The sequence below is a fragment of the Mustela erminea genome, chromosome 14, assembly GCF_009829155.1.
Source record: "Mustela erminea isolate mMusErm1 chromosome 14, mMusErm1.Pri, whole genome shotgun sequence".
NCBI classification, from domain to species: Eukaryota; Metazoa; Chordata; class Mammalia; order Carnivora; family Mustelidae; genus Mustela; species Mustela erminea.
The window spans coordinates 12253849-13380547 of NC_045627.1; the positions used below are offsets into that span (position 1 = coordinate 12253849).

General features: G+C 40.8%; 3 protein-coding genes, 2 long non-coding RNA genes and 1 other non-coding gene across 27 annotated transcripts; 3 read left to right on the forward strand and 3 right to left on the reverse strand.

Moving 5' to 3' along the window:
• The first annotated feature begins 3463 nt into the window (after positions 1-3463).
• ZP4 (zona pellucida glycoprotein 4) lies at positions 3464-62061 on the forward strand. 9 transcript variants are annotated; one of them, XM_032312744.1, is made up of 16 exons: positions 3477-3522; positions 4373-4519; positions 15358-15510; positions 25444-25523; positions 27124-27190; positions 55243-55361; positions 55604-55894; positions 56819-56968; positions 57890-58077; positions 58623-58720; positions 59516-59646; positions 59833-60022; positions 60100-60247; positions 60549-60627; positions 61666-61782; positions 61919-62061. In XM_032312744.1, the coding sequence occupies exons 7-16, from the start codon at positions 55681-55683 to the stop codon at positions 62020-62022; spliced, it is 1419 nt and encodes a 472-aa protein (XP_032168635.1). In that variant the 5' UTR covers positions 3477-3522; positions 4373-4519; positions 15358-15510; positions 25444-25523; positions 27124-27190; positions 55243-55361; positions 55604-55680; the 3' UTR covers positions 62023-62061. The 9 variants fall into 9 exon arrangements, with proteins under 9 accessions (XP_032168631.1, XP_032168630.1, XP_032168634.1 ...); XM_032312738.1 differs by having other exon boundaries at positions 55253-55361; XM_032312740.1 differs by lacking the exon at positions 4373-4519 and having other exon boundaries at positions 3464-3522; positions 55253-55361.
• A 21017-nt stretch (positions 62062-83078) lies between these two features.
• Positions 83079-158101, forward strand: LOC116572784. 8 transcript variants are annotated; one of them, XR_004278516.1, is made up of 13 exons: positions 83079-83171; positions 83308-83372; positions 122367-122568; positions 123224-123562; positions 126530-126577; positions 130002-130474; positions 131435-131612; positions 133695-133846; positions 148313-148571; positions 148879-149024; positions 149766-149917; positions 153757-153928; positions 157630-158101. It is a non-coding gene; the product is annotated as an uncharacterized LOC116572784 (long non-coding RNA). The 8 variants fall into 8 exon arrangements; XR_004278513.1 differs by lacking the exon at positions 157630-158101 and adding an exon at positions 155189-156094 and having other exon boundaries at positions 153757-154109; XR_004278517.1 differs by lacking the exon at positions 157630-158101 and adding an exon at positions 155189-156094.
• Positions 117324-874050, reverse strand: RYR2 (ryanodine receptor 2). Of its 7 annotated transcripts, XM_032312090.1 has the most exons (106): positions 873658-874050; positions 652458-652577; positions 581212-581316; positions 557641-557661; positions 549348-549362; positions 536178-536252; positions 532429-532507; positions 529291-529403; positions 521683-521782; positions 520871-520967; positions 500353-500427; positions 493041-493197; positions 479897-480061; positions 477070-477191; positions 472707-472890; positions 470191-470326; positions 456481-456576; positions 438647-438765; positions 438173-438306; positions 436422-436663; positions 431529-431721; positions 429605-429821; positions 427720-427824; positions 424675-424778; positions 417908-417991; positions 396532-396691; positions 393391-393538; positions 379263-379471; positions 376920-377094; positions 358465-358673; positions 357677-358029; positions 355943-356057; positions 353763-353923; positions 351793-351952; positions 350894-350980; positions 346968-347194; positions 343361-344165; positions 340503-340703; positions 333036-333141; positions 327765-327908; positions 325798-326071; positions 319791-319905; positions 318247-318379; positions 317939-318042; positions 313495-313630; positions 312662-312848; positions 310920-311025; positions 308709-308829; positions 304047-304216; positions 302658-302878; positions 301212-301302; positions 299015-299155; positions 296744-296907; positions 294462-294540; positions 292326-292415; positions 291376-291513; positions 289568-289645; positions 287851-287926; positions 283588-283711; positions 282989-283104; positions 278737-278801; positions 277809-277930; positions 271605-271654; positions 261206-261266; positions 259759-259997; positions 258186-258267; positions 252608-252738; positions 248494-248814; positions 246587-246827; positions 246106-246193; positions 243529-243621; positions 235273-235443; positions 233869-233928; positions 230890-231024; positions 227897-227932; positions 227039-227151; positions 224128-224224; positions 222217-222320; positions 220626-220677; positions 214283-214336; positions 213024-213047; positions 201663-201762; positions 199936-200015; positions 197248-197324; positions 196380-196453; positions 186447-186527; positions 185613-185701; positions 183950-184078; positions 171966-172070; positions 169333-169414; positions 165775-167072; positions 164940-165007; positions 163400-163547; positions 160365-160451; positions 159699-159917; positions 158097-158227; positions 156543-156585; positions 153452-153585; positions 149828-149888; positions 137240-137386; positions 135324-135458; positions 123320-123476; positions 121765-121829; positions 119970-120070; positions 118963-119014; positions 117324-118232 (listed from the first exon to the last, which is right to left on the reverse strand). In XM_032312090.1, exons 1-106 carry the CDS (start codon positions 873703-873705, stop codon positions 118137-118139), a joined length of 14928 nt encoding a protein of 4975 aa, XP_032167981.1. In that variant the 5' UTR covers positions 873706-874050; the 3' UTR covers positions 117324-118136. The 7 variants fall into 7 exon arrangements, with proteins under 7 accessions (XP_032167981.1, XP_032167982.1, XP_032167984.1 ...); XM_032312091.1 differs by lacking the exon at positions 557641-557661; XM_032312093.1 differs by lacking the exon at positions 227897-227932.
• On the forward strand, positions 420620-436428 carry LOC116572785. Its single transcript, XR_004278518.1, has 4 exons — positions 420620-420958; positions 425414-425496; positions 429093-429211; positions 436318-436428. It is a non-coding gene; the product is annotated as an uncharacterized LOC116572785 (long non-coding RNA).
• Positions 684320-684454, reverse strand: LOC116573811. Its single transcript, XR_004279017.1, has one exon. It is a non-coding gene; the product is annotated as a small nucleolar RNA SNORA2/SNORA34 family (small nucleolar RNA).
• Positions 874051-1003473: 129423 nt separating the features above from the next.
• Positions 1003474-1113816, reverse strand: MTR (5-methyltetrahydrofolate-homocysteine methyltransferase). Its single transcript, XM_032313764.1, has 34 exons — positions 1113281-1113816; positions 1109604-1109818; positions 1104833-1104922; positions 1102259-1102328; positions 1100428-1100520; positions 1098941-1099047; positions 1097438-1097497; positions 1096616-1096710; positions 1086302-1086402; positions 1085135-1085196; positions 1083004-1083071; positions 1080661-1080740; positions 1077305-1077417; positions 1067557-1067697; positions 1064949-1065134; positions 1049896-1050075; positions 1047816-1047932; positions 1047388-1047528; positions 1041797-1041886; positions 1040374-1040526; positions 1038269-1038376; positions 1037053-1037153; positions 1030226-1030293; positions 1029518-1029638; positions 1027117-1027177; positions 1022470-1022553; positions 1019436-1019534; positions 1018286-1018361; positions 1015067-1015222; positions 1013627-1013823; positions 1010957-1011157; positions 1009764-1009956; positions 1008586-1008698; positions 1003474-1008130 (listed from the first exon to the last, which is right to left on the reverse strand). The coding sequence occupies exons 1-34, from the start codon at positions 1113312-1113314 to the stop codon at positions 1008044-1008046; spliced, it is 3861 nt and encodes a 1286-aa protein (XP_032169655.1). The 5' UTR covers positions 1113315-1113816; the 3' UTR covers positions 1003474-1008043.
• Positions 1113817-1126699: the final 12883 nt, after the last annotated feature.

The following is a 1126699-nucleotide window of genomic DNA, read 5'->3' on the forward strand; positions in this document are numbered from 1 at the left end:
AATTTCACTAACTCAACATAAGCTACATCTCCAAACTGTGATCACTGATTGGCAGGGTTTGAATTGAAAGGCTTAAGAATTCACTTTGGGAATTAATTGGACAGTTCTCAGTCTGTGTCCTTTAAAATAGTCTATTTCTAGGGGTGCCTGGGTGGCTCAGTTGGTTAAGCGACTGCCTTCGGCTCAGGTCATGATCCTGGAGTCATAGGATCGAGTCCCACATCAGGCTCCCTGCTCGGCAGGGAGTCTGCTTCTCCCGCTGACCTCTCTCCTCTCATGCTCTCTCTCTCTCAAATAAATAAAATCTTTAAAAAAAAATAGTCTATTTCTTGCAAATGTCGTGAATGATTATGCATCTGTTCAATGCAAGATCTGCAACCTTCACAAAGATTTCCCTGACTCTACTTTTCTTTCCTTTTAACAGTAATAACACACAGTCTGAACCATAATGACGCATTTAAGTATATACTACAGTGGACTATTCACTATTTAATATGTAATAATTTCTTTAACCTGGATCCTTTTGGTAAGGACAGAGTTTGGCATATCATAATCCCCAGATTAACAGAACAATACCAAGTACAAATAGGTCCCTCAACCAGTATAGATTAAATAACAAATATGTGCCAGCTGCCTGGCAGATAAGCACAGTGCTCTTCCCTGCTGAGAAAAGACATAACCTCAGAATCCTCCTCAACACAGGGCTCTGGGTAGCTTCAACCAATTGATCACAGTTCATTCAGGAGTTGGAAACAAATTTCAATCCTTGAAATTCAGCATCTTGTCTCCAAGAAAATTTCCATCTCAGTCTATAATCCCTACCCATACCTATTAAAGTTTTCTAATAATACATTTTAGAATAAAAATTTTAAATAAACATAAGTAAAATTATAATTTTTACATAATAAATTAGAAAACTCAAAGTCCTAGTTAAAGAATGATTTTCAAGATGTCACCTTATCAAGAGTCCAGCTGCCAGTAGGGGCTTCTCTGGGCCTCTAAGCACCTAGACTCCCTCCTTCATTTACCCTCCTCAACCATCTCTGCTTCACTGTCTCTTCCTGTCTGATATGATAGCACTATCCACATGAACTAAGAGCTAGTTCTAACTGAAATGTGCTGTAACTATAAAATACTCTCTAGATTTTGAAGACATGGTATGAGAAAGAGAGAAAGGAAGAATGTATCTCATTAATAATGTTTTATGTTGATCACATAGTAATATCATAATATTTTGGATATAACTGAGTTAAATAAAACATATTGTTGGGACACCTGACTGGTTAAGTTGGAGGGAGCATACAATTCTTGATCTCAGGATTGTGACTTTGAGTCCCACATTGGGCACAGATCACTTTTTAAAAAAAGATTAAAAAAATACACACACACACACACACACACACACACACACACACATAGTTTGCATCCCGACCATGAGTATAAGAGGGTTCCCCTTTCTCTGCATCATCACCAACTTCTGTTGTTTCCTGACTTGTTCATTTTAGCCATTCTGACCGGTGTGAGGTGGTATCTTGTTGTGGTTTTGATTTGGATTTCCCCGATGCTGAGTGCTGTTGAGCATTTTTTCATGTGTCTGTTGGCCTCTGTATGTCTTCTTTGGAGAAATGTCTATTCATGTCATCTTCCCATTTCTTGATTGGATTATTTGTTTTTTGGATGTTGAGTTTGATAAGCTCTTTATACATTTTTGGATACTATGGCTTTGTCTGGTGGGAATGCAAATGGTACAGCTACTATGGAAAACAGTATGGAGGTTCCTCAAAAAGTTAAAAATAGAGCTACCCTATGACCCAGAAATTATACTAGTAGGTTTTTATCCAAAGGATACAGAGTGATTCCAAGAGGCACATGCACCTTTATAGCAGCAATGACCACAATAGCCAAACTATGGAAAAAGCTCAGATCTCCAAAGACAGCTGAATGGATGAAGAAGATGTGATAGATAGATAGATAGATAGATATAGAATGGAATATTACTCAGCCATCAAAAAAGAATGAAATCTTACCATTTGTAACTATGCAGAGCAAACTATTTTGCTCAAACTATGTTGAGCAAAATAAGTCAAAGAAAAATACCATATGATTTCACTCATATGTGCAATTTAATAAACAAAAAAACATAGGGGAAGGGAGGGAAAAATAAACTAAGACAAAATCAGAGGGAGATAAACTATAAGAGACTCTTTATTTTTTTAAAGATTTTATTTATTTATTTGACAGACAGAGATCACAAGCAGGTGGAGAGGCAGGCAGAGAGAGAGGAAGGGAAGCAGGCTCCCTGCCGAGCAGAGAGCCCGACGCGGGACCTGATCCCAGGATCCAATCCCAGGACCCTGAGACCACAACCTGCGCTGAAGGCAGAGGCTTTAACCCACTGAGTCACCCAGCAGCCTCCCTATAAGAGACAATTAACCACAGGAAACAAACCGAGGGTTGCTAGAGGGGAGGTAGGTGGGGGGATGGGGTAACTGAGTGATGGGCATTAAGGAGGGTATGCAATATAATGAACTCTCTTATATGCAACTGGTCAATCACTAAACTCTACCTCTGAAACTAATAATACACTCTATGTTAACTGATTGATTTTATTTTTTTTTTTTTTTTTTTTTTTTTTAAGATTTTATTTATTTATTTGACAGAGAGTAATCACAAGTAGTCGGAGAGGCAGGCAGAGAGAGAGAGAGAGGGAAGCAGGCTCCCCGCTGAGCAGAGAGCCCGATGCGGGACTCGATCCCAGGACCCTGAGATCATGACCTGAGCCGAAGGCAGCGGCTTAACCCACTGAGCCACCCAGGCGCCCCATTAACTGATTGATTTTAAATTAAAAAAATATAAAGAAACCTAATTTGTACCTATACTAAAAAAATTAATAAATCAAATAAAAATTATATACATTGTTAAAATTAGTTTCATGTGTTTCTTTTTACTTTTTTGGGACATGACTACTGGAAATTTTAAACACAAGTGCGGCTCTTATTCGTGGCTTGCTCTGTATTTCTATTAGATGGCATTTCCATAAAAGCTTCCATCTTCCCTTTTTGATTCTTCTGTTATCCTCCCTTCTGCCCAGCTTCTTATTCCATTTTCAAGTCTGGATAGTCCATCTTCTTTAGTTGCTGGCTCCTGGCTACAGTCTGGGTCTGGCTTTCCTGTAGTGGAGCTGCTGTTCCTTCTCTCAGTCGGCCATAGTCTCCCCTCACCAACAACTCTCTACTGCCAATTGTTGTTGCTGAGAAACCTTTGAACCCTCAGCTGGATTTCAGTTCTTCTAGTCAAACCCCGTTACTTGTAGCAACCTTAGTTTCCTAAGAGTTCTTCAGAGATACACATCAAGAGATCAAATTTGGAATGGGAAAGGGGAAGACCACAAAACTTCTCCCTCCGTTGCCTAGAAATATACCTTCTGTTGGAATACACCAACTCACAGAATTCCACCAGTGGCCGACTGATAAAGCATCAGAAGGAGGTGATCCTTGCCGATGATGGTTTACCAACTGTCAGGTACAAAAAATGGAAGTGGAAGTGGAACAGTTGAGACCACAACCAGAAACAGCCAGAGCAAGGCAGATGGCTGTTAGGGGTCCAAATAAGAGATTCAGGGCAGGAACTGGCTCTTTTGGAGGCAGAGGGGAACCGCAGGAAGATTCAAAGACAAGAAATTTACCTACAGACTATCGTAAAAGAGCAAGGCCATCAGATACAAACCTCATTAGTCAAAAATCCAACCGCCAGGGGGCAGCAGAAAAAACTGTTAAATGAGCAGTGTTCACATTTCCGCTCTACCACCTTATGCTGTCAGTTGTGTCATTTACTTTTGCATCTGAGAATGGCAGACAATGATGCTTATCTTACCTGGGATTGTGTCAGTTATATTAAACACACAGGGAAGAGGGGAAAGTTGCAGAAAGAGAAGGTAATAGAACAGGCAGTGATCTCTCCCCCAATTTCCCACATTGGGAAAAATGTGTAGCTATAAGGGGATGTGATACTTAAAATAAAAGCACGAAATCAGGTGTATACATTATAAAACAATGTGCAGTTTAGTTGCTTCAAAGCAACATAAAAATGCATTTTTAAAAATCGTGAATGAACATTAAAACAAACAAAAACCGGTGATTCCCAATGGAACTTGGAGAACGCTGCCTTTGGAAGGCTCTCTCTTGACCACACCTACTTCTCCAAAAGTTTAGTCACAGGAATGAAATCATGAGTGTGGAAATTTTCTGGAATCTTTGCTCAGGTTACACTAGTCTTCTTGCTTTTCTTCAATCATGGTAAACTTGTCTTGCTGTTCCCTGGCTAAAATGCTTTTCCCCCTGCTCACTTTCCCATTTCCTCTTCTGCTCATCAGAACCGCCCCTTCTGCTATGCCCACCAGGAGACCTTTGGAGGTTAAATGAAACATGCAGTCTTAGAAGAGAGCTGAAGCCACTGTGACACCAGTTTGAGAAGGCTGTGTGACAGAAACCAATTTGAGTGGGCCAAGCCATAGTCTTAGGTATTTCTCTACATCAGTGGGCAATGTTACAGGAAGTCCCTTGTCACAGGCCACACCAGGGTAGGGAGAAGAGAACCACTAGGGTGGTGTGGGCGCTGACCAGGCATAAAAGCTTCCTGTCCCACAGGAGCCAATAACTCTGATAATAAATTAATGTGCATATCTTACTGTGTCCCCGAAAACAATATGCTTGGCTGTAAGACTCATGGAGTCAGAAAAGCCCAAAGCATGTCACCCCCATCAGATACTGATGCAATCTACCAATACAGCATCATTTGTATCGTAAGTTTGCTTAATAACATAGTTGGTATTTTTTACCCTTACCCGATCACCAGAGAAACAGATCTAGAGCGCAGAACTAGATCTTTAGAAGAGATTCTCAGGAAGAAGATTTGGTTAGCCATCTAAAACAGCAATGCATTCTGTCACTGTAGGTTTTCAACCCTCTTCCTCTGCTTTTACATCTATTCATAACACATCATTATTTACTTACTTATGTGTTTGTTGTCTGCTGCCCTCAATATCAGCTCCATTAGAACAAAGTTCTATCTGATATGTTCTCTGCTGTACCCAGAGTCAAGAAAAATGTCTGGGATAAAGTAGGCATTTGTTAAATGAATGAATTTGTTAAGTGCATCATTTGTTAAATGAATGACACCCAATAGCCAGGATTTTGTGCAAAGAGAAGGAATCCAGGCTATTACTGGAGTCTAACCAGCAAGCAATGAGCAGACATGCAAGTGGCAGGCATACCCAGTGTCCCCCGCCCCCACCCCAGAGTCCTGGTCCCAAGAGCACACGGGCTCAAAGAAAATGATCATATTTCTAAAATTATTGGGGTATTAGGGATTTTGTTACAGAGCAATAATAGTGACCTAGTCCCTAGGTCCTAAAGAGCTGAAAACAGTAACAACAAACGGAAAGAACTTAATGGAGCAAGCTAATTACTGGGGCATGAGAATCTTGCCATTGGAATGGGCTCCTCACCACGATGGCTCGCTCCATCAACAGTTGGGTAAACTCTACAAGTAGCCCCGGCACAAGAGATCAAATTACAGTATCTTCCACCAGGATTTCCAAAAAAGTTCTGTAAGCCATCTAAATACTATTTAGAAAAGCATTCTTCCATGGTAATTCCCAGGTTAAACACTTTTGTTTATTAAAAGACTTCTGTGAGAATTTATATTGTAAATCCCAAAGGGAGAACACAAACCAAGCATTTCACCTAAGTTCTTAAACTGTAGAATCCTTCTTTCACAGAGCAGCTCACTATCCTTGGTAACAACTTTCATAAATTTATTTTATAACTATTTGGTGGAAAATCATATATTGCATATGCCATGACCAGAACTCCCTCAAACGAGGAAGCAGGAACTCAGCTGAGAGCAAAATTAACATACTCAAAACTTTTAAAAAGGTTTTTTTTTTTTTTTTTCCAGGTAGTATGTACACAGTTAGCAATTTAAAAGTCTGTCCCTGAATACCTACCAGTTCCCCTTGTCCCAGATCTATTCCAGTCTCCACAGAATGGGCCCTTTTATGTCTTCTAATTTTAAAAACAGTGAATGGCCACAAAACCACAGTGCTTATACAACCTGAATAATTTCAGACACTTAAACAGCTAGCTTAATACCTACCTTTGATAATAGGCAATCTAAGAAAATAGCAATTTTATGTTTAATCAGGTACCAAATGGAACATTCTTTTCCTGAAATGTACTAAAAACAAGGAGAAAAGAAAAACAAATCTGAAAATAAATTGGCCAGCCCAATTTGTGACCCAGACCCTGCATCATTTATTTGAAGTGAGCATCTGGGTATCTAGAGGCCACTCTCTTGCACATGTGGATGGTGTGTAAGGCAGCTGCCCCTTCCCTTTTTCTTTCTCCTGGCCTCTGCCAAACACACCCAGGGAGAAAAGTAGGAATTTTGTTTGTCCCCTTCTGACACATGGGAAATCTGCAAAAATTTTCTTAGGCAGAATAAAGTGCTACCATGCAGAAAGTGAGCTGCATGCAAAGAAGTCTAAATCAACCCAAAATTATATACTCTTTTATCATTGTGGCCCTCAGATGCTTCCAACAGCCAAATGAAGAGAAATAAAGAGCTTTTTTTTTTTAAATAAGAGAAATTACCATTAACTGCTTTCCGCATAAGCTAAGCTAATAGCAAATCAAGAATCTCCCATTTTGTCTAAACATGTGAACAAAGGTTGTGTCCAGCATTAATATTCATCTCTGAAATACTGACATGTTTACACTTCCTATAGTTCTTCACACTTCATGACAAGCAATTTATTATACATAGAAGATTTTTAAATGTGCACTTCTGGCAGAATAATCATCAATTTTTTACAAAGAATGACCAAGGAAACATCTTAATTCCAATTCCCATTGAAATATATTTCACTGCCTCGCTCCTGGCTACAGAACCTCAAAACATTCGAGCAATCTCCACTCCCATGTCTTACCCCTAGCAGCATAAAGGAAGTTGGCGGGCGGGGTTGGGGGGGGGGCTACTTAAAATCTTGATGTATCCTGCAGCTTTCTGGCAGTCTGCTAACATTTTAAGCACACCATGAATCATAAAACGTTTTCAATCCTATCTGTCTCCAAGTTAAAAAAAAAAAAAAAAAAAAAAGATTCGTTGATTGTAAAAAGCAGAGACAAAGTTAGTCATTCTTAAAAAGAAATGGCCTGCTTCCCTGTTCATATATTATCTCATTCCCAAATTTGCAAAAAGGAAAGCCTTCTCTATCCATGTGTCTTCAGTGCATGTGGGAACACAGCTATACATGCATAGTAATAACAGGAGAAACACAAAATGCCTATTATCGTATTTGATTGCTATTAAATCAGTGAGCGTAAGAAGGTGTCTCTGCAGATGCAGAAGCAGGGTGAGAAGGCTGCCTTATAGATGAGTGGCGAAGAGGAGATTCACCTCCCTTCCCCCCTCCAAAAAGACAGTTAGTAACTCATGAACAAGCCAGACACCCAAAAGTCACATACTCCAATGGGCGATTATGAAATGCAGGGTTTGGCTTACTGCTTCAGGGACATTCTGCCTTAAATGAAATGTTTCTTTAAACTTTATTAATTTGAAAAATATTTAGTTATTTTGAGAAGTGTGTCTACTGTAAAATATCAACATTTAATTTACACTGATTCTATCAGATGAAGCTGACATGACAACTGCTTATGATTTGTAATACTTTTTTTAAAAGAGAGAACTCAGAAGCAAAACTTTGATGTGAAAAATTGATCGTATTTTATAACTATATTGCACACACATGTATACAAGCATACCGTATTTCCCACTTGGCTATGACATCACATGGATATTTTGAGCCCCTCAAATTCATTGCTGTGATGGAAAGTTATGGACTGTGAGTTCCTGCAGGCCATGATCTGGACCCCACCTCAGTCAATAGCTTTGTAAACAGTGTCTGCACTAAGTGTCAGTTTCTCTTTTGGAAAACAGAGTTCATAACTCCCTCCATAGGCTTTTATGAGAATTTTAAAAGACAAAATATGGGGGGGGAGGAGTCAAGATGGCGGAGAAGTAGCAGGCTGAGACTGCTTCAGCTAGCCGGAGATCAGCTAGATAGCTTATCTAAAAATTGCAAACACCTGAAAATCCATCGGCAGATCGAAGAGAAGAACAGCAATTCTGGAAACAGAAAAACAACCACTTTCTGAAAGGTAGGACCGGCGGAGAAGTGAATCCAAAGCGACGGGAAGATAGACCCCGGGGGGAGGGGCCGGCTCCCGGCAAGCGGCGGAGCAACGGCGCACAAAATCAGGACTTTTAAAAGTCTGTTCCGCTGAGGGACATCGCTCCAGAGGCTAAACCGGGGCGAAGCCCACGCGGGTTCAGCGTGGCCTCAGGTCCCGCAGGGTCACAGAAGGATCAGGGGTGTCTGAGTGTCGCAGAGCTTGCGGGTATTGGAACGGGAAAGCCGGCTACAGAGACAGAGCCGACAGTAAGCTCACAGCTCGGTGTTACCTTGAACTGGTCGCAGGCTCGGTGAGCTCGGAGCGCGGCCGGAGGTCAGGCAGACGGGAGTAACTGGGCGCTGTTCTCTGAGGGCGCACTGAGGAGTGCGGCCCTGGGCTCTCGGCTCCTCCGGGCCGGAGACCAGGAGGCCGCCATTTGTATTCCCGTCCTCCGGAACTCTACGGAAAGCGCTCAGGGAACAAAAGCTCCTGAAAGCAAACCCTAGCGGATTACTCACCCCGGCCCGGGTAAGGGCGGTGTAATTCCGCCTGGGGCAAAGACACTTGAGAATCACTACAACAGGCCCCTCCCCCAGAAGATCAACAAGAAATCCAGCCGAGACCAAGTTCACCTACCAAGGAGTGGGGTTTCAATACCAAGGAGAGCAGCAGAATTCCAGAGGAGGAGAAAGCCAAGCACGGAACTCATGGCTTTTTCCCTGTGATGTTTTTTTAGTCTTGCAGTTAATTTAATTTTTTTCTTTTTCATTTTTTTTTTTTTTTTTCTCGCCTTCGGGTAAAATTTTTTTTTTTTTTAACTGTTACCTTTTTCTTTTTTAACGATTTTTTATTGGTTTATCTAATATATATATTTTTTCTTTTTTACATTTTTCTTAGGTGTTTTCCTTTTTTTTAAATATTTTTCTTTTCTTTTTTCTTTTTTTTTCTTTCTTCCTTTTTGAACCTCTTTTTATCCCCTTTCTCCCCCCTCATGATTTTGGATCTCTTCTAATTTGGCTAAAGCATTTTTTCCTGGGGTTGTTGCCACCCTTTTAGTATTTTACTTGCCCCTTCATATACTCTTATCTGGACAAAATGACAAGACGGAAAAATTCAACACAAAAAAAAGAACAAGAGGCAGTACCGAAGGCTAGGGACCTAATCAATACAGACATTGGTAATATGTCAGATCTAGAGTTCAGAATGACAATTCTCAAGGTTCTAGCCGGGCTCGAAAAAGGCATGGAAGATATTAGAGAAACCCTCTCGAGAGATATAAAAGCCCTTTCTGGAGAAATAAAAGAACTAAAATCTAACCAAGTTGAAATCAAAAAAGCTATTAATGAAGTGCAATTAAAAATGGAGGCTCTCACTGCTAGGATAAATGAGGCAGAAGAAAGAATTAGTGATATAGAAGACCAAATGACAGAGAATAAAGAAGCTGAGCAAAAGAGGGCCAAACAGCTACTGGACCACGAGGGGAGAATTCGAGAGATAAGTGACACCATAAGACGAAACAACATTAGAATAATTGGGATTCCAGAAGAAGAAGAAAGAGAGAGGGGAGCAGAAGGTATACTGGAGAGAATTATTGGGGAGAATTTCCCCAATATGGCAAAGGGAACGAGCATCAAAATTCAGGAGGTTCAGAGAACGCCCCTCAAAATCAATAGGAATAGGCCCACACCCCGTCACCTAATAGTAAAATTTACAAGTCTCAGTGACAAAGAGAAAATCCTGAAAGCAGCCCGGGAAAAGAAGTCTGTAACATACAATGGTAAAAATATTAGATTGGCAGCTGACTTATCCACAGAGACCTGGCAGGCCAGAAAGAGCTGGCATGATATTTTCAGAGCACTAAACGAGAAAAACATGCAGCCAAGAATACTATATCCAGCTAGGCTATCATTGAAAATAGAAGGAGAGATTAAAAGCTTCCAGGACAAACAAAAACTGAAAGAATTTGCAAATACCAAACCAGCTCTACAGGAAATATTGAAAGGGGTCCTCTAAGCAAAGAGAGAGCCTACAAGTGGTAGATCAGAAAGGAACAGAGACCATATACAGTAACAGTCAACTTACAGGCAATACAATGGCACTAAATTCATATCTCTCAATAGTTACCCTGAATGTTAATGGGCTAAATGCCCCTGTCAAAAGACACAGGGTATCAGAATGGATAAAAAAACAAAACCCATCTATATGTTGCCTCCAAGAAACTCATTTTAAGCCCGAAGACACCTCCAGATTTAAAGTGAGGGGGTGGAAAAGAATTTACCATGCTAATGGACATCAGAAGAAAGCAGGAGTGGCAATCCTTATATCAGATCAATTAGATTTTAAGCCAAAGACTATAATAAGAGATGAGGAAGGACACTATATCATACTCAAAGGGTCTGTCCAACAAGAAGATCTAACAATTTTAAATATCTATGCTCCCAACGTGGGAGCAGCCAACTATATAAACCAATTAACAAAATCAAAGAAACACATCAACAATAATACAATAATAGTAGGGGACTTTAACACTCCCCTCACTGAAATGGACAGATCATCCAAGCAAAAGATCAGCAAGGAAATAAAGGCCTTAAACGACACACTGGACCAGATGGACATCACAGATATATTCAGAACATTTCATCCCAAAGCAACAGAATACACATTCTTCTCTAGTGCACATGGAACATTCTCCAGAATAGATCACATCCTCGGTCCTAAATCAGGACTCAACCGGTATCAAAAGATTGGGATCATTCCCTGCATATTTTCAGACCACAATGCTCTAAAGCTAGAACTCAACCACAAAAGGAAGTTTGGAAAGAACCCAAATACATGGAGACTAAACAGCATCCTTCTAAAGAATGAATGGGTCAACCGGGAAATTAAAGAAGAATTGAAAAAAATCATGGAAACAAATGATAATGAAAATACAACGGTTCAAAATCTGTGGGACACAACAAAGGCAGTCCTGAGAGGAAAATATATAGCGGTACAAGCCTTTCTCAAGAAACAAGAAAGGTCTCAGGTACACAACCTAACCCTACACCTAAAGGAGCTGGAGAAAGAACAAGAAAGAAACCCTAAGCCCAGCAGGAGAAGAGAAATCATAAAGATCAGAGCAGAAATCAATGAAATAGAAACCAAAAAAACAATAGAACAAATCAACGAAACTAGGAGCTGGTTCTTTGAAAGAATTAATAAAATTGATAAACCCCTGGCCCGACTTATCAAAAAGAAAAGAGAAAGGACCCAAATAAATAAAATCATGAATGAAAGAGGAGAGATCACAACTAACACCAAAGAAATACAAACTATTATAAGAACATACTATGAGCAACTCTACGCCAATAAATTTGACAATCTGGAAAAAATGGATGCATTCCTAGAAACATATAAACTACCACAACTGAACCAGGAAGAAATAGAAAGCCTGAACAGACCCATAACCAGTAAGGAGATTGAAACAGTCATTAAAAATCTCCAAACAAACAAAAGCCCAGGGCCAGACGGCTTCCCGGGGGAATTCTACCAAACATTTAAAGAAGAACTAATTCCTATTCTCCTGAAACTGTTCCAAAAAAATAGAAATGGAAGGAAAACTTCCAAACTCATTTTATGAGGCCAGCATCACCTTGATCCTAAAACCAGACAAGGATCCCACCAAAAAAGAGAGCTATAGACCGATATCCTTGATGAACACAGATGCGAAAATACTCAACAAAATACTAGCCAATAGGATTCAACAGTACATTAAAAAGATTATTCACCACGACCAAGTGGGATTTATTCCAGGGCTGCAAGGTTGGTTCAACATCCGCAAATCAGTCAATGTGATACAACACATCAATAAAAGAAAGAACAAGAACCATATGATACTCTCAATAGATGCTGAAAAAGCATTTGACAAAGTACAGCATCGCTTCCTGATCAAAACTCTTCAAAGGGTAGGGATAGAGGGCACATACCTCAATATCATCAAAGCCATCTATGAAAAACCCACCGCAAATATCATTCTCAATGGAGAAAAACTGAAAGCTTTTCCGCTAAGGTCAGGAACACGGCAGGGATGTCCATTATCACCACTGCTATTCAACATAGTACTAGAGGTCCTAGCCTCAGCAATCAGACAACAAAAGGAAATTAAAGGCATCCAAATCGGCAAAGAAGAAGTCAAATTATCACTCTTCGCAGATGATATGATACTATATGTGGAAAACCCAAAAGACTCCACTCCAAAACTGCTAGAACTTATACAGGAATTCAGTAAAGTGTCAGGATATAAAATCAATGCACAGAAATCAGTTGCATTTCTCTACACCAACAGCAAGACAGAAGAAAGAGAAATTAAGGAGTCAATCCCATTTACAATTGCACCCAAAACCATAAGATACCTAGGAATAAACCTAACCAAAGAGACACAGAATCTATACTCAGAAAACTATAAAGTACTCATGAAAGAAATTGAGGAAGACACAAAGAAATGGAAAAATGTTCCATGCTCCTGGATTGGAAGAATAAATATTGTGAAAATGTCTATGCTACCTAAAGCAATCTACACATTTAATGCAATTCCTATCAAAGTACCATCCATCTTTTTCAAAGAAATGGAACAAATAATTCTAAAATTTATATGGAACCAGAAAAGACCTCGAATAGCCAAAGGGATATTGAAAAAGAAAGCCAACGTTGGTGGCATCACAATTCCGGACTTCAAGCTCTATTACAAAGCTGTCGTCATCAAGACAGCATAGTACTGGCACAAAAACAGACACATAGATCAATGGAACAGAATAGAGAGCCCAGAAATAGACCCTCAACTCTATGGTCAACTAATCTTCGACAAAGCAGGAAAGAATGTCCAATGGCAAAAAGACAGCCTCTTCAATAAATGGTGCTGGGAAAATTGGACAGCCACATGCAGAAAAATGAAATTGGACCATTTCCTTACACCACACACAAAAATAGACTCAAAATGGATGAAAGACCTCAATGTGCGAAAGGAATCCATCAAAATCCTTGAGGAGAACACAGGCAGCAACCTCTTTGACCTCAACCGCAGCAACATCTTCCTAGGAACAACGCAAAAGGCAAGGGAAGCAAGGGCAAAAATGAACTATTGGGATTTCATCAAGATCAAAAGCTTTTGCACAGCAAAGGAAACAGTTAACAAAATCAAAAGACAACTGACAGAATGGGAGAAGATATTTGCAAATGACATATCAGATAAAGGACTAGTGTCCAGAATCTATAAAGAACTTAGCAAACTCAACACCCAAAGAACAAATAATCCAATCAAGAAATGGGCAGAGGACATGAACAGACATTTCTGCAAAGAAGACATCCAGATGGCCAACAGACACATGAAAAAGTGCTCCATATCACTCGGCATCAGGGAAATACAAATCAAAACCACAATGAGATATCACCTCACACCAGTCAGAATGGCTAAAATCAACAAGTCAGGAAATGACAGATGCTGGCAAGGATGCGGAGAAAGGGGAACCCTCCTACACTGTTGGTGGGAATGCAAGCTGGTGCAGCCACTCTGGAAAACAGCATGGAGGTTCCTCAAAATGTTGAAAATAGAACTACCCTATGACCCAGCAATTGCACTATTGGGTATTTACCCTAAGGATACATACGTAGTGATCCAAAGGGGCACATGCACCCGAATGTTTATAGCAGCAATGTCCACAATAGCCAAACTATGGAAAGAACCTAGATGTCCATCAACAGATGAATGGATCAAGAAGATGTGGTATATATACACAATGGAATACTATGCAGCCATCAAAAGAAATGAAATCTTGCCATTTGCGACAACATGGATGGAACTAGAGCGTATCATGCTTAGCGAAATAAGTCAAGCAGAGAAAGACAACTATCATATGATCTCCCTGATATGAGGAAGTGGTGATGCAACATGGGGGCTTAAGTGGGTAGGAGAAGAATAAATGAAACAAGATGGGATTGGGAGGGAGACAAACCATAAGTGACTTTTAATCTCACAAAACAAACTGAGGGTTGCTGGGGGGAGGGGGTTTGGGAGAAGGAGGTGGGATTATGGACATTGGGGAGGGTATGTACTTTGGTGAGTGCTGTGAAGTGTGTAAACCTGGTGATTCACAGACCTGTACCCCTGGGGATAGAGTATTATGCCTCCATCAGAAAGGATGAATACCCAACTTTTGTAGCAACATGGACGGGACTGGAAGAGATTATGCTGAGTGAAATAAGTCAAGCAGAGAGAGTCAATTATCATATGGTTTCACTTATTTGTGGAGCATAACAAATAGCATGGAGGACATGGGGACTTAGAGTGGAGAAGGGAGTTGGGGGAAATTGGAAGGGGAGGTGAACCATGAGAGACTATGGACTCTGAAAAACAATCTGAGGGTTTTGAAGGGACGGGGGGTGGGAGGTTGGGGTTCCAGGTGGTGGGTATTATAGAGGGCACGGATTGCATGGAGCACGGGGTGTGGTGCAAAAATAATGAATACTGTTATGGTGGAAATAAAAAAAAAATAAAATAAATATTAAATAAAAAAAAAAAAAGACAAAATATGTAAAATATATCATGCCATTTGGCACATAGTAAATGCTCCGCTGATATCAATTCTCTTCCTCTAGAATAAAAGGAATATTAGATAAATACAATTTTTAGAGGGGGAAAGGCTCCACACACTTAAATCAAGAATAGTCATTGTCTTATAAATAAACAGATTGAGTCCAAAAATTGCCTCAGATGGAGTACCAAGGAACGGGCTGGGCAACTCAGGCAGCTGGAGGAGACCACCAGTTTGCCAATCTGCCACTCCTCCAACTAACAGTAATGAATAATTTTTTTTTTTTTTTGCATATACCACTTCTTTTCCTTCTGTTACAAACCACTTTCTTAGGATCAAGTTTGGTTTCCTAAAACAGAAAAACTCCAACTAAAGATGGCCTAAATAAGATAATAGTTTATTCCCCATTTCCACTTAAAAAAAAAAAAAAAAAAAAAAAAGTCCTGCATTAGGCATGCGGGCTGGTGGGGCAGCTCCAGGAGGTGACCAGAGACTGCATACCAACCCGCCTTCCTGCTCCACTATCCCCGCACCTGTCTGCTGTCTACCGTCTGCAGGAGCCAGAGCACTCTGCGGTCCAGGACAGTGGGTGATGCTCCTGCTGTCACATGGCTCTTCTAAGCCAATGGGAGGAAGTAATAAACAGTGAGCCTGCTCCTTCCTAGACATCCGCACATACTTCTGCTTACATTTCACCAGACAGAACTCAGGTATGTGCCACAGCGAACTGCGAGAAGGCTGACAACTTTATCGTAGCTCTCCTCAGGGGAAAAACAGCCTTCTGTTCCTAGGTCCTAGGCAGCAAGGGGATAATGGATGTTGGGGTGCGCAAGTTAGCAACCGCCACCATACCAAACTTGTCCAGACTCCTCCTGGCATTCCCCTCTGCCACTCTCTCTAATCTATCATGCACACAAGTTAATCATCCTAAAAAGCTCTTCCACTTACAGAGTTCAAGATGAGACCAGACATTTCAAATCCACATCCCCTAACTTCCCAAATTTACTTCATTCCTGAGAATATTTAAGAACCACCCCTGCCAAACCATCCAAAAGCTCAGTGCCTTAAGGACTTCAATCGCCCTCTCCCAAGATGCCCTCTCCAGAATTTTTCCTTCACCTTTATTAAAACAGGGCTCCAGCCAAATCCGTCACTCAACATCCACTGAATGCAGCTAGGGTTCTTCTACCTCTGAAATCTTTCATTGTTTACACCACGGACCTAGAATTTATTCTCGTTCTTGCTCTCATCTCAGGCCACACCCCCTCTGCTCCTCTAGTCAAAATATTTACATCCTTTAAAAGCAAAATAAAGTCCCATCTTCTCGTTGAGGCACAGCCTAGAATTCAACTAGATATAATTTATCTGAATTGTAAAGCCTTCATGTCTCTTCTATTTATTTAATGCTTATGATTAATCTACTCCATTCTCACCTCTCCAAGGCACAGAGCCTTTCTATTCCTTAGGGTTATCATGAAATTAAAATGGTATATTTACCTGTTCCCATATGCTACAGCTTCTAGTCTACACATAGTAAATATGCAACAAACACCTCTTGCCTGAGTTATCTCTACCAGAGTTTCACTTTGTATGACCTTAAACTTTATTTAAGATGCTATTCTGTTTTCCCCCAAATACTATAAGGCACGAAAAGCTGCTGTTACCCTTTCCTGGATGATACAGGGTAGCCAAGCCTGTAATATTTTAACTTCTGTCCCCATACTATTTCAGGATTTCTCCTGCCAAAGCAGAAAATAAGGTCTCACATGAAGCATATAATTTTCATAGCTGGAAATCATCAAGGTGCTTTCCTGAAACTTCTATAGCCTAAATATCACTTTTGCAGTACTTTATCCAGAAGTGACTCTTGGGGCAAGAAGAACAGAGATTATATTTGATGCCAGAAGCTATATAAACTACTATGGAAGAGTGATTTTAACCTGATGCTTTTGGAAACACCAACTAGATAAATCAAAGCAAAGGGAACTAGAGAGAAGTTTACTTTGGATGGATCTATGGTTAAACATTCACTCGGAATGAGGAATTTGTGCTTCTGCAGTCACTTAGAGGGTTCAAGATTAGAACAGTCAAGTCTGAGCCCTGCTTCCTAATTTCCTAAACCCACTTCACTCAGCTCCCGAGAAACAACATCTAAAGTGGATCCACCAGCACTTATTGTACGAGCACAGATTATTTGTTTCGATCCCAATTCCTTGGGAACGATCACATTCCCTTAGCTTAAATTACCTGCCTAGAAACAATGGAGTTTGGTACATTTTTTCCCGAGCAAGTGAAGAAAAAGTTACCATGTCTTTCAGAGGTAGTCTTGGATTTTCAAGAAGTCCAATACTATATTTTTCAACTTACATTTAATAACTCTGAAAATATTTTACTCTCCTGATTCAAGAATTATATGAAACTAATTTTCTAAAATATTGGATCCTTCATGACCTCCTATAAAGTAAATGCTGCAGCGGGGAGCTTGCTTCCCCCTCTCTCTCTGCCTGCCTTCTGCCTACTTGTGATCTCTCTCTGTCTATCAAATAAATAAATAAAAATCTTTAAAGTAAATGCTGAAGCATTTTAGTGAACTGGCTTTAAAAATCTCAATAGAATAAGGCACAATTATAATCCCACCCTACTCTGTGATCCCAGAGAAACAGAATTTTCTGTCAGCTGAAGCAGGGACATGGACTAAATTCTAATGATGTGTTGAGAATAAATACTAATGTTTGTGATAAATTCTAGTATCTATCAACTATTTTGTAGAGGTCTGATGTGGATAATACTGTCATCCCCATTCTGGGTGAAGAAACCAAGGAACACAGGGTTAAGTGATTTGCTTGCAATTATGTAAGTAGTAGGTGGTACAGCTGGGATTGTGTGTGGCTACCTGGCCTCAGACTTTGTGATCCTCATCATGCTGCTCTTCTATAATGAGTTAAGAAAGTGATTCTCCAGATGTCAACAAAAAACATAGTTCACCATCAGAGATCAGGTACAACTTAAGATACTCATCCTGTTTCACCTACAGGAAGATAAAAGAAAGAAAAAGTGTAGGGAAAATGCAGTAGGCATTTGAAGATCAGTAATAATACTTTTCCAGCTTTCACAAACACATGCCAACAGTGTAATGGGTTTATTACAGAACACTTTATAAATTGGAAATCCCTAGAAACCAATACTTCTGGTCCCACCAGTGTAACAGTAGGTCTAGAAACTTGTATCAACATACATATAAGTTAATCAGGCTGCAGTCTATTTGGTGGGATTCTGAGGATTTTCAGAAAGTTGTCACCTATGTTTTACTTATATTCCTTAACAATGCTGATGACTTGCCAATTAAAAAAAAAAACACTCTTATTCCTGTATTTAGTGTACAAAATAGATGTCATGAAAATAGATGTCATAATGTGGTGGTATTCTAGGGTGTCTGGGTGGCTCAGACGGTTAAGCATATTACCTTCAGCCCAGGTCATGATCCCAGATTCCTGGGATCAAGGCCCACATGTGGCTCCCTGCTTTGCAGAGAGCCTGCTTCTCCCTCTCCCTCTGCCTGCCACTCCCTCTCCTTGTGCTCTCTCCCTGTCAAATAAATAAATAAAACCTTAAAAAAAACAGCGGTCCACTTATTTGTGGAGCATAACAAATAGCATGGAGGACATGGGGACTTAGAGTGGAGAAGGGAGTTGGGGGAAATTGGAAGGGGAGGTGAACCATGAGAGACTATGGACTCTGAAAAACAATCTGAGGGTTTTGAAGGGACGGGGGGTGGGAGGTTGGGGTACCAGGTGGTGGGTATTATAGAGGGCACGGATTGCATGGAGCACGGGGTGTGGTGCAAAAATAATGAATACTGTTATGCTGGAAATAAAAAAAAAAAAAAGAGACCAAGGGAAAAAAAAAAAAAAAAACAAAAAAAAACAGCGGTCTTCTGAGCAATATTATTTCATTGCAAGCCAACACAAAATTTTAAAATAAAACCCATAATATTTTTTAAAACTATTGAATGCTTGTAAAGATACTTAAGTCAATGTGAAATCACATAGAATTATAAATATATAATGAGAAGGTACAAATTTGGATAATAGGATACAAAGAATAAATATAATTTTTTAAAGATTTTATTTATTTGAGAGAGAGAGGAGAGTTAGAGAGCACAAGCAGGGGGAGGGGCGGAGGGAGAAGAAGTGGGCTGCTCATCGAGAAGGGAGCCTTATTTGGGGCTTGAATCTAGGACTCCAGATCCTGACTGGAGCCAATGCAGACACTTAACTGACTGAGCCACCCAAGTGCCCCAAATAAACTTAATTTTTCAAGTGGGTTTATCATTGAATTTTCATATTAAAGAATACCAGTTGATAACTCCCTACCTGTGGTTACTCTAGTTGTAAGAAAACCCTCTTTACTCTTTCAAAGAACAAAGATTTAGCATTAAGCTAGCTTCTTTTATTAATATAAAAATATCACCCAGTAAGTGTTGATCTTAACAAGAGACTAGACGTCAACACTATTATCTTCCAAACAGTCCATCTTTGGTAAGGTCCACATGGATTCCAAAAACATTATACAAGTCTCAGTTGGTTGAGCCACTGGAGATGGCTGATAAAAGAAGCTGTTATAACAGCTTGCATTCTCTAGGTAATCTGAGAAATGTCACAGAAAATAACAGGGAACTTTGAAATGATGTAGCAAACTGATGACTGCTATCAGATAACAGCACATTTTTTTAATCAATTTCAAAGGATTTGCAGAGTGCTCCCACAGCTCCAATCATTCTAAATAATAGATCTAATCAATTATTACACAAAATTAAAGCTTCTTGAAAAGTTCTAAGTATTTTCTACTTGAAAAATCTTAGAATTTCATTTATAAGGAAAAGCTGAAGAGGTCTTTCTCAGAAAAAAACCATAATTTTGTTACTTAAAATATCTAATGTTAACATCTGAATAACTGATATGAACTTCAGAACTTTCAGGGTCAGGTCAGACCTCTGAAATCAGATTTGGTTAAAATTCTGACTTTTTCAATCTGTGACTGAGACCTACGGCATTACTTACTTCATCTATGTTTAATTTTTGTCAGAAGTGCTACATATTTCACAAGGTTATCCCAAGTTTGAAATAAAATGTGCAGCGGGGTTTAGCATAGTGAGTGATACATGGTCAAGATCTCAATTTTGATGGACTTTTAAAAAATTCAATATAAAGGTATCCCTTACTGTCCCTCTTTCCCAATGGAAAGAAGGTGGCCACAGTGAATACAGGAACAACAATTCATTCAGTGCAATGTTAAAGCCATTTCTGGTAATATTATAAGAGCTCAGTAAATATTTGTTGATTAGAGAATTGATACTTCATTATTATTTAAAATGGAATATCCTACTATAAAGTTCATGATTTTCATATTCTAAAATGTCTTTCCTTCTATTATAAAATGTAAGAGGGGCTCTCACTATTGATCCCATGAACATTAAAAGGATAATAGGGGAATATTACAAATAACCTCTGCCCCCCAAGTTTGATAACTTGGATGAAATGGATCAATTCCTTGAAAGATTCAATCTGTCAAAACTCATACAAGAATAAAGAGGTAATGTGAAATTGACCTATATCTATTAAAGAAATTGGAACACTAATTAATCATCTTCTAAAATAGAAAGGATCAGGGCCAGACGGTTTCCTTGGTGAATTCTACCAAATATTTTAGGAAGAAACAATAACAATTCTCTACAATCTCTTCCAGAAAATAAAAGCAGAATGAATATTTTATTCATTCTATGAGGCCAACATTATCTAATACTAAAAGTAGATAAAGACATTACAAGAAAGGAAAATGACAGACCAATATGTCTTCTGAACATAGATCCAAAACTCCTCAACAAAATACTAGCAAATCAAATCCAACAATGTATACAGAGAATTATATACTATGATCAAATGGTAACAATTAATCTATCACATCAACAAGCTAAAGAAGAAAATTTACATTATCATATTAATAGAAGCAGGAAAAGCATTTGACAAAATCTAACACCAATATATGATAGGAAAAAAAAAACTCTCACAGAAAACTTGGAATAGAGGTGAACTTCCTCAACTTGATAAAGCATATCTACAGAAAAACTTATAGCTAATATCATATTTAATAGAGAGAAACTGTTTTGTTTTTCCACTAAGATCAGGAAAAAGGCAATGATTTCCCTTCTCATCCCTTGTATTCAACATTGCACCACAAGTCTTAGTTAATGTAGTAAGAGTAGAAATAAAAGGTATACAGATTGGGAAGGAAGAAATAGAACTATCTCTGTTCTCAGATGATATGATTGTCTACATAGAAGATCCCAAAGAATCAACAACAAAACAAAGAATTGGAGTAAGTGATCATATCAAGGTGGCAGGATACAACACTAATATACAAAAAGTCAATCACTTTTTGTATACCAGCAATGAACAATTGGAATTTGAAATTAAAAATAAATATGCTATTTATATTAGCACCAAAATTGAAATATTTTAAGCATAAATCTAGCAAAATAGGCACAAGATATATATGAAGATCAGATAACTCAAATAGGGTAGAGACAATAAAGTTCTTCAAGACATTTGAAGAGCTTTATTGAACTTATAGGCAATGTCACACTTTTTATTTTCCTCACAATCCACTTTTTAGTACTCAATTCATGCAGAAATCCCTGTTTTTAAGGACAACACTATCCCACAATAATGACATGATGCATGTATTTTTAAAAATAGATGTATGTACATCGATAGCTACAGATTTCAAATAGAAGATTCCTCTTAGGTGATATCATTGTTTTCCCTAGAGAACAGCCTCGTCCATCAATTTTCCACTTACGCAGCCACAATTTCCAAGCTACATCTTTGAAACAAACTAATTGACAATTCTAAACTTAGTTTTCCTTATTAAATGGAGATAGTTATAACATCTTCATTGACTTATTGACACTGAAATAAGATCATCAATCTATATCTCTGTTTAGTGCCTTGCACGTAGTACATACTAGCTGTTCTTGACTTGCTTTTCTATCTAATCTTCAAAATAGAAAGGGAAAGGGAAAAGGAAACAAATTGGCATTCCATTTGTCCCAGATGCATGGAAATCTCTGGCAGGGTTACCTTTCCGCAGCTTGACTAACATATATTCATGTAATCTGAAGGACATCAGCTAAAAAAAAAAAGGCTAGAAAAATGAAATACTGAAGATGAAAGTAAATAGATGTTAGCAGATATAAAGATGGATCTTGTCAAAACTACACCTAATTGATTTTTGCCAGGGCAATTGGATAAGGAAAAGGAAATAAAAGGCATCCAAATTGGAAAGGAAGAAGCAAAACTATATTTACAGATGGCATAATCTTAAATATTGATAATTCTAAGAAATGTGTTTTGAAAACTACCAGAGAAAATAAGCAAGTTCAACAAGATTATAGACTATAAGATCAATTTACAAAAATAAGTTGAATTTATATAGAATAGCATTGAAAGATCCAAAATACTAAATCAAGAAAAATAATTCCATTTACAAAAATATTCAAAAGAATATAATATTTAAGAATAAATTTCATGGTTTGGGAGATTCAACATTGTAAAGATAGTAGTATTCTCCAAATTGATCTATAGATTCAATACAATCTCTGTCAAAGTTTCAGCTTGTTTTTTCACATAAATTGACAAGCTAGTCCTAAAATTCATGCAGAAATGCAAGGGACTCAAGTAGCCAAAACAAACTTGAAAAAGAACCAAGTATGAGAACTCACATTTATTAGTCTGAAACCGTACTACAAAGATCATAATCAAGACCATATGGTACTGGCATAGGGTAGAGATATAGATCTATGGAAAAGAATAGAGAGACCAAAATAAAAGTTCACATATGATCAACTAACTTTTGACAAAAGTACCAAGATAATTCTTTTCAACAAAAGGTACTGGGACAACTGGATATTCACATACAAAAGAATGAAGTTGGACTCCTACCTCATTATATACAAAAATTAACTCAACGTTATGTAGACCTAAATATAAGAGCTAGAACTATAAACTACTTAGAAAAAAACAGAGGCATAACTCTGTGACTGTGGATTAGGCAATGATTTTCTAGATAGGACATCAAAAGCACAAGTGACAAAAGAAAGAAAGAGAGAGAGAGGATAAGGGAAGGAGGCATGAGGGAGAGAGAGAGGAAAGGGGACAAGGAAGGAGGAAAAGAGGGAGGAAGGAAGGCCAGAAGGAAGGCGGGGGAGAGGGAAGGGAGGGGGAAGGGAAGGGAAAGAAAAAAAGATAAATCTGACATCATCAATACTGAAAACCTGTTTTGCTTCAAATGACAGCACCAACAAAACTGAAAAGAACTCACGAAGTGGGACAAAACATTTTCAAATCACATGTCACTTCAGAGACTTATATCCACAATACATTTTAAAAATATCTTACTACCTCACCATAAAAAGACAAATGACACAATTTTAAAATGGGCAAAAGGCTTGTACAGACATTTCTCCAAGACATGGAAATGATCAATAAGTCCATGAAAAGACATTCAACATCTTTAGCCATAAGGGAAATGTAAATCAGCACCATAATGAGATACCCCTGCATACCCACGAGGATGGATATAATAAAAAAAAAAAAATAGACAATTACCAATGCTGGTGAGATGTGAAGATATTGGAACCATCATGCATTGCTGCTGGGGGTGAAAAATGGGATGGCCACCTTAGGAAGTAATGAGTCGCTTACTCAAAATGGAATTTTCATATGATCCATCGATTCCAGTCTGTAGTGGCTACTTTTAAGCAAGTGATTGGAGATCTCATCTTTGAGGACAGACCTCAAATCAAAGGAATGTTATGAATTCTGACATTAAAATGTCAAAGGTCACTTTTTACACATGCGCAAATCATACTCAACAAAGTCCTTGTAAATACACAGACCAAACTCTCATGAAGCTTTATCAATATCAGCACTAGTGTTAGTTCTAGTTGTTGCTGGTGTTCATTTGCCTCTTCAGTTCATCCAAATATTTGATGTCCTCTTATATAATCAATGTCTATTCTGACCCATGTTATAAGACTTGGACTTGCATTTTGTCATTTTAAACAATCATGGGTTTTTAGTTGTGCTATCTTTCTCTTGCCCAGCACAAAGCTCTCCTTTATTGAAATTGAGTCCCTGGACAGGAAAACAATTTTAGTGTAGACACTGAGGGAGGTCTTTGCGGGTTTTTTGTTTGTTTGTTTGTTTGAGGGAGGTCTTTGTATTCTGACCTAAACTACAGAGCGGCTCAGCCCTTCCAGTCCAGCTTCTAACATACTTGCTGTTCCCTGGATAGTCAGGGCACTCTCCATTCTGGAAAGTTCCTCTGCCTGTTATTCCTTCTCATTCCCTTTTTTTCTCTTTCTTTGTCTTTCTGTCTCATTCCCTCTCCCTCTCTTTTTCTTTCTCCCTCCTTTCCTCCCTGTCTTTTGTTCCATCTTCCTCCACTAATCAAAGTCCTACTATAGCTAACTTAAAAAACAACAGCAACACCACTAACAGAACTTTCTTCATTCCCTCCATCGTAATGTATGGGTATTTTCTCTGTGTTCCAATTGCATAAAATGCGTAAAAATGGTAAATCTAACATACTGAGGATTTACCATGTGGCAGGCTCTGATGCTAAACACGACAGAGCATTGGGGAAAGTCACATGTCTAATGACCCATGAAGTGGACCCAGGCACTCAGAGATGCCTCTTCTCCTCCCCTGTCCTTGAAATGTGGGTATCTCCTGCCTTTCCCACTCACAGAGGTTGATCCAAGGACACAGCCTTGAGAAAGTGATGTGGTGTTGATAAAACCGACACGTTATTCATGACTAAACCTAGTCAAGGCCTCTTTACAAACTTTTAAGATTTGGCAGATGGGTATAGGAATCCATTTGTCTTGCTGCCATCCAAGACAAGCCTTATATGTAAGTTCACTTGCTTATTAAAACTGCCACCTGGACCACCTGCCTCTTTCTTTGGTCTCTGCCTGCCCTTCTTGTATAGACGGTAGATTCAGATTTCACTCTGGCAGTTCCAGAGAGGGCCACAAACCAACACAGAGATCACCTCATTTACTCTTACCAATATCCCACATAATGATGGTTTTATTAATCCCAATTTTACAAGTGAAAAAAACAGGTGTGGAAATTTTAGGAAGATACCTGGTCATAAGAGGTAGAGCTGGGATTCAAACCGAGGGAGACTGACTCAAACTAGCCCCAGGCTGTTGATCCCACTGGCCAGAATCTTACCTGTATTCAGGTTACTAGTTTCTGGATGGCCTGTTCTCATTCGACTGTGAATCTGGGGATGAGGGGTGGGAACAGGGGTAGAAACCATCCTCTTATTTCTACTTCTACCGTGCCAAGCCATGCACAATGCCTGGGACATAATGGTGCTCAATTCACATTTATAGAATTAAATTATAATAGTGCTCCCCTGGGAAATTACAATCAACTCAAGATAATGCTTCATAATATTTGTCCAGAAATGCCTTGTGGCAAAAAGACCGGATTTCAATGATGCGTTATTCACCCACTCCTTATTACCTAGAATCATCTGCCTTATCAATACCACCCACTCTTGTTCCTTAGTACTCAGAAAGAAGCAATAACTCTGTCCAAGATGAAGAGAGATGATGATTACAATAACTAGAATCATCATCATTATACAGGTCTGTATTCTAAGTGTTTTATACATGCATCATTTCATATATACAACAAACCTATAAAGTATGTACTATTATCTCAATTTGAAAGATAAGAAAACTGAGACTCAGGTTAAATAACCTGTCAGAGGTCCCAGATGATCAGTGCCAGTTGTCTCTCTGCAGAACACAGACACATGAACACCCTCCCCGCTACCATCGGGCACTGGAACAGGGTTTGGTGCATGCATCGGGCCAGAGAGTGAGTGGCTCTGAACCAATGTCTCCTCTGCTCCCCAAAATGTCCTCTGGGTCTGAAAAGTCCCACAACATTCTTCAGCCCCAGGCAACACCATTTTATACAAACAACCATCATGTATTTGTAAACACGAGCTAATATTTTGTTTCCTTAGTGGTTTCTCTCTTCCTTTTCTGTTGCTAGCCTCGACATCCCCACGAAACTGCTAGCAGGATAATTCCATTTTGAAGAACCAACTTACAATCCTTTTTTTTTGGGTGTCCTAACCCAGAATACAGTCTTTCTGCTCTTCTCACATAAGCTAATGGGATTCCAGCAGTCTGCATTTTAGGCTAAAATATGCACTCTACAACCGAAGTAGTAGTTCATTGTGTAGTGCCGTGCTACGTTGTCTTGTCTCAGCTTATCTTGTGTTACTGCCACAGTAAAAATAGATTTAATGGTGGTGAAAAACATCTTCTGGGTCATTTCAAAGTAATCATTGGAAATTCCCTTTCCAACAACAGAGTGCTGCAAGGTGCTTATGTCAGAGAAAACACAATCCCTTAGTGTCACTTCCGGGCATATGAAGTGCTTCATTTCTTTTTTTTTTCTTTATTGTTTTAATCCCAATTTTCTTCCTTGTTGGCATAGTCAGAATGGCATGGACTCATCCTATGTTAACAGTATCAGTTGCAATGTTCCCCAAAAACCTGGAAAAATAAGAAGTCTCTCTGTAACTCTTGCTTTCTGGAGCCTTCCCTCAGACTTTGAAAGAACAGATTCCACTGATACAAACAGAAAGCCCTTTTGCAAAGAAAAACATCTTATGGATGTTTGTACAAAATAATCCCAAGAATGAGTTCTTAGAGGGGAGATATCTGAAAGTATTAAATTTGTGACATAAATCCTTTGACCCTTCCATTAGGTTGTTTAATAATTAGTTTGACATTTTTGCTGCTTAATTAAATGGGGGGGAAATCTGCCCATTCTAAAGGCTTGTCTAATCAATTTTAACTAATGTTTATGTAAATTTGCAAATCTTACTTGAGCAATTAATATTATAATAAGGATGAGTCTTAAATTAAAGCCTGTTTATCAGGGAAAAATGAGCCCACGAGAGTGGCATGTTCATTGTTGCCCGTTTCTGTTTCCATTAGGATTCTGCAAATGGGTATCATTTATATATTTGGCCTAGTTTTCATTTCCCTGGTAACAAAGCTCCTAAGGACCACAAGGAGGGCTCTCTCAGGCCTCTGAAAATATGCCTTTGATAAAGAAACAAAGCAACAAGAAATAACTGACCACAGAAATCATATTCATTATTTATATTCTGTCCCTTTGAACTCTCAGTGCTCTACTTCATTTTCTCTTCCAAATATTTTACAGACGCGTTTCTGACTAAAAGCCAATGAAACTAAATAAGCAGACAAGTAAGGAATGAGACAGAAGCATGGTAAGCAGAAAGAGTTGTTACTCCATTTATTTTTGAACTGTAGATTTGGGTAAGGGATGTTGGCATCAAGGGCTAAGCAAAGGCGAGGTGGTGAAGCAGGTGCTTGGGCCCACCTCTCTTAATGTCCACAGCCAGGTCTTTACACCCCCGTCTTCCTACCTTCAAGGTCCAGGACAACTTTCCTGCATGCCTGCCTGAATGAGTGCCCACTGGGCCTTATGCCAACTGATAGAACCCTGTAGAGGCTAACTGAGCAAAGGTATTTGGGCTGAGGCTTTAACAAGTTGACATTGACATCAACATCTGGAAGTTAACCTTTAACCCTTAAACCCAAAGGAATCAATCATGTGATGTCAAAGATGGAATTTTCCCCAATGAATTAATAAGAATTCTATTTTTTCAGAGCCATCTTTACCTGCCATCACATTTGCTTTTGCAGAATGAAAAAACCCTGTGAGGTACTGAAAAGCAAATAATAATGGCAGTGGTTGCATTATCTTTTTAAGGGAGGAGGATACTGAGGATTTCTTGGGGGACAGGCAATGGCTTTCTCATGGTCATGGGAAAAATGTATTGGCTATTAAGGCGCAAGACAGGTACATCAACTCAGAGCAGTTCCCTTTCCACCTCCAACAAGCGAGGCTACCCTATGTACTCAGTGCTCTCACTGTATCTCTGGTGGCCTATGCTATAGACACTGCCCATAACTATCATGGTCTGAACAGCGGAGTACAGCCAGCTCATGAACAGGTCTGCTCCCCTGATCTGGGATAGAGGCATCCCCTCCTCCTCAGCCTCCCCTCCCCTACACCACATTCACACACCTTACAAAGGCCCAGCTCAGAAGGAAGAACAATTTCTCTGATTTTTTTTTAAAGATTTTATTTATTTAATTGACAGAGAGAGATCACAAGTAGGCAGAGAGGCAGGCAGAGAGAGAGAGAAGAGGAAGCAGACTCCCCGCTGAGCAGAGAGCCCGATGCGGGACTCGATCCCAGGACCCTGAGATCATGACCTGAGCCGAAGGCAGCGGCTTAACCCACTGAGCCACCCAGGCGCCCCCAATTTCTCTGATCTTTAATTGAAATTCATCACATCCCTTACTCTGTTTTTCATTGAATTTCTTGAGATGGATTCTTAAGGTTTTAAAATATTGTAAACTTCTGTGTTTAATTCATATTATTCTTTAATGTCATAGTAGGAAGAGCAGTATAGAAAATAAAGCTGTTACTTATACTCTCTCCCAACCAGGGGTGCAAATGGTAGGGCAAGGAGCAAAGGTCTGGTGGGCTCTCAACTTAAGCCCTCATGATCCCCACAGATAAGGGTTAATGAAACAAAAACTTGTAACCAAAGAGCCCCAAATCTTCACAGAAACAGATCTGATGGTGACAAACAACTGATAATACATTTAGAGCCCCCCTAGAACCCATAGTCAACAAAATTATTAAATAGAGGACAGAGAGTGACCATATATGAAACATTAAATAATAAAATAATTAAAATAAAATAAAAAGTGGAGGAAAGACCGAGAATGACGAAGCTATAAAAAAATGAATAGGCAGATATAAAAAAAGAACTAAATATAACTATTAGAAGCAAAATATATTTTTTGAAATTAAATCACAGGTGGAGGAATTAAAAAGTACATTATGCCACAGTCAAGGAAAAAATTGGGAATTAGTGGGAAGACATGGGAAATAATTATTTAAAAATTGAAGCTCAGAGAGACTGAAGATAAAAATATGAAAGAGGGATTTAAAAAATATAGAAAAGGAGCATGAGAGAACTGTTATAAAGAATTTGGCTGCTGTTTGTCCCCCAGATCCTGGGAGGAAGTCTCTGAATCTTTAGAAGAAACCCAGTGAAGGGGATGTCTTTGTTTTTAGGGTATGCCCCGATAACTCACACTATCATGGAGGCTGGTGGTGGGCTGGATAGTTCGTGTTAATGTAAGAGTCAGAAGGGGGGTGGCCCCAGGAGAAAGACCCACCATGTTAGGGCAGTGAGGGTTCTGAGCCATGTGATATCAGCCGGATATCCAGAGGGGAGGGAGGCTGGAGACTGTGTTCTATTACATTGTCACTGATTCAATCCATCAGGCTTCAATGATGAAACTGGAGTAACAGTTCCGCAAGCTAAGCTCCAGTGAGCTTCCCTGGTTAATGATACTCTGTGCATATTCTTACCTAACAATGTGCCGGGAAGGTGATACATCCTGACTTCACAAAAAAAGGACACAGAAGTTCCACATTTGGGATCCCCTCAGACCTCATCCTGGCTGGTGTTGATTTGTATCCTTTCTTCCATAATAAAACTGTAGTCATTAAACATAGCTTTTTCCTGAGTTCTAGAAGTCATTCTAGTGAATTATGGAATCTGAGAAGGTAGTGGGAACTCCTGAACTTGTAGCCAGTTGGTTAGAAGTACAGGAGTCCTGGGGACCCCTGAGCTTGTGGCTGGTGTCTGAAGCAAGGACTGACTGTGACCTTCACTTGTGATGTTTGGCCTATCTCTGGCTTATTGGTCCCAGAAGTCATTGCAATAACATACTTTTAAGCATAGTCCCAGAAAGGGGGTGGGGGGACCACATGGAAATTGCAACAGTCCTTTTGTTTAGAAGGAGCCCATCTGGGTGTTAGGAACCACAGATCACAACGCACAGACTCAAGATCAAGGTCTGTCACCCCGGGTGGAAAGACTGGCAGTACCGATACTCAATAAATTAATGAGCCACAGAAATCCAACTCCAAGTTCAGTCAGGCCTCTGGAAGGCCTGCAATGTCAGACAGAGATCCACAAAACAAATTTTTTTCTGAAACTATCCCTGGAGTGATCTGATCCATGGTTTCAGCCTGTGTGGGCTTCACCTCCCTCCACCACGGCTCTGCCTGCCCATGGTATTTCTGTTTCCTCCTCCTTCTAGCTCATGGATTCTGCTTCAACATGGGCTCCCCTGACTCCTAGTGGATGTTTGCATTCTCCCTTGTCTGTCTGAGTGTCTCTCTCTGAAGTGTTTACACTCAGATTCTGAGTAAGAGGAGATGTGAGGGGCTGTCACTCCACATAGAAGCTATCTCTGACAGACACGACACTCATAGTAGGTAGGAGTTCTCACAGGCTGCTGGTCTTCCTGAAGCCCAGTCTGTAAAGTACTGACTTCCTTTGGGTCCAGAACTTACCCTCAACCCAGTCAGTTATGCCCATAACTGCTGTTTCATGTGGCATTCAACATGTGTACCAGAAATCTCTTCTGGCTTCTCTGTACAGAATTAAGCTGCAGAGTAGGACAAATAGCACAAGTATTTTGGATTCCTCTCTACGGCTTCTACATGTGTGACTCTTGAAGGACTCCTGGGTTCTGATTCCTTCTTTACTTTGATAAAATATCACTGTGCCAAAGACTTCCATCATAGCCTATACAAGACAGGGACACAGCTCTTTCATTACACTCAATCTGCTCATCCCTTCAACACTTTCATCAAACCTGCATTAATAGCCTATTGTTCTGCGGCACCTGGGAGTCTCCCTCAGTTAAGCATCTGATTCTTGGTTCTGGCTCAGGTTGTGATCTCAGGGTCATGAGATCAAGTCCCACATTCAGCATGGAGTCTGCTTCAGAAGATTCTCTCCCTCTGCCCCTCCCACTTGTGCTCTCTCTCTCTTTAAAATAAATAAACGAATCTTTAAAAAAAAAATGAATATCACTGTCCCACTACTATATGCACCACGTAATTTCAGAACACGCTGGTAAGAACATTATAGATTTGCTTCTGACTTCTGTTTTTACCACTTTAGCATCAGAAAAGCTAAACAACAAGATTGATAGTAATGATATGCTGACTAGCACTTACTATGTGACAGGCACTACTTAAGGAATTCTATTATAGCTACAAACTCATTTATCTCTTGTAAAAGTCTCCATATAACAAGTTATATTATTATCCCCTTTTTGCAGATAGGGAAACTGAGTTTAAGGGACTGGAGTCATACAGTTAGTTGCTAGAGAGACAGAGCCAGATGGCCTGACCCCTGAGTCTCTGCCCTTGCCCATCATGCTAATAACTACATATTTAGTGGCTATACATTCAAGATCAGTCAGGAAAACTTGGACTCAAACCTAAGGTTTTTCAATTTTAGTTGTATAGCCTCAGTTTTGTTATCATCTGCAGAGTGGAGCTAATTCTCTCACAGGATTGTCAGAATAATTAAATGAGTTCATACATAAAGAACGCTTAGCATAGTGCCTAAAAAGTAGTAAGTGGCTACAAATTGTGACTCATTAGTACTGTTCTGAGCCCTATTCAGAATGTTAGCCTCAAATCAATATTAAATATCAACTATTGCCTATCTCATGATCACACACTGAAGGCCATACAAACAAAAACAGAAGAGCGTGACGCTCACACTCAGACACAGCTCTCAAGTTCAAAAAAGAAAGCACAGATAACTAACAATTGATGAAATGTATGACCTGAACAAAGGATTACACAAGCCCATCAATCTGAAGGGGAAATGTGGTGATGGAGGAGGGAAGGTGAAGGTTGTGTCTGGACTGGTGTGGGACACACAAATGAAGTTAGTACCTCATCCCACCATCCAGGGAAGACTTCAAAAAGAAGTAAGAACTAAGGGAGATTCTGGAGGTGAGGAAGAGGACTGTGCAACTTTTTAGAGAAGGAAAACAGAAGGAAATTTCTATATTTCCTTGTGAAGGAACAGGGGACTGAATTTCCCGAGTTTCTGCCACTCGATGATTTGCTTAACAAATTGAGCTAACATCATTTCCCACTTTGTGTCTTCTCAAATTATCAGGATTTCATGAGCCAGCTGTTCTTCCGAGCTATCTACTGGTTATCCTAGACGTTTAAAAGCAAAATACATGTTCATCTTCCCTGGCCTATAGCACAGGTCCCAGAATTCAGTATGTGCTCAATAAATGATTATTCGAAGAACCTTGGTGATCACATGTGGTGAAAGCTCTCTCATTCTAACAAGGTTCTACATGCTTAACTCTATATCACACTGTTACTAATTTCAGCACACTTCTACCACACTCATCTTATTTGATGTGTTCCCAATTGCCAAGATTCATACTTGTTTCTCAGCAGCTAAAAAAAAAAAAAAAAAGCCTCTGGTAGCATGATTAAAACAAATTCACACACACATATGACTGAAAGCCCCTCATAAAAGCCTCAAAAAAAAAAAAAAACCAAAACCAAAACAAAGCAAAAAACAAACAAACATTAAAAGTATAGATTGCTCTAGGCAGTATAGACATTTTAAAAATGTTTATTCTTCTGATCCAAGAGCATGGAATGGTCTTCCATCTTTTTGTGTCTTCTTTAATTTCTTTCATGAGTGTTCTGTAGTTCCTCGAGTACAGATCCTTTACCTCTTTGCTTAGGTTTATTCCCAGGTATCTTATGGTTCTTGGTGCTATAGTAAATGGAATCGATTCTCTAATTTCCCTTTGTGTATTTTCATTGTTAGTGTATAAGAAAGCCACTGATTTCTGTACATTGACTTTGTATCCTGCCACGTTGCTGAATTGCTGTATGAGTTCTAGTAGTTTGGGGGTGGAGTCTTTTGGGTTTTCCATATAAAGAATCATGTCATCTGCGAAGAGAGAGAGTTTGACTTCTTCATTGCCAATTTGGATACCTTTTATTTCTCTTTGTTGTCTGACTGCTGTTGCTAGGACTTCTAATACTATGTTGAACAAGAGTGGTGAGAGTGGGCATCCTTGTTGTGTTCCTGATCTCAACGGGAAGGATGCAAGCTTTTTCCCATTGAGGATGATATTTGTCATGGGTCTTTCATAGATAGATTTTATGAAGTTCAGGAATGTTCCCTCTATCCCTATACTTTGAAGCGTTTTAATGAGGAACGGATGCTGGATTTTGTCAAATGTTTTTTCTGCATCAATTGAGAGGACCATGTGGTTCTTCTCTCTTCTCTTATTAATTTGTTCTATCACATTGATTGATTTGCGAATGTTGAACCATCCTTGTAGCCCAGGGATGAATCTCACCTGGTCATGGTGGATAATCTTTTTAATGTGCTGTTGGATCCTGTTTGCTAGGATCTTGTTGAGAATCTTAGCATCCATATTCATCAGTGATCTTGGTCTGAAATTCTCCTTTTTGGTAGGGTCTTTGCCTGGTTTTGGGATCAGGGTAATGCAGGCTTCATAGAAAGAGTCTATTCTGATCAAAATTCCACTGGTATTCTTCAAAGAGCTGGAGCAAATAATCCTAAAATTTGTATGGAATCAGAAGAGACCCCGAATCGCTAAGGAAATGTTGAAAAACAAAAATAAAACGGGGGGCATCACGTTACTTGATTTCAAGCTTTACTACAAAGCTGTGATCACCAAGACAGCATGGTACTGGCATAAAAACAGACACATAGACCAGTGGAACAGAGTAGAGAGCCCAGATATGGGCCCTCAACTCTATGGTCAAATAATCTTCGACAAAACAGGAAAAAATATACAGTGGAAAAAAGACAGTCTCTTCAATAAATGGTGCTGGGAAAACTGGGCAGCTATATATAGAAGAATGAAACTCGACCATTCATTCTCTTACGCCATACACAAAGATAACCTCAAAATGGATAAAAGACCTCAGTGTGAGAGAGGAATCCATCAGAATCCTAGAGGAGAACATAGGCAGCAATCTCTTCGATATCAGCCACAGCAACTTCTTTCAAGATATGTCTCCAAAGGCAAAGGAAACAAAAGCGAAAATGAACTTTTGGGACTTCATCAAAATCAAAAGCTTCTGCACAGCAAAGGAAACAGTCAAGAAAACAAAGAGGCAACCCACGGAATGGGAGAAGATATTTGCAAATGACAGTACAGACAAAAGGTTGATATCCAGGATCTATAATGAACTCCTCAAACTCAACACATACAAAACAGACAATCTTATCAAAAAATGGGCAGAAGATATGAACAGACACTTCTCCAATGAAGACATAAAAATGGCTATCAGACACATGAAAAAATGTTCATCATCACTAGCCATCAGGGAGATTCAAATTAAAACTACATTGACTGGTGTACTACCTTACACCAGTTAGAATGGCCAAAATTAGCAAGACAGGAAACAACATGTGTTGGAGGGGATGTGGAGAAAGGGGAACCCTCTCACACTGTTGGTGGGAATGCAAGTTGGTACAGCCTCTTTGCAGAACAGTGTGGAGATTCCTCAAGAAATTAAAAATAGAACTTCCCTATGACCCTGCCATTGCACTACTGGGTATTTACCCCAAAGATACAGATGTAGTGAAAAGAAGGGCCATCTATACCCCAATGTTTATAGCAGCAATGGCCACGGTCGCCAAACTGTGGAAAGAACCAAGATGCCCTTCAACGGACGAATAGATAAGGAAGATGTGGTCCATATACACTATGGAGTATTATGCCTCCATCAGAAGGGATGAATACTCAATTTTGTAGCAACATGGACGGGACTGGAAGAGATTATGCTGAGTGAAATAAGTCAAGCAGAGAGAGTCAATTATCACATGGTTTCACTTATTTGTGGAGCATAACAAATAGCATGGAGGACATGGGGAGATAGAGAGAAGGGAGTTGGGGGAAATTGGAAGGGGAGGTGAACCATGAGAGACTATGGACTTTGAAAACCAATCTGAGGGTTTTGAAGGAGCGGGGGGTGGGAGGTCGGGGTACCAGGTGGTGGGTATTGTAGAGGGCACGGATTGCATGGAGCACTGGGTGTGGTGCAAAAATAATGAATACTGTTATGCTGAAAATAAAAAATAAATTTAAAAATATATATATGTTTATTAAAAATTATAAAAAAAAGAAAATAAAAAACCAAAATCTTACAAGTTGCTATGATGTGGATAGAAAGAGAGGGTATTACACTAAGTGAAATAAGTCAATCAGAGAAAGACAATTGTTATATGATTTCACTGATATGTGGAGTTTAAGAAAAAAGCAGAGGATGATTGGGGAAGGGAGGTAAAAACAAAATAAGATGAAATCAGAGAGGGAGGCAAACCATAAGAAACTCTAAACTCTAAGAAACAGAATTGCTGGAGGGAAGTGGGTGGGGGATGGGATGGGGTAGCCGGGTGATGGGCATTAAGGAGGGCATATGATTTAATGTGCACTGGGTGTTCTATGCAACTGATGAAAAACTGAACTCTACCTCTGAAACTAATGATACACTATATGCTAACTGATTACATTTAAATAAAATAAAATTAAAACAAACAAACCAACCAACAAACAAAAACCACCAGAATGTTGGAGAAAAGAACTGGCTCATGGATCTTAGCAAACTAGTTGAAAAGTCTTTATGGAATTGTTCTATTGGCCAAGAAGTAATTCTGTAATAATGTGAGTTTGCACAAGGTTAACAAAAGATTTTTTAGCTCCCAATTTAACTTCAGAGAATTCACATTAATGCAAATGGCCATAGTAGCTTTAAATTTTTAATATACATATTCTGCATGAATGGAAAATTGTTAAATGAGGAGGAAAAAACCATTCTGATATAATTCCTGCTTCATTTAATTCAGAGTACAAGAAAAACTAACCTTTCTGGATACTTTATTCTTATTCAATGAACAGTTCAACTTTTATTTTTCCCTCAAACATTGGTATGTATAATTACCTTTCTTTATACTTTTAAAAGAAAGACATAGTTTTAAGAAAAGCTCAAAATGAGTTATATTTTGTTCATTAACATTGGTCACTCACATTCTTAACATCTCTTATGCCATTGTCAAGTTAATTCCAATTCAGTGGTTTCAGAAAAGAGTTTTGGTTGATAACAACTACTAATCAGCTTTAAGCATATAAAAGTGAAGCAAGTGAAGGCACTTTTTACACACTCATCACCTTATATAATGCAAGTAACTTTTCCAATCTAATTTTTTTACCTTTGTGACAAAATTAATTATACTTGAGGGAAATTCTTATTTTTTGTACTAGATACATTACTTATAGAAACAGATTATTTGCGTTTTTTAAATATTTTTAAAAAGCTGTTACCTATTTATTTGTCAGAGAGAGAGCAGGAAAGAGAGAGCACAAGCAGGAGGAGTGGCAGGCAGAGGAAGAATCGGGCTCCCTGCTGAGCAAGGAGCCTAATGCAGGACTCGATCCCAGAACCCGGAGATCATGACCTGAGTGAAGGCAGACGCTTAACTGGCTGAGCCATCCAGGCATCCCATAGACATAGATTATTATATGTTACAATAACTGGGAGTAAGAAAACACTAATGGTGTGCATGTCCGAGAAAGTTTTACAAAAGGTGCATTTACACTGTTTCTGTTCTAATCATCCAACAAATGGACTCAACTTTGGTGTGGGTTCCAATTTATCCTTCTGATTGGATGCTCATGGTAAACACTGTTGGCATTCTACTGGGAACGATACTACCCAATTGGTTCATTTAGGAACCAGTACTGCCCAGTTTTGTTTCCTCTCAGTAGATGAAGAACTTCACCTCCTACTTCAGGAGAATAGAGATCTCAGCTTTCTGATAACAGAGCTATACAGGTTTTGAAAGTGAAACATGTCTGCTTCTCCCTCTTGCTATGCCCCTTCAGCAATGTAAGGTCAGTTCCTCAGCTTATGCTCTGGGCCTATTTCCTTTTCCCTTAGCTGGATTCTTCCTTCCACTATCAATGACTTCTTCTTATCCTACATTTATTCTTTTCTTTCTAGTTAATGATTACATTCTATCAGGTTTTTTTTTAAATTTTTTATTTTTTATAAACATATATTTTTATCCCCAGGGGTACAGGTCTGTGAATCGCCAGGTTTACACACTTCACAGCACTCACCAAAGCACATACCCTCCCTAATGTCCATAACCCCACCCCCCTTCTCCCAACCCCCCTCCCCCCAGCAACCCTCAGTTTGTTTTGTGAGATTAAGAGTCACTTATGGTTTGTCTCCCTCCCAATCCCATTTTGTTTCATTGATTCTTCTCCTACCCACTTAAGCCCCCATGTTGCATCACCACTTCCTCATATCAGGGAGATCATATGATAGTTGTCTTTCTCTGCTTGACTTATTTCGCTAAGCATGATACGCTCTAGTTCCATCCATGTTGTCGCAAATGGTAAGATTTCATTTCTTTTGATGGCTGCATAGTATTCCATTGTGTATATATACCACATCTTCTTTATCCATTCATCTTTTGATGGACATTTAGGTTCTTTCCATAGTTTGGCTATTGTGGACATTGCTGCTATAAACATTTGGGTGCACGTGCCCCTTTGGATCACTACGTTTGTATCTTTAGGGTAAATACCCAGTAGTGCAATTGCTGGGTCATAGGGCAGTTCTATTTTCAACATTTTTAAACAGTCTTAAGTCTCTTCCATCTTAAAATAAAATTTCTTCTACCTTTACCACTTACTCTTCAAGTCACTGCCCTATCTCTTCTCCTTGACACTGAAATGTCAAGATAATTCTGTGTTAACTCACTATCTCTATTTCTCACCTCCCCAAACTCAATTCTTTTCCATATATCTTTCATGTCTTTCTGTATCAAAACAACTCTCCAGAGGCTGTCAGTGACTGCAATGACAATAAACCCATTAAATTGTTCAGTCTTCATCTCACTTAACCTTTCAAGAAACACCATCAGCCGTCCTTCTTAAAAGGAACTGATGGAACTATACACTTTTAGCTTCCTCTGGCTACTCTCCAATCTCCTTGGTTAATTCATCCTTCTCTGAATACCTTTTAAATAAGAGGGGGCTCCTCAGGAATTAGACATAGGTATGCACTCTGTTTTCACTTTATACCCTTTGTTTAGGTGATCTCATGGCTTCAAACGTCAACCAGATGTCAACAAGTTCCAATTTAAGTATGTAACCCAGACCTTTCCTTGGAGTTCCAATGCCAATACACCCAACTGCCTACTCAACATTACCATACAAAGCCCTAAAGGCACATTAAATTCAGCATGTCCCAAACCAAACTTAGGACCTTCCCAAAAACCCAGTCTCCTTCTAGTCTTCCATATCTTAGTGAATGGCAACTAACACCATCAGGCTATGCACATCAGAAACCTAAGAGCCAGTCTTGACACCGCACCCCCTTCTTCCAACTCTGCCAGTTACTACTTACCTAGTTTCCGTTCTTTACTCTGTCTCTACCACTACCACCCTAAACCAAACTACCATCTTATCTTACCTGGACTACAGTTCAAGCTTTCTAACTGGCCCTGCCCATATCCAAAATGGACCTTCAATCTTTTCTTCACACCACAGCCAGAGTGATGAACAGCCAGTCTCTGTTCTAGCTGCTAAGGCTCAGCTTTTCAAACTGCAATCTGCTTATTCCATTCTCTAGCTCAGAACTTCATAATGGAACTCCCATTGTTCTCATGCCAAAGAACAAAATATGTGATGTGTTCTCCAAGGCTCCATGTGATCTAACCCAGACATGTCTTCATAGCACCCTCCTCCTCTTTCTCCACACCAGCCACCCAAACCTTCTTTAGTATTCTTGGCCAGTCTAATAGCACTCTCCATTTTTTTCTTCATTTGCCTTTATCATAAGTTTTACATATTTATTTTTGGAATACTTGATTATCTGTCTTCTCTAAAAAACAGTTTTTAAAGTTATCCCTCAGCATTTTGCTCATACATAGCTGGCATTCCCCACATATCTACTGGATGAATGTCTGAATTAGGGATGTCAGATTTATGATTAATCAATTAAAACTGTGGGATCAGATGAGCTCAGCTAAAATGAAAAGATAAGTAGATCCAAGAAAGCACCCTGAGAGAGCTGTCATTCATGGGTACCCAAGGAAGAATGTGTAGGGTAGTTAAGGTTGTAGGAAATTAAGCCAATCTGGCATATTTTAAGTAGCTCTGGAAAGGTATTTTCTTAGCATAGGCTATCCACCCCTAAATTTTACTTGTTTCTCCTGAATTATTAACAGAACAGAGCATGAAATTTCTCATGGGCATACTTTCATCTTTTCCCTGTAAAGTAGACTCGCCTCATAACCTAGGGTGAAAGAAGTACCAACTTCACTTGTTTTGACTGATGTGCAATAGAAAATAATCAAATTTACTCCATTGGTTCCCAAGGCAGGGTTCCCTCAGGAATTGGCAGCAAAGGTGTGTCACAAAGTTTTCAGTTGCAAAGTTTTCACTGTCTGAGAGGCTGGTAGGCGTATGAGTAAAGGACCCACTTGGGTGAAGAGACTATGACAAACCTCCTCTGCTTTCTGAAAGTCACATGCCAGTCATCCATCTCCCCTCTCCTAGGAAAGATAACTTAAATCTCTCAATAACAAAGCAGCAAGAAATCCAACAGGAATACCGAACCTCATAAAAAAAGATGCTAGAGCAAATATAGGGCATTCACTTAAGTTTGGATTTCAGATAAACAACAAATAATTTGTAATGTAAGTATGTCCATGCAACATTTAGTTATACTTTTAAAAGTATTCATTTATTAGAAATTCACATTTACTGGGTATGCTGTATATTTATTTGTTGAATCTGATAACCCTAGCCAAAGTCCACTCATTGATTCATTCATTCACTCATTCATTCTTCAAACATATTTGAGCACCAACTGTGAGCCAGTCTCTGTTCTAACTGCTAAGGCTCAGCAGTGAACAAAATAAATTCCCTCACCAAACTTTTAGTCCATGATGAAAACCAAACCTAGGTGCTTGAAAAACCTGGCAGGCTTCCCTGTCTGAGGAGTGATCCCAAGCCACCACTTGGCCCAAGATGTTCCTACATCAAAAGATGTAGAATTGGTCTCCCCTAAAGACTTGCAGTTTCCTTGTTAAAATATTCTTTTCTTAGGAGGACAGCCACACCAAAATTTTGAAAGGGATTGTCATTGGGATTGGGAGCTTGAATGATTTTCTTTCTTTTCCTACTTTGCATTTTCCACATCTTCTAAATGTGTACATATTGCTTATAAAAAATATTATGAATTTTTCTATCAACTCCAGCTGCCATGGGTCATTTCTGAAAGTAATGATTCAAGCCCTGATCTGTTCCATTAGCAGCATATCTATTGTCTACCACTGAGATGCCCCTCACCTCCAGAATTGTCCGGGTACTTCAGCAGTCCCAATACTGGTAGGGGTGAGGGTTGGAGGGAGGGCAGAGATCTCATCACTGAAGCAGGACTAGCGCCAGAGCCTACTCACCACCCCCTGAAGGTTCTACCCCTGTGGCAGGCATGTCCTGTGCCCATAGCAACAGCAGGAGCTGAGCCTCTAGGGAATGGCCACCTGCCTAGAGGCTCTCTACAGTAGAGTCACCCTCTCCTTCAATAACCCAGTGTGCACCTGAGGCTGCAGAATTTCAGGTTTGGATCTTCCCGTTGCCACATGTAGCCACCTCCTTGAGGACCAACTGGTTTTCTCTTGTGGACTCAGGGCTGGTTCTGATGTGCTCACTCACCTCTCCTCTCACTGGTCCAAAACCACAGCAAACTCCTCTCCTTCTTTGGCCACAGCCCTCCCCCCACTTCCTAGGAACCCACACTTTGGGGGCTCCCAGCCTCTCTTTCTAAATACAAAAATACAAGGAATCAACATACACTTACTTTTCTACAGAGGCAGGGTTACTCCTCAGCAATACCCATCTAAAAGAAGCTTCTTCAATACCCCAAGAACTCCTACCCTTTCCAGGGGAGCTCTGGCAGGGATTCCAGGAGGGCCAACACCCAGGCTGGAGAAATTAACATTTTCCCTACTGGGGTTCTAAAGCACTTTCCTGGATTTTCTTTCAGAAGAGGAAAAAAAAAAAGGTACAAATGTAATTTCTAGTAGGGCATCCCCATGCATCCATAGTGAATACATAAAAATAACATAAAGCATACTGAGCCCACATCCCACCATTCACCAATGGACTTGATATGGATTTCTTAAGCTCTTATGTCAGACAAAGCTTTTCTTTTATTACCTTTATCTTACTAGGTAACTCAATGGTGGTAAAATCCCTCATTTGGACTAATTTTTAGAATTAGAAATAAAGCTGAATGGATCCAGGTAATGTGCCCTGACAAATTTAATGGAAAACTGTTCATTTTTCAAATAATATTTTATTTCACTGGTCTTGGTATGATCTCCTATGCCTAACAATTCATAACTATTTACATATAATCTAAAAATATAGAGGTTGCCTTAAACAGAATTTTCATCATGAACAAAATTGTTAGGAAGACTTTTCAATTCATACATCACAGGCCACAGCTAGCATTTTTATCAGATGAGTCAAAATGATAATTAAATAAAATAAGCTCCAGTCTCACAAGGTCCAAGTCATAGGATTTTAGTGAAGGAAAGATGATCAACAAGGATGCTTTTATTTCCCAGCAGAGGAAACTGACACCCAGACAAGCAAATGTACAAGATCCCACAACTAGCTTGTCATGCATTCAGCAATTTGTGAGCTCACAACTCTGACATGAGAACCCTCGGAAGCAAGTCCAAGGATGAAGACACTGTACATGGAATAATCTGCTGGAACTAGGACCCAGGCCTTCTTAATCCCAGGCCAAATTTATTTTTCCTTCCCTAGAAGACAGACTGTTGCAATAGCTTCTGCTCCTTTTGCGATGTTTAATTAGAATGTCATTCAAGGGGCACCTGGGTGGTTCAGTGGGTTGAGCCGTCTGCCTTCGGCTCAGGTCATGATCTCAGGGTCCTAGGATCGAGCCCCACATCAGGCTCTCTGCTCAGTGGGGAGCCTGCATCCCCCTCCCATCTCCCTGTCTCTCTGCCTACTTGTGATCTCTGTCAAATAAATAAATAAAATATTATTAAAAAAAAAAAACAAAAAGAATGGCATTCAATGCCTGGTTGCATTAGTGAATACCCAGCCAATATCCCCCACTCTAAGGTTTTTACTTACTGTCAAGGGGTGACTTGCACACCCATAGATTAATAACCTCTGTTTGGAAATAAAGAAGGTTTGGAGAATTTTTTTCCAAAGTCATACAAGTAACTCTGAATCCAATGGTATTATCAAATCCCTGCATGACTTTGAATGCTTTCTCCCTCATTTCAAGCCTCTGCTAAATTATCTATGCCCCAGAGCATGAAAATGCAGTGCATAAATCAAAAACAGGTTGTTGGTTGTTGTGGGGTTTTTTTTCCCCTGTGCTGTTACAGAAATGTCAATTTGCCACATCATTTAGCAGCAGAGAAGAAGGCCACAGATGGGATAGGGGAAGCATGAGCAATCACCCTGATCACTTGGGAAAAAAACTTGGAATTTCTAACCAAAGTGAATTCCTTACAGGGAAAGGTATTATTATTATGTAGATAAAATAGGAGGCTTGAAGAATTACCTCCCCTACCCAGACTGTCTCTCAGTTTTTATTTTGATAGTATTTATTCCTAATTCTCTCCTGCACTGACCTCTTCTGGCTATCCACAACACCATCATCATCACTATCATCTTAGTGTTTCCCTTTTAAATTTCTTTTTTTTTTTCTTCCTAATTAACTGATGGCTTCCCAAGCTGAGATATAATCCAGATTCTTTATCTAACTTGGCAAGCAAGAATCCATGTTTTTTTAAAAACACAGAGGAAAATGAATACATGTGCACCACCAGAGGACACAACTGGAAAAAGGTATTTATTTCCACAGAAAAGTCCTTAGACTTAGGTTTAAGAGAGCTGGATTCTGATTCCAGGTCTGACATTCAAATATAAACATCTCCAGATCTAAATTACTCACCCTGTACATTTGCTATCAATGCAAGGCACATGAGAGGAGCTAAAGAGGCATCTCCTGTCAAATTTCTCTCCTGGCATGAACCTTCACTGTCTCCCACTTCTACATCCTGTTGATTCCTTGTTCTAGTAAGTGTTCCTTCATGGCTTTCTTTAGTCACTGAATTTTCACTGGGCACTACTCATCACATCTAGACTAACCTCTTTCTTTGCCATCTACCCCTTCCTATAAGACCATCCTCAACAAGAACTCAAATTCTACCTCTGGACAGCTTCCATTCCAATGTCATTGGCCTTGCTCTGCTATGAAGTCCTCACTCCTTCGGCTAGTACTACACATTTTTCCCTTGGTTATATAATGTCTTGTGTTATTGTTTTAGAATTTTTCTGCATTATTTATTTATTGCTTCACTGGGTTTGCCTTGGTTCCCATCTGAGTTCTGAACTCTTACTCGATTTAATCAAAAGTCTTAGTTTCTTGTTCCAATTCTCAACTACTCCTAATGGCTCTGAGCAAAACCAAAGATATTCCATTTTCTTAGATAAAAAATAAGATCTTTAAAATTGCTTCCAGCTCTAATAGTACATAAGTCTGAGATTTTCTTTACTGTTTAAAAATTCAGATTTGTTCCTTTGAGTTTTTTAAATTACTATCATTCCTTTCAATTCCTACCACAATTATAGCATATCATATAGTTGTCCCTTGAACAACACAGGTTTGGGTCCACTTATATGCAGGTAGACTGGTTTTTTTTATAAATACAGCATAGTACCGTATATGTATTTTCTCCTAAGATTTTCCTAACATTTTATTCTCTCTAGCTTACTTTATTTAAGAATACAGTAAGAAACATACAAGATATGTATTAATTGTTTATGTTATCGGTAAGGTTTCTGGTCAAAAATAGCCAATAGTTTTGAGGGAATCAAAATTTACACATGGATTTTCAACTCTGGAGGGGGTCAGCACTCCTAATCCCTACATTGCTGAAGGGTCAACAGCAGATCCTAAATCAAGGAGAAAGTTTAAATGAGGCCAGTGAGATCATTTCCTGACTACTCTGTAGAAGTGCTAGGATTCCAAGGGTGGAAATAAAGTCCCCCAATTCCTAAGGCTTTTCCTATTAAGCTATGAGTTTCATCAAAATGTCTTCTTTTTCCCCCTCTAAAGTCCCGAACAGGATACTATATACACACAGCTCAGTACTTATTGCAAGAGAAAAGCTCCCTAAAAATTCATCTTCAAAACACGATTTTCAACTGATGAGAAGCAATTTCTTTACCTCCAAAGGCCACAAGTCTTCTGTATTTTTAAATACAGGCATGACCTATCACACAACAAACCAACAACACGACCCAGTTTAAGAAGAAAGAAACGAAATGATCAACAGTCTGAGTTTGCAATTTGGAAAGAGAGGGTGAGATCTGATAATCCTGGCATGTTCCTCATTTTCTGCTTGAGGAAAAAATAAAGGGTATTTATGGGAACTGTCCTGTGTTATTAAAGTGAGATGATTGCTTCAACCCTTCTAAAATGTTTTATAATATTAATTTTTCACTAATGACATTTTTAATATACTCCACGATAAATCCCTGCCAGAGTCTAGCTCTCACTAGTGTGGGTGCTTGGGGCCATAATAAGCATGACCCCAGCCTCTTACACAGATTGGAATCATTTATTACCCAATGCCGTAGCCAATTTGCATCTCTGATCCACAAGCAATCTCTCTCCAGCTGTTACCTCAATTTGTCCTTGCAACGATTTTCATCAGTTCTGGAGAAATTTTGTGATAAAGCTGTGCAAAGTATCACTAAGAACGGGGTGAGGATGGATTGTGTGTCCTTCATCAGAGGACACCAGGTGAGTCTCAGTTTCTAGGGGAGACTCAAAGGGGTAGCCTTCAGAACCTACAGGTCCCCCAGTCAGTGACATCAGCCCAAAAGCTAGTTGTTCATAGGCCCCTGATGAATTTGGAGGAATCTTACTTAAAATTTTATTGGCATCAAGGAAATCAGATGGCTTTGTAAAATGAGGGGTTTGAAGTTTGAGGGGAAAATAAAAAAGCAATCTTGACTAGGTTTTCTAGCTCAAATTCTGCCTCATGAAGGAAGAAAGGAAAAGGAGGAGAGTGAGAAATACACAGAGAAGATGAATATTGGAGGCATTCTCTGCAATACTTGGCACCTTGTCAGGAAAGACAGCTCCCAGACCACATGGCCTGATAAAACCAGAGGCTGCTTGTTCTTAACTGTAATGTATAAAAACATTTGAAATTGGCTTATCCATTATTTTATAGTTTTATTCATTTATTCATTCTTCAAGTATCCATCGCCAGATACCGGGCTAGGCATAAGAATCCACGTGTGGGGAAAAAAAAAAAAAAAAGAATCCATGTGTGATTAACTGTTGTTCAGAAAGCATCTCATCTGTAAATTCCATGAGACTGAGTACCTCCTATTTACCACTAGACCCCCTGAGTCTAGCATAGTACGTGGCAGGGACTATGCCCAATGCAAGAGAGAACCAGAAAATGAGGGCAGAAGAAAAATGAGTTCCATCCCCAGGATCTAGGAAAATATATGATCCAAAATGTTAGTTATTCACATTCAGTGAATGTTAGTTGTTGTTTTTACATAGAGTGGAATTAACTTTTTTTTTTTTTTTTTTGAGAGAGAGAGAGTGCATGTACAAGAGAGCAGGGGGGACAGAGGCAGAGAGGGAGAGAGAGAGTCTTAAGCAGGTTCCATACCCAGCCGAGCATGGAGCCTGACTCGGGGCTTGATCTCACAACCCAGAGATCATGTCCTGAACCGAAACCCAGAGTTGGATGCCACCCAGGCGCCCCATGAATTAACGTCATTGATTCCCAGAACATTCACTAACTGTATGATTTGAGTTATTTGTGTTCAGGTTGGATAAAAAGATCTTAACAAAAAAATTTCATGCTTTCATTATTTGTTCACAGTGAAATGAACCCAGTTAGCAGCCACTCTTCTCCAAGATATATTTTTGAATATGCTCAAATATGTTTTGGCAAAATCATTTTAACTAGTCCCACTTCCAGGGAAGGTTGTAAAGAAAGTAAAACAAAAACAAAAACCAACTCTGTTTAACTGAATGCAAATAGGACTGCTACTCAGCAGTGTGGAATGCAGGCCAGATGCAAGAGGGTAGGAGGGCATTCAATGGGTTAGTTAAATTTCTTTTAAGACTCATTCCCAGAACATTATCTGTCCATTCTGGAATTATTTATTGAGGCCTTGCTGTGTTGAAGACACTAAAGTAGAAAGAACACAGCCTACACTCAAAGACCCTGTGGCTGAGAAGACCTCAGACAGAGGAAGTAATAATTAAGATGCACTGAGAAGGGCTGTAAGAGCACAAGGCACAGAGGTGTCCCAGGATACAGTCCCCAACCTGGCCCAGGGGGCCAGTGGCCAGACAAGAATTTCCAGAGGGGGTGATACCACAGCCAGACATTTGAAAGAATAAGATACAATGATGAGGCGTCTGGTGGATCAGTTGCTTGAGCATCCTACTCTCGACTTCAGCTCAGGTCATGATCTCATGGTCCTGGGATTGAGCCCTGTGTTGGGGTCCACACTCAGAGGAGAGGCTCCTTAAGATTTTCTCTCCCTCTGCCTCTGCCCCTCCCCCCATTTGTGTTCTCTTTCTCTCTTTCAAGTAAATAAATATATATTTTTTAAATGCAATGACATAAGTTAAAATAAGCCAAGCAGGAGCAAACAAGCAGATAAGGCCAGAGAGGTGTTCCAGAAGAAAAAAAAAACAGCACAGGCCACAGCTCAGGGTTGGAGAGGTCAGAGTGGTTTTGGGAAAACTCACAGCAATTCTATTTGTCCAGCCACGGACAGGAAAGAGGCTACCCTGGACCTGTGGGCAGGGGCACAGTTGGGGAGGGCTTGGGGGCCATGCCAAGGAGCCTGAATCCTAGCCTGAAGATAACAGGAAGTTTCTACTCACATGCTGAGATAAGCCCCAAAATACAGGTTGATGGCAATTATGAAGTAGGTCCTGCAAAACCAGCTTCCCTCAGAAACATTATGCAAACAATTTAAATATTCAGAGTTGAAATAAATACATACAGATATAAATAAATAGAGTTCATTTGTCTCAAAAATACTGTCCGAGCACATGGGAAAATTATGTGGGGAATTCAAAGGTGAGTATGATACAGCCTTCAAGGACCTTATCCTCCAGGAGGGGAAATAAAATACTGGATCATAATGGTTCCAAGAGGAACAGAGAGAGCACTGAAAACCAAATCAAGAGGTAATGACCTCCAGTCTGGGGACTAGGAAACACCTCATGGAGAAGAGGAGCTGGACTCTGGTCCCGCCACAAGGTACACTACCCCAAGGCCTGCTTCCCAAACTTGAATATGCATCACAACCACCTAGGAGACTTATCCATACAATACTGGTGCCCACACCAGAGCTTCTGATTCACCAGGTCTGGAATTAGACACCCAGATTTACACTTCTGATACGTCCTCAGCTGAGGCATACACTGTTGGTCCAGGGATGAGTCTTTGGAGAATGTTTGCTTAAAGTGAAAGTGGGGAACTGGTCCAACAGAGACCAGATCATAATCAGCACATGAAGAGGAAACTATGTATGTAAAGGCACCTGGCTAGAAAAGCAAGGTTATATCCTGGTTACAAGCTGGGGTAGAATGTAAGAAACCTAAGTATATAAGATAGCATCAGACACAACATTTGTAAACTCCAATCAACTCCAATCAGCTAAGAACAACTGCAATGACCAAAGTGGGCATGGCTTCCAAATGGGCTGCACCTTTCCTCCTAAATTTTCTAACCTTCAGCTGCCCTGGCTCACCAGGTCTGCCCTGCTTTCTAAACCAAAGCAGCCAATTGGTACCAACCAACTCAGCCATGGTACGCATTACAGATCCCTTTCTTCTAAAAAAAAAAAAAAAAGAACTTCAAGATCCTTTAGTTTAAAAAAAAAAATCCTTTCGTTTAGAAGGAAAACTTGCAAATTCATTCTATGAGGGCAGCATTACCCTGATACTAAAACCAAATAAAGACACCACAAAAAAAGAGAATTATGGGCCAATATCCCTGATGAACATAGATGCAAAAATCCTCAAAAAAATACTACCAATCAGAATGTAGCAATACATTAAAAAAAATCATTCACCATGATCAAATGGGATTTATTCCTGGGCTTCAAAGGATCCACAAATCATTCAACGTGACATATCAGATTAGTAAGAGAAAGGATAAGAACCATATGATCATCTCAGTAGATGCAGAAAAGGCATTTAACAAAGTACAAAGCTATTCATGATAAAAAACCTCAACAAAATAGATTTGGAGGGAATATATGTCAATATAATAAAGGCTATTTATGAAAAATTCACAGATAACATCATCTTTAACAGGGAAAACCTGAAAATTTTCCCCCAAGATTAGGAACAAGATGAGGATGTCCACTCCCACCACTTTTACTCAACATAGAATTAGCAGTCCTAGCCACAATAATCAGATAACAAAAAGAAATAAAAGGCATCCAAATGGTAAGAAGTATAACTTTCACTATTTGCAAATGCAAAGTACTATATATGGAAAACCCAAAAAGTCCACCCCAAAACTGCTAGAACTGATAAACAAATTCAGTAAAATTCTAGGATACAAAATCAATGTACAGAAATCTGCTGCATTTCTATACACCAGTAATGAAGCAGCAGAAAGAGAAATTAAGACAACAATCCCATTTACAATAGCTCAAAAAATAATAAAATACCTAGGAATAAACCAAGCCAAAGAGGTAAAAGACCTGTACTCTGAAAACTATAAAACACTGATGGAAGAAATTGAAGTTGATACAAAGAAACAGAAAGGCATTCCATGCTCATGGATGTGAAAAACAAGTATTGTTAAAATGTCCATATCGCCCAAAGAAAGCTACACATTTAATGCAATCCCTATCGAAATACCAACAGATTTTTCAAAGAACTAGAAAACCCACCCTAAAATTCATATGGAACCACAAAAAAAGCCCCAAATAGACAAAGCAGTCTTCGGGAAAAAAAAAAAGAAAAGAAAAGAAAAAGAAAGAAAAGGAAAAGAAACAAAGCTGGAGGCTTCATAAGTCTGGACTTCAAGTAATATTATGAAGCTGCAGTAGTCAATACAGTATGGTACCAGCACTAAAAAAGAAAGACCAATAGAACAGAATAGAAAACCCATAAATGAACCTACAACTGTATGGTCAATAAATCTTTGACAAAACAGGAAAGAATGTCCAATGGGAAAAAATTATCTTCAATAAATGGTGTTAGGAAAACTGGACAGAAACGTGCAAAAGAATAGAACTGGACCACATTCTTTCACCATACACAAAAATAAATTCAAAATAGATTAAACACCTAGTTGTGTGACCTAAAATCATAGCAGCCACAGCACCTTCTTACTAGCCATGCCTCCTCAGGCAAGGAAAACAAAAGCAAAAATAAACTACCGGGACTACATCAATTAAAAAGCTTTTGCAAAGGAAACAACAAAACTAAAAGGTAACCTACAGAATGGGAAAAGATATTTGCAAGTGACATATCCAGCAAAGGGTTAGAATCTGAAATATAAAGAACATATAAAAGTCAACACACAAGAAGTGAATAACCCAACTAAAAAATGGGCAGAAGATATGAATAGACATTTTTCTAAAAAAGACATCCAGATGGCCAACAGACACATGAAAAGATGCTCAACATCACCAGTCATCAGGGAAATGCAAATCAAAACCACAATGAGATAGTACCTTACAGCTACAACAATGACTAAAATCAACAACATAAGAAACAGCTGGTGTTGTCAAGGATGTGGAGAAAGGGGAACCCTCTTGCACTGCTGGTGGGAATGTAAGCTGGTGCTATCACGCTGGAAAATAGTATGGAGGTTTCCCAAAAAGCTAAAAATGGAACTACCCTATGAACACAAAAGAATACAAAAATAGTATTTCAAAGGGATACCTGCACCCTAATGCTTTCAGCAGTATTATCTATAATAATGAAATTATGGAAACAGCGCAAGTGTTCATCAACTGATAAATGAGGTGATAAATAGATGATGGAATATTACTCAGCCATAAAAAGAATGAAATCTTGCCATTTGCAACAATGTGGGTGGAGCTAGAGAGTATCATGCTAAGTGAAATAAGTCAGTCAAAGAAAGACAAATACAATATGATTTCATTCGTATGTGGAAGTGAGGAAACAAGGGAGCAAAGGGAAAAAAAGAAAGACAAACCAAGAAGCAGATTCTTAATTATACAGAACTGATGGTTACCAGAGGGGAAGCGGGGGAGTGGGTGAATTAAGTGATAGGGAATAAAGCGTCCACTCATGGTGAGCTCCAGGTGATATATGGAATTGTTGAATCACTGTATTATACACCTCATACCGATATTACACTGTATGTTAACCAACTGAAATTAAAATTTAAAACTTTATGGGACACCTGGGTGGTTCAGTCAGTTAAGCAACCAACTCTTGATTTTGGCTCAGGTCATGATCTCAGGGTCATGAGATTTAGCCCCACAATGGGCTCCATGCTCAGCATGAAGTCTACTTCAGTGTTTCTCTCCCTCTCCCTCTGCCCCTTCCCTCCCTTCCACTCTAAAATAAATAAATAAATAAAAATAGAAACTTTAAATAATAAACATAAAAAATATCCCTTCCGTTTTGCCAAAGCAAGCTTGGGAATTTTTTTTTTAAGATTTTATTTATTTATTTGACAGAGACACAGCAAGAGAGGGAACACAAGCATAGCAGGAGAGGGAGAAGCAGGCTTCCTGATCCGGGACTTGATTCCAAGACCCTGGGATCATGACCTGAGCTGAAAGCAGTTGCTTAATGACTGAGTCACCCAGGCAGCCAAGTTTGGGAATGTTTTAAAAGGAATTTTAACAAGGAAATAAAAATTATGAAAGTGGAGAAACAAAGGCATTCACATGCACATAATTCTCATGTCTTCCAAATATAAAGAAAAAAAAAAGGTCCAAACAAAGATTGGTTTGGCTGATGCAGCTTTACAATGTTTTGCAAGATGTTTTAAGTAGAAATATGCCTAACAAAGACATGTTAAAGATAGGGTCTTACAGAGGTAATGAAGTTAAAATCAGATCATTAGTGAAGGCCTTAATCCAATATGAATGGTGCCTTTCCCTTAAGTAGATGAGCATAATTAAGGAGGGAGGGCATCATTTCAATTGACTCCCTATATGAATCAGAAAGAGCAACTGCATCTGTAAATCCCTACCCCAGAGTCCTTAATTTCAGCTTTTTTTTTTTTGCAACTTACTCTCCTACCTCTTTATTAAACACCCCTTCCACTTCAAAGAGAGGAACACCAATATATATATTCTTCCCAAAGTCCAAAAAGCTACGCAGCTAGGTCTACCTGTGGGCGAAAGGGGAAGGATATTTCTCCCTACAGGTAGCCATTGGTCTCGGTGGCAAAGAAAGGGATAGAGTGGAGGGGTCAGACAACCTCAGAGCAGAGTGGGCACTAGGGAGGGGTGTTGTGTGGCCCAGGATGGAGACAGGAAGTCAAAAGGAGAGACCCAGCAAGGGGACTCAAAATCTCAAAACTGAGTCAGGCTTACATTTCATTCTTGCTTATTGAAAAGAAAAACCATGTAAGTACTTATAGTAAATTAAGTTTGACATCTTCCTTCAGAAGAGAAGTGTCCTAATTTCCACCACATGCCGAGAACAGCTGGGTACTACTCCCTCACTGCTCCGTAATTACTGATTAGCACACAAAATGGTCTCATCGCTCCTCTATATTTGGGGGGTAATTTTGATTATTGCTTTATCAGACTTGAAGAGGCTTTCCTGGGGCTTTGTTTACCCCATACCTCAACCTCCAGTGAGGAGGACACACTCCAGTCACGGCAAGGGAACCACTGTAAATGCCTATCCCGAGGAACGGCCAGAAAGCTTTATAATAACCCTTGTACTATCAAAATGCAACCATCTCTACAGAAATCACTGCGTGCGCCCGCATTCCAAAAAAGGGAACATTAGTAAACTAGTGATACCCTTGTTTTCTAGTTTAAATTGAAATAGTCAAATGTGACTCAGGAAAAATATACCCTAATTGAGTAAGGATTCTGGAAATCAGTTTGTCTTGTCCCAGGGGTGGAAACTACCCTGTCCTCCCCTCTTAGCGGGATCTGCAGTGGCAGACCAGTGAAAGAGGAACTGGCAGGATCTTAGTCAAGGTTCTCCATAGAAACAGAAAGCTATATATATGTGTGTGTGTATATATATACAGACACACATATATATATACACACACACACACATGCTTATATATCTCTCTATAGAGATTTATTATGAGGAACTGGGTCACATATTTATGAAGGGCAATCTTCCCAGCCCACAGATTCAAATGCTAATGCCATCCAAAAACACCTTCTCAGACACACTCAGAAATAATATTTAATCTGGGCACTCCATGCCACAGCCAAGGTGACACATAAAATTAACCATTACAAGCAGTTTAGCCTCCTGTATGAGACTCTCCAGTACTCCGGTACTTGACACAAGGTAGATCCCTAAATATGCCTGTAAAATATGGATCAAAGGAATATTACCTTGATTACAGGGTTTTCAGTAAATCTCTACAAGTTATGCTGATTTGTATTCTGTATGTAATTCCACAAAAATTATTTTTAAGTGATCGAGTGATTTTAACATAAAACAGCATCTACCCTTCCAAATTTCAACAGGGGGATAGGATATCTTATCAGTTAAACTTGGGGCTCCTCAAGGTGGATCACACGCTATCAGTGCACCTTCTCTCCTGAAACTGAGTGGTGCAGTTGAATGAATATGTCTTCAGAGGATTTAGCACAGGATTGAGGGAGCATGAGTCACCTAATCCCAGACCCCTGCTGGCATAGTCTCCTGGGAACTCATCCTTCATCCTCTGTGGCATCAGAGGGACTGGTATACACCTGGGTAGACCCAGGTAGCCTGGTATAGGCCAGGTAGACCTCCAGATATCTCCACCCAATTTTGTTTTTTAACTCTGTAAACACACAACCTCCCTAGAGAATGCAATCCCACCAGGATAGGCTGTTCCTCAGACTCCCCACCGATCCAAGGAGGCCACTGCTTGGCACGTGCTTCACCTTTCTGTCTCCAGTAGGTGGACTGGTCTTGTTGACAATCCTGACACTGACAAGTAACAGTTATGCAGCAAGTTTTGTAACAGACATTGTACACACGTCATCTTATTTCATCGAACAATACCTGTTGGTTATACTAATACCTCACATATGAGGCAGGTGTTACTATCCCCACTTCACAGATGGAAAAGTTGTACCTCACTGGCAGAGGTCACAGGGCTAGGAAGTAATGACTTAGAATTTGTACCCAGCTTCATTCATTGCCAAAATCCAAATAACCGTGATGCTACGCTGCCCCCAAGCATTAGCGAAAAGGGCAACTCTCCTTGATCTTTCACTGCTTTAGAGAACAGCGTCCGTAAGTCTAGTGGGGAAACTGGCCTGTAAGCTACAGAGACACAGCACGCTTCACCTTCTTTCTTACACCTGCAATCACATATAGAGTGACCTGAAGGAAAAACAGCTAAAGGTTATGAGTTAAAGCCACATTTTCAAGGGGGACAGACTTAGGACATGGCCACTAACGAATGCAAATTCATGGATGCATTCTTTACTCAGTGAGCAAGGAGTACACACAGTCTAAGGCATTGAGGATGCAATGAAAAGTAAGTAAAAGGCCCTTAGAATCCAACATGGTAAGTCCCCTGAGAAAATATATGGGCTGTGTCAGGCCAGTGGCCAAATCCAGTGCAGACAAAAGATATCAGGAAGCCACATTCCACCCAGGAAGGCTGAGTCCAGCGTTCCTTCAGTGTCTTCTGTTACCATGTGGTTAAATGGGTCATCCAATTTCCCGGGAAGATATATACTTATTTGCTCACATCTAGTAGTTGACAAGAATTAGAGATACCTGTACATACATTCTCAGTGCTTCGGCTAAAACTTCTGCTGACTTGGGATATGTTATTGTATGATAAATATTGGGCTAAATATAATCAGAAGACCATTTTGGGGAAAGACCGTGGAAGCCAGTTTTCGTGTTCCTGCCTCTCCAGTAAGGAGCATATCCATCCATTCCTCAGACTCTTAGAATAGCTCTAGAACCTGCCTGGTCTGACGCTATGACCCATATAGTGGCCAGAACATGTGAACCATAAGCCTTGTAAGAAGGAAAACAACACTGTGGAAACCAAGCAAATAAGTAACTCCCACATTAAAAAGAAGAAGAAGAAGAAGAAGAAGAAGAAGAAGAAAGAAAAAGAAACTTGCACATATTTATGAAAATATGTCTAAAACAGAGATAAGTGATGAGAGATTTTGAAATTTCCTTAAGAGGCCAAATTCCTTTAGGGAATCCATGTTATGATCCACATTTCTACGTATGTTCTAGATAGGAGACCAATAGGATAACTATGGCAAATAAAAGCTTTGGAATTTGTCAAGACTCTAGTGGTGAACTCTTAGGACAAGGGAAAGGTTCTAAATCCACTTTTTTTTTTTTTAATCAAGGTTAAATTTCTGTGGAATTTCAAGCCAGGCTCCAATTTTCCAATTTTGCAAAGCTTAGAACCATGAAGGTAACAGGGGATCCCAAAAGGCCCCAACAGTGTTTACTGAGCACTCTTTGCCTAAGTATTTGGCACACAGTTGTTGACCTAGAACACCTTACTTAACCCTCAAGAACACTATTAAAGGGAGATATTATTCCCATTTTACAGAAGAGAAAACTGAGTTTCCAAAAGGTTGTAACTTAGCCAGATTGCAGGGTTCATAGATGACAGAGTTCACATTCCTACACAAATGTGCAAAATTCGAGAGTATGGTCTTCTAAAGTCAATAAGCTACTAGAATAAGTGCTACCTTGAGCAACTCTGGGGAAGCCTCTTTTAGCTGAAAGGTACCACATTTTACCTAAGCTCAGAATTGCCTGGATTGCAATGGCAATGTTTAAAGTAATGCAGCTGTAGACCATGGCCCAAAGTGAATGAAGCTGGAAGAATCACCCTTCCCAAAGGAGGTCCACCTGCATATCACACACGCGTGCACCTGAAGCCAGTTCCTTTTGTATATAAAGAACCTCACGGAGCATGGGGAGCTCTGGTTCTTGGGAGTTTAGGAGGGTCTTACGGCCAGTGGGGGCTCCTAGCGGCGCTATGTGGATGCTGCAGTCCATCTTGCTCTGTTTACTCTTGTCTCTTGCTTTAAGTGGCCACCAGAAGCCCGAGGCACCAGATTATCCTGGTGAACTCCATTGTGGGCTGCAAAGTCTTCAGTTCACCATAAACCTGAGCCAGGGGACAGCAGCTCCTACTCTGATAGCCTGGGGTAAGTTTGATGACTCACTCATCTTAGCCCTTTAGTTTGCCTTCCTAACACTTTCCCCTTTTAGTAAACTCTGCAGCCTCTCCTATAGACTGAATCCTCTAAAATATAACTTCCCTTCCCAGAGTCTGTCTCTCTTCTTGCTGTTGCCCCTTGAGGTCTGACAGCAAAGCGGGCTATCCTTTCCCAGCACTGAGGACTGTGGCCACTAACCCCTGTGCTTTTCGCTCCTGCCTGCCCTCCAGACAACCACGGGCTGCCACACAGGCTGCAGAATGACTCTGGCTGTGGAACCTGGCTAAGGGAAGGCCCAGGCAGCTCCATGGTGCTAGAAGCCTCTTACAGCAGCTGCTATGTCACCGAGTGGGTAAGGACAACCCAATCGCCACGAATGCTGCGAACCCCTGCACCACCATCAGGGGTGACTCCCCAGGATCCCCACTATATCATGCTACTTGGAGTTGAAGGAGCAGATGTGACTGAACGCAGCACGGTTACAAAGACAAAGCTGCTTAAGTGTCCTGTGGATCCCCCAGGTAAGGGTTGGAAACTCTCAGGGTCTGGGTGGCGCTGAGCTGCCTGGAAGGTGCTCTTGGGCTCTTCTACCTGTGCTGTGCCATGACAGTGACATGAAGGACTGTCCTCCAGCTCCCCTGCACATGAGGTCCTTAAGAGAATTACTACTTGAGTGACTAGATTACTTGGTGCCAGGCACCACAGAGGGCAGAGCACTGTCCCCTCCCCAGTCCTAACCAGTACTGTATGTGCTATTGTTGCCCCTCACTGGGGAGCTCTTGGGGAGCTCCAGAGCTGGGATTCAAACAAGAATTAGCCTAAGATCAGGAACTCCTCAGTCTTGAGAAGCGCAGGGAAGGATCTAAAGCTATTAAATATACTTGGCAAATGTCTCCGAGAATCAACTGTGCCCTGAAAATAGGGCTAAGCCCTTTCAGCTGGAGGCTACTTGATCACTTAACTGGGGAATTAGCAGGAAGTGTGACTCAGCTTCAGCAAATCTTGTCTTGTGCTCTGCAAGCCCTACCTTTAAGTCCTAAGGGATTCAAACTTGCAGTTCCCTCTTTTCCCCTGCCTTGTACCCAAAATATAATCCAAAGAGGTAGAATGCAGAATCACAATCCCCGTATCAAACCTGCTGTACCAGACCTCACATTTCAAAAAGATCGCCTGTTAACTCACAGTACAGGAAGATGGAGAAGCACCTCTACAGAAGGAAGAATTCTTTGCTTGAAGGAAAAAGGAGCTCCTTCAATTTCAGGGGACTTAATATTTACTTAACTTTCTGAAACTTATTGCTAGCATGTAATACAGAGCTACCCTGATCATCTAGACATCTGTGGGAATGCTAATACTTAGTAATGAAATGATTTTTTTTTCCTTAAGACCCAACTTTGTTATCTAGCTTTGTTATCTAGCTTGTTACTCTCCTCTTCAAAATGTAGCCCTAGATGCTCCAAACGCTGACCTGTGTGATTCTGTCCCAGTGTGGGACAGGCTGCCATGTGCTCCTTCACCTATCAGTCAAAGAGATTGTGAGAAGGTTGGTTGCTGCTACAATTTGGAGGCTAATTCCTGTTACTATGGAAACACAGGTGAGTTAGTGCATCTCTGAAACCAGCTAAAGAAAAGTACCAGTAACTTGCAATTAAATCCAGAGAAGAGTGATCTTCCCTCTTCCCTCAACCCCCAGAAGACAAATGTTAAAGATGACCAGAAGTTAGTGTATAAGCAGAGGGTATCCTAGAATATTGACTCTAACTGATCACTTTCTGCAGCCTTGCCTTGTCAATTCTCCTAGAAACCAAATATATTTTTTTTCTTTAAAATATTTTATCTGTTTATTTGACAGAGACAGCAAGAGGGGGAACACAAGCAGAGGGAGTGGGAGAGGGAGAAGCAGGCTTCCTGCCAAGCAGGGAGCCCAATGCAGGTCTGGATCATAGGACCTCAGGATCGTGACCTAACCGGAAGGCAGACGCTTAACCACTGAGCCACCCAGGGGCCCAGAAACCAAATATTCAATGAACTCAAGAAGCTAAGTCTACTTGCAAAAATAACTAGTTGACAGAAATTTAAGACAATCAGCCAGCTTGGGAACAGGTTAAGTGTCTTGAGAACCCCCTTTCAGACTGCTTCCTGTGAGTCCCAAATCAGAGTCTAAGTTTTTCTAATGCAAAACATGTAAAATCCACACTCTATTCTAAGCTCTGAATACTGACCAGTAGAACAAAGCAAGTACTATTAAGCCCATTTTATAAGTGAAGCTAGAGCCAGGAGTGTAGATGCTTGGCTGAAGTTTTATCAGAAATCAGTGGAGGCAACACTCAAATCCAGGGGCTCCATCCAGGTGCTCGTTCAGGGCTCCAGTTAAGCTCTGGACAGCTGACCTTGCACAGAGTCCATTAGTTGGGACTGCCAGCCTCTTAGGGGAGGAATCAAAACTCTCTAAATATCTATCTGGCTCAAAACGGGAGGTATGGCCTGTTTTCAGCACAGCCACTCTGGTTTTTCAGTGACGTCCCACTGTACCCAAGATGGCCACTTCTCCATTGTCGTGTCTCGGAAGGTGACCTCACCCCCACTGCTCTTAAATTCTGTGCGCTTGGCCTTCAGGAATGACCATGAATGCACCCCTGTGATGACAACACACACCTTTGTCACCTTTTGGTTTCCATTAAATTCCTGTGGTACCACAAGACGGGTAAGAGCAGTTGACCTTTGGCTCTGTTCCTAGTTCTAGAAGTCAGATAGAGATGCCCTAGTGACTGGAGGGAGAGATGGAATATCTTAGCCATGAAGGAGACAGCTGACTGCGGCATGGTGCGTATGATGGTCTTTAGGACAGAAGAATATTCACCACTGAGAAAGCCAAAACCACCCCTGGGCGTTCAGCTAAGATCCCAGCTGTGCTCAAGGGCCCAGGACTTCTACCAAGCCCTGGATGGGAGGTACCAGTAATAGGTTCTTCTTGCCACATCGCCCCAGAGAAGTAAGCAGGGAGGTTGGCTGACATTATCTGGTCCTGTTCCTGGCTGCCTCATTTGAGTACTACAAGCCCTATTGCCTTATCCTGAGGAAAGGTGAAGTGATCATGTCCCAAGTTGTCACCTGCTTCTGCTCTGTTCAAGGAGCAGAAAATGCAGCCTAAAATAGCCTAGCACTGCTAAGTGCTAGGTGAGATCAAGTTCTGAATAAAGTGGCACCTAGTTAACAGGAATGATAAGACTTCTTTCCCCATACATCTAGATCATTGGAGACTGGGTAGTATATGAAAATGAGCTGGTCGCAACTAGAGATGTGAGAGCTTGGAGCCATGGTTCTATCACCCGTGACAGTATTTTCAGGTAAAGGTGTTAGTTAACCTGATCTTGCTTAACCAGAATGCCTTCTCTTCCATAAAATAGGAATCCACAAAACCTCTTTTCATAACAGGAGAACCTGTCTCCTGCCTTGGTTGTCCAATCTCCAGGACCATTATTTGACCAAGTCATCCTGAATCACTGCCATCAAACTCCCCCAGACTCCTATTTCAGTTATCTGGACCCTCAATTTGGCCTTCTCCCTCCATAGTCTTTCTGGAACAGAAAGAATCCCCTCAATGCCTCAGAGAAAATGGCACACTTAAAGCTGCCTCATTGTCTTGTCACAGCTTAAACTTGACATGAACGGAACCTGAAGCACCTGCATAAAATACCTCCTACTTCCCTCTCCAGTGCAAACCCCCCGAATACCCTCCATCCCTCACTCACTATTCCCCAACCTCAGACTGAAGTCCCTTGAAGATTCCCTAAAAGGACAAACTCTGGTCTCCATTCTGTTCTGTCTGCTGTTTCTCTCCTTCCTCTTACCTCCATTACTTTTTATCTTCCTTCAAGACCACCCCCTGCAAGCTCTTCCCGGACTACCCTTTCTACAGAAAGCACCTCTTTCTCGCAGTACCACACGGACCATGATCCTGTCTACATATTGGTCTCCCCAACTAAGATCTAGCTCCTATAAGCTCAGGAACCACACCCCTTAGGTTTACAAACTTGTCCAGTACCTCGCATGTAATGGTTCCTAAAACCTTTAAAAACTGAAGGGTGGCCTGGCCCATCCTACTACCCACACTAGCTAACAAAGCTCTTGTGTTTTTTTAGGCTTCAAGTTAGCTGCAGCTACTTGATCAGCAGCAATGCCTCCCAGGTTAATGTCCAGATTTTTACGCTCCCACCACCCCTTCCTGAAACCCAGGCTGGACCCCTTACTCTGGAACTCAAGATTGCCAAAGGTAAGACCCACTTGGCTGGAGCATCCGGCCTACGGTCTCGAGCCCTCGCTCTTCTCTGAGCATTAAGAGATATAACCCAGTAATAAGAACCTGCTGGAGGTATTCATGTGTATATGCTCGGTCTCAGGCAATATAGAAATTCCTAATTCTGGTTTTATTGCTTCAACTCCTTTTGGCCTCTTACAGATAAGCACTATGAATCCTATTACACTGCCAGTGACTACCCAGTGGTGAAGCTGCTTCGGGATCCCATTTACGTGGAGGTGTCTATCCGCCACAGAACAGACCCCCACCTGGGGCTGTTCCTCCAGCACTGTTGGGCCACACCCAGCACAAACCCCCAACATCAGCGCCAGTGGCCCATGCTGGTGAAAGGGTAAGGAGGTCTTCTGTGCACTTGTGCTGGAGTCCCTTAGGAGAAGCCTCTCCTGACTGTCGGTTATCTTTGCTTAGGTGCCCCTACGCTGGAGACAACTATCAGACGCAGCTGATCCCTGTCCAGAAAGCCCTGGATCCTCCATTTCCATCTCACTACCAGCGTTTCAGCATTTTCACCTTCAGCTTTGTGGACTCAGTGACAAAGAAGGCACTCGGAGGATCGGTATGATGCTTCCCTCTGTGCTTCTCAGCAGGGCTCAGAACCCTCCAATTCAGAACTATTTCCACATCCTACCACTCTTTGGCCAGGGCTGCTCCTTAATTGTGGCTGGGTACTCCCTCAGCACCATCGCTGGTCCAATGGCATGAATGACATTTGCCTACTGGACTCCAGTTCTTTAGTGTTATTGTAGTATCTGCTTGGGATGTCAGGAAATAGCAACTTTCAACTTCTTTCCGGGGAGTTAAGTTGGAAGACTTGTGATGTGGTTCTGTACAATGATCTCTATTCTGTTGGCTCCCAGGTATACCTACACTGTAGTGCGTCCATCTGCCAGCCTGCTGGGACACCATCCTGTATGATAACCTGTCCTGCTGCCAGGAGTGAGTAGTCAAGCTGTCCACAATGGAGGACAGACCTGAAATCCTCTTGAGTCCCACAGCTAACCTTCTTTAGCCTACAGGCAAATGATTCCAAGTAAAGAATCCTCTTATTAATGAGTCCACTTTAGGAATTTTTAGGATGCAGCAGAACAGATAACAAGCTTCCTAGAATTCCAGGCCTCTTAAATATAAGCTATAAATCCTCAAGTCTCAGCCTTAGTCAAAATGTATATGGAAAAAGCTAAGTGAGGAATCAGACTGGCCCAAGACCTACACATGGCTCAGTCGAACAAAACTTTTATCTGGCCAGCTCACAAACCAAGCCATTGACAACTGCTTATAGGCCTGTCTAGCAACACGGCCTAAAGATCTATAGTTGGCATATGACTGCAGACAGAGTAGGTGTCCTAGTTGGTCAGACCCAGTCCTCCAATAATGTGTGTGTACTCCTACCTGGTCCACTGACTTTTACCTGTCTAGCTCCTGAATTCATTGGGAATCATGACCCTTAAAGCTTTAAGTCCCTTGTTGGTGTGGGTAGGCCTTGTATAGTTACACCTCAATAATAGTTATGAAATACTGCATTAAATATTTAGAACCTAACTCTGATGACCTATATTCTACACCTTTCTAAAATTTCTATGCTTCTGAAAGAAACGGATACCCTTCTAAAACTTAGACTGACTTTTCCAAGGTCCTATAACTGGCAATAGAAATGAGATTCAAACAGCTTTGCTCTGTTACTGTCTTAGCTACCTTTGTAGCTTAGGAAAAGGTCTTGGTATTAAACTATTACTGACTAAATACCTCTTTTACAGAAGAATAGCCGTTTGGGGAAAGTCAAATATCATAATTCTATTATCAAATTCTGGTGAAAACGAGGTAGCAGTGTTAGATACAAACTCTTGGACTTCTTTGAGTTTCTATTAACACACTTAAGACATGGAACAGAGCTGTGCCCATTGAAGGACCTAACTCTCTCCTTCCCATCCATGTACAAAGAATTCTAACTAATCCCTAGCTCTCCTTTCTCGACAGGAAGAAGAAACTCCAACATCCATTTTCATAACCATACTGCTAGCATTTCTAGCAAGGGTCCCATGATCTTACTCCAAGCCACTAAGGACTCCTCAGAAAAGCTCCATAAAAAACCAAGTGAGTGGGCAGAGACTTAAGCAGCTATTGGAAGCCCCTTACGTGAACCAATAGTCAAGCCAAAACTACTTATATATATAAAGGGTATAGAATCACTTGGTCTTGGCATACATTAACCTACCTTTTTACCCCACAGGTTCTCCTGTAGATTCCCAAGCTCTGTGGATGGCAGGCCTTTCTGGGACCTTAATCATTGGAGCCTTGTTAGTGTCCTACTTGGCTATCAGAAAATGGAGATGAATTATTCCAGTTGTGTTAATAAAACCAGACTGAACTATCAGACTGTGCCCAGCTTCTCATTTGAAAGAAAGTAAATAACCTGCTGTTGGCATCTCCTCTTTCCAGCTTGGGGCAGTATTTTGCATGACAACAGAATAACAACAATGATACCCTGGGCCTCTCCTTCAGTCCTTCTAATTTCTGAATGGAACACTTCAGTAGTTCATAGTTGGTTGACAAGTTAGGTCATAAACTAAATACAGAGAAGGCTACAAGTTTAAGAGGAGTATAAAACAAAACTCTTCCACAAAATCCATCAAACTAAGGTAGAACTAGCCTAGAGCTAGTCTGGTATCTTATAGACACTGGTTCTCCAACTTCAGTGTACATCAGGATCAAAGGGGGCTGATGAAATTGATTACTGGTCCCACCCCCAGATTTTAAGCAGGTCTGAGCTAAGGCTTAAAAACTTATATTTCGGGCACCTGGGTGGCTCAGTGGGTTAAGCCGCTGCCTTCAGCTCAGGTCATGATCTCAGGGTCCTGGGATCGAGTCCCGCATCCGGCTCTCTGCTCAGCAGGGAGCCTGCTTCCTCCTCTCTCTCTGCCTGCCTCTCTGCCTACTTGTGATCTCCCTCTGTCAAATAAATAAATAAAATCTTTAAAAAAAAAAAAAAAAAAAAAAAAAAACTTATATTTCTAACCATTTCTCAGGTGAGGATGATATTCTAAGCATCACATTGAAAACCAATGTCAAAAACAATGACTAAAAGAAGTATCTGATCATGGATTGGTCAGCTTGAAGTGGTTTGATCAGAAGAGGCTTAGTTTTGAGCCATACCAGCAATTCCCTAGTTTAAGAGTCCTTAAGATTAAAAGAAACACATGGTGACTTAAAGTAAATATTTTTATGAAAACCTAAAAAGGTAAATCCCGAATTTCCAGGATTTGGAACATCTATAAAGCCAAACTTCCCCAGTATCACTTAGTCAACTAATGGCAAGACTGGACCATGAATTCAAGTCTGATTTCAGATATTGTGTTCTTAACTCCATATTCTACTGAAAAATACTCAGTTTTTCCATAGGACCAATTTCCAGTGGGACAGAGATTCAGCTTGACCAAAGTTTTTCTGCAGCTTGCCTGTTTGCCTGACACTTGCTTGAGGGAGGCTCCTAAAACAGATGCCTAGAACAAAGGTCTGGGACTAATGACAGACTCCCCTTTTTGCTAAAGAGGAAGAACAGTGGTCTTGGATTGCAGTGGTGATAGTGGTTAACTTGTTCAGTAACCAAGTATAACAGTAGATTACCTGGGCAATCATGAATCGATGTATTAGGTTAAGTACAATTAAAATAAATTAGGGGTGCCTGGGTGGCTCAGTGGGTTAAAGCCTCTGCCTTCAGCTCAGGTCATGATCCCAGGGTCCTGGGATCGAGCGCCACATTGGGCTCTCTGCTCAGCGGGGAGCCCTGCTCCCCCACCCCCGCCTGCCTCTCTGCCTACTTGTGACCTCTCTCTCTCTCTTTAATTAATCTTTAAAAAATTAAAAACTTACATTAATTTATTTATCACTTCAGTAAAGCAGAATTTGATATTTTTATATTCATGTATATTTGCAGCACATCTCAATTTACAGGTTAAAAATTGGAAGTACCATATTTTTAGGTCTCCTAATATCTACAGGTGAAAAAACAGATTCATGTACCCAAATTGTTCCAAACATTAAGTTTTCTTATAGCTGAACAAAGTAGGTATTCCCAAATTTAATTAAAATTCTTTTTTTTCTTAATTAAAATTCTTTTTTTTTAAAAGATCTTTATTTATTTAACAGAGCAAGAGAGCACAAGCAGGCACAGCAGCAGAGAGAGAGGGAGAAGCAGGCTTCCCACTGAGCAGGGAGTCCGAGGTGGGGCTCGATCCCAGGACCCTGGGATCATGACCTGAGCCAAAGGCAGTTGCCTAACCAACTCAGCCACCCAGGCATCCCTCTTAATTAAAAATTCTTATACTAGCCATACTTCATGAGTCTATAGCCACATCTGGCTAGGAGCTACTTCAGCAAGGAGCTACAGCATGAGTGAAGTCACTAAATTCAAATATGTACTAGACATCCTATGTGACAGGCATTATACTAGCATGGGAAGAATAGCAACATAAACCATGAAAGATGATGTCCCAGCAACAAGGGCAGACAAATTATGACGGTAAATAAGGGGGGGAAAAAATCAAGAGAATGAGGAGAAGGAATTGCCAAGTCCAGTCCTGCTCTGCCTGTGAGAAAACTAAGTGAATAAGGTCATGAGTTCTTGGCTTATCCCAGTAAAACAAAGCCAGTGTGTGGAGTTCTATAGACTCAGTGTTGACTGAGCTCAAGCCCAACTTGGGCTTGACACTGAGATCATGACATGAGCCAAAACCAAGAGTTGGATACTTAACTGACTGAGCCACCCAGGTGTCCCCCACTTTTTTTTCTTTTGGAAAGGTGGTAACCTCTATATTTAAACTAGATCCAATCAAGGAAATAAATCAAGGAGCTTAAGCCTTGACCTAGAACTTACCAGGTTATCTCCAGCCAGGTTTCTCAGATTGATTATATTAATGCGTTGTTAGCCTCCAAAGGGAGCTAAAAACTATTTCCCAAACATATGTGACTGTGGAAACTTTCTTTCAGAAAATCTTACAGGAATAGAGCTCTACAGAACATATTTCTGTATATCTAGGGTGTTTCTGCTTTCCTAACCATGGAATCCTTATTGGAACTTAGACTGCTCAACAGGGAAAAAGGAATATTGCAAGGAGAAATTATTATAGTGTACCTTTGAATAGAAAAGCCGCTGGCTAAATCTACTTACCTTAAAGTTAAATCATAGCTCTAAAGTGAAGTATCAGTTGGAACCATTACTTGAATAGCTTATTAATACAGTCTCTTAGCTAAATTGGAAACTTTATTATTCCCAGAGGAGATAATTCTTAAACATTCTCAAATTTATACTACTTTTTGGCATTTGTCAATTTTAATAGGCTTTTTCTGGTAACTTCTTAGAAGCTTATATTGTCACCCAGACTCTTCCCTACCTTCACAATATACTCCAAACTTAATGAAACTGATTTCTAGCTCTTGTATATTATGGGTTTTTCCTGGATAAAATAATTGCTCATTTTGTTTATTCCTTTGTGTGCCTATCACTAATTTATCTTGCAGAGTCTTCTCTAAGTAGCTCCCTAGGCCTGTTACACAGCTATCAGCCTAAGATTTCCCTTTGATGGCTTCCCTTTCTCTCAGATGAATCTTAGCTCATGTTTCAGTTTGTTACTTAGCTCTGGCACCATATACTTTTTTTTTTTTTTTTTTTGGATATCCATTTGAGAAAGAATGGCATAGAAGGCAAACTTTAAGAACCTGGATGCCTGAGAGCATCTTTCTTCTTGCCCCTCCCCCAAGCTAGCTCTTGACAGTTTAGCTAGGTACCAAATTACAGATGAGTGGCCTATTCTCTATTTTGAAGATATTGCTCTGTTGACCTCCAGGTTATTCTGGAAGGTTATTCCAGCCCATTACTCTGACTTCTGAACTCCTGTATTTGGCTATTCCATATGCTTTAGAACTTAGAATATTCTCTATCACCATTCTCTGGTCTTCTATCTGTGATTTGTTGATAGAAAATTTTAATACAGAGTACATGACTAATAACTCAAGGAAAAATCCTTGTTTCTGCTTTATCCCCCTTCTGTCTTGTCTCTATCCCCCTAGTTCATTTCCAGATGAAATGTTCTTAAATTGTCTATTTCCTTGATCTGTCTTTTGTTTAGGCACATATTTTGAGATTTAAAAACATAGTATATTCTGACTTTTCAAATACAAATCTGATTTATCCTGAATTGTCTTCTCAGACCTTTTTTTCTTGATAATGTCTTCAAGTATCAATCTTGTCCATTCACATGGTATAAAAGCCAATTGGAAGCTCTGTGTAACTGAAGACCAAGAAGCACCAACTTTGACCACAAACTACGAGTGATCACATTTCTTCCACATTTATATGGATCTACTTATTCAAAGTAGACTGGAAGAGTCTTATACTCCTAAATTCCAGGAATCCCTTGTCCCAGGTCCATCTGTTCACTGCCAGGGTGGAAGAAAGTAAATGGCCTAGTCATATACAGAAAGATCAGGTGTTTAACAGTTCCTGGATTTTTTTTTCCCTTAACTTCTCTAGTCCTAATATACATACAATGAAGCATATAAGGCGTACCAATGTTGTAGAGAGCCTACTGAATACATATTTGTCTAACCACCACCCTAATCAAAAGATAAAATAAAAGAAGCAATCCCAGGAAGTTTCTTCATTTTTATTCCTGGTGAACATTTTCTAGAGGTGCTGTCTTATCACCAAAGGTTGGTTTTACTTGTTCTTGAACTTTATGTAAATGGAACCATACATACACTTCGGTTCAGACTCCTTAGTGTCTGAGATCTACATTACATGTGTCAACTGTTCTTTCATGTACTACATTACATTAAAAATATCAGTTTAGGGGTGCGTGGGTGGTTCAGTCAGTTGAGTATTGACTCTTGAATTTTGGTTCAGGTCATGATCTAAGGGTCATGAGACTGAGGCCCCCATCAGGCTCTATACTCCTCACAGTCTGCTTGTCCCTTTCCCCATGCTCCTGCACCTGTTTGTGTTCGCTTTCTCTCCCCTCTCCCTCAAACAAGATCATTCAAAAATAGCTTAGGGTACCTGAGTGCTCAGTCGGTTAAGTGTCTGCCTTTGGCTCAGGTCATGATCCTGGGGTCCTGGGATTGAGTCCTGCATCACACTCCCTGCTCAGTGAGGAGTCTGCTTCTCCCTCTACCCTTCCCCGCCGATCATGATCTCTTTCAAATAAAATGTTTAATATAAAATATATAAAAAAGAAAACTCCTCTTTTTTTTCTTATTGATGGGTATCTGAGTGGTTTCCAGTTTGGAGTTATTAAATACTGGTAACCAGCCTCCTTCCTAGTGTACAACAAACTTATGCAATCTTTTCCTCTGAACCAAAATGGCCCTGTGACAATAGAACATAGTAAAAGTGATGATGGGCCGGGGCATAGGTTATAAAAGACTGTGAAGCTTCTGCCTTGTCTATGGAGAAGTCAGTTGTCCTGCCACAATAAGGATGCTGAAGCAGCCCTGTGGCCTCTCACCAGAAAACAGCCATGTGAGTGCCTCCTTGGAAGAGAATCCTCTGGCCCACAGCCTTATAAAAAATACCTTGCACTGGAACCACCCAGCTGAGCTGGTTCTACACAACCATGAAAAAGAACTGATTATTACTTTTACAAGACATTACGTTTCTGGGGTGACTTTTTTTTAACGCACAAGAGGTAACTAATATCCCTTACTTTTGTGGAGCTATGTGATCTTGGATGTGAAAGAGTTGAACTGCTCAGTCCTGGGGAAATGTATACTTCATAAGCAACTGCCAAACTGTTTTCCAAAGTATTTCACTTTTTACGCTCAGGCTCGCTATTAACTATGTAAAAGAGTTCTAATTGCTCTATATCCCTTAAGGCGAGGCACCTATTTTCAGAGGTAAGATCTGCTATAGTCCAGTGTCTGCTACTCCTCCTTAGGCTGTACCTAGTCCTGGCTACAAGGGTCCCTTCCATCATCACTCTGTTTTCTGACACTATGCACCTTGGTATTGGCAGATCCAATTAGACTGCTATGTCCTCAGTGTTAGCAAGCTGGGAGGTTGTTGCTCCCTGTGTCTAATCAGCCCATAAGCAAGGGAGATTTAAAATAAGCCTATGTCAAGAAGGATGGAAATCTGCTGATCATTGACCACTTAAGGACCTAAGTGTTAAGATTCCATCATTCTGTCACTTTCCAGAGAAATAGAATTTCTTCCTAGGTTAAATCTAAGAAAACCCAAAACAGTTGGCAGATGATGGGAAATAATATCTTGATTTGAGCACTACATATTGAAACTTTTTTTTTTTTTTGATCTTCATGTTCAACAAAATTCCCTTTTGTATTGGGAATTGAAATTAGAGTGATCTATTACAATTACAGAGAACTTAGATGGTCTGAGAACAGGAGAAATAACAGAGAACCAGAAATTGAACCTGCTATCACAGTGACCATTCTAAGAGATTGTCAGCCCCTGCTGCCCCCAACTTCACCCAAAATATTCAGACCAGGATACTAGCTACATGACTGTTGATAAAACATTTAACCTCTACAGACTTGACTTTCTCATATCTGAAATAAGGACTAAATTATTTCTTTCCTTCTAGATTTAAATTCTTAGCTCTTGGACTTTTCTGAATCTCCTTTGGTCATTTTTGTTGGTCTTGATTCCTGGCTATCCCTTGGAAATTTGACTTCCCTAATTCCTCACTCAGGATTTTCATGCTGTGAGCTGGCAATGTGCTTTTGTCCTACACCACAGCACACTTCTGCCTTTTAAGAGGCAAAGCCTTGTTTTTCAATAGAAGTCTGAGCAAGTCTTATTGCAATAGCCATAGGCCAAGGGGAGCAGAAATTAGAAGCCACTCACCAACCTCTTCTCTTCCCACTTTTTCCAACAAGTACTCTTTTATCTTTGCTGTTATGGAAAGGACTGAATACCGTGACAAAGAGAAATATATCACCTTCCCCAGCACTCCCAATAGCTGAGTTAGGTGACAAGAAATGGCCAAATCCAGTGAAGTCTCTCAAACAGATTGGGAGCGGAGGAAGCAGAGGGCAGAGTGCTGACTGTAAAAAGATTGATGGTGATCAGCTAAAGATTTAGGCTTCAATGATATAGACAAAATGAAATAGACCAATCAGGTTTTAACTTTTAATCTCAATATTAGAGTAAGAGCTGGATTGTAATAGCTACTGCTGCATGTTTACCGGCTGTTCCTCCCCTGTGCCTATCTGGTAATTCATCCCCTCGTCCGTCCAGAAACAGGGCTCTCTCAGGATGCTGACTTTATTTTCCGTGGGTCAAAAATACCTAGGAGTTTAGTTTTCAAAGAAGAATCTGTTCTCTTACCCTCATGATTATTTGGCCTTATTGTGTTCTTCAGGATAACCCTAGGGGTGCTGGCAAGGAGTGGGTGAGGAGACAAGCACAAGCTAAGGAGAGAAACCCATTGTCTACTGGTCACTATTTCCTCACAATGGAAAAGGGCGCACCCAGAAAGTGCCCTGAGACCGACAACACAGCTATTGGGAGGTCTGATTCCTGTTGCTAGTTGCCTTCACAGCTGGTTGTGCTACCCAGACCTCCTCAAAGTCAGACTCTCATCCTAAAAATTCCCTTGTCCTTGTCTGGGACAAAGGGACTGGCACAGCCTGGGAGCTCAGGGAACATTTGCTGAGTGAATCACACCAACTATGACATAATTCAACCAGATTTAAAGGTGCCTAGAAAATCCACAGAGAATGGCTGAATTTATCCAGAACATAGTCACTCCCTAAGACAGGAATTCCTGACCAGGCTGGCCTTTTAGGACATGGGCACCGTCTAGTTCTGTTAGCAAATACCTAACTCCCTGAGTCTTCATGGTTCACAGGAATGGAAAATGCTTCAGGATAACAAAGGATTGTCCCTTAGAACAAACTCCAGTGTCTTAATCTTTTGATGATTAGATAACCCACAGACTTTGATATCCTATTAAAACACCCACAACTCATTTTTTCCCTTTAAGAAAAAGTACTTGGCCAAAGCATAAAAATGCCACAAAGAAAAATTACAAATCCAATGGCAACTATAGCTTTTTCTCTTCAGAAACCTAGTCTTTGGTTTTCATATAATTTAATAGATTTATTGAAACACAGTTCACATTCTATACAATTTAAAATGTATACTTCCATGGTTTTTAGTATATTCAAAGTTGTGCAACCACCATTATACTCCATTTTAGAACATCTTCATCAGCCCAAAAGAAATACCATTAGCAGGGACACCTGGGTGGCTCAGTTGGTTGGACGACTGCCTTCGGCTCAGGTCATGATCCCAGAGTCCTGGGATCGAGTCCCGCATCGGGCTCCCAGCTCCATGGGGAGTCTGCTTCTCCCTCTGACCTTCTCCTCGATCATGCTCTCTCTCACTGTCTCTCTCTCAAATAAATAAATAAAATCTTTAAAAAAAAAAAAAAAGAAAGAAAAGAAATACCATTAGCAGTCACTCCCCTGTCTCTCCTTTCCTCAGCCCCTGACATCCACTAATCTACTGTTTGTCTTTAGAGATTTGTCAATTTGGGAATATCTCGCATAAATGAAATCATATAATATATGGCCCTATGGCCCTTTGTGACTGGCTTCTTTCATTAGTGTAACATTTTCAAGGTTGATTTATGTTATAGCATGTGTCAATACTTCAGTTCTTTTTACGGCTAGATAGTATTCTTTATTTCATTTCCTAGTTGATGGGCATTTGGATTTTCATCTTTGACCATTAGGAATAATGCTGCTATGAACATTCATGTACAAGTTCTTGTGCATACAGACGTTTTTATTTCTCTTCGATCTAGACCTAGGAGTAGATTCTGGGGATCATATGGTAGCTCTACGTTTAATATTTTAAGAGCTTTGCAAGTATTTTCCAAAGTGGCTACACCATTTTATAGTCCTACCAGGAGCGTACGAGGCCCCCATTTCTCCATATCCTCACTAACACCTATTACCCGTCTTTTTGTCTCTTAACTATAAGGCAACATTTGTAAACTATTTTTAAATATAACAAAGCATAAAGACAATGACAGCACCCATAATCCTACCAAAAAAAAATATTAAAGTGTATGATTCTAAATAATTCAAATTGTATACAAAAGCCAAATGAAAAGAACAGAACTCCCACCATCCTCTACCTCCAGTTGCTCTTCCTGAAAACAATGGTCTTCAAACGTATCCTGCATGTCAGTCCTGAAACAAGTCTCACGTGCATGTGTGTTTCAGTTTTCACAATGGTGAAAACCCTCCTATACATAGTTGTTACTGTTTTTTCCTATGGTATATGTTAGCTGACTCTTGTCCAAAAGGCCTATAGTCTCCAAAAAATAAGGACATGCTGGCACAGGAAGGCATGCATGCCCGCCCCTCAGGAGTCCTGAAGGACATCGCAGTATCTGTTCCCTCTGTTTCCTTTCACAGGCCTAATCAAGCACTCTGCATAGAGGAAAACAATTTTCACGAGATCATTTTTCCTTGACCACAGTGGGAAGAAGGTGGTTGTGTTGGCTTTTTTGCTGAGCACTCTAAAGTAAATCCTGGGTGTGCAGAAGGCAGAGGCCAGGGTCAGTGGTGCTTTTGTGTGCTTGCATTGTATTCTGCATTAGGCTGTTAGATCAGGCTCCATGCTCCTGCTAGTACTTTGCACATTATCTTCCTTGTCTCCTTCAAATGGTTTCTACCTACAAGCATGCTGTTTCTGGCATTTGCTGTTACCCAGGAAGCTGCAGAGACAAGTGATGGGGAAGTGTTCATAAATAAGCCTGTCCGTAATGAAGGCCAGGGAAGAAGCCCTCTGTCAAAGTCACATTTAAATTCGATGAGTCAACCCTTTTTGCAATTACCATACAGACAAGCTTAATATAATCTATTGGAGTGGCCTCCGTAAGATGACACCAAAGCCCTGAGACACCTCTGGGATGACTCGGTGCCCTTGGTTTGGGGCCAACTGACTTAATGTTCTGTGTTTCCTATGAATGAGTCCTTCCCCTCATCTCACCCCACTGGCAACATTATAACTTCCTAAATTCTCACTTTAACCTGTTCCTTTGTTTGTCCTCTCTCTCTTTCTTTCTTTCAATATCTGTTGCCTCAGAAACCATCTCTGGCCACAGAAGAAAAATAAAATCTGGAATGTGGTAGCACAGTGGAAGTACTCACCCGCTGAGGTCTGATAAACAATATAGTACAATATACTAATGGAGAAGTGGACAGAGCATAAAAACTGTGTGATTTAAATATGACAACTGCAATAAATGTTTATTTCGTGTTAACGATGCACTGGGTAAGATTAAAAACAAAATGAGATGCAGAATTAATCATGAGTCCACCCTGATGAACTTATCCAAGTGAAAGGTTATTCTATGAAACAGATGGAGTTGAAATGAAAATATTAATTTGTGCATTTTAACCCCTGAAGCAAATGTTTAGAAAGCATAAAATAACAATTATCATTTTTTAGCATATACAACATGCCAAATACTGTGTAAGCAATTTCCACGGATGATTTTATTTAATGCTCACAATAATCTATGAAATAGGCAATACCTTAAAACAAAAAGAGAGATTTCTGAGTTTTGTAAGCTGGGGCTACATAGAAGAGCATGGTTTATAGTAGATCTGCAATGAATATTTCAAGAATGAATAGTGAATTAATGTTGTCCATGGCCTACACCACAGCACCAAGCAGGCTGACCCAGGGATCAACACTCTTCTGGTTCTAAGAGGTTAGGAACTAAAGAAGGAACCAATCAAATCCCTAATTTCACAGGGTATGCCTGTATATCCCCCCTCAAAAAGCTTTTCGAATTTCTGCTTTATTACTTTCCAGCTTCAATGCAGCTTCAGAAACTGAAACCCAGAGCACTCATTAATATACTTGGTAATAGAAATTTGGATTTGAATTTTCCCAGTTCCAAAGAGCATGTCCTTTCTACTGTAACACTTCCCTATATTCTTCCTCATTCTGATAGTTCTCTTTATTTTCTCCAATTTAATTTGGAAGTATCAAATTGCAGTAATCCATGTAAGCCTTGGCTCCATACCTCTGTTTAGGTGCTTGCACAGGATTTACAAATGGAAGCCGGTGGCCTAGGTGTCTGCACTCCCCACCTTGAGGCTCAGTAAAAGAGCTTCTCCCATCAGCCCTTCTGTGAGTAAGTGTATTTTGTTCGTTAGTGTATTTGGATAGCTACTTCCGCATTCTTATCTCCATCAACAGGCCGTTCAAACAACCTGTGGCTTAAGTCACTAATATGAGATACCTTGACTTTTAATTTATCACAGTTCAACTCCTACCAAGACTTTGAGGATCTCAGTAATTGGTTTCAAAAGTACCTCTTCTTAGGGGTGCCTGGGTGGCTCAGTTCATTGAGTGTCCGAATCTTGGTTTTAGCTCTGGTCATGATCTCAGGACCCTGATATCAAGCCCCATGTCAGACACAGTGCTTAGCGGGGAGTCTGCTTGTCCCTCTCCCTCTACTCCTCCTTCCACTCTCCCACTCTCTCTCAGAAATAAATAAAATCTTAAAAAAAAAAAAAAAAAAGTGCCTCTTCTATCAGTCCCCAGCAGGACCTTCAAGACCCTCCAAATACACATAACCACCTTCACCTAAATGTGTTCCTTGTCCTTCCTGGCCCCTGAGGATTCAGCTCCCTCTGTCCGATCACTTGCTGGAAACTTCACCCATGAACCCGCTCTGACTGAGCATACTCTTCCTTTCTGCCTTCAAATCCCTGTTCAAAATGGCTACTTGCAGGAAGCTCCAAAGTTCGCTTTGGGAAGATCAGAAAGTCAGATGACATTCATATACAGAAAATGAGGATTAAATCGAATATGTTTAATCAGCTTAGCACAGTGCACATCACCCACAAAAATGGTAGAGGTTCATAGTATTGACATCATCACTACATCACCATGGGATGCTTATTAAATATTATACTTTCAGTACAGAAATACAGCTGTACCTAAGTAATGCGCTCTCCAGGACCCCACTTCCATCCCTCCTTCCTGACAGAACAGTCATTTGAATCTACCTCACCCCACATCTTCATATTCTTAGGTGAAGCTGACCCCACCTGTGCTTGAGGAAGTGGCCTCCTTGGTCTAAGAGTCATCCGCCTCCTTTATTAATAGGAGCTGGTTCTGGAGAGAATGCATGAACATACCACGGCTCTGAAACTGGAGAATTCCTGCTGAGGGAATTTGGAAAAGAGTCCTCCCTCCTAGGGGAGAGCTATCAGGGATACTCTCCTCTTCCTCCAGGTAACTTGTCTGTGCAGCTCTGATAGCTGGCACTGCTGAGGTCTGTGTGCTTTTTCTCTACTTTCACAGGCTTAGCTTAAGGGGACAGAGTGAGGTTAGGGAAAACTACCGGCATTCCTGAGGACATTACTGAGCCATGCAATCAACCTCTCTGTGGACTTGTAGTTATATGTGGTAACAAATGTCCTTTTGGTTTAAGATAAATACCCCTCAAATATACCATAGCTGTTAAATATTTAGACAAGGCAAAAATAGCAAAACCTGCTGAATATTTATAGTATGCTGCCATCCTACAGATCAGATAATCATAGGAGAGCAAACTCTTAACTTATGTACCCAAAGGTCTCTTTTGACTTTATTGTGGGAGGATGCCAAAGATTGTTTTGGTTTCCCACCCACCTGGTACTTTCCTTGGTGAGAATGAGGGATACACTCCTTCATGGAAGCCAAAGTAAAATTCATTGTTCGAAGACATTCTCTTAAACGTTCTTTCAGTGGGTCTGGGTGGCTCTATTGGTTAAGCATCTGCCTTTGGCTCAGGTAATGATCCCAGGGTTCTGAGGTTGAGCCCCTGCATCAGGCTCCCTGCTCAGTGGGGAGTCTGCTTCTCCTTTTCCCTCTGCTATTCCCCCTATGCTCACTTGTGTGCTCTTTCTCATAAATAATAAATAAAATCTTAAAAAAAAAAAAACCACTCTCTTGTCAGGCACTGTGTGAGAGAGGTACTAAGGATCAGAACTCACAGTCTAGGGAATAACTTACTGAAGTAAATGTAACACAGAGATAGAAACAAGGAAGGGTACTTGCAGGGACCACATGCAGGGACCCAAAATGTAATGGCTTAAAAAGCTGAGGGTTAAACTGGTGAATAACTGGAGTGGGAGGGACAGTGAGGGCTAGGGACTTAGAAGGAGACAAAGGAGGACATTCCAAACAGAAGAAAAGGCATGATCAATGTCAGGGGGAGGCAACAAACAGCCCGATGTACCAATAGTTGCCGAAGCATATGATAAAGCTATCAATCTTCAAACACCGTGAAAATGGTTCTAGAATGGTCAACGGACCAGAGAGCTGAAAGAAAACCATTTATACCAGTGAATTTTGTATATAAAAAAAGGCAGCATTTCTAATCATTGCAGAAATGCTGAGGAATTTCACTTTTCACTCTATCACTATATATTGTTTGAATTCTTTACAAAATATTTATATATTACATAAGTTTAATAAAAATAGAAATCCTTTACTCCTTTTCATGACTAAAAGTAGAGGTGTGCATTAAACATTTAGAAACATATAAAGTAAAAAGATAGCAAACATCACCCTTGAGTGCATTCTCTTGCAAAATTCTTATATATTATTTTTCTTTTTACCAAAATAGAATTATAATTCATGTTCTGTGTTTCCCTTCTATGGTCCCCATCCCCGTAGTTGGTTTAAAATATTTCTTTGACATTTCTCCCATTAAGAGTAGAGCCTTACTCCTTCCCTTGAATGGGGGTCAGGCTTTGTGACTGACTTCTAACCAACAGAGTATGTTGGAAAGACAGGGTATGAATTCTAAGGTGAGGTCATGAAGAAGATATTGCTTCTGTCTTCTGTGCTGCTATTGTACAGCAAAATAAGAATAAGAATAAATACACCAATACATCATGGACATCTCAATGTTAATGTATGTAAATCTGATTATATTAAATGGTGTGGCAAACCGACCTTAGCCAATCTGTCCATGTATAAATCTTAGGTTCTTTTGGTAGATAATAGTAGCCACAGAACATTTAGGTAATTGAGAGTTAGTTACTTCCCACCACAAATGAAAGCAAGGCTCAGCCCAAGTTTATCCCCACACACATACACAGTGGGCAATGTCATCTGTACCACAAGCTAGGTGAAAACCCAACTCTGTGAGTTTCTTTCTTTTTTTTCTTTTACCATCTTTGTCATGAGCTAGACCCCAAGACCTGACATTTACTGCTCACCTACTTATAGCCACTAACCTTTGTGCCACTTTCCCCCGTAACCTCTTCTTTCCACATTAGCTTCTAACTCAGGCAAAGGACCCAATGGGCATAGCACCCCATATAGTGACTGCCCAGAGGAAGACCAGCCAGACCAGTGTGAGCAAAACCCTTGCCTCATGCCTACACAGATAGACCAGGGAGTGATCCAGGGTGACCCAGTTACCCCTACCTCATTATACTACTAAAATATCCACCCAAGGAAGAGCCTCAGCCTCATTTACATTACATGCAATGTCTGTACAAAGCATGTTACCTTAAGGCCCATGTGCAGCCTTATGTGGTTCTACCTATGATGACAAGGCTCCCTTTCCGAATATTCATTCTAACACTAAATAAAAGAACCCATCCACCTTTGCTGGGAACTCCCAGCTTTGGAATTTATTCCCAGTGATCTACTTATTTGGGCAAATAAAGTTTCCTTCATATTGTTTCTGTGACTCACCAAGCAGCAGACTCGTGTTGATTCAGTTAATCTTGAATGAAAGCTTCAGTCCAGCAATACAGAATGTCCTAGAATCCAGTCAGCCTGGGCAACAGAAACCAGAATCCAGACTGAAATGGAGCACTGTTGAAAGGCCAGCTTGAATCAGCTACTGGATTTTTTAGAATCAAGCTTCAATGTTTCACCCCTTTAGGTGTGGGCCGCAGGCCTTGCTAAATTCTTACACCCTCTTAAGGTGAAGTTAGGGGGTATTTCAAATAATGAATTCAACCCATGATCATAAATACCACTGATTTCACCAATGAGGCCCATCTCTAACAATCATTAGGGCAATTAGCTAAGTCTGTGGGGCTGAGGAAGCAATGGGAGCAAGGATCCCTGGCTGTGGTCACACTAAGTGGGGCTTCCTGATTGGAAGGTTAGCTGACTATCCCTCTAGGGTTCAAATTTCCGAGGGAATATATTCCGAGGGAATATATCCAGGGTGTAGCTTGTTTTTGTTGTTTTTTTTTTTTTTTTAAGTTTTTGTTTGTTTGTTTTTTAAGTGATTGCTACGCTCAACAGAGGGCTGAAACCCACAAACCACAATCAAGAGTTGCATGCTCCTTGGGGCGCCTGGGTGGTTCAGTGGGTTAAAGCCTCTGCCTTCAGCCTCAGGTCATGATCCCAGGGTCCTGGGATAGAGCCCTGCATCAGGCTCTCTGCTCAGCTGGAAGCCTGCTTTTCATCCTCTCTCTCTCTGCCTGCCTCTCTGCCTACTTGTGATCTCTGTCTGTCAAATAAATAAATAAAATCTTTAAAAAAAAAAAAAAAAGAGTTGCATGCTCCACTGACTTAGCCAGCAGGGCACCCCTCCAGGGTGTAACCTTTAAAACACTGCCTATGGCAAAATACTTTAAAGGAAGTAATAGACATAGCTGTAAACAATGCAGTTGTATTCCAATGTATGTCTACACCAGACTTTTTTGAATCATCATTTAATACATATTTATGCCATGGCCCATTTTTTTATATTATAAACAATTCAGAGATGCATGCCCTCTACATATATTTTTCGTGCCCTATTCTAATTATTCTGTAACTGGGGTACGAGGGGGCAGGAGCACCTGGCTCCAGGGGTCCCAAAAAGACCAGGTTCAGCCACCCACCACTGATAAAATCCAAAGGCCGAGATGAGTGGTAGTGACGCAAAATAGGAACTTATTGGGACATCTGGGTGGCTCAGTCATTAAGCATCTGCCTTCAGGTCCAGGTCATGATCCCAGATTCTGGGATCAAGTCCCACATCAGGCTTCCTGCTCAGCGACAGGCCTGCTTCTCCCTCTCTCACTCCCCCTGCTTCTGCCTCTCTCTGTGAAATAAATAAATAAAATCCTTTTCAAAAGGGGGGGGGGACTTCTTTCCATGAGGCCAACACTGGGAATAATGGGAGAAAAAGAAACAAAGTCGAGACCATATTGCAGCTCATAGGCTCCAGGCAGGATTCCTGAGGCACACAGATTGTAACTCCTACTGCTCCCTCAAGGGCTTGATGTTCTACCTAACCTAATGTTAAGTGGTAGAACCTAATGTTCTACCACTATAGCTTTGCTCTAGAGTCACTTCACTCTGATAAACATAACCTTCCTCCCCCAAAATACGTTAGCAAGTCATCTGACAAACATATAGCCCACTGACACCCATCTGAAGGATCTCATAACTAAGGTTTTACTCGACAACAATAAAAGCAACCTATCCTAAAACAACTAGCCCTCCGAGGTCCCAGAGACCTTGCTTCTAATAAGCACCAACTACTTAGAGACCTTCCCTACTCCTAATCCCCACTAATTAAGAAGTACATAATCAGTAACCCCTCACAATCCCAGCGCAGCTCTTTCTGCCCACGGGGCCTGTCCTCATGCTTTAATAAAATCACCCCTGACAATGTCTCAAAATTATTTCTTGACCTTTAGCTTGCACCCCACATCAGGAAGACATGGGACTCAGGGCTCAAAGACTGTCTCCAAAGTGCTGAAAATACTTCTAGGTTTATATAAGGAGGAGGTGGGACAGGGGGCGCCTGGGTGGCTCAGTGGGTTAAAGCCTCTGCCTTCGGCTCAGGTCATGATCCCAGGGTCCAGGGATCCAGCCCCACATCGGGCTCTCTGCTCCGTGGGGAGTGGGGAGCCTGCTTCCTCCTCTCTCTCTGCCTGCCTCTCTGCCTACTTGTGATCTCTGTCTGTCAAATAAATAAAATCTTAAAAAATAAATAAATAAATAAAAATAAAGGAGGTGGTACAAAAGTCAAAAAGTCAATGGGTATGAGACAGAGCCGGCTGGCCGGGGGTGTCCCCTCGATCCTGACTGGAACCCCAGGACTCCCTGACAGAGGAAAGCATGCCGCGGAGTAACACATCTTGCGGGAACGTGGAAGGCAAGAAGCTTACCATAGGGGGCCTCCACCACGAAGCCGGGCAAAGACAGAACCAAACCAGTCTGCTCCGAGGTGGACCCCAGCGCTAACCCTTTGACAAGCTGTGTCCCACGTTGTAAAGTTAAAATCGCCCCCCACCGTGGAGATTTAACGAACTGAGGGGACCCACAAGGTAGGGTCTATCTACTGCGCCTGCGCACGGAACTTCCGGTTCTGCCGCTCCGTACTTAGTCGTCACTCCATTCCCTCCTCAGTCTCTTCAGAACTTCTCCTGGCGTTTGTTGAGGCAGCCAGCATGGAGGACTCGCGTCTTTCGCTTCCATTAAAACGTAAGCTGGAAAGAAAAAATGACTCACCTAGAAAATACCGTCTGAGGTCAAAATGGAGGCAACTGAAGTTCTTGTTTAGGCCCTTGGATGAATTTCTCCCAAGTGGAATTGCTGGGTATGTGGGCTGCCTGTTTTATAAAAACAAAAACAAACAAACAAAAAACTAAACAAACAAACAAAAAAAACCAATATGTAAGAAAGTTGGGTTAAAAAGAGTACTTTTTAAAATATTTATTTAAATATGTGAGACAGCACGTGGCAGTGGGGGGAGGGGTAGAGGGAGAGAGAATCTCAGGCCGACTTCCTGCCGAACAGGAGCGTAAATACGAGGATGGCGGGGGTGGGGGGCGCAGCGGCTGGTCTCAGAACCCTGAGATCATGACCTGAGCTGATACCAAGAGCGGGTGGCTCAACCCACAGAGTCACCCAGGTGCTCCCAAAGAAGCAGTACTTTAAAATTAAAGGCGGGTAATAAAATACAAAGCTCCAAACAGAAGTAAAAGGAATCAGTTTTCAGACTGTCAATTCCCAAACTTAAGATATGCGCCCAGATTGCTTCCTTCCCAGTCTGGCTAGAGCCCAGGCTCCTCACAGACCTCCCCCTCCCAGCCTCCCAGTCCTGGAGGGACCAAGTACATAGTCCTAGGCGAATGAATGGAATTGTTTAGAATTAGGGTTTTCCTTTCAGCGTGCAATCCTATTATTTCCTTCTCTTTTGCCCTCAAGGGGAGGAATGGGAAGTGAAATTTTAGTCCTTTCTCCCATCTGCAAGTAAAGGGGACGACACAGTTCCCTGAGGGTGGATGAGCGCAGTAGGAAAAGACGGAACTCCTGGCTCCGGGGTGTCTTACCAAAAAAGGGATTAGCACTCACTTCAGTCAGTGCTCCTCAGAGCAGGCAGTTTAGGTCCAGACAGGAATAATCCAGTTCCAATTTCTGAATTGAAAAAGATTAGACTCTTTAAGTGACCAATTAAATCTTCTTTACATGACTGAAACCAATTTACATAAATATTTCTCACTTTCAAACAAAAGGACAACAAACAAACTTCCACTGAGTGAAGAACAGACAGAGGGGGAAAGCAGGCAGTCTCAAGGTTACCTGGGGCAGGATCTGGTACGGAGAGATAGGAGTCAAATCCTGGAACCCAGGCTGAGTTCCCATGGGGCAAATGCTTGTTTTATTCATTGTCCTGTTTGAAAGTGCGAGCCAATTACTGCACTGGCTGAATCCATTTCCACTGAGGCAAAGTGAGAGAAGGAAGAAGCTGGCAGTACCAAATGACTCCTAAGCAGGGTGGACGGAATGACAAGGACAGGGACCATAGCATTGTCTTACTGTCTCAGCAGCGCAGGTCTGACCAGCACTGGTAATCGATGGACAGCTGATGACTGGAAGCATGAATGTTTGATAAGCTTGCATCACAGCGCTGATCCCGCAGCAGTTAGTCCTCAGGGGGCAGTGCCCCCGCTGCCCTGTAAATGACCTGATGGAAATTGGAAAACAGGTGCTGTCAGTCTGTTTTAAGTGTCCAAGCACAGCTGCTGGTAAAGCAGCTTCACACAGGTGCTCGCTGACGAATGAGTGGATGCCACCAGGAGAATGCTCGTCATTAGTGATCCAGTTCCCATTGGCGTCTAGGCAGCCTTTAATCAAAATCCGATGTGTTTCAGCATTCATACACTGTAAGCACACCCTCCCCTCAGCAAACAGGAAGGTAAGCAGCCTCCTTCAGCCCAGTCATGTTCAAAACCCAGGAGTGGCCTCAAAAGCCTCCTGACTTATTTGACAAATAATAAGTGAAAGATAAATGTTTATGAGAAAACAAAATACTAGCACATGTTATTTTATTAAAAGCAATCTTTAATGGGGAAAAGAAGTCACAGTATGAAATCACAACTCCAGTCAAGCAAATGTCCATTAATACAAACACACAAAAAAACGCCACAAGCAATTAGACCAAAATTGCCCTGTTCTGACCCTCTTCTTTGGATGTTTCCACTCTTGGTGGCACCAACATGCCTCCATTTCCTAGGACAGAAACCCAGGGCTCGGCTATCTGACCCTCTTTATCTGGTTAGTCTCAGTATCCCATTAGTCCTGCCCTGGTTCACAGTCTATCCCTCCTGCCTGCATAACTATCCTTATAGCTGAAGTGGCATTCCCAAAACGCAAATTTGATTTCTTCCTCTCCTTTTTAAGTGTTCGCTATTCATTGCTTACAAAATACGCAACACACCCCTTCCACTCCCCTCACTTTGGTCTTAGACTCAGCTCTCTCCTGCCCAGCCGAGCCTTGTCCCTGGGATGCCCTGATGACCTCTGTTTCTCCAATATGGCTTTAGTTAATCAGGAACCACCAAAGGCCAGCAGTGCTTTGGGACCAGTCCTGAAACAGTGGCCTTGGCACAGAGGTCAAAACTCCCTCAGTGTGCAGACAAGGCAGTTGCAAAGCAGCTCCCCAGGTGGGTGGGAAGCAGAAGACAGGAGAGAGCATGGATCAGAAATACTTGGGTAGGAGTATGATATTTTAGAAAATAGAGGCCCCACATTACTCATGCAGGTGTAAATGACAACAGATTTGGACTATAACTTACTGTAGGCCCCTTAAGCTGGCCAGGTCTGGAAAAAGTTAAATTAGACTTAAAAGTAATTTAATCATTCTGTTTAGTTTTGCTTTTACTAAAAGTAAACAATGATAAGGTTTTTCTTTGATTTTGTTGTTGGCTTTTGTTTTTAATAAACCTTCAGAAAAAAACATGAAATTTTGTCAGAAACAAGCCATGTGGCCTCACACAGTAGCCTTTCATGGCTTTGTTTTTCTGATGGTAACAACTGACAAGGGGCACCTGGGTGGCTTAGTTGGTTGACTGCAGGATGCTTGGTTTCTGCTCAGGGCCTGATCTCCCCACTGAGTCTGCTCCACCCTCAGCAGCAAAGTCAGCTTGAGAGCCTCTCCCTCTGCACCTCCTCCCACTCCCACGTGTGCATGTGCACACACGTTCTCTGTCTGTCTCAAATAACATAAATCTTAAAAAAAAAAATGACAAGATTCAACTTCAGGATTCCTCAGTTTCCTTCCAGCTCAGGAATATTGTGTGTATTTCTGGCATGCATAAGATGTTTTTTTTTTTTTTTTTTTTTTAAGATTTTATTTATTTATTTGACAGAGATTACAAGTAGACAGAGAGGCAGGCAGAGAGCGAGGAGGGAGCAGGCTCCCTGCTGAGCAGAGAGCCTGATGTGGGGCTCGATCCCAGGACCCCGGGATCACGAGCTGAGCCAAAGGCAGAGGCTTTAACCCACTGAGCCACCCAGACGACCCTCAGCCATCACTTTCTTAACTAGGCAGACTCTATTTCCTAAGCTGTGGCCTGGTCCATGATTTTGGGGATCAGCAAGAAAATCTACAGATGCATAAGGGAAAAAATGAAAACACGGGTACTTTTTTGTTTTTTGTTTTTGATTCATTTATCTCTGTCATGGAAGCCCCAGATTTAAAACTGTCAGATTTGATACCCATGCCAACAGGGGTTCCATTGTTTGCTCTGTCAAGATGACCCTCAAAAAATGGTCTTAAAGCATTAGAAGCACAGTGTTTGGTCCTAGCACAATAAAAAAAAATGGATTAATGAGGGTCCTACTGCCTCTCCTCCCTTTATTCTTGTAACCGGAGGGGTACCTGGATGGGCAGGAATAATCCTCACAGGGCAGAAAGGGAAAGAAACTGAGAAATAAACTGGAAGGAAACTGAGGAATCCTGAAGTTGAATCTTGTCTTTTTTTTTTTTTTTAAAGATTTTATGTTATTTGAGACAGAACGTGTGCGCACATGCACACATGTGAGTGGGAGGAGGGGCAGAGGGAGAGGCTCTCAAGCTGACTTTGCTGCTGAGGGTGGAGCAGACTCACAGCTGGGAGATCAGGCCCTGAGCAGAAACCAAGCATCCTGCACTCAACCAACTAAAATAAATGGGGGAAGGGAGAGAGAGAAAGTAAGTAAGAAGAGAGAAGCATTAAAGTGACTTTTTTGTACCTCTGATTCACCGGCCCCAGAAGTGACACCCTTGTAAGCAGTTAATACTTTTCCTTTCCTTGAAGGACTCTAATTTAGGTTTATTTTACTTGCAGCCAAAGGAATCTTCATTTTCTTCACACCTTGAAGCCAACAATGACAAGAAAGATTAGCTCTTAAAGTAAGTTGTAACTTACTCATGGCTTTAATGTTGCATCTGTTCTCACAAGTTTAATTTAGGTTTTTGAAAGTACACTGAAGATTTGATGCCCTCTTTCTGTAGCACTGTATTACTTGCTTTTTGTCCTCCCCCCCCTCTATTAACAGAGTTCATTTTTTAAAAGATTTTATTTATGGGACGCCTGGGTGGCTCAGTTGTTTCGGCAGCTGCCTTCGGCTCAGGTCATGATCCCAGCATCCTGGGATCGAGTCCCACATCGGGCTCCTTGCTCGGCAGGGAGCCTACTTCTCCCTCTGACTCTGCGTTCCACTCTGTCTGCCTGTGCTCGCTCTCGCTCGCTCTCTGACAAATAAATAAATAAAATCTTTAAAAAAAAAAAAAAAAAGATTTTATTTATTTATTTGTCCAAGAGAAGCAGAGCAGCAGGCAGAGGGAGAAGCAGGCTTCCTACTGAACGAGGAACCCAATACAGGACTTGATCCCAGAACACTGGGATCATGACCTGAGCGGAAGGCAGACGCTTAACTGACTGAGCCACACAGGTGTTTCCAGGGTTCATTTTTTAAGAGAAGTTTTAGGTTTATAGAAAATTGACAGGAAATATGGAGGGTTATCCTATATTCTCTTTTCCCACCCCAACAATTTCCCATTATTAACATCTTGTATTAATATGGTACATTTATCACAATTGATGAACCAACAGTAGTACTACATTATTATTAACCACAGTCCATAGCTTATATTACAGTTCACTCTTTAGGATATTGTACATTATCTACAAATGCCTGATGTTGTATATCCACCATTACAGTACCCCACAGAATAGTTCCACTGCCCTAAAAATTCTCTGTGCTCCACCTGTTTATTCCCCTCTCTCCCCAAACTCCTAGTAATATGCATTAAAGTTTCCTCTGTAATTTCTCATGGTTTAGTAGCTCATTTCTTTTTATTGCTGAATAATATTCCATGTCTGGATGGACCACCATTTATATTTACCCATTCACCTACTGGAGGACATCTCAGTTGTTTCCAGTAATGAATGAAGCTGCTGTAGATTGTATGACCTCTTTCTCTTATGGCCTATCTGTCCTTTTCTGAAAGCTGGTTTTCATTTTTCAAGAGCTACACCGATGTCACTGGCCTGACAACCTTCCCAGCTCCCCCAGATGGTGCAAATCATACCATAGTCTCTTCCTACCACACTTCCTGTATGTTTCTATAAGCATTATCCCATTATTGGGTGGTTTCTTGGTCCGTGTGTTCTTTGCCCAGTGAACTCTTTCAGGATGTCTTACTCTCTGTTGAGCTACTCACCTCTCTTTGTCTTGGTTTCCTTGTCTGTAATATGATAGGGTTATTGTGAGAAGTAAATAAATAAATTTAGAATATATTTATATTTAGAATATGTATAGATTGTGCATATATTTAGAATATATATTTAAAGCATATATAGATTATATATGATATATATTTAGAATATATATGTTTAAAATATATAGAGATATATAGATTATATATACTAATACATATAACATATATATAGATTATGTTATAGCATACATATTTGGAGCTTATATAGATTATATAGGTTTAGATTATATATTAAATAGAATATGTGTATTTAGAATACAGATATTTAAAATACATATTTTGAATATGTGTATATAATATAGATTGCATATATGTAGATCACATGTATTTAGATTATATATTTTTTGTGTGTATAGATTAGAATATATTTAGAAATATATATATAGAATAGTACTTGGCACACAGTATACACTATATAGATTTTACCTGTTATTTTTTTCATTATTAATACCAATCTGTGTATATATAGCAACCAGTATATAGATACCATTTCCTAAATAGTTTTTGAATAAATAGTTTCCTCATGGGTTTATTGATATGTGACTGATGTGGACTTATAATTTAAAGTGGTGATAACTCTGTCAGACTCCTTCCTGCTGGTTAGGGCTTCCCTCACACCACTGCTCAGCTACTTTCACAGCCTTGGCTAAGCTCTGCCTGGAACTCAGGGCCTGACTGGCTATGGCCAGCCGACCAGGCCTGGAATTACTGAAAGAACTGGGGCATCCCCCACTTTCAGGTCCACAAACTCAGTAGGTCCAGAAACTTTATATCTAGTGCTTCTGACTTGATTCATCTCACAGGAATTGACACAAACTCAAAGTAAACTCAGCAGGCTCTGTGAAGAAAACTAGAACATTAATTCTTTAGTTTTCCATAAAATCTGTGATTGCCAGGGGAAGGTGAATGGTTGGCCAACCTTGAGCAGTGCATTTATTTTCTCCCTGTAGGAAATTCAGTGCCACAATCCCACCTCAGTCTGTGGATTTAAAGACATTTCACCCAATTTATATACAACCTATATGCCATTTACAAAAGGAATATAAAAAACATCAATGTTACCTTCATATCCTCCTCCCCTTTCAGCAAGAAATAAAGTCAAGCTATAGTCAGTGTGTGCTGGGCACACCCTGGGACCCAAGTCCCGAAGTCTCAAATTTGGAGCATTCCAGTTGCCCCTCAGCTTGTTTGTGCAATAGGGTTAGGGATACTTACTTCCAAGGGTTGCTGTAGAAGGAGTTGAATAGGGAATGCACTTCAGGCATTTAGCAGAGAGCCTGCCTCAAATTCCCTTCCTCTCTCTCCATTTTTTTGGAAATCAAGAGCACATGATATGGAGGGGGGGGCGGGATGGTGCGCAGTACAGTGCAGAAGGAGAGAGAATCCCAAGCAGCCTCCATGCCCATCACAGAGCCTGATGCAGGGCCAGATCCCACAACCTTGAGGTATGACCTGAGCCCAAATCAAGAGTCTGATGTTCAGAGGGTCTCGCTTCTGCTGCTGAATGCCCACCTCCCAGTGCAACAGGTTGTCTACATGCCTCTCTGTTTTGTTCATGGCTGACTCACTTTAAGGCTTAGATATAACCAGCTTTTCAAAAGTTGAGTCAAAGATTAAAATTCCTAAAAAGTTAAATCTCTTTGGGCCACAGTAGCACTTGAGACTTAATTACATTATAAATGAGCTTTGATTTCTCAATTGTGACAGCCTTTCCATCCCCCCTCCCTCCATCCCCCCTCCTGCCTACAGTTCAGTCAACTATGCCTAATTATCTTATCTTGCTAAGTCATTAAATATGCATTTGCTAAAGTCATTTCCCTTCTCCCCGCACCCTCTCTGGAGATTTTATCCTAATTACTGATTTGCTTTCCTTCGGGAGAGCATGATTAGATTGTGAATCTTTTGTTCCCTAACTTGTCTCTGTAACTGGGTGGTCTTATGAATCCTCTGTTGATAACTAGTTGTGTCCTTCCCCTTGCTCTCCAAAGGAGAGACTTGGTAGGAAGAGAAGGCCAAACTCCACAGTTGATCTAAATGAGCCGTTTTTGAACTGGGTCAACCATTGGTGTTTTAGCCAGGGTTCCTCTGAGGTGAAAACAGAGACAAAGTCTTCAGGGCAAGTAGTTTCCATGTTGGCAGGACAAAAGTGAGAGACGGAGAGGGGTTACACTTTCAGTAAGGGAAGGAGTGAAAACCAATGCTAGGGCATGTTGCCAAGTTAACCACTGTTCCAATGCACAGGGACTCCATCCTTCTGAACTCAGATATATTTCTTACATTCCCTTAAACCTTTACTAGGCCCTCCCTCCAGTAACTTCATTTGCTGCACCTGGGCGCATTTCTCTACCTTCTTGCAAGAAGTATTAACCTTGTCCTTTTGTTCTTTTTCTTGAAGTTAAGTACAGGGACCAGGGTTAGGATGCTGGTTGATAATGTCTGTCTTGCAAAACAGATATCAGGCATGAGGTTAACATGTGACAAACCAGAAGTCCCAGATGGTGCTAGGATGCCAACAACAACTTATAACCTGGACAAGTTTTGAGGTCTGTGTAGGTCCTGCCCTGACCTCCACATGCTTTGCTGATCATATATAAACTGTTCCTAGGCTCAACAGGGCAAAGCACATTTGGGATCGATCCCTTGCCTTCTCATTAGGCTGTCCTGGTAATAAAGCTTTCTCTGCTTCCAACCCAGTAATTCAGCGATTGGTTTACTGTGCATCAGACTCACGAATCTGATTTCAGCCTTTGGCAACACTTGCATTTCCTGAGGATCATTCCGATCTGTGGCTCTGAATGTCTTTTCCAGGGAAGTAGGAGGCAGCATTTACCCATTGACCTTGGTTCCCTATCCCTGGTTATAGTGATGTGTTTTTGGAATATAGGTGGGGTGAGGCTGGAGCCGACGACCAAGAAAAAATTCTTAAGGTGTCTTTGGTGCAAAATGGTAGTTTATTAAAGCAGGGGAAAAGACCCGTGGGCAAAAGGAACTGCTGTGCCAGTGTCTTGAGCAGTGATGATATATTTAGAAGTTGGGAGAAGTAAGGAAAGGGGGGTTTCAAAAGAACTTCCATATGTTAAAGAGGACCAACCTGTAAGATACCAAAGGTCTTGCCATTGCCAAGTTAAGGTTGTTTTCCCCTCTAGCAAGGTATTAACGTTAAGATGGTTGGGAGATTTCTGGATGAATGTCACACATGTCCCACCCAGGAGTGGAGCAATGTGGGGAGGTTACTGGTGTCAGCTTGTGCTTTGCCTTCAAGCAGAAGGCTCGCTCATCAATAGGACTTAACTCTTCGGGTTGTACTTCGGGGTAGCAGGTGTATCACCTATAACCTCACAGGTGATAGAAACCTCAGGCTTGTTATGCTGCCAAGGGAGAAAAGCCCAGAGCAGGAAGCAACAGGTCTGTGGCATGATCCAGGCAAGGTGTTGTAGGAAGTAGCAGCCCAGTGCCAGCAGATGCCTGGTGTGGATGCACAAGGAAGGGAGGTGTGCACTAGAGATCAGACTGGAATTTGTACCTTCAGCCCTTTTAATGTTCTACTTCCAATGTGATTTCAAATGATACAGCCCTTTTTCAAATCCTTTATCTGGTGCCCCTCATTTTGATCTGAAGTTTAGAAGGAAAATTAGTTGATTCTCAGCACTATTTAATGACAGTCTGGGTGCTGTCAATTATTTCAAAGAAATATTGTAAAATCCTCCAAAATGATTTGAACTTGTGTTTTAAAATACCATAGCACACATTTAAGAGGAGTATTGATTTGGGGAAGCAGGCATGTCATGGAGTCAAGCAGCAATGAAATGCCCTCCCCCCATAAAGCATCAGGAGTTTGCTTAAAGCATGACACTGCTTTAACACTGTCCTGTGGAAGCTAGTGGCTGCCTGGAAAGCTTCTGCCACCGACTTCGATACCGTTTAGAGTAGAGAATGAGGGGACTTCAAACCCAAGATGATGGAGGTTCAGAGAAAATGAATGCTTCCTTACCAAACAGAATGTATTTGGGAAAATATTTTCCTCTGGCAATGCAGAAAACCACTGTCTGCTTCAGAAGTGGCTCACATGTGATTCAGATAGAGCATTTTTATATTTCTTCAGCATAACAAAAGTAATTTAGAGTCTAAATTTAAATGCACAAGACTCTAGAGGGCAGGGAGTTGATTTATATACTTATCACATTGTGGCTAATCATGTATTTGAAAAACATGATGAATTACACTCAGTAAGACAGGCAAATATGTAAAGGCCAGAGTGTCTTCAGAAATCAATTACTCCACTCTGGTTAAAAGTCACACCCGTGGTAACTGGAAGGAGGTGGTTTACATTCAGATCTATAGAGAAAACATGACCTTCACCATCTAAGTTAATGAAAGAACACGATGCATTGCCCTGAGGAAAAACAACAATCCTCCAGCCCACAGAAAAGTGAGCTACTTAACTATATAAACTACAAGCATGTGGTTGCAGTTTTCACCAGCTGTGATTTCTCATTCTGAGGATGTTTTCAGGAAGAGAGCCTGACATTAGCGCAAGGTAGTAGGGTATTTACCTGAAAAGAGTCAGTCTAAAGCCTGAAGAAAACTTTCAAGTCTGTTACAATTTCTGGGAAAACAGACCTTATGGTATTTGTCTATGCTCTTTCTAACCTGAGACAATGGATAGCTGAAGAAAGTCAATGACGCAGATGACACTGTGGAGAAAGAGAGTCAGAAGGGTGATTCATCCCGAGAAGGACTGAGTGAAGCAGGTATGTAAGTGTTGGAGGCAGAATGTTGGAGGTAGGGCAGAAACTAGGAAAGAATATTTGTGAGATTAATCATCCTTAGACAGTACAGGCAGTGAAGAGAGAAGATAAAATGTTGAGAAAGGGATAGGCAAGGTCAAGACCTTAAGAAACAAAGGCAATTTAGGAAGTTTATTTTAGAAGCTGCAAGCGATATGGACAAGAAGGTTATGCTAAGGGCATAGTTATATGAATGAGGGATTTAGCTGCAAGCTATGGATACATCTAGCTGTTACTCAATAAAAATGATTAAGGATAAAAGAAGCCATGATTTTATTCTCCTGCTTCAATAATAATTGAGAAATTTAACCTTTGCTCTTCTGGAATTGGAGACATGGCAAAAAGCTCAGGCTAAGCTTGATAATAATAGGGTAAGATTGATCTGTGTATGTGTGTGAGAGAGAGAGAGAGAAAGGCTCTGGGAGGATTCTACATAAAACCAGACTGCCAACATGTTTATAAATGTAGTTAATAAATTCTTATCAAGAGGATTTTAAAAATTTTAAAAATACAAAATGCTTTGTAATTGACCTGGGAATATCAAATGCAAATCATGGAAGGTGGATTCCAGTTAAGGAACACAAGAGAAACTTTTAGAGGTTTTCAGCTTCCAGTAAGCAAATATAAAGTAAATGAAAAAAAAGACCATAAACTCTCTCTTAACTATTGAAGAATAGTTGATGCACACACAGTTTATTACAATGCCATTGTGAAGATTATTATAATGTAACCAGAAACCCTAATCATGTAAGATTTTTCAGTATTCTAAACCACTCAGTCAACAAAAACAGCATGGAGAATTCAGAGCATTTGATTTACCATCTGTTTGAAGCATGGATACAGATTATTAACAGATATGATAAAGACTAATATTTACTGAGCATTGTTCAGGCACATAGTAGCATTAGCATCTTAATCTCATTTAAGTCTCATGACAGTGAAGTGAGGTTAGACATTGTTCAGTCTTCATTCTATGGTAGAGAAAAGTGAGATTAAAAGGGTGAGGAAATGTGCCATATTCAGTTTCATTCACACCTATGTTCATAGTACAATAGCAGTTGTATTTAGTAACTATCTGCTGAATGAATGAATGAATGGATTATGAAGTTGAGGGGAGGGATAAAGGGGAGGGCAATGCCTAGATTCACATCCTGGGCTACCTAATGCCAAATCTTTAAGGTTTCTGCTCTATTGCTTATAACTAATAGGACTGTGAAATACAGTTTGAAAGGAGAGTTTAGTAGTATTAATAACTTTAAGTAGCCACAAAGACAAGTTAGCTACATCCTTTCTTTGGGATTTCTGTGGCTAATCCAATGGGATGTACACCACAATAATCCAAATACCTACAGAGAAAGTAAATAGAACTTGCAGTTTAGCCTCTTCCTCTTCTCATTTTCCAAGCCAAAAATTAGTACCTACATTCAAGATAGGCTTGAAAACTCATTAGAGGGGGGATGCCTGGGTGACTCAGTCATCAAGCATCTGCTTTCAGTGGACGAATGGATAGGGAAGATGTGGTCCATATACACTATGGAGTATTATGCCTCCATCAGAAAGGATGAATACCCAACTTTTGTATCAACATGGACAGGACTGGAAGAAATTATGCTGAGTGAAGTAAGTCAAGCCGAGAGAGTCTATTATCATATGGTTTCACTTATTAGTGGAGCATAAGGAATAACACGGAGGACATGGGGAGATGGAGAGGAGAAGGGAGTTGAGGGAAATTGGAGGGGGAGATGAACCATAAGAGAATGTGGACTCTGAAAAACAATCTGAGGGTTTTGAAGGGGCAGGGGGTAGGAGATCGGGGGAACCAGGTGGTGGGTATTATGGAGGGCACGTATTGCATGGAGCACTGGGTGTGCATGGAGCACTGGGTGTGGTGCATAAACAATGAATTCTGTTACACTGAAAAGAAATTAAAAAAAAAAAAAGCATCTGCCTTCGGCTCAGGTCGTGATCTCAGGGTCCTGGGATGGAGCCCCACATCAGGCTCCCTGCTCAGCAGGAAGCCTGCTCCTCCCTCTCCCTTAGTTGTGTTCCCTCTCTCACTATCTCTCTGTCAAATAAATAAAATCTTTAAAAAAAAAAAAAAAACCTCATTAGAGGAGATGTGTATTAAAGTACCTACAAAAACCCATCCTTACACATAAATTAAACCCCAAAGTATTCAACAATCAGACAGACATCACAGTCTTTTTTTTTTTTAAGGGGTTGAGAGTCAGGGATGAAAAAGAAACCATGCTCATAGGAGACAGAAATGAAGACCTTCAGACAAGTTTCAAAACATCAACTGAGAAAGAATAAAATCAGAGTCATGCAAAAGAGGTGATATCTACCATGTCCACCCCAGCAAGAAGTCGTCCTGCCCCACGTTCATTTGTGCATTTTCAGGGAGGTGGTCAGATTGTCTCTACTTGCTGCACCATAATTGGATGGCAGTTATATTAGGAGCCGAACATGGGGTCTGGAGGCCAGCAAACATGCTTTGAAGGACTGCTTTCCTGTTGCTCCTTGCTAAGCAACTCTGGTAGTGATTCCCTGGGAGACAAGCATCCAGCCTAGAACTCAGTGCTAGGAGAAGCTGCATGTTTTTAGCTCTGTTCAGTAGCTTTTTCCTGGCTCTGATTACACCTTGCCTTGTCTTTGTAGAAATGTTTCAGTGAAGTGCTAAGTGCTCATACAAAGTACAGATGGGGGTGGATTTCCTATCTGGTGGTATAAGTAGGGTAGCTATCCTGATCATCTGTCCTAGGAAAAATAAAAACACTGAATAAAACACAAAAAACAACTTTGGTTTAAAGTAACATTTTAAAAATATTTATGTATTTGAGAGAGAGCACGAGAGGGAAAACACAAGCAGGAGGGAGAGGGAGCAGCAGACTCCTGGCTGAGAAAGGAGCCGGACACAGGACTCGTTCCCAGGACCCTGGGATCATGACCTAACCTGAAGGAAGATGCTTAACTGACTGAGCCACCCAGGTGCCCTAACTAAACATTTTTATTAAATCATGTCATGCATAGAGAAAAATACTCCAGTGATTGCATAGTTAATTAGCACAAAGTGAACACATCTGTATAATAACCACCCAGATCAAGAAATGTAACCCTACTTGCATTTTAAAAGCTAGCCTGTGTCCGCTCTGTCACAAAGCTTCTCCTCTTCCCAAGTTGATTTTAAAATCTTAGGTTATTTTTGCCTGTTGGGAATCATACAGTATTTATTGTTTCTAGATCTAGCTTCTTTCAACTGAGATGCATGCATATTGTTCCATGTGTAGTAGTTCATTCATTTTCATTGAGGTATAGTATTCCATTATGCGAATATAGAACATAAATGTAGAATTGATTTGTTTATTGAATTGTTGAAGGACATTTTTCTGCAGTGTTTAGCTATTACAAAAAATGCTTCTGTGAAAACTATTGTATACGTTTTTTAAGTGCACATATGTACAGTTGGGTATTCTCTAGTGGAATTTCTGGTTCATGGTGTGTATGCGATTATCTTTATAGATATCATTATGTAGGAAATTCATCTTATTACACAGCTTTGATGAATTGGCAGGAAAGTGAGGAATAGTTGGAAGACAAAGAACCCCTCCACCCTCCCTTCCTTCCTCCTATCTATCCTTCCTTAATAATTCAGCCTCAAAACCATTAGGTGGGGCATCTGGGGGAAGAGGGGGCAGTGGTAGCATCTCTGTGTGGGGTGTAGGCATTCCAAAGAAGTGAAGATGACAACTTCAAGGGAGAGTGAGAGTGAAGTCGAGGGAGGATGGGAGCAGCGAGAGAGGGCTATTGAGGGATGAGGAAGGTGTCCAGGTTGGAGGAAAGTGACCAAGCTGGTAGCAGCAGTGACTGGACATGGAGTGGCTACATAGGCACAAGCAGTGTGGTGGAAATATCAGAATCTGAGTGAGGCAAGGAGAGGGACCAAACGGAGGATGATGTGGCAATGGGAAATTGGTTACATAAAGTATCCATCTAATAAATCTATTCAGAATGAAGGGACCCAGGTTTTTAACTGCTGGAGAAAAAACTTACAAATGTGGAAGGTGAGATTCTAGAATGAACTCTGGCTTTGGACTGAAGTTGGAGATATTGTGTAAATTCATAGTTTTCAATATGTAGAAATACAGAAATAAATGTGGGTGAAGATGTAAGTGTGCGTGGGTGGAAATACATCTCTATCCCCTAGGTTTGTCTACTGTGAATATGGATAGTTTTACTTCTTCCTTTTCAGTCTGGTTGCCCTTTTATTTTTTTTTTAAGGATATTATTTATTTATTTGACAGGGAGAGAGAGAGAGCACAAATAGGCAGAGGGGCAGGCAGAGAGGGAGGGGGAAGCAGGCTCCCTGCTAAGCAGAGAGCCTGATGTGGGGCTCCATCCCAGGAACCTGGGATCATGACCTGAGCCGAAGGCAGAGGCTTAACCCACTGAGCCACCCAGGTGCCCCTAAGATTTATTTATTTTAGAGGAAAAATGAGAGACTTGGTGGGGAGCAGAGGGAGAAGACAGAGGATCCCAAGAAGACTCCTTGCTGAACATGGAGCCTGACTCCAGACTTGATCCCATGACCCTGAGATCACAACCTGAGTTGAAACCAGGAGTTGGACACTTAACCAACTGAGCTACCCAGGCACACCCTGAATGCTTTTTATTACTTTTTCTTGCATACCTTCCCTGGCTAGGACCTCTAATAAAATTTGAATAGAAATGGTGAGAATAGACATTTCAATTTTGTTCCTGATGTTAGGTGGGAAACATTCTGTCTTTCATCATTAATTATGATGTTAGTTGAGGGGTTTTTGCAGATGTTATCAAGTTGAGGAAATTCTCTATTTCTTGTTTGTTTTCATCATGAAAGGCTGTTGGATTTTGTTAAATCATTTTTCTGCATCTGTTGAGATGATCATAGACTTTTTCATGCTTTATTAGGTTTTTTTAAGATGTTATTAGAGCGCACAGTGGAGGAGGATGGGTGGTGAGGGGCAGAGGGAGGGGCAGAGTCCCCACTGAGCAGGGAACCCGAGGGGCTCCATTCCAGGGCCCTAAGATTGTGACCTAAGCCAGAGGGAGAGGCTTAAATGACTGAGCCGTCCAGGCGCCCTGTGCTTTATTCATTTTTTAAGTAAAGTTTCTATTTTCAGTCTTTTTTCTCTCCATTATTTACTTTCAGTAGTGTTCATTGTGATTTCTTCAAGTTCCTCATCTTTTCTTTTGCACTCCAAATTTTGTTAATCCCATCCCACATATCTGTCATCTCAGATGCTGTATCATTGCATTACAGTGTCTGTCCTGGTATTTGTTTTCCACTGTTATTAGAATGAATTACTACAAATTTGACACCTTAAAACAACATTTACTTATTATCTCATAGTTCTATAGGTCAGAAGCCCGGACACTGTGTGACTCAGCCGATTCTAAGCTTTGTGTTTTAAAGGGTTGAACTCCAGGTGTTGGCAGGGCTATGTTCCTCTCTTGAGACTCTGGGGATGAATACACTTCCAAGCTCATTCAGGGCGTTGACAGAATTTACTTCCATGCTGCTGTAGGTCAGAGCTCCTGTTTCCCTGCTGGCTGTTGGCCAAGGTCATTCTCAGCTTCTAGAGGTCACCTGCATTTCTGGTCCCAGCTATTCTATCTTTAACACAGACACCTCTGGTTTCTGTTCTTGTCACACTTTCAGTCTTACTCTAACAACCTCTTCTGACTTGTCTCTCTTCTGCCCTCAGCCTGAGGAAATTCTTTCAGGTGTTTTGTTGTTGTTGTTGTTTTGTTTCTTTTTCCTGGCTTTAGGTATTTTCCTTACAGGCTTCTGTTGATCATTACCCAGCTAAAGACTGGAGGGGACCCTACACACATCACAGAGATTTCTCTCTCTTTCTGCAGTTTTCCTCTCTCTCTGGTTCTCTTCCCACAGAACCCTAACTACTGTTGGCTTCCCCAGACTCCTAGCAACATCTCCTTAACTTAGACAAGGTGGTAGTGTTGTTTCAAGTAAGGGAAATTAACCAGCACTGCCTTAAGTAATTGATTTATATGGAATTGGAAATATCAAAAAGTTAAACTCATATTCATGGAGACCAAAGATTATATCCTTGAACATCAGTTTGAGAAATACTAATCTGTATAAAGAAATCCAAAATCATTTCAGGACTGTTAGGGATTGAATTGTGTCTTTCTAACAAAAGACATATTGGTACCCTAACCCCCAATACCTCATAATGTTGACTTATTTAGAGATGGGGTTGTTACAGAGGTAATCAAGTTAAAATGAGATCATTATGCGGCAGGCAAGAGGGAGCAGTGCTAATCCAGTATGACAGGTATCCTTATCAAGAAGGGAAATACAACCCAGATGCGGATCCAGGGTGAATGGCATGTAAAGTTGCATTGACATAGTAAAGTTGCTTCAAAGATCATTAGCGAACACTGCAAGTATGGTGTTTGCTGGGGCAGAGGCATGGGGCAGGTATGGGGCAGACTGAAGGGGAAGTGTGATTTCAGAATGAACTGAGACAATACATTTCTGTTTAAGCCACTCAGATTGAAGAGATACAAACAAACAGAGCATTGAACATGTTTCTAGTTTGACAACTAGAAGAATGTCAGTTTTCTACAAATGAGTCAATAATTGTAGCAATTAAAGCCCTGATAAAATTTTTTAGAACTTGTGAAAATTATTTAGGTATTACCTGAAAAGAACTGAAGCATTAGAAAAATCAAGAGCTTGGGGAGGAATAATAAATGAGGATGGAGGGAGGGTTTGCTTTATTATATATTAAAATATTTTGAAGTTTTAGTGATTAAAATAGGTCCTAATGTAGGTTTTGTTCGACACTTCCTGTTGCAAGTAACAAAATTACTTCAAACCAGCTTAAGCAGTAATGAAAATGTTAGTATTTTATATAAATGAAAGGCTGTATGGCAGGCTTCTGGGGATGCTGTGCGCTAGATGTTCATAATGACACTAGGATCATAGCTGTTTCTCTGTGCTTTCTTTTCTGCCTTCCCTTTCTGCCAGCATCATTCTTGGACTGCATTCTCTCACAGTAGCAAAACATCTGTCTGAACTGTCAGAGCTCAATGTTTGTCATTTAGATCCAGCGTGATAGATTCGTAGTCAAGGGGATATGTCAAGTTCCCTATCAAATAAAAGTCCCAAGCTTATTTCCGTTGGGCCATCTTAAGTCACCTACCTGCTGTTATAACACTCACAAGGTCAAGGACATGGTTACTTCATTGCTGACCATCTTTTGAACAATATAAAAAGGATCTTCTTATGCAAGAATGATTGTAACTAGAAGGAAAAGACACTTGAAATAGTAGGGAAGACACACTTGGATGGAATTTACCACTAAAACCACCTTTTAAGGAACTTTTTTTTTAAGGTTTTATTTGTTTATTTGACAGAGATCACAAGTTGGCAGAGAGGCAGAGAGAGAGAGAGAGAGAGGAAACAGACTCCCTGCTAAGCAGAGAGCCCGATGTGAGGCTTAATCCCAGACCCCTGGGATCATGACCTGAGCCGAAGACAGAGGCTTTAACCCACTGAGCCACCCAGGTGCTCCTTAAGGAACTTTCTTTTTTTTTTCTATAAAGATATTGTAGAATTTTTTTTTCAATTTTTTTAATTTCTTTTCAGCGTAACAGAATTCATTGTTTATGCACCACACCCAGTGTTCTATGCAATACGTGCCCTCCATAATACCCACCACCTGGCTCCCCCAACCTCCCATCCCCCACCCCTTCAAAACCCTCAGATTGTTTTTCAGAGTTCATAGTCTCTCATGGTTCATATCCCCTTCCAATTTCCCTCAACTCCCTTCTCTCCATCTCCCTGTGTCCTCCATGTTATTTGTTATGCTCCACAAATAACTGAAACCATATGATAACTGACTCTCTCTGCTTGACTTCTTTCACTCAGCATAATCTCTTCCAGTCCTGTCCATGTTGCTACAAAAGTTGGGTATTCATCCTTTCTGATGGAGGCATAATACTCCATAGTGTATATGGACCACATCTTCCTTATCCATTCGTCCACTGAAGGGCATCTTGGTTCTTTCCACAGTTTGGCGACCATGGCCAATGCTGCTATGAACATTGGGGTACAGGTGACCCTTCTTTTCACTACATCTGTATCTTTGGGGGTAAATACCCAGTAGTGCAATTGCAGGGTCATAGAGAAGGTCTATTTTTAATTTCTTGAGGAATCTCCACATTGTTCTCCAAAGTGGCTGCACCAACTTGCATTCCCACCAACAGTGTGAGAGGGTTCCCCTTTCTCCACATCCTCTCCAACACACGTTGTTTCCTGTCTTGCTAATTTTGGCCATTCTGACTGGTGTAAGGTGGTATCTCAATGTGGTTTTAATTTGAATCTCCCTGAGGGCTAGTGATGATGAACATTTTTTCATGTGTCTGATAGCCATTTGTATGTCTTCATTGGAGAAGTGTCTGTTCATATCTTCTGCCCATTTTTTGACATGATTATCTGTTTTGTGTGTGTTAAGTTTGAGAAGTTCTTTATAGATCCTGGATATCAGCCTTTTGTCTATACTGTCATTTGCAAATATCTTCTCCCATTCCGGGGGTTACCTCTTTGTTTTGTTGTTGACTGTTTCCTTTGCTGTGCAGAAGCTTTTGATCTTAATGAAGTACCAAAAGTTCATTTTCACTTTTGTTTCCTTTGCCTTTGGAGACATATCTTGAAAGAAGTTGCTGTGGCCGATGTCGCGAAGAGGTTACTGCCGATGTTCTCCTCTAGGATTCTGATGGATTCCTGTCTCACGTTGAGGTCTTTTATCCATTTCGAGGTTATCTTTGTGTATGGTGTAAGAGAATGGTCGAGTTTCATTCTACATATAGCTGTACAATTTTCCCAGCACCTTTTATTGAAGAGACAGTCTTTTTTCCACTGTTTATTTTTTCCTGCTTTGTCAAAGATTATTTGCCCATAGAGTTGAGGGTCCATATCTGGGCTCTCTACTCTGTTCCACTTGTCTATGTGTCTGTCTTTATGCCATTGCCATGCTGTCTTGGTGATCACAGCTTTGTAGTAAAGCTTGAAATCAGGTAATGTGATGTCCCCCGTTTTATTTTTGTTTTTCAACATTTCCTTAGCGATTCGGGGTCTCTTCTGATTCCAGACAAATTTTAGGATTATTTGCTCCAGCTCTTTGAAAAATACTGGTGGAATTTTGATCGGAATGGCATTGAAAGTATAGATTGCTCTAGGCAGTATAGACATTTTAACAATGTTTATTCTTCCGATCCAAGAGCATGGAATGGTCTTCCATCTTTTTGTGTCTTCTTCAATTTCTTTAATGAGTGTTCTGTAGTTCCTCGTGTACAGATCCTTTACCTCTTTGCTTAGGTTTATTCCCAGGTATTTATGGCTCTGGTGCTATAGTAAATGGAATCGATTCTCTAATTTCCCTTTCTATATTTTCATTGTCAGTGTATAAGAAAGCAACTGATTCCTGTACATTGATTTTGTATCCTGCTACATTCCTGAATTGCTGTATGAGTTCTAGTAGTTTTGGGGTGGAGTCCTTTGGGTTTTCCATATAAAGTATCATGTCATCTCTGAAGAGAAAGAGTTTGACTTCTTCTTTGCCAATTTGAATACCTTTTATTTCTTTTTGTTGTCTGACTGCTATTGCAAGGACTTATAGTACTTTGTTGAACAATAGTGGTGAGAGTGAACATCCTTGTCACGTTCCTGATCTCAAAGGGAAGGCTGTGAGCTTTTTCCCATTGAGGATGATATTCGCTGTGGGCTTTTCACAGATAGGTTTTATGAAGCTGAGGAATGTTCCCTCTATCCCTATATTTGAGTTGTTTTAATCAGGAATGGATGCTATACCTTGTCAAATGCTTTTTCTGCATCAATTGAGAGGACCATGTGTTTCTTCTTTCTTCTCTTATTGATTTATTCTATCACATTGATTGATTTGTGAATCAATCCTTGCATCCCAGGGATAAATTTGTTCTATATTTGTTCAAATATTGATTTGTTCTATCCCATTGATTGATTTGCAAAGCCCTTGCATCCCAGGGATAAATCCCATTTCGTCATGGTGGATAATCTTTTTAATGTACTTTTAGATCCTATTAGCCAGGATCTTGAGAATCTTGACATCCATATTCATCAGGTATATTGGTCTGAAAGTCTCCTTTTTGGTGGGGTCTTTGCCTGGTTTGGGGATCAGGGTAATGCTGGCTTCATAAAAAGAGCTTGGATATTTTCCTTCTGTTTCTGTTCCTATTTTTTGAAACAGCTTCAGGGTAATAGGTATTATTTCTTCTTTGAATGTTTGGTGGAGTTCCCCAAGGAACCATCAGGTCCTGGGCTCTTGTTTTTTTTGCGAGGTTTTTGATCACTGCTTCAATCTCATTACTAGGTATTGGTCCATTCAGGTTGTCAATTTCTTGCTGATTCAGTCTTGGAAGTTTATAGGTTTCCAGGAATACATCCATTTCTTCTAGGTTGCTTAACTTATTGGCATATAACTGTTGATAATAATTTTTTTTTTTTGCTTATAACAAAAAAATCTTTATTTTTTTTCAGATAAGCTAAACTAGCAGATTATCTGATCATGTGCTTACTTCTATAAGTTCCTGATTCTTGTTGGGTATCTATAAGTTCCTGATTCTTTTTTTTTTTAATTTATTTATTTTCAGCATAACAGTATCATTATTTTTTCACCACACTCAGTGCTCCATGCAATCCGTGCCCTCTATAATACCCAACACCTGGTACCCCGACCTCCCACCCCCCCGCCACTTCAAACCCCTCAGATTGTTTTTCAGAGTCCACAGTCTCTCATGATTCACCTCCCCTTCCAATTTACCCCAACCCCCTTCTCTCTAACTCCCCATGTCCTCAATGCTTTCTGTTATGCTCCACAAGTAAGTGAAACCATATGATAATTGACTCTCTCTGCTTGACTTATTTCACTCAGCATAATCTCTTCCAGTCCCGTCCATGTTGCTACAAAAGTTGGGTATTCATCCTTTCTGATGGAGGCATAATACTCCATAGTATATATGGACCATATCTTCCTTATCCATTCATCCGTTGAAGGGCATCTTGGTTCTTTCCACAGTTTGGCGACCGTGGCCATTGCTGCTATAAACATTGGCCCTTCTTTTCACTACATCTGTATCTTTGGGGTAAATACCCAGGAGTGCAATGGCAGGGTCATAGGGATTGTTTCTATTTACTTGGTGTTAGTCATGATCTCTCCCCCTTTCATTCATAATTTTATTAATTGGGGTCCTCTCTTTTCTTTTGGATTAGTTTGGTTTATTGATCTTCCTGATTCTTTCACAGAACCAGCTTCTAGTTTCGTTATTGTGTTCCACTGTATCTCTAGTTTCTATCTCATTGATCTCTACTTTAATCTTGATTACTTCTCTTCTTGTGCATGGGGTTGGCTTAATTTGTTGTTGGTTCTCCAAATCTTTAAGGTTTAAAGAAATCCAGTGTATTCTGGATTTTTCATTTTTTTTTTTTGAGGGAGGCTTGGGTGCCTATGTATTTCTCCTTTAGGACCGCCTTTGCTGTACCCCATAGGTTTTGGACCAATGTGTCTTCATTCTCATTGGTTTCCATGAATTGTTTAAGTTCTTCTTTCATTTCCTGGTTGATCCAAATATTCTTAAGCAGGGTGGTCTTTAGCTTCCAAGTGTTTGAATTCTTTCTAAACTTTTTCTTGTGGTTAAGTGCAGTTTCACAGCATTGTGGTCTAAGAATATGCAGGGAATAATCTCAATCTTTTGGTATCAGTTGAGTCCTGATTTGTGACACATTATATGATCTATTCTGGGAAAGATTTCATGTGCACTTGAGAAGAATGCATTTTCTATTGTTTTAGGGTGGAATGTTCTGTATATATCTATGAGGTCCATTTGGTCCAATGTGTCATTCAAAGGTCTTATTTCTGTATTGATTTTCTGCTTGGATGATCTGTCTGTTACTGAGAGTGGCATGTTAAGATCCCTACTTTTAATGTATTCATATCAATATGACTCTTTAGTTTGATTAACAGTTGGCTTATGTCATTGGCTTCTCCCATATTGGAGGCATAAATATTTACAGTTTTTAGATCTTCTTGGTGGATAGACCCTTTAAGAATGATGTAATGCCTTTATCTCTAACTACAGCCTTTAGTTTAAAATCTCTTTTTATCTGATATGAGAATTGCTACCCCAGTTTTCTTTTGAGACTCATTGGCATGAAAGCTGCTTCTCCATCCCTTCACTTTCAGTCTGGATGTATCTTTAGGTTCCAAGTGTTTCTCTTGTAGACAGCATATGGATGAGTCCTATGATTATATCCAGTCTGCAACCCTGTGCCATTTTATGGGAGCATTTGGGCCATTCACCTTGAGAGTGATAATTGAAAGATACGTTTTTATTGATATCGTATTGCCTGTAAAGCCCTTGTTTCTATAGATTGTCTCTGTAAATTTGTGTTCTATGTCACTCTTGGGTTCTTTCTTTTCTAGAACCCCCCTTAATATTTCCTGTAGTGCCAGCTTGGTGGTCACGTGCTCTTTTAAACCTTGCAGGTGTTGTAAGCTCTTTATCTCTCCATCTATTTTAAATGTCATCGTTGCTGAATAAAGTATTCTTGGCTGCATGTTTTTATCATTTAGTGCCCTGAATATGTCTTGTTAGCCCTTTTCTGGCTTGCCGGATTTCTGTGGAGATGTCTGACATTATTCTGATGGACCTTCCTCTGTATGTAAGGAACCTCTTCCCTCTAGCTCTCCTCAGGAGCTCTTGTCTAAAATTATGATTTGTCAGTCTCATGATCAGGTGCCTTGAGGTCTTTCTAGATTTGTTGAAGCTAGAAGTGTTCTTTCTGCCTCTAGGACAGGAATGCTGGTTCCATTCCTCAAATTCAGAAAATATTCATCCAGAATTTGTTCAGCTATATCTTCTAGGCTTCTCTCTTTCTCCACCCCCTCAGGGATCCAAATAATTCTGATGATGGAACATTTCATAGCATCATTTATTTCCCTAATTCTATTTTCATGGCTTCTAAGCTGTTTGTTCCATGCCTCCTCCTGATGCTTTTTCTCTCTCAGTTTGTCCTCTAGATCACTAATTCTATCTTTTGTCTCAGCCACCCTAGGTGTTAGAATATTTATATTAGATTGGATCTCATTGATAGCATTTTTTAACTTCTTCCCAGGAGGCATTCACTTCTGCCCTTAGAGATTCTATGTTGTCACTAATAGTTTTCTGCAACCTAGCCATTGCCTGGATAATTGTTACCCTAAATTCCCTTTCCAACACACTGTTTATGTCCATATCCAATAATTCTGTTGGAGAGGGCACAGTCTCTGAATTTTTCCTCTGTTGGGTGTTCCTCCTTTTGGTCATTTTGGTGAGAGGTGGTTGAGGGGATATGTAACTGAACATAAACCATGAACCAGGCAAGGTGCACCCTGGAATGCTATGCTTCTCTTCACTGGAGTCTTCTGCCTCTGTAGGGATCCAGAAGTGTATAATCCTACATCTCAGGCTGATTTCATGGGTGTTCAGAGTGTTCTGGTAGATAATTAGCTCACTTTAGGAGATTGGTTGAAACAGGGTCTCTTACTTCTGCCCATCTACACTGTGAAAGTAAATGTCAAGTCCCTCGCTTTAATTGTTTTTCAGTTCTTAACATTTGCATAAACTTTGATCCTCAGAATTCTGCCATTAAGCATCAGATAAAGCAGTCCAGTCCTTGCCAGGTTAAATGAATTCATCAATGCAGGTTAAATAAATTTACCAAATGTATATAGCTGCTAAGAGCAAGAGCTGGGGCTGAAAACCAGGTCACCTGCTCCTAGGTCAGTGCTCTAACACGACACACTGGAGGCCAGTGCCTCCTGTCCTCAGCAGTTAATCAATCATAGGATCTTAGGGACTTCAAGATCATTAATGCAACTTTCCCTTTAGCTGTAGTCAGTGAACCACTTGAACCAAATACTGTACAGTCGGGTGACTGGGAACTGATTTGAGATGCAGATTCCCTGGCCTTATCAGGATTTCCAAATCAGAATATTTTGGAGTATGGCTTTGGTATATGAATTGCTTATGAATTCCCAGGGGATTTATGCTCCTTGACTGAGAATCTCTCTTAGGAATGCTGAAAAATTGCCCTATACTCTCTACTTAAGTACTTCTCAAGGGAGTATCATCTCCCAAATTCACTTACCTCCCTGTTCAGCAGAAGTATTAAAAGGCCATTGGAAAGTTGAGGTAAAAAATCTATCTATATATTACTTCTGACAAGTAGTTACACCGTTTTGGAAAAAAATTATTTTCATTTTTCCTATGACATCTTCAGAAACTTGAATTTTTCAGATTTGATCAGCAGACGATCTATGCTCTCATTCAAGTGATTAATTGAACCATTCTCCTTGTTGGAGAAAATGAACGTAAAGTAAGTGTTAAAACTTTGTTCTCTTTATGTGACCTATTAGCATGAGTCCATGTTCCCCTAAGCTTTGAAGCTACTTTTTTCTTGTCTTCATTTTTGATTATTAAATATTTCAAGTATGTAAAAAGAAAATGAAAACTCATATGATGGACATTTGTAGCAGACCCAAATCTCATGTGCTTCTTCAGATTATCTCTGTGCCTCCTGCTTCTGGGGCCTCCAGCCTTTCATCCTGCCTCAGCCTCCTGTACTAGGCATCTTTTTTTAAGCCCTCATGGTTCTACTCCCTGGGGCCAACCAATCTCTTGCCCTTGACACACTGGCCTCCTCTAGGCTCTGTGTGTGCATTCAGGCTGAGTGGCTCCTCTTCCTACTTTCTGACTTGGATTCACCTGCCCAGTAGAGCATATGGGTCTGACATTCAGAGTGGGCCCCTAGAGTCCAGATAATTCAGTCCAGTAGTGGATGGGGAGGAGGATTTGATAAGCCTCAGGGTGAACGTTGACCAATGGGAAACAGGAGATGGAGGAGAAATGATAGACGTACTCCCTGCCCTATCTCCTTCCCCTGGACCATTCCAAGGTAGAATTTCTTTTTACAGAATGTCGTCTGAGTTACTAGCATGCCAGTTGGACAGACCTGCCAAGCAGCCTTTTCTGGACTCAGGGTATGGTGCAGCCATTGCATGGATGCATGAGCTTGCATTGCTACACATCCTTCCTTGACTCACCCTTGCTGCTTGCTTGGCTGTCTTAATAAACATAATCACTTCCCTCCTTGCCTCAGGCTATATTCTGGAGAACCCAGGCTAATATAAAACCATGTAGGCACTAGCTGTTTAGCTCCTTTCATGCTGTTAAGCATAGTGTGGGGTGTAAATTATTTTTACAATTTATAAAATGTGTAGCATTTTGCCTCAGCTCATTCTAAACTTGGCCTTCATGACATTTTCATATGCAGGCAGTCACCTCATGATTTATACTCTTTAAAACAAAATGGTAAGAGTTTCTGGAAGTTTACCTCACTGGTGAAAAAAATGCTTAAATGTTTTTCTTCTGTATGTATAGAAATAAAGAATGACAGTCATCTGACTATGAATTTTTATTAATTCATAATATATCTTGCTAAAACTTCTGCTCTATTCATCCTTATTTTATGTAGGATGGAAGTCCTTAGTTTGGTTATAATATTCAAAGATTAAATAGCTATCTCCAATTTCTCTTTCTGCTGATAAAGAATGTAATATCTCCAGATCATCAATTATTTTTCTTCTTGACATTGTATCTTCCTATATTTCTGAATTTACACATGAAATATTAAGTCTACCTAAATGTTAACACAATTTTGAAAATTAGGATGAAAACTGCAGGTAATTCAAATGACAATAAGCAATAACTTCCAGGTTTCGTGGTCCTTTAAAAAACTCATTAACGCTAGGGTTTCTGCTTATATGTTAATATAGTATTGTTCATGTTAGGAACATCACATTTTATAATACTTATTAGTGTTAACCAGGTCTATAGAAAGTAAATTTTTTTCTTTACAAACAAAAATTCAAAGGCCTACTTAGCTTAGCCATGCTTAATGCAAAGGGAGGCTACGTATATCAGGTTTACAAATTTCTTGGAGGAGAATAAGGTTTATGAAGTGTGGAAGGAATCAGAACATACTGTGGGTGTGTGGGAGTTGGTGGACAAGAAAGGCAAATCAGATGCTCCTTTGCCATTAAAACACCTTTGATTGGATCCCTGGGTGGCTCTGTCAATTAAGCATCTGCCTTCAGCTCAGGTCATGATCCTAGAGTCCTGGGATGGAGCCCTACATTGTACTCCCTGCTCAGTGGGGAATCTGCTTCTCCCTCTGCCCCTCACCCTGCTTTCATGCTCTCTTCCACCCTCAAATAAATAAAATCTTAAAAAAAAATAAAAACCACCTTTGACATGCTAACATGTAGGATTCTTTGATCCCCTCAAACTTTTTGTCAATTGGTGATACCCAAAATGTTCAAGAAGGAAGTAAGAACCCAAATTACTATTTTCTTTTGGGAGGAGGGGGTGCACATGCATGTCCCTGCAAGCAGGGTAGAGGAAGGAGCAGAGTTAGAGAAAGAGTATATCTTAGGCAGACTTCATGGCCAAGTGTGGAGCTTGCTGCAGGGCTCAATCTCATGACCCTGAGATCATGACCTAAGCTGAAATCAACAGTCAGATTCTTAACCTTCTGATCCACTCAGGTACCCGAAATCTGAATTACTTTAATCATGGTGAATATTACAATGGGAATTAAATCTGTTAGCCACAATGAAGTACTTATGACCATTAGGAAAACCGGTGAAATATCCAACAGAACTCTATCAAGAAGTAAGGTAGATACGATACTGAGACAATCCTGAGGTGAGACTTTCCTACTGTCTTGGAATAAAAATTTTGTTTTTATTATGTTCAGTTAGCCATCATATAGTATATCATTAGTTTTTGATGCAGTCTTTAGTGATTGAGTAGTTGTGTGTAACACTTAGTGCTCATCACAACACATGACTTCCTTAATACCCATCAGCTGGCTACCCCATCCCCCACCTCCCTTCCCTCTGAAACTTTCTGTTTGTTTCCTGGAGTCCACAGTCTCTCATGGTTTGTTTCCCTCTCTGATTTCACCCCCTTCAGGTGAAATGGTCTTCCATGTTATCCTTTATATTCCACATATGAGTAAAATCATATGATAATTGTCTTCCTCTGCCTCACTTATTTCACTTAGCATAACCCCCTCCAGTTCCATCTGTGTCAATGCAAATGGTGGGTATTCATCCTTTCTGATGGCTGAGTTATATTCCATTGTATGTATGGATCACATCTTCTTCATCCATTCATCTGTTGAAAGGCATCTCTGCTCCTTCCATAGTTTGGCTGTTGTGGACATTACTACTGTGAACATTGGGGTGCATGTGCCCCTTATTTCCACAACATTTGTATCTTTGGGGTAAATACCTGGTAATGGAATTGCTGGGTGGTAGGATAGCTTTGTTTTTAACTTTTTGAGGAACCTCTGTACTGTTTTCCATAGTGGCTGTACCAGCTGCATTCCCACCAACAGCATAAGAGGCTTCCCCTTTCTCCACATCCTGGCCAACATTTGTTGTTTCCTGCCTTGTTAATTTTTGCCATTCTAACCTGTGTAAAGTGATATCTCATTGTGGTTTTGATTTGAATTTCCCTGATGGCTAGCGATGTTGAACGATTTTTCATGTGTTTGTTAGCCATTTGTATGTCTTCTTTGTAGAAGTGTCTGTTCATGTCTTCTGCCCATTTTTGACTAGATTACTTGTTTTGTGTGTGTTGAGTTTGAGAAGTTCTTTATAGATCTTGGTACCAGCGCTTTATCTGTACGGTCATTTGCAAATACCTTCTCCCTTCCCTGGGTTATCTCTTAGTTTTGTTGACTGTTTCCTTTGCTGTGAATAAGATTTTTATCTTAAGTCCCAAAAGTTCATTTTTGCTTTTGCTTCTTTTGCCTTTGGATGCATGTCTTGAAAGAAATTCCTGTGGGCTGATTTCAAAGAGGTTGCTGCTGGGATTTTGATGGATTCCTGTCTCACGTTGAGATCTACCACCCATTTTGAGTTTATCTTTGTGTTTGGTGTAAGAGAATGATCCAGTTTCACTCTCCTATATGTAGCTGTCCAATATTCCCAGCACCATTTATTGAAGAGGCTGTCTTTTCTCCATTGGATATTTTTTTCCTGATTTGTCAAAGATTAGTTGACCATAGAGTTGAGGGTCCATTTCTAGAGTCTCTGATCTGTTCCATTGGTCTATGTGTCTGCAAATGTGGCAAACAATGCTGTCTTGGTAATCACAGCTTTGTAATATAGCATGAAGTCAGGCAACATGATGCCCCAGCTTTGTTTTTCTTTTTCAACATTCCATTGGCAATTTGCAGTCTTTTCTAGTTCCATACAAATTTTAGGATTGTTTGTTCTAGCTCTTTGGAAAAGGCCAATGGTATTTTAATAGGGATGGCTTTGATAGTGTAGATTGCTCTAAGCAGCATAGATATTTTAACAATGTTTATTCTTCCAATCCATGAGCATGGAATATTTTTCCATCTTTTTGTGTCTTCCTTTATTTCTTTCATAAGTGTTCTGTAGTTTCTAGAATATAGACCTTTACCTTTTGGGTTAGGTTTATTCCTAGGTATCTTATGATTTTTGGTGCTGTTAGGTTTATTCCTAGGTATCTTATGATTTTTGGTGCTGTTATAATTTCTCTTTCTACAGTTACATTATTAGTGTGTAGAAAAGCAACTGATTTCTGTGCATTGATTTTGTATCCTGCCACATTAATGAATTGCTGTATGAGTTCTAGTAATTTAGCAGTGGAGTCTTTTGGGTTTTCCACATAAAGTGTCATGTCGTCTGTGAAGAGAGACAGTTTGACTTCTTTGCCAATTTGAATACCTTTTATTTCTTTTTGTTGTCTGGTTGCTAATGCTAGGACTTCTAGTACTACGTTGAACAATAGTAGCAAGAGTGGGCATCCCTATCATGTTCTGCTCTTAAGGGAAAAGCTCTCAGCTTTTTCCCATTGAGGATGATATTAGCGGTGGGCTTTTCATAGATGGTTTTTATGAAATTGAGGAGTGTTCCATCTATCCCTACACTCTGAAGAGTTTTAATCGGGAAAGGATGCTGTATTTTATCAAATGCTATTTCTGCATCAATTGAGAGGCTGATACATCCTTGTCTTTTCTTTTATTAATGTGTTCTATCGCATTGATTGATTGATTGGTGAATGTTGAACCACCCAGGAATAAATCCCACCTGGTCATGATGTATAATCCTTTTAATGTACTGTCAGATCCTATTGGCTAGGATCCTGTTGAGTATTTTGGCATCCATGTTCATTAGGGATATTGGTCTGTAATTCTCCTTTTTGATGGAGTCTTTGCCTGATTTTGGGATTGGGGTAATGCTGGCCTCATAGAACAAATTTGGAGGTTTTCCTTTTGTTTCTATTTTTTGATACAGCTTCAGTAGAATAGGTATTATTTCTTCTTAAATATTTGGTAGAATTCCCCTGGAATCCATCTGTTCCTGGACTCTTGTTTCTTGGGAGGTTTTTGATTACTGCTTTAGTTTCTTTACTGGTTATTGGCCTATTCAGATTGTATATTTTTTCCTGTTCCAATCTTGGTAATTTTTAAGTTCCCAGAAGGCCATCCATTTCTTCCAGGTTGCTTATTTGTTGGCATATAGTTACTGGTAATAATTTCTAATGATTGTTTCTAATTACTTGGTGTTAGTCATAATCTCTTCTCTTTCATTCATGATTCATTTGGGTCCTTTCTCTTTTCTTTTGGATAAGTTTGGCCAGAGGTTTATCAATCTTATTTACAAAGAACCAGCTTCTGGTTTTGTTGATCTGTTCTGTTTTTCTGGTTTCTATTTCATCTCTGCTCTAATCTTTATTATTTCTCTTCTTGTGGTTGTTGTAGGTTTTATTTGCTGTTAGTTATCCAGCTCCTTTAGATTTAAGTTTAGCTTGTGCATTTGGGATTTTCCTAGTTTTTTGAGAGAGGCTTCGATGACTACATATTTCCCCCTTAGAATCACCTTTGCAGTATCCCATAGGTTTTGGACTGATATGTTTTCTTTCTCATTGGTTCCATGAATTGCTTAAGTTCCAATTTGATTTCCTGGTTGACCCAATCATTCTTTAGCAAGAGGCTTTTTAACTTCCAAGTGTTTGAATTGCTTTCAAATTTTTTCTTGTGATTGAGTTCCAATTTCAAAGCACTGTGGTCTGATAACATTCTGGGAATAATCTCAGTCTTTTGGTATCAGTTGAGACCTGACTTGTGACCCAGTATGTGGTATGTTTTGGAGAAAGTTTCATGTGCACTCGGGAAGAGTGAGTTTTCTGTTGTTTTAGTGTGGAATGTTCTGCAAATATGTACAAAGTCCATCTGGTCTGATGTGTCATTCAAAGTGCTAATTCTTTTTGTTTTTATTTTTATTTATTTTTGTTTAATTTCTTTTCAGTGTTCCAGAATTCATTGTTTATATACCACACCTAGTGCTCCATGCAATTCGTGCCCTCCACAATACCCACCACCAGGCTCACCCAACCCGCTAGCCATCCTCCAAAAACCCTCAGTTAGCTTCTCAGAGTCCACAGTCTCTCATGGTTCATCTCCTCCTCCAATTTCCCCCAACTCCCTTCTCCTCTCCATTTCCCCATGTCCTCCATGTTATTCCTTATGCTCCACAAATAAGTGAAACCATATGATAATTGACTCTCTCTGCTTGACTTATTTCACTCAGCATAATCTCTTCCAGTCCCGTCCATGTTGATAGAAAAGTTGGGTATTCATTCTGATGGAGGCATAATACTCCACAGTATATATGGACCACATCTTCTTTAGCCATTCATCCATTGAAGGGCATCTTTGTTCTTTCCATAGTCTGGTGACTGTGACGATTGCTGCTATGAACATTGAGGTACAGGTGGCCCTTCTTTTCACTACATCTGTATTTTTGGGGTAAATACCCAGGAGTGCAATTGCAGGGTCAGCTCTGTTTTTAATTTCTTAAGGAATCTCCACACTGTTCTCCAAAGTGGCTGCACCAACTTGCATTCCCCTTTCTCCACATCCTCTCCAACATTTGTTGTTTATTGTCTTGTTAATTTTGGCCATTCTAACTGGTGTAAGGTGGTATCTCAGTGTGGTTTTGATTTGAATCTCCATGATGGCTAGTGATGATGAACATTTTTTCATGTGTCTGATAGCCATTTGTATGTCTTCATTGGAGAAGTGTCTGTTCATGTCTTCTGCCCATTTTTTGACATGATTATCTGTTTTGTGTGTGTTGCGTTGGAGGAGTTCTTTATAGATCTTGGATCTCAGCCCTTTTTACTGTCATTTGTGAATATCTTCTCCCATTGCCTCTTTGTTTTGTTGACTGTTTCCTTTGCTGTGCAGACTCAAAGCTCTTATTTTTTTATTGGTCTTCTGCTTAGACTGTCCATTGCTGGGAGTGGTGTGTTGAGGTCTCCTGCTATTAATGTATTATTATCAGTATGATTCTTTTTTTTAAAGATTTTATTTATTTATTTGACAGACAGAGACCCCAAGTAGGCAGAGAGGCAGGCAGAAAGAGAGAGAGGAGGAAGCCGGCTCCCTGCCGAGCAGAGAGCCTGATGCGGGGCTCGATCCCAGGACCCTGGGATCATGACCTGAGCCGAAGGTAGAGGCTTTAACCCACTGAGCCACCCAGGTTCCTCTATCAGTATGATTCTTAATTTTGGTTAGCAGTTGGCTTATATAGTTGGCTGCTCCCATGTTAAGGGAATAGATATTTACAGTTGTTAGGGAAGACCCTTTAAGTATGACATAGAGTGTCCCTCTGCATCTCTTACTACAGTATTTGGTTTAAAATCTAATTTGTGTGATATAAGAATTGCTACCCCTGCTTTCTTTTGTGGTCCATTGGCATGATAAATGGGTCTCCATCCTCTCACTTTCAATCTGGAGGTGTCTTTAGTTTCAAAATGAGTCTCTTGTAGACTGCATATGGTTGGGTCCTGTCTTTTTATCCAATCTGCAACCCTGTGCTGTTTCATGGGACCATTTAGGCCATTCACACTGAGGCTAGCTATTGAAAGAGATTAATTTGGTACCATGATGTTGCCTGTAAAGTCCCTGTTTCTATAGATTGTCTTTGTAAATTTCTGGTTTATGTTACTCTTGGGCTCTTCTTTTATAGAGTCCCCCTTAAAATTTCTTGCAGAGCTGGTTTGCTAATCACATCGTCTTTCAGTTTTTGCCAGTCCTGGAAGTTCTTTATCTCTCTGTCTATTCTGCATGGCAGACAGCCTTGCTCGACAAATATTCTTGGCTGAATATGTCTTGCCAGCCTTTTTTGGCTTTCTAGGTCTCTGTGGATAGGTCTGACATTATTCTGATATTGCCCCGTCAAGATTTAAGAAATCTCTTCCCCCTAGCTGCTCTCAGGATAACTTCTTTGGTTCTGAGGTTTGTAAGTTTTACTATTATGTGCTGGGATGCTGGTCTATTTTTTACTGATCTTGGTAGGGGTCCTCTCTGCCTCTTGGACACAACTGCTTATTTCCATACTCAGATTAGGGAAGTTCATGACTATAATTTGCTCAAATATACCTTCTAAGACTTTCTCTCACTCTCTAGCTTACCTCCTCAGAGATCCCAATAATTCTGACACTGGAAAGTTTCATGGCATCATTGATCTCTCTAAGTCTGATCTCATGGGCTTCTGGCTATTTATCCCTGTCCTCCTTGGCTTTCTTCCTTTCTGCCAATTTATCTTCGAGATCACGAATTACTTCTTCTATCTCATTTACCCTGGCTATTACAAATTTCAATTTAAACTGCATCTCATTCATGCTTTTTTAAGTTTGGTCTGATTAGGTCTCATTTCTATGCTCAGAGATTCTATATTGCCACCAGTAGCAATTGACTTTATAATTGCTGTCCTGAAGTCTCTCTCTGACATCTTGCTTATAACCATATCCATTAGGTCTGTGGCAGAAGCCATCATCTGTAGTTCTTTTCTTTGTTGGGAGGTCCTCCTCCTCGTCATCCTGTTGAGGGATGGTTGAAGGAATGTACAGAGTCCAAAATATCAACCATGACTCAAGCAAGATGCACCCTAGGAAATTCCAGAGCGGTTGGAAGCCACCGCTGAAAAGACAAAGTAGAAGAAACACACAGCTTGAGAATAAAATTTATAAAATTAAAAAAAAAATTTTTAAGAAATTAAAAATTTAAAGAAGGGGGCCTAGGGGACAGGGGGCTATAATCTCTCTGTGTGGACAAAGTAGGGTTTTCAGTTGCTCCTGGGTGTAATTTGTTCTGTTTGTTAGAGGTCACTACTTGCCAAATTACAGGTAAAGTAAAACTTGTGTATCTATATATAAAAGAGAAATAAATAGGGAATAGGGGAAAAAAGGAGTATAATGAAGTATATATCCCCCAAATAGGTGGGAAAAGTACAAGTTAAATGCTACTATGAAGGATGATATAGTAAACATCTAGTTGAAATGACAAAAAGGTAAAAAGAAAAAACATAGAAGAAGCGTAAGAGAAAGAAGAAAAAGAAAACAGTTGTATCTGAAAAATAAGCCGTGAGGCAATGACTAGACCTCAGTATACTATTTTCCCCTGGTGTTGGTAGTTTGCAACTTTATGGGAACCATAGGGTTGTCGTTCTCTTGTTCTTCCAGACTGTCTTCTAGGGAAAGGGCCTGCCGCACCATTTCTCAGTGACCCTGCTTGGGCAGAGTTGCCCTGCCCCATGTGTGTTTGGTGGGGGCAGGCTGGGCTCCATGGAAACCAGTTTTTTGAGCTTTTGTTCCCTTGCAGTTTTCCACACCTCCTCCCAGGGTCTGAGCAAAAATGGCTGCACCCAAACCTCTGTCCAGAGCAGAGAAATCACATTCTGTTCTTGTCACTAAACCCTCCAAAACAGTCTCTGTTTCTGTATGTGTCCCTGTAAACCACCGCCTCCCACAGTGCATACCCACAGTGACTCTGTCAGAGGTCGTCCCAGGGACCCAGGCATGTTCTGGCTCTGTGCGTTTCTTAGACTGCAAGCAGCCCAGCCCCAGGTTCACACGCACACCTGCAGCACCTAGAATCCTGCCTGAGCTGTTCTAAAGCCCTGCCCAGCTGCTACCATGCTGCGAGTTTGCACCCAGTCCCTGTGTAGGCCGTTTTTGTGCTCCTGTGTTGTATTGCTTTACCAGTACCAGCTTATGGCAGCTCCCTTCCTATTCTGTTTATCTTCAGATACGTCCACAGAATCAGGACTACACCCTTCCTACCCTGGGACAGGTGGTGTTTTTCTGCTTATAGAGATCCAGATATATATTCTTACATCTCAGGCTGATTTTATGGCTGTTCAGAATGGTTGGTAGATATCCAGCTAAAGTTAGGGGATCATTGATACTCCTCTGCCATCTTGCCTCCCTGTCTTGGATTAAAATTGATGCTAAGTTTCTTTTTCTCAGAAATAGCTGCATTTAGTGGTGCATTCTGAAACCAGCTATTCGTTTCATAATCACTTCCAGAATTCTCCTTATCGCAGACACAGAATGTCAGTGAGCACTGGTGACATTTCATCAAAGCTTTTGTAACTAACTGCTTTCCAGTTTCATTTTTGCTGGGTCATAAGGAACCTGTTATTTTTCGAACCATTCTGGCCACAATAGGAGAAAGATTAAACGGAAACCTGGCCCAGCTCTGCCACTAACCAGAGCTGTGACATTTAACCTACCTAGATTGCTCAGCTGAAACATAATTGCTCAAATCCTTTCCAGCTCTAACATTCTAGAAAGCCTCAAATATTATACATACAAGGAAAGTGGTGCTTCCACTGCTCAGTTTCTGTACTGAGTTGTGACATTATAAATTCTCTGTAATTTGGGGAACATGGAACTTGAAGGACCTACTTAGCTATGTTTAATACTTGCATTAGCACACAATTGAATATTATGGGTCTAGATGATGTGGTAAGCTCAGACCTTGTCCTATTAAGGAATGTGTTATTATTATTTATGGCCATTAACAAACCTGGGTGCCATGCATGCACTTGGCCCAACATGGACACACTCCTTTTCCAGCTTCTGTCTTAGGTATTGCAGACTGCTGGTCAGAAATGTCACCAGTAGAAGGACAGGGAGGTCTTCCTTTTCACCACACAATAGATGCCGTAAAATAATTTGGAGAATGTCTGTCCAGAGCTTTCCATGTCAAGTTACACCAGGCTCAGGTAAATATATTAAACACATTTTTTTAAAGTTCCTCTTTACTGTGTCCAGAGTAAATGAGGCACTCGCCACACTGCCAGCCACCCAAAGCCCTTCCAGCAGTGGGCGGGGAGCAAATTGGTATATTCACCCAGAAAATTGTAGTTTAAGAAATATGAGCATTATCCCAGTTAAGCAAACTGAAATGAAAAGCAATATGAAAAAAAGTATCATTTTCACAGATACACTTTTACAGTCAGGAAGAAAGAATTTTCATTACAATATGTCTTTTACATGAGGTTTTGAGGGGCTAAGAAATGCTGCTTGCATGTGAGAAATTATGAGCATCCGTCCAACAACTAAGTACCATTTAGTGCATTTAGAAAACTTAAACTGTGATTCCAGATTTGTTTGATGGAGACATGTTTCTGCAGGATCAAGACATGTTTCTGCAGGTGGTAGGGGGGAGGAGAAAAATAAGAATAGCAGAAAAAGGTCTGTGAGTGTTCAAATGGAAATATGCAGACATTGCAATATCTGTTGGGAAGGTCTGAATATTTGTGTAATACAGAATCTAAAGGGATTCTGGAGGTTGAGTTAGGCAGCCTGAGTTTAATCAGAGAAGTGGAGAGCCTCATTAATTTCTATGACATTTCCTGGGAAAATTAATAATGCTGATACAAAAAAGCCTCCTCTTCCCTTGAGGCCTTGAGAAGGGAATGGAGAGGTGACCACCTTTCAGTGTTAGCCATGATGATGCTGGGCAGTGGGTGACTTTCTAAAGTGGCTGGCTCTGCTCCTTTACTCTTTAACACTGATGCCCAGAGTCCTCGGGTGGAGGGAAGTTTCCTTTCCAGAGTTTGGCTTTTTTCTTGCTTCTCTGTGAGCACCATCACCTTCCCAGGCACTAAAGCCAGGAGCAATTAATTAAAGGAGTGAACAGTTCTGCAAAATCCAGACCAGGTGATGACTAGGGATTTGTTCACTCACCTCTCACCTGTGCTGTTGTTTTATATCAAATCTGCCTTTGCCTTATAAATAGAAGACCTGAATCTGTCAGCAGATTTTATGTCCTGGAGAAATACTTACTTCTCCTTGCTGTATGCTGCTTATGCTGTGTTTCGTGTCAAAGGGGAACATGCTTCCTGATGTTTTATGGAACTGATCTATTTTATTCAGACTCCTCAGAATCTAAGAGCACCTCCTTAGGCAAGCTCAGGAGTTCCCATGGTGTGGCCAAATTGGTTCCATTCTTTCTCCCAAATAAAAGTGATACCAAAAGACAAATGCAAAATCTAGGTACCACAGCCCTCATGTTGTGTCAGTAAGTTGACAAATGATAACCCACCAGTGTTTGGCACACTGCCTGTTCATTTAGTGTTTGGGTGTTTTATACACCACTTCCTAGTATACCAGTCCTCTTTCATATGAAGGCAGGAAGTGAACCCCTACTATTACAGGGAAGCACATTTGCCCTGAGCAAGGAGGAGCCTTCTAGAATGAGAGCTGTGTAAAATTTAAAATGATTTGGGAGAGATGGGACGCCTGGGTGGCTCAGTTGGTTAAGCAGCTACCTTCGGCTCAGGTCATGATCCCAGCGTCCTGGGATCGAGTCCCACATCGGGCTCCTTGCTCTGCAGGGAGCCTGCTTCTCCCTCTGACTCTGCCTGCCTCTCTGTCTGCCTGTGCTCGCTCTTGCTCGCTGTCTCTCTGACAAATAAATAAATAAAATCTTTAAAAAAAAAAAATGATTTGGGAAAGAGTGATTTTTCTGTCAGTGGTGTTTAAGGAACTCAGGATGGCCCCAAGTCAGGGAAATGACGGGGGTAGAGCGAGGTGATTCAAACTGCCTGCTGACTCTGAGGTTCTGTAATCCTAAAGCAGGGGACTTGTCAGCCATCCGGAAATCTGCAGTTGTTAAAGGCTGTACGGCAGGGTTTGCATTGCCCTTAAATTAAACCCCCCTCAGGTTATTATAAAGCCTCCCCACTGCAAGTGAAATGGGAAAAGAAGAGAATGAGAATGTTAGTTAAATAGTTTAATCAGAGCAGTTTTACAATTCTAAAATTAACAAGCAGACTTGTAATAAAAGAGCTCCAATGTTTGCAAAATGATCTTGCTTCCATTCTGAATCTCTTTTTTATTTGTAAAGATAAGCATTACATTTAAAAGGACTCAAAATGGAGTAATTGATAATTATCATCCGTGTTTTTTGATGCAACTGATGAAATCCCTGAATGGATATTGCTTCAGCTTTGATATTAAAAAAATGGCCTGACAATAAGTCCTTAATCAGCAACTGATCACAGGTGGCCAAAAGAAAGAGAAAAACCCAAAACTACTGTCAAGTTCATAATGTATCACATTGTTGGTGGATGACACTGGCTCCAAATATACAAGTAAGCCCACGACACTTTATTACTATGAATATAATTATCATGAAAGTTCTCTCACGTTGATCAACTTGCTTCTGGAGGTTTTCTTTGTTCTTTTAAACTTGCATAATAAACATGCAATGAATTATTTCTTTTGAAAGTGTTTTTTTTTTTTTTTGGCAGTCTTTTTGTTTTCATACAAAGATTTCATAAAGTTGCAGTGTTGCATCAGAGCATTACCAAAATAAGAGCAGGAGCACATGGGGAGGGTAAATGTGAATTTAGCGAATGAGAAGAGCTTCCTCTAGTCCTGAGACAGGCCACCCGTCTTTTTTTTTTTAAAAGGTGCGCACAAACTGCTTTTCTTACCCTCCCCCACCAGAGAAAAGAAAAAAGAAAAAAAACCCACAAAATCAATCTAACTAAGTAAAGAAAAAAAATCGACATAAAGAAAATAAAGATGTTTTTTCATGCACATATCTTCTGCATAGCTCAACCCACATATAGTAAGGCACTATTTCCCTTCGTAACTGGTGTCCACGGCAATCTCTTAAGTGCTACAGTGCTCTGTGACCATCAGAGAGTTCCTTTCAGGATGGTGAAATAAAGAGGCCGGATGAGTGTGGCTGTTATGCTTCTCTGTGACTGTCCCAAAGCTCAAGGGGACTTCCAGGAGTCTTGGAAGGAAATTGGTCTGTTGGCATTATGATCGAGAGTGTCCGAAATGGTGTTCTTTCCACAGTTCCTAGTTTGTCTGTGTAGGAATTTAGGTTATTCTTCAGTCTTTATTCTCAAAGAAAATACAGAAGGTGGGGGGAAAAGCATGGTCAGTTCTTCAGAAACAGAGTTCACTGCTCCCAGAAAGAAGAGAATGCTGGCAATTCACAAAATCAGCAGGATGTTTCCAAGAGAGCAGAGACAGAGGGAGAGAGACCGAGACAGAAAGAATGAATGTGTATGTTTTGGTTTTCAGAGGTGATCTGAGTCTGAGTTTAATTTAGCTGGTCCTCATACTGTTTCCGGAAACAGTCCCCTGCTGGGAAAAATTCCCAGCACCTTTCTTGATACATCTTCCAGACATAAGATTCCTGGAAAAGTAAAGGAAATGTATTAACATCAGGTTTCTCCCAAATCTGGGCATCACCACAAAACAGAAGACAGAAAGAAATGCAAATTTGTTGCATGTATATATCTAGGTAACTGTGTAGTTATGCATAATTTACATGATTGGAAAAGCCCATATTCATTTAGAGAGTTCTTAACCATACCAGACCTCACTTCTATTAATAACCAGTCTTCATCTGGACCATAATCTAATTATGATTAAAAGAACTCTTAAAATCATATACCACAAATAAGTTTTTTTAAAGACATTACTATTATTAATTGTATCCTTCAAATTCAAACTATTAACAACTGGAGGCAAATATCTGCAGAGGGAGAATTTCAAATACTTAAGGAGAACCTTAGACATTTCATACAAAATTCTTTTTAACTGACCCTAATAATGTGGGTTGAAGTTCATCTGAAATCATCTGCTGATTAAGCAATCAAAGACATTATACTTAGCAAACCCCAAACTCAGCATGTTGAGCTAATAAAAGCTTAAAATTTTTATGTGAACTTACAATTTTACCCTTTCTACAAAGATGATTTTTGCACACTCGTCCAGGATAACAGGAATTTCTTTAGTAAAATACTACGACTAATATCTGAAAGTAATTCCAACTCTTTGTATTTCATGCACACACATGCCCACCGTGTATGGATTCTCTGTCACTTCTTTCAGAAGATGGTGTGTGGTCACTGTTTACCTACCTGTCCTGTGTGCTCTGTTTCATCTTTGTTTATGAGATACATCAGAAAAAACCTACAGATACAGAGAGACTAATCAGAAATGGATGGAATGGAAATGTCAGCATACACAGATACTTCTGATTGGGCTACAAGCTAACTCTTCACACTGTCGGGAGGCCAAAGAAATGGAACAAATGGCACGGCAAACAACAACAACAACAAAAACATGCCATGGGAACCAAAAACTTAACCTTTTTTAAAAGTATTTTTTCAGAGGAGCTAAAATGTGTGCATAGATCATGTTATTCCTCTTGAGAGCTGCTGACTGCCACGCTTGGTGCCATATCCCACCTTCAAGAGTATCCATATTTATTCACTCAGGGGCCAGGAATCCCAGTCCCCACTTAGAAAACCAGGGATCAAAAAGTTCACATAACTTGCCAAATGCCTCATGGCTGTGAATTCCAAAGCCTGCTTCCCTCCCCCGCTTTTGCTACAATGCTACTCTGCATCTCTTCTGTTTGATACTAAAACTGGGTTAGAAAGTAAGAATTCTGTTTTACCAAACTGCAGTTTGGGCTAGTTGTAAGCGACAGATTTCTGTGTGTTTTTTTAAAAAATGCAGCTTTTGACTCTGTTAAAATATAGTGCCTAAAGAGATAATAGTGCCTCAAGAGATCTGTAGGTTCTCAGAAAAGAAAAATGGAGATTTACAGATCTCTAGGAAGCAGCTGGAGTCTTCCTACTTGAAATGGGAAACATGGCCAATGCTCTCTGAGAGGCTAAGCTTGTATTCCACTTATTCGAATTTTTCCATCTTTCCATTTCATGTTCTAGAAGGTATTGTTCATATGAATGGCTACAAGTTCTTTTCTTAGGTGAACCTCCTCTTGGGGACAAGAGAACCACTAGCTGTGGGTCTTTCTCTCAAAGCCTGAGCCCAATTGTATAAAGAAAAGGAAGCCATAGCTCTCTTCCATTTCTGAGAGACAGGGAGAGGGTGAAGAGTCCAAGACAGGCACACTCACAGGTAATTGGCCAGATTGTGTTCCTGTAAAGTGTGAGTTTCAAAGCCATGTGGTACTGTGTCGAAGTAATCGTTGCCTATCCCACAGATAAAGCATTTGGTCTAGAAGACAAAGGGAAATATTAACATGTCAGATATCAAAAAGCAAAACAAAGGAACACACAACTCACCAATGGGGCAGCTGTTTGGTTCACTCAGTATTGTATAAGGTCATGAGGGAAGACTGTGCCAAGCACATGAGAATTAATTTAACTGTGGCCTCAACTGTATCTTGCTGGAGGCTTAAAGGACATAGGTACCAGCGACAAGTAACAGATGGAGAAAGAAGGGTCCATAATGATGGCGGTAAAGCTCTGTCTTTTCCTTATTTTCTCTCCCCTAAGTGAGAATGCCCAAGACTTAGCAATCACTCTTGTTCATGACATTGACTGAAATCAGGTAGGCAGGATTCAGTATGTCCTCGACTGAGACCACAAACTTGGTACCTACCTGAACAAAGTCTGATGACCCAGGGGAGAAAGGTACAGATGACTCACGTTTGGGGAGGGCCAAATCAAATACCAGGCTGTGGGGTGTTCAGTCCACGCCTGAGAGGGTCTGCCGTGTGCCAGGCACCGTGCTAGATACAGAATTAACCAGTGAACAGGTACTGGGGGGTAACTTTCTACTCTAGAGATGGGATGCTGCTCCTTCTGCTCCCTGCTCATTCGCACTGCATCTCTTAGAGCGGCACCTGCTTAGGTCTGCCGTCCACGGGACTGGCATGCAAGACCCCCCAAGAAGCAGGCTTTCTGTTTAACTATTAGAATTTTTTATGTATCAGTTGGAGTGAATTTAATCATTGTGTCCTTCGTGTGGCTCCAGATGCTCATCTTCCTGGCAAATTAGAAACTATTTAATACCACTGAAGGCATGTTTATGATGCCTTAGATTTTAGGGCCTCAACTAGAGATGATTTAAGAATTTATTGAATTCTCTCTGCCTTATTGATCAATGACCGTGGACAGCGATAGGCCACATTCAGCAGTAGGTCTTTACCACACTCGATGGGCTCACAAGTAACAGCTCACCCATGGACCTGCCCTTCCTCTTTGCTACCTCTCGTAGTTACTCTGGGTGTAACTGAGCCACCATCTGTCTGGTAGCTCACGCTGGAAATCTGGGAATCGTTCCTGCTTGCTCCAAACCTTTCGTCCTGTGCATCTTGCCAATCACCCACTTGTCACACCAACTCCAAAGTACTGCTTGAATCCGTCTGGCCCCTATATCTTTGATTTCTTCAGCAGGAGCCTCATAATCTCCTGCCGAAAAAATGCTCACAGCCTGCTTCTCTGCCCCTGATCTTCCCAGTTGCTAATGTACTCCCTATGTTTTAAACCATAGTAATCTTCACAAAATGTAAACCCCCGTAACCTGCTTAAAACCCATTTCTGGTTTTCCACAGTCTCTAAATTCTATAAAGTTCTCCTCTGAGTTATTTATTAGAAAGGGCTCAACATAGGGCTCTGCAGTTGCCTGTTTACTTGTCAGTGAATCCATCATTTTGAATGGGTGGTTCTCCCTCTCTTTGAGGGGCTGACAATGTCTTATTACTTTGCCCACCCTAGAGCCCCACAGTTCCTGCCTAGCAAACTGGTCGGTGGTATGCACTGCCTGGATCGGAAGCAGGCTAAGGCAGTCCCCTGTTGCTTATGTCCTCCACCTACTTTCTCCCACATTTATGAATCTTGGATAAAGACAGTAGGAGAGACAAGTGCCCGCAGCAACAAAGCCAAGCCAGCCACAGAAAGACTCACCTCCATGTCTTCTTTGACTTGCTCCTGTTGGTCTCTTAGTTCTCCAAAAGCATCAATAATTAAACCTAGTGTTCAATAAAAACACACTCTAATCTTTATCAACCACAGAAGAATAATTAAATTCAAAGCCCCTTGGCTAATCCTTCCAAGGACAGGGAAAATGTACAGCCATGCCAGGAGAGGCTCAGAGTGTGGCACAAGTTGTGAGCACACACCCGATACTCCTCCCAGGGCAGCAGCCTTCTCTCTGGGGGCAGGAAAGGGGTTTCAAAATGAAGGGACAGAGCAGGAAAAACCCTTTGTTACCTTGGCACATACAGAGGATAGGTTTTCTGCTACTTCACTGTGAGAAAGAGCACTTGTGATTTCCGGTTGGAAAGTGCCAAAAATTCCACTAATGAGATTTTGGAGTACCAATTTGGAAATCAAACATTACCTTATTAACTGAGGAACGTGCCTCAAATCATTCTTTTCATAAATTCCTGACAGATAAACTCACCAGCACGTTATTAACCGTGTCAGCCAGAAATTAACTGCCCTGCACTGTTTTCCCTTAGACCCTTATCCTTCTCGGACTCACGAGCTGCATGCACCTCTTCCAGGGGCTTTATGAGTTTGCTCTCTCATAAAACACATCATTGTTACACTCAATGAAGACAGAAAGGAGGGATTTTGAATCCTTTAAACTTGTTCATGTATTTTACTGGAAAAAAAATTACTGTTTTGTGCCTGTACGACCTGGAGGATAATATCATGTTCACAGACATTTAATTCAAGCCAGGATCAATGGATGAACAGAAAGAGGTAAGTAAGAGTGATTTTTCTGAGGGAGGAAATACCACATTGCAAGCGTCCCTGGAGTGAAGGGAAGAACTGGGGGTCAGTATGGCATTCAGCTTTTTAAGTGAGGGCTCTGGGTCCGGACACCCTCCCTGAGTTTGGATTCCAGCCCTGACACTTCTTAACTGTGTCCTCTGGCCAAGTTACTTACACTTGTTATGGCTCAGTTTCTGGAAATGTAAAAACCACCATTCTCACTGGGTGCATGAGGGTAGAGTTTCATACTTGTGGCAGGCAGGTAACAGATACCCAACAATGGTAGCCTTAAGATTATTTAGGAAGCACAATCTTGCATTAGGTACTATCTGGATACTTATGTATCAATATCATTTCTTTTAAAAGAAAAAAAACTTTTCAATAATCTACTGTAGCTTAGAGATTTATATAATTTGCATTTGAAAGATCCAAAGGAGTTACACTGCTCACCCACCCAACACTGTGTCAGTAAGTGGCAGGGCAGAGAGTCAAACTGAGGGAAGTGCTTCTTTTATCAGGTTATGGGAAAAGAGCCCCATATCCATCTTCCCCTACACCCAGGGTCCCATGCTGCTTTGATTTTCCTTCTAAAGACTTTGAAAGAAGAAATCCTGAAAGGAAACATTCTATTTGGCTTTTGCAGAGAGCACTTGACGTTCCTACCCCACCTTAATGTTACTTAAACAACAGGTGCCTCAAATTCTGGATCCTCTGGTGCTTCAGTGAAGACAATGCTTACCTTGTATTATGGCCAAGAGAATGACAATCACGAAGAAGAAGAAGGTGATGTCAAAGATGATTCGATAGATCTCATATTCATCGCCTGCTGGGTCTTCGATTTCATCACCGATCCCTCCTCCAGCACGTACCCCGACATACATGTGGAACATATAGCACTAGAAAGGAGAGAAACGGTCACTGCTTGAGGAACACTGCTAAGCTAAGATTCTCCCTCTAGTTCCTAATCCTCACTCTGGAAATGGTGAGAATCTTTGCATTCTACATTGCCTCTTTTTGTTTCAGTATCTGTGATTATGACGCAAATAGTTGGCTCCTACACTTTGCTGCCTTTTAAACAAAACTCCGCACTGCACACTCTGCTTAACACCTTCTGTCACACTTTGCGGAGAATGAAAAATACCTCACTAGCATCTGGCATAAGGTGATCCTATTAAGATCATATTAAAGTCCACAAATCTATGTTTAATCAATCTGTTTGCGTTTTTAGCATAATAGACATAGGAAGGAGGAAGTAAAAGTAAATGTATAATCGAATGGAATCTCAGAAATTTAAACTAGAAAAAACCAAACTCCATAACCCTCACCATCTCCTCATCTGTTATGTATGGAATGTGATGCTGAAATTTTTCTACTCGAATGTGAATAATAAATGAAGAGAGGAGAGGCAGGGAGGAAATCAGGTCATTGTTTAAGTATGAAACATTAAAGCAACCAGTAATAAGTACAGCTTCAAGTGCCTGCTGCAGAACAGAGAGGGGTTTCTCAGCATCAGCCCCGTTGACATTCTGGGCCAGATCACTCTTTGTGTGGGGCCTGTCCTATACATCATAGGATATTTTTTTTCATCATGAGATATTTTGAAAGGATCTCTAGCCTTCACCCACGCAATGCCAGTTGCACCCCATCCCGCAGATAACCAAAAGTTTCTGCAGACATTGCCAGCTGTCCCCTGGGGGGCAAAATCAGAACAGTTGAGAATCAGTGGCTGTAAGCATCCATGTTGATCTTTATTCGGGATAAGTTCATATTCTCCATGTTGGGACCTCAGATACAATGACACTTAACCCCTCTCTGGTGATCAGTCATGGCTCCCAAACACCACCCTCCACCCTAACCATGCCCCTCAGATAAACTATCCCAGATTCTAGATCTCAGTTTGCACATGTTCCTTACCTTGAAAAATCATTCCACATTCTTTTTTTTTTTCCAAAGATTTTATTTATTTATTTGACAGATCACAAGTAGGCAGAGAGTTAGGCAGAGAGGGAGAGGAAGAGAAGCAGGCTCCCTGCTGAGCAGTGAGCCTGATGTGGGGCTTAATCCCAGGACCCTAAGATCATGACCTTAACCCACTGAGAGACCCAGGTGCCCCTCATTCTACATTCTTATGCATTCCTTTCATCCCTTCGACCCTCAGTGAATAACCCTTCCTCCATGAGACCTTCTTAAACTGTTCCAGACACTCTGATTTACCCAATTGATGTCACCCACCAGTGCAAGACACATTTACCCACTGTCTGCCATAATGAAGGGAGCAAAGGCCTTGAAAGTGTTCTCTTGGGGAGACATCACAATCCCCTGATTTTCTTCTACATTTCTGGCTATTCCTTCTCAGCCTCCTTGGCCACTTCTTCATCTCCCTGTCTTTTCATGAACCCGTGCCTTAGCACTGGGTTCTCTGACCTCTGTTCTTTTAGGACACTTCCTAGGGGAATGTGCCCAGGTTCATACTTAAGTTCTCATCTCTGTGCTAATCACTTAAATACATTTCTGTTTACATCATGGGTCTCCTTCCTGAATTCCATCCAGACTTGTATCTCCAATTCACCTAGTTTTGGTGCTTTATGATCTCTCTCATTCAACTAGGGTTGGCTTCATTACAAGAACTATTTTGGTTACTGCTCTATTATCAGTTCCTAGAAGAAGGTCCAGCACATGATAGGAACTTAAAAATCACTTGTGGGATGAACCAGGAGTGAAAAATCATGACTGATCAGTGTTCTCATGGAGACTTCACTGCCTCAAACTATAAACCTCAGATTCTCAGATCACCTTAAAAAGCACGAAGTGCAGTCATAGAACTGGCAGCAAGGGGACACCACAATATTCAACTCAATAATTCAACAGCTAATAGTGATAGATAAAGCTAAAAAGTTTCCTGGGTCAGATGCCTAGAATTTAATGAACAAAATTTTTAAAAAACTGGGTCACTCAGAAAGGAAGTTTGTCAGTCTGACACACAATGAACAGAGTGTATCATAAGGCAGCTCTACACCCACTCCTACCCCCCGCCAACCCAGAACTGTTCTGGAGCTCAGGTATGGGGCCGCTCTTACAGAGAGGCCTGGAAAGTCCATCTTTAGAGCCCAATGAGACCAGTGGTGTCTAAACTAAACTACGCATCTGGGTCACCTACAGGCATAAACACTGGGAATTCCTGGTACCCCCTACTGAACTAAACTCTGGAAGTAAAATTTTGAAGACCATCTCTTAAAAAAATATCCCTTGGGACATTGCATTAATTTCTAGTAACTGTCTAATAAAACAGTGCTTGAAACTCAGAACAGTGGATCTATAGGAAGAAGAAATTTTATTTTCACTATATACTCTTGCATACTGTTAGGATTATTTTTACCATAAGCATTTTTATTAAGAAAAAAGATCAGGCTGTGTATTTTTCTCTAAATCTGTCTTCATATGCGCTTAGTTGTGGGCATGGGAAGTAATTATTGTAGCTGCCTACTCTTTACTTAATGAACTAACATAGGCCATCCTTTCCTGGCTTCACCATACTTAGCCAGGTATGTAACTCCTCTGTGGGCTGGAGACTCAGTTCTGATACTCTGCCTGGCTCTGGTCTAGCACTTCTCCACATCCAGTTCTGGCCCTTTGGCTCCCACACTCCTGCTATACCCATATTGGGCCAACAGTGTAACACTGCAATGCCCCATCCAAGTTCTGGAATGTCCTAGCTCTCCAAGTGCTTCTTCTTTGACAAGTATGAAGATCATCTAGCGCCTTCCTTTTGCTAAATCTTGCTAACCAAGACTCTGGATTATAATTTGGCTTCCAGCATAGAGTTTGTATTGACTTGTGGCACAAACTCTTAACAAGTAGGATGTTGGTATTCTGACTCATACTTCTGACTCTTAGGAGCCTGGTTAATTTGAGTCTGTCCTCAAATGAACGATTCATTTTTATTTTCTAGACATGCACAGCTGGAGACAAGACCATGGAATGACGCTAAATTACCAAAGTAAGTGTCTACTATTTACTATTCTCAGATTTTCAGATCTCATTCATCTAGCCTCTCCCAGCAATAGCCCTGTCTCTCTGCTTGCCTTCATTCTGTGACAACTTTGATGCCAGAAAAAGCATTCACCAGCAATAAAGACTTATGGCCATTCTGAAAAGATAAGTAGTCAGGGATTTAATTATTTAGACTTAATAAGATAGTACATTTTAAAGGAATAAAATGCATGGTTCACTTGTGGAATTTTTGATACTGATTTTACCAACCTTAACCATCACTACCTGCTGAAATAGCAGGTAGATGGCTGCTAGGGTGGACTGTGAGATAGTGTGGTAAACACCCGGAAACATGGGACGATCAGGCTTTTAGTTGTCAGGTTCTCATTCTGCTTCTGAATACAGGAAACCTCTTGTTCAGCTTCCTTTTCATAAAATCAGCTCAAACCTGATCATCAGAGCTGGAGAATGGGAAGTTATTCCAGGAGACAAATAGATATACTTTGTTCAGAGAATCTGAGTCACAAGGAAGGAGAGTGCCTGGCACTACAAACACTGGACACAGTTGTTAATTCTCAAGATTCTATGGCTTCTGTCACCAGTCACTCATCTCAGTGGCTTCATTCCGGGGTTAAGCACTGTTTGCAACAGCTGTAGGAAACACAGGAGAAACAGTTTCTGGTGGATTGGTGAAGATCTTTATAAGATCTTTATGCTGATCCAAAAAATGGGGATCAGGGGGAGGCCACGGGGAGAAATAGAGATAGAGACCAAGATTACTTGTTGGGGGAGTAAAATAAGTGATTCAGAATAGTGGCACCCAGGTGGCTCAGTCGGTTAAGCACCTAACTCCGGATTTTGGCTCAGGTCATGATCTTAGGGTCCTGGGATTAAGCCCCATGTAGGACTCCCCATTCAAGCTGGGAGGTCTTTGTCTCCCTCTGTCCCTCCCCTGACTCCCTCTGCTTGCTAGCGTGCTCTCATTCTCTAAAATGAATAAATAAATTTTAAAAAACAAAAAAAACCTAAGCTGGTTACTTACCTAGGAGTGACTCCTTATCTCAACCACCTGGAAAGTTTTTTGGTTTTTTGTTTGTTTGGCTGGTTGGTTTTTTCCCCCCAAATACACAGGTCTTGACAACTCCCTTACAGTATCTGATTCAGGGGATCTGGGGTCTTCCCACAGACCTATGGATTCATAAAGAGCTGCCCTGGTGAATCCTGTGTGCCTTGGAAGTTGAGAACCACCCCTTTGGAGATGAATGTCTTTATATATATCAAGCCTGTCTCCCTGGCTATCTAGCTAAAATCATCTCTCTGCCCAGGACTCTGGAACTTTGGATCATTTTTCACTTTTTCCTCTTATATTCTTGGAGAGGAGGTTCAAATTCTCTCAGGATACTGCTGGCTTAATTAGATTTTCAGGCTCAAAACACCAGGCATGGCCGTGCCTTTTTCCCCTGGTGAGTTGTGGGTACTTACTGCAGGGTATGGGTAATATAGAGAGCTCAAACGAATATCGCCCTGACATATGTTTGTTGAGGCGGTTCCTAAAGGTGGGAGGAGCAACAGTCAGCAAGGGTAAACTTTTGTAGCTTTTTAAAGTAATTAAAGAACATTACTCCTGGTTCTGTATATTAGGGACGTTAGGCCTGTAGACATGGGAGAAAGTAGGTCATGAATTAAAACTTTTGCATGCTAAAGGAAAACCAATTCCCATTACTATATGGTCTACTTGAACTCTTACTCGCTTCGTTCTGGACCTTTTGCAAACCCCAGTGTCTCAGGTAAAAATTGAAAATGGGGTGGGCCCAGGTGGAACATAAATCAGTATTTAAACTAAGTTATCTGCACTAAATGTAAAACTTACTCTGTGGAGGTTTGCTGAAAGTCAAATAAGCTCATATTATCTCTGTTGGAATTTGTTACCAAAAGGTAACTAAACTGATAGTTAATTGTCTTTCTCAAAGTTTTCATGGGTAATTGTTAAGATAGCTTTTGAAGTCTTCAGTAACCTGAAACTTTAGTTTTGCTTGGATGACAAATGAAATTAAATTTGTTGGACATCTAGGTCTTTTTGAAATGGGATAAAATGCTAAAGCATTGATTATTGGACATAGTTTTGTGCTTTTGGCTTACTGCAAAGAACTAAGGATATTTAAATCTGTTGGTAAACGTGTTTTGTGCTTAACTGACTCATAAATTTGACATCTAAAGAATTATGGTGTAACAGTTTACAATTGGTTACTGCTTAGTCTTCACTGGAGATTAAGGTTTCTAAAGAGTGCAAAATTCTGCTAACTGTAACTAAGACTGATGGAAATAAGGGAATCAACTCTGTATGCGGAAAAGTTGGAGATATGTCAGAAAGATAAGGGGGCTGCCTGGGTGGCTCAGTGGGTTAAAGCCTCTGCCTTTGGCTCAGGTCATGATCCCAGGGTCCTGGGATTGAGCCCCACGTTGGGCTCTCTGCTCTGCAGGGAGCCTGCTTCCTCCCCTCTCTTTCTCTCTGCCTGCCTCTCTGCCTACTTATGATCTCTCTCTCTCTCTTAAAAAAAAAAAAAGAAAAGAAAAGAAAGATAAGGAAAGGGAATGCATTTTTGTTGAACATAAAAGAAGGTAATTTTGTCCTAAATGAGATGGTTGTTTGGAAAGAAATGGCTTGGGACAAAATCTGAATGCAAAGGAAAGTTGTAGAAGGTTTGCAAAGGGAAATCTTTGGAAATGAATTTTAGGTGTGTTCAGGATGGACTAAGATTGAAATGAATGAGTTTTAAAGACACTGGTATAGGATTGAAAGTTGGCTTTTGCTCTGTCTAAAAAGACAAAGCATTCTCAATTGTTGTTCTGCTCTTGATAAGAAAATTCTGCAAATAGTTTTTTCTCTCCTTCCTGCCTAGAAAAACCAGTTTCTGTGTCTTACCTTTATCAGGTTTTAAGGTCCTTGAACTATTTAGGCATGTGCTTTAAAACCTCCTAAGGTTTTTTAACAAACTTCCCCAAGATTTAAATCATGAACAAAGTCTTAATAACTAATTAGGCTTGCTTGTTTGGTATGTAATGTTCTAGTTCTGGCTATTAAAGTGTTATGTGTCACAGAATTAGACTTTCCTTGTCTAATTATATCATAGTGTACTCTCCTATCAGATCATTAACAATGTCCATTTCTGAGGGGTTTTTTTGTTGTTGTTGTTTATAATAGTTCTTACTCTCTGATAAAATGAGTTTCATTTCAAGGAGAGTTCCATGAAGGACTTTTAGGACAATACAGGTATTCAGTATCTCTAAGATCAGAACTGAAATATTTCCAGAGCTAACTAAAGCTGCATTTAAGCTAAACCAGAATTACTAACATGGGACTAAATAAAAAGTTTATAGTGTTGTGACTCTTGTTTGAAATGTTGCTGTTTCTCTAAGGTTTGCTCTTCCAGACTAAGGAAACTTTTTCTTAAGATACCTGTGACTTGTAGAAGTGTAAAAATACTCACTTGTAAACAAATCAAAGCATTCAACCTTTCTCTCTACCCATACCCTCAAATTCAAAGGTCTCAGTAAGTATTCTTTCTTCCATGATAATCCTGGTCATTTGCATAAATTCAGTAAGAATCTGTTCCTGTAACAGGACACCATTGGAAACATGGGTCATTTTACCAAGGCTTTGACTGGAATGTCATATTTGAGAAAGATATGCACAGACTCAGATATGACCCGACAGCTTTAAGGAATTGAGGTTGGCTTTATGAAACCTGGAGCCACAAAGCCCCTAGGAACTGTTGGCCTGATATCTTGCTTACATGGTCCCAGCAGCCTCACCAAGTGAGTAAAGAATGTCCTTCCTTGCAGGTGCAGGAACCTCAGGATACTCTGGGGACCTCAGGAAGAGGAATTCCACCCAACTCCACAGGTACTGCAGGCATGTCTGATGGCAAATATTTGACTTGGCTTTGGGCCTAGAGCTACTAAAAGTTCAACCTGGAGATTCCTTATAAAGTTCTAGCAAAGCAGATTCTAAAAGATCTGTATGATCACTCACTATTCTTGCTGAGTTTATGTAAATAACTAGGCCTAGGTTGTTATTAAAACTGGACTTGTTTTTTTGTGTGTGTTTTTTTTTTTTCAAATAAACTAGTCCTAACTTGGCTATCTTTGAAAATGAGGGCTATTTAAGAGAAAAAAGTTATTTAAAAAGCACCTTTGTGGATGTTAAATTCTAGATTTGATTGTCTTTAAATTTTGTAGTTTACCTAAGCTAGACAACTGGAGGTAAGCTTCACAGAAATTACCACAGTAACTCCTGTATAGACGATCTTCTACTTATTATTCTCTGGGGATAATAACAGGACCCCATGGACACATAATTATTTAAACAGCTGGAAAATGGGATTAATTCCCCAACAATTGTGTAACTCAACTAGCACCCTGACCAATTCTGTGTGGTGTAGATAATGAAATTATTCCCTAAAAGCCAGAGCATATCCCACTCCACAGGATTAACTATGGACTTGTGAGATAATGGATGGCCCAACTTCCTTTATGATTGGATTGGATGATGCACTTGGGGATAGCCTTATCTCCTGAGACAAGCTTTCTCCCACTTGCCACTGATCCTTTGTAATTAGAATATTAACGTTTTATCTCAAACAAAGAGGTCTTGATGGTATTATTCCTTAGTCATATTTATCCTAGAAGCCACCTCTTTTGAGGTACAGTTGCAAACAAAGGCTTTAGCTAAGCATAAAACAGCCCTCCTGATAAAAGGAGCCTCAAAGCTCACTATGGGACAGTCCCTGACTATAATGACTTCATGTGGGCAGATGATCCTGACCACACACAGAGACACTTTTTTTTTTTTTTTTCTCCACAGAGACACTTCTTTACTGTCAGTGTTGGATTCAGCTGCCTCCATCTTTTGTAACTCCCCTAAATAGTCCCCAACTGACCAATGTTGACCGGAGTAGGTAGGGACAACTCTATGCCCTATTCAGCAGGAAGATGTTACAGAAGATGAGACCTTCCACCTTCAAGAACCTTAAAGATTTAAGGTAAAAAAAAATTGTTCAGGGGGAACAAAAGGCAAAAGTCTGTTATTATGGTTCTACGTCAAAAATCATCTACTACCGGTCTCTCAGCACAGAAATCAGAACTAAGGACAATGATTACACCTTAATAAATAAGTAAGTAGAGAAAGAAAAAAAGAAAGGAAAGGAGGGAGGAAGGAACAGGGGGGTGGGGGGGAGCCAGCCAAATCTGAAGCATCAACTAGTCTGAAAAACTGCAGCTATAGCGCCACCTGCTGTTAGGTTTGAAACACTGGCAGGTGATCAAGGACCCTGAGAAAACCTAAAATGTTCCTACAATACCTTATGAAACAACCAGAAATAACAAAGGCAGTGGAAGCTTAGCATGATGCCCAGAAAGTAGGGCATGAGTGAAGAAAACCTATCTCAAGCCAACAATACTAGTTCTCCCCTGTGAAGACTAAATGCTAGACGTGGATGTAAAGGAAGGATTCTCCTTTGAGAAGCACATGAAAGAAATCAAACCTGACCACCTCCTACACCATCCTTCAGTCTTGCTGCCTGCTTGATTGTGCTAAGCCATGACTTGTGATGAGCACTACCATCAGTGATCAGTTACATCTTATATGTTGTTGGCTTGTTCACACCTCGCAGCAGGAGTATCAGTAAGAGACAGATTAAAAGGTGTTTTGAGACCTAACACTACAAGGGAAATCTAGGTCATGTGGCCTCTGGTGCGACAGTTCTTAAGCACCATGAGCTAGATAGGAGCATGTAAAGCTACACAGCCTCTTGGTCTGGATGGTCCACTCAACAGCCACACAGTTATGACTGAGCTGTTTGTATCATGGCATTGAGTCGTCTTTTGCAAGAACAAACATCTAAGAGGTATTCTTGTGGTGCCTCCAACCTCACCCCAGCCAAAGGCAAGACAGAAAGCTTTAGAGATACAAACACGCACAACAGAGCTGGTTGTAGGTAGTCTCACTTGTACAGGCAGAAACCCCTTCAACTGAGCAAAATCCAGGCTCAGTCCTGAGCCCTGAGTTGAAAACATCAAGAAGCCTTATTTCTCTACCTTCTCTATACTTGTCCCATGCAATTGGTAAAGGTCATTCATTCTGAGTTCTTAGTTGTCTTCCTAACCCACCTCTTTTTCAAAGCACGTCTGGATTCTTCTCATAATAAGTACATTGGCAAAATTCACAAAAGCAGTAGAAACACATACTGAGAGTGATATTCAAAATGTAGTCATCCAAGGATACCGTTAGGATAACTGAACAGGTCAAATCTGACTCATGACATGAGGAGAGACCAGGATATTACAGGGGACCCACTGTGGTAGGAGGTAGGGGGATGAAGGCTACACTGTTTCTAATCCCTAAGACAGGTCACTCAATACTACTTCCTGAAGTCATCCCACCTTTCCAGCATTCTTCAGCAATGCATAAGGACCATACCCTCTGAGAATGAATGACCTTAGTAAACCTTCTGACCTAAGGAGCATGGACTTTGAGATTTAACCACTGGGGACAGGGTGTGAGAGGGTTCTCCTGGCAGAGAAATGAATCTCCCTGGAGTCCATGGAGACACAGTGGCGTGCTGTTAGTACTTACTCAGTTTCTCCTGTGCCTTGTTGCCTCCTCCAGACTTCACGTCCCCTCCCTGCCTCTAGCCAGCTTCTATCCCTAGTCTTCAGGGTCATCAGGTAGAGAATTAAAGTGGATATTAAAAGCAGCTTCCAGAAGAGGAGGCAAAGTATCTCTAAAGTACTTCCTTACTGATTGTAAAGTGTTGAACGTTAGTGACTCTGGTGGGTGTTAGGCTACCAGTGACCAGTCTCTTACTATTTAAGTTTATTTGCTCCCTAATCTAGTCCTGCTCCCTGTAGGAACCCTTGTTAACAGTTTCCTATGTATCCTTCCTGTGTCCATATTGTAGCATATCTAATATGTACATTCTAGCGTGCGTGTGTGTGTGTAGGGTGTACACACAATTAGGATTTTATGATACTACTGAAGATCTGCTCCCCCTCCACTTAAAAGCAATTTGTATGCCTTTGTATATCAACATGTTTTTATTTTTTTCCATCTTATTTTTAAATAGCTACCTACTTTCCTGTTGTATGGATTTGCCATAAATGACTTAATCGGGACTCTTGATAATTGTGGTAGCAGCAAGTATCCTTGGACATAAAGGAGCATATTCGTAAATAAACATTTACATCACTACTAGTAGTAGAACTGACAAGGAAAAGGGTAAGTACAATTAAAAATGTGAGAATGACATTGAAAAATTTCTCTAAAATCATTGTATTGATTTAAATTCCCAACAAGAGTTAATGAAAGTGCCAGTTTTCCCATCAAGATCACAACTGTGGGTATTAACAGACTTTAATATTTTGCAAACCTGATAGGTAAAAACGGGCAGCCAGTTGTTCTGATTCACATTTCTTTAATTACAATAGAGGGTAAGCATTTTCCCAATTTATAAGCTGATTGAATTTTACCATGAGTTGTCTAGACATAGTCTGTTCATTTTTCTATTGGCTTATTTCCTAGTGATGTAATAAGGACTCAGTAAATTAAGGACACTGGCCCTTTGTTATAGTGTTGAGTATATTTTTGTCAGTGTCTCATTTGTCTTTACTATTTTGCTTATAGTTGGTCCTTTTTAAAGTAAGTTTTTAGGCTTCCATGCATCTCAGGTTTTATGTCATACTCAGAAATACCATTTTCCACTTAAAAATTGTTGTTATTACTTCAAAAGTCAAATTCTAACTTTTTTTGCATTAAAATATTTGTTCCGTTCAGAATTTTTTTTAAAGAACTAGGCTGATACCAATTTCTATCAAAATTTCCTCAAAAGCACATCCATAGTACCAACACCATTTATTGAATTCTTCAGTCATGATTTCAAAAGTCACTTTTACCATATTTTTAATCTCCCAAGTGTATCTGAATATATTTCTAGACTCTATCCTGCCCCATGGATTTATCATAGTTTTTGTAGTATTCTCTCTCACTATTCTTTTGGGATGTTTATTTTTTCTAGAGTAATTTTACCACCAGTTTGTTAGTCTCTTACCTCACTAACCCTGTTTATGTATCTATTTTGATTTGATGTCATTGAAGATTTGCCTCCTTTCAGCTAGAGGTACGTATTTCCAATCTAAGATCTCATGTTGGATAGTTTCTGATTTGCCATTTTCAGAGGGGTGGGTTACGGAACAGTGACAGACCAATATGAAAACTTTATCCACTGATTTTAAAATCAAGACTAGAAAGATAATTTAAGCCAGGATACTGAATATAAAAGCAAAACCCAACAGTTCTATTAAGAGATGTATTTTGGGACTTCAGTGATGTCAGTTAATACCATTAAAGTGAACAAGTCACTAAGGCTTCAAAATAGTCTCCAAGGAAAAAATATTACCTGCTGTCCTGGACTCTGTGAACCAGTAAGCTAAAGTGCTGATAGTGAGCCTCCCAGTTCTAAGTTCTTTATGTAGGAAATCTCCTCATTATCAGGTTGCTGCAGCTGATGTGCAAAAATGGTAGAAATGGTCCTTTATGTTCCATAAAAAACTGAAAACAGTTGTTTGTTTGCCACACAACTTTTTACTGTACATGCTGTTTTCTCTTCCACATGGCTGAAGAATAACTACACTGACCACTCAGACTGAAGAAGGAGGAGAATGTTTTCATTCATATCAGATCAAGTGTATGAACTTACCGTTAGCATATCATCGCATTTCATATCGGGGGTATCACCGTCTTCACTTTTATTGTAGAATTTTCGGAAAAAATTGAATGCCACAACAGTATATAGGTATACAACAACAGCTAATAAGCCAACAGTTAATACAAGCTGGAATGCAAGGTGACAGTGAACATGCATTAGAAAATAAGACATATATGCCTGGCATATTTGACATCAGTGTGGGAGGAAAGCATTCTATGAGCACATAGTTGGATCTATGGACTGGAAAGTAATGGCATCCATACCTTACTCCATACCTTTCTTATCCCCCCCCAGGAGGATTTATTTTCATATTCTCTTTATTTTATCAAGTTTTCAGACTATTTCATGCAAAAATTGCCTACTTAACTGGCTAGTAAATGCATACTACAGCTGGAATAGGAATAAACTCTGATTTACTTTCATGTCCAAGTTGATCAGAGTATGTATATGTTGAAAACATGACTTTCACCAGGTTGGTGAAAATATGTTTCTGGTTTTATCTCAGATCGCTTCTCGGCCTTTTGGCTAAGATCAAGTGTGGTTTTATCTCAGAAATTCTAAACACAACAAAATGCATTCTTTTTCTGTCTACTTCCTCTGACTACAGTGAATCCCTATGTTGTGCCCTGTGGCAGCACATCTTAAGTCATTCAAAAATCACTTTAAAATTATCTGGAGAGAACATGTTATGGGAATAGAGGGCTAATTCACTTCTACAAATTAAGTACAATGCCACTGTAAATTTCTGCATGTTTTACCTGTAAGGACTACGAAGCTTTCTAGATTGCTGCAAATGAAAAACTGATAGCTCAAAAGGAAAAAGGAATAATCACAGCAGAATTTTAGAAGTTAATTGAAACTAGTGCCAGAACTTTTGTGTGAAAATATACAATAGATTCAGCATCTTCAGTTTTTTAAATATATGAGGAACTCAATACTCTAAGTGAATAAGCATAATATACTTTTTTGCTAAAGTCATACATTCAGAAACTAAAGTGACATGTAAGAACAATGTGTTGAAATTTGGGAAACTAAAGATCATGAAAATTTAACTGTGAATCATGTGAAATTAACAGTGTACATGGTTCAAGTTTTCTGCAGGGGCACGGATTTAAAAATATGCTGGATTATAAAATTTGGGGAGAGGACTCTGTTAAGTCAAATAACTGACATAGAATGTGTTACCTCCCAGTGGATACTTGATAGAGAATGAATCAGTTAATACATGCTTCTACAGTAAAATGACATTACAGTTGGACTCCATTAAAACATAAATTGATTATCTGGAACTAAACCATTGTTAGGTAAGTACTCTAGGTATGACCCTGTCAAGTATGAAACATTATTATTTTTTCTACCCAATTTAAAAGTGGAGAAAAGAATACCTAGATAGCCACTTTTGAAATAGTACGTTAAAATAAGAACGTGGCATCTCGTGTTTTATTACTGTTAGAACTAGTGGCTCTGGATGCTAGGACATATTTTGGTTCCCTCTGGTATCAAACGGAGTAAATACTGTATTGGGGAAAAATGAACTATTTCCTGGGGTGTTTTGTATGTGTTGGGGCCTGTGCTAACACCCCATAAAAACACATTTATGTTTTTATTTAATTTTCCCCCAAACTCTAAAAGGCAGGTACTTTTATTGTATTCATTTTACAAAATGAGTAGTTTTAAAAAATGTTAAGTAAGTCAGTTATCCAAGGTTACTCAGTGACTCAGTCAAGCCCAGACTTGAATGTGGGTTTAGGGGGACTCTTAATAACTCTCATGGTTTATAAAAGAAAAGTACAGATCCTCCATTCACAAAAATCTGTACATTGCCATTGGAGGCTGGGTTTATTTAGGTTAGTATATTTGTTGGGTTTTTTTGGTTTTTGCAGGAGGGAAAAAAGATCAACTTTTACCTGCTTGCCATTGTGAGTTACCGATGACAAAATGGTTCTTAGCGTCTTAAATCCCATAGCAATGTCGAGAAGATGAGCAGCAAAAAAGAAGTTATTATAGTGTCCAAGAACGGACATAGTCATATACCAGGCCAAGTAGAGGAAGGACTGAGAAGACAAAACAGGAGGGAAGCATATTAGAAGATAGAATGAGTGACTATTGTCAAAAGCTACTCTGATTTCATTCTACTATAATCACTTCGTTTACTCCTTCTTAGTCCATACATTTATATCATTCTAATTAGTTATATCAGTTTGTGTATTTTATTATCCTTCAGTTTGTTCTGAGAGATTCAATGTCCCTTCTCTCCTTTATAGCAGAGATCATGTTCTTGAGAATTTTCCCACAGAGAAAGTTTTATTGACTTAATATTTGATAGCAAGGGATCTCCACCTATGCACTACTGATAGTTTACACTGGTAATTCTTTATTGTGGGGACTGTCCAGGGTATTGTAGGATGGTTAGTAACAACCCTGGTCTCTACCCATCAGATGCCAGTAGCAGCTCCTCCATAGCTATGGCCACTAAAGATGTCCCCAGACATTGCCAAATGTCACTTTGGAGGACAAAACTGCCCCTGCTGGGACCCCCGACTCTAAAGTTAACCAAAAAACCAACCAACTTCCCTTCTCTATTTTTCATTTACTTAACTAAATCAGTGTTTGTTGAAACCTACTAGTTAGATTATATATGATGTCTTTTTTTTATTAACATATAATGTTGTTATTTGCCCCAGGGGTACAGGTCTGTGAATTATCAGGCTTACACACTTCACAGCACCCACCATATCACATACTCTCCCCAGTGTCCATCACTAAGCCACCCGATCCCTACTCCCTCACCCACCCAGCAACCCTCAATTTGTTTTGTGAGATTAAGAGTCTCTTATGGTTTGTCTCCCTCCTGATCCCATCTCATTTCATTTTTTTCCCTCCCTACCCCCTAGGGTACCCCACCCTCTCTCTCAAATTCCTCAGATCATATGATAATTGTCTTTCTCTGATTGACTTATTTCAGCTTAGCATAATACCCTCTAGTTTCGTCTACATCATTGCAAATGGCAAGATTTTGTTTCTTTTGATGGCTGCATAGTATTCCATTGTATATATATACCACATCTTCTTTATCCATTCATCCGTTGATGGACATCTAGGTTCTTTCCATAGTTTGGCTATTGTGGACATTCCTGCTGTAAACACTCGGGTGCACGTGCCCCTTCGAATCACTACATTTGTATCTTTAGGGTAAATACCCAGTAGAGCGATTGCTGGGTTGTAGAATAGCTCTATTTTCAACTTTTTGAGGAACCTCCATACTGTTTTCTAGAGTGACTGCACCAGCTTACATTCCCACCAACAGTGTAGGAGGTTCCCCTTTCTTGGCAGCCTCACCAACATCTGTCATTTCTTCACTTGTTAATTTTAGCCGTTCTGACTGTTGTGAGGTGATATGTCACTGTGGTTTTGATTTGTATTTCCTTGATGCCAAGTGATGTTGAGCACTTTTTCATGTGTCTGTTGACAATTTGGATGTCATCTTTGGAGAAATGTTCATGTATTCTGCCCTTTTCTTAGTTGGATGATATGTTCTTTGGGTGTTGAGTTTGATATGTTCTTTATTGATTTTGAATACTAGCCCTTTATCTGATGGGTCATTTGCAAACATCCTCTCCCATTCTGTCAGTTTTCTTTTGGTTTTGTTGACTGTTTCCTTTGCTGTGTAAAAGCTTTTGATCTTGATGAAGTCCCAATAGTCCATTTTTGCCCTCGCTTCCCTTGCCTTTGGCTGTGTTTCTAGGAAGAAGCTGCTGCAGCTGAGGTTGAAGATAGGTTGCTGCCTATGTTCTGCAGCTGAGGTTGAACATAGGTTGCTGCCTATGTTCTCAAGGATTTTGATGGTTTCCTGCCTCACACTGAGGTCTTTCAACCATTTTGAGTCTGTTTTCGTATGTGCTGTAAGGAAATGGTCCATTCATTTTTCTGCATGTGGCTGTCCAATTTTCCCAACACCATTTGTTGAAGAGACTGTGTTTTTTCCATTGTACATTCATGCCTCCTTTGTCAAAGATTAGTTGGCCATAGAGCTAAGGGTCCATTTCTGGGAGCTGAGGGTCCATTTCTGGGTTCTCTATTATGTTCCAGTGATCTATGTGTCTGTTTTTGTGCTAGTACCATACTTTTGAGATGATGACAGCTTTGTAATAGAGCTTGAAGTCTGGAATTGCAATGCCACCAACTCTGGCCTTTTCAACATTCCTCTGGCTATTCAGGGTCTTTTCTGGTTCCATATAAATTTTAGGATTATTTGTTCCATTTCTTTGGAAAAAATTGATGGTATTTTGATAGGGACTGTGTTAAATGTATAGATTGCTGTAGTAGCATAGACATTTTCACAATATTTGTTCTTCTAGTCCATGAGCATGGAACATCTTTCTGTTTCTTTGTGTTTTCCTTAATTTCTTTCATGAATACTTTATAGTTTTCTGAGTACAGATTCTTTGCCTCTTTGGTTAGATTTATTTCTAGGTACCTTATGGTTTTGGGTGCAATTGTAAATGGGATTGACTCATTAATTTCTCTTTCTTCTGTCTTGTTGTTGGGTATAGAAATGCAACTGATTTCTGTGCTTTGATTTTATATCCTAACACTTTACTGAATTCCTGTATGAAGTCTAGTGGTTTTGGAGTGGAGTCTTGGGTTTTCCACATAAAGTATCATAACACCTGCAAAGAGCAAGAGTTTGACTACTTCTTTGCTTGGTTGCCTTTTATTTTTGTTGTCTGATTACCAAGGCTAGGATTTCTAGTACTATGTTGAATAGCAGTGGTGATAGTGGACATCCTTGCTGTGTTCCTGACCTTGTGGGAAAAGCTCTCAGTTATTCCCCTTGAGAATGATATTCACTGTAGGTTTTTTATAGAAGGCTTTGATGAAATTGAGGTATATACCCTCTATCCCTATACTGTAAAGAGTTTTGATCAAGAAAGGATGCTGTACTTTGTCAAATGTTTTCTCATCATCTATTGAGAGTATCATATCATGGCATATTCTTAATCAAGCATCTCACTTTATGTGACCTAAAACATGTTGAGCAGAAAACACAGATCTCATGATACAATTGGTTCTCTCTGTAGAGATTCTGATTACAATCAATGTAAGGGATTAACTTTTCAGAGGCTAGAAAATGTATATGCTTTTTGAGGGGAGGGGAATGAATAAAGTAGAGGAAAAGATACTGTGATCATGGAGGAGGAGTCAAGATGGCGGAGAAGTAGCAGGCTGAGACTACTTCAGCTAGCAGGAGATCAGCTAGATAGCTTATCTAAAGATTGCAAACACCTGAAAATCCACTGGCAGATCGAAGAGAAGAAGAACAGCAATTCTGGAAACAAAAAAACAACCACTTTCTGAAAGGTAGGACCCGTGGAGAAGTGAATCCAAAGCAATGGGAAGATAGACCCCGGGGGGAGGGGCCGGCTCCCGGCAAGCGGCGGAGCAACGGCGCACAAAATCAGGACATTTAAAAGTCTGTTCTGCTGAGGGACATCGCTCCAGAGGCTAAACCGGGGCGAAGCCCACGCGGGGTCAGCGTGGCCTCAGGTCCCGCAGGGTCACAGAAGGATCGGGGGTGTCTGAGTGTCGCAGAGCTTGCGGGTATTGGAACGGGAAAGCTGGCTACAGAGACAGAGCCGACAGTAAGCTCACAGCTCGGTGTAACCTTGAACCGGTCGCAGGCTCGGTGAGCTCGGAGCACGGCCGGAGGTCAGGCAGACGGGAGTAACTGGGCGCTGTTCTCTGAGGGCGCACTGAGGAGTGGGGCCCTGGGCTCTCGGCTCCTCCGGGCCGGAGACCAGGAGGCCGCTATTTGTATTCCTGTCCTCCGGAACTCTACAGAAAGCGCTCAGGAACAAAAGCTCCTGAAAGCACATCCGAGCGGATTACTCAGCCCGGCCCCTGCTAAGGACGGTGCAATCCGCCTGGGGCAAAGACACTTGAGAATCACTACAACAGGCCCCTCCCCCAGAAGATCAACAAGAAATCCAGCCAAGACCAAGTTCACCTACCAAGGAGTGCATTTTCAATACCAAGGAGAGCAGCAGAATTCAAGCAAAGCACGGAACTCATGGCTTTTTCCCTGTGATTTTTTTTAGTCTTGCAGTTAATTTAATTTTTTTTTTTCATTTTTTTTTTCTCGCATTCTGGTAAATTTTTTTTTAACTTTTACCTTTCTCTTTTTTAACGTTTTTTAACTAGTTTATCCAATATATATATTTTTTCTTTTTTATATTTTTCTTATTTGTTTTCTTTTTTTTAAATTCTTTTCTTTTCTTTTTTTTTCTATTTACTTTTTTTTTCTTTCTTCCTTTTTGAACCTCTTTTTATCCCCTTTCTCCCCCCTCACGATTTAGGATCTCTTCTAATTTGGTTAAATCATATTTTCCTGGGGTTGTTGGCACCCTTTTAGTATTTTACTTGCTCCTTCATATACTCTTATCTGGACAAAATGACAAGACGGAAAAATTCAACACAAAAAAAAGAACAAGAGGCAGTACCGAAGGCCAGGGACCTAATCAATACAGACATTGGTAATATGTCAGATCTAGAGTTCAGAATGACAATTCTCAAGGTTCTAGCCGGGCTCGAAAAAGGCATGGAAGATATTAGAGAAACCCTCTCGAGAGATATAAAAGCTCTTTCTGGAGAAATAAAAGAACTAAAATCTAACCAAGTTGAAATCAAAAAAGCTATTAATGAGGTGCAATCAAAAATGGAGGCTCTCACTGCTAGGATAAATGAGGCAGAAGAAAGAATTAGTGATATAGAAGACCAAATGACAGAGAATAAAGAAGCTGAGCAAAAGAGGGACAAACAGCTACTGGACCACGAGGGGAGAATTTGAGAGATAAGTGACACCATAAGATGAAACAACATTAGAATAATTGGGATTCCAGAAGAAGAAGAAAGAGAGAGGGGAGCAGAAGGTATACTGGAGAGAATTATTGGGGAGAATTTCCCCAATATGGCAAAGGGAACGAGCATCAAAATTCAGGAGGTTCAGAGAACACCCCTCAAAATCAATAGGAATAGGCCCACACCCCGTCACCTAATAGTAAAATTTACAAGTCTCAGTGACAAAGAGAAAATCCTGAAAGCAGCCCGGGAAAAGAAGTCTGTAACATACAATGGCAAAAATATTAGATTGGCAGCTGACTTATCCACAGAGACCTGGCAGGCCAGAAAGAGCTGGCATGATATTTTCAGAGCACTAAACGAGAAAAACATGCAGCCAAGAATACTATATCCAGCTAGGCTATCATGAAAATAGAAGGAGAGATTAAAAGCTTCTAGGACAAACAAAAACTGAAAGAATTTGCAAACACCAAACCAGCTCTACAGGAAATATTGAAAGGGGTCCTCTAAGCAAAGAGAGAGCCTACAAGTGGTAGATCAGAAAGGAACAGAGACCATATACAGTAACAGTCACCTTACAGGCAATACAATGGCACTAAATTCATATCTCTCAATAGTTACCCTGAATGTTAAATGGGCTAAATGCCCCTGTCAAAAGACACAGGGTATCAGAATGGATAAAGAAACAAAACCCATCTATATGTTGCCTCCAAGAAACTCATTTTAAGCCCGAAGACACCTCCAGATTTAAAGTGAGGGGGTGGAAAAGAATTTACCATGCTAATGGACATCAGAAGAAAGCAGGAGTGGTAATCCTTATATCAGATCAATTAGATTTTAAGCCAAAGACTATAATAAGAGATGAGGAAGGACACTATATCATACTCAGAGGGTCTGTCCAACAAGAAGATTTAACAATTTTAAATATCTATGCTCCCAACGTGGGAGCAGCCAACTATATAAACCAATTAATAACAAAATCAAAGAAACACATCAACAATAATACAATAATAGCAGGGGACTTTGACACTCCCCTCACTGAAATGGACAGATCATCCAAGCAAAAGATAAGCAAGGAAATAAAGGCCTTAAACAACACACTGGACCAGATGGACATCACAGATATATTCAGAACATTTCATCCCAAAGCAACAGAATACACATTCTTCTCTAGTGCACATGGAACATTCTCCAGAATAGATCACATCCTCGGTCCTAAATCAGGACTCAACCAGTATCAAAAGATTGGGATCATTCCCTGCATATTTTCAGACCACAATGCTCTAAAGCTAGAACTCAACCACAAAAGGAAGTTTGAAAAGAACCCAAATACATGGAGACTAAACAGCATCCTTCTAAAGAATGAATGGGTCAACCGGGAAATTAAAGAAGAATTGAAAAAAATCATGGAAACAAATGATAATGAAAATACAACGGTTCAAAATCTGTGGGACACAACAAAGGCAGTCCTGAGAGGAAAATATATAGCGGTTCAAGCCTTTCTCAAGAAACAAGAAAGGTCTCAGGTACACAACCTAACCCTACACCTAAAGGAGCTGGAGAAAGAACAAGAAAGAAACCCTAAGCCCAGCAGGAGAAGAGAAATCATAAAGATCAGAGCAGAAATCAATGAAATAGAAACCAAAAAGACAATAGAGCAAATCAACGAAACTAGGAGCTGGTTCTTTGAAAGAATTAATAAAATTGATAAACCCCTGGCCAGACTTATCAAAAAGAAAAGAGAAAGGACCCAAATAAATAAAATCATGAATGAAAGAGGAGAGATCACAACTAACACCAAAGAAATACAAACTATGATAAGAACATACTATGAGCAACTCTACGCCAACAAATTTGACAATCTGGAAGAAATGGATGCATTCCTAGAAACATATAAACTACCACAACTGAACCAGGAAGAAATAGAAAGCCTGAACAGACCCATAACCAGTAAGGAGATTGAAACAGTCATTAAAAATCTCCAAACAAACAAAAGCCCAGGGCCAGACGGCTTCCCCGGGGGAATTCTACCAAACATTTAAAGAAGAACTAATTCCTATTCTCCTGAAACTGTTCCAAAAAATAGAAATGGAAGGAAAACTTCCAAACTCATTTTATGAGGCCAGCATCACCTTGATCCCAAAACCAGACAAGGATCCCATAAAAAGAGCTATAGACCAATATCCTTGATAAACACGGATGCCAAAATACTCAACAAAATACTAGCCAATAGGATTCAACAGTACATTAAAAGAATTATTCACCACGACCAAGTGGGATTTATTCCAGGGCTGCAAGGTTGGTTCAACATCCGCAAATCAGTCAATGTGATATAACACATCAATAAAAGAAAGAACAAGAACCATATGATACTCTCAATAGATGCTGAAAAAGCATTTGACAAAGTACAGCATCCCTTCCTGATCAAAACTCTTCAAAGTGTAGGGATAGAGGGCACATACCTCAATATCATCAAAGCCATCTATGAAAAACCCACCGCAAATATCATTCTCAATGGAGAAAAACTGAAAGCTTTTCTGCTAAGGTCAGGAACACGGCAGGGATGTCCATTATCACCACTGCTATTCAACGTAGTACTAGAAACCAGAGGTTTCTAGTTTTCTGAAACCTCTAGTTTCAGAAACTAGAGGTCCTAGCCTCACAATCAGACAACAAAAGGAAATTAAAGGCATCCAAATCGGCAAAGAAGTCAAATTATCACTCTTCGCAGATGATATGATACTATATGTGGAAAACCCAAAAGACTCCACTCCAAAACTGCTAGAACTTGTACAGGAATTCAGTAAAGTGTCAAGATATAAAATCAATACACAGAAATCAGTTGCATTTCTCTACACCAACAGCAAGACAGAAGAAAGTGAAATTAAGGAGTCAATCCCATTTACAATTGCACCCAAAACCATAAGATACCTAGGAATAAACCTAACCAAAGAGGCACAGAATCTATACTCAGAAAACTATAAAGTACTCATGAAAGAAATTGAGGAAGACACAAAGAAATGGAAAAATGTTCCATGCTCCTGGATTGGAAGAATAAATATTGTGAAAATGTCTATGCTACCTAAAGCAATCTACACATTTAATGCAATTCCTATCAAAGTACCATCCATCTTTTTCAAAGAAATGGAACAAATAATCCTAAAATTTATATGGAACCATAGCCAAAGGGATATTGAAAAAGAAAGCCAACGTTGGTGGCATCACAATTCCGGACTTCAAGCTCTATTACAAAGCTGTCATCATCAAGACAGCATGGTACTGGCACAAAAACAGACACATAGATCAATGGAACAGAATAGAGAGCCCAGAAATAGACCCTCAACTCTACAGTCAACTAATCTTCGACAAAGCAGGAAAGAATGTCCAATGGAAAAAAGACAGCCTCTTCAATAAATGGAGCTGGGAAAATTGGACAGCCACATGCAGAAAAATGAAATTGGACCATTTCCTTACACCACACACAAAAATAGACTCAAAATGGATGAAGGACCTCAATGTGCGAAAGGAATCCATCAAAATCCTTGAGGAGAACACAGGCAGCAACCTCTTCGACCTCAGCCGCAGCAACATCTTCCTAGGAACAACGCCAAAGGCAAGGGAAGCAAGGGCAAAAATGAACTATTGGGATTTCATCAAAATCAAAATCTTTTGCACGGCAAAGGAAACAGTTAACAAAATCAAAAGACAACTGACAGAATGGGAGACGATATTTGCAAACGACATATCAGAAAAAGGACTAGTGTCCAGAATCTATAAAGAACTTAGCAAACTCAACACCCAAAGAACAAATAATCCAATCAAGAAATGGGCAGAGGACATGAACAGACATTTCTGCAAAGAAGACATCCAGATGGCCAACAGACACATGAAAAAGTGCTCCATATCACTCGGCATCAGGGAAATACAAATCAAAACCACAATGAGATATCACCTCACACCAGTCAGAATGGCTAAAATCAACAAGTCAGGAAATGACAGATGCTGGCGAGGATGCGGAGAAAGGGGAACCCTCCTACACTGTTGGTGGGAATGCAAGCTGGTGCAGCCACTCTGGAAAACAGCATGGAGTTTCCTCAAAATGTTGAAAATAGAACTGCCCTATGACCCAGCAATTGCACTATTGGGTATTTACCCTAAAGATACAAACGTAGTGATCCAAAGGGGCACGTGCACCCGAATGTTTATAGCAGCAATGTCCACAATAGCCAAACTATGGAAAGAACCTAGATGTCCATCAACAGATGAATGGATCAAGAAGATGTGGTATATATACACAATGGAAGCAGCCATATACATATACACAATGGCTATGCAGCCATCAAAAGAAATGAAATCTTGCCATTTGCGACAACATGGATGGAACTAGAGCGTATCATGCTTAGTGAAATAAGTCAAGCAGAGAAAGACAACTATCATATGATCTCCCTGATATGAGGAAGTGGTGATGCAACATGGGGGCTTAAGTGGGTAGGAGAAGAATCAATGAAACAAGATGGGATTGGGAAGGAGACAAACCATAAGTGACTCTTAATCTCACAAAACAAACTGAGGGTTGCTGGGGGGAGGGGGTTTGGGAGAAGGGGGTGGGATTATGGACATTGGGGAGGGTATGTGCTTTGGTGAGTGCTGTGAAGTGTGTAAACCTGGTGATTCACAGACCTGTACCCTTGGGGATAAAAATATATGTTTATAAAAAATAAAAAATTAAAAAAAAATAAATAAAACTCATGAATAAATAGGTAATTTCAAAAAAAAAAAAAAGATACTGTGATCATGCTTACTTTTTGGATTAGAGTCTCTTGGGCAAAAGTTATGTTTTTGCCAGTAGGGTTGGGAGCTACCTATTTTGGGAAGGGGTGGAAACCTCCATTTTGACCAGAGTATATCTTAAACCTTAGAACAAACAGGGGGCTGAGGTGGTACATAGTTTTTCTGGGCAGCTTGGGGCTTATGTTAGAAATCAGGCTGAAAAAAAAGAAAATAGTATTTGAAAACAGACGCTGAGATAAGACTATGCAGAATGTGCTCAGTTTGGTTTGGCAGCGTTTCAGAAGATGAGTCTGGAAATATACCCCAGGGTTGGAAGGCCTTAAGCCCAGGTGAGGGGTGCGGGCACATCTTTTGGCCTATAGGAGCCCCTGGAGCATTGTACAGAATAATGGTATATGAAAAGCAGCATCTTATGAACATGTCTTGAGCACCTACCAAGTGCTGGTCACTGCCCCATATATTTGCATACAGTCTCCATTTTATTCTAGCAAGATCCCTGGTAAGGAGGCAGTTTTAGCTCCAAACTTACAAATGAGGAAAAGTGAGCTCACTCAGGTCAAGCTCCCTCCTAAAAGAAGGTGTAAGTGGCAAAGCCATCATGTTGGGACACCACTGGCTGACCCCACAGGTGGGTGAGGTTTTGAGAGCCATGACTAGCAGCAGAACTGGCCAGGGCAAAAGGGAGAATCACTGAGGACAAAAAATACGATTATTAACATAATTAAATGTATAAATTGGAAGGAAAAAGAGGAGCCTAAGCTGGTCATTTGAGTGTAGAAGAATAAGATACTGAGAGAAAGAGGAAATGGCAGATAGGGGACTGCATTTAGTGGAAGGGGAAGGGGAGATACATTCGTCATGGGACATCTGGATGGACACATCTAGCAGGCTATTAAGAAATGCAAAGAGTGAGGAGCAAGGAGGTGCCTAATACATGTGATAAACTGAGCCAAGGATACGTGTGTAGACTACACTTGGGCTCTGCTTAGACAGCCAGATTTAGCAAATAAAAACACAGGCTGCCAAGTTACAGCAGAACGTCAGGTAAAGAATTAACTTTTATTATTACTGTTCTTTAAGATTTTAGTCACTTATTTAAGAGAGAAGGTTTTATTTTTAAGTACTCTCCACACCCTAGTGTGGGGCTCAAACAACCCCAAGATCAGGAGTCATGTGTTCTACTGACTGGGCCAGCCAGATGCCCCAAGAATAAATAATTTTTAGTTTATGTCCCTTGCAGTATTTGGGATGTCTACATTTAGTTATCTGAAATTTAAATTTAACTAGGAATCTTGTACTGCATCCAGTAACCTCAGCTGTGTTTCAGATAGAAACTGCACTGTGAAGAATAAAGACATGTTGAAAGGTGACTGGCCAAAGAGAAGCCATGAATCTTCAGGAAGATGAATGATGTATCATAGTAATATATCAGGAAGAAATCTGCCCATGCGCCGATTCTCTGGACGAGAACTGCAGGGCAAGGGAGTATTACACAATGCAAGTACTGTGGCATATGAGGGGGTGAAGAAGGACAGACCTCCAGAGGCCAAGATGGCAGGGCTACTTGAATGGAAAACACCAGTGCTGGAGGTGAGCTGGTCTTTTTACTCATGGGAGATGCTTCCATACTTAAAAGACTTGTTTTGGGGCTCTTTGGAGAGTTCTCCAAGAGACCCAGAGTTCTAGGCCCATCGCTGGGTGGTGATAGAGGCAGGAGAATTTGGGGGGTGTCATGGGCCTTCAGGAGAATAGAACTAATGTTCACTGTAAAAGTCAATGACAATTAGAGTGACATTTTGAGACTAAATGAGATGTCCAAGGGAGAAGGCACAGAAGCAAAAACAGTGGAAGGTCTAGGACTAAGCTTTTGGATATGTTCGTATGTTCCCCTTCATAGGTGTGTGAGGATGGTAAGAGGATTATGAGCCAGCAGGAGGGGATGAGCTGAGACCCCAGGGCAAAAGTGTAGTTGATCCATCCAGCAGAGTTTCAGGACCATCTCCAGCAACTTCCCATAGAAAGCAAATGGAAGCATAAAAGCAGGTGATGGTAACAATTTTTAAACTGAAAATTCTAGGGGTGCCTGGGTGGCTCAGTCAGTTGAGTGGCTGCCTTCAGATCAGGTCATGATCCCAGGGTCCTGGGATCGAGCCCCGCATCAGGCTCCCTGCTCGGTGGGGAGCCTGCTTCTCCCTCTCCTTCTCCCTGCCACTGTGTCTACTTGTACTCTCTATCTCTCTGTTAAATAAATAAATAAAATCTTAAACTGAAAATTCTAAAAGTCAAAAATGTCAGACTGTGGAGCAAGCCATGGTAATAAAATGTGACTGAGCTGACAGCTAGTGGCTCTTAGTACTAGGGGATTTTTGTTCCCTATATTTGGACATACACTTGGGCCCTAAGTTTTAGTTCATAGGCTCCTAGGCTCTTTGAGAAAAGGATCGATCAAGAATAAAAAATATAATAATTTAACATACTTAATTGGAGAAAAAAATTTATCAGTGTTTTTAAATTTTATTTACTTAGAACTTTCGTTTTAACATCTAGAAAGCTTTGAAGTATGTCCAACTAAAACCTAAATGAAAATACACATGAATTTGCCATCTCAGTTTCTTTTTCTTATGTAAATATATTTTCATGTTAATCTTTTGGCTATTGAAAGAAATGGGATGACAGATCAGCTAATTAACCATGTATTTCCCTGGGTCATTGTCAAGTAATGATCTGTATTAAATGAATTGATATTTGATTAGCTTTCTTAAGTAACTGTTGATCCCTCTGCAGGAGCCCAGCAGACTCCTCTAATGTGAGTGTGGTGTACTTTATGGAAATGAAGGAGGGCTTACGTTGTCAGTGAAGACGACTCCGAGTTTCCACATCTGATACTTCACGTCGATAGAGTTCAATCTGGAAAGACAAAAAAGAAGAATTTGTAGGTATGTACATGAAGTGCTTTCTTGTCCTACATTAAATATAAGATAAACTCATTTATGTGAGAATGATCTCTGGAAACTGCTAAATTAACCAGTGTATACATCAAGTATCCTCACTAGCTTTCATTATACATTAGTAAATACATTCCAACAAAATAATTTTTACTTACACTGATAAACACTTGCATGAAGAGGCATATTCATTTTACAACTATACTTAGTTTAGCAATGAAAGGGCTTTTTCATCTTGTTTGTTTCCTTTTGTTTTCAAAAGCCTCTCTACTCGAGAAGGGATTCACCTCTTCCCCTTGGTTCCCAAAGCACCTTGTAGGCTTGGACTTAGTATGATTTCCCACATTGTTTTGTGATTGTGGGTACATAGGTATCTATGTATGTACATTTATGCCTCTCTCCCTAGTCTGCGAGCTCCCTAGCCAACCAAGCACATTATATCATACATGGAATATGTCTCATTAAACACATGTTGAGAAAATAAATCTTAGCATAAGTATTCATGGTCTTTGCAGATTAAATACACATGTTTTAATTAAAACACACTTTCTAATTTTCATTTTTTTCAAAACTTCCCACTGATTTATGGGTTAAAAAGTGTAACTTTGTTCACCTTTCCAATATGCCAGGTATTTGATATAATGCAATATTAGCATTATTACATAAAGGCTTCTCTAGACTTATTGTCTTAATCTTTGATTACTTTACTCATTGAAAAATGCCAATCTTTTATTACAAGTGGTAGGATCGATCACGGCTAATCAAAGCTGACTTCTTAGGAGACTTCACCCTCAAAAGTTAAGGAATCAATTTTATTACTAAATAACATTTTTTAATAAAGATTTTTAAAATGTATTTTAGAGAGAGACAGAGTGGAGGGAGGGGCAGAGGGAGATAGAATTTCCAGCAGACTCCCTGCTGTGCGTGGAGCCCTACAACGTGCTCCAACCCACAACCCTGAGATCATGACCTGAGCCAAAACCAAGAGTCTGATGCTCAACTGACTGAGCCACCCAGGTGCCCCTGCTAAAGAATATTTTTTAAAGTTCTGTGAATATTTACAATGGGTTTCAATATAAGACTATATTTTCTTAATGTGGTAAAATGCTCAGTGGCATGATTATTTTCCATGAAAGCAACCTAAAAAAATAAAATAATAAGTATTTCTATCAGGATGCCTGAATGTATCAGTTTCTTACTTATTTAAAACACCATTCTCATTTTTCATCCCTATCAAACATTAGGATGACAAGATTGTTATCAATATCATGAAGCTGCATATCCTTTTCATAGTGCAGGACACTCTTTTCTAACCAATCGGGGGTAGTCCTACTGTTTGTGTGGGCTGACCCACCCCCAGGGATGGGCCATACCTGATCTAGGCCAGCTAGGACATGTATTCACCTCACCACAGCACGTGGTTCAGGGGAAACTTTCAGCCAGAAGCTGAGGAGTTTTGCTAGAGAATTTTGAGATACAGGTCCCCATGAAGACACAAATGAAAGAGATGCAGGCTGCTAACTGTCATTCTGTCCCCAGGAGGTAATCTGGCCACTTATTTGATTGACAAGCCCTATATTTTTGATTGGCAGATAAATGCATGCACAGATAAATTAATCAATTTAAAAGTATTAATCCATAAGGAAAAAAATGTATTATGCCACATTAATTTCTTGGTCCTTTGCAAGGAGTCAAACTTGGAAACATTTCCTAGGTGAAACAATGGAAAATTCCCCTCATTTGAAACTATTTGTTCATCCTGGAAAAAAAAAACCCAACAATAAAAACAGTCTGAACTTTCATTTTTCAGACTTGTGTTCTAGGGTCATAAAGATGGCCAGGAAAAGTGTATAACCCAGTGAAATTTGTTGATTCTACACTGTTTGTCAGAGATCTGAGAATATTAGTAGAAAGCTCAGCACCACTCTGACTCTTGTTTTATCTGAAATTCTAGCATAAGGGTCTTAGTTCTAAGCACCATCAGTGTTCTTCATTTTCTATACAGCAACAGTCTTTAAGTCCCACATGTGTTTTCTTAAAGCACCGAGGTGATATTTTGGATCTAAATTTACAGTTTTTGTCATATGTTTGCTTGTCTGATTTTCAAATGAGTTCAAATTATTTTTAAAGACCACTAGCCCTGGGGCACCTGGGTGGCTCAGTGGGTTAAGCCTCTGCCTTCGGCTTGGGTTATGATTTTGGGGTTCTGGGATCGAGCTCCACATTGGGCTCTCTGTTCAGCAGGTAGCCTCCTTCCCCCCCTCCCCCCCCCGCTACTTGTGGTCTTTCTCTCTCTGTCAAATAAATAAATAAAACCTTTAAAAAAAAAAAAACCACTAGCCCTAACAACTTTTCAGGTAGATAAAAAATATATGACTGAATAAGATAGGTCAGCCAAAGTGGTTTTCTTCTTCTTTTTTTTTTTTAGGATTTTTTATTTAGTTATTTGACAGGCGGAGATCACAAGTAGGCAGAGAGGCAGGCAGAGAGAGAGGAAGTGGGCTCCCTGCGGAGCAAAGAGCCCGATGTGGGGCTCGATCCCGGAACACTGGGATCACACCTGAGCCGAAGGCAGAGGCCTAACCCACAGAGCCACCCAGGCGCCCCGGTTTTCTTTTTTAAATGCTAAAATATTTATCTGAGACAAAGTAATAGTTTCAAAGTCATCATCACATCCCTAGTTGGCTGAGACCGTAAGTATACAAATGGGAAAGGCTGATTTATATTAAAGGAAAGGTAACTGTTACATTTCTTCTAAAATCATTTAAGTGGCTACAATAAGAAATTACATTTTTATAAGCATGTATGCTTAACATTTATTCCAGAATTACAGGTGATCCAATTTGCAAAATATATTTATATGTACACTCACACTACGTGTGTGTGTGTGTGTGTGTGTGAGAGAGAGAGAGAGAGAGAGAAAAATTCAGTCTCAGGCAAATTCAACTCAACTGGTTCACATCCTTCTAGTTATATAATAAATTAGTCCATTAAAAGCATGGTATTAGGAGCACCTCATTTTAAAATTAAATTTTCAAGTTATAGCATGACAGCATAGTATTTCTAGCATAGGAGTTTTTGCTATTTAAATGAAACACATTATAATAAAAGAATATGAACTTTGAACATTTCTAATGAAAGAGATACACAGATCCCTTTTCCAGACATAAGAAAGATTAACCTCTTTTCAGGCACTAAGCATCAGAAAAGAAAGTCAAAGTTTGACTTTGACTTAAGTGGCATTTAGGGAGTAGAAAAAGCAAATTAAGAACACAAATATTTATTTTTGCTTTATGTAAATAACAAAAAGCCACCTTCTAAAATTAGTAGGAAAAAAATCCAGTCATTCCATAACTGAAAACCCCTCCAAGTTTAAAGCAGACCTTAGGTATATCTTCTGTTTCCCTCCTCTCTATGCCTCAGACATTGAGGGAAAGGAAATCAGTGCACTAGCAATTTCAGAAATGTCTGAATTTCTTCTCCTTTCAGTCTATAGCTATAGGAAAGGGCATAAGCTGCACTCACACAGCCGACAGGGAGCTGTCTTTCTTCGGCTTCTTCTTCTCCCGGGCATCGCTGAAGTCCAGAGCGGCTTTGTCCATGCCTAGGAGCTCGCTGATTCTGTCCCGGCCGTAGAACTCTCCGTACTTATCCATAACCTGGGGGACAGGAATAAAAGCACTTGACCCAACTCATGCATTAACTAACCCCTTGTATGCCTGTGTACACAAATATCTAATTATTTTTACACTTATTATATTTTTGCCTTATGTTCAAGTTCACTTGAAATTCTTGTTTATGGCTCCTTGTCTGTGATCACACTGCTTAAGGTCACAGCAAGCTTACAGCGTTTTAGATAATACCCTCAGCAGAACAAGATTTCTTACTCAAGAGGGAGGCATGCAAAAGGAAGAGAGTAGGCCAAATATGTAAGAGAAGAAGTAGAAGAAGATGGAATGAAAGGAACTTCACCCAAATTCCTACTTTGTGCCAGGAATCATGGTAAGAACTTTGACTTGCTCTCCCTCACAGGATTGTCACAGTATATAACTTTCCTGTTATTAGGATCCTACTCTGCAGATAAAGAAGTTGTGTCTCAGAAAACAGAACATGCTCAAGGTTGCTAAGCTTGGCAAGACATGGAGTGAGAAAGCTATCAGGCAGGAGCTGACTCGCGGCCAAGGTCTGTATAGACCACTGCTGACCAAGGGCGGGCCACTAGTGATGGCATCGGGATGCCATCATCCCCACCATTCAACACTCCCATCGTTTCCTGAGTGGAGCAGCCCTTCAGTAATCCCCAGAGCCTTGTCTCCCCCGCCCTCCTGTCTTCAGTGCAGTCCGAGCATAGGTTCCGGGGCACCATTTGAATCCCCTCTGAGCAACCCCCGTCATCGCTCTGGCCCCTCTCTCCCTTGGTCACATGCACCTGGCCTGTTTTCAGACCTGTGCATAGACATGGGCCCACAGCTCACCCCTGAGCTCAGGGGATGCAACTCCACGACACAGCCACTCTTGGCCCAATGCTGACGGACCACGAGAGTCCCCCACACAGTGGAAGTGGGGGCAACAAAAACAGTAAGGAGAGAAGAGCAGGAGAGAGGACCAGCTCTGAGAGGTAAAGGGGGTAGGACAGGAGGGCAGAAGGAGAGGAGGAAATAACATGGGGAAAGGAGGCAAGGAATGCCAGAGTGGGTGAAGCAGCACACTAATGGGAAGGAAGAAGGGACTAGCAGAAATAAAATTCAGGGGGGTGCCTGGGTGGCTCAGTTGGTTGAGCGACTGCCTTCGGCTCAGGTCATGATCCCAGACTTTCGGGATCGAGTCCCGCATCGGGCTCCCAGCTCCACGGGGAGTCTGCTTCTCCCTCTGACCTTCTCCTCTCTCATGCTCTCTCTCACTCATTCTCTCTCAAATAAATAAATAAAATCTTTAAAAAAAAAAAAGAAATAAAATTCAGGGGTGCCTGGGTGGCTCAGTCAGTTAAGGGTCTGTCTTGATTTCAGCTCAGGTTGTGGTCTCAGGGTGGTGGGATCAAGCCCTGCCCTCATCGGGGAGTCTGCTTGAGATGCTTTCTCTCCCTCTGCCCCTCCTCCACCTCATTCTCTTACTCTCTAAAATAAATAAATCTTTTAAAGAAATCAGTTTTCTCTAAATGTATATAATGAAAGTAAATGAAAGCATGAAAGAGTAGAGTCTGTGAACACTGATTACAAAGGTTCATGAAAACACTTGTTCTGTGTTATTCTCCTGGCACTACAGACTGGCTGGGATAAGCTGAGTGGTGGTTCCCTCTGGACTGTGTTCTCACCTCATTCCCAGAAGAACAAACTGGGCAGCACATGTGTGTGCGCACACACACACACACACACAGCAGGAGTGTCACGAATAGTCCTGCTGCAATTACTGTTCATCTGATCCTGAATATGCAGTTTCCTTCTGAGAAACTTGTGCTTTAACAATTTAAAGCTGCTTCTTCATTAAATAATTAAGGAGACTAAAATGATCAAATTATCTATTTTAAATTATTTAAAAATAAGTCTTTCAATGTTTGGCCTAGTTTGGATGTGCTCTTAGGCAGTAGCTCAGTGCTACTCACAATGCCAGGTCACACAAAAAACTTGCACCAAAATAAAAAACACACTACTCTCAACTAGAAGGGGGGAAAAAAGGTCAATGGTTTCATCATGTACCTGATTTAAACTTGTGGTGCAAGCCCTCCATCTGCCCTGAGACTGGTAATAGAGGATTCGCAGCTGCTCCTGGAGAACCGTCCTGAGTAACACTGAATTGGTGAAATCTAAGGGAACAAGACCACTTCATGTGGCCGGTACTTCTGCCTGTTCACTCCACAGAGCATCCTCTGGGGCTAGAACCCATGAAGGAGCAGAGGGTGAGCTGGGTCAGTTTGGCAATTAGAAAGGTTCAAAGAATAAGTAGGAGCTAGAATGTAATCACTAGAGTATTTTACAACATACAAGTAATGGTGCATATATTTCATTCAAAAATTTGATCTAACATTAAAATTCTGTGTGGGAAAAGCAGAGATGATCCTTGACTCAAAATCAGAGACATAGCAGGTGCCACAGTGGACTACTGACTCTGTATCAGTGTTCTTTCCACTACACTCTGAGGCAGTGGGCATTAGAAGGATAAAACGTGATGAAAATAAAAAGATCTTTGAAGTTTATATAAAGTAAATAAAACTCGATCCTTTCTTGTCATGCAAGGACTTGACTTCTGTAAAGCAGGATTCCAGCCCTAGTGATTTATAGCTGTCTTATCAGAAAATGGCCATCAGCTAATTTATGTTACCCAAACAATCTCAGAAAATTCTCACCAAGTCCTGATACGGTGCAGACCGAGCACTGTTTATTCGCCGGAGTCAGAGGACAGGCAGATAAAACAGTGCTTATTTATCTTATAGCTACAGCGCATGCGTATTTTTTACATGCAGTTTTTGAAATTCATATTCAATTTCACTGCCACTTTGAAATGACATTGACAGATGAAGCACACCTCAATATTTCATTCTACATATGAGCTGCATCAAATTCAAATCTGAAGTGTGCTCTAGGAAAGAAACAGAGAATGCATTCTTTTTGAGAAGTATTACCTTTCTTTTAACAAATTTGTCCCAGTAGTTGTTGGGAAATGACCTAAAAAATACAAAAGCATAAAAGTAAAATAATATCATTTAAGAAAACAATAAGCAACAGTATACTGTTTGAACTATACAACATACTTCAAATAATATGTAAGATCTTTCCATTCACAAAAATCATAATTTATGTCCCATCTTATCCCATAATTTTTCTATATTTTAGGTAGATCAAATATTATTTAAGTGTTACTCTAGGGGCGCCTGGGTGGCTCAGTGGGTTAGAGCTTCTGCCTTCGGCTCAGGTCATGATCCCAGGGTCCTGGGATGGAGCCCCACATCGGGCTGTCTGCTCCGCGGAGAGCCTGCTTCCTCCTCTCTCTCTCTCTGCCTGCCTCTCTGCCTACTTGTGATCTCTGTCAAATAAATAAATAAAATCTTAAAAATAAATAAATAAATAAATGTTACTCTAGCAATATATACATGCAAAATCACAAAAGACTATGGGCTGCTATTTTAGTAGAGAAGAATATGAATGTATTTATTAATAAGCAGGCTTGTTATATTTATTTACATGTCAGTATATGTCATTTGTAATGTCAAATACAGTTTTTTGTCAATTGTGTTTAAAAATTAAAGTACCTAAAATTCTGTCATTGTTTTTCCCACGAAGTAAAAAAAACATCTCATTCCCCCTAGTTATCCTCAAGAAAACTAAGCAAGGTACCAAAACACCATTCTGGCACCTTGATTAACGCTGAGTTCACTTAAAGGGAAAGACTTAATTGACTTAGTATAAACAGCTAGAGTTGATAAATTAAACATTTATAATGCACAAAGAAACCATCCCTATTTGAGAACTTGGGAGTTTATAGAAATGTTAATTTTTTAAGAATAAGCAAAACTGGTGAAAATAAAAAGTATTTCAGTCTTGAGTAGTACAAACTACTCAAAAAGTATTGCATCACTAATACTTTTAGTGTTGGACAATTACACTTTTGTGATGAATTTATACCTGGAACAGCAGCTAGTAGTTTGGGTCTTGAGCTCACAAGGCTAAATATTTAGGGTACAGAAAAAGTACTTGTTTCTTTGCCTTAAGTTTTACAGGTCATACTCCTCAACTCATTTGATACCCTGCTGCTTGGTGGTACCGACAACGAGCTTACGTCAAAAGTATGAAATTCAGTATTTTTGCTTTTAAGGCTACAACTCTTTCCCTAATTTCTGCCACCTCTGTGCTTTTGGAGGAGAGAACCCTGCACTGTAGTTATGTACCTCTAACTGTGCTCTTCCCTGAACACTGAGTAATGGATGTCACGTTCCATCACTCCTGTGAAAATGGACTCAAAGCCATTTTTGATTAAGGAATTCAGAACACAGATGGGAAAAAATGGATGGCATCCATTAAGAAGCTGACAGCACTTAGTCTTTTGATTTTCTTGGCTGAAAATATCACTATTATTCACCTGTGCTAAACTTTTGACAAATCTGCAAGAACTCCAGCATTTTTTTTCTTTGTCTTAAAATTTTTGAGCATAGAAATGTCTCAAAAAATTCTTTACTCACTGTGTGTTGATTACAAGTCTATCCCACTGGCCTTTAATATCATCTTCTGAAGGTTGTTCTGTAATATAAAGCCCATCAAATTCCAGTTTTCGAGCTACTTCCTTTTCTCGCTTAAAAATAACCAATGGGACCTACGTTTGAAAAAATAAGCATGTTAAAATTAGTTTAGATTTACTGGTATCTCTTGTGGTCACTACCTGTACAAAACAGCTTTTTGGAAAAAGAAATATTTCCCATGTTACTTCCAGGGACCAAAACCGAGTGAAAATGAATTGGTTATATTTAGGCAGAAAGGAACATCTAGAGGTTTAGGAAAAATAGAAATGGAACTGATGCCATGTACAACCCTATGTTTCCAAACACACATTATTTTACACATATTTTCACTAAAAAAATCATTTTTAAATATTAAAGAGAAGATACATCTCTTATTACAATATATTTGTTATATATCTTTATATATATGAGAGACACAAACAGCTACAATAAAATATAGCAATGTTACCAAGGTTCCAAAATGTATGCTCCTAACAAGTGCAGTTTTATTTGCGAAATCTGATTCTATGCTCAGAGTGTCCAAAATGCATTTTGAAATAAACTTTAATTTCTGCAAAAATCTTTGTCAGTTTGCCCAAATATTTCCAGAACATATTCTTATCGCCTCATCTGGACAGATTTTATGCAGGGCACAGATATGAAGAGGATGCAGACATTCTGGAAGTATTCAAGAATACCTCCTCCTGCCCCAATTCATAAAACAGGAAAGAAAAGGAGAGGAATTTCTGAAGAAAATTTTACATCATAGTCTTTTACTCCAGGCTCTGGTTTTTCAAAGTCTTCTAGAAGTTTCACAATCAGAGGCAGGGGACAGTGAAATAAAGTGTTACCATGAAAAGGGGTCTTGCTAGGAAAAAATAAAGAGGTTTGCAAAAGTAATGGGCAGCCCTGAGCACTCACAGACTCTTGAGTTCTATTCACCAAATTATATTATTCTCTTGGCAGGGATCTAGGAATAGAGCTCTATTATTTTCTGGGTGAAATGCAACAAACTATAAAAAGCATTTCTGCCATGAAGGCGTTAGACACGTTCCTAACAAAGGACAATTCAAATGATTCAGGTTCCACATGACGTATTCCGTGACTCTAATACACCGGAGCATCGCTGGGACACAGGGTGGGTTACTTCTGTGGGGTCAAGTTTGGGTGAAACTGGCCATTATGGGAATGATTACCAAATGAAACAGAAAGCTACAGCAAGAAGGCCCAAAGCCACCTGCCCTTGGGACAGTCTGTAGCCAATGTGGAGCCCTGAAGACAAGCCTCAAATGCCCCAACCCAAGACAACCATGTAGGGGTATCCCACCCTCGTGGACTGAGGCCCACGCATGTGCCCTATCATGTCTGAAAGGTAGCCCCACTTGTCCCTCCATTGCACTCTGCTTCCTTCCCTTGCCCCACAGGTGTTGACTCCTAGAACATTCCCTAATAATCCCCATGCAGGTAATTTCCCCATCTCAGAGTCTGCTTCCCCGGAAGTCCAGCCTGCAACAGACACGTGCACACACAGACACACACAGGTACCTTGGTGCCTTACTATCTTACTTTCAAGCAGTAGTATCCGATGATGCAGAAGAAAGAAATGACTGTGTGGAGAACAGCTAGGATCCTCAGCGTGGGCTCCATATAGCCACTGCTCTCCTCCAGGACATAGTGAACCGCGATGATTCGGGGCGAGCCGGTGTCTAGGGTGCTGACTTTGGCGTTTTCACTCAAACTGCGTGTGGGGAGCTCCTTTCCTTCAACCACAGAAGAAGTGGAGACCTGATTCAAACCATTTAAAGTAGAGTCAGTTCGCTTCCTCTAAGATACCGGCACAAACCAGAAACCCAATGGAAACCCAGCAAAAAGCCAGAGATGAAGCCCGTGTCCCGTGAAAAGACTAAAAGCAAGGGCTAAAAATAAGATAGCTTTTCAAAAACTGATGATAAATAATGAGCACACTCTGTAAAATGCTTTCTAATCCAAGCAAGACTTGAGGATTCTAAGGCATGCCGGGGTAGAGGGGGGCATTTCCCACTTAGTTCAGAGGAAAAAAATCTACTGCCTTACTAGACCGTCAGTGACGTGTTTGACCTTTAGGTTCCTCTTTCATCAAAACATTTTAGAATGGGTTTAGACATGCTTATTAGTGGATTTGTGAACTCTATACATGCAATTCCATCCATCTGTAGTTTCATACTGGTTACTGAATGACAAAGACATACGTACCTTATAAAAAAGCAAGATGAAATTGATTGCAAATGCGACAAATAAGGCTAACATTCTCATGTTGTAAAAGTTGCGAGCAAAATAGTTCTGAAGGTGAAAAAAATGATTAAAAGGTCACTGAATTGATATTGACATGGGCAGACAATTTAAGCATTCCTTCCTTTACCTAAAACTATTTCTCAAGAGTCTACTTTGTTATCAAGTAGCATTCTTGGTGCTGTAGATGTAACAGCAAATAAGAAAATCTGGGCTACCAGTGGAGGATAGAGATGATAAGCACAACCACAGATTAAAGATAAAATGAAACAAAACATAATCTCAAGGGATGCTAATGCTTTGAAGGAAAAGCCGTCAGGTTAAGGGCTTTTGGAATGGGGGTGCTATTTTAGATAGATGGGTCAGGGAAGGCTTATTTTAGGAAATGACATTTGAGCATAATCCTGAATACCATGGGAAAGCAAGGCAAGTAAGCGACTGGGGAGAGAGTGTATGAGAGAGAGAGAGAGCACATGGGCTGGGAGGAGAAAGGTTCTGAGTTCAGAGTGAATGTGTTGTTGGGGACAGTGAAAGAGAAGAGGAGGGACTAGGATCAAATGAGGTCAGAGAGGTGAGGTGGACATAGGCTTATAGGCTTCTGGTAAAGTTTGTAATGTTCCTTCCCATGCAGTGGGTTGGTTTATGACCTCTGGAGCCACACTGCACACTCGCTCGCTGCAAATGCAGATAAGCGCTTAAGCACTCTGACAGCATCCCTTCTATCATCTGCGAAGTGGCCATAACAACAGAAGCTTCCTCAGAAAGTCTGCTCTGAGGATAAGTTCATGGAGGGAAAGTTAGTTATTAATCTTGTTATTATAACTGGAATGATTACTTTATTCTGGGTGGGATGGCAGGCAAGCTATCAGGGGATCTGAAGAGGGCTTGATATGACCAGATTATAATTTGGAAAGATTATTCCAGTTGCTGTGTGGGAGACAGGATGCGAGTGGAAGCAAGGGGACTAATCAGAGCTACCAAGGGAGTGCAGGAGGGGATGATGCTGGTGGTGGTGGTCTGGTCTAGGGGGAGCTGTGCAAATGGAAGAACGGAGCAGACTCTGGCTATACCTGGAAGACAGAACTGGGAAGAGTTCCCGCTGGATTGGATTTGAGGGAGGCAAGAAAGAGAGGACTCAGATATAGTAACTTCTGGATTTGGGGTCAGAGCAACTCATTACATGGTTGGTGCCATTTAGCGAATGGAAAAAACACCCAGAGGAGAAGTAGGTTTAAGGAAAAAGGCGATGGGGAGATATCAAGTCTCTGGTTTACTATCAAGTGGGAGATGTCAACGAGGCATCCAAGAGGATATGCCAGGGGCTTTCGCATGACAGGTCCTATCAAGATGACAATGTACCCCATTATCAGTCTCCATGTACACACCCCATTTGGCTGGTGTCATCTCCCACCCAGGACCCTACCTTTACTGCCATGGCTTACAGACTAAGGCAGCCCACCACAGACTAGTCACATTGGTTCTCCTTGCAGAAGGCTGGAACTGGGTCACAGAGGCTGTAGCCTTGGTTATCTGAGCTGGCAGGTCCCAAAGACCTGAAGGACGGGGCCTTGGGTGGCCTGACGTGGCTGTGATTAGTCTTGTGTAGGCAAAATGGTGGGGAGAGAAAGTCATATTGGAAAGAGAAGCAGGAAAACAGAGAACACGTGACCCGGAGGCAGATGACATAAGAAGACCTCACTGACTGGCTCTGTGTGCCTGTGGTTAAATGCAGTCTTCAGGAACCCACTGGGGCTGTGGAGGGTTGTCAGTAAGCCCTTTCAACCTACTGCCCTACCATCTATGCTGCCCCTGTTACCATGGCAACTATCACAACACTGAAAATCTACGATTATCCAGAGGTATCTACAAAATGTTTACATTTGGGATACTTTGTACTAATTGATATAGGGAAAATAAAAAATAATTTAAGAAGACATAGTTGAAACTATTCATTAAAATATGTTTGCATAAATGATGTAAGAATGTATAATATTTTATTTACATAAAAGGAGGTAGAATATATAATTACTGAGGACAATCCACTTCCTTATATGTGAAGAGCTAGAATATACTGTGTTCCTGTCCCTTTTTGATTTTGCAAAGGCTGTAAAACATTAAATATGATTTTGACTTTCAAATGGTGTTATTGCGAAGAATGTTGGCCTTGGTTTCTAGGTCTGACATTGTTGGTTAGCCCCTCCTCAAGGTTTATTCTGCACATTCATCTCCCAACATTTTCCTGCCTTAAAAAACTGAATATATAATTATATTAAAAAACTGTATATATTATTATATTAAAAGGCCTTTCAGTGAAAATTTTTATGAATTCCATCTTGTATGAATATGAACAGAGAACTATACCTCCTTTCTTGGGTTTTCAAATATGAATATGCATTTTATTTGGGGAGCATTTCTGCAAAATATATAGGACACTACATAAATGTCCTCTCTTTTTTCATTCCCTTCTTTCCTCATTTCTATTTAAAGAGTAAATTTGAATAGGCCTTCTTATTATCAGGAGGAAGCTGGCTCACTACTATAATGTTTTTGTAACTGGGATTTTAATAAAAAGGTGATGTTCTAGGAAAACCTGATGAACCCAGTTCTGGAATAGCAATATGAATCTACTTGTACCCTTACAGTCGCGTTTTGCTTTCATGCACCGCAGACCCTCACATAATGGCCCACAGAGTATATTTATTAATCTGCCCTAAAGTCTTTGTGGGAAGACGTTGGTTGCCCTCTGCTGGCCGTCACTATATCAGACGGTCTCAGGTAATGTGGACATGTGTGCAGCTTATGGTTTGGTGATGGAGCAGCAGACCGTAGGCATTTATTATAAAATATGAACACACTCAGGTGAGCAAATAAAACATACTTGTAGGACTGACTGGGTCCCCTGATTGCCACCCAAGGAAAGATCAACGAATATTTGCTGTGCCTGAATTATTATGGTCTCACAACCTACCAATAAAAATATTCACTCTAAAACATCTTACTAGAAGTTTCTGTTGATATGCTATGATTTTCTTCCAGAACGCTGACTCAGGAACTTCTGGCTCTCCATATCTGTGTGTGTGGAGCTGCCTCAACTTCTGTTTACCCTTCTCTTCTTTGGTTTTTTCTTCTTTTTCTCCATCTTCTCCCCTATAAACACAAATGAATGAAATATAAGCCAACCAGAAACTAAAGAGGTAACAAGTTTGTGCCAAATTATACAAATGAATAAGTATTTAAATCAAAGTATCACTGTTGAAAACAGGTTCCTCTTCTAGTCCACTATGATATTCAGAATTTTAGAATGAGGGCTAGGATTTCCTGCCTTTGCCCATCCCCCGTAGATGGACAATCCTGTGAAGTTCAAATCTAAAGGACATTTTATAGGCTTGAAGTGTCTTTATAGCCATATGTAGTGCATAACCTTCCAGCTGTGCAATAAAAACATTTAGGTAAAAAGAGTATCAATGACATTTTTTTTTGCTATGACTTTCAAATAACCTTCTTTTTAAATTACGATTTTAATGTTTTAACACTGACCAGCCGTTAGGACTTAAAATCAGAGGCATATGCATTTGGCTGTTCACATGTATAAAGCATGTCAAGATATTCATTTTGCAGACAATCATAGAGTTAGAAGCACTGAAATTTGACACCTACACCCCTTCCAGGTGCAAAATACCACAGTCCTTCATGAAGGTATTTTTATGGGTAGTCGCATATACATAACTCATACTTAACCTGTATTAGGTCTATCTAACATCCTTTTTAACATGGAAGATTTATCCCTGAAATGACGGTCATGCTGTTTCATTTCACTAAAACAGTCATTAACGTGGCCATTTTTACAACCAAGAAGGATCTATAAATAGAGCCGACTATAAAGAATAGCCAAAGAAAATAACACTGAAGGGAAAAATACAAGTGCTATGAGAGCACAGTAGCTCTTATGGGCGCTTCAAATTTAGCTTCGCTGATTTGTAAAAGTATGCACATGAAACAGTCTGAACTGAGGGAAAGATGTAGGTAAGTTTCAATGGTTAACAGAAAGCCGGGGTTATGAGGAAGTGATCCGTTTTTATTGCTCTGTAGCACCAGGAATGTGGGAGGGGAGACTGAAGATTTCTGGGTCCTCCTGCACCAGACCTGCCGTATTAGGAATCTCTGCAGTGGGGTCCAGGGATGGATCTTTGTTTTAACAAATTCACCAGGCCATTTTTATGCTTGTGGCTCTGGGGCCACGCTCTGAGGGACGTCACTGCAAGAACTGCATGCAACGGCGTTCAGAACATTTGTCTCCTCCCCGGCTTATAAAGGACAATCCCCGGAGTCATCCACAAACAGAATCCTCACGGAACAAGGAGGAAGAGATGGTGTGGCAGCCGAGGGGACCTCCCCCACCCCCTGGCCACAGAGCCTCTCCTCTGGGATGGCGGATTTTGTCGTGGAGCACGAGACTGACCAGCATGGCCTCAGAGGGGAGGGAGAGCGAGCAACAGAGACTGACTGAAACAAAGGGAAGTATACAGAAACGACACATACTCGGCCTTTTCGGGTTCAGATTTGTTTTCTTCTTTTTCCTCCTTTTCTTCCTCTTTCACCTTCTGTTCCTTGAATGAGCCAAGGGGGAGAAGAAAGAAAAGCAGGATCACACGTCACCTCTGCAGGAGTTGAGAGAACCCTGTGCCCCGACCCAGATCATAACCCGCAGAAGAGACCCGCTTCCCACACAAGCCCTTCACTCTGCTGGTCTGAATCCTCAGCTTCCTCCGCACTCGGCCCTCCCCGCCAGTAGTGAGGACAGACCTGCTGGGCTCCCCTCCCTTTCTTTCCGTCCGTCAGAAGTACCTTCCTCACCTCATCCCCTACTCAAATGTTCCTCACCCGTTAAGTTTTACCGAACTACTCCCAACCAGAGTGATGTCTCTACTTTCTCAACGTTTGTGACCCTACAGTCTGTAAATGCTGTTGCACACTTACTGGTTTCCCAGTTTTTTCATGAGTGTCAGCGATATCTTTCTAACAAACTCTCTAAGGCGGTCTGAAAGCCATGGTCACATCTTCTGTTTCCTTGGATGCACTGTGACACCCAGGGGCATTAGGCACATGGTAAGGACTCATAAGATACGTGTGGATGGGATGATCCCTCTGCTGACGGCTGTCGTCAGGGTGGGAACTTGAGCTTACACCTCAACAGTTTAAGATACTTCAGTAATTTGTAAAGACTCTTAACAAGGCCAGCGTTGCCAAGCGCTTCCCTTTGGAAGGTCAAGGCACACATGTAAGAGGCTCTGGCGCCAGCAGGAGAACGGGTGTAGGGTTCATTTTTCACACCCAACTGACAGCCAGAGGGCTACGGTGACTTGGAGCCCATTACCTGGAATTTTTCTTGCACGTCGGGGATGGGGACCGGGTTGCTAATGAGGTCACTGAGGCCAGCGTTCGGGTTATGAGGAATGAGTTTGTACTGTCCTCCTTCTCTCTTCAGATCCAACCCGAATATGTCCGAAAGGAGGTCGCTTTCCTCCGTCAGTTCCTTCAGGTCTGTGAGGTCTTCCGAGGGCAGGGCGGCCTCCATGGGCTTCCTGTCCCCCTCCTCGCCGTCCCCCCTCACCTCGTCCTGGGTGGGGTCCGGCATGTTAGCTAAGAGCTCCGCCACCCTGATCTTCTTCGCTCCTTCTACCAGGCTGCCCCCCAGCAGCAGGCTGCAGACGATGCGGAAGAAGCCTCTGGAAACGCTGGCCACGAAGTGCAGGAGGCTCACGAAGACGCTCCAGTAGGACGAAAAGGCGGCTGTGACCATGTCCTTCACGGTCATCTTCTTCACCTTCTTCATCTGTTTCTTCAGGCTCTTCAGGCTGAGCATTCGCATGAGAGTCAAGACATTGTGCCTAAGAGCCAGCAGGGCCGACGTGACCGTCAGGATGGAAAAGAAGCCCATCCTGGGCCCCTGTTCTTCCGGCTTCTCCTTCTCACTCTCGTCCTTGTTCGCCGACCTCTCATTCAGATCCGACTCTGAGATCTGCGCCGCCAGCTGCATCTCGAAGATGGTGTCCTCGCAGAAGTTGACGAAGAGCTCCATCTTCTCCTTCTCTCCCCCTTCGTTGACCACATCGAATATGAACTGCCGTTTGGACTCCTTGACCTGGGGCTTCTCCCACTGCGTGCGGCTGGACTCGCTGATTTCGAAATAGACCCGCTCGATGCGCTTGGCGCTTCCCATGATCTCGATGCGGCCCAGGAAGGGCTGGAAGTAGTTCAGCACGCTCTCGGCCAGCTCCAGGAAGGTCTGCAGCCGGGTGTCGTTGGGCATGTGTTCAGACAGGTTGGTCAGGAGAACGGCGACGTTGAAGCCGATGTCCTTCGCAGGCTCGTGGAACCGTTTGACGAACTCTTCATAGTCGAGGGTCTCGTTTTCATCGGTCTCCGCGCAGGACAAAAGAAACTCGGTTTCGGACTGTGTGTAGTGCTTATGGCTCTCCATCGCTTTATGGAAGTCCCTCTTGGAAATGACTCCCTTGCCGTCGGGATCATATTCCTTAAATGTGTCAGAAGATGTCAAATCCTTTAGTTTTAAGAACATGTCAAAAAACTTGAGAATCATCTCCACGTTGTTGGAAGATTCCACGAGCATGTCGACCATCTGCTTGCCGATGGTTCCATTGACAACATTTCCTGGTGGGCAAGAATTGCATGTGTTCAAAGGCAACATTTTTGATAAAATCATTGTCTACAGAAAAAAAGGACAATATAAGTCTTACATGACATCTGAATCAAGGATGGCTCCTTGTTTATCTTCCACTGCATGAAGTCTCAGGAAAAAAGGGATAGTGATTTGCAAACTCTAGTTTAAAGGAGGGATTACATAAACATATGCAAAACCGTATTTGCAAAGTGGTTAGACTAACAGGAATACAGCAATATTTGAACAAAAGCTGTTTTTTTTCCCCCCTTCAAATTGATCAAGAAAGCAACATGTTCTTGAATAGAAAAAATGGGGAAAACATTTATATCCTAAAGCTAGAAACTGAAGTCCAGTTTCATGTTAATAATAAAGATGAGCATCTGGACAGCTTTTGAAGATTGAAAAATCACTGAGGGAGTGCATGGGTGGCGCACTGCCTTTGGCTCAGGTCATGATCCCAGGGTCCTGGGATCAAAGCCCACACTGGGCTCTCTGCTCAGCGGGAAGCCTGCTTCTCCCTCTCCCACTCCCCCTGCTTGTGTTCCCTCTCTCACTGTCTCTCTCTGTCAAATAAATAAATAAAATCTTAAGAAAAAAAAAAAAAGATTGAAAAATCTCTACTTGAAGACAATACCCTATTTAATGTTCATAGGTCCGTAAGGCAGGTACTTTTTCATTAATTCTGGTTTTATTATTGAGGAAAGTGAAGTTTAGCAAGGCTAATCAATGTGCCTGTTGCGACAGGATTAGTGGGGGCGAGTGCCAGGACTTCAAACAGATCCTCTGAAAGCAAATTATATGCTCTTTCTGGTTTAAAATGTAAAGCCCTCTCCCTACGTTTCTTCATGGTCCAGAATATTTATTGTCAGAAAATGGGAGATCACTGATAAGCTTGAGAAAATTAGATAGTATCCTAAATTATAGAGTCACAGAACGCTCTTATTCCTCGAACAGAATGTGCAGTGTAACATCAAGACAGAAACAGAACAAAGACATGTGGTGAGGTCTGCTGGTGTCCCCTCGTGCCGCAGTAAACACCGTGGTTATGAGCGTGGGTTTGGGAGCCGCACTGTTGGGTTTGAATCCAGGCTCCACCATCTACTGGCTGAGCAACTGGGCAGACGTCGGTGCCTCAGTTTCCTCATGTTCTAAATAACGATAATGATACTATCAAACTCGTCATCCTGGCATGAGGATTAGATGAGCTGATATGTGATAGTGGGTGAATTTATGTTGTCACGGGAGCAATCACTGCTGCTTCTACTGTTATTCTGCTTGTCATTACTGCCGTCCAGACTAAAATTTGATGTGACGTCATGGTAAAGCGTCCTGCACTCAGAGGCTATATAATGACTGCCACCTAAGGTTCTGCGCCTTTGAAGTTCTAGCACACCGCATGCCTCCTGCAGTTATGCAAAGCACAACAGACTAAGAACCAGAGGAAAAATTAGCAGGGATTCAAGAAAGAAGGATAGGCAACAAAAACAAATGGTTTTTTAATGGCTTTGGTCCTGTTCACATGGTATCACAGACTTCTCACATTCCCTCTGTCATCACCTCCATTTCACAGGGGAGGGAGTGGAGAAGGAACTAGTGCAAGGGTTGCACTAGTCGCTAGGAAGTAGGGAACTGGGGATTTGAACCCCAGCTCTTGGCCACCGTGCTTATTACCGCGTGATATAGAAGAGAAATGCAGTAGCAGAGAAAGACAAGTTGGAAAGAGAAAAGACAGAGATGAGTGCTGAGGGAGGCACCTGGCGGGAGCACGAGACTGCCACCAGCGGCTGCTGTGCAGGCCGATGGCCTCTGTCCTCCTCCTTCTGCAGGATGTGAATAACCCCCGAGAGTCACAGTGCAGCCAGCTCAATGCAGTGGTTTACACAGCTGGAGTTATTCAAATGCCCGTAGTCCTGATCACAGTCACTGATCAGTTAGTCACTGATCATAGACTAACAAATGAATAAAATCGTTATGTACTATGTCTGGAGAGTGTATTCTTTAGAAGAAGTGTCCCTAAACATTACTACTGGTTTCATCCCACTGCTACATAAACTGAGATAAGCAAGATATCTCTTTTTAAAAAGATAACTTGGAGAAAACAGTAATAAAGCTGGCGATAAATCCACGGTTATCTGTCATATCTCAGTGTTGATATTTTATTCTCTGTGGCAGGCAGACTTCACAAGCAAGCACCTATTGATCCTTGAAATAAAAGAATAATGGGTACTTGAAAATATAAATCAAGATTACCTTCTAACATGGACAGCAACATGACCACCATATCCTTCTGAAGATCCATTAATTCTTTTAAGAGCTCAATTTGACTGGAATCCTGAAAACATTAACACAGGTTATATTAACATAGAACATATAATGCATCATATATATAAAATCATAGCATATTTCTGCATTTGAGATAATATGAGAAAATTATGTAGCAGGAAGAGCATACTTATTCTCACAAAGAGTACTGCTTCACCCATCGTAAACACTTTTTGGGATCATAAAATGAAAGAAAGGCCAAGTGTAAGTATGTAGCTTATTGCAAAGAGGTATACTTCAGAATTAGTATTTACTACTGATTGTATCTCATTTAAGTATGTGTGAGGACAATGAATAAGTCTAACAGAAGGATGAAAGCAGCAGCAGATTCTCCAACAGCGTGCAAGACTCAGGTGCCTCCACACGTCGGACGTCTTTCTTTTACTTGAAGACTGAATTTGTTTTTCCCTCTTCCTAACTTATTACACAAAAATGCTATGTGTTTTGTAAGAATTAACTTATTCAGGAAAAATGGGCGAAACAGTGATATGATGTAAATTTACATCAATCTAACAAAAATATAACCAAGTAACACCTATACAAATAATGTATAATGTATCTTATTTACCAATTTTATTCAACACCCTGATATTTCTCTGGTTAAGATTTTCTGGGTTTTTTGTTTGTTTGTGTTTGCTTTTGATTTTTTGGCCACGAAAAAAATTCTTTTACAAGGATACGTTGTGTCCGAACCTCAACTGCTTAGATTCCGCATCTTGAAACACAGAATGTACTTACATCAACATTATGACATTATGACTCACCAAATTTTCTTTTAATTTGAAACTATGCTTTCTTTCTTTTTAAATAATTATACGAGGCAGTCATTTTATTTATTTAGGTTTTGCTAAATATGAGGCTGGAAAAATGAGACTTTCTAAATAGTATTCCCTTGGCTAGGTCTACAAACTAAACAACTACTAGGTAGCATCACGTGTTAATAAAATGATGGAACTACACTAGAATGAGAACTCCCTTGAAAGTGTATCAATTTGGTTCATGTTGGTTTTCTTTATTCACTAAAATGCCACTTGTGATTAGATGAAAGAATCATGTTATTTCCTTATTTGGTAGAAGTCACCAATAATTAGATGTTGACAAAACTCAAGCCAGGCTCTTCGGAGTCCTCTTTTCAACCAGGGTGTAATCTGGGGCTCAAAGACTTGAACAAAATACTGACAGCATTTCTACCAGCTTAAGGCTGCATCCACTAGGGTGGCCTTAGCCCACCTTAGAGGGACTGCCTGGGGAAACTCAAGGCTGCTAAAGAGAACAAACAAAAAATTGTCCTGTGTGCCTGCTGACACTGGGGGACCGGTCTCCTCTCCCGTCTCTGTACGAGGGTAGGAGCAGAACTTCAGTAATTGCCAACCTGTGGACACAGCTGGCCTAATCATATCTACACTGACCAACCCTTTGTGATCTCTCCCTTCCTACCTCTACTGCCCCCACCCCCCATGCCTGGTGCCTCCTTCTCCCTTTAAAACACCCACTCACCTCTGTACATTTCCCTACTGTGATAGTTATTACTGATGAAAACCTGTCCTCACCACTTTCACCAAGGCCTGCTTTAACAATAGGCTCCTGCTTGTAGCCACGGGTTGGGGGTGGGGGGGTGGTGTGTGCAATTGTCCCTACTTCACAGGAGGAAAGGGAGCTGGTGCAGGCATACTGCAGGGACATGTGAATGAAAACACTGGGCAGGACTGCCAATGCTCTGGCCTTAAATCCTGCTGTCTTTCCTCTACCTGACATGGGGCAAACACCCAGACCCTAACGGGCAGTCAGATCTCAGGACCCGTCATCAAAGTTCACCGCATCCAAGAGACTTATTTACTCTTTTCTGTAAATCTGTTCTTTATGTGCTTATCCTTACGAAGTTTTTCTCTGACTTCCGCAAAATTAAATGTCCTGTTGATAAGTGTCTGTCTACTGAGAACAGCTGCTCATTCATGACTCAGTAAGAAGACTGTTTCTCTTTAACAAGGGATTTGCAGGTTACAAATCCTTTTTCAGTCACCTGGATGGAGGAGGAAAATTCTAGTCAATAATCACTAAGAGGTGTCTGGGTCTATGAAGGACTGTAAAATGTACAATGTTTGGGAACTACACTGTGTTATTTCTCTATTAAATTCAACTCCTTAGTATCTTTTGTTCTCCAATTTGAATAATGGCTCCCACCTATTCTTAGTTTGCATAAAATACTTGAATTAAAAACTTTTTAAAATATAGAGTAACAGAGGGGTGCTGGGGTGGCTCAGTTGGTTAAGCATCTGAATCTTGATTACGGCTGAGGTCGTGATCTCAAGGGTCATGAGATCGAGCCCCATGTTGGGCTCATGCACTCAGCATGGAGTCTGCTTGCGAATCTCTCTCTCCCTCTCCCTCTGCTCCCACTCCTGCCACACCATTCTCTCTAAAATAAATAAAATCTTTAAGAAATATGTAGAGAGTAAAAGATGTATAAAGAAATTATTCAAGAAAGATCATATTCAAACAAAAGTAAGCATGTTGAATTTGCCAGTGATTACAGTCTTTGTCATTTAGGATGGAGGATTTACCTGAGACAGCTTCATCTGCATGTGGGCAAATACGTGAAGAAAGCCCACAACCGCATCCCACAGCCTGCTGTGGGCCAAGCTCTGCTGATTCCCGGTGCAGGGACCCTGGACCGGAAACAGATGGATAGCAATCATTCTCAATGACTTAATGGCCAAAATAAGCTGTCCACTAATGAGCAAGGACAAAATCAACTTAGCATTCACATGTAACAAATTCTAAAGACAGTTTCTCAAGGATTTTCATGTTCTTTCTGTATGCTTAATAACAAAAAAAGGAGGGGAAGAGGGTTGGATACAGGTTGGATCCTACTGCTGTAGGATCTGAGATGAAGCTTATGATAAGAGGCAATTACTTCTTATTGCTAAATAGTAACTTGGACAAAGCATTCATATCAAGGGAAAAGTCCTCTTCAACGATTTCTTAAGTGTACAGCTGTTTTACCAATCTTACAACCACTGAATTTTAAAAGATTATTACTTGGTGATTAACTTCACGAACCCAGAATCCAGGGCAATTGGAACCTAACTTCGCTCTCTTGGCTCACACTTCAGAAGTGATCTTTAGGTTACACTGGAGAGGACACATTGTAGCAGGCAGAGTGCTTGAAGGCAGACCATTTCTATTTTTATTTTCCAAGGAAAAATACTATAGTCACTAAATTTTGCATACATACCTACATCGACGAGGGAAATAAATGACAGGGATTTTATTAAAAAAGAAAAAATAAAAACATACAACACAGTTCTTAACTTCCAATTCACTCATTCCTTTTGACAAATGACTCTTAAGGAGTATAAATTTGAGAGAACATTAAAACATGTTTACTCTAGGAACAAGTGACCGGAAGAGATAAGCACATTGAAGACACTGAGAAGATGTTGAATTGGAACTCTGTCCTGTGCTTGGCTTCTCTTTTGTCCTAAAGCTGATGGTAAAAGACAGTAAGTACCTCCCTGCTTCAAAAGCAAGGTGCCAGACTCAGTATGTGCAAAGGGGGAGACCAAATAGCTCTTGCCACTTCAAGGATATAAAGAAGATGAAAGTGAAAAGTGAGACTTTGGAGAGTTCCCCATGTGCTCGGCATCTCCACCTTCCACTCCTGCTGTGACGGAAGAGGGGAGACACTGAATCCTTTATACCAAGTGAGCAAGGAGCCTTCGAGAGAGCCATCCGGAGTGCTTGGCATCTGTCTCCTGAAGCTGGGTATTAGAAAGTATGAACGGCACCGAATAACCAAAAAAGATACGTGTTTCTCAGACAGACTCCTGCAAGACTATGGAATCTTGCCCAACGACACTGTCTGAAAGGGTGATGTGATCCCAAGGTGGACGGACAGAGGCCACAGGATGCACAGGGTCTGGGTGGGAGAAGAGGCATGGGCGGGCCAAGGCCACTCATCAGAGAAAGAACGCAATATGCCACAGACCCAGCTCCGCTGTGCAGTCCTGAATTACACGTGCCCTGGGAGGAAGGAGACCTTCTCCACCATCAACCCCCACTCCCATCCCCAACGCTTCTTCCGGGCACTGGTGCAGTCCACCCCTAAGGATACCAGGGGCTGAGGGGAAGGGGGGTAAGGAGGAGGAAGTAAAGGATCCTGTGGGTGGACAGAAGAGAAGCGCGGATCATACACCAGGCCGCCCACCCTCATGTCAGAGGCATGTCCGGCCCCAAGGGGGAGGGGAGATTCCACGTAAGAGTTTAGTGTACCCCTGTGCTGGGACCGAGTGGGGCTCTTCCCATGATGAAGTGTCTGAGAGTGGCCAGTGCACAAGACCCGTTCAAAGAGTGGTCAAGACATGGCCCACAAGGGGTACCTGGGTTGCTCAGTGGGTGAAGCCTCTGCCTTCAGCTCAGGTCATGATCTCAGGGCCCTGAGATTGAGCCCCACATCAGGCTCTCTACTCAGCAGGGAACCTGTTTCCCCCTCTCTCTGTGCATACCTCTCTGCCTACTTAAGATCTCTCTCTCTGTCAAATAAATAAATAAAATCTTAAAGGAAGGAAAGAAAAAAGAAAAGGCCCACAGAGGGCCTCTGGGTGGCTCAGTTGTTAAGCATCTGCCTTTGGCTCAGGTCTTGATTCCAGGGTCCTGGGATCCAGCCCCACATCAAGTTCCCTGCTCAGCGGGAAGCCTGCTTCTCCCTCTCCCACTCCCCCTGCTTGTGTTCCCTCTCTCACTGTCTCTCTCTCTGTCAAATAAATAAATAAAAACTTAAAAAAAAAAAAAAGTATTATAGACCTCAATGCAAAATCTAAAACCATAAAGCTTAAAAAAACCACCACCACCACCACAACAGCTGCCCACAGAACAAGTGTGAGAGAAAGTGGTGAGGAGAGGTCAGGTTATTTTAACTTGCAGCTTGATACATTTGGGCCATTCAAGGCACCAGGCTAGGGGGACTTGACTGTACTTCTGGCCTGGCCATCTCCTACAACTCCGGTTTCGAAGCAGTGGAGCTTTAGGATTTCCCCGGGGCTCAAGTCAAGCATCTTCTCGGTGCTTCACGTTGTAAAAACCTGCGAGGGTGCCAAGTGCCAGAGGCCACTATGGGAACACTAAAAGGCCCATTTCTGGGGCGCTGGGCTGGCTCAGTCAGAGGAGCACACAACTCTCGATCTCCGCAACGTGAGTTTGAGCCCCACCTTGCATGTAGAGATTACTTCAATAAACAAATATGTAAAAATAAAATAAAACTAAATGCCATTTCAAAGAAAATAATCTTGACTTTTCCTCAAGTCAGGAAAAAATTTCTTCATGGGGTATTCAGTATTTTAAACAAAAGTTAAAATATTATATGGCAAGGGACTAAGGTCTTCCGCAAACTCTAGGTGACCAAGAGTTATTTTTACAACCTGATGTGACAGAGTGGCAGACGTGAGACCAACGGACCCGTTTTTCCTTCTAAAGTGGAAACATCCAGAATTTACACTACTTTCTAGGACCTGCTCAACCATAGGCCATGTTACTTCTAGGAAGTGATAACAAATCCAAATCGGGCACGCACCTCACCCACTGTGGAACATTCTTATTTCTCGCATCTCCTCAGTGCCTGCCTCGTGTAAAAACTTCACTGACTGTCAGAGAGTGGGTTGGTCTTACTTTCAGACTGAACTTCTGACAATAACACCTAAAACTTTCTCTTTTCTCACCAATTATTTTGCCGTCTTACTCGAGGTATTCAGACAATATGATGTCCTCTCATCCAAGCAATTCTTGTGCTTCCCGCCTTATTAAAACTTCAGTGGAATCCTAGAGATGATTACCTTGATTTCACTGGTTTTGAATCTTCCTCTTAAGTAAGTCTCTATCATTAGCAAAAATTTGAACCAAAAGCAATATGCAATATGGTAATCTAAAAGGCAGTCCAAAATAATGAAGCTAATGATGACTTTTTAGTCACAGAATTAACAACTGTCAGTAAATACGGTGCTAACACAAGCTTCTTCGAAATATATTTCATTAAATTCAATGTGGTGGCTTGGACTGGTTCCTGGAACAGAAAAAGGACATTCGTGGAAAAACTGGTAAAGTCTGTAATTTAGATCAGAAGATTCTATTTCTTGCTTTTGGTAAATGTGTCATAATCACATAAAATGTTAGGGGGATCTGGGTGAATCTTACACAGAGACTTTCTCTACATTTTCTTTGCAACTTTTCTATATATCTAAAATTGTAAATGAAATAATTTTTATTCACATCTATATTTCAGAAATTATTTTAAAAATGCCATATAAACTACGAGTAACAAGTTAAAAAATGTGTAAACCATGGGGTGCCTGGGTGGCTCAGTCAGTTTAGTGTCTGCCTTTGGCTCAGGTCATGATTCCAGGGTCTGAGGGATTCCCCTACATTGGGCTCCCTGCTCAGTGGGGGGTCTGCTTCTCCCACCCTGCTCCTGCTCTCTTTCTCAAATAAATAAATTTTTTAAAAAATCTTTTTTTTTTAAGATTTATTTATTTAGTTTTTATTTGACAGAGAGAGAAAGCAAGAAAGGGAACACAAGCAGGGGGAGTGGGAGAGGGAGAACCAGGCTCCCAACCGAGCAGGAAGCCCAATGTGGGGCTTGATCCCAGGACCCTGGGATCATGACCTGAGCCAAAGGCAGACGCTTAATGGCTGAGTCACCCAGACACCCCGATTTTTAAAATCTTAAAAAAAAAAAAATGAACAAGCCATAATAAGCCAAGCTACTTTATCCCTTGGATGCTCATATAGAATGTTCTCTGTTACGTGGACAAGTGAGAATAAAGTTTGGGGTCCCAGTTCAAGATGATGACACAGGAGGGTCCTGAACTCACCTCCTCCCATGGAGACAACAAATCTATAGCGATGTATAGAATAATTTCCTTGGGACAAAAAAATCTACAATTGGTGGACTAACCCCTCCCTACTTGTCTCCAACTGAGACAGAAAGCATATGCAAGCAAGCAGGAAAGGCTGAGCAGTCTTGCCATAAACTCCACTCCAGGTATGATACCCCACAACTGCAAGAAAACTCAATACCCAGAGTTTCTCCCTGAGGAGCAAAGAGCTTTGCACCATACACTGGGCACCCCTCCTATAAATACCAGTACCTGAGAAATGAGCCCTCAAAACATTTGGCTTTTAAGACCAGTGGGAGTCCCACCCACAAGACCTATGGGGCTGTGGTAAACTAAGGAAAGAAAAGCTGGTAAAGTACGTCTGAGTAGACTCACCCTTCCCAGGGCCCAGCACAGAAGCAGCCCTCATAAAGCACCCTGACTTCATGTAAAAGAGACTCATTTCCTCATTCCAAAACATGGGGCCGAGGGGCAAGGGCCGACTGGGATCTCTCCAGGGAAGGAGGCTGCCATATTCCCATTTCTCCTCGGCCTCACTAACACTAGCGGCACCATCTCTAATCTCCAGTCTGTGGGCTCGCTCATCCCTGCTCTCCCAGGGCTTGATGAAAGCCAGTTTGGTGGTGGTGGTGGTGGGGGGGGACCATCTTTTTTCTTCTTGTCCGTTTAATTTTTTCTTCTTCTTCTTTCCCCCCCTGGTGTGTACCATGTTTCCACTCCAGCCACGGACTGCCGTCTTCGCACTGTCCCTCTGCTGTGGTCAGGAGCACCCGTATCTCCGGAGGGGACCCTCCACCCACATCTGGAGGACTTGCGACCCCGGCTGCCATGCGGCTGTAAGGAGCAGACAGGAGCTCTTGGCCGACCACTGCTCGCAGCATACCGCACCGAGAGCAGCTAGAAACACACCCCGGTGTCTCCAAGAAGAGGCCTGTGTGTTTGTGTAGGCGCTTCAGGCTGGGCGCAGGCTTCCTGGGTGACACACTTCCAGGGGCCTGTGGAGCTGCGCTCAGGGAAGGAAGGCGGCGGAGCACAGTCGTTGTGCTCTCCTTCCCCTCGCTCCTCTCCTGCAAACTGGTATCTTGCCGAGAGATGCTTATACTCTTCCCTGATTTTTGTGGCTGCCAACAAGGAACACCTCTACAGGGCCTGGCTCAGGTGGCCAGGGAGGCTTAAATTGAGAGGCCCGCAGGGTTATAAAGGATGAGGTCAGAGTTCTTAAAAATGAACACCCCCCAGGGCACAGCAAGCGGCATAGACCCAGGAGCTCCCTCTTTTTGTGAAAGAGGCCTATTAGCATATCAACAGAGTTGTAGCCCGAGGGGCAGGCTTTTCATTAATGAGCTAAAGGCGGACTGTACCTTCCTCCTGAGACCTTGGAGGGAGCTTTATCTTTCCACCCTCCTTCTGCCAAATTGCAGATTGCCAGCATCTGTCTGAGGGGAGATCTCATAGGCGCCTCATTTCTCTGTCCGGTACCCTGGTTTGCGTGAATGCTTCCAGGGGGCACCCTTGGATCACCTGGCTCTGGGGAGCAGGGTGGCTTGGGTTCCTGGTGTCGGGTCCCTAATGTTGGGTCCCCCAATAATGGGTCCATGGTCAAAGGAGCGAGACTGATACAAAGCGAAGGTCAAGCAAAGCTTTATTTCGTGCCAAGCATCAAGAATCAGACCCACGGTCCAACAGACCGGTCGGGGCCGCCCCTTACAGAGAGGACGACGACCCCTCCCTGCCTCACAGACTAACTTTTATAGATCAAAGGCCATGTGGTTGATCCTGGCCACACACAGGTGGCCAACTGAACTACAATTCACCCCATAGTAGACATTTGCACTAGTCTATCACCTTGGTGAGAATTGGTGCCCAAAAGGCAGGGACCACACTCCTTGGTAGCTAGGAGACTGTATGCGCCCCCACTGATTGGATGTCTCCTCCTGGCCTGACCCACCCTTGTATCTGGGCTGTTACCTGGGACTGGTTTCCTGGACTTGCTTTTAAGTAAGTTCCCCTGGAGGGGGGACAGGGTCAATTTAAGTTTTACTGCATAAACAACAAAATGGCTATTCAACCGAGGTGGGGCCGCTCCGGCTAAATAGGCCCTTACACTGGGTCCCAGTGGAGTGCAACCAAGCAGAGAAACAGCTCTCGGCAGGCTACCAACTCCAGGGCACTGCATGGGGGGCAGACAGGAACATACCCCTTGTCTTTCCATGAAAGAGGCCTCCTTGCTACTCCCGGAGCTTGTGTCACGGGGACAAGCTTCAGGTGGGGCACACCACCAGGAGCCATGAAGGTATTCTCAGGGAACATGGGCTGAGGGATGCCATTATTATCCCCTCCGCCCCTTGCCTTGCTACAGCTCCCCGCTGTCTCCCAGAAAGGAACACGCACACTCATCTGGAGCCCTGATCTTTATAACTGCTGCCCATGGGACACCCCCAGATCATCTTGTTCTGGGGCCAACAGGGTTAATGCTTGCCAACCCACATGACTGTATACATTTGCATTTTTGAAAAAGCTGCTGCCTGAGGATCTAGCTTTCCCAGTCAGCCTGAATCTAGGTGCTAAGCTCTTCTTCCCTTTTGGGTCACTGACTGGCCCGGCCTCCTTCAGCTACTGTCAGTCATTAAAAATAAAATACACTGCCTGGGCAATCAGCCAAGGCCTGACCAGTAAAGTTCATCTACAGGAGGCCACTCCTTCCAGACTGAGAGGGGTAGCTGTTTCATTTAATGCATAGAAACCCATACAGAAAGTCAAGAAGAATGAAGAAACAGAGGAGTATGTTCTAAATGAAAGAACAAGATGAAACCTCAGCCAAAAATTATTAACCAAACAATATGGAGTACAAAGGAAATCACAAAAATGCTGCCCCAACTCAGGGTAAAAATGGATAAGAAAAGTGAGAAATGCAATAAAGAAAGGAAATATAAGAAAATTCCAAAGAGCTGAAAAATACAACTGAACTGAAAAAAATAGGCGAGGAGGTTCAGTAGCAGACAAGATGGAGCTGAAGAGAAGATCCGTGAATTTAAAGACAGAGCAGTAGACCTCACCCAGTCACAGCAGCAAAAAATGAAAAAAAGTGAAGGTAGCTTAAGGGACTTAAGGGATAAATACCAAGCCAACTAACATTCACATTACAAAGGCCCCAGAAGGAGAAAAGAAAGTGACAGAAAACTTCCTTCCAGAGAAGATGGCTGAAAACTTCCTTAGCCTGGGGAAAGTAACCTATTAAGAAGAACCAAAAGAGACCAAAGCACACAATAGTTACAATATCAAAAGTTAAAGCCAAGAAGAGACTTTTAAGAGCATCAAGAGAAAAAACAACTTGTTACATCCAAGGAAATTCCCATAAAACTACTGGCAAATTTTTTCAGCAGAAACTTCTCCTCTAAGATCAGGAATAAGTCAAGGATGCCCACTCCTTCCAAAAGTGAATTTTGCAAAAGCAAAGACAAACAAGTGGGACCACATTTTTATTCAATGTAGTACTGGAAGTCTTAGCCAGAGCCATTAGGCAAGGGAAATAAAAAACATACAAATTGGAAAGAAAGAAGTAAAACTATTTTTATTTACATGAGGACAGGATACTGTATATAGAAAATCCTAAAACACACTCCACTGACAAATGGTGAGAACTAATAATTCAATTAAGATGTAGGATACAGGGGTGCCTGGGTGGCTCAGTGGGTTAGGCCTCTGCCTTCGGCTCAGGTCATGATCCCAGGGTCCTGGGATTGAGCCCCGCATCGGGCTCCCTGCTCATCGAGGAGCCTGCTTCCTCCTCTCTCTCTGCCGCCTGCCTTCCTTGCCTACTTGTGATCTCTGTCTGTCAAATAAATAAATAAAATCTTAAAAAAAAAAAAAAGATGTAGGATACAAAATCAATATAGAGAAATCTGTTGTATTGTTATCAACTAATAATAACCTATCCAAAAGAGAAATTAGGGCAGCAATCCCACATACAATTGCATCAAAAGATTAAAATACCAGGGACAGATTTAATCAAGGAGGTAAAAGTCTTGTACAGTGATAACTATAAGGCCCTGTTGAAACTGGAGAAGATACAAACAAATGCAACGATATCCCACACTCCTGCACTGAAAGAATATATATTATTGAAATGGCCAAACGACCCAAAGCAATCTATTGATTCAATGCAATGCCTCTCAAAACTCCAATGGCATCTTTCACGGAATAGAACAAATAATCCTAAAATTTGCATGAAACCACAAAAGATCCTGAATAGCCAAAGCAATCCTGTGAAATCCGGAGGTACCATGTTCCCTGATTTCAAACTATACTATGAAGCTACAGTAATGAAAGCAGGATTGAACTGGCATAAGAACAGACCTCCAGATCAACAGAACAGAAGAGAATCAGGAAATACACACATCTGTAGTCAATCAACTTATGACCAAAAAACCAAGAACATGCAATGGGAAATAATGGTCTCTTCCATAAACTGTGTTGGTAAAACAACATAAACCACATACGCAAGAATGAAACTGGACCCCTATGTTACACCATCCACAAAAATTAACTTAAAATGTATTAAAGACTTGAGGGGTGCCTAGGTGGCTCAGTGGGTTAAGCCTCTTCCTTCAGCTCAGGTAATGATCTCAGGGTCCTGGGATCGAGCCCCGCATCGGGCTCTCTGCTCAGCAGGGAGCCTGCTTCCCCCTCTCTCTCAGCCTGTCTCTCTGCCTACTTGTGATCTCTGTCTGTCAAAGAAAGAAATAAAATCTTAAAACAAAACAAAACAGTGTATTAAGGACTTGAATGTAAGATCTGAAAGCCATAAAGCTTTTTAAAAAAAAAAACAGTGGTAAGTTCCTTGACGTAAGTCTTAGTGATAATTTTTTTTTTAATTTGACACCAAAAATAAAGGCCACAAAAGCAGAAACAAACAAGTAGGACTGTATCAAACTAAAAGCTTGCTGCACAGCAAAGGAAACCATCAACAAAATGAAAAGGCAACCTACTGAATGAGACAAAATACAGGTAAATCATGTATCTAATAAAGAGTTAATATCCAAAGTATATAAGAACGCATACAACTAAACAGCAAAAAAAAAAAAAAAAAAAAAACCTGATTAAAAAGTGAGCAGAGGACCTGAATAAACATTTTCCTAAAAAAGATATCCAGATGGCCAAGAGGCACATGAAAAGATATTCAAAATCACTCAACATCAGGGAAATGCAAATCAAAATCCTAACGGGATATCACCTCACACCTTTTAGGATGGCTATTATAAATATACATGCTTTTATACATACATATATAAATATTTACATATATTTCATATACATACACATGTATATATAAAATAACGAGCACTGGCAATCATGTGGAGAAAAGGGACTCCTTGTGCATTGTTATTGGGAATGTAAATTGTAATAGTCACTGCAGAAAACAGTATGGAAGTTCTTAAAAAAAAAAAAAATGAAACTACCAAATGATCCAGCCATTCCATTTACAGGTATCTGAAGAAAATAAAAACATTAACTCAAAAAAATACACGCAATCCTACGTTCATTGCAGCTTTACTTATAGTAGCTAAGATACGATAATAACCTAAGGGTCTACTAATGGATGAATGGAAGAAGAAAATGTGATACACATACACACACACACACACACACACACACACACACACCTATAGGAGTATTACTGAGCCATAAAAAAAGAAACTTGACACTTGTAACATGGATGGACCTTGAGGGTATTATGCTCAGTGAAATAAGTCAGACAAAGAAAGACAATTACTGTATGATCTCACTTAAATGTAGACTCTAAACAAACAAACAAATGAAAAAGTTCATAAACATACAGAATAGACTGCCAGTTTTCTGAGCTGGGGGGGCATGAAATGGGCAAAGGGGTCAGGAGGTATAAACTTTCAGTTATAAAATAAATAAGTCTAGGGAATGTAACATACAACATGGTGACAACAGTTAATAACACTGTATTACTTATTTGAAAGTTGCTATGAGAGCAAATCCTAAATTTCCTAATCATAAGAAACTGTAGCTCTATGTATAGTGTCAGATGTTAACTAGACTTAGTTTGGTGATCATTTTGCTATATATACAGATATCAAATCATTATGTTTATATCTAAAACTGATACAATATTTTGTCAAGTATATCCCAATAAAAAAATTGTTTTGCACATAGTGAGAGGTTAATGGATTCTCCTAGTTTTATATAAATTTAGGAATCTCACCTATTTTAAGAACCAGGAAATGCTCGCTGTGCACTGAGAAAGGCATTTAAGTTCCATATGTGATACAGAAACCATTTTATCAGCTTTCTATAGAATTCACTGGCTTCCTAATGTCATTGGACAATTCTATTACTTAAACAAGAGAAGCCACACAGAATGCAATGGCTATACCTTACAAGACACTTGAGAAGACGAAAGCAGCAATGGAAGCCAGTCAAGACAAGGAAAGAGGAATGTGACCGGACCAAAACAGATTTAAATTTTCACTTTTATTTGACTTAAAGAAAAATTCTCAGAATGATCGAGTGTGGCTTTTCCATTGTGAAATGTTGTGATAAGGGTCCTCTTTCCCTCCCAGGGAGAGAATACAGAAAGTGAGATCCTTCCCAGCTATGACTAGAGAGGAGAGAAGGAGCCGGAGGAGAGGAGCGGTCATTCCCTCTCACCCCCCACTTCTGCAGACCCTCCCCTGCATCACCCTCCCCTGGCCATGCATGTTCATCCTGTAACACCTGCACCTATGCTAGGCCCTGGGGGACCACCTGCTATTTTTACTTCCTGCTTTAGGTCCTCTTCCTGCTGCACGATTCGTTTAAGTCTAATGAAACAAACTAAACGTATCTCTCCTGTCTTCTCCCTGGCACATGGCACTTCAAACACACTGACTGACTGATTCAGAGAGGTACTGGCCAAGGAGACAGAAAACAAAGATGGCTGACAGTCCCCTAGCAAATACCAAAGCTTCACATGTTGAAAAAAACAGAATTTAATAAAATCTTTTAAAAATCTTTAAAAAATCTACAGGTTAAGTCTAGCGGTTTAGCCTAAAGAAAATATAACACAAATTGATGTTAAAAAAAAAGATAATTTCTTCATGGTTATTGCAATTATACCTGAAATATACATTACTATACGATTTTATATGTATGTGAGTGTATGTGTACCCACACACGTATGTGTTCTAACATGAAGTTTCACTATTCTCTTTTATATAAAGTTTCTATGAAAATCCTTACTTTTACTGGAACACAATACAGAGTAATTTAGTGTTCTGTCCTTTCACTTTCCCTTCTTCTTTTTTTCTCCCTCCTTTCTTTAATATTTACTGAGTGCTTAATACACATTCCAGGCTCTAGAGATATACGAGAGTCAACATTCTTGTTCATGTCTCAAAGGAATCAGTAATATCTCCATCTGCCAAACAGTAAAGCAAATTCAGTCCATATAAAATCACATCTCAACCTGGTATTTAATTGTCATTGACTAAAAATCTATACGAAATGTTCACAGGAAATGTGGGCCATTGTAGGAAAGTAGGCATCTTGCATTTTCAAAGAATTCCAAAGAATTCCAAAGAAATTCCAAGGTAACCAGTTGACTCTTTTTTATTTTTATTCATTAAAGGCAGAAATATTTAAATGTTTACCTGAATATACTCTGTGAGAGTGTTAAAGACTTGCTTTGCTACTTGAATTGCTTTGGAGAAATTCCGTTGTCCTTGTTCATCAATAACGTCTTTCCCAGAGTAATACCAGTAGAAATCGCTAATGGATTCCTGGAAAAGAGGGGTGATAGGATTAAGATACAACCTCAAGCTACCACTGACCTGTCCTCCCTAGACAGAAATAGCAGTTGGAGAGAAGAAGCAGAAAACTTAGCTTTAAAAATGACTGTCTCTGATGATCTTGAATCTCATAGACATAAGGATTCATAAGATCAACATATATTCATCCACTGAGCAAAGCTAAATGTTGACTACGTAAACACAAAAATTAGACAAGTCATGGATGTTTTTTGGGTTACAGACATCAGGGCTTTTTCTCCAACAAAGCCCATAATGTTTCCTCATGAGAACTCCCAAATGTTCCTTGTTCCTGTAAATGCCCCTCAAGAAACTGATTAGTCTATTAAAAACACTGACACTACCAGGGCGCCTGGGTAGCTCAGTCAGTGGGTTAAAGCCTCTGCCTTCGGCTCAGGTCATGATCGCAGGGTCCTGGGATCCAGCCCCATATCGGGCTCTCTGCTCAGCAGGGAGCCGGCTTCTTCCTCTCTCTCTTCCTGCCTCTCTGCCTACTTCTGATCTCTGTCTGCCAAATAAATAAAGAAAATCTTAAAAAAAAATTAAAAAAAACAAACACTGACACAACCATAAACAAGATCAACCTTTCTAAACAGGATGTTTTCAACAATAACTTACATTGGAAGGAATTTTAGTTGGCTAAAGGAGTAACACACTGTCGTCTAGCACGCAGACTACATTTGGGTTTTGAGATATGATTTTAAACATCACCAATATGTTTTCAGCAATATATTTCTTTTGTAATTTGCTTCCAAAATGGAAGCTTTAGGTAAATATATATATGTATATATGCACACACACACACACACACACACACACACAGTGCTTTTCCACACTCAAAAGATTCAGGGAGATACTGAAAGTTTGAATGTGCAGGTTTTACACGACTCTATCAGGCCAGCCTTATAAATAAGATGAGGGAAATAAAATTTGTACAGTGCTCCCATTACTTAGGAGCCTATGCCTTCAGATTCAGTCTATTAACGTGTGAAAGATTATTACAATATCAGGGAGATTTTTAAGTGGTGGAGTGTTAAGCTGAATTTTAAAATTAATTCACATTATCAGGATTGCTGAAAATAACACCTGTTAAATTTAAGTGTATTGTAGATATTTTGAAAGACTTTCCTTCTCACTTTTGAAAATGTTTCAAATACTCTTCCTCCATTTATCTATGAACTGTAGCAGAAGGAGCAGAGCATGTAAGAACTTTGCAAAATGAAAATGAATTTGAAATGACATCAAGCTGAAAACTATGGGGGGGGGGGAAGATTCCCACTTATAGAAAGGAAATAATGAGGCAAAGAGGAGCCAGGATCAGAGGCAAAGACAAAAGGAGCAGTTTCACCCTAGGACTTGGTGAAAGGCTGTGATCAAGGACAAAATATCTCCAAAAATTCTGTCTAGTCATCCATCAGAGCACATTACAACACGACAGTTTAGGAGCTCTGCCCCGTCATTTCAACTACCCCGCCCTTCCATTTCTTCCCAACAGAAGGCAACGCACCTGGACTCTCAGGAGGTAGTCTACGGTCGAGATGATTATGTTCACAGTCGTATTATTGCCAGTCTGAGTTCTCAGATAATTTTGAAAATCTACATAAGATCAAAAGATGTTACTAAAGCTTCCCCAACAGTTTAAAATGAGTTATTTGAAGAACTCCAAAACCAAATGATGTCTCCAGCAAAATCATCGTGGCTAAGAATGGTGCTTGCAAGAAGAGTGTTTTACGTGGGCATCCCAACACATCGAGGTATTTCACAGACTATCAATATTCAATTTTTGGTCTACAAGGTGGCTAACTCTGTTTCCTGATCCCTAAGTCTAGAGCTCTGGGCATGTGAATCACCGGAAGGAGTTCCATCCTTTGGGATGGAGTAATTAAATTATGTATTCAGTTATCCTTTGTCCCTCAGTACTGTTCTCAGTGCTGGGAAACAAAGATAAAATTAAGATACAGTTCCTGCTTCCTACAGAGTCTGGGAGAGAGCTAGTTATATCAACTTGCGAGAAAGCAAATTATATCAACCACAAAGGAAAATACAAATACAATGAAGTAGATTCCCCAGTTAAAGAGAAGATGTATAAAAGAAATAAAGCCCTGTATTTCTCTTTAGCTATCTATCTCATGTATCTCTTTTTTCCACCTGTCTTCTTCAACAGAACAACTGATGGAAATTAAGCAAAGTGGCTAGCAAAGGACTTTGCAAGTAGGAATGCAATACACAAAAGGTCACCGTGCATGTACTAAGCATACTGAAGAAGGCTCAGGGCTGCCTGCTGACTGATTTCAAAATTCCGATTCCTTGGTACCATCCCATAGCCTGAGGTCTCACACACCTGAGTTGTGTCCCTCACAGAGCAGTTGTAGGAAGCGAAAGAGGTCGCAAGTGAATTCGTCGTCCTGGAGAACCTTTTCTCCTGCAGAAAATCCAGAGAAATCAGACATGATCAACTACCCTGGCCTGTCCCTCCCCTTCTCCCCACCTCCATAAAACTTGCAGGTTGATCTAGCATTGTTCTGAACCAAAAACAGTCACAAATCATAGCCAATGTTCTATCTGAAGCTCATTCGATCATGCGCTTGGCAGATAGATGTACTTTTTCTTTGTCAGAAAAGAACATTTGAATCTTAAAACTCAAGTTTCTCTCTGTTAAAAGTAGCAGCATGGGTTTGGCAACATTTTAGAAACAACCTGAAGGTTTAAACGTTTCTTCTTTTCTTTTCTTTTTTGGGGGGATAAGGTGCTTCTAGGAATGATCTCTACATCTCTTAAAAACACCTAAGTTAAGTCTCCTTTGTTCCCAGAGTAAGACCAAGTGATTCAATGCAAAGGCATTCAATGCATATGGAAGACAGGACCAAGAGTTTCTTTTATTTAAAGAATAATTAACAGAAATTGTAAATAACAATAGAATTTTAAATGACTAGAAACTGTTTCTTAATTCATTTCAACTAATGGTCTCATTAGCTTGCCTATGGATTTAAAAAAAGTAAAAGCTTCAAAAATCTGATACAGGGACGCCATTGGTTGGAGCATTACTTGCAGAGGAGAGAACCTGTGAACAGACCTATTTTAAGTATCAAACCAAAAGAAAGACTTCGGCTCATGCTCTGTGAGTGAAACTAAGCAGGAAAGGTGAAAAGAGGCTCAGAGCTACAGAAGCATCATTTAAAAACAAAACAAAAGTAATCTGGTTTCTCTTCAGATCGTATAAATCGTTCACCTTTCAAAAAACAAAACAGAACAAAACAAAACAAAAAAAAACAACTCTATCTATGGGGCAAGCCTGACACCTCAGAAAAGGGTTCAGATATTTTACCTACATTTCAATCAAAATGTATCTTGATCACAAGTCACTCTGAAAGCGAAAACACAAAAAAGAAACAAACGGAAAAACGGCACCACACAAATGAAAGTTGATTTCAAAAGCATAGAGTGTCAGTGGAAAAACTGTCAACGTTATGAGTGTACGTTCTGGCATCTAAATGTGTTGTTCAGAAATTAAAATGACACAAAAATGTTGTTTGGCAAGTGGATGGATGTACTTATGTCTTTGAAAAAAAATGATAATAACTTTTCAGACTGGAAATACTTTGGGCCAAGAAAGAAAACTATGCAATGACCATGTGTTTACTTTAACTAAAATTATGAATGATTATAAGGACAGAGAGCTGATGGACTTACCAGTCTGTAGTCTGTGACTTTCAAAGTGAGAGGCTTCGTATAATGGGAGGGTTAGGAAGCAAAACCATTTTGAAAACTAATATAAACATTAAAAAAAGTACATAAAATCACTGTCCTGGTTTCCCTGCAAGATATGATATTTGGTGACCAAACTAAAATCACCATGCATACAGATAGTTGTGTGGCAAGTTCAAGGTCAAGTGCGCATTGCTGTGATTCTCAGTCCGTAGCTGATAAGCCCATTCCTCAGTGTCTACATTCATGGCGGGATAGCAAAGAAAGGGAGAACAGTCTAGGCTAATAAAGGGAACTCTTCCCGGATGCTACTCAGTATCTTTCTGTGAACTATTTGAATCAGAAGAGTCTTTAACATAACATTTAAACCAAAATATGATGAGCTATTTACACAGACTTAGTGACTCTCTCCTTGCAAGCCCATCTAAAATGGTCTTTGTTCTAGAAAACTGCATATACTCAATGTGGAATAAGTAACCCTTGAAAGAAAGTCCTCAGAAAGGTTAACAACGAAAAAAAATATATAGACTACTTGTGTTCCTAGAAATGCTCTGCACCATGCACACTGATTTATGACGTAAGGCTGTATTCACTGTCCGCATGCACAGTAGTTTCATGACATACCAAAACACATACAAGTAACTTCACTTACAGAGGAACACGCTGAACACAGCAGAACAATGGGAAGAGGAGAATGGGAGGGGGCGGCCAAGCCTTTATTTACCATCAGGGGATACGAGGTATAAACTGGGGTGCTCTTGCCTAACGGACACATTACGATCTGATTAAAATGCTGCCATTCCCCATGCTGCATGTAAATGGTACAGTAACAGAGATGGATGATGGCTTTATGTCTGCAGAAGGTACAGGACCAACCGTCTATTTTGTGATGTGTGCAAAAGAAATTCCATTGTAAGATGGAAACCGAGATTAGTAACAAAACGAAATGGAGTAAAATGCAGTTGAAAGTGCTCTGACATTCTTAAAATATTTTGTAATTGGTACATGACGGTCAAATGCGAATATGGTAAAGGGCATTCCTTTGGCTTCATTTTTCATTATAAGGGGCTTATGATTTCTAATACCATAATAAAGGGGAGTAATTTCAATACTGTTGCTGGTGATGAGATGGTTGTGTGTTCCCTACTGTCCTCATCTGTGAAATGAGAACATGTGCACTAACCTCATTGGCTCTTTCTAATTTGTGGAAGCATTTTTAGAAATTGTGGAAAGGTTACAATTATTAGTAGCAGTGGCAAGAACACTAAATAAAGATGGGAACAACATGCCTAGGTGATGAATATGGTGATTTTAATTATTAAATGTGTTCAATATTTCTGAAAAGCCAATTTTAGTGGGCCAAAATATTTGCAAAAACATAATTTTCACTTAGAAATAATATTCATAGACTTTCTTTATTCAAGCTACCAGTAAAATAAGTTCCTATTTAAAAAATCTAATCACTTTCATTTTTTTTTTTAAAGATTTTTTTTATTTGAGAGAGAGAACAACTGAGTGGAGGGCCACAGGGAGAGAATCTTTAAGCAGACTCCCCACCGAGTGCGAAGTCCAATGTGGGACTTGATATTACAACCCATGAGACCATGACCTGAGATGAAACCAAGCATTGGATGCTCAACCAACTGAGCCACCCAACAGCCCCTCAAAAATCTATTATTTTTAAAGGTCACTGTTCTACTCACTAATTGGTTTATCTAATTAATTGAAAAGTACATAAGGAGTTGCTTAAGTGTTTGTTTTATTGGTTACCTAAAACATCCATGGACACAGCTCAATGCTGTGACCTAGAGAGGCTGGGTTTAATTGTTATTAATTGCTAAAAGTTATCAATAATTATTTAAAAAATGAATGTGATGAATGAAAAGACTACCTATATAAAAACAACTTAATTAGGATAAATAGACTAGAAGACAAGATCCTCTTTGTTATAAGGTCTTTTCATGGCAGCATCTCCAATAATGGAAAGCTGAAACGGTGAATAACATGAAATAGAAGATTGGCTGCATCAAAGAACTCCCTACAAAAGCTTGTTAACTGGAACTCGAGAGTGCTTCCCCACCGCCCTCCACCCTGCCAAAACCATGGAAGAAATAGTTTTGATCACTGATCTTCAGAGGACTCAAATATCTATTTTGTACAATGGCAAAACTGAAAGATTAAGATAAAAATATTTTTAAATACTGAAAAGTCAGGTATTTGACTCCATGTGGGTATTTTACTGTCACTGCTTAAATGGTTTAACTGGCTGCTTAAATTATACTACCACTCAACTGACAAAGGATACAATTTTTTAAATGGATTCACAAGTAACGTTTAGTTAGTGACCACAGTGTGCTAGGCATTGTGCTAGATATACTCTCTCATCATTTCATCTCAGGTTTGCAATAATTCTATGAAACGGGTTACACAAATCCCATCTTGCAGTTCAGTAAACAAATGAGCAGTTAAGTAACTTGACGAAGGTCCTGGCTAGGACTAGCTACTGGCTAGTAAAGGGTTTGAGTCCAGTAAATTTCAAAAAACATTTATTAAGTGTCATCTACACACTAGGCACCTTGTGAGGTCCTGGGCACATAAGGAGTGATAGACACAAGCCTCAACCTGAAGTTTATGGTCTAATGGAAAAGGCAGTCAATGAACAGGTCATTTCAATATCATATGGTCTGAGTCCAGTATGCTCTAGTTTCTATACTTCCTAAAGCTCACATCAGTAATCAATAAGATCTTTAGCTAACAATCACTGACTACATGGACCCTATGTTAGTTAAAATTGTGAACTCCTACTTGTTTTTATCAATTTTAGAACCCAAGGAAAACCATCTTCAGGCTATATGGCCTTGGGAAAATCTGTTCACCTTTCTGAGCCTTAGTTTCATCATTCAGATATGGCAATTAACAATCTCCAGAGCTAACTACTTTATAGGGTTGTTGGGACAATAAAATTGGTTTGAGCAAGTACAATTGCGTTGAGATATGCAACACACAATAGGAATCAAAGTGACATTTCAATGACATGAAGTCATAGGTTCAAAAAACCTAGGTTTCTAAAACACAGACTTCCAGTGGGTTGTGGATGTAGTAACTAATCAATCCACATACGCCGTGCACTCGACTTGACACCAGTGCATAAAATGTACTCTTCATTCTTTCAGATCCAAGACAGCAAAAACGACCACTATGTGAGATAAATTAGGTATGTCCCATGGATAACAGAATAAAAGGACCTGTCAGCTACGGAGGAAGACATTCTTTTGCTTTCAAATGGGATTTGCAGATTATTTCTCTTATAACCTCTTACTGCCTTTCAGTTCCCATTCCTCCAACCAGAATCCTTACTTCACCCATTCCATCCACCGACACCCTGATAGATCTCCCTGCCTTCGGCCTGCGGGATTCCATCGTACACGGCACTGCCCACAGTACTGGTAGGCAATCTAATTGCAACACTCTCCCACGAAACAGATGGGTTCCTCTAACAGTAATTATGAAAAACAGACTCTCAAAAATTTCCTCACTCTATCATTAAACATAATAATCTCAGAGCTCCCAACTTCCATGAAGGAAATCATGCTGCTCCCCCCTATCTTTTCAAGACTCGGGGTCTACTTAGCATGCGAGCTGAGGAATGAGTCAATCACACACTTGAATGTCACTGGTCGGAACAGTGGATGCTAGGAACATGGAATACTACGGACATGTTACTTACATAATGACTGTCCGTGGCCTCAGAAAGAAAGCACGGAATTCCTCCGCATGGCACAAAAGACTTTCACAGTGTCCCACGAACTATCTTTCTCTTCTAGTCTGTTTATTTCTCTCCAGCCATATTAGGCCAGTGACGTTCCTTGTCATACCTTGTACCTTAAGCCCTGCATGTGCGGCTCCCTTCCACTGAAATGTCTTCCTTTGCCTTCCTTATTTACCAGGTAAACACCTACTTCAGGCCATCTGTTACCTCTACCGAGATCCTTACCGTGTGAGCCTGGCAGCTAAGTACTTCAACTCAGTCCACTCATACACACAGATCATGGGTCTCAAAATTATTTGTTTCCAAGTCTGTCTACACAACGCTGAGCCCATAAAGAACTCAGATGCCTAGGACAGTGTCTAGCACATAACAGCACTCAAATTTCGATCAGTGCTTTACTGTTTAAAAACTGGGCAGGGATGTTAGGAAAATCTCTTTAGTGCCACGAACTAACATCACAGGCTTTTCTTGAAAAGAAACTTGACCTAGAGGAAGGGTAGAGCAGTGTAGTCAGAACTCAGAGGGTAAGCTGAACTAGTGTCAGACTCTGCAAATCCGGGGTGAGAGATAGCCAATAAATAATTAAAGTACTAAGTAACTACTAACTAAAAATTATGATAGCCAATATTGAGAGATTGTGTTGATTATTGTTTTGATTAATAATGAATAAATGAATAATTAATTCTTTTGCTGCAACTTCATACAGACTTGATGAGGTCACAATAAACATGCCTAGTAAGAACCTCGATTCAGCACATTATCAGATACAGATGGAAATTTAGAAAGGTTAATTGGTAGTTAATGCTTTGTACACAATTTTTAAAAATCAAACAATTTCTGCGGAATGAGATCCGCTTCAAGAGTTCATCTTGCTGATGAAGTCTAGGACCACCACAAAAAGATCAAAAAATAAAATACGATCTCTCCTACTACATTCCAAGAAGTTTGAAAGAAGAAAAATTGCACTTTCAAGCTCATAATGACTTTGTAATGAGGATTAATGGTTCTGAGAAAAAAAAAATCCAAGGATGGAATGAAATATTAAATATTCATATAGGTTTTTGGTTTTGAACTTCCTTATATGTTAAAGGAAAACACACAGGGCTAAAAAGTATACAGAGAGGACAACACTGAGCACATCACAAGTCTACTAAACACACCTGCCATGGAAAACTGGTTTTCGGTTTTTTGTTTTTGTTTTTGTTTTTTTAAACAAGTGGGAGGTCCAGGCTTTGTAGAAATGGGAGAAATTTAGGAAGAAGGGATATTAATACTCGCAAACATACATGATGGTAACAGCCGTGGAAAAAGGAGTGTTCAATCATTAGACTGAAATCCTCACGTACAAACCTTAGAAAGGCACGTATTCCCCAAGGGTATCTCAATACAAAATTAGGAGTATCACGTTTAACCATACAAAGTTCCAAAGTGACTTTACAACTTCAACATTAAGTGCAAAAATTGGCAGTAGATTAGTGTCTTTGAAGGGATGAATGAGCAATAAGTAAAAAAGCAAAAAATACCACCTAACCAATATGGTAAGTACAAAATAAGCCCCCGGGAGGTAAAAGGTGGAGGAAGGGACTGTCTCATGAAACTGGTAACAGTGGGAGGCTGAAGGTCTGCATTTCAGTCTTTGCCCTGCCGTTTCACTGTGTGATACTGGACAAGCCTTGTACACTTTCCACCATTCAGCGTCCTTATCTATAAAATGGGGACAAGATCTCACTGGTGGTTGTAGGTATCAAAAAGGTACATGTAAATTAAATATTTTCCAAGGCTATGTAATTTATGGTTATCTTCTCATCATCAGGAAGAGATCTGGCCTAATAGAGACAGCTGGTTAGGTTGGAGAAAAGTTAGAGTGTCAGATTATTTTTCTCCATGCTGAGTTTATAGTGTTTGGGCTTCAAACAGATTGAGACTTTTTTCAACCTTCTCTATGGATTCTGGGAGGAATGATCGATTTTCCTTCCCCTATGAGGGTATAAACTTTTCTTAACTCCTGTAGACCTTAAACAGAAGAATGGACATGTCACAGAAATTTTTTAAAAATGTGCCAAAAGGCAGAGTTGCTCTAAGTGTTTTCAATTTGGAAAGTAGTATATTATTCGTAGAACGACTGAATTACCATTGTTTTCTCAATCGGCCTCTTGATAAAAGCAAGGCTGAGTATTCAGAGAGCACAATTTGATCTCTAAAGCCTTGCTGATGTACTAGGTACTTTTCAGAAATCTCACCCCTTGTTTATTACCATAGGATATCACGTCTTTTAGAAACTACTATCTGTGTTACTACATTAGTTTGCAACTGTTTCTACTGCTCTTCAAATTCAGTCCCAAGGATGAAAAAGTTTTTATGTTAAGAAGGTCTTTAACGTGTGATGTTTTCAAGGGAATAGAGTAAAAACTGCAGATCTCTCAATATTTGGAAAGCAACTGGCAGAGCCTCCTGGCCAAGAGGAGACTCAGCCAGTCACAGCCCCCCACCGCCCCGATAACCACTGATTTTCCCATGCACCCACTGGTGCAGCCATAAAGCCACAGTATGTCCAAGACAGAAACGCCACAGGGAGACTACACATCTATGATTCATTCCTTTAGACAACGATTGCAAACATTGGGTCCACCAGAATTTTCTTCAAAATGAAAGACATGGAACAAAACAAATCCAAAAAATGTAACTGAAATGCTTCTTGCCCCTCCATGTCTAATATGTTAATAACTGCACATCCTCATGGAAAGAAAAAAATAAGGAAAGCTTGATGTATGGGTTTTAAAATAAAAGGATGCATAATGATGGAAATGAAATAATCTATTCGTTAAACAATCTATAAAAGGAAAAAATGCACAAAAAACTGTCACTGTCAAGACTATACACAAAGCTAAAGACAAATGAAGGAGCAAATAAAGAAAAGGCAGATCATTTGTAATAATTACCACGCTCATGTGTGATGACTGAGGAAGGGAAGAAAGTACATTTATAGTTGAAAGAAAAGGAAATGGGAAAAAAAAAAGAAGTTGAAATGTTGGTTTTTGTCTTGCTGTTTGTAAGGAAGTAAAATAGAAAAAGTGTTAATCGGTTTGGGCAATTTTGTGTGTTGAAAAAGAATAAACCAATCAAATCAATTTCATATTGAGAGATGTGACTAATTCTCACATCAGAATGGTCATTCTCACCAAGTGATTTCTGATTTAGGACTCAGGAATGTTATTCCAATCCATATCTGGCTGACAAAGGACAGGAGACCCGGTAAGCTAAGCCTGCGGGGGGCCACTGTTTCCGCGTGGGAGCCGATATGAACAATGATGAAGAATGATTAGTGGGACTGCCTCTGGAACATTAAGTAATAACTGTAGGGAAAAATGAAATTGATTTCTAATTCCAAGACAGGGAAGTCAGACTTTGGAGAGAGAATTCATTCATTTTCAGGCACTTTACAGCTAAAGGAAAATGCCCAGGGCTTCCTGGAGACCCCAGAGGCAGGCAGGTAATGGGCTCTGAGATTTGTAAGGACTCTGAGTTCTCAAGATGGTGCCCTCAGGCTGGGTGCTATATAACTGTTGACACAACCCTTAATAATGAAGAGATTTGGCTGGATAGTCATTTCGGAAAATTTAAGTAAGTTTAGAGGGCTGCTGGCAATTTTTCTTAAAGTTAACTAACACAATTAGGTAGCGGTAGGACTGATAGTTGATGATTGAATCTATACATTCATATGTCAAGCAGAAAACAAAGTGGCATTAGTAGTAGCAGCATTACAATACACATAAATGAAAATTTTTAAAGAATAGTAAGAAACATGCAGCTAATTCTTTTACCTATTATAAGAATACAAATATACAGAAATAATTAGAGAGATTAGTTAATTTGAAAATATTTCAGGAAGGTAAGCAGATGGCAAAAGGCGGGTGGGAGAAAATTTATTTTTTGAAACAAGATTAGTTTTATTGAAGATCCAATGTTCCAAAACTAATACATTGATAAGATGACCACTCCAAACAAGACCAAGCAAATGAAAACAGATAAACACACAGGGCCTCACTGAAACTAAATCAACTGAAAAAAGTCAAACACAAAAGAATAAAAGCAAATCAAGACAAAAAAATACTGAAGATTATTTTTCTTAATAAATACTGAAGCGCAAGTGTAGCAATAGTTATTTCTGCTTTAAGTGTGTTAAATTTTCTAGTTTATACACACATCTGTTAGAGAAAAACTCTAAAATTATGTGAGCCATTCTACTGGTGCACATGTAAATTAAGTGATCGATTATTTAAACATTAAAAACGACTCTTAATTTTTTTCATCAAATTTGGACTTGCAAAGACATATGGATGTATGAGATATCTGTGCTAAAAAGGAGGAGACCGTCAGAATAATGGTTAATGGAAGGGTCTCTCAAACCATCCCTATTTTAAGAAGACAGAAGAATGAATCTGAGAGTTTCAATTTGCCAGATTAGCCACAAGAAGTCAAACATTCTCTAATGTGGTTCACCCATCTGCTTTATAATTTTACAGAAAATTCTCTAATAAGGGATCTTGATCTACTACCCAACTAGGGGAAAGGTGACTTACAGTAGGTCTGGAACAAAAAGGAGTTAATGGCTAACAGGGAAGGTTGAGTTTTGGGTGTGACCTGAGTGAGTGTGTAATTATGAACTTTTAAATGAATCACAGAAGCATTTGGGCCATTTAAAAATAACCTTGTATCTCTCTGTACTCAAAAGGTAATTGGTAATTGACTCATTTCAGGAAAGGGGGGGTAGGTGATCCTTTTAATTTAAGTGATCAATACCTGATCCTTCTTCGGTCACCATTCCAAGTCCTTCAGCTTTGTTTTGTCTCTCAAATGCATTTAGGTCGAGGACACTACAATAACAGGGAGAAAGACACTGAGAGGACTAATAGAAAACCTTGTATCTTCAGGAGAGCAAGTGTCTACAAATCATCTATCATAAAACGCAAACCAAATATTAACATACAGTGAAGACATGCCCCAATTCAATGTCTACCAACCATACTTTCCTAGTGGCAGCCCAGTTTCTCCCCAGGGTCTGCCCTGAAATGATCCGTGTGAAAGGCAAACATAAGGCATTAATGGGGTTTGAACTTCGGGTGTACATTACAAAGTTAACAGGCACACTGAAATATAATTATAATCATCATGTTTTTCCAGCTAGAATAGCTTATTACATTAAGTATCTGTCAGATTCCTTTGTCAAATGCTGTCTGAATGATTTTAAATACTGTAAAAAATAGAAAATGATTATCATAAATTATTCGGTTAGGGATCATTTATTTAGGGAAAATGAGAAATGGTCTACAAGCTCCCAAATAAAACTCATCAGAATCTTCCTTTTCCTCTTTTAACATTCATAGCCTGCTCATTTTCAAGTATGCAGAATACACATTAATTCCCTAAGGTCCCTATTTAATCACAGGATAGACTATTATAAGACATCATTAACACTGAGTAAGTTAATAATTAAGACATTACTAACAGCTAACAATAAGAAAATATGACATCCTCTATTGTCCCACTTTAGTGTGTACTTAATCATTAAAAAATATTCTCTGTATCATTAGTGTCAGCAAAGTAAAACAAAAACTTTGAAAGATACAACCCACCGAGTAGAACCAAAACAAGGGAGGTGTGTGCTTACCTACAGGACTGCATCAGGCCAGCCAGACTCTGAAAGAAGCCCACATCCTTTTTCTCCTTGAGGTAGTCAAGCATTTTCTACAGTAAATATAGAAACCACAGGGCCACTGAACACAAATCTTATTCTATGTTAAATAAGAAACAACAAAAACATGCTCTTTTTGCTGGAATAAAGATGTAAAACACTCAGTGCATACAAATATGACCACAACTTTAACAAGAAATAGAGACGAGTGTGTCAAGGCACAATGGCTGTAGATTTCAATGTCAATAAAAGGGTTGGCTTGGAATAAGGAGCATAAACATCATGAGCACCATGATTGTCCAGGGAAAAATAACACTCGTAACTCTCTTCTAGTCACTCTTTAAGTATGTGAAGATTCAGATTTTTAGTTCAAGCTTACTAGGAAGAAGGCCCATCCAGATGCTAGTCCTAGATTTCCACACAAAAGTGAGGTCCTTAAACCCGGGTAATGTTGGCAACCGTATGCTAATGTCATAGACAGAAATGTAGTTTCCATCATCATGGTCTCTAAACCTAAGGAATGGTAGTAATCGTTTTGACAATTACATTTTTCTTCTCTGTTGTCAGAATGATGTCCAGATTCTGTGGTTAAAATTTTGATTAAACACAAAAGTAAAAAATGCAAAAGCAGAGCATAGCTCTACCTTCTTAGCTTGTTATTACATATTACAGTGAAACAGCTGCCTTGAATGTGGATGACAATGTGTCGGAAGTTTCAAATGAGAAGCACATACAAGATGATAAAATGACAGAAGGCACACCAAAGGTTTGAAGAAAAGAAAGATACTGCTTTTCTCCAAATCTTGAATCGAGGTGAATAATTCCTGTTATCAGTGCTGTCTAAAGTAGGGCTGAGCTAAAATGGTCAGCATTTTGGTAGTAATTTGGTTTCTAGAAATTTGAGTGAAAGGTAATATAAGGTACTAAATATGCAGAAGTTGTATATGTATGCACACACAAATAGTACACACACACATACACACGTAATGTACATACACACACATGCAACACATATAAACACATATATACATACACATATATACACATCTCACATGTATACACACATACACACAAATATGTACACACCACAATATACACAAACACCTGGCCATTTTGAGGGGAGTGTGGTAAGTTCCTGGTCTAATAAAACATGAATCACTTACTAATCACGGGAAGTTTAAAATAAGGAATATGGCTCAGAGTTAAAGGGAGTTAGTAGGATATGTATCTGAAGGTTTACAGAAAAAGGAAAAGCCTGTATAGACAAGTTCCTGTATTACATGATCTCTCATGGCTCCATTTAGCTCCAAGAATTTCTGAATCTATCTGCTACCTAATTTAGGACTTTTGAAGTAAAACATAAAGGGAAATTATTTTGTGCTAAATATTATAGAGAGTAGGTGGGCTTTCTTCAGTATTCCTTTAATTTGAGTCATGTAGTCATTTGCTATGGAAAGCAAAAAAGGACATCTGTAAATTGGGTAGGAAAAAAAGACATCATTATCTCCGCTTAGTTCTAACGGAAACTTAGCATTCCTTTTGACTACTAATAGAAGCAACAAACACAGACTCTGATATTGTCACCAGCAGAAATTTCAGATATCTTCATATCACATCACAGTCATTGTTGAAGTGACTTAAAAATACTTAGGCTAATCATTTCTTCTCAATAATTAGACCAAGCACTAGATCTTTCATTTAACAAGTTCATAAAGGAACACAAATTACTTTTTCAAAAAACCTGTTTATAATATATGAATAACAACATTTGACTAGGTGTGGTTTCTTTTGTAAACCTGTGCGATTTTCCTTTGCAATTTAAAAACATGACACCAAGAGGAGGCCAGATGCTTCACTAAACCATCAGAGGCATTAAAAAGCAAAAGTCAGGCACCCTGGCTTAGATTAGACGTATGTACCCCTCCAGTCTACAAATGTCACAATTTTATTTACAGAAAAAGAGGCACGCAATTTAAGAAAAATGTAAAGATGAGTTTTTCAGCTATTCTCGGTTGCTAACTTAACCTAGTCCAAATCTTCACCAACCCAAAGGAAAGCTTCAAAAAGTCTGTATTTCTTAGAATCAAAGATCTTCTAGGAACATACTCAGGGCTTTGTCCACTGTCGTGTTTCTGGGACTCACAGCAACCTGAAGTCAAATATCCCAAAGTTTTCATTAGCCTTCCTTTCCTTCCCTCAGGGTAGCCCTTTCCCTGCCTCGCCCAAACTTACCAAGACGCAACAGTTATTAGCTGCATGTTCATAAACTGTTATTTCTCATACAGAAGGCAATACAGAAAAATATGAGAGAGATGTTGCCAAACTAGGCTCCTGAGCTAAGAACATTCACTTTTCTCCACTATTAAAGCAAACCATTTTACGCTGAGTCACATGAAATGCAAATTTCACAGGAGGACACATCTGATAGGACTTCAGATTCCTCAAGAGTGTTAGTGCCCCATATGGCAGCATGCAACGTAGATGTTTGAGTCCTGGGGCGAGATGGCCACCACATAAAGGCTTTTTTTTTTTTTTACACAGAAAATGAAAAATTTTCCAACTGATAGTTCTTCCAGGAGGGTTGAAACAGGGACTAAACAAAGGGATGGCAATATGGTCCATCTGTACAAAGACTACATTACGGGGGCGGCTTAAAGACATTACCTGCTGCACTGTGGAGTTGCCCCCATTTAAGATAGCAATTCCAAGTTTCAAAGTCGCAGCTACCATTGGTCCCGTATCCCCTGAAAAATATAAAAAATAGCATTCCTTTTATCATTGCACCTGTACATTAACTACCTCTGTTTCAAAAGGCACACTTTTAGAATGATCACTCCCCTGCAAATCTGCATAATAATGGAAGACAGACTGACTTACCAAAAAACATTTCAAGAGTAATAATGCATATTTTGCCATCAATATTCTTACTAAATTCTGTGTAATGTATCTAGGAATTGAAACTATATGAGAACATTAAGGGAAAAAAAAAAAGAAGAAGAAGAAGAAGAGGGGTGCCTGGGTGGCTCAGTTGGTTAAAAATCCAACTTTTGATTTCAGCTCAGATCATGATCTCAGGGTTGTGAGATGGGACTCGATGCCTGGTACAAGGGTCTGCTTCAGATTCTTTCTCTCCTTTCCCCTCTGCCCCTCCCTCTCACTTGTGAGCGTACTATCTAATAAAATCTTCTAAAAAAAAAAAAAAGCAACAATTGATTCTGCAGTCAAATGCTCTGCCCCTGAGCTATACCCCCTCAAACACTGATTCTGAAATACTGACATCTAAAGCTATAAAGATTCAAAACTAATCATGTATATTAAAATAATACTTGAATAAGAGCTACCGAAGATTTCAAGGAAATTTCTCTCCCTCTCCACTCAATATTACATTTAAATAACTTTTATCATTTTTCTTTCAGCACCTTTATCTTACAATGTTTATAGTATTGCTTTATTAGGATGACTGGTCACAATTTTAAGTCATTCAAATAATAATGACAAAATTTTAAGTCTATTTATTTGTGTATTTATTTATTTTAGTAATTTCTACACCCAACATGGGGCTCGAACTCATGATCCTGAGATCAAGAGTTGCATGCTCTTCTGACTGAGCTAGAAAGGTATCCCAATAATGACAAAATTTTAAATCTAACAAGTTACATTATATATCATTGAATATATTTTATTTTTACATTATTCACCTCTACTTACCTCAGAATATAGAAAAAATAGAAATAGAAACAATAATAGAGTTAAAAATATCTTAGAATGTGTAACTGTCATTTCTCTGCCCCACTGCAAATTATAGGAAAAATATTTCACAAAGAAGATACTGCCAATGTAAGAAAAATGATCTTGGCTGGCACTGAAAAATATAATAGTATTTTAGTTGTTTAAAAGGGATCACTTAAAAAGTCTAAACTTTTACATCAAGGGTCTGAAAATTACGGACTACAGGGTCAAGTCCAGCCTGTCATACATTTTTGTAAATAAAGTTTTATTGGAACTCAGCCACACAGTTTGTTTACATACTGTCTGTAGCGGCTCCCCTGCTACCATGGCAGCGTTGAAGGGTTGTGACAGAGACCCATGGCCAGCAAAGCCAAACACATTTACTATCTGGCCTCTCACAGAAAACATTCGTCCATCCCTGACTTACATAATTTGTCAGGCTTGGGTCAAGCTCTAATTCCAAACCTAAAAGAACAGAAATAAATCTTTGACTCTGAAGGGGGGAAAAAAAAAATGTTGGACTGGGCTAACGAGAGCCTGCATTTCCGAAGTCACCTGACCTCATGATGAACAAGAAATTCAGGGGACTAACTAAATCAGCAGAATTTAAATCAGGGTGTTCCCAGGGAAGAAAGAAGTCTGAGGAGAGCATCAAGCCTCACCTTTGCTGGCGCTGATGGTCTGTAGCACCATCTCAGCTGCCCCGCGGTCGTGGAGCCTGGCTTGTTGGTAGAGTAGCTTTTGCTTTTCCATTTCTTTTTCCTGAACACAAATCCCAACCGTTTATGTTGTGGCTGTCATTAAGCACGGCAGCTTTCTATAAACCGTATTTTTAGTCATCTCTTCATGTATGGGCTCTATGACAACATTATGGACCATTTCAACACCAACAATGTTATTCAACAGATGTTAACAATATTCAACTCTTGGTTTTTGCCCTTTATATTTTTCTTGATATGCTTTTGGTACTGGCTTATCAGGATGGATTTTCTCAATTGTAATTGTTTGATTAGTCCAAAGCCTGTATCACAGTTTCGAAGTACTGTATTTCGTCATTGAAACTTGCACTTTCTGAATTATACGTTTGTGCATGAGTTTGTTACGTTTCAATCATCTCCCATGCCATGGCCATAACTTGATACTGCTCAGCAAATGGCTCGAGTTGCAAGGTATCACTAAATGACAGGAAAACATTCACAGAGACGTGTTGGAGTTTAAGCAAAATTGAAAGCTGATATGAATCAAAAGGTAGGCTTCAACGAAGTAGTGGACTCATGACACAGATCTGCCCAGTCACCCCCCAAGAATAAAAGAAGCAATGTGCCTTTATATTTTGTATTCTCGGGTGGTAACAAACGATACTGCATGGGGCTGCCCGTGCAAATGGCTGGGGTTTGTTCTTTTCCACTTAAACTACCACTGAAAACATAAAGAAGAAAATAAAAATAAAATATAAAGGCACAGCAAATTCAAGACTGGTAGGATCATTCACTTGAGCTATCCAGTTCACTGGAGAATTGAGACGGAACTAAGCAGTACAAGTTGCAAAATGAAAGTTGCATAGAGCCCTAGGACAGCGAGTCCATCAAATGGCGTGGTAGAGAAGCTTAGTCAATGGGACATGAAACAGTCAATTAGTATCATGTCCATAAACACAACGGCCAAAACATATATGACCTAAGAGCAGGAAGAGCGGCAGCAGAAGGAGCCAGAGGGACAGCTTTGCTGCCATAAACTTTCCATCCAAAGTACGGAAAATAGACACAGGAAGATGGAAGAGGTTTAAAAAATGAAGGCTTGCTAGTTACAGAATATGAAAAAGAAAGTAAACTAAAAGGGGGAGGGGGAAGAAATGGGCTCAAACAAATGAAAAAAGAAACCTTCAAATCAAAAGCAACCAACACAGACATTTATGCTGTTACCAGAGAGTTCTCGCCGAGGCTGGCAAATTTGTTTCTTAAATCTTTGATAATATCGTGCTGCGAAAACAAAATTGATCAGGGTTTTTTTTCACACTATAGTTAGAGCTCCTGTGGTTAAAGTTTTATTTTTTTTTCTTAAATTATGTGATAGGTCTAAATGGAAGCAGAGAAAAGAAAAAAAAAAGGCAGCTTTGCTTTGTTGTAGCCATGCTAACATCTAAAAGGTTTGCCTTCATGTTTAAACCTCTTCCTGCAGCGTCAAGAACAAAACGAAAACAAAACCACACGGACACACAAAACCATACTGTCATTACAACACAGTTTCAGAAAAACTGAAAGAAGACCCTTTCGCCTGCTCTTCAGGTGTGCTTTCGAACTGGTCAGCAACATTTGATCCCTCCTTTTAGACCCAACAATCTTTCACTTTCCTCCCGTGGCCAGAGCTACAAACGAACTCGGCACTCCCGCTTCGTAACCAAATTCCTCTCGTGGAAAACGTTTTCAGGAAGACAGAGATTAAAAAAAAAAAAAACAAAAAACTATTGGCTAAGGAAACACCCTCTCATTTTCATCAACTGAAGAGGCAAGGGAGTTGGAAAGATTGATTCTTCTTTTGACCCAATAGAACATATGAAGATAGTCCTCGGGAAACCCAGAGAAGAAGACAGATAGCAGCATGCCATATACTTGTGAGGCAAAAAACAAACAGACCACAAACCCTTTGCCATTTGTGCTTCAAAAGTAGGTGGGCCAGCTCAGAAATCTGCTAGAACAACTTGCACAGGACATTCTAGACCCCACTATCCTCTTCAGTAACTGAAATCATGCCTGATGGGTAAATGTCAGGAAGATGGAAAGACAGGGTGTCAAATTGTCTCCTTTAAAAAATAAACTCCCTGGGCAAAGATCACCCTCATTTTTCTCACTAATAATAAATACTTCAGGGGAGATGATGGGATTCGTCTGAAAAAAAAAATTGAGCTAAAAAAGATAACTGATCTAGAAGCAGGAACCCCATACTTCATAAAGAGGGATCAGGTCGACCTCTTGGTTGAATTTCTTCTTTGTCATACTGAGTTGGAAGCTTTCTCCTCAGAAGATATTTAATATTATTTCTTTCTGGTATTTTGTCCTTCGAGAAGTGCTTCTGGGCATGCAATTCAATCTCGCTATTGGAGATTTTATCACATTGTAATAAAATAAAACCTTGAAAGCTAAACCAGAAAATTTACAGACAATAAAATGATGAATTATGTGGAAAGAAAGAAAATTCTTTAATTTCCAATTTACTGCAGATTAGCTTTTCTAAGAAAACTGAAGAGAGATATTTTTAAAGTATTTTACCTGGGGAAATAGCACTTTGGAAGGACCTTTTTAAAGCATTTTAAAGCAGGGTTTCTGCCCCATCCCAGATTCTACCTAAAGTGCCAAAGGGTCTTAAATATACCTCTACTTGAAGTTCAGTCTTTCAATGACTCTAAGGTTACAAAAAAGGTTGGGGTGGGGGAAGGAGCTCCATAATTTCAATTTTCTCTTAGGCAAAAAGTTCTGATCACCAAGAACAACCAGGGAAGATCAGCTGTTTTCCTTATAACACTGTTACAAGTCTTTTCCAGGTCAGTGGTGGTAATAAATCAGACCTAGGATCAAATTCCAGACACCGAATAGGAGGTATACACATCATGACTGCTTTTAGTATGAGTGAAGTTAGTAGTCAAATTGCTAATATTCTTTCATTTTTTTTCCCCAGGGTGCCTCATGTTTAGCGTTGGATGGGGGGAGGGGCGGCAAGGCAGTAGAAGACCTGAAGAAAAAAAAATCAGTTCTTCAACAATTTGTTTTGTATGAGGAAAAATACTGAAATTAAAAAATATATATATATACAATTGCCCATCCTTGATGGAGAAAATAGTTTATCCCTACAATGGAGATGAACGATATTTTAAACAAGAGCAGCTTTTTTGACAGCAAAACTTGTACCCTGTTTCTGTTGGACCCTCCTCAGTGACGTGGGCGTTTGGGGCAGCTGGTGCCTCACAGCTCACTCTGTGCCCAACACCGCATGAGCCCAGTGGGCTTGCTGCTTTCCCTTGAGTTTCCAAGCCTTCAGCAACTGCTGAAAAGGTTGTCATAATGTTTTTCTCTTCTGCTGCGTGTGGAAGCTACCTGTAAGTGAACAGAAATCTCCAGCAACCGGACTCTTTTTAAAATACTTTCCAGGGCGCCTGGGTGGCTCAGTGGGTTAAGCCGCTGCCTTCGGCTCAGGTCATGATCTCAGGGTCCTGGGATCGAGTCCCGCATCGGGCTCTCTGCTCAGCAGGGAGCCTGCTTCCCTTCCTCTCTCTCTGCCTGCCTCTCCATCTACTTGTGATTTCTCTCTGTCAAATAAATAAATAAAATCTTAAAAAAAAAAAAAAAAAAAAAAAAAAAAAAAAAAAAATAAAATACTTTCCATAATTTCTTAGTAAGTTGATCTTAAATATCCTTCTGATTTGGCATCTTAGATGTAGTTATTACCTACAAGGTAATGTTGAGTCTTGACATTGTAAGAAAGAAAATGGAAATGTAGGAGATTTGATTGGATAGCTAGGAGGACAAAAGCGAATGGCAGTGAAATGGTACTAATAATTTGGTCAGACTAAGGGAAAACAAAAATACAGACAAGAGACATATTGTCCATTTCAATTAATTTTGTTTGGTATTCTAGTTTCTGATACTGTAGATTGGTCACATTCATAAAGAATGGACCAGGAGTGCTAGGAAAACTTTTAAGATTATAACTTTGTTTAAAAATAGATGGTCCCTCAAATTCATAAATTTTTTTGAAGATTAAATGAATGTATACAGAGTTTTCTACAAGTAAGTCACCATGAGGACAGTGTCTTCAGAGGTTTTGTTTGCTTGTTTTAACCACAAGTATATATCCAGTAAAGTTCCTTGCACAAAACTGGTGTCCAAGAAAACTTGATGAATGAATAACAGAACTAAATAATGTGATATCATGTAGTATGTACAATGAATCTGAAATTACAAATGTTATCTTTTCATTTGAAGAGCTACAAAGCTACTAAAGTGAGAAACATCTAGTTTGTTTTTGGTACATGGTCAGAGTCAAGAATTATACACATGTGAACAATAGTTCTCAAACTGTTCACTTTTAAAGCTCAATTAGTTTACTCTCTGTATCTTGATTACCCATTGTCTTTGTTGCTGAATACTGAATAGTATAATCTCCCAGACTTCTATTTTTCAATAGGATAGGCATAGTTTCTAGCTCTTGTTCTTTAACAACAACAACAACAACAACAACAACAACAAAAACCCACAAAAAAACAAGAAAGAAAGAAAGAGAGAGAGAGAAAAGAAGGGAGGGAGGGAAGAAAGGAAATACATTTTTACCCAAAGCAAACTTTGGTTCAGTCCCGAAGTTTAACTAATAGACAACAATCAGAGAGGACGAAAATTCTAATGCAGAAAAGTACAGTCCAGTTAATGTGTTGGAGGCTCTGAAGTTTGGATGTCCTGTGTAGTGTGACTTTGGCTTACTTATTCATCATTTATACTTCCACGCTTGTTAACATATTGTTTCCCTTGGATTCACCATATTTAGACTAATTAGCACTATGCTGAAACAATAAAACCTAGCTGCGTTCAAATGATTTTCTATTTCAGGGTTCTGTTGACAAAATTTATACTCTATCACGAAAAGCTTCGCAAACAAGCTATAAAGTAGGAGAGGGAAAATGAGCAACTATCAAATCAGAAGGTATCAAATTAGCAAAGTTACACCAAGTTATCATCGGAGGGAATGGGGTTTATTCTGAGCACAAAGGTGATTTAGAACAGCTTTCATTTACCTATTTGTTTGTTTAAGTCTTAAAAACACTGAACACTGCCTTGAATACAGAAAGAAAATGCTACTAGCACAGCCCGACAGAAGAATAAGAACAATAAGGTTGATGACTCTACTAATATGAAGGTATAGTTGGATCAGGAAGGTGCCAAAATGTTGGAATAATTTATGGAAAAAAAAGAAGTTAGAATAAATTTTACCATAGAGCGGATCATGACAAGTCATTATGTGGATTTTGAGTCCTCTCAATACTAGCTGTTTCAGTGCTTAAAATTTTAAGTTTTCACACACGATTACTGGTCCTACCGCAGAGCGACCCTCAAGAAACAGCTGCGTGAGCTCTTTAAGTACTCAATACAGTCTCCAATTCCCGCCAATTTCCGGCTCGGCTCAGAGAGGGAGTTTTCTGGAGACTGTCTTATGGGAACATAGTGTTTTCATTCTTCCAGATTCCTGGTACTTATCCTCTGCTCAGCCATCCTCAGATGTCACCTGGATATCTGGACTTTATCAAGAAATTCTCAATTATTACCTCTACTGAACTACAACAGGCTATAGGACATGTTGTCCTCCTCACAGAGATCCTCAGGAATTTCTGTATCTTCCAAACAAGAAGACTGTGTTTATTTCACTGACAGAGCAAACTGAAATTTGTGTGACTTGATGCTCACTCCTAGAAAGCTTGGGATCGGTCGTGCTGACAAATCCCCACTAATTAGCAAGAGTCTAAGGCACTGGTTTCATTCTTGGAAGGCTCCAGTTGGTGTCCCCAAACCCCCCTCATCCCTCAACATTTTTCCTTCTATATCTTACTGTATCATGTATAATTGTGTAATACTTTAAACACCAAACTACGAAAAGGTAGAGATACATATGTATGTACAGAAGCTAGGCTAGTGTCTACAAAGCATTTTTATTGTGACTCTACTAGTGTAAATAAAATGAAGTTTATTTCCCTTTTCACTCTTCCACAAAAGATTGGAAGAAAAAAATACCCAAAATGTCCATGCTTCTATTAATATTTATGCATTTAGGAGCATTAAGAAATTGCCCTGAAAAATAAAAAGAACTTACTCGTGAACAGCGAATTAGACACTTTTAAAGGCGAGCATGACCCCTAAGAACATCCAGGTCAAAGCTTTTAGTTCAAAGAAGAAAAAAACCAAGGCACAGAATAATTTAAATGTGACCCACTCAAGGCCACCTAGTCAGCACCCGAATGAGAGCCCAGGTCTCTTGCCCTGTGTAGTTCTGTGTTCACTGTCTCGTGAAAGTTTTCCTAAGGGATTTGCTGGCTTGATTTTAGTAGGAAGGTAAAATTGATTAAAAGTAATAATAATAGTAAATACCTAGAGAGCTTGTTATAGACAGCCAATGCTCTGAGTGTATTATACATATTAACTAATCTAATCTTCACCATATGAAATATATACTATAATTATTAGCTCCATTTTATAAATAGGAAAATTGAGGCTTGAGGTCACACAGGTAGGTGGTGGAGCTGGGATTCAAACATAGGTGGTTCGTTCAAATATCTATGCTCTGAATGATTCTGCTGTATCCCATCTGTTATACATATAATGCAGTCAAGCATTATGGGATGAATTATTGTCAACTGAGATTATTTTATTTTTTTTTAAGATTTTATTTATTTATTTGACAGAGATCACAAGTAGGCAGAGAGGCAGGCAAAAAGGGGTGGGGGATGCAGGATCCCCACTGAGCAGAGAGCCTGATGTGGGGCTTGATCCAAGGACCCTGAGATCATGACCTGAGCCGAAGGCAGAGGCTTAACCCACTGAGTCACCCAGGTGCCCGAGATTATTTTTTAAATAATAGTATACAATGTTCTACTATCATGTGCCTGAGAAATGCATAACTAGATGTTCAGGTGTACGTTCTATACAGTTTGCTATTTATGTGCATGCAGCCAATATGCATGAATTACCATACATGATCTAGGGGACTGTGCTTTCTGGGAATTTTCCTCATGCCAAGACCAGGACTCCATCACACCCGACATGCCCTTTCTCTCCAACACTTGGCAACTTGCCTTTCTCAGAGTAGGGTTATAAAAGTTGGCTCCTATCATCTCTACCACCCACTTAGGAGGCTCCACATGCAGAGACTGCAGTACCTGAACTCTGGGTAGGCTGGACCCAAGCTGCCTTTGGTTTCCCCAGGAGGTGCACGGAAAATCTGCTTAACAACAGGAAGTATGAAGAAACTAAGTCCCTCTGACCAGAGAAAGAAAGGAGGTGGGACAGAACCAGTGCTCATCCTTCTTCCCTAGGAGGCACTGTTCCCGGATGCATACATGTGGTTTTTCTAGGGCCGTCTGACACGATGTTGAACAGGCATGGTCAGCTCAAGAACGCACCACCTTGTATTTGCTCTCCCTCCTTCCTTAGATAATCTGCTCTCTTTTTCCCCGTCACTCTTACTCTTCCGGGATTGTATCAGCGCCTAAACCCCAATAAAGGGTTAGCACAGAATCTCTTTGCTCTATTTTCTAAGGAACCTGGGCTAAGACATGAGGGTATTACTTGAGGCTGATAATTTCAGTATCTAAGAATGCAGTTAGCAGCTTTCGGCAAGAGGTATGAGAACAGTGGCCATCAAAATTCCTTCTCCCTCCCCCTCTATCATTCAACAGTAGCATAACAACTCAGCACTTTCGACCCAATTTTGGATACCACAGTGTTTCTGTAAGAGAAACTAAGCAACTATTAAGTGTACCTGATAAAAGGAATCATTGCTTCAATGTTCTACATTCAAAGCTGTATCTTTTATTTATTTTTATATAAACTGGTTGTCTTTGGTAAGATTCAGGGAGCCCTTCTCGTTTAAACTGCTTTGCTCCCATGAACAGAACTAAATAAACCCATTCAAAGATCAAATTACACAGCTGGTGGAGACAGTACATCTTACAGCAAATTCGTTGCCGCAGCATTGCCGAGGAATGGAGTTCTGTTCAAAACTGGACCACTGGAGGGGCCAGACAAAGGTGGTTTTGTCATTGGGTAGAGCTATATAACCTCAGACCTTAACGCACTGGGGCCTAAATCGATTCTTCCATATTTGGTGATGCATATTTTGGAATACGAGCTGGTATTGGTCTGAATACTTTAGCAGGTATGATGTCATTTCAGTTATGCCTGAGGCCCATCTGGGAGAGAATATAAGTTGGTTTCCTAAGTCTTTTATTACAGAATGTCAACACTGCCATAGGCATATTTAGTATTTAAGACACAAGTTATTCTCTTTAATCATCAGTACAGAATAACAAGAACTCAGGGACGCAGCAGAGAACTCCTCTGTGAATTAGAAATTGGGCATTTGCCAAAGGATGATGCAACTTGCCTAATATTTAAGAAAGATGGTCTAGAAGGCAAGTCAGTATCCCATTCCTCTGGTTTATTTAAGCTCCACTGTTATTAATTTTGGTTTTTATTAAGAAATAAATCTATATTATAGTACCATCATAGTCCACAGAAATGCTTCCATAGAATTAGCATTTAATGCCACACACTCACTGGGGAATGTTTGTGCGTATTTTGCAAAAATCATAGTTTAAAAATGTGGTTTGTTCTGGTACCAAATCTCTTTGTGAATTTAAGTGAGAAAAACCCACGCTGCTCAGAAAAGTGAAGTTTTTTGACTTGCAACATTATCAATTTGTTGTTCTTATTCTTTGCTTTGGCTTATAAAAATTCAAAGCTGAACAATGCACTCAACTGTAGTAATGAACATTTTGAGTCACTGCTAAGATATTTCTTCCCTTTCAGTTACTCCTAGCCTCTTTATAAGATTTAACAGTCCTTTTTGTAGTTTTAGTATTGATGTAGTCCCAAATCTAAAAAAGTTATATATACGTAACTAAATAAGCAATAAGGTTTTTAAATAAATAGCTGTAGAGAGCATTTACATATATTATTGATGAAGCAGGGAATTAAATTATCACATTAAATCTCTTTGCAAGTTTTAGCAGAATCCCATCAGTAAAACATAGATGTGAGGGAAATAAGAAAAGAGCTAGCAAATACTCAGCATTTTAGTCCCCACATCCTGTGTTTCATGTTCCTTAAGCTTTGTTTCTTCCCTCAAGGATCTTATAATGCCCCTTTTTAAAAAATGCCCCTTTTTAAAAATGCCCCTTTAATTGTCACTGAATACTTACAGATAAAGAATTTAAGCAGAAAGTACAGCAACTATTAATAATCAGTAGTTATGGGAATAAAATTCAATTATCACATGCTTTATGTTATCCTGAAATTTCTTTAACATAATTTAAGAATTCTTGAAACTGTCAGATAGCCTCTCAGATCTATTTTACCTTAGATGAAAAATTCCACTATGAGACTATCTCTAAATGATACTAAACAACCAGACACTTCAACTAAAATGTCTGGTATGTTACTCAATTTATAGAGAAAGTAATAATCCAGTTGTCTGGTCAAATTTTCGGCGGCTTTGTTGGTATCACAGAGTCAACCTCAGACAAGAGTATCTTCACAGGCGAGCACCTGCACATCTCAGTTTCTCAACTTGGTTTCAATTTCCATTGCTTACTCACTGATCAAATAGTTTGTGGAAAGTAGCATGCTACACAAATTAGGCATACATAGTAAGTCATAGTCCCAAATCACATGGCAATTCAGTAAAATATCTGGTTAAGAAGTACAAATTCCCCTCTCTCGTCTACGGTGTTATGCCCACAAGTAGCGATCATAAGAAACTTCAAAATCCTGTTTCATGGGGGATGGTTATACTTGCTGGTTTCTAGTCTCATTGCCAGGCTTCACACTACTGTGTGAATGTCTTGCCCACCATTCTGAACCTGGGACATGCAGCCTGTTTTCTCAGGTCAGGCTCCATATCCTCACCTGATTTCTTGACTTCACTCTGACATGAATCCTAGATGCTAAAAGCTGATTCCATTAGCCATTCCTAGACTTCTTTCTGAATTGGGAACTTCTCTAATGTCACCAAATTTGACCCTATTTACCAAACTGGATTTGCTTTTTAGATTCCCCTGAAACTACATTCCTCTTTCTGAGGAAGATGGCTTTCTTAACCAGCAATGCCTTCTGATTCTGACCTTCCTTATCTACCCTTACCCCACAGATATCAATATATGCTTGGGGAACAAATTTTGGTGCCAGGACATCAAATCATTGGCTACTGTCAGGAGGTCCCTTCATATTTTTAACCCTCCATAATCCAAATTCTATTTGAGATAATTAGTGATAAAGGCATAAATATCAACTTAGTATCACATTCATTATTACCTATGATTTAAGCCCAGAAAATATTATTGTCATGTCTATTATATGCCATTAACTATTATACCCATCTACTAGAGCTATAAGCTGATAGCTGTATGAATTCAAATTTTTAAATTTGTAAGAATAATATATTCCTCCAAAATATAAGACTAAGTTAAAATATTATCATTTGTTTCTTCTAAATAGATTCTTCATGACATTCTAAATTCAGTTTAACAGCACTTTTTTTTTTTTTTTTTTTTTTAAACTAAAGCCATGATGGATATTTTTCTCCCCTGGGATGTTCCGGTCAATTTTCCTATGAATTAGTCTCATGAAAATAAAATGTAAGCTTAACAGGGTTCCTATCAAAGAAAAAAAAATTTTTGATGCTCAAAAAAATGTTTTTTTCTTTTAGCAAATATTCCAAGCACTTCACTATTCAAAATATATTAAGAGATAGAAATAATCATCAAGTTCTTCTGTAATGAAATGCTGACATCAACAACATCGTGGAATATCATCTCTAATTACTAAATGGAGATATTACTAACACAAAGGGAAAACAGACTTCTTCCCAATCTCACTAGTGATGCCATTTATAGGTCTTTTTTCGAGTAACAAGACTTGTATTTTATAAGCATCAAGAGGGGATGAGGCCAGAATGCGGTCCTGAAAGGTCCCAAGCTAAGAGTTAGTCAGCTAAAGGTCTGGCCCCTTTTTACCTGAACACAGCATGCGGCCCAGAGTTCACACGTAGGATGAAATTTCAAATTATGAGTTATTTAAACTCCAAGAAGAATAAACCTGTGTCAAGGAAGGGGTACTGAAGAGACCAATTGCATGGGAGCTACAAACTCGTAGAAAGATTGCAAGACCTTTTATTACAAAAGAATCCAAGATGTTGGGTCTAACAAAGGTAAATGTCACAAGAAACCAAAACTCAGACCCGGACAAATACACACATATATATAGTTTTACCTTGCTGCGTTGGGATCCTGTGGCCTTAAGGAAGGATGAGGACAAGAAGCAAAATAGCAATAAACAATTGCTCGGAAGACAACTGGTAGACCATAAATGGTGTGCACTTCAGAAAACACAGTATTACTTGCTGCTCAGAGCTCATTCTAATTTACCTCAGTTTCTTATCAATAAAGACGGACTTGAGAATAGGACACACATACATTAGAAAAGATTATAGTGTCACATAGGAAATTAATCTTACGGCTTTTTTTTTCCTCAGCAATAAGCATGGGTTGTTCTCAGACTAGCTTTTACACTTTCTACGCATTGATTTCAATGCTGCAGAGATGCCACATCAAATTGGTCCTGGAAGGGGCCCTACTCTATGTCCCCCCTCAACCTGTACCTTTCAGTGGGACCACTGTCATTAAGGACTGACTGCTAGTTACTAATAGATTTCCAGACCTCTAGCTCAAAATCCAGATATACATAATAGAAAAAAAAAAGTATCTATTTCTTTCCACTTCTTTTTGAAAATTCTTAAAAAAAAAAAAAAAAGAAAAGAAAAGAAATGGAGAAAGGTGGCAGTTAGCAACAACTCTTTTCTTCATAGAAAGCAAAAGTAAAATCTAAACAAATGGGGTCAAATAATAGTTCCTTTCCTTCTGGCTAATTAGCATAGAGCAGTCTTTCTAATTTTCTGGATATTTAGGAGCTGAGAACATCTGTAACAATCGTACAATAGAACACAGTCCTAGAAATATATGCACTCCTACCTCATGCAAGCAAATTGGCATAGTGTGTCGCCGTCTGTACATATGTACAGGGAATGAGTGACATATTTGGGTTGAATTCAAAAGAGGCCAGATCTCTAAGACTTTTTCAATTCAGAAGAAAAACAGCCAACCAAGGGTTTAATTAAAACCTCGATGTCATGTTGCTGTTCAGTAAGTATTTTCCTTATATGTCCACTAGAAATTTCAGATCACGACGTTCACTGAGATGATTACAGTCTGAAGCACTCATCTCTGAGAGTTCTCAGGGACACTCATTCTGCACATATGGGTTTTATTTGATTATTTCATTAGTCTACGTTCCTTGGTCTTAACTTTAGCAAATGTGAGGACTCAGATTTGTCCATCCAGCTTCTGACATGCAGTTCCTTGACACAATAAGCTGCGATAAGCCATGAAGCAAGAAACATAAATGTCAGTTATAAGCTATGAAACAATGTTCCAAAGTAGAAAAGAAGACAAATCTAGAAAGACCCATCTTACTTCAAAACTCTTCACTTCTTCTTCCCCATCATCATCTTCCTCATCATGACAACTCTGAAACATGGAAAACATTAAGAAAAGGTTAGCAGGATTCAAATACATTGAGGCAGAAAGTACAAAACAATGCAGCATGAAAACCAAATCATCTGTACTAAGTTGTCATTGACATCCTTTAAACAGATGTATTAGACACAGTAAATGCAGATGGCATGATCAATGAATTCAGGACCCCCCAAAAAATTATACTGCGCTTTTACAAAATCAAAATAATTAAACTGCCAATTTTAGGCACAGCACAGAGATATTGGTGAGATCTCTACCACAGTACATGTACCTCTTATTCACGCATGTATTGCCTTGTTCAAACCAAACTACAAGCCTTAAAGGCAAGGATTGTTGGGGCACCTGGGTGTCTCAGTGGGTTAAAGCCTCTGCCTTCTGCTCAGGTCATGATCCCAGGGTCCTGGGATCGAGCCCCGCATCAGGCTCTCTGCTCAGTGGCGAGCCTGCTTCCTCCTCTCTCTCTGCCTGCCTCTCTGCCTACTTGTGATCTCTGTCTGTCATATAAATAAATAAATAAAAATCTTAAAAAAAAGAAAGAGAGAGAAGGATTCTTGTTTTCTCTTATTTTCTGTTGCCATCACAACGCACAAATACAGATGCATGCAATAACTATGAATTAAAATTAACAGAAAGCAAGTCCATTGTTTAAAGTGACTCTTGTGGGGCACCTGCGTGACTCAGTGTGTTAAAGCCTCTGCCTTCGGCTCAGGTCATGATCCCAGGGTCCCGGGATCAAGCTCCGCATCGGGCTCTCTGCTCAGCAGGGAGCCTGCTTCCTCCTCGCTCTCTGCCTGCCTCTCTGCCTACTTGTGATCTCTGTCTGTCATATAAATAAATAAAATCTTTAAGAAAAAAAAATAAAGTGACTCTTGTAATCCTTTATCTTCCTTTTTCATTGTAATTGGTACGAAGGAGGAAAATGAAATTCTGGCTGCTACTAATACTATTATTTTACAGAAAAATAACTGACTAATCCATTGAGTTATTTTCCCAGAAATGATAAAGGAGTTATGTTAACTCATGCATCTATTCTTATCTAATTGCCACAGCTAAAGGTTTTGCTTCCTAAATTTAAGGAAGAGTGGTGTGGTGATTAAGATCATAGCCTGGGGACGCCTGGGTGGCTCAGTTGGTTAAGCAGCTGCCTTCGGCTCAGGTCATGATTCCAGCATCCTGGGATCGAGTCCCACATCGGGCTCCTTGCCCCACAGGGAGCCTGCTTCTCCCTCTGACTCTGCGTTCCACTCTGTCTGCCTGTGCTCGCTCTCGCTCGCTCTCTGACAAATAAATAAATAAAATCTTAAAAAAAAAAAAAAGATCATAGCCTAAAGACACAGGGGGCCTGCTTCAAATCCTGATGCCGATAATTATTAGCTGTTCAGGTTAGGGCAAGTTTCTTTACCTCTCTGGGTATCCCTTTTCTCATATTTAAGGTAGAAATAAGACAAAGAGGACCAGGTCTCCTGGGAGGATTATGTGAATTAACATATGTAAGATGGTGGCATAATTGTTTAAGTGTCTGAAAAATAATAAGCATTAGATAAATCTCAACTGCTATTATAATTATTCTGGGTGGGAATAAAAAGAATCATGTTGACCAAAGGAATCTGGCATTAACCAAAAGCCACAGCAGGAAAAAAAACCTATAGCTTTTTTTTTTTTAAAAGCTATTTATTCATTTATTTATTTATTTATTTGACAGACAGAGATCACAAGTAAGCAGAGAGGCAGGCAGAGAGAGAGAGAGGAGGAAGCAGGCTCCTCACCGGGGAGAGAACCTGATGTGGGGCTCGATCCCAGGACCCTGAGATCATGACCCAAGCCAAAGGCAGAGGCTTTCACCCACTAAGCCACCCAGGTGCCCCAAAACCTATAGCTTTTAAGGTGAGATTGTTCCAACCCTTCTAAGGATTTCTTCTGGTCTGCAAGCCCTCAGCATATCATTGAAGTGAATGTGGCAAGTAATTAAACATAATTGACAAGTCAGAAGAATAGTTTCAGTTCAATGATTCCCAGTATTTTGAGTATGGAGCTCAAGTGGAGATGGGAGGCAGGGCAGAAAATATGATCCTTCTACCCGCACCATGATAGATTCTAAAGGTCTGTCATATTCTTTTGTTCCCTCAGTAAATACTATCACCCTTTCCACTCTGCAGTAAGAAGACTGACAACATAGTTTGCAAAGGAAAATAAACATTTCTGCTGTTTGGAAAAGGAGTCCCATAGCACGTTTCCCTACAGAAACAATGTTGTTAATTATTTAATCAAGACTGCGGGGAATGTTCTGCTATGAGCTAAGGTCACCTTGGCTCTCATGCCATCAGTAGACCAGAAATCTAAGAAAAAGAACCATGAAAACTTGAGCAAAACACATCTGATAGGCAAACCTGTAGTCCTCTGTAAATACTGTGCATCTCATGTTAAACACAGAGGAATTTTGGTTTATCTGTCCTTCCTTTGCTTTAAGGAAATAGAAGTAAAGCACAGGCATTATATTTATATTTATAGTAAACAAGCATGTTTACTATTTAAACAAATTAGAACACTAATCTGTCTCTTGAGAATGTGAAGTTTAGGGGCACCTGGGTGGCTCCATCACTTAAGCATCTGCCTTGGGCTCAGGTCAAGATCCCAGGGTCCAGGGATTGAATCCCATGTCAGGCTCCCTACTCTGGGAGGACTTTGCTTCTCCCTCTCTCTCTGCCTACCACTCCCCCTGGTGCTCTATCAGATAAATAAATAAACTTTTTTTAAAAAATGTGAAGTTTAGGGGCGCCTCGGTGGCTCAATAGGTTGAAGCCTCTGCCTTTGGCTCGGTCATGATCCCAGGGTCCTGGGATCGAGGCCCACATCGGGCTCTCTGCTCATCAGGGAGCCTGCTTTCCTTCCTCTCTCTCTGCCTGCCTCTTTGCCTGCCTCTGATCTCTGTCTGTCAAATAAATAAATAAAATCTTTGCCTGCTTCTGATTTCTGTCTGTCAAATAAATAAATAAAATCTTAAAATATATACGTATATATATATTATATATATGTATATATATTTTATATATGTGTATATGTATACATTTACCCATATAAATATATGGGTATAAATGTATACATATAAATGTGTACATATACACGTATGTATACATATATGTATATATATAAAATAAAACAAAGTATGGCTTGAAAAATACAAAGATTTAAGATGATTTTTTTCAAGACACAGCCAAAGCAAGAAGAATGAGGTATAGTAAGTACAGGGTTTAGAGCAGATACCATAATAATAATAATAATAATAGTAATAATAATAAGAAGAAGAAGTGCACAGCTACTCATCAGCTTTTTGCTTCAAATTTTACCACCAAAGAGAGGGATTTTTATTTTTATTTTTATTTATTTTTTAATATTTATTTATTTATTTGACAGAGAGAGACACAACAAGTGAGGGAACACAAGCAGGGGGAGTGGGAGAGGGAGAAGCAGGCTTCCCGCTGAGCAGAGAGCCCAATGTGGGGCTCAATCCCAGAACCCTGGGATCATGACCTGAGCCGAAGGCAGATGCCTAACGACCGAGCCACCCAGGAGTCCCTGTTTGTTTATTTTTTGAGAAAGACTGTGGAGCATGGGGAGGGGCACAGGTAGAAGGAGAAAGAGAATCCCACACTGAGCGTGGAGCCTGATCTTACCCTCAAACCACGAGGTTTCCACCTATGTAGCCCACCTGCTCTGTGGTTCTTCAAATGCAGAGGACAACAGTGTATGACTCCTTTACAACCTCATTTGTGAGCTCCTTACTTCTTCATGCCCTTATTTATCCTAGTTAAAAGTCCAAGACCAAGGAGGAAATATTCTTCTGTCTTTTTTTTTTTTTTTAAGATTTTATTTATTTATTTGACAGACAGAGATCAGAAGTAGGCAGAGGGGCGCCTGTGTGGCTCAGTGGTTTAAAGCCTCTGCCTTCGGCTCAGGTCATGATCTCAGGGTCCTGGGATCGAGCCCCGCATCAGGCTCTCTGCTCAGCAGGGGGCCTGCTACCCACCTCCCTTCTCTGCCTGCCTCTCTCTGCCTCGTTGTGATCTCGGTCTGTCTAATAAATAAAATCTTTGAAAGAAGAAGGAAAAAAAAGAAGTAGGCAGAGGCAAGCAGGGGGGTGGGGAAGCAGGGTCCCCGCTGAGCAGGGAGCCCCATGTGGGGTTGGATCCCAGGACCCTGAGACCATGACCTGAGCTGAAGACAGAGGCTTAACCCACTGAGCCACCCAGGCACTCCTATCCCTCCCTCTTTTATCCTTTAATTCAGTGTTTTGTTTTGTTTTTTATAAAGATTTTATTTACTTATTTGACAGAGAGACACAGCAAGTGAGGGAACACAAGCAGGGGGAGTGGGAGAGGGAGCAGCAGGCTTCCCACCGAGCAGGGAGCCCGAAGCAGGGCTCAAACCCAGGACCCTGGGATCATAACCTGAGCCGAAGGCAGACACTTAACAACTGAGCCACCCAGGCATTCTAACTCAGCATTTTTCAAACTATGGGCTTCGGCTCTTTTATTGGATGCAGAATCTATTTAATGAGTCAGGATCTAAAATAATTTTTTTTATTTAAATAGAATAGAAAATTCAGGCTCTACTGCTCACAGGAAGGGTATAATTTCATGAAAATGTTCTTTCAACAAACCAATTTTACGTGTCCATAAATACACTGAGTAAATATGTTTCTTACTGGGGGTTATGGTGTAAAAGAAAGCTGGAAAGCCACAGCTTTTCCTGATGCTCTGTAACCTGCCCTCTCCCCCTGCTCCCATTCACTCAAGACCTCCCACCACAAATGACCCCCTTTCCCTCTCTCTCTTGGTTCCTTCCCACTAGGAGAGAAGCATGTTCAAATCTCTCTCACATATAAAAGTAAACAAACAGCAAACAAACAAAAAAAGATCATCCCCCTCAATGTCACAATTCCATCTAGATATTGGTCACTTCATATTGTCTCTCCCCTCTCTCAATCTTCTAGTAAAGAAATGTCTAGGCCACATCCCCTCACATGTGAATCTCTACTTGCTTCCCTACCGTATGGCACTGGCACCTCTGACGGCCTCTCTCCATAATGTCCTGAAACGGACCTTACCGTGGTCATATGACACACATGCACTAAGTCTAAAGTCTAAAGTCTAAAGACTAAAGTCTCTGTCCTCGCCTTGATCACCCACACCCCTAGCAGCATATGGTTCTGCTGAGTACCCACTAAGACCCACAGCTCCTATATATGCTCACACTTAACGATTCTCTCCCTAACCCTTTTTTTATGGGTTCCTTTTCTTCTTATCATCTCTTATATACCCATGTCCTTAGAGAAGTGGTCATGGGCCTTTCCCTCTCGTGATACCTTCTCCGCCTGGGGCAAGACCATCTACTCCTACGGCTTTGATTCCCTTCGAATGCAGATAAATCCCAAATCTGTATTTGTAAGGCATCCCTGAGAGGCTGAATGTCAGACTTGAATGTGTTATCACATATCTTATCTCTCCGCTTGGCTGTCTCACAGGCATTTTTAACTCACATGTCCAAAACGCAATTTGCCATCTCTCCCCTTCATTCCAGGCCTACATACTGAGTGCTCCCCATCTCAGTATCTGGTACCACTGTGTTCCCAGTCGCCTACATCAGAGGTCTCAGAGACACCCCAACTCCTCTTTTAAATGCACCCCTCATTCACCCTCTACTGTGGGATATAAATGAAATAAAGACTCAGTGCACACAAGCTGGTCCTATTGTTGCACGGTCCACCCGTCATTAAGCAGTCAAGGACTTCCTTAAACTTTAGCCTAAGCAACCCTCACTACTCTCCTGTGCAACCTCTTCCCTATACCCCTGATAGCACCTGTACCATTAATCTTAGTAGACCTTGCTGCAATCACCTGCTAAAATTTTGCCTTCTCCGTGAGACTATATACTCCAGGAAGAGTGTGTGCATTTCATTCTTCTTCACTATCTTACCTCCAACACCTTGATGCCCCATGAGTATTTGTTAAATGAATGAATGAATGAATGTTTGGAAACTTAACGAGCTACCCATAAATAAATGTCAAGAGAGCAAACAATGATTACCTGTCAAGGAAGTCAGAACAGAGACTCATGCAACAAGTGGAAAATTAAGATTAATACCCCTTAGGTTTCTAGGACTTAACATTATTTTATTTGGACACAAAAAAATTTCCAAAGAATAGATTCTTTATCCCTTGTCTGATGAAAATGATTTTTCTTTATGAAAATTAAACACTAAAATCAAGATATTTTTATTTACCTTTGCCATAATATCTGCATACGCCATATATAAAAAATCTTCCTCCAGTTTGCTATGAGAAACAAGAAGAAAACAGGAATTTTTAAGTAGGACGCTAGTCAGATGCAAAACTACCATCACTGTATAAAACAACCTTTATTTTTCAACAAGTACACCTTTTTAAAATGAAATAAATGCAAAACCTAGTCAAAGTCATCATTCAAAAATATGGCAGACTCAGACGGCAAAGATCTCCGACCTAAACAGCTGACCCATCTTACCTTTCTGAAGAGGCCTTCAAGTCTCACAGAATAAATGGTCTATTGATTTACACACAAATGTTAGCAGCTTTAATTTTCTTGAAACTACACAAGCTGAAACAACCAAGTTCAAAGAGGTAGGGGCTTCTGACAGCAGAAGTGTTATTTGACATTTGATGAAAAGACTCCCCCAATTATTATGCTACTATACTGTTCAGAAATACAACAGTCACAGGGATCCCTATCCATTAAGAAATGTGTTTAATATCTTCTTCTTGAGAAGTACAGAAACCATTAATTCATGAAGAAAGGTTTCCAAAAAAATGCCTAATATTTGCAAACTTATTGTAGCAGTTTTAAGGTTCAGCCATCAGAAAAATGCACTTAGGAAAATACCTCATTACCTGACAATGCCAGACAGAGGGTTGCTCTATGCTTAGGGATGAGATGATTTGGTTAGTTAGGAAATAATAAGAGAGAGAGAGAGACATCGTGAGAGGAGGATGGATCACATTGGCTAAGAGGGAGAAATGTGCATTGTTATGGCATGCAGAGAGGTCAAATGAACTCATCTAGACTCTCAAAAGACTCATGGGGGTGGGGCCATCATTAAATTATCTTCCAGCTTCTGCAGGAATGAGTGAAGCCTAGGGCAAAGTAGGCTCCCTTTTGCACCACAGGGAGGCAGATAAATGTTTTATAGCCTCTGAAAGGTTTCATCACAGAATCTCTGCAGTGCTCCCCATTATGAGCAGACGCTGAGCCCATGTGGATTACCCGGCATCTGAGGACACAGAGATTTAACCACACAGAGGTTCGGCCTTTGTGGCTTCAGTGAATTCACATCAATAAGACTACAGAAGCCATGGAAAATGGAGAATGCCCCAAAACAGACGTCAAAGAAACTTCCTGTTGAGATGATGGTTCACCCGCCTCTAAAGGTTTCCTAAGACCCACTGCACAATGGAGACACAGGAAGTTTGGGTCACCAGTGGCCTCCACACATTTTTTTTTTTTCCTACTGGAATTTGCTTTGGGCTCTTTTGTTTTCTTTATAAAGGCCATTTGGGACAAAGGAAAAAAAAATCATTTCATAAGATTTGGGATCGACTGCAACAGCTAATGACAAAATTGTTAGGAATAACTGGGACTCATGGACAGACATGAAAGCCTGAACTTGAACGAACGTTGGCCCCTGGGTGTATGGCCAACTGGGTCCTATCTCGGAACAATTCTCTCTTCTAACAAGAACAAGATGAAATTGCAACACGAATGGGTCAAACACAAAATACTCAGACATGGGGTTTCTTTATCTGTTCTTCCTATGCTCCCACGAACCCTCCCAACCATACCATTTCTCTGTTAAAGCTGTTCGACTAAACAGAAGTATGAGCTGATGGAGGGGATCAACTCGCTTCGTGCCTTCTTCTTCTTCTGGAGGGTTGGCTCCAGGTTTCTACAAAAAAGCCAAATTGATAAAATTTCACATTAAATGAAATGCGCACACAAACCCAGGTGTAATATGAAGGTCAGAAACAATAACTAAAAAGAAAGCCATCTTCTTTGGCTCTGGCGTGTGTGTGTGTGTGTGTGTGTTTATTTTTTTTAAAGATTTAATTATTTATTTATTTCACAGGCATCACAAGTAGGCAGAGAGGCAGGCAGAGAGAGAGAAGGAAGCAGGCTCCCCACTGAGCAGAGAGCCCGACTCGGGGGCCTGATCCTAGGACTCCAAGATCATGACCTGAGCTGAAGGCAGGGGCCCTAACCCACTGAACCACCCAGGCGCCCCAGTGTGTGTTTTTTATATGCACTGTGCACATACGTGTGTTTTATATACATTGTGCATGCATGTGTGTGCTACATTAATCAGTACAAAACTATGCAACTTAAAAAAATGATATTTAATAATTGGACCAAAAACCACTGTGAGCAGGGATGACTCACAACATTTAAAAATTCTGAATGCTATTCTTAGAAGCAGAATCACAACTGGGGGTATATTTGGTACAGAGATTTCAGCTCTAGGGAAAGCTGAATTTACAAGGAATTATAATAAAATCCTAAGTCACTCCAAGTATAAACATTTAGTTCACAGAGCAGTGAAAACTGATTATTATCAAACGAAACCTTTTCCTTGCCTATACAAACAATGTCAGGTAAAGAATGCTAAATGAGTTAGTGCTTAAACTACTTACATTTTTTAAAAAATTTTCAGTTACTTTAAACTTATAATAATTTTGTGCTATTAGAACTTTTAACACAAGGAAAATTATTAAGCATTTTTACTCAATGTAGAATTAATGAATCTTGACTCTTCATTGAATGGTTTAATGAGTTTTATATATCTATTGCCTTACCCATTCAGACTGATTATCTCTCTACATAAATGATCTTCTCCTGGATTTATGGCTTAACAGTGTAGATAAGGGATACATTTCTATAAGATATCTAATAGTCTATGGGTTATTTTGGTTCTAAAGACAAACTGAACTCACTTAAAATACATGGGGATAATCAAGGTCAAGCTTTCATGGTTTACATCAGTTTATCCAATATTCCCCACTGTCTCATGAGTTAAAAAAAAAAAAAAACTTTTAGAGAAGAGGTCTTTAACTTAAGAATCATGAAGCTTCTAACTAATCTTCAAAATTCTACCAAACCACACGCTTATCAGATATTTTAACAAGTCCACCACTTCGAAAAGATTAAGACAATGGCCTCCCAGACTGCTCTGCTCTCAATACAACAGCATCCTTACCAGCACAGCATGGAAGGACCAAAAACCTACTATGCCATCTACTACATTTACCAGGGCTTCCTGTTCTTCTTGTAGCCAGTCCATCATTCTCTGCCTGTGTGATTTTAAAAAACAGCTACTTTTCATTGGCTTTTGTTAACCTTCACTTATGTTTGGTGAATAACTTCATGATGGTTCAGCTTTTAAAGCTCTATACTGGTTCTGAGGTGGTTAAGGGGGCTTTGTGGAAGAATTTAAGAGAATAATGGAATCAATGTTTGGTTAATAATAAACTATCATTCAGCTTAACTTCTGAACTGTATGATGTTGGAGAGAGCTGTCCGAAATAAGGATAAAATTTTCCCTAAACACTGAATGCAATGAGCAGCAACAAGAATAAGTTTCCCAGGAAGAATACGCTACAATGATATTTTCTCTTTAATATGATATGATAAATGCTCACACCAACGTTATCCCACCAAACCCAAACCCTCTTTCATCTTAAAACCTCATTAAAACATACTGCTAAATCTTCTATCAGTTTATCTTCAAAATAGTGTTCTTCCGTTTCAATCCAAGACTTCTCATATCCCTGAAGAAAGAGATTGACAGCCCGGTGCCTAAAAGAAAAGCACAATTATGAACAAAGAATTTTTTTAAATAAATTGGAAAATGAATCATTAGTGATTTATCACCGGATTGCCTGTGCACTAAAAAAAAGATAAAACAATAAACTTCCTACTCATGATTCCAGAAGCAACACATCGTCGTGAACAAGGCAAGGCTTCTCAGATCGCAGGCTGACTTACATTCAAATTCTGGCCCTGTCATTTCCAAGCTTCACAACACTGGCCAAGTTATTCACTTGACCAACTTCCACTTTTTCCATTGATAAAACTAGGAGAACCCCAATCTGCACTTCAGTTTTGCAAGATATAAAAGGAGATAAACAATGTGAAGCACATTGGGTAGATAGATGGTCATTAGGGGGCAGTTATTATGACATAAGGTGGCTCTGAGAAACAATGTACTAAGTGTTCATAAAGGAATTATTCAGTATTTGAGTTAACATTAGATAGAGGCCCCAAAGATTACTAAACAAAATGTCTTACGTGAACTTAATAGGGGTAGATATCCAAAGACTAAATCCTAGGATACTGAAAATAAATGGGTTGCCTATGAAACAAAAGAGCCCCACAGACTAAAAGAATCAATAAACTCATCATGAAGTTGATGAGAGGTACAGATAAGATTCCACCATAAGAAAGGTAAAAAGAGGGGTGCCTGGGTGGCTCAGTGGGTTAAAGCCTCTACTTTTGGCTCAGGTCATGATCCCAGGGTCCTGGGAGCAAGCCCCGCATCGGGCTCTCTGCTCAGCGGGGAGCCTGCTTCCTCCTCTCTCTCTGCCTGCCTCTCTGCCTACTTGTGATCTCTGTCTGTCAAATAAATAAATAAAATCTTAAAAAAAAAAAAAAAAGAAAGAAAGGTAAAAAGAAAGTCATGACCATAAGGAAACATCCTAAGAGAGTATCAGAAGTGTTAAAAGGAGAGGTGCCATCATCACAGGATGGAAAGCTGAGCCCCCTGTACTGATGGCAGGCTATGGACTCATGAGGCACATGGTCAGATAGGTTTACGAAGAGTCTGGAAGACCAATGGGAGGAACTGACTTGATGCAGCCGGAACTGCTAGAAATTGCCATAAAGTCCCATGCATTAAACAGGCATGACAAAGGACGGCCTCAACCTTTCTGGGACATCCAAACCAGCTGAGTGGCGTTTGTACAATATACTTGCAAAGCACTCACAGAAATGCTGATTCAATAGGTTGAGGTTTGAGTGTTTCTGCGATGAATCTGGGTATATTTCCCAAAAGTACCAGGTTTGAGAGGCGCCACAAAAAGGGATACAATTTTAGAAAGGTTTTATCAGAGGGAGTGGATCTGAAGACTCTGTGACATCCTCAGGAAAATGAGCTCGGAACCTGCTGCCATCAACTTGGTAAGGGGCGATAAAAAAGTAAGATGAACAGGTGGCCATAAAGGAAAGAGGATCCAAGTGAAACAGATCAAGGAAAAATCTGATGGAACTTGGAGAATGACTAGATAGGAGAGACCAAAAAAGGAATAAGACAATGAATTCAAGGTTAATATTCTATTGACTAACGGATAACACCATAACGGAGTCAGAGAATTTAAAAGGCACACAAGGTCTCAGGGGGAAATTCATGTATTTTTATACCCAGCAAAGGTGCCAGAGCAAGAAATCCAGTTGTCTTAGTGAAAGGGAATTGTGTGAAGTTCGTTTGCTTTGTTGGGGGTGTTGTTTTGTTTTACTCCCCGACTCATTTATTTATTCAAACATGTACTGAAAGTCAGTGTTCTAGGTATTGAGGGTATAAAATTGAACACAACTCTAAAAGATCTCAAAGCCTGGATTAGAGAGACAAATAGGCCCAACGCCATGTGAATGTGCCCACAGCCAGGGACCTGATAAAACCATCCTAGAAACAAAGAGGAGGAAGTGTTTCATCTGCAAGGAGTGGAAGGGCATGGTCTGGTCAGAGATGCTCCAAAAAAGAGAGGGAGCTGAGCTGAACCCTGTTTACCCGACTTGGGGATGGTATCATTGACACAAGGCTCCAAGGGGAAAGGGCACAGTTTCTTGGGAAAACTACAAGGAGGCTGAACTGGTACCTGGGCCACAGAGCCAGACTCAAATGTACCAGGTGATTTTCTCTATTTTTCTCTATAATTTTTCTATTTCTATAATCATAATATATAAATATATAATAAAATATATAAATACAATTATAATAATATAAATATTTCTCTATAATTTCTCTATTAACAAGTATACTGCTGTTATCAGAAGATGGGGAGTCTATTAAACGCATTGACATTATTTCCATAAACTAGGTCCGTATCACTGCTTCTCCCCAAGATGGACAATGCCCAAAAAATAGTAAACAACAGTTAACAGGTATAGTGTTAAGCTTGGCTCTAAGCACTCTGTATACCTCAACCCATTACGTCATCTGAACAAGTCCATGAGGCAAATCTCATCATGGTACACATGAGGAAATCTGAACCATCAGGTAAGAAACTTGACCAATGTCAGGCAGCCGTCCATTGAGATGCCATGATTCAAATCAAAGCTGTCTGAGTTCCTAATGACCCCACCTGCCTTATATATGCGAGCAGATCTTCCTCAGTATTTAAGAGCATTTAACAATCACACTGTAGACCACAGTCCTCTGGGAATACCCAATGAAGAAAAAAACAAACTCAAGTATTATACAGAAGAACCAAGGGATCTCTTCCATCTGTCTCTCAGACTACTGCATTCAGGTTAAAATTGACTCTATATTCCTACTGCTTCGTAGGGGAAAAGAAAAGAAAAATTAATCTATTACAGAGATTTAAAAAGTCTGACCTTGGCAGATTGTATAAAGGAGCCATCCGGAAGCAGGCTACCACTGCCCTTTTCCTCTGCTTGGATAACAGTTTGTGCCATACAGCCTTCTTCGATCTCTGTGGATGCTCCACCTGAGGTAAAAGGATACAAAAAAAAAAAAAAATTTAAATATTTAAACTCCCAACTACCCTCAAAAATACAGTATTAAACAGCTGTGCCTTTTCGATTAAAAACTTTTGGAATTTCAGTTCCAAAAGCACCTTACAATTATTATGGAAAAACCCATGTCCTAGAAGTAACCCAATGCTAAATTGGAAATAGTTTTGAATACTACATATTTTCTTTAGTCAGAATATAGTATTTTCCCAGTAGTGTGTACTTGAAAAGCTATGTCATCTCTAAAACCAAAGAAATATAAAACCATTCTACATAGAATCATGTTTTCAGAATTTGGAATGGTTCTAAAACATATACAAAAAGTTATACAAAAAAGTTAACACAAAAAATTATTTATGTATCCATTTAAGCCAATTTTATCCTAAGAGTCAACGTGAATAGAGACAAAGAAAATTCAACCCTTCCTTAATATAGTAGGATGGAGAGAAGATGACAAAGCTTCAAGAACACATCACTAGGAATGAGGTAAAGAATTTAATTTTGCAATGTTAAAATACATAATTATTTTGTTAGAGAGGGACAAATGAGAATTCAAAGTTGCAGTAAATGAGGCAAGCAAGCTATTTATTTAGCTAATGGTGTTTGGACCTCCAAGACGAAAAAGAGATTAATTATAAGTATTAGAGAGAGAAAAAAAAAACCCCAACATGTAATTCTAAATTAATTAGTAGTCTCTAGGTAACTGAACACTGTACTTCCCAGACTGTAATATCTCCAGCGCATACATGTAGATTTCTGGAAGAAATAAAAATGTTGCGTTAGCTAAAAAAAAAATAAAACTGAAGTCTATTACCCTTTGCAGTAAAAGGTCAAAATATGAATGTCACAATGCCCAAAGAAAACATTAACAAAGTCTGGACTACAGTGGTTTAGAAATTTTAATGAAGCAACTTGTATAATTGGAAAACACTTTTTTCTGTGATGGTCATCCCTCCACAGGATCAATAAATAACTTTCTGACAATTGTCCTCTTCTGTTTTCTTCTGGATGACTGTGTTAAGTGAATGGAAGGTAGTATTTTTCAACTAGATCTAATGCATTCAAGTTTCATTTGGAGATTCAGGCTGCACGGACTCGCTTTCTGTGGGAATCTGCGTCCTGACTGGTGTGGGTGACAGTCAACAATCATAATAAAGTACCAAAGCACTGAAGATCCAGAGGTGAACATGGTAGAAAAGTTATCTGCCATCATGAAGCTTACCACTTGGCGGTACAATTTACTATACATGAAAAGTCTCTGAATAGTGAGGCTTTGTCTAACTGTCCAAATGCGCAGAGGTGCTGATATGTTCACGTGCCTCAAGTTTGAGTATTAGGAAATGGCAAGGGGATAGGTTACTCTCAGGGACCAATGACCAGATATGCAGTATAAAATACACAGGCGCAAAGATTTCTGATACGGGAGATAAGTGAAATCAAGGCTCTACTATGCACCCACTGAGTTTAGCAAGTGAAGATATTCTTTGCAAGCTGCTCTATGACTTAGCAACAAGTTAACATTGGAATAGAGGTAATGCAGGCATGAATTCCTCTTGTGGCCCATTTTTCCCTCTTTTCTAGTCTTTGGTCATTGATGATTTCTTTTTACTCATATTCTTAAGAATGTGAAGAATGGTTGACCTTAACTAAAATATGACCGCCTAGAAAATGCCTTCAAGATTATGGGGATCACCTACTTGACAACTAGACTAGGTCTGGACTACCTTTTATAGTCTAGACTGCACATTTTGTATCCGGGCATATCTGCATCATTACAAGGTGTCCACATGCTCTGCACAGTCCTGACCTACTTGAGTAGAGATACAGCCTTCAGCCCCCGGAACGTGAAGTACCTAATGCGGCCATATGGTACTGTATGCAATAAATGTTCATGAAGGGAATGGCTACAGCATAAAATGAACCTCACTACTTTACAGATGACTTCGTTCATTATGATTGAATACAGTTACCAATATATGTCAATAGAGTAAAATCAGATTTCAATAAGCTTCATTTAATGTATCTAAAAGTCATTCAAACAAATCCAGACACATGTATGGAAACTAGAAAGGATTAGAACCTTACAGTACAGGACACGCAGGTGGCTCAGTTGGTTGAGCCTCTGACTCTGGATTTCAGCTCAGGTCATGGTGTCAGGATCGTGAGATCGAGCCCTGCATCAGGCACTGTGCTGGGTGTGGAGCCTACCTGGGATTCTCTGTTTCCCTCTCCCTTTGCCCTTCCCCCTCCCATCTTTAAAAAACAAAACAAAACAAAAGATCTTATGGTAGGCTGCCAAAAATAATCCTCAGGTACACATTAAATAAACATTTAATCATCTTCTTAAATATGTGTGTAATTCTGGAAAACAACTCTATGACTTTATAGGTCATTAAGATTTCATTACCTTAAATCTCATCATCTTCTGAGTGATCATTTGTACTTATTTAATATTTCATGAAAATATTATGGAAATATTTAGGGGAATATTGAGTTTGCCAAATTTGATTACATTATGTATTAATAGCGTGGTGTTCCACAATGTAAATACATGTCAATAGCCATGTGATTTAAGGGTAGCCTAGTTAAATTGCATCTGGTGCAGTGATAACTTGCATGGCATAGGGGACGTTTTTAATGTTTGAAAGGCACCTGAGTAAGCAGGAAAGAAAGTAAGAGGATACTACATTAGGTGATACCTTTATGTTATTTAACTGGTCAAGGAGGGGATGGGAGATCACCAGGTAATATAAAATAGGAATCCAAGAAAAAAGTTTGTTATTGCTATGTCAATATGGTCTATAAAACATTTAGGTGACAAAATTCCTGAGATGCCAGGTGCCCTTTTATTATTTTATGTTTGTTGTAAAATGAGAGACCTGCCACATCCAGATGAGGGACCGTCATGAAGGCCCAAGGACAGATCACACTGTTGGGGTCACACTGAGCCCCCTCACTTGGTGTCATTTTGCTGAGTGGACCTCATGAGAAATAGGAATGATGTCTCAGTATTGCGGATATTTTACCTAAACCAGAAGATTCCTCACACAACAATATAACCCACAGATGGGTAATATTTCAAATATTTCCGGTTTGAGAACTGCTGAATAATGAATAAGGAAATCAAACACACAGTGAACTTTGTAGTTTAAAGTAGGATACAACTGAATAATTATATAAAAATACTATTCTCACATAGTTTTAATATCAATGCACTGCTCTTCTCCAAACGTAATTTATTGCTGATCTTGGAGCAAATTAACTCAAAAATATCTCTAATGAAAGGTGAAACTAATGACCCCAAAAGAATCAAACATTAAACGAGTGAAAGCATCTCGAACATGTTGTTATGAGCAATAATAACAACTGATACGTAGAACATGTGGTCAGGCAACTCCTGAAATTTTTGTTAGAATGATTTAAAATTAAGCATATAATCTTACTCATCTGTATAATCACAGAAATATTTTGAGAAAAGACAATAAAACAAAGACTGTGATATCCCACAATACATTAGCTATATATTGCTACAAAAACTATGGGCTGGGAAATCTTGCTTATTAGATACAAGCGCTCCTCAATCATATCTTCTTCATCATGAATCTGCTGAACATCTATGTTTTTTGGCCCATACCTAACGACGAACACCCACCGTCTTTAAAGTGTGCTTACATGGTTAAGGCAAACACGATGGAATCAACACAGACTCTGACCTGCTCAAGATGGAAAAGCACATTCGCTATATCTAATACTCTTTCCACAGTCTTCTCCGGATCCGACGTATCTTCGGTCCTGTTTGGTAAGTCTTTGTAAAGAGCCATTTGCCATCGAATAGCAGGATCCTCCAACTGCAGGAAAAAAGGAAGATGTCTCAAAAATAGAAGGTTATGACCTAAAGAGGAGAAGACCTACTTACTGGAGTGTTGCCTCATGTCAAAACACGGTGCAGAGACGAGAGCACAGAATGATCTCGTACTCACAAAACTGATCATCTGGTGGGGAAGACAGAAATTAAATATGTACAAGTCTGATGACGGCTACCAAGAGATATATTAGGTATCGTGAGCTTCAGCCTAACCTGCTGGTGGTTGGTTAAGAGTCCCCTGAACAAGGGAAGTCTTGCCCAAGATGTAAAGATGAGATGGACATGGTCAAGGCAAGGAAGTAGACAAAGCAACCTTCTATCTTTCTCTTTCCCTTTCACAAACACTGAAAGATCTATGAACTTACTTTCATAGCAATGATATGGGATCACACTTACAGGTAAATACAGGGACTCTACAACTGAGCTCAGTCTCCCTGAAACAAAGATATCGATATCAACTGATGGAGGGCTAATAAAATCATACTCTATAATGAAGGGGTATTTTTAATACCATCAAATTTCCTGAGTGGGAGATATAACTGAACTCTGTATGTTTTTGAGAAGGATTATTATAAAATCATAGAAACCAAAAAATACAAGCATCCTTACAAGGAACAGATCACATGACTTCAGAGAAATAATATAGAAATAACTATGTCATTAAAAACAGGCAAAGCAATCCCCTTACATTTCTCTTCCCCTTTCAAATTTCTATTAAAAATGGAAGACTGAGGGGTGCCTGGATGGCTCAGTGGGTTAAGCCTCTGCCTTTGGCTCAGGTCATGATTCCAGGGTCCTGGGATTGAGCCTCGCATCGGGCTCTCTGCTCAGCAGGGAGCCTGCTTCCCCCCTCTCTCTGTCTGCCTCTCTGCCTCCTTGTGATCTCTGTCAAATAAATTTTTTTAAAAAATCTTAAAAAAAAAAGAAAATAAATGGGAGACTGAGGGTCATGAAGCTAAAGTAAATAGACAACATCTGAAACTTTACAACTCCTAGTCAGAGAAAGGAGCATTGGAAATGTGGAAAAATAACTTTCATCAAGAGGCAAACACTCAATGACTTGTAAACACCATTTATCCTTGGACAAAAGGAAATATTTTTCTTCCACATACTTTTTTCATCTGAGGACTGTGTTTGGTACGTCTAGATTTTAATACACATGTTTACTTGTACTTGGCAAGATAAGTAGAAATGTTATTCCTTCTAATATAAAATTACTCCTTCTGGCTCCCAGGATTACCAGTCCTACAATTTCAGGACAATATATCTGAGAAGGTGTTAGGAACAAAAAAAATCATCTTTTCTAAGTCTGTATGGCTCTATAACATGTGTGCCTAACTCACAGACAAGTATAGACTGAAATGTCAAAAAGAAAATCTATGTAGTCATTACCACTTTATTTTCTGGTCTCGTTCATTGGGAGGGGAAATGTTCATTGTAAACATGTTTCCTTCTCTGCTGTCCTCTTTCTTCCGGACTCCCCAGTACACAATTTAAGTCGTCCTTAGTACTCCTACAAGTAACCTCTAGAAGATAATTTCCTCTAGAAGAAGAATTTCCTTCTGCTTCTTCAAGACAACCTTTTTCATTCGATTATTTCCCGAGAGAAGCACAAAACCTTCCTTAAGAGGTACTGAACATCCCCTGACTCTGCTCAGTGGTGGTTGTCTTAGACTGTGGTTCTCAAAGTGTGGCCTTGAGTCCCCTGAGGGACCCTTTCAAGGACTACATGATCTCCCCAAACACCTATATATGTAGCATAAACCCTTCACTAGAGGTGTAGTTGGAAGATTTATGAGTACATTTTAAAATGTTCAAAATCTTTTTGCTACCTGGAAAGCAATCAAGCTGTAACAGGAATTCATCTCCTGTTCTGGACCAGTTTATAACTAAATGAATGACTGAGTACATAAACATCAAAGTGCATATGAAATTTGTTCTAAATCAGTATTTGTTTCCTGGAAATATTGGAAAGGCACACCTCACCTATATCATAATGTCATCCTAAGTGTTAAAAGAAAAAGTATAGGGTTTTGATCTTGGAATGAAGCATTTTAATACTCAGGAAAGCAAACATTATACTGTAGTCACTACTTTTTGACATTTGGACATTCTCATAATTTGAGAAAATTCTCCAGAAGGGACACCAGAATGGAAGCAAATTCCCTGAATCAAAATAATAAACTGAAAAAAAACCAAACAAACAACAAAAAAACAAACAAAACCTGCTAGACTTCTTACACTGCATAGCAGTTTCCATAAACAAATGAGCAATATATCTCCCAGCAGGAAACAATTTCCAAATAATAGTAAATGATTACTGGACTACAAAACATACTTCTGCAATTTTTTTTTTTCTTACCCAATGTTAATAAGTAACCATTCTCATTATTTCTGCTCAGGTTTTCCTTTGCCTCCCTAGGTAAATTAATTTATTCCTATTACAGCAATTCTCAGTATCTCCTATATACTAATGACTCTTAAATTCACATATTTAGTTTCTGGTCACTAAATGTAAAAGTTCAAATTCTTATGGACACCTGTCTCCATGTCCCAAAAGTCCTCAAACACAGCTAAGGAAGGTAATTTCCAAACTTTATTTCAAATTGTGGCATATTTTCTTCAAAGTGTGAGAATCTTTGATGATCTACTTTAAAAATTCATTATCTTGATGGTCTTTAATATCAAAAGGTTTGCAAGTAGGATAAAAACTGATTAAAGCAATATGTTTCTACTTTCTTAAATGCTAAAGTAGCATTATTTGTAGTATATTCTAAAGAGAGATTAAGTAATCCATAAATACTAAATGTACTTAAATTTGGCTTACCTTGCCTTGTAAATGAATATTACTGCGGATTATATCTCGTACTTCATCTTCAGTGTCTTTCTGTCAAGAAATAAATGTTACCTAAAGGAAGTCTTACAATGCATCAATGATCACAAGTTAATGGAAATAGATCTAACCAATTTTGAAATAGTACAGGTCTGAAGAAAAATATCTACAGGATTTAAATACATGTCACAAATTTAGGGGGGTTCTTTTTAAGATAATTTCTTGATACTGCTGTGACTAGAAACAAGATAACAACCTACTTCAATTCTACAGTAAGTGCCGTAAGACTCGATGGAACAGAATGTCCAGTTCATGAGAAGTAGGGCAGAATGATGTTCCCTTGGGTTCGAACAAATATATCTCCATCCTTCTCTGAAATCCTTACCAACTAGTTATGGCACTTTAGGATATCCCCCACGATCCAGTGATAAGAAGGAGCATATCTTGGAATCAAATACTAGAGCAACCCCAGTAGAACAGCACCCGTGCTGTCCACTCTGCTACAAATCCCCTCAACCTCCTTATCTCACGGTATCAAATCCTGATATACAGAGAGGCGCTCCATTCAGCATGGGAACAGGCAGAAGAAATATAGTAAGGCAGAACATAATATAGTAATTCCACTGTGTATTTTTGTAAAATTGCATCTGCATAGCCATGAAGAGAAAACACATGGGCCATAAAGAGATTTGGAGAACTTAAATTTTGAAGCTTGCAAAGGAGAAGAGCTGCTGATTTAAAAGTCAACACCTTATCCAACCACCATCAGCACAGTGCAGGACTCTTCTGAAAACACTGAAAAATAACCCCTCAAAAATCTGAATATACTTCTCATAACAAATGTTATAGGGAAGTTCACAGGAAATCCTTCTTTTTTTTTTTTTTAAACTACCAGGAACTTGTTTGCATTTTTTTCTCTTTGGTTCCTAAAGATTCCTGGAAGGTTATTAATGTACTTTAGAAACAAAAAAAACAGCCACCAAAAAAAAAAAAAAAAGGGGGGGCAGTCTTTGCATCTGAATGATAGAGCCTATGCAGTAAAACTGCTTAACAGAACATTTAATGCAAATATAATACTGACATTGGGAGATGGAGAGAAGGGAGTTGGGGGGAATTCCAAGGCAGAGACTGTGGACTCTGAGAAACAAACTGAGGGTTTTGGAGGGGAGGAGGGTAGGGGTTGGGTGCGGCAGGTGGTGGGTATTAAGGAGGGCACATGCTGCATGGAGCACTGGGTGTGGTGCTTAAACAAGGAATCTTGGAACACTGAAATAATAAAATAGAGTTAAAAAAATAATAAAGAAAGAAATACTGACAGAGAGCCGTGAGCAAGAGGAGTCTACACATCTCAGTGTCTGGAGGTCAAGTGATCGTCCCTGGTGTGTACAGGAAACTTACCATACTAAATCGGTTTTTGGCCAGAGCAATGAGCTCCTGGTCCCCAGGCGCACAGATGTTCAACCCAATGGGCAGCAGTCGCTTCAGAGCTGCCACAATAAGGGACGTCTGCATCGAGTATCGATCTCCTTTGCGCTTCATTTTCTTCCTCTCCTGATCAGAGACAGCTGCCTGGAGAACAGAGTTGAGTGTTGGAATCTGTGACTGCTTTTCCCACGTTCAGAACTACGAACCTCTTCTAACTTGACTGTGGTTCCGTCTTCCTTATTTCCTGTTGCTCCCTATTTTTGTAAATCCTTCTCCTCTTTCCTTCTTAACCTCTCTTGCTAACGTCCAAGTCCTACTTTCAGATTCCCAAGTCATTACAATTTACTGGTGTGCTTTCTAAACACTTGCAGAAGGAGACCGCCCGAAGCAACTTGACAGAGCTGATGGGTATGAGAAAAACCCGTGGTAATTTCAGATATTGTATGTTTTAAAGTTTCCAATGCTTAGGAGGAAAAATGTAAGAATTTATTATTTATTTTTGTTTTGACAGATGCTTGCTTTGAAATATAAACTCTCTCACACATGCACACGGTATATATAAAACTATTATAAAATGTATTAGCCTTTTATATACTCTGCAGACTTGTCTCCTTAGGGCATTAACCCTTCTCTATTGGAAACAGACGTAATATGCTAATTGGTATAACATAAATATTCAGGGTTATCTCTGGATGACCTATTTACACCTGAATACTGCCATGCTACTTCAGGGTTCTTTGTGATTTTTGTTAAGTTTTATGTTCCTGCATCAGGGTCACTTTAAATGCAGCGACCAATTTTCACTGGGTAATGAGTATTATTCTATGAAGAGGGCATACTCAAACATCAGAATTAAAATAATTGTCCCATATTCACTTCTTTGTGCATGTTAAATTTCTTTGTAGCATTAATTCAAACATTGAAGATATTTTCAGGATAATAACATACTTTAATAATTTTGGCCTACTGAGAAAAAAACAGAAGAGAATATAACATACAAATGATTTGCTTTCCCCACAGAGAGACAAAATCTATTCACAACACATAGAGTTTTTTCACATTAAGTAGTAAAATAATTGTCATCATAAAGTAATGGTAGTTTACATATTATGTTAATAATATATAATAATATATATATTATTATATTATATATAATATATATCATTATATTATATATAATATTAATATTATTGTATTATAGATTATATATAGATTATATAATTATATAATATAATAAATAATATTATAGAATATATTTACTATGATAGATATGGATTTATTAAACCTATATCTGAACTATAGCAATAAAAACTGTATTCAGTTTCCTAAGAGATATACTTAGTGCATGGATCCTGTTCTTATCTTCAGCAATTTGTGAGAGATTATTTTCAGTAAGTTTAATAGAAAAAAAAACAATGAATAATTATTTGTACTATTAAATTGATTAACCCATAATAAAATGAATTAGTGATTTTAAATGAGCTCTTGTTAAAAGGAAATGCAACCATGGTGATAAAAATAATTACCCAAATAAGGAACCGACATCCTAAAAATTAAACAAATTAATATAAATTATGCAAACATATTTCTATCCAATTCTGATAATTTCACTTCAGCAAAACAATATTATATAACATGTTAATTGGTGTTGTGGTTTTCTTTGATTTTTAATTTCTTAAGTTCTTTTGGTTTTATGGTTGCATAGGTGATGAGGGAGCAGGAGGCTGGCTGAGGACAAAGCAAAAGCTGGCGCATTGTACCCCCCCTTCATCCGCTCCCCTCCATATGTGTAGCATTCCTCAGGCACCCCTGACTGCCATAAAATGATAAATAGTTAACTTGCTGAGATCACAATCCTGCAAGACAGGAGTCTCCCTTGGTTTGCAAATGTCCTTGAGATTACAACAAAGAAGTTACCTTATCAATAGCCCAATTTCCAAAGACACAGAACTCAGTTCCTCAAGCCCTAATGTCACCCTCCCCTCCATAAAAAACCAAAGGAGGCGGAGGTAGAAGGAAAAGTAAATAAAGTTAAATTTCTTCTAAACCTAAATCTCATTAACAAGGATGCTTGATAGCAGGAATGTAACATTCCACCAGGAGACTCTCAATTGTCTTTACTTGATAGTAACCAAGCCTTCAATATCCTGATAGTATTCTTTGCCCCAATACCTCTTCTGGACACCCCTTTGTCCTCACCTACCCAACTCCTGTGTATATAACCAGCCGCTCCTCACAACCCGGGGCAGCAGCTCTTCCTGCCCACGGGTCCTGTCCCCGTGTTTTAATAAACCACCATTTTGCACCAAAGATGTCTTAAGAATTCTTTCTTTAGTCGTCAGCTCCGAACCTCACCCCACCGAACCTGACTTAGGTTCTGGAACTTCATCATAGGCACACGGAGCTTTTACCTGGTTTGATATTTATAAATATTTAAGTGACCATATAATAAAAATAATTAAAATCTACACTAAGGGCAACTATAAATTGCTCACTTTTGAGGTACAGCAGATAAATAAATTCCTACTTATGTTCAAACAATAATTTTGCATCGTATGTCACAGGAAACCTATAAACTGAAAAGAAAAGTTGCTTTATCTTTGAACACTTATGGGTGATAGAGTCTGCTTCTAGTACAAAGAAATTAAATCTACAAACAATCAAATATCCTCATGTACATCTGTATCAGTTGGGTTTTTCTTTGTGTGGGGCCTGTTTCCTCCCCAGACTGTGGAGCAGGGCAGCAGCCAAATTTATTCTCTTCCTTTCCACCTACTCAGAACCAAGCACTTTGCCTTGCCTGGGATACTGCTCAGTAATTTGAGCAGAACTGCTGAAACCACTGAATTTGCATGCTATTTCATTTTGACCAATTCCTAACATCTGAATCAGAGATGACTATGCCATAGCATGGTCCATATATGGGCATACTTAAGAGGAAAGTAGGATAAACTGACCTCTGTCATCAATCAGCCTTTCTCTGTTATCTTTGTCTCTCTCACACACACATAGCTCTAACAATCTCACCTAAAATAATCTAAAATTTAAGAGAGTCAGGGAAAAAGGGAAGCATTTTCTAATATCCCTACACTGAGGCAGCCTACCAAAGCAAAACAAAACTCATAGATGTTTATTTTTTTCCACAGGTGTTTATTAATGGTTTTAAAAAAGAATTTAGATATATGAATGATAAAAGTGAGCCTAATGATCAAAAAGACAAGAGATAATAAATGCTGGTGAGGATGTGAGGGAAAGGGAGCCCTTGGGCACTGTTGGTGGGAATGCAAACTGGTGCAGCCACTGTGGGAAACAGGATGGAGGTTCCTCAAAAGATGAAAAATAGAACCATATGATCCAGCAATTCCACTGCCAGGTACTAGCCCAAAGGAAATGCAAACAGGGTCTCAAAGAGATAGCTGCACTCTCCTGTTTACTGCAGCATTGAATAATAGCCAAGACATGGAAACCATCTACGAGTTTGTGCCTGAGACACACACACAGTAGAGTGTTACTCAACTGTGAGAAAGAGAATCTGCCACTGCAACAATGTGGATGAATCTTCAGGGCATTATGCTACGTGAATAAATCAGAGAAAGACAAATACCATGTCACATATATGTGAAATCTAAAAAAGCCAAACTAAGAAAAACAGAGAGCAGAGTGGTGGTTCCCGGGGGCTGGGGAGTGCAGGGGTGGAGGGTGGCGGTTGGGGCGGGCAGTGAATGGAGAGATGCTGATCAAAGGGTACACACCTCCAGTTATAAGGTGAATAAGTTCTGGGGATCTAAGGTACAGTAGAGTGATTAATAATGATACTATATGTATATATATAATATAATATAATATAATATTATATTATATTATATTATATTAATATAGTAATGATACTACATTATCTACTTGCAGGTTGTCAGAGTAGATCTGAAATGTCCTCACCGCAAGAAACAAATGGTAATTATGTGGCACGATGTGGGTATTAACTAATGCTGTACTGATAAGTTTAATATAGAAGCCCATCAGATCACTGTGTTCCCCTTACATTACATTACACAATGTTATATGCCAACTGCATTTTCATAAAGCTGGGGAAAATAGTTGCTAACACCAATTGCTACACTTCAAAAGGAACTGAAATCTTAATACAAAATAGGATATAATTCTATAATGCAATAGGCAAAACCCACTGTTTTTTTCTCACATTGACAAACTAACAGAATATGTAACAGATGCTATCTGTATATGTTTTAAAAACAAGTTATGAAATTAAACACTGCAGCACGGCTAGCCATATAGGGACCCAGTGTCATATACTTTGTACCAATGAAACAGTGAGTCTGGAAAAACAACAGTAAAGGAAGACACATGCAAATGGCCAGGTTCAGCCCCAAATTTCATACTGTTTAAATTCAAATATTAATTTTATTTACCCATATTAATTAAGTAGCAATTAGGCACCAAGTGCTGCACTAAGCTTTGACGTTACTGAGTCAATAAAACACGTTCCCTGCCTTTGTAGAATGTTTGGTCGGGAAGAAGTCCCAGAGAGGACAGGAAGCAAGGGCTCAGAGCAAAAGCAGGGGGCCGGAGGGGACAGGCTTCCCTGGAGGGAGGCCACTCACCGCCCTGCATATTAACACCTGGGGGGAAGTACGCTGAGAGTCCCTTGCTGTAGTCAGTAGCGCCACTGCCCACGCTTTGGACAAAGGCATGGGCTGCCACACCACAGTGTGGTCACCCTCTCTGAAGAGCATTATGGCCAATTTCATATGCACTGGCCTTCCTCTGCCTTGTGGGCTACCTATATATAGCCGAAAAGAGGTTCCCAATTGCAGATTACCATATTCCAAGTTGGTCTGCTGGCTTCAGCTGCCTATGTCCATATTTTACCTATTGTCATCAATTTTCTGTTTCATCAAGTGTGGAAATGGTGCACCATACAAATAGCAATCATACCTGTCTGGATGCTGGCCTGAGGACTGATACATGACAATTTGTTCTGTGGTTTACATTTGGGTCTGAATCTACATTCAAAAGAGTTCTTTTTTCCTTCTGGATTCTGGGGAATGGACTGATCAGTTGCTGTAATGCCTCGGACAGACAACTGGAGGCTTTGTCAGAGGAATCCCTGAAACCTTCCACATCATTCTAGTCTCACCCTAGCATGTGGGGAACACCTCCCTGTCCATTTCAACTTCAGAACCAGACCTACAGCCGTCCTCCTGTTACCTATTCTTGGCACTAGATCTGAACAGTACAGCCTTTTGGGAAAGATGTTACTCATCTCCTGATCACATCCTACTTTTGGGTCCTTCATGCCATCTGGGCTTGGCAGAGAACCTCAACGGCACTGATAAAAGCAGTTACGATGTTACTTCGACCAAGACGGTGCCGCTCAAATTTGTCCAAGCGCTGAAACACAAGGACACCGTGCTTCCTTTTGGTGAAATGATATAACATATTAGTGTATTAGACTCCATTATTTAACGTAGAAACATTCCTTCTAGGAAAAAAGATCATGATACTTATGCGATATAAAATTTCAAGGACACATGCAGACAAAATCAACAACAACAAAAAAAAACTTTAAAATAAGGAAAGAAAGCATGATCACTGATTTCTAAAAACTTCGTCAAAGGCACCTGAGTGGCTCAGTTGGTTAGGCGACTGCCTTTGGCTCAGGTCAGGATCTCAGGGTCCTGGGATCAAACCCCAAGGTGGGTTCCCTGCTCAGTGAGGAGCCTAGTTTTCCCTCTCCTTCTGTCCCTCCACCTGCTCACCTTCTCTCTGTGTCTCAAATAAATAAATAAAATCTTAAAAAACAACAAACAAACCAAAAAAACCCATAGGGCACCTGCATGACTCAGTGGGTTAAGCCATAGCCTTTGGCTCAGTTCATGATCTCAGGGTCCTGGGATCGAGCCCGGCATCAGGCTCTCTGCTCAGCGGGGAGCCTGCTTCCCCCTGATCCACCTGCCTCTCTGACTACTTGTGATCCCTCTCTGTCAAATAAATAAATAAAATCTTTTTAGAAAAACCCCATAAATGAATGAATGAATGAATGACTACTTCATCAACACTGCTGTTATTTACTCAGTATCCTGTCTGAGAGTGTCAGCAGTCATGTGGTAAAGAGATGGAAAGGCTGAAATTTCGTGCGTGCGGAGGCAGGGTTGGGGGGAGGATATTAAAATGCTTCTTCCCATTACTTTGTATTTTCTCCCTGCAACTAGGAGTAAATGTTACCCTGCGTCCATCTGCACAGACGCCACCGTCTGGCTTCCAGGAGGCACAGCACGATGACCGTATGTTTTGAGCATCACTGGACTACCATGAGGAAAAAGAGGGAAGAGGGTGCCTGGGTAAGAAGACGCAGACCTCCGCTCTACAGAATTTTCACTCATCGTGAGTGTCATGATAGACCAGAATCACCATCATCCTCTCAAAGAAAACGCTGACCCCCTCTGCCCTCTCTCTGTGCCTTTGTTAACACGGTCCTAAGTTGACACCATGCTGTCAAAGCAGAGACATTTGCTAACAGTTTTCAGTTCAAAACATCCACGAGACACGTGTTCCTAGCACAGTGTCTCAAGACAGCGTCAGCTCACTCTTCAGGCTTGCTGGCAGCCCAGAGGAGAGAAATGTTCTTATCCTTCATGTGCGCTTCCAGAGCTCAGCACGGAAATGGGCTCTAGGCTGGACGCTGTTCGAGGTAGGCGAACCTCTGGCAAGGGTTAGAATTTAGCTCCTGTGCAGTAGCATCAAAGACGGGGCATTTAACACTGAAAAACACGAGGAGCCCTGAGGGATGCTAGTTAACTGTCCTCGTGGCCACCAATGAAGCAGGTGACAGGTACTGGTCATGCCTATGTCCTTCCTACTGAGACTCTCCCCTCAGTGGCAGAGTTGGTAGAGATGGAGTTCCTCGGCCAGACCCACACTAACTCTGCATCTTTGGCCATTTGGCCGCACACTTTCTATGTTACCCCCATGAAACAGATTCATTTTCTTATTCAGTGGTAATTCGAACAAGAAAGGTGTGATTTTTTTTTTTTTTTAAGATTTTTTAAATTTCTTTGCAGAGACAGAGGGAGAGAGAGCGAGTGAGCACAGGCAGACAGAGAGGCAGGCAGAGGCAGATAGAGAAGCAGTCTCTCTGCCGAGCAAGGAGCCCGATGCGGGACTCGATCCCAGGACCCCGGGATCATGACCCGAGCCGAAGGCAGCTGCTCAACCAACTGAGCCACCCAGGCGTCCCGAAAGGTGTGATTTTTAAACTGTTTCGCAAGTTCCTCCCTTCCCCAACATAAGTGACAGAGATAACAAAAATCTAGAGCCACACACCCCCATCTCATATGCGAGAACCTGGAAATCATGCACGTGGTTCTTAAACAGTGCAGCTAATTATCTGGATGTTTACATACTTGGCACACATAAATGCATATACGTAAACTTGATGAATAGACAGTATTGACTAATTACATGTGTATTACACTGACTGACTGTGTGTGTGTGTGTGTGTGTGTGTGTGTGTGTGTGTGTTAGGTATGTCTTTTTACTCTAATGCTTTGGCATCTTGGGGTCTTGCTGATCTTTGTCCCTCCCAATGCTGGTCATTTCCTACAGATAATAAATTACTTTTCCGCAAGCACGCTTTTCATACACAAACCAAGCAACAGAGAGTCTCACAGTCCCCAGTTATTTCTTCCCCTGGGTCTTGACCCACCTGTCCTAATCACCCTAGGGCGAGGTACCAGACAACTAGGGATGCCCCCTACACCCTAAGCCCAGTGAAATTGTTCAAACTAGCTAATCCTAAACATGCTTACCCTGCTTTGCCTGTCCCTTCCCATAGAAACCTCAACAAAGACTCCGTCTGTCTTCCCCCTCCCCCCACCCGTGTTCCCTCTGCCACAAGACTGACTAATAATAATAAAGTTTTCCCACAGGCCCCCACCATATGCCATGCCTTCGGTTTCCAGGGAACTGTGAGTAACACCTTCTTGCTTCATGAGAGTCATTTCTGTGTCCATGTGTCTTACCATATACTTCCTTAAAACAAGTCCCAGGTACCCTTCAAACTGTGTGTATGTGTGTGTGTGTGTTTAATTAGTAAACATCACAAAATCCCTAAAATCTCAGTTGTACACCTTCTAAAAAATGTAGAAAAAAATCAACAATGAAAGCTACATTCAAAACTTTCTAGAACAGTGCAACAGATTATGAAAATACCTTTGACATCTTTGATTTGGTGTCAGTAATGAGGAAAGACATATTGTTGATTTCATTCTGTACCACGAAGTTCTGCTCTTCTCTTTTGAAATTCTGAGAAGTTGCAAAGAAAAGTTCAGTTAAAACCACATAGACAAGAAGTCCATGTAATTAGAGGTTATACAAGTCCCAAAAGTTCCTACAAAGATAAGTGGTAATCTGATATATGACTTCCCAAGAAAAGGGAACAATTTTTTTTTAATTATCCAAAGAGGATACTTGGCTTGAGACAACAATTCTGGGAACTAGATATAAATACGTATGCTTCAAAGGTGGGAAAATTAAGATCCAGAATATTTAAGTACCAATGTCACACACCTACGGAGGAGTAGAACAAGTACTCAAATGCAAATTTAGCTGGTGAAAGGCACAGACTGCTTGTGGGAGTGGGGGCGTTGGGAACCCAGGGAACAAACATCTATGATATAATTTTTTAGTCTGTCAGATATTTTATCTACTTTCTCATTGTTGCCTATTATATTACTACATCTCACATCATCTACTATAACATTATTTTATTCATCTTTTATTTTGGGAACATACGAACACAGGCAAAGTCAAGTATTTGAGCAGTGATAGCAAAGGGGGCAAACATAAAATGAAAGCAGAGAGAATCAGAGTTTTAAAAGAGAAGTTAATGATCTCAGCATATGCTTTCCTCTTTGGGATGAGCAAAACCCAAATAAAATGACTTCCTAGTAAGTATCCAAATATGTTAACAACTGATGAGTAATAATAGACTTTGTGCGAAGGACAGTGAAAGGACTAAGCTTTGACTTTCATTCCACTCACATTAACATTCTGATCTTACCATCCACAATAATATGGGTGGCCATAGAGTCTCACCTTTAAATATTTGGGGAGGAATACATAGGACACACACCAAGAGATCTGGGTTTCAAATATACCCATGAGATCCAAAAGTACATATTCCGATTTTTTTCTTACTCTTGAAATTATCATTAGACATTCATCTAAAAATCTACTGATTGTGATAAATACCCCTCCAAGAACTTGTTCCAAAATTCTGTCTTGCATATACATTTAAAGAAGTTTTTCTGGTATTTTGGTGATTGATGAAGTTGAAAATTTTTAGTTCTTCAAGGAAAAATGCACAGATTTTAGTTTTCTTAAGTGATTTGCTCCTGGGCTCTGGATTTCAAACATTCCTTCCAAGGCTCCCTGAACAATCTAGTGTACCTTCTCAACATAAGTTACACAGACTCAGAAATCATTTGCTTTCATCCAGAGGAACCTAACGGAGCTAAAAGAATTTTGGGCATCACAGAAAATGAAAGTCATTGTGAAAATTTAAGTGCATACATTTTGAAAAGCCATTATTCCACATATTATTTCAGTGTAATTATATTTTATATACATTTGGTACCAAGTTTGACAGACTCCTCAGGGGTAGGCATTAAATAATACTTTTTATCCTAAACATTAAGTAGGAAAATTTAATTTAAAAAAATATATGACATTTTTAAAATAAAAGAATCTGTATAACAATCTGATAAAATAAATTGGGAAGTCACCTCAAATAATGAAGCTGAGGTTGAGGTTTTATTTTTATTTTCTTGGAGTCTCCCATTTGCAAAGTGCCATCAAGAATTATAATTGACACAAAAATTCTAAGCTTTTTAAATAATTTGGGACAACAATAAGTGGTCACTTCGCCATATTCTGCTAGTTGTTTAATATTTATAGAATACTATATCAAGTTTCTATTACTAAAATCTTTTTCAGAATAAAAACATAGATTTCTACTTGCAACATATAAAATAGTGAAAATTCACTAAAGATGTACTTTATAAATTCTATCAACAGAATTCCTAGAAGGAGCTATATTTTACTCTAACGTGTGAGCAAAAGCAAACTCCTGTAGAAACATAAGTATGTGCTGAGGGAACACATTTAAAGAAGTAGTACTGTACAAGTAAACAAGAATTATTCTTGTGACTGGAAAACAGAAGTTCACCTCAGCATTTCTCAAACTAGGCATGAGGGCTCCTGGGGGCTTAACAAAACATCTACACAGAGGGAAGCCTGGATGATAAAAGGCCACATCTCTATGTTCACATTACCCTAAAGATTTAGGGGTAAAGGAAAAAGAAAAAAAAAAAAACGCCATTCATGGAGTGCAACTAAAAACCCCTGTGATACCTTCCCAAACCCAAAAGAGGGTTTATATTCCCTCAAACTACCTAGGGGAATCTGTTCTCTCTCCACACCAGCTAAGTGATACTAGGAAGCATCCTTGAGAAACATTATCATAGGTATTTACTAAGGGGACAGGAACATTGGTTAAAAACATATAACTCCTTGGAGCGCCTGGGTGGCTCAGTCACTTGAGGGGCTGCCTTTGGCTTGGGTCATGGGATTGAGGCCCACATTAGTGGAGAGCCTGCTTCTCCCTCTCCCCCTATTTGTTCTCTGTCAAATAAATACAATCTTAAAAAAACACACAAAAACGCACGCAAAAATGTGTAAGCCCTTGACCTAACCAAACAGGAAGTGCTGCCATATTTTCCTACTTACATGGGATTTAGACCAGTAGATAAACACTTCGGCCACCATGCGGAAAAGGTCCTCTGCTTCAGGGTTAGGCTCTTTTAACCACTTTGCCCTAGATCACATAATAAATGAAGTGGTTTCTCAGTTATTCCTTCAAGTGAATTTTTTTTTATAAAAATCACCCACTCAATGTTAAAATTGAAACCAAGTCAGCTAAAGGTGAAGCCAGGATATCAGAACTCACAAGTGGCTTCAGAGGCCGTTTGTTTAACATTGAAAAAATTTAAACATCATAATTGTCAGACTGCTAACTTGGACCCACAAACGTGATTTCTGACTGTAATTTGGAGAGGCTTGGTGAAAACCACCCTTTCTCTAAGCATTTGGTTATGTCACGGTCATGGACAAGCTCATTACGTAGTCAGTGAAACAAGTCCACTGGCACGTGGGAACCCAGCAAGGTCATGACCGAATCAGAGAAGTTCATCACTTTTGAACACTGTACCTGTTGTAGTCTACAAATCTAATCAGTAGCGGGTAGAAGGCATAGAGATCTCTGGCCAGCGTGGTGAACTCATCGAGAATGAGAAGTTCTGCCTCTGACATATCCCCCCTGGCCTCCGCCTTCAGATGGTCCTCCTCAGACACCACCATCGCCGCTTTCTTCTTGAGTTTCTCCATTAATGGCAAGAAATGAGTTTTTAGGAGCTGAGGTTTCACTTTATTTATAATGGGCTGCGAAAAAACTGTTTGAAGACAGACATTAATATTCTGCCCTGCATCAACATTTGTTAAAGTGAAGACAGATTATAATTACCATTGTAATTGCACGATCTATGCACCCCCTCCTCCCCCAGCACGTGGCTTCTTTCAGGATTCAGCCTGTGCCTCAGCCATTTTTCCAGTCCCAAACCTAATTGCACAGTTGCTGTTCAAAAATGATTACTGAATTGAATTTGATGTGCTTTCTTGTTTTTTGTTTTTAATTGGCAGCTAATTTGGAATAGAAAAAAAAAACAAAAAACAAAACCAGAAACACGTTCATTCACTTTAGAAATCAATTATTCTCACAAAAAGAAGAAAAAAAATCCCCAAATGGAAAAGGTTCCTCTGGTCCTTTCTTTACAAGGAATATGTAGCACTGAATAATTATGAGAGGACATCTAGTTGTATCACTTCTGCTTTCCCATCCTGGTACCAGTGGGAGACTTACATTGCATGGGAACTGTGATTTTATTTACTAATAATAGATGTATAGAAGAGAAAACACCCTCCCCAAATTAGTAAGACATTGGTGTATTACTGTGTTTTTTAAGTAAATAACTAATTTCCCTCTTTTCCTTCCCTTCCTTCCCTCTTCTTCTCTCTCTGAATTTAATTCCTTAAAATCCTTCTTTTTATCCTTGAAACTGATTCCTGAGGCACCTATATGCCTCAGTCAGTTAAGCATCTGCCTTCAGCTCAGGTCATGATCTCGGGGTCCTGGAATGGAGCCCTATGTTGGGCTCCCTGCTCAGAAGGGGAATCTGCTTCTCCCTCTCCCTCTCCCTGTGTGTGTTCTCTCTCTATCAAATAATAAAATCTTTATTTTTTTAATTTAATTTTATTTTTTTAAGATTTTATTTATTTATTTGACAGAGAGAAATCACAAGTAGATGGAGAGGCAGGCAGAGGGAGAGAGAGGGAAGCAGGCTCCCTGCTGAGCAGAGAGCCCGATGCGGGCCTTGATCCCAGGACCCTGAGATCATGACCTGAGCCGAAGGCAGCGGCTTAACCCACTGAGCCACCCAGGCGCCCTCAAATAATAAAATCTTTAAAAAAAAAAAAAAACATTGCTTCCCATTATCCAACTTAAATAGTGCAATGATAAACAAATGTAAATTTTTGACTGCATGTTTTGATTTTCCTCCCCCACTCCTAAAAAGATGAATTGCTAAAACGGGGATGTTTCAAAATCCAGTTTTATTTTTCTGTCTACTGAATCATTAGTTTTCACCCTGCATTTACTCACTAATCTTACAGAGACTGTTCAACCAGGAAAATGTTTACTTGCTTAAAAGTTGTAACACCAAAAATGTTGTAACAATATGACAAGTTACCTGATGCTTAATTCAATCTACATTTTTTTTTAAAGAACAGTATTACAGAAATAATATTTTTAATATTTTTTGACAACAGACGAAAATATTGATAAAGACTAAGACGGGAAACTTCTAGCCTTCTGCATTTCATTTTTTTAAAGTTTGTTTATTTAGGTAATCTCTACACCCAATGTGGGGCTCCAACTCATGACTCTGAGATCAAGAGCCACATACTCTACTGACTGAGCCAACCAGGTGTCCCTAGTGTTCTGATTTCAAATCCTTTCGGAGACAAAACAAATGAAGCAGTGCATTCCTTTCCAATCCTCACCTGCTAACCTCTTCATCCAGGCGCCCTCATCAATTCCCAAGTTATTATATATAATTTTCAATATATTCCCCAGGAGCGTGTTCATGTGCTCGGAGTTCAGCGCTGTGCAGCACATTTCAGCCCTTTCCGGGTTGTTTTCGGGTCCGTGCTCCCACCACCGGGACATGTAGCTGCAAAGCATGGGCAGTATGACTTCCATCACATGGGGCATTTGTGTGTAGCGAATGCCAGACTCGGCTAATTCCACAATTTCTTCCATGAGTTTCTCCAAAGACGGTATATTTGGGCAAACATCTTCCACATTAGTTGGCAAATTGAGAGCTAGAGAAACACACATAAAAATGAACTGTGTTCAGTGAAAGAACAGACTGATGATGACAGCCAGATTTCTAGAAGATGCAAGCAACCATTCCATGCTGGATTCAAAACTCAGCAAGACCGGCCATGCCTTCAGTTGGCTCCCTCCCACTCTAGTCACGGCAGCCACCAAACTTTCATTCTTTTTCCCAAATTCCTATCCCACCACCAGTCCCTTAAGATCAGCAAACAACCATTTCTTCTACTTCAGAGAAAACATATCAAATGCCTCTGCCCACAAGTTTTCCGGAGGGTCCATCCTCTCCTGTCTGCTCCCCATTTTCAGTGCAAAGAGCTGTGCAGTCCCTGTTCACGGTCTGGCCTGTGTTCTCAATGCAGAGTCCGCCACCTTGCTGGGCTTCTCCAGCCCCTTGCTCTGTAGGATTTCCTATCTTCTCCCCAGCAGCCTGTACCTATACTTCCAGTCTCCCCTGGGTTAATTAGCTTTCTAGCAATGAAGTCCTCTGCTTCCCACCACTTACCCATTTCCCTCTTTCACAAATCTGTACCCCACTAACTGATAGTGATGAGGGAGCAGGAGGCTGGCTGAGGACAAAGCAAAAGCTGGCACCTTGCACCCCTCTCCACCTGCTCCCCTCAGTAATATGTGTCACATTCCTCAGGCACCCTGACTACCCTAGAAGGAAAACAAATAGTTAACTTGCAGAGATCACAGTCCTGTAAGGCAGGAGTCTCCCTTGGTTTGCAAATGTCCTTGAGATTTACAGCAAAGAAGTTACCTTATCAATAGCCCAATTTCCAAGGACACATAACTCAGTTCCTCAAGCCCTAACTAATCACCCTCCCTTCCTTAAAAAAAACCAAAGGAGGCGGAGGTAAAAAGAAAAGTAAATCAAGTTAAATTTCTTCTAAACCTAAATCTCACTCAGGAGGACGCTTGATAGCAGGAATGTAACATTCCACCAGGAGACTCCCAATTGTCTTGATGTTAATGCCTCATTAGAGGGAAAGTGGCCTTGGCTTGATAGTAACCAGGCCTTCAGTATCCTGATAGTCTTCTTTACCCCAATAGCCCTTCTGAACCTCCCTTCCCCTCACCTTCCCCCAACCGCAGGGTACATCACCTGCCATCCCTCACAACCCCGGGGCAGCAGCTCTTCCTGCCCACGGGTCCTGTCCCCGTGCTTTAATAAACCACCATTTTGCACCAAAGATGTCTTAAGAATTCTTTCTTTAGTCGTCAGCTCCGAACCTCACCCCACTGAACCTGACTTAGGTTCTGGGACTTCATCAATAGGGGGTCTTTCCCATCACTCACAGAATTTCCTCTTCCTTAACTTCAATGCATTCATTCAGTCTTCCTGACTCCCTCCTGAACGCTGTAAGGCTCCTTTCCAGGCTGTTTGCTCCTTGATGAACTTTTAAATGTTGTGAATTCCCTTTTCTTTTTACCTTGAATTCTCTTTTCTTTTTTGCCTTCTGCATTTGCCTGGGTCATTGTGGCCATTCCTATGGGCTTCTGCTATAAGCTAATAGCTCTCAAAGCCAGATTTCTGAAAACCTCTGCGTGTAATACTGTTTTTAAAGCAGCTTAAAACACAGTGGATCCAAATTTAAACTGGACCCTTCCTCTTCCACCTACCTCCTGAGCATGTCTTGGTGAAGACAACATTATGCAGTCCGTCTCCCAGACCACAAACTGAGAAGAAATTTCCAGGCTGTAATGCTCTCGTGTTTCCCACACAACAGGACGAGAGCTGCAGGACCTCTCACAACCATGATATCCTCCATCCAAGAAGCCTTCCTCATGTCCCGTGTCCCCTGAATTACCACAACCATTCTCTGAATCGGCGACTCACACCCGTTTACCTTCTCAACTTCTGTCAAGCTGGATTTCTACAACGCTGACCTACACCTGTACTCCTCTTCCTAAAGCCAACAGAAGCATCCTGTTTGTGTGGTGCAGTGCCCACTCCTTCCCTAACAAAGAAAGCCTACTTCACCTGGTTTTCCATTCTTTCCTTCCCTCTGAATTCTGCACCCCCCTCCCCTGAGGGCTTGAAGTGTCTCCGAATGTACCAGAGTGTCAGGGTTCCTAATTTCAAGATTCCTCTTGAACCAACTCCGTGAGATCTTTCCCAGGGTCCCAGGCTAACCCTGCATTTGGTGTCCTTCTTGTTCTTTATTCTGAATTCTATCGCATATGCCTATCAGTCCCTCTCCTTCTGCAACTCAAAACTTCCTGCGAGAAAGAATCCAGTCTTGCCCATCCTTGTATCAAAGCTCCTCCTCCCACCCCAACGTAGCCACAATTACTTGTCCAACAACTAAAACAGGAATGAAAGGGAATCATTCACCCCAATTCCTTTGCTTTGTTATGCAAAGGAGCTGTTACAGAAACAAAAGCAGGTAGGTTATCTGCTCTGCGCATTTTATTATCTGTAATGAATAACAAATCTGCTTCATTCTGGGCTCACAGCGGAAGTATTTATCAGTCAAAAATCCTAAATAAGACGTAAGGCAGGTTTACACAGATGATTCATAGTTCAAACTCAACCATATTTGACTATTTACAAATATACTGTGGAATTTATACAGAGAAATATTGCTAAGTCACACTGTTGAATGCTGAATTTTTCTTTAACTTCCTGTTATATGAAATTAGAATTATAAAATAGGCAAATTAAATAATGATTACTTGAGTTTGTAAAAGATTTCTTACTTGATAAAAGGCATTATAAAATCAGTATAACCAGCAGCTCCCCTAAAAACATGAGCTCCTTACACAGAGAAATAATCTCATGAACAGAGAGATTTGCATTTGTTAACAGCAAACAGCTCTTGTCCAAGTTTTGAGAACTCTTTGGAGAGCTCTCTTGGGAGAGAGAGGCTATTGGAGAGCAAATAAAATACAGTATACTGTATCAGACTTAGGAATTCAAACAGAAATGTTATATGAGAGGACATCTCTGTATCATTCAGGTCTTGAGAACTGTTTGGTTTGCTTTAAAAGCCTCATTAGAAAAAATAACTACTTTTTAAAGTATTTCTTATCCAAGTCCATTTAAATCCTAGTAAGTAAATCCTATAATAGATTATTGACCAATCCTTGAAAGCATCAGGAATGGTTCTATGAGCTTTTCAACTGGGATGGTGGAAATGAGCCTACCTAAATAGAACAATAGATTTTTCCCAAGTGAAAAGCAACAGGAGGCATATTATATTTATAGATGCCTAGTATACATATAGGCATAAAAATCTTAAATATATGCATGCTAAGGTTGAGTTCAAATTTAAGTCACTAATTGTGTCTCAAATTTATAATTTTTTTAATGATAGCAATTGGACTAAACTATTAGGAAAAAAACACAAAGACTAAAGCTGTCCCAATAAGATGGACGTATCTGGTGAACAAAAAAACCCAGAAAGGTATAAATCCATAAATGTAACAAATAAGAACACCAAGTACTTGCTGATTATTAGAGATAACTGAATCAGAGATCAGATTGACTTACTTTTTCAATTTCTGCCGATTATTTTGTCTTATTTTTAAGAGTGTTCATTTGTCTGTGATTCATTAACTTAGAAGAAATTAAATGAATTTTCTTTTATTGATGCTATGAGAATAGTATATAACATTCCCAAAAAAATCCAAATAATATTTAAGAACAAATAGCACTGGAGATAATAAACTGAAGTGACCCATTTAAGAAAAAAAAAATCATAGTAGGAAAATAAAACAAAGGTCATTAAGTTTCAACTTCATATCTCAAGTACGAACATGCTTCTGTGTTACCTGCTCTTTCTCGTGAGGACTTAGTATTGTAGATGGAATAAATGTTATGTTTGTCGAGATGAGTTTCCAAAAATGCTACAGGAAAGGCACCAGCAAAAGCAGCAAGACATTCTCCTAATGCAGAACGTTGCCTGCAAGTGGAAAACATTTATGGTTTTTATGTCTTCCAAGTGAATGACTGAAGAAGTTAGAGTAAAATTAACCAGTTTAACCTACAAGAGGGATACTACTAGTGCTACCAATAAAATTAACTCCAAAATCCAATTTTTATATTGCAAAACAACATATGCTTTCAAGAGCACAGTCCCGCCATTAAAAAAAAAAAAAAAAAAAGGCTAAATTTTCTGTTAAAAAAAAAAGACCAAAGTCCCTGTCAAATCCCTTCACAAGTTGGGACGTGTCTTTTGCTTTGCTTTCTTTCTTTACATCTTTTTTTTTAAACATAATGACCTGGTGGAGAATTCTTGGTACGTGAATAAATGCATTAAAAAACATTAAAAAAATAAAGGATTTACACCAATACACTAAAACAGTATTTTGAAAATTTACTATGTATAAGTAATTTCAGGGTAGCTAAAAAATAGTAAGACATAATAAATGTCAAAAACTATTAATAACACTCAAAATTGACTTATCATTTTTTTTTTTAAGATTTTATTTATTTATTTGACAGAGATCACAAGCAGGCAGAGAGGCAGGCAGAGAGAGAGAGAGGAGGAAGCAGGCTCCCCGCTGAGCAGAGAGCCCAATGCGGGGCTCGATCCCAGAACCCCGGGACCACGACCCAAGCCGAAGGCAGAGGCTCTAACCCACCGAGCCACCCAGGCGCCCCGACTTATCATTTTTAAGGGATGGAAGAGGTTTAAAGATTGATATTGTGATCAGTTGATTTAGGGGAGGCTATGACCCAAAGCTGCCCCTGCCACTGACAAAAATTCCCTCTTTTCCTTGGTTACCTATGGCGTCCAAGGATTCACTGGCACATTGTTTATTAAATGCAGACCAATTTGAGAGTTATTTTGGTATATTATGACCTTCTTAAATTATTGTGTATAAATGTTTTATTTTCAAAGTCAATAAAATGTAATTAAGAAAATATTACATAATTCACTTGGTAGTTCTAAATTTCTAACTGAAAAATATATGATTACTTAAGATTAACAAGGTCTGATTGTCTAATATTTTAAATTAAAATGATTAGAAATTTAGTCAGTTACGAGAGAATGTCCCTTCATAGAATGACACTGAATAATACAGAATTTAATTCAAACATCGAGTACCGTTTCATTGTTAAAAATAATTTAGGATATCAAGAAATTACAAGGGCTACAGGGCTTTGATTCAGACAGAACAGAGTTCCAAACTTATTCCTAATACTTGTATTACTATTGAAAAATTACTCATTCTTTCTATGTTTTGCTTTCCTCACCTAAAATTAAGAATGCAGAACTGCAAAATTTCTGGCACATATTATGAGTTCAACAAATGTTTGAAAATAACGAGGAGATATTTATTCAAGAATTTAATAGTCTAAAATGTTTCCAGTATGACTCCAAAATAATTTTTGCCTTTACATCTGACTGGATGAGTGCTTTTATTTCATTAACAATTCATGTGACCCATTTAATAATTTACTTTAAATTTTTGATTCAACTAGTAATTCTCAGACCAACTCTGACCATTTGTGTTGGTCTTCTGAAAAGAGCAATTTTTTTAGATGACTCTTATTTAAAATATCTAAATTTTTCTTTTTTTTAAAGATTTTATTTATTTATTTATTGAGAAAGAGAGAGAGAGAGAACAAGCATGAATGGGGGAAGGGCAAAGGGAGAGGGAGAGAGAAAATCTCAAGCAGATTCTGTGCTGAGCACAGAGCCAGACTCGGGGCTCAGTATCCCGACCCCGAGATCATGGCCTGAGCTGAAATCAAGAGCCAGATACTTAAGTGACTGAACCACCCAGACACCCCAATATCTACATTTTTCTCAAGTTATAGTGTTACTTCTTCATTTTCTCAAAGTATCTTTCACTCATCTTTTGATTTTCATTTTTATATTCTCCCCAAATGACTTTATAATTGCAAACAAAGAAAAAACATGTATCTTTTTTTAGAACCTAACAAAAGGATCCCAAATTTTATCCAACCCTCCCTTTCCCCCCAAAAAACAACTAGAAAACAAAAACAAAACAGAGGTAACAAGAGCAACAACAGCAGCCCTGCTAAGGTAATGAGAGAGTCTGGACTACTGGATATTACAATGTATCACTAACTACTAACAATTCAGGCTACAAGGTAATGATCTAATCACTTAAAAAATCAAATAATAGAATGGAACAGAGGTTCGAAAAATACAATCTAGTATATGTATTACCTCAGAATATGATGGTTTCATTTAAAATCAGCAAATAAAAGAAATATTTAATAAATCACTACTTGGGGAGGGAGTTGGGGGGATAAGTGAAATAGGTTAATGAGGATTAAGAGGCACAAACTTCTAGATATAAAATAAGTCACAGAGGGGCACCTGGGTGGCTCGGTCGGTTAAGCATCTGACTCTTAATTTTGGCTCAGGTCATGATCTCAGTGTAGTGGGACTAAGCCCCAGGTCTGGATTCCCACTCAATGGAGAGTCTGCTTGAGGATTCTCCCCCACTGCCCCTCCCTCCCTCTCCCTCATTGTGCTCACTCTCTCTCTAAAATAAATAAATCTTTAAAAACAATAAAATAAGTCACAGAGATGAAAAGTGCAGCATAGGGAATACAGTCAATAATACTGTAACAGTGTTGCCTGATGATACATGTAACTACATTTACAGTGGTGAACACAGAGTAACGTACACAGCTGTCCAATCACTACCCTGTATACCTGAAACTAATGTGACATTGTATGCCAGCTACATTTCAATTAAAAATCAATCCTTCCCAGGTGGTGGATGATTTTAGACATTTAATTTAAATTCCATGTAACACTAAAGAGAAATATGAAATTCAGATTCATTTCTAGTAAATTCCATCTTACTCCAGAAAGGATCATTTCAGACATTCTCTACTTGCCTACTTCTTACATTTCCTTTTTCAACCATCTCTTGGCTGAGGCATACTTCATAGAGAAAACGGAAGCTATCCGACACAGACCCATTATACCTGATTTATCTACTAATCTACTACCTGCTTTCCACTGAATGGAGGAAAGTTCTAAAAAATCATGTTCTCAAAAAAAAATAATTTTCTCAAACATACATTCTCAAGTACCCCATGTCATTCTCTTTATTGTCTGCTTATTCACACACGATAACATGCCACTATGACATTTTCCACTTTATTTGTTTTGTTTTCTGTTTCCCCATTAGGTATAAGCTCTTTAAGAATAGGCCTCTATCTTGCTTACTGCTGTATCAGAGAACCTGGCATTTAATCTTTATTTATTGAATGAGCAAAGGATTAAAAAGCTAAATTTAAACAACTAAAAGAATGAAAAACCTAAGAGAATAAATACTTGAATTTCTAACTGTTATCAGTATGGTATAACCTGTCTAAAAATATTACATTAAGGGGAATAAAAACCCATGAGATAATTAATAGATTATATAAAAATCAAATTTTCCATGTCATAAAACATTATCTGTACATGATTTTATATATAACCACTATGAAGTTATGAAAATGCTAAAAGTCACAAAGATGATAGAAATAACAGGCAAGAGGTTAAAAGTTTTTAACCTCTTAATAAAATTCATTCATCAACAACACATTAATAAAAAAAATGTATAACAGATATGAAAGGTAATTCACAAAATAAAGAAAAATGACAAACCACACAAAGAATGGGTAGGAACCAGGAATTAGGGAAATGCATTTGAAAAGACAAACTGAACCCCATTTTTAACTGTTATATTTTTAAATAGTAAAAAGAGTAACAGAAATGAGGAAAATATGAGGAAATAAGAATTCTTTTATATAACTTGACAGTGTCAACTGAATCAATTTTCTGAAGAGACAGTGAGACGTGTATCATAATTATTATATGTCACTACTCTTTAACCCACATTTTTAAATTCTGAGATTGTAGCTAAAATAAATAAAAAGAAATATACGCAGAAAACTATGAATGTATATTTAGCATTATCTATGGAAATGAGAAAAACAGCCTGCAAATCAAAAATAAAGTAACATTTCAATAAATTATAAAACGTCCTTAGTATAAAATCTTTTGAAGCCATAAAAACCATATGAAAATAGAGATTAATTAAAAAGGCAGGGAAGGGGTGCCTGGTGGCACAACTGGTTAAGCTTGGACTCTTGATTTTGGCTCAGGTCATGATCTCAGGGTCATGAGATTAAGCCCAGCATCCGGCTCTGCACTCAGCATGGGTCGGCTGGAGAGTCTCCTGCTCCCACTGCCCCTTTCCCCACCTCTCATGCTCACTCATGTAGCCACACTCCCCAGAACAAAAACATAAATCTTTTTTTTTTTTTTTAAAGATTTTATTTATTTATTTGACAGAGAGAAATCACAAGTACTCGGAGAGGCAGGCAGAGAGAGAGAGAGAGGGAAGCAGGCTCCCCACTGAGCAGAGAGCCCGATGCGGGACTCGATCCCAGGACCCCGAGATCATGACCTGAGCCGAAGGCAGTGGCTTTACCCACTGAGCCACCCAGGCGCCCACAAATACATAAATCTTAAAAAAAAAAAAAAAACTGGTAAAAAATATGTAGCATGAACGGAATTATCCTTTTACATTGATTTACTGTCCTATCTCTATGCACTTGCAACCATATTTTAATTATTGATACTTTTAAGTTGTAATATCTGGTAGGCCAAATGAGTACCATTCCATCACTTTGTCCTCTCTCAAAATTTTATTGGCTAGTCTTATGAGTTATTCTTTCAAATGAGCCTTTAAATTATTTTGTCAAATTCAATAAAAAGCAAATTTCCACTTGAAATTGTATTATAATTCACTATAGATTACTTTGGGGAGCATTTACATCTTTTCAATATTATTCCATCAGAATATCCATTCATATATTAATTTTATTTATCAGTCTTCTCTCTGAATGTCATTTTCTTTAGTCTAACATTTAAAAAAATTTTTCTCTTCTCTTGTTCACAGAAATCTTTTAGTGGAATCACCAGTGACCTTTTATCTTAAATGTAATGGGGAGTCCTTATCTTGACCTGTCCACATCATCTGATAATCTCTTCCTCTTGAATGTGAGAACATGGAAAAACAAAGCTCACTCTAATAACTGCCGATATTCACACCCATTTTGCTTTTCAAACATACAATGAGAAACTGTTCTAGCAGACTCCTTCATAAAACTCATAAACACCCTCTTTAATCTTTACATTAGCTTTACCATTACTGCTTTACCCCCCCCCCCAAAATTTGGTTGAATCTTATTATATCAATTCAAATTCAGCTTAAAGATTGTTCTATTACTCCCAAGGAATTCAATATATTAATCTGGTTGTTAATTTATAACTAAGGAAAAACTGAGAAAGCAAAGATTTGAAACAAATAGTTAGAACACTTGAAACAGCTTTAATACAAAGCTAAAGCTTTAAAATCTTACCTTTCCACATAAATACTTTTGCTGGTTCCTAGAGCATACAAGCTAGTCAGAATTCTGTAACATGATACCTGTACATCTTCCACTAAGGAAAAACAGAAACAAGAACAAAAAATACTTGTTATTTATATGCTGTTCTAAGAAAGTTTAGGCTGAAACCAAAATTCCATACTAAGGGTATGCTAATATTTTAACATTTATAAAAAGCAAAATTAGAACAAACAGATAAGTGAAATGAAATATAAAAACTATTTCCCAAACTGAATTCTTTGCTTTGAGGAGCTGAAAGCATTCCAAAGAATATAGTATAATTATTGAGAACATCCTCAAGAATTTTTTTTTATAATTTTTCTCTAGATAGAAGAAAAAAGGATTTCCTCGAGAATAAAATTAAGCACGAGACTGTCTGGGAGGAGGGGTAGATTCTGTGTCCTCTTCTGAAGGGATACAAAGACGATGTCTTTTATTTTAACCCCTAAGCAAACAATAAACAATGTTGGAGAAGGTAGTGAGTTAGTGATTATTTCTGACCCAACATTAAAGGCATAGGTAAGTCAAGCCTAAAGTGATGCCAGAAAATAAAATAAAATGTTACACATGATCTATGATGCAAGAAGACATGTTTAAGAGGCAAAACCCCTAAGAACCCTGGTTTTTTAATTCCAGTGCTTCTACCATTTCTTAAAGAATCTACCATGATAGGAATGGAGAAATCATTCCTGTGTTCCAGAGCTGTTCCCACATCCACTCTGCACTGTAAGCAATGTTCCTACAATGGTTTAAGGAAATGTTTAGTGAGTAGCAGTGGTGTTCCCCACTGAGTAATGCAGTGGTTTTCACCCAGAGCTCTGCTTCACCTGGGAGACCTACAAGGTTGGGGGTCTGAGTAGGTGTGTCTGTCCTGAAGACCCACGTGCCTGTTTAACAAGGGCTTACATCTTCTTTCATGTTCATATCAGCAGGAGAGCAGGAAACTGGGACAGGTCTGATATTATTTGTATTTTCACATTGTTTTGAGCAATCTGTGGAAATTTTTAAGAATTATGGTTCCAGGCAGAAACAGCTGATTAAATCCCCCATGAAAACAGACTGAAACCTATAAACAAAAAATATGTGAGCCACCCTAGTAGACCAATGATTTACACAGATTCTGTCGCCGTCACCTCCCTATTCGTTGGTCACACATCTTGTGGAAACAATCAGCACTGACTCAGAGATAATTCAAAAACATTTAATGTTGCATGTCCCATGCTTCAACTGCACTGGGAAAATTCCACGGAAGGAGAGAACACAGAAATAGTGAAAGTTGGAACCTGGGCTTCAGTGAGGTGGAAGTGAGAGCCCACAGCCATTACCTTACCGTTCCTTTCTGGGAATCCACGTGACTTGGGGACCTAACTCTATAAAAATGGTTTCTGTAACTCAAATGCCAACCTAATAATGTTGTGCAGAAGAAAAAACAAAAAGACAAACGTGCATTTTAATGAGTCAGCAGGGTTTCAGTAACTAGATGGAGCTTTTATGATTTCGCGTTGTACTATTAGATAATGAGACTCTAAGTAACAGATTTACATACATATTAGATCTTCTCCAAACTGATGCTGGCCAATATGCTCAAATAATGACGACAGCATCGGCAACAGAGCCACCGTGGTGTAATTGATGATCTGAGTGACACCTCTGGGTTGGTTTCGGGTGTGGGTGAACTGGCCCTGCTTGAGGTTCTCCATGGTCTTCTCCAGGTCCTCTGCGGCGTTGTCCAGAAAAGCTCGGAGTGCACTTTTAACACTCTCTAGGCCAGTCTTCATCACAGTCCTAGGAAGGAAAGAAGGGAGCAAGTAGGATACAAATCAAACATGCTTCTACCTCTATTTACCCATTACAGTCACTCAGTCAACTAAATCTTTTTAATTCACTCCCAATTTTTCCAGTGTACTTGAACTCAGAGCAGTATGGCTCTGTAAGCCCATCACCTTTCCTGAATGCCCTTGCAGTCCATGTAATTAGGACACTGATCCAAAATCAGTGATAATGCTCTGTTTTTTCTACCACTCTTTTCAAATATGGAGAGTGTTTGTTTTATACTCTGACAAAAAAAACCACAGTTTTTGAGCTCTTTGACTTAATCCTAAATCCAAGACAACCAAAATGTTTCCTGAGGCAACGAGTGTGAGAAAAACTTTGAATCCCAGCTCAACCAAGTCATGAAATGAGAGAGATGTTTTTGTGCCTTAAGTGTAGCAAGCTGTCAGCGAAACGAGCCTCCAGAGGAGGACTTCGTACAGAAGTCACCCTCTAATGCCACTATGTTTAGGAGGCAATGAAGGTATATAATAGCATCTACTTTTCTTCATCTATCACACAAAATGCCTCACATAAAATTTTAAATGTGACAGTAAATAGCATCATGGCATCTCCTCTATTAGGAGACATTTAGGAATTCTTATTTAGATTTATCCTGGATAATAAATGAAATACATGTAGGGCTTAAAGGCTGAATCAACCCCATGAGATATACTGGTTTTGCTTTTAGGCAACCTGTCAGGTTTCCAGTCATGCTGCCAGGAGGGCAGAGTAGAAAGTACACACACTTGGGAACTGGTCTACTTCCACACTTAACTATGCAATCTTAAGCTTCATACTCATCTATAACATACGACTAAAACCCTGTTCCTGTAAAGCTAAATGTTATCACAAATGCGGAGCACAATGGTACCAGACCCAGAAGCTACAAAGACCTCTGAAGTTGGAGCTCACCCTTTCTCTTGCATGTGATACATTCCCAATTCAACCCTCCATGACATATCTAGATGCCACTGCAATTACTTGAAATTTGAATAACAATTTAGAGAAGATGCTAGAAATAATAAAGTGCCATTATATCTGTCATTTATGAAATATTCTTTTCACCCCCACTTAAGTCTTTATTACAATTCCAAAGAATTAAATCAAGAGACAAGGTGAGTCTTATTATTCTCGCGTGGCACTCCTACAGCCATGTAGACAAAAATGTGTCCACTTACCTGGCATCCAAGGTCTGACCCAAAATATGAAGGCAGTTGACAATTGATGTGGCATCATTTCCTATAGAGGAAACAAAAGGTTGTATAAATTACACTGAGGATTTCTCACTGTTATTTTCCAGAAAGATTTGTGTATCAAAAATTACTCAATGGTACAATTCCATAACAACTCGATTAAAATGATTTTCTGATACTCGGGTTTGAAATCATGCAGGATTTCTGCTCAAAAGTGGTTATGCAAATGTAAGGAGAAAAGCAAGAAAGCATGTCTCATCAAAGAGCTGACATACTCAAGAAGCATTCAAAGCATTGTGCCAGGCTGACGTGTTTTAACTGAATTCTTAAATATATTCGCCTCCCCATACTGGCTTGTCTTCTTTCTCAGTCAAGTTGTGAGTCAACTTTTCAAGGGAACTCATATGTTTATAAAAGGAGGTGGGCTAAAAGTCTAATAAGTTTCACTCCCTTTTAATTACCCACGTGTCTCTGCTTTCTGATTCCATCCAACTGCATTAAGATGAATTAATGTGCCTGAATGTTTTTCGTCTTTGGTGGGAAGAACCAGTAAACTGTCTGGTAAATAAAAGCATCAGTGGCTGAAAAAGTTAAATCCTCTTATGAGAGATTTGAAATGGGGATGACTTTTCTTGAAAGTCAGATGAAATTCACCCACTCTCATCGGCATGTTTTATCAGAAAGTACAAAGATATGAATTATACAATTATTATGTCCATCCTACTTTGTGATAAAGATACATGAGAGCAAATACACAAAATGATGAATCCAAAGTTACAAACTGGACCACTCACAAGACGTTCTGGTAAGTTACTTCCTCATTTTATACTTTCCTATTTATAATATATAGTCATTTCCTGGGTCCAGAGATTAACAATTTCCATTGGGATATAAGTTTTTGTAACATTTCTTAATGTTATACTCCTTGTGCAAAAAAAAAAAAAAATTCTAAAATGAATTAAATATACATGAAAATTAACAACTACTCTAGAATCTGGACAAGCCAGTTTAGTGATCTGATACAGATAAGGAGGAAAAACAAGGTATTCATTGCTAGACTCTGAGTTCTTAAGTAAAATGTTCCATTCATCTTGTGCCTTGAGTCTCAGAATTTCTGGTAATAATAAAGGCAAAATCAGCAGAAAGGCAGAATTTGGTATGTCCTTGTTGTTGATCATAGTGGCAGTCCTAGAGCTTCCATTGAGGTCCATAGAAATATTATGCATTTAATGATTCATTCACTCAACTTGTCACTCAACTGGTACTTGTCAAATACTAGGCATTCTCAAAGTCCCAGTAATACGTAAAAGAGAGTTCTCATGGTACTTGCATTTTAATGGGGGGGACAGGTAATAAAAAGAAAAAAAATCAATTGGAAACATAATATCAGGCTACACTAAAAGTATTTCATATTTGTAGATTATGTTAATTCTGTATAATTAAATAATTTATACTATATGTTATATAATTACTATTTATCTATATCAGGGAATAGGGATTAGAGCAACTGGACAGACTAATATGGTGAGTGGTCACAAAGCTCTTTCTAAGAAGGTGGTACCTGAGCAGAGATTTGAACGAAGGAAGGAACTATGCATAGATCTGGGAGAAGGATGTGCAAAGGGTCTGAGGCAGAAAATGAAGCTGGTATTCCAGGGAAGAAAGTGGAGATGGCTGATGCATGATCAAGATCTGGGGGAAAGAAGGGAGCTTATGAGGTGGAGAGGAAGGGAGTGGCCAGGTTCTAGACTCCTGAAACCAGTGCAAGAACTTTTTTTACCCCTAAGTGCAATAGGGAAACATTCTTAAGGTTTTGAACAGGAAGGGAATCTGATTTATATTTTAAAAGGATTAATTCACCATGTGCAAAACTCTGGAAGGGCAAAAGTGAAGCCAGTTAGGAAGCTACTCGAGTCATCTAGAATCAGAGGTCTGATGGGATTCAGAATTTATTTTAAAGATCTGCTTATGTCCTGAACGTGAGATGACAGGGAAGGAGTCCAGGATACCGAATGACAAGACTGTTTGGGTGACCACTTGTATGAGCAACTGGGTGAATGGTGATAGATTTCCCGATGTGGAAAGAGCACCAGAAAGGAGCAAAGGAGAGAGAAGAGGAGGGGCGGGGGGTGGCAGGCTTTGCCTTGGACAGGTTGAACGTGATGGGCCTGCTGATCTCAGGTAGAGAGGCAGGACACAGGGAACAGATCTGAGCTGGAGCACCATAAGCACACCGATATGCATACAGAGACTTTCAAAAATTGTGGGCCTGAATGAAATAAGCTACCATGTAAGTAAATACAGAAGACAAAAGGTCTCAGGGCCTCTGCTGTTTCCAAGTAGAAAAGCAGAAAGATAAGGGCCCAGGAGGAAGACGGGACACAGGGCAACGTGCAACCATTACTGAGCGCCAAGTCAGAGAAGCTGGCCCCTTAATCTGGTCCTAAAACTCATGGTTCTTGGGGTGCATGGGTGGCTCAGTGGGTTAAGCCTCTGCCTTCAGATCGGGTCATGATCTCAGGGTCCTGGGATCCAGCCCCGCGTCAGGATCTCTGCTTAGCAGGGATCCTGCTTCCCCCTCTCTCTCTGACTACTTGTGATCTCTCTCTTTCAAATAAATAAATAAAATCTTTAAAAAAAAAAAAAAAAAAAACCCAAACTCAGTTCTTTTTCCCTTTCCCTTCTAGTCTGCTGGTTCCTCGTATAGATGACCAGTGTTTGTACTTTGTCCTGAGCCTGGCTGTGCCCCTTTCCAAAAGAGTGGTTGGGGTATTTTAAACCTCCATTCGTTAAGAAGGAGAAGTTTCGTAAGGGCCCCACTCATGAGGTGGAACTTTTGTTCCCTGTTGTAGGCCAGCCCCTAGGATAGCGTCTGGCCCACAGCAGGCATTCAGTGGAATCTTATGGGTTTTGAAGACAAGGAAACCATACCAGTGGCCAGGAAGTTCTACGGGTCAGATGGAAACACATGTGGTGAATGTGAAATTTCTGTGATTGCAGACTCTCAAGCCGCAAGCTCCGCAAACCAACACATTTCCCTGTGCTCCATGGAAAGTGCTATATAACTCTGAATGGCAACAGCTCAGTAAGAAAAATGGTGGAGAAAGGACCCTAACAAACACAGGAAAGGTATTAACAGAATCTTCAACATTTCATGGCGTAGACCAAACAAAAGCATCTGTTCTATCAGCGGAGGAAAAAGCCCAACTAATGGTTAGTCTTGAAGAGATAAATCTTGTAGTAAGAGTTTTTTTTTTTTTTTTTTTTAAGATTTTATTTATGTATTTTACAGACAGAGATCACAAGCAGGCAGAGAGGCAGGCAGAGAGAGAAGGGGAAGCAGGCTCCCCACTGAGCAGAGATCCTGATGCGGGGCTTGATCCCAGGACCCTGAGATCACGACCTGAGCTGACGGGAGAGGCTTAACCTACTGAGCCACCCAGATGCCCAGGAGTTTTAAATAAAATAAGAATTGTCTGCATCCTGCCTTCCTTAAGGCTTCCAGATCAACCTCACCAGAAATGTCAATCATGTTATCAGAGAGAACAGGAAAGACAAGTGAAAGTGTAGCAGGATGGTGAAATTTTAAAGTGATGATTGCATTTTCAAGTATTTAACTACATGTAATTACTTCACAGCTCAGACTGGACTAAAAACCGTTTGATACTTTTCAGTTCACGTACTTTCAAGGTCAAAACTACTTCCCTTGTCTTCAAGCATACCTGCATCACTCCTACACACCTAAGTAAACACCTGTGGATGGCCTGTTTATCTTTAAGACAGGGTTTGCATCAGTGTGTAAACATTAAAGGTACATCATTAAAATTGTAACTTATACCTGAGTCTAAGAGCGACAGATGGCAAGCATCCAGTTTTTAAAAATCATTGTACCAACTTTCACACAATACTATAACTCAGAAATAAAAATAGCAAAGTTTGGGGTGCGTGGGTGGCTCAGTCATTAACTGTCTGCCTTCGGCTCAGGTCTTGATCCCAGAGTCCTGGGACTGAGCCCCACATTGGTCTCCCCACTTGACAGGAAGCCTGTTTCTTCCTCTCCTACTCCCCCACTTGTGTTCCCTCTCTCACTGTCAAAGAAATTAAAAAAAAAAAAATAACCCTAAAAAAAAAAGAAATAACGAGGGGCATTGCTGAATTAGTAGTAGATATTACTGTATTACTGAAACTTTAACTTGGCGAGAAGTTTCAGCTAAATGGAAAATGTAATTTACATAATTACATATTCTATTTATTTACTCCAAAATCAGGACATTCTCTCATAGAGATATGTCCAGGGAAAAGAAACATCTGTATTGCTCCAATACTGTTTTCTGATATGATCTTTATTACAGGGTTTTAATTGTGGTATTGCTGACCGAATGTATCTCTCTGTAAGAAATAGGGTTTTTTTTTAGTTTTATTAAAAATAGCTTCTTTTTTTTAAAGATTTTACTTATTTATTTGACAGAGATAACAAGTAAGAGAGGGAGGAAGCAGGCTCCCTGCCAAGCAGAGAGCCTGATGCAGAGCTCAATCCCAGAATCCTGAGATCATGACCTGAGCTGAAGGCAGAGGCTTAACCCACTGAGCCACCCAGCAACCCCAAAATAGGTTATTTTTTATATAACATATAAAACAAGTTAAATCCAGGAAATTCTTGTCTTTGCCATGTATAGTGTCATCAAGCCACAGAAATGTTACGTTAGGGGAAGACCTTAATGGTCCTCTAGTGATGACAGCAATAATCAGAAAGCAGTAGATTGTGCATAACTGAACTACTAGATACCCAGAGTAACGACAGGTTCAGTTCTCAGATATGCACTATCCTCAGAGACTCTGAGGACTTTAGGTAAATCTCCTTTCATTCTGTGTCCTAGGAAACAAAAGTAAGCACCATCTGAGCCTTCTTAGGGATAACACGTACATGAGCTAATTTTCTACTGTCTCTTCACAGGAAAGAGTAGTCCTCATTGTAAACACCTCAGTGGGTTCTGGGGGTGAGCAGAGAACAGATGAATGAACATCAACCTAACCCACTAATGTCTTAATTAGGGGGAGACACCAACTGAGAGAATCGAATCTATTAGTAACTTTACTCTTGAAACGCTTCCACACATAACATTAAGATTTAGGCGGCAGTTTAAATCAGGCATTCCCCACCTGGTGGGAGAAAACCCAACATCTTAACAAGAACTACTACTTCATTTAAATATAGGACAGTATTTAAATGAAGTCCTGCTGTTAATACTGGAATGGAATTTATGACAGGCCATGTATGGGTCTAGGGCCCCTGAGGTCCAACCTGAAGAAATTCTGGGGTCCTATGCTCGCTATGTCACTGAGCGCTTGCTGGAGTCCAGGCCTTCCTAGAAGTCTCAACACCATCACATCTGGAAACTCTCCAGTAACTCTGGACAATTCGCTATCTCATTAATAACGTTAAAAATTCCCCAGAAAATGGGAAAGTAGAATAGGCCTCCAAAGGACAACTGCTTTGTACCAGGCTTCTCAAATTCTTCCTGAAGCTCAAATGATCACTACAGGTCAGGTTCAATGATCATGTTTGAAAAATCATAACTTAAGTGTTACTTTTTCAGCATAAGTGCCCTATGGATTTTCTCAGACAGCTTAAGGAATAATTATTTTTAAATGTGATTCTTATAAATTGTGGGATAATTGGATACTACATTTTTCTTAATAACCTCATAAGCAAAAAAAAAAAAAAAAAAAAGTAAAATTTCACTTACTCATGAATGTAAGAAAGTTCCAAATCAAGAGTTCTTACTGCCTTATTCTTAGTGTCTGCTCTTCTCTATTAGACTATCGGCTTCCTGAGGGTAGGACCTAGTTGGTTCACTCATTCAGTCATCAGATATTGATAAAATACCTACTCTGTGTCAGACCCCAGATACAAGAATAGGCCCTCAGTGAGCTGAGAGGTTTGTGTGAGAGAGAAAGAGAGAGAGAGAGAGATGTCAAATCTGGTGACATCATTACTGAGATGAAGGAAAGGTCCTGGGAGCTGTGAGAATGTTGTAAAAGAAGGGGAGGGAGTGAAATTAGGGAGATTGGGGACGGTTTTCCTGACAGATTAATATTTGTGTTGAGGTCAAGAATGAGCGGCTTACTCCATGGTAGTTGTGGAGGACAGGAGAGGTGACTGCTAGACCCCATTCCAATCAAGAATTACAGCAGGTGCAAAGACCCGGTGCAGAAAGGAATATACCACTTTCAATAAGCAGAGAGAGGCCCACTCAGGTGGAACCATCGAGAGCAAGCAAGAACGTGCCAAGAAATGAGGATGGACTGGTACACAGGGAATACTTTGTGAAACAATATTGCGGCCAGATTGAGAACTTTTATCTTCAAGCAAAGGGAAGCCACTGAATTTTCAGGAGTGAGACAGGAGACACCAGGTTCAGGGAAGATTGGACTGTTGTGGAGCACGGTTTGGAAGAGCAAGAGGGGATGCAGACAGAATGGTCAGTTTGTTCTCGGAGGAGGACGGGTGACCGACACCTGGATTGGCCTGGCTGTAGTGGACAGGTGTAGGAATCTTCATTTTCCTATCCCCACAGCTGAAAGAGTACCTCCCACACAGCAGAACACAATGAGTGTTTACTGAATGAAGGTGCCAAATGAATGTCATTAAGGCAGTAGATTTATTTTTGCATATAAAAATAGAGCCCTTAGGAAGCCCTGATATGTGGACACCTGTGGCAAGATTGCTGTCCCTGTTGGAGGCTTAGGTATGGATTCTGCTTCCTCTAAACCTGACTGAAGGGCTTCAGTGGGCTGGAACAGGAAGGCTTCTGTATTTTCTAACTGCCTTAACATTCGTAATCAGAACTGCCACTTAGCAAAAACAGGAGAAAATGACGGGATTAAAAGCAATATTCTATTAGTCAACAATGGGTCCTTGAAAATGGCCAATGGAATCCTTCCCACTTTTCAACTTGCCTGGGCGTATCCATGCCCTAACCAATTTTCTGAAACACTAGAGTGCACCAACTTACTATCACTGGCAAGCATCTCAGAATCCAAACAGAAAGCCTGTATGTATAATGAAGATACTAATTTCTTATTTTTTTTTCTGTAAAGTAGTGGAAGGGACATTCCAGAACTACTGTTCTATGGGGAAAGGGGCTTGTGCCCTTTTTAAAAAACTTACCTTTTTCAAATATAAAATGAAATAGTTTAAGCACCTCAAAAAGAATATATGAAGCATTAAAAACATGACTGATCACTTTAATTCTCAGTGTGCCTCAGTGTATAGAACATATTTTAAGCCCTATTTTAAGGTAAAAGATATACACAAATAGAAGTCCATATTGGGCAAATCTTCAATCAGGTAAGTTTCAACTACGGATGAAGTCTGGAGGTATAATGACAACGTGGAAGCCAGCTTGGAATAAGTAGTCCATTACTCATCAAACCCTGAACTCACCACAAGTATTTTGTTTCTCTGTTTATGTTAAGGTTCTGCCTCACGTCTCCAAACCCACCTCCCTGATACGTTGAAGGTTACTGTGTATCTTTCTACATCTCCATCTTTGCTCATTGTTCATGAGACACAAAGCCCAGGTATTTCTTTGCTAGCTTCCACTTTAAACTGTCTTAATTTACCCTTAGCTGAAGTCATAAACAATTGAACTAAGTCAGTACGGGAAAAACATTCTGATCATCATTGTGTTATCCACAGAATACAGAAAAATGATATCATGTAAAAGAAGGGAGAAAATTTAAAAAATAATAAGAGACTAATAGGACTATAAAAGACCACCACACCTATATCATTAGGTCTCTCTCTTTACAGAAATCCACAAGGGCAGAACTATACATTAAAAAAAAAAAAAAAAAAAGCCAAAAAAACACTTGGCATACCACTTCCATTTCACACTGGAAATGGGTAAATTATAAAGTCTTCATGGTGCAGGTACTTTAAATAGCCAAGTCCCCTAGTCTGGTTCGTCTGTAGTCTGATTTATCTAAATAAAAACTGGGCAAATAAGACCAGGGATCCCTTAGCTTTGAAAGCTGTAAAGTTACAAATTTCCACAGCATTTGAGCATTCATTACCCTACATTAGATCAGCTATGTGCAACAGAGCTTTAAGATTAGGAGTCATTTTAACCTACTTTAAAAATGAAAAAACAAAAAACAAGGGTTCAGGAGGTCAAGTCCCTCATCAAATCATTCAGCTGGGCTAGTTCCAAAATACAGCACTTACGTCTAGGTTTTCCGATTCGAAGCCCCTTATTTTTCCAGGACATCCTATTAGTGTCTAAAGTCAGGTTATCACTGTCAAGTGTGAAGATAACATGGGTGAGCCTCAAAGATTCCAATGATTTAATGCGTCTGTATTAGAAAATGTTTGATTAAGGAAGGCCTCTTGAAATTTGTATTACTTTGCAGGCAAATGTCAATGCAAATTTGAAACAACAAAAACAGGAGAGACTAGAATAATATAAAGAAGACAGACAAATACACTTCTAAGGTGAAGACACATATTAGCTCTCCAGTAAATTCCTGTTAAAAATAAAAGTAATAGTATTTAAAGGCTAAGGGATTTAAAATTCAATGCTTAAATGGGAATTCAACATCACATAGGGATGGAATGAATGTTAAAGTCTCAGTCTATACTGAGAGGTATGACAAGTTTTACTACGCCTTTATCTTCAATTATAGGACCCTTAAAAAAAAAATAGGATATTAAAGAATAGGCAAAATTAACCCATGGTAATGGAGGTCTATATAGTTTCTTTGCAGATATATAGTTTCTTTGCAGAAGTTTATAAATTGGGAAATGGCATAAGGGAGGCTTCTGGGATGCTGGTAATATTCTGTCTTGATATCTATATCTATATCTAAATATATATGGAAAATTTCAACAAACTACATCATTAAGTTACTTGAAGATTCATGTACTTTGTTCTATATATGGAGTACCTCAAAAATTTTTTAAAGAAAATTATAGTGAAATATAGAAAAGCAAGAATTTGCAATAGGTACGAAGTCAGAAACAGCACAACAGACTATTACTATGCTCATCAGTGAGGAGACAAATACTGCACTTGAGGAAAGGGGTCCCCATCAGAATGACACAGAATAAGACAAATGGAGGACCCATGAATCCACTGTTATTACGACAACGTTGAAGAGCACATAACGATTCTGTCTGCACGATGTTCACAGAAATTTTTCTATGTTGAAGTGAAGTCAAACAAAGGTCAACTAGAAATTATCTTAAAGATAATCTGCCCAGTAATTTGGGATAACTGAAACATTAATGCAAAAACTCGGGCAATTTAAATGAAATAGAACTTTTAATTACTAAATTTAAGAGCACCATATATTGGATCTAATAAAATTAGAAATCAAACAGGGCTTTAAGGGCTTATATCCAGAAACTACCATTTCTCAAAAAATAGACTGCTTGAAAGAATTTAAAAGCAATGCGTGTGTGTGTGTGTGTGTGTGTGTGTGTAAAGATATACACACACACATATTATTCCTCGGTTCATTCCCTGTGGCTTTTTAAAGAAATGACATAATCCTTAGCTCTTCCTATAAATGGAATTGAACCTGCAACATCTGTATGAGCACACTCAACATTTTATGACCAAAATGACCCCAACACTGTCTCACAACCTAGAGTGCACAGCACTGAAGTGGGCTTTTGTGGTTTATCAAAGCAGATGCAGGAAATGAATAGAGTCTGCCAGCTTCTCTCGAGTCCTACAGCCCCACAGAGAGGAGAAGCTGTGGAAAGGGAGGGACCCCCCCCCACCCCCACCCTGCACAGCTGTCCAAAAGTAGGCGCTTGAGCCGGTGGACTTCAGTTATGTGAATTCCCAGACACCAACAAAAATGGACTCGAAAAGTCCCTTTTGCCAAGTGGAGCCCTTGCCTTACTGTCTCTTCTCTGAAGCTTCCATGTCTGGAAGGCAGTCAACACGCACAATTGGAGTGAAGAGCTTTACAAAAATAAATAAGTGCAGTCAAAATGTTTTGATTTATGACAGCTCACTCTGTCGTCTATTGGCAAGAGGCAAATTCGAGGGCCTGGTTCTGCTTCACCCCTTTGAAATAAAATAGGGCAGAAGCTGCCACTTGCATTCATTTTATTTTTCCTAACAAAAACTTTTGATTTTCAAAGGGGCTTTGGACCAGCACGAAGAAGTTACCGTCTTCAATTTCACCGCAGATAATGCTACCGATGAAGAACCTCGAGGACCTTATCTTACCTTAGGACCTATGAGGACCACGCATGCAGCCGTGCAAACATGCATTCATGCAACAGAGCCGCACCCGACACAGTGCAAAACTGGCAAAGGAAACCAAGTGATGGCCATGCTCATATTCATTTCAAGGGTCTCCTTACCAAATAGTGAAATCCTATGCCTGACAAGAACTCCAAGTTTGCAGAATAGGCTGAAGACAAAAGAAAAAAAAAAAAACAACAAAAGAGAAAGAGGGGAAGAAGGGGGAGGGAAGGGAGAAAAGACAGGGAGAAATTAAAATAAAATTTAAAACAAAAGAAGAAAAAGAAAGAAAAATAAACAGCTGATATATGAGCAGGAAAAAGCAACATGATGTCACGCAGAAAGAATCAATTCTTGGAGCAGAATGTGGAGTAAAGGTATTAAAGAAAGAATCTTTGAGTGCATATCTTTAACAAACATGGTTAAAAAAGCACATATTATAAGTAAAGAAACAAAAAAAAATTTGGAAGCAAAGCTAATTAATATAAAAGCCATCTATATGAACTCCACAAGAATATAACTACTCAAACACCGCAAGGGGAACAAATGTTATCTGCCCGAATATACCACTGGAATTCTAGAATTTTTGTCATCGTTGTTATGGACATTACTTAAAACCAGAAGCTCGGAGCTTTGGGCGTAAAATGTTACTTGTAAGTTTCAGGATGTTTATCATTTGAACTTTTCTTCTTTTCCTGCCTTGACCACATACCCCTTGCGCACATACCAAAGCATCCAGTGAATTTGAACACAGTGAAGGGGAGACAGGATTGGAACAACTGACGAGCACTACAGATGGGATAACTTCAAGGGATCTCAGTGCTCAGGCTTGCGTTGAGCTTGTTTCTGATCTCCTCTAGACCCAGTTCAGTAGTGGGAAATTCTCAGGAAAGGTGGCTTGTATTCAGCATTCAGCATGATAGCACGGGTATGAACTCTCACATTAAACCCCAGAACCGGGGCAAGACCCGCGAGGGACCCGGCTTGCCACCAGGCCACAATGTGGTAGGCTCCTTACAAGTCTTCTCGGGAATACCCTTCACTCACTTCCCTGCTACATGCCCTTCTATGCATCCCTCATGATCCAATACCAGACAAGTCCACTCCAGCAGGCCTTTGCTTAACCAACTGAGCCACCCAGGCGTCCCCCAACAGGCCTTTGCGAACACCTAGCTCCTTCTCTACTCCCAGCCCAAGCTGAAAGAGTTCCCCTTCTAGGCTCCCCCAGGGGCCATTTGCAAATCTCTACCATGACACCTCTCCTCCCATACTCCAACTGATGATAGTTTCCCATGTCCCCACACACTCCTGAGCTCAGAGAGCACAGGCTCTGTAGACACCTTTAGCCTTGATGACCCATTTGTACAAAGCTACCCACACCTAGCCTGACTGTCCCAATAATGGTAACAGCTCTATCCTGACTGTCCCATTCCGTCTTGCCAAGCCCTCCCATGAACAGCAGTGTGCAGACATACACTTGCCAGGACTGGGGAGACAAGCTATGCCATGGGGAAAAAAATGGAGTCACGTGCTTGGGGCAGGACGGGAGCAAGGAGACCAGAGAATCACATCGGTGATACTGACTTTCTCAACAGGAAGTTTTGGCTACCATTTCTCATTTCAGTAACTATGCCAAAAAGGTAAGAATGAAAATTAATTATAAAGAGTACTGTATAGCTTTTCCAAGAGAACATTCATCGACAAATGTCTAAGTGAATCTGAGGTCTCGAGAAATCTCCTAGCTATTCTAAAAGTTTTTGAAATCAATGATCTGCTCAAGGAGATACTGGAATTTAAAATGGGCTATCAGCCTCCTGAGCTGCTTTATGGGCTATATAGTGACAGAGGGAAAAAAGACAATAAACCAAAAACATCTTTCTCCAGGGGCCCTCAACCACCGAGCCTTATGCATGCTAACCCAACAAAGGTCTGTCTCTGTCTGAAGAGAGTGGTGACTTCTCAGAGCTGTACCCATTTTGGAGCCCTATATGTATACCAACCTATTTTAAGGGACCTCTTCTACACCTCGTACTGAGACTCTCTGGGATCTGCATGAAACATTTGGAGATAATGTTGAATTTTTGACACTAGGATTATGTTTTAACCCAATTCGTCCAGACCTAGGACATTTTGCTGTGATGGAAAACAGAACAGCTCTGTATCCCATTCTTTCGGGATACTGAATGTCTGACAGTCTGTCCGAGAAAAATGACTTCTTATAGTAAAAACTGCTTCTTAACTTTGATTGTTTCTTATCAGTATATGTAGAAAGCCAAATCCACCCAGAAGACAAATTATATCTTTTGTCCCTCCTGTGCCATCACTTTCAGAGTGTAGTTTCTATATGGACTATAAGGTTTCATTATTATAAGTTTTGGCCTATGTTTCCTCCAAAAATATTTTCCCTAATGCTGTTATTCCCTTTCTGTATATGCCACCATTGCTAACATTCTTAAGAATTCATAATGTATCTACACCTCCTTGGCTTTGATGCCTTGCTTTGTCATTTTGCTTTTCACTTCACTGCTCTACTGAAAAGCTCCCTAGATAGTCACAGTACCTGCCAATCAGCAAATCTCATAACAGCTTTTCAACCTCCGTCCTGAAGAGCTCTCTGTGGTACATGGCATCATCAACAATTTCAATCTGGGAAACTCTAAATCCCATTTTACAGCAATGCATTCCCCCCTCTTCTCTAAGTAATCACTCTCCATGTTCTTCAAGAACCCGTTTCTGAAAACCCTTCACATGGAATAATTCTCCAAGTTTTGCTATTCAGACCTTTTTGCTTCTCTTTCCACTCCCCCTTCATCTGTTTTCAGGACCTGGAGCATCACTTGGGTACAAACTCCCAATATGTCATTTCTTGCTCTGGTCTCTCCACCAACACCAAACACTCATTTCCAACTTTCTGCTGGGCACCTCCAGCTGAATGACTTGCTACGACTCTCATACCTCAATGACTGCCAAACCAAATTTAACATCTTCTTCTCAAAACCAGTTCTCCGGTCATTTCTTTTTGCTACCACCACCAATATTGTTCCAACCACTCAGCATCGAAACTCCAGCACCATGTTGACCTCCTTCTTCCTACCTTCCATAGGACTCATTGCCTTGTACTGTGATTTTCTCTTGTCCATGCTTCCCACATTCAGCCCCACTCTGCATGTGTATCTCCTATATTCCCGGACCTTTGCTCTCCATGGAAGCAGGTACTCAGCTGTGCTCTGGAGTTAGGAAGCACATTGTTGTACGTGCCTGTTTATCCTCAACCCAGGACAGCACCTTGCACATGGCAGGCTTTCAGAAATATGTGCTGAATGAATCAGTGGTGGAAACACCTATCTGAGGAAGCAGTTCTATCTTAACAGCCTGCACCACTATCAATGGCCTCCTACCTAGCTGACACTTCTCCATCCTGCTTTTGCTGTCAGACTGCCCTGTATCCCAATGGCTTCCTAGGGCTGAAGAATCAAGTAAAAAAGACTAAGTATAAACATTGAAAAGGAAAAAGGAAGAAGATGCCTTGTCCTGGCAGTCAATATCAATTACAGTATTCCGTAAGGAATCTACATAACTCATACTGACCCTAAATTACTACATTCTACACTCTCTATGTTGTTATCTGCATGAAGAAAATAGGCCCCCTTCTGAATCTACGACCTGCATGTTCTTTAAGACCAATTATAAATTATCATGGCTTTTTCATATCTCTAGTCTGTCCATACCCATCCAATGTGGCCTCACTTAACTACGAATCCCACAGCACTGCATGGCTCTCTTCTAGAATTGGATTTCCACTCACATACCCAGCTATTACCAGGTACATTCCCAAAGTGCAGAGGCCACACTTTACCCTTTTTCACGGACTTGATCATATAGTAAATGCTCAATACACAATGTCTAGAGCCAAGAAGCATCTAACATCGGATGGAAACAACCCATTCTTAAACGTGCAAGTTAACTTAGACCCACGCAGCTATACCACTACACACAACTGTTAAAATAAAAATTAAAACGATCACTTCAGGTTCAACCTGTGTATGAAGGCATGACTGCTTATCCACCATGGTAGGGCCAGTATTTTTTGTTCTATTTTGTCCTCTTTTTTTTTTTTTAACCTATTATATTCACTGAGGTAATATTTAACTGAAGCGGTAAGAAATCATACATTTGTAATTCTCAGTGATTTCATTTTAACACGTCAAACAAAATTTTTAGTTGGTTTTTGTTAGTTTCATGGTGATTTGGGTTGTTTTAAGACACATTTTTATGATTATAAAAGGCTTTTCATTTTAAAACCTTTAAAAATATACAAAACTAGTAAGAAAAAAAAATCTGCTATACTAGCCCCAAAGAAAACATTATTAAAATCAAGTTTCTTCCCTACCAGTATTTTTCTACACATACAAATTTAGATTTTTAAAAACTCTGGATCTTTACTATTTAAACATATATTTTACTTTTTAAATACTCATTATCATATGTTATTACATATTTCTATACTTAGTTTTAGCAACTGGGCAGCATTTTGCATGTGCCATAATTTATCATTACCTTAATTCATTTTTTCATTTCAGAATTTCTGAGCTTAAATTCTATCTATGTTTGGTGCATAGGTGCTGTGATGAAATTAAGCTACTCCTATTAGTGTATGTCTCAGTCCTGTATGCTGGAATTTTAGACAGATTTCTCTTTTGGAAACGGTAATGGGAAAAGAAGAATTTGCTAACCCTTTTTCAGGAGGTGAAGAGAAACTGGATGATATTATAGAAAACATTCTGGTGCTGTGTTAATAATGAAAAGGGGGTATCTCAGGCCCCAAACCACATTAACTGAGCTGGCACGGAGTAGCAATGCTCTTCCGGTTTATTCTGAGGGAGAGCTGGCAAAGGAAAATTAGTTACTTCTGAGGTCAGGGAACAGTTTAAAGAAAAAAACTTAATGGAGATAAAACATGACACAGGAGAGAGGAAGACTAGAGTTGGCGTAATTGTATTTTTTCCTCCATTCTCTGACTGCACTGTATCTTGGTGTATGTAATTGAGTGGCATCTTCATCAACAACAACTCTGGGAACAAAGCTGCTGTTAAAAAAGTCTTGGGTGGTGGGGGGCTGGTAGTGAGGAGACTTTGCAGTACGGGCTGCAGGGCATTTAAAGGTAACTTGATGCCCTGGTACTTCTAGATCTCTAGATGCTCCCAGTCCCCTGGGGATGGTAAGCCTGTGAAATGCAGAGGGATGGGCCTCTCTCTCCTGGGGTAAGAGGAAAGAAGACCCTGCCAAAGGGAGGCAGGGGAGGGGATTCACATTGGAAAGTAGCCCTTCACCTCTCTGGGTAACAAGGTAGGTGGAAACAAAGTGCGCCAAAGGATGGATTCTCTGTTTCCTTAACTATAATCACTTTCACCAACTTCAGAGGAAGATCATTATTTGAAGATGTTTGGGGTTAATTTTCACCTAGTTGCAATCGTACATCACATGACATCACCGACTATTAAAGTCAAGTTCAAATCTAAGGAAAGCTTGTATTCTTTGTCTAGGTTACTCACTTTCATAGAAATTTGTTTTCAAACATAATCTAAAACCTGGGTGTGGACTCCTGTGCAATTTGATAATCCAGAAATAGATCTGCTGAGTAATTGACTCTCACAAGTACTAAATTTTGGCAGAAGTTTGAAAAATCAGACTCGAAAGACCCAGCAGAACTACAAATCAATCTGCAAGGAGCACTTGGGGTTCAAAGAGAAAAGAGAAAGCCTTGCTAAGATGCCAGCCTGAGTCGTATGAGGGGAAATCTTTGGCAAGTATGTATTTTCATGTCATTTTCTTCCACAAATGGTCGTTATTTTCAAACAAACATCGGAAAAGATAATTTCGGTAAATGGGGTTTTGGTGTCCAGAAAAATCCCTGTATTTTTCAAAATTGGGGCAAAAATAATAGATTCGGAGAAATTTTAAAGGAGGTAACGTGAAAAGCACCACTGATGTCAAATACTAATCCAGTGATGTCTGTACTTGTGGATTCTGTACTGGGTGCCGTATTCCTTCTATTCTGCGTTCTATTTAGTAGCAAAATAGAGGAAAACTCAACATTTAGAACACACACATTAACTTGCAGAGAGCATCCTCCTCAGAGTGTTTGATTCCAAAGGGCAGCAGAGGTCAGGAAGCTGGGGGCAGGAGTGGGGGGCCGTTGGGGGGAGGGGGGGAGGGGAAGGCACCCCACCCCGCGTGCTCCCATTTCAAGGTCCCCTGCGGCTCTCTCCCCAACGCAAATACATTTCACTGAACAAGAGTCTTTATTTTATGGAGCTGTTTACCTAGTCACCATTTCTTTCTCCTTGTTTGATGCTTGTCCTCCAGAACAAAGAGGTCGACTTGCTGCAGACAAGAAGTATAAACGATGGTTTTTGAAATACTGATCGATTAAAGGAAGAACAACCTGAAAGAAAGGAAAAGAGAACAGATCTACACAGTGGGCTGAGGCTCTGGAGCAACCTGAGTTCCATCCACCCTCTGCAGGATCCCACTGTCTGTAGCCACGCGCGCCATGAGTATGATCCCTGGGATGTAGTCTGACCCGTGTAAGTGAATGAACCCAAGATGGAGAACCTGCAACGCCTTGTCTCCTTCCCTTCCTGGCTGAGAGAAAGTCGATGAATGAGCCAGGCCAAGGGCAGATAATTGATACATTCTTATTAGATGGAGTGAATACTAAAAATGGGTATAGTTGAGAGAGAAACAGTTTATCCTCTCTCATCTTCGGCTTCCCCATCTGCAAAATGAGGAAGACGAAGGTCCCAGAATAAAGATTATATAGTAAAGCTTCTTATAATGTAAAGCTTGTCAATTTTATAATTTATAAATGGACAAATGCCTTTCCTCTTTAGAAAAGAAATGCTCATACATTTTTAAATCATTACAACCATCGCATCTTAAGAAGTAGGTATTTTTCTTCTCTGTCATTGGATAAAAGGCCCCAAAAGGGGAGCTTTGAATTAGACTCCACAGAGATGAAAGGGATCTGAGAATTATGGCAGGAAGAAGAGTGAGTTAAAGTATGACCAAGTATCCTCGCAACAAATTTATCCGACATGATTCAGAAGCACTTATTTCTGTGCCAGAGAATATTTACATGTAGAATTTGTATTTGTAGACCAGTACACTCTGGAAAGAGGCAAAGATCTAGAGAGTATATTTTGTAAACAAACATACTGAAGCAAAACCAAAATGGATTGTATACTGTACTTTAGCGAAGAACTTGATTTCTTGTTCATAAGGGAAATGTTCTCCTTTGCTTCTGCTGCCACCATCTGTAGACAGTAAGAGTTGTTAGGAACATGTCTGACTTCAAACATTACAAGATATTCACCTAAAATGCAACATTTAGAACATGCTGCTTGATGTGTTATCCCGGTAAACCAAACACAGAAAGGCATCCAAAATATCAAGGCTAACTTCACCAAGCAGGATAGTAATTTTTCAAAAGGATTTAAAAAAAAAATCCAAACCCAAATAAAAAATTCATCGAGGCTAGCCCATACATGGGGTTAAAAGAGCACACACGCTGGTTTAGCGTTACAATCTTCGTGACACACGTGTAGGGGACAAGTGGAAAAAAGTAGAAATCCCACGTCTTCTCTCAGTAGGAAAGAAGCTCACGGCAGTGCGCAGGGAGTAGAAACTAAGGAAACAAAATTGGTGACATTTTAACCCTGGCCCCTAGTAAAGGCAGTTACTTCTTGCTGTGACCCAGAGTTACAATATTACTATACCAATTAAAAAGCTACAGGAAGCCAGCCTGGGGTGGGAGGGAGCATCACAACCATAATATTAGATGGGAAAATTAACATGCTGCTCAGAAAGAAGGAAGTTCACTTATGTCACTAGATAATTTCCATAAGCAAAGCAAAGACATCCCAGTTTTCCCCAGGGTTTAGAAAATGATTTTGAGGTTAAGAACTGATTGACCTCATGCATTTAGCTTGGAAGTGGCCTTTGGCAACTTCTTCATGCATACAGAAGACAGTTCCCGCATACAGAGGAGGTAACAAAAGGCATAATAACCAAGATGATACGCAGATCACACCGGAGAGCAAAAGATTTCAAAAATTGAATATAAAGTTTTAGTAAAATTTATAAGCAGAGCTTCCTTATTTTATAAGAATCAAACTGACTTCTGCCAGAAAAAGTTATTTGGTAAATAGAAATAAAAGCAATTTGAGATATGTTTCATTAAATCTGAGACAGGAGTTGGGGAAAAGTCTTAGGAAATTTAAGTAATATTTTCTAATATCAGAATAATGCTCTTCACATGAATGAGTAAAAGAAAATTGTGCCTTTTTTATATTCACAGATTTCATTTTTGTATGCTTTTAAATTCAATCTCTCTCAAAAATATTAGTAAAATGGCCGGATCCATTTAAGGGGCTTTCTCATATAAACTATGTCAAGACAGTTTTGCACATAGCTAAAGATGCTAGCATTTCAAGGAACTAAATAGGAAACATCTTTCCTTTTTACATTATACATTTTAACAAAAATGATAATGCGCAAACTCCTGATGGAGAGAATATAATCTAGATAAAATACAAAAATCAGAAAAAGGGATATGTGCTTTCTTACTATGGCCATTAGCCTCAAATATGTTGCAAAGGCAGTAAATTTAAAGATAAAAGAAGGCATGATAGAAGTTTCATTGGCAGTGACAATGAAAAACTAAAATTAAAATAAATGTAAACAGTCCCAACTCTGCTCCTCTAACAGAGTTCTTGGTCATATCCAACTGTAAAAGGAACATGTTGGGGCGGGGGGAATAAAAAGCCCTGAATTTCTTGGGATCTACATTGAGCTAGCCTCACTTTTCCTCCAGCACTAGGTTTAGAAGACTCTCTATCCTGTGGAAAGAAAGAAATGCACTAAGTGGGTGAATTTGCAGCCAGGGTCTCACCACTCCCTCTGCACAAACAGGGGCTTATTCAGAAACTTGAGTACAACGTGGATAAAGCCCAAACACATTTACCCACCACATTTTTGTTTCTGTTATCCAAGCAGGGTTAAAAAAAGAAAAAAAAAAGTTTTTCTTAGTACACTGATTTTGCTTTCCTTCTTCCCTCTTGACAAAAAGAAGACTGCATTTGAGCTGCTACTCATATCAGATCCTTTTCAATATGTTTGAGAAATTTCAGTATTTAGCTATATGCACAAATGATGAAGTTCTAGAACCTAGGTAAGGTTCGGTGGGCTGAGGTCCGGAGCCAATGACCAAGAAAGAATTCTTGATGACAGCACCCGGGGGCAGGAAGAGCTGCAGCTGCCCTGGGTTGTGAGGGATGGCAGGTTAGGTACCCTGCGGTTGGGGGAAGGTGAGGGGAAGGGAGGTTTCAGTGGAGTTTTCATATGCTAAAGAGGCCTAGAAGGTGCCAGGAAGTCCCATGCCTGCCGGAGGCCTTGCCCCTGTGGCTTGATCAATGTTGTCTTTAAACCAGTCATTAACATTAAGATAGTTGGGAGACTTTTTGGTGGGGTGTCACAATCCTGCTATCAATCGTCTTTGTTAGTGAGATTTAGGACATTTGTAAGCCAAGGGAGACTCCTGTCTAGCAGGATTGTGAGCTCTGCAAGTTAACTATTTGCTTATTGTTCATGGCAGTCAGGGCTGCCTGAGGGATGCTACAGATAGGACAGAGGGGAAGCGGATGGAGGGGGGTGTACAAGGCGCCAGCTTTTGCTTTGTCTTCATCCAGCCTCGTGCTCCCTCATCACAGACTTCCAAAATTCATCATGTCCTAATTTTTTAAAAAATCAGAAAATTTCATTAATTGAGACAAATTTTCTACTTTTCAGGGTGACTCATAAATTGTATTTTTTAAAAATTATTGCATGAGCTACAGAGAGATTACATATTATAAATTAGTTTGCACAGTTGGCTTTTGTGAAAAAGACAGTTAAGAAATCCAAAGTACAGGGGCGCCTGGGTGGCTCAGTGGGTTAAAGCCTCTGCCTTCAGCTTGGGTCATGATCCCGGGGTCCTGGGATCGAGCCCGCATCAGGTTCTCTGCTCAGGAGGGGGCCTGCTTCCACCTCTCTTTCTCTGCCTGCCTCTCTGCCTACTTGTGATCTCTGTCTGTCAAATAAATAAACAAAATCTTAAAAAAAAAAGAGAGAGAGAAAGAAATCCAAAGTACAGCACTTGGCTACAGATAAGGAGCAGGCTGAGAAATTAGGAGGCTCTTTAAGAGAATAGTATTCAACTGGAAAATCTTTCATCCCATTAGGGATGATCAGGAGACGAGGAACAAGAAAATACCAAAGCCCGAATTTCGATGAACTTTAATCTGACGTGCCAAAAACGAAGACCTAAATTCTAAGAAAACAGTAACAAAAAGATTCCTTGGTCAGGATGTGTTTGTGGAGGATATATTTATTGCTAAAGGCTCTAGGACTATGGGCCCTGAGGAGAAGTATTGAAAAGAAGAAAGAATGAGGATTAAAAAAACAAAAATAAAAATAGAAAAAAAAACCATGAAAAACAAAATAAAAAGATAATGACCAGAATACGCTGGTTTTTCCAAAGGGGCCATCTTAATCCTTAATCCTTCTACCTTAATACTAACCAGGGGCTAGAAAGTGATTGATATGAAGCTCAGTAATTAACAACTCAAATTTTAAGTCAGTGGTGCGGAGGACAATCCTGAAATAAGATGTGAGAGGAGGCTGCATTGAAAATCCGTTCTGAATCTAAGATAAAAACAAGGAGCTCCCGAGGTGTCTGGGTGGCTTAGTCAGTTAAGCATCTGCGTTTGGCTCAGGCCATGGTCTCAGGGTCCTGGGATCAAGTCCTGTGTCAAGCTCCCTGCTCAGTGGGGAGTCTACTTCTCCCCTCCTCCCGCTCATGTTCCAACCCCCTCTCTCTAATAAATAAATAAACACTTCAAAAAGATAAAAAAATGAAACAAGGAATTCTCTTCATACTCTGGGAGCATGGGGCCACATGGGGAGGAGCTGTTCCATTGTACTTTGACAGGATGGCAAAGTGCTCTGCATTGCAGACACTCTACCATAAATGTGTGTCCCTACGAAGGCTAAACTCAAGGCCTTCACATTGCCTAGAAAGTCTGGGGATCCACAGTTTCAGTTTTTTCAAGAGCATGGCCATTAATTTCATAAGGAAAGATTTAGCTCTATCTTCAATTCTGATGTCCATCCACAGTGTCTTTCAAAAATTTAAAAAAAAAAAATCAATGCCAATAAACAGTATAAGGAGAAAAGGATGGTATGTTCTTTTTTTTTTTTTAAGGTTTCTAAATTTACCGATCCCTAAGAACGCGTTTGCCTACTGACTGTTAGACTCTGTTTAGTAATAGGATGGGTAGACAGCGTTTATACTGCCCAGGAACAGACCAAAAACAGTCTGGCAGCCTGCCGTCTGAACCCGTGATGCTGTCAACCTGAAGAGTAACAGACACTGGACCCTTAGTAACGGGACGACGGTACCTACCAAACTCCAGGATATACTGATGGGCTTCATCGACGTAGCGAATGAGTTGCTGAAGGAAGCTATAAGCAAATCGTTTCTCAATGGACGGTGTGTCCAATTCCAGGTCTTTGAATCCCCTAGGGTAGCAAAAATAAAATATGGAAATTAGTTCCTACAAAGACTATTGGGAGGTAGTCTTTTTTGCTAAAATGTACATATGGAATATATAAAAAATGGAGAATGATCTAATATCCTTGCAGCTATAGGCAGAAGTGAGATTCAATTTATAAGGAATACTTTGCATCTGATTAAAAAAAAAACCTCTAGAGAATAACTCTATTATTATGCCAAAAAAGTCACCTTTAGAGAAACAGAGGGTCATTTTTGTTGAAAATTTGTGCCTAAAAGATGGATGGGATTTCACCTAAGCCGTGAAAGGAACCAATCATGTGGCCAAGAGCCAAGGGCATTAATGTTTCTGATGTGTTTATTTTGGAGATACTAAATAGTAGCTGTAAGGTTCAAATGGATCACAGAATCATTTTCAGCATTAAATCTGATGGGGACAGTTAAAAACTCAGTCTTTGTAACAAGAACACGTAATGGTAGTATGCTTTTACCTGGATACGGCGTAGCCATTGATCTGCAAGAACTTGAGGATGTCCTGTGCTTTTTCCCTATCCTTGGCCTTCTCTTTGGCTGTCAGTGTATCATAGGGTACCAGCAGGGGATGGTTTCCACCTCCTGAGAGCATGCCCAGACAAAAACATAGCATTGCAATTAGAAAATACTCCAAAACGTGATAGGACCAGGGTACAGGACTTCTGGTATCTTCCTATTAGACACGGAGTATATACAGGTGAAGGAGCAGGAGGCTGGCTGAGGACAAAGCAAAAGCTGGCGCCTTGCACCCCCCTTCACCCGCTCCCCTCCATATGTGTAGCATTCCTCAGGCACCCCTGACGGCCATAAAACGATAAATAGTTAACTTGCAGAGATCACAGTCCTGCAAGGTAGGAGTCTCCCTTGGTTTGCAAATGTCCTTGAGATTTACAACAAAGAAGTTAAACCTTATCAATAGCCCTAATGTCACCCTCCCCTCCATGAAAAACTGAAGGAGGCAGAGGTAGAAGGAAAAGTAAAGTTAAATTTCTTCTAAACCTAAATCTCATTAACAAGGATGCTTGATAGCAGGAATGTAACATTCCACCAGGAGACTCCCAATTGTCTTTACTTGATAGTAACCAGGCCTTCAATATCCTGGTAGTGCTTTTTTCGCATGCGTGGGCTAACCGACCAGTTCTGCTTCTATAAGATTGCTTTGTCTGCTTTCACGCGGGGCCCCCTGACCCAATTCACTGACGCCAAGTATGCCTGTTCAAACTGTCAATCAGCTCAGCCCCACCCGAAACTTGTTTGTACCTGTCTATAAAAACCCTGCACCAACCCAGCTCTGGACCTCTCGGCGTTATCGGCAACGAGCGGCACAGAGGTCCAGGTTTGAACCTGCAATAAACAACCCTTGCTGATTGGCTTTGACTCACGTCTCTGGTGGTCTTTTAAGGTGGGGGTAATACTCTGTTGGCATTTCACAGGTTGTATAAGGCTCTTGCCTTTCCAGTGCCTTTAATGCTCTGATTAATTTAGGAAATCCACTCAAAAAAGGGCTGCACATATGCCTTCTAAGAGGCAATTAAAATATGGACACGAGACATTTGTGATATCACGTGTCGATGACATGTGCAATCACAGGGGAAGGGAGAAGCAGCCACATTCCCCTCTCCATCCAAATGAACTCTGGATGTGGAGTGTGTAAACCCACCAAAGCACACACAGCGCGAGCTAGTGAAATTACAAGGCATGTTTCAAGGGATAGGCTTCACTTCCCACCCCTGAGAGACAGAACAGAAAAAAAAAAATGTATTAAATATGGAATTTTTAGTACACCTCCCCGAACAAGCAGTACTTTAAAGTCGCACATTCCACACAAAACCTATACTTATCTGCTAATTTTAAAGCTAATCTCTCTTAAATACCTCCCAAGAGCAGCATACATACTTGACTAATTAAAAGTTCTGACAAGCATCTATGTTTCTAGTTTACCTATTTTAGTGAAAAATACAAAAGAGAAAATATTGAAAATTTTTAAGAATTAATAATGAAAAATGTCTCTATAAAATTACAGATTTTGTAAAAGTCTTTGTAAGGTTTATGAACGTTTCAGAAATCGCAGGGTAATTCCAGATACAAAGATCTGATGAGTGGTGTGCCCCAGATATAACATTTATAAAACACATAAGGGAATGTATTTTCAATGGGATGCTGAAATTTCCCGAAACCAAGCTGCTAATGGGAATTCCAGAAAAAAATACTTAAATATTTGACTTGAATTGTGAGGACAACGTGAAGCCTATTAGATCAGCGTCCAATATGATGTGGCCAGAAGCCACTTAAACAATCATAAACAATGAATCTGCCCGACACATGAAAGAAGCCATCAAAAACGCAGAGAACCTGCCAGGGAATCACGCGCTGAGCCTTCTCACCACTAGATGGCAGTATACAATCATAAATGCAAAGGGACAGGCCTCAGCTAAATAAGGAACACTACATACATTAAGGATCTGTCATTCATTTTATAGTTTGGTAGGAACAGTATTAACTATAATGCAATTGTCAGAAAACAACAGAAACCAGCATTCGGTGAACAGTAAGAAGGATACAGAATATGTTATTAAGCACACTGAGAACAGATTTGACTTCTACTGTAATCAAAAATATAATGGGATGTTTTACGGAAAAAATGTATAAATCAAGCATCTAATTTGATCATCCTGCAATCATCTCCTATTTTGAACTCCACTAATTCACTTAGTCCTTTATTCCCAGAAAATTATATTAATTTGGCAACCACAATGATTTGGGGGTCAGATACCTACACCAGATACTCAAGGAGGGAGATGGAGAGGGTAGGAGAGAAAATAAAAAGCCCAGGATGGCTTGGAAACTAGAGTGCGCAGCTTCTGAGTGGATTTTTTTTAGGTGTCTAGGTGTATGACAGATCGTAAATGACCTTCAGTTTCTAGCTGCCTCCTTGTTCCTGACTTCCTGTGCTCGCCAGTTCTTTCCTCCGTCCTCCCCCTCCTCCCTTTCCTCCCGCCCCCCACCCCCCACACACCCCCCACAGGCACTAAGACATAGGGACCTAGACAGGCACCTCCTCTGTGCCAACCCAGATCTCAGAAGAGAAGCAGCACGGTCAGGATACAGGTTGGGGTCAATGTCCCCAGAGGAGGGAACAAATTTGAGAAAAGACTCACGTCATTTCTTTCCTAAAGCTGTTCACAGCATCAGCTTATCTTCCTCCTCAAGACTCATCTCTCACCTTTGTTATTCTTAACAACTTAAAGCCAAGACCCAGCGCCTTATATTCTAACACCTTTTCTCCTGGTCTGCTGTTTTGGTCCTCAACCACTCACTTTCTCCTTCAAAGGGGGAGGATTACGAGGAGTAAGAAGAATGATTAAAGGTTCTGCGGACTCGTATCACCACCCTGCCCCGTAGCCTGGCGCACCCAGGCCTGTCTCCCAGCCATGCAGTCTGAATCTGGACCAGTGCCAGCTGCCCGCTGCGATCTGGGTGTCTCGCTTCCAGGTGGACGCTTTCAAAACTCCACTGACTGTGGGATCCCTAAGAGCTGCCTCAGAAACTGATGAAGCCGTAGTGATTGAAAGCTACTTGGGAAAAAAAGAGAACATATTTTTTTCATGTCATCTGCCCGCATGAAAAATAGGAATTTTGTTGACTAGTCACTTGGATGATGTCTCTTCAAGAATCCCACTAAGCAAAACTCTATGCCGCTGTGAATCAGCTGTCCATCCATCCATCTGTCAGCCAACCAAACGTCTGGCCATTCATTTAACAAAAATTCATGGAAGGCTTCTAGAAAAACAGGCCCAGCCTTGAGTCGAATTTTGCAACAGGCAATTGTGGTGTAAGGAATCCTCTCTGTTCATTTCCATGACTGATTCTAATTTGTGCTACTCTGTTCTCTACTGTTTGATGCCTGGTCCCAACCTGCAACATCACCTAGTTTTAGCCCTGAAATACCCTGCCCTTTAAAACTCTCTCCCATATATTTTTATTTATGCCAATAAGTAAGAGACAGAATTTCTTGATGCCTAGAACTGTACAGTAAATATGACAAAGGTAACAGAATTTGTGGTCCTGGCCTGGAGACAGTTACATTCTCTGTGAGGGAAAGAAATCCATGTAGGAAGTAGTGAGAGGTGTGCACGTGCACACACACACACACGTTCACAGACCAATACAGAATAAATAACGATGAGAGAGATCATCAGTGTAGGATACACTAAATTGAAGAAATTATTTCTGCAAATAAATTAAGAAAAGACGTGAGAAAATGATTAAGACTATTTAGTCACTTTAGTATTTAAGAAAAACAGCAGAAAAGGAAAGCAAAAGCATGTAAGGGACAAGAGCGTGACTGTGCTGGGCCCACCAGAGCGGTGACTGGAAGCGGGAAGGCACCACGTGAGAAAAACATCTGAGTCGGGGATAGAAGTCAGGAAGCGAGGTCTAAGAAATGCACAGAATACCTCGAATGTTAGAATGAGAACCGGTATCTGCAAGCTAACACGGGCCTGAAAGAGCCATCGGAATTCTGAGACATGAAGAAAGGTGCACTCGCAGTTAGGTAATTACGGAATTTCCACCCAAAACTGTTACAGGCGTGTTTGAACTATTCTAAGAAAACAAATGGATAATAAGTTCTCATTCTAAAAAGACTGTTCCATCCAATTCAGAGACGCACATAGTCGCCCTCTGATTCGTTTTTAATCAGGATTTTTAGAAAATATTACCTTTGGATTCCAGCTCCATTTTCTTTTTCTTGGCCCATATATTGTGGTAGTTTTCAGCCATCATTTCTGCCATAGCCTTAAGTGAACAAAATATTTAGCAAATAAGTTACAGTTTAAGGAGTAGAAATAGAGAAATTTGCTTGCCAATAGGTAATATTATAACATACTTTAATAAATCATAGTGTGTCAGTGCTAAAATACCTTTAAAAGATCATTGAGCACAACTCTTTTTTTTAAAGATTTTTTTAAAAAGATTTTATTTATTTATTTGACAGAGAGACAGAAAGAGAAGGAATACAAGCAGGGGGAGTGGGAAAGGGAGAAGCAGGGAGCCCCATGCGGGGCTCGATCCCAGAACCCTGGGATCATGACCTGAGCCAAAAGCAGACCCTTAAGGACTGAGCCACCCAGGCACCCTGAATACAACTCCTACTTGGAATCTGAATCCCAAATAATTCCAGCCTTTGAAATCATGCAGCAGTAAACATCAGAGGTGATCTGATGGGACTGATTCTTGTTATTTGTAATATTCAAGGACACAGGTTTTATTAATCAAATAATGAAATTTCAAATTAGCTGCGAACTCTAACAAAAAAAATCTATATATTTGCATGTTCTTACTGTAATCTCCAAAGCTTTAAAAGACCATCTAAACTTTATTAAACAGGGAATGCAAAGAACCTAGAGGGACATTCTAGATTCCACATCTGTCCCAAACTTGGGGAGAGATCAGAGACCTTAGACAAACCACATTAACCTTTCTGTGGACTTTTTTTTTTTTTTTAATTTATTTGAGAGAGTGAGAGAGAGAGAATGTGTGTGCACAGGGGGAGGGGCATAGGAAAGGAATCTCAAGCAGACTCCCACTTGAGTGGGGAGACCAACACAGGGCTCGATCTCACAACTATGAGACCGTGACCTGAGCTAAATTCAAAAGTCAGACACGTTAACTGACTACGGAGCCACAGAGGCTCCCTCGGCTGTGGCCTTTTGCTTATCAAAATCTTACCTTATCTAAAATCTTATCTCAATCTTATCAAAAGATAAGATTGCCTCCAACATTCTCTCATCTCCTTTTGATTTTCAAGTTCACTATCTCATTTTAAGATCTCCATCCATACCGGAGCAAAAACAGAGGGCAAGCCAAACCATTTAACATAATTAATATGACCTACTACATAGGGGTTCTCTTTATGTATTTATTTCTCTTGGATCAATACTAATGACGCCAATACTGTTGTTTGATCATCATATGGACCTGTTGACTTCTAATACAAGACAACACATTTTCTTTTACTCAAATCAACCATTTCAAAGTATGCTCCTTAGCGACCAAGGAGAACAGATACAACTATGGACCGAGCAGGCAGAACGCCCCCAGTTTCCTTGGATAAACGACTTAGAATACATATTCTTTAACTGAGGTTACCCTTAAGCAGAGCATAACTAATTCCTGATTTATTCTCTTCTCACACACTACTTCATTATAGTGGGATTTTTTTAAATAGCCATTATCTTTAAGGAAAATATGTTATCTAGAAGAAACATCCTAGAAAAAGTTATATCAACTTTAAAAGCAATTAAGGTCCATAATTTTCAATTTCACAGACCCTTTATATGATCACCACATTCAAATAATTCATGTGGAAAATACAGGCAGGAAAGCGTCACAGTCTGCTTTTTAAAAATGATTCTTTTAAAAGTCCGTAACACTTACGTGCAGGTCTCGGGATAGTGTGACGTTGCTCATATCAATGGCTCGGGGACTATACCCGTGTGCAGCATCCACAGAAACCTAGATGATTGACCAAAAATGGAGCCTAATTAAAAAGCCCAGTGGAGACTTAAGACAAATGTCAGAAATACAGGACAAATAAACTTCTACACGTCACGTTGCATCAGATGAAACCGGCAAGTATCTGAGCAAACTTAGCTCACAAACGTATCTAGCAAATTAAATGATGTTTGGGTGTCTGATCGTTTCAATTGATGACTGAATAATATATCCCAACATCTCAGGGACTGCCAGTCCCAAAAGCTAATGATCAGAATTCCACAAATTGTGCAAAGAATCCAATATTCTGAAGCATTACCTTCGTCAAAGGATCCCCTGTATTCTTCGGTTTCTTACAGATTCAAATTAGTTGCATAAAATTTATTTTTCCTCATGCAAACAGTAATTAATCAAAGAAGGCAATACTTACAAATGTTTCAGTGGGCCAAAGGTTAAGACAAAATACAGCCAACTCTTTAATTTTAAAAGTACTTCATACATGGTCAATGATTAACCAAGGTATCCCCAATAACAAGGAAACTTAATTTCTGAATTTTGGTAATTTCTGAATTTTGGCATTTTTAAAACGAAAAATACCTTGTCGTCAACTGTAAGACTTCTCATACTGCCCTATGCTTTTTTTTTTTTTTTTTTTAAAGATTTATTTATTTGAGATGTGGGTGGCAGTGAGGGCAGAGGGAGAGGGAAAAGCAGCCTTCCTACTGAGCAGGGGGCCCAACACAGGGCTCAATCCCAGGATCCTGGGACAATGACCTGAGCTGAAGGCAGGCGTTTGACAAAAGAGCCCCCCAGGTGCCGTATCCCCCACCCCTCACCCATCTCAAGGTCTTTAACTTTGATCATACTGGCAAAGCCCAAGTAAAGCAGTATTTTCAGATTCCAGCAACTGGGGATCATCTTTGGAAACCATATTCCGCCTAACACAACATCTATAATCAAATTATTGTTCTGTCCTTGTCATCTCCAAGTGCTGCTGTGTTCCCTACCTTACTCAAATTAACTACCCTCCTGACAGGCCAGTCTGGATCCACGGCGATCACCTCGAGTACTCCTCCTCATCCACAATCCTCTATCAGACAGTCACAGAATTCTGTCTCTTCTACTTCAAAAATATCGCCAGGATATATCCATTTCCCTTCATTCCCACTATCTTTGCTCTCATTCAGACATTTGACACTTCTGTTCTGTTTCGTGGCATGTCTACAATACCCTTCCCAAGGAATCGGCCTTTCTGTCTTCAGTCTCCCCCTTCTCTGATTCATTCCCCATTCTGCTGTCAGAACTGTATTTCCAAAATGTTTGTCACTCTCTAAATTTGCTATACAGGAAACATCTGTGGGCATGGACAGTCTTCCTTGTCTTAGTATATTCCCTGCAGCACCAAGCCCTACTTCATCGGCTCCACGATGATAAAATGATTCCTAATCTCACAGATACTGTAGCACAGGTCTACCTTTTTTTTTTTTTTTTTAACAAGATTTTATTTATTTGACAGACAAATCACAAGTAGACCGAGAGGCAGGCAGAAGCAGGGGTTGGGGTGTGCAGGCTCCCTGCTGAGCAGAGAGCCCCATGTGGGGCTCAATTCCAGGACCCTGAGATCATGACCTGAGCCAAAGGCAGAGGCTTTAACCCACCGAGCCACCCAAGTGCCCCAGCAAATGTCTATCTTAAAACTGATAAAAAACAGAATTAGACATGAGCAGTGGATTCGCCAGTGCGGTTCTTACCTGACTTGTCTGAGAAATGCGACGCGTCCGATTGTAGAGGGCCATGCTGTCTCCCTCCCTCGTTCTCTCAATCCTCCAACCCCACGCCAGCATGGTTTTTAAAGACTCTTTGATCGGCCAGCGATAAATTTCTTTTTCCTAGCGACAAAAACAAAGAGGGGAATAAAGGGTGTGGGCATGATGAATCTGAATGAAAATAAAAAAAAATCTGAAATAGCCTGCCTCTCCTTAAAAAGAAAAAAATTAAAAAAAGATGGACATTGTTTATTTAAAAAAGAAAAGGTAAAATAAAATTTCAGAAAAGCAGAGTGTGAGTAGAAATTTACTTTGACCAAGACCCCTAAGAGGGATATCAGCTTAAAACTGCATGGAGGTTAATTTCCTTTAGTTTCCCTGCTTCTGATACTTTGTATAGAAACTAAAAAGGAGAAGCAGTGCCAGATTATATGCTATATATGTCAAGGCTTTTCTGAATAAACACCTGAATAAACAGATAAGACTAACTCTCCCTCCATAAGCACCAAGCTACAAAGTTCTGCATTTGTCAAGATACTGACTGTGTCCCCACAGTAGAAAAATACATGAAAACGTATAAATAATAATCATCGTAGATTACTTCATTATCCCTCATCAAGATACTCCTAAGCATGATAAGAGTATTTTCCAGAGTCCTTAAAAATATGGGGTAAGGATAAAAATTTAAAAAGGACTGAAAAATGCTAAGGAGATTAATATACTGATAGAATTAAATACTGATAGAAAATACAGTTAAATACTGACAGAAAATGAGAATAGAGAAGACAAGAGACAAAAGATAAAAAATGGGACCTTTAAATAAAGGGTTTTTTTTTAAAGTGTATACAATAAGACATTTAATAAGAAATTACATAATAAAAATTTCAAAATAAATTGTAACTATATAACCACAAAAAAAAAAAAAAAGCCCTCACCTTTTCGGATAATAGTTTATATGGCTTCATTAATGGTTGAACTTTAGACGAGTCTGAATATATTTCTCCATAAATCCATCCATTTGCCAACTTAAAAAATCATCAAAATTATTTTACATGGATTAGTTGGGGAGAGTGTAGGTGTGCATGTGTTTAAATACATTTGGTAAAATAAATCTAAATAAACCAAGACATTAGGCTCTGAATCCCACCCAGCATAAGTTAATATAAAGAGTTCCACCCTGACCAGTATTATTTTTGAGTAATCACTGAGAGTAATTCTGGTCACCCAGAGATCCAACATACCCAGTCTTCCTTAAACAGACCCAGGTCTGACTGGGTCATAAGCATTCCCCCCACAGGCAGTCTAGGGGGTGCCTGGCCCCCACGATAGTGATTCTGCCACATTGTGGGAACCTCCATTTAAAATGTTCTTTTCATTATTTTTTAAATGCTTTTTCGAAATGCTCATTTTTAGAGGAAAACTGGATGATTCTGCTTTATGGAGAAGTCGTTCTGAATAATGCTACCTGTTTGTCCGCCTCAGTACTCAGCAATCTCTTAACACATTTGTTCCACATTATTTTGCTCACATATGTATTCTGTATCCATCTCCGCTTCCCTAGCTCCTCTCCTGCCCACCTACGGACTCCGAGGAACCGAACTGGAATCCCTCAGGACAGCCTCCCGGACACTTCCTCTCCATCACCACCCCCTCAGGACCCAACAAGGTCTTTATGGAAAACAGAACTTAACTCCTACTGACTCACCTCAGAAGTAAACCTACTGAACAAAGATTCACAAATTTATCAAACCAGAAAGAGGGTTTCTCAGGAGAAGACCGACTGGCTGAGGCAAGACATGAAATTGATAGACATCTAGCTGGTAATACGGAGCTGCCCTAAACACACAAATGCTGCAGAACCCGTCCTGTTTGACCTTCACTCCGCCAGCAGCACATGCTTATCTCAGATTCCTGGGTCCTCAGCTAAATTTCTCCGACAAAAATTCACAGCCATCATCTCTCAAATGTAACCAGGCTCACCACAGTGTGAACACTCGGCCACAAGCTTTGAGAGAATTTCATGGTGGTGCGACATGTGGTACTTAGCTCATTTGCTTGCACCAATTTTTTTTTTTTTGGACAAAACAGAGATGTCTTCTGGCTATGTAATTTATTCTTAGTGACCTGCAGATCTCCTCAGTAGTAAGACACACAACAGAGGAGTAGAAGGTGTAAAAAATCTCTTGATTTCAATTAATAATTTTCAAGGTTTTAGCTAACATAAAATTATATATAAAGTTTCTTCAAAAAGATTTCTGAGCCAGAGTCACCTTTTCTGATAATAGTTTAAATGGTTTCATTAAGGGGTGCCTGGGTGGCTCAGTGGGTTAAGCCTCTGCCTTCAGCTCAGGTCATGATCCCAGGGTCCTGGGATTGAGCCCCACATCGGGCTCTCTGCTCAGCTGGGAGCCTGCTTCCTCCTCTCTTTCTGCCTGCTTCTCTACCTACTTGTGATCTCTCTCTGTCAAATAAATAAATAAAATCTTATAAAAAAATGGTTTCATTAATGTTTGAACTTCAGACGAGTCTGAATATATTTCTCCATAAATCCATCTGTCGTGATTATTATTTGTACTTAGGATTACTTTGTACTCCCACAAACAATATGTGTTTAGAAACTAGATTTATGACTTCACAAAACTTTAATTCCTAAAACTGTGTCTTATGAAAAAATTCTTTTTGTTTTTTAAAGATTTTATTTAATTATTGGAGAGTGGGGGGAGGGACAGAATCCTCAAGCAGACTCCTATCAGAGCACAGAGCCAGACTCAGGGCTTGAACCCACGACCCTGAGATCCTAATGGGAGCTGAAACCAAGAGTCTGTTGCTCAACTAACTGAGCCACCCAGGCACCCCCTTATGAACAAATATCCTTATTCATAGGTGTATTACACACAGGTTAATGGCAGAACTAAATACTGCATCAGCAAATCATAATTAAATGTTCTTTCCCAATCTAGACACAGCTTTCACTTTAAAGTGGGAAGCGATCCCCGTCAGAAATATCTGAACGGTGACCCATCATTGGGTATACTCAGTCCTGAGTTCGAATGTGATACTCTGACTTTTACCTTGTCCATTGACCATCTGTCATGAGAATGTTCTGCATACTTGTTAATGAAGTATTCCAGCTTCTCGGGGATTGTAATACTATGAGAAAAACAAAGAAAAGAGAACTTGATTTTTTTTATAGGATTTACAGGAAACCATACCAATAATTTACTCACAACTTATGACTGCATAATCCCACTGGATGCACAACTCTTAAAAAATCATCTTAACAAGGTATTACTTTTCCATAGTGTAGGAACAAAGTTAAACTCAAGCTGTAATGTTCTCTCTGCTCATCTTAAATGAATTCATACATTATGGCTCAACATAAGTTATATATGATAAAAATTATATATAATATAAATGAAAATAATTAAAATATATTCAAAGATAAGGACAATAGATTATACCAAAAAAAATTTTAAACCTGAATCAAGATATGGTTAGCCTTAATGAGCTTAAAGACATACTTCTCTTCCACATTCATTCTCTGATGCTATTCTCCCTTTTTGACTTAAGCCTCATCTACAACAACTGTAAGTGGGTAAAAGATGGCTGAAATCTGGTTACATTTTTTTAAATGTACTAAAAGTCTAAATGAAGTCATACATCTAGTGATATGTTAATGATTTTCCATTTCATGGTCTACATATAACATTCAAACTGTTGTTAAAACGGACTATCGCGAAAAGCTATTCATGCTTTGTGATAGCACTTATTTTTGATTCCTTTCATATCTAATTCATATTTGATCTCTTGAACAGATGTTGAGTGCATGTAGGTGATAACCAAGTCTGATGGTAAATATGGGACTTTGGAATATTAAATATATTGACAAATGGAAAATTATATACATATAATTCCATTCATTCACACAATTAACTTACTAACACAATTACCACTGAGAACTGAATTCTAAAAAAAAAAAGCCTAGCATAATGATACGGTTTATTATTCTTTCTTAACAACGTTATCAGTCAGTAATTGAACTACAGGACACAGACATATTTAAGAAATAATATATAAAAATCACAAAGATGTAGAAATGATTGATATCAGTAAGTAAACCTAATCTGGTAAGAATTCCCCAAAGGGACAAGCCTAGGCAAATGAATACACATGCCCGATGGTTGTTAATTAATTAGAGTTAATTAATCAACACCAAGACCATGACATGCTCTGATGTTATTTTAAAATCCTGGATTATACTGTATGTTAGCAAACCACAAACTTACCCATGTAGGAACTGAACATGTGATAGTCTGATTTACTTACATCGAAGAGATACAAAGGATCAATCACATAAGCCAAATACTGGGGGGGCAGAGTCTTTTCTCACAGGACTGTCATCAAATACCAAACATGCAAATGTAAGGCATTATCCAACTAATGGCATACCACTCGGGTTGAAATTTTGATCTGTAATGGAAGCTAAACCAGCTGGGGGCTGCCCAGAAGCCTAAAAGTTGAACTCCCAAGCAAATTCAGATGCTGTGGACGTAGCTACCAAGTGACTACCTTGCTAACCACTGATGGTTCAGGGTCACCATGCTATCGATAAGATAATGTAGCATGAAGAGTCAGCTTTCCTCCCCAATGGGAAACCATGGTCCTACTCAAAGACAGTAACAACAGAAATGCTGAGACTCCCAGACACCTGAGAATCCCACTTGCGAAATGATTTACGCAACTAAGTACAAGTAAGAATGTCGATAATGTTAAGTAACATTTTATCTGTGGCTAAGGGTATTGCACTACAGTCTAACTGCATGCTCAATTTTCCACCAATATTCTCATTTGATATTCCCTGGAATCCCATACTTTGCTTTATGATGTTGAACATCAGCTTCTGCCCCTGGGCTCTGCTGAGATGTAGTGATGGTGGAGTGACGTCCCACAGCTCACAGGAACAGCTTGGTCCTGCATGCTGGTATCACCCCCAGTCAGAGATGATAGATAGAGGTTGACTGCAATTATTAATAAACATTTAGGGTCAATTTTCAACTCAAGATAGAGCCAATGGGCTTTCTTGATTCTCATCACTGTAGGTATTACCATGTGGTTATATACAGAGAACCTGGGTTCTGATGAGTCTCCTACAAGATACATCTTGTCTACTTCTGATATTTGGGTAATCATTATTATTACAACTATCATTTCGCCAAGTAAAGGGACCCCTATCAAAAGGATACCAATTCAAAGGGGGCATGGATTAGAGAAAGTTCACTTTAGTACCTTATTCAATTTCAGACTTCACACATCATTTACAATAAAAATCTGCTGCAATAGAAAGAGTCCATACTTTGAGGTATCAACAGGTTGTGGGTTAAAGTTCCCTTCAGAATCCATTGATGACTGTTTTTCCATCATACTGACATAATTTGACTCCATGTAGTCTGGGGGCAAAGCTCCCGCAACTGCACTCAGGCAAGGTAGTGCCAGTTTGAAAAGTTCTTGTTCATATTTCTGGGAAGAAACAGAGGATCAAAACAAACCGACAAACAAAAACAAAACACACACACACACACAAAAGACAAGACAAAACAGAACAAACAAAGAACACAAAAAATTCTGTATTACTATTGAGCACAAGTTGTCAAAATAGTTGCTGTGGCTGGCAAGATATTTTATTTTATTTTTTTAAAAGATTTTATTTATTTATTTGATAGAGATGACAAGTAGGCAGAGAGGCAGGCAGAGAGAGGGGGGAAGCAGGCTCCCTGCTGAGCAGAGAGCCCAATGGGGGGCCCGATCCTAGGACCTTGAGGTCATGACCTGAGCTGAAGGCAGAGGCTTAACCCACTAAGCAACCCAGGCGTCCCTGGCAAGATATTTTAAGCGAAAATCAGAATGACCCTAGGCTAACTTAACTCCCTTATAGAATTCTTCCTCTAGCAAATGGGAAATACAGCCTGAAATCCCAACAAACAGGAGAGAGGCTGATGTCAGACAGACTGCCATTATCATTTAAGAAGAAAATCTTGGCTTCTCCAAGAGTGGTTCTCCAATACTTTATGAAATCAATCTGAATGTTCTAAATGTATAACATGTCTTGATGACATAAACATAATTTCAGTCAATTGCGTAATTATAAAGACTACATAAAGGGACATTCCGGAGAGTAAAAAATTTTAACCAATCTGTATCATATTACGAAGGTCTAAAAAATAAAATGCTAAACTGAGAAAGAGATTCTATTGGGAGTATGCACAAACAAAATTTCTGGGGAGTATTATTTGCACATTAATTACATAACTGATTAAATTTATATTTCCGATTTTTTAAATAAAAAATTATTTAAAAATTACCTCACTTTGAATGTTCAGTTTTAAATTAATGATCTGAGTCCTTCTAAAACTGCCTTCTAGGTATTATTTTAAAAAGGACTCTCAGTTCCCAAAGGCAATTCAGTGACATAAAATACCAAGACAGGGGCGCCTGGGTGGCTCAGTGGGTTAAGCCGCTGCCTTCGGCTCAGGTTATGATCTCAGGGTCCTGGGATCGAGTCCCGCGTCGGGCTCTCTGCTCAGCAGGGAGCCTGCTTCCCTCTCTCTCTCTGCCTGCCTCTCCATCTACTTGTGATTTCTCTCTGTCAAATAAATACATAAAATCTTAAAAAAAAAAAAATCAAGACGTAGCTTCCAACGGTAATCACGGGTGAACTTCACTCTAGGACTTAGCAAACTTCTGGGTATCTTGCTTCACTTGTCTAATATTGTGTATCCAGGAATTCAAACTGATTGGGATTAACAATTTAAGCAGAAGCATACAAAGCAGACTCTTCTGATTTTCCCTGAAGAACAATCCCCACCCCAGCCTTGTGAAAATACATCAACTATTCCTTATAAATCTGCCAACTATTATAGGATATCACATTTATTTTATTTTATTTTTTTTTTTAAAGATTTTATTTATTTATCAGAGAGAGAGGGGGAGAGAGCGAGCACAGGCAGAATGGCAGGCAGAGGCAGAGGGAGAAGCAGGCTCCCTGCTGAGCAAGGAGCCCGATGTGGGACTCGATCCCAGGACGCTGGGATCATGACCTGAGCCGAAGGCAGCTGCTTAACCAACTGAGCCACTCAGGAGTCCCAGGATATCACATTTAGAAAGCAACACAGAGTGACTTAAATCTCCATAGCAGCAAAGCAGAAAAAGCCACTAAGGCCACTGGAATATTACAATTCCATGAGATTGCGTTTGTTTATATATGATCAGATTTCTTCATGGTTTTAAGATCCGGTGACCAGGGAGGGGTTGAGTCCAGGTAAGTGGAAACGCACGAGAAACTTAACCAAATTATGTGCGTAATTTCCCGAAATGCTTAGCCATTTTAAGTTCGGAAAGTGTTATGATCACAAGGAACAGGTTACCGTAACGATTACTAAAATCAAATGTAAATGGCACAGGTTACCATAATGATTACTAAAATCAAATATAAATGGCATTCTCAACATTTGTTAGACATTGAAAAAAAAAGAAAAGACTAAGTTTTAATAAGATAATATTTCACTAGGAATATTTATAGCTTTTATAAATGACTGCATCACACAAAATCCATAAAATCTTAAATCACCTTTTGAGACAGGGCGTCAAAGATGCCCCAAAACAGCTTTCTTGATAAATGAAGCTCTTCTTCAGAGGCAGCTCCAAAGTTCCCCCACCCTCCAGGCAAACAGTAATACTTCCAGCATCTTTCATAATGATTTGTCAGCAGCTAGGTGAGAAAACAATTATAAATGCAATGAGTGAAAGATACCTTTTACATTTTTCCCATTTCCATTTGACATTCAGATGCCACGTAATAAGGTCAACTGAAACAAAACTGCTCAATCTCCTGTGAAAATTCTTCTGGAGAACACTATTTATTACCTTATATATGATGCCTGTTTAAAATTTAACACTGAGCACCGTATGAAGACCCAATGCCTGATGTAACTCCTACGTGCATCTTGGACAGCATTCTTTATGAGGCTGGTAGGGTTGTATCCCTGGGTCCTATACTTGTGGCTATCATTTGCTTGGTTTTGTGAATCACGATCCTTTGGATAAGCACGTGTGCTTAATGAAAGGACTGATGTCAGGATGACCCAGAGTCTCAAGAGAGTATCTCTATGACGCAGCAGCTGAAATGTACATTAAAAGGGAAATCTACCTCTGGGCATTTCTGCTTCCTTTTTGCCAATCCTTAATCACCACACTTTAAGCTTTGCTCCAGAAATTCCACCTCTAAGTAAACTTGCCAAACTTCTCCATTTCAGTAATGTCTTTCCCTATCTACCTATATTTTATTTTACCTATATTTCTTTGGTGGTTATGCAATTTATTATCTTGCCAAGTGTCTGTGTTCATCTTCCATTTTCGTCTGTGCGCGTTTGGTTTGTTTCGGACTACACTGTAAGTTTAAAGGCAAGGATAGAATCTTCTAATTTTGTAGTTCTTCAGCAATTCATTTTTGATCTTTAAACTAACAAACATGCATGACCACTTGAATTAATAAAATGATCTCTACGCATCAACTCTACATTTTTGGACTCTCTTTTCTGTCACGAAGGAGGAAAACAGATCGAAAAGGACGGATGTTATTAAAACAAACTACATCTCTTACTAGAGAAATACTTCCAGATTGGTCTTCCTCTCCATTACAAACCACACACATACACACACGTGCACACATACACATGATTTAGAAATCTCAAATGATGAAACAGTGAGATTGAGTGTGTTTGGATTAGCTTGGAAATACCTACAACCTGAAAGAATTTATCACATAAAGTAATACTATCTCTTTTTTCAAGTACCTTCCAGCTCATCTGTATGAAGAAAATTTTGTATGAGAAAGCTCTTCCAGAGGATGAAAACTGTAAAAATGGGATTTTCAGTAAGAATATCATTTATTCTGCCTCATTCATTAATCTGAATTTGTTAAACCAAAATGAATTTTTCAGGGAGAAAGACCATATCTGCCAGATGTCTAGGGGTGCTGAGAGTTAATAGCTCAAAAAATTGACTCATTTTTTATCTCAAACTTCTTTTTGCCAGCACTGTTACTGGGTGGCCATCAGGAAAATGAGGTTTACCAGATGCCTGTGCAGAAAGGCTCCCCATAGAACAGTCATTACATGTTCTATGACCTCCATCCCCAGACCATGCTATTAGATGTATTAGGACACACCAAATATTTTAATCCTCAATCTGCATTGTGATATTAGATGAGGGAAAAATATTCTCAGGTCAGTAAGACAGTATGAGACTCGATCATTCATGAACAGAATAATGAAGGACAGAGAAAATGTCTAATTCTTCTATACTCAGTGACAAACTGTGAACAGCATAGACAGAGAGGTTATCTTTGAACACTATGACATAATATTTGGAAACTGCCATGTGATTACCAACTTAGAAAATGGGTGTTTAGACAGCCTGCTCTTTATCCCCAGAGGCTGCTAATATTGAATTCAGGCCATACCTACTACATGTTTCCCACCCTTAAGAATACTTTGGCTCATGTTTTCTTTGTGGCTCATTTTCCCCATTGATTTCCATTTCCATTCACCTACAGGAAATCAGTCTCAGAACGTCTATAATCTTTCAGGACTTCTTTTATTGTGATATGCACAGCTCTCAAATTTACATGCCCGCTTTCAAGAACCGGAAGAAATTTTCCAGCATCGAAAATCAAGCATGGTGTTTCTAAGAGGGGTGTGTGTTGAAGGGGAGAACAGTCAAGAGGACCCAGTAATCCTGTAACTACAGACGTTTCCCCTACTCACCTTAAGAGGCATCTTTGCATGTTCATTTAATAACGGGACGTCAAATACTAATCTTCGGAGCAAGTGCTGCATCATAGAAGGTCTCAGTTGGCTGGTGGAACAAAGTTTATTTTAATAATGAAGGGAAGTAAAAAAAAAAAACACACACAAAAAACCCAAAACAAAACCAATAAACAAAAAATAATGAAGGGAAATGTCTCTAAACTAAGGAAATAATTCATGAGACTATGTAAGCCAAGAACCTGTACCTACACTTCTCTTCACAAGGGGTTACTTAGGTGCCCCCAAACCAAAGATTAGCCCACCGCTACACAACTGTATAAAGTTACATTTCCAATTTGTCTCAATCCTGAAGATCTGAGGTCCACTCCCTATTTGCTACAGATTTTCCTCTTCTCCCTTCACTTCCCAACAACCCACCACCACAGACCCTACTGTTTCCTGAGACCCTTGCCCCAGTAATTATAGTAACTGCTTCTTCCCTCACTCCACTGGCCAGGAAGGGTCTTCCATGACTGAATTAGAAGCAAATACAAGAAGGAGTGTTGAAAACAGGAGGGAGGGAAAAAAAGCTGAGGCAGAAATTTGGCCGGAGGAGGAAGGGAAAGAAAACTCACACAGCCCTATTGTGTCAGGTCAGCCAGAATAGTTCACCTCATTTAATAAGGAGATAAACTCTGTGAGATAGTTATTTGGGGCCCATTTTACAGAAGTTTAGGGCCAGGGGAGTTAGAGACATAACCCCTAATTTTTCATCTCCGTCAGTCCCATCTGGTTTCTGAACCCACATACATCGCTGTGAGTGAAAACATTTCTTCACCAGAGCACCGCTAGGCCACACACCTTCACCTGCTCTTGAAATTAGAGGGAAACCATCACCGAGCCAGTGGCTTAAGAAATTTTCACTTTAGCTGTCAGAACTCCAACAGGAGAAGGTTATGTTCTGGCTTTCAGAGTCAGATATTTGAACACTTCTACCTATGGGAAGTGGTTTTCCAGGATGAAGGAAATAGCCTTCATGATCGCCACAATAAGTAATGCTTTAATGTGTCATCTGTTATATTTCATAAGTCTCTCTTTTCCTTTCCCTTCTGGAAAAGGAGTTAAAATCCTCACACATCGTCAAAAGGGGAGAATCTTCCACTCTTACACGAAAGTGGCCAGGGACTCCTCACATAGTTCCTCTACCTACCAACATCCAGAACATGGATCCAGCACTCCGTCCAACTGCCATACACCCTAGAGAGGGCTGGAGCAAGACTCCTGCACTTGACCCAAAGCAAGGATGCTCTGATTCCAACCCTGGGTACAGGGCACTCCCTAAAATGAATTCGCTTTTCGGTACAGAAATTTCTTCCAAAATCCCTAACCATTTGTCAAGGGCCATATCATACATTCTCTCTCTCTTCAAGCAGCAGCTTGACACGGAGTGTGTCTCCCACTTACCCACAAATAGAGAGTAAACAAACTTCTATGGAATCCCGCTGAGCTTTGGTGAGAGAGCAGCCCTTAGAGAGTCTGTACACAGTGTGAAGTAAGGAGTCAATGAGAGAAGCATGGTGCTCTGTGCCCGCAAAAAGGGGGGCACATCTTGTTAACAGAGGCAGCACGGCTGTGCAAAGGTATCGATTGAGGGCCAAGGCCATGTCTGTAGCACTCAGAGCAGCCTGGAAAGGAATCGTGAGAGCAAAAAGTCATTTGCATTTGGCAGGGGACAACTCTTAAAGGGATGCATGTGTGGACGTGGGCTTTTGTTCTCTAGAAAACGAGAAGTACATGAACAATGGAGATTTTCTCCAAGGTTCTGTCTTTCAGTGCGGCTAGTAGGATTTTCTACCCCTAGAAACAATCAACTTTCAGTCGCTCATCAATAGATAAAGATGAAGGGTATCTGTAGTGCTAGCTCCTTCCTCGAGTCTTTAGTGCTAGCTCCTTTCTTGAGAAGCCCAAGAGGCTCACCTCCTTGTCATAAGATACCAAGGGGAGGATGGATGGGAGATGAAGACACTAATCAACGATATTTAGGGATGGGAGTTATTTACATTTATATTTTAGCTCACGTGCAGCAGAATCAATAGCCAAAAGCAGATTGTCTTATTATGGCATCAGCTCTCCTGGTTAGGCTCAGAATTTCAAGTGAACACACCCAACAAAGGAAAAAAAAAGTTTTTGCTTATTTTTAGGATTCTCCTTGCCTGACTTTCCTGAAAGAGCTATTATCAACTCAAGATCTGATTTCTTCCAGAATCAAAAAGATCCATGAGCGAGACTAAAAAGGTATTATTATACCTACTGAAGTAACATTTAGAGTGTCAGCTTATTCTACAATGCTTCGGACAGTAGAATATTAATACTAGTAATGACAGGTTCTCCATGTGGCCATTGGATGGACAGGAGAAATTTCAGCCTTATCTGTGCTTTAAAAATAAAGACACCAGAATAATACTGTAATTGGCACAACTCAACAATGTCCATTAAACATTCTTAATACTGTAACTGCTTTCCTTGAGCAGCATAATTCTTTAGGCCAGTTTGGAAGTTAAAAGGAGCCTCTGTGACTTCCCAAATTAGAGTTATTCACATTTATTGTCCTCTGTAGTACCCAATCAGAATTCTTATCATATTCCTGAGGTTGTAAGTTTTCTCCACTATTCAGTGAATTCCTTAGGACATAGTCTATTTTATTTTCTCTTTACCTACCACCTCCCTAAAAATGTAATAGGTAATCAATAATATTTAGTGACCATGAATAAAATGAATGACCATATCTATGGAGACTATCACAAGCCAGAGGATGAAGAGTCAAAAGCTGATGTCAACTGTTCAGAACATTACCGTATCTAAAGAAGCAGCAGCCCGGAGATCTGGCAGAAAGCCAACCTCGAGAAGATGGAGGAGGAAATCTTGAACCTCAATCCCATAGACCCTGTCAAGGAACAAAACCATGGCTGCCTTGTGATCTGGGCAAAACCCTGCAGACATGTCAGGCTCCACCACATTCCCATCTAAAAGAGAGAAGGCGACATGTCGTTGTTAATGGATAGATTACAAACAGCTTCTCTCCAGCCTTCTCAAGTTTTAAGTCAAGTTATCAGTCAAATTTTTTTTTTTTGTCCTTCTACTACCCACAAACAAGTGCTGGGAATTAACTGAAGGATTATGTCAGTGCAATTTAAATTCAAGGTCATTCAAAATATGACTTGGGCATCTGTTTATTAATCGCATGTATCATCAAAGACATAGCATTAGGTTAGATAATGAGAAGGAAACATGAAGGAATCCAAAATCTACACTGTAAAACTATCAGTATATACCATAAAAAGTTCAACTGTAAAGTTTTCACTGTTTTCAAGAATGAGAGCCTCTTTTAAACACTAATAAAACTCATGTATCCCTATGTGATAGTCATGGTTGATTTACATATTTATGACTTAGGCAATTGCAAAATGATGAAACAACCCTATGAATCAGTTTGACTTTCAAATGAAATATGTCTCATTAATCATAATAGCATTTAATGACATTTGAAACATATTTGAGAGTCATAGTATTTTTCTCTATTAGTAGTCAATATTTGATACCTTTATAATGAGTAAATCTCTTACTAGAATTCCATAGATGCACAGGTTGGGAACCACCGATATGAGGAACTGGGGGATTATGTACCAATTTAAGGTACTGGAGGGCAGAGTTGTTTCCTGTTTGACCATGTGATAATGATGCCAAATCACATTCTGCTATTGAGAACACACTGTAAGATTCTACAAACGACATCATGGAATCTTTAATACTGAGGCAGTGTGGAGTAAAGAAGGACCCGGGTAAGAGGATACACCAACATAACCATCCTGGAAAAATAAAATTACAACATTTTTGTTTTCCTTCGTTATTAAGGAATGGATTTCGTATCTGAACCATGAAACGATACAAGAAATAATATTTTAAGGGAAATTACATTAAAAGCTAATATGAAGTAGTTTCCATTCCCTAGTAAATTATATTAACATCCAATATACCTACTACTTCTCTCCCTATAATTAAAATAATGGAAATAATAGTGCTTGTTTTGTTGTTATCAGGCACTCTGCTAGGAATGTTACAGACATGCTCTCACACAGTTTTCAAAACCACACTGTGAGGCTGGTGTTCTTAGTTACATTTAAAAGATGAAAACCAACCTTCAGGGACGTGAAATAATGTTCCCAAGGTTGTACACCTAGTAACTGGCAAAGTCGGATTTAAACCAAGGAAAATCAGATTTAAAACCCAACCAAAGCTGATTTAATCCTTACTGTGAAATCAGTGTGCTATACTTTTTCATCAAAAATCTGTATGAATTTCTAGTTTAATTCTCCTAAAAATCACATTATTAGGGAATTTACATTTAAAAGGTCCCCGGATTTTCACATCCAGTTGTGCCTACAGAAATGGTAAGCCACCCACTGATCCTGAAATGAGATTCCTTTGCACATACATTTGTTTCCAGGCACGTTACAGTCCATAGACCTGGGACTCAGGACACATCCATCTGCTACCACCTACTGTTTTATCTTCATTGTCTCCTGAACACATTGGAGACTAAAAAGCTGGGGAATGACCTCTCATCAGACTTTGAGCTTCTGAACTGGAAGGAGGAGGGCCAGGTGCACTGGGCTTAGCCTGTGGTACCTGCAGTATTCCTCTGCCTGTAATCACGGCCTCGGACAGTCTGTCCAAACCCGCCGGGGCCGCGCACCGCAGGAACAGAACATCGACTTTGAGACCGTGTGCTTGCCCTCAGGTTTCTGAACCCCTCCTGCCTGCATTATTACTCTGGGCCACACTGCAGCTCTAACACATAATAAAAGATTTTGAGAAAGTCTTCAGCTCTCACTAAGGGAGGAAGAGGCAAATTTCACCTGCTTAATACAGAACATACAACACTAATTATCACTGAGGAGTGGTGATGCTTAAAGAACCAGTGGACGTGTCCCTGGAACATACAAAAAGCTACCGATTTCACTTTTAAAGTGGATTTAAATGAATGCCGTGGCAAAATTTAAACATACAGTTTCCAAAAAAGGAAAGGAGTAAGAAGAAAAACGTAGAAATTTAATAATAACCAATGGATTGGGTTTTAAGAGTCAACCTTCATCATGGGCTTGATAGTTCACACGCACACAAAAATCCTTTAAATCCCAAGGTAGACAATACAGTTCCTATTTATGAAGAAGAACATCACAAAATAATACAATTACAGGACAACTAAGTGGAAGAGGAAAGCAACCAACTTGGAAAATCTTAAAGGCTGGTAAAAGCAGGTAAGTGGAGCAAAATTAGGAGACATATAGAGACTTTGGGGGAATCTGAACAGAACACCTGGCTTCACTTATTGCCCATCTCTTGGTTCTTCGTGATTACTAATTTTACCTTAAAATGTAGCACTTCTCTATTCCCTAATCTGGGCACCACTGGTATTACTCTTATCTTTGTCCTGACAGTGTCAGGTCTGTGGCTCAGAATGTAGGGAAAAGAAAACACATCTTATTTAAGTAAATGAACAGTACACAAGATCACTTGCATGTACAAGAAAAGGAGAAACTGCCTCAAGGGGAGAAGGCAACAAGCCATGGGACAATTTTTTTTTTTTTTTTAGGATTTTATTTATTTTCTTGATAGAGACACAGTGAGAGAGAGAACAGAAGTAGGGGGAGTGGGAGAGTGACCAGCAGGCTTCCCACTGAGCAGAGAGACTGATGTAGGGCTCGATCCCAGGACCCTGGGATCCTGACCTGAGCTGATGGCAGATGCTTAACTGACTGAGCCACCCTGGTGCCCCCTTGAGACAATTTTTCATTGCAGCTTTCCCTCACATCATAACGCATGAGTAACTATAGTGGCTGCCCATGTCACCTGGAAGGAAGGTTTGGGTTTGTGAGCTGGGCGCTTATGAAACGTTACTTTCTCATAACGGGAAGACTGGCAAGGAGGGTAAGTCACCTTCAGTGACACAGTTGTCCCTTCTTCTAGACTTCAGGTCGTAAGAGACAATCCTCTCTGGGATTCATAACTGATGCAAGAAGAGGAGCATAACATGCGCATTCTACCTAATCACACTTTCTTCTAAAATTAGAAGTTTAGGTAAAAATGCTATGTGCAACAATGTCCAATGAAGAATTGAAAAGTGAACACAACTGATGCTGGAAAAAGAGCAACTCAAGTGTAATTTGGCATCTAACTATCCACTGGGTGTCAGCAGAAACTCTCGGATCTTTGTTTCTATGGAAGGCAGTGTGAACCATCACCAGGAGACTGGGCCTCAGGCCTGTGCCCTCTGCCATTTCTCCTGTAGCTTGGGGAGCCGCAGGGGAGTGGCATGGGTGCCAACCGAGGCCCTCTGTCACCCCCCACTGTGGAGCATCTGCACTCTGCTCCGTGCTGCCTGAGCCCTCCTCCTTCCCCAACCCAATCTGGGCTGTAGGGGGATGGGCCACTGTTGCTGGGACTGACATGGAGAACGGCTTGCTACTTTATTCTCCACTTTATTTTGAGTTACTATGTTCTCAAGTAACTCAAGTTACTTAGTAACTCTTTATTTTGAGTTACTAAGTTACTTTATTCTTCTACTTTATTTTGAGTTACTGTTAAAACCTAATCAGGGCACCTGGGTAGTTCAGTCAGTTAAGCATCCAACCATCTGACTCTGGGTCTGGTGATCTCCGGGTCGTGAGATTGAGCCCCGCATTGGGCTCCAGGGTCAGTGTGGAGTCGACTTGAGATTCTCTCTCTGCCCCTCTCCACCTCCCCCACTCTCAAAAATAAATAAATAAAATAAAATCTTTAAAAACAAACAAAACAAATCACAAGCAGTTGCTAAGCCAAAATGACATAATGTTAAAAAGATAACAAATATTGGATGAAAACAGTAAAAATTCTTATTTTTTTAAAATCGTCTCCTTAGTCTTGAGAAAAGCCCTTCTTTCAACACACTGGGAACTTTTAAAACCTAAGTCAATAGCTATGATCTTTGTTTTGCAGAAAAAAGCATCATAAGAAAATGATAATTAAAACTATAAAAGGGCGATTAAAAGAACTGCAGTCAAGAAAGAGAAGAATGAGAACCAAACACAGCAGGAAAGCAATTGGGTAAGACAGGGTGAGGTATGTATTTCCTCTTCTCGGGAAACTGTCAGAAATGTCACGTAACAAGAATTAAAATCTCACTGAAAACAGCGGTTTAAAAACAATGAGAACAGAAAACACTTTATAAAAAAGCAGTATCTTTTTTTTTCACTTAGATGTATTTGTAACCATATGTGTAGAAGTATATGGGAATAGAGCTTTTCTTAATTCAATCAAAATAATGTACTTTCTAGTGCACTTCGTAAAGAAACCTAAGTCCTGTAACTAGGCTGTCAGGTGGGGTCGGGGGAGGGGAATGTGGATGCTGAGGATATTATTTGAAACATCATGTCCTCCATGCTCCACTGAACTACAAAGAGTAGAAGTTGGCCTTACCTTTGGCTACTGTTGGCATCTGAAAAGCAATGCTGATTACTCCCACCAAATCTCCCAGCGGAATTAGGGATCTCAAAATGGACCGAATTCGGATGGCTTCCCCCTTACCAGCATGAATCAACTATGGGAAGAAAAATCAAGGAATGTTAGAAAAACTTTGTGAAATCAATGTTAAAATTCCATCTGGAAAATCTCAAGTATAGGAATCCAAGTCTAAAATAATTTTCTGTTAAAGATACCTTTATAGTTAGACCTCTGGCAGAAATGGTTGTCTGAGGCTTACATTACAGACAGATAATTTACTTGCCCACAGCTTTACTGACATCAGCATATGCCAAATTATGCATTCCAAAGAAAAAATTATCTTTAGACCCAGAATATATAATGATATTTATGACTGATTTAGCCTCTTTCTTGCATGGGGATGAAAATGTAATTGTGGGCGCCTGGGTGGTTCAGTCTTTAAGTGTCTGCCTTTGGCTCAGGTCATGATCCCGGGGTTCCGGAAGTCCCACACGAGCTTCCTGCTAAGCAGGGAGTCTGCTCCTCCCTCTCCCTCTGCCTGCCGCTCCCCCTGCTTGTACTCTCTCTCTCTGTGAAATAAACAAATAAAATCTTAAAAAAAAAAAAAAGGAAAATATCATTGTATATCCATTTATATTCCACACACATTTCTCCTAAGGAAAGGGGTATAATATTTGTGTGTGTGTGGTGGGGGAAGGTTGGTGAAAAGGGATCATGACAGGTTTTCAGACCATCACCAGCTAACCAAACACCTGTGAGGACCATGAATCTGACCCATCGAGAATCTCTGCCAAGTTCTGGAGCAGACAGCAGGCACCCATTGCCAGGGAGGGCGTCTGTTTCCTTCCCCATGAGGGGAGAAACACAAGGATAATTTCTCACACACAGGAGGTCCTCAACCAATAGTTACAGAAGATGAGTAAACACAGAAGTGAATGGTTGGTCCCTTACTGAATCACTTGCTTTTTTTTTCCTCCCACTTTAATAGAATAAAAAACTATTTATTAGCTAATTTCCAATCTTTCACTTTAATGGAAACAGAACCAGCGCTGTCAGAATAAAGTTTTTTGTCTGCAATCACCTCCTGCGTGCGGGTTCTGATAATCTACTCCTCCCACTTCCTAGGATGAAAATCTCATTAGTGGCAGGTTAAGCTTTTACAAAAATCAGGCTCTAGGTTTGCCAACATTAGGACATCTCTCCACGCTGTGATTCCTCTCTGTTCTCAATGAAAGGTTACACCAAGAAAACATGGAGGTTTTACCCTACAGCTGGGAGCGAAAGGGACGCCCCCCTCCCACCTCCCCACCCTCCCCACCCCTGGCCCAACAACAACAGTAACAACAACAAGGAAGGGAAAGGAAAGACAACACAACTATAAACACAACCCCCCCCCACCACCACCACCACAGATGCTAAGGGCAGGGAGAAAGATAAGCTCTGGAAGCAGAGGTCCTTCTGGCTTCATGCTCAGACCGGCTCAGAAGCATATTTCCCTTCTATTCCAGCACCTCTCACTGTGTTTCAATCTCTACATTGTTTCCCATTACCAGCTCACAAAGCTGGTTTTAGGAACCCTAACTAGCATTTTAAAATGAATATAATAGAATGAAACAGAATAGATCAAGATAAAGTAAAAAAATATCTGAGTGTGTTACACAGTAAAAGGAAGGACTAGTCCATGAAACTTAATTTCTTCTTGATCAAAACACTGTAGAAAAGGCCGGCCCCTCGAGTCTGAAGAGCTGTTTCCTTCCCAGTGGGTAACTCCCCCCACCCCCACTGTCTCCTTAACCAATGGTGGGCACAGAGATGAAATCGTGTACACCAAGAAAATGACTTTTGACAGGAGTGGTTGCTCTCTGCATGCAATAAATGAGGAGAGGAAATTTATAGGAAAAAATGGGTTCTTTTCTTTGTCAAGTGTGGGGAGGCTGTCTGAGTTTTAGACATACATGAGGTAACTGGCTATTCTATTAGTGATTTGTACTGAAATCTCATTACTAATTTTTACAGCCAAGATGTTTCCAACTAAGTAAACACTTGCTCAGCAATTAGGCTGTGGCTATAATTTTTAATGGAGCGAGATTACTGGCTTTGGATGCTGTTATCATCTTTGCCAGCTATGGATTTCTTGACACCGATGGGTAAGCCAGGACTGCCGCTCTTGGGCCACAGAGCACTTACATGCATTTCAGGAGCACAGCGTCCTAAGAGGTCAATCAAGGCTGCATAAAAGGTCATGATGGCATTTCCCATGTGGATAGTGTCATCCTCCTCCTCTTCTGTATCACTTTCATAGATTTAAAAAAACAAAAACAAAAACAAAAAACCAGAAAGCAAAGCAAACAGGATAAATTCCATTTCAGATCTACTACAGACTTCTCAGAATAAAGGGACCCCTAAGATAGCTTATTCTGCCTCTTCTGCTACTTTTCATAGAGGTGATTAATTTATCCCTCGACATTTTTAAAGGAAAATGAGTTTAAAGACGACACCAAAAACACATTTGTGGAAAATATGATATGAAGAGTCCTTCAAAAGGGAAAAAGAGAAATTGCTAATTGGATGGATTCTACCTATTTCTAGAGGCAGACAGGCTTTGTTTTAACGAAGAAAATAACTAATGAAAAGACTTGGTAAGTTTAGACTACTTTTGTAAATAGCATACATTCTGAGAAAGGGTGACAAAGATCTGTCCTGGAAGGTGACATAGATAAGGCACCCAAAACAGCGTTTTTGCCCAGAGAAAGCACTTCAGAAATGGGAGAGCATTTACTCACCTATCTCTCTCTGCCATCTACTCTACCTCACCCACCCACTCCCAAATAATCCATCAGTGTCTCCTTCCCACCTCTGTGACAAAACATAAAGATTCCATCATCTGCAGATAAGAGACAGATCTAGATGCCCTTGGAAGATCCCATCATTTTTCCTCCTTTGGTAGCTCAGCTGGGCTCAGCGGCTGCAGGGTAACAGCGAGGCCTCGTTGCAAACACCATCCGGGCATGCAACCCTGCTCCGGGGGCCTCTGTGGGCACACCGGCTGCTGTGGTCCCAGCCAGAGATCCCTTGATATATTTTCCACTACTTAGAGAACCTGAGGGCCCCCTAAGCCCTCTATGGCTCATTGACAACATGTAACAGGCTCTTGGAGGACCTCCCGGTCTGAAACCATGCTGGCCTTGGCATGGACAGAACATCTATGCAGTCTACGTATGGAAGAATGATGGTTTGCAGAACGGTTCTGCTTGGAAATTTGTCTCCAATCAGCCCTACATTCCATCTTCACCAGTGGTATTAGTAGGACATTGGCCTCCACAGATAACAGCTGTGAAGTGACCTCGTGAACAGACTTACATCTACTGCTGGAATCAAGTGTGAATAATGTATACCACAGAGAAACGAAAGGTAGTTGCCATCTGCCCTATCTGCTATAATATCTTAACCAAGCGTTTTCCTCCTCAGAAAGACAATATCCCCTTTTCTGGACTTTACCACCATTCCAGTTTAGTTAAGCTCCCCATTCTCTTGCTAAAGGTCTTACTTTCTTACTATTGTCTTGAACTCATTCCAGCCAGCTTCCTGCTAAACCCTACTACAATTTCAGAGGCTCACCCACCATCCTTTGTAACCACTCACTGAGCCAGAGCCTCCTGGAAAATTTCACAGAATACATCTCATCCTACAACCTGAACTTCTCCCTGCTATATCTACCCCATCTTCCTTAGTTTTCTCTTTTTCATTCAACCTATTCCAACAGCAAATTCCATCCATCTTCCAGGCCTAATTCATTTTATTTTCAAGAGCAGAAATCAGGAGGACCAGAAAATTATACTACAGCTAACAGAATGCAAATCATGTTTTGTAAAATTTCAAGTCAGGGAATATAATTTACTCTTCAGTAAGAGTGTGGATATTAGACCTACAGTGTTTTACTGGATCCACTAGTTGGGGACGGACCATCTCGTGAGGGATCCTCAGATATTTTTATGGCTTCTTCCATGGCTGCGAGCAGACCATTCCCACCTTCCCCTCTCAGAGCAGGACCGAAACACTCAGGCCTCCGGATGAGCAACCTCACCACAACGTTTGCGTTCTCTTCCACGCTCTCCCCTAAAATCGAACAAGGAACAAGAGTAAACAAACGTTGGTTTTGTGGATGGATGTTCTGAGCAAATAAACGTTACACTACTTCATTTATATTTAAAGAAAAATAACTAAAACCAAAGAACAAGTTACTAATAACGTTAAAATTCAGTTCAAATCACTAGTTGTATGTACTCAAGACACAGTAAGTTTCTTCTTTCATACTCAAAATGTGTAACTGCCTAAAAAGCTTAATTTAATAATAAAGGCAAAGTATCCCTATTGAACAAATATTAGAAATTCAATTATTACTACGGAAAAAAGTACTGATTATAAAACATTCAATGTCTTTATTAATATTTACTTTCTTCATAAAAATAGTGGGATATACCATTTTTGATGTATCTGATTTTTTAAAAATATTTTATTTATTTATTTGACAGAGAGAGAGAGAGAGAGGGAGAGAGAGATCACAAGTAGGCAGAAAGAGAGGGGAAAGCAAGCTCCCTGCTGAGCAGAGAGCCCTATGCGGGGCTCAATCCCAGGACCCTGAGATCATGACCTTAGCCCAAGGCAGAGGAATAACCCACTAAGCCACTCAGGTGCCCCTGATGTATCTAATTTTTAAGCAGTTTTAATCATGACCAAAAAAGACCCAAGAAATCAGACCTACCATTACAGAAGACAGCAAATCTGAGAAAGTCAAGATATCTCTCTCCTTCAACTGGATTCCAACCAATGTCTGGATAACCCTTAGACACCAACATCTGGCAGCTCTGCAGTCCACAACCAGCCAAATATCGAACTACCTACAAACAAGAGGATAAGCAAAAGTGTTATCCGTGGGTAAGGAGTCATTAGATGCTAACACTACACATGATAAATGATATCCTCAAGGGTTGGTTTAAAATGCATATGGTTCTGCAAGTTCTTTTTAATTCCATGACAATCCTCATGAACTCCCTGCAGTAAAACCTAAGAGGTAAGAAATATTTACAAGCGGTAACAAACTGCTCTCGTAATAAAAATATTTGTGAATCAACTCTGTGAAAGAAGAATAGCCTTATATTTCATATAATTTAATTAGAAACTTTTATCTATAAATGCATGATATTTGGGGTGCTTGGCTGGTTCCGTTGGGAAAGTATTGACTCTTGATCTCAGGGTCATGAGATTGAACCCCATGTTGGGTGTAGAGCTTGTTAAAAAAAAAAAAACCCACACAAATATAAATGTCACTGGTATGTGATATACTTCAAAAAAGTCTAAAGACCTCTGACCCAGGATAAACCCTGAATCTATCTGAGATATTAAAAGACCCATCTGAGATAGTGATATTTCAGAGAAGTGATTTACTTCTAAAACAATATTATGAATCTAATATGGAGGGGGCATATATTTGAGAAAACATGTAGAGAATTTTTAAAAAACCCAAGCTTAGGTTCAAACATCCTTGGGTCCACCTGTACTACTTACAGGATCATTTTGTGCCATGATTTCATGGTCTCTAAAACTTAGGAGAGTATTAACTATGTTTAAGTATCACTGAATTTAACACACTAAGTTTTCTGCCTGTTTTGGCCTTTCAAATTATTGTCTTATATGACTGTTGGTCCTTGACAATATTTCATAACTAGGCCAGTTTTAAAAGAAATCCCTGTTACTATCAATGGTAGTAGATTGTCAGATAAGCAACTCTTCAGTCAAGGTAAACCAGCTTTAAAAAGAAATAAGTAATATAGCTAAAAATATTTTGTACCAACTTCATCTAAGTATAATTTACATACAATAAACTCATCTACTTAAAGTATAAATTCAGAGCACCTGGGTTGCACCGGGGTCTTAGGTTAAACATCTGACTCTCCATTTCGGCTCAGGTCATGATCCCAGGGTCATGAGATTGAGCCACACAAAGGGCTCTGCACTGAGCATAGAGCCTGCTTAAGATTTTCTATCTCTCCCTCTGCCCCTCTTCCCCACCCCACTTGGGCGTGCACGTGCATGCGCTCTCTAAAAAATAAATAAAAAATTAAAATACAGATTCAGTGAACTTTGAAAGATTTATGCTTCTGTAAAAACACACCACAGTCAAGATGCAGAACATTCCCATCACCCCTCAGGCCCCAACCATCCCTCCCTGCAAACCAAGGCCTTAACAATCTGCTTTGTAACACTACAAATTAGCTTGTGTATTCTAGAACATTTATATATGCAATCATCCAGTATGTATCTTTTTATGCCTGGCTTCTTTCACTCAGAATAACAATTTTGAGATTCATTTACATTGTAGCACATGTCAGTACTTCCTTCCTTCTCACTGCATAATAAAAGAATTCCACAGCACATGGAAATAGCCCACATTTCCTTATCTATTCATCCGCTGATGGACATCTGATCTGTCCCCAGTTTTGTGCTAAGATGAACATTACTAACATTCATACAAACAAATTCCTATTTCAGTTAAGTATCTACAAGTAGGAGGGCTTGGTATATGTTTATGACAGGTTTATGTTTTGTTAAGAAACTTATTAAGCATTTGTTAAGTTAGGGGCGCCTGGGTGGCTCAGCCGGCCAAGCGTCAGACTCTTGATCTCGGCTCAGGTCCTGATCTCGGGGTTGTGAGACTGAACCCCGCCTGCACTTAGCATAGAGTCTGCTTAAGATTCTCTCTCCTCTCCCTCTGCCTGTCCCCCACCACACTCTCTCTCTGTGGGGAGGAAGGATTTAAGTTAAAACTGCCAACCTGCTTTGCAAACTGACTCTACCATTTTTTATCTCAACAGGAGTAGATGAGGGTTTTCATTGCTCCACACCCTCCAAAATTTTTGGTATGGTCAACTTTTTAAATATCAGCCATATTTCAGTGTGCAGATAAAAAGATTATAAAATATGAGAGAAAATGCTCCTGAGGTTAGTCCAAGATGCAAAGCTTTGTGACCCATGACCAGCAGGTCAGAAGGGTTTGGGAAAGAGTTCACTTTTTCATGCCTCAATTACCTCTCCAATGCCAATGTTTTTCTCAAAGCTGGGACAAAGTGGTGAACAATAGAGAAAAAAAACATGCCCTGAATTCACTGGCCTTATGATAAGGAGTTGATTTTTTTAAATACTCAAATGTATGTTTTATATAAATAACATGAAAATGTGTCTTTCTGTCTCTAATATACAAATAAAATTTTCAACTGTTGGAAAATGAAGCAGCAAAGAAGACAAAACAGGAAACAGAGAGGAGGTTTCATTTTTTTTTTTTTTTAAATATTTTATTTATTTACTTGACAGAGAGAGATCACAGGTAGGCAGAGAGGCAGGCAGAGAGAGAGAGAGAGAGAGAGAGAGAGAGGAAAGCAGGCTCTCTGCTCAGCAGAGAGCCCAATGCGGGACTCGATCCCAGGACCCTGGGATCATGACCTGAGCCGAAGGCAGCGGCTTAACCCACTGAGCCACCCAGGTGCCCCAGGAGGTTTCATTTTTAAATGGCATGGACATGAAGAGCTAACAAAAATATGACTTAGTCAATGCCTGGAAGGACCTCAGGAAAAGAGCCAGGAAGACATCTGGCAAAAGAATATTGCAGAGGGAGGGAACAGCAAGCACGAAGTCCCCGAGGCAGGAGCACACATGGCAAGTTCCTGTGAAAGCAAGGGCACCGGTGTGGCTGGTGGAGCAGATGGAAGAGACAAGGAGAATGGCTGGCAGTAAGAGGGATACGTGAAATCAGCTGGGTTAGAAGCCGTTACAATGCCTTTAGCTTTTCCTTGAAGTGAGATGGAAAGTCTCTGGAAGTGCTGTGGATGCAGGACTAATACGAACTTTCTAAGAGGCTCGTTCTGGTTGCTAAGTAGGGGAGCAGGGAAGGACGAGGAAGACCACTTGGAATGCAGTCACGATGACGGTGTCAGGGACATTTATCTATGTTCCGGCAAACATGTATGCAGCCTTAAGCTCTCAGAGCTCAGGGTCTTAGTATATCAGGGATATATGTCTACAAGATAGAAAATGTACTTTGAGGGGCACCTGGGTGGCTCAGTGGGTTAAAGCCTCTGCCTTTGGCCCAGGTCATGATCCCATCACCCTGGGATCAAGCCCCGCATGGGGCGCTCTGCTCAGTGGGGAGCCTGCTTCCTCCTCTCTCACTCTCTCTGCCTACTTGTGATCTCTCCCTCTCTTTCTGTCAAATAAATAAATAAAATCTTAAGAAAAAAAAAAAAGAAAATGTACTTGGACATGTTAAAACAACTTCTGGAAAAATCAAAACTGTATGAGTAAAGCAAAAATAACAACAGATACCATGAAAGGACAGAAACCTACAAAACAGAAAAGTTGATTCCCTTTCCAGGGAGAAATAGATGTGATCAGAGGGAACGCCTGATCTCAACTTTCTTGTTCTTTGTAATTTACAACTATAGGTTCTACATAATATAGGTAAAATGTTTTTTTTTTTAAAGAATTTTTGTTAAAAGATTTTATTTATTTATTTGACAGACAAAGATCACAAGTAGGCAGAGAGGCAGGCAGAGAGGTGGGGTGGGGGAAGCAGGCTCCCTGCTGAGCAGAGAGCCCGATGTGGGGCTCGATGCCAGGACCCTGGGATCATGACCTGAGCCAAAGGCAGAGGCTTTAACTCACTGAGCCACCCAGGTGTCCCTGGTAATACATTTCTTGAGATTAGTGTAACTTTGATAACAAACTAGATAAAAGATAGAAGAGTAAATTTGCAGGTTAATTTTATTTATATACGGGCAAAACTCTTAAATCAAACCAAGGTTAACCAACTTAAAGTGTATTTTTTAAAATATTTTATTTATTTATTTGACAGACAGAGATCACAAGTAGGCAAAGAGGCAGGCAGAGAGAGAGGAGAAAGCAGGCTCCCTGCCGGGCAGAGAGCCTAATGTGGGGCTTGATCCCAGGACCCTGGGATCATGACCTGAGCTAAAGGCAGAGGCTTTAACCCACTGGGCCACCCAGGCATCCCAGTAACATGTTTATAATATACAATGTATGCTATAATTGTGTCTATAAATACAACTCTATTATGGTTATACTTCAATAACCTCGAGAGACAACCATAAACAAGCCTAACTCCCACAAACACAAGAGGGGAGGATGTTGTTTACCTTTTCCAGATCTGGTTCACGCAGAGCTAAGGCCAGTTCATTATTATCCATCACCGACGCGGCTGCCACATCCAACGGCGTTGAACCTCTCATAGCTGGTGAGGCTGTTAATTCAAACAAGGATGAGACAAAACCTGGTTTGTGCTACAACTACAAATTACATATAAAAACACACTGTCCCTTAAAATTTCATTTCTAAATACAACACACACTGCGTTAATCTAAAATTACTTTGCATTAAAGTTTAAAATTTAATACAATATGTATATTCTTCTTATAAGATTAAATAAAAGTCATAATTCACTTACCAAGACCGACACTGCTATTCTCCAGTAAATAGCTGAGATGATCAAACATAGCTTTTTGATTCTGCCTACTTATACGACAGAAGTAACAAAGGAAACGGCAACAGTTGGCCACCATCTTGGGAAAAGTGATTTCCTACATAAAGAACATTTAGTTAGCTGTGGGAGTAAGTGGTCTTCAGAAAACTGAGTTCAGAAGCTGAGGTCCAACTACACTGTTAAACCATGCGAGCCCACGTCTGCATGGGCTACTAAAGACTAAAGACCTACTAAACACTAAAGACCTTCAGTTGTCTACACGTCAACTCATCTAGTCCATGAGCCACTGAAAATCAAGCCCAATATTAATGGAGAAACCTCATTACCATCAAGGGGTTGCTCTGGAACTAAGCTACAGCCCTAAATCTATAGGTGGCATAAGCCTGATTTAGCAATCAGACAGACTTGGCTGTGATTCTGGACTAAAACTATCAGCTTTGTTTCCCTGGGAGACTATTAAGTCTTACTGATTCAGTTGTGTAAAACTGAAATAAAATGGATAATAATTCTTAATTTTGGTTAAGAGAGAAAAAGTTCAATGAAACCTTTTATTAAAAATACCCTATTTCCTACTTGAAACCACACTAGGGCATTCCTATCGTAAGTGTTGTTGTTTTTAAGATTCTAGGAGTCACATCTTCCCTGATTTGCAAATGACTCGTCTGCTACAATGAGCACCCTGACCCAGAAGGCCCGCATGCCAGACACCTGCAAATATATCTCCCTTAAGCATCTAATCTTATTCTAGGATACCTTAGATGATCCCTGGAATCCCTCCTTATCAGAATTTTTATAAATATTTTATAAATATCTTTATAAGTCTGTGTAACTGGTAATTTAAACATGAAAAATACGAACTCTCCCGTATTTGGAAAAGCACATCTTAAAATTTCAAAAACAGTGTAATATATTTGCAAATCATAGATCATAAAATTATACTGATTCATATGAAATTGTTGTATTACTCTATTCACTCGGTTTTGAAGGTTTGAAAGTTTGGAAGGTTTCACTTTATTTTAACTTTAAATCACTTAAGAAGTTCACTTTATGTCTTAAAACTCCAGAACATCATCTTCAGATTTGGGCCTGGATCAGGAATTTAGTGAAACCAACTGCCATCTAAATCAAGCGGCATGTCTGGGTCTGAAGAACATGCTTGTGTTCTGGACTTTTAATGTGATGGACATTCACTTATAATTAAGAATTTAAAAAATAGTATAGTATTTATGTTCAAAGTTTCTAACTAACCACTAAACAGGAAAAGTTTAGGAGACAACAAATTACACAGCATAAGACAGAAATTGTTATCAATATCAAAGGAAGAAAGAACTAGTAGCATATCCAATTCTCACTCTATAAGGCTTGCTTTGTTTTTACAGAAGGTGTTCTTTAAAAAACAGTCCTCCTAAGATGATTTAAGAAATCCTCATTAAGTATATGCTCCAGGAGTGTATGTACTCCATGAGTCATGTTCATTGGCAATTTAATAATCAAAGGTTTTCCTTTACCTTGGACTCTCCACCTCCAAGGACATTCACCATGACCTCCATCACTGTCTCGTGCATCCCAAGTGCCCTCATGAGATTAGGGTGTTGGTAAAATACTTTATTATTCATGATATCCCTAGAAGGGACAATATAGGTTTGGGGGGTTGGGGGAGAAGCACAGAGGGCAAAGAAAAACTTAAATGAAAATTTATCCGAGATCCTGATGAATATTTTGGAATTAATTACTGGCATGAACAGAAAATTATGTGCAGTCATGATTAAAGTTAATAAAAACAAAAGTTAAGAAGCACAATTAACTGAATTTCCTCCAAAAATATTGATAGCCTCTCAAAAACAGTATACAAGTTATCTGTTCTTTTCAGTTACAAGAAATGTACTACATATATAAACATTCATCTATATGAAATATATTTTTGGACACATCATTCCTAATTTTATGTATATCCAAATATCTGTTCAATCTTCTTTATTTTTTTCTTTTAAATTAATTTATTTATTTTCAGAAAAAACAGTATTATTTTTTTGTTCAATCTTCTTTAGCATAGAGATATGAATCACTATTATACCACATTCTATGAACATTCCTATTTAAATAATTGACATACAAATATCTGCTTTTCATGTAGGATATTTTTAGTACTACATTCAGTATTTCCATGTTTAATAACAATAGTGTTATTTCTTACTATATTTGTGTTACCTTTCCAGAGAATTACATGTAAAGGACTCACACTCTCAAAGTGAAATGGAATACACCTCAAATCCAGGTAAAAGTAGTGTAATAAACTAAAATGGAATTTGGGGCACCTGCGTGGCTCAGTTGTTGAGCATCTGCCTTTGGCTCAGGTCATGATCCCAAGGTCCTGGGATCAAGCCCCACATCAGGCTCCCTACTGGGTGAGAAGCCTGCTTCTCCCTCTCCCACTCCCCCTGATTGCATTCTCTCTCGCACTCTCTCCCTGTCAAAATAAATAAATAAATAAATAAATAAATAAATAAATAAAATCCTTAAAATTAAAACAAAGTAAAATAATAAAATGAACATTTGAGGGGCGCCTGGGTGGCTCACTGGGTTAAAGCCTCTGCCTTCGGCTCAGGTCATGATCCCAGGGTCCTGGGATGGAGCCCTGCATCGGGCTCTCTGCTCGGCAGGGAGCCTGCTTCTCCCACCCCTTTTTGCCTGCCTCTCTGCCTACTTGTGATTTCTGTCTGTCAAATAAATAAAGCCTTTAAAAAAAAATGAATATTTGATTTGAAAAACCAGCAGATGACACCCAACATGTTTCATATTATCATTATTTCATTACGTGTTATTATATTATGTATGTAGAGGTATTCCTAAGGATGTTACTGCTCGGTAGTCATTAAAATACTTGGTAGTCATTAAAATTACTGCTGATTTTTCTGTGAATGTAAATCAAATCAATACAGAAGTTTGTTTTTATTTTTCTACAAAAACACTTCCTGTCACAGCTTTAACAAGAAAATTTTAACACACAGCCTACAGGAAAACAAACTTTCCCTGCGGATCTCATCTCCTTAATGGACTCACCCCTTCACTTGGTCATATGCTAACTTTTAGTTATATCAAGTATATCAAGTATATCAAGACAGTGACATAATATGATTCCTGCATAATGATTCTCTTTTTTCAGTTTTAGTTTTTTGTTTTAATTGAGTTTAGTTTTGCTTTAATGACAAGAGTTTTCAGATAGCACAACTCAAAAAAAAAAAAAAAAAAAAAAAAAGACATGGGTGCCGAGGACTAAAATAGGTCTGGTCTATTTTGTGAAGAACAAATGGAGTGAAGAAAGGCCTCTTTTCCTTCACATAAGAAAGTAACATATTTAGTAGGAGAACCTTCAATTTTTCAAACCACAGTTGTAATCATAGGATTGTTCTTTTGTTACTTCAAATCTTTTTGTAGGACCCAACTTTGGACAATTTTGTTTTGAAAAAAATCTTGTTTGCCTTTCGTTCTAGATAAATTATGTGGCTTTGTAAGTCTACCACTCAGTAGGCAGGTTGTCATTTATTAAATGTGTCCTTTGAGAAATATTCCAATACTACAAAAACATAACTTTATATTGTGTTTTATAATCATCTTAAGTTTTTTTTTTTTTAAAGATTTTATTTATTTATTTATTTGACAGAAAGAGATCACAAATACACATAAAGGCAGGCAGAGAGAGAGAGATGCGGAAGCAGGCTCCCCGCCGAGCAGAGAACCCGATTTGGGGGTTTGATCCCAGGACCCTGAGATGATGACCTGAGCCGAAGGCAGAGGCTTAACCCACTGAGCCACCAAGGTGCCTCTAAGGTTTTTGCCTTTTTTTTTTTTTTTTAAGATTTTATTTATTATTTGACAGAGACAGAGAGAGAAGGAATTCAAGCAGGGGGAGTTGGAGAGGGAGAAGCAGGCCTTCTCACCCAGCAGGGAGCCTGATGTGGGGCTTGATCCCAGGACCCTGGAACCATGACTCGAGCTGAAGGCAGATGCCCAATGACTGAGCCACCCAGGCACCCCCATTTTAAGGTTTACCACTACTGAGTGGGATTTATGTGTTAACAGCACATATTACTGTTACATGTTCATTTAAGAAGAAAGTGCCCTGCATTTCCTGGAAGGCTTCCTTGCTCATTTGGTTAATGAAGATGACTTAGGTGAAACCTTTTTCGGTTAGATCAATGTATTAGTATCCAAGAAAAAGATTCACGCTCACACAATTTTAAAGACTATCAAATTTGCTTTTGTTGTTTAAACTTTTCTGTTCTCCTTCTTTTGTTCTGTTAGTATATTTATTTTTACTGTGCAATAATGATAACGATTTTGGAATATAACCTTTAGGCTTATTTTAATGATTTCAAACACCTAATAGATCCAAGGGCAATATACAGTATGTGTTCTGAATTTAGATAAATAATAAATAAATAATAAGACACAAACTGAATCTTTCTTTTTTTTTTAAATCTTCTTTTTTTTTTTTAATATTTTATTTATTTATTTGACAGAGAGAAATCACAAGTAGATGGAGAGGCAGGCAGAGAGAGAGAGAGGGAAGCAGGCTCCCCGCTGAGCAGAGAGCCCAATGCGGGACTCGATCCCAGGACTCTGAGATCATGACCTGAGCCGAAGGCAGCGGCTTAACCCACTGAGCCACCCAGGCGCCCCGAAACTGAATCTTTCTATACTTTGTTTTTTACCCACAGGATTATTTTTTTAGATCAAAGAAAACTGTTGTTGTTCTATTCCATTAGTTTTTTGAAGAACCATCTGTAGGATTCTTAAACTTTTTTACTGTTTCTTTACATCCTTTTTTATACATGTCAACAGTTACTTTCATTCTCTTTCTTTCATTTTCTCTTTAACTTTTTTTGGTAGAATATGTACATTCTAACTCACTTGTCAACATTCTACATTCGATTTCTACATCCTTATGTTTCAGTATTTTTTTCTCATAGACTTCATAAGGCTTAATTTAAGCTTCCATTGTTCTTCTACTTTCACACTCCCAAACTATGCAAGCTGGTGAATGATTCCCAGATTTATGCATATATGCGCCAATAATACACTAAAACTTCTGCTTCCCATTCTTTCTGAGTTCTATTATCTTTTCTCTAATGTACAGCCCTTTAGAAGGTTGATGAACTGGAAGTAAACATTCTGAAATATCTTTGTTTTGCCCCCACTCTTAAATATGGGATATAAATCCTCATCCCCGAATTTCCATGAAGCACAAGGTCATGGTATGACATTCTCAATTGAGTAACACCTTCTAAACTGATGGTTATTTTCCATCAGGATTTGTGAGTGTGGTATTCCACTGAGTAATGATCTCTAGTTTTGCTGTTGAGAATTCCATATACTGTTGGCTTTTTGTTGTTGTTGTTGTTGTTGTTAAGTATTCTGGCTTTTCTTTCAACTTGCCTTTAAAATAATCGAAGTATCACTGGTTTTACTGCAGTTTGACTGCCTATGCAGGGAAGATGTGGAACTACATGTCCTTTGGGATAATCTGTGAGTTCATGTTCTTCATTGATTCTGAAAGTCTCAAGTCAGTAGCTCTTGAAATATTCCCATTCCATAAATCATCTATTCTATCTTTTCCAGAAATCCTGTTTACTATATCCTGGACCACCTTATACTATCCATTCAGTCTCATAACTGCTTTTTCGAATTTCCTTATCTTTATCTCTCAGTGCTGCAGTACTAAGTAATTTTCTCAGATCTATGATCCAACTTATTAAATTTTCTCTTCAACTGTATCTTATCAAATTTAATTAACTCACTGTTTTTAATGTCGTTTATTATATTTTTCATTTCTAGAAACTCTACTTGGATCTTTTTCAAGTCTTCATGGACTTTTCTCCACATCTTATTTTTAGAGAATTGGTTTATTCCCTTTGTATTTTTTAACCATTTTAAATATAGTAACTTGTGTCTCTTTCTGGCATTGTCTTATCTGAAATTTTTGAAACAGGTGTTCTGACCCCACTATCATTGTGTCTGCAAGACCCCTGCTTATGAAGGATTATTTCCTTATGTACTTTGCAATTTTGGTTGTAAGCTAACCGTTCATAGTATTTAGTTTTTTCCTGCAAGATTTCACAGTGACTTGAGGTGAGAAAAGTATACCTCCAGGTCCAATTGTTACATTCTCAGTTTAGGAATCCATAAACTACACATGAGATATAAACATTAATCCCTAAATTCACATGAAGCACACTTATGATTCTGAACTAGCAAAAGAATTGTGTTGTTTTCCCCATTCTTTTTCAAGGCCCCGTTGGATACAGACAAAATACTATTTCCGGCTGGTGAGTGTTTGTCTCTGTATGGATTTTCATGTGTTTTTATTAACCTTCATGTGTTTTATATATGATTGTACATTACTGAAAAAATAATTTATTTTTTTTAAAGATTTTATTTATTTATTTGACAGAGAGAGACACAGCGAGAGAGGAAACACAAGCAGGGGGAGTGTGAGAGGGAGAAGCAGGCTTTCTGTTGAGCAGAGAGCCTGAGGCAGGGCTGGATCCCTGAAATCATGACCTGAGCAGAGGCAGAGGCTTAAGAACTAAGCTCCCCAAGCAGCCCTGAAAAATTAATTCTAAGCACCTCTAAAGTACGTGCTGCATATCATAGCCACCGCAGCCTCGCAGTCACGTTTTGCTGGTGAGCAACTTTTCTATTTAACTTTAAAACATAATGTCTAGAAAAGCAATAATCTCACTTAATAATCATATACAGATATACCTCACAAATACAGCTCCAATTGGGCTCCAACTCATGGCAATAAAGCAAATCAAATGAAATTTTTTTGTTTTCCAGTACACACAAAAGTTATGTTTACAACACACTGTAGTCTATTAAGAGTGTAACAGTGTTATGTTTTAAAAATCCATGTGGGGGTGCCTGGGTGGCTCAGTGGGTTAAGCTTCTGCCTTCGGCTCAGGTCACGATCCCAGGGTCCTAGGATCCAGCCCTGTCTCAGGCTCTCTGCTCAGTGGGGAGTCTGCTTCTCCCTCTATCTCTGCCTGCCTCTCTGTTTACTTGTGATCTCTGTCAAATAAATAAAATCTTTTTAAAAAATCCATGAACATCCCCTAATTAAAAAATACTTAATAACTAAAAATGCTAACCATCTCCTGAACTTTCAGTGAGTCGTAACCACTGATCACAGGTCACCATAACAATTATGATATAATAAAACGTTAGAAATACTGTGAGAATTGCCAACCTGTGACACATAGAGACATAAAGTGAGCAAATGCCATTAAAAAAAAATGGTGTCAATAGACTTGCTCAATGCAAGGTAGTCACGGAACTTCAATTTGTAAAAACACACTGTCTGTGAAGTGCAGTAAAGCAAGGCACAATAAAACGAGGCATGCCTATAATCCAAATAGTGGATTTATATTAATATACCTACTGTGCAACTACTGGGATTAACAAGTAAAAAGAAGACATTTGTAAGACAAAAGTTGTAATAGTTAAATATATTACCCTAATCCACGAATCATAAGCTTCTCTTCTTCTTTGCCCATTCTTACGCTCAGCAGAGAACGGATCTGACCAAGAGACGCCAGCAGGTTGATGGTATCCTCCACGGAGACACCATTTATAGTGTAGGTCTTTGGCAGAGCCCGGACCAGACCCCCAATGCCATCATACTGTCGATGGAGCAACACAAACATGGCCCTCACCAACTCAGGGTCTTCAATGACAGACTCTTGTGCCCATCGGACCATGGTTTCAGAAATCAACTGTTGAAGAGTGGCTATAAAGTCATTATGGATGTTTTTTAAAAAGGAAAATAATAAGAGAAGACAAATTAGCTGGGCATTTCAACTCTACCTCTCACAGTCCCAAACTAATATCTGTATTTGAACCAGAGTTGAAAAAGCTAGGAATATACTTGGAGGAAAATAAATTTCACTTAAACAATCTATACATATGTCAATAAAAATGAGTTATGAACACGGAGGAATAAAAATACACAGGCTTTTCCTTAAAAACTATGCTTATTAAGGAATTTTAGCTGTTCAGAATTATAATTTTCAAAATTGCTGTTGGCAATCCATAGGACTATCAATATGATTTGTCCTATTACTTTTACTTTTATTTTCTTTGTTCCATTATTTTCCTCCCAGAAGATGTGACATCATATACCCTTATAAAATCAGTCATGGGCATCCAAGGGAATGATCTATTTTTTTCTCTCTTCATTTGAGCCATTTGCAAAAGTGACCTCATATATTTTTACTATAATTTGGATCCTTAATTGTCACTTAAAATGTTTTGATTGTGAAGCTGTATTAAAGTGAAAAATTATTCTATACGTAGAAGATTTCTTGCAATGTGTCATGTAGTATAGTATACATAAAAGCAACAGAACTTTTAAACCTCCTAAAATAAAGAGCAAAGTTATCAAAGCTAAGTGGGTTGATGTGATCAACACATACATAATAAGGTACTAATTCCTACCATTGATACACTGGCAGATTTTCAAAAGAAGCTGTTTACCTGCTTTAATCTATACATTAAACTAAACAAAAACTACCAATTTTAACCAAATCCAAAATGCAGACAAAATGCCAGTATACTTCCACATGCCTCAAAACCATGCTGACACTTGCAATAGATCAAAATCATAAACCTGATAATAATAAAAAGTGGTTCATAAGAAACCTTGAACTCTCATTTTGAAGAAGACCTGATCCAAATAAATCTGGTTGTGATACTGAAGAATAAATTTAGAGTACACTGTAAGGATGAAAGGTTTCCATTGTGAGTAAGCACCAAAAACAAAACAAAGCAAAACAAAAAAACTAAAATTTTTCATGAGTTGACTTTTCTTCTTTGAGTAAAAACTGTTCCTCAACCAGTGGGCTGCATCACAGAATGAAGAGGGACTGAGATGTAGGTAATTAGTAAGATAGATCTCACCAATCTACTACCTGAACCCCTTCTGATGAGTGTTGCGTCTGAGAAGCATTGCCCCAATGCGTTACTCTTCAATTAAACAGTATAAAAACGAACCAGAAATGCCTAATGGTTTAGCAAATATCTCAGAAGCAAAATACTGTTAACAGATAACTACCTATTTAAACTTTAAGAAAAGATTTAACTTGGTATAAGAATATTCGAATGCCTTTAGCATCATATTTAGATAGGAAAGCTAAATTACTCCCTTTGTACTTTGTCTTGACAGTCTCTGATCAAACATCTACATTTGTAGTCCTCTGGAGAGCCCACCCACCCTTATAAATACTGCTACCTCTCAATCTTTTCCTACAAACATATTTTGTTGCTGCTGTCTACCTCTGGCAGCCACAGGCATCTACTTAAGAATCTGATTCTTGGAAGCTTCCAGCTCAGTTTTCTCACTGGCTCATCTAGTATGATGTTAGTTCAAAGGATGAATAAATGTCAGCAGAGTCGCTTTGCCAGTGCCCTTCCATACTGCTTACAGGACTTCTTGGAGTCACTCTCAACTGGTTTTTCAGCTTGTTTCTTCTTCAGGTATGTCACCTTTTCTACCAGGGACAGCAGGCGTCCTCTAATTGTTAAGTCACTGTTTCCATCCAAAGACCCATCTTCATCCAGCTCAATTCCTAGCATGAGAAAAGCAAAGAGAAAGAAAGAATTTTTTAAAAAATACATTTAAGACAAATAATGCTCCAGTTTTGCAACTTCTTCCATTTATAGCTTAAAGCAATGCTGCATGTCCAAAATATTTGACAACATTGAGTTAAGCACTCCTGCTCACTAGCACTTGGGTAAAATCCATTCACTAGCATCTTGTCCTTTCTCTTTTTCCCCTGTTCTGATGGGCCTAGGTCTATTAGTAGCCAATACAAAATATAAAGCTGAGCAGATAGCAAAAAGATGCTCTTAGGAGTAAAGATCAATTCTGCTGTTTGGTCTGACCCTCAGGCTGACCCTGAGGCATCTCTGACTTTAGGTGCTATCTGCCTAGACCTACAGTTTTACCCTGCAGAAAACCTCCTAGAAGTTCAGCCTCCTCATCTGCCTCTGACAATTACAGTGGTATGTTAATAAACTGAAGAAACAGAGAGCAGGCATAATTAGGTATCCTAGTTCAGGAAACACTTTATGTCTGAAGCAATAATCCTACCATTTTAGAGTAGCTCTTTATTTACTGTAGATAATATAACTTTCTGGCACTCATCTAGTGTCTCTCTATTCAAAAGCTGAATTAATATGCAAGGTGATGTTTATATTCTCATCATTAAAATAAGATAGAAATAATGCATTTGGTGCTATACAACACTTAAGGAATGGCTAATTCATTTTCTTTCACTGGAACACTTTGTCCATATCACTGCTTAAAGGGAAAAGAACCACAGATTAAGAACATCAAATAAATTCCATTTTTAAAGTTCTTAGGGTAAAAGGAGGGGAAACCTACCTTAATAGATTTGGGCTACTGACATAAACTTCATAAAGGATTTCCTTAGACATTTATCATTATTCAAAAGATACATGCTGCATCTCCTGGCCAATTCTAAAAAGTGCCCCACAACTGGTTTAAATACAACTATTTGTGATCAATTGTCTTTACACTAAATCAATCTAACAGTCATCTCTCTGCCAAAGCATCTGGTTACATGTCCTCTGCCACAGAGGAGAAATTAAATAAAATTTTGGCTATCTCCTGCTTGTTCTTAAAGCCTTTCTGGTATCTCTACCTGTCATGATTTTCCACAAAGGGTCAGTTAACTATTTTGCAATAATAAATATTCTTACATGAACTCCTAACAGGCATCATGTATATTTATGAACCTATTTACATATATATTAACTTTTGTATCAACTAAACAATATTATGAAAACAGTTCAAAACAAAACAAGAAGTTTGACAAGGAAACAGCAACCATTAAAATGAACAAACAAATTCTAGAGTTGAAAAATACAGTAACTGAACTATTCAGTTGAGAGTTTCAAAAGTAGACTTCAACATGAAGAAGAAAAAAATCAACAACCTGAAAAATAGGTCAATGAAAATCATGCACTCTGAAGAAAGTCTATAAGATTTATGGGATACAATGGAAAGAGTCCCACAATATTCAGATTATGGGAATTCCCAAAAGTGACAAGAAAGAAAAAGGGACAGAAAGTATATTTAAAGTAATAATAGCAGAAAACTTCCCAAACCTGGGGAGAGAAACATACAAGCAGATAGATGAGGCTCAAAAGACCCAAAATGTGTTTAACTTGAATAGGGCTACACTGAGACACATTAACAAGTAAACTGTCAGAAGGAAAAGGCAAAGAAAGAATTTTAAAAAGGCACAAGAGAAAAGAGAAAAGAGAGAAGTTACACAAAAGGGAAATCCCATAAGACCACTGGAAGATTCCTCAACAGAAACTCTTTAAGCCAGAGAGAACTTTACCACAAATTTTTTAAAAAATGGAAGAAAGTAACTGTCAACCAAGAATTCTATACCCAGGGGCGCCGGGGTTGGCTCAGTGGGTTAAGGCCTCTGCCTTCGGCTACGGTCATGGTCCCAGGGTCCTGAGATCGAGCCCCACATCGGGTTCTCTGCTCAGCGGGGAGCCTGCTTTCTCCTCTCTCTCTCTCTGCCTACTTGTGATTTCTGTCTGTCAAATAAATAAATAAAATCTTAAAAAAAAAAAAAAAAAAGAATTCTATACCCAGGAAAGCTGGGTCCTTCAGAAAGTCCGTAAGAAAAGGGAAGAGGGAGAGAGACTTTCCCAAACAAACAAAAGCTGAGGAAGCTCATTACTACCAGATCTGCCTTACAACAAATGCTAGAGGAAGTTCTTTGAATGGAAGTTAAACAACACTAATTACCAGTGCAAAAACACAAAAAAGGTAGTGTAAGTCTTACTGGTAATGGTAAACATATAATCAAAGTTAGATTCTGCAATATGGTAACCATGGTGCATAACTCACAGCTCTAGTTTAACACATATTCTATCCTGGAAAATGTTCCATGTGCACTTGAGAAGAATATTCTGCTGTTGCTTGATAGAATGTTTTTGTATGTTAGGTCCATTTCGTCTACAGTGTTGTTAAAATCCACTCTTTCCTTATTAATTCTCTCCTGTATGAACTATTCATTGTTAAGAGTGGGATACTAAAGACCCCAATTATTATTGTATTATTCCTTATTTCCTCTTCTAATTTTTTTATTTGTTCCAGGATAGAATATGTGTTAGGCCATAAAACATAAAAACCCCAATTCTTCTCAAACTTCTCCAAAAATATCCAAGAGGAGGAAACATGCCCCAAATCATTTTATTAAGACAGCATTTACCTGCTACCAAAAATGCAACAATATGTAGTGTTTTTATAAACTAAAAATTTCTGAAAAAGAAATTAAGACATTGATCTCATTTACAATAGCATTAAGAACAATAAAATACTTAGGAATAAGTTTAACAAGGTAAAAGATCTCTATCCTAAAAATTACATGAGATTGATGAAAAGAAAAGAAGAGGATATAAATAAATGGAAAGGCATCCTCTAGTAATGGCTTTGGAAGAATTAATATTGTAAAATGGTAATACTATCAAAAGCTATCTATAGATTCATTGCAATCCCTATCAAAATTTGAATGGCATTTTCTACAGAAGTAGGAAAAAATCTTCCTAAAATTTATATGAAGTCACAAAATCTCCCTAATGGCTGAAGAAATCCTGAGAAAGAAGAATAAAGCAGGAAGTGTCACACTCCCTGATTACAAGCTAATCTAGTAAAGCTATAGTCATCAAAACATACTGGTACTGACATAAAAATGGGTAGATAAATGGAAAAGAACAGAGAGCCCAGAAATAAACCCAAGCATAGATGGCCTACTAATAGTTGACATGGGGGCCAAGAATACCCAATGGAGAAAAGATAGTCTTCAATAGGGGCACCTGGGTGGCTCTGTGGGTTAAGCCTCTGCCTTCAGCTCAGGTCATAATCTCAGGGTCCTGGGATGGAGCCCCACATCAGGCTCTCTGCTTGTCAGGGAGCCTGCTTCCCCCTCTCTGCCTGCCTCTCTGCCTACTTGTGATCTCCCTCTCTCTCTGTCAAATAAATAAATAAAATATTCAAAAAAAAAAAAAAAAAGATAGGGGCGCCTGGGTGGCTCAGTGGGTTAAAGCCTCTGTCTTCAGCTTGAATGGTGATCCCAGGGTCCTGGGATCGAACCCGAGTCAGGCCCTCTGCTTGGCAGGGAGCATGCTTCCCTTTCTCTATCTCTCTGCCTGCCTCTCTGCCTACTTGTGATCTCTCTCTGTCAAATAAATAAATAAAATCTTAAAAAAAAGTAGTCTTCAATAAACAGTGTGTGATAATGGGATATTTACATTTAAAAGAATGAGACGGGACCCTTATCTTAACCACTCATTAAAAATTACTTAGAAATAGATGGAAAGACTTAGATGTATGACCTGATATCATGAAACTCCTAGAAAAAATGTAAAAACAAAGCTCCTTGATATGGGTTTTGGCAATGATTTTTTGAATATGACACCTAAACCACAAGCAACAATAGCAAAAATAAACAAATGGGACTACATCAAACTAAACAGCTTCCATAAAAACCAAAGAAACCATTAACAAAGTGAAAAGACAACCTACAAAATGAGAAAAAAATGTATGTAGAGTAGTATCTGATAAGGAGTTAATACTCAAAATACATAAAAGACTACTGTAACTCAATAGCAAAAAACAAAGCAGTATAGAGGATCCTCAAAACTTTTTTAAAAAACCGAATTACCATACGATCCAGTAACTCACTTCTGGGAATATATCCGAAGGAAATTAAAACACTAATTTGAAAAAGGTATCTGCATTGCCATGTTCATAGCAGCATTATTTATGATAGCCAAGATATGGAAATAACTTGTGTCCATCAATAAACGAATGGATAAAGATGTTGTGGATATGGAATATTATTTAGCCAAAAAAAAAACCAAGGAAATCTTACCATCTGTGATAATGGAGCAGAACTTGAAGGAACTATGCTAAGACAAATAAGGCAAAGTAAAGAGAAATACTGTGTGATTGCACTCATATTTGGAAAACTAAAAACAAACAAAAGACTCAGAGAAAAACTGACCGTAATTGTTATCAGAGGTGTTATCAGTAGGGAGAAGGGCATTGAAGGAAAGTGGTCAAAAGTTACAAACTTGGGACGCCTGGGTGGCTCAGTTGGTTAAGCAGCTGCCTTCGGCTCAGGTCATGATCCCAGCGTCCTGGGATCGAGTCCCACATCGGGCTCCTTGCTCGGCAGGGAGCCTGCTTCTCCCTCTGCCTCTGCCTGCCATTCTGTCTGCCTGTGCTCGCTCTCTCTCCCTCTCTCTGACAAATAAATAAAATCTTAAAAAAAAAAAAAAGTTACAAACTTTAAATAAGTTCTAGGGAAGCAACATATCGCATAATGACTGTAGCTAACACTGCTGTATGATATACAGGAAAGTTCTTTGAAGAGAGTAAGTCCCAAGGGTATTCACCACAAGGGGGGGGGGGAATGCCTTTATTTCTTCTTTTCCTTTTCTTGCATCTACATGAGAAGATGGATCTTAGTGAAACCTATTATGGTAGTCATTTCACAATATAAATAAATCAAACAATCACAATATACATCCTAAACTTACATGGTGGTGTATAAGTATATGTCAGTTAATTTTCAATGAATACATAAGTAAATAAATAAATATATAACACATCTAATAAGAGTTGTAAGTCAAGAAGACTTTACCACAATGTGTCATCAAATCTTCATGAAAATCTAAAAGCTGGTCACGGATTTCTTCAGGACATGGACATTCACTTTTGTCATCCTTAAAATTGAGAAGCATATTGATCTGAAAGTTTGGAAAAATGAGAAAGAGGTGAGCAAAAGAACGGTGAATTCAGGAATGACACAGAAAAAAAATCATAAAAACCAAAGATGTTCAAATCTTTGAGTATTCACAAATTGCTGCCCAACAGATGAAAAACCATTATTACTCAATACAATGAATACCAAAAAAATAAATAATACTATTCAAAGCCTAGCTTACTGCAAACAAGTCCCATAATTTGCTTCCTTTTTCTCAATTCCAGAGAATGTTAGACCCTTATGTACTTAGGGCCCTTAAATCAACTAAAATCTAAATATTATTTAAAAAAATATTTTTTATGCTTCTCTTAGATTTCCATTTTTGTCTTGCTAATTTCTAAACTTCCTGAAGTACTTTAAAGAATACTTTTTGAGAAGGATATAGAGTAAAGGTGAAGAAAAATCCAAGTAGAAAATAAAATGGATAGCTATGCTTTTACTAACATTAATGATTCAATTAAATAAACTTCAACAAACTATCCTCCATTTGTTTTAGTTTTACACATAAAAAATCTACATTTACGAATGAAGAAAAGAATGTTGCTGTTTTATAATTTCCCCTGACGAAACAATTATGTTTGCTTTTTAGAGTTTTTAATGTGAACTTTTTGTTTAACTTTTATTTCAAGATAATACGCATATGCTATGGTGAGACATAGTCAAAGAGATACCATATATCCTTTACTCATTTTCCCCTGGGAATGGGTAACATCTTTACAAAACAGCCAGTACAATATCACAACCACAACACTGACACTGATAATCAAAATAGAGAACAATTTCATCACCTGAACAATCATTTCTCCTATCCCTTTATAATTACATCCACTACCCTCCCACATGCTCCTCATCCCTTATTCCTGTCAATCACTAATCTACTGTCCATTTCTGTACTATTGTCATTTCAAAAATGTTACATAAATAGAATCATACAGTAAATGCACACATACATTCCCACCTGATCCTTTTGGTGTCTGCAGGGTCTGTAGTGATAACTCATTTCATTCCTGATATTGGTAATTTGGGTCTTCTTTCTTTTTGTTAGCCTTTTCAGTGGTTCGTAGATTTGATATTTCTAAATAGCCAGTTTTTAGATTCATTATTTCTTTCAATGGTCCTGTTTTCAGTTTTATTGATTTCTGCTTTTATCTATAGAAGTGCCTTCCTTCTACTTGTTTTGGGTTTATTTTGCTCTTCTTTTTCTAAATGTTTGTGACAGAAGCTTAGATTATTGGTTTATTTTTCTCTCTGTAAGTATTTAGTGTCATAAATTATCCTCTCAGCACTGCTTTGGCTGTTCCCACAAATTTTCATATGTAAAATTTAATATAAAATTAAATTATATTTAACATTAAATATAATTTAATATAAATATTTAATATATTTTCATTTTCTTTCAGTTCAATATGTTTTTAAATTTCCCCTGAGACTTCTACCAAGAGTTATTTAAGATTGTGTTCTTTAGTTCTCTAGTAATGGGAGACTGCCTGTTACCTTTCTTTTATTGATTTCTAAGTTGAACTCCACTGTGGTCAGCAAAAAGATTCTGTATGAAAAAAATCCAATGCTTTTAAATGTGTTCAGGTTGTTTTATGGCCCAGGATAGAGTCCATCATTGAGAATGTTTCAAGGGAACTTGAAAAAAAATATATTATATCCTTGGGTGGAGTGTTCTACAAATATCCAAAGATCCTGTTTGGTAGTGCGAGGGTTGTGTTTTCCTATATTCTTGCTGACTTCTGTCTAGCTTTTCTATCAATTATTGACAAGGGGGTGCTGAAGTCTCCCCGTATAATTGTATATTTATCTATTTCTTCTTTCAGTCCTATCTGTGCAGACCTCATGTATTTTTCAGCTCTATTATTTAGTACATGTACATTTGTCTTCTTAGCAAGTTGCTCTTTTATCATTGTATAATGTCCCTGTCTGTCTCTGATAATTTCTTTGTTCTGATATACACCTATTTTTTCATAATATATCTTCTTCACATATTTTTTAAAAGATTTTATTTATTTGACAGACAGAGATCATAAGTAGGCAGAAAGGTAAGCGGGGGTGGGGGGGGAAGCAGGCTCCCTGCTGAGCAGAGAGCCTGATGCGGGGCTCGATCCCAGGACCCCGGAATCATGAACTGAGCTGAAGACAGAGGATTTAACCCACTCAGCCACCCAGATATCCCTTTTTTCACAGATTTGAAGGAATACATACACCCAGATGTTTATAGCAGCATTATCAACATTAGCCAACTATGGACAGAGCCCAAATGTCCACTGACTGATGAACGGATAAAGAAGATGCGAGATATATACACACACACACACACACACACACACACACAATGGACTGTCACTCAGCCATCAAAGAGAATAAAATATTGCCCTTTGCAATGACACGGATGGAGCTAGGATATATTATGCTAAGTGAAATAAGTCAGTACCATATGATCTCACTTATATGTGGAATTTAAGAAAGACAAATGAACATATGTGTAACTGTCCCTCAAAACAATGTACTGCTTAAACTATAACCCATGAGAAATTGCACTAGTCTAGGAAGCATGCTTAAAGGTTGTCTTAAGAAAAACATGCATTAGCAACAGGTCTCTGGGGGAGAGGATGATTTACGGCTTGGAAGCCGAGCAGCCAGGAACGCCTGGCCCGCTCTGGGTGGAACGCCACCTGCTCCATTTTTTTCATCATCTGCCCTGCCTCAGAGACAGCCTGCCATTAATCAAGATAATCCCTTTAAATGTGCTTGCTCCCCTATAAATTCTATACTGCATGACCAAACATATCCTACTTTCCTTGCTTATCTGTAAGATTTATAATCAATGTATAAGTGATATTCCTTCTTGTTTACAAGGCATCTGGTTAATGCAGAGCCCTCTTCTACTCCTTTGTTGATTGTTATCCTGTATCTAATAATATGGGACTGAGCAGTTGTTCGGGGCAACAGTCTTCTCTACTGCTCCCTGTCTCTCGCACCTGACTTGTTTGCGCCTCATTCTTCTTTCGTGCACCATGGGGAAGTGGCACATATGGGATGGGAGAAAAGAAAAAAAGGAGAGAGCGAAATAAGCCATAAGAGATTCTTAATGACAAAGAACAAACTTAGGGTTGGTGGAGGGAGGGAGGTGGGGATAGACTAGAGGGCACTTGTGATGAGCGCTAGGTATTACATGTAAGTGATGAATCACTGAATTCTACTCCAGAAACCAATTTTCCACTGTACGTTAACTACCTAAAATTTAAATTAAATTTATCTATCTATATCTGTGTAACCTTTTTCATCCTTTCACTTTTAACCTATCTACATCATTCTATTTGATATGAGTTTCTCCTAGAAACCTAAGACCATATGGTCAGGCCAAGTTTCAAAAGCCACTCTGCCAATCTCTGCCTTTTAATTAATATATTTAGATTATCTATATTCATGACTTTATGGATGTGTTATAACTTAAATCTGTAATTTTATGTGTTTTTTGTTTGTTCTGCTTTATTTTTCCCAACTTGCTATGGGTTCCTTAAACTATTTTTAGGATCTCATGTTGAGTTAACCCTGGCATTTTAAAATTAATTAATTTATTTATTTTTAGTATAGCTCTATCTATAGCTTTTTACGTGGTTGCTCTGGATATTACATTATACATACATAATTCATTATAGACTACTGGCATCAATATATTATTGGTTTGAGTGAAGCACAGAAAATTTACCTCTCTTTAGACTGCTTATCCTCCTTTATTTAAAATATAAAATGTCTTGCAGTACCTGGGAGGCTCAGTCAGTTAAGCATGCAACTCTTGGTTTCAGCTTTGGTCACGGTCATGGGATCCAGTCCCACATCAGGCTCTAGGCTCAGCACGGAGTCAACTCGTCTCTCCCCCTTTGCCCTTCCCCCCAAGCTTGCTCTAGCTCATCCACACATGGTCTCTTCCCAAAATAAACAGATGAATAAAATCTTCTTTAAAAATTAAAAAATAAAAACTACATATGTCTTAAGTATTCCCTATAAATACATCTAGAACACATTAGACAGCTTTAGCATTTTTGCTTCAACCAACAAATATAACCTAGAAAACTCAAAACAAAAAGGAAAATGCATTGTGGTTCTCCATGCTTTAACACCTTCCATAGTTCTTTCTCCATTCCAGATTTTTACAATTTTCTTCTACAGTCATTTTTCTCTTTATTTCAAGGACTTTGTTTACAGTTCTTTCAGGGTCCGTCTGCTGTAGTCCAGTTCTCAGTGTGTTCCTTCATTGGAGACTGTCTTGCTCTCCCCTGCATTCCTGAAGGATGTTTTTACTTCCTATAGAATTCTGGGTTTTCAGTCTTTTTCCAGTTGAAAACTGGTGTGCCTCTTCTGTCTCTGTCTGGCCTCCATTGGCCAGTCTGAAATCGCAGTCACTCACATTGCTTTTCCTCCTCTGCATGTCATTTCTTTCTCACTGCTTTCAAGATTTTCTTCTGTGTCCTTAGTTTTCAGAGGTTTGACAGTGATAGTCTTGGTTTAGATTTCTTTGGGTACCTAGTTTATTCGACTTCTTGAGTCTCTTTCTTTGTATCTTTTGCCAAACTTGAAACGTTTCAACCATTATTTATTTTTTTTTTTTTCCAGTTCCCCTTCTTTTTCCCATCTCTGGGACTCTAATGTCACAAATGTTGGATCTTTTGTTATATTTGCAGGGTCCTGAGGCTTTTATTTTTTCTTCTGTTTTTCCGACTGGGTAATTCTTTTTTTTTTTTAATTTTTAAAGATTATTTATTTAAAGTTATTTATTTTATTTTTAAAAGTTATTTAAATCTGATTATTTTTTAAATAATAAGATTTATTATTTAAAGATTATTTTATTTATTTAAGAGAGAGAGCATGTGCACGTGCACAGGAGCAGGGACAAGGGAGAGGGAAAGAATCTCCAGCAGATTCCCAGCTGATCACGGAGCCTGATGTGGCACTCGATCTCATGACCCTGAAATCATGACCTGAGCTGAAATCAAAAGTCTGACACTTAACTGACTGAACCACCCAGACATCCCTGGACTGGGTAATTTTTTTTTTAATTAGCATATAATGTATTATTTGCCCAGGGGTACAGGTCTGTAAATCATCAGGCTTACACATTTCACAGCACTCACCATAGCACATGCTCTCCCCAGTGTCCATAACCCAACCACCCTCTCCCTCCCCCCCCTCCAGAAACCCTCAGTTTGTTTCGTGAGATTAAGAGTCTCTAATGGTTTGTCTCCCTCAAAATCCCATCCTGTTTCACTTTTTCCTTCCCTTCCCCCCACAATCCCCCACCCTGTCTCTCAGACTCCTCACACCAGAGAGACTGTATGGTAATTTGGCCTGGGTAATTCTTGCTGTTCTCTCTTCAGTTCAGTGATTCTTTTCTCTTTCTCCTTCCTTCTACTACGAAGTCCATCCACTTAAGGTTTCTTTATTCTGGTGATTTTTCAGTTCTGAAACTTCCATTTGGTTCTTATTTCTATATTTCTTTGTGATGAGTTCCCCTCCTGCCCCATTTTGAAGCAGTTTTATGACGAATGCTTTAAAAGCCTGGTCAGACAAATTTAACATCTTCTTCACCTCAGAGTTGGTACCTCTTAAATATCTTTTCTTTAAGTTTTGCCTGCTTCTTAGTGTGATGAGTGATTTTTTTTTAATTGAAACCTTGACATTTTGGTCTTATGAGACTTCTGGATCTTATTTAAATATCTGGTTTCTTTTGACACTACCTAGCAGGAGATGAGTTTGAGCTGCCTTGTTACTTGCTACTGCCTGGTAGGAATGGAAGCCCATTTCTTCACTCAGCTTCCATGAACAATGAAAGAGGAGAAGACACTGTTCTCACTGGGCAAGGGGAAATCCAATTCCCCACTAGACCTATACTCAACTCATTCAACCCTGGCTGGAAAGGGCAAAAGTGCCATGCACTTACTCCTCCCTCTCTGGCCTCTACTGACACTCCGGAAGAAGCAGGCCACATTACTAGTCATCAGGGATGAAGTCCCAGCTCCCCACAATTTTGCCTGGAGCACCTCATTGCAGCCTGGTGAGGGTGGAGGTCTGGGCTCCCCACTTAGTGTCTGTTGGTTGGGGTGAGGGTAAGGCACGGTTCCGTCTTGTGTTCGACTGGAGTAGTACTGTTAGTCCCTACAAATTTTTGGTTTTGCTAGAAAGACAGTTTTCATGGTCCTCTGGCTAGACATAGATGCCCTTGGTTGGGCTTTTCTTGATGCCCATTGGATTTCTGCACTGTGGGCTCCTTTAGCCCCAAGTCTGAGATAGATGAGGCAAAAAGAAAACCCAGGGGACTTATCACAGGTCCTCAGGTCCCATTTCCATAGCCAGTCTCCTTGTTTCTACCTTTTAGAGTCTTCCTATCTAATCTTTTATGTAATTTCCAGGATTACAGTTGTACTTAGAAGGAAGAATTGAGAAGGTCCATGTACTTCATTATTCCAGAAGCAGGAGCCTCTTGACTTCAGCTTACCAAATGGATTTAATTTGGGAAGGCTTGGACTTGTTTTCTACTCCATACATGCTCTTCCTGGCAATGAACAAAATTCCATGACCCCTCCCTCAAAGAAACTACATTCTGGTGAGAAGACAGCTTCTGCTATTAGTCCCTAAACATTTTCACTTTGAAGTATCTTGAGAGGGAAATGCTAAGGGCAAGAGACTGAAGATGAGATCTGGTGGTTATACCTTTTCACCACCATCTTGGAAATCTCCCGCACCAGGCATCCCATTTTGAAGTAGATTCCAGACTAGCTCATTGTCTGGATCAGGCATGTGCCCTTGGTTCAACTGCACTGCTATACCACTGTACTCCCTCTCACCAAGGGAGAGAGGTGGGTTTGGAGCGAGCAACCAGAAGAACCATGAACAGGTGATCCATCTTCCGGCAAGCCTTGGGGCATCGACATTTGGTCTTACAGGAGGGACCAAACAGAAGGTATCTGACATCAATTCTTAGAATGGAGGGGCTCCTTTTCACTGGGGTGGTGCCTTGTCAGCCAACAAAGATCTTGGACAAGACTGATGTGCCAGATTCTGAAGTTCTGCAAAGAGAACTTCAGAATCTGGCACATCAGTTTTGTCCAAGAATCTAGAATACACATGATACCTTTCAGTAAGTCTCTTGTTTGTTTAAACTAACTGGGTAATTTTTTTGGTGAAACTAAGAATTACTGACTAAATCAATGTGGCTTAAAGTGAACAGGAAGGGAAAAAAAACAACACACTTATAACTTATGATATAATTTTGCAATTACTATATCCTGGATGATGTAAAACCCAAAGAAAAAAGGAAGGATTTCCATTGCACTCTCGTACCTGCTCTTGAGGGGGCGATCTAAATTCCTTCGTTTTCCGGGCGGTGAGGGCAGCTGACATGTTTAAGGCTTGCATTACTTCGTTGTATCGAAAACGCTGGTTGTCTTGGAGCTTTGCTACGAAGTCATCGGAAAAGGCCACAATGGCTTCTATCCGGTGCCGGACTTGGCAGTCACAGAGGTACTGAAGCAGCAGGCACATCTAAAAAGATGACGACAAAGGAGATGAGATTTAATTTCTGGATCTTTACATGGTGAATGTGTATCAGATCAAAATCTGTGGCAGACAGGCTTAGTGGCCAACTCTTCTCTATGAACAGAATTCTGATTTTGTGCAGGCTGTGGTTGGTCTCAGAGGATAAGAAGTAATTTTTCTAGCCAAAAGGGTAAATACACATTCTTCTGGTGGACATTTACCATCCTGGCCTCCTCTCAGCCACAGGTACTATGGCGAATAAGATATATAAGGAGAAGTTAGCCAGGGGGTCCTATGGGAAAGAGTTCTCATCAAAAATAAAAGACTAGAACACACCCCCCCCCCCCAAAATGGGTACAACTGGGTAATGAGTGACATGATCACTTCACTTTAGGATGAAAACCACACACCAAGGAACACAGGAAAATATTAACGGCCAGGTTCCTGAGGACATTATTGGGCCACTATATGAATTTTAGAACTGTGTACCTCCAGACTTCTCATGTAAATTAATTAAGTGGTTCCATCGCTTACTCATGAAACAGTTAGTTGGGTATTCTTCTACCTGAATCCAAAAGGATTTTTAACCAACAGTATATGTTGATAGAAACATGCCTATGAGAGAATGTTCTGCCCATACTTAGGAAAACATTTAAATCATATAATACCAACAACCAATATTATATAATACCGTACAAGGAAGGCGGTAAAGAAAACTTCACAACCACAACAGGTACATTCCTGTCAATGCCAGCTCTGAGGTAGCCCTATCATCTACCCTCCTTCTCCATGCCCTTCATCCCACCCTAGCATGGGGTGAAGGGCATGGACCTTCATGGACATGGGCATGGACCTTGTGTCTGGACCAACATGACAGCTTCTTAACTAAGTGGACTTTAGAAGACCCTCCCTTTCTCTCCTTATCGATTTTCATCACAGATTTTTTTAAATTTCTTTTCAGTGTAACAGTATTCATTGTTTTTGCACCACACCCAGTGCTCCATGCAATCCGTGCCCTCTCTAATACTCACCACCTGGTTCCCTCAGCCTCCCACCCCCCCCCTTCAAAACCCTCAGATTGTTTTTCAGAGTCCATAGTCTCTCATGGTTCACCTCCCCTTCCAATTTCCCTCAAGTCCCTTCTCCTCTCCATCTCCCCTTGTCCTCCACGCTATTTGTTAACCCTCTTACACTGTTGGTGGGAATGCAAGTTGGTGCAGCCACCTTGGAAAACAGTGTGGAGATTCCTCAAGAAATTAAAAATAGAGCTTCCCTATGACCCTACAATTGCACTACTGTGTATTTATCCCAAAGATACATATGTAGTGAAAGATGGGTCATCTGTACCCCAATGTTTATAGCAGCAATGGCCACAGTCGCCAAACTATGGAAAGAACCAAGATGCCCTTCAATGGACGAATGGATAAGGAAGATGTGGTCCATATACTCTATGGAGTATTATGCCTCCATCAGAAAGGATGAATACCCAACTTTTGTAGCATCACAGATTTTTCTAGAATAAAAACTTCCTGTTAAAATTCTTCAGTGATTTAAAAAAAAAAATTCTTCAGTGATTTTATCTGAACTTAGGATAAAATTTAAAGTCTATTATATGGCTGGTTTTATCAAATGCCTAGATTCTACATGAACTGCTCTCTGCCTACTTGACCCATTCCCCTTAGCTCATTAAGCTAACTGGTCTTTTTCTGTCTCAGAATCTTTGTTGAGCTACATGCTCTGGCTGAAAATCTCCTAGAACAATCTTCCTGCTCCTACTTCATGACTACTGGACTCGGGCTCATCCACCTGACCTCAGCTTAAAAGCCACCATCTCAGAGAGGACTCCCCCATCTTTCTTGCAGTAATCCAGTGGACATTTCCTTTTTTTTTTCCTAGTCATCCATTCTTTTCCTTCAGATCACTTAATGCAATTAGCAATAAAACTATTTTAGCATGGAGAGATAAACAAGTGCTTATTTCCCTTAGGGACTGTGAACGTCTGGAAGGTAGAGTCCACATCTGCTTCCTCCAACCAGAACCAAGTGTCTGGCTCAGAGGAAGACCTCAATCAATGTCAACTAAGGAGGGAAGAGCAAGGGAGCTTGTCAATGATGCAAACCATCAAATGGACTCTGGTGAACTAAAGAGATGTTAAGAAACGATCCTTAGACATCTTCTTGATGAGCACAAGAAATAGGTGATGTCTTTAATTTCTTAAAGCAAACCCTTGCTGTGTGAGAATGGGCACACCTACTGGCAAACAAGTATTCGAGGGTTGGTGTGAGTGGAGGCGAGGTTAGAAAGGGGGTGAGGTGCCTTCAATTTCAGGCATTCCAGCAATGAGTGAAGAGGGAGGAGAAAAAGGGCTAGCAGGTGGACACCTAGGCCTACACACACAGATGCAAATTACTAAAGGTATCGCTGTTGAATTACTGTCGGTTGACTCCCTTGGAAAAATCACAAATTCCATTCTAAATGCAACACAATTATATGGACACTTCCCTAAGCACAAGAGGAAGTTGGTTAATTTTATGAAAAACTATCATTATATAGGAACACCAAAGTACACACAGAAGCCCTGAGAGAAAAGGAGACAAAGGTAGATATCAATACCTTCACAGTTAGTCACTCTGAAATTGACTGAAATCATTTTTTCTGATTACCTGCAATTTAACTGGCTCAGGCAGTTTCATTTGGAGCAGGCCTTCCTTGGGCCTCTTACCCCCTTTGGCTTCATCTTCACCAGCTCCGTCTGGCTTGGAGTCTTCTAGGCTGGGCTCTTTCTCCAGCGTGTCCGTCTCCTCTTCCGGAGTGGTGGCTTCCTTGAACACACTGGGCTCTATCAACCGCAAGATGTGTTTCAAGTCCTCATTGTGGAAGATCCCCATGATTAGCAGAGTGTAGAAAAGCTTGATGAGAGGTACAAAGAGGAACTCAGTTGTCCCCCCAACGGGGTCCCGGGCATGAAGGCTGCCCTCCTTAACAGCTTCTGTCAACATCTGAATGGTTTTGGCCTTGAGGATGTCCAGCGGGAACTCTGGACTGTACTGGTAACATTCATTATTAATGCTTACAAAACTGGGGGAGGAAAACTGTATCCGTGGCCTGAGGGAGGTGCTAAGGCCAATCCCCGGGAGGCCATGTTTTTTGTTCTCGTCAGGGAAAAGGGTGATGCTCTTGGTCTCCTCCGTCATGGGCACGATGAACTCACTGTTCATCATGAGCCTGGCCGTGGCGTAGGAGCTCAGGTGGATGTCAATCAGCAGGTCGTAGTAGCCAGCGCGCAGCAAGCCGGGCATGTACTTGTTCTCGATGGCGTAGAGAAGCTGCGGCTCATCGACATGGCTGCACAAGGCGTGCGCCACCCGGTGGTTCCCAAGAGCGCAGACAGCGGAGTAAAGCCGGAGAGTGTGATAGTGGAATTTCAGCAGCTCCTCCTGCTCCGTCAGCTCCAGTATGTCCACAGACCTGTGGAAGAGGGGGCGCAGTAGCGAGGTGAAGCATGGGACACTTTTCAAAATTCTGAATCGCAGGAGAAATCTGCGTACATCGTAAATTTCAAAAAAAGTTATGGAAACACTTTAAAAAAAAATACTTTTCTATGACAGGTTTCATGATAGCGTAGTGGTTTGTTTTTGGTTTTATTTTTCCTTAATCAGTACTATGTATGTTACAAGTTTTCCCATGTGTACAATTTTACGTTGGAGATTTCCAACTGCGGCACTTGGAGCTTTTCCATCTTCCATCACCCCAAGGTTTGGGGCACCGCTTTTCGATACGGTCTCCACCTGGATGGGGTGGGCTCCCTTTCTTTCAAAATGTAAGTACTCCTTGGAAAATCTGGAACGTCCCTCTCCAGCTTGGCTAAACTGGCTCAAGAAATGAGGAAACTCTGCCTTGGGCTACTTTGACCTTGTCTCTGATCCATGATCAGCTACTACCCTGACAGTCAGAAGAAAGGGAATGGAGGGCTAATTCCTCTGACATGAGTTACCATCTCATACATCCCACACAGCCCCTACATGTCCACCAACGCAGCCCTGGTTTCCACCAGATTTGTGCAGCTCGGGAAAACAAACACTATCTGTGACCTTGCACTTGGGAAAGTTTCTACTGGGAATCTGGTTACACTGAGCTCTTAATTCAGGTCATTTTGCTTTTTATCATGCCCTTCTAACACATAAAACCTTAAAAGTGTGGCCAGAATATGCCTAAAATAAAGCCATTCCTTTAAAAATAGAGTCAATTTTTTAAAGCACATAATTCTTTTAGATGTGCAAAATTTTCTAAACTATTTATTAGTATATTATTAAGATGGCTTATAGGTGACACTGGAGAATTAAAAGGAGAAACCTGATAAATTCACAATAAGGGGAGTGACTCATTCATCTAGGAAAACATCCTGGTGAGACTCTAATATTAACTCATCAGAACATGGGTTATTATATGACTTGTGTATTAATACTTATCATGCACTAGCCCAGTACACAATAGGTGCTGGGTAATTCTTTGTGATTATTTGTTGTTAAGCTCTGTCACTGTCCTTAGGACTCTATCATTCTGCCCATGCCCAACTGTATCTAGGCTGCCTGGCTCAAAGGTATTCCACTGAAAGCCTGATGGTGCCGAATTGTTCAAGATTGCACCTCTGAAATCTCAGAACCAGAAGCTTTATGCATTGGAAACCCAAAGCAAATGATTCCCCACGCTGTGTACCACCTGGGCCTCTAGGAAAACACAAAACCATGGGGCTCAGCTGCTAGCAGCCAATTCTTGGGAAGGTATAACTGAGTAGGCATTCTCCCTCACAGTATAAGTGGACAATGATTCCCAGGTCTTAGCTAAGCCTCCCAGTCTCTCAAGAAGACTGAAGTCTGGCCAATGGTCAGATATATATAAACCCGTTCATTGTAGCAACACAGAACATCCTCATTCTAGGTTCTTACTGAGGAATACAACTTTCTCTACTGTCTAATCACTCTCAAAGTGTCAGTATCTAGAAACATCTAAGGACTCTACAATTTTACATTTTCACCACCTTCCCATACACCTGCCATTATTCACTTTACGGTACCCTGTCTCTTCCTTTAAAGAACCTCTCCCCCCTACCAGACCATGATATCTTTTAAGGTAAGAATCATGACTATTTTGTACACTATTTACTATCCAGTGCCAGGGATAAAGTGGGAACTAAGACATATTCATGGAATGAATGAATTAGGGAAGTCTGAAGGATGTAGCGTCTACATCTTCCAACTCTACACGTAGGTGAAGGCAAACCAAAGCACAGATGTCAATCATTTTAATCTGTCTTCCCCCACCAACTGCTCATAGCAATATTCATACGTTAATGAGCTATGGCTTTAACTGCACGAGAAGAAAAGAAATAACTCATTGTTTTATCTGTTATAAGGACAATACTAAATATAAAATAAAACACTCGCTTAGGGGCGCCTGGGTGGCTCAGTGGGTTAAGCCTCTACCTTCAGCTCAGGTCATGATCTCAGGGTCCTGGGATCGAGCCCCGCATCGGGCTTTCGACTCAGCGGGGAGTCTGCTTCCCACTCTCTCTCTCTGCCTGCCTCTCTGCCTACTTGTGTTCTCTGTCAAATAAATAAATAAAATCTTTAAAAAAAAAAAAAAACATAAAAAAAAAAAACCCACTCCCTCAGCCCCTGATACAGACTATACTGTCCTTTCTATACACTCTCCTCTTCCTTCTTCCCTGTATGTGGAGTAATCTTCTCCACCCTCTTAACTTTGGGCTTGACTATGACTGGCTTGGATCAATAAAACAGGAGTGAACAAGCAAAAAGAAGTTCTCAGAGACCTCAAGTGTCCTTTAACCCTCCTGTATACCTTAGCCACGGAAACCCTGTGTCTCGGGCTGGAGCTGCTCCAACAGCTTGGGCCTGGGATAAGAAGGCCAGTGGACCACACACATCCCCCATCCCAGCCCGGAGCAGACCTCATGCAACCACCGAGTCTTCAGTTCAGTTGCAGTTGCACTTGTCGGAATACTTACCTGCTCTGGGTGCAGAGAAAACAAGAGGAGAGGAGCAATATCCCCGAGCTCCTCCAAGGGCAGTACAATAGTTTTGTTTCAGTAACGAACTGGTTGAGAAAGAGATTTCAGCGTGGAATATGTGAAATAATATCTCCATCGCCCCCAAGAAACTGGGTATTTCTAAGCTTCCTTTTGCTCCCCCAGCAACACCCCCCCAATTTCGAAGGGTCCCAATCAGACGGTAAAGGGCACGTGGGGCTGACCTGTTCTCCTCCGGGATATGAAGAGACATGAACTGCAGAGGATCCAAACACTGCACCAGCCAGCCTTGGCGCTCACTGATTCGAGAGACATCTACCTTCAAGAACTGGTTGGGCATCCTGCTCCACAGGACGTGGGACAGAAACTGCACGTGGAGACGTGGCGGACACTGCGGCACGGGGTTTTTGTGCTCGCTCTTGAATAATCCCGCCGACAGAGGCATCACATTCTAGGGAACGGGGTTGGGGACGGGGAGTAGAAAAAGAATTAATTTGTAACAGTCTATGGGGTTAACGATAATGACCACGGTCCTGTGCAGGAAAGAGGTAGTGGAAGTAAGATACTCTGCGTCCAGCAAAGTCAATACAAGAAATAAGAGATCTTGGATTGAATCGCTCCTGCTAAGACAAGAGGAGAGAATATTATGAAAGAATGTATCTCCAGCTGGTCTGGGGGGGATGGCTGGGTGGCTCAGCCAAGCCTTCCGCTCAGGTCATGATCTCAGGGTCCTGGGATCAAGTCCCACTTTAGGCTCCCTGCTCGGTGGGGAGCCTGCTTCTCTCTCTGCCTGCTGCTCCCCCTGCTTGTGCTTTCTCTCTGTCTCTCTTTCTCTAATAAAATCTTTAAAAAAACAAAAAACAAAACTGGTTTGGGGATATTGCTTTCATTATACTCTCTGGCTCACTGCAAACACAATGGCAACCAAGTATAACCACAGAACCTTCATATTTCTCTGCTGAGCAGGGCCCTGGGTGAAATCCCACATGTCTTCAGGCTGCTTTTGGCGCCCAACTCTGTAATGAGTTGCACCCACTTGGCTCTCTCTCCTCACCTGTCCCCTGTCACCTACCTCCTCCTTCAACCTCTCACCCACCCCCTGTGGGGGTTATCAGGCTTTAGTAGCTGGTGGTACTCCAGAGACAGCTCAACAGATAAATGGGACCATCACACAAGGAAACAGAATTCATCAGACATTAATACAATTTATTTGTCATTCACCTTCCTCTACCTTCAATATGTATCATCTTCAGCCTTCCAAATTCCTTCCGTCTGGTCTCAGGGAAAGAGGTCTCTACTGGACCACAACTTATTGCCATACTGATGACCTTGATACTACCCCCACCTATCTCTTAAGGGCCATATAAAAACAATGACCTCACCTTTCCCATTACCTTCAGTGTCTCCCTTACCCGTAAAGCCTTGTCTACTGCATACTTATAGACAGTCTCATCCTCAAGCTGCTTTCCTATTCTCCTCTTTTAATGGGGAGGTGGGGGAAAGACCCAGAACAGCTTTAGGCACCAAATGAACAGAACACACAAAATCTCTCCTCTCATCCAGCTTCTGTTTTTTAAATTGAAGATAAAAAATAAAGTCAAAAGAAAAAAAAAATAAACAAAGTCAGAAAGCAGACACAACAGTAGACTCAGGATGAAGGAAGCAGAAGGCAGGGTGGGAAGAATAAACAGGTAGTCAGAAAAGGGGTCGCTGAGAAGGTGATCAAGAAAGATCCGAAGAAGAAGAAGCAGGTAGACGTGCAGGGGAGGAAATTTCCATGCAGAAGGGATGGTCAATGCAAAGGACCCAAGGAGGAAGTCTGCCTGGCGAGTCTCAGGAAGACTGGAGGCCAGGGTGGCTGGAGTAGAATGAAGGGGATGAGAGCAGGTCAGGGAGAGGAGGTCAGGGAGGTAACAAGAGAGCAGACTGTGTAGACCTGAGAACCATCATGAGACCTAGGATTTTTGTGCTCAGGGAAAGAGGGTTTGTGAGCAGTGGAATGGCACAATCTGATTTCTCTTTGAGTACAGTGACAGTCACTCAGATTGTTGAGTGATGAACAGAGGGGCAAGGCGGAATTCAGGAGTCCCCATCAAGAGGCCACCGGAGGGACCTGATGGGGAATTACGGTGATGGAGATGGATGTGGTCATCAGAAGGGGCGACGGTGACAGGTTGCAGGCCGGGGATTCACTGGTGGATGGAACTGGGATGCGGAATGTCAAGGAGAGAAGTCAAGGATGACCCCGGGTTTGTGGACCTGAGCAAGTGACTCTGCTATTCACTGACATGAAGAAGACTGTAGATCAGACAGGTTAGGAGGAGGAGGTACCATGGTCCGCATTTCCATTTTGGACATAATTGGACATATTTAATCTGAGATGTCTGTAAACACCCAGATGGAAATGTCAAACAGACCAACACTGAGTCAGAGTTCTAGGAAAGGACCACTTTTCTGGTTAAATTATATATATATATGTTTTATATATACAGAGAGAAAAATATATAAAATTTATATATACATATATACATAAGTAGGTATAAATACATATATACACATATACAATATACATTGTGTGTGTGTGTATATATGTGCGTATGTGTGTGAAAAATATACATGTATATATGTATATACATTTAGATATTTGCTGGCTTTCTCTCATTTTCAATCCTGAATTTGCTATAATATAGCTTGATCCATCATTTTGCTGAAATTCTTCTGGCAAGGTCAGAGAAGCCTTCCTAATGAGTAACAGTCATGGATTCCTTTAGTCCATATTATATTTGCCTTCCTGTGGCTGCTAAGAATCTCATTTCACAAAGGCAGAAACGGAGCTCACACAGCTGAAGGAACATGTCCAAGTTCACCGAGGCAGCTCTGAAAAACCATCTACTGTATCCATCCTGATGTGTGCCTGGCATCTCAAATGTACAATTGCAAAATTCAATTCAGTTCCTTCTCCTGCATTTCAACAAGCTCTTCTGCTTGATGTATTAACATTCCTTAGTTATCCAAACTAAAAAAATTAAAAAATTAATTTAATCCCTGATTCTTCACTTTCTTGAGTACCTGAATCCCATTCAGCAACAAATCCTATCGATCCAATTGTCACATTTTATCCATTTCTCCTCTACAGCATCTTCTCATTTATCATTCTCTCTCCATTACAACTTCCACGACTCTCATCACCTTGTCATGTGCAGACAGTATGAGATCGGCAGCACCTCCTTATTCCTGCCCGTTCTCAACTCGAGACAGCAGACCCCTCTCCAAATTTCCACCTCCGTGTGACTGTCAATGTATTTTTCCAAAACAGGCTTAATTATACTCAGGCTCCTGCTTCACATTTCCAATGGATCAACACTGTCTACATAACAGGTGCCAATTTCTTAGCAAGGCATTCAAGGCCTTTCCAGCTTGCTGGGACTCAGTCTCCCTTCTATCCACATTGATCTCCAGCCACATCCTGGAAGGCACCCTTGGTGAGAGAGAGTCCCAATGAATTCTTTAACCTCCAGCTCTCTGACTCACATAATTTTGCTTTCTTGGGCTCTCTGTCCAGAACGGCCTCTCCTATTAGATGTATTCTGAGAGCTCTTATCCCACAGTTAAGAATCGACCTGCATGTCCTCTCTTCTTTTAGTTTTACTTGATCTACCCCCTCCAACCTCCAACTTCTCTGCTCTTCCATGTGTTCCCACAGTTCTCTATACCTGCCCTGTTCTAGCACTTACCACTAAGTAGGAGTTTCAGGTCTTTAAGCCCACTTAAAGTGAACTACTAGTTCACTTCTGAATTCAATGATTATCAAATGGTATGTTATTGGGCATTTTTATTCCATATAAGCTTAGTTTTATTGTATCTAATACTTTCGATGATCACAGAGAAACCCTTTTTTGTTTTTAACCATTTCAATGAATTAATAAATACTTTAAATTGCTGCTAAAACCCTTTCTAAATAATTTCATTGCCCCAGTGACCTGAAGGATATTACAAAACTTTCAAACATGGCTTACCTTTCTTTTAAAGGATCATTTACGCAACTAATATGAGTACTAAAAAAAAAAAAAAATTGAATTCATTTAAGAAATAACTGCTATTCCCTAATAGAAAGACCCCAAATATAATATCAGCAATGAGTCTTTCTTACCTTTATTCTTCCCAACTCAAACTGGAAAACATTGGGACTTGTTGCTTGTGCAAACACTGCAGGAAATAATTTTGTACTTGGCTCCACCTTAAATAAACAAATGAATTTGGTAAGATTAGTTAATGAAGGAATGCTAAGAGAAAATATTTTCTTTATAATGACTAGAAGGGGACTGGACATCTGCATTCTCTCAGACAAATACCCTCTTTCAATAATGATTTTGGACTATTTAATGGTGTTATCATATGAACATTTTTGGAGGAATATACTGTTTCCTCTGAAAGGCACTGTTATTATTCAAACAGAGGACGAAGGGTAGAATTAAACTCATTTCTATTTTCATTTTCTTCTAATTTCTTTTCTTTCCTAAGATTTAATTTATTTACTTGAGAGACAGAAAAAGAGGGATCCCATGTAAGGGGGAGGGGCAGAGGGAGAGGGAGAAAGAAAGAAACCTAGGCAGACTCCCTGCTGAGCCCAGAGCCTGAGCCAGTGCTCGACCCCACAAACCTGAGCTCATGACCTAAGCTGAAATCAAGAGTTGAGATTAATCAACTGAGCCGCCCAGGGACACCACTGTTTCCTTCTAATTTCTAATGTACTTTTTGATCTAAAATGTGTTTTTCGGGGCACCTGGGTGGCTCAGTGGGTTGAGCCACTGCCTTCAGCTCAGGTCATGATCTCGGGGTCCTGGGATCGAGTCCCGCGTTGGGCTCTCTGCTCGGCGGGGAGCCTGCTTCCCTCTCTCTCTCTCTGCCTGCCTCTCTGTCTACTTGTGATTTCTCTCTGTCAAATAAATAAATAAAATCTTAAAAAAAAATAAACAATAAAATGTGCTTTCTTCTCATGGGAAGAAAGGCTTTCTTTCTGGAAGCACACCACCATCTCTGCCCACAGACCTGGTAGTACGTGCCCAGCTCCTTGCCGTTGGCAGTGAACGTGAGCAGCCCGCTGGCAGCGTCCACGACGCACCCAATCTCCAGGCCATTGTTGTTGCGCCCTTGCCCGGGGCTCATGCTCTCGCCCGCACACACCATATAGCAGTTACTGCGTTTGATGCTGAATTTCAAAAAGAAACCACATTTTCATCTTTGTACAACCACAGACATAACAGAAAGCGTGTATATCTTGCAAACTAAACCTAAATTATGCTGCGCAAGCAACAAGCTCATGCTGTAATGGGAGAGGTGCACAATGGGCCCGATTCTGTGATTCTGAGCAAAATCCCATTGACTTTGTGGACATTCTGAATCAGGTCTTACACGTCTCTGAATTTCACACCTAATGGAGACAGGTCAACAAGTTGGAACCAAGTAAAAACTGACCTGCACCTTCCCTCCAAAAACTCAAACCAAACTGGACCTTTTCCTGAGGTTCAAAAAAGTTTAACTATTTAATAATCATCCAAATTTGCAATTTTCATTCTCAAAGGGTTCTTTTTTTTTTTCTTTTTCCTTTTTTTTTTTAACCACTTGTTTGGGGTTGAGAAGCATTCATTTCCAAACACTATCAAAGTCCTTAGGCAAACTCTACGTGAGCCATCAATGATTCAGTATATTTAAAATTTGACTAAAATGATGCCCCTTTGTGGACAATTCCCGGTGATCTGTTATGAGAGAAAAAATTAGCTAGAATATGCATAAAATCAGCAATATTAACAACAAACCCTTGTTTCACCTTCACGAAACCTTTACAAGAGATGGTAATAAACCTAAGTGATTTCAGCTTTGCCTCCTTCCTTTTCTCTGCCACAGCAGAGTGGTGAGCTCATGAAACTAGTAAAAAAAAGTCAAAGGCAGGCAAGTAGGAGGAAAAGAAAAAGAAGGCTCAGATAAAGTCAGTTTTGGAATAATCAAGTTGGCTCTGTTTCTTTGCACTATTTACGTAAGATCCGACAACCCTTCTAAGGCTAAAACCATCTCTAAGGTATCCCATTCCTCTGTTGGGTTATTTCCTTATACTGTTGCCATCTCTGAAAATCCAATGTGTCCTGCAAGAATATTCCTGGAGACAGGTGGTTTGGGACCCCCATACTGATGTAAAGCACTCTTGACTGGAGATTTTGGCTCGGCCCACTGTCTCAAGGGCTCCAGTGTAACGACCTGAAGGCAGGAGAGTGAGCTTCCAGTCACCACAAACGATGGTATAGAAGAGAAGCAAGGTATGGAGGCCTTTCTCTATGAGACCTGTCACAGCAGATCAGAGAGGATGCATGGGCACAAAAGGTAGAAGCAAATGGTCAGATCTTCTCTTGTCTTATTCCACAAGGAAGATAGCCTTCTTCACTTTTTTGAAGGTTTGGTTTGAGTTTGGTTTTGTCTTACAAATGAAAAAGGATGGCACAGAAAGTGTAAGTGACTTACCCAAAGCCACACAGCGAGTCAATGGCAAAGCTGAGGAAAGAACCCACTAGTCCTCAGTCTGAGTTCAAACGTGTCCACCTGGTCTCAACTACTAGCCCATATTCTCTTCACGTTTATCTCCCCACCACATCAACAGTTCCCCAGACACATTGCAGACCACAGAGGTCTCACATTCACCCGTCCCTAATCGCCAAAACAAAGGCTAAGTACAGGTAACCCAAACTGTTAGTCACATCCAGTGTCACCTGAAGGAATATATGAGTACTACCTGAAAAGGATGCACTGCTCTTACTTTATAATGTTTTTCACTTTTAATATATTCAGATTCCTTACTGGTTTGTAGGAGTAACAAAAAGGACACTGACATTAATGGTTTGATGATATTGCTTCTATAAATACAGTATTATTCTGGACATGAAATCCAAGGGGGAAAAAACAAAGACCTAGGTTGATCAACATTTTCATCAGATATCATTCATGTAAAAAGAAAATTGAGAAAAACCGACCTCTCATGCACTTTTCCCTTCTCGTCTCCTAGAGTAACGGTTACTGTACGAACTCTGTCCAAGTCAAAGCCTGTATCATATTGATGAAAATCTGATGTAATCCAGCCTACCCAGACGTTAGCAGGTTCTTGGCCAGGAAAGATTCTCACTGAGTAATAGTACTGTCAAGACAGTAAAAACAAATGTTGGCAAAGTAAGAAGAAACAAAACCTTGATATGCAGTGTCTTTAAACTGCCCTAAGGCTGTTATTTCTTTGTTTAAAATCATTTGGCCTAATTCAAATGTTACAGGTACAAAGAACTAACATTGTGAAATAGGTCTTAAATTAGAGCAAAGGGAAATTAAATAAGAAATAATGGGAAAAAGAGAAAAGGATTTGTCAGAGCAAACATTCCAAGTGATTTCAGGCTCTTTATACTACTTATGAGTATAAAAGTTCTATACTTTCATAAAGTATAAAAGTAAGTTTTATAAAATCAGTCCATGTACATTCATAGCACACCTACAAATGCATGTATACATATATAGTACACTTATGCAGAAAAATAATCCATTTAGGCATGTAAGCTTACAGAAGCACACCAATCAGTGCTGGAGTCTTTATACCTGTTATCCACTATTTGAATATGCTTCACCTTTTCTACCGATAACATAGTATTTGCCACCTTAAAATCACTTTGAAATAGCTCAGAATATGTGAAAATCTAGCCCAAATGTGGGGTTTTTCTATGAGGGCTAGAAGTCTATATTCTTTTTCTTACTTGGATTTTTTAGGAAAAGATGTTTTGAAAACTGTAAATAGCATCTGGCAAAATGTGACCTCCGACAACGTATATGAAATCACCTTCCTTTAGACATATTGCTAAGATTAAGGAAATCATATGCACTTGGAAAAATTAAGTGGAAATCAAAATTTTTTCAAGAAATAGGATAGCAACCTATGGAATGGGAGAAGATACTCGCAATGACACTACAGACAAACAGCTGATATCCAAGATCTATAAAGAACTCCTCAAACTCAACACACACAAAACAGATAATCATATCAAAAAATGAGCAGAAGACATGAACAGACACTTCTCCAAAGAAGACATACAAAGGGCTAACAGACACATGAAAAAAGGTTCATCATCACTAGCCATCAGGGAGATTCAAATCAAAACCACATTGAGATACCACCTTACACCAGTTAGAATGGCCAAAATCAACAAGATAGTAAACCACAAGTGTTGGAGAGGATGTGGAGAAAGGGGAACCCTCTTACACTGTTGCTGGGAATGCAAGTTGGTACAGCCACTTTGGAAAACAGTGTATTCCTTAAGAAATTAAAAATAGAGCTACCCTATAACCCTGCAATTGAACTACTGGGTATTTACCCCCAAAGATATAGATGTAGTGAAAAGAAGGGCCATCTGTACCCCAATGATCATAGCAGCAGTGGCCACAGTCGCCAAACTGTGGAAAGAACCAAGATGCCCTTCAACTGACGAATGGATAAAGAAGATATGGTCCATATATACTATGGAGTATTATGCTTCCATCAGAAAGGATGAATACTCAACTTTTGTATCAACATGGATGGGACTGGAAGAGATCATGCTGTGTGAAGTAAGTCAAGCAGAGAGAGTCAATTATCTTATGGTTTCACTTACTTGTGGAGCATAAGGAATAATACAGAGGACACTGGGAGATGGAGAGGAGAAGTAAGTTGGGGGAAACCAGAGAGGGAGACAAACCATGAGAGACTGTGGACTCTGAGAAACAAACTGAGGATCTTGGAGGGTATGGGCATGGGGGGTTGTTGGTGGGTATTAAGGAGGGCATGTATTTCATAGAGCACTAGGTGTGATACATAAACAATGAATTTTGGAACACTGAAAAAAATAAAATAAAATATTTTTAAAAAGTAAAAAAAAAAAACAAGAAAGAAAAGAAAAAGAAGATGGACAGCAAATCAAGATTAAGCACACCATCAGGATGTTCTGTCTAAAATAGGTCTCTTGGTAGGTAACATATATCAGAATACACCTATACTTTTCAAATTTTCGATCCCCAAAATATAAGCAAATAATAATTTTAAATAAGTTGGCTAGACAGGATGAATGAAAATGAACTCTACAAAGTGCAACACATAATAAGGGACAAAGAGGAGTATGTGACAAAAGCTGCAACCTCATACCGTGGATGTTTGCATCAAGTAATCGTAATCATCTCGATCATCTGCAAGGACATCTTCCGTGAGTCTTGCAGAATGGCTCATGCTGTAATCTGGCTTTGTTCTTCTAAGCAAAAATCTGAAATACAGTATAGGATTAAGAATAAGCAACACTCAAATGTTCTGCCTCATTGGAACATGAGCATATAATCATTTTAGTAGAGTGGTTCGAAACCAGGGTGATTTTGCTCTGGTACTATCTGGAGTACCAGATAGTATAGTACTATCTGGTAATACCAGATACTACAGTACCAGATAGTACATCTGGTACTATCTGGAGACATTTTTGTTTGACACAGCTGGGGGTGTGTGCCAATGACATCTAGTGGTTAGAGGCCACGGATGTTATTAAATATCCTTCAATTAACAGGACAAACTCTCACAACAAGTAACTGCCTAACCCAGAGCATTGATCACGCCGATGTTGAGAAACTAGGATTTAGTACAAAAAAGGATGCTAAAATAACTTGCCTCCTTGTCTAAAAAAATACTACTTAGAATACTCTTTAACTTTCAACCAAGAACATAAATATAAACATCTCATAAAACTAATTCTTAGGAGAAAATACTTGTAAATTATGTATCTGATAAGGGTTTAATATCCAGAATATATAAAGAACTCCTACAATTCAACAACCAAGAAGCAAATAACCCATTTAAAAAAAAAAAAGGGCAAAGAACCTGAAAAGACATTTCTCCAAAGATGATCCACAAATGGCCTATAAGCACATGAAAAGATACTCAACATCATTAATCATCAGGGAAATGCAAATCAAACCCACAGCCGAGAAGTCATTTCACAGCCATTAGGATAGCCAACATCAAAAAATCAGAAAATAACAAGGGTTGCTAAGAATGTGGAGGAACTGGAACACTTGTGCCCTGTTGGTGGGAATATAAAATGGTGCAACTACTGCGGAGAAGACTATGAAGGTTCCTTGAAACCTTAAAAAGAGAACCAGCAGCGATTCCATTTCTGGGTGTATGTCCAGAATAATTTGAAGTAGGATCTTGAAAATATATTTGCACATGCATGTTCATATCAGCCCTATATACAATAGCCAAGAGGCAGAATCAACCCAAATGTCCACCAGTGGATGGATGGCTAAACACAAGGTGTCTATACTCAACGTGATAATATTCAGCCTTAGAAAGGAAGGAAGTTCTGCCATGTGCAATAACATGGATGAACCTTGAGGGCATTAGGTTAAGTGAGTTAAGTCAATGACACAGAAAAAAATACGTTATGATTCCAGTTCAGAAAGGGGTCAAATTCATAGAAATAAAAAGTAGAACTGTGCTTACCACAGGCTGGTGGGGAGGTGGAAAAGGAGAGTTGTTTAATGGGGACAGAGTTTCAGTTTTGCAAGATGAGAAAGTTCTGGAGACCTGTCTCACAACGATGCAAATCTACTTCACACTACTCAACCATACGCTTAAAAAATGGCTAAAATGGCAAATTTTGTTATGTGTTTCTTACCACAATAAAGAAGTGCTTTAAATAAGTAACTCTTGGCATAGATTATGTCTGTGGTAACAAACAAGATAGCAAACAGGTTGCTCTCTTGTCCCCTGTCGAATCCTTTATACATAGAAGGGGGTAAGAAGAAATAGACACTGGGCAATCCCTTGCTCTCTCCTGTACCCCACCCCACATAATAAAGACACATTTTAAATCATGTTGCATGTATCAATGACCTTTGTTTCAGACGAGAGGGCTTTTCCTGAGCATAATCTTTGTGGTTATTAAACTCTGGTTTTGTGGCTTCCTTGTCTTTGTCCACTCGATCTGGCACCAGATGGCCGTGAGCGGTCTTCATTAGAACCTCAAAGTCAGAATCTGCATCATAATCCTCCAGATCATTCTTGGGCCCAAAGAGCCCGGCGCCTGGGAGTCCTCCTGCCACCGTCTTGGAGAAAACCTCTGCACATTCGATGGGCATGCTCAGCCGATAGAACATGATATCGGTGCTGCTGTTCTGAGAACCGAAGGACTTCTGAGTGACCTTTAAACACGGAGAACTGTCTATGGTGCCGTCTATTCTGGTCACCTAGAAATGGAAGCAGGAGTTCAGATATGAATCCACACTGTCGACCTCCTGATTCTAAAGATGTTAACAGACATCACTTTTTTCAAACCCCAAACACGGCCCACACGCGGCAGAGTTTTGGGAATGACGAGATGAAACACAGTCAGTACTACGTTACGGACTCAGAGCTTTGAGTCATTTCCAAAGGCAGTTTGGGAAATTCACGTTACAATTACATTTATTCAGATTGAGCCTGGTGTTGCTCAGTAAAGGCCCCATGAAGTGCCTAAAATCAGAACCTCATGCTGAGTTCGGATTCCACCATCACGTAACACTTCAGGGCCACTTTTTTAAGTAAGTGGCAATAACTGTCCAAGGGGGGAATTCCCACGTGTAAGGACATTCATTCCATCCCTGGATTTTGGCAATGGTCTGAATTTTAAAGAAAAAGCAAACCTCGATATGCTCGTGATTGGATGGGACCTGGAGAAACTGAGGAAGCCTCTTGCTCAGCCACATCGTAATATCCCTGTTCGTGTTAACAGCAAATGGTTCATAGCCCTCTTGTAAGCCACAGATGGTGAAATATTTCAAGGTGCTGACATCCTTTCCAAAGTTCATGCGGCCCACTTGAGCCACTCCAAGGCTACAGACAGGAATGAATCCTGGGAGGAAAGAAAAAAAAAAAATCAAATGTTCAGTATCATTCGTGTGACAGCCTGTTTGATTGGAATTCCCAAAAGCATTGTTCCAGAACTCTTGTCTTTGGGAAAGACGTTGGCGTGAGGTAATACATTATTTGGAGAAGAGACCACTGACGCTAAGTATTAAACGTAAGGGTCAGAAGATCAGGGTTTGATCATAATTTACTAAACATGGCCCCTAGATAAGACCTTAGTTTCACCCTGGACTTCTGTGAAATGAGAGAAGTGCTCAGCAGCCCCCAGTCCTCCTGGGGTCTTAGGGTGGCCAGTAACAGAAGGATGTCCCCAACCCACAGCCTCTTAGCTCAGGAATGCATGGGACTCCCTCACAGAGGGAAGGTAAGAAAGAAGGTGGGTTCAATCTAGAACAAGCATTTGAAACACGGAAGTACTGAGCACAGGCTGAGCTACAGACTTCTTCATATAGAACTCAAGGAAAAGGGCGCCTGGGTGGCTCAGTGGGTTGAGCCGCTGCCTTCGGCTCAGGTCATGGTCCCAGGGTCCTGGGATCGAGTCCCGCATCGGGCTCTCTGCTCAGCAGGGAGCCTGCTTCTTCCTCTCTCTCTCTGCCTGCCTCTCTGCCTACTTGTAATCTCTCTCTGTCAAATAAATAAATAAATAATTAGAAAAAAAAAAAGAACTCAAGGGAAAAAGATGAAAGACAACATTTTCAAAAGTTCTCATTCACTTATAGCTGCTTTTTATTTTGGGGGAAAAATTGTGCCTTTTTCTGGGGGACACTAGATCTAAGTATAGAAAACATATGTAAATAAATAAATATTCAGAAGTAGTTGCTAAAAATCCCACTGAAACGCCTCCATCTGTCCCCTTCCCTTTGATGTCACAGCCATTATAGATTAAGTAGGGCAATTCACGTCTAACCTAAATAATTAAGGTATGAAATTAAAGTATAAGTTAAAAGGAAACAAGAATCTAAATCAAAAGCAACAGAAATAAGCAACAGGGGCAAAAACGAAACCATTTCATCAGCTAATCTAATGTGTGGCAGGATTAGTAAATCTTTTCACTACTGAATAAAAAGGGGGAATCTATGTTAATTCTGTTCATCGTTTCTTTGAATTCTTTGTAATCGGTTGTCTTTAGCCAGGGCTGGGATGAAATTTTTCAGTGTGTGTGTGTGGGGGGGGGGGGGGTATGCGGAGGGATGTTTATGTACTCTTCATTTCCTTCTAGAATATTTCACACAGAAATTCCAGTAGTCAGCACAATAAATACAGTCTACAGAGTAGAGGATCTAATTTACGGATCAAAAAAGCAGTGGATCCTAAGAAAAAGCTAGCAATTGTCTAACTACCATTATGATTTATATTTCTTCCCTTGTTGAAATTAGTGACAATAAACGCGATATATAACCCTCAAAATAGCATGAGACAGCAAAAATTACATCCCATAATCCATAATGATTTCACTCAGTTTGTATTCATTGGGATATATACGCAAATAAATGGTTGTAGAACAGAGCTACCGACCAGGAAGCAAGAACACACCCAGCTGTGTTCAAGGAAGTGTGAATGATGAGTTTCTAGTTAAAACTAAAACCCACAGCTGTGTCTGCAGCTGTGACAACTCTTGAAGCAGCAGTCAAGGGAAATTGTTTGAAAGAAGTGTCCCCAAAGGAATCAAAGGAAGGGATTGGATAAATACAATGGACCTGAGACAGCCTGAGCCACATTTGCACAAATTGGCAAATCTAACACCCATTTGACATAAACTAGGGGATACCAAGATAGAAACATCTCGGATTGTAAAGACTTACTTCTTGCTAGTCACTTTACATGGAGAAGGAATTCCTACCCTATAAGGGAAGATATATACACTTGCATAGTAGATTTTGGAGTGTTTGTTATACTAATATCCAAACTTTTCTGTATGTTTGAAATATTTTCATTTAAAAAAAAAAAACAAGTAACTTGGGTTGCCCACAAAGATTCATATCCCAAACTGTTCTCTGTGGCTGTGTTTATGACCAGAGGACATTGTTAGCACAGTAAGTATATGTTTTTCCCTTGAGATGTAATACTATTTAGTTTTTGAAACTGTTTTTCAAGGATTCATTAATATATAGAAAAAATATTCATAGTAAATATTATCTTATGAAAGAAAGCCTTAGCATATGATTTATTTTGAAAGCCGGGAAAACAGAAGTTTTTTTATTAGAAACGGACAGAATGGTAGGATTTTTTAACACGCTTTGTTCTTTCTTTTTCTGCTTCTCAGTTTAACACATTTTCTTCGCTGAATATGTATTTTGCTATGAAAACAAGTGATAGCCTTTGTAAAAATACACTAGTCACTTAATAAACTGGAGAGCCAGAATATGCCTACACCCTTCTCCTACAGAAATGTTATAAGAGTAATGCGGATATAAAATAGTCAAACAAGTTCAGCCTTTGGAAGATCAAGCTCTCAATGCTGCTGGGTGTATGGTGAGTTCAGCATCAGAAATCTCACCAATAAAATTAAATGAGTACAAATTCATGAAGTACAATTTCATAATATGCATCAAGACACTTTCAACCATTCATTTCCTTATCCAATAAATACTTATGAGCAGCTCCCAAATGTGAGAAACTGGGAATAAAAGTTGACTGACATCAAGGCATCAGCCCGAAAGTTCTCACAGTCTAATGAGGGGGGAAGACAGGCAAAGAAGTTATACCTCTTGAACCATCTACAGAGATGGGGTGCTAAGAGCAGAGGAAGAGGAGAGAGATGAAAATTAGGTGGGTTTCTCAGAGGAGTTATCATCAAAGATGGCGGACAGGTGCAGGTCCTTTGAAATGACTAAGATTATGGAGCTTGAAGTGTGAGACCTGCATTAAAATCTCTGTTCCACCAACTCCCAGCTTTTTGACCTTTGACAAGGTACTTAAATTCTCTAAGCGTTGATCCTTTTTTTCTGTAACATCTACCCCACAGGATTACGGTTTTAAAAATGAGATCTTTTGTGGATAGTGCTTAAAACATAGATGCTCAGTGAACAAAATTTAAAACTGGAGGGGAGGTAAAAGTAACTAAACAGCCACAATAGAAGAATGGACAAGTATGATATATGCACAAAACAGAGTATGTGCAGGCATCAAAAATCATGTTCAGGACTCATCAGATTATAATTGCAGAGAGAGAGAAAACCAACATAACAAAACTAACACAAGTGGTGATTCCCAGTGAAAGGTAAAGAGGTATCCACTGCACTATTCTCATACTTTCCTGAAAGGCTATTTCTCAAAATAGAAAGTTGGTTAAAAAAATCAAAGGTTAAGTTTAAAATATTTTTATATCATAAACAGCATTTATAATATTACATTAAAAAGGTGGATGGAGAACATTATTTTAACATCTCAATGCTTCCAATGGAGGAAAAATACATTAAAATCAAATTTCTCTCGGGGTAGTAGGAATCTATATAGCCTTTAGCCATTTTCATTATACTCCCTTGTATTTCCCAAATATTCAACCAGAACTTATTACTTCTTGATCAACAAGTAAATAGATGTAATGTTTCATTAGTTTACAGCAGATATACACTTGTACATGGTATTTTTACTGCTTTCCTGTTTTAAGGCCCTTTCAAGGCATGTATTCATGAAAGAACATCCATAAGGAGAAATGGGTCTATTTTTTCCCCTTTTTAACTTAGATGGAATCAACTTAATAAAATTTAAATCATACTGTGACTTCTGAAGATGTGGTTTTGTTTGTTTTGTTTGTAGAGAGTGGGAGAGACTGCTAGCTGTGGAGGTGGGGAGGGGTAGCGGGGGTAGAGGGACAGAGAGAATCTTAAGCATTAAGACTAAGATTAAGCATGAGGAACCCAGCACAGAACTGGACGAAGGTCTCGATCTCACAACCCTGAGATCACAACCTGAGCTGAAATCAAGAGTCAGGTACTTAACCTACTGAGCCATCCAGGCGCCCCTGAACATGTAGCTTTTATAAAACTTCTGTGATCAGAAGATGACCAATATTTCTAAAAATTCCATGTTTTTAAATTAGCGTATGCACAGCAGGAGCAACTGGATGGCCATGACGTCAAGGAAGAGAGCGGAGGGAAACTACTGTACTTTGCAGTCTCGTGACAGATAGGCCAGGCGTCAGGCCCCTGCATTTGGCCAGTACGTGGCAAAGTGCCTAGCAAATAAAGGTACAGACAATAGATAACATGTCAATCACACGAGGCTGTGATGGTCCCTGAGTGGTTTTTTTTTTTTTTAAAGAGATTATTTATTTATTTGACAGAGAGCAAGAGATCACAGTAGGCAGAGAGGCAGGCAGAGAGAGAGAGAGGGAAGCAGGCTCCGCGCTGAGCAGAGAGCCCAATGTGGGACTCAATCCCAGGACCCTGGGATCATGACCTGAGCCAAAGGCAGAAGCTTTAACCTCCTGAGCCACCCAGGCTCTCCCCCTGAGTGTTTTTATCTGATGCTCCTCTCAAAGAACAATAACAACCGTTGGTTGAGACAGGAATCGTTGTTATCACTTTCCTGACAAGGCAACCAACATTTTAGCTTAAATTGTTTGCTCACAGCCAAGTAGCCAGAGAAGAAACCCAGACCTGCTTGATCATAAGGGCCATGCTCTAAGTCAGGGCCATACATAACCAGAGGACAGAGTTTAGGTTTTGTGGTGAAACTACTCAAACCTGAGTGAAAGTCCAAAAGGGGCCGAAAAAATAAATGAATGTGTGTGACTGTATTCCAATAAAACTTTATTTACAAAAACAGGTGGCAAGCTGGGTCTGCTTCAGGCCTTAGTACGCCAAACCCTGCTCTAAGTTACTATTCAACACTGTCTTCCTTTAGTGTCAGGTCCTGCCATTCAGTAAGTATTCAGTGAACACCTACCATGTGCCAAGCACCGTTCTTGGCTGGGGATACATCTGTGAACAAAATTTTCCCTTTCTGGAGCTCACCTTTGGGCAGGCATACTAAGTAAATAAATATAGTTATATATACAGATATAAAATATGATGTCAGGAAAGGATAAATGCTATCAGGACTTACTGAATGTTTGCCATAAATTAAGCAAGATGGGTTGATAAATGACATCATTCTCAACCACTGCCCAGAGCAAAACATGGTAACAGAGGTTCAATTCTTTATCAGTTCGAAATAAGTTGAACACACAAATACTCCGACACGAGAAAACAGATTTCCCCGGATTCAGGCATATACCTCGGCATAAGTAAAATGTTGGTCCTACCTTCCTGTGCTTTGCCTTCTCCATCTTCTGTTGCAGTTACCTTAACTGACACCCTGCAAATAACAAAACCTGGGGATGTCTAAGGGAAGTTTTCTTCCTGGCGGTGGATCTTAAATTTAGTCCACACGAGTCCCGTTGGCTTCTTGGGGCTGAGCCAGACCCACCCTAGCCATTTGTAAATCTGTTAAAACAGTAGCTACAACGTATGGTTAAACTGCTTCCTCCAACAAAAGACAGATGGCTTCAGCCAATTTTAACTTTCTCTGTGGATAAAAGCCTCCCTGCTCCAGAGCAGAGGGGTGTGTGACAAGCGTGCAAGTCCAGCGAAGGAATTGGCAGTCACAGGATGTGGGGGTGTGATGCGGGCGTGAAATCTGTGGCGGGGGCTAAAAGGAAAGAAGATAAAGCAGATCCCAAGCATACCAGCTTATTGTAGGAACACATAGTTTCAGACTTCGAAACTTCTGAACTACAGATACGGATCCACATTTATAACCCAAGCCAAATGGCCAGAAGCAGTAAAATGGCCAATATTAGACTAAAGGGTACATCTGAATTATTTGATCCAAAGGAAGAACAACACGTAGTATGTGCCAGATAATATATAAGCACTTTCCCATTTGTTATAAATTATTAACCTCATTTTTCAAGATAAGGAGACAAATAAGTTAAATCATTTGTTTCAGGTGCTACAGTTGGTTAAATGGGAAGCGAGGCTTTGGGGGGGTGGGAGGTTGGGGGAACCAGGTGGTGGGTATTAGAGAGGGCACAGATTGCATGGAGCACTGGGTATGGTACAAAAACAATGAATACTGTTGTGCTGAAAATAAATTTAAAAAATGATTAAAAAAAAAAAGGAAGACTGAAAAAAAAAAAAAAAGAATGCAAGAGGGAGGGGCGCCTAGGTGGCTCAGTGGGTTAAAGCCTCTGCCTTCAGCTCAGATCCTAGGATCCAGCCCTGCATCAGGCTCTCTGCTCAGCAGGGAGCCTGCTTCCTCCTCTCTCTCTGCCTGCCTCTCTGCCTACTTGTGATCTCTGTCTGTCAAATAAATAAATAAAATCTTAAAAAAAAATGCAAGAAGGAGGGTAAAACAGAAATAAGACCAACTTGCCTTAGATTTCTGGGATCTTTAGAACTGGAAGGGGCATAAACGGGCATCGTTTCCAGTTAGAGCTTTTTATTTTCAGGAAATGAAAACAGAGAGGCTATTTGCCCAAATCCATGCAGGAAGAATTGTTTTCAGAATTGGGAAATAGCCAGACAGGAAGAATTATTTTCACAACTGGGTCTAGAACCAGGACTTCAGACATGAAATCTGCTGCTTCTATTCCACTTTGGCTTAGAAAACAACTTTGCAAATACACTGGGTAAGGCCTTCGGGGATTTACTGTGTTGCAAGCACATCTTTAGTGCAAAGACTTTGTAATACCAACTTTGGCCCAAAGAGGGACATCTCCATATACTTTCTTCCTCTAGGTTCACTTCAGATAATCAAGATCAGTAGACAATTTTATTTTTGATCCTGAATACTACTAAATGTCCTCTTTTCATAAATATACACAATGTAAATGTCAATTAACTGGTCAGGTTAAGCTAAGCAGAGTTCAGTTTTCACTGAACTCGTCAATCATTTCACAGTGAATTTCCCCAGAAAAACATGTGTAGAAAATATACAGGTAAACTCAAAAGACAGAAACTAGATAATCTGAAATTCAACTCTAAACAACAAAAATAAAAGTTTCCCTCATTCGTTAAATTCCTGTGCATTTAAGAGCTGTATACTTGGAAAAGCCCAAAGAATTTCTAGAACATATCTTTTTTGATTCTAGACAAAACCATGAAATGGATTCTGCCAGTTCCCAACATTTTCAGACTCTAGAGTTAGTCTACCATTTTGTAAATAACTGTCTGTATCGTTACTCAAAATACCCAGTGTCCCAACACAATTTGGGGCTGCTTGGATGGCTCCACTGGAGTGACTCATGCTCTTGACTTCTTCTCCCAGCAAGTGCTCATTTTTAATTAGGAACATCCTTAGTAAGTTACTGTCCCAGGTGGAATACAGACCTGCCCCTGAGGTCTGTAACAATGGTGGGTTTTGCAGAGTGACAGGACAGATGTTATGGGGGAGCTGGAGGGCAGCGATCTGGGACGGTGCCCTCCTTCTACTACTCTTAAATTCACATCGTGTCGAAAACCATCTCAATCTTCACCCAGAAGTGGTTAAACTGTTGCAATATTTCAACTGAGCATAAAAAGAATATGTTGGTCTGAGGGTTCCATGCTCTGGTTTCCTTCTTTCTTTTTTTAAGATTTTATTTTTATTTATTTGACAGACAGATCACAAGTAGGCAGAGAGGCAGGCGCAGAGAGAGGAGGAAGCAGGCCCCCCGCTGAGCAGAGAGCCCGATGCGGGGCTCCATCCCAGGACCCTGGGACCATGACCTGAACCAAAGGCAGAGGCTTAACCCACTGAGCCACCCAGGCGCCCCTCCTTCTTTCTTTTTTTAAAGGTAGCAGGACAAAACCAGTAATGGAAAGTTATGCTTCCCTCTCTTTTTCCTTAGAGGGCTTTTCAGCCTGAAGCTATGCACTTATTTTCATTACAACAGTATTCTTCTGTTTCGCTCCGTGGAAAGGAATGCCGTGCCGTCTGAGCCCTGGGGTACTCAGTTTCGCTAGCTGTTCTTCCAGGTGGCAGACAGAGCGTCACAAGCATCAGTTCTGGATTTGATTATAATCTTTACAGATGCAGAACCTGAGGGCCCTGAGCTGATCTTTACTTACAGAAGAGCCAATGAGGTTGAAAAAGCTCCAGTGTGATGAGGCATTAACACCGCCCAAGATAAGTACCTACAGCCGACTTCGTCAAAGGCAGGTGATCTCCAGAGGAAATAACTATTCTCTCACCATATGGTGAGATTTTAAATGAGTCTCTTCCTTGCTTTAAATCAAGGGTATGATTAGCTCTACAAACCGCTGGTAACAGAAGGCACCACACATATAGATCAAGAGCACTACTAGGCTAGCAGGGAACACGTGCGGAGGAGGAGGTGTTTCAGTTTCCTAGGGCCGCCATGTAAAAAACACCCCAGACTGGGTGGGTGAGGAAACAGAAATTTGTTCTCATGTTTCCAGAGACAGAAAGTCCAAGATCAGGGTGTCCACAGGTTTGGTGTCTCCGGCAGCCTCTTTCTGTGGCTGGGGGATGGCTGCCTTCCCGTGGCCTTTCCTCTGTGCACGGGAACCTTTGGTGTCTCTTCGTCTTCTTGCGAGGACCAGTCATCCCCAATGAGGGCCTGTTCCTTATGAACTCATCTAACCTGAATGATTTCTTTAAAGGCCCAAATACAGTCACTTTAGGGGGTCAGGGCTCCAACATACGGATCTGGGTGGGGTGCACAATTCAGGCCATAACAGGTGGGTTTGAATGTGGTTGAATACAGAATGTCATATTCCCCAGCAAACACATCTTCTCGGAAGCCATGCTTGCTTGCTGAGCCCCGAGAGACCCCTGGATTTAAAGAATCTGAACTCTAAGAAGAATTTCATTCAATATTCCCACAAGGCATTTCTTCTTCTTTTTTTTTTTAAAGTAAGCCTGGCTGATTTCTCATATGCTTCAGGAGGTGGCAAGCCCCAGCAGAAATAAGACATGCATTCGTCTTTACTGTAGCAAAAACTGGCTCATAGTACATAGGTTCTTTTTCAAGTAAGTGTGGGACATGAGCTATGTATTCGAGAAAATTCTGTGCACCATCAGCATGTTAGGAAATGTCATACCATTTGCACATTTCACCACTGATTCTTTGTTTCCTTTTTTGCTTTATTGTTGCTCTTTTGTTTTGCTTTTCTGACATTTATACTTTATATTTTGTGAGGGAATCTGAAATGTATAGTAGGTGACAGTTAAGGAAGTGACTCAGTAGAGCTGGTCAACAAGCAAACAAAAGAACAAAGAAAGGAGGGAATGCGTTTTAAATTAGGGTATAACTACCATGTTTACTACTCATGTAATTTTAGGGGGGCTTGGTATTCCTTTAGTATAATGAGGTTTAATTGGGAGGCTTGGGGATGCATCCATTTATTCCAGTTGAAATTAGTGATAATTAGTTTTTGACCTATGGAAATGTGTCCTTTGAGTGTGCTTTTAAGTAATAAGTTATCCTCATAAGGAAGCAAAGAAGGCACAGGGTTAATAAAAAGTACAGTTTGCCATGAGCTGGTACTTGGGACCAAGATTCTGTTGTTAAATTGGGGAACTGGGTTACATCATGCTTGAACCACAAGATTTCCTTCAGTTTCTCCAGAGACAGAGAGAAAAAGCCACTGGCTAGTCTTCCTGGCTTCTTTTTTCTAAGCTAATAAACCAAATCTCGGGCTTTGAGATTCTGCCATTCTGATGGTACCAAAAACAAGAGCCAACCCAAAAGCTCACCAAGGAAAAGGTTATTTCTCCCTGAGACCTGGAGCAGTTTTGGACATTTGATGAAGGGCTCTTCTCACCCGGAGGTGGCCTCAGTCTGACCCTAAGAATGGAGGGCAGGGGGGAACATCTCATTCCCACTCCCTCACCAAAATTGTAGAATGGGGGAAGAGATTTCCAATGAGACAAACCTCCCCCACAGAGGAGACGCATCCTTAGAATTCCTGTTCAGAAACTCTTTTGAAAAGTATCCTCTTTTGGAGACCCATGGTGGGACATGGATGGGAGACCTCTCCCCAGGGACAGGGTTCCAGAGGAGGAAGCAACATGAGGCACTGAGGTGACAGGTGGGACACATGGCGACCAAATATTAGGGAGACGACGAAGAGGGAGAAAAGCAAAGAAAAGGAACTTGGGACTGTGGGAAATGTGAGTCGTTCACGTCGGAGGGCTTGCCTGCAAACATGAGGCACTGTGCTCGTAAAACACAGGCCATTACCCTTCCTTATACCCAGACCCTTATTCTCTCTGCTGTAAAAGGAAAAATTCTTCATTATCTGTGCTGGAGATCACACCCTCTTCACCTTCTCAGGAATTTCAGTGAACATCGTCTCTCAGACTTTTACCATCAATTTCTCCCTCTCTACTAGATTATTCCCCAAAGCTCTATAGACATGCTCATGCATCCTATTTCTTCTTTAAGAATCTCAAGTGCACAGAAGTGGAAAGTGGATTAATTATAAACTGTTGTTCCCGACACGCTTGTCATGACCTGATTTTACTTCATTCTTTAGTTGGAACTTTTTAGATCCTGTAATAAGCATCTGCTAACCCACCACCCGAAGGAAAACGAAGAGCCTTAACGATAGCCTACATCTAACCACATTATGTTGATTTTCCCATCTCCCTGCCTCCTCCCCCGAAGAAACCATAACCCCAAATCCTAAGATCAGCACTCTCTTATTTTCTTTATCTGTACTTTTAAAAACATACTTTTAAGGTTTTGATTGTGTGTAACTTTTACAAAAATGGTAGCATCCTCTATGATTCTTGCACTCATTTCCTATTGCTTTTGTAATAAAATACACCACAAATTTAGTGGCTTAAGACAAAACCAATTTATTGTATTTTGTATTTCTTGTATTTCTGAAGGCTAGAGGTCCAAAATGGATTTTACTGGGCTACAAAGTGTCCCTGGGGCTTGTGTTCCTTCTAGGGACTCTGGACTCTGGGAAGAATCTGCTCCCTGCCCTTTCAAGAGGCTTCCTATCCTCCCTGACTCCTTGACTCCTTCAGAACCAGTATCTTCGTATCACTCCCCTCTCCTGTGTCCTTGCTCACTCCTGCCACCCTCTTGAAAGGACCTCTGTGATTACAGTGGAACCAACCAGAAAATCCAGGAGAGCCTTACAAATCCAAGAGAGTTATCTTAATCACATCTGCTAAATCCCTTTGCCACACAGAAGGTAATCTACTGGCAGGGTTTAGGAAGTGGACAGGGACCTCTCTTTGGGGCACTGTCTTCGCCTGCCCTAGTTACCTCTCAGGACTTACTTCTTTCCTTGACATATTCCTACTCTACCTGTCACTGCAGCTTCCCACCTTACTCATCCATCCTCCAGCAACTGTTACTGATTCGATGACTTCCTGGCTTTGGCTACTGTGAGTAGTGTTCCTATCAACGTTCTTGCTCATGTCTCCTGCTGTAGAGATATATAAAGGTCACTGGGGAACTGGAACAGACTTTTTGGGCCATGTGTATGTAAATATTCAAATTTCAGAGATACTGCCGAACCCTGTTTTTGTTTTTTTAAGTGAGAGCACCATATGTACCCCTAAGAACCATGGAAAGTGGTCCTAAGGAAAGCCAATACTCAATATTGCCCAATATCTAAAAAAATTTTGCCAACAGAATGTATCTAAAATAGCATCTAATTATGGTTTACACTTCCCTGATCATTAATAATAACAAGTATTTCCTCAAATGCTTATTGCCAGGGTGCCTGGGTGGCTCAGTCAGTAAGCGTCTGCCTTCGGCTCGGGTCATGATCCCAGGATTCTGGGACTGAGCCCCACATCAGGCTCTCTGCTCAGCAGGAAGCCTGCTTTACTGCTTTACCCTCTCCTACTCCCTCTGCTTAGGTTTCCTCTCTCATTCTCTATCCCTCTGTGTCAAATGAATGAATAAAATCTTTAAAAAATATATTTATTGCCCATCTGGATTTTTCGATGAGATATCTACTGATGACTTTTCATCCTTTTTCTTAGTGATTTCAGTTCTTTATGCTTTTCTTGACACTAACATTTTTTTTTCAGTTGTTTACATTGTATTTGAGTTCTCTGACCCCACTAATAAATTGTTTTTCCATTCCCTTTAAGGTTTCTTTGGTTCCTTAAACAGAAGTTCTTAAGTTTGTATAGATGGATTTACCAGTCTATTATAGTCACCAGGCTTTTGTTTTATATTTGCTTGTTCTACTCTAAGATAAAGGTTTCCTACCCCATTGTCTAAATTTAAAGATTTACCTATATTTCCTACCAAGAATTGCAACGTTTTATTTTTGACATTGAAGCTCTCAGTCCATTTGGAGCTGGCTGTTACATATACAGTGTAAGGAAATGATCCGATTCGTTCAGATCCCAGTCTCCCTTTCTCCAGCACCCTGGCAATGCCACCCACCATATTACAAGGGTCCACACGTGGGCTGATGGGTTCTTCTACCCTCTCTAATTCATCTTACAGATTCCTTTGCCTATCCCTGCACGAATACTACATGTCTTAATGCTGACAGCTTCAAAATAAATCCTCACTGGGGTGCCTGGGTGGCTCCGTCAGTGAACCATCCGACTCTTGGTTTAGCTCAGGTCAGCATCTCAGGGTAGTGAGATCGAGCCCGGCATCCGGTGCCATGTTCAGCATGGAGTCTGCTCAAGATTCTCTCTCTCTCTCTTTTCCTCTGCCCCTCCATCCCCATGCATGTACACACATGTGCTCTCTCTACAATAAACCTATCCTTAAAAAAACCCTTATCTATTTTATCTTTCAAAATCAATACAGTACAACATATACCCTATCCCTGCTCTGCTCTATCATAAGTAATCTTGAGATTTTTAGTCTTTTACTCTTCTATAAACATTTTGGAAACATTATACCAAGCCCCATGAGAAACTTCTTGGGACTTTAAAGACAAAGTATGATGTTTGGATGGGATCTATACATCAATTTTGGAAGAACTAATACCTTAAGGCTATTGTCTTCCTCCTGAACATAATATAGCTCTCATTTATTGAGTAATAAATCTCTTTTTTGAACCATTTTATTAAGGTGTGATTGACATAGAAAAGGTTGTACATACTTAATGTACACAACTTGATGACTTTGGAGATAAGTATATACCACAAAATCATCTACACCATAAACATATCAGTTATCTCCAAAAGCTTACCCCTGCCCTCTTATTTTTATCATCATCATCATCATCCATAATGTGTGTGGGGGGGTGTGTAAGACAAGAACACTTAACATTTATCTTCTTTGCAAAATTTGAGGCATGTAATTCAGGCCTATAGTTAACTAAAGACAGGAACTCTCTAGGACTTACTCATCTTGTATCAATGAAGGTTTGTACCATTTGATTAACACTTCTCTATCCCTTGGCCCCTGGCCGCTACCATTCTCTCTCTACTTCCGAGTCTGACTGTTTTAGATTCATCATTTCTAAGTGTATCATGTAGTACTTAGTACTCGTCCTTCTGTATCTGGGTTATTTCACTTAGTCTAACGTCCTCCAGCTATCCATGTTGTCACAGTTGCAGAATTTACTTCTTTTCTAAGGTAATAGTATTCTGTTGCACATAAATTTCATATTCTCTTTATTCATTTATCTGTCCGCAGACACTTCAGCTGTTTCCTTACCTTGGCTGTTGTGAATAATCCTGCAGATACCAGTTGACTTCCCATGAACAGTGCATGAAGGTTTCCTTGTCTCCACACCCTCACCAACATTTCCTATCTTTAGGTTTTTGGAGGTTTTTGATCACAGCCATTCTGACAGCTGTGAAGGGATATCTCATTATGGTACTGAATTGCATCTTCCTGGTAATTAGTGATGTTGAGCACCTTTCTGTACAACTGTTGGCCACTTGTATGTCTTCTCTGAAGAAAAACCTACTTGGTTCCTTTGTCCATTTTTTAAATAGGCAGTTTCTGGTTGTTTTTGCCAATGAGTTACAAGAGCTCCTTATATATTTTGAAAATTATCCTTTATCAGATATATGGTTTGTAAATATTTTTTCCTACTCCACAGGATGCCTCTTCATTGTGTTGATGGCATCCTTTCTTGTGTAAAAGGTTTTTAATTTGATATAATTCTACGTATCCATTTTTCCTTTTCTTTCTTTTTTTAATTTAATTTAATTTTTTTTTTTAAGATTATTTATTTATTTATTTGACAGAGAGAGATCACAAGTAGGCAGAGAGGCAGGCAGGGAGAGAGAGGAGGAAGCAGGCTCCCTGTTGAGCAGAGAGCCCGATGCGGGACTCGATCCCAGGACCCTGAGATCATGACCTGAGCCGAAGGCAGCGGCTTAACCCACTGAGCCACCCAGGCGCCCCATTTTTCCTTTTCTTGACTGCTTTTGGTGTCATATCCAAAAAAAAAAAACATGGCTAAGGGCACTGCCAAATAGCTATTCCCCTATGTTTGCTCTTGTAATTTCACTTTCGGTTCTTATGGTTAAGTCTTTAGTCTATTTTGAGTTGATTTTTGTATATAGTCAAAAAATATCGTATATGGTCCAAAATTGGGTAAAAGGTCCAATTGCTTTTTTTTTTTTAAATGTGTCAATATCCAATTTTTCCAACACTAGTTATTGAACAGACAATCCATTTCCCATTACATTGTCTTGGTATCTTTGTCAAAGATTGGCTGACCATGTATGATAAATTTCTTAACAAAGTTATCTATCAATAAAGTTTAATGATTTTCTCTGTAAATACTTTGTTCACCTTCTGTTAGAGTGATAACTAGTTACTGAAAATTCGAAAATTCCTGATGTTACTGTGAATGCTATCTTCTCTTTAATCTAGTTTCAGATTTGCATCTAGCATAGAAATGCTAACTTGCTAAATGCTTCAATTATTCCTGGTAAAAGCTATAGATTCTTCAGTTTTCTCTGCAAATAATTACATTATCTGCAAATAATGATAGATTTGTTGTTCCCTTTATTCCAGTTCTCATCATCACTTCCAATTTCATTTCTTATCGTATCACAAGTTTGAAAAAGAATTTACGACAGAATTTTTTTTTCTTTTTCTTCCTTTCTTTCTTTCTTTTTTTTCCTACAACACCACACTTCCTAACACAGGAATGTACTGTAATTGCTAAAGTACTAAAAGATTTTGTAAGTGTTCTATATTTAAATTCTTCTTACATGTCTTTATATCTGTGCCATGCTTGATTTGGCTTGTGTTAATTCCTCCTTATCTCTACAGAGACAGTGAACTCAGACATATTAACACTGGTTATTAAAGCAATCAAAAGAACTATGTGGTAAGATCAATGGAAATACATATATATATATCTCAGCATGGTATAAATTAAGGGTAAATTAAGGAGCCCATCTCAGGGCCTCCTGTTACATATATATATATATATATATATATCTCCAATCTCTACTAGCCCTGTTCTTGTCCCCCACCTAACATGGTAAGAATCACCTCCATGGAGCTCTTGAGGAAGTATATCAAGAAATGTTTCATATGAAAATGATTACTTAAAAAAGAAAAAAAGCTTTAGTCCCAAATTGGATTAGAGATAACCATCTCTGGCTTTACTAAGATAGACTAGATTCAATCAGAACTCCTTTCAGGCTCTTGCTAAGGGACAGGTGTCCTAGCTTGGCTGGCTACTAGAACTCTGTGGGTAACAATATGAATGTCAGCCACTATAGGCAACATGGTTTGTGACAGAAATGACTCCTGATTAGTTAACTGCATATGGACTGGGAGAACCACACACACATCTCAGTGACTCCTGAGGAAGTGGCATGTTTGAGGCTGACCATACTCAAGTTCCTCTTCGTGATCCCTCTGAGCAGACTGGCTCCAAGGATGGCCCTTGTGGTACTCTGGCAAGAGCAGCATATCCCTGTGGCCTTTCATACTTGCTCTTTTGAGCCCCATTTGTCTCGAGGACTGTCGCTGAAGGGTGATGGGTAAATTAAGGAGCCCATCTCAGGGCCTCCTGTTACACAGAGCAGGCCCATCGAATTTCTTATTTTTCAGTAAGCTCTGTGAAGTTAATTGACAGGTAAATGGAAAATTCCACTCCAAAAAGCATTTTCAAATCATAGGTGTGGATAAATTCCATTTTATGGAAGAAAATTTAGAATTACGAGGGGCCTCTATGAAGTTAATTGCGAAGGATCACGGCTACGTGAAAATAATAACCTGCCTTGGAGACCAATATACCCCTCCAACACCTCAAACCAAAGTCCAACAATATTCACCATAAAATTTTCAAACAACGCATGAGAATGCTATATGAACTCTCTCATAGTGATACCAACTATGAGAGTCATTTTTTAAATTTTAAAAAAATTCTGTGAAGTGTAAAGTTATAAACGTTTATAAGACTATACCAGCCAGACGAGCTCAGTCTATTTCACCTCCACAATGGTGACTGACTGGTCTTTGCAACAGCGCCAAGAGCATGAACATTTGTTATGTGCTTAAATAGTATGGTCGGGCATTCCACGTTGTTTAGAATTCTAACACCATTCTCTGAATCTATGTGGCACAAGTTAAGCAAACAGAGCTCACACAGGCACTTCCTTCCAACAAAGGAAGGCAAAGCATACAATAATTTCTAAACAACTGATTAAAAAAATTAAAAGCTCAGGTCATATCTAACAATAAAGACAGAAAACACAGAAAAAAGCCCCTCTCCCACCTTCCCCCTGATATATTAACACTCATAAAGACAATCACACAGAAAGGGAGATGGGTAATGGGTTGGTAGAGTGACAGTTCCACCAGAGATACACTGGTGTGCAAAATAGAAATTAAGTTACACAACTACAGAATTCTGAGGCACCTGGGTGGCTCAGTTGGTTAAGTGGATACCTTCGGCTCAGGTCATGATCTTGGGGTGCTGGGACTGAACCCCACATAGAGTTCCCTGCTTAGTGGGGAGTCTGCTGCTGCTTCTCCCACTGCCTCTCCACCCTCTCAAATAAATACAATCTTTTAAAGAAAATGTAGAACTCCTACCATTTTTGCAAATCTATATTTGAGAAACGATGGTCATACCTGCTTACAAGCTTACTAATGAATGAATATAGAACTTAACGCAAATAATGAGGGAACTAACGTTTTGAGGATCAGTGACTTTTGATATTTTATTCATCCATTTGAGAGATAGTGAGCATGAGCAGTGAGAAGGGGCAGAGGGAGGAGCAGACTCCCTGCTAAGCAAGAGATCAACATGGAGGACACAGATTCAGGGCTCCTGGGACTCAATGGACCGGGAGACCATGACCTGAGCCGACCGAAATCAACAGTCGGTTGTTTAACCAACTGAGCCACCCAAAAACCATCCACCAAAGCGATTTTGAAAAAAAAAAAAAAGTGTTCATTTTAAAATGAGACACTTATATGTTTTGTTCATTTTTTGGTATTGTATTTTTGTACTGTCTTAATTACATGCTCTAGAGTAACACCATCGAATACAACTTTCTGTGATGCTCTAAGTGTTCACCATTGGTGCTACATGCTAGGGGAGGGGGTACCACTAGCCACAGGTGGGCACTGAGTACTTGAAAAGGAATGAGTGTCTCTAGGAAACTCAATTTTAGCATTCTTTCATTTCAACTAATGTGAATTCAAATAATCCCAAGAGGCCAGTGGCCACCTTCCTGGAAGTGTAACTCCAATGAATCAAACCTCTTCCATTCTTCATTTGTTTCACAAAGGGCTTCACCTTCCCTTTACAGCCCTGCTCAAGGTCATCTCAGAGCCCTGCACTGTGTTTCCACAGAACGTTCATCAATTTAGAGCTTCTCTACTCAACAGAAAGCACTCCAGTGATGACTTCCCCTGGTATACTGTAATCTACACAAAAATAGGACAATGTCTTATTAATCTCTGTCATCTCAGCATCCGGCAGAGGGCCTGACCCGTGATAGGTTCTCATTACGTTTCTGTGAAATGAATGAACAGAAACGAGCCATCAGCCACTGATTATACACAGAAGTTCTAAGGGAAAATTTCACGTTTGTGGAAAACTGTCCTTGTGCCTGGCATTTATTTTCTTATTCACATGCATAAAAGCCATTTCTACCTTATTGAAATCCTAGCTAAGTAGTGGAGGTAGCGTTTCTGCTAAAGCAATTTCAAGGGTGTCTGATCAAATAAGCCATATGGCAACCTTGCAATTTACAGCGGCAACTCGTCTGCCACTCACCCTCAAAGATGGCTGGTTATGAAGCAGGAGAGCAAATGCTCGCTCCCTTCACGCTGCGAACCTAAAAGCAACGCCAAATGCAGGTCACTTACCATCGCCAACATCAAAGTCCTTGAACGCCAGTTCTGAGCCCGAATCATCCAGAAGGATTTCGCCATTCAGTGTGAACATCATGGTGTGCTCTGTCATGTCCACCATACATCCCACAACATCGCCGGCTTGCCAAGAGCGCCCATAGTGCTCATTACCCTGGTGCCACCGCTGGGCCTAGGGACAGAAGAGTCACCTGTCACGGGAAAAGCCAGGAGAACAGGACCCAGCCACCAAACCCCCACTGCGGGCATGATTCACTGCAGCGCCTTCTACGAATGCAGCAGGAGGAAGGACGGAGTTCTACTGCACCCACCAGTGTGGCCTGATGCCCTAGCTGGAGTGGAGGTGCCCAGCAATTCTGAATCCCCCACACTAATATCAGATATTACTGAATTTTGAGGGAAGACCAAAACGCTATTTCATTATTTCGAGAAACAATTACTTTAAAAATCTAACCCAAGGGGCGCCTGGGTGGCTCAGTGGGTTAAAGCCTCTGCCTTCAGCTCAGATCATGATCCCAGCGTCCGGGATCGAGCCCAGCATCAGCATCGGGCTCTCTCCTCAGCAGGGAGCCTTCTTCCTCCTCTCTCTCTGCCTGTTTCTCTGCCTACTTGTGATCTCCGTCTGTCAAATAAATAAATAAAATCTTTAAAAAAAAAAAAAACCTAACCCAACATACTTTCTATTAAAAAATGAACTTATTTTAGTTTATTAAAAATTATTTACTTTATGAAAGTAAAATAAAGTAAAATTTTACTTTCATAAAGTAAAAAATTATTTTTTTTACTTTATTAAAAAAAAACTCTTAAGTTTTTAGAAATTAATTTGTCACACTAAAATAAATGCATCCCAGGATATGGGTTGTTTTTCTCTATTTCCCAAAATACAAAGAACTGTGAATAGAGAAGGAAGCTGAGAACTTATTAATGAAAATGACATTCTAATTTTCATCTATTTTGAAACAAAATTCCATTCCTTGGAATGAATGGCACTGATAGATTAACAGAATAGAAATCTTGAGGCATTTCAGTATATATCAAAACCAAAAAAGCTTCAAATCAAACCTAAAAGATATTTACCTAAATAATGAGTCAAAAATTAAATATACACGCCAACGTCTTATACACATAAGTGAAATCTCGTATTAGAAATCTCGAACATAGTTTTGATAATGTGACTTTTGAATCTCTAAATGTAATCCACTGATTTATGGGTACACAATTAGTTGTATTATTTTGTCAAATATATCTGCTCATTTTTCCTCTTAAGAATCGCCTCCACCATGACTTGATATGTAAGGGGGTAGAGTCATCAATGCAAAGCAATGATATAATTATTCCCAAGCACAATACACTATACTTTTAAAAAATCTATTCCAGTGAATTACGTATCAAAAGATGTTAAATTTTCCATATGAAGTGAAAAACAGGCTCAGGAAATGTGGTATTTCAAAAACAAAGTAGGTCAGTTATTCTAGAAGACACAATATTAACTTCTAGCCTAGAAATGCTTCCCCACACATGCATACCTCAGTACATGAGATATGTATAAATGTCAAATCTCTTATGATTGCTTATTTATGCTAATTTCCTTTTTCAATTAAAAGTAACTTTTCCCATAATGAGAAGGAATGCAAATTCACAAAGAAAATAAGAGAATAAAAATAAGATAGAGGAATAAAATATAATTTTATCAATCAAAAATGGCTATCATTATCCTACTGTAGCTAGATTCATATATAGGTATTTTAAAATATTTTATACATATAAAATAATTTTTAAACATTTATATAATGTCTAAGTACATAATAAAACAAGCACCTGACCAGCTTCCTTAAGAAAACCCTAAGACCTTAAGAAAAATTACTAATACTGAAAATGAAAACTTTTTGTGATTTTAAACAACACTGTCTCAAGTGTTCTTACGGCTATTAAATGTGTGTACCTACCGTTTAACATTGCTTGAAGATAAATTCCTTCTACGGAATTGCTTGTGTCAAAGTGTATGCAATTTGTTAGCATATGCATTTTTAACACTTAGGACAGGCAAAGAGGATTCATTTTTTTTTTTTTTTTTTTTGGTAACAATGGAGAAGCAACGTTTTACTTCTTGAATTTCACTACAAGGGTGGGGGGGCTGTTTTGAGATCCCAAGGACAAGAGTTTCCCTAGGACTTTTTTTTTTTCCAGGTTGGTGCTCCAGAAAGTCCTAATTCTGCTGTCCTCCCCAAAGGAGCAAGGGTAAGGAAGGCGCCCACAGGCGGACCCGCCCCAGGAGACCGCAGCCTACAGAATCAGGAACCTACGAACTTCGGCGTCTGGGGCTCAGCACAGTCTGCTCACCTTGAAGCCATCAAAAGCAAAGGCACGTTCGTCGGAGCCAAGCTCTTGGTCGGGTTGACAACCTGGCCTGCTCCAGCCAACCCTCATGTCGCCGGCAGTGACTGCCTCGAACTCAAAATACCACCTTCCTGCCTTGACAGCGTAGGTCTTCTCGGCGCGGAAGATTCGGAACCGCTCCCCGGTGCCGCTACACACCTCCGCTCTGGCAGCTGTGAAGGGAAAGAGATCCTGGGGGTCACTGGGCGGGAAACTGAAGGAGGAGGGAGGACATCACATGGCATCTTTAACTGAACCTCCAGGGATGATGGCAACCGGTCTTTCTTACCCTGGCTCACATTTTGTGATGTGTTTTCATACACCTGATCAGACACCAAATCATGGAACCAGCCTGGAGAAAGGGAAAGCACAGGGCTTCCAGGGGAGAGAAGGGTTGCCGAACCTCAGGAACAGTGCAAGGGAGGAGAGGGAACTAACTGCAGGAGAAACCTCCCAGTCTCTTGGTGGTTTGGCAGGGGGATGTGAGATGAACTTGAGGGCAGGGATGGGAAGAAGCCCATGAAAGAGGTCTGAACTGTTCTGCCCAAGAAATGAAGAGACATTCGGGGGTGAGGGAGAAGGAAGAAGCAGCTAGAAGGTGAGGAGGAGAGAGAAAGCAACCAGGTAAAGAGATAAATAGCAGAGAAGGGTAACCACTGACGAATTCTCCAGACAGGATGACTAAGGGCAAAGCTCTGGTAATGTCTCACATCTTCACCATAATGTGCTACACACACAAATGTTGTGTTTAAGTTTTGAGGGAAAAAGAAAAGGGTCAAGTCAACATCAAGGACTAGTGTGGTGCTAAGTTGGGAGCATGGGGGAGAATATACATATTCATAAAAATAAGATGCACATGGGTTGGAAATGCCAGAAACACAAAACCTCGGACCAAGGGGCCTGGTGCCAGGACAGCCATGAGAACATAAGCCCCTAGGAAACCACAGGGCATGAGGACAAGGGCCCACTGAGCTGATAGGTCAAAGGATATACCGTCAGCTCAGCTCAGATCTGGGTTAGACAGAAGAGAACATTTAAGTGATATTGACCAAAGTCACAGGAGGAACAAAGGAAGAATTCTAAAGCTCCGTAATGCAACAGCCTGTGTCCTTTCCACTCTGCCTCCAATAGCAGGCACAGAGTCAACAGGTCCTGGTTAAATATTAGTTCTCATGCGCTCTCCTTTTAAGAGCTGGGAACGATCTTATAAATAATAGAAGTTTAATATCTGCTTAACCACTGATTTGATATGAACAAACAAGAACTATAAAAATAATTCCAATAAGCTTTCAAGGGCACCAATAAACACATAGCCAGATCATCTACTGAAGATCAGGCTGGCATTAAGAAACAAAGGACAAAAAAAAAAAAAAAAAAAGAGAGAGACAGAGAGAAGAAACAAAGGACTAAGATGTTTCTCTTGATTGCAGGACATACAGGTGAACTGTAACTTTTGATAAATCTTTCACAAGCTGGGTTAAGGTTCTGAATAAGCAATACTTTGTTGTCCCATCTTCCTCTCCCAGTAGCACACCCATACACACCCCAACCAAGTCTGCTCCAAGCAACTGTGTCTCCAGCAGCAACAGCCTCAAATCCCAATGCCACCTTGCATGCGCGCGCGCACACACACACACACACACGCACACATCATGCTGTACACTCAAACATCTTGCTGAAAAATAAATGCGTTAATAGTTTAAAAACAGACATTCATAATAGTATATGGAGCACGCTGCATGTACGAAATCCTCTGAAGAGAAAATAGTTTGCTTCTAATACATTGCAGTTGGGGGTGGACAGGAGCCTGAATGAGAAACATCTCTATGGTGAAGGACAGAAAAACTCTCATGTCTGTTACTTAGTAACAATGATTTTTGAGAGATAGGAGAGCAAACTGCTTTTTGAGGAAAAAAAAATTATCAGACTTTATGATACTTAGAGGCAGTTATGGTTATTAAGAAAATAGTCTAGGGGCTCCTGGATGGCTCAGTGGGTTAATCCTCTGCCTTCCGCTCAGGTCATAATCTCAAGGTCCTGGGATCAAGCCTGGCATTGGGCTCTCTGCTCAGTGGGGAGCCTGCTTCCCCCTCTCTCTCTGCCTGCCTCTCTGCCTCTGTGTCAAATAAATAAATAAATAAATAAATAAATCTTTTTAAAAAGTTCTAAAATAAAAAGAAAAGAAAATAGTCTAGCGGCACCTGGCTGGCTGTCAGTAGAGCACACGATGCTTGATCTCAAAGTTATGAGTTCGAGCCCCACATTGGGTGTGAAGCCTACTTATTAAAAAAAAGACAATTCTAAATATTACAGTAGTAAAAAAATTGAAGTCAAATTTTCCATTGTAATATTTCCTGAAGTAACGGCATGCTGATCCATTATTTCCTTAAGTCATGGTTGCAACCTTCCCTGAATTGAATATTAAACCATGATCCACATGGACTTTTGGAAGTTACTTTTAATGAAAGATAAAAGCTCTCGTGTAGTTATCCATAATTTTAATTATGTCAACATTTACAGATGAAAATCATACATTATATTCTAGAATGCACTAATAAATCAAACTCCCAATTTTCTAAGGATAAAATATTTTGTTCTTTAGAAAACTAAAATAGGTTCTTTTTTCCCTCTTTCTGTTCCACTCACATGCATAGTGTTTTCAAGGACAGCAAACAAATTTTAATATGAGCTTAAATCAAATATGTTGGAAGGCAAATTTGGTATAAAAACGTAACAGATGACTTCCTTCAAAGCCACTACAAATTTCTCTTGGTCATAAGATTTACCATGAATTATCTCTACATACAGATAATGAAAATAAGGGCCAGCATATGGAAAAATGTGTGTCAATCCCAGGTAACAATGTGGAATTTCTTAGACTTCGTATTTTTTTTCCTGACCTTAGCTGCCGCATTATTCTTACTCTCATTGATAAGACTCGACCTGAACTGGAAATACACATATTATTCATAGACACCATTATGCAAGGGACTTGTAACCTCCATGGACTTCCTCCAAATGTCTGTAGGATTCATGGTTCCCAAGTCTTTATTTTTTACATTACTTTAGAGAAGCTTACAATCATGGTTGCAAGAAGCAACAGTTTAGCATTCCATTTTCTGATAAAATACTAATTATTATTAAATGGAAATCTGAATCTACAGAAGTCACATATACACACAAAGATCCCAGGTGATCTGTAACAATTTCTTTTGCATACCCTGTAACATCAATCTGCTGGACACAAAGTAGGGCTCTTTAAGTACTGTGAACTGAAACTAGGAACAAAGGCTTTCCTGAGCCTGGATGTAGGAGCACAGGCATATACCTAATGGGCAGTGTTAGTCTCAAAGGCATTGAGCTCTCCCCCAAACACGCTTATGCTTTCCTTAATTTTAAACATATTCATATAAATTTGGTAGGTGATTATAACTCCTGTAAGTATGTTTAGATTATTTTCTTATATTGTTATAAAGAACATAATAATAATTGACATTTTAAAAAAATGAACCATTAGCAGATGTATTCCTGGTGAATTTTATCAGGAATACTGATACTCAAAGAAGAAATTCAGGAAGTGTGCCTTTAACAAACCATCTTAGATAAACAGTAAAGCCTGATAAAATCCTGTGTTCCCAGGACCCCAGGGATCCTGGCACTAAGAGGGCACACACCAATGACGGACCAAATGGGACCTAAAGTGTCCATACACGCTGTACTCCAAACCCTACTTTTAAAAGATACTTACCACTAGGGGGCGGTCAAGATCAAAAAATGAAAGTTACTTACACTAAGCTATGAAGGAAAGCAGGCTAATCTTTTTCAAAAATTTTAGATATGTTTAAAATTTATAAAATTTCATAAAATAAAATAATAAAATAAAAAAGTTTATACATATCTAAAAATATTTTAAAATATCCAAAATCCTTCAGGTGTGCTTACATAATAATTTTTAAAACTATTGATACTAACCAGTCATCTTTTCAATTTCCTGGTATTATTTCTAATCAAACAAGTCAAACCTTGATAAAGCTGTATAGTAAGAATAACTTAGTTTTTCAAATGTTTGAAAATGTTATTTAGAACACTACTCCAAAGATAGTACATTTCACATATTAAGTTCATATTCAAGGTATAATATGTAAGCATTCAAGTGATAAATAGAAAATAAATTATTACCCTGATTTAAGTACACAGAGCTAAATGCAATGTTATCAAAATTGTAAGCCCTTAACATCTTTTTTAATGTCAGCAAGGACAGCACAGCCGGTTATGTTTTTAATCTTATCTCAGGGATCACCAGAAATATTTTGCTTTATTCCATAATCTCTCACATCTATCTTTTAATTTCCACATTCACCGTCCTTGTTCTGAAAAATCACAAATTTTCTAAAGCTCCCAACTGGTCTCTCTACCTCCAAGCATTCTCCCCCTCCAATCTGTTCCTTCCCACTGTTGCCATAGTTATATCGCTATTGGAAACTGTGATCACACAACAAGCTTTTGCTTTAAAACTTCCTGGGGCTAGAATTCCTTGCACAAATTTATCCACATTTCTTAGCTGGGCTTTCAAGATATTCCATATTTTGTCCTAATCCGTCACCTTCAACCAGCAGTGTTTTCTCCCAACTTGTACCTCATAATTTATCCCAACTAGACTACCAATCATCCCTCAACGCCTTCTACACTTAATTACATCATATATATTTTCCCTCTGGTGGAAATACTCTGCCTCATCTATTATCTACTTGTTGACATTTTGATCCCTTCAATGCCTAACTCAAATGTCATTTTATCCCCTTATTGATTCCTTCAATTAGAAAATAATTTTTTATGTATTTTCCATAAAGAAAGTCAAATCGCTGCTACGAGGAAGGCATTCTACTATATATGGGAAAACATGGTGGACAAGAAACAGGACCTCAGCCTTCACTGTGGAGTACACTACACTAGCCTGTTGCTCATAAAACTCTGGGAGACAACCTTGCCAATCAACAACCAATGGTTTTCTCTAAATTCCTAACTTTCAGAAACCATGCCATCCTCTGATCACTACTTTTCCCTCCTAGTTTCCTCATTTCCTGCACAAACACATTCACTCCTGGAACACATTAACTTCTTCCTAGGTTTCCCTTCCTTATCTAGATAGCTTTTGATGTCTTCTGCCCTATTTCTCTTCTCCTTATTTGCTGTCAACCCCAACCTTTGTCTGATTTCAGGTTCTTCATTCTCTTCAACATCTATACTTGCTCTACTGAGCTTGCTGGAAAGCGTAGGCACATGACAGATTGGCACCACTACTAGACAAGCTCACAGTCTCCAACAGAAATGAGACCATTAACGTTTCTCTGCAATCTTTTTATCTGTTCGCAACTAGTTCTCTGTTACAGCACACAAAACAGCTATTTCTAGTTTTTATTGTTGAGTGTCATCAGCAGGGTAAAGACCTCCAAAAAGCTTTCTCTATAAAACCAACGAGAACACTGGAAAAAAAAAAAAAAACATCAAAATCAACTTTCAGAGTTCTGGAAATTAGCCAAAGTCTGGCAACAAGCTGGGACATTATTTGATTAAAGTGGATGAACATTTGTAAGGACAGTAGGCTTACTGGGGTTTTAACTTCCTTTGGTGCTATCGTCTTCTCTCTAGCTACATGGCACATTGAAAACCAACAGCCTCTCCATTACAGTGAAAATCAGCAACCTAGCTGCTGAGATGAGAAGAAGAATTCCTCCAAAGCTCATTCACAGATAACTATCAATATCTTCCTTTAATGGTAGTTATTGGAAAATCCCATTTGCAAGGCTTCTCTTTATTTGACCTTTGTTTGCCCAGAGCAAACAATCATTTCCCCAAGGGCATTTGCTGACAATCATCAGAGGCAATTTTTCAACACTGCAGCTACTTAAGCAGTGAGGCAAACATTAAGATGACCAAAAACTCAAAAAGAATAACGGACGAATGACATGTCCATGTGGGTTGTGAAAAGTTCCAGTGTAATCCTGGAATCCAGAATGCCACATTCATGTCCAGGAGTGTGTGTGTGTGTGTGTGTGTGTGTGTGTGTGTTTAGGAAAGACCTGAGAAGTCCGTAAGTTCTCACCACTGGGATACCTTAAGGATCTGCAGTAAGTGAAGGTGCCTGGTGATATGCTGGAGGCCTCTCCCAACAGGCACACAAAGCCCCTCCCTTAACAAAGACTGGGAGACTTCAAGTGCCAGACATTTAAGGAAGTCTCTGCCCAATCCCTAGTTGACTATGAGGCTAAAGAAACACAGACTCTCAGGGCCACACATAAAAAAGAAAAAAAGAAAAAGGTGTGCAAAACTAGTTAAGAAACTCCTGCAAAGAGACAAAGTATGAATCCCACAGGGGAAAAAACGAAATCAGAAATTGTCCCTGATACTAAACAAAGGTTTTTCATTAGCTACTTTACATGTGTTCAAAGAATTAAACAAATCATGTCTAAAGAACAAAAGGAAAGTATGAGAATGATGTCTCGCCCAAATAGAGAATATCAATAAAGAAACTGAGATTATAGAAAAGAACTAAATAGGAGTTCTGGAAAGGTACAATAACTGAAACTAAGAGTCTACTAGAGGGGCTCACCTGTAGGTTTAAGCTAGCAAAAGACAGAATCAATGAAACTGAATAGATCCACTGAGATTACCAAGTATGAAAAACTGGGAAAAAAAAGAATGAAAAAATAAACAGCCTCAGAAGCCCATGGGACACAATCAAGAGTGCCAACACACATATAATGGACATCTCAGCAGGAGAAGAAAAGGGCAGAAAGAATATTTAGAGAAACAAATTTGATGACTAACATACATTTACAGTTCCACGAAGCTCAACAAAATCCAAATAGGGCAAACTCTAGACACATTGTAATCAAATTACTGAAAGACAGTCTTGAAAGGACCAAGGCAGAAGCTACACATCCCATACAAGGATCTTCTATAAGAGTAACAGCCAGTGTTTCATCAGAAAACACGGGGGGCCAGAAGGCAGAGGGAGGACATGTATAGTGAAGGGAAAAGAAGAAAAGCCAACCTAGAATTCTACATTCGGCAAATCTTCATTGTTCTCTTCAAGGCTTCCAACACAGTCCAGCCCTCTCCCGCTGCTGCCCCCTTAGCAAATAAGCTCATTTTATCTTTCAACAGAAAATAGGACCCGTGTAGCAAGAATTCCCTGGGCTTCATCCTGACTTTCCATGAACACGGGTTTCTACATTCCCTTCAATCCTTACCTCTTTTACCAAACTTAGGGGAGCAAGTGTTCTCCCTATTATATTAGGCCAGTCCCTTCCTCCATGCTCTGAATTCACCCCCCACCCTCCCAGACGCTCCATTTTGTCCAGCTCCTTTTCTTTATCTTCAACCTCCTACTTTCTGCTGGTTCTTTCCCTTAGCATATAAAAATGTCCAAATGTCTCCCATTTAAAAAATAAATAAACAAACTCTTTAACCCTTTCTTCCTCTCTAGCAGACAGTCTCAGCTTTATACTTACCTATGGGTAGTAGGTAGCTCTGTCTAGTGTCTCGCATGCATTTCAAACTCAACATGTTTATTTTACTTTTATTTTTTTAAGAGAGGAAGAGAGAGAGATAGAGAGAGAGAGAGAGAGAGAGAGAGAAGAGGGGGAAGGATAGAGGGAGAGGGAGAATCTCAAGCAGGCTCCATGTACAGCACAACTCTGAGATCATGATCTGAACCGAAATCAAGACTCGGATATCTAAACGACAGAGTCACTCCGGCGCCCCAACTCAACGTGTGTAAAGTCAAACTTGGCATCTCCCCAACATCCATCTCTACCTGCTCTGACTCCTGTGTTCCCTGTGAATGTGGAAGCACTTGACATCTACCAGCCCAGATACCATCCCTGACACCCCTCTGTCCTTCTGCAAATTCTACCTCTACAGGTCAAATGGTTCTGGCCTGTTCTCTCTGTGCACAACATTGCCTAAGCTCAGAACTTCAACACTCCTCATCTACACTTCTTTTATCACTGCCAAACTGTTGTCCTCACTTCCACTTACGTTCACCTTCAACCCATTCTCCCAAGAGTCACTAGATTAATTTTTTTAATAGAAAAAAACCTTAATACTTTTTTTCAATCTCTGCCTCCTCTACTTCACTTTCTGCCACTTCTCAAACTCTACATTTAGCCACACCAAGCTGAAACCCCACATGCAATGCCCCCTTGTGGCTCCAAGCGTTTAGACATGTCATTCTCTTGGAATACATGGAACCTGGTTGATTTCTATTCATCCTTCTATATTTTCCCCTAGCTTTACCTACTTTTAAGTAGGTAAAGTAGGTGGTTTTAAAACATGTCTTCAAATATTTTGTCACATTGCCTTTCAAAATGTGTGGGCTTGAGTGTGAGCTGCTTTACTGATTCACATGTAACAAACAGAATATGGCAGAAGTAATTGTAATGGGCACTGATGCCTCCCCCTCACACTATCTCTTATTCACACTGGGGGAAGTCAGCTGTGTGGAGGCACTCAAGCATTTCTCTGAGGTGGTCTACTGGCAAGGCGCTTGGGCCTCTTACTAAGAGCCAGACAGAAACGGAATCCTTTGGCCAACAATTATGCAAATGAGCTGTCCTAGAAGCAAATCCTCTAGCCCCACTGACGTCTTTAGATAACTGATTCCCTGAGCAACTTGACAGCAACCTCAAGAGAGACCACAAGCCAGAACTACCTAATCCACTCTCAAGTTCCAAACCATGGCAACTTTGAGATAACAATGTTCATTAAGTCATTAAGTTTTAGGGGGGGAATTTGTTACACAGCAATAGACAACCAACATACTTCTACGAAGACCACTCCAACATCAGCAAGCTGAGTTAAGCCCTCTGTGCTGTGACACTTGACGATTAATGCTTACACCATAGAGTGGTGTTGACAATTTAGAGTCTCTCTTCCTTGCCTCCCCTGAAAGCTACCTGTGGGCAAAACCAGTTTTACTCATTTTTAATCTCCAGAACTAGGCATAACTATGTATTAAAGGCAAATGGAAAGGAGGATGACATGAAATATGGAAGTAACGTGAAACCCAAACAAGGATTTTATAAATATGAACTCCTTCCCTTCTTGAAATTCACATAAGCAACAAGAAAGTAGGATGTGGAGAAAGGGGAACCCTCTTCCACTGTTGGTGGGAATGCAAGTTGGTGCAGCCACTTTGGAAAACAGTGTGGAGATTCCTCAAGAAATTAAAAATAGAGCTTCCCTATAACCCTGCAATTGCACTACTGGGTGTTTACCCCAAAGATACAGATGTCGTGAAAAGACAGGCCATCTGTACCCCAATGTTTATAGCAGCAATGGCCACGGTCACCAAACTGTGGAAAGAACCAAGATGCCCTTCAACAGACGAATGGATAAGGAAGATGTGGTCCATATACACTATGGAGTATTATGCCTCAGTCAGAAAGGATGAATACCCACCTTTTGTAGCAACATAGACGGGACTGGAAGAGATGATGCTGAGTGAAATAAATCAAGCAGAGACAGTCAATTATCATATGGTTTCACTTATTTGTGGAACATAACAAATAACATGGAGGACATGGGGAGATGGAGAGGAGAAAGGAGTTGAGGGAAATTGGAAGGGGAGGTGAACCATGAGAGACTATGGACTCTGAAAAACAACCTGAGGGTTTTGAAGGGGCGGGGGGTGGGAGGTTGGGGGGAACCAGGTGGTGGGCATTATGGAAGGCATGTATTGCATGGAGCACTGGGTATGTTGCAAAAACAATGAATACTGTTATGCTGAAAAGAAAGTTAAAAATTAAAATTAAAATTAAAATTAAAAAATAAAAAGAAGAGCATGTTGCTTTTGATGTTGGGTCATGAGTTCATCCCTCATCTGCTTATAGAGATTATAAGTAATTAAACTTTAAAAAAATAAATTTTTCCTTGAGAAAAAAAAAGTAGGTAACTGCAAGGTAGCAATACATTGCCGCACAAGGGTATGAAGAAGACAAAATTATGGTTGTAAATACTGTAAAATTATACATCATAAAGGCAACATCTTATGCGGTATCCAGGGAAAATACGGTCATCCCAAAAAGTGAAGACATCAGATGTAACTGACACAACCTATGCCTTTGACTGATAATGTCTTTAAAATATAATCATCACTATTTATTTCTGGCATATACTGCACATGTCCTTGTACAGGGTAAAATGCACTTCCTTTCTTGGATATCAACCATAATTTTTTTAAAAAGTGCATTTCTTTTGTTTGAATGGGTAATGCAAATAGAGTATAAAATTTAAAAGAAATGATATGTGGCAAAATGTAAATCTTCCCTCCCACAGCTGTCTGCCGGCTATCTAGCTATGCTTCCTGGAAGCAATCACTGTTACCATTGTTTTCTGTGTCTATTCGCAGTCCGTCTGCGCGTGTGCAAGTGTTTACATATATTCTTTGTTATAACGAGAATAGTACCACGCTCTTTGCAGACTTCACGACTTTGCTCTTTACCCTTAATATGAAACACCTGAGAGCGTTTCCGGTCAGCATTTCATTGTACTTAACACCTTCATAATATCGCATCGTGATTTTAACCAGCTCCGATGCCAGAATGTTTTCTCATCTGACTTTTCATTTTACTTTTTGGGGTGTTCGTGTATGTGTGTGTGTGTCCATATAAGTCTGTGTGGGAGAGGGTGTGTATGTGTATGAACATGTGTTGGGAGCTCCAACAGAGACTCTGCTACTCAGTTCATTCATATTATTCTGTTGGTCTGTATAAGTCTCCTTTATTGCTCTTTTTGTTTTGTTTTTGTTTTTGTTTGTTTTTCCTTTTTCTTAATCCTTGATCACCACTGGCATTACTCCAATATGTGTGATATTTTCCTTGTTCCCAGTCTTAAGGGGAAAAGTCTTGATGTTTTACTATGAAGTGAAGGCAGGATAACCTCTCTCACCACTACTAATAAACACTCTAAGTCTTAACCAGTTCACTAAGTCAAAAGACAAAAAATGCATGATAATTATAAAGGAAAAAGTAAAATACTGGGGGGGGAGGGGAAAACATCATGGTTATGTGGGTAGAAAACTGTAAACACTTTGTACACAGAAAAAGAGTAAAAGAAAGAAAAAAAAGTAAGATGAATTCTGCCAGACCACATGATATAATTATAATAATATGTATATACTAATAATGTTTCTCATATTCAGCGAACAACTAGAAGATGAAAGGAAGTGAAAACTAATTTAATTTATGATATTTCCAAAATACCAGATGCCTCTATAAAATAATGGGCAAGACCTCTACTCTGAAAGTTGGAGACAAACTAAAGACAAAAAAAAAAAAAAAAAAGGAAAGATATGCCACGTTTGTGAACTGGTAGACTAAATATTGTTAAGATGTCAATTCTCCCCTAGACTGACCTACAAAGCCAGCTGTAAGCCCATCCAAACGAAATTTACAAGTGGGGATCTAAAATGTAAGAAAATGCAAAGAAAAAAAGAAGCTGACAAAACTCTTAAAGAAGTTAGAGGACTACCCTACCTGATTTTAAGATTTGTTAAAAAGTTACAATAATAAAGACAGTAGTGTGGTATTGAGTTAAGGACAGACATACAGATCGATAGGACCCAACTGTCAATAGATAGATGACAAAGGTACCAAAGCAATTTAATGAGGAAAGGATAATCTGTTCCAATAAATGGTGCTGAGACAGTTGGATATCGACCAGGACGAAAGTGAACCTTGACCTTAGTGTCTCATCACAAACAAAACTCAACTCAAATTAGACTACAGACCTAAACAAAAAAGTAAAATAATAAAACTTCTGAAAGAAAGCACAAAAGAGAATCTTTGTTTTTGCACAGGCAAAGATTTTTCAGGACATAAAATATACAACCATAAAGGGAAAAAATCATAAAGGACTTCATCAAAATTAAGAATGGTGGGCTTTCTGAAAGATCTCACTGAGAAAATGAAAGCACAACCCAGAAACAATGAGGAGTTATTTCCAATATCTGACATAGCCCTTATACCCAGAAAATTTATATATATGCTTACAATTACATATACTTATAATTCAATAAAAAGATAAAAAAACACCCAATTTTTTAATTGAATATAAATTCAGGGGGAAAAAAAAGACTTATACCAATGGCCAGTAAGTACAAGAAATAAAATTCAACATTATTACTCATGAGAAGAATGAGAATTGAAACTGCAAGATTCCATTTTGCATCTACCAGAACGGTTAAAATCAGAAAGATTAGCTACCAATCCTTGGCCAGGATGTGGGAACAACTGGCACCCTCATACACTGGTCATGGGAGTAACTTTGCAGAACCATCTGGAATCTTCCTATAAAGAATATATCTGTCCCATGGTCCAGTAATTTTACTCCCTAGATATTTACCTGAAGAGAAATGAAAAGTCTGAGTCTTCACAAAGACTTGTCTACAAGTCTTCATAGCAGTTTTATTCGTAATTGCCAAAAACTGAACACAATTCAAACCTTCATCAACAGAAGAATGGATTAAAAAAAAAAAAAACTTATGGTTTATTCTGTTACATCTTAGATTAGAAGCTTTGTATTGTCTATTTCTATTCCAGTGGTCATATGGACTATAGACTCTTTAAGACACGGATCCCTCTCATACCTCCCACACCTGATAGCACCCAGTTAATAAGGGTCTACCAAATATTTGTTGCTATAAAACTGACCTCAAGAGAAAATAAGGAGGTATAATTATGAACACCACTGTTACCAAGGGAATACCTAATTTTATTGGCAGCAAATGTTAGGATTCAGTATCTACTAGAGCTCTTGAGATGTTAACGACCTACTGAATCAACTCCACAGACTGAAGTCTGGAGTCAAAATGCCTGGGGATGGGATTCTTGTCATGCTGCACATGACAAGCACTATATAAACATTAGCTATTATTACTACTTACAGTCTGGATTTCTATGCACAGATACAACACTGAAGATGTTAGTCATTAGAGAATAGTTAGGATACATTTTTAAAAATTTTCTATCAAAAAAATACAGGCACTATCAGGAAACACACATTGTTTATTTCACTCTGCTGATTTTAAAATATGGAGAGTCATACCAAGTCAAACTTCAGGCAAAGGATAAAGGAATTGGTACTGATATTTTAAACCATATTCTTAACAGGTATTATTTAAGGGGGAATGTGTTCTTTATAAGACCTCTGAAAACCCAGTTTTTTCAACACAAATTTATTGAATGCCTATTCTAATGCGCTTATCTTAAAGCAAAATGTTGCACTAATTAGTTAATATTACCTCTAGGTATGAGTATAAATAATGAAAGTTCAGAAGACACAAGTTAAACAACTAAATCAACTCTTTTGAAGGAGAACCGGTGGGGTTGGGTGGGAGCTGAACCACAGTTGAGAGAGTACACTGTTCATATCAAACTCTTTGGGAAGGTTTCCCTCGTTTCTCCCCCCAGCAGAATCACTGTGGTCCTGAGACACTCAAATGAGAGATGAATCTAATCCCTCAAGCGTCCTTCAGGAAAAAAAAAAAATGCCCTAAACCACTGTCCTAAATTACAAACTAGATGACATCCCAAAGGACCCATTGTATGCTGCCCTTTTAGTTAATTATTTGGCTCTGAAGAACTACCACACAACTTCGATACCTGAGAGGAAGAAAGGAAAACCAGAATACCATGATCTTGGGGATGCCTGGGTGGCTCAGTGGATTAAGTGCCTGACTTTGGCTTAGGTCAGGACCTCAGGGTCCTGAGATCGAGTCCTGCATTGGGTTCCCTGCTCAGTAAGGGGCCTACTTCTCCTTCTCCCTCTGCCCCTCCCCCCTCATGCTCTCTCTCTCAAATAAATAAATAAAATCTTTTAAAAAAAAATAGCATGGGGGCGCCTGTGTGGCTCAGTGGGTTGAGCCTCTGCCTTCGGCTCAGGTCATGATCTCAGGGTCCTGGGATAGAGCCCCGCATCAGGCTCTTGGCTCAGCAGGGAGCCTGCTTCCTCCTCTCTCTTTCTCTGCCTGCCTCTCTGCCTGCTTGTCTGTCAAATAAATAAAAATCTTATAAAAAAAAAAAAATACCATGATCTTGATCTGGCGCTTCCAGGTTGTAGCCATACCCCAGCAGCGTGCGCACGGCCTCACGGAGGCTGTCCTTATTGGATTTCTTGGTGCGGTCATCTAGAAGGGCATAGGGAACCAGACGAGGGTTTCTTCTGTTCTTTACATCCTACAGGAAGAGAAAAGGTGTCCATCATCAAAGTAGGACTAAAGCAATCCTTCTGGAAGGGTGACAGCTTCCAAATATAATAGAATGTGAGGCCCCTGAGGTAAAAGCTGCCCCTCCCCCACCACCTTAGTCTTTTCAGGTAATGGAAGTTACTGAACCCCTAGCAATAGAAAAGATGGATCAGATGAGTGACTGCAGGCCCTCCCCAGGAGAAGAAGAAGTAAACAACAACAACGACAAAGCCAGCTGGAAGGATCTCTTCAACCACCTTCCATCTGCAGGGGTCACAGGGCAACGTGTGAATTTAGAAAACATGGAATTTCCTTGCAAAGTTGACAGACAAGTCTTTGTTACAAGAACAGCCAAATGATCACTGGTCACTTTTCAGTGATTTTAGTCCACAAACAACATATGGCTGCTGTCTCTTTCTCGGAAAAACTCAGCATGTTATAGACAGCCATTCTATGAACTCAAATGGCCTGAAGAGTAATGCATTAAGGTGACTCTATCAACATGTGAAACCTGTTAATAGCAGAAATACTGAAATACCTACAAAACTCATGAACTGTTTATGACAAAAGAGGCTCCAGGTTTAAAATGCAATGGCACTGATGTTGGCAAAGCCAGAAAGCTAGCTATCCTACTATCCTGGCAAAAGAAAGCGCTTCCTTTCATCCACTGCCTGAGACTCTGCTGCAGATTTTGTCGGACTTTGCAGATCTCAAGAAGCATTCTCAATTCTCAGGTGAACCTGAGCTTGACTAAGAATGACAAGGCTGTAGATCCTTCCCAAATGTCTCAAAACAAATATGCCACGTGGTGGATGGGGTTTGTCTCGGTTGGGTAAGAGCAAGGAAAGCTTTTCTTACCGTCTTCTCCCCTCTCTCTAGCAAATTTGTACTGAACACCTGCTCCTGAATACATGAACACGGATGGACACGTTGGGGTTAAGGTCGCCTAGGTCATTTGGTGGGGAGCACCACTCCAAAGCCACACCAAATAAACTAACACTATAAACATCACCCTGCTCTCCTCTCTTTCAACGTGGTTTTAGCCCCCAAACTTTTCCTCTATAGAAGGTCTGAAGCATTAAATGAATCATCCTCCTCTCTTGAGATGGTGTCCTGGGACTCAGTTAAAAGGAGCTCCCCAGGGGATCCGACGCACACTCATGTTTGAAAGCAGCTGTGCTCGAGAGACAGAGAAGAGGGCAATTGAGGAAACCACTCTCAAGGACTTTCAGTAGGTTATGTTAACAAGAAGGTGATGGAAAATTCAAGACACTTATTCAAATAACCTGGCAAACATGGGCTATGTCAGTGGGGAATGCGGTGGAGGGATGGGGTGCGACCTGGGGGAAGGAATGGAAATGATTTAAATGAGAGCTCCAGCAGGTTCAAACAGAGCCTTGTGCTTTTATGAGGAAACACATGCACAGGAAGGAGCACCCCTACCCTGAAGACAGGGACCTTCGGGAACTGCTCATTTGTCTGACAGAGCTCCATGGTCTTCAAGATAAGTTAAGCCCTCCTTTTGCAGAGCCAGTGTGAACCCCTCATCCATCTGGGAATATAAGGTTCAGGTTCTCTCTCTCTCTCTCTTTCTCTCTCACACACACACACACACACCCCTACACATAGAAACAATGCTGGAGCAGATGTAGTGTTGACATTCTCATCAGCTACAACCAGCTTAATTCAATATAAAAATATATTTTATGAGGTATATCAAGGCTCTTCTATTTTTATTTGGCCTTCCCAATAGCAAGAAGTCATTGGCTTACATGGGTTTTCAAAACTCATTTCTTCAAACCAATATTTAGGCTGTTTCCTGGACCATAGTCTAAGCCTGTAAGTAAGAATCCATTTTATTCCTGAAAAATTCTAAGTACAGGAAGCCTAAACTGAGCTGCCAAGAGGCACTGCAACAAGGCAGTGAAGCATCTTGGCTCTGGAGTCCGAAGGCTTGATCCCAAGCAGGGTCTGCCACCTGCTAGCCGCAGAGCGCTGGGCAAACTGCGCCCAAGGAGGATCCCCGTGCACCATATGTCAGCTGGGAATAAAAGGATTCCTCCCTCACGGAACTGTTGTCAGAGTTTAAGAGAATATGTGTAAAGCTCCTGTCGGGGACAGCCACCTAATTTAAGAGCAAACCGCCCTACGTATTTGGTCTGCCAGGCACTGCTGTGAGCCTCTCTCACAAGTAAGTTATAGAATGACGTTAAGTTCCTTACTGCCGAGGGAAACAGTGGCTCAGAGAATTTAGGAAGCCTGCCAGGGTCACACGAGGACTCAGAGGTGAGAGGCTCGGCGATGACACCTCCTGGTGTACTCACGGACTGTTAGTCACTCCCACCAGCGCCACCATTAATAGAGAGAGATCCACGACTCTGACATCCAGAAACCTCAGAAAACCCATCCTTGACTAACTTTAACACAAACTCAGTTGGTGGTAGAACGTGATCTGAATTGAAGCAAGCCTGTTTATAGGCTTTATTTATCCCCTCTTGGTATGATCAGGCCTACACGGTGCTGAACAAATAGTAATTTACATTCTGCTGCCCTGCGGAGGGTGCTAAGAAGCATGTAATCGATCACCGTATCGCCATTCCAGAAACCGAAAGATATCTGGATTCTGACATTCATCTGGCCCCAGGGGTTTCAAACGAGGAACTGTGGATCTCTTTTATTATTATTGTGTATCAATCTTCTCATATTTCAGAAGTTTCTCCTTAAAGACAATCTCAGAGAGAGAGAGAAATGCCATGAAACCACATTATAAATCACTGTGGTGGTTCAAACTCCCTGTTTTTACTCAGGGTTATGGTCATCTGACTTCCAGAGTCCAGCACTGGACAGGTGTGTCACTGCATACGTATATTAAGACATGTATGTGAGTTCCAAAACAATAATTATTTAATCTCCCCTGTTACGAACGATGCTGATTGGCACTTAAACAAACCTCAGCCTCCATGCTCTAAAGCCCCCTCATACCTGTTGGATGCCATAAGTCCAGCCCTGCCGGATTCGATCCCGGGCCCACACATTATGGGCATTTTCTGCCAACTTGTCCACCATCGCTTCCTGAGATGGGGTGAGTTTGATAAAGCTCAGGTCCATTGGGGCAGGCTTGTACCCACTTGTCAGCTGGTAACTATAAGGCAAAACAAAAGAAATATGTAATTGGCCTTTTTGAAAAAGTCAAAGCTGAAAAATCCCTATACCAGTCTCTTTATGGCCATACCTACTTCTAATGGTTCATTTAACCACAGTGGTTACCTGGTCAGCAAGCCTGGAACCCTTCACTTAAGCTAATAACTCATTAAGTAGAAAGGCCACACAATCTTGGTTTTAATTTTTATGCCAGTGAAAGCGAAATGAGACAAGTTACCTATCTCTCAAAGTTGAGAAGGATTTACTGAGTTCCTAACTCTTGAGACTCTTCTATAGTACAAACCACCAAAATACTGGTTATCAATGAAAACATCTGATGGATTTCTCTTCCTATTCTCATTTTCTTCAACTATTAAGTGTTGCATTAATTTGTATATTTACGTATTTAATGAATCTGTGGATCTTTACAGATACTAGCTATTTATTATTCTATAGGTAAATTTTAATGCATTTATAAGTTATTTTCCTATTTTCTTTCTTAGTTATATAATTTAGGAAGCATCTGGATAAGACAGAGGGTAGAAAATCCCAGGTATTTAACCATCTAAAAAATAATGAAGGCCTGGGTTTTAAGGAACTCTTACCTGAAACTACTTCTATATGCTGAAATGGAGAGAAAGCACTAAAACAAGTGTAGGTTTTCATCTTTCATAAGAGCTATAAAATTGAAAAATACCAAGTTTCCAGCATGTACATATTAGGGCAATAATACTGCTCGACCCCCCACAGATACACACAGAGTCACCTCATTCTCTTTAACTACTGAGATTCCAACAAAACCTGTTTTATAGCTGCTTCTCTTCTGTTCTTCTGTCATTGTTGTATTACCTATAGTCAACCAAGCCTTGAGGTCATATTTGTTTCTAATCCATTTTTCAAAATGCCATCGTACTTGAAATAGGACATGGCAGATAATCAGCCTTCTGATTTATAGTTTTTGAAAGATTTGGTGGAAGGAAGAAAGATGGCAGAAAAGTAGGGAGCCTTGTTTAATCAGGTGCCTTGAATGTAGTCAGATAACTATCAAATCATTCTGAAAACCTACGAATTCAACCTGAGATGAAAGAAAAGAATTGCTGGAATTCTACAAATAGAAAAGCAACCACTTTGGGGACAGTAGGAGGTGTGGAGAACTGAATCAGATGGAATACATTGGAAGATGAACAGCAGGGGAGGGAACCTCTGTAAGCAGCTCCCAGAGAGTGTTACAGCCCCAGAGCACAAAATCAGTACTTTTAAAAATCTGCTCCAGTGAGAGACAACCCTACTGGAAAGGTGCTCAGATGGCAAAGCGGTACAAAATTCTAGGTGGGATCCTGTGGTCTCAGGATCCCCGGGGTCACAGAAAGAATGGGGATGCCTGAGCTGGCAGAGCTCCCAAGCACTGGAGCAGGAAACTGGCTATGGTCAGCAAGCCCAGGAGTGGGATCTCAGCTCAGTTCGCCATAAACCGTGAACAGCAATTCAATCAGAAGACTGGTCTCCGTGCGGGGAGGCCTACAAGTGGCAGGCCTGGGAGAACCCTCTTCTCTCCCCTGGGAAGAAAAGTAGGGTGTGCTTCGAAGGAGTCTGCAGAGTTCGGTGCACATAAAAGTGAAGACTGCTTTTCCCTGAATTTTTACTGAATTTAGGGGCCCAAGATCTTTCAGCTCCAGGGCTAGAAACAGGGATACAGCCATTTTTATTTTCATTTAATTTTTGTCCTCTAATGGGCCACAGAAATCCTTCGGGGAACAAAACCCACATAGAGCAACCCAAAGCAGTTTACACTGAGACTGGTCCCCTGGCAAGGGACAGTGCAACTCTACCCAGGCAAAGGCATCTGAGAATCAGAGCAGCAGGCCCCTCCCCCAGAAAACTAGCTATAACATCAGTGTAACACCAAGTGTACCAAACACACAGAATTGCAAAACTCCAGTGTGAGGGGAAAATAGTATATAGAATTCGAGGGTTTTTTCTCATGATTCTTTTATCTTTCAGTTTATAATCTTTTCCCCCCTTTTCAACTACTTTCTTATTTTAGCAACTCTATTTCTTAGCCTTTTTTTTTAAACTTTCGTTTTCACATTTACATTTTATAGATATAGTCTTCATTTTTCGCTTCCTTTCACTGTATTCAATTTCATTTTTGTATATATATGTTTTGCTTTCTTTGAAATTTTGGGATTTAGGGTCTTCTAACAGAGCAAAATATACCCATGACCAAGTGGACCACCCTGTCTTATCCACTTGGGAAATTATATTTTCTTTTTTCCTTTTTCTTTTCATTTTTGGTTTCAGACCTCTTCAGATTTGTCTAGTTGGTATTTTGCTTGAGTCATCCTTGATATTTTTTATTTTATTCCCTTGTTCATCCATTCTTCTCTAGGCAAAATAACTACAAGGAAGAATTCACAACAAAAGAAAAAAACAGAAGTAATACTCTCTGCCACAGACCTAATCAATATGGATATAAGTAAAATGTCAGACCTAGAATTCAGGATAACAATTATAAAGTTACTAGCTGGGCTCAAGAAAAGCATAAAAGACACCAGAGAATCTCTTAATGCAGAAATAAAATCTAATCAGGCTGAAATTTAAAAATGTTTCAACTAAGATGCATTCTAAATTGGATGCTCCAACAGCTAGGGTAAATGAGGCAGAAGAGAGAGTCAGTGACAGAGAAGACAAGATGATGTAAAAGAAGGAAGCTGAGGAAAAGAGAGAAAAACAACGAATGGTTCACGAAGGGAAGCTTCAAGAAATTAGCGATACCATCAACAATATTAGAATTATTGTGGTCCCAGAGAAAGAAGAGAGACAGGGACATAAGGCATATATGAGCAAGTCACAGCTGAGGACTTCCATAATTAAGGAAGGAAACAGACATTCAAGTCCAAGAGGTAGAGAGAACGCTCCTCAAAAATCATTAAAAATAGATCAAAACCCTGACATATAATAGTGAAGCATGCAAATCTCAGAGATAAAGAGAAAATCCCAAAAGAAGCTTGAGGCAAGAACTCCTTAATCTACAATGATAGAAATATTAGACTGGCATCAGACCTATCCACAGAGACCTGGTGGCCATAAAAGGCCAGAATGACACATTCTTGATGCTAAATGAAAAAAAACATGCAGCCAAAGATGCTTTTTCCATCTAAAGTATCATTTAAAATGTATGGAGAGATAAAGAGCTTCCAGGACAAACAGAAACTAAAAGAATCTGTGATCACCAAACTAGCCCTGTAAGAAATATTAAATAAATTTTAAATTTATTTTAAAATTTATATTTTAAAATATAAATTTTATTTTATATTATTAATATTAAATAAATTATCTCTCTCTCTGAAGAGAGAGCCTAAAAGTAACATAGATCAGAAATAAACAGAGACAATCAACAGGAACAGGGACTTTACAGGCAATACAATGGCACTACATTCATATCCTTCAATAGTTACTCTGAATGTAAATGGACTAAATGCTCCAATCAAAAGACACAGGGTATAAGACTGGATAAAAGCAAGACCAATCCATATGCTGCCTATAAGAGATGGACTTTAGACCTAAAAATACCTTCAGATTCAAAGTAAGGGGGTAGAGAACCATTTATCATGGCAATGGATGTCAAAAGAAAGCTGGGATAACAATCCACATATCAGACAAATTAGATTTTATTTATTTATTTTTTAAGATTTTATTTATTTGACAGAAAGAAAGAGAGACAGTGAGAGAGGGAACACAAGCAGAGGGAGTAGGAGAGGGAGAAGCAGGCTTTCCACTGAGCAGGGATCCCATGCAGGGCTTGATCCCTGGACCCTGGGATCATGATCTGAGCCAAAAGCAGATGCTTAATGACTGAGCCACCCTGGCACCCCAGACAAATTAGACTTTAAAGCAAAGACTGTAGTAAGGGATGAAGAGGGACACTATATATACTTAAGGAGCTTATCCAACAAGAACATCTAACAATTATAAGTATTAATTATATAATTATATATAATTATAACAATTATAAGTATTAAATTAATAAAGAAAACACATTGATAGTAATACAATAATAGTAGGGGACTTTACCCCACTCACAGCAATGGGCAGCTCATCTAAGCATAAGATCAACAAGGAAATAAGGGCTTTGAATGACACACTTGACCAAATGGACATCACAGATATATACAGAGCATTCATTCCTAATGCAGCAAAATACACATTCTTTTCAAGTGCTCATGGAACACTCTCCAGAATAGATCACATACTGGGTCACAAATCAGGCCCCAACTAGGACCAGAGGATTGGGAATATTTCTGCATATTTTTAAATCACAAGGCATTGAAACTTGAACTAAGTCACAATAGGAAATCTGGAAGGAACTCAAACACTTGGAATTAAAGAGCATCCTACTAAAGAATGAATGGGTCAACCAGGAAATTAAAGAAGAATTTTTAAAATTCATGGAAATAAAGAAAATGAAAACACAACTGTTCAAAACCTTTGGGATATAGCAAGGCAGGCCCTAGGAGGGAAATACATAGCAGCACAAACCTTTCTCAAAAAAATTAGAGAAGTTTCAAATATACAAGCTAGTCTTACACCAATAGGAACTGGAGAAAGAACAGCAAATAAAGCCTAAACCAAGCAGGAGAAAAGCAATAACAAAGATTAAAGCAGAAATCAATGAAATAGAAACCAAAAGAACAGTAGATCAATGAAACTAGAAGCTGGTTCTCTGAAAGAATTAATAAGATCAATAAACCACTACCCAGACTTATCAAAAAGAAAAGAGAAAGGACCCAAATTAATAAAATCATGAATGAAAGAGGGGAGATCACAACCAACACTGAGGAAATACTAAGAATTATAAGAACATATTATGAGTAGCTATATGCCAACAAATTAGGCACTCTGGAAGAAATAGATGCATTTCCTAGAGACATACAGACTACCAAAACTGAAACAGGAAAAAATAGAAAACCTGAACAGACCCATAATCATCAAGGAAATTGAAGCAGTAATTAAAAATCTCCTAACAAATCAGAGTCCAGGGCCAGATGGCTTCCCAGGGGGAAGAACGAATACCTATTCTTCTGAAGTTGTTTCAAAAAAAATAGAAAGGGAAGGAAAACTTCCAAACTCATTCAACGAGTTATCAAAAGAAAGGACAAGCACCATATAATCCTCTCAGTTGATGGGAAAAAGCATCTGACAAAATATAGTATCGTTTCTTAATTAACACTCTCCACAGTGTAGGGATAGAAGGAACATACCTCAGTATCGTAAAATCCATCTACGAAAAGCCCACAGAGAATATTATTCTGAATGGGGTAAAGCTGAGAGCTTCTTCCCTAAAGTCAGGAACACAACAGCAATGCCTACTCTCACCACTGTTGTTCAACATAGTACTAGAAGTCCTAGCCTCAGCAATCTAATAACAAAAAGTAATAAAAGGCATGCAAAATGGCAATGAAGTCAAACTCACTCTTCACAGGAAACATGATACTTTATGTGGAAAACCTGAAAGACTCCACCTCGAAATTTTAAGAACTCAACAGGAATTCAGCAACATGACAGGATATAAAATCAATGTGCAGAAATCAGTTGCATTATGTGCATTATGCACTAAAAATGAGACAGAAGAAAGAGAAATTAAGGAGTTGATCCCATTTGCAAGTGCACCAAAAAAATGTTAGATATCTAGGAATAAACCTAACCCAACAGGTAAAAGATGTGTATTCTAAAAACCATAGAATGCTGCTGAAAGAAATTGAGAAAGACACAAAGAAACGGAAAAACATTTCATGCCCATGGACTGGAAGAACAAATATTGTTAAAATCTCTACACTACCTAGGGCAATCTATACATTCAGTGCAATCCCTATCAAAATACCATCAACTTTTTTTCACAGAGCTAACACAAATAATCCCAAAATTTGTATGGAACCAAAAAAGACCCTGAATAGTCAGAGTAAAGTTGAAAAAGAGAATCAAAGCTGGTGGCATCACACAGCCAGACTTAAAGCTCTATTACAAAGCTGAATCAAAACAGTATGGTATTGGTACAAAACCAGACACATAGACCAATGGAACAGAAGAGAGAATCCAGAAACAGACTCTCAACTCTATGGTCAACCAACCACTACAACCCTACAACCCTGACAAGGCAGGAAAGAAGATCTAATGGAAAAAGGACAGTCTTTTCAATAAATGGTGCTGGGAAAATTAAAGAGCCACATGTAGAAGAATGAAACTGGACCACTTTCTTAAACTACACAAAGATAAACTCAAAACGGTTAGAAGACCTAAATGTGAGACAGGAATCCATCAAAATTATAGGAGAGAACACAAGCAGAAACTGCTTGTGACCTTGGCCACAGCAACTACTTGCTAGACGAGTCTCCAAAGGAAAGGGAAACAAAAGCAAAAATGAACTATTGGAACTTCATCAAGATAAAAAGCTTCTGCACAGCAAAGAAAACATTCAACAAAGCTAAAAGGCAACCTATGCAATAGAAGATATTTGCAAGTGACATATCAAATAAAGAGCTAGTATCCATTATCTATAAAGAACTTATCAAACTCAACACCCAAGAAAACCACAAATAATCTAGTCAAGAAATGGCAGAAGACATGAAAAGACATTTCTCCAAAGAAATACAAATGGCCAACAGACACATGAAAAATCGTTCCACATCCCTTGGCATCAGGGAAATGCAAATCAAAACCACAAGGAGATACTATCTCACACCAGCCAGAATGGCAAAAATTAATAACTCAGGAAACAATAAATGTTGGCGAGGATGAAGAGAAAGGGGAATCATCTTACACTGTTGCTGGGAATGTAAGCTGGTGCAGCCACTCTGGAAAACAGTATGGAGGTTCCTCACAAAGTTAAACATAGAGCTACCCTACAACCCAGCAATTGCATTACTGGGTATTTATCCCAAAGATACAAATGTAATGATCTGAAGGGGCACCTGCACCCGAATGTTTATAGCAGCAATGTCCACAACAGCCAAATTGTGGAAAGAGCTATGTCCATCAACAGATGAATGGATAAAGAAGATATGGGGTGTGTGTGTGTGTGTGTGTGTGTGTGTGTGTGTGTGTGTGTGTGTATACCTAAATATATATATATACCTAAAAATACCTTCAGATTCAAAGTAAGGGGGTAGAGAACCATTTATCATGGCAATGGATGTCAAAAGAAAGCTGGGATAGCAATCCACATATCAGACAAATTAGATTTTATTTATTTATTTTTTAAGATTTTATTTATTTGACAGAAAGAAAGAGAGACAGTGAGAGAGGGAACACAAGCAGAGGGAGTAGGAGAGGGAGAAGCAGGCTTTCCACTGAGCAGGGATCCCATGCAGGGCTTGATCCCTGGACCCTGGGATCATGACCTGAGCCAAAAGCAGATGCTTAATGACTGAGCCACCCTGGCACCCTGTGTGTATATATATATACATACACATGTATATATACACACACACACATACACACACACACATACACATATATATATAAAATTATTCAGCCATCAGAAATGATGACTACTTAACCATTTACACTGATGCGGACAGAACTGGAGGGTATTACGCTGAGCAAAATAACTCAATCAGAGAAAGACAATTATCATATGGTTTTTACTTATAAGTGGAATATAAGAAACAGCATAGAGGATCAGAGGGGAAGAGAGGGTAAACTGAATGGGAAATCATCAGACAGGGAGAAAAACCATGAGAGACTTAACTATGGGAAACTGAGGGTTTCTGAAGAGGAGGTGGGTACACACAGAATGGGGTAACTGGGTGATGGACATTAAGGAGGGCTTGTGATGTGATTAGCAATGGGTATTATAAACAACTGATGAATTACTGAACACTACCTCTGAAACTAATGATATACTATAAGTTGGCTAATTGAATTTAAATTTTAAAAAAAGAATTAACTTATATGCCGAATTAATATAAAGGTACATGTATCTTCATCTCAAAGATTCTCCTTTATACAAAGGAAATTCACCAGCTAATTATGCCAAGTTAAAAAAAAAATAGCCAGAACATGAGAAAATGCTGAGATAAAACTATGTAATCTTTTTTCTTTTAAGTATTCTGGGCTGTGGGTAGCAGAATTACCAGGTAAGCCTGGTACCATAAAGAGGCAGGGTGTTCCACTGCTTTGTTTCCTGCTATCCACAAAATGGAGAATAATGTTTGGTAGACATTCAATAAAAATATGTTGAATGAATCAATGTGTTCCAGCAATAAATAATTTTTAAGAAGAATAAAGTTGAAACTGCCTTAGTTACTATTTTATCATAAGACATCTCGTATTTTATAAATCATTTATCTATAGACAAAAGTATCAGAAATATTTTGTTTTGTTTAAGTGGATTAGATTAGTGCAGCAATTGTAACAATTATGGCTAATTACAGCCTTATGTCATTCAATTTACATCACAAGCTACATTTATAGATGAGAAATTTTGTTCTGTTTTAAATCAAAACTCTGAACATCTGGGTATTTAACAATATTTTTAAATTAAAAAATGTTTTATAATTATGCCACATGGGAGTTTTTTACTTATTTTTCTTTTTAAAGATTTTATTTATTTGTCAGAGAGAGAGCATAAGCAGGGGGAGCAGCAGGCAGAGGAAGAGGGAGAAGCAGGCTCCCCACTGAGCAAGAAGCCTAATGTAGGACTCGATCACAGTACCCCAAGATCATGACCTCGACAGAAGGCAAATGCTTAACCAACTGAGCTACCCAAGGTGTCCCACATGTAATTTTTTAATAGCTCATATAAATCATTATATGTTATAGAATTCTGATTATAAATAGATAAATCTATAAACTGTAAGCGCAGCCCATATACAAGTTCTCATTCACAAAATATTTTTTTCAATAAAGAGCTTCCAATATATTTCCAAGGCACTGACAAATGATCAAGCTGGTAGAGTCTAATTTCTAAGTTTAATGTGACTTGTCGGAAGCAACCTTAGGAGCAATGACAAAGAACTCAGTCTTCTCTGCTGTCCCATCTTCCTATCTCTGCTTGACACCCTCCCCTTCTGATTTCCTCACATTCACCCAGCACGGGGTAGCCCAAGAGCACACATTCTTTCTTCTCTCATTTTTCAAGAGCAACTTGATGAGAGCTGAAACCATCTTAATGAGCAATGTGTGCATTTGAAAAGAGGAAAATACTCTCTTACAACCAGTTCTAATGGTAGACATCCCAGCAATATCTCATATGCAATAGGGGGGTATGTTTGAAAGGCAGAGGGTGGGAAGGAGGTCCTTCCAAGTCAAACATTATAGATAAGTTCTACCAATGTGTAAAGTTGGATAATATAGAACCCTAAGCATTTCTCTTGATTTTCTAAAATTTCCCCTTCTTACATGGGGTATCTATAGAGCTGCTTTAATCTGTGATCACAAGGAAAACCCATGGAGGTGCATTTCCCTCTGTTGATTTAACCAGCACAATAATTAATTAGTTCATGCTCTCTGTTAGACGCAGACTACAATTCATTTTACTTTCCTAAATAACCCTGTGCAAGAAAGGATTTAAAGCTTCAAACGATTCTTTTAAATGGCTAATAATCCCATCCAAATCAAAGTTACTAAGTCCTATTTCACCCGAACCTTACTTCCATACTGTTGTCCTTCAAATCAACCACAGTAAAATACAAGTATCTTTGAAATTCATAGACTTCAACTTACTGTATTTGATAAATGTGCTGACATCATGAATACCTAACCAATATTAATCAGTATCAACAATGATTTATAAAACTCTTTTTCTGTTTGTAGTATATGTTGACAAAGAATCAAACCGTTGTAACCAAATGGGATTTCTTTTTTTTAAAGATTTTATTTATTTGACAGACAGAGATCACAAGTAGGCAGAGAGGCAGGCAGAGAGAGAGGGGGAAGGCAGGCTCCCTGCCAAGCAGAGAGCCCGATGTGGGGCTCCATTCCAGGACCCTGGGACCATGACCTGAGCCGAAAACAGAAGCCTTAACCCACTGAGTCACCCAGGGGCCCCATAAAATGGGATTTTTTTAAAGAGCATAAATAAACTTTGGCCAATAATGTCCACTTCACCTTAATAATATAATCTATTTAGGTACAAAAAGATGAACCAACCAACTGCTAGTAGGAAATATTATCTTCTTATGGTTGAAAAAGAACAAAAAGCCAAGCTTTTGGAGTAAATTGTGATTGACATAATCCTTGGAAGCTATGTGGTTTCAAGTAATGTTTCAGATTAATTCCCAGAAATGTAAAAGAAATGAAAGAAATACTGCTGTACCAGTTTTTTGGGGGTAGAATTTCATAGTCCAAATAATAGGGACAAGTCCTATCAGTAGTAATTAAATTAATACAAAATACATAAAGTTCATGTTAAAGACATCCATGTGTTACATTCTACTTTCTTGAGCTTCCTGGGAAAATTCTACCAGAATCAGTCAACAGCTATCTTTCTCCTGCTATCTAGCTGTTTAGCAGGCATCATTTTAAACTTCTTTTACCTTAATATTCAAAGTCCCCATTCCATCAAACATTCTGAAATTTAGATTATGAGGAATATATAGGGATGAAATAAATATATTCAATATACTCCCTTTCCAAGGTATCCAAATTCTTTTGCAGTTATTAGCTCTGAATTTATTCTGATGTAGCATACAATTGAATAATTAAAATAAAACAGCAAGATTAATAAATTATATATACTGGGCTTCAGTTTCTTTTTTAAAGGACCTTTTTCCCCAGAAAAATAAAACAAAACACAACTGGTAAACTGCCAGTTTCATCTGCATCAAATTACCAAAGATGTGAACAAAAAATTGATGGCGCTTGGCCCCACTGATGAATTGTCACGTTAACTAGCAATTTAGTTTTGTACTTCATTGCCACCTGACCCACATTCTTCCTAAGCAGGTATTCTAAATGAGCCCTTGAAAAAAGTGTGCAGTATAATATCACTGAAGGGGCAATTAAAGTGGTGTACAAAAAACACAGCAGAATGAGAAACACTAAGCAGAAGAACCTTTTCCTTTTTGTTCTAGCTTCTCCCACCTCTCAAGTTTACTTGTTTAGTAGGAATCAGGCTAAATGAAGCTTGGAAGTCATCCTGCTGTAAAAGACGTGCAATAAACATGAAAAGATTATGTCCAAGTTCAGTGGATGTTAGGTGTAAATTTCCAAACCAAATCAGCCCTTCAAGTACCTTGGAACCAACGGGAAAATCTCAGATGACTGCACACCAGAGATATTAAGGAAGTTTTGCTGGAAGCCCATCTACTAAAAATGCATACGGGGCTGACATTTGCTCAGAAAGAATAGAGAGATAATTCAAAAGCCCTTCTCCGGAAACAAATATTGGAGAATTAATTTCAGTATAGAGATTAGAAAGGAAACAGACAAGGGATATATTTTTTCCACTAGTTCACTTCTTTGTTTTTAAGTAAATGTAATATGAGGATGTGCCTGGGAGGCCTCCCTACCCCACCCCATCCAACTCCTCTTTTATCAATTTCTTTTTACTCCAAGGCTTTCCACTACCCCACAGGCCCTTTGAAACAAAACCAGAAGGTATCCAATGCCCCAAGAACGGGTCAACTCAACAGAGAGACCAAAGAAAGCCAAACTTGGTTTTTGGATTTTTAACACGGGCTTTGAAAATTCACTGCAGAGACATTAGTCTTTCAGATAAAAGGCCTTCTGATATTAAAAGCTATGCTTTTGAATATCAAAAAAGCAAGCGCAGATGCCCTGAGACTTGAAGAAAACAAGATAAAGACTCCTTCTCCTACCCAGACAGGTTCCAGAGCCTAGAGGACAGGGGAGCTGGAGGGAAGCCAAAACTCCCTGACACTTAACCAGGTAGAGACCAGGTAGATCCCAGCACCGAGGTGAACTTCTGTCTTGCTTCCCAGAGAACACTGAGCAAAATGGCCAGATCCTAAAATCTCCCACACCAAACCCTTTCCTTGCATGGCACAACTTCAGAGAAACAAGACATTGCAACCAACCCAATCTAGGCTGACAGGCGACGTTCCCTACCCCCTCCAACCACACACTGCAATACCCAAATTGCCAGAAAGAGTATTCTTAGGTTTCTGGCACTCCCTAAAAGGCTTCCTTTAAGCCTATAAAGGAAGCTAAAAGAAGAGCAATGACCTAGAGTACTCACAGAAATGAGAGTAGACCCAAAGACCAGTGGGGAAAACAGGCATCCCATATGATGCCAGCAGCGATGAATGAAGGTAATTGACAAAGACACTCCCTCTGGTCAAACCTGAGTCAGGCTCCTCCGAGTCCTCTTTGAGACTGGGACTCTGACCTTAGGCTCTGCCCTTGTTCTAATTAGTTCCATTTTAGCAAGAACCCTACTGGATCAGTTTAACGAAAATCCACCCTTGATACTGGATCACATTCTTTGCGCTTTCTTGATATCTTATCACCGAGTCTACCTTCAGCAGGAATCCTATCAAATTGGTTCTGCAGAATCTCCCTTCTCCTTGATGTTTCCTAGTAGTAATCTTCTATCCACTGCCCACCCGCACTCCCTGCCAATAAATCCCCACTCATCCTCGTTGGATTCCAAATGGGGTTCAGTTTGATACAGAGGTCTCTCTTCCCCAATTGCAATAGTTCCTGAATAAAATTTGCCTCTACACTTTTAACTTCTGTCCAGCTCTGGTTTGCTTTGACATTAATTCAGTCATGAGAGCAAAATCAAAGGAGATGGACCATGAATCCAATGTCCAATGTCTCCTCCCCAACGTGTAAGTGTACCAAACACAGGTAGCCCCAGTGGTTAAGAGGAAGGCAGACACTGAATTCAAATTCAACAACAAATACTCATTCAATGCTAGAATGTTTTAGGCCCTAGTCTATGAACTACTGATATTATCATTAAATAACATGAACAAAGAAATCTATCTTTACAAGAATTACGTTCTGATGCAGAATCAGGCAATAAACAAAGTAGTGTAGAACAACAGTATGTTAGAAGATATAAGTGCTGCGGGGAAAAATAAAGGAGAAAAGGGGGGCATGGGGAAATGTACAATTTTAAATAGGAACGAATTTTTTTTTTATTAAATAGGGAATAATCTTAAATGGAGGTGAAGAAAGAATGCTTTGAGAAGATGACATCTGAATCAAAACTTAGAAGTGAAAATAAACACAGAAAGCTTTGGTTTTAATGGAGTTTGTACTCAACAGACTAGGACTAAGTTTCTAATACTAAGCTTCATTGTGGTGCAAGTCCATGGGGCTTAAATACGAAATTAAACCTGATCAGAGAAAATAAAGAACATTACATATTAGCACATTTTTAAATTTGCGGTTTGTGAAATTTACTCATTACATATTAAAGGAGTGTATAAAGCTGTTTTTTTTTTCCCTTCATGATCACAGTGCTTCATCATTAAAGAAAAAATTTAACTGCATTTGTACCACCATCTTTCACTTAGGTAAATATTTACGTTATCTGAATTTAGTACATGTGCTATGTCTATATAAACAGTATATCTCTCTCTATATCATGGGCTGACATATTCAGCATCCAAGCCTTTAACTTAAGAAAGCCATTTATATAGACCTATATGCGTTGAGAATATCATTCTTGCCTTTTATGTGTCCCCATATGCCTGAGATACCACTCACACCTCCCCTTCCCCATCCTTAGCAGGGACTTCAAAGGATTAGTGGTAAGAAGGTGATGGTGGACAGAAGGAATTTACCACTAAATTTAAAGACCTCTCAGACAATTCTAAATACTACCAGTTCATAATTCAATACTATCTATTATTTCCCAGTGATAAACACAGGCAACCAGTTCCTGATCTACTATGCTCTGTGTTGTTTTAATAACACAGATACGTGCTAAAGAAAGGTTTTACTAAATGGCATTGGTATTCAGACAAGGATTTTTTTCATTTATTTTTTAAAAGATTTTATTTGTTTACTTGAGACAGAGAGAGCACAAGCCAGGAGGAGAGAGAGAGGGAGAAGCAGCCTTCCCACTGAGCTGGATCATGACCTGAGCCAAAGGCAGACGCTTAACCCACTGAGCCACCAAGGTGCCCCAGATTTTTTTTTTTTCATTATACCTATAATTCTGTTCTGTTCTTAAATCTCAATTACTCAGGCATATTAGAAATTGGCAATCACCAGCTCTCAGAAGTGGACTTTTTCTACTGCATTCTTCTTTGTCTGTACAATAAATGGACTCTATGTTCATCAAACTATGCAGTGGGTCAAGAGCTTCATTTTACAATAAATGCAGGAAGATTTATGAATTTAGTAATTGATGATAATATGTTACACTCTTCAAATGCCTGCTTGTTTGTTTTGAGGAGGAATAAGAAGAAAGGGAGAAAAGAACTACAATGAATCACACATTCCAGAAACGTCCCTAAGGATTTTTAATGAAATGTGTATTATACATAAAAAAAACCCTAATACACAAATAGTCTATTCTCAAATAGGAAATGCAGCATATAATTCAAATGACATTTTGAGTCCATGTTAATCGTTAAATCTGAAATGGGTCTCTTATAGGCAGCACGTAGTTGAACATTTTTTCCATCGAGCCACTCTGAGCCTTTTGATTTTGAATTCAAACCACGTACATTTAGAGTAATTGTTGATATGTAAGAACTTTAGTAACTCTGCACTGAGCAGGGAGCCCAACGTGGAGCTCGATCTCATGAACCTGAGATCATAACCTGAGCTGAAATCAAGAGTTGGACACTGAACTGAGCCACCCAGGCACCCAAGTGGCTTTAGTTCTCTTTACTCTTCTACTTTAAATTCCATACTATAGTTGCATGGTTGACACACCATCTGAGTGTAGTGTTAGAGATTTCTAAGTCTGACCAATGCACGATTAGCTTTCACACGCTGCTATATTCCTGGGTTAGTGTCTTTGCATTTCAGCATGAAGAATTCCTTTTAGCATTTCTTGCATGGCAGGTCTGGAGGCATTGAACCCCCCTCAGCTTTTGCCTGGGGAAGCCTTTATTTACCTTTCATATCTGATGAATAAGTTTGCCAGATAGAATATTCTTGGCTGGCAATTTTTAATCTTTCAACACACTGAATACATCATTCCACTCTCTCCTGGCCTGTCAGAGTTTCTGTTGAGAAATTTGCTCAAGCCTAATGGGGGTTTCTTTGTCAGGGACTTTCTTCTCTCCCTGGCTTTGAGATTCTTTATGGTTGATTTTTGACAGTTTCATTAAAATGTGTCTTGGAGAAGGTCTTTTTACACTGACATAACAGGCTATGCCATTAGCTTCATGGACTTGTACATCCAAGTCTTTCCCAGGGTTTGGGAAGTTCTTGGCTATTATTTCATAAAACAGACTCTGCCCCTTCTCCTTTTAGAGCCTGATCATCAGATATTTGCTTTTCTCACAGAATCTGAGGGCTTTTTAAGGCTTTTTTCACTCTTTTTAAACTTAGCTCCTGCTCCTCTTCTAACCGTATTAATTCTATATTCATTAACCTCCAAGCCATTTTTCTTCCTCTCCCTGATCTGTTGAGACGGATCTTCTTCTCTACATTCTTCACCTCATTCACTGAATTCTTCAGGTCCAGTATTTCCATTTGGTTCTTTTTTAGAATCTCAATTGCTTTGGTAAAGAGCTCCTTGTGTTCATTAACTTTACTCCTGATTTCACTGGATTGTCTTCCTGAGTTTTCTTGGAGCTTGTTGAATTTCTTCACAACAGCTATTTTGAATTCATCATATTGTAATATTCTATGCCTTTGAGCTTGGTTGCTGGAAAATTATTTTCTTTTAGTGATGCCCTATTTCCTTGATTTTTCATACTTCTTGTAGCTATGCATCTTTGCTTTTGCATTTGAAGTAGCCAAGACCCTCTTAATTAGCTCTGTGTCTTCTCAGGTTCTTAGAGTTTGCTAGGCAGGTTATTAGAAACTTTTTCTTTTTTTTTTTTTTTTTTAAATTTCCAGAGGGGTGAGCTATATCTCAAGTTTGTAGATTCTCTCTGGCCCACCAAATGTGGCCTACGTTCTGAGCATGCTCCCCATCTCCTGAAGCTTGCCTTTCTGGACATATTCTGGAGCACACACACAGCTGGCAGAGTTGGGAAAAGTATGCATTTAACACTTGGTGAGTTGGGGGTGCCCATGGACCTGGTAGGGAGACGAGGTAGTTCATGTCACTCCCAAAGGCTTGTGGGTGGACTTTCTGCTAAGCAGATTCAAGACCGTTTGAAATTCTTATCTACCTCTTTCCCAAAATCCTCCCGAAGCTCTCATGATTAAGCTTCCACTGCAGTACTCTGGGTGCTGATGGACCAAAATGCATTTCTCTGGCTGCATCCTGCCAACTCACTTGTTTTTTTTCTTAAATTCCACATGAGTGAAATCATATAGTATTTGTCTTCCTTTGGCTGACTTATTTCACTTAGGATAATACTCTCCAGTTCTATCTATGCTGTGGCAAATGGCAAGATTGCATTCTTTTTTTTTTTTTTTTTTTTTTGGCTGAGTAATATTCCATTGCATATACACACTGCATTTTCTTTACCCATTCATCATTTGATGGACACTTGGGTTGTTTCTATAATTTGACTATTGTAGATAATGCTACTATAAACATCAGGGTGCATGTATATTTTGAATTAGCACTTCTGTATTCTTTGGGTAAATACCTAGTAGTGCAATTGCTGGATCATAAAATAGTTCCATTTTTCTAAATTTACTGATTCTAAAATACCTATAGCTTTGTATTATTTTTGTGGGGTATGTAAAACATGAGTTATCTTTTTTAATCCAATCTGACAATCTCTGTATCTTACCTGGAAAAATGAATCCATTTGCATTTATTGTGATTACTCATGTACTTGGATTTGTCTGTCATATTTTTATTTTTAAAATAACTATTCTTTACAAAAACAAAAGAATATGCTTTCAAGCATTATAATAAAGTGAATTCCATTAATCCACCACCTTGTTAAGAATATTATTAAACCACTGTGTCTATCTGTGTACTCCTCACATACACACACACACACACACACACACACACACATATTATATAAATATGTTTTGCTCGTTTTTTAGTCTTAAAGACAGTTATTATAGTTTATATAGGCATGTGGGGTATATTTTTATCCATCCACAACATTATTTTTTAAGGTTCATCTATGTTGTCATTTATGACTATAATTCATTAATTTTATTATGTGACTATATCCAACTTAAGCCATCTTCCTACTAAATAGTATTTCTCCTACTCTTCTCTCTTATTTTTATGCTATTACAGATAATATTTCTAAAACAACAGCTTTCACGTTTGTTGGTTTGGACTTTCTCTACGGCATATCTCTAGGAGTGACTGCTGGGCACCAAGATGTGCAAATGTTTAACTTTATACAATGTTTAACTTTATGCCAAACTGCTTTTAAAATGATTGTAAACACAACTCCAACCTTTAAGACTTGTGTGGATCTACATCCACATCAATCTTTGCTATTACCAAATTTCTTAATTTTTGCCAACAAATGAGATGGTATCTCATGAAAAATTGAGACGTAGGATAGATTTCCAGCAGGTGCGAATAGCTTTCATTTAACGACACCATTGTGTCCATTTCCCCATCTATGTTCAAGTAATGCAGAGCTACTAAAAGCAACACAAATAAAAGGCATCAGTAAAAAATTACAAAGGCAGAAGACTTTAATCCATCCCTCAATAAGACTAACTTATTGCAAACTCTATACTCTGTGTATCCATTGATCAATCCTTTGGTTTCTATTTATATCAGATTTAGATATCAGAATGGAGGTGGCTATCATAGGAATAAACATTAACACATTTACCTCAAAAGAATAAAGAAGACTGACATTTTCCAACCAATTTAAACTGATGGCTTTCACAGAGAAACCTGGTTTTACCAATTAGATTTTATGGCAAATGAATTCCATAAACTGAATAAGCTAAATTCTGACCTGGGAGGGGCTTAGTTATTTTTTGGACTATTTTTGGGAACAGTTTTATGTTCACAGCAGAATTGAGATGAAGATACAGTACTATTCTCTGCCTCCACACACACAGCTTTCCCCATTATCAACATTCTCCAAACAAAGTGGTACAATTGTTACAATTCATGAACCTACACTGTGACATCATTACCATCCAAAGACCCTGGCTTACATCAGGCGTTGTACATTTAATGGGTTTAGATAAATGTATAATGATACTATCTAGTCATTATAGTGTCATACACAATGTTTTCTTTGTCCTAAAAATCCTCTGTGCTCTGACCATCCGTCTCTTCCACCTTCTCAACCCCTGGCAACCACTGATACTTTCAACGACTCTATAGTGTTGCCTCTTTCAGAATGTCATATAGATGGAATCCTACAGTATGTTTTCATACATTACAGACTGACTACTTTGCCCCCAAATTTTGACAAGATACACACATGCAGCACATGATATAATAGTTTCTTAAATATATCATGCTATCAAAGGTAATCTGAAATTAATAGTTCTATCTTCTTATCCTTACATACATCAGGTTAAGTAAGGTATCTTCTAAGGAAATGAGTAACAGATATAACTACCTGCTTTTGTTGTTATTTTTCATTTTATATTTTAATATATTTTTTTAAGATTTTATTTATTTATTTGACAGAGAGAGATGACAAGTAGGCAGAAAGGCAGGCAGAGAGAGAGGAGGAAGCAGGCTCCCTGCTGAGCAGAGAGCCTGATGCGGGGCTCGATCCCAGGACTCTGAGATCATGACCTGAGCCAAAGGCAGCAGCTTAACCCACTGAGCCACCCAGGTGCCCCAATTATTTTTTATTTTAATAATGCCTTTATGATATAATTACCAAAAAACTGAGATAGTAAGTGATTTTATTTTTTTTAAGATTTATTTATTTGACAGAGACAGAGAGAGAGAGAAAGAGAAAGTGAGCACAAACAGGGAGAGCGGCAGGCAGAGGGAGAAGCAGTCTTTCCACTGAGCAGGGAGCCTGATGCGGGGCTCGATCCCAGGACCTCAGTATCGTGACCTGAGCAGAAGGCAGGCGCTTCACTGACTTGAGCCACCAGGCATCACAGTAAGTGACTTTAATAAAAAGCTAAAAAATTCTTTCCTAAGTAAGGAAGTTTCTAATTTTTTGCTTTAAAAAAACTGAACAAGGGGGCGCCTGGGTGGCTCAGTGGGTTAAAGCCTCTACCTTCCGCTCGGGTCATGATCCCAGAGTCCTGGGATGGAGCCCCGCGTCGGGCTCTCTGCTCAGCGGGGAGTCTGCTTCCCCCTCCCCACGCCTGCCTCTCTGCCTGCTTGTGAGCTCTGTCAAGTAAATAAATAAAAAATCTTAAAAAAAAAAAAAAACTGAACAAGGAAGGATATGACTGAGTCATCAAGTGATAGTCATCAAACATGATTTCTGAGGATGGGCCACTATTAAGTTTCAGTTCACTGAACTGAACAACTTTTTTTCTGTCTTTCATTCTTTCAACAGATTTTTTTTTCCTTTAAACTGAATGATTTTTTAAGAAAAACTTATTTATTTATGTAAACAAAAAATGCAAATGACCCAGAACTTGTCTCTTTTTATCACTAAATGTTTATACATGGGTATACGACATAAATGGGAAAAAGAATAGCTGAATCCATTTCATTATGCGCTATTTTCCATAAATCTTATTTTTACATTTTTTTTATCAAAAAACCAAATTAATTGTAATACCTCAGAAGAAAAATGTCAATGTTTACTGACTCTGATCACAGAAAACAAAGCAAAACAAAAAACCAATTTAGATTTAGTTATAAAGAAGTATGACAGAGTAATCAATCAAAACATACTTTAATAGGGTAACATTGTGTGAAGGAAATGGATTGGAAATACAAATCAAAGAGAAAAACAAAATGATGGAGAAAACATATTATCAACGGTTATATGTAGTTTTAAATAGATGATAGTACATATCTCATCACTGTGGATCTGCTTTTATTTGTGACACTGGAGATTGACATTGAAGTGTCATTTCAAAATGTAAATATGTGAAAATGCCATAAAACAGCATCCAATGGATGTGCTTAAACTTCTGAGGAAAACTTTTAGAACCTAAAAATGTGCTAGGTAATAACATACATTTAATAACATAATAATAATAATAATAATAATAAACATAATAATAATAATAATAACAGACTTTTTTTAACGGAATTCATGAGTAACAGTGTTTGCTGAACTAGAGAACTTGCCTGAATTAGCATCTGCAGGGCAAGCTCATGATTTCTATTTTGATTTTATGTTTACCAGGGGTAACTTGAGGCCAGGGTGACCGACGGAGAGTATGGGGTGGCTCTTTTGCTTTATGCTGATGATACAACTTAACACATGGCCAGACCTGCTATCTATAAGGCATAGGCCTCGGAAATTAAAACAAAACAAAAATAATAACATGAAACAGCCATCATTCATTGAGCACTTACTCATTTAATACCCAAATGACATATCACCTGTTAGCCGCTAAGAAACCTGAAGTTTTGAGAAGTTCAACAGGATCACAGACAGAGGCTATAGCCCAGCAGGCAAAATCACCCCTATAGCATTCATGACCTTAGTTTACGCAACTTAAAATGGGGATGATAATACCAACTTTATAACTCCTCCTAAAATTTGCTTTTTGGCAAAAAACAGATGAAATTAGGGGCGCCTGGGTGGTGCAGTGGGTTAAGTATCTGACTCAGTTTCAGCTCAGGTCGTGATCTCAGGGCTGTGAGATCAAGCTCCACGTCAGGCTCTGTGATGGGCATGGCGCCTACTTAAAGTTCTCTCTTTCCCTCTCCTTTGTCCCTCACCCCCAACTGCATTCTCTCTCTCTCTCTCAAATAAATAGATCTTTAAAAAATCAAATTAAATTATAAAAACATCTTTTGGTGTAAAGTGGAAAACCAGACATAAGCAGTTCGGGATATGGGCACCGAAGTGTTCATGCATACTTATATGCAAGAAAAGTAACAACTTTTTATAACATACTCCCAAGATTTTCTGAGTTTCGTTTCCTCTCTGGGCAAGTCATATACGTATCCATCAAGAGTTCTTTGGGTGCAAATAGACTGGAAAATCCATTTGCACCCAAGTAATTGAATATATGATTGAATCAATGCCGAGACTAGTTAATATTGCTTAGACATTCAACTTACTTCTTAGGCAGCTTCATTTTTTTCACCTTTTCTTCAGCATGTTCGTCTGATATACCCACATGACATCCTAACGCCAGCAAAGTCCTGGAAAACAAAACCAGAAATAAGCTGCAAGAACTTGTTCTCCATCTCCAGAATAACCCAACATAATGGCGGATGGGCATCAACGGCAACATTCCACCTTGGAAGGAGAGCAGAAAATGCCTTTAAAGCAAAGGAAAAACATTTATTTCTAAATCATTTACTTGTGAGTAATGTGTAAATCGTGTGATATTTCAATTACTACCAAAAGCAATATGTTGAATAGTAAGTCTTTCTCCAATCCCCTCCATGCAGTCCCATTTCTTTTCCTAAAGACACTGACTGTTAATGATTCTTGAATGTCCTGCTACAGCCTGTGCAAATACTAACACAGACTGGTTTGTGTGTGTGTGCATGTGTGTGTGTGCACACAGGAAAGCGTATTGTTTCTTTTCCCCCCTTTTACGTGACGGGTACATACAAAAGACAGCTCTCTGCAATCTTTTATCTTGACCTTACCCTGTAACTCTGATATACTGTTCTTTCACATAAAGCCGGTTTATTTTTCAACAGCCCTTAAGTACTCCATTAGTTGGGTGTGTCATGTTTTCACCCAGCTATTTGTTCAGAGTCTTTTGTTATTACAAACAAGGCTACAATAAATAACCTCATACATTTAATACATCTACTGTGCCCTTCATCTATAGGTTAAAAATTCCTAGACATGGAATTACTGGCTTACATTTTAAAGATTCCCAAGTATTCCCAAATGTCTATAGAGTTGGTAGTAATTTACATTCCTACCAGACGTGTATGACATTGCCTCCTTCCCAGACAGTTCTCTGCTTAGACTTTGTCAACTGGTATGTTAAAAATGTATCTCCTTAAGGGTTGTCTGAGTGGCTCAGTCAGTTAGGTGTCTGCCTTCAGGTCAGGTCCTGATCCCAGAGTTCTGGGATCCAGTCCTGCACAGGGCTCCTTGCTCACCTAGAAGCCTGCTTCTCCCTCTGCCTGCCATTCCCCCTGCTTGTGCTCACTTTCACTCTCTCTTTCTCTAACAAATAAAACCTTAAAAAAAAAAAAGGGAGAGAAAAAGGCATCTCATTATCATTTTAATTTGTATTTTTTTAAGATTTTGTTTTTAAGTAATCTCTACATGCAACATGGAGCTTGAATTTATAATCCCAAGATTAAGAGTTGCACACTCCGCTGACTGAGACAGCCAGGAACCCCGGTATTTTTCTTAAAATAAGAGTATTTGAGCACCTTTATCATATGCTTGATATCTGTACTTATTTTTTGTCTATGAAAATATTCTTGGCTCAACTTCCCTTTACTTATAGGGTTTTAATTGCATTTTAGAAGCTCTTCCTGTGTCTGGGATATGAGTTACAAATGTTTTTCTCTAGTTTGTCTTTTTATTTTCTTTGTATTCTTATTTCTAAGCAGAATTTCAAATCTGTTTTTATATAACTGAAAATTTTCCATCTTTCCTTATGGCTTCTGGGTTTTATATGGCATTCAGAAATTCCCCATTTGTAAAACCATTTAAAGGAAAATATCCATGCTTTCCTGTGTGGGGGTGATGGTGAGGGGATTCTATTAGCTTAAGGTATAGCTTAACTTTATTTTTTTTTCCCAGATGGGTATCTACTTCTCCTTAAAATATTTACTAAATAATTCATCTTTTACCTCTGGTTTGAAACGCAACCTTTATTAGATACAAATTCCCCAGATATTGCTAATCCTATAGGGGACTTTGTAGTCTAGAAAAAAATTTCATTTTCAAATGACACATCAGGGTCCCTGTTTGCCAGGAACTGTTCACCCTTTTTTTTAAGATACTCTGTATTTTTTTTTCTTCCCCTGAATGAATTCCATTGATTTTCCCAAGAAAGATCCTTACAATTCACTTGTAGAACTCATCCTTTAGAGTCCTCTAGGTTTATATGGTACAACATGTCTTCACTATCCACAACAATAATGGTTTCTCCTAACCCAGCAAAATAAGATACAATGGCTTATCCTTCTGGATTACAGAATTTCTAGGGCCTAGTCACAGGAGGCATGTGGCAAGTATCTACAATTCACTCACACTTTCCTCCACAACATCTGAAAAATGAAAATCTAGAGACAGAAAGACAGCTGGTATAGGTAAATGGAGCTGTGTGTATTACACACACACACACACACACACACACACACACACTGTTATCACAATTAATTTTAGGTAAAATCTTTTTTTGAAAAAGGCAGGTATAGGATGGGGAGTTTAAAAAAATAAAATCATGGGGACGCCTGGGTGGCTCAGTTGGTTAAGCAGCTGCCTTCGGCTCAGGTCATGATCCCAACGTCCTGGGATCGATCGAGTCCCACATCGGGCTCCTTGCTCGGCGGGGAGCCTGCTTCTCCCTCTGCCTCTGCTGCCATTCTGTCTGCCTGTGCTCGCTTTCTCCCTCTCTCTCTCTGATAAATAAATAAAATCTTTAAAAAAAAAAATAAAAATAAAAAATAAAATCATGTAGAAAAATCATGTAAGAAAATCATTACCTTCGTGTAGCTTAGTCTAGTAAGAAAGGCAAAGAGTAAATAACCCCAGAGAATAATATTAAAAATGGTAGCGAGAGCGATTAAAAAAAAAATGTTACAAGGTGTTAGAAGAGAAGAGGAGAGGGGGTGGGGAAGGTCGCATCCAGGAAGTACACTTAAGCAGAAACAGGAAGTAAAAGTAGGAAGGGGCCCATCTAAGCATCAGATAAAGAATTTTCAGGCTAAAGGAACAGCACAGATGAGGCGGTAAAAAATCTGAGTCCCTGGAGGGAAGAGACCACGGGGGCTGGACCATAGTGACCAAGAACAGGAGTTGGGCAGATGCGCTGAGAAGTGGCCGGCGTAGACCCCCAGGACTGGCGCAGACTCCTGCAAGGAGTGCAAGGGGAAGGCCGTGAACGGGCCCAAGCACCGTGTGTGTGAGTGTGCCCAGGTACTGGCGCATGAACTCTGGCTGTGCACAGAATGAACTGGAAGAAAGTAAGTGGGGGGAGCAGTGAGGAGATTCTCAGGGCAGTCAAGGGGACTTGCGGTGGTGGCTCGGACCAAGAGGAGCGCTGTGGAAAGGGGGGGAGGGGACAGACTGGAGATGCGCTGGGGAGGATCTGGTGATGGGCTGTGCCCACTGACTGGCTGGATGCAGGGATCAAACATAAGGAAGAGTACAGGATAAGCCCCAGGTGTCTGGCCTGTGCAGCAGATGAACAGAGATGCCATTCACAGGGGACGTAACGCTGTGGGTCAAGCTGCCTCCGATCTAGGGAAAATACCGCTGAGGAATGGGATACACACAGAACAGGTGTCTGGGGGTAACGATGCACATTTAGGAAGCTGTCAGCAACTGTGTGGGTTTGGGTGGGTGATGGGTGTGATAAGAAGTTATGGGTGTGGATAAGAATGCCTAGAGACCGTGCAACAGAGAGAGGAGTGAGCCCAGGGCTCAATGTCAAGAATCACAACAGAGATCGGGAAAACTGCTGCTAGCATGAGACTGAAAAAATAAAAAACAAACAACAAACAAAAAGAAAGTACAAAGTTAGGAGGAAAACCTGCTCTTTTAGAAAAAATCATGTCTCTTCCTTAACTACTTTTCTCTCTTTCCTATGCTCTCCTCGGTGTCCCTGTGTCCCTATGCTTCTCATACCTCCCTACATATGTATACAAACACATCGCATTTCCTACAAACAATTTTAGGGAAAAAACTGCTTGATCAAGGATGCCTGGGTGGCTCAGTCAATTAAGCATCCGCCATTCACTTAGGTCATGATCCCAGAGTTCTGGGATCAAGAGTCCTTCATCAGGGTCCTTGCTCAGTGGGGACCCTACTTCTCCTTCTGACTGCAGCTCCCCCTGCTCATTCTCTCTGACAAATAAATAAATAAAATCTAAAAAAACAAAAACAAAAAAAAACAACCTACTGACCAGAAGAAAAATATTGTTCTAGTCTTGCTCTATTTTCGCTAACTTACAAAGAAAGATTCTATGAAAATATAAGATGTTGATTAAAAAATCACTGTATCATTCATTCCCTAAACATGAGTCAATTATTCCAAAATTAAGATTTGAAATTCAGGAACTACTGTTAAGTAGAACAGAACTTAAACCTTTAGTGGCACAGCCTAAATTGGGCACAGGGCTAACAGGTCTGCTGGAAGCACTAGGTTGTCCCGAGAGAGGGAGCCGGAAGTCTGCAGGACTCTGTAGCACACAGATAACTGGCCAGTCTAAATCACAGACAGAGCATCTAACATTCATATCCACGTGAAACCACCCTTCAGCCCAAAATAAGGGATATTCTGTAGTAATCTTCTGCTTATTTGTTACTTCGGCACTCTTCAGAATTCAAAGGAATAAAGTTTTGATCCTTCCCATGATACCTTTGTGAAGTGTATCAGACATACGGTGCTCCAAGCTTGATCACTATTATAGGATTTAGTCCCTACCACAATTCCATTCCATTCCATTCCATTCCACTATGACCCCATTTCACTAATGGAAGAAAAATCTAAGGTTTGGAAAATCTAAGATTCCCTTTGGAGCAGCAATCCTTGACCCGGTACCATCTAACACCAGAGCCTGCGTTCTCACCTACTCTGCTCTGGGAGCTATCAACTAAACGAGGCTCTAATGGGAACACAGAAAGAAACCACCAACTACCGAGATTGGGCTAAGTGTGAATTTTGGAGAAGTAGGGGTTCTTCTTGTTCTAATTTTAAAGAAATACTTTAAATCAGCTCATTGTAAAGTATTGAGGATTAGCTCAGGGACAAGGTCATTAGCATTCATGATCGGCAACAGCACCTCAGTACATGCACTGTGATGATTAATCAAATCAGCCAACAGACCCTCTTTAGGAATGAGGTCAGATTACAGGCAGTCAGACTCCACACACTATGCAAATAAGGAAGTTTCTCCACTTTCCTGCTTCTTGGGATTTGTCCTTTGCAATAGCTGGCTTAGTTGTCAGTCACTAAAATTACAGGGAATGTACTACAAATTTAACTGAATTATCTTAGACCTTGACCTTTCAATAAAACATTTTGTTGTAAAAGATAAGCAAATGGTGAGCTGCTGTGAATCACTTACTGAAATGTACAAGCCACTAACCAAGAATACAAAGGAAGTCAGGGGACCCTAAACACGGGGTTCACAGGTCAGAGTCACGCATCGTGCATTCTTCATCGCAGGCAAGCTCTGTCCATTTTTATCTCTGGGAGATTCTCAACTTACTTGATTAATATATATTTCCCTGCCCTTTCAAATTACTAGTAGAAACTAAACTCACTCAATGCCCAGTATGTTAACATCCATAAAGATTATTAGAACCACATCTTTGAAGAAAGACACCTGAACCTAAAACCCAAAGTTTGAAACAGTGGTGAAGTTTTATGTTCTGAATCCTTGGTAAAATCACTTTGAGGGGAACAACTCCTTACTCTTAACAAAACTGAAACAAACAAAAATAGACACAAGGATATAAGCCTAATATAAATATGCATTAGAGTAAGTGACCTATTTGAATAAATCTAGTTCTAGAGGCCACCAAGGACAGAAAAGGAATTAAGAAAAGGTATGGTCTTCTCAAAAATATTTTCTGGACTTTTTTCTTTTCTTTTAAGAGAGAGAGAGAGAGAGAAAGAGAGGAGGGGCATAGGGAAAGGGAGAGAATCTTACGCAGGCTCCATGCCCAGCACGGAGCCAGACACAAGCTTCAATCTCATGACACTGAGATCACAACCTGAGCCAAAAATCAAGATCAGATGATTAACTGACTAAGCCACCCAGATGCCCCTTTTCTAAACTGTTTGTATCAAAATTCTTTTCCTTCATTTTACTCTACCTCATTCTTTCATTTGCAATGATAAGCGGCAAATTCCCTGAATGCAACTGGCAGGGTCACTGCAAAGTGAATCTGCCTTTTAAGACAACAGATGAATTGTCTAAGGTTGCTTTTCTCAAAGTGTGTTTCTCAGGGAAATGGTCCCGAGGCACTCTCTGACAAAAACAGATGGTATGGTTAAATATGGGAAATAACAAACACATCCCATATCATATGAAAGATTCACAGCACTGAAAAATCCATCAGCAAAATAAACAATTATCTTAACTCAGCAGCTTTAAAATATATTAGAGCAGTGTTTCTCAAACTATCTGTGATAAAAGGCCAATTTCTTTTTAATTTCTAGCCTATTGTAGCCGGATTCTCTGATAAAACACAAATAAAACTTGTTAGAGAAAATTAAAATTTTTAAATGAAGACATATAAAATATAAGCCTGCATTTTATAAATTATGAGATTCAATAAGACATATAATTGTTCCTTTAAATTGGCATAAAAGATTCTCAACACTTCCTATTAGTATCTTTACTTATGTTGTCACAAATCAAAAATAGTTTGTGACAGACCTGGTCCTTGGCCCACACTGTAAGCAGCAATGTATCTGATCAGAAAATCCTCGTGTTCTGTAATGCCCAAAATATCCATAGAAGGCTCTTCACTAAATACTTTATAAAGCATAAAGACACAAAATAGCAGGGTCAAAAGTCTAATTCCAAACAAATGCTGATCCAATCCCCCTGGGCATTATGAAAAGTTCTGAGTTAATTAATTTAATTCGAACTGAATTAACCTGTATTGATACCTTGTTTGTCTCAGGACAGGCAGATCAGAAAAGAGGGAAAGGTAAGAAACTCACTTCAGGGTCTCCAGAGACATCTGCAAGTTGTAATTGCGTTCCTGCTCAGGCAGCTTGGAGAACTCCACCAGACACGGGTGCTGTCTCTTATTGTCATCTCTAACCTGAAATGGGACAGAAAATCCTCATGATAATCATCTCCAATCCAGACACCAGCCGTGGCAATCCAACTGCATGGCAGAAAAATGAAGGGGAAAAGCAAGAAGGAAGGCTCAGCTCAGCTCATCATCTCAGCAAAGCTGTCCCCATAAGCCCCCAGGCACGCTAATGTTTATGATCAGTGGTAAAACCTGGCCTAACCTCGGGCCCCTGTTCTGTTCGGTATAGTTCCTGGCCCCCAGGGCCCAAGCCGGCTCTACCCTGACACCCACATGCTCCCCACCTCAGCCTCCTCCAACATTTGCTTGAATCTTACTTTCCCAGTCAGGGTCATCCTGTTCTCCTTCCCAGTATGACCATCTGCCCACTCACTCTACACTTTCATTTTCTTCCGTAACAAACTCCACCTGCTGGCAGAACCAGACACGCACTTGCCGGTTTGCGGTCTACCTCCTAGCACTAGAATGTAAGACCAAAGAAAGAGAAATTCTGTTCTTTTTTCTTCTTTGATGTACTCCCATCACCCAGAACATGCCTGGCACATGGTAGGCACCCAACAAATGTTTCATACATTGAAATGAAGTCTGTGTAAGAAAGGTGTAGTTCTTAGTTTTAATGTGTAGTAATTTTATGTGTTTAGAGCCAGACTAAAGACATCAATTGACAAGATGAATGACTGATCTAAAGTCTTCACAGTGATTCCAGCGGATCATCTCACCCACTGTGAGTAACCTACAGATACCGCAAATCATACCTTCACCTTAACGATATCAGTTAGCCTATGGGCACTTTTCATATTTATTCTTGCAAGTGTCTATCAGCCAAAATTCAAGATTTTAGGAATGAATTAATGAGAAAGATGTCTTAGATCCTTGCACTTGTAAATAGATTATCTTCTCAGAAACCTAGATGCCACAGGCATCACTATGCTGTAGCCCCAAGATGACAGCTGGGAACAAAAATTACTCCATGTGGGGCGCCTAGGTGGTTCAGTGGGGTAAAGCATCTGCCTTCGGCTCAGGTCATGATCCCAGGGTCCTGGGATCGAGCCCCACATCGGGCTCTCTGCTCCACAGGGAGCCTGCTTCCTCCCCTCTCTCTCTCTGCCTGCCTCTCTGCCTACTTGTGATCTCTGTCAAATAAATAAAAACTTAAAAAAAAATTACTCTATGCGAATAACTATCAGGTTCTAGAAATCCCACCTAGACAGGACACAACCTAAGCAAGAACTTTTTCTAACTCTTCAGGCATCACTAAGTTAAAAATAACATATTTTTTCTTCCTGGTGATCTTTACAAATGAACAGGACTTACACAAAAGCATATTACTTGATTAAACGCGTAGGTCCAGAAATGAAATCTATGTTTAGAAAATTTCACTCTGAATTCTAAACATCAAAGTAGAAATGAAGGTGTCCAAGTCCTGAAATAATCTGCTCCCCATTTATGTCATGTTCATTTCGCCTCTATTCTGTATATGGGAGAATCACAGACACCAATGTCCTCTCAGGTGTCCAAGCTAAAACCAGAAATTTGCCCAGACTTCCCTCCCTCTCTTGCCCATACCCTGAACGTGAACTCTAAAACATGTCTCACAACCAGATCTCTCCTCCCCCTGCACACAACAGTGAAACTCGCCACCTCCCACCTCGGCCACCCATAAGAGCATTGGCAAGTCTTACAGTGAAAACAGTCCTAGAGAGAAAGCGAGAAAATCTGGACCCCAGTCTGAGCTCCTCAAGAGCACTGCGACCACTCTCAAGGCCCAACACTCAGGGAAGCCATCGCCAGCAAAACTGAAAGAACAGCCCTGTGTGCTGTTAAGAAAATTTAACCCAATGACCTGTGAGAGTTTATGTGAAAATGGGAAGTTCTAAACAGATATATAAAAGTGAGGGAGTGGTGTGGGGTATCATATGGTAGTCACCACCAGCACTAATAAAAAAATATTCTTTATTCAAAGCTCAATGCAATGAGCTATGACAAGGTGAAACACTCCTTTCTATAGTCAGTCAAATGTATAAGGCAGTGTTATAATCTTGGGATACTTAGACTAAGAATATTATAAAAATATAAGTGTTGCCACAGCCCTGCCAAAAATAAGGTATATGATACACTGGTAACACAGAAAATTGTTAAAAATTGTTAAAACAATTGTTAAAAATTGTTAAACAATTGTAGAAAATTGTTAGAAATAAATTTAATTTGTAAACCATAAAGATCTTCATTTTCTTAAAATATTTAATTTACTTGAGAGAGAGAACAAGAACAAGCATGGGGGGAGGGGCAGAGAGCGAGGGAAAGACAGAATCGCAAGCAGACTCCCTGCTGAACATGGAGCCCCACATGGGGTTTGTTCCCACAACCCTGAGATCATGACCTGAGCCAAAATCAAGAGTCAGATGCTTACCCAACTGAGCCACCCAGGCGCCCACTATGATCTTTAAATAATAATTTGGAAATACATTCAATCATTATATCTCATCCTGTCTTCCACCTGTGAAACCAACTGTGGCCCTCTGCCCACAGGCCCGGTACTGACTGCTATACACAGTTAAGACTAAAAGAAGCAAAGCACTGGATAAAGGAAAAGGAAAATGACTAATTACTTTCCATTTTCAACTTTCACTGAGATTTTTTTTTCCCCCCTCAGTGGCTTAGAAATCAATCCCTATTGTCTGTATATGTTAACCTTGATTTAAAAATATAACTTTCGGCCTCAAGAATGATGACTTTTCAATTGTCTAGGCAACGAGGCCATTCTTCAGTGAACACACCAATAATGTCATTCTTTCTTGTAAAGAAAAACTGAACAAAAACTAATGTGTAGGGGGGAAAAAATCAATCTAATCGATTCATGTGACCACGTAGCAGGATGAGTGAGAAAAAGTTATGTTTTTAGAAAGATGTATTAACAAATCGGAAAATAAATTTCAAAATTACATACCGGACCATACTGCCAGCCAAGTTCAATTTTATTCATAACCCAGAGTTCATGGATATTCTCTGCCAGTTTTTCTCTTATTCTCTCTAGGTGAGGAGGCAACACGATCTAAAATAATAAAGAAAACACACATCAGAAGCAAATGCAATAAAACCATGCTAATTGTCCTCACTGTGAACTGAAACAAGTAAAACCACTGTAAACCAAGAAGATATTAATAATATAACTAGATTCTAACCCTTCTAACATAGTTATAAAAATATAACAAGGTATATCTGAAAATTGTTTAGGTAATTTGAGGATGTTTTGGTGGGACAGCTTAGGTTTCCAAGTGAATTTATGAACAAAAGTGGGGAAGAAAGAAGACAGGGGTATTGGTGGGGACAAGTCACCATTAAGAACAATGGCTTCATGGATGTGGGATGTAAGCATCCGTGCGGGCATCACTTAAAAAGAGACATCACCCCCAGGTTCTTCAGCTAAACTGGCCATTAAACATAGGCCAGAATGAAGGCAATTCAGTGACCAAAGGATAATCCACTGGCTCTCCGAGCCTATAAATATTTGCAGTGATTTATGTTTTTCCCTGAATCTGCTCTGTTCCTTCTAGTGGTTTCCAAGAATAAGCTTCTAAGGAAAACAATCTTTACGTGTTCTCATTCAAAAACGTTTAATGACCTCTTCGTAAAGAACACGATTGGTTCTCGGGGTCAGGGGTTGGTTGTTGCTGTTTGGCAATGCACTTAGGTATCACCCCACAGCCAGTCCCTCCACAGACAGCAGGCGACCGCCTACAACATTCACTGATGAGACAGTTTCCTGAGGGAGCATGCTATCACTGCTCCTTTCCCCACAATGCTGGAGACAATCTGTGTCGTGAGAAATCCTCCATGTGCTCCCACTGCATAATCCAATTGGCCCTTCCAGTCCATTTCTAGCCTCCTGATCGTGTTTACTACTGAAATTTGGTAGTATTCCACATATCCTGCCATCTTGCGGCAAGGAACAACAAGCTGAATTTTAGCCATGGAAAAAGCTTGCTTCTTTCACTCAATAACATAAAAGGCCAGCATGATGAGGCAGAAAACAGGATTCAGGAGCTAAATAAGTATTTGCTCAACAATCAAACCTTCTGAGTTAGCCTGGTGTTAACTCTACGTTAGACTTTGGAGGCAATCTCTTGGATTTTCAAAAACTTTGCATAACTGACCTTACTAAAGTTACGTCAGCATCAAGACAAAGCAATTATTTATTTAATTCACTGTCACTGTCAGATGCATTCACATCTATGAGACAGAAAAGAATACGGACTCACACTTCTCAGTTGCCTGTTTGCGAAGTATTGTGCTAATCTGTTATGTATGAACTCTGTCCAGCATACTCTTGGCAACCCAACTGACAAGGAGAGGGACTTCCTCAAGGTCCCCAAGTAAGCAACTGACCCCAGGAGCTCCAACTCCAGAGCCCAGGATCTCAATCTCTACTTAAGATAAAGGTCAGTTAACAGGCTTCAAAGTTACAATGTATCTGGATGGCTGAAAAAATAAACTTCATGCTCACCATATACAAAAAGTGTACCCTCGAAAAAGCATGCATTACCCCCAGTTGTGACCCACATTAGTGCATCGTGAAATCCATGTAATGGCTTGAGATCACTCTTTAAAACTACAGAATAGAATCTGAATACCAAATAGGTGAGTGGATCTGATAAAGGTAAGCATTACTTTAGAAGACTTTCTTTGATTCTGCATATAAACTGTGGGATGTGTTGGCAGATGTGTTCCTGTGGGCTGTGGTTAAGAGTGTCCACCGAAAGCCACTGCACATCAGAACAACAGCACAAGAGGACAACAGTACAAACGGCCGCCATTACAGGTGCTCTGGGTACCTGGCTGGTATCCACAGGGATGGGCGTGAAGGCAGCCTGCGTCAGGGAGACCGTGGGCCCCAGGAGGTCCCGTGTGTAAGTCCTTTCTTGCTTGTACTCTCGACTGTGCTCCACTTTCAACTTTTCTTTCGGCAGAACGGCTTCATAACAAGGAGCGTACCCAGGTGGCGGGAGGAATTTAAATTCTCCGTGTCTCCCCCCAAGCAGAAAGCGTACCCTACAAAGGATGCATGTCAGGGTCAGGTATAGCTCTGGTGTATGGAAAGCTCCCTAACCAACAAAACACATGGAATAAATGATTAGCACAAAATTAACCTTATCATAAGCCACACTTTCCCCCAAGTGCCGTCATAGTGTGGGCACCTTGGAGTCTAAGGGCCTCTAAGCACAAAAGGTAAAGCACGACGAGAGGAAAAGCTGATTACATTACATTGATGGATCTGAGAAAACTTATTAGTCATTGGAGAATTTGCAAAAGCACATGCATCAAACTCCTATAGGAGAAAAATCTGTGCACGGTAATTGGTCATTTAATGTCTCCAGAGGCCCAAAGAATCATCAGAGAAAGAGGAGACATTATCTAAACATCTAGATACTTAAAATTATAGGACTGCATGAGGTTTGATTTAAAAAAATAAAAAAAAAAAGTAACAGTCACTTTCCACTGTCCCACTTCCCAGGGAAATTCCTTAAAGGGAACTCAAATGATATTTCCTTTGTGGAAGAAAGTCACCTTATTCCTTCTTTGATGACAAAAAACAAAAAATGAAAAACAAACAAAAAAACCCCAAAACCATACTAAAATCTTTCATACATCAAAGTCCTTTAATTAAAAATAATTTAAAACAAGTTCCACTGAACAACACTTTTTAAAACACATCTAAACAATACTGATTCCACAGGCCCTCAGCTTACAAAAATAAAACCAAATTTTCATTTTCCTTGTAATTCTTTTTCTAATATGTGGTTCACTTCCAGGCCAAAAGTAATCGCAATAATTATAAGCAAATAAAATAAAAAAGCAAAGGGCTAAAAATGAAGAAAACAAAGGTTTTGAAACACTCCAGAAGGTTATAGAAAGAAATGTAATTTGTATAAACACACCAGAAAAGGTCATTGGTGCATGGGTACATAGTATTTCATGCTTTTTCTATCCCCTCTTCAATATGGTGCTTCTATAACCATGACTTATTCATATGAATAGAATTCTAATAGGAAGAATACCCAGAGTGACTTGATGGTCAGTCATAATAAGGAGCCACTCTCATGAGGGAGCCACACACACATTAACAGGTGACAGGGTAGCCCCTTATCACAACAGACCATCGCTTGTTCTCTTTGTAGAACTCCAAAGAATTATCATTTATCTCTTTCCATGTGGTAACAGCAAGACAGCAACAAGTTAGAGGAAACCATCTTGACCCAACTGATCACAGCAGACAATTTACCAGTACAACACGTAGCGGGTAACACAGAGAGAATGAACAACAGCAGCAACAAAATCCATTTAGTTTCTGTAGAAATGGGGGTTTGGAGCGGGATGGGGAAATATGAGATGAGAAAAAGAAAATTAATGAAACATAAGGAAATAAGTGATATTTTCTTATGCAATGTTGTTTATTTTCCCTTATTAAAAAAACAAGTAAACTTAAATGGGCTTGAATTATTTCAGGACATGGATCCTGGGTAGGGTTAGCAAACTTCCCCGTCTAAATGGTAGCACAGGTGGATAAAGCATTCGGCCTCCCAAGACGCCTCTCTTGGGTGAATCTTACCTCTTCCTCCAAGGAACAAGAAAAATGCCCTGGGGACAGACAGGAGCGGGCAGAAGGTTAGCGGAGTGTGGGGCATGGCAGTGCAGTGTCTTCTGTGAAAGCAGGAGAAGTCAGATGGGACACAAACCAAAACACATAGAAATACTAACTTTATTCCTGCAGAGAAACTAACAACCGGAAAGAAGAGGCCATCAATGTTGAAATTCTCAAACATTCCTTGAACAGGTTGTCCGTTGATTCGGAATGAGATGCTCGGGGCACTCAGATCTAGACAGCAACTGATGACGTCATCCGTTCTCAGCAGATGCTGGTTTGGTGAGCTTACAGTACGAGCAATGCAGCCTATGGAGGAGAAACAGTCAGGACAGTGATTTCTTTTCCTCACAGAATCGTCTTCCGAGGCAAAGATTTGAGTAGGTACTGACAAATCAATGTACAATACTGGAAGAGAATAAATTTTGAATGCAAATTAATACTACATGTTAAATCCTTTGTCCAAAAACTGTTGCTTCCCCCCTCCCCTGGGGCCATGCTGCTCTCTTTATTGTAAATTGGACCTTCTGATATGCAGAGAAACTTCTGCTTGGAGCAGGACGGCATCTGATGCACAAATCAGCTTAAGCTGAGAACAGAAGGATGTCAAAGAGAAATCTCCAGGGAGAGATTTGAGTTCCAACAGATGCTTTACCACCTCCTACTTGTATGACCATCAGCAAATTACATAATCTCTCTAAACCTTGACTTGGAAGCCAAATGCCATCACCTTGCAGAGCTGTTATGATGATTAAACTAATGGTTTAAAAGAACACAGCATCTCAGACATAGCAGGGCTTGCATGTCAGGACCCTTTCCAAATATTCAATCCCTTTTGTTTTATAAAATAAAAATAACAGGGATAAGGAAAGCAGAAAATGTGTTCATCCGTGCATTGTTTGCTGAGACACAAATGCATGCCGACTGATTTGTTTTACAGTTTATTTCACACAAGATCTTGGTTGGCTTCCTGAGAACAGCAGGATACGAGTTGAGGCGTGACAGTGATTATTTGATAAATGTCATTTCTTGCCCTGGCCAACCTGTGGCCTACGCTCATTCCTGATAATGTCAAAACTCCTTTGCTAATTAGTCTCTGTGGACACACTGAAAGACATGAAGGTAAGGCTCTCTCAAACAATGCTCACAAATGCATACAAAATTTCTCAATTTGAGCAAAGGCAAAGATGGATTTCATGATACAAGATTTGCATTTTTATAAGATCTTTTTAAAATTTCCAGCATGCCAAACTTTTTATCAACAGCATATCTGAAATGCCAGTGGTAGAGCATACCTACTTTTTAAAAGGTGTCAATGTTTTATTTTACCAATATTCAAATCTATAAGCAATAAATTCATTATCAAGTAGTACTCCTGAAATTCCGAGTATAATAAAGATGGCTCTTGAAAAAATCATATAAAAGCAATGCAACTCACATAAAGAGGTTTACACCCTTGTTTAGCTCAAGATCAATAGCTAATGAAAGTGTTATTATACATATATTTATATACACCAAATATATTGGTCTGTCTGAGGGATATTATTATGCCAATGCTAAGGACCAAAAACCACCATGGCAAACTCTCTTGTATGCCTGAAACAAGCAAGTAAGACAGAAGGATCATACTGAACAACCTCAGGTCTATAATTTCAATGGCACTCACACCACTGAATCCACTTAGAAGCATTTTCAGGCCATATTTATGCAAATCTATCACACCCGATGACAACTACGTTGCCGTTCTCTGCATTAGCCACAAAGACAGTAGCAGTCTGATTTATCACCCTTGGACTAGAAATTTCTACCCATCTTTCTCTTCAACTGTTCTAGGACATTCCTCCACACTTCCATATTTAAATGCTCCCAAAGCACCAAGATTGTTCATACTTTTGGCCCTCCCTTACAAACATTTGGAACTTGGGTGCCCAAAAATCCAGTTCTGCCTTCCCAGAGGGGAGAATGTAACAACATCGTGTGTAGTTGAAATTGGAAAGAGTAAGTAAAGACAAAGCTCAAAACTTTTGCTCATGAGCCTAATTCTCATTCCAAAAAATGCCAGCACCCTTAAATTACAGCAAGTTAAGTGGTAAAGAATGTGCTCTACAGCAGAAGTAACAGATCTGAATTCCATTTTAACTATTAAAAAGAAAAAGAACAGGAGAATGACCCCAAGAAAATTAATCCGAATTACTAGGACTCTGTCCTTGGTAAACGAGTCAGAAGCCACCAAATGATTCAGCTTTGTCTTTGTTGACTATGAATCTAAAACTAGGAAGCATTTAATGTGGCCAGTGTCAAAGAAATTACTGCCTGTCCTCTCTTCCAATATTTTTATGGTTTTGGGTCTCACATTTAGGTATTTAATCCATTTTGAATTTACTTTGTGTATGGTAAAAGAAAGTGGTCCAGTTTCATTCTTTTCCATGTTGCTGTCCAATTTTCCCAACACTATCTGTTGAAAAGACTGTCTTTTTCCCATTAAGTATTCTTTCCTGCTTTGTCAAAGATTAATTGACCATATAATTGTGTGTTTATTTCTGTTTTTTTTTTTATTCCATGCTATTGATCTGATCTCTGTGTCTATTTTTGTGTCAGCGCCATACTGTCTTGATGACTATAGCTTTGTAATGTAACTTGAAGTTTAGAACTGTGATACCTGCAGCTTTACTTTTCTTTTTTCAAAATTGTTTTGACAATATGGAGACTTTTCTGGTTCCACATAAATTTTCAGGATTTTTTTGTTCTAGTGCTGTTGGCATTTCCTAAGAATTGTATTAAATAGGTAGCTTGTTTTGGATAGTACAGACATTTTAACAAGATTTGCTCCTCCAATCCATGAACATGGAATGTCTTTCCATTTCTTCATGTCATCTTCAGTTTCTTTCATCAGTGTTTTATAGTTTTCAGAGTACAGGTCTTTCACCTCTTTGGTTAGGTTTATTGCCAAGTATGTTATAGTTCTGGTGCTGCTGTAAATGGGAGTGTTTTATTATTCTTTCTGATGCTTCATTATTGGTGCAGAGAAATGCAACAGATTTCTGCACATCAGTTTTGTATCCTGCTACTTTATTGAATTCCTGCATCAGTTCTGGCAGCTTTTTGGGGGAGTCTTTCAAGTTTTCTATATATAGTATCATGTCAACTGCAAACAGTGAAAATTTTACTTCTTTCTTACCAAAAAATTTTGATGTCACTTATTTCTTTTTGTTGTCTGACTGAATAACCCCTGTAGCTTGAGAGGCCACACATTTCAACTATAGTCAAGGCATGGTACATACTTTCTTGCCATTAAAAAAAAAAAAGGGCGGGGGGGAGAAAAAGTTGAATTTTTCCTGATAGAAAGTGTCAAGTGATTTTCTCCTGAATTCCCCAACCTATCCTCCTCTCTGAGATATATTCACAGATCCACTGAAAACTTCTCTTGTTATTCTTACTGTTTTCTTCAACAGATTCCCTATAATAAAAAGTGTAATGCATACAGGTTAACTCTGTGAGTGCTGGGTTCTCTTTGTGAGTTGAAAGAAAAAGCTTCAAAGCTTGCAAAAATGAAAATGAAGTGGCATTGTGTGGTTAAAACATTTAGAAGCAATTCCACATTATTTTATCAGAGTACTCTTCCCCCACCCACACCCCATCTCTGTGTAATGGGAAATGGGAAAACAAGTTAACATGCTTCCTTCATTTACCTGAGTAGCCATGGCACTTGGAGCCATTGTAGGAGTAAAGAGAGAAGAGAGTAAAATCTGAAGCGTGAGAATTCACATGTATTATAAACAAGACATTACCTCTACTTTCTGTTTGTTGGACCTTCTGATGTTAGTGCTCTTTGCATTCTTTCTGTCAGTAGGAAAAGTATACTGTGGGAACAGGCTCTCTGACTTGCCTGGCCAGAACAGCATGGTGTGTAAGACACGCCACCCCTCCTACATGTGGGGCCCCAACCACATGCCCCCGGGGCTAGATGAAACATCCAAAACAAAGCCCCATCTCTTCCTGACTACTGAATACAGGCACTGAATAAAGAAAAAATTCCGTAAATACTCAGGATAAAATACATCGACACGAAATGTTTCTATCTCTAAACCCATTACTGTAAACTCTCAGATTTAATTCAATTTAACTTTTTAAAATGCTCATAAGCTACCATTCCTCTAAAACATTGATAAATATCACTTGTGCCCCCTAGAAGACAGATTTCAGCTTTTTATATGCAAAAATACACATATCTTCCATATTTTGTCTATCATTACTATGTTACAAAATATGAGAACAATATTCTAAATGCAGCTTTATGAACACAAGCACATGTCTGCAGAATTAATGTGAATTCCAGTTTCTTAGAAACATCTACATCATTAAGAACTGAACTTTTGAATGGAGCCGACTAAAATGTACCTTCTAATAGAAAAAATGATACAATATTTTTACCTATCATTCATTCTTAATATGTACTCACTATCAAAGTTCAGGCTGATGGCTGGTGAAATGAAATATATGCCTTTCTATAAATAGTTCCACACAAAGTGTCATCTGATTATTACTGACACCTCACAATATGCATCACAAATGACCAATTCCCAATATTATGTCATCTATGAGGAGATGAGACTCTCTATTTCTTCCAATTATTTTGCAGGATCTAATTTTGGTGGAAGCTAGACCTTCACACACACCTGTTAAAGTAAATAGGAAACACACAAATGTGTTGTGTTGTTTTGTTTGTTTCTTTCTTTTTTTTTGGAGTGGATTATGAATCAAGACGCCGTTTTTCACACATACTGTTCATCAACAATACAGTCTTTGGAAATGTACCATAATTGTAAGAGTTTTGTTTCTCCCCTAGTGAAATTCTGCTTTGTACTTAACATTCTCTCTCATTGTTTCCATGGTAAATTTCTGAAGAAAATACATTTGAATACATGCAGCATGGATGGCTCTCGGAAACCCAAGAGCAAGGGCAACAGATCTCCTTCCCACACACAGAGGAAGATGTGGATGGTGCTGACCTGACCAGAGATGAAGGCCATCGAATCCGTAGGAGAAGAGGTCATCTCCGACGCCGTTTCCACCCCACTCCTCACCGCCTCCTGGGTAGGGCGAGTACCCTTCGGTGGACGCCCAGCCCACCCGCAGGTGCGTGGCTTCGGCGGTCACGAACGGCTCCGTGTGGTCCACCATCAGCTCATAGTACCACTTCTTATACTGAGCGGACCCTTCACTGACGCCCAGAAAAATGTTGGGTCTCATGCTTCAAAGAAATAGGGAGAGCACATGAGCAACTCTGGATAACCACCTGTTGTGTTCATTTAGGTTTATTTCGAACATTCATCCCATTTCTCCAAAACGCAATATATTAAATCTATGTTTTCCTTCAGTACTGCAAAATTACTAAGTCACTGAGGCAGGAGGCGGGGATAGCCAGCCTACAGTTAACATTCCGTGAAGGGTATCTGCTTTTTGGATTACCTGACAAAGTCCCTCAGGGATCTAAGATTATTTTTTCTGAATTGCTTTTCAGCACATTTTATACCATTGATCATGTTTAAGGTGAGATACTCAGTGTAACAGGACCGTAGAATTCATGCAGTTATTATTAATTCGGGAGATGCAGACATTTTCCTACCTAAGCCATGGGTCAGGTAAGGTACAAACTGAAAAGCCATGTTATTGGCAAAGGAACAGGGGGATAAGCAGCTTTGTTGTTCTCAATGCCTCTCTGAGGGCAGAAGAATTTCTAGGTAGTTGTATTTAATTCTATTTCTAAGAGACTTAGACCCTATGTTAATGCTCAGGATTAGTGAAGGTCTCAGGAAATAGCAGGGAACAACAGCACATATGTTATACAAAGAGCCACTCAAGAAGTCTTAAATCAACCCTGTTTAAAAAAAGAAAAAAAAAAGGCAAACCAAAGAAAAAACACAATATAGAAATACACACCAAACCCTACATTTTTGTTTAAAACAGGGTAAGGCAGTGATTACGTTCTGAACAGCTCTTAGATATAGTATAACAAAATTATTACTATCAAGCAAAATATTTTCTTACTTGAAAGCTGTATCATTATTCTTATTATACTGTTTGATATAAGGAAGGCAGCATGGCTTGGTATTTAAGGGCTCAGCCTCTGGCATTAGACTTGAGTTCCACTTACAGTCCAACATTTTAATCTATAAAGTGTGTATCTTAGTACCTAGTTGGACTAGTTGAACCCAGTGCAAACACAGTGGAGGAAACATGGAAAGCATAGAAAATAGTGACTGACACACAGTGCTGAAGGAACTTCTGATACCTTGGAAGGGACATCTAACCAAATGTAGTTTTATTATATTTATTAATGGAATTATATCTTAGACATTCCAAATCAGCTTTTTTTTTTTTTTATTATATATAGTAGCCACTTTGAAGTTGGCATTAAAGGGTAGCATTTTTACTCATCTTCTAAGAAAGCACAAAACATAATTACATCTAACTGTAAGCCTGTAGAATTGTCAGCCTGCTCCTGAAGATGTCAGAGATAAGCCAGCCTCACAGGATATGACTAGGGAAGCTTACAGTCTTGTGATAATTGCATATTCTGCTCAGTTCACCTATTGTTACTATTACCCCATCCAACTGACAGGACAACTACACTATTCCTTGGGCTAGTACGTAAACATCTGAATAAAACAAGCAGACCATTCGATGCTTTAACGACAGAGCTAGAACATGAATTCCTTGTTAGGCCACCTGTTTGGTGACCGTGTCTGTCTGAGCCTACCTGCTGACATGGTTCACAAGACGTGTCTGCAACAGTAGATCTCTTCCTGGCAGCAGATTGTCACAGATGAGATGCTGGTTGGAACGGACCGCTACTCCATGGCAGACACAGAGAGAACACAAGACGTCCAGAACCTGAAGAGAAAAAGCACTTCCAGCCGACTAATTCCCTTATTCAGATTTGAGTATCCCAGCATGTCTTGTGAATGTGAACACGCTCCCTCTGACCCAACCATGTGAACACGACAGCCACGAGGACACGTATCTTCTAAGTTTCTCTTAAATGCGAGCTGAGAACTGCTCAGTGTCTCAATGGTGCTACAAATAAGCACTAAACAGCAATATAATTCCTTGACTATAATTAAGGAACAAGAAATACACCACAGCTGACACACCTTTTAAAAGTTACCTTATTTTAAAAATACATTTAACATTATTCCAGAAATCATCCGTGGCAATAAATTCATTCCCTTACCTTGTGGTTTCTCCCATGCTTGTCTAAAAGGGAGATTATGGATTTAATGTGTCCTTCCTTAATAATATTTAGAGCTTCTGGACTTTCTACTAACACACAGTGTAAAACTTCAAGAATACCTAAAGATAAAGAAAAAAAATATGATTAAAGGGTCTGTGATGATCAGTGCCTTTCCTTCTCTCTAGGTGTTCCTTCAGGTCAACATGGAATTATTATGGGCTCAATATGTTTGTCACAGGGCACTGGGTGAGAGGGGACAAGTGATGCTTGTGACGGGACTGATAACTAGAGATGACGAAGTAGTTGAGTGAGGAACAGGCGGTGTTAGCAGAGTAAGCAGGTATCTCTGCCTGGGAAGGTATGAAAGAAAGAACCTCAGAGAACACATTCATGACCATTTTCCTGACAGGAAAGTTAGGGTGATATGAGGTTGAGTGAAGTCTTGAATGGAATGCATACCTGTGGTGCTTGGCGTATAGGGCAAGTAGGGGACAAGACAGGTAGGTAATAGGTTAGGACCAGCTTATGAAGCTTCTCAGCTTGAGAGTATAACCTTATAACAATGCTTCCTAACCCACAAAGATCATTACATTGTTGTGGAGGTAAATGGTAGAAAATGTTTTAGTTTACAAAACAACAGAAATATAGAGAATAATGCAAAATTACATAAAAATACACAACATACAAAACCTGATTAAGAAAGGGGGTATTTTTTTTCCCAAAGATTTTATTTATTTATTTGAGAGGGAGAGAGAGCACACACACAAGCAGGGGAAGAAGCAGGCAGAGGGAGAAGGAAAAGACTTCCCACTGACGAGGGAGCCCAGTGCAGGGCTCCATCCCAGGACTCTGAGATCCTGACCTGAGCTGAAGGCAGACACTTAACTGACTGAGCTACCCAGGTCCCCCACAAACGGGGGTATTTTAAAGTATTAACCATCCGAGAAGGTAAAAGGGAATATACCCTTTCTTTTATTAGAGCTTAAGAGAGATAAAATAGTTCTCATTATCAAAATTTTTAGTGTGAACTTGGAAAGCTGAATATATATACATATGTATTCATTGTTTCTGAGAAAGTTTGCTCTGTCACTAATGAAAGCACAGACCACTTGTAGCAATTAAATATAACATTCAGAAAATGTGATCTCTGAGAGCTACGAAGTATCATGAAGGGTCACAGAGAAATCCACAGAAAGGTCTGTACATCTCCAATGGAGTTCACTCTCTTGGAAAAGTGCTTAGGTGTACAAATGGCAGAATACAGAAGTAACGGTAGACTATGGCTGCCACAATCTATGCTTGATCCAAATCCCAATCCATTATGGGACAGGGGCTACTTATGTTAATTTCTTTACTGATGAATTATTTTGGTGAAGTATAATATGAATGTACACTCAATTAAAAAAAAATACCCAACAAGATGAGTCAATTTTTGGTATAGCTCAAAATCAACTGCTGTGCTAAAAATCCAAGACAGCAGGGCGCCTGGGTGGCTCAGCTGGTTAAAGCCTCTGCCTTTGGCTCAGGTCATGATCTCAGGGTCCTGGGATTGAGCCCCACATCGGGCTCTCTGCTCCATGGGGAGCCTGCTTCCTCCTCTCTCTCTGCCTCCCTCTCTGCCTACTTGCGATCTCTGTCAAATGAATAAATAAAATCTTAAAATAAAAAAAAATCCCAGACAGCAGAAAATAATACAACAGGCTGATGGATAAAGATGTTTATATAAGGGTACTTAAACGGAATCCTTCTGCTATTAAAAATGGAGTAATAAACACATTCATTCTTAGCTAAAATAAACTAAACTAATAGAAAAGGAAAAGAATTTTTAATAGATTACTCATATTTTATCCTGATGTCTTTGTTTTCTTCCTGTTACCTATGACTGCAGCGCACAAATACAGCTGCCTGTGTTTGGAAATGAAAAGTATCATCCATACTCCTTTGCTCACATTTCATCTGTGGTTGCCTTTGCACCAAAGAGGCAGAGTTGAGTGGTTGCAACAATAGAGCCCTATGGTCTACAGAACATAAGACCTGTACTATCTGGTCTTTTACAGAAAAAGTTCGCCAATCTCTACTTGCAGGGTTAATATAACCATTAAGACAAAAGACCAAGAAGTAGAAGACCACAAGAAAAATAAATTCTCTTTGTAAATAAATATACACAAAAATCAATAGCATTCAAAAGCTAGAATATACCAGAAAAGATTTAAGACAGGACTGTGAAAATGAGCAGCAGAGATCACAAAACGCAAGAATGGCAATATGAACTATGAAAATAAATCTGATTTTTTTCCTGGATTCAGCTTACTTTAATAGAAGGCTTCCAGAGTTTGGGACTTAACATTAAAACATTTTTTTTTTAATGCTGCTACATCAGATGCAACGAATAAACATTTAGTTGAAAAGCACTGACTGACTCTGACAGTAAAAAGTCAGAGAAAGCTACTTTTATTGTCAAGTGTTGGGATAAACAGCAAATAAACTTTTATTTCTTGTGTGTGGTTAGAAATTCCTAAAAGAAAACAAAATGGAAATACCAAAAGACTAATTAAAAAAAAAAATAAAGACTAGCTAGACTGACTAATTAAATAACATGTAAATTATACCAATATATGCCTCAAACTCTGGTGAAAAAAGAAAGAAGTACAGGGCTTAAAAAATATTACAAGGGCTACATTTAACTAAAGATGATTTGACAATTAAATTCTAAATGCACTGAATAAGACCCAGAAATGGGAATAGTGCCTAACACTATTGCCAGATTCTCAAGAGATACATTTAAACCTTGGCAGATCGTAACAGTATTACCAGAATGATTTAAGAACATAAAGTAAATATTCTAAAACACATACACACACACAAACTAATAAGACAGAACAAGATCTTATAATTTCTATACATAACCTGATTTTTAAGTTTTAATAAATTTACAGAAATTTTGGTGGAAATCTTAATAACATGAAGAACACATAATGTAGAAGATAAACTTTCATGAGTAGATGCACGACTGGATATATATTATGTTTGCAACTATGTAAAATATATTTATATGTATAAAACATGTACTTCAAAAAACACCAGGAGTTGGTATGCCAGAATGTTGGTGCTCGTTATTGCTGGATTAGTATACCTTCCTCCCAATACTTCCAATACTTGATGAATTCCAGAAAATGTGTACGCATTACTTTTACAGTAAGAAATATTTTTAGAAAGGAAAACAAAATAGGAAGTGAGGTCTATTTCCTTTTTTTCTTTTTTTTTAAATTTCTTTGCTTTAGGGAGAGAAAGTGTACAGGTGAGGTGGGGGAGGGGCAGAGGGAGACAGTGAGAGTCTCCTGAAGCAGACATTGCACTGAGTGTGGAGCCCAACGCGGGGCTGGGTCCCAGGATCCTGAGATCATGACAAAGAAGCAGCCGCTCAACTGACTGGGCCACCCGGGCATCCCAACTAAAGCACACATTGAATTGACGTCACTCTGTGCTTAAAAGCTCCCATGGCTTTCAGGGACATCCAAGGTCAAAGTCCATTCCCCAGAGCATGGGACATCAGCTCTTTGATAGATGACGCAACCCAACCCACCTTAGCTCCTACCAGCTCCTTTGACAAAGAATGGGTAGTATATACTTTTACTTCAAAGTACATGGTATAAATATGCTTATGAGCTAATGCATTTACAACACACTGATACATTTATTAAATGCCTACCAGGCAGTGTTCTAGGCAGCGGGACCATCAGCAATCAAGGCCTGCCACAGCCCAGTGGGACTTGTCAGCTCTGTGCCACCTTCCATGTTTTTGCACGTTATCTTAGACTGAAATATACTTCCCTCTTTGGAAACTTCAGAATCTGAATCAGTCTGCAGAAAGTCATCTCATTTGGTGGCTTTTTACCAACACTCTAGAATGAATTATTCTTTCTTGGTAGTACTGATCATTTTGTGTTAAAATCCTTTATGCTCATTTCAATCTCCTATTAGAGAAGGAGTCCTTCAAAGTAGAGATGTGTCGAATTCAGCACACCTGGGCCCAGGGAGGCCCATCTCATGTTTGCCAACTGAGTAAGTGAATGAATATAAATGGACACTTTCAGTTTAAAACAACATAAACGAGAGTCATGACTATGAAGAGTATATATATTAGCTACATTGGCATATTTTCTATCTGGAGATTTTAACATTAAGATACTTATTTTTTCTAAAGGTAGAGAAGAGGGGCGCCTGGGTGGCTCAGTGGGTCATGGCTGAGGTCATGATCTCAGGGTCCTGGGCTCGAGCCCCGCATTGGGCTCTCTGCTCAGCGGGGAGCCTGCTTCCCACCACCCCTCCCTCCCGCCTGCCTCTCTGCCTCCTTGTGATCTCTGTCAAATAAATAAATAAAATCTTCAGAAAAAAATAAAGGTAGAGAAGACATGATAGAACATGGATGGAGAATTTATATTTCGTAGTTCCAGTATTTCCTCACTGAATGACAGGAATTTCTGTAGGCTTTAGATGTGGGGGTCATGCACAAAATTCAAAACTGATGGAATAAACTGTTTATATGTAAGATACATGAACTATTTATTTAGCTCTTTGCCTTAAAACTTTTATGGATGTAACTTTCTGAATTATTTCTAGGGCTCATGACAAGAAAAATCTCTGAGGGTGTAACAACATGTCTGGAAATAACCTACTGGTATTGGAAACATCCAAGTGCTGTGGTGGGATGTGCCCTGGGCTGTCCAAGGTTGAGGGTTTACATGGAAAAACTGAAATCAAGCCATAGAACAGAAGTCCTGGAAAGAATCTAGCCTAGGGATTCTGCCCCACACAGAGCAGGCACAAGGTCACGGTGAGTCTTGCACGTTCGAGTGAAGTGAACAGAACCAGGCAGGGAACCACTCAGGCATAGGTGGAGACAGCTGTAATTATTGTCTCAGGAAAACAAGGAAAACCAATGGACTTGGAAGACAATGCCAACATCCTCTCTCCAGAAATTGTTTTCTCACCTGCAATTACAAGTGTGTAGCAAAAATCAAACAAAAATTAAAATCATCTCAGAATACTTAAGTGTATGTGGGCTTAGACGGACCGTGGTTCTCACCGCAAGAGGGTCACACAGGTGTTATTCAGCTTTGGAAAGGGACTCCATTCCTACATCTCTGCTCTGAGAGTGGGCAATGATCCTAGAAAATTCCTGATGGAGCACATGGCCTTAGCTGACAACTTCAACATGGAAGCCTCTCAGTCTAACTGGCAAGCAAACAGAAGGCTTCAACCCAGGGGCTAACTGGTATGAATCAGACTGTCCCCCAGTGACAGGAACACTGGAGATGCAGTACAGAAAACACACAGAACTGCCCTACCCACTTGCTGGGTCAGCAACAATCACAAGTAGAGAAACTGTGAACTCCAAATCACTCAAATCACAGGTTACGTGTCTACTTCTTCCCCTACCTAGGAGTTAAAATCCTTCTTAACCTTTCGGTCAGACCTTATTAGTCAAATTCCCAGGGCTCACAGGAGGCAAATAGAAATGAGGAAAGTTATATTTTTTGCCATGTGTAATTAATGTAAACAAAGGAACTTAAGTAAAAAGACTGGGAGAAAGGGACTGAGAAATAACATGACAACAAAGAACACAAAACACCCAGGCCAAGCTGTCTATATCATGGACTGTCATCCTTTCAGAAGGGGGAATAACATCCTGGATATTTACTAGGCTTAAATGAGGAACTAGAATAGCAAGAGGTATTATCATTATCCTGTTGTCTTATGTAGTGGTTATAACCAGGGACACAAGTCAACAGGCCCCACTTGAGTCCTGGCAGAGTTTAGGCAAGTTACTTAACTTCTCTGTGCTCCAGTGTCCCCATTTCTAAAATCAAATTCTAATAATGGTTCCCACCCCAAGGGGAGATGTTGTGAGGAATTAACACACATAAAGTTTTTAGGAAAAGGCCTGAATCCAAGCAGTGCGATGTAAGCATCTGTCCTTATTTGATGGTTGTAACAAAATAATATAAATGACAAATGAAATGAAATAAAAAAGGATCAACTGGGAAATCTGACAACTAGGCTTATTTTTATACAGAGATTAAAACTGTTAACATCAGAGAACGGTAGAGAAATGCTGAAGGACAATACTGATTGGAAGGAAAATCCAGGGAAAATATTTATTGGTCACTATGGAGAAAGGAAATTGAAGTTAGATATCAAAATAGTTAAATTAGTAAATCCAGGAGAAATTACACCAGAGTGTTAGAAATTGAGGGAAAGACAAAGAGACACAAGTAGGGCAACAGACAGAACTGTAGGAAGCTCTACATTCTGGAGAGAACAGGATTGTTGAGCCAAAAATACCATGGAATGTTACACCAAGCAGACTTACTGGCTCATAAATGCTTAAAAAGACATAATGTGCTCCTTTGACAAGAACCCTTTCTCTCCCCATTAAAACAAACAAACATGTAAATGAAGTGGGCAGCAGTTAGAAAAAGCAGAAGAGGGCGCCTGGGTGGCTCAGTGGGTTAAGCCGCTGCCTTCGGCTCAGGTCATGATCTCGGGGTCCTGGGATCGAGTCCCGCATCGGGCTCTCTGCTCGGCAGGGAGCCTGCTTCCCTCTCTCTCTCTCTGCCTGCCTCTCCATCTACTTGTGATTTCTCTCTGTCAAATAAATAAATAAAATCTTAAAAAAAAAAAAAGAAAAAGCAGAAGAAAAGTCCAGCTAGCTCCATGTTGACAAAAAGGTCTGAGGTGTGTGGGAGGGATTTTGGGCTACACACCAAAGGGGAGGCCAAGAGAGAAAGAATCTGAATTACATACAAATGCGTTAATTTGTTCCTGGGCCTGTGCGTCTGAGAAGGCTCTGTAGAGACACATCTCTGCTTTTTGTTCCACTAATCTGAATGGAACCAACATGGAGTGATAAACGATGGGTCGCATCCAATCTGTCCTTCTTTGGTGGTGGGGCATGAATGTGGAACTTCTAGAAGTAGCAGAAACTTCTAGTTTGAGCTAGTGGAGGGCTGGTGGAGAGCCTGACCAAACAGCACTGGGCCCATCCAGAACAAACAGGAGGTGAAAACCCGTCGCATAATTGCGACACATCTTACCATTTAGAGGAGAACTCTGCATGCCACAGACTGAAGCACTGAGGGAACTAGGAATGAATATCTGTGGTTTGTTCAAAATGGGTATAAGTTTGAAGTCAAGGAAGTATTTGGGTTTCAGTGTGAGATAAACTGATGAATTTATTTTTTAACTTTTTTAGGCAGAAAGGGACAAAAGGTAACAGAAGCAATGTACGTTTTGTTTCCTTTCTATAACACAGGGCTTACTTGTAAAATAAACACTAAGTAGGTTTCCTTTTCACACCCAAATAGAGAGGAAAAGGGGACTAAATTGAAATCAATATTAAAATATAGAGAGGCTTTAGAGAAACAACCTCAAGAGGTAGGGGTTCGAGTCAAATAGGGGACACATCATCATGCATCCTTCCATTTTTTTACAATGGTTTTGAGGCATGAGAAGAAAATAAGCTCATGAAATCTTGAGCTAACATAAAGTTGAGAAGAGAGAGAAAAAGTGACAAAGGTAAGATTAAAATATAACAAAATGTGACAGAATTAGGAACATTAATAAAATCAGAAGTTAGTGAAGATAAAGGTCTGTATTACATTTTTATTCATATATAGAAAGGTAAGGCATCATGAATGCATTAGCAAAATGAATAAAAAAGATGGACTTAGGGTATTTTATTGGAAGATGAGATGAACAGGAGTCAAAAATTTCCTGGGGTACATTATCCAAAATAAATAAAATAAATAGCACATGAAATAATGTAATTAGAGTGTACTGAATAATACACTCTAAGGCTGAACAGTATTCAGGCTTAACTAGGCTTCTGATGGTTTGCTGCTTTCAATTTCGGGAGTAGTATTTTATAAAAGAAAAATTACAGGAGTAAAAGACAATTAAGAAAAGAAAATGTCAATCAAAGGCAGTCCATGATGCAACAGTTAAATAATAATGTTAGAAATGTTATGCCAAATATTTATTTGTATAAATTGCCATATCTCAAAATCCACAAAGGACTAAGTGCCAGACAAGAAATTATAAACACTTTGAGATATTCTTATCTGGCTATTTACTCTTCAGTGTTTTCTCCCCCATTCACATGTTCATTTATCTTTTTTTTTTTTTAAAGATTTTATATATATATTTGTCAGAGAGAGAGAGAGAGAGTGAGCACAGGCAGACAGAGGCAGAGGGAGAAGTAGGCTCCCTGCTGAACAAGGAGCCAGATGTGGGACTCAATCCCAGGACACTGGGACCATGACCTGAACTGAAGGCAGCCGCTTAACCAACTGAGCCACCCAGGCATCCCTCAATTATCTTTTAATCCATAAAATGGGCCATTCGATGTGTTAGGTTCTGGGTATAAGTAAAATGAGGAGTGGAAATTGATATCATTCCTGCTTTTGTGACTTTATAGGCCATATAAATTCAGTCCTAGCTCCACTACTTTCATTTGACTTGAAAAGGTTGCCCCTCTTGGCTTCTCAGCTTCCAAGTCTTCATTTGTAAAATGGAAATGATAATGGAACCTACCTTACAGAGTCCTGTAGGATCCAGTGAATACATATAACATCTTAGCACAGTGCCCTAAATTCACTTAAGATTTCCCTGGCCCCACAATGTGCTCATTAATGTGCTCAAAAAAACAACAATGTGTGCCTCTCTGTGAAATATAAGAACTTATAAAAATGTTGGCAGGTGCAATTAATTGCTGAAAAGGCCTTTAAATAAAATTTTCGAAGACCAATGCGTGTGAGTACTTTTAAGATGCATCTTTCAGGGCAAGAGAAACACAGATTAAGCAGCTCTCCAAAAAGATACTTAGCTCAAAGCAGCACATATTTATTGAGAACTATTCTTCTGGGCAAGAATGTAAAATGATCACAGCATCTGACTGAGCTTTGAGTCGATTTTAAATGTTATCTTGAAAAAGGCAGTCTCTTCAATAAATGGCACTGGGAAGACTGGATAGTCACATGTAAAAGAATGAGACCACACCCCTATCCTATACCACTCACTAAATGAACTCAAAATGTATTATAGGATATAAATATGTAGACCTGAAACCATGAAATTCCTGGAAGAAAGAGGAAAAACCTCCTTGAAACAGGAATGGGCAATGATCTTTCAGTTAGGACCCTAAAGCACAATCAACAAAATAAAAAAGTAAGTGGGACTGCATCAGGGGCACCCCCGGGTGGTTCAGTGGGTTAAGCGTCTGCCTTTGGCTCCAGTCATGACCCCCGTGTCCTCAGATCGAGCCCCGCATCAGGCTCCCTGCTCAGCTGGGAGTCTGCTTCTCCCACTCCCTTTGCCTTCCCCCCTGCTCATGTACTCTCTCTCTCTCTCTCTCTTTCTCCTTCTCATGAATAATTAAAATCTTTAAAAAAAAAATTCAGTGGGACCACACAAAACTAAAAAGCTTCTGCACAACAAGAGAAATCATCAATGAAGTAAAAAAGACAACCCACTGAATGGGGCGGGGGAGGGGGAGTGCAGATCACATTATCTGATGAAGGGTTAATGTCCATAATATATAAGAACTCATCAGAAAAAATAATCCAATTAAAATGGGCAAAAGTCCCAAGTAGACATTTTCCTGAGGAAGATATATGGATGGCCAAAAGACATGTGAAAAGACCGTCAACATCACTAGTCATCAGGGAGAAGTAAATCCAAACCACAATGAGACATCGCCGCACAGCCACCAGAATGGCCACGCTCAGAAAAAAAAAAACAAAAACATGAGGTAACAGATGCTGTTGTGGATGTAAAGAAAAGGGAACCCTCGTGCCCTGTTGGTGAGAATGCAAACTGGTGTAGCCATGATGGAAAACAATACAGCGGACCCCCCCAAATTAAAAATGGAACTACCATTTGATCCAACAATTCCACTTCTGGGAATACATCCAAAGAAAACAAAAACATGGGGGTGCCTGGGGGGTTCAATTGGTTAAGGGTCTGACATTGATTTCACCTCAGGTCATGATCTCAGGGTCATGGGATCAGGCCTGCATCAGGCTTCACACTCAGCATGGAGTCTGCCTGAGATTCTCTCTTACCCTCTGCCCTCCACCCACCCTCCTGCTCTCTCTCTCTCTCAAATAAATAAATCTTTAGAAAACAGAAACACTACCTCGAGAAGATAGCTGCACCTCCAGGTTCATACCAGCATTATTTACTACTAACAACAGCCAGAAAGACAAGATATAAGTCAAAAATGCTAAAAACAAACAAGCAAACAAAAAAAAAATCCAAAAACAGAACTCTCAGAGAAAAAGAGATCAGATATGTATTCCAGAGGCAGGGAGTCATGACAAAGGAAAAAAGATCACTAAGTGCTAGGGCTATAAGATACAACATGATGAGGAGAGCTAACGCTGATACATGGGAAAGTTGGTAAGAGGGTGACTCCTAAGAGTTTTCATCACAAGGGAAGTTCTTTTTTGTTTTATCTTCTTTTTTTTTTAAGATTTTACTTTTTTTTTTTTTTTTTTTAAGATTTTACTTATTTGAGAGAGAAAGAGAGCACCAGCAGAAGATGAAGCAGGGGGAGAAGGAGAATCTGAAGCAGGCTTCATGCTGAGTGCAGACCCCGACACAGGGCTCGATCCCCCAACCCTGAGATAACAACCTGAGCTGGAACAGGTAGTCAGATGCTTAACTGACTGAGCCATCCAGGTGCCCCTGTTTTTTTTCACTTTCTTAAAAAATTTATATATATGAGATGATGGATGCAAACTAAATCTGTTAGAGTAATAGTTTCATAATATATGTAAGCTCAACCATTATGATGTACACTTGAAGTGTATACAGTGATGTATGTCAACCGGGTCCCAGTAAAATCGAGCAGAGAGAGTTCTGCAGTATGAAGACAGCCCAGAGGCCTCATTTCCAAGAGCACAAAAGAAAAAAAAAAAAAAAAAAGAAAGTGCATAAAATAATTCACTTCAGATAGTGTGGAATAAGGGAAAGAGAAAAGTTATACAGCACACTGTTTAACAAAACCCAAAATTTTTAAAAGATTTTTTTAAAGTTATCTTTACACCCAACGTGGTATAAAGATCAAGATCTTTAAAAAATAATCACCACAACTCCACGATCAAGAGTCACAATTTAAAAATTGACATAATTTTACTATATATATATTTATTATATATATTTGTTATATAATATTTTTGAAATATCCTATTTATTTATTCGAGAGAGAGCAAGCATGAACTGACCTGGGGTGGGGTGGTCAGAGGGAGCAGAAAGACTCCCCACTGATCAGGAAGCCCAATGTGGGGCTCGATCCCTAGACGCTAAAATCACGACCTGAGCTGGTCAAATGCTTAACAGACTGAGCCACCCAGGCACCCCCAAGTTTGTTTGTTTTTAAGTTTTTGACTAAAAGTCTTTGTACTGTGCCCAGAGTACAAGTCTACACCTCCACATTCACGCACAGATCTGGCAGCCAGTATCTAACTGTCCCCACCCCACCCCGACCCAGAGCTGAAGGCTCACTGTTCATCTGAGCTCTCAGTGGTCTTTATTATCTTTATAGTCGAAGACAGAACCCCTGTCTAGTCCATTTCTACAGTGCTCTTTGAAGAAAATAAAAATGACCTTGTAGTTAAAACAACTCCTAATTACAAATGAAAAAGATGAGATACTTACTGTGACACTTGTATTCCTTTAACATTATAAAGACATCCATAGTGTTGACTAATAATCCTTGTGGGGCAGGAATTATTACAATCCCTGTTTTACAAACGTATGTAAAATAGGAGGTACAAAAGGGTTAAGATCATGCAGCTATCAAGGATGATCCTGGAATTAGAACTTTGCCAGTCCAACTCAGAATCCATACTTGTAATCAATCCTAAATTCTGCTTCTCCTTAACACAGTATAAAAGTAGGTAGAACAGAGAAACAAACAGGGTTTTGGAGGGGAGGGGGGTGAGGGGTTGGGTGAGCCTGGTGGTGGGTATGAAGGAGGGCACAGATTACTTGGAGCACTGGGTGTGCTGGGTAAACAATAAATCTTGGAACACTGAAAAAATAAAATAAAAATGGTAAGAAAAAATGATAAGAAAATGATAATAAAAAAATGATAAAAAAAAAAACTAAACCCAAGAGATTATTAAATACGGAGCTTTCTGATGAGGTCGTCTTGGCAGAGCTCCACCCTAGTTTTGATGATGAAATGGTAGGAAACCCAATGGTAGGAAACCTAATGGTAGGAAACCCAATGGTAGGTCAACCCTCAGGGAAGGCACCTGAAGAGTGTGCGTCCTGCCTTGGGTAGTGATCGACTTCCTTCTTTTGACTACTGGGTCCCAGTAAATAGAATCCATATTAAAAGCCTAGGTACTTAAAAGACGATGCGATCAAGAGGTAAGTCAGCTTGACAAAATTGGGATAAGGGATACACACTGCAAAGAGACTTTAATGAACTCAGTTCAAGACAAAGTCCTCAAGCCAGTATAATGTACCCAAGGGAGGTCACAGTCACTTAACTTTAAGCATGACTGAAAGCAAGTGATACAGCACAATTATTTCACTGAAGATGATGATGAAAGTATTTAATATCCAGTGTGGAATGAGAAAACCAAGTCAGACCAGACACTGGCATTTGTCCAAAGCAGCACATAAAAGAGCTCAGGTCTCCGTTCTGTCCATAATCCTCAAAGAGGAAAAGACACAGTCTAGGTCAAAGGTAGCAATCACTGTCTGTGATTTTGTTTTTAGTAAGTTTTCCTCAAGCGAGCCCCGCCACAGTTTCTCTGAGACCAGACTTCCTCCTCTCTTCCTTCAGCTAGCCACACAATTATAGGATGCCTCCCTAACTCACTGTGTGTGGGGAGAAATAAAATCAGCACAACGGGCCAATGTTCCAACTTCCAACCTATCCCTGGGAAATCTAAAGAAACGGGATGGGAACATGGATTCCAGGAAGCGCCCAAGATGACCTCAAGGAAACAAAGGCTCTCCTGAATTGGCAGGAGGTCAGAGGTGGGTGGCTGCAGGCTGGATGGGGAGCACGTCCACAGGACAGGTGGGGGCAGGTGTCACTTCAGGGGTAAACTCCTTTCATCTCTGCCCTAGGACGATCGCCTGCCCTTTGCTGGCCACTGTGGCCAGTATGGAATAACGTCAGGAGGGCATGAGACCCCACCTGGGACTGGAAGGTGACTAAAAAGGGGCCCAATAACCTTGGGCTTTCAATCTTTTACACCTTCCTCACCTGAATCCTTAAGAGCCTGGCGAATTAGAGCCTCGGGAGACTGTCTCTGTCAAGGAATGCATCTCTCTGAGGTAGAGAGCCCTGACGAGCATCCCCGCCATATTGGCAGAAACGGAGTGAGCAGCACTATGGCACCTGTGACTCTCAGCCTAGGGCTCCCTTTCTCCTTGACCCTTAAAAAGACTGGATGACAAGACTGAGCCTGGCTTTGGCCCTGCTGCCATCGAACCTATCTGAGAAACTGGGGCCCCCCAGGCCAGCACAAGTTCACTGACCACTGAGGCAGAAGTGTCAAGCAGACCACGAATATAAAACAAAGATGAGAAACAGATACGAGAATTAAACACTGGCTATGAATATCAACTTCCTATTGAGTATCAAAAACACAGGAAAAGAACCAAAAAACCACTGCATCATTCAGAGAGCCACCATCACGGGAACAAGACCAGCGGACCCCCCCAGTCTCTGAAACCCAGGGACGCCCTTTGCCCCATCACTCCCGGTCTCCTTCAAACTTTAATACCCAGGGCCAGGCATGGATGTTACATAAATTACTGTGGGAAATGCTTATAAAACCAATCAACTACGTCACAAAGCAGGATAGTTCTCTTCTCCAATGTGAGACAGTTGAAGTTGTTTTTTTTTTTTTTCATCTCAAAAGAACCATTTCTAAAAACACAATGTGCCATCTATCCCACACACAGGCTTTCAGAAGAGAATTCTGAAAAGCATAGCGACTCCAGACAACCAGGCAACCCTGATCACTTTTTTCATTCAGAAAAGAACGTTCTGTTTCATTTGGATTTTACTTGGAGGGACTTTTTTTTTTTTTTTTCATATTTGACATTGCTGGTAAGGAATATTTTTTCTAAAAAGCCCTCCAAACATAGACTCTCCATTCCCTGTTCTCTTTTGCTTTCCAGTTATTTAATGCTTCGCTGGGAAAGGAAGGAGTACGGCTGTACTCGGGACTTTCCCGGCATCATTCAAAAATGAGTAATTTTTGACAAGGGACGTCACTAAATATTCAATTAGTAACCTTTAATCGTTAATGTATTATTTCAAACACTGAGTGATTGCCTTTGAAAAATGTACATGAGGTTTCCCTGTCGTAAGTGATCCATCAGCTCGAACATAACTTGTCATCGTGATGACCCAGATCATTATTAAAAACCCCAGTCACTGTAATGTTCTCCGAATGAAGCAACAGAGGCAGATGATGATTACGTTACAGTGCCATGGGGTCAAACAGGTACAGACCCGACAACGATCACGAAAGGTTTTCTTTACAAAGTCTGCAACATCACCATGATTCTGATTTTATGTTTCTCCTAAGGGTCAGATGCACAGTCTCCTGGCTATAACCAGAACTGGCACAACCAAAAGATATGAATCAGAGTGCCTGGGTGGCTCAGTCGGTTAAGTGTCTTCTTAGGTCACGATCTCAGGGTCTCATGGGATCTAGAGCCCTGCATCAGGCTCCCCACTCAGCAGGGAATCTGCTGCTCCTTCTCCCTCTGCTCCTCCTCCTGCTCGTGCTCTCTCTCTCAAATAAATAAATAAAATCTTAAAAAAAAAAAAGATTTAAATCAACCAACAACTGAAGTTTCCCTTTTTCAATGTTACTTCCTAGAAAACTGTCCTTTCTATGTCATCATTATGTGTTGCCTAAACTGCTGATATGACTCCAAAAGATTAGCTAGGATTTCTGCATCGCCAACAGCAGGTCTCATACAATATCCCGTGGGCTCCTGCTTTTTCTAATGCAGATGTTCATACCTAACTACGTATCAAGGAAGAAGATCCTGGCAAACAACATTCTGGGGCAGAGTATTCACACCTAACGAATTTTTCCCTTTAAAAATGATGAGCTTATGCTCTCTAAGAAGCAGTCATGACATCTTTGGAAGCTTAAAACTGTGAGCATTAAAATGTGAGCACATGCTCAGGTAGTTCAAGACCCCTGAAAGCTTCCTTCTGCTTGAACCCAGAGGGAACATCCTTCACGGCACGTTAACTAGGAGCGGAAAAGAACTGGCAGGAATCCCCAAGTAAGCCACTTACACCACTGCAAAACTACCTGCAGAAAAGACTGTACAAAAGTTAGACTCAGAGAAGAGATGCAGCAGCAGACTGTGCTCAGTCAGCTGTTTCTTAAAGGCCCAAACAGCATTTCAAGTGTGGCGAACATCTTAAAGAAAACTCAGCCTTCAGAAATCCATCAGTTTGATTCACTGGACTTGCTCATACAAATCTTCTCTTTTCCATTAAATTTGGCCTAGAGACACAGTCACACAGGAAACCTGGGAATAGGTCTAATTTTTCCTCCCAAGAAATTCACAGTGGCTCTTCTCATAGACTGATCAGCTACCCTACTAAACCTTTATGCACTAGTAATACCAGTCAGCCTTCAATGAAGCAGAAGAACATGCATAAGAAAATAAATCTGCTCACTCCTCTTTCTGAGCCCCAGAATAGGCGATAGAGAAGGCGATAAAAAGGAGCTGGCTGGGTACCAGATACTGCCAGGACCCTGCTCAAATTCTCATCCTCTGTGTTCAGAGCTGGGGTTTCATCTCTCCTATAACAATTAATTCTAGCATCTCCAATCAGTCATTCAAATGTCCTAGGCCTTGATTTCCTCTCCTCTAAAGTGAGATGTCAGGTTCAGGGTTCTCCAAGGGTCCTTCCTACTCCTGATGTTCCCTGTGCTTTCTGAGTGCACAGGACATCTACTTGACACAGAAGTACCTGTGACCAACAGCTGCCCTGGACAAAGATCATAGAAAATGGCAATTTGGGGCGCCTGGGTGGCTCAGTGGGTTAAAGCCTCTGCCTTCGGCTCAGGTCATGATCCTAGGGTCCTGGGATCGAGCCCCGCATCGGGCTCTCTGCTCAGCGGGGAGCTTGCTTCCTCCTCTCTCTCTCTGCTTGCCTCTCTGCCTACTTGTGATCTCTGTCTGTCAAATAAATAAATAAAATATTAAAAAAAAGAAAATGGCAATTTGTATCCAGTGGAACTGTGCCTACAACCAGCCAAACTGAAGACTGTAGAGATGGGACTCTTCTTGGCTGAGTTTAAAGGATGCTCCACTCAGTTCTTTCCTCTGAGCATTGTGTGTGTGTGTGTGTGTGTGTGTGTGTGTGTGTCTGTCTGTCTTCAGAGAAGCAGCTTATTCATCTGACATTTACACTGTCCTGAAGGTAGCTCTGCCCGTCTCTCTCGAGATTCCCTGTGGCCAGAAAAGGGGATCAGCACAATTCTTTGTATCTACTGGAGATTGCCAACAATTCTGGATACTCTGACCCAAGAGTTTATCCATTCTTGCAATCTTGCCATCATTTTGCTACCACTAACTTGACCACCTCCTCCCAGCATTTACTCAGTTTTCTCCTTCTTCAGCAAGTTCTGTGATGGTTCACAGCCCCCTCCCCCCATTTGTGGTGCGATACCCTGAAAACCCTCATCTTACGATCCTTGTGTCTTTTTTAGCTCAACAATCTCCTTCTTTATTTCTGCCACCCAACAGTCCAACAATGTCTTAAAACTCAGTGTATGACTCAAATTTCTCCACCTCCTCCTCCTAAATCTTAAACACTAAAATTTTACTCTGTGACTTAAAATTTCCCTCTTGGACCACAACTGTCTGTTCTTCTACTCATTCAATTCCAACAAACCTAACCTTGAGTGAGTCTTTCTCATGCAAAAATCATGAAATTTTATCTGTATGGACTGGCATTTTCTTAAGGGAATTCAGCCATTCATTCATCCATTCATTTATTCATCCTACTAGATGCCAGACGACACGGTAGACCCAGAGATGAACGAGATCATGCCCCTGGCTTCAAGGAGTTCATTGCTAGTTAGGAGATTGAGAGGAAAAATAAGTAACATAAAGGGGCATTAGTGGCACAGAATGGCAACTAATGAGATACTGTGCAAAAGGAAGGAGGAGCAATCCACTTTCATTTGGGGGTCGCTGATACAATCTATGTTGCTAGACAAGCTCAGGTTATCAGTTTTATGTTTTCACAACACCAAAATAAGAATAACACACATATTAGAGAGCGAGAGAAATCAGGTTCATTGCTTGTAACTATTTGACTATCATACAGACTCATAATATTAACATGTATTCAATCACTTTAAAATAGTGTGCTGTACGATTTGGAAACAAATCCGATTTTTGGCTATTATTGCCCAAATAATCTTCTGAACACAAGTTAAAAGTTCACATGCCAAACCAGTTTTTTTGTTTACATAATACATTTGGAATAACTGATCTGAAAAACAATGGGGATTCTGGCTCCATGGTATACTAAGGGACTTCATTTTTTTTTTTAATGTAAATGAACTGTAAAATTGCTTTTCAGAAATACTAAAATACCAATGAGTTTAACAATAAGTAAAAATTTCAACTTATTCAAAGGAAAACATTTAAAGGGCACTGATGCTCAAAATTTGTTTTTATACCTTAAGGAATGTAAAGTAGAAGAAAACAGGAGTTAATGTATAAGACAAGGAAATAACCAGAAAACATACCAGAAGAAGCTTCTAGTCTTTCCAATCGGCTGATCAACCAGTCAAGGGAGCCAGAAAATTGAGCACAGTTTTTACGATTTCCTCTAATTAGAGCCGCTGCAGAAGAAAAAAGCAGACATCACAGTTATAGGATTCTCCAGTTTAAAATGCAAGGTAAGCTGGTAGTAAGCCCTAAAATGCTGGAACAAGAACAAAATACTCTGACTTTACCTCTCAGATCTATACAAATACACAGACACATCTTCATATATAAAATTGAGATATATAATATTTAAAATATTTTTAAAATATTTTTTAAATATTTAAAATATATAATATTTAAAGTCTATTAACATATAATATATTATTAGTTTCAAAGGTAGAGCTCATTGATTTAGGGGTTTTATATAACACCCAGTGCTCATTATATCATGTGCCCTCCTTAATGTCTGTCACCCAGTTACCCCATCCCCCAGCCACCTCCCCTCCAGCAACCCTCAGTTTGTTTCCCATGATTAAGAGTCTCTTCCGGTTTGTCTTCCTCTATGGTTTTATCTTATTTTATTTCTTCCTCTCCTCCCCTATGATCCTCTGCTCGGTTTCTTAAGTTCCACATATGAATGAAATCACCTGATATTTGTCTTTCTCTGACTGACTTATTTCACTTAGCAGAACACCCTTTAGTTCCATCTTCATCATTGCAAATGGCAAGGTTTCCTTCTTTTTGATGGCTGAGTAATATTCCTCTGTGTGTGTGTGTGTGTGTGTGTGTGTGTGTGTGTATCATATCATCTTAATCCATTCACCTCTCAATGCACATCTGGACTCTTTCCATATTTTGGCTACTGTGGACATTGCTGCTATAAACATTCAGGTGCACATGCCCCTTCGGATCACTACGTTTGTATTTTTAGGGTAAATACCCAGAAGTGCAATTGCTGGGTCATAGGGTAGTTCTATTTTCAACTTTTTACGGAACCTCCATGCTGTTTTCCAGAGTGGCTGCACCAGCTTGCATTCCCACCAACAGTGTAGGAGGGTTCCCCTTTCTCCACATCCTTGCAAACATCTGTCATTTTCTGAGTTTTTAATCTTAACCATTCTGACTGGAGTGAGGTAGTGCTCATATTTTTCTTCTTAAAGAATTGATATTTGTTAACAGGGGCCAGAAAACCATACTGCTCATTAGAAGGAATATAATTTGAGAAAGTAGTATTTCATATTGGAAAGAAATGATGAAGGATAATGGAAAAACCAGTGTCCTGGGAGTCTCCTCACTTGGGTTCTGATACTCATTGCTTTTAATTAGCCATGAGAGGATTTAATTTCCCTAGAGCTCAACTTTCTCATGTCTATAATGAAAAAGTTAAGAGCACATCAGTTTTCCTGAAAATATAGCACAAAATACTAGGAGATATAGTTAGTAACTGTAACAGGCACACAGAGAGATATAATTAATTGTTACTTGGAAAAAAGGGTGGGAAGGCAGATGGCTAATAAGTTTGAAAATGTTTCACTTTCCTCCTGTATCTCTACTTCTCTTTAAAGTTCACAATGCACTTGAAGGACTCAGAACTCCTATAGTCAAGTCACCTGTCTAACTTTGTTTCACCTAGTGTTTTTGATTGGTCTTTGATGAAAGAAACCATCTTATATGAAATTCCTACACAACCTTTATGATCTCCTTCAACCCAATTTACAGAATCCATTTAAAAGTTCTGATGTCTCACAATCACGCGACTCTTCCAAAGTAAATCTTGCCAATATTTTATGAAAATTCTACTCTTGATGCCCATGAGATTGTTCCAAAACAGTACGACTATTTACAAAGGGTTGGTGCGATGTAGGATGTTTAATGGGAAAAAGATGTTGCCATAAGAAAACAATCACTATTTAAAATCTGGTAGTGCTAGGAAGCAGTTTGAAGGAACTGAAGTTCGAGGGCACTGCCTATTTATCCCCTTGGTAAGAATAAGTCGGAGGAGTCCCTATAGTAGCAGAGTGCAATTAGTCTTAGACTTTATTTAGTCTGCCTGATGATTAAACAACGATCCACTTGATTACTTAGACTCCCTGGGACCAGAGCCCCAGCAAGAATCAGCAACCAGCTAACACACACACACAAAGTGACAAGGGTCAAGGATGAAGTACAGTGGAATGATAAGGAGTCCTATGTGCTCCATGGGATTTCTAATTTTAATCCATAAGAATATCTGTTCATGACTTACAATAGCAGTCATTGAGGAAGAGTATAAAACCTTTGAATCTTTAGAGTTTCATTTGCTTAAAGTTTAACTCACTCTTATATTTTAAGATTTTGTTTATTTGAAAGAGAGAGAGTGAGCAAAAGCATGAGCAGGGTGGTAGGGAGAGGGACAAGCAGACTCCTGGCGGAGCAGGGAGCCAGATGTGGAGCTTGATCCCAGGACCCTGGAATCATGACCTGAGCTGATGTTTAACCCACTGAGCCACCCAGGTTCCCTTAACTCACTCTTCTAATTTTACCTCTGGTTTTTAAAATGAAAGCGATTAAATGATTTCTAGAGGTCAGATGTTAGAGATAAGGAACAAACAATGTAAGAATGGACCCTTTCAATAAACCATGAAACATTTAAGAAAGTCACATAATAAGCCACAAAAAAGAAGACTTCATTAAATTTACTGCAAACAGAAATGGTATACCCCATGTTGGCCTAGCCCACTGACAACAATGTAATGAAACTAGAAATTAGTAAGAAAAGTAGAAACTAAAAGTCCAAGCACTTAATAATTTAAACTCACTCACTAATAATTTTTGATTCAGTAGGGAATCAATACCACAATTGTAGACTGACTATTAAATAGCAAATATAGAAATGTTACCCAATACAATCAGTGGTAGATAGTCAAAACTGTACTCAGAGGAAAATTAAACACTTTATTTCACCAGGTGAAAAGTGTTATCCTAACATCCTTTCAAGATTTAAGAAATAACATCAAACACATATAAGTAAAATAGGAGAAAGAAATAAATAACAAAAAAGGAAAACATTAGAGATAAGAAAATGATCTATGTAATAAATTTAAATGGTAGGATTGATCAATAAAGTCAAGAATTTTTTTAAACATGTTAAATAACAACTCTCTAATCATGAAGGAAAAAGACAAAATTAAGAATAAACAGGAATTATAAATACAGACACTTTTGAGGTCTCAGCACTAGAATTTTTAAACATATAGGAAAAAGAATGGTTTCCATTTATGCATACACACACACACACACACACACGCATTTTTTTTTCACTAAAACTAACCCAAAGGAAAAAAATTTAAAGGGAAAAATCTAAAAAGTAAAATCAACCATGATTAATATCGAGTAAAGACCAAAAACTTTTTTTCTATACTCAAGGAGTAAGGTATTTCTAAACTATTTCAAAGTAAAGAAACTAAGGAAATCTCCCTAATTATTTTACATAAGATAGTATAACACTGACATCAATACCTAACAAAGTATGTATATGAGAAAACTAGAGGGAACTCTTACTTATGAATATCAATCCAAAAATCTTATACAAGGATGGTATTTAGAAATTATATTCAACGATACATTAGCAACATTAACTCAAGTAGGGGTCCATTCCTCCAATGAGACAGAAAGGTAGTAGGAAATCTGTTAATAAGTCACAGACAAAATGTGGTCATCTCAATAGACTGTGACAAAATATATACTTCTAATGAAAGAAAAATTAAGCTCCATAAAGAATGCCTTCTGAACCTTATCCATGTATGTGTATATGTATGTGTGTGCAGGTACATACCCTCCTTTACAGATAAATGGAGTGTGTAAAACATTACAATTCAGCAAGTTAGTTAAGACATCAGTCAAGTGAGTTTCTAAAGTAATTGAAACCTACACAGAGAATTATAGGGAAGTTCAGCACAATACAGTTGATAATAGCAAAATCCCGGACACAGCCTATGAGCTAAGTCAATGGCACATCCCTTCAGTAGGCTAGTGTACATCCACTAAAACCATCATTTACTGCCAAGAAGATATGCCTGCAGTACAGAAGACCATTCAAACAAATGCTATAAAGGAACGTTGATCATACAATCCCATTTTTGTGAAGTAAATACACACACACCCACACATACACACAATGTAAATATATGCATACCATGGAGAAACCAAGTTTTTCTAGAATACTCCTTGGAGAATGCAAACAGCCTCTGTGAACTATATCCTGGTAAGTCCCTGGGACAGAAGCACAGACCCTAAAGAACATTGGTAAGGGTGGGACTGCCTTCCCAGTTCAATACAGGACATGGTTTTATTTTAAAATAGGAAGAAAGATGAATAAAGCCGGTGGAGGGGGGATCGTGCTCTGTGGTGTGCTCCTTCACAAAGACCCCTGAAGCCATAATAACTTCCATCATAAACACACACACACACACACACACACACACACACACACACACACAAATGCTGAATAAGAACGGCAAGTTGTATTCACCTGTAAGGAAGTGAACTTCTGTGGCCAAGATATTATGTAACCTTAGACAGACAGAGGATATTGAAAAAGCATGCAATGGGAAACACTGTCTCCAAATAATCCCCCAGAATGTACAGACATCAAAGAGGCCATGAGCCTGTCTCAATCCCTGGCATTGGCATTTGGACCGAGCTAACTAAGCCTTCAAGAGAGGAGGCCCTAACTGATAGCATAGTGGTGCAGGGTTTGCACAGGTGTGAACCCACAATGCTTCAGTAGGTGTGTGCACATGGGTGTGTGAAGTGTTTCATATGTGTATAATGTTACCTGGATTCAAAGAAATATTTTTAAAAGGTCCTACATTACTATGGGTGGTTACATTTTTAACATGGTTTTCACCTTTTTGTAGTAACTATCGAATTTTTATAATGAAACATTAATTTTAAAATCAAATAATACAATACAAAGTTACCTTCTTTTCAAGAAGAAAAGGTGAAACTACATCATTGGTATGGACAGCTGCTGCTAGATGTCTCAAGAATGCCAAACCACAATGGCAACTTTAATTTAATCTCATGATGCTTCAAGACGAAGGTGCAAAAATTTGGGGCTGCCTGGGTGGCTCAGTGGGTTAAGCCTCTGCCTTTGGCTCAGGTCATGATCTCAGGGTCCTGGGATCAAGTCCCACATCAGGCTCAATGCTCAGCACAGAGCCTGCTTCCTTTCCTCTGTCTCTACCTGCCTCTCTGCCTGCTTGTGATCTCTGTCTCTGTCAAATAAATAAATAAAATCTTAAAAAAAAAAGAAAGAAAGAAAGACGAAGGTGCAAATACTCAAGACAAATGTCTTTCCTCATGCAGGACAAGCAAACTAAACCCCTTCCAGTCCTCTTCTGTTGCTGGCTAATGGGTCTTAAAGATGGTAAAGACCTTTGCTCTTCCATACATCTATATTTATTTAAGAAATAAATAAATTTACTTTACCTACAAAATAATATAAATATCTGACTCAGTGGGTAGAACGTGTAACTCGATCTCAGGTTTGTGGGTTCAAGCCCCATGCTGGGTGTACAGAGTGCTTAAAATAAAAATCTTTTAAAAAATGAATGTAAATGCATCAGGCACCAGAGCCGGCCCTTGTGAGTATGAACTTGAATAACATGTGAATATAATACAATGGTTTGAGGGTCTTCATCTAGCATATTTTAAGTTCTTTTCTATTTGACACTGTCTTATTACACCTCTGTACATTGCCTGAAATTTGGAAGGTATGTTATTTCTTACTAGTGAATGAATAAACAGCATCCAGTCTCTTACAGAATAAGAATATTCATGGTTAAGTACAGTACGATTTAAATATGATGAAAACAATTCAGACTGGGCTCTAAAAAGGGAAGTGGTAGTTCACAGAACCATATTTTTAATGTTGAATAACTAAATTTCTGAACTTTTATCCCATCAGAAGATGAAATGCAAGTAATATTGGTGGCCAATTGAAAAATGATGATTGTAGGGGTGCCTGGGTGGCTCAGTCATTAACTGAGGTCTTGGGTCATGATCACAGGGTCCAGGGATTGAGCCCCGCATCGGGCTCCCTGCTTGGCGGGAAGCCTGCTTCTCCCTCTCCCACTCCCCCTGCTTATGTTCCCTCTCTCACTGTATCTCTCTCTGTCAAATAAATAAATAAAATCTTTAAAAAAAATGGTGATTGTAAAAAATACTCTATTCTACATTTTCTTATTTGTATTGTAACATCCCTATGTCCTCATGCTTTGGTGTCTTTAAGCTCCAAGACTCATAACTTCTCAATATACTCAAAGAATCAGGAAACTACAAATAGATTAAGATATAAGATCTTCCAAGAAAACTCTCACTTTTGAAATTTATTTATCAAATACGAATTACCTGCTTTGCATCTGGCACTACTCCAGGTCTAAGAGATACAGCAGAAAATCAAAAGAGCTTCTCTCCTTTGGAGCTTACATGTGAAGTCTGGGAATACTAATCATTCCAGCATAGACAAATGAGGGACCAAAGAACTAGAATCCACAAAGATTTCTTTGTTTTAATTTTCAGATTAACAAGTTGTTGTTCCTAAGTCCTGAAAACCCAAAACACCAAAAATAAACAAGCAAAAACTCCAGAATGTTGTTGAAAAATTTAAGAGTGCTGTGCCATGGAAACTTCTTGGGAAGTGTAAGGAAGGGTCCCTGTTGTTCTGGAATTTTGTGAACTTAGGTTTGATGACCCTGCCCAGGAAGTGGACAGAGTAAGAGAAGCAATGAAAAACTGCTTTGCATGCACTGGCCTACATGACTGCGTTAGGCCAAGAATGCATGAGCATTTCTCATGGATGCTGGGGGAGAGCATGTCTGTGGACTCATGCTGAACAGAGTCATCAGGAGAGCCATCAGGAGCAGCAGGTTGACTTCAGGAAAAAGAGGCTGGAGATCGACTACTAGCTGTACATGGCCAATTAAGGAGCTACCAACAGCCATCCAGAACCAAGCTGCAGGTATCCTGTCCCATCAGCAGGAACTCAGCTAAAGACCTCTAACATGTGAGCCGGAAAAAGTCAACTCCTTGCCAGTCCCTCCAATCCCCCACCACCAGAGATGAGAAATTTAACCTTCTGGCTAGAGCCAGAGAAGAGGCAGCCACACAACCAAGTAAAAACTGTGCTATCTTCTCCCCTCCCTCTCTACCGTCATCAGGAGGCAATCAGCTGGCTTGTGCAGGGGAAGGTAAGTAGAGACAGCAGTATATTCCTGCTTGTGGGGCTCACAGGGGAGCCAAGGCTTTAAAGCCAGGCAATTCTAATTCCAGAGTTCATACTCAGGTCCAGTCTGTGCTGCTCCAGCCCCTCCCCCCCACCGCCATCAGTCTCTTCCTGCTGGAACCCCTGACTTACAAGAGATTACCAGGGGTGGGATCCTGGCCGTGTCTATAAACAGATTAAGAAGACATCTCACAAAATAGGTTACAAAGTGCATTTCCATTAAAAAAGGATTACTGACTGTCATGGTCATTTCGTAGAAAAGTGATTATTACCAGGTTAAAAATCAAAAATAAAATGTCTTGCAGGATTTCCTGGAGGATAATACAGAAACATCTGTATGTGCAGAAGCCAAAGTAATCCCTGGTATGAGCAAGTTTGAAGCAATGCCCTCCTCTAACATCTCCTGGCTACCTCCCCCAGTGTTTTACAGCATTTCGGAAGATCTGCCTCCTTAGGACCCCAGGAGAATGTCCTGGATGTGCCCAAATCCTTCATCATGGCTCCCTATCCAAGTGTTAACATATTCAATAAAAGGTAACTTCCACCTTTCTGAGAGGGCCAGGGTTTTTGCTGTTTGTTCTATCCTTTGAATCTTCATGAGTATTCATAGACAGAGTTTGCCAAAGGGCCATTTCTCAGACATCTTTAAAAAACCATCCTGCCTTGCAAGCCTCCTACAGATTAATTATGTGGATTTCACAAAAGACAGAGAAGGAAAACACAGCAAAGCTTTTAAACTGCGAATGCTGGCGTCTCTGAGATTCCTCCACATGGCAGGCTCATAAATCTACTTTTATCATTCTCCACCTAAAACACATATTAAATATATCCATGTCAAATTTTAAAATTGTTATAGATTATCATTCCCACCTGCTTTCTCCATGCTAAATACACCTACTGAAGAAAAAAGAAGGCGGCTTATTTCCACACAAGAAGCCAAGACAGGGTCAACTGTCTACCTGGTTGGAAGCTTGGGAAGGAGGCTTAATTAATTTGGAGTGAATGAAACTTGAACCCAACTTCCGATAGCTGGGTAAGGAAGGACTGTGGGGTATAAATGTATTACGAACTCCAAATATTACTGCAGATTTGATACTTTTGTAGACAGACTGAAATATATCCTTGTGTAGAGATGGTTACTTATAATCACACCAACTTTAATAAAAATCACTGGCAGCAAATGATTCTTAAGTCAACCTAAAAATGTATTCATTTTTTTCTAATCATGAAATCAGTGTTCACTACAATAAATAGAAAAAATCAAGAGTAGCCAAAGAAATATTTAAGCCACGAAATCTCTCATCGTTCTATTTACCACTAGTGAACCTGCCATGTATATATTGAAAGAGATCCTCTTTACATGCATGCACTGAATTATGAACATTCTACTTCTTCAGTGAACTGGAATTCATGTACTAACTTCCCCTTCCATCCTCAGTTGTGTAACATTACACATTTATGTTAATGACTTTTTCAATTATAGAAGTAATGTGTGTAAACACAGTAAGAATGCATAATAGAACACACAAAAAAAGTAAAAGATGGGTCCCCCCAAAAAGTAGCCACCTAGCAGTTTTCTTTGCATCCTTCCAGAAACATCCAGGGTGTATAAGAATGTAGCTTTTTCTGCATAATTCTAATACAATGCAACTGGAATCTCCATGGGCACACAATGTTCCTCTTGCTTTTTTTTTTTTCTTTTTTTCTTTTTTCCACTTAATACCATATCCTAGACGGCCATGCTAGAAAAGGACAGCAATCTGGCCTGTCTTATACAATTTCCCCAATGATGGGTTTATCTCAATTTTCAAGGATAACACATTACTATCCTATTACTTTTGTAACCAATCCCCTGTTGATAGAAAAATAGTTTTCAATTTTATGTAATCTATAAAAAATTTTGCAGTGGACAACCTTCCCACACTTGTGCAAATATATCTCTAGAATACATATCTTAAAGTAGGATTTCTAGAGTAAAAGGAAACACATTTCAAGTGCGATGTGTACTGCCAACCAAAGTTTGCTTTAAATTCCACCAATTTACACTCCCACCAAAAACACATTACCAAGTTCTTCCCCAATAACAGGTGTTATCAAATTTTTTATCTCTGCTAAGCTAATAAATGAAAAATGATCCTTACTCATCATCTTAATTTACAGTTATTGGTCATGTTGAGAATCTTTTATTATTTGTTTTTCTGGAAACTACTGTCTCCATCTTTTGTGCATTTTTCCATCAGGTAATAGTTCCTTTTCTTATGGATTTATGAAAACTCCATATATTAGAGAAACTGAGCCTTTGTCTTTGATATAGGTGGCATATTTTACAAAATTCTCACCTGTTTTTTATTTTTAATATCATTTATCATAAATATTTTAATTTTTATGTAGTCAAATTTATCAATCTCATATTAATCACTAACATCATTTAACAATAACTTGCATCAAGATGGTCAAGGCAGTAAAGTCAGTAACTGCACAACATCACGGCTAGCTTTGTTATATGCATTATGTGTCTCTTACTGAACCATTAATTCCATGGCAGCAGGGACCATATCCTGGTCACAGCTGACCCTCACTGCCCAGATTAGGGCATCTTGGACAGCAAGCCCCCAATCTTTTGAACAGATGGGACTCCTATTTAAATCCAGATTGACTGGACTCCAAGTCCATGTTCTCCCAACATGGCGTGGTTTCTGTTACAGAGGATACCCTTCGAGAGGACAGTAAGAGGAACAGAGATTCAAGACACTTGGGAAATAATGAACAAAATGGAAAAAGAAGCTTCCTGAAGAAAGATATTAAGAAAGAGAGAAAGACAGAGACAGAGACAAAGAGGTATGTGTGGGGGATTAACAAAAACTCTTACTAGATTTAAGCCATCAACACCATCATTAAGGGAGAATTATAGCCATGTACAGGTAACATGTAAAACAACAGGTATCACTCACGACGCGCCTGGTGTTCTCAGTACGTCACATCACCTTGGGGGATTGCATGATAAACCTCCGGAGCAGGCACTCTACATTCAGTGTTGCAGATGAAGAAACGAGCTGTAAGTTTAGTCATCTGTTCAAGGTCATACAAGTAGGAGAGCTTTAATTTTGAGACCTTGTGGCTTAAAGAAGGGTCATTTTCTCAGAGACTGTGCCTATGGATTAAAGATTAAGCCTTTTTTTTTTTTCCCCAAGAATAAGACACAATGATGGGGGAGTAGCAGGTGCACTGGTGTGTAAAACAGTGACGCAATGACCACAACTAAGCTATTATAGGAACATCTAACCTCCCTGGGAATCTCTAATACACTTATTGAATAATTCAAACAAATATTTATTGAGTGCCAACTGTTTACACGTGGTGCTACGTGGCAGACAAAAGCACTCAGATTAGAATTTAGTCCATAAAAACTTTTGGATGAGTCAAGTATCTATGTTAACACCTTCCCCAGAATTTTCTGCAATGTTCACCTCTGTATGACAGCCACGCAATCCAAGGGCTTGGTCCCAGTTCCAGGAGTGAGTCCTTGATCAGTCAGAGCCAGTGTTAGTGAAATTCGTGTCCTCCCTTGCAAGAGTGATGAGCTCAGGAAAGACAACAGATACAGTCTGGGCTAATGAGATGAAGAGGTGATTTGCCAGGGGTTTTAGGAAACAGCATACTCTTCCCTAGGAGGTAATTTCCAGGAGCAGCCTCTTTCATGTTTTGCCTGTCAGAGAGGAAATCTGCAGCAGTGGGAGCTGAGGGCAGCCCACTGAGGCCACACAAGGGAAGTGGGTATTGGACGAAACTGACCTTTGTGGAAGGCAGAACAAATATAAAGAAGCGGCTTCTGGATGCCATGATGAAGCCGTTGAGTACACCCACTGGCCGACGTCCAGCTCTACTACCCAATAAATGCCCTCCACCACGTGAGCCACTTTGAGCTGAGGCTGTAATCTGCAAGTGGACATATCCTAAGAGATCCATCATCATTCCATCATTCTACCTACAACAACTGCTTCTTCCCCCTCCACACTCTGAATAAACCATTTAAAAACCCTATCTTTATCCATGGTCTCATTAAGAATAAAGCCATGAAACCAATTCTGATGAGGAGGGTGCTCCCACTCTCCACGTCTCAGCATTTTGGAGAATTCATTACTACTACTCCATTAGGTTCTAAAACAATGAAATTTAATCCCCAAAGAAGTCTGTGAAGGTAAAAGGAGTATAAGCTTGAGGAAACATAGCCCAAAATGATAAAACTGAGATGCTGACTTTGTTGGATTAAACTTTTTCTGTGATTTTAGAAAAATCATTAGAGTTGTCTCTGTACATTTTTATTCTTATGGATACATGAACACATGGACCTGTTGAAATGAAAAAAGTACCAGACTATGGAAAGAGCTGATACGAAGTTGTCAGTAAGATGTGCATTGTCTAGATATTTCCAAAATAACACTGTCTGCACATAATCCTTCCTACCCTCAAACACACACAGATGAAGCACCTCTTGACCTTGAGATCTAGAATGTCACAGAAAGTGAAGATGTCAAATTGTGGTGTTAAAACACAACCATACACCAGTCTCTACCAAATACAGAAACTCACCACTGTAATTTCTTCACTGGAAAAGGCATGCAGCCTCCAGAATGTGGCATCATAAAATCCTTGTCCTAATGATTTCATGGGTAAAATAAATCCAGATTCCTAGAAAGCCTCTGTGGCCTAGTCATGCTCAAAGAAACGCTAGTCACCCCTTATTCTAAAAGTATCAAAATGCCTGTGTTTAATTTCATTGGCAGATCAAATAGCCCACCTAAAGGGAGCATATTAGAAATGCTAGCAGGCATAGGAGTTCTATTTGCTAAATAATATTATTAAGTTTTAATGAGTTTCAATTAGATATAGAGAATTTACAAATATTTTGATGCCTTTCATTCTTCACACACACACACACACACACACACACACCCCTCAAGACCTCTTTTCTCTACTTAGGGATATACTTTCCTACTCTATCAGAACTCAATTTATTTAATTAGTCAACCTTTACTGAGTATCTGCCATGTGCCAGACATGGAGTTAAAGGACAGAGATGCAAAAATCAGAGAAGGTGCCATTCTTGCCCTGGAGATCACAGGCACCTATGTAACTAAGAAATGGGTAAGTGTTATAACACAAGTAAATACTAAGTGCCAAGAAAGCAGAGTGAGTGAGAGAAGAGAGAGAGAGAGAGAGAGAGGAGGAGGAGAAGGAGGAGGAACTGCTCAATCATGCTACAGAGTTAGAAAAAATGTCAACATTAACTTCAAAAAAGTCATGCATGAATGGAGCCTCGAAGCATATACAGGAATTCTGGAAAAGAGGGGAGTAGGAAAATGTTACCAAAGCATGGACAGGGCACTCAGAAATGGGTACAGCTAGAGAAAAGCGAAAGAGAGTGGCAAAGATCAGGCTGGAAGCGTTCACCAGGACCTCACATACCAGGCAAAGCATGTTAAACTTCATCTTCTGGAATGATGGGAAAATGTAAGAAATTTCTAAATGGAAGAGATGTGCAGTCACAGTGTATCAGATGAGTCTGGGATTTTGTAACTGAGGGTGAGTGAAGACAGAGGTCATTCTTTATTGATCTCTTGTTTTTGCATGTCTTGAAAGCCTTTCTTATAGGCTTTATTTTCAAGGATATTTGTAGCAAGCAGCCTTAGCTGATCATGATGTCTCCATCCAAAGCAAAAGGGCGGGCAGGTGTATTTCCAGTGTAACTGAATTGGACTCCCTAAGCTCACAATTCTTTTCCTGTGACTCAATCCACTGCATGTCAACTGTCCCCGTCATACTGTCCTACGAGAAGTGTGATTTGAAGAATTGGCCTCCAAATGCTGATATTTTGGTTTCTTCCATTGCTTTGAGAAATAAACTATTTTTCTTTATCCTCATTGGAGGTCAGCTCACTAGCTTGCAAGCTCATAGTTCCTAACAAGAGACAAGTGAAAGCTAGTTGAATAGCCCAGGCCAAAAATACTAAGGACGTAGGTTCGCATACAGACAATAGGAATGCAGCACCAAACACCACAAGCATTTCTTCATTTACCTCAAGCATACCTAGAAGGTGTAAGTGCAAATCTCAAAAAGACTACAGAAGGTGAAAGGGAAGGCTCCTGACAAGATTCTTGTGAGGGAGAAAGAGGGGTCTTGTGGGACTAACCTGAGAATTGGAGAGGAAATATTTGATGCATATTCACACAGAGGTCCCTCACCCACAAACTCAAACTCTCAAAGACGCCCCTCCATAAATCAGAGATCAATTTACTGCTCTGGCCACATTCCACACTCCAAGATGGATGTAAGTACAACAAACATCACTTGGCTTTAAGCGCAACAACAGGAAACACCGAAAGCCTCGATGAAGAAGCTTATCGTGAAACTACATTACCTGCTATGTGATCATTTGAAATAGATGTGAGTCAGCTACCTTGAAAACCATCATACTTCTTACCTAGCAACTCATAGAGAGAATTCAGAATCGACTTCCAGGACTCGCCGGCTTCTCTCCCGGCGACATCAGCAAAGTGGGCCGCGCTGCTGTACACGTGCAGCCTGTCTATACACTCGAGCACGAGGTTGATCATTCCCTGGAAGGTTAATACAAATTACCATAAGAAACTGTGATTCTGTTCACAGACCAAAAAAATCCTAGGTTGATTCATTAAAAAAAAGTCTGGCTTAAAGTAAGACTGTTAATCATGAAGAAAATTGAGGTCCTATTATTTAAATGTCAGGAAGAAAAACACTTGTATGTGAAATAAAATGTTCTTGACATAATTCAAGTGGTTTTTAAATCCTGAGGGCTATGCTCGAATAGAAGCAGAAGAACAATACAAAGGTACGTGCTTTCTACTTCCATTTGCAAGGTTTACTAGTAGATTAATGGATCAGTCACAACTGTATTGTACCATGAGTAAATGAAGAGGTTCAGAGAATGCCACCACAAGATATGCCACTTTGGCACAAGGATTATTTGGAGCCAAAGGCAGTTGAGAAAAGGCAGACACAAGAAAAATTCTCTGCCCCTTTTCCTCCTCCAAGAAGGACAGAAGATGTTAATCATAAGAAACAAGGCCCAACATCTATCAGCCCAGAATCTTCACAGATGAAGCTATATAACTTAACTAACTCACCCTTAACTTCCACTAAGTTCCCCCAGGTATTCACCTTCCCACAATTTACTGCCCCTAGAAGCTCAAAACTCCTTTCCTTTATCTCTTTCCTTTTCTACAAATTTACTGTCCTTCTGTTAGGACGCTATATAAGCCCGAGTTCTAACCACTCCTTTGAGTTGCTCATCACTGAGTGCTCCCATGGATATGTGTGATTCACATGTTAATACATATTGTTTTCTCTTAAATATCTGTCTTTTGTCACTCTAATCTGCAGGACCCCAACCAATGAACCTAAGAGAAGTAGAGGAAAATGACTTTTTTTCCTCTATTAGAAAAGCATAAGACCTAAGAAACTTTGTTCTTAGGACAGGCATCATAATGGTCATAATCATTATCATTATTTTTAATATTAAATGAAAGATCTAATAAATGAAGAAAAGCTCATGACAAGAGATCTTTAAAGAAGGTAAAAAATGCATTATAGAGCTTTGTAAGACGCTGTCTACATTTGAACTTGTGTTTTTATTATTATTGCTAGATCAAGGTTGCCAAAATGCGGCAAAGCATATACAAGGAGGAGCTGGTTCAAGTTGACTGATCAAGGGAACCTCTTTCTCACAGAGTTGTAAGAGGCACCAGGAACCTGGGCCCATTTCTAGGTCCCTATCTATGCCGTATTCCATGAGAAATTGAAAAAAAAAAAAAAATCCAAATCAATACTTCAAAATTTCATACCCTAGTATTTCATTTCAGTTTTTCAGGATACTAAATGAACATAGCACAGTCTAACATTCTGGCACACACCAAATGTAAAGGGCCCACCAAACTACTCCATGTTGTTACTGGCTCTTGCTGACCTGCCCTGTGCTTTCATACCACTTTGGTCTCTAAGCACATCGGTTTTGTATACACAGTAAGAGTCCCCAAAACTTAATGTGAATTTCAAAGACCTTTGATGGAAAATGAGGAAACGGTTTTAAAGCTAGAAGAATGTAGAGTTAGGGTTTATGGATCTTCAGCAATATTCACTAACCTGTTTTCTTAGATGCTTTTGCAGAGACAGCTTTCCTCAGACACATTTATTATTCCACATACGGGGAGCACTGAGAAGAATTCGAGCACCTGCTAAGCTGGCCTGATGTGCCGGCTCACCTCTGACATCCTCCCACTGAAGCTCATGAATATACGGTACTAATTCCAACACTCATTTCAGGATCAGTAGACCTATTCCTCAGTCCTTCTGTTATTCTGTCTATGAAATATGGCACTTGAGCTCTTTTTAACTGGAATGTGCATGAAATAAAATCACACACAAAAACTGAACACACATAGAAGTAGTAAGTGGAGTTGCTCTAAGCAGAGAGCCCTGAGCTCTGCCTCCCCAGGTGGCCTGCCCTCTCCTGGACAGACTCCCTCCCCGTACAAAGCTTCCCGTGGATCCTCAGGCACGTCCAAGTAGCCTCAAGAGCTTCTGGAATAGTCTAAAAACCCTCCTGTTTTACAAAGCCCGTATTCATTTAGATACTTCCAAATACTGTGTTTATATAATGAACACGAAGTAAACTGCAGTGCAATGAATGATCGGCATGATGGCTGAGCAGACGGCAAACTAAAATGTCTTTTGCCAGGGGAGGGAAGTGTTCCTTTTTTTTTTTTTTTTTTTTTTTTAAGGGAGCACTCTCTGACAGAGAAACAAAACTAATTGCAGGATTCCTCCAAGGCCTGGTTCCCTTATGCCACAGTTTACCTGCTCACCCAACTCAAAATGCAAACCTGTCAGAGAAATTCCCCACAGAGAAGTTGTTTTCCTGAGACAGCAGCATAGAAGAGACGAATGTCCGTAGAAACTCACCTCTTCCTGGAAGAGATTCTGCCGGTTCTTCAGAGCTCGCAATCTGTTCTGCTTGTCTTCATGCTCTAAATGCTCGTCTGGGGGGTGAAAGTAACCAATCAGGTCCTGCAGACTTAGACTCACAGATTCTATAGGGAGGTCCACCGTGGAAGACTTCACTTTCTTGCTGAGTGCATCAAGGCCCCTAAAATAAATAGCAAACATTTCTCTGTATCAGCGATCTGCAATCTTGATTTTTTAGACCACAGAGGATGTCAAGCTTTATTCTCTGTCCCTACACCTCTGTAAAAGGAACCCATAAGCAAGGTCCTAGTTTTCCTCAAACAGCAGTAACGAATATATTCAAATAAAAAATTCTAAACTTGGTCAAGTGTATATGATGCCGTATTAGAACCACCAGCATCAAGAAAAACTCATCTAGACAAAAACCTAAAGGGCCTCAAGAACCAATTCCTACAAAGCCCATGGTCTCAATATTTAGAAACCAGTTGAATTGCATTTTAAAATCACTACGTACACTTCAAGGTTTAAGATGCAGCTTCCCAGCTTCAGAATTCTGACTGTACTTGTTCTGTTTTTTGTTTGTGGAGACGGAACGGTTAACTGCTAACGATGAGGGACCCCAACTGCCATTCAGAAAGTTCCTGCCAGTTTAAAAATACATTCCAGTGATGTTGATTTTTAAAATTTTCTCAATCAGAAAATAATATATTAAAATGCTTTTCTCTTATCTAACAAAAAAGTATTTAAAATTGGATTAAGAAATATCATGTTGCATTTTCTTCAAAGAAAAACATATTACTGGCATGTCAATGTGTTAAGTTGGTAAGCTTTCTGAGATTCTGAGTTTTGAAATTCACAGCTTTGAAGGTATCTGGAAAGAACTTTAAAATATGGTATCTGTAAATAAAAATCCTTTCAATATAAGGGATGCCTGCGTGGCTCAGTTGGTGCAGCATCTGCCTTTGGCTTAGGTCATGATCCCAGGATCCTGGGATCGAGCCCCGCATCGGGCTCTCTGCTCAGCAGGTAGCCTGCTTCTCCCTCTCTGTCTGCCTGCCACCCCACCTGTTTAAACTCTTTCTCTCTGCCAAATATATAAATAAAATCTTTAAAATCATTTCAAATAAGAAGTTTATTTAAAAAAAAAACATACAACAAGACACCATAAAATAATGGGAGAAAGCATCTACAATAGTTGATAAAGTGATACTCACATTAGGTATGACAAAATTTAATGCATAAAATATTATACTTCCTTTCCTGTTCTCTGCAACAGCAAAATTATGTGGCAATATTTTATTCCAAGGAAATGTTTCTGCCTAATTATCTGTTTTAGAATTTACATTTTAAAAACAATAAGGGCCTCATAAATGAAAATTAGCTTATCTTTGAATTTACAATGCTCACAAATATTTAGGCTGCATCATCAGTTACATAAAGATTACAAAGAATTTTGAAATAGTTGATTTCAGCTTTTTAAAGAGTAGAAATAGGAAAACTGTACAACTTTTCTAAAGTTTTTATCTGCAATTTCATTACAATCCATTACATGGAACTTATCTATTGCCTAGTTTTATCATCTCTTTAAGTCTTTCTATGTCCAAAAAAGTAAAATAAATGACTTTTCAGAAGAAAACTATTTCTCCCCTTCTACAATGAAAATTTATATACGATGATATACTTCTGTTTTAAACATTTTATCCTATTACACTTTAGTTGAATCATAAATATATTTGTAAAGAAGTCAAAGTCAACTCTCACATCAAAGTGAATGAAATTCAAAAGTTATTCATATATAGTATTTACATTTTTAAAAATTCTTTTTCGGGACGCCTGGGTGGCTCAGTTGGTTGGACGACTGCCTTCGGCTCAGGTCATGATCCCGGAGTCCCAGGATCGAGTCCCGCATCAGGCTCCCAGCTCCATGGGGAGTCTGCTTCGCTCTCTGACTTTCTCCTCACTCATGCTCTCTCTCACTGTCTCTCTCTCAAATAAATAAATAAAATCTTTAAAAAAAAAAAAATACTTTTTCATTTGAGAGAGAGAGCGAGCAAGTGCATGGGCCAGGAACCCATGTATGTGGTACGCGGGTGGTGGGGGAGGGGAGATGGACAAGCAGTCTCCCTACTCAGTGTGATCTGGACGGGAACCTCAATCCCACAACCTGAGATCATGACCCCAAGCCAAAACAAACAGCTGGAAACTCAGTTGACTGGGCCACCCAGGTGCACCACCAAATTTAATATCTAAATTTTTAAATGTAAAAAGAAACAATAAATGTCAGTTTTTAGGTTATTAAGTTGAATATATCTGTTATCTGTAATGTAACCATTAAATTACTTTCTAGAAGCCTCTGTCAGACAAATACTATCCAAGACTCCTAAAATTGTTATTTAAGTTTTACAACATCTGCTTCCTATGAAGACATTCATCATTTTAATTTATCAAGAACAAAAAAATGAAGAGAAAAAAACAATCGAGGTAACCAAAGGTAGTAAAATCCTACTATATCAGAGTGAAAGTTAAATTCATGAATTTCATCTCTACATTTTGTATTTTGAGAATCAAAAAATACTACTACTGAATACAGATTCCTCCCTAATATAATTACTTTAAGAATACATTCATTAATATACCTAAAGGAAAAGAAGGTTTTATATGTTTTTCTTACAGTTGAGAAAAATAGAATCACGTCTCACAACACAAGTGCAAACACACACACAGACACACACACACACAGACACACACACACACAGACACAGTTCTGCCACCATCACTACCCTGACCTGGAACACAGAGACCAGAAGAGTCACAAAAAATAAACTGAGGGGCGCCTGTGTGGGTCAGTCAGTTAAGCATCTGACTCTTGGTTTTAGCTCAGATCATGATCGCAGGGTCGTGAGACCAAGCCCCATGTCAGGGTCCATGCTCAGTGTGGAGTCTGCACAGAATTCTCATCCTCTCCCTCTACCCTTTCCCCCATTTGAGCATGCACTCCTGCACTCTCTCTCTCTAAAATAAATGAAATCTTAAAAAGAAAAGAAACTACATAAGAAAACACAAATGAAGAAAAACTAAATGTCCTTCACTCTCACTCTAAGAAATAAAAACAGAAGTCTGCCTATGCATTTTTAAAAATTAGGCTCTTAATAGTAAATAAACCTACATTAATAAAATGGATACTTAAAAAAATTACTTTGAAAAATATATAGGTGCCAATATTGTAAAGACATGGAGATTTTAAAGAATCCTGGTACTTTCATGAATATTATGGAAGGATCAAATTATTTTACTTAAAATAACATTCCCTTTAAAATATTCTGTAATTATGTAAAATGTTTTAATATTATTAAGATACATTAAAGAGCAGTATAAATTCAGGAAGTCCAATAGCTCAGTAAATACTAATGAGCATATAAGTAAAACTCAAATGTATAAAAAACATATGAACATAATGATTTACATGAACATAGTTGTTCACTATGAATATAGTGAACATGTGATTTACACAGGTAAATCACAAAGAAAAATAAAGAAAACTGAACAACAAATATGAAATACCTATTTTCACAATTCTTAAGCAAATTCAACTTAAAAATTATTATAAATAAATATATATATATCTGTATATACATACACACACGTAAATTTTTTTCTCATCAAATTGGCAAGTTTAAAGAGACATATGATATATCCATCACAAGTCAGAATGTATGTTGGTATAATGATACCAGGAAACACCTTGACCATGAGCTTGATTTAGTTTGAAGATATGCAACTGTTTCTATTAGGAAACAGGAAAAGTTATTTACTACATGAATCATTTTTAAATACCATTCAGGGAGTGCCTGGGTGATTTAGTTGGTTAAGAGTCTGACTTTTGATTTCAGCTGAGGTCATGATCTCAGGGTCATGAGATGGAGCCTTGCATTTGACTCCACACTGGACATGAAGCCTGCTTAAGATTCTCTCTCTCCCTCTCTTCCTCTTCCCCTCTCCACACCCTTTAAAATCAATATATACATATACACATTCATACAGTTCAAAACTCACAAGTATCTAGGCTTCATTATGTGTGAAAGTAAATTTAAATAGTTCCAGCAAAAGGGTATATTATAGAATAATCCTGAACTACAGCTACAAATTATAAGTTACACACACAATTTGTAAAAATCACATTCCCTTTTTAAAAAGTTTATTTATAAGAAAGACATAAAATCATCTGTCATTTTCTGGTATGTACTGCTATCCTACCGAATTATAGGTTTACCACCATTGTATATCTTAGACTTATATATTTGTAAACCCGATAAGGAAATTGAAATAGAATGTCAAACTACTACAACAAAAGAAAATGTACCTTATAAATCTATTGAAAAGGAAAACTGTACTCCGGATGACTCGTGCAGTCCGCGATTCTTCATGCTGAGATCTAGATAAATTCAAGCCATCGTCCATGTGACCTTCGTGATGCATAATAGCCTGTAGAAATGCAGAAATAACACCATTACTCCCATCTCCTTTCTAAATGGGTGTTAAGAAGATGACTCAATCCTTAGAGTCTTCCCTTAAGGATTTAATATGGTAGATGGTTCTCCAAGTGGTAATAAGTCTACCATAGAGACTTTACTGGATTATCTCATCTATGGCCTATAAAGTCTGTCTTCTCTAACTTAAGACTGGTTAGCTTCTCAACACCTTTAGCCTTCTAAAAGGAAAGTTCTATTCTAGCTGATGATGGTGAGTCTAAGTCCCACTTTTACTTTAACCCATGGTTAAGGAATAAGACAGCAGAGTAATTATTAAGAACCCCAGCATAACTGCAATGGACGCAAGACAGAGAAAGGACTGATTAAGCAATGATCTTGTGGAATTACCACAAAAAGTAAAGCTCATCCATGATGGGTTCTGAACATGGCAGACATAAAGCCAGAATAGATTGGAGAGAAGTAACACTGAAGGCAAGCAGACATACTGGTTAAGAGGCTCTAGAAATACTTTGGTGAGTGCTGTGAAGTGTGTAAACCTGGCGATTCACATACCTGTACCCCTGGGGATAAAAATATATGTTTATAAAAAATAAAAAATTAAAAAAAAAGAGGTCTAGAAATAGTGCACATAAGGAATGAGAAAGGCTGAACTAGATCTACAGGGATGTGGTGGAGGGAATTACTTTGAGGTCCACTTAGAAGAAAAAATTTCCAGGGCTTGGCATTTTCATTGAATTTAGCAGAATGGGGAAAGGTAATTGTGGGAACTCTTGATATTTAATTCCCAGACAACATATTTAAAAGACATATGTAGAGTTTGGTTTAAAATGTTCCTATTTACAATAAGCCAGAAATCATTTTATTTGCAACTATTTTAATTTATAATAAAAACTATGCCATGAGGTGTGTGGTTTTAAAAAATTCATTCAGGTGATACTTGGGCAAAAAAGGGAAAAAGGACTGAAGACAATTGTTTAAGCCATATATATAAAGATAGATATATCTATCTTTGTATATATTTAAGTATTGTGAATACATATATGTAGGGGTGTGTGTGTGTGTGTGTGTGTGTGTGTGTGTATTTTTTTTTTGCATTTACCACTTAAGTATAGAGAATGGGGAAATGGAACCTGAAATTTCTAGTGATGTTCTGATTAAAACTTATTTCTATCTTTGCAAAAATATGACAGAGCCCCTGGGTGGCTCAGCAGGTTAAGTGTCCCACTCTTGGTTTCAGCTCAGGTCATGGTAGTTGAGGTCCTGGGATGGAGCCCTGCATCAGGTTCTACACTCAGTGGTGAGTCTGCTTGAGATTCTTCCTCCCTGCAGCACCCCCTACTCTCTGTCTCTGTCTCTCTCTCAATAAATACATCTCTAAAAAATGTGCCTATATGTTACCATTTCTACCTACATTTTTCCCATAACCATTTATCATATTCAATTCTTTTTTAAAAAATATTTTATTTATTTGTTTGACAAAGAGAGAGATCACAAGTAGGCAGAGAGGCAGCCAGACAGAGAGGGGGAAGTAGGATCCCTGCGGAGCAGAGAGCCCGACACGGGGCTCAATCCCAGGACCCTGAGATCATGACCTGAGCTGAAGGCAGAGGCTTAACCCACCGAGCCACCCAGGCTCCCCTATCATATTCAACTCTTAAAAAGAAAAAATAAGCTATAATGAAAATGTGGTACTAGGAAAGAGCTCAAAGAAAGTCATATCTGAGTTAAAAATTTTGCTTTGTTTCCTCTTTCTGTTCCTTGTGATTTATGCCATCATACTCTGAATGTTTACCTTTTTGGTAAATATCAGTGTATAATATTGATACTGCATACAGTATGCAGTAGGACAAATCCAATAAAATCTCCATCCATAAAATGAAATAAAAAGCCTTGTACAGAACTCATCCCCATTATGACGAGCAATGACAGTATTTATCCTTCGATGTGGTAGTAAGTAGAAGGAAGCATGGGGTGGGTGAGAAGGGGTGGCAGAAAGTGTTTCTAAAATATGTAAATTTTTCTAGAGCACACATCAAAGGAAGTTTTTTTTAAAGGTAAAATTTTAATTATATATTTGATTTTCCTTAATATATCCAAAGTATTATTATTTCAACAAATAAACAGAACAAAGCTATTAATGAAGAATTTAGCATTCCCTTTTTGTTGTTCTTTGCCTTCAAAATCCAGTGTATTTATTTTTTACACTTATTTATTTTTCACACTTATAGAATATCTTGATTTAGATACCAAATTATTGGTGAAAATACTTGATTGTTTTAGAATTGATATATATAGTTGGAAAAGGACATTCACATACCGAAGTTGTCCCAAAATGCACAAAAATCTAATAACTTAATCAAGTGTACACCTTTAAATTAAAATTAATTAATTAGTTAGCGTGCATGAGCTCTCCTGCATTTTAGAGACATAAACTTGGCAGGAGCACGGAGAACAAACTGAAGGAGGCGGTAGACTGCTAGAATCCAGAAAAGATTACTAATTTCTTAGCTTAATATTTCAAGCCATAATGTGACATCCGGCATTGCTACCTCACAAAAACCAAAGAGATGATTATAGTGGGATTTGACGGTTTTACGTGTTTAGCAGGTGGCTCTAAGTGTTAGCTACCCCTTGCTCTTTTTGCGTGTTTTGTCATACAAAATGGTGGCTATAAACTGCGTGTTTACATAATCTTACCTTACGTTGTATGGATCCCATCCTCACTGATTTCACATCCACAGACTGGTAAGTCAGCCACAGGCCCGTATTTATATGTTGTATGTAGCATACTGAGTCTCCATATTTTATTTCAGATGTCCCCATGCCATCAACTTCTTTTCTCACGCCTACATCCAATTTTTCCTAAGAAAAGAAAAAAAGAAGAAGAAGAAGATAAGCAAAAGTCCTGAAAATACCAGTATGTATTGTGTGTGAGTGTGTGTATACATATATATACATACATTTAATACATATATATTTTTTAAAGATTTTATTTTTTCCTGAGAGCAGACAGACAGAGGCAGAAGCAGAAGCAGGCTCGCTGCTGAGCACGGAGCCCCACGTGGAACTCGATCCTAGGACCCTGGTGTCATGTTCTGAGCCAAAGACAGACACTTAACTGACTGGCTTACCCAGGTACCCAAAGTACTAGTTCATATTGAAAGAACTTTGCCTTTTTGTAGCTATGTTCCTTGAAAAATTCAGCGGTCTGACATCCTTTAAAATAATAATGTCAAATACTCTATTCCAGCAGTTCAACTGATACTGAAAATCAAAGTAAGAAATTATTAAGATCAATAAACATACCTTGAATTATTCACACTGGTAGGATATTATTTTGGCCCTAATATAAAATTTTACATTGCTTAAAGGCAAACTCCAAACCAGAGATCTTAATATTAGTAGCTTATGCTTCATATTGTTTCCAGATTTTTTTTCAAAGATTTTATTTATCTATTTGACAGACTGAGATCACAAGTAGGCAGAGAGGCAGGCAGAGAGAGAGAGAGAAAGAAGCAGGCTCCCCACTGAGCAGAGAGCCCGATGCGGGGCTCGATTCCAGGACCCTGGGATCATGACCTGAGCCGAAAGCAGAGGCTTTAAGCCACTGAGCCATCCAGGCACCCCCAGATTTTTTTTTCATTATTGGCAATTAAGGGCATAGGTTTAAGGGAACAGAAAATCCAGTTCTGAGTTCAATCTCTGCCACTGATTACTTCTGTGACCTTAAGACAATTTAAGTAAACCTTCTCAGCCTCAAGTTTCTCATCTATACATAAAGCTAAGGAAAGTACCTCGCCCACAGTATCAGAAAAAAATGAGATAAGGCACATAAAGGGTACAGCCTGGTGCCTGGGGCAAAATAAACACTTACCTAAATTTTAATGATTCTGACTATGAAAATGGTGTCAATAATGTTGATGGTGAGTTACTAAGGATGTTAATGACACTGAGGATTTCTTTTGAACTGATCAAAGCTATAATTCAGTTTCTGCAATTGCAACTTCCAAGGGGGACTACAGAACGATTCGCCCCTACAGGGCTACTAGGGCAAGCTCCCTGCGTTATGAAGAAACAACCAATCCTCTGATTCCAAATAAATATGGAAATCCCTCCTTATTTTAATGTTTCCTCCTTCAACACACTCTTTCAGTTTTCCCTCCCACACTTACTTCTGGTTTTCAGGCACACATGTCTTCAAGTTCTATACAGTCCTTAAAATCAGCCCCCCCCCAAAATCTAATGTTCTTTTGGTTACTGTACCTCCTTTTGTGTTTTTTTAAAATTCTTCTCCTTGTTCTAACTTGTATAGTTAAATTAACTTTAAATTTCATTTGAGTCTTTCCTTGTTTGGCCTTCGTAAAAATTACACAAATGTTTTGAAGATTAGTTTGGAGTAAACTTTACGGCTGTTATACAAAAAGGAGTAATTCAAGGAAAACATAATTTTGATAGATTTTGTTTTGCACATTATACTAATAACTCTAAAATGGTTACAAACACTCCAACATTTGAAAATTAAAATGAATTGAAATTCTTAATACAATCAGTCAAGGTCATAGAAGAAAATGAATACAATTATAAGTTGGTTTAACCATCATGCAAATAACTTAAAACACTATTCTAAGAATCTGCAGTAAAACAGATTATTAAGCCATTCCAACTTCATTCTGTCAAAGATAAACTACTAATCCACTTACACCAAACCCATCGATGTGAAAATTAAATTCTAGGGAAAAATATAACAATGTAATTATCTCCTCAGATAAAAACAATGAGCCTCTAACATTCTAACTTTTTGTTTTCCTTTTATCCGAGGGAATTAGTTGGTGATCTATTTATGGACTGTGGATTGTGTTTTGAGAAGTCACCATTACTAACTGTAAAGCTATGTTTTGTTTGGTTTTTATTAAGCAGTTCACTTTACTCTCTGGGTTCAAAGTTTTAATCATGACATTTCAGGAAAACTGGGTAGTAACTATCTCTGGTCCTCAGGTGAGGGAAGAACTGCTGAAGTAACATTAGCAAAAAGTAACATGTGATTATTTGCTGTAACAAAAGAACAAAGGCCATTCATGCTCTTTCTTTCTTTTATTTCCTGTCATTTTCTATAAATCAGGCTTAAGAGAAGGAGAAATCCAGGTGAGAATAACCTAGATGCCTTGAACAACTATAAGCATGAGTCAAGAATGTGACAGCTACTGAAAGCTTCTAACATAAAATTGGGCTGTATTACTAGAAGTACAGACTCCAGATAAGGCAAGTAATCATTTTACTAATACTCTGTATTAATGATACTGTATCAAAATTAGCAGCTTTTGGTCTTGGCATCGCTTTTTTATTCTCCCCCCCTTTTTAAATACTTTTGTTTCACTCTGGCTTTAGGAAATGACAGAGTACTTAAGTGGACTAATCACCCCCATAGATGACAATTATAAAATTTAGGGAAAAAAATACTTCCCAGAACCTATCCGAAGATCTTTAAGAGGGACCAAAAGCAGGGAGAAATTGGAGAATATTTTTCTCCTTAGAGGAAAACAGGACCCAGGTGATTTTTTTAAAAGCTGCTTTTTGCCCAGGGGTATGCCTTGCCCATCCGCCTGCAGCTCAGGTGGAAGAAATCTGCTGCTTTCCTGGCTTGAGATATCAGAGAACACACTTTAGGGTTCACAAGTCGCCAGAAAATTAGATGAGCTAAATCCTTGACCAAAAAAGTATCTGCCAAGTTTGCTTATAAAATGCATCTGAATTCTTGCTGACCACTGAACTATGCCCTACAAAAATGACAGTGGATGAGACCTGAACAAGCCACTGACCCCTGCAAAAGAGAGAACAAAACTGGAGATTCAGTCCAACAGGGTTAAATGCTGCTAAAACTTAAATCACTCTTAAACAAAACAAAAACAAAAAACCTACAGCAAAAAATATAACCTTAACAAAACTAAAAGTCTCTATAAACTATCATTTCTAATATCCAGTATATACTATCAAAAATAAGTAAATGTGAAAAACAAGAAAGGATGGTCTATACTAAATTAAGAAAACAAAACCAAATGTGGCTCATACAAGAAAAAATAATGACAAGTAACAGAAATGATGCAAAGATGGCCCTTAAAATGAGCAAACAGGGACTTTAAAGCAACTATTATAAATATAAAATACATTCAAGGACATAAAGGAAAACATTCACATAATGAATAAACTGATGGGATTCTCAGTTGAGAAACAGAAACTATATAAAATGAAATGTATTAGCAAAATGGAAACAATAATTGAAATATAAAATTAATTGGATCAGTTTAACATCAGATTGGAATTACAGACTAAGGAGTCAACGAAGTTGAAAGTGGATCAATAGAAATTTTCCAGTCTCAAGATGGGACTGCTTTTTGGGTTTCTTTAAAGATTTATTTAGATAGGGAGAGAATGCACACATGTGCATGGTGGGAGGGGGGAGTGCGCAGAGGGAGAGGGAGAGAGATAGTCCCAGACAGACTCCAGCCTGAATGTAGAACCCGATGTGGGGCTTGATCCCAAGACTCCGAGATCATGACCTGAGCCAAAAACCAAGAGTCGGGCACTTAACCAATGGCACCAACCAGGAACCCCCAAGATCAGATTGCCTTTAAAAGCACTCTGACATAATAGGCATTTTGTCATTAAGTGGAAACTTTTCTCCAAAGACTACCTAATATTTAATTCCCATACCTCCTGCATTTAACTTAGGAAATGTTTAGATCCTCACTGTTATCTTAGCATTCACTAACATTCATAAATTTTTAAATAGTCTAATTGTCCCTCCTATAAGAATAGTCTTGAGATTTAAGAACCATAAAGATGTTCAGAAAGTAAACTCTTTTTGAGACAGTCTCGAGTTACTGAAAAAACTTACATTTTTACTATTAGATGATTTTTTGGACAGACATTTCCCCATTTGCTTCACAGACAACCACAGCACACTATACTTCAACTATGAAAGAAATGTTGTCATTCTACTGAAATTGCTTCTTGACTGCCTTCTTTCCCACTTGACTATTAATTAGTTTTTCAAAGGCAGGAATCATATGTCTGGTTCCTTCATCTCAATGGCCCATATCCCCAGGAGTGGAACGGTGCCTGCAAATACTAGATTCTTGATAAAGATTTATTAGATGAATAAATTTTTGGAGGAAAATCATATACCCCATTAGATTTCCCACAGAAAATACACTTGTAAACTACTTCTAATCCTAACATTCAAGTAATTCCACTTATGAATGCTTAGAAAATATAATTTCCTAATGAATAGCAAAATGGTTCGAGCATTAGAAAAGATCAGTGTGAAAAATACTAAGTGATATTTTCGCTTTGGGCATACCAAGCTGGCTCATTAAGCCAAAACTATTTCTGACAACTGTCCATATTAAGTGATATATAGGCATTGGATAAACCAAATGAAGCTAGCTCATTAAGATATTTTTTTAGAGGGGCAGAGGGAGAAGGAGAATCATAAGCAGTCTCCACACCCAGTATGGAGCCCTATGTGGGGCTTGTGGGGTTCATGACTTGAACCTAAGTCAAGAGTTGGACACTTAACCAATTGAGCTACCCAGGCACCCCGAGGCTCATTAAGATTTTTAAATTAGTCATGTAGGATTATATTCCTATTATAATGGACAAGGTAGTTCAGAGAAATTCTTCTAGCCTTAATTTAAATCATCCTTAAATCCTTCCAAATTATTCTGTCAGGTGGCTGACAGACAGGAAGTCGGGGGGAAAAAAAAGGCCTTTATCCTTAAAGGATGGGAGTGTTTGTTTTTGTCCTAGCCAGTTCTCCTTAAGACAAACAATAATTAAAATTAGGAAAATTACAAGGTCAAAAATTTTTGGCTTCTTTATGGTGCTACACTTAAACACAAAATAGTCACTGAGAACTCAGTCTAAAAATGTAGAAGGTTTAGAGAAATTATTGGAACGGACAGACCAGGCCAACCTTTGCCTATCCAAGCAGGGTTATAAAAATACATAGCTTTTTTTTTTTTTTTTTTTTCCCCTGGTGTTCAGAAATCTCACGAGGAGACACTCTGGTGGGTGGGTTTGTGGAGAGAAGGGCTTTAAAAAATTTCTTGTTCTGGAAGCGTCTTTGAGCAGCAGTAAAACAAGATCACAATGACTTAGGAAAAGCTCTCTGATACCTTGTGTAATCCCTACTCCCTGAGCGTGGTTTGGGCCAATAAAAATGATGGGATAGCACTCATGATCAGATTACATTACATGGCAAAAGTGAAAAGACAGTGAGCAGATACCCTGGGTGACTGACAGTTAATCAGGTGGGTCCTTGATGGAGGGCTTAGGCTTTCCCTGCCGCGCAGAGACTGCAAGCAGCTAGCCCCGTGGGGTTCCCTCCTAATCATGATCTTCCTTTCCAGCCACTTGCAGGATAGACTCCAGACTTGCTTAACCAGTCCTCACAATCTCATAAATTGTGATAATTTACATAATAAAAATCCCTTAGTATGCATATATCTCATGCTTCTCTGGTTGAACTTTCATATACCTCATCTTAACCACAGAAGGTTTCCCTGAGCTCATTCTTGAGCTGACTGCCACTAAAAAGGATCAGCATAAAAATTCTAACTGAATTTCTATGTCTTCTATAATTGGCATTATTTTTATTATGCCATCAATACCCCTTGTAAAGGGTGACTGAAAAAATTCATTTTGAATTTAATCCTGATTAAATGCAAAATCCATCTCCACTGATGATTTTGTGTAACTATTTTGATAAGAAAAAAACAAATTCACTTTGCTTTTATTTTTTCAGCTATTTAATCAATCAACAGCCCTAACAGTCAGATGATCACAGGTGAGCAATGTACTGTTTCTAGCTGACATTATTATTATTATTATCATTATTATTATTAAATCTTTAATTGACTGTGGACTCTGAGAGACAAACTGAGGGTTTGTGGGGTGTGGGGGTGAGCCTGGTGGTGGGTATTACGGAGGGCACGTATTGCATGGAGCACTGGGTGTGGTACATAAACAATGAATTCTGGAACACTGAAAAAGAATAAAATAAAATTTAAAAAAGAAAAAAAGTGAAACAGGAATAAATACTAAAAATAAAATAAAATAAAATAAAATAAAATAAAATAAAATAAAAGGGGTTTTAGTTTTAGTATTTATGTCTGGAGTCTGAAATTGCCACATAACCCATCCAAGCCTCAGTTTCTCAACTGCATAATGAAGATTAAAAATATTATCTAAGCTTCATATCTATGATTAAATAAGATAATGGAGGCAAGGTGCTTAGCACATTACTTGGCATATGACAAACTGTTACCCGTTACACTTATTTTCACTGTGTGTGTATATTTTAAAACATCTTAAACATTTTTCGAACCAAAAATTTTAAAAATCCCCAAATAAAAATGAAATACTAAAAACTATGTCTTGAAAAGTTTTGTTCTTTCTATTTCTGCCATGCGATCCATAAGTCCTGTCATCTCAATGGCAGCCTTTTCAAGGTAGGCATTCCATCATTTCAGCAGCAAAAAGTTTTTGTTCAGGGTGTGTGGAAAAGAGAAAACTGGAGAAAGTCACCCACTGGGGAATATTTTAGTGACATATTAAGCTACAGAAAAATTACTTCTGGGGGGGAGCATAATAATTTGTAATTGGCAAGTCCTACCAATGATTAAAACTGACATTTCAACACACTTGAAAGTGATCGTTCAAGTTCTAGTAATAGAGAAACTGAGGAATACTTAGTCTAAAAAATCTACTTAAATCAAACTGAATCCTTCATTAAGTAAACTGTTATCTTTTTTTTTTCTTTTAAAGATTTTTTATTTATTTATTTGAGAGAGAGAGAGAGCATGAGAGGGGAGAAGGTCAGAGGGAGAAGCAGACTCCCCATGGAGCTGAGAGCCCGATGTGGGACTCGATCCCAGGACTCCGGGATCATGACCTGAGCCGAAGGCAGTCGCTTAACCAACTGAGCCACCCAGGCGTCCCTAAACTGTTATCTTTAAAGGAAAACCAACATAATCACTTTTTAATTTATACATGTATCAAATCATCACATTGTGTAACTTAAACTTATACACTGTTCCATGTCAATTGTATCTCAAGCTGGAAAAAAGAGAACATAGGTTATAAAATAGTGGAAAATAGTTTTATTCTGAGTATTCTGAAAATATGTACTTATTAATTGTTGAGTCTTCCATCAAATCTTGAATTTGAGGCTGGGCACTGACTGCTCATATTAGTGTCAAAGACATCCCAATGACAATAAAAAAACAAACAAACAAACAAAAAAACCCCAACTGCTCCTTATATTAACTAGAAGAAAATAGTTTTTTAAAGCCACTTTCACTTAAACTTTTAAGAATAATCTTAATGATTTGCTAAACTTTAAGAATATACTTTCAAAGGGGTCTCAATAGTTACAGAGAAGGGACTGCTTAATTAAGTACAAAGAATCATGAGAGATGATTTTTACTTCTAGAATTTCCGAAACCATATTCTAAATCCAAAAGTTGACATTTTCAACTGATCTAGAAAAGTTCAATTTTTCATCAATAATGAAGACTTGAGTTACAACACAGTAGTTACAACAATCAACAGTCATTATTAATTGTGTACTCAAAACATACTAAAAATAGAAGAAATGCTATATAAAAAAAGTCTCCACCTTCCAGAAATTGAAGTACTCATCATTTTTATTGGAAATAGTATAATAAAAACATATAAAGGTATAACAAGCATTGTTAACCTGTCAATAGGATTGAAGAGGGGTGCCTCAGTGGCTCAGTGGGTTAAGCCTCTGCCTTTGGCTCAGGTCATGACCTCAGGGTCCTGGGATTGAGCCCCGCATTGGGCTCTCTGCTCAGCAGGGAGCCTGCTTCCCTCTCTCTCTCTCTGCCTGCTTCTCTGCCTGCTTGTGATCTCTCTGTCAAATAAATAAATAAAATCTAAAAAAAAAAAAAGACTGAAGAAAAAAAAGCAACAAATATACCTTTAAGTGAAAAAAAAAATATATATATATATATACACCTTTAAGTAAACCCTATATTTATTTCAAAGACCAGGGGCCATGAGCAAATGTGATAATTAACATAGTAATGAGAGAATTTATTTATAATATTTTCTCTAAAATCTTGATAATATAAAAAATGTTTTGTTTTAAAAATAGATAATTTCATGTACAATTAAAGACTATTTTTATTCTATTTCAGTTGGTTCTAAGTTCAATGCTTCTTTATTGTGTAATTGCAGAAAACAACTTTCCTCAAATAGTTTTCAATTTTAATTATTAGCTTAAATATCCAAATATGTATCTATTTGCTAATAAGTAAAATACATATATGATACAGTTGTTTCTGAGTAAGGGAATGTAATTTTCCCTACTATATTTCTTTATTCCCTTTAAAAATTTTCTGTGATTATTATACATAATGAAAAAGTAATTTTAGAAAGAAATGATGGACTTTCTATTTCTATGTCATGGGAAAGAACTATTACCTAATTTGCCAGTGATTTTAGATGAAAATTCTGTGATTGTAGAAATAAAATGTCTTCCTGGCTTTCACCTCTACCTCACTACTCTCAACCATGTTATCATATATAATTATCATGGTGAATTTAAAAAGTGGGAGTTTAGGACAGTGAATTATCAACTACCTTCATATTAGAGTAATTTAATAGGAGATTCGTTTTAGAGAAATCTAATAGTTCATTACGAAGTACCATTGGGATCCTTGTTCTCTATGTCCAGTGTAAGCTATGACATTACACAGTTGCCAAAATCCAGAAACAGAACCCCCAAGCAGAGAGGATGAAAAAGATCTAGCCAGTAATAATTCTTCAGATGCCAGCTACACTCTAATAATGACAGACTATTAGCAGAGATATTTGAGGAAAAAGTTTCAAAATCTACTATTTTGGCCTAGAACTTCTAACCAGAGCTTCTGAAAATATTCATAGTTTTTGAGTAGTTCCATTTCTAGGCATCCAGCAACAAAAAATGTACATAAAACTTAATGTCCAAGAATGTCAGTGCAATGGTTGTTTTCTACTTTAACTGATGTTTTGTTGTTGCAAAAGAAATATGGCTATTATTAACAAGCAAAATAATCCAGAGATTTGTTTTTTAAAAAGTTAAAAAATTTCCCCATACTTACTCTTGTATACCTTCCATTCTGATGTTTCTAAAGTACTCAAAATTAAAAGATTAGTATAGAGCCTTCTGCATCTATCATATAATCATATACCTACACACATACAAGAATTTCTTTTTTAAGTAAAAATAAAATAAGTTTTTAAAATTACATTACAATTTTCTTTTTAGGATGTACTAGGTACTAGGATGGATATTTTTCCAGATCGTTATATTCTGAAAGCTAATACCACTTAGCTATCAACTATGTTTGTTGAATATTGGAGTCTTCTAATTTTTTTGCCATGACCAAGAATGATAAAGTTAACCTGCACAGGTTTTATAGCAGTAAGACAATCTCCCCACATTAGGAAAAATTACATTGCTATATGTATGTTCATATATGTTCATGTGTTCATGTATGAACATGTAGGTATTCATATATGTATAATAGGTGTATGTGTGTTCGGTGGCTATATGTATACAACAAAGTTTAAAAATATGTCAATACACATTTCTCTTTTGTATTTCCAATATCCATGTGAATAACTTATCCCCATTTTGCACAGCCATCCAATTACCTCCTGGGGAATCAGAATTACTATAGAAAGAACAAAAGGAGAACGGCAGTTTCAGTATTCAGATTTCTACAGAAACAGGAATTTTAGAGACCCCTGGAATATGATTGTTACAGAAATAACAAAAACAGAAAAGAGGAACTCAGTATTCAGATTTCTACACCACAATTCTGACTTTTTGCCTGGGAGCCTGTGGAGGGCTGGGGTGGTACGTCAACTGTGTGGGGCCCTGCAGGGTGAAAGGCACACCTCCAGACTCTGGGGGTAGCCAGGCAAGGGGATAGGTGGGGATGAGTGAACTAGACAGGGTTCCAAGCCTGGAGCTCAGGTGTGGTTATTTAAACCCACACTGGACAGGTGGTTTAGGGCAGAGTTAACCTCCTGTCCATGGCTCTTCCACACTCCCAGCCCAGTGACTTGGACAAGTGATTCATCCCTCCTGCCCTTGGTTCTCCCACCTGTAAAATGGGTGTCTTGATACTCAGTGAGATCAGTTACAGTTGGCAGACCTCTAAGAGGTCACAGAAATGTAGCAATTATTGTCTTTAAAAAGCCAAGGAGTGTGGAAAGAAAGGGTCCCAGTGAGTTCCCAAGCCAGGTCGAGGCAGTCCTTAAACGTTCTGAAGTGAATGAATGTCTGTGGAGGGGCAGGGTTCCTGGGTGGGCTCCCCAGGCTTGGACACCCTAAAATTCCTCAGTGGTGTGGAATATGTATATATTCCTTATTACATGGCATTTACATCTTCTGTATGTCATGATCATGAACTGAGAAATAGTGACTTCATGTCTCCTGCAACTAGTTTTTCTGTTTATTTCCTCTTGGATCTCCTATAGGTTTGGTTTAATGAATATGAATACTAAGCCATTTTATGTGGTACACAGATTTGGTTAACTGTTACATCCTCAGGGAACTGCACTGATACTATGATACGAATATCCTTTGTCTCACTCAATACTTTCTTTTACGTGAATTTCTCCTCATCTGATATTAAATCAGACACTTCTTTGTTCTTACTTGTATTTTCCTGGTATTCCATGAGCGATCTTTTAATTACAAACTTTCCAAATAAAACTGCTTTGGAGGTTTCTCTTAAAGTCAGCATCATTTATATGTCATGATCCAATATGAAATTTTTATTTTAAATTGTGATTTTAGCCCATTTTTATGTGTTGATAAGGAAAATACATGAGATGTCCACTCTGTCACATTTAGGTTTTCTGTTGTTACATTTTTCTCTTTTCTAGTCGTTTGCTATGTGGCCTCCTGTCTCTGTTGACTTGTGGGTTTCCATGGCTGTTCTTTTGGCCTTGTCCTCTTCCTACTGGATTGGATTACAGACAACGACAGCGGTAATATTTTCCTCTTTTTCACCAAATCCCCTCTCCCCCTTCACCACCTTTTTTCATTATATTTTAGTGTTTGCCTTTTTACTGTTAAATCTTATACTTCATTACCTGACTTTTCAGTTTTAAAAAATATTACTGGCCTGCTGGCAAGGCAATAAGAGCACTTACTGCCCCTTTGACTTTTTACCTTTCACCTCCAATTTTGGCTAGACTTTGCCCCTGTAAATGCTACAGCTTGAAAAACTTTTCCAACATTTTTCATTATCATATGCCTGTTCAGGTTCTTCTTCTCTGGGATTTTGTTTTGCTGAATTATATTTTGCCCTTAGGAGGCCATGCATTTCCTTTAGTTTTTCTAATTTTCTGCCTTAAAGCTCTGTGTCACTTTAATCGGTACCATCTTTTTGTTTTGTTTTGTTTTTTGTTTTTTACTTAAAAAGGGCTTCTACCATCAGATAACTAATTCCTCTTTGCTGAGCTGAATGTTTGTTTCCCTTTTTGGACTGAGGTAATGGATAATGGATAATGGATAAACTTACAAACTCCCACCCTTGTGCTTAGTTAGGCTTGAGGAAAAAACCCTCAGCACTAAGCTCATTCACAGTAAGACCAATTGTGCTTTCCATCCACAGAGACGAAGAGCAACAGGCCACCAGACGTCCATGAAATACAGCATTCAGAGCTCTCTATGGGTCCACACAAGAAACAGAACCATGTGAGCCCTGTCTGAGCTCCAGCTCTCTACTCCCACCATACAGAATAGGGATCTATACTGCCATCTCTCCCAGAGATCTCTGGGGAACTCAAGAGTGTGGACCATCTACCATCACTCTGCATACTGCAAAGCAGGAGAACTAACAGAAAGGCACTAGGGATGTGTAGTCAGGCTACTGTCTTCTCACAGTTACTTCTGGACTCATCCAAGCTTCCTTTAGCTACAACAGGGACATCAGCTTTTGCAGCTCTGTGACAAATCTAATCAGTAATCCAGCTTCATTCCTACCATTCTGCTCAAGTTCACATTCCTCATGAGATTAAGGACACAAGTATATAATTATGACCAAAATTAATACAATAGATGCTTGGCATTTGTCAACTCAACATGTGATTTTCGACTACTCCAGAGACACCTCACTGTTCGAGACGTTTGTTAGTTTGCTGAAGTCTGAGTGGGGTTGGTATTGCATCGTGGGGTTGGAAGGCTGGGCACCACGCAAGAGGTCCTGAGGGGACGAGCTGGGCTGGAGCACCAGCATTCCAACTTGACTTTCATGCCTGTGTTTTTTCCTATTCTATTCATCATCTGGTTCAGAGGAATTCTTACTAGAGATCTAAAGAGTTTTTCTTAGAGGCTTCTTCCCCTACAAATGATTCAAAAGACCCAGGAAGAAAGGTCTGCAAGTAAGAGGACATATGTAAATGGGCCTCTGAGGTTCCGACATGCTTTACCAACATATCCTGAAAGGACAACCGCATGAAGTTTGTGCTAAGTGCACTTGTCAAAGCCTAAGTAAACAGAAACGAGCTAGATGAATGTCTTATACGTAAGCAACCAAAGAACTATAAAGCAGGTGAGATACCTGGGCAGGTTTTAGTGGTTTAGGAAATGAGTTTTAAAGGAATGGATGGAAGAGAAACCGGAAATTTAGAAATACATGTCAAAAAATGCCAAGAGAAATGATAGTCACATCCTTTGTCTTTCCATTTCTAACATCAAAAGAAATGTGGTGGGGACATAATTACAGGTAATCCAAAATTATATTTTCTGTCTTACCTTGGAAGATCGGAAGGTAAATGCCGTTGATTTTACATCAGCCTTTTCTTTGTCCATGAGCAGAAGGCTTTTGTCTTCCATGAGACTCAAGTATTTTCCTGTTGTGACATGGCGTAGTCGGAAAGGCTGTCCCCATCTTATGTGGCTTCCACTCCACCTAACAAACACAGTTAAGACCTGATCCAATAGCATCCACAATCATAGGAGAAAAAGCAATTAAGAAGTATGTGTTGAGACAAGGAACTTTGCTTATCATAGACTGTCTGATTTAAAGTTCTCAAATACCTTGTGATGTTGGTGGTATGAATTTCACTCCACAAACAACAAACTGGTTATCCAGAATGACTAAGTAATAGTCTTACACAGATAATAGTAAATTGAAGCAAAATTTAACTCAAAGTCCTGGATTTTAAATATAATGTCACCCATACTATTTACTGCCCCATGCAAAGATGACTAAGGACTTGTGGTCCAAGTTAACGTCTAATCACTAGTCACAGATATGGAAAGTATAAGTTTAAAGAAAACTTTAGAATTTACTAGTTAAAAACTTCTGTCGAATTTGCAGCCTTGAAAAACAGTGGTAATTCCGTCAATGCCTAATTATGATTGATTGGAACTCATATATATAAATTAAAGTATACATTTACTTGAAACCTATTCCTGTGAATTGAAATTTAATAATGTGGAACAATTATATCATTCAAAACTCATCAACAAAAAGGACAAACCAAGAAAATGAGAATTCTAAAACGGTCAAGAAAGAAAAAAAGGAAAAAAATAAAATGCAAAAAACAACATACAAATTATGGTTGCAGGAAAAAGATAAAAAGCTAAGTCATGATCATTAAAATCTGTTTAAAAAGTTTTTTTTAATTTATTTTAAGCATAACAGTATTCATTGTTTTTGTACCACACTCAGTGCTCTATGCAATCCGTGCCTTCTATAATACCCACCACTTGGTACCCCGACTTCCCACCCCCCGCCCCTTCAAACTCCTCAGATTGTTTTTCAGAGTCCATAGTCTCTCATGGTTCACCTCCCCTTCCAATTTCCCCCAACTCCCTTCTCCTCTCTATCTCCCCATGTCCTCCATGCTATTTGCTATGCTCCACAAATAAGTGAAACCATATGATAATTGACTCTCTCTGCTTGACTCATTTCACTCAGCATGATCTCTTCCAGTCCCATCCATGTTGCTACAAAAGTTGGGTATTCGTCTTTTCTGATGGAGGCATAATACTCCATAGTGTATATGAACCACATCTTCCTTATCCATTCGTCTGTTGAAGAGCATCTTGGCTCTTTCCACAGTTTGGCAACCGTGGCTATTGCTGCTATAAACATTGGGGTACACCTGGCCCTTTTTTTCCACTACATCTGTATCTTTGGGGTAAATACCCAGTAGTGCAATTGCAGGGTCATAGGGAAGTTCTATTTTTAATTTCTTGAGGAATCTCCACACTGTTCTCCAAAGAGGATGCACCAACTTGCATTCCCACCAACAGTGGAAGAGGGTTCCCCTTTCTCCACATCCTCTCCAACACATGTTGTTTCCTGTCTTGCTAATTTTGGCCATTCTAACTGGTGTAAGGTGGTATCTCAATGTGGTTTTAATTTGAATCTCCCTAATGGCTAGTGATGATGAACATTTTTTCATGTCTGATAGCCATTTGTATGTCTTCATTGGAGAAGTGTCTGTTCATATCTTCTGCCCATTTTTTCATATGATTGTCTGTTTTGTGTGTGTTGAGTTTGAGGAGTTCTTGATAGATCCTGGATATCAACCTTTTGTCTGTACTGTCATTTGCAAATATCTTCTCCCATTCCGTGGGCTGCCTCTTTGTTTTCTTGACTGTTTCCTTTGCTGTGCAGAAGCTTTTGATTTTGATGAAGTCCCAAAAGTTCATTTTCGCTTTTGTTTCCTTTGTCTTTGGAGACATATCTTGAAAGAAGTTGCTGTGGCTGATATCGAAGAGATTACTGACTATGTTCACCTCTAGGATTCTGATGGATTCCTGTCTCACGTTGAGGTCTTTTATCCATTTTGAGCTTATCTTTGTGTACGGTGTAAGAGAATGGTCCAGTTTCATTCTTCTACATATAGCTGCCCAGTTTTCCCAGCACCATTTATTGAAGAGACTGTCTTTTTTCCACTGTATATTTTTTCCTGTTTTGTCGAAGATTATTTGCCCATAGAGTTAAGGGTCCATATCTGGGCTCTCTACTCTGTTCCACTGGTCTATGTGTCTGTTTTTATGCCAGTACCATGCTGTCTTGGTGATCACAGCTTTGTAGTAAAGCTTGAAATCAGGTAACGTGATGCCCCCCATTTTATTTTTGTTTTTCAACATTTCCTTAGCGATTCGGGGTCTCTTCTGATTCCATACAAATTTTTGGATTATTTGCTCCAGCTCTTTGAAGAATACCGGTGGAATTTTGATCGGAATAGCATAAAAGTATAGATGGCTCTAGGCAGTATTGACATTAAAATCTGCTTTTTAAAATGACTTCCAGATAGGGGAGAACAGAAAAATCAAGATACAGATCATCCTTGTTTTGTGCAGTGCTGTGTAAGCTGAAAGTCACATGTGTATGAACCTTGTATGCACTATGGTACTGAAACATGGCTCTGATATCCACACCTTTCAGTTAGATCAGTTATGCGCAAAACAAGGATGGCCTCTTAACACTGATAAGAATTATGCTGAAAATCAAGTAAGTTTTTCAAGAGCTAAAAATGAATGAATAAAAAAAATTTATCAGGCATATAAATTCAAAAGGAAATAGTGATGGTAAAGCTGATATTAAACAAATTAGAATTTAAGGTAAAAAGCATAAAAAGGATACATGCAGGTGTTTTATAAAGAGAAAAAACATACTCTAAAAAGAAGGCATGTCATGAAGCTTCACAGGGCAATGGAAAAGAGAAAATGAGACAAAAGAAAAAGATAATTAAATATAAAAACAATTACAGTGGAAGCATTTATCACTATGTAAAGAATCAAATAGACAAAAAAATGAAAGTATGGAGAATTTTAACATGATTTTATTAATTTGTAAGCTTGTTTTAATATAAGATGATTAAAAAGGTCATCAAAAAATATAGGGCCTTTTGTAGTCTACAAATTGAGAACACTATTTTCAAATTCACCAATTTTAGTAAACTGTAAGTCATTTTATGCTGATTTCCTAACTTGGATTTTTCACTTTGAATATTAGCAGGGAAAACAAAGTGATACTGTAATAAGATCTTTATTACATGGATATGTTTATAGAGGCAATTAATTTGGACAAGTCCCCCAACTAAAGTAATAACTGTGTGCCAATAAACCCTACTAATAACACAGTATTGTTAAAAATAAAATTAAAATTTGCTTACCAGCAAGAGAATATTAAATCATTTCTAGTCTGGTAAAGGAAAAAGCTTTGTTTATTCCCCTCTTATAAAATAAGTGTATTCTTTGCAGATGCTATGAAAAACACAATTATTTTTAATATTCACATTCATTATTTGAAGAACCATCTAAATGTTTTTTTTCTAAGTAATGACTCATCTTAATCATCATAAAAAACAACTTCATTTTCAAAATAGTTCCAAATGTGGACCAAGCAATACTTTGTACCAGATTTTCTAGAGGGTATTCAGCATATGATGTACAAATCTACTTAATAGGGTGCATATTTACAAGCACACCAATCAAATCACCAAGAGAATCTGGCCAATTATTAGCAAAACACTGAAAAGTCTAAGTACATTTTCTTTAGTGTATAGCCATTCACATTAGCTGACATCCAATGCTCATGGCCCAGAAGAAAAGAGGACAAGCCTAGGAGCATCAGAAGGCCGCACATATTTAGTCAAAGCTGAAAACAGTAACAGTAACACAGAAATAGAATATGGTAACACAACAGAAAACTATTCCCTATGTATTATCTATATTCACTTGAAATGACCTCAAGGGATCAGGAAGTAATTTGGTCAGTTGTCATGATACATCCACCTTTGATTTTGTGGGTTCTTTGTAACATATAAGAAAGCAGAACTTGAAGCATACATAATGCATATTTTTAATAGCAATTATCATTCCTACTACAGAAACCAACATGTATTTTACTTACAATGTTCTAATAGCTTTACAATACTGGAATGTGTTTTCTATTATATTTAACTCCCAAAGTTAAAAAAAATACCTTATTAAAATGTTCATGATACTGCAAAATTTTTGACAGTATTAATTTTATTTATAGAAGTATTTGATATAAAATACATAATTACTAGGCTGCATAAACTATATCAAATATATAATTTGAGACCTGGTTGGAGGAAAAAAAAATGAATATCCCAAATATTATAGTATAAATATTGACCTTCGGGTATAAAATTCTGTTATAAACATAAGCAGAATGTTTGACTATCATCTTCTAAGTAAAAAGAAAAACATGAGTATTTACATGGCCAATGCATGTAAGAAGCTGTGTAAAGTCAATGTAGTCTAATGTGTACATTTACAATGAAGTCAAGGTAGTTCAAAAATTCAACAGAACCTGAACCTGAAAAAACACTTAACATAATTACATTCATTACAAGTGAACCTTCTGCTTTTCTAGCACAGACAGGAAGATCAAATGGTGCAAATCAAGGGCCACGGAGTCCAACAGAAGCATCTCTCTTTCCTCTGTTGAAAAACTACCTGCTTTGCAAGCTGCTCTAAGTCCCCTGCTGTCATTTGGATTCTGAGGCAATCAGGAGACGTGCCCCCTTTCACCTCTGACTGACCTGGAGATCAGCTTCTTTCTATATTCTCAGTACCGCCCCCCCGACCATTCAAGTGAAAACAGACCCCACCGTGGCCATTTCAAACTTCAAACAATAGGCAACAGTAGAGAAAAAGTATCCAGATCGCATCTTGGAAGGATACGCAGAAGACCTCGATTTATGTAATTACAGTTCATCAAAAACAACGTTGACAACAAAAAGGAAGCCCTGCCTGGTTTTCAGGAGTTTGCATCCTTCTGGTTTTGTTTTGTTTTGTTTGAGATTTTATTTATTTATTTGACAGACAGAGATCACAGAGGCAGGCAGAGAGAGAGGAGAAAGCAGTCTCTCCGCTGAACAGAGAGCCTGATGCGGGACTCGATCCCAGGACCCTGAGATCATGACCTGAGCTGAAGGTAGAGGCTCAACCCACTGAGCCACCCAGGTGCCCCAGGTTTTTTAATCTACAAAGTGAGACGTATTTAGGGCCTCCTTTGCTCAAAACAAACAAACAAACAAATAAAAAACCAAACCCATTTCTTTTAAGCACATAATCACGAAGGGGAGGGATATTTATAAATTTGAAAACACATTGGGAGTCTGTTTTCCAATGGTGGCAACATCTATCTCAGCTTCGCTTTAACTATTTCTCTATTTAAGCTGTCATTTTTATAACACACAAGGTAAAGGAAATACCTGTATGTCTTTAAAATCCCTTTCCCTCAATTCTCTGAATCATTTATGAAGCACACAAAAGCTCTGAGTTCCCCTTAGTTCTTTTTATGAGGCCACCACTTCTTTTTCCACCTTCAGAGATGCATTTCCAGTAAAATTTTTCTTTCAAGTTCAATGTTTACCAAAAATTTTAATACTTAGGTAATTTCATCAGCTATGTATTTAGATGGAAGAATTTATTATCAGCTAATTAACAATTAATGGGGTTAAAATAGAAGAACTTTTTAAAGTTACAGACTTACTATCACCAGAAATGTAAAAATATTTACATACATATTTTTGTTGCTTAGGTGTATTCTAGAGTGAGCAAAAACAGTCTTTCAATCATAAAAAAAATGATTTGAAATAAAGAACTGTCATGGGAGAATAACAAATACCATGAAAATTAAAGAGTATATAATTTCTACTGTTAAGGTAGACTATGTTCAAGTATTTTTAAATAAATAAAGATGGGTATTAAATCATAGCAGTATTTAGAGTTAATGAGATATTTTAAAAGAGTGGTATGCTATTTCATTTTAAAATATCACTTCCGGGGCACCTGGGTGGCTCAGTTGGTTAAGCGACTGCCTTCCACTCAGGTCATGATCCTGGATTCCTGGGATTGGGAATCGAGTCCCCATCGGGCTCCCAGCTCCATGGGGAGTCTAATTCTCCCTCTGACCTTCTCCCCTCTCATGCTCTCCTCTCTCTCAAATAAATAAATAAAATCTTTAAAAAAAATAACTTCCAATAATACCCCATGAATTATATTCTATGCATCTATTTAAACTGATAATAAAAAAAAAACTATAATGAAAAGTGTAAATGTCAAACCTTACAATGTTCAAGGATGCACCTTTCAAATTGTTTCAAAACTAATGTATGGGATATATAAGCAAAAATAACTAAACTACTTTAATCATCATTAGATAAGCATTAATCTCAAAATAATAGGCCTTACAAAGGTAACTATGCTATACTAAGATAGTTCCCTATAGCCATTCCTGGAAACTATAACTTTAAATCATTAATTTCCTAAAAGTGTAATGTAATTGGGAACAAATACACTAAAAACTTGCTCTGTAGGCAAAGGAATGAACCTTCCAATCAACAACAAAAAAATCTAATATTTTAATTCTAATGAAAATAATTCACAATGACACCAGTATGATCAACATTGCATTCATCTACAGAAACTAAAACTCAACCTCTGAACAAAATTTTGAAGCCACCAAAAAGGAAAAAAAAAAGAATATGAATATATATGTGTTTGTTTGTATAATGAACGAATACACCGTGACTTTGTATTGCAATCCAGATTTCTTACTCAGCGATCAAGGGATTTGTAAATAAGGATAGTGACTGCCAGTAACAACCCTTGTAGTCTTGTTCATGTTCAACTTTCCTGTTTACATGGCCCTTTAGACTGTTAAACCCAGACAATGTCAGACCTGAAATGTAAAACAGGCTTGCAAGCCATTTGTCCTGTTTCCAAACCTTATATCACTCTGTCCTAGAAGCACTTTCTGCTAGGAGATGCACAGACGGTGAGGAGAGGGCATTACCCAAACAAATCAGGCTAAAGACAAGAGCAGATCATATAGAATTATAGAATTACTGCATACCACCTGGTGAATTAAGGCTAAAGAAAGCAAAATAAATGTAGGAAGAAGGGCAAGAGGAGAGAAACTCTCCAGCAGTTTCTCATTTGCTTGTTCCATTTGCCTGTTTGCTATAGTTGTTTGCATGAGCTTTCGCATAAAAGCTCAAGTCCACAGCACTGCAAGTATTTTGTACACTCGAAGCACTCAGCTCTATTCACAAATTCTACTTACGCAACTCTTAGTGTCTCTAGTCTCCACAGGGAACGTGCATGAACGGATACAGCACCACCTTCATAGTGAACAGTTCTGGTTTAAAAAAAAAAGAAAAAAAATAAGCCCGATTTTAACACGTGTCATTCTTGGACTCTATTTTCTCAAGCCGATTACAAGAGAAAAGCAAATGGAAAGCCTTTAGATAAAGTTATACTTTCTGGCATGTGACAGTATAACTGGAAATCAAAATAACAGAAATAACAGTAACAGTGATCAATGTAAGTTTGTCCTGAATAAACTCTTAATTTAAATGTATTCTCTCATCATTTTCTCCCTCCACTTCCATTCATTCCCTCTGCCTCCCCGCTGCCCACCTCTTTCCCTGTCTGCCTCTCCCTCCCTCCCTCTCTCCCACTAAATACATTCACTGGACTTATTTAGATGAGGTCCATTGAAGTACTCAGCTATGAGTTTACATATAGTTTAATACCTTATTACTTCAACGTACACATATAATTATTTGTGGTTCTAAATTCTGTTCTAGATATATGAACACTGAAGAAATATAAGAACATATTAATTTTAGTGCCTTATTATAACAATCTGCAAAATGATGGCAGGAAAGTATAAGGACCACCAAAAATATAAACATGAACCAAGAAAAGGTACACAAGAAGAGAAATAACTTTGAATGAGCATCACACCAACACAAATTCCAAAGCTCTCATTATGATAATTTGTTAATATGGTAGAAGTAATGCTAAGTAATTTATACAGATTATCCAACTTCAACGCTATGCCAACCCACTGAGATGGTTTTAGGAAAACCAATGCTTGTGCATACTCCGTGTTTCCTCCCTGAGACTCACTGTCTCTGCCTCTACTGGATCTCCTTCATCATTCAGACACGCATAACCTTATCCTAACTCAAACATAATTACACACTTGACCATATGCTCCTTTCCTGCTCACCCTCTTTATGTGCCTCATGATCACCCTCTCACTTCTCCGTGCAGTCCAGTCTTGCTTTCAGACCCACTTCTCCAATGAACCATATTTGCTAATGCCATCAAATGACATTCATGTTCCAAATTCAATGGACTGTTGTTGGCTTTTGTTTTTGTTTTACACTGTGGAAACACCTATTGTCCGGACAGTTTTTCGAGCACCATGCTCGCTCACCTGCTTTTCCTCTCACATGCTTAGAGATTCCTTCTCATTGTTTTTCTTATGGAATTTTTCAAAGATAAACAAAATATCATGTGAGATAGCATGTTTTACATTCAAATTTTCCATTTTTTCAAAAATGTTTTGTTTTCCTGTTTCTTTTTCAAATCAAGATCCAAACAAGATACACAAATTTGCTAAGTAGCTTAAATTTCTCTTAAGTTCTCTGGTTCTTTTTCCTTGTTGGCATTATTTCTTGATAAAAATCTGTATCATTGGTCTTGGAGTTTCCACATTCTGGATTTTGCTATGACATCCTCACAGTCATTTTTAGAATGTACCTCTAACATCTTAGTTAGACTTCTAGAACTAGTCTTTTACACTCCTTGCTATGTCACATCCAAAGGTAATAATGACACTTCTCCATTTTTTTATATTAAAATTGATCAGTAGGTTCAGAATCTCTGTGATCCATCCATTGTAAGAGATATATGTGTACCAACGAACAATGCCATAGTGGTGGTTTTCAGTCACGTCCGCAGATGTAATTACGTGGATAGATTTTTAGAATGTGATGTCATGCCCTCACGATGCATGCACTCACAAGATGGCCAATTAAGCTACATCTGAGGTCGGAATTTTTTTTAAAAGCTCTCCAAATGGTGGTCATGAGAAAGTCATGTTGAGAAATCACAGTTCAGATCAATTTCTAAAGCAGCACTATGGATATTTTGGGTCAGATTATTCTTGGCTCTGGGTGACTGTCCAGTGCCCTGATCCCTGGGCCCTACCAACCAAATGCCAGCAGTAGCTGTCTCCTCCACCACCACCCCCTAGTTGTGATAATAAGAACTGTTCCCAGATATTACCAAATGTCTTCCTGGGGAGAAAACCAACCCTACTGTTGAGCCACTGATATAGATTAGTGGCTTTCAGTCTTTAGTGAGTATCAGAATTATCTTACAGGTTTTTAAAAATATGTATTGCTTCGTAATCCAGTAGCTATTTGTGGGAATGCAAGCTGGTACAGCCACTCTGGAAAACAGCATGGAGGTTCCTCAAAATGTTGAAAATAGAACTACCCTATGACCCAGCAATTGCACTACTGGGTATTTACCCTAAAGATACAAACGCAGTGATCTGAAGGGGCACGTGCACCCAAATGTATATAGTAGCAATGTCTATAATAGCCAAACTATGGAAGGAACCTAGATGTTCATCAACAGATGAATGGATAAAGAAGATGTGGTATGTATATATATATATATATATATATATATATATATATATATATATATATATATATAATGGAATACTATGCAGCCATCAAAAGAAATGAAATCTTGCCATTTGCGATGATGTGGATGGAACTAGAGAGTATCATGCTTAGTGAAATAAGTCAATCGGAGAAAGACAACTATCACACGATCTCTCTGATATGAAGAAGTAGAGATGCAACATGGGGGGTTAGGGGGGTAGGAGAAGAATAAATGAAACAAGATAGGATTGGGAGGGAGACAAACCATAAGTGACTCTTAATCTCACAAAACAAACTGAGGGTTGGGTGGGGAGGGGGTTCGGGAGAGGGGGGTGGGGTTACGGACACTGGGGAGGGTATGTGCTATGGTGAATGCTGTAAAGTGTGTAAACCTGGTGATTCACAGACCTGTACCCCTGGGGATAAAAACACATTATATGTTTATAAGAAAAAATAATAATAAATAAAAAATTTAAAAAAAAGACACAGAAAAAAATATATATATATTGCTGGATACCCCTGCCCCCAAGTTCTTAATTCAATAGATCTAGAGTAAGTCTAAGAATCTATATTCCTAATAAGTTCCCAAGTGGCCTTGGTGCAACCAGTCCAAATTCTAAGAACCACTGGACTAGAATGTTATTTTATTAGGACATTGATTCTTAAGATATCGTTGTATATTAGAATCGCCTGGAAAGCTTTGAAAACTCCAATGAACAGACAATTCCTAGACAAAGTAAATTAGAATCTCTGGGTATATACTTAAAAACAAATAACAAAATATAGAGGTATATGTGTATGTATACGAACATAGATAGATACATAGATTTTTTAAACAATCAGACCTTTCATAAAGATCTTGTATGGGGCCACAAAGAAAATTTCATCAGATACTTTTAAACCTAAAGCTATTTACTCATATTTTCTAATTATAACCAATAACACCTGGAAATAAATACTAAAAAGGGTTTTATAATTTAAGAATTTGGAAAACTCAGAAACTCTTGTAAATAATTCATGGGTCAAAGAGGAAACAGAAACCATACCATATCTAAAAGTAATGAGGACAAGAACATTTCATAACAAATCTAGGATTCACAGGTAAACTTTGAAAAATTTAGGCCTGAAATCCCTTAATTATTAAAGAAGTAATGAAAACAAAACTTGAGTTGTCTGAAGAGAATAGACAGGGAACGAAATAAACCACAGAAAAGAAAAAGAAGGGATTCTATGACATATTAAGGTAAGTAAAGTCCAAGACTGTAAACGATACACATTTTATGTACAATATAAATAAACCTACGGCATATATGTATGTGGACACGCAGACATATTCTCTATATGAACATGGAGAAAACTGCTGAATAATGAACACCAAACTGGTAATACTAATTACATAATAAAAGTTCTGTAGGAGCTAAGCTTGAGAATTAAATGGACTCAAAGAAACAAATAGCGTGAAAAATGTTTACATATTATTTATGTAATATTTCTTTTATTTTCAATTACCCTTCAAATGTTTTATTCTTCCACTACTTTTCCTTTATTAGCTGAATTTAACAATGCTCTTGAATTTTTTTGTTTATGTAGACATCTAATGATATTTTAACTTAGGAGGAAACTAGTATTTAAAACCCAAATATAAAGTCAAAGGAAAATTGGATCCTCCTTCCTACCTGACATATTTTTAGCTTTATCTGGTTGGCTTCCTCAATATTTGCCTCCTCAATGCACTTCCTGCCTTGAATTATTAGATTATTTCTTTTTATTCTCTTAAATGTTTCACTGGTGGTGTAGAAAATCTGACAACTTACTCATCTTTGTTGTCAACTGGGAAAAGCTTTCCTATTATACAGAGTCTCCCCCCATAAATACATGGCATGTCACTGGTTGTCCAATCAACTATGTATAGGCGATTTCAGACTGAAAACTGGCCTCCTGATATCCAGATCCTAAATTCAATAAAAATCAGTCCATCATAAACGACACTAAGGGCATTTAAACTTATTTAGAAATCGGTCCCCCTGGACAGACACACCTGCTCTCTGAAGGGATCATCCCTTTTCCCTGCAATGTGCCCAAAGTACCCAAAAGGAATCTAGGAAAACAATGGTTATAAAGAACCCCAAATTTACCAAATGGCTTTAGAGGCCCTATTTAAACCCATACAACTAAATGATCAACATCATAGCAAGTGCTTTTGTCAAAAGAAAACGAAAAGAGAAAGATTCTCTAAGGAATCGAACAGACCCAGAGCAACAACTCTTTTGGAGCTCAGCATCCCAGAGATTTCAGTGCAAACCATAGTAATGTTGTCAAAATTTAAGGGAATGTCAAGGTTATGAAACACAACAGTACTATGCAGCTCTCTGTTCACTCCAAGACTACTTTTGCAATGAACCACAATGACATTACCACTACTAAGAAAATGATGTGTTAAGATAACTGGCCATTGATATCATTGATAGAATTTTTTTTCAAAGAATTTCCCACCTCATGAATCAGAAAAACTCAAAGTCACTGTAATTTCACTGACTATGAATTTTTTAAGTACACACCTAATAACCAACAGTGTGTGTCTTATTCAACAATATTTAGAAAAATTCCAGGCTTCAGGCTCTACGTTATGCCTACATAACACGTTATCTCCCCATATAATACGCTTCATTAAGGAGCTCCTATTTCAGGCTGGTCACATTAAATGGCCTGAAGAGGCCCTTTCAGGTTATTCTTTTTAATAAGTACAAATTCTTCCTATTATATCATCAATTCCACTTCTCCTAAGTATTATAATGTTGTCCACTGAAATAAAAGTAGTGAGCTACTTCTGTATTTTTGGTTTATAAGATACAATCTTGATCTAATCTCAATTGTTGAACCACTTATTTTTCAGTAGAAAGCAGGCATTCTGACAGCCGGAATAGGTCATCTTCAGAATCCGAGTCCGGAAGAAACAAGATTAGCATCGTAATAAAAGCACAGTCATGAGGAGCTCTTCAGAGCATGACAGTTGGCATCTATTGGTATGTATTTATTATAAGAATTTTATAAGATACACAACTCCCATTAGTGGACTTTCACACAGAATCATAAAACATGATTAATGAAAGATTCACCCTGGAGAAAACTACTTCTTTTCACTTTATGAATGTTGCCACAGGGCGCCGTCATTAGATGGCCTCACAATGCTTAGCTCACATCCAGGACAAGGCACTGGGAAGTGGACAAATCACTCTCACGCTTGACTGTGACTAGCTTTCAGAACATGTCACTTTGTCATATGAACTTGGGCGAATTAACTGAATTCCTCCAGGCCTCATTTTTTTTTTTTTCACACACATAAAATGAAGCTGATGGTCACAGGGTTACTGTGAGGAAGAAAGGGAAGCTATAACCCATGGAGACCTCTCGAAAGAGTCCTCACACAGCAAATGGGGCTCTGAGGGTGTGGAGGAGGAGAAGGAACAGGAAGGGGAGGAAGAGGGGCAGGAGGATGGTGACGCGCTCAATCTTCCCAAATACAGAGTTAAAGACCCAAAACTTTGTGTTGAATTGAACAGATGGTAGGTAGTACTGTATACTTGTTTACAAACAAAGACAAAGGAAGTCCTAAATTATAAAATTGCTTACGATAATCTAAGAAGGAAATAAAGCCATAGTTTTTTTTGAAAAATTTTAAAAGATTTTATTTATTTATTTATTTTGATAGAGATCACAAGTAGGCACAGAGGCAGGCAGAGAGAGGGGCGGAAGCAGGCTCCCTGCTGAGCAGAGAGCTTGATGCAGGGCTCGATTCCAGGACCCTGAGATCATGACCTGGGCCAAAGGCCGAGGCTTAAACCACTGAGCCACCCAGGTGCCCCGCAATAAAGCCATAATTTACATGACCTCCTTGCTAGGTTCTTCTACTGCACAATCGTGTGGTTCTAGCATTCCTTTACAGCCATGATCTACATAACTCCTTTTGCTTCTGCTAGTTCTATGCATCAAATAAAGTGATTCTTCATTTTGTACCTTTGGGGTCTGAAAATTCACATAAAAATCAATTTGACTTTTCTTGGCATCTACTGCAGGACACTAGAGGAAACTCAAATTCTGAAAAGAATATACACATAGATTAAAAGGATATGTGTTTTTTTTTTTCCTAGCCACTTTCTCCCTCTCGCAAAGACCTACTTCTGAAGGCACCCTGGGTGCTTTCGGCTCCCAGCAGAGAACTGCCCCATGTCTCCAGGACTGTTGGGGCTGACAGGCCCCCCAAGACTTTCACTGCCACTAGGAAAAGGAGTTCTAGAACATGACCTGGCAAACTCTTCTCTAAAGGTCTAGTAAATACTTTAGATTAAATGGGCCATATATATTTTTTCATACTACTTAACTCTGAAAACATATTAATGGACAGTATGTGAAGAAATATGCATGTCTATGTTCCAATAAAACTTTATTTAGAAAAACAGGCAGTGGGCTGGATTTGACCTACACACCACAGTTTGCAATCCTGGTCTAAAAGATCCTGCCCACATTACTGGTAATTTAAATCTCAGAATCAGCTAGATGAAATCTGAGGTCTGGGGTCTTTCATAACTGTATTAGTCAGGGTTCTTCAGAGAAAGAGAACTAACAGGATACAGACAACTTTTTTTTTTCTTTTTTAAGATTTTATTTATTTGGAAAAGAGAGAGCACAAGTTGGTGGGGGGCAGAGGGAAAGAGAAAAGCAGACTCCCTGCTGAGCAGGAAGCCCAACACGGGGTTCAATCCCAGGACCCCAGGATCATGACCTGAGTTGAAGGCAGACGTCCACCCACTGAGCCACCCAGGTGCCCTGAGCATTTTCAATATCTACTTGTTTCTTCCTTTTTGCCATCCTCATTCCTTAAGTGGTATCACCCAGGAATTATTCGTTTTCTATTACGTAACAACTGACCATTGACTTATTAGTTGGAAACAATACCCATTTATCATTCTATAACCTGTAGGTTAGAAGTCTGGTCGTGGCATAGTTGGGTTTCCTGCTCAGGATCTCAAAATGTTGCTTGGGGCTGTGTTCTTCCTGGAGCCCAGAGTATTCTCTTAAATTCAGTGGTGGCTGGCAGAAGTCAGTTGTTTGCAGCCATATGGTCCCTGTTTTCTTGTCAGCTCTCAGACAGGGACCTCTTTCAACAACCAAAGGTTGCCCTCAGATCCTGGCCACGTGGGCCCCTCCATAGACTCTCTCACAACATGGCAGCTTACTACTTCAAGGTTCACAGGAGAATTTTTTTTCACACTTTGAATCTCTAAATTCATCAGGCTCAGTCTCTTCCATTAATGGCTCACCTGATTATGTCAGGCCTACAAAGGAAAATCTTCCTTTTGATTAACTCAAGGTCAGCAGACTGGAAAACTTAATTACATATGCAAAAACTTTCCAACTTTGTTATATAATGTTACCTAATTGTGGGAGTAAAATCCACCATAGTCATAGTCCCATCACACACAAAAAAGAAGGAATTATACAGACCTTGTAGACTAGGAAGCAAGAATCTTGGGGGCTCAAGTCAATCTTCTACTCTCTATTTGTCCTACTCCTTCTAAACTTCCCTTTCTTTTGAATTAAGTATTTTTTCATATTATTTTTCTGCTTTCCTCTTTAATATTTTATATCCTTTTACTATATTTTAACTGATTGATATAAAGATTATGTGTGCTTGGTTATTAAAATATGATGTAATTTCTAATTTTACCACTTCTCAGGCAACACAGAACTGTCATTCAGTTCAACTTATTCTCCTCCTGACTCATGTGCTGCTCTTAAGATGAATTTTGTTCTGCATAGTTTTTATTTTTCTATAGTGTTTAAAAACCAAGATTTACAACTGCCATTATCATTTTATTTAATCAAGTATTTACAAGTTCACCTCATATTTTTGCCTTCCTCCTGCTCTTTTCTCCCCTTTATCTCCAAAATTATATCTGAGAACATTTTCTTCTACTTGAAGAACACTCTCTAATATTTCCACAATTTGCTACAAGGCTGCTGGTAATAAAATTCCTCAGCTTTGTCTTTGGAAAACTGCCATTTTAAAGAGAACCCGGGTGGCTCAGTCAGTTAGGTGTCTGCCTTTGACTCAGGTCATGATCCCAGGTCCCGGGATTGAGCCCCATGTTGGGCTCCCCATTCAACAAGGAGTCTGCTTCTCCCTCCATCCCTCCCATTCCTGCTCATGATCTCTCAATCTCTAGATCTCTCTCTCTCAAATAAATAAAATCATTTTTTAAAAAAATGATTTCAGTACACAAAATGGTCATCAGGCTGGCAGTTATTTTCTTTAAGCACTTTGAAGTTTATATCTCATGTCTCCAATTGTTTCTTAGACAAAGTGAGATGTAAATATTACTATTGTTACTTTTAAGGTACTAAACGTTTGGTTTTTTTGCTATGTTTTACTATATATTTTTTTGCTATGTTATTAAGTGTTCCGTTTTGTGTTTTGTGTTTGTAGTTTTACTCTCATGGTCTTACGTATCCTTTCTGTCCATCTTAGGATTCAGTCCTTAAATCTGTATCTTAATACACCTAGTCAGTTGTGCAGAATCCTTAAGCAGTTGTATTAAACATTGCCTGTGTTCTGGTGTATTTGCAAGCTTTCTTGTTTTTGCTCTCTCTCCTTCTCTCACTGCTCCCCTCCCTTCTTCATCTTTTTATTTGGGAGCTCCAATTACATGTGTGATAAAACATTCATCATTCCCCATATATTTTCTTATTCTCTCTTCTATATTATATTTTCCAATCTCTTAAGCAGCAGTGTTTCAGTCTGAATTCTTCTGACCTAATCTCCAGTTCACTAATTCTCTTTTCAGCTACTTCTAAGCTGATGTTGAATTTTTTTTTTTTTTTAAGCTGATGTTGAATTTACTGAGTTTCTAATATCAGTTATTTTAATCTTCAGTTTCATTTTAGGAATGCCTACAAGATCCCTTTTTATAGCTTTCAATTCTTTACTAAATTTCTTCATCTTTTAACTCTTAGGTCATAATAAGCATAAGTATTTTAAATTATATTTGTGGTAATTCTATTATCTGTGTACCCATGACCTTGTTTCTATCATGTGTTTGCTGTTGCTCCTTGGTCAACTCCTATCTTACATGCCTGTGTTGTATAACAAACAAATTGGCTGACCAATGTCCCTGCTTCTTGGGAGCGAGACTCTAAAACCTCGCAAGTTTCCACATGAAAGCAGGGGCTTTGGTTTTCAGGAAACCCCTGAATCACAACTCAATTTCGGCTAATGAGTTCATTCATGTCAGCCCAAGACACCTTCAACATGGGGGTTGGCCATGCTAGAAAGAGCAGTGATGACTAAAAGGTTGGAAGTTTGATGCAGCCTGACCTCCGGGGAGGGGCAAGTGCTGAGACTAAGTTCAGTCATGCAGTAGAATATGTAATCAATCATTCCTACATAATAAAACCCCAATAAAAACACTGTAGAATCAAAGCCCAGCTGAGTTCCGTGAATGGTGGACACAGCGATTTAATGTATCCTGGTCCACAGGGAGAGGGTAAAGAAGCTCCGTATTCATTCCTTCCCGGAATTCACCCAATACAACTCTTCATCTGACTGGTCTGATTTGTAAGCTTTATAATAAAACTGAAATCATAATTATAGTACTGTCCTGATCTCCTGAATCTAAAGAGATTGGGGAACACCCAAATTTGTAGACAGTTGGTAAGAAGCACAGATGGTCTGAGAATCCCACACCCAACTTGAAGCTAGAGTCTGAGATAAGGGCAGTTTTGTAGAGACTTAAGTCCTTAACTTGTATAATCTGGTAACTCTGGGTAGTTAGTGCCAGAATTTCACTCTCCTATACCAATTGGGGTTGAAACAGAAGAGCTCATTTAATCTTGACTATCACACATCATATATAGAAAATTATAGAGATCATTTGAGTTCTAGGTCCTATTTTCTCCCAAAAGATACACTTTTTTGCTTCTGGCAGGTACAGTGGTCAAAGGTCACAAGCAATCTCACATCATCTTAATCCAAACAGCTACTAGTATTATTTAAGGCCAAGTCTGAATACTTGTGAGGACTGGTCTATTTCTGGTTCACCATTGCTTCAAGGGGAAAGCTCTTAGAAAGTGCCTTTCCTCTGGAGGGTCCTGTACCAGCTTTGATCCACTTCCACTCTGATTCTTACCACAGCCCTGCCCACTTCCCTGCTCCTCGATCCACTGCAACCCGTTAGAGAGAAGAGGCTGCTCCAAATGTTAAACTCAATTCTCTGGTCTCCTTGTATTTTGGGAAATCGGCCCCATGTATTTTCACTGTTTGTTTGTTTTTGTTATTGTTTTTTGTTTTTGGGGGGTTTTTTGCTCCCCATTATCTTCAAACAGATTTTAGGGGATGGTTTACCTATTTTAGTTTTTCTCAGGGGTACAATGTTTTGAAATAACCTATCTACTATTATTATCAAAATCACTTTTTAGAATTATCCTTAGAATTATCTTTAAGGTGATCAACATCAGCTTAGAAGTAGCTGGAAAGAGAATTAGTGAACTGGAGATTAGGTCAGAAGAATTCAGACTAAAACACTGATGGTTAAGAGATTGGGAAATATAATATAGAAGAGAGAATAAGAAAATATATGGGGAATGATGAATATTCTATCACACATGATAGATATGTGATCTATCACACAAGATAGATAACTGGGTGGCTCAGCTGGTTGGGCATCCAACTCTTGGCTCCGACTCAGGTCATGATCTCAGGGTTGTGAGATCACACCCTGCTTTGGGCTCCAAGCTCAGCTCAGTTTTTTGGTTTTTGATTTTTTTTTTTTTTTACTTTTGTTTTGTTTTGTTTATTTGTGTTTGCCTATGGGCATCCATTTGTTCCACCCAAAATTCTTTTAAGTTGAAAAGTCCCTTCTTTTCTTCTTTTTCTTTCGGAGACAATCCCTTCTAAGACACTAGATAGAAAAACCTCCTCAAATATAGTCTTTAGGGAGTAATAGTCAGGAAGATAAGTACCTTGCACAAAACTTAAACTTTCTGTAAAGTCAGAAACCTCCCCTTTGGGGGTGAAAAACACAGGTACCACTAACCGCTTAAATGAGGAGAAATAATGGAAAATTCAGTGAGAAGTCCTACATTAACACCACAGAAACAATTTTCCATGTTGGCAAGTATGTGAATTTTCTAGGAATGTGTAATGTACATCAGGTTGTCAAAGATACCCACAACCACCCTCTTCTTTTTTTGAAAACCACTGTTTTTCAAGGCTCAGCTTCCTGCTACAAGAATAGAGATTCTTCCTGTGGAGTTTTGTCAAGGTGCTTCTAATAGAGAAGGCTCTGAGCCCAGGATGTGGGACTCATGGGCCCCAAAGCAGTTTTCTATCACTCAGGTTGGTGAGCAGATTTAGTAAGACATCTTTTCTTCCCCTCCCTGAAGTACAAGCAGATGACAATCTTTCAGAAATCACCAAAATAATACAAGTGGGAGACCTCTGATCTTGCTGAGTGAGCCAGACTGGCCACCAATGCAAGTATCGCTCTCCTTAACGCTGTTCTCCTTAAACAACCTACAGTAAAGTGCATGACTTGTTTTCTCTACTTATTTCTTTTGCAAATACGAAAGAATGAGCATTTGTGTGCAGATTCCCATATATGTGTCCCTGTGTTAAAGATTAACAAGAATGAATAATGTGGTCCTGGCTGAAAAGTGAATAGATGTTCAACAGAAGAGACTGACCACCAATAAAGATAATAAATGTTACTTGGTGACAAGTGCCATTATTTGTGACAAGTGCCATTATTTGTATGGGACAGTTAAAAACAGTCCTACCACCAACATGGTCCCAACCAAATTAAGTTCAGCTGTGCTGATATGTTACCAGACCCTAGATATTGAAGCTTCATCTATGAATATAATAAGGAAAATAATTAGGTTCACAGAAAAATAACCCACAGACAATTTCTATTTACAGTTGATAGTGAATAGCAGATTCAAACCAATTAGTGGAAAGAAAAGCTTATTTTACTAACTCATATAGGCTAATAAACTTATTGCTTCAAAATCAAAGATCAACAAAGATCCCCACCTTGCTAATCTTCCTCAAAGGGTAGAATGGTAAAAGATGTTGTCTCAGATTTAATTTGTAAAAAGACTGAGATTGGCCACTCTCAGATTAACATTTGCTTCTTCTTGAACATAATATCAAGATCTTACTAGAATATAAGCTCCTTAAACACAGGGGCTGTTGAAGTTGAGTGTCAGATGCTCAAGCAGTTGTGCTACCCAGGTGTCCCATAAACCAACACGTTTTTTAAAAAAGTATATTTACTTTTTCAGAAGTATTTAAAGAAATGGCCTCTGTCGCATTGATTCTGGCCAGGAGCTGGAAGGGAAGCATTTGCAGGTGAAATACATGCAGAAAATAAATAATTTTGTGGATAGATTAGCAAATTTCAGGCATTTCTCTGTACTTCTTTTGTTATTTTAGGGCTTTTGGTAATATATTGCTTGCACGCTCCAGGCTTGCATCAGTCATGCTGCAAGATTCAACTAATAATACCAAAAATGCCGAAGTGTGGTCCTGCCTTCAAAGAGTTCCCAGGTTCCTGAGGCCAAAAAATACACGTAACACCTTGCAATTTAAAAAAATTCAGTTTATGGGGGTGTGTCAGTGGCTCCGGTTGGGTGTCTGCCTCTAGCTCGGGTCATGATCCAGGGGTCCTGGGCCCCATCTGCTCAGCGGGGAGTCTGCTTCTCCCTCTGCCCCTCCCCCTGCTCATGCTCTATCACTCTTTCTCTCCAATAAATAAAACCTTTTTTAAAAATTTCAAGTTATCTCTTGCTATGCAATAGACTACCACCAAACTTAAAAAAAGAAAAAAAAAAAAAAAGACAGGGGCTGGCTCCACTCACTACACGGAGCACACACCAAGATGCCTACAGCATACTAGTTCCTCACTAAGCATTAAAGGAACGGAGTTGAAGTGATGGCAAAGTACCCAGGATTCAAAGGTTATTTCGGAGTGAAATTGTAAGTGTTTGAGTTGACACATTTGTCACAGTAGAATTTGTGCTTCTGTAACACTCCTCCCTGTGCCTACGAGGGTGTTTGGCTGAGCAGCTGAGCCACGGGCAGGTGCGAAAGCAAACTGTCAGAGGAGTGTCTTCATAGCAACAGCGAAACCAAGAAGTAGAGGCCTACCCAGCCCTGAACGAAACATATATTCACTCAGGGGCTGAGCCTGTGAGGATATTTCTATTCAAACTGCTGCACAAGAGAAAACAGGTAGGTTGGGGGACGACACGTCCAAATAAATGTAAATGAATCATCACAGATTAAAAACAGGATCCTTCTACTCCAAATCATTATTATAAAGAACGATGTAAATAGCACTAGAGCAGAAAAACAGCAAAAGAGATGTTGCTGCTTTTGCTTTTCATGCCAACCAGAATATAACCACAACGGCATTCGGAAATTAAAAAGAAGAGGAAGCTCTTCTCCCCCCCCTCCCCGAAAGATATTGCTTATATACCTAGATTAAGCAAATAAACGAGACATGGACAAGTAAAAAATGGTACTGAATTTTGTTGAGGGGGCACCTAGGGTGCTCAGTTGGTTAGGCTTCTACCTCTTGGTTTGGCTCAGGTCAGGATCTCAAGGTCCTGGGACTGAGCCCTGCATCGGGGCTGCAGTGGGGAGTCTCCCTCTGTTCCCGGTCGTCTCCCCATGTGTGTGGGTGCTTGGCTCTCATTCCCTCTCATTCTCTCTCGAATAAAAAAATCAATCTTAAAAAAACTTTTTTAATTGCATTGAGAAAATAACTGGAGGATTCCTCCTTTTTTAATGTTGATGTTTTCATTCTTTTGACTCTTTCTCAATGTCCTCAACTTTAAGAGCATCCAACATTTCAGGTCAGGTCCTTTTGTTTCCCCCCATTTTTACTGAAATCCAATGGCTCCAATTCCTATGAATATTTTTAATCTTTGGACTTTGAGGCCCGTGCTTTTTAAAACAGTGCATTCCAGGCCAGTGCTTCTTTGAGAGGGTGGCTGAAGACCAAGCCAGTTTGCTTAACGAGAACATGCTGAAATAAAGAGCTGAGTTCTCTGCAATCAGCAGGGAGTTTAAGTTTGGGGAGAAGAGTGCACCTGTCTCAAGGGACAAGAGGCAGAGAATAGAAAATAGTTCTCTCCTATGAACTTACTCTTCATCCAAACTGCCTAGTAAAGCCATGCTGCTCCCAGACCCAGGCTGCACAGGTACACACAGGCCATGAAGAGGAGGAGGAAAGAGAAGCCCTCACTGGATAACCCTATCTCCTTGATCACTCAGGAGCCCAGAACATGGCTTTATGAGCTTCCTCCTAGGTGGTGACTGAGGGCATACAAATTCTGTAATGGTATTAGTCATCTGATTGTGTACACGGATAGAAACCATGCGTCTCTTCCAAAGCCAGACTGAGAGACATTTCATCCCTGGTACCAAACCCATCTCATGCCTTATCAATTATTTACAACTAAAGCTCATTAAATCGTCAGAATATCACAAAAGGGGCAAGGAGGCAAAAAAAAAAAAAAAAAATACTGTCATGCATGCATATGACCCAGCTTCTGCCCGCTGACTCATGTTCTGGAAAGCAAATGGAGCATTTATTTCCAGATATTGTCGGAAACAATAACTCAATTGTCTTGCATTTCAAAGTAGCAAAACAGAGCAAGTATGTGCCAACAGTAATGCCTGATAAGACAGAGTTACAACCTCTCTCCGCTGATCACTGCCTCACTCGAACTCTCTCTTCTTCCCTCTTCCCTCTCTCCCTCCCTCTAACACACACAGAAACATGGACCCTCTCCATTCCGTTGTCACCCTTTTTTATTTCTTTCCAAAAGCCTTTATCATCACCTTGTAGATTACCAGGGGTGTATCCATATGTGTGGGCATTTACAAATTAAGAGCACTTAGGTTTTTGCTGTCCCATATCCCTATTAGAATGAAAACTCCTTGAGAAAAGAGACATTGTATCTTTTTTATATCCTACTATAACCCCAGCACCCAGAACATGATGGTCATTTCACAAATTGTTACTGACTGAATAAAACTACCCGTGCACTACATAGCATTACCTGTTTTAACTTACAAATGATGCTTTTGCGGGGGTGGGGGGGATGCCTGGGTGGCTCAGTCAGTTAGGCTTCCAACTCAGTGTTGGCTCATGTCATGATCTCAGAGTCATGGGACTGAGACCACACAGGGCTCCATGCTCAGCAGGGCTCAGCAGGGAGCCTGCTTGAGATTCTCTCTGCCCCTACCCCTGCTTTCTCTCTCTAAAATAAATAAAATCTTAAAAAAAAAAAAACCATACAAATAATGCTATTCAAAAAATATTCCCCTAATACTGTAATTCCCAGTAATATTCCCCTAATCTATCCATTTTAAAACACACTAACTTAGAAGTATGGCATGCTTCATTTAGAGAGTGCATATTCAATGCAAAAGTAAGTGTGTGTGAATGCCTTTGCTGATATTTTAATACGCTTCACATAAAAACAGACAAAAGTAATAAGATGCAATCCAGAGACAAAACCTAGGGCAGAAAATACTCCCTACATAAAATATGTCATGCTCGAAATGAAAATTGGTAATCAAATTTCCAGCCTCCAGAATGAAAGCTTATTTTTACGTCAATAATTAAAACACTATGTTGCATCTGACAAATCCCAGTTTCTCCTTAATGTATTCTCACTGTCTGAAGAGCCTGAGTAAGAACTAAGAAATTACAATTTAAAGCTACCACTTAAAGTATCTCTCCCTTTTACCCAAATGCTCACAACCCATATAGATGATATGTTTACTGTTATTTAGACAAGTTGTAAACTAAGTAGTTTTAGAGCCATAGCTCTTGCTGGAAAAAAAATCTCAAGAAACTTAAAATAAATCTATAGTGCTGCTAGATGTCACAAGAAAGGTCAGAATTCAAACTGTACACGTAAGATGAGCAAGAAGAGTAGAGAAGACCATGAATTTAGTTTAACTTGGGGAGGGCCTCATTTGCCCACTCGATTCCACTTAATTGAATGGGACACCATATGCTCTTCATTCCAAGAGCTTTTATTAATTTTATTTAATGTTATTTAATTAATTTCATTAATTTTTTTGATTTTAATTAATTTAATTTTAAATTTAATTAATGAATTAATTTTATTAATTCATTAATTAATCCTCTCATGAGAATGCCTACATGATCACATCCACGTACAAATCTAAATGCAAGGGGAAATTAAAGGTAACTCCATTGGTCTCTAGAATAATAGAACCCATCCCTGAACTGCATTTTCCATTGCTACAATTACAGTTGTGTCAGTGGAAAGAGGCATGAGCGGACTGACTGAGCCAGTCAGGAAGAGAGCATTTAGGACCAAAATGTTCCTAACTTACTCGGAGGTAACGGTTACTTCTGGCCATCTGCCCATTTCCAATGCTTCCTATGACAAATCTGGTTTGACCTCAGCTCTTTGACGTTAATAATATGACACAATTAAGGAGCCTAAGCAGATCACAAAGATGGCAAAGGGCTGTGAGGCAAAAGAAATTTTTACATATTTCCCTGGAACTTCTCCAGCTTTCAAGTTGCTGTCCAAAGGTCAAATTATTTTCACTTCTCTGTTTTTAATGAATCAAGAGATATATACATATTCCTAGCTTATCATGCTATTTTTCTCCCCCAGTATGGATTCATATCAATTAAAGAATTTCTGCCTTCAGGCTGAGCTGCCCTTTGCCTCCCCAAGTCACCTGAGGCACCAAAATGACTCCAGATAAGAGCAGAAAGATAAAGAAATTTCTACACCAAGACTTGAAATAATAGCGTGCTTAGTGAATGTAAAATTGAAGAAATTATTGATATCATTCTATGCAAATCAATGCCCAATATCGCCATTTAATCAAGGCAAATGTAACTCTCCTTTCGGAAGCAACAGCCTTTGGGCTCCCGCTGCCTATTTCTGATTCATTTTCTCCTTCGAGTCACGATCTGACATCTATTGAAATCTAATTTAGTCCGTGTAAACGTGCTATACAAAGGGCACAAATGGATGTGTTCTTACTGACATCACTTCCTAGAAAGAGCTGTGATGTGCTGAACTGAATACACAATGCGATTAATTTGATACACAAATTAACATTAAATCAAGAATGATACGCAAAAGGACAGACTTTCACATGTGTGCGAAGAGAAAGTGGGTCCAGAACAATAGGAAAAATATCTCTGAAACAGCCCCTTGTTTTTTCTGCAGTAATAACCAGCTACGTACAGAATCAGGAGAAAAATCCATTCAATAAGAAAACACCTACTGAACACAGTCGCTCTAATGTCCAGGAGATATGGAAAACGGTACTTATTGCCACGGAGCTCAGCTGAGGAAATCCAAGGTCTTTCAGACACTGAATAGTCTTATTTGAGAATGAAAACCTTCAACTGTTACAACAAAAACTTTGCTCATTCATTCCTGGCGTCAGAACTTCAGCACCAATCAGGAGCCCTTCCTCACCCCACACCTACGCCATTCAACACAAAGAAGAGAGGATTTTCTTTGCTAGAGTTTAGCTTCTCCTCCTCCAAAGTAGATGCTCTACTAAGCTTTCATCCACATGCCTGGGGGTCCCTCAAATTTTTCCCTATCTGACTAAATGCTGCTTTTCTGTTAAATAATAATGCCAGCGACAACAGAATCTGTTGACCTCTTCATCTGCATTGAGTACTCTACCTGCTTTTCTTCTGAATCTTCACAACAATCCCACAGAGCAGCAGCTAATATTTAAGCTGCATTTTACAGAGGAGCAAAGCAATGGTTCAAGAAATTCAGGGCCTGCAGTACGAAGTGGCAGAGCTGAGGCCCAAACCCAGGGCTGTCTATCTCCAGAGACCATTCGTTTAACTACAACTCTCTCTAGTGTCTGTAGAAAGAATAAAGTCTCTAAGAATAAAGTCTCTTTTCTCTTAAAGAATAAAGTCTCTAAGAATCATTTAAGTGTTTGATTTTACAAATCAGGGAATAAAGACCCCCAAAACCAAAACACAACCTCTTTTTGCTCCTACGTCTATACACACATAACACAGCATTTAACACATCTGCCCCTCAAACCTCCTTTGGCTTCCGTGACTAACCTCCCTGGTTCTCCACTCAACCATCATGCCAACACTTTCTGGCCCATGTACATCTTAAATGGCAGCATTCTGAGACTCCACCCTTGGGCTCCTCTCTCCTTCATCTATTCCAAGGTTTTATAGACTTTTTTTTTTAAGCAATGCCCAGACGGACAAGCACATCCCCTTAATCCCAGCTCTGCTCTCCCTACCTAGGACTCCCGTTCCTTCAACTATCCCCTGTGTGCTTGGGATTTACATCCAAGCCAAGCTTTGTCTAGGTGAAAGACTCAAAAATTCTAATTTCCTGCCTGATGTCCCACAGACCCTCTGTACTCACCGCTGTCCAAACTTTAACTCAACACTTGTACAAAATATGTCTCCTACATCCTTAGTACTGTGTCTCTTCACTCAAATCAGAAACATCAGGACACCTGTGGATCAGATACATTCCCTCAAAGTCCACAGAAGTTCATCCCTAAACCAGTCAATACGACCTAACATGTCGCTGGTCCGGGTAGATGTCTCCATTCTGATGGCCACTCTCCAAGGCAACTTTCTCCCCTCCCCCCACACAAATACCTAAAAACAGCCCTGTCCTAATTGGCTTCCCTGATCTGGACTCTCCTCATCTTTGACTGATGCTCCTTCTGCGCGTCAGATCTATCTATTTCTTTTACAAGAAACCTGACCAATTCACCCTCGTGCCACACTCCTTCCTAACTCCCTCAGAATAAAAAGCCCATCCAGGGGAATGGCACCAAGGATCCTTCAAAAGCTGACCACACTGGTCCCTCTTGTCTAGTTTCACCTCTGATTCTATCCTTCCTGCAGTCACTCTGGGGAAGGATGCTACTCCCAGAACACGCTGTCATCCCCTTGAGTCTTATGTTTATTCTTCTGTTTGAAATTAAGTCCTCAAACCAATTGCCTTTTGAATTCCCTCTTGTCTTTTATTCAAACCCTATCAACACCATCGACATCCTCTTCCTAACCTAGCATAAGGAGCATTGTTTTGTTGACAGAGTTTTCCAGGCTCTGCATTTCACTGGTCACTATAAGCCAGGTCTGTCTGGTCAGAGAGGCATGACTAAACCGCAGGTCCCCAAGGGACTTTCCCCAAGGTGCAACAGCTAGTTAAATGAGTATTAACTTTCCAAATGTTCTCTAAGTTACCAAAAATAAATATGTGTAACAGTTACCGCTCTATGATGTTAGTATTATGAGCAATGTCCATTCTCATGGACATTAAAAGAATTGAAAGCCTGTAATGTCCATTAAAAGAATTGAAAGCCTGTAATAAAACATCTAGACAATGCCTTCTCCTGCAGTAATCCCTTGTGTGTTCAACTCACAATTCACCCACCAATTCCTCAAGCAAAGCAGAACATTCAAATCACCCTAAACATCTTATGGCTTTGCACTATTTGTGCACTTTTCCCAGTAATTCCATTAACTTCAGTCTCCACCCAATGCCACCAAATATTAATGTGAGAGAGGTATTATAATCATGTAATGTATTAGGAAGAGTGGCCCATTTCATTATGTATGTATATAAGTGGTAGGTAATAGAAAAAGGTCCTGAACTTCTGTGCTGTTTGAGAACTCTGACTTTGAAACTGAATTTGAGATGAAATATGCCACAAAGAAAAATTAATCAAAACTAATGAACATTTAAGGAAGTTGTAAGTAGTTTAATGTGTTCACTCCTTCTGCTCTGTATATTTTAGCCAATACTTCTGATCATGTTTTATTTTGACAAAAATTTTCAGCAATTCTATCAAGTAATAAAAATAGAACATAAGAGAAAACTTCTAAAGAGGCCAACACATGGATCCCTTCAGTGGACAGAGGAAGTGTTAGTGGCCCACTTTCTATTATGTGGATGACCTGAACAGACATATCCTTCAATGACCATACCAAGGCAAGGAAGTGCAAGGCTCAAGGTGCAGGGCTTGGTACCAACCTCCGCTGCTCTTCCCCGTGTTCTCCTGAAGGGACAGTGAGGCATTCATCCATGTGTCCGTGCAGCAACCTGAGGACGTCACCACCAATTAGATACCCTGTAAAGATTCAATTAGTCACATTTGAGCGGTCACGGTCAGATGCTGAAAGCCGGACAGATCATCTGGTCCCATCTTCTATTTTCACAGACAGAGAAACAAAAGCTTAGTGAGGTTTCAATGCCTGGCCCAAATCACAGAGAAGAATGGTGCCACCTGCTTGCCACCTCTGAACTCACGGTTCCCGAGTCCCACAGGTAGTCACGTCCCCACTAGAAAACACAACCTCAACCCCATAAAATCCTCCCTTTCATATACAAGAATGTGTAGGATCAGACTGAACCTGCATAAATGAGAACAATCAGAACATAAATGCAGACGTTTCCTGAGAAATCCTGATGCATAAACACTACTGTGATCTGGCTCTAAGTCACCCAACCGTGGACGATGAGAAACCTCAATGTTAGCCTAACTCAGCAACACCCTGAGGCCAAAACACTGGAGTGAATAACATCTAGAAGCTCACACATAAAGCCCACACAAATAAGCAAAAGCTGCAGCAGTAGCAGAAGAATAGAAAAAAAAAGATCAATGTTCACACAAACTTCACTTCTAAATAGCTATTTAACTGAGATTCTTAAATGTCACGTATCTGCATTCTGGAAGGGCCTAACACAAAATTCTCTAATTAACAATCAGCTCATTATTACAATTCCAGAGATGACTGTCAACTGTGCAGCTGGGATGAGCCCTCTCACAGAAGTGGAGTTTTTACCTTGGGCGGCTTCGCTTCCTGAGCTGATGGGGGCCACGCTCCAGAGAGTCTGCTGGAAAGCAGCGTCCACGTGTAAGCTTCCATTGCCGTAAGACAAATGCTGCAGAAGAGGCAAAAGGAGACATCTCTTCAGGTGCTCGGAAGGCTCACTACGTGAGTGCTCCTATCAGCTGGAACCTAACACTGCAGACTGGGAAATGTCCACAGACGGCATCTATTTCAGTCCTGTCACTGAGTCATTGAGAGACTAGCAGAAGGAACATCAGAGCTCCTATTTGACTGCAAGCATTTTTAAACCTCATTCTAAGCAACTCATTGGGAAATGCAAACAAGACTAAGAAAATAAACGTGTTAAAACAGACTAATTTGTTTTAAGGTTCGTTGATGGACAAAAATGTTCAGGTAGTGGGCACTTATCATTGAAACTGTAATTAAGTGTCCTACATATCACACTGACAGTTTTTTGATGGTGAGGTAGGTAAAATCTACTTAGTTTTATCGGGTCCTCTGGGAACTTTTATCTGCAATTTGATATAATAGCCATTAGGTGGCAATGTTTCCTAATACACATCTCAAACCAGGGCGCTGAATTTCCTCCAAAATTCAGATATCACAAATTTCAGATTTTCCTTCTTAAAAATAGAAATGTGCTAAAGTAATAACATATTTCCTATCTCCGAGCACTATCATATATGAGTTATCAAATGATTAGTAAAGAAAAACAAAATTACGAGTACAGCCAAATATGTGTTGCTCATTTTACTAATCAGTGCTTCGTTGCCTCTAGAGTTTCAAAGAGACACAGAACAATCACATTTTCCTTAGAGTCATCTCAGTAAACACCACCAATATTCCTGTAATGTTTCTGCAACACCTCTCCAAAGCTGATGACAGCCCAAGCTTTTAAAGTCTTTAACTGTACTAGATTTTCCCCTGAAATCTGACCCTCTGGGTTAGATGAAGAGCGATTACAGTCACACTTCCATGCTCCACAGGTTGTTCAAGACCCAACATTCTCTTGCTGAAGCATACCATTCTCAAGTCACTAGTAAAAATAGGTATTTCACCATCTTTCTATTAGGAACAAAAACCAAAGGAAGTTTTGACCTTTCACACATATACATCCATCTTATCAATAATCTTTCTAATCAATAAAATTAAAAGTTTACCAGTTGATGCATCAGATTTAGCAATCACTTGCTCTGACCCCCCTGCTCCTCTCAAGGAGATGGGCCTGTTTACAACTCCTTAAGCTGATTCTGTCCCACTGCCACAAAATCCCAGCTGAGATTTGGTCATTCAATTCTTCCCCAGTATTAATATTATTTTACTATTTACAAATAAGTCGTATGCGCTCTGCTTCCGCAACCAAGAAAAATACAAGTTCCTTCAAAGCAATCATCACACGATGTCATTGTTCTGTGTATATTTCTTCCCCATTTCATAAGCGATTAGAAAGAGGTTCACGACTGTATACCCACATTGAACAGCACTATTCACTAAGCAAGTACATGGAGAAGCCAACCAAACCTTTAGAATCTAAGTTGTACAAACCAAAAAACATTTCTGAAGTTATTATATAAATATTCCTATTTCAATGATCTGAGTTAAAATAACAGCAAACACACACACACACACACACACATCCATATGGTTTTTCCCAAACCATTACAAGACTATTCAAAACAATGATTCTATTTTTACATTTAAATTCGAGTGAAAGTTCATACCCCATGACGATAAATGCCATCATTTGTTAGTTCACCATGTTTCACGAACATGTTGTGTAGGAAGCCTGTGTTAAATAGTAAGGGAACACCTTCTCTGGACCCTGAGGGTGCTTGTCATAGGGAAGGGAAGGGAAAATATATAGGCAAAATGCTACAAGGCAGCATTTTTTTAAACTGTTAGGTGAAATGTAATCAAAATGCTACAGGAATGGAGAAAAGAGAACACTTTAGCCAACCTAATGTGAACATGGTTCGTCACACAGAACCTTGAGGACAGGCAACATCTGCACCAGAGATGTATTTCGGGTGGGATGAGGGCTTTGAGGGGTCAGTAGAACTGTGTGGTCTGGTATTCAGAGATATCGTCCTCAAGTAAGTTTGTACATACACTGGATTTGGGAATGTGTATTAATAATGAATGATAAGGCACTAAGTAGAAATGTTTAAAACGTGCCAAAATTTTTCTGAGACAATTTACATTTTGTCAACAAGCTTGGAGATTTTCACTTTTAATATACTAGAAACATCATAATGGAAAGTGGCCTGGACCTCTCTAGCCCTTCAAGATGCTCTGATGGAGAGAGATGGGAACATCAAATAGAGAGCTTCACCTGTGGTGCTTAGAGCACATGCTCAGAACACAGTGAGACATGGATCTGCAGAGAAGTCAGGTACAAGGACCTGTACTTCACAAAATATGGAGCCACTGCTATGGGTAAGAAAATAATGGGGGTGTGGAGGTTGGTTAAGATGCAATTTTCAAATCCTACCTAAGCCGAGATATAAATACTACATATGAGAGGATCATAAAAGTATGAAAATTTCAGTCAGAGAAAGTCCAAAAAAATTTCAAGTTCATATTACACTGTATAAACTTATCTACATAATGCTCATTCTTCTCAAGAAAATATTCTCCAGGCCTTATTATTTTGGAAGCTTCTCATTAATTTTGCTGCTTAAACAGCAAAGGGAAGCAAAGGGAAGTCTGAGGAAGAACAACATCGGGTCAGGCCTGTCACATTAAATATTCAGGATGCAGTAACAGTTTCAGTTACTAAAAGGAAGTCCTCCTTAAAGCAAAAGAGATGTTGGCCGAGGTTGAAAGCAAAGTGGACCTTAGGCTGAAACATGTAACTACTCTAGAATTTACATACCATGGGAGCATCAACCCATCAGCAAAGGTCACCTTGACCTTTCTGTTAGTGACTCTCAAGATCTAATGACCACAGGAATCAGTAGAGGATCTGTCAACAAACGCAGATTTGAACTCAGAAGTGGAGGCAACCAAGGCTGCTGTGGTCCCAGAACGGTGTTTTGATCGAAGCACAAAATCTCAGAAACAGGATATTCTAAATAATCAGAACTCCACTTTGGTAAATTTTAGTTTTCTTTGTAACCCTGAGCATCTATTTTGTGCATTTTAAAACCTTACAATCTTGGAACACTGCATCAAAAACTAATGATGTAAAAAACAAAAACAAAAACTAATGATGTATTATTGTATGGTGACTGACATAACACAATAAAAAATTTTAAAAAATAAAATAAAATGAAACCTTACGAAGACAAGCAGTCAATAGGCTTTCTCAGGTTGCCCATGGAGTCTTCAACACAAAAATTTCTTTAGACTATCTGAATTCAACCCTTATCAGATGCATTTGTTCAACACATCTATTTCTCTGAGCATCAGGCACTTGGGCCCTGGTGAGCAACATTCTGGATAAATTACCATCCAGTGACAGGGAACACAACTAAGCAAGACATATCACCACACGAGCTTCATTTGTTTTCTTCTGAGAAAAAAATGAGGAGCACAGAACAGACACTCTTTCCATGTGTAATATCCTACGCTTCCATCACCTGAGCCCCAGAGAGAAAAAAAGGAAAAGGCTCACAGTAAATAAATAAATAATGCACTGGTTGACGCCATCTTTAGCTTGGAAATATTTATGGTCACGGTCCTTCTTAGCTATCGATATTTTTATGCAACTTGAGGCAATTCAGCAACTTATTCTACCATCAAAACACCTAGCATCTCTTATCAGAAATTCAGAGATGGGGCGGGGAAGAGGTAGGGAAATTCTTAGGAAGCCCGAAAGAGTCTTCTTCAAGCATCTGTCATCTCTCTTTAGATCGTGGGGCTCTGTTCTTCCTTTCAGACGTTTGTTTGGCAATGTTCTCATGGATCTTAAAAACAAACAAAAAAAACCCTATTTCTATAGGTGACCTAATTAAGAAAAAATTAGTCAAAAATCAACATTTCCAAGCAGGCAATCTAATCCATGGACTGAAGACTTCTGTGCATACCAGGCTGATTTTACATCTTTCTAAATCAGTAAAGCTTGTTTTGTATGCTTTACCTTGTCTTGTTTAGTTTGAAATAGATTCACAGTCAGCAATACCTACTTGACCATGTTTTCTCTATTTTAAATTGTCTATTTCTCTTATATTTAAGCTGCTTTGCCCAAGTCTTCTTGAAAAAACAAGTAGTCCAATAGGAGCAAAGGAATTTCTTTGTCCTTTCGGATAGCCCTACAAAGAAGATTAAGATATCATTCTATATTAGAATACGAAATAGCCAGATGAGAAAGGACAGTATTTGGATGAGTGATTTACAACCATCTCTAGGAAAAAGACCCTTTATTCCTGGGAAATCATGCAGGGAGGTCCAACTTGTAAAGCAGAGGAGGACGGAGCCTGGGGGCTCCCAGTACCCAACACAGCACCCTCGCCCGTCCATGAGGCACCTCTGCAGAGCACAGGCTGCAAATCAGTCACTTACAGTCCATCCATTTTAACCCAGTTAGCACCCCAACAGTTATGAGCTATAGTAGAGTACCAAATGCACATTTTGATGGTTTAACCTCAGCTCATCACTGCTCCTGGATGAAAAACAGATCAAGGTCAATGGACACCAATGACAAAAAGTCATAAAATCAATGACTAGAAATATTTATTTAAAATAGTTGGTTATAAGGACTGTGTTTTTCAGCCAAAGTTCTTAACTTGTTTCCTTTGAAAGACACCAGCGACTTCTCAGAATGTGAACCTGGCTTTCCAGGACAAGCCTTTATTTAAAATCAGCTACCTACTCCCTTCATGCTGCCTTTCTGATTTTCTCTTCTGATGAAGTATCTGCCTTTTCCTTAACCTTTCTCAATAAGTACAAACCTTCCAGGTAAATAGTGGCGGTAACTCATAAGCAATTCTTACATGTACCATTCAAGGAGCTACAAGTCTTGCTTGGATCAAAGCATTTAATCCTCTTAACACCTCTGTGAGCTAGATTTATCATCACCTTACTGCAGATGAAGAAACTGAGGGTTTTGCAAAGTTATGTGATTGGCCCAGGATCATATTTACACCAACAAACAAAATATATAGACACACAGCCCATTTTTAGTTATCCAGTTGTATATAGATTATTCCAACTGCCATATTCCAAAGACCTTTAACTCCGGCACTTCTTGCCTGTATGTACTTTCTCTAGATCCTTCTAATCAACCACAGTGGCAACATGAGATTATAATTAATTAACCATCTCTGTATCTTATACCCTAAGCAGTAACACATCCTTACTGCCTTTGTAATATTCTCAAACATTGCCCTAGGTGTTTGGTTCATTTCTTCCACTAGTTCTTTGACGGTAGTAACCACACACAATGTGCCCTTGGTCCTTCCTGTGCTTTCTACGACATGCTAGGTGCTCAGAGATGAGCACTATAAGCACTGAGTCTGTTACCCAATGAAAGAGAAATCTTAACAGTCTGGTTGGCCACTGTGTGTAGCTCTCAAAGAGGTTACCAGAAGAGGAGCTTGCATAAAAGGGCTAAAAGGGGAGGCGCCTGAGTGGCTCAGTGGGTTAAAGCCTCTGCCTTCAGCTCAGGTCATGATCTCAGGGTCCTGGGATTAAGACCCGCATCAGGCTCTCTGCTCAGCCTCTCTGCCTGCTTGTGATCTCTGGCTATCAAATAAATAAATAAATAATCTTTAAAAAGAAAAAAAGGGGGCTAAAAGGTATCTCGAACATAACTTGTGGATTTCATTAATTATGAGGTTTATTGATTTCTAAAAGCAAGAGAAGGTGAGCCTCATGCATGAGGATTATTGGTCTTATTTGTATAGTGCTTTTTCAATCAAACCATATTCAAATTCATTATCTCATTGCTTCATCCCAGGAACCTTGTGTTAAGTATAATCATCATCATGTTGCAAGTGAGAAAGCTAGAATTCAGGCAATTACACGCCTCTCTCTGAAAAGTGGTAGCAGAATTGATTCGAGAAGCCGCAGCCCTGGCGAGATTGCCCATTTTCTACTCCTTCAGTGGAAAGTACAAGTCATATGGCAAAAAACATGCATGGTTATATGCCAAAATCAAAATAAGATCTGTACATCTTTAAAAGTATTCATGGACTATTTTTAGCTGTTATTGGTTTCCATGTAAAATACAACTCAAAATGTCTATCTCCTGATCAAGACATACAGCACCTTAATGCACAGCATATGCACACAGCAAGGGCTTAATAAATGCTTATTTGACAAGCTGACACACTTGTCCTGGAAATGTGGAGGGTGCCTGTTTCCACCTCCATTGGTTAAGAGACAAAAGGAGAGAAATGCTCCAGGCCTCCCTTTAGCAAGGCAATGTTAGCTGTTCCATTTAATTTAATACTCCCTGTCAGTTACAAGAACACTGTTTCATCATTTCCCTGTCTTATTACCTCTTTCCACAATGCAAGTAAAACAAAACTGTTCTTCTCTCAAAACTGGAACTAAATGGGTTGGTAAGCGAAAGTGACTTCCAATACCCCCAAACCCAATTGATCTCCCATATTCATGGAGCAGGGGGTACCAACTACCTACTTAATCCTAAATTCATTATACATAAATAATATTCTGATTTATGCCAGTCGGAATACACTTTCTATAAATCAGTCTGTGCTTAACTGAAGCAATGTTTCACTTCTGATTTTTATTTCAATTATCATCCACTATGGTGTTTAGAATTTTTTTATAGAAATAGACATGTAAAGTTTATAATACCCCATTTATACCTGTTCACTCTCTTTTCTTTTTTTTTTTTAAAGATTTAAGTAATCCCTTACACCCAAAGTGGGGTTTGAACTCATGACCCCAAGATCAAGAGTCATATGCTCTACTGACTGAGCCAGTCAAGCGCTCCTATTTGTCTAATTACTTTTTCAACCTTAAAATAAAAAGAATATTTTGCACTGGCTTCCTTCATACTCCGATTGACTTCACCCTTCTGCAAACTTTGGTCCAGGATTATTTTTTGGCAAAAATACAGTTCACTAAATAACTTAAGTCAAATATATCATGGCCTCGCCACAGAAATAAAATACACTTACGAAGTTGAAATAAGACCTTCTTCTTCCCTTCTCCCATTGCTAACCCCTGCCCTCTGAAAAAATGTCGTGTAGATTAGAGAGAGAAACTCATTGTGTCCATTTCTCTTTTCTCAACAGGTACGAGCTTCTCGTATAACCACCTGCTTTCATAGATGTCAGAATTGGTACTCAGAACCTCCTTAATATAGCCTTCTTCACTGGTCCACGGAATTTTGAACTCCTGATTCGACCGCATTTCCATGCCGTTGGTACGATAATCTAAGAACAGGTGCTCTCAGGCTCACAAAGACACGAGCGAACGGTACCAGGAAAGCCTAAACCTGGGAAACCGCACTTCCACAAAGGTTACATTATTCCCCTACTTTAGGGAGTTATTTGTCATTCGTCAAGAAGAGATACGGACTTATCTCTAAGTAAATTCCCTAGATCCTTCGCAGTCTACAGAGAAAGCAGGATTGGCCTGCACTTGATCCCACCGCCAAACACATGACCGCGTGGGCCCACTTACCAGGTACCGCTCAGAGGACACACTGACCAAGATGAGGTCATCTCCAACTCGAACCTTCTCTCCTTCCGACCGCTGCTTGGAGGCGGGATGAATGGTCCACCAGCAAGCCTCCCCTGCAGGATGAACACAAAGAGGCACCTCTCACTATGAAATCTGTCTTTCTTGCCAGCAGCTCCAAAATGAAAGAGGAAAATAAAACAAGGCTTCCAAATCAGTCTCCTGACAAATGAATAAAACCAGCCTTCCCACAGCTTCCCGAAGTTTGAAACTAACAGTAAATTCATCTGGCAGACCACGAAAATCAAAAGACTGAGGCCAAATTAACTCAGGATAAAGACATACTGAAATGCAAAGATTCTCCCCATGCAACCCCGCTGTGGCATTTTGCAAAGTGAGGTTTGGTGTCTTCCCCCCTCTAAAAAGCTATTTATGCTACCATTAGGCCAAATTTACCAGTCATGCTGACCTTCCTGCATTCTTTACATAATCCCATGTTCACTGCTCTCTGTACAAATATCTAGTATTCTGGCACATGATTTTCAAAAGGACTTGGGGTGTTGTAATGCAACAGTTGTGTTGTATCAATTTTAAAACTCTGTACTTGTGGGAGATACAGATTAAAAATAGATACAGTGTTGTCACTGAAATTTTACTATTCTGTGCCTTGTTTTTATTCTTTATTTTAATGGGTGGTAGTTTCCACTAAACTAAGGGTAAAATTATATAAAAGAATCCTACTATAGAAGGATACATTATAAAAATAACTGGGTACACATTAAATCAAATCATTTTTTCTAGAACTAGTCGAGCATAAGCCTCCTGAGCCACATAACAATTCATTCTCCAGGCCCATTAGCTACAGTATAAATTTATATAAACAATTCTTCAACCTGTTTATAGTTCCTTTTAGAATGCAAATGCAAGCTCTATCCAAAAATGAGAATAGTTTTTCGGTGGTATCTGTTATCTAATACTTACTCCATCCCTTTTACCAGCTTTATTGTTTTTCCCTAATACTTGGTTTTTTTCTTCTTTGCTAATTCCCCAATGCCAGAATATAAGTTTCGTAACAGCAGGAATTTTATGTGTTTTGTTCATTGGGGTTTCCCCAGCTCCTACTAGCATACTACAGGCACTAAATAAAAATTCAATTTGCATAAATGGGTAAATTAATCATCCAGTAACATTTCTCAAGCATTCTTACAGCCAGTCTGCAATGAACCCTGGGATGCTTTTCTTAGACAAACCATAGTCCTAGCTGAACGTCACCTTACAGGACTCATTTTTCATTCAATTCACATTTTTAGAGTTGCAGGGAGTTTTCATTCATTTACTCAAACAATTATAAAGCACCCACTATTTGTCAATCATTGCTGTAGTAGCTGGGGATGCATCGATAAACAAGGAAGAAAAAATCATCTGCCTTAGGAGTTTAATTCCAATCAAAGCACATAAGAAATAAGAAATAATAATAATGCAGCAATTCAGATGAAGTAAAAAGCTATGGGGAAAATAGTAGTATAAATGGATCAGATGTAGGCAGAGGGACCTCATTTTGTTGTTTTGACTTATATAATCATCTCAGTGTATGAAAACAAATTCTAGATCATGCATGTTCTTTACTCCTTTTGAGAAAGAGAACTGAAGACTTTTTCATCTAACTGTTGCTGAAGGATATCAAAAGAGAAAAATTTTTTTAACAACTAGCAAAGACACAGAGGAATGACTGAGCTTCTATAAAATGAAATAAAAATCAAAAATAGTATTTATCTTGGGGAGCCTAGGTGGCTCAGTTGGTTAAGTGGCTGACTCTTGGGTTCAGCTCAGGTCGTGATCTCAGGGTCCTAGGATGAGTCCCATGAGGGGCTCTGCACTCAGGGGGAAGTCTGCTTCTCCTTTGCCCTCTGCCCCTCCGCCACTCTCCCTCCCTCTAAAATAAATCAATAAAATCTTTAAAAAGAGAGAAAAAGAAAAAAATACTTATCTTTTTGGTGTCTAGAATTCTGGAATTTTCATGCATAATGATGTACTGGTCTCTTAAGAGTTAATTAGGTTGGTGACTATTACTTTATTTTTATCCATTTGTTGTCTCAAAACTTTAGAGTACAAGAAAGTATTTTTTAAAGATTTTATTTACTTGAGAGAGAGAGAGAGAGCAAGAGAAAGCACGAGTTGGGGTGGGGGTGGCAGAGGGAGAGGGAAAAGCAGGCTCCCAGCTGAGCAGGGAGCCCAATGTAGGACTCGATCGCAGGACTGCTGTATCACAACCTGAACCAAAGGCAGAGCTGAGCCAAAGGTAGATCCTTAACTGACTGACTCACCCAGGCTCTCCTGGGAAAGTATTTTTTAAAATACGAATAGGAAAAAAATAAAATAAAATACAAATGGGGGTAGATGTGGGGGCAAAGCTTGATCCCACCTCTGAAACGAACTACTTAATAGGAGTTGGTCTATTGCCCTCCTTTTATTTCTACTTGGTCTTTTACTTATTTTTAATTCTAAAAGCCATGCATGCTCATTGTAAAAGATTAAATAATCACATTGAACATAGCTGTATAAAATGTAACAGAATAAAAAATAGGGCCCCTGTCCTCCTATTTCGATTTTCTGAAAGGATAAATGTGTTTATGTATACATTTTGGTTCGAAATATAAAAATACATGTATATTCAGACAGATCTGTAGCCCTCTGGACACAGAAATGAAGCATTTTCATTTTCTATCTTTTTTGTCTCAATAGTGATATTAAGTATGTTTCATTTTTTAGAGAAACTATTTTTAAGATAAAAGAAAAAAGAGGTTTGCAGGCTATTTCACAAGCAGATCAGTGCACACTAATACAGTTAACAGCCAGTAAATCCGGTAATAAGTATGGTTTTTCTAGCCAAATCCCGAAAAAGAATGAGGTCTGAGATACAATTTAAACATCCAGCTAATTACATGGCAATGACAAACTAACAGGAACAACATACACTTCCTTCTTCTACTAAAAACTTTCCTTAGAAAGGCATTCATTTTTGTCTTCCTGACCCCGACCATGAGAACATTTATCTACTGTATCTCTATATCTTACATCTTCCAGTTCCATCCCTGCCACATTCTCTTGGAACGCAGCCTCTTCCGGGAACAAGGTGCTCACCTGTTGTGTCCTCTTGCAAGCCAACATCAAAGGCCAGTTTATCAGTTGAAGACCGGGAGGTGGACAGGCAGCAGAGATACTAGAAGATACAGAATCAGTCGTTGTCACTGAGCATTTTTAGTCCCATGGGGGTCTAACTCTGAGTTTGCTACCAGTAAATCTCTGCTCTATCAGTCTTCTCCTTCACATCTGGATGCTTCTGTGCAAAACCCAGGTTCTTCATCAGGAGGTGGAACAACACTTTCACAACATTCAGTAGGAGATGAGCTCCCCCCTCCCCACTCATGAACAACTGAGGAAATGTGTTCTGTTGGTAGAAGACGACACCTAACTGGGGATATGTCTGTACATCTCTCGCTGTATGAGGTATTCATGATCCTAAGCAGAAATACAACCTGATCTGACAGTTGGAAATCTTCCTTCCCACCAGAAATTTGAAAACAATTCACTCTCATCTTATAGTTTCATTTTCATTTTTAAAATCTTAACTCTCTGAAATCCATCTGGAATTTATTTTGTTGTGCAGCATGTGACCTCACTCCAGTGAGGTTCTCTCCCGTGTGCCTGTGTGTAGGTTTCCCCAAGAACAATCCAGTTCTTGCAACACCATCATCTCCTTACATCTCCCCCTCCTCCTTCAGTTTCCTTAACTGTACTGTTGGACATGAAGTTTAGGATAAGTCAGTTGAACTCCCTTAACCCCATTCCAACTTCAAAAACCTTGTTAATTGGTGTAAGAATGAGGACACAAGCTGGTGAGGAAATGGAGAAAGGGGAACCCTCTTAAACTGTTGGTGGGAATGCAGGCTGGTGCAGTCACTCTGGAAAACAGTATGGAGGTTCCTCAAGATTTTAAACATAGAGCTACCCTATGACCCAGCAATTGCACTACTGGGTATTTACCCCAAAGATACAGATGCAGTGAAAAGAAGCAGCAATGTCCACAACAACCAAACTGAGGAGCCGAGATGCCCTTCAATGGAAAAATGGATAAAACAGATAAAAAAAGATGTGATCACACACACACACACACACACACACACACACACACGATGGAATACTATGCAGCCACCAAAAAAGAACTCTTGCCATTTGCAATGACGTGGATGGAACTAGAGGGTATTAGGCTAAGTGAAGTAAGTCAATAAGAAAAAGACAATTTTTGGAGACAAACCATGAGAGACTCTTAATCTCAGGAAACAAACTGAGGTTTGCTGAAGGGGAGGGCAGTAGGGACGGGGTGGCTGGGTGATGGACACTGGGGAGCGTATGTGTTGTGGTGAGTGCTGTGTGTTGTGTAAAACTGATGAGTCACAGACATGTACCCCTCAAATAAATAATACATGTTAATAAAAAATTTTAACTAAAAAAATAAGACTAGGTAATGAAGGAAGAAAAAAAAAGAACGAGGACACAAGGATGAACATAGCATGAGCTCAAGATACACTACCATCCACAGCAACGAGTGCACTGTCAGCAAGAACAGGAGCCCTGCAAAGAGCAGTCAGAGCCAATTCCAGGCACCGAGCAAGCCCAGATCTCCCAGAGTCACTGGACAAATAATGCAAAGTCTAGAAAAGTCTTACTGGGAAACTGGTCCATCCACCTCAGTGGGTGTCTGAGTGTGAGAAGGGAGGAGATGAACCAATCAGGGGACAGATGTGCTGATATATTAAATGGAAGTCAGTGTCACTGGGATATAAATCAAATTCACCTGGAAAGTCCAATTTCTGTTGCTTGACGACAAAACACTGGCTCCTAAGGTTATAAAAAAGATATTGAGGGTCCCAGTGTAGGAATGTGAGCCTGACCTTGAGAAAGGCTGCCTGAGATTTACAGACTTTAGATGTAAACATATTAAATGTCTGCTTTTATCCTATTAAAGTCTTCTACGATATTTTGCAATAATATTACAGTACTAGGTACTGTGACTATTAACACATTTTCTCGTCCAATAATGTTCACAACAACTATGAGGTAAGTACCATAATTATTCCACTAAACGTTCATTAAGTTCCATAAGGACAAGGACACGATCTTCTTCACAACAATATACAGCCTCTTGAACAGTGCATAGCACACAGTAGGTGCTAAATAACATTTAAATGAATAAAATATTAAAATGCAATTAGAGACTTAAAGAAGTTCAGCATGGTCTCCAAGGCTGAACAGCATGTAGGAAAGTGAGCCTAAACCTAGATCTACTGACCAAGTCCAGGCTCCTAACGCAATACGTATAGAGGGTACTTTTCTTAAAACAGTCCCTTATGTTTATTATTTCATGTTTTTTTGTGTGTTTTGACTGGTATTAGAAACAAAATTCTTTCCATGAACTTTTAATGCACTATTGCTCTATGCAACTGTATTTACATATTTATCTAGTATCCAGCCACTTTACTAGAGTATATGCCTTAATTTTATTTCGTATCTTGCTGTGTCAGCCAAGATTTCTGGAACAATGTTGAAGAGATGTTTTTGGTTTTGTTTATTTTTTGAGTTAGTTTTGTCAAGAATCACTTTAGTGTTTGACAATTAAAATTGATGTTGGTTACTGATTTGATGTTTATATTTTCTTTATCACTGAGAAATTAATTAATGCTTAGTTTTATTAGAAATGGATGTTGTTTTAATAAATGCCTTTTCAGTGCCTATTAAGATGATCGTTATTTTTCCTATTTGATTCTATTTATATTATGAAGCACATTAATAGAAAGGATATTATTAAGGTATCATTAAAATCATATCTATACTTTTCCTATACTTCTCTTCCTATACTTCTGAATTAACTAGAACTTTAAGTCAGATGTTCACACTGGTATTTGTGATTAATACTGATAATTTTTTATGTTTTCAATATTGATAGTGAGGTTATGCTTAGTCACCTGTTCTGATTTAAATAATATCAGAATTATCTCCTTCCTAAAAGGAATAATCAATTATATTTTACTTCCAAAGGTTGGACCTTCATGTATTCACAAAAGTTATACTGATGAAAAGTTTAAATGATGTAGAAAATGCTTATGCTAAAACAATATGTTTTAAAAATCAGGACATAAGTTGCTTATGCAGTAAGATCTCAATTACATAAAATTCTTGTAACAGAGAAGATTACAGTTTGTTAGAAGTCCCCACACTTTCTCTCATTAAGATGATCGTGAAGAACTGTGTCTTCAGTAATTTCCAAATTTCATAAAATGAGTATGAGCTGTTTATATAACTTAATAAAACTTTTAAAAGAATAGAATAAAACTTTTATATATAAAATAAATGAAATGTATCATTTTACATAACATAAAAATATACAGAAGTGCACAAACATATACCTACACAGACAGATGGAAATGTGTATGGGTATCTATCTGTATAAGGATAACCCATGTGGATATGGCTTTTTTAATCTTATCTGTTTCTTTAATTATATGAGTTAATTTTCTAATAAATGAACCATTTAAAAATAATCAGAACTGAGAAATACTTCTTGACTCTTATGCCTCCCTCCTCCTAAAACCAGTCTATTAAAAGAGACTAAAAAACAGGAGTCACAAATGATAGAAATGAAGGACTTTACAGGTCATCAAAGCTAATTCTTATTTTATAAATGAGAAAATTAAACCAGGGACAAAGATATTAAAGAACACATACAAATACAGAACTCATTAATACATCCCTTGAAAAGCCATTACCAATGTCTCCTGATGATTTATGTCTAAATGGACCATCTGAGAGAGGATACCAACATGCCTACTCACCATGCCACTGTAGGAATGGCGGAGCAATATGGCATGTCCATAGAGGAGTGTCCGATGACCACCACCTTGAGCAGTCTGTGGGGAAAAAAAGAGGGGTCGACAAGGAAAAAAAAAATAAAAGAGTAATCGTAACTAAGTCATTAAGATACTCTCTTGTTATCAAGGAAAAGTTTAATAGGAAAGAACTAAGTAAAACTAAGCAAAGTTTTATCAAAGAATATTTAAATGGGAATAGGCTACCAAGAAAATCTCTACTGTGGGTCAGCAGTTGATCCAGTCCTCGAAGAATGAACTTGACTTTGGCATAATTTATAATTATTTATTCATAGTTATTTATTATCTCTATTTCCCATCATATTGTGATCTGCATCAGGTAGGGACTATGGTACTTTATTCACCATCCCCCGCCCCAGGTTCCTAGCAAAATGCCTGGCATACAGTAAGGATAAATACCTGTTCAATGAGTGACTCTTCCTAAAACACAGTTTTGATCAAAGCATCTATTGATTTAAAATTTTCATGCCCTTCAACTGTTTTTTAAAAAGAGTTCACATTTTTTATATGAAATTGAGGAAGGCTTCTCAAATTTTAGCATGCTTATAAATCACCAGGAGAGCTTAGCATAAAGAGTGAGGATACTAAGCTGTGTATAGTTTAAGAAGTGAAGAAAACACATTAATATCTACTACTACTATACTTTTCACTCAGGATATCTTCCTCCCTATTGTTCCATACAATTTCTAAAAATGACTTTATTTTCATGTTATATTTAAAAGACCTCAAAACCATTCTTACAACAGGTATGGAAAGGTATTCCAATAAGAAAAACTGTTTAAAAAAAAAAAACAGGGAAAAAAGAGTAAAAGAGAAAAATCTATTTTGCAAAATCACATTCCTCCTCAGAACAAGGCCCTCTTTAAAAAGTACTTTCATTTTTTTAAATAATATGTTCTATTTAGTGTGGCTAAGGATAATTTTATCCACTTAGTCTGATTTGGATCACTTTGATAGAGGAGTTTACCTTTTCATGCCAGATGTGGGCTCCAAAGCCTTAAAATACTGATGAATTTGAACAATACTAGACAGTCAGAACAATCAAAGCAAAATTTTTCAGAAATGTAGGACAAGGCCTTAGATTTAACCCAAAAGTGGCAAGTGCTCCTTTCACTCTAAAGATTGCCCAGAGTTCACATACATACACTGTGTATGTATGTGTGTACATACACACACGTGCACGCATACACATGCACACACAAAGGTAAATGTTCAAACTGGTTAAGCTAAAACAGATATGCAGTGTCATAGTGTCTGAATTTTCTTTCAACTACAGACGTTACACAATTAGACAATTACAGATATCTACGCTATCGATTTCCTCACTACTTAAATACAAATCAACGCCACAGATTTAGTTTTAACAGAACTCCTGTAAAAGTATGCAGATAATCCACACTAAATCAACTTCGTTACTTAAGAGAGCACTATTAACACAAAGTGAATGCAATTTCTGTCACAGGGTCTGCATCACTCTTCCTCCAACTTGTCATTTTAAAAGATACTGTTCTAACTCGTTCTGAATCAGAAAAAATGTGTAATTTCCACTCGAGCAGATTGGATAACCTGTTCATTCAACAAACATTTCTCAAAAAAAAAAAAAAAAAAAGTGTATGTGAGAATCATCCAAAGAGTCACCTTGGTTCTTTTCTGTGATTTTTATTTCGTCATGTTAATTTTTTTGTTAAATTTGGCCTGCTCCTTGCTTTATTTTAAGTGAGCAAATATTTAGGGACTTCTCCTGCTGTAGGGAACTTCTGGAAGCCACTTTTAGGGTTATTCCTTCAAGGCTCTACAATATTGTGCCTTATGTGGGCTGTTGGACTCCCCTAGACCAATTTCAATAAGAAAAAGATCATCACTGCTGGGTGGTGTATCACAAGCAGTTGTAATTCAGGATCCTGGAAAAAAGGTCCATTTTCCCTTTAGTCCTCCAAAACTGCACCTGTAAGCGCTCAGCTATATGACCATATTACGCTATGAGAACCCTCTAGGACCAGCTAGATAGGAGTCAATCAAGCTCATGGAGAAGGAAGCTCAGGGCTGGCCTGCCTTTCCAGATCACACACAGGAAAACACAATCTTGGCTTTTTTTTTCTCTCTTTTTGAAATTAACGTGGGTAAAGTAAGGAGGGCTTTCAAATGTATCAACTGAAAAAAAGAATTAAATTTTACATAAGGTGAACACACTTTCATTTCACACTAAAGCCATCTAAACTTTAACTAGTCCTGCTTTTTCCAGTAAGTATTATAGGAAAGAAACACTCTGTCCTAATCATTCAGAAGTATTGACTGCAAGGCTACTGTCTGAGTAGTAGGATACACCTGATGCCAAGGGTATCATGAAGAACAAGCTCACATTGTATTTTCTTCTGCACTGAGGATCAACGTTTTCTCCAAAAAACTTAACTTATTCACTCAACAATTATATACTGGATCTCATGTAGTTTCCTTCCAATATCTGCACACTAACAGCAAAGAGAATTTTTAACGTTAATGTATGAATAATGGTATGTTTCTTCATGCCTCCAACTATGTGATGGATTATCAGATCCTTTCCATCAAAGTAGTACCTGAAATTGACATGTCCCTCAGGTACATTTCCAAGTGTGACTTAGACCCTACCTGTCCCTGAAAATGCAGCTGTCAATCCACCGCCCCCAGCCCTGCTCATAGGATTCCTAGAGCCTGTATTATGGTTGTGAGTTGGTCCCAGGCAGAACCATGACCCAGAAGTCAGCCTCTCTGAGAAGACCGGGGTCTCCTGTAGATGATGGGGTCCATGTAAAGGAGCTGCAGCCCTCTTAGGGAAAATAACAACAACAACAACAAAATTAGCAACTGTCATCTCCAAACTCTCCGTACTTCTGATGTTGGGGAGCTAAGCAACAGTTATCACAAGGCAGAGTTTGACTTTTTGAAAATGACAGTGAAAAACGTGTTTTCAATTCTGTGTGTCGGTTTAGTCCTCTTACCCCCTGAAATGACCAGCAGGGTTAGGGATGCACAACGGTGTAAAAACCAACAGCTCAGCAGCTATAAATGGATAAGAGTCCAGAGCACACTCAAACAACACCGCTCTGTGTATTCTAAACCAGCCTCAAGCTTTACAACAATTATCTTAACAGCAATTTAGTATTGATAGGCATTCCTATGCCTCTAGCTTGCCAAAGATGTCCAATTAGGGGACCCATATTATAGGTAAAAGCTTTCATGTAAATGCATCTACATTTACGTTTATTTAGAACAATATGCAGTCGATGGGCGTAATGTATTCATCTGTTATCCTCTGTGGGAAGGGAAACAAATTGGATCCCTCTAACCCCATTTGAAGTATTACTATTAGAAGGTTAAAATTTAAGAGCAGAAAAGCAGAAAACATAAACCTGTAACAGCAATGACTAAGATAAACTTAAGGGGTTTATACGCACATAAAAATCATTGATACTGTGCTTCTGATGTTTGGGTTTTGTTTTCTTTTTCTGTTCTGTATTCTTTAAACATGTGTTTGTGTTATATATTGGCTTATTAACATGTCACTTGTATGGCTGCTGTTTAAAACTGTCTAATTTACTAACCACATACTATCTAAACATTTTAAGTTTTCTGTTTTTCTCATTTTTTCCTGTACAGAAATGCTATGTTAACAAATGGAGGACATTTCTCATAATTCCAGACCCTTACTATGTAAACATTATTTTTGGTTTGTTTGTTTTTTTTTAATAAGCCCAACTATAGTACTTCATAGCCCTTGACGGATAAGACATAACATGCTGTCTTAGAAGCAAAACAATGAACTCTTAACAGGAATTTATTACTACAGGTAATACTTAGTTAAGTCACCGAAATTTAAAACAACAAACAGCAAGGATAAGAAATTTGCATTACAGAACTTTGTTCACTGTGTTCAGCTATTTAAGTAGAGAAGTTTTACTGCTTACCTTGAAATACTAAAAGTAAAACTTGAGAAATGAGTTGTTCCAAGGAGAAAAATAGAAAAATATTTCCACGCTTAAGCTTTCAAATCATCTGAGAAACACACACGGGAATGGCTCAAGATCAACCAGAGCCACACAGAACTATGGAGCCGCAGGTTCTGGTCAACCGAGGGGTCCCCCAGCAGCTGGAGATACTCACAGGGCTGCCATCTTTAATAGTGAATCACATAACAGATTCATAGAATGACTGTAATAATGAGAAATCTGGCATCAGTGCAAAATAAATGTATCTGACAAAGCCAGCTGAACATTGTCAAGACAATCATTGGCACTGGATGGCTAAGTTCTGATTTGGGCTTAACCAAAAGCCTCTGAAGAGGGGGGCAGATTTAAGGTCGATGGCAGTAGTGACCAACCATTGGGCCAAGAGCACAAATGGGCTCCTGCCATCAGAAAGCATCTACTTCTAGGAGGTCAGATGATGCCTGTCCAGGTACAAAACCCAAAGCAAACCATGCCTGAAAAATGACAGCTGAAGAAAATTCAGCATTTTTCCCTTTTAAGTGGCTTAAAATACTCTAATTTCACACATAGGCCCTCTGCTCAAGATTCTAACCTTCCCAGATCATTCAGTGCAGGTAAGAAAAATAAGCCACTGGGCTTCTGGCTTTGCAATTAAAAGGAATTAGAACCTAATTAAGTTATTTTAGATATGCTGCCTGGTTTAAATTGATTCTGCACATCATCTTGCTGTTTGCATTGATTTTTATATGAACCTGCTCTCATGAAAGAGCTTGGAACAGAAGTTTCAGGTAACTATTTCACTCACCTTCTTCCAAGGGATGAAACACTGGATGAGGGACTGATAGGGTAAAATGGCAAGATGATAAAAGGAGTATACTAACGGCAGATGTGGCAAGAAAAATGGAGTTTTTCAAACAAAATTTCACTGGCTGTGTATTACTAGGTGCAAAGATAGATTGGACATATTCAGGTTTTGCTACTATTTATACCATTTTCCCAGCTAAAATGCTTGTTTCATGATGTTTAACTAAGTGGTTAATGTCAGCTACCCAGTGTTAGAATTAGTCTCTTCTACTGAAAACTAATAGCCGCAGTTATGTGAAATTTTGGAAAGTCTCATGTCCTTTTTGACAGATATCTTTGAAGCAGTGTTCTGCTCTGTCATCCTATACAAACCGTCAAATTCCTAATGTTGACTAAAGGCGCAGTGGTTGGGACCCCACAAAGCTCCTGGATCAGAGTTTCTGAAAATGGTAATTACAGACTTAGCTAAGTAATGGACTAACATGAACACTTGGCATCCGTTATTACATGGTGCCTTTTAATTTATCTTCATGACGAAATTTATTTATTTCAGTCCCCCTTTTTAATCTACATCCAGAATTTTGATTTAGCAGATCTCATAGTTTATATTTTTTAAATGATATGCCTTTGAAATTTTTAATTATATTAAGCCTTTACTAAGTGAATATATAAGTTTCTCTATTCTTTCCTCACTTTTAGGATAAAAAAATTAAATTTCATAAGTGGTATATGAGAAACAGGACAGGTACGAAAAAATGAAACAAAAAAAAATTCTAGTTTATGTCTCAAAACAATGACATTCTGCTCTTCCCCTTCTGCATATTTTCTTCAATAACATGACCATGTACTTTACTCTCCTCTTTGAGTTTGTCTCCTTTGAAAACCTATCCATTTTTCTAATTTGGTTAAGAAATGAAAAGAAGTTAAATTATTTTCACTTCTCCTGGGCTAGGTAATTCAACAGAATCTTCTTGGTGCCTCTTCTAATTTCCCACAGTATAAATTCCTACTGTATTCATGCAACACAGCTTAAAACAAAATAGTCAATATAATCCAGATTGAAAATTCTTTTTTTTTTCTTTTTTTTAAAGTAGGCTCCACACCCAGCACAGAGCCAAAGGTGGGGCTTGATCTCACTACACTAAGAACAAGACCCAAGCTGAGATCAAGAGTTGGATCCCTAAGCAATTAGCCACCAGGCATCCCCCTATCCAGAGTGAAAACGCTAAAGAAAGCTGTTGAAAAATATTTTTTTTAATTAACATAAATTATTTGTTTCATGGGTTTAGATCTTCTATTCCTCAGTTTTACACAATTCACAGTGCTCACCATAGCACATACCCTCCCCAAAGTCCATCACCCACCCACCCTATCCCTCCAACTCCCCTCCCCTCCCCTCCAGAAACCCTCAGTTTGTTTCCTGATATTAAGAGTCTCTTAGGGTTTATCTTCCTCTATGGTTTCATCTTCCTTCCTTTTTTCCTCCCTTCCCCTATCATCTTCTATCTTGTTTCTTAAATTCCTCATATCAGAGATATCACATGATAATTGTCTTTCTCTGATTGACTTATTCCACTTAGCATAATACCCTCTAGTGCCATCCATGTTGCTGCAAATGACAAGATTTCATTTTTTGGTGGCTGCATAATATTCCACTGTGTGTGTGTGTGTGTGTGTGTGTGTGTGTGTGTGTGTGTACACATATCTTATATTCTTTATCCATTTATATGTTGATGCACATCTAGGTTCTTTCCATTGTTTGGCTATTGTGGACATTGCTGCTATAAACATCGGGGTGCATGTGCCCCATCAGGTAACTACATTTGTACCACTGAGGTAAATACCCAGTAATGTGATTGCTGGGTCATAGGGTAGCTCTATTTTCAACTTTTTGAGGAACCTCCATACTGTTTTCCAGAGTGGCTGCACCAGCTTGCATTCCCACCAACAGTGTAGGAGGGTTCTCCTTTCTCCTCATCGTTGCCAACATTTGTCGTTGCTGACTTGTTAGTTTCAACCATTCTGACTGGTGTGAGGTGGTATCTCATTGAGGTTTTGATTTGTATTTCCCTGATGCCGAGGGATGCTGAGCACTTTTTCATGTATCTGTTGGCAATTTGGGTATCTTCTTTGCAGAAAAGTCTGCTCATGTCTTCTGCCTATTTCTTGATTGGATTCTCTGTTCTTTGGGCGTTGAGTTTGAAAAGTTCTTTATAGATTTTGGATATTAACCTTTTATCTGATAGGTCATTTGCAAATATCTTCTCCCATTCTGTCAGTTGTCTTTTGCTTTTGTTGACTGTGTCCTTTGCTGTGCAAAAGCTTTTGACCTTGACGGAGTCCCAATAGTTCATTTTTGCTGTTGCTTCCCTTACCCTTGGCAATGTTCCTGGGAGGAAGTTGCTGTGGCTGAGGTCAAAGACATTGCTGTCTGTGTTCTTTTTCTCCTCAAAGATTTTGATGGATTCCTGTCTCACAATGAGGTCTTTCATCCATTTGGGGTCTATTTTTGTGTGTGTGTGTGGTATGAGGAAATGGTCCCGTTTCATTCTTCTGCATGTGGATGTCCAATTTTCCCAGAACCATTTGTTGAAGAGACTAGTTTTTTCCCACTGGACATTCCTTCCTGCTTTGTCAAAGATTAGTTGACCATAGACTTAAGGGTCCATTTCTGGGCTCTCTACTCTGTTCCTTTGGTCTATGTGTCTGTTTTTGTCCCAGTACCATGCTGTCTTGACAGCCTTGTAATAGAACTTGAAGTCTGGAATTGTGATGCTGCCAACTTTGGTTTTCTTTTTTAACATTTCTCTGGCTATTTGGAGTCTTTTCTGGTTCCATATAAATTTTAGGATTATTTGTTCCATTTCTTTGAAAAAAAGTTGATAGTATATTGATAGGGATTACATTCAATGTGTAGATTGCTTTAGGTAGCACAGACATTTTCACAGTATTTGTTCTTCTAATCCATGAGCATGAAAAATATTTCCATTTCTTTGTGTCTTCCTCAATTTCTTTCATGAGTAGTCTATAACTTTCTGAGTACAGATTCTTTGCACTGTTGGTTAGATTTATTCCTGCTTATAGTTTTGGGTGCAATTATAAATGCACCCAAGTCTATAAATTATAGACTCCTTAATCTCTTTCTTCTGATATGCTGTCGATGTACAGAAATGCAACTGATTTCTGTGCATTGATTTTATATCCTGACACTTTAATGAATTCCTGTAAGAGTTATAGCAGTTTTGGAGTGAAGTCCTTTGGGTTTTTCACAAAAAGTATCATATCATCTACAAAGAGTGAGAGTTTGACTTCTTTGCCAATTCATATGCCTTTTATTTCTTTTTGCTGTCTGACTGCTGAGTCTAGGACTTCTAGTACTATGTTGAATAGTAGTGGTGATAGTGAGCATCCCTGCTGTGTTCCTGACCTTAGGGGAAAAGCTCTCAGTTTTTCCCCATTGTGAATGATATTCGCTGTGGGTTTTTCATAGATGGCTTTGATGACATTGTGGGATGTACCCTCTATCCCAACACTATGAAGAGTTTGGATCAAGAACGGAAGCTGTACTTTGTCAAATGCTTTTTCAGCATCTACTGAGAGTATCCTATGGTTCTTGTTCTTTCTTTTATTAATGTATTGTATCACACTAATTGATTTGCGGATGTTGAACCAACCTTGCAGCCCAGGAATAAATCCTGGTTGGTCATTTGAATAATCCTTTTAATGGACTGTTAGATCATATTGGCTAGTATTTGGGGGAGAATTTTGGCATCCATGTTCATCAAGGATATTGGTCTGCAATTCTCCTTTCTGATGAGGTCTTTGGTTTGGGGATCAAGGCCTCATAAAATGAGTTTGTAAGTTTTCTTTCCATTTCTATTTTCTGAAACAGTTTCAGAAGAATATGTATTAATTCTTTAAATGTTTGGTAGAATTCCCCTGGGAAGCCATCTGGCCCTAGACTATTGTTTGTTGGGAGATTTTTGATTACTGCTTCAATTTCATTACTCATTATGGGTCTATTCAGATCATCTATTTCTTGAGGGTTCAGTTTTGGTAGTTTATATGTCTCTAAGAATTTATCCATTTCTTCCATATTGTATAATTTGCTGGCATACAGTTGCTCGTAATATGTTCTTATAATTGTATTTCTTTGGTGTTGGTTGTGTTCTTTCCTCTTTCATTCATGATTTTATTAATCTGGGTCCTTTCTCTTTTCTTTTTTTAAGTCTGGCCAGGAATTTATCAAACTTATTAATTCTTTTGAAGAACGAGTTTTTAGTTTCACTGATATGTTCTACTGTTCTTTTGGTTTCTACTTCACTGATTTCTGTTCTGATCTTTATTATGTCTCTTCTCCTGCTGGATTTAAGCTTTATTTGCTGTTCTTTCTCCAGCTCCGTATGTATAGGGTTAGGTTGTGTATTTGAGACCTTTCTCGTTTCTTGAGGAAGGCTTGTATTCCTAAATACTTTCCTTTTAGGAACATCTTTGCTGTATCTCGAACATCTTTGCTGTATCCCAAACATTTTGAACAGTTGTGTTTTCATTTTCATTTGTTTCCATGAATTTTCTCAATTCTTCTTTAATTTCCTGGTTGACCATTCATTCTTTAGTAGGATGCTCTTTAGCTTCCATGTATTTGAGTTCATTCCAAATTTCCTCTTATAATAGAATTCTAGTTTTAGAGAATTATGGTCCAAAAACATGCAGGGAATGATCCCAATCTTTTGGTACCAGCTGAGACCTGATTTGTGACCCAAGATGTGAACTTTTCTGGAGAATTGTCCAAGTGCACTAAAGAAGAATGTATGTCCTGTTGCTCTGTTGCTTTGGGATGAAATGTTCTGAATATATCTGTGATGTCCATCTGGTTCAAGGTATCATTAAAAGTCCTTAATCTTTTGCTTAGATGATGATCTGTTCATTTCAGTGAGAGGGGTGTTAAAGTCCCCTAATAATACTGTATTATTGTCAATGTGTTTCTTTGATTTTATTATTCATTGGCTTATATAATTGGCTGCTCCCATGTGAGGGGCATAGATATTTAAAATTGTTAGATCTTCTTTAGGATAGACCCTTTAAGTGTGATACAGTGCTCTTCCTCATCTCTTATTATACTCTAGTTTAAAACCTAATTTGTCTGATAGAAGGATTGCCATCCCAGCTCTCTTTTAAGTTTATTAGCATGGTAAATGGTTTTCCACCACCTCACTTTAAATCTGGAGGTATCTTTGGGTCTAAAATTAGTCTCTTGCAGACAGCAAATCAATGGGTCTTATTGTTTTGTTTTTTTTTTAATCCCATCTGATACTCTGTATCTTTGATTGGAGGCATTTAGCCCATTCACATTCAGGGTAACTATTGAAAGATAGAATTTAGTGCCATTGTATTGTCTGTAAGATGACAGTTACTGTATTTTGTCTCTGTTCCTTTCTGGTCTGTTACTTTTAGGCTCTCTCTTTGCTTAGAGGATCCCTTTCAATATTTCCTGTAGGGCTGGTCTGGTATTTGCAAATTCTTTTAGTTCTTGTTTGTATTGGAAGCTTTTTATTTCTCCTTCTATTTTGAATGACAGCTTTGATGGGTATAATATTCTTGGCTGCATATTTTTCTTATTTAGTGCTCTGAATATATCATGCCCATCCTTTCTGGCCTGCCAGGACTCTATGGATAGGTCTCCTGTCAACCTAATGTTTCTACCATTGTAGGTTACAAACCTCTTGCCCCTAGTTGCTTTCAGGACTTTTTCTTTGTCCGTGAGACTTTTAAGTTTTACAATTAGAAGACATGATGTTGACCTATTTTTATTGATTTTGAGGGGAGTTCTCTGTGCCTTCTGCATTTTGATGCCTGTCTTCTTCCCCAAATTAGGGAAGTTCGCAGCTGTAATTTGCTCCAATATACTTTCTGCCCCCTCTCCCTTTCTTCTTCTTCTGGGGTCCCAATTACTAAATATTGTTCCATCTTACGGTATCATTTATCTCTCAAAATTCTCCCCAACTGATAAAGTTGTTTATCTCTCCTTTTTTCAGCTTTGTTCTCCATCATTTGGTCTTCACTAATTTTCTCTTCTGCCTCATTTATCCTAGCAGTAAGAGCTTCCATTTTTTTATTTCATCTCATTAATAGTCTTTTTCATTTTGATTTGGTTAGATTTTAATTCTTTTATTTCTCCAGAAAGGGATTCTCTAGTACCTTCTATGATTTTTTTCAAGCCCAGCTAGTATCTTTATAATCGTCATTCTGAACTCTACTTCCAACATCTTACTAATATCCATATTGATTAGGTTCCTGGCAGTTGGTACTGCCTCTTATTCTTTTTTTGTTTGTTTTTTGATGAAAGTTTTTCCATTTTGCCATTTTTTCCAGAGAAAAATTGATGAATGAAAGAACAAAATTCTAAAAGGGTAACATGGACTCCCCCCCAAAAAAATATACACTAAACAAATGAGAAACTGGGGGGAAAAGAAAGGAAAAAAATAAGAATATGGTCAAGCTGGTGACTATAACAGAGCCATACACTAGATTTTGGGTATATTTTGGTCTGTTAGAAGACACTGCCTTCCAAATTTTAGAGGAAGAAAAACATATATATATAAAAATAAGGGTAAATACAATGAAGGGATGGAATATGACTGTAAGGATGAAAATGGAAAAATATTTTTTTAAATGAGTTGATAAGAAGTTGGTTTGAAAAAGAAAAACAATAAAAAGGAGATGAGAATGTGATCATGCGGGAGACTAGAACAAAGCCATACACTAGAGTTAGGGTATATTTTGGTCTATTAGACGATACTGTGTCCCAAAATTTTAAGAAAGAAAATCTTCTCTGTGTGTGTCTCTGTGTGTGTGTACACACACAAAAAAAGGTTAAATACAATGAAGGGATAGAATATGACTTTAAAAATGAAAATTAATAAAGATTTTTTAAAAAGGAATTGATAAGAAGTTGGTTGAAAAAGGAAAAAAGAAAGCTTCAACAAAAAAAAAAAGAAAAAGAAAAGAAATTTTTAAATTAACTTTTAAAGAGTAAAGAATTGTGGGGGGAATGCCATGAATTTTATATGCTCTATTCCCCTAGTGCTGGAGTCTTGCAATTCTCACTGATCGGTAAACTTGGTCTTGGCTGGATGTTCTTGCTAATCTTGTCGGGGAGGGGCCTGTTGCTGTGATTCTTAAATGTGTTTGCCATAGACAGAATTGTACTGCTCTTGCTAAGGGCCAGGCTAAGTAATCTGCTCAGGTTTGTTCTTGGAAGCTTTTGTTCCCTGAATGCTTTCCATACAGCTTTCGAGGACAAGAATGGAGAAGGCCTTCAGCCCTGGAGGAGCCAAGAGCTCGGGAACCACTCCTCAGTGCACCCTCAGAAAAAAGCAATCACGCGCATCTCCCTGGTCTCTAGCTGCGCTCAGTGCTCACCCAGCATATGACCAAGCATTTCTATCTCTGCACACAACCCTATCTGGAATCTCCAGACCCAGCAGAGTCCTCCAGCACACTCTTGCTCCACTCCTCCTGGGGGAAGAAGGGGGAGTCTCCCTGGATCTGCCACTGTGGGGACCATGCTCAAAAAGCAGTGGCCCAACGGTATGCCTTAGATCACAGTTTATGGCAACCCCGAGCTGACAGCCCACTCCATGGGTCTGCTTTGCAGCTGGCTTCCCTGGGACTTGGGAACTCTGCCTCACTCAGACATCCTTGGTCTTTCTGTGACCCGAGGGTCCTCAAACCACACTGCCCCAGTGAGGGCTCTATGCCCTGCTTAGCCTCTGGAGCAATGTCCCTCAGTAAAGCAGACTTCTAAAAGTTCCAATTTTGTGCTCTACTGCTCTACCACTTGCCAGGAGCCAGCCTTTTCCCCCACAGTCTATCTTCCCATAAGTAGCCTCAGATTCACTTCTCTGCATGTCCCATCTTCCAGAAAGTGGTCGCTTTTCTGTTTCTAGAATTGCTGCCCTTCTATCTCCTGTTGATTTAGTAGATGTTCAGAATAGTTTGATAACTATCTAGCTGAATTCCTGGGACCAGATGAAATTTAGGTAGGCTATTCATCAGCCATCTTGCTCCTCCCCTTCCAAAAATATATGTTTGAACAGGAGAAATTCCTAGCATTGGATAAATAAAACAACAACAACAATTACAATACAACCCAAGATGTCGAATATTGTTCATTAAGCTATCAAATCTAAATGCATGATTTATTTATTTAATTTACAAGTTCCAAAGTTTGATTTACATTTAAAAAACTTGAAAATGTGACATGCCATGAATTTGAAAATAAGTAAAGGTAAACCAAACTTAAAATGCACAAAGTATTACATACATAACAGATGATCCAATGTCTTACCTTCATCATGAATTTCTGTAAGGGCATAAAGAAAACAGAGAAAATATTAAATATATGTTATTTCAAGGACTTGTTTTCAAATATCTCTTATTTACAAAGATTCTACCATTCAAAATGAAGTTATGTGAACAGTAAGCATAAAAAACCACACTCGCTGTGGTGTCAAAGAGAAGTTTAATATCAACTACATGCTAGAGAAAAGGTGTAGCACGCAAAACCTTTGAGGTTCTCTTCAAAAATGTCTTTACATTAGCTTTTTCTATTCTTGTGAAAACATGCTCCTCTACTTTAATGCGTGATTCAATTTACAAAACAAAACAAAACAAAAAACAAAGTTTAAAATCTCAAAAACTATACTCTGAAAATGCTTTAAATTTTCTTTAATTCATCTTTTGCATAAAAATGCCATGATATAAACAGCAACGCAACAGAGTTTTGTTAAAATTGTGGATTAGAAACTGGTAAGGTGGATTATAAAATAAAATGCTGCGATATACTGCTCCCATTTCATGCAAAAATAACAATAAGCAAGTCCTACACACTACATATTGTGATTTTCAAAGAAAAATCACAAAAACTTCTTTTTCCTTTAAAATGACACAGCCTCTTCTCATGATTTACATTTATTATAATAGCTCTTTTTTTGCTTCTAAAAACATTGTAAGTACATGGCATATCCTCATTTTCTTTTAGACCCATCGACTTTGACCCCCTCTTCTTAGGAGAAGTACACAGATGAAAAAGAGCTAAGAAAGAAAAATGATATTATATTTCCAAATTTAGGATTAAATTTCATTGTCACATCATGTAAGCTCTACAGAAAAAAGACACACATATTTATATTCATTTTGGAGAAAACAGCAAGGGGAATTTTTCTAACATAGATATTTGTAAATACCACAGTAGTGTTCCTGAAACATACGTGCATAGTAATTTATATACAACTAAATGGCAACTCTATTGTGACTTGATTTTTTTTCTGTGTTTAATATTATAATTTGGTTACAGTTTTATTTGTTTAAATAATCTCTACACTCAAGGGGTGGGCTCAAACTCACAACCCCAAGATTTAAAGTTGCATGCTCTTCTGACTGAGCCAGCCAGGCAGCCCCGTACTACTACAATTTTAAGGAAAAAGTGTAAAGAACCATTTCATTCTTAGCTTCAAAGATATAGGCTGTTTGGTTACATCTTTGTAAGTGATAATGGTAAATGACAAGAGAAAACTTATTTTCCATGATGAAACGGACCAATCACCTCCTAAATGTGACCTCTGGTGATACACGTAGCTATCACTACATGAGGAATTAGGAAAAATCATTTTTTAAGGCTTAATTCAGAGAAAAACAAAAATCCAATCTTTTGTTACAGATCATGGTTTATGACAGATACTTTATTCATGAGGGGTTGTTTTCTTTTTTTTTTTTTTTAATTGATCTAGGTTTGGAGATTTTTCCTTGGGAAATGTTCTCAACAATACTGTCAGTTATCTAAGGTTAAACTAGTTCAGGTCTGCAGTAAATAGGAAAAAAAGAATGGTCAGGGGAGTCTGAGGTCTGCTATTCACAGAGACTAAATTGTGTCTAACTATAAGAAGGGCAAGTCACAGGGGAGAATTATCTGGATATAGAGCAAATGAGAATGAAAACCGAAAATTAGCAAAGGCTAAATAAAATATCCATCTATAAAATGAGAAACAACAGCAGATGTTAGTAGACTCACATTATCGAAAGATAATCAAAAACTTAAAAGATTATTATGGCATTACTGACATTAGCTATTTGTACAAATCATCTGTTGGTCCACTTGGCTTAAGGGCTACTGATAACAAAGTGGGAACATTGCAAGAAATGGATCATTCAAGGTAAAAAATGCAAGATACATTAAAATAAAAAGGATAAATATGTTCTTTTAATCTCAGTGTAAATGCTGTATAGGTATGATAAAAAGCAACAAAAAAGTAACAAAAATCCTTTAAGCATTGCTGACTTGATTAAAAACAAACAAACAAACAAAGAAACCCACGCATAAAGATAAATACTAGAGAACAGGCTTGATGTAGGTCGGATAATATCACCTTATGCTTCCAAGTTTACACTTATTTCCCTCACGGAAAGATGATTAGGTAAAAGCTAAAATTCTATTAGATGAGATACAGAAATGCAAGATTCTAAACACAGTTAGAGTCCAGACACCACCATGGATTGACACTGCTTTCTGTCTTGCAAGAGACTGGTGAAGGATGAAACCCAAAGGCGAGATTTTAGCTCTTTAGGGTGAAATTACAAATAGCTGTACCTCAGTATCCTGGGTTTAGTGTAATTACTTCAGAATTGGTAGTGAGATGAAGCTTCGGACATGAGCAAGGGTTGGAGGCACACCGTGCATTCTGCAAAATGAACACGAACCAGCAAGAGAAAAAGCACTTCTTACGCTTTAACTCCAACAAAGATGGCCCCGGGGTCTAATGGATGGCAAACTTGAGCAGAACAGTCTTTGGTCTAGAAGACTAGGTCATTTGATCTAGCACATCAGAAAGACCTTAGGGATTTTCTCAGCATATGCAAATGATCATGAGTAGAAAAACAAACCGAATAGCAATACTCCACTCTGAAAACTGTAATCAAACACCGGACATCATGAGAATGCATAATTACATTTAATCTGTTGCTGGTATAAAGAAACAGTGATTTGGGTGCGGTAAAAAGCTCCCCTACCATAATTATGCTTTTCAGTTCAACCTTGAGTTTTCTAAACTGTTATTTCAGCTTTGTGAAATGACAGTCGATTAAAAAAAAATTAATATTTCTGCCTTTGGACCTGTTTTAGAAGTTTTAAAAGAATCTTTCTGAAACGCCTTTTTTAAAAATCATATAGATACAGAATTAGCACAGAATAAAAATTTGGTGGCTTGTCACTAAGAAAAATTATCCAATACAACAGTCTAAGGGACTAAGGCAAAAGTTTGATTCAGGAGTCCTTTTAAAATGAAGTTCCCATTAGGGGTATGAAATATCCTACCCTGTAAACGACTTATCCATCGAATTTCATCTCATGGGTCACCTTTTCTTTCCATGTCTCAAGATGCTAGGATCTCTCCATGATCTTCCAACTAGTCACCTCTCCTTTTGAGTGAGGATCCATCTGGTAAACTTCATTAGGTCAAGGAAAGAAAAAGGTATTTCACCACCAAAGACGTGGGGTTATTGGTGGCTTTTCTTTTTTTTTTAACTAAAGTCTAACTGACATGCAATGTTATATTAGTTTCAGGCGTACAACCTATTCATTGCCAATCTATACATTACTGGATGCCCCACAGTAAGTGTGATCACCATACCTTACTACGGTATCACCGACTATATTCCCTATGCTATGCTTTTCATCCCTGTGACTTATTTTATAACTGGAAGACTGAACCTCTTAATCCTCTTCACCCATTTTGCCCATATCTCGCCCTCCACCCCCCGCATCTCCCTTCTGGCCACTACTAGTATGTTCTCTGCATTATGAGTCTATTTCTGCTTTTTGTTATTGTTGTTTTTCATTATTTTTGTTTGTTTGTTTGTTTTAGATTCCACATATAAATGAAATGATACAGTACGTATCTTTCTCTGTCTGAATTACTTCACATATCATAATACCCTCTAGACCCATCCATGCTGGTGGCTGTTTTAAGTTAATAATGTTCCCAACATATTTCAGGGAAAGAAAGAAGTTTAACTGCAAGTTCCAAGTGTGTATCAATACAGACTATCGACTAGGATAGATGGATATACACTTGTAAAAACAAAACCCTCAACTATTTCTCCTATGATGACATCATATGTGAATGCTTAAATTTCAAGGGACACCCCACTGAAAATATCTAAGACTGAATTGGTGGACAGATGTACTGACTAGAGGCCCGGAAGGCATTTAAAAGAGGCACAGCTTCCAGCCAATGAAAGAATAATGGTACCTTAATGATAAAGCTCAGGGCTACGCTCTCGCATTGTTCATATTAATGACGATCCCTGGCATCTAGTTATATGTGCATGCTCGTACCTTTTAAAAAATTCATTATATTCTGGGGGGCAGATTGGTAGTAATGTTGTCATTTTCAAACTATCAATAACTCGGTCCAGGCATGGTTTAAATGGACTGCCTTTTCTTTTGAGTGTAATGGATTTGACATATATGCGGAATTATCTATCTTTAGAAGGGTAAAAAAAAATTAATAAAAAAATAAATTATTCTTATAATTTATTTCTTTTTTATGTATCTACAAACATAGATATATAATTTATATCTAGTTCTTCTTTAGAAGGGTAAAAAAAATAAATTATTCTTATAAGTTACTATAAACCTCCTATTTTATCTCTCAGACAGATGTTTGTAAATCACTGAGCTATATGAACATCTAAAACATGAAGCAGAAGAACTATTTAGGGCTTTCCTCTTTGGGTAGCTTGTCTGGTGAAAAAGATCTCTTAAATCAAAAACAATGAATTGATCTCCACACAGACTATACATATCATATTGACCTGAAGAAACATAAAGTATCACCTATGCTCAGACTACTCTACATAGAGAAAATTGTGTAGATCAAGATGCAGAAGATTCCATTTTTTAAAACCATTTCAAACATGAATGAACCTTGATAACATGAAAGCATTTCACAGACCCTCACATAATAGTACTTGCATAAGAAAACACATCATCTTCTTAAAAACTGCTCTGAGATAGGAACATTTGAAAGAACTTTCTATCATCTTAACAATTACAATGGCATCAATGTATTCTTAAAAAGAGCAAGTAAATATACAAGACCTCATTTTGTCTATAAACAATGCACCACGTATAAAAATATCACAACCCTCCCCATTCCTTCTCCCCAACTCCACCTGTGACCTGCAATCCCAGGCCCCACGTTAGAGACCAGTGCTTTGGATTAGGGGTGCCAAAAGGCTGGGGTGGAGCAGAGGAAAATAACAGGCAATCAATCACTTATTACCCAGGACTCACCAATGTTATTCTCCTTTGGTGCATGAAGAGCAGCATTTGATTACTCAATGGGCTCATGATTACATGCAAAATACTCAAAGATGCTCAAAGAGACACTGGGAAACAAGTGGAGAGAGGGAAGGAGGGAGGGAGGAAAACATTGATTAAGACTGATTGATCGACCTTGGATACAGCTATCCAGAATCGTGTTATCAGAAAATGGATAAAGAAGCCATCATAATTTCCACATGTATCTAAGTTTTAGAATGCTCCTAAAGGTCTTCGTCTGGGGTTGTTAACTGTACTACACAGATAAATATAAGAGCGTTAAAGTAGAACACCTGTCTCAGAACAAAGTGATGGCAAATACTACCACATTCTAAACCACCTAAGCAGGGACACCAACGCGGGTGGCTGAAGATCCACTTGCTGCCTTTGGCTGATCCCCAGTTCTGGTCTTCCAGAAACAGATGGAGAGCAAAGAGATGGTTTCCTGGAGGTAGGTTTTGCTCTCCCCCCAACCCAAGCTTGCCTTTACCGCAGGCCTAGCAAGTGTGGCTTCAGGGACACCTGTGTCCTCAGGAAGCAGGACACTAGAGACCAGCATCTGACTGTGCCTGAAGATCAAGGGGGAAGAGACACTCTCGCTAAGCAGGATGTGTCTGCAGAGTGCAGGGCTGCCACTGGGAAGTGGCTTGCTGCCAACAAGCAAACTGGCCGACCTAGGAAGAGCCAGCCTAAAGAGGTCTGTAATGCCCCCAGGAGAACTTAGGACAAGGCAGTCATCACCACCAACTAGGTGGGGGAACCACTGGTGGCAGCACGAAAGCCACAGGTGATGAGCATGCCCCCAGAAAACCTTCCCAGGTGCCCCCAAAGTCAGCTTTAACACCGGGCAAAGCTGATGAATGGCACTGCCATCAATAAAGACCCCCTGCCAACTTTCCTCTTCTCCCATGTTTCCGTTGCACCTGGAGAGGGGCAGGAGCTCTGGACAAGGGGCAGAAGTATGAGGAACCCAGCAGCGAAGTGAGACGCAGCTCCCCACAGCCCTTTCCCCTGCAGGCCTCCCACCGGGAGCAGCCTGAGCCCCAACGCAAGTAACTTGCATTACCTTCAGACTTCACCTATTACACAGGATTGGGAGATTTAATTACGAAAATGAGACTTGTAACTTAAAATGACTAAGGGATGTCACGGTCTGAATATAAGAAAGGCCATAGGACCCATACTAATTTAACTAATGGGACAGAGGAGAACAAGCCCCACCAGAGCAGGTAGGTAGGTAGGCAGTTAATGTGTTTTTGGTTACCCTTCAAGGTACCTGTTAACAGTAGAATTTCAAACTTCTAATGACAAATGCATAAGATTTGAATTACACAAGTCTTCAAAGAAAGAAAGAGCTCAAATCTAAAATTTACTGAGTCCTATGTGCACAGTGATTATCAGTTTTCTCAAATGAATCCAGCAAGGTATTTTAATTATATGATATCTAAATGGCAGTATATTCCACCACCCATGTTTTATTATTAATATAATGGTAATATTTTAGAACAAGAAAGGACTAGTCCAGATACTAACCCTATAGATAAGATAATAATCCACAGAGAACCTACATAAGGTGAGGAACTGCCTGATTTTCAGCTCAATATTACTTCCATTACTTTCTCAGGATCAAAAAAGAAATCTCCATTGCAAAGATTTAGAAATAAACTTAATTTTGAGATGTGAAATTGTTACAAAAGTAAGAGAGAGAAAAGCCACATAGTGAGGCAGATCAAAAGTAACCAGCTACACAGAGGAAGAAAGGGAAATACTTACAGACAACGGCAAAGGGGGTTTCTATCTCTGTGAGCATCCTACTCCCGGGAGATTTGAAAGAGGCTTGAATAGTTGGTTCAAGAAAAAGTGATCTAGGTACGGCACAGAAATAGTGTAATGGAAGTGATGGGGTACAAAGATAAGAAAACACAAAAAGACTTGTTTCAGGATGGCTGATACTGCCAGAAGACCCCAAAAGGTGACAAACATGTTCTTAGAAACAGACTTTCGTTCCCAAAACCAGAACAATGTAAAGCTTGGGTCAGAACTTTAGCTACAGGCATAGAAGATACGAAAACAAAAACAAAGATACAAGATACAAAAAAACCAAAGATACAAAACAAAAACAAATTGAACAAAATTAGGAATAGTTTAGCTATGAATAGATAGATAATGAATTTACATTGTTGCCAGATATATAATATAAAAGTAGTTCTCAAAATCAATATATACATGTCATCATCATGGAAATGGCCACTCATTTAAAAAAAAAAAAAAAAGGTTTCCATGAATATAAAAGGATACAGTAAGTGCAAAAGAACCAAGATTCACAAAAAAAGAGGTGAACGTGCACTCATCTGGGAAACCACTGAAAGGCTCCCGAAAAAGCAGCAAAATATTCACAATATGGAGAATATTGAGATCTGATCCCATGATCAGGAAAAACAATAAAGATAAAAATGAACCCACCAGTTAAGCCAATCTTTAAAAGGTCATCCTATTAAGTCACAGAGCAAATCAACACAAAATAACACAACTATGAAAATAATACAATATGCCTCACTGTTCTGCATGCTCTGAAAAAAAGTAGATGGGGAACTTCAGTGTTGGTAAAACTCTAATCTCCATTCAGAATTATCTGGGATAATCAGGGTTTTCAGGACTGGAAGGATCCTTCTCTCTCCCTCTCTTGTTAGCAGAAGAGGAAAGTGACACCAATGTAGTCATTTGGCTACTTCACACAGTGTGTCACAATTTCGGTCCAGTTAATCTCCAGAATCCTGCCATGGCACCTTACTTCATGCTACTGCCATTCACCTTAGCTTTTAAAGATTACATTCACACAGATAACAAACCGTTTCCATAATTACCTGGAAAAATAAAGGAGCCAGGAAATAGGACTTGAAAGAGTCTAGATTTTTCTGATAAGAGATACACAATATTCATTCCTTTGAATTGATTAACATTAATTCAAAGCCTTCCTTTGATCAAAAGCATATCCTAATTACAAAGCCACTGACAGAGAAAGCCTATGCTTCTAAGGTGTGGGGAGGATTTCAGTCTACCTCATTTCAGATGAAGAAAAAATGAACATTTGTAAGGTTCTAACTAGAGATCAGTACAAGATGGGTTCGTTACAAGACAGCAGTTATTTTGAAGACTCAAGAGTCCAAGCCACACTGGGAAGCAAAGCAGAACGATTAGAGGCAACAGCAAACATGCACTCACTTAGATCACGATTTGTTTGTAAATACATGGAAACACATACCCATTTTTCCACATCAACTTGCTGTGGAAAGAAAAAGCCAAAATAAATAACAAGCAAACAAATACAGACCTGGCAACGTTTCAGTTAATCTCACATAAATAAACAGTTATGAGATCCCTGCACCAAAATCTACTACTAACTCTAACGGATAATAAAAATATTCAAAATTTTCATTAATAACATTTTAATCTCTTGAAACAAAAAGAAAACTCAATTAATTTAGTGACTGGAACTTCTAAAGTTATTAGGCTAGAAAAGCACCAGGTACATGAAATAATACTAATCCAACATATTCAGAATCAAACATGAACCTTTCTTTACCTTATTCTCAAACCTAATAGGCCTCCTGAATTAGGGAGGACTGTTCTCCACTAAGTATCTATTTAATGAAAAAGGTCACTTTAGAAATACAGCATCTAACTCTAAAAACCTTTCATGTAATACAGTTTTACTAAACTTCTCTTACTCCAATCTTAATATTGTATAAAATGTCACAATATAATAAAAGGCATGCCTTGCCGAATAATTCTGAAATTATATCAGCATCAAATTATCTTTAAAATTGCATGTATTAATGAATGTATGTTAGCCTTATAATCATTATGTGATTCTTTAAAAAACTCAGGGACTATAATTATATTCCAAAGTGTAAAATAGAATTAAAAACCATACATCAACAAGGACCATCTTCTACAATGCCTTAGGACTCCAAGCCAATCAATCAGAACAAAAGGAACAGAAAAATTTGACACTGAAGAGAATACTCTGTGTCAGAGTTAAATTTCCATGACCTACCTCCCTTCTATAATACGTATGATCAGTGTCCTGTGACACTGGAGGTTTTCTTCAGATCCCTCATCCATTTAAGTTTATTTGTAACCTTTTTTCTTAGAAAATCCATTAATCAGGGAAGACGCTAACGTTATTTGGGCAGAAATCTTGGGTCCTAGATAAGAATCTGCTTCCCTTGGTAAACAAGCTTCTAGAAGGAAATGTGCATAAAATATAATATATGGAGTGGTTATCTTTAAGATATTATAAAGTGATATAAAAATATCAACCTAAATATACAGATAGAATTGTTCTGAAGCCCCAGTGAATTTCTATTCACTTAGATTTCTTGTAATGGAGCACTTTGATTTACTTAACAATTTGGCTAGTCCCCTGGAAAATCTGTACTAAACCTCTTCCCAAACTATGCATTTTAAAAACACAAAACTGCTAATAAGAAAGAAAAATTTACTGAATGCAAAGGCCCAGTTTTCACTATACATTTTTAAGGTATTTGGCTATGATACAAAGCACAAGTCCTCATTTTAAACATTAACCTATTAGAGTGATGAATTTATTTCTCTGGATTCTGGGGCAAAGGGAAGTTAGTTAAATTTAGTCAGTTATAAAATAGTTACCATTTATTTTTCTACCTCCAAAAGGACAAATTCTAGTATTTATTGTCTTTCAAGAACAACAATTCAAGGAAATGTGCGATTATTTCCTTTAAATATTTGTCAGGAAAACAAAATACACCATTTCAGTGACTATAATGATTAGCAAAGACATTATATTAGCCCATTACTATTTTCATTTCTAAATGTTCAATATTCCCTCTCATGCACACACATTTGCATCAGTGCAAAGACAGAGGATTGCAGGATTTTTCTAGAGGAAAGAGAACTTATAATTAAGAATCAAAACTGTTAAAAAAAAGAATCAAAACTGTTATTAATAATAGAAGTTCTTTAATGATGTATATTAACAAAGAGAAACAGTTCTTAAGTAGCAAGAATTAGTAGCAATATACCAAATTCTGTATCCCAATACCCAAAGAAAGGCTTGGCAACAGAATGTGCTGGGGATGAATTATCAGATCAACACAAAAGACAAGACAAATAGCCCACAGATCTACAAGACGAAAGTGCAATAAAGTTGTAATTATGCATAAGCGATGCAGAAAGATTTCATGACACGTCTCTTATTAATGTTAACAAGAATCATTTCATTAAATGCCTGCAAATGGTGAAGAGGAGAATGATTTCTTGGAGCTAATGAAGAAGGGGAATATAAGGTCCACAATAACCTTGATTAATTTTAGAGTTTAAATAATTATCAAATCCATAAAGCATGAAAGACAAATGAACATTCATTCCAATCATTTATTATCCAAACATGTGGCATTTAAAAAAAATACAGAGATTTCATTAATCTAGAGAAAATAAATATTTTAATATCACTAGGAAATTACATCAAATATTCTGTCATAATATGACTAAATAAAGGGCAACCTCATTTTTCAAATAAAACAAAACTTCCATTAAGAAAAACAAAATTTAAATACCAACCTCATTTAACAGAGAGAACAGGAGTTAAAAATAAAATACAAAAGTAATTATTCTGAATTATATCATTATATGAAAGATGGAATGTTCATAGGACATCTCTTTTTATATTCATATTTTAATTAATACATTTTGGACACATAAACATGAACTATTCCACAATCTTAAAAAAAAAAAAATGGTTGCTTCTTCCAAATTGCTTAACTCATTTTACTGTGTAAGCTGAAAAATTTTATTGTTATTAAACCTATAAGCCACCCACTAAGCAGTTACTATGTGCTCTGCTTTGAACTAAATACTTTACATGTAATCTTACTGTCTGCATTTTACAATATGAAGAAACAAAGGAAATATAAAGGTGTTAGGAACACAATGAAAAAAAAAAGTTACTTAGTTAAAAAACAATGGAACTTGACCTGAAATTGGGTCTCTGACTTCAAAGCCCATAATCCCATACCACTACTACATACACAATACTCAAGTTATATCATTTTTTTCTTTTTTTTTGCAATATTTTTATTTATTTATTTGAGTAAGAGGGAGACAGAGAGAGAGAGAGCATGCATGAGCAGAGGGGAGGGGCAAAGGGAAAGGGAGAAGCAGACCCCCCACTGAGCAGGGAGCATGATGACAGGCACCATCCCAGGTCCCTGGGATCATGACCTGAACCGAAGGCAAACGCCCAACGGACTGAACCACCCAGCTCTTTTGTTTCAAAATTTTATTTTGCATTTAATTTGAAATTGCTCTATAGCCTATTTCTTCTGGTAAGTGCTACCCAATACAATGTGTTAACATCTAAGTAAGAAAAAGTAAAAGGCACCTCAAGATTTTTTTAAAGTAGGCTCCATGCCCAATGTGAGCCTTGAACTCACAACCCTGCAATCAAGACTCAGACGCTCTACAGACTGAGCCAGCCAGGTGTCCCAAATTCTTGTAACATCAAAGATGTTAAATTTCAGTTGTTCGAGGCATGTTTGGTTTTCTGCATAGATACATTTCTAAATAATTACACTGCAACAATAAAACATTCATCATGAATATACAGTTTTTAATATCAAGGCAAAACACAAAAAAAGTAATTAAAATATTCAGTGCAAGCCTACAATCTACTACCGTGTTGTTAATTTTTTTTAAGTAATAAATTACAGAAAAATGAAAAGAAAAAAACTGTCCTACCCTATAAATAATTCTTCACCACACAGGCTGTTTATTATTAAGACTGCAAGAGAAGGGGTGGGGACATGAAAATTTGCACACTGTGTTCCAGGATTCAAAATATGATGAAGTCATCTAGATTTTTTTTTAAATAAATTATGATCTGGAGAGGCCATGTTTTAATGAACATAATCAGTTCAGAAAAATATGTAAGTCATGAGTATACAGTTTGCTGAAATTTTACTGAGTAAACAAACCCATGTAATCAGCACCCAGATCTAAATATAGGACACTACTATGACCTCGAGGCTAACTTCACATCCACCCTGAAGGTAACCATTATTCTATCACTATTAATTAGTTGCCTTTTCTTATTTTGAAAATACAGACTATGTCCTCTTTTCATCTAGCTCCTTTAGCGGACATTTAGTTTATAAAAGTCATCATGTTGTTGTATGTGGTAGTAATTAATTCACTTTCCCAGCTTTGTAAGATTCCATTGCATGAATACATCACAATTTACTTATCCATTCAACAGCTGGAGTAGTGAGTGATCTAGTGCAACTTAGAAATGGAACTATGAAAATTTTTCCCCAGTTTTTCAAACAAGTCTGGCCCAAACAGTAAAACCCAAAAAATAAATTAAAACCACTTTGTTTTTCATCACTCAGCATCAGGGAAATACAAATCAAAACCACAACGAGACAGCACCTCACTCACACCAGTCACAATGGCTAAAATCATCAAGTCAGGAAACAACAAATGTTGGCAAGGATTCCGTGAAAGGGGATCCCTCTCATGCTGTTGGTGGGAATGAAAGCTGGTGTAGCCACTCTGCAGAAGAGCAGGGAGGTTCCCCAAGAAAGTAGAAATAGAGCTACCCTACAACCCAGCAATTGTGCTACTGGGTATTTAACCCAATGATACATATGCAGCGATCTGAAGGGACACGTGCACCCCAACGTTTACAACAGCAATGTCCACAACAGCCGAACTATAGAAAGAGCCCAGATGTCCACTGACAGATGAATGGATAAAAATGTAGTGTGTGTGACACACACACACACACACACACTGAAATACTACTCAGCCATCAAAAAAAAAAAAACCCAAAAACAGAAATCTTGTCATTTGCAATGTATTATGCTAAGTGAAATAAGTCCATCAGAGAAAGACAATTATCATGCTGTTTCACTCATATGTGGAATATAAGAGATAGCACAGAGGATCATGGGGTACGAGAGGGAGAACTGAATGGGGAAAAATCAGGAGAGGGAGACAAACCATGAGAGCATCTTCACACTGGGAAACAAACAGGTTGCTGGAAGGGAGGGGGGAGGGGGGAGGGGGGACGGGGTAACTGGGTGATGGGCATTAAGGAGGTTACATCACGTAATGAGCACTGAGTGTTTATACAACGGATGAATTACTGAAGTCTACATCTAAAACTAATGATGTATTGTATGTTGGCTAATTAGATTTAAATTAAAAAAAAAAAACAACCCTACTTTGTTTTGGCTTACATGTTTCCTTTCTCCCACCTCCACAAAACAAAACAGATTCCTTGGTGCCTGGTTATTTGTTGAATGAGTTACCCAACTGCCATTGAATAAGGAATTAAAATCACATTATATACTTTTATTAAAATACTGGCATGTAGATAGGTTAATTACATCTCAACAAGCACCGAGTTTATCCCTTGGCAACAGAAAGAAACTAATACTTATTACGAATCTACTACTACAGATACTGTGGTGGGTATTTTTATACTCACTTTCTCCCTTGTAACTATTAGTTTTCACAGTTACAAGGATATATTTTTTCTTTATTTCTGCTTTCTTTTTGATTTTCATATGTATTTACAAATAACAGATTTAAAGATTCACCAGATCTCAAACTGAGGTATTTACCTAATGCTCTCTGGAGTGAGCCACATAATACTAAAATGGAAAATATGAAGTATTAAATTAGAATGGAGAGATGTAGTGTTAATGCTGAGGAAATTATAACTTTAAAAAAGGGATATCTCCATAATTCAATATTGAACGTGGTTTGTACTTTAAACCACATGAGACCTCAAAGTCCTCTCTGTCATCAGCTGAAGAAAATAAAAAAAAGCTCATCACAAACTTAATTAAGCAAATGAAGTCACAAAAGGGAAGTCCAGAAAAATTCATTGAATTATACTTTGGTCCAATTTCTTGGCTTTATTCAGACTTTATTAATCAGGCAGAAACCTTCATATTTTGGGGAGTATATGAAACAACGAAACAGCTTTAACACACTACAGTAAACTCAACAATCTCCCACACCAGCACATTTAACTCAATTGTAGAAAAGAGTTTAGAAAATCTACATGAAAGTATTTTTTTCTGTCTAAAAGTTAAACTAAGTGATAGAAGACTAAGATCTACCATTCCTAAATTATTCCCATTTTAGAAAAGGAACAGTTCCTGTAATACTGCTTAAATTGCTTCCTGAATTTTTCAAAGCCTCAGGAACACCCACTTTCTCTTTAAGCACAGAATATGTCAAAATGGCTCTTGCATAAACTTTAATGTTAACAAATTCAAATAGATAGGTGCTAAGGAATAATATAGTAGCTCTCTTCCAGATAGATTCTCATGAGAATTACTATGTTCAATTAAATACCACAAGTAAATTCATTTGGGAAAACTAATCATGAAGAAAAGTATTAACAATCCGTGAGGGGGAAAAAGTAATGAGGTGGAACTTGCCCTACTAAATATTAAAACATTTCCAAAATACAATGATCAAATCAGTGCTGTATGGGTATAATAATCGACAAACATGTATGACAGAATGTTTCATTTAGAGTAACATATTTGGGAATGTATGAATTTAATGTATGACTAAAAAGTATCACAATAAGAAATGGAATAATCATTCATGAACAAGGACGGAACTTTGCTTAGCTACTGAGGAAAATAACTAACTGAAATACGAACCTTACATGAACTCTAAATGAATCTACTATGAGAAATAATAGACACCATGTAATAATAAATTATAAATTTCAGATTCATTTACTATAAAAAAGTGAGGGATGCAGGATACCTGCGTGACTCAGTTGGTAAAGCATCTGCCTTTGGCTCAGGTCAGGATTTCAGGGCTCTGGAACAGAGCCCCAAGTGAGGCTCAGTGCAGAGCCTGCTTCTCCCCCTGTCTCTCCCCCCACTCATGCTCTCTGATAAATAAATAAATTCTTTAAAAGAAAAAAAAAGGTGAGGGATTCAAAGACGGATACACTAACAGATTAGTTAGTCTATAGTTCTAACAGAACAAATCAATACAATTCCAGTGAAAATCCCAGCAAGTTATTTTGTAGATACTGACAAACTGATTCTAAAGCTTATATGGGAATGCAAAAAAAACTCAGAATAGCCAACACAACACTGAAGGAGAAAAATTAAGAAGATGGACACTCTGCCAACATTGAGACTTAATCTAAAGCTACAGTCATCAAGACAGTGTGGCACCGTCAAAAGAACAAAGAGATCCCTAGAACAGAAGAAAAAGCCCAGAAAACAGATCCACATAAATACAGTCAACTGATCTTAGGCCAACGGTCAAAGGTAATGCAATGAAAAAAGGATGGTCTTTTTACCAAATAAGGCTGGAATAACTGGGCATCCTCATGAAAAGGAAAAAAATGATAATAATCTAGATATAGTCCTTAAACCCTTTCTAAAAATTAATTAGAAATGGATCACATACTTAAATGTAACACATCAAACAGTAAAACTCCTGGAAGGTAACACAGGCAAAAATCTGCATGACCCTGGGTTTTGCAAGGACATTTTAGATACCACCACCAAATTGCATGATCCATGAGAAAAAATTTTGACAAGCTAGGCTTCATTAAAATTAAATCCTCTGTTCTGTTAAAGATCGTGTTAGCCAAATGGAAAGACAAGCCATAAATGGGAGAAAATCTTTGCAAAATACATATATGATAAAGGACTGTCATCCAGAATATACTAAGTACTCTTAAAATACAGCAACTGAAACAGAAACAGCCCAGTTAAAAAAAGATCTCATGGGCACCTCACCAAAGAAGACATCAGATAGCAAATAAGCATATGAAAAATGCTCAACATAGTATGTCATCAGGGAATTGCAAACTAAAGTCACAATAAGATACCACTACACATCTGTAAGAATGGCTAAAATCCAAAGACTGACAACAGCAAATGCTGAGGGTGATGTGGAGGAACAGGAACTCTAGTTCATTGTTAACAGGAATGCAACATGACATATCGACTTTGGAAGAGAGTGTCTTAAAAAATAAGCATATTGTTAATGCTGTCATCCTGCAGTCACATTCCTTAGTGTTCACACAAAGGAATTTAAAGTTTATGTCTACATGAAACCTGCATGTGAGTTCAAAGCAATTTTATTCACAATTGCCAAAATTTGTAAGCATCCGAGATGTCCTTCAGCAGGTAAATGGATAAACTGTTGGGGCCCCATACAATGGAACACTCTTCAGCAATAAAAAGAAATGAGCTATCAAGCTAGGCAAAGACACAGAGGAGTCTCAAATACACACTGCTGTGTGAAAGAAACTAGTGTGAAAAGAGTATGTACTGTATGATTCCAACTACATGAAAGTATGGAAAAAGCAAAACTATGGAAACAATAATAGATCAGTAGTTTCCAGTGGTTGAGGGAGGGAGGAATAATAGGGGGAGCACAGGGGATTTTTAGGGTGGTGAAACCATTCTGTATGACACAATCATCATAGATACATGACATCAAACCTTTGTTAAAACTCACAGAACAGGGGCACCTGGGTGGCTCAGTAGGTTAAGCCGCTGCCTTCGGCTCGGGTCATGATCTCAGGGTCCTGGGATCGAGCCCCACATCGGGCTCTTTGCTCAGCAGGGAGCTTGCTCCCCCCCCACCCCGCCTGCTTCTCTGCCTACCTGTGATCTTTCTCTGTCAAATAAATAAAAAACAACAACAACAAAAAAAAAACCCTCACAGAACATACAGCATGAAGAGTGAACCCCAATGTAAACTGTGTGCCTTTCTGCGATCAGGATGCCATCAACATGGGCTCACCAACTGTAACAAGTATGCCACGAAGGCAAGACCATTATTACAGGGAAACTGACAGCAGGAGGTATGGGAATGTTCTCAATAATGTTCCGTAAACCTAAAACTGCTCTACAAAAAAACAAGTGAAATAAAAAGCTTTTCAGACATAAAAGTCATTTTCACATAAAAAAGTGGGTATAATACATACCAAATAGTTGTTACGTAATATAAAACAAGAGAAGCATAAGCAACCGTCAAAACCCGGTGACGGGGGGCTCTGTGAGTGGAAATACTACTGCGGGCCGGGAGACTTACGAAACTGGTCAAGGAAGAGCACACTTGGAACACGTGCACAGAACAAGGGAGTGAACTTCTGAAAGACCCAGGAATCTAAGCTGAGGCATGAGTGTGGCAAGCTTACAAGAAATGCTATCTGCCGAAAACAGAGCATATTCAGGGAGTAAATGAGTCCAGACCGGATGGCGGGTGGACAGAAGAAGGGAGAAAGAAAGAGAAACCAGAGCCTACATTCCCTCACAAACACTGAAGTCACATAGCAACAATTAAATCAGAAACAGTCTGCGCAGGGAACAGACACAGAGGGTGATCTGATGATTGGCTCGACCCGTCAAGGTGCACAGATTCTTTCCTAATCCATACTTGAGTGGCTCTCAGAAGCAGCAGCAACTCCTTGTGGGGAAAAACTACAAACCAATCAACCAAATTTATGTATCCAGGCAGGATCCTCCTCAAATCCAACCTGCTGGTTTAGCAACTAGAGCTCATGACTACGTCAATGAGAGAATTCATTTCTCTCCTCCTATAATTGTTATACACACTAACACTTGTATTCTGTAAACCACTAGAAACAAATCAAAATTTCCAGGCCACAGATGTGTACAGACAAATCCCTTTTTTATCTCTGACCCCGAAACCTTATTTTTATTCCTTCACCCCCCAGAAAAGCATTTTCCTAGTGTTTTCAAGGAATACATTCCTCTTACATCCTGTGGGCCTGTCTGGGAAGCAACCATCCTGGCTTTCAGACTCTCTCTCACCATCTCCTCTGCAGAGACCACACACTGAGGTTACTCATCTGTAGGTTACTAACTCCAGCCTACGAAGTGCTAAATCTTCCCGGGTCACTGTTGCTTCTCTCCTGTCATGTAATGCAACGCTTTTGGTATGCCCATCCCCATCTCCCATTCGCCAGAATTATGAGAATTGGTACGCTACAGTATGAAGCCCATTCCGTGCACCCTTGGGTGCTGCTTTCTGCACTCTGTGAAAGGTCTAGGGGCAGTCCTGAGGTTTCCCAGTCCAGCAGAGAATGGGCCCATGGCACCACGCACTCTTAGAGCTACTGCCCTCACCATGACCTCAGAAGCCACAGGAACATAATCTGGTTGTAATTACCAGTCCTGCCTTAAATGTCCCATCTGGTCTCCTGCATCTCCCGGTTATGCAGATCACCCCTGTCTTGGTCTTTCTCTTACAGCTCTGAGATTCATTGTATAAAACAGGACAGCTTCTATGCATGCGTGTCTGCAACTCCAAGGAACTGCGTGGCCTCCTTTTAAATGGTCACATCTGAAATCATGTGACAGATTTTGTACGTGTGCGTATTATCTATGTTTTCTTCTGGGGAAAGGTACTAGAACTTTTATCTGGTTCAAAAAGGCACCATGCCTGGGGATGGCCAAAAAAATTCTCGCCCGGATGAGACCCTCTGGACAGTAAAAAAGGGAACTTGCAAGAATTAAGCTGTGACAACAGCTTGTTGTTGGATTGTCCAACAAGGATGGGTGTCCAACCTGGATTTCCCAGGCCAACAAGGATGGTGGGTACCTGACCCCAAAGTTTAACTTCCCAAGTCCCCTTCTGAAAATACCCCTTTTCTTTCACAACAGCAAGAGGCAATGTGAAAAAGAGCTGCACTTCACAGGAAAAAGTTCTACCTTCCATTGAAAGCTGTTATAAGAGTAGCAGAAACCCAATTTTTGGCACTTTTCAGCCCTCTGATTTTGGGTTCGTAGGGTCTACCTTGCGGTTCTGCCAGTGGCAATATTTACTGAAATCTCGTTCATAACCTGCATCCCATGTGGTAGTGGTTAGAGCGAGTGGTCATCACACACTGAAAACCCGGCCCTCATGGGGTTTACACCCTAGTGGGGACAGGTGGTCTTGAAAAACAATAGAAAGAAAAACAAAAACAGACATGCATACTTTGTTGAAAGGTAATAGTGCTCTGGGGAAAACTCAAGCAGGCTAAGAAGAAAGACGAGTTAGGAGAGGAGGGGCGTATGGATGGTATCATCTGCTGAACAGATGTGAAAGAAAGAAGAAAGACTAGGATAAGACTAGAATGTTCGGGGTACCTGGGTGGCTTAGTGGGTTAAAGCCTCTGCCTTCGGCTCAGGGTCCTGGGATCGAGCCCCATATCAGGCTCTCTGCTTGGCGGGGAGCCTGCTTCCCTTCCTCTTTCTCTGCCTACTTGTGATCTCTGTCTGTCAAATAAATAAAATCTTTAAAAAAAAAAAAAAAAGACTAGGATGTTTTACGAGAATAAGGTAGAACTTCAAGAGAATAAAAATTAGGGGACAGTTGGCTAGACGGGTTATGAATCTCTTTAAATCACTAGTAAATTCAGGAATAGTTTATCAGATGAATTTACCATCTGATTCATTCACTATCAAAGATTTCCATATGTAAGATTTTTTTTTAATCTTAAACACACACACACACACACAAAATTCTGAGGAAGATGCCCAAATCGAATGAGAGTAATCAAATAAAATAATCTATACATTCAAGATTCATCATCTAAAACAGCACATAACTGCACCACAGTGATTAAATTACGTGTGATTAAATTGGCCTCCTTATTGAGTTTGATGCTGGCATCTTGGAAAATCACTTCATTCAAATACACAGAAACATGGAGTATCCTTAGCTTCAGAGTGGAAAGTAGTCTCTCTGGCTTCGGAAAGACCATAAAAGAGGCAACGTCTACTAAAAGAAGATGTGCATTTTAACCACAGACAAATATCCACATTCACATAAGCGGTGGATAAATAACGGTGGCTCAGCGAACACTTTGAGCTATATGCCCTTCAGGAGATTACAATCATGTTCATCTTCTAAATCACCTCTCCAAGTTCACAGATGGAAGACAGGCACAAGGCTATGTACAGAGGCTTTACACAAGATGCTGGTAGATGATCCCATCAAGCTAGTAATTCGTTAATTTATTTGCATTATAACTCCACTCCCAAAGCAGTATTTGTGCTTTACGAAGAATGTTCCTGAATAGTAAGATAAATAGAAATCAGCCTCTGGAAAGAAAATGTTAAGTTATAGTAGGTATTTGGGAATTGCTCTTTCGATATAAATGATAACATTAAATTGTCTGCAATATAAACAGACTAATCCATTAAGCCTTACATAGCTCTTCCCTATTGAGGACATCAGCCACTTATGATGTGATGTAGGATGAGATGCAGGGGGAATAATGCTGGGTGAGTTATCAGAAGCTCCTTCCTCTCTGTACTCTCATTGAGGAAAGTTACTCTTCACGATTCCATCACTAAATTTCTCAGGAGGAAAGATTCATTCTTATTGACCTCTGGCAGCTCCAGCCCAGAATTCACAACAGCAACTCCATAGACTTTTGTGGAATGAATGCTACTTGAGCCAGTAAGGCAGAAAAAGGATGTGGCTTTTCCATTTCTCAGCTATGGAGACAACTGAAGCATAGACTTGCGATCTCTTTTTCTAGATAAGGATTTAACTTGTTAGACCTAGTTTAGCTCAAGAACCTGGAGAATCTCAAATGGAAATAAGTAGTTCCAATTAAGGCATAAGAATGCCAACTCTAGGTCTGCCAGGTACTACAGCAAACAATGACAGAAATGATCAAACGCTCACTTACAACTGTCTTCCTTCTTCCAAAAGAAAGAACCTAATTTTATAGATGTGCCATTCTTCTCTCCCGCCCCATGCTCTCAGCCAATTGTCCTGACCACATTTCCCTCCATAAGTAACAGTCATAATCATGCAACAGTGTGCATGAGGGAAATTCTACCAGGTTTCTTTATTCCCTTAAACAAATAAACAACAACAATAACAACAACAACAAACACAGAAATCAGCTCCTTTTCGCGCCATGGAAGATGCTGAATTTAGAGATCGTTCTTGAACCTAGCCTAAGAACTAGGCAAACAGAACAGAATGAAGAGAACTATACAAAATGTGAGCCAGAGCCCTGATCCATTAAAACAGGACTATCTGTCTTTGGACACTTTGTGTCATTTTTTTAAAAACCACATATAATTCAGTTGTAAAAGAGGACCCAACAGTCAGTAATATGATGCCGTTGATGTAAAAGTATTTCTGTACATGACTTTCTAGATGGATACAGACCAATCTTTTAGCGATGGTTGTCTTCAGGGAAAAGGAGGATTATGAAGCAAATATTTGCATTCAGTACTCTGCAATATTACTATTATGAGGATAAAAGATTGTGAAATGGTTCTGGAATTTAAATTTTAATGGAAATTTAAGTGTATGTTTATATCACACGCATGGCAGGCACTAATTATGTGTTTTCCCCCAGCTTTATTGAGATATAATTGATACACATGACTGTAATATAAGCTTAAATGTTCAGCATAATGGTTTGATTTACACACATTATGAAATGATTATTGCAATAAGTTTAGTTAGCATCCATCATCTCAACAGAGATACAATGAAAAAATTTTAAAAAAAGAAAAAAAATTTTGTTGTGATGAGCACCCTTGGGATTTACTCTCTTGGCAACTCTCCTACACACCCCACAGCAAAGGTAAATATGGGCATCGTGCTAGACACGACAACACCAGAACTCATTCATCCTTTAACCGGAAACTGTTCTCTTTTGACATGCCCCCACCCCTCCTTCTTCCAATTCTCCCTCATCCCACCTCTGGTAGCCACAAATCTGATCTCTTTCTCTACGAGTTTGTTTTTATTTTGTTTTTGTAGATTCCACATATGGGTTAAGTCATACAGTATTTGTCTTTCTCTATCTGACTTATTTCCCTCAGTATAATGTCCTTAAGGTCCAGGCATACCTAAATGGCAAGATTTCATTCTTTTTTATGCCTGAATAATATTCAATCACACATAGACACATAAACACGCTTTTTCACCTATTCATCCATCAGTGGATGCTTAATGTTGTTTCTGTGTCTTAGCTGTTGCAAACAAAGATGCAGGGAACATGGGGTGCAGATATCTTTTCGAGTTACTGGTTTTGATTCCTTTGGATATAGTCCCAGAAATAGAATGGCCAAATCATACAGTAGTTCTATTTTTATTTTATTGAGGACTTCCCATATTTTTTCCACAACGGCTGCACCAAGTTATAATCCCATCAATGGTACACAAGAGTTTCCTTTTCTCCACATCTTCTCCAGTGTTTGTTATCTCTTGTCTTTTTTTATGGTGGACAACCTAATGGGTGTGCAATGGTATCTCATTGGGATTTTGATTTGTATTTCCTTAATGACTAGCGATATTGAGCATTTTTCCATGTATGTGTTGGCCATCTGTGTGTCTTCTTAGTTTGCTCTACCACTCTCCCTGCTATTGTAAATGGCAAGATTTCATTCTTTTTTATAGCTGAGTAATATTCCACTGCATACATACACTACATCTTCTTTATCAATTAGTCTATCAGTGGACACTTGGGCTGTTTCCAAATCTTGGCTTTTGTAAATAATGCTGCTATAAACATAGGGGTGCATGTATCCCTTTAGAATTAGTGTTTTTGTATTCTTTAATACCCAGTAGTGTGACTGCTGGATCATCAGGTAGCTCTAATTTTAGCTTTTTGAGAAATATCCGTGCTGTCTCCCACAGTGGCTGCACCAGTGTGCATTCCCACCAACAGTGCAAGAGGTTCCTTTTTCTCCACATTTTTGCCAACACCTGTTTCCTCCTGTGTTGTTGATTTTAGCTATTTGACAGGTGTGAGGTGATATCTCATTCTAGTTTTGATTTGTATTTCCCTGATAAGTCATGGTGAGCATCTTTTCATGTGTCTGTTGCCCATTGGTATGTTTTCTTTGTAGAAATGCTGTGTTTTCTGCCCATTTTTAATTGGATTATTTGCTTTTGAGTGTTGTGTAAATTCTTTATGTATTTTGGATACCAGCCCTTTATCAGAAATGTCATTTACAAACATCTTTTCCCATTCTGTCAGTTGCCTTTTAGTTTCATTGACTGTTGTTTGTTAATTTGCAGAAGCTTTTTATTTTGATGTGAAGCTTTTTTTATTTGAAGCTTTTTATTTTATTTTTGTTTCTGTTCCCCTTGCCTCAGGAGACCTATCTAGAAAGAAGTTGCTACAGCTAATGGCAAAGAAGTTACTTTTAACATACCATTAATCAAGCAAGTAAATAAGCAAATGAGGACATTCATATGTATCTATATTTATATTTATAAAGTTTATTCCCAACCATATTCCAGCCAGGCATCTTCCTGAAGCAAAAATAAAAACTGAGAATGGTATTATTTTTATTAAAAAGTATCCCTACTTCAGTCTTTGGCTCTGGTCTCTTCAGAGTCGGGTATCTACTACCATGATATTTAAAAGTATAATACTAATCATTTGATTCTGTATTTTAATGGAGACTTAGGACATGCAGATCAGTAACATATTTTAAAATGAATGAACAACATCAAGCATTTAAGTTAACTTCACTTTTTTCGAGTAAGTCATTAGCTCAGTTTTAAAAACTAAAGTTTTAATAATATTTAAAGTTTTAATAATACTAAACTAAGTTTTAATAATATACAGAACACAATATATATTACATGAATCACAAGCAAAGTCTGTAAACCCTTCCCTCCCGCACTATCCCAATTCACTTTAATGAGAAGGAAAGCAAATGGAAAAGAAAAAAAATCAACGTGGAAATAAAACTCAACCGGGTTGGACAGAAAATTAATTCTTTTAATTTCTGATCTCCCCAAGAGCTTGAACAAATAGGTCTTTAACATGCAGTACCACCGGGCATATAGCAAAGTACCAGAAGAATAAGGATATAAAAGAAACATCAAGATCCACTTTTGGAATGCCCAATCAATACTGAAAACTCCAAAAACTCTTAAGAGAACAAAGTCTTTTAAATATGTGTGTATCTGCGAATTGATACATATACATAAGACAGACTGGTCTTAACCTTGACTGGCTTACCAGAAAGTACACTTTTCAGGTCTTATTCAACTAGATTACTCTGCTTTTCATCGGATATTGTCAACATCTTCCACCTACATCCAAAGTAGTCAGCTAGATAATGGTACCCCACAGACATCCACATTCCAATCCCCAGAATCTATGAATATGTTACAGGGTAGTATGTAGTTCATTTTGAAGATAGAGGATGGACCACAAACCAGGAGTGCAAACTAGAAAAGACAAGGAAACAGAATCTTCCCCCAGAGCCTCTCTAAGGAATATCATTTTGCTAATAACTTCATTGCAGCTCACTGAGATTAATTTTAGACTTCTGAACTCAAGAACTGTAAGATAATAAATTTATGGTGTCTTATACCATCTGGTTTGTGGTAATTTTTTTTACAGAAGCCATAGAAACTAAGGCATGTGGCTTCTGTGACCCTTTTCTCCTGGTTCTCCTCATCTCTCAGATGGTATCTTCCCAGAGCCTTCCAAAGGATCCTTCTCCTCTTTCTCCCAAGGCTTTAATAGTGATATCCCCACAGGTTCTTCCATTGCTTTTACTGTATGGACACTCCGAGTAAAGATAAAAGCAAAGACTTTAGAGTCCAGAGGACATGGATTTGTACCCCACTTAAACCATATGCTAGCTATGTGATCTTTGAGATACTGCAGTTTTAAGGTCTAGAAATTCCATTTTGTTTCCTTGATTAATTCTTGTATGTTAAGTATTTGAATCTTTTATTTCACTGAACATAGTTACAATAAGTTGCTTTATGCTTTTGTCTGGTAAGATCATCTCAGGGTTCTTGCTGGTTGTTTCTTCTCTTGAGATTGGATCACATTTGCATGTTTCTTTCCATGTCAACCACCTGCGGATTGTATCCTGTCTTTTTATGCTGTTAAGATTCTGAATTCCGGGCACCTGGGTGGCTCAGTTGGTTAAGCGTCTGTCTTCAGCTCAGGTCAGGATCCCAAGGTCCTGGGATCGAGTCCCACATCAGACTCCCTGCTCAGCGGGGAGTCTGCTTCTCCCTCTACCCTTCCCCCCTGCTCATGATCTCTCTCTAATTCTCTCTCTCAAATAAATACATAAAATTTTTTTTAAAAAAGGTTCTGGATTCTAATTCCAATATATACCTCTGGAGAATGTTGAGTGATTTGTTGCAACAGTTAATTAAGTCAGTGAAACTCATACTGCAAGATGGTGGGCAATCCAGTATGGTCCCTAGCAATGGCAACTGCATAGACATCTGCCCTCCACACATGGTTTAAGCACCAGCGAGAGGGTAGGCAGTTTATACACAGAATTTGGGGCTCCCCACCTCTGGATTTGTCTTTTTCAGGATTATTCCTGGACTTTCTCAAGGCCCCGAATTCTGTCTCCAGAGAGACTACGGTTATTCTCTTGGAGTCTGAGCTGCCACACAACACTGACTTGAGTCCACCTGCAGGCTGAAAGCCTTAAAAATGAGGAAACTCATGGGGCGCCTGGGTGGCTCAGTGGGTTAAGCCGCTGCCTTCGGCTCAGGTCATGATCTCAGGGTGCTGGGATCGAGTCCCACATCAGGCACTCTGCTCAGCGGGGAGCCTGCTTCTTCCTCTCTCTCTGCCTGCCTCTCTGCCTACTTGTGATCTCTCTTTGTCAAATAAATAAATAAAATCTTTAAAAAAAAAATGAGGAAACTCATCCACATTGATCCCATTTTCCAAGCCCAGCTCTTCTCTAGAACCTGTGTGCTTTGGCCCAACTCTCCAGAGCCTTCCGGTGCTTGGGAGGTTTGCTATTATTTGTACTGATTTTTAAGATTTGGTCCTCTATAGCTCTTCCTCCAGAGGAGTGAGGTCTGCAGGAGCTCTGGTAGGCAGGCAGAGCCAGACAAAAGTCCTGAGAATAAGGACCATGGCTGTGGCGTCTCCTATGTGCAGGGACATGTATGGCTGGCACATGTTCGTTGCATTAACTTATTAGAGTCTCCCATCAACACTCTCAGGGAGATATAAAGATTTCTCTTTATAAATGAAAAAAACTGAGGGAAAGAAAGATTAAGCAGCTTTCCTAAGGTTACTAAGAATTGAACTCTGAGTCTGTGTCAGATCCACGAGCTTCACACCACTGTGAAGTCTGTAGGAGTCTTCTTGACCTTCATCTGCTGCTCTCGCATTTACTTAAACTGATCTTACACAATCACGTGCCTGAAATTGGTGCTTCACTGTCTGATAAAGGTACTTTTTAGAAACTCACTTATGGTGCTTCAGTGTTTAAAAAAATGTATTTTTCAAAGACTCGCTTACCAGTAAATTTAGCTAGCTGCGTTCTTGATGTGTTTTTGATATTCTGCATACATGCCTCAAAAAGGCAGAAGTTTTATTAGAAGAACGACTCAGCTGTATTAATAATACTCTGCATTCTAGAACTTCATTTCTCAAAAAAAGTAGACATGTCAGAGTCTGATGTATATTTGTACTGATAATCACTGCAGTATCTTGTATCTTTAATTACAAATAATGTATAATTTAAAAATATGAAAAAGTCATATAAAATAACAAACCATTTTAGTAAACTGAGACATAAAAATAGTTTTAAGAGTATCTCTGGATATGTTAAGGCATTGTCCTCCTGGCAAGTATGGTTTTCTAATAGAATTCTAAAAAATAGCCTAATGAGATCAATTTATTCTTTGGAGAAAAATTTAAAATGATTTTTATATTAATACTTTGAGAATTATCCCAACTTGTCTTAGAAATGGAAAAAGTCCAAAGAAAATTCAAGGGATTGACAAGTTCCACATGCCTAATCCCTTCACTGTGCTTACACTAAGAGTGTATATTCTAAAACGGTAACACACAATTGTAATTGTTTTTCTATACCTGCGTTAGACTGTGGACCCACTGATGACAAAAATCACTTATTATTCATCTTTCTATCCAAAGAGTCTTCTAATGTATATCTTACAAATGTTCAAAAAGCTTACATTAAATGATGAGAACCGAATGATTTTTATTCCTATTAATTAATGATACCAATCATAATCACCTAAATTATAAATTTCAACCTACTTCCCCAAAGAGCAGGCTATAAGGGGCAAACACTGGTTTCATTTTAGGTAATTTTTCTTGGTTCAAGCTATAAAATTCAAAGAAGGAACCAACAGAGTCAAGTGGACATGAGGCAAATTCAAGAGGTAATTTCTTATAATTCTTTCAGAAACAACTAAACCAAAAGACAGAAAAGCCAGTCAATGTTACAAATTTAAAACATAGTCTCCTAAACACAATATACAAGTAAGCCACTAGATAAACTCATGGCATTATTAAAAAAAAAAAAAAAAAAAAAGCCTTTCCAACAAATGATAATTAGTAAAATTATCTGAAAAAGTAAGACTTTTCAATAAAGTGCACAGACTTCAAAAGCTCTTTCCACCACACTATGTGCCCTCTCACTTCCTATCTGTGCTCCTATGAAACAGAATCCTTAAACTAGACCTTAAAAAAATACAACCATGTAGAGAAATTGTTTATCCAAAAGGTCTGTGAATTAACAAAAGTATAGTAAAATAGCCCAAAGCCTAAGATCACCTAAATCATTAAACTTTATTCACTACAATACTGAGTCTATAGTAACCAGCCAAGATGGCAGAGGAGCAATAAGCAAAGGCCTGAGAAAAGGCCATCAGAAATTCGGAACAGTCCTACCAATGCAGCATACAAGGGATGAGAAAAAGAATAAGGAAAGGAACAATAATGGCCCCTGTTAAAATATGCTACCAGAACAATCGTCTCCAAGCACCATCACCAAACCTGACGATAAAGGCTTACCTTCCCTCAAAGCCACAGAGTGAATACATGGCGGAGCTGATATTCTAAAATATTTCTCCAATTCTACAAAGCCCATCTATTGGCCCGTGCTATATATAAAACAAGCATACAAAATCAATCAGAAGAGTGAGAAGAGACAGATGGGTGTGGGTTCACAGACAGACAAGTTACACAGAACCACATAAACCCAGGGGGAGGACAGGAGTAACAGAAGCAAGGACGCCGATGTACCGAAGCCCAGGCAAAGTTCGCCCAAGGGGATGGGCACTGCTCCAGGGGTCATTTTCTCCTTGTTTTATGTGCATTATCTCCACCCACAAAATTTTAAAGGGTCTAAGAGCAGCTACTTGGATAAGTGAATCTTAGTATCTTTAATACTGATTTGATTTGAGTAAGAATAAAATCTAAATGATATTCAGTGGATATATACATATGATTTAGATCTGTCTGACTACACATTTTTTTTTATTAAACAGATGAAAATCTCGTTAGATAAAATCCTTCAGAATGCGTTTCTGCCACAAACGTATTAGTTATTTTACTAATAGTCACAATAAGCAACTCTACAGAATCAAAACTTCATAAATTAGGTAATATTTTTCCCTGATTCATCTTACATATACCCTTTTATTGTCAGTAATTTTCTTGATTTGTTTCAGCACAAGTGATGCCGGGAATTTCTCACTAGTTTCCTGAATCTTTATGAAAACCATGCATTTATTCAAAAAGAACCAAGAATATGAGCAAAATGGGTTAACCACAAAAAGAAAAGGCACGTTCTAGATGGGATTTTTTCCTTTATCATCATCAAATGTGTTCATATTACTATGCGTATATGACAACATTTTGGACATTAAAATAGTATTATGCAATTTACTGAATTACATAAATAATTTAGGAAGAATTGTGTTTTTTAAGAAAGGACAAGACTTGAGGCGCCTGGGTGGCTCAGTGGGTTAAGCCTCTGCCTTTGGCTCAGGTCATGATCTCAGGGTCCTGGGATCAAGCCCCGCATTGGGCTCTCTGCTCAGTGGGGAGCTTGCTTCCTCCTCTCTCTGCCTGCCTCTCTGCCTACATGTGAACTCTGTCTGTCAAATAAAATCTTCCAAAAAAAAAAAAAAAAGGACAAGGCTTTTTAAGTAAAGTTGATTATGAATGAGTTAGGGAATCGGGTAATACATGAGGTTGTGTTTGATACATTGGCAATTTGTAAGGGAGAAAAATGATTTCATGAAAATAAGCATTACTTGGCTGATATATGCCTTCCTCGTAAAAGTGGATCTTTCTTTTTTTTTTAAGATTTTATTTATTTATTTGACAGAGCACAAGTAGGCAGAGAGGCAGGCAGAGGGAGAAGCAGGCTCCTGCTGAGCAGGAGCTCCATCCCAGGCTCCACCCCAGGACTCTGGGATGATGACCTGAGCCAAAGGCAGAGGCTTTAACCCACTGAGCCACCCTAGTGCCCCAAGCGGATCTTTCTTTAAGCAAATCTACTGTCCACAGTTTAAGCTGGAGATGACAATTTGCTTGACATAGGTCAAGGTTGCCATAGATTCCTGTCATGAATTCAAAGCACAGCTAAGTAGGCTACGGATACGTATAAACTCCAAAAGACTTGACTCCTACAAATGCCAAAAACATCCAGGATAGCATATAATTAGACACGCTATTAAGCCAGCTTGCACTAGTACAAGTAAGATGGCTGCTAGCAGGGAGACCTTCTCTCCTTCTTGGTAAATACTCATGGCACCAAATCTGGTGTTCCCTAGCTAAGAGCACCCAGGGCTACCGCAGGATACCCTCAAATCACTGGGACCACCCTCACATCTCTTCAGGACTTCGCCTCTAGCATTATAGCTGAGGTCCACACTCATTAATTGACGCCTGTTCCAAAGTTGTTAAGTATTTTGGGTATCATTTCAGGGTATAATTCAAACTACTTTGATTTAGGAGTGCTTCTTTCTCTAAGATGTAGAATCCCCTTGAGCTAATGGACAGTGGTTTCCTCCTAAAAGTTAGTCATCTAAAAGTGACATTCAGATCAATGAAAGATGTCTTTTCCTTGCAGGAGATTCTTCTCAACTTATATTTTCTAATGAAATGTATGTCTTATGGTAGCTACGCTGGGCTTTGAAACATGCTGTTCCACACATCACATAAATTTCCACCTTAGAAACTGACAGAAACCTGCAGATGGGGAATAATTCAAAATAAAATACAGCTAGATTAGAATATTAGGGAGAGGATGCAGAAATCCTAATAAATATCTGAAAAACATAACTCCCAGTATTTCCATCATCCCAACACACAGAAAATTTAGAGCTTGCTTAATCCAACCTCATGATTTTAGGGGGACAAAACATCTTTTCAAAGATGTTAAATTTAGAAAATTTAGCTTAGCAATATAAAAATAAAATTTATGACCATTTCATGCATAAGCTGGTATCTACAGTGTAAGTAAAATGATAATACATACTTTCCTAGATGCTTAGGCAAAAGAAAAATGATTTTTCTTTTTAAAAATAGATTTGGGGTGCCTGGGTGGCTCAGTGGGTTAAAGCCTCTGCCTTCAGCTCAGGTCATGATCTCAGGATCATGGGATCGAGCCCCACACCAGGCTTTCTGCTTAGCAGGGAGCCTGCTTTCCCCTCTCTCTCTGGCTACCTGTCTGCCTACTTGTGATCTCTGTCTGCCAAATAAATAAATAAAATCTTTTTAAAAAAAAATAGATTTGAATTTCAAAGCTGACATGCCTCAGTGATGTTTAAAAATCCAAAGAGGTTATTCCAGGTACAGACAAAACTAGCTGAATTGAGAAATATTTTACTCCTATGTAAGCCTATTCTAAAAGCTTCATGTTGAAGAACAGAAATTTTAAAAACATTTTATATAGTTTAACACAGTAATTTCAAACTTCTTTGTAACCAAAAATGAACTTGAAAAGTTAAAACACATATATTTGGATCTTTTGTAAACTAAGTTGTTATTCTAATATAGAATAAAAATCCTAAAGTTTCTCCTTGATACTTACTAGTGTACTATCAACATTTAAAATGAATTAGAACTAAATCTTTCAAAATTATGAGGCTAATGAAAATATGTTACATCCTAATTGATCACTCATTTTCTGTTGAACTATGTGTTATTATTCTATGCTCTCACTTATCAAAACTGCAATAATGATTAAAAACCATAACAGTAACATAGACGCAATAATGGCAAGAGAAAATTTAAATTTCATTTAAACCATACATTGCAGTAATTTTAGTGCAAAAAAATAAACAAAAAACAAGAAACCAAAATTTGGCCATCTATCCTCTGCTTAATTCTAAACTTTAATGAACTGGTTAAAAATGAAAGTAGCCCAGAAATCAGTCATATCAAGTTACAGCATAGAAAAAATTTAAATTAACAAATCAGATTTCACAGAAAAATGTCTTCATAGGCGACAGAGTAAGAATTTCAATTTTCACAAGAAAATTCTTAGGTGTTTACAAAACTATAATTGATTAAAGACATATTGTTGTAATTTTATTACTTGAAATATACAAGTGCCATGAAATTTTACTTGCCATAAAGCAGCTTAGAACATAGGCACATGGTTAGAGGCATTTGAAAATGAAATAAAGGTTAACAACAAATAGCCAGGCATAAAGCAATTAATTAAGACAGTAACATTAACAGGCTCTGAAAATGTAAGAAAACACACAAATTGCTCAAAGAAAAATTCTGTTTAAGCCACAGACATAAGCATGAGGTTCAATGACACACATCACCTGGAGGCTGGATTTTTTTTTTTAAGTTCTTTAAGATATCACAGGTCTGCTGAATAAAGTAGAAAGTCAAACTTAAAGAAATTACAAGTAAAATTCGTTGACTTATTTCAGCACAAAGAAAATCTCCAATACCTATGAACAAAATCATTCATACCATCAAAATACTAGAAGTATACATAAATTAAGTACTTGCCCCTTCTGACTTCTCCACGGTGTTAGCCAGCATCTCCTGCAGGGCCCGGACAGAGAGAGACTGTTCCAGCACAAAGGTGCAGATGGAGAGGTCTGGGGGAACATTCTGTGTGGAAAGAGGAAAAGATACCATCATTGCTGCTGTCGCCACCACCATCATCAACATCATCATCATCAAGCAATCAGACCCAATTTACCTTATTGTGTATCAGTTTCCTTCATTAAAAAAAAAAAAGAGTACTTGTCAATTCTCTAGTATCAGTTCCAATATCATCAAAATATATTACCTTTGCTCACACTTAAACCATTTTTGAATTTATAGATAACGACAGCCAACATTTTATTGAGTGCCTGCCTACTCTCCTAGGCATTGCACTCAAAGCTTTATCAGTAACTCCTCTATGATTGTCCGTAAGGATTATTACTATCATTGTGTGTACAAGAAAACAGAGAAGTTAGGTGAATTTTCCAAAGTCACAATAACTAAATTCTTCAAGGCATTATTGAAAGGCCAGATTTTTTTGGACTCTCGAGCATTCTATTCTTTTTTTTTTTTTTTTAAGATTTTATTTATTTATTTGACACAGAGAGAGAGAGATCACAAGTAGGCAGAGAGGCAGGCAGACAAAGAGGGGAGGAAGCAGGCTCACTGCAGAGCAGAGAGCTCTATGCGGGGCTCGATCCCAGGACCCTGAGACCATGACCTGAACCAAAAGCAGAGGCTTTAACCCACTGAGCCACCCAGGCGCCCCTCAAGCATTCTATTCTAATCTACCACATAGTCAGCTGATTAAAAAATATAAAGAACAGAAAAATTCTTGCATTGAACTAATATTGAAGTTAAAAAAAATAGAAAACTGAATTAGTACAACAGAGCCTTTTACACAGGCTTCTCTTCATCCAGAAAGAAAACAATTACTTTGTTTTACTCAAGTTGGATACATGTTTGAGATGTAGCAATGTGATTTTCTGCTCTGTCCTGGGATGGATAGATGGATGGGTGGGTGGGTGAATGTATGTAAGTGTTGTTTTTCTCATTCATACTTTTCCCCTTCTCTTTCCTTCCTTTGAAACTCCCACTTCAAACAAAAATCCCATCAATTCTGAAAAACCCAAAAGATAACTATCAAGGTGGTGAAGGAAACAGGTAAGTGAGTTAGAACCATCCCAATCAGGAACAAGTATATTATCGTTCATGACTCTTTTTGCTTTAGATAACCAGGCCCCAGGAGGCAGTCCAACTGGGTCTGGGAAGATCCTCAAAGGAGGAATCTCTTAACAGAGTAACATTATAAACACATTAAACACTAAACGCAAGAGGGACAATGTCTCCTTCATAAAAAGAACATTAAGAGGACGAATTTGATAACCTGCTACAATGTATCAAAATTACAATTTTCAATTTCTAAGTGTTTATTAAACTGAACCACTACCATTAGAATGATTCCTATCAGCAGAGAATGATACATTATCATTTTAAGGCAAGATAAAGAGCTAGGGCTCCAGAATTAAAATTCTTCTGTGGATGAAAGGAACACGTCATCGTGGCCACTGGGGTTTCTCATATCCCACAAACCTCTCTGGCACCCATGTTTTGTTCTGCTCGGTTTTCTTTTCTTTTTTTTTTTTTTTAATTTATTTTTTATTTATTTTCAGCATAATAGTATTCATTGTTTTTGTACCACACCCAGTGCTCCATGCAATCCCTGCCCTCTCTAATACCCACCATCTGGTTCCCACCCCCCACCACCACTTAAAACCCCTCAGATTGTTTTTCTGAGTCCATAGTCACTCATGGTTCACCTCCCCTTCCAATTTCCCCCAATTCCCTTCTCCTAATTCCCCATGTCCATCATGCTATTTGTTATGCTCCACAAATAAGTGAAACCATATGATAATTGACTCTCTCTGCTTGACCTATTTCACTCAGCATAATCTCCTCCATTCCCGCCCATGTTGCTACAAAAGTTGGGTATTCATCCTTTCTGATGGAGGCATCATACTCCATAGTGTATATGGACCACATCTTCCTTATCCATTCGTCTGTTGAAGGGCATCTTGGTTCTTTCCACAGTTTGGCAATCGTGGCCATTGCTGCTATAAACATTGGGGTACAGATGGCCCTTCTTTTCACTACATCTGTATCTTTGGGTTTTATTTCTTTAATGAACTTTCCTTCTCTGGAATCCTCCATCTTCCTGTCATGGGCACAGCGAAATGTCTCTCCATTCCTCCTCAGACCACCTCAGCTAGTGGTCAAAACCAATTTCCAGATCTGGGCATAGCTACTGCCTTCCTAATCTGCAGTCAGCCAAACAAGGGCTTTCTCTCCAAAATCTCAGATAAGGGTGCCTGGGTGGCTCAGTGGTTAAAGCCTCTGCCTTCAGCTCGGGTCATGATCCCAGGGTCCCGGGATCAATCCCCGCATCGGGCTCTCTGCTCAGCGGGGAGCCTGCTTCCCCCACTCTCTCCACCTGCCTCTCTGCCTACTTGTGATCTCTCTCTGTCAAATAAAGATGTAAATCTTTAAAAAAAATTCAAAATCCTCAGATAAAAGACTGGATAAAAGATAAAAGCTAGGGACGAACCTCTCTCTTCCTTTCACATTTAGGAATAAATTCTTTTAAATTTAATTATCTCAGTTCTAGCTATATTATAATTTATCAGATGAAGACAAATGCTATTGGGCAAAAAATCTGATACTCAAAGAGTTTATTCCATTCTTATCCATTTTAAATGTTCAGGTTTGCAAGCTATACTCTGACCAACACTGCTGATAGAATCCTATGTTATTAAATGGTGTGCTAGTGAACCAATTTCTAAAAAAAAAAAAAAAAAAAAAATGCCTTGATTTGTAGCATTTGCCCATTTCTATGACATAAATAATAACTGCTGATTTCAAAGTCAAAGTTGATACATCAGCTTACAAAATTCCTAAATATGTAACACATAGCTCTCAGAAATCTATGAGAACTGTTCTCAGGGCACCACTGGACTGATTTCAGACCCCTATCCATTAATTGCTTGAGGATGACTATAAAATAACAGTTAAGAGCTTGGATTCTATAAATAGTTCCCAACACAATAATCCTGGCCTCACTACTTAATACCTGCTAACTTCTCTAATCTTTGCTTCCTTCCCTGGAAAATGATACAGTAATTATAATAACTCTATCATCCCCATAGACTTGCTGTGAAACATAAATGAGATAATGTAAGTGAAGAGCTTTTCACAGTGTCAAGAACATAACAAGAAATCAAAATAAGGGAGCCACTATCCTTATTTTTGCATATTATCCTTTCTCTCTGTGGCACTAATGAAGTACCACTCATTTCTTAAAACTGATTCTTAAATGGACTCTACTTTGAAGAAACAGTGTTTGAAAACATACATCAATAATCATGCACTGGTTCATAATATCCCAAATATTCTACTATTTTCAAGAAAAGGTCATTTTTGGCCAAGCTCATATACTGAACGTAAATTTTTTCATGCTTCACTTTGCTCAAAATGTTAAAATATGGATCACTATACCAGCTTGCATTTATTTTAAAGATCCTTGAAAAACACATGGATTTGGAACGAATTAATCCTGCCACACGAATTTCATGTTGCCATAGATGTACATGCCCATTACGAGATATTTTTCTAGATAGTGGGAGTCAGCAAGAGTAAACAGACAATCCATAGAGGCAACTGCCTCTCAAAGTCTCAACCCACTTTCTTCTGACCCATCTTCCTCTTCTCCCTCTCTCTTTGCCCTTCTCCTCTTCAAAATATGCACAGATGTCAGAGAAAAGCTGAGCGGGAATAAAATTTTGTTTACCCCTTTTAGGAAAATGTGAAACAATGCATCAGAGCTCTATAGTATTACCTTTTTGTTTCGCTCTAAAGAAAAATGGTCTGGTTGTTTTAGGCAACAGAATCATTACCCTAACTCGTGACCTTTCAAAGTGAACTACCAAAAGTATTCCTTAATTTAGATGAGGGTTTCTTCAAATAACCTTGAATGTTTTATAGTTAAACTATACTATGGCATTTATGTCAAGCCTCAGTTCCCACTCTCCAGAAATAAAATTAAGTCAGGGGAAAATAAAGGGTATCATTCATTCATTAATGACCAACTAAATGGCCAGAAATCAAAACGACTCCTAACACCAGGCACAAGAAATACAGTGTAACATTCTATAAACTTCTGGAATAAGAGGTCCGACTCACAAACATTTGCAAGCTGTCACCTTGTCCATCACCTTTTATTTTTTGAATCAACTCTTCCTGCAACTAAGAAATTGAAGTTTTCCAACTTCAATATAAAAGAGCATTGCTTGTCCTTACAATGAAGGTACTCCTAAATTGTAAAAAGCAATGCTTAGGCTGTATGCTTTTACATTATTAAGTGCTTCAAAATGGACTACGTAAGAATCTTAAAGAAATACAACACAGCAGGTATGCCTGTCTGCATCTTAACTGTTATCCATAACATTTATTTTCCTGCAAAATTAAGTCAGAGAAAGTGCTTCCAACTAAATATCTACCTACGCTGCCCAGAACAGTACCCAAAGCAAGCAGGCAAAAGGTTAGTACTACTCTTCACGTGGGACAACCCCAATTTTATCGAGACATGTACTTCCCTAAGAGTAACAAACCAGAAGCTAGCAACCTCGCTATGGAAATTTTCTTCCTTTTAAAACACAACAGTGGTCATCTTTCTCCTCTGCCTGACAGTTCCCTAGACCTAAGGGGAGAAAATTCTCAAGAAGAACCTCAGCATTTGGCTTTGTTGGCACTGGAGAGTCTGAATGAAATCAATTAGGTTTCCAGCTGAAGTATCCATCAAACCATTTGGCTTCCAAGGATATAACTGCCTAACCCGTTTGAAAACCATTTGAAACATGCCATCACCTTAAATGAACTGCATCAGATAATTTGGGACTACAGAAGTCACAGATCATCTCTCTCGTTATCACTGTATAAAAATTGCATAGTAACTAACCACTCTATTTTAGCATCTCCATACCTTTGCTCAAGCTTTTCCTCCTTTAGCCTACAATACCCATTTCAAGTCTCGAACTATGGAAAATCCTTCATGTTTTCCAACTATGGAAAATCCTTCATGATGTAAATAAAATTACATAACAAAACATTTTCCCTATTGAAAATTCAAACAATAACAAAGGACAGAAAACTCTCTTTCCAAATTTATATTCATTCTCCCTTATCTTCCCTCCCAGGCATCACCAACTGGAGTTTGATGACCTGTTGGATGTGCACATTTTCAGGTCTTTTTCTAGCATTTACATGCATATGTGCATATACAAATATATGGAATAGCTTTTCCCATTAATGGGCTCACCTTGTACAAATTACATATATTATAAATTACTAATTGTTTTAGAGATCATTGTCTATTAGTAGATCTTTATCTACCTCATTATTCATGACTGCTAGAGGATCTAGATATACTATATTCCTCCTGAAGATTGGTTCAAGTTCTCTGCCATCTAACACTGTTATTCAACTTGAATCCTCACCCTCCCAACAAAAGAAGGTGCTCACTGTTTCCTTGAGTTGACCTCAAGCTCTGAGTCCATCTATATCTGGAAAATTAAGCAAATCTGCCTAAAGGGATACCAGTAGGTACAGCTCTAATGATCTCTAACAGATCTCTACTTATTCCTAGACTCCTAATACAAAGACAAATTAACTTACCTTTTTGCTATATCTTCCTTCTGTTTTTTATTTAATTTTTTTCAGTGTTCCAAGATTCATTGTTTATGCACCACACCCAGTGCTCCATGGAATATGTGCCCTCCTTAACACCCACCACCAGGCTCACCCAACCCCCAAACTCCTTCCCCTCCAAAACCCTCAGTTTGTTTCTCAGTGTTCTCAGTCTCTATTGGGTATTTACCCCAAAGATACAGATGGGAGTTAAAAGAAGGGCCACCTGTAACCCAAAGTTCCTAACAGCAATGGCCACAGTAGCCAAACTGTGGAAAGAGCCAAGATGCACTTCAACGGACGAATGGATAAAGAAGATACAGTACATATATACTATGGAGTATGATGCCTCCATCAGAAAGGATGAATACCCAACTTTTGTATCAACGTGGACGGGACTGGAAGAGATTATACTGAGTGAAGGAAGACAAACCACCAGACACTGCAGTGTCTTTCTTTCTTTCTTTTTTTTTTTTTTAAAGATTTTGTTTATTTATTTGACAGAGAGAGATCACAAGTAGGCAGAGAGGCAGGCAGAGAGAGAGAGAGGAGGAAGCAGGCTCCCCGCTGAGCAGAGAGCCCGATGCAGGACTCGATCCCAGGACCCTGAGATCATGACCTGAGCCGAAAGCAGCGGCTTAACCCACTGAGCCACCCAGGTGCCCCCTGCAGTGTCTTTCAAACGTGCTCCATATAACCTGTAGGGTAACTCAGATATCTCAAAATGTATTTTGAAAATTAATGGGGTATTAAATCTTCACAATTTGACAGCACAGGGAAATGAATAAGTCACCGCATCTGAGGACACGGGATTCAGGTCCAGCATGGAACTACCCAAGGAATTTCAGATAAATCAGTCTGAGCTTTCCCATCTATTAAGTGGTAAAATATTTAACACATTTTGAAGAACTGTTTCTGACGTTCAAATAAGAAAATCAATGCATTATCAACCAGAAATCACCAATAAAATATAATTTTATCTGCCTAATTTAAGAAAAACCTAAATCGTGTAGAAAGCTCAGAATCGACAAGATGTAAATTAAGAGAAAAGCTATTCTTCTATGAAGAAATATGAAGACAGTATATTTTAGAGTACAGCAGATGGTCTGAGGTTGAGACAGATTTGTTTGTGCTCAGCCACACATCTGCTCAGCGGCCTTTGGCAAGGCACTGTAACCATGGAAGGTCAACTTCTCCATGAACCGTGGAAGTACCAAACTGGATCTTCTCCAAAAGATAAAGCTTGTTTGATTGTTTTTTCAAGTTGCCAAGTATAAGCATGAACCAGACAAAATTTCACCTACCATATGGGGGAATAATGTTCTTTAAAACATGTATGTATTTGGTCACCTGGGTGGCTCAGTAGGTTAAGCCTCTGCCTTCAGCTCAGGTCCTGATCGCAGAGTCCTGGGATCGAGCCCGCATCGGGTTCTCTGCTCAGCAGGGAGCCTGCTTCCTCCTCTCTCTCTCTCTCTCTGCCTGCCTCTCTGCCTACTTGTGACCTCTCTCTGTCAAATAAATAAGTAAAATCTTTAAAAAAATTTTCTATATCCTACCATTCCAATAAAATTATGCTTTTGTATCCCATTCACTTACATAAAATACTGTGGGAAGAAGTATCAAAAAGAATATAAGGAAAATCTTAGTTGACTTTTTCCTCTTTATAGATCTTTAAAACTCCAGTGCTAACATTTCACCCTATTTCCAGCCTGACAATACGGTTATTACAAGACCATCACGCTTTCCCATGGGACTTTACAATACTGAGTTTGTTTGCTTTTATGTTTGTTTTGTCAAGTTCTTCTCCCCTTCATCCCACTTTGCACCACAGATTAACAAGAAACTGCCTTAGGGAAAGAAATACTTATCCTATGTAAATGAATTCTTTTAGATGAGGTTTTTTGTATTTTTTTTTTTTTTTTAACCAAGCTTAATGTACTTGTAATGGATGAAACCAGTATGTCTGGGTTTTCCAAGGTCTAAAGCCTTCAAATCTCTTCAGAAAAACTCAAGTCATTCCACTTGGTATTCCTGACAACAGAGGTCCAGGTGGGGAAGGATCTATTAGCAGGTTTAAATGACTAGTAATGAGTGTAAACCACCACTACCTACAGCCATAATCCTGGCAATTCAGCAGTTCATTAGGACAATCCCAAGTGAATTAGAAGGGTTTCCCAGGATCTGCACAGTGTTCATTTCGCCCACTGGCACACATCTTTTTATACAATGTATAAACATAATACTGAATATAATATTAGGTAGATACACCAACCTATCTCATTTTTACAATTATTTTCACACTGACATGACTCAGATGTGTCAGTGCAAATCCGAGGTACACTAGTTTGACATCCCATCATGCATCACATCTCCTATTCTAATATCACCACAGGAGTATTGTCTCAGGTCAAAACTGGTCACACACCTTGAGTGGAAGCCACTGTTGGTGATAACATAAGTACATGATATTTTGAAAGCAAAACCCTCAAAAGAAAACCAGAGGAGAGACTTCTGCTATGAATTAAGCCTCAGTATGAAGGTATCTTAAAGATCACACATGCCACTCATAGTTCGCTGGCTCTAGCCCCCTGGTTCTAAAATTTGCTAAGTCAAACTGTCTTATCAGTCACAATCTTGATAACGGCCTAATTCTCTAGACTCTAGGTAATGGCCCAGTTATGTAATTTGCATTTAAAACACATCATTTCTAGTCCACTAGTACATCATGATGATGTTCTAGGAATGTGGGCTCCAAATTAAAAGAATCTATTTTGAAAATGATTTATTATTTGTCAGAGAGCGAGCGAGCATGCAAGGAGGGGGCAGGGAGGGAGAGGGAGAGGCAGCCTCCCCGCAGAGCCACGAGCCTGATGCGGAACTCAATCCCAGGATGCCAAGATCATAACGTGAGCTGAAGGCAGACACTTAACCAACTGTGCCACCCAGGTGTCCCTTAAAAAAAATCTATTTCAAAGGCCATGATCTCACCACTAAATTCAGAGAGTTTAGAGCTACTTGCATAAATATATAGGTAAATGGATGAATAAATTCCACAATAAAAACCACAAGAATAAATAAATTCCTGCAAATATTGGAGACACTGCTCTAGTGCAAGTCACCACAGATTATTCTGGAGCAGTTTCCCTCTACGCAAAAGAGATTTTTTAACGAATTAGCAAAATACCTATATGCTCATTACATATGCACTAAGGAAGTGGCATTGTTGTGACAGTAAGTACACAGTAATAACTTAGACAAAACTACTGTGAGCTGCAAGTGTTTGGTAAATGTTAGAATCAGTGACATCTCAGCCTTGCTCCATGTTAAAATCCCAGTGAAGCAGACAGAAAAATACCATATGACTTTACTTATATGAGGAAGCTAAGAAACAAAACAAATAATCGTATGGGGGGAAAATGAGGTAAACCAAGAAACAGGCTCTTTTTTTTTTTTTTTAAGGAAACAGACTCTTAACTCTAGAGAACAAACTGATGGTTACTACAGGGGACATGAAGTGGGAGATGGATTATACAGGTGATGGGAATTAAGGAGAGCACTTTTGGTGAGCACTGGGCATTGTAAATGTTGAATCCTTAAATTCTACTACACTTGAAACTCATGTTATACTGTATTTACCTAATATACAGTGAATTTAAATAAAAACTAAAAAAAAAATAATAATTTTTTTAAAAAGTGCTCAAACCTGGTAGATCCTCCAGTAAAAATTTCTTGTTATTTTTATTATGTAAGTCACCATAAAATACATCATTAATTTTTGATGCTGTGTTCCAAGATTTATTGTTTAAATCCAGTGAAAATTTCTGTTGATTAACAGTGCTGTCTCCAGGAAGTACTGACAGGCTCACTGCTTGAAAGTACTTGGGGAAAAAACAAATTTTATCATAACTAGGTCAACCTAATTATCTGTCATATGACCTTTTGCTACAATAATCACAGTCCCTGGTCTCATAATCTGCTAAAAGAAGAGGAAAGAATGCACACAAACTTGTGAAAAGGGCAATCAACAGATTCTGAAATTATTCAGAGCTCCACAGTAAGAAAGGAAATAAAAACCAGAAAGGAGACTTACGGCTTCCACATCAAGTTATGTAGGCAATAAGATGATGTCTGCACATTTAATTAATTATGTAACAGTACAGATTTATTCAGGCTTAATCATACAAATACCAACCATCTCACCCGTAGGTATCTCATTCCATGAAAATGTGCTGGATGATTTTATCTAAATTAATTTAAAATGGCAAGAGCTAAATTAATTGCTCAGCATCAGTCTGAACAAATCAAGCTAGAATGAACTCAGTAACATCACCTGGAACCTCAAAACTAGAACTCCAAGCAAATACAGACAGAGACATTCAGCACCAGGAAATTCTTCCGAGGAATTCTGCTAGCATGGAATTTCTCTACAGTTTCAAGAATGTAAAATAAATAAAACCATGTAGAAACAATTATGTAAATGATAATACACTATCCTTTTTTTTTAAAGATTTTATTTATTTATTTGATAGAGAGAGATCACAAGTAGGCAGAGAAGCAGGCAGAGAAAGAGGAAGGGAAGCAGGCTCCCTGCTGAGCAGAGAGCCCGATGCGGGACTCCATCCCAGGACCCTGAGATCATGACCTGAGCTGAAGGCAGCGGCTTAACCCACTGAGCCACCCAGGCACCCCGATAATACACTATTTGAGTGTTCTCTGCATCCTAGGTCCTAATTCTCTGCATCCTAGGTCCTAATTCTCATCAAGACCCTACCAGGGATGTAGTAGTATCCCCGCTTCATAACTGCGTAAATGGGGAACCAGGAAAGTCAATAACTTGATCTAAGCAGAAACTATTGACAGGAATATCTGCTTAGTCTAAAAGCCATACCACGTTGCCACTCCCAAGGTAACATCAGCCTGGTTCTTGGCTGTTTGGTTTTTCCATCCATTTGTGATGGCAATTATTGCTTATAAATTAAACCTAACATGACCGTGTTCACACTCTAATTATACACAGAAGCAGAGTCAGGAGTGACCCGAACTCTAGGACTTGGGCTTGTGGGATATTTTAAAAGCTTGAAACCTGGTATGAGCCCTTCTGGGAACATGTTAGCAGGAGTAAAACTGTAGTAAGACCTTAAAATAATGATCCTTATGGGGATATTTGGACACGGGGATCTTTTCCTTGTCTGAAGAAGACAGGACTTCTAACCACTTTGATAAGAGATACCGTATTTTCTAGCTGATGAGAGGAGTATATAGCAGAATTTAAAAAGCTAAGTCAGGGGAAGTTAGAGAGGAGAAGGGAGTTGGGGGAAATTGGAAGGGGAGGTGAACCATGAGAGACTATGGACTCTGAAAAACAATCTCAGGGTTTTGAAGGGGCGGGGGGTGGGAGGTTGGGGTACCAGGTGGTGGGTATTATAGAGGGCACAGATTGCATGGAGCACTGGGTGTGGTGCAAAAATAATGAATACTGTTATGCTGAAAATAAATAAAAAAAATAAAACAAACAAACAAAAAAGCTAAGTCAGGGTAGATACTTTAGGTAAGTAACACAAAATTGAAACTGAAGCTGTTTTGATGAAATTTAACCCTGACATGATGTTAAGTGATCTGGACATACTTTAGAGATCAATTAATCCATATACACTATAAACATCCAGCAGAAGATAACAGAGTACAGATACAATTTGGATAACCAAAAATTCCCTCTTGCTTAACATGTATTTTGGTTCAGAAGGGGTAAGTAACACAAAGAAATTAGAGGATATTTTAGGAAGATGACTCTAGCAGCTGGGTACTTGATAAATTAGAGCCACAGTGTGATACTTTTTGATATTCAAGAATCTATTCAAAGAAGATAAAATGGTTGATAAGCTACATTAAAAACAAAAATAATGGGGACTTCCTCATGTGGCTGAGTGTGGAGGTTAACTAATCTCCCTGAAAAGCAAGGTGGATAAAATTTAAACAAACTTTCAGAGCTGTGGGACTTAACCAAAGGCATTAAAAATATATGTGACAAACTTCCATACTTGAAAACTGTTGAACTTCAGGTAAAAACAGTCCATGAGTTCATGGTGTGTCTCCAGGCTTCTTTCATCTCCCCTCAGCTCAGCCACTGTTGGTTTTCTGCCAGACTGTGGCATGGGGTGATTTGTGAGGACCAAAAGCTGTACCGCATCCTGGAGGGGAGCTCACCTGATTCAAAGTAGATGTCATGCATGCTACCTTGTGTGTGAAGTTACACTTTCCAGCAAGACCTGACAGGTTTTCTAGCCTGACTTAGAGTGTACAAGATGCATGCAGAGAGGGACAGAGGGAGATAACCCTAAGATCATGACCTGAGCAGAAATCAAGAGTTGGACACTTAACTGAACACTTAATCCTTAACTGACTGAGAACCCCCAGATGCCCCCAACTCAGTATATTTCTGAATGAAATAACAAGCACGCAAAATAGATCCAAGCTATTCACGGACTCCGGGTTAATCTGGAGTGGCGTGTGCCCAAAGAGACACCAAAAACCCAGCACAAAATAAATCCAAAGCAGAGCTCAAATGACCCAAACTTACTCACTTCTCTACCCACACACAGGTCCATCTGCAGAGAACAGAACCCTTGCTGCTCAAAGTATCTGGGTGCAACCTCTGTGCAGTCATTGCCCTAACTCTAAGACATTGCATGAACAGGGCAACTTCTAGGAATCAGGGTTTAAACAAAAAGAAGAAAAAAAAAATTGGATAAGTCACATCAGTGTCAAAACATCACAGGGGAGAAAGATTTCACAGATTCAGCCCAGGCAAGTCGCTGAAAAAAGAAAAGACAAATAAAACTAACACCACCACTACCTCGAATTGGGGAAAGGTCAAAATTTATTCTTCCTAAAATATTCTATCTTTAAACCCCCCCAAAAATGTGCCATAGGCAAAAAAACAAAAAACAAACAACAACAACAACAACAACAAAAATAAAGCAAAAATGACACCAGTAAAATGTACCAATACTGAGGTGTGGGGGGGGGGGGGGGGGAATAAGTCAAGACAAACTGCCTCTGAGTGTTTCCAGATATTACAGTTAGCAGAGAAAGTCTTCAAAGCAACATTAAAACATAAATATATTTAAAGAACTAAAGGAAGCCATGTTTAAACAAATAAAGGAAAGTGCTTTAATAATGAAACAACAAATAAAAATTCTCAATAAGGATACAGGAATTTCACAAAGAGAATCAAGTGGAAATTCTGGATTTGAGCATACTAACTCTAATAAACATACTAGAGGGTCTCAACACCAGATTTGAGCTAAAAGGAGAATCTGTGAACTTAAAGTTATCAATCAACAGAAATTATTCAATCATTTGTGAACAAAGAAAAAAATGGTAAAAAAAAATTAACAAATTAACAAAATTAACAAACCTCAAAAATCTCTCAAAATGCATCAATATACATGTAATGAGTCCCATTATTGTCCCAGGATAAAGGGAAAAGACCAGAAGATAGATAGATATACAGACAGATAGATGCTTTAGTTAACATACAGTGTAATATTAGGTTCAGGTGAACTGTACCTACTCTGGAAAACCGTACGAAAGTTCCTCAAAAAGTTAAAAATAGTGGGATTATGGACATTGGGGAGGGTATGTGCTTTGGTGAGTGCTGTGAAGTGTGTAAACCTGGTGATTCACAGACCTGTACCCCTGGGGATAAAAATATATGTTTATAAAAAATAAAAAATTAAAAAAAAAAAGTTAAAAATAGAACTACTTTAGCATCCAGTAATTGCACTACTACGTATTTACTCAAAGGATACAAAAATCCTGATTCGAAAGGTTACATGCACCCTGATGTTTGTAACAACATTATATACAATAGCCAAATCATGGAAATAACACAAAGGTCTATCAACTGATGAATGGATAAAGATGATGCAGTGTACACACACACACACACACACACACACACACACACACACAGAGGAATATTACTCAGCCATAAAAAGAATGAAATCTTGTCATTTGCAATGATGTGGGTGGAGCTAGACAGTGGGATGCTGAGCAAAATAAGTCAGAAAAAGATAAATACCATGATTTCACTCATATATGGAATTTCAGGAACAAGATGTAGTTGAAGAAACAATGGCCAAAAACTGCTAAAATTCTAGGGGAAAAAACTAGTTGACGTAGCCACACATTCAAGAAAAATCGCAAGTAGGATAAATACAAAGAAATTCATACCTGGACACAACATAATCAAACTGTGAAGGAAGGAAGGAAGGAAGGAAGGAAGGAAGGGAGGGAAAGAAAGAAAGGAGGGAAGGGAGGGAGAGAGAAAGAAAGAGGAAGGGAGGAGAAGGAAAGAAGAAAGGAAGAAAAGGGGAGAAAGAAAACCTCTAAAGCAGCAAGAAAAAAATTACTCATCACATACAATGTAGAATCAGTATGATTAACTTCTGACTTATCATTTGAGATGAGGTCAGAAGACAGTGGACGTATTCAGACAGCTGAAAAAAATGTAAATTCAGAAGTCAATACCCAGCTAAATTACTTTGCAAATATGAAGTAAAATAAAGACATTCCAAGATAAACACGGATGGAGAATGTATTGCTACCACTGCTGACTTACACGGAATGGTAGAGGAAGTCCTTCAGGAATTTTCATAAAATCTGAAGAAAGAAATAAAAAGCACCAGAAAGGGGCACTTGGTGCCTCAATGGGTTCAACCTCTGCCTTTGGCTCAGGTCCTGATTCCAGGGTCCTGGGATGGAGCTCTCTGCTCAGCAGGGGGCCTGCTTCCCTTCCTCTCTCTCTGCCTGCTTCTCTGCCTACCTGTGATCTCTGTCTGTCAAATAAATAAATAAAATATTAAAAAAGAAAAGAAAAGAAAAGCACCAGAAATAAATATATATATAAGTACATATTTATCTTACATAAATATACATATGTATATAGCCCATATATATATGGGCTAATGTAAAAGATTCTAGAAATATTGTTCTCGTTTTATCAAGTAACTTCTTTTTTTTTTTTTTTAAAGATTTTATTTATTTATTTGACAGAGAGAGATCACAAGTAGGCAGAGAGGCAAGCAGAGAGAGAGAGAGAGGAGGAAGCAGGCTCCCTGCTGAGCAGAGAGCCCGATGCGGGACTCGATCCCAGGACCCTGAGATCATGACCTGAGCCGAAGGCAGCGGCTTAACCCACTGAGCCACCCAGGCGCCCTCAAGTAACTTCTTTAAAGACTGTAGGAACAAGAAGAAAAAAATCTAAGCCCATACTTAGAATGAAGAAAAGAGTAAAGATCAGAGCATAAATAAATGACAGACTAAAAAGACATAGTAATGATCAATGAAACTAATGTATAAAAGGATAAGCAAAATAAGCCAAACTTTCAAGCCAACTATCCCCCCGAAATAAAATTGTAAATGGAAGAGGAATTATTACAACTGATATTAGAAATACTACAAAAAATAAAAATTAGAGGTTACTATTAACCATTATAAACCAACAAATTGGATAGCTAAGAAGAAATGGTTGAATGCATAGAAACATACAACCTATCAAGAATGAGTCATAAAGAAATAAAAAATCATACCAACCTTACATATGGTATATAAACAATGAATCTTGGAAAATGAAAAAAATAAAAATTAAGATGTTAAAAAAAAAAAACAAACCTCATAGCAACCCAATTACTATAGAAAGCAGGATTTTGTGTGTGCTTGAATAAGCTTTTAATTTTTTAAAACCTTGGTATATTTAATATGTAAGCTCAATTTCAATATTTACTACATTAGTCTTTATTTCAAAAAAGTTAAAGATAGAGTTTACTGTAAGAGATATTAGATATGAATCTAAATTTCATAAACATGTCTTGATCATTTTTGGCCAAAAAGTCTTTTCATTAGCTTTTTTTTTTTTTTTTTTTTTAAACTAGTAACATGATTGAAGGACTCCTATCTTGGAATAAAGGAAGTGTTAACTCTACATTTTCTTGCTACTGTTAGCTTCACACACTTTTAAAAATACTTTTCACTCCAGTGCGGTTAGCATACAGGGCCATATTAGTTTCAGGTGTACAACAGAGTGATTCAAGAGTTGCATGTATCACTCAGTGCCTACCAAGTGTACTCTTAATCCCCTCAACTACTTCACCCATCCCCCACCCCCCACCTACCTCCCCTCTGGTAACCATGTGCTTGTCATCTATAGTTAGGAGCCTGTCTCTTAGTTTATCTCTCTTTTCCCCTTTGTTCATTTGTTTGGTTCCTTAATCTCACCTATGTGAAATCATACAGTACTTATCTTTTCTGACTGGCTTACTTTGATTAGCATCATACTCTCTAGATCCACCCACGTTGTTGCAAATGGCAAGATTCCATTCTTTTTTATGGCTGAACAATACTCTTTTTTGTTTCCAAAGTTTGGGGCTTTGGCAAATAATGCTGCAATAAACATAAGAGTGCATGTATCCCTTCAAATTAGTGTATTCATATTCTTTGAGTCAGTATCCAATAGTGTGATTATGGGATCATATGGTAGTTCTATTTTTAATTTTTTGAGGAACAGCCATACTATCTTCCACAGTTGCTGCACCAGTCTGCATTCCTGCCAACAGTGCACAAGGGTTTCTTTTTCTCCACATCCTCACCAACACTTGTTGTTTCTTGGGTTTTTGATTTTAGTCATTCTGGAGGAGATGATACCTCATTGTGGTTTTGATTTGAAATTTCGTCTTGATGAGTGCTGTTGAGTATCTTTTCATGTGTCCGACGTCTATAAGTCTTCTTTAGAGAAACGTCTGCTCATTTATTTAATTATATTATTTGGGGGCCTTTTGGTATGGAGTTGTTCAAGTTCTTTATTCTGGATACAAATCCTACATTCTGGATACAAAGCCTTTATCAGATACGTCATTTGCAAAATATCTTCTCCCATTCAGCAGGTTGTCTTTTAGTTTTGTTGTTTGCTCCTTTTGCTGTGCAGGAGCTTTTGTATTTTGACTTAGTCTCAATAGTTTATTTCTGCTTTTGTTTCCCTTGCCTCAAGGACACAGATCTACAAAGATGTTGCTGTGATGGATGTCAGAGAAGTTATTGGCTGTGCTCCCCTCTAGGATTTTCATGGCTTCAGGCCTCACATTTAAGTCCTTAATCCATTTTGAGTTTATTTTTGTGTCTGGTGTCAGAAGGTGATCCTGTTTCATTCTTTTGCACGTAGCTTATCCAGTCTTTGCAACATCCTTTACTAAAGAGACTTTCCTTTTCCCATTGAATATTCTTCTTCTTTGTCAAAGATTAACTGACCATATAACTGTGAGGTTATTTCTGGGCTCTTTATTCTGTTCCATTGATCTATACGTCTATTGGCATGCCAGTACCACAATGCTTTGATGAGTAGAGCTTTGCATTACAACCTGAAGTCTGGAATTGTAATACCTCCGTTTTCTTTTTCATAATTGCTTGGCTATGCAGGGTCTTTCATGGTTTCACTGCAAATTTTAGGATTATTTGTAGTTTTGTGAAAAAAAAAAATCTATTGGCATTTTGATAAGGATTGCATTAAACCTGTAGACTGCTTTTGGGTAGTATAGACATATAAACAGTATTTGTTCTCCTAAACCATGAGAGTGGAATGACTTTCCATTTCTTTATACCCTCTTCCATGTCTTTCAACAGTGTTTTATGGTTTTCATAGTCCAGGTCATTCACCCCTTTGGTAGGCTTATTCCTAGGTATCATTATTTTTGGTGCAATTGTAAATGGTATTGATTTATTTTCTGTTTCTGGTGCTTCATTATTGGTATATGGGAATACAACAGATGTCTGGACATTGATTTTGTACACTGAAATCTTACTGAATTCGTTCCAGTAGTCTTTTGTTGGGAGTTTTTAGGGTTTTCTATATAGAGCACTATGTCATCTGTAAATAAAACTTTTACTTCTTCCTTACCAATCTGAATGCCTTTGGATGTTGTCTAAGCACTGTAGCAAGAACTTCCAGAACTATGTTAAATAAAAGTAGTGAGAGTAGACATTCTTGTCTTGTTCCTGACCTTAGGTGGGGGAAAGATGTCAGTTTTTCCACATTGAGTATACCGTTGGCTGTGGGTTTTTCAAACATAGTCTTTATTGTGTTGAAATATGGTCTCTCTAAACCTATTTTGTTGAGGGTTTTTTATCATGAATAATGTTCTACTTTGCCAAATGCTTTTTCTGCATCTATTGAAATGATCATATGGTTTTTCTCCTTTCTTTTTTGGTGTGATATATCATGTTGAAAGATTTGCAAATATTGAGCCATGCTTGCAACCCAAGATAAATCCCACTCCATCATAGTGAATAATTTTATTAATGTATTGTTGGATTGGGTTTGTCACTATTTAATTAAGAAGTTTTGCTTCCATGTTCATCAGGGATATTGGCCCATAGTTTCACATTTTTGGTGGTGTCCTTATCTGGTTTAGTTGCAGGGTAATGCTGGCCTCATAGAATGCATGCAGAAGTTTTCCTTCCTTTTGTTTTGGAGTAGTTTGAATAGTTATTAATTCTTGAGATGTTTGGTAGAATTTACCTGTGAAGCCTGGACTTGTTTATCAGGAGTTTTTTGATTACCAATTCAATGTCATTTTCTATTTCTTCTTGCTTCATTTTTGGTAGGTTTTATGTTTCTAGAATTTGTCCATTTCTTCTAGGTTGTCCAATTTGTTGGCATATAATTTTTCATAAAATTCTCTTACAACTCTTGTTTCTCTGTGGTGCCCATTGTTATTTCTCTTCTTTGATTTTTTTGTCCTTTTTTTTCCTTCTTCTTGTTGAGTGGGACTAGAGGTTTATCAATTTTGTTGATCTTGTCAAAGAACCAGCTCCTCAAAACCATTGATCTGGTTTTTGTTTCTGCTTGTTTTTGTTTTTTAGTTTTGATACCATTTATTTCTGCTCTAATCTTTACTACTTACTTCCTTCTGGGGTTTTAACGGTTTTTGTTGTTCTTCTTTTTCTAGCTCCTTTAGGTGTAAGGTTAGGTTGTTTTGAGATTTTTCTTGCTTCTTGCAGTAAGCCTGCATTACTATAAACGTCCCTCTTTTTTTTTTTTTAAGATTTTATTTACTTGACAGATAGAGATCACAAGTAGGCGGAGAGGCAGGCAGAGAGAGAGGAGGAAGCAGGCTCCCCACTGAGCAGAAAGCCCGATGCGGGGCTCGATCCCGATCATGACCCGAGCCGAAGGCAGAGGCTTTAAGCCACTGAGTCACCCAGGTGCCCCAATCAGCAAGGCACTTACTTTTTTCTAAAGATTTACTCATTTATTTTAGAGAGTGAGGACAAGCTAGGGGAGGGACCCAGGGAGAAGGAGAGAGAGAGAGAGAGGACTCAAGCGGACTCCCTTCTGAGTGCAGAGCCCAACGCAGGGCTTGATCCCAGGACCCTGAGATCATGAGTCAGACGCTTAACCAACTGAGCCACACAGGTGCCCCCTATAAACTTTCCTCTTAAAACTGCTTTTACCACAACCCAAAGATTTTGTACCATTGTGTATTCATTTCCATTTCTCTCCATGTAATTTTTGGTTTCTCCTTTCATTTCTTGGTTGACCCACTCATTATTTAGTAGCATGTATTTAACCTCCATGTATTTCTGGCCTTTCCAGATTTTTTCTTTTGATTGATTTCTAGTTTCATAGTGTTGTGGTCAGTAAAGAAACATGGTATGACTTCAATCTCTTTTCCATTTGTTGAGACTTCTTTCGTAGCCTAATGTGATGCTTTCTGGAGAATGCTCCACGTGCACTTTTAAAGAATGTGTATTCTGCTGCTTTAGGGTGGAATATTTTTTGCACCAGTTTTCCAGAGGAAGAGACCCAAAGACCTGGGACTAAGACAAGTATGACTGGAAAGGGTACACCCATGGGTTGGAGTGGGGGTGGCAGGGCTTGCTGTAAGGAAATTATATAGTGGATGTTGGTGCTGCTGGTTCCTACAGGTGGCCACGTATTTATGCTGAGAGGCAGGGCAAGGAGATGGCACCTGCCAGCTCCTTTATTCCTAGAGGAGTCTACCTGCAAACAAATCCTGTATCTTTGGGACAAACTCAGATGAGTAAGTAAGTATCGCTCCTGTATGCCCTAGGCAATTTTCAAACTGGAGCTTCTAAGTGAATCTCTGTGGATTGTACGTTGTCCTGGGTCTGAGGGCAGTGACTCCGCTTCCTATAGTCTACCCCAGCTCTCCCAGAATAGAGCCCTCTGATATTTACCATTCCAGGTTTTAAATCCCACCAGTCGTAACACCTCATGAAATTTGGCCCCTCTTGCTTTTGAAGTCAGATGTTATGGAGGACTTGTCTTCCCTGAGTGGGCTCTCCGATGTGATAACCTGCTTCTTGCCATTCTCTGTGTCTGTGGCTCCCTCCGCATCATGGACAGCTGCGGTCCCTTTTGCTCCCCACCATATCTCCATCTTTCCTACCTTCATCGATGTGGACTCTTCTCTACCTTTAGCTGTGGAATTTGTTCTGTCAGCTTTGGGGTTGTTTTCCAGGCTATTTATGCTGAAGTGAATGTTATCTAGTTGTATCCATGGTAGGAGGTGAGCTTAAGGTTCTCCTACTGCACCATTTTCCTAGCTTCTACTAGGAAGCAGAGGTAATCAGTAATCAAAACCCTCCTAATAAAAAATTCCAGGACGAGATGGCTTCACGGGTGAGTTCTACCAAACGTTTAAGGAAGAAGTAAGTATCAAGTCCCTCAAACTCTTCCAACAAAATAGAAGATGAAGGATCATCTCCATACTAATTTTTTGAGGTCAGAATTACCCTGATACCAAAGCCAGACAAGGATGCCATAAGAAAATTATAGGCTAATATCCATGAGGAACATAAATGCAAAAATCCTCAACAAAATACTATATAATCAAACTCAATGATACACTAAAAGTATCAAACATTGGGGTGCCTGGCTGGTTCAGTCAGTAGGATATGACTCTTGATCTCAGGGTCAGGTTGTGAGTACAAGCCACACCCACACTGCATGCGGATTCTACCCAGGGAAAGAAAAAAAAAAAAAAAGAGGGGCACCTGGATGGCTCAGTCAGTTAAGCAAAAGACAGTAGCTCAGGTCATGATCTCAGGATCCAGGAACAGGAGCTCTGGCTCCTGCTCAACAGGGAGTCTGTCTGTCCCTCTTCCTCCACCACTCCCCCGCACATTCTCTCTTTCTCTATGTCTCTAATAAGTAAAATCTTAAAAGAAAGAAAGTAAGAAAGGGAAGGAAGACAGACAGTAAGTTAGTTGCTAAGATCTTAAAAGTACTTATCATAATCTTAAAAGTACTTATCACAAAAAAATAATGATAAACGGATAATACATCATGATCAAATGGGATTATTCAGAGACATAAGGATAGTTCAACATCCACAAATCAATTAGTACAATGCATCTCATTAAGAAAATGTAGGCTAAAAATTATATGACCATCTCAATAGATGCAGAAAAAGGTCCTGACAAAAAACTACATCCTTTCATGTATAAAAATTCTCAATAAACTGGATATAAAGGAAAAGTACTTAAACATAATAAACTGAGTAACACTGAAGCATTTCCTTTAAGATCAGAAACAAGGCAAGAATACCCACTCTAAAGAATTTTCAACATAGTACCAGAAGTCCTAACCAAAGCAATTAGGCAAGAAAAAGAAACAAAAGGCATCCAAATTGGAAAAGAAAATGTAAAATGGTCTCTATTTGCAGGATGACATTATATACAGAAAACCCTACAACTGCACCATAAATCTGTTAGAATAAATTAACTCAATAAAACTATCGGATAAGATTTCAAAATGTAAATTTCAATACCAGTTGTTTCTATACACTAAACAAACACTATCAGAGAAATTAAGAAAAAAAATCCCATTTACAATTTCATCAAAAAGAATACTAAAGCATAAATTTCATCAAGAAGATAAAGATCTATACTGAAAACTATAGGATATTGTCAAAATAAATAGAAAAAGACTCCCCCCCAAAAAAGGAAAGATATTCTGTGCTAACAGAATGGGAGAAATACTAAAATGTCTACACAATCTAAAATGATCTACAGATTAAATGCAATCCTTATCAAAATTCTAATGGCATTTTTCATAGAAATAAATAATCCTAAAATCTGTATGGAACCGCAAAAGACCCCAAATAGCCAAAGTAATCTGGAGAAATAGAAACAAAACTGGAGGCATCAAGCTCCTTGTTTTCAAACTAGATTACAAAGCTACAGTTATCAAACAATATGGTACTGGCATAAAAGAGACACACAGATCTATAGAGACCCAGAAATAAGTCTATGCATATGCAGCCAATTAATTTACAGCAATGAAGCCAAGAATATACAATGGGGAAACAATAAAACACTGTTGGGAAAATGGGATGGGCACACGTAAAAGAATGAAACTGGACCACTCTCTTGTACCATACACAAAAATTAATGTGAAATACATTAAAGGTCAGACCTGAAACCATAATACTCCTAACAAAAAAATTCGACATCAATTTTGGCAATGACCAAGAGTAAAGGCAACAGAAGTGAAAATAAACACACAGGACTACATCAAACTAAAAAGCTTTTGCACAGTAAAGGAAATCATCAACAAAATGAAAAAGAAAAAAAAAAAGATCTTCTGAAGGATTAATATCCTAAATGTACAAAGAATGCATATAACTCAAGAGCAAACATCTAATTAAAAAATGTGCAAAAGAACCCGAATTGATATTTTTCCAAAGACCACATTCAAATGGCCAAAAGGTACATAAAGGTGCTCTACATCACTAATTATCAGGAAAATGCAAATAAAAACCCCAATGAGATATCACCTCACACCTATTAGAACAGTTACTACAAAAAAACAAGAAACAACTGTAAGGGCCTGGTTGGCCACAGGGAGTCATTTTGTGTTTATGTAGTGAACTTAGTGAACTTAGATCGACCCCGCCACTCCCAGAGGAACTTACTTGCAAAGCCTAGATACAAGGGCAGGTCAGGCCAGGTGAAGACATCCAATCAGTGGGGCGCGCATATATCTACTAGGGTAAATTGAAATTCAGTTGGCCACCCGTGTGTTACCTAGCAGTTTTTTCTGTGTGTGGCCGACCTAGCATGACTGTGCAGTTTTCTCTGTGTATTGCAATCTCATTGGCCACCTATGTATAGCCCGGCTAAACTACCTCTATAAAAGTTGGTCTGTGAGGCTGGGAGGGGTCGCCTCTTTGCAAGAGACAGCCCTAACCGGTCAGTTTGATTCTTGATGCTCTGCGCGAAATAAAGCTTTGCTTGACCTTCGCTTTGTCTCAGTCTCGCTCCTTTGATTACGGACCCTAACACAACCAATATTGGCCTGGATGTGGAGAAAAGGAAGCCCTTTTTACACTTGATGGAAAGGTAAACTGGTAGAGCCACTATGAAAAAAAGTATAGAGGTTTCTCGAAAAATTAAAAATAGCAATACCATAGAATCCAGGAATTCCACTACTGGGTGTAAAACCAAAGGAAATGAAAGCAGTATCTCGAAGAGATATCTGCATTCCCATGTTCATTGCAGCATTTTTCAAAATATTTAAGATATGGAAACAACCTCAGTGTTGATGACTATATGGATAAAGAAGAGGAGGGATATATATAAACAATGGAGTATTATCCAGCCGTGATTACGAAGAAATCCCCACCATCTCCAACAGCAGGGATTGAACTTGACGACTCTAAGTGAGATAAGTCAGACAAAGACAAATATTGTGTATCACTTATGTGGAATTTAAAAAACCCACACTCAGAGACTAGAATGGTGGTTACCAAGGACCGCAGGGAGGGGGAGGTAGGAAGATGTTGGTCAGCAAGTACAAACTTCTAAACGAAGGATCTAATTACAACAGTGATTATAGTTAATAATGCTGTATTATATACTTGGACATTGCTAAGAGAGTAGATCTTAAATGTGCTCACCACAAAAAAGGAATGGTAAATGACGTGATAAGGATGTTAGGTAATGCTATGGCCGCAATCCATTTGCAATATATGTGTATCAAATCAACATGCTATACACCTTAAACTTACCCAGTGGTATATGTCTATTATACCTCAATAAAGCTGGGAAAAAGACAAGATTATATAAAGAAATAATTATAATACTATGTTATTGGGTTTACAATACATTTAAAAACAGTGCATAAAGAATGGAGCTATATGGAGTAAATCTTCTTTATTTTACTAGAATTAAATGAGTATTACTCTGAAATATGTTGTGAAGTTACAAGGATGGGTTAAAGTGAATTAACACATATTGTCATTCCTAGAGTTACTATTAAGAATACAACTCAAAAAATTTTAGTAAAATAATTAGAAGTTTTCAAAATGGAACACTAACCATTTTACCCAAAAGGACAAAAGTAAAGAGGAGGCATAAACAAAAACCATAAGAGCAAATGTAAAGCCAACGATTCCCTACGTGTTTTTAAAAGAAAATATGAGAAAAGGACAAAAAGAAAACACATCTATACAGACACACACAACATACTATTATTGGAATGAATATTAATTATACTTGAATAAAAAATAAATGATATATTACACACACAGAGGAATATTATTCATCCTCTAAAGAAAAAAGAAAAAGGAAATCCTGTCATTTGCAACATCAATGAACCTGGCATTAGGCTAAGTGAAATCAGTTGACTCAGACAAATACTGTATGATTTCACTTTCAAGTAGAATCTCTAATAGTCAAATTCACAGAAGCAGAAAGTAGACTAGAATGGTTATGGTTAGGGGCAGGGGAAATGGGGAGACGTTAGTCAAGGCGCACCAGGTTTCAGTTTTGCAAAACTAATGATTCTACAGATCTAAGGTACAGCATGGTAACTGCAGTTAATAATACTGTATTGAATATTATGAAATTTGTTGAGAGTCTTAAGGGTTTACGCTACATACAAAGCAATCATAACTGTGTGCAGTGAGGGACATGTTAATTGGCTTGACTGTGGTAATTATTTCACCATTTATATACAAAATCACATTTTATGCTTTAAATATATATAATTTTAATTTTTCAATGACAACCTCAATAAAGCTGGGGGGGGCAGCCGGGGAAATCCCATTACCTAATAAATCAAGTCCAAGCTCCCTACATGGTGTCCATATTCTAGATCCAACCCAATTTTCCAGCCTATATTTAACACCTACTACAATTAGGCTAAATTGGACAATCCTCCATGTTTCATGAACACATCTCCTTTCCCCATCTTTATCCTTTGTCCAATTTCTACTCATCCTTCAACTCCAAGTTCAAAATCCATTAAGGAAGAATATTGTGTCATGATACATACACCATCTCCCTGCAAATAGAACACTGAAAAAATATTTGTAAACAAGTCCTAAAAGTATTTTTTTTAATTAAAAAAAAAAAACGAAAAGCTTTATGAACATTGAAATGGAAGTAATGGTAATTTGTTTAAGACTTTGTATTTTCTTTTTTTTTTATTTTTTCAATTTATTTATTTTCAGAAAAACAGTATTCATTATTTTTTCACCACACCCAGTGCTCCATGCAATCCGTGCCCTCTATAATACCCACCAATCAAATTACTTTTAAAAATTTTAGTGATGAATTTTAAATAATGTAGATGTGATTTTTCAAAGGTAAGCATGTTAAAACAACACAAAGGCTAGTATTTTTATGACGGTCTCAAAATTCTAACTTATGCTGATTTTGAAAATAAATAGTATGTTTATAAGATTGAATATTTAAAAAAACCAAATGTATCAGGGCTCATGGGTGGCTCAGTCAGTTAAGCATCTGGCTTTGGCTCAGGTCATGATCTCAGGGTCCAGGGATCAAGCCCCAGGTTGGGCTCTCTGCTCAACGGGGGTCTGCTTCTCCCTCTCCCTCTGCCTCCTCCCTCCTGCTCATGCTATCTCTGTCTGTCTCTCTCTCCTTCAAATAAATAAATTAAATCTAAAAGAAAAAACTTGTTTAAAAAGAATCAAATTTACCTACACAGAATTTAATTACATTATTTCAGGATCCTCGATTGCAAGAAATAGGATGCATTCATACACATCTAATCCATTCACATGTAGGCTACTCACTGAAAGAGTCGTTGAATCTTTATAGAGGTAAATTATTTAGTGATAAAATTACACACTTTTAAATCTTTTATTTGGCAAAACCATGTAATAGAATTGAATGACTAATGCCAGGCTTAATCCTAGGGAAAAGATTCAATGATAAAAACACCCATTAAAATAACCATCCATCTATTTTCTACAAGCTAATCCCAGTATATATTAATTTCATCCACATTAACCACAGTTTATGTTTATACCCCTAAGTGCTTAAAGAATGATCTGGTTAAGTTTTTGCTGTCTGCTGAAATGCATCTTCGTTAGACTGATCTCATTTCCTACAGAAGCCAATTTTATTTCCTTTATCACAGAGCACCAGGCCATAACCACCAGGAAAAAGCAAGCATGTAATTTATCAGGGACTTCAGGAAATCTTCCCTCTGTGTTGGACAGAACACGCTCATCTTTAAGCACGTAACTGTTCAAAACTTTCAGTTTATAATATGCCTGTGCCACTAACTTGAACAGCTCCCACCAAATTGATACATGCTCAACGGAGCTAACAATTTATTTTTCACATCTAAATGGGCAATCTGAACACCTTGAAAGCTAGTACCACTTTTTCACCTACAGAACTTCAAAACTTTAGCTACAAATACAATTAAAAACATAGTATAAAAACTCTCTTTAAACCGAGCATTATTTTTCCAGGATGCATAACTGACATAGTTTTGCCTTTGAAAATTCATGCTTTCTGAATTTGATTTTTTTTAAAGATTTTATTTATTTATTTGACAGACAGAGATCACAAGCAGGCAGAGAGGCAGGCAGAGAGAGAGAGGAAGGGAAGCAGGCTCCCTGCCGAGCAGAGAGCCTGACGCGGGACTCGATCCCAGGACTCTGGAATCATGACCTGAGCCGAAGGCAGAGGCTTTAACCCACTGAGCCACCCAGGTACCCCTGAATTTGATTTTTAAATATGATTTTCCTACTAAGTAATTCGGATCATTTTCCAAAAGATCTTCTGCAATTCTTTTTGAAGTGGAATAACTCATGGAAATCAGCAACATGATGGTCGACAGCTATCGAAAGAAGAAAAATGAAGCAAAACAGTGCTATAAAACACCTAAGGTTAATTTCAAGCAGGAGCAGTTCATCAAGTTTGAAACGGGAATAGAGATGACTGGTCTCCAAACTTCTCACCGTACACCGTGTACGACTTTCCTAATGCTAATTAACCAATTACCATTAATTTAGTGGCAACACAAATTTATTCTCTTCCAGTTCTAAGAGGTCAGAAGCCTGAAATCAGTTTCATTAGGTTAACATCAAGATAGAAGCAAGGTTGTTCTCCCTGGCTCTGAAGGGAGACTCTGCTTTCCTGCCTTTTTCAGGGACTAGGGACCTCCTGTATTCTTTGACTTGTACCCCTCTCCCACTGTCAAAGCACAACCCTCCAATTACACAGTCACCATATTCCCCTTCTCCCCTTCCACAGTCAAATCTTTCCAGCCTCCCTCTTAGAAGGACACTTGTGATTACAAGCAGAACTTAACCTTAGCCACACCTGCAAATCCTCTTTGCCATGTAACTCATTCACAGGTTAGAGATTAGGATCCGAGCACCTGGGACATCAATTCAGCCTACCACACACTCCATAAGCAAGTACTTTGAACATACATTTGCATAACAATGCATATTAAAATGTTGTTTTAATTAAATATCTGTATTCCAGTACTAATACCAATAAATTACAGAATATTAAAATGAAACTAAGATATATTCTATACCATGGTATTTGAAAAAATAATTGTTTACTTGGTTATAAATGGAATAGGCTGAATATGCTTTATGATTTTTTAAATCACAGATTAAAATCTGTGATTCAATAATATGAAATGCTGGTTTTGAGTGAAGTTTAATCTCAAAAATAATTTGTTTTAATGCCTTTTAAAGCTGAAAAAAGAAAGGCCACAAATAAGTCCAGATCCACATGGGAAAGGATTCTTATTTTTCATTTCAATCCACCAATTAAAATTAGTTTCTTAAAATTCACCTACTAACTTCCTATTTTCCCTATTTTCAATCCATCCTTACAAATATATCACTCAATTTTTCTTTTCAGCATCTTTAATAAATGGATTCGTATTTCACTTTCTCTCTTTATTTGGAGAATTAGAAAATTCTCCATTCAAGTTTTTAAAGTCTGCTGATTTTAGAGGTTTTATATGTGACACATTTAGATCATTCTCAGCAACACATTCATGTAATGAGGAATTGTACATATTCATTTTTAAAATGTTCTTTCCACAATAAGATCAACTGGAAAGCAAGTCCTTTTGCATTGCACCAATGTGTCACCTTCACCTTGGAAATATCTGAGGGAATATGCTTAAAAAAAAAAAAAAAAAAAAAACCCACTCCTGATTCTCATTGATAGTCTGGAGCACTTAAATTTTTTTTAAATTAAGCACTTTAAGTATTTTGCCACAAGATTATAAGAAGACTGTTCATGATATAGTCATTGCATATTTCATTATAAAGTACTATTAATATCTTATATTCTGGCTCCAACTTTTTTGCTACAACAGCTTGCCTATGAAAGCAGCTGTGAGAGAGGGCACGGATTGCATGGAACACTCAGTGTGGTGCAAAAAACAATGAATACTGTTATCCTGAAAAAAAAATAAATTAAATAAAGAAAGAAAGCAGCTGTGAATTCCACATAAGGAGCTATTTCTGTGACTTCACCCCAGGATTTTTATTTTATTTATAGGCAAGCAGCCCCACTCCACTAGTGATTCTACCTGCCCATTTCCCTACATGAATACCAGCCTCATCTCCAAAAACTCCTTGCTTTTACAAGAGACTCTCAATACTATTGAGAATATGTCTTTCTCCAGGTTTCCATTTTATGATTTTTTTAATAAAGTAGCTCTTCATGATTTTCATTGTTGAAGCAAAATCGATGCAGTTCTACAGCAGATCTCCCTGCTAAGTAATATTCCAGACACTTCTTTCACTCATTCAGTAACATTTTCCACACATCTTCCAATCATATTTCCAAGCATAAGAATGCATCTTAGCATGTGACAATACGGTTTCCTAGTCCTACTTCAGCCTGTTTTAGGACTCCCAAGGGAATGTGACATTTTGTCTTCTACTGTTAGAGAAGACAATAAAAATTTCTAAATATTTTTCAGCAACACACAATCCTAGGATACTCAAATTTATGATCTAAATATTTAGTTCTAAAATATCTTACTAATGCAATGACCACATGCTCTTATTAGATTAATATATACAGCTCTCAAGGAACAACTGAACCATAAGATATGTAGTTAAAATGGGGCACCTGGGTGGCTCAGTAGGTTAAAGCCTCTGCCTTCCGCTCAGGTCATGATCCCAGGGTCTTGGGATTGAGCCCCACATCAGGCTCTCTGCTCAGCAAGGGAGCCTGCTGCGTCCTCTCTCTCTCTGCCTGCCTCTCTGCTTACTTGTGATCTCTGTCAAATAAATAAATAAAATCTTAAAAAAAAAAGATATGTAGTTAAAATACTCTAAGTCCATATATACCTTCTAATAGATTTGAGTGTTTTTTACCATTTTCTTATCAGCTCTAATTACTGTCATTGTTTGACTTTGTAATACACCTGGCAAAGAGTTTGTGATAGAAATGAAAATACCAACTCTTTAATTTTCCTTTTTCATTTGTGCTTATACTGCTAGGATAGTTTTCAATTTGTGTGTCTATACAGAATATCTTAATGCCAATTGTTCACTTTTTGAGCTACTTTAGATAGAACTAGAATTTCTGATAGTAATAATCATCATCATAATGGCTAACACTTAGCTAATGCTTACTCTGAGCCTGTTAACTGTTGTAAGCACTTGATATTTATTAACTCAATTCATCTAGAAACTTACAGAAGATAGATATCCACTACACTGTGTTATGATATACCAAAATCAAACAAACCCTAACTGTGGAACTCATGATCATCTACATGATATTTCGTATACTTTAGGCAACAAATAATGGTGATGTGTAACCAAATGTCATTCAAACCAAGAAAGAAAGAGACTGTCAATTTTTGTCACGACTGTTAAAGAAGTCTGATTTCTTGTTTTTTAATAAAAATAATATAAAGAGCTACTATAATATCTTCCCACAGCCACTGAATGTATCTCACCTAGAGGCAAGACTTTAGACTGGACACCATTACTAGAGATAGTAGTAAAAGTCTATTATACTATAGACTACAATAAGTGAGTAATAATATTGAACAGATAGTACAGTTGACTGGAAGCTCATACTTTAAGGTAGCTATTAATAGTTCAAATATAAACTACAAATATATATACTTATATTCCACTTATATATATTACAAATATATCTGTTATATACATTATATATATATATATATATACATATATATATATATATAATGTGGTATCAAACTGTATTTAGTACTAGAAGCAACAGTTCCCAGGATCTATGTAAGTATCAGAAGGAATAAAGCAGACTCTAAGATCAAAGCACTGAATGTCTCAGGGGCCATGAAATTTGACAGAATGCTAACAAATATGAAAAACAGGAACAAAGTTTAAATGAGCTTAATAAATGACAAAGTTCAGTAAACAAACTAATAAATATAAACAGAGGCTAAAATCATAATGAACATATTCATGATTGCAATTTCAGAATTACTGTAGAAGTTCACGTCTGTTCATGTGACCTTGTCGCCATTATACTATGAAAACCTAGACCAGCATTTCCTGTTGCTTTTCAATTTAAGAACACCTATGCATTCACCACTGAGTCAAACATTTATTTCCTGCTAAAGACAATTCATCATGTTGTAGTTTGAAAGACACGGCTTAGAAGTCTGGCTCTGCAACTCAACTACTGTGTGCTCTTGGGTCAAAAACCTAAACTCTCTGACCTTTGGATTTTTCCTTGTGATGTAGAAAGTGAATGAACACAGAATCCTTGATACACCATAGGCATGCAACAGGTGAAGATAAGGTGACTATTCTAAATCTTTTAAGGTAGGAAAGAAAATACCAGCTGGGTTCAAGTACAGTAGAAAAATGGCATCATATCACAACAAACATACTATAGAGAAAATAAACTCAATGTCGCTCCCAACATATTGCTAATTTCTCAGGTACAAGTTAATGAAAGTGCTGGAGTATAATTGTGTACCTCATAAAAATTAAAATTATCATTCATTAAAATATATGTTTTTATTATAATGAGTCATCGTATTAAGGCATGATGGATACAGAAGAAATGATGTACAAGAACTTAGCCCAAATTTTCATCTTGATAGATGTAAACAGATGATCAGAAAATTATTAAAATGGCATTTAATCTGATATGTTACTGTAGGTGAGTATGACTGATTATTCAATAGTCCAGTCTTAGAAATATTTTAAGTTTCTCTCCTCAGTTTGTAAGTCATTCATTTCTTTAACCATGTACTTGTTCTTCTGCTTATTAGAGTGGCATTGGTAAAACAGCGGTTAAGAGAAAATTCATTTACTTCTAACATTTTCTCTACGGCCAAGGTTTGCAGACTGGGCACCAAACAATACATTCTACCCCCCACGGTTTAATTGAGTTAGTACTATATTCTGAAAAGAATGTATATAAAGAAGTATATGTTTTAAATAAAGTGAACACCCAACCTATGAATCCATGAAGCAAGTTAAAACACACATTACAAGTGATTTGGGAGGTCCTGGGGTACCTCTAACCACCAGCATTCCCTCACTTTTTTTTTAAGATTATCACAAACTTATTTTTGTAGACCTACACAAGATATTGTTTAAATTTGCTGGGGTTTGCCCTTTAAATAATGAGAAACAAAGTATATATTCTTTCCTAGTTTTTTTGGTGATGTAATACTACATTATCGAGATTCATCCATAGTGATGTGACTACCTGTAGTTCACTCTTTTATTGCTCTAGAGTAATCCGCTTAGAACCGTAGCTCAATTTATTTACTCAGATGCTGTTTCCAATTCTTTCTGCATCAAGAGTACTACAACATTCTTAAAGGGTTTCCTTGTGCACACATGTAAACATTTTCCTAAGATATGTACCTAGAATGAAAAACCTAAGTTATAGGGTACCCACATCTTTGAGTTTACTACATAAGTAGTATACATTCCTGCCAGGAGTGGGCCAAAAATCCTATCACTCCGTGTTCTTGCCCACGATAGTGCCAATCTGTGAAACAGCACCTCACTGTGCTCTAAGTTTTCAGGTCACCAATCATTAATGAGGCTGATAATGTTTTCATAGTATCATGGCCCATCTGTATTTCCTCTTGAAATTCCTCTTCCTGTGTATCTCTCCGGGTTTTTTGGTTTTGTTTTTGGTTTTGTTCCCTATTAGGATATTTGTCATTCTGTATTGATTGACAGCAATAGTCAATGTATTCTGGACACTTCTAGGTCTTGAATTTTATGTTTGGACATGCAGCAAATCAAATAATAAAATTGGATTTTGCTTTAATAGTTTATTCTGTTTACTTTCTTGTTAAAATACATTTTCATAAAATACATGGCTTTTTTTTCCAGATTTTTATTTTTATTTATTTGAGAGAGAGAGAGAGCACAAGCAGGGGAGAGGCAGAGGCAGAGAGAAAAGAAGAAAGAGACTCCCTGTGGAGCAGGGAACCTGATGCAGGGCTCCATCCAAGAACTCTGGGATAATGACTTGAGCTGCAGGCAGATGCTTACCTGAGCCAGCCAGACACCCGAAAATAATGGCTCTTTAGCGTTTGAAATTATTCCCCATTCTGGATACACATACACAAACATACAACTAATATACATATAAATAAAGAAAAAACTTCATCACCTATATTTTGAAAACTTGATCCCAAGTTCTCCACACCTAGAAATGGAAGAAGGCATAAGATAACAGTCAAGGGACCTTAGGATACAAAGAAAGATCTATTAATAAGCAGGCTTTGGAATAGACAGCCCAAATGGCGGAGCACACATGCAGCTTCTGGGCATGGGGCTTATAGACAGACATTAAGAATAACCAGAGTGGGGGCGCCTGGGTGGCTCAGTGGGTTAAAGCCTCTGCCTTCAGCTCAGGTCATGATCCCGGGGTTCTGGGATCAGGCCCTGCATCGGGCTCTCTGCTCAGCGGGGAGCCTGCTTCCTCCTCTCTCTCTCTCTCTCTGCCTGCCTCTCTGCCTACTTGCGATCTCTGTCAAATAAATAAATAATCTTAAAAAAAAAAAAAAAAGAATAACCAGAGTGGAGTTTCTCCTCTTTCACCCCAGCAGCAATTTATATTCCTATAGGACTTTACGTATTTTCAATGTACACTACATACTTTGTATGATGCTCAAAACAATTATAATGGATGAGGAAAAATCAATGATTATTGACGCTTCAGAAATAAGAAAATAAAATGATGAGGGATTTGCCCAAAATGGGAAGAGGCTGGAGAAAAGCCCAGGTCTCCTCCCCTCCAGTCCAGGATACCTTCCTCAACATTATACTGCCTTCTCAAGTAAGAAACCAATACTGCCAACGCACAAGAGATGGTGTTTTTTTAAAAGTCTGATTCATGGATGAATATACGGTATAATCCTTTTATGAGCAGTAGATACTAGTGCTCATAAAAGGATTATATCATACTTGGAAGAATTCTATGGTAAAGTGAGTTTCATTAGAGTTGCCAAGATAGAATTAGCGTACAGTAACACATATCCCTTCCACACCACTCACCCTCTATGGGGTCACGATCTCCCCTAACCATAGATCTCTTACCCCTCATCTCATCTTCCAAATTATCTGATAATCTGTAGGATTACAAAGGTGGATAAAAGATACTTGGATTTGGGGCACCTGGGTGGCTCAGTGGGTTAAAGCCTCTGCCTTCCACTCAGGTCATGATCCCGGGGTCCTGGGATCGAGCCTCGCATCGGGCTCTCTGCTTGGCAGGGAGCCTGCTTCCTCCTCTCTCTCTGCCTGCCTCTCTGTCTACTTGTGATCTCTGTCTGTCAAATAAATAAATAAAACCTTTAAAAAAAAAAAAGATACTTGGATTTGGTCTTGTGAGTCCATATTCTCCAGCAATATGATAGCCACATACTTCCTCCAATAGATTTATCACAACCTTCTGTCTTCAATTCTTTAGCAAATAGTAGACAATATTTAGAACCCTCTTGAAACATAAGAAATTACCAATTCCAGTACTAAATATTTGCAACCTTGAGGTTTACAGGGATGAGAGGTATATATTCAATTGAGGAGGACCTCAGATGAGTACACAGTAGAGAATAGCAAAGGTTTATTTTTTAAGCTCCAAGCAGAATTTTAATTGAGATTATAGTTTTGTTTCATTTTGCTTTTTAAATCTCCTAATTATTTGGTTTACTGGTGTTTAAGGAGTGTAACACAACTGACTGGTTATTACAAAGTTGGCGTATATTTAAATCAAAGCCATATGTCACAACATTCACAACGTAACCACTCCCTTCCCCTTGGGGAACAGGAGTCCTTATCAACTCAATTCTAAAAACACTTAATCAGTACCTAGTATATGGTAAGAACTCTGCTTTTCCACTACATTTATTTCAAGTATCATAAGACAGTTACAAAGACTCAGTTATACCTAGGACTGACTGGCAGAAAACTCAACAGACTTCACAAATGCCAGGATGTCCTCTAAGCACCAAGGCAAAAAGGATGGGACTCAAGAGCAAGTTTCTGAGTATTTTCTTAAAAAGTGGAGAAGTAACATATATCCCTACTGGCACCAACTAATTCCATCATAAGAGCCATCTGATGACAAACTGTAGGAGCACTATCTGGAAAATCAGGATGGAGCTCTTTGCCTAAGTCAACATCGAAGATCTTTGTTTTGTGAGTTACCAACAAATCATGACAGTCAGTGGATGTATATGACCACTGCAAAGTTTGCAGCAGAGCAGAGCTACTCAATATGCTAGCCACAGGGCTGATGCTTGGTCCTCTGCAATTTTTAGAATGAAGACATTAGATAAATACCGAAATTACATATACCAACTTGGATGCAGAATCCAGCTCACCCCCGACCAAGAGCTATGCTTAACAGACTAAGGGAAAATGAGAGAGCCAGAACAGCAACTGGAAGGGGGAAATATTAACAAAAGGAACCAGATTCCCAACCAGGCAGAGAACTCCTAGCGGCTCTGTAGTTCATAGGTAAGAGTCCACTCAATTTTTCATTGTTTGTCCAGGTATCAGCTTACTGGATTCTATCAATATTACAGCTCTTAGGTGTGTTCTAGGTAAGGCTTAATGAAGTGCTTCATGTCAGATGACCTGTTCAAATCCTGACAGAGAGGAAGTGAAAACCCTTGCCCAAAATCAGCCTCCCAGTGTCAAGAGCAGCCCTTTCTCTCCTCTGCCACGGAGACGAGGATGCTGCATGAGTCAACCACATTCTTCAACTCGAGAAATCAAAATGATAGGCGGCATTTCACAAAGGAAATTATTTTCCAGACATTATTCCAGGTTAAATCTTTGTGCTTTCCATCATAGCAATTTAGAACACATTACAAATTTGTCAGCGGCTCCAGGATCCACAGCCTTGGCGTAATTAAAACCCATTAGTTCGGTTCACAGTATTACGGCATCACGTGTGCTGTGAAAACATATTCTCCTAAAAGCTCTTAGGAGGACATTAAACATTCACAACCCACAATAACACCTTAGCAGAACATGTCAAAGAGTAAAACTTTTTATTAGCAGACGGTGTAACTCGCCACTGGGATAGCACACGTAGATCCAGCCCGTCCTGTTCATGACTTTGAACTAATGAAAGTGGGAAAATGACTGCAGTGGCCTCAGAAAACCTCCTGTGGCCCAGAATTCTAGCACGCCCAAGTGTCATCACGGGGCTGAGAATTTTCCACTGCACTTCTGAGAGAAGCTGCATGTTCAAAGACCACCCCCCCACCACACCTAATGACTCTTTTTTTAAGAGACCGTGTTGGGGGGTAGGTGGGTAGGGGGCGGTATCTTAAGCAGGCTCCACACCCAACAAAGAGCTTGATGCAGAGGTGACCTCAGAACACTGACATCATGACCTGAGTGGAAATCGAGTCAGATGCTTAACCTACTGAGCCACCCAAGCACCTCCCAATGACCTAATTTTGTATCATTCCTTCTCTTTATTAGTAACTCTCTACAACTCAGATCTTACACTTTCCTTCTCCTACACTCAAATTTGCTCAAGTTATATCATCCCTAGCCCCTTTCTCTCTAGCAGAAGGTCACCTTCTGGGAGTCACATTAGAATAAAAACACTCTGGCCAATGGGAACTCTCAGTTCTCACTGAATAAAGAGGGGGAATTAAGAGGAGGAAACAGAAAAGTTGGTAGCATTTTAAGAATTTAAGCTAAGACTACGAGTTTAGAGCAATATCTATATAAATCTAGGCAATAAAAAACAAAACTCTGAAAATTGTACTTTAAGCATTCATCATTTTAAGAAAAATACCTCTAAGCACATTCATATAAATGATAAATAGCTTACAACCATGACAAGCACATGTCAAAAAACAAAGGAACACTGACTCTCAGAAAAAAAAAAAATATATATATATATATATAAATTTATATATGTATATAAAAATCCTTCACCCTGTTATGTTGCTGCAGTGGCCCCAAAGGAAACAAAAAGAAGCGAATGAGGTCTAGGTTAAGGATTTCAATTCCCTAAGAAGATTAGGAGAATTTGAAAACCAACACAAAAACAACACTACATCTTCCAGATACACAATATAATTGTAGAGCCTGGGCCAGTGGTTATTAGTTTTGTTTTGTTTTGTTTTTCTTTTTGATCACAGTCCTCACAAGCTATCCTTGAGCCATTAGAGACAGTTGCTGTAGGAAACCATGAGCTCCTGAGGTCGGGATTCTCATCTTCATCCTTATGTCAGCACCAAGCACTGAAAACTGTGTCCAGACAGGGGCAGAGCTGATGGACAAGAATGGGTGACCACAGTCAATGATCATTGAATAATCACCACAAAGAAGAATCTGACTGGTTAAGGGAACAGTAGCCCTTAATCACTGAAGAAATAAATGATTCAAATGCATCAGTAAGCATCATTATAATATATAAAAAATATATGACCAAAAAACTTAATCTTTTGAAAGGAAACGATTACTTAATTTATACATGCGTGGTCCCCATATATGATGAATACTCCTTTCACAGTGAAAATTCTCAACATGCATTCAGGGTACTTTTTAAAAACTAAGAAACTTTGAAATTAAAATGATTGGAATTGAAGAGTGGCCACATTGCTCTCAACTTATTCTTAACAAAGCCACCACGTTATACTCCCAAAGGACTCAATACTGCCGCAAATGCTGGGGCACCTGGATGGCTCAGAGGGTTAAGCCTCTGCCTTCGGCTCAGAGGTCATGGTCTCAGGGTCCTGGGATCAAGCCCTGAGTCGGGCTCTCTGCTCGGCGGGGAGCCTGCTTCCCCCTCTCTCTCTGTCTGCCTCTCTGCCTACTTGTGATCTCTCTTTGTGTGCCAAATAAATAAATATCTTAAAAATAAATAAATAAAATAAACTCTACTGCAAATGCTTTAAAACTACTTGTAATAGTTGTTCTTCCTGGGTTTTAGAAGCGCACTGAAGAGTTCAACCCCGAACACCCACCTTTACCTTAACTTCTGTAGGTAGGCTATTGTACCAATGGAGGATGGTGGCTTTAATCTTTATGTAAGTCGTCACTCTGTGTTAAAACACACTAAAGAGCTTATGCCTTACCTGTTCCTGCAGCTTGCTAGAGCACAGCACAAAGCTTATTTTCAGACCCTCCCTCTAATTATTTAAATCCATGCATGAGCCCCATCGCTTTGTCTTCCTTTGTTCTTTCCCTTCCTTTTCTTTACAAATCAATCTTCTCCCTCTCAAGAATTTCTATTCCTGGGATGGGGTTTTCCATTACCTTCACTTTTCTTTCCTCTCCCACATAAGAAGTATGACTATAATTACATCTTTGCTTTCATCATTTGTATTTTTGACAACTATTTTGTTCCTTTTACATTCCTTACTTTTTCCAAATACATTCACCTATTAAAAGTTTCCAAAAGTGGGATTTCATTTTGTAAAGATTTATTTATTTATGGGGGTGGGAGGGAACAGAGAGATATCTAAGCACTGAGAATGGAGTCCTACACAGAACTTGATCACACAATGCCAGATCACACCTGAGTTCACAAAGCCAAGGTCACAACCAAGAGTCATATGTCCAACTGACTGCCCCACCCATACACTCCAAAAAGTATGATTTTTTTTTTTTGCGCTCATCGTGCACTTTTATCTTTTACCACTACAATACAACTGAAGTATTTACATTTAACTCACCATCCATCCTTTCAATTTTTTGGACAGTAAGTATTCCAAGAAAGAGTCTGATGATCTTAGAAGATAAAAAAAAACAAAAAACAAAAAAAAAACAACCTGTCACTTTTGCTGAGTCATGATCCCCTGACATACAAAAAATGCTGGAAGTGCTTGACCTGAGGCCCCTTCTCTGGCACTGATGAAGTTCTAGAACATAGGTGAGGTTTGGTGGGGTGAGGTCCAAATCCTATGACCAAGAAAGAATTCTTGAGACATCTTTTGTGCAAAATGGGTGTTTTATTAAAGCACGGGGACAGGGCCCATGGGCAGGAAGAGCTGTGGCCCTGGGGATGTGAGGAGTGGTCTATTATATACTTGTAAGTTGGAAGGGGGTTAGGGATAGCGTAAGTCTCTAAGGAATTTTAGAAGCAAGGTTTCTAGGACCTTGAGGGGCTAGCTATTGTCTGGGGAAAAGGCTATTCATTACCAGTAATAAAACCTTCTCGTGAGACCCTTTAGATGTATATCAGTGGGCCATATGCTTTGGAATGATTGTGGACACTATTTTGGAAGTTTAGATAAAGTTTCCTAAAGGAACTGTTAAAGTAGACACAGGTTCCTGGTTGGGGGTAGGGGGTTGGTCAGGCTAGGACTATCCTTTGCCCTTAGCAAAGCCTTAAGGTGGAGGTCACTCTGCCTGTTTTAAGGGCTTGTCAGTAGGTAAGAAAACAATTATTCTTCTGCCTCTGTGTCCCACATCAGCATGACTGCTAATTCCCCTGGTGATTCTGAACCAAACCTGTGACTCTCAAGTCTATGTTACCGAACTGGACCTCTCCTTGGTACTCCAGACTACCACTAAGCTGCTAATTTGACAATCTCTACTCCGATATCAGAAACCTGCCATAGTCAAAACAGAACTGAATATTAATGTCTTCCTTTCTCTGTGCTTTCCACCAACAGTATGCTCAAATCCACTCAACAATATGCTCAAATCCAAAAAGCTTGGATTCCTCCTTTTCCTTTAATCTAACAAAGATTCTGAATTCAACCACTTCTAGAGCCTTCGCTATTACCCCAGTTCAAGCTACTGTCATCCTTGGTCTTCTCCAAACCCCTCTCTTTGCAGCAACTAGCACGAAAATTAGAAACATAAATCATGTAACACATTTGCTCTCAACTACCCAATGGCTTTCTACTGAAATTACAATAAAAAAAAAATTTCTGGGGTGCCTGGGTGGCTCAGAGGGTTAAGCCTCTGCCTTCGGCTCAGGTCATCTCAGGGTCCTGGGATCGAGCCCCGCATTGGGCTCTCTGCTTAGCAGGGAGCCTGCCTCCCCCCTCTCTCTCTGCCTGCCTCTCTGCCTACTTGTGATCTCTGTCAAATAAATAAATAAAATCTTAAAAAAAAACCAAAAAACAAAAAAAAAATTTCTAAGTCTAGTTTGCAAAGTACTGGATGACATGGCCCCTGCCCAACTCTCTGACATCATCCCATTTCATCCTTTCCCATGCTAGAGGCCAACCATGGCAGCCATTTTCTGTGCTTTGAACTGTCCACATCCCCCCCTCAGCTTAAGAGTCTTCACACCACGTCTCCAACTGCCTACACGGCTCCTTCCTCTATACCTCCAGTGACTCCCTCCTTCTAGTGATTCAGCCCTCAGAAAGGCCTCTACAACCTAGCCAATCTAATGGAGCTATCCTATCATTTTACTACCACCTTACTTATTTTAACATTCTCTATGGCATAGATCACCAACGTGACAAAACTGTTCTTTTTATCCACTCAAATGAACTCTGTCTCAATCACTGCTCTATAGCCCATGATTTCAGACACTGCTCTACACACAGTAGGTATATATTCAGTGTTTACTGAATGAATGAGTTTTAAGAATTTATTTTAAGCACCAACCAAACTCTATGAATGGCATGCCATTGATTTTTCCTTCTTTTTATACAAAGTTATCACATATACTAAAAGATCTCAATCAAACTTACCTATTTTAGACCATTTTCATGGAAATTTTAGCCAGGAGAGAAGATTCAAATATCACATTACAATGTTCACAATATTCCAAACCCCACCTGATATTAATTACACATTCTAAATTATTATATTTTCAATAATTAACAGAAATATAGACAGTCCAAACCTCAATGTCTAAGTTATCCAAAATATCCTGTTTTTCTAGGATTAAGAAATTTAATCTCAATGTTGTGTGACTTTTATTGGCAATGTGAAATGTATCACCGAGGCCTCCTATGATTTTTTTCCTCCAAAATTTTGGACTGCTTTCCTTCTGTACCAACACAAATCAGATTTTTTACTATCTTACACACAATGCTGCAAGAATTATTCTACCTTCTTCCGGCTTCCCTCACTCCATTTTTGTTCAAATGCTCTAAGTACAATTTATAAGATTTTATTTATTTATTTATTTGACAGAGATCACAGGTAGGCTGAGAGGCAGGCAGAGAGAGAGAGAAGAGGAAGCAGGCTCCCCGCCAAGCAGAGAGCCCAATGTGGGGCTCGATCCCAGGACCCTGAGATCATGACCTGAGCCGAAGGCAGCGGCTTTTATAAAGGATTTCATTTAGGCCAGTCCCTTGTCCAAAAAGAAGAACACACCCATGTTCATCAATGTGATATTTCACTAACTCTTCCCAGAGAGACTTTATGCTCCAGGTTAAACAATGCTTCCTGAAATCCTTAACACATAATTCACTGGGTACTTATCTGAGATTAGGGATTATGAGATTAGGGATTAAGGATTACAAGAAGGAATCAGGGAAACCACCATACATTCCAGAAGCACTGTCTGTATACTGAATTATTTATACATATTAAAATGTATGTGTGGGTATGTGTAAATACATACAGCATACTTGCATCTGCATTTACTATTTAAAAATGTATTGATTAATCAAATAAGACATTTTATTTAAATAAGCAGCAGTTACCAAAAAGAGCATTTTCAGTCATGCCTCATTTTCTCAAAAAAAGGACATCAAATATATAACTAAAATGACATTAAAGTCCTAAAAGCTTTCTGACATTCAAAACGGGTTCCTATTTTTAAGAAGCGCTCTCACATTCTCTATCTTTAATTGAACTCACAATGCAAACACTGTGTTTCCGATCCATGTGCCTCCCACGCCAAAGCAATGAACACACCATAGCTTAGAAATCTTCCTTAATAAAGTATGGCTTTCTAACCATCAGCCCATTATGCACTTTAATCATTACTGAGCCAATTCAGAGAAATAATTTTTATATTTTAACTACACTCCCATTTTACTCATCAAATATTAAGCGAGTAAGAAAAAGTATTAAAGATATTCCTAAAAACCTCTAACACTTCACTCTGTCAAGTCTGGAAACTGCTAATACTACTCTCGTCAACACTGACGGAAAATTACTTGACAGGGTCTCTAAACCAAAAATGAACAAAAAAATTTAAACATCAACTGAAACAGAATTTTTTTCAAACAGAGGGCTCACTATTTTTAACCTTTAGATATGTAAGAAAAGCCATCAACATGCCATAACATCTCACAGTAGTAAATATATCAACTTATTCATTTTAAACTTAACTTATTCTTATTAACTTAATAATAATTTCACCTTATTCATCAGAAATAAAAATAGGTGACACTCAATATGAGCAGTCAAATCCCTGAAAAAAAAGTAATAATGAAATGTAATATATTCAATGGATATAAAAGGTCAACAGTTTAAAACACTATCTCTTAAAGTTGACTCCAGAGAGTGCCTGGGTGGGCTCAGTCAGTTCAGCATCTGCCTTTGGCTCAGGTCATGATCCCGGGGTCCTGGGATTGAGTCCCACAATGGGCTCCCTGCTCTGTGGGGAGGCTGTTTTTCCCTCTCACTCTCCCTCTGTATCTCCCTCTCTTTCTCTCTCTCTCTCAAATAAATAAATAAAATCTATTTTTAAAAAATGGATTTAGGGATGCCTGCGTGGTTTAGTCAGTTAACCAGCTGCCTTCAGCTTAGGTCATGATCCTAGCATCCTGGGATCAAGTCCCACATCAGGATCCTTGCTCCACAGGCATCCTGCTTCTCCCTCTGCCTCTGCCTGCCACTCTGTCTGTCTGTACTCTCTCTATCTCTCTGACAAATAAGTAAATAAAATCTTTAAAAAAATAAAAATAAAATTTTTTTAAAAAAATAAAAAATAAATAAATTAAATTAAATTAAGAGTTGACTCCCTTCAAAAATCCTTCTGAACAACTACCCCTTAAAAGTTGATTTAAACCTTAAAAGTGCATCTCACATAGTAGGTAAGCTCTCTATTTATGAAAAGGGAGTCTATTACTGTGTTTCTGTGTTTGTCCAAAGAGTGTACACCCAAAGATAAAACTAAGTTGTATCCCCTTCTGAGGGGCTTATCTACCCTCTGTGTAGCTGTAATAAATAGGCTTTCTATATAGACATGGTCTACTAATCTATAGGTTTTTCCCCAAAATAAGGATATATATTCTTCAAGGCGTGACTTAGGCATTTATTGAAAATGCTAAGATTGGGCAAGATGACTTTCCTGGAGGTTCCATTAGCATCTTATACTGGACTCTGGATAGCACTTATCATCTGTAAATAAATATTTCCTTCCTGTCCCCAAACCAGGCATAAAAGCTAACCACAGTAAGGATCATGTTGTTTTCACAATAAAGGGATGTTGTCTTCATATTAAGGGATTCACAACTTTTCCTTGGAGTCTAAAACTTACTAAAAGCTCAATAAATACTTGTTGAATTAATTAAACAGTTCCAAAATTCACAGAACACAATGGAAATTTTATAGGGGGAGAACACCCTCCTTTCTAATTGAAAATCAGTAACTTCCACACTATCCAAGACATATTCTGCTACTTCTGAAAATAGAGAATCTGTTTATAAACAATACTGTTTATAGGGGTTATTTTTACTCTTAACTACCTTTAAGGCAAAGTCTTCAGGAAAACTATCCAAACTATTTTTTAGAATATATACACATTTAATTTTCTATAACAATAGAAAACAATCAGCACCCTAGTTAGAAATAATAACAAGCAGTTCAAAGAAACAATAATGAACAGTAGAAAACACTGCTTACATTTACTGTACACTTTAAAAAGCACTGTTCAAAGCACTTTTAATTTATTTCATTTAATCATTATAGTGATAGCATAAGGTAAGGACAATTATACCTCATACATTCTACAGTACGGGATATGGAGAAACAGGCATTATGCTAATAATGGTCTATAGCCACATACTTTGTAAGTACCACACAGGAATAAATCCCACTCTGGTATTTGTAATGTTAGTAAATTAATTTTCTTGGAAAAACAAGGCAAACTTAAAATTTTTACTGTTTTTTTACGGAACGTATTAACAGAATCTATTTTCTTTCCTTTTTTTTTTTTTTTTAAAGATTTTATTCATTTGAGAGAGAAGAGAGAGTGTGTGTGTGTGCAGGAGCAGGGGGAGGGGCAGAGGGTGAAGCCGACTTCCTGTTGAACAGGGAACAAGATGCGGAACTTGATCCCAGGACCCTGGGATCATGACCTGAGTGAAAGGCAGACGCTTAACCAACTGAGCCATCCAGGCACCTGAATCTATATTCTTTTAGTCACTTTAATATCCTTTAGTGTTTTGTGATAGATCTAATGCTCTCAGAGACTACAGAGAAAGGATTATGCTGTTCTTAACCATTATATTCAGTTTAACACATCCTAAAAGGTTGTTTCCTTTTTCAAAATACTAGCCTAACTGTGACAATATATATTCAGTAATGAGGCAACCTTTCTCTATAAATCTCCCACATGTTTTATGTATAAGTTTTGTTACAATTTCTATTATATATCTGTTTGCCCAAAGAATACATTCTTTTTCATTCTATTCTTCCCTCATGTCTGTCCGTAAGACTGACATTTTCACCGGAGGTCTCAAATATCCTTTTAACACCTGGTTTCATATGTCTGATCATTTCTGGTGTTACTGTGAATAACTTTTCTAGTACATTTTCTCTTTGGTTATTGCTAGAGTACAGTAAAATTACTGCATATGAATCCTATATACATGAACTTTGCAGAATGATTTTATTAATCCTAATAATTCATCTGCATATTCTCTTATATTTTCCCTGTAGATAATCATATTGTCTCTACATATTGACAGTTTGGTTTCTTTTTCAATTTAGACCCAATGCTGCCACTGTCTGAATGACCTTACATTACTAGGATTCACTTTGTTCATTTATAAAATTAAATGACTAAGCCGAGTGATTTTTTTAAATGTTCATTTATTCTAAATTTCCTAAATTATATATACATAAAACACCAGGTTACAGCCTGTCCTGCCCTTCAGCCAACACAGTTTTTTTGGACTCTACTCTTCCAAAGAGTAGAAAGCCTACTGCACTACGAGTATGCCCAAGTGGCAGAAGCACATACTATTTACTAAACAGACATGAGATCCCCCCAATTTCCCAGCTTCCTTGTAGTTCTGTCAGACCATGAGCCAACAGCTCTAGCATCTGGCTATAAGCCAGAGACAACATGTATTTTCCTTAGGACCAAAACACCAAAACACACACACACAAAGTTGATTCTCCATACTCTTTTCTTCCCCTGCCTTGATAATTGAAGCCATTCTAAATGTGGCGTGTTAGTCACCTGGAGTTCCTGAGTAACCATCTGCAGCAGAGTCCCCTAACCGGTGTTGGACAAGTAACATGTATGTGAATTAAACCTTTCCTGTATAGAAAGCCACTGAGATTTCGGGGTTCATGATGTCTTCCTTATTAAGCATAACTTAGCCCATTCTGATTAACCCAGGATGGCAAATCAGTTTCATTTCAAGTACAACGGATTGGTACTAGCTACCTGAAACAACGTATGTTAAATATACTGAGAGGTTATGTCTTGGAAAATGAGAAAGGAATGCCATACACAGTCAACATCTCCACAAGTACAGGGGACTGGATGAAACCTGGGAGCCTGATTAAGGTCCTACATTTTATGCAAATTGAAGCTTACAAACTAAAAGACTGGTGGTAAACTTTAGTTAACTAGTGGTGTGAGGACTACATCCAACCAGTAGTCCACTAATACTAACAAGTGCACCACAGTCTCTAGAGCAAACATCCTTAGCTCTTGTCCATTCCCATACTCCCATTCACCAAGATGACTATTTTACCCCAATACTAAACTTCCAGTTAGAATGAATTTCAAGTGAATCAATTTCTTCTGCGGGATCCTTAGACATAATCTTGAAAATGTAAATATAAAATGGCAAAAAGTTATTATTCATAACATCAAAACCTCCAGATAGAGTGTTTGCTCTTTATTGAAAAAATGTTCTAATAATCTGATTAAAAAATGGGGAGAAAACATGGAGACATTTTTCCAAAGATGACATCCAGATGGCCAAAAAACACATGAAAAGATGCTCACCACGCTCATCATCAGTGAAATACAAATCAAAACCACGATGAGATACCACTCACACCTGTCAGAATGGCTAAAATAAACAACACAAGAAACAACAGGTGCTGGCGAGGGAACAGAGAAAGGGGAGCCCTCTTGCACTGTGGGTGGGAATGCAGACTCATGCAGACACTCTAGAAAACAGTATGGAGGTTTTTCAGAAAGTTAAAAATAGAAATACCCTATGATCCAGCAATCACATTACTGTGTATTTACCCAAAGATTACAAAAATACTAATTCAAAGGGGTACACGCACCTCAAAGATTATAGCAGCATTATCTATAATAGCCAAATTATAGAAACAGCCCAAATGTTCATTGATTAATGAATGGATAAAGACGATACACACTGATACACACACAGAGAGAAAGAGAGAGAGAATATTACTTAGGCATAAAAAAGAATGAAATCTTGCCAAATTACATAGGAGGAACTACAGGGAATTATGCTAAGGGTAATAAGTCGGTCAGAAGAAGATAAATATCATATGATTACACTCATATATAGACTTTAAGAAACAAAACAAATGAGCAAAGGGTCTGGGAAAAAAAGAGAGATGGGGGAAAACCAAGAAAAGACTCTTAACTACAGAGAATGAACTGATGGCTCCCAGAGGGGAGGTGGGTGGGGGCATAGGTAAAGTAGGAAATGAGGATGAAGGCATGCACCTGTCGTGATGAGCACTGGGTGATGCGTGGAACTACTGAATCACTGTGCTATACATCAGAAACTATTATCATGCTGTATGTTAACTAACATAACTGGAATTTAAATAAAAAATTTTTTAAAAGGTTCTAGCTACAAATCATTATTTTCCATGAGCTATTTTCAAATGGAGAACTTTGGAAATACAAAACAGTTTAAAAAAAAAAAAAAAAAGGACCATAATAAACACCCATGGGCACCTGGGTGGTTCAGTCAGCGAAGCACTGGCCTTCGGCTCAGGTCACAATCTCATGGTCCTTGGATCAAGTCCCGCATGGGGATCCCTGCTCAGCAAAGAGTTTGCTTCTCCCTCTCCCACTCCCCCTGCTTGTGCTCTCTGACTTTCTCTCAAATAAATAAGTAAAAATTTAAAAAAATAAATAAATAAACACCCAAGTGTCAAAATAAATGAATAAACACCCAGCTTAAAAGAAAAAAAAAAATCACATAACCAGCTGAAGACATCCAGGTACCCAGCTGTTATTTTATTCTGCTTCTTCCCCCGAAAAAGCAATTATCATTCAGCTGAACTTAATGTTTACTATTCAAATCCATTTTTTTAGAGTTTTACTATATATGTCTATATTCTAACACTAGCTATAGACTTGTTTTTAATATTGTTAACATGACATAAATAAACAGTATCATACTGTGTGTCCATCTGTAATTCAATTTTTCAGTTTTGCTCAACATTATGTTTTGGGGATTTGTTTTTTTTGGTATGTTTATAGTTTCACTGTGTATATTTAACATTGTTTAAATATACTACAATTTAATTATCAATTTCCCTTTGGAGAATTTCCCTACTGAGCTCTTTTGTATGGAGGTTCCAAAAATAAAATGTCTTTGAGCTGTTTCAGGTTCACAGCAAAATGGAGCAGCAAAGACCAAAGATTCCCATATATCCCTCCCATTGCACACAATCTCCCCACACCAGAGTTGTCCCTTTGCTACAACTGGTGAATCGACACTGACACACCATGATCACTGAAAGTACATAGTTTACATTTGAGTTCTCCCTCGGTGTTGTAGGTTCTACGGGCTTTTGAAAAATACACAGTGCCATGTCTCCACCAATACAACCTCATACAGAGTATTTTCACCGCTCTAAAAATCCCCTGAGCTCCACCTGTTCAGCCTCGCCTCCCCCGAACCCCTGGTGACCACTGATCCTTTCACTATTACCACAGTTTTGCCTTTTCGAGAATGTCAGTTAGTTGCAATCCTACAGTATGTAACCTTCCCAGGTTTGCTTCCTTCCGCTTAGTAATATGCCTTTAAGTTTCCTCCATGTTTTTTCATGGCTTGGCAGCTCATTTCTTTTTAGTGCTGATTAATATTCCATTGTCTGGAAGAACCATGGTCTGTATCTCTACTCCTCTACTGAAGAATACATTAGTTGCTTCCAGGTATTTTGTTTGTTTTTTGTTTTTGTTTTTTTAAAGATTTTATTCATTTATTTGACAGAGAGAGATCACAAGTAGGCAGAGGCAGGCAGAGAGAGAGGAAGGGAAGCAGGCTCCCTGCTGAGCAGAGAGCCCGATGTGGGGCTCGATTCCAGGACCCTGGGATCACGACCTGAGCCGAAGGCAGAGGCTTTAATCCACTGAGCCACCCAGGCGCCCCTTGACAAGTGCTTACAAATAAAGCTGCTATAAACATCTGCATGCAGGGGCGCCAGGGTGAATCAATTAGGCGGCTAACTCTTGATTTGTACTCTGGTCATGATCTCAGGGTCCTCGGATAAAGCCCTGTGTTGGGCTCCACGTTCAGCGTGGAGTCTGCATGAGATTCTCTGTCACCCTCTGCCCTTGCCCCTCTCCCCACTCCCATACTCTCTCTCAAATAAGCATATCTTTTAAAAAATTAAATGCTTATTTTAAAAAACCTGTGTGTAGATTCCACATGAATATAAATTTTCAGCTCATTTGGGTAAATACCACAGAGCACAATTTCTGGGTCATATGGTAAGAGTTTAGTTTTGCAAGAACCTGACACATTGCCCTCCAAAAGTGCCTCTTCCATTTTGCATTTTTTTTTTAAGATTTTATTTATTTACTTATTTGAGAGTGAATGAGAGAGTGAGAGAACACAGCCAGGGCAGAGGGAGAGTGACTCCTGCTAAGCCCGACACGGGGCTTGATTCCAGGACGCTGAAATCATGCCCGAGTTTTTGCATCTGAGAGACCACCAAGGAGCCAAGCACCATTACAATCACAGGAAGGTTTATTTGACAAGCTTAAGCTTGGGCCCAAGTATACCCGATGCAGCGGAGTAGGGACTTGGACCCCGAACCAGGTTATAGTCAGAGTTTTTAAAGGCAGAGTAGACGTGGACTCCTCCGTGGGTGAGGACAAAGGGGATTATGGATGATGCAAGTCTCCAAGGGTTTTGGGAAGCAAGGTCTCCAGGACCTTGAGGGGCTAACTATTGTTGGGAGAAAGGTTATTTATTACCAATAATAAAAATCTTGTGAGACCCTTTAGATGTGTATCAGTGGGCCATATACTTGGGAATGATTCTCGACACTATCTTGGAGGCTTAGAGATAAAGTAATTGTTAAAGTAGACTTACAGGATCCTGGTCAGATCAGTTGGGGTAGTGGGTCGGTTGGGCTAGAATTGTCCTTAGCAAAACCTCAAGGTGAGGGCAGTTAAGTCCCCAGGGCAGAGCCACTCTGTCTGTTTCAAGGGCTTGTGAGTAGGTAAGGAATTTGAATGATTTTCTTCTGCCTCTGTTTCCCACATCAGCTAAACTTCAGGTAGGATGGCCTTAATTTTCTCAGCCTCCACAATGACCTGAGCCGAAGGCAGAGGCTTAACCCACTGAGCCAGGCAGGCACTCCCCATTTTGCATTTTCCCCAATGATGAGTAAGAATTCCTGTTGCTTCACATTCTTGCGAGCATTTGGTATTGTCAGTGTTTGGGATTTTACCATTCTAATTGGTGAGTAAGGGGTTTTTTGACTGCTTTTGTTACTACAAAAAATATTGAAATGAACGTATATGTACATAATTTCATGAGCCCATGTGCAAGAATTGGTCTAAGCCAGACATATTTCTTGGAGTATATTTGCTAAGTTCTAGCTATTACCATCTTAAACATTTAGGTATAATATTGGTATAATTATTTTTAACTAATACCAATAGATACAAAATAATCAGGTATAATATTACTCTCCCTAGTAGTTGTATCAACTTATACTCCTAACAGGAATCTGTGAATACGTCCACGGACCCCTATCTTTTCCACCGTTTGACACTGCTGGACTCACTAACTGTTGCCAATTTCAAGCATGAGAAATAGAATGTGATCTTAATTTGCACATCCCTTATTACTAAGGATCTTGAGCATGTTTTTAAATATTTGGAAGCCATCCGAGTTTTCTATTCTCTGGACTACTACTTCAAAGGTTTCGTTGAACATTTTTGTACTTGGATATTCTTTCTTCTTTATTAATTGGTACGTGCTCTTTATACATTCCGGATAGTAACATTTTACCAGTTTTAAATACACATGTTAAAAATACCTTCTCCCAACCCGAGGCTTTTTTTGTTTAAATGGTTTCGGTTGCTATCCAGAAGTCGTTAATTTTTATGTAATCAAGTATGTACTTATTTTGCTTTGTGGTTTATGCTTTTGTGGATTTTTAAAGTATCAACTTTGTTGAGCTATAACTTAGCCCATTAAAATTTTCCATTTAGAGGTATACAACTTAATGAGCTTTAACATGTGTCTATAGCCATGTAAACCATCACCACAACCATAAAAAAAAAAAAAATCATTTCCATGTTTTATAGAATAAAAGCGTCTGTGTGTCTCTGCAGTAAATTCCCCCCCACCTCCTTCCTCCAGGCCTTGCCAACCACTGATCTGCTTTTTGTCACTGTGGCTTTGCTGTCCTACTTTCATAGGAACAGAATGGCACAGCATGTAGTCCTGACTGTCTTGTCTCTGTCACTTGACTTAAAGCTCTTGAGTTGCATCTACGTTGTTGCACAGCTAAATGGTTTATTCTTTTTATTGCTAAATGGTCTCCCTTTCTAAGTCGGTGGAAATTTGGGTTTATAAATAAAGCTGCTCCAAACATAGAAGGCTTTGAGCAGAAACATGGATACGGAACCCAGATAAGCAAACGTGGGCTTAAAACCTGCCAAACTGGTTCCTAAATGTGCCATTCTGCATCGCATCCACACTGGGAGAGCTGTAGTTGCTCTTGGTATTGTCAGCTCTTGGTAATACGCATCTTTTCAACCTCAGCCTTTGCAGTGGTCAGGCAGTGGTTTACCACTGTGGTTTTCATAGGCCCTGCCCTGACAACCATCTTTTCACAGGCTTACTCACCTCCCTCAGGAATGTGTGTTTCAGCTACAGTGTGACATGTAAAGGACTCTATTCTCCAAAGGCATTCGATGGATCTATATCCATTGGACTTTTCCCATATCCCCTCAGCTATAGTTAATACTACTGATCTCTTGGTTCCCACCAAAAATGCTCTCCTCCCTTGACTTTTTGACTCTGATCTAGCCTGTGCTCTTCTTTGTGCTCTCCCTGTTTTCATCTTGAGTCCCTTTCTTGGTCACTGTCAAGTTCATTCATGACTCACTTTTTTTTTTTTTTTTTTTAAGATTTTATTTATTTATTTGACAGAGAGAGATCACAAGCAGGCAGAGAGGTAGGCAGAGAGAGAGGAGGAAGCAGGCTCCCTGCTGAGCAGAGAGACCAATGTGGGACTCGATCCCAGGACCCTGAGATCATGACCTGAGCCGAAGGCAGTGGCTTAACCCACTGAGCCACCCAGGCACCCCCATGACTCACTCTTCTTCCTTTTCTGCACTGGACACAAAGACATTCCTCACCAATCCAACTAGACCCTGCCCCTAGCAAATCTCAGTTCCGAAATCTTTGCTGACAACCCAGTTCATAGTGGTCCCTCCCGTATTTGATATTCTACAGACTGAGCTTAGATCAGATTACTAACTGATCCACCAGTACATCTGATTAAATAAATCTCTTATGTTCTTCACTGGCTATTTTAGGTCTTTTTGTTTTTTCCCCTCCCATATGAGCCTGACTAAGTTTTGCAAGAAAGAGATATTTTAATAGTAAAACACATGTTAAGCATTTTATAAGTAACGTTGCCTGTTGCATAATTTAAGCAAAGTAAAAAATATAATCGCAAGTTCTTTATCACTTACGATAAAATGTATGAAATTTAAAACTTTCTATGCCACAAAAGTTATGGAAGAAAAAAAAATCCTACCCATTTCCTTCTGTAGCAACTTTGTCAACTATTTATATTTTTTAATCATGGATGAGCGTGCTGAAAAAGATTCCTTCTTTACATAAAGTAGAAAATTAATTATTCCTGCAATGGACTGTACCAAATCCCTTATCAATCTGTACTAGATTTAAGCACTATTAGAGTCACAAATACGAATATTTACCCAGGTAAATCCAAAATCATTAAACTCCTTAAATCATGAAGACAGTGTCGGTGCATTCTTTGGAAGATGGAGTAGGATTTAAAAAGCCACACAAACTGGTAAACTGTCAGAACAGATATATCACTATTAATCAAGTCATCGGCCCCAAGGAAAGGACAAAATTAGTAAGAAATCAACTACCGTTCATGCATCATCTACTTCCTTCAGAAATGTGCGACGTCCCAGAGACAGGAGATGAATGAGATACTCCCTGCCTGAAGGTGTTTTCATGATTATTATTTCATAATAATTTCAAAAAGTAAATGTCAAGGGACAGGTGATTTAGCAGCAGGAGGTGCAGTAGAAGGAGGAAATCACTTTGCTTCATGGAGAGAGGAGGAGGAAGAAGGTGCGTGAGAACCAGAGAGAGTCACCCACGAGAAGGCTTCCTTCAGGGGAGGCACTCACTGCACAAGGGCATTCCCAGAGGAGAGATAACAGAGCATACACAAAGGCAAGTCTTCTTCCAGTAAACTCAGCCAGGCTGGATGGTTTACAACTCCAGGGAAGGTTATCCATGTCGGAATACACAAATCAGTGAGCAGTGACAATGATTAGCTCCTTAACCAAACTCCTCCAGGGCCCTCGGAACCCTCTTTTTGACTAGGCCTCAACCCTGGCCTATTAAAAACTAGACACTCTCAACAAACATCATTTTGTCCATACTGCTCCCCTACACAAAAAAGACTTCATCAGTAACATTTTCAAACAGCTTAAGGTCATATCCCTAGGATGACCCCAAGCCACCCTTCGCGGCCTGTCTAAGAAAGCTCGAGGCTGCCAAGAGATTTTACAGTTTGTTCTAGCCAACACCTGGCAACAGGCCCTATGCCCTTTCTTAGAGCATTTACTAAAAAGGCTTTACAACTGAATTCTTCCTCTGTCCCTTTGGGATATACCTAGATCTCTCCCAACTCAAGAGTGTCTTTCTGGAAAATCTGAAAGCCATTCCCTTGAAATGGCATCATCAGGAAGGACAGGACCTCTGTTCCCCAGTCTTGTTGAGAGAACAGAATCCTAGCTTCAGTAGCTGTCAGCTAGCAGACACAGCTGGCCTAAACGGCATTTACCGTGACTATTCCTTCTAATTTCTCACTTCTCTTACTCTACCTAAGCCCTCACCTTCCCCTGCTCCGGGCTCTCCTCTCTTCTGTCCATAACATTCCCAGCCGCCTTCATACACATCAAAAGGGAGTTCAGTTCCCCCTGGACTCGCTTCCCCAGTGCAAGAGGATACTGCAGATTAAAATCTATCCTTACCAGGATAACCAGCCTCTGGCTTTGGTGGTCTCTCATAGAGGAGCCAGAAATACTGCAGTCCATTGTTCTCAAGCTTTCAGTAGCTCTCTTTATCTTTCAAATACAGTTGTAAGGGTTACCTGGCCTTTGGAGCGGGGCCCCACCCCCAACAGAGCATTTAGGAATTCCGATTCACAGACCAAGGCCTCTCCTCTGTTCCTTTGTCCTTGCTCTCCTTATGCCAGGCTTCTTTCCACAACCAATTCTATTTATCTCTATTCCTTTTTCACTCCTTTAGTCCCTCCTTCATATGCCAAACATATTCATCAACTCAATTCCACTAGTCAAGAAGCCCACTCTCTAACCTTCATAAAACCTCCAACAGTTCCAGCCAGAAGCACTCTCTTTCCAAACTTGAGGAGAGCCTGAGGACCTTCAACCTGCAGACAGAACATTTTTCTTATATCTGTAATTGTTGCTCCTATTGTATTTCTTCTACTTTCTCCTTTAAGAATATAAAATTTTCTGTATGCTCTATCAGGTATAAACACACTACAGTCCATGGACCAAATCTGACCCACTCTATTGTTCTGTACAGCACAGGAGCAAAGAGTGGCTTTGACACTTTGATAGTCGGAAAAAAAAAAAAATCCCACAAATACTTTAACTTTTTAGGAAAAAATTAATACAAATTTCTAATAGAAATTTAGAAATGTTCTAAAAAATAGAAATTTTTAAATTTCAATTTAAAAATTCATAGAAAATTAATAGAAACTTACGTGCCCATTTTTTTAAAAGACTTTATTTATTTATTTATTTATTTATTTATTTGGCAGACAGAGATCACAAGTAGGCAGAGAGGCAGGCAGAGAGAGAGAGGAGGAAGCAGGCTCCCTGCTGAGCAGAGAGCCCGATGTGGGACTCGATCCCAGGACCCTGGGATCATGACCTGAGCAGAAGGCAGAGACTTTAACCCACTGAGCCACCCAGGCGCCCCAATATATATAGTTTTTAATGGAACACCAGGATACTTATTTGTTTATATACTGTCTGTGGCTGTTCTCCTGCTACAAGGTCAGAGGTGAGCAGTTGCAGCAAATTCATAGAACCCATTAGAGCCCAATTTATTGTCTCACCTTTCTACAGAAAAAGCGTGTCAACCCCTATGTGAGATCATTTGCTACAGTTGTGTTCACTCCAGTGATGGGTAAACCATACTTTCAGATTCAGAAAATACAACAGTGTTTAAGACCCTCCTGCAGTTTTCAGGTTTTTACTGGCTTTCATTTACTTCAGCCCTGATCTTCTAAGTTGGCAGCTTCTCCTTCCCTTTTCTTGGTTCCGTGCTCTACTATAATAATCAATATGCCATCATCAAAGTCGTAAGTCCTAGCTGGGCTTCTGCCAACGCTGGTCCTCTCTCTGCATATGCCTCAGGTATTTCATTTGTGAGGACCAAAGCTTCCAGAATGCAACAGGTCATCAGCTTCACGCCGACCAAGGCCCATGCCACTTGTCAGGACTGTGAACTGAGGTCAAGGGAGTTACTGGAGGGACCAACACACTGCTATTCACCTTCCTTGTTAGCACAGTCCCTTGAGCAAAGGCAAGTAGGTGGGTCAGGTGAATTAAAGTGTCTGCCAATATTTCTAGAGTGTTGCAGGTGAACCTATGTGTATCAGAGGTGAACTCCAGGTAGGTTTTTCTCCAACTGGTTCCATCTGCCTTATAACGAGTAGATACCTCTCCCAGGTTTTAGATTGTTTTCCTGTCTTAGGTTTCAGTGTTTTCTCAAGTTTTTATTTCAAGAAACATAATGGGAATCAGAAGCTCAGTTTTGACTATAAGAATTCTTTAAAGTCTTGGGGCACGTGGGTGGTTTAGTGGGTTAAGGCCTCTGCCTTTGGCTCAGGTTGTGATCCCAGGGTCCTGAGATCAAGCCCCACATTGGGGTCTATGTGTGGCTGGGAGCCTGCTTCCTCCTCTCTCTCTGCCTGCCTCTTGGCCTACTTGTGATCTCTGTCAAATAAATAAATAAAATCTTTAAAAAAAAAAAAAAAAGAATTCTTTAAAGTCTTTAAAAGTTTCCAAGAATGAGTCTATAACTCATAAGACAATCTATCATTGTGGTATTCTTCAAATATCCCATAGAATGCTTCCTACTTGGGGGGATATCAATGATGTCATCTTTGTCCTTTTGTATCACCACCACTTCCTAACTGGGGAGCAGTATCGACGTGTATGTAAGACACTAAGAATAACCATTTCCACACAGCTTACAAAGTACAAGTTAACGAATAGTTCTCCTCTGCCCATAAATCATCTGTTAGGCATTTCCTCATGATGCTTCCATTCCAGCAGAACTTTGTGTAAGTATGCAATCATTAATTCTTTGTCAACAACAAAACACCAAAATTAAGAGGGTTCCTTTCTGCCACACCTACCATCACCTTTGTTTTCCTCTTACCTTTGTTTTCCTCTTAAAGTATTGGCAAAGAAATAATTATATAACTAAAACACAAAGATTTTGAGAATCCAATATGGCTACTGGTCATTTTTTTTCTTTCCCAACCACCTTGGCCTTTTTCCTCCCTTTTGCTCAAAGCAAAATTCTGTGAAAAATCACAAGTAAGTAGAACAAAACAACAATAATGTTAATATTTATTTTCCAATACTTGTCTTTTATTACTTCTATTAATTTTTAGAGGAAACACATTGAGAAACTACCATCTCTTGCTTAAAATGTTTCCTAAACTTTATTTTTAAAGTGGATCTTCCTTATATCATCCAGCACTTATTTTATACTGACATTTTTATTATTCAAAAATTTTCACTTGAAAAAGAAGAACAGTTCATTTGGAATATCACAACTATTATGCATCATTTATATCCTAATGCATTATTTATAGTGGTGAATAATATCCTGAATGAGAAGTCACTGAAGATAAAATATTGCTCTATCATGTTCCATTAAAAAGTAAAAATACTTTTAATTAAAGTGATGCCACAGAAATTAGAAGAAACGGAAAGAGCTCTTGAGATTGTGCTATCAACAAGGCGCACCTTCCTTCTTGGAAGCCTGATAAAAATCCAACAGTGTTGTCTTGTACATGTGGTGGATGTGGACCAGTCTTAGAATTCCAGTAGCACTAAAGTGTTAAGTCTAACACAGATCTTAAAAATTCTTTTTATCTCTGCCCTGAGTCCACAAAGACTAACACCAGAAAAATATGCTTGCAGTAATAAGATCATTCAACAAAAATTTTTTTTAATAAATTTTCTCCTTTGAGAGACTTCATGACTATTGATAAACGACTGACCTAAGACTATTACTGATTCTCTTTATACCTTAATGTACACTTAAATTCGCACACACATATGTGTGTGGGTATGCCAAGTATCATTCCATACGTGTGTATGTTTTGATATCCTCTCGAACTGAGCAACATATGTGAAGGCTATTGATACCTTCATTTTTTAAGCAGCTTTTTTATGGATTTCTCTCATAAATCCATTTTGCCATAGCTTTTCTACTGATCTTCTTGGGACTTTTAGGCATGTCATCAAATCATCTGCAACTGTCTCTTCATATCCAAACTTAAATCTCTAGGTCTAATTACACTGGCTCAAGCCTCCCACACAAACAGGCAACACAGAGATAACGAATACCCCAACTTATGCCCAATTCTGATCATGAGTGTTCCCCTATAGATAAAGCAATGACTTAATTGAAGTTGTGTTTGTAAAATAATGTTAGTGAGTTATCCATTGACTCCTAGTTTTATTAACTTCTGAAACATACACTCTGAATTTTATCAAGTAACCTTTTCCCTATCTTCAGAGATGTCCAAAGGATTTTTCTCCTTAGCGCTACTAATATGACGATTATTAATTATACTTTTTTCTTGGTACCAAGCCACTCTTGGATTCCTAGAATAAATTACTTAGTCAGGATGTATGTTTTAATGCAACACTGGTTTCTTTAAAAAAAATATTTTACTCAGATTTTGGTATTAATATTCGTAAGTGAAACTGACCAAAAAATTTCTCGATGTGATTTGAGATTTTTAGAATCCGTTTTATAGCTTACTGGATGAAATAAATTTGGACATTTTCTTTCTTTTCTTAGGCTTTGGAATAATTTGAATAACATACAAAATAAGGGATAATGTGACTGGTGTTTCTTGTCAGAAAATTCTCTTACTGCTTTATTTATCTGATTATTAGCCTATTTAGATTTTCTGTGGTAAATTTAATTTTTTCTAGAAAATGATTCATTTTGTGAAGATCTTCAAATCCACTTGTACATAATTGAGCAACTGGTCTCTTATGATTTAATTTCTTCTGTTTCTATCATTATCCTCCTCCTACATTTATGAAACTTTTAATGTTTGAATATTTGTGTTTTCTTTTTTTTTTTTTACTCAATTAGTGGTTTGCCAATTTTTTTCAAAGAACCAATCTTTAAATTAACTCACCCATTTCCTTTTTACTTAATTCCCTCCTGTTGCTTTCTTTTGCTATTTTTTCTAGTTTTTAATGTGATTAATTCATTTTTTAATTTTTTATTGATATATACATTTAATGCTGAAATCTCTATTCTCATGACTTCCAAAACTGTGTCCCACATATTCTACACCACGTTTTCATTCTCACTAAGTGCAAGAAATCCTTCAATTTTATTTGATACTTCTACGTTCACTCAACACTTATTTAATAGTGTGACTTCTTTTTTTTTTTTTTTTTTAATATTTTTATTTATTTACTTGATAGACAGAGAGAGATCACAAGTAGGCAGACAGGCAGGCAGAGAGAGAGGGGGAAGCAGGCTCCCCGCTGAGCAGAGAGCCCGATGTGGGGCTCGATCCCAGGACCCTGAGATCATGACCCGAGCCGAAGGCAGAGGCTTAAACCACTGAGCCACCCAGGCGCCCATAGTGTGACTTCTTAATTCTTACGTAGAAGGGACTTTTATGGGGTTTTGGCTTTTTTTTTAAGATTTTATTTATTTATTTGACAGAGATCACAAGTAGGCAGAGAGGCAGGCAGAGAGAGGGGGAAGCAGGCTCCCTGACGAGCAGAGAACCTAACACGGGGCTCAATTCCAGGACGAGACCATGACCCCAGCTGAAGGCCAGAGGCTTAACCCACTGAGCCACCCAGGTACCCCTGGCTTTTTTTTTTTTTTTTGAAAAATTAATTTTTAGTTTTATTTCTTTAGACTTATGTTTATATTATTGCTGCTCTTTGGAATTTACTGTGTGTGTGTGTGTGTGTGTGTGCGTGTGTGACCTAAAATGTGGTCAATATTCTTTAATGTTTTATATGAACCTTTTATATACTCTGACATGTCTTTATAAGGTCAATCTCACTGAGTTTTTATACCAAGCATTTTACTCATTTTTTTGTACCTGAAGTATGTTAGATCATCTATTTTATTTGTACTGTATTGTCTTGGCATCTGTAATTTTTGGCTTATGGAAGTGGTTTCTGTTATTGGGTGCATATACCTATGTAATCTTTACTGAGAAGTATATCCCTTAAAATTATTAGATATCCTGCTTTGTCTCTTTTCAAGGTTTTTGGTCTGGATTATGCCTTAGCCAATAATGAGTTTGAGAAATCCACTCTATTTTTACTTGTGTTTCTTAGTATACCCTCGTCCATCCTTTTATTAGTACGTTCTGTATCTGTTTCAGTAAATATAACATCATATTTGGCTTTGCTAATTCAAAGTCTTAAGTTCTTGTCTTTAATAGGTCAGTCAAGTACACTTACAGTTATTCATATGAACGCTTAATAGAATTTTTTAAACCCCTCCCACTCTTCTCCCATTTTTGGTAGTTTACCAACTTCATAGTGTTGGGCATAGACCCACTCTGCATGATGCTTTCTCCTTCAAAATCATGAGTCTCAACAACGTAAATAAATGTGCATTGCTTGGTTCCAACCAGTCCTCCTGCCAGAGTCTCTCCTGAAGCTCACTCTCCAGTAAATTCCTAAAGAAGGGCTCATGGAAACAATATCCCTAAATTGTTTCACATTCATAATTGTTTCTGGCTTTTACACAAAAAGTCAGTTTGGCTGGGATACTTGACTCAGATTTCCTTTCCTTGAGTTTCTTAATATATTACTCCATTTTCACTTGGCATAAAGCATTGGGTTATAAAATCTAATGACAACACGACCTCCTTTCCTTTAAAAGTGATTTGCCTTTTTGCCTGGATTCAACAGATTTTTTTTTTCTTTACCTTTAATGAATATACTTTACTAGATTATCTGTCTTGGCCAGCTAAGAAGTTGGTTTTCCAAAGTATACACTACACAAATGTGTAGTTTCAAGCAAGTGTTCCTGAGCTTTGGTATTCCTCCCAGAGTCTTTTATTATAAATACATCAGATGTCCTTCTAATACATTCTGTTGTTCTCCTTTATAGGAAAAAAGAAAAAAAAGATTTTTTTTAAACTTTTATCTATAAAGGAGAACAACAGAACATGTTAGATAAAGGTAAAAAAAAAAGTCTTTTTTTCTTTTTCTTTTTTTTTTCCTTTAAGTAGGCTCCACACACAGCACGGAGCCCAACACAAGGCTTGAACTCTCAACCCTGAGGATCAAGAGTCAGATGCTCAACCAACTGAGCCACCCAGGCACCTCTGTAAATAGATTATCTTTTACTAATTTAGGTTCACAGCAAAACTGCATGGAAGGCACAGAGATTTTCCCATACACTCTCTGCCTGCCCATCTGCACAGCCGTCCCCATTATTAATGTTCCCCACCATAGTGGTACATTTGTTATGACACATGAACATACACTGACACATCTAAATCGCCCAAAGTCCACACAACTATGGTTTTACTCTTAGTGCTGTACATCTTTCCGACAAATATATAACGATATGCATCCATCATTATATCATCATACAGAATAGATTTGCTGGTCTAAAAATCCTCCAAGTTCCACCTTTTCATCCTTCCTGCCCTCCCTAACCTTTGTCAACCACTGATTTTGTTTATGGTCTCTAGAGTTCTTTCAGTTCCAGAATGTCATAGAACAAGAATCACACAGTTCGTAGCCTTTTCAGACTGGCCTCTTTCACTCATTAGTACATTTTTAAATTTTCTCCATGTCCTTTTATGGCTTGATAGCTCACTTTTTTTTTTTAATGATAAATAATACTCCATCATCTACATGGACCACAGTTTATCCATTCTTTAATGAAGGATATCTAATTGCTTCCAAGTTTTGGCAATTATGAATAAAGCTTCTATAAACATCCACATGCAAGTTTTTGTGTGGACGTACATTTTTCAAAGCCTTTGGGTAAATACAAAGGAGCACAATCTGGGGATCATGAGAAGACTATATTTAGTTTTCAAAATGGCTGACCCATTCTCCACCCTCACGGGTCATAAATGAGAATTCCTGCTGCTCCTCATCCTCACCAGCATTTGGTGTTTCCAGTTCTGGTATCTGGCCATTTTTTTTATTTAAGATTTTATTTATTTATTTGACAGAAATCACAAGTAGACAGGCAGGCAGAGAGAGAGAGAGGGAAGCAGGCTCCCCACCGAGCAGAGGGCCCAATGCGGGATTCGATCCCAGGACCCTGAGATCATGACCTGAGCTGAAGGCAGTGGCTTAACCCACTGAGCCACCCAAGTGCCCAAATCTGGCCATTCTAATAGGTGGTATCCACTTCTATTTGTGTTGCCCTGATGACGTATCACACACATTTTTTCATGTGCTGATTTGTCATGTAGATATCTTCTTTGGCAAGGTGATTTCTAAGGTTTTTGGCCCATTTGTTAATCATTTTGTTTTCTTTATTTTGATTTTTAAGAGTTCTTTTGATGTTGTAGCTAACGGTCCTTTACCAGATGTGTCTTTTGCGAGTTTCTTCACCCAGTCTGAGGCTCATCTTCTCATTCATTTAACACTGTCTTCCCCAGAGCACAGGTTTCTAATTTGAATGAGCTTTCATGGGTTTTATCTAAAACATCTTCACCATACCCAACATTATCTAGATTTTCTACTAGGTTATTTTCCAGGATTTTACAATTTTGCATTTTAAAGTCTGTGATCCATTTTCAATTAATTTTTGTGACGGGCATAATGTCTGTCTAGATTCTGGTTTTTTTCCTTTTTTTTTTTTTTTGCATTAAAATGTCCAATTATTCCTGTACCACTTGTTGGAAAGCTTACTTTTGTTGCCTTATATTCCTTTTGTTCATTTGACAAAAATCAGTTGACTATTTGTGAGTCTATTTCTGGACTCTCTATTCTGTTTCACTAATCAACTGGTATATTTTTCACTAATACCACACTGTCCTTAGCTTTTTAAGAAAACTTTGTTTTCTCCTTCAATATTATGTTGTCTATTCTGGGTCTTTCGATGCTCCAAATAAACTTCATAAGCAGTCTGTCAATATCTGCTAAATAACTTCCTGAGATTTTGACAGGCATTGCGTTATCTACAGATCAAGTCTGACAGAACATTTTGCTGATACTGAGTCTTCCTATTCATGAACATAGAATATCTCTCCATCTAGCTAGTTCTGCTTTGTATCTTTCACCTAATTTTCATAGTTTTTATCCTATAGATCTTGTAATATTTTCTTAGGTTTACAAGTAAGTTATTTTTTTTTCCATTCTAAGATAAATGGTATTGCATGTATTTTTTAAAGATTTATTTTAAAGAGAGACCAAGCCACGGAGCACAAGCAGGGGGAGGGGCAGAGGGACAGAGAGAGAGGGAGAAGCTGTTTTCCCTGATGAGCAAGGAGCCCAAGACAGGGCTTGATCCCAGACCCTGGGATCATGACCTAAGCCAAAGGCAGACACTTAACTAACCAAGTCACCCAGGTGCCCCTTCTCTTTCTAATCTTATTGCATTTGCTATGTCTTTCAGCAAAATGTTGAACATCAGTGGGGAAAGCCAACATCTTTGGCTTGTTTCTGATCTTAGTGTGAAAACTGCAAGCTTCTCAATACTAAGATGCTATCTGTAGGTTTTCTGTAGTCTTCATGAAGTTGAGAAAGTTCCTCCCATTCCTAGTTTACTGAGAGTTTTTATCAAGAATGGATGTTGGGTTTTGTTAAATGCTATTTCTGTACCTAATAATATGATCCTATGATTTTTCCTTTCTCAGTTGATGTGATAGATTATAGTAGTTGATTTTTTAATTTGAACGAGCCTTGCTTACCTAGGATAGTAAATTCTATGTGGTCATGATGTGTAATTCTCTTTATACACTGTTGGATTTAATTTGTTAATAATTTTATTTACATTAATGTTTTTAAGAGGTATTGGTCTGTATTTCTTTCTTCGTTATTTTGTTTTTGGTGGTTTGTTTGTTTGTTTGGTCTTGTATTTTCAGGTTTTGATTTAAGAGTAATCTTGGCCTCAGAGAATGAGTAAAGAAGTTATTTCTTTTGCTTGTATCTTCTGAAAGATTATAGTTAACCTATACAGTTTCTTCTTTAAATGTCTGATAGAATTCACAAGTGAATCCATGTGGGCCTGCCACCTTTAGTATAGAAAGTTATTAACTGCTGTTTCAATTTAATATCTAAAAGCCTATTCAAATTGTCAATATCTTGTGCGCATTTTGGCAGACTGTGTCTTCCAAAGAATTGGTCCATTTCACCTACTTTATAAAATCGTGGGTACAGAATTATTTCTAGTATTGCTTTATTACCTACTTAATGTTTGTGGGATCTATAGTGATGTCTCTTGTTTTTGATGTTAGTAATTTATATTTTTTTCTTAACTAGACTGGCTAGAAGCTTATGAATTTTATTGATCTTTTCAAATAAACAGTTTTTTTTAATTGATTTTGATTTTCTGTTTTTAGTTTCATTGAATTCTGCCATAATTCTTTTTCTTTTCTTCTGTTTACTTTGGATTTAATTTGTTCTTCTCTTTCTAGTTTCATAAGGGAGAAGTTTAGATTATTGATTTTAGACCTTCCTTGTTTTTAATAGATGCACTCTGTACTTTTCATCCCTCACCCACCACAAGCATTGCTTTTGCTGCATCTCAAATTTTGATAACTTGTGTTTTTATTTTCTTATAGTTCAAAGTATTTTTCTAGTTAACCTTAGATTTATTAACCATATTAACCTCCAAGTACTTAAACATTTTCCATCCTTCTATTTAAATTCAGTCGTCGTCTGAGATCGGATATTGTATGATTTCTGTTCTTTTAAATTTGTTAAGTTATATGTTATGGCCTAGAATATGGTCTATCTTGGTGAATGTGTCCATATGAGCTTGAGAAAAATGTGTATTCTGTTAGTGCTGGATGAAGTAAACCACACTTGCCCATTATATCCAGTTGATTGAAAATGTTGCATAGTTCAACTATTCCCTTGCTAATTTTCTGCCTTTTAGATTTCCCCATTTCTCATAAGTGGGTATTGAAGTCTCCAACTGAGACCGTGGATTCATTTATTTTTCCTTTGATGCTGTTGTTAGGCCCATACATGTTAAGGACTGTTATGAGAGCTGATTCCTTTGTAATCGTGTAATGCCCTTCTTTATTCCTGATAACTTTCCTGCTATTCCTACTTTTATTAAATTATTATTAGCATGATATATCTTTCTCTACCCACTTGCTTTTAACCTATGTGTCTTTATTTTGAGGTGAGTTTCCTATAGGCAAGAAATAGTTAGGTTTCATTTTTGATCCAGTCTGACAGTCTCTTATTTGGTGCATTTAAACCACTAAGGTTCAAAGAAATTATTGTTGTAAGCGAATTAAGATCTATCATATTCATGTCTGTTTTCTGTTTGTTGCCCTTATTCCTTGTTTCCACTTTTGTCTTCCATTCTTTTCTTGCCTTTAGTGGCTTCAAGTGAACATTTCATATGATTTTATTTTCTCTCCTTGACATATAGGTTGGTTATACTTTTTTTTTAAGTGGTTTTTTTAGCATCTGTAATATACATTTACAACTAATCCAAATCCACTTTCAAATAACATTACACTCACATGCCAGGGAGAGTGGACATACCTTTTAACAAAATAATCCTAATTCATCCCTCTCATCCTTTGTAGCACTGATGTTATTCATTTCACTTATACCTAAGCATACATAGGCAAAGAGAGTGTTGCTGTTAGTATTCTGAGCAAACTTTTACCTGTTATATCAATTAATAAGAAAAATAAAAACCTTTAATGTTACCTTCACCAATGCTTCCTTCCTTCCTTTATGTAAACTCAAGTTTCTGAGCTTTCCTTCTTGCTCAAGAGCTTTTTTCAACACTTCCTGTAAGCCAGGTCTACTGGCAACAAATTTCTTTAATTTTTGTTTGTCTGAGAAAGTCATTTTTCTTTTACTCCTAAAGGACAGTTTTACAGGATACAGAATTCTAAGTTGGTAGCTTTTCCCTCCCAACATTTTAAGCATTTTACTCTCTTCTTGCTTGCAGAATTTCTAAAAAATTGAATGTAATTCTTATCTTGGCTCTCTTATAGGTAAGAATTTTTTTTTCTCCAGCTTCTTTCAAGGTTTTTTGTTTAATTTTCTGTACCTAGAAAATGATATACCTACATGTAGTGAGGATTTGCATTCATTCTTCTTGGTATTGTCTTAACTTCCTGGATCTGTGGTTAGAGGTGAGACATCAACTTGCAGAAATTATCAGTCATTATTGTTTCAACTATTTCTTCTATTCCTTTCTTCATGTTTCTAGATCTCTTTGGTAGTTGTCCTACAGTTCCTGAATATTCTGTCCTTTTTTTTTTTTTTTTTTTTCCTTCATCCAATCCTTTTCTTTTTCTTTACTTTTCAGTTTTGGAGGTTTCTATGGAGATATCCTCAAACTCACAGATTCTTTGTTCTGCCAAGTCCAGTCTAATAATAAGCCATCAAAGGCATTCTTAATTTCTGTCAGTGTTTTTGTTCTCCACCATTTCTTGATTCTTTCTCTGAATGCTACCGCTGCTTACATTGCCCATCTGTTCTTGCAGGCTGTCTGTTTTATGAAGTGGAGTCTTTAGCATATTAATCATAGTTGTTTTACATTCCTGGTTTGATAATTCCCACACTGCTTCCATATCTGAGTCTGGTTCTAATCCCTGCTCTGTCTCTTCCAACTGTGTTTCTTGCCTTCTTCTTGATAGCCACACAAGATGTTTTGGGTAAAGGGAATTGCCGTACACAAGCCTTTAGTAAAATGATGGTAAGGTCTGGGAGGAGGAAGTGTTTAAAGTTCTATTAAGTCTCAGTCTCCCAGTGAGCCTGTGCCTCTGGACCATGAACTTCACACATTTCTCAGTGTCCTCCCCTTAGGTGGGACAGGATGACAAGAGTTGGCTGGAGTTGGCTATTTCCCTTCCCTGGGTTAGGTTAGTTACTGATACAATCCCAGCAGGCTGAGTTCTGGCAAAGTAGTGTCTCTGGAGGGCAGACCTTGTTAAGAACTTAATACTCTGGATTTTTTCAAAGTGATTCTTCCTCCCTCTCCCTGACAGAAGCACAAGGGAATTTTTCTCCAGTATTCACTGTGAGAACCTGGTAGAACCCCAAGAGGTAAAAACCCCAGAAGCATGAAGCCCCTGCATAACTGGATCCCCGAGGATTTTCTAAGTCTTAAGAGTCGTCACACTGAGCCTCCAGCAACTCGTCAGTTCCAGTTCAGGTTTTCCCACCCAGCATGGGTTCCTGCTCACAGGAGCTGGAATTCTCTGCACCCACGTGTCAGTCTCTCTGATTTGGGGGTACAAGTGTGCCCTGTGACTTGGTTGTCTCATGGATCTAAGAAGGGCTGTTCATTTCTCACTTTGCCCAACTTTTTACTTGTTAGGACAGAGTGGTGACCTCCAAGCATCTTACGTGCTCGATAGGAACTTGGAAGTCTCCCACATGGTTTTATCTCTTCATTTTCTTTGGAGATTATATATATATATTTTTTTTTAAACAGGTTTTCACTTTTCCATTTTCTTTCATTCTTAAGGCATTACTCATGGTTTATATGTTCTCATGTCCTTTCTAATTTAGTCTCCCTTTCTAAAGTTAGTTTCTCTGTGACTTAAAATTTCATCCTATCATCTTTCAGTTCTTTTCAAATCTTTCTCTTCTCCATTCACCTTATTTCTGAGTTTATAATCTCAAAGCACCTCTCTTCACTGAATTTTAGTTCATTCTGGAATGTCATGTAACAGTTTTAAGTCTGGTGGACCTGTAGTCCCTCTAACATTACGCTCCTTATTATCTCTTTGACATATAAAATTCTTCATACATATATAAATTATATGTAAAAGATAACTTCAAATAATTATGTAGATAAATATAAATTAGATTACTTCATTATTACAAATAAGTTACACACAATTACATATAATTACATATGTATACATAATGGTTTTATACATAGTATAATTATATGTCTACATGTATAGTATTATATGTGGTATGTAAAATATATATTACACATAATTTATGTAATTATATATATAAAGGTTTTATATACTGTATAATTATGTATAGAACATGGTATAATTATGTATATATAATATATATATGCAGTATACATAGGTATATATTTGCATAAAATAAAAAGACAGCAAGCAGGAGCAGAATTCTATCTACAGGCAATAAAGATATAGTAGATAAACTGGAAGGAGCTTTCTCATAGAAAAGGAGGGTGGCTATAGAGTAACTTCTTTTGTTTGCACCCAGTATTCAAAACACAACGAGTCTTTTATGAGATCCATTGGCCCTATTTCCCTTCCCCCGTTTTACCTGATACTTCTCTATCCTTTGCCCCTACTCAATCCATACTTGATTCTCAATCTTTTCTCCTCAAATCCAGGCCTATCTACATTTTTAAAAATTATTTATTTCTTTTCAGTGTAACAGAATTCATTGTTTTTGCACCACACCCAGTGCTCCATGCAATACCTGCCCTCCATAATACCCACCACCTGGCTCCCCCAACCTCCCAACCCCCGCCCCTTCAAAACCCTCAGATTGTTTTTCAGAGTCCATAGTCTCTCATGGTTCATCTCCCCTTCCAATGTCCTTCAACTCCCTTCTCCTCTCCATCTCCCCATGTCCTCCATGTTATTTGTTATGCTCCACAAGTAAGTGAAACCCTATGATAATTGACTCTCTCTGCTTGACTTATTTCACTCAGCATAATCTCTTCCAGCCCCGTCCATGTTGCTACAAAAGTTGGGTATTCATTCTTTCTGATGGAGGCATAATACTCCATAGTGTATATGGACCACATCTTCCTTATCCACTCGTCTGTTGAAGGGCATTTTGTTTCCTTCCACAGTTTGGCGACTGTGGCCATTGCTGCTATGACCATTGGGGTACAGATGGCCTTTCTTTTCACGACATCTGTATCTTTGGGGTAAATACCCCGTAGTGAAATTGCAGGGTCATAGGGAAGTTCTATTTTTAATTTCTTGAGGAGTCTCCACACTGTTCTCCAAAGTGGCTGCACCGACTTGCATTCCCACCAACAGAGTAAGAGGGTTCCCCTTTCTCCACATCCTCTCCAACACACGTTGTTTCCTGTCTTGCTAATTTTGCAGGCCTATCTACATTTGAATCCAGATACAATATAAACTTAAAAAGATTTCAAAAGTCGTAGGCCAAGACTGCTCCAGAAATATTGGTTCATCTTTACCCTGTCTCCCTCATCCCCTTCTCATTTCAGCTGCTTTTTCCGCACTGGCCCACCATGTCCTCCGGGAGTCCGTGTAGCTAGTTTTTGGACACAAAAGAAACCAGGCTGCCTTTCCTCCACTTCCTTCAGTACACATCTGTACACCCTGTGTGGGGATAACATGTCATCTAGTTTATTCCAGATCATATGTTGTCTGTGTGTGTGTGTTGGGGGCGGGGAGGGTTCTGTTATCTTCTGAGCTCTGCCTGCTTTTATGTCAAGATTGGCGGAGATGAAAATCTATGCCTCTATGATAACTTCTCATTTTCTCTCAAACATTGAGTGATAACAAGTGACTAGGTTTCTAAAAGCAGAAGTCCTACATCTCAATCGTAAAAGACAGAAAACGAAAAGGCATTCATATAAAGAATGCGAAGTATCCACGATTATAATTCACAAACGATTAACTGAAAGATATCATCAGATTTGATGTTTACATGTTCTGCTGGAAAACCTATGCTGGAGTTATGAACCATCCTCTTTCAGGCAGAAATCAGCATGAAGAGATGTCCAGGAACATGAAACAGTCTTCTGAGAAAGTTAGTCCTGCCTTCGATTAAAAGGTGGCTCAGAGGGTTGAGCCTCTGCCTTCGGCTCGGGTCGTGAACTCAGGGTCCTGGGATGGAGCCCCGGGTCGGGCTCTCTGCTCAGCGGGGAACCTGCTTCTTCCTCTCTCTGCCTACTTGTGATTTCTTCCAAATAAATAAATAAATAAACCTTTAAAAAAAAAAAAAAGATTCTGCAGCTTAAGACATGTCTTAATGTCTTAAGACCACTCACCACCAACAACAATTTTATTCTCTCCATCTTTTTAAAAATGCAGGAGACAACAAAGTTGAGAGCCAGGGAAAGAAGGACCGTCTCCCATTTTCCACCAATGAAAATCGAATCCACGTGTATCTGCGCAAAACACAGCTGGACCTAAGTTTACATATGTTAAACATGAATGAGATCGAGTTTTGACACTGTAATTATAAAACAATTAAGTCTATAAAAGATATAATTGGGCTAAGAGTAGCGGTCCCCTTTCAAACCTAATGATCTCCTTAATTTTGTGGATGACTTACTAGGTTCAAGGCCCTGTGCCCGGTACTAAGCAATAAGAGAGAAGAAAATAAGTGAGATATGCTCTGCTCTTCAGGGAATGCAGAAGTTGGTGTATGTATCTGAGAGCAGGTGAGAAGCTTGTGTGGATTATACAGAATTAAGCCCACCTGGCAACATAACAGAAGTATAAACAAAGTACACAACAAACAACACAGAGAACAGAACTCAGAGACCTTGGAAAGAAGCAACCCAGAAGAAGGACTATTTGAAATAGGCTTTGAAGGACAAGCAGCATTTCAGCCTGCTGAGAAGTACAGGAAGGACATAACAAAGGCAAGTGGAAATACAGGGGAAAAAAACAATGACACAGTAGGGGGTTTTCAAGTAGGAGTGTATTTATGTTGTAACTACTTACAAAAAAAAAAAGTTCAAATAGGCTTACTGGACATCAATTGCTATTCATTCTATGTTTGATAAACAATTCCCGTATCTCATTCGACATGCACATTTTCTTTTTTCTTTTTTTTTTAAGATTTTATTTATTTATTTGTCATAGAGAGAGAAGTGAGAGCAAGCACAGGCAGACAGAGTGGCAGGCAGAGGCAGAGGGAAAAGCAGGCTCCCTGCCAAGCAGGGAGCCCGTCGTGGGACTCGATCCCAGGACGCCGGGATCATGACCTGAGCCGAAGGCAGCCGCTCAACCAACTGAGCCACCCAGGCATCTCCCACATGCACATTTTCAAAGACGCCAAAAAAGAATACAAAAGGATGACAACAAAAATGGTCAAAATGGTTGGTTCACTAGCTCATCATGAGTTAACAATGGGGGTGTTCCTCCGAGGAAGGAACCAGTTTAAATGGATGCCCAGCCCTCATCAGTGCCTTCAGTGCCACATGAATTGCCTACCACAAATCAGGAGCATTCGTTTTTAACATGGAGACCCCCTCTTACATTACAGGAACGAGAGAACAATTGCCAACACAGCGTTCACCATAATGTGAAAATCCAACACCAGCTAGCTAAACGATGTGCCTGGTTCTACGCACCACAGAATCTCAGAAACCTCGGGGGGTGTGCTCTATGTTAAAATGCTTAATATTTTCCTCTTAAGAATACTTTTCACAACTAACACCTAACATTGTAATTTGTACAAAGAGAACGCTCAATCAACACTTGTCGAATCAAAAATAAATCTAAGCAGGGCTATAAAACACATAATGTTTTGCCACCCACTATTATAAGGTGAATCATGTTACTTGGCATGGAATTATTATAATAAATGAATCCAGCATTGTTTCACAGAATAACCAAAGAGGTACTGTGATATCAAAGAAAGAGTCAGGAATCTGCAGCCAGCAGGCCGAGATGTAAGCGTGGAAAACCAATGCTAACACTGTGGCTTTGAGTCCCATTAACAATATTAGGCACAGCACCTGACCTCTATTTGCTTCCCACGTCCCCATGTGTACAGTGGATGTGACAGTTCTTACTGTCACACTCTTACTGCAGCAGCTGAATGAGACTGCCTGTCCAAGGACTCCGGAGACCAGAAAGTACTGCACAAAGGAGGACTGATTTCTGGTTGACTTCCCACCCCTCAGACATCTTCCTCTTTCCCTTCATCCACATGGTCTGATCCTTCAGCACATCGGCAAGGCATGTTGTTAATACCCGCCAGGTCCCCCCACCCATCACTGTAGTCTGAAGAACCAGCAGCTCCCATCCAGATCTCCATCTCCCTGCTTTCAGGCTTGTTCTCTCAACACCCTCCAGTCACAAAGCAATGGCTAAATCAAATTGCACCGTTCACCGGTTCCAATGGCCTCCCTTCATCGTAGAGCGATACCTCCACTCCTGGCAATGGCCTAGAAGGCCTCCATGGCCAGTTCCAGTTGAAGGAAACTAACTGAGGACCCCTGCATTACATGGCTCCTCTTTCTGGAATGGTCCAAGAGACTAGGGACAGTTCACTCTCTCTCACTTCATTCCAGATGGCTCATGTATCACTGCCTCAGAAAACCTTTCCCAAATACTTTTTGGAAAAGAGGGAGACCTTGCCCCATCACTCTATACCCCATTATTCTGCTTTCTCCATAGCCCTGAGTTCCAAAATCATACCACTCATTTACTTGTTTACTTTTCCACTAGGACATAAACACCATGGGGATAAGAGCTCGGTCTCATTCTTGTCAACAAACTTACCTGACTTGCGTGCAAAAAGGAAGGGCTCAACAAGAAATTTGCTTAATGGGTAATAAGCACATTTTTCAAATCCCCTTCAGTTTATCCGTTCCACAGACAATAACAGAGTTGCCCATACATAACTTCAGTACGACTAGTAAAACCCGAATATTTGGAAGGCATCGAAAGGCTTTATCCCACCTTGGAATTTGAAGTGGACTCCAAGAAACAAAGCCGATTGCCAAATCCTTCTGCGGCCAAACACAGCTTCTGTTGCTCTTTCTGGATGGTCGTGGTACACTGCAGAACCACCTCGTCGTCCTGCAGAGGGGGAGGCAAAGAGAAAAGGGAAGTGAGGTTTGACATGCCTAGACAGTCTAAATCAGACCTAGAAGACTAGGATTTTAGCACCTATTAAAAATTAAAAATTTTAGCACCTATTAAAAATGTAACAACAACTTCCCCAAAAATTCCACAGAATCAATCCCTAGAGAATTTTTCCTTGTTTAAAAAAAAAAAAAAAAAAAAAAAAGAGGGTAACTGGATGGAAAGAGGAGAAAGAGGTGATTACCACTCGGGCAGCCAACAGTTTCCTCACTAGCATTACTGATCCGCACACACAACCCACAGGAGGAGCGATAAACTATAGAACCTCCACGTTAGCACTCTTGCTCACGGTTTTCATCATCAACATGACCAAGCAATCGTCTGACATCAAGCGTCATCAGGACCAGCCCCGGTTCTAACAGCAGCAGGCACACACAGCGCTCCAAAACCAGCTCAGGCGGCTGGGTCAAGAACAGAACACCTAGGTTCACATTGACCTGAAAAGTCGTCTCCGCTTATCCCCATGTTGGCCCCTTGTCTGCATTTGAAATGAGCTTCGGTTGCTTAAAAATGTGTCGAGAGGGTCTCGCAGTTCAGTCCTGTGAAATTCCCACTGGTTTCCAATTAACTACGCAGCGGTACGGGACGAGTTATACAAGGGAAGAGATGACAAATGGGACAACTCCGTGTAGGCAGCATGAGGACCGCAAGAAGCATGGTCGTGAGACTCAGCAACAGCTGGACCGGCCATCCGGGCTCTGCCAACTGCAGGTCAAAGATCCTAGACCAAGCACTGAATCTCTAAGATGACAAGGTAAAGGACTCACACAGGGATGGACACACAGAAGGCGCTAAGCAGACAATTAAGTGGGAGCTATCATGGTCCTTTTTAAACAAAATATCTGGGGCGCCTGGGTGGCTCAGTAGGTTAAGCGTCTGCCTCGGGCTCAGGTCATGATCTCAGGGTCCTGGGATCGAGACCCGCATTGGGCTCTGTTCAGCAGGGAGCCTGCTTCCCCCTCTCCCCACTGCTCCTGCTCTCCCACTCTTTCTCACGCTCTTTTGCAAATAAAATAAAAATAAGTAAACAAAATCTTACAGAGGGCGCCTGGGTGGCTCAGTTGGTTAAGCAACTGCCTTCAGCTCAGGTCATGATCCCAGAGTCCTGGGATCGAGTCCCGCATCGGGCTCCCAGCTCCATGGGGAGTCTGAGTCTCCCTCTGACCTTCTCATCTCTCATGCTCTCTCTCACTGTCTCTCTTTCAAATAAATAAATAAAATCTTAAAAAAAAAAACTTACAGAAAATTCAAAAGCTGAAAACAAGCCTTTCAGGTTAACTCAAAGAATATGCTGTCTCCAGTGGAAAAGTACAACTCCAGTCTGCATTTAAAACCTTTATCATGCTATGTACTTGCTTTATTTCCCATATGGTGCAGCAATACCTAATAGCTGGCTTACAGCACCAGTCACAGGCAAAGTCCAATCTCTTAATAATCACCTCCCCACTCTCCCTCCAGGTGCTCATTAATTTCCAGTGAACACTCGACTGCTACACTTAAGAAGTCATCCGCTTAAAAAAAAAAAAGCATTATTTTCATATAACGAGTACATCTGAATATTAATTCATGCTCAGCATGGCTATAATAAAAATAATGAAGGGTTTTTGTTGCTTATATAATCTGCAACATCGAAGATATATTTTGTTTTCCAAATACGCAGCCTAATAACCGAGAACCGAATTGCGATGATGTGCTCCGTGGCTTACCAGATCCCCCCAGTCCTTCACTACCTTGTCTCATTCCCCCTCTGGAACTAACCCGAGCATGCAAACTGCACTCTTGGGTAAGATGGGCTCCTCTGGATGCTGGAGACCATCTAAATTCCATTTAGTAAATAATTACTTTCATTCACTCATTAAAGACAGTCTGGGAATGAGATTTAAGAGAAAATAAAAAGATATAGGACAGGCGACAACAACAGTGCTACTGAGGAAACCCTCAAGAGAAGAGGGGGCACATCGTATTGGCCAAGAAGTATAGTGCATATTGGTCCTGGCATTAACGGATTTACTCTTCCCCACATCCCATGATGTAGAGATTATCCACACTCATACAGATGAGGACAAGGAGACTCAAGGTAACTTGATGCTCACAGAGCCAGCTGATCATTCAACCTAATTTATCTGAATCTAAGAGTCCTGGGCCCCATGATGCTTCTAGATGGCTCAGCTGATTTTTTTTTTTTTTTTTTTACTATGTTTGTTGGCTAGAAAAGTACTTCTCAGTCTTTAATGTGGATCCTATCACCTGTGGGAAATGCAGATTCTGTTTCTGTTGGGCTTGGGTGGGGCTGATCCTGGATTTTGAGCCAGTGATCTGAGAAGCTAGGATCCCCAGTGGGTCCCCCAAAGGGGAAAGATGCCAGGAGACATGTGCGCAGTCTCTTGTAAGAGCTTGGAGGCAATCAGTAGTAGCTGCGTGTTAAAATAAGTCTATATACTTTGGACAGAACCAGAAAGAAGAGCACACGTGGAGATGGTCCTTGATATGTGGTCCATCCCAACCATATCAGGGAAGGGAACCAATATAAGTAACACACTGAACCACCCTACTAGGTTTATAAAACCAATTCACTTGAACAAAGAGTCGCTTCAATCTAGTGCGTCAACACCATGTGATGGAGTGCCTGGTCACGAAGCAACATTAAGTTCAAGAGCGCTCTGCCCCACCACCAAGGAGAGGTACTCCAACTACAATATGCAATATTATGATTCCACTTTGAATGACAGCACTGAGCCTGATGCACTTATCACGCTTTTTCCAGTTTACCTGGGAGCTGTTGTGATTGTATATTCCAGAGCAGAGGGTTCCTTTCTGACAGAAAGTAAAATATACTGAGCATAGGATGGACCAAACACCACTCATAAATACCTGCCAGTTCCCTTTAATTAACTCATCATTCATCTAGAAGCAAAATTTTCCTCCAGAACCACGCTGACTTGAGAGCCTACTGGCTATGCATTGGAGAAGTCATGATGAGCAGCTTTTTAATTTATTATAACCCATGTGCGGTAAATCTGGTTTTTGCCAACATATACATGTGTGCATACGGATACAGGCACATACACACACACACACACACACACACACACACACGAAATCTCTTTTCTATTCCAAGAGTAAAGACTAATAAGCACAGCCTCATCCTGTTGGGACTCCAGAGAGTTAATTCTGTTAAGGTAACAGAACAGTAAGTCTATACATTGTGTCTCTTGGGTCATAAAGCTTCTGAATTAGTCTCTGCCACCCTACCCGAGGTCCAGGCTCCTCTCATTTCCCATTTTAATTGTGTGCACTGTTGGTGTACCTGAGTGCCAAAATGCACACAATGGCCCTCACTTTTCCAGACTTAGCCCGTAAAAACTAAAATCTTCCTTAAATATTTACCTTTCAGTATTCTTGGTTTTTTGAGTCCATGTCTTCGGTCTATTACCTAGGGCAACAAATTTTGATTCAACTCAAGATATCCTTTTCCATAGCCAAAATGCTACAAAAGTCTATTCTGCTTACATTCTATTATTTCTTTTTTTTTTTTTTAATTTCAAAGTCTGTTCATCAACTGGGAATGACTAGTGTAAGAAGATACCAGACTTTCCTCGAAACACTGGAACTTATGCCATTGTTCATTTCATATAAAACAAACTGGAAGAAATGGAAGTACTTGAGGGGTTTTTTTGCTTTTTTTTCATTTGTTTGTTTTTTACAAATTTTGAATGAAATTAATTGTGAAAAAATACTCTAGGAGAAACTTCATGAACTTTGTGAAAATAAAGAGCACGTTAGAGAGAATACTCTCTGGCTTACAATTCCCCAAAGTCCTGCAAATCCTATGCCAAATCCATCAACTTCTCATCATACCAGCTACCATCATGTCTTGGTTATTATCTTCAAAACCCACTGAATAGTCTTCCACACTGCACATTCCCTACCTGTGGTGCTTCACCTCAAGGTCACCCCATAAACCTGACCCATAAATGTCAGGTTTTAATGGCTTCCCATTACTCTAAGGGAAAAGACCAAAAAACTCCTCTAGTCTACAAGGACCCACTCTGCATAGACAGCACCAGCCCAACATTTCCTCCAACCAACCTTCCCTCGTTCCTCTGCTCCTACCGGAGTTGGCACATACTATTAAACCCTTTCTCCCTCCTCTAGTTAAAGACATATTCATCTTTCAAATCTTAACTCAAGCATCCATTCCTGAGGTGGGCCTTCCCTGACCCACAAGGCTTTTTCAGTTCCTTTGTTTTGAGCTCCTATACCACTATATTCCTTCACTTTACAGAACTTAATACATAATGACTTTATTGAATTCCAGCACCTAACACTGCACTGGGCAAGTGTAACATACTCAGTAAATGATTACCTTAATCTACTTCTGGATTGCTCATAAAAGTGCTGCCATACTGACAAAATTGAGTTGCTTTTTAGAATAGCCAAGGTAAGACCCTACCTTTCCAATTATAGTTAGCAAGGAATGATCCCATTACGTGATTTTTCTGGTCATATTCAGCCAGGAAATAGGGCAGTATTTGAGGACAAATGCTGATCTTATTATATTTGTGACAAATTTTAATGCATTGTAAGCACCTGTAGCATCAATGAGATTACTGGGGGGAGGGGGCACTAGTCTAGTCCCTCATTTCCCCATAAACGTAATAAAACTTTGGTTACAACTCTTTCCATACACCATCTAAGCAAATCAAACATACCGTCCTCTTAGTAAGTCAAGAAATGTTCTTCCTCACTCGGGTCATTAGGAAGTCCCTCAAATCACACCAGGGATTCTTCTTAGTCCCTTATGATGATTGTCTTTTGAAATGTTTATCCACGTCTACACCTTCCATAACTTGTCTTCTCCCTTGGTTAGGTAATAATTTTTCCACAACTGACTCCAATTTAAAAAACTCACTATATGTATTGCATCCTATGGCTATTGGTGAAGTGGGTCAGAATGAATTCTATGGATGCCGGGGGTCCACTGAAAATAACTGTTTTGGGGATGCCTGTGTGGTTCAGTTGGGTAGGTGTCCAACTTTTGGTTTTGGTTCAGGTCATGACCTCATAGTCATGGGATTGAGCCCCTCCTCTGCACTAAACATGGAGCCCGCTTGGGATTCTTTCTCTTGTGCTCCTCTCTCTCTCTGCCCCTCGCCACCCCATGCATACACAAGCATACACATACACATCACTCTTTCTAAAAAGAAAAAGAGAAAAGTGCTTCAGTTAAAACCCAAGGCAATCATACCATCCAACTCAGATATAGTAAATGCTCCATAAATATATGCAGGATGGAATTCCTTTTGTTAAATGCTCCTGCACTCTTCCTGTGACCTGACAATGCTTTAGAACAGAGATTAATGCTGCATTCCAGGAAATTCTGTGATGAGTCAATAAGACATGATTTCTAGAACAAATGCTGCCAAGTCTGCTGGAATAGTACATGGGAAATAACTATCAAACAACAGCAGTAGCTTCTTTCAGACATTCATTTATCCTTTAATAAATATTTACTGAGGATCTAGTATGTAATAGGATATATCCTAAACACTTGAGATAAATCACTTTATAGACCAACAATCCCTGAATTCATCATGCCTACATTCTGGTAGGGGAAGAGGGACAATAAACAAAACACAACAGATCTGCAAATTAAGTTAAAGTTCTGTGAAAAAAAAAAAAAAATGGAACAGTGTGAGAGGCATCAAGAGTGCTGCTGTGGAAGGAAGGTTGAAATTGTGAATAGAATGGCCAGGCCTCATTGAGGGGATGAGTTCCAAGCAAGACTTGAAACAGGGAAGGAGAACAGACACTGCAGCTTGAGGAATGGCCAAAGCAAGTCCCCAAGGCCGGAAGGCATCCAGCATGGTCAAGGAAACAGAGGATGGCCCTGTGGCCGGAACAGAGCAGTCAGAGAGAGGAGGGTGGAAGCTAATGGGTGGGGCCAGACCATGAAAGGCCTTGAGCCCCGAGTCGGATCTTTGGCTTCTGCTGAGGAAATGGGGGACCACTGGGTGCTCTACTAAACCCAGGGAGACAAGGAAGCAGCACACGGACCTGGAGTGAGCAACTTCAGCCATCCAGGGGAGAGGAGGATATTCAGACGAGGGTGTAGCATTGGAGGTGGACTGAAGTGAGCCAATTCCAGACACGTGCTGCATTTATCGAGTGCCTCCTATATTCCAGGAACTGTGGTAAGTGGTCACAGATTTGTCTCCTTTACATCATCATCGCATCTGGCTTTTCTGGCAAATGGCCCAATAAAATGTTATCTCTATTATATGTTTTTCTTACAGCAAACATGTGGTTATCAGAGCAAATGAGTTAACACAATTTAAAAAAAAAAAAAGGCCCTATTTTTGGTCTTGCACTGAATTTATATTCATTCATTTAAAAAAATACAGCCTATTCTCAGTTTGCTCATCAGCACAACCATAAAAATGACAATGCCAAGCAATGTTCGGAAATACTGTTTATGACAGTTCCATGATCTTTAAAAAATTTTTGTCCCAACATTAAAAACTCTATCAGTTATAAAAGTACCAAAAAATGAAAAAAAAAAAAGTCAAGTATTTAGTCTCCTATAACCTAAAACATTCAAAACACAGAGATTAAGGTGTTTTGTTCTTTGTAAAACCCTTATCCAGAGCAGTCTGAACGGGGCCTGCCTTAACCTTCTCATTATGTAACTCTCCTTCTGGAAGGAGCATCTCCTCAGTGTGCTGGCAAATGGTCTTTTTTTTTTTTTTTTTATTTTTTTTTTTTATTTTTTAAAGATTTTATTTATTTATTTGACAGAGAGAAATCACAAGTAGATGGAGAGGCAGGCAGAGAGAGAGAGAGGGAAGCAGGCTCTCCGCCGAGCAGAGAGCCCGATGCGGGACTCGATCCCAGGACCCCGAGATCATGACCCGAGCCGAGGGCAGCGGCTTAACCCACTGAGCCACCCAGGCGCCCAAATGGTCTTACTCCTACATTTGGATCACTCTCCAGCATTTTCAGAGTTTAATGTGAATTTCTTAACTGGTGTCACTTCCTCTGGGACATCTCCGACCTCTCTGTCACAACCATGTTCCTCATCTATGTCAACGAGGTCACCTTCACCCGGGCCCTCTGGCTGCACGTCTATGCTTTTGTAAGGGCCAACCTTGTCCATACTCTCCCACTCCCACTGCTTCTACAACTCCACTAATGTTCCATCAGAATTTCATTTCCAGCATTCCTACTTTTTCTCTACTGCACTTTCATCTTTGTTGGCCAATCCCACTTACCCATGCTTGGGAAATGCCCGAAGCCTTGATCACAGGGAGATGAGGAGATAATTAATGCAACTGCGCAGGTGTTGTCTGTGTGGAACACAAAGCCCAGAGGTGCAGTGACCAATCACCACAGACTCTGAAAGCAACACTCTGCTGGGTCACTGATCATGATGTCCATCTGGTACGTATTTGACCGCGATTCATAAAATAAAGAGCGAGCAGGGAAATCTGTGCTTTATGCAGTTCCTCACAGTTGATACATCTTGATAAATGAAATATGAACCTTGATGTTGGGGTTCTGATGCCATTTAATCAAACCCGCCAACTGAAATTATGCCAATGATAAACATGCAAATTGCAGGTCATCACCTATGTTTACCGAGACACTACTACAGACCAACAATTTGAACATGGTTTATTATTAAGGTAGAAGTAGCAGGAGTTGCTGACAAATTAGATGAAAAAAATCCAGACAGCTACTATTTCAGAAATGGTGGTTGTACAACTGGACCAAAATAAAACTGTCACACTAGAGAGAAACCCTATAAATAAAATGAAGACAGAATAGCCTCCAACTACGGATTTAACCTTTATGCCCACCCGGAAACTCAGACAAGGAGATACTCTATGACTATATTCTTGGTATAAAAGGCTTCAGTCCTCATTCAGCCCTAAAAAGTACATTTTTAAATCACCCAGTAAAAATACATTGAAATGTCTGTGGCACAGCCTGTAATGCATACTCTGTCCCTAGATAACATCAGAGACGTCACAGTGGAGAGAAATCCTATAAATGCGATGAATACAGAAGAGCGCTGGGCCTCAGCACACCCCTATAGAGACACAAGAGAACCCACACAGGGGGGAAAAACTCTATGAATATAAAGATTATGGGGAACACATCAGGCAGAAGGCCAACACTTATTCACACTAAAAAATTTGTATGACAGAGAAACTCTGTGCTTTCAATCAGCATGGAAAGGCCTTCACTGATAAATGAAAAACATGAGCAAATTTGCACAAGAGAGAAGGTCCATCTCCATCATCACTGTGGAAGGGTTTGGGATAAGCTCCAGCTCCTGTATGTAGAAGAAAAGTGCAAAAAGTCATCATCTTTAAGAAAGAAGGCAAGGGGACATTTCCCCTGAGATGTAACTCTCTGGGAGGATTCCAGAGAATTTCTGCTCTGAAAACAGATCAATGAAGAAAGCAACCGAGATCCTCTACTCATAGAGCAACACCTGTAAGACAGATACGGACTCGAAACACCACAACACACTCTCAGCTCCGGGAATGAAGAGCTTTCCTCCATGATCACTCATTCCTTAATCAACATTAAAGACTTCACCTGAGGAGGCACTTATCCAGTCAGGTCAAGCTTCAGTTGGAGCTTCCAACAGAAAACCCACGCTGGGAAGATACTCTCTGAAGAACCCAATGCTAGCAATGACTGTCGAATGACCTCTGACTGAAGAGATGTAAGATACAGAGATAATGCTATGAGAAATGGTGAGTGCAGAATTTGGTAAGAAGTTGTAATAAAATTATAGTGATCTCAGTTAAACAATATTAAATTAATTAAAAACATGCTCCTCGATCAATTTGTACTCGCGAATATGAAGGCAGTAAAAATTGTTGAAAATCTAGTATGTTACTATTTCTCTGGACATACCCATGAAAATGCACTGAGTGAGAATGGGCCCTTTTCCCCATTAATAGTCCTTCCCTGACGATGAGTTAAGTGGCTCCTGACATTTACGCAGCACTAAACATCATTATAAATATTTAGGTTAGGGCGCCTGGGTGGCTCAGTGGGTTAAGCCGCTGCCTTCGGCTCAGGTCATGATCTCAGAGTCCTGGGATCGAGTCCCGCATCAGGCTCTCTGCTCAGCAGGGAGCCTGCTTCCCTATCTCTCTCTCTCTCTGGCTGCCTCTCCGTCTACTTGTGATTTCTCTCTGTCAAATTAATAAAATCTTTAAAAAATAAATAAATAAATAAATAAATATTTAGGTTAATCAGAAAATAACTCAATGCAACTAAAAAATGTAGCATACCTTTACTATAGAGTGTTCAGTATGTATTAACATAAGAGTGACGAAAATCCCGAATTCATAATTTATTAAAAGTAAATAAAATTGGATTCCTATATCCTATCATACCTAAAAAATAATTCTAAGAATTAAAGATCTGGGGACCTGGGTGGCTCAGCTGGCTAAGCCTCTGCCTTTGGCTCAGGTCATGATCTCAGCGTCCTGGGATCAAGCCCAGTGTCAGGCTCCATGGGCTCATTGAGAACTGTGCCTCTCCCTCTACCCTCCTCCCTGCTCATCCTCTTTCTCTAATAAATAAAAATTAAAATTAAAAAAAATTAAAGATTTAATTGCAAAGGCAAACTTTTTGACTTTTAGAAGAAAATACCGGTAAATATTGGTATAAGTTTTTAATAAAAGGGGATTTCTCAAGCAAGACATAAAGAACACAAAAGAGATTAAGAAATTCAACTTTACTAAAATTAAGAACCAGTAGTCAATAAAAGGCACCATAAAGTAAAACAATAAATCAAAATATATGGGAAGAGATTTGAAAGTCATACTAAAAACAAAAACATACATGAAGGATATATAGAGTCACTGAGAAAATAAAACAAAAATAGGCAAAAGCATCAATAGCTTTTCAGCAGAAAATGAAATATAAATGGTGAATAATAAGAAAAGAAGCTCGATCTCATTAGTAATTAGAAAAATACAGACTAACGAGGAAATAAAATCCATTCTATATTCTCCAGACTGTGGTGGGGGAGGGAGGGGCACCAATGTGGAAAAATGCAAACTCTTGTACATGTCTGATGGGAGAATAAATAGTTAAAAACCACGTTAGGAAACAATTTGGCATCGAACTTGAAAATGCATGCCTTGTAAGCTGGCATTTCCATTCCTAAAAAATTCCCCAGAGAGAAATCTTGTTTATTTGTATGAGAAAGCATGTGTACTGATGTTCCTAACAGCACCAAAATCGTGAATGAGAAATGGAGCTAACTATCAGCTTCGACAGCAGCGGCAAGAAAAGTGACAGAGTCAGCCATAAGACTGGAAACCAAGGAACGGGCTGAGGTGAGCATTTTGGAAGGGAGGCCATGAATAGTCTGCGTGTGCCAGAAGAACTCTCTTTCGTGGTTTCCTATCACGTGATTTGGGGGCAGACATAGCAATCTCAAGGGTCCAGCCTGAGCTGGACATCAGTAAAATGGTCACAAGTCTTGAAAAAAGAGAGAAACCGGGACATGGAAGTCTAGAGGCACACCAGATTCCACAGGCGACTAGTTCGGGACTCCTGGCCAAAAGACATACGCTGTGCAGTAAAACTAAAGGCACTGAAGCAAAACTGAAGACTCTCAATCTCTCTCTCTCTCTCACACACACACACACACACACACACCCCAGAGAGAGAACCGGAGGATATGTCAAAGCCCACTGAAGCATGGGCAGCACCAATGGATCAACCCTGCAGAAGCCTGGGGGAAAAAAATCTATTTTCCTCTTGAGTAATATTATTCTTCACAGGGCTAGGATCCCGCTTACACTACAGTGTGACCACTCAGCCCTCAGCTCCTCACCAGTAAATGAACGGACTATCCTTCCAGGTCCCTGCCAGGACTTGCATTTTATGGTTCTGTGGGAAAGACAAAAGGAGGAAGATGGAATCCCCTTCTGGTAGAAATTCAAAGATCGCAATTACCTTTCACACTTTTACTCTGTAAACTATCTCTAGCTTCCTCCTTTTTTTTTTTTTTTTCCTCTTTTTTTGGTAGAGGCAACTAAAGGATATCTCATTAACATTCCTGACTATTCATGCTATGTATGCGGTTTTATGCAAGAGGACAGTAGCATTTTTTTTTTTTAATCTCTTCTCCCCAATACAGCAGTAATCTGGGGCTTGATGCTGTGGACAATCAGGCTGAAATACATACACAAAATGGCATATGCAAGCTGATGAACCGTGAGGACAACATTAGCATGTGCCTGGGTAATGTCAGCTGAAGGGGAGCTGGACAGAAGCATCCAAATATCAGAGACCATCAAGACATAAGACCTGTTCTTAATTTCCAAGTTGTAAGTGGCAGCTATCCAAATTTAAGGCACAAGGCAGAATGTTTCCTCCGAATCTATAAACATTTCATCAGTGCCTTTCTAGTCCCAGTCTGGTAGAAATAAACACTTCCATTAGAGGGGAGCTTCACCTTTTTCATCTTGATACACTGTATCGGGAAATCCACCAGGAAGCAGTAAATTCAGTGCACCAATAGGCTCTAAGGAAAGCTTTGGGTTCTCCAGGATCTGCACTGTTCTGACCAACAGAGCTAGAGTCCTACCCTGCTGTTCTCCTCATGGGCCAGCAGCAAGTTCTACTGATGTGGAATTTTAGCTTCCTACAGACTAAGACTTGACAAGAAACAAAAGCTGGAATCATCTACAGAGGTCTTGAATGTCTTTCTTAAATGCTGCAGAAACCAACAAAAACATCAAACAAGGTACAGAGAAGCCTTTATCTTATGAAGAGTCACAGATTATGATCACATTTTAATAGGTCTATATTCCTCTTGGAATTTGTCATACCCAAATGTCAATCTTCCTTAAATTCCCCCCAATTTTGCCATATCCCAATGTTCCTTATCTCCATAAGCAGCACTGTCAATCAATGCAATCAAAACAGGACACCTCTGGGTGCCTGGGTGGCTCAGTCGATGAAAACGTCTGAGTCTTAACTTTGGTTCAGGTCATGATCTCAGGGTCCTAGGATCGAGCTCCACATTGGTCTCCAGTCTTAGCACGGAGTCTGCTTGGGATTCTCTCTTTCTCCCTCTGTGCCCTTCTCATGTTCTCTAAAATAAATAAAATCTTCCAAAAAAAAAAAAAAAAAAGACACCCAACTTCCTGCTTCTAATGCCTGCATTCCTTTCACCGGCTCTCCCACCATCCCAGACTTTGTGCATGTCAACTCATTCTCATGGTCTATCGGCCCCCACATGCTCTATTTTCTCCGGTTCCACAGCTCTCTCTCCTGCCGTTCCCCACATCGCTCAGTATAATCCGGCCATACACATCTCCTGTCTATTCCTCAAACGTGGAAAGCCCTTTTCTGCCTTGCTTGCCTTTCCCTTTGCAGAAATGCTCTTCCTCTGGACCTCTGCCAAGCCTGTTCCTTCCCATTATTGACAGCTCACCATAGTTGCTTACCACTCTACCCCAGTCTCATCACTCTCACTCTCACTCCTTTATACCATGGGTCCCGTTCGGCAACTGTCTTCTTTACTTAACCGTCTTCTTGCTCATCCTCTTCTCCCCTAAAATTACATACATGCCATGAACAAAGAGCTCTTGCCTACCTTGTGTATACTGATACCTAGTGCCCAGCACACAGGAGACATTCATAAAGGATATCTGGAAAATAAAAGAATGAAGGGATTCTTTCTGTGCCTGTCAAGGGGAAAGGAACTGCCATTTATTATTTGCTAGAACTACCTCTTCCAGATACCAACAGCTAACCACCATGAGACACCTATGTCCCAAGTACTATGCATTTCCTCAAAGACACACTGAGGGAAGTCCTAGGTCAGTTCTACTTAGCAACTTCTACTCATCACAGAGCACAATATCTGGCCCAGAACACCGTCACTGGGTGAGTAAATGAAGAGCTCTAGGAGGTGAGTATTATTATTGTGTTTATGAGGACAAGCAGGTGCTATTACTACAGCTACTTTACGGATGACAGTAAACTGCTTGTCCGTGGCTACCCAGCTGGGTGTGATGGAACGGGGTGGAAAGTCCATCATCGAACCTCTAGGCTGCACAGTTCTACACACACTGACATAAAATCATTGCACCAAGAGTCTGCCTGGGGAAATTAAGGAATCGACCCAGAAACTGAACCTAATCCTCCAATTTCCTTTTATCAAACATGTTTGATCATGTGGCAACAGGCAAAATGAACAAAGTTACCACATGCAGGTTGAACTGTGTTATAAACAAAATCAAGAGCAGGGCGGCTGGGTAGCGCAGTCTGCTGAGTGTCCGACTGACTCTGGGTTTCGGCTCAGGGTTCCCGGCTCAGCCTGGAGTCTCCTTGAGATTCTCTCTTCCTCTGCCCCTTCCCCCTCACTAAAATTAAATAATTTTTTAAAAATCAAGTGGAAAAAGCATAATGAAATAAGCAAGTTAGTTTGAAGGGAGGAGTAGCAGGAAGTGGCAAGATGAGAAAGAAGGTTGGATGTATCATTAATAAATAATGACAACTTAGTCAACAGTCAAACAGTGGGCCAAGAAAGGGCAGTCTGAAGTAATGATGCTCGATTGCTTTTTCTTCTGTCTTTTCTTAAAATCTAAGTGGAGACAGAGGGACAGAAGAGGAAAACGGACCTTCTTAACTTCCACATCTGAGATGGAATAATACTAGTTTAAAACTTTTTCTGGACTGCTGCAGAACGAACTAATACGTTGACACTTGCCATATCCTTTGAGACTCATCAAAACACTTGACCAAATAACACTGTACGCTTAGAACTCAGCAAAGCATCCTCCCCTTCCATCGCTGCTTCCCTACGTTTCCACGCTGCCCTGAAGCCCAGGGGCAGGGATAAGACAGAAGAGCGACGGCAAAGGAAAGAAGATGGAGGAAGGTCAATGGCACAGGTCTGCCCCAGGGCCAGCAAGAAGGCAGTACTCTCTGCAGGGAGTTTCTAAAGGGTCATAAAACCCAGCAAAAGTTGTCCTGATTTTTCCTTTCACTGTGCACAGCCAGTTCTCAACAGTCAGGGAATACACTCCTTCCTGCCTGGTTAACTGTCCCCTCCACCAGATGTCCCTGACAAGGTAGAGTACCTAACATTAGAGCCGCTGAATTACTAAAGGAAACCTACATACAGACACACAGACACACACACACACACGCATGCGCGCGCTACTACACTAAAGAGCACAACACCTCACCAATAATTTATGGATGCAGGTACAATCAGCAATCGATTCGATCCCAACTACAGAAGAACTGAGATAGGTCAGGACTGATACACCCAATAAGACTACATGAAAAATCCATTCCGCTATCCTGATAGGACATATCCCATCTATTTTTTTAATTAACATATAATGTCTTATTTGCCCCAGGGGTATAAGTCTGTGATTCATCAGTCCTACACAATTCACAGTTCTCACCACAGCACACGCCCTCCCCAATGTCCATCCCCAGCCACCCCACTCCCTCTCACCCCCTTCCCTCCAGCAACCCTCAGTTTGTTTCCTGAGATTAATATCCCATCTATTCTTTGGTGACATTTTATTTCAAAATGGGGGGGGGGGGGTTGAAACTACCTTCACAAATACCACCCAGAAGAATAAGAGTTGCACAGAAACCATACGGTAAATGAAATTTCTTTGTTCCTATCATAAATCTTTAGAAAATAAGTTTCTGAAATATGTTCAGAGCTGTGATAGAACAAAATTTGGAATTAAAAAAGACATAAAGGGAATTCAAGCGTCGAAAATGGCTTGGATAATACGTGACTTCATATATGTGGAACTGTAATAGTGGAAACAGCTTACAAAAATTAAGCATTTAACTTGACCTTGATCACAAGAAAACTGACTTGCAAGTAAAAAATCAGATCTAGAAAGACTAAACATATTTAAGACATTCTCAGTGTCTGTTTCATGCCAGACAGAGATTAAGTTTGACAGATACATGCACCAACAGTCACATCAACAGAAATGTATCGGTTTCTCTTTTCTACTTAGAAAATATCATGCATAGACACGAAGCCTATGTTCCCAGCTCTGAAATGATCTGAAACTCCTTCTTGGCACTAAAGATTGCCACAGATAGAAAAGTCCTGTTAAAATGCATCTTCGTGTATGTGCTAGGTAAGAGTGTTAGTTTGGCTCTCTCACACCTCTACATGGAACACAACCCAAGGAACAGCTATTCAAGGAAAGGAGTGCTCCTCTCTGCACATAAAGCATTAAGACCAAACACAGAGACAGAGTCATTTAGCACTAAATAATGTCTCCCTGTCACCTGGCTGATGTTCAAGCAGAAAGTATTATGAGACCAAAGACAACACCAGATGGGATGACCCCTTAGGATTCATTCTGCAATTAGACCAGAGTGTTACCTACTGTACAAACCACTTATGAGATATTACGCTTCTATGAAAAATTAAATATATTTAGTCATACTCCTCTGAAATATTTAGTATCTGTGCAGAGCAGATAAGACCCACGTGTAAGTATAAATATAGGTACATATCATGCATAATAGATTGGTTGAGCTTGCATCCATATTTTAAAATATTAGCAGTCTGCCTTCTTCTGAGGAAAGGCAGAGGCCACAGTGAGCGAGTGGCACAATTTCTCAGAAATCCATACTAGACTCACATTGTATAAACCACATTAAAATCCTAAAGAGAAAACTACTATGTACTAATTATCCCAGCACTGAGGAGGAATACCAAAAAGATCACATTTTAAGTAAGATTATGGAAAAGATGGAGAAGTAATTTTAGAGGCAATTTTCAAGATCTGAATACACACACACACACACACATGTATATGTTTAATTTCAAGATAAGGCAATGTCAGACCTTATGGTTTCCTGCACACACTTTCCCTGTCTCTCCCAACCTTCTTCCCTCCCCCTTTAGGTATTACATATACAAGTCCATGATCCCTAGTAAGTACATTTTTCTTATATTGCATAACACAAGGACAAACTTTCAAAACTGATCCAAAAAACTACCTAACAAAACTGCATAACAGCAGTCAGATACATAGTAATATATACCACCCACAGGAGAATAAACACCACAATTTTCAGCAAAAACATGCCAACACGGAATAATGAAATTCATAGAAACTACTTTAATCTTGCTTCGGGGATAGGTTTCGATACAGATCTCCCCACCTGCACGTTTATACAAGGGTTCATCGCACAAAATGTATAGATAAAACAAGTGTCTGAATTTCTAGATTTGCTTTTGGAAAACACTGAAATATCATTATATAGCCTCAGGCTCCAGTTAATCTCTGTAATTGACACATCTATTAAATTAGGGTCTTGCTAAACATAAAAATCTATAATACAACGGGAGATTACTATCCGGTGTGCCAAGTGCCGAAACCTCTCTATTTTCATAGGCTTCCAGTAATTTACCTCACTTCTGTTGCAGTCAGTGAGTATCTCAGCTGAGTGCTTTTCTCTGACATGAGAATGAATCAATGAACCAGCCAGTTCTACCTGAGCATGGAACTCCTCATTAGGATTGGGTACATTTATGCTGTAGACAGTGAGTCCAAGCGAAGTAGCAAATTTCAGCTCTTATGTTATTTTCACTCAGCCTACACAAGTATTACAGAGACAAGCAAAATGTTAATTTGTCCATGAAGCAAATTCATGATGTAAATTTTAGGGGTAGATTTTGGAAAGCTCAGCACTGAATTCACAAATGCAAGCTTACAGCGGGGCAAAGATAATGGACAGCAAACCAGTGCCACCCAGATAAAGGGAGACACACAGATGCCTGTTCCAGAAACCCCAAGGTTGCTGGGAAGGAGCCCAATCAGAACCCAGGATCGGAAGCCCATGTTCAGCCCTTCCTGGCTGCATGACCCCAGGCAATTCTCAAGCACTTGCTCCTCAGTCCTTTTCATCTATTAGGTGGAAATAAAAACACTACCTAATAGTAAATTGTCATGAAGTGTCCAAAATACATTAACCTGTAATAATAAGTAATGTAAGTTAAGGGGGAAAAGCCTTATTTTTGGACTAAAATCAGAGTTTGAATGCCAGCTACGCAGCTCTCTGTCCTAGTCACTGTGATTGTCAGTATTTTCATCCATGAAGTGAACACCTCCCTCAGAGGGTCATGCAAGAGATTAATCAAAAAATACATTCACAAACTACCCAGGACCGGCTGCTCAGAATATAAAAGATAAATAATTGTTGCTGCATCATTCCTATTTCTGTAAGGATTAAATTCACTCGCTCAAGACACACTAGCATCAACAAGACAGAACAAGCTCCCACACCCACGAAACTCACACTCCCCCAGGAAGAGAGAAATGCCCAGCAAATGAACGGTTGTGAAAGCGAACACCGGAGACTGTAAGAGCCTACCATACAGAAGGGCAGGGTAGAGTAACGAAGAGGGGTTATGTCACCCGCTGGTCAGAATCAGCCTCTGGTCTGAGGGGACACACAATCACCATCACATCAAGTTGTGAGTGAGCATGTTGAATATTCCAGGGCAACAAATACCATTCTGCAAACGGGAAAGGGTTTCATAAGCTCCAGAAAGAGCGAGGGGGCTGGTGGGTCAAGAGGAGGGAACAAGGACAGAGGCCAGGTGGGGCGGGACCCTTGCAGGCCATGGGAAGGACTTTCAGAGTTTAGTCCAAGTAGGGCAGGAACTGTGAAGGGTTGTGAGGAGGGGAGTGACAGGACTCATTTTACTTCAAAGGACTCATTCTGGCTTCTACGTTGGGAGCAGCAATGCTAGTGGAGAGGGTATTACTATAACTGAAGCAGAAGATGATGGCGACTTCTGCTGGGATGCTGCCTGTGGGGAATCGGTGGGAAGCAGCCACAGTCTGAATGTAATTTAAAATATGGGACTCCTGGGTGGCTCAGTTGGTTAAGTGTCCGACTCTTGATCTCAGATCAGGTCTTGATCTCAGGGTCCTGAGTGAGGCTCCATGCTGGGCACGGGGCCTGCTTAAAGAAAATAAAAATTTTAAAAAGTAGCATTGACAGGAAAGGAGATGCAGATAGAGAAAGGAACAATTACAAGTGTCAGGGCTGAACACCCAGATTAAGGGCAGTGCCATGTACTAAAATGGGAACACTGGGAAAGCAGTCTGAAGCAGGGAAGGGGGCGGTGTGGGGTCAGTTTGGGACACATTAGGTTTGGGATAACTTTTATCCAAAGGAGATATCAAGTAGGCATCTAGAAACAAGACTCCAGAAGTCAGGTCAAATGTCACTGCTGAAGATAAATACTTAGGAGTCATCTGTACGATAAGATTGCAAAGGGGAAGTCAACCTCTGAGCGGGAGAAGGTGAAGATGACCATCTCTTCTGGCAATATGTTATTCATTGGTCGCCTCCTCAAGCGTCATTTCAGTAGAGTGGTGAGGATGAGATCCAGAATGGAAGGGATTTACGAGAGAATGGAAGAAGAGCAAGAAGAGATGAAGGCATGGAAAATTCTTGAACTGTGCGATAAAAGGGGAACAGAAAAATGTTACGGCAGCAGGAGGGGAATATGGAATTACGGAAGGAAATATTCTGGGGTCCTCTAATATTTCTAATATTCCTCTAATATTCTTCTGGGCATTATGGAGGGAGGTGACCAAGAGAGTCAAAATTCGTGCTCTCAATCAATAACATCAGGACAAGGATATGAAAAAAATAAAGCAAGATAGAACAAAGATTTAATGGGAGTTGATATTTTAAAGGGCTGTCTAGGGAAGAGCTCTCTGATACGATGACATTTGTGTGGATGATGTGGGAGAGTCAGCCATGAAGAGATTCAAGAAAAGGTTCTAAGAAAGGTATTAGTGGGGGTGCCTGGGTGGCTCGGTGGGTTGAGCCTCTGCCTTTGGCTCGAGTCATGATCTCAGGGTCCTGGGATCGAGCCCTGCATCAGGCTCTCTGCTCAGCATGGAGCCTGCTTCCCCCCCACCCTCTCTCTGCCTGCCTCACTACTTACTTGTGATCTCTATCAAATAAATAAAGAAAAGAAAAAAAAAGTAAGGGATTACTGATATGTTTGAGAAATATATTATCAGATGTTTATATGTTGGTAAGAATAATCCTACAGAAACCCAGTAGAGAGGGAAAAGCTTGTGAGGGAGAGGGAGATAGGACAGGTGTATCTCTACCCATCATGAGTTCAGGAGAAGGCAGTGGCCACAGGTAGGAGCAAAAACAGAGCTCCTGGTAGGTTGGTTGGTTTCGTAGAGGAAGGATGTGGAAGTTTGCTTCCAGCGACATCTGTTTTCTCAATGAATAAGAAGAAAGTTATCAGCTAAGAGTGAGAAGGAAGAAGAGGTTTGAGAAATACAATATGGGGCAGTGAACCGCCTAAGGAAACACACAAGGACAGAATGTCAAGACCCACTTGAGGTTAGAGATCCTAAACATTCACTGATACGCACAGTAATGCAAGATCTTTAAACTCTAAAATCCTGTGAAATAAATGATACTGTAAGTTTTAAAAAAAAAAAAAAAGGAAGAAAAAAATAATGGCCAAGCAGAGAAAATAAAATGTCCTACTCGTGTGGACACAGGTTGGACATGATGAGTTAAATATCCTGAAAACCGTTTACAACAAGCACCTTCCGAGCACTTAGGGTCCACCGGGGAGACAGAAGAGGGAGATAACCAATGACACTGGAGCATACACATTATAGGGTATTGGGACAGAAGGAAGAAGAGGACAGAGGAGGAGCAGGAAGGGACAGGCCACCAGGAAGAGCAGACCCAGCCTCCTGCACATGTAATAGACATCGTAGAGCCCCTTCCTACCTACTATCCAGTTCAATTCATCCCAATGCTATTTGAGACCTATTAGAAAGACTATTACAGTTGCCTAAAAAAAAAAAAATAAAAAATAACTCCATAAAGTCAAAATATCAATTAACTCTATAAATCTTGAAGTGGACTGATGGATTTCCCCAGTGGGACCCTGGTTCACAGCATCCTTCACACCTCTAGCCCAGGCCTCTCTCTTCCTGGACCACACTCTTCAGGGACAAGGATGATGCCTTCTTGTTACTGCAGCCATGCTGTCTAGCCTCATACCTGGATTATTACAGATTTTCAATAAATGTTGGATAGATCAACAAATGAATAAAAAGGTGTAAATTAAAAAAAAAAAATCATCAACTAAAGTCTCGCCAAGAGGAATTAAAATACCAAGTCTCTCACTTTCTAGCTACTTACCATTGGAATAATCCCCTTCAGGAAATTCAATGATCTTATTCACACACAAAATAAACCCCCCCTTATTATACTGCACTGATCACTATAAAGATTAAATTAAACAGACGAAGCCCTTTGGAAACTGAAGTGCTAGGTTACTAACATCCACACACGGATAGCTCGGATAAGCCACAGAGGTCACCAGCAAGGTCATGCAGAGTTTCAGCAGCATGGCAAACAGCTAATGGAGACACCTGATCACCCATAAGAACTCAGTCTAGGTCAATATTATCCACAAAAGACTGCAGTCTTTAGTAAAATAAAGCTTACCAGAAAATGTAAAAAAGTGTCCATTATGAGTGATGTGAAAACCAGACTTGGTGTAGAAAGAGAAGTCACTAGCCTGCCAAAGGTACGTACCCAAACTTTCATCTAAAGGAAATGGGCACTTTAAGCTTCCCTGGTTTCTGATATCCTTCCTGTCCATGATGCTCGATCAAAAAACTATCAAAAATGCTCAATGCAACAACTTTTATTTTTGGATTTAAAAAATTGCCTAAGAGGCCATTTAATGTCTACCATTTTTGTATGTCTTTTAAAAATTCAAATTGGACTTTTTAGAAATCTCTCAGCAGTAAGATGCTGTCACAAGGAGTTTAAGTCTCTTTATCATGAAAATTGGGTTCATTCCTTGTTTTACACGAAAAGACAGTTATATTACAACATCCTTTTCTACCCTTTCTAGCAATCAAAAGGTATCAAGGCTGTTTTATGAGCAAAAAAAAACTTCGTATGAATAGAGGAAAAGAATTTCCTGCCTGGGATTCTTTGGATTAGTACTGACAAGGAAAAATAAAAACCAAGAAAATACCCCTCAGTTCATGTTGGGGGTATCTTGGAGAGGTCTTCCATCTTGAAGATGATTTAGTCGAATTATAACTGAAACACAACCCAAAGCAGTATTTCTCTTGTTAAATAAATGGATTTTCCAAATTAAGTATCCTGCTTGTATTAATCCAATTAGATCATGCAAAATCCCCAAAGCTCATGATTTATAGGTGAGATTTCGACATTATAGAAACCTCTGACTCCTTTGCTCAGCCCCTCCAGATGTCAAATACAGTGTAAGTTTTCACCTTTAAGACCCACCTAAGATAGCTTGGACTCTGTTTTTCACCTGTGTTGCCAGCATAACCAGGCTCTCTCCAAACTACCATTTCTCCCTTCCATTCCCCACAAGGCTCTAGCCACCTTTCTCCAGTTACCCAAATACCCTGCAGCATGGTCTTTGTTCTACAAAGTGTTTCTCCTTTGTGTGTTCTTCCCATGGTGCAGTACACTCATGAATTATCTACAATGGCCAGCAAGGGACAGCTTATTAAGCTGTCATGAGCCCCTTTTCGTAATCAACTCTGGAAAGAGGAAGTCTCTTGTGCAGTCAAACATAATGAAGTTTCCAACCAACTAGCACCTCAAAGGTCTGTGACATCTCAGTGGGTTCCGTTTTTCTAATGTTTCTTTTACCCAGTAGTTACTGTAACTACCTCTCTCTCTTTTTTTCATTTTTTTTTAATCAAAGATTGCCCCTCACGGGGGTCCTTCCACAATAAATGGGCAGGACAGGGAGAGTGGGCACCCTCAATATGAAAGTCTATGTAATTTAAATTCCACAGCAAACGAAAGAACAAGAAAAGTGGAGCTGTAACTAGAAAGCTCATTTTAAAGAAACAATTTTTTTTTTTCCAGGAGCTCAAAATGCTTCCTCTTCCTGCACTATTTAATAGTTTCGAGGGCTTTTTCCTTTCACTTCTCATGCAATCTGACAGAAAAATCAGGAAAAAGTATTGTCAAACTCTTTGTGATTAAACTGTGAATCACTTAAAGATCTCTTTCAAATTAAAAGTAAGTAAAAGCAACATTTATACAAGTGCCAGTCTTCAACAAAATAAAATAGAAAAGAGGTCTTTCAATTAGGACCAAGAATCACTTACAAAATAATATATAGGACCACAAGAAATAAGGTTGTCATTAGGACAAAAAGTTTTCTCAATCTCCCATTGAAACTGGCAATCGAGTATTGTAACTTCTCCATTGCTTGGCTGAACTACCAAATTAAGTCAGTGGTCATTAAATCATGGAAACAGATAAACAAACAAATAAATATAAAACCAAAAACAAACCCACAAACCAGAAAAAAGAAATTTAAAAATAACCAAAAATTTTAAAAAACCATGGAAACCATTAAAAACAAAGTAAAAATCATCACGTTATCCTGTTTCTGAGCAAAAACCAAAATAAAGTAAGATGCCGTATTACAACCAAGCCATAAACAACAAACAAGCCATAAACGACCAAGCCAGAAAAACATGAGGAGGTAGGTTCCATTACTTTCAAACTGAGTACAAATTGTTCACATTGTACTTGACAATTCCAGTATCTCATAAACAACACTGATATGCAGAAAATGAACGTAACTGCCTGAAAACAAATAGCACTGACAAGCTCCAGATAATTCCATTATGCTGCTGGTACAGAGAAAGATCAACCAGAGTGACAGGCCAGCAGGGCCAAGAAAGAGAACAGACTTTAACACCTAGGGTGTCCTACGACTTTGGATTAAAGCTGCTTCTACAATGAAAACAAATATTCCACCGCTGTTGAGGGACAAACCTGTTGAGATTCCATGAAGAGAGAGAACAGAGGTTTCCCAGTGCAGAATTAGCAGACGCATCTTCACGCTCAATACCGTGCTTTCTCAATATTCTCTTTGTTGAGGTTTCCCTCCACTCTGAAACAGTATTTAAAACTCCTCAATTTATGGGGCGCCTGGGTGGCTCAGTGGGTGGGCCTCTGCCTTCGGATCAGGTCATGATCTTAGGGTCCTGGGATCGAGCCCCACATCGGGCTCTCGCTCAGCGGGGAGCCTGCCTTCTCCTCTCTTTCTGTCTCTCTGCCTACTTGTGCTCTGTCAAATAAATAAAATCTTTATTTAAAAAAAAAAAAAAACTCCTCAATTTATATCAAACCCCAGACACAGAGATCTCAAATAGGCAGAGAGGCAGGCAGCAGGGGTGGAGGGGGAGCAGGCTCCCCGCTGAGCAGAGATCCCGATGTCCTGACGTGGGGCTTGATCCCAGGACCCTGAGATCATGACCTGAGCCGGAGACAGGGGCTTAACCCATTGAGCCACCCAGGTGCCCCAGAAGTCTTGGTTTTGACAATCTGTGGTCTCCATCTACTTCTGTTTTAATGGAAATGAACTTTTCTCTGCACATTCTAACCGACCCTACAACCTTACTGTTTCGTGATCCTGACCAGTATGGAAAGAGAGCTGAATTGTATTTCTACCTTAACAGGAACCTGTTTGCCTTCCGGAGCCCATGTAGAAATTGTCTCATGGGGCTGCTCAGTACATGGTGAGCTGTGTCCTGCCCAAGCTCCAGGGTTCAGAGAGGCATTCCAACAGAAAAACAAAGGGGTAGCCAAAGGGTCCAATCATAAGGCACACAAAAATTACCTTGAACAAGTACTAATAAAACATCAAAACCATGAATTATTAAAAATTGTGTTTAAAATAAAACAACCCCTTGTTTTTACTAAGGAAGCAAACATACTTTAAAGCTTCACTATAAATGGCCTTCAAGGAAAAGCCCCCACTTGAACTAGTGGCATCGGACCAGAAGCACTAAGTGTGGAAAGGCTGCTTTTGTTTTCTAAATTTTGAAATACCACCTTGTGCATGAATGTAAATGGACAGGAACATTTAAAACAGAAGGGAGCAGCAGTCTCTTGTGTGGATAGCCTAGTAGTCGCTGGCCCTGCTGGTGAGATAAACCTTGATTTTCTTCTTGGGAATGAACTTCACCTCCCAGACTTTCAGTCTAAGTGATTTGAGTAAAACAGATCATGCACTCCCATCCTTCTAGGGGGCGCACTTGTGACCAGTAGTTTCCATCCTGGTGACATGACCCAAATTAGAGCAATGAGACTTAATCCCAGCAATGGAATTACTAGGAAGGCGAAGTGCTCTTTTTCTCCCAGTTTCAGAGATAGTAGAATGTATGTCAGGAGCTGGTTGTGACCATTTGGCCATGTCAGAGGAAAAACCCATCTGCATCTGAAGCCAACACTGAGGAAAGCATAGCCAAGAACCAAGGGGACCAGTCATAATGTCATCATTTGAATCCCTGGAAATGGCCATCCATGAACTGAGACCTTTTCTGGCCCTTTCAATCATAGGATTGAACCCCTCCTTTATTAACACACCCCTCCTTTATTTTGGCTTAAACCACTGTGAGTTGCGTTTCTGCACATCCCAAAGAGTGCCACCAATAACTTGAGTGAATCATTGTAGCATTGACGACATCAGAAATACAAAAATCCTTTTCAATAAAAGGAGGTCACCTTTCCTAGGAAAAGTCCATGGGGACCTGGGAGTGAGGTGATTTCCATAAGGTCACTGCTCTTCTGCAAGAATTTGTGTTATGTATTTTCTTAATTCCTTTACACTTCAGAGTAACATGACAATGGTGACCTCCTACCAGCTGGAGAACTCCTAATGTTGAAAAAATAATCCAGAATTCAATGATTTTGTGATACCAGAGAATTAAACACCAGATGAAAACAACTACATATGGCAAAAGCATGTGAGTTTCTTTTGTGCTTAAACATTAATGGCAGTCTTAATGAGCAAGCCAAATGATCTCTTCTTGTGATCAAATCCTAAAAGAGAAAGGGAAAGATACTCTTTTATCCAAGCTCCTTCCCTCCCTGCTGGGAATATTTAAATCTCAATTATTCCTCAGAGTCTTTGCAACTATGCAGCATAAATTCCTGATTTAAAAAAAAAAAAATGAGACCCTTTCTGGGTATATTCACTCCATAGTGAAAGAAGTGCTAAGAAAGAAAACATTAACAGCCTTGTTCAAGTGCACTGCAGTATGACAGTTGGAAGCTGGGGACACCCCCACACACACATTGCCTAGGTTCAGAAGCATTTTTCCAAAGAAAAACAATAGCAAAAATATACATATTTCCATTTACAGGCAAAAGTTCACCTGTCTTTTACACGTTAGTATTTTTAAGTTTCTATGTGTCTACTGAAAAGGGAAGTCAAGAAGAAAGTCTGATTGGGAAAAGTGCTGATGTTGACCCAGGTAGCAGGATCATTCATCTGGATGCTTCCAAATCACCTAATTGGTTTAGTACCCCTTTCTGTGGTTTTTCACACTCACCTTCTCAATGCTCATAAATATGCTAGAGAACAGGTCATTATTCAATTCAAGACAAAGTCAAACCATAACTGCAAAGGTCAACTGCAACTCTAGTCTAGATCTGAGGTGAATGGCAGGTTCATTACTAACCTGGACACACCCAGCAGCTACAGACCAAAGAACAGAACAGTTGGTCTAGCAGGTGGTTCCACAGAACTCACCATGACTCCTCACAGTGGAGGCGGCAGCCAAGACCATGGACCAAGGACCAAGGTTAGGATTCTCAATATCCAATGATCGGTATTTTCCTTCTCTAAACTATGAGACCCTCCTAGCACCCTACCGTAAATAATTAAAGGATACTGACACAGTCTCCAATCATTCCCCATCCCCATTTTCCAATTCAGGAAAGGACCATACAAAAAAAAACACTTTCTCTTGTAATATCTTAAAGTACCACATGCCATTAGTAAAAGCTTCTACTATTAAACATTCTATATTAAATTACCTAAATTCAATGTAACGTTTTTTCTCTGGTTTACCATTTCAAAGATGAAGGGTTTATTGCCTGCTATCTTCAGGACTTTTTGGTACTTATCCTTAACTTCAGCTGATCTTTCTTTACTAGTAACCATCTTTATCATCTTGGAGAAACCATTTAATTTTCCTAGACCTAAATTTCATCCTCTACAAAATAAAGTATCAGAACAAATTTGTGGACACTTAAGGCTTTTACTAAGTCAATGTTCATCCCAACACTCTAGGTTGGTTCCTTAGACTCTATTCTAGCTCTTCAAATTTGTGCCCCATGTACATTTTTTCCTACATTCCCAATTCTTTCCTGGTACTTCCCAAGGAAAAAAAGTAATAAAGATACAGATAAAAAGAATCCAACACAAAATTTCAATGCTCTTCACTGACCTCCTATCTCACAATACCCACTACAGGTGAATGGGAGGGGCGCTAATATGGCAACCACTGTGTCTGAAACATGGAAGGCATACCCTTTCTTCTCTTCCTGGTATCAGAGCTAATGAAAGCCATCAGCTGGTCATTAGAAATAAACCTTTCCAATCTGTAAGTCAGGTTTTTAGTGTTTTGCTGTTATTTTGAAAAACTGATGGATGACAGAACACTACGGAGGGGAAGAGAAGTTTGTATTCAGGGACTCCCCATATACTCTCATATGGGGATATGGGTATCCCCATATACTCCATATACTCTCAGGATATGCTGGAATGAAGACAGGCTTGGGGAATTCCTACTCCTAATGCAAAACAACACTGGGATAAAGGTAAGTATGTGATGAACACCAATGCTTGCTTCTCACGCTTTCCTCAAATATACACACACATGACATGCTAAAAGTTAGCATGTGTCGGTTTAAATGATAGCACATCTGTACCCTACCTTTTGCTCTAAAAACTATTTTAACAACCACGGTGTCTAGCCTTAAGGGATATGGGAAAGCATCTCAGTGATCTATCCTCCTCTTAGGCCCCTGTTACTTAATGACATGAATGACCATAGCTGCGGGATCTTCACACACGCGTAGGGAGCAAATCAATGTTGCAATTGCAGGAGTCAAGCCCAAACTTTTCCAATTTTTTGATAAACTAAGGAATACATAGTTCACTCCGCAATCTCCTTTGCTTGTTAGTGATGAGGAACTGTGCTGTGAATTCGGATGAACTGGTGTTAATATCCAGAAACCACTTTGAGAAGCAGCCCTACAATTTATAGAAATCATAAAACCACTCATGATAAAGAATCTGATAAGGAGACCAGAAGTGATATGGATCCCTACTGATCTTGCTAGCTGAATACGCACTCCTGATTTCAAGAACAACTGTGCATCAATGACCAGGGGAAGGCTAGTCAGGAAGGCTCACACAGTACTGGGACCTTCCGCCATGGAGATGGGCCTTTGGCAAAAAGTAGGAAAACACCTCTTGTTTAAAGGACAGCTCTCTAGAATCCTTTTCTCTACTATTCATAAATACTATACAACAAGAAAAGTCAATGTATATGGACTGGAGTCGAGAGAAGAGATCAAATAGTAAAACCTCATTTTTTTTTTTTTTTAAACATTTAGTCAGAATTTTGGAGAGGACGCCTGGGCTTCTGAATCAAGATGCTTCAAAAATAGACCCCAAATCCCAAAGAGAGCTACACTAGTGTTTTTAAGTACCTTTATCAGTAAGAGTAGAGGACACATCTTTCACAGCATCCATAAGCTTCTTTAAAAAATGAACTAGATTTTGGGATCCCTGGGTGGCTCCACTCAGCTGAGCATCTGACTCTTGGTTTTGGCTCAGGTCATGATCTCACCACCCCAGGATTGAGCCCTGTGTCAGGCTCCATGCTCAGTGCACAGTCTGCTTAGGATTCTTCCCCTTTTCTTCTCCTTCCCCCTCTGCCCATTCCCCCATCCGCATGCCCAGGAGCACACATATGCTTTAAATCTTTTTTTTGAAAACTAAATATAAAAAATAAAAATTAGATTTTTGACCATAAAAAAAAAAATCACAAAATTTTGAGTTCCCTGGGGGCCACGTACATCATCTGTGAGTCCCCTACACTTACTGCAAATGTAAGAAATTAATAGGTACCACTAAAATTTACTGAATGAAAAAAAAATGTGACTGAAAAAAGTATTCTCTACTTCCATACATCTAATAAGATTAGGCTATCTAGAAATGTTTTCTATTTCCTAGAATATTAATCATCAGTCTAGCCCTGTTTAATATTCACAAAAAGAAAATTTATAATCATAAGTATGTTTACAACTTTCAATTTACATATATTTTTTTAAGATTTTCTTTATTTATTTGGCAGAGAGAGAGAGACAGCGAGAGAGGGAACACAAGCAGGGGGTACAGGAGAGGGAGAAGCAGACTTCCCACCAACAAGGGAGCCTGATGACAGGCTTGATTCCAGGACCCTGCGATCTTGACCTGAGCCAAAGGCAGATGCCTAACTACTGAACCACCCAGGAGCCCCTCAATTTACATATTTTAATTTATCCCCACAGTTAAGAAATTTGCCATCATTCCAACATAGAGCATGTAAAAACATTTTAACACCTGAGATCTGAGGACAAGCCAATTCCTACTGAACAGATACTTCAGACGTAAACTTCGGAATATTCCACAGGCTCTGTATGGGAAGGAATTCATGAAGGAATTAAATACCACAATTTACTAACAACCAAAACTACTTTCTGGTAAGTATTGTGAATTCTGTCTAGACATAGAGGGTTGATGAATGAAGGGTGGGAATGACACGGGAAGGTTCAAAGGTTCACTTTGAGGGGTCCCCTCCAACTCTTATGGTTCCCTAACCTTATTACATAAGAATATGTATCTTTAGGTGGAAAGGCACAGAAGCAAGAAAGAGACTTGATTCTTGCTGAAAAAGAAAGGGGTTTACTCCAAGGTTAAGGTTCCCTCAGGATATTCTAGAAACAAAATGTCGGCAGCTCTCACAATCAAGGGCAATTCACACTAAGTGCAATCCTTACGAGTTCCCTGAAGTCAGTTACTTAGTATTTCGTGTATGAATGCCCAGTACTGACCGGTAGGCCCAGTATCTTGTATGTCCTCAATAAACGTTTACTGACTAAATTCAAGACTCTCTCACTCTCAGCAAATGTAATAATTTATAAAGTAATTCAAATAAACACCAAAGCTTCTGCATACAAAATAACAAAACTGGCAAAGACAGAGTTGAAGCGTAACCCATTATAATCAATTAAGAAAAACATGGAAGCTGTGTCTTTTTCAATTTAAATTATTTGTTTGCCATAGCTGGTAGGGTTATTTAATGTCTTGAAAAACAAACAAAAAATTTTGGAGATTATAGTATCAGCTTCCTCAGAGGGCAGGAAGTAGGTCTTCCTATTCAAAGAAGGCAGGGCAAAATTTCAGTAGATGGGACCATCTTCTGCCTGGAAACTAAGAAGTCTCTGGGGAACTTGAAGATAGGAGCAGAAAGTTATTGTTCCTACAAAGGTCAGACAGTTTACCTAGAACTTCTAAAAGAAACTTCAGAAAGTTTCTCATCTTTTCAGACTTTGCTGGTTACTAGCTAAGTGGGGGAACCACACAGAACTGTCCAGTAAGACATATGACCCAGGGTTCTGGGGAGTAAAGCACGGAACATGTAGAACTTTCCTAATACCTTAGAAAGAGTTGAATACTGAACTCTGATTGGTAAAGAACATGCTTACGGACATACGTTCCTACAGTTGGATTATTAACAGTTAGGAGAGTTGTTAAATGGGAGTTTTGATTTGCAGGATTTCTAAAACAAGTTACATTCAAAGGGCATATCCTTCCTAACAGACACTCCAAGGAATGCATAAACAACAAAACCAACAAGTATAAGACCACCAAGCTGGGAAAGGCAAGACTAATAGCCATTATACTTGAATGATGCATATTCTAGTCATGACACAGGCATAAAAATAGAGAACATCAGAAAGTCACCCAATAGAAACTGAGTATTAAAAAGTCACCCAAAAAGGTGTTAATAATAACAAATTCATAACTAATTAATAACTAATAACAAATTACCAGAGAAGACTAAGAGGGAAAAAAAAATACTAAATACCTAATGTGATCATTTATACCATAAACTTCTCTCTCTAGAACAAAAAATTCTTGGGTTTAAGGGTAGCACAAGGAGGAATTTCAAAATGGATAAAGCAATCTGTGAACTTCTGAAAACACTTTGTTTCATCTTAGTCACATGTTCTAACAGCAGAATTAAAAATTTTGCAGCATTGAAACAAACTGGAGACCCTTACCAAACCATAATTTACCATTTTCATGGGAATATAGGAATTATCTCAGGGTATTTCCTCTTAATAAATATGCCCCAACTACAAAGTGATGTTTCTTTAATCTTCACGTTCTTTCTCCATTGGCTTTCCATATTTTTCCTCAATATCTTTCCTACTATGCAAAGCTGATAAAAGTATCAGTTGTGTATACTGTAGGTAAGCAATGAACAAAAATGTCTTCAGCGCTGAAGTACTTTCAAGCATAATTTCCCATCACTCTAGCATCTGCAACTTTCTCTCTTCTGTTCACATTTTCTAATGTGCTACGGTCTAAATGCTTGGGTCCCCCCAAAATTCACATGTTGGAATCCTAATGCCCATGTGATGCTGTTAGAAGGTGGGGCCTTTGGGAGGTGTTTAGGTCATGAACATGAAGCCCTCATGAATGGGATTAATGTCCTTCTGAAAGAGAGCCCACAAGGCTCCCTAGACCTTCCATGACATTAGGACAGAGTGAGAAGTCTGGACCCAGAAGACCGCCCTCACCCACCATGCTGCACCCTGACCTCAGACTTCCAGCCACCAAAACTGCAGGAAATAAACTCGGTGGCTTAAGCCACCCAGTCTGTGGTGTTTTGTGATAGCACCCCAAACAGATAAGATACCATGTAGACCCCAGAAGTTCTTACCTAAAATCAGAAAAACATTAGAGGGCGCCTGGGTGGCTCAGTTCGTCGGGCGACTGCCTTCAGTTCAGAGCTGATCCCGGAGTCCTGGGATCAAATTCCACATTGGGTTCCCAACTCTACAGGGAGTCTGCTTCTCCCTCTGACCATCTCCCCTCTCATGCTCTCTCTCACTCTCAAATAAATAAATAAATAAAATCTTTTTTAAAAATGTTTGAAAAGAAATGAGCTACAAAACACTGGGTCAGTAGTGAAAAGACCTCATGTTATTCAGCATCTAGTTGTGAGGCACAGAGATGCTGAGTGATTTGTCCATCGCCACCCTGATCCACGGCAAAGAAAATCAGTACTCATCATGGCTCCTTTAAAAACCAAAGTAGAGTAGGACTGAGCAGGAGGACATGGAGAAGGCAGAAAAGACCAGACAACACACTATGACCTGCTCAGGCCATGGACTTAAGCCTCCGGACAAGGCCATCAGGTCCCCAGTGCCTAACGCCGCACACATCTCCCTTCGTTGGGGAACATGAAAAAGCATCTTCTGTATTCATACCCATGTACTATATCGTGGAGAGATTAACTAAATTTCAGCTCGGAGGGGAATTTATGTGGCTAAAACAAAATGCAGGAAAGGTATGGTAAGTATTTTAATAAACCGTATGTGCTGCTAATGCTACCACTGGGCTCTCCATTATAGATTCACATACATATAATCAACATGAACTACATTCCTTGACAAAGTTCCCCGCCCCCCAGAAAGTATGTTTTTCCAATCGAATGAGCCATTCCCCCCTGGATGTTGAACGGTTAACAGACCACAGAAACACATCACTCTTGGCTCCTGTTTTGAAACCAGCAGCTAGAGCAAACCATGGGTCTTGAACTCAGGGCCTAGGTCAGTAAAGTTTTAAGAAGCTCTAATTCACTTTACATACCTCTGTACAGCAAGGCATTTACCTGGCTGAATAAGTAAACACGAAAAAATGATGCAAAAAATAACAATGTCCAGTTCTTTGATTGTCATGATACAAAGCTACTCACAGACCAAACAATCACTACATAAACAAATCTCATGATCCTCACTCATTTTGCTAAAATCATGGTCTTCTTAAAATGACCACAGACTTAACGTCTATACAAGGAAAAGTGCACTTCAAATTACAACTAGTGACAGTTTTAGGAGTATCCTTTTAAAAACGAAAACAGGGCAATATACAACTAACTTTTCTATTAAGCTATCTATCATGTTAACGGATAAAAATGTTATTTAAAAACTTGTGTCTCTACTGTCAAGGAAGATTCCTCAAAATAACTCCATTTGGAGGAAAAAAGTAACATAATGTTGAGAGAGTTATTCATTTCAAATGATTGTTGGCTATTGTTTTTCATTTTTCTAAAGCTATCTGGCATTAAAGGACTTGGTAACAAGTCTGAAACTCCAGTAACTAACATGTATAAGAGAGATTAAAGTCAACATTCTCTTTTAAATAAATCAAATAGCCTTAGGGATAATATTAGAAATATTTATTTTTAAAAGTATTGGAATGATCACTAGGGGGACATTTGCCCTCTCTATTTATGTTAGCCACAATTTAAGGGTTTGGTTTTTTTTTTTTTTCCACTCAGTGTTTCCTCCAGGATAAATAAGATAGTTGCTTTTCATAATTAATTTTAGTTACTTTCCTCAGGGTAATGTAATAGTTCAACATTTTATTCACCTTTCAGCCTAACAACAATTTATGATGACATAAAAAAGGCATCTAGATGGCAGTGTCCAGGCAGAAGGCAGAGTTCCATTAAAAAACAAAACAAAACAAAACAAAACCACACAAGGAAAATGGTCTTCCCAGGCTAGTGTTTTTCTAAATGAGTCAACAGGGCTGGTGCTGGGGGGCACCTATCCTGTACAATACCCCACATGGTCTTCCCCTGCCCAGGAGCAACGGCAAGACTTGTGGGGGATCTCGTTACATCTAGAACCCACCAAGGTAACTGCTGGGCCACTTCAGTCTATATTAGGAGTCTGGTAAATTTCAGTCCAAAGCCTTCTAGTGGGAACCAAAACCCCTGAGGGTATGAATCTTAAGAAGTGAACTAACTGGCATAGATTGCCATCTCCCCAGCCCCAGGCAAGCATGCTGGGCACAGCATGCGTGAGCGTGAGGATACAAGCACATTCAACACCCTTGAGGATGTCCTACTGTGTTCACAAGCAAGCCTGGGGTACAACTTTACCCCCAATCATCTGCACAACCTCTGGGAACCAGCATCACTCCTGAAAGTCTGAGACTCTGCATCTGTAGAGGTTAAGACCTGGAATTACAGGACGCCGTGATTAAAGTGACTGGCACAGTCCAAGGCACATTGCCAAATGCAAAACGTGTTATCTAACTCTGCTCTCTCTTCCCCCACTCCCTTCATGTCACTGCACAGTTCTCATTCAAGCTCTACGCCAAAGAGCTTTCGAAAACCATGAAAAGGAAAAGAACGTGTCCTGTGTTTTAGAAAACAGTTTTTATATAAATTTTGGACAGCCCTCATCTTTACCATTTACCCATAATTATTATTAAACAGTATGTGACATACATGCCACTTCATTCCCAGAGGGCTCCCTACAAATGAACATCTGGCCTCCTACACTCTCTTGTCACTCTTATGAACCACAAATTTGGGGGCACCTGGATGGCTCAGTCAGTTAAGCTTCTGCCTTCATCTCAGAGTCCTGGGATGGAGCCCCACATAGGGCTTCCTGCTCAGCGGGGAGCCTGCTTCTCCCTCTCTCTGCTCTTCCCCTGCTTGTGCTCTCTCTCTCTCAAATAAAATCTTCAAACACACACACAGACACACACACAGACACACACACACATTTCACCACTAATTCCTTCTTGTCTATACTGCAAAGTAGCACTGGAATTTTTTTTTTAATTTTATTTCTTATTTCAGAGAGGGAGAGAGAGAGCAAGCATAAGTGGAGGCTGGGGGAAAGGGAGAAGGAGACCTCCCCGCTGAGTGGAGAGCCAGATGCGGGGCTTGATCCCAGGATTGTGGGATCATGACCAGAGCTGAAGGCAGATGCATAACCAACTGAGCCACCCACGTGCACCAGCCCTGAAGTTTTAAACGCTCCTAAATGTTATTACAATAGAGAACAAGGTAAAGTCTAACTACCTACTAAGTTATCTCTCCCAGCCACCTAGTTAGATACTGTTGCTGAGCTATCCTCGCTGCTTAGAGACCTGAGGTGCTTTTCTAAGTGAATAAAATTACTATTTATATCACAAAACATTCACTAAGACAATCATGCCTTCTAAAGCATAAGAAACGGTCACACTGTCAGAAAGGAAAAAAAAAAACAAACAAACAGGTAAGCAATGGCTTTGGAAATAGAAGGGAAAAGACAAAGCACTTCAAGGACACAGAAAGGAAACAGAAGTACATGGATCCAGAGGGCTCCACTTTAGTTCCAGAAATCAGGAGGAGGGGAAAGATGCAGCAATTTAATATGAACTCAGGAGGAATCCTAGTCTATTTACAGCATCATGCAGTTTTTTCAACGAACCACCCAAGCATTACTGAACATCATCATGGCAACCCCTGTAATAGGACCGCTAACTTTCAGCTAGATTCCACACTGGATCAACTTCTGACTCTGAAGTGAGTTTCCATTAGGAAGGATTTTCTCAGGCTTCTGTCTCGTCCTCCTCTGCACTCAGGAGATGGCTTAACCTAGTGGATTGGCCCTTTCCTCCTTGTGAGAATGCACCGCCCACTAGAATGGGCTACCCAATCAGTAATAAATGTGATGTCATAATCTCTCACTTGCTCTAATCTTTTATTTCCCTCATTCTTCAGAACCCAAGCAAGAAAATGGATGTTACTGCCTGGGCCCGCTCAGACAGACTAAGAAGCGACCACGTCCCATGAAGACTCAAACAAATCTAACATTTGGAAACACAGTTCAGGGGTTAAGAGTAGAGAATCTAAAACTCGGGTGCAAGGGGCACCCAAGTGGTCAGTCAGTTAAGCACCCCACTGTTGGTTCTGGTTCAGGTCATGATCTCAGGGTTGTGAGATCGAGTCCTATGTTGGGCTCTGAGCTCAGCAGGGATTCGGCTCAAGATTCTCATTCGCTCTCCTCCTCTCTCTCTCTCTCTGCCCCACCCCCTGTTCCTGCTTGCTTTTTAAATAAATAAAAACTATTTTTTAAAAAAGTGGGATGTGGGGCACCTGGGTGGCTCAGTGGGTTAAAGCCTCTGCCTTCGGCTCAGGTCATGATCCCAGGGTCCTGGGATCGAGCCCCAAATCAGGCTCTGCTCAGCAGGGAGCCTGCTTCCTCCTCTCTCTCTGCCTGCCTCTCTGCCTACTTGTGATCTCTGTCAAATAAATAAATAAAATGTTTTAAAAAAAAAACGTGGGATGTAATGTTCTGCCCTTCATCCTGTCTGTGGACTATAAAGGCGTGGGTAGCTGTGCCCGGATGGCTCAGTCGTTAAGTGCCTGCCTTCTTCGGCTCAGGTGGTGATCCCAGGTCATGGGATCGAGCCCTGTATAGAGCTCCCTGCTCTGAGGGAAGCCTGCTTCTCCCTCTCCCTGTCAAATAAATAAAATCTTAAAAAAAAAAAAAAAAAGTGTAGGTAAAATTCTTCACTTCACTCAGTTTCCTCACCTGTAAAATGGGGATAATAATAGTAACTCATAGGATTATTATATATGTAAAGACCTTAGCACAGTGCCTGAACATAATTAAGTAAATTTCAGGATCACTACATAGAGTACCATTTTTCTCATTATTACTGATATTATCTTGTCCCACAAGGTAAGACTTGAAAGAAAGTACTCCTCCATGCTAGGTTAGGGTCTGTTTTACGAGTTCACGTCTACACAGGACACCAAGAATGCTGAGCGAACCGTAACGGAGAAACTGTAGGAACATGAGTCCGTTGGCTCACCGTGAGCAAGGTCCTCTGAAAAAGCAGTTTCACCTCACAAGAAAAGGAAACTCCCTCAGTGCACACCATCTGGCACACACACCAAAACCTCTGTGAATGCTGTTGTTCCTTATGTCTGTAATTGCTCACCTCCCGGCCTCCGGATTGTAGGTGTGCGTGTATCTGCCTGAGGACAGCATGACTGAGGCCAACCTTAGGCGTGCTCAAATGTTTCCGGGTGACGGCAGAAAACCTACGCATCCTTTCTGCTCAGGGTTTTCTACGACCCACTCCCAGTTATTTTTCTCCCTCTACCATGTACTTAAAAAAAAAAAAAAAAAAAGGATAAAGAAAATTTTGTTATTTGTGTGCCAGAGTGCATTTTAACTGACCAAAATATGCCTACGGCTAAAATGTTAACAGAGTTGTCAAAGACCTTTCATCTCCTTAGTGACTGAAATGGGAGATCCTGCCTTACCTGGGGAAAACAGGGGCCTCCCGGCAGATCACAAAGCCACACAGAGCACAGGTAATTGGTCCAGTGAGTCACCCGCACTGGTGTTTAGGCCACACGTTATCTTTCGGGGTCAACTTGCTCTAGCAGCAGGCACCAGATCCACTGCTCTAACGGAAGCTTGGGGAAGCACCTCGTGTTTAGAAAAGCAGAGTGTGCCTGAATTAACTCAGGGCAAGCCGGCTCTCACATGTATCCTTAGAACAGTAAGACAAAGAAGAAACAGGAGTTCGGGGCTGGAAAATGCCATTGCTTCTGGACTATTATAAATTTTTTCCCCAACCTGCATCTACCCACATCACAGGTATCGCCAAAACCTTCAATACAGACTGAAAACCTCAAGGGAGAGAGGGGATATTTCTTTCCAGTATACAAGCAAAAACCCAAGGAAAGCGAGGGCAGTAGCAGCAAAAAGATAGGACTCTGGCTGGCCCAACACAAGACGTTTAGAGTATGTTTGAAGATGTAACACGGAGAGCTTCTCTCTGGTCCATTTATTATGCACCAAATTATTATGCACAAAAATATCTCCCAACACTGGCCCTGAGCCTCCATTTTCATATGTCGGAAAAGAGGATACAAAACATCACGCAAATGCAGTATTCCCAGTATAAAACAGGCACACAAGTCCTCCCAGAGTCCACTGGCTTCCCTCCATGGTACCTGCCAACGGTTATTCTCACACCTCACACACCGTCTGCTCTGCCAAAGCTGTTCCTTAACTTTCCAAATGTGTGCCTTCCAAAAGAAAATAAAAATAAAAATAAGCAGGGTCTGTAACCACTCCACTGAAAGATTATGGTACTGGGACGCCTGGGGGCTCAGTGGGTTAAGTATCTGCCTTCAGCTCAGGTCATGATCCCAGGCTCCTGGGATGGAGTCCCGCGTCAGGCTCCCTGCTCAGCAGTGAATCTGTTTCTCCCTCTCCCTTTGGCCCCCCGCCTGCCTGTGCATGCCTGCGCTCTCACTCTTTTTCTCTGGCAAATAAATAAATAAAAATCTTAAAACTCTCCAAGGGTTTTCCAGCCTCTTAGGATAAACCCATCTTCCTTACTATCACCCAGAGGGCTCTGTCTGTTCTGGTACCTTGTACCTGCTCTGAATTCACTTTTCAAAAAAGAAAAGAAAGAAAAAAAGATTATGATACCATTGATAAAATGAAAAATGTGAACACACCATTCTCCCTAGGTGACCCTCTGGCGGGAGCGGGGGAAGAGGTGGCCAAAAACAAAACCAAAACACAACAAAACAAAATGTCTATGCTGACAACTGCCCAGAAAATGTCACTTCAGTAAGACACTGGATGAAGTGATAAAAACACATCCTTTCTTGTTAAATCACATAGATGCTTTAAATGTGTTTTAAATCCAGAAACAGATAAGAACCCAATTAGTAATTTGACTTCTGAATATGTATCTAATAAGGCAAACAGTAAAAGAATTTTCTTCTTCGAAAACTGGCAGTACATGGGACTAAATCAGATATCGACATTAGCCAAATGTTTGAGATGTCCTGAAATTTCCCAGTATTTTCATGCCCTTCACTTTCTAAAATCAAATCTTTCCCTATGATCTTATTTCCTCGGAAGTATGCTGTGTTAGAAAGGTCATGCCTGTGACCCAAACAAAGTTAGTCAAATCGTTATTTCTAACATTATTACTTCTAACATAGACTGCTAACATTGACTTCTTTCCTCAGAAAAGTCACTCTGCTTCTGGTACATTTCATAAACTAAATTTAATGTCTTCAATAAGCATAGATTAGCTATATATATATATATATATATATATGCATAGATTAGATATAAACACATACACGTAAGCATAGATTAGCTGTGTGTGTGTGTGTGTGTGTGTGTGTGTATATATATAAAAGCTATATTAGGTGTTTCATCAAATCAGTGTTTTCATTCAACTCTATCACTAACCACAATGCAAAATTAACATTAACAGAGAAGTTACAGATTTTAAAGACTATAAATGCATGAGATACTTTAGCTACCAACTTTCAAGGTAAGCAGACGTATCTCCAGTGTCTATTAATGAAAGAGACAAGCGGACTTTGACCTGCAGGAGGACTCCTTCAGACCGAGTTTTAACCACAACCAGCATTTGATAATATTCCCTTAACAATCCTACATACATTTTCTCAACAGGAAAACACTTGCTCTGAGACACTGTGGCAAGTAGCATGGATAATACATACAGTGCACAGATAATAGAGGGTAGGACACAACAGGTGTTCACTAATCCATTATCTGTACTACGAAACACGTAGTCCTAGCCACTAGTACGCACACACACATCCATACATACGGTGCAGGTAAGTCCTGTGTGGTTCTGAGCACAGAGCCCACCATATGGCAGCCTCTCAAAAGACAGCTGGTGAAAAATAAAAAAAGAAGAGCCCAGTATTTCTTCAAATTGCACAACTTTCAGTACATAAGCCTAATTAGAGGCTAGAACATGTGGCCCCTGTCTCCTGCACCTTCAAATGCACGGTAACCCCCTGTGCTGAGGTTGGTCTTTGTGCCCATCTCACAGGACTAGCATGTGAGCTAAGTGTCAGCCTCCCTCATTTACACATGAGGGGATCCAGACTTGGAGACGAGATTAGCATCCTTTCCCTCCTTGCTGTCTAAGGGGATCTCAGCTCTGTACAGTTCCCCAACCCTCCCCCACAAAGCCATGTGCTCCAAGAGGAGGTTATTTCCACTTTGTTAGCAATTGTTTCAGAAATGGGCATTTGACCAAACTCTGGTTACTGAGACACAAAAGAAGCCTGGCTTCTGAAAAAAAATGTTCCTTTCTACTAGGAAACGGTCCCCAGAAGAAACAGTCTGGTTTCCTCCTCTGGACAGTGCCACAGCTTCATAGGAGAACTAGACTTTTTTTTTTTTTTTAAGATTTTATTTATTTATTTGACAGACAAATCACAAGTAGGCAGAGAGGCAGGCGGCCAATCCCAGGCAGCCTCTACCTCTAGGCTGAAGAAAATCCCTTCGGTAGAAGGCAATTAAAAATAAGAGTCTCTTGTTTGCAACCAAAATCACCCCAAGTGGTCTACAGTCCAAAGTTAGAGAATGCCATTTTCATACCCAGGCCTGTATGACAAACCAGCTTGCTCTCTCAGCTGCTATATCCCAGCAGACCTTAAAAGGTTCAACAGGAGCCCCACCCAGTGCTAGAGGCCAAGGTGAAGGTAAAACACTGACTATATGGCAGGTCCCCCACTAGATACTTGATACACATTATCCAACTTAACCCACCATAGCTCAATATTGGACTCTAGGACTCAAATGCCAAATTGGCCACAGTGAATGGATTCCTACAAAAGGTTAGATTTTACTTAAGTTAAGGACAATTTTTTTTGGAGGGGGGAGTGGTTGGTTGTATCAAGAGCCTTGATTTGCAAAGTATGGAAGAAAAAAAACGAGCTTAGGAGTTGAAACCCATATAACATCTTGGGTCAGTTGGTCAAGGTCTCCTAGCCTGCTATAAAACACCTCTCCTGAGAAGCTCAAGGGGGATAGTAGATGCTCAAAAATCAGTACATAATCATGGTTAATAGTATTCCTGAATCCAGCTACCGTAACAATAGAAAAGAATCTACAAGCATTCCAGGATCACATTAATCCTGTGATCATCATCAGTAAGTCAGTCTCCATTCAGCAAGGATGCCTCTTAACGTTTATCCACCATTAACATGAAAAATAACCCTTAATAATCTATAATCTGATTTATCTTTCCAGAAATGACAAAGAATTATGAAACCTTACTGGTATTTCCTGAATGGAAGAGCAGAGATGAAAAATGAATGTGCATCCAGCCGAATTCTCAACAGCTTAGAAATGTTAACAGGAGAGCCGCCCTGCATATCAAGATACAGATTTCACAAGCCACTAAGGTATTCTTCACTAAGTGATTTTAAATTTTACCATTAATCCTCTTATCCCCATTAACGATTATTTCATATTCTGAATGCCACAGCCATAAGCCCTTAAAGCAAACAAATACAGCAAAGCCCACATATGGAGACCACAAATCCTACGTATGAATCAGTGCTTTCTCTCACTGGGGACTCGGGATGCATGGGAAAGAATTGGCCCTTCTGAGGGCCCTTCGGAGGGCAGGAAGGGGTCAGCAGACGTGGCTCCCATTGAATTATAGAACACGGCTACCCAAGGACACCTGTAGGCTACCTTGCAATCTACACCGACAGGGTCCTCATCACCCTTAACTCTTAACTGAGCTGGCTCTTAGTATGTCCCAGCCACCACATAAGTACTATGCAATCCAGCAAACAGGTGCTATTATCCCTGTGGGGTGAGGAGAAAATGGAGGTATGACCAAGTTCAAGCCCAAGGTCATAGGGATAGTATGTGGGATGTAGCCAGGACTCAAAGCCAGGACCACTGACAGCAGAATCTCTGCTTCTAACCACCACCTATAAAGCTCTCGGTAACGACTAGTTGCTATCCAAACTAAACCTTCCCAAATATTCCTATGGACACTTTAGGTACATCTCACTTCCCATCCACAATCTTTTAAAGAAAGTCTTTTTGACTCTAACACCAAGAGGACAGGTAGATCAGTGAGTCTCCTAAAGCCTGAGTCACCGAGAAGTTGTTGTTATAATAATGTCACCAGGCACTAGCATTACACAGAGCAGACGAAGAGAAAAACTATCACAAAGGACTGCTTTGAAAGCAAAGCCATGTAAATTCCATGTGTCAAAACTGTTACAGTTGAGCCAACCTCCTCTCCCTTTTGGAGGCCCGTTTTTCACCCAGGAAGTTCAGGGACCTGGAGGTTGAGGTCCCTGTGGGAGAAGCCTCCCCCAGGGAAAGCAGTCTCCTTGAGCAGGGGTCCAGAAGGCCTCTTCTCACCAGCTGCGCACCCACTGTGTGCGAATCCTACTTTCTGTCAGAGACCAAAGACTCCAACGTTCAGTAGTTAGAATTCTAGGAATTCTAGACAATCCTTCACTTAAACATTAACTGAATACCTCTATGAGGGGGACACTCACTGTGCTACCAATTCACTGGGCATGTGGTACACTGGGCTATATACCGAATGCTTTCCTCACTGCATTATCTATATAAACACGCTGAATATGTTACAGTTTTTGAAAGATACCATCATTTAACACCCGACATAAGGAGAAGAATTTTCAGTTTTCCAGGCTTTATTTTAGGTCCCTAAAATGTGACTTTACTGATTTTTCTTTTTTTTAAGCAAAGAAACTTTGGATTCAAAATCCAATATTCAAGGCTGGGTGTGGCTGGCAGGCAGTGTACCCACTGAAACAGTTAAACAGGTGGGATACACCAAATGCAGAGATCTGGAGGGCTTATGGAACCTAAAATTCACCTACGAACCAGAGAAGTCTTTAAAAACCAGAACTAAGGCTAATCTGAAGGCAAGAGGCCCTAATACCATACATCATTGGACAAATATTTTTCATTCTGTATGTTATTAACAGGATTTAAATTGGGAATGGTAACATGTTCTTTCCGTATGTATTTTTTTATTTAGACTTCTCTAAACTTCAAATATTAACTAAACTTCAAATATTTATTAACTTGCACAAACTGGACTATTGGTTAGACCAGTGTGAGATGACACTGTACAGTTCTGTATTTGTAATTCCTTAAACTGTGTGACCTAACCAAATTTTAAGGATAGAACTTCTAGATTATAATTGAAAATAATCTGGAGCGATTTCAACAAATATCTGTGAGGTTCAGTCCATTCTTCCACAAAAATGTTCACCTATTAAAACAGGAAACTCTTGTCAACACGGGTCTGCAGTAGACAGAGGAGAATATAACCATTTCCCGAGGCTAGGAGACTAGCAAACCGCTATCTGTTGGTCTTCCCTTCATTTGTGTGTGAATACAATAGAAGTGTTTTAATATGTTTACAATGATTATCACTGAGCCAGAAACCCAAGTTAGAAGGAGAACAGAAAGAAATGGGAAATAATACAGGGAAATTTGTAGGTGTAACTACATAAAGACAAATATTCTTCTATGCCTCCAGGACCACCAATGAACAAGAATCTCACTTAGAGCATCTCAGTTCTAGAAGAGGAGGAGGATAACTAATAAATATACGCCCTCGAAACAAGCTGTAACAACCCAGAGTCATACCACCACTAATCAGTATTTAAAGAGCTTAGAACCTGCAAATAGAGCATTCTGCAAGATTCTGAAATACACCTTGGCTTTCTGGACTAAATATATGCTTCTGACTTGTACCCTTACGAAATATCAAAAATCACTGTGAGGCTGCGGTTGAGGTGAGCCTTCGGTATTTCATTCCCCAAATTTAAAATCTGGGGATGCCTAGATGGCTCGGCGGGTAAAGCATCTGCCTTTGGCTCAGGTCATGATCCCAGGGTCCTGGGAGCGAGCCCCACATCGGGCTCCCTGCTCAGCGGGGAGTCTGCTTCTCCCTCTCCCTCTGTCCCTCCCTCCAGCTCATGAGCACTTTCTCAAATAAATAAAATCTTTAAAAATAAATAAGATGTGGCATATATTCTCTCTCCAGTTTTGACTTTATACACATGAAAAAGATTTAAAATGGCAACAATATAGTAACTCTAAAGGAAAAAGAATGACAAAGAGAAATAGCCATCTATTAACTTCAGGTTACATTTTTATACAATGCATGCAGAAACACGTAGAAGGTATCTTTAAACTAAAAAATGTTAAATACCATCAGGGCAACTAGAAAATACTAAAGGATTAATAATGATCTGACCAACGGTGAGACCTAATACAAGGTTAAAGAAAGTGCAGGTGGGAAGACCTGATAAGATAGTAACTTACTAGAGGAGTCAGCTTGATTTTAATGACTTAGACCATATTTTAAGAGTGCTGTTCTTTGTTAAGCATGGACTTATGAGTGCCTAGGAAACGAGTCAGACCTCTGGCACTCAAAGGTGATGAAGGACAGACACTACCTTTTAGTGTGCACTTATACAAGGAGAAAGCAGGAGATCATTCAGATCCTGCAAATGCTACAGATCTTCCTCCTGGGAAGATTTTCAAATGACTGGGGGAAAAAAAATTCAAGATTGCTTTACCCCGGGATTGCTGGTTCAATTCTTGGGTCAAATGAAGGTAGCATGGGTGTCTGATGTAAGTTGCCATTTCTTGTTTACAGAACAGAAAGAATTTAAACCACATCCTCACCTTCTCCAGGCCGAGATCATCTTATGAGATGAGCACACTCCTGGGCCATGTTCTTTTTCCTGCTCAAGAACCATAAACCTTGCAAATTTCTAAGGTCAGTGTCAAATTCCTAGCTAGACATAGAGTTCCAAGAGCTCCATGTCCTCTTCTTATGAGGACACAATCTAGTTTCTAGTTCTCATACTGATATTGAAAAAAAAAAAAATTAATACTTGTATTCTTAAAGTTCATCTGGAAGAATAAATTAATAAGAAAGCAAAATAAAAATACTGGAAAAAAGAACTGTATTGAATGAAGCTAGCTCTACTCCATATTAAAACAATATAAAGTTATAGTAATTAAAGAAATATGAAAAAAGTTTATAATTTTGTGTATGTACATTAAAGCATCTAAAACCAATGAAATGAGGATTTGGACAATCAGCTACCTAACGATTTGGAAAAAAAATAAAGATCTACCTCAAGCTTTGTCCAAAAAAATTTCAGATGGATTAAAGATTTAAGTCCTAAAAACTGGGGAAAAGACAAAATGTTTTAATAAAGCATAGACAAGAAGAGAAATACAGGACTACGTAGTAATGTGAAAGTACTTCACCACGAGCCCATTTAAAGGTAAATTACAAACTTGAAAACTTAACATATAAATCACTGAGGATAAATATTCATATCATACACTGAAAAGAAGCACTTCCCAACAGAAAAAATAGGCAAAGAACATTAAGGAGAAAATTCACAAAAGAAGCTATGCTCGTAACTAGAGAGAGAGTTCGACCTCACTACTGTAATGAAAAACCATAAAAACAAACCAACCAAGTTCTGGGTTCTTTTTTTTAACCTATCAGGCTGCCAAGTGAAAAGGATTAATAATAGCCAATGAGGGTTAACACACAGGGAAATGAGCATTATTTTACAGGGCTGGAAATGCACATTAATGTTATTTTGGCAAAATGTTTCAGAAGACTTTAAAATGTGTGTACCTTTGGTCCAACCATGCTATTTCTAGACATTTTTCTTAAGAATTTAGTAAGCTCACAAAGGTAAGTGCATGTAACATGATATTACCTGCAACATTATTAATAAAGGTGAAAACGGGGCTCCTTCTGCCTTATGAGGACACAGCACCAAGAAGTCAGCCCTCACTAGACACTGACTCTACTGGCACCTTGATCTTGGACTTCCCAGTCTCCAGAACTGTAAAAAAATAAATGTTTGTTCCTTACCAACCCCCGCCCCCCAAAAAAGTGAAAACTGGGAAAGCTTAAATGTTCATTAATGAGAGGGCAGATACAAGAGAATACCATGAAGCCATTAAAGATGGGCATGGATAAATGATGTGATTAATGTCCAGCCAGGAAACAAGTCCACAACAGTTCTAACTGGAGGGGGGAGGGTGGGTGTTACGTACAGCATTAAAAAAAAAAAAGAAACATGGGGGGTACTTCTCTTCTGGATTATAGGATTAAGAGTGAGCTTAGTTTTTTCTGCATCATTTTTAACATTTTCTGAACTTTTTTCAAAGAATATTTTTTGTAAATAAGAAAAAAAAAACCTGCAAGAAACAGTCAGAAACAAGACAGATGTCTGCAATTGTTTTTAATGCCTGGTCACCTACCAAACTGACTTAAAATGGCACGATCATAAAATCTGTAGATATCCTCATAGCTCTGTGCAAATCTGACTCCAAATACCTTATTTATCTATTTAATTTCCCTCACCTAATTAACTCCATTTGTTTCAATCATTAACTTTGTCTAAGTACGCCCCACATAAAAGGTGACACTTCCCTCAAGTGGGTATCCTACTTATCAACCATCCTCAGGAGTAATAAATCATACTAACTGAAGTAAAATTAAGGGGGTTGGGGGGGTCGCTAATAATCCTTAAACACATACCACAATTCTTCAATACACATGAAAGCACTTTGGCATTCAGGTAAATCAAGCATGACATTGTTGATATTTCTTAAGAGTGGGGCAATCATGGTTCAGAGACCTGTCAAAGGGATAAATGATAAAGCAAAGAATAAATCCACGCCAATGAAACGGCCTTCCAGAAAGCAAATGATTCAGTGGTTTGGTTGAAGCGTTTACATAATGGTAGACAGAGCACCAGACTTGGCACAGGGAAAACCAGCTTCTCATCCCAACTGCACCCCGTACACTAGCTATGAGAACTCTGACAAGCCTCGGTGTAGGCCTCATTTCCTTGCCTGAAAGACTATGAACCCGGAAAAAATACTAGGATTATTTGGAGTACAAATGGAAAATGATCATGCCATAAAGGATGACTCCAAGAGCATAACGGATCCCTACAAACTGTAGCACCTCTACCATCATTGCCAAGTAAACTGATTAGTAGTACAGATATGGTCAAAGCAAAGTATGGGCATGGCTGAGGCTCCCGAGCCCATGTCCTGGGACTGTACCACACACTAGAAATGGTGGGGGTTCTGTGGTGAGCCTAGAACTGTGTGATCTACAGGAAAATTTTCAAGTTTCTATGCCCTATTTCAACAGGGAAGAAATGCACACTCATCCCAATCCGTGCCTTCATCCACGAAGGCCATCTGAGAACCTTGCCAGTAACAAGGGCCAAGGCTGAGAGGGAACACTGAGCTGAGTCAGACCAACCCCCCAGCATGTACACCTCTGTTGCGATAAGAGCCAACTCACTCGGATTTTTTGTTCTCCTACAGTTTCCAACACAAATATCCATGACAACACATAAAGGCTGCCAAATCTAACAGCACAGCAAATGAGGAAAATCAGTTAAGTAGTTACCATTATCTATGGAATGATCCCCACCTTTGGCGCCGGTGGCCCCATCCTGCCTCCCTGAGGGATGGACCTGGACTGCTGGCTCCAGAGCCAGCTTTCAGAAGTGGTGGGATGAGGAGCACCTGGGTGGTTCAGTTTGTTCAGCATCTGACTCTTGGTTTCAGCCCAGGTTGTGATCTCAGGGTCATGAGATCGAGCCCCATGTTGGGCTCTGCACTTAGTGGGGAGTCTGCTTGAGTGGTGAGAACACCTCCCTCCTTCCACACAGCTCTAAGCTGGGAGTGGAACCTCTTTGCACCTAGGACTGCAAACCCAGAGACTGTCCCTTTGACTCAAGACACAAGGCCAGCAGAAAGCCAGGGTTACAGGGTCCTACTTTCACAGGAAGATCAAAAGGAAATGCTGACTCAGTCCAAGATCAACCCGAGAGCCACACATGCTCAACCTCAAAAAGCAGCCAAGGGTAGGCATATTAATTTGACCTCCAGACCTGAGGGGAAATTTTAGGAGCATTCAAGCACAAAGAGATAGTCGTTAAAAGCTAAGCTCTTTTTACTCAAGGATGGGCACACAGGGAAAAACCTACCTAAGAAACGACTGATGTGAAACAAAATACTCAGCATTTGGAAGGAAACCATAAGCAGCCTCAAGACACAGGCCACCAGAAGATGAAGATGGTGATATAGCCACATGAAAAGTTATTTTTACAAAGAGTTTATTAGTGGAGAGATAATAATGATATAAAAAGTGAAGGAAAAAAAAAAAAACAAACAAAGCATGCATTATATGGATAAGATGATTCCCAATCTATTTTTTTAATAAAGAAAGGAAGATGAGGGGCACTTGGGTGGTGGCTCAGTGGGTTAGGCCCCTGCCTTTGGCTCAGGTCATGATCCCAGGGTCCTGGGATGGAGTCCTGCATCAGGCTCCCTACCCAGCAAAGAGTCTGCTTCTCCCTCTGCCTGCTCTTGTGCTCTGGCTCACTCTCTCTCTCTCCCACCTACCTCAAATAAGTAAAGAACATCTTTTTCAAAAAGAAAGAAAAAAAAAAAAAGATGCAAAGAAATGGAAAGACACCTCATGCTCATGGATTGGAAGAACAAATGTGGTTAAAATGTCCATCCGACCCCGGTGCCTGGGTTTCTCAGTGGGTTGGGCCGCTGCCTTCCACTCGGGTCATGATCCCAGGGTCCTGGGATCAAGTCCCACATTGGGCTCTCTGCTTTGGCAGGGAGGCTGCTTCCTCCCGCCGCCCCCCCCCAACCCCTGCCTGCCTCTCTGCCTACTTGTGCTCTCTGTCTGTCACATAAATAAATAAAATCTTAAAAAAAAAAAAAAGAAAGAAATTTTAAAAATGTCCACACTACCCAAAGCAATCTATACTTTAAATGCAATTCCTATCAAAATACCAATAGCATTTTTCAGAGGTAGGACAAATAATCCTGAAACTTGTATGAACTACACAAGACCCCAAATAGCTAAAGCAACTTTGACAAAGAAAAAGCTAGAGGCATCATAATTCCAGATTTCAAGTTAGGTTACAAAGCAGCAGTAATTAAAACAGTATGGTACTGGCATAAAAACAGACAAAAGATCAATGAAACGGAACAGAAAACCCAGAAATACATCCACAGTTACACAGTCATTTCATCCTCAACAAGGGAGGCAAGAACGTGCCATCTGAGAGACCATTTCTTGAAATGGTTTTGGGAAAACTGGATAGCTACATGCAAAAGAATGAATCTGGAACACTTTCTGACACCATACATAAAAATAAACTCAAGGGTCACCTGGGTGGTTCCGTCAGTTAAGCATCTGCCTTGGGCTTAAGTCATGATCCCAAGGTCCTGGGATCAAGCCCCATGTCAGGCTCAGCAAGAAGTCTGCTTCTCCCTCTGCTTCCGCCTGTTGTTCCCCCCGCTTATACTTTCTCTCTGTCAAATAAATAAAATATATAAAAATAAAATAAACTCAGAACGGATTAAGGACCTATATATGAGACCTGAAATCATAAAACTCCTAGAGGAGAACACAGCCAGTAATCTCCCTGACATCAGCCACACCAACATTCTTCTAGGTAGGTTTTCTGAGGAAAGGGATTAAATAAAAGCAAAAATAAACTACTGGGACTACGTCAGAATGAAAACCTTCTGCACAGTGAAGAGAACAATCAACAAAGCTAGAAGGCAACCTACTGAATGGGAGAAGTGATTTGCAAGTGATGTATCTGATGGGGGGTTAATATTCAAAATATATACAGAACTGATACAACTCAATACCCCAGAAAACAAATAATCCAATTAAAATGTGGGCAGAAAACATGAAAACAGATATTTCTCCAAAGATGACATACGATGGCCAACAAACATATGAAAAGATCCTCAGCATCATGACTCATCAGCAGGGAGATGCAAATCAGAAGTAGAAGGAAATACTGCCTCACACCTGTCAGAATAACTAATCAAAGAAACAACAGGTCTTGGCGAGGATGTGGAGAAAAAGGAACCCTCATGCACTGTTGGTGGGAGGTGCAGCCACTGGGAAAGACAGTATGGAGGTTCCTCAAAAGATTAAAACTAGAGGGGGTGTCGGGGTGGCTCAGTCAGTTAAGCATCTGACTCTTGGTTTTGGCTCAGGTCATGATCTCATAATAGAGGCGGCTTGAGATTCTCCGCCTCTCCCTCTGCCTTTGCCCTTCCCCCTGCGTGCACCTTCTCTCTAAACTAAAAATCTGGGGCACCTGAGTGGCTCAGATGGTTGGACTTCCAACCTCACCCAACCTTCCTGACTGCCTTCAGCTAGGGTCATGATCCTGGGGCCCTGGGATCAAACCCCACATAGGACTCCTAGCTCAGCAGGGAGCCTGCTTCTCCCCCTGCTTGTGTTCACTCTCTCTGACTAATACATAAATAAAATCCTTAAAAAACAAACAAACAAACAAAAACCCTAAAACTACCCTAAATCACACTATCGGTATCTAACAAAAAATACAAAAGCCCTAATTCAAAGGGATACACGCACCCCTATGTTTAATGAGGCATTACTTACAATAGCCAAACTGTGGAAGCAGCCCAAACGTCCATCAGCAGATGAACAGAGAAAGACATGGTGTGTGTGTGTGCATATATATACACACACAAACAATGGACTATTATTCAAAGTAAAAAAAAAAAAAAAAAAATAGCACATGATTTCACTCATGTATGGAATTTAAGAAACAAATGAGCAAAGGAAAACAGAAAAAGAAATAGGCTTTTAACTATAAAGAACACACTGGCTGTCACGAGAGGTAACTGTGGGGTGGGGGAATGGGGCAAAAAGGGGATGGGGATAAAAACATACACTTATGATGAAAAAAATGAAGGGATATTAAAAGGAAAGAAGAAGAATATTAACACAGACCTACAGAAAAAGAATAGAATAAAACATGTTAAATATATCAACAGCAGTTTATCTCCAGGTAGCGAGATTATAAGCAGTTTTTATCTTATTCTGTGCACATTTGTATTTTCCAAATTTTCTACATGTTAAGTTTCTAATTTTAAAAATACCATTATGAATTAAGAGATGGAAAGAGAAATCGAATCCTTCTGAAATCCTAAGGATATTTCAGGTGTATCACCCTTCCCATTTCTAATATTTTTAATTCATTGGATTCATACTTCACAATGGAATTATAATATAGATACTGATTTATACTGCAGTAAAACTAGAGTATCAGAACAAAGCTATCATATATGTAAACATATATGCACATATATTATATGCAACTATTCAAAAGACTCCTCTCGTTTATCACATAAAATAAAAATTTAAGATGATAGCATTTTCCAAAATCTTATCTGCCCAGCAAAATGCTAGAAAAAATTACATACATATGAATATATACATGCTGAACAAATTATATATATAATAAATTATATATATAAGTATCCTATATAAATGCTATATAATATGTACTTCTTATATATTACATATATGGCATCTCAAGAAGCACACAGACTTTCTGGTTCAAGAATGGTATTATTCCAGCATTTTTCAAAAGAAACCACATGACATATGCATTCAACATCTTATGTGATAGAGTAGAGTGCTTCAATGGAGGAAAACACACATGCCCCCACACAAAAGGAAATCACTCAGCTCCTCACTTGAGCATGGTCTTGGACACTCAGAGGTATCACCATTGAAAACAAACTGTGCAGTCGGCAAGCTCCAAACCTGTTTGTGTCACTGATGTGATGGCTATTAGAACGCAAAGGTTTCGCTCCTCTACACATATCTTAGTTGACTGGGACATTCAACATCATTCCAAAATGTCCACATACGGTGCACTGGGTCTTAGCTGTAACAGAGCCAATGTGCCCTCGTGTGTGACCTCTTCCCCCACAATTCTCACTGGTCAACCTAACGTCAGCCCATCCCAGGTGGTACAGTTGGCTAGGACCACAAGGGCCTCACCAAGCAAATCTGAGTCCTAAAGTCTTTCTAGAACCTCATAGACCCCAGCTAGTTTCAAAGATCCTGAGTTGAAAAATAAAAAAACAATTAATATGCTACTAGAGTTTTGTAATTATGTACAAAGTCAAAAAGGATGGAAACCTTATACAGTGTTGGATCCTACCAGCAGATAAACAAAAAATTTTTTTCCATAGTTCTTAGGGAAATTTAGAAAAGACAGGTATGTTATAGAGGTGGGTAAAAGGATTTCACAAAATTACTTTTCCCTTAAGAGTTATTCCCACAGAATTCATCATCACCAGTCTTTCAAACATTTGGCTTTTATAATACGATGCTCGGGGAAGTGTCCAACAGTGGATTGATGACCGTTTGAACAAAGGTTTTCTGAATAAGCTAATGTGTATTGTTTCAAATAGCTACAGAGTGGACATGGCCTAAATCGCTCACAATACGGGAATAATCTAATAAATTAAGGTATACCTAACTTGGTATTAATATTACGGAGGATTTAAATCATGGGATAAATAGTAAGACACAATATTAAGTGTACAAGTCGGGAAATCGGAGGGGGAGACAAACCAAGAGAGACTGTGGACTCTGAGAAACAAACTGAGGGTTTTGGAGGGGAGGAGGGTGGGGGTTGGGTGAGCCTGGTGGTGGGTATTAAGGAGGGCACGTGTTGCATGGAGCACGGGGTGTGCTTGCTGCATAAACAATGAACTCTGGAACACTGAAAAGAAATAAAATTAAATTAAAAAAAAGAAAATACATTTATCCTATTATCTATGTGGACTATAATTCAACACACATGCAAATATAGTTGGTGTATCAGCATGAAAGGGTCATAAAAAACTCTTTAAAGAGAACTTTGGGGTGCCTGGTTAGCTCAGTGGGTTAAAGCCTCTGCCTTCAGCTCAGGTCATGATCCCGGAGTCCTGGAACTGGGCCCCTCATCTGGCTCTCTGTTCAGTGGGGAGCCTGCTTCCTCCTCTCTCTCTGCCTGCCTCTCTGCCTACTTGTGATCTCTGTCAGATAAATAAATAAAAATTTAAAAAAAATATATTTAGAAAACGTTTATCAGGCGCCTGGTTGCTCTGCCTTGGGCTCATGGTCCTGGGACTGAGTCCCATTTTGGGCCTCCTGCTCAGTGGAGAGCCTGCTTTTCTGTCTCCCTCTGCTGCTACTTGTGCTTTCTCTCTGTCCAATAAGTAAAATCTTAAAAAAGAAAAAAGAAAACTTTCATTATGTTACTTTAGAAAGTTGTTCCTATAGTAGACACTTTCTCAAGGAGGGTTGAGCACTTACAACACAGCCCTCCTCGCCTGCCTTCTCCACATTGCAGAGAGAAAAATCTGAGCAGATACAATACTTGAAAGATGCAGACAGCCATCTTCAAAATTTCTGAATGAATACTGTTCAGAACCAGTATTCAGTCAACAAGTTCTTTTTCAAAGAAACCTCTTTTTCAAAAGAAACTCCATGCATCATTTGCAAAGGAAATAATGGACTATGGGAAAATGGAAGTCATGCTAAGGGACCATCAAATCTCTTCCTGACGTAGAAGTCCTCGGAATCAAAGCCAGGTGGAAGAAAGGCTTGGAAGCAGAAATGAGTGACAAAGAAATGAGATCTGAATGCGAGACACAAAAAGCTATCCATCACATTGCACACACATCTATGTTGAGGAAAATGTTATAATGCAGTTTATAAGGGATACCAGGATTTTGATGATGTTAAGATGAAAAGCTTTCCTCATGTAAAATAAGATTCCCCATAACCAACAGCATCTTTTGGGACTTACACTATGGCTTTTGTCTATGTCAGTCTTATTTCTCTAACTTTTGTATTAACAATGTTTTATAGTTTCTGCTCACATTCATTACAAGCTGCCCTCTTTGAGAAAATCCAGCCAAATCCTGATTGCCTGTCTTTCATCATCTGGCAGGTAGGGCAGCAAACCAGTAGACATGATGAAAAACCTTGAGAAGAACCACACGGTGCTTATCAAACTCACGCTGAATATACTCTCTCAATCCATCACCTGCCAGACTATATTAGGACATCATAGGCCTGTCCTAAAGCTTCCCACCATCCAACCGCAGAGTCATCAAGCAGCCGAGAGAGGAAAGATGTCAGCAGCTCTGAGGGCTGGTTATCCAGTGACCATTCCACATGCAAAAGTGGACCTTCTCTGAAACCTCGGTGATAAAAGAGGCTGATGGGGGTGGGGGGGAGTACAGGGTAGGTAAGGAGGAAACGGATCCTGACTTACTGTAAACACCGCACCTATCAACTAACCATTAATTTCACACTTAGCGCAATCAAGCTTTTAAGACAAGAAGATCCTACCCATTCCTGCTTGCCATTTTCCTAGAATAGCCAGAAAAACACAAATGAGATTGCACAGCACCATCACAAAGCTATTTTTTCCTAAGCTGCCAAGTGTGCCTGCATCTCATCTGATGCTACAAAGTATCTGTCTAGAACCATTAAAGGGGAGGGGAGGAGACAGCAGTCAAGTCCAAGTTTTGCCAGCAAGGGCAGCATCAGGACCTCAAAATGACACTCATAGAGTGCAGAAGTCCACAGGCATCAAGTCAAGTTGATTTCTTTTATTCAATCGCTAGCAAGGAAGGCAATGACAGGCTCAGGTCAAACACGTATTGGGCCAGTCATTTTCAATTCTCAGCTGAAATACTTTTTTAAAAAAATGTAACTCAAGAAAATGATACTCTGATGTTTCTTAACATTAAAATTACTCTCTTCCCACAAATGTTATCCTGTATCATTAAAACCCATGTGGAAAGCCCTGGATTTGGGAAGTTGGCATGGATTACTCTCACAGGAGCGACCTGCTGAGACAGAGCCAGAAATTCCAGCCCCGTCACCACATTCCTTACTGGAGGAGACCCGTAAGTGATCAGTTCAGGGAGTAAAAAATGTAAGAGATAGTCTTAGAATGTATAACTTTAGCAATGATGGGGGGGTCGGGGACCGAAATCAAGGTTCCTCTGAACCAAATTCAGAGAAATAAGCACTCCAAATGAGATTATCATTATGTAACTGTTATTTTCCATGGTTTCTTTCCATGGTCTCTTTCTTTGTTTTTGCTAGGGGTTATAAAACCTAAGGGTCAACATACTGCCAACTATTAAAAAGATGCCCAGAAGGGCAAAAGTAACGCCCCCCACATCCCCCACCCCTGCAAATTTTCAAATTTCCTCTTTCTTTTCTGAAGAGTATCTACTTCATTCACTCCAAGATAATACCAAGAGTAGGTGGTAAGGAATAAAACAGAAGACACCAAAAACAAAGAGGCACAGTGGATGGAGCTCAGCTACCAGAATTCAAATCCTGGCTCTACTATACATGTATTAGCTGTGTGACTTTGGGCAAATTACTTAACCTCTCTGGTTTCCTTATCTCTAAAAGAGAGAGGATAGTAACAGACCTAGCTCACAGGGTTCCTAGAACAAGTTTAATGAGTTACCAGTTGTAAAAGCACTTAGTACAGACACAGAACAAGGGCTATAGAAATATTTATGGTAATAAACGAAAAGCTCACTAATGTACGATTCTGAAAGAAATCCCAATTAGCATAATTTTGAATTTAATATAATGGAGATATGGATATATCATTTAATTTTTAGTGGGAAATTTTTATATTTGTTTTTTTCCCCCCTGCATCAGACATATTTTTCATAGATCCACAGAGTCAAAGAGTTCTCAAAATTGGTGGCACAATCCTATGCTGATCGGTGGCCACATTTTCAATCCATTTTTCTAAGTTTATTTTATTTTATTTATTTGATAGAGATGGACACAGCAAGAGAGGGAACACAAGCAGGGGGAGTGGGAGAGAGAGAAGCAGGCTTCCCACTGAGCAGAGAGCCCAATGCGGGGCTCCATCCCAGGACCCTGGGCTCATGACCTGAGCTTAAGGCAGACGCCCAACCACTGAGCCAACCTGGCACCCTTCAATCCATTTTCCTATCATGACGGCAAAATGGCCTTGAAGACCAAAGCTGTGTCAGACTTTCACTTCATATGCTCTGCAGGACCTTGCAAACTACTTGGCATGAGGTTGACACTCGTCAAATTAACCCTAATTGGATTAATCTAACAATTATTGTGGCATTAGCCTGGAATCAAGTTCATTAAATCCTTACTGCAAATATAGAGAACCTGGTCAGTTTGGTTAAACTAGAATCCAATCACTTGTTAAAAACCTTCCTTAAGTCACACATGGACTATCATTTCTCAGGGGGGAGAAATGATAAAACAAAAAAACAAAACCAAAAAATGATAAAACAAAAAAACAAAACCAAAAAACATTCCTTCCATTGTGATCTTCCAAATCCTTTTCCAATTTTTCAATAGTCTAAAAATTGTGGACAAAATAAATTCTGGACACGGGTCCTTTCCAGAACACCAGTCAACACTTCTCAGAGTGGAAGGCAATTTAAGAAAATGCAATCTTCGAAACTGTTGCTTGTTCTTATTTATAATGTAAAAGTGATACAAACTAGCACAAAAGGAACTTTACGAAAAAGACCACCCCTCCCAAAAAAGTAAGTCAACAATACTTAATAAGGACAATTACAAATCTTAGTACTTCAAAATGCAAAGATTAAACAGTCCAACACCACATTCCATGTCAGGAAAATGCAGCTTAGTTCAGGTGGTTACACATTTGAGTTAGGATAAAACCAGCTCAGCACTTGGGTAGATTCAACAGAAACTCAACAGACCGATGGTAATAAAAGGGCATTGATTTCAGATAGGAACAAGTGGGCCATTCCATCCACAGACAACCCGTATGACTTATTCATCCACAGTGCTAAACCACTGTATCCCAAGCTCTGAAATGTACCGCCATCCCTAGACTTCGTCAATGCCTGCAAATACTTCTCTTTTAAAACACAGACCTTCACTTCCCTATCAGATAACCACCTCCCTCCTTCTATCTTTCCCACTGCCTCATTACCAAAAGTTTGTCCAGGAGGATCAACCCTGTTCCTGACTTCTCTTCCTTCTTAAAGGAATCCCATCCATCCGTGGTTGATCAGATCAACTACTCTTTTGAACCATTCCCTCCTTAATTCCCTATTTACCTTGCCATTATGCTACAACCACCTTGCACACGCACATCTTTAGACCAATCCAGCTACCTGAGTTCCTATACTCTGCCCCCAGATTCCAGTCACATACGGGGCACTATCATATTAAACTCTGAAAAGCTGCTAAGCAGTGCTACTAAAAATGTAATTTTAACCTTAGCTGTGTGTGTGTGCTAGTATTCATTTTACTTCTCGTTCTGCCAAATAACAACTCCAAAAGTTCACCACCCCTTGCAGCCCTCCACACTCAGACCCTACTCCCCCCATTTCCACAAGATGACCCTGCCTCCTATCGACATCAGTTCCGTGACGTGTCCACACCTACATAAACACATCTTTCAGAAACTTGCTTGGTTTATTATTTGTCCTTTTCATCCATAAGTTTTTGCCTCAGTGTTATTAGAGGATTATATAATTAGGAAATATATAGTTAAGAGATTAACAGACAGAAAAGTCTGGCCAATCAATAAAAGTAGAAAAGCAGTTAAAAAAAAAAAATTCAGCACCAGTTTAGCTTTTGGTGAAACTGGGATGAACGGGAACTTTCTCAGCATGAGAAAATGTTATCAAAACTCTATAGCAAACACCATAGTTAATGCCCACATTATACCACTTCTACTGAACTCTCTGCTAAAAATCTAAGGTGTCCAATGAGATAAGAAAAATATATATACATGAGGATACAAATGACATTGTTCAGTTTAATTGGCTGTAGAATCTTCAAATTATTTGAATAAGAGTTCAGCAAAGTAGCTATTATCACATCAGTTTACCAAAAACAAAAACAAAAACAAAACCCATTTACTTCATACCCACCAGGAACCAACAGAATATGTAAATGGAATCTTTTTAAAAATTACAACAGCGAGAAAAATATAAGAAGTATCTAAAAATAAATGCAACAAAAGATAGAGGAAACCTTTTGAAGAGGATTATACAACCTGATAGATACACATTAAAGGGAACCAAATTAAATGGAAAGAGGATTTTCATTAAAAAGCCAGGATTTTAAAGATGTAACTGTTCCCAAGCTGACCCATCAATTCAATGTAATTCTAATTAAAACACCTTCAGCGTATTTCATAAACCTTGACAAGCGAATTCTTATATCTACATCAAAATGCAAAGTGCCCAGAATACTTAAGAACATGTTAAAAATATCAGAGGGTTTATTATCAAGACTTATTATAAAGCCACAATGTAATAATGGCACAGAACTGGAAAAGACGTGGAAGGACCAAATGAGACCTGTAGGTACACAAACTTGAAAAATGTCCAAGCTAAAGTATAAATAATTGGGGTAAAGATCAACAGTGATATATCATTAATATGGAAAAAATAAACTTCCAAGAGAAAGTCCAGATGAATTCAATGAGTAATTGTGAAAAGCAACATCTAGAAACTTGCAAAAAAAATTTTTTTCGTGACTTCAAGCATAAAAGAGTGTTCTCATGTCGGAGGCAGGCCCCTGGCCAGGGCGGCCTCCGCCATTAAAAGATGGCGCCTGGCTAGTTGCCAGCTTAGGATTGCCTCGTGGGACTAAGCGGAACGCCCAAAGAGGAAGTAAACAGCATTGGTTGCTAGCGAAGTTGTTCGTTTAGGTGCACAGCCTGATTCGCTCCCTCCTGTACCCTGCTCACTGATTGGTCATGTAAGCGTATATAAGTGTGTAGACTCGCGGAAATAGAGAGAAGAGAGAGAAGATGCATCCGAACCAGGGCGTCTTGTCGTCCTTGCGGGGCGAGGGCGATATTCTCAGATAAAAGAACACAAAACCATAAAAAGGCTGAGAATTCTGACTTCGTTAAAATTGTAAAATTCTGTGTATCAAAAGATATCATGTTAAAAAGATAAACCAACAACTGAGAAAAAAGTCACAATATGGAAGAAAAAATATTTATATCCACAGCATAGAATAAACCAAGGAAAACAACCCAATGGTAAATGGACAAAGACTAGAAATGGGAAATTCACAGAAGGAACCCAAATGTAGAATAACTATACAGAAAGATGTTTCAAACTCACTAAGAGGGAGGAAATGTAAATTTACAACTTCAAGATAACTATCATAATCTCTCAGATTGGCAAAATAATTGAAAGTCTGATAATACCAATTTTGGGCAAAGATAGGAAGAGTCAGGAACTCTTTTTTCTTCACCATAGATGGAAGAGTAATTGGCACAACCTTTCAGGATAACAATTTGTCAATAGCTAGAAAAGCCAAAAATGCCCAAGGCCCTCAGATTTGGCAATTCTGGCCCTGGGCTTATGCCCGAGAGAATCTCTGTACATCTGTCCAAGTAAACAATGTTCACTGGAGCAGTGTCTCAAAGAAGGAAAAAAATAAAAAACAAAAAAACACAAAGACCCGTGAAAACAATTTAAATATCCAAAGACAGGAGAAGAGATGAATAAATTATGGTATATGCAGTTAACAATGCAACAGCAGTTTACAACGGCAAATCAGTGACCTGGAGGACCTAGATCAATCTGGAAAAAAAAAAATCTCAAAACATTGAAGAAATAAAGCAAGTTACAAAAGAATACAAAAAAATATTTTATTATGTTTTAAAACACACTATCTATTGCTTATGCATGGATGCATAAGGAAAACATACACATCAATGATAAACACCAAATTGAGGAAATCAGTTCCTCTGGGAAGTCAGGGAGGGAATGGGAACTGGGTGGAGGACACAGGAAATTTCACTAGTATCTTTTCCTTCATCTGAGTAGTGGGTACATGGGTGTTTGTTAAAATAGTCTTCATACTTCTTTGTAGGACTAAAATACTTCATTACTTCTTAAGAGCTTTAAAAAAAAAAAAAAAGGAAAAAGAAATCTGAAGGTAGAAGACATTAAGTGGGGACTATAGTAACCAGGAAAGACTTCACCAAGAAAATCCAGATTAGACCAAAGGCCAGCGATCTACCTTTCACCCTCCAAATTAGAATCAGATTCAAACTTGTGTAAACATCTCCATGAGAGGAGAATCAGGTGGAAAGGATGTTTAATTATCCCTCACTGAATTTTAATCAGAGTGGTTCATGAGTTTCCTTTTCCCTTTTCCCCCCCACTCTGAGATTTGTCTTCCAACTCACAGTATTTGTCACTGCCATAGTTTAAGCTTTGTCACATCATATGTAGTCTAATCTAGAATATTTTCTAACCTTTTTGCAGAGATTATGACAATTCAAGTATTTCTTGCATGAATGAGCTTTATTGAATAAATTCAGTCTTAGGGACCACAAGCAACATTTTTTTTTTTTTAGGATTTTATTTACTTGACAGAGATCACAAGTAGGCAGAGAGGCAGGCAGAGAGAGAGGGAGAGGGAGGCAGGCTCCCCACTGAGCAGAAAGCCCTTGTGGGGCTCAATCCCAAGACCCTGAGATCATGACCTGAGCCAAAGGCAGAGGCTCAACCCACTGAGCCACCCAGGCGCCCCCACAAGCAACATTTTTAAGAAATACATGTTATATATTAAGAACCCCCATTCATTTCTATAATTTTTTAAAATATTAGTTAAAAGAAAACTATTTAGTAAAAAACTAATTAGAAAAAAAAAATCCTTCCTCCTTTCACTCATTGCTAAAGGAACTTCTCTTTTTTTAAAAGGATCTTCTCCCAGGAAGAGGTAGAATGAAATTATAGGGACACCACTCAAGTTCAGATGTTTGAACCACAGTTTCAAACTATGGGAATATGGACTAAAATATCTATTAAATTATCTCTCATCATCCTAAAACTATGATTCTGTAAAATATCACTATCCCCTTTCCACTAGAAAGATAATATAGAAGAACAGTTAAGAACACAAACTCTGAAGCTCTACCACCTACCAGCTAGGTGGTGTCCTTGGTCATGTCTCTTGAACTCCCCATGGCTCAGCTTTCTCATCTGTTAACCCAGGATAATAATAGTACATGGGGTGTTGTTATTGTTGCTATTCTAGTTAATGGACCTATATAGTTTTTGTAAACTATCACACAATAAACAGAGATGGCACACACTCTCATTAAAATCTTGGCTACCACCAGAAATCTTTTCTTGAAAGTACCATTTTAGTACCCTCCACATGGAAAAGGTTTTAAAAATTACTAATATCTTTAACTTATTAATACTACATACAAAGATGGGTCAGCCCTACAAACTTTTTAATTTCCGCAGAAGGCTCACTCTATATTCCTTGCTTTTCTACCCCTTTGGCCCTCAATCAGAGTGGTTTTGCCCCATCTCCAACCTTTGGGGCTATCTGAGATGTGCCGACCACTGTGGAGATGGAGGGGATAGTGACATCTAGTACATAGAGGTCAGGGACTCGGCCAAGAATCCTACAAGGCAAAGGACAGACCCTCCACGGGAAGGAATTATCTGGTCCAAAATGTCAAAAGCACCAAAGCTGAGAAACTTTGATATAAACAATTATGATTTCCCCTCTCTACTATTTGCAAAAATATTACTCAAAAGATTTTACAAGTTTTAAAGAGACACAAGAAAACTCTCTGTCAATGTTCTATTAACTGACTGTGGAGGTAGTTACCCTGGTCTATGTTTGCCAAAACTTATGGAAATAAACACCTAAAAACGGATGTATTTAATTGTACATAAATTATACCACAGTAGAGGTTTTTGTTTTCTTTTGTTTTGTTTTTTAAACAAATTACAACTTGTATTTAAGGAAGTGTTTTATATTATCAATCCAGTTCTAGTCTGTGTTCCTAAAGACAGAGCCTAAGCCAGCTATGGGTAAAATCTTTTAAAATACCAATAATAAACAATGAATAATTTGTAAAACAGAATGCATGAGTTCATTTCAAAGTCTAGAATTAATCTTAACTGCATTTCAAATTTTTGTAAATTTAACTTGGAAAGTCTATTTTTATTAACTCATTAATACAGTATCAAAAATATTCATTTGTTTTTAAAGCCAAAAGATTTTTCTCCATGCAGAAAAATCCTAGAAGGCATTCACAGATATCCTACCCTCCATAACCAATATATAATGGTTTCATCAAAGGATGGCTGAATTAGAGAGAAGGCTTTAGTTCTAATCTACCTAGCTATTAGAACTTTGCAGAAAATCTAACACGATGATACGTAAGAAAACATTTTAAAAGACTTCACAAAGTATATCACAAATACGTAAGAGGCAATATCATAAGTATTATAAAGCCAGGCAAGTATGTTTCCATGTGTAATTATTCTACCCAAGTTACCCAACTCAAGTAACATTTTTTAATTTTCCTTATTTCAATGTATTTATTTAATATGGTTAAAATGCCCCTAAAAATAATTCATTTTTAGAACATTAAAAGCCTACCAAAAGTCCATTTCCATAAGTATCCTTAAAACATAGTATATTCAGTTGTTCCTTAAGCTGCCATTTATTTGACACTTGTAATTAATGATTTCTTAGCTTGTCCTTTGCATTATGAAAAAAGAAAGCACTTCCAGGATGCCCTTGAAAGGTGAGTCTTGAAACTGGAAAAGAAAGATTGCTTTCAGTACCCAAGGATTTCAACGACCTGGCAGACAAAGTGTACTATTCGATGGTGAGGTATTGGAAGAATAAAATTACAAAGGACTTCTCCCAAAGAATTGCCCTATTTCCTCGTCAATATTCACTATTCAATAAAAAGCAGCACAGTTAATATTAACTGATAGCTTACTGTTTCCTGGGTATCATGCTACGCCCTTCACATACCTGAGCTCATTTATTCCTCCTATCTACACAACAAATATTGGGTCTCTTACAGGTGAGGACAAACAGCTAACCCAAGATTATGCAATCACTCATAGCAGACGTGGACCAGAATGTGGGTCCTGTTTGGTGCCAAGTCTGGTATTTTTAGTCACTATTCAGCACCGCCTCATTACATGGATACGTGTGCATGAAAGACGGAACAGAGCACACGCCAACTACAAAATGGAAAACATGGAAGAGAAACAATAAAGGAGGTTAAAATTCTAGTCCTGGTTCTTCTAAGTGCCAGAATGATGGATGATTTCATTTTCATTTCAAATTAACTTTAATAATTGAAGATTTTAATAAATTTTTTCTGTGGTTTCCAAAATCTATACAGTGAGCATATTCAAATTTTACACTTAGAGCAAACATATTGGAAAAATAACCAGAAAATATACCTACATGCATGAAGCTAACAGCTTGAATAACAGTTTAAGATTTCAAAGAGTTTGGGTAAATATCACAGTATCTATTCACAGATCAGAAACAGTGAACGTTTCCCGATCACCTGAAAGGGGCCAGGCACATGCAAGGCCCTTGTGAAAACGTCATCTCATTCCATTTGCTTGCAGAGAAGAATCCCTGTTTCCCCCATGAAGAAACTGGTGTTCGGAGGATTCTCAGAGAGAGCAGGATTCTGGCCCAGTGCCCCTCCCACTGGTCGTCCGCTGCCTTTCATCAAGGAAAGCTTCCCCCTGGGGACAACCACGATGTTTGCCAACTAGCAGCTGAAACAGCTCCCAACACCTGTCTTTCAGAAACGAGGAGCAAAAATGCTTTGTCATCCTTCTCTCCAGCAACAGCTCGTTTCTGTGGGCCCTGCTCGCTCCCGAAATCAGTCCAGAAGATGAGTGCAACGTGGGCGTGAGAGGATCTGCATCAGTGATCACTATGGATTTCCTTGACTCTCTGACCTAAGCACCTGTCTGCCTAATGCCATGGGCCCTACAGGGACCCCTTCTTCCTCCAGACTTGGCATCAGCACCCAACTCTTCCAGAGGTACCTCTCTTGCATAACAATCTCAGGGACTGGGCAATTAGCACTTGAAGGTGTGTCTCATTCAGGTACAGACACACTAGAGTTCAACAAAGGGCTTCAGAATAATTCATTAATGATCTTAACTTTGTCCCCGACACAACTATGATGATAGCCCTAAGATCTCTGTTCTTCTCTGGATCTCTATTGCAGGTCTCTCTGCCCTGCCAGTGTGTCTAGGAGAAGAAAAGAAAATCAGTGAATGCCAAGGAACTACAAAATCATATCTGTATGCTGCCAGCAAACCACATCAAGGTCAAGAGAAGAAGAAATTAAATGCATTTATGCAAAGGAAATGCTTGAGAATGCAGAAGAAAGACATTTCCAAGCAGAATTTCTTTTCAAGTGCTCCCTCCTATCAACGGCAAGTGCTCAAAGGCATCAAAAGGATCCTGCTTCCTCAAAGTCTGGAGGGGAAAAAAGAGAAGGTAAAGATGGCATGGCAGTGAGGAGGCGATGTCTGACTCAAGAGAAAGACAATCTCCCCTTCCTTTAAGTTTTTTTTTTTTATTAAACAACTAGAAATGCAGTGAGGAAAAACAACAAATATATTCTTGAATTTGGTCAAAGCCCTGATACCTACAATTTGGTTATAGAACATTTTATCATAAGTCTCTTTGTAAGGACTTCTAAACTTTGACATTAGTAGAAAATGTGCATCTTATTTCCATAAAGTCCTCAGAGTTTATAAAAAATAAGAAATGGGAGTTACATGAAAATGAGATCCAAATTAATCTGTAACTGACAATAGCACCTTCCCTAAAAAGCAATATGGAGTGTCTAGTGTTGGCTGGGGGTGGAAGGGCACAGCAGGGGGAGGGAGGAAGGGGGTAGTAAGGATCCTGTCTGTAGAGGGCAATGATTTCCCCCTGGATTAATCATTTTACTTTGTCACAGTGATGATGTTAACCAGTTAGAAGCCTCTAAAAAAAATTCAAGCTATTTTTCAAAGGCAGAAAAGAGTAATTTTCAGAGAAACTCCAAACAGGTGTCATGGGACCTACAGTGTTTGAATCTGAGAGGGCACTCAACGGTATGGCTGCTTTATCTGTGTCACCATGTTTGGCTTCTAAATAATATCGACTAAGTTAATGGCATATAATATCTAGAGCTCTATTATGGAAAATGCATGACCGATGACTACTCAGTTATTCTCAACCTGAAGAAGCACATTTAAGAGGAGTAAAATAAAAATCAAGAAAATTGGCTTTTAGAGGTGATATTTAACAGTTACATGTCACTGCTTACAAAGTTGTAAGCTGAAGATACATGGCTCCTTCCCTTCCTTAAATTTTAAAATGAATAATATCACCCATGATCTTTGGACCCCCATGTAAAGGCACTGTCCAAAGGCTAATTAACTGGCCTAGCAGCTGAATGCAGGGTCTCTGTTAGGTAATCGAGGTCACCAAATTTCAGATTACTACTAAACTGGCCAAATGCCATCTGGAATGATTTGTTAGGAGCAGAACAGCCATGGTGTCACAGAGCACAGAGTCAAGTCTCCCTCTACCCCTAGGGCCCATCAGGTCTCAGAAATGTGACCTGACACCTCCGAGCATTATCTCCCTCCTCACACTGAGTATTTTCTAGAAACTCCTGCTTTGTCCATCGCTCCATAGGTGTTGGGATGGGGCTGTGGAAGGAATTAACAACATGTTCAAAGAGGTAGGACTCAAATACTTAAATGCCACCTCTACTCCCTTAAAGGATATGACCCAAACATGTGGAAAATATTACCCAGCAAGTGACAGTGACAATGACAGCAACAAAAGAAATCTATCACCAGTATCTTCCTCTGTAAAGCACTTCCAGGAGTCATTTGTTATTTTCAACAGTTAATTGACAGGCACCTGGGTGGCTCAGTTGGTTAAGCATCAACTTTTGATTTCATCAAAGGAGATCGAGTCCAGTGTCCAGCTCTGAGCTCACACGGAGTATGCTCAAATTCTCTATCTTAGGACACGTGGGTGGCTCAGTCGGTTAACTACCTATCAGGTCATGATCCCAGGGTCTCAGGACTGAGTCCCTGTTGGGCTCCTTGCTCAGCTTCTCCCTCTGCCTCCTGCTTCCCCTGCCTGTGCTCCCTCTCTCCCTCTCTCTCTCTCTCCCCCCTGACAAATAAATAAAATCTTTAAAAAAAGATTCTCTCTCCCTCACCTTCTGCCCCTCCCCATAGGCACACACATGCTCATATCCGTGCATGCTCTAAAATAAATCTTTAAAAAAAATAAAAACAATTCAGAGTCTTTCAACATAAAACATTTGTCAGCAAGAATAATAAATGCTCACTGCTCTTGCCATTAATTCAAAAAATTACTAAAACCATCTCTTCACCATTTAGAAGGAGAGAATATTTGTCTACAGATTGGCCTGCACGGTTTGGGGATGCTGTTCTTTTCTGTCATCTGGCCTCAGACACATATACACAGACCACCTTAGAGCGACAGAAATGTTCTGTAGCTGACAGCTCCCTTTTCTTGCAAGTCTGAAGAAAGTTTTGTCTGATAAAATCTAAGGGGGTCAAGATTCAACACAATCTCTATCAATATTCCAATAATATTCTTTGCAAAAGTAGAAAAAAAATCCTAAAATTCACACAGAATCTCACAGGACTTACTTGACATCGTTTCAGGACAAGCTTGCAAAAAGGAAGACCCGAAATCGTAGGCCTCACACTTCCTGATTTCAAGACATACCACAGTGCAACGGTAATCAAGATGGTGTGGTAGCGGTATCGAGACGGATATGTTGATCAGCGAAACAGAATGGAGTCCAGAAGAAAATCATTCAGCTGTATGCACAAAGGTTATCAACAAGGGTGCCAAGACCACACTATGGGAAAAGGACAACAAATGATGTTGGGGAAACTGGAGATACCCCCATGCAGAAGAATGAAGCTGGGCCCTCACCCTACACCAAATACAAAATTAACTGAAAATGGATGAAAGACCTAAACTTAAGACTTAAAACTAAAAAATCTCCTAGAAGAAAATAGGAGAAAAGCTTAAAAAAAAAAAAAAAAAAAAAACTTCAGGACACTGGACTTAGCCATGATTTCTTGGCTAGGACATCAAAAGCCCAAGCAACAAAAGAAGAAAAAAAAAAGATAAAAGGGACTACTTCAAACTTGAAACTCCATGAAGGAAACATTCAACAGATGAAAAGTCAACCTATGTAATGGGTAAAGTATTTAGAAATCCTCTATCTTTTAATATCTAGAATATATAAGTAACCTCCACATTTCAACATGAAAAAAATAATCGTCCAATTTAAAAATGGGCTAAAGACTTGAACAGGCAGTTCTCCACAAAGATATAGAAATGGTCCAACAAGCAAATGAAAAGATGCTTAAATACCACTAGCCATAAGAGAAATACCAATGAAAACCACGAAGAAAAACACCACTTCCCAGAAGAGAAAAGAACAAATGTTGGTAAGAAGGCAGAGTAAGTGGAACCCTGGGCAGCACTGGTGGGAAAATGGTGCAGCCATTATGGGAAAAACAGCATGGAGGGGCCTCCAAAGATGTAAAAAGAGAATTACCATACAACCCAGCAATTCCATGCATAGGTATTCACAACCCCCGCCCCCCAAAAAATCAAAGCATGATTTTGAAGAGTTATTTGCACAGATATCCACTGCAGCATTATTCATTATACAAGCATGGAAGCAACCCAAATATCCATCAACAGAGAAACAGATAAAGAAAATGTGGTTTCTACATACAATGGAATATTATGCAGCCTTAAATAAAGAAAATCCTGTCACATTCTACAACATATATAAGCCTAGAGGACATTATCCTAAGCAAAATAAGCCAGTCACAAAAGGGTGAATACTACATTACTCCACTCCCGCGGTTTCTACGGCCATTAAAGTCATAGCAACAGGAAATATAAATGTGGTTGCCAAGGGCTGGGGGAAGAGGAGGAAAAAAGGAATTACAGCTTAATAGGTATTGAATTTCAGTTTTGTAAGATGACGTTCTGGAGACTTCTCTGCACAACGACGGGAATATATTAATGAACCGTACACTCTGAAGATGGAAATTTTAATGTTCTGTGTTTATTACTGTAATTTTAAGAAAGACACAAAACAAAAAGCCTGTTAAAATAATTTAGGGACGTTAATACTGAGACTACAAAACAATACTGCAACATTAGACTCTAGACAGTCACAGCAAAGAATCCATTCTAAGTCACATAATGATGCTAACATGTAGTGAATGTACATGCTAGACACAATACTAAGAGCTTTACATGTCTTTTCTCAGTTTACAATCCCAATAGTGAGATCAGAATTATCATCCCCAATTTATACAAATATTGAGGCTTAGAGAGGTCACACTCCGGTAAGAGCTGCAGGACTCCCAGCTCCTCCTGATGAGGGTGGTGATGCAGGATGCCAGATCCGACCTTCCCGATTAAACACTTAACGGGGCCAGAGAATGAAACCCACCACTGATGCCATCTTTCACTAATTAAACAGAGATCAATAGTCAACAAACAATTCTGGGCTTGGGAAAATCGAATAGAAGTACTCACGTCAATTTCCCTTTTTATCACAGAGCCTCCAATAGCTAACTGCACATGAGTCCCTTACTCTGCTCCTTTCTTTTTGACCTAATTTTATAAATAAATGCCAGGAAACCCCCTAGGGCCAGTATATCGACAGCTGAAGTATGCTCATCCACCGCCCGTGCACAGCAAAACCACAGCAAGGCATATATTACCACGTTCCTTCATGGAGAACAGAGTCCATGAGACCAGATCGATTTCAGTTTTCTCATCTCAAACAAGGCCTGGGGACTGAGAGATGCAGCTAGGGCTGCTGGCTGGGTCACACGGCTTTAGTGATCTGGGCAAAGAGAACAAGTTAAATCCAACTACAAAACGAGGGGATGGTTTAGCAATATGTGTAACATGATGGACAGACAGCAAGGGGCTTAAAGATTTTTCATGGACATACCCACCAAGATGCAAACTGCAACTCAAAAATCAAGGAAAAGAAATCCCTGCCCTGACAGAGGGAGCTTGGGGCTGAAGTCCAGTTCTTAAAATAATCCCGTCTGTGGGTCCCCAGAAGACTGCGCCATTCTGCCACCTTGCCTTGGCCAAGAGAGCAATTTCACCATTCGTCTAGACACCATACTTACCGCTACATTTCTAGTAGAACGCGAACGTGAATTCAGGGGTTGGGGCTGCGAAGGGTCCCAAGGATGTACTTTGTGAACTTAGCCAAGAGTCAGGCTTCATTCAGCAAGGCTGCAGTGAGCTCTGCCTCTGGCTTCTGCACATGGCAGGAAGCTGGTCTTGTTCCTTGGGTCGCCTTCGCCAGCGGAGCAGACCCCAGAGCTCGTCCTCAACATGCTGTAGTGGAATGAGGCGCAGCCCTCAGAGCAAGGCTCCCTGGAGGATACGCGATGCAGCTGATTCCTCTGCAGCCATTTGACATTAATCTGTCAGACCACACTGCAGGCTTCAGCGACACCACCACAGGGAAAAGCAAATAATTATCTTTTTCAAAGGCCTTCTCTACTTTCCACAGTAAATCAAGACAATGGGATTTCGGGGAACATATGGGAAAGGACAGCCTGTACCTTCAGGCACAGGGATATGGCCTGTTACACAACTAGATTTTATTCTGTTTGTGTTGTTCCATTAGAAGGAATGCCCAGAATCATCCTCCGGAATCTACCTTCCAATCCTGGTCACCAAAGCGGAGAAAAAGACCAACGTAAATCAAAGTATCGAACCAAAAATTCAGGATCACGGACACCTTAGTCAAAAAGAAAAAAAAAAAAAAAAACTGAAGCAACTTCAATACTCAGATTCACATGTTCAGTTTGGTCCAGCTGAGCTGAAACCAGACGCCACCACAACAGCCTGTGGTGGAAACCAGGCATCTCCCTAGACTAAGCATCTCATAGGACCATGTATTTGTTCTTGCATATGCAACTGTGTATTACAAAAGAGGCAAACATAGCCATAATGCTTGCATTAAAATAGCTCCAAATGTACTATCTGTACTAATGGGGAGACTTTGCCACAGGCAGTAATTATGTCTGGAAATTGCAAATCGGGATAGAGGAGAGAGGAAAGTGTCTTCCTAGTTCACATCTAGAAAGCCCCACAGCACAAGATCTCATCTCTCTTGAATCAAGATGCATCATTTACCTAAAGAGGTCTTGAGATTTCATGGGGGAGGAGAGGGAGGCGTTGGGTAGCTCTCAGGTTGCAGACCTCCAGGAGGTCCTGGAGCGGCAGCCCTCAGACCCCTGAAACCCAAGAAATCAAGGGCCTATGACCCAGAGATAGATGGTGCCAGTACGAGGCTGGCAACACAACCCTTTCGCTAGGCTCCTAAGGGAATGAGCTCTATGGTTTCCAAGCTGTACAAGTTCAGGTACACTGGGAATTGTCACCAGAAGGTCTGGACAGTGTTGTGTTCTGACTGTGGTGCACAGAGCCACCAAAAGAGAGGCAAACGTTTGTACTTCAGGACTTTTGGTGGCCTTGGTGTCACATGTTAACCACGCAAGCCTAATGGTCCCAGAGAGATGAATCCTGACTACTGCCCAGGAACCTCCACTCCCCTTCTCCTGAGCATGCCCAGCCACGTGCTTCCCTGACCTTCCCAAATGGACCATGAGGCTATGGAGCAAGGGACTGGTCCTCTCCTTAGTCCTATCCCTGCTGTACACAGCAAGTGAGTGCTCAGAGGTTTTCTCTTAGGTATGAGACCGACAGCACAAAGACAGGGAGAGACTCAAACCCAAGGGGTCCCAACCTATAGAGCATAGGTGAAGGGGCTGGTATTCGGCCATCTGTGGGTTCCCCAGTTCTGAGCAAAGATGATGAGCTTTGCTTTCAATACAGGGGGCATTGCAAAAAAAAAAAAAAAATACAGGGGGCATTGCTTAGTTTGTTTGGGCTGCTATACCAACATACCACACAAGGGTGGCTTGCAGACAACAGACTTTTCACAGGTCTAGAAGAGGCCAGAGGTGCCAGGGACCGCATAGTCGGGGACTGGTGAAAGCCCTCTTCCAGGCTGCAGATCGCTGACCTCACTGTCCTTGAATGGTGACAGGGAGCACAGGGAGCAATCGGGAGCTCATCCGTAAGGGCACGAATCCTATTCAGGAGAGCCCGACCCTCGGGACCTAATCACCTCCCAGAGACCCCGACCTCTTAACACCATCAGCTTAGGAGCAAAGTTTCCGCACTCAGTCCGTAACAGAGCACAAACCTAACTCAAGTAAACTGGACAAAACATGCCAAAGTCCAAAAATGTTACACTAACTATATCCATAAAACAGTGATGCTTGGGACTTTTTTTTTAATATAAAGACACCTTCAGATGAGATAGAGATCCTTCAACCCAAATGAAGAAATTGGCTTTCAATGAGACTATAGGAGGTTTCACAAACTTTTAATAAAAAAATATATAAACAAAAACCCAGAAATTTATCATCCTAGAAGCACTACCCTGTGATCAACATTCATTTACAAATAAGAGACCGTGAACATCCCAGATCTTTTACAGACAACCAACACACCCCACATGGCACTTCAGTAATAGTTAATAGTTCAGCTATAGTTAATCACGATCTAATTTTTAAGTAAAAGCAGACCATGTAGGGGCACCTGGGTGGCTCAGTGGGTTAAGCCGCTGCCTTCAGCTCAGGTCATGATCTCAGGGTCCTGGGATCAAGCCCCACATCAGGCTCTCTGCTCAGCGGGGAGCCTGCTTCCCCCTCTCTCTCTGCCTGCCTCTCTGCCTATTTGTGATCTCTGTCTATCAAATAAATAAATAAAAATCTTAAAAAAAAAAAAAAAAAAAGCAGACCATGTAACTATTATCTTGGTCAAAGACTATCTATTCTGCCAAGAACTTAGAAGTCGTGCTATTATGCCTATTATTTAACAGAAAATAAATTATGTAAGCCTCTGAAAAATACACTCTGAATTAAATTAATGGTTCCTGAAAGGTAGTTCTTTTCTTGTAAAGCATATTCCATAATTTGAGAAAACTTGTTTCATCGTGAGCAGATAAAGCTGAGTCAGCATCTTCCCATCCCGGAACTGGGAGAAAGGGCGGGTGACCCACGTCCTCCTGGGACTGCAGTGAGAGAATTCATTTTTCAGTCTCCTTCCTACTCTGGCCTCCTCCCCTGTTCTGCACCCAACCTCCTACAGCCTCCCCGGGGGCCTGAAAAATAAGGTCTTCCGGTCGAGGCAGAGTGCCCCCCATGCACCACACCAGCCCCTTCTACTCCAGCGACCCTGACATTCTGTCCCCTCGATCCGAGCACACCCCATTCAAAGGTTACACGTCAACAGCAGCACAGGTCCCTGCAGAAGGGGCCGGGGACACAGGCGGCTTCCTAAAGCAGTAAATGATGTGGAAAGGATGAGTCATAAATTCTGATCAACTCACTCCAAGACCTTCCAGTGTAAGGAGCCTCTTTCCCGTAACTAAATGCGGTTTCCGACTTCTGACGACCAACTTACCCAGAAAAGTGATAAGGAATAGGAAGCTGGGTCTTCAGACATCAGATGAGCACAAAGGGGTCATGGAAAAATCGAATTACTAGCAGCTACCCTCACTTACAGAGAAAAGCCCTCCTGCTCTCCTACCCTTGTCCCACGCACGTCCCTGGTATTTTAGTCTCTAAAATGCAGCAAAGGAGGAGACATACATGGTGTCAAACTGGGAAAGGAATGAAAATTCCCCTAGTCTGCCCCTGTATTTCTCCCTTAGCCTTAATTTTAACTGTAACATTTCACTTTTTTCCCCCCAAGGTGACCTTAGAAGAGTCCCCCAAAGCTCATTTCTATGTATATTCCTTATCTTTACTACCCGGAAATTCTTTCTCCTAACCTGAATAGGTCATATTAACATTTAAAGACATTTTCCTTTACTAGGTACTCGCTGGCTTCTCCCCTCATCTTTCCTGAAACTGCTATCGAAAGGTCACCCATGGCCCCCGAACTGGTTGATCCACAGACTGTAGGATGTTCTTACCCTACGAGACTTCATTTGATCCTGCTGTCACGGCCTCCTTTACACACAGCGGTGCCTTTAACTCCATTCAGATCTGCAACCCCGGGACAGCCCACTCCGTATGGAAGGACTAATGGTGGTTAGTCCAGAAGAACTAGAGTCTGGGTCTTGGCAGAGCCGAGTAAATTGAACTACAGTCTGGCTGACCCACTCAGGTGTCTGCTTACCACACTACACCAGAGTGCTGTTGTCGTGGTTGTTTCCTCAGAGAAGTGGCATATTCCAAAATAGAAATACGATGTTATTCCTTATCAGTTCTGTCATATTCAGGTCCCTATTTAGAACACCTTGATGGACTCTCACTATATTTAGAATAAAATCTACATTCCTTAGGCTGGTCTGCAATGCCTAATGGTTTGGTCCCTGCCTACCTTTGGACTCTTCCTGACCTCCTTTGTGAGTCCCTCAAAGACACCCTCCTGGATCCTAAGTCCAGAACCAGGAAAATGAGCATGGGTATGTTCACACGGAAGAGTATCCGTCCAATCCCCGAAGAACATATGGGACAGTACGTGATGCCACCTCTAGAAAACTCAAAAGCAAGCAAATCTAGAAATGTATTATTTAGGAATAGCTTCTGATTCTTGTGAGGAAAAATAACAGAATGCAAGAGAAAGAGAAACTCGGGATTGGACCGCAACAGTTTCCAGGAGAGGGAGGTGAGCCCTGGGATAGGACCAGGAAGAAACTCCAAGGAGCTACACTTTCTGTCTAAGCCACATACCCTTTATTTACACAGAACATGCATTCTTTCGTATGTACCCAGTGTCGCATAATTTTAAAAGATAGTTAAGACCAAGTTTGCTGGGCCGCACCAGGGCTGGCTGCAACAAAACTGTTGGGCTGGCAGAAAGGGCTACTTAAGATGGCGAAAGTTCCCGCCACAAGACCCGAGCTCGGAGAGGAGAACAAAGGCCCAAGCAGGAATCTGAGACCCCGCCCCGGGCTCCAGTGGACCAATGGGACCCCGAGGAGCAGGCAAGATATCCGAATAAGGGAAACTTGCCAGAAGACCCCTGAGCTCCCCTCGAGACCCTTAAAAGCCCCCTCCTCCCTGCCTTGGGCGCGACTTCCGCTACTCTGCTTTCAAGAGTTGTGGAACCTGCTTTCAAGAGTTGTGGAACCTTGCCCACCTCCTCCTGGCGCAACTTTCCTGGCTCCCCTTCTCCTGAGCCCTGAAACTTCGCTGGAGAGTGTTTTTAATAAATCTTGCCTTGCACCCACTTTGCCTGGTATTGTGTTTATCTCGCCGGAAAAACTTTACAAAAACCAATTCAGTTCACCCTGTCCTAGCTCTGGCGACAGCAAGACCATGCTCTCTGTTGCCAAGAACCCAGTCCTCCCAGATTAACCACCCCACATGTCGGCTGTTACAGGAATTGCAGATTGGAATAAAATTATGTCCCCACTAATCCTTCCCTTTTTCAAAACTCTATCATGCAGTGTCTTAACCCTTCCTATACAGACCCTACTTGGCATTCATTCGGCATGTTTAGAAGACCTGCAATTCCCTTTCACAGCCCCCGTGCAGTGGCTATCTTTCCAGAAGCCAGAGGCTGATGGCTTGGCTGGTTCTCTACCCTTCCTACTGCTTTATTTCTAGTGGAGGCACACGTGAGCCTCAGCCCAGAGCCAACTGCGTGACCTTGCGTCCCGGGAGTCCCCAGCTCTATCCCACCACCTGACATGTCCTGAGCAGTTCTGAGATCTCCCGCCTGTCTCTTGAGGGATCCTTCCATGTCAAAGAGCTCTCTGAGTTCCAGTCGTGGTTCCCCCACTCACCCACAAGCTTGATCTTGAGCAAAGGACTTAAAATGCAAATAATCATTGGAACTTCTCACTTGGGCTGTCCTCAAGATTAGACAATGCACCTAGAGCAGCAGCTGACGGGGTAGCTTAGAGTCATTATCCAAGTGAACCAGAGGTAACATTAATTACCCGAGCTGACCAGAAAGAGGAAGCATAAAACTAGAGGTCGCACTGAATGATCAAAAGTCAGCAAAGTCTCGGAGAGACAGCAAGTGATACTTCTTATTAGAAATGAAGCGGCCAGAGGGTCAGGAACGAGAGAGAAACCAAAGTCCAAAAAGAGAAGCATGTGAAACACAGACCACACCACAGCTGGGGTCTCCCACAGAAAGGGGAGGGAGGACTGACTAAGCTGGGGATGGGCAGCCTGGCACAGTCACTGGCTACCAGTGGCCCCAGCACCTCCCGACTGAGGCCTCCCTCTCCAGATCTGGGGACCAAAATGCAGCATTCACGGTGCAGCCACTGTCCCAGACTGTTACCACATGGCAACTTGACCTGCCCTCGCACTGCAGGGCGCCCACAGCAGACGACAAGGACACAGTTCAGAAAGTTGGCCCCCCCATTAACCACACACCCAGGATCAAAGCCATACCGCGCAGCGCCACAGACCTGCAGTGTGGTCAGAAAGCCAGCGTCACTTTGGCACCTTGCTCTACCTGCCAGGCTCACAGGGGGCACATGCCAACCCACGTGACTCTTTGCTTCCTCTTGGTCAGTCAAGCAGCACCCAGTCCCAGAATGCCTCTGCAAGGACAGTCACAGAACGCAGACCAAATCTGGACAGCTGCCCCCACTCCTCCCTGCGTCCCTGTGTCTGGTCCCAGAACCCAGTCGGCAGCACGCAGGTGCCACTGAGCAGCAGGTGTGAGTGAGGCCACGCAGGTTCTGGGTGGGGAAAGAAGGGGCATGGAGCCCTAATCGGACACCTGTGGGCTGTGTGACTTGCCGCAGTCCCTCCACACGTTCCAAGTCCCTTTTCTCAGCTAGAGGACAAGAGGCATGATCCCACCGCAAAGATGCGGATAAGGTAATTGAAATAATGCAGACAAAGGGCTTAATGGAGTAGCTGAAGGCCAAGGTTCTGATGTGTATTAGGCTCTTCCTTTCTACTTCCTCCTCCTTTCCCACCCCCACTTCCTGCGAACTGTCAAACAGTCTGCAGGCATTCCTAGTCTCCAAAAAGACTTTCCTGGGGTTTTTAGAATAGAATACCAGCGTCTAAATTTCTCATGAAATCGTCAAGCTTGTTTGAAAAAAAAAAAAGAAAGAAAGAAAATTATATATGCAAAAGGCTGGGTTACAGTGTGATTAACCTTATCGACAGATGGTAGTTTTAGTGACTCTGTCTCTACGAGGAGGTCTCCCAACCACTTGAACTATTTCTGAAAATGAGTGAAAGCAGTGTAGACATTCTATTTCTGTGTCACTGTGACCTGTCCCATGGTGGAGATAAAACTTGCTAATCAGGACACTTTTGAAGAAAAGCAAGACTGCCCTTAAAGATATCAAACTTATTACAGTAGCTATGGGGTAATTTAGGCAGAAGAGTGTTGGCAGAGGGACAGCAAATCTATAGAAAAGAGAATTCAAATGCACTTATGGAAAAAGGTGGCAATGGACAAAGATGGCCTATTCAATAAATAGTACTAAGACCAACATTTACACAGATTTTTAAAAACAGCACTGGATATATACCTCACACCATACACTATACATTTTTTTTAAATGGTTAAGAACCTAAAGGTTAGCAAGTAAAACATTGAGATTTTTTAGAAGAAGTTTTTTTAAGAACTATGACCTTGGAGGAGAGAAGGATTTCTTCAAACACAGAAGAGTCCTAAGTACAAAGAAAAATAGACATTCTCCTACTGTAGGAATTAAGAATGTCTGTTCACCATAAAACTCGAGAGTGTGGAAAAAACAAGCCAATAATTGGAGGAAGAGAGATGTTCGTGGTACATGTCACTGACAAAGAACTGAACATACAAACAAGAAAAATGACAACTGAATAGACAAATAAGTATTTCCAGAAGAAGAAAGATCAACAGCCATGTGAAAAGATATTCAAGCACGTGAGGAATCCGAGAAATGTAATTAAAGCTACAGCGAGATTTTATGTTACATCCCTCATCTTGGCAAAAAAATTAATGTCTGACAATGTCAAGTACAACAAAGACATCGAGGAGGCAGAATTCTTACATAGCACTGGTGAGAGAATAGGCTGGAAAACAGTTTAGCATTATCTTGTGAACATGATCATGCCCATACCCTACAATCCAGTAAGTTCCTCTCGAGGTATAAATCCTAAAGAAATTCTTACACCTGTACCTAAGATGACATTTATGAAACTGTTCATAGCAGCTACTTAACAAAAACAAAAATAACAACAAAAAATGAACAGTCTAATGACAGACAACAGTTTACATATTTATACATACATACATACAATAGTTTGTATAACAAATTGTTATTTGTTTACAAAATGAAGTACTATACACTTGTGCAAATAAATGACCTATAGTAACCAGCACTGATGTCAACCAATGAGAAACAACGTTCAGTGAAATTAACAAGTCGCAAAAGAACCCTTATAGCATGAGAAAACATTTTTCAAGCTCAGAAACAAGCAAGTAACACACCCATGCCTGGTTTTAAAAGATGGGAAAAGAAAATGAGGAAAAAAAATTCGGGATACATATTATCCATTGGGAAATGAAAATTTTCATCAGGAAACAGCTCCCAGGGGTGACTACCAAAGCTGGCAATGCTTCTTAAATTGGGGGGCGTGCTCACACATTTTCAACTTACTGCTAGCTTTTATAATTTACATATCTGTGGCATTATTTTGAATATCTAAAGCTTAATAATTCTGAAAAGAATTTTAAGACCCAATTTGCTATTCGTATCATGTCCCCAAATCACAGAGCAATTCAAATCAGATGGTGGACTTTATTGTGTAGTACCCCATCAGAAGGAATGGGGCAAAGATACGGTCAGAAGGAGAGCAAAGAAATACGCTAATAGTCACCCAAACCAGGCTCTATGCTTCAAGGCTGATGAGGAGGTACTGTTTGGAAGGATACCAGAACATATACTGAAGCCTACCTTTTTATTGACAAAGAGATCTAGTTAGTTTCTCTGCAAAAAGCTCAGGTAATCTCAATAAATATCAAAATATTATTTCTTCCCCTATAATTAAACATCTGACACACATATATTCCCAGGATTAACTTGTATCAGACAGTTTTCCAGAAACACTGTGTTCTTGAACCTTCTACTATGCTCTCACACAAATTTCAAGAACATCTTCATCAGACACAAGGCAGTCAAATGCAAAATAAGGTTTTGCTACCAACTCTAACAACTGTCAGTATTTTCCCTGGGATCCCAAGCAAAAAGTTAACACACTGCAGCATTCTTAAATAGCAAGACTTGCATGTCTCAAAATCTACAATTTATTTATTTCAAACAATACTCAGTCCAACTAAGTGACAGAATCCAATAAAATCACCCTACGAACATGTCTGTGATTTTTGTAAAAGGAGAACCATAAATATTTATATATGATAGTGTATTTTTAAGATTCTACTTATTTGAGATAGAGCAAGAGTGAGAGAGAGAGAGACAGAGAGAGAGAGAGAGAGAGAAAGCAGGGGGAGCAGGAGGCAAAGGGAGAAGCAGGTTCTCCACTGAGCAGGAAGCCCAAAACGGGGCTCCATCTCAGCACTCCAGGATCATGACCTGAGCTAAAGACACTTAACCAACTGAGCCACCCAGGCACCCCCAAAACAGTATTTTTTTTTTTTAACGATTTATTTGAGATAGAGTGACCGTGAGTGAGAGAGACAGGAGACAGAGAGAAGGAGCAGGAGAAGGGGCAGAGGGAGAGGGAGAAGCAGACTCCCTCCTGAGCAGGGAGCCAAAAGTAGGGCTCAATCCTGGGTCTCCAGGATCACGACCTGAGCCAAAGGTAGAAGCTTAACTGACTGGGCACTCCCAGGATAGTATATTTTAAAGTAGGAACCACTGTCAATTATAATTAGACAAAACGATCTGAGAAAATTTTACAACCTGAATAGGAGTGAAATAACACTTGCTATTTGTCTGAGTCAACAGGAAATCAATATAATTTAAAATTAACTTCCCAAACTATCATATCTACAATGTGTCTAATACTGACAGTGCTAATGCTACAGAGCAAAAAAGAAGACCCACAATAGGCTTTTCAAATCACAGTATAGCAAACGGGTCTTATTAAGAAGCCCTTTTGTCTATAAATGAGGACCACAGGATCAAGACCAGGATAAACCTGGAACCCAACCAAGGCTGTGCTGGCTGGGACTGTCTTAGCAGGGCACTCTGCTTGGAATCAGAAGTATTCTTAGCTTTAGAATATTTATTCTGGGGCACCTGGGTGGCTCAGTGGGTTAAAGCCTCTGCCTTCGACTCAGGTCATGATCCCAGGGTCCTGGGATGGAGCCGTGTATCCAGTTCTCTGCTCAGCAGGGAGCCTGCTTTCTCCTCTATCTGCCTGCCTCTCTATCTACTTGTGATCTCTGTCAAATAAACAAATAAAAATCTTTAAAAAAATGAATATTTATTCTGGGATGCCTGGGTGGCTCAGTCGTTAAGCATCTGCCTTTGGCTTAGGTCGTGATCCCGGGGTCTTGGGGTTGAGCCCCACATCAGGCTCCCTGCTCAACAGGAAGCCTGCTTCTCCCTCTCCTGCTCCCCCTACTTGTGGTCCCTCTGTGTCTTTCTCTGTCAAATAAGTAAATAAAATCTTTTGAAAAAATAAATAATACAAATTTATTCTGGTTTTGATGACTGCTGGAGTAGACTGCTTTGCTCTCTCACTGGCAAGATCTTTACCCAGGTCCTTCCGAATTGGCTATTACACCAGAAAGTCAGCTGTCTGCTTCGATTGTTCTACGGTTCAGGACATGATGTAACAGCAAATCTGATCTTAAAGCTCTGTTCAAAGTCATTCGAAATTATCCAGAAGCTAGATCATAGACATTAAGACTGCTGCTTTATATTCCAAAAGGATTCACATCAACAGTTCCATCATCTCTACTAGAACAAGGAGAACATAACCAGTTCCAATATATTACAGAAGCACATGCGAGCATGGGTATAAACGTGGGCAGGTATAGAGAGACAGATACACACAAAGCAAAGAAAATCATACATCGGTTATGGGCAGGACTCTAAATTCTGAATGTTCCCAAGGCCAAATGAGAAAATAAACCTGGAACATTTCCAGCAGGCTGGCATGTATGAGAGCAGGCTCCAGAGGAACCACATTTGCTATTTTAAGTTCCACAATAAAGAAAACAAAGAAAAAATTATTTCTGAAAAATACATAAATTCAAGAACTATAGCATATAAGTAAGGTGCCCCCAGGGACACTATCTAGATTCAATGTGGTACACAGACATTATATGGGAGATACTATATCTATAAAAGGTAATGCAATGTTAAGCTATATACCTTTTATAGATATGTTAAGCTGTTTAACATGTATGCATGTAGAAGTGATACATTATTAATAAGACTAAGGCTTTGCAATCATCAAGGTTGACTCATGATCCTACACTTACACTCTGAAGAAAAGTATTTGTTAAAGTTTTCTGTTTGCAACATTTCTTGCCTACCAGTTGTGTTAACTTTCAGTGATTAACTTAAGTCCGTGACTTGGATCTTTTTAAGTGGAGGCCTTTTTCAGTGCAGGGTACCCTTTCCCTTACTAGTCATTCGAAGATTTTTACAAATGTGGGGCACCTGGGGGGCTCAGTCGGTTTAATGTTCAACTCTTAGTTGAGGCTCAGGTCATGATCTCACTGTTGTGGGATCTAGTCCTGCCCTAGGCTCTGTTCTCAATGCAGATTCTGCTTCGGATTCTCTCTCCCCGCCCCCTCAAATAAATCAATAAAATGTTTAAGAAAAAAAAAAAAAACAGATTTTACAAATGCTACTTAATCCTCAGCCTGTATAACCATTAGAGTATTTCTAACAGCATGGTCTAAAGAGCTCCATTATGTGATTACCTAACTATTCAGCACAAATTAAATGCATCCTCCCTATTTTGCCGACTGCTAAAAGCAGCAGGTATATTAGAGCATGAGATCGGTAAATTTCAGATCGCGTCTCGTGTTAAAATAAAGAACTAAGAGGCAACTGCGGTTCGTTCTCTGCAGAGCTAGCAAAGGGAAACCCCACAGTCCCTGGGAGGGAGGTGAACCCAAGTAAAGTCAGCACAGGCTGGGAGCAGGGGTAGGCATAGCAGGTGAGCTCAGGGTGAAGGGAAGTTCCTAAGCATCAAAGACTAACATCAAGAGAGAGCAGGTGCATTTGAACTCTAAGATCAGTTAAAAGGAACCTTGTTTAGAAGCAGGAACTAAAGGTGATGCCTTAGAGCGAGACAGAAAACAGATCACCAACAGCATTACGAGCCAGCTCGACATTAGCAAGAATATACTGGCTGTTTGCAATTTTTTAATACTACCACTAACCTGAGGCCAGATTAAAACTCAAAACACTTGAAGAAAACTTGGAGCCATGCTGCTTTATTATGAGGGTGCTGTGGTTTTAACCTGTTACAAACTTTCTGCTTAAAGATTAAACTACATTGAATGAAGAAAAATGACACATTTTTGTTTAATTCTCATATGCTAAACACTCTACCATTATCAAGAATCCTTGGAATGATCTCTTAAATTATGTTACTCTTTTATCACAAAGGTCGACTCTCTTTTAATGTCTGCCCGATTCTCTAATGCCTATACAGCAGTTAAGACTCATGCATATTGGGGCGCATGGGTGGCTCAGTGGGTTAAGCGTCTGCCTTTGGCTCAGGTCATGAACCTAGGGTCCTGGGATGGAGTCCTGCCTTGGGCTCCCTGCTTGACAGGATATCTGCTTCTCTCTGCTTCCCCCACCCTCTCTTCCGGCTGCACCCCTTCTCATGGCTCATGCACTGTCTTCCAAATAAACTCTTAGCAAATAAAATAATACCTTAGAGGTAAAAATAACCTTATGAGAGTTACGGTGATGATTAGGTGGGCAAGAGGATTACTTTGATGCCCAAAACCGGCCTACAGCCCCAGGAAGAAAGTCTATGACACTGGAGATGCCAGGACTTTGCATACAGTGAGGAATCTGACCTAGGACTTAAGCTTACCTAGCATTCTGTGTATTCAGTACGGCATGCTGCAAGTGACGATCCCAGAAAGGGGAAATGAGGAAATGGGGATTCCTCAGGAACCTCTCTGGGGCCCCAAAGTCACATTTATACCTAGATGATGGGGCAGTACCTCCTGCTCCAACATTCTACAGTGAGCACTGAAATCAGTAAAACCAGTCTTCCCAGAAACTTCCAGGACAAAAGAAGATTTGGTGAATTTCTGGAGAAAAAACTTCTTTTTGTATCTCTTTTTACCACTCCTAATCAAAGTATTCTATTCTGGCTTCACTGGTTTTAGGAGGACGTTGTATTCATTGGAGCACTGGTTTTCCTTTCAAAAGAGAAATCAGAATAGGTATTTAAGATGAAAGCAGTTTTAAAAATCATCTCTTTTGTTTCCTGTGCACACTGGCCTATGAACCTCTAGATCTCACTCACCTAGGACCTCAAATAATGCTTCTCACAGGGGTTAACCAGTTTTCACTTTGATCCACCAGCGGAAGCTAGGATAACAAAAGAAACCTATGTCTGGGTTCACACCAGAGAAGCAAAAGGAGTTTCACTTAGCCAACAGTGAACAGAATCCAAAGTCTAGTGAAAGAGCCCACTTACTAAATGCATCTTTTATAGCTATACTTGAAGAAGTTAAGGAGGAATGAGATCTGTTTCAACAGAAGAAACAAGTGCTTTCATGATGTCCAAACACACGTGGTCAACATGGAGATCAATGAAGCCAGACTCTGATGAACTTGCTATGCTCTTCTCAAAGGTCCCCATACTTGCAAGGGGACAGACTAGCCAATCTGCTGCTGAGCAGACACTGAGGACAAAGTCAATAGAGCCAAGGCCCAGGGCACACAGTGCTGAGAAGAATGGAAAGTATCTTTAACCTAATGGGAGCAAAGCATGGGAGCAAAGCAGAGAACCCCAGAAGTGAAAGCCTGGATATTTCAAGGACAAAATGAATTCTGTTTGCCTTGAGCTCTGTGATCTTCAACTCGGGAAACAAAAGCACAGAACTATGGACTGTGCAAAATAAAACTCTGAAGCCATGAGGGGAAGTACAGATGAATCTACCACAGCCTTTTTCTAAACCACTGCTCCACATCATTAGAGAAACTCTGATGAAAGCAGGCTTCGAATAAGAAGTTCCAGATGAATCAGAGATTTTTGCTGGTCCCTAGATAATATCTGATAATATTTTGGTAGTACGAGAGGCTAAACGCCAAAATATCAACAAGCGGGGGTTACCTAGGACACTGAGCTACAGAGGTTTCTAACGCCCGGGAAGGAAATGAGGACATGGAAGGGAGATAAAATCAGTCGTAGGCATCCTGATCCAGATGTTATTATCACTCCCGTGTTTCCTCTGGAGATGGTCATCAACAGGACGGACACAGCGATTTGTAAACATGTGGGGAATTGTGTGCTTAAAAATAAGGAAAGTCCTCTATGTCTGTAAACATTATTCTGTTTCACTCCTATGGCACTTACGTCTTGCCAAAGATGAACATTCTAGAACAGAGAATTTAAAAATTTTTTCTTAACAGGAGGACCTATGTTCAAGGGAAGTCCAACTATAGTGGACTAAATCCACTACCGTAACCAATATCCCTCCAGGAACCTCCAAGAAATCCCACAACTATTTTATAGATGAAAATCACTGGTGACACACATACACCTCGCCTCCTCCCCAGACACCCGTATCTGTGCCGACACCCACGCCCACATCTACATCTACACTTTGAGTTACACCTGCTCCTACGCACATACCACTTTCAAGGTCACAAACCACTTTCAAGTTCAGGCAGGTTTTGGGTGTTACATCAGCTGTAACTTCATCTAGCTTTGCAACACAGGAACTCAACGTCTAAGTTGCACTCACTGCTTTTCTGAAAGATTTTCTCTATCCAGAAGATAATAACCTCTTTGGCTTCCTAATGTCTTTCTTGTCTCCTTACTTTAAGCACTTTAACAAGCATGTAAAGATTTAAAAACAAAAACAAACAAACAAACAAAAAAACCCACAGGCTTGTTAGGAGGGTGAAATGAAATAAAATATATACTTTTATTACCTACAAAGTTATTTCTCTTCAGTCACATTTTATCATTAGCCCCAATTTCTGGGGGCCATTGACAACCCCCAGACCATCTGCCAAGGCTGAGGAGAGCCACTGCTCTACGTGCTGTAACATTCAAGTCTTCACTGCAGCCCTGCCCCCCAACCCCACCTTATACACCAGATCTACTTCCACCACAATGCCCTTGGACCTGCCAAGCTTCTTCCCACCTAGGAGCTAGGCCTGCGCTGCTTCTGTGTGGAAGGTTCTTCCCCTAGGTATTTTCAGGGCTGGCTCTTCTTCATCACTCATGGCTCAACTCCAATAGTACATCCATAGAAATGAACAAGCAGATCAACCTACCTAAAACACCTTCCCCTTACCCCCAAACTCATGTTGCTCTTTCTCTCATTACTCTGTTGTTCCTCAAAACAGTAGTCCTACTCTCAATTCTCTTGTTCACTTATTTTGTTCACAGTCAGAATCTTCCCATCTTCCAGGGTAGGCTTCCCAGGGAGAAGAGGGTTTGTCACTTTCACTGAATCTAAACCCAGCACCTAGAATAAGGACTTGGCCCAAAAAGGGCTCAACAAAAACGAATAAAGCTTGGGGTGGGAGGGAGTGGGGAGTTCAAACTATAGCTAAATCAATCTCTTTTTTTTTTTTTTTTTTAAGATTTATTTATTTGACAGACAAATCACAAGTAGGCAGAGAGACAGGCGGGGGGGTGGAGTAAGCATGCTCCCAGTTGAGCAGAGATCCCAATGCGGGGCTCGATCCCAGGACCCTGAGATCATGACCCAAGCCGAAGGCCGAGCCTTAACCTGCTGAGCCACCCAGCCACCCCTAGGTAAAGCTAAATCAATCTTAAACAGCTAATTTTAAAGGAATTTTTAGATTCAAAGTTTTATGTGGTGTCTAACAGTTCACAGAACGTAGGATTTTAAGTAGTATTCAGTCTAACAATTTTCACTAAAAAGCATATTCATGCCTCTAGTGCACGAATTATCCTCATAATAAAAATCTACCTAGGTACAAATGGTACAATATTTCTAAGGTTCCAAGCAGATCAGCTTACTTCATCATTCTGTGCTTAAAATATTTCAATTACATTATGCATTCAGAAATGCTAACATAAAATTCCACTCATATTTATTTTAAAAACCCAGCAAGAAATTAAAAGTATATTTCACCTGGTAAAAAAGCAATCACACACAGAAGCCCATTTGTATCACAAGCAGCCAAGACAAAAACAAAATGATCTTTTGGTGTGTGGGGGGAAATTAAATTAGAAATCTGATTAGATGACATTTAGAAAGTGATGAATACATGTTCATCCTAACTATAATTTAATAACAATTTAATATTTTATGCAATAACAGAAAGCTCAGTCTATCATTATCAAAAGAAAAAAGAAATCACCGTAGCATATCAAAGGTACCTGAAATTTCCATTATTACAGAGTACCCAAAGATGAAAAAAAAAAAAGTCAGAGTAAAACACCGCACATGAAACATTTAATCAACTCTGCTCTTTTTGGAGGACTAAAGAATAAAACAAAAACAGAATAATCAATAGCCAATTTTTCTCCAATGTTCCGGACACCACAGGAAGGAGAGAACTGGACAGACTTAGATAACTCATACTTATGTCCCAATATATGTAAATTAGCATCCTAAAATATCAAAAGGCAAAATTGCTTTTAACCATCAAATTAAATCTAGAGCAAGTACAGACAGAGCTTTTTAACATCGGCAAACAGGACAAATTGAATGGCAGACAGCTCTGCTGCTCCTTGCACTGGCCAACAAAATTAGCAAAAACAGATCACTGAAACCTAGAAATTTCAGATTACCCCACTTAAGTTTTCCTTGTAACTATGTTCAGGTCTTATGCACTACACTGCCATCCTCAGAAGGCACTGAGAGTCCTCTCACAGAAAGGCTCCAGAAGGAGGAGAAGGAGGAGAAGTCTTTGGAAATCTATCAAGATCAGACCCATTTTCCGGAAACCTTCATCCCTAATGAAGTATTTCATGAGTCCATGGCCAGGAACCTGAGAAAGACAGCACTGGCCCAGAGTGGGGCCAACATCCACCCTCTCCTGGGAAGCTGGCCAGGTTCCCCTCCCAGGCGGGATGCACAGAGACCACCTACAGGTGAGCTAAGTGCACACCAAGCCTCTTCTAAGACACACTGTGACAGCCATCGGCTCCAGCCCACCCCCGTCCCCAGGACTCCTGGTCTCCTGAGGTCAGTATCCCAATGAAATCAGTTTCCCATGAGCTGGGTGGGTATCCAGGAAAAGAAGGAACTATTCCTGTGTTTTATGGTTTTAAGAGAAAGAAAGTCAGCCAGTACCTAGAATCACAGCTTCCAAACAAAACAAAACAAAACAAAAAAAACAAAAACAAAACCCACAGCATTCAGGAAGAAATCACCATGCTCTCCCTGTATGCAAACCAAGAGCTCCAAAGATGCCCTGATTGGAAAAAACAACTATTGACAGCCTGCACTGCTTGTTCTGGGTCTTCCAGGCAAAAAGGATCCAGCTATCACAATTCATCAAATCAAACAAAATTAGAGCACACCAAAGGATCCTCACCATCGTGCCCAGAGATATTACTCAGCACAACTGTCCTCACTGAAGACCAACTGCTAATGGAGACTGTGTTCCTCTAGGAAAAGGTGGACCACAGTTTTGTTCGATGGGAGGCCCCTCCTCGAGCCACATGTTGACTTTTTACTGGAAGATGGGGCATTCCGAGAGTTCACTCCCCGTTCTGGTGCTCTCTTGGGTGATGGTTAACAATCAGGCTTCTCCAGACTGAGAGGCAACCCCTAGAAATCTCCAGAAGGACAGACTCCTGAAGCCACCAGCAGGGATTCACCCGAACACCCCTGCAGATACCTGCAGTCTGTTTCATCAAATATTCAACAAAGCAAAGCTTTGGAAATCAAATAAGAAAGCGTTGGTTATAGCTTCTTGGGACCATCTTAGAACGCTCAGTGTTAAAAGCCAGTCCTCAGTGAGGAGGATGGTTTCCTTCCCAGTGTATTTGTTGCTTCATTACATTTTAGTGTGTTTCTTATTCAAACGCAAATAAAGACATTTAGCTCCCTGGTGTGTCCTTTACTGCCAAGCTCAGGCTCTAGTGACTACTGATTTTCCTGTCAAGGCCATGCTCGGCAGAGACTGAACCCGGGGCTCCAGAACCTAACCAGCACACTCTGATGGTTTTCCCTCCTCATCTCAACGGATACAGGAGGCTGAGGCAGCAAATGCACAAGGCTCACCAGAACTTCTGCACTGCGGTGCAATTTGTAACTGGAGTCACAGCTGCTCTCTCCTGCCAAACCGGCCACAGGAAATCTAGGGGCGCCACAGAACTACTGTTTATGTAAACACTCATTCACATGACTCAATAATGTAACTGCTCTAAAAAAGATACATCAATGCTAGATTTTGCCTGCCTCTCAACAGGCCTGTTCACTCATCTTAGACTACAGGGCTAATTTCACTTAGAGTTTTGCACCCAAAAAAAAAAAAAAAAAAAAAAAAGTCTTCCAAATAATTTAAAAACCTGAGCTCCATCCAAGTGTACAAATGCTTCATATGCATCAGAAAACAAAATGCTTAATTGGCTCATCTTTCTGCCTCCAAAAAACGTTCATGTAGAAAGTATCTGTTTTCTTGCTGGTGTCGTTTAATACAATTTCCAAAAGACTGCCCACAAATGATATCAGATAATCGAGAGGAAGATGGCAAAATACCCAGGTGTTCTAAGTGAGGTGACCAGAACCTGACCCTGGAAGCGAAGCTCCCAGCCCCATAAAAACGGTCAGCCCCATAAAAACACATGGTGATGACACGCCAACTGGGGTGCACAAGAGATACCTTCACTCTTGTGGGGGGTAAGGCATGAAGATCACCCTCACACAGTTGCCCATTTTGAAATTTTAATAATAAATGAAAGAATATTATTTAAAATATATGAACAGTATTGGGTAATTTGGGGACAGGCAGTTTGTAACAGCCCAGAGCCCCATTTTTGACAGTCAAAAAATTTTTGATTCACAAATCTGTTTCTATGGTGCTTTCAAATGAAGTCAGAAGTAAAGAAACGTTGAACCATTTTGAGAGGTTTCAGCTCCATTCAGCAGGCATCTGTACATGAATCTATTAGTACTTAAGATTTTTCTCCTGAACACAAATTCATTCCTATCATATTACTGATTTTCAACCATCTCGCACTTCCCCTCACAGTCTTGCCTTCCCCCATCAGTATGCTCAATTCCAGGAATAAAAAGCAAAATGAATAAGTAACATGAGACCTGAAAGCAATAACATGGCAAATTTTCTGAAACATATTCTGACACGGGGCTAGATTATTTCATGATTTTCAATCTAACCCAACAGGCACACGGGGGTATGGACAGGAGCTGAACAGAGCTCTGCAGATTCTAGGGGGAGAAAGAAGGGGAGGGTGGGGAACTGCCCTTTGAGAGTTAGCATACAGAGTAGGAGAAAATTATGAAAGAAAGAAAAGAAAAGATAAAAATCAACCTAGAGCACTTTGGCCTAAACTAGATTGTATTTATAAACCTAACTACAGAATGCCTATCTATCAAAAAGGGAAGGAGTCCTGGGAGCTCTTGATCCCAACCCCACCAAGTATCTTTTGGCTTAATGGCCAGAAAGGATTCGGCACACCGGTGCAATGTAGGCCAGCAATCCAGCCAACCTGATGTCACAGCCACCGATGGTCACCTTCCACGTGGCACATATCATTATCTGATAGTTCTCTTTTATTTTTGTGTGGTCCATCTCCGCTCCCTCACCCGGCCTCCCTCTTGGCACAGCCTCCAATGTAGGTCTTGTTCACATTGTACCCAAAGAGCCCAAAATTATTGTTTGGTGAACAAAGAACCTTGTGGCTCACCGAGTCCACAGCTGGGTGGCTGCAAATACCCAGTCCAGCTGAAGGTAACAATTCTCCATGACCGTTAGCAAGTCAATGCTCTGACGGTATTCCTCTGTTCTGTGAGCTTTCTGAATGTGGGGCCATCAATCTGATTCACTCCAGGACACTCCTACAAAATTATTTTTCAGATCCTGCAAGAGGCAAAGACGGACCTCTCCGCCCACCTGCCTCCATCAGCAACCTGGCGGGCAGCTGACTTGCTAAGACAGCCCTGCGCCCCCCTTAGCTGGCCTCCTCCATCTTTGAACCTGTCAACGTGCACACAGACAAATGGTTATACTTACATTTGGGGGCTAAAGCAGATACCCAATTCCTGAGCTCTCAAATGTATATTCAATCTTTGTGGTAAGCTAACAAAAACTTGGGCATTCACAAGAAAAGAGTTGGTACTCCAGCCCCCTGTTTTGTCTGGTTTCCAAATGGAAAGACCAATTCGCCAACCCCACTAACCAGCCTGACTTTGAGCTTCCTTGAATAAACAGTGCTTTAAAAAGAAAGGCAGCAGCCTTCAAGAGAATTACTTACTTACATGCAAAGCAATGGAGGCACCAATGTGTGCACGGATATAATCCAAGTACAGTCCTAAAACCTGCAGTGTTTCCATCAGTCACTCCCACGGGAGCTCCCAGGGGTCCGGAGGTTACCCATGCACATCTTGTGCTTTCTGGAAAACACTTGACAGGGGTAGGGGTGGGGGGCGCTTTGCCCAATCTCTTCTGTAACTTCTAAGGAATGTTATGGACGGAAATGAGGCACAGCATAGCCCTTAGGTGGATAAAAAGAAGGAACCACGGATTAACTCTGAGTGCAGGTGTGGGGTTGAAGGTAGTTAGAAGTCTCTGTGGATTCCCAACATTGGCAGTTGGTGGAGAGCTTGGTATGTGTGCTTGTGTGTTTCCACTGAAAAGCTGAAAGAGGAACCTATCTCAGGCCAGAGTCTATGGTTGCTCCATCTCTGCCTCAGTCAAGTACAATGCATCAATAATAACGCTAATATCACATACCACTGGGTTTACCACTGCATAAAGGAAATGGAGCATTTCTGACCTATCCCCGCTGAAATAAGTAATTCATACCAGATGCAGACTCACTCCTTGGAGGTTCTAGAACTTAGCCACACCCTTGCAACAGCCCGATTAGACTCCTGGAGAACACCCGTCACTCTACCTACAGACCAAGTTAAGATAATGAGATGTTGGGCGCCTGGGTGGCTCAGTGGGTTAAGCCGCTGCCTTCGGCTCAGGTCGTGATCTCAGGGTCCTGGGATCGAGTCCCGCATCGGGCTCTCTGCTCAGCGGGGAGCCTGCTTCCCTCTCTCTCTCTCTGCCTGCCTCTCTGACTACTTGTGATTTCTCTCTGTCAAATAAATAAATAAAATTAAAAAAAAAAAAAGATAATGAGATGTTCACTGCACTTTATTTTTCCAACTGGCATAATTATCCTACTGAAACATTGTTCCACTACACAACCGGGTAAGTACCCTTCTGCTTTACAATAGCTCCGTTTCCCTCATTTAAAAAGACCCCAAGTTACACTAAACATACAACGAAACTCCCTTCTTACTATACAAGTGGAGGGGAAAAAAAGGGACATTCTGAAGTTGTAGCCTATGCTACCTCGATACCTACTAAATATTAAATCGATTCAAGTCATGATATTCTGTGGATATACAAAGCCTGGGGCCTTTATGGGTGGCAACCTTTGGTCAAATAAGTACCACAGTTTATAAAAACTCAGCAGTTTACCGAGGAGAATCATGGTTTCCCAACACATGACGTGAGGACCTCAAGGGGCCCCAAGGCTCCACACATCTCTTTTCCCACCACATATTTATGTGAGGTTCTATTTTCTTCCAATACTTCAACCAATTACCTTAAGTAGCATACAGCAGACTAAATACAAAAAGCAGATGTATGAATCCAGTTGTCCTCTCTAAAGCCAAACATTAAAATAAACCAAATTCTAATATGTTATTCCTCTAATTTTTTCCTTAAGGGACGCCTGGGTGGCTCAGTTGGTTGGACGACTGCCTTCGGCTCAGGTCATGATCCTGGAGTCCCGGGATCGAGTCCCGCATCGGACTCCCAGCTCCATGGGGAGTCTGCTTCCCTCTCTGACCTTCTCCCCATTCATGCTCTCTCTCACTGTCTCTCTCTCAAAGTAAATGAATAAAATTAAAAAAAAAAAAAAGAAATATATTACTTATGTTAATATTAAACTGTTTTAAATGATTAATCCATGTCTAATTTTCTAATATAGTAAATACTGATAACTAATTCACATAAACAAAAGCTCTTTAAAACCTTCAATAATTTCTTAGCATAAAAAAGAACCACTGGGGGCACCTGGGTGGCTCAGTGGGTTAAGCCGCTGCCTTCAGCTCAGGTCATGATCTCAGGGTCCTGGGATCAAGCCCCACATCAGGCTCTCTGCTCAGCGGGGAGCCTGCTTCCCCCTCTCTCTCTGCCTGCCTCTCTGCCTATTTGTGATCTCTGTCTATCAAATAAATAAATAAAAATCTTAAAAAAAAAAAAAAAAAAAGCAGACCATGTAACTATTATCTTGGTCAAAGACTATCTATTCTGCCAAGAACTTAGAAGTCGTGCTATTATGCCTATTATTTAACAGAAAATAAATTATGTAAGCCTCTGAAAAATACACTCTGAATTAAATTAATGGTTCCTGAAAGGTAGTTCTTTTCTTGTAAAGCATATTCCATAATTTGAGAAAACTTGTTTCATCGTGAGCAGATAAAGCTGAGTCAGCATCTTCCCATCCCGGAACTGGGAGAAAGGGCGGGTGACCCACGTCCTCCTGGGACTGCAGTGAGAGAATTCATTTTTCAGTCTCCTTCCTACTCTGGCCTCCTCCCCTGTTCTGCACCCAACCTCCTACAGCCTCCCCGGGGGCCTGAAAAATAAGGTCTTCCGGTCGAGGCAGAGTGCCCCCCATGCACCACACCAGCCCCTTCTACTCCAGCGACCCTGACATTCTGTCCCCTCGATCCGAGCACACCCCATTCAAAGGTTACACGTCAACAGCAGCACAGGTCCCTGCAGAAGGGGCCGGGGACACAGGCGGCTTCCTAAAGCAGTAAATGATGTGGAAAGGATGAGTCATAAATTCTGATCAACTCACTCCAAGACCTTCCAGTGTAAGGAGCCTCTTTCCCGTAACTAAATGCGGTTTCCGACTTCTGACGACCAACTTACCCAGAAAAGTGATAAGGAATAGGAAGCTGGGTCTTCAGACATCAGATGAGCACAAAGGGGTCATGGAAAAATCGAATTACTAGCAGCTACCCTCACTTACAGAGAAAAGCCCTCCTGCTCTCCTACCCTTGTCCCACGCACGTCCCTGGTATTTTAGTCTCTAAAATGCAGCAAAGGAGGAGACATACATGGTGTCAAACTGGGAAAGGAATGAAAATTCCCCTAGTCTGCCCCTGTATTTCTCCCTTAGCCTTAATTTTAACTGTAACATTTCACTTTTTTCCCCCCAAGGTGACCTTAGAAGAGTCCCCCAAAGCTCATTTCTATGTATATTCCTTATCTTTACTACCCGGAAATTCTTTCTCCTAACCTGAATAGGTCATATTAACATTTAAAGACATTTTCCTTTACTAGGTACTCGCTGGCTTCTCCCCTCATCTTTCCTGAAACTGCTATCGAAAGGTCACCCATGGCCCCCGAACTGGTTGATCCACAGACTGTAGGATGTTCTTACCCTACGAGACTTCATTTGATCCTGCTGTCACGGCCTCCTTTACACACAGCGGTGCCTTTAACTCCATTCAGATCTGCAACCCCGGGACAGCCCACTCCGTATGGAAGGACTAATGGTGGTTAGTCCAGAAGAACTAGAGTCTGGGTCTTGGCAGAGCCGAGTAAATTGAACTACAGTCTGGCTGACCCACTCAGGTGTCTGCTTACCACACTACACCAGAGTGCTGTTGTCGTGGTTGTTTCCTCAGAGAAGTGGCATATTCCAAAATAGAAATACGATGTTATTCCTTATCAGTTCTGTCATATTCAGGTCCCTATTTAGAACACCTTGATGGACTCTCACTATATTTAGAATAAAATCTACATTCCTTAGGCTGGTCTGCAATGCCTAATGGTTTGGTCCCTGCCTACCTTTGGACTCTTCCTGACCTCCTTTGTGAGTCCCTCAAAGACACCCTCCTGGATCCTAAGTCCAGAACCAGGAAAATGAGCATGGGTATGTTCACACGGAAGAGTATCCGTCCAATCCCCGAAGAACATATGGGACAGTACGTGATGCCACCTCTAGAAAACTCAAAAGCAAGCAAATCTAGAAATGTATTATTTAGGAATAGCTTCTGATTCTTGTGAGGAAAAATAACAGAATGCAAGAGAAAGAGAAACTCGGGATTGGACCGCAACAGTTTCCAGGAGAGGGAGGTGAGCCCTGGGATAGGACCAGGAAGAAACTCCAAGGAGCTACACTTTCTGTCTAAGCCACATACCCTTTATTTACACAGAACATGCATTCTTTCGTATGTACCCAGTGTCGCATAATTTTAAAAGATAGTTAAGACCAAGTTTGCTGGGCCGCACCAGGGCTGGCTGCAACAAAACTGTTGGGCTGGCAGAAAGGGCTACTTAAGATGGCGAAAGTTCCCGCCACAAGACCCGAGCTCGGAGAGGAGAACAAAGGCCCAAGCAGGAATCTGAGACCCCGCCCCGGGCTCCAGTGGACCAATGGGACCCCGAGGAGCAGGCAAGATATCCGAATAAGGGAAACTTGCCAGAAGACCCCTGAGCTCCCCTCGAGACCCTTAAAAGCCCCCTCCTCCCTGCCTTGGGCGCGACTTCCGCTACTCTGCTTTCAAGAGTTGTGGAACCTGCTTTCAAGAGTTGTGGAACCTTGCCCACCTCCTCCTGGCGCAACTTTCCTGGCTCCCCTTCTCCTGAGCCCTGAAACTTCGCTGGAGAGTGTTTTTAATAAATCTTGCCTTGCACCCACTTTGCCTGGTATTGTGTTTATCTCGCCGGAAAAACTTTACAAAAACCAATTCAGTTCACCCTGTCCTAGCTCTGGCGACAGCAAGACCATGCTCTCTGTTGCCAAGAACCCAGTCCTCCCAGATTAACCACCCCACATGTCGGCTGTTACAGGAATTGCAGATTGGAATAAAATTATGTCCCCACTAATCCTTCCCTTTTTCAAAACTCTATCATGCAGTGTCTTAACCCTTCCTATACAGACCCTACTTGGCATTCATTCGGCATGTTTAGAAGACCTGCAATTCCCTTTCACAGCCCCCGTGCAGTGGCTATCTTTCCAGAAGCCAGAGGCTGATGGCTTGGCTGGTTCTCTACCCTTCCTACTGCTTTATTTCTAGTGGAGGCACACGTGAGCCTCAGCCCAGAGCCAACTGCGTGACCTTGCGTCCCGGGAGTCCCCAGCTCTATCCCACCACCTGACATGTCCTGAGCAGTTCTGAGATCTCCCGCCTGTCTCTTGAGGGATCCTTCCATGTCAAAGAGCTCTCTGAGTTCCAGTCGTGGTTCCCCCACTCACCCACAAGCTTGATCTTGAGCAAAGGACTTAAAATGCAAATAATCATTGGAACTTCTCACTTGGGCTGTCCTCAAGATTAGACAATGCACCTAGAGCAGCAGCTGACGGGGTAGCTTAGAGTCATTATCCAAGTGAACCAGAGGTAACATTAATTACCCGAGCTGACCAGAAAGAGGAAGCATAAAACTAGAGGTCGCACTGAATGATCAAAAGTCAGCAAAGTCTCGGAGAGACAGCAAGTGATACTTCTTATTAGAAATGAAGCGGCCAGAGGGTCAGGAACGAGAGAGAAACCAAAGTCCAAAAAGAGAAGCATGTGAAACACAGACCACACCACAGCTGGGGTCTCCCACAGAAAGGGGAGGGAGGACTGACTAAGCTGGGGATGGGCAGCCTGGCACAGTCACTGGCTACCAGTGGCCCCAGCACCTCCCGACTGAGGCCTCCCTCTCCAGATCTGGGGACCAAAATGCAGCATTCACGGTGCAGCCACTGTCCCAGACTGTTACCACATGGCAACTTGACCTGCCCTCGCACTGCAGGGCGCCCACAGCAGACGACAAGGACACAGTTCAGAAAGTTGGCCCCCCCATTAACCACACACCCAGGATCAAAGCCATACCGCGCAGCGCCACAGACCTGCAGTGTGGTCAGAAAGCCAGCGTCACTTTGGCACCTTGCTCTACCTGCCAGGCTCACAGGGGGCACATGCCAACCCACGTGACTCTTTGCTTCCTCTTGGTCAGTCAAGCAGCACCCAGTCCCAGAATGCCTCTGCAAGGACAGTCACAGAACGCAGACCAAATCTGGACAGCTGCCCCCACTCCTCCCTGCGTCCCTGTGTCTGGTCCCAGAACCCAGTCGGCAGCACGCAGGTGCCACTGAGCAGCAGGTGTGAGTGAGGCCACGCAGGTTCTGGGTGGGGAAAGAAGGGGCATGGAGCCCTAATCGGACACCTGTGGGCTGTGTGACTTGCCGCAGTCCCTCCACACGTTCCAAGTCCCTTTTCTCAGCTAGAGGACAAGAGGCATGATCCCACCGCAAAGATGCGGATAAGGTAATTGAAATAATGCAGACAAAGGGCTTAATGGAGTAGCTGAAGGCCAAGGTTCTGATGTGTATTAGGCTCTTCCTTTCTACTTCCTCCTCCTTTCCCACCCCCACTTCCTGCGAACTGTCAAACAGTCTGCAGGCATTCCTAGTCTCCAAAAAGACTTTCCTGGGGTTTTTAGAATAGAATACCAGCGTCTAAATTTCTCATGAAATCGTCAAGCTTGTTTGAAAAAAAAAAAAGAAAGAAAGAAAATTATATATGCAAAAGGCTGGGTTACAGTGTGATTAACCTTATCGACAGATGGTAGTTTTAGTGACTCTGTCTCTACGAGGAGGTCTCCCAACCACTTGAACTATTTCTGAAAATGAGTGAAAGCAGTGTAGACATTCTATTTCTGTGTCACTGTGACCTGTCCCATGGTGGAGATAAAACTTGCTAATCAGGACACTTTTGAAGAAAAGCAAGACTGCCCTTAAAGATATCAAACTTATTACAGTAGCTATGGGGTAATTTAGGCAGAAGAGTGTTGGCAGAGGGACAGCAAATCTATAGAAAAGAGAATTCAAATGCACTTATGGAAAAAGGTGGCAATGGACAAAGATGGCCTATTCAATAAATAGTACTAAGACCAACATTTACACAGATTTTTAAAAACAGCACTGGATATATACCTCACACCATACACTATACATTTTTTTTAAATGGTTAAGAACCTAAAGGTTAGCAAGTAAAACATTGAGATTTTTTAGAAGAAGTTTTTTTAAGAACTATGACCTTGGAGGAGAGAAGGATTTCTTCAAACACAGAAGAGTCCTAAGTACAAAGAAAAATAGACATTCTCCTACTGTAGGAATTAAGAATGTCTGTTCACCATAAAACTCGAGAGTGTGGAAAAAACAAGCCAATAATTGGAGGAAGAGAGATGTTCGTGGTACATGTCACTGACAAAGAACTGAACATACAAACAAGAAAAATGACAACTGAATAGACAAATAAGTATTTCCAGAAGAAGAAAGATCAACAGCCATGTGAAAAGATATTCAAGCACGTGAGGAATCCGAGAAATGTAATTAAAGCTACAGCGAGATTTTATGTTACATCCCTCATCTTGGCAAAAAAATTAATGTCTGACAATGTCAAGTACAACAAAGACATCGAGGAGGCAGAATTCTTACATAGCACTGGTGAGAGAATAGGCTGGAAAACAGTTTAGCATTATCTTGTGAACATGATCATGCCCATACCCTACAATCCAGTAAGTTCCTCTCGAGGTATAAATCCTAAAGAAATTCTTACACCTGTACCTAAGATGACATTTATGAAACTGTTCATAGCAGCTACTTAACAAAAACAAAAATAACAACAAAAAATGAACAGTCTAATGACAGACAACAGTTTACATATTTATACATACATACATACAATAGTTTGTATAACAAATTGTTATTTGTTTACAAAATGAAGTACTATACACTTGTGCAAATAAATGACCTATAGTAACCAGCACTGATGTCAACCAATGAGAAACAACGTTCAGTGAAATTAACAAGTCGCAAAAGAACCCTTATAGCATGAGAAAACATTTTTCAAGCTCAGAAACAAGCAAGTAACACACCCATGCCTGGTTTTAAAAGATGGGAAAAGAAAATGAGGAAAAAAAATTCGGGATACATATTATCCATTGGGAAATGAAAATTTTCATCAGGAAACAGCTCCCAGGGGTGACTACCAAAGCTGGCAATGCTTCTTAAATTGGGGGGCGTGCTCACACATTTTCAACTTACTGCTAGCTTTTATAATTTACATATCTGTGGCATTATTTTGAATATCTAAAGCTTAATAATTCTGAAAAGAATTTTAAGACCCAATTTGCTATTCGTATCATGTCCCCAAATCACAGAGCAATTCAAATCAGATGGTGGACTTTATTGTGTAGTACCCCATCAGAAGGAATGGGGCAAAGATACGGTCAGAAGGAGAGCAAAGAAATACGCTAATAGTCACCCAAACCAGGCTCTATGCTTCAAGGCTGATGAGGAGGTACTGTTTGGAAGGATACCAGAACATATACTGAAGCCTACCTTTTTATTGACAAAGAGATCTAGTTAGTTTCTCTGCAAAAAGCTCAGGTAATCTCAATAAATATCAAAATATTATTTCTTCCCCTATAATTAAACATCTGACACACATATATTCCCAGGATTAACTTGTATCAGACAGTTTTCCAGAAACACTGTGTTCTTGAACCTTCTACTATGCTCTCACACAAATTTCAAGAACATCTTCATCAGACACAAGGCAGTCAAATGCAAAATAAGGTTTTGCTACCAACTCTAACAACTGTCAGTATTTTCCCTGGGATCCCAAGCAAAAAGTTAACACACTGCAGCATTCTTAAATAGCAAGACTTGCATGTCTCAAAATCTACAATTTATTTATTTCAAACAATACTCAGTCCAACTAAGTGACAGAATCCAATAAAATCACCCTACGAACATGTCTGTGATTTTTGTAAAAGGAGAACCATAAATATTTATATATGATAGTGTATTTTTAAGATTCTACTTATTTGAGATAGAGCAAGAGTGAGAGAGAGAGAGACAGAGAGAGAGAGAGAGAGAGAAAGCAGGGGGAGCAGGAGGCAAAGGGAGAAGCAGGTTCTCCACTGAGCAGGAAGCCCAAAACGGGGCTCCATCTCAGCACTCCAGGATCATGACCTGAGCTAAAGACACTTAACCAACTGAGCCACCCAGGCACCCCCAAAACAGTATTTTTTTTTTTTAACGATTTATTTGAGATAGAGTGACCGTGAGTGAGAGAGACAGGAGACAGAGAGAAGGAGCAGGAGAAGGGGCAGAGGGAGAGGGAGAAGCAGACTCCCTCCTGAGCAGGGAGCCAAAAGTAGGGCTCAATCCTGGGTCTCCAGGATCACGACCTGAGCCAAAGGTAGAAGCTTAACTGACTGGGCACTCCCAGGATAGTATATTTTAAAGTAGGAACCACTGTCAATTATAATTAGACAAAACGATCTGAGAAAATTTTACAACCTGAATAGGAGTGAAATAACACTTGCTATTTGTCTGAGTCAACAGGAAATCAATATAATTTAAAATTAACTTCCCAAACTATCATATCTACAATGTGTCTAATACTGACAGTGCTAATGCTACAGAGCAAAAAAGAAGACCCACAATAGGCTTTTCAAATCACAGTATAGCAAACGGGTCTTATTAAGAAGCCCTTTTGTCTATAAATGAGGACCACAGGATCAAGACCAGGATAAACCTGGAACCCAACCAAGGCTGTGCTGGCTGGGACTGTCTTAGCAGGGCACTCTGCTTGGAATCAGAAGTATTCTTAGCTTTAGAATATTTATTCTGGGGCACCTGGGTGGCTCAGTGGGTTAAAGCCTCTGCCTTCGACTCAGGTCATGATCCCAGGGTCCTGGGATGGAGCCGTGTATCCAGTTCTCTGCTCAGCAGGGAGCCTGCTTTCTCCTCTATCTGCCTGCCTCTCTATCTACTTGTGATCTCTGTCAAATAAACAAATAAAAATCTTTAAAAAAATGAATATTTATTCTGGGATGCCTGGGTGGCTCAGTCGTTAAGCATCTGCCTTTGGCTTAGGTCGTGATCCCGGGGTCTTGGGGTTGAGCCCCACATCAGGCTCCCTGCTCAACAGGAAGCCTGCTTCTCCCTCTCCTGCTCCCCCTACTTGTGGTCCCTCTGTGTCTTTCTCTGTCAAATAAGTAAATAAAATCTTTTGAAAAAATAAATAATACAAATTTATTCTGGTTTTGATGACTGCTGGAGTAGACTGCTTTGCTCTCTCACTGGCAAGATCTTTACCCAGGTCCTTCCGAATTGGCTATTACACCAGAAAGTCAGCTGTCTGCTTCGATTGTTCTACGGTTCAGGACATGATGTAACAGCAAATCTGATCTTAAAGCTCTGTTCAAAGTCATTCGAAATTATCCAGAAGCTAGATCATAGACATTAAGACTGCTGCTTTATATTCCAAAAGGATTCACATCAACAGTTCCATCATCTCTACTAGAACAAGGAGAACATAACCAGTTCCAATATATTACAGAAGCACATGCGAGCATGGGTATAAACGTGGGCAGGTATAGAGAGACAGATACACACAAAGCAAAGAAAATCATACATCGGTTATGGGCAGGACTCTAAATTCTGAATGTTCCCAAGGCCAAATGAGAAAATAAACCTGGAACATTTCCAGCAGGCTGGCATGTATGAGAGCAGGCTCCAGAGGAACCACATTTGCTATTTTAAGTTCCACAATAAAGAAAACAAAGAAAAAATTATTTCTGAAAAATACATAAATTCAAGAACTATAGCATATAAGTAAGGTGCCCCCAGGGACACTATCTAGATTCAATGTGGTACACAGACATTATATGGGAGATACTATATCTATAAAAGGTAATGCAATGTTAAGCTATATACCTTTTATAGATATGTTAAGCTGTTTAACATGTATGCATGTAGAAGTGATACATTATTAATAAGACTAAGGCTTTGCAATCATCAAGGTTGACTCATGATCCTACACTTACACTCTGAAGAAAAGTATTTGTTAAAGTTTTCTGTTTGCAACATTTCTTGCCTACCAGTTGTGTTAACTTTCAGTGATTAACTTAAGTCCGTGACTTGGATCTTTTTAAGTGGAGGCCTTTTTCAGTGCAGGGTACCCTTTCCCTTACTAGTCATTCGAAGATTTTTACAAATGTGGGGCACCTGGGGGGCTCAGTCGGTTTAATGTTCAACTCTTAGTTGAGGCTCAGGTCATGATCTCACTGTTGTGGGATCTAGTCCTGCCCTAGGCTCTGTTCTCAATGCAGATTCTGCTTCGGATTCTCTCTCCCCGCCCCCTCAAATAAATCAATAAAATGTTTAATAAAAAAAAAAAAAACAGATTTTACAAATGCTACTTAATCCTCAGCCTGTATAACCATTAGAGTATTTCTAACAGCATGGTCTAAAGAGCTCCATTATGTGATTACCTAACTATTCAGCACAAATTAAATGCATCCTCCCTATTTTGCCGACTGCTAAAAGCAGCAGGTATATTAGAGCATGAGATCGGTAAATTTCAGATCGCGTCTCGTGTTAAAATAAAGAACTAAGAGGCAACTGCGGTTCGTTCTCTGCAGAGCTAGCAAAGGGAAACCCCACAGTCCCTGGGAGGGAGGTGAACCCAAGTAAAGTCAGCACAGGCTGGGAGCAGGGGTAGGCATAGCAGGTGAGCTCAGGGTGAAGGGAAGTTCCTAAGCATCAAAGACTAACATCAAGAGAGAGCAGGTGCATTTGAACTCTAAGATCAGTTAAAAGGAACCTTGTTTAGAAGCAGGAACTAAAGGTGATGCCTTAGAGCGAGACAGAAAACAGATCACCAACAGCATTACGAGCCAGCTCGACATTAGCAAGAATATACTGGCTGTTTGCAATTTTTTAATACTACCACTAACCTGAGGCCAGATTAAAACTCAAAACACTTGAAGAAAACTTGGAGCCATGCTGCTTTATTATGAGGGTGCTGTGGTTTTAACCTGTTACAAACTTTCTGCTTAAAGATTAAACTACATTGAATGAAGAAAAATGACACATTTTTGTTTAATTCTCATATGCTAAACACTCTACCATTATCAAGAATCCTTGGAATGATCTCTTAAATTATGTTACTCTTTTATCACAAAGGTCGACTCTCTTTTAATGTCTGCCCGATTCTCTAATGCCTATACAGCAGTTAAGACTCATGCATATTGGGGCGCATGGGTGGCTCAGTGGGTTAAGCGTCTGCCTTTGGCTCAGGTCATGAACCTAGGGTCCTGGGATGGAGTCCTGCCTTGGGCTCCCTGCTTGACAGGATATCTGCTTCTCTCTGCTTCCCCCACCCTCTCTTCCGGCTGCACCCCTTCTCATGGCTCATGCACTGTCTTCCAAATAAACTCTTAGCAAATAAAATAATACCTTAGAGGTAAAAATAACCTTATGAGAGTTACGGTGATGATTAGGTGGGCAAGAGGATTACTTTGATGCCCAAAACCGGCCTACAGCCCCAGGAAGAAAGTCTATGACACTGGAGATGCCAGGACTTTGCATACAGTGAGGAATCTGACCTAGGACTTAAGCTTACCTAGCATTCTGTGTATTCAGTACGGCATGCTGCAAGTGACGATCCCAGAAAGGGGAAATGAGGAAATGGGGATTCCTCAGGAACCTCTCTGGGGCCCCAAAGTCACATTTATACCTAGATGATGGGGCAGTACCTCCTGCTCCAACATTCTACAGTGAGCACTGAAATCAGTAAAACCAGTCTTCCCAGAAACTTCCAGGACAAAAGAAGATTTGGTGAATTTCTGGAGAAAAAACTTCTTTTTGTATCTCTTTTTACCACTCCTAATCAAAGTATTCTATTCTGGCTTCACTGGTTTTAGGAGGACGTTGTATTCATTGGAGCACTGGTTTTCCTTTCAAAAGAGAAATCAGAATAGGTATTTAAGATGAAAGCAGTTTTAAAAATCATCTCTTTTGTTTCCTGTGCACACTGGCCTATGAACCTCTAGATCTCACTCACCTAGGACCTCAAATAATGCTTCTCACAGGGGTTAACCAGTTTTCACTTTGATCCACCAGCGGAAGCTAGGATAACAAAAGAAACCTATGTCTGGGTTCACACCAGAGAAGCAAAAGGAGTTTCACTTAGCCAACAGTGAACAGAATCCAAAGTCTAGTGAAAGAGCCCACTTACTAAATGCATCTTTTATAGCTATACTTGAAGAAGTTAAGGAGGAATGAGATCTGTTTCAACAGAAGAAACAAGTGCTTTCATGATGTCCAAACACACGTGGTCAACATGGAGATCAATGAAGCCAGACTCTGATGAACTTGCTATGCTCTTCTCAAAGGTCCCCATACTTGCAAGGGGACAGACTAGCCAATCTGCTGCTGAGCAGACACTGAGGACAAAGTCAATAGAGCCAAGGCCCAGGGCACACAGTGCTGAGAAGAATGGAAAGTATCTTTAACCTAATGGGAGCAAAGCATGGGAGCAAAGCAGAGAACCCCAGAAGTGAAAGCCTGGATATTTCAAGGACAAAATGAATTCTGTTTGCCTTGAGCTCTGTGATCTTCAACTCGGGAAACAAAAGCACAGAACTATGGACTGTGCAAAATAAAACTCTGAAGCCATGAGGGGAAGTACAGATGAATCTACCACAGCCTTTTTCTAAACCACTGCTCCACATCATTAGAGAAACTCTGATGAAAGCAGGCTTCGAATAAGAAGTTCCAGATGAATCAGAGATTTTTGCTGGTCCCTAGATAATATCTGATAATATTTTGGTAGTACGAGAGGCTAAACGCCAAAATATCAACAAGCGGGGGTTACCTAGGACACTGAGCTACAGAGGTTTCTAACGCCCGGGAAGGAAATGAGGACATGGAAGGGAGATAAAATCAGTCGTAGGCATCCTGATCCAGATGTTATTATCACTCCCGTGTTTCCTCTGGAGATGGTCATCAACAGGACGGACACAGCGATTTGTAAACATGTGGGGAATTGTGTGCTTAAAAATAAGGAAAGTCCTCTATGTCTGTAAACATTATTCTGTTTCACTCCTATGGCACTTACGTCTTGCCAAAGATGAACATTCTAGAACAGAGAATTTAAAAATTTTTTCTTAACAGGAGGACCTATGTTCAAGGGAAGTCCAACTATAGTGGACTAAATCCACTACCGTAACCAATATCCCTCCAGGAACCTCCAAGAAATCCCACAACTATTTTATAGATGAAAATCACTGGTGACACACATACACCTCGCCTCCTCCCCAGACACCCGTATCTGTGCCGACACCCACGCCCACATCTACATCTACACTTTGAGTTACACCTGCTCCTACGCACATACCACTTTCAAGGTCACAAACCACTTTCAAGTTCAGGCAGGTTTTGGGTGTTACATCAGCTGTAACTTCATCTAGCTTTGCAACACAGGAACTCAACGTCTAAGTTGCACTCACTGCTTTTCTGAAAGATTTTCTCTATCCAGAAGATAATAACCTCTTTGGCTTCCTAATGTCTTTCTTGTCTCCTTACTTTAAGCACTTTAACAAGCATGTAAAGATTTAAAAACAAAAACAAACAAACAAACAAAAAAACCCACAGGCTTGTTAGGAGGGTGAAATGAAATAAAATATATACTTTTATTACCTACAAAGTTATTTCTCTTCAGTCACATTTTATCATTAGCCCCAATTTCTGGGGGCCATTGACAACCCCCAGACCATCTGCCAAGGCTGAGGAGAGCCACTGCTCTACGTGCTGTAACATTCAAGTCTTCACTGCAGCCCTGCCCCCCAACCCCACCTTATACACCAGATCTACTTCCACCACAATGCCCTTGGACCTGCCAAGCTTCTTCCCACCTAGGAGCTAGGCCTGCGCTGCTTCTGTGTGGAAGGTTCTTCCCCTAGGTATTTTCAGGGCTGGCTCTTCTTCATCACTCATGGCTCAACTCCAATAGTACATCCATAGAAATGAACAAGCAGATCAACCTACCTAAAACACCTTCCCCTTACCCCCAAACTCATGTTGCTCTTTCTCTCATTACTCTGTTGTTCCTCAAAACAGTAGTCCTACTCTCAATTCTCTTGTTCACTTATTTTGTTCACAGTCAGAATCTTCCCATCTTCCAGGGTAGGCTTCCCAGGGAGAAGAGGGTTTGTCACTTTCACTGAATCTAAACCCAGCACCTAGAATAAGGACTTGGCCCAAAAAGGGCTCAACAAAAACGAATAAAGCTTGGGGTGGGAGGGAGTGGGGAGTTCAAACTATAGCTAAATCAATCTCTTTTTTTTTTTTTTTTTTAAGATTTATTTATTTGACAGACAAATCACAAGTAGGCAGAGAGACAGGCGGGGGGGTGGAGTAAGCATGCTCCCAGTTGAGCAGAGATCCCAATGCGGGGCTCGATCCCAGGACCCTGAGATCATGACCCAAGCCGAAGGCCGAGCCTTAACCTGCTGAGCCACCCAGCCACCCCTAGGTAAAGCTAAATCAATCTTAAACAGCTAATTTTAAAGGAATTTTTAGATTCAAAGTTTTATGTGGTGTCTAACAGTTCACAGAACGTAGGATTTTAAGTAGTATTCAGTCTAACAATTTTCACTAAAAAGCATATTCATGCCTCTAGTGCACGAATTATCCTCATAATAAAAATCTACCTAGGTACAAATGGTACAATATTTCTAAGGTTCCAAGCAGATCAGCTTACTTCATCATTCTGTGCTTAAAATATTTCAATTACATTATGCATTCAGAAATGCTAACATAAAATTCCACTCATATTTATTTTAAAAACCCAGCAAGAAATTAAAAGTATATTTCACCTGGTAAAAAAGCAATCACACACAGAAGCCCATTTGTATCACAAGCAGCCAAGACAAAAACAAAATGATCTTTTGGTGTGTGGGGGGAAATTAAATTAGAAATCTGATTAGATGACATTTAGAAAGTGATGAATACATGTTCATCCTAACTATAATTTAATAACAATTTAATATTTTATGCAATAACAGAAAGCTCAGTCTATCATTATCAAAAGAAAAAAGAAATCACCGTAGCATATCAAAGGTACCTGAAATTTCCATTATTACAGAGTACCCAAAGATGAAAAAAAAAAAAAGTCAGAGTAAAACACCGCACATGAAACATTTAATCAACTCTGCTCTTTTTGGAGGACTAAAGAATAAAACAAAAACAGAATAATCAATAGCCAATTTTTCTCCAATGTTCCGGACACCACAGGAAGGAGAGAACTGGACAGACTTAGATAACTCATACTTATGTCCCAATATATGTAAATTAGCATCCTAAAATATCAAAAGGCAAAATTGCTTTTAACCATCAAATTAAATCTAGAGCAAGTACAGACAGAGCTTTTTAACATCGGCAAACAGGACAAATTGAATGGCAGACAGCTCTGCTGCTCCTTGCACTGGCCAACAAAATTAGCAAAAACAGATCACTGAAACCTAGAAATTTCAGATTACCCCACTTAAGTTTTCCTTGTAACTATGTTCAGGTCTTATGCACTACACTGCCATCCTCAGAAGGCACTGAGAGTCCTCTCACAGAAAGGCTCCAGAAGGAGGAGAAGGAGGAGAAGTCTTTGGAAATCTATCAAGATCAGACCCATTTTCCGGAAACCTTCATCCCTAATGAAGTATTTCATGAGTCCATGGCCAGGAACCTGAGAAAGACAGCACTGGCCCAGAGTGGGGCCAACATCCACCCTCTCCTGGGAAGCTGGCCAGGTTCCCCTCCCAGGCGGGATGCACAGAGACCACCTACAGGTGAGCTAAGTGCACACCAAGCCTCTTCTAAGACACACTGTGACAGCCATCGGCTCCAGCCCACCCCCGTCCCCAGGACTCCTGGTCTCCTGAGGTCAGTATCCCAATGAAATCAGTTTCCCATGAGCTGGGTGGGTATCCAGGAAAAGAAGGAACTATTCCTGTGTTTTATGGTTTTAAGAGAAAGAAAGTCAGCCAGTACCTAGAATCACAGCTTCCAAACAAAACAAAACAAAACAAAAAAAACAAAAACAAAACCCACAGCATTCAGGAAGAAATCACCATGCTCTCCCTGTATGCAAACCAAGAGCTCCAAAGATGCCCTGATTGGAAAAAACAACTATTGACAGCCTGCACTGCTTGTTCTGGGTCTTCCAGGCAAAAAGGATCCAGCTATCACAATTCATCAAATCAAACAAAATTAGAGCACACCAAAGGATCCTCACCATCGTGCCCAGAGATATTACTCAGCACAACTGTCCTCACTGAAGACCAACTGCTAATGGAGACTGTGTTCCTCTAGGAAAAGGTGGACCACAGTTTTGTTCGATGGGAGGCCCCTCCTCGAGCCACATGTTGACTTTTTACTGGAAGATGGGGCATTCCGAGAGTTCACTCCCCGTTCTGGTGCTCTCTTGGGTGATGGTTAACAATCAGGCTTCTCCAGACTGAGAGGCAACCCCTAGAAATCTCCAGAAGGACAGACTCCTGAAGCCACCAGCAGGGATTCACCCGAACACCCCTGCAGATACCTGCAGTCTGTTTCATCAAATATTCAACAAAGCAAAGCTTTGGAAATCAAATAAGAAAGCGTTGGTTATAGCTTCTTGGGACCATCTTAGAACGCTCAGTGTTAAAAGCCAGTCCTCAGTGAGGAGGATGGTTTCCTTCCCAGTGTATTTGTTGCTTCATTACATTTTAGTGTGTTTCTTATTCAAACGCAAATAAAGACATTTAGCTCCCTGGTGTGTCCTTTACTGCCAAGCTCAGGCTCTAGTGACTACTGATTTTCCTGTCAAGGCCATGCTCGGCAGAGACTGAACCCGGGGCTCCAGAACCTAACCAGCACACTCTGATGGTTTTCCCTCCTCATCTCAACGGATACAGGAGGCTGAGGCAGCAAATGCACAAGGCTCACCAGAACTTCTGCACTGCGGTGCAATTTGTAACTGGAGTCACAGCTGCTCTCTCCTGCCAAACCGGCCACAGGAAATCTAGGGGCGCCACAGAACTACTGTTTATGTAAACACTCATTCACATGACTCAATAATGTAACTGCTCTAAAAAAGATACATCAATGCTAGATTTTGCCTGCCTCTCAACAGGCCTGTTCACTCATCTTAGACTACAGGGCTAATTTCACTTAGAGTTTTGCACCCAAAAAAAAAAAAAAAAAAAAAAAAAGTCTTCCAAATAATTTAAAAACCTGAGCTCCATCCAAGTGTACAAATGCTTCATATGCATCAGAAAACAAAATGCTTAATTGGCTCATCTTTCTGCCTCCAAAAAACGTTCATGTAGAAAGTATCTGTTTTCTTGCTGGTGTCGTTTAATACAATTTCCAAAAGACTGCCCACAAATGATATCAGATAATCGAGAGGAAGATGGCAAAATACCCAGGTGTTCTAAGTGAGGTGACCAGAACCTGACCCTGGAAGCGAAGCTCCCAGCCCCATAAAAACGGTCAGCCCCATAAAAACACATGGTGATGACACGCCAACTGGGGTGCACAAGAGATACCTTCACTCTTGTGGGGGGTAAGGCATGAAGATCACCCTCACACAGTTGCCCATTTTGAAATTTTAATAATAAATGAAAGAATATTATTTAAAATATATGAACAGTATTGGGTAATTTGGGGACAGGCAGTTTGTAACAGCCCAGAGCCCCATTTTTGACAGTCAAAAAATTTTTGATTCACAAATCTGTTTCTATGGTGCTTTCAAATGAAGTCAGAAGTAAAGAAACGTTGAACCATTTTGAGAGGTTTCAGCTCCATTCAGCAGGCATCTGTACATGAATCTATTAGTACTTAAGATTTTTCTCCTGAACACAAATTCATTCCTATCATATTACTGATTTTCAACCATCTCGCACTTCCCCTCACAGTCTTGCCTTCCCCCATCAGTATGCTCAATTCCAGGAATAAAAAGCAAAATGAATAAGTAACATGAGACCTGAAAGCAATAACATGGCAAATTTTCTGAAACATATTCTGACACGGGGCTAGATTATTTCATGATTTTCAATCTAACCCAACAGGCACACGGGGGTATGGACAGGAGCTGAACAGAGCTCTGCAGATTCTAGGGGGAGAAAGAAGGGGAGGGTGGGGAACTGCCCTTTGAGAGTTAGCATACAGAGTAGGAGAAAATTATGAAAGAAAGAAAAGAAAAGATAAAAATCAACCTAGAGCACTTTGGCCTAAACTAGATTGTATTTATAAACCTAACTACAGAATGCCTATCTATCAAAAAGGGAAGGAGTCCTGGGAGCTCTTGATCCCAACCCCACCAAGTATCTTTTGGCTTAATGGCCAGAAAGGATTCGGCACACCGGTGCAATGTAGGCCAGCAATCCAGCCAACCTGATGTCACAGCCACCGATGGTCACCTTCCACGTGGCACATATCATTATCTGATAGTTCTCTTTTATTTTTGTGTGGTCCATCTCCGCTCCCTCACCCGGCCTCCCTCTTGGCACAGCCTCCAATGTAGGTCTTGTTCACATTGTACCCAAAGAGCCCAAAATTATTGTTTGGTGAACAAAGAACCTTGTGGCTCACCGAGTCCACAGCTGGGTGGCTGCAAATACCCAGTCCAGCTGAAGGTAACAATTCTCCATGACCGTTAGCAAGTCAATGCTCTGACGGTATTCCTCTGTTCTGTGAGCTTTCTGAATGTGGGGCCATCAATCTGATTCACTCCAGGACACTCCTACAAAATTATTTTTCAGATCCTGCAAGAGGCAAAGACGGACCTCTCCGCCCACCTGCCTCCATCAGCAACCTGGCGGGCAGCTGACTTGCTAAGACAGCCCTGCGCCCCCCTTAGCTGGCCTCCTCCATCTTTGAACCTGTCAACGTGCACACAGACAAATGGTTATACTTACATTTGGGGGCTAAAGCAGATACCCAATTCCTGAGCTCTCAAATGTATATTCAATCTTTGTGGTAAGCTAACAAAAACTTGGGCATTCACAAGAAAAGAGTTGGTACTCCAGCCCCCTGTTTTGTCTGGTTTCCAAATGGAAAGACCAATTCGCCAACCCCACTAACCAGCCTGACTTTGAGCTTCCTTGAATAAACAGTGCTTTAAAAAGAAAGGCAGCAGCCTTCAAGAGAATTACTTACTTACATGCAAAGCAATGGAGGCACCAATGTGTGCACGGATATAATCCAAGTACAGTCCTAAAACCTGCAGTGTTTCCATCAGTCACTCCCACGGGAGCTCCCAGGGGTCCGGAGGTTACCCATGCACATCTTGTGCTTTCTGGAAAACACTTGACAGGGGTAGGGGTGGGGGGCGCTTTGCCCAATCTCTTCTGTAACTTCTAAGGAATGTTATGGACGGAAATGAGGCACAGCATAGCCCTTAGGTGGATAAAAAGAAGGAACCACGGATTAACTCTGAGTGCAGGTGTGGGGTTGAAGGTAGTTAGAAGTCTCTGTGGATTCCCAACATTGGCAGTTGGTGGAGAGCTTGGTATGTGTGCTTGTGTGTTTCCACTGAAAAGCTGAAAGAGGAACCTATCTCAGGCCAGAGTCTATGGTTGCTCCATCTCTGCCTCAGTCAAGTACAATGCATCAATAATAACGCTAATATCACATACCACTGGGTTTACCACTGCATAAAGGAAATGGAGCATTTCTGACCTATCCCCGCTGAAATAAGTAATTCATACCAGATGCAGACTCACTCCTTGGAGGTTCTAGAACTTAGCCACACCCTTGCAACAGCCCGATTAGACTCCTGGAGAACACCCGTCACTCTACCTACAGACCAAGTTAAGATAATGAGATGTTGGGCGCCTGGGTGGCTCAGTGGGTTAAGCCGCTGCCTTCGGCTCAGGTCGTGATCTCAGGGTCCTGGGATCGAGTCCCGCATCGGGCTCTCTGCTCAGCGGGGAGCCTGCTTCCCTCTCTCTCTCTCTGCCTGCCTCTCTGACTACTTGTGATTTCTCTCTGTCAAATAAATAAATAAAATTAAAAAAAAAAAAAGATAATGAGATGTTCACTGCACTTTATTTTTCCAACTGGCATAATTATCCTACTGAAACATTGTTCCACTACACAACCGGGTAAGTACCCTTCTGCTTTACAATAGCTCCGTTTCCCTCATTTAAAAAGACCCCAAGTTACACTAAACATACAACGAAACTCCCTTCTTACTATACAAGTGGAGGGGAAAAAAAGGGACATTCTGAAGTTGTAGCCTATGCTACCTCGATACCTACTAAATATTAAATCGATTCAAGTCATGATATTCTGTGGATATACAAAGCCTGGGGCCTTTATGGGTGGCAACCTTTGGTCAAATAAGTACCACAGTTTATAAAAACTCAGCAGTTTACCGAGGAGAATCATGGTTTCCCAACACATGACGTGAGGACCTCAAGGGGCCCCAAGGCTCCACACATCTCTTTTCCCACCACATATTTATGTGAGGTTCTATTTTCTTCCAATACTTCAACCAATTACCTTAAGTAGCATACAGCAGACTAAATACAAAAAGCAGATGTATGAATCCAGTTGTCCTCTCTAAAGCCAAACATTAAAATAAACCAAATTCTAATATGTTATTCCTCTAATTTTTTCCTTAAGGGACGCCTGGGTGGCTCAGTTGGTTGGACGACTGCCTTCGGCTCAGGTCATGATCCTGGAGTCCCGGGATCGAGTCCCGCATCGGACTCCCAGCTCCATGGGGAGTCTGCTTCCCTCTCTGACCTTCTCCCCATTCATGCTCTCTCTCACTGTCTCTCTCTCAAAGTAAATAAATAAAATTAAAAAAAAAAAAAAGAAATATATTACTTATGTTAATATTAAACTGTTTTAAATGATTAATCCATGTCTAATTTTCTAATATAGTAAATACTGATAACTAATTCACATAAACAAAAGCTCTTTAAAACCTTCAATAATTTCTTAGCATAAAAAAGAACCACTGGGGGCGCCTGGGTGGCTCAGTGGGTTCAAGCCGCTGCCTTTGGCTCGGGTCATGATTCCAGGGTCCTGGGATCGAGCCCTGCATCAAGCTCTCTGCTCAGCAGGGAGCCTGCTTCCCTTCCTCTCCCTCTGCCTGCCTCTCTGCCTACTTGTGATCCCAGTCAAATAAATAAAATCTTAAAAAACAAAAAACAAAAAACCCCACTGACTTGGAACAGACCCAGCTAAGTGAAGCCTGCTCATTGGCATAACCTGGTCCAAAAATTTAGGCTACTGGCATTTCTACATTTTTAACACCAAGTGTGTCTGTGAAAGAGAGGCATCAAAGGCTGGTTCTCTTCCTTCCTTTTCTTTCTTTTCAGGGGGAAAAAAAAAGATTTTTAAAGAATTATATCTTTATGAGCTTCTACTTTTGAAACAGCAATGTGACTTTTATACCATACTTACATAATACGAGTACCAAACACAGCTAAAACGATTAAGTATGGGACCAATTACACTTAAGACCTTTTATAATAAAAGCAACTAATGACACCATTGATTTAAATGTGAAAAAGATCAAGTCAGCTATGTCAAGAGTCCCTCAGATGGCTAGGATACTCAGGGACATTCATTACGGTGCTGGAGCATTTCAAACGTTTGAGGACAGTCATGTTGGCATTTCCTGCAGCATGTGATTTCATTTCCTATCAAGTTTCTACTACTCCAACATTTGTTCCTATAATCTAAATAGTTTATTGAAGGAAAAGAACAACCTAGAATCAGAACCTGCTGGCTAACGTTCATTCAGTCTAAGTATGCTTTTGGTCATCAGATATTCTTAAGTTTAAATTAACTATGTTTGTTCAGTTTAAGGAGGGTTTTGGTTCTCACATCCCTAATTATCTCTCCTTAGCCTTTTTTTTTTTTTTTTTGTGCCTTGATGACAGACTTTAAGGTTATTCCTGGCAGTGGGAGAGGGGGACTATTACATGACACAGAAGCCCCGTAAAGATTTCACGGATGACTTCCATCATTATGTGATGGCGTGATTATTCTGCATCAACACACTGTGTTTAGTTACAAATGCCAGACTCATAAATGATCCACACAAGCAGTAAGTTGGGTAACCTGCTTCCTCACCCCATCTCCCAGAAGCAGCTGTAGACCAGTTTAGAAAACCAATTCAAACACAGTAGGATACTGTGCTTACAAAACAGCCAACGCTCCTCCACAAGCCCAGAAGATGCCTCAAATTCATCTGGTTTGTAAAAGTAAGTTAAATCCTAAACAAACACATTGTATAACCACCAATCCATCTCGTCCCACCTGGTTTTCAGATGCTAGCCTCTTTATCTCAAACATCTGCATGCACACTCCACAGCTCCAACAAATGATTCCTTCTCTATAAAAATCAGACTCTTAATACAGCACTCCATTTGATGTGTAACTTAGTTATCTACTAAGCACATTTAAATTAGAGGATTTCATAAATGCCTCTCAAGAAAACAACGGCACTGGGCAATAAACTCTAAACAAAAATCCGATTCCATCCCATGCCATCCACATCCAGGAATGTGCAGAAGCTCGCTGGAATCTTACTATCTTTCTACACGCACAAATAATTCATAACTTATAAAATGTCACGGCTTAGAATTAAGTTACAAAGAATAATTCTTTTATCAGTTTTCAGTACCAATACTTAGTTTGTTTAGCTTTATCTTTGTGGGAGGGGCAGCACACGGAAATACCTAGTTTAGACTAGTCACCTTGAGCTTCCCAGAAAAGAACGAAGATAAAGGACAGGCTGTCAGTAGACATTAGTAAAATGGACAAATCCATTCACAATAGGATGAAGATAGATTGAGACACTCAGGGCCACACGCTCCAACATCCCTTCCATTTAAAGAAAAAAAAAAATCACAAACACTGGTTTCAAGTTCAAAAGAAGGACTGCGGGAGAGGAGGAAGCAAGATGGCATAGAAGTAGGAGATTGAAATATCATTAGGCCCCAGAGGTTCAGCTACATAGTTACCAAACCATTCCAAACACCTACAAGCTTGACAGGAAATAGAAGAGAAGAAGAGTACAATTCTAGGAAAAGAAAATCAACCACTTTCGGGAAGGTAGGATGTTGGAAGAAGTGCATCTGAGGCGATATATGGGGAGTTAGACCACAAGGGGAGGGATCAGCTCCCAGCAAGCAGTGGACCAGGGGAGCACAAAATCGGAACTTTTAGAACTCCGCTCCACTGAGGGACTTTACTCCAGAGATAAGCAGGAGGTGGAGTCTTTGCGGGGAAAGTGTGGTCTCAGGACCCATGGAGTCACAGAAAGACCGAGGGTGCCTCAGTGTGGCAGAGCTTCCAGGTCTCAAAGCTGGGAAGCTGGCTGCAGGGACCGAGCCAAGGAGGGGCTCTCAGCTCGGGGTTACATTAAACCATGATTCAAGGAGCAGTCAGGCCACTACTCTGCGAGCAAGGACCCCACAAGTGGCAGATCCAGGGAGACTCACCTTCCTCCCCTAAGGGGAGTTGCGTCAGGAAACTGCTGGGTTTGGAGACTCCAAATGGGGCTGTGCACCAGAGATAGAAATCCGTGGTCACAGGCCGGGTGAGCAAGGACCACAGCCAGAGACCAAGGAGACAGGAGGGATTGACTGCCTTTCTCTGAGGGTGCACAGAGGGGCGGCCCTGAGCTTGAGGCTCCTACAGCTGGATACTGGGAGGCCGCCACTTTCATCCTCGTCCTCCAGGCTCTACAGAAAGCGTTCAGGGAACAAAAGCTCCTAAGCTCGAGCAGATGACCTAGCTTGGCCCCTGGCAAGGGCGGGGCAACCCCACCTCGGGCAAAGACATTTCAGAATCACAGCAACAGGCCTCTCCCATAGAACATCCAGCCAAGAACAAATTCACTGATCAAGGAGAACTGCAGAACTCCAGAGGTAGGGGAAAGCAATGCATAGAATTCATGGTATTCTTCCCATGATTCTTTATTCTGGCAAAGTTAAATTTTAATTTTATTTTATTCTTATTCTATTTTTTTAACTATTAACTTTTCCTCTTTCCTCTTTTAAAGTTTTTTTTAACTATTTTATCTTCTTAGAAATTTTTTTTAAATTTTCATTATAATAATATTTAATCCCTTCATTGTATTTAATCTTATTTTTTGTATATGTATAGGGTTTTTTCCTTTAAAATTCTGGGATACAATTTCTTCTAATAGATCAAATTATACCCTAAATCTAGCACATGGCTTTGTTCTAGTCTCCAGCCTAATCACATTCTCTCTTTTTTTTTTCTTTTTCCAACCAACTTATCAATTCAGTTTTTAGAATCTTTTTAAAATTTTCATCTTTACAGTCATATTCCACCCCTTCGTTGTGATTAACCTTATTTTTGTATATATGTAGTCTTTCCTTCGTTAAATTTTTGGGAGGTAGCTTCTTCTAAGAGACCAGAATACACCCGAAATCAAGTGGGTGGCTCTACTCTATTCAACAGTCTAATACATATATATATATATATATATATATATATATATATATATATATATATAAATGTATTTATTTATTTATATTTCCCCCCATTTTTCTCCCCCCATTTTTGGGTCTCTTCTCATTTGGTTAGCATATATTATTCTGGGGTCTTTTGGTATGTTATTCTCTCATTCATATATTCTTATTTGGATAAAAGGACAAGGCTGATAAAAGGAAAATGTCACCATAAAAAAAAAAGAACAAGAGGCACTACCAACTACTAGAGAACTTATGTCAATACAGACATTGGTAACATGTGAGAACTAGAGTTCAGAATGACGATTATCAAGGTGCTAGCTGGGCTTGAAAAAGGCATGGAAGATATTAGAGAATCCCCTTCTGGAAAAGTAAAATCCCTTTCTGGAGAAATAAAAGAACTAAGATCTAACCAAGTTGAAATCAATAAAGCTATTAACGAGGTACAACCAAAAAATGGAGGCTCTTACTGCTAGTATAAATGAGGCGGAAGAGAGAATTAGTGATACAGAAGACCAAATGATGGGAAATGAAGCTGAGCAAAAGAGAGACAAACAACTACTGGGCAACAAGGGGAGAACGTGAGAGATAAGTGATAACTGTAAGATGGAACAGTATTAGAATAAGAAGAACAAGAAGAAAGAGAAGGGCAGAAGGTATATTGGAGCAAATAATAGTAGAGAATTTCCCTAATATGGCAAAGGGAACAAGCATCAAAATCCAGGAGTCACAGAGAATCCCCTCAAAAATCAATAAAAATGGGTCCACATCCCATCATCTAATAGCAAAACTTACAGGTCTGAGTGACAAAGAGAATCCTGAAAGCAGTTCGGGAAAAGAAGTCTGTAACATACAATAGTAGAAACATTAGACTGGCAGCAGACTTATCCACAGAGACCTGGCAGGCCAGAAAGAACTGGCATGATATATTCAGGGCACTAAACGAGAAAAATATGCATCCAACAACACTATATCCAGCTAGACTGTTATTAAAAATAGGAGAGATAAAAAGCTTCCAGTACAAACAAAAATCAAAAGAATTTCAAAACACTAAACCAACCTTACAGCAAATATTGAAAAGGTCTTCTAAGTAAAGAGAGAGCCTAAAAGTAGTAGACCAGAAAGGAACAGAGAGAATATACAGTAACAGTCACCTTACATGCAATACAAAGGCACTAAATTCATATCTTTCAATAGTTACCCTGAATGTAAATGGACTAAATGCCCCCAATCAAAAGACACAGGGTATTGGAATGGATAAAAAAAAACAAAACAAGGGGCACCTGGGTGGCTCAGTGGGTTAAGCCTCTGCCTTCGGCTCAGGTCATGATTCCAGGGTGCTGGGATCGAACCCCGCATCGGGCTCTCTGCTCAGCAGGGAGCCTGCTTCCTCCTCTCTCTTTGCCTGCCTCTCTGTCTACTTGTGATCTCTCTGTCCAATAAATAAAAAATAAAATCTTAAAAAAAAAATCAATATGCTGTCTACAAGAAACTCATTTTAGACTCAAAGACACCTCCAGATTTAAAGTGAGGGAGTTAAAAACAATTTACCATGCTAATGGACATCAAAAGAAAGCTGGAGTGGCATCCCACTATCAGATAAATTAGATTTTAAGCCAAAGACTATATTAAGAGATGAGGAAGGACACTATGTCATACATAAAGGGTCTGTCCAACAAGAAGGGCTAACAATTTTAAATATATATGGCCCTAACATGGGAGCAGCAAGTTATATAAACCAATTAACAACAAAATCAAAGAAACACATCGAAAACAATACAATACAAAACAATACAACACAACAAAACAATACAATTCCTCACTGAAATGGACAGATCATCAAAGCAAAAGATCAACAAGGAAATAAAGGCTTTAAATGACACACTGGACCAGATGGACATCACGGGTATATTCAGAACATTCCATCCCAAAGAAAGAGAATATACATTCTTCGAGTGCACGTGGAACATTCTCCAGAATAGATCACATCCTGGGTCACACCAGTCTCAACCAGGTCTCAACCAGTACCAAAAGACCGAGATCACTCCCTTCATATTTTCAGACCACAGTACTTTGAAACTAGGACTCAACCACAAGAGTAAAGTTGGAAAGAACTCAAATACATGGAGGCTAAAGAGCATCCTACTAAAGAATGAATGAGTCAACCAGGAAATTGAAGAATTGAGAAAAATCATGGAAACAAATGAAAATGAAAACACAACTATTCAAAACGTTGGGACACACCAAAGGCGGTCCTGAGAGGAAATTATATAGCAATACAAGCCTTTCTCAAGAAACAAGAAAGGTCTCAAATACACAACCTAACCCTACACCTAAAGGAGCTAGAAAAAGAACAGCAAAGAAAGCCAAAACCCATCAGGAGAAGAGAAATAATAAAGATCAGAGCAGAAATTAATAAAATGGAAACCAAAAGAACATTAGAACAGATGAACAAAACTAGGAGCTGGTTCTTTGAAAGAATTAATAAGAATGATAAACCCCTGGCCAGACTTATCAAAAAGAACAGAGAAAGGACCCAAATAAATAAAACCATGAATGAAAGAGAGTTCACAACCAACACCAAAGGAATAGAATTATAAGAACATATTATGAGCAACTATATGCCAGCAACTTTGACAATCTGGATGAAATGGATGCATTCCTAGAGACATATAAACTACCAAAACTGAACTGGCAAGAAATAGAAAACCTGAATAGATCTGTAACCAGTAAGGAGATTGAAGCAGTCATCAAAAACCTCCCAACAAATAAGAGCCCAGGGCCAGATGGCTTCCCAGGGGAATTCTACCAAACAGTTAAAGAACAATTAATACTTATTCTCCTGAAACTGTTCCAAAACATAGAAATGGAAGGAAAAATTCCAAACTCCATTTTATGAGGCCAGCATTACTTTGATCCCAAAACCAGACGAAGATCCCATCAAAAAGGAGAATTACAGACCAATATCCTTGATGAGCACGGATGTGAAAATTCTCACCAAAATACTAGCCAACGGGACCCAACAGTACATTAAAAGGATTATTCACCACCACCAAGTGGGATTTACTTCCGGGCTGCAAGATGGTTCAACATCCAAATCAATCAGTGTGATACAACACATTAATAAAAGAAAGAACAAGAACCATATGATACTCTCAATAGATGCTGAAAAAGCATTTGACAAAGTACAGCATCCTTTCTTGATCAAAACTCTTCAAAGTGCAGAGATAGAGGGCACACACCTCAATATCATCAAAGCATCTATGAAAAACCCACCGCAAATATCATTCCCAATGGGGAAAAACAGCTTTTCCACTAAGGTCAGGAACACGGCAGGGATGTCCACTATCACCACTGCTATTCAACATAGTACTAAAAGTCCTAGTCTCAGCAATCAAACAACAAAAAGAAATAAAAGGCATCTGAATCAGCAAAGAAGTAGTCAAACTCTCACTCCTTACAGAGGATATTATACCTTATGTAGGAAACCCAAAAAATTCTACTCCAAAACTGCTAGAACTCATACAGGAAATCTGTAAAGTGTCGGGATATAAAATCAATGCACAAAAATCAGTTGCATTTCTGCACACTGACAGTAAGACAGAAGAAAGAAATTAAGAGTTGATCCCATTTACAACTGCACCCAAAGCCATCAGATAGCTAGGAATAAACCTAACCAAAGAGGCAAAGAATCTCTACTCAGAAAACTATAAAGTACTTATGAAAGAAATTGAGGAAGACACAAAGAAATGGAAAAATGTCCCATGCTCATGGATTGGAAGAACAAATATTGTGAAAATGTCCATGCCACCTAAAGCTGTCTACACATTTAATGCAATCCTTATCAAAATACAATCAATTTTTTTTTCAAGGAAATGGAGCAAATAATCCTAAAATTTATATGGAACCAGAAAAGATCCCTAATAGCCAGAAGAATGTTGAAAAGAAAGCCAAAGTTGGTGGCATCACAATTCCAGACTTCAAGCTCTATTACAAAGCTGTCATCATCAAGACAGCATGGTACTGGCACAAAAACAGACACACAGATCAGTGAGATCAATGGAACAGAATACAGAGTCCAGAAATAGACCCTCAACTCTATGGTCAACTAATCTTTGACAAAGCAGGAAAGAATGTCCAATGGAAAAAAGACAGTCTCTTCAACAAATGCTGCTGGGAAAATTGGACAGCCACATGCAGAAGAATGAGACTGAACCATTTCCTTATACCACACACAAAAATAGACTCAAAATGGATGAAAGACCTCAATGTGAGAAAGGAATCCATCAAAATTCATGAGGAGAACACAGGCAGCAACCTCTTTGACCTCAGCTGCAGCAACTTCTTCCTAGAAACATCACCAAAGGCAAGGGAAGCAAGGGGAAAAATAAACTATTGGAACTTCATCAAGATCAAAAGCTTTTGCACAGCAAAGAAACAGTCAACAAAACCAAAAGACAACTGACAGAAGGGGAGAAGATATTTGCAAATGACATATCAGATAAAGGGCTAGTATCCAAAATCTATAAAGAACTTATTAAACTCAACACCCAAAGAACAAATAATCCAATCAAGAAATTGGCAGAGGACATGAACAGACATTTCTTCAAAGACAACATCCAGATGGTAACAGACACTTGAAAAAGTGCTCCACATCCCTTGGCATCAAAACCTCAATGAGATACCACCTCACAACAGTCAAAATGCTTAAAATTAACAATTCAGGCAGGAAAATATGTTGGCAAGGATGTGGAGAAAGGGGAACCCTCCTACACTGTTGGGAATGCAAGCTGATGCAGCCACTCTGGAAAACAGCATGGAGGTTCCTCAAAAAGTTGAAAATAGAGCTACCCTATGACCCAGCAATCACACTACTAGGTATTTATCCTAAAGATACAAATGTAGTGATCCAAAGGGGCACATGCACCCAAATGTTTATAGCAGCAACATCCACAATAGTCAAACTATGGAAAGAACCTAGGTGTCCATCAACAGATGAATGGATAAAGAGGTTGTGGCATATATATACAATGGAATACCATGCAGCCATCAAAAGAAATGAAATCTTGCCATTTGCAATGACATGGATGGAACTAGAGGGTATTATGCTGAGCGAAATAAGTCAATCAGAGAAAGGCAATTATCATATGATCTCCCTGATATGAGGAATTTGAGAGGCAAAGTGGGGGGTCTGGGAGGGCAGAGAAGGAGAAAATGAAATAAGATGGCATCCGAAGGGAGACAAACCATAAGAGACTCTTAATCTCACAAACTAGGAGTTGCTGGGGGTGGGAGGGTAGCAAGAGGGTGGTTGGGTTATGGACACTGGGGAGGGTATGTGCTATGATGCGTGCTGTGAAATGTGTAAGCCTGATGATTCACAGCCCTGTACATCTGGGGCAAATAATACATTATATGTTTAAAAAAATAAATAAAAAATTTTTAAAAGACTAGATTAGGAAAAGAATTAGATTTCAGTTTTCAAGATGGCAAAATCTAGAGAACCAAATTGAAAAGAACAGCACTTCACATTACTGATCAGTACAATTTAAGAATTACAAACAATATTTCAGATACGAGTAAAATGAAATTGAAGATCATGATAAAACTGTTGAAATATATAGGTGTTTGGTTTAAAAACTGACCATCTTTTGTTTCAAAAGTATATGATTAATGTGTATACTCCAGACCCTCATGCAATTCATATGAACAGTGTATAGAAACTTGTTTTACAGGGCGCCTGGGTGGCTCAGTGGGTTAAGCCACTGCATTCGACTCGGGTCGTGATCTCAGGGTCCTGGGATCAAGTCCCCCATTGGGCTCTCTGCTCGGCGGGGAGCCTGCTTCTCTCTCTCTCTCTCTGCCTGCCTCTCCATCTACTTATGATCTCTCTCTGTCAAATAAATAAATAAAATCTTTTTTTTAAAAAAAAAAAAAGAAACTTGTTTTACAAACTAAATGACTTTACCCCAATATTAAGGTATTCTTTAGTGTTAATACAGAGATGCCACTACTATTATAGTATGTGTTTATCAAATATTGATTGTCTGAGACTGTAGCAATCACATAAGATTATTTTATTAACATGTCATATTCCTCAATCCATTAGTAACTCATGGTCTCTGACCTCCAGATTTCCTTCAATCTGGAGGAAAAAATAAAATTAATAACCACATAGGAAGCAATTAATAAATAATAAATAATATGACACAAAATTAAGTTTCCCACTGCACAGTAGTAATTTCATAGGATTCTGAGTTCACTAGGGATGTTATGGAGGAGATGGTGATGTGGGCCTTAAAAGCTAGCTCAAAACTTGTATGTATTCTCTACAAAACTGAAGATTTCCCAAAGGACCAATCTATCACAAGGTCTTCCTATCCCTCTGATTCCCAGCTCCTTGCTGAGTACACATTTAAATCAAGCATTTAATGAGCTGAATCACAAGTGCCATAGGAATATAAGTATTTGTCATCAAAGCAATTCACACATTTAACAGGACTCTCCTGTCCACTCAACCACTGTTCCTCCCTAGATGCACTCCCCATAAACTACATCCCCTCCTGGACCTAACATGACAACGAATCTGTTTCCATTTCTCTTCTTGCTTTGTCTCAGGCCTTTCTAACATCAGTGGATAACCTGAAGATTACAGTGGATAACATGAAGACTCCACAGTTTGTATCATTGCTCAAGTGCTTGTGATACAAACTTGTCTGTATCACAAACAAAGGATTTGTTTCCTAATACTGGCTACCTTCACATCAACTCCTGAGAGATCCTTAGCCTCAATCTTAGATACACAGAGCTCGATCTATTCTTTATTCATGCATTCATTCAATCGGGCCATTATTTCTTTTTTTTTTTTTTTTTTTAAGATTTTATTTATTTATTTAAGAGAGAGACAGTGAGCGAGAACATGAGCGAGGAGAACGTCAGAGGGAGAAGCAGACTCCCCATGGAGCTGGGAGCCTGATATGGGACTCGATCCAGGGACTCCAGGATCATGACCTGAGCCGAAGGCAGTCGTCCAACCAACTGAGCCGCCCAGGCACCCGGGCCATTATTTCATATGTAACCTCTCTGGGTTGAGTACAATATTAAGCACTGAAGGAATGAAAATGAATGGGATTCTTGCCTTCAAATAGCTCAAAGCCTATCAAATCCGGTGTTAATCAATCAGAGTAAGTACATCTTGGAAAACGGCACAGCACACCAAAATGCTAAAAGCTGAGGGTGAGGAAGCCACCACTCAGGCACTTGTAGGAACAGGAGGAAAAGAAAAAGGGACAGAAAGGAAAATAAAGCAGAACTGTCCGATCTTGATAGATAAAAGTGTAAAAAGAGCAACATTACCCATTTCCCGCTGAAGAGTCAGGGCGAAATGGTATGTCAGAGGAATACCATGTGGAAGTGACCCATTTTTCTCCAGAGTCCGTGAGTACGCTCTTCTTGTGGCTCCAGACGTTCATTATCTTGTCCTCGCTCATCTCTTCTCCCTTTGTCTGCATCGTCCAAAACCCATCAGTCCCCAAACGCCTCCACACCACAACCTCCCCGGATTCCCACAGCTGGAGGGAATCTCAGCCTGAACACCCAGATCACTTCATCTATCAACATTTTGATAATTTAGTTTTCCACCGGAAGAGAAAGCAACTAGCATTTGTTTACTTTCTAGGCCAAGATACTTCAACTGCATTAACGTTTTTAATTCTCATAAGGTGTTTTCAATGTGCATTTACTAGACCAACACATCAGAGGTCAGAGGTCAGAGGTCAAGCAGTCACCGGAAGCCACAGAGTAAGCCAGTCAGTGCTCTGGGTCTCCACCTTCTGCTCACTATCATCTATAGGTTGGTACACGGACTCAACTGTGTCATTCAGCATAGATTTACAAGGCTTATTCTGACCACTATTCTAGGACTACAAAAGTGTGCCTGCCCGTACCCTCAAGAAGATCTCCATGTAGTGTGGAAGAGACATAATTAAGCAGGCAACTGCAATTTAATGTCCTAGAGAATATTAGTTACCTGGACGTTAATAGGTAACTGTGTTTTGTTTTGTTTTGTTTTGTTTTTAAGAAAATATCTCAGCCCTGGGAACACTAAGTCAAAGTTAAAAAACAAAAACAAAAACAAAAACTCTTTAAGATTTCTCAGATTACTTTAATGTAAAATCTCCAGGAAGTGAATATAAGTATTTTGCAGGCTTTCTTTTTTGTTTGGGAAAATTAAGATTTTTAACATTTTTGTGTACAATTCACTGGATTTATGTACACTGACAATGATGTGCAACTATCATTAGCATCCATTCCAGAACTTTCTGACCACGTATTCTGTGGAGAGCACCAGTAGTGAGGGCGTCCCAAAGAACACATCCTGATGTATCTGTGAGATGATGGCCAGGGTCACAGCAGGGGAATGCCTGGGATGCTGGGAGCACGCAAGGCCCCACCCACTAAATAATGGACCAGGGAAGATCTCTCCAACACAGAGGCCTGTCTAACCAGACACCCACAGGTCAAGAGTTAGGCAGAAGAGATGTGAGGCTGCACAGAATGAAGAGTAATGTAAAGGCCCAGCTTTGAGCATCAAAGTACACCGTCAGGACTATGACAGAGTCACACCATGGAAGCACCATGGAAGTGGTTGGTCAAGTGGGAAAGACACTAGACAGTGAGAGGACCAGTCGATGCCATGTCACTTTCATGAATGGCATGACAATGGTAAATGCTGTAATTTCTGGAGGCTCACAATTCAACTTTCATTCTTAGTGGGGAAGAGCAGCGAAAGGTCAAACCGTTCCAAGCGCTCCCCATCAGATCCAAAACAGCATGAAGGATCTCGAAATAGTTGGCCACGCCTACATTCCTCAAGGACAACGTCATTTATAAATAAACCACAGGAACACTCAGGTGAATGCTTACATTCCTCAGTCAAAGCTTAGTAAGCTCTCTTCCCATACGGAACTAGCAACACTCCCCTATCTCCAATGGAGCCATCTACTCTTTCCCCTAAAGAAAATTCCAATATCAAACCGAAGCTCTTTCTCTACTTTTGAGATACCACTGCCTGCCTGTCCTGTGGGTTTCAGGTCTTAATTTATTTCACTTTCCTTCTTTTAATCAGGGAACTTAATTTGAGAAATAAAGAGACAGCCTCCATCCAAAGTAAATCCCAAAAGACCTAAGACCCCCGAGATGAGAAATGCAATGAGCCCGGGGCCATCAAAGACTTTCGTATTTTCCCAGCACCATTTATTAAAGAGGCCGTCTATTTTCCACTGCTTTGTTGATGATTAGTTGACCATAGAGTTGAGGGTCCATATCCAGGCTCTCTACTCTGTTCTGTTGATCTATGTGTCTCTTTTTGTGCCAGTCCTACACTTTCTTGATGATCACAGCTTTGTAGTAAAGTTTGAAATCAGGTAACATGAAGCCCTCATCTTGGATTTTCTTTTTCAACATTTCCTTAGTGATTCAGGGTCTTTTCTGGTTCCATACAAATTTTAAGATAAATTGTTCCAGCACTCTGAAAAATGCCAGTGGAACTTTGATCGGGATGGCATTGAAGGTATAGATTGTTCTGCACAGTACAGACATTTTAACTGTTTACTCTTCTGATCCATGAGCATGGAATGCTTTTCCACCTTTTTGTGTCTTCTTCAATTTCTTTCATGAGCGTTCTATAGTTCCTCGAGTACAGATCCTCCAAAGATACAGATGCAGTGAAAAGAAGGGCCATCTATACCCCAATGTTCATAGCAGCAATGGCCACAATAGCCAAACTGTGGGAAAAGCCAAGATGCCCTTCAACAGATGAATGGATAAAGAAGATGTGGTCCATATATACAATGGAATATTATGCCTCCATCAGAAAGGATGAATACCCAACTTTTGTATCAACATGGGTAGGACTGGAGGAGATTATGCTGAGTGAGAACAGTCAAGCAGAAAGAGTCAATTATGATATGGTTTCACTTACTTGTGGAGCATAAGGAATAAACTAGAGGACATTGGGAGATGGAAAGGAGAAGGGAGTTGGGGGAAATGGAGGGGGGAGCCATGTAAGACTGTGGATTCTGAGAAACAAACTGAGGGTTTTGGAGGGGAGGTGGGTGGGGGGTTGGGTGAGCCTGGTGGTGGGTATTAAGGGGGGTACATATTGCATGGATCAATGAATCTTGGAACACTGAAAAAAATACAATCAAATTAAAAAAAAAAAAAAGACTAGTAAAAGCAGGAAGAATACGAACAGTGAGGGGCTGCTCTTCTACTCATTCTCAGGAGGAGGACATGCTTCGTCTTCACTACAGACAAGGATGGTGGCTTGCCACAGAGGTACATACACATGTTTAAAAATCCTATTTCACTCTTCATACCAACAGGAAGAGATAAAAGGAAAAACATACAGGTATAATCTACTTTAAACCATTTATGTTATGCACACTGCAGTCTATAAAACCTCTAAGAAAGAGAAAGAAAGTCCAAATCCACTAAGGTCATTCCTGAATTTCTCAGCTTAAATCCTACCTCATGATCAGAAAGCTGGGTAAGCACTTTAATGTTGTTTCCCTGGCCAATAAGAAATGGAAAATAACTTCTGTGTGGAATCTAAAAACCAACCAACCAAACAACCAACCAACCAGCTCACAGAACCAGAATACAGAGGTGTGCTTGTCAGAGGTGGAGGGGCAGGGGAGTATAATGCATGAAAGGGGTCAAAAGGTACAGACTTCCAATTACAAAATTAATACTGGGAAGGTAACATACAGTATGACCTAACACTATGTGGCATATCTGAAAGGTGCTAAGAAAGTAGATCCTAGAAGTTCTCATCTCAAGAAAAAAAAAATTTTTCCCCAAGATCTTATTTGACAGAGAGACACAGTGAAAGAGGGAACACAAGCAGGGGGAGTGGGAGAGGGAGAAGCAGACTCCCCACTGAGCAGAGAGCCTGAAAAGGGCTCAGTCCCAGGACCCTGGGATCATGACCTGAGCCAAAGGCAGATGCGTAACAACTGAGCCACCCAGGCACCCCAAGAATAAAAAAATTCTATAATGGTGTGTAGTGGTGGATGCTGACCAGACCTATCACGGTGATCGCTGCAAAATCAGTGCAAATATCCAATCATCATGTTGTACACCTGAAACTAATCTAATATTGCATGTCAATACCTCCGTTAAAAACAAAACAAAAACTAAAAATCCTGAATCCAAAAAAAAGTAAAAGTCAAACAATGTTATAAAAGGCCATGTACTATATTTCCCAGTTGCAGATTCACCCTATACACGGAGAACTTCTGCAATACAGAAACTTGTACCTCTTTGTCTAAACACACACACAGACACACACAAAATAAAATCTGAAAATTGGCTGCAACTAACTTTCCTTAGCCCACAGATCCTCCGTGGTACCCAGGGACAGCAGCATCATAAAAAGCTGGAAAGCTTCATCATCCGATCACTGCAGATCTCCACAGATCTCAGGCTGCCCCACCAGGAACACCCTGAGCAGAGAAGCAATGAAATCACTCAGCTACCGGGGGTGGGCACCCTTCTTTGTGTCCTTGTAAAGTAACAGTGAACCATTAAGCCAGCTCCAATAGGAGTGCTTAGAAACTGGAAGTGCAGAGAAGCCCAGCATCTTATTTGCAGAGAAAAACTGCACAATCCATTATCCACACCTCCCATGACTACTTCCCTTCAGGGCTATAACTGGAGGTTAGCAATGTTATCTGGGAACAGCCATGCGGCCCGAAGTCCCTCTCCCAGGTTGCAGTTTTTATTCCTATTGTCTTCCCCTTAAATTGCATTTATCCATTTATGACAAAGCTGCTACCCAAGGTCATCTACTTGTTAGACTTACAGCCCTCTAGGATGAAAATTTTTCTTTCTTTTTTTTTTTAAAGATTGTATTTATTTATTTGAGAGAGAGAGGACAGTGGGAGAAACAGACTCTCTGGCGATCAGAGAGCCTTACATGGGACTCGATCCCAGACTCCAGGATCATGACCTGAGCAGAAGGCAGTTGCTTAACCAACTGAGCCACCCAGGAGCCCTTAGGATGAAAATTTTTGAAAGCATTAAGTACCAACCCAGAAAATTTTAAGAGACACGTTAGTTTAATCTATCCTTTCGAGAATCCAAAAGCAATCTTTGCCCAGTGGTGAAACAGAATTCCTACAGTAGAAGACTATTTTTTTATTTCTAATACAAATACAGCCTCGGGGGGATTTAAATGAAAAATATGTAACAACTCAAAGAAGCATCATCTAAATTTATGGTGTTCACTGGCTACCCGTGGCCTAAAAATGGTTTTGCAGGTTGCCTGCAAACTTACTGGAAAAACGAAAAGATACCCATATATTATGTATACATATAATTTTTTTTAAAGGAGAAAGAGAGAGGGAGAGAGAATCTTATGCAGATTCCATGCCCAGCATGGAGCCCTACACAGTGCTTGATCCCACAGACCTGAGATTGTGACCTGAGCTGAAACAGAGTCAGACACTTAACCCACTGAGCCATCCAGGGGCCCCTAAAAGATACTGAGTTGTGATTTATAACCCTCAATAACCTATCCAAAAATATGCTCTTCACACATCTTCCTCATACTATCTATAACTGTTCCGTGCCAGCAGACTCAACGTCAAATTCGTTATTTCTTATGTATTACACCAGCACATCAGAATTTTTTAATAGAAATATTATGACCTAATTTGAACTCTCAGAATAATGATGGGCAATAAATGTCCATAATTATCCAAAAAAAAAACCCAATAAACAAACAAAACAAAATAACAATTCGGGTTTCAATGAAGACAGTCCCAGGAAAGACAATGGTCTTGCCTTTCCTCTATCTTACCAACGTGTTCCTATTCTCCCACAGATCCCCTCTTCTGCATTAATAAAGTCATCATTTACCCAAACACCAACACTAGAAATCTTTTATCATTCATAATTCATTCTTCTCCCTTCCCAGTGTTTCCTCAGTCCAATTCATCTGCCTTCAAGCCATTCCTACTCCAAACAGTCTCTGTGCTCATCTAGTCTTTGTCTAGATCTTCATTATCTTCCATGGGTCCATCCAAGAACATCCATGTTCCCTATTTCTAGTCTCTCTGTATCTACACCTTCAATCATCTTTTTACTTATATTTAAGGGGGGAAAGGGGCAGAGAGAGAATCTCAAGCAGACTCCGTTGGTCACCTAATGGACTGAGCCACCCAGGTGCCCCCTGAGTCACCTTTTTAAAACACAAATGTGGGGGCACCTGGGTGACTCAGTTGGTTAAGCATCTGCCTTTTGGTTTGGGTTATGATCTTGGGTTCTGGGGATCAAACCCTGAGTCTGGCTCCCTGCTCAGTAGGGAGCCTGTTTCTCCCTCTCCCTCTGTTGCTTGTGCTCTCTTGCTTGCACTCTCTCTCAAATAAACAAGATCTTTAAAAACAAATAAAAAAAAGAAAAAGAAAATGTGATGGGTGCTTAGGTTCATGGAGCCACCCAGGTACTCCAGTGAGTCACCTTTTTAAAAAGCCATGTGATGGGCCCTGGGTGGCCCAGTTAGTTGGGCATCCACCTCTTAATTTTGGCTCAGGGATCAAGCCCTACATTCTCCCTCTCCCCCAGGCCCCTTCTCTCCACTCACGCACGAATGCACTTGCATGCTCTCAATAAAATCTTTAAAAAAAAAAAAAATGCAATGTGATCCAACACCTATCACAGTGACTACCATAAAGGACCTAAGTCAGTATTTGCTGGATCAATAGAGGTTGTGTCCCACGGCTTAAAAACATTTAACTCCACACTTTGCCGACCTCCCTTTATCAACTATAAGGTCCTTGCCCCCCACCCTCAAGAGTCATCTTGACATTTTCATTATTATAAGCAACAACAGCATCAGTAATAATAGCCTCACCCCAAGCTAAATATCACACATCTTGACATGGTTTTTTTGTTTTGTTTTGTTTTGTTTTTTAACTATGAAATCCTCGCTTAGCAGATATAAGAAAATTGGGAGTTACAAGGAAACACAGAAGATTGCAAATAGCAAAACCTGAACTCAGGACTTTAGGAATAACTCTACAGTCATCTACTACCCTGCCTAAAGCTCCATTATAGCAGGAAATACCATTTGTTACTTCAAAGTAACATTTAGAAGTAACCATTCGCAGAGCACTTTAAGAGGTGCCTTATGCATTACTGACAGTCATTTTCTTTGGAGTCAAAATAACAAAGCTTCGAGCGGCTCCCTCTGTGAAGGTAATTCCTCCACTCTAAAGAGCTGAGATGCCCTTCAATGGACAAATGGATAAAGAAGATGTAGTTCATGTACACAATGGACTATAACTCAGCCATCAGAAGGGATGAATACCCAACTTTTGCGTCAACATGGACGGGACTGGAGGAGATTATGCTGAGTGAAATAAGTCAAGCAGAGAAAGTTAATTACATGGTTTCACTCATTTGTGGAACATAAGGAGTAGCACAGAGGGCATTAGGAGAAGGAAAGGAAAGGTGAAGGGGGGTGAATCAGAGGGGGAGAAGAAATATGGGAGACTGTGGACCTGGAGAAACAAACAGGGTTTTAGAGGGGAGGGGTTTGGGGGATGGGTGAGCCCAGTGATGGGTATTAAAGAGGGCACAGACTGCAAGGAGCACTGGGTGTTATAGGCAAACAATGAATCATGGAACATGACATCAAAAACTAATGATGTACTGTACGGTGACTAAAGTAACACGATTAAAAAAAAAAAAAAGCTCTGACATATTCACTCTGACATATCCATCACTAGAGCAGACAGACACCCGGTTGTTCTTTTAAGTAACGACGTCTTTAGGAAGCAGTACACTTTTGTCTCTGGACAGTTCTGGCAATTGCAGAATAGCATCTGAATACTAATGTCTAGATACTAAATTTTAAATTAAAGATCAGGCACAGTCCAATCCTGATGCAAAATTAAATGGCCTCTAAAACTATTTTCCTGACAGCATCATCATTATCCCTAGATCTAAAATTAATCAGAAGTCAAAAAATCAAGATGAAAACTAATCAACTCGACCTATTTTCTCCTGTGATTCCAGTTTATTTCTTTAATTTCACCTTCAAAATTGGGACCCTGAGATCTAAAAGAGTCATCCAAGTAGAACTAAAAGCAGGGACCTAAACCCTTGTCCCTCATGTCAGCAAAACTGCCTTCTCTTACTCCAGCCATACAAGAAGTAGACCCCTGATGACCAAAAGCAAAGTCAAAGCCTTTGAAGCCAAAATCTGGGGGATTTTCTACTAATTCCTTCAGACATGAAATCCAGAAGGATTTCCAGAATCCTCCAGATGAAACACTCCAGAGCTTCCTCCCTGTATTTTCAAATTCCCCAAATACATTACTGAAAATCAGTAAAGTGTACTGTAGGTTCAATATTTCCATTAGCCTAATTCCTACCTATAGTGTTTTCTTTCATAGAGTAAAAAAGATAGTTGTGCGGACCATACCAACTACACACATACACACATACACACACACACACACACACACACACACACACACACACACACACTTTTCAACTGCTCGTCGGAGAAAAGTATCCACCTTACCTATTTTCATGGGCTTTCCATATGCAAGTGTTGTGTTCAGTGCTTGAGGACACAAAAATGAAAGGCCTGGTCTCAGCCCTATCCAAAGGCTTGCATTCAAAGAACCTTCCATCTTATGACCTCACTTCATCATAAAACTGCTCACTGACGGCCAGTCCAACATGAAATCAAATGCTCTCTCTGTCTTTATGTTTTTAAGTCTGAACAGGTCTCGAAGGAGAGAGAGAGAGGAAAGATGTCGAGCATAGGCTCTGAAGTAAGACAAATCCTGTTCAAGTTCCAGCTCAGTTACTTACCCTTGCATGCCCTTGGGAAAGAGATCTGAGGTCTCCAAGCCTAGGAAGAGGAGAGGAACACAGGAAAATACAAACATAGCTCACAAGGTCCTCACAAGCAATGATGTACAGAGAATACTTAGCGCGGGCCCCGCCATATGTAGGTCCTCAAAACCCCACTAATGAGCTTTCCTGAGTGGAAAATAGGGCAGCATGGAATCATAATGGCAATGTCTCTTATATTTGAAAATACTGGCTTCTATCTCTGCCCCCCTAACCCCACCTGCAAGATTTCCCAGAAGGGCACTTTCTTAAGGTATCTTTGAAGTAAATGGTGTGGGTTTCATCTCACAAGAAAACAAGGTAGTATGATAACCAAAGGCCAGTTATGTAATGTCTTGATGCTCCAGTCTAATTCATGGGGAAGTCAAAATAAAAGTTAAATTAAAACATTATAATCGTGGTGGTCAGATATTGGGGGCGGGGGGACTTCTTTGCATTCCAGAGGAGAAAAAGCAATCCCTCGTTGTGGTTTTAATGAGATCCAACAATACTCTAATACTGTCGTGCACTCTTCTCAGAGTGCTGCCTAGGGTTAATTTTATTAAGTGAATCTGTTATTTTGCTTACAGCACTTCATTAGCAAGTATGTTTTGGGGACCTAACTGCTAAATCTCACCAAAACATCCCTATAAACCAACCAGCCATATCAAGTACTTCATATGTGCCCTATTCTAGCTCCTTTAAATTTTTTTATTTTTCAGATATTTCAAGGACAGATACAGGCATGGAATTTAACGTAAAACACAGCTATTGAACAAACTCCCCCAGATCTAACAATGTATCCTCAACCATGTTTGGTATCAATTATTGCCTTGGTTTTTGAGGTACTATTTCCCGGTACATTTGACTCTCAATGTACATTGAATGTACATCATTCCATTGATGCTTTGAAGGGTCTCCTATTTTATTTGCTTGCTCCAAAGAGAAAGCTAATCCAGAAGCAGCTGGGTGGGGCCTGGCACCAGCAGTAAACACACAAATATAAGAACGTGAAAAATTTACATTTTAGGTAGGGCACTACTCTGAAAAATGAGGGTCAGAGGCAATCTTACCTAGATCTTCAAGAGTAGGGCAACTCCAGTGACAATACAAGTAACTGCTACCATTTCGTACCTACTGCGTACCAGGCAGCTTTATTCATCACCCTTCATCAGGGTAACAATCCTACGAGACAGATATAATTATCACTGTTTTAACATGAGAAATTGGAAGCTCAGAGTGGCTGGTCCAAGGATGACACAGCCAAAAGCCAGAACCTGGATTCAAACCCAAGCCCACAGGGCTTCTGAACCCATCTTCTTCCCACTCTGCCACGCTGCCCTTTCTAATAAACTTCTGCTTACCCACAGTCATTCACAAATGCAGACTGAGGAGAAATTCAAAGAAATGGATATTAGGAAAGAACTGTGTGTGTTGTGTGTGTTGCTGGGTTTTTGTTGTTGTTTTTTAAAGGGGTAAGATTTTTTTTTTTTTTAATTTATTTGACACAGAGAGAGAGATCACAAGTAGGCAGAGAGACAGGGAGAGAGAGAGAGAGAGAGAGAGAAGCAGGCTCCCTGCTGAGCAGATGACCTGAGCTGAAGGCAGAGGCTTTAACCCACTGAGCTACCCAGGTGCCCCGTGTTGCTGGTTGTTTTGATTAACTGTTTATCCCACCACCTGATGTTTATCAGACCCTGGACAGTTCAGCTAATGCCCCTTTACACGCCCCTGTGACCTCCCCAGCTTGTGGTGGAACACAGTTTGCTAGAAAACTATTGTACCATCCAATTTTCAGATAATTACAGTCAGCAAGTCCCACTAGCTGGGTTAAGTCTGGCCTAAATAAAACCAGACAGGGATGCCACAAGGAGACCAAGGTCAAGTGAAGGCAGCAGAAGTCTTTCTAAGAAAACACCATTGAAATTGGCCACATCACTTGCTTGGTCCTTATCCCAACAATAGCTGTAGCAATAGATGACTTCTTATTTGGTCTTTGCTATGTACAGTTAGAACTGTTTCTCTGACAGCCAGAGCTCCAGGATTCCAGAACATTCTGCTCAACAAACACTCAGGGAGCAAGGACTATGTGCCAGATACACCAGAGGAGGAGGTACAAGCAGTTAAGAAATGGCCTCCTCTTCCCAGGGAGGTTATTTTTACATAGTGCATCAAGGAAGAGGCTGTCACCTCTTACAGAGAAGTTGCATTAAGATTTTACAATGGGATCACCAATAAAATCTCCCAATTACACGGCTGCCCCAGACAAATTCAAGTTGCTGAAGGGGTACGATGCTCATCATTTGTGCAGGAGGAAGATGGATTAGTGAGGAGGTCAAGTTTAAGGGAAAAGACGGAGGGAAGTTTACCCTAGGCAGGTCATTCATTGTGTCTGTCCCATCCCTGCTACTCTCTGGAAATGCCCTATTTCACTGGCCATCGCTAAGGTTACCATGTCAACCACAGACCCTTTCCCTTTTGTAAGAATGATAGCAAGAACGTTAGCAAGACTAACAAGGAGCTGGCTTGCTTCATTTTTAACCTAAAATAAAAATGCTCTAAAAGTCCGTGTAGCTTTTAATCAAAAACAAAGATTTCCCAGTCCCTCTTACGTAAATATAGAGCCCAGCCTAGTATCCTCTACCTTTTCTGGCACTCAATACGTTTAGGTAAAAAAGAGTTTCCTGTTACTTCCAATCCGTATTTTCAAGTTCTCTGGTTGACCACCTCCTCCAGAAGACTCTTACTAAGAGATCTGTTTAGGCATTCATCATTCCCAGTCCAGAGTTAAAGGGAATTTACAGCCCCTCCCCCCAATTTTAAAGCTGGCGTAAAATTAATTAGATTTTGAAAGGTATTATGTTTGGGACGCCTGGGTGGCTCAGTTGGTTAAGCAGCTGCCTTCGGCTCAGGTCATGATCCCAGTGTCCTGGGATCGAGTCCCACATCGGGCTCCTTGCTCAGCGGGGAGCCTGCTTCTCCTTCTGCCTCTGCCTGCCTGTGCTCGCTTTCTCGCTCTCCCTCTCTCTGACAAATAAATTTAAAAAAAAAAAAAATCTTTGAAAGGTATTATGTTTAATGCTAAATGAATTATAAATGGGTGATTATTCTAGATTTTAAGTTGGGGGGCAGGACCCTCCAAAAGAAGCTTTGTCTCCCAACTGCAGTCTCTTTGTTCGATGATTCAACAAGAGGATGAATCTGGGAGTTCAAAATTCAAACCACTAGAATAAATGAGGGCAATACTTAAAATGCATTCTGGAAATAGATTAACACATTCGCCGAGTCAAAGAAAAAAACTGGCAAAAAGACAGCTCACAAGAGCCCAACTCCCAGTGGGGCTAAGTATTTTTACTAGTGGACAGAAACTGGTAAAAAAGAAAATGAATTTTAAAAAGATTTAAATTGCCACAAATGAACTAGTCAGGGAAAACTGCGGGCAATACAGCAAAGGGCTAGGAGAAGAAAGTTAGCCTACACAGGGTGGCAACAGTTTCCTCCCGGAACACGGGCCACCATGCTCTCTGCATAGCTGAAGCGAGTTCCCAGGAGAGCCAGGTCAGTGACCCTCGGAATGGTTTTCTCAGGCATTCCTCTCCATGTCAACTGAACAACTTTCTCAAACACAAACCACACAGTGAATTCAGCAGCACCTCTTTCCAATTCTGGCCTGTTCTGCAGACAGTTTTCTCACAGCCCCTAGATACCACACACCGAATTAGAATATGGGATTAAAAATAGGGAAATCAATGAAGTCAGATTTTAAATCATACTTGGACATCTCCCTAAGTTTCCAAACCCTGCCATCTGATGAAGTTTTTCCACTCCTTCTAAAAAAAAATTGGCTTTTTAAGAGAAATTCAACAGCTCGTTCTGTTTTCAGGATACGCCACCTATCAAATTTTTTATCCAAGTGGATGTTAATCCAGAATCCCTCTTCAGTCAGAACCTATTAACAGCATACCTACCTCTTGGCAACTTTACCCTAACATTCTTATTAATACCTACATGATTACTGTATTTACTGAGATTTCGATGCTTTAAACATGATTGTTTATTCCAACACAGTGGCAGCTGGAAGAGAAAACCCTTTCAACTTTAATAATAGATCTTGACAGTCAGAGTCCCCTACATCTAAAGATACAGCCAAGGCATATAATTTCTCCCTTAAAACTTCTATTTTCAGGCTAGCAACCATCAGTTTCCTAGTGTTCATTTTTTTTCTTCACTGCCTTCCCCTGAATGGAGAGTTGGTATTCTCTTGAGAGAATATTTAGAAAAAGCCATCATTAGGATTTGATTCGGGTCACTGGTGCTCATGTGGCGAGCAGGACTAGACCCAATGTGTATACACAGCGGACTGAGACATAGGCCCACCCTAACAGAGATCACACCGGAGCAGGAGGGCAGGAGACAGACAGTAAGCAAGGAAACAAACACGTGAACAAGGCGTCTTCAGAGGTATCAGTGCTAGAAGGAAAACGAAACAAGTGCCTCCCCATTCCAGCCCTAGTACACCTCCGTAACCTCTGCGTATGGTACCAGGAGATACCAGGAGAATGTTCCTAGAGTCTCACAGAAGAGGCAAGCAACCCAGATGTCAACAGACAGGAAAATGGATAAATGCTTGTCTATGCCCATCATGGAGGTTCAGAGACTGACAAAAATGTATCCAGCGGCAGGCAGTAATAAAGTGAGTCTTAGAAACATAATGTAATTGAGAAAATCTAGTATCTAAAGACCACCTACTACAGTGTTTGTTTGGTTTTTTTTTAAGTGCAAAACTAAGCAGAGTTAACTCGTGGGTTAGTGTAGAACTAGTGGTTAGGGAAACATGCAACAGGCGGTACAAACAAGGAAATATAAACAGAAAATTCAGGTTAGGAAGTCTCTGGAAGGGAGTCCAGAAGGGTCGAACAGAGGATTCCCAAGGTTTAGTTCTCAAGCCGGGTGCTAGGTTCACAAGTATTCACTTTATTACTAGGATTTCTACTTTAGTTAGGTGTTACATCTTAAATATCAAATATTACATTCAGAAAGCTACAAAGAAAGTAAAAGAAGGGATAGGATGGAGTCTCCAGGGCAGCTAGGACTGAAACGTGGTATAAGGGCAAATACACATTTAAAATAAGCTTAATTCCCACTGTTGAAAATAAGGGAAGGGATATCCTAGCTCCCTTTTGAGTATTTGCTTTAGAAAATTTGTAATTATAGATTTTTTCTTGTCTCTTTGAAATATATGTAAATTATTTTGCAGCTAAATAAGGCTCTACCAGCTTTATGACCCAGTTAGGTCTTTCTCAAGGACCAGAGAACCAGCTTTTTGGAATGTCAGCATCCAAGGGAGGGAGCACCCCCATCTCCCAGTCTCTGTGAGAGGCGAGGAGCCCCACTGTGGGCTGTGCCTAGCTCCAGCTGCAAAATTACCTCCTGTCCTAAAGATAGGAAAAATAAACTTTTTTTTTGTATAAAGCCAATTAACACTGGTGACCACCCCAATGGCCAGGTGAATTTGTAATGAACTGTAAGTGATAAATGGTGCCGTCAAGTCATCTTCCCTGGGGACTAGTTATTGTCTGACTTGAGAACATGCATGCGTGTCTGCTTCATTGTACGGAGAGGTGAGACTTCTGTCTGCTCTCTCAGCAGGTGGCCCATGTGCCCATAGCATTTTGACTTAATGCTTATTCAATAACAGAACTATTTTTTTTCTCTACTACTTCTATAGAGAGGAAGTCTGGGTTGGAAGGACATTTCTTTTTTTATTTTTTGAAGATTGAGCTTTTAATTCCATTTCCCCAAGAGTGGTTGGAGAGGGGCTACTGAAACTGGGTCTTCAATTGGACTCCCATGAGGCAGACCCTAGAAGGAAGAGTTGTGTGCGGGACAGTTAGCAGGGAAAGGCTCCCAGGAAGGTAGTAAGGGCTTAGGGATGGAGTCTGGGCATGGTGAGGCCAGGATGAGGGCAAAGACAAGCAAAGAAACTATGGTGGCTGAGGTTCCTGATTCTACAGGGGGAACTCTGGAGTGTAAGTTGTGCCTCGGCAGGAAGCCCCAGTAATGAGCAGAAAGGGAGAGTGAGGGGAGAGCCAGGAACATAAATTCATGGATACTGGCTGCTGTAAGCAAAGCAACTATGTACAACAGTAAAGCAATCTCTTCCAAGGAAAAACTGTTTGGGGCGGTAAGGGGTGGGGGTACACTGAAAACCAAAACTCTCCAAAATGAGGTTTTATAGAAAGGTCGTGAGCTGGGCAGGACTCTGAGGCTGGAGGTATGTTAACCCCCGTGAGGGAGCCTGGTGTTCATCCTGAACACACTGGGAAGCTACTAGGGAACTGGAAAGGAACGGCTTGCTTTAGGTTTAGTGCCGTGATTTCCGGTTCTGCACCATCAAACACCAGGGAAATATGGGTACTTTTTTCCTTGACAAATTTACAAATGTCCTGTCACAAACCTCAGTAAGAGTAACTCACCAAACTGCGAACATTAAATTTAAAAACACCGAGGAACGACTGAGCCTTCCTTCCCTAAGGAAGAAGGAATCTGGAAGATAGTCTCACACTCCTAGAAGCTGATGGGCATCTCCGCCAGCAGGGAGCAGTGTGACATATAGCTGGAGAGGCAGAGATCACCTGCAGAACTGCTTTCTATCTGTAAGGGGCCATGAGATGCCACGAGATGACCACCCCCGCACCTTCACAGTTTCCAGCAAAACAGGGAGAGGATAAATCAAAATAAACTGTCAATAGGGAGCAACCTGCTGTGCTCTGGCAATTTGAGCAATGTGAGCACCCTCTGTGCACCTGACCTTGAGCTCACTTAGCAGAGGGAATCAAAGATCCCCAGCATGGAAAATCTCTTTAGTCCAAGACATCCGTGTGCTCCTCCCCGCTGACCCGTCTCACAGGGCAGCAGGACCTTCAGCAGTGCTGCTAGGAAATGCTGTTCCATTCCCTTTTCCTCCACGCCTCTGTGGAATGCCTCCCATTACCGAGTGTCTGCCTTAATCCTACCAGATGGCTTCCCTCCCTGGGGTCCATGCCCAGAATTATTATTTACCTAAGCTAAATGGAACATGGTCATTTTCTTAACTCACAGCCCCAACTTTCAGTCTTGTTGGACTTTTCTTTAGACCCAGTAGGACATGCAACAGAAGCATAAAATGTTATGAAATATACAGCATTTCCCTTTTGGTCCCTGAGTGAGAGACTCTCACACTTCGATTTCATACAAACACCTGATAAATCGTCTGACTGACAGTTTCACAAATAGAAGGGCAGGGCGCTCAGACCTCTTAGGTTTCTCCAGTGAGAAGCTTTTTAAGAATATATCTGCCTAGGCAACCTGGGTGGCTCATTTGTTTAAGCAACTGTCTTCGGCTCAGGTCATGATCCTGGAGTCCAAGGATAGAGTCCCACATCGGGCTCCCTGGTTGGTGGGGAGTCTGCTTCTCCCTCTGACCCTCCCCCTCTCATGCATTCCCTCTCTCTCTCTCTCATTCACTCTCTCTCAAATAAATAAAATCTTTAAGAAAAAAAAAAAAAGAAAAAAAAAAAAGGACTATATCTGCCTGGCTGGTTTCTGTTGAGAAATCCCACAAATGCTCTAGGGCAATGGGAGGAGGGGGTCCCAGTAGGCTATGGCTAAATGAAAATTATGGGACTCCTACCCAAGATATGAAGGCTAAACTTAAGGGACTGAGGACTCCCAGACTACCCCATAAAAAGAGCCATTAGGATATTGGAAGGATGCCCCATTTGAAGTTTGAAGACTAGATTAAAACAAAGTTGCCTAAAACATATTTGATAAAATTCAACCACCACCTATAGTTTTAAAAAAAATCTTCCTGGGACACCTGGATGGCTCAATCAGTTAAGTGTCTGCCTCTGGCTCGGGTCATGATCCCAGAGTCCTGGGATCGAGCCCCGCACTGGGCTCTCTGCTCGGTAAGTACTGTTATACAATTCTTCTCTGCTTGCTGCTCTGCTTGTTCTCTCCACCCCCAATCCAAATAAGTAAAAATAAATGAAGTATTTTTAAAAAAAAAATCTTTCTCAACAAGGAATAAGAGAATTTCTTTAATGACCTGAGTGGTCTACCAAAAACCTACAGCAAACATCTTAATGCTAAAACATCAGCAATCCCCTTCAAAGTCAGGAACAAGACAAGGACACCCACTAACACTATTTTATTCCCCGATGGTGCTAGAAATTCTAGAAGGCACAGATAATAAAAAGAAATAAAATAGGCATATGCTCTATCACTCAGCCATCCACTCCTAAGTATGTCTGGAAGACATTCTCATACTGCACACAAGGAGACATGTACAAGATTATGCCCTGCAGAACTGTTCTGCAAGCAGAAATTGTTAAAAGGGAAACAATCTAAACGTTCACCAATAGGAAAATGTGTTTAAGAACTACATTATGTTCCTCCAAGGGACCAGAACAGAAGCACTGCTTAACCCACTGGTCTGGATAAAGAAAACGCAGATCTAGGGGACAGAGAGAGGCAGGGAAAGGGGAGGCTGAGTCCTGGTACTATACTACCTTTAGGAAGATAATCCAAAGACATCCTATGGTCCAAAGTGAGCCAACTCACCTGTCGTAGTTCAGAGCCACCTGATAATAATGAATCTACTTCGAATAAGCACAAACATGGTCTGGACCCAGAAATTCCACAGGTTTCAGGAGCTTTCCTATGCAAAGATTTTTAGTGTACCTTAAAGTCAAATCTCTAATATTATCCCACAGACTTCACCAGGAAATGCCACCAACTAAAGCTGCCTAATTTCAAACTGTTTGTTTGGAAACAGAAAGTTGGACAAGATCATCCTAACAGCCTCTCCTGTCTCCTATAATAATATGAAGAAAGCTACACATCAACAGCTTTTGTCCTGGGGTTTTTCAGACACCCTCAGATAGTTCATCAGTGTTTTAAATTTTTTGAAAGAAAATTCAGTTTAACAGGGTAGTGTGTAGAAAAATTCATCACAATCTAACTTGTGATAACTAGCTTAATAATAAATTTGTGTGTGATTATCTTTTGAAGTTTGTTACGCAATACCACTACAAATAATTTTAAAGTCTACCATGCAAATAATCCAGCACCAAGGATTATTCTACTCACTTAGAAAGGTCAACCATCCAGTCCTTTGGAAGGAGGTAAATAGATATTCCTGTGTAAACTAAATAACCATGAAAACTGCAAAATAGTAACTAATTTTGTGGTTTACAAACTATGTTAATACAATGGTGCTTCAGGGTTCCCTGAACATTTGATTCTGATTTCTTTTCCTGATTTCAAACTTAAAGAAAACTATATAGGGGTACCCTGGGTGGCTCAGTCAGTTAAGCATCAGCCTTCGGCTCAGGTCATCATCTCAGGTCCTGGGATCGAGCCCTGCATCGGGCTCCCTCATCAGCAGTAAATCTGAGTCTGCTTCTCCCTCTCCCTCTGTGATCTCTCTGGATCTCTCAAATGAGTGAACTAAAAGCTTTAAAGAAAAAACAAAAAGAAAAAGAAAGCTATATGTTCAAATATAAATTATATTTCATCAACTTCATGTTCCGATTCTGAACAAACCTCACTTAAATATAAACATCATCACCTCTTCCTTGAGTCTGAACTTGCATGCGTCTTTGTACACACATTTTAGGCAATCCCATCACTAGCGCCTGCCAGTCAGTAATTCCATTCTGTTAATATCCCCCTACTGATGAAACAAAGTATCACAACGTTGGGGAAATTATTTGAAACTGTTCCTGCATCTTGCCCTTTATAAAAACATAAATGTAAGTATAAATATTTTGAAAAATGCAATGTCTAGTGATAATGGAGGCAAAGCAAGTCGTTAGGTGCTAGGCATGCCAGACGAGGGGTCTCTAGGTCATGGTTAGTGTGGAAAGGTGGACCTGTTGGATACAGAGCACAGCTGCTCACAGTGATTTTACCACAGTGGTTTTTCTCAGAGTCTTTTTCCTACCTCCTGCTGTGTAACGTGCAGATCATGATCTCAATTTAACATCTCCAACTTTTTCATGATGATTCCATTGAGCTAGGATTCATTTGCCACAAATTCATCCATTTCCAATGGGCAGCAGAGTACTTTTCAGTTTGTCCCCAGAGTTCCACAACCATCAGCATGATTTGTTTTAAAATATGGTCACCACCCTGAGAAGAAACTCTGCACCCTTAGCGGCCACCTCCCAAACCTTCCCAGCATTCTCAAAGCCCCGGCAAGCACTAATCTACTTTCCATCTCTAAAGATGTGCATATTCTGGACATTTCATATAAATTAAATCACCCGACAGGGGGTCGGCAAGCACTAATCTACTTTCTGTCTCTAAAGATGTGCATATTCTGGACATTTCATATAAATTAAATCACCCTACAGGGGGTCCCGTGCGTCTGGTTTCTTTCTTTCTCATGTTTTCAAGAATCATTCATGTTGCAGCGACCAAACAATACTCTACTGCATACATACATATTTGTTTACACATATGTGATGGCTATTTGCCTTGTTCCTATTTTTCGCACATTATTATGAATGATGCCGCTATTATCATTTGTGTACACGTTTTTATGCAGGCATAGCTATATGTCCACGCCAAAGGAAAACTCAAGAGTATAACTGCTGGGTCTTCTGACAACGCTGTTTGCCCAGTTAAGGAATGCCAGGCTCGACCACCTTCCACTGTCACCAGCAGCACATGACGGTCCCAATTTCTTGACATGCTCACCAACACCTGTTTTTATTACAGTCCTCCTAGGGAGTGTGCAGTGTCTCGCTGTGGTTTTGATTTACCTTTCCTAAATAACTCATGATGTTAAGCATCTTTCCATGTGCTTACTGGCCACTGCACATCCAACTTTTACACCTATTGAAAATGGGATGACTCCAAATCTGGGGACACCCCCTGCAGATGACAAAGGTTAACATGCTGAATATTGCCAAGTGCTAATGTGTTCTTGTTGATTCATCTTATAATGACTAAGTTTTAGAAATCTGAACATAAGACTAATGTATTTGCTTTTATATTGTGGTTCATACACAACATCTTACAAAAACAAAACAAAAAAAAAAAAAAAAAAACCAACAACAACAAAAACCCCACAATACCACCAACAACAAAAAAAACTAACTGTATGAAACCACTGATCTAACAAAATCTCTTTTGCTTTTTCCACACTTAAGAAAATAATCCCAGGGGGCCTGGGGGGTTCAGTGAGTTAAGCCTCTGCCTTCAGCTCAGGTCATGATCTCAGGATCCTGGGATCACATCCCATATGGGGCTCTCTGCTCAGTGGGGAGCCTGCTTCCCCCTCTCTCTCCGCCTGCCCCTCTGCCTACTTGTGATCTCTCTCTCTGTCAAATACATAAAATAAAGTTTTTAGGGGAAAAAAAAAGAAAGAAAGAAAGAGAAAATAATCCCAGAGACTCTAAATGAAAAAAGTAAATAGGGTTGGAGGGGAAAAGCAAAGGGGAAATATGAAGCAAGCAAGCAAATAAACAGGTATGTAAACAATAAAAAGTAAGTTCAGCTCTAACAGAAGACGAACAAGAACAAAATTAGTAAAAAAAAAAAAAAAAAAAAAAACAAACCTTAAACATACATTGTATAGTACGCCCAGCTTAAAAGGAGTGAGACTAGAAAGCAAACCAAATAAGTGATTATCAAAAAAGTCAGGATAATCACCAGATTACTCTAGAAGAGCACAGACTTTTTTAAGTTTCCTTAAATGGTGCTGACAATGTGCTATGTTGGGTCATGCTTAAACAAATAATCACTTCTTATTTATTTAGCTGTTTGTAGATGTATGGACACTGTATTACACAATAAAAAACTTAAAAAATAAATTCTTACTCATGCAAACTCACAGCTAAGTGGGAGGTTTTGCTTTACAAAAGAAACTGCTTAAAATCCCTCCAAAGCTGACAATTAAAAAGAGAGAATTATGGAGCACTGGGTGTGGTACAAAAACAATGAATACTGTTATGCTGAAAATAAATTTTAAAAACTAAATAAATAAATAAAAAGAATTATCTCCCATCGATCTCTCATCTTATTCGAATGGAGACCCCACTGTACATCTCCATTTATTCTCTACAAATAAACAGAAGCCTCGCCTTCAAAGGGAACCCATTTTTCAAAGTGACTCCCCTTTAATAAACATCATTTGCTGCCAATTTACTGACAATTACACTGACTGCAACATCATAAAATCCCTGACATGCTTGACAACTCTCAACCAAGCACAACCCAAGGGTCACACCTGCTCTTCCTCCTCACCAGGAAATTATTAGCAGCAGCAAGGACATCTCACATTAGATACTAAAAGCCTTAATATTTACACTGCTTGGCAGCCCCGAGCCTGCTCTCTAGCAAATTATTTTAGAGCTGGGGAATTTGAGGTCAGCCCAGCAGAACAAACACATGCAACAAGGTGCTAGAGACAATGACAGGGTAAGTAATGCTCCCCCACTCTTGCTGACTCAGACTCCTACCACTGGCAAAGAATCTTTCATTAAAGGAAGTGAAATTAATGGTTGCAGTGGGGTACACGCACATACACACCAGTTATGTTACTTAGTGATTCACGAGGCAAAGTAAAATTTTGCGAGGTCCCTAGTACAGGCCATTAAGTGGGAGACCACTGGCTAGAAGAATCTACAATATTTTCTTCAGGACTCATTCTTAACCACCAATCTGTAACCTCTGATGTACCAAGAACGGTAACTTTGCTTTCACATTGCCGAGTATTTGAACAAGTAACCCACTGCCTGCCCCCTCCAGTACTGGTCCCTGTCCCTCCCACACACAGTCTGCTCTAGAAAGATCCAATGCATCGAGCACACAACCTCAATAATCATCACTGTGCAAGATGGCAAGCCTGCCTGGGACCTGCTGGAGGAAGCAGGGTGTGCTATCTATGAGCGTGTTGGGAGTCTGACAACCACAGGGTGGAGAAAGGCAAGAGAGAAAGGTTGGATGTGGCCCTTTATCATTTGGAGCCCTTAGAAGCCCTCCTACCCAGCGTGCATGCTGTCAGGTGACTGCAGGAAAGAGGGGATGGGACCATGGTTGTTTAGCACCTTACACCCTTCTCCTCTGTACTAGGTATTTTTCCAAGAACCTCCATTTTATAGCAATATCGTACTCCCTGTGACTTTCCTTATATGGCAAGTGTATTATGAGCATGTATCAGAGGATTTTGCCTACTTTGTTGGGACATCAAATAACATTCGTGAAATTCAATTGGCAAAGTGGATGGTTTGGGTCAGGGTAAGAGAGAAGTTGGTCATGGACACTGGGGTTACGATAGTAAGTCAATTATACTCGTCTTTCTTTCCCAAGAACTAGTAAGGAGCACAGCAACATCAACTGAGTGCGGATTCTGCCTCCTACCCCTTGGGCTGGGGCAGCTTTTGCTTCTTCTCAAGGACCCCCAACCAAGTGCAGATGTGTTCACAAGCTGATACACCTGCATGTCCACCCCCACGGGGAAACTTTGCCCTTTCTCTCTGTTGCATGTTATCAACTTGAAAGACTTCATTCATCACTGGAAAGACCCTCCCATGGGATCCACATAGATTGGATGTAAGAAATGAGAGGTTGTACAAGAGACCAATCACTCAAAATTAAGGGCGCTCAGTAAGCCATATAATCATAACTTGGTGTAAAACACAAGCAGTACGAAGAAGCTGGTAGAAGTTGGAGTGTGAGAGTAGGATTTCTAAGCCACAAGAGTATTGAGAAACCTCTTCTCCCCACGAGATTTTATTATAGGAACTTACTTCACTTGCCTCATGGTATTCTATGGCAAAGATAAATGAGGAGTGAGGCTAAACCATGTTAGTTGCTGTTGCTAAGATCTTGAAGACATGTGAAAATAAATGAAATGGAACTCAAGGTGTGAGTCATGCAGCCCTGAGAACTCACATACTAAGTATGTGACATACAATTGGCTGACTTGCTCACTAGAAGGGATCCCAGAGTTTGGGTTTCTGGACTCAGCCTCCACATCCAAGTTGCTGGCTTGGTTGTGCTCCATCACCTTCCTGTTTCGTGCCATCGCAAGATCACAGGATAGCACAGGATATCGAGCAGGACAACAAGTTTAAGAGCCCAACAAGCTGGCTTTGAAGCCCAGCCCTGCCACTTACAAGCTCTAGGACTCGGTTTTCCCACCTGTAGAATGGACATGATACTAACAACAGGTGTTCCAAGGATGAAAGGAGCTAATAAACTGAGCATTTACAACAGTCCCTGGCACCTTCTACAGCTGTTTAGGACTCTAGCATTATTACAGAATCAAAAATGCTGACAGTACCTTGACCACTTGCCTTGAAAGGAAATATTAAATTCTCTTTTACACATACGTTATACTTAAGGAGAACATCAGACAACCCAGTTGAAAAATAACTTAACACCAAAACTCAGGTGTTGCTCTTTCAGGGGGAGCCCCCCGCAGGGCTGGACTGGCTCAGAGTCCACCAATCCGGGGTGGGCAGTGATGATGTCCAAGTAGTACTTGGAGCTAGCAACATCACAGGCCTCCCCCACCATGGCACCCCAGAAGCCGCCCAATTGCTTCATGCACCCCAAATGCTGACTCAATCCCATCAGAGGATGAATCATGCAAAAGTCATCCCAGTAAGCACAGGACTGCAAATCCAAGGAAGCACCTCTAGAAGCTGCTAACAGAAAATGCGGGCAACCAACGGAACACGTGCCTTCTTGCTTTTCCTAACTAAGGGATGATCACCACCTTCCCAGCGGCTCCCCCACAACTCACCTCCTACGAACAACTGGGGAAGATCTACTTGCCCTCTGAGAGGCAGTCCAGCCCTGAACATCCAGTATTAAAAGGCTGAGACACCCACCACTCAACATACTTTCTTCTTGAGCCTACATTCTAATAAAGGCATTCGGAATCGGCGTGAACACTAGGCCATTCCATGTCCAGAAGAGGGTTCAACCTACCTCCTGTTTCGACTGGCTGCAAGCAAAATATTCTGGTCATTATCACCCGAGACAAATTGTTTACTAACTCCTACCAAATCCCAAGTAAGACAAAAAGTCGGGATGCACATTCTAAACCAATGGTCTAATCGAAATTCCAAGCAAGGTAACCTCATACTTCTTCTCTTCCAATGATCTTGTTCTCCACCGGACCCCCACCCAGCATATTTAAGATCATGGCCCAGACCTAACCAAGGGTAACCCCTCCAGCAGCTCCCTTTCAAGCATCTGACTTACATTCTTGCTAGTCGTTTGTCTGCAAGATTCATCTGACACCCTGGACCCCACAATCCCTAATCCTGCCACCAGCCACCAGCCTCCAACCCCATCCCCACTCCTCCAAAGACCTCCCTTCCCTCCTCACTCAGCCTAAGTACAAACCACTGTAGCATCACTCCCTGACACGCACCCCACCTCCACCTCCCTGACACACACCCCACTTCCTTCCCTCTACCACCCCTGGTAATTCTACCTGAGCGCTAAACCAAGTGGGGCTACGGGGAATCCTTGGTCATTCCCTGTTCAGTCTCACACCATCCTAGGCTACTTCATTCTTCCTCTCTCCTGAAAACTCAACATCTCCCCAGTTCCTACTGTCCGTGGAAGCCCAGGCCTCTTGGTTCACCAAGAAAACGGAAGCAGGGGCGCCTGGGTGGTTCAGTGGGTTAAGCCTCTGCCTTCGACTCAGGTCATGATCTCAGGGTCCTGGGATCGAGTCCCGCATCGGGCTCTCTGCTCGGCGGGGAGCCTGCTTCCTCCTCTCTCTGTGCCTGCCTCTCTGCCTACTTGTGATCTCTGTCTGTCAAATAAATTAAAAAAAAAAAAATCTTTAAGAAAACGGAAGTAATCAGAAAAATTGCACCGGCTCACACCCGTTCCCTCACCTAAGTGCAACTGTGCCCACGGGCTCTGCCTTCTCTCCCGTTTAAATGGCAGACTATCTGGGATCCTGGCTAAGTCCCACCCTTCAACAGAAACACCAGACCCTAAGCCTTCCTTTCTCTTGTTCAAGGAGGACTCTCCTCTCTGTCTCTCCTGCATCAAATATTTCCTCTCAATTGATCCTTCACATCAACAGTCTTCCCTGCTTTTACGCCTCCCATACTGAAATTCCCTTGACTTCGCTCCCCAATCCAGCGATCATCCCATTTTTCTCCTTCCTTTCAGAGCCGTACTGGGAGGCTCAGTCAGTTGAGTGTCTGCCTTGCATTCAGGTCATGATCTCAAGGTCCTGGAATGGAGCCCCGCATCAGGCTCCCTGCTTGGTGGAGAGTCTGCTTTTCTCCTCTCCCTCTGCCCCTCTCCCTCCCCCCATGCTTGATCTCAAGTAAAATCTTTTAAAAATAAAAGTGTTTACATAGTACAGCTCTCTCCAGGTTTTCACGATTTCCATGCCCTTATGTTGTGAATGTGTCTCTTGTAAACAGTATATATTGGAGTCTCATTCATTTATCCAGGCTGACAATCCTTGTCTTTCAACTGGCAATTTTAGAGGATTTTCATTTAATGCAATTACAGATATATTTGGGGTTAAATATACGATCTTTTCATTTCCTTTTTATTTCCCAACTCCACTTCCCTCCTTTGGGGCCCTCTTTTGAAAGGACTTAGAAAGGATTTAGACTTCTTGTTAGAAAATATTTTTAACTGAATAAAGATTTAATCTCCCCTGTCATTTCTTTAGTCCATGGGTTTTTAAAAAGGGTTAATTCAAAAGACTTATATAGTTTGTACTGATTTATAGTTTAATTCTATTTTGAACAGAAGAACATACTTTGGAATTTTAGTCTTCTTAAATTGGAGGTTTTATTGTTTGTTTTGTTCTGTTTTTAAGGATCCAGAATATGGCCAGCCTTGATGAATATCCATGAGTATCTGAACATTACTACTGAGTGGCACTGATTGTTCTAGAATTGTTGTTGATGGATAATGCTGTTGAAATCTTCTATATCCTTAACACTTTCCTATTTCTTCTATTCACGGAGATAAGAGTATTGAAGTATCCAACTCTAATTGTGAATTTGTTGATTTATCTTTTCAATCCTAACAGTTTTTCTTTTATGTAATTGTAAAGTGCTGTTATCAGATGAATGTACACCTAAAATTAGGTCTTCTTGATGAACTAATGCCTTTAGCATGTAATATTCGTTATTCCTTATAATATTTCTTCATCTAGAATCCAAAGAAGGATTTATCTAGAAATCCAATTTTCTTTTAGTGTTTGAATATCTTTTTCAATACTTATCTTTATCTTTGAAGTGGGTTCCCTATGGAAAGCACATAGTTGGATTCTTGCTTTATTATCCAAGCTAAGGACCTCTACCTTTTAAGTATTTAAGTTAGTTCCATTAAATATAATTATCAATATGCTCAATGTGTATTTATCATTTTGCTTCTCTTTTTTATTTGTTATACATTTTCCCTTTGGAGAATTCTTAGGTACCTCTATGAACTGGCTGTTAAGTATAGCCCTTCATTTGTTTGTTTATTTCTCCAGAGTTTGTAATATACATTAGCATCACTATCTACCTCACATAAGGTACAGTCTACTTGTGTTTGCTACCTCCTGTCCTTTGTGCTATTGTTGTCACATGTTCATAGGTTATGAACTCCACAATACACTTTTCTTTAGACAGCCAATTATCAAAGGAGATAAAAAGTTAGAGAAAAGTGTCTGTTATTGTTTGTTGACATTGTAACCATTTCTAGCACTCTTCACTCCTCCACATAGATCTTCCATCTGTTATTTTCCAACTACCTGATCAACTTCATCTAGAAGTTCATATACTCAGTCTGTTGGCAATGAATTTTCTCAGATTTTACTTCTCTGAAAAGGTCTTTATCTTCATTTTTGAAACCTAGTTTGTCTAGGTAAAACCTCTAGGTGGACTTTTGCTTTTGGCACTTTAAAGATAGCAAGCCATTGTCCTCTGACTTTGATAGTTTATAAGACAGACATCACCATTACCTTCATTCCTCTGTAGTAGTTCTGTTTTCTGTTATGTTCAAAATTTTCTCTTTGGTTCTCAACAGTTTGACTGCTACTATGTGCCTAGATAGGTTTTTCTATTTATCCTGCTTGGAGATCTCTAAATTCTTGGATCTGAAGTTTGTGGTCTTTCATTAACTTTAAAAATAATGGGTAAGGGGGCGCCTGGGTGGCTCAGTGGGTTAAAGCCTCTGCCTTCGGCTCAGGTCATAATCCCAGGGTCCTGGGATCGAGCCCCACATCGGGCTCTCTGCTCTGCAGGGAGCCCGCTTCCTCCTCTCCCTCTCTCTCTGCCTGCCTCTCTGCCTACTTATGATCTCTGTCTGTCAAATAAATAAATAAAATCTTTAAAAAAATAATAATAATGGGTAAGGACTTTTCAAACACATTTCTCCTATACCTTTATCTTTTTTCCTTCTGGGAACCCAGTTGCATGTATTGTATTTTTGTACCACATCTCATATGTACTGTCCTTTTGTTTTGTTCTGTTTTTCCATTCTTCTCAATTTTTTGTGTTCTGGTTTAACTTTTATTGTCCCATTTTCAAGTTCACAGACTCTGTCCTCTGAAGTATCCAGCCCAATTATAAGCCCATCTATATTAGTTATCCATTATTATGTAATAAATTAACCCAAAACTAAGTGGCTTAAAACGCAGTTTCTGTGGATCAGGAACTAAAAATACCTTGGTTGATGGTTCTGACTCACGGCCTCTCATGAGACTGTATTAAATGTCGTCCAATGCTGGGGTCATCTGAAGGACTGGATGAAGCTGGGGGATCTGCTCCCAAGAGGACTTACTCATAGTGCTGGTTGTGGGTAGAAGATCATGGTTCCGGGTGCCTGGGTGGCTCAGAGGGTTGGGCCTCTGCCTTCGGCTCGGGTCATGATCTCGGGGTCCTGGGATCGAGTCCCACATCGGGCTCTCTGCTCAGCAGGGAGCCTGCTTCCTCCTCTCTCTCTCTCTGCCTGCCTCTCTGCCTGCTTGTGATCTCTGTCTGTCAAATAAATAAATAAAATCTTAAAAAAAAAAAAAGTATTTAAAAAAAAAAAAAAAAGAAGAAGATCATGGTTCCTCTTCACCTGGCTCCTCTACGGATCACTTGAGGGTCTTCATCACACAAAAGGATGGCTTTCCTCAGAACATGTGACCAAGCAGAAGGCAAGGCCTGGTTATCTGGCTTGCTCCCAGCTCTTTTCCTAAATGGAACTGTCTCAATGAGGTCTTCCCCAAGGATCTCCCCCACCGAAAACTCCCTTCCCTACTTTACTTTTTTCCACAGCACTTTTTGCCATCTCATATACAATTTAACTTACATACAACTTACATTTAACTTGTTCATGCCTAGCTGCCTCCACCAGGATCTAGGCTCCACATAAGAAACCATATTCATTGGCCTATCTTCAGTACTGTGACCAGAATCCAATAAATAAATATTTGTGGAATGAATGAATGTGGTGGTCTTTAAAATTCCCTATCTTTGATCCTGCGCTCCATAAATCATCCTCTCAAAGTTCTGAGGTCTCATGCATTGATAGAAATGAAAGGCCCATTTCTACCTAAAACAGGTATTGGTCTATTTTTAATTCTTCTATCACATTTGTCATTCATGGTAAATTTCAAGGATATTAGCTAGGTATATTTAGTAGGAACAAACTTTGAGCCTGTTTCTTCATCTCTGAGAGCTACTTTTCTAAGGTATGAGACCATCTATGCTTCTACTCCTGGATTCAGAAGATTTTTCTCTAGATAACTCTAGAAGAGAACACCCTGTATTTGCATTTCATTAGTTAAGAACCTCATAAAATCAACACTGCCAAGACACATCTACATACCACACTCTTGGTTTTCATCAATCATCAAAAGAAAACGTTTGATTTTACCAGAGACCTACTGACAATGACAACATTTATAATGACAATATTTATGCTACTTATTGTTCCCCATATGAAGTCCCATGGAGGAAATTCCTTTGAAAATTTAATGCCAAGAGCAATCTCTTCGACCTCATCCATAGCAACTTCTTCCTAGGAACATCACCAAAGGCAAGGGAAGCAAGGGCAAAAATGAACTATTGGGACTTCATCAAGATCAAAAGCTTTTGCACAGCAAAGGAAACAGTTAACCAAACCGAAAGACAACTGACAGAATGGGAGAAGATATTTGCAAACCACGCACCAGATAAAGGGCTAGTATCCAAAACCTATAAGGAGCTTAGTAAACTCAACACCCAAAGAACAAATAATCCAATCAAGAAATGGGCAGAGGACATGAAAAGACATTTCTGCAAAAAAGACATCTAGATGGCCAACAGACACGTTGGCATCAGGGAAATACAAATCAAAACCACAATGAGATACTACCTCACACCAGTCAGAATGGCTAAAATTAACAAGTCAGGAAATGACAGATGCTGGCGAGGATGCGGAGAAAGGGGAACCCTCCTACACTGTTTGTGGGAATGCAAGCTGGTGCAACCACTCTGGAAAACGGCAAGGAGGTTCCTCAAAAAGTTGAAAATAGAACTACCCTATGACCCAGCAATTGCACTACTGGGTATTTACCCCAAAGATACAAACGTAGTGATCCGAAGGGGCACATGAACCCAAATGTTTACAGCATCAATGTCCACAATAGCCAAACTATGAAAAGAACCTAGATGTCCATCAACAGAAGAATGGATAAAGAAGATGTGGTACACACACACACACACACACACACACACACACAGGAATACTATGCAGCCAACAAAAGAAATGAAATCTTGCCATTTGTGATGACGTGGATAGAACTAGAGGGTATTATGCTGAGCTAAATAAGTCAATCGGAGAAAGACAACTACCATATGATCTCCCTAATATGAGGAAGTGGAGAAGTAACATGGGGAGTTTGGGGGGGTAGGAAAAGAATAAATGAAACAAGATGGGATTGGGAGGGAGACAAACCACAAGAGACTCTTAATGTCACAAAACAAACTGAAGGGGGCCAGGGGGAGGGGGGTAGGGAGAAGGTGGTTGGGTTATGGACGCTGGGAAGTGTATAAACCTGGCGATTCACAGACCTATACCCCTGGGGCCAATAATACAGTATATGTTTATAAAAAAAAAAATTTAAAAATGAAAAACAAAAACAACAAAAAAATTTAATGCCAAGAAAAAGTGTTTCCCCCAAATAAAGTAATGCTTATGGTAAGCATATCTGCTTCCTCCTTTGTTCAATCCTGATTCTATAAATGTTTTAACATTAACTTATCTAAGTCCTTGATTAAGAGCTACTCCAAACCCTTTGGGGGAAAAAAACCTGAAAATATCAATAGACACATCCGCAATTACCACAACCGGGGTGCACAGCTATCACAGCTTACCCAGGAGAAGGTTCATAAAACACAGGACTTTCAGTGCTAAAACCCAGAAGGTCTCAGGCAGAACTGAAGGAGTTGGGTCAACGGTATCCCAAGCTTGGTAAGGGGGTAGTCCACAATATCCTGAAGCCATCTTAAAATTCATTCAAGGATTGGGAGCACCTGGGTGGCTCAGTAGGTTAAACATCTGCCTGTGGCTCAGGTTATGGTCATGGAGTTCTGGCATCAAGCCCCACAGTGGGCTCCCTGCTCAGCAGGGAGTCTAGTTCTCCCTCTGCCCCTCACCTCACTCATGTGATCTCTCTCAAACAAAATCTTTTTTTTTTTTTAAAGATTTTATTTATTTATTTGACAGAGAGAGATCACAGTAGACAGAGAGGCAGGCAGAGAGAGAGAGAGGGAAGCAGGCTCCCTGCTCAGCAGGGATGAGGGACTCGATCCCAGGACCCCGAGATCATGACCTGAGCCGAAAGCAGCGGCTTAACCCACTGAGCCACCCAGGTGCCCCTCAAACAAAATCTTTAAAAATAATTTTTTTATTCAATCCAGGATTCTCTAACTCTTTGGATGCTCCAAAGATCTGACACCAGAGAAGATGTAGACATGCAAGCAATTTTCTGTGGAGACACCCATGGAAGACAAAGGGCAAACGCAGCAGAAGGAAGCAGAGAGAAGACGCAGACCCAGATGCAGATCTGACATCTGCGAAATGGGTGGGAGAAGGAAGGAGCACGAGGAAGTGAAGGTCTGCAAGTCCTGGCCAGGCCAGCTAGGGGTAGAGGAAGGGAGAGCAAAGACTGCCCACCAGAGAGTCCTGTGGAGGGCGGGAACAGCCCAGCTCTGGTCTGCCAGGCTCCGTCCTTGGGTGGAAGGAGACCAGGGAGAGAGTGGACTCGGCGTGACCCACAGCACATCTGAAGGTCCAGTAGCAGAAGGCGGTCTGTCCCCCACTGTTCCTTCCCAGCTCATTCCAGAAAGGGGGGGGGAGGGGGAGACTAGGGGTGGCGGCGGCCGTCCACGGCTACCATGTGCTTTCTGCCGACACCTCATGCTGTTCATTAGAGAAAACAACATTTTGAAAAGAGAGGTTTTCACTTATAAGAAACCAAGGTCTCTCCTTGCCCATGCTAAATCAAAAGCGAAATCCAAGAAAAAAGGAGAATTCCGTTTATTACAGGTTTATTTGGCTTGTCACAAAGGACCTTCATTTGAAAAAAAAAAAAAAAAAAAAACCTGTCTAAACTGATTTTCCATTGTTTGATAACTTTCTAAATGCCACTTGAGGCACTTAATATAACAGTGTTCCTAACACTTTTTTATCCCTTAATTTATCAGTTTTCAGTCTGTAATTCAATTTTAATCTCTCCAAAATGAAGCCATTCCCCTCAGAGTAGAATACCTTTAAGGGTTACTCAGTTGTTGTAGTTTCAGTGTTAACAGAATGAAGCAGTAAATCACACAGTGTGTTTTTTGTTTTTTGTTTCTTTAAACAGCCTTTACGAAGTCATCACTTTGCGTAGTTGTTTTCCCCTCTGTGGCCGAGAGATGCCGACCGCAGACCAAGCTCCCCTGGCTCAGCGATTAGAATCTCTAACAACGTCAGAGCTGCTCAAGAATCTTCCACCAGCACTCACAACCCACCGACCCTTGGGCCTTGGGGCAGCCACCTTGAAAAGAACTTTGCAACTGCAGCTGAGTACAACCTCAGCAAAGACGACAGTGACCAGCCCAGTTCCTTACAGACTCATCTGGGCTCTTTATTCAAGACTCTTAGATTCTCCTCTTTCCGGCAACCACCAAGCAAATACCGCTCGCTTCAAAAGGCAGACTGTGGTGTGGAGAGAAACCATACTTCCTAGAAACTGGGTTCTGCCATAGACTTTCCTCCCTCTCAGCGTTCAACACTGCTGGTTTTCAAGTTGAAGATCCCCAAGTTTCTTTCTTCTACTTCTACAAACTCACCTGTTACACATCCTTGTCCTAAGTTAACCTATACGTGTTTCCCAACATTAGAATCCACAGACTATACAGACTAGCTCAGAAGACCGGGAGTGTGGCAGGCACAGTAATGGCCCCCAAAGATGCCCAGAGTGTCATCCCCAGAGCCGGCGAATACATTACCTTACCTGGCAACGGAAAATTAAGATTGCAGGTGGAATTACAGTTGCTAACCAGACCTTAAAATACAGAAATTATCTGCGTCAATCTAATGTAATCACAAGGGTCCTATAAAAGTGGAAGCTGGAAGCAGATCAAAGAGTCGGAATCTTGGGACGGGAGACTCGGCTGCCCGTTGCTGGACTTGAAGATGGAATGAGGCCAACGAATGCAGGCAGCCTACAGAAGCTGGAAAGGCATGAAAACAGATTCTTTCCCAGGATCTGCAGAAAGACTGCAGCCCTGCCACGGCCTTGATTTTAGTCCAGTGAGACCCATTTCAGACCTCTGAATTACCAACCAGCAAGATAATAAATGTGTGTTTTGTAAGTCACTGAATTTGTGGTAATTACAACAGCAACAGAAAACTAATGCAGTGAGATGCCCATTTCTAAAGGTAATCAAGCAGATGCTGGTCAACAGGATGACACAGAAGTGTCCTCTGAATTGAATAACAAGTTATAACAGACTTCTGCAACTCCTTCCAATTTTAACAATCTCTAAGTTAATATTTTCTCCTAATTTCCTGACAGAAGGAAGCTGACAGGTTTGAGGCAAGTCATCCCCAAACAGGCCATAAACCAAAGACAAGACTCCAGTTTGTTTATTGACTATGATCAGGAAACTGATCCCTGGAACTGCCCTCCATCTGTAAGACAGAAATTCCCAGCTATCTAGAAGCATTTCACTTGACATCCTAAAATATATAGTGTAATAAATACATAAAATACTCTATATTTTATATATGATATTCTGAAAGTTTCTCCTCAGAATGAAGTAACTACAGTTTTTAAACATGTGATGAGGCTCTGCTGGAGTAGTACTTTTTAAATAGTGAGTTTTTTTTTTTTAAAGATTTTATTTATTTGACAGAGTGAGAAAGCCACAAGCAGGGGGAATAGCAGAGAGAGAGGGAGAAGCAGGCTCCCCTCTGAGCAGGGAGCCCGATCCCAGGACCCTGGGATCATGACCTGAGTCAAAGGCAGACACTTAACCAACTGAGCCACCCAGGTGCCCCAAAACAGGGAGATACAAAAAGAAAAAAGAAAAAAATCAATAAAGGAAGTCTTCACCAGTATAGGATAGATTCAAATAAAGCAGAAAATATTGGAAACTTTCCAAGAGTTTGTATTTTGTGAATTTGTGTTTCAGCTCTGCATGAATTGTGTGAGTGACTGTGTGTGTGTGTGTGTGTGTGTGTGTATACATGGATAACCATGCAAAATATACTTCTTACAATAGGGCACGGCCCAGAAAGTTCAAAACCCACTGTAGTGGAAAAGGCAGGCACACATCATTTAGACTAAAAGACAAACACGGTCTTGCACATGTGCGCGCATGGGTGCGTGTGAATAAGAGTTGCATCATTCATTCACTACTGCTAGAACACTGACACTTATTAATTAACTTCAAGGAAGGTATAAATGTCTCTCCATATCAGCATCTCTGGAAAATTCATTTTGGCCCTTAGAGAAGGTTTTCATCTGAAAATTTTTTTTTGAGACAAAACATACAACTCTCCATAAAAACTATTTGCGGAGGGTGACGGCACGTTTGCACATGGCTTACCCTTGTACCCATCCACACCATGAGTCCTTCTGCAATCCCTACCAGGAACCAGGCAGCATGCCTAAAAGGGCCCTCACTGCTCCTCCAATCTCTGAATGAGGACCCGAGAATTTGCTGACTAAACCTTTATTCACCCTACATAGGCCATCATTGCTGTGCACATTCCTTTCAGCTTTTGAAGAGAAGTCATTAATCCTGTTAAGTCTTTCCTTACTTAGAAGCTCAGTTTTTCATTTCAAACCAGTGACGTTTACGGGAAGGTACCTCCCCGCCAGAACAGGACCCTCACCTCTGAATCCTTTCCTCTTGACTGGACCAGGTCCGTGAGCATCTCACACCTTCAACTGAAAGCCCGTTTTTTTTGGCAGCTCACATGACTGAACACTCAATGTTCCACAAACTTGTTAAGCCTGCATCATTGATGGCAGTGGCCAAGAGCCAAAGTCAAAGCTGCCAGGCAGGCTTCTCCTCAGGGGAGATCCCAACGCACCAACGAGTACTTTGAGAAAACAATTGAACTAGTTTTGTCTCCACAGAAGTGAACCATCATCCATTATACTTCCCCTTAGATCTCAACTCCGTTTTCCACAAGGATACCAAGAGAGACTTGACCAAGGGCACCATGTCTGAATCTATACATCCCCACAGTTAAACAGTCAGCTACAGTGTCCGATGTGGTGACACTATTTAGGAATCCACCATGGTCATTCAAGTGAACCCATGATGGGCTCTGTTGGTCACCGCTTCCCCTTCTCACACAACACAGATGTGACAAGCAGGCCAGAACGTTGTCATCTGAGACGAACACCAATACGCCCAATCTCAAGTTTAGAAGATTCCTTTCTCGGTCTTGCCCACCTCGCCTTCTACACCTCAATGACCAACGGCAGTGGTTCAGCAACTTCACTACAAATTCCGGGAAAACCCTAGAAGGGAACGGGTCTATCAGGAAACCAACTTATCTGGAGTTTACCCTTCCTGGGCTTCAGTTCTCTTACAAGGAAGTTTTGTTTTGTTTTTCCAGCCTTCTCCTTGGCTAAAGAAACAGAAGCGAAGAAAGGAGGTAAGTGTTCTCTCTCCAGTAACTCTTGAGCCGAAGCAGAAAATTTTTGTACAACGCCAGCCACAATGTTTGGCACTAAGGTGGTCCTCAAAACCGTCGGCTATTTTCCTTCCCCAATCTCCCCAGGAGCCAAAGTAATCCTTTCCCATTTTTCTCCTTGACCTCAGTACAACTCCAAAAAGAAGGCGTCGATTGGTGTGTCTGCATTCTGCAAACGGCGTGAGCCTCACTTGCGATAGTCATCCTTTCTGTCGACCCCTGCAAGTCAGTACCATGCCTGCCACGCAACACCTGCGTCAGACGTCTGACTAAACACGTATGCACACACACAGCCCATGCTTACACCTGTAGTTCTAACAGATCTGCGGGTTCTGACAGGAGAAGGAAACTCCTTCTTTGCCTGCAGAGCTGCCTTCTTGCCTAGAAAGGTCATCTTCTTGGATGCGGCCCACAGCCTCCAGAGGGATGCACATGGCATGAACGGAGAAAATGCCTCACAGATCTCCAGATCACCTGGCAACCAGCAGGGGCCAGGTGCACCACACAGACTGCTGTCACGGCCGCTCGGAACAACGTTTTCCAAGGCCCTCCCCCCGCATGAGCTGTACTGTATTTAAGACAGTGCGGAGATCAAGGAGAACGTCGACGACAGTAGCAAAAACAACACAAAGCTCCATGAAGCACAGTTAGTCTCAAATCAACCTAATAAGGTAGCTTCTACTGTTGAACCTTTACCAATGAGGAGACCAACGAGGCTCTAAGGCACTAAGAGACTTGCCTATCACAAAGCCACTTCATGGAAGAGCGGGACCCAACCCAAGCCCAGACCCACCGTGACTGAACTCTGTACACCGTGACTGGACTCTGAGCCGCCATTTGTCCAGCACTTACAAGGTCCCAGGAACGTGTGAAGCACCTGCAGATGGTGAACCTTTCCAGACTCGTAACAACTCTATCTTAAAGAGGAGTTGACTACATCACAACTACGATATATTTTTTTAAAGAATTACTTGACAGAAAGAGAGAGAGAGAGAGAGCACAAGCAGGGGAAGTGGGAGAAGCAGGCTCCCCACTGAGCAAGGGGCCCGACACGGGACTCGATCCCAGGACCCTGAGATCATGACCGGAGCTGAAGGCAGACGCTTCACCCAGGTACCCCAAATCTCCTATATTTCTGACACAAATTTAAGTGGAGTTAAGTACTCCACAGTTGTTGGAACTCAAAGATCATTTCCCAACCACGGCAACTCCTCAAGTACTTACTGATGCGATGTTTAAATACCAGGATAATAGTAACGAGACTTCAGCCGGGAGCCTGCTTCCCCCTCTCTCTCCCTGCCTGCCTCCCTGCCTATTTGTGATCTCTGTCTGTCAAATAAATAAATAAAATCTTAAAAAAAAAAAAATAGTAACAAGCATTGACCAGCTCTTACTATGTGTCAGGCAATGTAACACGACCACAGATAAATTACCTCGTTAATCCTCCCAAAGCCCCTGGGATTAAAAAGGCTCATGGTAAACCATTTTATAGATCTGGAGACTGAAGGTCAGAGAAGCTAATCGATTTGCTGCAGGATACAAACTGAACAGGGGAGACAGGAGTCAAAACCAAGTGGTCAGACTCCAAAGACCAGGGGGGGGAAAAAAAAAATCTCACACTATGGGGCGCCCGGGGGACTCAGTTGGCTAAGCGTCTGCCTTCAGCTTGAGTCCCACATCAGGCTCCCTGCTCAGTTGGGGAGTCTACTTCTCCCTCTGTTCCTGCCTCCCCTGCTCATTCTCACTCTCTCGCGCTCACAAAAACAAAAAACAAAAACAAACAAAGAAAAGCACCTGGCAGTACATTAACTCTGCTTTTAAGAACAAGCACCTGAATATTTGGCCTCAAGTATTTGTACACAGGGAAAGGGGACTGCTCAATCCTTTAATAACCCACATTAGGATAAATGATTTATCCCTGAACGGCATACATGACATGAAAAGAGCCCAAAACCATGAAGAATAGTCAACGCAGATGAGATCCACGAAGATGTGGTTCCAACAGACCACCTTTAGAGACCCAGCAGAATGGGCCTTTCCTACGGGTGTCACAGGTACTGAAAGCTACAGACCATAGGCCCTTCCCTTCCCATGGTCCGTTTTTCTAGCCCCGACTTCCATTCGTCAGACACAAACAGCAGAGCAGCCCCAGGCCCACTGAGGTCAAGCTAGCCTTTCCTTCCACTCCTCAAACATGTGTAGGTCCCGCAGACTAACGGACCATCACACACAGAGGGACCTACTGGAGCCAGGAGGGCCCATTTGGCACAGCACCTGCAGCTCTGTCTCTGCACGCCTGGAGTTGGGTCTGTCCCCACCAGCCCAGCGCCCAGTGCTCACTTTGGGGCATGAAGAAGGAAGCCGTGGCACCCATGCAAGGTTAGCAACGACCTGCCGTCTTAGTCAGCGAGGCCTGCTGTAGTGGACTACGACATGCAGCTAGCTTCAACAGGAGAAATTCTGTAAGGCCTAGGGACGAGAAGCCAGAGATCAAAGGCCTCAACGGGGTTGACTTCTTCTGAGGCCTTTTCTCCTTGGCTTACAGATGGCCATCTTTGCCTGTGCCTTCACCTGGCCCCCTGTGTCCAATCTTCATCTCTTCCTATGCGGAAACCAGTCATACTGGATTAGGACCCACTCAAATGACCTCATTCTAACCAAACTGCCTTTTTAAAGGCCCTGTGTCCAAACAGGCACATTCTGAGGTATTAGGCGTTAAAACTTCAACGTATGAATTTCGGGGCCCCCTAATTCAGCCCATTACACCCATATTAAAAATAAACTACTTTACTAATAGTCAAAACTACATTCCATGTTCATTTTTTTCCTTTTTCACATAAATTAGGTCCAAAAAAATTTAGGTTCCTTTACATATTTGGCCATAACTACTTGAGTAATGTTAATTAAGAGAGGCGGAAAAAAAATCCTCAAAAATATATCAACCTTTGACCCAACAACTCCACCTATCTAGAAGAACTCTGAACATTAATATATAAGCTCATCCTAGCATGCTTTATTCTAGCAACCTATAGAAACCTCCTAAAATAGCCAACATTTGAATAATTGATTTAATAGTGTTACAGAATCTTATACAGCCATTAAAAATCATGTAGCAGAAGAATGTTTAGGATCGAGAAGAAATTGATAACATACTAAGTAAAAAATGTGAGTTATGAAACTCTATGTTTCATAACTGATGAGGCCATCAAAAATGAGGCCACTTTTTAAAATAAGGTATATTCATTTAAAGGACAGGCATAGGGATGTAAGCCAAAGTTATCCCCAGAAAGACAAGGGAATCTTTTTTGCTTTTGGTAGCTGTTTTGTATTTTTTTTTTTTAAGATTTATTTATTGGACAGATTGAGAGAGAGATAGAGAGAAATAGTAATAGAAATATAGGGAACACAAGCAGGGGGAGTGGGAGAGGAAGAAGCTGGCTTCCCACTGAGCAGAGAGCCCCATGTGGGGCTCAATCCCAGGACCCGGAGATCATAACCTGAGACGAAGGCAGACATTTAATGACGAAGCCACCCAGGCACCCCTTTGATAGCTTTTTAAGAATTTTTTACGAGAGAAAAAAATGTCAATCTTGTCTCTTTTTCCTTGGCCGTGTCACTGTGGTGTAGGCACTCGAAGGCTCTGAGACAAAAGTCTTCTCATCTGAGAAGTGAAGATGTTAAGTCCTTCTGAAGTACTTACAACCAATGGATTCAAAACTGCTTTGAAAATAATTAAGTTACTGGGGGGCCTGGATGGTTGAGTAGGTTAAGCACCTGCCTTCAGCTCAGGTTTTGATCCCAGGGTCCTGGGATCGAGCCCTGAGCTAGGCTCCCTGATCTGCGGGAGTCTGCTTCTCCTTCTCCTTGCCCACCCCTTGCTTGTGCTCACACACATGCATGTACTCTAATAAAGTCTTTAAAAAATAATAATAATTAAGTTACATGTATACATATATACACAAAGCTTCTAACTGTGGTTAAAATCCACACCATCTAAATTTACCATCTTAACCACTTCTAAGTGTGCCGTGTTTGGTACGTTCACGCCCCTGTACCCCCAACTCCAGCACTCAGCTCATCTTGCAAAACTGGAACTCCAACCATCACACAGGGACTCATCTTCTCCTTTCCCAGCCCCTGGCAACCACCGTTCTACTTTCCATCTCTATTAATTTGACGAAGAGTACATCTTTTTGACTAATGAGCCTGTCCCTTGGAGGCAGTGACCATGAATAATTTTATTTTTGTTTCCCCAGGGCCAAGCACAGCCCCCAGTACATAGTTGAAACAAATTACTGAATGATGAAAACAGCAGCTGCTTTGCCACATCTGGGAAATGTCTGTGGCTTCCATGACGTGGCCTCCCTGACGTGGAAAAGCACTTTGTGTTAGGTTGGTGGGAAGGATTATCCCCTTCCATAGTGGTGGTTCCCAGATGGAGTTTCAGAGGTAGTGGGGAGTCTATTTCAAGAAATTTCTTTAGGGGCACCCTGATGGCTCAGTTGGTTAAGCACCTGACTCCTGATCTCTGCTCAGGTCTTTATCTCAGGGTTGTGAGTTCAAGTCCCATGTTAAAATTTCTTTTAAAAAAAAAAAAAAAAGTGGGGGCGCCTGGGTGGCTCAGTGGGTTAAAGCCTCTGCCTTCGGCTCAGGTCATGATCTCGGGGTCCTGGGATCGAGCCCCGCGTCGGGCTCTCTGCTCGGCAGGGAGCCTGCTTCCCTTCCTCTCTCTCTCTGCCTGCCTCTCTGCCTACTTGTAATCGCTGTCTGTCACATAAATAAATAAAATCTTTAAAAAAAAAGTGAATAAATTCCAGTCAACTCCCATTTAGAATGGACCTACCTATGTGCCTATCCCTGTAAGTTCTTTTGAAATGAGAGAAGGGGTATTTGCAGGTGCTCATATATACGCTATAAGTTCATAAAGGCTGAAAACAGATTAGAACAATAGCCAACCAGTCACAGACTCCAGCTCTTCCTAAGGACAACCGACGTCCCAGCCCTGGCATGAGGCCTTCCTAAACATCATCAAGGGAATCCAAAAACACCCCATTTAGGTAGAAGATCAAACAGAAAAAGGAGTCCCTCCATCCAGCCTGTCCATCCTCCACACTGCTACCCTGTTCATCTTCCGAATAACCAGGTGAGGTTTCTCCTCCTTTACAAACCTCCACTGACCTCCACTGCCGGGAGAAACCGGTCAGAAGCCCCATGTGTGACAAAGAAGGTCTCCTGTGATGTGAACCTGACCTAACCCCTCCATCCTGCCCCAGCAGTGCTTAACATTCCACTGCTCACTCTTCTCGAAAATTCTCTTCAAAACTTCTCTCTCCACTTTTGTATTTGATTTTCTTTCTTCCCTCTTCATCACCTTCTTTATCTGAGCAGCTCTCATTTACCCTTCCAGACACAGTCTCCCATGATCTGGGTCTTCCTTGACTCACACGCACAGAGGGATGCCCCTATCTGGGAGCACAGACCATCGGCTCACACCCTGCTAGACCAGTGTCTCCCAGGACGTCTGCCTGCTCCCTGAGTGCAGGTGACGTGCCTTGGCCAGAAGCCAGTCTCCAAGGCCTGGCCACGTTTCTGACACAGAACAGGTCCCCCACGGAGAAAGGGCAGGAACAAATCTCCCACCTGCTTCTTCTCGCCCTTGGGGCTAAAGGCCATGCAAGCTGGTGGGGGGGTTGGGGCAGGTCACTTAGCCTGGCTCACTTTCCCTTTCAAAACAAGGACTGTGATCATACACAGCTTTCCTTTATAGGTTCCTTACAAGGATCAACAGGGAAGGCTTACAGAATCACTCTGAAAGAATCCTAGCTCAACAGAAGGTTTTCAGATTCTGATAACCTAATTACAGACTTTAAGATCAAATGAAATCCTCTCTTGACCCTATTAAACTGTCCTCAATCTTATTTTTTTAGGGAGAGAGACAGAAAGAGAGGAAGTGAGTGGGGAAGTGGCAGAAGGAGAAAAGGAATCCTAAGCAGACTCCATGCTCAGTGCAGAGCCTGACATGGGGCTTGATCCCAAGACCCTGAGATCATGGCCTGAGCCGAAGGCAGACGCTCAACCAACTAAGCCACCCAGGTGTCCCTCTATCTCTTTTCTTACAGGCCCACATGCTCTTTCACTTTTTAGGCACAGACAAGAATACACAAGTGTTGATCAAAGTACAGAACTATATGATCCACAAAAACCCAAACGGACAAAATGTTCACATCAATATCACATTCAACCTTCCAATCTAAATTTGAATTGATAAAAAAAAAAAAAAAAGAAAAAAGAAAAAAGAGAAAAAGAACTTGGAGCAAAGTTTCACTTAACTTAGCTTTACTGCTTTTGAAAAATAACATTTCACACCTTTGAAAAATACAACCCACAAGCTTGTTCCCACCCAGAGGCACAGGCACCTTTGCACCTGTTTCGGTCATCAAAGCTCAGTTCTAGTATTTGGGGCTTCACAGTTTCGGGCGGTGGGGGGAGGGAGGTGGAGTGTGGAATCAACCTTTGTGTTTAGGAGTCCTGACTACAAAAATCAACTTCATTTCCAAACAAACAGAAGAACACTTTTATCTCCACAAGGAAAATCATTCTATCCCATTTTCTAAAGAAAGGCTTAACAAAACGTATTCTTTTTTAACCACCCTGGGTATTCCTTTGTGCTACAGTCAAGCTGAGCTGGGGGCTCTTGTTTCCAGGGATTAGCCTCGTGGCGTAGGGGCTGCTGTCATCCAGGGGGCTGGAGGGGGACTCCCCCCCACATCGGTTGGAGACAAGGGACAGGGCCAGGCCAGCAGACCGAGTGACCCCCAGGAGCAGGGGGCTGCAGCTGGCCCCGAGAGCTCACCTCGCCTGGCCCTCCTTGCCTCCCCTACCTGTTTGAGTTTGATCTCCAAGACTGGGAACCCTCCCCCAGGTCCGCACTTAGTAAGGCCTACCTTACCCTTTCTGGTTTCCTGCATAAGCTTTACCAAGAGCCCACAGTTCAATACACATTCAGTCATCACATTCTGCTTGCCCATACCTTTACCTGCATTAACTCAAGGAACTCCCCCAACAGCCCTTGAGAGCAAATACCATTCCTATTCCCACTTTACAGAGGAAGCAGCTAGGAGGCTCAGAGGCTGAGTGACAGGCCCAAGGTCACTCCGTGGGTTGCAAGGTGGTGCAAGGTGGTGCAAGGACTTGAAGCCAGGCCGTCTGGCTCCAGAGCACTGGCTTTTACCCTCTAGAGTAGACCAGCCTTCACCCCCATTACTTTCCTAAACTAACACTTCTCAGTGGAGTCATGCTCCATCCATCCAGGTCCTTCTCCCTTAAAAGCAGAGTTTCTAGAAAGATTTCCCAGGAACTTCTATAATTCACTATCACTTGCTGAAAGGCACGGACGTGTTCAATTTCATTATTTTTGAAAACTTAAAGACAAGGTAGAAAGTCTTTTGTTTATCTGAGACTTTTTACATAAAAAGTTATCTGTGTTGGTCAGAATTTTAAAGAGAAAACATTCTTACATACCAAATTTAACAAGATTTTTGATCAATAAGAAAATGTAAACAAAATTAAAAGAGTGGTCAGCACCAAGGTCAGTCTTAGGCATAGTGAACAGACCAGGTCTGGGGGCGGGGGGGGGTGGCCTCTTGACCCTTCCTCTCTCTCTCTGCACCCCCGTGAAAATGTCTAACCACAAAGAATCACTTCTATACAATTCAGATAGGAATTTAGCTGGATGGTTCTATTTCCCCAGGACATTTTTTTAAATATTCTATCTATTAAATAAAAGCCTCTGCTCCCTTCACGAAGAAGTGCCTGGTTAACCTTGTGTCAGCTGGGCCAACAGCTGAGAGAAAGAAGTAAGTTGCGTGCCTGTTTGGAGCAAGAAAGACACCAAGTAGGTGTCCTGCCAAAGCTACCTGCTCTGCCCGAGCCTAGGGCCCTCCTGAGATTTTTCATTTCCCTCATTTCAACAAAGAAGTGTGAGCCGGCCTGTCCATCCTATAGTTTGGAGAAGTATGTATTCTCCTGTGATCTTTAAAAAGAATGCCCTCAGGGACGCCTGGGTGGCTCGGTGGGTTGGGCCGCTGCCTTCGGCTCGGGTCGTGATCTCGGGGTCCTGGGATCGAGCCCCGCATCGGACTCTCTGCTCAGCGGGGAGCCTGCTTCCTCCTCTCTCTCTGCCTGCCTCTCTGCCTGCTTGTGATCTCTCTCTGTCAAATAAATAAATAAAATCTTTAAAAAGAAAAAAAAAAAAAGAGAATGCCCTCAGATACTGAAAGAAAGGGAAGTGAAATTCATCTCTCTACCACCCAATAGGCATTGCCTGCGGAATCCCACCTTCTAGTTCTCTCTAGTCCTCTGCCAGCAAAACTCTGGTGCCCTCCCTTCCTCTCACGTGTGCTGCATGCTTTTCCATCCCAGCCTGTGGCGGCTTCAGTTCCACTCCACAGACATCTACGAAGGGCCCTCTCCAGGCTGGGAGCGACGCCAGTGCTGGTACACGAGGAGGACAACGTGCCCCTGACCTCCAAGGAACAGACACATCCTTAAATGACCGCGGGACAGGGTTCTAGAAGAGAGGAACCGACACTGTCCTGCTACCGGTCAGAGGGGAAAGCTGAACCTCCGAAATTCTCCAGACCCAAAGGGCAGGGGTGGATTCTCTACCCTACAGAGTATTATTGGGTCTAGGATGCAGGAAGTGCCAAGCCCATGTGGGAAGGAGCACACTGTGGAGATCTGTGAACACAACCCTGGAAAGATTCTAAGAAACTTACATAGTAAATGTTTCTACAACGCTGAGGCTCTAGGAAGTAGGGCACTTAAGGATTAATAAAAAAAAAAAAGCAAACCACCAAGACACAGGATTAAGGATAAACCAGCTAAACACAAAAATGACAGCAAATTACACAGTAGGGCATTAACTAGACAGGAGCCAGAAACTCCACTGTTCTTTGAAAAGTCCGCCATGTTTCATGAAGACGTCGTGAACCCCTTTCTAAGAGGCTTACATCCTCACAGGGAGAGAAATCAAACACACATGGACCCCAGAAATGTAAAACTATAATGATTACTACATGTAGGGCTGGAAAGGGGAGCCCTTATGTCAGAGGAAGAAAACATTAAGCCCCTGAATCCTAGAAGTTTGCCTGGAAGGGGTGAGCCATTAACTAGTTTTTTTTTTAATGGTGTAGTTGAGGAAAAATAAAAGGTTGGGCTGGACTTCTCCTTGGCGAAGGCATACGAGAGACAAAAAAGCATTAGTGGAGGGGCGCGTGGATGGCTCGGTGGGTGAAGCAGCTAGTTGAGTCTTGATTTCGGCTCAGGTCACGATCTCAGGGTTGTGGGATCGAGCCCTACCTCAGGCTCCGTGCTTGGTGTGGATCCTAAGACCCTGCATCCTAGACCCAATAATAAATAAAACTCTCTCCCCCTTGCCTCAGCCCATCCCTCCTGGGTGTTCACTCACTAAAACAATTTAAAAACATTTTTTTTTAAAGTTAGTGGAAAAAGTAAACAAATTTTTAAAAGGAGCCAAAGAGTAGAGATGGAGAAGAGGAAGAAAGAACTAGGGACAGGAAAATCTCCTTCCCTCCATTACACCCACTCCCCCTCCCGACCAGCCACTGGGGCCAGCCTCCACCCCTCACCCATGGGTAGAATCACCTACGAGGTGTCCAACCCATGGCTGCTGGGTGGGTCGAGGGACACCTCTAGGGTACAGGGTTGGGGGGAGGGGGGCCAGTGCCTGCCCCCACGGAGCTTATGTGCATGATTTATACTTTATCATCCCAGTTTTACAGGCAAAGACCTAAGAGCCAATGGTAGAGCTCTTGTGGGGCAGAATCAGGGCACAGACCACACAGTTTGTAGGACCTCGAATGCATGCGCTTTCTGTGACCCTCTATGGTCACTGACCAGAGAAGCAAAAATGAACAAAAACTGAAAAGAATCCCAAAGGCAGCAGAGATTTCCACTAGATTTCTTCCATTTCTGTTTCCAGGCCCGATCCTGAGGCTCACCTCACACTCAGGACTTCAAATTTTTACTTTCCCCTCAAGAACTACCTGAAAAGCCACATCCTCACAGCAGTGGCCACTGACCAGCACCACAGAAATTCTCAGTCACGCAGGGAACGTACTATGGGAAGTCGACGGCAGGAAGGAATGAAGTGGAATCATTTCCTCCCGGAAACAAGTACAGTAACTTCCCCGCCATCCTCTGCTGCTTTTGAGAGGAAGGACAGCAAAACAGTTGGGATGGATAATCCCACAAGTAATTTGACATGTAAAGAGCCATGAACATCCCTCTAGCGGAGTTTGTTCCCTATAGCAGCCTGACACAGCAGGGTCAGAAATGTCACCAGACACACGTACAAAATAAATATTCATCATACATACTTAGTCTCGGCACTCCACCCTCCAATTCCTCATCCAGGATACAAATACCCAGAGGAAGATGCACGGTGTTGAAAAGAAAACCCAGGCCCAAAACGGCGTCCTTTAGGCCAAATCCCCAAACCAGGATTTAACAGCTCATCTAACTGCAGTTTCAACCTCCCCCAGGAAGGTCTTAAGGTTGGTCAGGAAATTTCTACGGAGCGCCAAAATGTCTGCCACAAGGGCCCTTTCCAACACACCCCCCATCCCCACCCCAAGGGATGAGGAGGTGATCTGCATAACAAGACCCCCGGATGGGAAGCTGCCAGACTCTGGAATCATTTGGTAAAGCCAGTTACATCTTTAAAGATATTCGGTGGGATTTTTTTTTTTTTTAAATAACAGCGACAGGGAGAAGAGCAGGCCTGGCTCTGTTCACAGACGCTGGCAGTTTGAGACCCGTCACAGTCGCTGGACCTTGAGAAAGACACGTAACAGTGGTCTCAGGGGAGGGAGACTCACAAGAGTTACCTCAGGAGGGGCAGGAGCCCCGACTCAGGTACCGTGCACACAGATAGGCCGACGCCCCATCCAAGGCTTAGTTTGCACTAGTCACAGGAGAAGTTGGATTCCACAAGGGGACATTCCCGAGCACCAGAGGAAGGAAGCAGAGAATCAGAGAGACAGAGCAACGCTTACCTGGGCAGATGGGAGGTGTGCGCCCAAGACCAACAGAGTTTGCCAGCTCTGCCTATGGCCGCCCTTCTTAAAGGGTGGTAGTCCACGGACTGGCAGCATTGGCATCACCTGGGAACTTGTTAGAAAGGTGCCCCAGGCCCTCCTAATCCGGAAATCTGCTGTCAGGAGCCCTCCAGGAGATCCTGATGCACAGCTTGAGTCTGAGAAACCCTAGAGAGGAAACTCCAGAGCACAGAACATTTAGTGCTGGGCCTCTGCATTTCTGGAAGAAAAGTTAATACCGGATGTGGGGTCTCCATCATCCCTACCCTTGGAAAGCAGAGCAGGGGGATGAGACTTTTTTGGCTTAGCAAAGAGGGTGCCCCTGGCTATGTGTCTATCTTAGGGTGAAACTTCGGAAGCTCTAATATTGGGCAGTTCTCTTGGAGCTCAAAGCTGGGTCCCATGGCCCAGAAACGCTGTTGACTACCCTGAGACGGCATCTGAGGCCAAAAGCCCCCTTGGAGGACCCTTCGTTGGAAAAGAGCAGGAGGCCAGCGGTCATCAAACTTTTCCCATCTCCCCCACCTGGACTAAGGCATATGTTTTACGTTTCCCAAATCAATGGAGTCACCCCCTTGCCCCGGGATAAGATGCTGCCTGCCGCCCCGCTGACCAGGCCCATCATGGCGGCTGGTCTGGAGAAGGAGCAGAGGTGATGGCCAGATACCCAAGATACTGCTTTTAGATTTTCCAAAACATTCAGCTAACATCACAGATGAAAATCAATGCAGAAATGTCTTCCTTTTCAAATCCCTTTTCTGAGTAACTCCCTGCCTGGATTTCACTGCATATGCCCTTGCCAGCTTTAAAAAATTTTTTTTTCTCACTTTAAAAAAGTTAAATTAGGGGCACCTGGGTGGCTCCGATGGTTAAGCATCTGCCTTCAACTCAGGTCATGACCTCAGGGATCCTGGGATGGAGCGCCGTGTCTCCGGCTTCCTGCTCAGTGGGGAGTCTGCTTGTCCCTCTCCCTCTTCTGTTTCATTCTCAATCTCGCGCACGCGCTCTCTCAAATAAATAAAATCTTTAAAAAAAATAATTTTTTAAAAAATTAAATTGGTGGGGCATATGGCACTTTCCTGCACATTTTCTTGCCACCTCTGAGAATCCATAATTATTTCAAAGTAAAGTTTATATATATAAAGTTGAGACAGTTAGGTTTCCCCCTGGTTATTCTGTTACCTACACATGGGCAAGCCCTCACCAGCCAAAATTTTGGGGGTGGTTTCAAAACGAAACCCACTTGCTCAGGTCTGTGCAGAGCAGTGGCCTCGCCAGCAAGGCCACCCAGGAACAACTCAGTGAGGGAGGTCCCTGTGTAAGCACCATCAGATGCACACCCTAGTTGCCCTGGGGAGCCAGCGCCCCAAACACAGAAGCTGGCTTACCTTAGAGATCCTGAAAGTGTAAGAGTGGAGGATTCTAGTGAAAAATCACAGAGACAAGAGACAACACTGTAGAATCCTAGGACCCGCTTCCCAGATTTTCCTGATGGTGGGAATCACCCGGGGTTTGTAGGGAGAAGGCTTTTCCCACTCCTGACTCCCAGGATGTGGCGGTGAGGGGGAGTGTGCCCCAAGCATGCTCCTGGACTCTCTGTCTCTCCCCTCCCTCTGCTCCTGCAGGGAAAAGGAACTTCTTGGACTGACAGATCTGAGTGAATTGCCTACCCCGCTCGGCTCAACTCAGCTCCTGATCAAGCCCCTTAACCGCTTTGGAAGTGAGCTTCTGCAGCCTGGAGAGGCTCTCCTGCTGTTCCAGAGCCTCCGCCCCCAGGGAGGGTCCACTCAGGACTACAGGCAAACAAGCCTCATTCCAGGAATTCAACCAGCAGGCCTCGGAGGCGAGCTAATGACTTAACACAACACCCTCCAGCCAACCCTCTCTCAGGGAAGAAAGGACATTTTGACCTCTCTTTTGTCCTAGTCATTGTTTTTCTCCTTGGGGCAGGAAAGAGGACTCCTGGGCCTTGCCCCTCAAATACGGCCCCCACCCAGGTATGGTCTAATGATGCGGACTCTCCACCCCCTCCAACTCCCCCTCTCCGTGGGGGCTGCCTGGCTAAGGCTGAATTCGAACCTGACGCTTTCAGAAGAGCCTAGGAGGTTCTTGTTATCTGGGAAGTTGGGGAAATACTGTGCAAAAGAACATTCTAGTACTGAGTTTCCCTGTAATGCAACATTCGGGTCCATATGAGCCAGTGTCACCAAGGTTTACAGAATACTGAGGAGCTCAACCTGAGCCACCCCAATGGCAATTTTTGCCAGGAGGTAAAGCTGACCAGCACAGGAGGAGAGGTTTTCCAATGACCGCTCCAAGGATACAAGGGGAAGTCAAGTTCAGCCTTTAGAGTGTCCAGGGCTGGAGAGAAGTCGGGGAGAACGGTGCCGTGAGGACAGGGACTCCCGGAAGCGCCGTCCACCCCCAGCCCCACAGCTCTCTCCATCTCTGTGGCCACGTCAGACCCCAAGTGTGCTCAGGGGGCAAGACATCAGGGATGTAAGTCACCAGCGCTGAGCCAGAAATCAGAATCGTGATACCCATTACCCATAATAGGACAAGGTGTGGTTTGCTGTTGTTTTTTAAGATTTTGTTTATTAATTTGGGGGGGAGAAAGCCAAAAAGCATGAGAGCACAAGCCGGGGTAAGAGGGAGAAAGAGAAGCAGGCTTCCCGCTGAGCAGGGACACCCCCGCCCCCCCGACGTGGGGCTCGACCCCAGGACCCTGGGATCATGACCGGAGCCTAAGGTGGACACTTAACCTACTGAGCCACCCAGGTGTCCCACAAGTTGTGTTTATAAGCATCTCAGAAAAACTACAATCACAGGGAATGTTTTCTAAGCAAGGAATCATAATTGGGGATTCACAGCACAGCACCCTTGACCTCTAAGTTAAGGACAGAACACCGTGCCATCAGGTCCCATTGTCACCAACATCCTGAGATCATTCTATAACGCACCAGTCTGTTTTCAGAAACCTATAAGGTTTATTAGAGACTTCACTGGTCCACTCCTGACTTGAGTCCTCCAACCCTACTTATCCCACACGGTCGTGGATTTCTTATTCTGACTTACCGTCAGCACATTTTGGGAAGTTACTGTACGTACACCACACCAAGAAATCCATGTCCCCAAGCGCAAGTTATATCTCCAGTCTCCTCTCCTAAACCCTCTAACCCTCTCCTAACCACCTCCCAGCAGCTCCCCCCCCCAACTCCCCAGCAGCTGTGGAACACGTCCACGTGTCCAAAACCAACCTCCCAGCGCACTCCTGCCAGCCCCTCTCAAATGACCACCAGGAAATCTGGCCTCCTCGAGGTCCCCAGGGTACCCCAAGTCCTGCCACTTTGTACCATTTCCACCTGCTGCCCCAGGGAAGCTGGCCTCCCTGTCCCACCCCCCCCGCCACCTCTCTCTACTCTCTCTTCTCATCACAGCAGCCAGGCTAGTCCTTCTAGAATGGACAGGAATGAGTCATGCCTCTGCTCAAAGCCCTCCGTCATTCCCTGGTTGCTGGTAGCGAGAAGCCCGTCCTCTCTCCTGCTCTCCTGCTCCTACGTATACTCTCTGGGCACAATCCCACCTGGGTCTTTGTGTTTGGCCATTCCTTCCTCCAGGACAGCCCTGGACTAACAGCCTCCCTCACCTCCTCCAAGCCTGCTTGGGTGGCACCATTTAAAGAAGACCCATCCTGCTCACCAAGTATTTAAAATCATGGTCGTTCCCTCCCTCAGGCTCCTTATCCTTATCCTGTTCTCCTCATGCTTCCCCCACAGTACCTGCTAACATACCGTGCAACTCACTTCATAGGTTTCTTTTGTGCTCTGTGTCCCCCAGCAGAATCTGAGCTCTACGGGGGCACAGCGTTTACTCAACCATATATCTCAGTCACCGAGAACATAGCAGGTGCTCAATAAACCCCAGCGTCTTCCCCCTCGTACAGCCTGAAGGAAGTGGCCGAGCCACCACAGGGCTTAACTCCACATGGCCCAACCGTGTTTGCCCGATGGGGAACCTTCTCTCAGGACCCACATGCAGGGAGCCGCAGCCCCTCTCTGAGGTCTTACTTGCAAAGTTCCAGAAGGCCCTTCTGTACCAAAGCTTCTCTCCCAACAGTCTGCCAGAGTGCCAGAAATGCTCAGCATAGCAATGAGACCATGGATGGGGCCTCTACGGGGGAGACAATGTGGTAAGACCTTCATGGTCATTACCACCTGAGCACTCATCAGTTGGCAGGAGCATCTGTCCCACAGCAGTGAGCACATACAGGGGGACTGACATGCCAGCTGTGCTTGGACACTCCGTGTCTAACGTCACAGGACACTCAGTCCCTACTTCCAAAGATGTTGGGGTCTCGGCAGAGAGACAAGGGCATAAAGTCATAAAGTCATGCGCAGCCCCCTCAAGTATCCAAGAAGAGAGACCAGAGGACAAACACCAGAATGTGCCACGCAAAGAAAGGAGGGGGAGGGAAGAGTCCCTGCCCAGGCAGGATGTTTGTGAAAGGCATGGTGCATTTCAACCCTAGCGGAGACAAGCTCAGTGCACTAGAGTGTCACCCGGAAGCCGCGTAAGAGGAGGCTGAAGCGGGAGAGCGCCGGCTTCGTTGTGCAGGGTGGGGTGTGTGAACCGGGCAGATGTTGCAGGAGACAGGGGCAGGCAGGAGTGGGTGTTGGAGGGAACAGACCTCACTGGCAGGGCCTGAATGAAAAGGCTGTCCTAGGAGCCCCATGAGAAGGCAGGCATGCTGGAAGAGAGGCAGGAGCAACAAAGAGGGACTTACGAGCTAGAATTTTCTAGCCAAGCACTAGGGAGACTCAGGGAAGTGGGAAAAGGCACACACTTTAGTGGAAGAGAACAGCCCAGCCCAAAGCATGACGAAAAGCTTCTGCAGGACTGGGACAGCTGGGGACCACGGAGAGGAGCTTCTGAGCACTGAACGAAATGCGGGAGGGACACAAATCCCACCCCCCAGTCCAAGCCTCCAGCAGGCACCTGCCTGGAATGAGAGCCTCCGGCGGCCCCTCCCGGTCCAACACCAAACAAAAAGGGTAGCAGATGGGCTTGAGATGGGGAGCCTTGTCTTGTCCAGGGGAGAAATGATGTGAGGCTGGCCTACGGCATTGCCCATGAAGATGGATCTACAGCCACACGAGATGGGGAACCCCCCTGAGACGCTCCAGCCTGGGATGATGTAGACCAGGAAAGGCCTGGACGACCAAACAGAGACAAACAGACCAGAGAGAGCCAGAGCCCTTGGCTGCAAATGAGAAAACAGTTAACGGAGCCAGAATGCTGAGGAGTGCTCATGGGTTGATGGGGGGAATGGAACAGCCAGCTTGGAAGGAACCCAACTAAGGAAGCTGGTGGCCAGAACAAGGTTCACCACCAAGAGCCACACGGGGGTGGGGAGGGTTCCCCAGCGCCCACCCTGGAGTGGGCTCACAGCCATCCCCGGAGCCCTCACATCACTGACTTCAGGCTCCGAGTCGCAGGCCAGAGTCTGGTGGGCTGTGTGAGGCCGGGTCCTCGCCCTGGGCAGCCCCTCTCACTGGAAGGGGACGACTTTACTAAGTGAGCCGTACATGGACTTGGAGGGAAGAGGCGACAACTGAGAAAGGGCTGTCGGTGCGCACACATGTGTGCGTGTGTGCACACGGGGCTGGGGCTGGAGAACAGAAGTCTGCTCTTGACCTTTCTGGGTGTTTCTGCAGGCGGAAAGGTACCACCTCTCCCCTAAATATGAGCCCTCGACTCTGGGTAGACTGATGTATTCCCGCTCCCATTCCTTGTCTTCTCTGGGGGTTCTCCCCACCCGCTGACCTGTTCCCCATCTACCTGCCAACATCCCATCTACCCTCTGAGGGCTCACCTCGGCCCCCTTCTATTTAAAAAGTGAAAAACCAAAGTAGTGAAAAAAAGATACAAAGTGCCTTCTGTGTGATTCTTTAAGAGCTCCCTGGGCTGTGAAGGGCAGTAACTCCTCCCTTAACCACAGAGGGCGCTTGCTCTTGCTCTTGTACAAACAGAGGTTTGTGCGGTATGTACATACCTGTTCTGGACGCCTTCTCGGCACCCACCTTATACTATTAATTATCCTTTCCTGTGTACATGTGCTTTAAAGAAGATCAGAAACATTACAGGAGCAGGAATCTCCCCCCGCCCACCCGTGGGATGTGTGTGTGTTTGACCTCTACAGAACCTAGTAAGTGCTCAATAAATAGGTACCTATCTGATTAGCTAAAAGCACAGAAGTGAGCTTGCTTCCCTGAGTAACGGGGGACCACACATGGTTGCCCCTCCCCTACAGAAAGAGAGTCTGGTTGGGGAGGTTTTATTTAGAGTTGAATCTGGCAGGTATTTGCCCGGGAGGCGACAAAGGGATGAGTCTAAGAGAACAAAACGGCCAGAGCCAAGTGTCTGAACTTGCTTATTCACTGAGCCATGGACCTAGAAGTCATGCCAGCTGCACCAGGGAGATGAAGGGGAGAGCTGTCCCTCAGACAGACAACAGGGCCATTAGGCAGTGGGCCAGACACCCAAAGGGAAGCTTCTGGACGCTGCAAGGAAGCGCCGTCATGCAGTCCTGAGTTAGCAGCCACTATGGGACCCCTCTGCCAGCTTAGGAGGGGCGGGGGCAAACACAGGCTGTGCCAACAATTCCCTTTGGAGGGACCAAGTAGGGCGGAGAATCGGTCTGGGGTAAGGGGAGACTCTGGGGCTTGGACGGATAGGACGGAAGGGGTGACCAACAGCTCAGAGCAACAGGGAGGCAAGAGTGGGACAGTGCCACGACGGGAAGTATCGTCCATCCTCAGGGGCCAGGATAACTTCAGAGGGACCCCAAAGGGCCACACGAAAAGGTAAGTGTCATCTGCTGCCTCAAGAATTCCAGGAACACAATGCCTTTCTCACCCTGCTGCTCCGAGCAGCTGTCCACTGATGCTGTAGCGGGGAAGTCCTTGAAAGGTGGGACAGGAGGGAGAGCCTCCATGCAGGAGGTGAGGAGGAGGGAAAGGAGTTCACTCTCATTTCCTCTCTTTCTCTGCTTTTCCATTGTCTTCTCTCTCCTGCCACACCCTCTCCCTGCCCCTTATTTTGTACATACGTGTTCCTTAAAAAGCTCCAAACTGGGGCGCCTGGGTGGCTCAGTGGGTTAAGCCGCTGCCTTCGGCTCAGGTCATGATCTCAGGGTCCTGGGATCGAGTCCCGCATCGGGCTCTCTGCTCAGCAGGGAGCCTGCTTCCCTCTCTCTCTCTCTCTGCCTGCCTCTCCGACTACTTGTGATTTCTCTCTGTCAAATAAATAAATAAAATCTTTAATAAAAAAAAAAAAAAAAAAAAAAAAAAAGCTCCAAACTGGCCCCGATGGGGACCCCAGAGAAAGGAAAACGACCCCATTTCTAACCTAACCTGTCCACGAGGGCAGGTGAGACGGCCCAAGGTGGGTAGGGATAGAGGTGGCAGCTCCTTTCACCCCAGGAACTGGGGGAAACTGCATTTGAACTTGAGAGCGAGGATCCGAGGCCAGCTCTGCTTTGGAATGGCTGCTTACCCTGGGGAATGTTACAAAAAGTCCTCTCTGCCTCGGTTTCCAAATTTGTAAAACAGAAAAGAAAAAGAGTGCTTACTTGATTGTATTTTTGGAAAAATCAAATAAGTACTTAGACCAATGACTGGTCCTAAATACCTCTTCCTTCCTTCATGACACCCCACCAAATAAATGCCTACATATTTGTTTCAAAATGCAATGTTTATCAGAGCAAAAGTTCTACTGGTCCACCACAGGGTATGCAAAACAGAGCAGGAGTATTAATTTAGAATTTGTCCTTACCTGTATGCCCCGTCCCTGGATTCATCCCGTAACCGGTGGCACAGAGTTGCAGAAGAAGCCACTGAGGCCGGCAGGCCATCTGTGGTTCTGGAATGTGGTGAGAACAGCACTCTCGGCTGACCAGCTGGGCTGAATTGACCTAAATACTGTCTTTACATTAATACCGCATTTTCCGAGGTGCTGGGTTTTTCTCCCCTTAATGTTCACACTATGTTCTCATTTATAAAAGACGATTGTTAAGACCATTCATTTATCAGACAGGTAGTGGGAGCCGGAGTCCATGCATGCAAGGAACCCAGGGGGCTGTTGGATTCCTTCCGCATCACACATAGTGGACAAGGGCCTGTGACTGCAGCAAAGATGCAGGTGGAGAGGTGGGGTGAGGGGCGCGGGGTGGGGGAGACGCGGTGTGGGGGGGAGATGCTGGGGGAGACGCAGCGGCGGGGGGGGGGTGGGTGCGGTGCATGTCAAGCCCAGCTGACTAGTTAGCAGGAGCCACTCCAGGTCTCCTGGACCGCTCCTGTGGTCAAGGATGCACCACGGGCTTTTCTTCTCTGTTCAGAAATCTTATGGCACAAGTGACTTTCCCTTCCAACTAGTCTCCATTTTCAAGGTCTTAAATGCCATTTTGCTACATGAATAATTAAATGTTTACCATTCCTATGGGAGATGAACAGGGAGCCAAAGAGACCATCAGAGCTGATCTCAGTTTTTATCTGAAGTACAAAAAGTTCAATGCATACCTTTTAAGAAAGAAACTGGTAAAGGGAATTCAGTTGGAAATTCAAATTATGGCCTAATATATTTGTCTAAAATAGAAACGTGGACCAACGAAACCATAACAACACAAAGGCCAGAGGGACTTGCCAAGACATCACAGAATGCAAGGGTTGGTTTCTCCAGGTCTCCAGCCCAACTGACCACCACTGACGTCACTGTTAATGGATGAACACGGAGCACATTCTTGGTTAAAAGAAAATAAATCCCCAGAAGGAGTGAAATGAAGTCCTTTACATAAGCCCCACCTCCTCCCTGCCAAAAGAAATTTAAGTTGCTTTCACTGTATTTTAAATGATAGTTTCCTTCTGTCTTATCCTTTCAATCTCTCATAGTAGAGGGTATGGTCACATGGCTCCCTGAGGAACTGAGACAGGCAGCAAGTAGAAATCCCTCTAAACATACCAGAGACCCAGAGGCCGGGCTTATTACCCAAACACAATTCTTTCTGATTTAACCTGATTTGAGCAACGGAATAGATCTCAACAGTCACCCAACAAGAGAAAATCGTTCTGTCATCTAGGGTTCACTTCCTTATTAAAAATTAGCAGCCAGTTATCTTCACCGAGTGGCACCTGCCGCCGCTGGAAATGCTCACGAACCAGCTGGTCCGGGGTGGGGGGGCTCTCCTAGGGACCCTGCGACCCTATGGGCATGGCTTCCTGGGGTCCTAACAGGTCTTGTGTTTCACACTAATAAATGTGCCCACTGAGCAGAAGAAGACTTAATTAATACGTGAGCATGAAGAACCCAACAGAATAGTGTTCTGGATTCCTTAAGTCAAATAGCTTCCCCCTTTCAACTCCAGGCTTTAAATCTCTGTACCGTTCTTCAGAGTTGAGCGAGGATGGAAAAGGTCAGTCTGGCGGCTCTGAAAGAATTCCGCTCTCTATTTATTTATCTACCTAAGGGACACAGTTTGGATCCTTCCCTGAACTGGAATGCTTGAATCATACCAGTTGGAATATGAGCCATCCAGAAGTTGAGAAGGAAAAGAAAATATATATTCAAGCTAAAAATCAATCCAATTTTAAAAGAAGGCCATTAGTCAATTCCAATTTTAGAAAGGTTTGGAACAAACAGGCTGGACAAAAATAGACTAAAATCACAAGTGCGACTGAACCGCTTTCATTGGGGACTCCAGTGCCACAAGCGGCCTCGGGGGCAGGACTTCCACCCCAGCGCCTAATTCAATACAAGTTAGGGGAAAGGCTTTCTGCAACACACCCTCGCCCCGACACACTGAAAGGGGACATGAGCTACTGCCCTCTAGCGGCCAGGTCCCAGAAGACACGTTCCAAACACGCGGGAGAGCTCACGGCGTAGTCTTCTGGAACTTTCATCTCTTGTCTGAGTAATTTCACAGTTACTTAATTTTATAGTGAAGGATATTCAGATTTTTTTTTTTTCTGAAGCAGGTCACCAATGACAGAATAACCAACATAAAGTCAACGTTACTCCTAGATACCATTACCGCGGGTAGGAAAATAAGATACCAAGATCTATTCCCTTGTCAAAAGGCAAACTAATCAGGGAAATAAGAACTGAAAAGGACTTTGGGTTTTAAGTCTTGTTATCTTCCATATGGTGCTGTAAAGAAAGGATTCTCCTAGGAATCATCAACTAGAAGTGCTAATTTCTGGTTTAAAAACAAAAAAATCACATAGGGAGGAAATAGGAGTGTCTCAAGTACAATGGTAAGAGATGGAGAGAGGATTGCATGTGATTTAATCCCTATTAAAACAAGTCCAGGGAGAGATTTCCCAGACCAGTAGTCAAACAGCGAAGGGCAACTTTTTCTTCCGTGGAAGGTATTTGAAGTAGGGCATTGTTTAATGTCATAAACTCAAAGGCATGTCCCTTCTGTTGAAGGAAGAGACTGTCAAATCCAGTTTTTATTCCTCCTTCCCATAAATCCAGGGCTGTGAAAGTCCATGAAAAAACAAAATAATTTTCAGGATCCCAGGGTCCACAACTTTCACCATCTTCCTGTGACATTTTATAAGTCCAACTTGTCACAATAATTTATTGGAAGACTCAGACCTCTGCATGAAAAAAAGGAAAACTATTCTAGTAGAACAATTCAAGCAAAACCTAGTTTTTTCAGGGCTCCTACCTATGTTGTCCAGAGTTCAAGGTCAACCATAAGTCTACTTCTCCATATAACCAGCAGATAGCCTCATCACTTGCTGGTTCCTCTTGTTTGAGTCGTTGCCTGAGCCAAGCTGAGCCAGGAGTAAGTAGTTCATACCATGCCTATTCCAGACCATCTCGTTTTCTGACTGATTTCCTTTGCAATGAACTACTCCCCAGCTGGGAGCACTGTGTGGCGATGGCTGGTGGATCATCCTTCCCAAAGCAAATCCCCCTCACAGATGGGGCACACTAGCAGTTAGCTCGCTGATCTCCAGTGACCAGGTGAGGGGGAGGCACTACAGTTTGCCAAGAAAGCATTTCCCTTTAGTGAGAAAGCCTTGCAGTCAGCTAAAATGATGGTGTAGCAGGTTTCGGCTACAGGGTGGTTTCAGACAAGGTCCCCGGAAAATGTGACACTTTTCCTACCCACACACCAGGACGGTCGTCCTGGAACTTTGGGATCATGGTGGTTGGAAGAGAGCTGCATAGCCCCATAGATGAAGAAGTATGCCGTACATACTTGGGAGTATTTACAGTTTTCTAGTTGAGGACCAAATTCTAGAAACATGCAGTGCCCAGTTCTGGCTTACGTAACCCAAGTTTCGAAGTCAAAGCCAAGGCTTCTGTTTGCCAGGCAAAGTGATTAAGTTTACAAATTTTATCTCAGATACCCTTGACATGCCCTGTGCCCGTTGTTATCTCTAAAAATTTTAAGGAAAAACTGCTGAAGGAAGAAAAGATTGCCATGGGCAGGATGTCATTTTTAAGACTGCAATTTCCTAGAGGCGTGTGTTCTAGTGGCAACCCCAGCTAACTTGCCAGTCTGTGCAGAGCCCCCGTCTCATGGTAGGGTCTCTCCTGCACCAACCCCCCCAACATCATCCCTTACCCAACACCATCAGCGGGTCCCCAGCAGGCAGGCCCCTAACCCACTCCATTCTGCCACTCTCCAACCTAAGGAGAGATGAACCATCATTCTGCTTCCTTTTCCTCCTGCCCCACCAGCCATGAAAAATGCCCACTCAGTCCACGAATCCACAAGGTGGCAGGAAAAATAAGGACTGTGGAGTGAGGCAGGCATGGGGGAAGCCCAACTCAACAACCTGCAACTTTCTACCCATCTTATTCTTCCTCTAGAATTTGAGGGAGAAATTAGCAAAGGGCTAAATCTAATAATATTGCCAACATTTTAATTGGCAGCTAGGGCCTGAAGATGGTACTCGACCTCCATGAGCCTCGGAAGTCCCCCCTATAAAATGAGGATAACGCTTACCCCACGAGGCTGTCCGAGGCTCCTGTGACATAAGCCATAGAATGCACTTAGCACAGGACAAGGCACCCGAGAAGTACTCAAAACACAACGTGTAGGTTATCTGCCACTACTGTGTAGAAAGACGAAACAAATGTCCACATTTGCAAAACTGTAGGATGCTTGGTAAGACTGTCACTCTGCCAACCGGTGTTTCCTGAGCCCCTTCCCTGGTCTGAATATTCGTGCTCCCCCCAAATTTGGACGTGGCCATCCCAGTCCCCAAAGGTGGTAGTGTTGGGAGGTGGGGACTTTGAGAGGTGAATAGGGCATAAGCAGAGGCCCTAGAACGTTCCCTCACCCCCATGACAACACAGCAAGTGAGTAGGCTCCATCTGTGAACCAGAAAGCAGGTCCTCACCGGACACCCAACCTGCTGGGACCCTGATCTTGGATTTCCCGGCTCCAGGACTATGAGAAATAAACGTCTGTTGTTTGTAAGCCACCTGGTCCGTGGTGTTCTGTTATTACAGCCAGAACAGACTAAGACTCTCACGTTCTAGAAGTCTATCAAGAAACAGTACCCCCAACCTTCCACCAAAAAGAAAAAAAAGATACCTATGTCCCTTACTCGGAAGGATTTCATTCCCTAGCTGGTCGGTGATGCGTGGAATACACGTAAAAAGCACATGAGAGCATCTGGAGATCGTGTATGGAGAGGAAGTTAAAGGACCAACAGTAGGGCACAAACAATACGAGGTGGCAATTCGTTGCAAGAAAAAAAGAATTTTTTAGCGTTGCTGTACGTAGCAGGACTTGCCCAAGTGCATTTGAGCTGTATGCTGACTTTCTTTGATCATTCGGCTTGGCATTTCAGGAACACCCTGATCTATAACGCCAGAGGCATCCGTGCAAAACACAGAGGTGGGAATGCAGAAGGGTGGCCCAGCTCCCCTGCCCCACCGGCCCCCCAAACTGAGGCCCCCCCAGCCTGCCCTCCCTGCAGCCTACCAGACCCCTTCAGTTGTCCCTGCCTGGAGTTCACCAGACACGCCCCCCTCCCCCAATCCAGGATTCCTGCTTCCCCTGCGGCTTCCCTGCCCACACCCTGCACCCACCCCACTCTGATATAAAGTGCTCCGTCCACTGTTTAATGGGACCTGCTGTGCTATAGTGTGCAGAGAACCTCAGGAGACATGGGCCACACACAAACGGTCTCACTGACAGGGAAATCAGCACCATCAACGGCACCTGATGGCAGAATCTATTCATTTCTTTGCCATTGAGATTCCACACCTTCCAATGCTCCAGCTGCCCTTGAAGCTCCAATCGCTAAAGAGTCAGGCTGTCCCTCCTCCTCCCTGCTGTGTCCCCAACACTCATTCCCACCTCCACGGCTACAGGCAATTCCCCAGAGCCTACAGTCCCAGCAAAACAGAGGGGTTTCTCTATGAGCCCTTGTCCTTGGTGCTGGCACTGCTCTCCACCGGTGTCACCCTGGACCCCTCCAGAAGCTCTCTGAGTTCCCACTCTTACCACCGTCCCTGTGCGCTGCCTGCTCTCCTGTACCCTTCCTCTCTTTCCTGGTTGAATGCCCAGACAGCCCATGTCATGAATGAATCACCCACCCTCTTTTATAATTCAGGGTTTCCTTAAAGTCTCAGTTTCTTCTTAGCTCTTCCCCCCAGAACACCATCATCCTGGGCTCCATCCAAACGTCCAAACCCAAATCCCTACACACCCCTCAAAGAGCCTCCCATCTAGGCTCTCAGCTCCTGGCCATTCTCTCTACTCAAATGATCGTATCGAGCAGTGCTGTCCAACATGGTAGCACTTAGCCTCGCGTGGCTGTTTACATTCAAACATTCAAATTAAATAAAATGAGAGACTCTGTTCCTCAGCAGCACCAGCCATACATCAAGGACTTAATGGTCACATGCACCCAGGCTACAGCACTGGATGGTGAAGATAAGCTCTCTGGGAGAGAGCTCTCTGGGACAGTGCTCCCACAGGGCTCTGATTTAGACCCCATACGTGCTGCTCCAGCCCACAGAAAGGATTTAGCCCAGCAAGGTCATGAAGGAAACCACTTTTGAACTAGGTTTTGAAATCATGGTGATCCTTGTACATGCAAAATACTGCAGAGTATTTTGCATGTACAAGGAATATAAAATGGACATTCTGTGTATTTTAAAAGACACGGCTTCGGGACGCCTGGGTGGCTCAGTTGGTTGAGCAGCTGCCTTCGGCTCGGGTCATGATCCCAGCGTCCTGGGATCGAGTCCCACGTCGGCCTTGCTCGGCAGGGAGCCTGCTTCTCCCTCTGTCTCTGCCTGTGCTTGCTCTCTCTCCCTCTCTCTCTCTGACAAATAAATGAAATCTTTAAAAAAAAAAAAAAAAAGACACGGTTTCGAATGGGGTAATGTTTTATGGGACAGAATGACATATGCAAAGACACACAGGAGAAAAGACAAAGCCTGGAAAGTAAGCGGCCATGGCCTCTCAAGCAAACAGACCTTCTTTAATTTGAGGGGATTTAAAAAGTATCCCAAAAAAGCTGTTTAGATTCTGTTTCTGCATATTCCGACCTGTTTTTACATTCCTTTATTTATCTTAACAACTCTCTACACTGCTACTAGGTAACACTGACCCGTTATTAACCCAGATGCGGACAGACTACATCCTATCATACAACAAATTCTCTGTGAAGACTCCCGCCCTCTGAGAGGGATATTGTAAAGCGCTCTGGGGCGTGCCAATCAAGCAACTCTCCTTCCAGCTGTACTCATGTTGAATCAAGACCAGAGAGGGCTGGGGAAGAAAGGACCAAATAAAGGATAAAAGAATGCATCATATCAAAACATATTTAAAACCCATCCCCTGTTGACTCTCTTCCCCTCTCTCCATATTCTACTCTTTGGAGCCAAGAACCCTGGGGTTAGAGCTGTGCCTTCTGCTCCCAGAGCACCATTCACGTAACTGCTCTGGCGTGGGTCCAGAATTTCAAGGGCAAGGGTGGGACTCAGAAGAAGCAAATGTAGGAGCTCCGGTTCAGCCACAGTTTGGGACTTGAAGAACAGGTCTTAGAATAACAGCATATCATATCATCCTGTAGCCACTACCCACTTTTTCTAGATGTTCCTAGAGACCCCCAGTAGTTACCAGGGGTGGTGGTCAGTCCATTTGCCAAGACACATCTTTAAACTCAATATTAGTATCTTCCTCCAGAACGAGAACCCTCCTTCACCAACCAAAACTCTTAGGCTATACAAATACGTGAAGATTTTTTCAAGAATAAATGTCTAAGACCAAAGGCAAGTGCATAATCTGTTTAGCTCAAAGTTGTAATGTACGTGTGGTGATGTTCCGGAGGCTGGAGGTCTAAAATGGGTTGGCCAGCCTGCGTTCCTTCTCAAGACTCTGAGGGCTAATCTGTTGGCTTGTCACCCCTTCCTTCAGCTCCAAAGCCTGCACTGCAGCATCTTCTAATCTCTCGGTCTCCCCTCCACACCCTCCATCACATCTGGTCTACCTCTGGCCCTCCTTTCTGTCCCCCTCTTCTCAGAACCCTGTAATTATGTGGGATCCACCCAAATAATCCAGGATAATCTTCCCATCTCAAGATCCTCAATTTAATACAACTGCTAAATCCCTGTGGCCTTGTATGGTAATGTTCACGGGTTCCATAGATTAACACATGGATTTGGTGGGGGGAGCAGTAAGGGGACACTATGCTGTCTGGCACAACAGTCTTATAAACTTATCTCCATGCACTACCCGATTAAGAATAATCTTCTAAAGTGCCAGGGATTAACTGAAAATTCATTATCCGGAGTCTCGCCACCTGAAGTTTTATATCTGCTACGTACTTCACTATCACATGGGACACACTGGGAACAGCTAAGCAATAGGAATTATTATTCTAAACTACAGACTATTTTTACCTTTCTATATTTCTTAGACTATTATGTAATTTTCATTTGCCCAAACCACTGGGGATTCTGTTGAATCTTTGGAGGAGATTTTGGTGATAAAATGTGAGGTCATGTATAAACCCGACACGATACACTGTAATAGCTTATTTCCTTAAAATCATGTGGCTTTTGGGATGGCCTGGGTGGCTCAGTCAGGTAAGTGTCTCACTTCAGCTCAGGTCAGGATCCCAGGGTCCTGGGATCGAGTCCCACATCAGGCTCCCTACTCAGCAGGGAGCCTGCTTCTTCCTCTGATGCCACCCTACGTGCTTGTGCTCTCCATCAGTCTCTCTCTCTCTCTCTCTGACAAATAAAATCTTTAAAAAAAAATTTTTTTTTAAATCATGTGGCTTTTGGTTACTTCTTATTGATTCACCATCTCTTAGTGACAAATCTGAACTAGTCCTAGGCGGAACAAAAAAATGATTTCCGATCATAAAAGCCTTTGAGAAAAAGAGATGGTTATTCTTTTGAACTCTGCTATCTTATTTGGAAACGCATCTAAAAATCTGACAAAGGAATGGGAAGAATGAGCCCTGCTTATTCTCAGACGTGCCTACCAAGATGTCAGCTTTCTTCATTTACACCTCAGAAAAACTGGTCTGAGATCAATGAGGGAATAAAGCCACTCCATTAGGAACAGATTAATATGGAGGTAGATAAAAGGGATGGGACGAGCAGACATCTGAGAGGTCTGAAATACTTAAAAGGTAGCACTCCACAGCAAAAAGGTCAAGAAACGGCAGGGTGCCTCTCCGCGAGTCTGAAGCACTTTTGAACCCGTGGACACAAGGTTCAGCTTCACATGGCCCGTATAAATTTGGTTACTATTTAGGAGCAAAAGCATTTTTCCTGTTGGAGTAAAAACTCTGTCAAGAAAGGGCTATTCTGGGGGTGCCTGAGTGGCTCAGTGGGTTAAAGCTTCTGTCTTCGGCTCAGGTCGTGATCCCAAGGTCCTGGGATAGAGCCCTGCATCGGGCTCTCTGCTCAGCATGGAGCCTGCTTCCTCCTCTCTTCCACTCTCTCTGCCTGCCTCTCTGCCTACTTGTGATCTCTGTCAGTCAAATAAATAAATAAAATCTTAAAAAAAAAAAAAAGAAAAGAAAAAGAAAGGGTTATTCTGGCTTTATAAATAATACAAACACTCACTGAAATTCAATAAAATGCTATGTCTCAGAATACTGACCTGTCGCCTCTTTGGAAGGCAACCCACTATAAGCCATAGTTTGTATCCATCACGTGACAGCTTCCTCTACACCGGTTAAGTCCCACAGAAAAAATACCACCTACCACAGAAACAAGGCGGGAAAGAATTAACCCGATGGGTAGAAAACTTACTTTACCCTTTGAATATTTCCTCAAAAACATAAAACCAACACGGGCTAATATTGTGAGTCCCTAGCTTAATCTTTTACACAGTAACAGAACCCAAAACGTGGAATGATGAACCATAGATGAACAATGTGAGAAACGTCAGGGACAAACACCAATGCCCCCGGCTTGGTTCTGGCTCAGGTTTTGTCGCATAGGTGTCTGGGCGGGTCATGAAAAGCATTTACTCTGTCACCCAACACCGAGCAGACGCCCAACATACATTTGCGCATTTGTTGAACAGAACCCACTCTTGCAAGGAAAGGACAAGCAGGAAAGCACAGGACAAGATCTTGCTTCCCATCGCTCCTGACCAGCCACTGAAACTTAGGAGTCATGGTCACAGTCATGGTCGCTCGGAGGACCTCACTCACCACCTGCATTTTGCCCAAACACCAAAGGCTGCCGATCCGTGAATGCACACACGGCAGGCACGTCTTTGGATAGGGAGCTACTCCCAAGCAATTGGGAATGGGGGGCAGAGGAGGTAAACTCAGTGAGTATCAGGTCTTCCATCTATTTACCTCAATTTCCAGCACACTCTGAAAGACAGAAATAGCACGCATAGGCATCATTCCACGTCGAGATTTGAAGGTGTTGCTGGACACGGGTCTTGGCTGATGTTGGCAGATACCAAACGGGAGGTGACCTCCAGTGGGGACTTCTGCCAACATTCACAGAGAAATCATGACCGTGACCACTGTCTTTCAAAAGCAGTCCAGAACGTTTTCTTTATTCTCAATAGCGAGAAGGGTTTCGGAGATGAAAACCACAGAAGCTGAAGAGAGATCTCAAGTTTTTATTAAGGCTCATTTTGGAAACACATCCAAGCCCACGGTGGCAGGAGGAATGTGACAAGAGAAACTGAAGACAGCCACCCAGATGCAAAGTGGGACTTCAACTCTGTCAACAGCTCAAGTCCAAGAATGTGGTGAGATCCAGTCGGTTTCAGTCTACGGCATCTGAAAGAAAATGCATGAATGCCATTTTCTGCCTCTTGACATCTCTGTGGGCCAAAGAGGAAAAAAAAAAAAAAAACGTGTCCCAGTGCATCTGGTATTAGGAATAAATCTACATCCACACACGGTCCTGGAGAAGTGAATCACTATGCATGACCGTTCTCACGCTCTACATCTCCATTTAAACAAAAACATTTACATTTTTTTCCCTGACTTTGCTAGACTCTAAAACCAGATGATTCCTCACAGGCAGGTAACCAGGTTAGTAAAATTCAAAAATATTAAAAAAAAAAAAAAAAAAAAAGTGGGAGAGGAAGGAAAAGGGGAGGGAGGGGGAGAGAAGGAAGGGGAGGAGCAAAGCCAAAAACAACAGTGTATCTTAAGCCTAGGATCTCCCCTGAAAGCAAAACAGTGCTGAACAGAGCGCACCCCACTGCAAGTACGCTCTGTAAAAACCCGGCCCAGAGAAGGAGGACAGGGTAATAAGTACATTCTTCTCTCGGCCCTGATGCTCGTTTGAGGTGCTGCTGGAAAAATCCGCAGCAACCAGTCGGTGATTTGTAAGTTCCCCCTAAAGCAGTCCTTCCTGCAGGGGAATTAAAGCTTTCCTGTGAAAGGCGCCCTCCTATTTTTCACGCGTGCAAGTGAAGACGGTTCCTCGTGGCCTTGGGCCAAGAAAACACACGGTGCCGGCTGCAAAGAGAGGAAGTCGTGCCACTGCGATTTGAGAGGTGTGGGTCTGCAGACACACAAATATGAACGCGTCCTACCCCTTCAGGCTTAGCACAAACCTGCCCGCTGTCATCAAATCTAACTAAAAAGCGTAATTTTTACTGCGGGGGCAGGGGGGACAGTCTGCTGCAGTGAGAGGAGGAAGGTCCTGTGTCTTTGCACACCGAAACCCTAGCACTGCCTGGGGCCTGTCTTCCCAGGACCCCACAGCTCCCAGCCCCCTAGAGCAAGGCGATGGACCCCGATGGGGGCTCCCTGCCCCACCACGGCCCCCCAGGACCAATGATGTTGGAGAACTCAGATTCCCCTGAGCAAGCTCTGGCTTGAATTATCAACCCCTTGGGGTCAGCTCCCCTCCTTTCCTTCCCACCAGGACACCTCAGTGAGGGGATGGAGGAAACGGTGAATCCAGAACACAGAAGAGTTAAAAAAAAAAATAAAATCTCGATCGCTAAGATAGGAAGTGATAGGGACTGATGCGCTCCCCCAAAATGTGTATGTGGGAGCCCTGACAACCAGTAGCTCAGAATGTGACCACATTTGGATAGCGACTCTGTGAAGAGGTAATTAAGGCAAAATGAGGCCATGAGGGTGGCCCTAATCCAGCCTGACGGTGTCCTTAGAAGAGAAAACGAGGCCGCGGAGACACGGGGTGGCGCGGCAGTGGGAAGACAGCCCTGTGTAAGCCGCCAAGAGGAGCCTCCCGGGAAGCCAAACCCCCCCAAGGCCTTGCTCCTGGCCTTCCAGACTCCAGAACCCTGAGAAAACAAACATCTTGCTCAGGCCCCAAGCCTGTGATGATTCCTTACAGCCGCCCCAGCTGACGACCACAGGAAAGAACCGGCTGGGCCTGATTAGTGGCCAAAGTCGCCTGGTGCTCTTCCTGCCCCTGTCTACACAGCAGTCTGCCCCTGATGCTCCCTTGAGTCTTCATACTGCACCCCCATACCCGAAATCAGGTGACGGAGCATTTCGGCCCAATCACTCCTGGCTCTTGATACCAGAAAAGCAAGCTAACTGGGTTGCGTGGGTGGCTCAGGTCACGATCTCCGGGCCCTGGGATCAAGCGCCTCAGCTGGCTCCCTGCTTGGCAGGGAGTCTCCTCCCCATGCTCCCCTTCCCCCTGCTTGTGCTCGAGCTCTCTCTCTCTCGTAAATAAATAAAATGTTAAAAAAAAAAAAAAAAAAAAAAAGGAAAGCAATCTGATTAAACACACACACATGCATAACTTACAGAATTGTTGAGTCACTACACCTGAAACTAAGGGAATATTGTGTGTCAACTGCATTTCAATTTTTAAAAATCCAAGAAAGAAACAAAACAACAAAACACACACAAACACATACACATACACACTATAACAGTGTTTCCAAAGTGCAGCTGCTGTGTACCCAGTGGCTTCCTTCTGCCCCTTCCAGCTTCCAGAACAGCAGTGACGACATCAACATTTACTGAGCAAATGAAGAATTTCATCTTATGAGGCAGGTTTTATTTCATGCAAAAGGAAAGGGACTTGGAGAGATTAAAGTAACTTTTGCAAAGTGGAACAGAACCAGGAACTGAACCCAGATATTTCTGACAGCAAAGTCCTTGTTTTCCCCCCACCCCCCCCCAATGCCACAGGTTCCTTCCTGCAGCTGAGATGGCCCAATGCTTATAGAACAGTTCTGTTGGGGGTACGGGGGGGGGGCGGGGTTGGAGAGGGAAATGTCCCTGTAAGCAGTATTCTAATATCTCTACAGATCCATGTTAGGTTGGTATTAACTAGATGCTCTCTACTATGTAAGCCTGCAGAGAAACTAAATGTTCACCTCAAATTCTATAAATCACGCTAAAAAATGATGCCAGCAGCGCCCTTGAAGAGTTTTCACTGAAAGGTAACTCAACGAAAGATGGAATAATAAGAAGGCACCATGAACCCCGTGCCGTCCTGTCATTCATTATTCAGCCTTTGGGGGCCACAGCTCAGGAGACAGGGGCTCTCAGAGGCCAGGGTCTATGACAGAGCTGGCCCCCACCTCCTGCAGGGGTGCAGCAGGTGAAATCAGCAGTTCACTTCACCTTAGGAGACCCAGGTCAGCTCTTAATTTAATTTTCTTTCCTGAGAAGTGACGAGGGACGAGGCTGTCTGGGAAATGCCTGACTAAAAGCAAATCGCTGGTCCCTAAGCAGTAAAACTGCAAGAGCGAGGGCACCAAAAGCTGCAAGGCCAGCTCCCTCCCGGGACTCGAACTGATGAAAACAGAGCATCCACCCCCTCCTGGCAGCAGGGAGGGGAAGGAGGGTCACAGCACTCCCTCCTCCACTTTCCCATCTGCTCCCCAAAATGCTTGCTCTGCCCATGAATAAAAGCAACCATCACCTGAATGTTCATGAAGAGCTCTATACAGCTTGTCACCTCGCCGCCTGTAAGAATTACGCACATCATTAAGTATGTTGGGCTTTCTCTAAGTGCCATTCAATTTCCACCATACCCTCAGCTCCTGGGTTCTCCGTATTCACAGCTTTTTGCTTAGATGGCCTGATAGTTCTCTTACTGCTTTATAAATCAGAGGCAACATTAGAAGTCAGGAACATAAAAGAAGCACAGACATAAGCAGAGAGGCCAGCTTTGTACAAGTGCGTTTGATTTTGGGCAAACTGAATTGGAGGTACCTGGTAAAATGGAGACAAGGCCCGGGGGTGGCATCCTTGCCCCCAGGGCGCTGGTGGCTGGCAGAGAATCAGAGTGTCAAAGTGGAGAAAGCATGTGCCGATGAGGGAATACCCAGGGCCAGACTGTGAAGGCACTCACCTCAGGCCATCGGAGAACCATGGGAAGCTGAAGGAAACCAGGCTTGGTGGAGAAATGCTCATTTACACAGCTTAGATATCCCTTGCTATCCCAAGGGCTTGTTACGTGTGACCACTGGACACACTGAAATGTGGCCAGTCCACACTGAGATGTGCTCTAAGTATAAAATTCACACTGGATCTTGAGGCCTAAATGGGCATTCCCATCTCTACTAGAAAAGTTCAAGGTGACTAACGCTGAGGGAAAGCATTTGATGGTCCACAAATAATGTTTCAGACGGCCATTCTGGAAAGTGGTGAGCCGTACTCCATCAGGCACAGTGAGCAAATGAAGCCGTGCTGTACCTAGACATTCCTGACAAGGAAACAGCGCAGTGCAGTTAAGGGACATTTTGTTGTCGTTTGTGAAAAGGAAGACCTGAGTTTGGTTTTTTTGTTTTTTGTTTTTTGTTTTTAAGATTTTCTTTATTTATTTGACAGACAGAGATCACAAGTAGGCAGAGAGGCAGGCAGGGGGTGGGGGGAGCAGACTACTTGCTGAGCAGAGAGGCCAATGCGGGGCTCGATCCCAGGACCCTGAGTTCATGACCTGAGCCGAAGGCAGAGGCTTAACCCACTGAGCCACCCAGGCGCCCCTTGACCTGCAAATTTTTATGACCAGCATGCCAGCTCCCTTTCTTCCCAGCGAGACACAGACATGCCATCTCCCAAATTCAAGTTCTCATCCCCACGAAAAGTTACAAACACACAGGAAAAAAAAGAGAGCGGGCAAGTACTTATAGAGAGTAAGTCATGGGGTAACTTGTTGAAACATCTGGACTTCATTTCATAAACAGCTAGACTTTAGTCATGTTTCTGTGATTTCTCTAGTGTTTTTCAAGAACAGCAATGAGACACAAGCATTAAGTTCCCCTGACACTCCAGGTGTGAATAGAAACATCCCTTTCGGGGCTCCTGGGTGGCTCAGTGGGTTAAAGCCTCTGCCTTCAGTTCAGGTCATGATCTCAGGGTCCTGGGATCAAGTCCTGCATCAGGCACTCTGCTCAGCAGGGAGCCTGCTTCCGCCTCTCTCTCTGCCTGCCTCTCTGCCTACTTGTGATCTCCCTGTGTCAAAAAAATAAATAAAATATTTTTTTAAAAAAGAAAAAGAAACATCCCTTTCACACATCAATTGTGCAAATTACAAACTTTCCCTTATTATTAACATCCTCAAATGATGATCTGTGACAACAGCAGGGTCCAATTTGACACTTTCTACATACGGAAGAAACTCACAGAGCAGCCCACACACATCTGCTTCTCTGAGCACCTGGGGGTTAACCTCACGGTACTAAGAACTTGGTATCAGTACAGAATTGCTGGGGAATCAGCAAGAAAAGGCAATCATCTCTCTGGTACAATACATCTATCGTTTTCTTCCTAGTTGAAGAAACATAAAACCAGGGTTTTCAGGGGACCTGGGTGGCTCACATGGTTAAGCATCTGCCTTCAGCTCAGGTCATGATCTCCAGGTCCTGGGATCCAGCCCAGCTCAGCGGGGAGTCTGCTTCTCCCTCTCCCTCTGCCTCTCCCCCGGCTTGTGCTCTGTCTCTCTCTGTATCTTTCTCAAATGAATTAAAAAAAAAAAAAATCTTAAAAAAAAAGAAGCCAGGGTTTTCATCCCACAAGCAGCACCAACAAATTAACACAAAGGGGCCCCGACAAGAACATTTTTAACACGTCACTTCCAGACCACTAGAAAGGGTTAGCATCTTAGCTCATTGATGGCCCCCACCAAATGCCTTGACATGAAGCTGTCTAAGACACTTGTCCTCATGCAGCTCTGGCACAGGTCTTGAGCACTGGCTCGAAATGATGAACTGTGTGGTTTAACCTCCCCGTGCATCGGTTAAAACGGAATTCATAATATGGTGCTCTATGTCAGCCGGCACGTTAATCTATTAAAGCATAAGAGAACGTCACCGAAGCAAGCCAGGATTCTGGCTGGTAACCTCACAGACACAACCACATGTGACAGGGCTGGAAAGCTTCACCTCTAAGGAAGTTTCTGCTCCCCACTTCTTCCTCTCCCCATCAAACATTCAGTGATTTTTGGAACTGCTCGTTTTCTTCTTCATGATGGTCCCAATAATGCCTGCCCTCCAAAAAGCATTTTAAAGAGAAAAAAAAAAAAAAAAGAGCCTAGTGATGGAAGCCAGGAGAGGAACAGCTGTACTGGGAGAGGAAACCGATTGATTTCTCAGGTACAAAGGCCTGGTATCTTCAGCCCTTAGGTGGTTGTTTCCTACCAACAAAAGCAAAGGAAGCCAATGGGAAGTGCAAGTTTCCAGATAATTGCCAATAAAACCATCTTTCAGTCTGGATGGGTCACTGAGGGTACAATACTATGGCAAGAGATGTGTGACATAGGTAACATGTCTTATGCATCAAGAAATTTCCAAATTGTCATGAGGAATTTGACTGGGTAACTGACTTCAAGTACATATATACAGACTGACATGTGTATGTATGTACATAGGTACATATACATATGCATGTGTATGTGTCTACATGTATGTACAAAGGGAGAGACCTCTCACAGGTGCACGTTGTCCCTTTGTAACTTACAGTCCCTCCTTGAAATGTGGGTGCCGGGTGTCCACGCACGGGGACTAAGGAACGAGCCCAGGCACCCTGACCCAAAGCCAATGTACATACATCACGTCTGCGGCTCAGAACTTTTGTTGACATCCTTTTCTACAAACTTGCTTCCCACATTCTTATACTCTTCTGAAGTAGGAAAAAATACAAGAGCAGAAAAGGTATAAAACCCTGAAGAAGGAGAACTATGAAACGGGTTTTCCAAAATTTTGCTTAGAGCCTCCAATTTTAAAATCACACCAGTGACATCTAAGCATGCAACCTACATCCAGTAAGTGTTCAGTTCTTGGGTCTCGAGCCACACAGAGAATTTTAAGATTTCTCATAGACGTTTTAAAAAAAAAAAAAAAAGATGAAAAGGAAAAGGCGAAGCTAATTTTAACCGTATACTTTATATAATATGATATGTCCAAAGCATTATTTCAATGCTCAATCCCTATTGAAAAAATATTAATGAGATATTTTACATGTTTTTCCACACTAAGTCTTTGACAACTGGTGTAGGTTCTACCCATGACAGCCCCTCTCAGTTCCTTCTCGCCACATTTCAAGTGTCAACAGCCACATATGACAAACGGCTACCACATTAGCCACCAAACATGCTAATGATTATTTTGAATACAGATCGTGCCACTAACTCACGACGTGGTCCTCTGATGGCAAGTTCTCTTGCCCTGGCCTGGGCCCACTCGCAACACCCATGTTCCACGTAGCCGCTGGATTAATCCACGGAACATGCTCTGACTCACTTGCTCAAGGCAGGTGTCCACCCAAAGTAGGAGCCACATTGGTACTGTCAACACCTACTACACGTTAGGCATCCAGTAAGTGTTTATTAAATTATTTTAATGAAGTATTCCAAAAAATTAAGTACTCCAAGATGAAATGCAAATTCCTTAAAATGGCGTTCAGGTTTCGCCTTTAACTCCCCACCTTCCTATCTACTCGAGACCCCAGATGTCTACTCCAGCATGCAAGGGGGTGAAGGTCGTAGAAGGTCACAGAGTGAACATATGCTACATCTTCCTGGAGCACCAGTAAAACTGCCTGCTGAGTATTTTAAAATATTTTTTATATTGGGGTGCCTGGGTGGCTCAGTGGGTTAAAGCCTCTGCCTTCGGCTCAGGTCATGACCTCATGACCTCATGACCTTGATCACAGGAGTAAGCCCCTCCTCAGGCTCTCTGCTCAGCAGGGAGCCTGCTTCCTCCTCTCTCTCTGCCTACCTTTCTGCCTACTTGTGCTGTCTGTCAAATAAATAAATAAAAATCTTTAAAATATAGATATACATATTTTTATATTAAAATGTTCTGATACATCCAAAAAGAGAAGCCGAAGACCCCAACCACTTGTTAATGATTAAACATAAGTCTCCAAATATATTCTGTGCTTAGCAAGGAGATTTCAAATAGACATGAACAAACCTCCAGCCATTCCCATCGGCGTGAGCTCCCCTCTTGCTGGCTGGCACACGGATGAAAATACTCTTGAGCAGCCCTGGCTGCCGAGTGGCAGCTGGTCACTCCTTGTGGCTAGTAGTACCCCCTCCCTATCTCTCCCTCACCCGATCTGCTCATCCACAATGCCAGGAAGCCCGTCCTGACTGGTGGAAAGAGAACCTCCCAAACTCCACCTGACCTCCAAAGCTGCACCATTTTCTTAGCATTGATCATCTGCACACGGTCAGGCAGCCAGCTTCCCTCCGTTCCCACACTGGAGGATCTCTGAGCGCAGGGCCAATATATCCTCCTGCTTCCAATTCCCTGGAGCGACTTGCTTGTTGGCTGAGTAGATGAACAGAATGTGCAGCTAATTCTGCTTCAGGTCAGCAAGCAACATAAAAAAACAGAAAACGAAAAAGTTGGGACACACATAAACATGTCAAACCACCCTGCAACAGCTTCCCTGGGCAAACACGTCCTTCTTAACAGCGGGGGATGAGTTTAAGATAATATGATGAACCATGGAAAACAATTAAAAATTTAGGGTGAGGAGAAAAAGGAAAATGTTTGTTAACACCAGGCCACACTCTATGTGGATTTCAATTTCAAAGAGAAGTTTAAAAAAAAAAAATCACTGATAAAAGCAATGGCTAGGGAGAAACCAGTATTGAAGTGGAAAATAATCAAGCAGAACATATTCCTTAAGAAATGGCCTCATAAAAATGAGCTGAAGTAAATAACTTTGAAAATAAAACCTCTAAAAAAAAAAGTCTAAAACTCAGCTAATTTTATTAACAAGAGAAAAAATGGACTTTGTTAAAATAGTGAAGGAAATTATTTGGTACCAATAATTCAGTACTTCTCTTAAGTTTAAAAAAAAAAAAAGTGTGAGAAACTACAGCACTAGCTGATAAAAAGCATCATCAAGGCTTTTCCTTCAGAAATATTTCTCTCTTAAGCTAAATGTTATATAAACATTCTTGATTTCTTTGGACTACTTTTAGCTATCCAGATAACAGACATTAATAATTAAGTCCAGTACTAAAGTCTGCTCTGTGCCCATCACACAAGCTATAAATGTCCAACATGCTGTACCCACTCTGAAATGTATCACTTATACTAGGTACAAATAATTTTTAAACTATTAAATCCCATAAGAAGTAAGCTAGTGTATCTACACACAAGAGAAAAATTATCCTCTTAAAATCACTCCCTTTAAGTTCCAGCGCTAAACATGTGAGTGGTTTTCTAGATATTTCACTCACTTTCTCTTAGCCCGAGACAGTCAGATTATCAGGAAATGATGCGTAACTGGGTAAGCTGCAAATATATCCCATCGGTGCTTCTTGGGCCTACAAGACATTCGCCAACACTCCTCCAGAGAAACCTCTGAAGAGAAGCCTTAACTCGATTTATAATATATCAGCAGCTCAAGATCATACTGTCCTGAAGAGCCATTTTCTCCCTATGCATCATTAAACTTTTCTTACTCTAACAAGCTCTTTTCAGAAAAAGACAGTTACCTGGAATTATTACGATCTTGCCAAATTTTAAGAGATACAAGAGATGTTACCCCAGTACAATGTCTCCATTGCATGTATCTTTTCTCACCAGGCTTACCTAAGAGCTGGCTGGAAGACAATGTCAGTTAAAGGCCACAGTAGAGGGAGAGTCTAAAACCAGTAAAAGAAGTTCACAGTATACATCAAAAGCCAGAAGAGAGTGTGGGTGAAAATACCTAAGCTCAATGTAAAAATGGATTTCGGTGAAGAAGTCATCTCAACACTCGCTTCCATCATAACATATCCAGGGATGCCTGAATGGCTCAGTCAGTGAAGCGTCTGCCTTTGGCTCAACTCATGATCCCAGGGTCCTGGGATTGAGTCCCGCATCGGGCTCCTTGGTCAGTAGGGAGCCTGTTTCTCCCTTTCCCTCTGCTGCTCCTCCTGCTTGTGTTCCCTCTATCTGGCAAATAAGTAAAATCTTAGAAGAGGAGAAGGAGGAGGGAAAGAAAAGAAATTCTCACACCCAAACCTATTTTGCAAAAGTCAGGACAAAAGTAACCACAATAGGAATCTATATTCCTATGAATGACGTTAAAGTAACAAATGGGAAGCTGCTGTGTTTTAATTCCTAAGGATAGAGAACATCCATCCACGTGCAAAAATATGGAACTGCAGAATTTATTTACACAAATGTGAAACAGAGAATTTATTCTCGTGGCAAATGGCCACAATGCAAAGGGACAGTGGACAGAAAACACGGTCTTATCAATCATAGTAAGCCTCAACGGCACATACGAAACAACAGCACTCTCTACTCGTCATAAGCCATGGCCAGGGTTCATGACCTATAAAACTACTATTTTGGCCATTGGCACAGACTTTGCCTATTGGTAAGCGAGACCCCAGCCATTAGCCCGGTGTCTACAAGCATGTAGTTAAGACTCTGGAAGAGGTATGGCTCCATACAGGCTGTCTAGAAACAAATCAACCTCAGATTAATGTGCATACTCTACCTGCCTGTCAGATATTAACTAACATCTGTGAGAGAATATGGAATATTCTGAGGAATATTGAAAAAGGGAATATCACCTACAGGTCTACAATTTTCCTTAAATAATATCCTTATATAATACTTTTCAATTAAAAAAAGACCATGGATGCCAGAAAATGAGGCCAAATGACTGAAACCCAAGAGGAAAAACAAAAGACAATAAAAATAAATCTACATGTGACACAAACATTGGAATTATCTATTACAAAATGCTATAGTAAGTATCTTTGCAAACAGATAAAAAAAAAAAGACTAGCACAAGAAAGAATGCATGTAGGAAATGGATCAAGGCAAATCTTATTATTAAAAAATAAGATAAATGAAAATTTAAGAAGCCAATACATGGGTTCACCATCTTGATAAAGCAAAAGAGACTTAGGAATGGATAGAAAGGTCAGAAGACAAAATCCAGTTTAAGTACAAAGAGGGGGGAAAAAAGTAAAAACAGAGAAAAGAATGTAAAACAGACATAGGGAAAAGGAACCAAATATATATAATTGGAGTCCCAAAAAAAGAAGGAAGAGAGAAATTGAGGCAAAAGCAATATTTGAAGAAATACTAGTCAAGAGATGGATGAAAAATATTAAGCCACAAATTAAAGATACTCCACAAATCCCAAACTGGATAAACAGAATAAAAATATCACCTTTAAAAATTAAAATAATAAGCCTTACAGGTGAGCCTCTAAATAGAAATGGCAGAAGCTAGAAGTGCTGGGGGAGGAAAAGCCACCAACAACTGCCAACTGTATACTCAGACCAGGAGAAATAAAGAAATTTTCAAACCAAAAAAAAAAAAAAAGAGAGAGAGAGAGAGAGAGAATTTTTTTCTGTAAATTACATTATGTTTTGTCATTTTTTAAAATATATATAATTTTTTTTATTATGTTATGTTAGCCACTTGGGAAAACGGTATGGAGGTTCCTCAAAAAGTTAAAAATAGAGCTACCCTATGACCCAGCAATTGCACTACTGGGTATTTACCCCAAAGATACAGATGTAGTGACAGAAGGGCCATCTGTACCCCAATGTTCATAGCAGCAATGACCACAACAGCCAAACTGTAGAAGGAGCCGAGATGCCTTTGAACTGACGAATGGATAAAGAATTTATTTTAAGTAGACCCGTGATTTAAAAAAAAAAAAAAGAAATCCTAAGGGAGTTCTTAAGCAGAAGAATGATCCCAGATGTAAGCATGGTAATGCCAGGAGGAAGAAAAGATACGAGCCAGCCTACCATACAGATAAATCTAAATGAGTACTCACTGTTAAAAGAACAAAAATAATGTCTTGTGGGGTTTAAATAGGTATATAGAATTAAAATACATGACCACTCTAAGACAAAAAAGCAGGAGAGTGGGTCAATAAAGTTAAAATGTTATGCGATACTTGTAACAACACATTTTTTGTCCAGAAAAAAGGAAAAGTTCTAATCTAAGGTAGACACTAGTAAGTTCAGGATATATGCTGTAATTTCAATCATAAACACTGAAAGAGCAATAAAAGAACATATAACTCGCAAGCTCATGTTAGTAAATACCTGATTACAGCCAATTTGAGATGGACGCCCCTTGCTGCCCCCACTGGAACTGGGGACATCTGACCTTTGCAAACACACAAGGGGACAGTCACTGCCCTGCCACCATACCCTCCACTCTGCCCTGCCTTCTCTGAATGGTCCCACTCCAAACGACCCTCAACTGATATATATTCACCATAGATTCTATATTTCAAAGACTGTGCTTCACCTGCTGAAAATTAAATAGGATTTTAATACACCAAGAGAATGACCAATCAATCACAATTAATCTAAACGAAGGAAAATGTGAAAAAATAAAGAGGTACAGAGAACAGAGCAAAAAGTAAGATAACAGAGGCGCCTGGGTGGCTCAGTGGGTTAAAGCCTCTGCCTTCGGCTCAGGTCATGATCCCAGAGTCCTGGGATCGAGCCTTGCATGGGGCTCTCTGCTCAGCCAGGAGCCTGCTTCCTCCTCTTTCTCTACTTGCCTCTCTGCCTACTTGTGATCTCCGTCTGTCAAATGAATGAATAAAATCTTAAAAAAAAAAAAAAAGTAAGATAACATATATAAACCGATGTATTTAGCTGCTTAAAACAACAATAAAACAAACCTCTTAGCAAACCATAGCAAGCATACTTGATGAAATTCTCTAAGTTTTCCCTGAAATTGAGGGAAGCGGTCAAAGATCTGCTATCACACCTTCCAGTCATCATTTACTTCCGCACTGAGTGCAATGGGTCAAGAGCAAGAAATAAAACTGAGAATAGGCAAAAAATAAAATGATCCTTATGCATAGAGGACATAACTGGGTACACAGAAAAATCCAAAAGGATCAACAGAAAATCTATTAGAATTAATAAGTGAACTTGTCAAGGTTGCTGGTCATTAGGTAAAGCCAACTATATTTTTACATTCTAGAAAATAATTTTTTTAAGATTTTATTTATTTTTTATTAGAGAAAGAAAGAGAGAGAGCACACATGCACATGTGCATGAGTTGGGGGAGGGTCAGAGGAAGAGGGAGAGAAAGAATCACAAGCAGACTCCCCCCCTGAGCACAGAGCCCAGCGGAGGACTCTATCTCATGACCCTGAGATCATGTCCCAAGCCCAACTTAAGAGTTGGACATTTAACCTACTGAGCCACCCAGGTGCCCCACTAGAAAATAATTTTTTATTTTTTATTTTTTTAAACATTTTATTTATTTATTTGACAGACGGAAATCACAAGTAGGCAGAGAAGCAGGCAGAGAGAAAGGAGGAAGCAGGCTCCCTGCTGAGCAGAGAGCCCGATGCGGGGCTCGATCCCAGGACTCTGGGATCATGACCTGAGCCGAAGGCAGAGGCTTTAACACACTGAGCCACCCAGGTGCCCCAGAAAATAATTTTTAAAATGATAATATTTACATTAATGTCTGTATCAAGTACCATGGAATAAATCTGATTCAAAAAATATGCAAAATGCCTCATAGCACTCTAAACGTAATTCATGAGAGAAATTGAAGAATAGCTAAATTTAAACAGAAGAATTTGTGTTCCTAGACTGGAAGACTTAATACTGTGAGGATGCCAGTTTTTCCCAAATTAGTCTATAGATTTAATGCCATCTCATTAAAAATCCCAGCAGTTAGGGGGCCTGGGGGGCAGGGAGTCTGCTTCTCCCTCCGACCCTCTCCCCTCTCATGTTCTCTCTCTCTCTCACTTTCTCAACAAATTTTAAAAAATCATTTAAAAAAAATCCCAGCAGTTTATTTTGTTGGAATTTACAAGCTAATTCCAAAATTTAAGCTGAAATGAAGGGAACCAAGAGTGGCAAAGAAAATTGTGAAGAATGAGAGCAGTGTCGGAGGATTAGCACCAACATATAACAAGTCAATGCAAAATTAGAGCAATTAAACAATCATAAGATTAGAGTAAAAAATGGGGGGTGGTCCTTTAATAACTGCTGCTGGATCGAGTGGACATCCATGGGAATGTGGGGCGGGGGGATACTGAATTCTAACAAACTACAATGGAAAATCAATTCCAAATGGATTGTAGACATCAAGGTCAATAGTAAAATAGTATAGGGGCACCTGGGTGGCTCAGAGGGTTAAGCTTCTATCTTCAGCTTAGGTCATGATTTCAGGGTCCTGGGATCGAGCCCCGCATCAGACTCTCCGCTCAGCGGGGATCCTGTTTCCCCCTCTCTCTCTACCTGCCTCTCTGCCTACTTGTGATCTCTCTGTGTGTGTTACATAAATAAAAATCTTTTTTAAAAAAATACTATAAGCTCTAGAAAAAAACATGGGAGAAAATCTTCATGGTCCTTGGATAGGCAAAAATTTCTTTTTTAAAAAAATATTTTATGTATTTATTTGATAGAGATCACAAGCTTTAACCCACTGAGCTACTCAGGCACCCTAGGCAAAAACTTCTTAAACACGGTATAAATGACAAGAAATCACAAATGAAAGACCCAATCACGTGAAATTCACTGAAATGAAAAACTGCTGCTCAACCACCACAAGAACCAAATGCCAGCAAAAGGGGACAGCAGCCATGTTGGAGAACCAATCTGCCGTAGACATATTTGACAAAAGGCTCATATGCAGAATATATAAAAACTCTCACCAAAGGAACAAGAAAAAAGATAACCTTATTTAAAAATGGGCCAACACTTGAATAGGTACTTCATAAGAGAATATCCAAATGGTCATTAAAGATACAAAAAGGAGTTCAAGATTTGGGGTTATCATGAAGTACAACTTAAAATCACAACAAAATACACCATGGTGATTAATATTTTTAGAAACCAACATTAACGAAGTCCTGTTGGTGGGCACAATGACTGGTGCAACCACTTAGAAAAGTGTTTAGAGGCTGAGCCTAAGGACTCCCCAGTCAGTAATTCCACGGACAGTTGAACATCCAAGAGAAATGTACACAAAACCCATATTTCATTTCAGGTGATCAGTCAACATGTAACATCTGAGAACATCAGCATTATTCATAATACCAGATCTATTCATAACTGTAAAAACTGGAAAACAACCCAATGTCTATCAACCAAATGACTCATCAAACTGTGACCTAAAACAATGACAATAATAACCTACCACTCGATACAGCAAGATGAACACATCTCACAGACATAACAGTAAGTAAAAGAACCAAACACACAATAGCATATATTATACTATTGCATTTTACATAAAATGCAAAAACAGGCAGATCTATTCTGCTAGAGATTGGAATGGTGGTTACCTCTGGAGAAGCAAGGAACCCCTGGAAGGGGGTAAGAGGGAGATTTCTAAGTGCACACAACATTCTACATGTTGAGCTGAGTGGTAGTTACAGGGTATGTTCATGCTACAAAAATTCATCAAGCTCTACTGTTAAGATTCATGGTCAGTGATACTGTAATAGCAATGTAATGGGACACAGGTAGTTGTGTTTGCAGTAAACAGAGCATCATGTGTAAACTTGGCAAATCTCCAAGTTGTATACCTAAAACCAATGTAACATTGTGTGTCAACTACACTGAAAAAAAATTTTAAAAACAAATTAAAAATGCACTAAACCAACTTTAAAAAAATGATTTACATGCTTTACTATAAGTATGTTTTTTTTTTTTTTTTAGGATTTTATTTTTTTACTTATTTGTAAAAGAGAGAGAAGTGGGGGAGAAGCAGGGAACCCCACGTGGGACTTGATCGCAGGACCCTGGGATCATGACCTGAGTCGAAGGCAGACCCTCAACCAACTGAGCCACCCACCTATAAGTATGTTCTAATTACACTTCGATTTTAAAAGATTTTTTTTTATTTACTTAAGAAAAATTCAACAGGAAAAAAGCCTCTGAAAGGCAAATAAATTAGTCTTAAGAATAGTCATTTATAGGCAAGAACTATGTTTTCTACATGTCATTATGTCCATGGAGTCAAGTAGAAGGTCTTGCATATTACAGGTATTTAGAAATGCTAAGAATATAATAATAATAATAGTAATATATACATTTACATGTAATTTCTATTTCTTTTTTTTTAAGATTTTATTTATTTTATTTGACAGACAGAGATTACAAGTAGGCAGAGAGTCAGGCAGAGAGAGAGAGGAGGAAGCAGGCTCCCTGCTGAGCAGAGAGCCCGATGCGGGACTCGATCCCAGGACCCTGAGATCATGACCTGAGCCGAAGGCAGTGGCTTAACCCACTGAGCCACCCAGGCGCCCTGTAATTTCTATTTCTATGGATACAAATATGAAGGCTTCCAGCCAGCTTTTGATCATCCTCATTAATTTCTCCTTGGACAAAATGGAAAAACGGGGACTGTTTGATTGTAATGTTGAACTGATCTGACCTAGACTTAAAAGGAAATCTTGGGTTGGCCACTGGATTCTAGCCTCACCCCTTTCCTATTTAGGAGACTCATTAGTGGCTCCACGGAAATGTAATTTTAAAATACAAAGGAAGAAGGAAGCTCTAGGATAAGCCCACAGCACCCCATAAATACCCGGCAAGTGAGAGGGAGTGACTGTGTTGTTGCTGACTGCAGAAACACACATACGTAGATAATCATGGTCCCTCCCATTTAGTATATTCTTTTTTTTTTTTTTTTAAGATTTTTTTATTTATTGGACAGAGAAAGATCGCAAGTAGGCAGAGAGGCAGGCAGAAAGAGAGGGCGAAGCAGGCTCCCTGCTGAGCAGAGAGCCCAATGTGGGCCTTGATCTCCGGACCCTGGGATCATGACCTGAGCCCAAGGCAGAGGCTTAACCCACTGAGCCACCCAGGAGCCCCATTCAGTGTATTCAGTGAGAACAGCAGCCTAAAAAATGGCCAATCCAATGTTTATAGCATTCATAATTAACTGGAGCCACCACAAAGCCAATCGTGTAGTTAAATATGAATGCCCCAAAACATACTAATTCAGTGCCTAAATATAAACAAAGCCTTATTTCTCCTATCAGTTACAGTAGTTTTTCTTCCCTCTCCCTCACTCATGTGAAAAACTGTTATGCTCTCAGTAGTTCCGTTTATGGCATCAAAGAATCTTATCAAAAACACGTCAGCGATAATTTTCCCCTGCCCATAAAAATAGGCTGAATTTATCTAACCTTAAAAATAGACTCCATTTATCCACAGTATTGGCCCTATCTTAGAAGCTGAACTATTAAATTATGTTGACTCCTGATGGCCTGAACAAGCAAAAGAGGGGGCCATTACTCATTTTCTCTCTTAGGCAAAGATGTGCAAGTCCTTCTCCATGATTTATTTATCAGACTCCGCTTGGGTCAGGTTTTACTTTGCCATTATTCACAGCAGAGGGCAACAGCAGCATCGCTGTTAAGGCTAAGATTTTAAAGCCCATTTCCACACCCTGAGTCACTGGGTTATCTACAGACATGCCCCCCCCTCCACTGAGCTCTGGGCCACACGCTGCCCATCTGTAGAGTCAGTGGAGAAAGGGTCTCTCTGGTCCATCCCTACTGTGTGACTGCATGACACCAGTGTGATGTATGGGGTCACGGCTACCTCCCTCCACTGACATTCAGGTCCCTGCTTGAGGCCCTTCCGGAGCAATATTTTTGTTTGATATAACTGGAGCCATGTTTCATGCTCAGCCAGTCGTGTGAAATACTCAAAATTTTGTTCTGTAGAGAATGTCCTTGGCAGGACCGAAATGAGAAAATGTTCTACTAACAGCAGCTAGGGTGGTTTCTTATCACATTATAATGAAAGCGTCAGGTAGCTATCTCCCACCTTCTAATTCGTGTTTGAGTATTACCATCCTCCTACTCATCCCCCTTCTCTAGATCAGCATCTGTAAGCACTGCAACCAGGTGAAAAGATGGTAGAGTCCCAGGGATGGGGAAGAAGCTTCTAGATCATCTGGTCCAAGCCCTGTTTTTCTCCCTGTGGCATGCCCAAACCCTCTTTTACATTTGCACAAGAGTGATTTCATTTTCTAAGAAAGGAGTGAGAACTGGATATGTGTCGTTGGGTAAGTCTAAGTCTGAGGCTCGACACACAGAAAGGTAGAGTCTCTGACCTTTGATCTGTGAGGACCTCTGCTTATGTAGGTAATGCTGGCATCCCCAGGTACGTCCCTGCAAGACCCAAAGGACAGATGATACATCTGAACACTTCTAGTACCTTACTGATTGAAGAAAGTTCTTAAACTGTTACAAAGCAGGGGTGCCCGGGTGGCTCTGGCGGTTAAGCATCTGACTCTTGATTTCGGCTCAGGTCACAATCTGAGGGTCCTGAGATCGAGCCCTGCGTCAGGCTCCACACTCAGTGTAGAGTCGGCTTGAGATTCTTTCCTCCCTCCTCTATTCCACCCCCTGCTCCCTTTCCCTCTCCCTCCAATAAATAAAATGTGTTATAGACTATATAAATTTGTTTGACATCTGGCATACACATATACATATATACCTGTATATTACACGTACATGATAAACCTATATACATTAGACAAGGAAAGACATATTGTATCTAATTTAATAGGGGCAAAAGGTAACATACTTTTATCTTAATGTTGTTTTGCTGCATGGTGAGCAGCATGTGGTTGGGCTAGGTTTGGGCAGATCCTATAATCATCATCATCCCAAAAGCAGTTTCTTTTGAAGAAAGTGTTGCAGGCAGTGATTGAGGACAGTAAAGAGATTAAGATACATTCTTTCGTACAGACATTGGCTAAAAGCTTTTACGTTTTTATCAGTGATGTGAAATATAAGACAAACTGGGGTGGGCGTACTTAGATGCTATATGCATTTGCTACTTCGAATCAAAAAAAAAATACAATTTTGCAAGCTATACATTCTAACTGCAGTATTGTGCCAATAACATAAAAACGTAATTTTTGTCGAAATTAAAATATCTCAGAAAATGTAAATTGCTTAATTTTCTGAAAAATCACTGGTTTGTTTAGACAGCTAAGCTATTTATCCTAGTAGGAGATCCAAGGGCAGTTTTTATCAACATAACCACTTGGTTTCCTAAGATATTTCGATGTGTTCCCGGGATCAGAACTGTCAGAGAATTGTTTGAATATATTCTTACGCTTTCCTTGGGCTAAAAATTATTTGTGAATACCTCGACAAACCCTGTCATCTTTCTGAGCGAGTAGCTAAAGGAAAAAGAAATTTTAAAAACCCCACCAATATAAACTCCCACACGTTCTCAGGAGAGACACGCTCACTTCAAGCCTAGCTAGATTATTCAATCACCAACACCAGGCAACATCCAAACAAAACACACCCAGGGTAGAACCAATGAAGCTCTAACTTTAACTGCTCCCCAAAAGGTCCCCTGCAGAAAATGAAATTATGCAAAGCTAACCTAAAGCCAAATGAAAATAAGTGTGTGCTCTCAAATTAGGTAAAGCGCCAATTATAGCTCAACAAACGGGCGGGTCGGTGTCTCTGTGAGCCCAGCCACGGAAGCGGGTGGAGGGCTGTCTCTGTCTCTCTCCTGTCCTATACCCTCACCCTTGCTCCATCCATAACTTAGATGATGGTCTCTCTCATGTGAAAAAAAAAAAGGTAATCAATACACTGTCAAGCTCGCTTCCCCCTCAAGCTAACACCACCCCTCCTTCCCTCCCTCCTCCTCATCAGTGTCTGGGATGATAAGGTCATTTCTGTCATCTACCTCTGTCTACCTCGGCTTCCGGCCACCCTGACCTCTTTCCTGCAGCCAGCCATCTGCCTTCACCTTCCTCTTAGAGACCACATCAAAGGCACTTTTGGTCACCTCCCTCTCTGCCTTTGCTCCAGAGTGCTACGTGCTCAAGTTCATGGCTTCACTATCACACTAATGGTGTGATGTCTATCTCCTGACGCCCACCCTCTCCAAAAGGCCGAATGCACATTTCCAATAATGCACCCCTAGTAGCTTCCTCGGAACTGCCATAACAAAGAACCACAACTGGGTGTTTCAGAATTTGTCGTCTCCCTGCTCCAGACGCCCAATGTCTGAGATCAAAGGGTCAGCAGGGTTGGGTCCCTCGGAAGGCTGTGAGGTCTCTCTCCTGGTTCTGGTGGTCTCGGGCATTCCTTGGTTCACAGGTGCATGGCCCCAATCCTTTCTTCACGTGGCGTTCTCCCTGTGTATCTTCACATCATCTTCGCTCTGCATGACTCGGACTCCAAACGTCCCTTGTGGAAAGACACCAGTCATCTTGGATTAGGACAAACCCTGATGACCTCATTTTAACTTGATCACCTTCTTAAAGACCCTATCTCCAAATAAGGTCACATCTGAAGGAACTGAGGGTTAGGACTCCAATGTATTGCTTTGGAGAGGACACAAGCCAGTCTATAACGTACCTCAAATTCAGTATGTCCAAAACTAACCCCACTGCCCTCCGCGGAAACCTTCACTTGGGCCACATTTCTTGGAGTCTTCTAAACTCATTTTTGTCTTATTCTTCTCCTTATCAATTACCCATCCTTCTTCCACAGCGTCTCCTAAACTTCCCCCCTCATCTTCATTCTCACAACCACCACGCAAATTGAGGCCGAATTATCTTGCACCAACTGCATGGCGACTGTCCCCTAACAGGCTCCCGACCTGCAGTCTCTGTCTGATCTCTCTCTCTACCAATTCATCTTATAAATTGCTGCCACATTAATCTTCCTAACAGACAGCTCTGACCCAGTTCCCTCCCCAGAGAGCAGGAAAAAAGAAAAAGAAAACAGACTAATAACTTCAAAAGCCCTTCTTACCTTATGAATTCAGAATAAATCCCTGCCCCTGCTAGTCTCAAGGCTCCCCACCCTCTCAGGACCACCGCAGCTCGTGCCCTCACCCGCCCCTTTTCCAGGGGTCTTTCCCATGGCCCAGGGGTCTCCTGGCTGGGGTCCCAGCTGGGGTCATTCCAAGAAAAGAGACACTCACAGAGAATTCTTCACTGCAAGGTGTTGAATGAAGGGAGTGAGGAGTGGGTAGGAGGGTAGCGAGGTGGAGGGTGACGGGGTCCAACTGAGAGGGAACAGCAACAACGGGGAGCTCTTATCAGCCCTGTGTCTTGGGCAGCAAGGAGAGTAAACTCTTCCCAGGGCTCAGGGAGAAGAGGTGCATCCTGGAGGACAGAGCAGGGTGCACATGAGGGGGAAATGCATCAGGGATGGGAAAACAGAGAACACAAACACCATCCCGCCTCCACTCACGTTGCCTTTCTCCTGGGATCCTGTCTGCCCACCCTCCCCCATTCATCAAAACCTGCCGTTCTTCGAAATGCAGGTTGGTGACATTGAAGATTTCTTTTAAAAAGGTAAAAACACAACTTAAATAAATATAAAATGAACTTAAATAAATATAAAATAAAATATAAAACAGAAAACACAAAATATTAAAAAAATGTAGAAGGTCTGAGATTTTCCTGAATTTTTAAGAAATAAAAGAACTGATATAATGTTACAGCAGGTTCAAAGGAGCACCCAGAGGCACGTGGGTGGCTCAGTGGGTTGATTTGGGCTCAGGTCATAATCTCAGGGTCAGGAGATGAAGACCTGCTTCAGGTTCCCTGCTGAGCTGGGATCCTGCTTGGGATTCTCTCCCTCTCCCCCTCCACTTTGTGTGCTCTGGCATTTGCTCTCAAAGAAAAACAAAAGTTCAAAAGAGAATCCAAAAAATGTGCACATGTGAAAGTCCACCAGGAAACCTGAACGAATTTGCTTGCTTTGCTTGCCGAGTGCAAAACGGCTGAGCGTCGGCAAGAGCATCCCACCAGACACCTGTGCGTTTCTGTGAACAAGAACCGCAGAATCATCGCTACATTGTTTCCCACAACCTACAGAATTGCAAAATAGCTTAAAGACAAATGAAAGGCAGCAATAACCCAAATGAGTGAGGTGGGCGGGACACCCACAGTTGTCTTCTTACTGGCCATGTTCGCAGTCTTCCACAACTTTTCCTGACCATTGCAAGGAAGGAAAGAAGGAAGGAAAGAATGGAAGGAGGGAAAGAGGGAAGGATAAAAAAGAGTTTTGGCACCAGAAGGATGTTGGGTTTACCATCAACATCACATAGTTCCTCGCTGTCCTTGAGCAAGTCACATCACGTCTCTGCGAAACGGCTTCCCGATCTGCCCAAAAGCAATCAACAGCCCTAGGGACTAAATGAACTGCTGCAGGAAGCAAGCGAATGGCGGCCATCCTGTCTGAGCTGAATGAATGGTCGCCAGAACACTGGACGAACTCGTTTCCCTTCACTGTAACATCCTAGAGTTAGACCTGACGTTCCTTTGGAGTCCAAAAATTCTAGAACTCTAAATGTTGCCTCCTCCAGGAAGCCTTGGACAACCATAATTACCAGACACGGATCCCTCCCTCCTCAAAATCTTCTCCCATAGTAGTTATCTGTAGTAGGACATTTGCTTTTTCCTTACTCCCCATCCCGCCCACCTGAGACAGAATAAACTCCATCAAGGAAGACAGACTCAGATAGATTGGAGTCCCAGCACCCAGCGTGGCTGGTAGTCAATGGATATTTCAAAATGAACTAAAAGAAAAGACTCACCAAAACCACAATGAGCTATCACCTCACACATGTCAGAATGGCTATTATCAAAAAGACAAAAAAATAGCAGGTGTTCAGGAGAAAGGGAGCTCTTGGGCCCTGTTGATAAGAATGGAAATTAGTGCAGCCACTTTAGAAAACAGTATGGAGGTTCCTCAAGAAATTAAAAATAGAACCAGCACGAGATCCAGCAAAATCGCTTCTAGGTATTCAACTGAATGGAACAAAAACACTAACTGAAGAAGATATCTGCACCCCACGCTCACTTCGGCATTATTTACAACAGTGAAGATACGGATGGAACCTAAGTGTCCATCAATGGATGAATGGAGAAAGACGATGTGGTGTATAAAACGGAATATTATTCAGCCACAGGAATAGAATGAAATCTTGTCATTTGTGACAATATAGATGCACCTCGAAGGCATTACACCAAGGGAAATAAATCAGACAAAAACAAATACTCTAAGATCTCACTCATATGTGGAATCAAAAAATGAAAGAAAACCCAAAAAACCAAACTCACAGATAGATACAGGGAACAGATGGCTGGTGACCAGCAGTGGGGGAGGGGAGGGTGGTTGAAATGGGTGAAGGGCATCAAAAGAGGAACAAACTTCCAGTAAGAAAATGAGTCAGTCCTGGGAATGTAATGTACGGAACGGTAATGACAGATAAGAATACTGTATTGTCGGGCGCCTGGGTGGCTCAGTGGGTTGGGCCGCTGCCTTCGGCTCAGGTCACGATCTCAGGGTCCTGGGATCGAGTCCCGCATCGGGCTCTCTGTTCAGCAGGGAGCCCACTTCCTTCTCTCTCTGCCTGCCTCTCTGCCTACTTGTGATCTCTCTCTCTCTCTCTCTCTGTCAAATAAATAAATAAATAAAATCTTAAAAAAAAAAAAAAAGAATACTGTATTGTCTATTTGAAAGCTGCTAAGGCAGTAGATCTTAAAATTTCTCATCTTGAGAAAAAACTATTCTGTAGCTCTGCATGGTGACGGATGTTAACGAGATCTGTTACCTGTTATGGAGATCATTTCACAATGTGTACAAATACCGAATCATCGTGCTATACGCCCAAAATTCACATAATGATATATGTCAACTTGATCTCAAATAAATAAAATACACAAACACACATACATACATACATACATAGCAGTCCTGTGGGAGAAAAAAGACAAGATAGGGCATGGGAGACAGAAGGGATAAAACCACAATCCTCTTGGGGCACCTGGGTGGCTCAGTGGGTTAAGCCTCTGCCTTTGGCTCAGGTCATGATCCCAGGGTCCTGGGATCGAGCCCCACATCGGGCTCTCTGCTCAGCAGGGAGCCTGCTTCCCCCCTCTCTCTCTGCCTGCCTCTTTACCTACTTGTGATCTCGCCCTCTCTCTGTCAAATAAATAAATTTAAAAAAAAAACCCACAATCCACTCTTCTTCTTTACCAATTTCTGTATTGTCTTTTGCATAAATAGGACTTAAGTTAGGCCAGCTCTGCAGGCTTTCCTGAGGGACACTGGTCTCCGCATCAGCAGCAGTGAGACCTTTCAACTCAACAGTGACACCTCTTCTCCAAGAGATGATGGCTCCCTTTACTGTCACAAAGAGGACAGCAGCCGAACGGGATGCTCTCAGCTGCCTTGACAGCTGCCCATCAGAAAGTATTCATCTCAGCTGTTCATTTGTCTGTGACTCAGGAGGAAATGCTCTCCTGATGTTTCTACTCAACCTACAAGTCAGAACTTGTAAGATGATCAAAATGCCCAACCACCGGCACTGTCCCCAAAGACAAATCGTGGCAGATGTGTCCAGGACCAGAGGAGATGGAAGGGATATTCTAAAAGAGGATAAAGAAGAAAGAAAAATGGCATCAGGGATTAAAGCCAGTAAGTGTGTGTGTGCATATGTGTACATGCATATGTCTGCGTGTGTGTGCCTGAGTGTGTGTATGTGTGTGTGTGTGCACGCTAAATTTTTCATGTGTGTCAATCATCTTTCAGCATGCTGCTATTCTCTGAAAGAAAGAAATCATGTTCTGCCCTATAGGCTCATAACTATACATGTCCCTGAAGTACGATTCTTTAAAATACTGTCTTCCCTTTCAAAAAGGCACTTTGAGGGGCACCTGGGTGGCTCAGTGGGTGAAGCGTCTGCCTTTGGCTCAGGTTGTGATCCCAGGGTCCTGGGATCGAGCCCCAAACTGGGCTCCCAGCTCAGCGGTGAGTCTGCTTCTCCCTCTGCCTCTCACTTTTCCCCCTTCTCTCTCTCTCAAATAAGTGAAATCCTTAAAAATAAATAAATAACCCCAAAGGGCACTTGGATGTATACTTTCACCTCTTAACCTATGCCCCCCCCCCAAATTTCCACTGTTCCAAAAATAAAATGAATCAAAATTTTTTCAGAAACTCTCAGGAGTGGAATTTGGGGGCATTTTCAGAAATCTATGTGCCATTTTCTTGAAGTCACACTTCCCATCCGAAGTGTTGTTCTGCATTGTGGATGCGGTCTTTTGTGCTATTTTCACATCTTATGTAAAATCTAAATGTGTTTTTACGGCCACATAGCCCACCTCGTGGAGGTGGAGTCTTTGAGCCCCCCATAAGGGACGTGTTTCTCGTCTCTTCACCTGTCGTCCCCTCTGACTTTACACAGAGCACAGGCTTCCAGGACCGCGAGCGGACTGCTCCCGAGCTGATGTGAACAACGCCCCGCTCTTCTGACACCTCAGCTGTCAGCGATCGTCTTCTACCTCCCAAGCGTCTCCCACGTACCTGGTATTACGCTGTGAACAAACTGAGCTCCCGACGTGTGCATCTTGAATTAGGAAAACCTAGTCAACCTGGCACACAATTGCTCTATTCTGTATTTATTATCAAAATGCTGGCTCACTGAATCCGTTCCATTCAACTCCACAAACATTTAATGAGAGCCTGTCATGTGGTACGTATCCTGCAAGGCGCTGGTAGTTTAAGAAATTCACACTCGGTATTTTAAAGTACAACCCCACAGAGAAAAGCATGGCATCGAGTTTCCCTCCTGTGTGAAAATATATTCATCTACAGCAGAAAGGGGCCCAGAGAGTGTCTGCTGGGTTCCAGAGCCACCTGCCTGGGCCTGAAACCCTAGCGCCTAGGCCTGGACCTGCCAACAGGGGGCAGGTGACTAAACTTCTTCGTCCCTGCCTATGAGGGATTTTTGTTAGGATTTCATGAGAAAATACATGGAAGATGCTTAAGAGCAGACATTCTGGACGTGGCATATACATGAAGCTGCTGAAAATTAACAAGACAGTAAACAACAAGTGCTGGCGAGGATGTGGAGAAAGGGGAACCCTCTTCCACTGCTGGTGGGAATGCAAGTTGGTGCAGTCCCTTTGGAAAACAGTGTGGAGATTCCTTAAGAAATTAAATATAGAGCTTCCCTATGACCCTGCAATTGCACTACTGGGTATTTACCCCAAAGATAAATATGTAGTGAACAGAAGGGCCATCTGTACCCCACTGTTCATAGCAGCAATGGCCACAACAGCCAAACTATGAAAGGAGCCCAGATGCCTTTCAACAGATGAATGGATAAGAAGACGTGGTCCACAGATACAATGGAATATTACTCAGCCATCAGAAAGGATGAATACCTATGATGTGCATCGACATGAATGGAACTGAAGGAGAGGATGATGAGTGAAATAAGTTAATCAGAGAAAGACAATTATCATATAGTTTCATTTAAATGTGGAATATAATGAATAGCGCAGAGGATCCTAGGAACAAGAAGGGAAAATGAATGGCAAGAAATCAGAGAGGGAGACAAACCACGAGAGACTCTTGACTCCAAGAAACAAACTGAGGGTTACAGAGGGGAAGGGGATAGGGGAATGGGGTAACTGGGTGATGGGTATTAAGGAGGGCACAGTGGTGATGAGCACTGGGGGTTATATGAACTAATGAATCACTACATCAAAAAGTAACATAGTACCATCTGCTGGTTAACTGAACATAGTAGTAATAATAATAATAACAATAATAATAAAAGAAGAAGAAAAAAAAGAACCTGCCAGAAGTAAAGTCACCAACAGTGGATAGCTATCTAAAACAGCTCTGACCTCCCAACCACACCAGAGAGAGGGTAACCCTCCAGGGACTGCCGCCATACTTCAGATGACTTCTGTCAGCCTCTAGAACTATTTGGATGACCTTAAGAAGTCTCCCAGACTATCTCCGAAAGACACGTGGGATGGTGCGGGTGTGTCTCTGGTCCTGCCACCATCAGAATGGCATCTCTCACAGCCCGTGCCCCCACGGGCCCTGTTGCTTACTCCCTTCAAAAAACAAAAACAAGACCTTCAAAGGACTAGAAGCAGCACCAGAAACTGACTTCTCATTGCCACCCATGAACTAATCTACTAGAATTTCACTTTAAGGTCAAAATTTAGTGAAAAAGAAATATGGAATACTATCTTTCTCTCAGGAGAGTGAATGTGTTTTGTGTGTGTACGTGAGAGACCACAATTTCTTAAGGAAAATTTCTTTGAATGTGAAAGAAATATAAACTCCAGTGAAATCTCACAGACGTGAAATCATAACTCCATTTAGTGCAACAACCAGAAACCTGCTGTGGAAAAATAAGTGAGGAGAACTATTAATGGTTATGAAGTCAGTGTGACAGTTAGTACTGACTTTAATAATGTCCCAATGCACTCAACTCTCAAGGATTTGATTTTTCCTATAATTTTTTTGTTTTCTTATCTTTCTTTTGTCCTCTAAAACCGTATCTTTTACTTTGTATCTTTTTTTTTAAGATTTTATTAATTTATTTGACAGAGAGAGAGAGATCACAAGTAGGCAGAGAGGCAGGCAGATAGAGAGGAGGAAGCACGCTCCCTGCTGAGCAGAGAGCAAAATGCAGGGCTCGATCCCAGGACCCTGAGATCATGACCTGAACCAAAGGCAGATGCTTAACCCTCTGAGCCACCCAGGCACCCTTGTATCTTTGGTTATGTATTAAAATATGAATGAAATCCATGGGTTCATGTGAACATTAGGAGTCGAATTCTAAACTCAGAGGGAAATACAATATTTTAAAGTTTCATCAGAAGTGGAACAACTATGCAAAAAGATTTTTAAATCTAAAACTTCCGTAAGGAAAAAATCATAGTGCTCACTGTAGCAGACAAAATAAATTAACCACAGTGAGTTGTCGCTCCGGCCGTCCTGATGGGGGTGTATGAGCCTGTGTCCCTTACTCACTGATCTCACACGAATTCCCCACGCACACACTAAGTAGTGTGTGTCCGTGCAAATAAGAGTGTGCTCACAGCGCCCACAGGAAATGCCTGCCTCAGCCCTCCTCAGACCCAGCAAGGCCCCATCACGGGTTCCTACAGCACATTCTCCTGTTCTGGTCACTTGGCCCCACATCTGGGTAGCTCCCCAGCTAGATTTAAGGTTTTTTTCTGGTAAACTGACAAATACTCATCATCATTTGGTCACTGCGCAGCCACCTAGAGGAGGTCTCACCCCAGGCAGCCAGTGGCTCCCACTCTCTCGGTCATTCACTCTGGTGGGAGCCCTGCTTGGTTAGTGAGCGTGGAGGCAACGACAGGCAGGTGCCCCAGACATTCCGAGTTAGTGGCAGGGAAAACTTGCCAATTTCTGTTTCATGGCAAAAAACATCAGTACAGAACTTTTACTGGGCCATAGGAACCAGGAAGTACACCTCCCATCTGGGCTTTGAGGCCAACTGTCATGTTTTAGGAAACCCCAGAAATATGGGTCCCTTGTTCACTGACCCAAGTAATAGGAAGCCAGAGAAGCCCTTTGAAGCTGAGACAGTGGAGAAGACAAGCAGCGAAGTTCAGTGACTGACCAACCCTGTGATCTACCAGGATGAAAATTTCCAGGGATCCCTAAATCATTGAAAGTATGCATTTCCAGCACAAGGGCAGGTTCTTTTTTTATTATTATAGTCATCCTTCTAAATGATTTGAGTTTGGCTGACCCCAGGAACTCAACAGGGAATGTGAAACAACCTCAGAGGGCCCCTCAAAGCCAAGTCCCCACTTGATTTCCACAGAAGAATTTTCATAGGACAACTCCAACCCCAAAGTCACAAAACCCCTCATGTTCCAATGTTCTTGCCGTGATTAACAGAGATGAAAATAAGTGGATAAAGCCATTCCATAGGACACCCCCACGGTGTCCTGGAAGTCACCTCATCATCTAGAAGCTTCTCACTTATACAAATTCTGACAGGGACCCAGGGTCTCTCTTGGGCAGTTCCCATCACTCAGACCTACTTAAGTCTTCATTTATTCTTTCTCTCCTTAGGTCACCTGTCTCCATAACTTCCTTCTCTCAAATGCTCCTCACACGCCTGGTGCCAGCATGCCCTCCCCTGCTGGCCCAGGAGCCTCTGCAGCCCTCCCACAGCCAACCAAGCCAACCATCATGCCTGTCTCACCACCCACCTCCTCTCTCCTCCTCTCAAAACCTAACCGCCTCCCTCCTACTCTTCTGCCTCTGGGAGGGATCTTACTAACACTCTCCCACCTGCACTGGTTGCCTACTTCCCTCAACAGAGATCCCTTCTTTCTGCACTTGAACCCATTCACATGGTTTTCACATTTAATTGGGGGACAAGAGAGGGAGGAACTTTTCTCTTGTCCTGGTCTTCCATCACCATACGATTCCTCTTAAACCTGGCCTTGTAGGTAACACTGTGCTAAGCATCATGGGAAACGAATGACCCCCCCCCCCCATCCCTCACCAACACAGTTGCAACCCTCCCACAGAGCATCAGGGGACCCAAACTCGGGCCACAAGTGATAAAATGTGTGGAACTGAGATGCTCAAGAGTTGGTTCGAAAAAGGTATGGTCAGAACTGGTTGGAGCAATCCAAAAGCTCCAGCAGGATGGGGAACCCAAGTAAGGTGTCAAAAATGAGATCATTGAGGGTCATGAGCCAAGGAGAGCGGTTACACTGGATGTGACAGGAATCTGGAATTGGGCAGGGGTGGCGTGAACACGAGGTTTTAGGAGGATTCAGATAGAAAAAGAGTTCAGGCTGGGTGACTAGTAGTGGTGGGGACAGAGGCCCATGAAGGTCAGAACAAGTATTGGGGTATGAAAGAAATCTAAATCTGAGCGAGGTGCCAAGGAAAACACCACAGGAGATGATGCCAGATGAGATATGAGGGGAGGAAAAAAGAGTTCAATTAATGCATGGAGTGCCTACTGTGAGCCAGGCACTGAAATAGGTTTTTCCACAAGAATCCTATCGTGTGATCTTCAAAAATCCCTCTGAGGTGCCTTACACCTTACACCTTCATGGTGTAAGAAAAAATTTTAAATTTTTCTCAAGTATGTAAGCTAGGTGTTGGTGGAGAAAAGCCTCAGACCCAGGTCTTCTGCAGTTAGGATCAACCTGCTGTTTCTGGGCTAGAGCTTAAAACGGCAGTGCCACTGGCCAACACAGGGCCACCGGGAGGAAGAGCCACTCAGGGAACCGAATACACCTGGGCTCAGGACCGTGTGTCTGGAGGTCGAAGGGCAGTCAAAACAGAGAGCTAGAGGGGCACCCGGGTGGCTCAGTGGGTTAAAGCCTCTGCCTTCAGCTCAGGTCATGATCTCAGAGTCCTGGGATCGAGCCCCACATACTCTCTGCTCAGCAGGGAGCCTGCTTCCTCCTCTCTCCCTCTGCCTACTGGTAATCTCTGTCTGTCAAATAAAAAAATAAAATCTTAAAAAAGAAAAAAAAAAAAAACCAGAGAGCTAGAAATAAGGGGCAGAGAACTCTCAGATCAGCAGTGGGCTTCACCTACAGGGAGGAATGACCTTGAGAAAGTTCCTAGAAGTTCTCTGGCTCTTGGAGTTGGACGAGGTCATTGTTAAGTCCTTTCAAACTCTCATTCCTAGGATCCCAGACTCCGTGGCACAGATAAGCTCATGAAGGCAGAAGAGACAGAACAAGAAACGGGAGAGAATCTTTGGAGAAAAATCACAGACTTGGAGTTCAAGAGGCTAAAGGAGCCCCCAAAAGCATGAACTGAAATGTTGAAAAATGACTCTGAATGTGCCATGTGTCCCAAGGCAGCGGAGCTTCCAAAGGGAGGGCGAAGTTAGCAGAGTGTGAGGGGTTCAGAAGGCACAGGGGTGGAGGGGAACATTTGTATCTGGCATGGAGGAGGGGACTGGAAACATCCAGCAGAGTGGCTGCGACGGGTAAAAGAAGCTACATAGCAATTACCAGCAGGGGAAGAGACAGGCGGTGGGTGGAGACCACACTGGGACGCGCTGAGCAGCTAAATGAGGCACGGGGGTCAAACCAGACACTGTGAGGTGGGAGAAATGACCGGGGGAAAAAAAAAAAAGAAAGAAAGAAAGAAAAAAGAAATGACAGTGCTTCCACATCCACCGGAAGGAACAGTAGTGTGAGGGAGGCAAGGAAAGGATGGAAAATGTGTGCTTGAGTCCCGGTCCCAGACCAGGCGGCAAGCACTGGGCTCTCCGACACGTGATGACTCCAACTTTCGAGAGAAGGAAAGAGCTTCCTCTTCTGTGGCCGGAAGGACGGGAGCAGATGTGGACAGTGAACCCTGCCTGGGAAGGGGAAGAGAAGAATCAAATGGGACAGTGGGTTTAAATCTACTCTGTAAAGAAGAACGGTGCTCTGGGCATGACCTTTCCGACCTTTCTGCAGAGATGCTCACCCCTTCTGTGTTACTCCACGCCACTGTCACGGACTGAATGTCTGCAACCCCCTAAAAGTCACACACTGAAATGCCAAGTCCCAGAGGGAGCTAGTAGGATGTGGGGCCTGGAGGAGGTCAGGAGGCTGGGACCCTTATGAATGGAATTCGTACCCTTAGAACAAGAAACACAGGAGAGATGATTCTTCTCCCTCGGCCATATGAGGATATGACAAGATGACCACTGGCAAACCAGGAAAAGGTCACACACTGCACCTGCCAGCACCTTGATCTTGGATTCCCCGACCTCAGAACCATGACAAACATAAATGTTTGCTGCTAAAGCCACCAAGTCTATGATATTGTGACAGCTGCGTGACCAAGACAGCCCCCAATCTGGAGGCTGACACTGAGCCCGAGCATCTCCAGCTCTCGGTGCTATAGCTTCCTTAGCTGCAAAATGTTGGGTGGGGAGGTGCAGAGGTAGACCAGGGGATGTTTTCTAAAGGTCTCCTCCTACACTAATATCCTAGAATTTTTACATGTGTTTTTTCTTCCTGATTGTTCCATGCCAGCCGCTAAACCTTTTCTTAGTGACTGTCATTGCAAACAAGTCTCCTTATTTTGGACGCTTCCTTAACACCAACTATCACACCATGCATACAGAAGGTGTTCAACAGATGTTTCTCTGAATTAAAAAAATGTCCAGAGGGGCGCCTGGGTGGCTCAGCGGGTTAAAGCCTCTACCTTCAGCCCAGGTCATGATCCCAGGACCCTGGGATCGAGCCCCGCATCGGGCTCTCTGCTCAGTGCAGAGCCTGCTTCTCTCTCTCTCTCTCTCTCTCTCTCTCTCTCCCTGCCTCTCTGCTACTTGTGTTCTCTGTAAAATAAATAAATAAAATCTTTAAAAAAAAAAAATGTCCAGAATGTCACAGTTTTGGGAGACAAATGCATGCTTCAGTGTCTCTCCCTCTCCCCAAGGGCTCTATCTGCAGGAGCACAGTCCCCAGAAGTAGCAATCTTTTCTCAGTGAATTCAGCCTTGATAAAAACACTTATCTGAAGCCCAAGCACAAATAAGACTGAATGCCAAATAAATTAGTGGCCTAATTGTTTCAGAGTCTGTCCTTCCTGCAAATGTGTACACACCAATATTTGAGGGGGAAAAAAAAAAAAGTCTGATTATGTAAACCTGGATGTGCTTTCCAGCAGATCCTTAAAAAAAAAAAGTCAATATCTATCTAAAGCTCCTCATGCCTTCATTATCAAAGGAGCAAAAGGTGCAAATTCTCACGGCTCACTCAGAGTCTTCTCCTTTGTACTCTGTGACATTCCTACAGCTGACAAAAGCGATTAGGTATCCTGTTTGCTGCAAAGCTAAAACAGACTTGAACAGCGCACTGATAAGTAGCCAGTCTCTCCTGGAAAGGACATGAGCCTAAGATTTGAGTTTCAGTCTTAGTTCCGCACCAATGAGTCCCTGAGTTTGTACAATTAACCTTCCTGTACCTCCACAAATGGGGCTAAACATTCCAGTCCAATCTCTCTTATACCATCAGGCACTGGCGTTTACACTTCATGATTCTTACTACTAATTGCTGAGTACTTTCTAAAATGCTTCTTATCATTATCAGCAAGATGGACAAACACTGTGAAGAAACTCACAGTGAAACGGTTCATTCTGCAAAGGAAGGCCGGAGGGCCAGAGTAATTTCTGCAGCCCCAATTCTGTTTTCAATCTCAGTCCAGGCCTAAGTACAAAAGTAGACACCACAGTGTACATCAAGGGTCACTCAACTGGTCTACGCAAATGAAAGGTGAAGTACTTGGAAAAATCAACCCTTGACCAAGGTCATTTCACATCGTGGGTTTTCTTCAAGTCCAGGATTCCTTGTATAAAATTTTGTAAGATGGCTTGAAAAAGAGAGAGGAGCATCACTTCGGAGGCCCATGGTTTTAAATACCAAATCACAGCTCATGGACACACAAGAAAGTTAATGAAAATTTTACAACAAAATAAACCACACATTCCAAATCCCGGGCACATTGGGATATGACAGTGGATAGGTCTGTTAGGGGTGAGGGCTCATTTTAGGGTAGGATTCTGCTCCAGCACACCCAGAGGACCCACATCCACATTCTCAATTTCCCTCAAAGATAAACACATCAGGGAGGGCACTCTTCCAGCAGGTGGGGCAGCCGCTGACTGAATCAAAGCTGATGGTTCATCCACAGAAGCACTTGAAAGGAATGTTAGCAAACTCACAATTGCATAATGGAAAGGAGATGGGAGAGGGGCTGGCAAGCTTAACCGGTGCAAAACTCCCCTTCACAGATGAAGAATTAACTCACAGCCGTGGCCATAACTCATGGACACAGTTCATTCCAGGTTTCACCTTTGGTCTCCTTAACAGCAATCACAAACCTCTTCTAGAAAAAGAAGAAGGAAAAAAAGCTGTAGACAGAAGGATGCCAAGGGTGCATCACTGAGCTACAGTGCTTGGAGAAAAAAAAAAAAAAGATAATACTTAAGGTGTTCTAATCAGATATAGGAAATGATCAGTCAGCTTCACCATTAAGGACTCCTAATGACTAACTGTTTCTTTCTAAAAAAAAAAACACAATAGCTTTGTCCTTCATTCCTAACTATTTTAGCCAATATATAAATTGTTAGTACTCCCTGGATCATTAGCTTAAGAAAGAAAGAAAGAATGAAGTCATAATGACACGAACGCAAGACAGCACCCTACAAAGAAATACCCAGAAAAAAAAAAAATTTAAAAAGAGAAGAATTTACTATAAGAACAACATTCTCTCCATTAGTAACTCCATTTACCATTTCTGAGCCATTCACCTACTCAGGTTAAGGGAATAAGATGGAAAGGAGCCAAGGCAGAAGGCAGAGGAGCTGGTAAAAGGTTTGCATATTTCCCTGTGAAATTGTAAAACTTAGAGGAAAAGACATGTTTTCCTTTTAGATGTTAAGTACACACACACACACACACAAAATTCCCCCGCTCCACTGTGCCACCTCCTTCAAGGTCATTTATCATCAGCACAACCTACGGATGTTTTATTAAAAGAAAAATCCCAGCTTAGGACTGCCAGATCTCTACACAGGACCCACTTATCAGAGGTGTTGCTGGGGCTGACAGGCAGCCGTTGAGTGGTGCAGAGTTAACATTACTTTATATGCGCAGAACCCCATCAGCGAGCAGATTACCCGGGTCTCTATTAAGCATTCTGATAACCACCTCCAACCAGCTTGGCTTAACATTTAAGCCTGCAGGAAACCCTTGAGTGCAAGAAGCCTTCCAAAATTTTCTAGCTGATTTTAACCCTACAGAGTTTGAAGAAAAAAAAAAAAACTGAATTTAAAAATGACCCAGCAACTAAATATTTTGTCCACCTGAACAAAAGATCTCGTGGTTTGGAGAAACGTATTTTCATATGCCTCTTATTTTTTTCAAACCTTATAGACAGTTTTTCACTTAAAAAAAATAATTATAACCTGTATGACTAGTAGGCTTAAAACACTCCCCATGAGCAAGGTTTTAGCATACAGCCTCCAGCTCATCAGAGCTGGATTTGGGGCCAGTAGCACTTCTAAAGCATACGTAATGGTGCATAACATACAGCCATTCCTTCAGATCATTCTCCATCTCATGCAGACCCTGGATTTTGTCCTTTCCAAAGGCTTTCTGCCCCCACCCCAAATAGTAAGTGAAAATGAATGCCTTAAAACTATTAGAAGAGCAAAAGGAAAAAAAGAAAACCGGTCACTTAAAACGTTCTCAGACAAATTCACCCTTTTCACTTGTTCAGCTCCCAAATACATCACCTGCACTATTTTCACCCCTCAAAGTTACTGTCTGGTTAATATTTCAAGATTTCAGCGTCTCTATGATTTGCCTAACTCTGGAAGTAATTGGGAAGTGATCTCTTTTGCTCTGTTGAGGAAAGAAGTAACAGCAGAAGCTGCAGTCCTCGGGCGGGGGGTGGGGGAATCCTGGAAGGGACGATCTTCCCGAGACAAGTGCAGGAAAAGCATGGAAGGGGTGCTGCAAACGCTAACGAGGTTATTCTTAACGCGAAGTTAACGGCATTTTCTTTTGCCAAGAGGCTCTCCAGTCCCAGCTTTGAGGTGAGCAATGCCTCGGCCTGGGAAGTATCTGCAGCGTTAGAACAAATCAGCGAGAGGAAGGAGCAGTGCCAAGAGGTACTTAAGGAGAAAAAATTGTATTAGTGTGGAGCCAGCCTTTCCCTGCTGCCACCCAGTGTGGAAATTCCGGGCAGCCACCCTGCCCTTACACACACGCACACACGCACACATACACGCACACACACTTTGCTGCACTAGGCATTCAGTAAGCCAGCATTTGGAGAACGACACGTTCACAATGTCCCCGCCACCCCCGCGCGCGCGCACACACACACACACAGACACAGACACACACACACACACACACACACACATACAAGCGCGCGCGCGCACTCTCTCGTCTTCCATCCCTTCCACGTTCTGCAAGCCGGCGCCGGGGAACCGCGGTGACCATGGGGGAGACTCCTCTCCCCTCCGCAGCACCCGGACTTGGGGGAGCTCTGGAGGCCGCGTCCCGCACCCCCTCCGGGAACAGTCGGCCGCGGCGCGCTCTACGCCAAGTAGGCGAGTCCCCGGGTTGCGCGACGGCGCGCGGGTTCAGCCCGCAAGCCAGAGAAACCGCGCCGCGGCGGAATTCCCGGCGACAGTCCGCGCGACCCCGCCGGCCCCGAGCTCCGCGCGGGCCGCCCGGTCCGCACCCTCCCCCGCGGCGCTCCGGAAGGCGCCGGCCCCGCCACAGGTCAGGCCGGACGGCCCCCTCCTCCCGGACTCCCGCGGCTCCCAGGCGCCGCTCCTCAGCGCCCCGGGACCCAGGCTGCGCGCCTCCCGCCCGCTCGCAGCGCTCCAGCCGCTCTCCGGCCCCGGCTTCCCCTACGCGCGCACCTACACGCACCCTTCCCTCCCGTCGCCCCCACACGGCTCCTCCGGAGCCCGCGGGGCACCCCGCCCCGCCCGCGCGCCCCCGCTGCCGCCGTCGCTCTGCCCGGCCCCGGCCGGTGCATGGCGCCCCCGTCCCCGGGGGAAACACAGGACGCGCGCCGCTTACAGTTCGCAGGAACTGGATCTCGTCCTCGCCCTCGCCCCCATCGGCCATGGCTCCGCGCCTCCTCGCCGGCGCTGCCTCCTGAGCCCCGCGGAGCCCGGCGGCGCTGGCGGCGGCCCCTCGCGCTGCCTCCTGCCGCTGCTGCCGCCGCTGTGCTGCCGCTACTGCCGCGGCGCTGCCCGGAGCCGGGGGCGGAGGGGGCCGCGGCGGCCGGGTGCGAGCGCCGGGCGGTCCCCGCCTGCAGAGCGGGGGAGGAGGCGCGGGCGGGGGCGGCCGAGGCGGGAGCCTCCCTGCGCCGCACTGTGCGGGAGGAGGGTGACCCCGCAGCCCAGCCGCGCCGGCCCCGCGCTCCCTGCCTGCCGCCGCCGACTACTCGGCCCAGACTCCCGCGAGCGAGTGCGCCGAGCCCGCGGAGCCGGGGCTGGTGCCGCGGTGGGGGCGGGGAGTGGGGGCGGCGGGCGGGGAGGAGCTCGCCGGCTCCCCTCTGCTGCAGGTAATCCGCAGCCCGCTGCTCGGGCCCGCCAAACCCGAGGCCCAGCGCCGCTTACTGGCTGCGCTGGGTATCGGGGCTCTAGAGCGCAGACGAGCGCACAGCCTTCCACCTGGCGGGGGCCTGAGCTCCTGGGGCTCTCGCACCAGCCCCTCTGACCTTAGGCGAAACCCAGGGCTCAGCGTTCCTTCCTCCCCCAGGGGCTTCGGCGCTAAGTGCCGCAGCGCTTCGGACGGCACGCCAAGAATCCTCTTTCTCTGGGATGCACGGAGTGGGTATTAAGTTACCCAACACAGGGTATTTTAAATTCGGATCTCTCTATTCCTGACCCACAAGAGAATTCTGCAGTATCCAGTCTCCGTGGACCGCGCTTTTCACTGGTCATGTATACAAAGTGCTCGGTGCCCAGAATTTTAACAGATTCTTCCAGCAAATATATGGTGAGTGCCTGTGCCAGACACCTGTGGTACAAGGCAGACATGAGTTAGAAGACTAAACTTTAAATCAACGAATTGCAATACAGGAGGGGATATAATAAACTTGAATCATTGATGAGCAAAGAGAATTTGGTACCCATTATCATCACCAGGAAGCCATTTATTTCCAAAGAAATTTGAGCGTAAATAACGATGCCTACCTCGAGCAAATCCACGCAATAGCTCACCACATCGCATTTGACAAACGGCTGTAACTAACAAAATGCAGGGTTTGATTTGGACAATTTGGACAAGCACTAATGTCTTAATTCCCGGTCTTTCACTTAAGATACTCAGCAATGGGGCACCTGGGTGGCTCAGTCGGTTAAGCATCGCCTTTGGCTCAGGTCATGATCCCAGGATTCTGGGGTTGAGTCCTGCATCAGGCTCCCTGCTGAATGGGGAGTCTCTGCTTCTCCCTCTAATCTCCTCTCCCCCATGATCTCTAAGATCTTTTTTTAAAAACATACTCAACAATGAGTATATGCAAAGCAAAGTTATCAAATGTCAGTCTAACAAAGTTGAAGAAACTGTAAAGTGAAGGTCTAGCATCAGCATACCTACCTTACACATTTTGGTGCATCTAATTAGTTTCTAAAATCTACCAGTAAATTCTATGCAGCATACATTTTATTTGCAGCTTTCGTCAACTTTATACTTGCTGAGATAGTTTTGCATATTTCCAGTAGAATGAATACCAGTAAGAATATGTGTTATAAATACTTCTGTCCCTGGTAAGGCTAGTAATGCTCTCTTCTATTTAATGGTACTAGTCATCTTATCTAAGTACTTGAAATATTCTTGGATCATGATCCATGACAACTAATTCTTAAATTATTACAATTTATGTGAATTTTTACTCCTAGGAGCTTCTAAATGAGCAATCAGAGTTCTCACAAAAGATAAAAGTCCTCCATGAGAGATGACTATATTCTGAAATGGGCTCATAATTTTATGTTAAATAATCTGATCCTCCAAATTTTTGACATATCAAATTGAACTTTTCTATATTTTATGCAGAATGATGCATACATAGACCATTTCTTTTTTTTTTAAATTAACATTTAATGTGTTACTTGTTTCAGGGATATGGGTCCATGATTCATCAGGTTATATACTATCCAGTGCTCATTACAACACATATCATTCCCAATGTCTATCAGCCTATCCCACCATCCCTTCCACCTCCCTTTACTCCACCAACCCTCAGTTTGTTTCCTAAGTTTAAGAGTCTCCTATGGTTTATCTCCTTCTCTGTTTTCATCTTGTTTCATTTTTTTCCTCTCTTCCCCTACGATCCTCTGCCTCATATCACTGATATGATCATTGCCTTATTTCACTTAGCATAATACCCTCCAGTTCCATCCACATCATAAATGGCAAATTCCATTTTGACGGTTGCATAATATTCCGACTGTGTATGTAGACACCACATCTTCTTCATCTGTCCTGGACATCTGGGCTCTTTCCATAGTTTGACTATTGTGGACATTGCTGCTAAAGCAAACATACACACTGTATGTTTGGGAATTACTCCATTCTCCCCATACAGTAGGTAAAATATAAAAACTCAAACTCACTAGCTTTTCCTTTTGGCCTATTAAGCTAAGCTACACATTTTTCTAACAAGCTTTATCGTTATGATTTCTTTAATTCTCTCAACATAAGTGATACAATGCTCAATGGCCTGAGTACTCAATATTCACCGTATAATAAGTCTTCGACAGCAAACAAAGGGTTTTTGTAAAACCACTTATGTGGACTTTAACACAAAAATACAATACTATGAGGTTTATGGATCTTTAATCTATACTAAAAGTATAAAAACATGTTCAAGAATCATTCATCATATTTATTTTTAAAAGAACTGATGGAAATACAGCAAGTGGTTTATTATTGGTGGTGAATATATGGGTGTAATATTATTTTTGGTACTCTGATATGTTTTCAATATTTCATAATTATAAAAATTGAGATAGTTTTTATTTAAAAAAAAAGAAACTACTAAAGTTACTAAAAGCTATGGGAATTTCTCCCTTACAGTATTTTTTAAAAATCGGCTGTTTCGACACATGAAAAGTTGCTCAACATCACTCATCATCAGGGATATACAAATCAAAACTACAATGAGATACCACCTCACACCTGTCAGAATGGCTAAAATTAACAAGTCAGGAAAGGACAGATGCTGGCGAGCAGGTGGAGAAAGGGGAACCTCCTTGCACTTTTAGTGGGAATGTAATCTGCTGCAACCACTCTGAAAAACAGTACGGAGCCTCCTCAAAAAGTGAAAAGTAGAGCTGCCCTATGACCCAGCAGTTGTACTATTAGGTATTTACTGAAAGAATACAAAAACACTAATTCAAAAGGAATACATGCTTCCAAATGTTTATAGCAGCATTATCTACAATAGCCAAATTATGGAAAGAGCCCAAAGAAGATGTGGTATGTACACACACACACACACACACACACACACGATGGAATATTAGTCAGCTATAAAAAAAGAATGGAATCTTGCCTTTGCAATAATGTGGATGGAGCTAGAGGGTGTTATGCTAAGGAAAATCAGAGAAAGACAAATACCACATGATTTCACTTATGTGGAATTAAAGAAACAAAAAAATGATCATAGGGGAAAAGAGGGAGGCAAACCAAGAAACAGACTCTTAACTACAGAGAACACACTGATGGTGACCAGGGTGGAGGGGGGTGGGGGGATGGGGGAACTAGGTGATAGGGATTAAGGAGTGCGCTTGTGATGATGAGCCCCGGGTAAAGTACGTACGGAAGTGATGAGTCACTATATTGTACACCTGAAAATAATATTACACTGTATGTTAACTAACGGGAATTTAAATAAAAACTTTCCAAAAAATCTGTTTCACTTTCTTTAGTTCACATATGATATCCTAGTTTGTTCTGGTGAGATACCATGGTAAGAAAAATTGGTTTTGACTGGAAATATCATAGAATGATAAGAAGAAAACTAATCTCCATTTTAAATATAATTTTAATTGAGGAAAAAGAAATAATTTGGGTTACAGCTTAAAGTTTATGTTCAATGTTTTTTGGGTTTTGTTTTTTTTGGTTTTTTTTTTTTTTTTGGAGAGAGTGAGCACACATGAGGGATGGAGTGCATGGAGAGGGAGAGAGAAAGAAGGAGAGAGAATCTTTAAGCAGGCTCCAAGCTCAGCTCAGAGGCTGATACAGGGTTTGATCTCGAGACACTGAGATCATGACCTGAGTCAAAATCAAGTCTGATGCTTAACTGACTAAACCACCCAGGCACCCCTCAGTGTCTTAATTCTTATTGTAGATTTAAGATATAAGGAGTTGGCAAGTACATATTTTCACAGGTACAAAACTACAGTTCATGAAATAGAAAAAAGATTTTATTTAGAATTTTCATAAGCATCCAATCTTATCTCTGTTTTTTGTAGTTCTTATAAAAATGTTTCTTTGTTTCTATATACATATTATATATACTAGTTTATTTTGCTTTTTGTTGCTGAAATTGGTTATCTTAATATTGCTTTATTGGAATCTTTGTACTCTATAGCAGTATATGTGTTTCCTATAACACTGTTTGAGGACTTCACTAATTATAATATAAAATAATTTAGAAGATGATATTTCCATACATCTTAGTGTGAACCTGAAAAATGTTTTACTTTATGACCAGTGTTATATCCTGCAACTGATGGGAAAAAACCATATTTCCTTTTTTGTTTTCAATTAGAATTTTTCTAGAGTCATTTAATTCAAAGTGAGGCAATGTGGACCACTGTTCACTCAGCAGGACCCTAGACATCCTTAAAGAGCAAAAAATTAAAACAGATATAAGATTTTTCATTTATGATTATAATTTACTAATCTCACCAATGATGTATATGGGCATTAGAAAAAATAACTTCTTGCTGAAGATCTCTACAGAAAATGAGCTAAAATACTCAGTGTTATTATTTTAATTCAGCTTCTTTCAGTTAAGGTCACATTAATTAATCACCCTAAGGCTGAGGTGAAAGCCTCTGGAATGGTCATTAGATCATTATAAAATTACAGTTGGAAAGGCCCCCGTATCTGGAGATGGAGCCCATTGCTTATCAACTCAGGATTCCAATTCTGAAACCTAAGGGAGGTTTCACAGCATTTCTTCTGATTGTATTTCAGAAGTTAACAAACCAGTATTTTAGGAAATGTCCATTGTATTTCCATCTTTATCACATGTGCCCTAAAATAGTACAGTTCTGAAGTGGACCTAAACTAAAAATAAACTCCAGTAGATCCTTGGAGGGCAGAGCCTGAATCTCTGGGTCTGCATTAATGCAAGGTGGTCGGGAATGATGTTGGAATGATGATGGTGGTTACCATAGTGATGGTGATGGTGATGGTGATGATGGTTGTGATGATGGTGGTGATAATGGCGATGATTGTGGTGATGGTATGATAATGGTGGTGGTGATGATGATTGTGATAATGGTGATGCTAATGGTGATGGTGATGATGGTGTTGATGGTGATGATGATGATGGTGATAATAAAGGTTCATTCACTGAGCATTTATTGTGCTCCAGGCACTTAATTTTTATTGCTTTTTCCATCTCTACAGCACTGCCATTTTAAAGAAAAGGACACCAAGGCTTAAGGAAGCTAAATGAAGACTGAGATTACACAGCTGCTTAGTGGTGAGGCCAGGGTCAGAGGTCTCCAGACTGGAGCAATCACTGTTTCACGCGATTGGCCCTCCCCCATCCCAGCATGAAAGCACAAGAAGAGTCTGGACTAACACAAACTAAGACAAAGGCTCTGACAACCCCGGGAGATTTATTCCTGATTTCAAGCCAATCCTAGGGGTCCCGTTAGCTCACGGAATGCCAAGCGAGTTCTGGAGAAGGAAACAGGGATTATTATGTGATCAGAAATACAATCTAACGTATGCCTTCCTCTGTAGCTTGGGTTCTTAGAGGAAATCAGCTTTTCAGGACGTGAAAGTTTTTCATCACTGTCTTATCAGTTCCCTAAATTGAGCTAATAATTGTGAAACCCCAGACTATAATTAGTATTCGGGTATCTGAGGTCAGGACAGAACTGCATATGGATGATAAAAATGAACATGATCTATCTCTTGGGGTGAGCAGAGCCCTTGACATCACAGAAAGGATTGACCCAACTCAACTAAAAGTTTGCTAATTAACCACCTTCTCTACTGAGAAAGGTGTTTCTGAGGAGGTATGGGCTCCCCAAGACACTGCCACCCCAAACTGCTTCAGTGCCTTCATACATTGATCATTATGGCTGCCATATACTCCCCTAGGTAGCTCTTCCTCCTGGTTTTGCCCACACCTACTATACCACAACTAGGATCCAAAAGCTAATGACCCTCTTTGATTCTTCCCTATTATAGACTGAACGTTTGTGGACCCCCAAAATTCATACACTGAAGCTTAGCCTCCAATGTGATGGTATTAAAGGTGGGGCCTTTGGGAGGTGATTAAATTTGGATAAGGTCAAGAGAGTGGGGCCCCCATGATGGGATTAATGTCCTTATAAGAAGAGGAAGAGACAAAAAAGAGGTTCTATGTGCACACAGTGAGATGGCAGCTGCTTAGAAGCCAAAAGAGGCCCCAGAATGAAACCTACCTTGGGAGCATTGCCAGAACCTCAAGAAATAAAATTCTCTTGCTTAAGCTGCCTGCCCAGTTAGTGGGATTTTGTTAAGGCAGCCGGAGCAGACTAAGACATCGCTGACCTTCTCCACCCAATATCAATGTCCTTTTTGGGTAAAAAGACACCTTCCTGACTCCTGTCTTTATGTCCCTAATTATTTCACTAACTTCGTAACTAGTCTTCTTGGGTTTTGCTCTTTTCTACTGTGAGCCATCTTCCAGACTCCACCAAAATAACCTCCTACAACAATATTTCCAATGAGTTACTTCCCTGCACAGTAAGAATTAGAGCCATTGGAGAATGACTCCCACTTACCGTATTACATACAAACCCCTCCTTCTGGCATTTGAGACCCCCCACAATAAAGCCTTTCACATTCCTTTCAATATTTACCTTCAAGTACTCTATCGTGTTGGCTCCAAACCAAGCTACTGTTCCTCAGATAAAATGTGGGCATTAGCCAACCCTTTTCTTTTGCTGTTTCTATATATCAGAGGCATTCAATGCTGTGAAGAAATATAAAGCCATACAAAGAGAGAGACAGCAACAGAAGGAACCATTTTGCAGATAACATGGTCAGGGAAGGCTGGTGCAGTCACATAGCGGTGACTTGAATCATGTAAAGAAATGAGCCTCAAGCCTATCAAGAAGGAGAGCATTCCAGGCAGAGGGACTGATGTGTGTAAAAGCTTTGAGGTGAGTGGGCATGTTTGTAGGACACCAAGGAGGGCAGTGCAGTGTACAAAGCAAGGAAGAGGGAGGGTGGTGGGCCATGAGGCCAGGAGGGCAGTGAAAACCGTACATATCCTGCCCCATTCCAAGTGGGAATACCCGCCATCTTTATTTGTTTGGTTTTTGTTGTTTTTGTTTGTTTGTTTTCAGGAAAAGGCCCTAGTACACCCAGTCTGGTTTTAATTACGCCCTGTTGGCTACATACTTTAGCATCTACCCAGAATCTCCATGCTCTATGCATGTCAAATGCCTGGATATTAGGAATCATCCATCTGAGTACAAACTCGCTTTATCTGTTGAATTTTGCTAGCAGGTACAACTTGATGAATTATATGTACTTATTTTTATACAAATCACCCTACATTCCCCCACCCTCGCTGTTGACTTGATGAATGATGAAAACACAGGGGCTCATGCTCATCTGTCCATGTCCCAGGAACTAGGACAAGGTAGTGAACATCAATGTTGGCTTTGAAGCTAAACAAACTCAGTTCTAGGCCTTTCTTTGCCACTTAATATGAAAATACTTACTTGTCTCAACCTTAGTGTCCCCACATACAAGACGAGCATAAGAATAATACCTCACAGGCTTGCTGTGAGCCTTAAATGAGATAAATTGAACATAACTTGCAGAGTATAGTGCCTGGAATATGGACACAGTCACTTAAGTGTGTGTGTGTGTATAATTTAAATTTAGAACCAAAAGTATTTATATTTCCTCTGAAATAAAATCAATCAGATGGATGAGGAAGTGGTGATGCAACATGGGGGCTTAAGTGGGTAGGAGAAGAATAAATGAAACAAGATGGGATTGGGAGGGAGACAAACCATAAGTGACTCCTAATCTCACAAAACAAACTGAGGGTTGCTGGGGGGAGGGGGGTTGGGAGAAGGGGGTGGGATTATGGACATTGGGGAGGGTATGTGCTTTGGTGAGTGCTGTGAAGTGTGTAAACCTGGTGATTCACAGACCTGTACCCCTGGGGATAAAAATATATGTTTATAAAAAATAAAAAATTAAAAACAAACAAACAAACAAACAAAAATCAATCAGATGGTATGTTCAGTGCAACAACTTCAAAAAGAAAAATGTTTCTAATTTTTTCATGATGATTAATATGAAAAGAGTTTCTTTGGTAAGTTCTCAAGCAAGACACACATGAACTTACCTTCCCATAAACACACCATCGTCTTTTAGTATATTTTTGGTTACAGGCAACAAAGACAGGGGTCTAAAAAACATAAGATATCATTTCTCTCACCTAACATGGCTGAAGCTGACAAATTCAAAACCAGGCAACCCAAACTGGCACAGAGTCTCCACAATGTTCTCAATGTGCCATTGTCCTTGTATCTTTCAGCTCCATCATCCTTAGGTCATGGAATCAAACCTCATTGTCACAAATGGCTGCTGTAGCTCCAGGTGTCAGGCCCAAGTTCCAGATGGGAATAACGAGTGTATGGTGGGAGAAAATGGCACATCCCATACCAGTTAACTCGCCATGTAAGGAGCTTTCCTAGAATTGCCCAATAATCTTCACCTCTATCTCATTGGCCAGAATTTAGTCTTATCTCTTTATATGACATGATACAAAATAGAGGTTTTAGCTGGTTACATTAAAGCCTCAAGACAATCAGGGCTCTGTTGGTAAAAAAAAAAAAAAAAAAAAAAGAACATGAGCGTTGGGTAGACAACCAGCAGATTTGACCTCAACCTTCTTACTGCCTCTTTTCATAGGAGGTATGTACATAATTTTACAAGTTTATGGTTAAGAGGGTGGTTTCAAGAACATCTGCAATCCCTTAAGAAAAGAAATATATTTTATGTCATCAAATCAGGACATCTATTTGCTTAATTCCCAAATGGAAATACTTTAGGCATTTTCTAAAACCTAAGAAAATGAGTTATGTAATTTACTAAAATAGATTCCTGCCTGTTTTCATCTTCAGTTTGATCAGATGCTCCTGCCACACATACTAAACTTCTTCTCCATATAATATATTGAATTTCCTTTTAACCACGAGTTCTTACCATATTCTAGCTTTAACTTGATTTGACAATATGAGATCCATTTTTCTGGTGCTGGGAAAAAGACAAGGTGACACACATCCAACATTGTAATACTTTTGGAAGAGTAAAAAGTCTAGGAGAATTTTTAAAAAATTTTTTTATCTGAGCGATAGAGAAAGAAAGAGCATGTATACTGTGAGTGGGGGGAGGGACAGAAAGAAAGGGAGAGAGGGAATCCTTAAGCAGGCTCCCTGCTGAGCACAGATCCTGGCACAGGGCTCAATCCCAGGACCCTGAAATCATGACCCCAGCCAAAATCAAGAGTCAGCCACCTAACCGACTGAGCTACCCAGGTGCACTAGTCCAGGAGAATTTTAACACTGATTTCTACAATGCCCACCTGCATATGAACTGAATAACAGTGCTAGGATATGAACAGAATTATGTTTTTTAATTTGCCATTTCATGTCACAGTCCCAGTGATATTTCTAAAGATGGTGGACTAAAGAATGTGAGTTTGAGAAAAGGAGCTATAAACCTTAAGATGAAAATAATTGACCAAACTCTGTGATGTAATGTGGTTCTTGGGCATGAGTCTCTCTCTCTCTCTCTCTCTCTCTCTCTATATATATATATATATACACACATATATATGTATATGTATATGTATACACACACACACAAACACACACACACAAATATATATATACATATCTACACTTCAGTTAGCAGGTGCACTGAGCCACCAATGAGAACCATAAAGGAAGAGATTACCCAAACCAGAATCCTCCCTTTGATACAGGCTGGGCTCTAATAAAAGCTGAAGGCCATAGGCCAGGACAGATCCACCCCTGAAACCCAGCCTATGAGGTTTTACAACTGATACTTTCCTGGCAATCCATTCATTCATTCATTCATTCATTCACTCACTCATGCATTATTACTTACTGCCTGGTTCTCTTCTTGGAATGCAGAGTGAATGATCCAGTGCTGGTCTTCCTGGAGCTTCCAGGGGTACACAATGCAGAAAGATAAGTGCTGTGACAGGTGTGTGGGGACAGGCTGATGAGGACGATAAGGAGGAAGTGTAAGCTGAATGGTAAGGAGGTGTCATTCAGATTTGGGGATGGGTGGACACAGGAAGAGCAATGGTCCTCATGATGGAGGAGCACAGGAAAAACCAAGGCAGAAGACGAGATCGCGGGCATGAGTGTAAACAGCTGAAAAATGGCAGCGCCCTCCCAAGAGCCTCCACTTGAACTCAAGACCAACACACTACATGAGAGCCTGTTACTGATGTTCTTTCATACCATGCTTCAGGGAGTCAGGAGTTGAGCAGACACCGAATTCCTTCAAGTCATGTCTCACTTCAGCTGTAAATTTTCGGGATTCAGGGAAAGACCTCGTGTGTGCTAGACTAATGGATTGTCAGGACTGTGAATTGACAACCTCCTTTCCTAACTGTAGTTTCTTATTGATAATTAATCGGTTCAAAAAACAGTTATTGGGTGTTCACTAGATGCCAGGCACCAAGCAAAGGGCTGAAGAATACAAATATAATAAGAGATGGCAAGATGGTAGTCTTGTGCCTCAAATGCAGCTAAGGCACAGCCCAAATTGGCAAAATAAGAGGAAAAGACTCTTACATTCTAAAGAGAAATTCCAGAACGCCCATGTAGGACTTGCGGAGAAGGTGCTGGAAACTGACTTTGAAGCCCTTAGTCTTTAGGGATATTAAAGGGTAGAGTTTGAAGTGGCTGAAAAGAGCTGATTTCTTTGGAGAAGGTTGGAGTGCTGCCACATTCCTGGACCTACCACTTCATCTGGGGGAGGAGAGAAGGGTGTGTGTCCCATCACTCAAAGCCAGGGAGGGGACACAGAAAGGGTGATGTGGGTCCTCTGGAGATTCATATCTGATTCATGCCTGAGAAAGGCAAATAGTGAGAGGCATTTGGGGAAATGCCTGGGGAAGACACACAGCCCTACCAGCAACCAGCTGCATTTAGCGGGAAGTAGAGGTATTTTCCTACAATTTAGGATTGTCTGTCTGTTTGTTTGTTTGTTTTAAAGGCACCCTACCCAAGAGGGCTTCCTGCCGGGGGAGGACAACCTCAGCACAGAGGCTGGAGGTGGATGCAGCAGCTGGGAGGAGAGGGGGGCAGTGGGGAGACGTATCACTGCTTATCGGGAACAGAAACGGGGAGGGGGGACCCTCTGAGAAACCCCTGAACACTTCCCGGAAAGAATCACCTTGAAGATCTGCCAAGTGGGAGTAACTTCACTCACCCTTCCTCCAGTTGTTCCTCCCTCTCAGTGACCGCAACCAGGTCTGGAGATATCGAGGGGACAGGAGAAGAGGATCAAAGTAGGGAAATAAGAGGGAAGTGGACCCCACGGTCCCCCGGCTTTAGGATCCCCTGCCAGATGCTCCCAGGCTCCAAGAAAGGACAAAGTTTCTATATGAAGGTTAAAGTCAGGACTATGAAACTGGACTAAGCATCCTATCACTGATCCAAGACTACGCTTGTGACTAAAAGTGACTAGAGTGTCCTCTAAATGAGGGGCCTGAGATTTCATTTGTGGAACAGGGAAAACAAACAAAAAAGGCCTTTTAGTGGCTTTAAAGGGCCAGTGAGAGGAATAATAAAGTTTCTTTCTGAATGTCTCTACTCAGCTCTGGTTTTTCAATGTAATGGTTGTACAAGGTTGTAGAAGGAAGCGTACAAACTCTAGGAGGGAGAAGAGATTCACAACCATTGTAACCCAACGTACTAAAAAGTAGGACTACAATGGTGGGACGTATGGGATGGAGAGAGAGGAAGATAAACAGAACGCTTCAAACTCTTGTAGATGTCCAACAAGGGTTGCTAAATGAAATGTAGAACATCCTCATACATTTTAATTTCAGATAAATAATGAATAAATTTGTTCAGTATAAGACTGTCTCATGCGATGTTTTTATTTGTTAAATCTGGTAAAGCGGGGCGCCTGGGTGGCTCAGTGGGTTAAGCCGCTGCCTTCGGCTCAGGTCATGATCTCAGGGTCCTGGGATCGAGTCCCACATCGGGCTCTCTGCTCAGCAGGGAGCCTGCTTCCCTCTCTCTCTCTCTGCCTGCCTCTCTGTCTACTTGTGATCTCTCTCTGTCAAATAAATAAATAAAATCTTTAAAAAAAAAATCTGGTAAAGCTATGTTCATGGGACAGAGATTGGCCCTGGAATCCCTCTTATGGATGTAGTCTGTCCTCCTCATTGCTCTTGTTCTTCCTGAATTTGGGGTTCTACGGACACGCCTGGTCACACCCGGACAGCCACACACCTGCCACTGACCTACAATTATTTGTAACTTCCACACAGAGAAACCGTGAGGATCCGCACAAGGTCATCTCAATATCATCTGTATGCTGTGACTTATAAATGGTGTATCTCTAGGGCTAACCTTTCTGCCTGAGCTCCAGAGCAGTTGGTCAAAGTGTCCCACCAACTACTCAACCACAACCTATCCCAAACAGAACTGACAGCTGCCAAAATTCTTCCCCAAATCCCTCCTTCTTGAGTCTTCTCTCATCTTAGCCAATGGTGCACCGTGGATCAAGCCAAAGACCCAAGCATTGTCCATGGGTCAACTCTCTTTTCTCACTCCCCGCGTGTAATCCATTGGCAGTCCTACCTCTAATGGCCAGACCTGACCCTCTGGACTATGTCCACAGCCAGCATCCCAGTCCAAGGCTTTGCCCTCTGGTCTACTTCCATGGCCTCTCCCTGCTTCCCCTGTCACCTACTCTTGTCCACCCTGCATAGCAGCCAGGGGGGACCTTTTGCAAACATAGAGTGGATCACGACACTCCCTTGCTTACAATCCTCAAACCTCAAACTGCCCTTGAATAAAATCCGTACCCTTTATCACACACCCTCAAGAGCCAGCATCCTCTGTCTCTTCTGACCCCTCTTGTCATCCATATCCCACCTTTGTTTACTACCCTTCAACCCCACTGGCCTTCTCTCTACCCATCAAACCGGGCAAGGTCACCCACTAGCTGCTTCCTCCTTGGACTGTTGCATGATGGGTTCCTTATTTTTGCTCAAGAAACCTTCCTGACCACCACGTCTAAGGAACCAGCCATCACCCACCATTTCCTTCTCCATATTCTGTTGTGTTTCCTTCTCAATTAGTTACCACTACCTGAAGTTAACTTATTTATCTGCTCCCCACACAGAAATCAAAATCCTTGCTGAAGTCATGTTAGCTAATACCTATTACCTCCTCCCAGGGCAGAGCCTCATCATTCCGTCAGAGGAGGAGACCAATTTAACCCGACAGCATTTGTTCTTTCTAAAGCGACGCTGTTTACCACCATTCTTATTCAAATATTTATCAAAGGGTTTCACAGTTATTTTCTTCCAGCTTGTTTCCTGACATGGAGGTTGTGTTTGTCAGTCTGAAGACATCTAGATTCTTCTTTTTGTAAATATGCAGCTCAATGTTTTTGTTAGTGTCCAAACTTCTCCTCCACAAATCCTCTAAAATGGAACAAATCCTTCTCTTATGTAGAACTGTAAATAACCAGAACTCCTGGACGTACACACCTCAGACTTTTTCCCCTTACTTTATATTCAGTTTATACCTCCAAAGGAAAAATCACACAGTGCTGTTCCAAATACCAGGCACACCTGGATGCAGGGATGGGGAGTTTTTAAAAAATGTCTCCACTGTGGAGGTGTCACTTAAAATCAGATTTCTGTGTCTGTCTAATGAACAAAAATACTTTTGTTTATGTATTTCATAGTAAAACATTTAGTCTTCTCAAATTGTCTTCTTTGAACATAGCTTTGGATTTCTCATTTTTACCTGCTAACTGCCAGCGCTGCTCCTGGTTCTAGTAAACTGTCCTACTTTTATTCCTATATTCTTCTCATTTATATTCCATGTCCCAGAAAGTATTTTGCTTAGTCAATTAGTTTTCCTTTTACATTTTTCTCTTTTTCCACATATGGAAATTACTATATTGTCCTTAATGAAGTGGATGCAAAAATGTCCAGTCTTTATGTGCTGCTTTCATTTTATAATTCGTTTTCAGTTTCTACTAATTCAATTTGCATATTCTTAAAAAGCACTTTATTTGCCCATCAGTCTTAATCTGTTCAGTATAAAATAGAAGGGGGGAAAAGCATAGTTTTTTTTTTTTAACTTTTTAGTGTTTTTTTTTTTAAGATCCCTCTTGCTTCTTGTTTCTTTTTCTTTTTTTTAAATTTAGTTTTATTTTTCCAGTGTTCCAAGAGTCATTGTTTATGCATCACACCCAGTGTTCCATGCAATCTGTGCCCTCCATAATACCCTCCACCAGGCACTGAAAGTCAACCAGAGCAACAACAACAAAAGCCTGCTATTTAGGAACCACAGGAGTCACTTGATCCCACACATATGCTGGGTCCCTTCCCTGCATCTCTAAATCAGTCTGAGCCCATCTTAATCCATTTGGGCTGCTACATTATAACCAAAATACCACAGATAGAGTGGCTTAAGCCACAAACATTGATCTCTCACAGTTCTGGAGGCTGGTAAGTCCAAGGTCAAGGCACCGGCAAGTCCCTGAGCACCCTCTACCTGGTTTGCCGATGGCCATCTTCTTGCTGGGTCCTCACAGGACAGAAGGAATGAGGGAGCAATCCAAGGTCTCTTACATAAGGGCATGAATTCCATTCACGAGGGCTCTGCCTCAGGACCTAAAATCACCTCCCAAAGGCCCCTTCTCCTGATACCATCACATCGGGGGTTAGGATTTCAACAATGAATTTTGGGAGAATGTGAACATTCCGTCCATCACAGAGCCTAAGCCAAGAAACCTCCCGCAGCCCAGCTGTGGCCTCAGAGTTGGAGCCAACTCTTAATTGCAAAGGTTCTAGATTACTCTGGGCCCAGCGTGTTGGGCTCTGCCCTGAGTCCTGTTCTGACTCCTCTTCTCTTTCTAGACTGAGATCGTGCCTTGCGTTTGCCAGGTTGCACCCGAGGCTTGGGGCCCTAAACCAGGCCCTGGATGGGGGTGACCTCCACCTATGCTTGTAATTGCCACTGACCCTACTCATTTTCCCCTCTTTCCTCTATCAGAGCTCCTTGTCGTGTCATGGCTCTCCCTTCTCCCTCCCTCCCCCACACCTCCTCCATCCCAGGGGACTACTGATCACTGTAATCACCTGTGGTTGGACTCCAGTGACTGTGCAGAGCTGAGGCCCCCACCAGCCAAGAATTCTCTCCTCTCTGAGAGACAGAAACAAACTTCTATTTTATTCAGGCAGTTGTCGTTTGGGAACTTCCCTGTTAAGAAGCTTGACCTTGACGCCCAACTTACATTGTACATCAGTACTAGATAAGAAGGTAAAGCCAGAGAGAAACAGCTATTTTAGGAAAGCCACTACCGTGAAAAAGAGAAACCAGCAGAAACAGGAAAAAAAGCTCAAGAAAACAAAAACACAAGGTGTAGAATAAAGCAAAATAAGGACAACAACAGCCACAAGGAATACCATCGTTCATTTTAAGAGAGTGTACCTGTAAAGCAAGAACAATGACCTCTGCAAAAGGAATAATAAGAAAACAAGTAATTATGGCTAGAAAAGTGAAAACTGTTATGAAAATCTTATTATGACATACTCTTTGAGCAGAAAATATTAAAAGTATAATTTGTTACAAGATATATTTAAAAGAAAGAAAAAAGAGAATGAGTAAGAGTCCTTAGGAATTCCAAATGTTAACCAAAACGAAAATTTCAATCAGGTGTTATAAGATAAAAACTGAGGAGCTTTCCCAAGAAGCAGAATCAAAAGACCAATGGAATAGGAGAGAAAGATGAAAGCCTGGGGTCTCAATTTTGGCAATATGGCATCGAACTCATGGTAATAAAACAAATGGAGAAAATAAAGGAAGCAAATTATCAAACGATAATACAGAAATGAGGTGTCCAAGTAGAGAGTCTGAGGTGGCATGAGGAATGTTTGCTGTACTGTGTGTGAGCTCTATCTGAAAAAGGGGAGGGTCTTCTGTTTGGTAACAAGGTACCCATTAAGTAGCAGTTGGACCCCCTCCCCCATAGTACTGGGGACAGCAAGGACCAGCGGGCAGACTGATGTGAGAGTTGAGAAACCTTGAAACAGTGGCATCATTACCATGCAGCATCAACAATACAGTCAGAAGAGAGGACGGAGCCCAAACTTCCTTATCCAATTCTCATAATTAGAATACTTATAACCCCGGAAGAGCCAATAGGTTGCTGGGAGTGACCTAATTCATCATACTCAAAGCATGCCCCATTCCCAGCGCCTGGCCCATAGGAGGGAGTCAGTGGACACTGATGGAAAGAAGGAATGAATGTGAACTACTAAGTGAACAAAGAACTCTCCTGGAATGTAGTATGGGGAGACTTTTTGGAAAGAGGAGGTCTTGTGTGTTAATATTTGTGTTCTGTTCAGCGGGAAAGTCAGAAGGACTGGAAAGACAGAGAAGGACAGGGGACAGGGACAAAGCAGAGCCAGGGGGAGTAACAGCATGCCAGGATCACAGCCTCCAGACTGAACAGGGAAAGCCAGAAGCCCCGGGGAAACATCAAATCGGGTCAGTTAGTATTAATGGAGAGCTTCAATAACACACACACAGATTGGTAGAATGCCTCTTCTGGAGCAGTTGTAGATGAGGTTTGGATAAGAACCAGTCATTTTAGAGGCTACAAGGAGAGGATATATATTGGGCTGTTCACAGAACTGTTAAAGAGAAATGCATGCTGAGTAGCTCGGTGTAACGAAAGTCACAGTACAATTAAATTCAGTGTTCTGAAGAAGAGAACAAGCCAATCCCTCCCACCAGAATATAGAGCCTTGACAATAAAGAAAGTAGTCCTTGATAAAAGAGCAGATAACTTACAGAAAATCCCATATTTTCAAAACATCTTAATAAAAACACAAGGTAAATGCAGGAGGTACATGACAAATCCAAAAGGTCATGTTCTCCAACAAAATTCTTTTGTGACTAGGAGGCAGAGTGTTTGTTTCTGAAAGAACAGCAAATGAGGTGGGGAGGGAGGTGGAGAAGGAAAGAAAGAAGGGAGGGAGCTTTTATAGCTAGGCCCTCATTTAGACTAATTGACTCCTCTTTGGGGGTATGTAAATTACACTGAGATAGAAATTAAGTTAATAATGAAACTAGCTATCATTTCTTGGGAACTTTCCATGAAATGAGCATGGAACTAGATGCTTTGAAAACATGTTCCCTCCCCCCAGCTAGATTTAAGCTGTGGGACATGTTGAGTTTAGATATAATTCAAGGTATGATAGGAAACTGTTGAAAGGTTTTAAGTGAGGAAGTAACATGATCTGATTTTTTTGTGTGTAATAAGAAACATTTTTTCTTATTTTTCTCATGGTTAAATTTCTTTAAGTGGTAGCTGACTATTTAAAGCAAAATTAATAACCATGTGTTACAAGGTTTATAACACATGTTATAATGCTTTGTAAAATGTTTCACAATAATAGCACAATGGATGGGAGGGAGAAATGGAAGAATACAGTTACAAGGTTCTTACCTTAGATATGAACTGTTGCAATATTATGCTTAGTCTGAAATGGGGAAGTTAAAGATATGTATTTTCGGGAGGAGTCAAGATGGTGGAGAAGTAGAAGGCTGAGACTACTTCAGCTAGCAGGAGATCAGCTAGATAGCTTATCTAAAGATTGCAAACACCTGCAAATCCATCAGCAGATCGAAGAGAAGAACAGCAATTCTGGAAACAGAAAAACAACCACTTTCTGAAAGGTAGGACTGGCGGAGAAGTGAATCCAAAGCGACGGGAAGATAGACCCCGGGGGGAGGGGCTGGCTCCCAGCAAGCCGCGGAGCAACGGCGCACAAAATCAGGACTTTTAAAAGTCTGTTCCGCTGAGGGACATCGCTCCAGAGGCTAAACCGGGGCGAAGCCCACGCGGGGTCAGCGTGGCCGCAGGTCCCGCAGGGTCACAGAAGGATCGGGGGTGTCTGAGTGTCGCAGAGCGTGCAGGTATTGGAATGGGAAAACCGGCTACAGAGACAGAGCCAACAGTAAGCTCGCAGCCCGGGGTTACCTTGAACCAGTCACAGGCTCGGTGAGCTCAGAGCACGGCCGGAGGTCAGGCAGACGGGAGTTACTGGGCGCTGTTCTCTGAGGGCGCACTAAGGAGTGGGGCCCTGGGCTCTCGGGTCCTCCGGGCCAGAGACCAGGAGGCCACCATTTGTATTCCCGTCCTCCGGAACTCTACAGAAAGCGCTCAGGGAACAAAAGCTCCTGAAAGCAAACCCGAGCGGATTACTCAGCCCGGCCCCTGGTAAGGGCGGTGCAATGCCGCCTGGGGCAAAGACACTTGAGAATCACTACACCAGGCCCCTCCCCCAGAAGATCAACAAGAAATCCAGCCAAGACCAAGTTCACCTACCAAAGAGTGCGGTTTCAATACCAAGGAGAGCAGCAGAATTCCAGAGGAGGAGAAAGGAAAGCACGGAACTCATGGATTTCTCCCTGTGATTTTTTAGTCTTGCAGTTAATTTAATTTTTTTCTTTTTCATTTTTTTTCTCTTCTTCTGCTAAAATTTTTTTAAACTTTTACCCTTTTTTAACGTTTTTAAACTAGTTTAATATATGTTTTTTTCTTTTTTATACTTTTCTTTATTCATTTTCTTTTTTTAATTCTTTTCTTTTTTTTTACTTTCTTTCTTTTTGAACCTCTTTTTATCCCCATTCTCCCCCCTCACGATTTGGGATCTCTTCTGATTTGGTTAAAGCATATTTTCCTGGGGTTGTTGCCACCCTTTTAGTATTTTACTTGCTCCTTCATATACTCTTATCTGGACAAAATGACAAGGCGGGAAAATTCACCACAAAAAAAAGAACAAGAGGCAGTACCGAAGGCTAGGGACCTAATCAATACAGACATTGGTAATATGTCAGATCTAGAGTTCAGAATGACAATTCTCAAGGTTCTAGCTGGGCTCGAAAAAGGCATGGAAGATATTAGAGAAACCCTCTTGGGAGATATAAAAGCCCTTTCTGGAGAAATAAAAGAACAAAAATCTAACCAAGTTGAAATCAAAAAAGCTATTAATGAGGTACAATCAAAAATGGAGACTCTCACTGCTAGGATAAATGAGGCAGAAGAAAGAATTAGCGATATAGAAGACCAAATGACAGAGAATAAAGAAGCTGAGCAAAAAAGGGACAAACAGCTACTGGACCATGAAGGGAGAATTCGAGAGATAAGTGACACCATAAGATGAAACAACATTAGAATAATTGGGATTCCAGAAGAAGAAGAAAGAGAGAGGGGAGCAGAAGGTATACTGGAGAGAATTATTGGGGAGAATTTCCCCAATATGGCAAAGGAAACGAGCATCAAAATTCAGGAGGTTCAGAGAATGTTCTTCAAAATCAATAAGAATAGGCCCACACCCCGTCACCTAATAGTAAAATTTACAAGTCTTAGTGACAAAGAGAAAATCCTGAAAGCAGCCCAGGAAAAGAAGTCTGTAACATACAATGGTAAAAATACTAGATGGCAGCTGACTTATCCACAGAGACCTGGCAGGCCAGAAAGAGCTGGCATGATATTTTCAGAGCACTAAACGAGAAAAACATGCAGCCAAGAATACTATATCCAGCTAGGCTATCATTGAAAATAGAAGGAGAGATTAAAAGCTTCCAGGACAAACAAAAACTGAAAGAATTTGCAAACACCAAACCAGCTCTACAGGAAATATTGAAAGGGATCCTCTAAGCAAAGAGAGAGCCTACAAGTGGTAGATCAGAAAGGAACAGAGACCATATACAGTAACAGTCACCTTACAGGCAATACAATGGCACTAAATTCATATCTCTCAATAGTTACCCTGAATGTTAATGGGCTAAATGCCCCAATCAAAAGACACAGTGTATCAGAATGGATAAAAAAACAAAACCCATCTATATGTTGCCTCCAAAAAACTCATTTTAAGCCCAAAGACACCTCCAGATTTAAAGTGAGGGGGTGGAAAAGAATTTACCATGCTAATGGACATCAGAAGAAAGCAGGAGTGGCAATCCTTATATTAGATCAATTAGATTTTAAGCCAAAGACTTAAATAATAAGAGATGAGGAAGGACACTATATCATACTCAAAGGGTCTGTCCAACAAGAAGATCTAACAATTTTAAATATCTATGCCCCCAACATGGGAGCAGCCAACTATATAAACCAATTAATAACAAAATCAAAGAAACACATCAACAATAATACAATAATAGTAGGGGACTTTAACACTCCCCTCACTGAAATGGACAGATCATCCAAGCAAAAGATCAACAAGGAAATAAAGGCCTTAAATGACACACTGGACCAGTTGGACATCACAGATATTTTCAGAACATTTCATTCCAAAGCAACAGAATACACAATCTTCTCTAGTGCACATGAAATATTCTCCAGAATAGATCACATCCTCGGTCCTAAATCAGGACTCAACCGGTATCAAAAGATTGGGATCATTCCCTGCATATTTTCAGACCACAATGCTCTGAAGCTAGAACTCAACCACAAGAGGAAGTTTGGAAAGAACCCAAGTACATGGAGACTAAACAGCATCCTTCTAAAGAATGAATGGGTTAACCGGGAATTAAAGAAGAATTGAAAAAAATCATGGAAACAAATGATAATGAAAATACAATGGTTCAAAATCTGTGGGACACAACAAAGGCAGTCCTGAGAGGAAAATATATAGCGGTACAAGCCTTTCTCAAGAAACAAGAAAGGTCTCGGGTACACAACCTAACCCTACACCTAAAGGAGCTGGAGAAAGAACAAGAAAGAAACCCTAAGTCCAGCAGGAGAAGAGAAATCATAAAGATCAGAGCAGAAATCAATGAAATAGAAACCAAAAAAACAATAGAACAAATCAACGAAACTAGGAGCTGGTTCTTTGAAAGAATTAATAAAATTGATGAACCCCTGGTCAGACTTATCAAAAAGAAAAGAGAAAGGACCCAAATAAATAAAATCATGAATGGAAGAGGAGAGATCACAACTAACACCAAAGAAATACAAACTATTATAAGAACATACTATGAGCAACTCTACGCCAATAAATTTGACAATCTGGAAGAAATGGATGCATTCCTAGAGACATATAAACTACCACAACTGAACCAGGAAGAAATAGAAAGCCTGAACAGACCCATAACCAGTAAGGAGATTGAAACAGTCATTAAAAATCTCCAAACAAACAAAAGCCCAGGGCCAGACGGCTTCCCGGGGGAATTCTACCAAACGTTTAAAGAAGAACTAATTCCGGGACACCTGGGTGGCTCAGTTGGTTAAATGGCTGCCTTCGGCTCAGGTCATGATCCCAGCGTCCTGGGATCGAGTCCCACATCGGGCTCCTTGCTCAGCGGGGAGCCTGCTTCTCCCTCTGCCTCTGCCTGCCATTCTGTCTGCCTGTGCTCGGTCTCTCTCCCTCCCTCTCTGATAAATAAAAAAAAAAAAAAAGAAGAAGAACTAATTCCTATTCTCCTGAAACTGTTCCAAAAAATAGAAATGGAAGGAAAACTTCCAAACTCATTTTATGAGGCCAGCATCACCTTGATCCCAAAACCAGACGAGGATCCCATCAAAAAAGAGAGCTATAGACCAATATCTTTGATGAACGCAGATGCGAAAATTCTCACCAAAATACTAGCCAATAGGATTCAACAGTACATTAAAAGGATTATTCACCACGACCAAGTGGGATTTATTCCAGGGCTGCAAGGTTGGTTCAACATCGGTAAATCAGTCATGTGATACAACATATCAATAAAAGAAAGAACTCGGGGTGCCTGGGTAGCTCCGTGGGTTAAAGCCTCTGCTTTCGGCTCAGGTCATGATCCCAGGGTCCTGGGATCGAGCCCCGCATCGGGCTCTCTGCTCAGCAGGGAGCCTGCTTCCTTCTCTCTCTCTGCCTGCCTCTCTGCCTACTTGTGATCTCTCTGTCAAATAAATAAATAAAATACTTTTTAAAAAATAAATAAATAAATAAATAAAAGAACAAGAACCATATGATACTCTCAATAGATGCTGAAAAAGCATTTGACAAAGTACAGCATCCCTTCCTGGTCGAAACTCTTCAAAGTGTAGGGATAGAGGGCACATATCTCAATATCATCAAAGCCATCTATGAAAAACCCACCACAAATATCATTCTCAATGGAGAAAAACTGAAAGCTTTTCTGCTAAGGTCAGGAACACGGCAGGGATGCCCATTATCACCACTGCTATTCAACATAGTACTAGAAGTCCTAGCCTCAGCAATCAGACAACAAAAGGAAATTAAAGGCAACCAAATCGGCAAAGAAGAAATCAAACTATCACTCTTCGCAGATGATATGATACTATATGTGGAAAACCCAAAAGACTCCACTCCAAAACTGCTAGAACTTGTACAGGAATTCAGTAAAGTGTCAGGATAGAAAATCAATGCATAGAAATCAGTTGCATTTCTCTACACCAACAAGACAGAAGAAAGAGAAATTAAGGAGTCAATCCCATTTACAATTGCACCCAAAACCATAAGATACCTAGGAATAAACCTAACCAAAGAGGCTAAGAATCTATACTCAGAAAACTATAAAGTACGCATGAAAGAAATTGAGGAACACACAAGGAAATGGAAAAATGTTCCATGCTCCTGGATTGGAAGAATAAATATTGTGAAAATGTCTATGCTACCTAAAGCAATCTACATATTTAATGCAATTCCTATCAAAGTACCATCCATCTTTTTCAAAGAAATGGAACAAACAATCCTAAAATTTATATGGAACCAGAAAAGACCTCGAATAGCCAAAGGGATATTGAAAAAGAAAGCCAACGTTGGTGGCATCACAATTCCAGACTTCAAGCTCTATTACAAAGTTGTCATCATCAAGACAGCATGGTACTGGCACAGAAACAGACACATAGGTCAATGGAACAGAATAGAGAGCCCAGAAGTAGACCTTCAACTCTATGGTCAACTCATCTTCGACAAAGCAGGAAAGAATGTCCAATGGAAAAAAGACAGCCTCTTCAATAAATGGTGTTGGGAAAATTGGACAGCCACATGCATAAAAATGAAATTGGACCATTTCCTTACACCACACACGAAAATAGACTCAAAATGAATGAAGGACCTCAATGTGAGAAAGGAATCCATCAAAATCCTTGAGGAGAACACAGGCAGCAACCTCTTCGACCTCAGCCGCAGCAACATCTTCCTAGGAACATCGCCAAAGGCAAGGGAAGCAAGGGTAAAAGTGAACTATTGGGATTTCATCAAGACCAAAAGCTTTTGCACAGCAAAGGAAACAGTTAACAAAACCAAAAGACAATTGACAGAATGGGAGAAGATATTTGCAAATGACATATCAGATAAAGGACTAGTGTCCAAAATCTATAAAGAACTTAGCAAACTCAACACCCAAAGAACAAATAATCCAATCAAGAAATGGGCAGAGGACATGAACAGACATTTCTGCAAAGAAAACATCCAGATGGCCAACAGACACATGAATAAGTGCTCCATATTACTTGGCATCAGGGAAATACAAATCAAAACCACAATGAGATATCACCTCACACCAGTCAGAATGGCTAAAATCAACAAGTCAGGAAATGACAGATGCTGGCAAGGATGCGGAGAAAGGGGAAGCCTCTTACACTATTGGTGGGAATGCAAGCTGGTGCAGCCACTCTGGAAAACAACATGGAGGTTCCTCAAAATGTTGAAAATAGAACTTCCCTATGACCCAGCAATTGCACTACTGGGTATTTACCCTAAAGATACAAACGTAGTGATCCGAAGGGGCACGTGCACCCAAATGTTTATAGCAGCAATGTCCACAATAGCCAAACTATGGAAAAAACCTAGATGTCCATCCACAGATGAATGGATAAAGAAGATGTGGTATATATACACAATGGAATACTATGCAGCCATCAAAAGAAATGAAATCTTGCCATTTGCGACAACATGGATGGAACTAGAGCGTATCATGCTTAGCGAAATAAGTCAAGCGGAGAAAGACAACTATCATATATCTCCCTGATATGAGGAAGTGGTGATGCAACATGGGGGCTTAAGGGGGTAGGAGAAGAATAAATGAAACAAGATGGAATTGGGAGGGAGACAAACCATAAGTGACTCTTAATCTCACAAAACAAACTGAGGGTTGCTGGGGGGAGGGGTGTGTGTGTGAAGGGGGTGGGGTTATGGACATTGGGGAGGGTATGTGCTTTGGTGAGTGCTGTGAAGTGTGTAAACCTGGCAATTCACAGACCTGTACCCCTGGGGATAAAAATATATGTTTATAAAAAATAAAAAATTTTTAAAAAAAGATATGTATTTTCAATCCTAAAGCAACCACAGAAAATAAGTAAAACAAAGGTATAGCAAATATACCACCCCCCCCAAAAAAGGACATAAAATACAATAATAAAAATCCTCAGTTGATCCAAAGGAAGACAAAAAAGAGGAAAGCAGAAAAAAAGAACAAATGGGACCAACAATACAAATAGCAAGATGGTGATTTAAGACCAACTTGTTACTAATTATGTTAAATGTAAATGGTCTAAACATTTCAAGAAAAGGCAGATTGGACCAAATAACCTCTCTCTCTACCCCCTCTCCCTCTCTCTTTTCCCGACCCAACCCCCTTTCTCCCTTCCTCCCCAACCTTCCACATCCCCTGCCCCCTGGGGATTTCCTTCTCTCTCCTCCCTTCTCTCACCTTCCCCTCTCCTTCCCTCCCCTCCATTTCTCTCTAGTCACCTCTTCCCTGTCTTCACCTCACCTTTTCCCCCACTGTCTCTCCCTTCACATCTTTATATGTCACCTTTTCTTTGGTTTTTCAAGCTCCCCTCTCTCTTTCTTTGAGGCCAATTAGAAGAACTCAGGTTCAAGTACTTCTCACTTTCTCATGCCAAGGAATTTAACTCTTCTTTTAAAAAACTGATAATCTAGACTAGGCTCCAGAGACCTCACCTTCATGACCCATAAAATCCTCTCCCTTACCTTCCTCCTTAGCCAGACAGCCCAAGCTTCCCATTGTTTTTATTCCTGTAACATCTGTACCACCAAGCAACTGTAAATGTATGGGGAAAGAAAGATGTGCCAAAGAACTGAAAATAGGCAGAAAAGAGATTATCTTTCTTTACCATGACCATTATAATAAGTTCACTTTTCCACATACCTTGGGAGGTCATGATATGCTGACTACTAAGTAAATAGGGAAACATCAGTATTAACCTCAACTGTCCCCACTGTATTAGTTTCTAAGGGCTGTCATCAAACTATCACAAACTGGATGTGTTAAACAACAGAAATTTATTCCCTCACAGTTCTGGGGGCCAGAAATGTGAAGTCAAACTGTCAGCAGGGCAATGCTCCTGCCCAAGACCCTAGAAGAGAATCCATTCTTTTGTTTTCCAATTCCTGCTGGTTCCGTGTTCCTTGGCTCATGGTAGCAAAGCTCAGATCTCTGCCTCTCTTCACATGGTGTTCATATGGCCTTCCTCTCTGTATCTATCTCTGTGTCCTTTCCTCTTCACTGGGATTTAGGGTCCACCTTAAATCCAGAATATTCTATGGTGAGATCTCTAATTACATCTTCGAAGATTCTAAGTCCAAATAAAGACACATTCTAAGGTTCTGAGTGGACATCAATTTTGGGGTGATGCCACTCAACTCACTTTACCTACCATCCTGAAATTTATAATAGCCAGGGATTAACTTTAAAAGTCAGCATTTTTCCCTAAAATTTTCAGCAAAGCCTATCACATTTTCCACTCATTCATTCACTCACCGAACACGCATTTATTGCACATTGACCACTGTGCTCGACACAGGAGTTTGGGTCCTTTCAATAAGCCTAAGTATTGCTGCTACTACTGAGTTCTTCATGCTGATTTTGTATCTCTTCTTTCCAAAGGGAGTTGCCTGCCAGAAAGGGAATTTCTTCCAGGCTGGAGTTATTTTCACACTTCAGTTTTTAAATTAAAACAATAGTAAAGTGCACTGACATTTTGTTCCTAGAGCATGTGGAGTAATATTTGTATGGTTACTCTGGCAACCACAGAGGCAAGAGTGGGCAGGAGGAAAGGAGCAGAAGGGCTGGCATCAGTAGCAGAGGGTGGAAGGAGCCCCTCTCTGTGGTGTGTTGGCTCAGATCCTAACAGGACAAGGCCAGAAGTCCAGCTACTTGCTGCCCAGAAAATGGGCCAGGTCCCTGGTCTGAATCTTCATCCTGTGACTGGACAGATGAATTTCTCAAGAAACCAATGATAAACTGAAGGGCATAGGAATTAAGAACTCATTCTAAAAAAGAAATATTTATACAGGGCTAGACGCCAGCCCACGAAGGACAGTCATTAGTTGCACCACTACTTGTAGACAACAGGTACAGGCATTGCCAAGTCCACAGCAGCTAACTAATGTGTTTTCAAGGACAATGTATCAGATTGAGACAAAGCCTGAGCTGGGTCCTACTATCTCTAGTGTCTCTACATTTAGGAAACATAGCTCCACCATTAATTAGTCAGTTTCTAGCCACTTTGCACCAGGTACATCCACAGCACTGAACCAATATTTGGGGAATTAAAAAAAAAAAAAAGACCTGCATTATTCTGGTCAAAGATCTAATGCAAGTGAGACAATAAATTCATGCTTGTGTGACTCGCACATTTTACCTTGTAAGTCTTTAAAAAAAAAAAAAAAGTTGCCAGAAGTAAAGAAAATCCAAAATCCTGTTGAAAGTCTACTCTTAGTTAAGCATATGAGCTTGACTTCATGTGGCCCTGGATTTGAATTCCAACTTTCACTTACTCGTTATATATCCTTGCAAGTTACCTACACTTACTGACTCTGTTTCCTCAGTCGCAAAAAGAAGGGGGAAATTCTTACCTCATGGGCTTGCTGTGAGGATGAAGCAAGAAAAAGTCTGATGAGCATTAATAGCATGTCTTGGTGTATCACTGATGCTCTACTCAACACATGAAATTGTTGTCACAATTGAATCTTTCATAGGTTCAGTCCCACCCTTGTCATAACTTGGGACATGCACACAGACATGGTGCCTTACTGCGAGCAGTATGGAGCTGGCATGGATAACAAGGGCTGGGACCACGGAGAGACTATGGAAGCTAACTTCTAAGACCCAGCCTTCTGGAACAGAGAATGCACAATGATCTGATCATCAAGGTCTGGGACAGCCTAAACACTCAGTCATCAGCTTGAACCTATTCAGAAGGTTCCTGGCTCAAGCGACTTAACCTGGAATTTACTGGGTTTCTACTAGTGTGCTAGATACCTTGTCAGAGGGTAGAGAACATGGTCTGGGTGGGATCAGTCAAAACCTACTCCACAGAATGTTCCAACATTGGGAGAAAAAGTGGTGAGTGCAGTAGGAGTGGCCATGCATGGTAATGGCTGGTTTCTTCTAGAGACTCCGCTGTTGCTCAGGACCCCACCTCAGAGCCTTCATTATGAATCCTGATAGAGGCGGGGCAGAACAATCCACGTGAGTTAGTAAGGAGAGAGAAGCTAGACTGGGTCTTCAAAAGAACTGTCCAGGGCCCTGATGTGGAACACTGGGCAAAAGAAAAGAAGCGTGACCAGCAAAAACGCAGATGAGGAAGTCGCCCTTGGCTGTCGCTCCTATAACTCAGAGAAATCAACTTGGATGAACAAGAAGTCATTCCACCTCTCTGTTAGATTAGTCACCAAATTAAAATTATTTTTAAGATATGTCCTATTTATATACCAAAGAGCTAAGTATGGAACAGTGTGACTCCGCGAGTATTCAAAAATATTCCACATGTGCTACAATGAAAACATAAATTATACAATAAAGCCAGACCAGATTACCTCAACTTTCAGATTATCATAACTAGAAAGTAGACAATATTAACATTCAAATGTGTTTTAATCATAGAAGGAGAGAAAACTATTTCCATTTGTCAATTTCTTAAAAACAAAAACAAAAACTCCAATCTCTGTAAGTACACTAAGTGATTTTGAACATAAATAATCGCTTTTTGCAAATATGGTCAAATTGGTTATAAGAACTACTAAAGGCAAGTAGTTTCATTTAGTTTCCAGTGAGATGATGTAATTCGGACCTTCCGAGTAGAACTGTCTTCCACGTTGTCTGGCAAAACATAGAAAATATCAGAGTTAGGACATAAGTGCTGTAACTTCCAGAGCAATGGGCTTGTGGAAAGAGAATTGGAGACCTGAGTCCTAGGCCCCTGCCCTGGACAAGTCACTCAACAAGAAGTTGAGCAGCACAGTTCAGAATAAATAAGGATTCTGAGAGAAGACGTGGTTGGTCCTTTGTCTCAAGTAATTTAACATCTAATTGGTGTCACAAAATGGAAACCAAAGGTACGGTGCTACCGGTAAGAGAGTTTGCAAGGAGATTCAACAGTGATATACCATTCAGAAGAACCAGGACAAAGGAGAGCCCGTGGGGTCTGGAGGCAGAAGTCAGGCTGGCCCTGCACTGTGAGGGAAGCTGCAGGAAGGGAAAGGGGAGAGTAGACAGAGCACCTTCTGGATTAGGAGTCCCGCAAAGGAGCATGGGTGGAAGCCAGTGTGGGGTAGGAGCCCATGGGCTCTGGGGGGCCCTGGGAATGGACTGTGTACAGAGAACGGGTGAGTCAGACTGGAGAGTCTTGATACAGCGTGAAAGAAGTCTGCCCCGTGCCAGATCCAGCAGGGACACCGGGAAATGACATTGACATCAAGAGGCATGATGGCAGTGTGACACTGGGGTGGGGTTGGGGGAAGCCAATAAGAAGTGAGAGGCCTCAGCTAGGAGATTCTGACTACACCAGTGAGGACCCAGAGAGAATGCAGAAGAAAAGTGGGTATCTTGAAAGAAGTGGGAGATATTCCCTGCCCCGGGAATGGATGACACAAACTTTAAATGATTCAGAGTCACTGGGTGAGTGGGTGATTGTTGGTCCCAAAGATAGAACCAGCTGTCAGGTGACCAGGACAGGGGCCATCAGCCGATCCACTGGTCAAATGAGGGTGTGAGTAATTTCCTTCCTACTTTATAGGATTGTTTTAAGAGTGAGAGACTGATTTTTTGGTTTAGGGTTTTTTTTGTTTTTTAGATTTTTATTTATTTGACAGAAAGAGATACAGGGAGAAGAGGAAGACAAGCAGGGGAAGTGGGAGAGGGAGAAGCAGGCTCCCCATGGAGAGGGAAGCCCAATGTGGGGCTCAGTCCCAGGACCCCGAGATCATGACCTGAGCCGAGACAGACGCTTTATGACTGAGCTACCCAGGCGCCCTGAGAAACTGTTTTAAAAATCATTTAAAATCTATAGCCCACAGAGAATTAGAAAATGCTCCACTTAGTATGCGGATCAGTGGGGCTGCCGCCCAGTTGGTAGTGACTTCATTTCTTTATTATTCATTTCAGATGCACACTGTTGTTTTCCGACTCTAGATGATACCATTTTTAGAAATATTGACAATAAATGCCCAACATGTAAGGCACAGCCCCACCGCTTATGTGCAAAGGCCACAGTTACTGTGTGTGAAGCGTGTTCTATTTGCAATTTTATCTCTTCGCCTTGGGTTCCTAATCTCAGAAGGGCTTCTCATGCCCTGATTGGCTAGGTCAAGTTATTGTGTCAAATTCTGCCTCTTACCGTCAGGACAAGGATGGCCACGTGATGGATACTGGATGTCGGTGCAGCCCCTTGGCATTTCCACTTTTTCTGCTCATCGTCCTCACGGGGTTAGAGACCAAGCACCCACTTTATCTTATATACCTGGTTTGCATAGACAAATTGACTTTCAGTAACATGATTTTTTTTTTTTAGCAACTAGATGTTTAATGCTGTATTAATGAGCCTCTGTGGTGGGATGCCTGGCTGGCTCCACCAGTTGAGCCGCTGACTCTTGATCTCGGGGTCATGAGTTCAAGCCCCATGTTGAGTGTAGGGCTTACTAAAAGATAAATAAATAAACTTAGGGGAAAAAAAAAAAAAGAGTGGCTGTGGCTGTATGTGCAAAGACTGGCAGTGTGGGAAAACAAATTGGACCAGTAAAGGGAGCAGAGAGAGAAGAAACTGAGTAGTTGGGAGTAAGAAAAAAGCCCTCCCCTTCTCTCCCCCCTTCTTTTGGTTCTCAATGCTCACCAGTACTTTTTTCCTGCCTTCCCTTTCCACTGCTGGTACAGAGCCTGTAAAGAGAGAGGCGATGATGGGAAAGAGTAAGAAGGTATAGAGGTAAGACGCTATGAAGTTATAAGGAAACTAAAGAGGTCAGTGGCACCCCAACTCCTTCCTCCTCATCCAATTCTTGCCCCCTCCCATATCATTTCTAATTAAGTTTTATTTTTTTGCTCTTCGCTTAAGCCTTTAGAAGCCCCTTTGGCATTAAAGTAGGAGTTTAAGGATGGAACTCACTTCTACCTTGCCCTCTATTCTCTTGGTGTTCAGGGAGTGTCCGGCCTCTGTGGAGTTGAAAACCAAGTATGGGTGTCCTGTCCTCAAGGACATTGGGACTCACTGCCTGAAGGGAAAAAAAGTCTACCTCCCCCTTGTCTCTAAAGAAAAGCTAAAATCATAGAAAAGACACAGCATGGTTACCAGCAAAATGGACTGGGCAGAATTTCAGGTATTTTTGGAGCAATTCATAATATTTGTACCATGATCTCCCATCTTCTTGAATTTTTAGCCTTTTCCTTCAGTGGCAAGTCGGTTAATATCTGAGACGTTTGTTGCCTTCAAGCCACAATATTTAGCTCTCAAGAATGTTATGAGGATTAGTCACATATATGCCTTAGAGGAATGACCTAAAGGGAAGGAACATAATTAACTATAAAATATTTAACAAACAATGGGTGCTGCATACAAACTGGTATTACCAACACCCATAATTATTGCATTAAAACACATTCCAAAACATTTGCATAACTTTCCGTATTCTGCCTAAATAATAATTGTTAAATTGCTGTGAGGATGCTAGACCATTAAAGACTGCACAAGGAAATTTCAGTGATTTTCTTCTTTATATACTCAAAACATAGTCATCAGCATCCTTAAAATTTATCTCCCAACCTTCTCATAAAATTGAAAGTATGCACACAGGGTAGAAAGGGAGAATTAACTTGGATGACAAAACAGTCTAGAAATGAAGACAACCTTCCAAAGAATGAGCAGAGATGCCATTTACAATAGTACACAATTATGGTTTGGCAAGAAGAAGGAAGGCCTATCAAGAGCTCAATGTTCTAATAGATTTGAGGTTCTATACATTTGATGCTTTTTGTCAACAAGCCAGAAGCAACAATGGATGTGTGTGTGTGTGTGTGTGTGTGTGTGTGTTTCATTCATTCATTCGCCTGATCAGTGTTGACTGAGCTCCTAATTCATAACAGGCACTGGAGTTAGAATAATGAATAAAACAGACTAAAATCCTTACCTCCTAGGATTTACTAGAAGGTAGCAATAAGTACCTGCTTATTTATATATAGATTCAAAGTTGTATGGTGTACATAGGTGTATGTATTCTATTAGAATATTTATTTCCTTTCTATCTGCAATACTACCTCAATAGTACAATAATTATAATTTATAGTTACTGATTGTTTTCTGCTTCCATGAACCTTTTAAATTCTCCTTGGTGGGGACCTGAATAACGCTGAATGGATACCCCAAACCCAGAATAAACAGCTCTAATATGCTGATCCCTGAGCTAAACCAAGACATCATTCAAAAGTAAACTGCTTGCTCTGGGTTCAAGGCAGTGAACAAACGGAACATACGTGACTACTACTCTTTTCTTTCCAGATCCCATTCACTTACGGGGGAAAAAAAGATACACATGGACTGAAACCCAAAATAGTACTAGAGATGGGAAAAGTTAGCTATCAAGGAAGAAAAATTTTTGACAAATTCTAGAATATGGTACACATATGGAATATTTTAATAGTTAAAAGAAAAAAGAGAGTGGACGAATCTACCGTCCAGAATCTGTATTAGGGCAGAGTGAAGGGGATGCCAGTAGGGGAACTCTTTCCATGGAGGCTTCAAAGCGCAAGAGCAGATGGGGGAGAGTGATGTCACCAGGATGATGGAGTTGGGGTTCCCAGCCTCTGACCCCTAGCAAATATCAACAATTACACAGTCACCCATGAGTGAAAACAATTCTGAGACAGCTCTGGAGCTCACTTAAGAAACTCCAGCAACACAATGGAGCAAAAAGAATGACCACACAAGAATAACCATACAGGAAGAGAAGACAGCCTCTCTTTGCCTGCATCATCCTCTCCCCAAAGCCAGCATTGCCGGGCACCAAGATGGCACTCTAGCTAGAACGAATTCCTCTCACCAGGAAAGGAGGCTGGGGTGGTTGACTAGCTTCCCCAGCTTTTCAAGGCCACAACTCAAAATTCCTGCTTTGATTTCATCCCATCCAGACAAGCAAAGCTCAGATATATAGAGTTGGGTAGGAACAGGGAAGAAAACCAGGGACAAGTAATAGCAGCCACACAATGGAAGCAATGGAGGATCCCAGTGACACCAAACAGTAGCCTCCACTGTGCACACCCATGGGGAGAGCTTTCAGACACAGGAGAGCACACCAACAGCCAGGGCCCCTGTAGCTGCTTGTGGGCCTGGATCTGGTCCTATCTCCTCTCACTGGCCTCTCATTGGACCTTGAAAACTCTCTTTACAAGGGGGAAAAATTAACTATGTATGGTGATAGATGTTGACTAGAGTTGCCATGGTGATCATTTTGCAATATTTACAAATATCAAATCGTTACATTATGCATCTGAAACAAACAAAAAACTATAACTACAATAATTTGCTAATAGATACACAATACAAAAAGATGTAAATTTTGATATGAAAAAGAGTGTGGTGGTGAGGGAGTAAAAAGACAGAGTTTTTGTATGTGATCAAAGTTAAGATGTATCAGCTTAAAATGGACTGTTAATATCTACAAGATGTTTCAAGTCAGCCACAGGATAACCACAAAACAAGTGGTAGTAGATATACACAGGACAGAGAGGAATCAAATTCTACCACTACAGGAAAATTATCAGTTCACAAATGGAAGCAGCAAATGAGAAAGAAAGGAACAAAAGAACTACAAATAATTAACAAGATGGCAATAGTAAGGCTTTACCTGTCAATAACTAGTTTAGGTATAAATGGTTGAAATTCTCCAAACAAAAGGCATGGAGTGAAGGGTGCTTGGGTGGCTCAGTCTGTTAAGCCTCTGCCTTCAGCTCACATCATGATCCCAGGGGTCCTGAGATCAAACCCCACATTGGGTTCCCTGATCAGTGGGGAGCCTGCTTCTCCCTCTCCTCCCCAGTCATCTCTCCCAAATAAATAAAAAAAAATCTTTAAAACATTTTTATTTTTGTTAAAAGGCACAGAATGGCTAAGTAGATTTTTTTTTAAATAACAAAGAGAAAACACACACCACAAGACCCAACTATATGCTGCCTGCACACTTAACTTCAAAGACATACACAGGCTCAAAGAGAAAAGATGGAAAGAGATATTCCATGCAAATGGAGACCAGAAGAGAACAGAGGTAGCTATCCTTCTATCAGACAAATTGACTTTAAGTCAAAAACAAATTGACTTTAAGTCAAAAACTACAGTAAGAGAAAAGGTAATTGTGATGATAAAGGGGTTGATTCATCAAGAGGCTAGAACAATTATAAAAACATGTGAAACCAACACTGAAGCACCTTCCTATAGTAAACAAATATTAACAGACCTGAAGAGAAAAATAGACAGCAATACAACAATAGCAGAGGCTTTGATACTCCCCCTTTCAAGAATGTATAGATTATCCAGACAGAAAACCAATAAGGAAACACCGGACTTGAACTACACGTTAGACTAAATGGACCAAACAGACATATATAGAACATTCCATATAACAGTGACAGAATATATATTCATCTTAAGTGCACATGAAACATTCTCCAGGATAGAAGAAAGTTCGGTTACATTCATTCGTAGACTATACTCATACATACATTCATATGTTAGGTTACAAAAACAGTCAGCAAATTTAAAAATACTGAAATCATATCAAGTATCTTTTCTGACTATAATGGTATGACACTAGAAATCAAAAATAGGAGGAAGACTGGAAAGTTCACAAATATGTGGAGATTAAACAACATACTTCTGAATAAGTAATCGGTCAAAGATGAAATTCTAAAAGATCCTAAAACAAAAGTGGAAACATAGCATACCAAAATGTATGAGACAAAGAAACGGCAATACTAAGAAGGCAGCACATAGCAATAAATGTTTATGTTAAGAAAATGTCAAACAAACCACCCACCTTTACAACTCAAGGAACTAGAAAAACAAGAACAGGGACACTTGGGTGGCTCAGTGGGTTAAGTGCCTGCCTTCGGCTCTGGTTGTGATCCCAGGGTCCTGGGATGGAGTCCCACATCGGGCTCCTTGCTTGGTGGGGAGCCTGGTTTTCCCTCTGCCTGCTCTGTCTATTCTGCCTGAAGCTCTCCAGGCTTCTGCTCTCTCTCTCTGACAAATAGATAAAAATCTTTAACATGATCTCAGAGTCCTGGGATCAGGCCCATGTCAGGCTCTCTGCTCATCAGGGAACCTGCTTCCCTTTCTCTCTGCCTACTTGTGATCTCTGTCTGTCAAATAAATAAATAAAATCTTTAAAAACAAACAAACAGAAAAACAAGAACAAACTAAATGCAAAGTTAGCAGAAGGGAGGAGGTTAGAGAAGAAATAAATGAAAGAGAGAATAGAAAAACAACTGACAAATCAACAAAACTGAAAATGGTTTTTTGAAAACAAAATTTATGAACCTTTAGCTAGACTTACTAAGAAAAACAACAGGGGACTCGAAGTTATAAATGAAAGAGAAGACATTATAACTGATACTACCAAAGTACAAAGTATTATAAGAGACTTGAGAAAATTATATGCCAGCCAATTCGATAATCTAGAAAATATGGGCAAATATCGAGAAACATAGAACCTACCAAGACTGAATCATGAAGAAATACAAAATCTGAACAGACGAATAATAAGTACGAGACTGAGAACCTCCCAACAAAGAAAAGTCCAGGATCAGATGGCTTCACAGATGAATTCTACCAAACATTTAAAGAAGAATTAACACTAATTCTTCTCAAACTCTTCCCAAAAACTGAAAAGGAGAGAACACTCCTCAATTCACCTTATAAGATCAGCATTACCTTGATAGCAAAGACAGACAAAGACACTTCAAGAAAGCAAGCTATGGGCCAATATGCCTAATGAACATATATGAGAATATTCCCAACAAAATACTAACAAACTGAGTTCAACAGCACATTAAAAGGATCATTCGTTATGATCAAGTGGGATTTCTCCCTGGGAAGCAACGACGATTGGACCTAGGGAAATCAACAAAGGTGACGCAGCCATTAGCAGAATGCAAGACAAAAATCATATAACCAGCTGAAGAGATGCAGAAAAAGCACTTGACTAAATTCAATATCCTTTCACGATAAAAACTCTCAAAAAATTGGGCATAGAAGGAGCACATCTCAATGACAAAGACATATACGACAAAGCCACGGCTAACACCATATTCAGTGGAAGAGAGTTGTCTAAGACCAGGAACGAGACTGGGCTGCGCACTCTCGCCACTCCTACTCTGATTAAAAACAAAAACAAAACAACAACAAGAAAACAACGGTTCAGGGTCTTCTTCTTCTTTTTTTTTTTTTAAGATACAATAGGAATTCTATTTATTTTGGTTTTTTTCCGTTCCATTCATTTTCTTGCTCAGGTCTCCAGCAGCAAAGGCGCAGTCCAGCATCGGTAGGCTGTGATCACCTCAAATGCATGAACAGGAGCTGCGGAAAGGGTAGGGTTTTCGGAATCATCCAGGAAAATGCAATGGTGCTCAGTTGGCTTGGCTGGAGGAAATGTAGCCACACAGAGATTTTTCAAGACTCAGGGCAGTTTTGCAGGACAATCTCCCTCGTTAATGGCCCCTCATTAGCTAAAACAACAGCAGATAATCTCCGGAAGCCAAACGGCTCCGAGTGGCAACGCTGGTACCTACCGCAACATAATTGCCCAAACCTCTTGGCCTAATGCAACCACCATTCTCCTACAGTATCTCACATTCACGTGGCTCGGGAATTCAGGAAGGGCTGGCCAGGCAATTCTCCTGGTCCACGTGGTCTCTCAGTGGAACTCACTTACAGGGGGCCTGATCTGGAGAGGCCAGGATGGTTTCCACCTTTTGGTGGGGACAGCTGGAAAACTGGGCTCCTCTGGGATCATGGACCAAACTCTCAGTATGTAGGCTCTCCTGGAAGACACATTCAGGGTTGTGGGTCTTTTTATGTGACATCTCAGGACTCCCTGGGAACATGCCACTCAAATCCGAGATAAAACAGGCTGAGTCCTTTAGACAGGCTGAGGTTCGGGACTGGAGATTTATCCGGAAATGGGACCTCAAACCAAGGATAAGGTGAGAGTGGTGAACTGAACTGCTGAGCCAAGTAGACAGAAACGAGTGTGAGTTCTTTCCTACTGCAGTAAAATACACGTAGCCGAGAAATTGCCATTTTGACCATTTGCAAGGGTACAGTTAGTTCTGGGGCACGGAGGACATCCACATCACTGTGCAACGGTTCCCAACATCCGCCTCCAGAACTGCTTTATCTTTCTAAACATTTTAGGGTCAGAATGTATCCATTGAACATTAACTCCCCATTCCCTCTTCCCCAGCCCCTGGCAACCACCATGCTACTTTGTTCTGTATCAATTTGATGACTCTGGATATCTCATAATAGTAGATTCGCACAATATTTACGCTTTTGTGACTGGCTTATTTCACTCAGCATTGTTTTCAGGGTTCATCCTATTATGGCATTGTCAGAATTCCCTTCCTTTGTGTGTGTGTGGGTTTTTTTTTTAAGATTTTATTTATTTGAGAGAGAGAGAGAATGAGCAGGGGCAGGCAGGGGCAGAGGGACAAGCAGCCCCCCCACTGAGCAGGAACCCCCCCCCCCCCGCCGAGGTGGGGCTCGATCCCAAGACCCTGAGACCATGACCTGAGCTGAAGGCAGATGCTTAACTGAGCCACCCAGGTGCCCCTTCCTTCCTTCTTAAGGCTGAATAGTAGTCACTGTACGGATGTGCACCACACTGGACACCGTCATTTATCCATTCATCCATCGATGGATGTCTGGGTTGCTCCCAACTTTTGGCTACTGTGAATAATGCTGTTATGAACACGGGTGTATAAGTATCCAGTGGAGTGCCTGCAGTCACCAGAAATGATTGTTTTAAGGACTCAGAAAGTGAAAAATCACAGCTGAGAAACTGTAAAGCAAAGAGTTCCTAAAAATAAACAAACCCACACTGAGGTCTGCAGCTGCCTTCCAGGCATTCTGAGCCAGGGCTCCTGTGGGCAGATGACATTTGTGCAACAGGACCAGGAACAGCTCTGATCAGGAACCTGCTCTGATCCTTTAACACATCGGAAATATTTCTCCCAATTCCCTTTATGACCAAAGATAAACATTTAAGAGCCATCTGGCTGAGATGAAAGAGTGTAGCCTGTGGCTATAGCCTCGGACACACTAACTTGTTCAAGAAACATTTACTGAGTACCTTCTGTGTCCCAGACACAGTCCTTGGTGCTTGGAATATACCTGTGAACAAATCAAATCGAAGTCTGGCCTCATCCTGGTGAGGGCAGATGCACAGATACTTAAAGATATGCTTCATAATTAAGTGACTTATCTAATATTATATATTAGTGTCACTGAATTGATTCACTCATTCATTTATTTAATTACCTAACAAATATTCACTGAATACCTTTTAATTCTTAAATAAAAAGGCATTTAAAAAAATACAGCTAGCGGGGGAGCCAAGGTGGCTCAGTCAGTAGAATGACACAATCTTGATTTCGGCTCAGTCCTGATCTTGGCTCAGGTCATGATCTCAGAGTCCTGTGATCAAGCACCAAGTGGGGTTCCACACTCAGTGTGGAGTTGGCTTGAGATTTTCTCTCTCCTTTTGCCCTTCCTCCACTCATGCATGTGCTTGCGAGCACGCCCTCTCCCTCTCTCAAATAAGTCTTTCAAAAAATAAAAAAATAAAAATAGAGCTGGGACAGAACTGTGCATTGGACGACATACTAATGGCTCTTCAGAGCTCAACTTACCAGCATCCTGTGTGTGAAATACTGTGCATTGTGTCCTCTTTTCTAGCACTGTATTTATATTAAGGAAGACATGAAACAAAGATTTGAACTAAAAAGAAGACCAGAGATTATGTTCAGTTGCTGGAGACTCAATTGTAAAATAAATTAGAATCTCTATGATAAGTTGTATTGATGGCATGAAAAACGAGGATGAAATAAACACGGCCTTACTTGAGGCAAGCTTCCATAATTTCAGACCTATTCTTCACTTCTGTTGTAATTAGAAAGCAACAAGCCAGACTTCCCAAAAGCCTGGAAAAAATCTCGACACTAAAAATGTGTTTATGCATATTTAGTTTCTCAATGGCAACAACTCTCTTTTAGCTTTTCACTTCAGACTATTAACTAATATCTGGTCAGAAAGCATAGCCATAAAATTACACTGAAAAGCTTATGGGTATCAGAATGGTGAGAAATATTCCATTGTGTACTGGTTCGATTTGACATTCTTTACAGAATGGCATGTCATTTCAGGGCTGCAAAAGAGAAAAGAACATTTAGAAACTATCAAGAAATTAAAAGGTAGAAGCGAAGACCCATCATCCAGTTTGGCTAAAAAACGAGTTTCTTCCTCCAGCGCGGGGGTCCGTGGTGGGTGGGAGGCTCTTCTTCGAAGTTCTGCCCTGAGGCAGGTGGGAGGTTGGAGCTCTGGCTGGAGCTCAGGCTGTCCCCAGGAGAGAGCGCAGCAGAGCCGGACTGCCAGGAGACCACCCGTTCACCTCTTCCCCACCCAAGCCCCTCACCCGCTTCTATTTTCTCCATCAGCAAAAAATCCACCTTTGGTGCTATGTGTTGGGACTCTTGGGGAACATGCCTCTGCATCTTTTTGTATTTGATGAAGATGCGTGTAGTGAAAGCACATGACATTAAGCTTTACAATTGTAATGTAGGTGCCCAACATTAGGCTTTTGCTCACCAAAACATTCCCTGCAAACACATCCATCTCCAATGAGCACATCACCAGCGGTAAGACACAGCTCTTGGCAAATCAGCCAGATAAGGGATCAGGCCACCCCAACCCAGGAAGTTCCCTCTTTCAGAAAGTCCTGGGTAAGCGACATAATGACAGTTTGAGTGACCTTGCTTCTCCCGCCTGTTGCCTTAATTCCCACTCTTACACCTTAAATGAGCCAGTGACGAGTGACCTCAAGAAACCCTATCAGACACCCTGCCCTCAGCCCTTAATAAAGGCAGAACTCCAGGTCCATCTTCGCTCTCTGCTTGGACCTGGCTGTACCAGGCGCCTGGCAGGACCTGTGAATAGCACATCTTGTTCTCATAGTTCCCTGATAGTTCTTGCTCAAGTGCATCCTATAACCAAAATAAGAACCAGAGGGCTGGTCCAGCCCCAACTCTGGCTCTGGTTAGGTCATGCCGGCAGGGGCTCGCTATGACTAATGCGGGCCCAGGCACTCCTAGAGGATAGCATCACTGTCCACAGACCAACACAGCACAATGGCTCGATGGGGTTAAGGAGCCGCAGTCTCTCCCTGAAGGAAACGGCTCCCGCCTCCTGTCCATATCACTGGTTGCTGAAACAATGTGGCTGGCCGAAAGAGCGAGGCTTTGAGGAGGAGTCATGCGAGGCACTAGTGAGCAGCCCAGTTCTGGCTGGGGTGGGAGACTACGGCAGGGTGGGGTCCACCAGATAGCAGCCATGAGAACTAACCCCCTTACCATGCGGGGCCAACCCTGCACCCTGGCAAGTGGCTGTGACAGGAAGAACACCCCATTAGATGTGCCAGCGGTGTGGACTTTGCCTCAGTTTCCTTGTTTGTGAAGGGGGGGGTGGTTAAGGGGCTACTAAGGGAAAGGATTCCGTGTGTGTCAGCTTTCATCCCAGGGATCATCACAGCAGAGTTGGAGCCCCCGGTCCCCTGAACTTGCTCATCCGTCAAGTTCTCGTGGATTCTGAATGCCTGAACCAAGAGTTGCCGTGCAGTTGCTTTGAGGGGGCCGTCTCCAGATACCGGGCCAGGACAAAGCTTCCCCGCGTCCTTCACAGGAGGAGGAAAAGGAGGGCATGCTGGTGGGTCTCTGTGGAAAGTAGCTCACTGTCCTTTCCCTTATTGGGAAAGAATGTCCTTTGTTCCAGGATTATTCACTTCAGGGCTGCCCGAAGAATGTGGCTGTTCCCGTGCCGGGACCTCCAGAGGGCTCCGTCCATGGCCACCGCAACGGCCGTGACAGCCTGGCCCGCTCATTTGTTGACATGAATGGTGGCCGGTTTTCTTGTCTTCCTTCCCCTTGTCCTCTTCCTCATCTCTCCTCTTCATCCTCTTCTGTTTGTCACCGGCAGTCAGAGGAAGAAGGGACGCCGCGAGAACGTAGCTGTGGGGGCGCTGGGGCAGCTCCGCTGGTTGGGCGTCTGCCTTGGGCTCAGGAGCCTGCTCCTCCCTCGCCCTCTGCCCCCTCACCCGGCGTGTGCTCTCTCTCTCTTTCTCTCTTTCAAATAAATAAATAAAATTAAACAAACACACAAAAAGAATGTCGCTCCAGAGCCAGTGTTCACGTGGGAATCAAGGGCCAGCCCAGGCATAAAAGGTGAAAAGGGAGATGGGAACAGTTTATGTTCAAGGTTTCTAAATGGACAGAGCAAACCTAATAAACCATCCAAACAAAACTCACCAGGAAACCATAAGCATAAGAGAAAGAAAGGGGGGGATATTAGGATACAGACCTATGCCTCCTTCGTCCTATCTAGACAAATACATCTGCAAGTCGCTGGTGGATAGCCAATGAACAAGAGAAAAACATGAAGATCTTGGGGCACCTGGGTGGCTCAGAGGGTTAAGCCTCTGCCTTCAGCTCATGTCATGATCTCAAGGTCCTGGGATCGAGCCCCGTATCCGGCTCTCTGCTCAGCAGGGAGCGTTCTTCCCCTCTCCTTTCTCTGCCTGCCTCTCTGCCTACTTGTGATCTCTCTGTGTCAAATAAACAAATAAAAAATCTTAATAAAAAAATGTGAAGATCTGCATTCTGAAGCAAGCCACCTAAACATTCACTTTACTATTTACTATGTCAGCTTTCCAATTTCTGTTCTTTAAAATTCCACACAATTTCTATTCTTAGAAGAAGTGAGTGAACAGGGGGTCGGGGTAATATGGTCAAAAGATAATAAAGCAGGATTCCTAATGGGCAGTTAGTAGGGGCACTTACTGAGGGAGAACTTGGTAAATTTTCTCCGAAACTCCTTGTTCGAGAAAATGAGGGAATCGTATGAGATGATCTCTAAGGAGATCATTTTGAAATTCAATGTGCATTTTCCCAGCTACACCTGGAAATGAAGTCAGGGCATTTAATACACTGAGGGCTTTAATTCGGCTGACTGCCCCCCTCCTTTTCCTGTGCTCAGATGCCACAGGTCATCTGACCTGTGGTTCCATAAGCTATAACCATTCGGTCTTAATGCCGGAGCCTGGGACTCCCAGGGAAGTTACAAGCCAGGGTCATGTTTATTTCCCACCCACTGGACAACTATCTGATGGGCATCTCCTGTGTGCTTGGCTTGGGACAAGATCTCAGGAACCTGACAAAGAAGGCAGACTTCCTCCCTTTAGAGCTTTCGGAATCTAGGGGTGGGGGAATTCAGCATGAGCAATTCCCAACACTGTGATATATGCTTTAAGAAAGTTGGAAGAGGGTGCTGTGGTCACCAACGCTGGTGTACCCTGCACCAACCAGGTCTCCCTAGCTCTCTAGAAAATGACTCACAGGACTTCCCTGATAAGAGAAACAGTCCTCTGGCACCAAACAGTGACACACACAGTATCTTCAGTGACAATTTGGGAAGGTCAAAAAATACCCTTGTGACAGAAGCCAGCTCTGCCTCAGGGAAGGGAACTAATAGGGATTCAAGTCGCAACGGTGCCATGCATTACTCGGAGGAAGCCACTGGCCATCCTGGGCTCCAACGACTCTCAGCTGGGAAATGACCACCGCCCTCTGGGCCCAGGGAGGGCAGAAGTGGCTTCATCCTGAGGAGGGCAGCTGCAACTAAATTATTTAACCCTTCCCCTTCACCCTGTCCTGCCCCTCCCTTGTCTTTCTGTCACGTTCCTCAGTTCCTCTCAGCCACGCTATCTCTGAGAAGACAGAAGGGATGGCGTTGTGTTCCCCATCCCCCTCCCCCCAGACACCTGCTGGAACTCAGTGACCAGTATGTGGGGGAGCACCATTTATATCTGATGCTAGAAAGCATCCAGGGTCCATGGCTCACTCTTCCCGGTAGGAGGAGGAATAGCTGCTCATGGAACATGAAACATTAATGAGGAGAAGATAAGAACCTGGCTTCCTTTCTCCTCAGGCCAAACCAAATCAATAAAAGTCCCAGCTCCTGCCGGCAAAGGGCAAAACAGAAGCTCACATTACCCATGGATGGCCAGATTGCCAGCAGAACTACAGACTATTCAGAGCAGCAAGACTCTGGAAGCTTCCCACAACCGGACAGGAGGGGAAAACAGATGTCCGGAATTTTGGAGGTTTAGCCAAATTTTGGTGGCAGGGTCTTGGTTCGGACCCATCTCTGAACAGACTTCGCTGACACAAGTCACAACCAGGAATTTCACTGGTGTCACAAAGTAATGGGGAGACAGGTCAAGGGGCAACATGTCAGAGGAACCCCAACTCCCTTGCTTTCAAAAGGAACCCCCAGGTGGAAATGGAAAGAGAAAAAAGCATATTCAGGTTTACCCACTGCCTTCACCCTGCCTGGCCCCCTGGGCACACTGGTTTCCTCTGCGCCTTGGGAGTAACGACAGAGATGACAAGAACTGGAATCCTGCTCAGTGTCCACCTGGTATCTGGGAAGAGCCTGGGAGGAACCGCAGCCAGTGTGCTCCAGCCTGCACTAAACCCAGAGTCCCCACGCGTTCTGGGCAGCAAGGCACATGCTCGACCTCCCCAGGCTAATTGGCTTGCAAATGAGATAATAATAACAAAGCTCTTCTGAGCAAGTCTCATTTTCTAAGACAGAGTCAGATAACCCTATTCATCCCATAATTTAAACCTTTTTTTAAAAAAAATCCTGTGTTGGGAATTTACGATGCTTTCATTTTTTTAAGACTGCATCTTTTTAGAGCAGTTGAGGTTCACCAAAAAATGGAAAGGGAGGGACAGAGAGTCCCTGTCCCCACACATGCACAGCTTGCCCCATGAGGACTATCCCCACTGGAGTGGTACAGGTTACAATTAACGAACCTATATTGACACATCATTATTGCCCAGAGTCCACAGTTTACCACATTAGAGTCTACTCTCAGTGTTGTATTTGGAGGTTTTTGAGACTTTTTATTTAACTGGTAGTGTTTTCTTCCTTTCTTCCCAGCTGTGAGTCTGAGGAAAAGCCTGTCCTTCCACAAAGTGCTCTGGGGGCAAAAGGGCACCCCCAACATAAGAGAAAATCTACCACGCCTGACCCCATTCTCCTTCTTGGGGCATGTGAACTCACTGAGGGACACAGAATGTCAGCAACCCTCAGATTCATGGGGGAAATGAGGACACCGATCTATCAAAAGAGCCACAGCCAAGAAGGAGACAAAAGGCCACCCCACATAGGTGTTACCTCAACAGTCGAGTGGCAAGAAGTTGTTCTTGGTCAGCTTTGCCAAAACTTGTGAGCACAGTCCTGTCAGCAAGCAGCGGGGGAGGGGAAGAGTGACAAGGGACATAGAGCAGGGTGACAGCCACAGGAGAGGCTGACCGGGCACGCCTGACTCGCACAGCTCTCTGCACCTCCATTCAAGGAAGTTGGACAAGAGAACATCTAACTAGTGTGACCGAATTGGCCAGGGCCAGAAAGACAATCATGGAGGACAGAAGGACACCAAGGGTCACAGATGGCTTTCTCAGCATCTGGAATTTTTATAATATTATACTCCAAACCTCTGCCTAGCAAAGACCTTATCACCAATCATAATGAATAATGAGTACACCACCATGCCCACCCCCACACATTCATCAGAGTACCTCAAGAAAGTTGGTGTGGCTTTATATGTTCACTCCGGGGACGTCTCTGTCCCCTGAGAGTCCCCACCTCAGAACTCCAGTGGAGTGGCTGACCCCAGAACACCTGTCTGCTCTGGGGCTCTGGGGAGCTCCTCTTACAAGAGAGAATGTATAACGTCCAAACAAACTGGGGTGTGGTGCAGATGTCTGCCTCACCTTCTAGAAAAAATGTCTGCAGAACTACTCCATCAAGCCCTTCCCTCTGCTCACCTCAGACACCACAAGAAGCTCAAACCTCCAGTTCAGCATGGCCCGCCTCCTATTGCTGCATTACTCATACCTCCCTCACATAAGCTGGTCCTCAGTTCTCCCCCGCCCAAGCCCTCCCACTGGGCCTTTGGAAGGAAATTGTGTTCTGTCCTCAAAACGCTCCTCCATAGCTTCAAACCCTTCTCTCAGTTATCCGTTTGCCTCTTGGCTCTGAGGACCCTGATTACTTTGCACTTTTGCAAATTGAGAGTGAGTTCACGACCTTAGAAAAGATGTGTTAGACCCATTATAAAAGGGTCTTACCACTCCCACCCCAGTCTCTATTTGTTACCCATTTTATTTTCTTCATAACACTCATTAGTTGAAATTGTCATGTTTGTATGTTCACCTGCGTATTTGTTTGTTTCACTCCCTAGAAGGCAAGCTCCATGACAGCTGTGTACTTTAGTTATTGCTGTTACCCTAGTGCCCTCATGGGCCCATAGTTGGTGCTCAATAAATATTGACCAAATGGATGAATGAAAGAGCTACTTGCAGAGAGCACTCTGATGTCATGTAAGCACATATGAAGAATTCTGGAAGTAGGTGACTCAGAATGGCAGAGAAGGGTACAAAGGAGAAGGATCAGAGAAGGCTAAATGGGAGGACTAATGGAAGTTACCCAGGTAAAAAAAAGGTAGGTGGTTGGAGCCCTCTGCATAAAGATGGCAGCTTGGAGCTATACATTTACTTTTGTTCCTATCTAAAATGACAGTAAAAGAAAAATGTTTTAAAGGCAAAAATTCTCAGGAGAATAAGACAATGGGAGAAAACAGGTAGCTGGCAAGCTATTTGAAGTGATAACTAAATGCAAAATCCAAGAAAACTAAATCCTAAGCCAGTATTGGGGAAGACCAAAACTTGATCTACTTTACATCACAGAATGGCCAAAGGCTCAGGAACTGGTGGGACTGGTTAGCTCTGGAAGTCAAGTATGTATGGTGCTGGGGGTGGGGGAGGTGTAATTATCATGAATCTGTTCTCCACCAAAACAATGAAATAAACCAAAAAAGAAAAAGAGTGTCACGGAACACAGGAAATACAGCAGGTTGATTGATAGAGAAGCACAACCAAGTAGAATGGTGCTAACCTGTTTACAAAGAAGGGCCTGAGATCCATCCACTCCCTAATTTCCACCATACAAATGGCTGGATATCCCTTCCCATCCCAGTGAGAGAATAGAAGCTTATTCTGAAAAAAATCTCTACTCCAGTGACTGCAGGCCAGCTGGAGGTGAGAGTGCCATACTGAAAGCAAGGGATTAAGTGAACATTTATTTACAGATGGCAAGATCCCTAGCCTCCTTCCCCAACTCTGCTCCCAGCATGCTAGGAAGTGGGAGATTAGAAGATACTTGGATAATTCTTCTGAAAGAAGAATTAACACTATTGACAGAGTTTTCCAATACAACACCCAGCTATGTTCCCCACAGTCCCACAAGCCCCATCAAAAACTCAGAGTTTCCAATAGTCTTCTTAATTTCCTACACTGAAATATGAGCACACAACTAAGCATCACAAAACATTTGAGAAAAGCCCCTAAAAATAGGTGGAAGAACAATAGCCAAACTATAGAAAGAACCTTGATGTCCATCAACAGATGAATGGATAAAGAAGATGTGGTATATATATACAATGGAATACTATGCAGCCATCAAAAGAAATGAAATCTTCCCATTTGCGATGACGTGGATGGAACTAGAGGGTATTATGCTTAGCGAAATAAGTCAATCAGAGAAAGACAACTATCATATGATCCCCCTGATATGAGGAAGTGGAGATGCAACTTGGGGGGTTTGGGGGGGTAGGAAAAGAATAAATGAAACAAGATGAGATTGGGAGGGAGACAAACCATAAGAGACTCTTAATGTCACAAAACAAACTGAGGGTGGCAGGGGGTAGGGGGTTAGGGAGAGGGTGGTGAGGTTATGGATATTGGGGAGGGTATGTGCTATGGTGAGTGCTGTGAAGTGTGTAAACCTGGCGACTCACAGACCTGTATCCCTGGGGCTAATAATACATTATATGTTTATTAACAAAATAAATATTAATACCCCTAACATGAAAGCATCCAATTATATATACCAATAACAAAATTAAAGAAACACATTGGTAATAATACAATAATAGTAGGGGAGCTTAACAACCCCCACCCTGTCACTGCAATGGACAGATCACCAAAGCAGAAGATCAACAAGGAGACAAGGGTTTTGAATGACACTCTGGACCAGAAGGACTTCACAGACATATTCAGAACATGCAACAGAATGCACATTCTTCTTAAGTGCACATGGAACATTCTGCAAAATAGATCATGTACTGGGTCTCAACCCAAATTAGGTCTCAACTGGTACAATGATTGAGATCATTGCCTGCATATTTTCAGACCACAATGCTTTGAAACTTGAAGTCAAATCACAAAAGGAAATTTGGAGAGAATTAAAATACATTGAGGCTAAAGAGCATCCTACAGAAGAATGAATGGGCCAACCAGGAAATGAAAGAATTTTAAAACATCAGGAGAACGAATGAAAATGGAAACACAACTGTTCAAAACCTTTGGGATGCAGCAAAGGTAGAACTGAGAGAGAAGTATAGAGCATACAAGGCTTTCTCAAGAAACAAGAAAGTTCTCAAATACACAACCTAATCTTACACCTAAAGGAGCTGGAGAAAGAACAGCAAATAAAGCCTAAATCCAGCAGGACAAGAGAATTCATAAAAATTAGAGCATAAATCAATGAGCTAGAAACCAAAAGAACAGTAGAACAGATCAATGAAACTAGGAAATTTTTGGAAAGAATTAATAAGATCAATAAAGCCCTGGCCAAACTTTCAAAAAGAAAAGAGAAAGGACACAAATAAATAAAACCATGAATGAAAGAGGAGAGATCACAACCAACACCAAAGAAAATACAAACAATTATTAGAACACATTATGAGCAATGATATGCCAACAAATTAGGCAACCTGGAAGAAATGGATACATTCCTAAAGCTGTATAAACTACCAAACTTCCTGTGTTTTACCAGGAAAACACAGAAAACATGAACAGACACATAACCAGCAAGGCACAAAGAAATGGAAAAACTTTTCATGCTCATAGATTAGAAAAACAAATATTGTTAAGCTACCTATGCTACCTAGAGCAATCTATACATTCAATGCACTCCCTATCAAAATATCATCAACTTTTTTCACAGGGCTAGAACAAAGAATTCTAAAATTTATATGGAACCATAAAAGGTCCCAAATAGCCAAAGAAATGTTGAAAAACAAAACCAAAACTGGTGGCATCATAATTCCGAAGTTCAAGCTCTATTACAAAGCTGTAATCACCAAGACAGTATGGTACTGGCACAAAAACAGACACATAGATCAATGGAACAGAATACAGAGCCCAGAAATAGACCCTCAACTCTACAGTCAACTAATCTTCGACAAAGCAGGAAAGAAGATCTAATGGAAAAAGAGACCATCTCTTAAACAAATGGTGTTGGGAAAACTGGACAGCCACATGCAGAAGATTGAAACTGGACCATTTTCTTATACAATACACAAAAATAGATTCAAAATGGATGAAAGACCTAAGTGTGAAAGAGGAATCCAACAAAATCTTAGAGGAGAACATAGGCAGCAACCTCTGTGACCTCAGCCACAGCAAGGTGGATTTGCTTGGTAGACAAATCTCCAAGGGCAAGGGAAACAAAGGCAAAAATGTCCTATTGGGATCTTCATCAAGATAAAAAGCTTTTTCACAGCAAAGGAAACAATCGACAATACCAAAAGACAACCAACAGAGTGGGAAAAGATATTTACAAATGTTTTATCAGATAAAGACTACCCCCAAATCTACAAAGACCTTATCAAACTTAACACCCAAAGAACAAATAATCCAATCAAGTAATGGGCAGAAGACACAAACAGACATTTCTCCAAAGAAGACATGCAAATAATCAATAGACACATGAAAAAATGTTCAACATCACTGGATATCAAAAAACTACAAATCAAGACCACAATGAAATAGCACCTCACACCAGTCAAAATGGCTAAAATTACAAGTCAGGAAATGACAGATGACAATTTTTTCTCAAAAAAATCGAAAACAGAGCTACCCCAGGCCCCAGCAATTGCACTATTGGGTATCTACCCCAAAGATACAAATGTACTGATCCGAAGGGGTATGTGCACCCGAATGTTTATGGCAGCAATGTCCACAACAGCCAAACTATGGAAAGAACCCAGATGTCCATCAACAGATGAATGGATAAAAAGATGTGGTATAGGAGCACCTGGGTGGCTCAGTGGATTAAGCCTCTGCCTTCAGCTCAGGTCATGATCTCAGGGTCCTCGGATCAAGCCCAGCATCTGGCTCTCTGCTCAGTGGGGAGCCTGCTTCTCCTTCTCTCTCTGCCTGCCTCTCTGCCTACTTGTGTTCTCTCTCTGTGTCAAATAAATAAAATCTTAAAAAAAAAATGTGGTATACATACACACACACACACACCCACACACACACACAGGAATACTACTCAGCCATCAACAAAATGAAATTTTGCCATTTGCAATCATGTGGATGGAACTAGAGGGCATTATGCTAAGAGAAACTTATTTTAATCAGAGAAAGACAAGTATCATATGATCTCACTCGTACGTGGAATTTAAGAAACAAAATGAGAATCATAGAGAAGAGAGGAAAACATAAACCAAGATGAAATCAGAGAGGGAGACAAACCATAAGGAAACTAAGGGTTTCTGGAAGGCAGGTTGGGTGGGGGAGTGGAGTAACAGGGTGATGGACATTAAGAAGTGCACAGGATATAATGAGCACTGGGTATTATATAAGACTGATGAATCACTGGCCTCTACCCCTGAAACTAGTAATACATTACATGTTAATTAATTGGATTTAAGTTAAAAGATTTTTATTTAAAAAAAATAAAAAACATGAGAGAAAAATGATAAATTAAGCAGAAACAATGAAAAATAAAATTGAGGCATTCTCTCAGAAATTGAAACAGAAAGAGAGATGAATTATAGGAGAGAAATGATAAGACATTTGAAGTACCAATGCAGGCAGTCTAACACTCAGATAGTAACTCAGAGAGAAGATAGACAAGGAAAGAAATTATCAACAAAATAATATAATTTCTTAGAACCAAATGACATGAGATTCTGTTTGAAAGGGACCAGGAAGTGCCCAGGATAATGTCATAAAATTTCAGAATACCAATGATAAACAATAAAGCAAGAGTCAAAATGGCACCAGAAACTAAGGACAACATCAAACTGTGTTAAAGTTTTGAAGGAGCATTATTGACAATATAGAGCACTATATCCAATCAAATGATCACTCTGATAAAATAAAGGTAGGTTTAGATGTGCAAAGCATTATAAATTTACATGACAAAAACCTTAGAAACTATAGTTACCTGCAGAAGCTATTCGAGTATATTCTCATCAAAACAATGAAATAAGCCAAAAAAGAAAAGTATGGCACAGGAAACGAGGAACCCAACAGGTTAACTGATGGAGAGGCAAGATTCAAGCAAGACCACTGAGGCACCAGGCATACAGCACAGCCAGTCAGTCCAGACTGAACCACGTCAGAAAGAAGATGAAACTGATAGACTACCTGTTGCATCTGAGGGTAGTGAGAAGAAATTGAGACATTAACACAGTTTGGGGTTGAATTAATGATTGTTATTGGATTACTGATAGAAACTAAGCAAATAAGCAAATAATACACTGTTTTAGAGGAAGCAAAATATTTTTCAATGAAGTTAACATAATTATAGTTTACTTTATGGCTTAGCTTTGAATAGTGTTTGAAAGGTCAAATTAAAGTAAACTCATAATATTGTTCTTACCAAAATTATGATATAAACAAATACTTTTGGAAATTGGTAGACGGAGACCAAACAGGTGGATGCAGTGGGGGAAAAGAGGAAAGAGAGACAAATACTCATTTTCCATAATAGACTATAAATTGCTATTATCTAAAGCTAAAAAATCTAGAAATAACCATCCAAAAGTTTAGCGTGTTTAACATGTTCCCTTCTGGGAAAGGGGCTCAACAGAGAGAGAAGGAGCAGGGGGTGTTGCCTTCATTAGCAAGCCTTTTAAAATATTTGCTATTAAACTGTATTGTTAGAAAAAAAAAGGAATAAAACAATAACAAAAATAAAAACAAAAGGTAAAGATAGAAGAAGACATTCTTGGCAGAGGAAATGGTAAGGCCTTGAATCAACATCCCAGAATGTTCTGCTTACATAAGGCTTGGAGAAGAGACAGAGTTGCAAAGATGAGAAAGCAAAAGGAGATGAGTCGGGTAGTTCTCCTCTCACCTATGTCGTGGGAAGCTCCAGGAGAAGGTTGCTCCTATCCTAACAATGCGAAAAAGCAGGACAATTCACAGAATCCTAACTCACCTTGAACCCACCAGAGAGCTGAGGTTTCAGGACCATCAAGGGAGCTGAATTCCAATGAGTGACAAGCCCCTCCAAGGACAATGGGATATAGTAACTCTTTCAGCATTGGAAGAACATGGGAGGAAAAAGAAACTGTGGTAGAAGTGAGTTAATATGAAATCAGCTAAAAAGTGAACCAACTCTTAAATGCCACATGTGGCTAGCCCATTAATTTAGAACTGGGAGTCCTGGCCACACAGAAAGTTTGGACTCATCCCAAGACTTTTCCAAGTACCTCTACCTGGTGCTCACAAGAAAGATTGGAGGTGGCAGGGCAGGGGACCTGAGAGAGCTCCTCTTATTGACACAGATGTGTGGGGGGTGAATGCCGCCCTTGGGGCCAGGCACAGAACATCATCTGCTACCCCACATGTTCTTTGCACATGAACCAAAAACCTGAAGCCATGGAAAGCATCAGCAAATCTTTCTTTCCTTAAGACTGCTGAGGAAGAGAAATGAAACCTGTTTTCTTCTAGGGGAGAGGTAGAAACTCCCCTTCTTGCCCCAGGAATGAGCCAAAGATTTACTGTGTCTGGAGGAAGGGTAGAATCCTCAAACTTCTATCCCTAGAGGAGGGGCAGGAAAACTTTCACTGACTGCAGGATCCTGCACAAATACACAGCAGTAATCTTGCTATCGTCGGAGAGGGGCAGGACTCTTTCCTTCCCAAGACTTTCTATAGATACAAGCAAAGTTTGCCTGTGATGCAAATAGAGATAGGAATTCCAAGAAAGCTCACACTTAAGGCACACAAGTCCTGCCTAAAACTGCGTCTGGACCAATAGGTCCATGAGAACCTGCCTATCCCTTCTTAATAAATTCAGCACTGAGCAATCAACAATAACAGTTTACCAATGCAGAAGAGGAAAGAATATAGAGAGAGAACCCATGTCTGCTTAGATGTACAAAGATGGCTGAAAGCTGAAAGTGGAGTGAGTACACTGAGACAAACCCACTGGCAGCCCAACCCTGAAGGAATATGAAGCCATATGTACTGAGGATAACAAACAGCAAGAAAACTCAACTTTGCTCAACTAGACTGACTCATTCCCACCACACACACCCTAACAAACAAAGTAGAGTGTCTATTTCCAGATGTAAATACTGCTTACCTAAGTCTCTTCTGTTCTATGAATGATACCATCATTCAGTAACAAATTACAGCACACATAGAAAAGCAACAAAACAAAACAAAAAACCAAAAAACCAAACAACAACAAACAACAAAACAAAAACCCATCATCAAAAGATAAAGCAATAAGTAGAATCAGATTCAGAGATGACTCAGATATATAACTCTTAGACAAGACTGGAAAATAACTGTGTTTTATGGTATAGGATCTAGTAAAAAAGATGGACCAAAGCATGAAGTTAATTTGGGCAGAGAGATGGACACCATTTTTAAAAAGTCAAACAGAAATGCCATAAATGAAAGCATGATATCAGGTATGAATAATTTTTGGTGGGTTTATTAGACACAGTAGAAGGAGGAAAATCAGTACACCTGAATTTATATTTTTTAAAATGATGCAGAATAATACAGATATAAATACTGGGGATGTAATGCATGGTGACTAGTTAATATGGGTTGTATATTTGAGAGTTGCTAAGACAGATCTTAAAAGTTCTCATCACAAGAAAAAAAATTGTAACTATGTGTGGTAATGGATGTTAATTAGACTTATCATGGTAGTCACTTCATTATATATGCAAATAACAAAATCATTTCATTCTGTACTTGAAGCTAATGTAATGTTAAATGTCAATTATGTCTCAGTAAAAAAGAAAATCAAGGAAAAATAAAATAAAGATTTTACTCTAAAAAAAAACAATTAAGGGAAAAACAGATAAATAATTTGAATAGATATTACCCCAAAGAAGATATTTTTTAAAAGCCAATAATCATATGAAAACATACTCAATATCATTAGTCATTAGGGAAATGCAAATGCAAATCAAAACCCCAGTAAGATATCACTTCACACCCTCTAGGATGGCTAGAATTAAACAGACACTAGCAAGTGTTGGCACAACTTAGAGAAATTAGAGACCTCAGGACTGATCATAGGAATGTAAAACAGTACAGCCAGTTTGGTAAACAGTTGGAAGTTTCTCAGAAAGTTGAACATAGATTCAGCAATTCCGTTCCTATTTTAGGTATCTATCCAAGAGAATTGAAAACAAGTGTTCAGTCAAGTATTTCTAGCAGCATCATTCTTATTAATCAAAAGATGGAAACAACCTAAATGTCCATCAACAAACACATGGATAAACAAGATGTGGAATATCTATACAACGGAATATTATTCATCCATAAAATAGAAAGGAGGTCCTGAACTTGATTCTATTGCTATATAGAGGGATGCTACAACAGGGATGAACCTTGACCACATTATGTAAAGTAGAAGAAGCCACTCAAAAGGGCAACAGATCATATCGATGCATTTATATGAAATGTCCAGGATGGGCATAGAGACAGGAAGCAGCTGAGTGTTTGCCAGGAGTTGGGGAAAAGAAAGAAGGGAGTGACTACTGAAGGGTTCATGGTTTCTTTTTGGGTTGATGAAAATGCTTTGGAATTGGACAGGGATGATGGTTCTACAACCTTGTGAATGTACCAAAAACCGCTGAATTGTACACTTTAAGCAGGTGAATTTCATGGTATGCGAATTATATTTCAATTAAGAAAAATTAATGGGAGGAAGATGTTGAGAAAGAGAGTATAGACAGGTCTTTTTTCCTAAACTTGAAGGATGTTACCATACTGATAAAAGGTAAAGTTTGAAGACAGAAGAGGGAAGAAAACAGATGGAGGAAGGGGTGGAGAGGAGTTCCGGAAGAAGCTGATAGAACAGAACCTAGAGCAGCTTCGCAGAAACCAGCCACAGAAAGAACAAAGCTTTCCATCTATGGGCATGAGAAAAAGAGGACAGCGGTGGGTACACAGCTAAGTGGGTATGTAGAAGGTCCTGAAGTGGAGAGCCCCGCCAAGACACTGTGGAGGCTAAACTGAATGGGGGCCTGAGGGGAAGGGAGGCATCAAGGGGAACCGATGGATGCCTCTTGAATTTGGACTGATTTGGGGACGTGGAGGAAGTCTATTCTGAATGTGTTGACTTCAACACATTGGCAGGACATCTGGATAAAATGTTTAGCAAGCAGCTAGAAATTGAAAATTCCACAAAGTGGTCAGAGGTACAGATGGGTTGTGGAAGAGAGATACAAGAAGATAATAGCTGAAATTGTAGGAGTGGATATTCTCACCTATAGAGACAACAGAGAAAGGAGAGAAGGCGGCCAAGGGCTGAAGTCTGAGATAGGTCTGCTTCCACAGATAGGAGAACACAGAGGATCCCTGTCTCTTGGCAGCAAGAGAGTGGCACAGAATAAGTAGCAAAATAGGAGGGGAAAAGCATCAGAAAGGCACAGGATGGGAGAGCTTCATGGACAAAAAAGGGTGTGATGATCTAACAGATTGTCATAGAGATGATAACTACTAAAAAGCTATCGAATGTTATGAAATCTGCAGTAACTCTGAAGGGGAACAGTTCTCTAAAAAGAGTGCAAGTACAAATGGGAACCAGAGTCCTCTCCATGATCAAAGTCTGAGAAAGCTTAGTGCTGGGACTATAAGACAACTCACTGCTCTTGACTTCCCATAAGAACAAAGCCAGAGAGTCCCTTCTGGGCACATAATGCTCAACACAGTCTTTTATTTTTTTTTTAACTTTCTTTTATTTTTTTAAATTTTTAAATTTTTTTAAAATAAACATATAATGTATTATTAGCCCCAGGAGTACAGGTCTGTGAACCACCCGGTTTACACACTTCACAGCACTCACCTAGCACATACCCTCCCCAATGTCCATAACCCAACCAGCCTCTCCATACACCCCCCCACCCCGCACCCTTAGTTTGTTTTGTGATATTAAGAGTCTCTTATGGTTTGTCTCCCTCCCGATCCCATCTTGTTTCATTTATTCTTTTCCTACCCCCCAAACCCTCCACGTTGCATCTCCACTTCCTCATATCAGGGAGATCATATGATAGTTGTCTTTCTCCGATTGACTTATTTCACTCAGCATAACACCCTCTAGTTCCATCCACGTCGTCACAAATGGCAAGATTTCATTTCTTTTGATGGCTGCATGGTATTCCATTGTATGCATGTATATATACACATACCACATCTTCTTTATCCATTCATCTGTTGATGGACATCTAGGTTCTTTCCATAGTTTGGCTATTGTGGACATTGCTGCCAAAAACATTCGGGTGCACGTGCCCCTTCAGATCACTACGTTTGTATCTTTAGGGTAAATACCCAGTAGTGCAATTGCTGGGTCGTAAGTTAATTGCTAAACACAGTCTTACAGTATGACTTTCCACCACAAAACAGAGCGCTGGGCATGAATATTCCAGCCTGAAAGCCAGAGTCAGACCGAAAGGCTCTCTGGAACTCCATAAACTGGCATGGCATGTCCTTGTTTAAACAGGCTAGGTGCCATGTGGTCTCACCCTCTCAATTTTTAGATGAGGCGAATCCAAATTTTCTATATTGGACTAAATTAATTTTCCCTAGGAAATTCCTTTGGTTGGAAGAGCAAGTTCTATAACTAAGGATCTCTGTCTTCTCTACTGCCATCTATCTCCCTCCAAAATATCACTAACCTTTGTGAAATCACCTCCAGTGCTCCTCAGGAAGGGGCAGAGTAAGCAGCAGATACCCAGAGCCTAGAAAAATCTGCTTCTTAGCCTCTCCTGTTGGAAATCTGCTCAGACTGTGTTGTAGTGGTCTTCTAGCTGCAAAAGCAGATGCTCGTTCATTTGTCGTTGATTTGGTAAATCTCGTAGAACATTCCCTTCTTTTCTTTCTTACGATGATTCTTGTTGTAGGGTGTCAACTGGGATGCCAGTGGGTGACAGCATTTCTCCCACAGGGACAGCAGTCACCCTTAACGTCAGCCACACAGAAGCCGCTTACTAAATACTATTTGATGGCCGTGAGGGTGCAGCAACTGTCCTCGGCACATATTCCCTTGTCACTTTTTCCTCGCTGCTTACAATCACTAAGAAGCATCCCATATCCACATGCACATGTATATTTTTAGCTGCCTGTCTCAAAGCATTTGGCAAGCTGAAAAGTCATGCACCGGGCACCTGCGAGGACCATCTTGCACTCACGGAAATGCAGCCTGCTCTGAGCCAGCATCTGCTCTGCGGTGCAGGGCGATGGCACGGGGGATCTCAGGGCAGGGCCCGAAGACAAATGACAGCAAGTGCAGCAGCAGGTGGAATTCTAAGTGGCCGCAACATAAGGAGCAGATGGTCAACAGTGAGTAGCCAGAAAGGGCTTCTTTACCCAAAGTGCTCTAGATCCCTTCATGACCTCAAATGCTGAAACCTGGAACAGATGACTGTTGGGTCTAGAAAACAAGGGGAAAAAAAAGATATCTGGAAAAAAAAAATACACATCACAGCCAACCAATAGCAACAGCAAAGTCTACCTGAAGTCATCTGTGTCGAGAGGGCTGGGCGGCTGGAACATAGGCAACAGATTCTCATGAGAGCACAGTTTCCATACTTAGAATCAAACCAAGTTTGGCTACAGGTCCTCACCAAATGCTTGCTGGCTTTACTGTTTTTCACAGAATGTGTCTTTACTGGATTGCACTAGTCCACTGCGGACCCCTCCGCATAAAGGTTCTTATTTGCCCAAACAAATCAGAATTTAAGTCAGAAGGACATACTAGATCTTTCACCTGCTTGTCATTGGCCTGGGACCTCGAGAGAAGAGCATGAACCAAAGGGGGTCTTTCTAAAGCCAGAAATAAACACAAACAACGCCTCTGTTCTCTCCCCCTCCCCCTCCTCTGCGCGTCCCTCCTCCCTTCCTTTTCCTTTCCTTCCCTCCTTCCTCAAGTGTTTATTATAGTTTCCCTTTGGCTTCTACACAATTGGATAAACACACTTCTTTCGAAATAGGAATAAATGCTAAAAATATCAGATCATTTCTGTCCCCGCTTAGATTTTATTTTTTGCAATGTTGCATTAAAAGCCTGGGAACAGGGGCGCCTGGGTGGCTCAGTGGGTTAAGCCGCTGCCTTCAGTTCAGGTCATGATCCCAGGATCATGGGATCGATCCCCGCATCGGGCTCTCTGCTCAGCGGGGAGCCTGCTTCCTCCTCTCTCTCTGCCTGCCTCTCTGCCTGCTTGTGATCTCTCTCTGTCTAAATAAATAAATAAATAAATAAATAAATAAATAAATAAATAAATAAATAAAGCAAGCATGGGAACAATGGAGGAAAGAATTTGCCCGTAATCACCTCACACCATCAGCTGTGTATTTTCCCTGGTTTCCTTCCGGTCCTTGTTCGCAGAATTGCTACAGGCATTGCACAGAAGAGGATTGTATTTACGAGATTTCTTTTCCGTATTCTCCCCTGAATTCCGAACCCTCATTCTTTCCCTGCCGCCAGTGTCCGTCTGTGCCATGTGTACCAGAATACCACTAGCACAAGCAAGGACTCGGTGGGCTGGGCTCACCGTTTTGGGGTCTAGCGTACTGGAGGCATCTGATACCTACTTTTTGAATAAATCTAATCTTTACAATGATACTTTTTAAAGGCTACGTGGATCCATTGAGTAGATCATATGGTTATTTCCGATTGTGGAGTGTTTGCTTCCAAATTTCCACTCGCCCATGTATAAAAGTGTATGTATGACCAAATACGTGCCCTCGGCGTATCTACGGCTTTTTCCCTCCCCTTCAGTTATTTGCTTAATACAATGGTCTCAAGAGGCAATCCGGGGTTTAAGTGGACTTAACATTCTTACACTTCTTGATACGGATCTCCAAATTGTTCCTCCCGTGGAGACGGTCCTCCCCACCGCTGAGCGCGCTTCCTCCCCGAAACTTCCAGCAGCTTCCTAGGGGCGGAGCCCGGACCCTGGGAGATCGCGCTGCTTTCTGTCCTCGGTTTTAGAGAGAAACCGGATGCTTTCCTCCTCCTCTGTGCATGTCCCCCAGTGCTTCCTGGGAGCCATCGCCTCTACCTTTCTTGGTTTAAATCACTAAGAGTAGGCTCGGAGCTGGAGCCCCTCCAGGAGCAGACGCTGACAGCGAGCTGGAGCGCAGGGACGCCTCTTGGAGCTCTTGGCCACCACGTGGGTTGAAGGCAGCCTTCACACATCTGCTCCTCGGCTGCGGGACCTCATCCTCTGCTCCAGCATCGCTTACTTTGCACAATATGTGTCTGGGTAAAAATTTCGTTTCCCCGCCCACTCCTTCTCTGCAAGTGCCCTTACCCAAACAGCACCCATGGGGCTACGTCTGTTGGGAGCATGTGTGGCATCGGCTCCTAGACGAAATTCACACGGAACTTACAGTCCAGCCGCAGCCAGGCGTTGGGGGTTACCCTGCCACGTGTCGGTTGAGAGGATAGTAGAAGACCCTGGACGCTAGTGTCGGAAGCCCTTGTTCTATTTCTAGAAGCTGCAAAATCATGGGTGAATCACTTACCACCTACAATCTTAGGTCCTCCCTCTCTGTGAAAGAGAGGATAACAGCCCTCCTGTCTCTCCGGCTCGTGGGGAGAATCAGTGAAACAATGCAGGTGAACACTTTGCAAACTGTGAAGTGTGATTGAATGTGCGGAGCATTGTTTTTACCCCTGCGGCACTGACTACGAGGTACAGGAGAGACCAGTGGAGGTGGGGCGCCCTTGTTTACCTTGATAGCCGTTCCCTGCAAGGTCCTTACTCGCTGAACCTCAGCTGTGCTCAGGTGGCTGCTGGCTCTGCGGCTAGTGGGGCAGGCATGGATAACAATTGATCTACAGGAGTCGTGACTATCCCATGCCCTCTTTGCTGCTTTGAAGTAAGCATGTGATCTGATTCAGACTCGTGATACCTGCAGGAAAGCAAAGCAGTGAAGTGTGGCTGGCCCAGCGTGAGAGATAGCCCTCCCTGACATGAGAAAGCCATGTGAGAAGAACCCCTCCTCCTTCTTGGTGTTACCAAGAAGGTGACACCCTCCTCCTCCTCCTCCTTGGTGTCACCACGTGAGCCCTGAGGCTTGGTGCCACTGGCTCTGGGCACGATAGCTGCCTACTGGCACCCAGCAAGGGACAGCCAAGAGCAGCTCGGGTACTGATCCAGGGTCCCGACTTGGTTGAACCAGTACATCGACCCTTCCAGAACCACCAATCTCCGGATTCCTTGTTTTGTGCGATTTGCTAGGAAAACCAGTTATTCTTGGAAAGGCACAAAGGGGGCACCTGTGGAGGTGATGCAGTGGTCAGACTGAGCACATTGTGGCGGGCTGCTTGATTCCTCTTTCCACCCACTCTGCTTTATTGTGGTTCACTCTTAAAATTACAGTCATTAGTAAACCTCTGAGGCAAAAGCAAAATCACCTATGAATTTAGGAGTGGAAATAAAATGAAAATATGGGAACTATGGATGAGGGGAACGGTGGGCACTGGGGACTGGCAATGGGCTGATAGGTCTACCCCCAAGGACACAGAGAGGCTAAGAGAGAGAGAACGGGGTGGGCCGTTGGGCAGTATGGGTATGGCTCTGGGTGCGGACTAAATACAGGGATCCTGGGGCTTGAGGAGAATCTCTGAGGAGGAGTATTTCCCTTGGAATACTGCCCCCTACCATCTGTCTGGCTTTCCCCAGACGCAGCTCTTAATCCCATGATTAGGCTTGCTGTTTTGCCTTTATTATCATAAAAGTTTTTGTTTAGGTTTTGTTTGTTCCTAAGTAGGCTCCATGCCCAGCACGGAGCCCAACACAGGGCTAGAACTCATAACCCTGAGATCAAGACCTGAGCCGAGATCAAGAGCCCGGCACTTAACCAACTGAGCCACACAGGCGTCCCCTAGTTTTGCACCTTAAGTGCATGGAACTTTACCAAGTGCAATCCTTGGCTCATGATGCATAATCCTCGCTGGGCCTTACATAACCCCTCTTTCTTTCATGATTTACTTTTATTACATAACAAACACTGCTAAGCCATCCTCACCCGAGACTTAAAAATTTCCCAATGACATACACCCACCTCTGTGCTCATCTACTATCCCACTTCCCCGCCTGCTTCCTGCAGCAAGTTAACACCTTGGATCTTGTGTTTATCATTCTTATCCTTTTTCCTCTTTTTGTGTGTTTTACCCTGTGTGTGTATGTCTGCCAATAGATGGTTTGATTCTGCTTGCTATTTAACGAGTGCAGTTAAGATTCATCCAAGTTGTCTCACGTGGCTGGCGCGGATCTATTTTCACTGTGGTGTGGTAGTCCGTTGTGTGGATATACCACAGTGTATCTATTCTCTTGTCAAAGGGCATCAGACTGTTTTCAGTGTCTCACTGTATGGAATAAGAATTCATGAAAAGTCTTGCACATGTGTCTTAATGCACATGTGCTGAAGATTCTCTTGGGCATTTACCTAGAAGTGGAATTGCAAACATGCAAATGTTGAAATAGACATGATAATGCCAAGTTATTTCATAAAGTGGTCGCCACGTTATTTTCCCACTGGCAATACAGAGGAGATCCAATGACAATTTTCTCACTAATACTTAGCGTTGTCAGATTTCTTAACTTTTATAATCACGTGGGTATAAAATAGGGTCTACTTGTGCACATGCTGTACAATCCCCCGAAGTTTACCATATTTTTATGTATTTATCGGCCACATGTGGTTTGTCTTAGATTGAATACATTTTTTATGGTTTTTGCTCATTTTTCTATATGGGGTTATTTTCTTTTTCCTATTGATATGTAGGAATTCTCTCTTATTCTTGAGTAATCCTACTGGTTATTTTTGTGGTGCAAATATCCTCTCTCTCATCTCTTGCAAGGATAGATCAGACAGTTCTTCTCCGAAACAATATATTCTAAATTCACATTAAGAAAGATTTCCGTATTTGGTATTGTCAGCACTTTGGAGTTTGGCCATTTTAGTAAGTGCGCAATAGTATCTTCTTTTAATCTGCAATTCCCTAATGACAAATAATGTTGAGCAGCTTTTCATATGCTTATTTGCCATCTGTGTATCTTCTTTGGTGAGGTATCCAGATATTTTGCCCAGTTTTTTTCAGTTGGGTTCTTTCTTATTATTGGGTTTTAAGATTTCTTTGTATATATTATGTACAAGTCATTTTTGCAAGTCTTTTCTACCAGCCTGAGTTTTCTCTTTTCATTCCCTTAGCAGTAGCTCTTACAGAAAAGTGTTTTTTAATAAAACTTACTTTGTCTTCTGTGGATCATGTTTTTGGTGTATCTAAAAACTCATCACCAAACCCAAGGTCACTAGATTTTTTTCCCTGTGTTTTCTTCTTGAACTTCTTTAGTTTTGCATTTTGTATTTAGGTCCAAGATGTGTTCTGAGTTCATTTGTATGGAAGTTGTACAGTCTGCGTCTAGACTTTTGTCCTTTGGGGTGTGTGTGTGTGTGTGTGTATTTCCGCATATGGTCATACATTTGTTTCAGCACTGGTTATTGAAAAGAATATCTTTTTTCATTGTTTGCCCTTGCTCCGACATCAAAGATAAGTTGACTCCATTTGTGTGGGTCTATTCTGGGTGCTCTATTCTGTTCCTCTAATCCAGTGGTCTATTCCTTCACCAGTACCACGTTGTCTGAATTACTGGGGCTTTATAGTATGCCTTGATGTCCAGAAGTCAGCCTCCATTTCATTTTCAGGAGTGCATTGGTAGTTCAGGGTCTTTTGCCTTTTCACATAAACAGTAGAATCAATCTGTCAATATCTGCAAAAGAACTTGCTGGGATTTTGATTAAAACTGCATGGAGCCAAGGGAGAAGAAGTGACATCTTAACAATACTGTCTTCCTATCGGTGAACATAAAATATCCCTCTGGTTCATTTTTTTAGTATTTTATATTTTGTTTTTGTCTTAAATTAAAGGAATTGAGCAAGAAGTAGAAAGAATTAGCCAATAAGGGTGAGGGACAATCACTTAAGCGTCTGACTCTTGGTTTTGGTTCAGGTCCTGATCTCAAAATCCCGAGACTGAGCCCCATGTCGGGATCCGAGCTCAGTGGAGAGTCTGCTCAGGATTCCCTCTCCTCTCCCGCTCCCCTGCTCATGTGCTCTCTGTCAAATAAATATATAAAATCTTAAAAAAAAAACATAACCACTAAAGAGGTGACTCAGGTGGAACATAAGAAAACCTCTTCTTTTTAAATACAATTGAGAAAAAATACCTTCAAATTAGGGAAGAGGCAGACCTTGGGTCACATACACAACAAATAAGCAATGACCAGGAGCTCTGCTGATATTTAGACAAAGTGTAGAGTGTAGAAATAGGATTATTTCAGCCCTAAAACAAGCTCTCTGTTGAAACACTCCGGAGCACATTAACAGTTGTCTGTTTGCAGTACCTGATCGTCTTAAATCTAAAAAATTGGTAAGTTGGACTCATTTTAAAAAGAAATTAAGTGCAAGCTTCCTTTACTTATCATTAGTTAGGCCAGTGATCCATGACTGCTTTGGGCCAAATCTAATTTATCTTAGCAAACTAGGGCGTGGCCGTCACTGGCAAAATAAGGAAGTAATTTGAAGCAGTTCTTGTTCTATTTGGGTCAAAATAGAGTTTGATCTCAATATTCTAGGTCATGTAAGTAAAAGTTGTCCCTGGGACTGGAAAAATCAGTAATTGCTTCATTTCTCTGTTTTCGACGGTAAGATGATTACACACTGGTTATTTTTCTGAAGAAAACATAAGCACAACCTGGATCCAGCTTAGTGGTGAGAGTGAATATATGTTAATTATTCATTCACTTATTTTAGTCAACAAGATTGTATTGAGCATGGCGTGCTGGGCTCTGTTCTAGGTCCAGAAGAGTGGCGTCCTCTGAAGAAATGGAGAGCAAAGAAGGAAGACAGAGCTTGGAGGTCTGGTTTCCTATGGGGTCAGAGAGAGCTCCTCTTACAAGGTGACCCTGGAGCATGCAGACCTACAAGATGAAAGAAGGGGCACCACGTATGTCCCTGGAGGCAAACCCTTCTAGGTAGAAAAAGACAAGTGCAAACCCACGAGCACCCCTGGGGTCTCTGAGGAGCAGCGAGACCAGAATGAGGAGACAATCAAGTCAGAGTGGATGCTGGGGCCAACAGGGCCATGCAGGGCCTTGTAGGTCTTGGTGAGGACCTCTGGAGGCCTTTGAGCAAGAGAGTGAAATGCCTTGGTTTCCATTTTTAATCTCTCTCTCTCTCTCTTTTTTTTTTTTTTTTTTTTTTTTTTAGAGTTGGGGGTAGGAGCAGACAGAGAGGAAGAGAAATCTTAAGCAGGCTCCATTCCCAGCATGGAACTGGAAGTGGAGCTCCATCTCATGACTCTGAGATCATGACCCAAGCCGAAATCAAGAGTCGGACACTCAACCACCGGGAGCCACCGGGAGCCCCCTGATTTCCATTTTTAAAGGCTCACTCCTCCCGTTACTCTTTAATAGAAGCATTTTCTAACAACTAAAGCTAAAATAGGAGCTCAAAGCTCAGCTCTGTCACACGATCTTTTACAGGAGCAGGTCAGAGGCAGAGTTAGAGACAAAACCACAAAATGTTCTGGTATATTCCAGAACCTCAGCCATGGGACACTAATGAGTAATTTCCCAATAAATGTATTTCTCTATTAGTATTAGGCTTAACAGTATTATTTAGTTTTTCCATAAAAATATGTTCATACTCTCTTACTGATAGGGAAATGGATGCTCACAGAGCCAACACCATTTTCTAGAAGCTCTGTAGGAGTGGGCTTCTCCTCTTCTTGGTGATTTGGGGATTTGATAGTTTGCCCACAGGAGCTTGAACTCTCAGGACATAAAAGCAGTAAGTTCAGGGCTTCGGGGAGGATAGCAGATGAATTGTGTCCATATCACATCATTACAGGGCTTCCTAGGTCCTTACAGTCTACCAAGACAATAAGGAAAGTACTTGGATTGGTCAGTTATATGTTCTAAACAAAGCAATGGCTTTCACAGGAAAGCAGTCTTATTTATCTTGAGCCAAACACAGGCTATGGAATTACACAGACCTAAGTTCTGCGTTATTAACTGGGGGACCTCAACTAAATTACCTGGTCTTGCTGAGTCTTAGTTTTCTCTTCTGTAAAATGGAAAATTTTGATGACGAACTGAGAACATGCCTATAAAGTGCTTAGCATAATGTATAGTAATAATTGAAAGTGCACACCTGGTGGGTGCTGTAATTATAATTACTGTGATCATTATTAGCTTCCTGCCTTCATTCCCATCCATCCATCCATCCATCCATCCATCCATCCATCCAAGCATCCTAAGCAACTACTATCCATGCTTGCTTGTTTTCCACACCTTCAAGGACCCACAGGCCAATACACCACTGCTATGTCTTTTAGTTTTTCCATAACCCATCCTTTCCTGTCACTTCCTAGTTCATGTCTTTCTTGGTTGACCCCAGTAACCCCCAAAGGGCTCTAAGCTGTGCCTCTGTAGCCAGACAATAGTTAACCTGTTTAGGGGTCTGTTCTTTTGGGGGGATTAAACTGGGTGGAGGATGGAGACTGGGCTTGCAAGGAACATACCTAAGGTTGCAGAAAGATCTTTGAGACTGAGTGTTGGGAGAGAGTAGAGTGTGTTCTTGCCCGGAAGAGACCAGAGATGACAGGGTACCAAACACCCAGTCAGGAGCCCTCTTGGGAGGGCTCTGCACCCTAGCTTTGGAAAAAACCATGTGCTCTGGGGCAGTGTTGCGTTTCAATAATATGAAAGCACACTGAAAATCAGAAATCAGGAGTCAGATGGATGCTTGACTGTGCCATTCCAGCTCCCCAGGGTATGTAAGGCTTTCCTGCCGAGCTACTGTGGGCATACCCATCAGGAGGGCACCTTCATCTCCTCTGAGCTCTGAAGTCTCAAAATAATCCCACAAGCACTTCCCTATCTAACCCAATATGGTCTAGAGAAAGTTCTAGGAGTTTAGGTGCTTGAGATGTGATGCCAAGTGTGTGCAAACCTTCCTAACTTACTAATTTATTACCACCCTGCCCACACCCCTCCCCAGTGACATTTTAAGCATGAATTCATTCCATACAAAATTTACAATCAGATTTATTTTTGTGGTTTTCTCCTCTTTTGGTATTCACTGGCCACTGACCACCAAACAGCCCGATTTTCAGCAGGCAGTCCTTGATGTCCCTAGTGATGGGGCCCTCCTGAATCTAGTATTGGCTATATCTACTCTGCTGCGGATTCTCACCTCAGATATTTTTTCCTTAAAACGTCAAGTTAGCCTAGACCTAGAGCCAACTTTAGGCAGCAGCCTTGTTAAACTCGGCTCAAAATCCCTTTCTCATTTTCATTCTTTTGAACCAAGGGGCAGCCTCCACCCCCACTTCTCCCGTCTGACTGGCTTTTTCGTGACTTAAAATCATCACTAATGTCTAAGTCCTTCTCCCTTCCTGGGGCTCTTCAGTAGACCCTACTCTGAGAGCAGAAATCTTACTGATTTTATACTCATTGACAAAGCTTTAACTCTTCCCTTACCAAGTGATATAAAAAATAATGACAACCTGAACTGCCATACTTTCCTCCTATAAGCACAAAGCTCTAAAAATTAATAGGGGACAAAGTTCCATGGCAATGAGAGAATGGAGGGCACGATCCATATCAATGCACCCACCTTCCTTGTCTTTCTCAGGACCAGGAAAATGGTGGGTGGAGAAATTTACAGAAGAAGCAGAGAGCAAAAGCAGCCTCTTTACTTGGTTTGAAACCAACACCACTGACACATGACATGGTAGACTTCGCTGAGGATTCTGGGAGTTAGGGCAGCGGTTTACATCGTAAGCCGGTTCAGCAGATAATTTAGAGTGTATTAGACACCCTTGTCTTTTGGAGCTCCTCAGCTGTCCCTACCCGAGTGTCCCCTTCTCTCCTGGTGCCAGGATTCTGCATGGTTCTTGCTCCTTCTCTCCCCCCATTCGCCCCCTATCTCCCTCCCAAGGGCTCCCTGAAACCCTTGCTCAGGGACATTCAAATATCTTGCTGCTCCCTTAGCTTACTAAAGCCACATCTGACAGCTGTCATTTCACAGGCCAACAGGTTTTTCATGCTGCTGTGCTGAAAAATATTTCCCCCCTGAAAGGAATTCTGCTCCCAGGTTTTGCATATTTTCTCATCACTTCATGTTGAGGAGAGATATTTTTATGTTTTTATATTTGTGGAACACAGGGTGTCCTTCTCTCAGCTTTTCACTGCCTCCCCCTCTTCTACCAGAAAGAGGGAGAAGAGAGCCCTAAATGTTTGTGATTGACAAAGCCCAGGAAAGTGAAGTATGCCACTGATGTGAGCTGTGAGATGGGGGATGATACTAGAAAATGAAATTCTTCCTAGCCTCACCGTGACCTCTCCTCACCAGTGTGCCATGGTGGGCCCTGTCTGCCAGTCCCAATCAAGGTGACGCAGCTAGACGGGCAACTGAGTGGCCGGGCACTTGCTCGTGCTCACCCACAATGGCAGAGGGCAGAGAGAATCCCACTGAGTGCGAATCCCAGGAAGGAAGGAAGAAAGGAAGGAGGAAGGGAGGGAAAGGTATTCAGCATCCCAAGGAGGCATCCGGCACAGAAGAGAACAGTGCACAGTAGAAGAACACCTCTACTTGGTGTTGGCGTGTTGGTGCCGCCAACCAGAGAGTCCCGATGATTCATGATAAGAAGCGTTTCCTTTTCTGAAACCTTGGCCTCTTGGGGCTGTAGGAAGAGAGTTCTGACAACAAAGTCCCTGCGTATGGCAGGTGAGGTAGATGCTACTGAGGGATGTGCCCCTTCCTGCTGGAAATTTGGGCAAAGGAAAAATCAGTGGGAGAAGGTAGTTTGGTTCTCTACCTACAAATTCTGACCTGGGCTTAGTGGGGTCCACGAGGGGAAAGCTGGCCTGAACACCAGCGGAGAGCATACGGGATTCCCTACTGCCCTCACAACTCCTCTATGAACCCGAAATTATTGCAAAAATTCATTAAAAAAATCAAAAGTTATTATTTTACTGCTCAAAACCCCACGGGAGTCACTTCACACCCGGGAAATACTTATGGCCTCCCGGGTCCCGCAGGATGTGGCCAATCTCTCTTTGGGATCTTGTCTCCTCCTTCTCTCTGTCTTTCTAACTCCTCCTGTTTAGACTGGCCTTCTTGCTGTTTCTCAAACCTCAGAGCCTCCACCCCGCAGGTTCCCTCCACCTGGCATAGTCACATTTTCACATGTCTTGTCCCAGTGCTATATCCTAGGGTCATTCTATTTCTAATTATTTTGAGGACCTCCCTACTGTTTTCCACAGTGGCTGCACCAATTCACCTTCTCACCTGCAGTGCACAGGATTCCCTTTTTCCCACACCCTTCCCAACACTGGTCGTCTTCTGTCTTCTGCTTTTCTTTTTTTCTTTCTTTCTTTTGAGAGAGAGAGAGTGAGCAGGGAGGGGAGGGGCAGAGGGAGAGAGAGAATCTCAAGCAGACTCCACACCCAGTGTGAAGCCCGACACAGGGCTCAATCTCATGACCCCGAGAGCACAACCTGAGCCAAAACTGAGAGTCGGACACCTAACCGACTGAGCCACCCAGGCGTCCCTACCTCCTGTCTTTTCAGGGTGATTGTGCTCACTGGTATACTGGTGATCACTGGTGATCACCTCACTGTGATTTTGAACCATGTTTCCCTGGTGATTACTGATGTTGAGCACCTTTGCACATACCTGTTGGCCATTTGTTGTATGTTTTCTTTTGAAAAACATCTATTCAGTTCCTCTGCTCATTTTTAAATTGGATTGTTTGGTTTTTTGGCAATTGGGTTGTATGGGACTTTGTATATATATATATTTTTTCTTTTTAAAGATTTGATTTATTTGATAGGGAGAGATCACAAGTAGGGGGACTTTGTATATTTTAAGTTTTAACCCCCGACTGGATTTGTGGTTTGCAGATATTTTCTCCCGTTGCATAGATGCCGTCCCACCGCATCTACAGGAAACAAACACACCTTCATAGTCACCACGTGGGTTTCTCTTCCCCCATAAGACATTTAAACTCAGAAGAGTTAAAGGTTCACATCTGCTTTCTAGTTACATTTTCTTCCCTGGTAGTCTGGTTTATTCCAATCTCCTTAAAAAAGTTTATATCTTGATGAGTCGCAAGTTCTTATCTTCAGCCCCGACAACGCCTCTCATGCCAGATGTATCCATTCAATAGCTTGCTTTACCTCTCCATTTGGAGAGAAAGTGCGAAGCAGAACTCTGCTTCTCTGTCCTGCAAACCAGTTCCTCTCCTTGTCTTCTCCACCGCGAGAGGGGCATCTTGCTGAGGGTGGGCTCTCTCTTTCAACTCAGCTAGCTGCTGAAGCCAAGAATCTAGGTAACATTCTAGTCTCCTCTGTCTTCTCATTCTATCCACCCCAGCATCCCACCATTTGTATGTCCTGCCAATTCTACACCCAAAATATAACGAGACTCTACCCACTCCCGCCACCCCATGGCCACCACCTGGTCCTCGCCCCCATAGTCTCCCGGTGATGCAGTAAGTTCCTCTTGCCACTCTGGCTCCTCAGAGTCCAAGTTTCTATATGTATCCAGACTGATCTTTTAAAAAATACAATCAGGGACGCCTGGGTGGTTCAGCCGTTAGGCATCTGCCTTCAGCTCAGGGTCCTGGAATCAAGTCCCACATCAGGCTCCCTGCTCAGCAGGGAGCCTGCTTCTCCCTCTGCCCCTCTCCCTGCCTTTATTCTGTCTCTTTCTATCAAATAAATAAATAAAATCTTTATAAAAAAATCAGTAAATAAAAGTACAATCAAACTGTGGCCACGCCTTCTTGGAAAGCTTCACTAGCTGCCCTTGGTGCTCAGAGTAAAGTTCAAGTCCCTAACCTAAGAGAGTTCAGCCCAGCCTCACAGCTCCCTTGTCTCTTTCCATCTTTTGCCACTCTGCCCTTTGCTCACCGCACTGCCAGACTTGCTGATAATGTGATAGCTTGTAGAACATGTCACACTGTTCCCCCACGTTTCACCCCCACGTTCTTCCACCTGTGCTCAGCTGGCTCTGGCTCTTCCTTTGATCTTGGTGTCCTGAATGTCCCCGTCTCTGAGGCGCCTCCCTGACCACCCTCGGAAACTCCCGAGTGTCAACCTGTGTGGTTCCTTCGTAGTGTTGTTTGTTTGTTCGTAATTGTCTGCCTTTCCCTCTAGAATGAAGGTTCTGTGATGACAGTAGGGCCACACCAGCTTGTCGGAAGCTGTGAGAAATGCCCTTACCCCCCTTCCCCCCCAAATCATCAAGGGTGTCAATGAATAGATACTTGGCCCCCGGACCCTTCACATGGGCTGACAGCAGGCTTCCATATCTTGAGCTTGGGGAGCAGAAAGTTAGGCTCTCTCAAGAAAATCTGGCACTGACTAGTGATCTTGAGTAAATCATTTCATGTCTCTCATTGCTCACTTCTTCCCCATGAGACGCTTCTTACCTAATTCTGCTCAGACAGATGGGCCCTGTGCCAATGAAGCAGGTCAGGCGGGAAACAGAGCCTCATCCTCATGGATGCAAGACATTTGTTCACATGCAATGTTCCTGTGCAATGACTGTATTTATTCTAGAATCAGATTTAAGAATGCTCCCGGGGGGGCCCTCTGTTCCAGGGCCATCTGTGATCCTAAGTGCCTGAGTTGAAGCTATGGGGCAGGAAAACACCATTTCTGGGGCGCAGAGCTGTTGTTCTTGAAGATTTCTGCCACTGAATTCTCTCATCAAAGAGCCCTGGATTGAGCCACGTTCCTGGTATGACACGATCAGAACACTGCTCAGCTTGTTGAACATGTCACAGGACACTGCAGAACAAGGGGACATGTCTTCTATGAAGGAAGGCTCCAGACAGCAAGTGAACCGGTACTTCCACAGAGGACAGCAGATTGCACACACAGCTGTATCTAGCACAGGTCATCAGCCAGAGAGGGGAGGAAAGAAACACTGAGCTGAGCCTGACCACGCATGCTGTACCCCTTAAATGGAATGGATTGAATTTCCTGCCCAAGACACATTTGCAAGCCCAGAAAATCTTCACTATGGATGAGAGGTGCCTGAAGGACACAGTTTAAGATGCCATTAGAGAAAATGTTCATATAGAGAAAAGTATTTTCCTTCTCCCCTTTTCTTCTCTCTTCCAGAGATATCTCTTGGTGGAATAATCTTGCAGCTGTTCATTCCCACATTCAGACCAATCATATGACTGTAGAAAATTAAGATCCTCAAGCACAGAGAAGATGATCAGACCAGATAAGGTCTTTAATCTCCAAGTAGGACTTTGAATCATTGATATCAAGTTCCTATGAATGGAATGCTATGTGTGAGTCCCTTGCATTCATGGACACATGGTTTCCGGTTCTGAATGTCTTAGTTACCTACCTCCCCACTCCAAGGCCTGTCCCCATAAGCAGCAACTTCTGTTCCCTGAGTTTTGTGATGTGCTGGGCCACTTCCAAATAGTGAGAGACAACCTGAGACAATGGATCAGGGTTTTGTGCTGAGATGAGGCATTCTATTCCCTGGCATAGGTTTCCTGAGAAAAGAAAACTACTTTGAAATTCTGCTCAAAATTAGCTCCAAGATGTCACCTAGGGATAATACATTCAGTTAGGTAAACACATTCTCCCCAGAGGGAGTCAGGTATAGTAGACCTTTTTGTGAACTACTTTGCCTAGACACTCAGTCACACATTTATTCAATGCATATCTATTACCTTCCAAGGCAGAGATCCATAAGTAAAAGGAATCCTAAAGCTCAGGGAATGGGAGGCGTGGCTTGAGCTTCCTGGAAGGCCTGGATGTTGTGGGGGCTTTGGCTGGCTCACTGGATGGCCTGAAAGCAACAGTCATGGAGAAGAGGAAGGAGGAAGAAGGAAAAGAAAAAAGGGGGGAGGGAAAGCATCCAGTCAACTGGCCATTTTGTGGGAGCCCCAGCAACTATGTGTGCCAATGAATGGCATTTCCAAGTTTGTTCCTATTTGCTTTCCATATCTATATGCTCTGATGTAGGAAAACTGCCTGGCTTATGGATAAACCAAAAACTTAGGACGTTTGGTTAGTTTTCAGGTCTACAAATAGGATCTCTGGATCATTTATTTCAAGTTCCTGTGAACAGCACACCCTCCATGAACCATTCTACAGTAATGACTGTGCCATGATGGCGGCAGGTGATGCTACAAACATATGAAGCACTGTGTCCACATCCCTCTGAATCTTCCTTAGGGAAGAACTATGTTGCCTTCCGTGGCCTCCAGCACCCATAAAATCTGGCCCCTGCTACCTGGCTGGCCTTTTGCCATACCATTCTCCTCCGCACTCACCAATCCCCACCTACAATGGCTTCTCTACTCCTTGAACATAGCCACATTTTGAACTCACTGCAAACAATCATTCTTGATATATCTCCCAGCCTTGGCACTCTTCCCCGGATCCCAATGATGCCAGCTCTTTCTCACTCAGGTCTCAGTCCAAATGTCACTTCCCGAATTTCCACTTCTGGAAGTGGTTCTCCCTGCTGAGAACAGCTAGGAAGACTGGTGTAGCTGTAATGACATCTGTTTGGAGGCATCAGAGAGCTACCAAAGCAGTGAGGAATTGAAGTTCTAAGAAAGAAAAGGAGGCCCAAAGGTGAGACTGATGCCTGGGACTGCTTGTCCTGAGAGGCATATGCAAATCCTGAATGTGGAAGCTGAGAGCCTGAAGAACTGAGCAGAGTTCTCTACACAGCAAGAGACCATGGGTTTCATCATGCCATTTATATGTGGAGTCTAAAAAGTGAACCAAATGAAAAATAAACAAAAAGCAGAATCTGACTTAGAAATACAGAGAAGAAGCTGATGGTTGCCTGAGGGAGGAGAGGTAGAGAATGGGGGATGGGAGGTGGTCAGGCAAAAAGGGTGAAAGGGAGTGGGAGATACAGGCTTCTGGTTATAGAATGAATAAATCATGGGAATAAAAGGTACAGCATAAGGAATATGGTCAATGATACTGTAATAGTGTTGTATAGTGACAGATGGTAGCTTCACTCTAATGAGCACAGCATAACCTATAGAGTTGTCAAATCACTATGTTGTACACCTGAAACTAGTACAATATTATGTGTCAACTATACTTCAATACAAAAGAGAGAGAGACAGAGAGAGACAGAGACACCATGGGTTTCAGAGACAGTGGAGGAGGGAAGACCAGGAAAATATCCGAGGCTATCAGTTGCCTTGGAGATAAGTGTGGACCAACAGACCAGCCCTCTCTGGGTCTGAAGCTCAATTTCAAATAATCTAAATCCTGGACTGAATTCAGGCAATCTGGAATTAGGAGTGTTTGTAGCCTAGATGCCTGCCAGAAGCAAAGTGGCATTAGAAAAATATCTAGAAAAATCTCTAGAAAAATATCACAGCATTAAAAGCCTCAAATGATCTCTGCAGATGTTTGTACACAATACCTGTCACTCATTAAGACATAATGAGGCATGGAGAATATGAAACATGACCAAAAGTGAATACAAAAATAGACGATAGAAACAGATCCACAGCAGGTCCAGATAATAAAGCAGACACAAACTTTCAAAATAACCATGACAAACATGTCTAAGAAATAAAAAGACAGGATGAAGGATTTCAATGGATGACTGGAAATTTCTTTAAAAACTATAAAACTTATAAAAGATGAGCCAAATGGAAATTCTGGTGTGGAAAAAAATCATGAGCGAAATGAAGACCACAATGGATAGGTTCAATATCAGATTAGATGCAGCAGAAAAGAAAATACATAAACTGGAAGCTAGGCCAGAAAAAAATAGAGAGATAAAAGAGAGACCCAAAGATGGAGAAAGAAAACAAGAGACAAAAGATATTATGAAGAGTTCTGATGTTCTTGAACCTGTGTCTGAGATTGGGGCAAAAATGATACTACTTGACTAACGAGAATTGATGGCTTCATGTGTGCACACGCCATGTCCTCATCGTAATGCAGCAGCTTGGGGAGCAAGGCTGTACCGAACTCAAGATTTTATATGAAGGAACATGATGGTGACATTACTTCCTTGCCAGATTTATACCCTCCTGGATATATTCAGGAATCCCCACCCTATCCCTCCCCCAGCTCCTCTGATGTACATGATCCTGGTTACCACTCTCTGTGTCTTCCTCCATTCTTCTCTCACTCAGTGACACTTGCTGTGGTAATCATTAGGACTGGAAGTTAAGTGGGAGCTAACTGAAGTTAGCTGGTTGCCTTGCTAGTGACACATGACAGTTGCATCTGTTTTCAGTGGGAGCTTGAAGACCGGGTGCTCAATTGAAACTTAATATATGTTCTTGTCTTCTCACTGCTCACATGGGCCCAGTTCCCGGATGTTGACAAGAGGCCGAGCAACAGAATCTCAATTTCCCCTTAATTTTTCTGTATCTATTCTCACTCCTCATTTATCTTGGCTGAAGGTGGTGACCTTCTTTATCTCTGAGAACGCACCCTTTTATCCTGACCGCTACAGCTCCACACAGCAAGGGAAGTTTCTCAGCAAACGACTACACATCACATCCTAGGGAAAGAGCTACCTCCCTCACCTCTCTAACAGCCGGAGGCCCCCAACCTGACCTGAAGTTGGGCCATTCTGCCAGCGCAGCTCTGGTTCCCACTGCAGACAGATGGAGAAGCTTCCCCAGGTCTTGTCTGACCTAGGAATTCAGTAGGTGACTCCTACCGGCAAAGGCTGTATGTAGCTCTTTCCGGATTCTGGGCCATCCCCTAGCAGGCTGCCGGAGGGCTGCAAATCAAGCAAACAACAGACTTTGGATTATAGCTTGAGAGCTGCATGAAAACGAAAAAGAAAGCAATACTTACGATGGTGGGATGTGGTGAGCCTCGTTTCTGCCAACGACGACAGACAGCTCAGAGTAAAAGACTTCATCTATTTGATTGGTTGATTGATTGATTGACTGTAGTATACCATTTTATTTTTTAATTTTATTTATTTTTTAATGAATATATAATTTTTTTAAATGCACAAAATGAACTGTGAGTGTTTATGTGTGTGTGTTTAGATACAAAAGAGCCCTCCTCTCAGATTAGCAAGGGATAAGGAAATCCCTCCTAATTTGCGAGATAAAATTATTTTTCATCTGTGGAGTATTTTGTTTCTAAAAGCTCCAACAGATTTCTGAATTCGAAGGCTGCTGTGGTGAAGGTGTTTGCGGACGCGTGCACGCACACGCGCACGCACACGCACACGCACACGCACATACAGGCACATTTTCTCCAAGCGGAGTGATAAAGGTTTCTATCCCTCCCAGGCACAGAAGGATGAGTTGGAAATACCATTTGAAGAATCCCTGTCTCCTCAGGGGACAGATAGAGTTCTGACACTCTCATCTGAAGGACACTGGTCCCTGCTGGGCTCGGCTGGCTGTTTTCTGCCAACAATGTAGCCAGATTCTAACACTGAGTCTCTGAGTGACCTAAGGCAGGAGCCGGTCTCTTGCCTTTTCTCTTGCTTCGCCCCCCAAACCACAGCATGTAATCTATCTCCCCCACTCACTGCCGCTGGAGTGGGTCTGGCTTAATGACTGGGAGAAGTGGTGGCTGGTTCAGGGCTGTGCCCTTCTGCTGAACACTTTGGAGTTCTTCCTTTTCAGACTCACATAATGCCTCTCCCTGTAGTACTCAACTGTTGGCAAGGCTGGCGGCTCAATTCTCCAGACAGGGCTGAAACAGCTGCTGTTCAAGGAACTATTTAAAAAATACTGGTGTTCCTTAGAGGCAGGGAGGTGAGAGTATGTTATTTCTTTGGAATCCAGGAAGAAAATGAAATGCAGTCCATCTACCCAGCGCCAGCCGTGTTTCATGGGCAGAGCAGGTGGCTGCCTATATGTTGGTCTGTGAAGGATGCCAAGAAAATTCCCAGCCAAAAATCCACCCCCCTACACCCAACTGGTCATGAGATGCTAGAATCTACCATCCTGCATCCAGCCCTCCTTTCCTCTACAATTCTTCCTTCAGCATCCTCCTCAAGGGTGCAAGCAAGCAAGGGGGAGATCGTTGATCCTTAACTCCTTGTTACGGACTCCACTGTGTTTCCCAAAAGTCTTATGTTGAAGCTCTAGTCCACGGAGGCCCAAAATGTGGCTATGTTTAGAGGATGGACTTTTAAAGAAGGAGTTAAATTTCAGTGACATTTTATGTTGGATCCTAATCCAATCTGACTGGCATCTTCATGAGAAGCTAGAGGATACCTGGACACCCAAGAGACACCAGGGGCGCATGAACACAGAGAAAAGACTGTGGGACATGCCATCTGCATGCCAGGGACAGGGAGGGGTCTCAGAGGAAACCAGCCCCACTAGCACCTTGATCTTGGATTTCCAGCCTCCAGAACTGTGAAAAAATAAGGCGCTGTTGTTTAAGCAGCCCGGTCTGCAGTATTTTGTTATAGCAGCTCTAGTAGACTCATATACACCTTCATGTAAATTAGTTTATCTGATCCTCTGTTCTTTGTCAGTTAGAGGAGGTTTGGAGTAGAAATGAGAAATAGGTTCTTCCACAAAAGGGAAAGATCTGGAGAAGATTCCCAAAGAATTATGGGTGCTGAGCACATGGAAGAATGGTGTGTTGGACTGGGAACGGGAAGGAGGAAGGTCATTATATCACTTCTATCTGCTACTTGTATACGATTATATGATTCCAAAGTGCTTTCACGTTCTGCATTTTATCCTGACCACTGTGTAAGGGAGATACATTCTCCATGTCATGGATGAAGAACCAGAATCTCAGAAAAGATGTGTGAATTGCTCAAAGTCAGTAGCAGAACCCAGACTCAAACCCTGATCCCCTGAAGACAATGTCTTTGGCTTCCCAAGTTTGCTGCGGTCAGCCCTGTGCACTCACTCACTCCATCACCATACAGCCTCCTCCAGCTGGTATGAGCTGGAATTCCCCAGGAACAAAGGGCCAAACCACCCCTTAGCCCCCCAATTTACACTGCTACCTCTCCCACAACTGGGAACCCCTTTGGGGCCAGAACTGTGTCTTAGTCCCCTTTGAAGCCCTCATCACACCTGAGGGAGAGACTTACCTGGGAGCAGAACATCTGCCGACTGAACCAGTATGAACCCTCTTTCTTTTTTGCAAAAGCTAAGTCTGGATTAATCCAAGGCACATACAAGGACTTATTCCAAAGATCCTTCAAAACAGGGTAGAAGGCACTAACCTGAACACAGAGGGCCGCTTTGTCAAGCAGGGAGGCCAGTTGCCATCACTGAATCCAAGGGCAATAGCAAACCTAAAATCACACCCCGGGCTGCTGTTGACACCCAGACCTGCCCTACCAAGCCTTTGGGAAGAGGTATAGGGCATGGCCAAGGGGTCTTGGTGCCACAGAAGAACAAAGGTCAGAAGCCAGAAAATTCTGTCTATACACTACTGTAAGGACCACTGGGAGCAGGGCTCAGACCCCATAGAGAAGCAGCAGGCAAAACATGGCCAAGGAGTTCAGTGACCCAACCCTCTAGACTGGGGTAAGGGGATAGATCCCCGCCCAGCTGGGAAATGGGCTGGAAGCTAGTAGCCAGAACTATCCCAGCAGATACAGAGGAAGGAAAGGAGGGAGGAGGGAAGCTGATGGTCTCCCTCCCTGTGGCCTGGAGGGATCTGTTGATTGAGGACCTCCCCTCTGGCTCCCAGGAGCAAAGGAGCTGAACCTGCTCTGATAGATGCATTAGAATGGCTGACAGCAGCAAAAGTCCAGCAACTAGAGCCTTACTACCAGGAGAGGTCTTCAAGCTAAATCTAGAATTTCCTTTCTTTTTCTTTCTCTTTCTTTTTCTTTCCTTCTTTCTTAAGATTTTACTTATTTATATGACAGAGAGAGACACAGTGAGAAAGGGAACACAAGCAGAGGAAATGTGAGTGGGGGGAGCCCGATGTGGGGCTCGATCCCAGGACCCTGAGATCATGACCTGAGCCAAAGGCAGACGTTTAATGACTAAGTCACCCAGGCGCCCCTAAATCTAGAATTTTCCTCACCACAATCTCCATAGTTCTGGCGAGCTCTGCTCTGCTGCTACAGAGCAGCACATTTTTGTCTAAATCCTAGAATGTAAGAAGGCATGGCTCACCATCAATGTTTGTACTGCAGACTTGTTTCTGCTAGGGGAGTATAAGATCTCTCCTTCTCTCCAACGCTCCCACCCCCTCTCTCTCCCTCTCCTGCCCTAGATCTCCCCGGGAATAAACAGTCGCCTGAATGTTACTGAAAAGGCTCCCCATGACTCAGAAGGCCTGTGCCCCGCGGAGCCTCCCGTGCCTTCCACCACCACCCACCCTGAACGCTGCCCACCTGCTGCCTGGGCGGGACTCGCTGTTGCCTGATTTCTGTGTGTGTCACGCACTGACTCCTAGTGGGGAGGCTCCGCTCTGTGTAGGAAATACAAATGGAAACACACACATTATACTCTGAATTCTTTCTGGAGGTGAGGGTAAATGACTTGCAAGATTCCTGTCCAAATCTACCACAAAGGAACCAAAGTCTAAGGGATGAAGATTCCACCTGAAATCATCGGAGCTCTGAAGCGGCCATCTCTGCGGATGCCGCAGACGTGCGATGAGTCCGACGCGAAGATGACCGTAGCTCACGCTTACGGAGCCCTGATTATTGCTCTGAGGAATGGCGCCTAATATCCCCCTGTTCCAGATGAAGAGATCGAGGTTCTCAGGGCTTGAATGGTGCCCAAGTCACACAGCAGGGAAGTAAGGGCACAAGAAAGCCCTGTCCGCGTCATACCCATGTGACCGCCTCGACAGGTTGGTGTTGCGAGGAAACCAGTCCCAGGGCCGAACCTGTTCCTAGGCCCTGGTTGTGGTTTCCCACGACAAGAACTGAGTTCAGTGTGGTGACTGGGCTGGGGCTGCTGAGCCCGTAGGTTTTCTCTGCTCCCGTTGTGGATTCTGACCATTTTTCACAGTGCCTTTATCCCTACACTGGCTCACTGCTTCCTGGCTTCAACTGTGTGTTCGGATAGGATCTTTCCCCCGAATGCTTTGGAAATGTGCTGTTTGAGGTCAACAACTCTGAGATCAGAGGCAAGGGTCTGCACCTTCTAGAAGGGCTACCTGGTTAGCATGACCCTCTTGCTTTGTTCCTGTGTGTATCTACCTACCTTTACATACTGTCTCCATTATTTGATAACTGCAAGGTCGTATATGGTTGGATCCAATTCTGTTTAGTAAATCCGATGAACTACTACATTGTGGAGTCAGATCTCATGGCCCTAAAGCATATTTCAGTGAGTCATTGAATGATTTGGAGAACAGTGTCAGACCGGGACAGAGAAATGTGCATGTGTGTGTGTGTGTGTGTCCCATCTTCCCCATCACCCAGACCCCCAACAGCAGCCTTCAGTTTGCCCACCCACACCCCGGCTCCCCTACAAGCTTGCATCATTCCCCCAGTCCCATAGACACCTTGGGGTCTCCTCCTTTCCTCTGACACAGACAAACTCTACCAGCCTTCTGTGCTATCTGCCCCCATCACATTAACACCTGAATTCTCACCCTTTAGTGATGTCAGCCAGTCCTACAGGAGTGGTGCCACCAATCTTACTGCCCATGGCATGTACCTTATGATTTATCCCACCAACCAGTATAGAACCAACATCCTTGAGCTTCTGCTTGGCCCAGGAACTCTGCCCCTGCTCAGGAATGTTGGTGGTGAACAGGATATGAGATCGTGGTCAGTCGGGAGCACCTGGAGCTTACCAGGCTCCCTCAAAGCTGGCTCTGTTCCCTGGAAGACCTTAGTCTCTTGCCTATTAAAATCATTCTTACCTCCCAAGACAGGGGTCCACCTTCTGTAACGGTGACCCAAACCTCCTTAGAATCCCAACCCAGAGCCCGAGCACCTGAATTTTAATCCTGGCTGGCTACTGACTAGTTGTGTGACCGTAGAGAATTTTCTTAATGTCCCCAGGTCTCAGTTTCCTCATCCTGGGAAGAGAGATAAAATACGTCCTGGAATAGCTGGGGAGAGGACTAAGCCAGATTTTGTACTGAAGACATTCAGAACAGGGGACGACATCATTTCCCACGTTTGCCTAAAGGGCCATTCATGCCTTCCCATTCTATCTGCTTCCTCTAGTCGATGTTTCGTCTCTCGCGGCCATTCATCTCTCTTGCCTTCCACTGTCACCTAGCAGAGCGTTTTGATCCCAGGAGATGTTTAATAGATGTTGGCTTAGTTGAGTTCAATGGCTACAGGACCATAGATACCTTGGGGAATTTTAAGGTCATTTTAGCCATTCCCTTTCCTTCCAGTAGGACTTCCCTAAATCTAGGTAGACAACAGTCTGGCCGACTGACAACTTATTCCACTTTCTGACATTTCAAACAGACTGCCTTCCCAGACCTTACACATCATTTCAGGCAAGAATGGCAAACAGATGCCCTTTACTGTGCTGATCAATTAATCATTATGTAGCCAGTCGTGTTATCATTCATTAGCGATGTCTGCTCCTCGCATGAGTTGGGTGGCTGGTCACAGGCGGGTGGCGTATTTGCTGTTCTCGGATTAGTCCCTTGCTCTCGTTCACACATAAGGAAACTGATGTCTTGGGAAGTTGAGTGACATCCTCAGGGCCACACAGTTAGAAGCAGGTGTTCTGAATACTAGTTCCATGGTTTTTTTTTTTTTTTCTTTTAGAGAGAATGGAATACAGAAAAGAAGAAGAAAGAGATCCAACTGAGTCTACACCTCACTTACCCATGGTTGTAAGTGTCCATGCTTGTCACTCTGTGGCCTGGGGATCGTCTCTCTGAAGCATAACACGTGAGCAAGAGTAATGTAGGGAAGAAGCGGCCCCTTCAAGCCACGGCACGTCCTCCTCTCAGACAGCCTGTCCCAACCTGGGACTGCCTGACGGACCCTGCCCCAACCATGGGATAGCAAGGCTGAATCCTGACTACTTCAGAAACAGAGACCTCTCAAACAAACGTCCTTGGATTTTAAACTCTTATAGAATAAGACGAGATGCCTGGTATTCCTCTCTCGGAGAAAAATACTCTCTACTTCATAATGCTGAATTTGTGATTTCAAATTAAAAACTGACAAGATTTTTGGGGAGGGAGGGAAATGATTCTGCAAGATCCAAAAAAAAAAAAAAAGTGTAACTTTCAGAAGCTCCCAATAAGCTGAAAATTAATTTCTGAAGAATCCAAAATTCTAGTAGAATCTAGACTCTGGTTATGTACAGACTAAAGGAAGTTAGGGAGCAGAGGGGGCATCAATACACAAGAAAAGAGCACTAAGAAGCAAATTCATGAAAAACCAGGCGTTTGCTCTCAGGAATGACTGACATCCCAGCTGTAAGCTATCCAGCCCCATGGCTGAGTCATGCCACATTGTAAATTGCCTAAACACAGCTTGACACCAAGTATAAAATGACACACCTTTTTGTACATCTTAGCAGGCAAACACTGGTGTGTAGAATCGTGGGGCATTACAGCTGAAAAGGAAATTAAGACCGAGGCCCAAACCCCTCACCTTACAGAGGTATGCACCCCCCCCCCCCAAAAAAAAGTGGCTTAGCTGAGACCACACTGCCAGTTACGGGCAAAGGTCCCCTACCAACCTGGCAGTCTCCATTCGTTCTCTCTGCTGTCCAGGGTACACATCCCATGGGAACACAGACCATTGCAAAGAAAGCATCCAAAGAAATTGTATTCATCCCCAAAGACCAGCATTTGTGTCACCTGAGTCAACAAGTCCATTTGTTATCTTTTGCTTTGAAACGGCCAAATAATGTTCATGGACCCCGCCCTGGGCCCCCGAGAGCTCCCCTATTCTTGCCTCACACAAGTGGAGAAGCCAGTATTGGCTGATTGCTAATATGTGCCAGGGCCCACCCACGTTATCTCACTAGAGCCTCTCAATTTATGCTCAAGAACCTGATTCTTGGAGAGGTTTGCTTACTTAAGACTATTTAACAATTGCTAAATGATGGAGCATGGATCGAAAGCCAGGTCTGACAGTCTTCAAATCCCATGGACTTTGCACACCACCAAACTACCTCCTCAGAATGACAGGGTTAGAGGACATTTACGGTGTTATTTCAGAAAAGGCAGGGAGGAAGGGAGAGAAGGGGCAGAGCCGTGTGCCCTGCGTATTCGTGTCAGGGCCTGGGCTGTCCTTTTCCCACACGAGCAGGCCCACCTGTCAAGTGATGGTTCATTTTATGTATGGACCTGGCTAGGCCACAGCAGGCAGATACTGGGTCAAACCTGAGTCTAGATGTCAGTAGGAAGGTATCTTGTAGGTGAGGTTAACAGTGAAATGCGCGGAAGGTGGGCCATTCAATCAGTCCAAGAAGGCCTCAAGAGAAAAAGACAGGTTTTGCCTCCAGCCAGCCTTCAGCCTCAAGCTGCCACATGAACTCTTTCCCTGGGTCTCCACACTGCAGATGGTGGACATCCCCGCTCCAGAGTCATGTAGGCCAATTCCTTAAAGTCTCAGACTCTCCTTACCTCACCTCTGCATGTCCTCTTGCTTCTGTTCTCTGGAGAGCCCCAGCTAATGCACTTGGGGTGAGCCCCCTTGAGCCCCTTTTGGTCCAGAGCAGAAGCCTCCTCAGCAGCACCCAGGCCACTCTGTTCTGGACCCCACTCTGACCTCCATTTGGCCTTTCCTGGTTGGGCTGGGGGTGGGGGCTGGAGGGCTCCCTCCTCCCAAACCAGAGCCTGGCCCTCCCTGAGCAGAGCACTGGCCTGAGAGCCCAGGACAGAGGCTGACCATCCCTCAGCTCCTCCAACCCGAAGTCCCACCTGTTGTACAGGGGTGGGGTGGGGAGGCGGGGGTAGAAGTGGGCCAGGGGTCTTGTGGTCGCAGATTCCATTTTATACCTAACACGGGTTTGAGTCTTTGTTCCTGGGAGAGCAGAGAGTTGAGAAGTAGAAGGTCCCCTAGAGGCTAGAATGTGTATCAGCTTCTAGTGGGAAGGTTCAGCATCCATCCTGGACTCCTAGGGTGGGCATCCGGCACCAGAGGGGTCGCGCCAGTGAAATCGCGGGTCCTGGCATCAGCCAGGCCAGGGCTCCAACCCAAGGCAGCCTCAACATCCCTGCTTCTTTACCTGTGAAATACCCCCTTCCCCCTCCATTGATCTGAACTCTATTCCATTGTTACTTTTTTCACGGGTACTTTTATAGAGTAAATAGGTATTGCTTTGGTTGAACTATGTGAGTATTATGTGAATATCGCCAATATTAGGTCACTTCTTATTGACAGAAGGTGGTAATTCTGGGTGGCTCAACCAGCTTCCCGGACTGAGCTCTCCCAGGATCTTTAACACTCTTTTGATCTCCCTCACACGGACATGCAGGTACCCACCTCTACACACCACATGGGTGTTATCTGCAAATCAAGGCTGATATTTCTAATAGAAGAATGTTTTCTAAGCAAAAGTACATTTTACTCACTTTCCCTCACTATTACACCTTGAATAATACTTCTTGCTGCCAGAGTCTCATTGCAGCTAACAGGAATACAACCTCTGGTCATTTTTCAGGCAAAACCTGTGGGGACAACCTTTCAAAGACCTTAGATGACTTCAAGTGTTTTTATTTCACTCCCACTATTAAGTAATTATTTGGCTTGATATAGAATTATGGTTCACATTCTTCCCCTCGGCACTTTGTAGATACTCCCCCCTCATGTTCTGACTTCCAGTGCTGGCTAACGAAATATATGTAGCTTTTCCAAACATGTGCTTTGTCTTCATGGTCGCTAAGTAGCCTTTCTTCAAAGTTCTGTGTTCTCACTTCAGGATCCATAGCTTTATGGATGTAACACCTTCTTCATCTAAGAAGCTTAAGTTTGCTTTTTTTTTTTTTAACTTTTTGTGACAGCTTTATTGACATATACTTTGGATTCCATAGAAATGTACTCATTATAATGGCACATGATAATTTTTAAAAAATTTATTATTGAAGTATGGCTGGCACATAATGTTATATTAGTTTTAGGTGTATAATACGGTGATTCAATAAGCCTAGACATTTTGCGGTGCTCAACACAGTAAGTGTGGTGACCATCTGTCACTATATGTTATACAATTATTGACTATATTCTGTATGCTATACTTTTAATCTCTGTTACTTAATTATTTTATCCCTGAACTTTGTTTTCTCCCACTCCCCCACCACCACCCCTCTGTCCACCACCAGTTTGTTCTTTGTATTCCAGAGTCTGTTTTGTTTTGTTTGCTTGTTCATTTTTTTGTTTTGTTTTTAGAGTCCACATATAAGTGAAATCATACAGTATTTGCCTTTCTCTGTCTGGCTTTTCTCACTTAGCATTACATGCTCTAGATCCATCTATGTCATTGCAAATGGCAAGATTTCATTCTTTTTCACAGCTGAGTAATATTCCATTGTATATCTATGCCATATCTTCTTTATCCATTCATCTGTCGACAGACACTTGGGCTGCTTCCATATCTTGGCTATTGTAGATAATGCTGCAGTGACCATCAGGATGCATATATCTTTTCAGATAGTACTACAATTATTCTTAATAAATGTATAGAGTTATGCAACATCACCACCATCCAGTTCTAGAATACTTCCATCACCTGAAAAAGTACTGTTGTGACCATTTGTATTCAATCTTCCCACCCCAGCCTGAGGTCATCATTGATAGGCTTTTTATCTCTATTTTTTCCTTTTCTTTTTTAGAAATCTCATATAGCATGTGGTCTTTCCTAGCTTTTTTTTTTTCCTCTTAGCATAGTGTTTTGAAGGTTTTTCTATGTGGCAGCATGTCTTAGTAGTTTGTTATTTCTATTGTTGAACTATATTCCATTGTGCCTCATTGTTATCAAGGGCTTCCTATGTGCATTGTTCTATGCCTATTTCAATATGGCTTACAATGTACACAGGGGATATGGCCATCCCCGTCCAACCTGGAACCACTTCCAGAATAAGACACTGTTGCTTCCTAAATAGAGCCAAGCCCAGCCTCATTACCTATCACTTCAAGAGGAACAACAGCATCCTCCCTCCACAGCTAATTAGAAAGCACGTATCATACTGTGAGTCCAAGCTCCTGCCTTCATCACTCGCTGGCCTCATGCTGGCTTCCAGGTTAAGTTAATCTTAACTGGTAAAGGCTGGGAGAGAGAGCGTGAGGAGCTGCCGGCACCCAGCTCTGGGGAGGGGCCTGGAAGCCGGAACATTCTCACGGCTCCTCATAGAGCGACATACCTTGTTCTAAAGTGTGCAGCACAGAGTTGGCTCTTCCCATAAAGAAAACTGTTCTGAGTTTTCTAATGCTTAAAAAAAGAAAAAGATAAAATAGAAAGTAAAGGAAGGAAGGGAGGGAGGGAAGGAGGGAGGGAGGCAGGCAAAGAAGAGCCATTTCTATCTTCCGTCTCTTTCAAATCCATCTCTGGACACATTTGTTGGCAGCCCTGCCAGCTGTTGAAAGTATCTGAGAGTTGGCAACAGGCTTCAGTGAGAAAACCAAACCTCTGTTCTTCCAGAGAACTCCATTAGAGAGATACTTGGACTGTGGCTTCGTCTGAAAGAGGAAAGACAGCAGCCCACAAGGAAACCTCCCTTCTCCTCAGAGAGCTCTGAGAAGCAGCTGGGTCCTGTTTCTCAGGCCTTGACAACACTACCTACTCCTTCCGCCCACAGAAATATTCTGGAAAAAGACATTAGTACATTAGCAGCACCACCCCTCCTCCCATGCCCCACCTCACACAGGCAGGATCCAGCTACATGCACTTGTCAGCGCTCCTGGTGGGCTAAGAATGTCCCTGGGACTGAAAGGGATCAGAGGTGCTGCAGAAATCCTGCCCTCAAGCATAATCCTGTAGCTCTCTAAGCTAAGAACACACTATTCGTCAGAAGACTGACAAATTTGGCATACGTGTACTCAGAAGCCTCGATTTATATAGTATGAGTGTAATTCAGAATAGCTCATCTTCAATTTCAAAACCAGCAACATGGTACAATTTTATCTGTGTGACAGTTTCTTTGGAAAACTCAGTATTCATTTTCCAATTAAATTAATTATTGGGGGCCACGGAAGTGTTTATAATGATTGACCCCGGAATCCCACTGCCAGGAACGTGTCCTAGCCCACCAGTTCAATGTGGGGAAGCAGCCTAGATGTTCAAGGATTGTTCTTGTCATTAAACTGCAGAACTAGGTACTATCAAATTGTGCCACAAAGAAAATGGTTAAGTAAATTAGGAGAAATCAGTGTGTTGTGACATTATGCAAATACCAGAAGTGATTATGATTTCAATTATGTTGTGTCATGGGATATCTTTGTGACATAATGAATCAGAAGATATATCTGGTATGTGGCCCGAGCTTACAGTTTCATGGAAACACTTATGTATATGGGTCTGCCAAGAGCATGTTACAGAAAAATGAAATTTGTTGTAGTAAAGTCATAATAAAAGGGATACTAATAGGAGTAAAATTTTTCTTTTGATAGCACAATATCATATTTTTTTAAGATTTTATTTTTAAGTAATCTCCACACTCAACATGGGGCTCAGACGTACAACCCTGAGATCAAGAGTCGCACACTTCACCAACTGAGCCAGACTGGCATCCCTGATTGGTGCAATAACATCTTTTAAACAAAAATGGAAACAAAAGCAACACAAATTTTAGTTAGCTCCAATGCGTCAGATCCCTTTCAGTTCACATGCTGTTAATCCAAGTACTAATTGTTCCATCCTCGGTTGTAGGGCCTGCAGACAGGCGCTGCAGAAGGAAAAATAAAGAGAGAGAAGGGGTGGGAAGAAGAGAGTCAAGGAAGGAGGGGGAGGCAGAAGAGAAGATGGATCAGGCCTTACAACCACCTCTCTTCAATCTGTGTTTAACATTTTGTCTTAAGTTGAAATTACTTCTTGAGCTTCTGGAATCAATTCCTCCCCTGAATTACATTTTTTGTTTTCTGATTTCATGTCTCTTTCTTTCCAAACTGACACCAGATTCTCTCTTCAGTCAATATTATGGTAATTCAAGATCTATGGGTTTCAATAAATACTTGATTAAAAATCAGCTTGGCAGAGGGGAGGAGTCAAGATGGCAGAGACAAAGATGGCAGAGACAAAGCAGGCTGAGACTACTTCAGGTAGCAGGAGATCAGCTAGATAGCTTATCTAAAGATTGCAAACACCTACAAATCTAACGGCAGATCAAAGAGAATAAGAACAGCAATTCTAGAAACAGAAAATCAACCACTTTCTGAAAGGTAGGACTGGCGGAGAAGTGAATCCAAAGCGATGGGAAGATAGACCGCGGGGGGAGGGGCCGGCTCCTGGCAAGCGGTGGAGCAACGGAGCACAAAATCAGGAATTTTAAAAGTCTGTTCTGCTGAGGGACATCGCTCCAGAGACTAAACCGGGGTGAAGCCCACGAGGGGTCAGCGTGGCCTCAGGTCCCGCAGGGTCACAGAAGAATCGGGAGTGTCTGAGTGTCCCAGAGCTTACAGGTATTAGAACGGGAAAGCCGGCTACAGAGACAGAGCCGAGGAGTACGCTCACAGCTTGAGGTTACCTTGAACCGGTCGCAGTCTCGGTGAGCTCGGAGCGCGGAAATAATTGGGCGCTATTCTCTGAGGGTGCACTGAGGAGTGGGGCCCTGAGCTCTCGGCTCCTCTGGGCCAGAGACTGGGAGGCCGCCATTTTTATTCCCGTCCTCCGGAACTCTACGGAAAGCGCTCAGGGAACAAAAGCTCCTGAAAGCAAACCCGAGCGGATTACTCAGCCCGGCCCCTGGTAAGGGCGGTGCAATGCCGCCTGGGGCAAAGACACTTGAGAATCACTACACCAGGCCCCTCCCCCAGAAGATCAACAAAAAATCCAGCCAAGACCAAGTTCACCTACCAAGGAGTGCAGTTTCAATACCAAGGAGAGCAGAGGAATTCCAGAGAAGGAGAAAGCAAAGCATGGAACTCATGGCTTTCTCCCCATGATTCTTTAGTCTTGCAGTTAATTTAATTTTTTTTTCTTTTTCAATTTCTTTTCTCTTCTTCTGCTAATTTTTTTTAACTTTTACCCTTTTCTTTTTTAACGTTTTTGAACTAGTTTATCTAATATATATATTTTTTTCTTTTTATACATTTTCTTTGTTTTCTTTTTTTAATTGTTTCTTTTCTTTCTTTTCTTTTTTTTCTTTCTTTCTGAACCTCTTTTTATCCCCTTTCTCCCCCCTCACGATTTGGGATCTCTTCTGATTTGGTTAAAGCATATTTTCCTGGGGTTGTTGACACCCTTTTAGTATTTTACTTGCTCCTTCATATACTCTTTTTTTTTTTTTTCCAGCATAACAGTATTCATTATTTTTGCACCACACCCCGTGCTCCATGCAATCCGTGCCCTCTATAATACCCACCACCTGGTACCCCAACCTCTCACCCCCCGTCCCTTCAAAACCCTCAGATTGTTTTTCAGAGTCCATAGTCTCTCATGGTTCACCTCCCCTTCCAATTTCCCCCAACTCCCTTCTCCACTCTAAGTCCCCATGTCCTCCATGCTATTTGTTATGCTCCACAAATAAGTGAAACCATATAATTGACTCTCTCTGCTTGACTTATTTCACTCAGCATAATCTCTTCCAGTCCCGTCCATGTTGCTACAAAAGTTGGGTATTCATCCTTTCTGATGGAGGCATAATACTCTATCCCCAGGGGTACAGGTCTGTGAATCACCAGATTTACACACTTCACAGCACTCACCAAAGCACATACCCTCCCCAATGTCCATAATCCCACCCCCTTCTCCCAAACCCCCTCCCCCCAGCAACCCTCAGTTTGTTTTGTGAGATTAAAAGTCACTTATGGTTTGTCTCCCTCCCAATCCCATCTTGTTTCATTTATTCTTCTCCTACTCACTTAAGCCCCCATGTTGCATCACCACGTCCTCATATCAGGGAGATCATATGATAGTTGTCTTTCTCTGCTTGACTTATTTCGCTAAGCATGATACGCTCTAGTTCCATCCATGTTGTCGCAAATGGCAAGATTTCATTTCTTTTGATGGCTGCATAGTATTCCATTGTGTATATATACCACATCTTCTTGATCCATTCATCTGTTGATGGACATCTAGGTTCTTTCCATAGTTTGGCTATTGTGGACATTGCTGCTATAAACATTCGGGTGCACGTGCCCCTTCGGATCACTACGTTTGTATCTTTAGGGTAAATACCCAATAGTGCAATTGCTGGGTCATAGGGAAGTTCTATTTTCAACATTTTGAGGAACCTCCATGCTGTTTTCCAGAGTGGCTGCACCAGCTTGCATTCCCACCAACAGTGTAGGAGGGTTCCCCTTTCTCCGCATCCTCGCCAGCATCTGTCATTTCCTGACTTGTTGATTTTAGCCATTCTGACTGCTGTGAGGTGATATCTCATTGTGGTTTTGATTTGTATTTCCCTGATGCCGAGTGATATGGAGCACTTTTTCATGTGTCTGTTGGCCATCTGGATGTCTTCTTTGCAGAAATGTCTGTTCATGTCCTCTGCCCATTTCTTGATTGGATTATTTGTTCTTTGGGTGTTGAGTTTGCTAAGTTCTTTATAGATTCTGGACACTAGTCCTTTATCTGATATGTCGTTGGCAAATATCTTCTCCCATTCTGTCAGTTGTCTTTTGATTTTGTTAACTGTTTCCTTTGCTGTGCAAAAGCTTTTGATCTTGATGAAATCCCAATAGTTCATTTTTGCCCTTGCTTCCCTTGCCTTTTGCGTTCTTCCTAGGAAGATGTTGCTGCGGCAGAGGTCAAAGAGTTTGCTACCTGTGTTCTCCTCAAGGATTTTGATGGATTCCTTTCGCACATTGAGGTCCTTCATCCATTTTGAGTCTATTTTTGTGTGTGGTGTAAGGAAATGGTCCAATTCCATTTTTCTGCATGTGGCTGTCCAATTTTCCCAGCACCATTTATTGAAGAGGCTGTCTTTTTTCCATTGGACATTATTTCCTGCTTTGTCGAAGATTAGTTGACCATAGAGTTGAGGGTCTATTTCTGGGCTCTCTATTCTGTTCCATTGATCTATGTGTCTGTTTTTGTGCCAGTACCATGCTGTCTTGATGACGACAGCTTTGTAATAGAGCTTGAAGTCCGGAATTGTGATGCCATCAATGTTGGCTTTCTTTTTCAATATCCCTTTGGCTATTCGAGGTCTTTTCTGGTTCCATATAAATTTTAGCATTATTTGTTCCATTTCTTTGAAAAAGATGGATGGTACTTTGATAGGAATTGCATTAAATGTGTAGATTGCTTTAGGTAGCATAGACATTTTCACAATATTTATTCTTCCAATCCAGGAGCATGGAACATTTTTCCATTTCTTTGTGTCTTCCTCAGTTTCTTTCATGAGTACTTTATAGTTTTCTGAGTATAGATTCTGTGTCTCTTTGGTTAGGTTTAATCCTAGGTATCTTATGGTTTTGGGTGCAATTGTAAATGGGATGGACTCCTTAATTTCTCTTTCTTCTGTCTTGCTGTTGGTGTAGAGAAATGCAACTGATTTCTGTGCATTGATTTTATATCCTGACACTTTACTGAATTCCTGTATAAGTTCTAGCAGTTTTGGAGTGGAGTCTTTTGGGTTTTCCACATATAGTATCATATCATCTGCGAAGAGTGATAATTTGACTTCTTCTTTGTCAATTTGGATGCCTTTAATTTCCTTTTGTTGTCTGATTGCTGAGGCTAGGACCTCTAGTACTACGTTGAATAGCAGTGGTGATAATGGACATCCCTGCCGTGTTCCTGACCTTAGCGGAAAAGCTTTCAGTTTTTCTCCATTGAGAATGATATTTACGGTGGGTTTTTCATAGATGGCTTTGAAGATACTGAGGTATGTGCCCTCTATCCCTACACTTTGAAGAGTTTTGATCAGGAAGGGATGCTGTACTTTGTCAAATGCTTTTTCAGCATCTATTGAGAGTATCATATGGTTCTTGTTCTTTCTTTGATTGATGTGTTGTATCACATTGACTGATTTGCGGATGTTGAACCAACCTTGCAGCCCTGGAATAAATTCCACTTGGTCGTGGTGAATAATCCTTTTAATGTACTGTTGAATCCTATTGGCTAGTATTTTGTTGAGTATTTTCGCATCTGTGTTCATCAAGGATATCGGTCTATAGCTCTCCTTTTTGGTGGGATCCTTGTCTGGTTTTGGGATCAAGGTGATGCTGGCCTCATAAAATGAGTTTGGAAGTTTTCCTTCCATTTCTATTTTTTGGAACAGTTTCAGGAGAATAGGAATTAGTTCTTCTTTAAATGTTTGGTAGAATTCCCCCGGGAAGCCGTCTGGCCCTGGGCTTTTGTTTGTTTGGAGATTTTTAATGACTGTTTCAATCTCCTTACTGGTTATGGGTCTGTTCAGGCTTTCTATTTCTTCCTGGTTCAGTTGTGGTAGTTTATATGTTTCTAGGAATGCATCCATTTCTTCCAGATTGTCAAATTTATTGGCGTAGAGTTGCTCATAGTATGTTCTTATAATAGTTTGTATTTCTTTGGTGTTAGTTGTGATCTCTCCTCTTTCATTCATGATTTTATTTATTTGGGTCCTTTCTCTTTTCTTTTTGATAAGTCGGGCCAGGGGTTTATCAATTTTATTAATTCTTTCAAAGAACCAGCTCCTAGTTTCGTTGATTTGTTCTATTGTTTTTTTGGTTTCTATTTCATTGATTTCTGCTCTGATCTTTATGATTTCTCTCCTCCTGCTGGGCTTAGGGTTTCTTTCTTGTTCTTTCTCCAGCTCCTTTAGGTGTAGGGGCTCCTTCATATACTCTTATCTGGACAAAATGACAAGGCGGAAAAATTCACCACAAAAAAAAAAGAACAAGAGGCAGTACCGAAGGCTAGGGACCTAATAAATACAGACATTGGTAATATGTCAGATCTAGAGTTCAGAATGATGATTCTCAAGGTTCTAGCCGGGCTCGAAAAAGGCATGGAAGATATTAGAGAAACCCTCTTGGGAGATATAAAAGCCCTTTCTGGAGAAATAAAAGAACTAAAATCTAACCAAGTTGAAATTTAAAAAGCTATTAATGAGGTGCAATAAAAAATGGAGGCTCTCACTGCTAGGATAAATGAGGCAAAAGAAAGAATTAGCGATATAGAAGACCAAATGACAGGGGCGCCTGGGTGGCTCAGTGGGTTAAGCAGCTGCCTTCGGCTCAGGTCATGATCTCAGGGTCCTGGGATCGAGTCCCGCGTCGGGCTCTCTGCTCAGCGGGGAGCCTGCTTCCCTCTCTCTCTCTCTGCCTGCCTCTCCGTCTATTTGTGATTTCTCTTTGTCAAATAAATAAATAAAATCTTTAAAAGAAAGAAAGAAAGAAAGAAAGAAAGAAGACCAAATGACAGAGAATAAAGAAGCTGAGCAAAAGAGGGACAAAGAGCTACTGGACCACGAGGGGAGAATTCAAGAGATAAGTGACACCATAAGATGAAACAACATTAGAATAATTGGGATTCCAGAAGAAGAAGAAAGAGAGAGGGGAGCAGAAGGTATACTGGAGAGAATTTTTGGAGAGAATTTCCCTAACATGGCAAAGGGAACAAGCATCAAAATCCAGGAGGTGCAGAGAAGCCCCCTCAAAATCAATAAGAATAAGTCCACACCCCTTCACCTAATAGTAATATTTACAAGTCTTAGTGACAAAGAGAAAATCCTGAAAGCAGCCCGGGAAAAGAAATCTGTAACATACAATGGTAAAAATATTAGATTGGCAGCAGACTTATCCACAGAGACCTGGCAGGCCAGAAAGAGCTGGCATGATATATTCAGAGCACTAAACGAGAAAAGCATGCAGCCAAGAATACTATATCCAGCTAGACTATCATTGAAAATAGAAGGAGAGAATAAAATCTTCCAGGACAAACAAAAACTGAAAGAATTTGCAAACACCAAACCAGCTCTACAGGAAATATTGAAAGGGGTCCTCTAAGGAAAGAGAGAGCCTAAAAGCAGTAGATCAGAAAGGAACAGAGACAATATACAGTAACAGTCACCTTACAGGCAATACAATGGCACTAAATTCATATCTCTCAATAGTTACCCTGAATGTTAATGGTCCAAATGCCCCAATCAAAAGACACAGGGTATCAGAATGAATAAAAAAACAAAACCCATCTATATGTTTCCTACAAGAAACTCATTTTAAACCCGAAGTCACCTCCAGATTTAAAGTGAGGGGGTGGAAAAGAATTTACCATGCTAATGGACATCAGAAGAAAGCAGGAGTGGCAATTCTTATATAAGATCAATTAGATTTTAAGCCAAAGACTATAATAAGAGATGAGGAAGGACACTATATTATACTCAAAGGATCTGTCCAACAAGAAGATCTAACAATTTTAAATATCTATGCCGCCAACGTGGGAGCAGCCAACTAATAAACCAATTAATAACAAAATCAAAGAAATACATCAACAATAATACAATAATAGTAGGGGACTTTAACACTCCCCTCACTGAAATGGATAGATCATCCAAGCAAAAGATCAACAAGGAAATAAAGACCTTAAATGTCACACTGGACCAGATGGACATCACAGATATATTCAGAACATTTCATCCCAAAGCAATGGAATACACATTCTTCTCTAGTGCACATGGAACATTCTCCAGAAAAGATCACATCCTCGGTCCTAAATCAGGTCGCAACCAGTATCAAAAGATTGGGATCATTCCCTGCATATTTTCAGACCACAATGCTCTGAAGGTAGAACTCAATCACCAGAGGAAATTTGGAAAGAACCCAAATATATGGAGACTAAACAGCATCCTTCTAAAGAATGAATGGGTCAACCAGGAAATTAAAGAAGAATTGAAAAAACTCATGGAAACAAATAATGAAAACACAATGGTGGAGAAAGAACAAGAAACCCAGCAGGAGAAGAGAAATCATAAAGATCAGAGCAGAAATCAATGAAATAGATACCAAAATAAACAATAGAACAAATCAATGAAACTAGGAGTTGGTTCTTTGAAAGAATTAATAAGATTGATAAACCCCTGGCCAGACTTATCAAAAAAAAAAAAAAAAAAAAGAGAGAGAGAGAGAGAAAGGACTCAAATAAATAAAATCATGAATGAAAGAGGAGAGATCACAATGAACACCAAAGAAATACAGACAATTATAAGAACATACTATGAGCAAATCTATGCCAACAAATTTGACAATCCGGAAGAAATGGATGCATTCCTAGAGACATATAAACTACCACAACTGAACCAGGAAGAAATAGAAAGCCTGAACAGACCCATAACCAGTAAGGAGATTAAAACAGCCATCAAAAATCTCCAAACAAACAAAAGCCCAGTGCCAGACGGCTTCCTGGGGGAATTCTACCAAACATTTAAAGAAGAACTAATTCCTATTCTCCTGAAACTGTTCCAAAAAATAGAAATGGAAGGAAAACTTCCAAACTCATTTTAAGAGGCCGGCATCACCTTGATCCCAAAACCAGACAAGGATCCTATCAAAAAAGAGAACTAGAGACCAATATCCTTGATGAACACAGATGCGAAAATTCTCATCAAAATACTAGCCAATAGGATTCAACAGTACCTTAAAAGGATCATTCACCACAACCGCCGTGGGATTTATTCCAGGGCTGCAAGGTTGGTTCAACATCTGCAAATCAATCAATGTGATACAACACATCAATAAAAGAAAGAACAAGAACCATATGATACTCTCAATAGATGCTGAAAAAGCATTTGACAAAGTACAGCATCCCTTCCTGATCAAAACTCTTCAAAGTGTAGGGATAGAGGGCACATACCTCAGTATCATCAAAGCCATCTATGAAAAACCCACCGTAAATATCATTCTCAATGGAGAAAAACTGAAAGCTTTTCTGCTAAGGTCAGGAACACGGCAGGGATGCCCATGATCACCACTGCTATTCAACATAGTACTAGAAGTCCTAGCCTCAGCAATCAGACAACAAAAGGAAATTAAAGGCATCCAAATTGGCAAAGAAGAAGTCAAACTATCACTCTTTGCAGATGATATGATACTATATGTGGAAAACCCAAAAGACTCCACTCCAAAACTGCTAGAACTTATACAGGAATTCAGTAAAGTGTCAGGATATAAAATCAATGCACAGAAATCAGTTGCATTTCTCTACACCAACAACAAGATAGAAGAAAGAGAAATTAAGGAGTCAATCCCATTTACAATTGCACCCAAAACCATAAGATACCTAGGAATAAACCTAACCAACGATGCAAAGAATCTATACTCAGAAAACTATAAAGTACTCATTAAAGAGATTGAGGAACACACAAAGAAATGGGAAAATGTTCCATGCTCCTGGATTGGAAGAATATTGTGAAAATGTCTATGCTACCTAAAGCAATCTACACATTCAATGAAATCCCTATCAAAATCCCATCCATTTTTTTTCAAAAAAATGGAACAAACAATCCTAAAATTTATATGGAACCAGAAAAGACCTCGAATAGCCAACAGAATATTGAAAAAGAAAGCCAAAGTTGGTGGCATCACAATTCCGAACTTCAAGCTCTATTACAAAGCTGTCATCATCAAGACAGCATGGTACTGGAACAAAAACAGATACATAGATCAATGGAACAGAATAGGGAGCCCAGAAATATACCCTTGACTCTGTGGTCAACTAATCTTCGACAAAGCAGGAAAGAATGTCCAATGGAAAAAAGACAGCCTCTTCAAAAAATGGTGTTGGGAAAATTGGACAGCCACATGCAGAAAAATGAAATTGGACCATTTCCTTACCCACACATGAAAATAGACTCAAAATGGATGAAGGACCTCAATGTGTGAAAGGAATCTATCAAAATCCTTTAGGAGAACACGGGCAGAAACCTCTTCGACCTCAGCCGCAGCAACATCTTCCTAGGAACATTGCCAAAGGCAAGGGAAGCAAGGGCAAAAATGAACTATTGGGATTTTATCAAGATCAAAAGCTTTTGCACAGCAAAGGAAACAGTTAACAAAACCAAAAGACAACTGACAGAATGGGAAAAGATATTTGCAAACGACATATCAGATAAAGGGCTAGTGTCCAAAATCTATAAAGAACTTAGCAAACTCAACACCCAAAGAACAAATAATCCAATCAAGAAATGGGCAGAAGACCTGAACAGACATTTCTGCAAAGAAGATATCCAGATGGCCAACAGACACATGAAAAAGTGCTCCATATCACTCGGCATCAGGGAGATACAAATCAAAACCACAATGAGATACCACCTCACAGCAGTCAGAATGGCTAAAATTAACAAGCCAGGAAATGACAGATGCTGGCGAGTATGTGGAGAAAGGAGAACCCTCCTACACTGTTGGTGGGAATGCAAGCTGGTGCAAGCACTCTGGAAAAATGTTGAAAATAGAACTTCCCTATGCCCCAGCAATTGCACCACTGGGTATTTACCCTAAAGATACAAACGTAGTGATCCGAAGGGGCACGTGCACCCGAATGTTTATAGCAGCAATGTCCACAATAGCCAAACTATGGAAAGAACCTAGATGTCCATCCACAGATGAATGGATAAAGAAGATGTGGTATATATACGCAATGGAATACTATGCAGCCATCAAAAGAAATGAAATCTTGCCATTTGCGACGACATGGATGGAACTAGAGGGTATCATGCTTAGCAAAATAAGTCAAGCAGAAAAAGACAACTATCATATGATCTCCCTGATATGAGGAAGTTGAGATCCAACATGGGGGGTTAAGGGGGTGGGAGAAGAATAAATGAAACAAGACGGGATTGGGAGGGAGACAAACCACAAGTGACTCAATCTCACAAAACAAACTGAGGGTTGCTGGGGGTAGGGGGGTTGTGTGAAGGGGGGTGGGGTTATGGACATTGGGGAGAGTATGTGCTATGGTGAGTGCTGTGAAGTGTGTAAACCTGGCAATTCACAGACCTGTACTCCTGGGGATAAAAATATATGTTTATAAAAAATAAATTTTTTTTTAAAAAAGAGAAAAAAAATCAGCTTGGCAAATGAGAGTGCAAGGTGTCTTCCTTCCAAAGGTTACTGGCTTCATCCATCAATTTATTGTAATGGGGATAGTATTTTAAAATATAGGAATATTTGATTTTTTACCTTTCTCATTGCATGACCTTCTTCCCAGTTGGTCCAGAGCATGCATTTTCCTAGGGGCAGGTATAAATTGGGAGGAGGGGGTGTTTATGGAGAAGATTAAATGTGTCACAGAAAAAGTATAAAGATAAATACAATTAATATTCAGCTTTTGACATGTAAAGTAGGATTAACTACAACGGCAATAATAGTCTTGCAATAAGGCTGCGGGTTTAATAAAAGATTAAACATCTTTCTTCCTCCGCTGGCATATTAACTATCAAGCCTGGATGATTCGGTTCATACAGTCATCCATATAACGAAGAAGAGGCAACCCACTGGCCCATGACAACCACATCGCGGAGATAATTCCATGACCTGAGTTCCTCTACAGTAGAGCAGAATGTGACTGTGTGAGTTGAACTGTCTCCCCTCTCAAATTCATATGTTGAAGTCCTAAACCCCTAGTTCCTCAGAATATGACCTTATTTGAAGATAAGGGCTTTGCCATGGTAATTAAGTTAAAATGAATCCATTAGGTAGGCCCTAATTCAACATGACTGGCTTCCTTATGAAAAGGGGAAACTTGGACACAGCGATATGGGCAGAATGTCAAACGAACATAAAGATGGCCATTGACAAGCCAAGAAGAGAGGTCTGGGACAGAGTCTTCCCTCACTGCCCTCACAAGGAACCAAGTCTGCCAATACATGTGATCTCAGAATCCAGGCCCAAAAACTGAGAGACAAAACATTTCTGTTCTTTAGGCCGCAAGTTTACAGTACTTTGTTATGGCAGCCCAGGCAATTAACACAGTGACCAAGGGAAGACAAGAACCTGCCGTCCACTCTGAGGGGCTATCGGAAGAAGAGGAAAGGTGTGTCCTCCTCTCTCACATGCGGGTCTGGAAGAAAACCACAGGATAGGCTTCCCTGTACCAAACCAGGTGCTGCCATGTCAAGGTAAACTTGGCCACAGAGGAGTGTCAGGTGAGCAGGCTTTGGGCACATCTTGACTGGGCTTTCAAGTCAAGTGGGGAATACTGTGGGGGAGGAAAAAGAATTTTCCCTCTACCTTTCTAGGTTCTAGGCTGTGACACCATCACTGCCTCTGCTCCCCAAATAAAAAGGCAGATTAGCAGGAGAAAAACAAAGAGAAGTTTAATAGTATGTATACCTAAGTAACTCTCCATAATGGCCCAAGCCACCACCTTATATACCATCTCCAGCTGAAGACAAAAGAAGTTGTTAGGAAAGAAGGCAGGCCAGTATGGGAGGTGACCAGGCAAAGCACAGTTAACAAGGGTATGGTTGTTACACAGATTTAAGTACCTTCTCCACTGATAAGAGTTCCCAAATATTTAGTTATTCTCCTCTTCCTGACACAGAGAGAAAGACAACTTTATAAAGGAAGATTTCCTTTATAAATGCTAATATCTCTCACAAAATGTTAACTTCTACTCAATTTTCAGAGATTTTCCCATGTCTGCTGTTTCTTAAAAATAATAACCAACTCAAGATAGTCCTTATGCCAAAGAGGCATATTTGGGGGTTTATGTTTTGCTCCTCTTCTATATATAAGACCAAGTCTGCAGGGCGGGAGCTGACCAGAGGAGGTTGCAGTAACAGGGATGTAGCCTCTGAAGGGCTTCCATGGGGGTCCAGCCCAGTGGAAGTCACAGTCCATCTTCAGAAAAGATAAGGTCCAGTCTGGGCCCTGGGCAGACAGAGACATCAGCTGAAGCCCTAGCAGGGTGAGTAGCTTCTGATGGACACAAGTCATCACCTCCAAGATCAAAGCACTGCTAAGCATCCCAACAACTTCCCACCACGCAAGGCATGTGTAAGCCTCACTCCATTCCATACACCATCTCAGGGAGGAAAAGTGTGAGAAACCACCTGAGAGACTGAGCATTTTTAGTCAACAGAAGCTGGCCACAAGCAAATGATTAGATCAACTGAATTTCTAAACCAGGATGGATGTTATCTTTTCCCTCACGGTACCAAGTCATTTTGTGAGTTTACATTCTAAACATATACACAGAATGCTTCATTTATCACAGAATTTGGGGGCCGGGGGGAAGAAGCGGGACCATTTATCATCAATTTCTCCCCCAACCCACAAGACACGAGTCTCTTGATTCTCTGTTATCACTCATGTCAGTGTTAACAGGGAACAACAGCAAGCCATGAAGCTTCCTTCCATTTCCAAAACAAACCTTTAACTTAGGAATGAAAATGAAAGGATATTTTCTTCTAAACCAACAGTGTAGATGAGCTGGACTGTTTTGTAAAAATATCACACCCTCTCGACACTTCAGTGGCTGATTTGCATGGTGCCAGATGATTTCCTTTTTCCCTCTTTCAATCAGCTCAAGTAAATACACAACACTCAGCCAAATTACATCCTCTAGAGGGAGGAGAGGTTCTGAAATGTTTTCTTGTTAATTGTTCACCTTAATCCGTTTGTTCACAATTTCTGAGACAGGAACGACGGAACATCAGAACAAAGTTTCCACAAGGATTTTCAAGGGATGGGCTGCAGCTGGAGGTTTGTTATACAACTTCCGTTATATGGCTCTTTCCATTTTCAAGGTGCCTAGCAGATACAATTGACTTCTGCACTTGACCACTCCAGCTAGCTGCGACAAGCATTTCACACTTGGTGCTGGAAGACACTCTCGTTGCTTCTTTGGTAATGCTGAGCTCTGATAATGACAGCTCACTGTTGTCACTCCATGAATGCTGGAGTAAGTTAGTTCATGGTCCACAGATGAAGGGCTCCCCAGCTTCCACACATCCCTGATTCCCCCTGAACATGGCCAGTGACAGATATTTGCTGTGGTTCTGGTGGGTATGAGTCAAAGGGAGTTGTTCACACAAGTATTGTCCCCTTTGTGGGGTCAGGTGGGGTCCCAGAAGGAACCATGTGACTCCAAGGGGCACCTGGAAGATACCCATCCAAGCCAACTCTCATCCAAGGTCAGAATTCTCCTACTAGCGCTTGCTCCTCTGAGTTTAAGAGATCATCACCATAACTTTCTATTATTAATTAAGCAACAATATTGTGCCAGATACTGTGTGGGCTTCCAGGATGCAGCTTAAATAAGACCTACTCTTTATCCACCAGGAGCTGACTGTCTTGTTAAGTTTTAATGACTTTCAAATTGGCCAAATAGAATTCATCATTTTTATAAGTTTCATCAAATAGGCATTAATTTATTCAATAAAAATGTACTGACTAGAAATTACAGTCTGGTAGGGAGGGAATCCTAAATGAGTCATTGCAAGTGCCACGTACAAGTTACAGGTGGCTTACTAAAGCACAGTTCACTTACTTGACCCTTCCTAAGGTGGATCAGGGAAAGCTTTCAGAGGTGTTAAAGCAGAAAACCTATGGGCAATGAAGGCATGTAGGAGTGGGCTTTGGAAGAAGGACGCTGCCAGAAAGATCACCTACCTTCTGATACTGTTCAAGGGCAGCTCAGCCGTATGCCAGCTGACTGACTCCAGGAGTCCTTGGACAACACCTAAAATCATTCTTACCCGCTAAGGTGGTGTGACTAATGAGAGGTCTTGTGGTCGTGGCTTAATGAGGTGAAACGATTAAACTGTAATTAGCACATTTATTACCTTAATATGAATCAATGCTTCTAAAGCTCCTGAAATGAATTTAATCTCCAAAATAAATTAAGCCCTTCCTACAAGTGCCTTCATACTATTAACATGCCGATTTTTTTCTTCTGGGTATAAATCACAAATTTCATCCCCCAGATAGTCTCAGTCATGCAAGCAACCAGGCTGAAAGGTTAAGTTTGATTGTAAATTGTTCTGTGGGTTTTTCTGCAAGTCCCAATGAAAGGCGAGGACGAACAGACCTCCATCTAGGATTGAATCCTGATTGAAAACGATGAGGGCAAAACCAAAAATGGTGCTTTCCGGCCAGCGGGCCTGCCAGGCGTTGGCAGGCAGCCAGAGCCGGGCTTTCTACAATCACTTGTTGCCTTCACGCATTCATCCATCAGGCTGAACACAGAATCAATAACTAGTTGCCAGGCCGGATTTTGTAAGGTTATTGCTTGCAATCCTTCATCTGATGGATGCTTCATGTCGATCATATTGCCTGAGAGTTGAAAAGTAGCCATATGATGTAGGTTTGATAAGTGCCCATTTTCTGCCAGATAAAGAAGTTTCTACAAAAGAAGAAAAATTTCTTTTCTGCACCCCGCTCTTGCTCTGCAGGAACAGAAATGTAGCTAAGAGGCTTAAAGTAGAAACACCAGACAATTCAGTCTTCACCAAGGGTGATGGCGACTTTTGAGAGAAATTCCTCGTGCTCCGCACATATATTAGTCAACACTTGGACAATGCAGAAGTTTGGGGTGCAGGACTCCTGCCCCTGTGCCGAGAACTTCTGACTCCCCAAAAAACTTTACCAAGAGCCTACTGTTGGCCAGAAGACTTGCTGATAACACACGGTCAATGAGCACATATTCTGTATATGTATTACACACTGTATTCTTACATTAAAGTGAGCTAGAGAAAAGCAAATGTTAGGAAAACCATAGGGAAGAGGAAATACATTTATAGGACTGTACTGTGTTTATTGAAAAATGCAGGTATTAAAGTGGACCCATCCAGTTCAAACCCCTGTCGTTCAAGGGTTAATTGCATTTTTATTTTTATTTATTTATTTTAAAAGATTTTATTTATTTATTTGACAGACAGAGATCACAAGTAGGCAGAGAGAGAGAGAGAGGGAAGCAGGCTCCCCGCTGAGCAGAGAGCCCGACGCGGGACTCGATCCCAGGACCCTGAGATCATGACCTGAGCCGAAGGCAGCGGCTTAACCCACTGAGCCACCCAGGCACCCTCAATTGCATTTTTAAAAACCACTGTATCCTTTTGCAAGGAAGAGGTTTGTTTGTTTGCTTGTTTTTAAACAGGAAATAATATTTAAAAGGAATTTCCTTTGGAAACTCCAAAGCAAAGCAAAATCTATTAGATATCTCAGATGTGGTCTTAGAATAATCCTAATTCCAAGTAACACATATCAAAAACCTGTAACTATCAAGTTACATTTATTTCCATTTATCCAAAATGTTTCCAAATACTGGGATATTTTTTATTTATATATATTTTTTAAGATTTTATTTATTTATTTATTTGAGAGAGAGAGAGAGAGAGAGAATGAGTAGGGGGGAGAGGGAGAAGCAGGCTCCCTGCTAAGCAGGGAGCCCAACGTGGGGCTCAATCCCAGGACCCCATGATCACAACCTGAGCTGAAAGCAGATGCTTAATCTACTGAGCCACTTAATGACCCCTGGGATATTTTCTAAAATTCAGATTAGAAAAGACACACCAGAGTGCTGGCCCTGGCAATGGACTTTCCTTCTTTCCACATTTGTGACTGCTTTCTCCAGCAGGAAATGCCTTCTATTAAAAGAAGTAGTTTTCTTTTGGCTTTTTTGGGGTATAAGAGACAGAGCTGCGATACATTAAAAGTACATGATCATTTGATAGACATATACACTGTCAAAAAATTCCCACAATCGTGTTCATTAACACATCTGTCACCTCACATATTTGCCTTTTTTTTTTTTTTTTTGGTGAGAACTGTTAAGTTTTACTCTTACTAGATTTCAATTATATAATACACTATTATCAAATATAGTCATCATGTTGTAGATTAGATCCTCTGACCCTACTTGTGTTGTAACCAAGAGTTTGTACCCTTTTGGCAACCTCTCCCCATTTCCCCCACTCCCCACCATTCCACTCCATGTTTCTAGGAATTTGACCTTTTTTTTTTTAAGATTTTTTAAAAGATTCCACATATAAGTGATACCATGCAGAATTTGTCTTTCTCAGAATTTGTCTTATTTCACCTAGCAATCTCACCAATATTTATAATCTCTTATCTTTTTGCTAACAGACATCCTCACAGGTCTGAAGAGATACCTTATTGTGGCTTTTAATCAGCGTTTCCCTGATGGTTAGTGTTACTGACTAGGTTTCATGAACCTCTTGACTATCTGTATGTTTTCTTTGGAAATTTGTCTATTTAGATCTGGTGCCCATTTTTAAAAATTGGGTTATTTAGTTTTTTGCTAGTGAGGTACATGAATTCCTTGTCTATTCTAGATATTTACCCCTATCAAATAGGTGGCCTGCAAATATTTTTTCCTATTCTGTTGGTTGTCTTTCCATTTTGTTGGATTCCTTTGCTGAGAATAAAAATAGTTTTGTTAGCCCAGAGCACCTGGGCAGCTCAGTTGGTAAAGCATTTGCCTTCGGCCGAGGTTATGATCCCCAAGTCCTGGGATCAAGCCTGAAGTTGGGCTCCCTGCTCAATGGAGTCTGCTTCTCCCTCTCCCCCTGCCCCTTCTCTCTCTCAGATAAATAAACAAAATCTTTAAAAAGTAAAGGAATTGTTAGACCCAACCACTGCAAAAAGAAAGCCTACTAAATAGAGTTCAATATTTGTTAAATTTATTTTCCCTTGAGGTAAAATTTGCATGAAGTGCAATGCAGACTCTTAGACATACAATTCACTAAGGTTTGATAAACCTGTCCTCCAACCAGGATATAAAGAATCATTGCTCCAACCAAGACCTAAAGAACACATGTGTTAACCAAGAAACTGCCCTTGTGGCCTCTTCCAGTCAATCCCAGCCCCCGTAGACACCTGTTCTCAAGCCTATGACCGAAGATTACTTCAGCCTATTCCTGAATGTCATCTAGATGGAATCATCAAACTATGTGCTCATCTATGCCTGGGTTCTTCTGCTCAACAGAATGTCCACTTTTGCCATCAAGATTAAGCTAGGGTCATAGAAACTACTGGGGAGTATTTAATCTCTTACTATTTTCTAGAAGAGTACCTCTAAGATTACAGTTACCTGTCCTTGGAAATTTTGTTGGAATTCGTCTGTAAAAATTCTCTGATTCTGGAGTTTGCTTTGTGTGAAAACTCTAAACTATTATTTTGATTTCCTTTCCTTGTAGATATTGGGCCATGTGGCTTTCTGTCTCTGTTTTAAGATGATTTCAATAGGTCGTATTTTTCTATGAACTTGTCTAGTCTGTCTAAGCATCTGCATTTATCAGCATAAACCTGTTCATTAATATTCCATATTGCTTTGAATTTTGCTTGGATCTGTATTTCTATCATTTTTGCTACTCTCAATATTACTATTTTTACTCAATTAATCTCACTGGAGATGTAACTATTTTACTAGTGTCTTTTGAGGACAAAGTTTTGGCTTTATTGATGATTTCTAGGTATTTTTAAAAATTACTATTGATTTCTGCTCTTATTTTTTTTTAAAGATTTTATTTATTTATTTGACAGAGATGATAAGTAGGCAGAGAGGCAGGCAGAGAGAGAGGGGGAAGCAGGCTCCCTGCTGAGCAGAGAGCCCAAAACAGGGCTTGATCCCAGGACCCTGGGATCATGACCTGAGCTGAAGGCAGAGGCTTAACCCACTGAGCCACCCAGGCACCCCATCTGCTCTTATTTTGAATGTTCTCTCTATTTCCCCATTCTTTGGATGTATTCTATTGTTTTATTTTCCTCAATTTCTTTATATTGACAACCTTTCTTCTGATTTTTAAATTTTTTTTAAATGGCAGGGAGAACTTCAGCATTTAAAGATTTATGAGAGAGAGAGCATGCGAGTGAGCGAGCAAGTGAGAGACCGCGGGAGAGGGAGGGGGAAGCAGATGGAGAGGGAGTCCCAGGCAGACTCTACCCTAAGCATGAAGCCCAGCACAGGGCTTGATCTCACAACCCTGAGGATCACGACCAGAGTTGACACCAAAAGTCAGCTGCCTAAGTGAGCCACACGCTCAACCCCTTCTTCCTTTTTACAATAAGTGTTTAAGGCTATATATTTCATCCTAAGTATCGCTCAAATATTTTAACATTTACATCTTGCCTCATTTGAGAAAAGATTTATAAAGAGGCATATAGTACAAGATTTAAAAATAAGATTAGGAGGAGACACTTGAAAGCTGGTAATGGTGGTTGCTTAGGTTTGTTTTCTTTTGTTTAACCGAGTTTCTTTTTTTTCTATTTTTAACTGAGTTGCTCCTTTACATTTATAGTGGGTTTCTTGTTGGCAGCTTGTAGTTGGGTATTGCTGTTTTATCAAAGCTGATAATCTCTGCATTAGAAGTGGCTATTTAGACAATTTACATTGAATGTGATTACTGATACGGTTTGACTTAAATCTTCCATATAGCTGTTGTATTCTGTACTGTTCCATCTGTTCTTTGTTCTTTTTACTTTTTTTATGCCTTTTTTTTTGATTGATGGTTTTTTATTATTCAATGTTATCCCCTTTGTTGTCTTATTAGCTATAACTCCTTGTAGTGTTATTTTAGTCTTTATTTTAGGTTTAGAGCACACATCTTATTTTATCACAGCCTACCTTCAAGTGATATTGTATCACTTCACAAATAACATAGAAAGCTTACAAGAGCATGCTTTAAGTTCCTTGGAGAAATGTTTACTCAAGTCCTTTGCCCATTTTTTAAAAAGGGTTGGTTTTTTTGCTATTGAGTTTTAGGTGTTTCTTTTTCTTTCTTTCTTTCTTTTTTTTTTTTTTAAATCTTATTTATTTGACAGAGCGGGAGAGATCACAAGTAGGCAGAGAGGCAGGCAGAGAGAGATGAAGGGGAAGCAGGTTCCCTGCTGAGCAGAGAGCCTGATGCAGGGCTTGATCCCAGGACCCTGAGATCATGACCTGAGCTGAAGGCCAAAGCTTAACCCACTGAGCCATCCAGCCACCCCAAGTTTTAGGTGTCTCTTATACATTTTGGAAATTAACCCTTTATCAGATATATGGCTTACAAATATTTTCTCCCATTCTGTAGATTGTCTTTTCATTTTGTTGATTGTTTCCTTTGCTGTGCACAAGCTTTTTAGTTTGATGTAGCCCCACTTGTCTAGTTTTGCTTTTGTTGCCTCTGTATTTGGTGTCCTTCCCAAGAAATCATTAGCAAGACCAATGTCACAATTTTCTTCCATGCTTTCTTCTAGGAATTTTATAGTTTCAGTCTCACTTTATGTGTCTTTTTGAGCATAGCAATCCTAGTAGATATGAAGCAACATTTCTTTTTTTTTAAGATTTGAGAAAGAGAGAGCATGAGAGTGAGTGGGATGGAGGAGGAGTGGGAAAGGGAGAATCCCAAAGCAGATATCCCATGAAGCTCAGAGCCCAGCACAGGGCTTGATCTCATGATCGTCATGACCTGAGCCAAAATCAAGAGTCAGATGCTTACCTGCCTAAGCCACACAGATGCCGCATGAAGTAATATTTCATTGTGCTTTCAACTTGCATTTCTCTGATGACTAATGATGTTGACAAACTTTTTATGTACTTGTTGTCCATTTGTATATCTTCTTTGGAGAACTGTCTATTCAAATATTTTTGCCAACTTTTAAATTGGTGTTTTTTTTAAATTAGAGTTATAATTGTCTTTCTGTATCATACATACAAGTTCTTTATCAGATCTATGATTTGCAAAAAAAAAAAAATGTATTTCCCATTCTGTGAATTGTTTTTTCATTCACTTGAAAGATACTTCTTTTAAGACAGAAAAGTTGTAAATGCTTATTTTCTTAAATTTACTTGTTTCTTTTTTTTCCTTTTGTTCTTGTTCTTTGATGTCATGTCTTAGTAACCATTGCCTAATCCAAGGTCAATAGGATTTATGCTGTTTTCTGCTAACACTTTCACATGGTCTTTTAAAAATAGTCTTTTGGGTGCCTGGGTGGCTCAGTTGGTTAAACGACTGCCTTTGGCTCAGGTCATGATCCTGGCATCAAGTCCCACATCGAGCTCCCAACTCCCTGGGGAGTCTGCTTTGCCCTCTGACCTCCCCTCACATGCTCTCTCACCCTGCCTCTCTCTCTCTCTCAAATAAATAAATAAAATCTTTTTTTAAAAAATAGTCTTTTGATACATCTTGACTTTATTTTTGTATATGGTGTGAGGTAGGGTTCAACTTCATTCTTTTATTTGGAGATATCCAGTCGTCCCAGTACCACATGTTAAAGAGACTATTCTTTCCCCCAATCAATTGTCTCTGCAACCTTGTTGAAAATCAGCTGGTTGTAAGTATTAGGGTTTATTTCTGAACTCTCAATTCTATTCCTCTGATCTGTGTGTTTATAGTTGTGGCAGTGCCACATTATCTTGAAAACTACTGATTAATAGTAAGATATAATAACTATTAGTTTTATGTACAAAATATTTAACAATTTTCACAAAAGAGATCCAAGTAGAAAATGACAAAAATATAATAACAGGAGAATGTAATTACTTCCATCAGTCCAAGACCAATCAAATGGATAAAAAAATCAGTAAAACTATAGAAGGTCTAAGCAACACAATCAATAAGATAGATTTTATAGAAATATATCAACTCTGAACTCTAATAATAAAGGATACACATCCATTTCAAGTCCTCATGGAATAGTCAAGAACACTAATCAGAGTTTAGGTCACAAGCAAAAAATGCTATTAATTTTTGGGTAAAAGATGAAACAAAATTTAATTGTAATTATTTTTTAAATAACAGTAATGAGAAGAGTATATATTAGAAACTGTGGGACAAAACTAAAGCAGTTTCCAGAGCATTAAATGTCACACCAATAAATATTTTAAAATAAAATGAGTTAAGCACCCAAGTAAAAAGGGAAGAAAAACCAAGGAAGCAGAGGACAGAAGAAATCTACAAACAAAAAATTAATGATTTAGAACACAGAAAACAAGATAAATAACAAATCAAAAAGCTGATTCAACAAAAGAATTGAAATAATAGCTAGCCTAATCAAGACAAAAAGTCATAGAGCATTAATATACAAAAGTATCTATAACAAATGGGGTAATCAACAAAGAGAAAAGGTAAGGAAAAACCTATGAGTCTGCTTTGCACAATTCTCTACAAATAATTTTAAGATCTTATTAAAAGATCTTAAATTGACATAGAGGGACAGTGAGAGAGAGGGAATACAAGCAGGGAAGTGGGAGAGAGAGAAGCGGGCTTCCTGCTGAGCAGGGAGCCCAATGAGGGGCTTGAACCCAAGGACTCTGGGATTGTGACCTGAGCCGAAGGCAGATGCTTAACAACTGAGCCACCCAAATAATTTTTTAAAAGATTTTATTTATTTATCTGAGAGAGAGAGAGACATAAAAAGAGAGCTCATGAGCAGGAGGAAGGGTTAGGAAGGAGAAACAGACTCCCTACACCACGCAGGGGGCCGGACATGGGACTCGATCCCAGGACCCTAGGATCACTGCCTGAGTCAAAGACAGATGCTTAACTGAGTGAGCCACCCAAGTACCCTCTATAAATAATTTTAAAACCTAGATGAAAAGAATAATTTTTTAAGGTACAGCCTGAAAAACTGATCCCAGTAGATACAGAAAGTCTTAATAGACTACCTGCCACAGGAAAAATTAAAATGGTTAGTCACATACCTACACACACAGTAAACAAACAAACCAAACCTAGGTGGATTCTCAGGGTACTTCCACTAAGCCTTCAAAGGTCAGATATATCCAATTAGATTTAGACAATTATGGAACAGGAAACCAAATTTGCTTTATGAAACAAGAATAACAGTGATACATACAAAATTCTGATAACGATTGTTGTAAGAAGAAAACTAAAGAACAATTTTACTTATGCATGTTGAGGAAATGATCTTAAAGAAAATCATTAAATAAATAGGAAAAGGTTCTCAACAGCAATGGTCATAAGGGACCAGAAAATACAAGTCACAATGTGACATCATCATACACAAAATGACTAAAATGTTCAAGGCCTGGTAGCACAAGATTGTCAAGGGTGTGAGACATCATATTTGAGTTCTCCCAAAGGCTGATGCTGAGACAAATTTTCAAGTGCAGGTAATTTATCTGGGATGTGATCCCCAGGTAGACAAGCACTGAAGAGAGACAGGGAATGAAAGGCAGAAAATAAAACATGCTTTACCAAACAAATTAGCAGCAGGGGTAAACTGAAGCTTAATCCCACGGGAACTCTGAGAGACGCTGTAGAACGCTTGTCTTAGAGTTATCCTACTTGGGGAGTGAGGGAACTAATGGGTTTTTATACCAACATCTGTCATGTATTGGTTGAAAGTGACTCCTGTAGGCAGTAACCTTAGAGCATGTTCCAGGATGCCATCTGCATGGACAGTGCAGGCTCCAGCCTTCAGAGAAAGCCCTTGGGCAAAGAAAGATGCAGATCCTGGCAGGGGGTATGCCCAATAACCCAAAATGACTACTAGACGGAATAACTGGAACTTACTAACTACTGATGGGAGTGCAAACTGGTACAACCACTTTGAAAAATGTTTTTGGAATCATCTGTTAAAGCTGAAAACAACCTCTTAACTACTCTTAGGAATATACCTGATGTAAATGATCATGTAGGTACCCCAGAAGACAGGTCCCAGCATGTTCATAGATCCTTCACTGTAAGAGTAAAAACTGGAAACCCTAGTCTGTCAATAATAGAAAGAATAAATTGTAGTATATTCAAACAATAGAATAAATACATCAATGAAAAATTAAAGACTACTATGATACACAACATGCTTTAATCTCAGAAATATAATGCAAGGCAGAAAATGCAAGACCCAAGAGTCCATATAACAGGATTCTATTTATATAATATACAAAAACCAATCTGTGGTGATAGAACTTCGAATGTTTACATTTGGGAGTGACAGTAACTGGGAAGGAACAAAAGCGAGGCTCCTCAATGCTAGGAATGTACTGTGTCTTGATTTTAATGATAGTTACACTGATATTTACATTTGTAAAAGTTCTCTAAGCTGCTCACTGATGATATGTACATTTTTTAAAAGATTTTATCTACTTATTTGACAGAGAGATCATAGGCAGGCAGAGAGGCAGGCAGAGAGAGAGAGAGAGGGAGAAGCAGGCTCCCTGCTGAGCAGAGAGAGAACTAGAGTCTCTCCTTAGCTCACCAGTGACTGGACTTTGCTGATGCATAATGTTGCTATTTGTTCTTTCACCATCTAGCATATATGCTTATCCCAGCAATAAAAGTGACTCTGTTGACCTATATTGTGGCACAGGCTGAAATGTTTGAGGGAGGAAAACTGCATTTCTTCATGCTAGGTTCAGCCACTGCACTTAGGTACCAAAGTTCAAGTCCTTAGTTCTCAGCTTTTTTAGATAATTTATGCTGTCTCTTGCCAGGATGCTTCCAGAGAACTGAGCCAGGACAGTACCAACACATAATGGATTCAGAAGACCCAACTCACGAAGATGAAATAAGTTAAATACCCAAATTAGCTAAATGGGAGGGAGTGGTTAATATCCACATAGAGTTTAGACAGCTGACTTCCGTTTCTGGCAATATGGTAGATTATGGTAACTGAAAAACTTCCCACCTGGAAATCAAGCACAAAATATAGTAAACATCCTTTAAGTACATAACTAAACATGCAAAAAAGTAAGGGAAACCCCTAAGGACAAATCCAGAAACAAAATTAAAAAGCAATAGTTCAGATAGCCTTTAGGAATTTTGCTTTACTTGACAGCTGTTGCGGAGGAAAACTTTTTATCTACCCTTCAAGATTGTTCCGGCTGGTCTAAGGATTAAATTGGCATGACACCTATTAACAGGGAAAATGAAACCCCAGTTTAAGTGTGCATGGCAACCCAATGATGAAATTGACACCTAAAGACATGGCTGAGGCAGGCAGTTTTTATACCTTTTAGACAGACAAGAAATCTGTGAAGAATTGATATGACAAAACTTACATTCAGGAACATTAATTAGTAAGAAATTCAAAACAAAATTTGGGCTGGGGTAGTAAGTAAAGTAACAAGAGTGGTTTATACAGCCATCTCCACTCTGGATTCCCTATCCCTAGTAATAAGGATATCTTTTTGCCTTCTGGTGTGAGGGACAAGTACCTTTTACATGGAGATTTATTTCCTACTTTTGAAGAAAAAGGGGGTTCAGAATCCTTTTTGTACTAGCTGTTTCTTAAGTAACTCTTAAAGTCATCAATATGCCAAAAGGGCACACTTCAGAAGGCTACCCTTAGTTCCTCTATGGCCAAGAATTTATCATTTTAATAGCCATGTAAGGACCAAAACTATAGCCTTGGACCCATGGTAGGAAAATGGAGCAGAAGTTCTTAAGAAGGGGTGCCTGGTGGCTCAGTCGGATGGGCATCTGCCTTCAGGTCAGGTCGTGATCCCAGAGCTCTGGGATCAAGGCCCACCTCAGGTTCCCTGCTCAGTGGGCTTCTCCTTCTGACTCTTACCCTGCTCATGCCCTCTCTCCCTCTCTCTCTCAAATACATTTTTAAAATCTTAAAAAAAGATAAAGTTCTCAACAAGAGTCAGGACCCTCAAGTCTGACACCCTCAGTAAAACTGTGAATTAAGAATATCACCCATCAGCAAAGTGATATAACAAGATAGCTTTCTGGTTTCATCCTGTGCTTTCAGTTTAATTGTCGTTAAAATCAATACCACTCGGGAGTTTTACCCATGGACATTTTATCTCCTCTGTTTGCAGTTCACATTTGTACTACCTTTGTGTAGGGATTTCTACATTGAAAGATTCACATAAAAAAGTCATCTCAGGCTGAAAATACCCCTGGTATGCCTGAAAGAAAGATCTAGAGGGACACACCTTTACTCAAGCCTATAGGACTCCAGCAGATAAAACCCCACCAAATGTGAGTTCACAACCCGTAATTATATGGTACACTTAAGAAAATGTGAAGATTGAACCTGCTCATACATAACTGAACCATATGAAACCCAGATATTTTAATAACTTGCCAAAGTCACATGGTTTTTTAGTGGCTAGGCCAGACCAGAGCTCAGGTCTTATGAACTGCTTGCAAATTATACAGTTTTTTTTTTCTTCAGAAATACGCCCTTTTTAAAATATGGAACCTCTCCCTTTTGAGAACCTAAGGGGAAAACCAGGTTTAATTGTCTTTAAATTCAACATTCCAACATTGAAAAATGAACCTTCTGCCCTTAGATAAACAAGTGGATCATGCCAGTATGATTCTTCAAGTTCATAGGTACTCTGATCTATATTCTAGAAATACTCTGCACCTGAAAAAATACATTTTAAAATGTGTTACTCAGCACTCTCATCATCTGCTGATCAGAACACCCTTTGGGAAAGTAATGTGGTTAAACACACCAACAGTTTTCAATGTAATGCTCCTTTGAGTAAATCATTCTTAGGACAATCTCGGAGATGTGAACAAAGGTTTAGTTTGTTCACTTATGCTCACAATTATGCTCACACTTTTGTAATCTACAATGACAAAAAATTAGAAAAAGCCTAATATTCCACAAGGAGGACTAGTTATATAAATTATAAAACATATTTAGACTAGATCAGACATTTTGTTTTTGAGAGAGTGAGTGGCGGGGAGGGGCAGAGAGAGAATCTCAAGCAGACTCCACGCCCACTACAGAGCCCAGTGTGGGGTTTGATCTCGTGACCCTGAGATTCTTACCTGAGCGGAAATCAAGAGTTAGATGGTTAACCAATTAAACCACCCAGGTGTTGTTTTTTTTAAATTCATTTATTTGACAGGGAGAAACACAGCGAGAGAGGGAACACAAGCAGTGGGAGTGGGAGAGGGAGAAGCAGGCTCTCTGACAAGCTGTCACCCAGGTGTTCTTAGAATAGACTGTTATATAGCCTTGAAAACAATATCTTTAAAGACTCTGATACAAAACTGAGTGGAAAAAAACGTAACATGAATATATACATGTATAAACAACCACTACGATGGCTGTTATTTAAAAAAATAAGAAAATAGTAAATGTGGGCAAAGATGTGGTGAAACTGAAGTTCTTGTGCTCTGCCAATTATAATGTAAAATGATATGAGCATTGTGGAAAGCACTATGGCAATTCCTCAAAAGAATCAGACACTGAATTACCATACGGTCCAGCAATTCCGTTTCTGGGTATATGCCCCCCAAAGAAATGAAAGCAGGGATGTCAGTAGGTATTTGTATATCCATGTTAGAGGCTTTGTGCAAAATGGCCAAAATGTGGAAGCAATCCAAGTGCTTATCAACAAATGAATGGATGAACAAAATGCAGGATGCCTGTACGATGGAATATTATTCAGTCTTAAAAAGGAAGGGAAGGGGTTTCTCAAGATGGTGGGGGAGTAGGAGGAGGCGCCTTTTCAGCCGGTACCCCAAAGTGAGCTGATTACCTACAAAGAACTCCATTCGCCCATGAAATCAGCCTGAGATCAGAATTATACACGTCTGGATCTCTACAGGGGCAGAAGACGCCAGTGGGCAGGAAAGTTGAGTCCTTTAACAAAGATATCAAGATACATCCAGGAAGAATCAAAACAACCTTCCTTGCACACACTGAGAATTTATAAGAACTCTCCCATCTTCTTTTTCCACCAGTGTTTCTGTGTTTTTGTGTTTGTCCTGATAGCATATAAATCTTACACTTGGGGTTCTTTTTGACGAGGTTCTTCCTTTATTTGCATATACATATTTTTTTCTCTTGTCATATACTTGTATCAGTCTTTTTGTCTCTTTTTGTTTGTCTACTTCATAAATCTTACCTTGGGGCCCATCTGGGCTGAAACTTCTCTTTCATCTTCCCTTTCTTTCCTGTCTTTCTCTCTCTTTTTTTTGCTTTACTTTTCTTTTCTTTTGTCTCTCATTTGGGTGGGGAATCCTGATTGCTCAGAAGTGTTCCAGGGTGCACCTTGAATGCACCACAGTTGATACATCCAGCTACATCTGTTCAGTCATCTCCCACCAAAATGACTAGGAGGAGGAATGCCCAACAGAAGAAAAATACAGAGGATGGACCTTCTGCAACAGAGCTAACGGCTATCAACATAGACAATATGTTGGAAAGAGAATTCAGGCTAACAATTATCCAGGCAATAGCTAGGTTGGAGAAAGCCATGGATGACCAAACGGAATTGATTAGGGCCGAACTGAAAGTGACTAGACAGGATGTTCACAATGTTAGGGCGGAGCTTAAAGCTACCAGGGAGGAGGTTCACAATGCTCTCAATGAGTTCCAATCTAATCTAAACTCTCTCAAAGCTAGGGTAACTGAGACAGAAGATAGAATTAGTGATCTGGAAGACAAACAGATAGAAAGGATCAGGAGGAAGCCTGGAACAAACAGCTTAGAAACCACGAAAACAGAATCAGGGAAATAAATGATGCCATGAAGCGTTCCAACGTCAGAATTATTGGAATCCCTGAGGGGAGGAGAAAGAAAGAAATCTAGAAGATATAGTGGAACAAGTCCTTCATGAAAATTTTCCCAATCTCGTGAATGGAACCAGCGTTCATGTACTAGAAGCTGAACGGTCTCCACCCAAGATTATACATTCCAAAAAAAATCACGACACCTGATAGTCAAATTGAGGAATTATAATTGTAGGTATAATCTCTTGAAAGCCGCCAGGGCAAAGAGGCTCCTTACTTACAGAGGGAAGCCCATCAGAATAACGTCAGACCTGTCCACAGAGACCTGGCAAGCCAGAAAAGGCTGGCAAGATGTATTCAGGGCACTAAATGAGAAGAAAATGCAGCCAAGAATACTTTATCCAGCAAGACTGACATTCAAAATGGATGGAGAGATAAAGAGTTTCCAAGACCGGCAAGGCTTAAAAGACTATGCAACCACCAAGCTGACACTGCAGGAAATATTAAGGGGAGGTTCTATAAAAGAGGAAAAATCCCAAGAATAGCATTGAACAGAAATATAGAGACAGTCTACAGAAAGAAAGATTTCAAAGGTAACTCGATGTCAATAAAAACGTATCTATCAATAATCAATCTCAATGTGAATGGCCTAAATGCGCCCATAAAACGGCACAGGGTTGCAGATTGGATAAACCAACAGGACCCATCCATATGTTGTCTACAAGAGACCCATTTTGAACCTAAAGATACACCCAGACTGAAAGTGAAGGGATGGAGAAGCATCTTTCATGCCAATGGGCCTCAAAAGAAGGCTGGGGTAGCGATTCTCATATCAGATAAATTAGACTTTAAAGACTGTAGTCAGAGATACAGAAGGACACAGATAATTTAATCCTTAAAGGGACTATCCACCAAGATGATCTAACAATTGTAAATATCTATGCTCCCAATATGGGAGCAGCCAATTACTTAAGAAAACTATTAATCAAGATAAAGAGTCATATTGATATGAATACACTAATCGTAGGAGATCTTAACACGCCTCTCTCAGAAATAGATCATCGAAGCAGAAAATCAATAAAGAAACAAGAGCATTGAATGACACATTGGACCAGATGGACCTCATATATACAGAACATTCCACCCTAAAACAACAGAATACTCATTCTTCTCAAGTGCACACAGAACCTTCTCCAGAATAGACCACATACTGGGTCACAAATCAGGACTCAACCAATACCAAAAGACTGAGATTATTCCCTGCATATTCTCAGATCACAATGCTTTGAAACTGGAGCTCAATCACAAGGAAAAGTTCAGAAGGAACTCAAACACCTGGAAGCTAAAGACCACCTTGCTTAAGAATGCTTGGATCAACCAGGAGATCAAAGAAGAACTGAAACAATTCATGGAAACCAATGAGAATGAAGACACTTCTGTCCAAAACCTATGGGATACAGCAAAGGCGGTCCTAAGGGGGAAATACATAGCCATCCAAGCCTCCCTCAAAAAAATTGAAAAATCCAGAACACAGCAGCTGTCTCTACACCTTAAAGAACTGGAGAATCAACAAATCAAACCAACTCCACACATAAGAAGGGAAATCATCAAGATTAGAGCTGAGATCAATGAGGTAGAAACCAGAGATACAGTAGAATGTATCAATGAAACTAGAAGCTGGTTTTTTGAAAGAATCCATAAGATTGATAAACCATTGGCCACACTAATCCAAAAGAAAAGAGAGAAAGCCCAAATTCATAAAATTATGAATGAAAAGGGAGAGATCACAACTAACACCAAGGAAGTAGAAACAATTATCAGAAGTTATTATCAACATTTATATGCCAATATAAGTTTAGCAACCTAGATGAAATGGATGCATTCCTGGAAAACTATAAACTACCAAAATTGAACCAGGAAGAAATCGACAACCTGAATATACCGATATCTAATAACGAGATTGAAGCAGTGATCAAAAACCTCCCAAAAAACAAGAGCCCAGGACCTGACAGATTCCCTGGGGAATTCTACCAAACTTTCAAAGAAGAAATAACACCTATTCTCCTGAGGCTGTTTCAAAAAATTGAAGCAGAAGGAAAACTTCCAGACTCTTTCTATGAAGCCAGCATTACCCTGATCCCCAAACCAGGCAAAGACCTTACCAAAAAGGAGAATTTCAGACCAATATCACTGATGAATATGGATACTAAGATTCTCAACAAGATCCTAGCCAACAGGATCCAACAGCACATTAAAAAGATTATCCACCATGATCAGGTGGGATTCATCCCTGGGCTACAAGGATGGTTCAACATTCGCAAATCAATCAATGTGATACAACAAATTAATATGAGAAGAAAGAAGAACCACATGGTCCTCTCAATTGATGCAGAAAAAGCATTTGACAAAATCCAGCATCGATTCCTGATTAAAATGCTTCAAAGTATAGGGATAAAGGGAACATTCCTGAACCTCATCAAATCTATCTATGAAAGACCCACAGCAAATATCATCCTCAATGGGAAAAAGCTTGCAGCCTTCCCGTTGAGATCAGGAACAAGACAAGGATGCCCACTTTCACCACTCTTGTTCAACATAGTATTAGAAGTCCTAGCAACAGCAATCAGACAACAAAGAGAAATAAAGGGTATCCAAATTGGCAATGAAGAAGTCAAACTCTCTCTCTTCGCAGATGACATCATTCTTCATATGGAAAACCCAAAAGACTCCACCCCGAACTACTAGAACTCATACAGCAATTCAGCAACGTGGCAGGATAAAAAGTCAATGTGCAGAAATCAGTGGCTTTCTTATACACTAACAATGAAAATACAGAAAGGGAAATTAGAGAATCGATTCCATTTACTATAGCACCAAGAACCACAAGATACGTGGGAATAAACCTAACCAAAGAGGTAAAGGATCTGTACTCGAGGAACTACAGAACTCTCATGAAAGAAATTGAAGAAGACACAAAAAGATGGAAGACCATTCCATGCTGTTGGATCAGAAGAATAAACATTGTTAAAATGTCTATACTGCCTAGAGCAATCTATACTTTTAATGCCATTCCGATCAAAATTCCACCGGTATTCTTCAAAGAGCTGGAGCAAATAATCCAAAAATTTGTATGGAATCGGAAGAGACCCCGAATCGCTAAGGAAATGTTGAAAAACAAAAATAAAGGTGGGGGCATCACGTTACCTGATTTCAAGCTTTATTACAAAGCTGTGATCACCAAGACAGCATGGTACAGGCATAAAAACAGACACATAGACCAGTGGAACAGAGTAGAGAGCCCAGATATGGACCCTCAACTCTATGGTCAATTAATCTTCAACAAAACAGGAAAAAATATGCAGTGGAAAAAAGACAGTCTCTTCAATAAATGGTGCTGGGAAAACTGGGCAGCTATAAGTAGAAGAATGAAACTCGACCATTCTCTTACACCGTACAGAAAGATAAACTCAAAATGGATAAAAGACCTCAACGTGACACAGGAATGCATCAAAATCCTAGAGGAGAACATAGGCAGTAATCTCTTCGATATCAGCGACAGCAACTTCTTTCAAGATATGTCTCCAAAGGCAAAGGAAACAAACGCGAAAATAAACTTTTGGGACTTCATCAAAATCAAAAGCTTCTGCACAGCAAAGGAAACAGTCAAGAAAACAAAGAGGCAACCCACGGAATGGGAGAAGATATTTGCAAATGACAGTACAGACAAAAGGTTGATATCCAGGATGTATAATGAACTCCTCAAACTCAACACACACGAAACAGGCAAACATATCAAAAAATGGGCAGAAGATATGAACAGACACTTCTCCAATCAAGACATACAAATGGCTATCAGACACATGAAAAAATGTTCATCATCACTAGCCCTCAGGGAGATTCAAATTAAAACCACATTGAGATATCACCTTATACCAGTTAGAATGGCCAAAATTAACACTGTTGGTGGGAATGCAAGTTGGTGCAGCCTCTTTGGAGAACAGTGTGGAGATTCCTCAAGAAATTAAAAATAGAGCTTCCCTATGACCCTGCCATTGCACTCCTGGGTATTTACCCCAAAGATACAGATGTTGTGAAAAGAAGGGCCATCTGTACCCCAATGTTTATAGCAGTAATGGCCACAGTCGCCAAACTATGGAAAGAATCAAGATGCCCTTCAACGGACGAATGGATAAGGAAGATGTGGTCCATATACACTATGGAGTTTTATGCCTCCATCAGAAAGTACGAATACCCAACTTTTGTAGCAACATGGATGGGACTGGAAGAGATTATGCTGAGTGAAGTAAGTCAAGCAGAGAGAGTCAATTATCATATGGTTTCACTTATGTGTGGAGCATAACAAATCGCATGGAGGACAGGGGGTGTTATAGAGGAGAATGGAGTTGGGAGAAATTGGAAGGGGAGGTGAACCATGAGAGACTATGGACTCCGAAAAACAATCTGAGGGGTTTGAAGTGGCGGGGGGTTGGGAGGTTGGGGTACCGGGTGGTGGGTATTATGGAGGGCACAGATTGCATGAAGCACTGGGTGTGGTGAAAAAATAATGAATACTGTTTTTCTGAAAATAAATAAATTAATTTATAAAAAAAAAAAGGAAGGGAATTCTGACACATGCTACCAAATGAATGAATCTTGAAGACATTATGCTGAGTGAAATAAGCCCATAAATGCCATACAATTCCAAATACATGAGGTCCCTAGAGGAGTCAAATCTATAAGCACAGAAAGTGGAATAGTGGTTGTCAAGGGCTGGGAATGGGAGGAGAGGAAAAAGGGAGTTAGTGTTTAATGAGGACAGGGTTTTGGTTGGGGGAAATGAAAAGTTCTGGAGATGGATGGTGCTGACGGCTGCATGACATGAGTGGACTTGATGCCACAGAAATATACCCGTAAACGATAACCTCTATCACATGTAACTTCATATATGAATATCATGTATTCATGTACATGAATACATACAATATGTATAAAATATATACTAACATCTAATGTACAATATACATATTACATATATAATTATGTATATATGTATATATAACATATAAGTTATATTAAAAAGACAGTATGTAGTAAATGGGTTAGAAGGTAGAAAAACTGGTAAGATTCATTGTATATTCACTTCCTATCACTGCTATAGCAAATTACCATAAATTTTGTGTTTACGGTTACAGTCTTTTACAGTTCTGGGGTTGGAAATCGGAAATCCATATCACTAGGCCAAAATCAAGGTGTCAGCAGTGCTGGGCTCTTTCCAGAGGCTCTAAGGAAGAATCCATTTTCTTGCTTTTGCAGCTTCTAGAAGCTGCCTGCATTCCTTGGCTCATGGCCCTTTCCTCCATCTTCAAAGCCAGCGACACCTTGCTTTAATGGTGACTTCGTCTTATTCTGTGTCAAATCTCCCCGTTTCCCTCTTCTAAGGAGACTTGTGACTGCATTAGGCCCCACTGGATTATACAGAATAATCTCCCCATTTCAATAATCTTAATTTAAGGCCACCTTTCATCGCAGAAGGTAAAAGTCATCCTTTTGCCATAGAAAGTAATATTCACAGGTTCTGGGGATTAAGATATGGCTATATTTGGGGGCCATTATTCAGCCTACTAACACATGGATGGAAAGAAGGAAAGACAACAGAAGGAAATGTCACAAAGCATTATTAATAGCTAAATGTGGATTCTAGAATCATGAACTGTTTTCCTCTGTAAACTTTTATATAGTTTATAAACTTTTTGCAAAGAACGAGTTCTATATTAAAAAAATACTACTTAAAATGCAAATATAGCTCAGTGTATTTGGGGTGCTTTTCCAGGTGTGGGATGAAGGATTTCATTAAATCTTGTATAACTCTCCTGATGACCACAGTAATTCATCTGTAGATGTCAATCCTGTAACAGGGATGCTGTCTATAATGTAGAACGAAATGAGTTACCCACTTATGACTTTGTTCAGGAATTAACCCAGTCAAAATTAAAATGAATTTCCTATACAGAGAAAGGTTAATTTAAAAAAAAAATGTGATGCTACAGTTAAAAGTCATTTCATAAAACCCAGCTCTGAATTCCCAGCATGGCCTTGGTTTTCACCCAGTTGGCTCCTCTGTAATATTTATGGCTCCTTCTGGAAATTTTCCAGTCTCGCCACAGTCAGGTCTCTTGTCCCTAAACTCTTGTGCCACTAGCATTCATAATTAGATTTATATACATTGTCTGTAAATGAAGTATATTTGATGTGGTGTTGCATTCATTACTTTGGTAGCATGATGAAAAACTGAGAAAATTAAATATCTCCCAAGGGTCTTCACTGTCATTCTTCAGCTAGTGAAGACTTTTTTTAAGTGAAGCACTATGCCAAGCGTGCAGCCACATCCCAGTGGACTCTCAGCCAAAGGTGGGTAATGGTCCAGAGAAAACGGACACAAGACAGAGATCAAGACATAGGTGTATTGGGGAAACTTAATAAGGGGCGTCTAGGAGCAGCCTATTGGACAATGCATCTGCTCTGGGATCTACAAGCAGCAAGCTCTTATGATGTGACAACTAGCCCAGCAACTATCTGTAGACTCTTTAAGCAGCCAGCGTTCCAAGGGGATCAAGGCCTGCCATCCAGACACTCTTCATTACAAAGGAGATGCTTCAAGGTGACCATCCCTGGAGTCCCTGACCTTGAATGCTGAACCACATGCTCTTCCATATACTCTGCTTGATGGGAATATAGAGGAAGGACAGGATCTCTTTTACCAAGATAGTGATTCATGGGCATTCATGGTAAGCTTGCAGAAGCCAGCCTTCCAGCACATACCACATTGCTGGGTGTTTTCTGTAGAGTACCACATTTGAGTTCTTACACTAGCATCATGGTCCTTTCTTAGATGGAGAAGCTGCAGCTTTCAGAGGCCGTGTAATGTAACTTGACCAAGGGCACCCAAGTTAGTAGTTGTTGTAGGCATGAGTTGGGGGGGGGGCATCTATGAAGTCACACAGAACATACACCATGGCTGATCACACACCTGTCCACTGAGATCAACAGTCTGACCTGAGTCCCCTCATACTGGTCATACTGGTCATCTCAGGTCGGATTCCTCAGTAACAAATGCCTAAGTATCTGCTCTCTTCAAAGTTCAAAACATAAAAAGGAAGCAGAAAAGATAGTTTTTGCCCTTTTAAATATCCTCTAATCTGGGCGCCTGGGTGGCTCAGTGGGTTAAAGCCTCTGCCTTCGGCTCAGGTCATGATCTCAGGGTCCTGGGATCGAGCCCTGCATCAGGTTCTCTGCTCGGCAGGGAGCCTGCTTCCTTCTCTCTCTGCCTGTCTCTCTGTCTACTTGTGATCTCTGTCAAATAAATAAATAAATTCTTTAAAAAAAAAAAAAGACTATTAAAATAAATAAATAAATAAATAAATATCCTCTAATCTAATTTGGGAGCTAAGACATTATAGCCTATGATGTAAATAGAGTTACAAAGCAATACGGAATCTCAAGAGAGCCACAAGTGAGTGACGGACTTACAAACTGAGGGACCCATAAGGCTGGCATTCATCAGAGAAGGGTATTTTGCTGGCTAAGATCATTTATCTTTACTAGGCACTTGAGGGCAGACTTGTTTAACATGATAAACCAGGGTTCTATAAATTTTACTCACCATAAATACCCTTTAATGACAGAACAGAAAAGATGTTATAGGGTAAGGTGGGGACTTTTTTTTTTTTTAAAGATTTTATTTATTTATTTGACAGACAGAGATCACAAGTAGGCAGAGAGGCAGGCAGAGAGAGTGGGGGAAGGGAAGCAGGCTCCCGGCTGAGCAGAGAGCCTGATGCAGGGCTCCATCCCAGGACCGTGGAATCATGACCTGAGCCAAAGGCAGAGGCTTTAACCCACTGAGCCACCCAGGTGCGCCAGGTGGGGGCTTTTTAAAAAATTTACATTACCGTGAAACTCCTACCTCCTCGTTTATCAAGGCTCAAAAAGCAAATTTTTAGGAAAGACACGTAAAGAAGGGAGAAAATAAGGGACTGTGATTTAGAGCAATGTTGCAAGTTGCATCAATAAATCTCTCAAGAGCAGTTTGTTAAATAAATGGTTTCTCTCTGGAAGGCAGATGTTTATCAGTAAATACTCCTTGGACGTGTAGTTTGTTAATCTGAAGGGGGAAATGTCTGGGCACTTTTGTTCCCCAGAGGCCAGGGGGAGATAAGGCGGAGGGAAGCTTGACAGCTGCTCTTGGATCTGGATTCACGAGCCGTGTTTCTGCTCATGGCTGATCACAGACCTCTCCTGCTAAGATAGAGGCTGGAGGTGCTTGTGCATACATGTGTGTGCAGACAGACACACACGCACACACACCCACTGTATATGATTCTGGGAGAGGAACAAGGAGATTAACAATCTCAAAGAGGTCTATTGTTGGACACCAGTGTTTCTGATGCTACTACACAGCACACAGGTTTCAATCTGGGGTAAGGAAGAAGAAAGGCAACCAAGCTTACTTGATGAAGTCTTCAGCTGGGGCCGATGAGGGGACAAAGCAAAAAGATCAACAACATTTCCTAACCACCAGAGGTTGTGCTCAGAAGCACCAGCAAAATCTTGGGGAACGGGTCTGAAATCTACATGCACTATTCCTCCAAACCCATACCTCCGGGCCCAAGAGATGGGACAGAGGCCTCATCTGTTTTTAAATCTGCAGCGGAGGACAGGTTTAAGACTTGAATGACACAAGGTGCTGGAGGGAATCTACTCACTACAAACTGCAGAAATGATACTCTCCCTGAGCCCAGACAATCTGCCTCACTTGCTATTCCCAGCCCTTGCACATGGCCTGGCCCAATAAATAAGTGATGAATGAGGACAGACAAGAATGAATCGAATGAGGACGAGACAATGCGCCCATATCATCTTATGGCATGCATTCCCCCTCCTGGGGATCTCAGGCAGAGCGGAAGAGAGGTAACTTTCCCAGCAGCATTTCCGCTCTGTAGGATCATGAGCACTGTTTGAGCTCATTCAAAAGAAAAAGGTGTTTGTCCCCTATGGCTGCAAATCTTAGCAGGGCCCTGACCACCGGGTACCAACCAAATCTACAAAATAATAGAAGTTTTTCAGATTTTTATCTGAAAGGAGTAAGAGAAATTACTATATTCATAATACCAAAATAACTGGCAACAACACACCCACCTACATTTTTTCCCTAAGAAAGGCAGGCTTTATCCCTTGAATGCTGGAAGGAAAATATTTGGGTAAATTCCCTTCTGCCCCCTCCCAATGACGCCCACAAGTATTTGCTACTTTTATTCCTAGACCCTTTGAAAAATTTACCCTCACTCCCCACCTTCTAGAAATCTCAACTTTCCACATCCCCTTGGACCTCACACAGTTTGTGTGTAAAAATTTAAAGGTGGCATCCAAACCCTATAAAGTCCTTATGAAACAAAATCCAATAATTAGTCTGCTTTCTAAAGTCAGATACTGCTGCTAATCAGATAGGAACCATCCAAAATTAGCATCTTCCTTCCCCCTCAGTGCTAACGGCTCTCAATGACTCACCCCCTCCCCCAAGGGTATCCTTATCGTGACACACTCCTTCATTCTCTAACTGCATTTTTTCTGCATCTTTACCCTGATGGACCCCCTGCCCTTCGGCACCCCTCTGTCTGGTTTACACACCGTCTGTAAGGCTGGGCTTTTTGGCCACACGGTGATAACGGCAGAAGATACTCTGGTATCTGTCATCATGGCGGAAGGAAGAATTCTTCTTAGTCTCTGTTCTGGTTAAGGGAGAGGGATCACGCTTCTCGTTCTTGGGTGGCCAACCTTCAAATATAGTAATTCGCACAGGAAAATGTACTTCATGCTGGAGTTATACTAAATTTTAACATCTTTGATGATTCAGAAGGCACTGCGGGAATACTACAATACTTGTGACTCAACCTTCTGAATATCAGTGATCACGGAGTAGTAGGATTCGGAAAGGCCACTGACAGATGCATCAAACTTGTTTTGGCTCAATTATTTCTTTGCATTGAACAGATGCAGCAAATCTCCGAATGTGCCTGGAAACGCTCTAGGGAGTCCTAGCTGTTTTTGTTATTATTATCGAAATATAACTGACATGTAACACTGTATAAGCTTAAGACCCACAATGTGTTGTTTGATACATTTATATATTACAATGTGATTATTAAGCTGAGCTTGCACCTTTACCCAGTCACATATCATTTCTTTTTTACTTTTAGAACAGTTACAAGATGGTCTCTTACCAACTTAGAAGTTCCTAATACAGTGTTGTTGACTATAATCACTATGCCGTGTTTTCAATCTCCAAAACTTGTCTACTAGCTGTAAACTTATATCCTAAAGAGCATCTCCCCAGTACACCCCGACCCCGAGCCCCAGTTCCTGGAAACGGTCATTCTACTGTTTTTACAAGTTCGGGCTTTTTTAGATTCTACATACAAGTGAGATCATACAGTATTTGTCTTTCTCTGACTTATCTCCCTTCCTAGCTGGTTTCTTGGTGCTTAAGCCTCTGGTATGAGCTCATCCATCTAACAAATAAAGTTCCCCCTATGCACCGGACATGATTTCTAAACTTTTGGTTCTGGTGTTAACTACTGCAAATGTTCTCCTTCCTTGAGTACTTCATCAAGTAGGAGAGGTATCTCCAGCTTTCTGGTGAAGGCAGGTTTGCTTTTGCCCATTTTCTTCATGATAGTCAATTATGGGAGACAGAAGTTTTGTAAGGCTCTTCTCTTGGCTCCTCCGGTCTGACTAGTAAACAGGCGCAGAGCATGAAACATGAACAGGTTTTTAAATTATTTTCAGTTCATTGACCATTTTTCTTTTCTTTTTTTTTTTTTTTAAGAAAGATTATTTATTTATTTATTTGAGAGAGAGAGAGAGAGAGAGAGAGAGCATGAGCAGGGGAAGGGGCAGAGAGGGAGGGAGAAGCGGGCTCCCCGCTGGGTGGGGAGCCCAATGTGGGACTCGATCCCAGGACGCTGGGATCATGACCTGAGCTGAAGGCAGATGCTTAACCAATGGAGCCACCCACGTGTCCCCATTTTTCTAATCATAAAAGAGAACTGTACCCAAACTCATCCCTATGTCGAGATGAGATGTGCTCAAACACTTATTAACTTTATCAATCTCCTTCCTTTTATTATAACTCACCAGTTTGGGGGGGGGGAGTGGTGAGGAATATATTCACTCACTGGTATTTGATGCCTAGCTTTATTCAAAATTTAATTAATTTGAAGGCACACTGGAGGGAAACAGGATTCTGCAATCCAGGGTTCAATACTGGTTCTGCTAATGATGAAGCTCTCACTAGGCTTTTCTGTATTTCAACTTCCTGAACAGTGTTAAAGCAGGTACATTATAACCTGCCCAGAGCAATTCAAGGAGCAAGCAGACAGCTGAACAGAAGGCTTTCTATACGACAAGCCACTGAAAAAGGGCTCGGAGCTGCCTTTTCTCAAAAGAGTTGCTGTATTTAAAAAATAACCAAGCCATGTGACACTCAGATGCTTTTCACTGAAATTCTTCACATTTTCTTGATGTGCTCATTTTAACAGAATTAAAAAGCAATCTATCATATCAGGTAAGAATATTTTTAATTAGTGACATTAAGCACTATCCACCAGGACCGCTAGATTTCACCTGTTTTTACTGAAGACATGCATGAAATAAATGGATCTTCTTTCCTATAATAGGATAAACAATGCTGCATGACTGAACACAGGTAAGCACTGAAATCCATCAGATAATTTGGGAGGAAATGTCACTTTTCTCTCCTCTGAGTTTCTGTCTGGGTAAAAGAACAAACAGGATTGTAGAAAGTTCAAAGCTCCTTTCTCAGAGGCCATGAGCTTCACACACTCAGGCTGCCGTACGTGTCCCATTATAGAAGGCAGAGACTGTGATAAACATCATTCCTCAGTCTGTCTGGTTTTTGTTTCTTCCATTTCACACGATATCTAATCTTAAGGTTCTCAAAAATCATTTAACTCAATCCTTTTCTAGGCAACAATTACCGAAATCACTTGTTTTGTCTCTCCAAAAGGCTGTAATAATACTTAAAAGCAAAGGACAAGGCAAAAAATAGCCTTGAAAATCACATTCGAAGAAGAGAGAATGTAAGTGAAATTAGATATTCCATGTGTTGAGAAATGGGACCAAGTTTGGGGCTTAATTGATTTAAATCCTAACTTTTCACTCAGATTATTCAAAATAGCATCTATTTCAAGCTGAGTTTGTTGCCAAGCTAATCTTTTTTTTTTTTTTTTTAAAGTACAGCAATAGATTGTTGTAGAACTCTGAAGCAGTGCAGAATGAGCCATGTCCCCACCACAAGTCCCTCGCCCCTGGGCCCCAGTCCCATTGCCCAGCAGTAACCGCTTAAGAATTTCCTGTGTACCCTTCCAGACATTTTCACTGCATATACTAGTGTGTTTTCACATACACATATGGAATTAACATATACTCTGTGCCCTCGGGACACCTGGGTGGTTCAGTCGGTTAAGCGCCTGCCTTCAGCTCAGGTCATGATCCCAGGGTCCTGGGATCGAGTCCCTCACTGGGCTCCCTGCTCAGTGGGGAGCCTGCTTCTCCCCCTGCCCCCACTCCAGCTCATGCTCTCTCTCTCATAAATAAATAAAATCTTAAAAAAAAAATACTCTGTGTCCTGTAATCTCACCATCCATCCAGCTGATCTGTATCAAGGAAGCTATGAAGTGAGGCTTTTCTGCAGGGCTGTCAATATGCTGTCTTCACGGGGCAGTATAGAGAGTAGGGACGGGGCTGTTCCTTCCAATATGAAATCCTGAAGATGGGTGTTCAGGGTGCTAGGGCTTATTCAAGTCCCGGTCTTCTGAGCAAGAATAAATCATCATGGCTCTGTCCCCGCTCACTTAGAAAATACTTTATGCAGTGAACTACATGGCAGGTACCGACCTAGGCTCTGGGGGTTCTGAGCCCCATCAGCGAGACTGTGCCCTGCCCTCGTGGAGCTTCACAGAATGTTCTCCCTACAAACCACTGCCCCGTGAGAGAATCTGCTCATCAACTCAAGCCAACATTTACTGGGCAGGTATCAGGAACCGAGTTATTTTAAACATGTCAATACAAAGATGAACAAGGTTGCAAACCTGCCCTGAAGAATCACAGTCTGATGGGGAAATAGCTTCTTCTTCCACCATGACAGCAGTGGGAAATCTGCATGGTTCTAACGCCTAGCAGGAAGAGGGATCACGTAGCTTTTCAGGGACTGGAGGGTTGGAAAGGTTTCCTGAGGCCTGGGTGGAGCTGGGGGCCAGGTTACATCAGGCGGCGGAGACAAGGTGAGCAGAAACCTCCTTCAGGGCCTGCAGAGAGAGAAGGTGGAAGGATAGCTTTGCAAGTGTGTAAGCACTTTGGACAAATCCTAGGCAAGCTGGGCATTACTGGTCTGGAGAGCAGGGTAGGGGCGAGAGTGAAGGTTCAGAGAGCTCTCTGGTTACAGCTACAGCAGCCAGGAAACCCACCCCGGGGACCGAGTCCAGAGAAGAAATGAGACTCTAAGCCTGGGCAGGGTAGAAGACAGGAACTGAAGAGGTATTTAGTGCATAAAACAGTCACAGTATGGCCACCAACTGGACATGACATTCCAGAAAGAGGGAGGGTAGGGACAACTCTCAGGTTTAAAATGTGGGGGACTGGTAGATGGAAGTCCAGTCTCTCTGGACTTAGGTGAAAACATATGTTTTTTGTTTTGTTTTGTTTTGTTTACTTTGTGCACTATCTGTAACCCTCTTAATTATATTTCTTCCTGGCATAAAAATCCTTTTCTATCTTAAAATACTCTCTCCATTCTACCTACCACTCCAACGTTTTGTTTCAATTTTTTATTTAGATTCTAGTTAACATATAGTGCAGTATTAATTTCAGGAGCAAAACATAGTAATTCACCACTTACATTCAATACCCAGTGATCATCGCAAGTGCCCTTCTGAATATCCATCACCCGTTTAACCCATCCCCCCACCCATCTCTCCTCCAGCAACCTTCAGTTTGTTCTCTATAATGAAGTCTGTTTCTCGGTTTGCCTCTCCTCCCCCAAACATGTTTACCTGTTTCTTCTTAAATTCCACACGAGTTAAATCATGTTATTCATCTTTCTTGGCTTATTTGCTTAGTGTACAACACTCTAGCTCTATCCACATCATTGCAAATGGTTAAGATTTCATTCTTTTTGATGGCTGAGTAATATTCCTCTGTGTGTGTGTGTGTGTGTGTGTGTGTGTGTGTGTGTGTGTGTACACACACATACATTTTCTTCACTCACCTGTCAATAGACATCTGGATTCTTTCCGTAGTTTGGCTCTTGTTAACAATGCTGCTACAAACATTGGTGTACAAGTGCCCCTTTAAATCAGTATTTTTGTAACCTTTGGGTAAATACCCAGTAGTGTAATTGCTGGGTTGTAGGGTAGTTCTACTTTTAACTTTCTGAGGAACCTCCATACTGTTTTCCAGAGTGGCTGCACCAGCTTACATTCCCACCAACTGTGTAAAAGGGTTCCCTTTCTGTGCATCCTCACCAACATCTGCTGTTTCCTGTGTTAATTTTAGCCATTGTGACAGGTGTGAGGTGGTATCTCACTGTGGTTTTGATTTACATTTCCCTGAGGATGAGTGATGTTGAACATCTTTTCACGTGTCTGTTGGCCATCTGGATGTCTTCTTTGGAAAAACATCTACTCATATCTTCTTCCCATTTCTTGATTGGATTATTTGTTTTTTGGGTGTTGAGTTTCAACAAATGGTGTTGGAAAACTGGAGAGCAACATGCAAAAGAATGAAACTGGATGACTTTCTCACACCACATGCAAAGATAAATTAAAAATGGGTGAAAGACCTAAATGTGAGACAGGAATCCATCAAAATCCTAGAGAAGAACACACGCAGTAACCTCTTTGACATCTGTCATTGCGACTTCTTACTAAGGATTCTCTCTCCTGACGTAAGGAAAACAAAAGCAAAAACAAACTTTTGGGACTACAGCAAAATAAAAAGCTTCCACAGAGCCAAGTAAACAATCAACAAAACTAAAAGGCAATCTTCAGAATGGGAGAAGATACTTGCAAATAACATATCTGATAAAGGAGGCGCCTGGGTGGCTTAGTGGGTTACGCCGCTGCCTTCGGCTCAGGTCATGATCTCAGAGTCCTGGGATCGAGTCCCGCATCGGGCTCTCTGCTCAGCAGGGAGCCTGCTTCCTCCTCTCTCTCTCTGACTGCCTCTCTGCCTACTTGTGATCTCTCTCTGTCAAATAAATAAATAAAATATTAAAAAAAAATATCTGATAAAGGTTTAGTATCCAAAATCTGTAACAGACTAATCAAACTCAACACCCAATGTTCTTTAAGTAACAGACAATTTCTTCACCACCCATTCAACCTTCAACCCACCACTGTCCGCCAATGGTCCCCACATCTCCCAACGATGCTGCAGCAACACCCCCTCTCCTGGACCTCCGGATGTGGACTCTCCCAGAGAGCTGCCCCCCCCACCCCATTCCTGGAATCCAGCTCTGTCTTGGGCTTCCTCCTCCTCACACTCTCTACAAGCTGTCCTGTCCACCCTTGTGACCTGACCTCCATCTGACCTCCCTGATCCTAGGCCAGTCTTCCAAATTCCAAAGTCACTTTTCTGACTGTCCATATTCAGTCTCATCAAACCTGTCCCAAAGTCATCTATTCTTCCCTCCTACATCCTGTGCCATAGCAAGCAGTACTGCGTGCATTCATTCACCAAAGCCTGACAGGCAGGAACCACGCTGGCCCTCAACCCAGGGCACCATGGCCCCCGCTCATAGCACCCTTCTGCCCTCACCTCTGCACTGTTCACTCTGGTAGACACGGCCTTCCTTTCCAAAAAACATCTACTTGACGCATATACAACATTATATACAAAGTCATCAACTCAGATTTTCACTTATTATTCTGTCTTTATTTAAAATACACTTAATACATGCATTAAATACATTTAACACATAAAACTCTGTTACAAGGCATACATAAACCTATCACTCAACCCAAGAACTGAGTATTACTAATAACTGCATCCACCCACGTATCCCTCTACAATCCGCTCCGCTTCCCCCCTCAGGGTTAATTATGCTGCTAAATTTTGGTTTATTGTTTTTATTTTTTTTTTTTAAACACAACAGTTTTACTGTTTACATATGGTTAGACAGCATATTCTTTGGTTTTGCTTGTTTGGGGGCTCCATAAAAATAGCATCGTAACATGTGGTCTTCTGGAATCTGCTTTGGTTGCTTATTTTCTGAGATTCACTCTTATTGTCCCATACAGCTGCGGTTCATTCATTCCCACCACTGAATTTAATACCCCTCAGCGTGAATATACCTTGCTTATGTATCCATCTCCCTAGAGACAGATGGACATTTTGGGTTTTTCGGTTCTTGATTCTTATGAAGATGTTACCATGAACGTTCTCGCCCACACCTCCGGGTGCAGGTGTGCAAATCTGTTAGATCCCCAAGAGGGAGTCTGAGTTGGAAGCCAGATCCTAAGGCACTGCAGGAGTTCCACTCTGGTGGGGGAGCGTAGTTTTCTAAGGCACAGGTGCCTGGTCACTGGCCGCAGCTGTTTCGGCATCCCATATCAGGCTCCTGAACTTCCTCAAACCTCATGGGTATAAAAAATGAGATCTCATTGTTGTGTTCATTCGTATTTCTGATCTCCGATGCTGTGCAACATGTTTCTGTAAGCCACATGTATTTCCTCTTCTGGGAAATGCCTTTCCTGGTCTAATTCTGCCCAGTTTCTTTTTTTCTTAAATAGGAACCCTCTATCTGTTCTGCTTACTAATCCTTTGTCAGTTTAAGTGTAATACAAAGATCTCAAGTCATGGCTTGTCTTTTTGCTCCTTTCCATTGTTTATTACCTTAACATCCGTCTTTAAAAAAACCAAAAACAAAAAAAGGTTGATGTAACCATCTTTTCCTTGTGTGGTTAGTGCTTTATGTCTCAAGGGATTCTTTCCTGCCCTAAGGCTTGTTCATGCAAACACTGAAACATATATATTTTTTTATTTAAGACCTTAATATATTTGGAATTGATGGCTGGATAACTTGTGTGGCAGAAACCAGATCTCATCTTTTTCCTTCAGATAAGCATCGTCACAGCACCCTGTGTGGTCACCCTGCCTGTCCTCCCGGATGTGCCAAGCCACCTCCGCCATGTCATAAAGGTCAAGACACACATAGTTATTCTGTGGCTCCCCATTTCACATCCCTGCTTGGAATGCCCACCTCTGCACCACACACAACACAACTACTGACTCGTAACCCTGTCTTCGTATCTGGAAGCACTCAGCTATTCTTAATCATTTCCTTTTCCGTATAAATTTAAGTATCTGCTTGTCACCCTGAACACAGCCTCTATTATAATTTCTGTTGGAAATGGCACTGAACCTACAGATCAATTTGGGGAGACCGGATACCTTTACAATCCTTCATATCCCTGCTCGTGAACACAGACAGCTCTTCTTTTGTTCCTACCTTGCTTTATCTTTATTCTTCAAGTCCCAAGTCAGGCCTTCATCTAAGCATTGCCTTCCCAAAGTGTCTCAACTGCTGTCCCGACTAAAGTAGGCTAAGTGTGTGTTTCCCATGCTCACTTTCCAAATCCCTGGAACAGTCCAAGCCAAAGGTGATACAGGCTGTGAGGTTTGGTCCTGGAGTGGTAGCACCATTCTTCACGACTGAATTTTATAATTGCAGAGGAATGAGACAAGACACATAGGGTTTGAGGTGTCCATCTGTCCGGGGCTGTTGGATATATGCTGTGCTCTTCATGACGGAGCTCAGATGGGAATACTGACTCCATGAGATCGCCCAGTGAAACTACATGTGCTAAGGAGGTCACCAATGACAGGCCCTAGAGCACACCAGGATTTAAATGGGCAGAGGAAGAAAAAAAGTATGAAAATGGCTGAGAAATGACCAAAACACAGAAGGATAACCAGAGAGTGATGCCAAGAGGAAAGTAGGGAAAGGTGAGTTTTGAAAAAGTGGGTCAGTATTGTCCAAGCCCAAGCAGATGACAATCACTGGGAAGGCCACTGGGTCTAACCTCTGAGGGGTCACTGATGCCAGAAGAGGCAGGTAAAAACCCAACTTCACTGGGTTCAGGAGAGAAAGAGGGAGCAGTAGATACTTAGTATCTGTTGAGGGTGTGCCAAAAAGAAACAAAAAGACTGTTCTCTACGTGAGTTGGCTGTGAGTGCAGGGAGGACAGAGGAGAACATCTCCAAAGAGAAATGGGTTGTCCTACACCCAACCTCCCCACTACCCCACAAACCAGGCTCCTCAGTGCGGACAGCACAGCAAGCAACAGAGAGAGGAAGATCCTGAACAAGCACCTCTTTAGAGGGAAAAATAATGTGGCATCTTTGGTGAAAATGGTGACAGCAAGTGGGTTCACGGGACAGCCATTGACGGTGATGACCTGAAGAGGTTCTGCGTGGATAGGCTCCGACACAGAAGGGACCCTGCATTCAGCACAGCCACCTACCTGCTTTCCTAGGGTGTGACATGTACAAGGGAGGGGTTTTCTATTTGCATTTTACATTCTTTCATGAATATGCAGGCGCTCAAACTTTTTGGCTGTTTTTGTCTTTGGAGAAAAAAAAAAAAAGGCATCCCTCGTGGGATCAGATGAATGATACATTCAAGGAAGCCATTCTGCCACATCACCAGCTAAGGGAAGAGATGGTAAATACTCAGTGCCATCAGGAGACTCTAAGCAACTAATTCTGACGAAATACACTCAAATATTCGGAGGAGATCACTCTTTCTCATGGAGGAAGGTACCAAGAATAACACACCTGTTATGGACCAGAAGGTAAGTCTTCCAACTAAGTGTCCCGGGAAGCTGAGTCCCGTTCTCAGTCAGGCACAGACTAACGGTACCCACAGAAGCACACAGCTGTGTTTGCTTCAAGGGCCAGTGACGGCTGAAGGCCCGTTACACGCTAAGTCCACGTGGATACAACGCAGATGCGGAGGCTTCTCCTTCTCCTAAGATATTCTCCCTTTGCCTCTAATGCACTTGAACATACACTTGCTAGAACTGCTCTGGGAAGCAAGGCCAGCTACGAGAGCCAAGGGAGAGTGCTGTCACACCAAACGTGAGTACTCCCGGTTCACAGGACACGGAGGCAGCTGCCCTGTCCCAGTCACAGTGTAAACAGGGATCTAATCTCAGGAAAGGGCACCAAGGGCAGTCAGACTGGTCATTATCAACCGCATCCCCTGGTATCATCTTGCCTGTTAGTCTATTCCCTTGCCAGGAAGACTAACCATGTGCTTGGAGGCGCTACCCACTGAGCCCCACAGGAGCCACCATGAGTCAGAGCCCCTGCCACGTGCCCTGTGCGCATCACCTCATCTACCCGCCCCTCAGGCCCCTGATGGAGGAACTGGAATCGCTGCCCCTGCTTTAACAGATGAGAAGACAGTGCTGGAGAGTGGAGGCAATTTGCCTGCGTCGCATAGGCAGTGGCGAGGATGGAATGTGAATCCAGGTAGGTCTCCCTTCAAAGTTCATGTTCTTCGCCGTTTCCCCCGAAACAACCGGTAACACTTCCCTGTGCTGTTCCTACACTGCGGGAACCCGCAGCTGGGTTGGTACAGAAACGGGGGTATTGAGTGGAGTCACGCTGCTCATCCGTCCAACTCCGCACGGGACACCCCAGCTCAGCAGAAGGCCTCTCAATTCCGGAAAACAGCCAAAAGACGCTAACCACGCCGAGCAGCCACCTCGCCCCACCTCCTTCTCCCCCGTCAGGGCAGGGAGCATGAAATCCTACGAGAACACCAGTGTTTGGCCACACTAGGGTAAACAGCCTGAGCATTTCTGAGCAGTCAACGGTGAGAGCGGGCCTTCTGTCCCATGTAATCGGGACTTCAGAAAATGAAAATAAGGTCTTCCAGAGGGAGAGCAAACTTACACCTTCTTCCCTGTCAGAGTCTACTATTGCAACCATTCAGATTAAAATGCCCCACTGCACACACAGTGATTTTGCCAGGGGTCACATTTTTTCCCTATATTTCTCTATTCAGCTAAGTCTCGGGCCTTTTTCTTCTTAAGAGCAAGAGAAAGGGGAAAAAAAAAAAGATAACAAGTGGCCTCCTAGATGCAAAGTAAAAATGAAAAAAGCAAGCTGACTTGCTTTGAAATGCAAAAGACCTCTATCTCCAGCCTGTCCCGTCCAGAGGGACCAGCCAGGAAAACCCCCAGAGCTGTGCGTGCTGCTCTTGGTTCAAGGTCCCCTAGAAAGGAGCCACTTGCTTTCCAAGGACACAGGAAGGTTCCATCCACCGAACGGTCTTCCAAAGCCTGAAGCAGAACGAATGTCGCCCAGGGGCAGCTGGGCTGCTGGGTCTGCTGCTGCCGTTCATTTTAAAGGCACTCTACACTACGCTTCCTTGAGGATCCTCAAGCAGAGAAAAGAATTTAAAAAAAAAAAAAAGTTACTCTGTGTCGTATCCTAAAATGGGTCCCAGCCATTTCTCAACCTCAGCCACAGACATGTTCTTCCGCAGAGCATAATCCTCAATCTGCAAAAGATTAAAAGCAGCACACTGAACCCAAATGGTTAAGACTTTCTGAAGTGAAGTTGACACAGGACTTGCTAGGAAACGTGGAAGCCTTCCATGTCTTGTCTTAGAGCAATCTACTAAGCTAGATGGAGATGGATATTTGTCTAGTCACCAAGTCTCCTTGTTCTCTGGGCACGAGACAACACACAGTAAGTCTTTGGTGCTGAGATGAGGCTGGAGTGCGTGAGCGTTGGGGGCATTGGGGGCGTTGGGGGCGCAGGTGCGTAGATGGGAGGGCGAGAATCGGGGTCATGAGCTGATACCAAATGAAGACATTAGCTGGGGGTGAATTTTGTCACACTTTCCCTTCCTTTTTATTCTTATTCACATGTAAAATAAAATAGGTTCTTCGGTTCCATGTAAGACAAGACAGGTATCTAGGGAAGCCACACACAATGAAACAGCTAACTTACCTGATCCTTGGAAATTTTCCCCACTGAGAAGTATTTGGACTTCAAATTAGAGAAGTAAAGGCCGGATACTGCTGAAGCAGGTGCCATCGCTAGGGATTCCGTTAACTTAATGCCTGGAGAAAGCAACACAGAGGGGAAATGCTGATTTCTCCAGTGCCTAGCACAGGGCCTGGCGGTTGGCAGCACCCAATTAACCCTTGTTGAGGAAGAAGAGGTGAAGGAACGTGAGCTCATGCCGTCGAGGCGGACACATGACACAGCACGAAATTCAGGCCAGTCTCCTCTAACTCAAGGGGGCAGGCCTGGAAAAAACTGTACCCTCCCACCGCCAGTCCTCCACTATCAGAGACAGAAGCCTCTTGCCCCTAAGCCTGGGCCTCTCAAAGAAGGAGCGCCAACCCTGGGAAGAAGGCACCATGTGGATCCCAGGCTCCTGCCCCTTGGGATGACCAACAGTCGGGCCCCGAGAACAAGCCCACAGCAGTACTCAGAGGGAGTCCCAGGCTGTCCCATCTAAGCCACTCATCTTACGGACGAGGAACAGAGCAGCATGAAACCTAAACACTGCTGGAGAGCACCGGGTAGCTTACAGCAGGGAAGGACTCGAATCGGTATCTTATGGCTCCGGGAGTCCACGCTATTCCTGCCAGTGTATACCCAAATGCCTCAGTCCCTCACCAGAACCCAAGTCCCCTTCACCTGATCGACACTGACGGCTTCTGATTTATTCACTGACACTGTTAACTGTGTCAATAAAGGTAAAAGCCAGGAGAGGAAGAGGTGAGGACAGGAGCTGTGTCCAGACACACAGTCTGCGAGAGATGTGAACTACTGACGGCTATGAAGGTCACTAATGGAGAGGTGAGAAGCAGTGACAAGCCCTGTAGCGGGGAATCACGACGGGAGATAGGTGGGCAGTATGATAAGCTCAATTCTCATCTGTTACACGTTAAGAGAAAGTAACGGAAGTCGATCAATCTGAAAGTGGGGGCGTGGGATGACTATTCAATAATGTAGACATAAAATAGTGTGATGAGCACCCAGACGTGGAAAGGGTGGGATTTCATTGTGAGCCCTTCCACATGTTGACACGTGTGGCCCCATGTGTGCTGCTGTGACAGGAGCACACCTGTGACCCGCACAGAGCAGGAGGGCGCCCCCCCGGTCCCCGCGCGCACCCGTGCACTGCTCCACGTCGGCCAGCTTCCACATGGTGAGCTTCTCACTGTGGTCAGGCTGGCTGGGGTAGCCGGGGGCCGGCCGGATGCCCTCGTAGCGCAGCCGCCGCAGGTCGGCCACGTCCAGCTGCTCGCAGCGGCAGTAGGCCCACAGCTCCCTGCGGACCCGCTCATGCAGCTCCTCCGCGAAGGCCTGCAGCAGGGAACAAGGCATGCGCGGGTGAGGCAAGCGCTCCCGTCCCCCCGGCCCACCTGCCCTCAAAGCCCACCAGGGCGCCCCCCTCGCCTGCACTGCAAGCGGGAGGAAGCGGGCGAGAGGGGCGGGATAGGATTCCCAGCTCACCTGTCGCTGCCTTAGCGGCTCTCTGCCTGGGCTCTGATGTCCCCTCTTCAAGGACCTGGGGGATTCGAGGTCCCTGAACTAAAACATTTCCCTGACAGTGGCCAGGAGGAGACACAAGGACAATTCCAGCTGCCAGTACCTCCCCTGCCAGCCTTGGGAAAAAAGAGAGGGGACCCTGGGCATGCACAGAAAGATGAGGAATCTACAGTGCATCACAACAGGAGAACGAGGAGGCCTGGCACAGAAATCTGTCCTGCATTTCTCAGGCACCTCACAAGGATGTCACAACAAGCAAAGGGAGACATCACAACTGCAGGGAAGACACCGTTGTTTTAAGGACAGCTAGGAACTATGGTACTGCTGGAGGTGTCCCTTTGCCCAAAACATTATGTGTGAGAACAATTCAAGAAAAGCGGATTTAAAGTTGCATGTGACTGGGTGTGGTGCATAAACAATGAATCTTGGAACACTGAAAAAATAAAATAAATTTAAAAAACAATAATAAGGGGCACCTGAGTGGCTCAGTGGGTTAAAGCCTCTGCCTTCAGCTCAGGTCATGATCTCAGAGTCCTGGGATCAAGCCCCGCATCGGGCTGTCTGCTCAGCAGGGAGCCTGCTTCCTCCTCTCTCTCTGCCTGCCTCTGCCTACTCGTGATCTCTTTCAAATAAATAAATAAAATCTTAAAAAAAAAAAAATAATAAAAATTAAAATAAAATAAAAATGCATGGGATGCTAACGCCAGCCTCATCTGACTCGGTAAAAACGAAACAGCAGGACAAAGATGCCAAGGGCTGCCCAGCACCTGGCCCCGTGGCGCTCCCCATCCCATGCCCAGTGCCACCGCTCTACCTCTGCCAGTCGGTCTCCCAAAGCCTTGACCATGATGCTGCTGTAGTCGTCACACTCCTGCTCATAGGCCCTGCTCAGCTCCTCCACACCGAAGCAGGCGACGGCAAACAGGCCCAGGTAGTCGCGGACACCGGAATGCAGTGGAGCGATGAAGTCTGAGAGGCAGTGGTACGCGTCCGTGCTGGCAGAGTCCTTCTCGGCCTTCAAACCCAACAGACAGACGGACCGAGCGTCAGCGCAGACGTGGGAACAATGTGCAACAGACGGCAATCTAGTCTCAGCAGACAGATCTAAGCTTCACACAGGGAGGTCTGTTTTGTTCACCGTTATATCCCCAGCACTTACAAGAGAGCCTGATATGTAGCAAGTATTCAACAAATATTTGTTGAATCAACAAGAGAGATAAGATTCTAAAAAAATACATGACATGATGTGACATGACATGTCAGTCAAGAAACCCCCGAGTTTGCTCCTTCCCATGTTTACCGTATGTCTCCAGGCACTGTGCTAGCAACCGGAACCCTAAGCATTCATCTCAAATAAATTTTCCCCAAAGGTGTTTTCAATTCAAAATCAACATTAAATCTGAAAGTTACATCCAAAGGGGATCCGCTAAATGCAGAAGCCTCTAGTTCGCATCAGCAGACACAGTTCAGCAGACGTCAGGTCAGCAGCCCAGGACCCTGTGCCGCCAGCCATGGTGGTGGCTCGGGAGACCCAGAATTCAGCAGCCTCACTTCGGGAGCCTCTCCTCCAGGCCGGGTGCCCATCTTTGCCTGTTTCTCATGCCCAAATGGTGACGGACTGCCCCCTGCCACCAAGAGGGCAGATAAAGTCATATACATATTTCACAACCAAGAAATACCTGCTGGGAAGATGAACAGTCAGTAACTAGTATGGACTGAGTGCTTATGGGAAGATGAACAGCCAGTAACTAGAGCGTACTGAGTGCTTACTGTACGTCAGGCACTACTCTTGGTGCTGCAGTGAATTCGCTAATTTCATGCTGCCAACTACCATGTGAAGTAAGTAAGTGATACCATCAGGCCCATTTCAGACAGGAAACCAGAGATAGAGCTTGCCAGTGGTAGGCCAGGGGTCTGATAGCACAACCCACGCTCCTGACTACTGTATGGCATGTAAGACTGATCAATTAATCAATGAGCGGCACACCAGAGGCTCTAGAGCTATCATTTGCTTGCCGACTCTGGAAGCAAGCACAGACAAACCAACACTGGGCAGAAATGGTTACGCGGCCAGAAGGTGTTTGATCACGGCCCCCAGAAATGTCACAGAGCAGAGACCACTACGCAGGGAGGAGCGGCTTTCCAGCTGCACTCTGTCCATCAACCATTCTTCGCTAACAGAAGCCCGAGGGAGACAGAGCTTCCTGGCACCAAAAGGAGAGACAGGTCACAGAGCACCACAGCACTGAAGAGACAGTCACTACAGTCACAGAGACAGAAGCCTCTCAAGGCAGTAAGAAGCTGCAGCCAGAATCTTCCAGAATGCTGGGAGAAAGCTCAGTGACTTATCCGAATGTGTAACATATGCACATGGAGAAGTCATTCCATTAACTGCCCTCACACGGCCTGCCACAGCTTGCCTGGTCATGACTGGTGCTGGACGTAAAAAACCTGGCCAGGGCAGAGGTTTGTGACCTGAGTTACACCTGCAGGAGCAAAGTCACCAGCTGACTAGTGAGGAGGGGCGGGAACAGAACACGAGAGCTGGCGGCCTGTGTTCTGTGGTGTCGGAACCTGGGCATAGGCAGGAGGGATGGAGCTGCCCACCCCCCGACCTTATTATGGTAGCAACATCCCAAACTACAGAATCCCGTCAGATGCTGTTATAGTGAAGCCACCCGTCACTATGAATTACATGGTGCTTATGATTAAAAGCAATACTATCACTTCTGAATGACCGAAAACAGCAGTGGAACTCTGCAGGATGATTTACTGCAACCCTTTGTTAATGGTTCCGGCTCCAACTCTGGAGGACAACTATTTCTCCTCGCGGCCACAAGGACACACGCACGGTATTTGCACTCTCCCGGGTGGGGAGACAGCAGAGCCAGCCGCGTTCAGAAATGCCGGTTCGCACTGAGGGAGGCCAGTGCGATGAAGGAACAGCTGCTGGGTGCGACGAGCCGTGCTCCCCTCCTTGAGGCCGCGGACGTAGCACCATCTCCGTGAGCCTTCCTCCCCCACCCCTGTGGAATGGAGACGTAAAGTGTCTATGGCAAGGCGGCATGGAAGTGAAGGATGACAGTCTGGCCCGCACCCAGCTAAGCACCTGGCCCCTCACAGACATTCAGCAAACGTGTGTCCCTGCCTGTCTTCCCCTTGAGATAGGGAGCCACTGGCCTATTTTAATAATATGCATGCACGCAAACCGATGTTTTTGATTAAGGCAATGTCCATCTGTGTGTGAGCACCAAGGCAGCAACAGCGTGTCCAATCGGCCTGTCCAACACCACCTCGAACACCCCCTCCTCCTGGTGCAAGGGGTCGGCCTCTCAATCCACACCGGCTCCTTCTCACCACCATACTCACAAATGCCTTTGAGTGGTCCTCCGGGGTGAGGCAGTACAGACCTATCATGCAGACACAGCGCAGGCTTATGTAATTGTTACTGATGGTTTTTTCAGCAGCGCATGGCTCCCCGTACCTGCTGCCTTAGCCCATGGAAGATGGCTATGGGCTCTGCAGCCTGCGGCGTGGCGTCCTCTGCATACAGGTGGATGTCATCTTCCACGCTCTGCGCCGGCCAGAACCCCACCACGCCCCTGGCTTGGAGCTTCTTCTGATCGATCAGCACTTCCAGCATGTTCTGGGCGTCATCATAGACTTTTTTGGCCTCTTCGCCTATTAGGAGAACATGGTAAGAACTCACTTAAAAATGCCAAGGAGAGCCAGCAAAAAAGCACTTCTTTTTAAAGCCACTCCTCCTCCTCAGACATCTTCTCCCACTCTCCCTTTCCCCCCCAAATATTTCACTGCTGCTTGTCCGTGTCTGGGGTTGGTGGTTCAGGCTGACTGCAGCACCCCCAATTGCCTCAGTTCAACAAAGGGCAGAGAGCCCAACCTGGAGCCCCCCAGCAAGTGAAGCCAGCCAGATCCTTCCATCACCGACCTTCCTTGCGCACTCATCACTCCAGAGACCTCGAAGTGGCCTCTGGGGCCGTGGAATAGGTGGAGGAGGGAAATGTGGGCCCAGCCCCTCAGCAGTGCTTCCAGGGCTGCACTTGGGTGCCTGTCCCATGCCAGGCCCCTCTTGGCCCTAACCTCAGCCTCCTAGCAGGACACCCCTCCACCTTGCTCTCCTCTGGCTCTCTCCTAATCCTCTGAGCAGCTTGGCATGGTGACCCCATGCCTCTGGGGCTAGATTCTGGGAGTGGGGCTGGGCCGGATAAATGGGGCCAGTGGTTTACCAGCTCACCCATGTCTCTAGCCTCTCACCCCCTCCCTCCACCTGTGCTCCAGGCACAATGGACTCCTGGCACTTCCCCCAATGGACACATGTGACTGTGCTTTCCCATCTCTCCTCTGCCCAGGACACCCTTTTCTCCAGGGACATCTCGCATCCCTAGTCACAGTCCCTCCCACTTCATTTTCAAAAAGCACTTCACATACCATTTCCCCCAGGAAGCCTCCCCTGACCTCCCAGTGTGAGGCCTCGTTGCCTTGTGTTCACAAATGCCCTGGACTCGGCCCCTTGGCAGGAGCGTGGCAGGCCGTGCAGGAACTGCCCATTGCTGGTGGTCATACCAGCTCTAAGCCATGCACTGGAGAGCAAGGGTACTCCCATTACTTTCTATTAATTGCCAGGGCCCGACACAGAGCCTGCTTCGAAACTGGTATCAATAAGCATTTATCAAAGAACAGATCAACAAAATGCCCAATTATCCCATAAGCGTGGACCAAACTAGCAGTTTAAAACCACGGAAGAGCTGAACAGGGAAACAACAGCCTATGTTATACGTTAGATTATAACCATAAACTATATCCGACAGAATCCAAACCCTCTGCTTGCCTCCCCTTCCCATCCTCAAAGTCCAAACACTACATCTGAACAGCAGAGCAGAAAGGGAGGGCTTCCTGAACTAACCTACAGTTTTGTCCTTAAATATCTTGGGGAAGCTTCGATTCGGGTACTTGCCCCGGAGCTGCCAGACATCAAAGAAGGGTTTCCAGTCAATGTAGGCCACCAGCTTCCGCAGGTCATAGTCTTCGAAGACCCGAGTCCCAAGAAACGTGGGCTTCACTGTAAAGAGAGGTCCTGATGTCAAGGACGATGCTGGAACCTGCTGAGCGCCCAGCACACATGGCCACCGCCTGCACGCACACCTCCCCGGCTGGCTCTTCCCTTCTCTGGGACTTCCCCATCCCCCTCCCTCCTGTCACCTGCCACCTATAGGACTTGTTTTACACACAGCGGAACTTTCAGAGATCACGGAGAAGGAGTAACTCCACAGTGAATCTTAAATCAGACCACTCTTCCCGGGGAGCTATCTACACTGCCCTTGGAAATTCTTCCCTCAGCCCCTCAGTCCAAGAGAAGAAACCTGGGTTTCTACTTCGCTTGCACAAATGAAGACAATACTACAATGAATGCCACTGTAGAAAGACACATGCAGTAACCCACTTAGAAAAATGTTAGAAATGTGAATCAATCCTCTCTACTGCCCACTGCTACATACGTATGCAGGCAAAATATAAGGAAACGCATGGAAACAAGGCATCAAATTCAGGATCCTGCAGGGGAGGGAGGAGCACAAGGGTGACTCCCACTATGTATGTGCTGCTTTGTTTTTGTTTTTTTTCTTCTTTTAAATGGGTAAATTTTTAAAATTTTTTTTCTTCTTTTAAAGAAGAAAAAATTTTTTTCTTTAAAAAATTTTTTAAATTTTTTTTCTTTTTTTTTTTAAGACTTTATTTATTTGACAGAGAGAGAGATCACAAGCAGGCAGAGAGGTTGGGGGGGGGGGGGGGAAGCAGGCTCCCTGCTGAGCAGAGAGCCCGATGTGGGGCTCGATTCCAGGACCCTGAGATTATATGACCCAAGCCAAAGGCAGAGGCTCAACCCACTGAGCCACCAAGGTGCCCCTATTTTTTTTTCTTAAAGATTTTATTTGTCTGAGAGAGAAAGCACAAGCAGGGGGAGTGGCCCGCAGAGGGAGAAACAGACTCCCCGCTGAGCAGAAAGCCCTATGTGGGACTTGATCCCAGAACCCTGGGATCATGACCTGAGCCAAAGGCAGATGCTTAACTGACTAAGTCACCCAGGCGCCCCTACACCAGGTTATTTCTTAGGTGGCTAGTGGGTATACATGAATCTTCAACATATTGTTCTTTACGGCTCCCTGCGAGTCTAAAATAGACTGTAAGTGAATTAATGACAAAGAATTCAGAGACAGACGGTGTCCCAGGATTCCCTGGGACACCAGGAGCGGCATTCCTGCACCCCACCCCCCAACCCTGCAGGGGGTCGGGCCACAGTCAGATGTCACCACCACACCACCAGCTTCCTGGCCCCTGTGTCCTCAGTTCCCTGCTCTGTAAACAGGGATCGGAGAACTCCCAGTCTCCTACTCATCTCAGGTGCTCTGGGCTAACACCAGAGCCTCAAGAGTATTTTTGTGTCATCACATAGTCAGAGGTAGACGTGAGAGGGAGAAAAGTACAGGGAAAGTAGAGCTGCTTCTTACTTCTGCCTGGAAATCTCTATACTTCTTACTTCTGCCTGGAAATTCCCATACATGCTCATGGGAGCTCTTTCTCATTTGTTGCTGGTCATCTTTTTCCCATTCAGAATAATCTCTTCTTCGTAATATTCTACTGTGTTGATGTGTCGGACCATTAAGAAGAAACTACAGGTTTCCTCTGGATGAATGCTCACTCTTGCCTTGTAGTCACTGCAGGATGCTCTTCTGGAATTTTACCACCAAGGACCTTGAGAGAAGAGCCCTTCTTTCTCCCTTTATAAAGTGACTTCCTGCAACTACTAGAAGACTCGGTTGTCCTCAGAAACATTTCTGCGGGCTGTACCTCAGGGCCTCGGCCCTTCTAAAGCCGTAAGTACAGGCCCCCATAGCAGCCCGACCCTGGGACAGATGGACATTCAAAAAGTATCACCACCACTGCCTTCAAAGGACTGTCTCCGTTGAATTGTGCTGGATGTTTGGGTCAAAGTGGGACTTTCCCTTGTGATGTTTTTCTAACTTCAAAGTGAAAGGTAAAGGGAAAATAACAGCTGGACTATACAGTGATTTACATTTTTCAAAAGTTGAACTTTTTTTATCCTCACAACCTTCCACAGGGTAACTCCTTTCTACATGTTAGAAACTGTGAACCACAGACGTGAGACGCTCAAGGTCATTCAGTGATTTGGAGCCAGGAGCCAAACTGGGAGTGGAACCCAGACCTCCTGACTCCCGATGCAGCATTCCTCCTACTCAACCACACTAAGCTCAGCAGGACTGAAATCAGATCCAGTCTCACGTACACTTCCAATTTAACGATCTCCACTCTGCTGAGCATATGCACAACACAGATGTTGTGAACAAGTAGACCAGGTTTGAGGTATTACCTTGGAAATACGGATTCAAGTAATACAACCCCCATTTACCGGTCTCAGTTCTGCATTTGTACCTCATGCCTCTCTGAGTGTGTCAAAACATCTTCCATCTTTTATTCCCTCATAAACACCTCCATAAGGCAAGAGACGTGGCTGGAAATAAGAAAGGGGAAAAAAAAAAACCCACAAAAGACATAGAAGGAAGCATTCAGAGCGAGAACAGGAGAGGGTGAACAAGAGATAGGAGCTCTTGCTTTGCTGAGATGTTCTAAAAGTCTCCTCAGAGTGAGGGAATCTTCAATCTCAGACACTCCATGTCTACACTTGGGCCTGCCCTGCAACCCAGGCCACTCAGTGACAGCACCACCCAGGCAGGTCTCTAGAACTTACATCAAGCTGTGGAGGGGCCCGTTGAGTCCCACACAGAAGAAAGAGTGTGGGTCAGAAGACAGACCAGAGAGAGAACTCCAGAAACCTTTTGGGCTCTTGACCCGAAACTCAGGGTCTTCACATGCGAGTGGGGACAACAGCACGTTCACCACTCAGAGCTGCCCAGTCTCAGGACACAGTTTGATCCACCATAAATGGTACCTATTTACTTATTTTTTCAATCATCATTGTCTCTGTCACTATTATTAGACACAATTAAGAGTCTCTAGCTGCCCATTGGATTCTGTAGCCAAGTAAATAGAAACACCTCTCCAGCTCTCATTATCACACAGCCTTTCTCTAACTGACAGCCAGACAGACCTGGAGGGGGCTCTGACAGCCAGTCAATATGGAAACCGTTTTTTCTAGCTTGACTTAAGGTTAAGTATCTTCTTTCCTATGAAAAAGAGAAAAGTTATTTTAGTCAGAGACTCTTAGTTTTTCAACTGATACTACTAAAGTGCATCCCAAAAGCTAGTCTGGGACTTCTGTTAAAAAAAAAAAAAAAAAGAAAGAAAGAAACAAAACCCACAACTTCTTTTTATTACTGAAAATTCATATCCTAAAAAGCTCTTCCTTTTACACCCAATATGGCTTCCCATTAGCACCAGAACAACAGAGAGTAAAGAGTCAGTAAATATCCGTTAAATATTGATATAGATCCCTTAACCATGCAGTAACCATACAGCAACAGAGTGGTGTCCTGCCTGTCCTTTTAGAACACCCGAGGCCAAGGCTAGAACACCTGAGGCCAGGGCTAACCAGCCTGCCATCGGCCAGCTCTCGGACCAGAAGGCAGAGCCAAGAAACAGTCAACTGCAGGCAGACCTAAGGAGCGACAGAAAACCAAGCACAGTATCTTGGGCTAGTCAACACCTCAGAAATACCTGTTTTCTCACGGTTTGTTGTCTCCTTCCATTCGCCTAGCCACCCCCAAAGGGCGCCCCACCACAGACAAGGTCCAACAGGCAGATAAACTGGGAAGAAATATCCTAGCCACTTCTAACAAGTGATTATGTCTGCTTTCCAATGATTCCCTGAAGCTTATCTAGAGAGGGACAGTTCTCGTAACACTGCTCTGCGCAGTCTGCACTAGGCAGGAGGGAGAGAGGTGACAATGGTCCTATCTGATGTCTTCATTTTCTTTTGCTATTTCAAGAACAGGGATCCAGGAGGGTCGTTTCTATATAATGTTTCATTCAATGCTTTATTCATTCTCATAACTCTGCTATCTGGCCCAGCACCTAACAGCTACTGTGTACCCAATAAATGTTTGGTGGAATGAATGAAATTACTTTTAGTATAGTCCCCAAATTACTGGGACCTTAGACACTAGAGAATTCCAATTTGAACTAGGAAACAGGGCATCTCTAAAATGATCCTAAATCTTTGCCTCCTTAAAACAATAAAGTCACATTAAAAAATGCAGGATCATTTTAATGGCCAAACTAGCAGTGTTTTTGTCACTTACCTTGAGAGACTCGTAATGGTCCTGTCTAATATCTTCATATTCCTCCATGATCTCCTCAAAATATTCATCCTTCAGATTCTCATCTAATAGTTGTGAGCACTGAACACGCAAGATCGACGTTCAAGAACCACAGAGGAGCAAAAGGAGACAAAGAAAACAGGAGCAACACTGGTCAGTTCTGATGATGCCTCCTCCAGGAAGCCTTTCCTCATTCTTGTCATTCCCTCTCCCTTTGCCAGCTTTGCTAATTCCTGCCAGGGGGTGCACAGTTGAAGACTAGCTCAGTGGACCCAGGATGTCCAACGGTCGATCACACATTCCAGAGAAACAGGTGGCTCTTGGTGGCTCCCGAGAGATCAGCTCGAAGCCCTGGCTATATCCTGCCTAAGACTGTTCATCCACCTGGAGCCTGGACCACATGATTTTGGGGGAGACTTGGCTCATGTTGTATCTGTCTGAATCTGGAGTAATTAACAGTCAGGTGCTTAGCATTCCATTCCTATGGGATTGACTCCCAGAAGAAGCTGCAGACACCAGGGCTTGGCTGAGCTTTCCTAGTCAGCAATGTGCTGCCTGTGGAATCCCACGTCACTTGTGGAAGGATTAAGCACTGTCCGTAGGATTCCACAAGAGCGGGGGATGGGGGGGAACACCAAGAAGCTGGTGCCTGGCCTTTCCTGGATGTTACCCTTTGTATCTTTTGCCTCTGCTGATTTTAATCTGTATCCCTTGGCAGCAATACAGTGTGACTGTGAGTAGAACGGTGTTTCTGAGTTCGGGGAGTCCTTCAAGCACATCACTGAAACTGAGGGTCTCCTGGGGACCCACACAACACCCTAGTTAGGTTCGGCTCTTCTGTGTTTCAAAGGTACTTGGTGCATCTCTCCCTCACTGCTCTTCCCACAGGCTGTTAGTGTCTGTCTGCATATCCACTTGGAGGCAAGTGGACAAGCCTTGGAGGGCAGGACTGCACCTTAACTGCCTTCGTGTCCCCAGTTTCTAGCTCTGTGCCTGGCATAGATGAGGTATCTCCTCACTAAAGGTCTGCTGAAGGAATGAGACTCATGGCCATGGTCAACCATGAGCTTCTGCTAGTAAAAGAAAGGAAACCCATCATCTGAGAAATGGGAGGCAACTCAGTCAGTTATAAAATTAGGATGAGCTAAATCCTGTCTATGACTGGGATTACCAAGGTGATGAGAGAATAGCCCCCAGCAAAGCTCAAAATACAATTGTCAAGAAAGAAGAAAAAGCTACTGGCGACCATCAGCTCAAAACCCTGCACGGCCTCATCATCTCTCAGCCTCTAGCTGGATTCTCCAACTCAAGGGCCTGGAAGGTCAGTAACATTATGTGAAACTGACCAAATTAGACTGGACGATGGCTGAGGAGCCCATTGGCTTGAAATGTCTACAATTCCACGTGAATCTTCCAAGTATCTCTCATAGCAATCCAATCCCCGAAGAGTTAGTGTAAAGCCAAAACACTTCAAGGAACCTAATCAGAGAGGAGCACTGCGACAAGCCTAACAAAAGGCTCCTGCACGGTATTCACTATTCACCCCACAAAGTACTTCCCGGGCTTCCATCCACCTTCGCTAAATGGAGTCTTCACTTAGGAAAGCCAGCAGGGCTTAATGAAGACAGGAAGGGGATGCCTACTCTTGAGCTCCCCAAAGTACACGGAACTGGTGTTTTTAAATATTATTTAAAATACTGCCTAAAATACTGCATTCCACTAGATTTTAGACTCTGAGAAAGCAAATCCTGATTTTCTAAACACTTGAAGAACTTTTAACAGGACTCTGACATGGCTCCCACTGGGTAGACAGAGTACACCAGTCTGCAGGCACCGTCCACACCCCCGGGGGCCCTAGCACCCAGAGCCATTGGGACAAGACCCTCCCTGCCCAGTCTGACTTGCTTGGTGGAAACAAGCTCATGCCCATTATATGGGCTGATCTTTGTGAACTTTCCACCACAAAATCAGAGCTTGTCGTGGGTTTCCAGGCTAACCATTCAGACATGTTTTATGCTTTTATTCTTTATTTTTCGTAACAATAACAACACAATGAGAGGGAAAAAGTTGAAAATATAGTTTATAATTTAGAAATAACTAAGAATTGGCACCTTGGCTTTTATTTAGAAAGAAAGAAAGCAAGGGCATCCTGAAGTCTTAAAGCTCTACATAGTTGCCATATTTCACAATTCTCCAAGTGTTCGATTCCAGACCACAGGCCTGGGCCATGCCCACTGCGGCTGGATCAAAAGACTGAGTCTGAGTAATTTCAGAAGGTGGCCATCTCTCTGTATTTGAGAAGAGCTTACCACTGCCGGCCATCCAGCTGGCCTGACCAAAGGGAGTACCGGTGCCCACACCTCATCTGGCTTCTGGTTCGGCCCTTGCTGCATTAGCAGTCTTTATAGCTGGACATAGGACTTTTTTTTTTTTTTTTTTTTTTTAAATGAACATTGTTTTTAGCTCTGGCTTAAAGTTAAGACGGTATATATTCATGTTTGTAAGAGCATGTAAATGGCTGAAACCTCTCTCCCTTCAGGCTGGTGTCAAGGCCACAAGAGTCTTGGTTCCACGTTACTCAGACCAGCGTTCTGTGGTCAGCTCAGGACTCCTCGCCTGGCTGCCCCCTTCTAGCAATACAGACCCCCACAATGACACTATGACAAGCCGTAAGCTTTCTTCCACATTTTTTTTAGTAGAATTGCACAAAAATAAAAGATCTTGGGGGGCACCTGGGTGGCTCAGTGGGTTAAGCCTCTGCCTTCAGCTCAGGTCATGATCCCAGGTTCCTGGGATTGAGCCCCACATCGGGCTCTCTACCCAGCAGGGAGCCTGCTTCCTCCTCTCTCTTTGCCTCTCTGCCTACTTGAGATCTCTGTCTGTCAAATAAATAAATAAAATCTTTAAAAAAGAAGAAGAAGAAGAAGATGATCATCATCTTGGGAAATGCCCTGAACTCTGTATCTTCTCCTCTCCTTATGAAATATCTGAAGTGGACGCAAGGCCCTACACTTACCACCACTACGCTCTTGGACGCATCCAGGACATGGATTACAGGCGCACTGTATCTTGGAGCTATTTTAACTAGCCGTGTTGGGTTCTAGAAAGAGGGAATAGGAAGAAAAACACATCCATTAGGGCTGAAAGTTCCTCCACAACACTTGTTTGGAACCATTAGAGATAACGCTTTCCCAGGAAAGGCTATAAGGTACTTCAAATACTGAACTTCCCATTTCCCTTGCAAGACAAGAGGACTTCCTTCCCCACCCCGCCAAGATGGGGAGACCGGGGGAAAAGACATTACTTTGTCAGCTTGTAATACAAAAACACTCTGTCACAAAATGTGGAAGACTGTCTTCAGCTCTCTGTGAACATGGCCGTGACTGTGACCTCGCACTCATTAGCAGCCTGTCTGAACCAAGTTGCTAACCAGCCCCGGCAATTGCACTTGGCTGCCATAAAGCTCAGGCTGCATTTCCCCCTTCAAATGGGCTGGGACAGCCCCCGGGCCCCCGGAGAAACAGACACCAGGCAGGGGATGGGTGCGCTAGGGGCTGCTCCCCATTCCCGAGGGATACCCCAAGCCCACCTTGGACTGCAGGAAGGAACCTCAGACCCTAAATAAATCTGACACAAAGTAACACAGAGAGGCCAAAGTGGCAACAACGTTCAGCCCCGAACCCCTACTGCCAGACTGGGAAATGTGGGCAGCAAGGATGAAATACTCTTTAACCCTGAGGTGACTTAATGACCAAGTGCGCCGCCAGCTGCCCTCTGATTACTGGATCTCCTAGCACAGGCTCCCTAGCTGCTCCTTCCTTATAGAACACGGCGCCCTAGTGTAAGAGGTGAAGATCCACTTGCACACCCTCCCCGACAGTGGTTACACCAGGGCCTTGAAGGTGGGACATGAATGTGCACTTTGCCACGAGTGCATTTAAAGGGCAGCCACTGGGGATTCCTCAGGACAAGCCCCGTCCTTCCCAGTCTTTTCCCAGCCCATCCTCTACCTGAGGCCCCAGCACTCTTCCCAGGGTCAGATGCCTTTTCCTAGTCTTCCCCCTCCACTTAACACCCACTTTCCCTTTGGGAAGATGTCCAGGATATGCTACTAAGTAGAGGGGAGAGAAACCAAAGTAACAGAAGTCTGTTTTACAATTTCTGATTTTTAAATAAACAAGTACTACCACTCTTCACCTGCCCTACCCTGCCAACCTGGTATGTAAGTTTCTGTATATTCAGAACAAAACCCGAGAGATCCACATCAGATGTCAACACTGGTTAGACGGAGGGTGGAGGCAGAATCGAAGGCAGGAAGGGAGAGACTAAATTTTACTTTCCATTCTTCTGAAGTGATTGACATGTTCTAATAACAAGCATAGATTACTGAGGTAATTTTTAAAAACCAAGGGAACACTAAAGACACAATATATGTGTCAGTGTGTTTTTAACAGGCTCCTCAGGGATGACTAAAAGTTCATTCCCCAAGACAGACAAGACCCTGACATTTCACCTCTCCCTGCTCTACAGGTGCCTCCACACACTGACAGAAAGCAGAAGCCTACAGCCCAGAGTCACAGAACCGAGAGATACAAGAGATACACAGGCCTAAGTACTTGGCGCCAGACACTCTCCGGGCCTGGGGGCGTGGGGTGAGGAGCAGCAGGGTGGGGGAGTCAGACCATGGCCCCGAAGCAGCCAACCAACTCCACTGCCTTCCAAGGATGTGCTGTTTGGTGCCCACTGTGGGCACAAAGATTTGACAGTATCTTCGGTATTCTACAAGGCGGAAGATTTTCAAACAGTGGGAATAGTTTTAAAGAAGAAACTGCTTCTGGCTTCTCAGCAGAACAAAAGTGAGACCATGCTTTCGTTCTCTTCCTCGGGTGGTCAGCTCTTCCAACACACAAATATCCCTCAATGTACATTCTGCCTGAAGTCTCTCCGGGGAACATTAAGCCTGACGTGACTTGGCTGACGTTTCTCTTAAAGGGAACAAGTGCAGTTTTAAATCTTAAGTCAACACAATGAATATTTATTAAGCATCTAAAGATTTCCAGTGCAATTCTGGTCATTCTCTCATTGATGATCTTCTGGACAAGGGCACCAAGAAGAAACGGATGAATTCCACTATTTAAAAACAACAACAACAACAAATAAAAGCAAAGTGCTGCTTTCGAGGGCGCAAACATGTACGCGCATGCAAACACACACACACACACACACACACACACACACACACACACAATGACAAAGCTAAATGAGCACAGCCACAAATCTGAGCTGGGTCGGCCATCAAGGGCACTTCTGGTTTCCTTATAAAACAATGACATTGACTCTACTTTCTTCTAAACTTCCATTATGCAACCATCTCCAGTGGGAAGCAGACTTCTCTCTGAAGCCTGAAACGATGGAAAACACTGGACTCTCTCCTCCCCTCTGACAGACCAACAGCACAGGGCTGGGCCCTGAGGCTGAATCTCAGCTCTTGTCTGCCGTTTCCCTCACCAGTGCTGGTGATTCAATGAGTCCCCCCCCCCCCCCCCCCCCCCGCCCACGGTTGCCCAACGGGCAGGACAGTGTTAACTTCAGAAGGTCTTTTTAAAAACTCTGAAAAAGAACAAGTAATCCAAGCATTTTTTTCATGCCTTATCCTTCCAGAATTAAAATGGTTTATATAAATGCAGCATGACCAAAAAAACCCCTCAGAATTTGATGAGAAAAATGAGAGTCTGGGGAAACAAAGACGGGAGGCAGTCAGCAGTGGAGTCAGACGCAGAAGTCGGGTCTGTGAAATCCTCCCCACCCCCCCCAACCCGGCCCAAGTTCCAAGGTTCCCGGGAGCCAATGCAATGAGGGAAACAACGCCAGTTACGCGGTTCAGCATCTTGCCTCCTAACCATTCATTAAAAAACAGAAACAAAAACTTGGGAAATGACCTCTCTCTTCAAGGAATGGGACTTCCTTTTGAATTCTCTACTATTCACAAAAAATAACTGAAAAAGACACTCTGTTGTTACTGGCTTTGAACCATTTAAAAATTGAGTGCTAACTGCCAGACCTGTGCCTGTGAGAAGCTGTATAGATAACAGGACCAGATTTCCATGCAAGTCCTTTCTCACTTGTGATACAAAACAATATGCGTTACAGACAGGAGAACATTCAGTTCTCTATCCTCTCAGGTTAAAAACAGAATTCCAGGCATGCTTCCACGTGCACACGACCCCACGGCTGTAGAGCCCTTTCAACTCGTCCCAGGATCCATCAGTCAGCTGTCAGGCTCATCGCAAGTGTCCTGGGAGTACTGTTCTAATTCCATCACGCCACCACAGGCCACTGAGATCTGGAAAAGCCATGGACATGTTACAGCCCCTCACCTTCCTTCATGACAACCTGGGAGTCCTGAGCCATCCTCTGCTCAAATAACAGTTCACAAAGGCAAAAAAAAAGGAACACGCTGTTTTCTCCACAGCTCTGTGGGAGGTTAGAGCAAGAGCTCTCAGAGGGCTTCTGAGACACCCCAACTATTCCTTGCCTTCCAGCAAAACGGACTCTCCCAGAAGTAGAGGGCATTCTTAGAGAGATGCAAAAAGCACTAATCGTAAAGGAAGAGACAGATAAATCAGACTTCCTGAAAATTAAAAACTGTGATCCAAAAATACAACTAAAACAGCAGAAGGCAAGCCATAATGGAAGAATCTATTTGCCATCTAATAAAGAGCTTGCATCCAATATAAATATGAACGCATATAAATCAGCAAGAAAAAAAAGGCAGAATAACCAATTAAAAAAAAGAAAAAAGGACTTAGAAAGCCTAACCAAATGGTCAACCTACACATGGCCAATGTCATTAGTCAGCAGAGAAATACAAATAAAAACCATTCCAAGATACTATTATATCCATACGAAAATAGATAAAATTGAAAAAGGTGTGGAGTAACTGGAACTCCCATAATTGCTGGCGGGAGTGTAAATTAATACAATCGCTTTGGAAAACCACCCAGCAATGCTGAATGCTGATGATCATATACACAGGACCCAGCAAGTTTGCTTTCAGGGCAGAAATACAAGCACAGCAGCATTCTGCCAAACAGCCCCAAACTGGGAAAAAGCCAGTGTCCACTAACAGCAGCCTGGATAATAAGCCACAGTGTATTATACAACAGATAGTACACATACCACAGTGGAAAAACCACCACGATAACAACCAGTTTGGGCCTCTCAGGCATAGCGGTGCACAAGACAAGCTGGACATAAAAGAACACACACAGCAGGACTCCATGTCTATGAAGCTGAAAGGAAAGCAACACCAAGCTGCGGTGATGGGAGACGGCAGAGTGGCCATCTTGTCATGGATGACTCCGTGGAGGACCCAGCCCAGCGCCCCGAGAACCATAACCGTCATGTCTTTACCTAGATGTACTTACATCGGAGGTACAGTTTTGTAAAAATTAATCGAGTTGTAGATTTCTGACTTGTGTACTTTTCTTTTTGACTTAGGTTTCAGGAAAAGAGCTTCCTTAAAGAAGAGGGCTTGAGTAAGATGAAATAAGGCCTCGCCCACCGTCGCTGCTTTAGAATGGAGTCAGCATGGGGGAGTTTCGAGCTGAGGTTCTTAGAGATGGCACAGGAATCTATCCTGCCAGGGCTGTTCTAGCATCACGTTGGAGAAGGGAACGCATATCTGGTGACTGGCTTTTATTTTCCAATTATTCTCCCAGAAACTGCAAGAGGCATGAAGAGAACAGCACGAGAAAAGGCGGAGCTCATACATTAACAGAGCACTGGCGAGCTGAAGGAACTTCCCGAGGTCATGGGACCCAGATTTCCACCTTCAGGGAGGATCATGTCGCCATTCCCAGACGAAGAGGACCGAAGTTTTGCAGGAGCATGGAGAGACAGTAGGTGACTTCTGACCCACTTAATTCTAACTTGATATACCAGTTTCTAACTATTGGGAGGCATTTGTGGCTAATTTTACGTATGGTATATCTTAGAGGAGCTCGTTCTGTTGCTTCCCAATGTTTTTTAAAATCCTCTTTAATCTCTTACTTGGTAAGAAATATGACAGAACGGACCATTTGTAATATTCCAACTTGCATAAGAGCTATGCGTGGTTTCCTGAAGTCGAATTCCTCAGTGTGGTGTCCTGCCTTCTAAAACAGTTTATTTGGAAACCAGTGTCACAGGTATTCTGTTTCACAATCATGATCTTAAAACGTACTTCATCCTCACAACAGTCTGTAAATTCTCTGGTCACTCTCTGCTAGGCTGATGAATATTCACATTAAAATCATCAATTATCAAACACCCAAGACCCTGCTCACTGAAACCCCAGTTCTCAATGGGTAGTCAAACCCCTGAAGAATAATCTACCCCATATTCTAGTGGGTAAGTCCTGGGCGGAAAAACAAACCCAGTTTTGTAAGGTGAGCAACAATGGACACATTATAGAGTCCTTCAAGGATGAAAAGCAGGTTAGTGAATAAATGACCCACAACACTGTTACTACTTGTGAAAATGATCCGCTCAGGTTATACATGGGATGATGGTTCACTTTATGCGTCAATTTGGCCACACCATGGGAGCTAGGTCTATATCATTCTAGGTGTTTCTGTGAAGGTTATTCCTTAGATGTGATGAGCATTTGAATCAGTAGACTCTGGGTGAAGCAGACTACTCCTCCTTGGCTGGGCCTTATCCAATCAGTTGAAGATTAAGATAAAAGAAGAGGTGCGCCAATGAGGAAGGAATCCTGCCTCCAGATGGCCTTTGGAACGAAGACTGCAACATCAACTCCGGCCTGGTCTCCAGCCTGTGGACTTTCCCTACAGATTTCAGTCTTACCAGACCCCAAAATGACATGGCCAACTCCTTAAAATAAACCTCTCTGTATATATAATATACAGTATACATTAATAATACAATACAGAGTAAACATATACAATGTACATAAAGTAAATGTATATATATCCACCCCACTGATTCTGTTTCTCTGGAAAACCCAATTAAGATGAATGGCTTATAGTGTGAAAGGAACTTTGGAATATCTTCGACTGGACTCCATTGCATTTTTGCATCAGAAAAACAGTAAGCAGGCGCCTGGGTGGCTCAGTGGGTTAAGCCGCTGCCTTCGGCTCAGGTCAGGATCTCAGGGTCCTGGGATCGAGTCCCGCATGGGGCTCTCTGCTCGGCAGGGAGCCTGCGCTTCCCTCTCTCTCTCTCTGCCTGCCTCTCTGTCTACTTGTGATCTCTGTCCGTCAAATAAACAAATAAAAAAAAAAAAAGAAAGAAAGAAAAAAAAAGAAAGCTGCATGCTAGCAGGTGACCAAGCTCAATGTCCCACCTGGGCATTATTCCCTGCCAAAGTAAATGACATGGAGCATAAGGAACATGTCAGAAGAAGCCCAACGGTACCCATAATTAACATATTTCTCACCAAATATCACGACCCCAGGAAAAATGTGACAAACTGATTAACAGTCACGCGACCAACTTAAAACTCTCTCTTGCTTAACGGAAAGTTTCTCAAAAGTTCCCCCTTTCAAAAACAACTTCCCAAGGTGATCTTCTGGTTCACTCTTGATAGCTTGGCCTCCTGCCTCAACTATTATAAAGCTGGAGTTTTTTCAAGGGAACCTGTAATTACTCAATCAGACACCTGCCTCCAGACAGAGAGTAGGCTGCAGTTCAAGCAATGTCTTTGTGCCAAAAGACACTTTTCTCCAGTTGGTTTGATTTCAAGAGGAGTATTTATCAGAAATCTCAGGAACAGAATGGGAGATGAGAGGATTAAGGAAAGGACAATGACAAGCCAAAGAAATCCAAAAAAAAGGCAAGGGTTGGGGAGATCACAAAGGCGTTTCCTAGACCATGCTCCAAAAGTACAGTCGCTCTTGTCCAGGGGGAGACTAAACGCTCATGGGCTTATACAGAAGGAGCCAATGTGCTAAGCATAATATAAAAAACAAAACAACAACAAAACACAGGGTTTATCACTGTTTTTAAACACTGGCATTTAAATGAATTTAAAGGAAAGCAAAAAGTTCATTAGCATGACTTACCTTGATGTGGTTGCTCCTCCAATCAACAGTGGAATCTTTATAGCCAACCTCTCCATTTCCTTGGCAACAAAAATCATTTCATCCAGGGAAGGAGTAATGAGTCCTGATAGGCCAATTATATCTATTATTTCAAAAAAGAAAAAAGGACAGCAAGAAGGAGAATGAGAAAAAAATGTAGAAAAGTATGCAAGATTCACTTTAAAGCCTTTGTAATAAAGACTAGAAGACCTCATCTGAATTCCTAATTTCTAATTGTATGACCTCTTTTCTGGGGAGTTTCCATTTATTTGTTTGGCTTTCGGTAGGAAATACGATTTGTAGTTTCAAGTTGCAATAATGGGCTTGCCACGGTTTGCGGAAGTCACGCAAATAAAATATATTGTTTATGATTTCCCAGACTTGAACATGTCACAGTGTCTGAAGAAACACAGAAATGACGACACCCAGAGAAAAATCCAATGTGACCCTGTAATAAGAATCCTGTTCCCTTTTCCCATCTTCAGAGCTAGGAGGAGTTTCATGGGTACCTATTCACCAACTCAACCCCCACTACAAACGACAGTGGAAGCCCCCCACCCAGGAGCTGGCCCCTGACAGTCCGAATGCTCCAGCGGTCCCACGTGGACTGGGGCATCCTCATACGCTGACAGACACACCCCGGGGTTGAGGACATCCAGTGGAAAGCCCAGAAGCACAGGTGGACAGTACCTGCTTTGTGATCAAGAGCAGCTTTCAGGATCTTGTCACAGGGAGTCATGACTCCTAAATCAATAACTCTGAGGGACAGAAAAGAGACGTGAAGAAATTAATGAGAACCCATCAGAGACAGAGCAGAAAGGAACGTTTACTTAGCTGCCAAACACTCATCTAATGGCAACCGGAATCCCCAGGACATGCTCACGAAGCAGTGACAACCATCACAACCACAATGACCACATATGAAGTCCTTACCACATGCCAGGTGCTATGCTAAGACTTTTAAAGCAGCTTTATTGATACAGAATTCACATGGCATAAAATTCACTCATTCTAAGTATACAATTCAGTCATTTCTGGCATATGACTTTTTTTTTTTTAAGCTCTGGTAAAACATATAAAACTTCATCTGCCCATTAACTAGTAAGTTAAGACTGTCCCCCTGTCATCAAGACCGAGAAAGCCCCCACCATGCCAGTCATTTTTAAAATTTAAGTTTATCATGAGTATGCACTTCATAGCATGCACTTTCACTTCTTTCACAATGTCATTAAAATAGGCAAAACAATTTTTTTTTAAGATTTTATTTATTTATTTGACAGAGATAGAGAGATCACAAGTAGGCAGAGAGGCAGGCAGAGAGGCAGACAGAGAGAGGGAGAAGCAGGCTCCCTGCTGAAGAGAGAGCCCGATGCGGGGCTCGATCCCAGGACCCCAAGATCATGACCTAAGCAAAGGCAGAGGCTTTAACCCACTAAGCCATCCAGGTGCACCAAATAATTTTTAATAAAAAAAAAAAAATCATGGGGACGACTGGGTGGCTCAGTTGGTTGAGCGGCTGCCTTCGGCTCAGGTTGTGATCCCAGCGTCCTGGGATCGAGTCCCACGTTGGGCTCCTTGCTTGGTGGGGAGCCTGCTTCTCCCTCTGCCTCTGCCTGCCACTCTGTCTGCCTGTGCTTGCTCTCGCTTCTCTCTCTATGACAAATAAATAAATAAAATCTTTAAAAAAAAAAAAAATCAATGCTTAACAATTATTATTTGACACGGTATCATCTGGTAACAGTAGCTGCTGGGCAGGAAGGAGCTTTGCTTCTTGCTATATACGTCTTATACTGACTTGTTTGCTCCCGTATCACTTAAAATTTTTTTTTGACAAATAAATCAGCACATGCAGACTCCTCAGTAAAAACCAAGACAATTTTAGATCAACAGTAACTACCTTCAGTATGTGACTAGTGACCTGGTAGAGGAAATGCTGCAGGTTTTAACGCTGTGGCACCAGAGGTTATAAGAATCAGAACACACCATGTTCTTTCTTTCTTCCTTTCTTTTTTTTTTTTTGCACACTGAAAAACTCTGGTAATTGGATCTTTTGTGAAGCTATGACTAAGTATAGAATGTTGCATATAAAACTAAGCAAAACAGTATATTTCATTTTTAAATTTAAATTCAATTAGTGTATTGCCTTTAAATCAAGGCAAAAAGGCATACCTTTCAAAGCCCACTGTATTCAACATTGTATATATACTTTTAAAAATTCCATTAAAAATCGTCAGTATGATAGTAAGAATCAACTTGCTCTCATTTTCTTGTTTTAAGCAATGTCTCTTTCAGGAACATCTTATGCATGCTTGCTTGGTTTGAGGACAGTAAGGAGAGCTTGTTGCTGGACAGAATGGGGGAAAGAAGGAAACGGTAGGCAGAGAGGTCAGAGGGGGAGGAGTCAGCATCTTAATGGCCACTACGAGTTCAATTTTCAGAATATTAAGTTTAAGATTTCTTTCTTTCTTTCATTCTCTCTAAGAGAGAGAGAGTAATTGGGGATGGGGAACGGGAAAGGGAGAGAGAGAATGTTAACCAAGCTCTGCGCCCAGTGTGGAGCCCAACATGGGGCTTGATCTCATGACCCTGAGATCATGACCTGAGCTGAAGTCAGGAGTCAGCCACTTAGCCAACTGAGACACCCATGGGCCCCCTATTCTTAAGCTATCCACATGGAGCTTGAAGCACCCCAGGTGATACCTGAGCTGAATTTTGAAAGAATAAGTAGGTATCAGCTAGATGAAGGAAGAAAGAAGGCAGGCCAGGAAGAGACTAGCACTAAGGGTCCAGAATGAGGACCCAGGTGGCCCTGAGGAACTCTGGCCATCCCTGCCTTCCATGACTGTGGCCCTGCTTCCCATTGTCCCTTGCCATTGTCCCTCACCTTCCCTGCCACGTCCTGATTCCACCACAGCTCCATTTTCTGTTCCCCTGGGCTTTCCCTTGTCTCCCTTCTTCACCTAGAGCCCGATGCCCCATGTCCACAGGCCACGTCTTACACACATCCTTATATTATGCCACATGAGAAATTAAAGAGAATAAAAATAAATGTTATGAGAAAATGCTGGTTTTAAAATCATCTTTCTAGAATGCTTATAACAGCTCTGAACACAAGCATTTAATTTGGGCTTTTATTTTTTATTTTTAAAGATTTTATTTATTTATTTGACAGACAGAGATCACAAGTAGGCAGAGAGGCAGGCAGAGAGAGTGAGAGGGAAGCAGGCTCCCCGCAGAGCAGAGAGCCCAATGTGGGACTCGATCCCAGGACCCTGAGATCATGACCTAGCCGAAGGCAGCGGTTTAACCCACTGAGCCACCAAGAAGCCCCTAATTTGGGCTTTTAATTCAGAAAAAAATGTAAGCTGCACTCGCTGTTTTAGCAAAGGCATCCAATACGATCTAAGAATATATACAATTTAAAAAATACTGTAATAAATAAAGTCCCTTTTCCTCTCTGGAAGAATTAAAAGGGAAAATCAGAGCCATGCATCCACATCCATTCCGGGTGCCTCCTGTCTGCGGTCCCTGGAAATGAACTGAACAAAGAATTTCGTTTCTGACCCTGCAATTCACAGGTGCTACCCCCAGATGGCAGTACCCTACCACTCTGCAGTCCCCAAGGACCTTTTCCAATCAGCTTAAGCTGAGCTAACAGTCTGTTTCCATTTCTCCTTAAAAGGCATCTGGGTGGCTCAGTGGGTTAAGCCTCTGCCTCCAGCTCAGGTCACGATCTCAGGGTCCTGGGATCGAGCCCCACATCGGGCTCTCTCTTCAGCAGGGAGCCTGCTTCTCCCTCTCTTTCTGCCTACTTGTGATCTCTCTGTCATATAAGTAAATAAAATCTTTTAATTAATTAATTAATCAGTTAATTAATTAATTCTGGAAAGTCTCCCTTTGAAAAGTAGTTAAGTTGGGCAGAGAAACTGGATAGCTATTTTTTCCAAAGGAGACATAAGAGACCAACCTATATATGAGAAGATGCTCAGCATCACTAAGGAGCAGGGAAATGCCAATCAAACTCATAATGGGGTATCACCTCAAATCTGTTTGAAGGGCTCTTATCAAAAAGATAAGCAGTAGGGATGCCTGGGTGGCTCGGTTGGTTAAGCGGCTGCCTTCAGCTCAGGTCATGATCCCGGCGTCCTGGGATCGAGTCCCACATCGGGTTCCTGGCAGAGCAGGAAGCCTGCTTCTCCCTCTGCCTCTGCCTACCACTCTGTCTGCCTGTGCTCACTCTCCCTCTGACAAATAAATAAAATCTTTAAAAAAAAAAAAAAAAGGTAAGTGGTAACATGGGTTAGCCAAGAGGTGGAGAAAACGTTCTCACCACAAGAAAGAATTAATTATGTGAAGCTGGTGGCTGTAGCCATCATATGATGGTCATCAAATTGCAACATGGTATAGCAAGTCAATACCTTGTGTACCTTACACTTACACAGTGTTACAGGTCAGTTACATCTCAGTAAAGCTGAAAAACCAGAAAACACACAGGCCCATACACACCTCCCACCCCCACACAGACCCCAGGATGAAAGCCTATGAATAATCATCAAGTGAGCATGTGTGGTGGACAGGAGAGACTGGATTAGTGTGCCCGACTTAGTACAGCTAAATGCGCTAACGTGATTCCATTCACTCACAGCTATACGCTGCTTAATTTTCACTCATACTCCACGTGTACATTAACAACCACTCATTAAAATATAAACAGGCCTCTGTTATTGTTTCACCAGATCCATATTTTTAAAGTACTAGATACAGGATATCCAATTTTAAAATTACTTTCGACATATCCCAGTTTTTCGTGGGGAAAAAAAATCCACATTTTCTATGTAATAATTAGTGAGGAGTATATCTAAAATCCATTCTCGTGTACGATTTGATCAGAAAGCATTTTTGAATATTTTAAATTATGTAAGAGGAATGTTAACTGGAATATCAACATTAAACAGTACAGTTAAAGTTGTTGAACTTTTGAACTAGAATCAATACCTTAAGATAAATGGACAGAGCAGAGACTCCTGACTTTTGGAGTCAGAAGCCCTGAGCACATTATGGTCTGCCCCTTGTTGGCTGTGTGACCATGAAGCAAACACTTAACTTCTCGACACCTCAGTTTCCTCATCTGTAAAGTGAGAAAGACAGTAACTGAAGCAAGCAGAGCAGGATTAAGACTATAAAATGGAAGGAAGGACGAAAGAAAAGAAAGGAAAAGAAAAACACCAGGAAAAGAAGACAGGAAAAAAAAAATGCTATGAAAGCACTAATTTGTGCAGTGGTAAACAAATGTTAGGTGTTGCTAGACTCTCAGTGGATCCGTCCCTGAGGTCTATTCAAATTCTCAAATTTATACACGCTACTGTAACACAGAATCTAATGCGTCATCTCCACAAAAACGTCCTCTGTCTAGACAGAACGATCATCTTGAGTCCTCTTTACTCTTTTTTCCTTCACAAAGAAGAAAGTTCTTACATTTTATGAGATTTAGTGCATCAATGGCAAAGAGCCAGGAACTAGAAAGTTGCACGAGGATTTGATACTGGATTGTTTGCTAGACTCACTCACTAGCTGGGTAGTTCACCCCAGATCCAGAACCACACACTCCACCCCAGATCCATCTAGAACCCTGATGCTCAGCAAAAGCATACAATTAACTACATAAGGGAGATTTTCCGGGCACTTTTCTGCTAGCTGACGCCATAAAATTAAACTGACCAGGAGGCCACATGTTAGAAGACACAAGACCCCAAAGGTGTCTGACAGGAGAGAAAACAACTGCACATTCACTTGTGTTTTTATATGAGGAATAACTACAGTTTCACCAGAAGATACTTCTCCAGTTGGACTTACGAGCAAAGATAAGCAGACTTCCAATGCACAAGACAGAGGACTGGATGTGCTGGAGGAAAGCCTTGGGTTTAATAAGCAGGCTTTCACGAATGCTGATATTCTACACTCAGAGCACCCTGGAGAAACGCCACAGTTTTCCCTGGCCTCTTATGATGTCTCTACTGGAGGAAAACACATTCGTAGTGTGACTCTCCTAGCTACTTACCCATTTTTCAAAATAAAAAATTACAAATACAAAAAAAATTTACAAATTGCTTTAGAAGGTTTACCTACAAACTGCTTTTTTCAACAGCTGCTGTCCCATGATCACAGCTGACTAAGTACTTGGCTATTTAGCCTTATAAACAGCAAATTCCTTGAATTCTTGAGAAAAGTCAACTAAACCATTTTGGTGTCACTAGTACAATGTGTGGTGTGTAGGAGACGATCTACAGACGAGCTGAATTCAATTTTAACTAACTGCGATGAATGCAAACCAAAGCCAACGACATGGGATTTGAAACCGTGAGACAAGAGTGGAGGTGTCTTGTAGATTTCAGGAAGCAAACACCTTATCTAAATACTTGTTTTATGGGTGAAATCTCATTACAACCACCTCCCTGGTATCTCCAATACATTTATCATTGAAAAAATAATACATTCCAAGAACAATATTCCTAGAATAGGAATAGAGAAGATAGTGCTAAGTGTTCTGACAGCGGGCAGGCAGCTAAGGGAAACACCTGTGAAGACAGAGGCCAAAAGGTGTGATCCTGACCCAGCTCCTCCAACCCCAGCCTTCCAGAGTGCCTGGATGCATTCAACTGGCCTGGAAAACAGAGGTGGTTAACCAAGTTGAGAGGAGGGAAGGGCCCAATGGGGACTTGTTACAAGACAGCAAGGGACGCCTATGAAGGGCACAGATGCCCTGCAGCTACGGCTCCCTGCTTCAGAGATAAAATAGCACATGGGAAAGAAGTCCATTGGATTCAAAGGAACTGGTGGCCGGACGTGGACCAGAGAAGGCGTTAGTTCTATTAGGTTTCTGTTCACAAAGAATATGCTAAAATCTGGGCAAAACATACACTTACAATAGGTCATCAGCTCTCACACAGAAGTAACTGAGGGCTGACTATTCACTACAATGAGATATATCACCCAGAGGCTTTTCTTCTATACAACATTTCAAAATCTAGCTTCCTCATTTCCAAGAGGGATGCATGGTCCTGCTCTAAGCAGAGGGAAGAGAGAATTGTACAGTCAAAGCCTTCTTATAAACCCCACCGAGCCAAAGTCTTCTAGGATCTCGGCTCTAAAACATGGCAGTTTATTGAGAAGAAAAACAGAATATGCTCCATGCCACTGGCTATGGGCAGGAGCCCGATGTTCATTAGAGTCTTGGCCCAAGGTCAATCCTCAAGAAGCTCTTGGTTGTTCTGACCCTGCTGGAATAGCTTTTACTGTCCTTCTTGTACTTACCACACAGATCACAGATTAATTACTACCTTCTTCCATCTGAAAAGGTGGTTCAACACAGAAAATGTAAAAAACAGGAAACAGAAATTAAAAATCACCTACAATATCTACGGCCATATCCTACCCTTTCTGACCAACAAAGAATCAGCCTGTTAATGCTTTTATTTTTAAATATGAAAGGGGTTTGAAAGAGGTCAGTGTTAACTCACCTGAAGTTATTGCAGCCAAGGACCACACCGACTATGTTCTTGCCTATGTCATGCACATCGCCTTTCACAGTAGCCAACACAATGGTGCCCTGATAAGGGTCCTAGGGAGAAAGCCACACAGCTGAGCATCGCCACGCTCACCTTATAGCAGATCCCCTAATTTCCTGCAGCCAGACAGGTGTTGGCACGAAAAGCCCTGTCGTACAAGCGAGACAACCTCAAAAACAGACCTAGAACCTAGGTCATGTGCTCTGCCAGTAGAAAGCTGCTGGCCCTAGCTGTCTGAAGGAGGCCTGCCTTGCTGGTTAGCCCAGGGAGCATCAACCGGGGCTTCCATCACCTCAAGGAACAGGTTATGTCAACTACAAAACAGTCCTATAGCTGAAGAACATAATCCTTAACTGCAAAAACGCTGTCTGACAAGTATTTAGGTGAGCAGTAAGGGGAGACAGAGGGAACAGAGGGAGAAGCTGGGACAGAACCCAAACCACCATCTCAACAGCCCAGGGCAGGGGCATTTTATCGTAGTTTATTTTTTCAATACCATTGTGCTATGGACTGTGGGCATCCCTTCCCTCAAATAAATAAATGAATGAAAGAATAAATCATTTTTTTCAAAAGAAAAAAAAAGAAAAGAAAAAGCACACAAGGCAAGTGGGATTCTATGTCGGAGCCATTAACAAGCTCACATCAATATGAGAATTCAGAATCCTACAGGCCAAAGCTGGCTGAGCCTCACAGGCAGCTAAACAAGGTCAAAGCTTAATGATTTACTTTGGTGGTACAGCCAACAGGAATTAAGTTGGATCCAGAGGCAGTGCCAAGGACATTATCAGTATGCAGAGACAAATCAGGGAAGAGGTTTTCCAAAGCCAAATATCACTCAATTATCTCAAGGGTAGGGGCCTGGCTCTGTAGCTATAGCATGGAGCACAGTGCCCAGCACATAGCAGGAGCTCTGTAAATGGTGAGGAGAGGAATGAATGAACTTGATTTGAAATCATGGGCTCTGTCTGAAAAACTATGTTCATATTAAAAACTCATAAAGCCACACTCAAAGGAAAAGCCCAGGATATTCTGATACTTGGTCAAACAGATCATTGCTCGATTTCACCTTCAATGACAAGCATAGCCAAGACCGTGGTCCCTACCCCACCCCCTAAGTCTCTGAGATCAATTCCTCACAGGGCCCAGCAACCTGGACAAAATGACTTGCCTCTTCTTCTTCTGTGCCAGCATGCATTTTATTTTCTTCTCTTTCTTTTTCCATGAAGGGAATAAGGTGGCCCACAGCCTTCTTCATGACTCGAGCTGACTTTATAACCTAGGAAAAACATATGGAGTCAGGCATCTTTACCTGACCCTGAATGGTTGTTAATGCCCGCTTGTGAATTTCAGCATCAATCAAGAATGCAAGTTTTGGGGCGCCTGGGTGGCTCGGTGGGTTAAGGCCTTTGCCGTCAGCTCGGGTCATGATCCCGGGGTCCTGGGATTGAGCCCCGCGTCGGGCTCTCTGCTCCAGGGAGAGCCTGCTTTCTCCTCTCTCTCTGCCTGACTCTCTGCCTGCTTGTGATCTCTGTCTGTCAAATAAATAAATAAAAAAAACAAAACAAACAAAAAGAATGCAAGTTTTGACCACTGAAGTCCACTTTTGACAGCAGATGAGATAAGGAACAAGTTCCTTGTGGAGAAAGACAATGAACAGGGTATAGCAGAAGGAAAATAAGACTAGGAACTGCACACTGTGATTTCTGTCTTCTTACTTTTGTCTTTCTGTCTTTCTTACTTGTTTTTTCTCAGCCTCGAAGGCTGTCTATCACTTCTCCAAGTTCTAGGTATTCTTATCCACCATGAGTCCCTTTTCGGCCTCCTCTTCTCGATCCCTAGTATTATAATCCACTTATAATTAAGGTTCCTGCTTAAGCAAGAACAGGGCCTTTTACAAAATTCATCAATGTATGCTAAAATTCACAGGTGGAAGTATGATGGGAAACAGGATATTTGCACAGTCTCCAAGTTTCTCTCTACAAGTAAATTCAGAGCACAGGAAACCTAGCAGACACTGTTAACCAAATGAGCAGAGTTCATATAACCAGTAATGAGACACAGCAACATTCTGGAACTCCTGATATTATCCATGGAGAAGGACGCAGGATCACTTTTATTCCTGCCAAAAAATGAGCAAACAACAGACAAACTCAATCTCAGGGACAGTGTCCATAATAACTGTACTGTACTGAGGAAGGCAGGATAAAAAAGCATCATGGGATCTTGGAATACAAAGAAAACAGTAGTGGGAAAACCGGTGAAGTCCGAATGAAGTCCTTCTCTAACAGCATTACATCCATGTCAACTTCCAAGGGCTGCTAACTACACGAGGCTCCAGTAAAAATGCTCAGGTGAGGGGAAGAGGTTGCGGGAAGGATACAAGACATTTTTCAAACCATTTGCAAACTGTCTCTATGCCTCATGTTAACTCAAAAACACCAAGTGAAAAATAAGTCAACACCATCAAGAACTAAGACTGAGGAATTGCCATGGGCTGGAGGAAATTAAGAGGGCGTGACAACGAAACGTTCCTATCTCGAGTGTGGGGAGGATTTCACTGGTGCATGCGTGTTAAAACTCATCAAGCTGTATCCTCTACATATGTGAACTTTGTCGTAAGCTTATTATAAAACAATAAAGCTGTTTTAAAAAGGGGGTGAATGTTATGAAGGAAACAGGCAATTAACTAAGTATAGAATGAGTAATTAAAACAAACAGAAACCAAACTAGGGCCTTCACGTTTTGTGTTTGCCTCACAGTCCTAACCCTGACGACTCAAGAGAAGCTTGTTCACCGATATGGCCAGTTGCTCCTATAAATCAAAATGAGAGTTCTGGCTTTCTCGAAAGATATGACGTAATGTGTATCACTATTTCAAATGGTGATGATTTGTTCAAAATACGTATCCTTAAAGATGATACTGGCTGGTGAATCAAAAGTGAATGCTATGAACTTCACACACATCTTGGGTTTTACTGTAACTTGAGGGAAGAGCAGATGGGTGTTGGGACTTAGGAGATGGGACACAGATCTATCATGCAGATCAGAATGCTAACAGTTTCTAGATGACCTCGAGCCAGCACTCACCCTCAAGACGGACCTTCCAGACACTCCTCCTGACACATTTAGAGAAAGAATGACCTGATCTCAAATGTCCACGAGCTCTTATCAAAATCAAAACTTGAGAAATACACCCGAACTTACTATTAAAAGACAAAGTCTTCTTTTTTAGGTTGTAAAAACTACCCCTCCCCTTCCCCATCTTTTGCCAACCTGAGGTAGAAACATTTTTCCAGCTCCAAAAAGGTCACCAACAACTTTCATGCCATTCATCAGAGGCCCTTCGATTATATTCAGAGGCCGGGGATATTTTTCCTGGTTTAATCTGGCTTCCTCAGTGTCTTCAATAATGTGTTTTTCGATACCCTATTAAAAAAAAAAAGTTAGAAAAAAAATCACATTAAAAATCGGCTTACATCCAAATAGCCAATCAAGAATGAATCATGGAAATGTTTAAGAGTACAGGTTTTGGAATCAGATTGCATGGGTTCAAATCTTGGTTCCTATCAGTAATCTAAGCAATTAATCAAGCCTCAGTTTCCTAAATTAAAATGTCACATATTTCCTGCCTCAGGTGGTTATTTTGAGGATTAAATGAAATGCCCTATGTAAAATGCTTAGCCAGGGGAATGATACAACGTTAAGTACTCAGTAAAAATGAGTTATCTGAGAGAGAAGGAATACCAGTAAGTAAAGTTCAAATTCATCATAAAATACACTTTTTGCATCGTAGTGGTTTAGCAGAATATACGTTATTAAAGATCTCCGGTGACATCAGCACGTTTTGTCACTATGAAGCTCCAAGGCGGCGGTGGGGGTGGGGGCGGGTGGGAGGATGACAATGGCCAGGACCCTGACATGAAGTTCAAACGCATGAAGCCTCTGCGGACTTCTCCAGCTTTTAGTGATCAAGCCCTAATCCCCCGTGTCCCCAGTTCAAGGACCCCTGGATGTGGCTGACATTGCACAACTTCAAATCTGTGAATCTCAAAAGTTTCAAGAAGTTAAAAGTTAAATTTGAGAGCCAAAAAAAGAGAAGTCTGAAATTTTCCAGACCACAAATAAGGACACTGAAGCTAAGAGATTATGTTGTCTAAAATCCCAATTATCAGGGTGCCTGGGTGGCTAAGTCAGTGAAGCACCTGTGGCTCAGGTCATGATCTCAGGTTCCTGGGATCGAGTTCCGTGTCCGGCTCCCTGCTCAGTGGGAAGTGTGCTTCTCCCTCTCCTTCTTCCCCTCCCCCACTTGTGCTTGCTCTCTCACTCTGACAAATAAATAAAATCTTAAAAAAAAAAAATCCCAATTATCAGCAGAAGAGCCAGGACTTGCCTGTTGATCAAAAGACAGCAACTTGGTCCAGGAGAGCGTTTCTCAACTTCGGCACTAAGGACATTGTGAGCTGAACAACTGTCATGTGGGGCCTCTCCCATGCGCTATGGGATGCCACAGCATCCCCAGCCACTGGATGCCAGAAACACCTCCCACCCCTTACTGTGACAACCAAAAATATCTCCAGACTTGGCCCACAGTGCCTTGGGGCTGCTCGAGGGACTGCCCCCTCCAACCACCACACGAGGCAAGCTCGAGGTGCCTCCAGCCGTCGCTTCACACTCCCTCAGCGCTCCCACAACTCACCTTCACAAGGGCATATTCCAGGCGTTCTTCGATGGGGCCATTCCTCCACTCATCAGTCTGGACGACTTTCTTCCCTCCTTTGCCATGTGTCTGAGTTGAAATTAGGACAGACAGATGGGTATTAACAGGCCCTCATTGAACTATGTAGCAGCAAAATCCTATGCCTCATTCTTCTCCTATACGGCCAGCGCATAGCTGAGCATCCAGCATGAATTAAGGTCTCAATAAATGTTTGCGGGAAGCAGAGACAAGGAGAGGTATTTCAGGATTTGACCCTGTAGTAGAAGGACACAGCAAGACCCTGTTCTTCTTTCCCATAAGTTAACAACATCAAACGAAGGATTTCAAGGGCAGTAAGAGAAGCTCTTCCCCCCATGAGAAGGGCCTCGAGGGCCCACCACATACGGCATCATCACCCACAAATATACACAGAGAGCTGGTGGCCGGAGTCAGACGGCATGGGAGGGTGGGCATCCAAGAGTTGCAGGACATGCCTACGCCCTCAAGTACTTGGCACTTCCTGGGGGAGGTGGAGGGGCTAGACACCAGAGAAGGCACATGCCAGGGGCTGAATGAGCAGATACCACAGACTATACTGCGTGATCCAAACTGGACCCGGAACCTTGAGCACGAGTCATCATCACAAACCAGGGTGGAGAGACGTGGAAGAAGTCGATGGACTCAGCAAAGGGACAGAAAGTGCCATGACCACGGCCTACCAAGTGAACCACATGACCTCATCTGTTCTCTCCACGTCAACTGGTGGCATCACTCGCCCCAACTGAAAATCTACAGAGCATTCTTTAATACCCCGTCATTCCTCTCGTACAACCACTCACCGAGTCCTAACCGACTACATCTCCTCTAAACTCCTCCCTGCCCTGTTTCCACGTTTACATGGTCCAAGCCACTAGCTGCTCTCAGTACCCATCCACCCCTCAACGGCAGTGTATCTTCTGTACTATAAACTAAACTAGAAACCAGAGGGGCAAATCTCATCACTCGACCCCCATGTGACAAGAGTCACTGGAAGGGTCCTGTTTCTCCTTCTGCCATACACTCCTTTCCAAGGTTGCTCTCTGCCATGCGATGCCCCAACCTGGCTTTCTCTGATTGCTTCATCTTCTGCTATACCCAGCAAATTCAGCCACCACGAACACTTCCGTTCCCCACACTGTCACCCCTTTCACCTCTGGGCTTCCACCTTCATTCATGTGACACATGTTTAATTCAGCACCTCCTTCCATGCTGTCCCTGGCTAGATGCAAATGCCCCTGGCCCGGCAGGACCACCAGCTCTGCACTCCAACATCAGAGCCCAGCCTGGCTAAGTCCCACCTAGCTTTCACATCTCCCCTGACCCGCACCCCTCCTGGGAAGGCTGCCCCCGACCAACTCTACCTTTGTGTTCAGTGGCCCTCCTATGTGTTCTCACAGCATCGTGCACTCGCCCTACCCCAGCACCAACCACACTGGGTTACAACTGCCTCTAGCATTTTCATACACCTCACTCAACCGTAGACCCTGGAGGGGCCCATCTCTCTTACTGGTTCAATCCTCTAAGCTTGGTGAAGTGAACAACACAGAACAAGACTTCAGGAAATACTAGCTGAGTGGTTTAATGCTGAACAAAACGATTTTCTAGAGCCATGTTGATGCAGGATAGTGGAGGCCAAGTCACAGAGCACCAGAAATCCATGCTATCGAATTTGGATATAACCTTCCAGGCATTTGGGGGGGCAGAGCATGGAGTGCAGGACCAAATGCAAAATTCTGAAGCTGCAGAATGACAAAGCAGTATTTTTAAGAGCACCCCAAAAGGGGAGGAGATTTTAGTAATTGGTGATCAAGGCCTGGGCCACAGCGGTGGTGACAGGAAGGAAAGAAGATGACAAGCATAAGGACATTAAGTAATGGACAATGTGTTAGAACAGAAAGGAGGACGGACCCGGGGAGAGCCTCCAGAACCGCAGGGCTGGGGTGCTACCAGCAAGACTGATGGCACAAGGGTTCCTCCCCTACCAGCAAAACTAAAGATGGTGACCTTAGAAGAATGAGTGGCGGCATTACTGCCCACAGCCGGGCAAAGGAAGCAACCTGAACGTGCGTGGGCGACGAGCAGATTCAGGAAATGCAGTAGCGACACATAAAAGGTAATGCTATCTGGCCATAAAGAAGGACAAAGTCCAATCAGAGCCACATGGCATTGTGAAAAGAAAACCAAGAGAGGAGGAAAAAAAGCCCTTCTAGCCCTTCCGAAGCTCATGATGCTCTGACTCTACATGTGCGACGAGCCGTGTGCCCTATTAGCCCACGCGCCCAGCAGCTCCTGCGGGCCCGACGGGGTCTGAGGATGAAAACAGTGGACAGGCTTCCAAACACTCTTGGAGGAAGGATCTGGCGAGTTCATGGGAAGCTCCCCAGCCCACCCTGGGGCGGGGAGTGGTCAGGACCTACGTGAGGACGAACAGTGGTCACTGGGGATCTGGGGAAGGCCACCAAAGGTTTCGCCCAAATATTGGTGGCTGCTACCAATGCAAACTTCCCCACCTGATGAGCGTGCTTCAGAAAATCAAGACTTAAAAGGCACATTTGAAAGCTGCTATTTCAGGAGTACCCTGCTTTCCAACTAGTTATCTGCGAGAAGGCTCTCCACGATTGAACTGCAAACTCTGCCCGGGGTGGGGGGTGGGGACCCTGAGTGCTCGTCAGACCCAAGGCTACGGAGCAAACCCACCAACAGTCATGTCCATCTGGCTGTCCTTGTCTCTGTCACGACTGCTTGAGACCAGATTCCTTGTCAGAGAGTCCCCGTGGGGCTCTGTGCTTTGTTTCTGACACACAGAAAAGCTGGACAGGCACCAAGGGGAGTAAACTGCTCGAGAGAAAGACAAAGAAGAACATGAGGAAGATGAAGGCCAAAAAGGATCCAATAACTTTTCTCCCACAGAAGTATCAAGAATAGTCTCACAACTCAAGGTCATTCAGGAGTCACTGTATTCGGAGCAGAGATCCTTCCAGGCCAAAAGGGTCATGACCTCTATTAGGGTAATGCTTAATAAAGGAACTCCATGAGGAGAAAAAGAAAAAGAAAAAAAGTTCCATTTCCATGGAACTCCATGGAAATTATACAGTACCATAACACCTGGAACTTTTCATTACCAAAAATAATCTACTTATCACAGGTCAGCCTGCGCCAAATTTAAAATAATTATTTTTTAATAAAGCCATTAACTCCCCCGAAGTGGGATTAGAGAGTTTTTAGTAAGATCAGAGATAAGATTCTTTCTACCTTTCAAGATTTTATTTATTTGAGAGAGAGCAAGGGAAGCAACAGAGGGAGAGGGAGAAGCAGACTCCCCGTGGAGCAGGGAGCCCGATTCTGGGCTCAATCCCACCACGGTGGGATCATGACCTGAGCTAAAGGCAGATGCTTCACTGACGGAGCCAGGTGTGCCTCCACTTTTTCAATATGGATCACACAGGAAACTTGGGTGCAGACTTCAGCATTTACAAAAAGAGATAATCATTCTCTTACAAAGAAAAAAAAAAAATCCTCACCCCGTATTTGTCTCTTAATTTCACTTCTTCTTATGTTCCATTTGCCCTTGGAATATCCTGAGAAACTGCTACTGAGCTGACCCCTCCTGGGGCTTACGGAAGTATGCCTGTTTTGGTTACTAATTCCCTAAATGGTGACAGAAGTCACTATGAATGTGGACAGCCTACTGATGGAGGGGTCAATGGCTTGTAATAAGTCCTTGTGGTTACATTAAGAGGGAGGAACCTCTCATATGATGGATTATTAAGCTCTCGATATCACTATTAAGATTTCCCTCAGTTTGGCTGTGTCCATCCTGGGGGCAAAATCTTTTGACAGCTCAGCAAGACAAAAACAAAAACTTGTAAAAAAAAAATGTTAACAGCGAAAAGACCCAAGAGAATGACTAACATAAAATACAAAGTCAGCAACACCTTAAATGAGAACAGTCTTCCAATGAAGGAGCCCAATTTTTTCCTACGTGAGGGAGTGGAGAGAAAACTGAAACCATGCTCTGCTGTGCGGGTTAAGAACTCTCTAGTAAGACTTCATGTTTATAAAAGCTGTGATGCCCTTCAGGCCTTCAAGCGAACCCCGCCTGAGTTATTATTCCACTGGGTGGAAGACAGGCGAAGAAGAAAATGGGGTAGTGTTCCACACTCAGGGGCTAAGTACTTTGTCATGAGCAGAAACAGCCCTGGAAAGAGGGGGAAAAATTCTAGAGACAGCTCTTATGCAATGAGCCGAGAAGCAGAATGTGATTATATCTGCAATAATCAAGGCCTGAGACATTCTGTCCTGGGTCCATGAGAGAAGTCAGGAAAGTTTTTAAGGAACTGGGAGGAGGGTCCTGTGCTCACACGCATGGTCTGATCTCCATCAGCCTTGCTGAGCCTATGGCAATTTCAGAAATTTAGATCTGGTCACCCATAAAGCTGATAAATTATCGATGTGGTTAATCGTAAACTGTCCTAGCCTTCTTCCAGAACACTCTAGCACTCACTCTGCGATGGAAGAGGACAAGTGAACATCTCTGCCAGTTATATTCAGATTTTAGCATGGAAAACATTAACAAAGGGGACAACATCCATGAAAGTGCTCTACCATTTTTCCCATGTGCTTTGCAAGACAAATGTCTTCATTTGCCATCGCTTTCTGAAATAAATTAAGAAGTTCTTTTCAGGTAAAAATCTCATCTCTCCTGAAAGAGAATTCCAGGAAGCAGTCCCATGACAGGTGCTTGATGCACCTGTAACTACGGACACACAGTAAAGGGGGAGACAAGAAACCAATTTTTTTAATTAACTATCATATTCTGGTTTCTATAGATCAAATGTGCGTAGACCCCAAGCCTTGACCTACAGAACCCTGCCATGGATGGACCAGATCCCGACATAAACAAATGCAAGCACACTGCAATGGGTACCAGGAAGTAACACAGCCACACAAGGAAATGCAAAACAATTCTTTTAAATTATGAGGTAGAAAAATATCTCATGAAATGGAAAGATGTTCCAGTATACTGCTAGACAAATAGAGTTACCAAAAAGCATCTAGAATAGAGGTCTGTTTTTGTAAATGTGTATCTGAGCATGAGTGTGTATGTAAGCATGGGTACACACAGCTGTGAGGACACAATCATTCTGAAAATAAACCAAAACCATGACTAGAAGGTCATAACAAAATCTCAAAAGTGGTTAACTTTTGGTGGCAGGATTCTGAGTGACTTTTATTTCCTTTTTTAACTTACCTATATTTTGTAAATTTTCTAGAATTACTATGTGTTACTTCAGTATGGGACAAAATTAATTTTACAATTTCAGATACATTAAAAAAAAATTGACATTAGGATCCTGAGGCAGGCTCGTATGCCTTTGCTTCTGCTCCCTCACCCTTAACTAAAATGCCTTCTCTGGGGCTCTCTTCAGAAATCTTCAGGGACCCGACAACAGAACTGGATGCCTGCTCCTGCTCTACAACAGAGGTCGGGTAACTACGGGGGTGAAGTTCAAAGGCAGGTCAAGCACTCTTCAGAACACTTTCCTCTCTACCTGAGCATAGCGCAGGAGCTTCTCCGTGGCCTCAGGGTCTTTATTCCAGATGAGGTCTTCACAGAGTTGGAGAAGCTCCTTGTGGATATCATCATACACAGGCAGGTTTCCAGCATTCACTATCCCCATGTCCATACCAAACTAAGGGCAAGAAAGAGGGAAAAAATGAGAATTTCCAGGTATATGCTACATCAGAGGTCAGCAAACATTTTCTGTAGAAAATATTTTGGGCCATGGTCTCTGTCCCAGCTACTCGGCTCTCCAGCTGTCCCAGAAAAGCCACGAAGAACAACATACAAAGCATGAATAAGATGTTACCCACAGAGACTGGCAGCAGGCCAGACTTAGTCTGCAGGACAAAGTGAGCAAACCCCTCCCTGCCTTAAGTGAAAGTTGTTTTCAAAGGGCACACAGGTGTTCTACTGTACCTTGATTGCGTGGTAAAGGAAAACCCCATGCATTGCCTCTCGGATGGCTTCCATGCCGCGGAAGGAGAAGGACAAGTTGGAAAGACCTCCACTTACTCGGGCTCCAGGCAGGGTTTCCTAGCAAAAATTTTAAAATGTGAAAAGACTTCCCTGTTTTGCCAAAGCAACAATCCCATCCCTCAAGCTTTATATATCAGGGGTAAGTAAAAAACATGCAGTCTGACATAATTCTGAGCTTCTTGTAGCCAGAGAGAGACCAAAAACTTGCCATATTATCGCATCACAAAAACACTGCCTTGCAGATAGTTTTTCCTACTAGACTCTGATCTCCCTGAGGGAAAATAAAAAATTCTGTCTTATCTCATTGATCTCTACAATGGGCCTGATGAGGCCATGGTACCGAGGGAGTGTGCCAGAAAGTATCTGCTGAATATATAACAGAGAAAGAACAACGCAGAGACAGAGAGTAGTCTGTCATTCAGTCAAAGGCTTCTCTGTAGCCTAAATTAACCAACTCGCTAATTCACCATAAACTTGACTAATTCTGAGAGGAAAGAATGAAACTGAGGTTCCCAGAACACCTCACGACAATGTCCAGCATTAGCACGCACATGGGAACAAAAGGAACTTCCTGTCAGCTAAGATACAAAGCAGCTCAAGCTTTAGGGATACAGCTTGCCACACCTACTGCTGTGACCTGACCATCCCACGTCTCGGGTATATGCTATCAAGAAACCTGGGCATGTGCACCCAAGTTACACATACCAGAATGATCTCGGCAGCATTGCTCATACTGTCCCGAATGGGAAACAAACCAAATGTCTATCAACAGTAGAACAGTTAATTGTGGAAGAGTTACATGATGAAATGTTGTATGTTCATAAAAATTAGCAAAATTCAGGCTACAACAGAGCTGAATTTTTTAAGTAAGTTTGGGTAAGCCAAAAAGGCCTGAGAATCTTGAGACTCTAATTTATATGAAGCTCAAAACTGGCCAAACTAAGCCGTACTGTTTATACAGCCGCATCTCAGTATTTGGTAGTTATATCGTATAAAGTCACCGTGAACAATGAACTTGCGAATACTGAGAACCACCATTCCTCAGGGGAAAAACAGTTATGCTTCTGTGAACCCCTGGTCACACAATTTTCATCTACTCATCAATACAGAAACTTGTTTTATGTGTTCTTCTGTGTAAAGACATCTTGTTTAACAAATACTACTAACTCACTAGTACTAAGCTCATGGCCAACTGGCTCTCAACCACTAAGGTCTAAACAAAGCTTTTATAACCACAAACATTTTATCTGTAAGGCTCGTCCAGGCCTTCCTGCAATCAGGAACCTCAGAAGGCACTTGAGCACTATACTTGGGGTCCATTAAGACAGAAAATAAACTACCAAGGAAAAGCTCAAAACTGAAAAACATGGCACTACACAGACCATTCACTGGACACTCGTTCAAAGACTGAGAACTGAAACAAGCTGCGGAGTCTGTTGACCTCTCCTGGGAACACGGTGGTTAGGTCATTCGAATTTTCATCTGTCTGCTTGTGGGTATGTACACAAATGATTGCAAAAGCACCAAGAGTATTGATTTCGGGGGTCACAAACTTTAGCAAATAGGTGAATTTACAAATACAAAGTCCATGGATAATTCAGAGTATATGTAAGCGATAAAATGATAAAGAAAAGAAACAAAGCATTATCATAAAACAGGCTGATGATTCCAACACAAAATTCAGAGTTGAGGGTGTAATCTGACAGGGAGAGTCACAGGGGCGCTAGGCATGTTCTGTTTCATGACCCAAGAAAGCTATTATGTGTTTCATAATTATTTATTATACCTATATTTTTTATATATTTTCTCCAGTATCTACGTTCTACTTCATAGCATAAAACATCACATCAAAGAAAAATAATAGTGGGCCCTAAATTTCAGAAAACCAATTTTCTACCTAAGAGTAAACTGTCAACATTCCCAGGCAATAAACAGGTATGTCAGTTCAAACTATTCACTGGAGCCATGAGATAAATTTGAGTGGTGTTCTGAGTAGAAGAGAGAAAATATCCACACTTACTTTAATGATTTTTGTTGCGTGGATAAAATTAACAGCATACAAGTTGTGCTCTTCCATCCCAGTACCAATGGTGAGGATGTTAGGGTCAAAGATGATGTCATTTGGATTAAAGCCCAGTTTTTTCACGAGTAGGTGGTATGCCCGCATGCACACTCTGATTTTGGTGTCTGTTTCTGTCGCCTGGGGAAGGAGCAAAGGATGTAATTTGAAATAGAAAAATGAAGTGTTATTTATGAAAACAGAAGCACATTTCACTTTTCGAAAGCACTTAACTATCAATGCTTGGATTTCATAGAAATCCAAACGCCAAGCAGCCTCTCAGCATTTATCAAATTATCTCAGAGGAGACGGTTTAAAGTCACTTCGTGTTTTCATCCGCACAACAGCTACACTGCTTCTGTGAAAATCACACCTTACACACACAGATGGGTAGATGAATACACAGGCTTCGTAAAAAATACACACGTGTTAAGGAACAATTAATAAATGAGCACCCTCCCTGTCCTGATCTGCCCGCAGTATGTCACACCTCACTCAGGCAACACTACCACAGGCTTCTTGAGCTTCCTGCTCTGATATCCCACAAGGATTCCAGGATATGCCCCCAGCTTCTTCCCAGCCCTCCCCAAAACAAACTAATTAACATGGACCTCAAGCCATCAATGGAAATTAGTATTACTCTTCAAAATAATGACACTGCAAGGCAAGGAACTGACTCCAGCAAAGACTGAAACTCCCAGTCCCTCCCCCTCATCCTTGGAATCAGAGCCCACATCTGCAGTTTGATTTCCTCCTATCTGCCCCTCCTCTACTCTACTCTCCCCCACGCTCCTCTGACTTTCCTGAAACCTGCCAAGCCCCTCCTACCTTACAGCCTTTCCATTTACTGCTGCCACTGCTCGGGACACGCCAAGACGTGGCTGCATGGCACACATCACTCATGTCTCTGCCCAGATGGCTCTTCCCAGTAAGGCCTTCCTCACTCACCGGCTCCAACCAGCCCCTCTGCCATTTTGCCTGCTTCCTCTGTCTTCTTTAAGGTACCTCTCTTTCTAGAACTTGCATTTATTTGGCAACTTATTTTTTATCTGTTTTATTATTTATTATTACCTTGTTGAGCCAGAATGCCCATCTTGCTCCATCCCCTAAGCCTAGAGTCACGCACCTGCCTAGGGTGGCACCCAATTCCATTCACTGAATGAAAGAACGCATGCTGCTTTTACTCACTTTCTGAACTTTGTCAAGGAGACTTTCAGATCAAATTTACAATCTCAACCCAGGGCTTCCATAACAAATTACATTCTGAGTGATTTATTGTATAAATATCAAATCTGGGGCACCTGGGTAGCTCAGTCAATTAAGCATCTGCCTTCAACACAGGTCATGATCCCTGGGTGCTGGTATGGAGTCCCGCATCTGGCTCCCTGCTCAGCCGGGAATCTGCTTCTCCCTCTCCCTCTGCCCCTCCCCCACCTCATGTTCTCCCTTCTCTGTTCTCTCTCAAATAAGTAAATAAATAAATACTCTTTAAAAAAACCAAGTCTGAAGAAAAACTCTGAAGAAAAACTGAACACTTGCTAGCACTAGAGTGGCTCCAAAAAACTAAGTCACATACAATTCTGAACAGACGTGCAAAATGTTCCAGAAAAGTGGCCAAGACCACTGAACTGCGTGTTCAGTTTCCAAACTGACTACTTTGAAGGAGGGAGCCCGTGGCTGGAAGTGGACAGAGTGCATGGGGAAGACTCAGGTCCTGTTTGCACACACTGACCTCCCAGAGACAGTTCTCCAGGCAAGTGTACAGATAGGGAGACACTGCTGTAGCTCCGGGTTTATAGGGAGGCCCCACCTTCCAGAAAAAGACACAGTAGTCAAATTACACGAAAAGCTCACTCTTACACCTAGGCTTCCAACAGCTCACCTACTCTGGTATCCGTTCAACTGTTCCCTTCAGTCTCCAATGTCTCCCTGCTTCCTGCAGCTGGTGGGGTTAGATTCTGCCTGGCGGGGTCAGTGCCCCTGGGGCGTAGCAAACCAAAGGGCCAAGGGAGAGGGTGACAGGAGTGGGCTCTGTGGCCCTAATGCTCCAGGCTTTAGGCAAGGTGGAAAGCTCTCTCATCTTCCTTAACTAAATTTCTTTAACAACCTACTTACTCCTTCAGTGAGAGTAACAAGGTTAAGTAAGAGCAAGATGTGGGCCCACAAGAAAGCAGTCACCCAGGGATGCCTTTAGTCTTCAACTTCGGTTCACCCTTCACCAGTGAGCCATGTGAGGATTCAAGGTTCCAGGTTCAGTGGCCTGGCTGAGATCCCTAAGAGAGAAGGTACAAGGGTTTGGGCCTACAGCAGCTACTAGAGCTTCCTAGAGCCTAGTTTGGTTGGTAGGTCAAGAAATCAAGGTCCTGCTCATTTCTCCAAGTCACAAAGGACACCTGGTCTCGTTTGGCAGGCCACGTATGCTCTGTATAGGCGAGCAGGAGAGTCCAGCCACCACACAAGCCACAAGGAGGAGGGTCCTCCCAGGACAGGAATCCTTTCATAGGGCCGGAACAGAATCACCAACTATCAGGCCCAGAAGGATGGGGCCTTGTCAGATTGTTCCTGTAGCACCTAACAGAGTGCCTATCACGTTAACAGACACACAACTCCTGCTGCCGGATGAACAAAAGAATCTCAGAATGAACAGAGTTTCAGGGGACAGGCCTCTGCCAGGAGCAGGTCATATCACATTACATTTGCCAACTTTTTCTTTGTTGGGCTCCTCGGCTAGGGTTAGGAGATACACCCATCGGTGAGGCTTAGTCATGCCTGAGGATCCCACAGACCCGAAGAGAGGTCCACGAAAGCACAGAATGGGAGCCCTCCTCTACTCGCAAGGGCTCTCAACATGGGTGCACGTTATCACTGGAGGGCTTCTTGCTTGTGTCCTAACACCTGGACCGCGCCCTAGACCCAGACAGACCAGGATCTTGAGAAGAGATGTAAGCAACAGCATTTTTAGGAGTCCCTAGTGCTTCTAACATACAGACGGGATGGAGGCCAGGTCAGTGAGGCGCCACCTTCTCAGGTGAAGCTGTAAGAAAACCTGAGAGACGACACCACAAATCTGGGGATCACGACGGAATAAATACCTTTTATGATTCTACGATTTACCCAGTTTACTCTTGAGCTTCAGAAAGTTAGACAGCCACCAGCAAGTAGAAGCTTTAGTTAAGAAATCCAACCGCCAGGCTTTGCCAGAATACCACACTCCGGGAAAAAGAAGATAAACTTAAGACAATTTCTGATTGACTCATCAAGGTGGATACTGGGAGGAAGAGAAAGAAAAGGGGGAAGATACTGAGATCCTGCAGGAACACAGCCTGACAAGGAGCAGGGAAAGCACCAGACCAATTACGAGGTAGATTAAAGGTTCCAATGAGCTTCACATGGGAATGTGCTTCACATGGGCCAGGGAACGCCGTAGGAGGCCCATTCTGCTGCCACCAGGTCCCCAACAGCAGTGACGGAAAGGGACGTCTGTGCCACCATCAGGAGGGCACCGACAAGTCAGAAGGAAAAACGCTGAATAGATAATTAGATAAATAGATTTAGAGCAGAGTAGGAGAGTGAGCTGGGGTCACCGGAAAGCAAGGCCAACCTGGAATGCCCGTTGGTTCGCTCTCCACCTGAAAGAGGGAAGTGGCGCCCCTGGCACAGTTCACATTCCAGCAGGGACTCTGGGAAGCAGGCAGGAACAGACATGATGCTGGACAGGGAAAAGAGCCTGAGATGTGCTCTCCACACTGTGCTCACAGCAGGGAGGAGAAAAGGGTCTCAGTTGTAACCACTGGTGACACAGCAAATGAGGAAATCAGAAACCAGGCTTATTTGCATGGTCATCATCGTGATCCTACCCATGTTTTTTTTGCCCTAGAAACCTCAGGCAGAGGCTGCTTGCTGTAAAACCCTACTCAGAAGTGCCCAGGTGAAGAAGCACCATACCCTAACGGGGGTACATGACTCCATTCAAATCTTCTCTTTCATGAAGAGGAATGCCAGGCATGTTCTGGGAAGTCAGGAGCCTGAGCTGAGGAGAGACGCCAACTGTAGGCTGATCTGTTATTCTTGTGAGGTCAGTGACCATCCCAGGCTCCGTGGGGGTCTTGGGACTGAGTGCCTGCAGGTCCCCTATCCCTCACATACCTCACAGACCTCCTCCAAAGGTAATCTAGAGAAGTCTCTTTCTTACAAAGAATGTAAGATCTGGGGTGCCCAGCTGGCTCAGTCAGAGGACCATGCAGCTCTTGATCTCGGGGTTGTGAGCTGGAGGCCCACGCTGGGTTTAGAGATTACTTAAGTAAATAAATAAACTTTAAAAAATAATATATGCTCTGTTGTGGAGAGCCATCCAGCAGATGCAAGGAGTCACGTAGATGAAAATGCCTGAGATTAAGGAAGTGAGAATGATTGGCTAGGTAGGGTATGGGTGCGCTCGTGGCTGATGCATGAACAGCACCAGGAGCCAAGAGAGAAATGCATGATTACTGCTTGAGAACAATAGAGCCCTCTGTGGTTACATAAGGGTTCACGAGGAGACCGAGTGCACAGGGCAGTGACTAGATAACTGGGCTGGACCGCCTACATGTATATATTGCCAGAACTTGCTTGAGACGTCAGACGCTAATAGAAACCCTAATAAAGAAGTTTGCTCCTCATCACGTTTGCGGGTCGTTCTTGCTGGCGAGAGCGACAACTGGTGCCGACAACCCGGGAAACTGTCTGCATCGCAAAACGGAGATTGAGATAGAGCAACGATAAGGTAAGGAGTGCACCTATTTCTGTCTAGTGAGTGACAGGGAAAGTTCCTAGGATTAGGACAATACAAGTGAAAGTTTCCTCAGGATGGGGAACGAGCTTAGTAGACGTAGAATGGAAGATCCCCTAAAAGACGTTCTCAAGATGAACGGTACCCCCTTAAAGGCAAAAACAGCCCGAGCCTTTTTAAAAGAAGTAGCAGAGATTGCCCCCTGGTTTATAGAAGAAGGGCTCCTAAATGTGCCACAATGGGAACACCTGGGCGAGGACTTAAAACTCTGTCCCTCTACATCCCCGGGGACTCTCGCCGTGTGGTCCCTGGTGAAAGTATGTTTGCATTCCCCCCGAGAGCCCCTGCAGCAAGCAGTACTACAGGGAGGGGAAGTTTTTGAGCAAGTGAAAGAAGAATCCCGTAAGGGCTCCTCCCGAGACTCGGGCTCCTCCCGAGACTCTGACCTTGAAAGCGAAAGCTCAGAAGGGATGTCAGAAAGCGAGTTGCAGGAGCTAGGAAAGATAGAGGCAAACAACAAGAAGGAGGAATCTCCCGGTCTCCAGACAGATTTGGAAGCCATGAGGCAACGACTTGAGGATAAAGAGGCGGAATTGCAAAAAGCATTAGGAGAGTTAAGAGTGCAGGGAGAAGTAATGGCGCAGCTGAGAGCAGGGGCGGAAGCCGCCGTTGTGGCACAATCGAAATTAAAAACGAAAGTTACGCCGCTTCCGCATTCTAGCCCCACAGCGCCACCCCATGAGTGGCCCCCGCCTTATAAGCCCAGCTGCACCAAGACGTGCTATTGTTCGGGCTGTGCCGCGGAGAATTGGAGAGAGGTCCTTGGCCCGGGGAAAGGTTTTTTTCCAGTGTTAGAAGATCAGAATCATCAGAGGTACCACCAGCCACTAGATTTTAAGTTGGTGAAGCAACTGAAGGAGGCAGTTAGCAGCTATGGGCCCCAAGCAGCCTTTACGGTCTCCCTTGTGGAGTCGCTGGGAGCACTCTACCTCGCTCCCGAGGATTGGGCCAACTTGGCCAGGGCGGTATTAAGTGGAGGACAATATCTAGAATGGAAAATCCAAAATCAGAACAATTGTCTGGACACAGCACGGAGAAATGCAGCCGCAGGTAACCCGCAATGGAATTTGGAAATGCTGACAGGCACGGGGCCATACCTCGGGGCCCAAGTGCAGAGTACATACCCCCCTGCGGTGTATCAACAGATAGCCACGGCGACCCTCAGGGCTTGGAAGACTCTGAGAGGGGCAGGAGACTTGCAAGGCCAATTATCCAAACCCGACCCGGTGCTTAGATGGCACCGAGGTTCCCTTTGTGTTTTCCCACAGGATGCGCCTGCTCCACTCTGGGTGCCGGAACACCTCACCAGGCTGATGGCCATGGAACCTGTGGAGGGTGCTGGTGATGGTGATGATAGCGATGATGACTGTCCTGCAGCCTGTTCCCGTGAAGGCGGAGTCAATTCAACTGTGGCCGAGACAAGAGACTGCCCAGCTTCAAGCCCTTCTTCAAATGGCTCAGCATAGAGTGCAATCTTCTCACCCTAACTCATGTTTGTTACTGACGCTTAAAGCTTTGTGAGCTCTTTATTCTCTCACTTCCCTTCCCTGACGCACGCATGGTATGTTGTAGGAACAATTGTAGGAGTACTAGTGGTAATCATTCTTTTCATGTGCCTCCTGCCTTGTGTACTTAAAATTATATTCGCAGAAATTTATAAGGTGAGAGCTATTGTACGTAACCACCAGCTAATCACTCGCAATAGGCTCAAAGTACCACCTTGAATGCCACTCAAGTATCTCTTGACTCCGTCAGCAATTGGGTTAGTATGTCATAACAATCAGTCTCATTCCTCAAAACCTGGGCAGGCATAAGAGCCCTGATCATGTTGATGATTCTGGCTCAAGTACTCCTTCTAAAATGCATCTGTAGAATTGCGCGACAACAGCGGCTATAGCAACGGGCTTTGGTCTAAGCCATGATGGCTCTGGAGGTCGGGACCTCCCCCCAAATATGGCTTAGTATGCTGGATCGGTAGTCAAAGACGGGTAAGACTGATCCCACACCATAGCAACCTAAGACAGGGGCTCTTCGACCCGGGAGAGTACCCGATGACGGGTAAGCATGTGTGCTGAGGATTGGCAACCTAAGACAGGCACGATCCCTGCCATATAAACAAATAAAAAAGGGGGAGCTGTGGAGAGCCATCCAGCAGATGCAAGGAGTCACGTAGATGAAAATGCCTGAGATTAAGGAAGTGAGAATGATTGGCTAGGTAGGGTATGGGTGCGCTCGTGGCTGATGCATGAACAGCACCAGGAGCCAAGAGAGAAATGCATGATTACTGCTTGAGAACAATAGAGCCCTCTGTGGTTACATAAGGGTTCACGAGGAGACCGAGTGCACAGGGCAGTGACTAGATAACTGGGCTGGACCGCCTACATGTATATATTGCCAGAACTTGCTTGAGACGTCAGACGCTAATAGAAACCCTAATAAAGAAGTTTGCTCCTCATCACGTTTGCGGGTCGTTCTTGCTGGCGAGAGCGACACTCTGTAGTCCATCTCATAAGGCAAGGCCCAAGAACAGAAATAATCATGTAAGCTTAGCCAGGGAATGGGGACCTCTCTAGAGCCACTAAAAAAGAGGCACCTGAAATGTAGAAATATAGGTCGGATTTTCAGAAGGTCAGAGAAGAACATATGAGAATCAGCTCCTGGGTGTGGGCCAACTGCCTTTAACAGGGTAAAAATAAAGGGAATGTTAAAAACTATTACTTCCATTTCCTAGAACTATTTATGATACCATGGTGCATATTTTCCTGGAATTCCCTGGAATTCAACTGAAAAACACTATCAATTTATCTAAATTCAAAAAAGAGGCCATTAGCAAATAAAAATCTAAAAAAATCACTACCAAAGGAAAAATATTTACGAAAGGAAAAATCATCCAACCACCATCACAACAACAAAGCAACACAAAATACCTGGGAATGTTCTTGAGATTTCCTATTTAAGAACAACTATAAAACCTGATGAATAGTAAATGGAAAGACATACCATGCTCCTGTATGACGACCCTGAAGATTGCCAAGATAGCATTATTTTTAGGTTAGGGTTAATGAAATTTTAATCAGTATCTCAATGGGGCTTTATTTCTCCATAAATTGGAAAATTACTTCTCAAATCATTTTAACATAAGAAAATGTGTTGAATATTATGGATGCATTTACAGAATACTGTTTGTTCTTTTATACAGTCTGCACAGGCGCAAACAAAAATGATACAGCCCATTCTATCATGTGATAATTATACCAAGAAATCTTACATTATCAAAAATTATCATACAAAATAATAATTTCAATTAGAAAAGGAAAATTAAATGAGTAGGAATAAAGTTACTTTCCCATAGAAATCTCAACGATAAAGGTGTTGAGTATTTTGTTAGAGTTAAAACAACAGCCGGAGGCTGGGGGAGGCCCCTAGGCAGCTCAGTCAGTTAAGCATCCAGTTCTTGACTTCTGCTCAGGTCATGATCTCAGGTTTGGGAGAGAGAGCCCTGCACCGGACTCCACACTCAATAGAGAATCTGCTTAGAATTCTCCCTCTCCCTCTGCCCTTCCTCCCGCTTGTGTTCTCTCTCTCTCGAAATAAATAAATAAAATCTTAAAAAAGAAAATAATAGGTGATCAAAACCACTAACATCAAGAGAAGACAGAGAAATGCTTCCTTGTTCGCCCTTTATTGCAGAAGTTGCAGGGCCAGTCCCCTCTGCCACCGATGGCTGAGCTAGCAGTTTTCATTGCAACACAAATCAAAAATGTAAACTGAAATCAGCGACCAGATAGTGCAACAAAAGCAGGCATGAGTTCCTCGGCTCTGCTCAGGTGCAGCGGTGGTTTCCATCTGAGAGAGCTGCATTCTCCTAAGAAGCAACCGTGTCATGCACGCAAAGCGAATTCTGGTTCTTAACTGACTGTTACACCCAAAAGCGTGACAAGAGCTCATCGACAGAAAACATGCCTTTATAAACCAAAATATCTGGGTTGTTGGTTTCTGAGCTTTTTTGCAAATACGTGAATTTTTTTATTTTGCTCTTTGTAATTTGGCTCTTTATAACTGCTCACCACAATCCTTCAGTGAACGTTTAGGTCTACAGTCATATAGAAAAATTATTTTATAATAGAAAAAACAGCGTTTAAAAGGGATCTTCAGGGGCGCCGGGGTGGCTCAGTGGGTTAAAGCCTCTGCCTTTGGCTCAGGTCATGATCTCAGGGTCCTGGGATGGAACCCCGCATCAGGCTCTCTGCTCAGCAGGGAGCCTGCTTCCCCCCAACCCCCCGCGGGCCTCCCTTACTTGTGATCTGTCAAATAAATAAAATATTTTTAAAAATTAAAATAAAATAAAAGGGATCTTCAGTTTTACCACCTTACTCTAGCAATTCCTTCCCTTTACAGCATTTTCTGCCTGTCTTTATCAAGTGTAGTTTTTACGTAGTCATATACACAGTGTATACATAATTTTGGTTTTATATTTTTATTTACATTTTATAACCACTGTCATCCTGCTCCATAATCTTCAAAATTAAATCTGAATACTCTGAATAATATTCTAACAGAATGATGTAATCTAAGTCAGCATTTCTCTCCAGTTGGGCATTTAGGTTGGTTTTTATTTCAGTAAAGCTGATGAAAAATCTTTGCATATATAGCATTCTTACGCTGTTGAATTCTTTTATTGGGATAATTTCCCAGAAATGAGATCATTAGCACAAAGGGTAGGAACATTTTTATGTCTCTTGGCAGGTATTATAGTGTCTTTCAAAAGGACCGTCTATGCTCTAGAATGAATAAGCTTTCTATTTACTACTGCTGGACCAGCACAGATCTTGATCATTTTTAAGTTTGCTTCTACTAACTTAGTATGGATAAAACACTACCTTAATATTGCTCTAATGTGCACTCTTTCATAACTAGCAAGTTAAATTTTTTTTTCCCTACACTTGCTTTTTCTTCATAATCACATTCCAATCTAAACTGGGAAGGCCTGTTCTCAGACAGGATCAAACACTATGCAGTGCTAACAGATAAAGCATGGGGATTATACAGCACTTTGAAACATGCAAAAGTCTGCACACTGGCAGAGCAGGAATCCAAACTTGGCTCTGGCATGTCCTAGCCATTTGACCTTGGCTCACTGTAAAATGGGATGACAGCTACCCCAGCTGGCCGCTAAGAGGACTGAGATCCCCCCTGCTGGTGGTTTTCAATTAGAGTATACATCCCCTCCGTGGCTTTAAAATTCCTGAAGCTAGATTTAAGAAACGAAACAAATGAGCAAAGGAAAAAAGAGAGAGGCAAACCAAGAAACAGACCCTTAATTACAGAGAATTAACTGATGGTCACCGGAGGGGCGGGGCTGGGGAGATGAGTGACACAGTGATGGGTTGGGACGAGCAGCAGGTGATGGAGAGGACTGGTGGATCGCCACACTGCACACCTGAAATTAACGTCCCACTGTGTGCTAACTATAGTGGAATTTAAAATTTGAAAAAAACATTAATGAAGTCAGGTCTCAACACCAACACCCCGCAGGAGTGTTCCTGCCTCACACTCCTAGTGAAGCAGCACAACAGGCAAAGCTCACAACACTGCATTCTCTTTCTCAGAGCTGACCTTGCTTGCTAACTTCACTGAGAAAACAGAAGCAATTATGGACTCCCACCAGCACACCGCCCGGGGTGCCTCTTATACTCCGCCTTCTCTCCCGACGTGGGAGCGAACTGCATCCCACTCCGCTACCATGCTCACTGCTGGCCCCCTCCAACTACAAGGTCATGGACCTAGCAAACGCCCCCTTTCTCTGGTGCATCAGTTCTTCCCCCTCTCTCTCTACCAGATCATTCTCATCATCAGCTTCTGGACACAGACTATCACATCACTCATCCTCCCTCTCTCTCTCTTTCTCTCTCTCTCTCTCTCTCTCACACACACACACACACACACACACACACACACACACACACATTCCCTTCCTTAACTTCTTAGCCATCTCTAGTTTCCACACTATTTCTCTGTTCCCTTCTACAGCAAAACGCCTCAGAAAAGGCTATTTACACTTGCTGCCTCCAGTTCTCCTAGTCCCTCTTGAACCCACTCCAATTGGGCTTTCATCTCCTTGGAGACTGTACAGCAAGATCATAAACTACCCCATTTCTAAATACTGATAAATTCTTTGTCTCATCCAACTTGATCTACCACAGCTCTTTAAAATAGCTCCTCATGCCTTTCTCGAAGCTTGTTCTTCTCTTGGCTTCCAAGTGAACCCTGTCTTCTGGTTCCTCTCCTGCCAAAGAGGCTGCTCTTCCTCAAATTCTTCTTCTGATGATGGTGTCTCCTTTTCTCCCCAGCCCCAAGCACTGCAGCTCCAAGATGCCATAGTCCCAGGACCTCTGCTCTACAGTCACCTCCCTGCTTTAAATCCCATCCAGGTACAAAGTTATTCCCAAGTTATTCCCAAGTTTATCCACATATATCTATATGGGTCAGATGATGTGTGTGATCTGTGTTTTCTGTTTCTTACTCCCTTTGCCCTTGTTTATCAACTAAACAAGGACAGAGACTATGTTTTTCCCTGCTATCTACCCAGGACCTGGCATGCACCAGGTGCTCAAGATATATTTGAAAGAATTAAGGCCGGCATCTGCCTCCATCAAACAATAACAGATTTCCATATCAATTTTTAAAAGAACACTTGGATAACAGCAACAACAACAACAAAAAAGAGCTCCTGGCAAAAGAAGAAAGACTCAGCAGAGGATTTGGAGAATAAATGTAGGTGCAGAAATCTCACACTGAGCAAAGCAAAATACTAGAGCTGAAAAAACAGGAAGGAAAAGCAAATTAGGCAAGCTTTCCAAAACATCTAATATCTGAATGCCGCACATGTCAAAAAAGAAGAAAAAAACCACTCCAGAAGACTTGCCACACTGTGGTCACAAGTTTCCCCAATGAAAGGGCCCAGTAACTGGCCAGTGACGATGAGATGGCTCATCATCAAGTGATTTCAGAACACCGCGGACACAGAAAGTCCAAAAAGCATCCAGAAAATGGGAAACTAAATAGGTTTTGCAAAAAAGAACCACAGGTTCGAAGAGCACCATGGAAACTAGAAAACAATTCAAAATGATTTCAAGCTTGTGCCTCTGAGACCCATACAATTATCTAGTAAGTGTCCAAATAGAATACAGCCACTTTCAGACATGTAAAATTTCAAAAATATTTACTGTCATGTTTTCTTTCCTGGGCAGCTGACAGAGGACACACTTGACCAAATAAGAGATTAAGCCTAGAATGAGGACCTTATGAGATCTAAAAACCCAAGACAGGGGCGAGAAGAATCCCTGGAATGATGGCTGAGGGGCCAGCTGGGCAGCTGGCCTACAACCTTCCAGACTGTGTCAGAAGAGCAGGAGGGAGATTCTTCAAGAAATCAAAATGGCCGTCTACTGAGCGCGCCAGGATAGGCTGGATATTGGAAAGGTACACAAGCATGGGGTATTCTGAACTAACAATCTGTTAAGAAACAAGGCAGACAGAAAGTCCTGCTCTCAGGGTGCAGGAAAGGACAAGGAGCTGGCACACACTGTCTCAGCCCGTACGCTGCTCAGTGATACGGGCACTGAAAATAGTTACAACTAAAATTAACTATATTGGGAGGGTGGGGGGAGTAAAGGAAAGATGTGTGAAGTGGGGGGAGCTGAGAGTAAAAACGCTAAATCCGTCGCCACTACAGAGGCAATGAGTAACAGCCGACACTGGGATTTGGAGATAAGGAGGTAAATGCTACACGGAGAGGATGACAAAGTTGATGGCGGGTGCATCTGGGAGTCTAGAGGGCTGCGGGCTTCTGTTTTCCATTAAGAGCCACACAGAACTATTTGTCTCTGTAACTCCCCACAGGGATATCCGAGAGAAAAATAAAAATTGTATCAAGAGGTCCCACCACACTGAACTACCAGAGGAGGAGGGCTGGGTACCAACTTTGCAGAAGCACGATTTAACAGCGTGGGCCCCCAGTGTTCCACGTGCACACCCTTTGACCTAGCAGCCCTGCTTCCATGAACAGATGAGGACAGCCACGGCACAGGGGTAAAGGGCTGAATGAATCAGCATATTTGCTGATCGCATTTATTCTACTAAAAAACCAGAAACAACTGTCACTTCACTGTGCTGAAGAAGAGCAGATCTCGGCTCAAACCCTAGCAACTACTGCTTGCTACCCGTGTGACAACAGGGACTCAAGTGCATGCAATACAAAAATAATAATCATACACACCCAACGCTTATACATTGGGAGGAAAAGCTGATTTAATATGTGAACTGTGCCTGCTTGGTATGAGTAAAAAGGTGCAATACCTGTTCATTATCAAAATTCTCTTTTCTGCACATTTCTGGATTATCTGAATTTCTCTTCTGATGAAAATACATCTCTTGTACAAATACAATAACCCTTTAGTTAAAAACAGTTTTATTGTAAAAATACAAAAAGCAGAGAAAGAAAAAGGACATATAATCCTACCGCTTGTCAATTATATAAAAGAAGTATATACGTCCCCATCTGAAACCATCCCTACACTCCAGTTAACTAGCAATTTTTTTTTCTGCTTATGCAGACACACATACACACATAAAATTCTTTCCTTATTAAATAAAACCAGAATCATGTCACCTTTTTTCCCATTTTTCAATACATTGTATTCATGGTTCCATAACCTCACTCTTTTTACAGGGTATACAGTATTCTGTGTGGCATGTAGTAAAAATTTAAGCCTTCCCCTATTAAAGAACTTCCAGACTACTTTCCATTTTTTGCTACTGCAGGACTACAGTAAGTGTGAACACATATCCTTACGTAACAACTTATTATGAGATTCCCAGAGGGGGCTGATTCACAAGGAATGGAGTTTTTTCATTGTTTTTTAAAAAATATTGAACAGATACAAAAATAGTTATAAAAGTCATATGAGGTAGATAGTACTAACAGCGGTGCCTGGGGGGCTCAGTCAGTTGAGCATTTGATTCTTGGTTTCAGCTCAGATCATGGTCTCAGGGTCATAAGATCACCCAGGGTCAGGCTCTGTGCTCAATGGGGAGTCTGCCATGAGGATTCTGCCCCTCTGCCCCTCCCCTACTCACATTTTCTCTCTCTAAAATTAATAAATCTTTTTAAAAAAACACTATAATTACTGCACGCCCATCCCTTTGGTGAACTATCATTATGTTTGAAGTTTCCCATCACCCCTCCCTGACTCCGAGGGCAGAGATCTTGTGAGAGGTTCCCTGGGTCAATCTTTTTTTTTTTTTTAAAGATTTTATTTATTTATTTGACAGAGATCACAATTAGTCAGAGAGGCAGACACAGAGAGAGAGGAAGCAGGCTCCCCGCTGAGCAGAGAGGCTTGATCCCAGGACCCTGAGACCATGACCTGAGCCAAAGGCAGAGGCTTTAACCTACTGAGCCACGCAGGCACCCCTGGGTCAATCTTTTACTTTTTCTTCTCTTTGCTGAAAGAAGCAAACATGTCATTAATGCTTCCTTTTTCCTATCTTTAGTCATTACAACATATAGTATCTTCTCATAGGGTTTTTTTTCCCCCTTCTTATGGGTTTATTGGCTATTTGTATTTCTTTTTCCATAAGCTGCTTCTTCATTTCCTTTACCTTCTTTTGGGTTGATCTGGCTGCTTTGTTTTCTGATTTACAGAACTGCTGCACATGAGGGATATTAACTCGCTGCAACTCTCATGTTGCAGATAATACCGTGCCCTTCACCAGAGAAAGTATTACATTGCCATGTGAAGAGTTCTGTTAATTTTCCCTCTGGCTTCCCCAGTTTAGATATTTGTCCATACACTCTTCAGAATTTTGTTTCACACGTTTATTAGATTGTTCATTGACGTAGACTCAACTTTAGTAGATGGTGAGGGAATAGGGCTTTACTTTATTTTCTCTCAAATGCACAGCCAGTCATTCTAATAGCATTTACCAACTAACTCCTTTCTCCATCGATCTAATGATTTTACTACACATCCAGTTTTCACATACATACATGGGCACAAGTGTCTGTACGTGTATGTATACACATATGACGTTTATGTTTACACAGTTTTCAGACTCTGTTCTCCTCCACTGCTCTGTCTCACCCGGGGAATGCCACAGAGCCAGGTCCAAAGAAATCACTCACCTGCCCTTCTTCGTCAAAAGCCATGACCACCACAGCGGCTCCAAACTTCTTAATTTTCCTAGCCTTCGCCAAGAAGTCATCCTCTCCCTCCTTCAGGCTAATGCTGTTGACAATGCATTTTCCCTGGCAGCATTTCAAGCCAGCTTCAATCACGGCGAAATTGGAAGAATCAATGCACAAGGGCACCTACATCAGAGGGGCAGGAAGAATCATAGGAAAATCGCGAGTCACCATGGACTCCCTTCCACGAGCTGGCACCCAAACAGTCCCTATTTCATATGCAGGGAATAACAGTAGCATGACAGAAAAAGGATTTGCATGTACTTGTTCTTTTAAAGCCCAGAACACTTGGAGTGATTCCAGTCCTACAAGGGACCCCACACAGGAACCCGGGATTTGAAAATCAAAGATCACAGATGAACACCGGGATGAAATCACTGAGCTCTGTCCACTGGCTTCTTCGTCAGTTTACATCTTCCACTGCCTACACCTCAAACAGGATTCTGGTATCCCAGATCTGACTCTGGGATTAACGTTTGGCCTCACAGTATCGGGAATAACCCTCCGGCCTATTCAAATCCAATCTTCCCCTTCAAGAATCAAGTTCCTGACCAGATAAAATAAAATTTTACTCTTAGGAAAAGACATAATATTTAATAAAAGAATATAAGTACAACAAAGGACAAAGTTGAAATGCACAGATGAGAACAGGTTCATTTTAAATAGTCTCCATGCATTCACGCCTCTGCTCCAGGGAGGGTAGAAATAAGGGTTTCGAAGCAGGACTAGAGTCAAGCACAGAAATGAAACACGGCAGCCGATCTAAGCTCCGCTGCTTAAGTCACTCAATAAATACATATTTAGTGACAACTACCTCAAGCCCCACGCTAGACTTGGGGGCAATGACAGAGCAGGGGGCTCCCTGGCTTCCCTGAGCTTTATAAAGGTAAACAATTGAACAAATAATGGCCTAAAGTGTGGGAGACAGGAGGGCAGGAGAGGAGCACAGGTGCCATGAAAGCCTGCTTCAGGGGCACCAGACCCCACCTGTGGCACAGGGAGGGCGGGCCAGGAGAATTCTCTGAAAGGCTCTGCTCTTCCTCAGGCCACATCTCCAAAGGTGAGAGCACAATGGGACCAGGGGTCCATCAATTCTACCCTTTCCTACTGCGCTGGTCACAACAGGTTTGCAAGGAAAGGGATCAAGTACCAGTGCCAATCCCAGGCCAATGTTTTAAAGCTCTGGGTGAGTCTTGTGTCCCAGCTCTGCTGGTGAAACGGTGTTAGTCACAACTTTTTATGCTCGACTCCAGCTCTTCATAATTTGGTCTCTAAGAAATTTTGGTAGGAGGTTCAATCCAGGAAAGATAAGGAAAAAAAATTACTGGAGCAATCAGAAGAGTAATTAATAATGTCTTAAGTTACACACAGTTGTTCATAGTGGAGGCACTTTCATCTGCAGGGTTCCGGAGTCAGGCAGAGCAAGAATGACTGCTCCCACTTCGGGCTGGAGAAAGGAAACTCCGGTCAACAGTCAGTTGACCATAGGATACGTCCGACTCCCGGCAGAGCCCCTTTCCCACCACTCGGCTGATGAACAGCTTCTACCCCTCTGATTCTGACAGACTTGGAACAAGTCATTTGGCTTCTTCGCATCTTAAATTCTCAAAGTATTTACTCTCAGGGGAGTGATGAGGCTTTTCACTGAGAAGTTTTCAAGACACAAATGAAAGATGGGTTAATGCACTGCTTATCACGGGACATCTAACTTAAGCATTTGCTGAAGGCCTAATGAAACACAGACAGCCCCATCTCTCAAAGCACTAGGAAGTTTCTTTAAAAAAGAACTTCACAGGGGTGCTTGGGTGGCTCAGTGGGTTAAGCCTCTGCCTTGCACTCAGGTCATGATCCTGGGGTCCTGGGATCGAGCCCTGCATCAGGCTCTCTACCCAGCAAAGAGCCTGCTTCCCCCTCTCTCTGCCTCCCTTTCTGCCTACTTGTGATCTCTCTCTGTATCAAATAAATAAATAAAATCTTAAAAAAAAAAAAACACTTCACAAATCACTTCTCATCACAAATTCAATAGTAAAGAAATGAAGTAAAAATTTTAAGGATTTTAGAATCCACCCAAAAATTTTTTTTAAAAATTGGACATACAAGTTAACTTTCATCTTTTAAAGAATAAATGTAAAAGCTAACACATACTATTTACATTTAATCTAATTTTATAGTTCTGTTAACTCTGATAAACCCCAGAAGGTTTCTTCCTCCCACAATAAGGAAGAACTGCCTGAGGGTCCCTGTGCCTGGAATGGAGCTAACATCCTGGTAGCAATGGGCAAGTGTATCCTTCAGACGTGGGAAACAGGATCTTAGTCCATCCAGACATCAGAGGAAACTCCATCCAGAAACCTTGGAAACAGCTGAGCTGAGGTCACAGCTCTGGTTTACACTGAAAGGCTGCCATCAGGGAACAAAGTGACAAACAGAAACCACTGGGCTTTCACTGTGGGAAAACAGAACACCAGGGTGTGAGATGACAGATCCCTGGGGCAAGTGACAAAGTTAGAGTGACAGATGAGGGCACATAAATCTCATTTTGTACAACCTTGGCAATGTCGGGCTCGGAAGCAATGAAGTTGCAAAATCTGGTCATGGCACTCGAACCATCCAGCATGCCATCATCCATGTTGATATCCAACACCTGCGCTCCCATTTCCACCTGCACTTTGGCAATGGTCAGTGCTTCCTGAGGGAACACCAGATGAGGCACCATTAGGAGAAGGTGACTCAAGAGAAAGCTACCCAATTTATTCCCACCCACCCCCTCCTGCAGTCCTTTCAAGTAAGACTGGGTGAACCAGCCTCCTCGAGTCTGCGCCAACTCTCCTCCCATCCATCATCATAGTCTGACGACTGGCCTTCCTTGCACATCTCCTCCCTCATGTCAGTCAGGACTCAGAATCCACCAAGGCTCTGTCTTCCTGCCGTAAATAAAGAAGCTCAACTCCCCAGCCTGGCGTTCAAGGCCTTCTGTGACCGGTCCCTGTCGCCTCACCTAACTGAATGCCCCAATCCTCCCCTCCCGGTTCCCTTCACCAAGCCATGTGTGTTTCCACTTCAGGGCCACAGATCACGTCATCCCCGCTGCTTGGGATACAATCCCCTTCCCTTCTATACTGTTCAGGACCCAGCTCAAGCCCTAGCTCCTCCCAAAAAAGCCCTCAGAGAAACTATCCAAAATTTCTGTGACTCTTGTGTTTGCCAAGACATGCAAAGTGTGTTGTAGGCCATTGGTAAGAGTTATGTGAACTAGGAGGTAAATAAAATCCAGCAGGTTTTTATACTGGAAGGCTTTTCAAATCCATTAATACACTGTTTCACACTGTAAATATCCAAGAAGAGAATATGTAGCATTTCTCACTGGTGACCACTGAAGGAATAACCTTGTTGGCTCAGGGATCCAGAGAGCATACTTTGGGAGGGAAACACTGTTTATTCCACAACGCCCTGCTGCTTCTATAACTTCTGTAACAACTGTGATCATTACATCATCGTGGTTTATGAGAATATCATTTCCTCAGGATTTCATATCAGCTTATTCCTCAAAATAGAGTGTAAGTGTTTGGAACTCTGAAAGGTCTTAGGTTTCTCCTGATCTCCTCTGAACAAGACTAGGCAAAATATACATGTTCCATAATGCTTTCTAACTGATAAAACAGGGTTCATTTTAGGTCTGCACTGTATGTTCTGTCATGTAATAAAATAAATAAGGGAGGGAGGAGTCAAGTTGGCAGAGAAGTAGCAGGCTGAGACGACATCAGGTAGCGGGAGATCAGCTAGATAGCTTATCTAACCATTGCAAACACCTACAAATCCAACGGGAACTCGAAGAGAAGAAGAGCAACAATTCTAGAAACAGAAAATCGATCACTCACTTTCTGAAAGGCAGGACCTGTGGAGAAGTGAATCCAAAGCAACAGGAAGATAGACCACGGGGGGAGGGGCCGGCTCCCGACAAGCAGCAGAGCAACAGAGCACAAAATCAGGACTTTTAAAAGTCTGCTCCACTGAGGGACATCGCTTCAGAGGCTAAACCGGGGGGAAGCCCAGGCGGGGTCAGTGTAACCCCAGGTCCCGCGGGGTCACAGAAGAACTGGGGGGTGTCTGAGTGTTGCAGAGCTCGTAGGTATTGGAGCGGGGAAGCCGGCTACATCAACAAAGCTGAGGAGTGAGCTCTCAGCTCGGGGTTACCTTGAACCAGGCACAGGCTGGGTGAGCTCAGAGCGGGGCCAGAGGCCAGGAAGACTGAGTGAGTGACTGAACACTTTTCTCCAAGCGCGCGGCTGAAGGCCAGGGAGACCGAAGTAACAGAGCACTTTTCTCCAAGCGCGACCAGAGGCCAAGGAGGCAGAAGCGACCAAGCGCTTTTCTACAAGCCCGAGTGATTGAGCGCTTTTCTCCAAGCGCGTCCAGAGGCCAGGGAGACGGGAGCGATTGGGCACTTTTCTGTGAGGGCGCACTGAGGCGCAGGACCCCGAACTCGGCTCCTCTGGGCCAGAGATTGGGAGGCCGCTATTATTATTCCCGTCCTCCGGAGCGCTACAAAAGTGCTCAGGGAACAAAAGCTCCTGAAAGCGAACCGGAGCGGATTACTTAGCCTGGCCCCTGGTAAGGGCGGGGCAATTCCACCTCCGGTAAAGACACTTGAGAATCACTACAACAGGCGCCTCCCCCAGAAGATCAACAAGAAACCCAGTTAAGATCAACTTCACTCACCAAGGAGAACAGCTGAATTCCAGAGGAGGAGAAAGCAAATCTTATCTGGACAAAATGACAAGGCGGAAAAACTCACCACAAAAAAAAGAGTAAGAGGCAGTACCAAAGGCTGGACACCTAATCAATACGGACATTGGTAAAAAGACAGATCTAGAGTTCAGAATGATGATTCTCAAGGTTCTAGCCAGGCTCGAAAAAGGCACGGAAGATAGTGAAAGCCTCTTGGGAGATATAAAAGCCCTTTCTGAAAAAATAAAAGAACTAAAATCTAACCAAGTTGAAATCAAAAAAGCTATTAATGAGGTGCAATAAAAAAATGGAGGCTCTCACTACTAGGATAAATGAAGCAGAAGAAAGAATTAGAGATATAGAACACCAAATGACAGAGAATAAAGTAGCTGAGCAAAAAAGGGAAAACAGCTACTGGACCATGAGGGGAGAATTCGAGAGATAAGTGACACCATAAGAAGACACAACATTAGAATAATTGGGATTCCAGAAGAAGAAGAAAGAGAGAGGGGAGCAGAAGGTAAATTGGACAGAATTACTGTAGAGAATTTCCCTAATATGGCAAAGGGAACAAACATCAAAATCCAGGATTTGCAAAGAACGCCCCTCAAAATCAATAAAAATAGGTCCACACCCCGTCACCTGATAGTAAAATTTACAAGTCTTAGCGACAAAGAGAAAATCCTGAAAGCCGTCCGGGAAAAAAGTCTGTAACATACAAGGGTAAAAACATTAGGTTGGCAGCGGACTTATCCACAGAGACCTGGCAGGCCAGAAAGAACTGGCATGATATATTCATGATACATTCTTGATATATTCATAAACAAGAAAAACATGCAGCCAAGAATACTATATCCAGCTAGGTTATCATTGAAAATAGAAGAAGAGATAAAAAGCTTCCAGGACAAACAAAAACTGAAAGAATTTGCAAACACCAAACCAGCTTTACAGAAAATATTGAAAGGGGTCCTCTAAGCAAAGAGAGACCCTAAAAGTAGTAGATCAGAAAGAAACAGACACAATATACAGTAACAGTCACCTTACAGGCAAAACAATGGCACTAAATTCATACCTCTCAATAGTTATCCTGAATGTTAATGGGCTAAATGCCCCAATCAAAAGACAGAGGGTATCAGAATGGATAAAAAAAACAAAACCTATCAATATGCTGCCAAAAGAAACTCATTTTAGACCTGAAGATACCTCCATATTTAAAGTGAGGGGGTGGAAAACAATGTACCATGCTAATAAACATCAGAGGAAAGCTGGGGTGGCAATCCTTATATCAGATCAATTAGATTTTAAGCCAAAGACTATAATTAAGAGATGAGGAAGGACAAGGGTCTGTCCAACAAGAAGACCTAACAATTTTAAATATCTATGCCCCTAACATGGGAGCAGCCTACTATATAAACCAATTAATAACAAAATCAAAGAAATACATTGACAATAATAAAATAATAATAGGGGACTTTAACACTCCCCTCACTGAAATGGACAGATCATCTAAACAAAAGATCACCAAGGAAATAAAGGCCTTAAATGACACACTAGACCAGATGGAAATCACAGATATATTCAGAACATTCCATCCCAAAATGACAGAATACACATTCTTCTCTAGTGCACATGAAACATTCTCCAAAATAGACCACATCCTGGGTCATAAATCAGGTCTCAACCGGTATCAAAAGATTGGGATCATTCCCTGCGTATTTTCAGACCACAGTGCTCTGAAGCTAGAACTCAATCACAAGAGGAAATTTGGAAAGAAACCAAATACATGGAGACTAAACAGCATCCTTCTAAAAAATGAATGGGTCAACCAGGAAATTGAAGAAGAATTGAAAAAATTCATGGAAACAAATGATAATGAAAACACAACGGTTCAAAATCTGTGGGACACAACAAAGGCAGTCCTGAGAGGAAAATATATAGCGGTACAAGCCTTTCTCAAGAAACAAGAAAGGTCTCAGGTAAAGATCAGAGCAGAAATCAATGAAATAGAAACCAAAAAAACAATAGAACAAATCAACAAAACTAGGAGCTGGTTCTTTGAAAGAATTAATAAGATTGACAAACCCCTGGCCAGACTTATCAAAAAGAAAAAAGAAAGGACCCAAATAAATAAAATCATGAATGAAAGAGGAGAGATCGCAACTAACACCAAAGAAATACAAACAATTATAAGAACATACTATGAGCAACTCTATGCCAACAAATTCGACAATCTGGAAGAAATGGATACATTTCTAGAGACATATAAACTACCACAACTAAACCAGGAAGAACCAGAAAACCTGAACAGACCCATAACCAGCAAGAAGATTGAAACAGTCATCAAAAATCTCCAAACAAACAAAAGTCCAGGGCTAGACAGCGTCCCGGGGGAATTCTACCAAACATTTAAAGAAGAACTAATTCCTATTCTCCTGAAACTGTTCCAAAAAATAGAAATGGAAGGAAAACTTCCAAACTCATTTGATGAGGCCAGCATCACCTTGATCCCAAAACCAGACGAGGATCCCATCAAAAAAGAGAACTACAGACCAATATCCTTGATGAACACAGATGCGAAAATTCTCACCAAAATACTGGCCAATAGGATCCAACAGTACATTAAAAGGATTATTCACCACGACCAAGTGGGATATATCCCAGGGCTGCAAGGCTGGTTCAACATCTGCAAATCAGTCAATGTGATGTAATACATTAATAAAAGAAAGAACAAGAACCATATGATACTCTCAATAGTTGCTGAAAAAGCATTTGAAAAAGTGCAGCATCCCTTCCTGATCAAAACTCTTCAGGGACGCCTGGGTGGCTCAGTTGGTTAAGCAGCTGCCTTCGGCTCAGGTCATGATCCCAGCGTCCTGGGATCGAGTCCCACATCAGGCTCCTTGCTCGGCAGGGAGCCTGCTTCTCTCTCTGCCTCTGCCTGCCATTCTGTCTGCCTGTGCTCGCTCACTCTCCCTCTCTCTCTCTGATAAATAAATAAAATCTTAAAAAAAAAAAAAAAACAACTCTTCAAAGTGTAGGGATAGAGGGCACATACCTCAATATTATCAAAGCCATCTATGAAAAACCCACTGTAAATATCATTCTCAATGGAGAAAAACGAAAGCTTTTCCGCTAAGGTCAGGAACACGGCACAGGTGTCTGTTATCACCGCTGCTATTCAACATAGTACTAGAAGTCCTAGTCTCAGCAATCAGACAACAAAAGGAAATTAAAGGCATCCAAATCGGCAAAGAAGAAGTCAAACTATTACTCTTTGCAGATGATATGCTACTGTATGTGGAAAACCCAAAAGGCTCCAGTCCAAAACTGCTAGAACTTGTACAGGAATTCAGTAAAGTGTCAGGATATAAAGTCAATGCAGAGAAATCAGTTGCATGTCTTTACACTAACAACAAGACAAAAGAAAGAGATAAAGGAGTCAATCCCATTTACAATTGCACCCAAAACCATAAGATACCAAGGAATAAACCTAACCAAAGAGGCAAAGAATCTATACTCAGAAAACGGTAAAGTACTCATGAAAGAAATTGAGTAAGATACAAAGAAATGGAAAAAATGTTCCATGCTCATGGACTGGAAGAACAAATATTGTGAAAATGTCTATTCTATCTAAATCTACACATTTAATGCAATCCCTATCAAAATCCCATCCTTTTTTTTTTTTCAAAGAAATAGAAGAAATAATCCTAAAATTTATTTGGAACCAGAAAAGACCTCGAATAGCCAACGGAATATTGAAAAAGAAAGCCAAAGTTGGTGGCATCACAATTCCGGACTTCAAGCTCTATTACAAAGCTGTCATCATCAAGACAGTATGGTACTGGCAAAAAACAGATCAATGGAACAGAATAGAGAGCCCAGAAATAGACCCTCAACTCTATGGTCAACTAATCTTTGACAAAGCAAGAAGGAATGTCCAATGGAAAAAAGACAGCCTCTTCAACAACTGGTGCTGGGAAAATTGGACAGCCACATGAAAAAAAATGAAATTGGACTATTTCCTTACACTACACATGAAAATAGACTCAAAATGGATAAAGGATCTCAATGTGAGAAAGGAATCCATCAAAATCCTCGAGGAGAACACAGGCAGTAACCTCTTTGACCTCACAACTTCTTCCTAGGAACATCGCCAAAGACAAGACAAGCACGGGCAAAAATGAACTATTGGGATTTCATCAAGATCAAAAGCTTTTGCACAGCAAAGGAAACAGTTAACAAAACCAAAAGACAACTGACAGAATGGGAGAAGATATTTGCAAACGACATATCAGATAAAGGGCTAGTATTGAAAATCTATAAAGAGCTTAGCAAACTCAACACCCAAAGAACAAATAATCCAATCAAGAAACGGGCAGAGGACATGAACAGACATTTCTGCAAAGAAGACATCTAGACGGCCAACAGACACATGAAAAAAATGCTCCACATCACTCGGCACCAGGGAAATACAAATCAAAACCACAATGAGATACCACCTCACACCATTCAGAATGGCTAAAATTAACAAGTCAGGAAATGACAGATGTTGGCGAGGATGCGGAGAGAAGGGAACCCTCCTATACTGTTAGTGGGAATGCAAGCTGGTGCAAGCACTTTGGAAAACAGTGTGGAGGTTCCTCAAAAAACTGAAAACAGAGCTACCCTATGAAACAGCGATTGCACTACTGGGTACATATCCTAAAGATACAAATGTGGTGCTTCGAAGGGGCAAGTGCACCCGAATGCTTATGGCAGCAATGTCCATAATAGCCAAACTATGGAAAGAACCTAGATGTCCATCAACAGATGAATGGATAAAGAGGTGGTATATATATATATATATATATATATATATATATATATATATATATATATATATACACACAATGTAATACTATGCAACCATCAAAAGAAATGAAATCTTGCCATTTGCAACGACGTGGATGGAACTAGAGGGTATCATGCTTAGCGAACTAAGTCAATCGGAGAAAGACAGCTATCATATGATCTCCCTGATATGAGGAAGTGGAGATGCAATGTGGGGGGATTGAGGGGTAGGAAAAGAAAAAATGTGGGGTAGGAAAAGAAAAAATGAAAGAAGATGGGATCGGGAAGGAGACAAACCATGAAAGAATCAATCTCAAAAAACAGACTGAGGGTTGCTGGGGGGAGTGGGGGATGGGAGAGGGTGGTGGGGATATGGACATTGGGGAGGGCAGGTGCTATGATGACTGCTGTGAAATGTGTAACCCTGGCGATTCACAGACCTGTACCCCTGGGGATAAAAATACATATGTTTATTTAAAAATAAATAAATAAATAAATCTCAATAAATAAATAAACAAACAAATAAATAAGGATAAAAATAACTTCTAAGGTTGTCTTTTTTTCTTTAGCTTAAGAAGATCACATCAAAATTTTAAGCAACTGTCGTGACAGAGCAGGCCTATCCCTTTGGCATATGCCATAAGGAAGACCATTTGTAATGACCAAAAGTTACATGAGAAAAGGGAGCACAATAAAATTCAGCACATCAAAAAATGTTTTTCAGTAGCAGCAATGTGTTAAGTACTCTAAAGAATTGAGAACATGTGGCCCAGTCCCTGTTCCTGAAGGGCTTGTGTCTGGCTGGGGGCCTATGACGTAGTCACAAACAGTCCGCAGCACTGTGGTGGGAGTCAACTGCGAGATGGCCTACACAGCAGGGGAGGGCTGTTGTCTGTGGCCTGAGATGGAGGAAGCCACCCCCTGGAGGACAGACTGGAGAAAGCAGAGCAGAGACAGCCAACAACCTGATGAGACCAGAGACGGAAAGAGCTGGAAAGCAGAGATGCCAATACCCCACCTTTCTGTTCCAGAAAAGTCACCAAGTAAAAGCTTGGAGGTCCAACCTTCTCAAATGGGCAGGCTAAAATGCTCATCATTTGTACAAGATGAGCAAAAATCAGCCCTGGAGCTTCTTTCAAGGCCAGTGCTCCTTTGGTTAAACCACAAAGCCCTGAGGGATCACTCTCTCAAGGAAAACTAGAATCCAGTGAGTCGCCCTAGCAGTCCCCTGCCAGATCCCACTGTCGCCTCCTCCTGTGTCTTCTAGGCAGAGACAGTGTAGATGCTGGGTCTATCATTCACTTGCTCTGAAACAACAGGTGAGTAGTTCACCTTTCCCCAGAGGCACATGGGTAAAACAGGGTTGGAACAGGTCTGTGAGGATTCGGTGAGTAATGACATGATGTGCCTTGCACCATGACTGTCACATAGTAAGACCTTACTAAAGGCTACATATTATTACTCCCATCCGTGCTCATCTTCCTAAAATGCCCTCTGTCCACAGTATCAAATCTATCAAATCTGACAGCCCAAAAGGAAACCACAGAATGATCATAGGAAAACACAAATAGAAACACGGCCAACTGAAGAATGTTACGGAACTACAAATGGTCACGGGGATTTCGGAGGAGAGCAAATATGAAGAAAAAAAGAAGGCATGGCTGCAGAAGCAAGCTTTCTGGAATGTTCGGTAACAGATCAGCATGGGAGGGCAGTCTGGTGTCTAAGTGGAGTGAAATGAATAGTGGTCTGAAGAGTTTGGATTTTCTCCAATCTGCACAAAATGTGATCCTGGGGAAGCTTCTCATCTGGGGGAAGGCTGCGACAGGAGCACGTGGGGGCAGCAAGCAGCAGCAGCAATGTAGGGCAGAGGATGGGCAGGACCCGTCAGGAACCAGCAAAGTAGCTAAGCAAGCCTTGCCAGAGTGCCACAGAGGGGCGCCACCAAGGGCTACCGTGAAGGGGTAACTAATAAGCCCGTGAAGGATGATAAATGGGTCCTTTCTTTGTGATTAAAATTCAGTCTGCTTTGATACTGGTTTCTGGAAAATCTATTTCCTAAAGCCTGCGAAAACTCCAAGTGACAGTTGATGAGAAAATAAATCATCATGAAAGCCCAGACTAAATCCCTCCAATGTTTAACATCCTGTTTTAATAAGGGAAAAAGAAAATCTACCCGGCTGTATAGGTTGGGCTCTTTGGGGATCAGTTTGCTGACCCACAGAGTGACCAAGCTGAGAAATGACTAACCCATCCTGCAGACTCTCCAAGGCGGGAGCCTATTCGTTCTTTTCCGTGGGCTTGTTTACTTTAGTCTAGGGCTAGGACCATCAAGACCACCACCCTAGTCAGCTGTTGGATATGGTCATGAGGAAGTGACCAGGAATGCTCTTGGCTTCCTCTTTCCCTGAAAGGATTTGTGAGAAGCCAACATGAAGAGTATACTCAAATTCTTAACCTTATTTCACAGTTATAAAAATAGCCAGAACCTGGATCCCTCCCACCTCACCCCACTTCAGATCCCAGAGGCAGTTCTTTTTGACAAATATTAACATTAGCTTCGGTCTTCCTTAGTCACAGCCTCCCACCGCCCAGCCTGCTGCAGACACACATGACCGCTCTCCTCATGGTCCGCAGAAGCTCTGCTAATAAAACTCTCAAAGGCAGAGCTGTCTCAATTACACGCTGTCTAGCCAAAAACATGGCAGATGCCTCAAGGGTCTTAATGAGATGCTCACTTCATAGTTTCCTGCCATGATGAGTTTAGCAAACTTCCTGGATCCTGCCACGTTACAGCGCTCTCCAATGTTAACAAAGTTGGTGTACGGTCCGATCCTGAAGGGCTCTAGACCTTAAAAGGAGAAGTATTTTGAAAATTTTTTGAAAATTCATATGATGACATGAGACAGAAAACAAATGTTTTCATTGAGAAAGAAGTTTCCGCGGCGCAGCCCATGGGGCTAGACAGGATCTCTGATGTGCAATTAGGTCTGTGGCCTTTCCCCCAGGAATATTTAAACACAACAAAGGCTACATGGATAGCCAGAACTCCCAAAAGAAGTATTTTAGGAGTTTAGATGTAAAATTTTTCCAAAGAACTGCTTCATACCAGCTCTGAGAAACAAGGAAACATTATCGTCATACCGCTATTTCACCAAGAGTGGGGGCCGAAGCCATGAAGTTAGAATCGGCAGGATTGCTCCACAGCTATCCACTCCGACATCGGTCTGAAGGCGGATGGAGCAAGCTTTCCTAATCCCCCCAGCAGTGAGCGGAGGGGTTTACCTTATGTCTTTGATCCAGAGGCCAAGAACCGACAACCAGCAAGGATGAATGGGATCACAAGGAAAGACCCAGGTTGGACCAGGGAGAGAGTTGCCGCGCTCACCCCCCATTCATGAGCTGACGCTGGGAAAAGCGGGGCTCTCTGTACCTCTCTCCCCTGTTACAGGCCAACAGAGGGGCAAATACCAACTTTATAATTATGAACACATTTGGGGACGTAAAAAGCAAGATGCAGCGTCAAGCATCACTACAGCCCTTAACTGTCTTTGTCTACTCGCTCTATACAAACAGTGGAGCAAGGGGTCTTCCTGGGTGGTTACAGGTCGGGTGGAGGGACAGCCAGCCGCAGGTTCAAAGCCCCATCCAGCTGTCTCAGTTCCCAGTTCCCAGCCCAGGGACACTTCTTTCATAGCCTCTGCTCATAAAAAAAGAGAGACTTAAAAAGGACGGTTTTTTGCACTTGTTTCATACATTTCATAGCAGTATTATAAAAAGGAGACTAGAGATCGCTGGATAAGCATAAAATTAGCACCAGCCAAAAGAAAATGGCTCTTGTGTCCTTTGTCAAAGCACTGGTTGAGAAAGAACAAAGTATCAGGGAGAGGAAAATAACGAATATGAGATGAATAATCACAGAAGTATTCCAGACTGTTTAAGGGATGGGGGCAGCTATGCTGTCCCAGTTTTGTCCTGTGGTTTCTTCCCACTGGTAGTGACCCTCCACATGAGCCTCAGGATGTCTCCCAGTCCTTAGTCAGATCCAGGGCTCTCAGAGCAGGCAAACAGGGTACTGTTTGTACTGTAGCCCAAATGCTGCCGTGGTCCTGCGTCACCGCCCTATGAGCACCACACACGGAGTGCTTCTCATCAGTTATGCATGTGAAGTATCTGACATAAAAAATACCTTTTTCTTTAAGTTTGCAATCCATGAAATAGTATGTGTGATGTCATTCTTTTAAAATCTGAATGAACGTGATTTTTTAAAGAATTTTATTTATTTATTTGACAGAGAGAGAGATCACAAGTAGGCAGAGAGGCAGGCAGAGAGAGGACAGGAAGCAGGCTCCCCGCTGAGCAGAGAGCCCGATGTGGGGCTCGATCCCAGAACCCTGGGATCAGGACCTGAACCAAAGGCAGACACTTAACTGACTGAACCACCCAGGTACTCCGTGAAGGTGATTTTTAAGCAATTTAGAAATAGCACATGAAATTCAAATCAGAAGAAGAGGATTCTTTTACTCTTACATCTAAATTCGTTTAAAAAATCATATCTAGGGGCACCTGGGATCAGTGGAGAGCCTGCTTCTCCCTCTGCCCCTCCCCCTGCTTGTGCTCTCTCAAATAAATAAAATCTTAATAAAAAAATAAATTAAATAATAATCACATCTAAGTGGTTCTCTTGTTTCAACTTACTATTTAAATGGCTAGCACTTGGCTGAAGCAAACAATAATTTTAAGATCTGAGGATATAGTAAACTATCATAACATACCTCTCTCTGTTTTCTGGAGAATAAAAAGAAAACACGGAAGACTGAAGAGGGTTTTTAACCCAACTTCACACTCACTGGGATGAATTCAATGAAACTATGTTCTGAGAAAGTAGGTGTGTTCCTTTTGCTGTCCCTTGTATTTTATTTCAATTTTCTTCGAGGAACGTTAAGGAACAAATATTTCAATTCAGAGAGATGCTAAATTCAAAATTATTAGGGTGCATAATTTCCCATGTACAGTTAAGAATCTGTTTATATACAAACATATATTTTACTGTTTTTCTTAGGGATACTACCTAAGAATACACCATTGAAGTATTATGGTGAAAACATAACATTTAAAGTTAATCTTATTCTATTTGTTTGTACTTGGTTAAGACCTGAATGCGACAAACGCGTAAAGCACGGTCTTCTGTTGGAATCTGAATTCCTTCATTGATATGTGAAAGGTTTTCCAATTTTACTGTCACTGACATCTGAGCATGTTGTTTTATAAATGACAAGATTCCAGGGTGGGAATTGAGTGGTTTCATTTTTTTCCTTTTAATTTTTGCTTTTCTTAAGTTATGTCGATTAAAAAAAACTCCAGTATTGTGGAGTAAACTTAGTATCTTGAAACATGTTTGGGTAAGGTCAGACATGATTTCTAAATGCTGTTTTTACTTGTATTTTACTTTTGGTATGGCCAAATATTTAGCTTATTTTTCATAGTTCCTGATACTGTCAGAAATATCAAAATAAATCTGTTCCCTAAAAATAAAAAAGTTGGCATGATAAACTCTTTTATTAATGTTCCTTATTTGAACATCAAAACTTATCCTCAAAAAGGGAGGGTGCCCACCTTATGGGACTGCTGAGCAGCACCAAACAGAATTTTCAATACACAACCCTTTTTGGTGACTCTGGGATCGTGACAATAAAGCTGCTGAAACTACCACAATTTTCTATGAAGAGGCTGCTATCATGACACACCATAGGCCCTGACAGTTTAGAATTTTCAATAACTAATAGCAAGTCTGACAATTAAAATACTTAGCCCATGGCTGAGAGTTTGTTTTCAAAGCCGTGCCTCACAGAGCCAGGGCCGCGTTCAAAACCTATGCAAGGGCCCCACCTTGGGCAAACCACCTGTGCCTTCTGCCTATTTCCCACCCCTGCTCTTCACCAGAATTCATTTAAATGCAAGAAAAAATATGTACGCTTCTTCGACCTAAAAAACAAGTTGCTTGGCACACGCATCACTACCAGTTAGAATAAACATGTGAAATTAACCCACAAATGGTTTCTGAAATGATAAAAATCATGTCTTTACCACTTACCAGATAGTAACATATGCTCTTCAAAAACAGTGGCAGGTGGAACTCTAGGCTTACAGTTCTTCACAGCTTTAGCAATCTCCCTGAGTTAAAAGAGAAAACACTAAATCCATTAATTCAGAATAAAATAAATTTAATTAAACTAATTCCCAGCTATGAAATTAAGTCTATTTAACATAATTATGCACATAATTATATACCTAATTCCAAATGTGCAGCAACAGTTACGCCTTTTAGTTTTCTCAGCAATGCAGAAAATGAATGTGTCAACTTTAACTTTTCTGTATTTTCCCAGTCTGCTGTGGACTGACTGCACCAGTTTCTGCCCTCAGGGATGGAAACCGAGATGTGCTATGGTTTATGCAAATGCAAATGGCAAATCTCATTTCTTTCCCAAGCCCACAGAAGCCCTCTACTCCATGAAATATGTGCCTGCTTCTTAGTGGTTTAAAAGAAAAAAAGGCTTCATCTTTGAGAATGAGGGATGTACAGGAGGAGAAGCCAGGAATGGAGGCCTGTGTTTTAGGTCAGTTTTCCCCACTGAGCACAGAAAGCACAGAGGAGAGAGGGTCCATAGGAATAAATCACTAAAATGCCAAGACGATGACTCTTAAAAATTTGCTTTGATTATGCATCTACTTTTCAACTTTATTGGCTCTAGTAAATTATGTCTTTGATCAACCTGGAAAAATCTGGCTATTCCACTAAATTTATCAGGGCTAGTATGAACTCCTCTCCTTGCTTTGCTGCCCCTAGATTGGCAAGCAGACACCAAAGTAAGATAACACACGTGCGTGTGCGCGCACACACACAGAGACACACACAGAGAAACACAGACACACACACAGACAAGACAGACAGCCAGAGACACACACAGACATATACATATATCTGATGTCGATACACAGAAACACACACACAATTATTTTTAACACAACATTTTAAAAAGGAGGAGATAACCTTAAAAACAAAAAAAGATCCAAAGATTTAAAAACAAAAAGAGATCCACCTTCAACTACTGATTACTTAAAAGAGATTTTTAAAATTCCACAGGCTCTGGGGTGCCTGGGTGGCTCAGTGGGTTAAGCCGCTGCCTTCGGCTCAGGTCATGATCTCAGGGTCCTGGGATCGAGTCCCGCATCGGGCTCTCTGCTCAGCGGGGAGCTTGCTTCCCTCTCTCTCTCTCTGCCTGCCTCTCTGTCTACTGTGATCTCTCTCTGTCAAATAAATAAATAAAATCTTTAAAAAAAAAAAAAAAATTAAAATAAATAAATAAATAAATAAATAAAATCTTTAAAAAAAAAAATTCCACAGGTTCTTCACAGAGTCTATCACAGAAGCTAACAACAGCAGTGGAATGTTAGGAAATTCAGGATGGTGGACACACCGTGCAAACAGAAGCAGACTCAGAACAGTGAGATGACTGGCTCAAAATAGGATCATCAGTCACAGTAGAGACAAAACAAATTATAAATAGCCAAAACTATATTCTATGCCACTGGACTGCAACCCTCTTATAAGCCACAAAATGGCAAGGACACACTTGGCCAGGCTCTTCTTCCACACCCCCATGCTTCACACACACACTCACATCATGGGATAAGCAATGACGGTGTGACATCTCTTGACCTCAAAGTGCCTGTTGTCTTACCGTCTTCTCCTTCCATGAGACAACTAATGGAGGCATGTATCTGTCCACAAGAAACACGAACCATCCCTTCCTAATTTTCTGAATATTAGTTAGGTATTTAAGGAGAGAATATCATGACACCTGGAATTTGCTTTACAGTATTCTAAGAGGAAAAAGTTGGATAATAGACAAGAATACCAAAATCTTTAAAATTATGGAAACTCTGTGATAAGCATATGGAGAGTCATTTTATTATCTAATTTTGTTTTTTGGAATTTTTCACAATATAACGATCTCAGTTTGCCAGGGCTGTCAAAATAAAATACCCCTGGCTGAGCAGCTTAAACAGCAGCCATTTCTCAAGTTTCTGAAAGCCAGAAGTCTGAGACACAGTGAGGCCAAGGCTGGTCTCCCCTCAAGCATCTCCTGCTGGAGACAGCCCTCTCCACCCTGCACCTTCAGTCTGTCCCCACTGGGTCCCTTCCTCTGTGTGTCTGTGTCCTCATCTCACCTCACAAAGACACCACTTGTATGGGATTTGGATCCACCCAATATGATCTACCTAACCTCGATTATCTCTTTAGAGATCCTATCTCCAAATAAAGTCACATTTCAAAGGAACTGGGCAGCAGGAAATTCAACACATGAATGGTGAGTGGGTAGAGGACACAATTCATCCCATAACAAAAGACCCAGTGTTTAGAAGCCATCCTTACCTGATATGATCTGGGGTCGTACCACAGCAACCACCCACTATATTGACCAAGCCATCCGCAGCAAAGTCCTGCATTTCAGAAAAGAGAAAGTTTCACGGAATCTGTCTGAATTCTAAACTTGCCTCTTCCAACTCAGCAGAAGGAGATGACACTTCCTCAATAACAAATTTTTTGTTATAAAGAGAAAGTTAAACATACTTAATACAAAATATAAAGCTTTCATGTGCCCCAGATATCAGTTTAAAAGCAGAAAATAGTTCAAATGCTATGAAATCCTTCACACCATTTAGAAGTACAATTACATAATCATTTGCCTATTTGCTCATAATAAAGTTTTTCTTTTCCCCGTATGCTGAGCTGAATGAATGTGAGCTGGAAAACGTATCAAGTAACAAAGTGAACATCATTTTTTACATTTAAATTAAATTTTAAAGAACTAAAGAAAAAAATATTCAGGGTCGCCTGGGTGGCTCATCAGTTAAAAGTGTCTGCCTTTGGCTCAGGTTATGATCCCAGGGCCCTGGGATCAAGTCTCACGTCATCATCGTGCACCCTGGCAGGGAGTCTGCGGCTCCCTTTCCTTCCTCCTCTGCTTCTGACCCTTCCCCATCCCCACCTGTGCTCTGATCTCTCTCTCTCAAATAAAGATATAAAATCTTTTTAAAAATAAAGAACTAAAAATTCGTTTCCTCAGTCACATTTCAAGTTCTCCAATAACCGCATGGTAGTGGCTAAATACGGGCCACTGGGGATCTAGAGTTTAACCTTACGCTAGCTAGCAAAAGATAGTAACTGAGGCAGGAAATTAAGAAACTGGGAATTAGGAGTACTGGAAATATCATCTACTAGATAAGGAAGTGAAACCACAAGAGAGGAGTCAGAAATCATTTAGGAGAGAATGTTACTGAGTTAGAAGCTCAAAGTCCAAGGAATGAGGAAAAGACCCAGGGGTTGTGGGCACTATGGTACCGCAACCTGGGGCAAAAGTTGCAGGGATTAGTGGGCACTATGGTCCCGCAACCTGGGATTCAAAGGTGGGAGGTGTATGGGTGACCACAGGGAGTAAGGAGGACATCTAATCCACCCAGCAGTTTGGTTGTGGTAGAGTGGGGGAGGGGGCCCCTGTGGAGGCCAAGAAAAACAAGGCTGTACCCATCTCGAGTCTAGCCCTGACTAAGTGCAGCCATCTTGATGTTCCAGATTATCACAAAATATTTCCTGGGTTCTGATCTACTCAGGTTATCACTTTAAACAGTCCCTCTCTCCTTTAATGATTGATTTAAACCCCTAGACTCAGTTGCCTGTCTTTCATAACTCCCCTATACATTCCCCAACTGATCAATGTTGGCCCCAGTTGGTAGGGACAACTCTACACCCCTACTCAGCAGGAAGAAGTTACAGAAGATGAGACCTTCCAACTTCAACCACCTTAAAAATTTAAGGGTCAAAATTTTTCAGGGGGAAATGTGGAGGCCTAGAAAATTAAGGCCATCCCACCTCCGTTTAGCTTTAGCATAAGTACAGCCATCTTAGCTCCGCAGCCATCTCAGACCCCTGTGCCCAAGGGCTGAACTTTCCCCTACTTTGCTTTAGTAAGCCCCACCCTGCTTTAGTTCAGAGACCCCTCACCCTGCTTTAGTAAGCCCACCCTGCTTTAGTTCCAGAGACCCCCACCCTGCTTCAGTAACAGGAAGCCATAAATACCCCTGCCTTAACTAAGCTCGGGGTCCAAGTCCCTACTCCACTGTGCTGGGTATACTTGGGCCCAAGCTTAAGCTTGTCAAATAAACCCTCGTGTGATTGCATCGGTGCTTGGCTCCTTGGTGGTCTCTCAGACGCAAAAACTTGGGCATAACAGCCTCACTTGAGAGGACTGCAGAAGATATCCGAATTTCTGTTAGTGTGGGTCCGGCCTCACTGGGATTTTCCAACAGCCACCAGGGCCAGATGGGGAGAAAGATGTGGATAGCGAGCCCCTCCCTCTGCCTCTACCACAGTAATTAGGAGTGGTTAAGCTTTTGTTATATATACACAGGGATTTCTTTAGGAGAAAATTCTACTTCTAAATATTCTAAATCTAAGATTCCATTTCTCTATCTCTTAAAAAACCAAATGAAAGACCATCCTTAACCTTTAGTTGTGTGGCCATCATATCCGGAGTTTCATCGTAGTCACCAAACGTGTTGGGAAGACCTAAGAAAGCATGATTTCAAGCATTACTGAAAACCACCTTAACAAACAAGCTAGTGATCGTTGAGGCTGTAGGTGTAAAAGTTAGGAAACTTTTTATTTATAATTAAATGGTGATTATTTGCAAAAACAAGTCTTAATACTGAACATAGTAAATGCAGAGATAGCACGCCCCCTCCCCCCCAAAAAAAATCACAAAGGAGCAAATAAACATAGACTGTTTCTCTTCCATTTGAAAGAAAAGAGTTACTACTATATGGGACAGGATTTCTCCAACTCCATCCCCTTCCCATGTAGGAAACTCAACCTTGTCAGCTATCTGCTTGCGGGTAGAGGTTGGGGGACTACTACATATCCTTTGAACTAATGAGCACCTGGTGATATGAATAAAAAACACAGAACACAAGTTCTCAAATTTTCCCAAGTTCCAATTTTCAAATAAATATTCCCAAGTAAAATGTTAACGTTGAATTAACCAATTTCCTATTTTATTTATTAACTCCTTCCAGTTATCTTACGCCTTCTGGGAAATAAAATTTGGTGAGCATTAAGAGACACTGATTTGGAGAAAGAAAGCTGGAAAAGGACTATCCGCCCTAAGTAGCTTAAGCAAATGCTCAAAAACATTTACCAGGAAATCTGGTTAATCCAGAATGGGTTACTAGTTTCTAACTGGGTAGTTTGAGAACTGTCCATAAATACCTGCATCTATATCAGTATATAGTAAGCTAGAAGTGCTAACTTCCAGGAAGGAAAAAGCTGACACACTGGTTGTTAACATGGCAGAACAGAGAGGAGGGTCCCCCCTCCCCTTCTTGGCACTCAACCCTTTGGCTCTGTTCACAGGGCCAACACTGTCACCCAAAGCAAGGCTCTGTAACTGGGCTTCATCCCCCAAAGTTCTATCCAATCCTGCAGCTTTCAGGGTGAGTCACATTGTTCCTTCAAGTCTAGAGGCAAGCACTCTTCATTTAAAAAATGGCCACTGAATTTCAACTATGTACCAAGACCTGCAAAGCCAACTCTTTCAGCCAAACTCTTTTAACCCTTCCCACCCCTGTCCGGTGTATTTGGATATCCCCACGTGCAACTCCCTAGAAATACACACCTGCATTGGGATAACAGAGGACATAGGCTGTTGTACATTTCCCAATTGTTTCAATAAAAGGTCTCATTTCAGCTGCACCCAGAGCACAGTTTAATCCAATGCTGTAAGAACAATAAGAAGGTATCAGGAACACCATCTTGTATACAAGGTATTTATGTATATCAAACATTACAATAAAGAAATGGCTATATTTAAAACAAAGCAGACAATACATCTACTTTAGCTTTAGCACCTTTATTCGGATACAGTCAAAGCCATTTCACTGAAGTTCCCTGAAGCTCTGAATGTTTCTGTCCATGTCTGCAATGTCAGATGATCTTACAGCTAAGGACCATGCCTTTCTCCTTGAAGAAGATCACAGTCGATTACCGGTATACTGGTAAACAGAAATGTCAGCCAACTACCAGTGCTAACAGACATCTGATCTGAAAGTAATACTTAAAGAGAAGGAAAAAGGAAAATCAGGGATGTAGAAGAGAAGACACGGTGAGGATACCTGGAAGCCACTCTGGGAGCCCAGAAGACCCAAGACTGAGTAGTCCTTGCTCTGTAGCTGACTTGCAAGGTGACCTTGGACTTACAATTTATCCTCTTATAAATTAAGCTGGTATATCTACAAAACCAAGTTTCACTTTGCAAATGAAACTTATTATGGGCTCAAATCAAACAGATCCAAGCAGAGCTGCTCTAATAGAAGTTTGCAGAGTGGAGGGCCTGAAACCCCTCCAATACCACTCTCAGTGGGGGCCCTGTAAGAATTCAGAAAATTAACTAGGAAGCTACTAGACTATGTGATCTTTTAGTTTTTCATATTTTAATCTTTCTCTTTTACTATGATTCCTAAGTGCAATGTGGTATGCTATATTAGATCCTGAAGCAGAAAAAACAGCAATTGTGGAAATATTTGAAATCTGAATAAAGTCTGGCATTTAGTTAATAATATTACTATTCTTATTTTTGACAAAAGAACCATAGTTACATAAGTGCTAACATTAGGGAAAACTAGATGAAGAGTATATGGAAATTCTCTCTACTATTTTTGCAACTTTTCTATAAATCTGAAATTATCCCAAAATAAAGTTTATTTAACAAATACACACAACACCCATTTATGATTAAAAACCCTCAGCAAAATAGGAATAGAGGAGAACTTCCTCAACTTGATAAAGAATATCTACAGAGGTGCCTGGGTGGCTCAGTGGGTTAAAGCCTCTGCCTTCGGATCGGGTCATGTTCCCAGGGTCCTGGGATTGAGCCCTGCATCAGGCTCTCTGCTCAGCAGGGAGCCTGCTTCCTCCTCTCTGTCTGCTTCTGTGTGATCTCCGTCTGTCAAATAAATAAATAAAATCTTTAAAAATAATAATAATAATATCCAAGAATATCCAAAAAGAATATCCAGAAAACCAATAGCTGACATGATAACTTAATGATGTAAAACTAGATGCTCTCCCCCTAAGACAGGGAACAAAACACAGGATGTCTCTTTTCAACTCTAATGGACATAATACTGAAAGTCCTGGCTAATTCAAGAAGAGAAGGAAAATACAAGGTACACAGACTGGAAAGGAAGATATAAAACCATCTTTGTTCATAGGTAAGACATAGAAAATCCCAAAGAATCAACCAAAAAATTCTTGGAACTAATAAAGCACTGAAAGCAAGGTTGCAAAAGCCAAAGTTAATATACAAAAGTCAATTGTTTACCTCTATCCCAAACATTAGCTACTGAAATTAGAAATTAAAAACATGATACCATTTACACTGGCATCAAAACTAATGAAATAGTGGGGTATAATTCTAACAAAATATGTACATGATCTACCTGAAGAATACTATAAAACAACAAAACTCTGAAAAAAGAAATCAAAGCAAATTTAGATAGGTAAATAGATATTCCATAGCCATGAATAGGAAGACTCAGTTTTTTTTTTTAAAGGAAAATTTTTTTTTTTTAAGATTTTATTTGACAGAGATCACAAGTAGGCAGAGAGAGAGAGAGAGAGGGGAGGAAGCAGGCTCCCCAATGAGCAGAGAGCCCAGTGCAGGGCTCAATCCCAGGACCCAGGGATCATGACCTGAGCCCAAGGCAGAGGCTTAACCCACTGAGCCACCCAGGCACCCCAAGACTCAGTATTATTAAGATGCCAGCTTAATAATACTGAGTCTTCCTATTCATGGAATATATACATTCCATGTATTCATCAATATGTATTCCATGAAAATATGTGTGTGTGTGGGGGTATGTATGAATATACATACACACACATATATATATATTCATTCACACATACCCAATGAAATTTCTAGCCAGTTATTTTGTAGCTATCAACAAACAGATTCTAGTGTGTATATGGACAGGCAAACAACCCAGAGTACCTAATCCAATATTGAAGGAAAAGAACAAAGTTGAAGGACTGACACTAAAAGCTAAAGTAATCAATGATATCAGTGTAAGAAGAGACAAACAGATCAATGGAATGAAGCAGAGAGTCTAGAAAAAGAAACACACAAATACAGTCAACTGATCTTTGACAAAGGAGCAAAGGCAAGCCAACACAGGACCTTCTTCTCTGCAAACAGTGCTGCAAGAAATGGACATTCACATTTTAAAAAATTCAATAAGACACAGACCTTACACCTTTCACAAAAATTAACTCAAAATGGATCCCAGACCTAAATATAAGCTGCAAAACTATTAAAGATACAAGATAAATAAAACGGTAACATAGCCTGAAACATTTAATATTATACTATACTAACTGGAATTTAAAGAAAAACTTGGAAGAAAAAAAGATAACACAGGAGAAGACTTAGGAGGCCAAGAGTTTTGCAATGAATTTATAGATAAAACATTGAAAGCAGGATCAATGAAAGAAAAAACTGATGAGCTGGACTTCACTAAAATCAACTACTTCGGCTCAATGAAAGACACATACTGTTAAAAGCTTGGGAAGACAAGCCACAGATTGGGAGAAACTATTTGCAAAACACATATTTGATAAAGAAATGATAACCAAACCATAAAAATTTCTTAAAATTCAACAATAAATCTATATGCACCTAATGTGGAGCAAAATAACATATAAAACAATTATTAACAGACCTAAAGAAAGAAATTGACAGCAACAGGACAACAGGGGACTTTAGCACACCACTTTCGTCAATGGTGATCATCCAGACAGAAAATCAATAAGGAAACATTGGCCTTAATATGACGCATTAGACCAATGCACTTAACTGACAGATACAGAACTTTCCAACCAAAAGCAGCAGAACACATGTTCTTCTCAAGTGTACACAAGCATTCCCTTTAACACATTAGGCCACAAAAGAAGTCTCAAAAAATTAAAGATGACTGAAATCAAACCAAGCATCTTTTCCAACCATAATAGTATAAAACTAGAAATTAATTATAGAAAAAAAAACTAGTAAAACTAGAAATTAATTATAGGGGAAAAAAACTAGTAAAATTACAAATATGTAGAGATGAAACCGATTACTGAACAACTGCTGAGTCACAGAAGAAATCAAAAGAGAAATTTAAAAAAATACCTAGAGACATGTAAAAACATTAATACGACACACCAAAATCTGTGGGAGACCGCCCAAGTGACTCTCTGAAAGTTCAGAGTAACAGAGGTCAACCTCAAGAAACAAGAGAAATAAATGAACATTTAACTTTACACCAGAGGAACTAGAATAAGAATAAATGAAGCCCAAAGATATCAGAAGGAAGGGAATAATAAAGTTTGGAGTAATAATAAATGAAATAGACAGGGTACCTGGGTGGCTCAGTGGGTTAAGAAGCCAACTCTTCTTGCTTTTGGCTCAAGTCATGATCTCACAGTGCTGAGATCAAGCCCCACATCACCAGGCTCTGCATTCAGCAGGGAGTCCAAAATAATGAAAATAGAGACTAAAAAGACAAATAGAAAAGATCAATGAAACTAAGAGCTGGTTCTTTGAAAAGATAAATGAAACTGACAAACCTTCAGCTAAACTCATTAAGAAAAAAGGAGAAGGCTCAAATAAATAAAATGAGAAATGAAAGCAGAGAAGTTACAACTGACACCACAGAAATACAAAAATCGTAAGAGACTATTACAAATAACTGTATGCCAACAAACTAAATCTACAAGAAATGGAGAAATTCCCAGAAACTTACAACCTTCCAAGACTAAATCACCAAGAAACAGAAAATCTCAATAGATCAATTACTAATAAGGAGACTGAAACAGTAATCAAAAACCTCACCAAAAACAAAAGTCCAGGACAGAAGCCTTCACTCATGAATTCTACCAAAACATTCAAAGAAAATGTTAATATTTACCCTTCTCAAACCCTTTCAAAATACTGATGAGGAAGAAACGCTTCCAAACCTCCTTAAGAGGTCAATACTAGCCTGATACCAAAACCAGACAAGGATAGCCCCAAAAAAGAAAATTACAGGCCAATATCCCTGAACACAGATGCAAAAATCCTCAACAAAATATTAGCAAACCAAACTCGACAACACTAAAAGAATCATACACCATGATCAAGCGCGATTTATTCCAGGGATGCAAGGATGGTCCAACATCTGCAAGTCAGCCAGTGTAATACACTGTGTGAACAGAATGAAACGTGGAACTCATACGATCATCTCAAAAAGATGTAGAAAAAGCATCTGCCAGAATTCAACATCTACTTATGTTAACTCTCAACAGAGAGGGTATAGAGGGAACATACCTCAAGATTATAAAAACCATTATGTGGCAAACCTACAGCTAATACCACATTCAATGGTGAAAGACTAAAGCTTTCCTTCTAAGACCAGGAAAGACAAGGATGCCCACTCCCCCACTTTTATTCAACATGGTATCTGAAGTTCTAGCTGAGGAAACTAGGCAAAAAGAAATAAAAGGCATTCTAATTGGAAAGAAGTAAAACACACTATTTGTAGATGGTATCATACAATATACAGAAAACCCTGAAGGATTCCACTAAAAAAAAAATTGCTAGAACTAATAAATGAATTCAGTAAAGTTGCAGGACACAAAAGTCACATACAAAAAAAAAAAAAATCCATTGCATTTCTATACACTAATAGCAAACCATCAGAAAGAAAAATTAAGAAAACAATCCCATACTATTGCATCAAAAAGAATAAAATACCTAGGAATAAATTTAACCAAGAGGTGAAAACCCTGTACACTGAAACTGGAAGACACTGACTAAGAAAACTGAAGATGACACAAAGAAACAGAAGATATCCATGCTCATGGAATAAAAGAATACTGTGAAAATGTCCACGGTACCCAAAGCAATGTATAGATTCCACAGCAATCTACAGGGCAATCTGTATCAAAATTCCAATATCCACTTTTCATAGAACTAGAAAAAATAATTCTAAAATTTATATGGAACCACAAAAGATACTTAAAGTCAAAACAATCTTGAGGGGAAAAAAAGAAACCTGGACATATAACATGCCTGGATTTCCGATCATACTACCAAGCTCTAAGTCATCAAAATAGTATGTTATTGGCCTAAAAACAGACACACAGATCAAGAGAAGAAAAGAGAGCCCAGAAATCAACCCACACATATGCAATCAATTAATTTACAACAAGAGAGGCAAGAATATACACTGGGGAAAGGAGAGTCTCTTCAATAAATGGTGTTGGGAAAACTGGAGAGCTACATGCAAAAAGAGTGAAACTGGATCCCTCTCTTACACCAGACCAAAAACAAACTCAAAATGGATTAAAGACTTAAATGTAAAAACAGAAACCACAGAACTCCCGAGAGAAAACATAAGCGGCAAGCTCCCTGATATCCATCTTAGTAATGTTTTTGGGGGGATCTGATTCCAAAGACAAAGGAAACAAAAATGAAAAACAACTGAGACCACATCAAGCTGAAAAGCTTCTGCACACTAAAGGAAACAATCAGCAAAACTAAAAGGCAGCCTGCGGAATGGGAGAAGGTATCCGGAAATCATGCACCAGGGGCTTGCTTCAGCGAGAGCGGTACAGAGAAGATCAGCAGGGCCCTGGCGCACAGATGACATGCAAATCATCTATCTGGTAAGAGGCGGATATCCCAAATATATTAAGAACTCATGCAACCCAGTAAAAACAAGAAAATCCAATTAAGAAATGGACAGAACATCAGAATGCATATTTTTCCAAAGAAGATACGCAGATAACCAACAAGCCCACGAAAAGAAGCTCAACACCGCTCCTCATCAGGGAAATCGAAATCAGACCCACGATGAGAGATCACCTGACACCTTGTCAGATCTGCCAGCAGCAAAAGGACAAGAAACAACAAGTGTTGGTGAGGATGTGGAGAAAAGGCAGCCCTTGTGCACTGTTGGTAGGAATGCAAACTGATGCAGTTGCTACAGGAAATAGTAGGAAGGTTCCAAAAAAATTCAAGACAGAAATACCATATGTTCCAGCAGTCCCACTACTCAGCATCTACCCAAAGGAAAAAAAAAAAAAATACATGTATCCCTATGTTCCCTGCAGCATTACTTACAACAGCCAATGAGGGTATGATGCTAAGTGAAATAAGAAAGAGAAAGACAAAGATCACATGATTCAACTTACACAAAGAATTTAAAAAACAAAAACAAAAGGAAACCCACACTCACAGGCATAAAGAACAGACAACAGTTGCCATGGGAAGGGGTGTAAGGTGGAAATGACATGTGTGCAAATCAAGAAGCAGGAACTTCCAGTTACAAAACACTGGGACATCCCTGGGACGTCACATACAGCTTGGGGAACACAGTGAGTAATACTGTGTTAACTTCGTATGGTGATAGGCGATAACTAGATTTACCGTGGCAATCATTTTGCAATGTACACAAGTGTCAAACCACTATGCTATACACTTGAAATTCATATAGTAGTTTAAGTCAGTTATACCTCCATTAAAAAAAAACAAAAAAAAAGATTCCCAGGTCCTGTGCAGAACTAAGTTACAGACCTTGAATAGACCTGTTCGGTTGCACCAGTCTCCATTCAGAATGCTTTAACTCTTTTTTTTTTTTTTTTTTTTAAATCTTGCACTGTCATCCACACGCAACACCAGGTAATAAGCTAAAAATTTTTTTTAAATCATGACATTCTCATTAGAAAGGATCCTAGACTTTTTCTAAACTTCGTTCCAATCCTAACTCATCTGGTCCAATAGTGAGGTGGGCTTCGGGTCCTCACCTGCGGCATGAGAAAACAATGCCCAGTCAGCAGTGAGGGTCAAGTGGGAGTGACATCAGATATATGAAAATGTTTCAGAAAAATGCAGCCCTGCTCCTGCTGCTGCTCATTCTGAGACATCCATCTGCCTCTGCCTAATGGACTCTGACTCATGCTTCACAAACCAGTTCAAGTGTCACCTTCTCGACAAAGCCAGCCTTGAATATCACAAGGACACCATTACTCCGTCTGTCTGGCCAGATTGTGTTCACACCTCTGCAGAGCAGTTGATATTTTATATTTTAATTTAATTACGTATTTCTCCTAGTGTGGACTGTTTCCCATTTGCCCATATTCCAGGGCACAGAGTAGGATTTCAATTAAAGCTCAATGAATTAATACTACTACTACTACTACAAAGGTTCTATATTTTGTGAACATATGTACAGTTTGCAAGAATCACAATCAGTAAACAACAGTTTCTTACACACTCACTTTGCTACACACTACCTGTTTATATACACACATATATGTGCATAGACACATATTTTAATTATCATGTATTTGTTAACACGACTCCTCTATACTGAGTTCGACTCTTAGTACTAAACTAGAAAGAAAACAGTAGGCACTCCTCAGAGTTCTGAACCTGGAAAACTATAATTAGGACCCGATACAATTCTCGAGTTCTTGGGCTGCCTTGCATCTGCCTATTTGCCCCTTTGGTCTGTAAGATTCCTAGCAAATAGGAGACCAGATATATCTCTCTGTGAATGGGCACAGATGAATGTTGAAGAACAGAATAAAATATAGGATAACAATAAAAAGAAAAAATGAACCACTGTGTGGGTCAAAAGTTAGAATTCACTGCAAGTTTGCTTAAAGAACAGAAGTTTAAATTTTTAAAACTCCACAAAAATCATCCTTGGATCCCGCAGGTGAGGCAGGGGCTGGAAGAACATCCTCTAAGGACGTCCTCTGGGAACAGTCAGTGGACTGAAGAGCCACAAGACATTTGGGGAGACGTAGGGGTTTCATCTGCACATCTAGGGGCTCCAATCAGATCACAAATTAAGACTCAGTAAAGGGGGTGGGAGGAGAGTAGTAGAATGAAAGGAGGAATGGTCTAAATATCTGAGGAAAGACAAAAAAATCTGAAAGTAAACTAGAGACCCCTACATTTTCCCATCTTCAGTTTTCCTGTTAAACATTTACTGCAGCCACCTGACAAGCCAAGGACTCGACAAAGCACTAGAGACATAGAGATGATGAAGAGATGGCTCTGGAAAAGCTCATAAGCTGTTAAGGAGTCAATCACAGTCCAGTTCAATACAGTTAACTTCTTAATTATCAGCCCCAGTCAACTGGACAAGAATGCACTCTAAATTAATAGCAGCTTTTAAGAAATCACACAACCACACTAACTTAACTATAAGGCATGTCATGAAATTAGAAACAGAAGATGAAAAAAAATCAAATAATTGATAAAATGTGGTACAGCCCCACAGGAGCTGTGAGCAGGCTCCTATCCCTAGATCCCTGACTAACTTGACCTTGGGCAAGTCACAACCTCTGAGCATCTCTGTTCCCTCCTCATTAAAATGAGGATATGAACAGCAGGGCCTGTCCTCAAGGTGTTGTTGCTGGAATTAAAAGAAATAACTCACTCAAAGCACTTAAAACAGCAAACTCTCAATAAATGTCTATTAATTATTACTTTTAAAGATTTCATTTATTTATTTGACAAAGAAAGAGAGAAGGACATCGAGAGATGGAACACAAGCAGGGGGAGTGGGAGAGGAAGAAGCAGGCTTCCCGCCAAGCAGGGAGCCCGATGTGGGGCTCGATCCCAGGACTCTGGGATCATGACCTGAGCTGAAGGCAGATGCTTAAGGACTGAGCCAACGAGGCGCCACTAATATTATTTTTATAGCAAAGACTATAATAAAATAAACACAGCGCTCTGAGAACATCAACCTGGGTGAATCAGAGAGGGAAAGTTCCCTGGAAAGGACCGTGGAAAGGATTCTTAAAGGCTAACAAGGAGCCAGCACAGTGTGACTGTGTGCATGAGTGTGTGAGTGTATATATGTAAGAGTGTGTTGGGGGTTGGGAGCGCAGGCACAGCTTCCAGGCAGGAAGATCACTACATGTGTGAAAAAGGCACAGTATATACTGTAAAAGCAGTATATACTCTTGGAGGTTCCATTTCACTCACGGTATGTAATTTAAAACATTTTTGTTAAGAGGGCCACCTGGGTGGCTCAGTCAGTTAAGTGTCTGACTTCAGCTCAGATCATGGTCCCACAGTTGTGGGATCAAGTCCCACATCGGGCTCCTTGCTCAGCGGGAAGCCTGCGTGTACTCTTGCTCTCTCTAGCAAATAAATAAACAAATAAAATCTTAGCGGGGGGGGGGCGGGGAACACAAAACATTTCTGATAAGAAAAATGGGGAGATATTTTAAAGTAGAATATAAAAGCCAGGTTAATTTATTTTTAAAGATTTACCTTTTTTTTTTTTTTTTATTGTGAGAGAGAAAGAGAGCATGTAAGCATGAGCAGGAGAGGCAGAAGGAAAGGGAGGGAGAGAATCTCAAGCAGACTCTGTGCTGAGCATGGAGCCCGACTCAGGGCTCAATCCCAGGACCTTGAGACCATGACTTGAGCCAAAACTAGGAGTCAGACGCTTAACTGAGTCATCCAGGCATCCCAAAGCCAGGTTAATTTTAAAAGATGAGAATCTGAGCTTTAGAATGCCTACATTATTCCAAGCTGGACTGCTACTGTTTGTTTCATAAGCAGTGACTGAAAACATTTTGCAGAGCCCTGCCCTAGGAAGGGAAACACTGTCTGTGCAGAGCTGCTGCTGAGCCAAGCACTTCCTTAAACTATGAGAGGCACATTTAAAGAGAAAGAGCGAACCACGTGCCTGATCCAAGGCGTAGAAGCACTTGCCCAGCCCCTCAAACTGACCTTCTGATGCCCTGAAGGGAATTCAGAATGTACTTTCTAGAAATCCAACATCCCATGCGGATGGCTCAGCAGAAATATGCAGGAGTGATTTTTGGAGCCATGAGAAAAGGTCGCTCTAGAAGGAATGGGGTCAAGGAAAGAATGATCACTTACCAGAGTGGGTCTGCATGAGACACGCTGATGACAAATGCTTCTCCCGTCTGTCCAGAAAGAGTTCGCCCACTTTTATCAATAACTGTCCCTGAAATCTGAATTAACAAAGTGAACTCGGTCAAAGGAGGCTCAAATTAAGAACACGGTTCACGAGCGTGAAATAAAATGAGTGCACTGTTCCTTTATGAGGAAGGGGAGTGTGGAGCTCTCACACAGGAAGCACTTTTCATCATGGTCAGAAAGGACAGGGGCAAGGGGATTGCGGGGATGAGTCATGAAGCCATCACATAAAAAACAGGGGAAGTCACTGAGGCAAAAGAATGACCAACACAGCTTTGGAATTCGCACATCCAGTCCCACCACAGAAGGCTTTCCCAGAGACCTCAGGCTGTCCTAGTTATGATCCCTGGTTCATCTAAGACCCCCTGATTTGATTCTAGCAAATTCTCACCAAGCAATCTTGGGACTCTCCCAGGGGTCTGCCTACTTGTAGGCTGGTGTCATCCGATCTGGAAACTTGGGTCAGCATGCAAGCCCACCTCTCCCAGGGCCCCTCTCAGAGGGAGTCCCGAAGCCTTTGACTTTGGGGGACCAACTCAGCCAGGCTTCAATTCCAGTGGCCTGCCTTCTGGGTTCACCTTCTTCCCATCTCCAGAGCTGAGACCGCCACTGGTAGGAGGAAGGTGAACAGAGGAAGCCGAAGTGGGTGGTTCCTTAAAGATACTAAAGATAGTTCTCCTATGCCAGGGAAATAAAAACCCTACCCTCAAAATGACAGTATTAATAAAAGACAAAAATCATCATGCAAATTTGAGAACTTACAAAGATAGGTCGAGGGGGATACTCCTCTTCAAAAAGTGTCTGGAGTGCGAACAAGGCTGCCTGTCAGGGATTAAAAGAACATCTTTGTTCCTGAGAGACTGTGTCCCCAGAATGTTCCCTTTTCCAAAGCCTCTCTAGATGAGAGCAACGTCGCACTCCCTGGGGAGGAAACACATCCTCCCTATAAGGTACAATCCCCGATCCCAACACCCCATCTCAAGTCGCACATGGTACCTATGGAAACGAAACAGATGCTGCCTCAGAGTTTACCTATGAACTAGTATTTCCTCCAAAGAAGAGCTCAAGAGCTCTGCTCTTTCTTCCTTCTCCCAGTCAAAACTAAAAATAGATAAATACGAATGCCTGCGCCGTCCCCATCCTCATAGATACAGGGGGGTACAGAAATGAAGGGCACGCGGTGAGCTCAGAGTGAACTGTGCAGGCACTAATGCCAAGTAACTCAGCGCACGCCCAAGCTGCATTAGGTTCCAGGGAACATGTCCTTCTTTTGATCACTGTATTTCCTGATTCCAAGATGTGCACATTTTCATAATTTGCTGTAGTCGGAATGCAACTTGTCCTTAATGTATACCTTCTTGGGGATGGGGGGGGGTTCTTTTGCATTGAAAGTTACTAACTCAACAATATGAGAATTTTATTTTATTTTATTTTTAGAACTAGCCCAGTTGATCCCAAAGATCTGACGGAAAAATAAATGAGGAAGAATAGCCAGGTAAATTCTGGGGGAAAAACAGTGTGGCGGGGAGAGGCTCATGAAAGCCTACCAGTTATTCAGGATGTATTTTAATCATAACGCTACAGAAAATAGCAGGATGGGAGTGTGACATCAGACAGATGACTGGAATAAATTCTACCCAGACGCACTTCTGAATTCAGGGTGGTATACAATTCCTGTCACTGGGAAATGGCAGGATATTTAATAGATGATGTTAAGACAACTAGGTAAACCTTAGAGCAAAAGAGTAGTTAGAACTCTACCACATTCCTTACTCCAAAATAAATTACAGACGCATCATGGGGACAACCTGTCCCTCAATAATCAAAACAATGCTATGTTGCACTTTTTTATACCTGTGTAGCATCTCTCTCAGGAACCCCCCACACTGTAACAGGTGTCCCAGGAAAGACCTGGATGCCCAGGGAATATGAGAAGAAACGATATTTACTTTTCACTCCCTACATTTATGTACCTTCTAAATTTAGAACCATCTATATGTATTTACTACATCTGCATACGTGCACCTAACAGCTATGTGTATTTACTTTCATAATTTAAAAAAAAAAAGTGTTTTTGAAGGCTAAAAAGATAATCTTTTGAGTTTTTTCTCATCCCACTGGCCTTAACTAGAAATGCTCAAAAACAGAATGGAACAGAAGACCTTCATGTAACTTTGACAATGGCTGCGATGGTCTGTCTTCTTGCCCCACTGGGGATCCTCACAGCCCCCACCCTGGCTGTCCCTCTCATCTCCCTCAACTCACCTTGGCATTAGCAGTATCAAAAATAGTCTCAATGAGTAAGACATCAACTCCACCATCCAGAAGCCCTTTGGCCTGCTCTCTATATGCTTCAACGAGCTCATCAAATGCTGTAAAAAATAAAGCACATCCAAGGTGTCGGTCACCAAAATCCTCTCAATGGCCAGGACATGCTGTCTTCAGGCCTAGCACCTGTCAACTATTGCTGGTTTCTAATGCTTGATTTAAGGATATCACCTTTTGTGAGAAACCAAATAAAGAAATGGGGCAGCGATGTTAATTAAACCTATAGACTGAACACTCCTGAACACTTGCAACACAACCTCCATTTGCCCTGTACGAGGCAAGAAGTAAGTGAGGAGGCAGGAAGGTGCGTGGTTTCATGAGCCCCATACCTTACTGTCAACACCTTTAAAGTAGATCATTCTTCCCAGGGATGGTCTTAATCAGTCAGTTAAGGGATGAGTGTGAGAAACAAGGAGAGAACCATGTCACCCGGACTTGGAAACACGGTGGGTCTAGTCACATCCTCTCACACTTGCAGTGATAAAGGGCTTCAGTCCTATGGACTTCACTCCTGCTAGAGAGAAAACCTGCCTTATAGGGCAATTTCAGTCTGAATCTAAAGTGTTCAATCATTCCAGGGTACAATTTTTATTAGAAACATCTTGAGTTGTCCATTTCCATTTGAGAGATCAGCCCTCTCGCCATTTACCTCCCAATGAAAAAAGAAAAAAGCTTGGATATTCAACAGAAAAAACCAATACTACCTTCACGCTTGCTGTATAAAGCACAAGAAAAAGGAAAACTTATCCCCTCCCAGTCAAGCCTCGAACAAGCATAAGCCCAGTATGAGCAACCTCTGGTGAAGAACTATGACATCACCACATGGAAAGTTCTATAACCAAAAACCTACAAACCATACTTGCCTGAACTTGCCACCTACACAATATTCTTCACTATACAAAGTATCAGTACTACTCAGCTAAGTTTAATTCTTTTTGTATTTCATTGTCTCCATGCTTAAGAAATCGACTTAGATGTTTAGGTTTTTCATAAAATCTCAATGTGAGTATGTTTATGTACGCTAGTTTATAACGTCAACAATGCCAGTACATTTATATAGTTTGGAGCACTTTCTGACATAAAACGGGGACCTAGTGGGCTACTCTATAATAGACCAAGGCCTGGTGTCCATATTTGCTCAACTTCTCAGTTTAAAGCTTTCTCTTGATTAGTTTTATTTTCTCAGCTGATAAAGAAGCATGATCACAGTACCATGTACATTTGAAATAAGAATAGTAGTAATAATAACAAGATCTGTCTTTTTATTTAGATGTTTACTACATTTCAGGCACTGTTACAAGCCCTTTATGTCCATTAAGCCACAATAACCCTGAGGAAGTGCCTGTTATCCCATTGTACAGATTTTAAGATCACTGAAACACAGACATACTTAGATGGGCTCAAAGACTATTTACAATACTTACTAATGTTTCTGTAATCTGGTCTCTCCACAGACGGGGACACCGACAGTGTCTTATTAGTTGGACCCAGAGCTCCTGCCACAAATCTCTTAATTCCTTTGGGAAAAGAAAAACAAGTGTAAAAATCTCTGAACAGCTTGACCTTTTTGTTGTGACTCAACAGGCTAAACGATTTTCCCCTAGAACACAAGTCTCTAATTCTTTATCCACAACTCTAAAATACAAAAGTTCAAGTTATTTTCTTAATTCGTTTGACAACAAACTTGACTTCTCCTGGACCAACAAGAAGCTCTTCATAATCTTGATCACACTCGGTGAGACAATGCACAGATTTGACTACAATTGAGTATCTGAGGATGGGAGCTATCCCGGACCCCACTGGGAAAATTCTGAAATAGAGGGATGTGTACAGGTGATTGCCAAGCTGATCCGAAAGACTCCAAATTCTCACCTATCTGGCTTCAAAGCGTTTCAGTAACTAACCCTTTTCTATCCCCACAGTCATGTTTGGATCAATTACCTCCCCTTCCTCTTAAGGTATCTCCAAGAACCTGAACTCAACACAGATTCTAGAAAAGCTCCTCACGGTAGCATTCAGCTTGAAATGTTCCCCAGTATCATGATGCAGGCCCTTCCCCGGGGGGGGGGGGGCGGGGGGGGACTATTAAATCAGGATTAGCAATTATAAAGCCTAAAATTCAAGTATGAAACAGATCAAATCTTACTGTAAGCACTCTTTCAGTAATTCTTTAATAACCTTTCCTCTGGGCTGGAGTCCAGGTGCTTCCAAAAGAGCCTCCAAGGTTGGGTTCATCCACACAGCATAACCAAAGCTGGGGGTACACTGATGACGGTAACTACTCAGTAACCTGGGTCACGATTTACAGTTTAACAGGAGAAGACTACCAATGAGTTGATAACCCAGCCTTCAAACAGGTTACCTTTCCCAGAGCTGAACAATAATATGCGTGTAAGAAAAATGTCCTTCTCTTTCCCTGCTTTCGCTGGTTTCATATTCTCTGACCTGTGACTCTGTTGGGGTAATGGTCTCTGCATGTCCATGGATTTAAAGACTATCTCCCAGAAGCAGAGTTCCCACAAACCGCTTCAGTCTTCATTAATATGCTGTATCTCATTTCCTAGCAATTCCCCTTTATATTTTCTCCCGCTGGCAATAATTTTACATTTCCAAATCTTAAGGGGCTCCACATATTTCTTCTATTCCCTTTCCTCCCTCAGAGCTTCCCCACCAGCTGGCACCCAAGTCACGCTATGGCAGCCAGCCAGGGGGTTAGTTATTTCAAGAGGCCGCTTTTCACATCCCAGCAAGCCTGAATCGCATGCCACAGTCCTGGGCGGGCTGCACAGAGCCTTCAAGGACATTAGGGATAGGATGTGGATTATACTGTTCACCTGCATGAGCCAATCACGAGGATGAGGCTAGCTTTATTGGGTAAGATCAAATATCTTAATGTTTATCAAAATAACCAGAACACCTGAACTACCTAGTAATGTGCTTCCAGAAGGAGAATGATCAGCTTGGCTGTAAATACCCAAAGAAGCTAAAACCATAAATATACAAAGTAGCTAGAGCTACAAAGTGAAGCTAGAGCCCGCACTAAACACAGAGTAAACCCTGAGCCCAAGGCCCACAGGGATAGAATCAAATCAAAGAGGCTCTGCAGGGCTTGATTATGAAACTGCAAAGAAGTCACCTACCCACAAGTACAGCAGCAGCACTGCAGACCACTTGTCACAGAAGGGAAAAGCACAATAAAGACAGCACGTGACACCTGCGAATCTCAAAGGAGTCATCCTTGCAGACATTCCTTACCTGTCTGGAGGGACACCTCCTCGGCTGCCTTTCTGGCCACCCCCGCGGAGCATCTATTCATCTGGTAGGCCTACACATGAATGCAAACATTAGCGGGGGCTTATTCTCCTCCGTCCCATAAACTAGGGACTCGTGACCTTATAAAAGCCAGTTTTACTCAGTAAGGAAATGTAGACAGAATTAACAGGAGGTCTGAGAAGGACTCTCAGCTGGCCCAGCCATGAAGGCAGCAGGAGAGCTAAGAGTCCTTGAGAACTGCTCTGAGCTTCCTCTCATAGCCATGAGCTAACCGATAACAAAGGGTGATCTCTTGGCCATCTGGAACATCAAAGAATAAGCTGATGCAGTTAAATGCTCTGCCAAATTTGAGAAAGCATAAGAACAGAAGAAGCGCAGGTTTCAGAGATAGGAGCCCAGGATTCGAGGCCCAGCTCTCTCAGTGCCTGCCTGGGCCATTCCCTTAGCAGCTTCTCCGAGCTCTGAACTCCCTTTGCTGTAGGGGTGCTGTACTCAGGGCCTCTGAGCTTTTTGCAGATTACTAACCTCTTTAGAACTTGGTAAAGGGCCATGAACCCCCTCAGTAGGAAATAAAAAGTATGCACGAACACACAAAGTAATGCTACAATATAAAGAGGTTCATGGGCCTTCCAAAATCTTTCCCAGACCAGGTTAGAAGATCCCAGATTTGTGGCCTTCATGAGCCCTTCTCAGATCTTATGTGCTGTGGATCTTCATTATTTAGTAATTAAGAAACCAGAGTATTCTAAAATAGGGGTTGGCAAACTCTATACGTCCTAGGGCAAATCTAGCCTGGGCCAGTTTTATAAATCAAGTTTTACTGGGATATAATCAACATCATTCATTTACATACTGTTTACTGCTGCTCTTGTACTATAATAACAGAATCAAGTAGTTGCTGTTTATGGCCCACAGAGCCTAAAATATTTACTTACCCGGCCCTTTATAGAAAAAGTTTGTCAACTCCTGCCCTAAGTCACACAAAACTAATGATTTACTCTTGATAACCCAAAAGACACAAGATCTCACAAAGTCCCAACAGCAGGAGAGCAATCAGTGCTGCATGAAAACAGAGGCACGCGTCTGGAAAAATCCCACACAGACGTGGGTACGGCAGCATCTACTATGTACCCCCATCATTCCACATTTTACAAAATCTGAAAAAGGAGCATCATCTTGATTAAAAAGAAACCAGATCCTTCACCACACACCCATTAGGGTGGCTACTACCAACAAAACAAAACAAAACCCCCCATAAACAGAAGATACCAAGTGTCGAGAAAGCCGTAGAAAACTTGGGATGCTTGCACACTGTTGGTGGGAATATAAATGGTGCGGCCACTGTGGAAAACAGTATGGCGGTTTCTCAGAAAATGAAACAAAATCACCACTTCTGAGTATATAATCAGCAATTCCACTTCTGAGCATGTAATCAAAGGAAATGAGAGCAGGGATACAAACAGATTAGCTGTACATGCATGTTCACAGCAGCACTGTTCGCAATAACAAAAAGGTGGAATCAACCCAAGTGTCCCTAATGAATGAATGAATGGATAAACAAAATGTAATATATATATGTATATATGTGTACATATACATATATATATATACATACACATATATATACACACATATACGTACGTACAGGGGAACATTATTCAAACTTAAAAAGAAAATTCTGACACTTGCTACGACATGAGTGAACCTTGAAAACATTAAGCTAAGAGTCATAAAAGGAGAAAAACTGTATGATTCCACTTACATGGAGTACCTAGAGGAGACAAATTCATAGAGAAAGTACAATGGTGGTTTTCGGGGTCCAGAGAGGTTAGGGAAGAACAGGGAGTTACTACTGAATGTAATGGGTACAGACCTTCACTTCTACAAGATGACAAGAGTTCTGGAGATGGACGGTGGCAATGGTTGCCCAGGAAGATGAATGTATCTAATCCCACTGAACCGTACATGAAAATGGCTAAGATGGTCAATTTTACGTTACATGTGTTTTGCCATGATTTAAAAAAAGAACCAAATCTGCCATGCAGGGCAGAAAAAGGGTGCCCACACAGCCAATCACTGTGCCTTTATCAGCAACCACTGCATAATAAGTATCATTTTTACTTGATTACTGGCCCATAAAAGACACCAGTTAGGAAATGAATAGTCTGCTGTGTTCAGAAGCAGAAAAGATTCAAAGCGTCTTCCCAGTCTGACCACAAGCGACAGACAGTGAGGCATCAGCTGTACTCCAGCTTCTGCTGGTTTTCTCACTAGCAACTGTCAAGGCAGAAAGCATTCAGGAAGATCTTAGTTACGAGGAACAATGGCATTCCTTTTTTTTTTTTTTTTTTAAGATTTTATTTATTTATTTGACAGAGAGAGATCACAAGTAGGCAGAGAGGCAGGCAGAGAGAGAGAGAGAGGAGGAAGCAGGCTCCCTGCTGAGCAGAGAGCCTGATGCGGGACTCGATCCCAGGACCCTGAGATCATGACCTGAGCCGAAGGCAGCGGCTTAACCCACTGAGCCACCCAGGCGCCCAACAATGGCATTCTTACCAAGTGTTCAAGGCCATAGTCAGCTTGGGCAATGCTAGTGCTGCTGAAAGTGTTTGTTTCAATGATATCTGCCCCAGCCAGCAAGTAATCCTGCAATAAGAGATAGCAACGTCAGTGCTCGGGGTTTCAGAGGCCCTGTCCCCCCGCAATAAACACTTCTGCTCGTCACCACCACCCCAAACACCATGTGACCACCCACTAAGCACAGGCACTGCCCTGGAGCCCAGAGACGCAAAAAGATACAAGGATTTGACAGAGGTGTAAACAAACACAGAGCTCGATTTGGACACAGTTCACATGCTAAGCTGGGTGAATGGAATGAAGTTCCTTAAACCCCAAGTTTTAGTTTCCTCACGGAAAGTACCAGAACGCAACCCCACAGGGTGGCTGTGTGATGACACAAGTTCTGGACCAGGAGGGCGATCTCCAGCCTCAGCACAGTTTGATTCCCACCGGCGATGGCTGTATCTCTGAGAGCCCAGTTCTGCCCATGATTGTTTCAGTACCTCTCTGCAGGTCCCTCTGAGCCACATGGGCATTCCTTCTAGAACCCGGAGGCTCTCGGTGCCTTCCTGTCCTCCTGGTTTGAAACCCACCTTCCCCATTTCACTCTTCAGGGACAACACTTCCTCAGCTTCAATCTGAGGAACACTCTGGAATCTCTCAACTCCCTTGATTTTTCCCAACAGTGAACAAACCCACCCCCTCCCTAACTGATACACACTCTTGACAAAGAGCTGGGAAGTGAATTTCTCACTTGTAGTAAGTCACAAACATCCTAAATATCCACAAGTTGGAAAAAAAAACAAATAAGCTAGAATGTATCCATTTGATAGCATGCTTTGTGAAGGCTAAAAACACTGTGTATAGCCACTGATACTGACATGGAAAGATCTCCAAAAATAGGCTTGAGTAGAAAGCAAAACTGACTGATATGTAAAACAGGACACATTAGGTTTAAAGCATACATGTACACAACAGTACACGTTTTCGCATATACATAATTCATATATACATAAATGCGTAGCAAATTGATGTGGAAAGACATATATAAGTAAGTTGTTATCTTAGGAGAAAAAAACAGAAATGTGGAATAGTGGTCAAAAATGAATTTATTCTCGGGGCGCCTGGATGGCTCAGTGGGTTAAGCTTCTGCCTTCGGCTCAGGTCATGATCTCAGGGTCCTGGGATGGAGCCCTGCACTGGGCTTCCTGCTGAGCAGGGAGCCTGCTGCTCTGCCTACTTGTGATTTCTCTCTCTGTCAAATAAAGTCTTAAAAAAAAAAAAAAGTGAATTTATTCTCAATCTATGGGTTTTGTCTTATGAGAGCAAATTAAATTTTTCAAAAAAGAGCAAGAAAAATTGGAAACAACATTAATGCCTAGGAATAAGTAAATATATGTAGGTTATATCATGTAGTTATTAAACCATGTTTGAGAATATTTAATGCTCCTATATACAGATAAAAATGCAAATCATACAACAGTATGAATACAATTAAAATTTAATTTTTAAAATCCCAGTATAAAAACTAGTTTAAAATATAAATTAAAATATGTGATTAATAGTTAGTCTTGGATTCATATCTCCTGATTTTGATTTTCTCCTTTATGGTTTTCTATATTATCTTTTTTATTTAAACAATAAACATGTACTGTCTTTACAGTTAGCAAAAAAATTTCTCAGTTCATAGTTTTTTCCAATTTGGTGTAGATTTGAAAATTTCCATAATATACAGTTTAGAAAGTGTTTCTTCTAGCTCTTCACCCTCTCCCTATGCCTCTTCTCCTAGTTCAATATCCCACTCCTGGACTCCAGGCAGGACACCCCTCAATTCCAATCCTATTCCTGCCAGTTTAAAAAACATGTGATCTGGGGCACCTGGGTGTCTCAGTGGGTTAGGCCTCTGCCCTAGGCTCGGGTCGAACACAGGGTCCTGGGATCGAGCCCCACATCGGGCTCTCTGCTCATGGGGAGCCTGTTTCCCCCTCTTTGCCTACTTGTGATCTCTGTCAAATAAATAAATAAAATCTTTAAAAAAACAAAAAGCAAAAAAACCCAAAAACGTTATGACCTGAGTCAAGCTACTGAATTTCTCCACTCCTCACAGAGCAAGCTGTCAGGAGGAAAGTAGGCCAGGAAAGACAGCATTTTTAGAGGCTAACAGAGGTTCTGAATTGTGTTTCGTGGGGCGATGCTGTGGGCAAGGACTGCCTGCGGCACTCACCGGTATCCCGGTGGCAAGCTCCCACAAACGTTTTCCCAGGTGGAGCCCAAGGTGTGGGGACACCAGCCCTCATGGCATCTCAGCTACAACCATAGGGAACTTCAGGGAGAAAACAGTGTGTTACTCACAAGTCCTGGAGGGTACAGGCATGCCCAGGGCCACACTTCAAGGGGCGGGGGGCATATGGGCAGGGGAGTGAGCACAGACATAGGGTTCTGCCTTTCTGGGGGTACAGGGATGGGGCACCTAGGGTTTCACAGTTTCACTCTTTTTTTTTTTTTTTAATTTTATTTTTTAATGTTTTACTTTCCTTTTTCTTTTTTTTTTTTTTTTTTAAGATTTTATTTATTTATTTGACAGAGATCACAAGTAGGCAGAGAGGCAGGCAGAGAGAGAGAGAGAGAGAGAGAGAGGGAAGCAGGCTCCCTGCGGAGCAGAGAGCCCGATGCGGGGCTCGATCCCAGGACCCCGAGATCATGACCCGAGCCGAAGGCAGCAGCCCAACCCACTGAGCCACCCAGGCGCCCCACAGTTTCACTCTTTATAGCCAAATTTAAAACATAAGAATGGGAACCAGGGTATGGAAAGGGAAAAATGGGGCCAGGCAGTTGTTGGGCTCGTCCAGAGCTCCCCAAGAGCATAACTCACGGGTAAGGGCCATCAGGTATCCAGTTAGCGAGTAGCAGCACCATGTTTAATTGAGATGGGTGTCCCCTGAAATGGGGATCTTGGCAACCAAAAGCTCAATGTGTCAGGCATTCACGCTACAACCAAAGCAGCTCACTGCCAGGCACCTACGTTACAAATACAACTTGGACATTCCGTTAAAATTATACACCAGAGGATGTGATCTATGGTCACTGGCTCCACTAGAAATAGCCACATGTGAAAAAAAACCTGGTCTGTTTCCCCTCTTCATCCATGAACACAACATGCTCTCCACATGTCTGGCTAGTAAATGCACCCCCATAAATGGGACACCCTGGCACACTTTGTTGTACTTATAGCCATTTCCACTCCACAGACCTCTCATGGGAACCTCGTTCTCCCATCTAGATGCCTACCTAATACACAGGGCAAGGAATCTTTCCTCTAACAAATATTTATTGAGCACTTCCTATGCGGGAGATAACGTTCTAGGCAGTAGGGCTTCAGTAGTGAAAAAAGAGGCATAATTATAAGCTGCTTGCCCTGCAGCAGCTTATAATCTAGCGGTAATCCATAGGAACAATAATGATGAAGCTACAGGCATGACAGTGCATGTGATTTCAACAGCTGCATTTTAAGAAGTCTATTTATGGGGCACCTCGGTGGCTCAGTCAAGTAAGCAACTGCCTTCCACTCAGGTCATGATTGCTGCGTCCTAGGATCGAGCCCAGGAACAGACTCCTTGATCAGCGAGGAGCCTACTTCTCCCTCTCCCTCCGCCTGCTGCTTCCCGTTTATGCTCTCTCTAATAAATAAATAGATAAATAAATAGATAAATAAATAAATAAATAAATAAAATTTTTAAAAAGTGTATTTGTAACCATACCAGGCCATTTATATCCATGATGATATTCCCAATCTACAACAGACTAGATTTTATAATAGGATTTAACTACTCTCAAGGCCTCGCAGAAAAATTTAGTTACCATTCTTCTTGCAGAACCATACCTTTTTAAGGATCAATTTTAAATCTTCTGGTACCTGGAATTCCCACTATGAGCAAAGGAAAGGCATTCTTAGCTTTCCTCACATGAACGCCATTCTGCAATTAACCTAGAACAAGTCTTGACCACACAACAGAATGATCCCTTCCATTCTTGTTGGGACCCTTAATCACAAAATGATTTGTTTAGATGACTTTTTTCCCCTTAAGAGACTGAAACATCTGTAACAATGCCCTTCTCCAGAAAATAAAACTTTCTCACTTCACTGGCAAATATGTCTTATCCTTCCAGTTGAATCCAGAACAGGAAAATAGATTCAATCACCTCAGTATCTCTTCTGGTTGTAATTTTATGAAATTCTGGTGATGACCTACCAAACAATTTCACTCTGTGTTTCTTTCTAAATTTTAAAAATCTACTGCCCCCAGTTACTTGTTCCTGATTCATGCTGACTAACCATTTTTATTGGAGGCAGAAAAATGGAATGAAAGAGCATGGGATTTCATGTCAGGAAGCTCCCAAACGTCAGACAAGTTCTTTACCCTCTGTGAGCCACAACTTCTAAATCCACAAAATAAAAATAACGACCACCTTTTTGGTTTTACTTTATCGGGGCTGCAGTGGTGACTCAGGTAAAGCAGTGTATGTGAAAAGCCCAATTTGTCCAGGATTTCTATGGCCTTTCATTTAACTGCCTCAAAGGCAGGAAAACTACCTTTCTCACCTCCTTATCCTGAATGCTCATCGCAGAGCGAGGCCTTTCCTTTCTTCAGTGCCCAAAGTCGTCTTGGTGAATGAATCACCTCTTTCTTCTGTACCCTCCAGAGCCCTCGATATGCGAAGAGGCTTACAGAATAATGGCATGAGAACAGGAGGCATGGCAGTACTGTACCTTATGGATCTGGTAAATGACGTTGGGTTGAGTTATACTTAAAATGTCATTGTTGCCTTTTAGGGACGTGGCATGATCTTGAAATTCGTGACCTCGGAAGTCTTCTTCACTTAGCTTATGCCGCTGGATCATGGTCCCCATCCCTCCATCCAGCACCATGATCCTCTCCCGCAGAATGGCTTCAATCTCATCCTGCAGGCTTTTCTTCACACCTGCTTTAAAGAAAGTGAAAAATCCGACTTTCAAAACCCCAGGGAAAAGTTGCATGCGGGTTTATAAGAACTACTAAAAGCCTCAAGGACACTGACTGGAGCCCCCTCCCTGGTTCAGCTTTTCTTGGCTATCCTCACCACAGCCCACGTATGCCGTCCCAAACCTGCTCTCTTTTAGCTCCAAATCCTTCTCCTTCTGTAGGAAATTCTACCTAACCCAGTCAGTATAAGTCTTCTACCCAAAGCTCCAAAACTCATCCCGCCCTCCACCTCATAATCCTCTTACAGCTTGGCTCAAGCTTTTTCTCTCTCTGTCCTTAGGGAAGAGCACTTCTGTACCCTCAGCAGCTCTGACAGTGGCACATGCCTCCATTCCTCCTCCCATTTTCATAAAAAGTCTAAGCATTTTTTCCAGAGGGTCTCTACTGTATTCACTTTTCAGTCCAGAAATAGAAACTATTTTCAGTCTTTAATACAGTTGTTACTGTAAAACAACCTAGCTCCCACATATACAAATTTTGAGATCTTGTGAAAGGAGTCATCATATATGCAAGAGATCAAAGCTGTTTTTAGAGACCCTAAATAAAACATCTGACTTTTTATTAGAAATCTGACAAACATATTCTATACTCTGCGTGGAAGACTGAAGTCCCAGAAAATGCTAAATTAACTTTGGCCCACTAAATATCAAAATATACCATAAAACTATATTTCCATAAAAAAGGAAAAGTAAAATATAGAGTATCTCCATTGCTTGGAATAGGGAAAGACTTAAGACTCAAAAAGCCCAACTACAACGTAATATTTAAAAAAAAAAAAAAAAAGGACGAACGTGATTCCATAAAAACTAAGAATTCCTATGAAATCAAAGTTACCATAGACAAAATTAACAAACAGATTATGGATTGGAGGCGGATTCTGCAATGTCTCAAACTGAAAAGGACTAACACCTATAATGTACAAGGAACTCCTAAAAAGATACAAATAGTCAAGTCAAGGAAGAAGAAAATAATACTCAGCACCTATATAAAGAGATGCTCAAGCTCATTAGCGACTGGATGTGAATTAAAACAAGATGACACCCATTTGCACCCAATAGAGGGCCAATAATTAGAAAACGGGATAATGCCAAAGAAATCTGCACCCTCCAGTATGCCTGCTGGACAGAGCCATTCTGGAGAGCAGCCTAGCAGAACTTGGTAAAAAGTAAGCATGCAGAAAACCCAGCAACCTCAATCCTGGGTATATTTCCCAAACAAAATCTCAGGTTGATCCACCGGAAACACAGAAGGGGATGTTAGTAGGAGTGGCACGTTGGAGACAATGTTGGGAAATGTCCAAGTAAAATGTGGTAGACATGATCTCCCTGATATGAGGAAGCGGTGATGCAACATGGGGGCTTAAGTGGGTAGGAGAAGAATAAATGAAACAAGATGGGATCGGGAGGGAGACAAACCATAAGTGACTCTTAATCTCACAAAACAAACTGAGGGTTGCTGGGGGGAGGGGGGTTGGGAGAAGGGGGTGGGATTATGGACATTGGGGAGGGTATGTGCTTTGGTGAGTGCTGTGAAGTGTGTAAACCTGGCTATTCATAGACCTGTACCCCTGGGGATAAAAATATATGTTTATAAAAAATTAAAAATTAAAAATTAAAAAAAAAATGTGGTAGGCATTCGTGGGGAACACCGCACTGCTATATGATAATGGTGGGATACTGAGTGAAAAGGTCAGCAATCATCAACTACCAAGATACTACTTACATAAATTAAAAGTACGTACACACACTAGAGTACAAGGAAACATACAAATACATGGCAATATGGAAACCAGGCCACCTGTGAGACCATGAGAACTGTGAACAGAAAATGAGATAAAAGGGGACATAATAAAATGGGAATTGCACGCATTGAAGACAAAACTCCCCCCAACTGAGGCCCTTAAAAATTCCCTGCTTCTACATCATCCACATGCTTATTGATCCTGTAGGGGATAAGATTTCCCTTTTAGAGGTCCTCCTCCCAGATTTGTACGTTTAAGTGTTCACTGTTCTAATCCTGATGTATTCCCCAAGCTTTTCCAACAGGGGGTTATCTTTCACTGGCTTCTAATCACCGTTGCCCCTCCAGAAGCTTCTCCTAAGAGCAAGTCACCTTAACAATTCTTTCACTTGGTAAGGTGAGCAGTCACTGAGATCTTCCATGAAGAACAATGATAACCAAAACAACCTCCTATTTATCTATATTCAGTTCATTGCATACAGAACATTCTGTACAGTTTACTCCTGACTAACCACGTTCTTAACAGGGCAGATTCTACCCAACAACTCTCACAGAGGAAACAAAAATATATAGCTCTACATTGCCCCCATTTAGCTGATGCATTCTGCTGTTGATATATTTAGATGAAGGCGAAACAACGTTGCTTCCCTTCTTAATTAAATAGGAAAGCAAGCAGTCATGAGGCAGAGATATTATTCAAAGAACGGTATGATCTGCCTCTCTACCTCTTCTTTTATACCAACAGTGATAAAATGTTTCTCAGTCACATTTCCACTGGTTTCAAGAACAATTTTACCAGTCCCATATCAGAACCCTAGAATCAATAGGGTCACCAGCTCACCTCTGATAAATTTCCTTCTGAGTTATGAATTCAGTATTCAGACCCTGCCATGCTGAACACCCTCATTCCCCCACACCCAGGTACTGCTCCGTCCTTAGGACTGGTTCTCTTCTTTCTACATTTCCTACCTCATACCTCCCGTGTTTTTATGGGTATGTTGGACCAAAAATTTTAATCAAGGATGACCTTAGAGACCGATCTCATTATAAAACTGAAACTACTGTCAGTTCTTGAGCTAACCTAGTTTTTTCTCAACATTAATCTCAGAGCCATCATTAGAATCGCTTGAGATTACTACTCCCCATCACGACGTACGATCTGCTCATTTTACAAAGTGGTTCTATGCAATCTGGAGTGTGCAGAACGACTGCTCTAACCCTGATGTGGTAAAAGAAACGTTTCCTTACGTTTTAATCGTTCTCTGGGTTTCCTTATCCGCCTTGCAACACAGAAACTTTCTTTGGGTGAGCACAGCAAGTGCTCAATAAATAATTATTGAACTGAGAACGTTAACTCTGGCCAAATTTCCACTGCGCCCCGCTGAAATATGTTGTACCCAACAGCGAAGTTACTTGGACATTAAGAGGGGTCTCGGGCGCGCGCAGAGGGAGGGTGCCTCGTAGCTGCTGAGAGTCCGCTTGCCTGGGGAGGAAGAGGTGCAGGCGCAGAAGGCACCCAGCAGAAGCACGTGGAACCTCCGCCAGCTCAAAGCCGCCGCCCTCCCGCCCGCGGGGAAACCTGGCGGCGCGCCTCCAGGAGGCGAGGAGAATTATCCCAGGGATTAGGAGCCCGTAACAGGGCTCAGTACACAACCCAACCGCGGAGAGCTAGAGGCAGCGTTACCGGAAGGCGTCAGCTCTGGCAGCGCGGGCGACATGCCGCCGAGTCTCCTCCTCCGCAGGCCAGGGGCGAAGCCGGGGAGTCGCACTCTGCACAGGAGAACACGGCCAAGAGCGACGCCAGCCAGCGCCCGAGAGACGACCTCAGGGGCCGAGGTCGCCGGAGGCGCCGAGGAGCCCGGAGCCCGCGGCCCGGGGCCCGCGGCGCCCGGGGCCTTCCGCGCACCACACGCCGCGCGGGGGACCTCCCGCACGACCTGGGCGCGGCGTGGCGATAACAGACGCGCCCTCGGCCGCTACAACGCTCCAGCACGTGCTTTCTTCCCGGTCACCCGGCCTGTCCTCGGCGCGGGGCTGGCGGCCACACACGCGCGAGCCTAAGCGGGTCGCGGGAAAGGCGCGGACTGGACCCGAAAAGGAGGACGCCGTGGCGCCCGAGACGCTGGACCAAGGATCTCAGGCCCCTTGGGCTTTGGGACATCTAACAACGTTGCTAGCGTCTCCGCTCAATCTAGCCTCTGCGTGGGAGGTCCTGCCCCTTCCGGCCTATGATTGGTCTGTACGAGCACGTCGCGCTGTATTGGCGGATCCATTTCAACCAGTCACCTGAGGGTTTGCCCCGGGGCTCTCTGGGAGATGTAGTCCAAGGTCCCACGCACTCAATGAGCCCCAAACTGTTATGCCCTGCGGAAACTGGGCGCATCTCCAATCCCGATATCCGGAAATGCGGCCGGCGAGGCCTTTCAAGTTTAAGTCATAGCGCGGAGTTGGCGCTAGCTTCAACCTGTGGTGGTGTCAAGAGCGGGGAATTTGGAGTCGGGGGACCAAGTTCTAGCCACGTTTTGCTACTGGCTGGCTCTGGGCAAGATAAATAACCTCTGAGTCTCTCGGCTCCACAAGCAGGAAATGATAGGGTGGTCGTAATTGCTGTTTTATAAGCCTGTTGTAGGGGGAAAATGAGATCGTGCCAACGCGCTGTGAAAACTCTGAGGTACATACACCTGCGTGTTAACTGTCAACTAATTGACAGTGTAATTTATTGAACACTTAACTATGTATCATGCGTTGGGCTACACACTGGGCAAATGCAAGGAAAGACAAGCTACATCACACCCCCGCCTCTGTCTTGGAGAAAGAACTCACAACTAGCTAAAACTAATAATTGAACAGGGGAAAATGAGAACCACATACACTGTGCCAAAAGAGCTGCGTTGCTCCAAGGGTGTTGGAGGAAAGCTTCCAGGAAGTAACTGAGAGTTGACGTAGGAGCTCTCCAGTGCGGAGAGACTTCCTGAGCAGAACACAGCACTCGAGAGACTTAGAAATTAAAGAAAATCTCTGTAAGGGTGAGCATGGTAGACAGGAGGAAAGCAAATGAATCTAGGAAAATAAAGTTGAGACCAAATTATGAAGTTTACTAATCTTTTTAAAGTACACACTTGTATGCCATTCTCATTTTATTATGTAATTACACCTCAATTTTTTATATCTAAAAAATTATGATAATCAGGTGTGTTGCATCTTTACCAAAAATGGTCATACTTGGAGATGAAAAACCTCAAGCGGGGGGGGGGGGGGGGACAGAACAAATAAGAGTGTGGGAGGGAGAGGATGGCCCTGAAGAGCTGAAGATCTTGTTCAGATTGCAAGGTTTCTGTTTTGTTTTGTTAGATTTGTATTTGACAGAGAGAGAGAGAGAGAGAGAGAGAGCAAGAGCACAAGTAGGCAGAGAAGCAGGCAGAGGGAGATAGAGAAGCAGACTCCCGGCTGAGCAGGGAGCCGGACATGGGGCTCGATCCCAGAACCCTGGGATTATGACCTGAGCCTGAAGGCAGATCCTTAGCCAACTGAGCCACCCAGGCACCCCTAGATTGTAAAGTTTTAAAGTATCACCAATCTCACATTTTGTTGAGGTGGTCCTTGAAAAAAAAAATCTTCTGGGTGCCTAGTTACTTAGTATCCTCTATCTTAGCAGAAATTGCAGGAATTGTAGATCAGCCTCTGTGTTTAATAAATCATCAGATATTTGCTTTGTCATCTAAAAATGACCGGACCCAGTGTTTCCTTAGTCTTAAAAGAGTAACAAATATGACTAAAAGGTCAGTGAATTCCTAGTACAAAAACTCACACAACTTAAAGAGGAGTTCCAAGAATACCATTATGGGTTGAAATGTGGCCCACAACAGTCCTAAATCCTAGCACTTCAGAACGGAATGTCCTCAGAAATAGAGTTGGTGCACAGGTAACTAGTTAAGATAAGGTCCAAGGAGAATGGACTCTTAGTCCAACATGAGCGGTGTCTTTACTGGAAGAGGACAGAGATACACAAGGATAAAACAGCCACATTGACAACAGAAGCAGAGGCCCACATGGACCTGCTGACACGTTGGTTTTGGACTAGCAGTTTCCAGGACTGTGACACAGTACCTTTCTGATGTTTTAGACCACCTGTCTTTTGATACTTTATTACATTAGGCCTAGGAAACTAATACAGTGGACATAAATACCCAACTCTTACTGTATGCCAGTAAATAAACTGTATTTCAGCTTTATCCAGTATTCTATGGGTCTTGGCTGGCTCAGTCAGTTAAGCATCTGCGTTTTGTTTGGATCATGATATCAGGATCCTGGGATAGAGCCCTGCATCATCGGGCTCCCTGCTCAGTGGGGAGCCTGCTTCTCCATCTCCTTCTGACCCTCCTCCCTGCTTGTGCACCCTCATTCTCTCTTCCTCTCTGTCTCAAATAAATAAATAAAATATTTTAAAAAAAAACATTATTCTATGGCTTGATTGTGTGTGCTAAGCCCATTGGGTTGTTTTGGTGTCCTGCTAGTCAGTCCTAAGAATGTCAACCGAGAACCAGTTCTCAAACAAGGGATTGCTACCCCTGGGGGGTATGAGGTAACCATTAGCTTTCCCCAAAAGATCCCTGACTTTTCCTTCTTCCCTCAACTCCCTTCATAATCTCAAGGTTATGACCCACCCCTAGAGTCACATAGGTCAACAAGCACTTTGATAACCCACATGGATTGTAGTAATTGAGCTGAATTTATTGAGTCTGTGATACACAATCTTGTTGCCAAGTACAAGGTAGTAAAAGAATACACAGAAAACTGGAGGTTATTTTATTGTCACCAATAGCCCTGGAGAGGCCTTGCTCCCTCTTTTCTCCTGAATGGAGAGAATTACCATCTCTCTCTCTAGGACTTTGTCTCCTGGGCAAGTCAGGTTCAATCTACGCCATCTGCTCCACTGATTCTAAAAGCATTCTTTAAAAAAAAAAAGAAATATTTTATTTATTTATTTGAGAGAGAGAGAATGAGCAAGCATGAGCAGGTAGGAGGGCCAGAGAGAGAGGGAGAAGTAGGCTGCCCTTTGAGCAGGGAGCCCAACATGGGACTGGATCCAAGGACCCTGGGATCATGACCTGAGATGACTGAGCCATCTAGGCACCCCCAGCTGGATCTTTAAATGCCAGTACACCATAACTCTTATCTTTTAATAACTGAATCATGTCCCAAATACCACAGAAATTCTAGGTTTCAACTTGACTATCTTAATTGAAACTTGCCTCCCTGCTTCCCAAGCAGGACCAGAAAATAATGTTTTAAGTCACCTCTATTTTAAAATTTGCCCTTTAAAGGAAAACAAAAACAAAATATTAACTTGGCTATAATTGCTGAACTTTTTAAGCACTAAACCCTAACCAATTTCTTTTTGTAGTTATGAGAAAAGAATTTGTTCTCAATGAACTCTTTCCAATTTAAAAATTATTTCTGATTTCCCTCCAGGTCTATTCTATAAATTTCCAGACTTCAAAGAAAAGACTTTAAAAAGGGTTTGTCAGGTCACTTTGCCTCCTTATATTGCATTTATAAAAATAAAAGTTTAGCAGTTAGCTAAAAGTTTAGCGCTCAGTTCATCATCTTAAACTGATTAAATCCCACATTCCTGTCTATTAAACAAAAATGTTTGTACTCCTAGACAAAACCAAGCCAAACCAAACCAAACCAATCATCCACCCAAAACCCAAAACCAAAATCCAAACCAAAGGAAATTTTAAAAACCAAAAACCCAGGGTTTCTTGGTGGCTCAGTGAGTTGAGCATCTGCCTTTGGTTCAGGTCATGATCTCAGGGTCCTGGGATTGAGCCCTGCATCAGGCTCCCTGCTTAGCAGGAAGTCAGTTTCTCCCTCTCCCTAAGCCCCTCCCCTTGCTCATGCTCTCTCTCTCTCTCTCTCAAATAAATAAATATTAAAAAATATATATATATGAATATTTTTTAAAAGATCCAATTGTTGAAATCCTATAACATGTTGGCATTATTATTCATTTGTTTAACAAATATTTGTCACCACTGGCCAGGCACTGGAGCTAAAATAATGAGACAGACCCAGGTCCTGTAGCCTAGAGTGTAGGAAAAATGATAATCACATATATCATTACAAAGCAAGGTTAGGCCCATGGAGGAGGATATCCGTAAGCTACGTGCTCTTATTACCCTTGTCTCACAATGAAAAAAAAACAAAAGGAGAATGTGGTTGGTCATAACTGATCACAGTCAGTTACAGATGTCTTTGTTCCTTCCCCACCTGCCTGGCTTTACTGATTAATCTAAAAGAGAGAACTTAAATAACTTGCCCAAGGGAGCAAAACTGGTCCTCATACCTGGAAAAACTGGTTTCAGTGTTTGCGTTCCTTTCTTTTTTTTTTTTTTTTTTAAAAAAAAGGTTTTATTTATTTGACACAGAGAAAGATCACAGGCAGGCAGAGAGGCAGGCAGGGGGTGGGGAGGCAGGCTCCCCGCCGAGCAGAGAACCTGATGTGGGGCTCAATCCCAGGACCTGGAGATCATGATCTGAGCCAAAGGCACAGGCCTAACCCACTGAGGCACCCAGGTGCCCTGTTTGTGCTCTTTGTCTCTAAACCAACGCTTCCCTGTGGGCAGCCCTCTCCCCAGAAAACTGTAAGTCCCAAACTGCTTGTAATGTCAGCTGTAACTCAGATGCCCCTGCTGTCATTGTAACATAGGTTTATAAAAATGTTACTGCTGGGACACCTGGGTGGCTCAGTTGGTTAAGCAGCTGCCTTCAGTTCAGGTCATAATCCCAACGTCCTGGGATCAAGTCCCATGTCGGGCTCCTTGCTCAGCCGGGAGCCTGCTTCTCCCTCTGCCTCTGCCTGCCATTCTGTCTGCCTGTGCTCGCTCGCTCTCTCTCTCTCCCTCTGATAAATAAATAAAATCTTAAAAAAAAAAGTTACTGCTTTTTTAGTAGTTAAATAAATGTCATCCTTATTCCCCAAATGCTGAAATTTTAAGTATGCTATATTTTCAATGGGAGATACTCATATGTGGCTTTGGGGGGTCAGCCTAAAGTTCAAAGGAAGATCACAAACTCCATCCCCAGCGCGTTAGTATATGACCTTCCAGAGCTCTGGTAGGTCAGGCACCTTGCCCTCTACCCTGTCTGCCCTTTTGCCTTGTGTACTTTAAGCCTTTAATTCAGTTTAAGGAAGTTTTTTTTTTTTTTTTTTAAAGATTTTATCTATTTGAGAGACAGAGAGCACAAGTGGGGGAGAGAGTTCAAAGGAGAGAGGGAAGCAGGCTTCCTGCTGAGCTGCGACCCTTAGTGGGGGACTCAATCCTGGGACCCTGGGATCATGACCTGAGCTGAAGGCAGATGCTTAACCAGCTGAGCCACCCAGACGCCCCAAGAAAGTCTTATTTAAGTACAGACTTTTTCTGGCTCAGTCGTAACTACATCTAAAGCAACATCTAGTACCTGGACACACAGTGGCAAGTGAATAAATGTTCGCAAGAATAAATTACTGGGGGTGTGCCTGGGTGGCTCAGTGGGTTAAGTCTCTGCCTTCGGCTCAGGTCATGATCCCAGGGTCCCAGGACTGAGCCCCCCGTAGGGCTCCCAGATCAGCAGGGAGCCTGCTTCCCCACCCCCTCTCTCTCTGCCTGCCTCTCTGCCTACTTGTGATCTTTGTCTGTCAAATAAATAAATAAAATCTTCAAGAAAAAAAAAAAGAATAAATTACTGCGGAGCACCTGGCTGGTTCAGTTGGTAGAGTATGAAACTCTCGACCTCGGAGTTGTAAGTTTGAGCCCCATGCTGAGTATAGCAATTACTTAAAAATAAAATCTTAGGGGCGCCTGGGTGGCTCAGCGGGTTAAAGCCTCTGCCTTCGTTCAGGTCATGATCCCAGGACCCTGGGATGGAGCCCTGCAACTGGCCTTCTGCTGAGCAGGGAGCCTGCTTCCTCCTCTCTCTGCCTGCCTCTCTGCCTACTTGTGATCTCTGTCAAATAAATAAATAAAATCTTAAAAAAAAAGAAATATGTTTTTAAAAAATAAAATAAAATCTTAAAAAAAAGAAGAAGAAGAAGAAATTACTGGAGAAACATGGCAGTGGCCATTTTTCAGAGCTTAATCAAATGAACACTGCTAGCTCAAATTTCACAGCAGACTCTGTGAAAGGCACAGAGGGTATGTTGTGTGCTTATTTTTGTTTTTACCAGGATATCGCTTAAAAGCTTTAATCATTCTCTGAAGTTGGAGATAGTATTCTTTTATTTTCCAATGGTAAGATAAATCTCACAGGCTTAACATTAAATAAAGCAAAAGAATCCCTGGATGAAGCTGAGTCTAACTTAAGGAAAGGTATTAATCCCGGTAAAGAAACACCGTGTTCCTCAGAAAACGGGGGGAGGGAGGGTGGCTGAGTAAGGGTGAGGAATGGAGGCACGGAGAAGGGACTCAGGAATGTCCGCCTTGCTAGTGGGCTCTTTGCCCTTGTTTCTGGTGCCGTGAGTGCATCCTAGAGAACACACCTCGGGCTGTCATGGTTCGACCACGCTAAACTTCAGCCATCCAAGGATTCCCTGGGTGAACAACTAGTCCTCCGCAAGCAGACAACCATGCTGGGTTGGTCTCTCCATTGAAAGCAGAACAACAGTGTACCTGGTACGTGATTGAGACTACCGCATGTGTAAATACCATGTACTTCTAATAATATTTGGGGTAGCTTTCCACTTGGATGACCAGTTGGTAGTAAGGACCTTGATATAAAAGTCCTTATAAGAACCATTAATTTGGGTACCTCTCAAAAATGAAATATGGCCTTTAAACATTATGTAATCTATGTTTTTCTTCAAGTAAATATTTAATCAACAGTCACTTATTCATTCTATGTGTCAAACACTATTAGTTTATATTGAAGGGCTAATTCTGGAGTGTGTTAAATCATGGCATGTTTTTACCTGGGAGCTAATTCAGTTTGAAAGAAATTGAAACCTATGGCATTATTCAGACTATCAAAATGTGTAATTAATATTGACAGCAGAGCCTTAGAAAATTCAATAAAACAGGTACTAATTAAGTGCTGGAAGTAGATAAGTACTACATCAGGTGTTTTGGGGGGAATACAGAGATGTTCAAAATGGGATTTCTAGGGGTACCTGGGTGGCTCAGCTGATTGGGTGCCTGTCTTCAGCTCAGGTCATGATTCCAGGTCTTGGGATCGAGCCCTGTGTCAGTCTCACTGCTCAGTGGGGAATCTGCTTCTTCCTTTCCCTCTGCCAGCACTTTCTCTCTCTCTCTCTTTCTCTCAAATAAATAAATAAAAGCTTCAAAATAGGATTTCTATTCAAAGATCCTGTAGTATAGATGAAGACAGAATACAAATAAGTAAGACAAAGTGGAAATGGAATAAGGGAAATACAAATAAAAAGCTACTGACTAAAGGAAAGGAAGACGTTCATTCGAAATACAAAGAACTAATGCCGGATGTGATGGCATTGGAAGGTGAGGCGTTTGGACAGTTATGAGAGTAGAGCCTTCCTGAATGGGATAGATTTCTTAGAAAAGAAGCCCAAGACAGCTTCTTTGGAAAAGGGTATTCCGTAATTGAAAAAGGGCACAGAGATGTTCTAAGCTCTGCGATATGTAACGTGTCCTTCTACTGCTGACGTGCTTGAACGGCTGGCTGATTACCTATGAAATTCTTGAATCACAGCCTTTTCCCCTCAAAACTGATTGCTGTGATATCTCTTCTTTCTTTCTTTCTTTTTTTAAACAGCTCTACTGAGATGTATTACTCACATACCATGCAATCCGGTTATTTAAAGCATACAATTCAATGGTTTTGGGTGTATTATATTATTAATTTTTAAAATCGCATTATAACATATAACATAAAATGTGCCATTTCAACCTTTTTTAAGTATACAATTTCATGGCATTAACAACAGTCACAGTATTGGGCAACCGTCACCATTTTACACTTCCAAAACTTTTTTGCCATCCTGAACAGAAGCCTTGTAACAATTAAGCAATAACTCCCCATTCCTCCTCACCCCAGTTCCTGGTAACCTATAATCAGATTTCTGTCTCTATGAATTTGACAACTCTAGGTTCCTCATGTAAATGGAATTATATTTGTCCTTTATGTACCTGAGTTATTTCATGTAGCGTAATGTTTTTAAGGTTCCCTCACACTGAAGCATATATCCTAGCTTTGTTCCTTTTTAAGGCAGCACAGTATTTCATTGTACGAACACATCACCTATTGTTTATCCGGTCATTTGTTCATGGACATATGGATAGTTTCCACCGTGTAGCTGTGGTGAGTAATGCTACAATGAACATCGGTAGATGAGTATATGCTCCAGGCCCTGCTTTCAACATTTTGGGTATAGACCTGGGACCCGGAATTGCTGGATTTTGTCATCATTCTATGTTTAGTTTTTTGAGGAACTTCCCAACTGTTTACCATAGTAGCTGCAGCATTTTACATCCCAACCAGCAATGTCGAAAGGTCCTAATTTCCCTGCATCCTTTCCAACACTTGTCATTTTTTATCTCCTTGATAATAACCATCTTAATAAGAATAACATGATATCTCACTGTGGTTTGGGTTTGCATTTCTCTAACGATTAGTAATGTTGAACAACCTTCATGTACTTATTGGCCATTTTTCTATCTTCTTTGGAGAAATGTCTGCTTAACTCCTTTGCCCATTTTGGATTGCCCCTTTTTTGTTGTCATATTATTTAAATTTATATATTCTGGATATTAATCCCTTATCAGATACATGACTTATGAATATTCTCTCACATTCTGTGGGTCTTCTTCTCACTCTCTTGATAGTGCCTCTTGAGGCACAAAAGTTTTTAGCGTTGTTTAAGTCCAATCTATATATTTTTTTCGTTTAAGACCTGTGTTCTTGGTGCCATAGCCATAAAATCATTGCTAAATCCAATGGCATGAACATTTCCCCCTATGTTCCCTATGTTTTCTTCTAAGATTTTTGTAGTTTTAGCTGTTCAGATTAGGCCTCTCATTCATTTTGAGTTGATTTTTGCATATGGTACAACATAAGGGTCCAAATTTATTTTTTGCATGTGAAATCCAAATCTTCCCACCACAATTTATTGACATTTTCTTCCACCATTGCATGGTCTTGGCATCCTTGTCAAAAATCAATTAACCATACATGTCAGGGTTTGTTCTTGGGCTCTGTAGTTTATTCTGTTGGCCTGTATGTTTATCCTTATGCCAGTACCACACCATTTGGCTTTGTAGTACATTTTGAAATCAGTAAGTGCGAGTCCTTCAATTTTGTTCTTTTTTCTCAAGCTAGTTTGGCTATTTAAGGTTCCTTGAGACTTCAAATGAATTTCAGGGTGAGTTTTTCTATTTCTATAAAAATGCCATTGGGATTTTAATACAGATTGCATTGAATCTGTACATTGTTTTTTGGCAGTATTGACATTTAACAATATTTCATTTCATGTATCTGTGATAGCTTTCCATTTATTTAGGTCTTCTTCAATTTTTTTTTTAAAGATTTTATTTATCGGGGCGCCTGGGTGGCTCAGTGGTTTAAGCCTCTGCCTTCAGCTCAGGTCATGATCTCAGGGTCCTGAGATCGAGCCCCACGTCGGGCTCCCTGCTCAGCGGGGAGCCTGCTTCCCCCTCTCTCTCTGCCTGCCTCTCTGCCTACTTGTGATCTCTCTCTATCAAATAAATAAATTAAAATCTTTAAAAATAAAGATTTTAATTTATTTATTTGACAGACAGAGATCACAAGTAGGCAGAGAGGCAGGCAGAGAGAGAAATAGAGAGGGAAGCAGGCTCCCTGCAGAGCAGAGAGCCCGATGCAGGGCTCGATCCCAGGACCCTGCAATCATGACCCAAGCCAAAGGCAGCGGCCCAACCCACTGAGCCACCCAGGCGCCCCTTCTTCAATTTCTTTTTAAAAAATATTTTATTTATTTATTTGACAGAGAGATAGATCACAAGTAGGCAGAGAGACAGGCAGAGAGAGAGAGTGGGAAGCAGGGAGTCTGATGTGGGGCTCGATCCCAGGATCCTGAGACCATGACCTGAGCTGTAGACAAAGGCTTAACCCACTGAGCCACCCAGGTGCCCTGGTCTTCCTCAATTTCTTACAGCAGTGTCTTGTATTTTCAGTGTGTTGCCTTTTGCCTCCTTGATTTAATCGATTCCTAAGTATTTTATTCTGCTAAATGCTATGGCAAATGGAATCATTTCATTAAGTTCCTTTTTTAGATTGTTCACCGCAAATGTATAGAAATACAACTAATTTGGGGGTGTTGATTTTGTATTTGAATCTTTACTGAATTCATTTATTGGCTCTAACAATTTTTGTGTGTGTGAGTTCTTTAGGGCTTTCCACATAGAAGATTGTGTCATCTGTGAACAGAGATCATCTTACTTTCTTTCCAGATTTGATGTATTTTATTTGTTTTCCTTGCCTAATTACTCTGGATAGAATTTTCAGTACTACGTTGAATAGCAGTGATGAAAGCAGACATCCTTGCCTTGTTCCTGATCTTGGAGGAAAAGCTTCCAGCCTTCCACCACATAAAATGATGCTAGCTGTGAGTTTTTTTATTTTGTGTGGTCTTTATCATCTTGGGGAAGCACCAAGATGCTTCTATCTTAATGAGTGTTTTTATCATGTAAGGGTGTAAATATAATATTCTTTTTCTGTATCGATTCAGACGATCATGGGTATTGCCCCCCCTTCTTTGTGCTTCATTATGTCACATTAGACAAAAAAAATAAAAGTAAGTAGGGATCCTAAACGGAATGGTTTCAAGTTAGGATTGGATCACCTCGCTGATGTGTCTGCTCTTCTGCCTCTGCCTTCGGCCAGGCCCTTATCTCACACTTGGACTCTTAACAACAGCCTTCTCAAAAATATGTCTCCATTTTAATGTCAGTGGATCTTGGAATGATTGTTATTAGCATAATGAAAGAATTTTCTGTCTTAAAACTGCCTAGCACTCTATGGGGGTGGAAGGTGGGCACTGCTGGCCTTTCTCTCTCCCAGTCGCTCCATCTGCACACTGATCACTGCCTGGTCGACCCTCCTGACACCCCCTCCTTCAAGCCCCTCCTTCATTTACCAGTCAGCCCTCCTCACTTCTGGCCACAAGCAGCCTTGAGGAAGTTGGCTGTGAGCAGTGAGCTCCAGAGTATGCCTCCTAACTGTTTCACCAAGGAGCTGCCCTGGAGACAGCCATCAGCCGGGAGCCGTGGTCTCTGGGAAGTACCTGGTGGTTCATGCCCTGGAACAGAGGGAGGTAGCTGAGCCTTGAATAATGGTGGGCATTGGCATAAAGCAGATGCAAGCCCTGACTGAGGCCATGTGTCCTGTGCCAAAGAAAACATACTTAGAAGAAGCTTAGACATGATTCATTCAAAGATATATTGAATGCTTATTTTATGAAAGCGTTGTGATAAGCAGAAGGGATTAAAAGAAACAAGGCATGGTCCCTGTCTTTAGAGAACTTGTGGTGGGTCTGCTGGGGATTAAGAACTTCCAATTCAGTGATCTTATTGGATACTGGACTTTTAATGAATAACTACCAGACTGCATCGTCTGAGAGGCCTGCTTGTCCCTGATCTCCAGGCTCTAAGTAACCTGTTTCATTTTTAACCTCATAATAATATTGAATGTGTACATATGTTAGGACATAAATATAAATATTAAATTAAGTTTAGTGTTTAAATCTAGAGTGTTAGGGACTTTCATACATCTGAAGCAAACAAAGAGTTTGCTTCTTCTATGTTTATTGCTTAATGAATACTCCAGCAGCCTGGGTATTCATTTCACTTTGCGAATTTTGTACATATTCCCATTTAATATTTTATCTATTTATTTTTCCCTGAACTATTCAGTATAGAACATCTCATGCATCGTGCGAAATTGGGTAATTCAGACATCCGGCCCAGTGGGGAGAATGTGTGGATTTTTGATATATTGAAGAATGGCTCTTACAGTCTACACCCCGGCAGGAAATGGAATGTGGTCCGATGTGTGGTATTAGAATCAGACTCAGAATTTCCTAACTTCAAAATTCATCCTGGGGTAATGAATAAGAACAGTTCTAGAAGTCCCAACTCTGCTAGCTGGGCAATCAGAGTCACTTAACTATCATGGTCTCAATTTTCTCTAGAATGAGGATAATAGTTGATTCCAGCGGAGCGCTGGAAGGAGCAGCTGTGATAATGGGTGTCACCTTTCTTCTCTGAGACTCACTTCTAGCAAATGAAGGGGTTCGGATGAGATTATCTCTGGGCCATAATTTCCTGAAATCTTGTTTATATCTTTAAATCAGTATTTCCCAAAGCACGTTTCACAAGAGGGTTTTAGGTACATGACAGAACATTCCTTATTTTAATAGTTATAGCGGCAGACAAGGAAGAGTTGACCAGAAGGCCAGCTCTGTTCAGGGCATATGCCTGAGGCCTGCTGTCAGATTTGCTGGGCCTCACCAAACCTCAGCTTCCAGTCAAGACTCTACCCACAGCCTTCCATGATTATCAAAAGTAAGTGGGGGCAATGAATGGTTAGTTTTATGATAACCATTGGGGGGCCATCAGATACAGGAAGAAGAGACAATAAAAGTTGAATTTCATAGCAACAAGTTGGTGCCCGCAGAGCTCCCCACTGGGATTTGGATGTGTAGATTCCTTCAGCACATGAGCTTCTGGAGGAATCCTAAAGTAGACCCCTCAGCTGGAGAGGGGAGAGAGCTGGGGCTCGTACTGCCGTGTAGACACCACACCCCTGAGGCCCACTGCAGTGTAAGGAGGGATCAGGCAGTAGCCTTAACACTTGTGGGTGAGGTCTTGGGCTCAGAGACACTGTGGTAGCAAGAGTACAACAGGAGTAGCAGGCCGAGGTGTATGTGGTATGATGTACCAATATAACCAGCATCCCAAACACACTGGGTGATCAGGGACCAAAAAAACAAAATGGCGAGGATTGAGGCAAGGTTGACCAGCCCCCTTTCCCCATGGATGCCACCTGTCAATCTTCTCATAAGAAAGTGACATCATAACTGAAGATCCTAGCTAATGATAAGACATTTGGCAAG

What these genes read in the sequence shown, in the direction of transcription:
- ZP4 (XM_032312737.1), top strand. Translation starts at nt 55,190, where the DNA reads ATGTGGATGCTGCAGTCCATCTTGCTCTGTTTACTCTTGTCTCTTGCT. An exon ending in TCCTACTCTGATAGCCTGGG is followed by an intron (nt 55,362 to 55,603) that starts GTAAGTTTGATG and finishes CCTGCCCTCCAG; the next exon opens with ACAACCACGGGCTGCCACAC. An exon ending in TGGCCCATGCTGGTGAAAGG is followed by an intron (nt 60,023 to 60,099) that starts GTAAGGAGGTCT and finishes ATCTTTGCTTAG; the next exon opens with GTGCCCCTACGCTGGAGACA.
- RYR2 (XM_032312090.1), bottom strand. Translation starts at nt 873,705, where the DNA reads ATGGCCGATGGGGGCGAGGGCGAGGACGAGATCCAGTTCCTGCGAACT. An exon ending in TTCTCTCTATGAGTTGCTAG is followed by an intron (nt 456,577 to 470,190) that starts GTAAGAAGTATG and finishes TTTCTTCTGCAG; the next exon opens with CGGCTCTAATTAGAGGAAAT. An exon ending in CTGTGAGGGACACAACTCAG is followed by an intron (nt 185,702 to 186,446) that starts GTGTGTGAGACC and finishes GATCTTATGTAG; the next exon opens with ATTTTCAAAATTATCTGAGA.
- MTR (XM_032313764.1), bottom strand. Translation starts at nt 1,113,314, where the DNA reads ATGTCGCCCGCGCTGCCAGAGCTGACGCCTTCCG. An exon ending in ACCAGATTACAGAAACATTA is followed by an intron (nt 1,099,048 to 1,100,427) that starts GTAAGTATTGTA and finishes TATTTTTTACAG; the next exon opens with CATTTGATGAGCTCGTTGAA. An exon ending in TGGGAGACCGACTGGCAGAG is followed by an intron (nt 1,009,957 to 1,010,956) that starts GTAGAGCGGTGG and finishes TCCCTGCTGCAG; the next exon opens with GCCTTCGCGGAGGAGCTGCA.